Source organism: Haliotis rufescens, unplaced genomic scaffold, assembly GCF_023055435.1.
Source record: "Haliotis rufescens isolate VD_foot unplaced genomic scaffold, xgHalRufe1.0.p SCAF_39, whole genome shotgun sequence".
NCBI lineage: Eukaryota > Metazoa > Mollusca > Gastropoda > Lepetellida > Haliotidae > Haliotis > Haliotis rufescens.
Window position 1 is genome coordinate 3,235,837 of NW_025964101.1, and position 915,860 is coordinate 4,151,696.

The 915,860-nt window shown below is 40.6% G+C and overlaps 23 protein-coding genes and 2 long non-coding RNA genes across 54 annotated transcripts; 12 read left to right on the forward strand and 13 right to left on the reverse strand.

The window, feature by feature from the left end:
• Positions 1-14,544: 14,544 nt before the first annotated feature.
• On the reverse strand, positions 14,545-20,314 carry LOC124149146. Its single transcript, XM_046520525.2, has 3 exons — positions 19,305-20,314; positions 18,988-19,083; positions 14,545-18,428 (listed from the first exon to the last, which is right to left on the reverse strand). The coding sequence occupies exons 1-3, from the start codon at positions 20,255-20,257 to the stop codon at positions 16,274-16,276; spliced, it is 3,204 nt and encodes a 1,067-aa protein (XP_046376481.2). The 5' UTR covers positions 20,258-20,314; the 3' UTR covers positions 14,545-16,273.
• Positions 20,315-24,103: 3,789 nt separating this feature from the next.
• Positions 24,104-35,039, forward strand: LOC124149150. The gene is made up of 2 exons (XM_048381416.1): positions 24,104-24,142; positions 29,588-35,039. Exon 2 carries the CDS (start codon positions 29,612-29,614, stop codon positions 32,483-32,485), a length of 2,874 nt encoding a protein of 957 aa, XP_048237373.1. The 5' UTR covers positions 24,104-24,142; positions 29,588-29,611; the 3' UTR covers positions 32,486-35,039.
• Positions 35,040-48,962: 13,923 nt separating this feature from the next.
• Positions 48,963-60,378, forward strand: LOC124149192. Of its 4 annotated transcripts, none has more exons than XM_048381489.1 (3): positions 48,969-49,050; positions 49,819-51,621; positions 58,590-60,378. In XM_048381489.1, the coding sequence occupies exon 2, from the start codon at positions 49,848-49,850 to the stop codon at positions 51,579-51,581; it is 1,734 nt and encodes a 577-aa protein (XP_048237446.1). In that variant the 5' UTR covers positions 48,969-49,050; positions 49,819-49,847; the 3' UTR covers positions 51,582-51,621; positions 58,590-60,378. The 4 variants fall into 4 exon arrangements, with proteins under 4 accessions (XP_046376580.2, XP_048237446.1, XP_046376579.2 ...); XM_046520623.2 differs by having other exon boundaries at positions 49,819-51,617; XM_046520624.2 differs by lacking the exon at positions 49,819-51,621 and having other exon boundaries at positions 48,963-49,050.
• Positions 60,379-65,668: 5,290 nt separating this feature from the next.
• On the forward strand, positions 65,669-69,242 carry LOC125371688. The gene is made up of 3 exons (XM_048381454.1): positions 65,669-67,181; positions 68,455-69,061; positions 69,181-69,242. Exons 1-3 carry the CDS (start codon positions 65,700-65,702, stop codon positions 69,240-69,242), a joined length of 2,151 nt encoding a protein of 716 aa, XP_048237411.1. The 5' UTR covers positions 65,669-65,699.
• Positions 69,229-72,347, forward strand: LOC124149148. The gene is made up of 3 exons (XM_048381514.1): positions 69,229-69,683; positions 69,821-69,913; positions 70,035-72,347. The coding sequence occupies exons 1-3, from the start codon at positions 69,265-69,267 to the stop codon at positions 72,178-72,180; spliced, it is 2,658 nt and encodes an 885-aa protein (XP_048237471.1). The 5' UTR covers positions 69,229-69,264; the 3' UTR covers positions 72,181-72,347.
• Positions 72,348-74,618: 2,271 nt separating this feature from the next.
• LOC124149191 (WD repeat-containing protein 11-like) lies at positions 74,619-117,001 on the forward strand. Of its 2 annotated transcripts, none has more exons than XM_048381430.1 (30): positions 74,619-74,796; positions 76,942-77,011; positions 77,832-77,873; positions 79,386-79,539; positions 80,539-80,712; positions 81,230-81,331; positions 81,595-81,703; positions 83,931-84,114; positions 85,383-85,506; positions 86,624-86,811; positions 88,451-88,775; positions 89,852-89,936; positions 90,585-90,691; positions 91,082-91,154; positions 91,690-91,798; positions 93,438-93,598; positions 96,964-97,090; positions 97,441-97,547; positions 99,140-99,263; positions 100,006-100,174; positions 100,868-101,036; positions 101,883-101,948; positions 103,284-103,368; positions 104,466-104,663; positions 107,426-107,592; positions 108,764-108,858; positions 109,415-109,527; positions 110,886-110,966; positions 112,554-112,698; positions 113,250-117,001. In XM_048381430.1, the coding sequence occupies exons 1-30, from the start codon at positions 74,732-74,734 to the stop codon at positions 113,390-113,392; spliced, it is 3,861 nt and encodes a 1,286-aa protein (XP_048237387.1). In that variant the 5' UTR covers positions 74,619-74,731; the 3' UTR covers positions 113,393-117,001. The 2 variants fall into 2 exon arrangements, with proteins under 2 accessions (XP_048237387.1, XP_046376576.1); XM_046520620.2 differs by having other exon boundaries at positions 109,415-109,512.
• A 1,104-nt stretch (positions 117,002-118,105) lies between these two features.
• Positions 118,106-141,772, reverse strand: LOC124149190 (DNA-directed RNA polymerase II subunit RPB2). The gene is made up of 24 exons (XM_048381457.1): positions 141,591-141,772; positions 138,880-139,106; positions 137,271-137,383; positions 136,260-136,516; positions 135,515-135,636; positions 134,356-134,520; positions 133,494-133,690; positions 132,921-133,040; positions 132,343-132,529; positions 130,683-130,826; positions 130,093-130,232; positions 128,721-128,832; positions 128,064-128,218; positions 127,142-127,340; positions 126,599-126,767; positions 125,566-125,662; positions 125,062-125,156; positions 124,548-124,669; positions 124,152-124,232; positions 123,224-123,361; positions 122,265-122,486; positions 121,456-121,616; positions 119,868-120,063; positions 118,106-119,135 (listed from the first exon to the last, which is right to left on the reverse strand). The coding sequence occupies exons 1-24, from the start codon at positions 141,607-141,609 to the stop codon at positions 119,043-119,045; spliced, it is 3,531 nt and encodes a 1,176-aa protein (XP_048237414.1). The 5' UTR covers positions 141,610-141,772; the 3' UTR covers positions 118,106-119,042.
• A 16,752-nt stretch (positions 141,773-158,524) lies between these two features.
• On the reverse strand, positions 158,525-239,092 carry LOC124149189 (zinc finger protein 652-A-like). Of its 9 annotated transcripts, XM_046520612.2 has the most exons (7): positions 238,965-239,092; positions 235,578-236,587; positions 235,006-235,284; positions 210,392-210,456; positions 173,242-173,427; positions 172,214-172,286; positions 170,203-171,309 (listed from the first exon to the last, which is right to left on the reverse strand). In XM_046520612.2, exons 2-7 carry the CDS (start codon positions 236,533-236,535, stop codon positions 171,212-171,214), a joined length of 1,659 nt encoding a protein of 552 aa, XP_046376568.1. In that variant the 5' UTR covers positions 236,536-236,587; positions 238,965-239,092; the 3' UTR covers positions 170,203-171,211. The 9 variants fall into 9 exon arrangements, with proteins under 9 accessions (XP_046376570.1, XP_046376568.1, XP_046376571.1 ...); XM_046520614.2 differs by lacking the exons at positions 170,203-171,309; positions 172,214-172,286; positions 173,242-173,427 and adding exons at positions 158,525-159,649; positions 163,757-163,955; XM_046520615.2 differs by lacking the exons at positions 170,203-171,309; positions 172,214-172,286; positions 173,242-173,427 and adding an exon at positions 183,843-187,171.
• Positions 239,093-243,518: 4,426 nt separating this feature from the next.
• Positions 243,519-261,226, reverse strand: LOC124149187. 4 transcript variants are annotated; one of them, XM_046520604.2, is made up of 3 exons: positions 261,091-261,226; positions 249,770-251,408; positions 245,159-245,328 (listed from the first exon to the last, which is right to left on the reverse strand). In XM_046520604.2, exons 2-3 carry the CDS (start codon positions 251,385-251,387, stop codon positions 245,309-245,311), a joined length of 1,638 nt encoding a protein of 545 aa, XP_046376560.2. In that variant the 5' UTR covers positions 251,388-251,408; positions 261,091-261,226; the 3' UTR covers positions 245,159-245,308. The 4 variants fall into 4 exon arrangements, with proteins under 4 accessions (XP_048237424.1, XP_046376560.2, XP_046376559.2 ...); XM_046520605.2 differs by lacking the exon at positions 245,159-245,328 and adding an exon at positions 254,679-256,262 and having other exon boundaries at positions 251,292-251,408; XM_048381467.1 differs by lacking the exon at positions 249,770-251,408 and having other exon boundaries at positions 243,519-245,328.
• Positions 261,227-263,383: 2,157 nt separating this feature from the next.
• On the forward strand, positions 263,384-271,777 carry LOC124149186. Its single transcript, XM_046520602.2, has 3 exons — positions 263,384-263,595; positions 266,274-267,340; positions 269,151-271,777. The coding sequence occupies exons 1-3, from the start codon at positions 263,443-263,445 to the stop codon at positions 271,357-271,359; spliced, it is 3,429 nt and encodes a 1,142-aa protein (XP_046376558.2). The 5' UTR covers positions 263,384-263,442; the 3' UTR covers positions 271,360-271,777.
• A 3,059-nt stretch (positions 271,778-274,836) lies between these two features.
• On the reverse strand, positions 274,837-282,877 carry LOC124149185. 6 transcript variants are annotated; one of them, XM_046520599.2, is made up of 3 exons: positions 282,789-282,877; positions 281,231-281,453; positions 274,837-276,778 (listed from the first exon to the last, which is right to left on the reverse strand). In XM_046520599.2, the coding sequence occupies exons 2-3, from the start codon at positions 281,435-281,437 to the stop codon at positions 275,249-275,251; spliced, it is 1,737 nt and encodes a 578-aa protein (XP_046376555.2). In that variant the 5' UTR covers positions 281,438-281,453; positions 282,789-282,877; the 3' UTR covers positions 274,837-275,248. The 6 variants fall into 6 exon arrangements, with proteins under 6 accessions (XP_046376555.2, XP_046376553.2, XP_046376554.2 ...); XM_046520601.2 differs by lacking the exon at positions 274,837-276,778 and adding an exon at positions 276,873-277,006 and having other exon boundaries at positions 279,729-281,453; XM_046520597.2 differs by lacking the exon at positions 281,231-281,453 and having other exon boundaries at positions 274,837-277,006; positions 282,789-282,875.
• Positions 282,878-299,637: 16,760 nt separating this feature from the next.
• On the forward strand, positions 299,638-701,028 carry LOC124149181 (phosphatidylinositide phosphatase SAC2-like). 2 transcript variants are annotated; one of them, XM_048381486.1, is made up of 21 exons: positions 299,638-299,799; positions 319,087-319,167; positions 376,252-376,388; positions 377,266-377,397; positions 378,910-378,930; positions 383,883-383,927; positions 385,386-385,565; positions 388,259-388,451; positions 390,455-390,522; positions 393,255-393,366; positions 679,190-679,382; positions 680,217-680,294; positions 681,176-681,296; positions 684,366-684,494; positions 684,998-685,068; positions 685,504-685,746; positions 686,988-687,059; positions 688,229-688,302; positions 690,389-690,544; positions 692,183-692,273; positions 692,611-701,028. In XM_048381486.1, the coding sequence occupies exons 1-21, from the start codon at positions 299,703-299,705 to the stop codon at positions 693,869-693,871; spliced, it is 3,555 nt and encodes a 1,184-aa protein (XP_048237443.1). In that variant the 5' UTR covers positions 299,638-299,702; the 3' UTR covers positions 693,872-701,028. The 2 variants fall into 2 exon arrangements, with proteins under 2 accessions (XP_048237443.1, XP_048237444.1); XM_048381487.1 differs by lacking the exon at positions 378,910-378,930.
• LOC124142997 lies at positions 344,722-349,064 on the forward strand. Of its 3 annotated transcripts, none has more exons than XR_006862234.2 (4): positions 344,722-345,292; positions 347,554-347,673; positions 348,366-348,488; positions 348,945-349,064. It is a non-coding gene; the product is annotated as an uncharacterized LOC124142997 (long non-coding RNA). The 3 variants fall into 3 exon arrangements; XR_007218032.1 differs by lacking the exon at positions 344,722-345,292 and adding an exon at positions 346,657-346,866; XR_007218031.1 differs by lacking the exon at positions 344,722-345,292 and having other exon boundaries at positions 347,083-347,673.
• On the reverse strand, positions 480,219-511,199 carry LOC124149183 (octopamine receptor 2-like). 2 transcript variants are annotated; one of them, XM_046520592.2, is made up of 2 exons: positions 510,862-511,199; positions 480,219-482,292 (listed from the first exon to the last, which is right to left on the reverse strand). In XM_046520592.2, exon 2 carries the CDS (start codon positions 482,078-482,080, stop codon positions 480,380-480,382), a length of 1,701 nt encoding a protein of 566 aa, XP_046376548.2. In that variant the 5' UTR covers positions 482,081-482,292; positions 510,862-511,199; the 3' UTR covers positions 480,219-480,379. The 2 variants fall into 2 exon arrangements, with proteins under 2 accessions (XP_046376548.2, XP_046376549.2); XM_046520593.2 differs by lacking the exon at positions 510,862-511,199 and adding an exon at positions 493,762-494,258.
• LOC124149184 (carbonic anhydrase 14-like) lies at positions 634,536-659,339 on the reverse strand. The gene is made up of 8 exons (XM_046520594.2): positions 659,188-659,339; positions 647,801-647,842; positions 642,210-642,383; positions 641,034-641,179; positions 640,258-640,353; positions 639,768-639,834; positions 638,483-638,646; positions 634,536-637,532 (listed from the first exon to the last, which is right to left on the reverse strand). The coding sequence occupies exons 1-8, from the start codon at positions 659,243-659,245 to the stop codon at positions 636,879-636,881; spliced, it is 1,401 nt and encodes a 466-aa protein (XP_046376550.1). The 5' UTR covers positions 659,246-659,339; the 3' UTR covers positions 634,536-636,878.
• Positions 701,029-704,514: 3,486 nt separating the features above from the next.
• LOC124149180 (exonuclease 3'-5' domain-containing protein 2-like) lies at positions 704,515-724,473 on the reverse strand. The gene is made up of 11 exons (XM_046520590.2): positions 724,229-724,473; positions 723,985-724,139; positions 720,710-720,876; positions 719,845-719,970; positions 718,029-718,137; positions 713,121-713,327; positions 711,791-711,956; positions 710,569-710,734; positions 709,611-709,808; positions 708,801-708,932; positions 704,515-705,665 (listed from the first exon to the last, which is right to left on the reverse strand). Exons 1-11 carry the CDS (start codon positions 724,290-724,292, stop codon positions 705,482-705,484), a joined length of 1,674 nt encoding a protein of 557 aa, XP_046376546.1. The 5' UTR covers positions 724,293-724,473; the 3' UTR covers positions 704,515-705,481.
• A 378-nt stretch (positions 724,474-724,851) lies between these two features.
• On the forward strand, positions 724,852-731,297 carry LOC124149179 (probable 28S ribosomal protein S26, mitochondrial). The gene is made up of 4 exons (XM_046520589.2): positions 724,852-725,129; positions 726,854-726,991; positions 728,800-728,923; positions 729,917-731,297. The coding sequence occupies exons 1-4, from the start codon at positions 724,882-724,884 to the stop codon at positions 730,097-730,099; spliced, it is 693 nt and encodes a 230-aa protein (XP_046376545.2). The 5' UTR covers positions 724,852-724,881; the 3' UTR covers positions 730,100-731,297.
• On the reverse strand, positions 731,293-752,023 carry LOC124149178 (KAT8 regulatory NSL complex subunit 3-like). 5 transcript variants are annotated; one of them, XM_048381432.1, is made up of 14 exons: positions 751,911-752,023; positions 749,381-749,690; positions 747,214-747,372; positions 746,429-746,519; positions 743,982-744,065; positions 742,291-742,392; positions 741,350-741,481; positions 739,760-739,978; positions 739,219-739,290; positions 738,972-739,046; positions 736,131-736,352; positions 735,075-735,230; positions 734,694-734,820; positions 731,293-734,549 (listed from the first exon to the last, which is right to left on the reverse strand). In XM_048381432.1, exons 2-14 carry the CDS (start codon positions 749,620-749,622, stop codon positions 733,105-733,107), a joined length of 3,126 nt encoding a protein of 1,041 aa, XP_048237389.1. In that variant the 5' UTR covers positions 749,623-749,690; positions 751,911-752,023; the 3' UTR covers positions 731,293-733,104. The 5 variants fall into 5 exon arrangements, with proteins under 5 accessions (XP_048237389.1, XP_048237391.1, XP_048237390.1 ...); XM_048381434.1 differs by lacking the exon at positions 751,911-752,023 and adding an exon at positions 750,222-750,409 and having other exon boundaries at positions 743,991-744,065; XM_048381433.1 differs by lacking the exon at positions 751,911-752,023 and adding an exon at positions 750,222-750,409 and having other exon boundaries at positions 739,760-739,975.
• Positions 752,024-753,370: 1,347 nt separating this feature from the next.
• On the reverse strand, positions 753,371-791,431 carry LOC124149175 (neuronal PAS domain-containing protein 3-like). Its single transcript, XM_046520581.2, has 10 exons — positions 791,168-791,431; positions 773,663-773,820; positions 772,406-772,509; positions 764,843-764,932; positions 762,602-762,715; positions 762,186-762,293; positions 761,173-761,363; positions 760,718-760,824; positions 759,166-759,307; positions 753,371-757,434 (listed from the first exon to the last, which is right to left on the reverse strand). The coding sequence occupies exons 1-10, from the start codon at positions 791,257-791,259 to the stop codon at positions 756,186-756,188; spliced, it is 2,355 nt and encodes a 784-aa protein (XP_046376537.2). The 5' UTR covers positions 791,260-791,431; the 3' UTR covers positions 753,371-756,185.
• On the forward strand, positions 766,741-767,569 carry LOC124149176 (AP-5 complex subunit sigma-1-like). Its single transcript, XM_046520582.2, has one exon. The coding sequence runs from the start codon at positions 766,842-766,844 to the stop codon at positions 767,409-767,411; it is 570 nt and encodes a 189-aa protein (XP_046376538.2). The 5' UTR covers positions 766,741-766,841; the 3' UTR covers positions 767,412-767,569.
• Positions 782,265-796,961, forward strand: LOC124149177. The gene is made up of 2 exons (XR_006863068.2): positions 782,265-782,487; positions 796,909-796,961. It is a non-coding gene; the product is annotated as an uncharacterized LOC124149177 (long non-coding RNA).
• Positions 796,962-804,872: 7,911 nt separating this feature from the next.
• LOC124149173 (O-phosphoseryl-tRNA(Sec) selenium transferase-like) lies at positions 804,873-827,607 on the forward strand. 2 transcript variants are annotated; one of them, XM_048381458.1, is made up of 11 exons: positions 804,873-805,121; positions 808,436-808,558; positions 809,023-809,177; positions 811,396-811,514; positions 811,890-812,048; positions 814,984-815,137; positions 817,437-817,539; positions 817,810-817,939; positions 820,515-820,700; positions 822,898-822,988; positions 825,358-827,607. In XM_048381458.1, the coding sequence occupies exons 2-11, from the start codon at positions 808,445-808,447 to the stop codon at positions 825,581-825,583; spliced, it is 1,437 nt and encodes a 478-aa protein (XP_048237415.1). In that variant the 5' UTR covers positions 804,873-805,121; positions 808,436-808,444; the 3' UTR covers positions 825,584-827,607. The 2 variants fall into 2 exon arrangements, with proteins under 2 accessions (XP_048237415.1, XP_048237416.1); XM_048381459.1 differs by having other exon boundaries at positions 808,444-808,558.
• Positions 827,608-829,183: 1,576 nt separating this feature from the next.
• LOC124149172 (cilia- and flagella-associated protein 58-like) lies at positions 829,184-844,699 on the reverse strand. Its single transcript, XM_046520578.2, has 17 exons — positions 844,572-844,699; positions 844,263-844,349; positions 842,773-842,988; positions 841,241-841,389; positions 840,353-840,509; positions 839,255-839,449; positions 838,318-838,455; positions 837,083-837,242; positions 835,241-835,323; positions 834,459-834,650; positions 833,454-833,615; positions 832,474-832,761; positions 831,796-832,019; positions 831,501-831,612; positions 831,100-831,324; positions 830,673-830,806; positions 829,184-829,905 (listed from the first exon to the last, which is right to left on the reverse strand). The coding sequence occupies exons 1-17, from the start codon at positions 844,578-844,580 to the stop codon at positions 829,788-829,790; spliced, it is 2,649 nt and encodes an 882-aa protein (XP_046376534.1). The 5' UTR covers positions 844,581-844,699; the 3' UTR covers positions 829,184-829,787.
• A 7,863-nt stretch (positions 844,700-852,562) lies between these two features.
• LOC124149145 (brain-specific homeobox protein homolog) lies at positions 852,563-854,832 on the reverse strand. Its single transcript, XM_046520524.2, has 3 exons — positions 854,209-854,832; positions 853,505-853,625; positions 852,563-853,177 (listed from the first exon to the last, which is right to left on the reverse strand). The coding sequence occupies exons 1-3, from the start codon at positions 854,618-854,620 to the stop codon at positions 852,970-852,972; spliced, it is 741 nt and encodes a 246-aa protein (XP_046376480.1). The 5' UTR covers positions 854,621-854,832; the 3' UTR covers positions 852,563-852,969.
• Positions 854,833-895,829: 40,997 nt separating this feature from the next.
• On the reverse strand, positions 895,830-904,805 carry LOC124129578. The gene is made up of 16 exons (XM_048381455.1): positions 904,718-904,805; positions 904,448-904,613; positions 903,278-903,927; positions 902,842-903,043; positions 902,546-902,650; positions 902,101-902,303; positions 901,788-901,929; positions 900,811-901,464; positions 900,465-900,491; positions 900,110-900,172; positions 899,231-899,334; positions 897,927-898,206; positions 897,111-897,169; positions 896,692-896,874; positions 896,558-896,599; positions 895,830-895,859 (listed from the first exon to the last, which is right to left on the reverse strand). Exons 1-16 carry the CDS (start codon positions 904,772-904,774, stop codon positions 895,830-895,832), a joined length of 2,967 nt encoding a protein of 988 aa, XP_048237412.1. The 5' UTR covers positions 904,775-904,805.
• Between the last annotated feature and the right edge of the window lie 11,055 nt (positions 904,806-915,860).

The following is a 915,860-nucleotide window of genomic DNA, read 5'->3' on the forward strand; positions in this document are numbered from 1 at the left end:
TTCTCTCGTTTAAACTGGACAATCAAACGGACAAATGACACAAGGAGACGCTTCACGCTCAGTATTATGAACCCCTTAAAACTTTGTCACTCCACATGTAATGTTTATTAAGTTATATGTATGTTTTCATTGATATGCCAAATATCATGACTTTGTATGTCTATGGGCCCGTGGCCTTATATTAGAACTTCTGAATAAACTCATTATTATAAAATTAGGCCACGCCCACCAACAGACTACTGATTCTTGATAATTGAATCCGCGAGGCTTGTGTTGTCTACGTTTTTTTGTGTTTATGATTAATTAAGCAGCCTGTGAAGTTACCATTGTTGATGTATTTATTTATAAGAATTGACTTACCGGTAAATATGTTTTTCGTCTTTGAGGTATATTAATTACTTTCAAGCTTCTTTTTTTGTTAAATTTTGCACTAGAAAGATGCTCAAACATTTAACAAGTGATTCAAACACACAAAATATAAATCCTACAATATGAGTTTGTATTCATATTTGAGAAGGAAATGGGTATGTTTTAACTAATTTTGTTATTTTAGCAGCATAATTTTGGTAATTTTACTGAGAGGTTTGATAATTTGACCGTAGGATTCTTCTGAGACTGCTCAGCAATTCAAGAGACTGAGCCAAATGTATCTACTTATTCAACTTAACCAGGCAGGGCTCGATTTAAGGAACTTGACTTACTATGCACCAGGTACACGATAACATAAAAACCAAGTTGCACCAAACAAAACTATATAAACAAGGTCCTATATACAGTTGAAACATACAGGCATTAACTACTTGTCTGAATAAATAACATCCCAGATCTCTGATGACTGTTCCATTATTTTACGTAAATTAATAACATATTGTTGTGAAACATGATAGGAACATGTGCATATAATCTTCAAGTACCCACAGTTTGATGATGTCAAGCCCAAGAAAGCATGACAAGGTACACTGAACACAGGGATTAGTGATGTAGTATGGTAAAAAAAGCTTAGAGGTATTGACTGTGTATTAAGGGTCAGTCAGATATTTGAAATTTGTTGACATGCACTATGTGCACTGGTGCATGTTTTAAATTAGGCAAAGTAAGCCCTGCCAACTCATGTGATACAAAACATTTTCATCAAATTTAACATGTTTAACATGTTTTATGAGCGCATAATTACATTGCTGTTAGCATTTTGAGGTTTACAAGTCCAATTGGGTCCACTGTAGCCCATGCTTGTCATAATGATATTATCATGATGATGATGTTAAGTTATCACAATGTTTTATGTGACTGAATGTGTGTTATCATTCAACAAAAGCATCATAAAATGGAGTTGTCCAACATTGCCGATTACGGATTGTCATCATTATTTAAATATCGGTAAAAGTTTGTATAGCTTCGTACAAAAGGTTGATATCTCATACAAGAAATAAACAACTCGTGGTTGTTGTTTATCATACAATAAAACAATGCCGAGAGAATTAAACACTCGGGGCTGCACCCCTCATGGTATATTCTCCCTATATTGTGCGATAAACAACTCCTACTTGCCTTTTTTTTCTTAAATAGATAGAGACTTGGTCAAGATTTCAATTTTAAGTAATCATGTCATATTTCCTGCTGGTCCAATGGAGAGATAGGTCAAATTTTATGGGTACAAGGCCCATTTTACAAGTACATTACTGGAAATTACCAGTAAACAGAAACCAACGGACCTCGTTGTTCATTGTATCGACCACTAGTTTGACAAGCTCAGACGAGATTATTCACAGGCTGCTGTGTTATCCCTGAAATGTTGCTGACTAATATTTGATGATGAAATGATCAAATTGCCAGGAGTCATCTACAAATGTACCTGTATCTATTTTGTCAAGTTTTTCTACTACAAGAATCCATTGTACATTTTGTGTAGTTTTACAATAGATTACATTAATGTAATATATTTTGATGATTCACAATAAGTAAATAAAATTTAATGTTTTAAGATAGTGTCTAGTTATTTTCTCTCTGAACATAGTGAACCTGTAAACAAAGACTTCTACATCAAGACATGAGCGAGAAGGATTTTTCTAGACATACAGTTGCCTAGGCAACTGCTGGCTCTTTCTGGTGCCATTTCTTATGTCTCTCTCTTTCTCCCAAGACCGCCTCCGTGGTCTAGTGGTAGCACGTCCGCCCAGAGAGCTGAAGGTATAGGTTTCGATCCCCGGCCGCGTCATACCAAAAGACGTTAAAAGATGGTACTTGTTGTTACCCTGTCTGGCGCTCGGCATTAAGGGGCTAAAACAAGGACTGGTCGGCTCGGAGTCAGTATACTGTGTCTGAGTGGGGTATTCATGTTAAACTGCGGCATTGTATCTCAGTGAGCTAGCACTATAAATCGGCATCAGTCCGGACTAGTACAAGCAGCCACACAAACACACACGTACATGCACGTCGCTTTATAAGTGCAATAATCTTGGACGCGACGTTAAACCCCATTTCACCTCACCTCATTCTCCCAAAGAGAGGGGAGACGTAATGTTTTTGGTTTGTTCCCATTGCTGTTTGCCTCGTTCAACATATTTCAACGAAACTTGGCATATGCATTGTTGCACTGACTGTTCCTTTCCCAGAATGCCTGGGATTGATTGTCCTCCCGGGGTTCAGATCACATCATTGTCTCATTAAATAGAGAATCTCACCCGAGCGTCTTTTGATATCAAATATAAAGTGGAAAAATTCTGAGGCTTGCTGAGGATTTTTGCCACTTTTATCAACGAGTGTTGATATATTTGATATAAAAAGACACAAGGGTGAGATTTTATTTATCATCCAACATCATTCTTCCAACTTTTTCAATTTGTGGACAGTAATTAGCAGTGTCTTCAGTGTAAAAAAGTACTGCTAACAGCTTCGGTAGCAGAGTCATCAGTGATGTCGTTTGATTGTGACGTCATGGTAACCAGTGATGTCACAATGGTCTGCAAAGCATTGTGATGTAAGTTCATTGCAGCTATATCTACAGTGTAGATATCGCTTGATCTCATCCAAGCAATATCTCCTGCAGGAGCCAGTTTTGGATGATAAATTGAATTGTGTACCAACAAAAAAGCATTGCTCCTCAGCTTAACTGGTGCCTTTTGCTATTTTGAATTTTTTCACAATTTTATTTTCTAATGTTTCCTTGGAAACTATTTCAACTTAATATCAAATGAGGATAGGGTTCATTTCCGTGCCATAACTTGAAAAACCATTCAACAATTTTCAACGAAAACTTTGTATATGCATTGCGCATTAGTTGAACTGGTGACTTTTGTTATTTTAAAAACAAATTTGTTACAGTAGCATATACCTTATTTGTTGTAATAAGTGCTCTTGGCACTTAGAAACTGACAGGGGCACACTTATTACAATCATATGCAAGTTAAATTTGTTGTCAGAGTTAAAGCGCTAGAAAAAAGACTTGAAAGATAATGGTTTCATGCAGAAATATTCATTAGTTTGGGTGGTAAATTGTTTCCATTGAAACATAAGAAAATAAAATTTAGAAGTGAAAAATGGGTAACTTTGTGGCCAAGTGTCAGGTGACCTGGCGAAGGCTAACAACTGATACTGATCAGTTTAATTAAAGTATCAGGACACTGGCTGTAGGGAAGTGACCGGAGGGGCACCTTGCAGTCGTACGACATACGACCGATTGATCTGTATAATGATTTAAATATTGCCTGGAAATGAAATGGTGATAAAACTTCGAACCTGAAAGGTATTCAGGATATTAGACTGATAATATAAAATATACTGATGCTATCGCATATATTAAATATTTAGTCAAGTGCTATGTAAGCACGGCCTCACAGAGGCAAGGTCAGTCTTGGTTTGGGAGTCACACTAGATGTAGTCCAGTGGAAGTGGTAGGAGACATGGTCCAGAGGGGAACGTGTTTGTGAAAGAAGTTAGTAAATTCTTGCAGAGTTTCTTGGAGTTCCTGCCTTTGTCTGTTGACCCTCTGACAATAATTATATAATTCTTGACATGTTACTTCTGGTGGCAGTGCTGGCAGTAATGTTTGGGAAAATATAAAAACTCTCTATCTGTGAGTATTACTCACACATCCGCCCAGGGAGCGGAAGGTCCGGGGTTCGATCCCCGGCTGCGTCATACCAAAAGACGTTAAAAGATGGTACTTGTTGTTACCCTGTCTGGCGTTCGGCATTAAGGGGCTAAAACAAGGACTGGTCGGCTTGGAGTCAGTATACTGTGTCTGAGTGGGATATTCATGTTAAACTGCAGCATGGTATCTCAATGAGCTAGCACTATAAATCGGCATCAGTCCGGACTAATACAAGCAGCCACACAAACACGCACACGTACATGCACGTTGCTATATAAGTGCAATAATCTTGGACGTGACGTTAAACCCCATTTCACCTCACCACGTCACCTGAGTATTACACATGCCCTGTCTATACAACTATATTAAGGGGAGCATGAATGCATTAGCAGATGAAAATAGGGTACATCCACAACAAGGAACTGAGGAAGGGTCACTCGTGCATTGATGGCTCATGGCAGTGTGTGATATCTGCTTCTTTATCAGTTGTCATCCTTCATACCAGGCCTGGATGGCCCAGTCGTCTAAGGCGCAACAATTCACTGTGAGTTATGTCCCATGGGCACGCTAGAAACCTGCTATTTTCGGTTAAATCCCAGTTTGCCCTGATTATGTTTCTAGGTTTGTCGGCATAAAACCCTGGCTTGTGGGTTTCACCGAACTGATGACACCTGCATCACTTCGGGTTTCCTCCAAAATTAAACAGACACACAGTGATGTAATTGGAATGCTGTTCAAAGCGGTGTTTAACTCACTCACTCACTCACTCACTCACTCAGTAAGGTTGTTGGTTGATGGTGTGGTATGGTACCCCTACAGAGTGGATTGTTGCTCATATCACACAGTGATGTAACTGGAATGCTGTTCAAAGCGGTGTTAAACTCACTCACTCACGCACGCACGCACGCACTCACGCACTCACGCACTCACTCACTCACTCACTCACTCACTCACTCACTCACTCAGTAAGGTTGTTGGTTGATGGTGTGGTATGGTACCCCTACAGAGTGGATTGTTGCTCATATCACACAGTGATGTAACTGGAATGCTGTTCAAAGCGGTGTTAAACTCACTCACTCATGCACGCACGCACGCACTCACTCACTCACTCACTCACTCACTCACGCACGCACGCACGCACGCACGCACGCACGCACGCACGCACTCACTCACTCACTGAGCAAGGTTGTTGGTTGATAGTGTGGTATGATACCCCTGCAGAGTGGATTGTTGCTCATTATATCAATCAATGGATTGTCTGGTCCAGACTTGATTAATTACAGGCAGGTATCATATAGCTGGAACAAAGCTGAGTGTGGTGTTAAACACAAAGAAAACTACCAAATCATGATATCTCTTATCACCCGATTGTAAGGACTATTGGAGCATGTTTTGACCAACAAGTTTCTTAGGCAGTGCTATAATTTTACTTGGACATACACAACTGGGTGGTCTAGGGGACCCCCACTACATAGTTTCAAGGGCTCTTCCAGGAAATATGAAGGTCCTGTAAATCAACAAAATGGAATAGTGTACTGTACTGTAAGATGTAATAATTATTATATTTATAGGACCTCTATACTTCTTGCTTAAAATTTAGTACAAATGAATATTATTGTTTGTTTTTGTATATGTTCATTCTATACTTTTGTGCATACTGGACATACATTTCTGCATCGAGTCAAACAGTGCAGATCAATTTGCTGTTCTGAGTTGCCTCCCTTAGTATTGTATTGATCATGTGTTTGAACAAGAATTGCCATGATTATGATCATTGCATTGTCAGCACCAAACCTGTCCTCATGAGTTTCACCAAGTGGTCAGTATCAGTAACTTATATGACTTTGAACTTGTTAGGATTTCCGCCCACATCAACCTGTTCAAAGTGACGTAACACTCACTTGTATTTAATACGACTTTACTGACAATGTTTTGTTTTTTCCTCTTTCAGCTCCGTAGAAAAGGAACCATGGAAAAGCAGTTCTCAGAACAATTCTTTGCCTCCTTTGTGGAGAGTATTCAAGACGTGTGTCGCAACTACCTCCACTTCAGTCAGTTTGTGGAGGTCAGTGGCTATGTATGGGTGGAGATTGACAACATGAAGAAGGAGAGATACGTCCTCAGTGAACTGCTACAGAGCAGTGGTAATGTGGTCAGTGAGAGCTACTGCACGAAGGCACTACAATCAGCAAGACTAGTGCAAGACACTCCTGAGTTGAACCAGGCTGCACCTGAAACAATGGCCTTCCAGACTCGGCATCCTGCCCAGGCTGGACATCGAGCAGCACCAGCACCAGCACCAGCACCAGCACCAGCACCAGCACCAGCACCAGCACCAGCAGGTCAGGCTCAGCTCCACCGAGGGACGGAAAACAGCCATAATAATGAGAAAAGGCGGCAGTCATGGGTTGAGGCATCTGATGGCGATGCTCGGCCACATGAGAAGATGAGGAGGCCGAATGTAGTGATTGAGATCTGTGACAATGATGAACCCCAGTCCTGGTCCGTCAAAAACGAAGTCCCATCATGTCAGTCTGAATTTTCTGCAATGTCCTCACAGAGACAGAACTTTGACGAAAGACCGGCAACATCCTCAAATTATGCAAGGGTTAATAGGACATCTGTGAGTCAAACAATGTCTTCAAGTGCCACCGATGGTAGAAGTTACAGTGACAGTGGTCAGCTGAATGTTCAAAGGACATCAACTTTGGCCAGCAACCAGGAATATTACCCAGATGACTCCATGGCAGAGTCCGGTTTCTGTTCAGAGACACAACAGTCTTATTTCGGAAGTCCCATGGAGGGCCACAGTTACATGCCCCAGGAGCCGGATCTCACGGCCAACCTCATGATGCCAGACACGGAGGACCTCCTCAACTTCCCTCAAGAGTCTCCCCGGGATGACAAGCAGAGGGTGAAGCTGGAGGTGTTCAGTTCCTCATCCAGCACAATAGATGATGATGAGATCATTGACCTGGATCTGTTCGAGGATGTTCTTGAGGATATTCAGCCATCATATGAATTTCAAGATGCCACATCACCGAGGTCCCAGACCGATGACCCTGCAGGTAGAAAGCATGGTACGATAAGTCCTGGATCTGCCCAGGTTATTAAATCTGCTGTTAAACAGTTCCAAAGATTCTGCCAGGAAAAGTATGACCGAGACATAAATCTGTTTTCATTATCACATGACCAACTTGATGGAGTGCTCTTGGATTTCTTTCAAGGAGCTAGGAAGAAAAAGGGAGGTGAGTTTTCATCACGATCTTTGAAGAACGTGCAGATCCATTTAGACATGTATTTAAGGGATGGTGGGTACCCCTATTCCATATCAAAAGATGAAGAGTTTAAGTCATCTAGAGACTTCATCAAGTTGAAGCTGGAAGAGATGGGGAAGTATGTGAAAAGTCAGAAGCATGTTCCTGTTGATGATTCGGATATTGAACAGTTGTTTCGATCAAAGCAGTTTGGAGTTCATTGTCCAGAGGCCATTGTAAATTCCATGTGGTTCCTCAACTCCAAGTATTTTGCTTTAAGACGTCCGCTGGATCATTTCAACATGAAGTGGGGCGACATTTCTCTGAAAGCCAGCAATGATGGAAGGCAGTATATAGAACGCAAAATAAATGACTCTTTTTCTCTCAAGGTTTTTGCCAAACCACAGAGTCCGTCCAGGTGCTTTGTCAACATCTACAAACAGTACTTTTACAGGAGACCCCAAGAAACTTTAGATATGGAATCTCCATTTTACCTCTCCTTCTGCAGAAAACCGACATCGGATGTGTGGTTTGTGACAGAACAGATGACATGGTCTCGAATGGCAGGAATGTGGCGGAAACTGGTCTCGACAGCTGGTCTGTCTGCGAACAAGAAAATAATGTGATTCATCAAGCCCTTTAATCAGGAGTGCCATCAATACTTAAATCAACCCCGAGGAGATTCCAGGTGGTGTCATAAGACGAATTTTAATTTTGAATGGATCTAGTGGTCAGGCAAGGTGACTTGCTTATAATATCAATCACTGGATTGATTGGTCCAGACTTGATTATTTACATGCCAACATCATATAAGTGAATTGTTGATCATGTTGATGTGTGAGGCATTATCCAACATGTTCATCTGGGAAAGAATCCTGCTGAATACCATAATAACATGAAATAACTTGACAATGGTCAGTCATTTTGCTGGTGTTTGTTATCATTACCAGAACTACAAACTGATAGTGATTCATATTAACAAACTAAGCCAAAACCAGTATCTCATTTCCACGGACCACACAATGATTCTTATATTGTTACTAATACAATTTGGTGTTCATATTTTGTTAAATCAATTAGTTGTAGCTGATTCCATGCATAATACATTTCAATTAAAGAGTTCTGGGCCCACTTGCACAAAATAGATTTTAGCGCTAAGATGATCATAACTCCCATACTTTAACATAGGCTTACAATAGTTGTAGCGCTAAGATCGCCTTGTGCAAGTGGCCCTGTCCCAGTCTTTGATACTCACTTTGACTGTGGAGAGTTATCCCCCTTAATCTTCTCAAAAGATTCAAAGTTTGAAAATATAAAGGAAATAATTATGGTGCAAGGATTGCCGAAAAGGGTTTTCTGTGGAATATGTTTCAGACAATGTGGTCCTGACGGCTTCTCTGGTCTAGCGACTGCCCTGAGAGCAGAAGATCTGTGGTTTGATCCTGGCCGCATCATAGCAAAACACGTTAAAGATAGTACTTGCTACCCTGTCTGGCGCCCAGCATTGAGTGGATAAAATAATGATTCAGTTTACTGTCTGAGACGTATCCATGTTCAACAACTTATATCCTATTAATGCTTAGCACCAGCCAGGGTAACAACAAGTACCATCTTTTAACATCTTGACCCAGCCATGGATCGAGACAGCAACCTTCTGTTGTCCTAGCAGAGGCTCCTCACACAGAGGTGGTAACATAAGGCAGGGGTATAAATAGAGGATTCATCACGAGTGTTTTTTAATATGGGAAATATCAACCGAGTCTTAGTTAATCGGTATTTGCCGAGCCTTTGGCGAGGCAAATACCGATTAACGGGACGAGGTTGATATTTCCCATATTAAAAAACACGAGTGATGAATTCTATTTATCATTTTCACATTTTTGCTTCCAAATTAAGGAATAATTGCATTAAACATTAACATCAGCAACTTGTCGAAATCTTACGTATAGATCGTGCGTAGTGATACATGTTTTCCATAGCCATGTAAACCAAAATAAACAATTCGCTGAGAAAAAAAGTTCCTCGGATTATTTTAAACAAAATACTTGAACAGACTTTTGCAGAATAATTGAAACTTTAATAACAGTAACAACAACGATTCTGTGTAATCTGATTATATCTCTGGTGTAACTTCACTTATAATATATAGTTTCAAATCAAACCGCTCGCTCTTCCGGTTATCTAATTTGCATATCTAATTTGCATACTTATGTCATTGGGGTATGACATACATGTTTTTATGTCATAAGCTTATGTCATGGATAAATGCTTAAGTTAAATGATAAGAGGAATTAAGTATGCACCACAAATACAATATATAATATATTCTCACATATTGTATTCCCTGGAAAAATCAATCTCATTAAAATCAGATCTTAGTTCTTGCTACCACTAAACAAAGATCTGAGGACATCCCATTATGGGTCACGTCAGAACGACCTTTCGCGAACATTGACCAACCAATGAAATGACTGACAAGAAATCGCTTGCCAATCAGAAGGCAGCTATCTCGAGCTTTACGGCACAAGTGTCAAACTGGTGACTACGCTTCGAAACATATTTTGACATATTCTCGATTAAAAAATTTAAAACCGACCAAAACAACATTCTGGAATGACTTATAGATGGCCTAGATTGTATGGATATGATCATAAAACCCGTAACTGTCGTTCGGAATACCCTCTGTTAAATATTTCGAGGTTACATGATTACGCATTCTGATTGTGACTTTAAGGATCTGGTAAGCGACGCTCTGATTGGTTGGATGAAAGGTCGTGCTGACGTGACCCGTAATGGGATGTCCTCAGATCATTGGTTAGCGGTAGCAAAAACTAAGATCTGATTTTAATGACATTGTGGAAAAATCTACAATCTGGTCAAAATGGACCTGCTGTCTAATTGACTTTGACAGGCACTGGGTGTAAACAGGAAAGAGCTATGCAATGGGAGAACTAAGGGATGGGGTATTATATAACATTGACAAAGGTGGATACTTATTGAAACCATACCCTACACTTGTTGTATTTATTGTCAGAGATTGAGACAAAGAGAACAGACTAAGTTCAAATGTGCAACTAAACCTTTGTCGATAATTTCCAGGCACTTATCATGCTTATATACCCCTTCTACGTGTGTTTTTTGTGTGAAAAGATGTTTTATATACAAAAGAAAATATGGATTGTCGGGTAAATTTTTAGGCTTAGTACAGGCTGCTTTAGACTAACACTAGTCCCAGAAATAAAGTTCTCTCATTTAAACATTTATATCTACAAAATAAAAAATCTATTACAAATGGAGCTCAGAACAATTCTTAGTTTTAACCGAGAGCTGAGGCAATCAGGACTTGCCAAATCATTGTAGACTTGAGCATGTTGAGTTGGATTTCTTTTTTAATTAATCCTCTAGGGTCTGGGAGACAACTTGGGAAATTTATGAAGATTACTCACTGACTGACGTAGAATTTTTGTGAGGGGCTGCTTAATTAGGTGAATACGGTATTTGATTTTCCACCTACTTTCTGTGATTTCCACAGCATCATGTAGAGACTTCACTAGTGACCTTGTTCACCAGCTGTTAACTAGTTACCATGGCAGCCAGCCATTGTGTACATTCTGTATGGGTAGTAAGTAATACAGCACAGAACCAAATGCTTTTTTTGAATATTTGATCATTTTTGTGTTTTTCTTTCATGTGTATTCATTATGTTGTGAAGTTATCTTGTTAGAATTTAGAATTCTACATTTAAACAGGGCTCCAGATATTTTTTTTAGCAAATTATGCAAATACTCTGCTTATCTGGAGCTCTGCTTAAAACATTTGTCAGTAAACCCAACTGAAATGACATAAATATTTAATTAAAGCAGATTCCATATTTAATTATATCATATCCAAACGCCTCCACAGGAGATATAGCTTAGTGAAATCAAGCAACATCTGCTAGGATATATCACTACAGTGAATAGCATCACAATGGTCTGCGGACCATTGTGACATCATCGGTTACCATGACATATCACAATCAAATCACTCTTCCACTGAAGCTTGTTTACAGCTCTAATTTTTGCTTTCAAGGTACTGTTTACAAGCTGAAAAAGGAAGAATGATTTGGATGATAAATAGAATCTAACCCTCATGTCAATACTTGTTGATGAAAGCTTAAAACCCCTGTGCAAGCCTCGGAGTATTAAACTTGTGTTGCCTTGTGTTGATACTTGGGTGAGATTTTAAATCATGGAGTTTCCAAAGCTGTTCTGGGTACTTGCTAAAGACTACAACAGCTTTGTAGCAAGACTGTGCGCATGGAGGGATTCATAAGTGCAGAAAAGATGGGGCTTCACAAACTGTATCTTTACTTGTTGTGAACAATTATAAAATCTCGCTACCAGTATTTGATGAGACCATTTCTATTTTGTAGAAAGACAAATTTTGGGCAGATCTGTGTTTTTATAATATTTACCTAACCCTAACTACAATGTAACACCAACACCAACACCAACCACTATTTAAACCCCTTACCGTAACTCCAAACCTTCCCAAATGATTCTCCAACCATTCTGAGGCAACACTTTATTTTATTGCTTATCGAATTAACCAACAGCAATGAAACACCACAATCAAAAAGTACCATGTTCTTTAAGTTTATTTATTTTGCCTGCTGTCTCTATCTTTAATAGATCAGAAAAAGAAAAAAATACCCAGTATGCCTAAAAATATCAAACAAAAGTAACTGTTCTTTGGAATCCATAAACCAATATTTAATAAAGTGTCGCAGAACATTACTCCTAGAAATCCATTTAAGTTACATGGCCCTTTGGCTGTCCTTAGCTTAACTGGAACTTGTACTATTTAATTATGAGCGTAATTGAAGTATTTGCCCTGCATTTGCCTTGACCTTCATACATGTTTATCTAGTTTAAGTGTTTTTTTGGACACCATTGTGTTCATGAAGCTGAAGTTTTGTATATTGATCCCACAGTCGTGTCAGAAATCTGTTCAGGCGCTGTACCGAGGACTAAGATCTGATTCTTATATGATTGAGTGAGTGCTAATTTGTCCTTGTGCTGAAACCAAGTCATCACTTGATTTGTTAGTTATAAATATCAACGTTGTTGTTGTTGTTTGTTGTTTAACACTGCACTTAGCAATATTCCAGCTATATGATGTGGTCTGTAAATAATCCAGTCTAGACCAGACAATCCAGTGATTGACATCATGATCATCGATCCACGCAACTGGGATACGATGACATGCGTGAACCAAGTCAGCACCCTGACCACCCTATCCCGTAAGTGGTCTCTTATGACAAGCATAGTCGCCTTTTTCGGCAAGAATGGTTTGCCGAAGACCAATTTTTGCCTGGATCTTCATGGGGGCATATTAAACCCCATTTCGCCTCACGGCAGATCAAATCTAACGTAATAATACAGAAAAATTCAGGTGAGCTACAGAATCTCCAGGCTCTATTTCAAACGATTTATAAATCTAGAGATTTATGAATACAACAAACAAAGTTGTCAATTATAGAACTATTTCCTTCTAAAGTATTTGGTATTTAGAGGATAGTATATTAGAAACCCATGACCATGTTTTCCAGTATCTTCTTGTGAACTATTCTATAGATCTGATCTGATATGATATTCAAATAAATATACAGGTGAGCCAAAGATTCTTTGTCTCCCTTGTAAAGTATTGTATTATCTAGAGATTTTTGATGGGTACAATGTGTGAAGTCCATTTCTGGTGTCTCCCGCCTTGATATTGCTGGAATATTGCTCAAAGAGGCGTAAAATCAAACTCACTCCCTCACTAGAGGGTACGGCAAGCAAAAGTTGTGAAATATGAATTGCTTCTAGATATATTGTATTCAGAGGCAGAGCCAAGTGTGTCATCATACCATGTAATGAAGTCACTTAACGGAGGGCACAGTTGAGGTGTCTAGGGTGTCTGAAAAAGGGGGAATGTACCCCATGCGCGCCCACGCCCACCCCCCTCGGGATCTCCCAGGTGTATTTGTTGTGATGAGAACTGGATTCTCACCTATTATTGTAATTAGTTTTTATTTATCAGTGTTTCCTTGCCAAAATAGTATGTTTGAATAGCAACCATAGAATACCAACTGAATACAGGTTCATGAATATTTTATGTACATTCATTCAATAAAATCAAAGTGAATTGTAAAATATTGCTTAAATGTGTTTTTTAACATTGGATTGAAACAAAGGAACTGTGGACAACACTGCAATTAGCTCTGCAGAGTAGTGTCCCTTAACAATGTCAGGATCCACTGAATGTGGATTCTAATCCCACATTTGTCCAGATTTGGTGTGGTGTGATGTCGAGTATGGTAATTTCTTATCAGCTTATGAAATGAGGCCATGTATCACTCAAGGAAGTCAAATGAGCCCTACTCTGCACAGGAATATTTGTGCAAACCCTATTATTCTAATTATTATTCCCCAGGGAAGTAGTAGGCTAGGCCAGCTCTTCCCCAACCCTAGCCATACTTCCCCCCTTGAACGGTCCTGGGCCAAACCTTCCCCTGGGAATGTTTAGCCTGGTACACCGGGTGTCAAGCTCAGGAAAGAACCCATCTCAAGACCATGTCCATCTTCCTGAGGCAAGAGAGTTAACTGACTATAAAAGTCCAGTTTCCACCCAGTCCACTAGACTGGAATTCCTGGGCTCAATCGTAGCACCACCAGTGTATTTTACGCATTATGTCCCTCCTATGCCTCTCCTATGGACTAATCAGATTCCATCATTTGCATTTGTTTCAAACAAAATGGCAGCACCCACTCAAGACGATCTGATCGATAATCAAGATCTATATTGTGATAAAACAGCTCTTACATCGTGAAGTGCAAAAAATCACGCGAGTGCCTTGATTAAAAACATGATATGGATTGGAAAATATCTGTTGACAAGTTGGCGGTGCACATGCTCTGCAAATCCTGCAATCGACCGAAATCTGCATGACAGTGATTTCGTTGCGCGATTTTGATTGGACTATGCATAAACTCGTTAAACCAGCCAAAATGTAACTCCATAATACCAGCCTAGTTTGGCAAGGGTGGAAGCTGGACTTTTACAGTCAGTTCACTCCTTGCCTCAGGAGTGAGTGAGTGAGTTGGGTTTAACGCTGCTTTTAATGTTATTACAGTTATATCACGGCGTGTCAGCTTACTGTGGAAGGAAAGCCTGAATTGATGCATGTCTCTGTCTCAACCACTTCGGTGAAACCCACGAGCACGGGTATGGTGCTGACAAACCTAGAAACATAATTGGGGCAAAGAGGGATTTGAACCCACAATCATAGGTTTCTGGCGTGCCCAAGAGACGCAACTCTGCACAGCGAATTGCGGCACCTAAGAGGACTGGACCATGCAATGAATTTGCTTCACAATAACACCAAACTAAATTAATTGTAAATGTTCATTTATTCAATACATGAAAAATACTTGTTCTAGTTGTATAATATTGCTGTTACATACATCACATCATAAACAATAGAAGACTTCAAGTAACTAATGTGTTTTACACAGGTGTGGCTATGTACAAACATGTCTTGAATAATAAAGCTATATTTTACATACTGTCTAAATATATATGACTTTCCATTGCATTTTGAGTTACTGTTTACAAACATATCTTGCATTCTAATATTTCTGTGTTTTAAATACAACATTTTAACCCATGGTAACACTTTTAATCCAGTGGATAGTGTTCCAGCTGAAATTATTCAACTAACAAATATCAATAATTATTCAAAGATTGCATTTAACATGATTGTATAACCTGGAACAACATTCTTATAAAGGAAAGCTCCATCCTTATTGGTGGATTATTGTGGTATAGGTATGGCAGCTGACAAAGTGGGAGAATAATGATGGGGAAGGGAATGTGATATTTCACAAACATCGACTTTTGACAAAGGAAACATTCCCATGGATTATACATGGACCTTGTCCAATCAATACACAAAGAGTCTTTACAATACATATAAGTGTACACTACTTTCACGCTGCCATTGCCACATGCTGACATTTTTCACTAACTCATATACATGAAAAAATATTTTATCATTATTTTATTTATGCACTAAAAGCCAAGGTCACATTACATAGAATATCCTGTATGTTGGAATCACAGCCTGCTTTTGCATAGAAGATGTAAATTTATTTACTTTGGGGCTACATGTTCTAAACTGGTGCACAAACACACACGCACACACGCACGCATGCCCGCACGCACACAATGTGAATGATAAACAGGTTTTCATTGTCCTTGACTGCACAACTCAAAGCTCTGTGGTCCATATATCCACAATGTCCAATTTAACACATGCAAATAATTATCAATGTGCATTAATTAAGCATTTCTCAAACACATTCAGTCATATCACTTTGCAAAAATATCCGTTATATTAGTGCACAAACACATTCACATGTACTGTGCAGACACATTCACTCATAGGACTAAACACATTCACTCTGAGAACATTGTTATACTAATACAGTGAATTATAATGGGAAGTTTCACTGGCGCCCGAGCTGTGCTGAACAACTTGTTCAGTGAATGTACAATGGGAAGTTTGACTGGCGACCGAGCTGTGCTGAACAACTTGTTCAGTGAATGTACAATGGGAAGTTTGACTGGCGCCCGAGCTGTGCTGAACAACTTGTTCAGTGAATGTACAATGGGAAGTTTGATTGGCGCCCGAGCTGTGCTGAACAACTTGTTCAGTGAATGTACAATGGGAAGTTTGACTGGCGCCCGAGCTGTGCTGAACAACTTGTTCAGTGAATGTACAATGGGAAGTTTGACTGGCGCCTGAGCTGTGCAAAACAAGAACACCATAAATGTTCAAACACAAGTAAAACAGACTGATTATTCTCCGAAATAGATGTTCATCACTCCCCTCTTTAACCTACACAACCCCAAACACCCCAAAGAGAAGCATTACTATGGGCAAAATCAGGGGCAGATAATCCTCATACGCTGGTGTGTCCCCACTTTGCTTGTACACCTCCAGCTCTGCTTCGCAGTGACAGTGGATGGCGGCTACGTGGGGAGCTCGAGCTTCTGTTGGTGTTTGGGATCTCTGAGTAACTTCTGTAGATGAGGCCTCAGGAGTAGCAAAGAGGCACATGGAACCTTGTCCAGCAATATGCCTCCTTGTTGCAACATCACAGGTCTTCTCAGCAGCCTCAATGGTGATTGAGCTAACAGGAGTAGCAGTGTGGCACACAGAGCTTGGTCCAGCAACATCCTTCCTTGTTGCAATAGCTGAAGTCTTATCAGCAACTTTGGTAGAGATGGAACTCTCAGGAGTAGCAAAGTGGCACACAGAACTTGGTCCAGCAACATTCCTCTTTGTTGCAACATCATAGGTCTTCTCAGCAACTTTGGTAGAGATGGAACTCTCAGGAGTAGCAAAGTAGCTCACAGAACTTGGTCCAGCAACATTCTTCCTTGTTGCAATAGCTGAAGTCTTCTCAGCAACTTTGGTAGAGATGGAACTCTCAGGAGTAGCAAAGTAGCTCACAGAACTTCCTTCAGCAAAAGACTTCTTTGATGCATCAGACGTCGTCTCAGCAACCTCAGTCGAGATACACCTATCATCTTCACCTTGACTTTCTGTCTCTAACACCTGGTCCCGACACGCAGGAGAGTTCTTGCTAGCGGCTGTGTCGTGCGTGCCTTGGATGTGTCCACGAGTAGGATCTGAAATGTCTTTGGATCCTAGTGCTTTTGTTTGAACTCTGAACTTAGGACTTCTAGAAACGGATGCAATTTTTCGTTGGCTTCCTGTGTGCAGAACAACTGGTGCTCCGAGCAACTCATCGCTCGATCTGCCAGACAATTTCATATTTGATGGTGAAACTTGGCTAGACCCGATGATCCTATTGCTTCTTCTAGGTTTATTATCACGTAACACAGCTGTAGGTGGATCTTTGTCAATGGGTGTGTTAACTTTAAGTACAGATCCGGCCGATTCTTCCTCTGGTTCCTCATGAATGGAGTCCAGGTAGCCATGTGATGGCACAGTTAGCGTGGGGAACAGGGCCTCATTTATGTTCTCCTCCTGCAGCCGCTGGTTTACAGTCCAGAGAGTGGGGCGGACAGCGGGATCCTCAGCCATACACATATCAGAAAGTGACAACAAGCCTGAGATGTGGGAGACGCAATGTATCTTCTTCAGGACTCTTCCAAGACTGTATACGTCACATTCGGGGGTTGTCTTAGCATGAGCTCGTGTCTCTGGAGCGAGATGGAAACCATTCTTCATGTCTCCTCTGTATGTTACCCCTGATTTGTATGATGCTGTTCCCATGTCACAGAACTTGACCGAGGGCAGTTCTCCAGACATGTCCACTAGGATATTGTCTGACTTGATGTCATTAATGAGAACGTCTTTCTTGTGGATTTTTTTCAGTCCACTGGCTAGCTGGCACGCAATATTCAGCCAGTGTAATCTTGGTACATCTGACTCGCAAATAACATCACGGAGCGTTTGTCCAGAACCAACATACTCCATCACGATTTTGTAACCATCCTCCTCGTCACTCAATAGTCCATAACAGATGGGGACACAGCCTGTGGACTCAAGGTACATGGTGATCTTTGCCTCATTAGTGATGGACGCCTGTGTTGTCCTGTCTGTAAAGTGTTGTTTAACCACCACATCTCTACTCTGGCCAGGGGACACCGTTAGTGTTGCTGCATACACCTCCCCGAAAGACCCAGAGCCGATGACTATTTCAGTGAGGCCATCTGGCTCAACTTTGTAGTCGACCATGTGTGAAGGAAGGATTGGAATCTTGATGTGCCAGAACTCTGAAGACATGCTGAAGGAAGGTCCACACACCCTCTTGAAGACGTACTCAGAAGGAAAGGGTTCATGGCTGGCTAGCTTGTCCTCATCGTGGTCAAGGGTGGACAGAGAGCTGATGTCATGATCCTTGTTGAAGGCTTGTCCGAGAGAGGCATGCGGTGGAGACAGGATGCTTAAGGTAGGGATGTCCAGGATGTCATCCTCGTGGCTGAAGTCATTGTGCAGTAAGGAATGTGAAGACTCAGCCCTGAAACATCAAATTCAACATCAAATAAAAGCCACAAACCCTTTCCATAATCATAAATATAAAACATCAATGCCAGAGAGTAATCAGTCTCGATTATTTGTCGAAACAGATTCCATTGGGCACAAAGGGCAAAATAGTGATGAAAATTATATAAATGGACCACAGATTCAGTGATGACACCAAGTATTCGCGAAAAGGGTAAACATTCTCTGCACTCGCCACATGGTTGGTTGATGTTTAACGCCGCACTCAGCAATATTCCAGCTATATGACGGCGGTGTGTAAATAATCGAGTCTGGACCAGACAATCCAGTGATTCATATCATGCGCATCGATCCACGCAATAGGAATCGATGACATGCATCAACCAAGTCAGCGACCCGACCACCCGATCCTGTTCTGTGTTATTAGCGTGTGTTTATGAACCACTATCTAATAGTGATGACACTAGGTGTTCGCGAAAAGCAATGGCTTCTAACTTGACCACATATTATTAACACATATCAAGTGTGTGACAGGAACTATTCATGTGAACCTCGATCTAACTTAAACTACTCACCTCTCAGGAGGACCGTTTTCTGTCAAACAAAGGTCACTCGTGAAGTCATAATAACTAAGAACATGTTTCTGAAAACCTTCCGATGAACTGCTTTCCCTGAAAAAAAAACAATGTTGCAACATTTAATAGATATATATCTTGAGGGAATGGGGTCTTTTGGACAGGCAGACTTTCTGCTTCGGTTCTGATGAAAGTGTTCATTTTGTTTAAAGGTTCGATTGGGACATTGTTTAACCACAAAGGAAAATAACTTCAACACGGCCAAGAAACTAGAATATACTAACGGATAAATGAATACATTGTAAGAGTAAGATTACCTTTTTGCCCTGTGACTCCCTCTATAGCAAAGGTCATCGACCTGGGTATTTTCGTAACTTGGCTCAGGTGTGTCTCCTTCGAGATACCCGTAAGACCCCGAAATGTCCGTCACTGCACTGTGAAACGGTTCCTGCAATCCAGCAAGGCAGGGTCTGGGGTGGCTTCTTCCAGCCGGATCCGACAGCAGACTGGACCATGCACACCCACCTCTCTGGTAGCCGCCATCGAGTAGCGGCGCGCACAAGAGCCGGAGCAGATCTTTCTTCACAGACTCGGGAACCTCCGAGACAGACTTGAATAGAGATACTTCTTGGAACAGTTCGCTGAAACATGGCGGGCCGCACTGGTGATCTGTTTGAACAGAAACATCAGATGTCGCCTGGTCTTCCCGGTTCCCAGCTTCAAACACATCGATGTCCTCATGTAAAGACAGCTTTCCATAACCATGGGATGTTTGACGTCTTGGTGAAAAAACTTCAGCAGCTGCCCTCCTGTCTTGGTTGGGTCCTGATATACTTTGAACCGCAGCTGTTGCTTTAGTCTCTATGCCGACACACAGTCTATGGTGTTGGACTGGGAGCCGTGTTTCCCTTTCACTGCGTGTTCTGTGGGCTTCAGGGTGGCGTCTGTTCAGATAGCTATACCGTGGCGTCTGTCTTGTGGCTCCCAGAGTTTGGGGCAACACTTGGTAGGACTTGGATCCAGCGAGGGTCGCGGCAGTTTCGACATCACGATCAGCTTCCTTGGACTTACCGTTATTGTTTCTGTTCAGGAAAGCTGTCACGTTAAACTGGACACCCCTCGTGACAATGAACACATACTGTGACACTTCATAAGATCTGCCTCTGTTTCTCGTGATGACGGATTCGTCTGTTGGTTTCCTGTATATTTTACCTGATGCATCAACTTGACTTTCAGCAGTTGGGTTCCAAGACTTGACGACCCATACCATTTTGACTTAATAAAAACCGCACTTTTCTTCACACGATGTGAGCGAACATGTTGGAGACAGAAGGACTACACCAACAATGACGTGACGTCACAGACTTATCCAGCATGTCTCGGACGTCTCGAGAAGTGATAAATGATAACCGATATTTGCATTATAATAGTAAAACACAAAGTATGTGTGCGAGTTCTCCTCTTCCTAACAACCGTTCTGTCCCGGTTAGTTTTATGGTCCGATGACGTTATTTCACACAATTTTATAGTAGACTTTGATAGTCAGAATTCCGTGACGTCATAATCATGTCTGACGTCATTGCTATATCGCGTTCGCTGGTTTTCGCGGTCTCTCGGATATGCACGGAAATAGACTTTTGTCCCGCATTCGTGACCAACTCGTGTTATTCCGGGACAAGCCGAATAGCGGGTTACGGAAAAAAGCGAATGGTGACGAATAGTTTGTCCTGGGCCCCGTTCCACAAAGCGATCATAGCGCTAAGATGATCTTAACTCTCATATTTTAACATAGACTTACGACAGTCGTAGCGCTAAGATCGCTTTGTGGAACGGGGCCCTGGTCTATAATCGGGCTAGCGCCGGAAACCAGCGAATATATCGCTTCCCACAAGTATGAAAATTCCATATTTCCCGGGCGTTTATTTATTTCGCGCGTCGTTGACCCCGCGTCTATTCTGATTAATGCTGGCAGAGTGGCAACTCACTACCTTACCGAATCCCAAAATCTACAGTCATACAAAGGCTACATTTGCAGACCCAGTGTCACATAAATGCCCGTCTTCTTCTTTTTGTGACAACTATAAGCCGGCGTTTATTGGTGGCCGGGTCTAGTAGAGGAAATACGGTATTAAATCTATTTTTAGCCGAAGGTTCCGCTCCTCAAAGCCATCTCCGCGCTCCGACTATCGTATTTTATTGTTAAAGAGTGGATTTATATCGTTTAGTACAATTGACATCTGAATCATATTCAAAAGACAAAAGATCAGAACATTAACATATTGATTGTGGACAGATATGATACTTGACATTGAAATTGTCTGGGTAGCTTGTATTATATACATAGCGTTCGCTCCTACCACCGCCGAAGGCCCGAGTTCGATCCCCACATGGATAAAGTCCTTTTCAGGTGTCCCCTGTTGTGATATTGCTTAAACCGTCGTAAAACCACACTCACTGACTCAACCACTCTTATCATCAAGGCACAGCAACGCCTCGTAGCTCCGTTTATTGTAGAATTGAATCTCATGTTCACCTTGCACTATCCATTTCAAAATCAGAAAGACAAGAAGCCATCAACATCAAGACTCCAACCGTCAATCATCCGTGACCAAGGCTACTACATACCTCCGGCGTACCATCAACTTACCAAAGACACCAATCAGTTATAATCCAGTTGTTTATATCACTGGCTTCATTCTTTGTTTATGTCACTGACTTCACCGATGATTGTCGTTACTAGCCTTGAGTGTACATAACAGGCTTCTCCACTCCAGTATAACTACATCTGATATCCACTCTACTGTATAAACATTGCCTCCGACCTGTGTATCCACGTGTGTCGGAGGCGCCGGTATCCATACATATATATAGAGCATTGTGCCGTGCCGTGAAATTTGGATATTTCCGCAAACATTCTTGTTTTATTTCAGAATCATAACTTTTCTGTATGCAAGCATAAAAAATGACATATTGTGTCATTTATGTTTACAACTGTCATACAAATGTAAACATGCGAAGCATAAAAGACGGCAGTGTTAATGTACAGCTTGCCGTCAAACTCATGGCAATTATTATCGAAGTGAGTGAGTGAGTGAGTGAGTGAGTGAGATAGTGAGATAGTGAGTGAGTGAGTGGGTAACGGAGGCAACGACTGACTGAAAGCATGAACACTGGTCCACGCAATCAACCATGTCGCCGAGCCTGACCACCCAATCCCCAATTTCCACGTCGGTCGGGAAGATCTCAGATTGCACAAGTCTAAAAACAAGTTATCCCTATACAAGAGACTGGCGTCCTTAGATGTCAGTAGTATAGTCTAAGTGAGCAGAAACCTTTTTTGGTTGATCCGGTTGATCCAGTCGGATTCGAAGTTGATTGGCTGATCCAAGTCACGTGATCAGATAGGATGACTCATGCATCAACAGCGCGTCGCGAAAGGGCGGGTAATGAAAGGTGTGTGTTTATAATTTATAAGAAAACAAAAGTAAAGGGTTATGAATAGAGCTATGTGTATAGCGTGCTGCCCTAAATAGACAGACCGTAACCGTCAGCCCAGTTTGAATTGAGCGCGCTTGACAACTCACGTGACCTCGTCGTTTCAAATTGTTTATTGGTAATAATGGTTTCGTTTATTTCAGGCGTTAGTAGAAATTACAATTAGTGTTCAACTCACGTGGTCGTTTCAAATTGACCGCGCTCGCTGGTTTGATGAATGCAGGGTGTGTGTTGAAAGTACAAGTACCACCATAGAGACGGGTTGTGTCAACATGATATACGCCGGGTAATGTAGGAATAAAAAATGTACGTCTAGCTGGATCAAATTCATCTTGTACGGTCTACAAGTTGTACACCATGAACGTTAGACAACCTGTATAGAAAAAAATATACACAAAATAGATTAGACTACACAATCAGCAAGCTAGCAGTGTAGTTTACATTTAGCGCGCAAGAACGAGCTAATGTATAGCAGAGAGACTAAGCGACCGACCGCCCATAACAATGTCAACATACCCCGGCCTTACAATTAATGTCAACATAACAGCCTGGCCTGAAGCTTCCCATTCATAAATTGTGTGACCAGTGTCCCGTATTTATTATATGTTAGGGAACATGTGTTGTACATTTGTTATTTTAAAAGGGAGTTATTTCAGAGAGTATATATATGGGTATTCCCCTCATTAAACCTTTCTTTCGTTGGTGTCTATTAAACGTATCCGGTATTTAATACATTTGAATGATGTAGGAAAGTATGTGCGTGTAGATGTTGTACCTATATCCGAACACGAATGTATGACACCTTTCAATAGATCAATTACGGTTCTAACCACCACGCGCAACATGACTATGAGCGTGGTTAGCAGTTCATATTTATAAACACATCGTAAATGACAGATTTCTGATGAATGAACTCGCCCGCACACATGTCTATAGGGTTATGTTCGCCCGAACTGTAAACAGTGACACATTGATAACAGGAAGGGTGTGTGGAATGCACTCGTCCTTATAAGGGTAAAATACGCGTTAAACTCACCATTTAAATGATGACATTACTTTTTAGATGTATTGGTATCAGTGAGTGAGTAAATTTAGTTTTACGCCACACTCGGCATTATTCCAGCTCTAGGGCGGTGGTCTGTCAATAAACGAGCTTGGACCAGACAATCCAGTGATCAACAGCATGAGCAGCGATCTGTGCAACTAGGAACCGATTGCACGTGTCATCCGAGTCGGCGAGACTGACCAATGGATCCCCGTCAGTCGCCGATAAGCATGGGTTACTGAAGGTCGATTCTATAACCCGGGACCATTCGTATATCACGGCTTTGTATGGAACCGATTGACTCGAATCAATAAATGATACGAATGAATTGTTTGTTTTTTTCTAAGTTTTTTTGCATATTAGTATATAGTCTTCGTCATACTACACCCGTGAAGGTGAAAAAAAATCTTTCGTCATATAAACTTCTAAGTACTTGTAAACAATTCCAAACTAAACATACGTATCATTTCACATCTTATAAAACATTTAATCACTTTCTACAAAACCATCCAATCACCTCGTTGTCAGTGCCACATTTGACCCCTATAATTTACATAACTTGTGAGGTCACGCATGTGTTGCGCTTCCGGCAAGGATTTTGCACCCCGAAAACAGGTAGGCTTCGAAATCTACTTGTACGAAATGACACCGTTTCGTTTTGACACTAAACTAATTGTAATGTTTGATGCAACTGTGTAAGGTTAGACTGCCACTTTTGGAATTGCCTCACAATAGGTACATCTTGAAGGCATGGATGTTTGTTGACTTGTATGGAGAAGTCACGTGACACGTGCAATGCAAAGCAACAAGAAAACGTTTATTAAATCTCGATGGTTATGATTGTCTTGTCACCAGCAGTCTGGATGTGTGGTGATTGTTCGACTCTGAAATACGTATTTGATTGCCCTTGATTTGAACAAGTCAACCGCATCGCAGAACTTGCATGGTTGTGTTCCTGAAAAACGATTTCGCCAATACTGGAGCCAACCAAAGAGAGGATGCAGCATTTTTTAAAAGTGAGGGGTTCCATAAATGGCCAGTGATATTTCTAATGACAACTAGACAAAGATAATTAACATTATAAATTGTTCTTCCACATTGGCCTGGGGAATTCTTTGCAACCTCAAACGAAAAAATACGCCACTGGGGTTAAACAGGTTCCCTGTGTTTGAGGCGCTGAGCAATTTCAATGTTTGGGATGGTGCCCAGACTGCCTAGCTCATTCGTCACCACTCGCCCCTTTCCGTAACCTGCAAGAAGACTCGTCCCCCTATTGATGAATGTTATGTGCGAAAATACGACAAACCAATCAGAATGCGCGTATGATTTCGAGTTCTTTGTCAAATAATCCCTCAGAAATAATTTTTGATTTTACATATGTCTTGCATCTAAAAATATACCCAAGACACAGTTAAATGTGTTCAATCATACTGTATAATTCCGCACGTCCACATGTCCTTTAAATTGCATCTGAAATATATGTAATATATGGGGAAATATATGTGAACCATTACGCAACGAGTTGACAATTGTTTTAGGTATGCCCGTTTGCGCTAAGACGGAACCTAGTCGCAAAAAAGGCCACGAGAGGGGCACGAGTCGCTATTCGGCTTGTCCCGGAATAACACGAGTTGGTCACGAATGTGCCTAGCTGTTTCCGCCTCGGATTTTTTTAATCCATTATTGGCCTTTTTCTTTCAACTCATTTGTTCGATGACCATGCTCACAATTTGTCAACTTGTCTTATTATATGACCCCATTAGGCCGGGCTCCGCTAACCTGCGTTATAGTGGAATTAAGAAGAGATGATTTTTGGATGAAATGGTCGCGGATGTGGAGGTCCTGGTGGACTGCAGAAAAAGAGCTTAACTCCTGGTAACGATTTCAATACAGCAACCACAGCCCAGCAACAACCGTTGCCAAGCAACCCATGTTGCTTACCAATGCAGAGACCTCAGCTCTGCAACTTCCGTTGCCTAGCGCTGCCAGGCAAATACTATTGCCAAATAAAGTGGTCAACCCTGTCCTTTATAATGTGCAATTTGGGATGTATCCCAAGATGCCAGTGTAACTTGAAATGCAGTCCACCAGCACCCCGCCACCAGCACTAAGGTGCTCCCCCACAACCACGACCATTTGCGCTCATGTTCACCCACCGTGTTATCCTGTAGGGAAACTGTTACCTTATAAGCATATTGCGGACAAGGAGCGAATGTTTGGAATGTCTGGCTGGTGACAAATGAGCCCTGTCATGCATGTACAGTTGCTGGTCTAGTCGGTTCAAGGCAGTGTGGGAAACCTGTATCCCCCAAGCTCGCGGGCCCTGTTCCCCACCCGTCTGTTCAGCTTCTGCCTGGCGCCAATCTTATTATCCCCCGCCCCAACGAAGTTGGCGGGGGATATAGAAATGGGTTCCGTCTGTGTGTGTGTGTGTGTGTGTGTGTGTGTGTGTGTGTGTGTGTGTGTGTGTGTGCGTGTGCATCCCGAAATCGTTTCCGGAGCATAACTCAGAAACCGTTAAATATTTCTCTACGAAACTTTGCATGTCTATCAGAGTCATGCTGAACTGGTTCCTCTTGCTATTTAGGAATTTTATAAATTTTTATTTTTTACGTTTCTATGGCAACAAGTTGGACTTAGGTTCTATAAGGGTGCTGTTCGTTTCCGGAGCGTAACTCAAAAACCGTTAAATAATTTCTTACAAAACTTTGCATGTTTACCAGACACATACTGAACTGGTGCCTTTTGCTATTTGGGAATTTTACAAATTTTTGTTTTTTACGTTTCCATTGCAACAAGTTGGACTTAGGTTCAATAGGGTAGAGTTTGTTTCCGGAGCATAACTCAAAACCCATTCAATACTTTCCAACAAAAACTTTGCATGTTTACCAGACACATACTGGACTGGTGTCTCTTGCTATTTAGGAATTTTAGAAATTTTTATTTTTCACGTTTCCATGGCAATAAGTTGAACTTAGGTTCTACAGGGGTGGTGTAGTTTCCAGAGCGCAACTCAAAAACCGTTAAATACTTTCTTACAAAACTTTGCATGTCTACCAGGCACATACTGAACTGGTGCCTTTTGATATATAGCACTTTTAGAAATTTTTATTGTTTATGTTTCCATGACAACAAGTTGGATTTAAGTTTTAATATAGGATTGGTTTACTTAAGGAGTAGATCAAATAAACTGTTAAATATTTAGTCGGCTAATGGGTGCAAATTGCCATGGCTGCAGAGATAAACTTAACAATGAACAATGAATCCTTTAAAGAAACCAAACGGGGAAAGTCTATTTTACAAAAGTAAGCCAGATAACAATAGGAATATATAAAACATGACTTGTTTGTAACATTCGTCAAAATGTCTGTCCACTACCCCTCCAAGTATGTAGTAATCACCTCATAAATCCTGAAAGAGATTTGTCTGTTTAAGCAGAATAAACAGAAAATCACTCAGAATGAAATCATCACATGCGAAGTGGAAGTAGGCGTGAAGATCAGCAGATCAACAATATCAGACATTTTGAAGGAATCATCTAAATGGACAGCAGTTTCCTGTGGTGTACAGATGTAAGAAACATCATGTTAAATGACAAACTTCTAAAAACTAAAGCAAAGGTGCTAGGTGACACATTAGGCGTTGAAGAGATATGCAATGGTTGGCTCAGTCATTTCAGGCAGACACATGGTCCATATAGTTCATGGTGAATGATCATCCAGTGAAATGGCCCATATAGTTCATGGTGAATGATCATCCAGTGAAATGGCCCATATAGTTCATGGTGAATGATCATCCAGTGAAATGGTCCATATAGTTCATGGTGAATGATCATCCAGTGAAATGGCCCATATAGTTCATGGTGAATGATCATCCAGTGAAATGGCCCATATAGTTCATGGTGAATGATCATCCAGTGAAATGGTCCATATAGTTCATGGTGAATGATCATCCAGTGAAATGGCCCATATAGTTCATGGTGAATGATCATCCAGTGAAATGGTCCATATAGTTCATGGTGCATGATCATCCGTTTCACTAGAAATGGTTAAAGAAGGTCGAAAATCCTTCCATGAAGTGTTGCGCTACTACAATCTGTGTGATATTTTCAGCTGCAATGAAACAGGTTTATTCTACAGACTTGGCAACATTAAACACTCAGCACGGTCCCTGTTTCTGGCAAAAAGCAGGGGGCAGGGGTCGCCCAATCGTCTAAGGCGCCGCAAATTGAGTTGTGTCCCTTGGGCCCCGATTATGTTTCTACATAATGTTCAATGCTTTTTTATTTACTCACCAACTTCTGGAATGCTAGTCAAAGACTGTCTAATATTAAGTGTCACTTTCTGCCACCCAACACTGCATTGCACATTCAGCCATTAGATATATATGAATATATGATATATTGCCGTGATATTGCTGGAATATTGCTAAAAGCGGCGTAAAACCATACTCACTCACTCACTATCATCAAAAACTTCAAACTATATTACAAAAACAACCAATGAAGCTGCACCTAGACAATGTTGATGCAGAAGTAGCACAGGTCCGAGACGTAAAGCCAGCATTGCTATTTGTCGGCACTGCTTAGAGAGAAGTGAAGCAAGACAACATCAACCGTTGACGCCACAGCCTGTTCTTCCTGATGCACCACTGACAGCTGAACCTGTCATCACCGACCTCGCAGCCTAACCAAGACAACCTTTAACCTTCAACATCATTCATGGTAGACCCGTGAAGATCCGGGGTAGAAGACCCGTGAAGATCCGGGGTAGAATAGACCCGTGAAGATCCGGGGTAGAATGATCCGGGGTAGAATAGACCCGTGAAGATCCGGGGTAGAATAGATCTTCAGCAACCCATGCTTGCCTCCCCGTGAAGATCCGGGGTAGAATAGGTCTTCAGCAACCCATGCTTGCCTCCCCGTGAAGATCCGGGGTAGAATAGGTCTTCAGCAACCCATGCTTGCCTCCCCGTGAAGATCCGGGGTAGAATAGGTCTTCAGCAACCCATGCTTGTCTCCTCGTGAAGATCCGGGGTAGAATAGGTCTTCAGCAACCCATGCTTGTCTCCCCGTGAAGATCCGGGGTAGAATAGGTCTTCAGCAACCCATGCTTGCCGTAAAGGCGACTATGCTTATCGTAGGAGGCGACTAATGGGATCGGGTGGTCAGGCTCGCCGACTTGGTTGATGCATGTCATCGGTCCCAATTGCGTGGATCGATGCTCATGAGATTAATCACTGGATTGTCTGGTCCAGACTCGATTATTTACAGACTGTCGTCATATATCTGGAATATTGCTGAGTGCGGCATTAAACAACAAACAAACAAAAACATCATTCGTGGTCAGGCAGATGACAACACTGAAGATGAACTTGACAACAATGGAGAGCCCTTACCCCAAAACCAGCAACCATCAAGTCAAATCTAGCTCAAACTGCATTTTTTGTTGAAAACAACTTGGATGTGTTAAATATTACAGACTTGGACTTTATTGCCAAGATTCAGTCATCTTTGAGAAAAGTGTCTTCAAGAAGGGAGAAACAAAAATTATTGAAAGACTATGTCAAGACACATAATAAATCATCCAGACAATAGGACATAAAAATACATGTTGTTGAGGTGATAAATGCCTCTTTATTTTCATTTGCATTATAAATTAAGTAATGAAGGAATAAACAACATGATATGAATATTTTGTTTTTAATGATTTTATGACAAGGTACATGTATCTTTATCTGTCATTAATACTTAATTTAGTTTATCAGACATACTTGTAAATCCAACATAATCATATGCAACCAACCATGTCAGGTTTTAGGGTCTGTACCCCCGGTATAATAAAATATGTTATTTTAATATTTCTGTTACAGATAATTTGAAAGAAAATAAGTCATACTACCAACCCTATATTCTTACTAAAATACAAAAAATAATTGAAGCCTCAAATTATTATTTTTATTTCAGCCATTGAATGACCAAAGGTTTGGAGAAATATATTCTGTAAACCAAGTACAAGTAAACAAAGTGAAGCTTATCTAACAATAGACTTTTTCTTCCAGATTAAGGAAAGGGAAAGTCTGCAAATGGAGAAACAGCATTCCGTACAGTTCTTTGAATCCTTTGTGAAAGACATTCACAAGGAATGCCAGAACTTTGTGGGTTTCGACCAGATGGTGGAGGTGAGTGGCTATATGTGTCTGGAGATTGACAATGTGAAGAAGGAGAGGTATGTGTTGAGTGAGCTGATCCAGAACTCGGGGAGTGTCATCAGCGAGAGTTACTGCACCAAGGTGTTCCGGAACTGCCCGACACAAAGGCCACCAGGGCAAAGGGGAAACGTGAAGAGAAACATGGCACCCCCGAACCCAGCTTTCAGCAGGAGCAACCAGAACAGGCCTGGACAGGCTGGTCAAATACGACAACAAAATATGTTACAACAAAATACTCGCATGCCTGTGAGCAGAGCAGGTCAAAATCAACAGATGCGGCAAACTTCTCAAGTTAGCAAGCCTGGACCCAATGTTCCACGCAATGCTCAGATTATCCAAACACTGCAAGGATCTCCTATGGACCAAATTCCACAAGGAAGTCCAGTTTCAAGGAAGGGGCCATCATCTGTACTGGGTAGACAACGACATAATTCTGTCAACACTCCTTTAATGAACAGGCAAAATAACAGCCAAGTGATGATTGCAAAAAATCCTAATAAGCCTACCTTTAATCAAAGGTTAAACCAGGCTGCGAACTCTCCATTTGGTGATGCTCAGAAGACAACGGTCATTGGTCAAGGTGTGAACCAGCAAGGTCAAGGTCAGTGTGTAAAACAGCAAGGTCAATGTACAAGGCAGTTAAGTCTAGGTGTGAACCAGCAAGGTCAAGGTCAAGGTGTGAACCAGCAAGGTCAAGGTCAATGTACAAGGCAGTTAAGTCAAGGTGTGAACCGTCAAGGTCAAAGTGTGAGCCAGCTAGGTCAGGGTGAGCGTTGCCAGGGGCAAGAAAGGGTGAGTCAAACCTATGTGCAGGATCCTAATCTGGCAAATCTGTATGGTCAGAATGTGTTTCCACAGGCAGTTCCTCAAGTCGTTCAGGATAGGGTTAAGACATTGGGAACGGCTCCTGCTATCATTAAGCAAGAGGAAGGTCAAACTTGCAAGGAGGTTACTCAAACAGCTCCTGTTAACTGTGATCAGCAAAACATCCAGGACATCAAGCTAACCATTCACAGTTCTACTTTCACTGGTCAAGATGGGGTTGGTCAAGCAAAAGGTTATAATACTGACCGAACACCCAACTCATCTTGTCGCAGTTTCCAAAGGAAAGGTAGTCAAATAAATGTCCAAGAAACTTGTGAGGCAGCTCAAATCTCAACTATGTCTAGCCAAGTAGCTTCAAGGAGCAGCAGCATTAACGTGAGAAATTCTGCAGAAAGTAGAAGATTGACAGTTATCCAAGACCAGGAACCTCGGCCCTTCACGGCCCCAATTCCTAAACAAGTTTTCCCTGAGCAAAGAGGAACCTCCTTCCAAGGCGTTTCTAAACATGCAAATGTGGTTCAAACTCTAGAGAAGGCTACACGTCTATCAAACTGGCAAATTGTTGAAGTAGAGCCTGAAGTATCTGTGGTGTCTATGACACCAGCTTTCTCGGCCGCAACTTTGTCCACAAAGCCGTTATCCCATCCAGGCTGCAAGGACCAAGGCTTTGTCAGTAGCCATCCTTTGCAACAGGATCCATCTGTGATGAATCAAAGCAATCCGTTAATAGATCAAGGATCTGCATCTCAAACACTACAAATAGATGTCACAACGTCATTAAGCCCAGTTCAAAGACCAAACATGTCTCAGACCCCAAATGTGAATCCTGCACAAATGGTGAATCCTGAATCAGCACCACCAGTGTTGCATGTTCAAAACATGAACCTTGCACAGTCGTATCAAAAACAAAGACAGCTTGAATCTTTGGCACAAAGCATCAATGCATCATTGATTGAGGAGTCTGGGCCTTCAGTGTCTCATTTGCATATCGTAAATTTACAGTCACGTAATGAAGAACCAAGGTCAGAACGTGTTCCACAGTCCTCAAATTATCAATCAGCACTACCTACATGCCCCACAAAACAGGTGGATCTGAGAGCACCTGCACTGAAGCCTTCAATGTCTGGGACAAGTCCCATAAATCTTGCGCAGTCATCGAATCAAAACCTTAGACAACCTACACTGAATCGAGAAATGAGACCAGCTATGTCTGGTCAAAACCTCACGTATCTCACACTGCCGTCAAATATAAAACCGAGAGCACCCATACCTATCCACTCCAACCTCCTGCCTCCTGTGCTCCATAAAATGCCTGGTGATAGAAGGATGCTGGACAACTCCCCATCACCACAAAGTCCAGGTGATTTATCAGGTCCATCATCATCAGATTCTTTCGAGATCACTGCCAGGAGACCTGTGTTTTTGGAATCTTCTGTAGTGCGATCATCGCTGGCCTCATCAGTCCACAGTGAACCTGATAGGCTGCACAGAAAAAAGACGTCATCCATGAGTCAACTGCCTGATGAAGTGTGTACCGAGCCTCCAACACCAGAGTGGAAGACTTGCATAAGTCCTCACATGGATCCCAATCCAGAAGCCCCAGCTGTCCCGACTAAGAAGGCAAAACTGAGCTCAGAACCAGCTCCAGAGGAGACTTCAACTTTGATGTCCAAGTCAACCAAACCAGTTGGAAAGAAAGGAAGAGAGTCAGCTGCCAAGAAGCAAGTGAAGAAAGGACGGAGGAAGTCCACAAAGCCAAAGAAGGTTGATGTGACTGACCTGACAAGTGATGAGGAGAACTACAATGCCCCAGTTGGTCTAGCCCCCAGGAGGAGTTTGCGCAGCGCCCAGAGGACAGAGCGGCAGGTGTACAGGGATGATGATCCTGACCTCAGTGGCGGCAGTTCGCCTGGAGAGAACTGACCACAGGAAGTGGTCAACTCGGGGCAGAGCGGCTGGTTTCCAGGGTGACGATCCTGACCTCAGTGGCAGCAGTTCGCCTGGAGAGAACTGACCACAGGAAGTGGACAACTCGGGGCAGAGCGGCTGGTTTCCAGGGTGACGACCCTGACCTCAGTGGCGGCAGTTCGCCTGGAGAGAACTGACCACAGGAAGTGGACAACTCGGGGCAGAGCGGCTGGTTTCCAGGGTGACGACCCTGACCTCAGTGACAGAAGTTCGCCTGGAGAGAACTGACCACAGGAAGTGGACATCTTGGGCAGAACGGCTGGTTTACAGGGTAATTAATTTGCTGGGAAGGTCAAGGAGGAAAATAATATTTGTATTACAGGCACCCTAATCCAAAATTTCAGTTGCAACCTTGAAATGTTTAGCAAATTTGTTTCTCAATGCTACCAGCTCATATCTAAGTGGGGCATGTTAATGAAAACATGAGTGTTCTTACTTTCTACATATTCTTTTGCCTTGTGAAGATTCAGTCCAATTAGAGATATGTCCAGAATTGTTATAGAGCTGTGTTTGTTTCTAGGGCCTTCGAAGTGGCTCTTCATGTTCATGAATATACAGTCATGACGTCTTCACAATTAAGCATGAAAGTTAGGCGTCCTTCACAATAACGTAGTGTTGTAGCAAGGAAGCAAGGAGGTCCCTAGATTCGAGTACTAAAGCAGCACACCACAAGGACCCCTGCACCCCTCACAATTTGGAGTCATTGGAAAGCATCTCATTCTCATTAATATCAGATCTTTTACTCTGATAAGTAACTCTCTCTATGAAGATCTGAGGACAACTCCACAGGTCTCGTCAGCTCAACTTTTCGATCAGCTTCGAGACCTCTAAGTTCTCAGTACGAGTCGGCGAAGCATTTAGACCAGCATATCAGATTTCTGTATCTCGAAAACAAACTTTAACCACCGATCCCAAATGTACATAATGAAAGCTGCACATTATGTTGCTGTTAAAATATTTTCTACGCTCTGTCGTTCCTGAGCTCCATGGGGCAGACGGGTAGCCTAGTGGTTAAAGAGTTCGCTCGTCACACCGAAGACCCGGGTTTGATTACCCACATGGGTACAATGTGTGAAGCCCATTTCTGCTATTGCTTGAATAGTGCTAAAAGGGGCCTAGGACAATGCTCACTTGCTCCTGAGTTCCATGGCATCTTGACCCAAAAGGGAGTACCGTGAAAGGTAGGGTTGTGTCCGGAAGAGTTTCCTTGTTAAAATTGAAATTTCTGAATCAACCTGGTAGAGAAGGCTCAAATCTGATTGGCCCAGGAACCTATGTATCCTTTATTTAGATAGGGCAGTCAGAGGTAGCATTCCATGGAGATGTTGTCAGAGCGATATTGTATCAGAGTAATTGATCTGAATTTTAGTCAGATTTAATGACACGGCCATAGTCGGCTGCATCTCTGATTTGTCCAGTATCACAGACAAATCTATAACATTAAGAATCATTTTCCTTTGAGGATTATTTCTGTGTGTTGAGGGGTGGAATACATGCTATACATAATAGGGATATTCATCAGATGCTCAAATAGTTACCATTGAATATGTGAAGGACTGTTTGCTAGTGTTGATGCGCACGCTGTTGATTGTTGATTCAAGACCCTTGTTTTGTTTTCAGTTCTTGTTTTATCGTGATGAGGACATGTTCGTTGTTGTGTGGTCCTTTGCAATTTCTTGTGACATTCCATGAAAGACATTCATGCTGTGTTTGTCTATATCTTGTTTGAGCTAAGCGGAACCAGAGATGTGAGTCTTCACGTCTCATGGCCTTTTGCCATAATGCTCCATGTTGTTTAGTGGTGACGCTGAATGAGTTCCAATGATTCAAAGTCATTTTGTTTTCTATCTCTCAGCTCATCTGAACTGAAAGTTCATGTGAATTTATACCATTGTAGATTTTACATTGTCTGTTTGAAAGGATGATCCCACTTCTAATGTCTCTTAATAGTTTTTCACAGAATTTTGATTTCATTTTTAACATGGCCGTAATGGCAGCCATATTGAAAAAGTCATATTTGCAAATTACTCGGCCATCCCTGCATTTATCATTATGGTAGTTAGTTTGCAGTATCTTCTATGCCTGGGGCGGTGGGTTAGCCTAGTGGTTAAAGCATTCGCATGTGGTGCCAAAGGCCCGGGTTTGATTCCCCACATGGGTACGATGTGAGAAGCCCATTTCTAGTGTTCCTCACACTGATAAAGCTGGAATATTGCTAAAAGCAGAGCTAGACCCAACATACTCACTTTTCTATGCCTAATAAATTGTTACATTGTTGTGTACTGGGAAACAAGAACTTCAACCTTTGACCTTATTTTGGCCCATTTCTCCCCCACTTATTCATGTATCAATGTGAAGTTAATGTACATGCATTTACCATTGGAGGCAGCTAACGGGATCAGGTAGTCAGACTCAGTGACTTGGTTTATGCATGCCATTGTATCCCTAATACGTGGATTGATACTCCTGATGTCAATCACTTGATTCTGATGCTCATGATGTCAATCACTTGATTCTGATGCTCATGATATCAATCACTTGATTCTGATGCTCATGATGTCAATCACTTGATTCTGATGCTCATGATATCAATCACTTGATTCTGATGCTCATGATATCAATCACTTGATTCTGATGCTCATGATATCAATCACTTGATTCTGATGCTCATGATATCAATCCCTCGATTGTGTCTGATGCAGACTAGACCGCCTCCATGGTCTTGTGGTAGAGCGTCGCCCGGGAGAGCGGAAGGTCCAGGGTTCGATCCCGGGCCACGTCATACAAAAAGACGTTAAAAGATTGTACTTGTTGTTACCCTGTCTGGCGCTCGGCATTAAGGGGCTAAAACAAGGACTGGTCGGCTCGGAGTCAGTATACTGTGTCTGAGTGGGGTATTCATGTTAAACTGCGGCATGGTATCTCAGTGAGCTAGCACTATAAATCGGCATCAGTCCGGACTAGTACAAGCAGCCACACACACACATACACGTGCATGCACGTCGCTATATAAGTGCGATAATCTTGGACGCGACGTTAAACCCAATTTCACCTCACCTCACCTGATCCAGACTTGATTATTTTCAGACCACTTACATTTAACTGGACTATTGCTGAGTGCAGCGTTAAACAAGTAAACAAACAAAAACATGAATTTTGGATATATCTTTTGTTTTGAAACTTCTGTGAATTTGTTTGTACCCCTGTAGGACTTTTGTGTTCTTAATTCATATTCCTGGAAAATTCACATAAGGTACAGATCCTTATGACTCTATTCTTAGCTCACCTGGCCTGCTTGTCTAACATCTTTCATACATTGTTGTTGTCCCTCTTCTTCAAAACCACTGCACTGGTGAAGTTGATAATCTGACATGGATGTTCCCATCAATAATGATCCAACTAATTTTCCCAGTTTGAATCTGCCGTAGCAGCCTATTGAAAAACTGTTGATGCATGATGCAGCCATATTTTTTTAACATTTGAATCACTACACGACTTCACGCATGACTATTTATTACAACAACTGAACAATATGAACAAATATAATCTATGACACACAGCTACACTAGCAGTCAGCCACCAGCAGCACATGACAGTCCCACCAATATTCTGATTGGCTAAACTATGATGATGATGAGTCATGTGACCCCGAGATCGAGCCAAGCCAAAACAGACTTATTCATAGGCTCCTCATAATGGAAATTTGGTGTTCAGGTAGATGGTATTGAAAATTGTTGTATTTTATATTGTGATCAAGATTTGAACTTTGCACTTTGTCTATGCTCTAAATTGTCTCAAAAACAAAATAAACTCAACCAATGACTGAAACTTCACATGCTTGTTTTCACCAATGATCACGCCCCAATTTGTCCAAGAGATTTCGGATCTGATTGAAAAAACAACTTATGGCCATAACTCAGTCCAGAGACTATAACCTAAATTTCTTTATTATCTCTGCTCAGTCAGATGTTTTGTTTGTTGTTTAACGCCGCACTCAGCAATATTGCAGCTGTATGACGGCGGTCTGTAAATAATCGAGCCTTGACCAGAATACCCAGTGATTGACATCATGAGCATCGATCCACAGAATTGGGATACGATGACATGCATCAATGATGTCAGTGACCACCCGATCCTGTTCGTCGCCTCTTACGATAAGCATAGTCACCTTTTAGGGCAAGCATGGGTTTTCTACCCCAGATTTTCACAGGTCCAGTGAGATGTAATGCAGTTTGGTATATATTTGAAGTTAGTAGTATACCTTTGTGTTTTGGCAATGCTCTTAAATTCTGTTAAAATGCATATTTGTCTCGGTGAATATTTGCAAATCTTAATAAACAGCAACTTTTGACACAAAGCTGCTGGCTACATACGCAGGTGAGCTACAGTGCTGTGGCATTATTTTGTATATTTCACACACCCAACATTGGTCCTTTGAAATAAATGTTGACAAGAGTTATTTTGATTTTGCTCACTGACTCAGTAAGTTAGTTTCAATATTTTGGAAAGATTAAAACAGCCAGCAAGAGGGTTAATAGAAAGAGATAGACAACAATTCATATGGTCAGTTATGTTGCATCAGGAATTCTATGTGCTGAGGAATGTTTGATAATTGTTTTTTTTGTTTTTTTATCAAATACTTATTTATGTTAGTTCTTAATGAAGAGAAAGGTTTTCTTTGTTATAACACTGCTTGAATGTCAACACTACCATCAGTAACACAAGGTTGGCATCACTTTCATTCACATATTCACAAGCAGGATAGCATTACTCATTTTTGTGATATTAATGTATAACTAACACATTTTAGAATCAGTGCAGTGTTATATTTGACATTATGTTTTGCATGTTGAAGACTTGATCACTTGTAAATTGTATAATTTGTTTTGATAATGTCCACAAAATCATGCATAATTTTCATTGGTTTAGCATTTAGATTTTGATTTTGTGTTTGTATCATTTTTTGTTCACATTCTTTCTTGACTTCAGTTGTTTTGTTTTTATAAAAGTTTAATGAAAGTATATGTTGTATTTGTATCTGTTATTCATGTAGTTTCTGTCTGCCCAGATACATTTCTGTGAAGGAGGCAGAACAATGATAACATCAGAAGATTGCAGTCAATACTGGAATGGTTAACTCGATGTTGTAGGAGGGAATAACTGTAATACTGTTCAAAGGGGTGTTAAAACCAACTCACTCACTGCAGCAGGGAATAACTGGATTACTGTTCAAAGGGGTGTTAAAACCAACTCACTCACTGCAGCAGGGAATAACTGGAATACTGTTCAAAGGGGTGTTAAAACCAACTCACTCACTATAGCAGGGAATAACTGGAATACTGTTCAAAGGGGTGTTAAAACCAACTCACTCACTGTAGCAGGGAATAACTGGAATACTGTTCAAAGGGGTGTTAAAACCAACTCACTCACTATAGCAGGGAATAACTGGAATATTGTTCAAATGGGTGTTAAAACCAACTCACTCACTATAGCAGGGAATAACTGGAATATTGTTCAAATGGGTGTTAAAACCAACTCACTCACTGCAGCAGGGAATAACTGGATTACTGTTCAAAGGGGTGTTAAAACCAACTCACTCACTGCAGCAGGGAATAACTGGAATACTGTTCAAAGGGGTGGTAAAACCAACTTACTGTAGCAGGGAATAACTGGAATACTGTTCAAAGGGGTGTTAAAACCAACTCGCTCACTGTAGCAGAGAATAACTGGATTACTGTTCCAAGGGGTGGTAAAACCAACTCACTTTAGCAGGGAATAACTGGAATACTGTTCAAAGGGGTGGTAAAACCAACTCACTCACCGTAGCAGGGAATAACTGGAATACTGTTCAAAGGGGTGTTAAAACCAACTCACTCACTGTAGCAGGCAATACCTGCAATACTGCTCAAAGGGGTGTTAAAACCAACTCACTCACCTTCGCAGGGAATAACTGCAATACTGTTCAAAGGGGTGTTAAAACCAACTCACTTACTGTAGCAGGGAATGACTGGAATACTGCACAATTATATAATGAAGACTCACCAAGAGAGTAAAGCATATCATCAATAAAATATTAAATAAAAAGGGCCCGAAGATGGAACCCTGTGTTACACACTTAATAATGTTAAGCAAGAGAATTTATGGTGGTCTGACAACCAAACATTGTCTAAAAGCTGCCAATGAGGGACTAAAGATTGTTCTAACATGGTCTGAGGGCTGAGTATTTAATTTTTTAAATAAAGTTCGTTTCAATTTAGAGATAAACGGAAGTATGCTGACAGGTCTGTAATTTTACGAATTCATTTGTTCCTTCTATTTGAGAACTGGGATGACCTGAACTTGGTTAAGTCTATTTGGGAAAGAGGAAGAAAGGATTGAATGGTTAATTAAGTTACAGAAGGGAAGTGGTTTAATATTTTTATTTGAAAAGAAATCTGGATCGGTAAACAAGCAAAACGTGCTTATGTAAATACCTATTCAGGAAATAACATAACAACAGCTGGTTATATATATACGGAACCGCAAAAGAAATGTCACCAGGGATAGATATATGAGAAACCTTATTTGTCCAAACACTGTAAACATACTTTGAGACATATTAATAGATGAAACTTGGCAAAACTGATCATCAAGGTTGAAATTAAAGTGTCAAATGTTCTTAAAGTGAAACACAACACCTGTGCCTGAGCAAATGGCATCACAAGTTAGTATCTCGTGTGTCCGCCATGTGCATTGATGACTGCCGTGCAACGTCGATACATGGAATGGATGAGGCGGTTGATGAAGGTCATAGGCACTTGAGCCCAAACTCTGAGGGACGCCTGACGCAGTTCAGCTGCTGTTGTCGGCCTTGGTCGGACGTAGTTCAGCCGGTGCTCGGTGCTCAATGGGATTTAAATCGGGACTGAGGGCAGGCCACTGCATGGTTCTGATGCCATTCTGCTGGAGGAAGTCTTGTTTCTCTCGCAGTGTGGGCACGGGCGTTATTATGCTGAAACTCGTGGTTGCGGCGACGTGCCAAATGAGGTATGGTGTGTGGTCTCAAGACTTGATCAATGTACCGAGCTGCTGTGGCTCCATTGCCTCTCCCTGGACCGATGTTCTGGAAGACCACAGGGCCGACCCTCTGTGCAAGACCAATTCCACCCGACAACATGATGCTCGGACCACCCCACGAGTCTCTCTCAACAACACAAGCATCCGAATAACGTTCCCCTCGGCGTCGCCGGACTCTCTTTCTGCCATCTGCTGTTGAGATACAGTAACGGCTCTTGTCTGAGAAGAGGACTCTTCTCCACTGCTGGTGGCGCCAATGCTGGTGTTGCGTTGCCCATTGAAGACGGTCCCGGCGATGACGTGGTGTCAGAATGTGTCGCTGGTGTGTCCCCATGGTCTGTCGAGCAGTTTTCGCAGCAGTAACAAAGCGATCTTGAAGATGCTGTCACACAATCTGACGATCCTGACGTCGGATGGTGACCCCTTGGTCATCTGTAGTGTTTGTGGTCTTGTGCCGTTGCTGGAGCCTATATATGGTCCTTACGTGTACTTAAAATGCATTGGCTCCTTGCCGGGCGGTTTGTCCAGCTTGCAATCGTCCAAGGGCTTGGTGTCGCTGCTTTCTTGTCAGTCTTGGCATGTGGTAGCAATTCAAGAACGTATGAATGTTATCCGATCTGGGTGGAGTTTTATAAGGCAAGAAATGGGGGAACGCATGTGCATTTCAAATTGCACGGGACTCACGTGCATCGGGTTGAAATGGCCGTTGCCGTGATGCGTTTGGACGATCGGTAGTCTTGTCATCTGCTTTGTTTTTTATCATCAAATTTCATTTTTCAGGACAAGGTAATGTTAATTTTAGAAACTTCGACAAAAATTACACAGATATTTAAATGACAACTTTTCATACAATGTTCCTTTGGGTGACGTTTTTTTGCGGTTCAGTATATAAGATACTGCTAAACATAAAGATACTAAATGCACAAATGAAATACATGAAGCCAATACAATGAAGCAAGTGGTGTCTGTGAAATAACATAATGCAGTTTTCCATTACTACATGCATAAAATTAAGCTACTCAAATATGTTGCTTTTGACAATGAAATCATGAACTGATTTAAGAAAAGTCCTGTTTGTAGAACTGCTGACTGAACTATTGCCATGTAATATCGTTTTTAAATCACACCCCTGTGTGTAGAAATACATAGTGTTTCTGATATTATCGTATTTTTGACAGGTATAGAAAAAGTGAATTGCATCATCAAAGTGATATCCACAAATGCAGTCTGGTATGTCTGATACATGTCGTCTAAACTTACCAGCGTTTAAGTCACTGCAGCCGAGCCTAAGGCTACAGTGGACAATTTGGCATGATCTATGACCGTATTTTAAGTCAAAATTATTAATAATTGTATCGGAACGATTAATTAAGGATTCTCCCGGACGCTTCCTGGCATTGCCCGGACGCTCCCGGACGTTTCCGGACGCCCCCGGGCGTTATTTAGGAGGACCGATACAGACACACACAAGCTACAGATATGGCTCGGTACAAGATACATAAATAAGCACTATTTTGGTTTTCTTCTCTTGGAAAACAAAACAAGTACGACAAATTCATCAAAGACGAAAAAGTGAATGAATAACACAAACATAGTTTCCTCGGTTCGAGAAACAAAAATATCCGATAAAAACAATCAGGGTAATGCATGTGTTAATGTTAGGGTTTCACATCAGTGCAATAGAGAATTGCAGCTTTACATCAGTACAACAGTGAATTACAGCTATTGGACATAATGCAAGTGTCATACTCAAGGGGAAAGATGGCCAATGTTATACGGTAAGTATAGTTGTATGTTAGCGCTGTATACTGGGGTAGGGCGGGAGACACGATTAAGTTACGTAACATAAGCTCGCTGCACGCTTTACGCAAGTGGTTTTCATACCGTTGGATACCTGTTACAATACAGAAAGAAAGAACAAAAAGTAAGTAATGTGTTGAATACAGTTTTATGAGAGTTATGCGATAAATGTTTGAATAATGTTTGGTTGAGGTAAAAGTATGGCGCTGTATCAGAATGAGTGGTCAGTCGGGGTTACAAATATGGGAAGTGGGGGTTTGGGTGAGGGTGGGGGGTTGTTAATTACAGAGTTACTTGATTTTAGCAACTTTGAAAGGATATTGTGAACTAATCTATTTTTACACTGGAGGTAGCTATCGCATTTTCAACAAAATTGAAAGATGTTAGCGATGGATGTTGGGCTTTAATTTCTGTACAGGTGTATGATGTCAAGGGGCAAAGAAATACTGCTTCTGTCCTCTTAGAGGATGATATAGATTTCTGAAACTAAAGTAATTAGAAAAAACATCAATTAGTTGCTGCAAGAATAGTAACTAGTCTTCCAAATTATGCATCAAGTGATGCGCTTTACTTTGAGACGAGTTTAATAGGAAACGTTATAAGGGCAAAGGAAAAAACGTAAACTTTTTCTGTTTCAAAAATTATAAAATGATATAGCACAATCTCAAAGACTTCATATACCCAGCAATGTTGGAAACATTCGACTTCCGTTTACAAGAATAAAACACTCTCATTGATCTCAAATCTCATTAAAATCAGATCTTAGTTCTCGCTACGGCTAAACAAAGATCTGAGGACATCCCATTATGGTCACGTCAGACCGACCTTGTGCGAACTTTGACCGACTGATAGAAGGACTGACAAGAAGTCGACATTAGCCAGTCAGAAGGCAGCTTTCTCGTGCTTTACGGCACTAAGTTCAAATTGGCCACTACGCTTCGAAACATATTTTGACAAATTCTCGATTACAACTTTGAAACCTGAACAAAAGAACATTCTGGAATGGCTAATAGATGGCCTACATTGTATGGATTCAGTCGTTAAACCCGTAACTATCGTTCGGAATACCCCGTGTTAAAGTTTTCGAGGTTGCATTATCAGAATTCACATTCCGAATGTCACTTTCATGATCTGGTAGACCCGTGAAGATTCCGGGGTAGAATAGGTCTTCAGCAACCCATGCTTGCCGTAAAAGGTGACTATGCTTGTCGTAAGAGGAGACTAACGGGATCGGTCGGTCAGGCTCGCTGACTTGGTTGATGCCTGTCATCAGAGACCATGGTCTCTGATGTCATCGATCCCAACTGCGTGGATCGATGCTCATGATATTAATCACTGGATTGTCTGGTCCAGACTCGATTATTTACAGACCGCCGCCATATAGCTGGAATATTGCTGAGTGCGGCGTTAAACAACAAATCAAACCAAACCAAACCAAACCATGATCTGGTAAGCGACGCTCTGATTGGTCGGATGAAAGGTCGTTCTGACGTTACCGCTAATTGGATGTCTTCAGATCTTTGCTTGGCGGTAGCGAGAACTAAGATCTGATTTTAATGAGATTGATTAATCTCTTTCATCTTCGACAATAAGAATGTGGAAATAAAGATGAAAGCATCACAATTGGGCTCCAAGTGATATTAGTCCGCCTTAGTTTTCGGCCGCATCACATAAAAGTTAATTTTATCCAATTACAACTATAGGAAGAAGCAATGTATGCGGAAAGTAATCAATGTCGGTAAACATATCAGTCGAAGCTAACTGTGATTTGTCCATGATAACTCAAACATGTTCGCCGCCTGCGTGGTCTAATGGCTAGAGCGTCTGCCCGGAGAATGAAGGGTCGATCCTCGGCCGCATTTAAAGGACGTTGAAAGAGGATAAATCAAGGACTGGTCGTCTCGGAGTCAATATACTTTGTCTGAGTGGGGTATCGCACTAGTCCGGACTTATGCCAGTTTTATAGTGCTAACCCACTGAAATACCATGCTGCGGTTTCATATTGATATCCCACTCAAACACAGTATGCTAAAACGAGCCTATTAACCTTGTTCTATCCCCGTAACGTTGAGCGCCAGTCAGGAAAACAACAAGTACCATTTTTCAACATTTGTTATAACACGGTTAGGGGATCCAACCACCGACCCTTCTCTCTCCTGAGACGCTATATCCCCTATACCACTGAGGTGGTAAATGGACAGCTGAAGGAAAGGCAAGTAAAGTAAACTACGCTTATAACGAATACGTATATAACATCGTACAGGCAACTGCATCGAACAATGAAGTCCTGAATTCATTAAAATCAGTACAATGTGTGAAGCCCATTTGTGGTGTCCCCCGCCGTGATATAGCTGGAATATTGTTAAAAGCGGCGTAAAATCAGACTCACTCACTCATTAAAATCAGCTCTTATATATAGTTCCAGCTACCGCTGCACAAAGATCCGAGGCCATCCCAATTATGGGTCAAGTCGGAACGACCTTTCATCCCACAAATCAGAGCGTCGCTTACCAGATCGGCAAAGTGACAGTTAGAATGGGTTTTCTGATCTTGCAACCTCGAAGAGGTTACCACAGGGCATTCCGATTGCCAGTTCCGAAATCATCGTCTATCTCTCGCTTCAGTGGGATAAATATTTGAAACAGACTCGGACTTTCCTTAAAACGAGAGAAGTACTGGCATTGAATCTCGACTATCTATTAAACATTCCATAATTTTCATTTGTTCAGTTTTCACATTTTGAATCGAGAACTTTGTCAAAATATTTTTAATGTGTAGTCTGGTAGGCAAGTCGCCAGTTTTAAACTAGTGCCATGAAGCTCGAGAAAGCTGCTTTCTGATTGGCTAATGACGACTGCTGGTTAGTCATGTCATTGGGAGGTCAAAGTTCGCGAAAGCTTGGTCTGTGACCTGTACTGCCAGCAGATATTTGTGTGCCAGTGGCGAGGTGAGATCTGATTTTGATGAGATTGAGTACTTAATTACTGACACACAACACTGACATCTTCTAAGTGGCGACAGGCGAGCTGGCACCATCCCCTGTAGGTACCCTGATGTAGGTCCGCCTCGCTCCAAGTGTAGTTGACCACATTCAGCAGTATTGGACCCTGTCCTTGGCCGTAGTGTGCAAGTTCTTTGTGCACTGCGTTTGCTCTACAATACAGAATGCAGTCAGAGAGTAATCTTATGTTTAGGTTGATTGATGTATACCATGCAGGAACCAACAATTCAAAGCATAAACAACAAGATTCTGTGTTAGAACCTGAGGACAAATTACTTCTTCACAAAATTCCAAGCCACCATAGGGAGTGAATGGAGTCGGATTGGGTTGAATCTATTATAAAACAACAACACTGGTTCAACAGACGGAACCATTTACACCCTCATAATAAAAAAAAGCGACAAAACTCTTTCCACAAGCATAAGCAATCTCAATGTAACATAATACATTGTACGATTCCGACTTAATCATAATTGGGTGAGTGAGTGAGTTGGGTTTAACGCCGCTTTTAACAGTATTCCAGATATAACGCGGCGTGTCAGCTTAATGTGGGAGGAAAGCCCGAAGTGATGCAGGTCTCAGACGTTTACCACTTCGGTGAAACCCACGAGCACGGGTATGGTGCTGACAAACCTAGATACATAATTGGGACGAACCTAGATTCTAACCCACAATCATAGGTTTCTGGCGTGCCCAAGGGACGCATCTCTGCACAGCGAATATTGCTGAATTCGGCGCTAAACAACGATTCCGACTATATCATAAGCATGTTTATGAATCACTATCACCAGGTGTTTGCGAAAAGGTGAGCGTATTCTACCTCACCGGTGGCACCTGTCACAAACACATGCAAAGGTAAGTCAATTGTTCATCTGAAATAACACGCGAACATGTGGTACAAATTCAAATTAAATCGGATATCATATTTGCCACTGATGCGTCAAATGTGGAAATGGCAAAGAAATGCTTGTGTTAATTGTTTGGTTTCTACAAAGAGTGAGTGAGTGAGTGTGGTTTTACGCCGCTTTTAGCAATATTCCAGCAATGTCACGGCGGGGGACACCTGAAACGGGCTTCACACATTGTACCCATGTCGGGAATCGAACCCGGGTTTCGGCGTGACGAGCGAACGCTTTAACCACTAGGCTACCCGACCGCCCCCGTAGTGGTGTGTCATAGATTATATTTGTTCATATTGTTCATATTGGGGCGAACCGGGATTCGAACCCACAATCACAGGTTTCTGGCGTGCCCAAGGGACGCAACTCTGCACAGCGAATCGCCACGCCTTAGACGACTGGGCCACCCGTGCCCCCGCAGACAACTTTAGCGTTGACATCAGCGTAATGGTCGTCACACACTGTCCCCCATGTTGACTGGTATTTTATCTCAAGAAGACCATAGTGTGGCCCTGGCACAAGTCGAACACTTTTGTCATCTGGCATCGTCGGTGTTCCTAAGGACCACAACAATAAGTTATTAATAAAACATCTAAGACGAATATTTTAACCCATATTATATACGTGAGTTAATTAAACAGCATCGGGCAATAAATGAACAATGCATACATCGTATTGTAGAAACCAAGATATGGGAACATGGATGAAAAGAACCCTGACCACCTCCCCTCTTCAAGCAAGACAATTTCGGAGAAACTGTAAACAATCTTTTTCTTAAGAATCGTTTCGTCACGATAAGGCTGAAATATTGCCGATGTGACGTTAAATTTCACTCACTCACTTTAAGAATCAACGTCCATGAAATTTAGAAATCAGCCATTATGTACCTGTTTTTCGGTATACCAATCCTGTGAAAACATTGTCAGAAGAGCAAGCAAGCTTCTCTTTCAACACTAAGAAGCTGTGAGTATGTTCGGCAAAGGAGAAGGCTGTGCAATCCAATGTTTTTATGCACAGAATACCACATTCAGCAGCATTCCTGGTTTGATTTTGTCGAAGAGGCGTCAAAGACACTTGCTGTACTCGTTCAAAACGCATGTTCGGACATTTTATCATGGCGGTCAACACTTCTGCAATCATAGGCGCCAACAATAAGAGGGACCAAAAGTACAATATATCCGGGTGAAACATTCCCCCCGTGTTAACCTATCGCCATCCCACATAAGTGCTGTTGAAGTCGAACAGGACAGAACAGAACAAGAGATCTACCGTTATCCTCCAATGGATATCACTGTCCATGACAGTGCCTCCATTTGAATGCATTCAGTAAATATCGATGAAGGCAGCGATGTAGTGCTCCATGTGTATTCGTATTGGATTATCCAGTTTAACCTACAATCTACATGGAGGTCCATTTGGATGGTCTATCATTTAGCTGCACAGAAAACAAACCGAAACGCTGACGAGAAATTCTTCATAATTTTAGCTGATTTAGACATTTATACGTCTGATTTTAGTAAAAAAACTTCCGGTTTCGGAAAACACATGCTGATTTATTAAAAGTTAAAACCAGAAAGTCTATTGGTTCAGGGTCATTTTTTAAAAGAACGTTATTAGTACGTCCAGTCTGGACCCTATCACTACAGGTTTCGGAATACGTATTTGTTCTGCATAATAACTTTGATTCTTCTTCAGTTTATTGAAAAATCATTAGTACTCCCAGTTCGTATCATGATGGTTCAAAAACACTTCTTGCTACGTTTGAACTTTATGACAGAAAGTACTTTTGTAACAAAATTATTAGTACATGTACAGCCGGTTTGGGGTTACCTCACTTTCGGTTAAAAAAAAATAAGTATGCTTAGACGGTGTTTTAAAAAAAAGGAATTGTCACAGAAAAAACATTGTTGCGAGATGGTTTAAAAAAGAAAGATTAAGGCTCATAGTCTCAACTTATAAAAAATATCTGGTTTTGCAGCTGCACCTGAAAGTATCAAGGCCCATGCAATATTTCAACAGTTTCCATACACATAAACAAATGGACAGGACTGGGTCACTAGTTATTGATAAAGAAAAACAGTGAAATGTGTATTTCATATTTCAACTTTGTACACCACTATCTCTAAGTGCCTCTCTCAAAGGAGAAACCACTATCTCACACAACAAACTTAAGGATAAAACCTAATTCTCGGATCCATGGGGCATTTGTCACTAAACGTGGTGACCCAAAGTATAGTTACGTCTCTATCTTCTTGGTTCATGGCAATTGAAAGCAAATGTCATCTGACGTTTGCTGAGAACATGATGTTTAATTCCTCATAGATAACATGTGAAATATGGGGATAGGGCAATTCGGAAAGAAATAGGAATCCCCACCAGCACCAGTTGTGCTCCCTCATTGTTGACTTGTTTGCCAAAGGGAATTTGGCCGAGACGTTTGAGTTATATGCTTCAGAAACATCGACTCGGATCTGATATCTTTCATAAAGCCAAATAACCATGCCCTTCTACTGATTGTTTTTTGTTTGTTTGTTGTTTAACGCCGCACTCGGCAATATTCCAGCTATATGACGGCGGTCTGTAAATAATCGAGTCTGGACCAGACAATCTAGTGATTGACATCATGAGCATCGATCCACGCAATTGAGATACGATGACATGCATCAACCAAGTTAGCGAGCCTGACCACCGGATCCCGTTAGTCGCCTTTTACGACAAGCATAGTCGCCTTTTACGGCAAGTATGGGTTGCTGAAGACCTATTCTACCCCGGATCTTCACGGGTCCACTCGTACCCGTTCCGTCTAGAGTACACATGTAATACAAACCTGATCAATATATATTCTTAAGGGAGCAGTGTAATATGTACGTAGGATTACAGAGAACTGATCCTTATAAGTGTGGGAAAGTAGTTCCACGGCTGTCTGGATATCTCATCTGGATATGTTTTTTATGTTGTTTGTTGTTTAACTCCGCATATGTTTAATTCCAGCTATATGATGGCGGTCTGTAAATAATCGAGTCTTGGCCAGACAATCAAGTGATTGACATCATGACCATCGATCCACGCAATTGTGATACGATGACATGCATCAACCAAGTCAGCGAGCCTGACCATCCGATCCCGTTAGTTGCCTCTTACGACAAGCATAGTCGCCTTTTAGGGAAAGCATGGTTTGCTGTCAAAGACCTAGTATATTGGTGCCACGTACTGTGTCATTACAAGTGCAGGTCTATAGACTCTCTGATTGTGCCAAGCGTGAAATGGAGAAAAACGCTTTAGCGCGTTACGTCTAGACAAAACTGTATAAATAAATCACGAATATATTTGGCTGAATTACTATTTTCGAAACTTGAATACTGCTACATTTTTGCACGAACTCAGCTCCATATTAAAACATGCCTTTCAGAATATTCATAACACAAATTATGACCTATCTGCAATTATCTCCATTTCTCTTTTGTGTGGGCACAAAACATCAACGACATGCTATATAACTATGCATTCAACTGATTTACGAACATATTCTCAATCAGAATACGTTATAATTGTGTATGATCGTTTACATGGCCAATAAGGTTTATTCGCGAGAACAATGTCCAATCGGAACTTCGTATGGAAACTTATGATATCCTGTACCAAACAAATTGTATAGCTTGTGACTGACGGAAACACACGATGAATTCCGAATGCTGCTGATGGACCGTCGAAGTTGAATCGCTGAGTGTTTTCGGCGATAACTGCATATATTTTCTCTCAGAAAGGTAATCATGTTGAAATATTTTTATTTCAAAGTTTTGTTTTGTTTTGTGCACCCATTTAATTTCAATATTTACCATATCGCACGAGGATTTTTGACATTTTGTCGTGACCCAATACTGAGTTCCTTGGTAGGGACGTATTTATCTCCCCTTGATCGTCAAAGGCGCTGTTCAATTACAACTCGGGTAGAGCGTGCTTAAAATGTGGTATAAGATTCTATCCTAATACTCTCACCGCTGGCTGCAGGGTTAAGAGTTTACCTCTTATCACCTTACATACATAGTAGAATTGATGTATTGAAATGTTTTGTGAAAATTTCATGCATACTGGACTCGTAGTCCTTCAATAAAATGTTATACTGAAAGAATGTTTTGTTATTACTGGTATTGTGCCTGAATAGGCCACATTATTTAATAAGTTGTTCAGCAGTTGTTTTTGTAAATAAATTGGTCAAGAATGATGTTTTTTTCTCTTTAGATTAATAAAATATCCTTCTATCAACATAATTCTTATATGTGGAAGGCAAAAAACATCTTAGACATATAAAAATTACATTAAAAAATATTTAGATTTAAACTTCTAAAAAACCAGAAGCTGCATTGGCAGATCATTTGTGACCAGACCAAGACCTGAAACATAATACGGTAATTTTTTCCTTATTTTCCTTCTGCCACACCAGTTCGCAGAAGTTTTGCCGTGTTTGAAGCTCAGCACCCATGAACGTGGTATAACAAGGAATCTCTAACTCATGGTTATTTTCTTCCTCCTAGGATCATTGGAAGGCACAACGTGGGAGACAATGGATGATCAGTACTCTGCGCAGTTCTTTACATCCTTTGTAGAGAAGCTTCAAGGATTGTGTAGAAGTTACTTGAACTTCAGTCAGTTTGTGGAGGTCAGTGGCTATGTGTGTGTGGAGATTGACAACATGAAGAAGGAGAGATACGTCCTCAGTGAACTGCTACAGAGCAGTGGTAATGTGGTCAGTGAGAGCTTCTGTACAAAAGTGTTCATGACCTCAGGAAAAGGTCAGTCGCAACCTCCTGAAAAGATGAGAAGAAAAGATGTGAGACCTCCTCGAGACACCATAGACAAGGATGTCAAAGTGTTTAGTCAGCAGAGTGTCGGCTCAGTTAGCTGTCAGCCTGTCTTCCCCAGCAGAGGAAACTCTGATTCCATGGTACTACCTCATCTTCCAGTGACTCAGGATCTCCATGAAGGAGGCTCCTCACAGAGTGACAGAAAACCAGGACTCGACATCGGCCAGTTCAACCTCCACAAGCCCACTTCAATCAGGAGTCAGTCCTGCTCTGAGATGGGTTCCGATGAAGCATACCGGAGTACATTCCAGTCCACTAGTCCCAGGGTTAAGAGGAGGATGGTGTCGGGATACGCTGAAAGCACTCCTCTCCGGTCTCCAGCATCAGTCAGCAATCAGTCCTTCAGTTCGGAATCCGAGCCGTCTGGTGACGTGCTGAACATTGCTTCCGGGACCAGTGAGATTCAGGTGACGCTGCCAGACTCTCTTGCCGAGGATGTAGGAGACTCGCAGGAACCAGCAGACGCAAACACTGCAGATGATGAAGTCATAGACCTGGACATGTTTGATGATGAACTGGTGAACAGCCCTCTTGACTTTACCTCTTCCTTTCAAGAACACAGTTTCGCAGATTTCAGACCAAATACATCATTTGATTCCAGCATGCTCTTTCTCGAGAAGCACCAGAAAGCTCCAAATCCAGGTTCTTTAAATGTCTTGAAATCTGTGGTGAAGCGATTCAAGAAGTATCACTTTGAGAAATCCGGTCATGAATTTAATTTGATGGCCACCCCTCCTGAAGAACTGAATGATCTGTTGCTGGACTATCTCATCGGGGCAAAAAAGTCTGATGGAAGTGACTTAACAGTGGGTTCTTTGAAGAACACTCAAGTGTATCTTGAGAGGTATTTGAAACAAGAAGGATATCCTTATTCTATAACCAGGGACGATAGGTTCAAACCTTGCAGAGACTACATCAAGAGTAAACAGGATGAGTGTGGGAAGACCCGGGCGGGTATAAAACATGTGCCGATAGACGACAACGACATCGAGGTCATGTTCCAAAAGAACCTTCTCGGAGCACACAACCCAGACTCCCTCTTTAACACAATGTGGTTCCTAAACTCAAAATATTTTGCCAAACGAAAACCAGGGGAACATTTCAACATGAAGTGGGGAGATATTGTATTGAAGATCAGTGAGGATGGCGAGGAGTACCTTGAACGTCCAATAAACAGTTCCTTTTCTCTAAAAGTGTTTGCAAAGCCGGAAGATCCTGAGAGATGTTTTGTGGACTTTTATAAGCAATATAGAGCCAAGAGACCCAAGATGACGTTAGATAAAGAGTTTCCCTTTTATCTGAGGATCAACAAGATTCCAGGGACCCAGTTCATGTGGTACTTGCCTGAGCAGATGATGTGGTCGCCTTTTACTTACATATGGAGGAAAATAGTTGTAGCTGCAGGACTTCCGTTGGCAAAGAAAATTTTATGAGGAAGCTGAAATGAGATGACACTTCTTTATCATGGAGTGAGTGAATGTTGTTTTATGCCACAGCCATCACGTATTACTGCATTGCTGCAGCGGTTTGTCATAACATGGCTGAAATATTCTTGATGTGACATAACATTTTGACTCAACAATTGTAAATAATCAGATTTGGATGAGACAAACCAGTGATTGACAGCATGAGCAATGATCAACACTTTCTGGGTATGATGACACAATCAGCCAGGTCAAACATTGTGACCACCTGATCCACATTTGTTGGCTCTTAGGATCCCAACTGTGGATATATTCTTTCCAGGTACCAAGAGGGTATTTCAAATCTTCATTGGTCCACAATACCCCATGCTTGTTGTTAGAGCTGACTAGGTCCCCAGTACCTCATGCTTGTTGTAAGAGCTGACTAGGTCCCCAGTACCTCATGCTTGTTGTAAGAGCTGACTAGGTCCCCAGTACCTCATGCTTGTTGTATGAGCTGACTAGATCCCCAGTACCTCATGCTTGTTGTATGAGCTGACTAGGTCCCCAGTACCCCATGCTTGATGTAAGAGATGACTTGGTCCCCAGTACCTCATGCTTGATGTAAAAGCTGACTAGATCCCCAGTACCTCATGCTTGTTGTAAGAGCTGACTAGGTCCCCAGTACCTCATGCTTGTTGTAAGAGCTGTCTAGGTCCCCAGTACCCCATGCTTGTTGTATGAGCTGACTAGGTCCCCAGTACCCCATGCTTGTAGTAAGAGCTGACTAGATCCCCAGTACCCCATGCTTGTTGTAAGAACTGACTAGGTCCCCAGTACCCCATGCTTGATGTAAGAGCTGACTAGGTCCCCAGTACCCCATGCTTGTTGTAAGAACTGACTAGGTCCCCAGTACCCCATGCTTGTTGTAAGAGTTGACTAGGTCCCCAGTACCCCATGCTTGATATAAGAGCTGACTAGGTCCCCAGTACCCCATGCTTGTTGTAAGAGCTGACTAGACCCCCAGTACCTCATGCTTGTTGTAAGAGCTGACTAGACCCCCTAGTACTCCATGCTTGTTGTAAGAGCTGACTAGGTCCCCAGTACCCCATGCTTGTTGTAAGAACTGACTAGGTCCCCAGTACCCCATGCTTGTTGTAAGAGCTGACTAGGTCCCCAGTACCCCATGCTTGTTGTAAGAGCTGACTAGACCCCCAGTACCCTGTGCTTGTAGTAAGAGCTGACTAGACCCCCAGTACCTCATGCTTGTTGTAAGAGCTGACTAGGTCCCCAGTACCCTGTGCTTGTAGTAAGAGCTGACTAGACCCCCAGTACCCCATGCTTGTAGTAAGAGCTGACTAGACCCCCAGTACCCCATGCTTGTAGTAAGAGCTGACTAGGTCCCCAGTACCCCATGCTTGTAGTAAGAGCTGACTAGGTCCCCAGTACCCCATGCTTGATATAAGAGCTGACTAGGTCCCCAGTACCCCATGCTTGATATAAGAGCTGACTAGATCCCCAGTACCCCATGCTTGATATAAGAGCTGACTAGATCCCCAGTACCCCATGCTTGATATAAGAGCTGACTAGATCCCCAGTACCCCATGCTTGATATAAGAGCTGACTAGATCCCCAGTACCCCATGCTTGATATAAGAGCTGACTAGATCCCCAGTACCCCATGCTTGATATAAGAGCTGACTAGATCCCCAGTACCCCATGCTTGATATAAGAGCTGACTAGACCCCCAGTACCCCATGCTTGTAGTAAGAGCTGACTAGGTCCCCAGTACCCCATGCTTGTAGTAAGAGCTGACTAGGTCCCCAGTACCCCATGCTTGATATAAGAGCTGACTAGGTCCCCAGTACCCCATGCTTGATATAAGAGCTGACTAGATCCCCAGTACCCCATGCTTGATATAAGAGCTGACTAGATCCCCAGTACCCCATGCTTGATATAAGAGCTGACTAGATCCCCAGTACCCCATGCTTGATATAAGAGCTGACTAGATCCCCAGTACCCCATGCTTGATATAAGAGCTGACTAGACCCCCAGTACCCCATGCTTGTAGTAAGAGCTGACTAGGTCCCCAGTACCCCATGCTTGTAGTAAGAGCTGACTAGGTCCCCAGTACCCCATGCTTGATATAAGAGCTGACTAGGTCCCCAGTACCCCATGCTTGATATAAGAGCTGACTAGATCCCCAGTACCCCATGCTTGATATAAGAGCTGACTAGATCCCCAGTACCCCATGCTTGATATAAGAGCTGACTAGATCCCCAGTACCCCATGCTTGATGCAAGGGATGACTAGATCCCCAGTACCCCATGCTTGATGTAAGAGCTGACTAGATCCCCAGTACCCCATGCTTGATATAAGAGCTGACTAGATCCCCAGTACCCCATGCTTGATATAAGAGCTGACTAGATCCCCAGTACCCCATGCTTGATGCAAGGGATGACTAGATCCCCAGTACCCCATGCTTGATGTAAGAGCTGACTAGATCCCCAGTACCCCATGCTTGATGTAAGAGCTGACTAGATCCCCAGTACCCCATGCTTGATGTAAGAGCTGATAGGGGATGGAGGATCAAACTCCATGCTTGGCTGATTGCATGTTGTTGTTTCCCATGATTCCAGTGGAAGGTCCAGACTTGATGATTTTCATGTTGCTGTCCTATTGCTGGAATTTTCTGATTGTGGCATTAAATAACATTCAGCCTCTCACTATCCCCATATAATGGACCCAATACACTGAATAGGTTTTCTAAGAAATTTGAATTGATTGGCCAGATAGCAGGAGTATTGAGTAATTTTTCATTTTTTATGGTAAGATCAAAACTATTTCATGTTTTGCAGATTGTTTGTCTTATTATTTCAACAAACAAGATGCAGAAGTCATATGAAAATCATATATACTGGTTTATTGTGTATTTGATAAATACTGTAGTTATCTATCTATTGTCCATTATAACATGACATTATGGCCTTCCAGCGTGAAATCAACCGCCTCCGTGGTCTAGTGGTAGAGCGTCCGCCCGGAGTGTGGGACCGCCTCCGTGGTCTAGTGGTAGAGCGTCCGCCCGGAGACCGCCTCCGTGGTCTAGTGGTAGAGCGTCCGCCCGGAGAACGGCCCCAGCCGCGTCATACCAAAAGATGTTAAAAGATGGTACTTGTTGTTACCCTGTCTGGCGCTCGGCATTAAGGGGCTAAAACAAGGACTGGTCGGCTCGGAGTCAGTATACTGTGTCTGAGTGGGATATTCATGTTAAACTGCGGCATGGTATCTCAGTGAGCTAGCACTATAAATCGGCATCAGTCCGGACTAGTACAAGCAGCCACACAAACACATACACGTACATGCACGTCGCTATATAAGTGCAATAATCTTGGACGCGACGTTAAACCCAATTTCACCTCACCTCACCTCCAGCGTGAAATCGTAGCCTTCCAGCGTGATATCTGTTATTATTGATATCTGTTATTATTGATATCTGTTATTATTGATATCTGTTATTATTGATATCTGTTATTACTGATATCTGTTATTATTGATATCTGTTATTACTGATATCTGTTATTATTGATATCTGTTATTACTGATATCTGTTATTATTGATATCTGTTATTACTGATATCTGTTATTATTGATATCTCACTCGGATGAAGTAACACTTGCCTGAACTTTCAGTCCGGGGGAACAGGTGGCCCAGTCGTCTAAGGCATCACAATTCACTGTGCAGAGTTGTGTCCCTTCGGCACACCAGAAACCTATGATTATGGTTGGAATACTGGTTCGTCCTGATTATGTTTCTAGGTTTGTCATCAACATACCCGTGCACGTGGGTTTTTACCAAAGTGGAAAAAATCTTGAGACCTGCATCACTTGGAGCTTTTCCTCCCACAGCCATAATATAACTGGAATATTGTTCAAAGCGGCATTATTCCAAACTCGCTCATTTACTCACTCACTCATTCACTTTCAGTCTACCTCAGTGATGCTATTGAATTCAGAGAAGATCAGTTAGAAAATACATAATCATTGATAATAAGTAGATATTATATAAGATAAATATTTGTGATGTCTTGTGAAGTATTATTTTTGTCGCATCACATGAGATGCACCACTATTGAAAATATCAACGTTATCAGGTCACTCAGTGGGAAAATTTATGAAATGCCTGTTAACCATGAGGTTGCTCTAATCAAGATAGACATTGTCCTGTTGCCAAGAACCAATACATGTGATCCCCGCTTGCCATATGGGAATCTGAAGAAACTTGTATCTATGTAGACATTGTCCTTGTACCAAGAACCAATACATGTGATCTCTGCTTGCCATATGGGAATCGACCCGTGAAGATTCCGGGGTAGAATAGGTCTTCAGCAACCCATGCTTGCCGTAAAAGGTGACTATGCTTGTCATAAAAGTCGACTAACAGGATCCAGTGGTCAGGCTCGCTGACTTGGTTGATGCATGTCATCGATCCCAATTGCGTGGATCGATGCTCATGTTATTAATCACTGGATTGTCTGGTCCAGACTCGATTATTTACAGACCCCCGTCATATAGCTGGAATATTGCTGAGTGCGGTGTTAAACAACAAACCAACCAACCAACCAACCATATGGGAATCTGTAGAAAAATGTGTTTAGATACACATGCATACACTGAAGTTGACTGAAGTCATTAAACAATATATCACATGACCAACCACAGGTCTGGGTAGTCCTGTGGGTACCCGGGTCCTACTCATTACCTACCCAACCCGAGTACCCAAAAAACCCGTTGTAGCCCTAATGGGAATTTATAGAAACTTGTAGCAAACTATGCAGGGTAATTATCATCATCTGGTCATGATACAGATTTCATGAGTCACACAGGCCAAAATTTGTTGTCCGCCTCCGTGGTCCCAGGGATTGAGCATATGCAGAGAGGTTGGTGGTACATTCCTTGTACATATCAAACCCAAAGACGTTATAGATTGTACTTGTTGTTACCCTGCCTGTCGCGCAGGGGCTAAAACAAGGACTGGTCAGTTCAGAGTCAGTATACTGTGTCTGAGTGGGTTGTGCATGTTAAACTGTGGCATGATATCTTAGCACTATTAATCAGCATTAGTCCGGACTAGTACAAACTGACACTGACATGCACATGCATGCCGCACACACGCACACACACACACACACGCACACACACGCACACGCACACACACACACACAGAGCTATATCAGTGCAATAATCTTTAACACGATACGATGTTCAGCACCTTTAAAGGCCTTTTTGAAATGACTTGCAAAGGCCTTCAATATGTAACCCATGGCTAACTCTACTGTTAAATATATATACTACAACATCTGTAAGAAGGTGTGATTGGTTTGTAACGCGAAGAATGAATAATATCAAACCAATTGTTAGTGTGTGGATTTAGATATTTATGTTTGTATGTATAGGGGTGGTGGGGTAGCCTTGTGGTTAAAATGTTCACTGAATCCACACACTAGTAATTGGTTTGACATATTTATATATATACAGTTATATATACACACACTTATATAACTGTTGTTGGGTGTGAAAAACAAGTATCATGACTATGAACTATTGTTTTGATTCACAAAAATGTTATGTTTTATTGTGAATAACTTGACAGTATGGGAAATTAAGAGGGTTTCCAAAGTTGAGCAATCTATTTCTTGTTAATGCCGGAAAATGAATGAATACCATTCTGAAATGGTTGACATATTTGTATTGTTCCAATAAAATCATCACCTCAGAATTGCTGTGTTGACAAACTTAATTACATCCTGAAATGAGGCATTATCCAGAGTTGTAGTTGCAGCGTGATATCGTAGCCTTCCAGCGTGATATCGTAGCCTTCCAGCGTGATATCATAGCCTTCCAGTGTGATATTGTAGCCTTCCAGAGTAATATCGTAGCCTTCCAGCGTGATATCGTAGCCTTCCAGCGTGATATCGTAGCCTTGCAGCGTGATATCGTAGCCTTCCAGGGTAATATCGTAGCCTTCCAGCGTGATATCATAGCCTTCCAGCGTGATATCGTAGCCTTCCAGCGTGTTATCGTAACCTTCCAGCGTGATATCGTAACCTTCCAGTGTGATATCGTAGCCTTCCAGCGTGATATGGTAGCCTTCCAGTGTGATATCGTAGCCTTCCAGCGTGATATCGTAGCCTTCCAGTGTGATATCGTAGCCTTCCAGCGTGATATCCTAGCCTTCCAGAGTAATATCGTAGCCTTCCAGCGTGATATCGTAGCCTTCCAGTGTGATATCTTAGCCTTCCAGCGTGATATCCTAGCCTTCCAGTGTGATATCGTAGCCTTCCAGCATGATATCGTAGCCTTCCAGCATGATATTGTAGCCTTCCAGAGTAATATCGTAGCCTTCCAGCATGATATCATAGCCTTCCAGCGTGATATCGTAACCTTCCAGCGTGATATCGTAGCCTTCCAGTGTGATATCATAGCCTTCCAGCGTGATATCATAGCCTTCCAGTGTGATATCGTAGCCTTCCAGCATGATATCGTAGCCTTCCAGTGTGATATCGTAGCCTTCCAGTGTGATATCGTAGCCTTCCAGTGTAATATCGTAGCCTTCCAGCATGATATCGTAGCCTTCCAGCATGATATCATGTTTGTCTCACAACACTCCTGTTTCTCAAAAACATGTCTGTGACTACAAAAAACAAGTGTTTGCATTTGTTTCGAGGTGATTTTCAAATTGAAATGCAAAGGTTATTCCAGAAATTGGCCTTTACAGAAGTAAATGAAATCAATAAATGACCACACAAGATCACTGGTAAATGTCTATGTGCTGTATCACTGGACGTTCGTCTCACTTGGCAGACATGCCCTGATATAACTGAAATACTGTTCAGACCGGCATTAAACCAATCTTGTAACTATGGTTTCAAGCTTCATTCTTCATTCAGCCTGGGTCATTGGGCTTAGTCTGTTGTCTCTGGTGGTATTAATGTTTATGTCTGATTTAATGAAACACTTACTTGATTTTGTGTCTTTCCAGGAGGTTACCAGACAGCACTATGGAGAAGGAACACTCGGCACAGTTTTTCAGATCCCTTTTGCAAAATATACGAAGAGAATGTCACAATCATGTGAACTTCAGTGAGTTTGTGGAGGTCAGTGGCTATGTGTGTGTGGAGATTGACAACATGAAAAAAGAAAGATATTTGCTCAGTGAACTACTACAGAGCAGTGGTAATGTGGTCAGTGAAAGCTTCTGTGCACAGGCTTTCAAAACAACGGGCCATTCTGATTGTTTGGGAAACACAGATGTAAGCAGACAGGATGACAGTAGCTGTTACACTTCCCATAGACATAGTACACACTCAATGAAACCCTCGTTTCCAGAAGCTGACCAAGCCCAGGTTATGCTTGCAGCTGCCTCTAAAGAAGGTTCTGACTTTAATCATGAATACACACCATTGCTGGCACCATCGTCTCAGTCCTATGGTTCAGAAACTAGCTTCAAAACAGAGTCTGTGTATGAAGAACAGTCATTTCAAAGTGAAGAGGCACAGGTGACTTTGCCTCAAACTTCTTCCAAAAGTGTCGATGAGTATGTGGTTTGCCCTGAGGTACCAGAACCCGAGGACATCATAGACTTAGACTTGTTTGAGAATGAACTTGATTCTCCAGTGTCCATGGAAGAAGAGGGTTTTCCTGCTGCATCTCTAGGAGCTGCTTCGGTTGATTCCTATGGCGGTACAACAAAGAAGAGCAATCTCAGCCCGGGGACACTAAACGTGGTCAAGAACTCTGTGAAGCAGTTCCGAAGGTTTCACTTTGACAGGGCAGGCATAGATGTTCATCTGCTTTCAACTCCCCCGGAGAAACTTAATTTGTTGCTGTTAGACTATTTCAAGGAAGCAAGGAAGATGGATGGACGAGAGTTGAACGCCAGAACATTGAAAAATGTGCAGGTTCATCTGGACATGTTTCTGAAGGATGCTGGCTATCCATACTCCATCAGTAAGGACAGACCGTTCCAGTCTTGCCGAGACTATCTAAAGAGGAAGATAAGTGAAGGTGGGAAAGTTGTGGCCCAGAAACATTCTCCGGTTGATGATAATGACATAGAGACGTTGTTCCAGACCAGCCAGCTTGGTGCCCACAGTCCTGAAACCCTCACCAACACTATGTGGTTTCTTAACTCCAAATACTTTGCCATCAGACGGCCTGCAGAGCACCTAGGCATGAAATGGGGAGACCTTTTGTTGAAGACCAATGAACAAGGGCAGGAATATTTAGAACGCCCAATCAATAACAGTTTTTCCCTGAAAGTGTTTGCCAAGCCTCAGACCCCAAACAGATGCTTTGTGTACTTTTACAAGCAGTACAGAGCCATGAGACCCAAAATGTTTCTCGATGAAGGATGTCCATTTTATCTGAAGTACGATAGGAACCAGGGCCCAAGAAACTATCATCTTCTGTCCGAGGCGCCATCATACACTTCCTTTCTAAATATTTGGAGGAAAATGATTACCGGGTCATATCTCCCCATTAATAAGAAGATATACTAAGTAAAATGTTCAATGGAGGGACTTATGGAGATTCATTGAAGAAGGAGAATTTAATCAGCTTTGTGTTTAGCCTTGAAATGATGTGAGCACTGCACCTACCTACCGATGGGGACTTGGGATAGAACAGGTACACATACCATCTGTGCTCAATCTCATTAAAATCAGATCTTAGTTCTCGCTACCGCTAAACAAAGATCTGAAGACATCCCATTACGGGTCACGTCAGACCGACCTTGCGCGAACTTTGACCGGCCAATGGAATGACCAATGAGAAGGCAGATGTCTTGTGCTTTACGGCACAAATTTCAAATTGGCAACTACACTTCGAAGCACATTTTGACAAATTCTCGATTACAAATTTGAAACCTGAACAAAAAAAATTCTGGAATGACTAATAGATGGTCTAGATTGTAAGGATTCAGTCGTTAAACCAGTAACTATCGTTCGGAATACCCCATGTTAAAGTTTTCGAGATTGCATGATTCGAAATCACATTCCGAGTGTCACTTTCATAGTCTGGTAAGCGACGCACCCCTAATAGGATGTCTTCAGATCTTTGTTTAGGGGTAGCGAGAACTAAGGTCTGATTTTGATGAGATTGCATCTGTTATATCTTGGGCATATGAATGGTGCAGTGTAAGACACCTAAGGCAATGGATCTGGGTTAGAATAGGTTCCCAGCATCTGTTGCTTGTTGAGAGAGGCTACTTAACTGGATCAGTTGGTCAGGTGATGTGTGTCATCATACCATGCGGATGGCGTGGGATTGTGTTCATGATATCAACCACTTGTTTGTCTGGCCTGGACTTGATGGCTTACAGGTCTCCATGACAGCGTACTTGTTGTGATAATCTTGAGAGTGCCTTGGGTGCTTCTTAAGTCAAATATGGAAGCTGGAATATTGCCAACTGTTGTGTATAACAGACTGGCTTTATTTATGTATAATCACTGCCAGGAAAGAATGCATTCTAAGGATTCTATATTAGCCATTATGTTGATACTAGGACAGGGATTACAGGGCAGAGCAGCAGTACCTCCTGCTGGTCATACAAACTATAAAGCAGATGAGGTGGTCATTGTACCCAGTTATGTACCCAGTTATGTGGATCATTCCGCATGCTTTCTGACTCTGGTTTGCCTGGTGAAAACTGGATGATTTATTTACAGGCATCATGCATAGTAGGACTCTTTTGTGGAGGTTTCATGATTATATTTATAGATTCAGTGGGAGTGGGTTATTGTTTTGGGGTTGTCTCCCTTGTAGATTTTTTCTTTCATGCTCATACCAGACCAGAATAAAGTTCTATTTTGTAATATGATTATTTGAATATTGAACTTGTTTATATTCATTTTGTAAATAGAGTCTTTTTCAGTTGTTTTAAATATATATATGGAAATGAAAGTTTTGAATTGAATTTATGAGCTTTTCTGATGACCTGAAGGTGACCTTCAGGACGTTGCTGTCGCGTGTGGAGGCCATTAAGGTATGACACCTTACCTTGGTGTTTGTGTGAGTGAATAAATATTGATCTTAGTCACTCGAGTAGTTTTGACGTGCTAGCGCCTGGTACTTGTTTCCTGTTCCTGCTCTAAGACTTTCTTTGAAAGGAGTAACAAAATGGGAATTTACAACCCTCAGTTAAGTTTTTACAGGACATCTTGTGACCAATTTTGTTTGTATTACTGAGGCCAAAATATTTTTTTGGTGTAGAACAATTATTTTCAGATTCCAGATCAAATTTCTGAGTTGGAAAAAATGTAAACAGAAAGAAAAGACATAAGACATTGTCAGGTTTGTTTGAAGTATTTGTCTTCATGTCTATAACATCAATCAATTTAGCCAGCTGCCATTTTGGTGCCGTCTTTGTATTTTATTTGTATTCATACCCCATATGCCTGGGCCACACGTCTGTGATCCAAGTATTGAAAACAGGTTATGATATCCCTATGGTGGTGATATTTTTGTTGTTGTAATAATCTTTTTATTCAGGATTCAAAATACATTGTACACTTTATAATACATATTAATACATTAACTGTTGCACATCATTTGTAATAGGGTGGTCGGGTAGCCTAGTGGTTAAAGTGTTCGCTCGTCAAGCCGAAGACCCGGGTTCAATTCCTGACATGGGTACAATGTGTGAAGCCCATTTCTGGTGTCCCCCGCCATGATATTGCTGGAATATTGCTAAAAGCGGCGTAAAACCATACTCACTCACTCACTCACTCACTCACTCACTCATTTGTAATATGATGATTGATATTACCAATGATAATAAATGATTTACTGCATAATATATATGTATCACATGATGGAATCCCTTTTTTTATCATAAAAGCACAACAGCCATTCACCCTTCTCATACAAACACCATTTACACACACTCACACAGGGACGCCACAAGCACTTTCATACACACACACATATATTAATTCTCAAAGAGAGATCTCAAACCTCAAATCAGTGGCTTCAGTGGAATAATATGGAAATGTAGACAGTGGCACATGGGCATACCATGATATACGCATGTACACAAGAATATAGATAAATATATACATATACGTTTCCTAAACTCAAAAAGGTTATGGTACATCATCCAGTCTTTGTTAAATTCCAAACCTCTGTTTGTGGACAAAGAACATCTTTTCTCTATCTTATATAGAAGTTTGAGTTCATTCTTTAAAAACTGTATATTCAGTTGTATATTTTGAACTCTACATCAATAGATAAAATATTTTGTGAACCAGATGAAAAAATCAAACACTTTATCAGTTATAAGATATTTTTTAAAGCCAAAAATAATCAATTGTGCTGAAAGATTTAGATTATGAATGTGTCCACATTGGTCATTTATCCAGCTCATAAACTGTTTCCAGAAATTCTGTACAATATCACACTCCCACAAGAGATGGACGATCGTCTCTCTATCATCACGGCAAAAAGTACATTGATCACAGTCCACCTTCTTGATATAAAATAGAAATGAGTTGGTTGTAAGTATCCTATGACTTATCCTGAACTGAAACCACCGAAGCTTTGTATCTTTGGTTGTATTAAAAGGTTATAAAAATGGATTAATTCTCCAAAAATAAATTCCCATTTCTGTCTGTCTTTCCAACTAACCAAAGGTCCCAAAAATGTATAATAGGCATGTTCAGAAACTTTCTTTAATGAGAAAAGATTAGTCAATAATAAACTGTATTCTAAAGGTCTAATGGTGTTTTCCATTTTAATGTTTGCCTTCCTAATATAGTTTGAAACTGCAGAAACTATACCATTAAATTGCATGATTGGCAATGTGAACTCATGTTTTCTACAAAAGTCATTGTATGATAAAAAACAGCCGTTTATATCTAATATATCGCAAATTCTATACACTCTTGCATCAACCCACTGTTTCCAAAAAACAGTTTGTTTGTCAATCTTGATATCTATATTATAAAATAGAGGTTCGCTAAACAGTGCATCAAAAGTGTCAAGTGTAGCCTCAGTAGAGAGTTCATGAACAGCCTCCAAACAGTCTTTCCAGAAAGGATGGAGAGTTTGATTACCCAATTCCTGGATAAAAGAGGAACCATATTTGTGCATAGTGGATAGTTTGGGATGACAAGACATCAACAACACCTTCCAGATGGTCTGATAGTCCTCAGACAACACCTTGATCCGAGAGATTTTCTGAGATTTAACACAATTAAAAATATCAACCATTCCCACACTTCCATCTGCAGAGGATTTGCATATCACTTGACATTTACTTCTATCCGGTTTCTTATTCCATAAAAATGCAAACAGTAACTTGTTCAACTCCTTAAACTGCTCTGAAGGATTGGGCAATGATAAGAAAAAATAATTCAATTTAGAAACTAATATTGCCTTTATAACTGCTATCTTTCCTAGAGGAGTAATAATTCTTTTCAGCCACTTTTTAATGATTTGTTCAATTTCATAAAGTTTCCTTCTATAGTTCAAATCTTCAATTAAATCAAGGCCTGTGGTGAAAACAATTCCCAAAACTCTAAAAGTAGCTGGATTCCATTTAATATTCAATTCAGGCATGTACCTTACATCACTATTCTTTCTACTCCCTATCCAAATAACTTCGGACTTATTATAATTTAATTTTAAACCTGAAATATTAGCAAACTGTTCTAAAGTATGAATTGTTTCTTCGAATGAGGTTCTGCTCCCATCCAAAATGAATTCAGTATCAGCATACTGTTCTATGATATTTTCTTTACCATTAATACATAATCCTTTGATATTTTTATCACTCCTTCATCGAATTTTGGTGTGGGCATGCCCGAAACCTATTATCGAATACTAGTTCGCCCCGATATTGTTTCTAGGTTTGTCAGCACCACACCTATGCTCGTGGGTTTTTCTAAATTATGGTAAACGTCTGAGACCTGCCTCACTTCCGCTTTTCTTCACACATTAACCTGACACGCTGTTATATGACTGGAAAACTGTTCATGCAGCGTTAATCACAACTCACTCACACTTTTATCAAACATGCTGACGTCTTAACATTACACAATATGTTACTCACAGCTCAAAGTGACGCGTGGATTAAATTGAACAGACCACAATGGACGCAAAAACCATGCTACGGACAAAACTTTGGGATTGCCGTAGGAAAACTATTATTGTCGACGGGAACCCAAGATTCTCCATTACGCGGGGCAACTAGCGCCGACCAATCACCATTTGGATTAACCTATTGCCTGGCAACAGTCCCTGTTTCAAATGTGTATTACTTTTTAAATTTGCAACTTCAGGACTATGACGTTTCCAAGGGAATAGTTTTATTAAATTGTGCATCACTGCGTGGAGAGTCGGGTATCTGCTGCTTACGGTACCCGTCCTTGAAGATCCGGGGTAGAATAGGTCTTCAGCAACCCATGCTTGCCGCAAAATGCGACTATGCTTGTCGTAAGAGGCGACTAACGGGATCGGGTGGTCTTGGCTCGCTGACTTGGTTGATGCATGTCATCGATCCCAATTGCGTGGATCGATGCTCATGATATTAATTACTGGATTGTCTGGTCCGGACTCGATTATTTACAGACAGCCGTCATATAGCTGGAATATTGCCGAGTGCGGCGTTAAACAACAAACCAACCAACCAATGCTGCCTACGGTCTGCCTACACTGGGTTCCAGTCTATCATGCGGTTACTGCGCAAACCAACACTGAATCTTGTTTACGTCGGGTAGGGTGGCATAAACTGGGTCCCGTCTCTCCTATCACAATATAAGCTTGCCGCAAGTTGACATAGGAAGCCGGGAACCAGTTTAAGGGCGTCACTGCACTGTGGCGTCATAGCTTTATGACGTCATAAAATACTCAAAGAAACTTTCTATCATTACTTAGAACATTGTTAGGTATGCTACATCTACATATCAACGAATATGCGTGATTTCATTTCATACAACTGATCTCTTTCGTTTATTTCACTGCCTTCATGGAAAATATCTGCAATCTCGTGTGACGTGATTGATTAGTGATGACCCAAACTTGGAGACGTTTGTGACGTCACGCCATTGTTGATACAGTCATTCTGCCAACAAGACGTGTTCTCGCGTATCGCATGATGAAGATTGAAATAGTCGAAATCAACACACCGCCTTCACTCCAGTTTTGGAGTGGGCCTCCAGAAAGTTCGTTTGTCGCCTTTTACGATGGTATCGTATCCAACGCAGTAATATTCTTACCAGGAGTCGTAGACATGAAGACCTCAGGCGCTCGGAGTAAGTCAGAACTCGTGGAAAAGGAAAGTCCCCATGTCGCATTTTACCATGGGAGCGCAACCAGGGCCCCGGCGATTTTGCCAGGTATTCGACACCTGAAGCCTCAGCCATTACGACATGTGCAACTGGTCGGATTCATCAATATGGAAAGTCCACACATGACATATAACGAAGAGATCCTGTCCATGGCACGTACATTGGTGCTGGATTATAAAGACTTCCTGGCCGACCAACTCTCAAGTCTTCTGAACCTGGCTCTACTCAAGCGTGAACAAAGTCTATCTACCTCCTACAACCAAGCGATGTTAGCCACATTGAATCCGGGTGAGGTTGAATCTCAAGTGACCCCTCCCTCCAACTCACGGTATCTTACTGGACTCAAGAAAGGACTCCCCTTTGTCGCATTTTACGACGGGATCGCAGCCGCGGCAGTTATATTCTTACCAGGAGCTGTAGAGCAGATAAATACCTCGACCCCAAGAAACAGGGTAGCACCATTTGTTGCGTTTTACGATGGGATGGTAGCTACTGCACAAATATTCTTACCAGGAGCTGTAGAACAAGCATATGCCTTGATCTCAAGCCACGGAAACAAGGTAGGACTCATGAGACACCCCGATGTCGCATTATACAAAGGAATCAGAGCCCTGGTACATGCACTAATGCCGGGTAACGTACAACAGCTGAAGCCTCAGCCATTACGACATGTGCAACTGGTCGGATTCATCAATATGGAAAGTCCACACATCACATACAACGAAGAGATCCTGTCCATGGCGCGTACATTGGTGCTGGATTATAATGACTTCCTGGAGGGCCAACTCTCAAGTCTTCTAAACCTGACTCTACTCAAGCGTGAACAAAGTCTGTCTACCGCCTACAACCAAGCGATGTTAGCCACACTGGATCCAGGTGAGGCTGAATCTCAAGTGACACCTCCCTCAAACTCACGGTATCTGGCGAGACTTCCATTCATCGCATTTTACGATGGGGTCGCAGCCACGGCAGTAGTATTCTTGCCGGGTCATTTGAAAACTATGGAGTCTGCGCCATCAACTCCAAGATACGCAACTCGAATGGAGACTGGACCAAGCCACGACAACGTTTATAACTATGGGATCTTAACCAAAGCGCGAGTTTTTCTACCATTTGCCCAGAAAGAGAGACCACCGGAAGTCGAGCCCTCAAACCCACGCCCACTAGTTCGACCCCAGTGGAGCCGGGTTGAAAAATATCGTCTGCTCAAAGACAAACTGGACGGACTTCCGCTGAGGTACAAGCCCCGCTCCACCAAGTACATCACCTTCAAGGAGAAAGAAATGGTAAGTTTCCATTTATTATTTTAAGTGCTTGAAAATATTTTGTTCATTTTGCTGAGAGGAAAAAATGAAAGTGTTGAAATATAAATGTAAACAATACCCGGCTGGTTGTTGAGCTGTAACCAATGTTTGAATTTCGAACTGTATATTATAAAGATGTGGTCCGAAGATAATTTTCTAGTCAAGAAGTAATGGTAAGTATCCATGTATTATTAAGTGCACAACTTGTTTTCAAATTAAAACGTTGAATTGAATATGAAATGAATACACAACTGTTTGTTCATGCTTAAACACAATGTTTGACTATCGAAATAGGTATGACATAAATGTATATTATAGAGAATTGGGCCAAAGATTAATTACTAGTCCAATAATATTACAAAATATGACTTTTGAGGGACCCTCTCCCTCTCCAAACACAAGCTAGTCTAATGACTGGTATATGTGGCTCATTCAGCCGGAGGTAAAATTTGGGTAAATGATCAAACAGTTGAAGTTCGATTTCTGCAAAAATGTTTACTTTGACAAATCAGGTTTTGAACTTGGTCAAAGATTACTTCGCTATTAATATTCGAAAGACCCCGTTATAAGTGACTTGTCCGTGTTGTTGATGTACTTAGTGAGTGACTTTGCATCGGTCATGTCTCAGCAGCCATTAAGCGACGAGGGCAGGTTAAACATGTAAACATTTCCAATAAAACAATAAGTTAAATGTCACAAATTCAATAGAAAACAAACACAATCGATAAAGATAAAACGTGTACGTGAACAACAATAAAACCAAGGAATTCGTACACATATTCATAATGTTTGTCCACTAAACAGGTTTCGATTTTGATTTCAGCAAACATGATTAAGATGCATTGGCAACTTTAGACTGAGATATTAACTTAAAAATATTATTTAACTGTTTTTGTTTTAAAGATCAGCATATAGCATATTCGAGACATACATTTTGTGAATATTATTGTCTAAAATCTAATGTGCTTTTCACATGTTATAAATGGCAATCTTTTCTTATAAAATATGCCCTTACATGTTCACGTGAGTTTTTGTTAATTGTCATGAACTGGAACTTTAAAAAGTACTATCTTGTCGCTGCGACGGTCATAAGTATTTGTTAAACAATGGGAGCTTTGACAGTCATATTTCTTAGGATATTCGTTTAAGACTAGATGAATTTCTTGTATGCATGTATAAAGGAACAGAACATTGTTTTTATCCACAACACTACACAATACGTTTATTTCATGTTAATGTTCTTCTCTTCACACAGGACACCCGGCGGCGTATCCTCAACACCATCCCCTCCCTGAAGCCTGTCCCCCCTGGCAGCTGCCTGGCCCGGAGTCCGCTCACACCCTGGTACTGGCTTGAGGACACCCACCCCGAAATGGTCTCAGCCACCCTGAAGGACCTGGCCAGTCAACACATGAAGTACTTCAGGGCAAGTCCCAGCAGGGCACCAGGTCAACAGGCAGGTCGATCGCAGATCCAGATCATGGAGGACCTGTACTGGGAGGAGCTGAGGACAAGGGGTGCACCGGGCACAACGGAGGAGATGTACAGCAGACTTCGGCAGGAGATGAGCTTCACCAGGAAACTCTGGAATAGATATGACATCAAGGAGACCAATCTGCAGTCAGACCAGAAAGGCAAGTCAATTTTCAACACCAAAACTGCCCTGCTAAACGACACAGCCTGTCTTAACACAAATAACAACGGTTACACCAAAGAAGAAGGTGACTGTGATCTGGACGCTGCCAATTCTTCTGTCTTTGGGTCCAAGTCGGACCAGGTGTTTTCCAGGGGTCAGGATCTTGCCAGAAAGAAGCCAAGGCACAGCTACCTGAACAAACGCCACTCCGATGGCTTCAGGTCACGTAACAGGGGACCAACGGATGCGGGAGGAGCTTATGGCAAAACGTGTATCGAGTCAGAGCAAACACAGAATGACACAGTGGAGGATACAGATCAGGTCACAGATTCCACACTGCAACAGTGCCACAGCAGGGACGCAAAGCTAGCACAAAGAGAAGGAGACAAAACATTCACTCGGATTAAAAAGGTTCCTGTTTTTGGTCAGATGTCTTCAACTGCCAACGGGGCTTCTACCTCAGGAGCTGATAGAAACCAATTCTTTGAAGAGGATTTGCTCCAGAAAGAGGAAGATACTAAACATCTCAAAGAGTTGTTCAAAGACATCTCGCATTTCCATTCCCTCTGTGATGTTCCAGAATCCCTCATAGAGAGAGTGGTCCAGCTGACATGCACACCATTTCTTAAAGGTGGATACAGCAGTGGCTTGTGTTTCTTATCTAGCCTCAGAGATAGCCCCGAGTGTTGTGCTGGACAACCTATCCAAAACCTAGAACAGTGTGTGGGTCAGTGCAGGTCAACAGGAAGGACGGCAGTGGGTCACACAGAATCTTCAACAGAGAGGGAACAGGACAGCACTTTCCGGATGCAGAGAGACCTATGGTACAGAGAGGAGTGCTGTATGAGGTAGGGGTTATTGTAAATACATACTGTGATTGTAATACTGTTTAATGAAAACTAAAATCATGATATTTTAGATGTGATTTGATTCAAAATATCGTATTGTGTATTGATGATGTTATCACACTTATTTCTCATTTCAGACTTGAACAGTTCCCAGTGTCCGAGGATAATCCTACCAATGAGGATGACTTCATGGGAGACCTTTCCTTCACAGACAACCGTCCAAATGATAGGTACATAATTGTGTTATATGGATAATGAACTAATGGATAATAAATGACTACCTTGTCGTAAATAGGATGGCAGTGATCAACTGTGTGATCATATCTTCTTACGTTGGCATTGATGTTTCAGGGCTGAGTCTTCCCCACAACATTCCTTCCTGCATGATGACTTCAGCCACGAGGATGACATCCTGGACATTCCCACCTTGAGCATCCTGTCTCCACCGCATGCCTCTCTTGGACAAGCCTTCCACAATGATCATGACGTCAGCTCTCAAGCTCTGTCCACCCTTGACCACGATGAGGACAAGCCAGCCAGCCATGAACCCTTTCCTTCTGAGTACGTCTTCAAGAGGGTGTGTGGACCTTCCTTCAGCATGTCTTCAGAGTTCTGGCACATCAAGATTCCAACTCTTCCTTCACACATGGTCCACTACAAAGTTGAGCCAGATGGCCTCACTGAAATAGTCATTGGCTCTGGATCTTTCGGGGAGGTGTATGCAGCAATACTGACGGTGTCCCCTGGCCAGAGTAGAGATGTGGTGGTTAAACAACACTTTACAGACAGGACAACACAGGAGGCCGTCGCTAATGAGGCAAAGATCACCATGTACCTTGAGTCCACAGGCTGTGTCCCCATCTGTTATGGACTATTGAGTGATGAGGAGGATGGCTACAGCATTGTGATGGAGTATGTTGGTTCTGGACAAACGCTCCATAATGTTATGTGCGAGTCAGATATGCCAAGATTACACTGGCTGAATATTGCGTGCCAGCTAGTCAGTGGACTGAAAAAAATCCACAAGAAAGATGTTCTCATTAATGACATCAAGTCAGACAATGTTCTAGTGGACATGTCTGGAGAACTGCCCTCGGTCAAGTTCTGTGACATGGGAACAGCATCATACAAATCAGCGGTAACGTACAGAGGAGACATGGAGAATTGTGTCCATCTCGCTCCAGAGGTATGTGCTCATGCTAAGACAACCCCCGCATGTGACGTATACAGTCTTGGAAGAGTACTGAATAACATACATGGCGTCTCACACATCTCAGCCTTGTTGTCACTTTCTGACATGTGTATGGCTGAGGATCCCGCTGTCCGCCCCACTCTCTGGACTGTAAACCAGCGGCTGCAGGAGGAGTATATAAATGAGGCCCTGTTCCCCACGCTAACTGTGCCGTCACATGGCTACCTGGACTGCAGTGATGAGGAACCAGAGGAAGAATCTGCCGGATCTGTACTCAAAGTTAACACACCTATCAACAAAGACTTACCTACAGCTACAGGTCTTAGCTCCGCTGAAGTCAATGGTGCTGTGTCAAGGGATGGTCCACCTAGCAGAGGCAGCAATAGAAGCAACAGGAGCGGCCAACATGAACTAGGTACATCAGTAGCTGAAGCTTATCCGGATGAGATCCAGGACATCTATTCCATTTCCATTGATCATGTGCCACGTATACACGTCTCCGTTTCGTCTGAAGGACACACTATACCCAGAGTGAACATGCCAAACGACATCCTGTACTCTGCTGAGATCACAGATACATCTGCTGGTGCTCCCAAGTCTGCACAAAATAGAACTCAAACTCTGGTTAACAATATGGATGCTTCTCCGTCCAAGTCTCTAAAAGATGGAAGTCCAGGTGTGGTTAACAATAGTGATGCTGCTCCTTCAAAATCTGTACAAAATGGAAGTTTGGGTGTTGTCTCAAAAGGAACAAGTGAAATTTCCGCTGCCTCTATTTCACCAAATGGATCTTATGGGTTCCACACACAAACTGTGCCTACATCTCCGCCATCTGTGACGACACCTACTCCTGCATCACCCTGTGCATCTTGCCACTTCCACACGACATCGGCATCCCTGGAACTGTTCTCTGCTGTTGTCTCGCCCAAGGTTTCCTCTGCCACGGAAACTCCCGATGCTGCATCTAGTGAACTTCAAACATCCCCAAGCCATAGTCTTGATACTTCATCCGACACGTTTGTTGATGCTGCCGAGGATCAGTCTCATGCTGATGCTAACTCTGAGGGTCGTCGTTGTGCTGCTGATGTTAACGAGGCTCCTGTCGTTCCAGCCGTTGCTGCTGTAGACGTGAACCAAAATTCCTCTAGCCTGGAAGCTCCTCACGTGGCGGCGTACCGCGCTCTGTGCCAGGCAGAGCTCGAGGTGTACAACAAGCACTGGGAGGACACACCCGTGTACGAGGGTTATCTGCCCCTGGTCATGTCATTGTTAATGCTTCCCCTTGGGATCTTGGGATTCACATAGATTTTTGATGGGATTGGCAACCAATTGAAGGACATGTTTTTATTGGAGTAAAACTTACTATTTTGAAATGTATACGTTTGAATGATGTTTTACTGGATTTATTACCCTATAGCTTTGGGGAAGCAATGACTGCTTCCCTTTAGAATTCATAATATTTTCATATGCACGTGTTAATGTTATATTTTATTCAAATATATTAATATATTGTAAGGCAACACAAGGCACTATCAATTAAACAATGTTGTAATTATCCCAGGAGGATATTTAAAAAAAATATATATGAAGAGTTGCTTTTCTTTGCATTCTAATGATTATTTTAAACTGAGAAGTGAGAGCAAAATAATGAAAACCATTAAATGCTGTTTTAATATATATTTAAATCGAACCACTCTGTTCCCTTGAAATTTGTCTTTTAAATTTTTATAATATTGGAAATGATATATTTTGTGGATATACATGTATATATATATTTGTGTGTGTGTGTGTGTGTGTGTGTGTGTGTGTGTGTGTGTGTGTGTGTGTGTGTGTGTGTGTGTGTGATATATCATGTTTACAAAACAGTGCATGTGGATTTTTGTCTCACATGAACCCTCTCCAGCAGTGTCAGATCGTTATTGTGCCATCGTCTTCTTATTGAAGGCATTTGTTTTATAATACTTGAAGCATCTGTGATAATTTTGTTGTATATATGTATACAATATATACAATAGTATACAATATGTATGAGTATTATACCAAGTGAATACCACGGCTGTCTGTTGTGAACAGAAGACCGTCATTGTGCCAAATAATATTGTAACCTTGTAACGTCACATTCCACTTTATGCAAATACAACAATCTTTACCCCATCTACTTTTTTGTGTCGTTAATTTCAAGATACAGTTAGTCACTGTGCGCTTACGCCATGCGTGCGTGCGTGTGTGCGTGCGTGCGTGTGTGTGTGTGAAAACGTTCGCTCGTGACGCCGAAGGCCCGGGTTCGATTCTCCACATGGGTACAATGTGTGAAGCCCATTTCTGGTGTCCCCCGCCGTGATTTTGCTGGAATAGCGCTAGAAGCGGCGTAAAGCCATACACACGCTCTCCGAAACAAAACTAACATTATCGTGCCATGTTTAGTGTCACTTGAGTTTCATAGCACCGGTGCCCATTGCGGAAAGGAAATTCCAGTATGACGTATTAGGTCACGTGTTACTTTAGGTCTTCCGGACTTCTATAGACGGCTTCCTTAAATATTACGATCTTCATCATCTCAACGGGAAGGGGCGGTCGGGTAGCCTAGTGGTTAAAGCGTTCGCTCGTCACGCCGAAGACCCGGATTCGATTCCCGACATGGGTACAATGTGTGAAGCCCATTTCTGGCGTCCCCCGCCGCAATATTGCTGGAATATTGCTAAAAGCGGCGTAAAACCATACTCACTCACTCACTCTTAACGGGACCTAAATAAGGTCGGCGTTAAACAACTAACAAAACGAATACATACATTTTACCTGGCTTTGGCAGTTCTTAAACTGTTCAAGTTACATGATTCAACAATACCTTACACTGTAGGCACTTGCAATATGTTTTCGATTTTTTCATAAAACACATGGACGCTTTTAATATAACAATTCTAGGTAAATATAAGAAATATATACTGGGATATTATTACATTTACATGTATGTAACGTCATGTTGTTATAAATTTTAAGCATAATGGACTAGTGGTGGATAGCATGACAACCCAAAACAGATATAGGTCGATGCTGTTTCAACACCTGCTCGTAGCGTTTACTGGCAGACATTTTGTATTATATCGAAGGTTGCATGATTTTTGTTTCATGGTTGGTTGGTTTGTTGTTTAACGCCGCACTCAGCAATATTCAAGCTATATGACGGCGGTCTGTAAATAATCGAGTCTGGACCAGACAATCCAGTGATTGACATCATGAGCATCGATCCACGCAAATGGGATCAATGATCAAGTCAGCGAGCTAAGACCACCCGATTATTCGCCTCTTACGACAAGCATAGTCGCCTTTTACGGTAAACATGGGTTGCTGAAGACCTATTCTACCCGGACCTTCACGGGCCTTTTGTTTCATGAAGTTATGTTTCATTAACACTGGTTAACTCAGGTTGAATCTAATCAACCACTGGCTGCTTGAAATGCGGTATCCTTAGATGACACAGTTCACTTCACTGTCAAACGCAATTATTAACGGCACTTGTTCTTCAGCCTAACTCCCTCACTTGCGTACCACTCGTGTCCCGTCCTACCCACTAGATGCAAACCGAAGTTTTAATATGAGTGGCGTTTACATGGAAAAGATAAGATTACAAAGTATGATATACACATAACCGGATAAAACAAAGAACATTAACACAATTCTCGTGGCATTAATATGTTCATAATCCGTTTTAGTGCCCATTGATTATCAACGAACCCACTACACAACTTCCCGGAAGTGTCCGGATTTTATCCCAATATGGCGTCGTGACGATTGGGGTGTATTCTGAATCTGTCAAAAACAGCCGTGACAGTTTCATTGCTGACATTGTGTGTGCAAAATGAAACTGTTCCCGAAAATAATTACAGGGGCCTTGCATGCTCAAAACAAAAATGCTTGTGACTGGTGAGTTTAGAACATTGATTTTAACAATTTATCTGTCTTCAATCTAGATCTTGTTTACAAAATAGGCGTAAAAAAACAGTAAACAGACAATCTATCACTGTATATTTAATTTTTGCAGTGATTTTTAATCAAAGGATGTCTTGTATTGAAAGATACTCTGATTTTGAAGTTGACAGTTCATATTAGTTATGGAGATTTATTTATGATTGTCGAATATAATTTGGTATTTGTAAATGGTGCAGCTGGTTCCATTACCAAGTCTAGGGTGCCGTTGTACAAAGCGATCTTAGCGCTAAGGCGAATGTAACTCCGATACCTTAACATAGACTTACGACTGTCGTAGTGCTAAAGCTGTTTTGTACAACTCCACCCAGGACTGTCCTGTGATCATCATCTATACCTCCCGAGCCTACAGGGATTTTCCTGGACACAAATGGCATTAGGACATTTTCAGAATGTTATCAAATTTTAATAGAATATGCTTCTATATCATTCTCAAATTTGCAAAACATCTTCAGGACATTTTCGAAGATTACCAGTCAATGTCGAAGAAAATTGGTCATGTTGAAGCAATATTTGTTTGTTTAACGCCGCACTCAGCAATATATCCAGCAATATATCCAGCAATATGGCGGCGGTCTATAAATAATCAAGTCTGGACAGACAATCCAGTGATTGACATCGTGAGCATTGATGCGATAACATGCATCAACCAAGTCAGCGAACCTGACCACCCGATCCTGTTAGTCGCCTCTTGCAACAAGCATAGTCGCCTTTTGCTGCAAGAATGGGTTGCTGCAGACCTATTCTTACCTGGATCTTCACGTGTGTTTGAAACAATGCTCACATGTTAATTTGGTTATAACCATTTCGATGTTCTGTTCTAAATATTGTCTTGAGTGGTATTTTAATTATATAAAACCTCCAATTAGGGCTGAAATGGCTTGTGTAATAAGTTCCTTGAAGCTCATGAACATATGTTCCCCACAAAAAATCTAGCAATATTTTTGTGTGACAACAATCACATGTAATAAAATAGCCTTTAATAAGTAATCCCACATTAATATGATTAAGTAATGTGTATACATGGTGACACAAATTGGGTTTTGACATCCACATTGCGACAACCTTATTTTGAGACAGCATTGTCAACTGTACGTCATTTAAGTGATCACAGAAGTTTGCTTTCAAGTAATTTTTCATTATATTACACTGGATAAGTGACACCATGCTAGTCGAGGTCTATGTTCGATAATAAGTATGCACAGTGTAAATTAATTTGAAGTCTACTGCAAGATTCTAAGTAGATGTAAATTGTATATTGCATGGTGATTGTGTATTTGAAATGACCCCCATCTGCATGTACAGATTTCTGAAATTCTCCCAAAAATGTCTCTAAAATGTCTACAAGTTCAAGTATTGTCTATCAATTTTGTATTACAGTACCGGTACTAAGGATGGTAACCATGGTAACAGTAATATAGTGAAGTCAGCAGCACCTCCATGCTGCATCAAACAAGATTTTGACCTGGCAAACTTCCTCTCATGCTCCATTGTGATATTGTATTAAAGTAAAAGTAAACAGTATGCGGCATAATTTCTGAGATTTTTTTAGTCAGTCCTGTGGACTCCCAGGAATAATTTTGGGAGGCTCCATGCTTGCTACACTTTGACACTAAACAGCCATGCATTTCACATCCCATGGGGCTCTCAGTGTGTGCCGTATTATATATTTCATTCTTTCTTCACCATGGTAACTTATTGTGTGGGAAGATATTACATCCTAATTAGACCCATGCATCCCAAACCACAATGGTGGAAGGTGTCGGGTATTCAATGTGGCACTGAAATACACTCCTTGATGACTTGTTACCATGGTTACAGTTATATAAACATTCATGGTCACATTTTAAATAGTTATTTAGAGTACCAGTTCAAACATAGTTATATCAGTTAGATGATGATAACAACGACGAAGATGATGATGATGCTGACCACGATGATGATGATGATGACCATGATGATGATGATGACCACGATGATGATGGTGCCGACGACGATGATGATGCTGATGATGACCACGATGAAGATGATGATGACCACGATGATGATGATGATGATGATGATGATGATTGTGTGTTTCAGGGGCTGGCAAGGGAAGCTGGCCTATGGTTGTCACAACTTTGTCACTGTGGTGGACCCAGGGACTGTCCAGGTAGGTGTTAGGAATCTGGGTTAGAGTAGGTCCACAGGAACCTATGCTGGTTGTAAGAGGTGACAAGTGGATCAGGTGGTCAGGTTGGGTAGCTTGGTTGACAGCACATCCCCATACCCTGGTGTCGAGGATCGTTGCTCACAATATCAATCACTGGTTTGTGTCCAGTTTTGATTATTTACAGGCTGCGTCGTATAGCTGGAATATTGCTGAGTGTGGTGTTAAACAACAAACCAACTGTACAAGGTTAGACACAGCCACTAGACCGAGATGGGTGAACATCTCGTTGTGTTCTCCAAATCTAGATACCCAGTTTTTTACGTCAAACAAAACTACAAAAAGAACTGGTAACTAGTAGGATATTACCAATTGTTTGTCTACCCTTGTCTACAGCATCAGCAGTACTAAGAGTGCCTTTAGCATATCTATGATTAAATTATGATGATATTTGTCATGATCATGATGATACAGTTGAGTTGGGTACATTTTGTGTGATGGGTTTACATGCCGATAGATTGTGTGTACCTGGGTTTTACTTTGACCTACAAAAGTGGGGGTCCAGAGGACTCCCAGTACTTAATTTTGAGGGCTTTTGCAGGCAGTATGAGGGTCTTAAAGTATTAAAATGGTGTACTGTACTGTAGTTTCTTCTGCACCCATTATCAACATATGTGCATCCTGTACGACCCTGGCGCTCTGCTTATGGCCATGCAGGGACATGTTTCATTTGAAATGACCAGGATGACAAATTTAGCAGGATCAATTTTCTGTAATTTGAAATCATGTACTGTATATCTCCTAAATTCTGTACATTTTGCAGGTTATTCAAGTGCTGGAGAAACACAAGGCCAATGTTGTCAAGGTGAGAAGAAGCTTTTCCTTAAGACTTTCTTTATGATGAAGACACAGAGATTTCCATCCCTTCAATTGATTTGTTATTCAAAGAGGCTTTAATCACAACTCATTCCCCACACCCTTAGAAAGTGTCTGTGTGCCCTTAATGTTTACTATGCCAAACACCATAAATATGACAGTGATAGTGATAACCATGGTAGCACTGGAATGAGTGCAGGAATAGTGGAATAAAATAGTTAGTTATATATATAATGAGGATATGGAGGAACAAGGTCATGCCTACATCATGGATTGGTTCCTTATGCTCAGTGGATCATAGGGTCATCTGTGCCCCTCAAATTGTGGGATCAAATATTCAGTCAATGATAAATCCTTTGTTGACATCTTGGTTGGTCGCTGTTGATACAAAAGATTCATTTTGTTCACAAAGGCTGAATGTGTTGAATGTGTGCAAGTGTAGTGACCTATGTGATGAATGTGTGCAGGTGTAGTGACCTATGTAATAAATGTGTGCAGGTGTAGTGACCTATGTGATGAATGTGTGCAGGTGTAGTGACCTATGTGATGAATGTGTGCAGGTGTAGTGACCTATGTGATGAATGTGTGCAGATGTAGTGACCTATGTGATAAATGTGTGCAGGTGTAGTGACCTATGTGATGAATGTGTGCAGGTGTAGTGACCTATGTGATGAATGTGTGCAGGTGTAGTGACCTATGTAATAAAAGTGTGCAGGTGTAGTGACCTATGTAATAAATGTGCGCAGGTGTAGCGACCTATGTAATAAATGTGTGCAGGTGTAGTGACCTATGTAATAAATGTGTGCAGGTGTAGTGACCTATGTAATAAATGTGTGCAGGTGTAGTGACCTATGTAATAAATGTGTGCAGGTGTAGTGACCTTTGTAATAAATGTGTGCAGGAATAGTGACCTATGTAATAAATGTGTGCAGGTGTAGTGACCTATGTAATAAATGTGCGCAGGTGTAGCGACCTATGTAATAAATGTGTGCAGGTGTAGTGACCTATGTAATAAATGTGTGCAGGTGTAGTGACCTTTGTAATAAATGTGTGCAGGAATAGTGACCTATGTAATAAATGTGTGCAGGTGTAGTGACCTATGTAATAAATGTGCGCAGGTGTAGCGACCTATGTAATAAATGTGTGCAGGTGTAGTGACCTATGTAATAAATGTGTGCAGGTGTAGTGACCTTTGTAATAAATGTGTGCAGGAATATAGTGACCTATGTAATAAAAGTGTGCAGGTGTAGTGACCTATGTAATAAATGTGCGCAGGTGTAGCGACCTATGTAATAAATGTGTGCAGGTGTAGTGACCTATGTAATAAATGTGTGCAGGTGTAGTGACCTATGTAATAAATGTGTGCAGGTGTAGTGACCTATGTAATAAATGTGTGCAGGTGTAGTGACCTTTGTAATAAATGTGTGCAGGTGTAGTGATCTATGTGATGAATGTGTGCAGGAATAGTGACCTATGTAATAAATGTAATGAATTTGTGCAGGTGAAGTGGGGGAAAGAGAACTACCACCATGACCTCAACAGCCCGTACACGCTGCGCCTGGTGTCTGCGGACGCTGCAGGGGTCATCATCGTGTGGGATGTGGCCCAGGGTCAGGCCAAGGTCGAGTTCTCCGAGGGCAACAAGCCAGTGCAAGGTGAGCAGGGTGAACTGTAGTAAATCTTGTGACCTGGTGAACGGTGAAGTAGTTTCTACATGTATAGCTTCATTCTTCCCTAGTGTAAAACATTGTAATGTAATGAAGGATGATTGTCATCTACTATATATTCATGTGTATTATCATAATGTATACTTGAGAGTATTCTTGTGTTTTATCATAATATGTACTTGAGTGTATTCATGTGTATTATCATAATATATATCGCCGAGGACCCTATTTTCGAATGACGCCTGTTTTCGAACAGCCATATTGAAAGTGACTTTGTCGCGTTATAACGAGAGGTGGGATATCAACAAGGCTGTCGCCTTGAGAGTACACACATTCGGCCTGTCAACATTGGGTTCATGTGAAGTACTGTACACCTGTAAGGACAGTCTGTTGTCATTCAGTATTTTTGTGCCTGTGCCACAATGAAAAGGAACAGTGGAATAGTGTGAACATTATAATTTGACAAGTATTCATATTTTGTGACTAGATTTCAAACTTTCAGTTACTGTTTGAGTTTTAATGCCAACCTGCAAGAAATATGTTGAGAAGTGTGCACCAAAACACTTCTGTTCATTCATGAAAAAGCAACTAAAGTACCAAACCAATCAGGTATTCGAAAATAGGTGACGTCACTCGAGTGAAGCAGAAGTTTACAGATGGGGTAGTGGAGGTCACGCCTTTTATCGAGGAGTGTTTTTCTTTTGGAATGGAGTTGAATTTTATAGTTGAAAACATCACCTACTGGTGTGAAGCAGAATTTGAGTGTTTATTCGCTCATCCCTTTAAATATAAGCATGGCATAACTGTTCGAAAATAGGGTACGTCAGGATACTTGATTATATTCTTGTGTGTAGTTGGTGTGTCATCTCTGACACAAGTATTCAGCCTACGCATATGCTAGTCTCCCTCCTTGAATTGATGAAGAATGCTGAGTTCAGATTGAACATTGTTCACCCAGCTGATGTGTAACCATGGCAACTGTTTCAGACATGGAATGGCTGCGGCACCAGGACGCATCCCGTGACCTGCTGGTGGCACTGCATCCCCCGTACTCCCTGGTTCTATGGAACGCCGACACGGGCACCAGACTTTGGAAGAAAACCTACACAGAGAACCTGCTGTCCTTCTCCTTCGATCCCTTCAACTCCAAGAATGTTGCATGTAGGCCGGGAGTAACGTTTATATTGAAATGTAGTGGTGTTGAAAATCTGTTAATCTGTTTATTTTGTTTAGTTGGTTGACATTATATTTTGACTGAATTAAGTGAAGGCTGGGTAGTCATGGTAGGTGGTCGAACTTGTTTTTGTTGTCATTTTCTACTTCCAAATTAACTTCCAACTATTAACTCCGTGGTTATGCAGGTTTAGAATTGCTCCCCAGCAACCTATCCTGGTAGTCAGAGATGACTTAACGGTTCGATGGTCAGACCCTGGGACTTGGTAAATCGTGGGTCATCGTAACACGACAGTTTGGATCTTTGCCCACAATATTAATCATAGGATTGTCTTGTCCAGACTCGATTATTTACAGGCCGTGCCGTCATATAGCTGGAATATTGTTGAGTGGGGTGTTAAACAACAAACAAACAAACAACTAACTATTAATGTGAACCATGCAAAATTTGGTATTCAAGGTGATAAGAGAAGTCAGGATCATAGATACTATTTTTCTGTTTCAGTTTTGGGTCAGGACTGCATCGTGTTCATTGATGACTTCACAATCACCAAGACCCCGTCCAGCAATGGCAAGAAGTTCTACATATTCAGCCCATCTAGTCAGAGTGAGTGAGGGTTCTAGCCTTCAATGACCATGTGACAGCACTTGCCACACCATCATATAGCAGTAGCAGATTATTGGTGACTATGTCAATAGAGGCAGCACTGTAATAAACTTGTCACCATTTATTAGCAATCAACCACATTCACCAATCAGAAAGTCCAAAGTGTCACTTCAAATTAAGGTGTCATACTAGGCTGTTTATCACGGACTAAGCTGCTGCGGGTAATCAAGGATGTTGTTTAACGTGATGGTTGTGTTGTGTAGATTCCTCCACGAACCAGACCGGGAACACCAACAGCCTGGAGAGGAAGTCTTCATCCAAGAACCTGGCACAGAGGATGACCAGAATCTTGGTGGGCGAGAGTAAACCAAGGTCAGGCTTCTCACTGTCTAAAACAGTTCTCATTAAAGCATGAAATGTTATTTTATTATAAATATGATCAACTCAAAGACAGACCGGCAGGCGGGAAAGCGGGCAGGCGGGTGGTCAGCGGCCCGGCACGGGTGGGTGTTTAGACGGACATGATGGATGGATTAATTTATTTTATACATTTGGGCCAAGGCCGATGGTACCAATATGAATAAAAGTATGATTAAATATACATGCTGAATAAGCAGCTAGAACATGCAGGGAAACAATACAATTTATGTTACCTCCTGTATTGTGCGATCCATTTTCTGTCTGGTCCAAGAATCCATGACGCCTGGCTGACACAAACCTATGTGTAAGGAATAAACAAGTCATAATCGAGACAGTATAAATACAGTATATTCATAAACTTCTGATTGATAATTATTATGAAAGATATTTTGAAATACTGATTATTTATCAACATCATCAAATCTATAAAACTAATCAAACTGCTCACAGCGATATCCCGTTCGCAGAGCTCTCTATACTGAAATATGATGGCATTCCCAAAGACATTAACAAAAGAATGAACGTTACTACATTTGGGGTTAGAGGGCAAATTTCAAGATTCTTGTAATGGCCGCGCCCACACTGGTGGCAGAGTGTAACGAAGGTGTCACGCGCGGGGAAGGAGCTTGAAAACTAATAACAAAAGGGAGGTTACTTTCAGTTATTTACATTGCATGACGATGAAAAACGCAAAGTCAAACTTTGTGTTTCGGCAGGCCACTAAATAATCTTAATGATTTTGTGTGAATCCCATCACTTATGCTGCCTTTTCACTATGACCACGAATATCCCGAATCACCCCAAATTGGAAATTTTTCACGTTCGTAGATAAATCTTAATCATTTCTTGAAGTTCTTAAATGAATCTTATTTGATTCCCAAACATTCCTACAGTTTGCGGGAGTTCGTCGAACCGTGAGAAAGTTTTTGTTTGTCAAAAACTTTCGTGGCAGGGTCCCCGAATTGAAATTTCCCGGCTGTATCGTAATCCATTCGTAATTAATTCTTATGTTACGTAACAGCTTCATAATCGATTCTTTTGCATTCTTGGCTATTCTTGGCGATACGTGGCTCCCAAAATTTCTTGTCCTCAACCCGTAAAACATCTGCAAACAGCCGCAAATGTCCCGAGTCAACTACGAATCATGTAAGAATTAACTAAGAACAACATTCGGCATATTCGTAACTAAGTCGTAGGTGATTCTTACAATTTGTGCATGATCCGTACATGAATCTTGTAATTTGTACATGTTTCCTAACCCATTCCTGGCATTCTTCATATTTGTCAACCCGATTAGGCACGAAAGTTTGCATTATTGTCATATTCGTGGTCGCAGTGAAAGGGGGGCATTAGAGAGGGACTTCAGGTTTCTGTGATCGTTTGGAAATTTGGCAAATTGAATTTTGTTTAGAGGGGCAGGATGGTCTAAGGTAATGCAATTTGATGTTCGGAATTGCTTCCCTTTTCTGTGCCAGGAAAAGCTGTTGGTTTTAATCTCAGATTATGATCTTTGTTTTTTATGCATTACCATGCTTGTTGGGTTCTCCAATGTATCTGGGGGGGCACGGGTGGCCCAATCATCTAAGGCGCCGCGATTCATTGTGCAGTTGCGTCCCTTGGGCACGCCAGAAACCTATGATTGTGGGTTCGAATCCTTGTTCGCCCCGATTATGTTTCTAGGTTTGTCAGCACCATACCCTTACTCGTGGGTTTCACCGAAGTGGTAAATGTCTGAAACCTGCATCACTTCAGGCTTTCCTCCCACATTAAGCTGACACGCCATGATATAACTGTAGTAATGTTAAAGGTGGCGTCAAACCCAACTCACTCACTCAGTCCAATGTATGTGCTAGTTTTGGAGAGCTATTGAACTCACATTGAATTATTTCCAACACTAGATGTCCAGCAGACCATAGTTATATACTGTATCAGAAACAGTGACCACACATTGACTCCGAAGGATTAATGACAACAGTGTTCATTGACATATGTGACTTTTATAGTAATGTATTTTATTGGAATATGTAAATTCAATGCATATTCCATAAAGATATTTTACAAAATACAGAGAGCACTAACAAATTCAATCACACATATTCTTAGCGAAACATCTTGAGAAGAGATAGCTAAATGTAGCTAAATTATTATTTGTCCTGAAGATAAATATTTTGTGTTGCAGCAAGGCAAACCAGACTGATGAAGAGACCATTGCTCTAAATGAGTGCATCCAGTTGTCATTCCATCACTCATGCCGCCACCACCTTCTCCTCCTCTACCCTAGAGAGCTCCTCATCCTTGACCTTGAGATCAACCAGACAGTGGGGATTATCTCCCTTGACAAAGCAGCCTCTTCCTTTGCCCAGGTAAACCAATATCGACTTGTGAGCAGATGTGTTTGCATGTTTCATCTTTGAAAACTCTGTCTTTTTCAGAAATTAACCTTTAAAGTTTTATTTTTTCTGCAAAGTGTCTCATGGTTAAGAGGAGGCATGGGAGGCCCAGTCATCTACTGAAATTCACTGTGCCTGTGTTCCTTGTCATAGCCAGGAACCTATTGTCAGTTCGAATCCTAGTTTGACATCACCGTACACCTGTATCACGCTGGGCCCTCTTCCTACATGACACTGACATTTGCTGTCATATACTACTCAAATGAAGATAAGCACCACCCGATTCTTTTATACTTCTATAGTAATATGAACAAATTGAGTGGTGCTTATCTTCTTTTGAGTAGTATATAACTGAAATAGCAACTTCCTCAAGGATAAAGAGTCATGACAGCCATGGAATATATATTTTCAACACTTGTTTTAGTGTTTTTAGTGAGTTGAACATGAATTTGTCCTGGTGGATTGGATGGTTACATGTGTATGTCGGAGTGTGGATATTCCCAGCAGGAGTTAGATGATGTGAAAAAGCAGGACTGCATAGTATTACCAGTTTACCTATATACTGCAATACACTTTTCAAACAAAACGTAATGCAATGTATTTTTGTGTTTCCGTTAAAATTTTTGTTTTGCCTGGCCCTGTTATTACTTGTATGTTTGTTTGTTTGCTTGTTTGTTGTCTAACACTGCACTCAGTAGTCCAGCTATATGAAGGCGGTCTGTAAATAATTGTGTCTGGACTAGATAATCCAGTGACTGACGTCATGAGCATCGATCCATGCAATTGGGATACAATGACATGCATCAACCAAGTCAGCGAGTCTGACCTCCCGATCCCGTTAGTCACCTCTTATGACAAGCATAGTCGCCTTTTAAGCCAAGCAAGGGTTGCTGTCGAGGCCCTATTATTACTAGGCAGCAGTGATGAACCTGGAAGACAGTTGACTGCAGCCTTACCCAATATTCACTCACGGACTGACTCACTTGCATCACAAGACATTATACCAGGGTTACGATTCTGAATTTATTTATGCTGTATCACCACCACTGGGGCACTGATGTGCCAATTAATGGTAGATTAGCTTAAAATTTGCATAAACATGACCTACATAAAAACCTAAGAACTAAAATATCCACAAAATAGTGCCATTATTATCTCCATTCAGAACTGCCAGCTTACGTTCATTTTCGAGATAGAGACTTTTCCCAGAATGGAACTCCAGCTTTGTCTTGTGTCTGCAGATTATCCCCTGCTGGCAGAGAGATGTGTTCTACTGTCTGCACGAGAACGGCAGTATATCGGTGCGTGTCCGGCGCAAAACCAACCTGATGTCTGCACCTGCATCCGAGGGAACTGGAGCATTTGGTAAGTCAGCAGCAGTCAAAGCCAGGGGATCATTCTAGGAATAGCTTCAGGCATACAGGGATTTACCAGGGGATCATTCTAGGAATAGCTTCAGGAATACAGGGATTTACCAGGGGATCATTCTAGGAATAGCTTGAAGTATACAGGGATTTACCAGGGGATCATTCTAGGATTAGCTTCAGGAATACAGGGATTTACCAGGGGATCATTCTAGGAATAGCTTGAAGTATACAGGGATTTACCAGGGGATCATTCTAGGATCAGATGTACAGGGATTTACCAGGGGATCATTCTAGGAATAGCCTCAGGTATACAGGGATTTACCAGGGGATCATTCTAGGATCAGATGTACAGGGATTTACCAGGGAATCATTCTAGGAATAGCCTCAGGTATACAGGGATTTACCAGGGGATCATTCTAGGAATAGCTTCAGGTATAGAGGGATTTACCAGAGGATCATTCTAGGAATAGCTTGAAGTATACAAGGATTTACCAGGGGATCATTCTAGGATCAGATGTACAGGGATTTACCAGGGGATCATTCAAGGATCAGGTGTACAGGGATTTACCAGGGGATCATTCTAGGAGTAGCTTCAGGTATAGAGGGATTTACCAGGGGATCATTCAAGGATCAGATGTACAGGGATTTACCAGGGGATCATTCTAGGATCAGATGTACAGGGATTTACCAGGGGATCATTCTAGGAATAGCTTCAGGTTTACAGGGATTTACCAGGGGGGCTATCTATACTACTCATAACAAGGTAAGGATCTCCCAATTCTTTCATGGCATGACAGATTAACTATAGCAATATGAAACAATTGAGTGATCCTTACCTTCTTTTGAGTAGAATATTTTTGCCTCCACGGAACTCTCAGTAATACATCTGAGGGGTCCAAGACATGAACACCCGATTCTTTGATAATGCTACAGTTAATCTGTCATGGCATGTTGGGTGTTCTTAATTTCCTTTTGAGTGGTACATATAACACGCAATCTACAATTTTGATGACGTGGAATAATGATTCAAACAGACAGTCCTTGCTTAGTCTTCCAGTACTTGCAATGTAAGTTAGCTGAGCAGTGTACCACTGATGTATGTATCGTTATTCCAGATGACACGCCACCTAATGTGTCCTTGGATGTGGCGTATGACCTCCGCTGCCAGTCTGACCCGCTGCGGGTGACGAGACACAATCGGGTGTACGGCATCGCTGCCTCCCTCATCTCAGAGCGGACCATGGCTCTCATCATGAGCGACAGCAGGGTCATCTTCTGGGACCTGCACACCATGGACACACCGGTCAGTACCAGCTTGTACTTCTCACAGGGGAGGTAACTCACAGGGGAGGTAACCTTGTGGTGAATATGTTGGCTCGTCACCATACATGTGATACATTGTCAGAGGGTGTCGGAGACTTTGAGCCGTTTCTTTCAGAGAAATGTTTGCATCTATCAGGGAAAATTTGAATATAGCACCCAATACATTTAAATGTTAAACAGTCATACAATCTGTTAATTTACAGGGGGCACGGGTGTCCCAGTCGTCTAAGGCGCCGCGATTCGCTGTGCAGAGTTGCGTCCCTTGGGCATGCCAGAAACCTATGATTGTGGGTTCGAATCCCGGTTCGCCCCGATTATGTTTCTAGGTTTGTCAGCACCATACCCGTGCTCGTGGGTTTCACCGAAGTGGTAAACGTCTTAGACCTGCATCACTTCAGGCTTTCCTCCCACATTAAGCTGACACGCCGTGATATAACTGGAATAATGTTAAAAGCGGCATTAAACCCAACTCACTCACTCACTCACTCACTGTTAATTTACAATGGCTTAGTACCATCAAGGTGAGTTCTCCTTCTCCATACTCACTGAACATGCTTTCTGGGCCTTCATTTATGCAACAAACAAACAATTTGAGAGAATAATAATATTATTTTGTCCCAAATTAATTTTGATTTCTGAAAAGGACAAAATAATGGCTGAGTTTAGATGCAGCATGAGATTTGTATCTATTTATCTATTTACATTCCTACATTTAAAATCATGATCGATCAATCATATTGTGAATGTCAGTTAATAATGAAATAATTTAAAGATTAACATCATTAACTCACAGGAATACGTAGCTGTACACGCACAAAGTAGTTTATATATTGACTCGCGTATCCTTCATAGGATACATGGGTCAATAATAATAAAAAGATTCACTATCTATCCATATCACTTTCGGTCAAAGATCAGCAGTTTAAACGCAAATAGATATTGAAAATGAATGATCGGTAGCTTGACCACTGGATGTGTTCAATCCGCCCAATCGTCAGGGTTCCTCATGACGCAGGTTCAAATCAGCCAATCATGCATAGTGTTGTTTCTGGAGAAGGCGATTGCTGTTCATATTTTGTTTTCACGTCCAAGAGTTTAGTGGTATATTGACCTTTTGACACAGTTTCTGATAAATCTGATAACCAATAGTCATGTATACCTGGGCTGGTCACATATGTCTACGTTTGTATTAAGTTATGCAGGAATAAACACACAGGACAGTGTGATAAGTATAAGGCTGATTATTTATTTCAAGTTCAACCCTTGAGGCACAAGTTTTCTTGTTAATCTTTTAATTATCAGTTGATTACTAGACACAGGCACATCTGGGCCAAGTTTCTACCCTTGCTGAACTTGGCTTGTATAATGGAGTTATATAGTGGCTGGTGAAACGACTCTTTGCGTAGTCCTGTAAAAATGGCGTAATGAAATCGACATCCAGTTTATAAAATGCTGCCAGATTTCGGTCAATTGCAGGATTTGCAAAGCATGTGTACCGCGGACTCGGAGTCAGCAGATATTTTCAAAATCTATTCATGTTTTTAATCAAGGTTGTAACTTCATCTGTATGACATTTGAGATATAGAATGAATAAATGCTTACGTTTTCTTATGTTACAGATTGAGATTGACCACCAGGTGGCCTCCCCACTGTACACCCCCGGCCTGACCCTGCCATCCCCCGCCCAGCAGATCCCGTCCCGCAGACAGGACTTCCCCATCATATCCAGACTAGCATACCCCAAGGTTGCTCTCACTGATCTCATTGGTCAGTCCCAGCTGCCCTTGGCTGAAGGTCAGAGGTCAAACAAAGGTCACACAGTTCAACTCAAGTTCATCTTGACTGGGTTGCTGAACGGAATCGCAGCTCATGTCACCACCATCAGAATGTGTCCTCCCCTCACCAACAAGAACTGGAATGTATACGAACCTCTTCTGGCTCTAGGTAAGATAGATTCATACAGTATTGTGACAAAGGTTAAACTCCACTTTGAACAGTATTTCAGTTACATCATGGTTTGTCCGTGCTGACAGACCTTGGATCATCATGATCATAATTGCAGCGATTTTGAATCTATACTTATACTGTCATGAAATATTCATCATTGGATTTTTTGAATGGCATTTAGAAGTGATACACATAAGGAAAAAAAATTTCGGATGTCAACTTCTTTATTAGGAGGAAACACAACGTTTTGGAGCTGGCTACCTTTTGCCCTTATTGCTATGTCCATTCTTTTACCTATCACTGCTCATCACCCCCGGCCTAACGTTTGCCCAGTGTCCATTGCCCAAGTTAAGGGCTGGCTTCCAGTTGTCCATAACCATCAGTGCTAATTACTGTAGAGTGTTACTTCCCTTGTTATAGTCTGGAAGGTAATTTAAGGTACCGATGTTTACTACAGTATCTGACGAACTATTGGACCCCTTCCAGTCAAAGTTGGCATGAGATTATTAAACAGTCATACATAACTGGATATTACATTTAAAGACAATCGGTGCATGAATAAAAAATCTGTCTATTTAGCTATCACTATATTTCATCAACAACCAGACCTGTCCGTCACGGGTGGAACGAGCATTCATTGAAACAGCCATCTGCATAATGCTACCCCTGCGTCACAGGGCCATATGACACAGTTGAACCAATCATCTCAACTCGAAAGGCTGCACGGGAATCACGCACGTTGAGACGCCCAACGCTAACACCGTATTCGTGCGTGCGTGATTCTCGTGCACCCTTTCGAGTTCAGATATTGTAGTAAACGTTGGTACCTTAAATTACCATCCAGACTAGAGTTTCCACCTTTTGTTATCTTATTACTTTTGTTGTCCTTACGTGTACATATATATGCTCTCTGCCTCATTGCATTCATTCACTTGATGAAGGAGTAAGCATATACTCCGAAATGTTGTGTTTCCTCATAAAAAAGAAGTTCCTCTTATTCCTTATATTGTCTTCTTTTCCTTGTCTAATTTATAATGAAGCCTTCTTTCAAAGACAATCCGTTCTTTATCCAGGTACTTTCTCCGGAGCTGTCCAGATTGTGAATGTGGCGTCCGGACAACTGGACCGTGAATACAGCCTGCATTCTTCCATGGTCAGGTAGGTCTCATAGCCTTTCCACGGCCATGTTCAGATACGTACAGTAGCCTTTCCACGGCCATGTTCAGATACGTACAGTAGGGTTTCCACGGCCATGTTCAGATACGTACAGTAGCCTTTCCACAACCAGACCAGGACTACCAGGTAAATGTAGCGTTGTTGCAGCCCTTTAAACCCCGATATTGTCTTTCTGAGAGAGGGGGCAATTAGCTGTGCAGAGTTGCGTCCCTTAGGCACACCAGAAACCTATGATTGTGGGTTCAAATCCCGGTTCGCCCCGATTATGTTTCTAGGTTTGTCAGCACCATACCCGTACTCGTGGGTTTCACCAAAGTGGTAAACATCTAAGACCTGCGTCACTTCGGGCTTTCCTCCCACATTAAGCTGACACGCCTTAATATAACTGGAATACTGTTAAAAGTAGCGTTAAACACAACTACTAACCTAGAAACATAATCGGGCGAACCAGGATTCGAACCCACAATCATAGGTTTCTGGCATGCCCAAGGGACGCAACTCTGCACAGCGAATCGCGGCGCCTTAGACGACTGGGGGACCCGTGCCCCCCAAATCAATACTAAGAATAAAAGAAGAACTGGCCAAAAAGTACATTAGTCTAAGTGTTTGCTGTTTCTGTCTGTGACACAGAGGTATTGAGTGGTGCGGCCTGAAGACATTCCTCTCCTACGCCTACCCCAACCCTGGCCCCAGTGGACTGGTCAAGAACGAGGTCTTCTATGTGGACATCTTGTCTGGTAAATACTGTCACGCCGTCACATTTACTGTAGAAATATTTCACGTTAAAGAGAAACACAAAGTGCTTTTACCATGTATTTAGCAAATTATCCCAATAGATTTTAATCAACTTGCTGCTTTTCCACCTAATGGTCATAAGAGGCGACCCAGTGGATCAGGTGTCAGACTTGGTGACTTGCTTGTATGTCATCATACCCTGATGATGTGGATCGGTGCTCGTGATATCAATCACTGGATTGTCTGGTCCAGACTCGATTATTTGCAGGCTGCCGTCATATAGCTAGAATATTGCAGTGTTAAACAAAAAGCAAAGCAAACAAAATCTTACCTATGAGACAATCCTTTCCTAAAAAAACAAAAATGAAAGTTGACTGTTGCATCTCCCGCAGGTAAGGTGACGTCGGTGAGGACACAGCGAGACGAGGAGTCCCGCATAGAGTCGCTGCAGATCTCACACCTCAGGTCAGTATCCAGCCCTCCAAGTCACTGCAGATATGTCCATACAAACTCTTCTGATGATCTGGGACCCGTTCCACAAAGCGATCTTAGTGCTAAGATGATTGTAACTTCTATACTTTAACATAGGCTTACAACAGTCCTAGCACTAAGATTGCTTTCTGGAACATTTTTGTGTACTTTTCAGAGCTAGCGTGGTCGTTTCTGTGCATGATCATAATTCACTTAATGTAATCTTTTGTGTGAACCATCGGATCCTGGCACTCCTAAGGGAAGCAACTGCAGAGCAAATTACAGCACCTAGATAACTGGGCCACCTGGGCACCTAGTTAAATTTTGAGATTTACGATATTGTCCTGTGAGAAAGAAACAATATTGTTGTGTTCATTCAAATTACTCAACCATAGCTTTCCTGAATGTTAAAAATTGTGAGGTGTGGTGGTGGTGTAATATTGCAATGACTGTGTACTGTTGTTGGTGTGAAACGGTGACCCCCCTCGTCTGATGTGACTTTGAAGCTGTCCCCACCTGTGTGTTCTAGGCAGTACTTCGTGCTGGCCTTCAAGGACAAGCCCCTGGAGCTGTGGGACATGAGAACTCTCACCATCATCCGGGAGCTGCCTAAAGCCTTCCCCCGACCCACAGCTGCTGTAAGTAGACAGGGAATGGTCCAGTCATATCACCAGGGAGTCAGCTAGGGTCAGCTAGGGTTGTCAGAGGCTGTCGTCAGCTGCTGTAAGTAGACAGGGAATGGTCCAGTCATATCACCAGGGAGTCAGCTAGGGTTGTCAGAGGCTGCTGTCAGTAGACAGGTAATGGTCCAGTCATATCATCAGGGAGTCATCTAGGGGCTGTCAGTAGACAGGGAATGGTCCAGTCATATCATCAGGGAGTCATCTAGGGGCTGTCAGTAGACAGGGAATGGTCCAGTCATATCATCAGGGAGTCATCTAGGGGCTGTCAGTAGACAGGGAATGGTCCAGTCATATCACCAGGGAGTCATCTAGGGGCTGTCAGTAGACAGGGAATGGTCCAGTCATATCATCAGGGAGTCATCTAGGGGCTGTCAGTAGACAGGGAATGGTCCAGTCATATCATCAGGGAGTCATCTAGGGGCTGTCAGTAGACAGGGAATGGTCCAGTCATATCATCAGGGAGTCATCTAGGGGCTGTCAGTAGACAGGGAATGGTCCAGTCATATCACCAGGGAGTCATCTAGGGGCTGTCAGTAGACAGGGAATGGTCCAGTCATATCATCAGGGAGTCATCTAGGGGCTGTCAGTAGACAGGGAATGGTCCAGTCATATCACCAGGGAGTCATCTAGGGGCTGTCAGTAGACAGGTAATGGTCCAGTCATATCACCAGGGAGTCAGCCATAGGTCTACATCCAACAAGGACAATGCCAGTAAAAAAAAATTTAAGTTATTAAATTGTAACTAATGTAATATGTCACCCATATATCACTGTGAACAGGATCAAAAGAGTAAGAGATTTAGTTTTATGTGTTTGCATTGAATACAAGTCTAAAGTACCTCTGAATTTAAGAAAATAAGGGCTTTAATAAAGATTTTGGGCAAAATAGAGCTAAATGTCTGTATCATGGCATGTCAGCCAAATGATGGAGGAAAGTCTAAAGTGATGGGATTGTAGATGTTTACCATTTTTGTGAAACCAAAGACCATGTGTGGTGTTGATAGATGAAGGATCAGAATTTGGGTGAATCTTTGATTAAGATTCACTCACTCACTCACTCATTCAAACAAAGCATATTGGAATATAATACCATTTGTGTGAATTTCAAGAATCAAGGCTGAAGTTTGTTTTTGAGTTTCTAGTTCTCGGGTTCGACTCACATCGCTCAAACACTCAGGTCATGTACAAATGATGAAAGGGTTGGTTGTGGTTTGGTTTTGGACCTTACCCTGAAATGAATATTGATTTTGACCAACTTTGGTTTGTTTACAGAGATACTCATGAAAGTTCAGCCAAAACAATGTTTAGGGGATAAACTGTTTCTGTTGCTATGCTCTCAAGTCGAGAACTTGGGACAATGATCATGTCTACATGATGTACCGAACGCTTGAATAGATAGGATCTCTGACTGTTTATGCAATACTCACTCACTCACTTATGCATGGCGGATGTTATGAAGTATGAGTTCATACACCATTGACAAGAGCTTCACCTAAACAGAGTGTCCGGACACTTGATGTATTGCTGAGAGGATTCCTAGGTTGATGCTGTGTGTAGAGATCTGTCTGACCGCACATGCTCCTCCCTTGCTGCAGGTGTGGTCCCCCTCCCACAGTCTGAAAAGTCTGAAGAAGAAGTTGTTGGACTCAGGGGCGGAGGAGGACAAGACGTCCATGATCAAGTCCACCGAGGGGGAGACGCCGCCCACGTCCACTTCCTCACAGTCCAGTATGTCAGACAGCACCACCAGCACCAAGTGAGTCAAGCTGTCTCATCCCTGCAGTGTCTGTCGTTCTCTTCCCTGCTGTGTGTGTCTTTCCCATCCAAGCTGTGTGTGTCTTTCCTATGCCTGTTGTGTGTGTCTTTCCTATCCCTGCTGTGTGTGTCTTTCCCATCCCTGCTGTGTGTGTCTTTCCTATGCCTGCTGTGTGTGTCTTTCCTATGCCTGCTGTGTGTGTCTTTCCTATGCCTGCTGTGTGTGTCTTTCCTATGCCTGCTGTGTGTACCTTTCCTATGCCTGCTGTGTGTGTCTTTCCCATCCCTGCTGTGTGTACCTTTCCTATGCCTGCTGTGTGTGTCTTTCCCATCCCTGCTGTGTGTGTCTTTCCTATGCCTGCTGTGTGTGTCTTTCCTATGCCTGCTGTGTGTGTCTTTCCTATGCCTGCTGTGTGTGTCTTTCCTATTCCTGCTGTGTGTGTCTTTCCTATGCCTGCTGTGTGTGTCTTTCCTGTGCCTGCTGTGTGTGTCTTTCCTATGCCTGCTGTTCTGCATCTTTCCTCTGCCTGCTGTGTATGCCTTTCCTATGCCTGCTTTGTGTGTCTTTCCTATGCCTGCTGTTCTGTGTCGTTCCTATGCCTGCTGTGTGTGTCTTTCCTATGCCTGCTGTGTGTCTTTCCTATGCCTGCTGTTCTGCATCTTTCCTATGCCTGCTGTGTGTGCCTTTCCTATGCCTGCTGTGTGTCTTTCCTATCCCTGCCGTCTGTGCCTGCTGTGTGTATCTTTCCCATCCCTGCTGTGTGTGTCTTTCCCATCCCTGCTGTGTGTGTCTTTCCTATGCCTGCTGTGTGTGTCTTTCCTATGCCTGCTGTGTGTGTCTTTCCCATCCCTGCTGTGTGTGTCTTTCCTATGCCTGCTATGTGTGTCTTTCCTATGCCTGCTGTGTGTGTCTTTCCTATGCCTGCTGTGTGTGTCTTTCCTATGCCTGCTATGTGTGTCTTTCCTATGCCTGTCGTCTGTGTCTTTCCTATGCCTGCTGTGTGTGTCTTTCCCATCCCTGCTGTGTGTGTCTTTCCTATGCCTGCTTTTCTGTGTCTTTCCTATGCCTGCTGTGTGTGTCTTTCCTATGCCTGCTGTTCTGTGTCTTTCCTATGCCTGCTGTTCTGTGTCTTTCCTATGCCTGCTGTGTGTGTCTTTCCTATGCCTGTTGTGTGTGTCTTTCCCATCCCTGCTGTGTGTGTCTTTCCTATGCCTGCTGTTCTGTGTCTTTCCTATGCCTGCTGTGTGTGTCTTTCCTATGCCTGATGTGTGTGTCTTTCCCATCCCTGCTGTGTGTGTCTTTCCCATCCCTGCCGTCTGTGTCTTTCCTATGCCTGCTGTGTGTGTCTTTCCTATGCCTGCTGTGTGTGTCTTTCCTATGCCTGCTGTGTGTGTCTTTCCTATGCCTGCTGTGTGTGTCTTTCCTATGCATGCTGTGTGTGTCTTTCCCATCCCTGCCGTCTGTGTCTTTCCTATGCCTGCTGTGTGTGTCTTTCCTATGCCTGCTATGTGTGTCTTTCCTATGCCTGCTGTGTGTGTCTTTCCTATGCATGCTGTGTGTGTCTTTCCCATCCCTGCCGTCTGTGTCTTTCCTATGCCTGCTGTGTGTGTCTTTCCTATGCCTGCTGTGTGTGTCTTTCCTATGCCTGCTGTGTGTGTCTTTCCCATCCCTGCTGTGTGTGTCTTTCCCATCCCTGCCGTCTGTGTCTTTCCTATGCCTGCTGTGTGTGTCTTTCCTATGCCTGCTGTGTGTGTCTTTCCTATGCCTGCTGTGTGTGTCTTTCCTATGCCTGCTGTGTGTGTCTTTCCTATGCCTGCTGTGTGTGTCTTTCCTATGCATGCTGTGTGTGTCTTTCCCATCCCTGCCGTCTGTGTCTTTCCTATGCCTGCTGTGTGTGTCTTTCCTATGCCTGCTGTGTGTGTCTTTCCTATGCCTGCTGTGTGTGTCTTTCCCATCCCTGCTGTGTGTGTCTTTCCCATCCCTGCCGTCTGTGTCTTTCCTATGCCTGCTGTGTGTGTCTTTCCTATGCCTGCTGTGTGTGTCTTTCCCATCCCTGCCGTCTGTGTCTTTCCTATGCCTGCTGTGTGTGTCTTTCCTATGCCTGCTGTGTGTGTCTTTCCTATGCCTGTTGTGTGTGTCTTTCCCATCCCTGCTGTGTGTGTCTTTCCCATCCCTGCCGTCTGTGTCTTTCCTATGCCTGTTGTGTGTGTCTTTCCCATCCCTGCTGTGTGTGTCTTTCCCATCCCTGCCGTCTGTGTCTTTCCTATGCCTGCTTTGTGTGTCTTTCCTATGCCTGCTGTGTGTGTCTTTCCCATCCCTGCCGTCTGTGTCTTTCCTATGCCTGCTGTGTGTGTCTTTCCTATGCCTGCTGTGGGTGTCTTTCCTATGCCTGCAGGTCTGTGTCTTTCCTATGCCTGCTGTTCTGGTTCTTTCCCATCCCTGCCGTCTGTGTCTTTCCTATGCCTGTTGTGTGTGTCTTTCCCATCCCTGCTGTGTGTGTCTTTCCCATCCCTGCCGTCTGTGTCTTTCCTATGCCTGCTTTGTGTGTCTTTCCTATGCCTGCTGTGTGTGTCTTTCCCATCCCTGCCGTCTGTGTCTTTCCTATGCCTGCTGTGTGTGTCTTTCCTATGCCTGCTGTGGGTGTCTTTCCTATGCCTGCTGTGTGTGTCTTTCCTATGCCTGCTGTGTGTGTCTTTCCTATGCCTGCTGTGGGTGTCTTTCCTATGCCTGCAGGTCTGTGTCTTTCCTATGCCTGCTGTTCTGGTTCTTTCCCATCCCTGCTGTGTGTGTCTTTCCCATCCCTGCCGTCTGTGTCTTTCCTATGCCTGCTGTGTGTTTCTTTCCTATGCCTGCTGTGTGTTTCTTTCCTATGCCTGCTGTGTGTGTCTTTCCTATGCCTGCAGGTCTGTGTCTTTCCTATGCCTGCAGTTCTGGTTCTTTTCTATACCTGCAGTTCTGGTTCTTTTCTATACCTGCAGTTCTGTGTCTTTCCAATCCCTGCTGTGGGTGTCTTTCCCATCCCTGCCGTCTGTGTCTTTCCTATGCCTGCTGTGTGTGTCTTTCCTATGCCTGCTGTTCTGGTTCTTTTCTATACCTGCTGTGTGTGTCTTTCCTATGCCTGCTGTGTGTGTCTTTCCTATGCCTGCTGTTCTGGTTCTTTTCTATACCTGCAGTTCTGTGTCTTTCCTATGCCTGCAGTTCTGTGCTGCCTTTCTGATGGCTTCTCACTGTGTCTTTTCTAAATTTGCTGTGCTGTGCTGTGCTGTGCTGTGGTAGAGGCAAAACAATGAATATTAACATTTATCATGTTTATGATTTAGCTGCGAGATGCATTTCGTATCTCATGCTGTCTTGTGTGTTGTCAGAGACAAGAAAAGCCAGGGCAAGATGACAGTGAGGGAACACTTTGTGATGACCGACAAGGACGGGACTGTCTTCCACTTCATAGTGGAGGGGAGCCTCATCTCGGATGTCACCAAGATACCCCCGGAGGTAGGCTGCTTGTTATCCCCCGCCATGAAGTGCAGGGTTTCCATGGCAACAACTTTGACTGCAAATGGCAGATCTTGAAACACGTAAATATTTCTTGCCTTGCACACAATTGGGCGTGTCATACTGGCAGGGGATATGATTATTCCATACTTGTTCTACTTTTGTTGTCCTCAGTCAAACTCTATCACCTAGGATTCACACCCCACTTTTGTTTTCACCTGGAGTAAGGTCAGAATGAATTTAGGGCTAATTTTCTGTCTTGTGCAGATTTTGTTTTGTTGGATTGTTTTATGGCAATGGCAGATGACTCACATTGTACACATGCGTCAATGAGATCACTGACATTTCAGAGCGGTCTGAGCACCGTGACAACGTTGGCGTGGAAGGGGGACTTCCTGGTGTTCGGAGATGTCGACGGCACTCAGTGTCTCTGGGACCTCAAGGCCAAAATATCCAGGTAGGAAGAGTCCAGTACACACCTGTACAGCATCAGGGGAATCCGAGTTCATGAATTAATTCAACATTCAGAGGGTATATGTAAAAAATGAGTGATGAGTGGAAGCTGTTTATAGTACAATTAGTGAGTGAGTGAGTTATGTTAAACGCCGCTTTTAACAGTATTCCACTTATATTGCGGTGTGTCAGCTTTATGTGGGAGGAAAGCCAGAAGTGGTGCAGGTCTCAGACCTTTACCACTTCGGTGAAACCCACGAGCACGGGTATGGTGCTGACTAACCTAGAAACATAATTGGGGCGAACCGGGATTCGAACCCTCAATCATAGGTTTCTTTTTGTGCCCAAGGGATGCAACTCTGCACAGTGAATAATAGCACCTTAGACGACTGGGCCTCCCGTGCCTCTGTACAATAAAACACTGCAGGGAGCATGAACCACTCGGGGCTGCCTCCCTCATGGTTTATTTTCCCTGCAATGTTATATTGTACGATAAACGACAGCAAGTCGTCTATTTCCTATATGAGGTATCAACACGTTGTACAGCCATTTTAAGGATGTCAGTAAATTGTACAAGCTATAAAAACATTTAGCTGTTTTGAAATAAGAATGACTTCTATATGCAATCCAAACTCGGCAATGTGGGAAAACTCCATTTGATGTACAAGGGGGTAGGTTTGGTATTCTTACAATTTTCATGCGATTATCTGCACCTTTTCTCCCAATACTAATTGTCATATCTCTGCCACTTCTGGGTGTGATCGTACGGCCATTGCGTTTATCTGCACTGTCCAGCTACATCTATGGGGAACAACTCGCTGGAAAATCACCTCTCAAAAATAACTTCATCCAATTTACAACACCATCAAGTCGCGAGCGCATGTTCAAATCTCCAGAAATGATGTCATGATAGAGCAATGTTTTATCGTGAAATAAACCACGTTTCATTCTTCATTGTTCATTGTGATTCAGCGCGTAGCTATCCCATATATGATTATTAGGGGTGTCTATTGGTCTGGAAATCACTATTGCGATAACTATTGATATTGAAAGAAACTATTGCGATAACTATTGATATTGCAAGCAACTATTGCGATAAATATCGATAGTTTTCAGTGTATCATTTTAGATTGATTTTAGAGTTAAATTAAACCTTGGAACTGAAGTTTCCTTTGAATGTGATAACCATAACAACAAATAAGTAAAGTTTGACATATGACAGGTTTGTTTTTTCTTTACCCTAATACTTTAAGAAAAATTACTCTTACTCATGATCAAAAGAAAAACAAATTTGAACAATTGCATGTATTTTATTGATATGGTAAATACAATCGAAACTATCGATATTCCTAACTGAAATCGATACTATTGATCAGAAACTGATTTAACAATCGATTTATTGACTTTAAGTGCTTACCAATGGCAATAGATCGATATTTCAATTTATCGTGACACCCCTAATGATTATACATTGAAGGTATTATACCCTGGATCATCGAGGATGGCTCTGGTAGTGGTACTTTGGTTATTATCCCTGTTTCAAACACAGGCTGTGAGTCTGTACACTTCTTTTATTATGCTCTGCCCTTATTCCAGAACCACACCATCCAGCCGAGGGTGGATCAAGAAAATCCGTTTTGCTCCTGGCCGGGAGAATTTCAAATTCTTCACCCTCCACAACGATGGTATTGTCATCTGGGACATCAACAAGGAGGGGAAGGTAGGTGTAGGGGGACGAGCATGTGCAATACTGACTTAACAAGCCAGAGTGTCCATTTCTATCCCCCACCACAAAGTGGAATGGGAATATAGGAATAGGTGCTGTCCGTCCGTCACCTTTCGTTTCTGGAGCAGAACTAAAAATCATGAGATGAGATAACCAAACTTGGCATATATATAGTGTGAGATTTTTGAAAAATGTATTTTTCAAGTTTCCATGGCAACAACTTTGACTCAGACGGAAAATGGGTTAAGTGCTCCTTTCCGAAGCAGATCTTCAAAACTGTACAATATTTCTTCACTAAACTTTGCACATAGATAGGTCTAGTGGTAAACTGGTGCCTTTTGATGGTTTGGGATTTTTATTTAATTTATTTTTTTTAGTTTCCATAGTAACAATTTTGACTTAGTTCAAAGGGGCTTATGCCTTGCACACAACTGGACATGTCATATTGGCAGGGGATATGAGTATTTCATGCTTCTTGTATTTCCTGTGAGGCTTGAATTCTGAAAATGATTATGATACAGAACAATCATGACAATATAGTGGTATTGTCTTCATAATCCATCCTTCCGCATGTCTGTAGTCAGGACTTTGTTCTGTTTGGGAAATGTAATAAGAAGCTTGTGGTGTAAACATAATTTCAACCAAGAATCAATAGGACACCTAAGCAGATTTGTTTTCATTTGAGTTGTCTCCCTTTGACCTGCATAGGATACCACTAAAAACTGTCTTGTTTCAGTCTGAGATCATGCATTCAATAAAGAGTCCCAAAGAGATAGCTAAAGTTGTGGATGCGGAGTGGGCGGGGTCGGACAGGCCGGTGGTGGTGACCGCCAGTGGGTGTGTCCACATCTTTGACATCACCATGAAGAAAGCCACCTCCAGTATAGACCAGTGGGACCTGACAGGTACAGCCGACCTAGGGGACTGGTCATTTATAAGTGGGGAGAAAGACAAACAATCATATTTTGCTGACACCCACTCCCACACTTTGTGTAACACGTGGTCGGGTAGCCTAGTGGTTAAAGCGTTTGCTCGTCACCCTGAAGACCTAGGTTCAATTGCCGACATGGGTACAATGTGTGAAGCCCATTTCTGGTGTCCCCGACTGTGATATTGCTAAAAGCGTCATAAAACAATAATCACTCACTCACTCAAATACATATAACATTATTTCATGCCCCCTCTCCCACCTCCACCCCACCCCCCTATAGTAAATTACCTGTATCTAAAAATATTCAAATTTATAACTAATCTATTTAACAAAATAAAAATGTCAATTTTTTTATTATGAGATGATTTCCAAGTTAAAATTGATACGTACTGAACTAAATTGTGAAATCAGTAAATAATCACACAAGATCGATGAATAATTAGCAAAGTATATTGAACTCACAATTTAAAGTCTACAATCTAACAGACCGTCAGCGCAGCAGTAACTGGCCCTGTGTCCGTCCACTCATTGATGTCCAGAATGTTTCACTGTCGACTGTCTTGCAACAGGCTTGTCACTGTTCATGAATCCAGAACAGTGTTGGAAGCTGGCAGGAATTTAGTGTTTAGTGCTTTTTTTAACGAGTGTGTTACCGTGTGTGATGCAGAGCCAGTGTTCAGCCCCCACTTGTTGCCGCCGAAGTCGTCGCAGCTGATGAAGTGTCTGCTGCAGCACCAGCCTTGGACAGAGGAGTTTAATCTCAGTCTCGAGGGTATGAGGGAGGACGACTTGGACGTCCAGAGGATTGTCAATACACAGATCCAGCTCATAGACGGGTGAGTAGACTGTCAGCCCCCTCATACAACTCATAGACAGGTGAGTAGACTGTCAGCTCCCTCTTACAGCTCATAGACGGGTGAGTAGACTGTCAGCTCCCTCATACAGCTCATAGATGGGTGAGTAGACTGTCAGCTCATAGACAGGCAAGTAGACTGTCAGCTCCCTCATACAGTTCATAGACGGGTGAGTAGACTGTCATCTCCCTTATACAGCTCATAGACAGGTGAGTAGACTGTCAGCTCCCTTATACAGTTCATAGACAGGTGAGTAGACTGTCAGCTCCCTCATACAGCTCATAGACAGGTGAGTAGACTGTCAACTCCCTTATACAGCTCATAGACAGGTGAGTAGACTGTCAGCTCCCTTATACAGCTCAAAGACAGGTGAGTAGACTGTCAGCTCCCTCATACAGCTCATAGACGGGTGAGTAGACTGTCAGCTCCCTCATACATCTCATAGACAGGTGAGTAGACTGTCAGCTCCCTCATACAACTCATAGACAGGTGAGTAGACTGTCAGCTCCCTTATACAACTCATAGACAGGTGAGTAGACTGTCAGACGTATCAACCACGGTTGTTTCTGATCCACACACTTTGAACAGGCTGCCATAATATAGGTGTAATAGATGTTGAGATTATAGGTGTAGATGCACTACTTACCGTGTAGGAATACAATGTTTGAGTAAACTGCCCATGTATCCTAGAGTGAACCCGTTTTTATGTTTATCAAATGTTGATACAAGTTTATTCTGTTGGTTTAACACATAGATAACACTCTCCATTATATGATAAACATATGATGAGTGTTTCTGCTCTGTACGTCTGTGCTCCTGTTGTTGCAGTGATCTGTTGGCCTATCTGCCTTACTGCCAGTTCGGGACAGCCCAGCGATGCCTTCTCACAGCAAGGTAACCTCCCTCCAATCAAATCTTTGAAATGTCACCTTCTGTTAAACTGTATTTCTCATAGGGTACAGGTGTCAATGAAATTATATTCATGCTGATTGCTAGTTTATGTCATTCGTCGATTATTTTCATTGCTTATGAAGCGGTCCATTGCAATGTGACATCATGACATGTTGCAACAATTCAAGATGATGCAAGCTGTTCTTCATCAGGGGTGTCACGATAAATCAAAATATTGATATATTGCTATTGGTAAGCACTTAAAGTCAATAAATCAATTGTTAAAACAATTTCCGATTAATAGTATTGATTTCAGTTAGGAATATCAATAGTTTTGATTGTATTTATCATATCAATAAAATACATGCAATGCTGTTCAAATTTGTTTTTCTTTTGATCATGAGTGGTAGTAATTTACACATGGTAATGTGGAAGTTTCTTTTTCTTAAATTATTAGGGTAAAGAAAAAACAAACCTGTCATATCTCAAACATTACTTATTTGTTGTTATGGTTATCACATTCAAAGGAAACTCAGTTCCAGGGTTTGATTCAACTCTAAAATGCATCTAAAATGATACACTGAAAACTATTGATATTCATTGCAATAGTTGCTTGCAATATCAATAGTTATCGCAGTAGTTTCTTTCAATATCAATAGTTATCGCAATAGTGATTTCCAGACCAATAGTCACCCCTATTGTTCATGATGTCACAACTGCCTCCTAGGTCTAGTGGTCGAGCGTCCGCCCGGAGAGCGGAAGGTCGGGGGTTCGATCCCCGACCGCGTCAAACCAAAAGACGATAAAAGATGGTACTTGTTGTTACCCTGTCTGACGCTCGGCATTAAGGGGCTAAAACAAGGACTGGTCTGCTCGGAGTCAGTATACTGTGTCTGAGTGGGGTATTCATGTTAAACTGCGGCATGGTATCTCAGTGAGCTAGCACTATAAATCGGCATCAGTCCGGACTAGTACAAGCAGCCACACACACACGTGCATGCACGTCGCTATATAAGTGCGATAAACTTGGACGCGACGTTAAACCCCATTTCACCTCACCTCACCTCATGATGTCACAACTGCCTCTGTGGTCAAGAGGACAGAGCATGTGCCTGGAGAGTAGGTCGTTGGTTTGATCCTCAGACCTTATCACACCAAAAGAAGCTAAAAGATGGCACTTGTTGTTTCCCTGCCTGGTGCTCGGCATTAAGGGGAAAAACAAGGACTGGTTGGCTCAGAGTCAGTACACTGTGAGACCTTGTACAGTCAAGAGGAGCATCAGATGTGTAGTTGACTGTTCCTGCCTCCACTCTAGGAGTGTTTGTGTTGTGTTGACAGATTGTTCGGTGATGAATCTGAAATCCACTTCTGGACCGTGGCCCTCCACTATCTCCGCTCAACGAAGGCCCAGCCAGTCAGCAAGGTAATGTGGGCTGTAGGGCGGGGACAGGGAACTCGGGCACAGAGGGCGGGGGGATCCTGACTAGGACCCCCGGTCTACACACAACTGTAGTGTCTTGGAACAAATGTGCACACCTAAAAAATATGCTATTTATTAATGATTAGGGATGAGTGAGAATGGTTTTACGCCTCTTTTAGCAATATTCCAGCACCAGAAATTGTCTTCACACATTGTACCCATGTCGGGAATCGAACCCGGGTCTTCGACGAGCGAACGCTTTAACCACTAGGCTACCCGACCGCCCCTTATGATTTGGATGTGTAGAAAGTAGTCGACCAGTGTAATTAGGAAAGCCTATGTTCATGGCTGCAGTAAAACAGATCCCAATCGGACATTTTCTACCCAACCCTTGAGACCTACTGTGTGTACCTGTGTTGGGTTGGGTACCCAGGTTGTAAATTTGGACTAATTTGCTGCAGGAGGAAAAGTAGGAACTTGTTTTTTGTTTGTTTATACACATCACTAAAAATTAACAGACTACTCTCTATCTACCTAGAGATGCTAAGTGTTTTTGGGATTAAGATGTTTACCTTATTCGACATAATAAGCGCCAGGGCTCTCTCAAAATTAGAAAGAGGAGGCTCTTATTAGAATATTATTTTGGTGTAATACAACAGAGTTGAAAGATCGTAAATTTTGTGGTTTATGCTGACAGTCTGAAATGTTTATATGCAATAGATATATTTTTTTCAGAATTAAATTTCCCATAATTAAGGATGCATATAACACACGTATTATACACGAATAAATTAGTCTTGTGTACATTGATCAATCGGAAGGGGTGCTAATTGGGGATTGTTCACTAGCTGATATATTAGGAAATATCGCCGTGGAGCGCTTATTAGAACGGGGCGCTTCTTACGTCGAATACGGTAATGCTGGATTGGTTGCTGTCTCAGCATTTTGAAATCCAAATTTTTAGTATGTTTAACATATTCTGGTTGCCCTCTTGAAAAATTATGCCTCCTGTGCCAAGAATATTCAGCTTTTCTGAAGATTTACTACAGCTTTAGATCTTCTGGTATGTCAGTAATATTTTTTGCTTTTGATTTTCACAGTCCCCAAGCCGTGTGACCTCGCAGGCAGACATGACAGATCTGTTTGTGCCGCAGACCCCGGGGTACAAGGAGGCGAGCGACCTCGTGTTGCTGGAGAACCCAGAGGAGACGGAAAGACAGCGCATCCTCACCAACCTCTACCGCGACCAGCCGCTGGAGCGATGCTACGATGCCATGGTCGACAACAGGAACTTTAAGGTGGGAGCTACACTTCCTGATTTGCTGTTTGTTATGCTTGGTAATAAAGGGAATTCATGGTTGGCATCTGGCCCTGTAGGATAGATGGAAGAATTTGCATAATCATTATGTTACATAACGTCAGCTACATCTTGAAGGTGTAAATTCCCTCCCTATGCTTGTCATTAGAGGCGACTAACTGGATAGGGTGGTCAGGCTTGGTGACTTGGTTGAAAGCTTGTGAATCACTGGATTGTCTGGTCAAGACTTTATTATTTTACAGCTGGAATATTTCTGAGAGTGGCATTAAGGGCTCAGTACATTGACCGTTCTGAACCATGTCTGGAAACAACAGCCAATAACCCCCAAGCTTACTCGGCTCTGCTTGCCTTATTCTGTGAGGGAAGTTTCTGCTCTAGTGGCCACACTGTGGGCGTAGTCTTATAACGTGACCAGACTTTTGTTTGTAAACAAATGCACTTATTCTGTGAGGGAAGTTTCTGCTCTAGTGGCCACACTGTGGGCATAGTCTTATAACATGACCAGACTTTTGTTTGTAAACAAATGCACTTATTCTGTGAGGGAAGTTTCTGCTCTAGTGGCCACACTGTGGGCGTAGTCTTATAACGTGACCAGACTTTTGTTTGTAAACAAATGCACTTATTCTGTGAGGGAAGTTTCTGCTCTAGTGGCCACACTGTGGGCGTAGTCTTATAACGTGACCAGACTTTTGTTTGTAAACAAATGCACTTATTCTGTGAGGGAAGTTTCTGCTCTAGTGGCCACACTGTGGGCGTAGTCTTATAACGTGACCAGACTTTTGTTTGTAAACAAATGCACTTATTCTGTGAGGGAAGTTTCTGCTCTAGTGGCCACACTGTGGGCGTAGTCTTATAACGTGACCAGACTTTTGTTTGTAAACAAATGCACTTATTCTGTGAGGGAAGTTTCTGCTCTAGTGGCCACACTGTGGGCGTAGTCTTATAACGTGACCAGACTTTTGTTTGTAAACAAATGCACTTATTCTGTGAGGGAAGTTTCTGCTCTAGTGGCCACACTGTGGGCGTAGTCTTATAATGTGACCAGACTTTTGTTTGTAAACAAATGCACTTATTCTGAAATGAGAACATGCAGGCCTTATGCAAGCCTTTCAAAGCGCTTTCATATTGTTTTGCATAATTATATAGAGATCCTTCTGTCCAAGGTACTTTAAGGATGTTAATTTATGGTAATTTGAAGGTCGTTTGCGACATTAGATTGACATACCTTCACCTGAACTATGATATACTCCCGTTCTTCAGTCTTGATGATGTGGTAGAATAGGTCTTCAGCAACCCATGCTTGCCGTAAAAGGTGACTATGCTTGTCGTAAAAGGCGACTTACAGGATTGGGTGGTCAGGCTGACTTGGTTGATGCATGTCATCGATACCAATTGCGTGGATCGATGCTCATGATATTAATCACTGGATTGTCTGGTCCAGACTCGATTATTTACAGACCGCCGTCATATAGCTGGAATATTGCTGAGTGCGGTGTTAAACAACAAACCAACCAGCCAACTTGACGATGTGGGATGTGCGAGGGGTACAGTGTCAGTACCGAGGGCCCTTGGACCTTTACTGTAGTTCCCCCAGCAGTCACAAGAGGTTGTTCTTCGTTAACAGCTTTTATTCCCTCTTTGTGTTGCTGGTCCAACCCACTCTATTTGTCACTTAGCTGAGAGACTTCGGACGCAAGGTGTCCGTCTCGGTCTACATTCTGGTGCATGAGATCAGTTTCTAGTTCGAAAGATAGTGACATCAAAAGAGATCAGGTGCACACCAGACTGCCTAACTTGAGGTCTGTTTCTACATCACAACTACCAACATCATGACTTACCATTAGTCGATAACCTTTCCCCCTTGAAAAAGACTATTCCACCCCTATAGTTGTTCTTACCCCAATCCCTTATTTGGCCCTCTGTTGGGTGGATTCCGAGATTTCCAAGAATTTGGACCTCACTTCCAGAACCATCTATGTCTGATGTCGGAAGGTACCTGCTAGAAATGTCCTATTTCTGACACTACTGATGCTATTTCCAAAGCTTGTTCCTCCCAGCCTGATATGTGATATTCCCATTGGTCAAAGTCTCACTCATACACTTACCTACTTTCATGTCCCCAAGCATTTATCACTGAACACTGTAATGAAATTATCAAACCTTGGTATAGATCATAACATTTACCTCCTAATTACGTGAATTATTAAAACAACTTCATACTAATTATCTAAACAAATATTATGATTCCATGCCTATGATAGTACTGCAACTGCATCAGTGAGGTGCAAGACAATATACACTTTACACATCAAGGAGACTGTATTGCTTCAATGACAGAACGTGAAGCATATATACGCAAATGGAAGTAGTTTTTCATGTTTTAAGATATTTTTTAAGATATATTATGAAAATATTGTTTAACTACATGTGTAGACCCGTCAAAATGAAAGAAATGAAAAACACGTAAAGATTGTGTAAGATGTGACGATGTGACAGAGGTACGAGGTTGGCCGCAAGGAACCCTGGGTAGGAGAGTGATTGGCTTCATACGCCCGAGGCATATTTATATTGTAATCTCGGTCTTGATAAACACTGGCTTCTAATATAATCAAGCTGGCAAGTAGTATTTTGTAACTTATCCATAGAAAAACACAAAAGCTTTCTCTTCAATTTGCCTTAAAACATGACTGAAGGCAGCTTCCATGGAACTACAACAAGACAGATACAATTCGTGTATTGCAGAAGTACCAGCTAGACCGTGTGTCCCTCCATGACAGCAAGCGGTCCACGTACGATCACACTCAGAAGTGTGCCGAGAACTACATGCTGCTGGGCCAGACAGACCGGGCCGTGCAGCTGCTGCTGGAGACAGAGGCCGACAACGACAACTACTACGTCGACAGTCTCAGGTGGGTGAAAGACTACTACATCGACAGTCTGAGGTTGGTGGTCAGTCTCGGGTGGACAGTGTCAGGTGGGTGGACAGTGTCAGGTGGGTGGACAGTGTCAGGTGGGTGGACAGTGTCAGGTGGGTGGAGAGTGTCAGGTGGGTGGACAGTGTCAGGTGGGTGGACAGTGTCAGGTGGGTGGACAGTGTCAGGCTGGTGGACAGTGTCAGGTGGGTGGACAGTGTCAGGCTGGTGGACCAGGTGGGTGGACAGTGTCAGGTGGGTGGACAGTGTCAGGTGGGTGGACAGTGTCAGGTGGATGGACAGTGTCAGCTTGGTGGACAGTGTCAGGCTGGTGGACAGTGTCAGGTGGGTGGACAGTGTCAGGCTTGTGGACATTGTCAGGTGGGTGGACAGTGTCAGGTGGGTGGACAGAGTCAGGTGGGTGGACAGTGTCAGGCTTGTGGACAGTGTCAGGTGAGTGGACAGTGTCAGGTGGGTGGACAGTGTCAGGCTTGTGGACAGTGTCAGGTGGGTGGACAGAGTCAGGTGGGTGGACAGTGTCAGGTGGGTGGACAGTGTCAGTTGGGTGGACAGTGTCAGGTGGGTGGACCAGGTGGGTGGACAGTGTCAGGTGGGTGGACAGTGTCAGGTGGGTGGACAGTGTCAGGCTGGTGGACAGTGTCAGGTGGGTGGACAGAGTCAGGTGGGTGGACAGTGTCAGTTGGGTGGACAGTGTCAGGTGGGTGGACAGTGTCAGGTGGGTGGACAGAGTCAGGTGGGTGGACAGTGTCAGGTGGGTGGACAGTGTCAGGTGGGTGGACAGAGTCAGGTGGGTGGACAGTGTCAGGTGGGTGGATAATGCCAGGTGGGTGGACAGTGTCAGGCTGGTGGACCAGGTGGATGGACAGTGTCAGGTGGGTGGACAGTGTCAGGTGGGTGGACCAGGTGGGTGGACCAGGTGGGTGGACAGTGTCAGGTAACTGGTGGGTGATATTGAGATACTGACCCCTTAGATAGTCTTAGTCAGGATAAGAAATCTGGGCCATCAAATTCGACAGTTTGTAATAATTGACTAGGAAGTTATGGTGGAACAACATTGACAGTTCATTGACAGTGAGATGGAAGCAAGTAGCTTGCTGTCTGCAATAAGCCTGATGTTATGTCTAACAGTCGACCTGTTGTTCTGCAGGGCCTGCCTTGTAGCCAGCATCAGGTCCTCAGGGGCCTCACAGAGCACCATCAAACTCGTGGCCACAAACCTCATCGCCAACGGTAAACTGTCAGGTATGTATTGGGACATGTTGTGTAGGCCGCCACAAATCCATGTGCAGAGTCGCCTCCCTTAGGCGTGCCAGTAACCTACTTCCCTCCATAGATCCTACATGTAATATTAGAGATTATTATACAAGCATGTGTGTCATACTGATTTAATGAAACGAGTGTCAGAATTCTTGTGTTTCCCCAGCAAGAACAAGGGTAATAAATGAATTCTTACGCAATTCGAAAGGCCTAGGACAATGTCGTCCGGATGATGTAAATGATACACTGGTGAGTGAGTATTGTTTTATGCTGCATTTAGCTGTATTCCAGCAATATCACGACAGGGGACTCCAGAAATGGGCTTCACACATAGTACCCATGTAGGGAATCGAACCCGGGTCTTCGGCGTGACGAGCGAACTCTAGGCCACCCCAGCCAATACACTGGTGAAGTGAAGTGATATTAACACTGGCGCACATAAAATTTTTATGAACACAGTTATTTCTAACCCCAGTGGTAATACATGTGAGCTAATGCATGTGACGTGTCTGGGTGTGACAGTCGGTGTTGTGTGTTGCAGAAGGGGTGCAGCTGCTTTGTCTGATCGACAAGGGGCTGGACGCATGTCGGTACCTGCAGACGTACGGCAACTGGGACAAGGCTGTCTGGCTGGCCAAGGTCAGGACTCCATGTGTATGTCGTGTGTCAGTTTATCAGCATGCGCATGACAAGGGTCTGTCTGTCTGTCTGCAAGCATGCTGGATAAATTAGAACTTGTCCTATATCAATACATTGTTTACAATCCAATACAATAATAATGATAATGACTTCTTTTATCCTTTCTAACGATGTTTGGGTAACAATTTCTTTTATCCTTTGTAACAATGTTTGGGTAACAACTTCTTTTATCCTTTCTGACAATGTTTGGGTAACAACTTCTTTTATCCTTTTAACGATGTTTGGGTAACAACTTCTTTTATCCTTTCTAACAATGTTTGGGTAACAACTTCTTTTATCCTTTCTAACAATGTTTGGGTAACAACTTCTTTTATCCTTTCTAACAATGTTTGGGTAACAACTTTTATCCTTTCTAACAATGTTTGGGTAACAACTTTTATCCTTTCTAACAATGTTTGGGTAACAACTTCTTTTATTCTTTGTTACAATGTTTGGGTAACAACTTCTTTCATTATTTATTATGACGTTTTAGAGCTACTCCTGTCCCTTCATCAGGTGAATACTAAGTAAGCGCTTGGAGTTACTATATATACATGCTGATATGTTAGACAAGGTAGGATTGATGTACAAAGATAACAATATACTGACGAAGCCAATGAGATTAAAGGAAGATAAACCAATTAAGTCCACGGAAGGTGTGGTGACTGGCTGGGTGTTAGAACAAGGAGCTGGCCATGGTAACACTGACACCAAGAAAATCAAGGTGTCCATTTGTGGTTGATGATAGTACAGTGGAATACACGCTGGGTGGGTAGATGCCTTGGTCTTTGTTTTAATAGCTGGCTTCTTTCTTTGGATTTCTAGAGTATCTTGAAGTTTCTCTTTATCCAGTGACTGATGTGAGGTAGTCGTGAAATTGCAAAGAATAAAAGAAGTTGTTATCAATCAGTGTTATGTTCTTCCAACTTCTAAATGCCTATCAAAGACTTGTCCTATTTCATACGACTAGCTCCAAACAACAAACTAAACAAAATCATCTATCGCTGACTTCTAGGATAAAGGTGTACATTTTTTCTTACTCATCTATCGCTGGTAAATCGAGGTGCAATCTCACCACGGGGGACACCAGAAATGGGCTTCACACGTTGTACCCATGTCGGGAATCGAACCCGGTCTTTGGCGTTCCAAGCAAACTCTTTAACCACTAGGCTACCCGACCGCCCCGCAACCATGAGACACTTGCATTATATGATTGATGAAGGTGCTACTAATCGCATGCTGGTTTTCATCACTCTGCCCTCTAATCACTGACTAATCACTGACTAATCACTCAAAGATCCCCCATTGCAGAGTGGTTACCTGGTGTGTTTCAGGCTACCCTAGACAACAATGAGTGCAGCGAGGTGATGAAGCGGTGGGCGGACCATCTGTGCGGAACACAAGTCAACCAGAAGGTAACATCATGGATATATAGGATCATGTGTACAATTCATAGGCGGATCCACAGGGGGGGTCCAAGGGGTCCAGACCCCCCTTTTGAAAACCAAATGTAGTATGTTGTAGGCAGTAAAATTGTCTGAGAGAGGATTTTGATATTTTGGACCCTTCTCATTTAAAAATACTGGATCGGCCCTTGCAGTTTAAGGAAAATTTGACAAAGAAAACTTTTGAAAGTGAGATAGGGATTATACCAGATTTTTGTCCTGATTTCTGTGTCCCCAAATAGTCATAATTATGTATTGACCTCAATGGGGTTTGGGTTTGAAGAGGTCCGATCAGCCTGTGTTTGTATGGAGAAACTAAATAGATCAAGAGGTCAGAATCAGCCTGTGTTTGTATGGAGAAACTAAATAGATCAAGAGGTGAGATCAGCCTGTGTTTGTATGGAGAAACTAAATGGATCAAGAGGTCTGATCAGCCTGTTTTTGTATGGAGAAACTAAATGGATCAAGAGGTCGATCAGCCTGTGTTTGTATGGAGAAACTAAATATATCAAGAGGTCAGAATCAGCCTGTGTTTGTATGGAGAAACTAAATGGATCAAGAGGTCAGATCAGCCTGTGTTTGTATGGAGAAACTAAATAGATCAAGAGGTCTGATCAGCCTGTGTTTGTCTGGAGAAATTAAATGGATCAAGAGGTCAGATCAGCCTGTGTTTGTATGGAGAAACTAAATATATCAAGAGGTCCGATCAGCCTGTGTTTGTATGGAGAAACTAAATATATCAAGAGGTCCGATCAGCCTGTGTTTGTATGGAGAAACTAAATAGATCAAGAGGTCCAATCAGCCTGTGTTTGTATGGAGAAACTAAATATATCAAGAGGTCCAATCAGCCTGTGTTTGTCTGGAGAAACTAAATAGATCAAGAGGTCCGATCAGCCTGTGTTTGTATCGAGAAACTAAATAGATCAAGAGGTCTGATCAGCCTGTGTTTGTATGGAGAAACTCAATAGATCAAGAGGTCAGACTCAGCCTGTGTTTGTATGGAGAAACTAAATAGATCAAGAGGTCAGAATCAGTGACTCAGTTGACATAGTACCCCGACAGTGGGGATCGTTTCTCATAATATCAATCACGTGTTTGTGTGGTCCAGACTTTATTATCTACAGGCTGCTGTCATATAGCTGGAATATTTCAGAGTGCTGCATAAAAATATCAGCAATATTCCTGCAGTCAGTAAATAATTGAGTCAGGACCAGAAAATCCAGTGATTGATCTCAAGAGCTTGATCCACACAATTAGGTTACAATGACATGCTATCAACCAAGTCATAAAGCCTATTTTCACCTTGTTAAAACAGCCAGCATGGGTTGCTGGGAACGTATATTCTGACCTGGAATCCCCACTGGTGCACTCTATATTATCGCAGGCTAATCCTAACTGATGTGTCATAAAAGTTGAACAAAGAACAAGAAACATTTTGCATATGACATGTTTAATAGGTTAGTAAGCCTGCACCATCACAATGTATTATAAATTACCAACTGTGATAATATAGCGTACCCTTCGATGTGTCTAGCATGTGTTGCCTATGTGATGCAGAGCAAGGCCCTGCTGGTGCTATTGTCTCTGGGCCAGTTCTTCAAGGTGGTGGAGATGCTGTACGGGATGAGATGCTTTGACAGAGCCACCTGCTTCATCGAGGCCTGTCTGGATTTTGGGGTCATCGAGAAGACATCAGAAACTGGTCAGTTATTTCCTTTTTTTCACATCTTGCACCATGTAACCATGGTAACAGTTTCTTAAATTTAGGCTGCTTGAGGATCAGTTTTTACTCTACAAAATAAAATGTATTTGCAGGATGTAATTTTACTGTTTCACATAATTTTGTGTTACATAAGTTTGTATTTGTATTGAAGATGCATAAGGGCTTCATAATTAGTTTTAATTCCTCTGTAGCCATAGTTTGTTTCACAAGCATGTGTCAGAGACTTGGGATCTGCCTCCTTAGTGCATTTAAGGAGTTTTTCTTGCATGAAAGGGATTACCCTCTACCACTGTGCTAAGGTCTAATTTGCCATGCAGAGTTGCATCCCTTAACCATGCCAGGATCTGTTTGTGATAAAACCCAGATTTTCCCCAATTGGTCTGTTGGGACGGTACACATGTTTGGGGTTTTGGGTCAAATCTTCACACTGTATTGAATCAGAACAATCTGGTTTTATTAAGATTTCTCTTAGTATAAAAGTTCTTGATATAGCAGGAGTAATCTGCAGTGATCTGAACTTGTAACTTCAGCATCACTGATGGAAGCAGTCTTTCTGGAACATGCAAGATATCTCAGCAACCTTGGACTGAGGAAGGCTGCAGAGCACTACTGCCACCTGGCGGGAAACAAGGGCCAGCAACTCTTGAAGGAAGTTGAAATACTATTTGCCTAACACATTATCTTTGTAAAATTGTGAAATGTAATATATTATGAACCACAAATGCATTTGAAGATTAGGATGGGTAATTATGTGTGAAAGTGTTCCGCAGGTGTAATGAAAGGTTATGGGTGAGGCTCTTTATGTAACAGTTGGAGATAAATAGAAGGCTTGTTAAATACAATGTTTATTCCTAATACGGGATATTTACCATCACAAACACACAAAAGTGATAACCTCTTTATCATAATTATAATGTCATTCTTCGATTCTGTGCTTGAAAAAACTCTGCCCATCTCTCACAAACATTACCTAAACGTTGCAAGTTTGCCTGGAATATGCGCATTAATATATATTATGTGAGAAGGCAAGTGATGTGTAAGTTGGACAGTGACAACAGTCAATATAGTTCTAACTGAAACCTGTTTCTTGTACTGTGGCGTAGCTACATATAGGCAAAACAACAATTGCCTACACAAATTGTTTCCTCTTTCAATCTATCGCTATGTTTTCTACAGTAACTGCCCTTTATCAAAGGGATTCTACTCTGACCCTAGTCTATGACATGTCACTTTGTTTAGAGTCTGTCTGTCCTGTCAAAACATTACGAAGCGACAAAACGAAAATTGTTTCTCAATTTATATCTCCCAAGTTGCCCAAACTTGTTAAATGCCTATTCACAGCTACATCACAGTTAACGATAGACACTGATTTTCAGAATATTAGACAATTCTTTTGATAATGAAAGCAATTAAAGCCAGTAGTTTCTCCACATCCCCCATGGTTAATTCTGACTCGATCGCCGAATGACAAGAGCGACACCATGTTTGTTTGTAAAAACTATAATTAGTCCCTACTTGACCTTTGATATTTGCATCTCTATCCGCAGATGGATATCATTATTATCCTGCCAAGAAACCTACCCATTATATGATAGTGATATTTATACAAATCAAATTGTTTATGAAGGAAGGAAAAACAGTGGCATTTAAACTCCATTCAGAAAAGATGATCACTGTCGCTTCCTGAGTCTCAGGACAAGTTTGTATCAACTTAAAGTGTCGATATGAACACACTGAATACTGTCATCTTCTGTATTTGCACGCTGTATGATTACAATGGATGGGTTACTTTTGTCTACACAAGTATTAGGATCTTTTGTCTTTGCAATGTTGCCCTTCTTTCAATCGTAATTTCACGACTGAGATTTTGTAGAGGCGCTCCTGGGCACAAGTCATAATTATGGAACATACCTCATTAATATATGGTTTACCAAACATTTTTTTAAGCAGCAGCCCTTTCATGTTTGTCCCATCAACAATGACAAACACGTCTTTATTGGTATCTTGGTAGGGTTTTCTTGTCAACAAATACATGTGATGGTATGCAAGGAATGTATTTTGAAGGTGTCATTATGATACTCAGTGTCAGTGAGCAAGCTGGTTGTGTCAGCTCAGTAGGAATTGTGTCTAGTCCTTTGATTCATAGAGCAGATGTATTAGCTGTGTACTGAACAGTGGTACTATGAGACTACACTTCACTGCCAGCTGTGAGAGGAAGTGCAGATGAATGCTAGAATCAAGGTAAAATCAGTGCACTCAGGTAGCTCAGTGGATGGAGTGTCCTGGTCCGATTCTCCACATGGGTACAATGTGTGAAGCTGATATCCCCTGCCATGGAATTGCTGGAATATTGCTAAAAGTGGCGTACATACTTTCTCTATGTTCATGGCATCATCCGCACAGCAAGGCAGAGTGTATGCTGAATATACCAGCTTATTTGGCTCTTGTAAATGTATGTGTCTCCATGAACTGCTCACTGATCATGTCTACTACTTTGGATATGGACACAACAAATGGATTACTTTGCCAACAACAGTATGAAATATACTGAACAGCAAAAGAAACATCACTTCATGAAAATAATTCAATTGAATTATCAATGCCTTTTTTTTTAGGTATCTTGTTTTTGACGTTAGTCTGTATCCAAATTTAATCTTACTGGCCATAAAGTGACCCAAATATGGATATAATCGGTCGCCATAACGCTTTTAATGCCCACGTGAGAATCATCTACAGATTAGAGCAACGATACCAGGTCACCCACAGCATGCAGTCATCCTAAAGCCTGGTTTCTCTGATTCTTTGTAAGTCTAGGCATGGCGCTAGTATTAATACAAGAATGTTGGATCCATGTATTGGGGTGCCGTTAATCAGAAAAGGCTCAAGGAAACCCAAGTAATTTCTTTTTTTTTTATGGAAAGCATTCAGACATTGTACCATGGTCATATAAGCATCTCCTAGTTATCACTCTTTGGCCAATAACATTACATTTGGATACAGACTAACGTAAAAAAACAAGATACCTAAAATAAAATGCCTTGATATTCAATGGAAAACTTTCCTAGGCGATGTTTCTTTTGCAGTCCAGTATATGTATCTCTGTATCCCCATCATAACTATTTTTTAAATGAAATAATTGTCCGATGAAAATGTTTCCTTGGGAATGAAGTATCCATTTCCTCTCCATACCATATTTGCCATAATAAGCACCCTGTCCACATAGAACATTAAAAAAAGGTGATTAAAGTGAAGGAGTGAACATATACTACTGCACTCTAGATAGGGATATTTTTTATCTTTCCACATGAGAATCATTGTGTATAATGGAAAGTGTCTATCGGAGTATCCCTATCAAAACCTGAGTAGTAAAGCCACATAGAACCTATGTCTTCATTTTCCTGATGACTGAAGGTGTCAATAACACAGACATGTGGTCAATGTAGGTCTCTGTATGGACGGTGCTTAATACAGCAAATAGGTAATAACATTAGTGTTACAATAATCCACTCTTCTGGTAGAGGGAATGAACTTCGGTCTTTCATCATGTTCATCTAAGTGTGATAAATATTTAGTGTATATACAATGACTAGAAGTTCTACTACATTCAGTGATATGGATTCATCCGTCAACTTGTACAGTACAGGCAAAGTGGTCTCAGCATGGTGCTTGTATAAAATGTCCTACTGGTATTGTAGTTTAGTTTTGTCTGAAAAATCAAGAGAAACTTTCTTTTTTTATACCAGAAATTCAAATAATTATGATTCATAAAAATAATGATTCTTTCCATAGTGAGTGAGTTGGGTTTAATGCTGCTATTAACAGTATGCCAGTTATATCGCGTCGTGTCAGCTTCATGTGGGAGGAAAGCCCGAAGTGATGCAGGTCTCAGACATTTACCACTTCAGTGAAACTCACGACCATGGGTATGGTGCTGACAAACCTAGAAACATATGAACCTAGATTCAAACCCACAATCACAGGTTTCTGGCGTGCCCAAGGGCCAACTATGGACAGCGAATTGTGCACCTTAGACAACTGGGCCACCCGTGTCCCCGATTCTTTCCATAAGCATATGAGTTTCAAGTATCTTTGGAATGTACAGAAACCTTCAGATTTGTAAAGATGTTCCAGTGTGTAAGGGCTACAAGTTCTGTTGTCTGTATTTGTTTAAGTGTGCTTTTAACCAGCATTATAATGCATTCCTAGTTATTTATACGTGTATATTCTATCTGCTTGTTCATTGCATATGTACGCCATTGAAGAATAAATCTTCATATGTTGATATGATGCCCCTCCTGAGTTTATCTATCAGAGCTTGCCTCATAGGAACCGTGACAAGATTGGATCTATTTACTTTTGATGTGGATTTCACTAGACAAATGACACTAGTTGGTGTATATGTGGGATATTTATCTTTTCAAACAGTTGTTTAAGAAACAGTAAATAATTGAGAATCTGACAGTGGAAAATATTAAATGTCAAGCCTACTTATCTGGCGTCTATGAGAGGCATTTAGAAGTGAAAGTAGTAAGAAAGGTGGAGATATGGATGAACGTCATCACTACCAACTGTAATCCATATATCTTATCATTACTTATCTAGTTTAGGATAAAATTTAAAACTGCTCAAATGCACTGACCATAACAGGTCTAGTTTGAAGGCTTTTGCTACAGGTCTTCAATGTATTTTGAAGTCTGTGATGGGAGATTGTTCCATTACAGTGAGCCGGCATGTAGGAATGACTTGTCACCATACTTCTGATATGTGACTTTGATACTGTCAGCATGTGGTCATCTTCAGACTGGAGTGAGCATGTAGGCTTGGAAGGTACCGGTACTATCAGTTCCTATGAGTATACAAGAGCCAAACTATGTGATTGCATTCTTTGTTGGATAGGCACCCAGGGTTTAACTCATAACAATGATAGAACAGAAACTGGCAAAACATCTGTTATATATACTAAAAAAAAGTTAAAGAACACCTGATTTTTTCATATTACTTTAGTTAATCTGTCATCACAAATTAACCATAGTCATATGATTTGTTTGTTGTTTAACGCTGCACTCAGCAATATTTCAGCAGTCTGTAAATAATCGAGTCTGAACCAGACAATCCAGTGATTGACATCATGAGTATCGACATGCGTCAGCCAAATCACCAAGCCTGTCCACCCCATCCCATTAGACACCTCATGACAAGCATGGGTTGCTGAAGACCCATTCTTTACCCGAGGTAGTCATATGAAAACGTTGGGTTTTCTTTAACTTCTTTAGAGTAGCATATAACATACTCCAATATAATGCAGTTGTCGAACAGATTTTCTGTGACACAGATTTGGGAAAGCAAACTAACACAAGTGATCAAAGGCAAGGCAAGTCCTCAAAAATCATATTGATGTGAAGCTTTAATTACAGGTTGAAAATATGTACAATATCGACATTATGAAATGACATGATGAGGGTGTTGAATAATTTACAACAATCATGAACTGACGATGATGTGCTGTATCCATGTATACATGTGTTTGTATATGTTTACATGTACATATATGATGACACATTTATTACATCTATTGTCCTTAAGTCATAATCAACAAAATACCAACATGTTCGTCATAAGCATTCTCACATACACTGAGGAATCTTGACTGCCTTCACCAAATGGCACCAAAATTGCCCCAAGCATCTTAATTTGTCTCTGCAGAAAATCTTTGTTTAACTGGAAGAGCTAATAATTATTGTTATGTTCCACCTATAGCTATGTCCCTGCGGGCGGAGGATAATGGGCTCAATGCATTATACCCACATAGGAAATCAAAACCAGGCCTACAAGGTAACAAGTATTGTTATATTCCACCTATAGCTATGTCCCACCTGGCGGGGGATAATGGGCTCAATGCATTATACCCACATAGGAAATCAAAACCAGGCCTACGAGGTGACAAGCTTTAACCACTAGGTTCCCCCACCGCCCAAGGGAAAGCTAAATACTCAACATTCTTTCATGAAATAGTTTCCTGAATTGAATTCAAGAATTGTAATTAATAGCACCTCAAACAAACTCTTTCTCCCCAGTGTAACAAACTTGCAGCTATATCAACTTGCTATCAGCAGAAACTCTCTCATTTTGTTGATGAACATCCCTGACACATTCCAATCAACACTTTGAAAACTGTGCATTGAAAGCGAGATGTTCTCCTTGGGATCATTTACTGTTACTGTAGGAAATAGAGTCCTGTCTGTGAAGTCTTTCCACACGGTCCCTGTTCATAGCTGATCAGGATCTCACTGACTTGTTCCATCAGCGCCACACACACACAAAGTCTAAGCGATGACCATCATACGAGGTGCGATGCTCATCGACATCAGTTCCTGGAACAACAGCTTGCACGCATACGGAATCCGCACCTGGGAAATCTGCAAAATAGGAATACAATGCAATCTGAAACCAAATACAATGAGTGAGTGAGAGTCCATTTGGCGCTTTATAACTGGAACTTTATTTCTTCACCCAGGACCTTCGCAGCGCTGTCCTTCTAGTTGTCGTAAGTAAGCAGTGAATGCATTAAGGAGTAATGCAGGATAAGTAAAAAATATTATTATTACTATTGATTTAAATATCAGATAAATCTTACATGCTTCAGTATATTTTGTTTCAGTCATTCAAACATACATTCTCTTTGGCATCCAGTGGGACTTGCAGTGGATATTGTTAGCATCTATTCTGAATCTTTATGCATATAGGATGCCATATTTGATACCCAGTAAAACCCTGTACTGAACCTCATTAAGATACCCATGGGTGTTGATGACCTATTCAACTTCAGACAACACCACTGATTTATCTGAACATCTCGTACATAAATGTCTTAGAGATAAAACAATTATCAATGAAGGACATTCATTTTCCATCAAAATGGGTCACATGAAAGTTCTAGTTCCAACAACAGTAGGCCCATGGATGTGTCCTGATGTCTTGGTAGAGGATGCCTGTGGACAATGTCTCCTTCAGTTACCACAACAGTGAGTGAAGTGAGCTAAAAGATTTGATCGCAAAAGCACACTCCTTTCAAGCTGTGAAAAAATGAACATTCTAGCTAAATCAGGGATAAGTGCAGTTGACTCTGACAAGTGTAAATGCTTTCTTACATGTGTCTTGTTCTTGCAACCCCTGCACTCGAACGTCTGGTTGCGGAGGTTGGCGATGCAGATGAGGCCACAGATATTGCACACATGGCACCGGTAAGGGTCTGAAGCCTCGAAGAGTCTCTCTCTGAGGAACTGGGCGGCACCGTGGGCAATCTGACAATCTCGCTCCATCTCCCCAAAACGCAGACCTCCATCACTGGAAAACACATCACCAATGTGAACCTAAATCACTCTTTATTAATTTTTTCAACAATTGAAGTCTGTTGTTAAACGCCACACAAGGGAAACGGAAACAGGTTACTTAAGCTACAGGCGACAATATTCCACTAATTTCCAGCCAGTCAGTAGATACTACTGCTGCTTAACACTGCAATAGACAATATTCCAGACATGGCCTGAAGTAATAGACTCTGGACCAGACAAAGCACTGATTGATGTTTATTATTTTGGGTTTGTTTGTTGTTTAACCCCGCACTCAGCAATATGGCGGTGGCCTGTAAATAATCGAGGAAGGACCAGATAATCCAGTGATTCATATTGTGAGCAAGGATCCAGGCTGTTGTGGACCGATGACATGCCATGAACCGAGACACCAAGCCTGACCACCCGATCTGTTAAACCACCTGTTAAGACCGGCATAGGCTGCTGGGACCTGTTCTTACCCAGAGTGAGTGAGTTGGGTTTAACACTGCTTTTAACAGTATTCCAGTCATATCACGGCATGTCAGCTTAATGTGGGAGGAAAGCCCAAAGTGATGCAGGTCTTAAGACGTTTACCACTTCGGTGAAACCTACGAGCACGGATATGGTGCTGACAAACCTAGAAACATAATCAGGGCGAACCGGGATTCGAACCCACAATCATAGGTTTCTGGCGTGCCCAAGGGACGCAACACTGCACAACGAATTGCGGCGCCTTAGACGACTGGGCCACCTGTGACCCCTTTCTTACCCAGAATCCCCATGGGGACAAATGAAGTATTTCACATTGAGTATGCATTCTCTTTTCCACCAAATTCACAGACCAGCTGGCTTGACTAGATTGGAGCGGACGTTGTTACCAACAGCTATGTTTCAACTACAGTAACAACTTAAATAATCACACCTGGACAAGGAGACAAGTGGTCGACAACGTGAGCATCGACCAACTCAATCTGGGTTCAATGACAGGTAAGCATTGTCAACACCCACTCCTCATTAATGGATTCTTACAAGCGTGAGGTACTGATAACACTGTTGCCCCAGTATGCCGATAGGTTTGCCACTCGTGGGGATTCCGGGTAAGAATACAGGTCCATACCAACCCATACGTGTCATTAGAGGCAACTAAATAGGTTGTGGTCAGGCTCAGTGACTTGGTTGATTGATGTCATTGTATTCCTATCGACAAAGCTTATGATGACAATCACTAGATTGCCAGGTCCAGACTCAGTTATTTACAGACTGCTGTCATGTAGCTGGAATATAGCTGAGACAGTGTTAAACAACAACCAAACCATAGGTTTGCATCAGCTGAATTATGGAAGCAAACTTCAATCTAACTAAAAGTAGGTACAATATTGAGCCAAACACAATCCCCATTTCTCACCGAGATCGTCCCTCCATGGGCTGTCTGTTGAGGATCTGTAGGGGGCCCCTGGCGCGGGAGTGGATCTTGTCGTCCACCATGTGCTTGAGACGTTGGTAGTAGGTGGGGCCTAAGAAGATCTGGGCGTTCAGCTTGCGTCCCGTGTGGCCGTTCATCATGACCTGTACACAACGGACGGGGAAAACAGTGAGTGAGTGAGTGAGTATGGTTTTACGCTGCTTTTAGCAATATTCCAGCAATATCACGGCGGGGGACACCAGAAATGGGCTTCACACATTGTACCCATGTCGGGAATCGAACCCGGGTCTTCGGCGTGACGAGCGGACGCTTTAACCACGAGGCTACCCGACCACCCCCAAAACATCAGGGAAGCAACATGCCTTAAACTGTTAAACAGGAATTTGTAGCAGTACATAAAACATCAACGTTTATAACACAAACATTCTCCAAGGCTGAAGGATACATGGGTGATGAAAATTTATATTCCTGTGCCTAAAAACAGTTTTGAAGTTCTAAGTTTTTCAGACGCCTAGGTTGAGGTTGAGAGGGGTTCCTCTCAGAAAACAGCTGTAATAAATACAAGCAACAGTTTTAATTTCCGGAAAAATGCATGTGTACTTCTGGGGTCCCTTGACACTGTTTCTTTTGAAAAACTACAATACAATAAGCAAAACCAGGTAATAGGGTGACAATAGGCTTTCAATGCGTTTTATTGAATTTTGAAGCCTTTTGACGTTTTCAAGCCTGTGTGAAGAGCTTCATACAAAACTCAAAACAATTATGACATTCTCAGATGAACACACACTCACTTCATTGCCTCTCTGATGGTAGCCATACTGACTGAGTAGATCGGACACCTTCTGTACATTGACAGCATCGTTGAAGGGTGTGGCGTCGCCGATCTCCCCCTTGTTGGCAGCCACCTTGCCCTGCAGGCATTCTGTCAAGTGACCAATGGTCATACGACTGGGGATGGCGTGGGGGTTGATGATGATGTCGGGGGTGATCCCCTCACACGTGAAGGGCATATCCTGAACAAACCAGTCTTCAGTTAGAACAAAGAGAATCCTCAACATTTTGAGTAAACAAGTGAGTTTTGTGTAATAATGTTTTGAGCTGTATATCAGTTATATGATGGCGTGTCAGGTTGATGTTGGATGAAAACTGTAAGCTATCTTTGACACATACAACTTCGGTGAAACCATGAGCATGGGCATGAAGCCAAGTATCATAAAGCAGGGTAAGTTTTGTTTGTTTGTTGTTTAACGCCGCACTCAGCAATATTCCAGCAATATGACGGCAGTCAAATAATCAAGTCTGCACCAGACAATCTAGTGATTGATATCATGAGCATCGATCTGCGCAAATGGGATACGGTGACATGCATCAACCAAGTCAGCGAGTCTGACCACCCGATCCCGTTGGTGGCCTCTTACGACAAGCATAGTCACCTTTTACTGCAGGCATGGGTTGCTGAAGACTTATTCTATCCCGGATTTTCACAGGTCATCAGGGCAAGTATGGGATTCAAACTCACAATCATAGAACTATGGTACACATAAGGCATGCAACTTGACTAAACGTACCTCATGACAACAGTTAATTACAAAATGCTTTCTTATAAAACCAGAAAAATAGAAATCCTTTTAGATCTACAGTTAAATTGAAATACTGGTAAAACCATACCAAAGACAGGCCGACTCCTATAATTTTCACAACATTTTCAGGTTAACCCTTGACCTATTGTTTCTGAAAGACCATATCTTACCTCCTGCCTGTAAGTAATACCGCAGGTACCCTTCTGTCCATGACGACTAGCGAACTTGTCTCCGATCTGTGGTGTCTTTACAGTCCTCACCCGGATCTTGCAGAACTTGTAGCCATCGTTGTTAATGGTGACCATGACCTACAACATAGCCAGACGATGTTACCAAGGATGTAACAGCACCTGATGCATTGTACACGGCCAGACTTTATCCCCCCCCGGTCTGGTGCAAATAAAAACTGGAGTGTGGCTACTTATACCCCACCTTTGTTCACTGTCATCGGATACCTTCAGGTCAATAAGAAAATAATAATGCTGTTCCACATTTTTCGAAATCCCAAATTATCAAAAGGCACCAGTTCACCACTAGACTCATCTGTATAGCAAGTATCAATAACAAATATTCAATGGTTTTTGAGTTCTGCTCCAGAAACAAGCACTACCCTCATTTCAAAATAAATCCAACTTGTCATTGTAGATAAAAAAAAAAGAAATTCCCCAAATTCCCAACTCATCAAAAGGCACCAGTTCATCACTTGACTGATCTACATAGCAAGTTTCAAACGATTTTGGAGTTCTGCTCCAGAAACGGAAAACAGACAACTGACGGAAGGACAGACAGACATGGTGGTCGATATATCCCGCTTCTCAAACCGGGGGATAACAAATGATAAAAATCTTTAGATTTTCAAAAGAAGTCCTCTTCACTGTCAGCTATCCGTAATCAGCCATGTGGATAATAGTTTCCTACTGTCGAATGCTCTTGTGCAGTGAAGAAGACTTCTCTTCAACCAGTATTCTCTCATATACTGTAACCGATTTCTTGACAACCGGCTTAAAAAATTGAAATATCAAATTCCTGATATTTTGTGCCTCTTTATCACTGGTTTTGTAAAACACATAAAACATATAGGGACTGATATTTCTTCACCTGATCGACAATGCCTGTCTCAGTTCTCCTCATGAAGACACTAGCATCTCTCTTGGAGAATCTCCGGGCCGTGGACTCCAACTAGCAACACAAACAATAGTTGAACAGTTATTCTTGGAACATGTTGTAAGCAAAACTTTATATTTGAAAACACATTGCCACATCACAAGACAGTCATCAATATTCCAGCTATGACAGCAGCCTGTAAATAATCAAGACAGACAAACCAGTGATTGACTTTATGAGCAACACAGAACAGGGTCATGTCGAAAATTAAAATCTTAGAATCAAACTGCATAATAGAGTACAATTCAAACATGATTGATGTGATGAAATTAAACTTGGCAATCTTTAACCATACACAAATCCACTGACACGACATCATTCCAGACTGACCTCATCATCATTAGCTGGGAGTGTGATTGTCTTCCCGATCAGCACATCATCTCCAGACACTCTGGTTCCTGGCGCTATGATGCCGTCGTCATCCAGTTTGTCATACGTTGCTGGCCGCATACCTGCGTACAACACAATCAGATGTCCAGCATGCTCATCTCCAGACATGATCAACGTACTGAACATGCAAAACATGCACTGGTGCTCATGTGTAAGTCTAACTCCATTGTTGGGATACATACCAACACAAATATCACGTCTCTTAGCCATTCATTTTTTAGATTTCCTACAGTCATAGAATAGTTGTTCAATCAAAAAACAAACAATATTTTTTAATTCCATGCCATGAAAAAAAATAAATCAACTGCCGGTCTAACCTGTTACTGTCAGGTCTAACTGGTCAACTGTCAGGTCAGACTGGTTACAGTCAGGTCAAACTGGTTACAGTCAGGTCAAACTGGTCGCTGTCAGGTCAAACCAGACAGTGTAAGGTCAAACATGTCACTGTGGTTACCTTGGACATAATCTCTGGTCGGCTTCTCAAACACTTCTTCCTGATCAAGACCCTTCTTAGATTCTGAATCCTTGTAGGAACGGAAGAAAAAGGATCTGAAAACAAATTCAGTTGAAAGTAAAAAACATGATCACAACATCAATTGCCATCAGATGCAAATATGCACAAAGGTTAGCCAAAACAGTAGTGGCTGGTCTCTAGGCAACAGGGTTATGACCCATCACTTTACACGGCAGCTGAATTTCCTCCAATCACATAGAATAGACTGTCTAAGATGCTGAGTGACTGAGTGATGGAGTGAAAGATGTCATATTGTGAACTGTTACATTAGACAAGTACTGGTCGTTTTCTCTTTATTAACAGCAAAATTAATGGACCGAAAATAAATTCGAGTCTGAACCTGATCAACAATCGACTCCATCAGGACAAAATGATGTCCCATCACATCACAGCTAAGTGTTCACTTTTCTGTTAGTGTGCAGTATTCAGTGTCTGCCTGCCTACCTGAAGAATCCTCTGTCGATGGCTCCCTGGTTCAAGATGACAGAATCTTCCTGGTTGTACCCAGTGTAGCAGGCGATGGCCACGATAGAGTTGATGCCTGGAACAGTGACACGCACTGGCTCAGTAAAACTAACACTAATGTTTCAGGTAATGTTTTGTCTCATTGGTTATTTGAATTTTTCTTTGGGTAATCAATGTACAATGAAGAAATTCTGCTTAACATGTTGTTTCAGTTGACTTCCAAAATTCATCTGTGTCTGTGCTGCCATTATGTGCTGAAAATGTTTAACGACAGCATGAGTGAGTGAGTGAGTGAGTGAGTGAGTGAGTGAGTGAGTGAGTGACTACAGTTTTACGCCGCTTTTAGCAGTATTACAGCAATATCATGGCGGCGAACACCAGAAATGGGCTTCACACATAATACCCATGTCGGGAATCGAACCCAGGTCTTCGGCGTGATTAGAGAACGCTTTAACCGCTAGGCAACCCGAGCGCTCAGTATGACAGTGTGCAATGGTATAACAGTCAGTGCATTAGGACGACAATTAATGCAATGGTATTATGTCGATGCAGTGATATGTAATCGATGCAGTGGTATTATGTTGATACAGTGGTACTTAATCGATGCAGTGGTCTGTGCAGTGGTATTATGTTGATACAGTGGTACTTAATCGATGCAGTGGTCTGTGCAGTGGTATTATGTTGATACAGTGGTACCTAATCGATGCAGTGGTCTGTGCAGTGGTATTATGTTGATACAGTGGTACTTAATCGATGCAGTGGTCTGTGCAGTGGTATTATGTTGATACAGTGGTACTTAATCGATGCAGTGGTCTGTGCAGTGGTATTATGTTGATACAGTGGTACTTAATCGATGCAGTGGTCTGTGCAGTGGTATTATTTTGATATAGTGGTACTTAATCGATGCAGTGGTCTGTGCAGTGGTCAGTGCAGTGGTCAGTGCAGTGGTCAGTGCAGTGGTATGACTGTGGGTACAAGGACATTACAATCAGGACAACAGTTTGGGACCCACCAGCGGGCAGCTCTCGGAAGCGGAGATACTCCATGGACCGCGTGGTGACCAGGGGCTTCTGGGGGTAGAAGAGGCCGTGGGCCAGGGTGTCCATCCTCACGTGGTAGTTGGTGATGTAGACGCCCATGGCCTGCTTGCCCATAGCGGATTGGTAGGTGTTACGGGGAGACTGGAACAGACACACACCAGGGTTACACAACAGGGTTACACACCTCTCTACATCCACACAGCGAGTAGCCCGCCACACCATCCCATTCCAGTAAGCCTCTTGGGTGGCATTTTATTTCTTACATATTTTTTTAAACAAACTCACATGGCACATTTTCAAAGCTAAAGGCTTTAAGGCCTAAAAATTCTTTAAAACATTTATTTTGACATTCTGATTGTATTTCATTCACATATTTCATATTCAAGTATACAAATATTTTTTTGTAAATGTTCTCATATTTCCAGTTTGTACTTTTGGGCTCCATAAACACAAAGTAAAATGTTACTGTTACTGTTACCAGACAGCTCCAGCAGCAGGAGGAGGAGAGAGTGTACCTGGTTGTGATCGGGGAAGGGGATGATGGAGGCACAAACCCCGAGCACCATGGCAGGGTGGATCTCGCAGTGGGTGTACGTGGAACAATACGCCGAGTCCTTCTCCTGGAGGTCGTCTGGGGTCATGGCCAACATGATCGTCTCCTCTTCCACAGGGTCGATGTACTCCACGACACCGCTCGCCACCAGGTCCTGCCAACTGGGGACAGATCGGGGGATTTACAACACAGCTGCAGGGTACATCATGGACACGTTTCAATATGCACAGGCCCTGTTTGAAGCAGGCAACATGAACTGAGTCAAAGAGTGAGTTGGGTTTAACACCGCTTTTAACAGTATTCCAGTTATATTGCGGCGTGTCAGCTTAATGTGGGAGGAAAGCCCGAAGTGATGCAGGTCTCAGACGTTTACCCCTTCGGTGAAACCCACGAGCAAGGGTATGGTGCTGACAAACCTAGAAACATAATTGGGGTGAACCGTGATTCAAACCCACAATCATAGGTTTCCCAAGGGCCGCAACTCTGCAGAGCAAATCGCGGCGCCACCCGTGCCCCCGCAACATGAACTGATGCTGCTGGTATACGTTTTGGCTACGAATATAGGCACATGTACCAGTGAGAGCAGCGAGAGTGATATTGAGTGAGTGAGTGAGTGAGTGAATTGTGTTTAACGCCTCATTGTTTGTTTGTTGTTTTGGCTACGAATATAGGCACATGTACCAGTGAGAGCTGCGAAAGTGATATTGAGTGAACATGTGAATGAGTGAGTGAGTTGTGTCTAACTCCTATTTCAACAGCATTATTAAAATCACAACACTGTGAGCAACGATCCATGGGACGATGACAATCTTCAGTGATGAGGAGGCACTGGTGACTGGGGAGGTAATCTATCCCTGAACCTCCCGGGGCTCAAGGTGCAGTACCTGTAGTTGTTGTACTCCCTCTGCTTCAGCTGTTTGATGTGACTCTGCTTCAGCAACAATTTCTGATTCTCCACGATCAGCAGCGGACGACAAATACGTCCTGCATCTGTGTAGATGCGGATCTCACGGTCATGGAAGTCGCGAATCATGGATACCTGGAGGTATAGAAAATATGAAATAAAAAACAAGCGTATTGAAACCTGCCTGCACTCAAAATATTATTCCTGTATTGTATCTACAGGTTGTGTTTGTTTTTAAAGAACAAGAAAAAAAAGAGCTAGTGTTTGTTGTTTAATGATGCACTCAGCAATATTCCAGCTAAATGATGGACCAGACAATCCAGTGATTGATATCATGAGCAACGATCCATGCCATTGTAAGGCGACACGCAATCAACCAAGTAACCGAGTCTGACCACCAGGGCCCACTTACACAAAGCGATCTTAGCGCTACAACAATTGTAAGCCTATGTTAAAGCATGGGGTTATGATCATCTTAGCGCTAAGATCGCTTTGTGCAAGTGGGCCCAGATCCATTAAGTCGCCTCTCACAACCAGCATAGGTTGCTAGGGATCAATTCTAACCCAGAATCCCACAGGTTAAGTTGTGGACAAATATGAAACAGTTGAGTGCGACACACATCAAGGGGGGACTGACCTCGGACACAATGATGTCCATCTCTCTCCTCAGCTTCCTCAGCGTGGCCATCAGCTGGTCAGGGTCGCGATGGATTCCCACCCAGCACCCATTCACAAAGATCTTAGTCGCACTGGAAACAGAAGTCAACAATAGTCTCAGCTCTTCTTCCTAACTAAGTATGTGGAGACAAGTAGGGAAGCACGACCAACCATTGCACTGGTTGTAGATGAACTGTGTCATTGTTCATTCTGTCAATCCAGTGGCCTGACATCAGCAGATGAATAAGCAAGTCTGTACCAGACAATCCAGTGACAGTTGTTCTGCATAGGGGTACAGCGATGCAGCAAGGTCACACTATGATACGTATCTCGATACACAGGTAATGATACGATACATATCACGTTACACACATTTATGTCACATTGTGAGGAAACTTCTTGACCATAATTATTTCGGAGCATGTTCTAAAGGAAAAGCTGGCTGTCGACATATGTTCGTAGCTGCTATTTTTAGTAATGAACTTAGAAAGCTAATTACAACACATCTTGTAAAATTTGATTGACAAAATTGCTGGAGGTCATTAATTGAGAAAATTAATACAGAAAAAATGTATCAAGTATCGTATCGTCTTTAAAAATGATTAACAATGTACTGGTGCACCAATGTATCGTTTCAACCCTAGATATGCATAACATCCAACACATGCAGACACAAGGACTTACAATCCAATAAGTTAACGAGCCCCACCATCCGATCCAAGTCAACTGGGTACTAGTCTTACATGAATTTCTCCCAGGGCCTGAACTACTGATAGTATATCGCGTCTATATTCAGTTGAAATACAAACGCAAACAATTACTTGAGAATCTACGAGGAGTTATAATCAAACTGAAAATGCAAGTAGTCGTCAAATTATCTGCCAGACAGTTGAGCAAGTGGAGAAAAATTTTATGCAGCCCACCTGAAGAGTTACCAGCTACAGTCTGGCTGGCAGGCAATTATTTTGGAGTGAGTTGAATTTAACGCCGCTTTATAACAGTATTCCAGTTATATCACAGCGTGTCAGCTTAATGTGGGAGGAAAGCCCGAAGTGATGCAGGTTTCAGACGTTTACCACTTCGGTGAAACCCACAAACACGGGTATGGTGCTGACAAACCTAGAAACATAATCAGGGCGAACCGGGATTTGAACCCACGAACATAGGTTTCTGGTGCGCCCAAGGGACGCAACTCTGCACAGCGAATCGCGGCGCCTTAGACGACTGGGCCACCCGTGCCCCCTAGTTATTTTGGATGCTGTGGGAGACTGACTCTGACCCAGGATGACTTAGGGTTCCATTTGAAACATTCCTAAAACAGACTGAATGTGGCCGGGCTAAAGCCTACGTACTCCTGTATGGCGGATGGTGCCACCTCTTCCAGGTTCTCCATACTCCACTCCTCCAAGAACTCCAGGATAGGGGACGGCTGGGACCCCACAGAGATGTAGGCCATCAGCGCCAGGTTCTTCACAAGGCCGACAGCACCTCCCTGCAGACACAGACACACAGACATAGGTGAGGTGATGTGAAATGCAGTTTAACTTCCTGTTTAAGATTATAGCACTTCATTAGCGATGTGCATGCAAGTGTATGTGTGTGTGCGTGCGTTCATGCGTGCAACTTATGCCGATTGTATAGTGCTAGCTCACTGTGATATCATGCCGCTATTTAACATGAATACCCCACCTTAGACACAGTATACAGACTCCGAGCTGACCAGTCCTTGTGTAGCCCCTTAATGCCAAGCGCTAGACAGGGTAACAACAAGTACCATCTTTTAAAGTGTTTTGGTTTTTCTGCGGACGGTGATTGAACCACTGACCTTCACTCTCTGGGTAGATGCTCTAACCAACAGACCACGAGGCGGTCACATACAGGCAGAGCAATATGGAAAACAGGATTGATAATTGCAGCAAGTGCAGTTCCATGGCATCTTTACCTCGGGTGTCTCGGCCGGGCAGATCATACCCCACAGGGTGTTGTGCAGCTGTCGAGGTCGGGCCAGTTTACCGTCTCGGCCGATGGGGGAGTTGAGACGTCGCAGGTGAGACAATGTGGAGGCAAACGTCAGTCTGTTCAACACCTACAGTATAGAAGACCCATGTTTAAGATAACTGAACACAAAAGAAAGTCAATGAAGAGCTAATTTACATGATAATCTACCTTCTCTAGAGTCATATCACAGGAATCTGTGACTAGAACTCATCTGAGACAGTCAGCCTGAGACCGATACCTACCCGAGACATCCCTGGCATGGCCAGATACCCACACAGGACTGTCCTGCTACCCATCCAAAACATCACAGGCCTGTCCTGCTCCCCATCCAAGACATCACAGGACTGTCCTGCTACCCATCCAAAACATCACAGGCCTGTCCTGCTACCCATCCAAAACATCACAGGAGTGTCCTGCTCCCCATCCAAGACATCACAGGCCTGTCCTGCCACCCATCCAAAACATCACAGGAGTGTCCTGCTACCCATCCAAGACATCACAGGCCTGTCCTGCTTCCCATCCAAAACATCACAGGAGTGTCCTGCTACCCATCCAAGACATCACAGGCCTGTCCTGCTACCCATCCAAAACATCACAGGAGTGTCCTGCTACCCATCCAAGACATCACAGACCTGTCCTGCTACCCATCCAAGACATCACAGGCCTGGCCTGCTACCCATCCAAGACATCACAGACCTAGCCTGCTACCCATCCCAGACATCACAGACCTAGCATGCTACCCATCCAAGACATCACAGACCTGTCCTGCTACCCATCCAAGACATCACAGGCCTGTCCTGCTACCCATCCAAGACATCACAGACCTAGCCTGCTACCCATCCAAGACATCACAGGCCTGGCCTGCTACCCATCCAAGACATCACAGACCTGTCCTGCTACCCATCCAAGACATCACAGGCCTGTCCTGCTACCCATCCAAGACATCACAGGCCTGGCCTGCTACCCATCCAAGACATCACAGACCTGTCCTGCTACCCACCCCAGACATCACAGGCCTGTCCTGCTACCCATCCAAGACATCACAGACCTGTCCTGCTACCCATCCAAGACATCACAGGCCTGGCCTGCTACCCATCCAAGACATCACAGACCTGGCCTGCTACCCATCCAAGACATCACAGGCCTGGCCTGCTACCCATCCAAGACATCACAGACCTGTCCTGCTACCCATCCAAGACCTCACAGGCCTGTCCTGCCACCCATCCAAGACCTCACAGGCCTGTCCTGCTACCCATCCCAGACATCACAGGCCTGTCCTGCTACCCATCCAAGACATCACAGACCTGTCCTGCTACCCATCCAAGACATCACAGACCTGTCCTGCTACCCATCCGAGACATCACAGGCCTAGCCTGCTACCCATCAAGACATCACAGGCCTAGCCTGCTACCCATCAAGACATCACAGGCCTAGCCTGCTACCCATCAAGACATCACAGGCCTAGCCTGCTACCCATCCAAGACATCACAGACCTAGCCTGCTACCCACCCAAGACATCACAGACCTGGCCTGCTACCCACCCAAGACATCACAGACCTAGCCTGCTACCCATCAAGACATCACAGGCCTAGCCTGCTACCCACCTGGGACACTCCAGCTCTGGCCTGGGAGGCCTTCTTCTGATCCCCCCAGTTGCCTGTGGCCAGGGAGTACTTAAGTCCGTCTGTGATGATTCGTGTCTTAATGGCCAGCTCCATGTTGAAATCTTTCCCTCGATCTATGAACTTCTGGGCATACATTCGTACCTCTTTCATCAGGTTACGGAACATGCTGTAAAGTCAAACAAGACAAGTATAGTTTTCCAAAACTAATAACAATATCAACAGAAATAGATAAACAAGAAGACCAAGTGATCCACATGTGCCACCATTACCAAAGTTCAAAAAGAACCGGGGGCACGAGTGGCCCAGTTATCTACAACACCACGATTCGCTGTGCAGAGTTGTGTCCCTTGGGCACACCAGAAACCTATGATTGTGGGTTCGAATCCCGGTTTGCCCTGATTATGTATCTAGGTTGTCAGCACCATACCCATGCTCGTGGGTTTCACCCTGTGACCTGCATCACTTCGGGCTTTCCTCCCACATTAAGCTGACACACTGTGATTTAACTGGAATAATGTTAAAAGTGGCGTTAAACCCAGAACAGACATGTGACTCACCCTCTGAACAAGAAAGCCAGAAGAGGCCCAGCCAAGTCCAGCCTCTTGTTGCCGTAGTGATCTCTGTCATCTACCTCCCGCCTCCCGAGAGCTGCCATCAGCAATCGATGGACCATGTACCTGCAAATAACAAGCAGATTTCAGTATTAGCATCAGCTTTTAACATCTTCACTTCCTGTGAACTATACGAAAAAGGAGATTCACGTCAGTGTCAATTCTGCAATAATACACTCCTATAGTCCTAATCTCAATATCATTTTGCTATTACAGATTAACATAAAACCCAATTTGAGCAAGTCACATACTTCTTCCCAATAATAAACCATTATTCACAGGTTTCAGAATTTATAACTATTTCACTTAATTTTTGTTACCAAAAAATTCAACTTAATCCTGTTTCACCAACTCTGTTTTAAAATCCCTTCCATCAACCACCATTATCCTTCAGTGTCTCAATATATTACCTATTCCTGAACAAACTAAACCTACGTCAGCCATGAGTGACAACATGAGAGATGACGAGAATAATGACGAGAGTGATGACGAGAATGATGACGAGAGTGACAACCTTACCCAAGGAAGTAGGCCTTCTTGGTCTCACAGAACTCGCTGACGCCCACATGAGGCAACATTTCCTTCTGCAAGATTTCTCTGGCGTACTTGATTCTCTTGTCCTTCGTGACACCAGGCCGAGCACCTCTGGCTCCGATAAAGTTGAGAGCCACGTTTTGTTCCTGGATGACAAAAGCCTCATCCAGCGACGGCTTCACCTGTACACAGGAGGATTAGAGTAGGGTGAGGTGAAATTGGGTTTAACGTTGCGTCCAAGATTATTGCACTTATATAGCGACGTGCATACACATGTGTGTGTGTGTGTGTGTGTGTGTGTGTGTGTGTGTGTGTGTGTGTGTGTGTGTGTGTGTGTGTGTGTGTGTGTGTGTGTGTGTGTGTGTGTGTGTGTGTGTGTGTACTAGTCCGGACTGACGCCAATTTATAGTGCTAGCTCACTGAGATACCATGCCTCAGTTTAACACGAATACCCCACTCAGACACAGTTTACTGACTCCGAGCCGACCAGTCCTTGTTTTAGCCCCTTAATGCTGAGCGCAAGACAGGGTAACAACAAGTACCATATTTTAACGTCTTTTGGTGTGACGCAGCCGGGAATCGAACCCAGGACCTTCCGCTCTCCGAGGGGACGCTGTACCACAAGACCACGGAGGCGGTCGATTAGAGTAAGACATTATCAGGATACACAAGTACTTGTTAAAAAAGCCAGGATAACAACAGGCTTGAAATCTGGCCATTATGCAAATGAGACCATCAATGCTTCATAAACACTGATAAATGTAAGATAAGACCTTCTAAATTTTCAACGAATGTCTTATCGGCCACATACTGCATACATCCAAACAGTTGTCAGTCTAACCCTTACCATTTCCATCATTTCAGGGTCATCAAAGTCGTAGATGATGTGTTCGAGGATGTCTCTGTCGGACACGAAGCCCAGAGCTCGGAACACAATGATGATAGGGATCTCCTGCTTGATGTACGGAAGAATGGACACAATTCTCTGACCAATGGCACTCTTCTTGGCTCCCTGCACACAGATGGGGAAAGTGGGTTATCTAGTGGTCCCTTCAAATCAGATCTGTTTACTCCAACATGAAACATCTGTGTGAGGGCTGGACAAACCCTCCATTGGATGTCTTGTCAGGTGAACCCTGAGTGACCTTTGACCGCCAAATCATAATTAAGGATTCTATTGCCTATGAGCGAATCAGAAGTCAGCTTACTAAAATCATTCAGCTTCATTTAATGACCAACTTGATTCCATATTTGGATTTTTAACAAAAGACAAGCCAAGAACACAAATATTCCTTGATCATGTTGTCGTTTTTGTTTGTTCTTTACGCCGCACTCAGCAATATTCCAGCTATATGAAGGCGGTCTGTAAATAATCAAGTCTGGACCAGACAATCAAATACTGGACATCATGAGCATCGATCTATGCAATTGAGATACAATGACATGCATCAACCAACCGGATCCCGTTAGTTGCCTCTTACGACAAGCATGGGTTGCTGAAGACCAATTCTACCCCGGATGTTCACGGGTGTGTTGTTGGTGGTACTGTGAATGCCAATTGAAGGGTGGGCAGATCTTCATGCAGAGACGTGTCATATCAGAGTAAATGATCCGATTATTGTGGAATTGAACCATGTTCAGCTAAGTACTCAGCTCCCTACTGAATCTTGAAGTCCACCAGTAGATACACATCACATTCTTAGATTTGATCAACTTACAATAGAATGCTTTCACACCCTGTTGACAACAGATACAAGCTGTTGACAACAGATACAAGCTGTCAACATACTGTGGTGTGCACTGAGACAAGGGTTTATGACAAATATTACGACAGAATGTGTACCTGATCCAAATTGTCAAGAAAGAATCCTTTCAGATAATTTATTGAACTCTAAAATGAGTAATGTTTTACTGCCGTCATGGATGGTAGAGCTATTTAACTCTTACAGTTTGGATGTTACGATAAACATAGCATCTGTAGAGAAACCTTGGGTGTCTCCACTCACCGATCCGCCCCTGGCCATCATGTTGACCCACAGTGTACTGGTGGGACGTGACGAGTGCTCCAGGCACGACCTCAACTCTGTCTTGAAGGCATACTTGGAGTCCTTCTGCTGAAACACGTACACTGGAAAAAAGACAGTAATCAGTCACACTTGCTCTTCAGGCAGTCTATTTGGAAGTCTTAATCACAAAATTGTTTGCAAAACTGACCCAAACAGACCCTATTTTTTTAAATTTTATATCACACTTGTGAAATTTTGATCCAGCATATCCTTAAACCAAGTAATACCGTATTCGACGTAATAAGCGCCCCGCTCTAATAAGCGCCCACGGTGATATTTGCTAATATATTGGCTAGTGAACAATCTCAATTAGCACCCCTTCCGATCAATGTACACAAGACTTATTTATTCATGTATAATACGCACTCGTGTGTTATATGCACCCTTAATTATGGGCAATTAAATCCTGGAAAAATATATATGTGGTATATAAACATTTCAGGTTGTCAGCATAAACCACGAAATTTACGAACTTTCAACTGTTTTTTTCCACCAAAATAATATTCCAATAAGAGCCCCCTATTTCTAATTTTGAGAGCACCCTGGGTGCTTATTACGTTGAATACGGTAACTAAAAACAGAAATCCCCAATAATATTCCCAGAACTCTAATCGCAATCATGATGAAAGTCACACCTGCCGACCATGCTATTCATGCTACTAGTACTGTAATACTATCCACCTACCTGTATTGGTGGCCATCTTCTCCTGAGCTATCAACACCTTCTCAGATCCATTGATGATGAAGTAGCCGCCGGGGTCCAGCGGACACTCGTTCAACTCCGTCAAGTCACGATCTGTGAGTCCGTTGAGCAGGCAGTAGGTGGACCTCAGCATGATGGGGATCTTGCCGATGTAGGTCTTCTGATGCAACGTCTCCACTGACTCCTCTCCCTCCTTGATCACGGTCTTTGTGATGTCCACGTACAGGGGAGCAGAGTAGCTGTTCACACAGACAAACAGGGTGCAACTGGCAGACAGAGCTTCGGCTTTTACAATCTAACAGAAAGTTTCAGAACATTTTTTTCAATTGTTGTTGTAATCTTTGTAAAACTACAATGTCACTTCAGCCACTAGTTCGAAGCCTGAGTTTGTCCACATATTAACACAAAATTGTACAGAAAATTATGCCAATTTTAGGCTAGTAGGGTTTAGATTGAAATATATGTAAAAGGTGAAAGAAATTAACACCAGTCTGCCAGCCCAAGACTCATAAATTTTGCTGAGGACAAATTGACCAGAGCATTTGAGGGCCATAATTCTGAACCAGATCATGCTTCAAGTTTGCTCAAAATTTGGTGTGAATAAATCTGACAGTAAATGTAAACATAGTGAACATTTCTGTTTTGTCCAAAGAGGACTAGCTTCTAACTCTGAGTGAGTATGGTTTTACGCCGCTTCTAGCACTATTCCAGCAATATCACGGCGGGGGACACCAGAAATGGGCTTCACACATTGTACCCGTGTTCGGGAATCGAACCTGGGCCTTCGGCGTGACGAGCGAACGCTTTAACCACTAGGCTACCCCGACCGCCCCTCTAACTCTGAGGACCAATGTATTAAGGTTTACACTAGTTCTCTGGACTACTCTAAAGAAAAATGAATTTCTGTATACCATGTAATAATGTGTATCTACTGTACATCATACATGATTTAGTACAAATAGTACATTAATAAACTTATTCCTAATTACATACGTGAGATTTCGGAGTCGTGCCTCGTTGGGCATCATAGGACTAGGAGCGCCATCCTTCTCCCAGTGGGTGGGCTTGGACAGGTAGATCTGCTCAAACTTCAGCAGGTACCTGGGCTAAAGGGCAGAGAAAGTGTGTTATTATGAAGATCATAATGATCATGTTCTGTCATATATATCCATAATAACAAACAATATTCATTTTCTTGCTGAATCAAAGTTAACTGTGTGTTTGTCAGTGCAAACTAAGCCAAGATACCAATAGCACTCTTTAAAGGACAAATCATTTCATCGTACTTAAGTGTCTGATATTCAGCATGGAAGTCAAGGGGTCCTGTGTCACAACCCTCATGTTAAGGGTTAAACATTTTTGGGGTATCTACATTCAAATACCATAGGTGAGGTGAGGTGAAATGGGGTTTAACGTCGCATCCAAGATTATTGCACTTATATAGCGACGTGCATGCACGTGTGTGTGTGTGTGTGTGTGTTTGTAATAGTCCGGACTGATGCCGATTTATAGTGCTAGCTCACTGAGATACCATGCCGCAGTTTAACATGAATATCCCACTCAGACACAGTATACTGACTCCGAGCCGACCAGTCCTTGTTTTAGCCCCTTAATGCCGAGCGCCAGACAGTGTAGCAACAAGTACCATCTTTTTTACATCTTTTGGTATGACGCGGTCGGGGATCGAACCCCGGACCTTCCGCTCTACCACTAGACCACAGAGGCGGTCAAATACCATAGACCCCACTATAATTTTGAACATTGTAACTATTAGTGTGTACTGCATCCATTGTTATGTGTTCTGCTACTGTGCACACAATAATGTAAGCTGGCGATCATAGAAAGATGTGAAAGACTTCATCATGTTCATGCTGATCTGCATTTAGCATGTTAAAGCAACGCCTTTACAATATTCATGTTAGGGATAATGACCAAGAGAGCCAGAAGCCACATCAAGAAACGATTACAAAAATTACATTTGTATCATTTGTCTATCCCTAGAAAGTAAAACAAAAAGAGTTTCGATATATGTTTACTTAACATGCCATTTCTTTGGTGAATATGGAACAATACAGTAACTATTACCGTATTCGACATAAATAAGCGCCCCGTTCTAATAAGCACCCACGGCGACATTTCCTGATATATTGGCTAGTGAACAATCCCAATTAGCACCCTTCCGATTGACCAATGTGCACATGACTTATTTATTCGTGTATAATACCCACTTGTGTGTTATATGCACCCTTAATTATGGGCAATTAAATTCTGGAAACATATATGTCATATATAAACATTTCAGGCTGTCAGCATAAACCATGAAATTTATCTTTCAACTCTGTTTTTTTCACCAAAGTAATATTCTAATAAGAGCCCCCTATTTCTAATTTTGAGAGACACGTATTACGTCGAATATGGTACTTTTACTTATACTACCAATTTGATATATTAAATTGATAAAAAAATATGTTACCACATTTTCATTGTATGTAGTCTATGGTCACTGCAATCCTGTCCTACATGTTGTAGAGGGTACAGAGCTGTTGATACACTTTAGTAGCCACATTCACAAAACTGACAATTATCCATGTGATTAGCTCACCGGTGTCTCCAGTGTCCCCGATGTATGCTGGGCCTCTGCCTGTAGATCGATCGGGGGAGCATCTTCTACAATTCTCTGCACAGACATCTGGATGAACTCATCAAAGGAGTCGAGCTGCTGACGTACCAGACCCTTCTCATCAAAATAGGAACTGATGACGATCCAGCAGGCTTCCTGCCACAGATCCGGGGTGAGGTCGTCCCCTTCGTCTCCCTCATCATACATTTCTGCAACAAGGCATCAGAAAAATTGCTGTTTGTTGCTTAATGCCACACTCAGGCATATTCCAAATATAAGAAGCAAAGGCATACTGTAAATAATCAAGTCTGGACCATGCAATACATTGACTAATATGTAGATCCACTCTGTCGGGGTACAATGACAAGCAATCAACCAAGTCAGCTAGCCTGACTACCCAATCCACTAAGTCGCCTCTTACAAAAAGCACAGATTACTGGGGACCAATTCAAACTCAGTATCCCACAGGGTCAGAAAATTCAGATCTCTTTCTTTTAATTCCCTTAAATATGCTTTTGGATCATGGTGAGCACTGGCATTTAACAATGTTCCAGGGTGATCTATAATCAAGATCAGCTGCCCTTTCATGTACTGTGATCCCTCGCTACAACGCTACCTTCAGGGTCCAAATAACTGATGAGCGTTATACATGATCAGCGGTTTAACGAAGGTGGAGTCGTAGGTGGTAATGACCAACAAAACAGTATACATGTTCTGCCTACCTAACACGATCTATGTTGCACCTTAGAGTCTTAAAAAAAGATTAGAATAGAAGTTGTTTATGATTCATAGTGTACAATGGTGTAAAAAAAAAGATTTATCGAGTATTAATATGTGCTTAAAAAAACCCACATTGTATCCCTTTAGCAAATTCAGGTGAATAAACAGGTATAACAAACTTGGTCAATAAAAGTATTAAATTTGACATAAAACATTACTAGACATGATGATTTACCATTCAAATTGTATTTCCTGCTCTCCAAGGCATTGTTTTATAAGCAGAGATTAAGATTACCGCATGTATTTTCTCATAAACTAAGCCGGAAATAGCAATCAGCTGTGCACACGTTTCCTCCCAATCTACCGGTGATTCAGTTATAAAGCACCCAATGATACAACTTCAAAGACTTTTTATGCAATTGTCGGAAGAAATTGTATCTGAAATTATTATTTTATCAGGAATAATATATTCCAATATCATGATATTTTAGTTGCAGCTTCCACTATATATATAGTTAAAATGATAAGAACCATATGCGTAGCACTTTGGTACAGATGGTATGCAGGATATTTTTTTTACGTATGGAACAATTTGACCAGTCACTGTAGGAACTTCATGTGCTACATGTATTTCGCTTGCGAAAAAATTATGTTGACATTTAACAGTCAAACTGCCTCAAATGTGACTTTTAGCGAGTCATGGTACAGCATTTATGATATGTGATATGTCTCTTGCAACTAAAGTTTGTTTCAAGGCGTCAATAGCGGTAATCTGACCGTGGTTGCTGTAAATAATGGTGAGTTGTGCGATCTACTGATTACTTCGGATACGACTTCGCCGAAATAATTGTAAACATTATTGTAATTATTGAATGAAATTTTGAATATAATTAATAAAATATATTGCAAACATTAGTCCAGATAAACAATGAACAATTTGTTTATAACAAGATATTATAATAATAGGATCAAATTGCGTACTTCAGTTCGGATTTCCGATGTTACGTGATCGCAGTGATCAGCCTATAATGTTTTCTGAGATGGGGGAAACATCGTGTCATTGGAAAACTTGAGTTTATGTCAGTAATTTTGGGGGGGCCATGCTTTACCATGCGCTAATACCGAGTTAGCACTATATTGAAGAGCGCAATAGCGAGGGAACACTGTATCTTGGAATAAGTTCTGGTTTACATTGGATGACATCCCATTGCCCAAAGTGTTTACAACTCCATCAATGACCAGATTACACAGCCTTTCAAGACAGTTATCTTAAATCAGGGGATAGTGTGAATAAGCACAGGACTTTCCCCACAATACTGAGGTAAGAAGTGGACTGCACTACTTAGGAGACGGGCTGCTGACTATATCATGCTATATTGGATCATCCCAATACATTTGAACTTACTGGAATGAACATGGTCAAACAGCAGAATAACTTTAACTTGTGGTAGTACTTACAACCATATAAGCCCTAGTCTTCAACTTACATGAAGATCAATTATGCTGAATTAACAAAATATTGGAATGACTCGTAGGATAGTATTGTCAGACACAATTATTTTGGACAGAAAACCTGTGTATTTGTGGCTGATTTTGCATCTATTTGATATAGAATCTGTCGAGACTGAATCAGTAAGAATTAATACGAGGAAAATGGGCTTTAGGATTTCAAAGGTTCATTTGTCTCAAACATATCCCTCCAAATATTGCGAACGTACGTTTATTTTTGTTTTTAACAGGACCCGCCAAAATATAAACATTGTGAGATGCTGCATTTGGTGTCGTAAATTTATTGACACACACGGCGTTCGTAATCGACGTGTTTAGATAAAATGGACATTTTCCCTTGACAGATCATATGTGTGCAGAAGTTGATACATTGACGCCTTATTTCTTTGTCAGAATTTTGAACTAATGCCGGTGCGCAGAATGTAAACAACGTTTACAAATGTTCATATAACAACAACAGATACCTTCGTCTTGACCATACATGGTTGATTATGTCCTTGAATATGTTATTGACTAAAATATCTAGAAGTTGGTTGATTTGGTCATATGATGACTCCGATATTGACAGATTATAACACCTTCTCCTCTAAAACCATCAGAGCTCCGCCATTGAAGCTGACGGAACTCTTCTCTCGGAGAGTTACGAAAGTGTACTTCGACAAGAAACCGGATCGACAGAAACCGAACCTGTTGAATATAAAACTTGAAGCGATAAACGGAATACGGATTTCGATAACCTTTTGTTCATTTATAGTTTTTTTCGCAAGCAGATCACCTATACATAGAATCAGAAGATTGTCAGTGTCAAGTGAAAAGGGTCTTGATTATATATTTTGATCCCCTCTCTCTCTTATAATCAAATGGTTGCTCCTTCAAGTCATATTGGCATTTTGCCTGTTGTCTATGTTTTGTCTTTGTGCATGTTCATTTTTTGTTGTGTGATTAATCAAACAGTAAAATAACTCTTCTCTTCATCAACAGTAGCATCAACACTGTTCACAGTTTTATCTGACATTTTCAGCATCTGCTGATGTGTGTTCTATCCCAGAAATGCCCTGATTATGATCTTTGGTTTGTGAGCACAATAACCCTGCTTGCTGATTTCACCAAAGTTGTAAACTTTAGCCGAGGTCAGTTTGGGCTTTTCATCAACATTTTCTATCTGATTTGCCTTGAGATAACCAAAACACTGCTCAGTGTGGCATTAAACGTAACTCACTCACTCATTCACTTATCGGGCAGTGTAATGTATTGGTAAACAATGATTGTAACTGTATTACATTGTTGCTGTTCAGATTCAGTAGAAGTTTATTGCATTGTATTTGGACAATGATTAGTTGACAGGAATGTAGTACTATTTAATGTAAGCAGTGGTGACGAAGTTATTATATTTAGATGCTCAAATTATCTGTAGACTATCGGAATAGCAAACATGTGGCATATTCTGTGATGTTCTAGTGACACTTGACTGGTCAAGCACTGTGTGGAAAGTGCAGGAAGCTGGTCAGACTATATAAATGGAGCGGGCACGTCCCTGTCTCATCTCACATTTCATGTGACATTACATCAAGACCAGAGGTTGTGTGAAGATCACTTATCACCCTGGATTCCCAGCCTAGGCCTATCTTGGAAGCCTGACCACTGTCACTGCTGGGTGAATATATTATTATCACTGACTTTGCTATCACCACTGTGTTTGTAACTTGATACTGCCCACTGCCATCATGTTTTATACTGCCATTGAATGCTGTTCTATAATTCTATTGTGTACTGCCATTGAATGCTGTTCTATAATTCTATTGTGTACTGCCATTGAATGCTGTTCTATAATTCTATTGTGTACTGCCATTGAATGCTGTTCTATAATTCTATTGTGTACTGCCATTGAATATTGTTCTATAATTCTATTGTGTACTGCCATTGAATGCTGTTCTATAATTCTATTGTGTACTGCCATTGAATGCTGTTCTATAATTCTATTGTGTACTGCCATTGAATATTGTTCTATAATTCTATTGTGTACTGCCATTGAATATTGTTCTATAATTCTATTGTGTACTGCCATTGAATATTGTTCTATAATTCTATTGTGTACTGCCATTGAATGCTGTTCTATAATTCTATTGTGTACTGCCATTGAATGCTGTTCTATAATTCTATTGTGTACTGCCATTGAATGCTGTTCTATAATTCTATTGTGTACTGCCATTGAATATTGTTCTATAATTCTATTGTGTACTGCCATTGAATGCTGTTCTATAATTCTATTGTGTACTGCCATTGAATGCTGTTCTATAATTCTATTGTGTACTGCCATTGAATGCTGTTCTATAATTCTATTGTGTACTGCCATTGAATGCTGTTCTATAATTCTATTGTGTACTGCCATTGAATATTGTTCTATAATTCTATTGTGTACTGCCATTGAATGCTGTTCTATAATTCTATTGTGTACTGCCATTGAATATTGTTCTATAATTCTATTGTGTACTGCCATTGAATATTGTTCTATAATTCTATTGTGTACTGCCATTGAATGCTGTTCTATAATTCTATTGTGTACTGCCATTGAATATTGTTCTATAATTCTATTGTGTACTGCCATTGAATGCTGTTCTATAATTCTATTGTGTACTGCCATTGAATGCTGTTCTATAATTCTATTGTGTACTGCCATTGAATGCTGTTCTATAATTCTATTGTGTACTGCCATTGAATATTGTTCTATAATTCTATTGTGTACTGCCATTGAATGCTGTTCTATAATTCTATTGTGTACTGCCATTGAATGCTGTTCTATAATTCTATTGTGTACTGCCATTGAATGCTGTTCTATAATTCTATTGTGTACTGCCATTGAATGCTGTTCTATAATTCTATTGTGTACTGCCATTGAATGCTGTTCTATAATTCTATTGTGTACTGCCATTGAATGCTGTTCTATAATTCTATTGTGTACTGCCATTGAATGCTGTTCTATAATTCTATTGTGTACTGCCATTGAATGCTGTTCTATAATTCTATTGTGTACTGCCATTGAATGCTGTTCTATAATTCTATTGTGTACTGCCATTGAATGCTGTTCTATAATTCTATTGTGTACTGCCATTGAATATTGTTCTATAATTCTATTGTGTACTGCCATTGAATATTGTTCTATAATTCTATTGTGTACTGCCATTGAATATTGTTCTATAATTCTATTGTGTACTGCCATTGAATATTGTTCTATAATTCTATTGTGTACTGCCATTGAATATTGTTCTATAATTCTATTGTGTACTGCCATTGAATATTGTTCTATAATTCTATTGTGTACTGCCATTGAATATTGTTCTATAATTCTATTGTGTACTGCCATTGAATATTGTTCTATAATTCTATTGTGTACTGCCATTGAATATTGTTCTATAATTCTATTGTGTACTGCCATTGAATATTGTTCTATAATTCTATTGTGTACTGCCATTGAATATTGTTCTATAATTCTATTGTGTACTGCCATTGAATATTGTTCTATAATTCTATTGTGTACTGCCATTGAATATTGTTCTATAATTCTATTGTGTACTGCCATTGAATATTGTTCTATAATTCTATTGTGTACTGCCATTGAATATTGTTCTATAATTCTATTGTGTACTGCCATTGAATATTGTTCTATAATTCTATTGTGTACTGCCATTGAATATTGTTCTATAATTCTATTGTGTACTGCCATTGAATATTGTTCTATAATTCTATTGTGTACTGCCATTGAATATTGTTCTATAATTCTATTGTGTACTGCCATTGAATGCTGTTCTATAATTCTATTGTGTACTGCCATTGAATGCTGTTCTATAATTCTATTGTGTACTGCCATTGAATATTGTTCTATAATTCTATTGTGTACTGCCATTGAATATTGTTCTATAATTCTATTGTGTACTGCCATTGAACATTGTTCTATAATTCTATTGTGTACTGCCATTGAATATTGTTCTATAATTCTATTGTGTACTGCCATTGTAATTGCTGTGCAGTAGTTTGCATTGAAATGTAAACCTAGTTAATTTTGGAATACAATTGTTGATTGTATACCATTTGTTGGTTGTTTGTTGGTTTCACACTAAGTTCTTTTACATATTGATTTCTGGGTTAACTTATTGTTTCAATTTGGGATTCAACACGTAACACTCTATTCATTGACAATTATTACCAACAATGAACGTCCATCCACACTCGATACAGCAATATTATATTCCTGGCTGAGAAAATAAAAAAAAATGGATCAGACTGCAATGAAGCCTTTCTCAGACTGGTTTTTGGCTGTAAATGCAATGCGTCACCTTTATGTGAGATACAAGGTTTTTTTGCCATCAGTTTCCTGACTAATCTATTTTTGATGACAGCAATATCATAATTTTCATTTTATTCACACATGAAATGTTTGCACAGGTCATGGCGTATCAAATATAATATTTTGTGATTTCATAACCTGTATCAAACATATGGTTGCTCCTATACCTTATCAGCCAGGAGATGTCTGATTTGCAGGTGTTACTGAGTAGATGACATTTGGAACTACATGTAATACCATCACAAATCTGACTAAAGTCACAAGGCTCTGTAGATCATCTGAAATATGAAGAGTTCATGGTGTCAGTCTTCACAGTTGGATCAGAATTCTGCGGGTATGTTTAGAGAGACCAGAGCTAGGATCATTCATACAAAGTTTCACCTTCATAGGCCTTGTAGTTTCAGAGGAGATGTCAAAATGCAAAAGTCAATGACAGACAGACAGACGTGCTACGACGTAAGCTCACTTGACTTTCAGTGTGTGTGTATGTGACAGACAGACAGACAGACACACGTGCTACGACGTAAACTCACTTGACTTTCAGTGTGTGTGTGAGATAGAGTGAGAGAGAGAGAGAGACTAGAGAGACAGACAGACAGACAGACAGACTACAAGCCTGGGCTAAGTGCTAGCCCAATGACATACCATGCCAGAGTTTAACATGGATATCCCACTCATCTGACACAGTATACTGACTCTGAGCCGTAATGCCAAGTGCCAGGCAGGGTAAAAACTCAAACATGTAAGACAGACATCACATCCTGATACAGGTCATGACATCCTGTGCTTCCTAACAACTGAACCTACCTGGCCAAGAAAACAAAAACAAATTGAAGCTGTTCTGATATATTGATCAAACTTTATACGCTTGCTGACTTGGTTGGTGCATGTCATCATATCCCAATTGTGTGGATCGATGCTCATGATGTCAATCACTGGATTGTCTGGTCCAGACTTGATTATTTACAGACCGCTGTCAAATAGCTGGAATATTGCTAAGTGCGGCGTTAAACAACAAACTTTATACATAACTATTGGGAAATGCGGTATCAATTTCGCCAAGCTGAATAAAAAAATTGTTTTGAAATTGCAATGGGTAACAAAACAAATCAAGAAAAATATTCATTCACAGTTAAAAGGTCCGGAAGATGTTTTTTTTCATCCAATGCCATTTTTTTCAACCAATCAGATTACAGCACACTCTTCCCTTCATTCTGCATTAACAAATAAACAACAGAACAACTACTAGGTGAAGTTTATTGCTTATTGAAACTACTAATGCCAATACAGAACATGTACAAAAGCATACATATTTTTACCAAAAATACTGCAAAAAATGCAAAAGAAACCTTTTCATGAGCACCATGAATCAATCAACCCAAAATGTTCCAGCTCGGTCCTCAAAGACCCCAAAACATCACAAACAACTTTTTGTATGCTTTAGTGACATATCCAACAAGATATAAAATACAGACTCCTTTAAAAAATGAGGAACCAAAACTACATAGATTCAAAGCAATCTAAATCTAGTATTGAAATCAAACATGACTACGTAAGCATATCAAGACAAAAGCTGGAAGACATCGTCTAAAAATAGTATATCTCTAACGTCAACATATCCTGTATGTCACAACATACAATAAAGCAGTATGCGTATCTCAAAATGACTACAAAAGCCGATATATTTGTCATATCAAAACATACATGTATGTCATACACATTTTATCAATGAAAATACACTGTATATTTTATGCATAAAAAATAAAGTATACAAGCACATATTTGAAGCATGTTTAATGTTACTTTGCAACAAGGAGTATATTCAACTGCCAATCTCTTTGGTTTCGACATGCACATCAGAAATCATATATAGTGTGTCTGGTTATTTACACTCGTGCTGTCTTAAAGCTTTTGATTGTGATATCTGTCCATACTCTCTTAAAACAAGAGTATTACTGAATAAAAACTTCATTGTCGCTGTCTCGGTGAGAGAGAGATAGCTGGTGTTTTTATGTGCGCTTTTCGACTTTATTCGTATTTCGCACGCGGGCCAGCCAGGTAATTAGTGGTCTCGGTGACATGGCGTACCAATAACTCCGAGACCGTGCTACATCTGTCTCATGTCCTCAAGTTTGAATGTAATGCTGCAAGAAGTAGATTAATTACAATTGTCAAGTCTTTAAAAGGCATTTAGAAGTGACACACAAAAGGAAGAGAATTTATGGATATCAACTTCTTTATTGTGGGGAACACTTTTCGGAGTAATAGCACCAACAATGATCAAAGCAATCAATCCCAGGGACTGGGCAGGTAGGTGAGTAGCACTGATAGGTAATGACAATGGAAGCCAACTAGGTAATCAGCCCCGACATTGCTAACCACCTATCAGCGCCATTATCTGTTGGCTTACCTTGTTACGTTTCCACCTTTGTTATCTTATTACTTTTGTTGTTCTTACAGGTATATATATATGTTCTCTGCCTCATATAATTCATTCACCTGATGAAGGAGTAAGTATATACATTTTGTACTCTGAAATGCCGTGTTTCTCACAATTAAGAAGTTGACATCCTTAAATTCTCTTCCTTAATTACATCTGTTTGCTACTCTGACTTAACATAGAACCCAATTGAGAATTACATTTACAAAATTAATGGTGAGTGAGTGAGTGAGTATGGTGCTGACAAACCTAGAAACATAATTGGGGCGAACCGGGATTCGAACCCACAATCATAGGTTTCTGGCGTGCCCAAGGGATGCAACTCTGCACAGCGAATCGCGGCGCCTTAGACGACTGGGCCACCCGTGCCCCCCCAAATTAATGGTATCTGTACAGGCACAATATAAATGACAGAAACAAGACTTTGTGTCTGAATTCAACCACAGAACATCTTGCAGCACAATGACCCCCCACCCCCCTCCCCCTGTCTTTATAGTCAGGAAAACATCATTTCAGCTAAGCCTTCATTATTCATAAAACTTGAGCTACTCAAATTAATAATTTATATTCAATTGACCTATCCAATCCTAATAGTTAGCATAAAAACCTGAAATCTGTAACAGACAACAACTGTCGCTTAACACTGTGTCAAAACAAGCACAAAACTCATAACAATGTATACATAAACATATACATGATGTATACACAATATTCCATTAAAGCTGTAACAAACATATCAATTAAAGCATCTACACCACGATATAATTAAAGCACATTTGACCAACTGCAGACAGGTATCATATTTACATGGCAATGGCCCATCAAAAAGGAACAGGATAAATGGTATTCCCACTGTCAACACCCATTTACAACAAAACATGCCCCTGCTGAAACAAACGGAATGGTCAGGGCCAAGGTCATAGCTGGAAGTACTGGACACTAACCAAGGTCAAGGCCAAGGTCACAATGGATGTGACACACACAAACCAAGGTCAAGGTCATAATGGATGGGACACACACAAACCAAGGTCAAGGTCATTAACATCAGCCTTTGCATACATATTGTTACATACCGGGTATCTTAAGAGTGTGTGAGTTGGGTTCAACACCGCTTTTAACATTATTCCAGTTATATCACGGCTTGTCAGCTTGATGTGGGAGGAAAGCCCGAAGTGGTGCAGGTCTTAGACGTTTACCACTTCGGTGAAACCCAAGAGCACGGATATGGTGCTGACAAACCTAGAAACATAATCAGGGCGAACTGGGATTCAAACCCACAATAATAGGTTTCTGGCGTGCCCAAGGGACACAACTCTGCGCAGCGAATTGCGGCGCCTTAGACGACTTGGCCACCCGTGCCCCCGGTATCTTAAGATACTGAACACAGTATCATTAGTAGAAAAGGTTTTCCACAAAGAAAGTTTTGTAAAGATCTGTTGCTTATTAGGTACTGACCTTTCCATATTTTTGGGAGTGGGAGTGGGGAGCTGCCATTTATTTGAAACAAAAAACAAGAAATAATCAGAATACTTGTTTGCAGGACATGGTGATGTCTTGAAAAAAATATGTTGTGAAAAAGAATTGTGGAGAAAAATATAGTGACACAAGGCTGGCCCCCATCTGCTGGCATATTGTTACATACTGGCCAGAAATATACTGATGACTTTAACAATGACCCGGAACTTGACGTGTCTCAGAGAGTGCCTTCATGGTCTGCCTCCCGAATCATTTTTGAGAATATTGGATGAAAATCTAATAAATTTTGACATCAAATATATCAACACAGGTCAAAAAAAGTTTGTAACTCTGAGGTTTGCCAGTTTGGGATTATAAATGCATTATTGTGTCCCACAGTAGCGTCATTAGCGTTTGGAAAGGGTGGGTGGATGGATGGTAAGATGGGGTGGGTTAGGAGGATGTGGCTGTGGAGGGGTGGGTGGATGGTAAGATGGGGTGGGTTAGGAGGAAGTGGCTGTGGAGGGGTGGATGGATGGTAAGATGGGGTGGGTTAGGAGGAAGTGGCTGTGGAGGGGTGGATGGATGGTAAGATGGGGTGGGTTAGGAGGAAGTGGCTGCGGAGGGGTGGATGGATGGTAAGATGGGGTGGGTTAGGAGGAAGTGGCTGCGGAGGGGTGGGTGGATGGATGGTAAGATGGGGTGGGTTAGGAGGAAGTGGCTGTGGAGGGGTGGATGGATGGTAAGATGGGGTGGGTTAGGAGGAAGTGGCTGCGGAGGGGTGGATGGATGGTAAGATGGGGTGGGTTAGGAGGAAGTGGCTGTGGAGGGGTGGATGGATGGTAAGATGGGGTGGGTTAGGAGGAAGTGGCTGTGGAGGGGTGGGTGGATGGTAAGATGGGGTGGGTTAGGAGGAAGTGGCTGCAGAGGGGTGGGTGGATGGTAAGATGGGGTGGGTTAGGAGGAAGTGGAGGGGTGGGTGGATGGTAAGATGGGGTGGGTTAGGAGGAAGTGGCTGCGGAGGGGTGGGTGGATGGATGGTAAGATGGGGTGGGTTAGGAGGAAGTGGCTGCGGAGGGGTGGGTGGATGGATGGTAAGATGGGGTGGGTTAGGAGGATGTGGCTGTGGAGGGGTGGATGGATGGTAAGATGGGGTGGGTTAGGAGGAAGTGGCTGCGGAGGGGTGGGTGGATGGATGGTAAGATGGGGTGGGTTAGGAGGAAGTGGCTGTGGAGGGGTGGATGGATGGATGGTAAGATGGGGTGGGTTAGGAGGAAGTGGAGGGGTGGGTGGATGGTAAGATGGGGTGGGTTAGGAGGAAGTGGCTGTGGAGGGGTGGATGGATGGTAAGATGGGGTGGGTTAGGAGGAAGTGGCTGCGGAGGGGTGGATGGATGGTAAGATGGGGTGGGTTAGGAGGAAGTGGCTGCGGAGGGGTGGATGGATGGTAAGATGGGGTGGGTTAGGAGGAAGTGGCTGTGGAGGGGTGGATGGATGGTAAGATGGGGTGGGTTAGGAGGAAGTGGCTGTGGAGGGGTGGATGGATGGTAAGATGGGGTGGGTTAGGAGGAAGTGGCTGTGGAGGGGTGGATGGATGGTAAGATGGGGTGGGTTAGGAGGAAGTGGCTGCGGAGGGGTGGGTGGATGGTAAGATGGGGTGGGTTAGGAGGAAGTGGAGGGGTGGGTGGATGGTAAGATGGGGTGGGTTAGGAGGAAGTGGCTGCGGAGGGGTGGGTGGATGGATGGTAAGATGGGGTGGGTTAGGAGGAAGTGGAGGGGTGGGTGGATGGTAAGATGGGGTGGGTTAGGAGGAAGTGGCTGCAGAGGGGTGGGTGGATGGTAAGATGGGGTGGGTTAGGAGGAAGTGGAGGGGTGGGTGGATGGTAAGATGGGGTGGGTTAGGAGGAAGTGGCTGCGGAGGGGTGGGTGGATGGATGGTAAGATGGGGTGGGTTAGGAGGAAGTGGCTGCGGAGGGGTGGGTGGATGGATGGTAAGATGGGGTGGGTTAGGAGGAAGTGGAGGGGTGGGTGGATGGTAAGATGGGGTGGGTTAGGAGGAAGTGGCTGCGGAGGGGTGGGTGGATGGTAAGATGGGGTGGGTTAGGAGGAAGTGGCTGCAGAGGGGTGGGTGGATGGTAAGATGGGGTGGGTTAGGAGGAAGTGGAGGGGTGGGTGGATGGTAAGATGGGGTGGGTTAGGAGGATGTGGCTGTGGAGGTATAGGTTGAGTGAGTGAGTGAGTGTGGGTTAGGAGGATGTGGCTGTGGAGGTATGGGTGGAGTGAGTGAGTGAGTGTGGGTTAGGAGGATGTGGCTGTGGAGGTATGGGTGGAGTGAGTGAGTGAGTGAGTGAGTTGGGTTTAACGCCGCTTTTAACATTATTCCAGTTATATCGCGGCGTGTCAGCTTAATGTGGGAGGAAAGCCCGAAGTGATGCAGGTCTTAGACATTTACCACTTCGGTGAAACCCATGAGCACAGGTATGGTGCCGACAGACCTAGAAACATAATCGGAGCGAACCGGGATTCGAACCCACAATCATAGGTTTCTGGCGTGCCCAAGGGATGCAACTCTGCACAGCGAATCACGGCGCCTTAGACGGCTGGGCCACCCGTGCCCCCCTGGGGTGGGTGGATGGTAAGATGGGGTGGGTTAGGAGGATGTGGCTGTGGAGGGGTGGGTTAGGGGGATGTGGCTGTGGAGGGGTGGGTAGATGGGGCTACGGTGGGATTGCAAGTTGGTGGATGGATGGGATATATCAGGTTTCCTATCACAAAAAGCTTGCATCATGTTAAGCTGCTACTGAAGCCAACACAAAGATCACACACTAGCTTTACACTCAGTCCTAACATATCAAGAACAAGCATTAGCTATAAAACATTGGACCGCTATCACTATATGTACAAACAATTGTCTATAGCATATTAATTTCAGAAATTGTATATCATATATTTGGTATTTCATCATGGTATTAGAACCCTCAAGTATGACTGCCGACAAAGAAAAATATTCAACATTTGCAAGGGATATCAGCTAAAAGTGGAAGTATGATTATTCATTAAATTAATTCAGAATGGAATATCAGGTATTTTACTTGTCTTATAGTCAGGATTAACATATAGGTCCCAGATGGAGGGGTTCAGCGTACAACCCCTTGCATCATGTTGTCAGGGTCGACATTGTGGGAGTCGTTCACCACTTTGGTGAAACCCACAAGCATTGGTTTTGTTCTCACAAACCTAGAATCATAGACAGAGTGAGCCTGGTATTCAAAACCATGATCATAGAATCCAGACACACTTAAGGGGGGTAACTCTGTACAGCGAACTGAAGATGAATGGACCATCCATGACCCTGACTTGCTTTGAACAAACAATAGATAAACAGATTGAAAAAACAGAAGTGGAAACACTGTACTGAGGCTGCCAAGGCCCCTTCAGTATGTGGGAATCAAGGTCAGTTTAGAGGGTATTTGGGATTCAGCAGTGTGGTATGTGGGATGTGAATAAAATCTTATTTGGTATGCAGATACAACAATTAAAATAATGAGCATGTCAATATTTCCTTTATATTTTTTATATTGTTTCAGTAATTTAACTTCAAATCGCACCATTTTCTCAATGCATTGAGATTTGTGTTAAGTACTATTCAGGATTCAGGGATGAGCAATGAGACTCAGAGTGAAAAATTAGATGGTATTCGGGATTCAGGGGAAGGGATTTGGCATCTGGTGTACTTGGTTTCCTTTGCATGTTCAGCTGGTACATAAAACACATGCGGCCATTTCTAGCTGACATCCCTGCAGTACCCATAGTGTATTTGATTGTCTCTGCAGCGATAGGATGAAGGTCGATGAAGGTCGATGAGAGCTCCTGGGTACTAGTACATGAAATCCAATCAAATAATTGAATCTACTCCGCCATTTGTAGTTATACTGGTAAACATGTGTAGACAAGTTTTGTGATGACCTTGAAATCACACAAAATAAAAACATTGTCGTTTTGATTATGTTGCCCCATCACAGTCTGTAAACAATGAGTATATTCTAACACACTAACAAACACTAACACTCGTATAAATGCTTTCACGGTTTAGTCATGTACAACATCATCAATACTACATCCCCGACACCAGGTCATATATTACTCAAATGACGTTAAAGAAAACCCATTTTTTTATATGACGAGTTAATCTGTTACATATGATTAACTTAAGTCATATGAAAAATTCAGGTGTTCTTTAACTGTTTTTGAGTTGTTGACATATGGACAAATTGTGGCGTAATGGTGACGTGTGTCTGCTTTAATTCAAGCAACAAGGGTGGATCAGGCATCTTTAACCTTCAGTCTGCTGAATTGTTTTAGCATAAGGCGCTGTAAAGAGGGTTAACAATTTCAAACAGTCGGTGCTTCATTAAACTAGAGCCAGTTTAAGAAATATTTTTCACATTTATTCCGGATAGAAAACAGAAAACTAAACATTACTATGTAAAAATTTCCTGTTGTTATGAGAGCATCAATCTCATTAAAATCAGATCTTAGTCTTCGCTACCGCTAAACAAAGATCTGAGGACATCCCATTACAGGTCACGTCAGAACGACTTTTCGGGAATTTTGACCGACCAATGAAATGACTGACAAGAAATCGACATTTGCCAATCAGAAGGCAGCTTTCTCGAGCTTTACGACACTAGTTTCAAACTGGCGACTACGCTTCGAAACATAATTTTCAAATACTCGATTAAAAATTTTAAAACTGATAAGAAGAACATTCTGGAATGGCTTATAGATGGCCTAGATTGTATGGATATAATCATAAAACCCGTAACTGTCGTTCGGAATATCCTGTGTTAAATATATCATGGTTGCATGATTAGAAAACACAGTCCGACTGTCACTTTCATGATCTGGTATGTGACGCTCTGATTGGTTGGATGAAAGGTCGCTCTGACGTGACCCGTAATGGGATGTGCTCAGATCTTTGTTTAGCGATAGTGAGAACTAAGATCTGATTTTAATGAGATTGTGAGAGCATTAAAAGTGAGGGGTCCAAAATATCAAAATCCGCTCTCAGTCAATTTTCTGCCTACAACATACTTCATGGGATGAGGGGGAGCAGCAGATCCCCTGGACCCCCCTCTGGATCCGCCTATGATGGGGGTGTTCCTGGACCGCCTATGATGGGGGTGTTCCTGGACCGCCTATGATGGGGGTGTTCCTGGACCGCCTAGGATGGGGGTGTTCCTGGACCGCCTAGGATGGGGGTGTTCCTGGACCGCCTAGGATGGGGGTGTTCCTGGACCGCCTATGATAGGGGTGTTCCTGGACCGCCTATGAGCAATGGAATGAGGCTGTGTACAACTCACAGAAGTCAAATGAGCCCACTGTGCATACATTTTGTGAGAAGCCTTCCGTTCCCTGTTATTTGATCAGTGAGCAGAGAGGACGGCCGCAAGGTTGTGGCACATGTTGCACGAAAAATATTGTGATGTAATCTGTGCATTCATTGGTCAGAACATTCGTTGGTTTCCCTTTGCCGGAACCAGGCCGTGGCTTGATACTTTGGTTTAAAACAGTGACCACAAATCCAAGAAGTCTTGACCGTGAATCTACCAATCTACTCTACATCGTATGTCACTTATGTTTGTCGTGTTCAGTCACGCACTGAATGAAACAGTCAGTCTTTACCTTTTCCAACTATACTACTCAAAAGAAGTTAAGGATCACCCAATTCTTTCATATTGGTAATGTTGATCTGTCATGGCATGAGAGATTAACTATTGTAATATGAAAGAATCAGGTGATCCTTAACTTCTTTTGAGTAGTATATTAACAAATACTGACAAATGAAATTAATCCTTCAACAAACTCTTTCACACATGGTAGGTTATGATTCTTGCCACTTTATCGTCAGTTCAAGAGTATTTTGTATTAAATAGAGTATCTATTAGTAATAAATATTCCAATAAAAAGTGCCTTTTGTATACAGTTCAAACACTTAATGCCCCGATTTTGAACTAAGGATTAACAGTTTATAACTAAGATCCTTAAGCATGTACACATCTGATACTAACTAATACACAGGGTTTTTTTCAGGTGAATACTTGCCTTGCCTTTGCATGTGTTTGTGACAGGTGCCACATGTGGGACAGGATACGCTCACCTTTGAAAACACCTGGTATCAACGCTGTTTGATAGTGATTCATAAACACATACCTACGATTGCTAAGATTCGAACTATGGACTCTGCATTCAAGGATTTCGTATGAATATGGAAAGGGTTTTGTCGTTATTAATTATTTGAATACAAGCGCAATTGGATCATTATTCTGTTCATGAATCAACACTGGTAACAAATATGGTAATATATGCATTTCCTACACAAACTAAAAACTAAATCACCTAATCAATTATATTTCAATAAAAACAAACATATTACTACAACCTTACAGAAGCTCACCTTCCTCGGACATTTCAAAGTTTGAATGAGAATCAGTCCTTACCTAATGTTCATAGGTCAATATTCATTCTAAACACAAACACTTGTTGCTAAACTTTCATTGTGAAATTGTTCCTAGGTACACAAATGAAAATTTCTAAGTCACAAAATTCACATTTTCAGAACATGAACATATATATTCATATGGAATTGGTCTTGAGACAGAACTGCTTGGCATCAACTCACAGACTACTCCGACAACCAACAATTTCAAAATTGCTACAGAGGTGTGGAAATAACATGTGTCCTGCCTGACACACAGATCATTTCAAACATTTCTTAGGACGTTCTTACTTTACTTCAAGCCATTTCCAAATGTATACAAAAACAAGTGCTTCTTCCACTGTAAACCCAGGTTTAAAACAGATTGCCACAAAACGCAGAACACAACTAAGGCCACACCTGTTTTTTGGCTTTACAGATTTCTTACAGGAAAATATCTGTCAGTAGGTGGGATAAAATAAGAAAAAGTAATTCGATTATTTATTTTAAAGTTGTCTCCTCCACTACAGTTCCGCTGGAATAAAAAATTGAAACTGGTTTAATGTGGGAGGGGAGCGTGCAACACAGCTGTTGCTTTAGGCAATGGAGTGCTTATGGTTTTACACCGCTTTTAGCAATATTCCAGCAATATCACGGCGGGGGTCACCAGAAATGGGCTTCACACATTGTACCCATGTCGGGAATCGAACCCGGGTCTTCGGCAGGACGAGCGAACGCTTTAACCACTAGGCTACCCGGCCACCCTGAGGCAATGGAAGCCTGACGAATCACCGGGAATCAATTTGAGGTATAACAACAAACTTTATTTTGACTCCCATGTAAGATCTAGTCAACTTCAGTGGGTCCTTCTAAAAAAATATGTTTGGGGTGCAAAATGCTATCAGTTTATCGGATATAAAAAAAGGCACAAATCCTGAAGAAAAATTTTCCATTTTAACAAAATTTACTGTGAGCAGACTCGTAAAGCAAGTGAGAAAAAGTTGTGGCCTAACCTGAAACTACAGGGTAGAGAGTATGACAGCGGTCAGTAAATAATCAAGTATGGGCCAGACAATCCAGTGATTGATATCATGAGCTTCGATCGACGCAATTGGGATACGATGATATGCATCAACCAAATCAGCGAGCCTGACCACCCGATCCCGTTAGTCGCCTCTTATGACAATTAAGCATGGTTCATCTTCATGGGTCTAGGTTGAGTGAATGAGTGAGTGAGTGAGTGAGTGAGTGAGTGAGTAATATTTCAGAAGGAACAGAAACCCAGAGAGTGACTGTAGAAACTCTTAAACTGGGATAACTGTATTCAACTGACTTTCAACTTTGGGACAGGTGTACTTGTTAAAGAGAAATATTTGTGTCAACCCAATTCACCTGACCTTTTCATGAAATATGCCAACTATATGTGAGCGAGAGAGTTCAGTTTAACAGTATTCCAGAAATATCAGGTGTGTCAGCTTAATGTGGGAGGAAAGCACGAAGTGATGCAGGTCTCAGAGCTTCACTTAGAGGCTAATTCAATTTACATGATGCTAAAAATAGCCATCCAATCAAATTACATAATGAGTGAGAGAACTTCTACACTTTGTTATTAATAAGGGAGATGAAGATGGCGACATGGCTTCTGAAACAAAGGTAGGGGGAGAAATTTGTCCTCATAAAATGAGATATAATACACTGAGAAATCAAGCATTCTCAAGCAGGACATGCATTGTTACTTACACACCACTGAGATACACACATAGAAACAAGTTACATATTGTATTTACAAGTCCCACAATAGAAATGTATTGCATGAATTTGTACAAATTATTGCTGAGATTACCTACTTTCCTAAACTAGTCAATTTGTTTGCATACAAAAAATCCACAATGGAAGAACAGGTTTAAATCAGAGAGTGGAGGATGTTTGTAAAGAAATCCATAGAAATCCATAGAAATTCAGACAAAAAAATATATTTTGAACACGTTAAATGTGGTGTTCAAAACATTTCATCAACTAAGACCACCCTGATTACAAGGTGACTGTATTGCTTTCGACAATCAACAAAGAGCAATGGAAATACTTGATCAAGTGCTGATGAATAGCTCATATAGATTTATAGATTTATAGACATATATTTCAAATCAATATCCATTTATGCAAATAGAATCATAAACACTGAAATATGAAAATAGACAGGATATGAAATGATGAAAACTGGTGCTGTATGTCGGTGAAGTGTTGTGTCGCACACGCCTGTAGGTTTCAGGAATTTATCGGGATGTCAGCTTTAGGGCTGGGACGGGTAACTCGGGTACTCGGGCCGGGTGGGTACTGAGTAGGACCCGGGTACCCACAGGACTACCCGGACCCATGGTTAGTCACGTGATATACTACTCAAAAGAAGTTAAGGATCACCTGATTCTTTCATATTACTATAGTTAATCTCTCATGTCATGACAGATTTACTTTACCATTATGAAAGAATTGGATGATCTTTTGAGTAGTATATATTGTTTCATGACAAAAATTCACTAAATAACTACATGGTTACACGACAATTTTAAGTCTCCAATGTTCGCATTTCTTCATGACTATGAACACATTCCTTCTGACTTACGTGTGTTTGAACAAAGCTAAAACTTCAGTCAACTTCAGTGTATGCATGACCACATCGATGAAAACATGTCTCTAAATACATTTTGCCAGGGCTACAATCAAACTATTCCCAATCGGACATTTTTTACCTATCTCTGGACACCAACAGTGGGTACCCGGGTAGAGTCGGGTAATAGGGGTGTGGGTACCCGGGTAGTAAATTTGGACTCGTCCCAGCCCTAGTCAGCTTCATGTGGGAGGAAATCACAAGTGACACAACTCTTTGTGTTTCTCAACCCATGAGCACAACTATGGTGCATCATAATCACGGTGAATCTCAGACTCAAACCCACAACCATAGCATCCTTATATGCCTAAGGGACACAACTCTACATAACAAACTGATGACGACAAGGCCGTCTGGGCCACTGAAAAGGTTCAAGAGTTTCATAAATGAGATTTTCAGTACTGTTCTGTTGCATTACAGGAATATTTGACAAAGACTGAGATGGCTGACCTGACATGCTTAAAACTGAAGGGGTTAAAATGTTCGCCTGTCACGCTGAGGACCTGGGTTCGATTCCTGACATGCGTACAATGTGTGAATCCCTTCTGGTGTCCCCCGCCATTATATTGCTGAAATATTGCTAAAAGCGGCGTAAAATCATACTCACTAACTTATTTTGAAATTAACCCTTCAGCTTAACTGCATTTATAACATTTGTTCAGTGATGAATCATTTTCCGGAATCATATATCAGTATTACTATTTTTGTAATCCACATTTTCAATGTAACCCTGCCACTTCCCACAAACAGGTGCATCAGTATGGCAGTCTATTGCCTGCAGTCAGCACTACTGAAAAGAAGTGTTGTAAAAAAATAACAATTATTCTGTTCCTCTTTTCAAAGAAACTAAATTGTATGTCTTGAACCAGTGGCCCCCACCAAGAATAATGGCTGGTCCCTATACACAATTGTCTGCAACTATTGGTCCTAGTGATGCAGCCATGTTCACCATGTATGTCAGTAACGGCCTAGTATCTGCAAACTGCACCATGTGTCGTAGTGTTGTGGCCCTGATACTATGTATGGCTGGCCATCTGGGCTATAACTTTCTTCTTGACCCGACACTCGGCAGCCGTGATCTTGTTCCTCAGGGCTCTCTTCAGCATTGCCACATCAGCTCCGGGGTAGTTCAACACAGTGAAGTCTGCAACAGATACAATCAGAAATAGTCCATACAACATAATATATACACCAAGGAAAAAGTTACAATATATTTCCTTATAACATGGATATTTGCCCTGACAAAACAACAGTCAAATGTCATGTGGATATTTCCAAAAGAATTAAAAAAATTGTAACCTTCATAGGGCTCCAGCCCCGTGAAGATTCCGGGTTAGAATAGGTCTTCTGCAACCCATACTTGCCGTAAAAGGTGACTATGTTTGTCGTAAAAGGCGACTAAGAGGATCGGGTGGTCAGGCTCGCTGACTTGGTCGATGCATGTCATCGATCCCAATTGCGTGGATCGATGCTCATGATATCAATCACTGGATTGTCTGGTCCAGACTGCCGTCATATAGCTGGAATATTGCTGATGCTGCGTTAAGCAACAAACCATCCAACCAATCATAGGTCTGGACACTCACCATATCCAAATTGTTTGTTTGTTGTTTAACACTGCACTCAGCAATATTCCAGCTATATGATGGCGGTCTGTAAAATAATCGAGTCTGGACCAGACAATCCAGTGATTGACATCATGAGCATCGATCCATGTAATTGGGATTGATGACATATATCAACCAAGTCAGCAAGCCTGACCACCCGATCCTGTTAGTCGACTTTTACGACAAGCATAGTCGCCTCAAACTGTTTACAGGGAGACGCACAAAGATATGGTTACCACAGCTAGGCACGCCAAACCAGTGGTTGAGAGCATGAATTACATCCACACTATGAGCATGCAATAACACACAATCGACCAAGTCTACTTGATCCCTATTCTAATTGGCTTTGACAACAAGCATAAACTACTGGGAGCCTGGAACCAAAACTGTACCCCCCAAAAATACAGGTGTGTAATGAGGTCTGCAATGCTTACCCAACATACAGGTGTGTAATGAGGTCTGCAATGCTTACCCAATACATTTGTATACAGGTGTGTAACGAGGTCTGCAATGCTTACCCAACATACAGGTGTGTAATGAGGTCTGCAATGCTTACCAAATACATTTGTATACAGGTGTGTAACGAGGTCTGCAATGCTTACCCTATACATATGTATACAGGTGTGTAACGAGAACTGCAATGCTTACCTAACATACAGGTGTGTAATGAGGTCTGCAATGCTTACCCTATACATATGTATACAGGTGTGTAACGAGGTCTGCAATGCTTACCCTATACATTTGTATACAGGTGTGTAATGAGGTCTGCAATGCTTACCCTATACATTTGTATACAGGTGTGTAATGAGGTCTGCAATGCTTACCCAGTACATTTGTATACAGGTGTGTAATGAGGTCTGCAATGCTTACCCAATACATTTGTATACAGGTGTGTAACGAGGTCTGCAATGCTTACCAAATACATTTGTATACAGGTGTGTAACGAGGTCTGCAATGCTTACCAAATACATTTGTATACAGGTGTGTAACGAGGTCTGCAATGCTTACCAAATACATTTGTATACAGGTGTGTAATGAGGACTGCAATGCTTACCCAATACATTTGTATGCAGGTGTGTAATGAGGTCTGCAATGCTTACCCAGTACATTTGTATACAGGTGTGTAATGAGGACTGCAATGCTTACCCAATACATTTGTATACAGGTGTGTAATGAGGTCTGCAATGCTTACCCAGTACATTTGTATACAGGTGTGTAATGAGGTCTGCAATGCTTACCCAGTACATTTGTATACAGGTGTGTAATGAGGTCTGCAATGCTTACCCAATACATTTGTATACAGGTGTGTAACGAGAACTGCAATGCTTACCAAATACATTTGTATACAGGTGTGTAATGAGGTCTGCAATGCTTACCCAATACATTTGTATACAGGTGTGTAATGAGGTCTGCAATGCTTACCCAATACATTTGTATACAGGTGTGTAACGAGGTCTGCAATGCTTACCAAATACATTTGTATACAGGTGTGTAATGAGGACTGCAATGCTTACCCAATACATTTGTATACAGGTGTGTAATGAGGTCTGCAATGCTTACCCAATACATTTGTATACAGGTGTGTAATGAGGTCTGCAATGCTTACCCAATACATTTGTATGCAGGTGTGTAATGAGGTCTGCAATGCTTACCCAATACATTTGTATACAGGTGTGTAATGAGGTCTGCAATGCTTACCCTATAAATTTGTATACAGGTGTGTAACGAGGTCTGCAATGCTTACCCAATACATTTGTATACAGGTGTGTAATGAGGTCTGCAATGCTTACCCAGTACATTTGTATACAGGTGTGTAATGAGGTCTGCAATGCTTACCCAATACATTTGTATACAGGTGTGTAACGAGGTCTGCAATGCTTACCCAATACATTTGTATACAGGTGTGTAATGAGGTCTGCAATGCTTACCCAGTACATTTGTATACAGGTGTGTAATGAGGTCTGCAATGCTTACCCAGTACATTTGTATACAGGTGTGTAATGAGGTCTGCAATGCTTACCCAGTACATTTGTATACAGGTGTGTAATGAGGTCTGAAATGCTTACCCAGTACATTTGTATACAGGTGTGTAATGCGGTCTAAAATGCTTACCCTATACATTTGTATACAGGTGTGTAATGCGGTCTGAAATGCTTACCAAATACATTTGTATACAGGTGTGTAATGAGGTCTGAAATGCTTACCCAACATACAGGTGTGTAATGAGGTCTGAAATGCTTACCCTATACATTTGTATACAGGTGTGTAATGAGGTCTGCAATGCTTACCCAATACATTTGTATACAGGTGTGTAATGAGGTCTGCAATGCTTACCCAGTACATTTGTATACAGGTGTGTAATGAGGTCTGCAATGCTTACCCTATACATTTGTATACAGGTGTGTAATGAGGTCTGCAATGCTTACCCAGTACATTTGTATACAGGTGTGTAATGAGGTCTGCAATGCTTACCCAGTACATTTGTATACAGGTGTGTAATGCGGTCTGAAATGCTTACCCGGTACATTTGTATACAGGTGTGTAATGCGGTCTAAAATGCTTACCCAATACATTTGTATACAGGTGTGTAATGCGGTCTGAAATGCTTACCCAATACATTTGTATACAGGTGTGTAATGAGGTCTGAAATGCTTACCCAACATACAGGTGTGTAATGAGGTCTGCAACACTTATCCAATATACAGGTGTGTAATGAGGTCCGCAACACTTATCCAATATACAGGTGTGTAATGAGGTCCGCATCACTTATCAAATATACAGGTGTGTAACGAGGTCTGCAACACTTACCCAATATACAGGTGTGTAATGAGGTCGGCAATACTTATCCAACATACAGGTGTGTAATGAGGTCCGCAACACTTATCCAATATACAGGTGTGTAATGAGGTCCGCAATACTTATCCAATATACAGGTGTGTAACGAGGTCTGCAACACTTACCCAATATACAGGTGTGTAACGTGGTCGACAACACTTACCCAATATACAGGTGTGTAACGAGGCCGGCAACACTTACCCAATATACAGGTGTGTAACGAGGTCTGCAACACTTATCCAATATACAGGTAAGTAACGAAGTCGGCAACACTTACCCAATATACAGGTGTGTAACGAGGTTGGCAACACTTACCCAATATACAGGTGTGTAACGAGGTCTGCAACACTTATCCAATATACAAGTGTGTAATGAGGTCTGCAACACTTACCCAATATACAGGTGTGTAATGAGGTCCGCAACACTTATCCAATATACAGGTGTGTAACGAGGTCCGCAACACTTACCCAATATACAGGTGTGTAACGAGGTCCGCAACACTTATCCAATATACAGGTGTGTAATGAGGTCGGCAACACTTACCCAATATACAGGTGTGTAACAAGGTCTGCAACATTTATCCAATATACAGGTGTGTAATGAGGTCGGCAACACTTACCCAATATACAGGTGTGTAACGAGGTCTGCAACATTTATCCAATATACAGGTGTGTAATGAGGTCGGCAACACTTATCCAATATACAGGTGTGTAATGAGGTCGGCAACACTTACCCAATATACAGGTGTGTAATGAGGTCGGCAACACTTATCCAATATACAGGTGTGTAACGAGGTCGGCAACACTTACCCAGTATACTGGAGATGATCTGGGGATCCAGCAATTTCTTGTTGTTGACCCCAGTTAAGTTTGACCCCAGGAGTTCCGAGGTCGTGTAGAAGCAGTTCAGCAGGTAGTTGGCGCAGGCTGTGGACGACACTTTGTTCTTGGCGCGGGCAATCTGGAGCGGGAACACGTAGATACCTCGGCCCAGGGATAGCTCCAGCATCTGGGGAGACATGAAAGACGAACATCATGAACAAATACACATAGTGACAATGGTATGTCGCGAAACCAGCCAGTGACTGAGTGAGTGAGTGAGTTTAGATAAATGCTGCTTATAAGGGCAAGTACAACGATCGCTCTGAAGCAATGTTTACAAACAATAGCCCCTGTGCTTACTCTGCTCTGCTCGCTTTATTCCACAAGAGAAGTTTCTGCTCCAGTGACACCACGTGACTAGGTTCATTAGCAGGTCAGGAAGCGTTTCTTTCTAGGGAATATCCCTGCCTTGTTTCTGATATCTGATTGGCTTCATATGACAATTTATATTGTAATCTAGGCTTTGATAAACACCGGCTTCTTATCCAATCAAGCTGGCAATTAGTATCGTTTAACGCATCTGTGATAAAAACACCCAAGCTTTATCTTCAAATTGCCTCTTATAAAAACAGTTCAGCTCAGAAAATTCTTAACTGGCAACATTTTATCTGGTCTGATAACTTTGACAAATAAAATCTGAATCATAAGGACTGACAATGACTCCTGCAATCACAGACAGGTTATTGCCCCTGAATCAGAGTTGTCTCCCTTGAACAGACCAGGAAACTCTTTGTTGTTTAAAACAGTACTTGAGACATGAACAGTATTAACATAATTTCAACAAGTTCAGAAACAAGACATGCAGCCATTTTGTTACATATGAGGCAGGGTCAATGATAGAGAGTGAGTGAGTGAGTGAGTTTGGTTTTACGCCGCTTTTAGCAATATTCCAGCAATATCACGGCGGGGGACACCAGAAATGGGCTTCACACATTGTACCCATGTCGGGAATCGAACCCGGGTCTTCGGCGTGACGAGCGAACGCTTTAACCACTAGGCTACCCGACCGCCCCAGTGATCAGGAGGTAGTCAGGGAAAAAATGTAATAGATGTATTATGAGTGAGTGAGTATGGTTTTACGCCGCTTTTAGCAATATTCCAACAATATCACGGCGGGGGACACCAGAAATGGGCTTCACACATTGTAACCATGTCAGGAATCGAACCCGGGTCTTCGGCGTGACGAGCGAACGCTTTAACCACTAGGCTACCTGACCGCCCCAGATCTATTATGGCTTTAACACACATCCACAAGGCGGTTTCCACAGGTCGTGTTTGTGGACAGTAAACAACAACTACACTCCATTGGAAAACTGTGTGAATGAAGTCTTTCACATTTGTAATCACTTAATGCCTAAATTTGTTTTTAAATGACACTTCTTTTTTATAAAATACCACTGACATGATGGCACATTTATTTTTCAGTCAATGATGTGTAATATCTATACTGATAATTGTTCCATTATCAAAAAGAAACAAAACAATGTGTTTCTTTAACTTCTTTTGAGTAGTATATTTGGGGCAACCCACACCTTGTGAATGTGAACACACTACTGGAATTCTTAGATTAATGACACCTGCAACACACAATACAAGTGAGCCAAGAGTTACCCCACCCCCTCCTCTTACACCCCACCCCCTCCTCTTACACCCGACCCCCTCCTTTTACACCCCACCCCACCTCCTCCTACACCACACCCCCTCCTCTTACACCCCACCCCCTCCTTTTACACCCAACCCCCTCCTCTTACACCCAACCCCTCCTCTTACACCCCACAGCCACCTCTTACACCCCACCACCCCCTCTTACACCCCACATTCTCCTCTTACACCCCACCCTCTCCTCTTACACCCCACCTCCTCCTCTTACACCCCACCCCCTCTGGATCCGCAATTAAACAATCCACAAATTTCACTCATGTTCTGTGATACAATGCAGTCGGTAAAGAGATTTTATGAGTACTTCCAGCTTTTGAATATTTGGCACCTCTTTAGTCAAATGTCCGTTCAGAGTGAATGAGTGAGTGAGTTTAGTGATTTTTAGAACAATACAGTTATACTGGCAGTACATCTCTATCATGATGAGATCTTCTCTAGATATCTCAAGTTCATGTTTTAGTTCTCACAAGATAGTTTTTGTTCAATTACAGTACCATAGCAGACTATAAGAAATAACTCAAGTAATAGTTTCATTCAATTTTTTTCTTTTATTTTCAAACACATGTACACAATTTACACAATAACATGAACAATACAACCAATTCCTAAGAAACATATCAACAATAACAGAACCATTCAAACAATTATATGTAACATTATTTACAAACAACATGTATCTAACACTTATAACCCTCCAGTGACATCATGCTATTGTTCTCCAGTCAAGTTAAATCTCAAAAACAGGTACGTTGTTGGAGGATATTAGGATATAACAGGCATATTTGCTATCGGATATATAATGTGTTGTAATATCCCGGGGATTTTATTAATACAAGTTCCGTTCAGATTGTAACATGTAATGAAATGTAAAATCAAATGACAAATGTTTTCTTTATATTCCTGAGGATCAAACACCCAACCTTGTATCTGTAGCCGAGTGAGTGTACCACAAGGCTACGGAGGTGCTGATACATCACAATGCTTTAAGAACGTCTTTTCCAAGAACCGCATGCCAGCAACAGATGGTTTACACCCGTTTCCTAAGGTTCATTGAAAGTATGTTGAAACCTAAAAATGTTGATAAATGTTGTGTTAAGTTTCTTTTTTCGTTTTATAAGTTTCAGTTTTTATGACATCTAAAACCCTTATCCTTGGGATATAACCTTGGATCTGATGCCCATCGGTTTTAACCTGCAGATGGGGGTTTGAAATATCATAAAATCCCTCGGAAGTGCTTTATCCTACACATAACTAAACTTGGGTGGCCCTTGTACACCCCTGGACTTGAGTTAAACAACTCTGTAGGGCTCATTGTGGGGGCAGCTGCAAGGTGCTGCTAAAGCTGAATTCTACCATGAATTAGGAAACTTCTCGATTCTGATTGGTCAACCAGAGGTTTCAAATCAGGCATTTTTCAATAACGATATGTACAATAATATATTACCAGAGTCCTGGTTACTACAACAGTCAAAGAATGTGTGGCAATGCGCTATCCGACATTTGTGTTTTATGTGGACTTGACGGACAGTCCTGGGAAACTTGACTTCGGCCTCAAAACGCCGCGCTACTACTGGAATACTGTTAAAAGCCGCGTTAAACTCAATTCACTCACTCACTCGGGCTCAAAAACCCATGCATCTTTCATTCTGATTCAGAGGTCAAAGTTCACTCTGGGTTCACCTGCCCATGCCCCGTGAGTGAGTGAGTATGGTTTTACACCGCTTTTAGCAATATTCCAGCAATATCACGGCGGGGGAAACCAGAAATGGGCTTCACACATTGTACCCATGTTGGGAATCGAACCCGGGTCTTCGGTGTGACAAGTGAACGCTTTAACCACTAGGCTACCCCGCCGCCCCTATGCCCCGTGAGAAGCATGTGTATTAATACACTGAGGAAGGTGAAGGTTGATGTGTGATTACAGCAGGGTTATAGAGTTTGTGATAATACATGAGGTTGGTTTTTAACCAGAGTATTTCATGCGAAAAGTAAAAACATGAAAACACTTAGGGGGTGCCAGAAATTGACAAAAATTGTGCACATTTGCTTTCTCGAGGAACAAGATAAAAATCAATGCTCTCTGTACAAATATGTTATCCCTCTAGTAGATCAGTGATATAAGTTTTGCGCAACATGCCATGTTGTTCTGGTTGCAAACTGGTGCAAACAAAGCAGATTCATCAAAACTAATGCAGTCAAACATCGCTGAAACCCCCAGAGGACAGAGAAATAGACCATGAGACAACAGAAAGCAAACATACCACATCATGTCATTTATGTAACAAACAATAAGAAATCACCAATTTCCTGTCCCTGAGTGAGTGAGTGAGTGGATGAGTATTGTTCTACACTGCTTTAAGGAATATTCCAGCAAAATCAAGGCAGGGGACACCAGAAATGGACTTCACACATTGTACCCATGTCAGGAATCAAATCCGGGTCTTCTGCATGACGAGCGGACATTTTAACCACTAGGCTACCACCCCACCCCATCCTTTGATGTTTCACACTGAATCTTGTTACACTATATACTTGACACAAATTCTAACTTGTGCTAAGTTGTTTTACAGTTGATTTAAGTTTTAACTTATTCTGAACTCTTATAACTAAAAATTCAGTTTGACACAACTGGAAATTTGAAACATGAAGCTCAGCACATCCGGGTTCAAATAGTGATAAATAAAGTATTCGTTGGTTAAAAATAGCAACTACAAGCATCTGTACGTACCAGTGAGTGAGTGTTCTTGTTGTTGTTTTGTTGTTTAACGCCGCACTCAGCAATATTCCAGCTATATGACGGCGGTCTGTAAATAATCAAGTCTGGACCAGACAATCCAGTGATTGATATCATGAGCATCGATCTACACAATTGGGATCGATGACATGCATCAACCAAGTCAGCAGGCCTGACCACCCAATCCCGTTAGTCGCCTCTTACGACAAGCATAGTCGCCTGTTACAGCAAGCATAGTCGCCTGTTACAGCAAGCATAGTCGCCTGTTACAGCAAGCATGGTCGCCTGTTACAGCAAGCATGGTCGCCTGTTACAGCAAGCATGGTCGCCTGTTACAGCAAGCATAGTCGCCTGTTACAGCAAGCATAGTCGCCTGTTACAGCAAGCATAGTCGCCTGTTACAGCAAGCATAGTCGCCTGTTACAGCAAGCATGGTCGCCTGTTACAGCAAGCATAGTCGCCTGTTACAGCAAGCATAGTCGCCTGTTACAGCAAGCATAGTCGCCTGTTACAGCAAGCATGGTCGCCTGTTACAGCAAGCATAGTCGCCTGTTACAGCAAGCATAGTCGCCTGTTACAGCAAGCATAGTCGCCTGTTACAGCAAGCATAGTCGCCTGTTACAGCAAGCATAGTCGCCTGTTACAGCAAGCATAGTCGCCTGTTACAGCAAGCATAGTCGCCTGTTACAGCAAGCATAGTCGCCTGTTACAGCAAGCATGGTCGCCTGTTACAGCAAGCATAGTCGCCTGTTACAGCAAGCATAGTCGCCTGTTACAGCAAGCATGGTCGCCTGTTACAGCAAGCATAGTCGCCTGTTACAGCAAGCATGGGTTGTTGGAGCTATTCTACCCCGGATCTTCACGGGCCAGTGAGTGAGTGAGTATGTTGGGTTTAACGTGAGTGAGTGAGTATGTTGGGTTTAACGTGAGTGAGTGAGTATGTTGGGTTTAACGTGAGTGTGTGTATTGGGTTTAGCATCGCTTTGAACAGTATTATCAGTTGCATCGCGGCATGTCAGCATGATGTAGGAGAAAAGCCTGAAGTGACGCAGGTGTCATACATTTACCACTTTGGGTATGGTGCTGACAAACCTAGAAACATAATCAGGGGAAACTGGGATTTGAACCAACAATCCCAGCCCAAGGGATGCAACTCTGCACAGCGAATTGTGGTGCTTCAGACAACTGGGCCACCCGTGCCCCCTTTCTATTTCTTAGTCCTAGGGACTCAGTCATGCTTTTGGAGTTCCCAGGCAGAAAAATGAGAGTCCCAGTGTGACCAAAATACAAACAACAAAAGAACAGAGAGTATCTCGGAAGCCATATATGCCGACTGTATGGGTGAGATTCTTCATGGTTGAAACAAGCTACTGGTATGAGAATGAGTGAAGAAAACTGGACAGAGACCACGGCTACAAATGAATTGGTTAAAACATTCAAACAGTCATACTTTTTGGCATCCAGTGGGACTTCTTCCAAATTTTTAGGCATATAGGAAACAATATTGTACGTCCGGTAAAACCTGTATGTTGGAGAATCTACTGGCCGCCCAGGATTCCCTGTGAGTGAATGAGTGGGTGGGCGGGAGGGCAGGCGAGCGAGTGGGTGGGTGAGTGAGGGGTGTGTGTGAGTGAGTGAGTGAGGGGGTGGGTGAGTGAGGGGATGGATGAGTGAGTGAGAGAGTGGGTGGGTGAGTGAGGGGGTTGGATGAGTGAGTGAGAGAGAGGGGTTGAGTGGGTGAGTGAGTGTGAGTGAGTGAGTGAGGGGGGTGAGTGAGTGAGTGAGTGTGAGAGAGGGGTTGAGTGAGTGGGTGGGTGAGTGAGGGGGTGGATGAGTGAGTGAGTGAGGGGGTGGATGAGGGGGTGGATGAGTGAGTGAGAGAGAGGGGTTGAGTGGGTGAGTGAGTGTGAGTGAGTGAGTGAGGGGGGTGAGTGAGTGAGTGAGTGTGAGAGAGGGGTTGAGTGAGTGAGTTGGTGGGTGAGTGTGAGGGGTGGGTGAGTGAGTGAGTGAGAGAGGGGTTGAATGAGTGAGTGAGTGAGATATTCCAGCACTATCACAGCCTTCCAATGATCTATACACATTGTCTCCATGTTAGGAATCAACCAGGTCAAGGCTCACAAACACCTACTATTCTTCACTAATCTAGTTTTAAATCATAAAAAAAGATTGACTCTAAAGAACCAAATCTACCCTTGACTTCCATGTTTTCATCAAAACCTGTATTACCCATGAGGCAATCTGCTGCTGTAAGGTCAAGGCCAAACCCATTCAACCTTCATTCAGCTCACCTCAGTAACATAGGTCGACATCTCGGCCTGGACTGGGAGGCATCCATATTGGAACTACTTTGTTCCTGTGACTATCACATGACACAACTGTTTATGGCAGCAACTCACACACTGGCGCAGTGACGACTTGGCATTACGCCACTGCCACAGTACAGCTTGACCAGCATTACGCCACTGCACAAGAGAGTGAGTGAATGAGTGAGTGAGTATGGTTTTACACCGCTTTTAGCAATATTCCAGCAATATCACACCAGGGGATACCAGAAATTGGCTTCACACATTGTACCCATGTGGGGAATGAAACCTGGGCATTTGGCATGACGAGCAAATGCTTTAACCAAACGGCATCCCCACCGCCCCTATGGGGATAAAACCAGCACTGTTCAGCTCGGAGTCAGTATACTGTGTCGGAGTGGGGTATTCATGTTAAACTGCAGCATGGTATCTCAGTGAGCTAGCACTATAAGACCAGCGTTAGTCCGGACTAGTAACAGCAGCCACACACACACATGCATGCACATTGCTATATAAATGCAAGAATCACCTCACCTATGAACTGTCGGACAGGGATACACATATTACAATGAAAGAAGGTCCAATGAGTACTTCGGCCCAATGAGAACTTAGCACATTTGCACATATATAACTAATGTAATTGTTCAATATTGAATCACAAAGTGAAAAAATAAATTGGATTTTCTTTCAGCAAACATTTCTGTCCATGAGCCAGGTATCCGGGTCGTATCCATGGTGACGATAAGCTATCAAAATGATGCTCTTAAGAGTCTCTGTCCAATTTCCTGAAATCAGATGAAAGACATTCCAACATCATTATGAGAATAAATGAACATATTGTTCAGGCATTTTACATTTCATTTGCTTGTTTGCAAAACCAACCAAATTAATAAAAATGAAATTAGAAGAAAATGACATCTGACAAATATTTGTATTGGCAATTTTTTTCACAAATAGGTGTTACAATTATCCCTGGAATGTGGAAGCGATATAATTTACAAATATTTGGAGGACAAAGTCACCACTATTTACAAATTTGCTGGTTTCTGAAACTACATTACAGTCTCAATCCAAAACAAAGGAGTTAAAATATTTTGTATTTCATTTCAACATCCTACAGTGAAGTTCGGGCCGAACATTTTGATAATCAACCCATACAAAATTAAAATGCCTTTGGGATCAGTGGCTAGTTGTCTCATCACTGGCAGAGGTCTATAATCCTTTTCTCATGATTATCAGATGACATGGTGACTGATAATCCGAGGTGGAGCTAAGAAGGTCGACCTGCTTAACATGCATGTTGGTAACTTGGCAACACATGAAGAAAACATATTCAACATCATTCATCCATTAAGCACTCACAAAGGAACTCATTCAGGGGCTCACTCAGGAGAGCACTCACTGAGAACCATGCTCAGGATCTCAGGAATGCACTCCCTCAGGATTTCAGGAATACATTCTTTCAGGAACACTCTGCTGAGCTCCATCATGAAGTCACTCAGGAACCCAGGAACCCAGGAACACACACCTATGAGCTGATCCACCTTGATAACTGAAACATTGTCTCTCACACTGACACTCACTCACTCACTCAGGACCTCACTCACTCCAGAATACACTTACACACACACACAGAGTATTTCACCTACCCACTCATTCAGCCAGATGTAAAGAAAAGAAAGAACTCACCGGTGAATCCTGGGGGGCGTCTACTGGGGTCTCTCCAGGGCACCTCCGGGGGCCAGAATACCGGCTGCTTCTCCTGCAACACAAGCACCATCTACATACACCGCCACAACTCAGACAACCAAAACAACCTGGCAGAAACAAAGCTTCAACTAACATGGGATTCTGATCATGTCCTAATCACAATCCAAAGATGGTTTCATTAATCACATTAAATCACAGTTACAAGTACTTGTATCCAAGATGTTTGGTTTTCCCCTATTAGAACTATGTGTTCTTGAACTCAACACCTTCAGTGTTATGTAACCTTAGGAGTCGGGTACAACACCCTTCTCTATTGGTCACTTGTTCCGGTCAACCACTCCTTGGTTCCGGGAACGATGTAGCTCCAAAGTACAGGTCAGTTTCGTTTGTTCAATACTTTGATACTTCGCCCTCAATTACCGTATTCGATGTAATAAGCGCCCCGCTCTAATAAGCACCCACGGCGATAATTGCTAACACATTGGCTAGTGAACAATCCCAATTAGCACCCCTTCCGATTGATCAATGTACACAAGACTTATTGATTCGTGTATAATACGCACTCGTGTGTTATATGCACCCTTAATTATGGGCAATTAAATTCTGGAAAAATATATCTGTCGTACATAAACATTTCAGGCTGTCAGCATAAACCACAAAATTTATCTTTCAACTCCGTTTTTTCCACCAAAATAATATTCTAATAAGAGCCCCCTATTTCTAATTTTGAGAGCGCCCTGGCGCTTATTACGTCGAATACGGTACTTTTACTTATACTACCAATTTGATATATTAAATTGATAAAAAAATATGTTACCACATTTTCATCATTTTCAGATCTGAATGGTTTAATTAAAGACATCAAACACTGTTAATTTGAAGGTGACCATAATACAACCAAAGTTCCCTTAAAACACTTCAATGTGAGATAAACATTTCTTGTGATACATAAAAATGTTTCCGATATAGAACATGACAAACGGCAATTTCAATTCCTCAAAACCCACCTCCTTTCCATATCCGATGTTTCCACTCCCGGCTGACTTGGCAAGGACATGGGAGAGATACCGTCGCACGATGGCTGTGTTCCACTGACGGGGGAGTTTCCACAAATCTACCCGACCTATGGAGGACATGTTTACTGTCGGTTGTGTCTCCAGCTTAACATCATGCACCTCAGTGTCCAAATCGACCTGCATTACAACCACACCGACCCTCAGAACATAGCCACAGGAGCAGAGCGTTCAAGTGCTAATACAAGTGTCATCTGTTGTCATTCAGTGCAACTAGTTGTGTGGAACATAGTGCGATGATGTTAGGGCATATCAGCCATAATGAGATCATAAAGGGAGATAACTCATATTGGGAACACAAGGGGAGATGACTCACTCATTAAAGTGGTGCTTCTCTTTTCATGTTAAAAAGGGGATTACATAAATAAATTATTGAATTAAATTTAGGTTTCAAACTAAATTAAGTATATTCATTTTTTTGGGGGGGAGAAAGTTGTTGAAATAAACATATTTCAATATGTTTACACTTGACTGTTTTTAGTGGGTAAATAGACAATTCTTTCAGATCTACAAAATACTTGAATAAGAACAAGAATTAAAAATTCATTATGAGAGACTGGTACATGTAGTTTGATCCAAGTTAAGCTCATATTTTCATCATTTTGACAGAATATGCATTCATACTGTATGAGCAATATTTTCAGAATAAAATACTTTTCTCTAATAGTGTCTTATTTGTGCAGACAATGATTGCTTTACTCAACATGTGTGCAAATGAAATACTTCAGACATGTGTGCGCTTGATATGATAAATAAAGGCTCAACAATGGCGTCAGACAGAAATACAATCTTCACAACACAAATGTTCCCACTAAACATCGACCTAAATCCTTCGGCGAGTTGCTCAACACAAATTAAACCAGTACAAGGTTTTTAGAAGCGTCTGTGGTCTGGTCCTATAGAGGTTCTCCCCAAGTACTTGTCAGATTCATTTATCTGACGAGTTGTTTCAAAACATATCTAACGAGCGAAAGAGTGTTCTACATGATTTGAAACCCGATAAATGGTATGTGACAAGCACAAGTGCAGTAATCTGTTTCTTTCACATCCTAATATCGCATCATTTTAGCATATTTTGTCTATCCTCATGATTGCATTGCGCATTAATACATCACACAATGGAGACATGATCCGGCTTACTGCTAACTACTCATCCCAAGTGGGACCCTCAACACAACCGTTTCAGTTATATCTGTGAGTGAGTGAGTATGGTTTTATGCCGCTTTTAGCAATATTCAAGCAATATCACGACGGGGGACACCAGAAATGGGCTTCACACATTGTACCCATGTTGGGAATCGAACCCAGGTCTTCGGCGTTACGAGTGAACGCTTTAACCACTAGGCTACCCGACCGCCCTTCAGTTATATCTGGATAATCAAGACGATGATGATAATGCAAACTACGTAAGATAAAAGGCCATGTATTTACACTCGATCTGAGCCATAAAGCTTTGACACAGACGTAGGTAAAATCAGCTGAAGCAGGAGTAACTCATCAATGAATTACAAGCAGAAAAGTAGTCCATCATAATCTGACCTCAGGTCATCACCATGGAGTAGCCAATCACAGGCCTGGAAATCGATCTCACATGTATGATACCAGTTATCTCAAATAGGGTTCTCACCTACAGGTGTTAAGAGTGAGTGAGTGAGTGAGTGAGTTTAGTTTTACGCCGCTTTTAGCAATATTCCAGAAATATCACGTCAGGGGACACCAGAAATGGGCTTCACACATTGTATCCATGTCGGGAATCGAACCCAGGTCTTCGCCGTGACGAGTGAACCATTAATCACTAGGCTACCCAACGCCCAACAGGTGTTAAGAAACTAAATGTCGATATCCATGTTCAGGGCAATTTCTGATGTGATAAAACTGAGCAGAATGTTTCGTGTGTTTTCACTGGTGTAACCAACTAGATTTTAGATGTCACAGTGTTCATCCCTTGACATAGAGAACAGGTTGGTGTCAGAGGTGAGAAAAGGTTCAGTAAAATGAGTCTGATATAGTGGATAGCAAAAGACAAGGACATGAGATGCTCTGCACAGCAGCAACAGCTTCATGACAACCAGACACAACCAGACACTACCAGACACAACTTGTCCAAGCCCTTGCCCACTTAGCCAATCTGACGTCAATCATAACAATCTAGTGAGTGACTTGGGTTTAATGCTGCAGTGTAATGCTGCAGTGAATGTTTTACAAATTGCAGCGCCATCTGGCGTTCTTTATTGTCAACGTCCTTTCGTGCTCACTGACGTTCTTTATTGAAAACGTCCTTTCGAGCTCACTGACGTTCTTTCGTACACATTGTTCTTTCTTTTCTTATGACGTCTTTTCGTAACAGTTGACAATTAATATTGCGTACTTTTGACATTTATTTCAACTTTGTATGTTTAACCCTCGTCTGTTCGTTTTGTATTTTGACCTTTAGTAGTAACATTTAGTTCTTTATTTGTAATATTTGATCTTAATTGCGTACTTTTGTCCTTTTTTCAACTTTGTATTTTTTGACCGAATGGCCGCCCACAGCAATGAACAGTAGAACAGTTGCATCAAAGCGTGTTAGCTTAAGGGGAACTTAGATGGTTGTTGAAACCCACGAGCATAGATACGATGCTGACAAACCAAGAACCATATTTAGAGTGAATCCGTGAAAATATTGATGTAAAATATAAAGACACAAGCCTAATGAGCGAATGTTACCCGACTAAACCATACAAAAAAAAAGACAGCTAGAGATAAGTTAGTGCATTTCTGTCTGATGCAGTGACTAGTCCTGATAATGATGACATGTAGTAAAACCCTTAAAAATAGCACATTTCTACTGGTCCTCATGATACCTTAGCTATTGGGCAGTTTTCAAAGGACTATAGGACTAGTGCCAATTTCATTTTTTGCTTATGCCACAGCAGAAGTGTCGTAGCATTTATGGGAAGGTTTCAATCAAAGATGTAACAAATAATCCAAGTGAATACAATTGATCAGATAAAAAATTGCCTTGCACACTGAAGATGGAAGTTATATCTATTATATACTTCAGTGTGAAAGACTGAGTTTTCTGAAGTTGAGAAAAGTGATATTTTCATTGAAGTGAACATAACACTTGATATTTCACTGCAGTGAACATAACACTTTGACAGAACTATTGTCATACAAGAGTTACCTCCCTTTAATTGTCTCCCTTTATTGTAACTGTCAAGCCTGTACACAAACTGTTGATGTCCTTTTTACGTTAGTTCCACACTGAGAAGGCAAAATAATGACAGACAGTCATTTATGGAGTTAATATCACTTCTTGTCCTTTGTTATTCTCTCGAAAATGTTTCGTTATAAACTGTTAATTTCTCATTTAACCCGTCAATTGAAACTGTTCATTTCACAAAGCGCCATTTTTGTTACTTGACCAGCGTGTATTCTTTAGCTTCCAACAGTGGTCTCCTATTTTTGAAGAATATTTTTTTGTTAAAGTTGATTTTGTATACATAATCATATTGAAATGTATAACAAAAAAAATTTGTGACCTAAAATATTTTTTTAGATTTTGCAAACACGAAACTACTTCTTTAGTCCCAAATACAAGGGGTGGTGAACCGTCCCTGTGTGTTAGGTAGGGAGAATTTCAAGGTTTTACATTTGTAATGATGGAATTTAATTTTCCGGGAAAAAACTAATAAAAAAGTATACAATAAATAGGATATTTTATGTGTCGAGTGAAATATCATGTTTCTCTCATCTCGTGACGGGGGGAAAGGAGATGCCACTCGTGAAAATATCTCCTTCCCCCCCCCCCCATCACTCGATGAGAAAAACATAATATTTCAAGAGACACATGAAATATCCTCTATATATATCAAATCATGTGACTGTTCAATATTGACTTTCCGGTACATAAATGAACTACAAGACCTGATCCAAGCAAAAATGATCAAAACACTTTCTGAAACTGGGATTCCCAAAACTCGAGTCTAATAAACAGTGCATTGTTAATCTTCAGGACATTAATTAAAGGCACAACTCAATTGGTGGAGCTGAACCCACCTTTAACACTATCAAACTATATTCCAACTATATATCACAATGTTCAAGGTATATGACGGCGACCTGTAAATAACCTAATCAGGATCAGACGATCCAGGGATAGGTGTTGTAAACAACGATCCACGAGGTCAGGGTGGGATGACCAAGTCTCCAAAACTGACCAAACAATCCTTCTGGTCATCTCTTTCGACCAGCATAGGTTATTAGGGGTACAATCTGACTCAGAGTGAGTGAGTTTGGTTTTACGCAGCTTTTAACAGCATTACAGTTATATCACGGCGTGTGAGCTTAATGTGGGAGGAAAGCCTGAAGTGATGCAGGTCTCTGACGTTTACCACTTCTGTGAAACCCACGAGCACGGGTATGGTGCTGACAAACCCAGAAACATAATCGGGGCGAACCGGGATTCGAACCCACAATCATAGGTTTCTGGCGTGCCCAAGGGACGCAACTCTAATCTGACTCGAGTCTCAATGAGGTAGTTCCATAAGACACAACCAAGGCAGTATCAATCAACTGTATTTATTATGCATGGACAGAATGTCACAGTTCAACAGATATAGATGACTCATGTTATATGATACACATGCATGCAGTGGTTATACAATGGACAGAACAACAACCTATACAAGTCAGGTTGGCTTTCTTGTTTGCTGTTTGATGCCGCACTTATTATCAGCAATATAGCACAATTAAAATAGCAGTACGTAAATAGCTTGTAAACATTCAAGTTTGAACCTGACAATCCAGTGATTGACATTGTGAGCAATGACCCATGCTGGGGTACACTGATACACCATCAACCCAGTCTGGGTTGGTCTGCCACGGAGTTTACTACTCAAAAGAAGTAACAGAACACCCATTTTTGCATATGACCGTAGTTATCTATCATGACAGATTAACAATATGAAAAAAACCCAGGTGTTCTTTAACTTCTTTTGAGTAGTATATACACATGACATGGCCTAACATATGACCCATTTCGTGGGTTGGGTATTTCAGTATTTTCAATGATATATGTTAAAGCCACAACAAATATATTGCATGATCATAAATTTTGTTTTGCAAACATTAGGACAAATGAATACAGTATTCTCTAAAGAAAACATACATCTCTAAAAATATCAACTTTCACATATTTTATTCAAGTAATAAATTATTAGAAATCATCAGTTTCAGAATTTCAAATTTATCAAAGTAAAAATAAAGTCTTTGTGCACATGGTCTTTTGCAACTGGAGCTTTGTCTATGGGGAGATATAGTATGAATGTGTTTTTGACGTTCTTGAATGTTGGCTGTCGTGGCATACACACACAATTCCATAACCTACAGATTTTCACTGCTAACACCGAGTCCCTTCTGTATGAATCTAACAGAGCGGGTCCTTCTAGTTAACTTTATTGGGTATGCATACAAGCCTTAGAGTACCTTCATCATAAAGTAACATGTTTAACTTTGATATATAAATTCATCTCAACTGGTCATATACATAACCACTATTGTTTCAGGATATCACATAAACCAACAACTGTTTCACAAATTGACACAACTAAGTTAGCCTGTCACAAAGGGTATGTACAAAGGTATGTCGTCATAGCAACAGAAGTGAGGACAAAATGTTGATGGGGTAAATCTCATCAAAATCAGATCTTTCACTTTGATTAAAGACTTCTCTACATCAAGATGTGTAACATTAGAGGAACCTTCTTATCCCCAAATCAGTGTAGAGTCTTCTAAAATCTTGGTATGAGCAGCTAAAGCAGTGAGAGCAGCATATCTGATTACTATTCACCGGAAATGAATTTAAACAGGTAGTTCCAAATGGAGAGCAATAATGGCAGAACTATTTTGTGGATATTTAACTATGAGCACCAGAGTATCTACACCCAAAAGGGTGTACCAATCAAGAACATTTGTCTTTGTAGGGTTATGTTTGTTCAGACACACAGTCATAAACTGAGGACGGGGTGGTAAAGAGCTGAAGCATCCGATTGTCTAAAAAAACACACCAGCGGCCATGTTGGTTGGTCAGACAAAGTCTGCTCAGGGTTCACCGATGTCAGCGGTGGAGGGATTGATGGGGAAAGGTAGCAAATCGGAGTATAAACATCTGCTTACAAGCTGAGAGGTATATTTGTTGAATTTATTTTTTTTGGGCTCCTACTTTCACAAAAAGTGCAACGACTGAAAAATTCCCCCAAAATACAACAATCCCAGCCCAAACTTTTGAACCGTATAAATGTAATAAAGGGAGACACTGGATTCTTTCATATTACAATATGGTGATAGTAACAGTAATATGATAGTAATATGATGGTAATATGATAGCAATATGATAGAATCAGTGTTCTCTAACTTTTTTTAGTGGTATATTTTCAGAAGATTAAGATCTCTCTAGCGATAATCAGTAATCACTTGAAATCAAAATTAAAATACCTCAGTTACAATGGTGTCCAGTGAGTTGGAAGTGCTTTTGTATACAACCTCAATACTGTGACTTTGTAGTGTTTTAATAAAACAAAGCCGTTGGATAATGTGTTTTCACAAGCCTTTATTAGCATTATAGTCTAATATAATGAACAGAAGAAACATGATATTTTAAATGTAAGAATAAAGACTAAAAAGAACTTTCAAGGTTATGCTCAGTATAAAGTATAATTTTAAGTTTAAATGTCATTCCCAAATAAAACGGTTGAGGTAATTAAAAACAAAATATTTGAAACAAACTTTTATCAAATTAGGGAAGAGGAAACTGACTGATCAATGGAGGAAAAGAAAAGTGTGTTCCTGCTGTCACAAAAAATCTTCACATTTGGCATTTATCTCCTCATAAATATCGGCCATGTTTCCCAAGTCAGACATCACAGAGATGCCATGTCATGACAATCTCTCATCCATCCAATCAGCAAAACACATTCTCTTCAAATCCATACACACAGTTACAGCATATGGCACAATTACATGATATATTTGCAGTAATAAACACCTCACGAAGCTGCCTTGGCTTGTCCTACTGACAATAGAAACAATACATGGCTCTACTATTTACAATATTCTACAATTCACATTCAGTATTCTATTCTCATAAAGGGGGGTAGCTAAACTTATAAATCATGAAGGACAGAAGGGGGTAAAAAACAACATATTGATCTGTATTCACAAACGCTTACCCGGGGTACATATCAAAATGGACTCACATGCTATTTGTCGGAAGAATTTAGTGTTTAATATTCCCCGATGGCAAATTGTCGATTTACTTTTCACAAATGACTTGTGGCATTGTTTTCACAACATGAGTTTTCCCTTCGCATCAAAGAGAGTGAGTTTTACCATAACAGCATTTCATTTTTATCACTGGGTATCGACCTAATGTGAGAGGAAACCCCAAACTGATACACATTGTAGATATCTAACACCTTGCTTAGTCCTACAATCGTGGCTATGCTGCTGACAAACCAACTGTCATAATCAGGGTGAATGTGGGATTCAAGCCATAATCAGTGGATCCTGGCACAATTAAGGGAGATCACTCTGCATAGCAATCCGAGTCCCTTTTCACTTCAAAGCTTCTGTTGTCAGACTGTTCAGTATTATATGGACACAAGAAGATGGAATCCATAACCATTTAATATCATACTTTTACATGAATAGCAAAACACTTCCTCAATATAGATGATAACATGGTCATGTTTTAAAGTCCAAAACTTCAGTGTATGATAATTGAAATATACTACTCAAAAGAAGGCAAGGAAAACCCGATTCTTTTTTATTACTACAGTTAATCTATCATGGTATGACAAATTAACTACAGTAATATGAAAGAATGAGGTATCCTTTATCTTCATTTGAGTGGTATATTTCATCAACGCTCACTACATCCTCAACAGTGTGTCCGCAGCAAAACTATAACAAATAGAAAACACACACTCCTCAAACACCTCCTCTTGGAGAGAAACATTTAACTATTTTATTCTGAGTGTAGTTTTTGCTTTAACCTTATTCTATTTGTTCATCCTACCACACAAACAATGAATGAACCAGCTACAGATGCCCTCCTGGCTTATGTACCCCTTCTACACTGCTGTCTTCTGTAACAAAATCCATAACATACACAACAAAATATGGCCTCTCCTATAAATTTTCTGTCCTCTTCGGGGATGTTTATAACGATCACTTCCAGATTCCTCTTGAAGTTGTGTAGGGGGAGTTTATTGCAGCAGGGTGCTTGATACGGGGAATACAGTATTCAAAGCATTCCATGGCACTGCTGCAAATAGCCAGATAACTTACACCCTTGTCTTAGTAAACCCTACCAAAATGAAAAAGGAAGTGCTTTATAAATATGTTTGGGAGGCATTCAATGGCCTTAACTAAAAATAGAAATGAATCGTTTAATTACACCTCATTAAGTACAGAGAATCACACACAATATATATTGAGAGACATAAAAAAGGCATACTGTTTCTTGGTCGCAAAGTACATTTTATTGCTATTGGTTTTGCCCAAACTATAATTTGCTGAAAACACAAAGTTAACAACTGCATAGCTCTGATGGTTAGGTTCGAATCTCACATTTTCAAAACATATGGACGTGATATCTTGAATGCAACATGAGGTGAGGAGAAATTGGGTTTAACGTCACGTCCAAGATTATTGCACTTATATAGCGACGTGCATGCAAATGTGTGTGTGTGGCTGCTTGTACTAGTCCGGACTGATGCCGATTTATAGTGCTAGCTCACTGAGATACCATGCTGCAGTTTAACATGAATACCCCACTCAGACACAGTATACTGACACTGAGCCGACCAGTCCTTGTTTTAGCCCCTTAATGCCGAGCACCAGACAGGGTAACAACAAGTACCATCTTTTAACGTCTTTTGGTATGACACGGCCGGGGATCAAACCCCGGACCTTCCGCTCTCCGGGCGGACGCTCTACCACTAGACCACGGAGGTGGTCTTGAATACAACGATGAACATCTGTGATTACAATGCAGTTGGATGAACAAAAAATCATGATGCACGTTCAAAATGTACACTTTGGCCCTATAAAAGGACAGGTTAAAAAACGGCTATCATTCACATTCACAATGCCACGGTTGACTAACGCCCATAGGAACCCAGTGATAGGAACGATGCAAGATTGCCGGACACAGAGAGTTGTTGCTAAGCACTTCCATGTCAACCAGGCGACCGTTTCAAGGCTGCAGCAACGTCATAGGGCAACAGGAAGTGTCCAACACCATCCACATCCAGGAGCGCCTCTTGTGACATCACAAAGACAAGGCCAGTCAGTACATCATCGTCAGCCATCGTAGGAATCCTTCAGGACTGCACGAGAGACTGCTGTTGCAACGATAGGAACCAGAGGAAGACCCCTCAGTGGCCGGACAGGCCCATGTCAGACATTGGAGAGACGACATTATAACATCATTATAATGTCATTTATGGTACCTTCATATGCAACGCTTTGAAAAATGAAAATTATATATGACCTTTTTTCCTGATATGCGTTTTTTATACCTCACGGTATATAATTATATATCAGCTTTGAATTATTCTCAGAGTAATATGCAGAATGATCTTAAATTAAATGAGGTGTAAATATACGTTTTCATTTTGTCTTTTGAGCTACTAAATGAGGTACAATCACACAATATCATTTCTATTTTGAGCTATACCAACAGATGTCAAGACTCCTGTAGGTCAGTAAGCTCAAATAAACAATGAAATCATGTTTGAAATTATCTTCGCCTCCTCTATTTTAACCATATTGTGAGTCACTCTCAGGTGAGAGTCCATGAAGACAACAGCTTCAGACATGTCAAACTTAAAAGTCATTCAGGAAGTCATTCTCAACCACAAAAACAGTATAAACTTTGGTATATTTGATGCGAATGCTGGTGAGAAAAGGGGCAAGAAGAATCTCGCTGAATAAAACTTTGGCTTGTTACAAAGTGGGATTTGTTCCAGAGTAAATATCTTTTGAAAATACCCTGATTGGCAATGCATTTTGATTGTAAGCTTGCTACACTACTGATAGATTAGAATGTACATTTGTCAGTCATCTTTCATTATGTGGCTACTCCTTACTCATTTACCATAATAAAAACAGAAATGTTTTTGTTTTTCTCCAATAACAACATACTGCAAGAGTACTTACAAAGTCACCAAATATCAGTAATGAAAGAACTGGGACGGGGCCTCGGGTCCTCAGGTCGGGTAGGTACTGAGTAGGACCCATGTACCCACAGTATTACCTGGACAGTGGTTAGTAATGTGATACTGTTTAATGACAAAAATTATCAAGAACTCCATGGTTACACCTAAAGTCACTAATGTTCACATTTCTTTCTGACTAAGCACACATTCCTTCTGACTTTCATATGTTTGAATAAAGATAAAACTTCAGTCAGTGTCAGTGTATGCATGACCAGATCGTTTTGAATGTGTATCTAAATACATTTTGCCAGGGCTACGGTTAAACCTTTCCCAATTTGACAGTTTGTACCTATCTCTTGAGACCAACAGTGGGTACCCGGGTAGGGTCAGGTAACAGAGGGTGGGTACCCGGGTAGTAAATTTGGACTTGTCCCAGCCCTATAAAGAACCCTTCAAGAAGCTTGTTGAGTCTGCGATAGCTTCAAACACCATATAAAATCTCTCATAGTAACAATGCTTCAAGGCATAGCTTTAGTTCAGCAGCACCTTAATCTCAATAAGACAATTTACTCTCCATGATGCCTCTCTGCGTGAAGATCTAACAAATCCTGCATAGGATTCCCCTTAGCCAGAAGAAACTCTTACTGCCCCTTCCCAATGAGAGATGTGTGGGATTGTGAGCCAAGTAGATGTAATTAACATCTCAATTCAGAAATTTTAATATTAACAAAGGAAAACGGACAATGATCAAATATTCCTTCAGTGGTACTCCTTTAAGGATGTAAATGCCAGGGCACTCAGAAACACTGGGTGTACAAAAAATTCAGAAATAAGTGTTGCCTTTATTATTTCCATTTGGAACTGCCAGTTTAGGTGCAAATTTGAGATACATAAATCAGATGTGCTGATCTGAATAATTCACTTGGTAGTACCTTGATGTTGATTGGCTAATTAGAAAGTTCCCCTTACGCAACCTCTGATGGAGGATTTGGCGGATCTTCACAGAGAGAGGTATCGTATCACAGTAAATGATCTGACTGTATGAGATTCAGTTGAATGTCTTAAGAGAATCTTGTGCCTCATTTTTAAATTTTACTACAGTTAATCTGTCTGTCATGTGATATGAAAAAATCGGGTTTTCCATTACTTCTTTTGAGTAGTACATACAGTTTATGTTTATTTTTACATGACCATACCATCTTTGATAGATCATAGAAATAAACAAATATTCAATTACAATAATCAAACAAAAGGTAACTTCTACAAAACTTAAAAGAAACATAACTCATGACTTATTAGATAATAATTGATCAAATATACTGCATATAGTCTTTGTCTCCTGCAAACAGCTCATAAAGCCAACAAGATCCTCTCCGACAGAAAAACACACATATAAATAAAAAAATTCATTAACAAAAAATGAAAAGTGTTGCCTTTGAACAATGCAAAAACTTACTGCCACTATCTTCCAAAGGCACACAAATCTGATAAAATACAACTACATAATATTGATGAGGGCTCGAGTCATTTGATTGTTTAGTGTTTTTTAGATTGGCTGGCATTCGATACCATCACTGGTGAATGAAGTCAAGGCATAAATCCTGCTGGGGTGACTGCCGGAAGCAGAGGTGCTGTTAGTCCCATGATGCCAAGTAAGGTGATGCAACTAGGTCACTGGTTGTCGATAGACAGGCTTTTAATTGATAAGATTCAATTGCCTAATGATGTATTTTTAGTTTTATCAGGTATGTTGTATCTTAAGACTGTGAAATTTAACTTAATCTCCAACTGTTCTTTGTCAACAGGTATTTCATAATAAATAACTTGTTCTCATCGCTATGTGGCTGAAATATTGCTGATGCAACATAAAATTTTCACTCACTCACTCACTCACTGATCTCCCAACCCTCAAAGTCAATTACATCAGCACCGGAAACAAATCCTATCACAACCATGCATAACTAACAAGTCTAAAAAAATAAATATACAACTCTGCTTTCCATCTTCCCATTATACACAGAACTGATTCTCATAACGTCAAGTGAATATTTGTACAGAAAGACCCAGTTGAGTGTCCCTATCAGAAGTTGAGTAGTATAAAACTATAGCACTAACAGGTTTTATCATCCCAAACTGGCTGCCACAGGCTTTGCAGACCATTGTGATGTCATTGGTTACCATGACGTCACAATCAAATGACATCACTAATGACTCTGCTATTGAAGCTGTTTTCAAACTCTGTTTCAGACATGGTATAGTCTGGGCAGGAATGTTGTAGGTCCAAGATTTCAACAAATCATCCTATGGATTCTTCAACCAGTGCAGCCTTACAAAATTGTTTTTTTTAAAGACTAGTCCTGAGGACAAGTGACAACCCTATTTCACTAGTCCTCCGAGTTTGTGGCTAGTCCTGCTTGAACAAGACGAGAATGTTTACTTCTGTCAAGTTTGTCCAATCTGTTATGAAGTGCAGCATTAGGAACGTGTTATAGCCCTTTATAGCCCTCGAATGCTATCAGTCTATGAGGACTACCATCATTGGATTTTGACTAGTCCTCATCACAAGTTAGTAGTCTCAGGCTAGCGGACTAGCATGAATTTTGAAATTCCCCGTTAAATGCTGTCTGATGGTCTCTATAGTTTTAAATGTGTGTAGTAAATTGTGCACAATTATCCTGGTGCTTGTTGTATTGAATCTAAAACTGAAGATGTGCCCTGATAATTTAGAATAATTATTCAATTATAGATGCTATAACAAATACATCAACAATCCATCAAAAAATTTCAAAGTTGCCCTTTGAAAGAGTCTCATACAGACACACGTCATGATTTCAAAATATTTAACAGCGACATTTTAATGCCATCTGAAAGTCACTTCTGACCCTCTATATGTTCAATCTATATAAATATATATCTAAAACCATAAAGTTTAAAATAACAAATCACTGAAGAAAAATAAAATCGACAATCTTCACAAACAGGATAAGTCACGGCCATTATATTTGGATACAAATTGCCTACATCTCTAACAACAAGGTTACAAGTGGATTCTTATACTTGGGAGGTTAAGCTAAACCTTCACAGACATGGCTTATCAATCACCTCGAAACCAACATTGTTATATGCCGCAAATGAAGTTCAAGCACCATAGCAAAGTGTGCTTAAAGCCAACATTGTTATATGCCGCAAATGAAGTTCAAGCACCATAGCAAAGTGTGCTTAAAGCCAACATTGTTATATGCCGCAATGAAGTTCAAGCACAGTAGCAAAGTGTGCTTGAAGACTCATCAAAATTGGCCAGTACAAAACAATAAAAAATCTCAAAATCACAGTCACCGAGACATTCAGCACTCGTCTCAACTTATTCCCGCATCCGGAAAATTGGCGGAGAACATTTTGCCGCCACGTCGGTCAAAGTTGGTTGCACTGTGGTAAACCTCCATACAGGGCGTGATACACAGGCCAGGCTTGTCCACACAGGTGGCACACTGGTAGCGACTGTCGCGACGCTTCCCGCGCGCGTAGCACACCCGACATCGCTTCCTGGCTCGGGGGGTTCTCTCCGTCGGCGGCACCTCCTCCAGGATGTGATCTTCACCTGATCGGTCCAAGGGGACAAACACTCTCATTTCCCGATAATCCATTTCTTCTCTGCTCGTCTGCAATACGACAAACTTACATTAGTGCTATTAGCGTGTAAAAGGGATGAAACCAGTTCGATTATAATGCTATTAAATTTGAAAACCGTTTGGCTTGGTGAAATGGTTAAAAAAACCATTTCATAAAAAGATCCTACATCTCTTATAACAAACGTTACAGGAATAGATGTCTGAAAAAATACACTACTCATTTTGAGTTCTTAATAATACAAAACAATACACTATTAGTTATCTTTGAGCTACAAATGAGTCACAGTTGGAAGTTGTAACAAATGTAGCCTTAAGAAGACAAAAGCAAGAAAAAATATTTCTACTGCATAATATATCTGCTACAGTGCCAGCTAGTTGTTTTGAAATGTTTCGATATTGTAAAATCCCAGTTGCTAAAATGCATGTAGGTTAGGCGTCCTCCCTAGGACTGTTAACAGAATGTAATTCACCAGGGACTTCATATATTAAGTCTGAAATATATTTTTCGATCCATATATGAAAGTTTTGAAGTGATTCTCACATATTTTTCTTTAGATGGTAAATTTGTATGAATATTTGTTCAATAATGATATAAGTTTGCTGTGTTCTCTCTAACGGTACTGGAGAAATGAGCATATATTGGATTATGATTTGTTAATCAGTTAGTCAAAAATAGAAATCCAGCACTCAAGGTTACATCAAACAAAAATAATCAAACAAAAATTTGGAGATTAGAAAAGTCTCTGATCAACAAACTCAAGAAGCAAAGCTAGCTTGCAATCCAAGGGAGGATGTCAAGGTCATGCAGAGGGAGAAACATAAGGTAGGTATGAATGGACACCCTTCAAGGTCGATAATACAGAAGTACATGCAAATTTGGAAAGAAAAATAGGCTGAAATCTGAAAATATTTGAAGGTTAACTTAGCTGACATACCCCTTAACTGTGACGAACTGGTACATACTGCACCCTCGCATGTGTTTTATATATTATATATTCAACGTTTACAAGTTCCTGTCTTGTATTATTGTTTTATAGAAAAATAACTGAGTAACAAGCACCTTTTGTTCTGTTTAAAGAACGTTAAAATCTACTCAGAGATAAATACATCTGCTATAGATTTGATGGCATATTTTCATCCATCTTATTAAATTTTATTGATGAATCATTTTTACAAAATACTCATGCTCAAAATAAAATATTCTTAAAATTGAAATGTATATAATTTTAAACAAAAATATACAGATTGTGTTTTCAATCCTATATATCTATGTAAGTACTATTGCTACTTTGTGAGCCAACATGATATTCCAGATATTGATGTTTCTACTTAAATTACCCGTTGTTACGTTGTGCTCAAATAAGTTTCACAGTGAGTCTTGTCATTTCCCTGATGATGTTGTGTATGGTATTAACATTATACCCCCTTCATGTTTTGTTTGTTGTTTAACGCCGCACTCAGCAATATTCTAGCTATATGATGGCGCCTTATGATGCTTGTTATTAACAGTATATCCCTCTTCATGTAATATCCCTGATGTTGACATGCATATTATTAATATTATATCCCTCTTCATGTCATATCCTTGATGTTGATATTATGCTTGTTACACTCAATCCCCCTTCGTTCAACATCCCCTGCCATGAAATAACCTGATACTGACATGTATACTATTAACATCACATCCCCCCTACATTAAACCCTGATATTGACGTGTATGCTATTAACATCATATCCCCCTACAATAAACCCTGATATTGACGTGTATGCTATTAAGATCATATCCCCCTACAATAAACCCTGATATTGACGTGTATGCTATTAACATCATATCCCCCTACAATTAACTCTGATATTGACGTGTATGCTATTAAGATCATATCCCCCTACAATAAACCCTGATATTGATGTGTATGCTATTAAGATCATATCCCCCTACAATAAACCCTGATACTGACGTGTATGCTATTAACATCATATCCCCCCTACAATAAACCCTGATAATGACGCGTGTGCTATTAACATCATATCCCCACTTCTATAAACCCTGATACTGACGTGTATGCTATTAACATCATATCCCCCCCTACAATAAACCCTGATATTGACATGTATGCTATTAACATCATATCCCCCTACAATAAACCCTGATATTGATGTGTACCCGGTATGCTATTAACATCATATAACCCTACAATAAACCCTTATATTGATGTATATTCTATGAACATCATATCCCCCCTACAATAAACCCTGATATTGACGTGTATGCTATTAACATCATATAACCATATAATATACCCTTATATTGATGTATATTCTATTAACATCATATCCCCCAACAATAAACCCTGATATTGACGTGTATGCTATTAACATCATATAACCATATAATATACCCTTATATTGACAGATATGCTATCAACATCATATCCCCCCTACAATAAACCTTGTTATTGACGTATATGCTATCAACATCATATAACCCTACAATAAACCCTGATATTGACGTATATGATATAAACATCATATAACCCTACAATAAACCCTGATATTGACGTATATGCTATCAACATCATATAACCCTACAATAAACCCTGATATTGACGTATATGCTATCAACATCATATAACCCTACAATAAACCCTGATATTGACGTATATGCTATGTACAACAGTTACTCGGACACCAGTACTCACCTGTGGGGTATGTCAGATAAGTGGGAACCTCAAATACGAGGGGTCGCCTTCTTCTGCTAAACACCGGCCGAAATTTACGAGGATGAAATTGTGTGGGGCACATTTGCTACATTGGGGACAATAGAACAGGTTAATGATCTGCGCTGCAAACCATGTGCACATTAAGTAAAAGGACACTGATAGCTGTCCATAGTGACAGACAACTAATTGGAACTGATCAATATTCCAGGAAACACAAGGAAAATTTCCCCAAATTATTACCCAACAATTCCCTGGCCCATAAATAGTAAAAAAGTTTAAGGAACTCGCCGTGACCTAATTTAAATTTTACAAATGACAAATTACAAATAACAATCATACAAACACATCTTCCAATCCAACAAAGATGTATACAGCACCTCGTAGAAGATTATCTAAACAGAGGTCGAACCTTCTGTATGTTACCCTCACAAACGTGTATTAATTGCAAGACAAAAGCCCTGTTAACTGTATCGCATCAGCGGGTGTTGTTGTAGCATTTTCAAATTTGCATTTAATCTGTGATATCTATACGGTGACTATCAAGGGGATGTTCACTATTGCTGTAGTTAAAACACTATTCCGGTAACTTGAAATGCAGTAGTTGTAGGCTATTACAACTGAAACAGCATTGTGATGGGATTATGTCCTTTCTCTCACACTATGTTGACTTTCTCATGTGATACGACATTATTCATCAGATGTTAGGCAAATAAGGGAGGTAACTCACACTGATATCAATTTAAGAACATATTCAGAAGATATTTGGAAAATAAGGGAGGTAACTCTCATTGATATCAATTTAAAAACATGTTCTCAAAGGATACTCACACGTCTGTTCAGAGTGTATTTGGGATACAAATGAATGGAAAAGTTACTGATCACAATTATTTCATTATTTTATTGTAACTATCAATACTACTGACAGAGTAGCATGGCGCCAATGTCACAAATTGCTAAATTAACTTGTCACCAATACATCGCCTTTGGCAATGTATAAAGTCTGTTTTGGGCAGACATGGGACAAAAAGAAGAAATGGATTTGGGGCCTAAACTTTTCCTTATCTCTTTATATGAAATTAATTAATGTAATCTAGGTCAATACATTCCTCAGATGACATGTACTACAAACTCTTTCCAGGAATCCAGTGATCATATTCACTGTATCATTGTGATATTGATGATGTTTATGTGCATGAATTATTGGAATACTGAACCAGTTCAGAAAATAGGCTCCACCAATGTACCCAATCAGGCAATCAAAACCTCGAGGTTTACCTAAAAGCAAACTCTGTGATCACAATACAACCCACAATTCTGTCCTTCAGTTGCTTCGTAAAAAATAACACAACAACTGTATTGTAGTAAAAATTTATTTCTCTTTGTAAACAATATAAGGATTTGCTCTTACCAGCACTTGTTTTGAAATCAAAACATGATCACTCCACTTGCTCAAGCCAACGTTGAACAATATATTTACAGTTTACCTTCATAACAAAGTCAACCATAAATCGGGTGTTCACTCTCGATTAAAAACATTAGAGAAGCACAACAAAAGTAAGACATAATAAAGAACTGGATTTCAAGTGACAGAAGTTGAATACAAAACAGGGACACTGAAATTATGTCTTGTTCAGGATTTTTTAGAAAGAGAAATATAACTAATAGCATATGAACAAATATACAGATGTTTGTTATGTGTAGAATAAAATGAGCCAATTTTATTGGGTTTCAAATTGGTCATTTGTGTTTGCACGCAAGCAACTCAAAGCCAAAATGGTGATTTATTGTGCGTATTTTACGCAGATATACAATTCATATGGAGCACTGAAAGAATTTTATTTCAAGGAACATGACATGAGTTTATTTCATCAAAATACCAAAAAGTAAAAATCGGGATTGGTGGGAACAATTGTCATGATAATGAGGTTTTGACAAGAGGTAGCCACTCGGCAACGTCATGATAAAACATGGGCACCAACTGTAGAAGAGTTTCCAAACTGTCAACACTGTAAAACTGTACATGGAAATGTCCTTGAGGAGAGCTTGTTACTGACATGTCCAAGGAACACTCACATACTTGTGGCACCACAATTGCACAGTCTTTTGTTTAAAAATACAGTATGGATTTCACAGAGGGAGGATACGCATCATTTACAAACACAGTAAATAGTGGGACTTCAGGTACTATTGACTGGGGGTATAAGTATGTATATACACTACATGGGCAGGTGGTAACTGGAACATGATTGTATCTGACCAAATACATGGAGTGTCAGGTTTACAACCACACCAACCCCACCTACATCCACACCAACCCCATCTACATCAACCTCATCGATATCCACACCAACCCCTTCTACATCCACAACAACCCCATCTACATCAACCTCATCAATATCCACACCAACCCCTTCTACAGCCACACCAACCCCTTCTACATCCACAACAACCCCATCTACATCAACCTCATCAATATCCACACCAACCCCTTCTACAGCCACACCAACCCCACCTACATCCACACCAACCTCATCGATATCCACACCAACCCCTTTTTCCCCAACTACATCCACACCAACCCCATCTACATCAACCTCATCGATATCCACACCAACCCCTTCTTCCCCATCTACATCCACACCAACCCCATCTACATCAACCTCATCGATATCCACACCAACCCCTTCTACAGCCACACCAACCCCTTCTACATCCACAACAACCCCATCTACATCAACCTCATCAATATCCACACCAACCCCTTCTACATCCACACCAACCTCATCGATATCCACACCAACCCCTTTTTCCCCATCTACATCCACACCAACCCCATCTACATCAACCTCATCGATATCCACACCCACCCCTTCTTCCCTATCTACATCCACACCAACCCCATCTACATCACCCTCATCGATATCCACACCAACCCCTTCTTCCCCATCTACAGCCACATAAACCCCATCTACATCAACCTCATCGATATCCACATCAACCTTCTCCCCGCTCTATAGCCACACCACACCAGTTAGCCCAAACGTGATCATGAACTACCAATATTTGATGCTAACATTTCAAATATTACTTCCATATTCATTTCAATATCATTCTTTCAAAGAATTCTAAAATAAATTTTAGTCAACTTTATTTTATATTGTTATTTTTCTTTTAGCTAAATGATCACTATCATTAAACCTTTTGGTATTCTTTTCTACATTTTCAAATGATTCCAAATTCCTAGAAGCAGGGATCTTCTTTAAAAAAAATGCATCCTTCCAGAATCAATGGACCTGCCTCGATTTACCACAATCCTACTCCCAGGAGCACGGACCTGACTCGTTTCAGCACCAACGTCCTCCTGGAAGCATGGTCCTACTTTCACACCATCTTTCTCAACGAAGCACAGACCTGCCTCGTTTCACCATCCTCACAGATGCCTGGACCGGCCAAAATTGCACCATCCTCCTCTCTGAAGCACGGACCTGCCTCCTTTCACCACCATCTTCCTCAAAGAATCACGGACCTGCCTCGTTTCACCACCATCTTTCTCCTAGAAACATGAACCTGCCTTGCCCCGCCAGCAAAATAAACATCTTGTCAACCAAGGATGGTGGCGTCCAGCACTTGGATGTCCCGCTGGTCATGGTAGATCTGCATGCATGGTGCAAGACAAAGTCCGGGTTTCTCGGGACACGACCCACACTGATACCGCGACTCCTTCCGCCGCCGCCCCTGAGAGTAACAAACACGACATCGCTTCTGCGGCTTCCGCTTCTTGCTGGTGGGTGGTATCATCTCCAGGTAATGGCCTCTGTAGTACATCCCCTCCTCCAGCTTCAAGCCATCCTCCCACTCCGGGTCAACCACGACCTGAAACAACAGGCACACATGACTCTGGTGTATCAACATCTATATACATCTAACAAGAACAATAGCAGAGACTTCAGATTCAAACTAGATCAGTCATAATAGGAAATGTTTAATGGCTAAAAAACCTGAAGATGTCATTTCAAACGTTATACCACAGCAGGAAAAAGGAATGTTTCATGCAAGAATATTTATTAATCACAGTTTTTCAAAAGAAAAGACCAAAGAAAGAAAGACAAATTGTGTTGGCCAATTACAAAATCTTCAATTGAGAGACGATATGTGAGTATGTACTTCTGACTTTAAACATATAGCATAAGACAAGGAGCTGCTACTTACCCAAAATTTGCAAATCTTCAAGATGATCAGCTGATCTTCCTGGACTGTCAAAATGTCTCAGATTTAAACTTTCCTTCACAAAAACGTTTACTTTGAAAGTGAGACACAGAAATTGTCATGTTTAGTATATACTCACACATAAGTCTCAGATTGAATGAATTTGATTTAAATTTACTGACTCAGAGAGAACTGAAGTGGAAGGACAGAGATATTCAGTAGTTGAGGACTTAGAGGCGAGTATATACTTCGAGAGAAGGGTACGAGAACAGAGCTGCTGACATCATACCAGGAGACGGAATAAAAAGTGTTTCGTCTACATTGTGACGAATACTCGGTGGTAAATCACTAAGAATTTAAAAGAATCAGCTAGGAAGTCTTTTCAGATGTCTTGCGCCATAAGAATTTCAACGAGCTTTATAAAATATTAATTTTTCAGACATGAGTTATCTCCCCTCCAACCTTGACCTTGATTATATAATAGTACTACATTACACATGGCTGAACCAATAAACAGACGAGATACATGTAGATAGTTTCTGTATCAAATATTGCATTCCACATAATAAAGACTTAGCATCATGAACGGATTAGACGTTTTATTCTAATACTACTCAAAAGAAGTTAAGTACCACCCGATTGTTACTTTAGTTAATCTTTCATACCATGACAGTGGTCCTCAACTTCTTTTGAGTAGTATATGTTATGTTCTTCAATGATATAACTTGCACAATAAGAAAGTCTTTTCATATCAAGTAGCTATAAGGCTGAAATAATTCCTATATGACGTTAATATCACTCTTTTGATATCAAATATATCAACAAGAGTTGATAAAAGTTTAAAACCCTGATGCTTTCAAGTTTGTAGTATATGGCATACAGCTACAAGCTACTGTAAACCCGTGTCAAGTATGACCAGTTGTCAGGACAACCTGACATGGGGGGAATCTAGCACCATGGACTTGTCGGCATGAATCACCGGGACAAAAACAGTCAATCCATATTTTCAACTGTGCTGGAATTAATCAAGTACTATGTTTTTTAATTGAGAAATATACTTGTTTCCTGGACTGTCTGAAGTAGGTGTGTGCTACCAGCATGCTACGTTCAAGACCTAACTAAGACATCACCACCAATACTTACTACTGTAACAATAATCACAGTGCTAGGATATCTTTGGGGCACACAGCCATGACAAGCTATAAAATACAACAGACACGTTTTCAAACGTTTACACAATTTATTATCATTGCACATTGTCATGACACAAATGACCCTGTGAAGGTCCAGGGTAGAAGAGGTCTTCAGCAACCCATGCTTGCCGTAAAAGGCAACTATGCTTGTCGTAAGAGGCGACTAACGGGATCAGGTGGTCAGGCTCTCTGTATTGTTGATACATGTCATCGTATCCCATAGATCAATGCTCATGATATCAATCACTAGATTGTCTGGTTCAGACTAGATTATTTACAGTCTGCCGCATATAGCTGAAATATTGCTGAGTGTGGCATTGAACAACCAAGCCAACACAAGACAAAACTGTTACTGTGTGGAATTGGATATAATTCAAGCAAAGACTCAGCTACCATCAGATGAAAACCTCCTCGGTCATATCTAAATGCCAGCACACACACAGATAAATAATGGATAAAGTGAACTCACTTTGTGGTCCCATGTGTACAGTCAATGACAATGTTTATAACTAACTGTTAATCTCACAGCTGCTAGCGCGTCACTAATCAGTTTATCAAAACATTCGCGGCCACGTGCTGCAATTAAAAGTGGCAACAAACAATTGAAGGCAAGTGATTAACTGTATCTTGTACTGACATAATTTACACCCTTAGTCAACAATAGCTAAACAGTGATTAGACTAGAGCCTTTGATGTGGATAAATTCTGTCTTTAAATACGACGACTAGAGAGGAAATTTTGTCGAAATATTTACAACAAACTATTGTTATAACAAACTAAAATTAGTGGTCCCTTTGAGTTTGTTATAACCGTAGTTTACTGTACTAGATATCATTATATTCTGTTATATTATAATGTTCAATGCCGTTGGTATATGAAGACTTGCAATTCAACAAGTCACCTCACTACCTGATCCATTTTCTCGCCTCTTATGACAGCATCAATTTCTGGGGACCTTTTCGAGTCCATATGAGACCAATGCAAAACTAACTGATCTAGATGTGATTAAAGTATAACACTAGAGACTCTGGTAGTTTATTATTATAATAATCCTATAATACGGGATTAAATCATACACAAATACTATTCATCTACACAAAGGGCTGTACTGGCATGCATGCCTTAGCACTGACCTTGGTTTACATTGATAACGAATCGTAATGATTGGCATTCATGTGGGGTTGTTAACTCTGTTATGTGTCGTAGGAAGTGACCTATGACCTGAATGTCTCCGGACATGTGCGGAAATATGTACTATGGGAACGATGGGTGAAGGCCACAAGGCACGAAGTGATAGTCGGAAGCAGACGTTGGTTTGTTTGTTGTTTTACGGCTCTCTCAGCAATATTCCAGCTATATGACAGCGGTCTGTAAATAATCAAGTCTGGACCAGACAATCCAGTGATTGATATCATGAGCATTGATCCACGCTATTGGGATCGATGACATGCGTCAACCAAGTAAGCGAGCCAGACCACCTGATCCCGTTAGTCGCCTTTCACGACAAGCAAAGTCGCCTTTTACGGCAAGCATAGTCGTCTTGAAGCCGCATGTTAGAATGGTCTGTCAAAGGTAATTAACAACATTCACAACTGTCCCTACCAACACTGTGGTTACATATACTGATGGAAATGAATAAGGGAACAGTAAGGTTTAGACACAGTAAAACGATAAGCACACAAATACATCTGTACATTTGATTCTGATTGTGTTGAATTTGTATGCTGCCTTTTTTGTTTCCATCAGTATTTCAATGTAGCACAACTGTCACTATCTACATTGACATGTCATATCTTCATAAAACATGCCTGTCACTGACAACATTACAGTTTCGTATCTCGGCCCATGAAAACATGACTGTCACTGACAAAATTGTTGTTTCATATCTTGGCTCATGAACACATGACTGTCACTGAAAACATTGTCGATTTGTAACTCAGCCAATGAAAACACGACTGTCACTGACAACACTGTAGTTTCGTATCTTGGCCCATGAAAACATGACCGTCATTGAAAACATAATACGTTTTATATCTCGGGCAATGAAAACACGACTGTCACTGAAGACATTACGGTTTCGTATCTCGGGGCATGAAACATGACCATCATTGAAAACATTATAGTTTTGTATCTCAGCCAATGAAAACACCACTGTCACTGAAAACATTGTCAATTCAGGTCTTTTAACACTCACTCCTTACTCATGCATCTTGAGATGCACCTTGAGACTTTTGGGATTTTTCAAGATCTTATCGCAGCCAGGAAAGGTGCAATGGCGGGAGTGGTTGTTGTGGACAAACTTGATGTGAGCGTTCAGATGGCTTTTGAGAGTGTAGAACTTGCCACACACATAACAGACAAACCGATTTGGATGTTTCGCATCCCTGTGGACCTGCATTTCAGCCTTGTCGAGGAACATCTTGTTACATGACTGACAGAAGAACACTTCAGATCCATGCTCGTCCCATATGTGGCATTTCAGAGCTTTGCGATTATTGCATGTATAGCAACAAACTATGCATTTTAGAATTGTTTTATGGCTGGAAAGAAATTGTTTCGGGGCATCCATGTTAGAAGTCTCTGACTTCATATTTCCAGCTGATTCAGCAGAATTCTCAACTGACTGATCACCTTGATCAACCTGTTTTGGGGAGGATGAATCCTCCTCCTCCTCCTCCTCCTCCTCCTCATCATCATCATCCTCAACCTGAAAGTCTTCATCTGGTGTCTCCTTGACAACAAGGACATCTTCATCATCCATGAATGACATCTGGTAATTGAGTGCCTGGGATGCTGCCATTGATGCTCTTCTCCGATGCCTACTTGGAACCTCTGGCTCCTCATTGATTGAAGAGGGGTATGCCATGTCCTGGCTTGGACTTCTCGGAAGCTCCAGCTTATCATTGGTTGAAGAAGGCCATGTCATATGTTGGTTTGGAGTCATCGGATACTCGGAGTCTTTGTTGGTTGAAGAAGGCCATGTCATATCTTGGTTTGGAGTCATCGGATACTCGGAGTCTTTGTTGGTTGAAGAAGGCCATGTCATATCTTGGTTTGGAGTCATCGGATACTCAGAGTCTTTGTTGGTTGAAGAAGGCCATGTCATATCTTGGTTTGGAGTCATCGGATACTCAGAGTCTTTGTTGGTTGAAGAAGGCCATGTCATAACTTGGTTTGAAGTCATCGGATACTCGGAGTCTTTGTTGGTTGTAGAAGGCCATGTCATATCTTGGTTTGGAGTCATCGGATACTCGGAGTCTTTGTTGGTTGAAGAAGGCCATGTCATATCTTGGTTTGGAGTCATCGGATACTCAGAGTCTTTGTTGGTTGAAGAAGGCCATGTCATATCTTGGTTTGGAGTCATCGGATACTCGGAGTCTTCCTTGATCAAAGCAAGCGATATCATTTCTTGGCTTGGATCCTGGGAATCGTTGTAGGTTGACGAAGACAATGTCATTTCTTGGCTTGGATCCTGGAAATCGTTGACGTTTGAAGAAGACGATGCCATATCTTGACTTGTTGACATCATCACGTCCTCATCTTTTATTTGAGTATAGCTTGATACAGCATGGATGTCCTCATTTGGAATCTACAGAAACATATCATAGCAGTGTCAGGCTAAACAGCAAAATTGTTGTTTCATTACACAAACGTTTTAGAGTCAAACTGAAAGGTTGCATAACAAACGTATTGATGATCTCAGTCAAATAAATAACAGCTCAAACAAAGGGTATCATACAGGTGTCAAAATCACAAGCATTTGTTTGCTTCAGGCAGGATAAGTTGTTCCTTTTTTCTTTTTCAAATTTTGTCAAGTAAAATAGACATAAAATATAGAGCACTATAAATAATGTTTATTTAATTCTCCTTTCTTTAAATACAAAATCCACTTCAATATTTTAAACAAGTACCAACAGGTAATTTCAAAATAACATCCATAATCCCTAGGTCACACGTTATAATAGCTTCCATTCTAGGCGACTGGCCTCACATCAGCCATCATATTTACATTGGGATGTTATTTTCATTTTGCTGCATGCAAATTTTCACACAGAAAATCTCTGAACAAGTAAACAAAACAAGCCTGAACAAAAATGAAAACAGAACTGGATATAGTCTCGAGATGTTCTTGCAAAAAGAAAAGTTAATCCTGTAGCTTGCTTACCTTATTCCTACTATAGCCTTAATCCTCACGATCCATGCAGACATTTCAGATGGTAGAGAGAGTTTGTAGAATCTTTTCTGTTCACTTGGTGTAAATGTTTGGCTTAATGGTTGAACAAAAACATCTGTATGATGCTTTGAACAGTTTGATGGTAACATGTCACAGGCACATCTACCCATAAACTTTCTGACGAGACAATTCCTCTCATATTGTCGAAGATAACAGTCAGAGGAACACCCAGATGAACACATTCACGAACATTTTAAGGTATGTTGAGGAACATCTGGAGCAACGCTTAGAGGAACATCTGGAGAACATCTAAAGGAACATCCAGAGCAACACTTAGAGGAACATCTGGAGAACATCTAAAGGAACATCCAGAGCAACACTTAGAAGAACATCTAAAGGAACATCTAGAGCAACATTTAGAGGAACATCTGGAGAACATCTAAAGGAACATCCAGAGCAACACTTAGAAGAACATCACATGGAACATCCAGAGCAACATTTAAAGGAACATCTGGAGAACATCTAAAGGAACATCCAGAGCAACACTTAGAGGAACATCTGGAGAACATCTAAAGGAACATCCAGAGCAACGCTTAGAGGAACATCTGGAGAACATCTAAAGGAACATCCAGAGCAACACTTAGAAGAACATCTAAAGGAACATCCAGAGCAACATTTAGAGGAACATCTGGAGAACATCTAAAGGAACATCCAGAGCAACACTTAGAGGAACATCTGGAGAACATCTAAGGAACATCCAGAGCAACACTTAGAGGAACATCTGGAGAACATCTAAAGGAACATCCAGAGCAACACTTAGAGGAACATCTGGAGAACATTTAACTGAACATCTTGAGCCAAGTCTGGATGTACATCTGTACCGTCTGCAAAAATTGGATCCTTCTAACTATGCAAGAAGGTGAGATTACTGCACGTGTATAGCAAGTGTTTGTGTGGCTGCTTGTACTTGTCCGGACTAATGCCAGCATACGTAAGGTTAACGTAACACCCCACTCAGACACAGTGTACAGACTACGAGCCGACCAGTCCTTGGTTTAGCCCCTTAAGGATGAGCACCAGGCAGTGAAACAACAAGTAACATCTTGTAACGTGTTTTGGTATGATGCAGCCGGGGATCAAAAAAGCAGGGGCTGTATTGTGATACATACTAATATACATTGAAACATAACAAAGAGATGTTCCTCAAACTCTGGTATTCACAGAAATCTGATTATTTCAGTCAATGTTTGTATTTTCTGATTTTACAGCATATATATTCAGTATTTGTATTTTGGTTTGTTTATAATGCTGTTTATATTTATATTCCTTTTTTGTACTTTGTTTGTATACTCTATGCTACCATTAAGGCCTGCAAAGAAATACTTTCAAAATCTAGTTCAGCAACTTTGTATACCATAGTGATTGCGACCATGACAGATCCACTCACAAATTAATCACTTGTTACGACCTGATGATAGATACATGGAATTTGGGAGGGAAAGTGAACACCCTGAATTTCTTTTGACCAGTCATAGAATTAGTCTGAATAACAGGATAAGTTGTTACAGGCAAATTGTTTGTTTTCATGCTGTCTTACACCAACACAAATGGCAGCAGACTATTAGCTATCACACTAATAATGATAATGAACAGTCACAATTTTGCAGGTACAATTATAACATTAATACAATTTTAATTATAGATCCCCCTGGTAGTCACGCCTGGTTCAAACATGCCAAATGTTTATGCCCTCGTTCACAATAACAATTCATCTTGAACACTGTGTTCCCTCGCTATAGATCCCTTCAATATACAGTCAAGTCTTGTTAATCTGACACTCATTAATCCGACAATCGGCTGTATCCGACACTAATGATGGGAACCGATTAAATCAGTGCTATTTAGACCCGTTAATCCGACAGTCTCTTTCAATTTTTTCCCATTGCAAAAAAACATTACCAGCTGATCACAGCCAACATGTTATAACCAGAAATACCAGTCAACAATTCCAAACAGAAGTACGCAAATTAATCCTATTATTACACTGTTATACTCAGTAACATTCTCATGCAAACACAGTTTCTGCCATCCTTCACAATCAAATAATTACATTTGTTTTGTGTTTATTGTAATTCCTGCATTCTGATTCATACGCCTTGCACAGTGGTTTTTCGATTAATACCTCAATGATTCTAAAAAAATTCACAACAGCCAATCCTTAAATGTATAATGTCCTCCTCCTCTTATAAGTAAGTGAGTGAGTATGGTTTTATGCTGCTTTTAGCAATATTCCAGCTATGGGCCTCACACATTGTACCCATGTCGGGAATCGAAACCGGGTCTTCAGCATGACAAGTGAACGCTTTGACCACGAGGCTACCCGACTGCCCCCTTCTCTTAAGACGTATACCCTGCATCCATTCACCTCCATAGCTTCACTGCGGCAGTGATGTCACCAGCTCCATCTCTCTTGCGGCAGTGATGTCACCAGCTCCATCTCTCTAACCACTAACGCAAGACAGAATTTCTCTCACTGATGACCTTGAAATCAAAACACTTCTTAAGTCTACTTGGGCACAGAGATTCATTCCAAATGCATTCATAGTGCAAGTCCTCGATATAGTTGATCAAATCAGAAGACTGAACTGGAAGCTTTTAGCTGGAAAGATGTTTTTATGTGTTGACTTGATAAAGCCAGGGTGAGTGAGTGAGTTTGGTTTTACGCCGCTTTTAGCAATATTCCAGCAATATCACGGTGGGGGACACCAGAAATGGGCTTCACACATTGTACCCATGTCGGGATTCGAACCCGGGTCTTCGGCGTGACGAGCGAACGCTTTAACCACTAGGCTACCCGACCGCCCCTAAAAAGCCAGGGTGAGGGAAGTCCATATGCTGCAAGTTTTTCCAGAGCCGAGTAGTGTTCAAACAGACTCACTACAAAGCTATTGTGTTGAATGGGTTCAGGGTATGTACTAGATAGGCGCAAGAGCGCCAAGATTGCTACTAATTGTAACAAGAATCACTCTTCCACAGTTAGGTGTATTCTGAGGGAAAATCTGGAGTTTAAAACGACCCAAGTCTCAACCTTGGTGACTAGGTGCGACATGTTCCTGGGGAGACCTTGGCAGTGAAGAACTATTCCATGTCAGGAATTGAATCTATTGGTATAAAACATGCATGTTTTGTCAAACGACCGTCAGTATCACACCAGGGGTCCTGGGGTGGAGCGTGGCTGCAGTGTTATAACCTGGGGATGCCTAAATCTGTCAATGTAAAGGACCATGGATCCATCACACCAGGGGTCCTGGGTTGGAGTGTGGCTGCAGTGTTATAACCTGGGGATGCCTAAATCTGTCAATGTAAAGGACCATGGATCCATCACACCAGGGGTCCTGGGGTGGAGTGTGGCTGCAGTGTTATAACCTGGGGATGCCTAAATCTGTCAATGTACAGGACCATGGATCCATCACACCAGGGGTCCTGGGGTGGAGTGTGGCTACAGTGTTATAACCTGGGGATGCCTAAATCTGTCAGTGTAAAGGACCATGGATCCATCACACCAGGGGTCCTGGGGTGGAGTGTGGCTGCAGTGTTATAACCTGGGGATGCCTAAATCTGTCAATGTAAAGGACCATGGATCCATCACACCAGGGGTCCTGGGATGGAGTGTGGCTGCAGTGTTATAACCTGGGGATGCCTAAATCTGTCAGTGTAAAGGACCATGGATCCATCACACCAGGGGTCCTGGGGTGGAGTGTGGCTGCAGTGTTATAACCTGGGGATGCCTAAATCTGTCAGTGTAAAGGACCATGGATCCATCACACCAGGGGTCCTGGGGTGGAGTGTGGCTGCAGTGTTATAACCTGGGGATGCCTAAATCTGTCAGTGTAAAGGACCATGGATCCATCACACCAGGGGTCCTGGGGTGGAGTGTGGCTGCAGTGTTATAACCTGGGGATGCCTAAATCTGTCAGTGTAAAGGACCATGGATCCATCACACCAGGGGTCCTGGGGTGGAGTGTGGCTGCAGTGTTATAACCTGGGGATGCCTAAATCTGTCAGTGTAAAGGACCATGGATCCATCACACCAGGGGTCCTGGGGTGGAGTGTGGCTGCAGTGTTATAACCTGGGGATGCCTAAATCTGTCAATGTAAAGGACCATGGATCCTTCACACCAGGGGTTCTGGGATGGAGTGTGGCTGCAGTGTAACACCCTAGGGATGCCTAAATCTGTCAGTGTAAAGGACCATGGATCCATCACACCAGGGGTCCTGGGGTGGAGTGTGGCTGCAGTGTTATAACCTGGGGATGCCTAAATCTGTCAATGTAAAGGACCATGGATCCTTCACACCAGGGGTTCTGGGATGGAGTGTGGCTGCAGTGTTATAACCTGGGGGTGCCTAAATCTGTCAATGTAAAGGACCATGGATCCTTCACACCAGGGGTTCTGGGATGGAGTGTGGCTGCAGTGTTATAACCTGGGGGTGCCTAAATCTGTCAATGTAAAGGACCATGGATCCTTCACACCAGGGGTCCTGGGGTGGAGTGTGGCTGCAGTGTTATAGACTGGGGACCTCTAAATCTATCAGTGTAAAGGACCATGGATCCTTCACACCAGGGGTCCTGGGGTGGAGTGTGGCTGCAGTGTTATAACCTGGGGACCTCTAAATCTATCAGTGTAAAGGACCATGGATCCATCACACCAGGGGTCCTGGGGTGGAGTGTGGCTGCAGTGTTATAACCTGGGGACCTCTAAATCTATCAGTGTAAAGGACCATGGATCCATCACACCAGGGGTCCTGGGGTGGAGTGTGGCTGCAGTGTTATAGCCTGGGGGTGCCTAAATCTGTCAGTGTAAAGGACCATGGATCCATCACACCAGGGGTCCTGGGGTGGAGTGTGGCTGCAGTGTAACACCCTAGGGATGCCTAAATCTGTCAATGTACAGGACCATGGATCCTTCACACCAGGGATCCTGGGTGGAGTGTGGCTGCAGTGTAACACCCTAGGGATGCCTAAATCTGTCAGTGTACAGGACCATGGATCCTTCACACCACGGGTCCTGGGTGGAGTGTGGCTGCAGTGTTATAGCCTGGGGACCTCTAAATCTATAAATGTAAAGGACCCTGGATCCCTCTATCTTCATCTTGAATACTGATAGTTTCATAATATGGAAAGAAAGATGGATGGTGGAAGCATTTTGATAATTCTTGAAGCTGTTGCTCATTTCTTCAGGAGCTGAAATCTCATTAAATAATCCAGCAATTATAGCGTCACTGAGTGACCCCTCGCAATTACCACACATTTATCATCACACTGAGTTACCGTATTTATCTTTTCCACAACAAAACACAAACATACAAAACATATTTATTTCCCTGTGCCAGCAGTCACCAAACATAGCTTGGGCAAAAAATAAACACACTGTACCAAGATGTCTGAAACCATGGGGACGAGCACTTGGGTTGCACAACCTTGCCTTACCTGAGCAAGTCTCAGATATGTGGCCATTATTTCCTGTGTCAGCATCGTGTCTCCAAGCTTTTTCAGTGTCTGCACATCTGATGGTCCATATTTGTCATGAACGCCGTGATATAACTGGAATACTGTTAAAAGCAGCATTAAACCCAACTCTCTCACTCACTATTTGTCATGAACATTTGAAATCCTCAAACTGACCATGTATTACAATGCGAAGATATGAATATTTAAAACAAACGTGACTATGAAGAAACCATATTCAACCATTGTTAAAACAATATATTTTTCATTTGACATGAACTATCATAGTATAGTCGAATATCAATAAGAAATATGAAAAAATAAAATTAATGAAAATATCTACAACATAAATCTGACTGACTTAGCCTTTGAATAATGAACAGCACACAGAATATAGACCAATAAAACAATGAAACACTCTGTATCACCACAGGCCAATGATGGCATTCCTTCATCACTAAAATGTTACCTAAAAGATCTTCACAGTAAACACTTTAATAACACATAGTAAACAGGCAAAAAGTGAGCAGGGCTCACTAATACCCCGATTATTTACCCCAACATATATTAAGTTCAAAACTTGAAAAAAGCAATATTTTCTCAGAAAATCCACTTATGAAATCAAACTTTGTACTGCACCTTTCCTATTGGTATAGAAACTGTACCCCCAAATGGACAAGAATCCATGAAATAGTTTTCAAGTTAAAGGTCACAGAAATGTTAATGTTCTAAGTTCATAACATGAAAAAAATCATATTTTTTTCAGAAAATACACATATCACAATCAATATTTTACACTGCACCCCTCCTATTATTATAGAAAGTATTCCTTAACTTTGAAAAGAATCAATCCATGAAGTAGTTCTCGAGTTATTGGTCGCACATATGTTGAAGTAAAACAAACATTCTAAGTTCAAAACATGTAAAATTCATATTTTCTCAGAAAATCCACATGTCAAAATAAAACCATGCACTGCACCTTTTCTATAAGTATGGAAACTGTTCGCTAAAACTGAAATGATTCCATGTGGCAGTTTTTAAGTCATAGGTCGCACAAACGTTTAAGTAAAAGGTTTATAAATAATAATAAAAGCTGTAATTTTTCTGAAATATTGAAATCAAACTTCGCACTGCACCTCTCCTATTAGTATAAAAAGTGTTCCTCAAGTTTGAAAAGAATCTATGCAGTAGTTTTCAAGTGATAGGTCGCACACAAAAATGTCCTTGGAAGGACAGACCGACAGGATCAGAATTCCCTGGAATAACTTTTTACTCCCTTGTAGGTCGGGGGAATAACAAAACAAACTGTAGCAAACAATAAGCGAAATGATGTGTTATTTGATGTTACAAAAATGGTCACGGATATAGGTGAAATTATTGTCAGTATATTCTCAACTTTTGCTTCGTGCTGATTGTCTTGTACATTTCTTTGTTTTCCTCGTTTGTATTCCAACAATAGGCTGGCATTTAAGATAAACACCCTTCCACATTTTCTCAGACAAAAACTCATGTCCCTCCAGATTTACTGTTGAAAATACAAATTACAAACTTAATTAATTCCCTAGGGCCACATAATCCATAATATCCTGCAGTTGACAGTTAATTCTGTAATTGTGTGTGTTTGAGATGTGGAGAATCTAAACAAAGCTGATTTCCCCCTACTGACTTATTGGACTGAACCAGAGCAAAAGGTTACCATTCACGATCAAATAAACATAAATAGATAATCAAACCTAGTGTCTTCTGATATCAAACACAAGTTAATGAAAGTTCAAAACTCTGAGGCTTGCAAAGTCTTAAACTTCTATTGTTGAGTGTTGATGTATTTGACATAAAAGACATGAGTGTAAGATTCTATTCTTTGGACTTTTTCAGTTTGTGAACACTAATAGCCAGTGTCCTGAGTGTAAATAGTAGACCAAACCAGATTCAGTGGCAGAGAGACTAGTGATGTCATCTTATTGTGACATTGTGGTAACTTGTGATGTCACAATGGTTGACAAAGCATTGTGATGCAATATCTTCTCAGATATATCTCTTGATTTCATTCAAAGGTATCTCCTCGAGAACCCAGTTTGGGATGATAAAAATATATTTGGGAAGGTCAATATCTTTTTTATTATACTTGGCTTCAAATTGTTCAATTGGTTTGTTAAATTTGTAAAAATATATTCTAATTTTGCCTCAAGCATGTGCAGATTCTTAATATTAGCAGCAACATTCAAATGTGTTGACTCCTGATAAAGAAGTCTTTGTTCTGTTTGTAAGACAGAGGCCAAAGATTACATACAATGCATTTGATCAATTATATCTAACAAGGTTACTATTAACTATACTTTAATTGTCTTTGATTTTGGAAGTTATCTGGTAAACAAAAATAAACCTACACAATATTTTATTGTCCAATGATCTCTTGTGTCCTTTGGATCCGATCAATCGAATTAGGAAACTGAAAAAAATTGTCACCTAACAGTAGTTAATACTACATTAGTACCATACTGAACAAATGGAAAATTAGGGATAATGAATATTTGGGGGTATATTTTTAAATTGTCCACTCAGACTTCTCCACACAAAAAAGATCCACAAAAATATTCCTGATCCCTAACTTTTTTGTTCAGTATATATTAGTACTACACCAGTACTAGTAGCAGGTCTCGGAGACCCTAATACTGTGTGAATGGGTCAGTGACATGGTTGCGGGTCATATGGATCCTCAGATGACTAGGTCTTGTGAAGGCCTTCAAACAGCCAACGACAGGACACATGAAGTGCCTGGCGTTCACGCCGTGTTCGTGAATCCGCTTGACATGCTCCACCAAGTTACACTTGAGCGTGAACACTTTACCACACTGTTCACACGCGAAGCCATTCCCATGCATCTGCTTCTTATGATGAGACAGGTCCTTGTCAAACGCAAACACCAATCTGCATATTGGACAGACGAAAGTTTGCTTGAAATGAACTGATCTCATGTGTTTATGAACCGTTGGCTCGTCCCTGTGTGAGAAAGCACAAATTGTACACGTAAATTCTGAACTTGAACATGGCTGGACGTTCTGCAGGCTGTCCCCTTGATTTACAGACTGGCTTACTATGACATTGCTGTTGCCATGGGAACCATCTGACCTTGCCAGAAGGTTGACATTGGGTTGAAATGACCTTGCAGAAGGTGCTGTTTTCCTGTAGTTCTGGTGGCGCACCATTTCTTCCAGACTTCCAAGGTGTTCATGTTGTATATGAAATGGGAATGAGGTGCTACTAGGCACTGTTTCTGTTCTTGATACAAACTTGTTTGAAAAATTTGTGTCACTAGTCAGAATTCTAGTCTGGTCTCTTTTGAGCTCACTGATTGGATGATTGCTGGCAGTCATGACAACACTCATACCTAGGGGAGATGATCTGGGCTCCTCCTTCACCATTGAGCTGTCATGTTCCTAGAAAAGAAAAAATTACGATCAATTCGGTTACCAAACAACATCAAAACACAAACAGCTCAGACAAAGGATTCCTTGAAAATTATTTAAAAAATATATTCTTCAATTTTAGAAAAAAACAAATCATGCAACTAAATCAACAAATACTCGAGGAGAGACTTTAAAAATTTATATTTCATATTTGGCATGATTCTTATAAGCAGGAATAACCAGCTGTTGGGAAAGTCTTACCTGCGATGTCCTCCAAATCAAACTTGTTGCTGCCGTCCGCTTTCCGGGCTTATTTCTCTTATTTCGTGGATGTCATTAGCTAAAATATTCATGTTGCACTTCCAAGAATCTTTCGAGTCATTACCATCAAAAGTATATTTCCTGTGGTTACAGTAACTTTACCAAAATATTAGTTCAAGAAATTGAACTGACATCCTTTGTTTGAGCTGTTAGTGAGAAAAGTTCATGAAAGTTAAACAAATTCATACACAACAGGGTTCCAGATTTCGAGTCATCACAGAAATCAAAGCAACCATTCATCTGGCAGAAAGTTGGTAAGAATACATCTTCCCATCAAATTGCAAATATTTTTGAAAATTCCACAAAAATGAAACATTGTGATATTCCACCCATCTTGTGGTGTTCTAGATGAAGGTGTGGAATCCTTGAAACAATGCAGTTATACGTCCTGTTAATATTTCTCAATGTCATGTTTCCAAGAGCATGCACACAGCAGTATAAGCATGTACTCATGTATTAGAGGGGCTTAGACCACAACCAGATCGTCACACACATGCAAAACATGGTCATATTGCACAAAAACCTTTGTATGCCAACAAGTATTTCAAATGACAGTTGTTGACAATGGATGGATTCATATGATACAAGACATCTGTTGAACATACCCCAATAAGTTGTCCAGCCATGTCACTGTGTGTGTGTTGAAGCTGAACAGTTTGATAGTCTTACAAGACGAACATACCCCAATGAGTTGTCCAGCCATGTCACTGTGTGTGTATTGAAGCTGAACAGTTTGATAGTCTTACAAGACGCACCCAGGATGTCACTATGAAAGGTTATGTATGTGTGTTCTAATGTTTGTTTGTTTGTTTGTTTGTAGTTTAACGCTGCACTTAGCAATTTTCCACTTATATGACGGCGGTCTGTAAATAATCGAGTCTGGACCAGACAATCCAGTGATTGACATCATGAGCATCGATCCACGCAACTGGGATCGATGACATTTCTAATGAGCTCTCATCCATATGCACGAACCCTGAGAAGTACATGACGCCTGTACTCGTCACAACTGTTCCATTTCCATGGCAATCATATCCTTATGAGAGAAGCCGAAAACAAGTAATCATGTTTGGAAACTGTTAAATGCTTTCAACGCCTTCGGACAGTAAGTGGTTTGCCTCCAATGTTTTATGAAATAAATATGGGGAGAAAAACTAATTTTAGCATTACTGTTTCCAATGACATGAGGAATAAACAGTTATACTCTCTGAAATATTTATGTTGCTGAACTACAGTAGCTATGCTCATCAAGGATGCAGCGGCCGATATTTTATCCTTGCCCAGCTCAGTACATCAAGTGAGTGAGTGAGTGAGTGAGTGAGTGAGTGAGTGAGTGAGTGAGTGAGTGAGTGAGTGAGTGAGTGAGTGAGTGAGTGAGTGAGTGAGTGAGTGACTGACTGATTGAGAGTAAAGCTTGAGTGGTACTTAAAATGTATCTCATTATGCTACATGGGTTGCATGTTTATAGGGTGCAACCCATGTAGGTTGTAGGTTTATAGGCGATTACCACTTCGTATTGTATACATAATGTAGATAATTTGGATTGGAACCAATGGCAAAGTGAATACTGGTGATGGAGGAATGCAATTCAGAACAGCGACAGTCCAACAACTTGATCTTTTCTTGCATCAAGTGGAGGCTTGATGGCTTTACTCTGGCGTGAGTTGTGAGTCGTGAGTCGTGTGTCATGTGTCATGTGATGCTAAAGGAGAATGGTACTCACATTGAACTTGCTGGCCATGTCCTGGGGTACTTTGCCTGGCCGTGGAGTGAATTGGGCCGTGTAACCTGCAACAAACACGCCACGTTACAATGGTTTTCATTGGTTATTACAAAACTTGATCCACCTAAGTTATGGCCAATGATCACACTTTTCAAGGCTAAAAGTAAGACCCTAGTGTGCACAGAGATATTTTGTACTCTTTCTTTATTTCATTGCCCAAAAGTCTCCATTTGTGCATCCCCCATTACAATACTATAGCCCATGGACCAGTCTCTATGTTATCTGTCAATAGAGTTACAGACTAGTTACAGACGAGTTACAGACTACCATTTCCATGACATCATGTCCTCATACATTATACGAGCACAAAGTAATTGTTATATATTTAACAGCAAGGCTTGATAAATATAAGGCCTTTCAAGCCATTTTGTCAAATTTTAAGCCCTTTAAATGCACATTGACACTTAAGGCCTTTCAAGGCCATCCTGCTGAATTCCGGACGGTCTCAAGCTTGTGCAAACATAACTACCGAAACTGTCTTTTGACAGTAAACCACTGAGATGAAGTCAGTTGAATCTAGGACTTGGCAGACATGATAGGTTGTCATTAAGGAAATTTACACTGTACAGGTAATTTCAAACTGTCCAAACACAAGTACAAAAGTTGTAGCAATGTTGTAAACATATCAAAGTTGTGCTTTTGAGATATATCGCAACAGTAAAAGTATACTCTATAGTCATTCACTGACCAGCCACCTGATGAGGTCTCCATTCTACTGGGAGTCATATGCTATCAAGCTTCATTTTGTGTCTGATTCAAATGACACCATATATCAATCAGTTTTCCAGGGCCCTGCTGCTCAAAGCGATCGTAGCGCTATAACTGTCGTAAGTCATGTGTGGGAGTTACGATCACCTTAACACAATGATTGCTTTGTGGAACAGACCCGTGTCTAATAATATGTTCATGGCTATTGCAGTGTTCTCTTATGATTGAAACAAGCAGCAATATCACTCATTTGGGCTGTGCATGGGAAAATAAATTGTATTGCAATATATAGCCATACAGCTATCTGTACTGTGATACATATTGTGATGTATTGGGTGCAGAAGTGTTTGACGCCGATTGCACATGCAAGTCCTATTTCTTATTCATAAGTAAATATTATTGAGCATGGTCGGTCGTCGCCATTTTGTGGTCATGAATACAGGGGAGATAACAATGTGAGAGATTAACCACTTCCGCCATTTTGTCACTCAATTTCAAAGGGAAACAGCATTTGTGAATGAATTTCTGTAGTGTCATGTGATTAGTAACAGTGAGAATCACAGATCTCACAAACCAGAGTATTTTGGCAGCACCATGCACTGTGCTAAAGACAACTTGATTGTCATCCATGTTGGCAGAAGACTAAAGTACCACACGTTGTGTCAGGCTGCAAATCTGTTCAAAACTGTTGGCATCAGTTCTTTCTCCTCGAGTCTCAAGTGTGTCCAGTATTAGACTATATACCTTGGCACATCAGCCACCATAGCTCCATTTTGAGCCTGTTTTGAATGACATGACACTAAAAAAGCCATCCAGTCAAATACCCTTTTTGTTTGTTAGTTTGTTGTTCAATGCTGGAATGTTCCAGCTATATGATGGCAGTCTGTAAATTATTGAGTCTGGACCAGAAAATACAGTTATTGACATCATGAGCATCAATCCACGCAATTGGGATACGATGATATGCATCAACCAAGTCAGCAAGCCTGACCATCTGATCCCGCTTGTCGCCTCTTACGACAAGCAAGCACTCAGTACAGAATGGAGACACGATATACTGGTGAAAGTCTGTACGATCTTAGTGAAGGCAGAGGGAGATGTGACATCACCAAGATGAGTGAGTGAGTGAGTTGGGTTTAACGCTGCTTTTAACAGTATTCAAGTTATATCGCGGCGTGTCAGCTTAATGTGGGAGGAAAGCCCGAAGTGATGCACCTCTTAGACGTTTACCACTTCGGTGAAACCCACGAGAACAGGTATGGTGCTGACAAACCTAGAAACATAATCAGGGCGAACCGGGATTCGAACCCACAATCATAGGTTTCTGGCGTGCCCAAGGGACGCAACTCTGCACAGCGAATCGCGGCGCCTTAGACGACTGGGCCACCCATGCCCCCTCATATCACCAAGATGAATGTGACCAGGGTATTTATTCATACCAAATGGAGATACGATACACTGGAATATCGAGGATGGCTGCATCAGTACACATACATTCAGAACAATGTCCATGGCAAGGCTTAGGTGCCATAATCAACTGTTGCAACACTACAAATAACATCATGAAGCTCATGAACAAACATTGTCTTTAAAGCAATTTTATTCAGTTTAAACAGTTTGATGATCATCAAACACCAAATACCCTTAAAGCTTTTGACTATAGTGGGGCAACATACATGTACATCATATCAAACCTAACTTGTATTTACACATCAATAACATGACAAAATCACTTGACAACATTAGTTTTCCCCTTCACCTCAGGCAATGAGGATCAGCAGGTTGCCAAGGAATGGGGATCGGTTGGTCAGAATGGCTGACATGCATCAGCAATTTGGACCAGGTTCAAACAGGTAGACAAGGCAGATACTGTGCTTAATTTGCACCTTGGGGGTCTTTTTGTTTTCAACATCAACATACCCCAGGTACCTTTCCGAATACACAAATATACCCCAGGTACCCTTCTGTATTCACAAATATACCCAAGGTACCCTTCTGTATTCACAAATATACCCCAGGTACCTTTTTGTATTCACAAATATACCCCAGGTACCCTTCTGTATTCACAAATATACCCCAGGTACCCTTCTGTATTCACAAATATACCCCAGGTACCTTTCTGTATTCACAAATATACCCCAGGTACCCTTCTGTATTCACAAATATACCCAAGGTACCCTTCTGTATTCACAAATATACCCCAGGTACCCTTCTGTATTCACAAATATACCCCATGTACCTTTCTGTATTCACAAATATACCCCAGGTACCTTTCTGTATACACAAATATACTCCAGGTACCTTTCTGTATGCACAAATATAGCCCAGGTACCCTTCTGTATTCACAAATACACCCCAGGTACCCTTCTATACTCATAAATATACCCCAGGTACCCTTCTGTATGCACAAATATACCCCAGGTACCCTTCTGTATACACAAATATACCCCATGTACCTTTCTGTATTCACAAATATACCCCAGGTACCTTTCTGTATACACAAATATACTCCAGGTACCTTTCTGTATGCACAAATATACCCAAGGTACCTTTCTGTATGCACAAATATACCCCAGGTACCTTTCTGTATACCCAAATATACCCCAGGTACCTTTCTGTATACACAAATATACTCCAGGTACCTTTCTGTATGCACAAATATACCCCAGGTACCTTTCTGTATACACAAATATACTCCAGGCACCTTTCTGTATGCACAAATATAGCCAAGGTACCTTTCTGTATACACAAATATACCCCAGGTATCTCTGTATATACAAATATACCCCAGTTTGGCAATATGGACATGATTGATCGCAGTGGAGTCAGGTCGAATCTACTTACAAATGCAGAGATTCACTCTGGCTGTCACATAACTTGGTAGCATTTGCAATTACTGTAATCCCCACCAGAAAGACCTTTAATCAGAATAATACCTACTTTGAGTATTATCATCAAATCTGGTCATTGACTTGATACAGCAATGCCATTAACACTGCCATGATAGAGCACACCCATTCTGGTTCTAGTACATCTGTGTATACAGAAAGGTACCTGGGGTTTATGTGTGTATATAGTAAGGTACCTGGGGTTTATGTGTGTATATAGAAAGGTACCTGGGGTTTATGTGTGTATATAGTAAGGTACCCGGGGTATATGTGTGTATATAGTAAGGTACCTGGGGTTTATGTGTGTATATAGGAAGGTACCTGGAATACAGTTCTCTAGTGCAAACAGCTTGACCAATCAGGTGTCAGCCTTCTCACTTCTCATTCCCTCACCACCATGATTCGGAAACTTCAATCTCAGCAAAAGAAAACTGCCATAGAAAACTAATATGCTCTCCCTGGTACACACTTCAGGTCACACAGCCATGGCAATGAGAAATGACAGAAGTATGTATGAAATATCAACATATACAACTTGACATTATTATTCACATTCGAAATTTCCCAAAATGTTCATTTTTGAGATATGCTTATCTGAATGGATCACTCACTTGTACTGAGAACATAGAAGCCTCAATGCTGATTGGCTGAGTAGAAAGTCCACCTGACGCAACCTCCAAAGGAGGTGTCGCATTGGCGTATCGCATTGGCGTAAAATATCTGATTTTCTTAAGAAGCATCCCAGTGAGCTGGACCTGGAGCCAGCACTGGTGTGAGACATGCTGTCATACATTGTGGCCACCCGATCCACACTGAACATATGACTGTACAAGGTGACAGTCACGAAGGAGTCAGACAAAACATGAATGTTTGACAGTCGTCCAGACTGTGCTTAACACATAATATACATGGAAATACTTGCACATGTCCGTATTTACAAATGCCTCACAATACTACATGTAATAAATTGTTCCTTCAAATTTCAATAGGTTTGTTAAGAAATGGAAGTCAATGTATTTTGTTTCTGCCTTATCTTTAAGAATTTCTTTCAACCCTGGATAATTAGTGCATATGTGCCGATGTCAACATGACAACACAAAAGAAAACTCAGTGCACAAACTTATCCTTTCTAAAACTCGTAGATTCTAGAATCACTTTGACTGAAAGGCAGCAGGTGTGGAATATCTACTGAACAGACTTAACACCAAAACCAAATTTGCAGTACCTACCAGTATATCTGGTATATATTTCTTAGTGAAATTATTAGTTACATCAAAATCAAAATCAATGCCTTTCTAAAGATGTATCATCCATTTTCAAGTACTTGTGACAATAATATTAATAATGATAATAATAATAATAATAATAATAATAATAATAATTGCACAAACACAGTATGTTAAGCGACATGATGGACATGCTTGTGGTTTTGACACAGAGGTCCATCCATGATACGACCCAGAATATGTAGAGGGCGTCATGGAAAATGATCAATACAAAATTCTTTGGAATAGCCCTGTATACAGCCTCAGACCTATCCAGGCCATGATGATGAGCCTAATCAGCCTGACTGTGCCAGGATCACCCAAACCCTCTTTGCTGCGTTTTGTATAATAATAATAATAATAATAATAATACGTTTTGGGAAGAAATATTGAACTGTTTTGAGACAGATCGTCCAATTTGTTACAATGGAAATTACAAAAATCAAAACCTTATAAACAACCTCACCACCATTTGACATCTGGATTTGTTTGAAATCCTTATCGGCCATGTGCTAATTTTATGAAGAAATACTGAAACCTTAGTAAGGCCCTGGAGCAGTGACATGTGCCTTGTCAAGATAAAAAGAAAAAACAAGGAGGAAAAGTTCCATTTCCTACATACAAAACAAACACAATGAGAAGCTAACTGATATTCATTCAAACTCATAAATGTTCAAATATACAAGCTGACAAGACATGCTGAACACGAAAGAGTTTCTACTGCGCATTGAAAACAATATTTCACAAGGAACAGTGAGTGAGTGAGTGAGTTTTTAACAGTATTCCAGTTATATCACGGCGTGTCAGCTTAATTGGGGAGGAAAGCCCGAAGTGATGCTGGTCTCAGACGTTTACCACTTCGGTGAAACCCACGAGCATGGGTATGGTGCTTACAAACCTAGAAACATAATGGGGGCGAACCGGGAAGCCACAATCATAGGTTTCTGGTGTGCCCAAGGGACGCAACTCTGCACCTCGAGTCGCGGCGCCTCAGACTGGGCCACCCATGCCCCCTCAGAAGGAACAGAAACCCAGAAGGTAATTTTAGAAACTCTTAAACTGGGATAAAAGTATTCTACTGACTTTCCACTTTGGGACACCTGTTCTTGTTAAAGAGAAATAGTGGTATCAAACCAATTCACCTGACGTTTTCATAAAATATGCCAACTATAAATGAGCGAGAGAGTTCAGTTTAACAGGATTCCAGTTATGTCACGGTGTGTCAGCTTAATGTGGGAGGAAAGCCCGATGTGATGCAGGTCTCAGACACGGGTATGGTGCATTTCTAGCGTGCCCAGGGGACGCAACTCTGCACAGCAAATTGTGGCAACATAGACGACTGGGGCGCCCGTGCCCCTTTAACTCTCAATGTGAGATAATGTGTAGTGATAAGAATGGATGGTTCGATGATGTGGGAACTGAGTTATCTTATTTATTAATTATTTATATAATATTCTGTGTAATGAGTTATTTTAGAGCAAAGAGGTGATGCTGAAAAACATTCAACAAAAGGGATCTGTTCAGCAAAACTAATGTCAGAAAGTCTGATGCATCATCATCATCATCATCATCATCATCAAGAGGCAGAGCTTTAAAACTTTCAGCAACAAAAAGGTTTTAACAACTTAAGTTAATTAGACAGGTGCATTGTCGTCATCATCCTCCTTATCAAGTCTACCTTGCCTTCAGATGACACGGTCTGATATGCTGCTTATAGGCGTCCCAAGATGTGAATCATCATCATCATCATCACCATCGTCATCATCACCACCACCACCACCACCACCAAGTCCACCTCGTCTACAGATGACACTGATTGATATGCTGTTTATAGGCGTCCCAAGATGTGAATGGGAGCCAGCACCTGGGACAATCCACAATGGCCTCCCTGTTATGACTAATGACATGCTTGTGGAGCTGTGCCTCCATCCAGAACGTCTCCATGCAGTCCCGATACGGGCACGCCTGCGACTTCTTGGGATGCTTCACAGCCTGGTGGGCTTCAAGCTCCATGGACGTCTTGTAATAAAGTGTACACTTCCGACAAACAAACTCATGGTCATGGCTTTTCATGTGCCGTTTTATTGTTTGTGGAGTGGAGTATTTACGCTGACATGTCGGACATTCATATTGGGGATCGAAAGATTTTGACTTTGAAACCGTACTCAAAGATGTGACGTTGAAATCAGGAGGAAAAGAAGTTCCTTCATTTGTGACCATTTCCATATTCCACATACTTGTTGCCAACACAGAGGGTTCCATATTTGGAGCACATGATTCGATATTTGGGAATGTGGTTTCCATAGTTTCTGTACACTGGTTTCTCATCTCCATGGATACCTTGGTTTCCATGCCAACAGAGTTGATGCTCCTTGAATCCATGAAGTCTGTACACAAACAAATCACAACATAAATATCCCGAGACAGAAAGGATCAAGCTGTACACAGCATCTACATAAGACGGCGCCACAATACAGCTGTTTACTATTGGCCATTACCAGCGTTTAAAATATAAAAATACCAGGCTGCCATCAGGACCAACAGACGTCAGAAGCTGCAGTTTATTGTGACAAATATATTGACACATAAATTTATAAGACCTATGCAAATTTGTAAGTACGTGCCCGACTCAAGCTCTGCCTGCCATGGGCCTACAGGCATGCGCTTTATTCGAACACTAGTCATTACAGTTAACACTATGCTACATCAACAATGTACTTACTAAAAAGGTGGTGAGGTGAAATGGGGTTTAACGTCACGTCCAAGATTATTGACACTTATATAGCGATGTGCATGTACGTGTGTGTGTTTGTGTGGCTGCTTGTACTAGTCCGGACTGATGCCGATTTATAGTGCTAGCTCACTGAGATACCATGCCGCAGTTTTAACATGAATACCCCACTCAGACACAGGATACCGACTCCGAGCCGACCAGTCCTTGTTTTAGCCCCTTAATGCCCAGTGCCAGACAGGGTAACAACAAGTACCATCTTTTAACGTCTTTTGGTATGACGCGGCCGGGACTTACTAAAAACCTTGTAGCCATATCAGAATTGTCCATATTTGATCTGTTTCGCACCATAGTTTCCACAACATCATTCCATGATTGTCTGACATGGACAGCTCATTCATGGAAGGCCAAATGACCACATATGTTGCACAAGAATGAACAGATTTTAGGGGAATAGTTCATGGACCATGTGGACAACTTGAAGTATAAAACTATTGAACATTTTATGATTTCTTTTTGGGCGAATCTTAACTTCATCTACAAATGATCAAATAATCATAATTTGACCATAGCAAGTATAGTTTTATGTCCACCTTAGCAAAAGTCCTAGAATTGTTGACGCTTCAGCATATTCTGACTTGCAGGGAATTTAATTCTTTGATGATGGGAAGTATATGAACCACCACATCTTGACTTCCTTAAGGGGAAATTACTGGTGTGACCCACACAGAGGTGCCAACACTAGGTAATTGAAGTTTTGACGTAATCAGTGAGGCAAAAACAAAACGTAATATCATGCAAAACAGAGTAATGTTCATAATAATAGTACCATAGTGCAGGTTTTCACTTTGACATTTTCTTTAAATCTGGACGGAAGTGAAACACGTGGTCATAGCTCCACACATCCATAAAATTCATCATCCAACACAAAATGAACTGGTTTTCAGAAAGATCATGTGGTGTATTGTATATCAAAATATAGATGTGTATGCAATTAGTTCATGTCTGCACCCACAAAGATTGAAAAAAAGAGGGGGATTAGCATAATAGCATAATTTTCAAAATGGCCACTATTACACCAAAATCATACTGGTTGTCATCTCTGTTCAGAACAACACAAGCTCAAACGCGAAAATCTTTTTGTGTAGGTGGCCCTATTTGTGACTTAACAGTGTTGAGGTCTGATCCTTAAATCTCATCAGGTAATAATGACTAAAATACAATTTGGCAACAAATTATCCAATTCTTTGATATAGCAGGACTCTTGTAACAATTTAAGGGTAACATGACTTTGAAGGATGAGTTCAGTTTAATTGTGTGTACTGGTTAGTGAGGTACAAGCACTGAACATTGCGACAGAAGAAGTGATGTGATTCATTTTACCTCCTTCCCTACACTTCGATTTGGGCACTGTGTGACAAACTCAACTCCTGACCTACACAAAATTATTGTTTGCTGTTTCATGCCGCTCTCAGAAGTACTCCAGCTATATGATGGCAGCCTGTAAATACTTGAGTCTGGACCAGACAATCCAGTGACTGATATTGTGAGCAATGAGGACACACTATCAACCAGGTCACAGAACCCTACCACCCAATCCATTTACACACCTATAACGACCAGCAAAGGCTGCTGGGGAAATCTTCTAACCCAAACCGTCAAGGAGTATGCAAAATGAATACTGTGGCCATACATAAACACTAAAATAACAGGCAATAGCTTGATGTCTTCAAACAGTTCTATACATCTGGATCAATATCCTGACAACAAACACATACAATTATACATGATACTGTCATTCACGCAGTGGGAATATAATCGCATCCTGCTAATGTACACAAGAAGTTGCAGGCTATGCTCATCGGGAATCACAGTCCAATAGACGCATTTCTTGACAAGCTACAGACCAGCTCGCACGTGTATTTATTTACAACAGACAGCCCAATGTTATCCACAGGGACATGATTCTGTATGTCTGACAATAAGTAAACATTAAATAAATGCCTCTCTCAGCCTGGATGGTCATTCCAGCCTTTGTTTTATTACAGACTAGTAAACATTTTTTACATCTCCTACGATTCCACCGCTCTGAGCCAAAAACAACAATCATAAAATATTGTTTAGATTTAGTCTTTTCTGCCCTACCATGCCTTCTTGCAAGTAACATTTTCCTTTTAAATAATTGATAGGAAATCTATTGTATTAAGTATCTAGCCACTGAACTTCTCTTAGAAAGAGAACGAGGCCTCAGTGTACATATGTATACATGTTACTGCACAAATACTAACATCCTGCACCTCAAACAAAAGTAGCATTTATTATATTTTCAGCTATTATAAGCTTCAGAAAATATTTCATTTTTTTTCAAAAGACCAAACCAAAAAGGTTAGAAAAAGTCTAAACCATAAAATCGATCCTAACTGGTTCTATGTCCACAGATCCAGAGTAACAAACGATTCCGTTCAAAACCTACAGCAAGATTCTTTGTGTTGGCATCAAAGAACCTGCAAACAATGAATAGTGACTTGTGATTCCTCATTTGAAGACATGATGGAAAGCAATGTAGAAAGCAACAGTACATGTGACATGTTCATGTGACAAAAACACAGAAACCTGTGCATCATAGCGTCATTTATTGCAACCCCTGGCTAAACCGCTTGACGATGCAGCCCTTGTCCCGGTGATACTTGAGAGATGATCTCCATTTAAACAGACGTCCACACATATGACAACTGTACATCCTTGATGAAGCTTCTTCCTTCACCTCAACCAGCTCTGTTGGAGCAGACGTTCTCGGCAGACATGTTTGTTGGTGTTCTTGAAGACTGATTTTAAACTGAAACACGGCTCCACAGTTTTCACACTTCTCTGAAGGTGTCAAACTGTGCGTGGAGAGATGGTTGCGGTAGTTCCACAGATTAGTAAAGCCTTTACCACAAATTTTACACTTGTACTGAAACTTCCCAAGATGCTTGGAGTCAATATGAAGTTTCAGACCCAGTCTTGACCTGAATGATTTGTTGCAGAATCGACACAGGAGTAATACTTTCGGTGAGTTTTCCGAGTCATCAGTTGACATGACCATGACGGTGTTCTGGACATCTTCTGAGCAGACGGCCTCAATGCACGGATCCCTCTCTTCTGTGTCCGGCAACAAGCATTTAAAGTCTCGGATAAGAGAGTCTGGGTGTTGCCCTCTAATGGAAGAACTATCTCTTTCATTCTCTTTGGATTCAAAAATGCTTATTGCTTCTAACATCCCAGGGTTTCCCGCCGTATTATCAGACGTGATCATCACATCTGGTTCCCCCGAACCCTGGAGATGTGTCACGGGGAGCACCATGGACTGGAACTGACCAACATTGTCCATACCACACGTGCTGGGCCATGGGTAACCAGGTCGTGGGGGAATGGGGGATGACTTGTTAATGTGCCACGTTCGTAAGTGACGTTTAAGTGCTCCTACAAAAGATGTGGCATAAGGACACAAGTTGCACCTCAGCAGATTGGGGTTGAGTTCGTGTTGTGAAGCCATTTCCAAGGCATCTGCAAACAAAGAAAATCATTAAGGTCAAATGATTTCCGAGAAAGACAGTCAAGGAACTCAAACTAAGAAGAGAGAAAACAGAATGGCACTTATTGTTAATGAATTTCTTCTCACAGTGCTCCAGTTTGAGTTCCTGAACAAACAAAAATATTTTCAAAAATTCAAAATCGGATTGAAACTCAGGAAAGAGCACACATGTCCTCCTTTGCTTTGTTTTCATATTTCTTTAAATAGTCATCCATTAAAATGAAGAGTAAACATGTTCGAAGGAGGAACTATTCATAGAAATCATACACGAAAAAAATAACCTAAGCTGAGACTTATGAAAGTTTCCATGACAAAAGGCCAAGCCAATGATCTTTAAGTGAGAATGGAAATGAGGTCAGTAGTAGGATGATGGCATCAAGTTCTTCACCATTACAGAGAACAGAACAAAACAGAAAAGGATAAGGGAGGTCAGAAAACCAAGCTGGAGCATTGTAACGTTACAGGGTTACCATGGTTACGGGGTGGTGATACGTTGTAAGAAAGCAAAGATGGGAATGTTGCTCTCACCTTGTGTCCAATGAGCCGACAGCCACACAAACATCAATCCCGTCACCAACAAGAGAACACTCTGCCTACACGGTCCACACATACACCAAGACATATCGGACTTCCACGAGTCCAGTAAGCTTAAAAACAGTGTGGCAGTCAGAACAAGTCATTTATAAAGGTGCCTTGGAAAACAGCTATCAGTTGTACAGTGTTAATATTTGAGAATATTTCTGTAATAGCTTGGCGTATCAGCCTAATGCGGGGGCACGCTCAAAGTGACTCAGGTCACAGACATTCACCACTTTGATGAAAGCGAGAAGCAAAGGCCCAGCTGACAAACAGGTACGGTGAAGACAAACCAAGGATCGTAATCAGGCAAATCTGAGATTCAAACCAGGATCAGCAGATCCTGGTACAGTCTCAGTTGACCAAGTTTTCAAATATTTTGCAGACATTGTTTTCAGATCTCTATAAGATTCCAGCAATATGTCCTGGACTGAGTAGCTACTCAGAAACTTGTTACATCCACAGAATGTTATCTACCCTCCATCAACTGATGGTCGTGGGTAGGGGGAACAGTAGTTGGTCATGCCGAAGGTGGGCAGGAGCTAGTGCTTCATCTCACCCAAGTGATATAGCAAGCTTTGGATGACACACATATATAGATATATACATAATCTTTTACAGCATATTTAACCGTTTTCATCCCATGATTGGATGCAATGACTAACAATTAATGTTGTTGCAAGGAAGAGTACAAGTGAGTGTGTGAAGTATTTTTCATATTTGTTGTCATGGCTGCTGAATTTTGGCAATGTGAGTGAGTGAGTGAGTGAGTGAGTGAGTGAGTGAGTGAGTGAGTGAGTGAGTGAGTGAGTGAGTGAGTGAGTGAGTGAGTGAGTGAGTGAGTGAGTGAGTGAGTGAGTGAGACATTTACCACTTCTGTGAAACCCACGAGCACGGGTATGGTGCTGACAAACCTAGAAACATAATCGGAGCGAACTGTGATTTGAACCCACACTCATAGGTTTCTTTTGGCAATATGATAGGCGACGCAGTCATGATTATTGAAATCAACACCAGAAGGAAAACAAACGCATTAAGATGCATATCACTTTCAACTTTTATTATGCTACTTGAACATCTTTCTTAGTACACACAAAATCAACATAACAACATGTTCATATCAACATACAGCACACTAACTAAGAGGCCATCCCAGAAACAGCTTTCCCAACGCCATATCAAGTGTCTTACATTAAACTTGGGGCAACAGCTCAAATAGGATATTTTATCCGGTGTCCATCACAGAAGATCTCAAGGACTCAAGGACCTCCCCTTGAACAGCCTATCATGGCCTGCTGCAAGGAATCCTTTACATACTAAGGGATAGATTTCCCTGAAGCCAGCCATAACTTGTTGTCTACTGAAGCAATACAGGGCCATAAACATCAAGTCATTATTGTACCAGACACAATATATCGAATATATACTGAGAAAGATTTTCCCATAGAGAAAGTTGGTCACTCATTCAGGGAAAACCAATGTCAGTTGGTAACTGGTTCCTTTTCACAAAGCGATCTTAGCGCAAAGACTACCTTAACTCCCATTCTTTGACACAGCCATCGGTAGTCGTAGTGCTGAGATAGTTTCGTGAAATGTGGCCCTGACTGTTAACAGGTTTGAAGGACAAAGGGAGGTAACCCCGAAGCATCTGTGACTTGCTGGAAAACTCGACACTTTCCTCTGCATGCATCCGAGTATCTTTACAAATCAAATATGGTTGATAATCGTCACAGGAAAACTCGACACTTCTCCCGACTCCTTCACATGATTGTTAGTAAATAGTAGTGGAACACTCGCGCCATTAACTACGCAAATCTATACAACAGGGACACCGCTTACCATGCTTACAGTTTCCGATAATACTCAATCTTGTCCGTGTTAAAACAAGTTGGTACTAAGCTCAGCCCAATAAACTCATTAACGACAACAAATATTTCATCTTTGGTTTGGACGAGTAAGCAAATAACATGAAAAGCACACACAAAAACTGAAACTATTTGGCACAGCAAACACAGGGCTAGTAAAAGGTCCAACAAAGCCAACATAACAAAGAAATAACAAAATACACGTGGATCAGTCTTGCCTTACTTCCTCTCTGTTGGGAGGCTTAGGATTTTGTATTGAGACCAGATATTTTTCAGCAACAGCTGCAAAAGCAGATAGTTTTTTTAACTTAAACCATGAGCCCAAAACAACTTTCTAAAAAACAACTTGCAACAATGTAATTATTGTGGAAGACAATTTCTTTTTTCCCCAACAATATAAAGCATAACAATTTTTTCAAGAATATTTTTGTCCAGGCACAATTTTGCTTGTATTTCATGTAGTTTTACCAACCATTCTGTTCATCGCTGCAGTAAAACTGACGATGAAAGCTTTTTAATGATCCCTGAAAGCTGATGCTGTTGGATGAAACATTGTGGACTTTTAACCCTCCCCAACCTGCAGGAATTAAGATATTTATCTGACACGTTTGAAATGCTCCATCCACAAGACCTGATCGAGCTAATCAAGACCTCCTGAAACAAACTTCAAAAAGATTTCATTGTTTACACAACAATGAATGATAGATGTTGCCTTAATGATAAACATGATAAATACCGGTATGATAAACACTATGAAAATGACAATCAGGAATCACTTACCCCAAGTACTGAAGTTCTATATAGTGAAGCACAATGAGGGTGTTATTGCTTTCTCAATTGCATACAGATGACGAACAGTTTAAAATGATTAACAGCATGGAAGCTGATTGGTTCTGGGCTAGACGATGGGAAACAGTATCACTACCAAGTTGCTATTGCTTACTCCCTGAAGTACACGTAGGAATACACACATGGAAGCATAGACCGTCTTCCAGCCCCGAGAGGACAAACTAAACAGCAAATAGACTCAAATCTAGAATGATTTGGCAAGGCCAGATTGCCTCAGTTCTGAAATTAATTGTTCTTGGCTCTAATTGGATTTTAGGTTTTAATTTGTAGATATAAATTTTTAAGTAAGATAACTTTATTTCTGGGACTAAATGTTACACAGAGTCTAATGATATCACAGCAGCTTCCCCAGCTAGAATGAGTGAGTTGGGTTTAACGCCACTTTCACAGTATTCCAGTTATCATGGTTATATCAAGGCGTGTCAGCTTAATGTGGGAAGAAAGCCGGAAGTGATGCAGGTCTCAGATGTTTACCACTTTGGTGAAACCCATGAGCACGGGTATGGTGCTGACAAACCTAGAAACATAATTGGGCGAACCGGAATTCGAACTCACAATCACAGGTTTCTGGGGTGCGCAAGGGATGCAACTCTGCATATCGATTCACGGCGCCGTCCGTGCCCCCCCACCCCCAGCTAGAATGAGGTGGAGGGACTGAATGGATCTATGATAGACAAGCATGTGATATTGCTGGAATATTGTTAAAAGCAGTGTAAAACCATAGTCACTCACTCACTTAAATAGTTAAAACTGTGAAACCTCGTTTATCCAGACACACTTAGACTGGGAATCAGTAAGTCAGAGTTATGTCCCTTGCCAAACTTCATGGTGATTGTCAGCACAAGACATGAGTGATGAGTTGAATCATTCACAACCAGACACAGTGCCAGGAAACGTAATTAGGTGGCAATTCAAGATAAGAACATTAAATCTTCGAAATACCTAGTTGTACATGACCAGTGTGATCGGACCTCACTTGGTCTGCAGTAAAGCAACTCTGAAGATCCCAACACATGACACATTATCAAGCCCTCTAACTTACGTTTGTCTTATTGTTGTTAGGGAGCCAAGCGGCTGCCGCTAACATGAATATCTTAGGAGCCAAACCTAAGTTTTTAGGGGCCAACATATAGCTAAAGCAGTTAGTGTCACCAGTTATGTTTACTTTTAGGTAGCCAAGTGGCGAGCAGTAGAAACATTTAGGTCGCCAATCATAGATTTAAGTCACATTTGGCAACCAAAATGGCCGCAACTTAGAGGGCTGATTAGTTAGAACCACACCAAGCTGCCCAAGATGTGCAGTAATAAATTCCCGATCTGGCACCGAAGCAAGCAAGCAGGGTGTGGTATACCTTCAGCGATGTTGCCCCTGGGCATGATAGTGACAACACGTACCAGGGTAGGTGTATCAGATACCTACTCACACCACACGATGAGGAGACAGATCTTCACAACATTGCACAGACCTCAAGGTTCATCTGTCTTATCCGACAGCCACCTCCATAACACACGATTGTCTTACCAGCGAGCGAGTGAGTGAGTGGGTGGTGTTTTACTCCGCTTTTAGCAATATTCCAGCAATATCACGGCGGGGGACACCAGAAATGGGCTTCACACATTGTACCCATGTCGGGAATCAAACCCGGGTCTTCGGCGTGACGAGCGAACGCTTTAACCACTAGGCTACCCGAGTGAGCGAGTGAGTGTGTGAGTTAGTTTTACGCATCTTTGAGCAATATTCCAGCAATATCACAGCGGGGGACACCAGAAATGGGCTTCACACATTGTACTGGTTGTCTCACCAAGCAATAGAAGAATCTTGATAACCTGGTCACTGGAAACCATGTTTAGGGCAATGAAATGTTTCATGAAGAACTTCTTTACAAAAGCAGAAAGGCTTGAGAAAAAAGTGTTTGAACTTCTGCCTTGAAGAAGTTAAAGCATGACGATGCTCGCTGAAAACTCTTAAATGATACTTTCTTATACTCTGCAACACACAGAACACCTTAACATGGACACATGGCAGTACCAACAGACCTCGAAACTTTGTGGTCAGACATTGGTGCTTCACACAGATACTCAACTTCATCACCCACCACAAATTCATAAAAATGATTACCATATTTGGAAACCTAACAATCACAGTTTCATGATCAATTCCTGGGTAAGCAACAGCAATACACACAGGTAAATAAGAACAAACTATCCCCAAACCTATTTTGTTTAGAGAACCATTGACTCCCCCTTTAATGCCGGATCGTTCATTTGTTGCACACTCAGCAATATTCCAGCTACACAACTGCAGTCTGTAAACATGGCAAATAATCAAGTTTGGACTAGACAATCCAGTGACTGATATGACTAATGACACACAATCCACCAAGTCCCTAAGCCTGACTACCTGAACCATTCAGTCCCCTGTTATGACCATGTTGCTAGGCCCTATTCTAACATGGAATCTCTACGGGGCAGTGTTTGAAATGAAACAAATGTCAGGCCGCCATCAATACCAACAGATTTTAGAAGCTGCAGGCCCTGACTCAACTCTTCAGGCCCTCATTTAAACAACTGCAGCTTATTGTGGACAAATATCTCCACACCTAAATTTACTGCTGACCAAAAGGACCCATACAAATGTGAAACTACGGGCCCGACAAGATCTACCTGCCATGGGCCTATGAGCAGGCACTTACAGAGCTCCAGATAAGCTGTGTATCTGCGTAAAATATGCATCAGAAATGCAGAAATACACAGTAAAATAAAATCCAAGCGTATCAAATACGCAACAAACATTACAGATACGCTACAAAAATCAAACTTGTGCGTATCATCAAAATATTGTGAAGTAACCCTGCGTATTCGATTAGCAAATCAGCAACTTATTTTGAAATTATAAACGGGCATTCCGTCAACCTTGCCTAACTCCACAATGACAGCTACATCATGATCATTTGCCATCACACCTTCTTGTGGAAGTATCATTGTATTTTTGAGTCCTAAAAGTAAAAAGCTCTCAAACCCACACGACACCAGTTTGCAGGGACTAGATGAATAGTGATTTTAAATATTTAACTTAAATACCCACATGTGTAAAAACTAGTGGGTAACAGAAATTTGAATACCCAGATAGAATTACTGATACCCAATGATTTTAAAATGCATGGGTAAAATACCCACAACACCAAAAGCTTATCTGGAGCTCTGGCTTATTTCGAACACTGCCACGGGGTGTATACTTATAGCAGATACTACAGTGAACACAACACGTCCTGTTCCCTGGCTGAACACATAAGGCACTAAAATACCACAGAGAAGTTGATTATTGCAAGATATCACTGAGTGGTACCGTTGTCAACATTCAATAATACTGTACAGACATGAATATAAAACGGCTATATCCACACAACAACGATAAATCAACAATGTTAGTCACACGTCCTTATAAATAGATATCTATATATATGTCATAAATAGCACTGCAACTTGTTGTGCAAAAATGGTCAATCATAAATAGTTCTCACAACGTGTACAAAAATGGATTTCAAATTAATCATGTTAATATTGTGTAGACACAGATTCATTTGCCAATCCTTATGGTGACCTGATAAAAGATGCTTGGATAAATGTAGAACAGTTTCAATTTTGTTCGAAAAATAAATAAAAGAAAACATTATTTATCTTAATCCATTTTGATTTTGAATATTTTCCTCATAAATATTCCATACTTCCAAGATACTCCAAACTCTCAGTCCCATATTACACTTATGTCATTTCCTGACAGAAGGATCCCACGTGTCTGTAGTCATGGCATTCCGTGGAAAATGTCTCTAAATTTTTGCATCACTTCCTGTTTGTGCAGCATTCCCTTTGGAACGTAAATGCATGAGTGTTTGTTTTTAAACGTCGCAGTCAGCAATATTCCAGCAATATTTCAGCGACCTGTAAAGAATCAAGTCTGGACCAGACAATCCATTGATTGACATCATGAGAATCAATCAACACAATTGAGATGCGATGACATGCAATTAACCAAGTCATCAAGCCTGACCACCCGATCCATTTTTCGCCTCTTACGACCAGCATAGGTTGCTGGGGACCTATGTTATTACCCATAATGCCAACAGGTCCATAAACGCATGTGGACACACAGACAGAGATACTGAGTGACACAATGCTCTGTTGGAAATGAGACTAACACAACAACTGCAACACTTTTTGGGACTGAACCGCTGTATAAAGCGATCTTAGCACTAAGGTGATCTTTGCACTAAGGTGATCGTAACATCCACGCCTTAACATAGACTTAAAACAGTTGTAGCGCTAAGGTTGTTTTGTACAATGGCACCCAGGTAATTAACAATTCCACAAGGGTCCCCTTACACAAAGCGATCTAGCAGTACGCCTATCGTAAACCTGTGTTAAAATATCGGAATTATGATCATCTTAACGCTAAGATCACTTTGAGAAACGGGACCCTGATCAAAGGTCAAACCTTAAACAGCGTTCCACTATAGGGTATTATTTGCGACATCAGACACCTGCAAACATACACTGTGACTCCATTGAGAGTGTTCTACAAGTTCACATCACATCCTGCATGATGCTTATAAGATGAATGAATACGAACACCAGCTTTCCTCCATTCTTCTGCATTTCGCAATTGCACGTCTGCTGGAGAACTGTGGGTTTGGTCTGGTTCAGTTTTCACTATTGCCATCAGTTCACGGTCGCGTTTTCGTTGCCTCTCTTTCCGCTTCCGCAACCGATTCTGGATGCGTATTCGTTCCTTCTTCATCAATGCCTGTTCATCGTCTCTTTCTTTCAAAATGGCCCGTTCTTTTTTCACTCGTTCCCTTTCTCTCAACATGAAATTCATCCATTTTAGAGGATTTTCTTGTTTCAATTTTTCCCTATAAGCAGAGTATGGACCTCGGCCAACTGGATAATTACTTGGGCGGACAAATTCCACGTAATTTTCCAAGATTCTTCCTGCAATAGAAAGGCAATTTCAGAGAATGTATTCCTGCAGACTAGCAAATAACACACCAAGAAAAAGAAACTAAAATTTGGATAAATCACATAGCAGAAGAAAGGAGTTTTGTTTGAATTTTGGCGTGATTTTAATGGCTCATGCTTACTGCAGGAATACTGAGAGTTCACTGGGACAAACATTCTCTGAAACTGACTTTCTGATGAGGGAGAAGTGTGTGAGAAGAACCTGTGGTGATCCTTGCTTCTGCTGTGTAAAACATCCCGTTAAAACAACAGAAACAGTATCTAGATCATGGACACAAAACAAACAGCAACACTGCCTCAAGAACATCCTGTGCACAAACAATGGGCTGATGGAACACAGCAGATTACAGCACCAGACATGTTCAATTCACTATCAGGAATATACTCATGGAGTTAAATTTAACTTGTCCACAGCTCATTTTGGACAAGAACGTTTTGTGAAATAACTAGGATATGCGAGGAATAGGTTGTCCCAGACCTTGACCAGCCTCAAACCAGTAGCTATGTCTGTCCCTCAACATTGGATGTCACAAAACGCTTCCCTCGCGCATCGATACATGTCACAATGCCATCTGTACCAGGTACACACGTTGCTGATAACTGAAGCATCACAAAATGCTTACCTCACGTATCGATACATGTCACAATACCATCTGTACCAGGTACAGACGTTGCTGATAACTGAAGCGTCACAAAATGCTTACCTCACGTATCGATACATGTCACAATACCATCTGTATCAGGTACACACGTTGCTGATAACTGAAGTGTCACGATACGCTTGCCTCACATATCGATACATGTCACAATACCATCTGTACCAGGTACACATATGTAGTTGATAACTGAAGCGTCACGATAAGCTTGCCTCACGTATCGATACATGTCACAATACCATCTGTATCAGGTACACATATGTAGTTGATAACTGAAGCGTCACGATTAGCTTGCCTCACGTATCGATACATGTCACAATACCATCTGTATCAGGTACACATGTAGCTGATGACTGGCGTGTCACAATACGCTTGCCTCACATATCGATACATGTCGCAATACCATCTGTACCTGAGTCAATACCGTCTGTACCAGGTACACACACGTAGCTGATAACTGAAGCGTCACAATACACTTGCCTCACGTATCGATACATGTCGCGATACCTGAGTCAATACCATGTGTATCGGGTACCCAATTTGCACCATCTTCCCCTGTTTCTCTGCTCCATGTGACCTGGGTATCTAGCGGTTGTTGCAATCAACCAGTTTGTGTTTAACTCACATGACTAGTAAATATAGGTTTGTTCTGATACGTTTATGTAATCAGATATATCCCTTTGAATGTGACAGGCTGTACCGCTGTCCCAAATAGTTATCAGACTGGGTTACTACAAAACCTGGTATATATTACTTTTTGAAAATCAATAAAGAACTAAAACTTGAGTTCCTACAAGGTTAGATGTACCGTGTATCGTATTGTCAGGGCAAACTGGTGATGCATCGCTCCATTAGCATGATTAGTGAATCTTGACATCTCTAGATGAGACATCAATATGGTCTAACAACACACATGTATAGTGTATGTATCTATCTGGCTTGCCAGTACTTGTTCTCAGGGGCACAATCGTAGCATGTCCACGGAAGCCTTTTGGCTGCAACTTGAGATGACTCTGAACGTCTCATTTACACATCAAGGGTAAATATTGCTGACACTGTATGGCCAACAGTATACAGAGGTGATGTTAAGTGAGAGGATCACGACCTTACTATGTCAGACATCAGCTCCTTGAGTACTGACTGCAAGTTTCCAAATACAGGTTGTAATAGCACAACAGTACAACCACTTTCAGATGGCAGTAAGACAATGGTACAACCACATACATAGGATACAGGCAGCAGGACAATGGTACAACCACCTACTGGTGACAGTAAGACAATCATACAAACCCCATACAGGTGGCAGCAGTACAATCATACAACCACATACAGGTGGCAGCAGTACAATCGTACAACCCCATACAGGTGGCAGCAGTACAACCATACAACCACATACAGGTGGCAGCAGTACAATCATACAAACCCCATACAGGTGGTAGCAGTACAATCGTACAACCACATACAGGTGGCAGCAGTACAACCATACAACCCCATACAGGTGGCAGCAGTACAATCGTACAACCCCATACAGGTGGCAGCAGTACAATCGTACAACCACATACAGGTGGCAGCAGTACAATCGTACAACCACATACAGGTGGCAGCAGTACAATCGTACAACCCCATACAGGTGGTAGCAGTACAATCGTACAACCACATACAGGTGGCAGCAGTACAACCATACAACCACATACAGGTGGCAGCAGTACAATCGTACAACCCCATACAGGTGGCAGCAGTACAATCGTACAACCACATACAGGTGGTAGCAGTACAATCGTACAACCCCATACAGGTGGTAGCAGTACAGTAGTACAACCACATACAGGTGGTAGCAGTACAATCGTACAACCACATACATGTGGCAGCGGTACAGTCGTACAACCACATACAGGTGGCAGCAGTACAATCGTACAACCACATACAGGTGGTAGCAGTACAATCGTACAACCACATACAGGTGGTAGCAGTACAATCGTACAACCACATACATGTGGCAGCAGTACAATGGTACAACCACATACATGTGGCAGCAGTACAATCGTACAACCACATACAGGTGGCAGCAGTACAATCGTACAACCACATACAGGTGGCAGCAGTACAATCGTACAACCAGCTGGCAACAGTATAATCGTACAACCACCTACAGGTGGCAGCAGTACAATCGTACAACCACATACAGGTGGCAGCAGTACAATCGTACAACCACATACAGGTGGTAGCTGTACAATCGTACAACCCCATACAGGTGGTATCAGTACAATCGTACAACCACATACAGGTGGTAGCAGTACAATCGTACAACCCCATACAGGTGGTAGCAGTACAGTAGTACAACCACATACAGGTGGCAGCAGTACAATCATACAAACCCCATACAGGTGGTAGCAGTACAATCGTACAACCACATACAGGTGGCAGCAGTACAACCATACAACCCCATACAGGTGGCTGCAGTACAATCGTACAACCCCATACAGGTGGCAGCAGTACAATCGTACAACCACATACAGGTGGCAGCAGTACAATCGTACAACCACATACAGGTGGCAGCAGTACAATCGTACAACCCCATACAGGTGGTAGCAGTACAATCGTACAACCACATACAGGTGGCAGCAGTACAACCATACAACCACATACAGGTGGCAGCAGTACAATCGTACAACCCCATACAGGTGGCAGCAGTACAATCGTACAACCACATACAGGTGGTAGCAGTACAATCGTACAACCCCATACAGGTGGTAGCAGTACAGTAGTACAACCACATACAGGTGGTAGCAGTACAATCGTACAACCACATACATGTGGCAGCGGTACAGTCGTACAACCACATACAGGTGGCAGCAGTACAATCGTACAACCACATACAGGTGGTAGCAGTACAATCGTACAACCACATACAGGTGGTAGCAGTACAATCGTACAACCACATACATGTGGCAGCAGTACAATCGTACAACCACATACATGTGGCAGCAGTACAATCGTACAACCACATACAGGTGGCAGCAGTACAATCGTACAACCACATACAGGTGGCAGCAGTACAATCGTACAACCAGCTGGCAACAGTATAATCGTACAACCACCTACAGGTGGCAGCAGTACAATCGTACAACCACATACAGGTGGCAGCAGTACAATCGTACAACCACATACAGGTGGTAGCAGTACAATCGTACAACCCCATACAGGTGGTATCAGTACAATCGTACAACCACATACAGGTGGTAGCAGTACAATCGTACAACCACATACATGTGGCAGCAGTACAATCGTACAACCACATATAGGTGGCAGCAGTACAATCGTACAACCTCAACAGGTGGCAGCAGTACAATCGTACAACCTCAACAGATGGTAGCAGTACAATCGTACAACCACATACATGTGGCAGCAGTACAATCGTACAACCAGCTGGCAACAGTATAATCGTACAACCACATACAGGTGGCAGCAGTACAATCGTACAACCACATACAGGTGGCAGCAGTACAATCGTACAACCACATACAGGTGGCAGCAGTACAATCGTACAACCACATACAGGTGGCAGCAGTACAATCGTACAACCACATACGGGTGGCAGCAGTACAATCGTACAACCACATACAGGTGGCAGCAGTACAATCGTACAACCACATACAGGTGGCAGCAGTACAATCGTACAACCACATACGGGTGGCAGCAGTACAATCGTACAACCACATACGGGTGGCAGCAGTACAATCGTACAACCACATACGGGTGGCAGCAGTACAATCGTACAACCACATACGGGTGGCAGCAGTACAATCGTACAACCACATACGGGTGGCAGCAGTACAATCGTACAACCACATACAGGTGGCAGCAGTACAATCGTACAACCACATACGGGTGGCAGCAGTACAATTGTACAACCAGCTGGCAACAGTATAATCGTACAACCACATACAGGTGGCAGCAGTACAACCGTACAACCACCTACAGGTGGTAGCAGTACAATCATACAACCACATACAGGTAGCAGCAGCACAATCGTACAACCACATACAGGTGGCAGCAGTACAATCGTACAACCACATACAGGTGGTAGCAGTACAATCATAGAACCAAGTGGCAGCAGCACAATCGTACAACCAGCTGGCAACAGTAGTATCGTACAACCACCTACAAGTGACAGCAGTACAATCGTACAACCCATACAGGTGGCAGCAGTACAATCATACAACCAGCTGGCAGCAGTACAATTGTACAACCAGATGACAGCAGTACAATCGTACAACCACATACAGGTGGCAGCAGTACAATTTTACAACCAGATGACAGCAGTACAATTGTACAACCACCTACAGGTGGACACAACATAAGAGTTCCTCTCTTCTATGCATAATCCAATCAGCGGTCAAGTTTTGTTATGAAAAGAAGACCCTACCTCGTCCAGAGTTTCCTGGCTGCGTCCGCCGTGCCCCGAAGACGGCCCCCGGACTGAGCTGGCCGCTAGTGGAAGCAATGGGGGAGGAACTGGCGGACATTGTGTGGGTGGGTTCATTGAAGTTCTGTGGAAACACGGGGGATCCGTAGCCAGGCATGGGCAGACCGGCAGTGTTCTGGTGGATCATGACTGGATAGAGGGATGAGGATGCTGCTGCCGCCAGGTTTTCGGCCACGATCTGATCTTCCGAGGCCTCGTGCCCCTCTGCCTGAGGGTCGTCTACAAATGGGACATATCAAATCAGGAACAATTCTCAAAATTATCAACAATCATGCTTCTTTGTTCTTAGCTTTACACTTTGTTTCAACTGTGTATCAGTAGGATCAGTATTAAGGAAATGTGGACCGTAGTTATCTTTAACTTAAGAATCGTTTGGCAATTATGTTCATTTTATTTTACATCCTATTGACCAAAATTGGCAGACCCTGAATTCCACTCATATTAGTCATCAAGACACACGGTCAGACCAAAGATGCTATATGTTAATATTATTCAGGCACATGAATACTTACATGTCTCTTGGTCTGCGTCGCGAGCAGCTCGGTTCCAGTCAAGCTGATCGAACAGGCTCTCATCCTCAATCACTTCCTCTTTCACTCGGCTTAGATCAATACTGTCTGCTAACGACTGCCCCTCACTCTTCTCAGGGGGATCCTTTATAGAGTCTATATGTTTGGACGAATCATCTGAAAACTGTCTCTGAGATGCACCTTGGCCATTGCGACCAAAACGAGATGGAGTCTCGTTTGACCCAGATAATCGAGTGTGGATTTCAACGTCATTATCAGTCTGAGCTGGGGTAGCCAATCCCTGCTTCTCGAGTTCATTACTTATCCTCCGGGCCAGCTTGGAGGCAGAAGCACCAAGAGTATATTGCGAACGTAACGAAGGACTGTCATGGTGGTCACGCCTCTCCCCGTCTCGGCTTCGACTAGGTGGGGAGACGTCAGGAGAGGGTTTGGAGGAGAGGTCATGTAAATGTCGTTTCCGCCTTGAAACGGACCGTTCGGGGTTTTGACAGTGGAGGGAAGGGGAGGTACCTGGCTCACGATTTGGAACATTTCCAGATACCGAACCTGTTTCCGATCCTGCAGAGAGCGACTGTGAACTCTCTCGAGATGCGGAACGACCTTGACCTACATCGGTCTGGAATGTGGAAAGGTCGATACCTATAGTGTCTTTGGCAGACTGGATCTTGAGGTCAAGAGCATTGCACTGCCTCGATGTCCTCACCGTGGTCCTAGCTGGCTGGGCGTGGAAGCTATTGCTGACAAACATTGCTTGGGACTCGTCCTCATTCTTGCACACTTGTTCATTAACAACATAGTCATATTTCTGTTGGCTGTCAATATTGAGATAGATGTGTCCGATAATCTCAATGTTCTTTTCAAACTCCACATATCCATGACACAAGGACTGCAGAGATTTCACAAGGGAAGCGATGAACCGAGTGGTTGTGTCGTCGTTCATTGTTCTCACATCGTCTAGTCACTCTGTGCTCTTACGGGTGTCAAAGGTCACTCTGAAATTGAGAGAATCAATGCTTATTCCCATAATTTTCAAATGTACAAATATTTTTTTTCTGGGAGTGTTTCTCCCAACTTCCAAAACTTGATACTGTTGCAGTTGACCTGTCAAAACATAAGAACCACAACCTTCACCATGTTCACATCACATTGTCCCTCTTGATCTACAGGTTATGATAAAGTTGTCAGAGTATATGGTTTGTTTGTTCTTTAACCCCGCTCTCAACGATTCCAGCTACATGACAGCAGCCTGTCCATAATCAAGTCTGGACCAGACAATCCAGTGATTGATAATGTGAACATTGATCCACACAATTAGGATACAATGACATACATCAACCAAGTCAGCAAGCCTGACCACCGATCCCCTCGGTCGCCTCTAATGACAAACATAGCCGCCTTTTACGACAAGCATGGGATCTTCATGAGATATTGTGGATGCTATATTAAATAAATTCTAAATAAATAAATGTAGCTCCGTCATGAACATACGGGTGGGTAGGGTAGCCTAGTGGTTAAAGCGTCCACTTGTCACCCCGAAGACCTGGGTTTGATTTTCCACACGGGTACAATGTGTAAAGCCTATTTGTGGCGTCCCCTGCCATTATATTGCTAGAAACAGCATAAAAACATACTCTCTAACATACATGCTTAGATTTTGCTGTTTGCATTTTTGAGTGTTTGTGTCTGCTTTCATTTTCAGATAATAAAGTCACACAGAGAAATCTACAGGTATTCCGGGCGATCGACACCAGATCATCCTGTTTGCATATTGTGAACAGGAATTACGAAAGAAGTCCAGTCAGAATTTGATCAGAAAAAAGGTCATGTGTTCATGGTGTTCCCATCCTGTTTGCATAGCACAAGCTAATGGACTCACACACTACATAGTGTGAGTATGGTTTTACGCCGCTTTTAGCAATATTCCAGCAATATCACAGCAGTGGACACCAGAAATGGGATTCACACATTGTACCCATATGGGCAATCGAACCCAGGTCTTCGGTGTGCCGAATGAATGCTTTAACCACTAGGCTACCTCACACAATACATAAACCTGTTGTCAAATAACAATCAGTACCACAACATGAGGCCGTGTGTGAAGTAAAGCATGGAGGGGCTCTTGTCTTAACCATGAAAATCCCATAACAAAAATAAAAAAATTAAAAATTAAAAAAATACATTCTGTTCCCCCATGCCCCTCACATCATTTTACCTTCAAAGAAAAATTCTACCTGTAATCCCCACTTTAATTACTTGAAGACAATCAACATTTATCAATGTTTATGCTTGGATTCACTTCCAATTAAGTTAAGCATGTTTAGGGACATGGATGTCTTGAACAATACAACTCTGGCCTATGTTTTTATAAAAAATGTGGATGAAAATCTACAAATTAATTCATTGTGGCCTTATGTGATGATTAAATCAAAGAACTAACAAATAATAATATGCATACAATTCAAACACTATACATTTAAAATCACAAGGGCCTCTGATAATTATTAACACTGACACAATATGCACTTTTGGGAATATTATAAAAAATTGATTCCTATGGGGAAAGAAAGTGAAATGTGCACCTAAACTTGATTTGTCAAAAACATAAGAATTAATCATGCATTGGTGACACTGTAAGAGTCTCTAGAATGGGGACACTGATTCTAATTATATTTTACATTCATATTTTTTATGAGATCATCATGATCATGAAAATGATAAAGTAAACACACAAATTTGATAAATTGCATAAACATCACTGCTCATTGTGAATATGATTGACAGCACCTCCTTAAATCTTTTCCAGCTTAAGATACTTGGAAGGTCCCCACATACTTAGGGTTTCTTCACAAAATAATGTTTATTTAACCATATATACCTCACTTACCATGTTTGTTTCAGGACTATATGTTAGTGTAATGTCAAATGAACAACCAAGGAAATCTTTGGCTCTTTTCAAGTACATTGGTAGAAATTGCTATGTCTAAATACATAGAGTATCTTGTGTCTACATTCTCATCCTGGTTCAGTCACTTCGCGCCCTCATTTAATATACGAAGGGAGACAACTGGTCCGAGACTCAATTGCCCAGGCATGAACGATTTGACAAAATTGGCGCTGATATAATAAACTTTGTGGGTGATCTATTAAACGTCTAGTATACGTTTTTAGTAAAAAGAACCATCTGATAAGATCAATATGATTCCAGCTAGTTATGAAAACAAAGTCGATCAGCACACGGGCACTTGCAAAAATCGTTCGGGTCAACAAATCGAAAGCTTGTAAAATTAACAAAAATGCACGTCAAAAAGACATTATACCTCAACAGACTAAGCAATATACACGTAAACATACTGCAAAACTAGGTCTTACATGAGCAATATTATGCTTTGGTGGTTTTAAACGTGAGAATACTCCGCATTCCCCCATTTTCGTCAAATTCTTTTCAGCAGTCCTCCACACAAAAGAGTAACGGAACGGGGAATAATATGCCGGTTTTCATGCTACTAGACGACAACTAGCTAAAGGCAAGATTTGATTTAACGGTACTCTTTCGAGACCATGAAATTACGACAAAGAAAGAGTGTTTTATATCTCTCTTTTTATCACCATACTAATGGTATATCTGACGTTATCACTTCATTTATGCAGAAGCGGAAGTACACAATGTTATAACGTCGAGACAAGATATGTCTGTGGTTGTCCTTGTTTCGTCTGTTAGAATGTGTAACAGTTTTAGGCACATGTTGCATCATAGTTTATTTATTATCGGATATATAAATATTATTTCATAATTTTAATATTACATTTGGCTTCTGTTAAATTAAGCTACCTCATCCTTGAAAATTAGTTTTTATGCTTGTGTGTTTGTGTAACGCCACACTCAACCATATTCCAGCCATATGACGGCGGGCTGTAAATAATCGAGTCAGGACCATATGACCCAGTGACTGACATCCTGAGCATCGATCTACGCAATTAGGATACGATGACATAGATAATTTGTATTTCTAAATAAATCCTCTTGACTGTAAAAATGTACAAAATCGCATTATTGTAAGGTAAATTACATTTGTAAGGCATATATTAAGCGCAGGTTTGATTCAATCTCACCATAATACCATCACACCACATTACCACAGAAAGTCTCAGTTTCAATCGAACCACCGTCTTTCCGCTTTCCGGACTCTATGCACAAGACCTCGGAGCCTGTCCCCAATCGCAAACCTAATTAACAAGTGAACGTCTACAAATGATACAAAGCAACAAAACGTTTATGGCAAAACGGGGTAAAGCATTTCAGCAATAAATCTCAATCTCATCGCCAGACTTCTTATGAAATAGCCAGCTTACAGACATATAACTGTACCTGTCAGTGTCTGTTAATATATGTCATTATATTCATATTCGTGCCAAACGTGCTCTCCGTGTCTAGTTTTAGCGTGCCCAGCAGTTAAAACATATGAAGAAATGAACGTCAGTCATTTTGGGGTAATATAGTGCTAGCTATGGATACACAGGTGTATATTTTTGTTGTAATTTTTTGTAAATTGTTTTAATGAAATCATCCCTTATTGACAAGATATTAATATAATGCGTGAAATTTGTGCAGCGACGTGGAACATTATAGAAATCCCAGTTTCTGTTTTTCTCCTTCTGTCCATCACAAAGCTTGAGACGAAGCCAAAATACCAAGATGGTTGTGATAAGCATAACGTCCAACCCACTGCGCCCGTAAATCTCTGTCACTAACAACAACAACTTTTGTTAGTTAGTTAGGTGCTTGGATGATTTTCGCACCTGTTTTTTGCGAGTAAGAATGTTCTTTTTAAGAAGTCACATTACCAATTATTGTGTTTGTTTGTTTGTTGTTTATCGCCGCACACAGTAATATTCCATCTCCATGACGGCGGCCTGTAATTAAATCGAGCCTGGACCAGACAATCCATTGATTGACATCATGAGCATCGATCCACTCAATTGGGATTCGATGACATGCATCAACCAAGTCAGCGAGCTTGACCACCCGATCCCGTTAGTCGTCTTTTACAAGCATAGTTGCCATTTACAGCAAGCATTGGTTTGCTGAAGACCTATTCTTACCCGGATCTCCACGGTTCTAACGGCACGTCAGATAAAAGTTGCACACATCGGTTGAGGAGTTCTCAACACAACACGTACACTTTACAAGGGCCTACATCAAATACTAATATATGGCTGGTGTATGCACGTGTCAACTGCGTACTTTATATCATAATTTGGAAACACGTGTTGTCATTTCGAAATGAATTTCAAGTAGTGTTTGACAATAAGTCTGCAAGATAATAGTTTACCAGGCAAATCCAAGAGTTATGCCCCTTCTATTTTATTCCCCTTAATTGAAAATTTAAGGATGTTGGAAGGGGCATATGGATTTTGTGGACCATGACAGGAAGCGTGTTTCAGGGTACTTACTCGCATTTATCTGGATGTGGGCCTTCGGAGAAATTTGTAAAAATCGCGTTAGCTAAATTTTCACGGGGCCGTGAGGTTTCTGAAAGTGAATAAGAGTCGGGTGGGAAATATGAGTAATGGGGCAAGCGGGAAACAATGGGCGTGGCTTAGCGTCTATTGTCGTCTGCTCACTTTGCAAATGGTATTTAAAACTAAATATATAGAAAGAGGCGACTGTTAAATGACATAAGCATGTGTGTATAAGTTGCATTAATGAATAATCAGAGTCAGGTAACACATGTTTATCTTTGACATCATCAAGTTGGACGTTATAGGGCCGGGGTGTGAATATGGTGATGCAATATTGATTTGTCAGTCTGTTAAAATAAAACAAGATTGTAGTATGATGTGCAAGTCTCACTTTGAATTGTGTTTCTTCCTATTGTTGACCAGGGAGTCTGGTTCTGAAAAGGCACTTCATGCTTGTTGAACGAGACGACAAAAATGTGGATCTGTGAGACGACTGTGCAGTTACTGAGTTAGGCTGATGGTGCATCATCGTTCCCCACCAGGTGCATCATCGTTCCCCACCAGGTGCATCATCGTTCCCCACCAGGTGCATCATCGTTCCCCACCAGGTGCATCATCTCTCCCCACAAGGTGCATCATCGTTCCCCACAAGGTGCATCATCGTTCCCCACAAGGTGCATCATCTCTCCCCACAAGGTGCATCATCGTTCCCCACAAGGTGCATCATCGTTCCCCACAACGTGCATCATCGTTCCCCACAACGTGCATCATCGTTCCCCACAACGTGCATCATCGTTCCCCACCAGGTGCATCATCGTTCCCCACAAGGTGCATCATCGTTCCCCACAAGGTGCATCATCGTTCCCCACAAGGTGCATCAACGTTCCCCACCAGGTGCATCATCGTTCCCCACCAGGTGCATCATCGTTCCCCACAAGGTGGATCATCGTTCCCCACGAGGTGGATCATCGTTCCCCACAAGGTGCATCATCGTTCCCCACCAGGTGCATCATCGTTCCCCACCAGGTGGATCATCGTTCCCCACAAGGTGGATCATGCTTGCCACAATAATGGTTTGCCTGACCCTGACTCAAATAGTCCATTACATAGCCGGAACACTGCTGACTGTAGTGTTGTTTTACTCATTCCAATTAGAAGCACTTCAAGTGCATACCTGGTGGCAATACACACCTGAAAAAGGTTAACTTGGGTCTTTGACACGTTATCTTAAGGTGAGTGAGTGAGTGAGTTGGGTTAAACGCAACTTTTAACATTATTCCAGTTATATCGCGGCGTGTCAGCTTAATGTGGGAGGAAAGCCCTAAGTGATGCAGGTCTCAGACATTTACCACTTCGGTGAAACCCACGAGCACGGGTATGGTGCTGACAAACCTAGAAACATAATCGGGTCAAACCGGGATTCGAACCCACACTCATAGGTTTCTGGAGTGCCCAAGGGTCGCAACTCTGCACAACGAATCGCGACGCCTTAGACGACTGGACCACCCGTGCCCCCCATTATCTTAAGGTACAATGCTGATCACGTGTCTCTCTTGGGTTAAACCACTGTAAAGTCAACGAATGTTCAGTTTGAGTTGCAATTAAGGTCTTAACTTTTCCTGTGTAAAGGAGTTAGGGTCCATTGTATATGTTGTTTTTGTTGGATTTTGTGCACAATGGTGCACTCATCAATATTCCATTTATGGCGGTCTGTCAATAATCGAGTCTGGACCAGACAATCCAGTGATTGACATAATGAGCATCAATCCACACAAGACCCGTGAAAATCCTGGTTAGAATAGGTCTTCAGCAACCCATGCTTGCCTACTAGGCGACTATGCTTGTCGTAAGAGGCGACTAACAGGATCGGCTTGTCAGGCTCATTTCCTTGGTTGATGCATGTCATCGATCCCAATTGCGTGGATCGATGCTCATGATCTCAATCACTGGATTGTCTGGTTTAGACTCGATTATTTACAGACCGCAGTCATATAGCTGGAATATTGCTGAGTGCCGTGTTAAACAACAAACCAACCAACAATCGACACAATCGGGATACGATGACAGTCATGACACGCTATCAACCAAGTCACTGAGTCTGACCACCCAATCTATTTAGTTGCTTCTTACGACAAGTATAGCTTGCTGGGGACCTAAATTCTTATTCAGAATCCCAAAGGGTTAAAAGAATGGTGTGAGTGAGTTGGATGTTTTAACCGCTTTGAACAGTATTCCAGTACTGACAGACCTAGAAACATATCCAGGGCGAACCAGGATTCAAAGTCACAGTCATTGGTTCATAGTGTGCCCAAGGGATGCAACTCTGCACAGCAAATTGGGCTATACATGCCCCCCTTGAAGAAAGGAAGTACAATGTATGTCAGAATTGTATTTAGTACAGACAATTATTTTGGCATACATAAATACCATGAAAAGTCATAATTCATCACATAAACGACCAAATATATCTTGAAATGTTTTTATTCCACATGTTACCATGGTGAAATTAGTTTATGATTACATTGTGATTGTAAACAAAACCAAGATGTTGATTATGTAGTCTATTCCTAATTTAACCCAACTGGTTTGTAAAATACAGAGAAAAGAACTAAATCAAACTATTTTCGATAAAGGTCAATCAAATTAATTTGCATAGATGTGACGTTTATGTGGAATAGCACATTTTTCAAATCTAGACAAGCATTCAACAGCAGGGAAAAAGCCAGTTTGTGTTTTGGCTTCGAAAACCATTTAATATTTTCAAGCCCAAGATTGCAGCACACACAGACATTAAAATATTTTCTTGTCAATGGACAACCCAGCATTAACGACAAGTTTCCTCCACAGGTTTGTGAAGTAAGAATATATCACTGTCTCGGACGTGAACCATATGTTGGAGTTCTTATTGGGCTTCAGATAGAAAGCAGACCCCTCATCTAATGCCAGCTTGGGTCTCATCTGTTGATACTGCTTGTAGAAATTCACAAAGCACCTGTTTGGGGAATGGGGCTTGGCTAGTACTTTCAAAGAAAACGATGCATGAATAGGTCTTTCAATATATTCCAGACCCTCCTCATTGACACTCAGTCGAATATCTCCCCATTTCATGTTAAAATGTTCAGCTGGGCGCCTGATGCCAAAATATTTTGAATTGAGAAACCACAGTGTATGAATGAGACTTTCAGGACTCTGAATTCCCAGCTGGCCAGCTTGGAACATGATCTCCATGTCCTCATCATTGACTGGAGAGTGTTTCTGGGCAACAACCTTTCTCCCTTCATTCAGCTTCTTCTTCAGGAAGTCCCTGGAGGACTGGAACGGCCTGTCCTTGACAATCGAGTGGGGATAGCCTCCATCTCGCAAATACATGTCCAGATGCTTCTGAACGTTCTTCAGTGTACAAGCAGTTAGCGCTCCACCACATCTCTTCTTGGCCTCTCTGAAGTAGGCCAGAAGAAGTTCATTGAGATCCTCCGGGGCCGAAGAGAACAGGTCAACATCACCACCAGATCTGTCGAAGTGGAACCTCCGGAACTGCTTCACCGAGTTCCTCACTGTCGACAATGTTCCAGGACTCAAGCTGCCCTTTGCCTGCATGTCTGGGATTGAGAGCTGATGCGAAGCAGTTGCTTCAAACGCCCCTGGAGAGCTGTCTTCCTCCATAGCAAGGTCAAGGTCATCCTCTATCAAGTCCAGATCAATGACCTCGTCTTCCTCTTGGGCTAGTACTACTGATGCAGGTCTGGTAGTTGTAGAAGAAGCACTCCTGGACACAAAGGACACAGACTGGGAGTTTGATGGTGTCCTGAAATGCTGCTTGTGGCTTGGAGGAATCGTCACCCGTTCTTCCTCTCCTTCCACATCAGTGTGCGTTTCTGATGTCGTGTATGGTTCACCAGTCAGGGTTGGTGAGGCGAAGGGATTGTAATCATCTTCCTCATTTATGTTTTCTTTATTTTTATCAGACCTCAAGTTGCCTCTTTCTTTCCTGCCTTGATTTGAACTTATCCAGGAGCCAGACCTGTTCCCTGAAGTTTTGAACGATTTGGTACAGTAGCTCTCACTGACCACATTACCACTGCTCTGTAGCAGTTCACTGAGGACGTATCTCTCCTTCTTCATGTTGTCAATCTCCACACACACATAGCCACTGACCTCCACAAACTGACTGAAGTGGAGGTAGTTGCGACACACGTCCTGAAGCTGCTCTACAAAGGAGGCAAAGAACTCCACTGAGTACTGCTTTTCCATTGTTAACCTAAAGATCGTCTTCCTAGGAAGAAAGAAACTAATTTTATTCACAACGTTGCAGGTCATTTGAAAGTGGAAAAAGAAAAGAATATATAAATAGAGGTTATCACGCGAGTGTGTTTGGGGATGGTAAATATCCTGCATTAGGATAATAGCCATTGTGTTTAGCGAGCCTTCTATCTAAAAAGAGATTTTTGTTAAAAATTTATTTCAACCACCTACACCAACTAAAAATAATTAATCACCTATGGGATTTGCAATGAGGCATGAGAAATTGTAACACTTCACCCATGTAACACATTAGGCGACTGGGCCACCCATGTAACACATTAGGCGACTGGGCCACCCATGTAACACATTAGACGACTGGGCCAACCATGTAACACATTAGACGACTGGGCCAACCATGTAACACATTAGACGACTGGGCCACCTGTGTAACACATAAGACGACTGGGCCACCCATGTAACACATTAGACCACTGGGCCACCTGTGTAACACATTAGACCACTGGGCCACCTGTGTAACACATGAGACCACTGGGCCACCTGTGTAACACTTTAGACCACTGGGCCACCCGTGTAACACATTAGACCACTGGGCCACCTGTGTAACACATTAGACCACTGGGCCACCTGTGTAACACATTAGACGACTGGGCCACCCATGTAACACATTAGACCACTGGGCCACCTGTGTAACACATTAGACTACTGGGCCACCTGTGTAACACATTAGACCACTGGGCCACCAGTGTAACACATTAGACCACTGGGCCACCCGTGTAACACATTAGACCACTGGGCCACCTGTGTAACACATTAGACCACTGGGCCACCAGTGTAACACATTAGACCGCTGGGCCACCTGTGTAACACATTAGACGACTGGGCCACCTGTGTAACACATTAGACGACTGGGCCACCCATGTAACACATTAGACCACTGGGCCACCTGTGTAACACATTAGACCACTGGGCCACCTGTGTAACACATTAGACGACTGGGCCACCCATGTAACACATTAGACCACTGGGCCACCTGTGTAACACATTAGACCACTGGGCCACCTGTGTAACACATTAGACCACTGGGCCACCTGTGTAACACTTTAGACCACTGGGCCACCCGTGTAACACATTAGACCACTGGGCCACCTGTGTAACACATTAGACCACTGGGCCACCTGTGTAACACATTAGACCACTGGGCCACCAGTGTAACACATTAGACCACTGGGCCACCTGTGTAACACATTAGACGACTGGGCCACCTGTGTAACACATTAGACGACTGGGCCACCCATGTAACACATTAGACCACTGGGCCACCTGTGTAACACATTAGACGACTGGGCCACCTGTGTAACACATTAGACCACTGGGCCACCCATGTAACACATTAGACCACTGGGCCACCAGTGTAACACATTAGACCACTGGGCAATAAGTTCAAAATTGGTAAGTTTTCTATTTATGTAGAATGCAGCATCGCATCCCTATTTGTTTGAATAGTTCAGTGTACCATCATTCTGTTACTATGGTAACAGTCCTTATATTTGATTCAACAACACTTTTCATATAACTCTCTCCATCAACATTCAAAACCAACAAAAACAAAATATCATTTCTTTCTTTAAATATTTTATAGCATATACACGTCCACATAAAACTCTATAGTTGGTTGGTTGGTTTGTTTGTTGTTTAACGCCGCACTCAGCAATATTCCAGCTATATGACGGCGGTCTGGAAATAATCGAGTCTGGACCAGACAATCCAGTGACTGACATCAAGAGCATCGATCCATGCAATTGGGATACAATGACATGCATCAAGTCAAGCGAGCCTGACCACCTGATACTGTTAGTTGCCTCTAACGACAAGCATAGTTGCCTTTTACAGCAAGCATGGGTTTAAAACTGTAAAGCTAAGATACTGAACACTACATGCTGATTCAGTAATAAAGTAGCTATTCTGGTGTGTTCCTGTGTACAGGTTGATTAAATCTTCTTCTTAAACTGGACACAGATCAATAACACATTTGTCCTCAATGTGTGCACAGATAATATCTAAAAACCCATTTCTACATCATGTTTACAAAGACCCATAAAAACACTTCTACATGTCTATCAATAAAACACTACTCCATGTCAATCAATAAAACACTTTCTCCATTTTTTTCAATAAAACACATCTCCACATTTATCAATAAAACACTTCTCCATATCCATCAATACAACACTTCTCCATATCCATCAATAAAACACTTCTCCTTGTCATCAATAAAACATTCTCCATTAAGTTTACAAACACATTTTTCAATGATGTTTATCAAAAACGTTTCTCCCTGGTTTTTATCAATAAAACATTTCTCCCTGGTTTTTATCAATAAAACATTTTCCCTGGTGTTCATCAATAAACATTTATCATTGGTGTTTATAAATAAGACATAGATAAATACAACCTTTCTCCTTTCAAAAATCCTCGGTAAACTGTCCTATAGAAGCAGTAACTGGTACAAGCCATACTGTCCAACACTGTATTCGTCATATTACACCGACTCCAACAGGCGGCACCTGGCCTTCAAGATCAATCATTTTATGCGCCCCATACTGAAAATTCACATGACAGTCTATATTTTCATGTGTGTAATTACAGATCTGTTCACAAAAAAGGCAGCAGGATAGAAGAGGTATATAATTTCCCTGTTACTATTATCATGATTATCATTATTAAGTGTTAGTTTCATCAACATTTTAACAATGTCTGCTCAACCTCTAACGACAAATATAACTTGTAACTTCTTTGATAGGCATTTAGAAGTTGGAGTACTAAGTAAGGATAAGAATTTATGGATGAACAACTTCTTTTTACAATTAAGAGCGATGTTTGATAAGAGCAACTTGCTTGATAACGGTGTTAGAACCTACACCTAAACGTCGCTCTTAATTATAAAAAGTTGTTCTTCATAAATTCTTATCCTTACTAAATATAACTTGTGTATGGTTTCTTCAGACAGTCCATGAAATAAATGCCTCAGAAAGTTTGTACTCTGTAGATTCATGTTGGCTTGATGTCAATATGTTGAAAGTCAGAAGCTGTTATCTTACAAATTACCTTATTGTGACCCATTCATGCAATGCATATCATCATGATAACATTGCGACCCTATCTTCATGCCTCTGTCATATACTACTAAAAGGAATGAAAGAACCGTTTTTTTCATCTGGCAATAGTTAATGTGTCATGGCTGGTGGATATTGCAACACACAGCCTTCCAATTGTGGGTTATCTTTAACTTGTTTTGTATAGTATGTATCATCATGTATGTAGTGGAAGCCTTGTTAACTCAACCATTGAAAACATATCAAGTTAGACTGGCTCAAGACAAGCAGGGTGTCAATATCACAACATAATGTATGGATCGACCATCAATTTATATTGTCTTTAAATGTGCATTTAATGTCAGATGTTATATTCTCTGCATGAAGATCCGAGGACACCACTTTAGCAGGACCTACCATGAGCACCCCTTGAGCAAACTGTGACACCCAATCGAAGTGAAGGACGTATGAGCCAATCAGGTATCAGCTTTCATAAATGATATGGCTTCATTTCTTTACCACCGAAATTTGAATATTTCAGTTTTAGGCTAAAAAATATATAAAAGAATTGGTTCTCAAGCACTGGTTTTTGAAAATATAGTGGTTGTCCAAACTAGTACCGGTATGTAACCAAATAAACTGTTGTGTATGACCAACCTGGGAATAGGCCTCCTTTCATAAATGTATTCCTTGATGAGTAAAATACTGGAATACAGTATTTGACTACTGTTGGACTAGGAATATTTAAGGAATTTTTTTATTTTAAAAAAAAATGGAAATAAAAACGAAACGTGCAGCAAACTCAATGATGACTGGGCGATGCCTGAGAACCAAGACTATTATTTGTTTTAGCCTTTAAAGAAAACTCACACAGAACACAAATATTTTCTATATTTGGAATCCCTTTTGGGTGTACATGCCATGGCATTCAGAAATGACTGGGTTTATAAAATATCAACAACAATATAATCATGACATTTGGAACTAGTTGTTTGACTTTGTTTTCGAGATACAGCAATCAAATTTGCAAGTGTGAATTATTTGCCCAATCCCCTCATGAAGTTAGTGGTCTTGACACACATTGGCTGATCAGAAAGTTCACCTGACGCGACCTCCGATTGAGGCGGTGTAAGAACTCCAGCAGACAGGTATCATAATGGAGCAAAAGATTTGACCTTAACGAGATTGATTTCACTTGTATGACAGGAACTTCAAGAAGAAAACAGAACAGAACAGTTCACCTTTACCACCGCAAGTGTTACACTTCCTACCAAAAAATAATTTTGACTTTTCCTCAGAAGAACAAAGAGAACCATCAGTCATCCCATCCAATTCAGAATCACACAATTCTCTTATTACCAGGAAGACGAGCCGTGAGAACTATTTTCTTCCACATGCAGGTAAGTGTCACTGGGCGTATGGGTTCAGGCATGAACCAACAGCTCTGATCACTACTATCATCAACCCTCAGGTAAAAGTTGTATTCATCCTCCAAGGTGATCTTCGGCCTCAGTGCTCTGTACTGTTTGTAGAAGTTAACAAAGCACCTGTTGGGGCTGGCTGGCTTGGAGAACACCTTGAGAGTGTATCTCCCTCCAACTAAGCGTTCCAGGTATTCCTGACCCTTGTCATCCATCCTGAGACTAATGTCTCCCCACTTCAAGTTCTGATGCTCCAGGGGATGTTTGAGGATGAAGAACTTGGAGTTGAGGAACCACATGGTGTTGGTGAGAGATTCAGGATTGTGCGAACCAAGCAGTTGGGTCTGGAACAGTGTCTCGATATCCTCTTCTGTCACAGTATTGGCCCCACTTGCATTAGCAGTACTCTCGTTCAGTTTCTTCTTCAAGTACTCCCTTGACGACTGAAACTGTTTGTCTCTCAACACAGAATATGGATAGCCACCATCTTTGAGTAACTTATCAAGACACGTCTGGACATTCTTCAGTGACCGAGGACGTAGATACTCTCCACCATGTACCTTCTTCGCCTCCCTAAAGAAGTCCAGCAGAAGTTCATTTAGTCTTTCGGGAGTGGTGGAAAACAAGTCTATGTTCTGGTTACACTTATGAAACAAGAACCTTTGGAACTGCTTCACGGTGTATCGCATGGTGGCAAGAGAAGCTGGGCTCAAGTGACCACGCTTCCTCTGAAAACTGTCCACTGGTGTAGACGGTGAGGAAGCAAATGTCAGTCCGGAATAGAAAACATTCCTTGAGCCCTCCTCCTCCATCGCAACATCAAGGTCATCATCAAACAAGTCCAAATCAATGACCTCATCATCCTGAGGCAGATGAAGCAGCTGATTTGATGGAGTTGATGAGACTGCAGACGATGGGGCTGCAGATGTTGAGGGTTCAGAGTCATCCTGACTTAACATTTGTGGCAGGGTCACTCTTTCTTCCGTCAACTGGTTGACAACCCAACTCCCATCAAAGGACTCAATGGTATCATGACTTGAGTGTTGTTGCCTTGGAGGACCAGGTGACGACTCCTGCTGATAGCGACTTCCATCAAAGGACTCAATGGTATCATGACTGGAGCTGGAGTGTTGTTGCCTTGGAGGACCAGGTGACGACTCCTGTTGATAGCGACTCGTCTGAACCACATCTTGTCTTTTAAGGGCGTGTGGAATGTGACCAGGATGTTGTATAGTCTGCTTATTTCTCCCAAACCCCAAGTGACTCTCTCCAGTATTTTGTTCAATATTCAAAGCTCTTTCTCCAAAGCGACCCCTTGGATTTCCGATGTTCCTGTTCGTTTTGAACGCCTTTGTACAGTAGCTCTCACTGACCACATTACCACTGCTCTGTAGCAGTTCACTGAGGACATATCTCTCCTTCTTCATGTTGTCAATCTCCACACACACATAGCCACTGACCTCCACAAACTGACTGAAGTGGAGGTAGTTGCGACACACGTCCTGAAGCTGCTCCACAAAGGAGGCAAAGAACTGCACCGAGTACTGTGTTTCCATTGTTTTCTGCAGCCCCTATTCCTAGGATGAAAAGAATGACAGGTTAGTAATCTGTCAGTGTTAGAAGTGGGAGGAGGGAAGATTTTAATTTATTAAACTGACATCAGCATGTTCTTTTTTAAACTGGAATCACAGATGTTTTTTCGTAAATATCACTTCTAGGAAGGAAAAAAATAAATGAATTTTGCCATCTATAGCCCCATTATGTGCTGGAAGCTATGTTTTTGTTGTTGTTTCTCGGAATACAATGGGATTTAAATTTGGGAAGGCAAGGAAAAAGGGGCATAACTCTAGATCTATTATGCAAGGTATTTCGCTACAACTCGTCGACGGAACGATTTGATAAAATATTAATGTCAAATAGAGGATCATAAGTTTTATTGATTACACTGAGTTACCTCAAAATTATTTCGAGTGTATGACATGATGGCGGAAGAAAATAAGTGTAAATTTATATTATTTTTTCTTCTCCAATTTTTTTAAAAATAGGGTCAGTGGATCTGTGATCCAACCCCCAAAAATAGAATAATGGCCCAACAACAATATCACTGAGCCTGACCATCCAATCAATTTATTGTAACCATGCCATTATTATTCCAAACATGTCCTTGGCACTCAAACATGGGGAAAAGCCAAATCTTTGGGGCCAAGTTTCACAAGCAGGAATACAATGCTGACTACAGTTTAATTCCTTGCTTATAAAGTTTGTACTATCCCTTTGAAGCGGAAGTGATTACCCATTAAATATGTCAAATACCCTCTTCATGGTCCTGAATATACCAGATTTCAATCCAACCGTGTTTGAGCGGCAGAAGGGTAGTCTTGTGGTACAAGCGTTGGCACATCCTGCTGGGTTCAATTCCCAACATGGGTACAACGTCAAACAACTTTAGCTCTTTTCAGAGAAATAAGGAACATAAACTTGTTCTAAAAGTAAAAATACCCTTTATCACATTTAAGGAATGTCAGCCCAATGAATGAAACCAGGATTAAGATTTGTCATAAGGGACTTGTCTTTTCATACGGCGGGTGTGGGCCAGTGAGATTTGTCATAAGGGACCGTTCATTTCAAACGGGTGTGGGCCAGTGAGATTTGTCATAAGGGACCGGTCATTTCAAACAGGGGTGTGGGCCAGTGAGATTTGTCATAAGGGACCGGTCATTTCAAACAGGGGTGTGGGCCAGTGAGATTTGTCATAAGGGACCGGTCATTTCAAACAGGGGTGTGGGCCAGTGAGATTTGTCATAAGGGACCGGTCATTTCAAACAGGGGTGTGGGCCAGTGAGATTTGTCATAAGGGACTGGTCATTTCATACAGGGGGTGTGGGCCAGTGAGATTTGGGGAGTAGGTGGAGTTGGGCACTGTGATGAAAAAATGACACAGCAAAAGACAGGGGTGCCAACTACAACTACAAATTTGAAGACAATAAATTTGGTAATTTATTAGGTGAGGGGGGTATGGATAATTGTTACATGTATTTAGGGAGGGCATGAAAAAATGTTACAAAAATGGGGGAGAGGTGTCACAAACTAGGATGTTCCTCAGGCCAACCCCACTGACCTATAATAATGACCATTCTCTAAAAGGCAACAGATGATTGTACAAATGTTGAAATAGTAAGTGCAGGAAGGTAACGGAAGATGAATTAAGTGGGCGGTAAAGAAAAAGACAATTTCATCCCACACATCAGGCCCCCCCCATTGGTCATCTTGCCTGCCCAAAACAGAAACATGTTTGATAATTACATCATGTTAGTGTTTGATTATGTTTGAAACATATGGTTTTGGAACATATTTTTACACACAGGCCAAATTTTCTGATGTCCTGCTGAGGTGTTCTGTTGATGTAGGAAGATGATCACAGCACAATGGAGAACCAAGCATTTAGCTCGTTCATATTTGGGTGACAAAAAGACAAATACAAAGCTTTAAAGTTTGACACCCACAAAGGCCAATTTTCTGACAAGTATTCAGTTTACAGTTTGAACTGAACAGAGCCAAAAACTACACAGACACTAGAAGGAACTAGATTAATTTTTTTTATTATTGATATTTTTATTCCTGTATCCCTGTTACCATGGTTACATATACATCGCTGTAGCCAGAGGACCACAGAGCTAAACATGAGTGAGTGAGTGAATGAGTAAGGATTTACACCGACTGACTGCAGGCAATAAACTGCCATACTGATGCACCTGTTTGTGGGAAGTGTTAGCAGGGTTACATTGAAAATGTGGATTACAAAAATAGTAATACTGCTATATGATTCTGGAAAATGATTCATCACTGAACAAATGTTATATATGCAGTTTTTTCAAAATGAGTGAGTGAGTATGGTTTTACGCTGCTTTTAGCAATATTACAGCAATATCACAGCGGGGACACCAGAAATGGGCTTCATACATTGTACCCATGTCGGGAATCGAACCCAGGTCTTCGATGTGACGAGCAAACGCTTTAACCACTAGGCTACCCGACTGCCCCAGCTAAACATTTAAAAACAAAAACCATGTAGTACTTAAACTAAATAGAATTCATTCTTATTTATTATTATTTGTCTGATTGGTCCATCCACTAACAAATCAACATTAAATTTATAAAAATAAACTCATCAAGTGCAATGTATATGGCACCTAAATAAAAAAGGGAATCTTTGACCACTGCAAAAAGTACTTTCTCACAAGTAAATATACATGTTAATTGAACTGTAAACACTATATCATTTAGTTCTTCTAACTAAACATACTAAACTAAATAACTTCATGTAAAACAAAATACAAGCAGAAATTTTGTATTTCAACTGACCCAAGCTAACTGGTTAGCAAGAATCAGTAAAACTTGTGACCATGGGTCAATCTACAGAAAAAGAAATTCCACCTTGTGACAAGAAATAGTTCCTAGTCGAGAGAAAGCTGTTTTACATTAATATAACAGGGTTAGAAACTAACAGCCTTTGTCCACTGGTCCTTATAATGATAACGTGTTGCAAAACCCTTAAAATGGGCCAATTTCTACTAGTCCTTAGGATACCTTTACCATTGGGCAGTTTGGTAAGGACTACAGGACTAGTGCCAATTTCTAACGCTGATATAGTCAAAACTTCAAGCTACACCCGGAAAGATCTTTCACTCGGAACACAGATCTACTTTAGTGCTACCCAGGCCCTGCCCTGGTGAAGGGAGGGCCATGCAGTGGGCAGTATTTCCCGCACCATCATCCCCACACAGCGTCCATCACACCTGTCCATTCTTCATACAAACCTAACCACCAAATTTAAGGTCTTTTCGAACCTTTCTGTGTCGGCCGGCCCCATCTGAGCTCACATGATCTTCTTGTTCATCGGAAGTCCGGACCCCAGCACCAACTTCCTCCATATCGTGGTGAACGGATTCCAAGCCATCGCCTCGGGCAGGAACCATTGTTCATTGTCTGACTTATTTACCTTCAGATAAAATGAAAACTCTTCATCCTGGGCTATCTTTGGTCTCATGGATTTGTACGTCTTGTAGAAGTTGACAAAACATTGGTTTGGAGTCTCTGGCTGAGCAAACACTTTTAAAGAAAACGATTCATTAATTTTGCGCTCCAGATATTCTTGCCCTGCATCATCGGTCTTTAGTGAGATGCATCCCCACTTTAAACCAAAATGTTCCGCAGGGCGTCGGATGGCAAAATATTTGGAATTAAGAAACCACATGGTGTTGGTGAGACAGTCTCGGTTGTAGGACCCCAACTGATTCATGTAAAACATGGTTTCAATGTCATGATTATCAACAGGACTGAATTTCTGAGTCACAATTTTGCCACTGTCCATAAGCTTCTTCTTGAGAAAGTCCCGAGAAGACTGAAACTGTTTGTCTTTGCTGACTGAATATGGGTACCCTCCATCTCTCAAAAACATTTCTAAGTGAGCCTGGACATTTTTCAGTGATCTGGCTGTGAGCTCGCCTCCTCCTATCTTCTTGGCATCTTTGAAATATTCATACAACAAAATATTCAACCTATCCGGTGGTGTAGAGAGCAGATCAATGTCTGTCCTTGACTTGTCAAAGTGAAATCTCTTGAACTGTTTCACCGAATGTTTGATAACATTCAAAGTCCCTGGACTCAAACGAGTCTTCCGCTGCTGAATGGTGCTGCAAGGTTGGTCCTGAGCTACTCCTTGGGGTACAGTGACTGAAGTCTCCTCGCCCACGAACGAGGAGTCCACATCATCGTCGATCATGTCCAGATCTATGACATCATCAGGATCCACTGTGGGGGATGCAGCAGTGTCTGTAAAGGATGGGGACAGGGTGGTCAGCGAGTCTGTCTGCATCCGTCCATCACCATCTTCAGCTTCCCATGAGGTGGCGTGACTCTGCAGGCCTTCCCGACACGACACAAGCGTGGACTCGGGACTACGTGGAGATGGTAACATCAGAGGCTTGAAGTTATCCACATGTCTTGAAGATGTTGATGCACAAGTCTCCAAGTCTTCATGGCTATGCCGTCTGCTTCTCTTGGGTTGAAATTTTGATTCCCAATTCCCCTGAGAAGTCCATTCCTCTGAACCCACCTTGGAATGTGAGTAAGATTGAGATTCCCAATCAGTTCTTTCAAACTGAGACCTGGTGTCCGTCTGGTGATGGCCATTTCGTCCAGTACTGAATGATTTTGTACAATAGCTCTCACTGACCATGTTACCACTGCTCTGTAGCAGTTCACTGAGGACGTATCTCTCCTTCTTCACATCATCAATCTCTACACAAAGGTAGCCATGGATTTCCACAAACTGACTGAAGTTCACATTGTCTCGACAGAGTCTCTGAAGATTTTCCAGAAAGGATGTAAAGAACTGGACTGGATACTGCTCCATTGTTAAAGGCCTTTTCCTATGAAGAAAGAACCAGCTTTTAGTCCATGCGTGAATGTGTTGGGTGGCTTATTGTTCATCTGTTGGGTTGAGGATGGTAATGACACAATAAAATCAGATCTCTTACTTCAAGAAGATACCTCGCTGACAAACATTACCACTGCTCTGACACAAAGGAGGTGTGTCAGGTGAACTTTCTACTCAGCACTGATTAAGTATTTAAAGCATTCTGAGGAGCATACCTGATTTCTATATCTCAAAATCAAACATAAAAGTAAGTTCCAAATGGAAAAATTAAAGGCAGTATCATTATATTGCTGTGATATTTCATATACCCTATCATATCTGTGCACTACGGTATCTGCAAGGGTATATATAGATGGTCTGTGTGTGTTTTCTTATATCAATATCGAAATATCTGAAACTCGGAGGTGACGAAATGAAGCCAAAAGATCATGAATTCCTTGTTTAAATTGCACTGTCAGTGTTCCCCTGACTTCATCTCAAATGGAAGACTTGTCAGATCCTAAATCATAAGGGTAGCATTCTTTTTTCTGGGCAATATCATTTGCAGAAGCCTACATGTGAGGCGCCGCGATTAGCTGTGCAGAGTTAAGTCCCTTGGGCACGACAGAAACCTATGATTGTGTTTCTAGGTTTGTCAGGACCATACCCGTGCTCGTGGGTTTCACCGAAGAGGTAAACGTCTGAGACCTGCATCACTCCGGGCTTTCCTCCTACATTAAGCTGACACGCCCACGATATAACTGCAATACTGTTAAAAGCAGTGTTAAACCCAACTCACTCACTCACTAATACATTTTGACAGGTGTACTAATCAGACATATTGTAGCTATCTCTTGAGACCTACAGCGGGCACCCGGGTAGGGTTGGGTAACAGGGGATGGGTACCAAGGTAGTAAATTTGGACTCATCCCAGCCCTAGAACATCTGTTGTTTCTCAAAATGTTTTGAGAAGCTCATCAGTTCCTTTGAGTGGACATCTACTACTCAAGTGTTTGCATTAAAAAAAGAACAAAGAAGAAACAGTCTGGACCGATCAAAAGTATCTACTTGCCCATTTTCTTCAGTTATCTGGTTCCCACTAAACAAGATTTGACTGCCTGGTTGAAGCTCCCATACTTTAACATAGACCTGTGACGGTCGAAGCTCCCATACTTTAACATAGACCTGTGATGGTCAAAGCTCCCATACTTTAACATAGACCTGTGATGGTTGAAGCTCCCATACTTCAACATAGACCTGTGATGGTCAAAGCTCCCATACTTTAACATAGACCTGTGATGGTTGAAGCTCCCATACTTCAACATAGACCTGTAATGGTCAAAGCTCCCATACTTTAACATAGACCTGTGATGGTTGAAGCTCCCATACTTTAACATAGACCTGTGATGGTCAAAGCTCCCATACTTCAACATAGACCTGTGATGGTTGAAGCTCCCATACTTCAACATAGACCTGTGATGGTCAAAGCTCCCATACTTTAACATAGACCTGTGATGGTTGAAGCTCCCATACTTTAACATAGACCTGTGATGGTCGAAGCTCCCTGACTTTAACGTAGACCTGTGATGGTCGAAGCTCCCATACTTTAACATAGACCTGTGATGGTCAAAGCTCCCATACTTTAACATAGACCTGTGATGGTCAAAGCTCCCACACTTTAACATAGACCTGTGATGGTCAAAGCTCCCATACTTTAACATTGACCTGTGATGGTTGTAGCTCCTATCAACATAGACCTGTGATGGTCAAAGCTCCTATAAACATAGACCTGTGATGGTCAAAGCTCCCATACTTTAACATAGACCTGTGATGGTCAAAGCTCCCATACTTTAACATAGACCTGTGATGGTCGAAGCTCCCATACTTTAACATAGACCTGTGATGGTCAAAGCTCCTATACTTTAACATAGACCTGTGATGGTCAAAGCTCCTATAAACATAGACCTGTGATGGTCGAAGCTCCTATAAACATAGACCTGTGATGGTCGAAGCTCCTATAAACATAGACCTGTGATGGTCGAAGCTCCTATAAACATAGACCTGTGATGGTCGAAGCTCCTTTAAACATAGACCTGTGATGGTCGAAGCTCCTATAAACATAGACCTGTGATGGTCGAAGCTCCTATAAACATAGACCTGTGACGGTCGAAGCTCATATAAACATAAACCTGTGATGGTCAAAGCTCACATACTTTAACCATGTTAACACAGACCATAAGTTGACATTTAAAACACTTACCCATTAAGACAGTAAGTAAATTTGCCAATGTACCAAAGTCTTCTTTATGAATATACAACTCAAACTCAGAAACAAGCAAACATTTTCCACATACCAGTGCAGCAAGTTCCTTTGTAAAACTAATATGGCTTGAGATAGCAGGCTTGTGATGCTACATATGTACACACATGCATATCATACATTGTAATATGCTGTGAGCTAGGCGTGAAACAATATATCAGTGCGCCAGTGCATCGCGAATTTTCAAGAGATGATACGATACACGATACGTTGTATTCTGTATTGATACAAGATGATACACTTGCTAAAATACATTACTTACTACTTGTCTAGTGACCCCCCAGCGTTTATGTCAGTCAAATATTGCAAAGTATGTTGTAATTAGAGTTTCAAGTTCACTACCAAAAATAATCGCAACCAACATGTGACTTCAACTAGCTGTTCCTTTTGAACCTAATCTGAAATATTTATTGTCAAGGAGTTTCCATGCATATTGTGATACGTATTGTATGGTGACCCATGTATCATGATACTTAGCATATTGTCACCTTACTGTATCGTGATACATATTGTATGGTGACCCATGTATCATGTATGTATCGTATGTAATACGAATCGTATCATTACCCATGTATTGTCATATGTAATGTATCCTTGCTATATCATGATTGGTATTATATGGGTACCCATGTATCATGATACATATTGTATCGTGACCTTGCTGTATCATGATATTATTGTATGGTGACCCACGTATCGTGATATGTATTGCATCCTCGCAGTATCGTGATACGTAATGTATGGTGACCCATGTATCGTGATTCATACTGTATTGTGATCTTGCTTTATAGTTTCACCCCAACTGTTAGCAAGTGGAAAATAATTTCAAATCAACAACAAACTAGCGAATTGACTAGCAACAGGGTTGCTTGGGTCATTGAGTGTGTATAAGCTTTTCTCAGCGATCTATTATCTCTAAACACAATGTGGTTGAATAAGCCGAGGGATGTTGGGAGTTTTAAATATTTGTAAGTGAAACTTGTTCGCGCTGCACATAAGCATGCGCTTTGGTATAACACAATTTGCAATAGAGGTGGGACGATGCATCGCGATATTTTACTTCTCGATACAAGAATCGATCACAGTTGCACACTGAGTAAAAATTATTGATTCAGACCTTAAAGGAGCACTGATCTAAAGCAATTCCCCGGGACTGGTTTTTGCCTTTGTTATTGTTTTTTCCCAGTGAGTACCCGGATGTAGAGCAGAAATCTAGACTACTTCGCGACCTCTCTTACGCCATTCGTAAGCGCATTAGTAACTTTATTGGTAGTAATAGGGGCGTATGGTCACATTGATCAACAAAATGAATCTAAGTGGTGCTACCACTAATTGTACCTGTAATAAATTCATTAACTGAGCATCAAGTGAATGATGACAAAATACACAAGTGTAGGGTTATACGAGAAAACGTGGATGACAAGAAGGGAGTAGTAATCGTATTATCGACGCAATCCGAAATCCGAAAATGCTTTCACTGCATGGATACTTTTTATAGTATTAAACTATAACCATCTGGGGCATTTCCAAATAAAGACATCCGATGAGCTCCGCCGTTCTTTTTGTCTGTTTGTTTAGGCTGAAGAAATTAATTAACATGCGCCCTTTGTCAAAATCTTTAGAGATCACAGTTTACCAATCAGTGTTTATGCAAAAATGCGTAAAACAAATATTGTCTCCAGCCTCCAAGTTTATCTAACTGTCCTTGCAGACGGTAGCCCAGTCTCCCACAGTTGCGTTGCGTATCATCTGGGTACTCACGGGGGAAAAAAAATAACAAAGGCAACAACCAGTCCGGGGTATTGCGTTAGATCAGTGCCCCTTTAATATTTACTTCAATGGTTGTTACACCAAACACTAATTAGTAGTGAAAATTAGTCGTAAAAAAGTAAATATTTTCATCTATTGCACCATACTTGACACTGCCAACTGTAAATCATCACGGTGCTAGGTATTTGACTATCCTGTCTATGAAAAATATGTGTTGCCCATTACAGATACAAGCACATACACGTATCGTGAAATGTATTGGATTGCACAGTTGGTGTATCGTCCCAGCCCTAATGTGTAATACAGCTGTATTTTACTACAGGGGTGATTTCTTCATGGACAAGTAATAAACATAGAATTAAAGGGCATGATAAGCTAACAAACTATCTCAATACATTCCACAATGTATTTAGCCCCCAATATGACCTAGATCTAGGTGCTTTTCTAGGTGCATTTAGATCTGTGATACTAAATGAAAGCATACTTTCGAAGGCCTATATGTATTTGGTGTAAAATCATTGAGTTAAAAAAAAACGCTTTGTAGAGAATCAGAAATGAAGACATATTGAACATCAATGATAGTGTGCAGTTCACAAATCCAACACGCACACACGTAAACTATCAAGGGGGATAATCCAACTAGCTACACAACGTAAAATCCACATGCAATGCGCTATCTTACATTGAAATATTTGAGACTGTTCTCAAAACAAGCTATGATCTAGCCTAAAAAATATTGTCATATATGCACCTGTTTGCTTTTCACAATTCGTCATAAAGCGACACAATTGCCGTTCTTTCATTCAGCTTTTCAACAGTATCGCATTCTGAACACACTCGTGCGATTTCCTATTTCCTTATTTATTCGCGTAAGCCTTCAGGTACGTTCCGAGATTTTCCGAGTGTGTACTAGTTTCCAGAAGACCGACTACATATAGGAACTATTTCCGGAACGTGAACCGTAATCGAGAAGGTTTCCGTATACAATTTATATATAATATCCTATTTCATAACATTTCAGTATAGTAATAGTAATAGTAATAGTAATAGTAATACTAGTAATAGTATCCATATAAAGACCAAAAAAAATTTATGGCGAATTCATGTGAAAGAGGGGCAGTCGGGTAGCCTAGTGGTTAAAGCGTTCGCTCGTCACGCCGAAGAACCGGGTTCGATTCCCGACATGGGTACAATGTGTGAAGTTCATTTCTGGTGTCCCCCGCCGTGATATTGCTGGAATATTGTGAAAGAGCTTAACTCTGCTTTGAACAGTATTTCAGTTATCCCGGTTTGTCATCTTATAGTGTGGGAGGAAGGCTTGAAGTGATGCGAGTTTCAGGCGTTTAAAACTTTGGTAAAACCAACAACCACGGGTATGGGACTGACAAACCTAGAAACATAATCGCGGCGAACCGGGATTTGAACCCACGATCATATTTTCCTGGCACGCCAAGGGACGCAACTCTGCACAGCGAATTGCGGCGCCTTAGACGCCTGGGCCACCCGTGCCCCCTGCCGACACAGAGGCCGAGTCATGAGAATGGCGATCCTGACATTAATTGTTTTCAGCGTTTTAAAACGTAATGGTGAATTATCGCGAAAACATTTGTAAAAAGCCGATCAGTGGATATTGGAGTCGATACAAGTCATATTTAGAATCAATAATAGGGTCAATAAATAAAGCCTAACGTGACAGTCTGAAATAGTCCAGCCGTATCACAGCCCCACGTATATAACTGAGCTTGGACCAGAAAAAAACAACAAAAACAACTTCAGTCACAAGTGAAACATGAGTAACCATCCACACTACCTTGGCACAATGGCACATGATCAACGACGTGACGGGGCCTGCCCACCCAATCCTCTTTAGACGCCTCTTACGACCAGCAGTGGATTGCTTGGACCTATTTTGACACGCGTTCCAACCCTGATGACTGCCATGCGATACACGCATGCGTGATACAAAGTTGTGCCACACACGAATTAACAATTCATCATAACTATTTGTGAGTGTGTGTGTGTGCGTGCGTGCGTGCGTGCGTGCGTGCGTGCGTGCGTGAGTGTAGTGAGAAATTGCGTGCGTGCGTGCGTGCGTGCATGAGTGAGTGAGTTGGGTTTTACGCCGCATTTCACAGAATTTCAGTTATATGTCAACTTGTGGGAGGGAAGTCCGAAAATGATGCAGATCTCAGACGTGTACAAGTTTGGTAAAACCCACGAGCAGTGTTATGGTGCTGACAAACCCAGAAACATAATCGAGGGGAACCAAGATTCAAAACAATCATTACAGTCTTTGTTTCTGGCGTGCCCAAGGGACGCAACTCTGCACAGCGAATTACGGCGCCCTACACGACTTGGCAACCCGCGCCTACTATTTATAGATAAATGCAAACTGATGGCTTCTATGTTTAATCGATTAATAAATACATGTAAATTGCAAGCGATTGTGTTTCCGTAAATCGAAAATCGGCCATTCCCACAAACGGACTTCGGTTTCCTGACTGGACGATGCTACAATGAACGGACATTTTGTTGCATTATTGCTCTGGACGATGTCACTGATTTTGTATTGTGTTATTTTTTTGTGTAAATTAAAGAGGAAATGCACACACAAAAGTCACTTTTTTTCATGTAGGAAACGAAATCTTGGAATTAGTTTAAATGTTTAAAAACGTATTTTTCATAAAGTACGAGAAAAATGTTCTTTGTCATATGAACTTGCCCCTTAATGATTAAATAAGCAATCTATGAAGTTTGTTTTTGACGTATATATTTATGCAAATTGCAGTCCGGCTTTTACCTCCATAAACGCAAAAACATACTTAAGTCAATTGTTCAACATTCTTCATAATCGTCACTGCATTGTGAGGTCATACTTTTATTACGTCACAGACTTCAGTCTAGACTAAAATAACACTTTATAATAACAATACTGGACATGCTTAAAACATATGAGCGAGCTTCCCTGACGTATGTCCAAATATTTTACCCTTTTCTTAACTTCATGGCAAATATCTCAAATATCGTGTGGCGTGTTCAGCGAGAATCGCAAACTTGGATACGTTTGTGACGTCACGCCATTGTCCATACGGTCACAAAGTTGATGACAGCTCCGACAGTCACGTCATACAACCCACAGTATCTACATCGACCGCATTGGTGTCGACTTCACACATGTCGTCTGCTCAAAGTGACAATGGACGACCACAAACCTACCAATAAAACAATGGATGTCATCTTCGACGAAGGTCAAATGGTAAGTTGATAAACACTTTTTACTTCACCATTTCGATAAGAAGATAACAAACATTTTCTATTATCGTATACTCACGGATTCGAACGACAGCTAAGGGACGCAACTCTTAGATCACTTCCGTGATTAACCCAACTCATTCAATCAAATGGAAAATTAACTTGGGAGCCTAAAATGACAGTTTTAACTGTCGTTATCAGATCGTATCTTGGCATTCAGTTTCTAGTATAGTGACACCAAACAGCGACAAAAAGCATGTTTATTTGTTGTAAATTGTCTTTGCTTGTTGTCTAACGCCGCACTCAGCAATATTCCAGCTATATGACGGCGGTCTGTTAATATTCGAGTCTGAACAAGACAATCCACTGACGTTAGAGTATGATGACACCCAATCAACCAAGTTGCTGGCCATCCGATCCATTTTGTCGCCTCGTGCGACAACAACAGAGGCTACAGGGGAGCTTATTCTAACTGGATACACATATTAGCTTCTTATTCCGTAGCCCATGTAAACTACACTCAGTACTATCCTTCCGTACGATAAATTATACTGTGATAAAAAGATGAACTATATTTGACAGCTCGAAATGCAGGATAATGTAAACATACACTACCTCGCGATAAGATAGGAGAAACAGAGTTTAGAAGTTGGAAGAACGCGAAGACATGACACTTTCATGGATAACAAGTTCTTTCTACATGTAGTTTGTAAGGACGCTTCATGGCTACTGCTTGTCCCTTCATCAGATGAATACAGTGAGTGAGTGAGTTGGGTTTAACGCCGCTTTTAACAGTATTCCAGTTATATCGCGCCGTGTCAGCTTAATGTGGGAGGAAAGCCCGAGGGGATGCAGGTTTACAGACGTTTACCACTTCGGTGAAACCCACGAGCACGGGTATGGTGCTGACAAACCGAGAAACATAATCGGGGCGAACCGGGATTCGAACCCACAATCATAGGTTTCTGGCGACTGGGCCACCCGTGCCCCCAGATGAATACAGAGTAAGTGTGTATACATGCGGATGTTGGAACCTGCAGACAGTTTAACTAACTCACACATTTGTCATGTTTGTTTCCCAGCAAGCTGCGGTTTTGATAACGCTCTTGATAGTCCTCGTCAAAGTATAAGAGTTAAAATGACTTTCTTGTTTGGTTGCCTGTTGGTGGAAACATCAAAGGAGAAACAAGTTAGAATAACTTCATCCTTTTTCTATCCTGGCTGCAAAGAGGGGTCAGCCTCAACCACCTTGAGCCATCTTCTAGTCGCTGTTGTCAGTACTTTAAAATAACTGGTGAAAAAGAAGAAGAAATTAAACAGATACCGGGCTCTAACTAATTATCAATCCCCAAAACCCCTTGTTTATCTGCTGACTCAAATTGCATTAAGTTTCTCAACGACCCGAATCACAAGATAGAGGCATAGCACACATTACACCGCCTGCTGCAACGATCCGTGAAGATCCGGGTAGAGAAAAGAACTTCCCTACCCACGCGTGCTGTAAAAGACGACTATGCTTGACGTTAGAGGCGACTAACGGAAGCGGGTGGTCAGACTCGCTGACTTGGTTGATGGATGACTTCGTATCCCAACTGCGTAGATCGATGCTCATGATATCAATCGCTTAATTGTCTTGTCCAGACTCGATTATTTACAGACCACCGTTATACAGCTGGAATATTGCTGAACGTGCCGTTAAAAAACAAAGAAAGAAACAAACAAACACAAACCTATGCTGCAACAGATGATGGCGCATGTTCAGTAAAGTGTGATCCTCGAGTATAACACGAATATGGGCAGTCGGGTTGCCCAGTGGTTAAAGGGCAAGTTCACACGGAAATGAACCAATTTTTCTTGTACTATTTCCACATTAAAAGTGTTAACATAGAAGTGTCATAGACAAAAATATAAAAACATCATATTTAATTAACATATTTTTTGCATTAAAACGATTTATATTTTTCACATTTACCAAGTGTTCTATTTCCATAACAAAAACACCATGGCTTATGCCCCTTGCAATATGACGTCATTGGTGCCAATTGATAAACATTATGACGTCATCATGCTTTGTTAGAGCCGCTTCACGTGGTGTAGGTACAGTTTTGTGATTCTAGCGTCTCAGATGTCAGCCAGAATTGTGTTATGCTGAGTCACTACTGCGCCGGAGTGTGTCGTAGACCATGTTGTTTTACCGCAAACTGGTCCTTGATATCTTTTGCGTTGAGAATAGACAGGGACCCAGTTGAATTGGCACCAATTACGTCATAATCTAAGGGGGATAACTCAGGCCTATTTCGCTCGTAAAACGAAGGCCTCATAACGGCATATCATTTTAACACTATTGTGAGCTTCCTACTTTCACTGTGAAAAAAAATTAGTGTATATTTTCAAACATAGATACTAATTAATTCTAAAATTGCGTTTTGTTTAGAAAAAGAAAGAAAGTGATTTTTGCGTGTACACTTCCCCTTTAAAGCGTTCGCTCGTCACGCCGAAGACCCGGGTTCGATTCCCGACATGGGTACAATGTATGAAGCTCATTTCTGGTGTCCCCCGCGGTGATAAAGCCGGAATATTGCTAAAAGCGGCGTAAAACCATACTCACTCACTCACTCACTATAACACGAATATATAAAAATAAATGTTCCAGTGTTCAAATTGACGTTTCCTTTTATACAGGCCGCCCGGCGGAGTCCGCTCACACCCTGGTACTGGCTTGAGGACACCCACCCCGACATGGTCTCAGCCACCCTGAAGGACCTGGCCAGTCAGCACATGAAGTACTTCAGGGCAAGTCCCAGCAGGGCACCAGGTCAACAGGCAGGTCGATCGCAGATCCAGGTGATGGAGGACCTGTACTGGGAGGAGCTGAGGGAGTGGAGTGTGTATTCTGGAACTCATGACAAATCTTCCAACTCGTTTATTGATGATGCCATCAGTATGAGAAATGTTCACATGTGCTTAATGGCCAATCTAAACAAGAATAACAATGGCAATACCAAGGAAGACCAAAAGTCCTTACTAACCGGACCAAGGTCGCAGCAGGGGATTTCTAAATGCCAAGAACGCGCCAAGCCGAAATCAAGCAAACGTCCAACCAATTCAGTCAAGTCACGTGTCAGGGAACAGACACACCAAGGAGATCCTGCTACAAACAATACAAACCACAGCAAATCTGTAGCCAACAAAGCATGGAACGATGGCCTTTCAAACAGGACCAATATGGCTCGAAACCAAGATGGCCACATGCCTTTGAGACACCACGTGGTAGATTGGAAGAACCATCATGAACAGACCCAGGGCAATAGAACAGTCGTTGCGAGGGAGGCGTGTGTTGGTGGTGCCGAAGACGTCGTCACAAAGTCCTTGTCAGATGCAGCTGATGCCTCCATGCAAACCGATCTTAGCAAGAATGATGCGCAAAGTCTGGAGCGCCTACTCTGGGAAGTATCCAAATTCAACTCAATCTCTGATATTCCAAAGACACTCAAAGGCACCCTATTACAGACAATGTGCAAGCCATTGCTTAATGGTGGTTACAGAGAAGAGAAAACTCTCTGGTCAAATCTGTTTAACACCCCTGTGCTTCCTGGATCTACTAAACCATCTGGTGGCTTTGCTCCACACACTGCTACCACTACATCGATGAACCAACCAGAGGAAGTCAGAGAGTCCTTGACAGACATGAAGCAGTGCAATCCTATGTCTGAGAGGAGCATCTGCAGGCAGGATAACAGACCATGCAGGTATATAAATATAAAATATCAACGTCAGAGAATAACCAGTCTCGATTATCTGCTGAAACAGATTCCATTGGGCGTAGAAGGCAAACTAGCGGTGAAAATTGTATGAATGGATCACTGAAAAGCAGTATTAACACCGGGTGTTCACGAAAGCTAGAATACCATGTAACATACATGTAACACGAGTTGCTTAGGGACATTCGAGAGTTTAATTTATGAGAGAATAATTCAACCATTGTGCATACATTATCATATTTATCCACAAAAAAGAGGTGCCAAAGTCGGCTAATATAGATAATTTCCACTGTGACGATGATTTGATTGAAGGTCTTTGTTTCAAACATAGCAGTTCCGCAGAAAGGTGCGTCTCCAACACTTCCCATCCTTGACCTAGCACTGTAAACTACTATTAACACATGACTGAAAATTAATGCAAAACTAACATGACTTGAATCAACAGACACGCATGGCAGACAACTTGCTGTATGTTTAAGTACTACGCACAATGTAGAGGACGCGTTCAACTGACCATTATTTGTATGTGTGTAGAATATGGAATTATTTACAGGCACGTTTGTACAGTTGGTACATAAAAACGACAAAACTCTTTCCATATTCATAAGAAATATCTGCTATAAGTTGAGTCGATTGTACGATTCCGATTATATCATATGTGTGAGCGAGTGAGTTTGGTTTTACGCCGCTTTTAACAGTATTCCAGTTAAATTGCGGCGTCAGCTTAATGTGGGAGGAAAGCCCAAAGTGATGCAGGTCTCAGGCTTTCACATATCATATGTGAATCACTATCAAATATTGATGATACCAGGTGTTCGCGAAAAGATGGGCGTATCCTGCCCACTAGTGGCATCCGTCACAAAAAACATGGACCGCCTCCGTGGTCTAGTGGTAGAGCGTCCGCCCGGAGAGCGGAAGGTCCGGGGTTCGATCCCCGACCGCGTCATACCAAAAGACGTTAAAAGATGGTACTTGTTGTTACCCTGTCTGGCGCTCGGCATTAAGGGGCTTAAACAAGGACTGGTCGGCTCGGAGTCAGTATACTGTGTCTGAGTGGGGTATTCATGTTAAACTGCGGCATGGTATCTCAGTGAGCTAGCACTATAAATCGGCATCAGTCCGGACAAGTGCAAGCAGCCACACAAACACACACACGTACATGTACGTCGCTATATAAGTGCAATAATCTTGGACGCGACGTTAAACCCCATTTCACCTCACCTCACCCACAAAAAACATGCACATTCTTTAACCTGAAAGAACACGGGAACACATGGTACAAGTCAAGAAAGGGAATTGTGTCCCCCATCATTTTTGTCATTGATGCGTCAGATTTGGAAATGACTTCCACATGTCTTCCATAAAACGTTTTCAAAGCTTCACTGGGGCTTGGGTAGTGTAACTTTGACCAAACAACTTTTGAGCAAGAGTCGTATAAAACTCTTTGAGAACGAGCATGCTTGATCGTTCGTAAAGTATGTGAAATGTAGACTCCAAAGGCTGGAGCTGCTGGAATACTGCTCGACGTGAAGGGAAAGTTGGATATTTGTTTTGGTCACATGCAAGCTAAAAATAAATTATAAAAATAATTACTCCAAATATATGTCTACTGTAAATTAAGCCATTGGAAATATTTTCCATGACATTTTTTTTCTGTGATTTAGTGTTCACATAGCGAATAACAGTAGTGTTATTGTGCAGATGAAAAGACCCATATTTTAAATGTATTATTTATTTGTTTATGTAAAACAAAGACTTTTATCTGTACGTGACATCTTACTTTTCTGGCTATCGACAGGATAGGAACATCTTTAAATTCCCTCTGGGACGATTTCTTCAGCCACGAGGATGACATCCTGGACATTCCCACCTTGAGCATCCTGTCTCCACCGCGTGCCTCTCTTGGACAAGCCTTCCACAATTATCATGACGTCAGCCCTCTGTCCACCCTTGACCACGATGAGGACAAGCTAGCCGGCCGGGAACCCTTTCCTTCTGAGTACGTCTTCAAGAGGGTGTGTGGACCTTCCTTCAGCATGTCTTCGGAGTTCTGGCACATCAAGATTCCAACTCTTCCTTCACACATGGTCGACTACATAGTTGAGCCAGATGGCCTCACTGACAAAGTTATCGGCACAGGGTGTTGTGGTCAGGTGTACGCAGCAACGCTGACGGTGTCCCCAGGGCTCAGCAGAGATATTGTGGTGAAAGAAATCTTTGTGAACATGAGATCAATGGAGAATATCGTCAATGAAACCAGAATTACTTTGTACCTGGGACCTACAGGCTATGTTCCAATCTGTTATGGATTAGTGAAAGATGTGGTGGGAAGACACAACATTGTGTTGGAGCTCTTTGGGTCTGGGCAAACACTCCGTGACATCATCAACAAAAAGAAAGCGTTGTCCAAACAACATTGGCTGCACATCGCATGTCAGTTAGTGGATGGCTTGGGAAGAATCCATGACAAAGACGTCATCATTAATGATATCAAGCCAGATAACATCCTTGTTGACCTTTCTGGAACACCGCCGACGGTTAAATACTGTGACATGGGTTCAGCATCATACAAGTCTGGAGTCACATATGACGAGAGTCAGGACATGAAAAACTTCACATATATAGCCCCAGAAGTGTGTGCTCATGCTGAAACAACAAAGGACAGTGATGTTTTCAGTCTTGGAAAAGTCTTTCAGAACATTCATACATGTTCACAGATTTCCACTATGTGGGAACTTTACAATATGTGTTGTGCCCAGACCCCGGACGACCGACCAACTCTCTCTTGTCTGTGGCACCTGCTGCAGGAGGAGTATACAGAGGTCCTGTCCCAGACTCTCACTGTGGCGCCACATGGAGACATCCACCCAAGTGATAAGGAACCAGAACATGCCAGCTTTGTGACCAAAGATTCTGAAAGTGCGGGAAAGAAAGGGTCTCCTCATGATGGTAGTGTTAAGTGGGGGAATGAAGCCTCTAAAGATGAGTCTCAGAACTCGGATGAGAGTGCTGCAACAGACAACGATGCACAAGGTTCTTTTCCCAGCACAAGAAGAAATGTCACGAACATCGAGTCAGCTGTCCAAAACAGGCCAACTGTTGCCAACATTGGTGTGTCAACATCCCATGAACTATCTAGTCACATCCACATGTCTGATACTGGAGCTGAGTTTTCTACAATTCTGCAGTCATACGTGGGAACAAAAGATGACTGTTCACTGCTGTTTACACGTAACACTGCAGCTGCCACTGAACACCAAACTATACCGGCTTCTGCAATGAAAACAGAAGATCCAGAACTGACCAGACACAAATCATTTTTTGTAAGAGAGGATCACAGCATGTCTTCGCCAATAGCTACAGAGGATCACTGCATGTCTTCGCCAATAGCTACAGAGGATCACGGCATGTCTTCGCCAATAGCTACAGAGGACCACGGCTTGTCTTCTCCAATAGCTACAGAGGATCACGGCATGTCTTCGCAAATAGCTACAGAGGATCACGGCATGTCTTCACCAATAGCTACAGAGGATCACAGCATGTCTTTGCCAATAGCTACAGAGGATCACGGCATGTTTTCGCCAATAGCTACAGAGGATCACAGCATGTCTTTGCCAATAGCTACAGAGGATCACGGCATGTTTTCGCCAATAGCTACAGAGGATCACGGGAGGTCTTTGCCAATAGCTACAGAGGATCACGGGAGGTCTCCTCCAGTAGCTACAGTGGATCACGGGAGGTCTCCTCCAACAACAGACCTAGCTGCACCACTGCTGTCTGACAGGTGGTTCACTTCAGAACTGAAGGGACCTCTCGTCCCGGAAGGTCCAGGACCAGCACCTGCATCAGCCTCACAAGTGGCGCCTTACCCGAGTCTCATCCAGGACAACGTCACTATATTCGATGAACCCAGTGAATTCAGATTTTCTGATGTAGTTTACTTTCCAGGGCTGCTGTTAATACTGGTTTTAAGTCTTCTCTGGCCCACTAGTGTTGATGTAGGCTAGTTGTTTGGATCCTATACTTTGTGTCCACGATATCAAGCCCACATTTCAATACACCTATACTTTAAGGGTGTGCACATATTGCAATGTATGTAAATTAGTAAATTAGTTTTATGAAGTCTTCTGTGACCAAATTGGGCAGTTATAAAATAATGTGATGAAGCTGAAGTTTGAAGTGCAAAATGTTATTTCTCAGCAAGATGGATATTGTTGCTCAAATGTATTGAACAAAATCAATTATTTTAATCGGGTAGTATCTACAATTTGTTTTAAATGTAACAATTTAATTCTGGATCATTTACATAATAGATAAAACCAATTTGATTGCATATGTCAGGTCATCAAAGTACTTGAAATAATTGTGCAATTTCAATTTTTTAATTGTTTATATTTGTTTTCAAATAAACTAAGTTGAAGTGTGTTTTGTTTTTTTGTCTTACGGTTATTGTTTAGTCACTCACAGTGTCAGGTGAGGTGGTGTATGTGGTCTAACCTTGGGTTCAAGATTATTGCACTTCCATAGCAATGTGCATGCACGTGTAATTGTCTGTGTGTATCTGCTTGTCCTGACTTATGCGAGTCTTATTATAGTGCTAGAACACTGAGATAATATGATGCTGTATAACAGGGATACTCCACTCAGAAAGTATAGTGACTCCAAGCCGACCACCCTGGAGACGGTCTCTAGGCAGACGCTCTATCCACTAGGCCCTGGCAGTGGTCACATTGTGTGAGAGCACTGGCTAGCCAAAGAGAACTTTGAAAATTTTACATTAGTTGTATACTTCGACCCTTATGTGAAAAGGTCCTAAAACAACGTTTCCAACAATTTAATGTAAGATTTAATGTAAAATTAATGTAATGTAAAAGTTTTTAAACTTATCGTATCTCACACTATGCTTTTATCCCACGATTGATCTGTGGGTGCAGATATCCTAGCCTGTAGTGTACAACAACCGTGATATATACACGAGGAAGCTCGTGATAAGAACAGTGTGACAGCGTGACAGTGTCTGAAAGACATAGACTCAAGAGTGGGTAGAACACCAAGTGTGAAGACCCCTTTACGCTACTAACACAGGTCGGGAAATTGGGTATAACATTCGTTGTAACTTGTATCCTTTTGTGTAGGACATCGTTTCAAGATCGACTTTGAAGAGGGGAACCTATTCTGTCCCGACTTAAAACCAAGTCTCCAGGCAATTAGTTCTACCAGATACCCTCTAAGAGGCAAGGCTGACCAGCTTGGCACCTCTTTTCACACATTGTCGAAGCTATCAATCACGCCCGTGGGATTGAAGCATGCTAAGACAGGAGAAGAGGGAATGATTGACAACATCCATAAGAGGATCATCAAACCAATACTTCCACATCACATACTCGAGGCAGAGGTAAGCAGGTATGGGTTAAGGACACCGTCGAAACTGCCGTGCCTTGTGACGACTTCAGTGATGTTGACGAGTGTTGACTCTCTCCAAGGAACTTGAGTGAAAGAGTGAGTATGGTTTTATGCCGCTTTTAGCAATGGGCTTCACACATTGTACCCATGTAGGGAATCGAACCTGTGTCTGCTGCATGACCAGCCAACGCTTTAACCACAAGGCTAAACGACCGCCCCCTGGGTGCTTGAAGTGTACCAATACTTAACAGAGGAGTGGCTGTCAATCATTTATTCAGTGTTTACAAGAAACGAAGTACCCATCTGTGATAGCAGGTACGCGCATCGAGTATCTGCATTGATGAGCTGTCGTCAGTTGTTGTGCCAGGACCAGCGGACCAAGTGGATGAGAACTTGGACATCGGTAACGGAAATAATGTGAAGCGAAGACCGCATCTGACTTCCAAAAATTCCAGTGAAGGTGTGGAGCATCGTCTCACGTAACGTAACCATAAGGAGACGCCTGAGTTGGCCGCTGAAGACAAAGGAATGAAGAGCCTCTTCCATGATCGGCAGAGCATAGATGAAGCCTGAAGTAGACGCAGAGTGCTCTGACTGGGCAGAACAAGATATCTTACTGATCCTCCAGGTTTAGAATGGAAGCCAGGAATGGGATGGTGAACAATCTGTCTGGTTGACCTGGAAGCTGATTCTTTTCAAAATAAATCACAGCAAAGACTGAGATGACTGACTGACTGACTGAGTATGGTTTTACGCCGCTTTTAGCAATATTCCAGCAATATCACGGCGGGGGACACCAGAAATGGGCTTCACACATTGTACCCAAAGACTGAGATGAACTCTGTTGACGTCGAGTGCATGTATCTTGCTGACCCTAGCAGCTGTAGCTAGATCCAGGAGGAAGACTATCTTCCAGGTGATGTGTTCTATGTCCTTTTCGTCTAAAGACCATGAGAATGACATTTAGGTCCCAGGTAGGTTGGCGAAATCTTGACAATTGGTCAGCGAGTTTGTAAGATGGAGAACCATAGATATCTTCATGCCAGTCATGTTCAATGGCACTAAATACATGGAACCCTTGAGCAAACCAAACAAAACTTGTCTTCATTGCAGTGGTAGCCATACCCTGTGACCTTGACAATGACGTCGCAGCTGACAATGCAGGTCCGTCAAAATGACCCCTCAGACTGGTCTCCTAGCGCAAATACCTCATAGTTCCTCACTGATGGGGCTGATATCGTACGCAATGCTTGTATTGTCGTAGTTATAGAGGTGGCCATGGTGGTTCTTTCACGTAAGTGACATAGCTGTATGTTCTTGACTGGATCCGGGAAGGTCGTGTGTTGTTCCGTTTGTCTGGTAACGATTCAACAGTCTTTTAATGGTGCCTGGTGCTTTGTGGAAAAACCTGGCTACAGCTGAAGATGATTCTCCTGTATGCAGTCGGCTGATGATGTTGTTGTGTTGAGCTTCCATCAGTCATGGCATGTTTTTGCTGTAAGATTGCTATAACATAGTGATGGCATGCAAATGAAAACCCAGCGTTATTAAAGCCCAACAAGTTTTGTTGCACATGCATGTCATATCAGTGCATTTCCGCACCAGGATCACACGTGGTTGTGTTTTTAAGATTTTTCCATCTTTTCACCAAATGTCTCGAGGAACCTCATTATGAATTCATTTTTGGTATAAATTTTGCATGGATATTGGCAACACTGTCAGGTATTTACAATTTTACTACTTTTGCGGGTTTTTTGCAGAGTATATATCAATCAAACATTTCTACAAAGAACCATATCCCATTTATTTCTCAGAAATCATCAAAATGTTAAATATTATCAAAGGGTGAAAGTATAATCCAAATACAAAATGTTCCATAATGTTTGTATGGAGAGTTTCTGTAAATAAAGTGTTGGTGATATGAAACTGACCGTACAAACAGTTTTTTTGTTTTGTTTTGTTTGTTGTTTAACGCCACATTCAGCAATATTCCAGCTATATGACGGCGGTCTGGAAATAATCAAGTCTGGACCAGACAATCCAGTGACTGACATCAAGAGCATCGATCCATGCAATTGGGATACAATGACATGCATCAAGTCAAGCGAGCCTGACCACCCGATACTGTTAGTTGCCTCTTACGACAAGCATAGTCGCCTTTTACAGCAAGCATGGGTTGCTGAAGACCTATTCTGACCCTGATAACTTTACAAGCAGTCCTGCATAAAACACTGTTTGGAGGGTTTGTGTAAGTGTTGGTGTTATAAAACTGACTATACAAACAGTCCTGCATAAAAACCCTCTGCAAGCCTTTTCCTATAAGTTTGTTACATATTTCTTTCATTTACCTCTGATCGAAATGAAAATATAATTAATCCTTTACTTTCTACGGTAATACAAAAATCGTAAAACTAGAATGTATTGTCTTCCACATTCCCAATGTTTAGTGTCGGTGAATCCGTAAACCCAGTAAACAGAAATATATGCGAGAGTTCACATGATCTTCTTCTTCAGCGGCAGACCTGAAGCAACAACGATCTTCCTCCATATGTTTGTGAATTGATGATAAACCATCGGCTCCGGAAGGTACCTGCTGTCTTGGCCGGTGGCCCTACTATGCTTCAAATAAAATGAATACCCTTCATCCAAAGCTATCTTTGGTCTCAAATATCTGTATTGCTTGTACATGTTGACAAAGCATCTTGACGGATCATCAGGTTTTGCATAAACCTTGAGAGAGAAAGCATCATTCAACTTCCGCTCCAGATATTCCTGACCCTCAGGATTAGTCCTCAGGACAATATTACCCCACTTCAAGTCCACATGATAGGCCGGGCCTCGGAGTCCGAAGAACTTGGAGTTGAGGAACCACATGCTGTTGATGAGTGTTTCCAAACTGTGTCCTCCTAGCTGGCAAGTCTGGAAGAGCAACTCGATGTCGTTACTGTCCACTGGTGAATGTTTCTGGGACACGTTCTTCCCATCCTCTATGATCTTCCTCTTGAGGTAATCTCGGGATAACTGGAACTCTTTGTCTTTGGTGATTGAATAAGGGTAGCCTGCATCCTTTAAGAAGATATCAAGACGTTCCTGGACACACTTCAATGACCGACCCTTCAGTTCACCCCCGTCAACTTTCCTTGCCTCCCTCAAATAATCCAACAGTAGCATGTTCAGTTTCTCTGGAGGACATAAAACTAAATCAATGTCTTCTTGATATTTCTCATACAGAAACCTTTTGAACTGATTCACCGAATTTCTGACAAGCACCTGTGTTCCTGGGCTCAAATGGAGCCTCCTGTTTGGAACTATGCCTGCAGTATGAACTGAAGCTATCCCTGGAGCAGCTTGACAGCTCTCCTCATCAAGTTCCAGGTCATCCTCAAACAGATCGAGATCTATAACTTCATCAGCTTCTGTAACAGACACAACCGACTCGGGGTGTGTCTCCTCTGATGTTCTCTGGGGTATAGTCACAAGGACCTCTTTGTTCTCTACAGTTTTATCAGCAGCTGCAGGCTTTGCCATGAAGTCTGGACCAAGACAATGATTTTCAGCTGCTGGACCAGATTCAGTAGATGTTCCACAAACAAACGGTGAAGTACTCGTTGATATCGTAGGTTGATAACAGTTTTCAAAATCGTCTGTTCTTTCAGCTGAAGGACCTTCACATGATGTAGGATAAATTGGATCATGGTGAATACTGGTAGGTAAAGGTTGTGTTGCTGGTTTTGTGATGTTGAACTGTCTTACAAGACCAACATTTTGAGTTTTCTGGAATTTAACTTCAACTGGCTGTGAAAAAGCATCATTTGATGCCTCCTCCTCACCAAGGATTGGAGAGTGAGTGTATTGTCCTGAATCCAAGGTATCCCGACTGCTGTACAACACAGGATTAGGACAGGGTCTTTTTCTATGATTTCGTCGTAACATATTTTCCTTGTTTATTTGTTCACGATCTCTGTCAGAGTCCATGTGAGCATATTGCGCAACAGGCTTAGATCTTCCACTTGTCTCAAATGCCTTTGTACAGTAGCTCTCACTGACCACATTACCACTGCTCTGTAGCAGCTCACTGAGGACGTATCTCTCCTTCTTCATGTTGTCAATCTCCACACATACATAGCCACTGACCTCCACAAACTGACTGAAGTGGAGGTAGTTGCGACACACGTCCTGAAGCTGCTCCACAAAGGAGGCAAAGAACTGCACGGAGTACTGCTTCTCCATCTCTCTCCATCAAGGCTCTCTCTGTAATCAGAAGAGATTATCTTACACATCAGTGCCAACTACTTCAGGGACTCAAAACACCATTACATAGCAAGGCTGCAAAGATAAGGTGGTCCCTGTTCCACAAAGCCTTCTTTGAACTAAGATGATCGCAACTCCCATACTTTAACATAGACTTTCGACTGTCGTAACTCTACGATTATTTCATGGAACGGAGCCCAGGGCCCTGTTCCACAAAGCCTTCTTTGAACTAAGATGATCGTAACTCCCATACTTTAACATAGACTTTCGACTGTCGTAACTCTATGATTATTTCATGGAACAGAGCCCAGGGCCCTGTTCCACAAAGCCTTCTTTGAACTAAGATGATCGCAACTCCCATACTTTAACATAGACTTTCGACTGTCGTAACTCTACGATTATTTCATGGAACGGAGCCCAGGGCCCTGTTCCACAAAGCCTTCTTTGAACTAAGATGATCGTAACTCCCATACTTTAACATAGACTTTCGACTGTCCTAACTCTATGATTATTTCATGGAACAGAGCCCAGGGCCCTGTTCCACAAAGCCTTCTTTGAACTAAGATGATCGTAACTCCCATACTTTAACATAGACTTTCGACTGTCGTAACTCTATGATTATTTCATGGAATGGAGCCCAGGGCCCTGTTCCACAAAGCCTTCTTTGAACTAAGATGATCGGAACTCCCATACTTTAACATAGACTTTCAACTGTTGTAACTCTACGATTATTTCATGGAACGGAGCCCAGGGCCCTGTTCCACAAAGCCTTCTTTGAACTAAGATGATCTTAACTCCCATACTTTAACATAGACTTTCAAATGTCGTAGGGCCCAGATACACAAAGCAATCTTCGTGCCAAGATGATCATACTCTTATACTTTAACATAGGATTACGACAGGCGTAGTGCTAAGATCGCCTTGTGGAACTGGGCCCTGTTTTTGTTGTTTTACACTTTCATATCTATCTGTATCCATATCATGTCTCAGATTAGCATGATTAAGCAATCAGCGTAAACATTTTTGGGAAAATAAATTTATACTTAAAATTAATCACAGGCAAAATCATATGAATCAAGGTCCCTTTCCACAAAGCGATCTTTAGCATGAATAGCGCTACGATTATCAAACGTCTATGTGAATGAGTGAGTTGGGTTTAACGCCACTTTTAACATTATTCCAGTTATATCACAGCGTGTCAGCTGAATGTGGGAGGAAAGCCCAAAGTGATGCAGGTCTCAGACATTTACCATTTCGTTGAAACCCACGAGCACGGGTAAGTTGCTGACAAACCTAGAAACATAATCGGGGCAAACCGGGACTCGAACCCACAATCATAGGTTTCTGGCGTGCCCGAGGGATGCAACTCTGCACAGCGAATCACGACACCTTAGACGACTGGGCCACCTGTGCCCCCTCTATGTGAATGAACGGAGTTACAACAGCCATAGCCCTAAGACAACTTTGTGGTTCGGGAACCTATTATACACTGTTATACAACATTAATGGTACCCATTAAGCAACTTTTGATAAACTGATAAAGCAGTAAATTCCCTTGTTATCAAAATGCGTCAATCTTGACAGATTAAAAAATAATTGGCAAGTAAAATGGTCACAAAATTATTTGAGTTGAGAGAAGCATGGTGGGTCAATCATTTATGGGCAAACAAAACCATTTTTTATTTTAGAACTTGACCCGAATAAGAAACCTATAGAACTTGACCTATTCACCATGGAATATCACTCAGAGTAAAACAATATTGTAAACTAAACTAAAACATTATCTGACAGTGCCATGTGCCATCAATCAAAAGAAAATTGCATATTTGAAAATCAACAAGACAAGTGAGATGGTGAAAGATGGGTTTTGGTTCATGCCATCATGGTTAATGTATTACATCGGTCAGTACTCAACAGCATCAAGAGAACAGGTAAAAAATACCTTTTTGGGCCAGATGACAACCAGGGCCCACTTGCACAAAGCTATCTTAGCACTAAGATGATTGAAACTCCAATACATTAACATAGGCTTACGACAGTCTTAGCACTAAGATCGCTTTGTGCAAGTGGGCCCAGATCCTTGATTCACAAAGCGATCTTAACACTACAACTGTAGTAATTCCTATACACCAACATATATTTACCATGCTTACAACAGTCATAACTACGATCACTTTGTGAAACGAGGATCATAATCAATGATCAACATAATTGGGATAGAATATGACATGCATCAACTAAGTCGGTGAGTCTGACTACCTGATCCCGTTAGCCACTTCTTGCACCAAGCATGGGTTGAAGAAGACCAAATCTAACCCAGATCTTCAAAGGGAACATAAGTAATCTTGATCCAGTTTAGCCAACTTGTTTTATCAAGTTGATAAGACAAAGCTTGGCCTTTTCAAAAGTTCGACAATGAAGCAATTTTAAGCAGAATATAAAATACCTCATATTCTAAAAGACCAAGGAACATGATCAAGATAAGGAGTGCAGGGAAGTAGGACTCAGTTCTGACGATTTTCAGTCGCAAAAATGTTATTCTGTTGACTTGCTATTGGAACAATTGAACAGAAACGTTAGTACGTTCAATCAATTATTACAACACTGTAATGGAAATGTGTGACTTGTGAGCAAAGTATTGGCAAACTGCTTCAAAACAAGTAGTATATTATTCATGCAATGTCTCATGGCCTCGAAATGTCTGGATTTTCAACATAGGCACCTTCAAAATATTTTCTTCCGGAATGGCAGGTCTGCATTTGAAACCATCTTTCTCCACAGCTTTGTGTAACAAGACCAAGTCAGTGGCTCAGGTAGGTACCACCTGTCTGAGGACATGTTTCTCACGGACTTCAGGTAAAATGGAGACCCATCATCCATAGCTAGCTTAGGTCTCATTGACCGATATTGTTTGAAGAAGTGGACGAAACACCGGTCTAGGTTGTCAGGCTTGGCGAACACCTTGAGACAGAAGTTTGTACTCAATGCCCTCTCCACATACTCCTTCCCCTGGTCGTTCACTTTCAGTTTGATGTCCCCCCATTTCAGATTGAAGTGATCTGCTATTCCCCTTAAACCAAAATACTTCGAATTCAGGAACCACACAGTGTTGAGAAGAGACTCAGAATTGTAGTCACCCATGACATTCCTCTCGAACATGATCTCAATGTCATTCTCATCCACTGGGATGGGTTTCTGCACGACCTTGTTCTTGTTGAAGTCCTCCATCTTCATCTTGATGTAGTTCCTGGACGACTTGAAGCGTGCATCTTTGGTAATGGAGTACGGGTAGCCGCCTTCTTTCAGGTATCTCTCCAGGAACACCTGCATCGTCTTCAGAGATCCTGGATTTGGCTCAGCACCGTTCTTCTTCCTGGTTCCTTGAAAGAAATCAAGGAGGATTTGATCCAGCTCCTCTGGTTCAGTTGTCAGGGGATCAATGTCTTGGCCATATCTATCATAGTAGTAACCTTTGAACTGTTTCAGTGAACTTTTCATGACTTTCAATGTCCCTGGATTTGTCTTCTTGGGATTCTTTGGAACAAGTGCACTGGATGGACTGTTCTCGCTAAATCCTCCGCCTTGATTGGAATCAATGATACTGCACTGGCTCTCATCCGGGTCATCCTCAAACAAGTCCAAGTCGATCACCTCCTCAGCCTCTGGTTCTGTTTTAAAAGTCCCTGAAATGGTTTCAGCTAGTCTCTTAGGAATAGATACGGAAGCTTCTTCAGATTCATCTTGGATTGTGTCATAAGTGAAACTTGACCTTGAGGCTGAGGAAGTCGGACTATGAGATACAAAGTCGTGACTTTCTCCAGACGTCTGTCCAACTCTTTCTCTTCCAAAAGGAGCAATGCCGGTAAATATGGAATGTGTAGGCGTTCTTGTTTGTGTTTGTTCTGGGGGGACTGATGCGACACTGTTCCCAGATAGTGGAATGGCAGTGTATGAGGATGACCTGGAAAACACAGGATCTGCCACCATGTTTTGTTCCTGAACCAAGTCACTGGAGAATGTGGACATGGCATTCACATTGTGAAGACTTCTTGAATCAGACAATGAAGGAAATGTTTGCAGAACCTCCTCTTGCCTAGTTAACAGTTTACTTCTAGAATTGATTTGACTTTGTTCATTTGACCGGGGAATTCTGTTCGAAAGACTAGTTTCATAGAAGCCCATTGAGTTCCCAGAGGCAGATCTGTTCCCTCGAGTCTTGAATGCCTTTGTGCAGTAGCTCTCACTGACCACATTACCACTGCTCTGTAGCAGTTCACTGAGGACGTATCTCTCCTTCTTCATGTTGTCAATCTCCACACACACATAGCCACTGACCTCCACAAACTGACTGAAGTGGAGGTAGTTGCGACACACGTCCTGAAGCTGCTCCACAAAGGAGGCAAAGAACTCCACTGAGTACTGCTTCTCCATATTCCTCTGCTTCTTCCTAGGATGAAAAGAAGCAGAGATTAGGAAATCTGTTCCACTGTGCTTTTCCAACAACTGCTTGTATGGGAACATGCCATCCGCATAAGTCACTGAGATATGATGAGCAGCTTTGACCATCTTTAATAATATTTTACACTAGGTAACCATGGTAACAAGGACGAGTAGAAAAACAGAGATGTCACAATATGCCTACCTCATGACATCACAACTTTTGCAATATTCGAGTCACAATATTAAGTACTGCTTCACTTAACTTGCAGATTTTGTGTGTTTGAATTTCTGCATGTTTCCTGTCTGTGCCCCAAACTATTGCACCTACTGGCCCTAACTCTGCTCTGAGCGCCATTTTCACTACATTCATGACATCCCATGGACAATGACTAGCCAAGCTTCTTGGACCAAGCAGAATTTCTCATGACTGTATGAAACTAGCGGCGTTCAAACCCTGGGTATCAAGAGAGAGAAGCTAGGTACAAACATAACTCTCGGTACAATTCCATATATCACTTTTTACCCCAGGTTGGTTTGGTTGGTTGGTTTGGTTGGTTGGTTTGTTGTTTAACGCCACACTCAGCAATATTCCAGTTATATGACGGCAGTCTGTAAATAATCGAGTCTGGACCAGACAATCCAGTGATTAATAGCATGAGCATCGATCCACGCAATTGGGATCGATGACATGTATCAACCAAGTCAGCGAGCCTGACCACCCGACCTGTTAGTCGCCTTTTACGACAAGCATAGTCGCCTTTTACGGCATGTTGCTGAAGACCTATTCTACCCCGGAATCTTCACGGGTCTTTTACCCCAGGTACATATCAATGGTACCAAGGTCGAGAACAACACACTCAGCTATACAGACTCCAAGCTGACCTGTCCTTGTTTTATAATCTTATGCCGACAGCTAGGCAGGGCAACAACATGAAACACATGCCATCTTTGGCCCCCATCTTTTAACTATTTTGGTCCTGTATTTAGACCATACAACCAAGTGACAAAAGCACGAGCAGCCAACAAATTAATCCAAAGTAATTTAGAACTCTAAATGTTCGTGAATATTAGTTACTCACATGTGAAATGTATGTTGAAATTAACAATAATCATGTGACAACGTAAATATAAAAAAACTTAACAAAGCGTTAATAAAATGAGCGCAAGAGATTTCCTAAAAAGGGGAGTAACTTCTTGCACAACCACGGAAGTGCAGTGATTACAGGGTGAAGAAACATTCGGTCCCGCAACTCTGGTGATGCTACAAGGCTAGAAAATAATATGTAACACCATTCGGATAGGATGGCAATCATTTCTCCATGTACAATGACCAACTGTTTACCTTTAAATCTACAACGACAATAGTAAATATTGTCAAATTTGATACACAATCCGCATTCCGCGCAGTCGACGGGTTTTTCATTCAGAAATATCTCGACAATTTACGTTCAATGTGTTTGTTCGAATGTCATTGTGTTTTCGGGTAGTGTTCTCGCAATGGATAACGTCAAGGATTATGTGGAATTATTGATAAGGCAAAATGATGCGTTGCCTGCAGTAGGGGAATTTTATCACGTTCCTATTCAAGTCGATTGTAATCTTATTTAATCAAATTGGGTTTGCGAGAGTCGCACCGCACTTACCTCGTATGTAAAATGTGTTCCCAAATTTTGAATCGGTTCTCGAAAATACAGCTAGCACCGATAATGTTCGACAATGATGTTCCGATTGGTTTTGTGCCCATGTACTATTATCTGAACGACCGATTACCATTAACATAATGATGGCAGTGCATTGCTGATCGGAATCTTCATACCCCGATAAAATTAAAGATGTCGTTCATTCACATGCATAGTGCAGTGGATACAATTATTGGTATACATCTTTTGCATTAATTATTATCAACAAATTTACCGTGTGATTATTACAAGTATCATCGTGTTATGGGTTTTCGGACATTGGTAGTTTTCTCGATAATCACATAAACAACTGTAAAACATCTCACTCACTTCAAAGAAAACCTTTTCTAAAAAACAAACCATCCTCGGGGTATTTACAATGTCTGTGTGATGCCACACCCTTTTTGATAGCGGGAATAATTGCGATAAACATGGCCGTCCGGAAACATATGATTTCCGAAAACCCATGATCCGACGATAAATCGCTCACCAATCATGCAAGATTGTCTGAACCTTTTTTATTTTGTCGGCTTCTGCTTTCCAAGGGAAAAAAATGTATGTTTTGGAGCGCTGTCTAAAAATATTCAGTCGCAAAAAAACCAAAAACATATACATTTTCACAGGCCGCTGTGAGGCAGCTGGTGTAGACGGCGTAAAACAACACACGCTCACTATCATCCCATGATCTAGCATAATAGGAGTATAAGATTTCGTATGAGCTAACCAGTTTCAGCAACTGTGACAGTGGCGATGTGTGGTCAAGTTGCATCACTAACTTGAACAAACATAGGTGAGGTGAGGTGAGGTGAGGTGAGGTGATCGAAATGGGGTGTAACGTCGCGTCCAAGATTATTGCACTATAAGTGCATATATAATAGCGACGTGCATGTACGTGTGTGTGTTTGTGTGGCTGCTTGTACTAGTCCAGACTGAAACCGATTTATAGTGCTAGCTCACTGAGATACCATGCTGCAGTTTAACATGACTACCCCACTCAGACACAGTATACTGACTCCGAGCCGACCAGTCCTTGTTTTAGCCCCTTAATGCCGAGCGCCAGACAGGGTAACAACAAGTACCATCTTTTAACGTCTTTTTGTATGACGCGGCCGGGGATCGAACCCCGGACCGTCCGCTCTCCGGGCGGACGCTCTACCACAAGATCACAGAGGCGGTCTGAACAAACATAACAACCCCAGACAACTTGTCCGTGACGCACATGAACAATTTGACGCTACCCAAAGTGACTTTCAAAAGAGGGGGGATTGGGTGATTGGTTTTGTTTTCATAATAAATATATTCTTTTTTCCCCGGAGTCCTCATGGGGCAATGATAGCAGGCATGTTGGACTATTAATCGGAACGTACCCTACAGATTACCCGAGATGTATGTCAAATTATTGAGACTCGCTGACTTGGTTGATGCATGTCATCGATCCCAGTTGCGTGGATCGATGCACATGATGTCAATCACTGGATTGTCTGGTCCAGACTCGATTATTTACAGACCGCCGTCATGAAGCTGAAATATTGCGTTAAGCAATAAAACAAATACTGAGTCACCATATGTTAATATTTTAGACTTATTTTATCGATTCAGATCAGTGTAGTGTAGACAACAGTAACTGTCTGACATTGTATATGTTCCTTTTATTTCTCCCATCAGTATATATGTGCAGTGAAACCTCGTTAGTCTGGATCCCGGAAACCCCCTGAAGAGTGAGTGAGTGAGTGAGTGAGCGAGTGAATGTTGTTTAACGTCGCACTCAGCAATATTTCATGACGGCGGTCTGTAAATCGAGTCTGGACTAGACAATCCAGTGATTGATATCATGAGCATCGATCCACGCAATTGGGATCGATGACATGCATCAACCAATTCAGCGTGCCTGACCACCCGATCCCGTTTGTCGTCTCTTATGACAAGCATACTCGCCTTTTACGACAAGCATGGGTTGCTGAAGAACCATTCTACCCCGGATCTTCACGGGTCGAGTGAGTGAGTGAGTTAGATTTAACGCCACATTGAACAGTATTCTAGTTATATCACAGCGTGTCAGCATAATGTGGGAGGGAAGTCCAAAGTGGTGCAGGCCTCAGACTTTTACCACCTTGGTGAAACCCCCGAGCACGAGTATGGTGCTGACAAACCTAGATGCATAACCGGAGCGAACTGGGATTCGAACCTTCGATCATAGGTTCTGGCGTGCCCAAGGGACGCAACTGTGCACAGAGTCCAACGGAAAATCTAGACTTCATTTAGAGTTATAGCTTTACAGTAAGGGATGGGCGGAAGGGAGAATAATATGGTTCGGGGACTGTGAGACAAACTACCACGTTTAATACACGTGCTAAACTGGTTGAGGCTGAATGGTGGTAGATTACTATCAAGGATTTACAGAAAGAAGATATATAACATGAAGGAAATCATGCGCTGGTTTGAACGCAACAGTGATGAAAAAATGGTATCTTTTACAGGTCAAACATTTACTACACTTAATTTTGACCGAGTGCGAAATCCAGTACCAGCGGAAGCGCTCGTACAATCACAACTTCAGTCATTCAGAGACTGGTTATTCCTTCAACACTATTCTTTCATCAGGTAACCCGCGGGGATCCGGACAGAACTGGTCACCTGTAATCTGAGTTTGTATATTTTCGAGGTATATTTTCGACATCCATCCGGCTGAGGATTTATCTAACCATAGGTATATTTTCGACATCCATTCGGTTGAGGATTTATCTAATCAGGCCTTTCAAACAGTGTGCACTGTTTTCGTCTGTTTGCTAAGTTTACCAGCGTTTAATGATAATACCAACACACCAACCAGCCGTCACTTGAAGATTCTGGGTTAGAATAGGTCTTCAACAACCCAAGAGGCGACTAACGGGATCGGGTGGTCAGGCTTGCTGACTTGGTTGATGCATGTCATCGTATTCCAACTGCGTAGATCGATGCTCATGATGTCAATCACTGGATTGTCTGGTCAAGAATCGATTATTTACAGACCGACGTCATACAGCTGGAAATTTGCAAAGTGCGGCGTTAAACAACAAACCAACCAATGATAATTACATATCTCTCGGTCGACGCCGGTAGATACCTACACACACGAACCAGTGTTGCATGGGATCCGTTGGGATTCCGTGTAACAGCTGGTCCATACAGCATCCTGAAAAAAAGCGACAGAAGAGTTCGGGTGCTCGAGCGAGGTGATTTGGTTGATTAAAAGTATGGGTATGAAGCTGACAAACCAAGACACATAATTCGGGCGAATCTGGGATTCGAACCCACGATCACATGTTTCTGTCACGCCAAGGATCGCAACTCTGCACAGCGAATTGCGGCGCCTTAGAAAACTGGGTCACCCGTGACCCCAACCATATCAGGATAAAAATAAACTTGATGGAATTTACTTGGTTCGAATGCCGCTCGAGGAATTCGATTAGTTTATCGTCTCCCCCCCCCCCCCCCCCCCCCAAAAAAAAAAATGCAATATAACTCGTGATAGTTAACACTACCCACAGACTGAAAGCACAATCGAGTATAGTCAGTCAGCAGTGGAATGCTTAGGTCCATGCTTTCCCCAATATGGCCGCCAAACTAAAACACGCTCCATTCTGTCTAGACGTCAGTGCCATGATAGAAGGGGAGACATTTTCTGATTAGGGTAATCTTTATCTGCTAGATCGATCTAAGTTATAAACTTGAGTTACCAGACAAACACAGTAGGGTTCGAACGAATTAAATCAAACTTGATGGGACTGTCCGGCCCGAGCCTTGATGATCTCAGTGAGAGGAGTCTGAAGCTATTGTCATTGTCCCGTGCCCTTTGTCAGTACTCAGCGCCGCTCCACAAAGCGACCTTAGCACTAAGACGATAGAAACTCCCACATTTTTACCTTAGATTTACGTTTTATATCTTCATTCAAACCGATTTTATATGTTTGTTTCAACATAATCGCTTTGGAATAATTCTCATCTCATAGATGCAAGACCACCTCTGTGGTCTAATGGATCAAGCGTCTGCCCGGAGAGTGAAAGGTCGGTGGTTCGATGCCCTGGCTGTGTCATACCGAAAGATGCTATAATATGGTAGCTGTTGTTTCACTGCCTGTCACTGGACATTGACGGGATAAAACAAGGACTGGTCGGCTGGGGTCTTTGTCCATGTTAAACTGCGGCAAGGTATCTCACTGGGCTAACACTATAAAGCCGGTATAAGTTTGGAATAGAACAAACAGCCACTTATACACGTGCATGTAGGTAGCTAGGGCTGGGACGAGTCCAAATTTACTACCCGGGTATCTACCCCATCCCACCCACCCAACCACCACCCGCCACCCCACCCACCTCTATTACCCGACCCTAACCGGGTACCCACTGAAGGTCTCAAGAGATAGGTACAAAATGTCCGATTGGGAAACGTTTGACCGTACTCCTGTCAAAATGTATTTAGATACAGATATCAAATGATTTGGTCATGCATACACTGAAGTTGACTGAAGTTTCATCTTTATGCAAACATATAAAGTCAGAAGGAATGTGTGCATAGTCGGAAAGAAATGTGATCATTTGTCACTTACATTGTAACCAAAGAGTTCTAGATCATTTTTGCCATTAAACAATATAATCACGTGACTTACCACGGGTCCGGGTAGTCCTTCTCAGTACCCACCCGACCCGAGTAAACCGAGTTACCCGTCCCAGCTCTATAGGTAGCTATATAAGTGCAATCATCTTGAATGCGGCATTAAATCCATTCCACCTCACCTGTCTTAGTGCTGAGACTACGGTAACTCCTTATGTGTGTCTTTCCTCCTACATTCATCACACATGCCGTGATATACCTACAATACTGTTCAAATCGGCGTAAAACCCAACTCTCTTCTGATGTTTGTTTGTTGTTTAACGCAGCACTCAGCAATATTCGAGCTATATACTAGCATATGACTGCGGCCTGTAAATAATCGAAACAAAATTAATGTCAATACTCGGGATTAGATTGCTCGAACTACCCATATCCTGACGCGCATTCTGATTGGCTTGCGCCGTTTCAACGGACGGCGGCCTTCGAGATTGATGTTGTAGGTTACGGAAACATGCGAGTGGTGACGAATGCGCTGTCATATAGCTGAAATATTGATGTTTGCAGCGCTAAACAACAAACAAATACACTCTTATGCCAAACTCTTTACTGTGACATAATAAGGTAGTGTGGAACTTCATGGATGGCTTTTTGTGTTAAGCCCTTTTTCTGAAAGTACTTGATCACTGCACGTTTCTCAAGTTCGTCCATCTTTAAAGGGGCACTGATCTAACGCAATTCCCCGGACTGGTTGTTGCCTTTGTTATTGTTTTTTCCCCCGTGAGTACCCGGATGATACGCAACGCAACTGAGCGTGACCAGAGACTGGGCTACCGTCTGCAAGGACAGCTAAATAAACTTGGAGGCTGGAGGCAATATTTGTTTTACGCATTTTTGCATAAACACTGATTGGTTAACTGTGATCTATAAAGATTTCGACAAAGGGCGCATGTTAATTAATTTCTTCAGCCTAAACAAACAGACAAAAAGAACAGCGGAGCTCATCGGATGTCGTCATTTGGAAATACCCCAGATGGTTATAGTTTAATACTAAAAAAAGTATCCATGCAAGGAAAGTATTTTCGGATTTCGGCTTGCGTCGATAATACGATTACTACTCCCTTGTTGTCATCCACGTTTTCTCGTATAACCCCTACACTTGTGTATTTGTCGTCATTCACTTGGTGCTCAGTTAATGAATTTATTACAGGTACAATTAGTGGTAGCGCCACTTAGATTACCTGACAAAAGTTCCCATTTGGCATTTATTGTGTCTGGGGTAATTATTCAATCTAAATCCAGGTTTGAAGTGAGTTGAAATGTGTGTTATGTAATATGCACGTGGCAGCCCAGCAAGAGATAAATGATCAGTTGATTTACTTTTTTTTGTAAATCAACGGATCGTTCCTAGTCATGTAAGGATTAACAGAAAATACGTTGATTGATTAATCACTGTTATCTTGCACAGTGGATATGTCAAGAGTGAGTGTTTACATGTCTGGGTTTACTAAAACAAAGGGAATACACTCATATCATGGCGTGAAGTGCCGATGTAAAAACAACATACTTTGTTCAAAGGGTTAACTGGTAATACGTTGATTGATTGATCATTGTTATCTATCACTAAATGGATTTTTTAGGAACCGTGGACGTTAGTTGTCACGTGCGCTTTCTCAGCCGTCCATTGAGACTTGACACCTATGTAAAACACCTGAAACAATCCAAGTGATCAGTTGAGAAACGAACACGGGTTATAATATCCCGAAACGATATATATCTTTTAAAATATCATTTTTGATTGTTACTGAGACACGTGACATCGAATAAGTTTCTTTGTACAGCTACAGACAAGTGGGATATTGTTGCTTTGTGTGGATATTCACGGATACATTCCTCGAACAAGGAAGCTACCTAAAATTTATACACATAAATTTGGTAGGTTGTAATTATGAAATTTGCATTTTGTTTTCCTTCATTTGAACGGATTCGTTCTTGTTTCTCTACGTCTTGGTTGGGACATTCTTCAATGCGCGATAGACGTTGTTTTCACAGGTCTTTTCCTTTGTAAGCGTGTATATATTACCGTCAATTTGTAAAATGTGATTCTCTCAGGCAATTTATAAAATGTGTAAATATTTCAGTCATTTTGACTAAAAAATCTGCCCAGGTTGATTAAGACGATCAAAAGGGCCTACAAACATCACAACAGATTATTATGTAGGATTAGAAGCCAAACAACATAGAAATGTACTTTTCAACATAACATTTTCAGTCTCTTGGTGATGACATTACACATCAAAATGTTTGGAATTCGTTGTCATAATAATACAGATGGAAATGTTTTTCAGTCAATATACACACTATAAAAAAAGCAATGCTCAGGTGAAATATTTACTTTGTGTTGCAAGTCAAAATAGTGTAAACGAAAATTGCAAAATTACCAAGCAAGTGACTTATCAAAACTTCGTCACCATTACCGATGCTACCCACAAAGATACCTACATTTCCTTATTATCTCGAAAACTGTATTTCATTTTGTTGATCAATGTGACCATACGCCCTTATTACTACCCATAAAAGTGACTAATGCGCTTACGAATGGCGCAGCAGAGGTCGCGAACTAGTCTAGATTTCTGCTCTACATCCGGGTACTCACTGGGAAAAAACAATAACAAAGGCAACAACCAGTCCCGGGGAATTGCGTTAGATCAGTGCCCCTTTAAGGTCGCAGACCCCTGCTTATTTCATTGACTCGTCACAACTAAGCAATCAGCACAACTGACTTAAGTTTTTGTGGACATGCCTCTATGACCACATGTAATGTCCACAACAAGAGATTTCTTCATGACGCAATTCCTTCCATGTGAGAGAGGCGGTCGGATAACCGAGTGGTTAAAGCGTTCGATCGTCATGCCGAAGACCCGGGTTCGAATCCCGACATGGATACAATGTGTGAAGCCCATTTCTGGTGTCCCCCGCCGTGATATTACTGGAATATTGCTAAAAGCGGCGTAAAACCATACTCACTACTATGTGAGACGTAGAACTTATCAGACAACCATCGCACATAGGCTAGAAAAGTAGCAGTATAGCAGTATGTTTTGTTCATTTCGTTCAACCACCACATTTCCTCATTCTTTTTGATGTGATGCCATCTACGTGAAGCGGTTTGTGGGTAGTCAAATTACACAGACAATGTTTTAGCTTCGCGCGCTGATGAACATTTAAACAAACGGAGAAATACTATTCGGTGACTTCACGCAGTAGGAGATCCGGGTTAGAATAGGTCTTTAGCAACCCTTGCTTGTCCCACGTGAACATCCGGGTTAGAACAGGTCTTCAGCAACCCATGCTTGTCCCCCGTCAAGATCCGGGTTAGAACAGGTCTTCAGCAACCCATGCTTGTCCCCCGTCAAGATCGGGGTTGGAATAGGTCTTCAACAACCCGTGCTTGTCCCCCGTCAAGATCGGGGTTGGAATAGGTCTTCAACAACCCATGCTTGTCCCCCGTCAAGATCGGGGTTACAACAGGTCTTCAAAAACCCGTGCTTGTCCCCCGTCAAGATCCGTGTTAGAATAGGTCTTCAGCAACCCATGCTTGTCCCCCGTCAAGATCCGGGTTAGAACAGGTCTTCAGCAACCCATGCTTGTCCCCCGTCAAGATCGGGGTTACAACAGGTCTTCAAAAACCCGTGCTTGTCCCCCGTCAGGATCCGTGTTAGAATAGGTCTTCAGCAACTCATGCTTGTCCCCCGTCAAGATCCGGGTTAGAACAGGTCTTCAAAAACCCGTGCTTGTCCCCCGTCAAGATCCGTGTTAGAATAGGTCTTCAGCAACCCATGCTTGTCCCCCGTCAAGATCCGGGTTAGAACAGGTCTTCAGCAACCCATGCTTGTCCCCCGTCAAGATCGGGGTTGGAATAGGTCTTCAACAACCCATGCTTGTCCCCCGTCAAGATCGGGGTTACAACAGGTCTTCAAAAACCCGTGCTTGTCCCCCGTCAAGATCCGTGTAAGAATAGGTCTTCAGCAACCCATGCTTGTCCCCCGTCAAGATCCGGGTTAGAACAGGTCTTCAGCAACCCATGCTTGTCCCCCGTCAAGATCGGGGTTACAACAGGTCTTCAAAAACCCGTGCTTGTCCCCCGTCAAGATCGGGGTTAGAATAGGTTTTCAGCAACCCATGCTTGTCCCCCGTCAAGATCGGGGTTGGCATAGGTCTTCAACAACCCATGCTTGCTGTAAGAGGGGACAAACTCGTTTGTTTAAAAAATGTGGAAATGATGGTTGGTTTAGAACAAATCATACACCCAAAGATATATAAAGATATCTGTAAAAGAAAACTCATTCTAACATATTTAAAAGGCAGCTTTCGTATCAATATCATCATTAAATAGTTACATAAATAGTTAATGGAAACTTAATGTAATAAGAAGTATGGGTATTGTATTACTGAAATGGGTGGCGTACATGTATCGTGCATTATTAAGCATGTGAGGGACTATAGTATTCCCAAACAATATTTTCCGTTAAATTCAAAGTATATCAAAGCTGTATTTTTTCGTATCCAGCACATTGTTTGTTCTCGGTGAATACTGTCTTAAAATGAGTTGATAAGGTTGTTATGTCTTTTTTTCTGAACACCTTAAACTTTAACATTTTTTAAAATATTCAACCTTGTTTGTTTGTTGCTTTGCGCCACATTAAACACAATTCCACCTGTATGACGGCTGGTCCTGCATGGTCATAACTTAACGAGGCAAACCAGAAAAGAGTAACTGACATCGTAAACAATGATCCACGCCGTCGGGATCCCCATTCAAAACCTTTGGCAATGAAGAAAGATGGGTTCCAAAGCTTCTGACTTTTGATAACTAAAAAATCAAAAATCTCCTAATCTGGCTCCGTCGTGGAGAAAACTCCAGTCGGAACCCATTCGACTTGAAAGGTGACGTCATAGCAACTTTTTGAGTCGGACTTTTACGAAGCTGAAAATCGCTCCAAATTCGTCTGCAAAATCGTATCATTGTGGAAGAGGATTAGATTTAATGTCTTAGATAAAAAAAATAAGTCAAGTCTTTCTTTGTGAAACTCAGAAGTAATCGCTCACCCCTCGTATTTGCATTTTAAGTGTCATACCTGGAGTCTAATGAGAGGAGGGTGGTCAAAGAAAACTTCCTCTGCTCTTTTTATCCATTATTTTAAAGAGGAATAAGTATCTTGACCTTTTTTATATCTGTCACCTCAAATTTTATGGTGGACACATCTATAGTGGTTGTATCACTTTATCCTAATTACATAATGAGGCGATGCAACGAGTTCACTTACGGCACTATTTTCAACGTCTTGTTTGGCCGCACGCTGCAATAATCCAGCTATACGACGACGAGCTGCATAGTTTCATGTCAACTTGGCCTAGTACACCTTTAAGTGCCGTAGAATGGGTCCCCAGCAAGCCACTGCTGTTCGTAAAAGGGGACTCAATGAGTAATGTTGTGGTTCCGGGTTGGTCCCCCGGCAACCTATACATATTGGTGGTAAGGGGCCATTTAAGGGATGAGGCTCGGCGAATGGTTGATGGCGTATCTTCGTACCCCGACGGCGTGGCTTGTTTCTCAAAATATCAATCGACGGATTGTCTGGTCTAGATTCGATTATTTACAGACCGCAGTCATACAGCTTTAATATTGCTAAGTGCTGCGTTAAACAACAAACAAAATAAACAAACATTATAAGTGAGTTGGGTTTAAAGGCCAGGGCCCGGTGTTCAAAACCGGGTTAACTCTTAACCTGCCGTTAAGTCAGTGTTACTCTCCGTTAAATTTAACAAAATGGTTATGTTGTTTCTCAAAGCATGTTTATCTTTAGCGGTTGGTTAGGAGTTAACCTGACGTTACAATAACCGGGTTGTGAACAACCGGGCCCAGGTGTCAAAGATTTAACGCCGCATTCAAGATGATTGCACTTATATAGCGACCTACATGCACGTGTGTGTGGCTGTTTTTACTATTCAAAACCTATGCCGGTTTTGTGCTAGCCTACTGAGATACCATGTCGCATTTTTAACACCCCACTCAGACCTTGTTTTATCCTTTCAATTCCCAGTGATAAGCAGCGTAACAACAACTACCATATTTTAACATCATTTGGTATAGCGAGGCGTTAAACAAACAAACAAGCAATCAAACAAACAAACAAACAAACAAACAAACATTCTATTATCTACCAATCAGGGAGCGGCAACAGTCCAGCCTGGGTCCATTTGCACAAAGCGATCTTAGCCCTACAATTATTGTGAATCCTTAAGATCGCGATGTTAAATCCAAGCGGTCTTACAATCGCGCTAAGATCGGTTTGTGCAAGTGGAATAGGACAATTGTATGGTGATTGTAAAGTTGATTGTAGCCGCCTAAGATCGATTGTAACTAAGATTGTTCTGTGCAAGTGGGCCCGGTTGTATCTCCACCGCCTTTAAATGGAGTGTCGACCTGGCTTACCAGTGACAATGAGCATGAGACATTAATGATCCACGTCCTCGGAACCCGTGACACAGGATCAGTCTATCGTGGCAGAGCCTGCGGCGTTCCTCACCAAACACATACACCCGCACACGCACATACACACGCACACACTCAAGACTGAGGTAAGGATCCCCAGTACCTCATGCACGTCGTTATACAAACAACGTGGACAGGCATGGCGACTATAGATTGATCTTGTGTCACCGGATTCCGATGACGCTGATCATTAATGTCTCATGGTCACTGGGGCAGGACGACGCTCCATTTAAAGGCGGTCGAGATACAACTGTACTGTTGCTGAATGCGACGTTAATTGGAGAATCTCACCTTGTGTCTTCCACGATCAAATACACCTGTTTAAGAAATAACCGACGAGTGCGAGTTGTTTATATAAAATAAAACGCTGCAGGGAGAATAAATCATGAGTGGCGCAGCCCCGAGTGGTTTATTCTCCCAGCAGTGTTTTATTGTACGATAACCAATGACCTCGAGTCGTTTATTTCTTATATGAGATTTCAACATTATGTACAGCCTCTGTTAGGATGTTAATGAAATGTACAAGCTTTATATATATTTACCCGTATTTAAATAATGATGACTCCCTGAATATAATCCGACCTCTGGGAATGTCGGGCAAGTACATTTTATGAACAGGGGTGTTAAGTTAATTAACACGTCAACTTTCGGTACCTTTTCTCCCAATACCGATTGTGATATCTCTTCCAATTTTGGATGCGATCGTTCGAGCATTGCGTTTACCGCTCTTCATTGTTCTTTGCGATATATCGCGCAGCTGTCTTATATTCGTTGATAAAAGTAAAAACTTTGTAACATTTATCAACTCATTTGGTTATATTTCATCTATTTCTCATCCAAAATCATTCATCCAACGTTTTCTGTTTGTGAATATTAATAAATAGTTTGCAAGTGATTCCGTGACTAATAATTGTCTAACCAAACAACTTATTTTGCCATATTATACTGTTCATTGACTGGTAGATAATAGAATGCACAGGGCGTCGCATTATTGCGCTGAAAGATGTCACCGATTTCGTTGAGATTAATTAGTGATGTCATTTATTGTGACGTCATAGTATAACCGATGACGTCATAATGCTCCACAAACCATTGTGACGCAATTTCATTACAGCGACACGCTGGTGGAAGCCAGTTTTGGATGATGAAAAAATTCCCATACCCTGAATACTTTGGAAGGCATGCAGATCTAATGAAACGAACGCAGGATAAATAAATAGAGAATGTCACCCTCGTGTATCTAGATATCAAATATATCAACACGATGTTGATAAAAGTGGCTTGCCGAGTAGGTTTTTCACTTTTATCAACGAGTGTTGATATATTTGATATCAAAAGACACGAGGGTGAGATTTTATTTATCATCCAACATCATTTATCCAACTTTTTGAGTTTGTAAACAGTAATAAGCAGTGTCTTAGTGTAAAAAGTACTGCTAACAGCTTCAGTAGCAGGGCAATTAGTGATGTAATTTGATTGTGACGTCATGTAACAATGACGTCACAATGGTCTCCAAAGCATTGTGATGCAATTTCATTGCAGCGATACCTACAATTTAGATATTAATATCTCCTGTGGGAGCCAGTTTTGCATGATAAAAACCTGAAGCAATAGGTCCAAATAACTCTACAAAGGACAAATAGTGGAAGAGGACATGTTGGCAATAAGTTGCGTCTTTACCGTCATTAAAAAAACACTATTCGAGGTAAACAGTATATTTTACGTTCAATGTCATAGGAGTGTATTAGACAAAGTACACTCCGGGGTTGCCCTACAAGAATGGAGACTGGGCGATGCACTAACCTACCATTTGAGGAAATAGTGTTTTAATTGCCCAGATACTGTTGAAGATAAATGTCATTTTTTATAACACTGTCCTCTTTACGGACTAACGCTTAGTCTCTGAAAATATGTAATTTTGATAGAAACAAATAACTCCTTTAAAATTGAAAAGGAGCTCAATTGAGAATATTCATAACCTGAAGAAAATCTACCTGCTTCATTTAGTGCTTTTGTATTACAGAAAGGCCACAACTAAACAGTTATGGTCTGATGAGACTCCAACGTCCATACAGTTTGGCACTCTATGAAGGTTCAGACAGACAGACAGATTGTTTATAACAGTCTCACCTCTGTTTACTTATTAAGATAAATGACACAAAATAAACCTCACAGAGACATCCGTCAATGGGTTATGAGAGACTATTTAAATACAATTGCGAATTGAATAAAATTATTAACTAAAAAGGCGCATAAAACATCAAATAAACCAACACACATTCTAAAACAGGCAATATGCACACCATGATATAACATAGATTTGCGTTGTTGTAATAAAGGTTCGCAGGTCTTGGCAGCTAAAAACAGTACATCTGGGTTGGACAGATGTTTTTCAACACCAGAATAATCATTGAAAATATCACAGACTTGAGTACATCTTCTTCATTATGGCGCTCTAATTTAATTATAAAGGGTCAGTGTAACAATTAAAACACATCCTTTCTTCCAAGGCAAGTTTCCGTATCTTTATGTTTCTACTCTTAAAGGCGCCACACCACAACACAGTTGAGCCAGTGAACTTCTTTTACGACCAGGGGAGGGAACTCTGTATGTACCCATCAGCTCCATTGGTGAATTTGAAATGTTGATAGATCCTCAGTTTATTTCTAACGTTGCCACGTTGACTATGCGACTGCTGCACTTTACTTTTTCGGTCCTGCACGTAGATTTGCATCAGTTTGACAGCTACTTCGGATAAATAAATTTGTTCAATGTAATGAAGTGTTCCAGTGAGAGGTTTGTTAGCTTAGCATGGACACGGAAATTCCAGTTACGTATGTTTCCATTTGCGTGACAGTCCGCCCATTTGAAAATTCTGGAGGTGACAGAGGTTGGTTCTTTACCACACAGTCTCTCGTAGAACCTCGTCGCACGTTCCCATTGTCTACAGGCTATTGGTTCCCATCCAATGAACTCACGCAAGGTTTCGGTTAATTAAGCGTCGATGCCTCGACTGTCAAGCTGTAGTCACGCCAGAGTTGTGTCCCTTGGGCACGCCAGAAACCTATGGTTTGAACACCGGATGGCCCAGGTTATGTTCCATTTTGCATCTTGGGCACTGTTGCAGACGTATAGTGTCGGGTGTAAGATACTTCATTGTTATATCTCTATTAAGAATATTGCAATTCCATTGGTCAATCCGTACCACGTGACGAAACAATACATTTCAAAGCAGACCCCGAAATCATGTGGACTGACACTGACCAGGAATATTGACTCGTCACATGATCAGTAGTAACCTGTCACGTGATGAATATTGACTCGTCTGCTAGAAAACAAGATGGCCTCTGGTATGAACATTTCACGGTTCGCAGCTGAGTTACAGAAATGACGGTTTGGTCACTTCATAAACTTTAAAGAGAATTTCGGTATACAAGTCCGTGGGTATAACAAAACGAATAATTACTCTTGACGAGGTCAATATGCAAAAAACAGGGACCCTCGATCAGACCACCTCAGGGGTCGCGTCCTCGGGTCCTTGTTTTCGCATATTTACCTATCAAGAGTGAATATTTGTATAATATTTACCCATAAAGGTAGAATCATCATGTGTAATAACTTTCTCATATATTTGCACATGTGCCTTTCATCGATTCTCGATGCTGATTGGTCATTTGAAGTCGTATGACGACATATTGCTTCAGTGTTGAGAAACATACGATATGACGTCATCCATTGATCATGGCGTCACAAATTGATTACATTACGTCATTAGAATAATAGGCTTTCTTCTGTGAAGTTTCACTGTATGGTTCACCTTTCATACGTTTTTTCTTCATTTTAACTTTAAAAATGACAATGAGTAATAGATTAAGTACAGAATAATCTACTCAATTAAGACCGTTCATTCACTGGGGACAGCTCGTTGGTTATTATCTAAACATTAGCTGATGAGAGGGATGAAAAGCATGACGAGAAGCTGTCAGCGTCAATTCGACGCAAACAATAAGCTGCTACGTCATTTACAGTACGCCAATTATGACGTCAACAATGCTGCAAAATACCACCTTTCGTGATATAGATTGTGATAGGATTTGTTTATCGATTAACACACTGCTTAAGCCATATTCCAGCGGTTACAAATGCTATGCGTAACCTTATACCACCCTTGTTAGAATGTTCTACCTTTGTGGATTTCTTTCACTAGCCAGTGTTGTATTTCAAATCTCCATACGGTAATGTGAAAAGGAAGCTATTTTTTTAAAATCTACAGTGTCATTATTTTATAAAACATTCAGCTATGTCACCGAGACTAAGTAGATCTAAGTCGTGTGATTTGTTTGCCTACTACCTCAAGTATCTAGTTCAATATAACAAAACCAGTCTCAATCTTAGGACATAGAGCGAAACTGTAAATGTGCACATGACCTTGTATATTTTTACCGAGAAAAAAATAAAACGATCGATTGTCTCCCAATAGGAACTAAATCAGTTATACTCTTACACAGGCGGAGACATATGCGTGTGCGTTATCAATGCATAATTTTCAGTGTCATTTCCGAGCTTGTAACGACTCATTCAACAGTACAATTAAATAACATAATTATAAGTAAGGATATGATATATATGGATGAACAAGTTCTTTATTATAATTAGGAGCGACGTTTAGGTGAAGGTTCTAACACCGTTATCAAGCTTGTGATAATTATTTTAAGAATCTTAATTATCTGACCAAAAAATGTTGAAAGAACAGAACAGACTATGACAATTTTTATCCCTCATCTGAAACGTATTTGAACAAAATATCAAGGTAAATAATGATATCTGAAAAGTTTAGCAGAATACGTATCACAGGGAAGGTTTTTAGCAGATCTTGGCAACGCGTTTGAATATCCCGGCTCATTTTGACTGTCCCTTCAAGTAAGTACTACTAGTTGAACTACACATCACAAGAAATTAAGTACAGTCGTTATTCGATGCAATATACGATGTCAATATCAATATCAATATCGGACAGATTGATTAAACCGAAACTTAGCAACAAAACTATATTACTCTATATAACTTCCACTTGCCAATATTAAAAAGGTCCTACATTCCAATAACATTTTATGTTTCTAATCTTTATAAGTACTGTAAATGGCACAGGTAAAGGAACCCATTGAAAGCTTTCTTTAAAAAAATATATTAGTAAAAACTAATGATATAAAATCTATAGTTCCAAATGTTTTTAACATATTACATAATTTATTTATTTCCAAACTATATGACCAATATTTGTACCGGTAAAGGTTGCGACAGATGCACGCAAAAACATAGGAAACAGGATTAGTTGCACCAGTAGTACTATACCCAACTAAGGGGAGTTCATCGTGGATATCAGCTGTGCAAATTGCAATAATGACAGATACGTGTTGTTGTGAATGAACAAGAATGGAGTTATTTCAAACTGAAAATCATTACATAATCCACAATGGAGACCACAGTTTGTGGTGTGACAGGTCTTCGGGGAGTCTGGAGGCGAAATCAAGTGAGTATTGATAGATTCTTGGCGGCCGTACATTGCGGAAGTGGTACAAATTCGTCTGCTGTTGTAGTCATGAATGTAAACAAAAATGCATGTTAAAACTTCTGACCGAATCGTGACGTTTTCGTTTCCATGTAAAGGTTATTTTTACCATGAATGGACATTAACAATGCATTTTAACTCAATGTCAAAACGTTGGTGGCTTGAGGTTCCAAACCGGTAATCGTGAATAACATGTGTTTGTGATATAGATTAAGATTTCCAAATTCAGTGCACGTTACATTGAAGGATGTGATAGGCACTACGATGGTATTTATCTTGTCTTTTCACGAACAGCTGATGTTACTTGATATAACGTATCATGATCATGATGTCCCAAGATGCGGCAATATTGTTAATATGCAATGATGTTGCATATTATGTTCAATAAGAAAGTACTATGTGGTTTAGATGGAAATTATGCAGCATTTTGCACGTGCAGGATTGTGCAGTCAAAAGAAAATTTAGATTTTTATGTACAGCTTTAACATGGGTTTATTAATGAACAGAAAATAATAGGTTAAGCGATTTATTTAGGTTTAGGTGTGTGTAGACATTTTCAGATGAGTGACAAAATGAATGTTATTGATATATCACAGTAGCATATGCATAAGCTGCACCATTCATATGCACATTTGTCACTTTTATTCATAGTATACGGGTGTATGGTCACATTGATCAACAAAATGAAATACAGTTTTGGAAATAATTTGTAAATGTTGGTATCTTTGTGGGTAGCATCGGTAATGGTGACAATGTTTTGATAAGTCACTTGCTAATTGTGCACGGTTTTTAGAGTTTACACTATTTTGACTTTGAACACAAAGTATTTCACCTGATCATTGCTTAATTTATCGTGTTTATGTTTTAACAGTCAAAATGATCAAAATTAAATAAACGCCAGAATATTCAGTTATTTTACAAATTGACTGAAAAATATGTCCATCTGTATTATTATGATAACAAATTCCAAACATTTTTATGTTTAATATCATGACCAAGTGACTGAAAATGTAAGGATGAAAAGTACATTACTTTATTGTTTGGCTTTTATTCCTTGCAGAATTAATCTATTGTGATTTTTTTAAGTCCTTTTAACCGTCTTAATCATTTTTAGTCAATCTGTTAAATAAATAGACAGATTTTTCCGTCAATTTGTAAAACGACGGAAATATTTAGACATTTTATAAATTGCCTAAGAGAATCTCATTTTACAAATTGACTGTAATAATACACGCTTACAAAGGAAAAGACTTGTAAAACCAACGTCTATCGTGCCTCAAAGAACTTCCCAACCAAGACGTAGAGGAAAAAGAATGAATCTGTTCAATGCTACAGCAAATGAAGGAAAACAAAATGCAAATATCATAATTACAACCTACCAAATTTATATGTATAATTTTAGGCAGCTTACTTGTTCGAGGAATGTATCCGTGAATATCCACATAAGGGAACAATATCCCACATGTCTGCAACTGTACAAAGAAACGTATTCGCTGCCACGTGTCTCTGTAACAATTAAATATTTTAAAATATATATATCATTCCGGTATATGATAACCCGTGTTCGTTTCACGACTGATCATTTAGATTGTTTCAGGTGTTTCACATAGGTGTCAATTCTCAAAGGTCAGCTGAGAAAGCCCACGTGACAACTATTTTCATAATGTCACTGTTCTTTAAAAAAAAGCCATTGAGTTAGATAACAATGAGCATTCAATCAACATATTATCGGTTAACCATTTGAACAAAATATGTTGTTTTTACATCAGCACTACACGCCATGATATAAGTGTATTGCCTTTGCTTTAGTAAACCTACATATGTGAACACTTACTTTTGACATATCCACTGTGCAAGATAACAGTGATTAATCAATCAACATATTTTCTGTTGATCCTTTTACAAAAAAGGAAATCAACTGATCGTTCATCTCTTTGCTGGGCTGCCACGTGCATATTACATAACACACATTTCACCTCACTTCAAACCTGGATTTAGATTGAAAAATTACCCCAGACACAAGAAATGCAAAATGGGAACCTTTGTCAGGTAATCTGAGTGGTTTTAACACTAACTATACCTGTTATAGATTCATTAACTGAGCATCAAGTGAATGATGACAAATACACAAGTGTTTGGTTATACCAGAAAACGTGGATGACAACAAGAATCCGAAATGTGAAAATGCTTTCACTGCAGGGGTACTTTTTTATTATTAAACTTTTACCATCAGGGGTATTTCCAAATGATGACATCTGATGAGCTTCAGCCATTCTTTTTGTCTGTTTGTTTAGGCTGAAGAAATTAATTAACATGCTTCCTTTGTCGAAATCATCATAGTTCACGGGTAACCAATCAGTGTTTAAAAATGCGTAAAACAAATGCCTCCAAGTTTATTTACGCTGTCTTTACAGACGGTAGCCCAGTCTCTTGTCACGCTCAGTTGCATTTGCGAGCAAATCGACTCACGGCAGCTAGTGAACCCTAGCGGCCAGTGTCAGGCAGCCGAGAAGCCAGAGATTAGTGTCCCTATTGCTGGGACAGGCAAACCAGTGGCTGATAGCATGAGCAGCTATCCACTGGTGTGATGACACATGGTCAACCAGGTCACACATCTTAAACTGTCTGATCCTCATATTTTGCTCCGACAACAAGCATGGGGGTACATGTGTAATCAATCTCATTAAAATCCGATCTTAGTTTTCGATATCGCTAAACAAAGATCTGAGGACATCCCATTACGGGTCACGTCAGAACGACCTTCATTAATTTTGACCGACCAATGAAATGACTGACAAGAAATCGACATTAGCCAATCAGCTTTCTCGAGCTTTACGACATTGGTTTCAAACTGGCGACTACTTTTGAAACATATTTTGACGTATTCTCGATTAAAAATGTTAAAACTAATAAGAAGAACATTCTGGAATGGCTTATAGATGGCCTAGATTGTATGGATATGATCATAAAACCTGTAACTGTCATTTGGAATACCCCGTGTTAAATATTTCGTGGTTGCATGATCAGAAAACACATTCCAACTGTCACTTTCACGATCTGGTAAGCGACGCTCTGATTGGTTGGATGAAAGGTCGTTCTGACGTGACCCGTAATGGGATGTCCTCCGATCTTTGTTTAGCGATAGCGAGAACTAAGATCTGATTTTAATGAGATTGATGTGTAATGAGTTTTGTATTCTTCCTAGTAATTAACCCTGCGGTGCCTCATACACATACCCTGGCAAACCAACAACTCAATTTAAGTGCCCATGTTAATTGGAACTTATTTATTGAGATATGCTATTTGCAATTTTCACCTGGTTGATTGTGTGCGTTGATCATTTTCCCCTACTGAGGTTAGTTGTACTGTTCTGTATTCTGAGTTTGGTCAGGGTACATTTCTGTATGCCGAAACTTTTGGTTTACAGGTTGTGAATTGTTGGAATATAGCTGACTGTGGCAGCATACAATATTTGCTGACATCCTCAATAAAATAGAACCTAGCTCTCTTCCCTAAAATATACTACTCAAAACAAGTTAAAGAACACCCACAATGGGATGCTTTGTGTGTTCAGTACCCACCAGCCATAGTTATACGAAAAAATCAAGTGTTCTTTAACTTCTTTTGAGCAGTATATATGTAAAAGTCTAAAATATTGTTTGTTTTGGATGTTTTTAAGGAACTAGCACTGACTGATAAAAAGATATTGTGTCACAAATGACTCATTGAAAAAATGATCAGAAGTATTTTGGATGGAAATTGCATTAAATACTCATTCCTGCCTCAGATGAAACCCTGCAGAGGTGAGCTGCATGAATAATTGAGACTATGCTTGTTGTAAGAGGCGACTAACGGGATCCGGTGGTCAGACTTGCTGACTTCCTTGATGCATGTCATTGTGTCCCAATTGCGTGGATTGATGCTCATGGTGTCAATCACTGGATTGTCTGGTCCAGACTTTTTTACAGACCGCTGTCATATAGCTGGAATATTGCTGAGTGCGGTATTAAACAACAAACAAAACAAAAGACTTCGACGCCCCAATTTACAATTCATAGTGCATGTCCCTTGGGCATGCCGGAAGCCTATGATTATGGATTCGAATCCCAGAGCGCCCTGATTGTTTCTAGGTTTCTCAGCACCATAGATGTTCTCGTGGGTTTCACTAAAGATGTAAATTGTCACTCTCTCAAACACCCACCCATCCACCCACCCACCCACTCACTCACTCACTCACTCACTCAAACACCCACCCATCCACCCACCCACTCACTCACTCACTCACTCACTCACTCACTCACTCACTCACTCACTCACTCACTCACTCACTCACTGTTAGTTGTCTCCAGTACATAATGATTGTGGGACATTATCCATAATTTTAATCACTGGTTTGTATGGTCCAGACTTGATTATTTACAAGATGCCATGATAGGATTGGGATATAGCTGCCTGGGGCTTTTAACAAGATTCACTGTCACTAACTTCATACATTTGTCTTTCCGCAGGTAATATTTATAGCTCTGGAATAATAACTATACAACATGAGGTATTAGTATTGGTTTGATATAGGATTAAGATTTAGGAAGTAACTGCATTTAAGAAGTATCATGAAAACAAACTGTTATGTTACCATGATAACTATCATTAATAAACAAAGGAAATTACGACAACCATAATGCGGTATCTAAGGAAACAAAAATGGGCATAGTGAATTCAAAATGTATCAGTTGCTATTTACATTCGTTTGTCAACAGTTAAGGAAAAAGGTTAGCTTGCTCGAGTCTGTTTGTCTAATGTTAGAGGTGTCCTGAGGCTAAGGAGAATTTCAGGTTTTGAGGGAGAGCCCTATTGTGTTTTCTCTATTTGGGCAAGTCATGTTTCAGGTTAAGTTGAATCCCCAGCGTTAGAAATGGGCACTAGTCCTGTAGTCCTTGCCAAACAGCCCAATTGTTAAGGTATCATAATGACTAGTAGAAATTTGGCCTTATTAAGGGTTTTTCTATATGTTATCATTAGAAGGACTAGTGGACTAAAAATGTTAGTTTCTATCTCTCATCCCAGAGCTTTCAAGTTACCCACCTTACAACAGTGATGATTTAAACCAACCTGACATGGTGAGTGAGTAAGTGAGTATGGTTTTACGCCGCTTTTAGCAATATTCCAGCAATATCACGGTGGGGGACACCAGAAATGAGCTTCACACATTGTACCCATGTCGAGAATCAAACCTGGGTCTTCAGCGTGAAAAGCGAACGCTTTAACCACTAGGCTAACCGACTGCCCCCGACCTGACATGGTATTTAAATAAAGTGGTATCTATAAATATTTATACCATCCTCACCACAGTGATGACTATAAATATTTAAACCCACCTCACAGTCCACCGTGGTATATATTAATATTTAAACTGACTTGACTACAGTGATGACTATATAATATTTAAATCCACCTCAAACCTGACCACATTAGGGGGCACGGGTGGCCCAGTCGTCTAAGGCGCCGCGATTCGCTGTGCAGAGTTGCGTCCCCTGGACACGCCAGAAACCTATGATTGTGGGTTCGAATCCCGGTTCACCCCGATTATGTTTCTAGGTTTGTCAGCACCATACCCGTGCTCGTGGGTTTCACCGAAGTGGTAAACGTCTTAGACCTGCATCACTTCGGGCTTTCCTCCCACATTAAGCTGACACGCCGCTATATAACTGGAATAATGTTAAAAGCGGCGTTAAACCCAACTCACTCACTCACTCACTCACTGACCACATTAGTGACTATGAATATTTAAACTAACCTGACCACAGTGGTATATATAAATATTGAAACCCACCTGACTACAGTGATGACTATAAATATTTAAACCCACATCTCATCTAACCACAGGGGTCACTATGACTATTTAAACCCACCTCTAACCTGACCACATTTGTTACTTTAATATTTAAACCAACCTGACCACAGTGGTATCTATACATATTAAAACCCACCTGACAACAGTCGTGATTATAAATATATAAACCCACCTGACGCTGATGAATATGTATGTATCATGTATGTATTTATGTATAAAAAAATTGTATTAAATACTCATGAAAATAAATGTTGTTTACATGTTTTCTTTAATAGGTAAACATGAATTATAGGATAAATGGTGTATTTGCTTTGTATTTGATAAAATGGTGTGATAATATTAAAGGTTAACCACTAAAAAAGGTAATTGTCGCAGTGAGTCACTTATGCTTGGGGGGCGGTCGGGTAGCCTAGTGGTTAAAGCGTTTGCTCGTCACGCAGAAGACCTGGGTTCGATTCCCGACATGGGTACAATGTGTGAAGCCCATTTCTGGTGTCCTTCGTTGTGATATTGCTGGAATATATGCTAAACCATACTCACTCACTAATGCTTGGTGTGTGAGTTGTTTACTGTTGTGTCAGCATGTAATACTAATAGGGCAATGGACACCCACTCTGACAATGATTGATTGATATGTACGAGTAAGTCAGCACATCCTGTACATCCATGACACATCCATGTGTCATGATACCCTGCTCTTGTTGGCTGCATCTGTCAGGTGAAATGGGTGTCAACGTCGCCTTCAAGACTATTGCACTTTTATAGCTTTTATTGTTGTTATCCTGACTGCATTAAGATGATAAAACAAGGCCTGTAGGTTCGGAGTCAGTATACTGTGTCTGAGTTGGGTATTCATGTTAAACTGCGGCATTTACGTGTGTGTGTCTATGTCTGTGTGTCTGTGTGTCTGTCTGTGTGTGTGTCTGTGTGTCTGTGTGTGTGTGTGTGTGGCTGCTTGCACAAGTCCAGACTTATGCTGGTTTTATAGTGCTAGCCCACTGAGATACCATGCCACAGTTTAACATGAATACCCGACTCAGACACAGTTCATTGACTCCAAACTGACCTGTCCTTGTTTTGGACCCTTATTGCCGAGCGCCAGGCAGGGTAACAACAAGTACTGGGTTTGAACAGCTGACCTTCCACTCTCCGGGTCTCTAGCCCCCAGGCTCTTGCATCTATGACGTGAAAATGATTCCCAAAACATGTGTTGAAACAAAAATACAAACTAGATTTGTTTAAATGGAGACACAAATTTGTATATAATTACTTAAATAGAGGTTGGTTGGTTGGTTGGTTGTTTAACGCCGCATTCAGCAATGTTCCAGCTATATGACGGCGGTCTGTAAATAATCGAGTCTGGACCAGACAATCCAGTGAGTGATATCATGAGCATCGATCCACGCAATTGGGATCCATGACATGCATCAACCAAGTCAGCGAGCCTGACCACCCGATCCTGTTAGTCGCCTTTTACGACAAGCATAGTCACCTTTTACGGCAAGCATGGGTTGCTGAAGACCTATTCTACCCCGGAATCTTCACGGGTCCCTTAAATAGAGGAATATGATCCATATAAATAATGTTTCAGTCGGAGATTCAGACAGCTATGTGAAACGTTTTCATTAATGAGCGATGTTCCGATGATTGATTAGGTGCAGTGATTGGTTGAATACTCAGATGGAATGAGTGATTGTATGTCCATTGTAGGTGTGGAGAAATATGTCGTGCAGGCAAGCTAAATGTATTTCATACTTTACAGACAATTTAACCTAAACTTTGGGAGTGGTAATGAATAAATGAATTTAGTGAATTTGAAACAATATGTAAAACCAAAACAATCAGTTTGTCATGTCTTTATGTTAAATGTTTCATTAAAATATTTCACAGAATCTAAAATGTAGTTAATTACACAAGTCTCATTGGGAGTCCAGGTTAGAATCAGCCCCAGCATCTGATGCTTGTTGTAAGAGGCGACTGAATGGATCGGATCAGGGGTATCAGACGTCTATGCTCACAGAGCTATGACAGTATGAGTATTCAGTGAGTATTTACTCACATGTTGCCATTCATATGGCTATTGATAATATTCTCTGGGTATTCAATATATTTTTACTCCTTTGGGCATCATCTTTTGGGTATTTTTACACCAATGAATGGTCAGTTTTAAAAATAATTCTACGTGAAATGCTGTTTCAGGTGACTTCCAATTTGTCAGTGTTTCTGTTTACTGTAAATTACCAGTTTTTTACTGGTAAAATTAGGCTTGGACTGGTAATTCATGTGACTGCCAGTCCCTATGGACTGGCAAATAAAGTACTTATAAATCTTTGTTGTTGAACAAAACATCGAGGATATTCATACAAGTACATTTATCGAACAAAGTAAGCTTGTCCGTTACCATCAGGGTTTCCTCTTGTCTATTTCTAGGTTAAATATCCATTAGTAGCGACTTTAAATGACATATAGATCTAACTAAGTTACTTCAGAGATGACATCTTTGCACTGAACATGCTGAACATGAAGTTGAAAGAATAATTTTCATACGTTTTTTTATTTGTTGAAAGTTGGGACTGGCAAAAATTAGGGAGAACTGGTAATTTTTAGAGTTGCCGGTCCACAAGGACTGGCAGTTTCAAAACCCAGCGGGAATACTGTTTGTATCTGTTGCGGTGCTCCAAGTGTCTAACATTAACAAGAGTGATATACATGTCTCACTAACAATAAGCGAGACCTAGCACCTGTGCACTATTCATTCTCTGTGTCTGCACTTGATCATTCAGTAGTAAAGAAATACATGCTTGAAAGTTGTGATGGAAACATTGTAGTATGCAAAGTGTTGTTATGCTATTGAGTTAAATTAATTGGGGGATGGTGATTTATTTTGTTTGTTTTACACAAATATATACAGGTAATCTGGAGCTTTGTCCCTGATTGTGTGTCATTGTCCCTTGACTGTGGGATGTTGCTTACGTCAGTCACTGGTTTGTCTGGTCCAGCCTAGATTGTTACAGGCTCCTGTCAAACAGTGGGAATGTTGCTGAGTGGGGCGTTGGACATGTTGAAACAACAAATAACAAACAAGCATGTCAGTATACTACCTTCAAGCATGTCCTTCTTAATGTTATTTGGTTTGTAAATAGTTTAGTATTTCACTCTTTGTGACATATGACTCCCATGTCTGTGTGCATTATGCAGAAGGAGGTGAGGTGAGGTGAGAATACCCCTCTCAGACACAGTATACTGACTCCGAGCCGACCAGTCCTTGTTTTAGCCCCTTAATCCCGAGCGTCAGGTAGGGTAACAACAAGTACCATATTTTAACGTCTTTTGGTGTGACGCGGCTGGGGATCGAACCCCAGACCTTCCGCTCTCCGGGCGGATGCTCTACCACAAGACCACAGAGGCGGTCTTTATGCAGAAGGACATAACATTGATAGTCATGTATTCATGGTGAGTACTTGGGGAGGTATTACTCAAATACTGTTGTAGATAAAACATGACAGATGAAACTTGCCAACAATTCAAACCTAAAAAATAAATGAAATTTACATAACTTCTTACTCCTGTGCATAAATTGATATTCATATTCATAACATCATAAGTGTACCTCTTTGTTGGCATTTTAAACTGTTCATTAACTATCCAGGTCACCTACAGTGCATGGCTCAATTTCTTACCATGTTAGTTATATTGTTTAGTGGCCTCTAAAACAATATTGATTATTTTGACTATATAGAAAGCAATCTGTAAACTAAGAATTAGACCCGTGAAGATCTGGGGTAGAATAGGTCTTCAGCAACCCATGAGACCCATGAAGATCCAGGGTAGAATAGGTCTTCAGCAACCCATGAGACCCATGAAGATCCGGGGTAGAATAGGTCTTCAGCAATCCATGAGACCCGTGAAGATCCGGGGTAGAATAGGTCTTCAGCAATCCATGAGACCCGTGAAGACATCCAGGGTAGAATAGGTCTTCAGCAACCTGTGGGACCCGTGAAGATCCGGGGTAGAATAGGTCTTCAGCAATCCATGACCCATGAAGACATCCAGGGTAGAATAGGTCTTCAGCAATCCATGAGACCCGTGAAGACATCCAGGGTAGAATAGGTCTTCAGCAATACATGAGACCCGTGAAGACATCCAGGGTAGAATAGGTCTTCAGCAATCCATGAGACCCGTGAAGACATCCAGGGTAGAATAGGTCTTCAGCAATCCATGAGACCCGTGAAGACATCCAGGGTAGAATAGGTCTTCAGCAATCCATGAGACCCGTGAAGACATCCAGGGTAGAATAGGTCTTCAGCAATCCATGAGAGACCCGTGAAGACATCCAGGGTAGAATAGGTCTTCAGCAATCCATGAGACCCGTGAAGACATCCAGGGTAGAATAGGTCTTCAGCAACCCATGCTTGCTGTGAAAGGCGACTATGCTTGTCATAAGAGGCGAATAATCGGGTGGTCAGACAAGCTGACTTGGTTGATGCATGTCATTGTATCCCTATTGTGTGGATTGATGTGCATGACGTCAATCACTGCATTGTCTGGTCCAGACTCGATTATTTACAGACCGCCATCATAAAGCTGGAATATTGCTGAGTGCGGCGTTAAACAACAAGTAAACAAACAAACTAAGAATTAAAAGTAAAAAGCCTCAATCATATGGTTTTGTGAATCACCTCAGACTGATGTTTACACCTGAGAGGCTGATAGAGTCCTTAATGTCCAGGTGTGAACAACAGCTTCAGGGATATTGACAGTAATACAGCAGCGTGTTCTGCTGTCCACAGAGCTGGGTGCATGTGTGTGCAGATGAATAAAATATAAATACACATCAATAATCAATATACAACACTTATAGAGTATTGTTAGGGTTAGCACAAAATAGCAGCTGGATGATAACAGTTCCTGGTTATGCTGATCACATTTTGTTGTTGCTTCAGATCATAATAATGTCATGGAAGTAACTGTATACTACTCAAAAGAAGTTAAGGATGACCCTGTACGTTCATATTACAATAGTTAATCTGTCATGGAAATTTATGTACATTACTCAAAAGAAGTTAAGGATGACCCTGTACTTTCATATTACAATAGTTAATCTGTCATGGAAATTTATGTACATTACTCAAAAGAAGTTAAGAACCATTGGGTGGTCCTTAACTTCTTTTGAGTAGTATGTATAAAATTACTCAGTATTATTGGTTCTAGTTGTCAACAAAATGCATGAAATTGTTTGAGTGATCTAAAGGAACGACATTATATTTGAATATTTGGGAATCCCCGACCTACCTTGAACCCTGTGATATCAATCACTGGATTGTCTGGTCCAGACTCGATTATTTACAGACCGCCGTCATATAGCTGGAATATTGCTGAGTGCGGCCTTAAACAACAAACCAACCGACCAACCAATTGTCTACTTCATTTACCAGATGGTTTTTTCTGAGATTTATTCATCCGAATATCTGTTAGTTTCAGTTTACTGAACTGTTACAGAAACCATGATAACAAACAAACCATTTTTTTTATGAAGGTATCTTTCAATAAACTGCTAATGGGTATCATTGAATAATTTATATATTTTTTAAACGAATTCTATTATAGTATTGTGCATGATTTCATCTGAAAATATAAGTCTGAATACCAGTGGTATGGGCAGTACAACTTTTAACCACACTCCCACGTTCTAAGAATACCAGGCGGTTTTGGCAGTACAACTTTTGACCACCCACCCACATTCTAAGAATACCAGGCAGTGTGGGCAGTACAACTTTTGACCACCCTCCCACATTCTAAGAATACCAGGCAGTGTGGGCAGTACAACTTTTGACCACCCTCCCACGTTCTAAGAATACCAGGCGGTGTGGGCAGTACAACTTTTGACCACCCTCCCACGTTCTAAGAATACCAGGCGGTGTTTGCAGTACAACTTTTGACCACCCTCCCACGTTCTAAGAATACCAGGCAGTGTGGGCAGTACAACTTCTGACCACCCACCCACGTTCTAAGAATACCAGTTGGTGTTTGCAGTACAACTTTTGACCACCCACCTACGTTCTAAGAATACCAGGTGGTGTGGGCAGTACAACGTTTGACCACCCCCATTCTAAGAATACCAGGTGGTGTTGGTAGTGCAACGTTTGACCACCCTCCCACGTTCTAAGGATGGCGATGATTCGCGACCCTACAAAGAGAACAGCGTGGTATGACATTGTCAGTCACAATATGTCGGGCCGATTTCAGGACTGGTGTGGAAACTTGATCCGGTGACATTTCTCTATTAAGATAGTGGATGCTATAGTGATAAAAAAATGTCAATTATGGATCCAAGAAGAGTGTATGTCGCCACCAAAAGTTATAAAGGTCATGTTAGATGCATTGCGAAGAACGTAATTGTTTTTATTAACTACGAGGCCAAACATATCGGGGTTCATAAAAATCATATGTGCCCTGTATCACGTATCATATCACGTCACAAGACAACAGTGATCACAATGAACCATCTCTGATTGAAACAGCTGGTTTGACGGCCACATCACCACGGAAGTTAGTAAAACCATACACAACAAGTTAAATTTACTGTCAAAGATCAATCGGTAGAGATCACACTCAATTCAAATGTCAAAGAGATGAAAATAATTCTAATAGTTACTATGCAATTTTATACGACTGAGTAAAATATCTGGTATATACACCAGAAAATATGGCCAGTCTTGTAACTCTTTGGGCTTAGTATTGGCCGATTGTAAAGGTTACTAACAGATTGGTCTAAAAGTTGGTCACGGGTGTACTCATTCCAGAGGGGCGCTTAATACGGTGACTACGGTACTTCATCCAGAATGTAGGGAGGCTGGACAAAGAGTGATAGAGAGATGATATTCAGTACATCGTCAAGTGTTGGACATTATTAACATCAGAACAGTCTCGTGACAAACGGAGGCTGGTTGTCTCATTGCCAACAATAATCTTTTCCAAGGCCATTGTTGTTGTCACATATTGTCTATATTCATCAGTCAGTATGATTGTTGGAGAATTGCTATAAATACATGGGAACAAAAAATAATTCCTGACAGGAAGCAATTGTCTTGGTTTTGGCTTTACATTGTATTATATTTTCACAGTTAGGCATCATTTTGTCAGTGTGTTGATCACAGGCCAGGTGATCCATGCCCCAGCTGAGTGGAATAAATATGTCTAAATGAGGCATCAAGATGGTGTTCAGATAGCCCCAGGGTCCTGTCTGGACAGATGAGTGAGTGAGTGAGTGAGTTGGGCTTATCGCCGCTTTTAACAGTATTCCTGTTATGTCACGGCGTGTCAGCTTAATGTTGGAGGAAAGCCTGAAGTGATGCAGGTCTCAGACGTTTACCACTTCGGTGAAACCCACGGGCATGGGTATGGTGCTGACAAACCTAGAAACATAATCGGGGCTCTGGACAGATGAGGGTTGGTGGGTGGAGTTAGAGGATTGGGAAGGGGTTTTGCTTGGGACTTCAGGGTATGTCATAACTTCAATGATAAATCATTACTTATTTACAGACCGCCGCCATATAGCTGGAATGTTGCTGAGTGTGGTGATAAACAACAAACAAACAAACAAATAACAAAGGCACACACAGCTTGGAGTACAGATGAATAGTAGTTATGGTGGCCACATCTTAACCTCCCATTGAGCATGTGTCTTGTCTTAGTCAGACAGAAAAACAATTGTGATATATTTCTTTTGTAAGCTTTACTCTGAAATTATAAAAAACTCCTCCATGACATTCTAGAATCCTACCTTCTGATTGGTTTGCTAGCAGAATAGAATGTACATTAGACCATTGCTGTAACAACAACAACAACAACAAGAATAATAAATAATTATAATAAGTAAGGAATAAATACATTGAAATAAAAAATGAAAAAAAATGATTGATTCATCAATGAATCAATCAACATATTTATGAGTATATTTTTTACACATGTAAGTTGGATGACAGTCACCAGCATGGTTATAATGCCCTAAGATTGTAGTTGGCTGTTTGAAGTCATCACAGCTTAGTTGCATGGCTTCCTCTCTTATATAATCATGTAGATATGCATGTAATATGATCCACACTTCCTTGTGGTTTAGTTTTTGAATATGACCTGTAAGCGCTCACCAAGTAACATCTCACAGGTAACAAACCGGAAACTAACTCGAGTTACTGGGGACGTATTCTTACTCAGATTGCCCTTTTGTAATTTCAAGAAACTTAAGAAAAATGTACAACTTTACGGATGACAACTTCTGGTTTATTGCATATAGCGACGTTTCGATGTAGATTCTTACACCGTTATCAAGTAATAAGGAGCGTGACAAGCTCCAGCTTGATATCGGTGTAAGAATCTACATCGAGACGTCGCTATATGCAATAAACCAGAAGGTGTTTTCCATAAAGTTGTACATTTGTTTAATTATTTGCCAACTCCTAGAATGCCAATCAAACAGTTACTCAAGGATCTTATTGCAGAGTTGCCAAGGCTTTGGTTTCACAAGTTGGTTTGACGAATATTAAAAGGCTGAAATAAAAAATATTAAAATGACTTGTGACCAAAACGTTTGGGCTCCACAGTTTCACAATTAAATGTTATCCCAGTTAAATAAAAATGATGTGAAAGAGATGGAAGATCTATAAACTCTAGGTGAACGGGCAAAAGCTCTGAAGAATATGCAAAATAACAAAAGCCCAGACTCAGATGGCTTTCCCACTGAATTTTATTAATTCTTCTGGAAAGATATTGGTCAGTTTTTATTGCGATCATTGAATTGTGTCGAACTCTGTTACCCAGAAACAAGGGGTTATTGTCTGTATTCCAAAGGGGGACAAGCCTAAACGGTTCATAACTAACTGGAGGCCCATATCACTATTGAATGTTTCATATAAACTGGCATCTTCATGCAGAGCAAATAGAATCAAATCAAAATTGCTATTTATCTTTAATGAAGATGAGACTGGCTTTATGACAATACCCTGACCGAGTCATATTGAAAGACGTTAAGAAATGGTACTTGTTGTAGCCCTGCCTGGCGTTTGGCATTAAGTTGATAAAACAAGGACTGGTTGGCTCAGAGTCAGTCTACTGTGTCTGAGTGGGGCATCCATGTTAAACTGCGGCATGGTATCTCAGTGGGTTAGCACTATAAAGTCAGCATAAGTCTGGACTAGTACATGCAGCTACACACTCACGTGCATGCAGGCTGCTATATAAGTGCAATAATCTTGACACGTCATTAAGCCCCATTTGACCTCACCTCACATCAAAGATGACAGAAACTCGTATCAAACCACTAATTATTACCAATACTAAAGTCAATGGTATCCAAAGGTAAGACATGTTCATTTTGTGTTCATTGACAGTAAAGTTCTGGGCCACATATTAAAAAAAAAAATCATCTGATAACATGAAAACACAATGCCATTTAGAAAGTGGTCAAATGTAACAAATGTTAAATTTTGGATAACACTTTCTCAGTAAAGTACAGATTTTCATACTTTTTTGGGTTGAGTCCCGTCCGAGATTCGAACCCACACCGCCAGTGTGAGACACCTAATTGCCAGCACACAAAGTCAGGGGTCTAACCCACTCAGCCACTGAGGCTTCCACAAGATAAACGAAATAACACAATTACTTGGTATTTGAGGGCTACTTAAATTTCTGAATAGCCAGTTCATTTTGTCCAAACAGTTGCTAGCCCATAATCACAACTAGTTAACAGAATACGTTGTCTGAAATTTCAGTCTGAACGAGGGACGCTTAAAACCACATGTACCCTGAAGGATACTGCTGCAATGAATTTATCTCACTGACATGTTTGTTGTTTGTTTGTTTGTTGTTTAACGCTTCACTCAGCATTATTCCAGCTATATGAGGGCAGTCTGTAAATAATCAAGCCTGGACCAGACACTCCAGTGATTGACATCATGAGCATCGATCTACACAATTGGGATTACGATGACATGCATGAAATGAGTCAGTGAACCTGACCACCCAATCCCATCATTCGCCTCTTACGGCAAGAATGGATTGCTGAAGACCTGTTTACCATTGTAAGAGAATTAAAACAAATTCAAAATTGATAGAAAAGAGATGTTTAATTGAGCTGTGGTTAACTTGCTCTGTGTCACGTAACTTTCATTGACTCAGGAAAAAGAGTGCAACCTTTTGCTTCGAATAGAGGTATAAGCGATTTATTCTTTGGCTCTGTTATCCATATGCAGCCTGTCTTCTTCAGGGCGGGGTATAAGGGATTTGCCCTCCCGCTCAGAAATATATTTCCCTCCCAGACATATACATAGTATTTTACCAAGATTGTGTGAACCAATCAGGTCTCATCATTCTGACATGGAGGTGTGATAATCTTAATTATCCTGTAAATATTTCTGTTTTATGTTTAGACTCAAACTCTCTAATTTCATTTTGAAATATTTATTTAAAAACAGGAATTCATAACTGGAATGTGATACTGTCTTGTTTCATTAAACAAACAGCTGACTTGCCATGCTTGTGGTTATCAAGCTGTTGATCGACCAGTGTTAGGGCTGTGCACTGTATAGTACAGTCTTAATTACCTATTATTGCTAGCAGTGTTTCTAGGTCAGCTTGCCACTAAACCCAATACTTATATAGATTGGTAAAGAGATTTATCTGGGATGTTCAACTAAATGCCCATGGCAGACACAGTAATGGGGAAAAACATTTTTCTCTTAAAAAAAATGGGATTTTTTGTCAGATTAATTTATGCTTACATTTTATTCTTATATTGCATTTAATTTAGTATCATCAAACTAAGTGACATTGGCAAAGCTATGACAAATCATGTTAAAAGTTGTGATGACCTGAAATGAAACATCTTATATTTGATTTTGGGAATTTGGGCAATATTTCCTTAGGGCGAATATCAGTGTCGCAGAGAGCCCAGATAAGTCTTTCTTATTTATATCTGCAGTAAGCATGAGTTTGTTAATTGTGTGTATTGAAATTAAGAAGACTTTGTTGAATACAAGATGTCTATAAGGTGCAATGTTACACAATTGTTTCATTTAAATTTTCCATTTGGCATATTTCTTGTTTTACAAGTATCTCGGTCAGTACTTTTGCCACGGTTGGACGTGACATGACAGAAATATGAAATGTGGTCAGTGCTGTTTTTAGTTCATTTCCAACAAAATTATTTAATTTAGATTTCCAGGACTGAACATCCATGTGAGTTTATGGCATGGTGCATTGTCATTTGTCTGTCTGTCTGTCAGACCTGATCAAAGTGGTGGGGTAAGCGTTGTGATGTCATGGAATCACTTGCAGGTTATATATTTACAATTAATATCATATCATTTCATGTGTCACCATTATATATACACGTGTGTCATTTTGTATCAATACATGGCCATGATGACGTCACAATACGATTCTCATATCATGGAATATGTGACCGAGATGATCTCATGATACGATACTCATATCACGGAATATGTGACCAAGATGACCTCACGATACGATGCTCATATCATGGAATATGTGACCAAGATGACCTCACGATATGATACTCGTATCATGGAATATGTGACCAACATGACCTCACGATCTGATACTCGTATTGTGGAATATGTGACCATGATGACCTCATGATCTAAAATTCATATGGAATATGTGACCACGATGACCTCACGAAAAGATACTCGTATCATGGAATATGTGACCAAGATGACCTCATGATCTGATACTCATATCATGGAATATGTGACCAAGATGACCTCATGATCTGATACTGGTATCATGGAATATGTGACCGAGATGATCTCATGATACGATACTCATATCATGGAATATGTGACCACGATGACTTCACGATATGATACTCGTATCATGGAATATTTGACCAAGATGACCTCACGATATGATACTCGTATCATGGAATATGTGACCATGATGACCTCACGATATGATACTCGTATCATGTAATATGTGACAATGATGACCTCACGATAAGATACTCATATCATGGAATATGTGACAATGATGACCTCACGATAAGATACTCATATCATGGAATATGAGACCACGGTGACTTCACGATATGATACTCGTATCATGGAATATGTGACCAAGATGACCTCACGATCTGATACTGGTATCATGGAATATGTGACCACGATGACCTCATGATCTGATACTCATATCATGGAATATGTGACAATGATGACCTCATGATACGATACTCGTATCATGGAATATGTGACCATGATGACCTCACAATCTGATACTCATATCATGGAATATGTGACAATGATGACCTCATGATACGATACTCGTATCATGGAATATGTGACCATGATGACCTCACGATCTGATACTCATATCATGGAATATGTGACAATGATGACCTCATGATACGATGCTCATATCATGGAATATGTGACCATGATGACCTATGATATGGTACTCGTATCATGGAATATGTGACCATGATGACCTCAAGATCTGATACTCAGTAAAGAATTATACAATAAACTAGTGACTGGATATTATGAATGAATTGAATAAACTTTTTATGATTTAGATTTTGTGAAATTCACTCTTCATGTTATATTCTTTTAGCTTGGAATTGATAAAGCCACCTGAGTAAATATTGCTTTCAAAATATGGGTACTTATCAAAAATATTTTAGAGGTTACATACTACTTGCCATTACTAGTATCGCCTGGATGATACACCAACTTGTGATCCTATACATATCACAATACCTTGCTCACGATCCGATATGATTCATGATACCTGCATGTGCTCTAATCTGTGGTGCATAAGCCATCTTTTTCCTGACCTGTAAAGATTCCGGGGTAGAATTGGTCTTCAGCAACCCATGCTTGCCGTAAAAGGTGACTCTGCTTGTCATAAAAGGCGACTAACAGGATCGGGTGGTCAGGCTCACTTGGTTAATGCATGTCATCGATCCCAATTGCGTGGATCGATACTCATGATACCCGTATTAATCACTGGATTGTCTGGTCCAGACTCGATTATTTACAGACCGCTGTCTTATAGCTGGAATATTGCTGAGTGCGGTGTAAAACAACAAACCAACCAACCAACCATCTTTTTCCTAGACAGAATGGCCAAATACCTGGCACACTGATGATTTATAGTTGTCAAGTATGGGGCAGTGGATGAAAATATTTATGTTTTAACTACTAATTATTGTTTGCTGTAACCAGCTGGTAACAGTTATTAGAACAAACATTTAAAGTAACAATCAATTTTTTTTACTAAGTGAGCGATTGTGATCGATACTTGTATCGAGAAGTAAATAATCGGATCCTCCGATGTGTCGGTGTATTGTCACACCACTAATTAAGAGTGATTCTATGTTTTAGGTCATGACCTCTGCTCTGCGTGGAACCCCATCTGTATTGGACGGATATATGGCGTCATCGGCAAACTCAAGATCCACCCAGGTAACTTCAGGAATCCATCTCTACTGAAATTGATTCATGTCGATGCCATGTGTGTTCAGGACCGCCTCTGTGGTCTTGTGGATAGAGTGTCTGCTCGGAGAGTGGATCCAGTGGTTCGATCCCCAGGCAGGTCATGCCAATAGTCATTAAGACATGGACTGGTGAGCTCAGATTCAGTGTACTGTGTCTGGGTGGGGTATCCATGTAAAACTGCACACGGTATCTCAGTGGGCTGACACTTTAAAACCGCTATAAGTCCGGACTAGTACAAGCAGCCACACACACACATTCATGCATGTCGCTATGATCTTGAACGTGATTTTAAAGACCATTTCACCTCATTGTTTTAGTGTCTTCACACATCATGTCAGACATCCCACTGACAAGATTGGAGAATTGACGTGTCAAGGTGCATGTAATGCATCACTTGATCAATGTCACCTGTATTTTAACTGACAACATGAAAAAAACGAAGAGCAAAAGATATTGACTCTATTGATCTCATGATAGAATTTTGGTTCATGATAAATGGATTCAGAATATGATGGGAGATTTGTGATTTGGTTAGACTAATCAAGTTTTGAATCATGTGTAACTTTAGGCTGTGTGATTTGTTGAGTTTCTGTGTGTGTGAAAATAAGGTATGCATCGGTTCCAGTTAATCAATACCTCGTATCTACAGTGCAAAACTGTATTTATTAATAGTCTCATGAGATTAAACATTTATTTGGGGATGTATTTTTGTGAAAAGCGACAGGCGAAATCACCCCCCAAATGAAATATTCCTCCACAGCGAGGAACCCCCCTTCTGGAGGTTAAAATGGGTTCCTGGTGTTTGACGCTCTGCGCTGTTTCAACTCTCATGATGATCGGGCCGACGCCATGTCTGCCTGCTTTTGCCATCCATTTGATTACCATGTCCACAACTTATGTGACCTCAGTTACAACACTGAAGATGACTTCAGTTGTTTACTCAGGGGATTAATCCCTGACAGGCATTTATTGGGTGGAATAGGGCCGAGGGCAGCTGTTCTTTTATTACCCAAACAGGATATTAGTAATGAAACGCTAATCACCGATCTTAAATTGTTATCTACGGGTCGACTCACACATTCAACAATGTATGCAAAGTTGTTATATTTGTAGGATTAACAAAATTGGCAGAAACTGTAAATGTATAAGGACTAAGAATCACAAGATAGATAAATGTAGCAGACATAACCATAACATTTTGCTCATTTTTTTCACATTTTTCTCCGAATTTGACCGTTTATTATTTTTCTTATGACATTTTTTTCATGTCATACGATAACTTGTATGATTATCAATGACTCTACGTAATTTTGTTTTATTATTTTCACAAATAACACTTGTAGAGACATTTATGTGCAACATGCAGAAATCCATGGTTCACTGACAGACCATCACGCATACGAGTGACCCCTCTCAGGTGGTCACTTGTACGCGAGACGGGAGAGCCGTCTCGCGTACACGTTACGTCCTCTTCTGATAACAGCCAATGAAAAGGTTGTCACCACTATGCTGGTAGCTTTTAGGCCATGTTCTCAAATAGGTTTGTTTTGGAAAATCAATTACGGAACGTGTGATTTCTTCACTTTCACTTAGACATTTAAATACTTTCTACAAATATTACAAACTTTTCTTTCTCGGAAATTGACCAAATGTATCTAGGAAATGGGATATTCACAAAAAAAATTAAATAATTTTTTTTCATTTTTCACTTAACTTGCCCTTTAAAATACTTCTCCTAGGGTGGCTCATGTGACCCAGTCATCAAAGATGCTGTGCAGAGTTGTGTCCCATAGGTGGGTCAGAAAGCTATAATCTTGGTTTGGATCCCAGATTTGCCCTGCTTGTGGTTTTCACCAAAGTGGGGACACATCTAAGACCAACATTGTATGAAGCTTTCCCGCTGTGAAGATCCGGGTTAGAATTGGTCTTCAGCAACCAGTGACTAACGGGATCGGGTGGTCAGGCTCGCTGACTTGATTGATGCATGTCATCATATCCAAATTGCATAGATCGATGATCATGATGTCAATCACTGAATTGTGTGGTCCAATCTTGATTCATTACTGAACACCGTCATATAGCTGGAATATTGCTGAGTGCGATGTTGCAAACTTCAAGCTGTCCCCTGACATCACTGCACATGGAGCTGACCAGGACTGCCATTGGTTGCTTGACTGATAGGTATTCAAATCAAACTGAATCTCATCCCTTTGTCTTGAAACTTAGATGCATGCAAGCTTATGATGATGAATATGGTATTTTTAAGATATGGCTTTTTTTAATTGTCATTATGACTTGAAGTTCCGTTTGAGTTAGCATCAAGATATTGAAAAGTATGAAAGAGATTAATGACATTAGGAACCAGTTTACAGTCATATGTAGGATTTCAGGCGATGACAGGCTTTTCTCTATCCTTTCTTTCTTCATGTCATGGTAAGTAGCAGGGATGTGTTCGGTATTCAAAGTGTCCTTGACAGCAGCACTTTGGGAAAAACTGTTTTTTGGTTCAAAATTGTTATTTTTGACAGATCCTTAATTTCAAGGTATTATAACATATTAAATACAACAATGTAAACTCAAACCATTTCCCCCTCATTGGAGCTGTTTTCAGTGAAACACAAGTCACCTTGACCAAGCCATCGCATTAGTTACAACAATATGAACATTAATTGAGAATCCTTTTATTCCCATTTGGGATTTATTACTGAAATTTTCTGCAGAGTTGGGTCCGAATGTCGGCCTCTGAGCAGGTATAGATAAAACCATGAGTACTTCTGCATCGGTCTTACAAGACTCGTACAAGAATATCCCCCAGCTAATGTGACACCAGGGATTGTAAGGCTGCAATGTTTCATGTCGCAAACCAGCCTATCAGTGCCAAGAGACTCATAACCATTAAGGACAAAGAACGAGTTGTCTTACAGCCCCAGTACAGTGACATGTCAGGCATTCTGATGTAACCTGGAAATACGTGGTCAGGGTTTTATGCAGCGGCCAGCAGAATTACAGACAGATACATGACAGACAGACCGCCTCCTTGGTCTTGTAGGTAGAGCGTCTGCCCGGAGAGGAGAAGGTTGGGACGATCCCTGTGCCATAGCATGCCGAAAGACGTTAAGAGATGGTACTTGTTGTTACCTTGCCTGACGCTTCTCATTAAGAGGATAAAACTGGTCAGCTTGGATTGGAGTCATTATACTGTATAGGGCATCCCCATGAAACTGCGGCATGGTCTCAGTCAGCTAGCATACCCCACACACCGACCCCCCACCACCACTCCCAGACCCTACCCCCCATCCACAAACACACAGAGAGAAACATACATACGTTGATAGGGTTAGTGCAGTGCCAGTAAATGTGATACAGGCCAGTAAGTTTATATTCACGTCAGACCAGCTGCTGACGAAATATGGTATTGGATGTATCAGTGATCTATGGAGAGTCTATTGATACTTGTGAACCCTTTCGTATTTATTTCACAAAGGTTCTAATTTAATTCAGAATTAAAAATATTCAATATTCCTCTGCATGATGCCATCAAAATGAATGAGCAGGTTTTTTTCCCAAATCCCATTGCAAGAACGTCTTCAAACTACAATTGCAGGAATATCTTCAAAAGCCCTCTACTAGAATGTCTTTGTGGCCCTTTTGGAGGAATGTTTCCAAAATCCCTCAACGAGAATGAGTTTGCGCTGAGAGAACCCCTTCTGACCCAAAATCTTCTTTTGATGCAGGTGGTCCATTGGCCTGTGGTGCTGCAATTTGCTTTGCAGAGTTGCAAGCCTTAGTTTTGTCAGGATCTGCTGGTCATGAGTTCAAATCTCAAACATGCCTTAATTATGATGCTTTCTTTGTGAGCACTAAGTGCCCTTGGCAGGGAATGCAGGGGAAAATTTTTCTTTACTCAAATTGGTCATTGAAATACAAGTCCCATCTACAAAGCCATGATATTAGTTATGAGCATATTGCATGAAATGGGAATTTGGATATTCAGCAACAAGTCTGCAGGAAATGTCAGTAAACATTTGCTGTAGACTTGTTGCCGAATAACAGCCTCTGAACAGGTCTAGATTAATAGACTCCGGTCCCTGAACCCCCTCATTTCTCCCCTCCTACTAGACTCCGGTCCCTGAACCCCCTCATTTCTCCCCTCCTGCTAGATTCCGGTCCCTGAACCCCCTCATTTCTCCCTTCCTGCTAGACTCCGGCCCCTGAACCCCCTCATTTCTCCCTTCCTGCTAGACTCCGGCCCCTGAACCCCCTCATTTCTCCCTTCCTGCTAGACTCCGGCCCCTGAACCCCCTCATTTCTCCCCTCCTGCTAGACTCCGGCCCCTGAACCCCCTCATTTCTCCCTTCCTGCTAGACTCCGGCCCCTTAACCCCCTCATTTCTCCCCTTCTGCTAGACTCCGGTCCCTGAACCCCCTCATTTCTCCCCTCCTGCTAGACTCCGGCCCCTGAACCCCCTCATTTCTCCCCTCCTGCTAGACTCCGGCCCCTGAACCCCCTCATTTCTCCCCTCCTGCTAGACTCCGGTCCCTGAACCCCCTCATTTCTCCCCTTCTGCTAGACTCCGGCCCCTGAACCCCCTCATTTCTCCCCTCCTGCTAGACTCCGGCCCCTTAACCCCCTCATTTCTCCCCTTCTGCTAGACTCCGGCCCCTTAACCCCCTCATTTCTCCCCTCCTGCTAGACTCCGGTCCCTGAACCCCCTCATTTCTCCCCTTCTGCTAGACTCCGGTCCCTGAACCCCCTCATTTCTCCCCTTCTGCTAGACTCCGGTCCCTGAACCCCCTCATTTCTCCCCTTCTGCTAGACTCCGGCCCCTTAACCCCCTCATTTCTCCCCTTCTGCTAGACTCCGGCCCCTTAACCCCTTCATTTCTCCCCTTCTGCTAGACTCCGGTCCCTGAACCCCCTCATTTCTCCCCTCCTGCTAGACTCCGGCCCCTTAACCCCCTCATTTCTCCCCTTCTGCTAGACTCCGGCCCCTTAACCCCCTCATTTCTCCCCTTCTGCTAGACTCCGGTCCCTGAACCCCCTCATTTCTCCCCTTCTGCTAGACTCCGGTCCCTGAACCCCCTCATTTCTCCCATCCTGCTAGACTCCGGCCCCTGAAGACCTGCTACAACACAGCAATCAAGGAACTCTTTGTTGGCTCACAAGGAAATCAGCTTGTCCTGTTGAGGTGCTGCTCTTCTGAAATAAATAGATTAGATTATGGAACTTGGCGGCCACTGTTTGCAATTTACAACCTTCTACTTACATTGCTTTATTTTAATCAGTTACCGTATTTGATACCTGAAAACATGAGCATTATATCTTAAAAATCTTTCTTTTCAATACTGCATGCCCGAGAGGGGGTTGCGCATTGTTTGGATGCACACTATACTCAACAAGATATGGTAGAACATGGAGTCCAGTGGTTGACATAGTGGTATTTTGTTCAGTGATTTATTTAATGCATGTTGATTTTGTTTGTTTATTGCAGCCCACTCAGCAATATTCCAAATATATGATGGTGGCTTATGAATAATCGAGTCTGGATCAAACAAACCAGTGATTGATGTCATGAGCAGCAATATATGCAAATGAGTTGTGATGACCTGCATCAACCAAGTCATTGAGTCTGACCGACTTACGACAAGCTTTGGTATCTGAAGATTGGTGGATTGTTGCTCATGCTATCAACCCGGGGTTTTCCTGACCCAGGGATGGTGGGGTGGCCTAGTGGTTAAAGCGTTTACTCGTCACGCTGAAAACCCGGGTTCGATTCCCCACATGTGTACAAAGTGTGAAGCCCATTTCTGGTGTCCCCTGCCATGATATTGCTTGAATATTGCTAAAAGTGGTGTTAAACTATCCTCACTCACTCACTCACTCACTCACTCACTGCTCCCTGAGTCAGAATATTTTGTACACTATGGTAAGGGTACACGCTTATTTTGTAAAATTTCCGTAGAAACATATTGCAAAACATGTCTTTACAGTACTGAGATTGCTTCGTTATCAGTGCTAGGTTCTAAGTGAATATTCTGGATCTTGCTGTGGTCAACTCATGTTAATTTTGTCATGCAAAGTCAGAGGCAAGTCAGTCACAGAACTGGTCTATCTTGTCAGATCTGCTATCCCTTGTACCATGTCAGGGAACATTGTGGGAAGGGTCCCAGCTCAATAATGAAATTATATTGGTCTTTCACTGCCAGACAGCATTTGATGCAAATGTACCGCAAGATTATGCAGTGTACAGAAACTAGGATGTGAATACCTCCATGGACTGAGAGAATATGTATGATATTCTGCTTGTGTGTTTCTTAAGGCACTGGGCTTCATCCTTAGGTTATCTTTGCCAGGAAAGATTATTCACGACTCCCACTGGAAGATATGAGCAGACTTTCTTTGTCACGGGGACAATGTACAGTCAGTGCTTATGAGGACCTCTTCTAGCATCTAGAAGTTGTATGGAAAATACTCTTGAATAATGTTGTTACTGCAACACTCAAAATATGTGAGGCAGTATTTGTTCGGCAGAAGATGTGATAGAAATCGATTAGGAGAATGTATTTCAAGTTTTAAGGACAATAGAAAGTTTGAAATTAGTGCTTTTCTGAAGCTAACTGTGATGTCATGATAGTGACGTGCAGTGTAAAACTGTAAAACTTGCAAGGCAAGCTTAATTTTCTTGTTGGGTGCCTTCTTCATGTTGGCTTATGAAGTAGCTTTCAATGCCTGTATGAATGTTGGCTTATGAAGCAGCTTTCAATGCCTGTATGAATGTTGACTTATGAAGCAGCTTTCAATGCCTGTATGAATGTTGACTTATGAAGCAGCTTTCAATGCCTGTATGAATGTTGACTTATGAAGCAGCTTTCAATGCCTGTATGAATGTTGACTTATGAAGTAGCTTTCAATGCCTGTATGAATGTTGGCAGATGAAGCAGCTTTCAATGCCTGTATGAATGTTGACTTATGAAGTAGCTTTCAATGCCTGTATGAATGTTGACTTATGAAGTAGCTTTGAATGCCTGTATGAATGTTGGCTTATGAAGCAGCTTTCAATGCCTGTATGAATGTTGGATTATGAAAAAGCTTTCAATGTCTGTATGAATGTTGGCAGATGAAGCAGCTTTCAATGCCTGTATGAATGTTGGATTATGAAGTAGCTTTCAATGCCTGTATGAATGTTGACTTATGAAGCAGCTTTCAATGCCTGTATGAATGTTGGCTTATGAAGCAGCTTTCAATGCCTGTATGAATGTTGACTTATGAAGTAGCTTTCAATGCCTGTATGAATGTTGGCTTGTGAAGCAGCTTTCAATGCCTGTATGAATGTTGACTTATGAAGCAGCTTTCAATGCCTGTATGAATGTTGGCAGATGAAGTAGCTTTCAATGTCTGTATGAATGTTGGCTTATGAAGCAGCTTTCAATGCCTGTATGAATGTTGGCAGATGAAGCAGCTTTCAATGCCTGTATGAATGTTGACTTATGAAGCAGCTTTCAATGCCTGTATGAATGTTGGCTTGTGAAGCAGCTTTCAATGCCTGTATGAATGTTGGCAGATGAAGCAGCTTTCAATGCCTGTATGAATGTTGGCTTATGAAGTAGCTTTCAATGCCTGTATGAATGTTGGCTTTTGAAGCAGCTTTCAATGCCTGTATGAATGTTGGCTTATGAAGCAGCTTTCAATGCCTGTATGAATGTTGGCAGATGAAGCAGCTTTCAATGCCTGTATGAATGTTGACTTATGAAGTAGCTTTCAATGCCTGTATGAATGTTGGCTTATGAAGCAGCTTTCAATGCCTGTATGAATGTTGACTTATGAAGCAGCTTTCAATGCCTGTATGAATGTTGGCTTGTGAAGCAGCTTTCAATGCCTGTATGAATGTTGGCAGATGAAGCAGCTTTCAATGCCTGTATGAATGTTGGCTTATGAAGTAGCTTTCAATGCCTGTATGAATGTTGGCTTATGAAGCAGCTTTCAATGCCTGTATGAATGTTGGCTTATGAAGTAGCTTTCAATGCCTGTATGAATGTTGGCTTATGAAGCAGCTTTCAATGCCTGTATGAATGTTGGCTTATGAAGCAGCTTTCAATGCCTGTATGAATGTTGGATTATGAAGCAGCTTTCAATGCCTGTATGAATGTTGGCTTATGAAGCAGCTTTCAATGCCTGTATGAATGTTGGCAGATGAAGCAGCTTTCAATGCCTGTATGAATGTTGGCTTATGAAGTAGCTTTCAATGCCTGTATGAATGTTGGCTTATGAAGCAGCTTTCAATGCCTGTATGAATGTTGGATTATGAAGCAGCTTTCAATGCCTGTATGAATGTTGACTTATGAAGCAGCTTTCAATGTCTGTATGAATGTTGGCAGATGAAGTAGCTTTCAATGCCTGTATGAATGTTGGATTATGAAGTAGCTTTCAATGCCTGTATGAATGTTGACTTATGAAGCAGCTTTCAATGCCTGTATGAATGTTGGCAGATGAAGTAGCTTTCAATGCCTGTATGAATGTTGGCAGATGAAGAAGCTTTCAATGCCTGTATGAATGTTGGCTTATGAAGCAGCTTTCAATGCCTGTATGAAAGTTGGCAGATGAAGCAGCTTTCAATGCCTGTATGAATGTTGGCAGATGAAGTAGCTTTCAATGCCTGTATGAATGTTGGATTATGAAGCAGCTTTCAATGCCTGTATGAATGTTGACTTATGAAGAAGCTTTCAATGCCTGTATGAATGTTGGCTTATGAAGCAGCTTTCAATGCCTGTTTGAATGTTGGCAGATGAAGCAGCTTTCAATGCCTGTATGAATGTTGGCAGATGAAGCAGCTTTCAATGCCTGTATGAATGTTGGCAGATGAAGTAGCTTTCAATGCCTGTATGAATGTTGGCTTATGAAGCAGCTTTCAATGCCTGTATGAATGTTGACTTATGAAGCAGCTTTCAATGCCTGTATGAATGTTGGCAGATGAAGCAGCTTTCAATGCCTGTATGAATGTTGACTTATGAAGCAGCTTTCAATGCCTGTATGAATGTTGGCTTATGAAGCAGCTTTCAATGCCTGTATGAATGTTGGCAGATGAAGCAGCTTTCAATGCCTGTATGAATGTTGGCAGATGAAGCAGCTTTCAATGCCTGTATGAATGTTGGCTTTTGAAGTAGCTTTCAATGCCTGTCATACATGTGAGTAAAATATAATGTTGTGGAAGAAAATGAATGTTTTAGCATATACAGCTCTAGATAGATTCTGGTGTAGTGGGGTAGCCTAGTGGTTAAAGTTTTCGCTTGTTCTGCCAACCACCAAGGTTCAAAGTAAGCATTCGCTCATTTCTGGTGTCCCTCATGTGATATTGCTGGAATATTGCTATGAGAGGCATTAAACCGTACTCACTCACTCACCTATGCTCACTCACTCACTCATGCTTGATAGATTCTGAAAGTATTTGAATTTTTCAAATCTGGAAAATAACTTTTTCCAAGTCAATAACAAACTCACTTTTCGTCTTTTGTCTCTGCATACACTCTCTCACAAAGGTCAATTCCTTGAAGCAATTTGAGGTTCGCATTCATGCAGAATCTTTGATTTTGTGCTTGGAAAGTTAATAAGAAAACAGAGAAAGAAGAAAAGCTAAGACCTGGCAACAAGAGTATTCATTAGGCACTGATCTCTCAAGTCCCTTATGTCATATTCATGTGACAGATTGATCAACGTGTTGACATTTAGGCCAGCTAGTCAGTCTTTTGTGGTAACACTGACATTGTTACTTTGCTGGGAGTCGGTAAATGTCACATCTTGTCTACTGTGTAGCCAAGCTATAGCAACGTGTACATTTATGTAGATATATAAAAACAAAGTACATTACTCAGTGACAGATACTCGTGACTATTTTACTGAAATGGTTTCATTCAAACTGTTGAGGTTTCACTATCTGCTGGCTGTGAGGGGCTGCTTAATGGAGCGGGCTCGGTGACATGGAGTGGATCAATGCTTATGTCAATCACTGGATTTTCTTGTCCAGACTTGATTATTTACAGAGTCAGACCATGGTCATATAGCTTGAATATTGCCAAGTGCAGTGTTAAACAACAAACAAACATATAGCTGGAATATTGCTGACTGTGGCATTAAACAACAAACAAACATATAGCTGGAATATTGCCAAGTGCGGCATTAAACAACAAACAAACACATAGCTGGAATATTGCTGGGTGTGGCATTAAACAACAAACATATAGCTGGAATATTGCTGAGTGCGGTGCTAAATAAGCAAACAAACCAAAAAACATTTAGCTTAAATATTGCTGAGTGCAGCATTAAACAACAAACAAACATATAGCTTGAATATTGTTGATTGCAGCATTTAACAACAAACAAACAAACATTTTGCTGGAATATTGCTGGGTGTGGTGTTAATCAACAAACAAGAACACATAAAGCTTGAATATTGCTGGGAGCGGCATTAAACAACAAACAAACAAACATATAGCTTGAATATTGCCGGGTGTGGTGTTAATCAACAAACAAACAAACATATAGCTTGAATATTGCTGGTTGCAGCATTAAACAACAAACAAAGAAACAAACATATAGCTCGAATATTGCCGGGTGTCGGGTTGATCAACAAACTATGTACAGGAACGGAAGTAGTAACGGCTTCATGTCTTTGATAGATTTGATAAAATATAAAATAGGTGTTTGAAAAAGTATCTTATCACTGATCATTGTAGCTAGGTCATTATGAACACCAGTGGATACAGTTATCAATATGTTCAACAATTCAACAGGCATTTTTACCTCACCTGGCTGAAAGTCAAGTGAACTTATGACGCTGCCTGTTTGTGCTATTCTGTCATCTGTTTCTGTTTCCATGGTTTCATATTTATAAGTCAGATCTCAGTATGTACAGTTGTATACATACAATATTTGGATAGTACTGATGATGTCATCTTGTATTAAGTGTTAACAGATTCCAGTGTTGACAGCACACTCAGGTGAGCTACCATGCAATATTGTATGATAAATTCTTTTATCTTCCAACACTGCAGATTTCATCTAATATTGCTCAATAATGCTTGAATAGCCAATTCCCTTCCACTGATTTACCCACCTGGACTGGAAATAATAGAGATCAGTAAAACCGCCTCATCTGTTTCATTTTTATATCTATGCATAAAGATTCAGACTGACAAAAATCTATCTATCATGATCTATAAGACTGTGGATTTCAATTTCAACTTTCCAATGGTCAACTTTCCCTTTATGTCGAGCAATATTCCAGCAGCTCCAGCCTTTGGTGTCTATATTTCGCAACTTTTGAGGTATAATTGAGCATACTCTTTCTATCGATGCAGATCCCTATTTTGACCCTATTACCATGTGTTCCTGTGTTTTTTCAGGGGAACATTGACTTGCCCTTTCATGTGTTTGTGATGGGGGCCTCTGGTGGGGCAGGATACGCTCACCTTTCCACAAACAACTGGTATCATCACTATTTGATAGTGATTCATAGACACATGCTTATGACTAGTCGGAACTGCTATATAAGCAGAGATTTGTTATGAATATCAAAAGGGTTTTCTTGCTTTTGTTTAATCAGCATGTAGCCTATGGCTCCAGATAATGTTGTTTTGAGCCATTGAGTATTAACCAACATGTTATTATTCACATTGTGTATCAATAGTATTTATTAGACATTTTATATCATTTTGCTCCCTTGGAGACACGTGAAGATCCAGGGTAGAATAGGTCTTCAGCAACCCATGCTTGCCGTAAAAGGCGACTAACAGGATCGGGTAGTCAGGCTCGCTGACTTGGTTGATGCATGTCATTGTATCCCAATTGCATAGATCGATGCTCATGTCGTCAATCACTGGATTGTCTGGTCCAGACTTGATTATTTACAGACACCGTCAAATAGCTGGAATATTGCTGAGTGTGGCGTAAAACAACAAATGCATTATCAACACCCTTGGGTCCAGTCATTTTTTCATGTTTTTTTTTTAACCAATGAGGATACCTTTTTCAGGGTCGATTTTACTGCTGGTCTGTTGGCCCATCCATGGTCAGTTAAAATTACCAAGGGCTTTTAAAACTTAAAGTAGATGGCCCATCTGGCTAGTCAAAATTTCACCCCTTTTCCATGTATGTTTAATTTTTTTAATTAAACACTGCTTATGAATCGTAATTTTGATGAGAAAATATTTAGGGTGGATGAGGTCATGTGAACGGGTAACTCAGTGACAACCGGCTGCCATTTTGTAATGTCTTGTACAACAACATCCTTATTTGCTCATAAATCACTACAGATTGAGGCAAAAGGAAGCCAAGATTTAATCTCAGAGTGCAGGAAAAGGCATTTCAGGGGTGAGGAATTCTAAAAAATTTCAGAGCCCCTCTAGGTGGCTTTGTGGCCTCAACCATTTAGTTGAGGACTGTAAGTCCTTTAAGAGGAGCAGGCCCTGCTGGCTACATACAAATTCGCTTTTTAAAAATTAATTCTGCTTAAAAAATTTAATCTGGTCGTGTGCTGCCCTCAGTGTGTCACATCACAGAAGCGACATCGATACATGTCTAAGTTCCTAGAAGCAAGATCTCAACTGACACTTTTGTGTTTTGTTCACTGTAGTAGATTTCATGTGTACACGATGCCTGCATTGAATCAGTTTTTCAAGATAAAGACTAGTAAAGACGAACATATTTGTATACAAGCAGCTCATAATTAATTGGGTTATGTTGACCTATCTCCTATTTTATGCAAGTACGCAGCTTGTCTGGAGCTCTGGAGCCATAACCTTGTTCCCTATTCCCTCGGTCCAAATTGCTGGGAATAGTGCTAAGGACTGTTTGAATACATGGTGTGAAGTTATGGGACTGCATTGAATGAATATTCACATGTCTCTACTTCAAATAAAATAAATGACAAAGTATTTCTGCAAATTATTAATATCTGTAAAAATAAGTTTCAGGTCACACACTCATGGATGAGTAGATCACATCCAGTTTAACATCAATGCTCATTCTTAACTGATATTGATAAAACATTAATTCATGATTAGCTAGCTCAGAAATAGTCCTCCTGTTGATTGACTCCACTGTCTCTCAACGATACACAGACGAGATTATGTGATACCACCATGATAGGATTATTACAGGATCGGCACTGTGCCTCAACAATACACAGGGGGATTATGTGATACGGCCATAACTTGGTAATTACAGGATCAGTCAGAGTGGTGGCAGTATGTGCCTTGCTCAACTCACACAAACCCAGATATGATCTCACAACATTTGTAATCTTTCACTTAGTTCCGTCTACAGCTGCAAACAGTTTTTCTCCCTCGTCAATGGATTGTTAGCCCTTTCATGGCCATGAGCTTCAAGCTGCCATGCCTTCCCAAGAGGCGAATAAACTTATTGATCCGATGGTAAACCTATTCTTGGGTTCTTGCTGCTCCATCACAGATTGCCGTTGCATGCACTCATCAAAGTGGCTTCCACTTGGGAGAAAAAATTAAGTCATAGTCAATCATTGTTGGTGATGTAAGTCCGAAATGAACACTCTCCAGTGATATTTCAGACTTGTTGAAAGACCCATGTGTGCTTGAGATGCTAACTCTTGTTTGACCTTTCGTGCTTGCCGCTTGGTCGTGTTTGTTCTTTTCATTTGTGCGTGTTGAGCTTCGAATGGTGTTGGGATTATGTATGTGTAGAGACAATATCAGGCCTGGATTTTGTATCTTTTCATGTATCAATTAGTGAAAGTCAGTTTTCTGCCGTATGGAAATTTTTATTTTGTTTGAGATGACTGAAAGCTTGTCCTTGACAATTGTTGAGGGAGAATGTGATCCTTCACAAGTGACAAGGTTTTTCATTATTATGCTTTGAATTTTGACGGGTGTTTGGGGGGTTTCTTAATTATCTAAAAAACATACGAAATGCTGTTATCAGTCTGTGCAAAAATGTTTTTAGTCCACTGTCCCGAACTTGACTCTTGATATCATTTTCAGTATCTTTTAGTGTTAATATATGGAGTTTTATTAGCTGATCTTACCAGACCGAACAAACTTTTACTCGACCATGTAGACTCAGGCTTTGGACTAGCGGCGAAAGTCATGGACTGTGTTATACAAGTACAACTTGTTTTATTCTGGAACATGAGATGTGTGAATTATTGATGAAACATTAAGCACTGGATTGTGTTTGCAAAGTTTAATTGTTCATTTTGTGGCCTGGCATTTTGTATTGCAATATATTGCGATACTTAGGTCTGTATTGTGATACCAGGCACCAGGGATATATCTTAATATTCTCAGAGGACGATATCCCAATTCAGCCCCATGTTAAATTCCCACATTGAACACCCCTGTTATGGTTATCAAACACAGAGATTACTAGCCAAGTGTTTTTTGCATCATAAATGTCATACATAAGGAATCATAACTATATTATGCAAGCCTTTGGCTTATATAATACTGTCAGTTGAAGCAGGATCAGGAGGGGTACATGGACCAAGGCTTATATAGCCAAGGTCACCTGACATTTAGTAAGTAATAAATATAAATGTAAACAGTAGTTCATCAGCAGGATGGCAGATAGTCGATGTACACAAAAATGGGGATTTACAATTAGGATTAGCATCTTATAAATAACAGCAATTAAGTGTTTCAAGGAATATAGATGTCATGGCTCCAGGGTAATGAACCTTTGCAATTAAATGTTCTTCAGACAATGGGTGTCGTAAATCAGTCGCTATGACACTACAACAGATTTATCATACTGACATGTTTTAATATGACATTGTAAAAAATTGAAACAAGTTCTTCAAAATTGATTGAAAACAGCTGTTTAATTGAGCTAAGGTTAACTTGTGCTATGTCATGTGACTGTCATTGGCTCGGAAAAAGCGTGCAGCTTTCTGCTTTGAAGCGGGGTATAAGAGATATATTCTCCCACTGAGAAATCAATGTGCAACTTGTTTTCTTCGTTGCGGGGCAAAAGGGATTTATTCTTCTGCTAAGAAATTTATTTCCCTCCAAGGCGGTATACATTTAGGAGATAAACATACTGTGTTTTCAATGTACAGCTAGGTTATCTGTAGATTTAATCCCGCTAAATTGAATTTGGAACCGAACGCGAACTCTTTGGTGTCAGCAAATATACTGAGTGAAGCGGCATGGGTTGAGTTCTGTGTTTTGAGGGGGTTATCGATCTGAATTACGGAATCACCGAACAAAACATGGTGCTGTATATACTCAAGCAGTTTGTTTACACCCAAATACATCACTCAAACATATGACAGGCATTGAAAGCATATAAGCACGGCAACTTGATAAGCTAACATGAGGTGGGCATCCCTAAAGAAAACAAAGCAAGTTTTGCAAGACTTTCGCTCTACAAGGTGCATCACCATTATGACATCATATCGCTCATTGTGACGCAAAAGATATGACGTCACTGTCGTATATAGAAAAGTTCCAAAATTCCAAGCTCTCTGTTGTCTCCAAAACGTAAATACATTCCCTTTGTTGATTTCTGTCGTGTCACGTGGACCAATATGATCTCATCATTCTGACATGGAGGTATGATAATAAGTTTTATCATATACCATGCACACTTTGCATGAGTGATAGAGTCAACACATAGACGGACATATCACAAGCTTTAATATATGGCTTGTTTATGAAGCTGAATGAGCGATCAGTATGAGCCCCGGGTTGTAAGAAATTAGAGTTACGTTACATCCCTTAATGAGGTGTCTGCTCATCTAGCTTTCCTGGGCATGGGTAGCCTTGTGGTTAAAGCATGCACTCATAGTGTCGAAGACCCAGGGTCACGTCCTCACATGGGCACAATACCTGAAGCACACTACGATATTGCTGGAATATTGCTAAAAGCGACCTAAGGCCATACTCACTCCCTCTAGCTTTCCTGGGCATGGGTAGCCTTGTGGTTAAAGCATGCACTCATAGTGTCGAAGACCCAGGGTCACGTCCTCGCATGGGCACAATACCTGAAGCCCACTACGATATTGCTGGAATATTGCTAAAAGCGACCTAAGGCCATACTCACTCCCTCTAGCTTTCCTGGGCGTGGGTAGCCTTGTGGTTAAAGCATGCACTCATAGTGTCAAAGACCCAGGGTCACGTCCTCACATGGGCACAATACCTGAAGCCCACTACGATATTGCTGGAATATTGCTAAAAGCGACCTAAGGCCATACTCACTCCCTCTAGCTTTCCTGGGCATGGGTAGCCTTGTGGTTAAAGCATGCACTCATAGTGTCGAAGACCCAGGGTCACGTCCTCGCATGGGCACAATACCTGAAGCCCACTACGATATTGCTGGAATATTGCTAAAAGCGACCTAAGGCCATACTCACTCCCTCTAGCTTTCCTGGGCGTGGGTAGCCTTGTGGTTAAAGCATGCACTCATAGTGTCGAAGACCCAGGGTCACGTCCTCGCATGGGCACAATACCTGAAGCCCACTACGATATTGCTGGAATATTGCTAAAAGCGACCTAAGGCCATACTCACTCCCTCTAGCTTTCCTGGGCATGGGTAGCCTTGTGGTTAAAGCATGCACTCATCATGTCGAAGACCCAGGGTCACGTCCTCGCATGGGCACAATACCTGAAGCCCACTACGATATTGCTGGAATATTGCTAAAAGCGTCCTAAGGCCATACTCACTCCCTCTAGCTTTCCTGGGCGTGGGTAGCCTTGTGGTTAAAGCATGCACTCATAGTGTCGAAGACCCAGGGTCACGTCCTCGCATGGGCACAATACCTGAAGCCCACTACGATATTGCTGGAATATTGCTAAAAGCGACCTAAGGCCATACTCACTCCCTCTAGCTTTCCTGGGCATGGGTAGCCTTGTGGTTAAAGCATGCACTCATAGTGTCGAAGACCCGGGGTCACGTCCTCGCATGGGCACAATACCTGAAGCCCACTACGATATTGCTGGAATATTGCTAAAAGCGACCTAAGGCCATACTCACTCCCTCTAGCTTTCCTGGGCGTGGGTAGCCTTGTGGTTAAAGCATGCACTCATAGTGTCGAAGAGCCGGGATCGCGTCCTCGCATGGGCACAATACCTGAAGCCCACTACGATATTGCTGGAATATTGCTAAAAGCGACCTAAGGCCATACTCACTCCCTCTAGCTTTCCTGGGCATGGGTAGCCTTGTGGTTAAAGCATGCACTCATAGTGTCGAAGAGCCGGGATCGCGTCCTCGCATGGGCACAATACCTGAAGCCTACTACGACATTGCTGGAATATTGCTAAAAGCGACCTAAGGCCATACTCACTCCCTCTAGCTTTCCTGGGCGTGGGTAGCCTTGTGGTTAAAGCATGCACTCATAGTGTCGAAGAGCCGGGATCGCGTCCTCGCATGGGCACAATACCTGAAGCCCACTACGATATTGCTGGAATATTGCTAAAAGCGACCTAAGGCCATACTCACTCCCTCTAGCTTTCCGTGGGCGTGGGTAGCCTTGTGGTTAAAGCATGCACTCATAGTGTCGAAGAGCCGGGATCGCGTCCTCGCATGGGCACAATACCTGAAGCCCACTACGATATTGCTGGAATATTGCTAAAAGCGACCTAAGGCCATACTCACTCCCTCTAGCTTTCCTGGGCATGGGTAGCCTTGTGGTTAAAGCATGCACTCATAGTGTCGAAGAGCCGGGATCGCGTCCTCGCATGGGCACAATACCTGAAGCCCACTACGATATTGCTGGAATATTGCTAAAAGCGACCTAAGGCCATACTCACTCCCTCTAGCTTTCCTGGGCATGGGTAGCCTTGTGGTTAAAGCATGCACTCATCATGTCGAAGACCTGGGATCGCGTCCTCGCATGGGCACAATACTTGAAGCCCGCTACGATATTGCTGGAATATTGCTAAAAGCGACGTAAGGCCATACTCACTCACTCACTCACTCACTCACTCACTCACTCACTCACTTCCTGTAACAAAGTCTTCCAAATGGGGTGAAAATGTATTACATTCACTTGCAAATAGAATTATGGAGCTACAGAGGTTATCTTGGACAAAACTGACATTTAATTAAGCTAAACGGAAAAGGAAGGTTTGTGAACAAAATGAAAGGCAAGAACATGATACGTAAACCTGGCAGTAACATTTATTGATGGTTTATGAAGAGATAGATTTTACAGTTTGTTTTTTGCGAATGTGAGGGGTCACGGGTTGAAATGAAATGTGCCATATAATAACCCCTAATTATCATACCATGGCTAGTGATATCGACGCGATAAACCAGTTCAATAAACTTGGTTTCGTGATCTGATAAACACGCAAATAGTCCCCCATCAGGTACTACTTTTATGCTCTATACATCGATGTGATGCCATCTTTCTCTGTAAACAGTTGACTAATGTTTCCAATATGAGATAGTAATAGGAATTTCTTAATGTGTCTGAAGCTACTCATTAAGTGAATTGCCTCTTGAACATCTATTATTTCAAGAATGACATTATGTGATAAAGATGTTATTATCCTGACCTCCAGTGTTTCTGTATTCAGTCTTAGGAACATGAGGTATGTGTTCTGCTTGCCTACTGCTCCCACTTACTGCCTACTGCTCCCACTTACTGCATACTGCTCCCACTTACTGCCTACTGCTCCCACTTACTGCCTACTGCTCCCACTTACTGCCTACTGCTCTCACTTACTGCCTACTGCTCCCACTTACTGCCTACTGCTCCCACTTACTGCCTACTGCTCCCACTTACTGCCTACTGCTCCCACTTACTGCCTACTGCTCCCACTTACTGCCTACTGCTCCCACTTACTGCCTACTGCTCTCACTTACTGCCTACTGCTCCCACTTACTGCCTACTGCTCCCACTTACTGCCTACTGCTCCCACTTACTGCCTACTGCTCTCACTTAATGTAGTTTTTTATTCTTAATATATGATAATAACGATATGGAAACACATTCGACTTTTAATCTCTACATATTTTATAACTTTATATAGTTGACTTGGTTTGACATTATCACATTGAATGCATAACACCTCTAAAGATATGAGGGGCGGTCGGGTAGCCTATTGGTTAAAGCATTCGCTCGTCACGCCGAAGACCTGGGTTCTATTCCCAACATGGGTAAAATGTGTGAAGCCCATTTCTGGTGTCCCCCGCCATGATATTGCTTGAATATTGCTAAAAGCGGCGTAAAACCATACTCACTCACTCACTCACTCACTCAAGATATGAATATATGAACCTTACAAAAAACATCACCTACCTTGCCTCCACCCCACCCCCTCCACTGCTCCAGAAGAAACAACAACAAAAACAAAACAAATCCTCCTCCCCCCCCCCCCCCAAATAAATAATACTTAAAAAATAAAAATAAATAAAGTTTTGTTTTGTTTCCTGCAATGCTGAAATGTACTATGGCTGAAATCAGAATACAGAAACGTGTGTACAGCTGTGTTCTATTTCCTGCTTAGTTTCCCAGAAGAATACAAAAATACACACATAATTTTAATCTCTGCCTATAAAACAATATCCACCATGCAGGACATAATATTGAAATTGTGGATCATCATGCCTTGTGAGTGATCACTGAAGTCCCATACACTGCATTTACCTCTGTAACTTGTAATTAATTTATTCTTGCCTCAGTTCAAATCTTCAAAAGCTTTGAATCAAGTGTGGGGAATGAAGGTCTTTGAAATGTCCCATGTGGGTATTTCTTAAGAACTGTGAAATGCTGAGTTCCAACAGTGAGTGTATTCAGTCAATAAACCTCCCAGTTCCAGTCTTTGGTCTGGCATTGGCACTCAGGAACACAAGCAATGTGTCAATCACGATCAGTGTTTGTTATCTTAGACGAAAAAGGTTTTGATTTTTAAATGTCAGGATCTCAGCTCATGATGATATTTAATGGCTGTGTGAAATCTCGCTTGAAATATGTTGTTCATCTAAGTGGGTATAATTCTTTGTTTTCAAGTATGTAATGGTCACTTATTGAAGAGGCCACTGAACAGTGCTGGCTTTTTAGATGTCTCCCTTACTTGAAATTGTTCTCTCCTATGAACTGTTGGTAAATATTCTCAGTCCATACAAGAGTTTATTTGATCTCAGTCCATACAAGAGTTTATTTGATCTCAGTCCATACAAGAGTTTATTTAATCTCAGTCCATACAAGAATTTATTTAATGTCTTAATGTCTTAATGGCTCAGTGACTTGGTTGATTGTGTGTCCTATGAGGACACTAGTGGACTGGATGGTCAGGCTCAGTGACTTGGTTGATTGTGTGTCCTATGAGGACACTAGTGGACTGGATGGTCAGGCTCAGTGACTTGGTTGATTGTGTGTCCTATGAGGACACTAGTGGACTGGATGGTCAGGCTCAGTGACTTGGTTGATTGTGTGTCCTATGAGGACACTAGTGGACTGGATGGTCAGGCTCAGTGACTTGGTTGATTGTATGTCCTATGAGGACTCTAGTGGACTGGATGGTCAGGCTCAGTGACTTGGTTGATTGTGTGTCCTATGAGGACACTAGTGGATTGGATGGTCAGGCTCAGTGACTTGGTTGATTGTATGTCCTATGAGGACTCTAGTGGACTGGATGGTCAGGCTTGGTGACTTGGTTGATTGTGTGTCCTATGAGGACTCTAGTGGACTGGATGGTCAGGCTCGGTGACTTGGTTGATTGTGTGTCCTATGAGGACTCTAGTGGACTGGATGGTCAGGCTCAGTGACTTGGTTGATTGTATGTCCTATGAGGACACTAGTGGACTGGATGGTCAGGCTCGGTGACTTGGTTGATTGTGTGTCCTATGAGGACTCTAGTGGACTGGATGGTCAGGCTCAGTGACTTGGTTGATTGTATGTCCTATGAGGACTCTAGTGGACTGGATGGTCAGGCTCAGTGACTTGGTTGATTGTGTGTCCAATGAGGACACTAGTGGATTGGATGGTCAGGCTCAGTGACTTGGTTGATTGTGTGTCATCATTCCCTGACCACATGTATGGTTGTTGCAATATCAATCACTGGTTTGCCTGTTCCAGGCCACGGTCATATTTGTTAAACAAACAGACAAGCAAAACTAAACCACTAAAACACGTTCACATGAGGAAAGGATGACCACCACCTGAAAATACCCAACCTTGATAATCTTGTGTACTAGATCTCCATTATATTGTGATATATCATGAGTGGGTCTTGGTTTAATGCCTATTTGCAGTGTAGCATTATACAACAAACAAACAAACAGATAGCCAAGATTCTATACCTGGAGAGTGTGAGTGAGTGAGTTTGGTTTTACGCCGCTTTTAGCATTTTAGCAATATCACGGCGGGGGACACCAGAAATGGGCTTCACACATTGTAACCATGTCAGGATTCGAACCTGGGTCTTCGGTGTGACGAGCGAACGCTTTAACCACTAGGCTACCCGACCGCCCCTATACCTGGAGAGGGCATAAGACAATTTAATGGTTACACTCTGTGGGAAGGGTTTGATTTAGAGTGTTGTCATCGGTGCAGATCAATAGTGAAATGTGCTCTGACTGTCATGAACGTGTTGTAGGTATCAGCCACTTCTTGATGTATAGAGAGCTTAGCAAAAACAATGGAAGACACACGAGCAGATTGGTTGAGCCAATATTTCCCCGTGAGACGTGGCTTGCATGAACAGTGGTACAACTCTCTAATCTGCGAGCATGGCTGTTGTGCATGGGAGTGGGCTTCAGTTTCATCAGATTACTACTGGGTCAGGGAAACCTTGAACCTGTTCAAATTAAAAATAGATGTTATCAAGACTTGAAAGACCATATTTATTTGAAGTAACTTTTTCGTCCAAATACTTGAGAGAGACACTGAAATATTTATGACTTGCAGGTTTCGATAATTGTGGCATTTCCTGTTGGAATCATGTTGTGATGTGTCATTAATAGGTTAATTGCATGGATAGTGTTGTGATGTATCATTAATAGCTGCATCACATGAATAGTGTTGTGATGTATCATTAATAGCTGCATCACATGAATAGTGTTGTGATGTATCATTAATAGCTGCATCACATGAATAGTGTTGTGATGTATCATTAATAGCTGTATCGCATGGATAGTGTTGTGATGTATCATTAATAGCTGCATCACATGAATAGTGTTGTGATGTATCATTAATAGCTGCATCACATGAATAGTGTTGTGATGTATCATTAATAGCTGCATCACATGAATAGTGTTGTGATGTATCATTAATAGCTGGATCACATGAATAGTGTTGTGATGTATCATTAATAGCTGTATCGCATGGATAGTGTTGTGATGTATCATTAATAGCTGCATCACATGAATAGTGTTGTGATGTATCATTAATAGCCGTATCACATGAATAGTGTTGTGATGTATCATTAATAGCTGTATCGCATGGATAGTGTTGTGATGTATCATTGATAGCTGTATCACATGAATAGTGTTGTGATGTATCATTAACAGCTGTATCGCATGGATAGTGTTGTTATGTGTCATTATTAACTGTATCATTTGGATAGTGTTGTGTTTCTGTAATGTGGCAATACATTTGGGGCAGAAAACACAACAGAAATCAACTAAGATAGTGTATTTCAAGTTTTCGCCACTACAGCAAGCTTGAAACTATATAATTATCTTTTTTGTTTGGGACTGTTTTGTCACAAGATTGGGCACCACGATTTCTTGTGTAGAGTTATGTCCCTTTGACATGCAAGGATCCAGTGATTATGGATATGGTTTCTAGATTCACCCGATTATGATACATATGGTGTCTGAAGTTCCCTCACGATGGAGGTTAATATGTGTTCCTGTCATTATGGTCATTATCAATGGTTACTTAGTGGAATTTTGTGTGTGTGTGTGTTCATTATTCACAAGATCTTACACAGTATTCTGAGTTATGTTATAAGAATTCTCTGTGTTTTCTTTATTTGCAGAGTAAGTTTGGGTCATTGTTTTGGATATCCTCTTTCTATGTATCAACCACGGATGTCTTGATTTCTTTCTGAGACATTTTCCGGTGTAAACAGTAATCAGATCTGTCTGCAGATTTTCTGCTGTTTTTGTTTGTGTTACATGTCAGGGTATAAAAGTTATTTGTCACTGCGACAGCTTCATGGAGACCTTGGGACTAAAGAGGTTCCTGGAACCCCATGCTTGTTGAGAGAGCTGGTTTAAATGAAGATTGGTTGTTTATAATGTGCGGACTTGCAGCTAGTTTCTGTCAAATTGTATGCCAAAAGCATTGATCAGTGCTTGTGCTCTCAACCACAGGTTGTACTGACTCACACTTGATCATGTCAAAGTCCCTGTGACATAGCTGGCATGCTGTTGACTGCAGCGTGAATACATTCACTCGGTAATGAACGAATCTTCCTGACGCAAGTGAGTTTACTGTCTGTGAAAGTCCAGTTTCCACCCTTGCCGGACTAGGCTGGAATTTCTGGGCTCGATCGTACTGCCACCTGTGGCAATAATGAGTTATGTCCCTTCTATGTCCCTCCTATTGACAAATCAGATTCCACCTCTCATATTGCTTGCATTTGCTTTGAACAAAATGGAGGGGCCCAGTCAAAATCTAAACGGGTCATATGTCGCAAATTGTGTCAAATCACGTAAGCACCTTGATGAAAAACATGAAAAGATTTGGAAAATATCTGTTGATGCTGAGTTGGCAGTACACATGCTTTGCAAATCCTGCAATCGACCGAAATCTGCATGACAGTTTACGGACAGCGTGTCAATTTTGTTACGCAATTTTGATTGGACTATGCATAGACTCGTTAGTCCAGCCAAAATTCCAGTCTAGTTTGGCAAGTTTGGAAACTGGACTTTTATAGTCAGTTAACTGCCTTGCCTCGGGAAGATGTAGTGAACGTAATGATTTGACACATTATTCCTGCCTCGATTTATCAATAAATAAACGTTCCGTATTATATTACTTGGTCGTCAGATCCGCAGACCATAAAAATCAATGTGGGTAAACATGAAATATGAGGTTTTTATTACTGTGATGCCTGATAATCACACTTACAAAAACATCACAAATTGTTTCATTGCCTGACTAGTGATACTTGCCAAACAACCATATATGTTTGCTTACAGTACGAGATGTAGCCATGATGGCTACCCTTCATTGCTGTGTCAGTACTCCAAACACTATGTGGCTTTCCCATGAAGATTTTATATAAAAAATAACATTTATTTTTAATTTCACCAAAAATCCAAATGAAAGTTTGAAAACATAATTTTATAATATACCCTTTTATGAAAACAAATTTAATTAAAGTGTCTATTTTTAATTTTTTTCTTAATAGATCACTTACCCAAGAAAAAGCACCTGTACATCAAATACAATAAAGGCCTTATTTGGTTGTTATGATACTGCTGAAGTTGGCATTAAGTAACAGCTCTGCTCCCAGCAACCAGGATGGTTTACATGCATGCATTGCAAGCCAGGGCTCAGTGCGTTCTGCTCGCACAGCTGGAGCGTTGGTAGCAATGCGAGACATGTCAATTACCATTGATTAGTGCTTACGTGACAACTGCTTGAGAGCACCTAGACTGTCACACTGGTGCATTGCGGTGTGGGGTTGTAAATAGCAGGGCAGATATAGATGACAAGTAGCCCTCATGCTTATTGACAGCTGTCAGTTAGTGAAACGGACACTGTTGCTATGCTTGTGGAACTGCCTGGCCAGCTTTGATCATCAGGGGCTTGTGTGTGTAGCATTCACTTGACCTAATTTTGTTTGTTAAACGTAAAGGCAACCGCCAATGACTATATACCGGTAAATGGCCTCTGCAACCGCCAGTTATGTAGTCAGAGCTTGAAACAGAAATAACTCAGATAGGCTGCCTTGAAAACTGATATTGATGTGTTTCCTGATACTACAGTGATTTTGTTTGTTTGTTTGTTTGTTTAATGCTGCACTCAGCAATATTCCATCTGTATGACGGTGGGCGGTCGAGTAGCCTAGTGGTTAAAGCGTTCGCTCGTCACACCGAAGACCCGGGTTCGATTCCCGACATGGGTACTATGTGTGAAACCCATTTCTGGTGTCCCCCGCCGTGATATTGCTTGAATATTGCTAAAAGTGGCGTAAAACCATACTCACTAACTCACTCTATGACGGTGATTGTCAAACTGAGAACATTGATACCTGTATGTTAAAACTCCTTGAGCGTGTTAAACATATTTACCATTTGCTGCAAACTTTCATTGAAATTGTTTTTTTAATTTCATTTTACCACTTTTAGAAATTCTTGTAAACACAAAGGTTTTGATAGAATAGAAGAGTCCTTATTCACTAGAGTGCCCACTTTGATACCTATGAATTTCAAACAGTTGTAAATTTAATTCCAAGGAGAGTATCTGCAAAATCTGAACTACATTGGATACATCATGAATTTTGGAGATAGTAAACATATTTTGAGCTTTTTAAACAATGTATATAAATTAAATAAAAGAATTTTTAAATTAAAACAAGTGTGTTTTCTGAGTTCTGTTTGTTACATGTCTGTGCATACCTCCAATCTGTAGGCTGTATTCCACATTCAGTTCAATATTAATGTACGATTTTAACAGAATGTAACAGGTACCTTTGTACTTTAACAGATTTCAATAAAAAAAAAATTGAAAAAAAAAAAAAATTAATACAAATGTACAATTAATTTGACAAGTGTCGGACGTAACAATGTCTGTCCTCGATGGGTGGTGAACAAAAACATCATTTTGTAACGAATTGTGAAACCACAGAAAGTTACTTCGGAAGCAGAATGAAAGTTGGTGATCAATGTATGTTAAACCTAAACATGAAATCAAAACAGGTTTACAACCACAGAAAATAAATGCAAATCATAAACGTCTATAGAAAACTCTGTCCCACTGTTACGGGCGAATTGTCGATCATAATTTCACTTTTCTGATCGCTACACGTCATCTGGTTTATATTCCGTCATCGGATTTGCCAAGTTCCGGTTGGTTTCCACATGATACGAATTACATGATTGCCGAAATTTGGTCAGCAGCAGAGATGGCGCCAAAGAAGAAGGATGCTTCCACGTCTGTCTCGGTAAGTGTAAATGTTACAGGCGACCCAATGTTACGGGCGAACATTGAATTAGTCGATTTATATACGATAGTTCAAGTTTTCACCAGTTCGGCCACAAGTACTTTAGAAAAGTAATTCAAACACACAATTAAACACGACTACTAGAGTTTGCTTCGCACTATGAATAAGAACAAGCTTTGCGCAAAGCCTCGCATAGAAAAAGTTGGACAGACTTACTTCGTTCGGGCATAACATTGAGACAGACATTTTATTGTCGGTCGTAACAAGTGGACATATTATCTGACGGTCGGACAAACTGGTAGACAGACGACTTCGGTCGGGCAAAATAGTATATATTTTTATGGACCTACCTGTAATATCATTCATTTATTTAATCTATCACATTTGACAATGTCGGAAATACGTATTCCTTTTCAATTTATCATTTTACATCGATAAATTAAAAAAGTATTCACTATTTTCCGTGATGTTATTGAAAATAAAATTATCGCACAACGGGTCCACATCGAACATGTCAAAGAGCAAAATATAGACGTTTTAAACAAATCTTTAAATATATTATACAAAGTAATAAATAAAATCAACAAAAATATATATAAAAGTAATCAAACTTACATAGATGGGTTATTAGTTCCATATGTTCGTGTATCGCGTGTAATGCAAGTCAAATGACATCTCGGCTTTCATCGCCTTGAATTCTCGGCTCGGACACAATGTTTAATGCCAAAATATATGCATGAAAAATCTTTGTCACAGCTCATAACCTAGCACGATGCATTCACGAAGTTCCATATTTTTAATATATATCATGATTTCCTGCTTAAAACGTTCAGAATAATACGATTTAACGAAAATCTTTCGTCAACTTCTGAAAATTATCAAACACGAACTTGTTATCACAGCTGTAATTTGATTGGCTGCCTTAGGTCACGTGCTCAAATTTGGCTAATCGCGAACCTTGTAGCAGATTTCGGCAAGAAAGCCTCATAAGAAACCAATTTTATTCCAATGACATCGATTGTTATAACTACGGAACAAAAACCAGACCATGTTACGAGCGTGTAGATGGAGGAATAAGCTTTCCAGCGATGTGTCATATGCCATTCTTCAACGAACGTGTTATTCATACGAAGTCTCGAAAACGGGGGTATTTCTTCATGTTACTGAGCGGACAGCCGCTGTTATCGGGAAATGGGTGATGACAGAAACTATTTATAATTCTTTTTAAAATGATTTTCCAATTACGTAAACAATGAAAATAAAACAGAAATGGGTAAGTGGATTTTATGAAATCTTATATTTGCCGAAAATCGTCAAGTTTTCGCTTCCTTGGTCCTTAATCTGGATGTTAACTACGTGTTAGCTTACATTTTATTTATTTACAACAAACTTATGCATTATTTTAAATAATGTGAAAAACATAACTTTCATATTTATAAAATATAGGATTATAGGATCAGACCTTTCAATTGATGTATAACATGTAGCAGCAAATATATCTTACAAGCAGATATCTTCTTTGATGAATGTTGGCTTCATCTATCACACAAGAGTCTCTGGGAACTTGTGAGTGAGTGAGTGAGTTGGGTTTAACGCCGCTTTTAACAGTATTCCAGTTATATCGTGTCCCAGCAGTAAACACTTCTGGTTGACTGGTGTTGAAAGAGTTAATTGACTCATTTATATCTTGGAGCTACTTTAATCTTCCATGGGGCTATGTAAAACATGTTAAACATTTACATACAAGGGTTAAAACAATAAATGACATGAAAAAATGAGAACATGAATTTAGGTTAGGATGGATGACTTTTTGTAAATTAAAACCTGAGAACTGTACTGTTTCAAAGAAAATTATACCTCCATATAAAAATTACTCATTCAAAACTATATTATAGTTTTTTTAATTTGAATGCTGACATTTTTCAAAGTAGGGCCGAACAAAATTAATTGTGCGTTTCCTAGATTAGGATTTTAAGTGTGTAGGTCTACATCAAGCTTTATAAAAGTGAGTTTAAATTAAAAAAATAATGATAAAAAAATTCCCTATTCCTTAATCCTGGGAACATTTCATAAAAAATCAAAATATCTCCCCCCTCCCCTTTTCAGTTTTTTTAGCTTGGCGTAACAGAATATAAGTGTTGTCCTAGTTTGTTTATGAATAAAATATAGATCTATATGTTTATTGACAGTGCAATACGCATTGCTAAGGGTAACATTTTGCTTTATTGTAAATTAATGAATGTACTTATTGGTCTCATTAGAATGGTGAGAGGTGTAGGCGATGGGAGGCAGCTGAAAAAAGGTGACCAAGACTACATCGAACAGGAACGAAAGCGAAAAGCTGATTATAGGGGTCGGATGAATCCTGAACAAGTTGACAGGTAACAAACTTCAGAATTAACTTTGTGTTTTCCAATATAAAAACAAGATGGAGTTACTCCAAGTCAACAAGGGAAATATATATAGTCCGATATGTAGTAGATTAATAGATGGGTCCATTTCTCTGTTTATCAGTATGATCGATCACATTGGACTCAACAATATACTTTTGGTTTTTAACAAAATGGAAACTCACATCCTCCAAAGGGAAGTAATTATACACAATATCATTACAAAGTCTCATTTATGCTTAATAAATTAATCTTAAAAATAAAATACCACCTGGATATTAAACAAAACTTCAAATTTATATTTACTATATGGATGTGCTTCACTTTGGTAAAAGCATGGTAAATTACAATTATTACTTGTCTTGATACTTCCTAGATCACAATTAAATTCAGTTATACAGTCTATATTTTGCTTATTAGAACCACTGTGGCAAAGTGGTTAAGTCTAGAACTCAAAATCCACAGGAAATTTGGGTCTGGGTTCAAATGAAAAGTTGGCCGAGTTTGTGGCAGCCCCATCTAAAATTAACCTGGTTGTTCATGGGGCAATATTTACATTTTCAGTCTTCTGTCTTCAGTCTGCTTTCGTGAATCCTTCAATAAAATTAAACTGTGCAGCTTGCTTATGAAATCATGTTGAAGTGGCAAATACATATTATATATTATAATTTTGATTTCAACAGGTGGATGATTGGCCATGGGTGACTTTTTTCACTAAAGTGAAACAAAGATGGCTGGCAAAGGACATCCACCACACTGTCATGTTCGAAGACGTCAGAATAGCAATTGATTGGACATTATTTGAGGTAGGACATTTAATAGAACTTTATCTAACTCAAAATATTGCATCATATTTCTGACTGTTGTACTGAAAGAATTCAAGTTTTTGGTCATGAATATAATGTTGTTTAAAGGGACAGTCCCCGAAAACACTGTTTTTATGGTTAGATATGTTAGCATGTGCTGTGCATTGGAGCTGTACAACAATTTCAACAATAATCTTCATCTGCACATAGATAATAACAAAATAGCAAATTAGATTCACTATGAATGGACCGATTTTCACCAAACTTTACCATGTGTTGCACAAGTGTATCTTGCAAAAGTGAAGTGTAGCATACTAAAGTAGGTCACCTTACCTATATATTATTGACTTATTATCTTTCGATGAGGGACTATGAATTGCCTTGCCTTGTATGTTAATGTTCTTCAATTTTTAACATTTTATTGGTGATGCAATTATATATATCTTGTTGATACAGGAGATGACTAACGCCCTGTCCACCTTTAGAATGGACTACGAGATCAAGAACCAAGAGGACACCAATAACCAGTTTCTGAATAAACATAAAAAGGAGTATGGCAAAAATGATTTTGGTCATTGAGATAAACAATATTCAAGATACAGGATAGCTAATGTTTAATTGCACAGTGGAAGACTTTCAAAGTTAAATTAAATTAAATTAATTTTTCTAAAATGATTTTTCATGTGGATACAAAATAGCAGCAATTGTACAGCTTTGCCTAGGAATAATTTATTGTGTCGCAGTTTTTTCCTGATTAAGTCTTGCGATAATACTTTGAATTCATCAACAATTTGAAGTGGTTTGTAAAATATTCAGTACAATGAATAATTGTCAAACAGTTACTGAATATATAAATTATAAAGGGTTATTCCTAAATGAATGTTTGAGAGGGCTGGGATGTACATTTAAAAATATTTAATGAGTGGTGGGGATATCAAGATTCCACAATCTGTTATTTTTAATATACAACTTGCATACAGCATTATAGTTTTAAAATTTGATGGGCATGTGGGGTCCCTGAGTCTTAGAAAATATCTTCCTGCCCTGCCCACATTAATTTCTGGAAAACCCCAAACCACATTCCAGGCTGTTGGGAATCTTGTCTACCGATAAACAATTGTACTTGGAATGAAATTATGTATTAATACAGTAATGGAATGTGTTATCACTATATATTACAACTTCATTACAATGTAATTACCCTGGTGTGTTAATTAGTAACTTAATGTCAAAATAATATCTAGAAACAAAAGAATTTTCTTCTAGAACATATTTCGGGCATACCATGAGGCACAAGCATTTTTTTTTACAAAGTAGACACATTTATAGTTGGTTGTAAAGAAGACATAATTGCATGATACTTCATGAATTTTTATGCTAAATTAGATATTATTGATATGCATATGATTTAATTCAGAAATAATGAACAGCTGTTATTTTCCGGCGATGGGACAGCCTTATTGGGTTGTTTATATTGAAAAATATTCCATGGTTATAGACCAGTTAGAAATTATTTTGAGATACATCGTCATCACCATTGTAGAATTTGTGACTTGTCACACAGTATGATTTGGAATATGAAATAAAAGTGGTTTGCAGACTGTATTTTATCCTGTTTTGCTTTGTATGTCCTTTGTTCGTCCTGACATCACAAATGTCTGTCCTTTGTTCGTCCCGACATCACAAATGTCTGTCCTTTGTTCGTCCCGACACAAAACCCTGATTTTTATTTGTCTTGTGCTGCTTAAATAGTTGTAATTAACCTTTAATTGTTTGATTATATCTTAATGTACTTGTAATGTTTCATTCCATACTTCAGGGAACATTTAATTTTTCTTGTAAATTGCTATTTTAAAGCATCATGTCTGTCTCCGTTTGTCCCAACACTTTTTTATTTTTTTTTAACCTTGAAAGAGTTTCAAGACATTGATATATTCACATGTATTAATCCCATTTTGGGTGGCAAGTTGTACCCACTACCCGAAATGCAAATGAATTAAAACAGATTTATATGAAGAAAACTTAGGTTTTGTCTGTCCTCGTTCGTCCCAACATGTCTGCGTACCATCAGTGTTTTCATGTCAAAATTAAACAAACTGAGCCAGATATTATCTTCCCATGTCCAAAGATGAAAAAAAGAATGTTTAAACTTGTCAAAAATGCCGCCACCTTGTCTTTTCATAAATATCTAAATACTGACTCCAATGTAACACTTCAATGGGCATAAAAGTGAATAAGGACTCAGAAATAATGTTATAACCTATTACAATGGTTGGAATATTTAACAATTTATTGACAAGTTTACAGTTCATTTTAAGACTGTCTGTAATACTCTCAGTGGTTTGATTAATTGGTCTGTCAATATTAAGTGAAACCTCGTTCACTTGAAGACATTATATAAGTATATCATTTCTGAGGTTGTTAGGGTGGTTGGGTAGCCCAGTGGTTAAAGTATCCGCTTGTCATGGCAAAGGCCCAGGTTCAATTCTCCACATTTGGTACAATATGTGAAGTCGGTTTTATGTGTACTCAGCCATTATATTGTTAATCTCGCTTGCTCACTCACTTTCACTAACTCACCTCAACCACTCACTCACTTAACCACTCACTCAACCACTCACTCACTCACTCAACCACTCAACCACTCACTCAACCACTCACTTAACCACTCACTTAACCACTCCCTCAACCACTCACTCACTCACTCAACCACTCACTCAACCACTCACTCATTCACTCAACCACTCCCTCAACCGCTCACTCACTCACTCAACCCCTCCCTCAACCACTCACTCACTCACTCAACCCCTCCCTCAACCACTCACTCAACCACTCACTCACTCACTTAACCACTCTCGCTCAACTACTCACTCAACCACTCAACCACTCACTCACTCACTCACTCAACCATTCACTCAACCACTCACTCACTCACACAACCATTTACTCAACCACTCACTCACTTAACCACTCACTCACTCAACCATTTACTCAACCACTCACTCACTCACTCACTCACTCACTCAACCAGTCACTCAACCAGTCACTCAACCAGTCACTCACTCAACCACTCAACCATTCACTCAACCACTCACTCACTCACTCAACCACTTACTCACATAACCACTCATCCACTCACTCACTCACTCACTCTATGACGGTGATTGTCAAACTGAGAACATTGATACCTGTATGTTAAAACTCCTTGAGCGTGTTAAACATATTTACCATTTGCTGCAAACTTTCATTGAAATTGTTTTTTTAATTTCATTTTACCACTTTTAGAAATTCTTGTAAACACAAAGGTTTTGATAGAATAGAAATAATGTTATAACCTATTACAATGGTTGGAATATTTAACAATTTATTGACAAGTTTACAGTTCATTTTAAGACTGTCTGTAATACTCTCAGTGGTTTGATTAATTGGTCTGTCAATATTAAGTGAAACCTCGTTCACTTGAAGACATTATATAAGTATATCATTTCTGAGGTTGTTAGGGTGGTTGGGTAGCCCAGTGGTTAAAGTATCCGCTTGTCATGGCAAAGGCCCAGGTTCAATTCTCCACATTTGGTACAATATGTGAAGTCGGTTTTATGTGTACTCAGCCATTATATTGTTAATCTCGCTTGCTCACTCACTTTCACTAACTCACCTCAACCACTCACTCACTTAACCACTCACTCAACCACTCACTCACTCACTCAACCACTCAACCACTCACTCAACCACTCACTTAACCACTCACTTAACCACTCCCTCAACCACTCACTCACTCACTCAACCACTCACTCAACCACTCACTCATTCACTCAACCACTCCCTCAACCGCTCACTCACTCACTCAACCCCTCCCTCAACCACTCACTCACTCACTCAACCCCTCCCTCAACCACTCACTCAACCACTCACTCACTCACTTAACCACTCTCGCTCAACTACTCACTCAACCACTCAACCACTCACTCACTCACTCACTCAACCATTCACTCAACCACTCACTCACTCACACAACCATTTACTCAACCACTCACTCACTTAACCACTCACTCACTCAACCATTTACTCAACCACTCACTCACTCACTCACTCACTCACTCAACCAGTCACTCAACCAGTCACTCAACCAGTCACTCACTCAACCACTCAACCATTCACTCAACCACTCACTCACTCACTCAACCACTTACTCACATAACCACTCATCCACTCACTCACTCACTCACTCACTCACTCACTCACTCACTCACTCACTCACTCACTCACTCACTCACTCACTCATTCACTCACTCACTCAACCAGTCACTCACTCAACCACTCAACCATTCACTCAACCACTTACTCACCTAACCACTGAAACCACTCATCCACTTACTCAACCACCCACATTAATTTCTAACACTGTCAGTGTACGACGTGGTCAATCACAAACTCTAATGTAAATAACATGACAAGAACTCAAAGTGCATACTATGCTGTAAAAGATGAAGCAATTATTTTCAAAGAAGCATATGAGAAGAGGAGACGTCATAAAGAAAGATAATTGAACAAGCATGTTGACAACCGTTACGGGAAATGAGTCTTCTGATTGATTTGAAGGTGCTTCATCAGTCAAGACATTGCTCATGTACAGGTCACTGTGACCTACATTTTGGGTTCAGTTACATTCCTAATTTGTATTCACAGCTAATGAGTTTCACTGATTATAGATTATCTCCCCTGAATGACTGAGGAACATATATATATGTAATATGTCTGAGCAAGTAACTAAGGCATTGATTTTTGCTTGGAGTGTAATTGGCAAGATTAATGCCCTACAACAGTCTTGTAGTTATCGGTGTTCAAGGAGGAGCAGGTCTGAAGTGAAAGTTGGCATTTAGTGAATTCTGAGTTGATGCAAATGGCTTGGATGGGAGACAAGGGGAGATAACTCCTATCTGTGCAAATTCTTGTCATCGGACCCTGATTGTGATTATGGTCAAATTGTCAGGAACTGTATGCTTTGTCTGTTTAGTTGGTAGTGGGTGTGTTAATTAGTGTTGGGGCAATACTTCTCAGATGTTAAAAGTGATACCAGACGTTAAAAGTAATATCAAATGTTAAAAGGGATATCAGATGTTAAGAGATATCAGATGTTATAAGTGATATCATATGTTAAAAGTGATATTAAATGTTAAAGTAATATCAGATGTTAAAAGTGATATTAGATGTTAAAAGTGATATCAGATGTTAAAAGGGATATTAGATGTTAAAAGTGATATCAGATATTAAAAGGGATATGAGATGTTAAAAGTGATATCAGATATTAAAAGGGATATTAGATGTTAAAAGTGATATCAGAGATTGATAGTGATATCATATGTTAAAAGTGATATTAAATGTTAAAAGTAATATCAGATGTTAAAAGGGATATCAGAGATTGATAGTGATATCAGATGTTAAAAGGGATTTCAGAAGATGGATGTAGGATTTTGATGAGGATATTAGATGTTGCTATCAGATGTTGATGGGTATATCATATGCAGGAATATCGACTTGAGACATGGTTGATTAGGAAGGAGGCCGAGCTCCACACAGCCGGGAAGTGGGCCGGGGGAAAGGAAGTAACATTCATCATATCTCCAACTTATCTCACTCATCATTGAAGGTACGCCCCTTGAATACAAGTAGCTGTTGCACACAGACACTCATACAGTTAGCTGTCCAAGACAGGGAGACATCCACGACGACAGTAAAGAGTGAGTGTGCTTCACAGATAGATGCCATTTCCCAAAGGTCTAGGTGTCGCACTTGGTAGGGCTGGGACGGGTCCAAATATACTACCCCAGTCCCCGACACCCTATTCCACACCCCTTCCCTGGTAACCGCTGTAGATCTCAATAGGTACAAAATGTCTGATTGGGAATAATTTGACCAAGCCCTGGAAAACTGTATTTAGATGTTCACATATAAAACAATCTGGTCATGCAAGTTTTGTCTTTATTCCAACCTATAAAAGTCAGAGGGAATGCAGACATCCGTGACTTGTAGTGTAACCATGGAGTTCGACATCATTTTTGTCATAAAACAATATATCATGGGATATAGTACCTGAATTACCCATCCAAGCCGAAGTACTTGCTTGTGTGTCTTACACTGTCACATTGTCTCTGTGTTACTAGCGTAATCACAGACTGTGGGTTGGACTACGTCAGGAAGTGTTGGACAGTGGTGTGGTGTTTGAAGGACAGGAATCAAATATGCTAGACTACCATTTTGCCTTAGTCTCAATGAAGTGCTATTTTCTCTAATAGAAGCCTGAGCTTGTAATAAAATCACACAAACCATCGACCTGGCATTGTTAAGTGCTAGCACAGTGGCAACTCACCACCAGCAATAAAAACTAATTGTTTTAGTCCATTTGTCCTTATTATGATAACATATAGCCAAATACTTAATAATGGCAAATTTCTAGTAGTCCTTATGATACCTTAAGAGTTGGGCAGGACTAAAAGACAAGTTCCAATTGCTAACGCTGACAAGCTTATCGAATCCCAAATTCTTCAGTCACACAAAGGATACATTTGCAGGAAAGTGAGGAATCGGTCTTTATTAATCACCAACACATCACAGTATAAAATAGGAAACTTTCATCTTGGGACCTGGCATCTAACAGAGACCTGGCTTCTATTTCTTGGACAGAGCATATGAACTGGTGTCAATTAAAGGCCGGCGTTTATAGAAGAACCGGTGTCTAATAGAGGAAATTTTACAATATTCTAATTACTGAGTAAACTATGATCATAACGAACACAAAGGGACCACTAAGTTTAGTTTGTAATAACCATAGTTGGTTATAAGCATATATACAGCATACATACAACAAATGGCTGGGACTAATATTAAGTTCATTATATAGGTCAGTTCGTAATAAGCGTGTTCGTTTAAACATAATTTACTGTTCGTGTGGCATGTGTGCAGTGTCAATGTTGTATTTTTTTAGAAATTGCCACGTAATGTTAAATGTTAATAAAGCAATCTTTATTTGTCTGTAACTTGTTAGACATATCAAAATGAAATTTAAGTGTGTTTCTCTTGTGGCTCTTTGTGGAAAAAATCTTCTTTATGCAAAATGTTTGTTGCAATTGTTTTACCAATATGTTAATATGTTACTTCATTTCTCAAAGCTTAGCAGTCAGTTCTAGAATTCAGAATAATTCTAAGTTTGTTTACTTCATTTTTGAGGGCTATGGTGTAACAGTAATACTCTAGCTCACGTTTATGCCACGATTGAAGCCTCAGCATCTCTAATAGCGTAAGCATTCTTCATCATTCTTTATTATTCCACAAGATAAAACCATTATATTTTGACAAGTATTAATCAGTTATACAAACTTCCTGTTCAGTGTCAGCCACGTTGCATCTGCTTATGCAAAAATGACATAAGAATAATCAAAGTGTCCTTCCTGCCTAACCCTCTTCCGATAATGGCAACCATCACGCAATATTTATAGCCGAATATTGATGCTATCTAGCTAAGTAGTTTGATATCAGAAATATCCTGATCAATATTGCCCATGTTTACCCACCCTCTCTCAGTGAGCACCGCTGGTAAGAGCGGGGAAAATGGCCAAATTGGCTAGAATTGAATTACGATAGGTAACTCTCCTTAGAAAGGCATTGATTGTATTTCTTGGTCTGACTGTCAGATGATGCCACGGGGTGAGAACAGAGGATGGCTGAAGACTTGATTGCCTGTTATGTGTTAGGGAAAACACCTAAGTCATTGCATCAATAGTGGTGCTTGCTTCAGGGTATGTAGGAGATGGAACTGGGAGATATTGGCTCTCCTCAACACTTGCGCTAATATTCGATGTGGGAGTTTTGGATAGCGGTTGAAGATTACAAATTGTTTCTATTTTGTACAGAATATTGTTTGCCAAGTATATGGATGATGGACAGGACAGACAGGGAGGATTGTTGTTTTACATTTTTGGAATAGAATTTGTCTCAGTGGCCTTGATGGTTGTGATGGCAATATGACAAGGGGGGTGGGGGGGGGTGGGGTGGATGGGCTGGTCACATGCTTGATGATTGATGGTGTGACAACTACTAACTACATGTCTCCCCCCTCCAATAAGATCCCAGACCAACTTCTAGACCTATCTGTTGGTGAGGTGAGGTGGAACGAGAACACCCCACTCAGACACAGTATACTAATCCAGTCCTTGTTTTAGCCCTTTAATGCAGAGCACCAGGCAGTGTAACAACAAGTATGTCTTTTGGTATGACCCGGCTGGGGATTGAACCCCGGAGCTTCCGCTCTCCGGGCGCACGCTCTATCACTAGACCAGGGAGGCAGTCAGAGCTATCTGTAATCTTTGCAGGTGTCCCATACTTAACCTGAAAATTTACATGACCGTCTATATTTTCTTTTGTATATCAGTAATAATTTTACAGATTTTTTACAAAAAAACCAGCAGTTTTGTGTGAGTATATAATTACCTGGTAAATATTATAGGATATGTTTTAGTTTCATGGACGTTTGAACTAAATTTGTTCTGTACTGCTCAACTTCTGACAATTGAACTTGTGCATGGATTGAAGAAGCACCTGTCAATTTCTTATTACAGCAAATGCGCTATGTGTCATGTCATACCATCGACCTTCCTGTGATGATGTATGACAGATAATGCATGTAGTCAAACACCCTCATAAACTCTTCCTCAATACATCAAGGATCCCCCTTCAAAGTATACTTCAAAGTATACTGAAACACACAAGGAGTTCTTGTCCTAGCCCTGCTGTAAAAGGGTAAAGATTTAGGGTTCCCTAGATTCAAATACCATGGGAAAGGACCTCCAGGACCCCAAAGCTCCCTTCACTGTCTACAGGGGCGGTCGGGTAGCCTAGTGGTTAAAGCGTTCGCTCGTCACACTGAAGACCTGGTTCGATTCCCGACATGGGTACAATGTGAGAAGCTCATTTCGGGTGTCCCCGGCCGTGATATTGCTGGAATATTGCTGAAATCCCTAGATTCAAATACTATAGAAGAAGACCTCCCGGACCCCAAGGCTTCCTTCATTATCTACACTGTTACGATTATTTCCTGTTACAAATTAATGAGGTTGTGGGGTGGGAGTTTAAAATGGGACAGGCAGATTGTTAAAACAAATAGTTAAATTAGTAAGATGACACAAAGTGACTTGAATTGCCATGCAATATATCTGCAATGAGAGTAGATGTGAAACTTTCTGTTCAGCTAAAAGTGAACAAAGATTTCAGTATTTCAAGAAGGCGTGTTTATTTATGCAGAACATAGGTACCATATCTATTGCACATGTTTGTTTGTTCTCTGGAATCTTTTTGTGGGAAATGAGTGAGTGAGTGAGTGTGTATGGTTATGCACAGCTTTTAGCAATATTCCAGCAATGTCACAGCGGGGGACACCAGAAATGGGCTTCACACATTGTACCCATGTCGGGAATCGAACCCAGGTCTTTGGCGTGATGAGCGACTGCTTTAACCACTAGGCTAGCCGACCGCCTTTGTGGGAAATGAGTCCACTTTGAATGCACTGACATTGTTTATTCAAGCAGGTGTATGATGAGGTCATAGATTGACAGGGGTTATCAGAAAGTCTACCTTATCAGTTTCCTTAGTTACATTGCAGTTCAAGTGCTCTCAGGGCCGTGAAGATCCGGTTAGAATAGGTCTTCAGCAAACCATGCTTGTAGTAAGAGGCGACTAACAGGATCGGGTGGTCAGGCTCGCTGACTTGGTCGATGCATGTCATGGTATCCCAATTGCGTGGATTGATGCTCATGATGTCACTCACTGAATTTTCTGGTCCAGACTCGATTATTTACAGACTGCCGTCATATAGCTGGAATATTGCTAAGTGCAGCGTTAAACAACGCACAAACAAACAAACAGACATCTTTCAGAGCATGGATGCGTGAGAAGGGTTTTATGATGTAGTTAGCAATATTCCAGCCATAACTTGGAGGGGAGGGCAGGAAAAGCGTTCATACATTGTCACCATGTCTTCAATATGACAAATTTATGATTTAACCACGAGGGTCAAGGTGAGCTGGAGGTTTGTTCTACCATGCTGCTGGCGTACTTGCTCGTGAAATAAGACACTTGACATCAGTCTCCATCGGTACGGTCCCAGTTATTCTTAGCACCATGTTTTTATGAGAATTAATTTTATACAATAAAAGTGACTTCATCCACAATTCCAAAGTCTAGTAAAATTCTGTTTCATCTTGTAAACTTAGCTACAAGAATCTATATTATTACTTTCATTCAGAGAACAAAGTTCAGGCTGGTAGATTCAAAAGTTCGGCAGAGACTGCTAGTGTGAAATATGATCTGGAAATATATTTCCAACTGGCCAAAGTGTTCCCTGAGAACAGATTTAGTTGAAATTAGATTTATGATGACTCAATCATGTGTTCATGATCGATCATGCTGTCCGACAAGTTTTCCATAGATTCATCAAGGCAGTGTCTTCATTACAAATCGAACTAACTCGTTCCATAGTCTTATGGTAAGAATCTGCCTACAGTGTATGCAGGGGGAAGTCTGTCTGCCTGTGTGGCCTCATTAGGCTGTCTGGAACACTTGCTGGGTGCGTGGATAACCCTGACATTAGTATGCTGGTCTCCATCATCAGTGTGTGTGTTCACCACAATGAGAGACCATGAGCCCACTTGCACAAGGGGATTCCAACATTACAACTTGTGATGTTGAAGTAACTGTAGTGTGCCAGTGCCAGGCTGGTCTCATCCATGTGAACTCGTCAAGGTGTTGGACCTCGTTAGTCATCTGGTCAAGATGCTTGTACACGTTAGTAATCTGGTCAAGGTGTTGGGAGCTCGTGGGTCATCTGGTCAAAGTGTTGGGAACTTGTTAGTCATCTGGTCAAGATGCTTGATCACGTCAGTCATCTGGTCAAGATGCTTGATCACGTTAGTAATCTGGTCAAGGTGTTGGGAGCTCGTTAGTCATCTGGTCAGGGTGTTGGACCTCGTTAGTCATCTGGTCAAGGTGTTAAGAACTTGTTAGTCACCTGGTCAAGGTGTTGGACCTCGTTAGTCATCTGGTCAAGGTGCTTGATCACGTTAGTCATCTGGTCAAGGTGCTTGATCATGTTAGTCATCTGGTTAAGGTGTTGGGAACTTGTTAGTCATCTGGTCAAGGTGTTGGGAACTTGTTAGTCATCTGGTCAAGGTGTTGGGAACTTGTTAGTCATCTGGTCAAGGTGTTGGGAACTTGTTAGTCATCTGGTCAAGGTGTTGGGAACTTGTTAGTCATCTGGTCAAGGTGTTGGGAACTTGTTAGTCATCTGGTCAAGGTGTTAGACCTCGTTAGTCATCTGGTCAAGGTGCTTGATCACGTTAGTCATCTGGTTAAGGTGTTGGGAACTTGTTAGTCATCTGGTCAAGGTGTTGGGAACTTGTTAGTCATCTGGTCAAGGTGTTGGGAACTTGTTAGTCATCTGGTCAAGGTGTTAGACCTCGTTAGTCATCTGGTCAAGGTGCTTGATCACGTTAGTCATCTGGTTAAGGTGTTGGGAACTTGTTAGTCATCTGGTCAAGGTGTTGGGAACTTGTTAGTCATCTGGTCAAGGTGTTGGACCTCGTTAGTCATCTGGTCAAGATGCTTGATCACGTCAGTCATCTGGTCAAGATGCTTGATCACGTTAGTAATCTGGTCAAGGTGTTGGGAGCTCGTTAGTCATCTGGTCAAAGTGTTGGGAACTTGTTAGTCATCTGGTCAAGGTGCTTGATCACGTTAGTCATCAGGTCAAGGTGTAGGGAACTTGTTAGTCATGGTGCTGGTTGGCCTCGCACACAGTCTGGTTTTATTCTCATCAAAGTTAGGCAGCTCAGTCATCATCTGGTCCTGGTGCTATTTGGCCTTGCACACTGTCTGGTTTTATTCTCCAAGGGCACTAATTGTGTAAGTCTTGATTATGTCCTTGAGATCACCCTTGTGATGCAGGCAGTGTTTGCTACTGTACAGTACTAGACCTACTTGTGTCTCAGACTGAGGGTGAACAGAGTATAGCCTTCAGTGCAGTTGTGTTCAATGTTCTTTACATGCCCTTTCAGCCCTATAAATAGCCTGTGGTATGAATGCAGTCAAATATCTGTCTATTGTACGTGCATTGTATGGCCTGATGGGACAAAATGTATCAAATGATTCTTCAACATTTTTGTAGTTGGTTAACAAATTGTGAAGCCTAAACTGTTTAATTAAATACAGGTCAAAAATATAATAATTTTGCTTCCAAGTTAACTTACTTTAATGAATGACAAACATTGAGTTTGGTGTTGCTGGTCCACGGTTTGACACTGGTTTCCTCTGATTCCATCAACTTGTGTACACCCACAAGCATCAACCGATGTGTGGATCAATATTTTGATTGTCAGATTGTAAATGGTAGTGATTTTGTGCTGCACCAGCTATAAATTTTATCATAAACTCTATCATTTACACCTTCCTGGGATGAAGCATAATGGTTGTGAAACAGTCTGTAGTTGTAAGATTCCAATACTGATGTGTGTCAAGTGATGACCTTCTTAGGATACCAGTAGTACACCAGAAGATCATGGTGATGTTAAAACAAGGGCGGAGCCAGCATTTTTAAAAGGGAGATTGTCTACAACAGGGTTAGAAATTGGCACTAGTCCTATAGTCCTTGCCAAACTGACCAATAATTAAGGTATCATAAGGACCAGTAGAAATTTGCGATTTTTAAGGGTTTTGCTCTCTGTTATAATTATAAGGACTAGTGGACTAAAAATGTTAGTTTCTACCCCTGTACAACATACTACTTTTGGTTTTCAAATGGGGTGAGGGATGTCTGGATACTCCACATCCCGTCCCCACTTAAACCCCACCCTGAATACGACTATGTAAAATTGGTGTAAACCCATGCTCACTCACTCTAGAAATGTCAATGAGCAAACTGCTTGGTACTGCAAGTACCTGCAGGTACTTCTATAGTTGTTGCAGTGTAGCTATGAGGAGGTAAAATTAAATTATTCAGTGTCAGTCCATTTGAATTCCAGGGTGGATGGCCACCAAGTATTCAATGTTTGTACAAACTAATTACACCTAGGATAGGTGGTTGCAATGTACGCCCTGGCTGATTGGGTGTCCTCATATCTCAGTGGTGTCGGTAAGGGCACACGCTGTCAACCATGTGATTGTTAAGTTCATGACTTGACTATGAGGGGTGTGTCCAAGAGAGGTCATCACTTGCACATCAGAACCAGGGTTTCTGCTATGTATTTGAAACAGAAAGATTTTATTTGTTTGTTTGTTGTTGAATAGCCCTCAGCAATATTCCAGCTGTATGACGGCAGCTGTAAATAATCGAGTCTGGAAACAGAAAGATATAATAGAAATCACTAAGTCCTTCATCCTGACCACGCAGCTTTGAGAAAGTTGTGAACGTCTAAAACCAGCGTCACTATGGACGTTCCTCTGACGAGGGCGGTGGGGTAGCCTAGTGGTTAAAGCGTTGGCTCGTCACGCCGAAGACCCGGGTTCGATTCCCCACATGGGTAAAATGTGTGAAGCTCATTTTCCGCCGTGATATTGCTGGATTATTGCTAAAAGCGGCGTAAAACCATACTCACTCACTTTCCTCCGACGAGTTGACACGCTGTCATGTGACTGAAATAAAGTTCCTAGATGTATCACTCCAAACTCACACACACTTTTTTGCTCACTTCCACTAGACTAACATTTAGTCCCAGAAATATTAATCTTATTTAAAACCATTTATATACAAAATAAAAAATAAAATCCAAATGGAGCCCAGAACAATGCTTAATTTCAGAGCTGAGGTAATCTAGACTTGAGTTGGATTCATTATTTAGTTTGTTCTGTGGGCTTCCACCAGTCTTACAGCACTTACAACATACATGTAGTTAAGCTTTGTAGTGAATGTGTAAGTTTGCTGTCTAATTCCGTGTGAAGGCAGTAGCTTCATTGCTTGTATTCCCAACGGATGGTGATTTAGAGCTGCCCACTTCATGTTCAGCCAGTGTGAGCATGTGAAACACCAATGTGTGTCCCACAGGTGTTTAGGGGCAGGTCACACGCTGATAACATCATTAACTTGGCATGTGCAGCGTCCACTTGGCACATTACGCACAAGGCACAGATGTGTATGTGTAAGCGTTGGTCTACTTGTTGGTCTCAGGTGTGTTGTCATCCAGTTGTCATGGTAATCTGGTTAGCTCTTTATGAAGGCATGGTTTTACACCATGTTTTTTTAGATGCAGGGAAAAGTGGAATTTCTTTTTTGTGTTCAGATGGAACAGTCTGTACCAAACACCTAATAGTCGTCTTGCCTGAACTTCATCATTTTCAGTAAATCTGGGGGTTATTGTACATGTTGGAGGACAGGTTTAAAAATTAGGTCAAGGTCAGTAGAGGTCAAAGTGTAACGTGTCTCAAATTGACTTGTAAATAGTGGCATTGAGATTTCAATTTGAAACATGGCTGCTATATACTGAAAATGTCATTTTGACCTATTACTCTGCTAACATCAATGATCATTATAAAATATCCGTGCTACTTTGTCGTATCAAAACATTTGGAACCTAGTTTTGCATATTCTTGTTAACCCTGTGACATGATGGTTGTAATGAAATGGTGCCAGTATTGCCAAGACAATTCAAGTGAGCTACAGCCTTCTCTTGTTTGTAGTTAGAATTAAGACATGTTGCTCCAGGCCAGCATGGGATTCAGATTCAGAGTGATTTAATTGTCAGAGTTTTATGGCTCTTGTAGACCGCCTCCGTGGTCTAGTGGTAGAGCGTCCGCCCGGAGAGTGGAAGGTCCGGGGTTCGATCCCCGACCGCATCACACCAAAAGACATTAAAAGATGGTACTTGTTGTTACCCTGTCTGGCGCTCAGCATTAAGGGGCTAAAACAAGGACTGGTCAGCTTGGAGTCAGTAAACTGTGTCTGAGTTGGGTATTCATGTTAAACTGTGGCATGGTATCTCAGTGAGCTAGCACTATAAATCGGCATCAGTCTGGACTAGTACAAGCAGCCACACAAACACACACACGTACATGCACGTCGCTATATAAGTGCAATAATCTTGGACGCGACGTTAAACCCCATTTCACATCACCTCACCTTTATCTCACCTTATGGCTCTTGTAGCAGTTACAATAAAATCTAGGCAAAATCACCAAGAATATGTGCAGAATCAAACTTGCTACTCGAACAAGCAAACGCCCTAACAGCTGGACAACACATTGTTGGTGTGACAGGAAGTGAGTGAGTGGATGGCCCGGTCTGGAAATCCATAAGATGTGTTTACCATGTGTGGCCATGTTTGAAGTGAATGATTACTGGATTAATCTGTGAGGAATGTGTGTACATCAGGAGTGCTAACTTATTCATCTCTGCTCCATGGTGTGATGGAGTGGCTGGTTGATCTCCGGCTACTGCAGTGAACATCAATATACTCCCACATGGCAGATGGAGGTGAAGAAGCTGCAGTTGAGGCCATCAATGTTGCATCACCTACAGCTGTACCTGCTCCATGCAGATGAGGAGGGGGGAACTTGACTACAAGAAACTGGGTTCACCTTAGGCTGGAACCTGTTTCCATTATGAAATTTGAGGCATGGGTGGCCAGGTCATCTAAGGCACTGCAATTTGCTTTGCTGTTCCGTTGCTTGGGCACACCGGAAACCTGGTGGGCTAGAAACACGGTTTGCTCCGATTATGTTTCTATTCTTGTCAGCACCATTCCTGTGTTTGTGGGTAAACGTCTGGGACCTGGATATAACTGGAATACTGTTCCACTCACTCACTCACTCACTCACTCACTCACTCACTCACTCACTCACTCACTCACTCACTCACTCACTCACTCACTCACTCACTCACTCACTCACTCACAACATAACCAAAAAACAGTTGGATATAATTTAAAGTTAGATACAAATCTTAATTCCTGACAGTTCAAGTGAATAAATAACAGCTTCAGTCATCATATCTTTTACTCTGAAAATGAGTTGCTTCTCATCGAAGTTATGAAAACAAGTTGTCAGAAATACAATGGAGTCGGCATAACATATTTTCTTGAGTATAGTGCACACCCAAGTATAATGCGCACCCCCCTCTAGCGGATTCAGTATTTTGGAAAAAAAATATCGAATATTATGCGCAGAAAAAAATTACACCGAACCCCTTCAGCGAATTCCGGTAAATGAACAGGTGATGAGTAACTTGGTCAGTACAAATTTGAAATTTGAAATAAAAAATCACAAGACATGTTGATTTACCGTTTAAATTGTACTTTTGTTCTGCTAGGCATTCTTTTACATCCAGGGATTAAAATTACCTTGTGTATTTCTCGTAAACTAAGCCGGAAACACCAATCAGCTGTTCACACGTTTTCTTGGAATCTACTGGTGATTCGGTCAAGACACACTCAATGATATAACTTTACAGGATTTTAATGCAAGGATCGGCAAAAATTGCATTTGAAACTTTTTTTTTATCAGGAACAATATATTCCAATATCTTGTTAATTTAGTTGCAGCTTTTCCTAAATATATTTAAAATGATAATAACCCTAAGTGTAGCAGCTGATCACTATTGCTGGTTATTATTTTTTACATGGAACCAGTTTGACCAGTCACCGTCAAGGCTCCCGCGTTAGTGATCTCGAGAACTACGTGTTGACATAGAATCGTCAAACTACAACAAATATGACTTTTAATGAGTCAAAGTATGGCATTTATGATATATGTATCCATTCTCTGTGAACTAAAGTTTGTTTCAAAGCGTCAATAGCAGCAATCTGACTGTGGTTGCTGTTAATAACGGTGAGTTGTGAGATCTTCTGATCGCTTCACACACGATTTCGCCGAAATTAATTAAAACAATATTAAAAGGAATTTTGAATAAAATTAATGAAATAAGTTACAAACGTAAGTCCAGATATACAAAGAACACTTTTTATAGCCAGACAGTGTAATTACATGAATAATTTGCATACTTCAGTATGGATTTGTTGACATGGTATTTCCGGTGTTACATGCTCACGGTAATGTCTTTCCGTTGGGGGAAAAAAACATCAAAACTCATTATGGCGTGTATAATGCGCATCCCCTTCTACACAGCTGTGTTTTTTTTTAAAAAAGTGTGCTCTATACTCAAGAAAATACTGTACTCAATGGCTCTGATGCACCACTGTCTTTCAGGATTATCTTGAAAACGGAATGCATTTGAGGATATTTGAACACTTTCACAATTCCATCTTGGGAGAGTGAGTGATGTCTCAAAACTCTTGGACTGTACAATCTTTCCATTCATAGAAATAACTCATTAAAAAAGTTTATTGATTCATTCTAATTGGAAGCAAAACATAAGAGCACAAAAAGATGTATCATGCAGCGTTGTAAAAGCAAATTAAAATGAGGTGTGGGCAGTCACTACACACTTTCCCCTAACGTGTGTGCTTCATACAACACAGTACATCACGTGTCCGTGGCAAGAGGTGTGGGCGGTCACTACACACTTTCCCCTAACGTGTGTGCTTCATACAATGCAGTACATCACTTGTCAGTGGCGAGAGGTGTGGGCGGTCACTACACACTTTCCCCTAACGTGTGTGCTTCATACAACACAGTACATCACGTGTCCGTGGCAAGAGGTGTGGGCGGTCACTACACACTTTCCCCTAACGTGTGTGCTTCATACAACACAGTACATCACGTGTCCGTGGCAAGAGGTGTGGGCGGTCACTACACACTTTCCCCTAACGTGTGTGCTTCATACAACACAGTACATCACGTGTCCGTGGCAAGAGGTGTGGGCGGTCACTACACACTTTCCCCTAACGTGTGTGCTTCATACAACACAGTACATCACGTGTCCGTGGCAAGAGGTGTGGGCGGTCACTACACACTTTCCCCTAACGTGTGTGCTTCATACAACACAGTACATCACGTGTCCGTGGCAAGAGGTGTGGGCGGTCACTACACACTTTCCCCTAACGTGTGTGCTTCATACAAAACAGTACATCACGTGTCCGTGGCGAGAGGTGTGGGTGGTCACTACACACTTTCCCCTAACGTGTGTGCTTCATACAACACAGTACATCACGTGTCCGTGGCGAGAGGTGTGGGCAGTCACTCCACACTTTCCCCTAATGTGTGTGCTTCATACAACACAGTACATCACGTGTCCGTGGCGAGAGGTGTGGGCAGTCACTACACACTTTCCCCTAACGTGTGTGCTTCATACAACACAGTACATCACGTGTCCGTGGCGAGAGGTGTGGGCGGTCACTACACACTTTCCCCTAACGTGTGTGCTTCATACAACACAGTACATCACGTGTCCGTGGCGAGAGGTGTGGGCAGTCACTACACACTTTCCCCTAACGTGTGTGCTTCATACAACACAGTACATCACGTGTCCGTGGCGAGAGGTGTGGGCGGTCACTACACAATTTCCCCTAACGTGTGTGCTTCATACAACACAGTACCTCACGTGTCAGTGGCGAGAGGTGTGGGCGGTCACTACACACTTTCCCCTAACGTGTGTGCTTCATACAATGCAGTACATCACTTGTCAGTGGCGAGAGGTGTGGGCGGTCACTCCACACTTTCCGTAAACGTGTGTGCTTCATACAACACAATACATCACGTGTCCGTGGCGAGAGGTGTGGGCGGTCACTCCACACTTTCCCCTAACGTGTGTGCTTCATACAACACAGTACCTCACGTGTCCGTGGCAAGAGGTGTGGGCGGTCACTACACACTTTCCCCTAACGTGTGTGCTTCATACAACACAGTACATCACGTGTCCGTGGCAAGAGGTGTGGGCGGTCACTACACACTTTCCCCTAACGTGTGTGCTTCATACAACACAGTACATCACGTGTCCGTGGCAAGAGGTGTGGGCGGTCACTACACACTTTCCCCTAACGTGTGTGCTTCATACAACACAGTACATCACGTGTCCGTGGCAAGAGGTGTGGGCGGTCACTACACACTTTCCCCTAACGTGTGTGCTTCATACAAAACAGTACATCACGTGTCCGTGGCGAGAGGTGTGGGTGGTCACTACACACTTTCCCCTAACGTGTGTGCTTCATACAACACAGTACATCACGTGTCAGTGGCGAGAGGTGTGGGCAGTCACTCCACACTTTCCCCTAACGTGTGTGCTTCATACAACACAGTACATCACGTGTCCGTGGCGAGAGGTGTGGGCAGTCACTCCACACTTTCCCCTAACGTGTGTGCTTCATACAACACAGTACATCACGTGTCCGTGGCGAGAGGTGTGGGCAGTCACTACACACTTTCCCCTAACGTGTGTGCTTCATACAACACAGTACATCACGTGTCCGTGGCGAGAGGTGTGGGCGGTCACTACACACTTTCCCCTAACGTGTGTGCTTGATACAACACAGTACATCACGTGTCCGTGGCGAGAGGTGTGGGCAGTCACTACACACTTTCCCCTAACGTGTGTGCTTCATACAACACAGTACATCACGTGTCCGTGGCCAGAGGTGTGGGCGGTCACTACACAATTTCCCCTAACGTGTGTGCTTCATACAACACAGTACCTCACGTGTCAGTGGCGAGAGGTGTGGGCGGTCACTACACACTTTCCCCTAACGTGTGTGCTTCATACAATGCAGTACATCACTTGTCAGTGGCGAGAGGTGTGTGCTTCATACAACACGGTACATCACGTGTCCGTGGCGAGAGGTGTGGGCGGTCACTACACACTTTCCCCTAACGTGTGTGCTTCATACAACACAGCACATCACGTGTCTGTGGCGAGAGGTGTGGGCGGTCACTACACACTTTCCCCTAACGTGTGTGCTTGATACAACACAGTACATCACGTGTCAGTGGCGAGAGGTGTGGGCGGTCACTACACACTTTCCCCTAACGTGTGTGCTTCATACAACACAGTACATCACGTGTCCGTGGCAAGAGGTGTGGGCGGTCACTACACACTTTCCCCTAACGTGTGTGCTTCATACAACACAGTACATCACGTGTCCGTGGCAAGAGGTGTGGGCGGTCACTACACACTTTCCCCTAACGTGTGTGCTTCATACAAAACAGTACATCACGTGTCCGTGGCGAGAGGTGTGGGTGGTCACTACACACTTTCCCCTAACGTGTGTGCTTCATACAACACAGTACATCACGTGTCCGTGGCGAGAGGTGTGGGCAGTCACTCCACACTTTCCCCTAACGTGTGTGCTTCATACAACACAGTACATCACGTGTCCGTGGCGAGAGGTGTGGGCAGTCACTACACACTTTCCCCTAACGTGTGTGCTTCATACAACACAGTACATCACGTGTCCGTGGCGAGAGGTGTGGGCGGTCACTACACACTTTCCCCTAACGTGTGTGCTTCATACAACACAGTACATCACGTGTCCGTGGCGAGAGGTGTGGGCAGTCACTACACACTTTCCCCTAACGTGTGTGCTTCATACAACACAGTACATCACGTGTCCGTGGCGAGAGGTGTGGGCGGTCACTACACAATTTCCCCTCACGTGTGTGCTTCATACAACACAGTACCTCACGTGTCAGTGGCGAGAGGTGTGGGCGGTCACTACACACTTTCCCCTAACGTGTGTGCTTCATACAATGCAGTACATCACTTGTCAGTGGCGAGAGGTGTGTGCTTCATACAACACGGTACATCACGTGTCCGTGGCGAGAGGTGTGGGCGGTCACTACACACTTTCCCCTAACGTGTGTGCTTCATACAACACAGCACATCACGTGTCCGTGGCGAGAGGTGTGGGCGGTCACTACACACTTTCCCCTAACGTGTGTGCTTGATACAACACAGTACATCACGTGTCAGTGGCGAGAGGTGTGGGCGGTCACTCCACACTTTCCCTAAACGTGTGTGCTTCATACAACACAATACATCACGTGTCCGTGGCGAGAGGTGTGGGCGGTCACTCCACACTTTCCCCTAACGTGTGTGCTTCATACAACACAGTACCTCACGTGTCCGTGGCAAGAGGTGTGGGCGGTCACTACACACTTTCCCCTAACGTGTGTGCTTCATACAACACAGTACATCACGTGTCCGTGGCAAGAGGTGTGGGCGGTCACTACACACTTTCCCCTAACGTGTGTGCTTCATACAACACAGTACATCACGTGTCCGTGGCAAGAGGTGTGGGCGGTCACTACACACTTTCCCCTAACGTGTGTGCTTCATACAACACAGTACATCACGTGTCCGTGGCAAGAGGTGTGGGCGGTCACTACACACTTTCCCCTAACGTGTGTGCTTCATACAAAACAGTACATCACGTGTCCGTGGCGAGAGGTGTGGGTGGTCACTACACACTTTCCCCTAACGTGTGTGCTTCATACAACACAGTACATCACGTGTCCGTGGCGAGAGGTGTGGGCAGTCACTCCACACTTTCCCCTAACGTGTGTGCTTCATACAACACAGTACATCACGTGTCCGTGGCGAGAGGTGTGGGCAGTCACTACACACTTTCCCCTAACGTGTGTGCTTCATACAACACAGTACATCACGTGTCCGTGGCGAGAGGTGTGTGCTTCATACAACACGGTACATCACGTGTCCGTGGCGAGAGGTGTGGGCGGTCACTACACACTTTCCCCTAACGTGTGTGCTTCATACAACACAGCACATCACGTGTCTGTGGCGAGAGGTGTGGGCGGTCACTACACACTTTCCCCTAACGTGTGTGCTTGATACAACACAGTACATCACGTGTCAGTGGCGAGAGGTGTGGGCAGTCACTCCACACTTTCCCCTAACGTGTGTGCTTCATACAACACAATACATCACGTGTCCGTGGCGAGAGGTGTGGGCGGTCACTCCACACTTTCCCCTAACGTGTGTGCTTCATACAACACAGTACCTCACGTGTCCGTGGCAAGAGGTGTGGGCGGTCACTACACACTTTCCCCTAACGTGTGTGCTTCATACAACACAGTACATCACGTGTCCGTGGCAAGAGGTGTGGGCGGTCACTACACACTTTCCCCTAACGTGTGTGCTTCATACAACACAGTACATCACGTGTCCGTGGCAAGAGGTGTGGGCGGTCACTACACACTTTCCCCTAACGTGTGTGCTTCATACAACACAGTACATCACGTGTCCGTGGCAAGAGGTGTGGGCGGTCACTACACACTTTCCCCTAACGTGTCTGCTTGATACAACTAAGTACATCACGTGTCAGTGGCGAGAGGTGTGTGCTTGATACAACACAGTACATCACGTGTCCGTGGCGAGAGGTGTGGGCGGTCACTTCACACTTTCCCCTAACGTGTGTGCTTGATACAACACAGTACATCACGTGTCAGTGGCGAGAGGTGTGGGCGGTCACTACACACTTTCCCCTAACGTGTGTGCTTGATACAACACAGTACATCACGTGTCAGTGGCGAGAGGTGTGTGCTTCATACAACACAGTACATCACGTGTCTGTCGCGAGAGGTGTGGGCGGTCACTACACACTTTCCCCTAACATGTGTGCTTGATACAACACAGTACATCACGTGTCAGTGGCGAGAGGCGTGTGCTTCATACAACACAGTACATCACGTGTCTGTGGCGAGAGGTGTGGGCGGTCACTACACACTTTCCCCTAACGTGTGTGCTTGATACAACACAGTACATCACGTGTCAGTGGCGAGAGGTGTGTGCTTGATACAACACAGTACATCACGTGTCCGTGGCGAGAGGTGTGGGCGGTCACTTCACACTTTCCCCTTACGTGTGTGCTTGATACAACACAGTACATCACGTGTCAGTGGCGAGAGGTGTGGGCGGTCACTACACACTTTCCCCTAACGTGTGTGCTTGATACAACACAGTACATCACGTGTCAGTGGCGAGAGGTGTGTGCCTCATACAACACAGTACATCACGTGTCAGTGGCGAGAGGTGTGGGCGGTCACTACACACTTTCCCCTAACGTGTGTGCTTGATACAACACAGTACATCACGTGTCAGTGACGAGAGTTGTTGGCGGTCACTCCACACTTTCCCCTAACGTGTGTGCTTCATACAACACAGTTCATCACGTGTCCGTGGCGAGAGGTGTGGGCGGTCACTCCACACTTTCCCCTAACGTGTGTGCTTCATACAACACAGTACATCACGTATCAGTGGCGAGAGGTGTGTTCTTCATACAACACAGTACATCACGTGTCTGTGGCGAGAGGTGTGGGCGGTCACTACACACTTTCCCCTAACGTGTGTGCTTCATACAACACAGTACATCACGTATCAGTGGCGAGAGGTGTGTTCTTCATACAACACAGTACATCACGTGTCTGTGGCGAGAGGTGTGGGCGGTCACTACACACTTTCCCCTAACGTGTGTGCTTCATACAACACAGTACATCACGTGTCCGTGGCAAGAGGTGTGGGCGGTCACTACACACTTTCCCCTAACGTGTGTGCTTCATACAACACAGTACATCACGTGTCCGTGGCAAGAGTTGTTGGCGGTCACTCCACACTTTCCCCTAACGTGTGTGCTTCATACAACACAGTACATCACGTGTCCGTGGCGAGAGGTGTGGGCGGTCACTACACACTTTCCCCTAACGTGTGTGCTTGATACAACACAGTACATCACGTGTCAGTTGCGAGAGGTGTGTGCTTGATACAACACAGTACATCACGTGTCCGTGGCGAGAGGTGTGGGCGGTCACTTCACACTTTCCCCTAACGTGTGTGCTTGATACAACACAGTACATCACGTGTCAGTGGCGAGAGGTGTGGGCGGTCACTACACACTTTCCCGTAACGTGTGTGCTTCATACAACACAGTACATCACGTGTCAGTGGCGAGAGTTGCGGGCGGTCACTCCACACTTTCCCCTAACGTGTGTGCTTCATACAACACAGTACATCACGTGTCCGTGGCGAGAGGTGTGGGCGGTCACTCCACACTTTCCCCTAACGTGTGTGCTTCATACAACACAGTACATCACGTATCAGTGGCGAGAGGTGTGTTCTTCATACAACACAGTACATCACGTGTCTGTGGCGAGAGGTGTGGGCGGTCACTACACACTTTCCCCTAACGTGTGTGCTTGATACAACACAGTACATCACGTATCAGTGGCGAGAGGTGTGTGCTTGATACAACACAGTACATCACGTGTCCGTGGCGAGAGGTGTGGGCGGTCACTTCACACTTTCCCCTAACGTGTGTGCTTGATACAACACAGTACATCACGTGTCCATGGCGAGAGGTGTGGGCGGTCATTTCACACTTTCCCCTAACGTGTGTGCTTCATACAACACAGTACATCACGTGTCAGTGGCGAGAGGTGTGTGCTTGATACAACACAGTACATCACGTGTCCGTGGCGAGAGGTGTGGGCGGTCACTTCACACTTTCCCCTAACGTGTGTGCTTGATACAACACAGTACATCACGTGTCAGTGGCGAGAGGTGTGGGCGGTCACTACACACTTTCCCCTAACGTGTGTGCTTGATACAACACAGTACATCACGTGTCAGTGGCGAGAGGTGTGTGCTTCATACAACACAGTACATCACGTGTCTGTGGCGAGAGGTGTGGGCGGTCACTACACACTTTCCCCTAACGTGTGTGCTTGATACAACACAGTACATCACGTGTCAGTGGCGAGAGGCGTGTGCTTCATACAACACAGTACATCACGTGTCTGTGGCGAGAGGTGTGGGCGGTCACTACACACTTTCCCCTAACGTGTGTGCTTGATACAACACAGTACATCACGTGTCAGTGGCGAGAGGTGTGTGCTTGATACAACACAGTACATCACTTGTCCGTGGCGAGAGGTGTGGGCGGTCACTTCACACTTTCCCCTAACGTGTGTGCTTGATACAACACAGTACATCACGTGTCAGTGGCGAGAGGTGTGGGCGGTCACTACACACTTTCCCCTAACGTGTGTGCTTGATACAACACAGTACATCACGTGTCAGTGGCGAGAGGTGTGTGCTTCATACAACACAGTACATCACGTGTCAGTGGCGAGAGGTGTGGGCGGTCACTACACACTTTCCCCTAACGTGTGTGCTTGATACAACACAGTACATCACGTGTCAGTGACGAGAGTTGTTGGCGGTCACTCCACACTTTCCCCTAACGTGTGTGCTTCATACAACACAGTACATCACGTGTCCGTGGCGAGAGGTGTGGGCGGTCACTCCACACTTTCCCCTAACGTGTGTGCTTCATACAACACAGTACATCACGTATCAGTGGCGAGAGGTGTGTTCTTCATACAACACAGTACATCACGTGTCTGTGGCGAGAGGTGTGGGCGGTCACTACACACTTTCCCCTAACGTGTGTGCTTGATACAACACAGTACATCACGTGTCAGTGGCGAGAGGTGTGTGCTTGATACAACACAGTACATCACGTGTCCGTGGCGAGAGGTGTGGGCGGTCACTTCACACTTTCCCCTAACGTGTGTGCTTGATACAACACAGTACATCACGTGTCCATGGCGAGAGGTGTGGGCGGTCATTTCACACTTTCCCCTAACGTGTGTGCTTCATACAACACAGTACATCACGTGTCAGTGGCGAGAGGTGTGGGCGGTCACTACACACTTTCCCGTAACGTGTGTGCTTCATACAACACAGTACATCACGTGTCAGTGGCGAGAGTTGTGGGCGGTCACTCCACACTTTCCCCTAACGTGTGTGCTTCATACAACACAGTCCATCACGTGTCCGTGGCGAGAGGTGTGGGCGGTCACTCCACACTTTCCCCTAACGTGTGTGCTTCATACAACACAGTACATCACGTATCAGTGGCGAGAGGTGTGTTCTTCATACAACACAGTACATCACGTGTCTGTGGCGAGAGGTGTGGGCGGTCACTACACACTTTCCCCTAACGTGTGTGCTTGATACAACACAGTACATCACGTATCAGTGGCGAGAGGTGTGTGCTTGATACAACACAGTACGTCACGTGTCCGTGGCGAGAGGTGTGGGCGGTCACTTCACACTTTCCCCTAACGTGTGTGCTTGATACAACACAGTACATCACATGTCCATGGCGAGAGGTGTGGGCGGTCATTTCACACTTTCCCCTAACGTGTGTGCTTCATACAACACAGTACATCACGTGTCAGTGGCGAGAGGTGTGGGCGGTCACTACACACTTTCCCCTAACGTGTGTGCTTGATACAACACAGTACATCACGTGTCAGTGGCGAGAGTTGTGGGCGGTCACTCCACACTTTCCCCTAACGTGTGTGCTTCATACAACACAGTACATCACGTGTCCGTGGCGAGAGGTGTGGGCGGTCACTCCACACTTTCCCCTAACGTGTGTGCTTCATACAACACAGTACATCACGTATCAGTGGCGAGAGGTGTGTTCTTCATACAACACAGTACATCACGTGTCTGTGGCGAGAGGTGTGGGCGGTCACTACACACTTTCCCCTAACGTGTGTGCTTGATACAACACAGTACATCACGTGTCAGTGGCGAGAGGTGTGTGCTTGATACAACACAGTACATCACGTGTCCGTGGCGTGAGGTGTGGGCGGTCACTTCACACTTTCCCCTAACGTGTGTGCTTGATACAACACAGTACATCACGTGTCCATGGCGAGAGGTGTGGGCGGTCATTTCACACTTTCCCCTAACGTGTGTGCTTCATACAACACAGTACATCACGTGTCAGTGGCGAGAGGTGTGGGCGGTCACTACACACTTTCCCCTAACGTGTGTGCTTGATACAACACTGTACATCACGTGTCAGTGGCGAGAGGTGTGTGCTTGATACAACACAGTACATCACGTGTCAGTGGCGAGAGTTGTGTGCTTGATACAACACAGTCCATCACGTGTCAGTGGCGAGAGATGTTTCAGGGGGACCTGTGTTCTTGGTTCTTGTCATGCAAAGAGGCAGCACTCGCACCTCTCATGTGGAAAACTTTGAGCCCAATTTCCAAATGAAATAATGACACTGATGTAAGTTTCACACAGTCACGTCAGACATCAGAATTTTTTATAATTATAATTTTATTTTCTGATTGTGAATTTGGCTCCAGTCAGACGAGTCTGGAAAGAAAACTTTAACGATGGTTGAATCTGAAAATGAAAGAATATAATGTGTGTGGCCTAATCTGTAATCCTCAACCACATTCATGATATCTGACACCCATGAAGTATCTGCACAAGTCATGAAGTCGCGATTGTTGCCCCAGTTTGTCAGCATCAGACTCACCATATTCAGTGTTTCTGTTTACTGGTCTTTGAACAGTTAGTAAAATGTAACTTTGACCAGGAATTCAGATGCTGTCTGTCCCCATGACTGGCATTAGCTCTGTTAAAATGAATATGATTACAATTAACTTTAAAGTTCTCATGACATTGTGTTATCAAATTAAAACAGTGTTAAAAAACTGTGGCTCAATTTTCACGATGTTTGTTGCCTTTCATTACAAACGCAACAGGTACTTCCAATATCTAATTATGACTTAATTAGTCCTCCTCCACTGAATACAATGTAAAGTTGACATTGGCTTATATATGCTTGTGTTGTTTCCATTGTAGGACCACCTGCTTTGATAGTATATTGCACATGCATGTATAGTGATGTATATATATTGTGTTGAAATCAGGACTAGTGATAGCTGCTTGGATGTTTCAACACTCTATCTGTATGGCCGGCATGTAATAACATTGCTGCTGTTGTTGCAGAGTCGGAGTGGAAGCTGTTGTTGATCCGACAGCGCACCCTGGTGGGAACTCTGGCCAAGGAGCACAGCATCTACAAGATCAACAAGATCGCTGTCTTGTCTCTGTCCAACACCGACCCCACTGACCTTGACCTGGAAGTAAGATGTGCCCTGGAAATCCACATTCACTAAATTATGAGTCATTAAATTGATATATTTGCAATTAGATTAAATTTATCACAAACTCAGCAGTTGTGTTAAGTGGTGACATTCTTTTCACTTGAGCATGTTGATTAAATGAACAAAATTTCCAAGGTGGCCATGTTTTGTTTCTTGTGTATGAATGCAGACTATTGGGGTTTTCTAAATGTTTTGTTTCTTTGCTTCTTTGAGTGGACGAGAGTCATGTTTCACCTAAATGCTGTAGGCTAGATCAACTTTGTTCTTGCTCCATGGGGGGCGGTTGGGTAGCCTAGTGGTTAAAGCGTTCGCTCGTCACGCCAAAGACCCGGGTTCGAATCCCGACATGGGTACAATGTGTGAAGCCCATTTCTGGTGTCCCCCGCCATGATATTGCTGGAATATTGCTAAAAACGGCGTAAAACCAAACTCACTCACTCACTCTTGCTCCATGGATTTCCAGGGAGAATGTCAACATGCACCGAGCAAAGAAACAAGAGAGACAAAAATAATTGACAAGAAGTCTACATGCAATTGGTGCAATCGGTTGTCCCTGCTCATTCATTGATTAGGATATTCAGTGTATTGAATAAAGATATTATGCATTATTTAATAGTTTTTTTATGCCTTGGGAGAATGTTGGTGGGGAGGTAACTCTGGTCAGTTAAGGGATTCAGCTATCCAGAAACTCATTTAAGAAACTTCAATTGTCTGGATAAGCGAGTGTTGACTGTATATGAAATTGATTTACGGTATCGAAACGTTAATGACTTAACAATTCAAGATGTCACTCGAATATTAGGCACTCGAAAATAAATATGTGTGACAGCTATTACTATAAAGGTCATTGTTACAGCTCTGTAAGAAACATCATTTTGGAATCAAGAAGCCAGAGCGGATCACGCAGGCTGGGGACGACCAGACACTCTCACTACAGAAAACATGGAACACCATCAAGTCAGCTGCAGAAAATGTCAAAATAAAAAAGGTAATAACTCATGTTATTGCACCTAGAGTAATGGTTACTGAAATACAACTGATTAATATGTGAAAATATTAACATGGTTATATTTTACTGAAATTTGATTGGTTAATTTGCTAAAAAGATACTGAAATTTGATTGGTTGATTTGTTTAAAGCATACTGAAATTTGATTGATTAATTTACTTAAAGCATACTGAAGTTTTTTTGGTTAATTTGCTTTGAGAATACTGAAACTTGATTGATTAATTTGCTTTAAAAATATGAGTGTGAACTTCTGTTATCATCCAAAATCATTCCTTCAACTTTTTTCAATTTGTAGAGTAAAAATCAGTGTTTTGAGTGTAAAGAGTGTAGCCATTAACCAGCTTCAGTGGTGGAGAGATTAGTGATGTCATTTGATTGTGATCTCAAAGCATTGTGATGCAGTTTCTTTGTAGCCATATCTCCTATGACAAAGGGAAAGAGTGTATGCGTGTAGTAATTGTTACTGCTGCTTATTGACACACATGGTGGATGTCTTGGCTCCGGTATTTGGGCTCACTTGTGGGAAATCGCTCACCCCCAAACTGTTGATAAATGAATCAGATAGACACCATGGTTAATGTATTTGGGCCCAGTCTTTCTTCAGTGAATGCGCAGGACCAGCTTCAATAATACTGGTTTAGGTTTGAGATGCACTGTTACGTAAGTCCAGGCTTGAGTGTCACAATTGTGAAACGTTCAGATCACTGTATTGAACTGGTTCCTATATAGGCATCAGCAAGCACCTCAAGGACTCTTTACCAAACCATTGACAGCTAAGGTGACTATGCATGTCGTAAAAGGCGACTAACGGGATCGGGTGGTCAGGCTCGCTGACTTGGTTGATGCATGTCATCGATCCCAATTGCATGGGTCGATGCTCATGATATTAATCACTAGATTGTCTGGTCCAGACTCGATTATTTACAGACCACCGTCATATGGCTGGAATATTGCTGAGTGGGGCATAAACAACAAACAAACCAACCAATCCAAGAGGTTCCCCAATAACTGTGGTACAATAAACACAGGGAACTTTTATGCAAAACAATTTCTTATTGTAACAATGTTTCACTTCTTGCATCCCCGCTGCTAGACACTGCCAGTCATCACATCATCTCACTGTGGTGTGCATCCTGAAGGTGCTTCCAGTTGTTTGGCTGACCAAGATTTCATTATTCACTACCTGCCATTATAGAGCTAAAAGATGTCTGACTTAGGTGGTATACAGCATTCAGTCACTCACTCTCAGTTTTCAAACCTATTTTTGTGAAAAGAATATTTCTGATTAGTTTTTCCAGGAAGAAACATCAAAGGGTTCTGTCAAACAAAGCACTTTTGTCAATAATACTTGGACTGTAAACAATGTATGCTTCTTATTAATCAACTTTCAGGAAATAGTTCTTCCGATGCAAGATTGGCAAAAAAAAATATTAGATCAATGTTTATGTCCAGCGTGAATTGACTCCACGTTTGTTCCTGTCTCATGTTTCAGGGCGGACTACAATTTGTAGTTGTGAGTTTTGTGTACCGTGTAACCCCTGCTTCTCTCTCCTCTGTGTCATCAGCTCTCTGCCATTTCTCTCATTCATCTTCTCCAACTCAGGACATCCTCGTACATTTGGAGGTTTTCCCCATCCTCCATTGTCCAGTGTGTTATGTCTCCATTCTATCATGATAAATACCCTGGTTCCATTTGACACCTTAGATTTGTTTGGATAGCTGTCCTTATAAACTACACCGTTCTTTCATGATCGATGTAACCAGTTTTTGACTCGACCCATGAAGATCTGGATTAGATTTGGTCTACTGCAACCCATGTTTGTCATAAGAGGCGACTAGCAACATCGTGTGGTCAGACTCGTTGACTTGGTTGATGCTCGTCATCTTATCCCAGTTGCATAGATCGATGCTTGTAATGTCAATCACTGGATTTTCTGGTTCAGACTTGATTATTTACAGACCTTCTTCATAAAGCTGGAATATTGCTGAGGGCGGCGTTAAACAACAAACAAACAAAAATAAAAAAGTATTTGACTCACCTCGACTCATCATCACCAATTCGCTAAGAAAATAACTTAGTCCTCAGAAATAATAACTTTGGTTGGTTAATTACATTTTCGTATTTATCAAATGCCTACAGTGTCATGAGTTAAAAGCATGTGGTCAGGAAATGGATCTATGAATTATTTATCTTTCCACTAGTTTGGTCAGATATGGGCAGAGAAAAAGACAAGTTATTTTATTTTTGCCTAGACACATGTTCTTCATGAGTGATTAAAACATACCTTAAACCATTAAAGTGAATTAAAGTGAAGAATATGTCAGTTTGTTGGTGTTCTCTGTATTTAGGACTATCCATCTCAATCTAACTGACCTTTGTAGGACCTATTAATTGCATCCTCTTCCCCCTGTCACAGCTGCACATGTGCATACGTCCTGCTGCATACAGGTTCACCTCATCCAGGAGTATGTCGTCTTCATGGTCAAGATTGTTCGCCATTCCCTGTACATTTTCATGGGCTCTGTGTGATTCTGAATGTAATTCCATGGATGCTGTGTAGTTCCATGGATTCTGCATCGTTTCCGTGGAATATGTGTGACTCCATTGAATCTGTGTAATTCCATGGATACTCAGTAGTTCCATGATTTCTGCATAGTTTCTGTGGAATATGTGTGACTCCATTGAATCTGTGTCATTACATGGATGCTCTGTAGTTACATGTATTGTGCATAGTTTCCGTGGAATATGTGTGACTCCATTGAATCTGTGTAATTCCATGGATACTCAGTAGTTCCATGATTTCTGCATAGTTTCTGTGGAATATGTGTGACTCCATTGAATCTGTGTCATTACATGGATGCTCTGTAGTTACATGTATTGTGCATAGTTTCCGTGGAATATGTGTGACTCCATTGAATCTGTGTAATTCCATGGATACTCAGTAGTTCCATGATTTCTGCATAGTTTCTGTGAAATATGTGTGACTCCATTGAATCTGTGTCATTACATGGATGCTCTGTAGTTACATGTATTGTGCATAGTTTCCATGGAATATGTGTGACTCCATTGAATCTGTGTAATTCCATGGATGCTAAGTAGTTCCATTAATTCTGCATAGTTTCCATGGAATATGTGTGACTCCATTGAATCTCTGTAATTCCATGGATGCTTAGTAGTTCCATTAATTCTGCATAGTTTCCATGGAATATGTGTGACTCCATTGAATCTCTGTAATTCCATGGATGCTTAATGGTTCCATTAATTCTGCATAGTTTCCATGGAATATGTATGACTCCATTGAATCTGTGTAATTCCATGGATACTGAGTAGTTCCATGAATTCTGCATGGTTTCCGTTGAATATTTGTGACTCCATTGATTCTGTTATTCCATGGATGCTGAATCTGTGTAATTTCATGGATGCTGTGTAATTTTGTAGAATAAGTTTTGTTCCATGTATTTCTTGTAACTAGAAAATGTTTTGTGAGATTCCATAGATTCTGAGGAATTTGAATTTTTTGAATGCCCCAGAGTGTCCATTCAAGGTGTTCCACAAGCTGTTTTATTCAGTTAAATGAGTAGGATTTAATTTCCTACATGATGCCCCTTAGTACTGACTTTATATTTCGTTTTGTTTCTCCTTGACCTCAAAACAAACATGCAGAATTATTACCTCTGAAAGTTCCTGTTGTGTGGGTGTTATATCTCTGTTGAAATTGGTCTTTTTTCATTCTTTGAGATCATTATTTTATACTTCATTTGGGTACATGGGATTTTGTGTTTCCGGTGTATTTCTTGGAGGGTAACTTTTTGTATGATATTTTTCTTATTATATTATTATGCCCAGAAAGAGGCAACACACTTTCATTATGATCTGCTGTCAATAGATCAGCTGTGTAACATACACTTAGTTCATGTATATTGAATTTGTCAAAATTCTCCTGTTGTATGTTCTATTGTGTAATTATTATTATCATTCTGATAAACATTATGATTGAAACTATACACTGAACGCTGATGTGCAATGACTCGTGGCCCTCGATATGATCCATGATGGACACAGACCTGTATCACAATACATGTCTACACTAAATATGTACAGTTTGTATTTATTACTTACTGACAAAAGAATAGCTTGGCTTATCGTGGCCATTGTATCAATAATCGTGTCTTATTGTGGCCATTGTATCAATAATCATGGCTTATTGTTTGCCATTGTATCAATAATCATGACTTATTTTGGCAATTGTATCAATAATCATGGCTTATTGTGGCCAGTGTATCAATAATCATGGCTTATTGTGGCCAGTGTAACAGAATCATGGCTTATTGTGGCCTGTGTATCAATAATCATGGCTTATTGTGGCCAGTGTATCAATAATCATGGCTTATTGTGACCAGTGTATCAATAATCATGGCTTATTGTGGCCTGTTTATCAATAATCATGGCTTATTGTGGCCATTGTATCAATAATTATGGCTTATCATGGCCATTGTATCAATAATAATGGCTTATCATGGCCATTGTTTCAATAATCATGGCTTATCGTGACCATTGTATAAATAATCATGACTTATTGTGGCCATTGTATAAATAATCATGGCTTATCATGGCCATTGTATAAATATTCATAACTTATTGTGGCCATTGTATCAATAATCATGGCTTATTGTGGCCATTGTATCAATTATCATGGCTTATTGTGGCCATTGTATCAATAATCATGGCTTATCGTGGCCATTGTATCAATAATTATGGCTTATTGTGGCCATTGTATCAATAATCATGGCTTATTGTGGCCATTGTATCAATAATCGTGTCTTATTGTGGCCATTGTATCAATAATCATGGCTTATTGTTTGCCATTGTATCAATAATCATGACTTATTTTGGCAATTGTATCAATAATCATGGCTTATTGTGGCCAGTGTATCAATAATCATGGCTTATTGTGGCCAGTGTAACAATAATCATGGCTTATTGTGGCCAGTGTATCAATAATCATGGCTTATTGTGGCCAGTGTATCAATAATCATGGCTTATTGTGACCAGTGTATCAATAATCATGGCTTATTGTGGCCTGTTTATCAATAATCATGGCTTATTGTGGCCATTGTATCAATAATTATGGCTTATCATGGCCATTGTATCAATAATAATGGCTTATCATGGCCATTGTTTCAATAATCATGGCTTATCGTGACCATTGTATAAATAATCATGACTTATTGTGGCCATTGTATAAATAATCATGGCTTATCATGGCCATTGTATAAATATTCATAACTTATTGTGGCCATTGTATCAATAATCATGGCTTATTGTGGCCATTGTATCAATTATCATGGCTTATTGTGGCCATTGTATCAATAATCATGGCTTATCGTGGCCATTGTATCAATAATTATGGCTTATTGTGGCCATTGTATCAATAATCATGGCTTATTGTGGCCATTGTATCAATAATTATGGCTTATTGTGGCAATTGTATCAATAATCATGACTTATTTTGGCCATTGTATCAATAATCATGACTTATTTGGCCATTGTATAAATAATCATGGCTTATCGTGGCCATTGTATCAATAATCATGGCTTATTGTGGCCATTGTATCAATAATCATGGCTTATTGTGGCATTTGTATCAATAATCATGACTTATTTTGGCAGTTGTATCAATAATCATGACTTATTGTGGCCATTGTATCAATAATCATGGCTTATCATGGCCATTGTATCAATAATCATGGCTTATTGTGGCCTGTGTATCAATAATCATGGCTTATTGTGGCCAGTGGTGACCAGTGTATCAATAATCATGGCTTATTGTGACCAGTGTATCAATAATCGTGGCTTATTGTGACCAGTGTATCAATAATCATGGCTTATTGTGGCTAGTTTTTTTTAGAAAAGTATGTTGTTGTGTCCAGTATATATCAAGAAAAATATCTTATTTTGACCTGTGTGTCAAGTAAATTGTCTTAACTTTACCAGTGTATCGAGAATCGTATTGTATCATGGCCTTCCATGGAGTTACACACCTTTTGAAGATGGGGAAAATTACCGAATTTAATTATAACAATTAGTGTGAAAGATGCGACATGAGCAGAGTACTTGAAGTAATTTTACATCGATATCTTCCACTACCACTGTACAAAACATGTACCCATATTTTGTTAAACATTCATCAGATAGAATTTTTTTTATCAAAATGAGAATAATAATACACAGATTAAGTTCTTTTTGCAGACATTTTTGTATTGTTTTTGTTTCGTATTTAATTCTGTTTCTTTGAGTTATGAGTATATATTGTTTCTTAAGACTTGTCCCATACCATCTGCATTACCAAACAAGACTCATCTTCATATCGGTGAGACAAAGATTTGTTTAATTGTACATTTCAAATGAAATTGATTTGATAATCTACTTTTGAATGTGTGTTTTTATCTATTGTTCAATTGCAGAAAGATGTCAAAGACAAGGAGAAGTTCGAGAGAAGAATTATAGAGGTAGATATGTGTCTATGTATGATCGTTTGATTATTTTCACTCTGGAACATATTATTAACGTAGAGGCAAGCTGTTTATTTTGAAAATAAGAATTGGTTAACATTCTTTAGGCATTGTAATAAGGCTACTTACGTGAAGGTGTTCCAAACATCAGTAAGGTCAGAGCCATGAATTGCTGTGACAATGCTTGTCGTAAGAGGCAGTTGCGTAGAGTGATGCTCATGATATCAATCACTGGATTGTCTGGTCGAGACTCGATTATTAACAGACCGCCATCATATAGCTTGAATATTGCGGAGTGCGGCTTTAAACAACAAACAAACAAACAAACAAACAAACAAACAAACAAACAAACAAAGCAAGAATTGAGAAGCAGGCTAAGTCTGTGATTAATGTCAGATGTGCAATTGTGTGTAATGGAGAAATCACTTGAAGCTGTTGATTCTGGATGAAGGAGCAATGAGTTGATTCTACTTCAGGAGTCAACAGATTCCAGTGATTTCTCCGATTTGTTAGGGTGTTAGCATGTTAGGGTTGATACCGTGTTCGACGTAATAAGCGCCCCGCTCTAATAAGCACCCACGGCAATATTGGCTAATAAATTGGCTAGTGAACAATCCCAATTGGCACCCCTTCCGATTGATCAATGTACACAACGCCTATTTGTTTCGCGTATAATACGCATTCGTGTGTTATATGCACCCTTAATTATGGGCAATTATATTCTGGAAAAATATATCTGTCGTACATAAACTTTTCAGGCAGTCGGCATAAACCACGAAATTTATTTTCAACTCTGTTGTTTTTTTTCACCAAAATAATATTCTAATAAGAGCCCTCTAGTTCCAATTTTGAGAGCGCCCTGGGTGCTTTTTACGTCGAATACGGTATATAATTTCTCTATAATTTTGCAAAATTAACTACAGTTGGATCAGTTTTATTTTTTGAAAATGCACATTTGGAATGGAATGTGAATTCCTGGCTCAAAATCAACTGCAACAACAATAAAGTGGTGTCGTCAAAATGGTTATAATACAGGGTAGCCATTAACTGCCAAGCTGATGTACAGTATTGCTTATTAGTTTATGTACTTGAATCCAACTTTCTGGGACTGACAATTGGCTGCGCCTTGTCCTCTTTTAAGTAGAGATGTTTGTTGATTCTGTTTGTGTGACAAGACATGTTTCGACATTGATTAACCTTAATGTGTCACTGAGAAATGGTGTCATCATGAACAAGATGCGTACTGTTTGAATGCCAATGATACCAACAAGTTCATTATTAAATAGTTACTGTGTTTATAAGTTGAGAAAATGTATGAATTAGTTTGGGACATTTTTAAATAATTGCCATTTGAATACCATAAATATGAGTATAAACCACTAAAATTGATTTGAAACTGACAAATTTGTTTTTTTAATTATACTAAATTGAAGCAACTTCTGTTTTTCCCTCTAGGAGCTCCTGAAGATGTACAACGGCTCCGACTTCTTCTACTACAGCGACACCTACGACCTCACCAACTCCTTACAGCGGCAGCATGCAGAGACCTACGACAAGACAGCGCCACTGTGGCGGAGAGTTGATGATCGATTCTTTTGGAACAAGCATATGCTTCAGGAGCTGATGGACACGGAGGTTTGTCTTGGGCCTGTTTAGAAGGTTTTCATCCACTGAAATGTGCAAAGACATGCATTTATAGATGTCTGCTGGTCTACATTAAGAGTATTTAACCTTACTAAGACAGGTATTTTTTAAATCAATGATATGAGGTAGCTGTCTCATTTATAAGCGAAAGAGGTCCAATTTTCTGTAGGTGCACTGGAGCTTAATGTTTATCTCCATGCTCAATTATAGAGAGGGGTTATAAGAGATATACAGTATAAAAAGGCTAATGGTGTAACAATAGGGTGATACAGAATTGCTATTAGTGTAACAATAGGGTGATACAGAATTGCTAATGTTGTAACAAAAGGGTGATACAGAATTGCTAATGGTGTAACAATAGGGTGATACAGAATTGCTAATGGTGTAAGAATAGGGTGATACAGAATTGCTAATGGTGTAAGAATAGGGTGATACAGAATTGCTAATGGTGTAAGAATAGGGTGATACAGAATTGCTAATGGTGTAAGAATAGGGTGATGCAGAATTGCTAATGGTGTAACGATAGGGTGATACAGAATTGCTAATGGTGTAAGAATAGGGTGATACAGAATTGCTAATGGTGTAAGAATAGGGTGATACAGAATTGCTAATGGTGTAAGAATAGGGTGATACAGAATTGCTAATGGTGTAAGAATAGGGTGATACAGAATTTCTAATGGTGTAACAATAGGGTGATACAGAATTGCTAATGGTGTAAGAATAGGGTGATACAGAATTGCTAATGGTGTAAGAATAGGGTGATACAGAATTTCTAATGGTGTAAGAATAGGGTGATACAGAATTGCTAATGATGTAAAAATAGGGTGATACAGAATTGCTAATGGTTTAAGAATAGGGTGATACAGAATTGCTAATGGTGTAAGAATAGTGTGATACAGAATTGCTAATGATGTAAGAATAGGGTGATACAGAATTGCTAATGGTGTAAGAATAGGGTGATACAGAGTTGCTAATGGGGATAGCGAGACACAAATGTCGTAAACATAGTATGACATGAACACGAATATATTGTTCTATTTATTACCAAAAAAGGTGTCTACATACAGAGACAAATTTTAGTGTTTACCTATAAGGACAGCAAATCACAACTGCAGCGGAACCACAATTTGTCGAACAACGTCAACAATCTTCAGCTGTGACGTCTTAAAAACAAATGATTCAGGGTTGTGATTCACCTTCGAAAGAAAGAATATCAGCTAATGAAATAAAACTTCAGTATCGGGATATGATTCGTATTGCACCCATCATAATAAGATTAGATTTAAATTCGTCTGGAGAATTCATCTTGTTTTGAAGTCAAGGAGGGGGATAAGTTGATTTTATGAATGTTTCACTCAATATTGGCTGTAGCTGTTAATGTTACTAGAGACGTACGGTGAACTGGGGAATAACATTGTTTTCAAAATTATTGCAATTATATAGCAATGAGCAAGCATTTTTGTGTGTGTGTGTGTGTGTGTGTCTAGTGTGCTTGTTATGGTATGGACTTGTGCTAACATGGAAACTAAACTCAGATATTACATACTGACTCCGAGCCAACCAGTCCTTGTTTTAGGCCCTTGTTCATAACCAAATCATATTAGATTATCACTTATCACTTTGAGACGCATTCAACAATTTAAAAGATTAAATGTCTGGAGGAGTCTGTGGCTGAATCTTTTGTCTCTTCCCATCTAAACTACTCATAGGTGTTGTGGACAAGAATACAGGTTTGAATAGTGTTTGAGTGTATAGATCGGGTGGTCCGGCTCGCTGACTTGGTTGATGCATGTCATTTTGTGTAGATTGATGCTCCTGATGTCATTCACTGGATTGTCTGGTCCAGGCTCGATTATTTACAGACCGTCATCATATAGCTGGAATATTGCGGAGTGCAGCAATAACAAAGAAAGAAACTTATCAAATATGATGTTGGTGTTGGTTTCAGCAGATTCTGAATCTTTCTGTACATCCACAAGCTTCAAATGATGTGTTGATTTGGGTTTTGTTTGTCAAACAAAGGTTTAGTTTGAAATTTTGTTTTAGTTTAGATAGTTTAGTGGGTTGACACATACCAATAACTCTGAAACAAAAGATTTTTCAAAAGCGTAAGTTAACAGTATTCCAGTTATCTCACAGAGTGTCAGCTTAATGTGGGAGGAAAGCCTGAAGTGATGCAGGTCTTAGATGTTTACTACTTTGGTGAAACCCACAAACACGGGTATGGTGCTGACAAACCTAGAAACATAATCAGGGCCAACCGGGAACTGGATTTCAGGCGTGCCCAAGGGTTGCCATCCTGCAGAGCGACTTGCGGTGCCTTTATTGACTGTGCCACCTGTACCACCTTTTTCAAAAAGACATCACATTGATTTAGTTTGTTTTCTCCAATAGAAAGTTAAAACCCAGATCAACACACTGGTTGGTGCTTGTGGGTGAATGCAACAATGTTGGAAGCTGTTGAAACTTGTGTCAAACCATTAACAAACAAATTTGATGTTTTAACCAATTTAAACCTTTTTAGTGTCATTCATTAGTGGTATGTAAATTTGGAAGTTGATTTGTTTGTTATATCTTATTTTAGACCGCCTGCATTATATTTTGGGCTAAACATTTTTAAAAGAAACATGTTCGAATTAAAAGGACTAGGCCCATGTTGGATTACGACTCCTTGTTCTCCTTAGGAGGCTCAGGCCGATCCATGGATCCTACCCATCATCCAGGGATTCGTGCAGATGGAGCGGTGCAAGATGGACTTTGACGAGAACAAGAAGAAGATGTCCTCAGACTCCGTCACTGACTACGGCAACACCAAGCACATTGAGCCACTCGGCTACGACATCTACATCGTCTCCCGCCGCAGCAGGCACAGAGCAGGTACCTCTGACCAAGCAGTCTTGAAATACTTTGTAAAGTAGCTTTCTATCTCTGCCACAAGAACATCCAGAGTGATTCTTTGTCCAGCTAAGTTATGTCTTTTCTTTGTTTGAGTGGCATTTAGGCTTCTTCCTGAGGCAAGGGAGTTAACTGACTATAAAAGTTTCCGCCCTTGCCAAAATAGGCTGGAATTTCTTGGTTCCATCGGAGCGCCACCTGTGGCTATTGCGAGTTATGTCCCTAATATGTCCTTCCTATTCACCAATCAGATTCCACCTCTGATATCGCTTGCATTTGCTTCAAACAAAATGGCTTTGCCCAGTCATGATGAACTGATCGATAATCAAGATCTATACTGTAATAAAACAGGTCTCTTTTTTTGCGTCAAATCATGTGTGCATGATTACAAACATGAAAAGCTTTTAAAACTATCTTTTGACGCCCAATTTCATGCAATCATCCAAAAACTGCACGGCAGTTTTTGAACCCGGATGTTGATTTCATTACGTGATTTTGATTGGACTATGCAGAGACCCATATTAGTCCAGCCAAAATATAACTCCATAATTCCAGCCTCGTTCGACAAGGGTGGAAACAGGTCTTTTATAGTTAGTTAAATTCCTTGTCTCGGGAAGATGCATTTAGGAATTGAGGCAGGGTTTATGACTTTATCCTTTCAATGTGACATTTTGGTAGAGATGCCAGTGCCTTCATGAAGCATGGTTGTGTTTGGTACAATTGATGGTACAGTGTTCCCTCCCTCTGGTTAGCGCGGTGAAGCATGGCTCCCAAGATTTACTGACAGTTTTAATAATCTCAAGTCTACCAATGACACGATGTTTTCCCCATCTCAAAAAACATTATCAGCTGATCACCGCGATTACGTAACACCGGAAATACCAGTCAACAAATCCGAACTGAAGTTCACAATTTAATCCCATTATTATACTATCTGGTTATAAAAAGGTGTTCATTGTTTATATGGACTTATGTTTGTAATATATTTTATTCATTTTTGTCAAAGTTTCATTCAATAATGTTTACATTAATTTTGGTGAAATTGTGTGTGAAGTGATTGGTAGATCGCAAAACTCACCGTTATTTACAGCAACCATGGTCAGATTACTGCTATTGACGCCTTGAAAGAAACTTTAGTTGCAAGAGATTTGATACATTTATCATAAATGCCATACTTTGACTTGTTAAAAGTCGTATTTGAGGCTGTTTGAATAAATGTCAACATAACGTTTTCGCAATTTAATATGTAAAAATGTGTGGCAATAGCAACCACCTGAACTAAAGTGCTATGCTTATGATTCTTATAATTTTTAATATATATAGTGAAAGCTGCAACTAAAATAACACGACTTTGGACTATATTTTTCCTGATAAAATAATAATTTCAGATACAATTTCTTCCGACCATTGCATTAAAATTCTTTGAAGTTGTATCATTGGGTGCTTTATAACTGAATCATCGGTAGATAAATTGTGAGTAAACATGTGCACAGCTGATTGCTAATTCACACGGTAATCTTAATCTCTGCATATAAAACAATGCCTTGGAGAGCAGGAAATACAATTTAAATGGTAAATCATCATGTCTAGTTATGTTTTATTTCAAATTTCATATTTTTATTGACCAAGTTTGTTATACCTGTTCCTTCACCTGAATTTGCTGAAGGGATGTGGTGTGTGTTTTTTAAAGCGCATTACACTCAATAAATTTTTTTTTACACTATGAATCATAAACAACTACTATTCTAATCTTTTTAAACTCTGAAATGTGCAACATAGATCGTGTGAGGTAGGCAGAGCATGTATACTGTTGTGTTGGTCATCTACCCCCTACGACTCCACCTTCGTTATGGGTAGCGTTGTAGCGAGGGATCACTGTACCTTTATCAAGCAAGTGTCTGTTGAAGCCAGAAACCAGAAAATGAGAAAGGGTTACCTTCTGTTCTATGGTGTATGTATTATACCTTGCCTCTCTGTATTTCCAGGCACACGGTCCAAGAAAAGAGGAATAGACAAGACAGGTGCCTGTGCCAATTATGTTGAAACGGAACAAGTGAGTTCACATAGTTACTGAGGTTATAAATTGTTGATGTGACATCTTCAGTTTCTGTCTATGTAATAGGTTCTTCTTTTTAAAAACAATAAAAGAAAAAAAGAAAAAATTGTACATGATGACGAGGACATCAAGTGTAGTCAGCTGAGATCAGTTAGAGTGTGTTCACTTGTTCAAGTGGAATGGTGGCACATGGTAGTAGATCCATACACCATCTATGACCCGTCTCCCTGTGTATTGCAGATCATTGAGAACACCTGGTGTCATATGTCAGGTGTGGAGGTGGCACATGGTAGTAGATCCATACACCATCTATGACCCGCCTCCCTGTGTATTGCAGATCATGAAGGACACCTGGTGTCATATGTCAGGTCAGGTGATGGTAGTAGATCCATACACCATCTATGACCCGTCTCCCTGTGTATTGCAGATCATTGAGAACACCTGGTGTCATATGTCAGGTGTGGAGGTGGCACATGGTAGTAGATCCATACACCATCTATGACCCGTCTCCCTGTGTATTGCAGATCATGGAGGACACCTGGTGTCATATGTCAGGTGTGGTGGTGGCACATGGTAGTAGATCCATACACCATCTATGACCTGTCTCCCTGTGTATTGCAGATCATTGAGAACACCTGGTGTCATATGTCAGGTGTGGTGATAGTAGTAGATCCATACACCATCTAAGACCCGTCTCCCTGTGTATTGCAGATCTTGGAGGACACCTGGTGTCATATGTCAGGTGTGGAGGTGGCACATGGTAGTAGATCCATACACCATCTATGACCTGTCTCCCTGTGTATTGCAGATCATGGAGAACACCTGGTGTCATATGCCAGGTGTGGAGGTGGCACATGGTAGTAGATCCATACACCATCTATGACCTGTCTCCCTGTGTATTGCAGATCATTGAGAACACCTGGTGTCATATGTCAGGTGTGGAGGTGGCACATGGTAGTAGATCCATACACCATCTATGACCCGTCTCCCTGTGTATTGCAGATCATGGAGAACACCTGGTGTCATATGTCAGGTGTGGAGGTGGCACATGGTAGTAGATCCATACACCATCTATGACCCGCCTCCTGTGTATTGCAGATCATTGAGAACACCTGGTGTCATATGTCAGGTGTTATGATGGCACATGGTAGTAGATCCATACACCATCTATGACCCGTCTCCCTGTGTATTGCAGATCATGGAGAACACCTGGTGTCATATGCCAGGTGTGGAGGTGGCACATGGTAGTAGATCCATACACCATCTATGACCCGCCTCCTGTGTATTGCAGATCATTGAGAACACCTGGTGTCATATGTCAGGTGTGGAGGTGGCACATGGTAGTAGATCCATACACCATCTATGACCTGTCTCCCTGTGTATTGCAGATCATTGAGAACACCTGGTGTCATATGTCAGGTGTGGTGGTGGCACATGGTAGTAGATCCATACACCATCTATGACCCGTCTCCCTGTGTATTGCAGATCATTGAGAACACCTGGTGTCATATGTCAGGTGTGGAGGTGGCACATGGTAGTAGATCCATACACCATCTATGACCCGCCTCCCTGTGTATTGCAGATCATGAAGGACACCTGGTGTCATATGTCAGGTCAGGTGATGGTAGTAGATCCATACACCATCTATGACCCGTCTCCCTGTGTATTGCAGATCATTGAGAACACCTGGTGTCATATGTCAGGTGTGGAGGTGGCACATGGTAGTAGATCCATACACCATCTATGACCCGTCTCCCTGTGTATTGCAGATCATGGAGGACACCTGGTGTCATATGTCAGGTGTGGTGGTGGCACATGGTAGTAGATCCATACACCATCTATGACCTGTCTCCCTGTGTATTGCAGATCATTGAGAACACCTGGTGTCATATGTCAGGTGTGGTGATAGTAGTAGATCCATACACCATCTAAGACCCGTCTCCCTGTGTATTGCAGATCTTGGAGGACACCTGGTGTCATATGTCAGGTGTGGAGGTGGCACATGGTAGTAGATCCATACACCATCTATGACCCGTCTCCCTGTGTATTGCAGATCATGGAGAACACCTGGTGTCATATGCCAGGTGTGGAGGTGGCACATGGTAGTAGATCCATACACCATCTATGACCTGTCTCCCTGTGTATTGCAGATCATTGAGAACACCTGGTGTCATATGTCAGGTGTGGAGGTGGCACATGGTAGTAGATCCATACACCATCTATGACCCGTCTCCCTGTGTATTGCAGATCATGGAGAACACCTGGTGTCATATGTCAGGTGTGGAGGTGGCACATGGTAGTAGATCCATACACCATCTATGACCCGCCTCCTGTGTATTGCAGATCATTGAGAACACCTGGTGTCATATGTCAGGTGTTATGATGGCACATGGTAGTAGATCCATACACCATCTATGACCCGCCTCCCTGTGTATTGCAGATCATGGAGAACACCTGGTGTCATATGCCAGGTGTGGAGGTGGCACATGGTAGTAGATCCATACACCATCTATGACCCGCCTCCTGTGTATTGCAGATCATTGAGAACACCTGGTGTCATATGTCAGGTGTGGAGGTGGCACATGGTAGTAGATCCATACACCATCTATGACCTGTCTCCCTGTGTATTGCAGATCATTGAGAACACCTGGTGTCATATGTCAGGTGTGGTGGTGGCACATGGTAGTAGATCCATACACCATCTATGACCCGTCTCCTGTGTATTGCAGATCATAGAGTTCTCCCCCCACCTGGTGTCGTTTGTGCAAGTGCGTGGATCTATACCTGTGTACTGGTCCCAGTCCGGCTTCAAGTATCGCCCTCCTCCAAGACTTGACAAAGGTAGGTGCAGTTTACCTTCACTTGTCCACAGTGGTGACTTGCCGTCTTCCTTTATTTCAGCTGTACCTAGTTTTGAAGAAAGCAATAATGATACATTGAGACTTGCAGCAGTGTTCATCATGGCCTTTATGAAAGAGGCCCCATGGACCACCTGTCTCCAGTTGTGGACCATTTAGAAAATATTGTGGGTCATGTCCAATTGGTGTGATTTGTTGGCGTACAATACCTAGTAGCAACTTGTTTGATTTGTGATGCTTTGATTTTGCATGGGTTTTGAAGGGTACTGGTCTGATAATTTCCTGTGCCTTTCCCTGTAAACACATTGTTTTTATGGTAGGTAGTGCATACCGTGCATTGCATACCATCTGCTGCTTGGTTGATTGTTAGCCATGGGTAAGGTGCAAGCACATATTTTGTAACACATTGGCTTTCCATGCATTTCCTCTCAGTCCTGTTACCATTATGGCGCCATGGTTGTTCGTTGTGGTCTGTGTGTCGTCAGCGTCTTCATTAGGACAAGAATCATCATGCTTCTTTGCGAAAAACAATGAATTCTTGACTGACATCGGCATTAGACAGCCGATGTATCCGCCATAGCAACAAAAGTGTGAAACTACAACATACAATGTAATTGGCTCACTAAAAGAAATTGACCAATTACTATCATCTTTACAAAGAGCTTCGATTTTTCTCATTACATTGATTTTGTAGCCTTGGCACTGTCATTTGTAACAGTTTGAAAGTGATGTGCCGAGATCGAAGAACCTAGTCAAATCAACATCAGCTCAATTTGGGGAAGCAAGGTAGTGCTAATTTTGTAACAATGAAAGCCTATGAAGTTTTGCAGCAGTTGTCAAGTGAAAACAGACTCAAAATGCATTTGACCCATTTTGGATTTATGTTTAATATCACGAGTGCGCCAACACGACCCATCTGTACTTTTACAATGCACCATATTTAATTTTAGTTTGCCAATGGCACAAAGCAAAGCCTAGAGGGAACACTGCAGCAGTAGTATGTTGTGACCAGCCAAAAGGGCTGTTTGGTTTTTTGGTGCAGGCCCAATTTGCTGAACAAATTTATGAATTTTTTTTTATACATTCAGATTTTCATTTTTCACTGATGTTCCTTCATTTATACTGACACACAACAGAACAGCAACATACAAATAATAATGATTTATTTATTTTGGGCTGGGGGATTCCCATTACTTATGTAATACAGCAAACCACTTGACCCCATCCTGAGGGGAAACGCCCTGCAGTGTCAAGTGCTGAGATGACCAGGCCTAGTGGTGAAAATACTAACATTTTGGGGCCATGAATATCCGCAACTACCGGCGGATACTCTGCCACAGATTATAGCTGGGAAGGGAAACGCCTTCAACAATAGATTACAATGACATAGCTGCAAAGGGAAACGCCTTCAACAGTGATTACAGATTACATAGCTGCGAAGGGAAACGCCTTCAACAGTGGATTACAGATGTAGCTGAGAAGGGAAACGCCTTCAACAGTAGATTACAGATGTAGCTGAGAAAGGAAACGCCTTCAACAGTGGATTACAGATAAAATAGCTGCGAAGGGAAACGCTTACAACAGTGGATTACAGATAAAGCTGTGAAGGGAAACGCCTGCCACAGTGAATTACAGATAAGGCTGTGAAGGGAAACGCCTTCAACCGTGGATTACAGATAAAGCTGTGAAGGGAAACGCCTTCAACCGTGGATTAACGATAACATAGCTGCGAAGGGAAACGCCTTCGACAGTGGATTATAGATTATGGCTGTGAAGGGAAACGCCTTCAACAGTAGATTACAGATTATAGCTGCAAAGGGAAAACGCCTTCAACAGTGGATTACAGATAAAACTGGAGGGAAACGCCTCGACAGTAGATTACCTATAACAGCTGCGAAGGGAAAATGCATTACATGGTGATTTGAAAATACATAACTATGGAGGGAAACTCCTTGACAGTGTATTATAGTACCCAAGCGCTGGGCAAAAGAGGTTAGCATGACAAATATTAAATAAGAATAAGAAGTTACATGGGTGAATGTTAATGGATATAAGCACATGGACAGAGTATTTAAGTAATTGATGAGATATATTATTAACTCTGATAATATATTAACACAAGAATGGGAATCCCCAGTATAAAGCCTTATACATGCATGTTTAATAGTTGTTATACTAAGTAGACAAGATCTGATTACCATAGAACTGGTGGAGCAGGGGATGGAGGTGGGTGTCAACAGAAACAATGGCGATTGTGCACGAAAACCACTAAGGAACCTGCGCATTACAATGCGCAGATGAGGTGTGCAGTGCGAGTTACTGCCCTTACATTCTAAAAATAACTACTATAGTCTAATTACGTGACTCTGTAACTGTAAAAAACATACTTAACAATAAATAAAGACTAGATGCAGTGTATAAAAGACACATGCCATCCTAAGGTACGTACTCATACATGTCATAGCAAATGTTGTGTGTCACCATAAACTCAACTCAAATTCCTGAGTACTAATTTATACTGACACACAACAGAACAGCAACATACAAATAATAATGATTTATTTATTTTGGGCTGGGGGATTCCCATTACTTATGTAATACAGCAAACCACTTGACCCCATCCTGAGGGGAAACGCCCTGCAGTGTCAAGTGCTGAGATGACCAGGCCTAGTGGTGAAAATACTAACATTTTGGGGCCATGAATATCCGCAACTACCGGCGGATACTCTGCCAAATGAACATGAAAGAATTAAGAAATATGCCTATGATTAATTTTTAAATGAGAATCCCCCAAAAACTAACTACACAGAAAGAAACTGGTCATAGTCGTACAAGGATGTAACAAATGTATGCCCTATAACCAAGGTGGTAACTATTTCTAACCTGTATCCAAGAGAACAAACAACAAACATAAGAATATGTAGTGAACTAACATGTGTATTGGAGTCAAGAAATATGCTAAATAATCATGATAATACATTACACTTGAAGAAAAGGTTTACAGATGAATTTAACATGAATATATACACTGGGCGTTGTGGAGAAGGGTATTATGGCCAATGTTAACAAAGATAAGCCATATCTTTTTGAGCCCGCCACAAAACATCTTGAGGTGTACGTATATATCTGGTGTAACAAGAAGATGACCACCGACCAAGGACTTGTATGAGGTGATCTGGTACTTTAGCACTGGCTGCTGATGTAGCGGCTCCTATTCGAAAGGAATGACCATTGTAGGCATTGTCATCATAACCACACAGTCTTAATAGTTTCTTCAGTTGCACGATGAAATATGTCCTGCATAATACCTTGCCATCTACCGTAACAAATAAAGGATCAGCACTATGCACGGCATAGCGATGGCGTTGAACGAGGTAGGCTTGCATACTAGCTACAGGGCATACACAATTGCCCGTGGCTGTATAGGTGATGGTTACTCCTTTCCGGAATGGATCTGTCTTTGACGCTGCCAACAGCAAGGTGAATGAAGCCGAGATCTTGGAGAATTGCACAGATCTAAGGGTAAGATTGTAAACTGGATTAAAGTTGTCAGTGTCACAAGCAAATTCTCCGCAACGGAGAAAGCCGAAGAACGCCAGACAACACACTGCTTTCAATAGTCCAAAGGTGTAGGGATCAAAAACACCATGATTTAGAGCCATAACAATCTTAGCTAAGATGGGAGTTGTTATTGGCAAGCGGGGTGATGTGGACAGCCCTTGATGTCTTTTTACCCCCTGCACAATAGTTTGCAACCGAATTAAAGAACCCGATGTCCAAGGGTTAGGTAAACCTACTTGTAAATACCTAAACCGAATGCCACACAGGTATGATTTAATGGTAGAATATCGTAGCAACATTCTACGGTAACAGTGAGCCACAAATCTAATGAGAATGTCTTCCGAGATAGGAGGTAAAGTAGCAGTCCACACGAACCCCTGCATAGTCATGAAGGTGAGAAATGCGTTAACTCCTGATTGGTAGACCTGATATGTTCTGGTAGACACAGCTGATGACCACAAAAGTTCGATGTCTGCCTCGATATTTCCTCCATGGGTTACGGGTACATCAGGTCTGTCAGCTGAGGACATGGGGTTGGGTGACACTCTGCATCTGGTGCTAGGTGACGAAATCTGGCTATCTGCAATCGTGAGAGAGCATCACTTATAGCATTATCCACACCAGGAACATGTTTAGCACAAAACACATAATTCCATTGAATAGCATGTAAGGTTAATTGTCTCATAAAACGCATGATAAGAGGGATAGGGGATCTGCCTTTGTTGATGATAGCAACAGTGGCCTGGTTGTCACAGTAGAAACACACACACTTATTTGACCACAAGGGTCCCCATAAATGGGCAGCTGTCACAATGGGAAATAACTCCAAGAGTGCTATTGACAAGTTTACTCCTGCCAAACTAAACAGTTCTGTGGACCAGGTGGATGAAAACCATCTGCCTTGGAAGAAACCCCCATATCCAAGAGATGCTGCCGCGTCTGTGTACAACTGAAAATCAGGTGAGTTGATAGTGTCTGTAATAAACATGGAGACACCATTCCAATTTTGAAGAAAGTAGCGCCACATTTGGAAATCCAGCAGGCAGTCAGCTGAGAGATGCACAATGTCCCGTAGGTTGGAAACCGAGTGAGCTACCCCTAATAGGTATCCAATAAAACTTCTGCCTGGTCTAATGATGCGCATGGCAAAGTTCATGTGTCCCAGAATCACTAAGAGATCCCTCTTAGTCACATGGGTTTTCTTGATTATATGGTCGATCAAGGTGACAATTCTCTGCACTTTCTCCGTAGGCAGGCGGGCCTCCATCCGAGAAGAATCCAGGGTGATGCCAAGATATTCTAGGCATTCCGAAGGACCAGCTGTCTTAGCTTTAGATAAGGGAATGTCCAAGTCATGAAACATAGTGAGCATATTGTTCATAATAGTCTGTCCAAGAGAATGGTCTTTGGCGAAACATATGAAGTCATCCAACAGATGAAGAATGAGTGGTATCTGGTAACAGTTTTGGGCTATCCAGCATATGGCTATGGACAACTGATCAAATATTTTTGGACTGGACCTACATCCAAACACTAGTCTAGTGAAGTAGTAAAACTGTTGGCGCCATTTAATACCGTGAAGATGCCACAGGTCAGGGTGGATGGGTATAAGTTTAAAAGCATCTGTGATGTCAGTTTTACACATAACAGATCCTGGCCCAAGTTGTTTGATGACATTGATGGCATCATCCACTGTCACATATGACAAGGAATACTTGTCCTTGTCGATCAAGGAATTGAGGCTGGGATTCACACAATCGTCGTGAGGAGCCGACATATCCACAATCAGTCTCTGCTTTCTGGAATACTTTCCTTCGACCAGTCCAATGGGGTTGATGCGGTGAATTGGGAAGGGTGATATATCAAACGGACCAATGAGATAGCCCCTGTCTCGTTCCTGTTGCAGAAGAGTGTCGACAGCTGCCGACTTCTTGCGTCCTCTGGTGGATAACAAATTCTTGCACTCATATGTCCTAGTAGGGGGGTGATCTATGCCTGTAAAATACCCATCTGATATCCCCGAAACCAGTACTTGCACGAAATGTTTATCGGGATGTTTTCCCAGTTGTTGCTGTAACACGTCTACCTTAATTGGAGATATGACTGCATTAAGGGGTAGTCACTTGGAACGTGTTGATTTGTCTGATGTCTTCGAACACTTCTTGATTGCATGATTCTTCTGACATCCAGCACAGACATGAGCAAATCTACAGTTCGGACGTACACACGATTCGTAGTTGAAATTATTGCACACTGGACGTCCTTCATGAAACACAATTTGACGACCTTGAGCATCTTGGTTTCGAGGTCGGGCTTGGCTACGATTGAACATATGTGGGAGATTCTTATCTCGTTTGTTGGCACTAGCCTGGTGGATGGCTAAAGGGCAGAATTCTGTGGGGTGGTTGATTCCATGACAGTGTTGACACCTATTGTTCTTGTCAGAATTGAAAACTCTTAGGTATAACTCTTGATCCAACTTGCTCCAATCTACTTTGACATTGGACTGCAGAAGAGCTGAAGCGGCTTTGGCTGAAAACATCTTATGGTAGGTGTAGAAATCACTTTCCTCACCTTCGTTGCTAAGGCCCAAAATAAGATCAAGATATCTGTCCAATTCTACACTTCTCTGAGGCCATCGGGTCAACATAATTCTCTTGTAGCGATTGAAAGCAGTGATGAAGTGTTTGAGACTGAGGGTTTTCTGTAGTCTGGGATCTCCGGCTGGTTTTAGTCGTAATTCACCATTCCCCAGTTCAATTGTACGAGGGTTAGTGGGTATATCATCTGGAACTAGTAGCAGTGCTAGGTTGACATCTCTACCTTCCACTATGTGCTGACGTAAACTGGCAGACACTGTATCTATACGGGGAAGGGAATTAGGGTCTAAGCCAAAATTACCTGTAACATGATGGGTAGTGCTTGAGGCTGTGTTGTCATAAACAGTATCGAGGGTGAAGGGACGTGAGGTGGAGAAGCCTGGTGGCCCTTGACCCTGTTGAAGTCTGTCATGTAAGGCAGTCTGCAGAGAAAACTGGCTGTCTATGATATTTGGAGGCACAGTGAGATTGGCATGGTTATTGGTGGTTGAATTGACCTTCTCTGCTAGTGCAGCCACTGTTGCCACCAGTTGATTGACTGTCATGGATAAACCTTGAAGGTCGGTCACACACGAGTTGGGCCCATTGTGGTCATCTGAGGTAATGGTGGCACTGGAGGAGACAGTCCTACTAGGCAAGTGAGTCCTGTGCACCTCAGTGGCATCCGATGATTCAGGCTCTCCTGACTGTCCCCGTGCCGACTCTGATGGGCGGTTGCGTAAATACAACGCCAGAAGTTGAGCCTTGGTGAGACTCGGGGGAAGATGTTGAATCCCGATGTCCCTGGCAATTCGTGCCCTCAGCTGGGACACATACCAGTTCCTGGGATCTCCGTCGTAAATCCCCGGATTTTCGTGGCGATACCTCGCACGGAAAGTCTCTGCGTCTACAGATTGTGCGCTGTCGATAGATGTTTGCTCGTGGTCGGAAGTAGCAGGGCCGCCATGTTGGATCGCAATGTCGTCCGTAGTGTGCGCCGATGACCTATTTCTGCTTCGATGTCTCTTTGGACGACGAGTAGCCATGGCGTGACGATCATTCGATGAAAATGATCTTTGACGAGAAAAGATCGTTCCAGCCGACTTACAGCAAACGAAACTGACGTAGTGAGTGTGTCAAGTCGATTAACGTAGCTTACGATGTCAACAGAAACAATGGCGATTGTGCACGAAAACCACTAAGGAACCTGCGCATTACAATGCGCAGATGAGGTGTGCAGTGCGAGTTACTGCCCTTACATTCTAAAAATAACTACTATAGTCTAATTACGTGACTCTGTAACTGTAAAAAACATACTTAACAATAAATAAAGACTAGATGCAGTGTATAAAAGACACATGCCATCCTAAGGTACGTACTCATACATGTCATAGCAAATGTTGTGTGTCACCATAAACTCAACTCAAATTCCTGAGTACTAACTTAATGTTTTACAGTGGGATGATATTGAAGATATGATATTATCCTTTTTCATGTTTACATAAACCATTTGTTATTTTCAGGGGATTAACATTGAAATGTATGATTGCCAACATTTTCAGGTGAAGATATATTTTGTATCAAATTATTATTACACAATTATTTTCACAATCTGCATATATATATATATATATATATATGGGGCCTGGTCCTTACAAACTGTCCCAACTCAATTTTTGTCGATAACTGAGAAACTGATGGTGAAGATAACAATTTCTGTGCAATTCTGTTGAAGTTTTCATGATGGTAAAATGTGATCCTAGACAAAGGGAGCAAACTCTTGGAAGCTTATACCTCGCTTCTGTGGGTCTATACTTGCAGCCGTCTTTGATTCTGAATCCCAATGTGGAAGATATGGATGGATTATCTGCTTCTATTACTTTAATGAATTTATTAACTCCTTGTCTGGATATTACATCACTGATTATACCTTCAGTTTGAAAAAAACTCCATCACATATATAATTATCTTCAGTCATTGTATGAATGTCCTTTAGCCAGTTGAAATATGTTGGGTACAAGCATGCCTACCTGTGGCCTATGACTACAACCCACTCTTGTGCTCTTTAATGTTATTGGAAACCTTTTTATGAGAAAACTATCTGAAAGTGTTCAGTGTTAGTATTCCTGGTGGGGCTGGGCCAAGTACATATTTACTAGGGCTGTTACGATTCACTCGCGTATTCGGTGAATCAAACCGTATCCATTTATGAATTGAATTCGTTATTTGTGGCCACTAGAATTGAATATTTATGAATATACAAGCATATGCATTTACATAAAAAAAATACCCATAAGAACATATTTTATGCATAGATTTCTTCAAAAGACAACAATCTTATACTATTTAATTTGACAGTATTGTGGTCACTGGTCATTGTTTCATTTGAGCAGATACTAGTACCTGGATAAGTGCAGTATATAAATGAATAATATATGAATAATATATTAAAAATTAACAAACCATGTCAAATATTTCATGTTGTTGTTGCCTCACTGAACATGCTGAATATGACATATGATACATCAACTGCTGACTTGTTATTGTATTCGTGAATTAATATTCATATTCCTTTCCCTATATTCATGATATGAATCGTATTCGCCTCATTTTATAAACGTTGCAGCCCTAATATTTACTACCCGGGTCCTGACCCCACGCTACCCGACCTGACCCAGGTACCTGCTGAACACCGACCTTCACAATTACACGCATCGACTACATTATTCATATTCAGATCATAAACAGATACCATATTTTATGGTGCATAGAGCAAATGATTTTCCACAGATAATACAGGCGTGTAGAGAGGGGTGTAACCATGTACGATTGTTTCTAGTGTTCCAGCCATTGTACAATTTCTCACCTGACATACCCCAGGCCCGGGTTGTCTTGTAGGCACCCGGGTCCTACGTAGGATCCACCTGACCAAATTCCTGGCATCCTCCAGAAGTTTCTGTCTGTTGACAAAATGTAAAGGAGAAGGATTTCCTCTTAACCAAGAAACTTGGGTAGTTGATTTTATTTTCTGATTATTTTACATAATATTGTCATTTAGTCTATCATTAGATGTTAACACAATATTCTCATTAAGTCATTATGACAAGGTATGATTTTTAAAAATATACTACTAAAAAAAGTTAAGGACCCCCGATTCGTTCATATATACTACTCAAAAGAAGTTAAGGATCACCTGATTCTTTCATATTACAATACTTAATCTCTCATGCCATGACAGATTAACATTACCAATATGAAAGAATCGGGTGGTCCTTAACTTCTTTTGAGTAGTATATATGAAAGAATCGGGTTGTCCTTAAACATGTTTTGAGTTTTTTGTTAATTTGTTTGTTGTTTTGATGCAACACTTAGCAATATTCCAGCTATATGGAGGCAGTCTATAAATAATCTGGACCCAATAATCCAGTGATTGACACCATGAGCATCGATCTACATAATGACATGCTTCAACCAAGTCAGCGAGCCTGAACACCCAATCCGATTAGTCGCCTCTTATGACAAGCATGGGTTGCTGAAGACCTATTCTAACCCGGATCTGCACGGATATGTTTTAAGGGATTCTATTGCTTTTGATTGGCTAACCAAACAAATTTTCTATACAATAGCCCACGCCCACTAGCAGATTTCTGTTTCCTGATTGGCTTGTGTTGCATTATTGGGCTGAACGATGTCACTAATTTCATAACGTTGTCTATAGTCTTTTTGCGCTAATCATTAAATAAGCAGTTGGTGAAGTTATTATTGTCAAGATGTTTATAAGATTTGACTTCAGTATATTTTTTTGCATTTATGGAGGTATTAATGAACAAACCAGTGTGCACAGTTTTCGTGACTCTCCAGAATATCTGACCAGCCTCATCAATGAATACACTCCAGTCAGAAGCCTCAGATCGGAGAATCGAGAGCTGCTAACAATTGCAAAAGAAAACTCAAATCCTTTGGCTACAGAACATGTTCACACCCACACTGTGGAAACCTTTACCTTTGGGTATCAAGTAATGTCCATCTTTTTCAACATTTATTATATACCTAACAATGATATGGTGCATTTTGCATGTGTGATAGAGCCAACATAGAGACAGTCATATCCCCGGGGGTCTAATAACCAGACCCGTATTACACCCCATGCAGGGCTGATATGGCTTGTCAATGCATTTTTGATGGGCGGTCAATATCAGCCCGGGTGGTAAGAAATTAGTGTTACGTCCATTAGTGCGTCATCTCCTCATCTGATCGGCTAGCTTTCTCGTGACAATGTTTTCCAAACAAGGTGAAAATGTGTTGCATTCACTGGCAAATAGATACATTTTACAATTTGATGTTATGGGTTAAGATGGGGATCTTGTGTATTTATATGGGGATCTTGTGTTGATATGGGGGTCTCGGGTTGATATGGGGGTCTCGGGTTGATATTGGGGTCTCGGGTTGATATGGGGATCTCGGGTTGATAAGGGGGTCTCGGGTTGATATGGGGTATGATTGAAAAATGCCATATAATAACCTCTAATTAAATTGTTCTGATAATTTGTCTATTCTGGCACTGGTGGGTATGCCATGATACACATGTCCATTATTGTTGTTGTTGTTGTTATTTTGTTATTGTTGTTGTCATAAATCTGTTAAAGATGCATTTGAATCTTTTGACAACACACCTATGACTCCTTTAGAACCGACCAGGGATCATGACGACCCTTAGATTGGGGTCAGGGCAACCCTGAGTGATTGACTTGTTTGTTTCAATGTGGCCTAGATTTTAGAATCTAGATCTGGAGCGTAGTATTTATTGGATCTTTACTTTGACCATAGGCAATATGTGTCGAAGAAATTACTCATTTTAGATTACCAAAGCAACTGTAATTTTAAGGATTCTGCTGGTCTGAAGTCAGCGTAGTTAGAACTACCTGAGATGGCTAGATGATTTAATTTAACTTAATAGTTGAAAGCAGAAGAGAGTGACTGCACTCGTTTTGTGCAAAGTGCACTTATTAACTAGCATGCCAAATTCACAATTTCCTTCAGAGACAAATAGGGAAAGCACTATCAGTTTAGCATTAAGCTATTATGTATTAGTTTTAAACTTTTATCTATAAGAAAACACAATAATTACTGTATGTTTGTGTGCTTGTTTTTGAGGAAATAACAACATGCACATCTAAGTATTTTCCTCGGTTTCTTATTTGCCACATCTGTAGAATGAACCCTGTTAGTGTCCAATTCAAAACTTTGGAGCAAATTAAAATAATATTGGCACTGCGTAAAGAGGAAAAATTATGATTAAGGCCTGACAAATTAAATTTCCTGTTTCGCATATATATCTTGGTCAAAATGCCAAAGGCAGGAAGCAAAATGAAAAAGTAATTGTACATGCTTTGGGTTCATGTTATTTCCAAGACTTAAAAAATTCTGTTATGAAAAGGAAACAAGTTTGTTTTTGTTGTTTGTTTGTTTGTTTTTTCTTAGTAAAGTGTATGACATTGAGGAAAAGGTTGCTGATAAGACATCAACTGCCTGACCAGATAGCTAGATACTTTAACAAGTAATGATAATATTATGTACATGGAACAAATCAGTTTAAATAACAAAGAGACGCTTTCAATTAGACAACACCTTGTCTAATAGTGATATTTTCTGCTTATACAAAAACATAAATACATTTTTTTCTTGTCTTTTTATAAACTAATGATAGAGCTATAAGTGCCTTGAGTCTCAATCCGAGGTTTCTGCCAGCTTCTATAACCGTACATCCATTGACAGAACAATACCCAGCATGGTGCTAATTTCATTGAGTGTGGAACTGCTTAGTGCTTCCAGTCACCAGAGTATATTTCTTAAGTCAGTTACAGGAGCAAGTTAGGTTTGAAAATCATTTCCCCCAAGCCCCGCTCCTGCTGTTGGAGGATGTGGAGGGGCTCGGTGTTCAGTAAAGACAACCTATTTCTCATTATTCATTCATCAACAGAATGGTTTGTTTTTAGTGTTACCACGCATTGTCTGATCAAAGGACGTGGTTTCACTTTAAGAGTTCCCCAGTTGTGATCACAGGTTTAGATATGGACTGGAATCATGTTTTTCTCGGCTTGATGTATATTTCATTGGTTACTTGTGGGCTAGTTTGTCTCCCTGGTCGTAGCAGTGGTGGGTCCTTCTCAGAGGGTGATAGGTTTTCATTACTGGGAGATCCGTAAATGTCATGTCTTGTGAATAAGGGAGAAGGTGCAGTGTTTGTGTGAGGTTTTGTGTAATTCATTTTTCATAGAAATCATTTGTAAATTAATTTTAGAAAAACGGTTTCCCGGAGGCCGAAACTATGATTAATTCATAAAAAAGGAGATATGTTTTGCTTGAAGTTTTGTTTCCTGATTTCAGAAACCATTGCAAAAAGTTGCCATTTCAAAGTTTTCCTCAAAGGTTTATGACTTGCCCTTGGAGAACAATGGGGATAGAAACTTCAGAAGTTTGAATAAGTTTTGTGAAATATTGAATTTCACCTGTAAACTTAGGTCTTTCAGTGTTTGACATTCTGCAGTCCTCCATATCGGTATTGCAGTCTTCAACTGCCGCAAGTGTACAGAGTTGCCTCTCTTGGCCAGGACAAGATAATAGGTTTGTATTTCAGATCTTGCTGGTTCTTCTCATCTCACTTGTGGCACGCCTGACCATTTGTCAGTCCAACATATTTGCTTCAAGTATACTGAACGATAAAAGTTAGGGATAAGGAATATTTTGGGGATTTAGTTTGTGTACTAAAGACTGTGCGCGCAATTTCATGTGCATATCCCCACAAATACTCATGAATCCTCACCTGTTTTTGTTGAGTATAGGTAAAAAACCCGACCACTTCCATGGTCTAGAGCAGATAGACCCTCTGTCTGGAGAGCAGAAGGTCGTGGGTTCAATGGGCCGTGCCATACCCAAAGTTTATAAAAGATGGTACTTGTTGTTACCCTGCCTGGAGCTTGGTTTAAAGGGATAAAACAAAGACTGGTCGACTCTGAGTCAGTATGCCGTGTCCTAGTGGGGTAATCATGTTAAACTGCAGCATGTTATCTCAGTGGGCTAGCACTATGAACTGCACACAACACACACACACGCACGCACACGCACACATGCATGCACGTCTCTATATAATCGCAATAATCTTGAATGCAATGTTAAACCCCATTTCACCCACTTCAAACAACACTTTGTCTACCTGACTCCAGTGTTATGATATGCATATCACACAAAGACAGTGTCTCCATTGCACACCCCACTATTTACAGCAGTGTAGCCTGACTGAGCTACAACCTCCGGTTAAATATGTGCATTGTGGAATGATAGCAAGCTGACACACAGAAGGTCAAGGAAAGATTGGTTGAAATTGAAAACACTGAGCAATCAACATGGAAAAGGAAATTAATTGAATGATTACATCCAGCAAGTAAACAGTTTGATTATTGACCTTCCAACCAGGGTCATTAATATCAATCATGGAGAATTTAAAAAGCAGAATTCAACAAAAAGTGAACAGCAGTTACATTTAAACTAATTGTAGACTGTGGCTGGAACAGATTTAGTGTTGCCTAATTATCTTGTTTTTGGCTGTTATCTGCACTAACCCAATGGTTAGTTGCGCTAACTTGTTCCCTCTTTGCCACATCGTGTCCTTTCTGACAGGAAGACGGATGTGGAAGGGAGAAAAAAGGTCTTATAGCCCTGTCCAGTTTGCAGAGTGAAATTGACAGCAAATGTTCAGGGAAAGTTATCAGTCAGAAATTTTTACAGCAGATGATGGGGCATGTTGGTGAAATTGGGTTGATTTAAGAAGTAAATGTGGTCTGTCGTATTTCTGACTGGGTGATTTGCAGGATATCAGTGGGACGTTTCTAGGAAGATTTGAAATATATGTGATCTGTTATTGTTTGGTGAAGCTTTGTCCACTGTCACCAGCTTTTTGACAATCATGATGAGGTCGGGTAGGTGAAATAGGGTTTAACGCTGCATCCAAGGTTGTGGCACTTATATAGCTACCTGCACATGTGTGTGTTACATAATGTGGCTGCTTGAACTTGTCAGGACTAATGATGATTTTTATGATGCAAGCCCACTAAGACACCATGTCACAGTTTAACATGGATACCCCACTCAGACATCGTATACTGACTCCGAGCTGACCAGTCCTTGTTTTAGCCCCTTAATGCCGAGCGCCAGACAGGGTAACAACAAGTACCATCTTTTAACATCTTTTGGTATGACGCGGCAGGGTGTCAAAGCCAAGTTGGACGCGCTACCACTAGACCTCAGAGGTGGTCCAATCATGATAAGACGATTCTCCGGCAAATGTTGTACAGAGACTGAACCTCCTCCATGTATCCCTTGTGGTTTGACTGTGTGGACTCTGCAATAGCATGATGAAGCAACATATGTAAACAATGTTTTTACCTGGGTAAACTGGTACTTGATTATACAACCTCTCAAGGAAGTTGGTCTGACTGATAAATTTGGGAATATTGTTTTTTATTATCCCCTTCCCAACAAAGTTAGCGTGGGATACAGAAATGGGCTCCGTCCGTCCGTCCATCCGTCACGTTTTGTTTCCGGAGCATAACTCAGAAACCATTCAATATTTTTTTCATGAAACTTTGCAGGTCTGTCAAATACATGCTGAACTGGTGTCTATTGCTATTTAGAAATTTTTATTTTTTACGTGTCAATGGCAACAAGATGGACTTAGGTTCTGTGAGGGTAGAGTTCGTTTCCGGAGCATAACTCATAAACTGTTCAATATTTGTTCCTGAAACTTTGCAGGTTTGTCAGGTACATGCTGAACTGGTGCCTTTTGCTATTTAGAAATTTTTATTTTTTTACAATTTCCATGACAAGTTCCACCTCGGTTAAAAAAGGTTAGGGTTTGTTTAGATTTAATTATGTCATAAATTCTGCAACAGGGGCGGGGGATATAGCCACGTTAGTGGCAAACTCAAGTTGAAATGTGAAGGTTAACCTAAAGTCAGAATTTGTGACAGTTGAATGTCTTGAATGAGGCGACCGCCTCCGTGGTCTTGTGGTAGAGCGACGTTAAACCCAATTTCACCTCACCTTGAATGAGGCACATGCTCTGTTCTTGAATCAAGGAAACAGTGTTGTAAGAAGGATCGAAGGAAAGTCAGTGTGTTCAGATAGGTATCCCGTTCTCACACGGCCAGTAGATGTAAGTTGTATGTCACATCATAGAAGGGCTCAGTGAATTGATAACTGTAAACAAGCTCCTCACAGTGGAGCTCTCCATACTGACAAGGTAAGGGTGTTGTCAAGTGCTGGGACAGAGCTTGAACTGCAAACAACTAAGGGAGGTCACTCTATTTTATGAGCGCTTCAATTAGCTGCCACTAACAATCACGTAATTGCATGTACACCGATATTTCTTAGTAATTCGAAACACCACATTGTCTTTCTGCAATACAGTTTATATTGTCACATGATTAATTTTATGAATGTGTTGAGCTTTGACCACGTGTTTCGGCATGAATGCAGTGTTTGTGACGCCATTGTTTGTCACTGCCCTATAATAACAGAGAGTTTTGGGGGCTTGCCACCGCACAGCAGCTTGAATTAAATGCTTTCGTAAGTGATTTATGATCAATAATTGCCAACGTTATTCTAAATACAATGTGTTTATTTGAAATGTGGCCCCGATGTATGTCACTGATGAGGTTGTCGCATACCGTTATGGAACTTCTATTTTGGAGTAATTTATTTATGTTGATGTCAATTTTGTTTTATGTTTGGATTGATATTCAATTACGACATTTAGTCATATTGAACCATACAAACGCAAGTGGAGTCATTTTTTCTGCTTAGTTTGAAATCTATGGCCCTGTTTATAAATAGTGCGGCTTCTGTGTGTGGCTACATTACTAGCATCAATGCATGTGTACCCATGCTTTACGTAGATATAGGACCAACGAAAATGTCGAAGTGAAAACCAGCATCATGTCTTCGTACTCTTAACATTACTCTTTTTCGCATGAAATTATGCTGTTTTACCCCACTGATTTCTCCAAAGCTTCAATTAGGGTTGGCATCTCTGTGTGTCTATTATGCATGCGTTGTGACAACAGCATCCAACAAAATAGTTGACGAGTACGAAGTTTTTGGCAAGTCCGATGTATCATTGGGTCATTTCAATTTTGGTTCATAAGAAATTACAGATGAAAAAACACATGCAATATACATGAATCAATATGAAAGTAGGGGCAATACTCATCACTTGTCTGTAGGAGAAACTATAGTAAGTTATTCATTGCCTTTTGTTAGAGATATTACCAGTGTGATGATGCAAAATAAAGCCAGCAATGTCAGCTTCTTAAAAAAGAAGCTACTTTAACTTTGGAATATTTGATCAGAAGTTGAAAATTCCGAATGTTCCAATGCCATTAAGTATTCTTTTAAACCAGCAGCAACCATTACCATACATTTCATCATCTCCCAGGCAACGTGAACCCTTCCCTGATATGACCAATAATATTAAATATCACAAAAGAATCTGCGCCTGTTTCCCTGGACAGAAGGCCTGATTGGATTGACCTGTTCAACTTAACTTGTGACTGTCATATTTCTCATGGTTTGAAAACTTTCATGTTTTTCGCATGAAGATTTTTTCAACTCCTAATTTCATTTATTAAAGAATGGCCACTCTGATTAAGATGTCCGCTGTGATATGACTAACAATATGTGAACGGTTTGATTAACTCATCCCCCCTCACTGCGATATAGCTCAGACTCTGGTGACTACGGATGTTTTTTCTAGCTTCTTCTGTTCTCTACAGTGTCACTATTAGATCATTAGGTCCGGTGATATTGAATTACTTTACACATCTTCATAAGGCAGCATGGCTTAGGATTTAAATTCCTATCTGTCCCCTGACAGATTTTTAATCATCAGAAACGAAATCAGTTTCTTCCAAGTACGAATATGTCAAAGTTTTGTGTGAGATGATTGGGTAAGTTTTTTTTGCTACTAGTCTCTGATCAACACATATTCTATTAATTATTTTTTCTGTTTGATGATGGATTTCTTTTCGTTTTGTATTCAGCTTAACTTTTCATAAAGAACGAATGGTTATGATAAATGTCCTTCATCATTGATCAAGCCGAGACAGGCGTTTAATCATAGGTACAGGTCGATAATGGCCATGGTTATGGGACAAAAAAGGAAAAATGACATTATGCTGATGAAGTTTGCTGTATTTCAAATGAAATCTATTTGTAGAGTCTTTGTGTTTAAACCTATGACCAGTAAATATTTATGAGCTCTATGTCCAAAGGCAGTTTGTTGAAGCTAAATATTTGAGTGTGGCTGTTGGATAGTGTTCACAGTCAGTGGCCTTCTTGTGTCTGCACAAATGGGTGGCCTGGTGTGTTGGTGCTGTGTTGTCAGTGGTGCTGCTATATCACCCTTGTGTTGGCAAAACTGTTGCTGTATCACTGTGGCTTGTATGGATGGCCATTTCATTTTGATGTTTTGATATATAAAAAAATGTGTCCTTGAAATTTCTTGAAATAATTAATTTCGCCCTCTTAAAAATTGTTCACTTGTTGCCCTGTTCACGGGTCTGCCCCTCTATTCCTCTTTTAAATCCGTGGGGATTTCGTGTTAGAAAAGGTCCCCAGCAACCTATGCTGGTCTCCTTGTGGGGCTTTCGTGTTAGAAAAGGTCCCCAGCAACCTATGCTGGTCTCCTTGTGGGGGTACCCAGTTAAATAGGTCCCCAGCAACCTATGCTGGTCTCCTTGTGGGGGTTCCCAGTTAAATAGGTCCCCAGCAACCTATGCTGGTCTCCTTGTGGGGGTTCCGAGTTAAATAGGTCCTCAGCAACCTATGCTGGTCTCCTTGTGGGGGTTCCGAGTTAAATAGGTCCTCAGCAACCTATGCTGGTCTCCTTGTGGGGGTTCCGAGTTAAATAGGTCCTCAGCAACCTATGCTGGTCTTCTTGTGGGGATTCCAGGTCAGAATAGGTCCCTGGCATCCTACACTGGTCTTCTTGTGGGGATTCCGGGTCAGAATAGGTCCCTTGCATCCTACACTGGTCTTCCCGTGGGGATTCCGGGTCAAAATAGGTCCCTGGCATCCTACACTGGTCTCCTTGTGGGGATTCCAGGTCAGAATAGGTCCCTGGCATCCTACACTGGTCTCCTTGTGGGGATTCCGGGTCAGAAAAGGTCCCCAGCATCCTACACTGGTCTCTCTGTGGGGATTCCAGGTCAGAATAGGTCCCTGGCATCCTACACTAGTCTCCCTGTGGGGATTCCAGCTCAGAATACGTCCCTGGCATCCTACACTGGTCTCCCTGTGGGGATTCCAGGTCAGAATATGTCCCTGGCATCCTACACTGGTCTCCCTGTGGGGATTCCGGGTCAAAATAGGTCCCTGGCATCCTTCACTGGTCCCCCTGTGGGGATTCAGGGTCAGAATACGTCCCTGGCATCCTACACTGGTCTCTCCTTGTGGGGATTCCGGGTCAGAATAGGTCCTTGGCATCCTACACTGGTCTCCTTGTGGGGATTCCGGGTCAGAATAGGTCCCTGGCATCCTACACTGGTCTCTCCTTGTGGGGATTCTGGGTCAGAATAGGTCCCTTGCATCCTACACTGGTCTTCCCGTGGGGATTCCTGGTTAGTGTACCTACTAACTGCCCAGTAACCTATGTGGTCAGGCTTGGTAGATTGCATGTCACCGTACCCCAATGATGTGAATCACTGAATTATCTGTCATCTGACAGACCGCTGTCATATGGCTGGAGTATTGCTGATTGCAGCATTAAAAACAAAGAAACAAACAAAAAACAGGAAGCATGGAATACTGTTGACCTGTTTTTACCCAATATCCCCAATATCAAGACAATAACTGGAAAACATTTGCAAAGACTGCAATGCTAATATGCTAATAGGTGTATTTAGAAGCAAGTTTCTTGACGTGTCCATTTCGAGGGAAGCCATGAACCTCTGTTTTAGTTATTGCTTCAAGGAGTTAAAACACATTTGACATATGATGGACAGTAACCTATATAAATAATTAACTCGTATATTTCACTGTAACCATCAGTATGTCTCAGGATGCTGTCTCTATCCTGATGCGTTTTCTGCATATGACTTAGAAATTATTATTATTTTATGTTTAACTTTTTATTTTGCATTTTAAAAAGAACTAACTGTCACATAAGGTAGACCAGTGAGAGAAACCTGCAGTTCGAACTTTTACTTTGCGGCTCTAATTTAAAGTGAAGTGTTGGTACATATAGGGAACCACATTGGTCTTGTATTTGTCGAGATGGTAAGTGAAGTGTTTCTTTTCATTGCATGACTGACAAGAAAGGACATTCTTGTCTGTTTCCTGTCAAATCTCCTGGAATCATGGACTTGGAATCATGGACTTGGCTATATGTGTGTAGCTGTGAGTGGCAAACGACCATGTGTTTATAGCCGTACCACAGAACCTGGTCCAGGTCCATGTTGGGGTGACATAAAGTGAGAGTGATCTCAAGATCCCAGAAGACTGTGGATTGTCATTTCTAAAAAAAACCTGACGCTCTAGAGACCATTGTTTGCTTCTTTGTGCCAGGAGAAATTACATCATTTTGAAAGATGCTTAATGTTTCTTGTCATTGTGGTTGAGGACTTTAGACTTACAGGCTAGGACTGTCCAGGAACGGTGAACAGGTTTGTAACTCTTGCGTGAACAGTATCTGGCCTCAACATGTCTGAGTCCTTTGTTGGGATTCAAACCATGACCTTCTGAACAGATGTTGGACTCATTGTCCACATGACTAAAGGGGTTATAACTGTGAGTGAGTGAGTGGCTGGGTGAGTGAGTGATTGAGTGAGTGGTTGAGTGAGTGGCTGGGTGAGTGAGTGATTGAGTGAGTGGTTGAGTAAGTGGCTGAGTGAGTGGTTGAGTGAGTGGTTGAGTGATTGGCTGAGTGAGTGGCTGAGTGAGTGGTTGAGTGAGTGAGTGAGTGAGTGAGTGAGTGAGTGAGTGTGTGAGTGAGTGAGTGGTTGAGTGAGTGAGTGGCTGAGTGAGTGGTTGAGTGAGTGAGTGAGTGAGTGAGTGAGTGTGTGAGTGAGTGAGTGTGTGAGTGAGTGGCTGAGTGGTTGAGTGGGTGGTTGAGTTAGTGGTTGAGTTAGTGGTTGAGTGGGTGATTGAGTTAGTGAGTGAGTTAGTGGTTGAGTGAGTGGTTGAGTGTACGAGTGAGTGTGTGGCTGTGTGAATGAGTTAGTGGTTGAGTAAGTGGTTGAGTGGGTGATTGAGTTAGTGGTTGAGTTAGTGGTTGAGTGGGTGGTTGAGTTAGTGGTTGAGCGGTCCATACTATCCACCACTGGTGTGCTGGGCCAGGACTATTTACAGGCTGTCATGAAATAGCAGGAATATTGGCTATCAACGCCCTCAGCAACATTTGGGGGCAGCTAGACCAGCATGAATCTGTAGTGCTGTGGAGCCAAGGATTCCATCTTGTTGCCACCCACTTGCCTGGCTCCAGTGTCCGAAGGTGAAAAACATAATGGGTGTGGATTGCTTTGAGAAATCCAGGAAATCCCTTTCTCTATTTCCTGTATGGCTCTACACAATATAGGCATCTTGTCCACTTGTATACTTGCTGTCGGGCAAATTCTAGACCTGCCAAAAAAATATTTTTTAACGGAAATGACTAATTATTTGTGCGGATAATTTTCTAGTCACCCAAGGCATACGTTCGCAGAATATTATTTTCTCATGATAATGTAACAATATCACTGGAAATTATTTTGGATGAGAGCCTCCAGGGAATCGTGTTCTGTTCCTAGTTTTACAGTAATAACAATTGTAAATTTCGTTATGTAAAGACAATGTAATGAAATGGCCTTTGTTTATAATAGTTTGGTGTTAGGAAAGCAGTCCTTGTGTTGTGGTGCTAACTATATTGCATTGAAACTATTTATATTATCTATTCTTCGAACTGCCTAATGTTATAACATGTACTGTGCAATAGGGTAGCCCTGTGGTTAAAGTGTTTGCTCGTCATGCCGAAGGCCTGGGTTCGATTCCCATGGATACAATGTGAAGCCTATTTATGGTGTCACCTGCGTGATATTACTAAAATGTTGCTAAAAGCGGCGTCAAACCATATTCACTCGCTCACTCATACAAGTATCATATTGCTAAATATAGATGTAAGTTGTTGAACTAACTTGTCCATTACGTCTTTGCCAGTCACATTTCTATATATCCAACTCCTATTAAGGTAGTGAAGTGTATTTCTTCTGGTGTATCCCCGAGGGGGTTATCCTGTAATGTGTGGCATCATTTGCACATTAACTGCTAATGCCTTTGTAAGGGAAGAATTACAAGTACAAACGACAAACAAATAGCGTCTCTGTGACACCCAGTCATTAATGTCTGTCGTTATAGAGTGATGTATGTCAGTGTCGGATGTGAAGTCATCACAATCACCTTGTACATAACTATCATCTTTCTTTGATGTTTTGTGTGATCCCATCACGACAGACAGTGGGCTGTAGCCGTATATGGTTTCTACAAGGATTTGTAGAAAGAGAGAGTCTCGCCCGAGTGTCTTTTGATATTATAAATACATGAACATAAGTCACTAAAATTTTGAAACGCTTTTAAAGTTGTAAAGTGTTAAAATATTTTATATGAAAATACAAGAGGGTGAGATTCAATTAAAAATCCCATCCTGTTTTTTTGTCAATAATAACCAGTGCCTTGAGTGTAAATTATGTACAGTTGACCTGCTTCAGTGGCAGAGAGATTAATGATGTCATTTGATTGTGATCTCTACCACAACCAACACATCCAATGATATATCAATGACATACCTATGACCAGGGTTCCAAGACAGTTCAGTTAGGGAATTGCATGATTGTATTGCAAATTGTCCTACAGATTTGGTTCCAATTTGGTTATGGTATTGGATGTCATCATAAGTTAATAGATTGTGAAAATGTCCTACAGCAATTTGTCTCTATCAAAATCACTGATGACATATGCTGAATTTGTGCTTTGAGCATGTCCCTTAGTGACATGGATTCTGCGCTATACAAATAGACAGATGATGATGATTATTATTATTATTATCATTATCATTATCATTATTATTATTATTATTATTATTATCATTATTATTATTATCATTATTATCATTATTATTATTATTATTATTATTATTATTATTATCATTATTATTATTATCATTATTATCATTATTATTATTATTATCATCATTATTATTATTATTATTATTATTATTATCATTATTATCATTATTATTATTATCATTATTATTATTATTATTATTATTATCATTATTATTATTATTATTATCATTATCATTATCATTATTATTATTATTATTATTATTATTATTATCATTATTATTATTATTATTATCATTATTATTATTATTATCATCATCATTATTATTATTATTATTATTATCATTATTATCATTATTATCATTATTATTATTATTATCATTATTATTATTATTATCATCATCATCATCATCATCATCATCACTATCATCATTATTATTGTCATTGTCATCATTATTATTATTATTATTATTATTATTAAAATTATTATTATTATTATTTACCAATGACATACCACAACCAACCAATCCACACTGCTGGCCTCCGTGCACTATGTCAGTCATCTTGTCAGATGTCTTAGGTCAAGGTGTCACGCCTACAGACAGAAACTAGGGAGGGGGCATCACCTGCAATGAATATGATGCCTTCCACCTCCACGTTTAATCTCAGTCAGGACATGGGGGATGTCAGGAAAAGCGTTATGACACTTGCCATTCTGTTGGAGACGTAAAATCTTCATTAATCATTAACTTCCAGTTACATTTGGATGCAATGCCACAAAAACGTCTGGCCCGATCGAATGTGCTAAGCCATTATTTACACTAGTCATCATGAGAGCGGTTTTGTGCGTGCAACTTTAAACATAATGAATTTTCATCACAAAGCCCAATTGCAAATACAATCGTTGCATGGAATCTAGCTTTATGGTTTTGTTGGACAATGAGCTGGATTGGTTTAGTTCATGAAATCATTTCAGTGTGGGCTTTAGTGGAGATGTATGTGGGGGATGGTGGAGTTTAGTGGAGGTGTATGTGGGGTATGGTGGAGTTTTGTGGAGGTTGTTTAGTGGGACTGTGGAATTTAGTGTGAGCTTTAGTGAGGTGTATGTCGGGGATGGTGGAGTTTAGTGGAGGTTGTGCGGTGGGACTGTGGAATTTAGTGTGGAATTTAGTGTGGGCTTTAGTGGAGGTGTATGTCGGGGATGGTGGAGTTTAGTGGAGGTTGTGTGGTGGGACTGTGGAATTTAGTGTGGAATTTAGTGTGGGCTTTAGTGGAGGTGTATTTGGGGGATTGTGGAGTTTAGTGGAGGTTGTGTTAGGGGGATGGTGGAGGTTGTGTTAGGGGGATGGTGGAATTTAGTGTGGAATTTAGTGTGGGCTTTAATGGAGGTGTATTTGGGGGATTGTTGAGTTTAGTGGAGGTTGTGTTAGGGGGATGGTGGAGGTTGTGTTAGGGGGATGGTGGAATTTAGTGTGGGCTTTAGTTGAGGTGTATATGGGGGATGGTGGAGGTTGTGTGGTGGGACTGTGGAATTTAGTGTGGAATTTAGTGTGGGCTTTAGTGGAGGTGTATGTCGGGGATGGTGGAGTTTAGTGGAGGTTGTGTTAGGGGGATGGTGGAGTTTGTGGAGGTTGTGTTAGGGGGATGGTGGAGTTTTGTGGAACTTGTGTGTGTGTGTGGGTGGGGGGTGGTAGCGTTTTATGGAGGTTGTGTGTGAGGGATAAGGTGGGGTTTAGTGGGGATGTGTCATTGGACTGTGGCATTTAACGTGGGGTTTAGTGGAGGTTGTGTGTGGAACAGTGGATTAGAAATCTTAGATGATTCAACTTTTAATGATTTTTAGCATGTTAATTGGTCTTCTCCAGCCAACCATACAAGTGTTCTATTCTGCCCTTAGCATCGTCTAGAAAATCCATAAGAAATATAAATTAGAATGCCTTTATTCTGAAGGAAACAAATGAGAGATAAAAGTGAATGTTCATAATTGAGAAATGCTGATGCTATGTATGTTACTGAGATGTATTTACGTCGACGTCGACGTCCTATGTATTGCAAGTGCTCTTACTCTAAACCCACTCAGAGGATGTTAAGTGCCAATTATGTGCCACCTGTTCATGATCAAGTTTAATAACAAAGGCAATCAATTTACATCTTGACAAATTGAAAATATTACGTATGATTTATCACAAGTCTGCATGTCATTTCCCCTCCTTATGAAACAGAACATGGTCTTTATCCAATTCAAGCTCTCCTTTCTTGAAATAATGTGTGAATTTGAAAACTTAATTGTGTACTTTGTTGCCATGGAAATGATTTATTGAAAACTTGTGTTGTTATCCATGTGTTTTATCTGAAACAAGCACATTGCTGTCTATAACAGGATGGCCATTACAATATAAACATCTTATCTGACTTGGTAGTGTTGTCAATTACCTAGTCAGGGATGTGGATTTCACAGTGATGGGTTGGCTGTTACAGTTATTGACAGCAATGCAGGTGGGATAATAACTCGCTGTGGCTTTCAAATAGTTAAGGTTTAAGTTCAAAAAACGTTTCAGAAACCTATACTTTGAGGATGTTCGATTGTCTTCATTCAGAGAATTAACTATTTTTATGAAAAAGATTTTTAAAATCTAGATGATTAATCTATTACTGTCCATTAGAAAAATGAAAGAAGTTGTTTTGGATTATATTGCGTTAAGTGCACTGCCATGACAACTTCACACTTGACTTTTTGACATTTAGAGAAATCTCTCAGTGTGTTAACAATTTTGAACAAAATAATTATTAATATTCAAGTGTGTAATATTGAAACCATGTATGGTTAAAGTGTTTATTGTAATATGTTCGAGTTGGCCCATTGAATTAGAGTTGGTTGGGTAATCGTTAATAGTTTTTTATGCCTTTATAAATTATATTGGTTTCAACTCTAGATTGGTGGGTTTAATGCTTTGCAATCATTGAATATTTGGCTTCGTCATGAAGAGAGCGGCTTCCTACAGAATGCCCCCATTACAGTTTCTATCTTGTCAGACGTATGTATATTCTTCATATTACGTGTGACTTATCCTATCCTCCAAAATGGAGGATCACATTTAACACTTGGATACATTTGCACAAGGCTTAGTTGTAAGACTGTTTGTAACTTTTGACATGTTCACTTACAATAGTTGTGAGGCTAGAATCACTTCATGCAAGCAGGCAATAAAAACAGAATATTTACCAACAACTATTTTTTCTTATGTTTTAACTCTTCTTACCTACTATCCACTCTCAGAGGAGACAGAATTAAGTTTTGAATTTAAGACATCATTGAAATGTTTAGAAATATTTAAAACACAAGCACTAAATAGTAAATCCTTTTTTAACAAAATATCAATTATTTTAAGACATCATTGAAATGTTTAGAAATATTTAAAATACAAGCACTAAATAGTAAATCCTTTTTTTACAAAATATCAATTATTTTGATATTTGCGGATTCAGAGACTACCTGGTTGAAAGAGGACCCTTAAGTCATTCCTAGTCCTTTGATTACCTGTGTAAGCTGAACCAGTGTAGGTACATATCTCATGAATCCATTCATAGCTGATAACCATGGATCGTTTCCCTGGTCTAGTGGTAGAGCATCCCCTTGGAGAGCGGAAGGTCTGGGGTTCAATCCCTGGCCATGTCATACCAAAAGACGTTAAAAGATGTTACTTGTTGCTACCCTGTCTTGTGCTTGTCATTCAGGGGCCTAAACAAGGACTGGTCGGCTTGGAGTCAGTATACTGTGTCTGAGTGGGGTATTCATGTTAAACTGCAGCATGGTATCTCAGTGAGCTAGCACTATAAATCGGCATCAGTCCGGACTAGTACAAGCAGCCACACACACACACACATACATGCACGTCGCTATATAAGTGTTATAATCTTGGACGTGACGTTAATCCCCTTTTTTTTACCTGACCTCACCTGATAACGATGTTGAGTTGCCCTTCAAGATAATATTCTGATGTTGCACCGTGAAGGGTAATTAATGCCATAATATTGAATTTGTTTCCCACATCAAGTAGCAATCAAATAAAAACAGATACAAGTCTTGGAGAAGCTTCAGTATAGTTCTAAAGTGCTGATGTCCTTTGGGGGCTGACTGCATGTGTACTTTCAGGAATGTCTGACAGAACCGAGATTGATCGTGGCTTGGAATGTGATCAGTGCATCTAGAAACCATAGTTTCTGTCTCTTGTTGTTGACTCAACTCCAACATGAATTCAGTTCTGACCTGCTGTAATCTAATGAAGTGAAATCTGTGTCATCTCAGATGTGTCTGAGAAATGGAATAGATAAATATTTAATATCATGGAAAAAAGTAGGAATTTATGCACTTATATTCAGTTGTTTTTTTTTATTGTAAGGTTCTCTTTTTTCCCCCTGTAAAGTAGCTTGTCAATAAAAGCTTCTCACTTCGATGCTATTATCAGATTTATCGAGATCTGCAAACATCGTCTCTTGACTATATTTAAATCGTGAATCAAGTTGCGTCTGCAGTCGTCAGGCAGGTAATTATTTACATTAATAACGGGAAGTCGTAGGAAGTTCTGGACGGTTTTTAATAGTTCCTCAGACAAATTATTATTGTCCATCAATTTCGATGACAACGTAAAATGACATCTAGGGTTTCGGAGTCTGGCGACACATTGAGCGTGATGCCGGGCTGGTGATTCCTCTTAAACCATTAGTCATTTTCATTACAAATATGATTTTATGAGATACAATATGTATTCATTTCATGTCTGAAAATCCCATAGAAATTTCTTTGGGGTTGGGTCTGTCAATTGAAGTGCTTTGCCCTGGCTTGAATGTGTAGACGTTTGTAAACATCAAATGTCTACAAGATTTCTGATTACTTCAAAAGTCAGTTGGACTCCGTTGTCTCACACTCCTGGGGACCAGACAAATAGTTCTACTTATCCAAGGTTCGACACATCCAACCTTACTACTGTCCCACAGAGCCATCAGACAACAGAAGGCAAATGTCCCACATTGTTCTCCAGAAGCACTTGTCATGGCCTGTTCTTAATACAAAAGTTTGTTGTTGTTTGTTTGGTGTGTGTTTGACTTTTCAGGGTAAGTTTTAAATAATTTTAAAGTCTTGGGACTATTAATGTGTTCAAGACAACCAAGAATTTGCACACATCCAGTTCCACATGTTGGGGTTAAAATTGTGATGAACATAATTGGTCCTCCCAGGGACTTGCCCGTGAGTTAGACAGAACCAGGGATCCAGACAGCAGGGTACGACTGTAGGTAGCCCTGCACATTGGAGGGAAAGTGAGGATCCAGAGTCTCTTGTCTGATATCTAGTTTACTCTACAAAGAACACCATACCAGACAAATACCTCAGACATTTAACTGGACACACTGTCTGATACTACTCTGGCAGTTTTCAAAGAATGACAGCCAAAAGACTTTGAGGCTGGCTGGAAACTGTCTTATTTCAGTTTCTGCTTTCAAGACAACTTTTTACAGAACACAATATCTGATATGAACTCACAATACCATTTAGACAGTTGTCAAATATAACAAATGTTATATTTGGGATAACACTTTCTTAGTAAAGTACAGATTCTTGTACTTTGTTTGGGTCGAGTCCCATCCGGGATTCGAACCCACACTGCCAGAGTGAGGCTCCTAATTGCCAGCACACAAAGTCAGCGATCTAACCCACTCAGCCACCAAGGCTTCCACAAATTGAAAGTACGAGATAACAATGTCTGATGTCAGTTATTGTCTTTTTACGAAGAACAACAGACAAAAAACCTTGGCGGTTGCATAGAAATTCTTGCCTCTGTTTTTGAGATTCTGCTTTCAAAACTTTTCCCAGCACATCTTGTCTGATATCAGTCATTGTCCTTTTACAAGCAATAACAGAATATAACCTCAGAAATTCCACAGAACCACTTTTCTGCATGTGAAGTTCTGCCTTCAAGACAAACAACCTCCAATGTGGCAAGTCATGTGACTGAAGATATCTCCACTCTCAACACAGTACCCCATACTTGAAATATTATGCACAGCTTAAGTCAGTTCTAACTAATTTTAACTTTCCTGTTAAAACAAACGATTGAACTAATCATTCCCACCATGTTGCGACTTTAAGCCTGAAACACTTAAAAAGTTATCTTTTTCGCAGTATGGTAATTAATAGCTGTCAGAGTGAGCCAGCGACTTGTCAACATCCGCGAGTCTGTGAAGAGCAGGACGAATCAAGTCACAAGCTGATATAACTGCAGTTTTATGATCGCGGAACATCCACGTAACCGCATGGAGTTCCTCTTGCATTCCAAACCCTCCTAATGCATGTCACATGTTCATCCCTGTGGGGAGTGCCGTGCTATACGTAGGTTGCAAGTCGGAGCCCTTCTGGATAGTTTTTCTGGCAGGGGTTATTCGATTGTCAATCAAGTTATGACAGTTCTTCCCAAGCGTGTTTTGGAATTTAAACAAGTAGGGCTTAGACTCCATGGTTCTTGTGAAAAAATATGAATGGATGAAAGTTGTTTAAATCTGCTTGAATGCCCGGGAAATATTGGAAAATCCTGCTTGTTTGTTTTTTTCAGGCATAAAAAGTTCTTCCTTTTATGTTATTGTGCTGTCAGTGTTTTGGGATCCAATTACTCGTTTTCTGAAACATTGTTTTCAAGTAAGGAACATTATACAAAAATAACATGGATGAAATATTGTTTGTTTTTTCATTTGCTCTCCACAGTACTGAAACAGATTTGTAATTTAGCTGTTCAGGCATCAATAGTTAGATGGTTTGATTTGAGTGACATTTCTGTAAGATGGAGGGTGTTCACTGCATGACGTTGGATGGTTATTCGAACTGAATTGAATTTAGATCAGCAGTAATTGAGGCATGAATATGCAATGTACTTTCTGAACTGTTCGATCAGGACACTCCATACCTGCATCCTGATGAAATACCAAGTTGGTGCAATGATTGATAGGTGACATTAACTGTATAAAGTTCAGGGCCCCGTTCCACAAGGCAATCTTACCACTACAACAGTCATAAGTCTGTGTTAAAGTATGGGAGTTATGATCCTCTTAGCGCTAAGATCGCTTTGTGGAACAAGGCATGGTTCTTAAGCAGTTATTTGTTGTTTTGTAGCAGATAACCTTTGATTTCCACCACCTATCCCCAAATTCAAACTTCTTGAAAGTCATCTATTTCTTTGCCCATAGGGACTAATCATTTTTCCAAATGGAATTTCTTTTGGAGATGATATTTTTTCAGTTACCGCTTAAAGACATACAATTCATTTCTCTGAAAGTAGCATCCGGACATGTTTATTTTTGTATCACAAGTGGTATGTGAACACTGCCGACTGAATACTACTCAAATGATTTAAAGAACCCCTGATTCTTTCATATTACTGAAGATCAGTTGTCACTACGTTAATCTGTCCTGCCATGACAGATTAACTATAGTAATATATAAGAATCATGTAGTCTTTAACCTCTCTTTTCATGCCATGACAGATTAACGATAGTAATAAAAATTGAAAGAATCAGGTGTTCTTTAACTTCTTCTGTGTAGTATATACAAGAAATGTAGAGTTGACACATTTTTTTGCTACCGCATTAGATTGATTTGACAGGTTGTAAATATCACCTTCTTGTGTAATTGACTGTGTGAGTTGTCCCTCATTGCGGCCTACAGGGCATGTAAGTAGCATGTAGCAAGACCACAGGACTGTGTATTTGTACTTCCCCTAGAGATCCTTGTGTTTGAGCCCCCATCAAGGTGTAAGGTGTCAGTTGGCCGTGTTGACAAGCACCTTGTACACTGCCGCAAATGTCAACGTGAAATCCACGTGGGTGTATTTCAGTTGTTGATCACCATGTGCAGATTGCACTATTTCTTTTGTAAGTCAGACTTTTCAGCAATACTGGTTATTTTTGGAAAAGGAACTTATGGTTAATGGTGGATAGTCTTTATGTGGGTTTATCACATTGATTGAATTCATTGAACAAAATGTTTGAAACTTCTTAAGGATTTCACTTGGAAGTGTGCACAGAAATCAGCTTGGGACATGTTCCTCAGGCAAACGGTAAAACAGCAGGCTAAATGTTCAAGAATAAGTTGAATAAATCTGTGAAGATCTAAAGGGGATGTGTTGCAAGGTGAACCGTCATAAATCTAACTTTAAGTATTTTCTGAGGGATTATCTTGATGAAATACTTATTTCCTTTGAAATTGGAAATCATTATGTTATAGCCTTGGATTACATTCAGCCAGCTCCAAAGCTTCTGTGAGCTTCACTCCTGCAGGGTTTCTTGTAGTGGCATTGTCTCCTTCACTTCATGGTAGTTAAAGGTGCGAGTGGGGCATCGAGGGGTGGGTCAGTTATACTCGCTCGCTCACTCACTCACTCACTCACTCACTCACTCACTCACTCACTCACTCACCCACCCACCCACCCACCCACTCACTCACTCACTCACATTAAATAGTACTACATTCCTGACAACTAATCACTGCCCAAACACAAAGCAATGAGTGTCTACTGAATCTCAATTGAAACAATATAACACAGTTACAATCATTGTTGAACAAAATAACACATGAGACAACCCATGATAAGAACTGACATGAGACAACATTTAATGAGAACTGACATGAGACAACACATGATGAGAACTGACATGAGACATGATGAGAACTGACATGAGACAACACATGATGAGAACTGACATGAGACATGATAAGAACTGACATGAGACATGATGAGAACTGACATGAGACAACACATGATGATAACTGACATGAGACAACACAAGATGAGAACTGACATGAGACAACACAAGATGAGAACTGACATGAGACAACACAAGATGAGAACTGACATGAGACATGATGAGAACTGACATGAGACAACACATGATGAGAACTGACATGAGACAACACACAGTGAGAACATTGATCCTCTGTTTGAGGTTCCTTTGCATGTTTTATCAGCCATTTTGATTGAGCAATGTTCATCACAGCCTCATTTGCTTCATGACATTGTGCTTCTAACATTTTCCTGCTTGTAATTGCACACTCTTCCATTCATTCCCACACTGATCTTCCCCACTCTTGCATGCATAATTCACACAACACAACTTTAATGAAAAAAAATGTCATTTTGTTTTCAAATGTAATGTCCTTTCAGATCAACAGCACATAACAGCATTACCATAAGACATTTTTATAGCACCAATCACCTCACTCTTGAAGGGATACAAACAGATTAATGCCCCCAAATATGTAGTTCATTGAACTCCGTGAGTTGAGTGTCTTCATGCATTAGGGTAGCAATTGCCTCGAAATCCAAAATCAATGGTATTCCTCCTCATGGGTCTATAGGTGGCCATGAACCTAGTTTACCTAAGGATCTGCAACAAAAGCAGCTGCTAAGTAGATTATTTCGTCTGTTTCTGACCAAGTTTGTCCATTGGGTTCCTAATTAACCTGATTATACCATCATCTCATTAAGAACAGTCCATCCCCTGTCGTCAGCCACCATGACAGTTGCTGCTGCTGTCTTTGTATGGTATAAGAGGCTGCCATCTTGTACCAGGGTTCTGTTGGTGGGACTGTGTAGTTGTGTTGTAACTGTTCTGTAATAGATTTGTTGGTCAACTATGGTGACAAGGTGTCGGTTTTGTTTTCTCGTTGAAAAGTTGTCGCAAATAGATGCAAGGCTGCTTATGCTGTGTTAAGCAAGACTAACTCCCTGTTGTGAAGGACATTTCTTAATTTGACGAACAGTGACAAAAATTATGTCCACTGCAGTTCCTTATTTTCACTTTTATGATATGTTCCTTTGTTTTATCAGGTGAACAATTGACTTGCCTTTGCATGTGTTTGTGCTCGGTGGCACCAGTGGGGCAGGGTATGCTCACCTTTTCACCTATTTGATAGTGATTCATGAACACATGCTAATGATATAGTTGGATATTAACACTTCTCTTGGCTCAGTTATCTTATGAATATGGAATTGTTTTTGTCACTTTATTTATTAGTGAATGTGACAAGGTTTTAAGTGACATTCACTGAGGAACTTGCAACATGGTTCTGCCAGTCTTGCGAGGCATGTTTCAAAGGTCATATGACATCAATCAAATGTCAGTGCATGCTACGCTGGAGGGGCACTTGCTATTCAAGGAAGGGTTCTGCCAGTGTTCAACAGTTTTTGTAAAGCCAAGATAAACCAAAGATCTTTGTAACTTGTTGTTACTGTTGCTGTTTTTAAGGCTTGGTTTATGATATACACTGTTGCAAGATTGTTGATGGTCAGTGTATTTAATTGAGGGATTGTTCAGGTGAGTGTTTGTTGTTTAATGCTGCATCTAAGCATCGATCAATGCATTTGGGATTCGATGACAAGCATCAACCAAGACAGCAAGTCTGGCCACCCGATCCTGTTAGTAGCCTCTTATTTCGTTAAAAATGTAGATTTTAACCATCCATTTGAAGAAGCAAGTTACTTTGTATTCTATTGCTCTAGGTGCACTCACTGGAATACTGGTCAAAGAGTAGTCAAACCCAACTCCCTCACTAACTACCAAACCAAATACACACTTTATTATAGAGACATATAGGGAAGTATAGAATGATTAATAGTATATCATTTTTACAATGTTTTAGTCACATTCTGATACAATTTTTGTCTATTAGAAAATTAATTCTTTATCCGTGTGTGTTAGTGTGCAAATTTTGTTTAAATGGATAAAAATATGCACATACCGTAAATGTATTTCCCTCAAATAAGGTGTGAAGCCCATTTCTAGTGTCCCCCTGATGTGATATTGCTGGAATATTGCTGAAAGTGGCTCAAAACCATACTCACTCACTCACTCACTCACTCACTCACTCACTCACTCACTCACTCACTCACTCACTCACTCACTCACTCACTCACTCACATTTTTTGGCACAGCCAGACTTTAAAACAGTTGCATGTGGACATGCTATCAAATAATGCTTGTTTTGAATATTGCTAAAAGTGGCGTAAAACCATACTCACTCACTCACTCATATTGGTGATAGGTTGACGTAAGACTGTCAAGAGGGGACTTCTGATACAAAACAGTTCAAACAGCACAGTGAACACAAAATCACACCAGCAGATGTCTGTACCGATGGTTGAATGTGCCCATATGTCCATGCCCAGTTCCCAGACCAACACAATTAGAACACATGATCTCCACTGCCCATGACAGCACCACAAACACTCCTGATGACTGCACAAGGCGTGTGAGCTACCATGAAGTAATTACGCAGTGGATGTCTGTGAGAAACTAGCCATACATTCAGCCGATTGATATCTAGTTCAAGTCTCAGATTCCGCGCCACCTAACTTGTCTTTTCCATTCATGTAGGTCCGCTAGGTCTACAACCGAGAAAATTGTTTTTCAGTCACGAATATAAGGTAGCATACCGTATTTGCCATGTTAAGCACCCTGCTCCAATAAGCGCCTACTGACTAACTTTCAGTTTCATTTGTAAGAAATCTTTATAAAAGTAATCTTTGTAAGCGCCCCCATGTAGGACCGAAAATATACATGACAGACCACACTTTCTTGTGTATATTACATGGTGTTTTTTTTTACAAAAGGAGTGTAGAAGGGGTATTTAGTTGGCAAGTAGTTACTATGAAAAAGGCTTTTGTTTCATCGATGTTTAAGCTAAGTTTGTTCAACAACGCTTGATATCTGATTTTTGTAAGTCATGTGGTTTCAATATTCGCCACTCTTGGTCAATTTTCGAAGCGTATGTAACCATATGGACTGTCATGGAAACTTTCGGCTTAACACTGGTGCTTAAAAAGATTATTTGCAGATAGGCCTAGACGTTGCAGCTGGGTGCTTAATACAGTGAACATGGTACTTAGAATATGGATGGTTTGTTGTAATTTCTGTACCGTATATGACTGCAGATAAGCCAACCCCGTAGATAAGCCGAGGTATTAACTTGACCATTGAAATACGAAAGAAAATGATATGACCCGTAGATAAGCCCCAACCAGGAAGTGATAGGAAGTGACATCACAGGAAACAGCTGATCACATGTTTTTGCAAATGGCGAACGGAATAACAGTTGTTTATTTGCCTCTTTCAATAAAGGTAGATACTTGTTCACTATCAAGTTATGAACTGTGCAAAACGTACATAATAGCTATTGGCGATTTCATCTGTGGATTATATATTATAGCTGTGGATTACATATATTGTTACATGTAAAGATTGTGGAGTTTATGAGTAAGTGAGTGAGTGAGTATGGTTTTACGCCGCTTTTAGCAATATTCCAGCGGGGGACACCAGAAATGGGCTTCACACATTGTACCCATGTCGGGAATCGAACCCAGGTCTTCAGCGTGACGAGCCAACGCTTTAACCACTAGGCTACCTGACCGCCCCTGGAGTTTATGAGTTTATGAAGAAGAACGATAAACTTTGAACATTCAATTGAAAACTTATTATTGGAAGTAGTAACATGCATAACATTTTTTTAATAATGACAGCATTGGTGTATAATAATAACTTTATTGATAATTTATAACAATAATGGCTCTAGTCGCGGCAACTTCCAAACTTTCGGAAAGTTGTAATATATCTGAGCGTCATTCAGGCGATGTTTCTGACAGATCACGATCTGAATAATACTACCATGAAAGTGTATCCCATGGATAAGCCAACTGCTTTCCACAGAATCTTTTTTCTGGTCCTCAAAATTCGGCTTATCTGCGGACATATACGGTACTCTACATGTGCAATATGAACTTTCATGAAAACTTTTGGCTTACTACTGGTGCTTCTAGCGACTCATTGCAGGGCAGCACCTCGGATGCCATGATCCCCATCAGTAATTGGGTGAACTGTTGCATGGCTAGACAGGGAAGCAGCATAGAACACCAGAAGATGCTGTGTCCCACGGGTTCAATATCATTGTTGGCAACACGGGGAAGTAATTTCATGAACTCATGTTTCAAATTCTTTTGGAGAAAGGAGACAATGGGAAGAATATAGAGGCAATGTATTTTTCATTACATGGAAAGATGTTTCAATGTTAATACACAGTAGTATGACAGTAACATTCTTTAGATTGCCCTGTACAACAAGGATGGGTTACTGGGGACCAATTCTATCCCAGAAGCCTAAAGATGTTATTTTGTTTAATAAATTGTGTGTCATGGTCCTACTAGAGCGAGAGAGGGAGAGATTAAAGTCTCTCAAGTACTGTTGCCTGTTCATAAATAATAGCAAATGTAAATGATATCACACAGATTAGGAACATGGGTACCCCAGTCGCCTAAGGTGCTGCAATTTGCTGTCATGTCCCTGTGGTGTGTTGGGTTGAGGTGGGATCAGCATCAAACCTGTGTTTACCAATGTAGGCTCTCACCAACCCACCCAAACGCATTATCTCCCACTCACTCACTCACTCACTCACTCACTCACTCACTCACTCACTCACTCACTCACCCATCCAAACATACTATCACTCTCACTCACTCCCTCACTCACTCACTCACTCACCCAAACATACTATCACTCACTCACTCACTCACTCACTCACCCAAACATACTATCACTCACTCACTCACTCACTCAATCACCCACTCAAACATACTATCACTCACTAACTCATACATACTATCACTCACTCACTCACTCACGCACTTACTCACTCACCCACTCACCCAAACAGCCACCCACCCAGCCACCCACCCACTCACTCACTCACTCACCCAAACAGCCACCCACCCAGCCACCCACCCACTCACTCACTCACACACCCAAACATACTATCACTCACTCACTCACTCACACATACTATCACTCTCACTCACACATACTATCACTCACTCACTCACTCACTCACTCACTTAAACATTCTATCACTCACTCACTCACTCCTCACTCACTCTATCACTCACTCATGCATGCATGCACACACACACTCACGCACCCATAGGATGTCATATATGAAATGGATACTGCACCTCTGTTAAATATGTCTCCATCAGATCTTCACTTGAGTTTGATAGTTACATAACTGTTCCTAGACACGTTCTTTCACAGCCCTCTGCAGCACTGAGTGTTTTCATGACCCTACACACAGAGGGGAAGTGATCCCTGTTATTGAATCATCTTTTAATCCCATGAAGACATGGCAGCAGCAGGTCTACCACATATAGCACTGAATGTCATTCAGTCATGCAGTCTGGTTATCGGTTGAGGTCCCTTTGCTTGATTTACATAGTATCCATGCACTGGTTATTGAAGGAATTGGTGACCCTTTGAAGACATGAAAATATACAAACCAGACTGTCACTTCTCGGACTTCCTGTGTATCAAGCAGAGAACACAACCAGTAAGGTGTAGGCAGAATTTTGAACCAAGTTCTGTGACATATAGTACAAACTGTTAAGCAAATATCACTTGTAATTTATTGATCTCACTGTAGACATTATTCAAGCAATCAGTAATATGTTGATCAATAAGCACTTGGTTAAGCTTGTCATGGAAGGTTCACAGATCTTGAAGAGTTTGGGTGATAAATAACAATGCCTTTTGGCGTGGATGTTTTTGCATACCAACTGATAAAACTTAAATGCCTCATCTACGCAACAATGGTGCAATAGTGGAATATGATGAAGAGTTTAAAAGTGATTGTTGAGAAAAATGTTGTTTCCTAGTTTGTCTATCTTCAAATATTTTTGACAAATACACAGTAAACATAAACTCCTGAACAGTTACCCGTGTTCAGAATGAAGGGGGTCTTGGGGTCCTTGTGGGCTTCTCCCATGGTATTTCATTTAGGGACCCCTAAATCTGTGACTGTTAACATTAGATCTTTCATGAAGATCCGGGAGAGAATAGGTCTTCAGCAACCCATCACATGCTTGCCGTGAAGATCCGGGGTAGAATAGGTCTTCAGCAACACATCACACGCTTGCCGTGAAGATCCGGGTTAGAATAGGTCTTCAGCATGTGATGAACACAGTGTTTCATCATAAGAACAAGCTAGTCTGGCATACAGACCCTGAAACAAGCATATCCAATACAGCCTTTGCCAGTCTATAGTACTTGGCAAGTCTAGATTACTAGAAAGTCTCTGGGCTCTTTTTTATCATATGAAGATAATATATGAAGATAATTTATCAACTGTTTTTTTCTGTAAAACATTTTCATTTCAGAGACTAGATGTTAGTCTAAGAACAAGCCTTTAGATATCTTTAGTTCAGTGATAGAATTGAACCACAATAGAAGATGCCAAATGCTAGTATATAATGTGTCCAGTTGAATTAATAAAATGGACAGGTTAATAACGTGTTGATATTGACAGATAGCTTTGTGCTACAACAGTCCTATGATGTTCTGGGACTGAGCCAAGTCCCTGTTCCTAGTGAAGAAACAAAATACGTCTTGTCTCATGATTTATTGCTGCTTTAGGGACTAAAGAAGATTAAACAAACTTCCAGATTGTCCAGTGCCAATGGGGCCCATCGATCTGACTCGTCAATGCCAACAGTTGCCTCCCTTAGGCATGCCAGGAACCTGTGATCATGGTTCAATTTACAGATCTGCCATGATTATGTTTCTAGGTTTGTCAGCACCATATCCATGCTTGTGGATTTCACCAAAGTGATAAACGTCGGAGACCTGCAGCACTTTAGGCTTTCCTCCCACATTATGTTGACACTCTTTATACAACCAAAATACTTGTCAAAGTCACCTGTCTTGAAGTCATCACCATGTTTGATTGACCTTGCAGAGACCATGTACCATGCACTCTCCTCAGTCTTCTCCTTCTATAACGCCATTTTACAATGCCGCTTTCTTCCCCAGTCCCAATTTGGAAATTTCAAACCAAAACACAACTTTAATCAACTTGATGCTGAACTCAATCTCAATCTCACCCTCAACCAAAACCCAGAATTGAAAACTATCTGAACTTGGACCTAACTTAAAACCTTGAACTCCACCCTACTAAACACCTCAAACTTAATCCAAAATTTAAAACAGCCTCATTCCAAATCTAACTTTAAACTTCACCCTTAGCTATTAACTTGAAAAGAAGGTGTATCTCCACCCCACACCCATCTCCACTCCACACCGACCATCCCCACACCCACACCCATCTTGATTTAGATCACCTTACCTAACCATGTTAATGTACTCTGTCTTATCTGTTCAATGAATGCCAGCATGTTAATCCTACCACCACCCCACACACCCAGACCCCAACACCCATGTTGATCTGGGCCACCTTACCTAACCATGTTAATGTACTCTGTCTTATCTGTTCAATGAATGCCAGCACATTAATCCTACCACCACCTCCACCCCCACACCCCCACACCCCCACACCCATGTTGATCTGGGCCACCTTACCTAACCATGTTAATGTACTCTGTCTTATCTGTTCAATGAATGCCAGCATGTTAATCCTACCACCACCTCCACCCCAACACCCCCACACCCATGTTGATCTGGGCCACCTTACCTAACCATGTTAATGTACTCTGTCTTATCTGTTCAATGAATGCCAGCATGTTAATCCTACCACCACCCCACACACCCCCACACCCCCACACCCCCACACCCCCACACCCATGTTGATCTGGGCCACCTTACCTAACCATGTTAATGTACTCTGTCTTATCTGTTCAATGAATGCCAGCATGTTAATCCTACCACCACCTCCACCCCAACACCCCCACACCCATGTTGATCTGGGCCACCTTACCTAACCATGTTAATGTACTCTGTCTTATCTGTTCAATGAATGCCAGCATGTTAATCCTACCACCACCCCACACACCCCCACACCCCCACACCCCCACACCCATGTTGATCTGGGCCACCTTAACTAACGATGTCAATGTACCGTATATCGCTGTGTATAAGGCAAGTTTTTCGTACCTAAAATGAGGGGGTTAAGAAGGGGGGTCGTCTTATACACGGAGTCGAAGATCTCACATTTTTTTCCACTGGCGATGTCAACCAGCGTCTGATAGCCAGCCCAGCATTTGACAATAAAACTTCGCATTTCGTCCTAAATAACTGTTCCAATAACTATTTCCATACATAAACATGATTTGTATCTCTTTTCCTTGAATAAAGTTTAATAATTTCTGCAAATAAAGTTGAAATGACCCTCGCCTCCATGTAGATTGTCAAACCAGCTGACACGGTAAAACAATCAACATCCGTGAGTAGAGAGCTGGAAGTACCGGTAAGCATTTGCATATTGCACATGTGACCTAACATGTGATAACTGGTGAAGCTGAAATCAATTCCCGCTGTTTTTACAGTTGTATTAACAACTGTTGGACATGGTGTGTATAAGTGATTGTGAAACAAACACGCTGAATGTGAAGCAAACATAAGCCTAGTTAGTTACAACATAGTTAATTGGCGATTAAATTACTCACCATTGTCTCTTATATGTTATTACTTCATAAATGAATTTTATTTTACGGGCACCAATTTGGGGTCGTACCGTGTAAACACAAAATGGCAACATGTGCTGGAGTTACACACGCGACCAATCATCGTAGAAAAAACAACACAAGATAAACATATTTTTATTGCATATATAAGGTTTGTGTGCGCACTTGCGATGTGCTTCATTCAAGGTCGCCTTATACATGGAGTATAGGATTTTGGGTTGATTTTGAAGGCGTGTACAGGGGGGTTGTCTTATACGTGGGGTCGCCTTATACACAGCAATATACGGTACAACATAGTTAATTGGCGATACCGTTGCTCACCATTGTCTCTTATATGTTATTACTTCATAAATGAATTTTATTTTACGGGCACCAATTTGGTGTCGTACCGTGTAAACACAAAATGGCAACATGTGCTGGAGTTACACACGCGACCAATCATCGTAGAAAAAACAACACAAGATAAACATATTTTTATTGCATATATAAGGTTTGTGTGCGCACTTGTGAAGTGCTTCATTCCAGGTCGCCTTATACACGGAGTACAGGATTTTGGGTTGATTTTGAAGGCGTGTACAGGGGGGTCGTCTTATACGTGGGGTCGCCTTATACACAGCAATATACGGTACAACATAGTTATTTGGCGATATTGTTGCTCACCATTGTCTCTTATATGTTATTACTTCATAAATGAATTTTATTTTACAGGCACCAATTTGGTGTCGTCCCGTGTAAACACAAAATGGCAACATGTGCTGGAGTTACACACGCGACCAATCATCGTAGAAAAAAACAAAGCAAGATAAACATATTTTTATTGCATATATAAGGTTTGTGTGCACACTTGCAATGTGCTTCATTCCAGGTCGCCTTATACACGGAGTATAGGATTTTGGGTTGATATTGAAGGCGTGTACAGGTTGGTCGTCTTATACATGGGGTTGCCATATACACAGCGATATACGGTACTCTATTTATCTGTTCAATGAATGCCAGCACGTTAATCCTAGAGATGATGAAGATGAATGGTCTCCGACTTCCTTCTCCCCCAATCAGGGGACGAGAGCATCTGTAAACATTGATAGACTGTCGTTTAACCTTACCTCTTGTGTAATGAGAAAATGTCACGAGATATCAGTTTGATAATTAGATTCAAGGCAACATCAGCTAAAGGTATTACCCAGACTTTCCAATGATAGTATTTAGGATATGATGACTTTCCATCAATTTCCTGAAGAAATATATCTTTTATTAACATCTGTACGCCATATTACCAGCTGTACATGGGCTGAGGAAGAGAAAATAGCCAGTTTTAGATATATTCTTTATAATCAAAGAACCTCAAACTTTTTTAAAGGTGTTAACCACTTTTTTAGGTTGGAATAATGTTAGGTGAAGTATAAATTTAAACGCGGAGGCTAACCAAGAAACTAGTTAAAAAATAACTAAATTGTGAAATCAGTAAATGACCACACAGGATCAGTGAATTATCACTAAATTATATTGATAAACCAGGTATTCATGAAAAGCATGTCCTGTGGTAGCACACAACTCACACAATTTGCATAAAAAGTAAGTGTTTGTTTGTTGCCTGGAGTATGTGACTGTCAAGGAATAGCCTTGTGTGTTTGTTGAACCAGGGAATATGTGACTGTCAAGGAATAGCCTTGTGTCTTTGTTGAACCAGGGAATATGTGACTGTCAAGGAATAGCCTTGACTCTTTGTTGAACCAGGGAATATGTGACTGTCAAGGAATAGCCTTGTGTCTTTGTTGAACCAGGGAATATGTGACTGTCAAGGAATAGCCTTGATTCTTTGTTGAACCAGGGAATATGTGACTGTCAAGGAATAGCCTTGTGTGTTTGTTGAACCAGGGAATATGTGACTGTCAAGGAATAGCCTTGTGTCTTTGTTGAACACAGGAATATGCGACTGGTCAAGGAATAGCCTTGACTCTTTGTTGAACCAGGGAATATGTGACTGGTCAAGGAATAGCCTTGTGTCTTTGTTGAACCAGGGAGTATGTGACTGTCAAGGAATAGCCTTGTGTCTTTGTTGAACCAGGGAATATGTGACTGTCAAGGAATAGCCTTGTGTGTTTGTTGAACCAGGGAATATGTGACTGTCAAGGAATAGCCTTGACTCTTTGTTGAACCAGGGAATATGTGACTGTCAAGGAATAGCCTTGTGTCTTTGTTGAACCAGGGAATATGTGACTGTCAAGGAATAGCCTTGTGTGTTTGTTGAACCAGGGAATATGTGACTGTCAAGGAATAGCCTTGACTCTTTGTTGAACCAGGGAATATGTGACTGTCAAGGAATAGCCTTGTGTCTTTGTTGGACCAGGGAATATGTGACTGTCAAGGAATAGCCTTGTGTCTTTGTTGAACCAGGGAATATGTGACTGTCAAGGAATAGCCTTGACTCTTTGTTGAACCAGGGAATATGTGACTGTCAAGGAATAGCCTTGACTCTTTGTTGAACCAGGGAATATGTGACTGTCAAGGAATAGCCTTGACTCTTTGTTGAACCAGGGAATATGTGACTGTCAAGGAATAGCCTTGTGTGTTTGTTGAACCAGGGAATATGTGACTGTCAAGGAATAGCCTTGTGTCTTTGTTGAACACAGGAATATGCGACTGGTCAAGGAATAGCCTTGACTCTTTGTTGAACCAGGGAATATGTGACTGGTCAAGGAATAGCCTTGTGTCTTTGTTGAACCAGGGAGTATGTGACTGTCAAGGAATAGCCTTGTGTCTTTGTTGAACCAGGGAATATGTGACTGTCAAGGAATAGCCTTGTGTGTTTGTTGAACCAGGGAATATGTGACTGTCAAGGAATAGCCTTGACTCTTTGTTGAACCAGGGAATATGTGACTGTCAAGGAATAGCCTTGACTCTTTGTTGAACCAGGGAATATGTGACTGTCAAGGAATAGCCTTGTGTGTTTGTTGAACCAGGGAATATGTGACTGTCAAGGAATAGCCTTGACTCTTTGTTGAACCAGGGAATATGTGACTGTCAAGGAATAGCCTTGTGTCTTTGTTGGACCAGGGAATATGTGACTGTCAAGAAATAGCCTTGTGTGTTTGTTGAACCAGGGAATATGTGACTGTCAAGGAATAGCCTTGTGTCTTTGTTGAACCAGGGAATATGTGACTGTCAAGGAATAGCCTTGACTCTTTGTTGGACCAGGGAATGTGTGACTGTCAAGGAATAGCCTTGACTCTTTGTTGGACCAGGGAATATGTGACTGTCAAGGAATAGCCTTGTGTGTTTGTTGAACCAGGGAATATGTGACTGTCAAGGAATAGCCTTGTGTCTTTGTTGAACACAGGAATATGCGACTGTCAAGGAATAGCCTTGACTCTTTGTTGAACCAGGGAATATGTGACTGGTCAAGGAATAGCCTTGTGTCTTTGTTGAACCAGGGAGTATGTGACTGTCAAGGAATAGCCTTGTGTCTTTGTTGAACCAGGGAATATGTGACTGTCAAGGAATAGCCTTGTGTGTTTGTTGAACCAGGGAATATGTGACTGTCAAGGAATAGCCTTGACTCTTTGTTGAACCAGGGAATATGTGACTGTCAAGGAATAGCCTTGTGTGTTTGTTGAACCAGGGAATATGTGACTGTCAAGGAATAGCCTTGTGTGTTTGTTGGACCAGGGAATATGTGACTGTCAAGGAATAGCCTTGACTCTTTGTTGAACCAGGGAATATGTGACTGTCAAGGAATAGCCTTGTGTCTTTGTTGGACCAGGGAATATGTGACTGTCAAGAAATAGCCTTGTGTCTTTGTTGAACCAGGGAATATGTGACTGTCAAGGAATAGCCTTGTGTCTTTGTTGAACCAGGGAATATGTGACTGTCAAGGAATAGCCTTGACTCTTTGTTGGACCAGGGAATGTGTGACTGTCAAGGAATAGCCTTGACTCTTTGTTGGACCAGGGAATATGTGACTGTCAAGGAATAGCCTTGTGTCTTTGTTGGACCAGGGAATATGTGACTGTCAAGGAAAATCAGTTGAACTCAATCCCTTCAGGAATTCTGTTTTATGATGTCTGACGTCTACGGTTATTATAGAACACTTTCCATCAACTTGCATAAGCCCAGTATGTCATAATGATTGTAACTGTATATCATAATCTTAGAAATAAGACCTCCCCTCCCTAGCTTCTGAGTAGCAGCTCAAATATTTAAATATGTTTTTTATGGCCATATACCCAGTGCTATGCCTGAACAGGACAACAAAGCCACTTTACTGTGTATCTTGTTAAGCTGCAAGCTGACTATAAGTCCCCACAACTCCCACATCAAAATCTCATATGTGATTCTTTGATGGTCTCGACAGGTCTAGGCTTGAAACAAGGGATCTTCCGTGACCATATTGCAACAGGAATATTACACAAAGGATTTTTTTATCATTTAGATAATTGACACAGACATTGGTGGTTTATATTCCATATATGTCCTTGCCTCTAAGGAATTGTATCTGACAGGTGATAGAAGTGTACATCATGTCAAGCAAAGTGTGAATTAAGCCCAGCGGCGCACGGAGGAGGACTGCCCTGCGTTTCAATTATTTAGAGTTTGCTATCAAGCTTTTTGCTGCTCGGTTAATAAAAATGCTTTTTGATCGTCTGATGCTTTGGATCCTGTTACTGAGAACCATTAGTTGTTTGGATAACCCCCTTTTATCAGATCTCAGTCCATTTAAAGAAGTAAAAACATAACTGTAAGTGTGGTGAAGTGACGGAGGTCTGATGACCATCGGAGACCAGTAGGTTCAAATGTGGACTCACTTCGGGACACTTGTCGGAACTTTTGGCTATATACAAAGGCTGGTCAAATAGTTCTAAGCCTACCGAACAAAACCAACAGTTGTAAAAGTGTTTTTTATTTTATTTTTAAACATTCTCTCCCTGCTTTTCAATTCAATTCTCATATCGATAGTGGAGGTTTCAATTCCAGTCAGTAAGAAGCCACCCTGAAAAACCCATTCACGGCAGCTTTGTGGTCATAGATGTCGTCCTAGCACTTTCCGTGAAGGTGTTCTTTCAGTTAATGAATCAGGTGGAGGTCACTTGGTGCCAGGTCTGGCGAGTTTGGTGGGTGAGGAAGCTCTTCGAATGTCCATTGTCTTTGCAAGTCAAGAGGTGTGAGAAGAGGTATTGTCATGAAGCAGTAGAATACCAGCAGTCAACATTCCGCACCGCTTTTCTTTGATAGAATCTCTCAGGCGATGAAGAACATAGTAATTGTCTTTTGACAGGTGACCGACATGTGAATACTTTGTGACTGACATGTGAATACTGGGTGACTGACATGTGAAGAATGGGTGACTGACATGTGAAGACTGGTTGGCTGACATGTGAATACTAGGTGACTGACAAGTGAAGACTGGGTGACTGACATGTGAAGACTGGGTGACTGACATGTGAATACTTGGTGACTGACATGTGAATACTTGGTGACTGACATGTGAAGACAGGGTGACTGACATGTGAATACTAGGTGACTGACATGTGAATACTTGGTGACTGACATGTGAAGACTGGGTGACTGACATGTGAAGACTGGGTGACTGATGTGTGGAAATGAGAAGACCAACATGTGAATATTAGGTGACCGATATGTGAATACTGTTAGGTAACCAGTTGAATGGATGACTATCCGGAGACCCGTGACCCTTCCTACAAAGTGACCATTATATAAGTGCTGTGTTCCATGCAGTGACACGCATACTCAGACTTCCTGATAGTTGTAAGATTGTTAGCATGTGTTTCATGCAGTGACACTCATACTCAGACTTCCTGATAGTTGTAAGATTGTTTTGTAAAGGAAGGCCTTTGGCAACTGAATGGCACATGACAAAACAGTAGGGCTTATTTACCCTTTTACAGGTTCATTTACCCTTTACACAGACAGGCTTATTTACCCTTTACATGTTCATTAACACTTTACACAGACAGGCTTATTTACCTTTAATATGTTCATTTACACTTTACACAGACAGGCTTATTTACCTTTAATATGTTCATTTACACTTTACACAGACAGGCTTATTTACCTTTAATGTGTTCATTTACACTTTACACAGACAGGCTTATTTACCTTTAATATGTTCATTTACACTTTACACAGACAGGCTTATTTACCTTTAATATGTTCATTTACATTTTACACAGACAGGTTCATTTACCCTAGCACACACAGGCTTATTTACCCTTTACATGGTCATATTTAGTTACCCTTTACACAGACAGGTTCAGGCAACCTTAACTGACTTCCAGTACTCATGTCAGCCAACCAAAGACAGCAATCGTGAGCCTGACCAGTGTTTGACATTATCTTGTATCCCTTTGCTAAACATGCATCACTTACTCGCCTCAATTGATAGCCTGTATTGTGATGGCCCTTTGAGTAGAAGACATGAAACATTGCTGCAGCTTTTGATGATGTTTGCCTTCTGCTTGAATGACAAGATGTCGGAACTTGTGTGAAGAACAGGGCTTCCACAGCATCTTCCATCTGAGAGTGTTTGTCACACACAAGCAGTTGTGTGGCAAGAAGTGTTTGGTGGTCATGATTCTTGGTTGGAATGGTATTTCATGTTCAGCTTTAGAACTCTTATTGTAGAGTTTTTAGTCAGGTGTTTAGTTGTTCAACACTTGCAATATTTCAGATTATCCAGTAATTTATATTATGAGGAATGATCCACGCCCTTGGGGTATGGGACATGCTATCAAACAAGTCACCGAGTCAACCACCCTATTTAGTAGTCAAGCGTTTCTAGTAGGGCTGCAACAAATACCGTATTTGACCCAATAAGCGCCCATGTCCCAATAAGCGCCCCCCCCCCCCCCTCCCTTTTCCCGGTTGCCCAAGTAAGATTTACTCACCTGTTTTTTACATACGGTCAAGAATCTTTTGTAGTCGGTTAATGAAGAGATGTTCACCAGTAAAACATAAGTAACAGTTTATCTCTAGCCACCCAGCAACAGAAGAATATCGATAGGCTTACTGATGAATTTACGCCAATTTGACTCTGAATTGGTCCCAATAAGCGCCCACCCCTTCTGTCTTTATTTTAAGTGCCCTGGGCGCCTATTGGGTCGAATTTGGTACACTAGCTAAGACCTGAATGCGATGTGTATCTCGAATATAGGGTAACAAATACGAATATGTTTTGACGATTACAATAACAAGTCAGCAATTGATGTATCATTTATTATATTCAGTGAAAAAATAACAAAATCAATTATTTGACATGGTTTGACCATGTTGACAGTGTTAATTATTATTATTATTATATTCATTCATAAACCACACATATCCAGGTACCAGTATCTGCTCAAATACAACAATGACCAGTGACCACGTACATTACTGTCAAATTAAATATAGAGTATTGTCTTGAAAAAATGTACGCATATCATAAGTTCTTTTGGATATTTTTAGGTACAGGGTATGTAAATGCACATGAATGCATATTCATGGTTGCAAAACAATACAGTGATCACATGTATAACGCTACCTTTAGGGTCCAAACAATTGATGAGCGTTTCAGATGATCAGCCTTTTACCGAAGTGGAGTAGTACAGGATCAACACAAAAGTACATGCTCGGCCTTCCGAACACGATCTATGCTGCACGTACAGATGCTATGCTCGCCTCACAGAGTTTGAGAAAAGAATATAGTAGTTATTTATGATTCAAAGTGTAAAATAATAATTAGTGTTATGTGCAGTAGAAAACTACATTGTATCCCTTCAGCCAATTCAGTTGAACGAACAGGTGATAACAAACTTGGTTCATAAAAATGGGAAATTTGAAATAAAACATCACTAGACGTGATGATTTACCCTAAATTGTATTTCCTGTTCTGCTAGGCATTGTTTTATATACATTGATCAAGATTACTGTGTGTATTGTCTCATAAACTAAGCTGGAAAAAGCAATCAGCTGTATATACAATTCTCCCAATCTACAGGTGATTCAGTTAAAAAGTACCCAATAGTATAAGTTTCCAAGAATTTTGATGCAATTATCGGAAGAATTGTATCTGAAACTATTATTTTATGGGGAATAATATATTCCAATATCATGATATTTTAGTTGCAGCGTTTACTATATATATGTTTCAAATAATTGTAACCATAAGCATAGTACTTAAATGTTTCAGCTGATTGCTAGTGCCGAATATTTTTACGTATGGAACAATATGATAATTTGACCGTTGAGATTTCCCGCGCTACATGCACTCGATTGGGAAAACATTACGATGACATATAAAAGTCAAACTGCAACGAATATGACATTTGACGAGTCAAAATATGGCATCAGGATATATGTATCCATTCTCTGACAACTTTGGTTCGTTTCAAGGTCTTGATAGAGATTATATGATTGTCGTTGCTGTAAATAATGGTGCGATATGCCGACCAGTTTACACACATTTTCACCAAAATAAAAGAATTCAAAATTGAAGGAAAGAATAAAATTAATAAAATGTATTACAAACAGATATCCAGATATAAAATGGATGCTTTTTTGTGACCAAATAGTGAAATAAAAGGATTAAGTTACGTAATCCAGTTCAGATGTTTTGACTGGTACTTCCGGTGTCATGTACTAACAGTAATCAGCTTATAATGCCTTTGTGTTGGGGGAAAAATATCTTGTCTGTGTAAAACCTGAGTTTGATATAAATGTACGTAAATGTACGTCATGTTATTGCTTATCTTGAAACATTTCAGTGATATTTTGGGTGAAGCAAACAAGCAATACATCGCGACAGTGCCGCGTATGGCCTCATGTTTTGGTTTACAGTACTATAAGGGGCCATGGCAAACTGACACAAGTTACGCTACTGCATGGCTTGTATATATATGTTCCATTTTGCATATGTCGCTTTGATAAATAACAGAACACTTTCAGTAAAAAACTCTTTTTAATTTTTTTCGTAAATACTTGATTCTAGTGACCACAAATAAGGATTCAATTCATGATGCCCATTTGAAAACAGCCTTAGTTTCTGGTATGATCTTTGTTGTTTCCTACAGCATTCAGGAATATTTACGACAATTCAGTGATTGATATTATGAGCAATGATCTGCGCTCAACCAAGTCACCGAGTCTGACCACCATATTCATTTAGTTGTCTCTTACCACTATCACTGGTTGCTGGGGACCAATTCTAACCTGGAACCAAGGGTTCGTGATCACATGGACCCAGTGGACAGGCTTGGTGACTTGGCTGATCATGTTTCATGGTACCCTGACGGTGTGTGACGTTGCTCCTAACATCAATCACTGGATTGTCTGGTCCAGATTTCATTATCTACAGCCTGCCTTCAGAGTGCTGCGTGAAACACTTGTTCCCTCATCATATTGAAGATCATGGTTGTATTCCCCACATGGGTGCAGTTAGCCTGTCTCACAGTCCATGAACCATGTTATTTTTTGTTCCGCCCAGCCCTTACTGTAATGCTATGGCCCTAAATGAAGCAGGTAGATTTTCCACAGTTTCTGAAACTCCTGTTGTCATTGGGACTCCTCTTCAACTTAATTGTATTGGCTTGTTTCTATCAAACTTATGTATATTCAGATACTAAGCGTTCGTATTCCATCTGTGATATTGCTTGAATATTGCAAAGAATGGAACAAAATTATACTTGCTCACTATTGTTGTCCATTGGTTGTTGGATGCCCAGGGTCCCATGATCCAGCACCGCTCTACACTTGAAGCCGTGGTCTAGTGGTAGAGCATCCGCCCGGAGAGCGGAAGGTCCAGGGTTCGATCCCGGGCCGCGTCATACAAAAAGACGTTAAAAGATTGTACTTGTTGTTACCCTGTCTGGCGCTGGGCAATAAGGGGCTAAAACAAGGACTGGTCGGCTCGGAGTCAGTATACTGTGTCTGAGTGGGGTATTCATGTTAAACTGCGGCATGGTATCTCAGTGAGCTAGCACTATAAATCGGCATCAGTCCGGACTAGTACAAGCAGCCACACACACACATACACGTGCATGCACGTCGCTATATAAGTGCAATAATCTTGGACGCGACGTTAAACCCAATTTCACCTCACCTCACCTACACTTGAAGCTGTACAAGAACAGGCAAAGATTTGAAATCAAAGAGAACATTTTGTGCAAGGAAAAAAACATCGCCATTTCTGCACTTGTACTTGTAAATCTGTATGAATATTGATATGCAGCTGGATAAGATCTATAACATTTCTGCACTCCTTGGACGAAAAGAGCCCTCTAATGTTAAACAGTCTGTACCAAAAAATAGAATTACCATTTCTGTCCTAATGGCTTTCCACATGGGACACTGTGTCAGTTGATGTTAAAGATTATCAGTGATTATTGAGCATTTTTTCCATATCGCCTAACAACCTGAATCGGAACTGTCTGGGAATTAGTTAGAGGGAAGTTCTCATGTAAAGTCAAAATCGGTGACCATGTGACCAGACTAGGTCACTGGCGTCCTTTTCGGTTTGGTGAGGTCATGTCAATCACGTTCAGACAATTAGGTCATACAACAGTCATCAGTCAGCTTGTCAATTGTCCTGAATCTACATATGTCAACAAGGTCCCATCCTCAAGGTCATTGTATACTGAGCAAAAGATATTTAAATGGTTCCATCTTGAAAGTTAAAATCAATTGAGTAACTAATTTAGCCTTTAGAGGAAACCTTGCAGAAATTGGTATCTGTGTTCGAGCTGACTTGCTACAGATTCATAGGTCTCAGGAAAGGAATGTTAATTAACGACAGCAAATATTGCAACAATAAATTTGTCTAGTTATGATGTAAATCAGAATGCAGCAATTCAATAAAGTCTGTGGCCATGCACTATATTTTGGAGTCTCGAATAAGTAGCCTTTGACTTTCCGGTGAACCATTTGCGCTTTCAGAGGTAACAGAGTCTGTGTATTTGGTGACATTAACCTCAAGTTGCAGGATATTCTCTTCGTCTCCCCAGATGCACTTTGCTGGAATGTGGATTAAAAGAAGCCATTCTTACTGGCACATCTTCATTTACGATCCTTGGGCTGACATTTTTATGATGCTATTCTCCTGGAAACTGCCTTGGATTATGTCAGCCGAAACATGCCAACATGTACAGTGTCAATATGAATGTGTTGACTTGTGTTCTTTTGGCATCTATCCAAATGGCCAACTTGATGCTGTTATGAGTTTGTTGGCCTGTTATCATGTATTGCTCTGACAAAGTTCAAAGAAGAGTTCATTAATCCAGTGTTGTCAAATTGATTAGAGCCATTCAGCTGAAGGTCTGGGATGGGAAATTTATGAAAGAGATGTTGCCAGGAAAGCAGCATGAGCCATTATCACCAGTTAATGTGCAATTTCCCTAAATATGTGAGTTCTCATGTTTTTTATGGGAGAATAGAGCAGGTAATTAAACTGTTTTAATGCGTAATGTTTGAGAATAAGATTTCGTTATCACTTCTGTTCAGAACATGGTCAAATTCTGTCAGTAGGAAATTTGTATTCACATAGCTGTCTGTTGTGGAATTGGGCTGCGAACACAAAGGTTATAATTCTCATTAGTTTCTCATCACATCAGGTATTTGTTGCTAGAAAAACAGACTCTGACTGAGCAGTCACTTGTCTGTGGACAATACATGTTTCTGCTGGTGGACTGAAGTCCTCGAGTTTCATCATAAGCTCGGTAGCAATTATCAATTATACTGAGGCAACTACAAAAAGGAAATGTTTGGGCCGAGACATTAAAACTGCCCCCAACTGTGTTACAAAATGAACATATTTCTTAAACGTTTTTCACAACTTATAAACAGCGGAATCTCTGCACTTGTACACAGCAGATGTAATTCAAAATTAGCGTAGCGTTAGTTTCAACAATGCCAGTAAATGCGCTGTTGTGTCACTGGATTTTCTGTAGTCCATCACTTGATTGTCTGGTTTGTTCACAGGCTGCGATCACATGGCAGGAGTACTGCTGTGAAGGTTCAGGCAATCAATACTTACATCTTTATGCAGATGGGGTGGTGGGGTAGCCTAGTGGTAAAAGCGTCGGCTCGTCACACCGTAGACCCAGGTTCGATTCCCCACATGGGTACAATGTGTGAAGCCCATTTTCCGGTGTCCCCCGCCGTGATATTGCTTGAAATTTCTAAAAGCAGAGTAAAACTATACTTACTCACTCACTCACTTTCTGCAGATTGCGTGAATGGCTTGCGCTACCGGTTGGGGCAGGACATGCTTATCCTTTTTTGTGAACACCTGGTGTCATCACTGATTTTCATGTCCTGCTCTACCTGTAGCAACCACTACTCTCATAATTTTCATTAAAAAAAGTAAGTGCTAGTGCAAACTCCATGAAAAGGTGACAGTGTGGGATAAGCATCACGTATCATGTTGACAAGCAACGTGTCATGTTTAGTGAATTCCTCGGAGTGCCTATCATAACATTTCTGATGGCCTTTGTTGGTGAAACCTTGATTAAAAAGCTTAGTGATTGTGTCTAAATCTTGCAAATCCTCTACCTCTACTACATCTTTGCCATAAATCCTGTATTTTGGCTTCAGTCACACTAATTAAATTTTCAGATTTTCAACAGACGTCCTCTTCACTGACAATAACACACAATTAGTTGTTCCCGAATAGCACTATGGCAACCCAAGCTATTTAGTGTGTTTTTGTTGGTGAAACCTTGATTATAAAGCTAAGTAAATGTGTCTTTCTGTGAAATTTGAATAAAATGTACATGCTCTAAAGTACCTAAGCGGTTGGGAAATGCAGAATTGGAATTATCCTGCTCAACATGAAAGGGAAATTCATGATATTATCAATTGTATGCAAATTTTGGATTTCACATCTAATAGGACATCCTTTCAAGTAAATTCACCATTTGTAAGTCACAATTTTTCCTTACCACTAAAACATCACTTCATGGATCTTGTATCATGAAACATGTTTGTATATAATTTAGAATCCATAGGTTTCCAGAATACTTGGAAATCAAGGAAGTTTGTACAGTTGTATGTCATCTTTTCCCATATGTGCATGTATTGGAAACAAACAGATATTCCCCATTGTCCTATCTTCGTGTCACTATTTGTTTATGCAAACATTCATCATTAGTTTTTGCTGCATAGAAAAATGTTCGTAGAAGTCTTTAAAAACAACAAGCTCATATTTGAAGGTAGTATATAAATCTTACTCATGTAGAGAGTGGCAGGGGAACCCAGTGTTGAATTCTCTGAGGTTGGTTCTCAGAACTTTAAATATTGTTTGTGTTTCTGGCTCTCTTTGAAATGAATTTAATCTAGAAAATGGGAAAGGATGATTTAAGACTGATTTTCTCAATTCTTTGAAAATCTACAGCAATAAACTAGAATTCAGTAAAATACTGTCAAACTTTATAACGGCAGTCCTTTGGATTTCGGTCATTGCTAAAAGGATTGTGCTATTAAATTACATTTTATTCCCATCTATCTCTGAATGTTAGTGCTTAAACAAATATATGTGGCCTTTCATTATTAACTTTCATTGACATATGACAAATGATGGTTTGATTTATGATTACGTTAACATTTGACAAATATCGTTAGGAAGAATTAGCATTCAGAAGCTCCCTATTTGAATTGTATTAAACATTGACAGGCTTTGTGATCTGACATTAACCACTAATTGTTATAGAAACAAGATTGACATTGAGAAAATGCTTGCTGATCTTTCACAATGCTGTTAAAAGTTTTTTTAAATGCAAAATGGAAGTGATAGTTCACGATAGACACGATAGTTCATTGTCAACAAAAAGTATAAAACCAGCATCAGTATGGACTGACGAGTACAAGCAAGTACATGAATGTCGCTATATAAGTGAAATTATCTTGAACATGATGTTAAACCCCATTTCACCTCCCCTCATTTTCTAAATAACTCCTGGAGCTTTCTGACTGTTTTGAAGTCATCGCAACTTTGAAGGTCAGGTTGTAGTTTTTGCTGAAGGTCATGTTATGACATATGCAATGACTTATGCCATTCAGCAGTTACAACTTGAAAGGATTGGACGATTGTGGAACTAGATCAGGTAGATGCAGTATATATTGCCTCACATGGTAAGACCAGATTAGAAGTGGAACGAGTATGATTTATGATTAATGTTAATGGTTACTGCAGACACCACGTCTTCTGTTATGGGACTTCTGTAAATATTGTTAATCTCTGCAGTCAGAGAGTCCAGCTATGTCATGCCACCCTAATGTTCATGTCTGGACCAGGCAAACCAGTGGGTGATAGCATGAACATCATTCCACAACATTGGGTTAAGATGATACATAGTCAGCCAAGTCAAAGCGCCCAAAGCGTCCGATCACCATCTCAATCGACTCCTACTACATGCAGGGTGTACCATATGACCCAGAATCCCCCCAGGACTGAATTGAAATAGACCAGGGTGTGATTCTTGTTGGAGTCTGACCTCCTCCAAGTGTGTTCAGTGACATATCTGATGTAGCCATCTTCTGGTCATGTAAAGATGGCCTGTCTGGTTATATAGACATGACTGTCCTCCTCCAAGTGTGTTCAGTGACACATCTGATGTAGCCATCTTCTGGTCATGTAAAGATGGCCAGTCTGGTTATATAGACATGACTGTCCTCCTCCAAGTGTGTTCAGTGACATATCTGATGTAGCCATCTTCTGGTCATGTAAAGATGGCCAGTCTGGTTATATAGACATGACTGTCCTCCTCCAAGTGTGTTCAGTGACATATCTGATGTAGCCATCTTCTGGTCATGTAAAGATGGCCTGTCTGGTTATATAGACATGACTGTCCTCCTCCAAGTGTGTTCAGTGACACATCTGATGTAGCCATCTTCTGGTCATGTAAAGATGGCCAGTCTGGTTATATAGACATGACTGTCCTCCTCCAAGTGTGTTCAGTGACATATCTGATGTAGCCATCTTCTGGTCATGTAAAGATGGCCAGTCTGGTTATATAGACATGACTGTCCTCCTCCAAGTGTGTTCAGTGACATATCTGATGTAGCCATCTTCTGGTCATGTAAAGATGGCCAGTCTGGTTATATAGACATGACTGTCCTCCTCCAAGTGTGTTCAGTGACACATCTGATGTAGCCATCTTCTGGTCATGTAAAGATGGCCAGTCTGGTTATATAGACATGACTGTCCTCCTCCAAGTGTGTTCAGTGACATATCTGATGTAGCCATCTTCTGGTCATGTAAAGATGGCCAGTCTGGTTATATAGACATGACTGTCCTCCTCCAAGTGTGTTCAGTGACACATCTGATGTAGCCATCATCTGGTCATGTAAAGATGGCCTGTCTGGTTATATGGACATGACTGTCCTCCTCCAAGTGTGTTCAGTGACACATCTGATGTAGCCATCATCTGGTCATGTAAAGATGGCCTGTCTGGTTATTGCGATGGACCTGACTGTCTCCGACCTTAAATGTTCTGCGTAGTCTGTCATTGAAACAAATACAGTAAACTACGTTTGTAACGAACACGATTATGATGAACTGATGGATATAACGAACTGTGTTTTGGGTCTTGGCCATTTGCTGTATATATGCTGTATATATGCTTATAATGACCTGCGGTTATAATAAACTAAAATTAGTGGTCAGTTTGAGTTCATAATGACCAGAGTTTACTGTACCATATATCTAATACAACCCATGCAAGTCTATAATAGTTGGTAAGTCTAGATTACTGCAGTTTCATATCTGAAGATGAAGAGAGATCTGGGTGCCTTTGTATTACATTTTATTACGTTTTTAAAATATTTAAATATTTCAGAGGCTAGATGTGAGTCTAGGTTCAGTGATACACCTTATATAGCCATCTCCTGGTCAGATGGGCAGTCTGGTTATAGTGTGATGGGAATGGCTGTCCTGAAAAGCCAGTTATGCCCTTGTATTGTTCATTGATGATTTGACACAATATCCAACAAGGGTGCGCGGTATTCCTGGTATATCGGTAAACTGAGGTTCATTCTTTCCATGATACGTATCACAATATCATGTTTTAATGCTCGGTATATCGGGTGATTTCAAATAGCGATTTTTGTTATGTGTTCAATGTTATACACTTGCCAAATACATGTACCTATGAAATGTTTTCGTAATTGCAAAATGCAAGTTCGCATTCTGGAGTTCCTCTGTGGAAGTGGTGTATCACCAAGTCTTCACTGTCCCAGTGTGTGTATCTGTGTGCATTAATTGAATGAGTAAACATGCTGTTCCAGCATCTTGTTTTGTTCCATTTATGAATTTAACTTCAATTCCTGCACTGATGTTTCAAATTGCTTCTGAATTCAAAATTATGAGTTATACAATACATTGTGATATGTATCGCAACACGGCCTTGTGCATTGTAAAATATTGTGATACACTTTAAACACCCAATACCCATCCCTAATATCCAAATTGATTATGTCTCCACTGTGTGTTACTTGAGAGTTTGTGGGTTGGTGTTGTTTTACACCAGTGGTTGACGACCCAAGTCTACTTGACAACTCTGACAAAGGGTCTTGCAGGTTGTTTGTTTGTTTGTTGTTTAACGCCGCACTCAGCAATACTCCAGCTATATGACGACGGTCTGTAAATAATCGAATCTGGACCAGACAATCAAGTGACTGACATGAACATCGATCCACGCAATTGGGATACGATGACATTCATCAACCAAGTCAGCGAGCCTGACCACCCGATCCAGTTAGTCACCTCTTACGACAAGAATAGTTGCCTTTTATGGCAAGCATGGGTTACTGAAGACCTATTCTACCTTCTATCTTCACAGGTCTCTTTCAGGGGATAATGGACAGTCAACAGATCGAGGAGAAAACAACGGACATTTTCTAATCTTTATATTTCATCTTACTTGATATTCATGACAGGACTGTGTTAAAATCAAGAGAAATAGAGAAGAAATGCTCTTGAATTACAGCCTGATATCATCTTTGATTTGAGTTACAAATGTTTTTCTTAACGAGGAACACATACTCCCATCTTGCTTGCCCTCCCCTGCCCTCCCCTGATTCCTCATGCCTGAAGGAACAATCGGTTCCCAGTGGCACAGGTCAGTGGACACAGGGCTTCATTATGTATGAGGTGTTGATACATGCAAGCAGGGATCCTGCAATGAGGCATCAGTCACAGACTTGGAAGTGCCTAATCACAGGAACACAGCAACCCATATTGAAAATGGCACCTTTTAGGATTCCAATAACATTTAGGACAATATTAGCTCTGGTGAACTGCCAGAATTTTGAAGGATGTATCTTGTTGGAAATTTGCAGGATGATGATAACATGATAATGATTTTTATATATGTATAGCTGAGTTCAAATGTTATATAATAATAACAGGCTGTTTTTCGTATTATGGATATGAAGACCAAATTATTCTCATGAAGTTGATGTTGGCATATTCAAGGAGTCAGTAAATTGCTCACAGTTGAACTCATTTTAAAAGCATGAGCGTTCATGATATTTGAGAGAGCACAAGTGGACCAGTTGTACTCAGGTGCTGCAAGTCACATTGCAGAGTTGTGTCCCTTGGGTGGTCCAGGAACCTATGATCACAGGTTCGAATTTCAGATTCAGCCCGTCTTTCAGCACCATATCCAGGCTCTTGGGTTTCACCAATGTGGCAAACATCTTAAATCTGCATCACCTTCCTTATACAGCTGAACTATTGCTCAAAGTGGCATCACACCAAACACACATTCCCTCCATGTTAGTTGGCGTGTATACAAATATATGTTAATGCCGTTAAAGGAAGTGAGATGGTCTTATGGTTAAAGCACTAGCTAGACAAGATGACTCCTGGGTTCTATTCCCCACATGGGTACATTATGTGAAACCTTTTCTTGGTGTCATCTGTTAGGAAATGGCTGACCACCTTCATGGTCTAGTGGACAGTGTCTGCCCAAAGAGCAGAAGGTCAGTGGTTTGATCCCGGGACGCATCACCCCAAAACACGTTAAACGATGGTTCCAAAAAACAAGGATTGGTCATTTGGAGTCAGCATTCTGTGTCAGAGTGGGGTATCCATGTTACACTGTGGCATGGTAGCTCAGTGGGCTAGCACTATAAAACCGACACTAGTCCAGACACGTACAAGCAGCCACAAACATGTATGCACGTTGGTATCAAAGTGCAATAATCTTGAACGCAACGTTAAACCCCATTTCACCCCATCACCTATGATATGGCTGGGATATTGCTGAATGTGGAGGCAAGCCCTCCTCGGGCATGCAATACAGATTGAGGCTTAACCAATTCTCTGTCTGGTTTTAGAGATTTCCATGTCAATTTTCCTAGATGTCACTGGCAAAATAAAGATATGATAAAATGCTAAAACAGTTTTGATATCCTATGTGATATCTCCTGAAATGAAATATTGGAAATATATGAACAATATATATCAAACATATTTTATGTAAGATTCGGCAATATCAAACCACATTTTGGGTGTTTAAGAACTTATTTCTGAAACTATCATCAATCACAATAATAAACTTTACTGTCCTGATGTCATTGTGTTTTTAATCATATTTTTTCAGCTAGGTCAAACATTTTACTTATCATTTTTTTCTACACAGAAATCTTTGTTCAAATTCACTTCATGAACATATTTTCTGGGGCTCTTATGATTCACTCATGTATTCAGTGAATCGAACTGCATTCATGAATTGAATTTGTTATTCGTGGTCACTAGAATCGAATACGTACAATTTTTTTGTAAAGAGTTTTTTTTTACTTGAACTTGTAATTTCAAAATGGAATATATACAGCCATGCAGTAGCGTAACTTGTCAGTCTGTCAAGACCCCTCATGGTACTGTCATTGGCCCCTCATGGTACTGTCATGGGCCCCTCATGGTACTGTCATAGGCCCCTCATGGTACTGTCATAGGCCCCTCATGGTACTGTCATTGGCCCCTCATGGTACTGTCATAGGCCCCTCATGGTACTGTCATAGGCCCCTCATAGTACTGTCATTGGCCCCTCATGGTACTGTCATAGGCCCCTCATGGTACCGTAATAGGCCCCTCATGGTACCGTCATAGGCCCCTCATGGTACTGTCATAGGCCCCTCATGGTACCGTCATAGGCCCCTCATGGTACTGTCATAGGCCCCTCATGGTACTGTCAACCAAAACATGAGGCTATAAGTGGCATTGTTGCGATGTATTGCTTGTTTGCTTCACAAAAAATATCACTGAAATGTTTCAACCAGAGCAATTACATGACATACACGAATGAGATGGGGTTTAGGACATGGAGTTGTATTCACATGATTGAATACAAACAGGCAGATTTGCTGGGAATTTGATAACAATGACCGTTGGTGATTGACGATTGCTGAGGGATTTACCCCACACGAAGGACTCTGGGGTCTTATGATGTCTCCTTGTTTCTGCTTATGTTCCTGATAAGAGGTTATCAGTCCTAGGTATGCTGGGTGTAAGTTTGAACCTGTGTTTTGAGATGGTTTGATGCATATAATGGATTTTTACCAGGGGGATAGGACTGGTCCTAAGTGCTGCAATCTTGTTGACATGGAGGTCTGGATCATTGCTCTGTGTGACCTTGGCGATTGCATGTGTGTCACTGTGACCTGATGGCATAGACTAGTGTTCATGCTGTTGACCATTGGTTTACCTCGGCTCAGTTATTTACAGACAGAATATTTTTTTAATTCAGCACCATCATGTGCTTACAGATTTGTTGGTGGTTTATTGTGCATTCACATCTCAGAGAGCCAGCGTTATTAACAGAAAACTGTTCAGTAACTATAATTCTTGCCAAAGCAAACTGTCACTTGGAAGGGAACTGTTGTCTGACAGTTATTGACAATTCAAGTCCATTCAACCATAGTATTGATGACTATTGTTTATTAATTCACTCCAGTATTTGTTTATCTTTGTGTTGTAATGTTACAGAACATGTTGTTCAGGATGGTGTTCCAGGGTCCCCTTGCACAGAGCGATCTTAGTGCTACGACTGTCATGAGCCTATGTTAAAGTATGGGTGTTATGATCATCTTAGCACCAAAATAGTTTTGTGCCAGTGGCCCTGGTGTGCAGGATGGTGTTCCAGACGGCTGTTCAACAAAGCGATCCTTGTGCTTCGCCTACCTCGGGTCAGTCAGTGGCGTCAGAGTTGGATGACTGTCATGGCCCCCCAGTCATCTTGTGACAGTGGCTACGTGGTGACTAGGACCCCTTTACTGAAAACACAGCCTTGATCAATAACTTCACTGGGATAGATAATCGGTAAATCCTTCCCACCAAAGACAGATTCTCTAAATAACCCTTAAATTATTGTCTATCATCGTTTTTTCCTTCTTTCAGTCATGCCCCGCTCTCCTGTAATGCCTTGGTTAGGCGTTCACTGAGTGGAATAACAGAAATTAGGTGAGGTTACTCAAATGTGATGTTGTTTCACATTACTGTTAAGAAGTGATAAACTTTGTGGTTTCGGGGGAATTTCAGGTTTAATCAAGTGAACAAGATACTTAGCCTCCTGACACCCTCCGACGCTTAGGTCTCCAAATATCTGGATAAACACAACACTGCTGATTAAGGCGGAACGCATTAGTGACTCAGTGGTCATTGACTTTAATCTAATTTGAAATGTGGGTCAGTGGAAATTGGTGTTGTAATTAGTACTGAAATGACAATTATTTTTGTCCTTGACATTTTGGTGTTTTCATAATGGCATGGTTAGTTATATGCAAGGGTGGATGCTTGAAGAAAAAAAAGAAAAAGGAACTAAATGTTTAAGACAGTTTTCATATTTGTATTGGGTAGGCTTGTTTGTTTGAGTCTTACAAATGTTCTTACTGATTGGTCTCAATCGTGCAATGATTCCTTAAGTAGATTCAAACCAGGTTATTTCCGATGATGATTGCTGTAACTGAAATGTACCAGAAGGAATGCCCTGTCAGATAGAGGCATGAGGACTTTGGTAGCCCCACTTTGAAATTGGCGACAACATTCTACTAGTACCTTTTACCAGGCGATCATGGCGCTATGACTATCTTATCTGGGATGTTCACCTTGTAACATATTCTTTGTTTTGCTACAATCACTTTGTGAAGCCATCACTTGGCTCTACACTGAACTGACATGAGACTTTTGGAGTACAGTGGAGGTGGACCAGTCTTCTGCATTTTGCTGTGCAGAGTTGCATCCCTTCAGCATGCTAGGAACCTATGATCGTGAATTTGAATCCCGGTTCACCCTGATATTGTTTTTAGGGTTGTTAGCACTATAGCTGTGCTAGTGGGTTTCATTAAAGTGGCAAATCTCTGAGACATGCAGTAGTGTGGAGCACACTCACTCGTGTGCAGCACCCTCACGCACTCATTCATGGGCAGCACCCTCACTCTCACTCACTCACTCACTCACTCACTCACTCACTCACTCATGTGCAACACCCTCACTCTTTCTCACTCACTCACTCACTCATGTGCAACACCCTCACTCACTCACTCACTCACTCACTCACTCATGTGCAACACCCTCACTCACTTGTGTGCAACACCCTCACTTGTGTGCAACACCCTCACTCACTCACTCACTCACTCATATGCAACACCCTCACTCACTCACTTGTGTGCAACACCCTCACTTGTGTGCAACACCCTCACTCACTCGTGTGCAACACCCTCACTCACTCACTTGTGTGCAACACCCTCACTTGTGTGCAACACCCTCACTCACTCGTGTGCAACACCCTAACTCACTCACTCGTGTGCAACACCCTCACTCGTGTGCAACACCCCCACACACTCACTTGTGTGCAACACCCTCACTCACTCGTGTGCAACACCCTCACTCACTCATGTGCAACACCCTCACTCACTCGTGTGCAACACCCTCACACCCTCACACCCTCACTCGTGTGCAGCACCCTCACTCACTTGTGTGCAACACCCTCACACACTCACTTGTGTGCAACACCCTCACTCACTCGTGTGCAACACCCTCACTCACTTGTGTGCAACACCCTCACTCACTCGTATGCAGCACCCTCACTCACTCACTTGTGTGCAGAACTCTCACTCTCTCACTCTCTCACTTGTGTGCAGCACTCTCACTCTCTCACTCACTCACCCACAGTATACAATAAGGACAAATACTTCTACCAGATTGACTTGGACACATTCCCACAGCAAACACAGTAATTTTACCTCTTATGCACCAGTGCTGTTTTATTCAAGATAAAGACTTTAATCTTACATTGTATTTTGTACCGAACATTGAAGCCCACGTGTCTAATGTATTCTGTTAGAACTGATTGTATGATAAGATGACTGCAAGGCTGTGGCAGCCAGTATTTGACTTTTTTCAAGTTTTTCAGTTCCTTCTAAGTGACAAATGCATGTTGTGATTTGTCTATACATTGAGGGAGTGACTTACCATAAAGTGCCAGTTGTATGTCCTTGAATCTACTTTGATGTTGTTAAAAATCATGAATAATGGAGATTGTGTTTGTGAATGTATGATGTAGTGTGTGTCAAGATCTGAGATGAGGCTGTGTGATGTTTGACACAGTGTCAGCCACTAGATTACACTCAAAGGCAAAAGAAACAAAAGCATCTCTGAAAGTGCTGTTAAAATGGACAATATGGTGATACAAATTGATCACTTCGTACTCATGAAGACACAAGACTGACTAGGATAGCATATTGGGGGTGAAAAGATAGTCACACCACCTCTGATTTTCTACCCTATGATCATCACCAATAAGGAACGGTAATGACTTGACATTTACCAGAACTTGTGTTATGAATGGCAATTTGAATTTGAAATTCAGAATTGCTTTGATTTAAGTTTACCAAACTTAACAACAAAATTAACACATTCAGTTCTAAATGACATTGAATAGTGTTTGATCGAAGATGAACCCCTCGAAATTTTAAACAATATGTTTATCTCCTAATTAACATCCCCTATGTTGATCGATGCTCATCATACCAATAACCTGTTAATCTGGTCAAGATTGGGTATTTACATTACATTACATTGATTATATAACTGGAATATTGCTGAGTGGGGTGTTACACAACAAACAATATTCACTCAAGGATAAATTTAGGGGACATGTTCTTCCTCAAGATGTGTTTTCAACATCACTGTCATTTATGAAGTGAGTGAGTTAATATTTAACGTCACATCGGCAGTAGTCATTTATGAAGGCGATACCTGACAAAGTCCATTCCAACTGACAATGAATGACAGAGCTGCTGTCACAGATATATAAGATAGGCACCAGAGTGAAGTCTGTGGCCGCCCCAGCTTATATATCTGTCTGTACTGTATATGGAGTTGGGAGGGTTGTTTAAATCAGTCGCATCTTTTGCCGGCAAGTCAATCAAGTTCCTCAGCCTCAGGATAAGGCTGTCTTTAGATGTCAGAACACCCATCGCCATGTTGACTGTCCAGGCTCAAGTATGTTTTCCCGCCAAGTCTAGTAATTACACTCAACAAGATCGGATGAATTAGTGACGGAGGATTTGCAGGGCATTTCTCAAGAGGTGCTTGATTGCTGACTTTTGTCTGTATGAAATTGAAAAATCGTTGGTCACTTTGGTATAGGATGTTATCAGCAGCTCTCGAGTGGAATATTGTCATCTGACCATGCTACTGTGAAAGGTTTGGGACGTTTTGACTTCTGGCTAAAGGTCTTGGAAACTTCAGTCAGCAATTACGTTCTGCAGTCACTTTGGAGGATGTTGGAATAATAGTGGGGTTTGGACGGAAGGGGGACTGCTTGCTTTTGGCCCTGTCTGTTTGGTGCGGTGAAGTGGGGAGTAGCGTCACGTTATTGCACTCATGTAGTGACGTGCATGTGTGTGTGTGTGTGTATTTGCTTGTTCTAGTCCAGTCTTTAACAGTTTTTGGTGCTAGCCCACTGAGATACAATGCCACAGTTTGAAACTCAAACACTTACTTACTCCAAGCCGACCAGACCTTCTGTTATCCCCTTAATGATGACCACTGGGCAGAGTAACAACAAGTACCATGTTTTTTACATCTTTTGGTATGACGCGGCCGGGGATTGAAACCCTACCCTTCCACTCTCTGGACAGATGTTCTATCCACTAGACCATGCAGATGGCCCTTGTCTCTTTGAGGTGAGCTGAGGTGAAATTGGGTTTAACGTCGCGTCCAAGATTATTGCACTTATATAGCGACGTGCATGCACGTGTATGTGTGTGTGTGGCTGCTTGTACTAGTCCGGACTGATGCCGATTTATAGTGCTAGCTCACTGAGATACCATGCCGCAGTTTAACATGAATACCCCACTCAAACACAGTATACTGACTCCGAGCCAACCAGTCCTTGTTTTAGCCCCTTAATGCCGAGCGCCAGACAGGGTAACAACAAGTACAATCTTTTAACGTCTTTTTGTATGACGCGGCCCGGGATCGAACCCTGGACCTTCCGCTCTCCGGGCGGACGCTCTACCACAAGACCACGGAGGCGGTCTGTCTCTTTGAAGATGTTGGCCTCTAAGTTCTATGTAAAGACTCTTCACTGAGATGTGAAGGGATTTGTTTCTGTTAGATATGGATAACTGGACATTATTAATGGTTGTTTTTTATATTCTTTTGTATCGGTGTATACCTATATATTGTTAGTGTAAGTAGTTGTTTACTAACATTCATTTTCACTCCAATTTAAAAACAAAAAATGAAATATGTTAATCTCATTGTATATTTGCAGACATGTACATTTAGCTGAGTTTAATGAATTTTTGGAAAAAAATATATCAATCTGATTATGTTATATTTATGGTGTCAATATCAATAGAAGATTAATGACACAGTATGGAAAATTTCATATAGAAAAGTCAGGGGTAAAAGGAAATTATGTTATTAATAACTTTAAAAAAATATGTTCAAAAGGCATACACTATCACCTTATGAAAATAATCTTCTTGAAGCCAATAATTTTAAATTGATTGATCAGTCATAATTGCATAACATGACACAACTTCATTGTTGAATGTTTAACCTCCAATGAAACCCTGTTGGTGAACTAGTCCACAGCAAACAATGTGTTCACTGATGAAGAATCAGGGAAATTGGAAAATGGCGAGAATTTAACTCGAGGCAAGACAACAGGAATATATAAAAAGGTTTGTCCCAGAATGAAAGCCTGAGTTGCAGAGGCTCGAGGGAACTCAATTACCTAGACCCACAGCCAATAGTGGCTCAAAGCCTTCTGAATTGATCAAAATTGCGGTCTTTGAGAATTTATTGATTGTGATAATTTGCAGGATTTATGGATCCAGCTCTGCGGAGGTGATTCAGGCTGGACATGATGTAACATAAGAAGTCTCCATGTGAGACAAAATGTCAATACCTGGACACCTGAATGCAGGTTGGCAAGATCGGCTTAAGACTCTTGAGGATATACTTTGTCTGTCATGTCATGCTTGCACCCTATGGTGATGGAATCATTTTGGAATCGGTGACAAACTGTTTTGTAATCCTGGGGGGGGAGGGGTCCACAAGATTCTTATTAAAAAATTTGTCCCAGAAATTAAAAAAAATAAATTAATTTGTCCTCAGGTATAAAACATTGTTTGCTGTATGTCCTGAAATATTATTTAATATTTGGCTTGACCTTTCTACCCAAATATTTCAATGATGGGACCCTCCTGAGAATGACTAACAGCTGGGACCTGGTAGATCTATCATTAGCTATCAAGGTCGGACCACTGGTGTGTTTGCTCCAAGCCTGTGTTTAGTTCTCTGAATAGATCTGAGATTCTGCTGGAATAGGACCTATTCATTTGTGTTACATCATACTCAACAACACTCCAGCTATATGATGGTGGCCTGTAAATAATAAAGTCTGGACCAGGCAAATCACTGATTGATGCTATGTGCAATGTCCAATGCTGTCTAGTATGATGAAGTCAGCCAAGTCACCAAGTTGCCTCTTGTGACGATCATAGGTCCCTGGGGACCTTTTCTAGCCTGGACTCCCCACAGATTTCAATGTGGGGATTGTCTCCTGAACCGATGTTTTTGTTAAGATCCTATTACCATGGACCTGGTAGTTAAACTGTTGGACCTTGATGCCAGTTTTGTACCCAATGTCATCATCAGATACACATGCGACCAAGAGGGTTTTACAAATGCAGTTGCAGCCAATAAGGCCATGCAGTGCTTCCGAAGTATCATTGGTCCCTTAAAATGTGTTGCCAAAAACCATCGGATTATATTTTCACACATTTTTCAGGGTAAATATTTCCTAAGTTTTCCCATATTCTGATGTTTGATGACAGTTGTACGACTCCATTATTGAACTAATAGTCTTCTTTACTGTTTGGGGGTAGAATAGATCTTCAGCAACCCATGCTTGTCGTAAGAGGCAACAATGCATGTCGTAAGAGGCGACTAACGGGATCAGGTGGTCAGACTCGGTGACTTGGTTGATGCATATCATCATATCCCAATTTGCGTGGATCGATGCTCATGATGTCAATCACTGGATCTTCTGGTCCAGACTCGATTATTTACAGACTGTTGTCATAAAGCTGTAATATTGCTGAGTGCCGCGCTAAAAAAACCAAAATCTTTACTGTTTGCTGTTGTCATTTGTGGAACAGCATGTTTGTTGACCCTGCTGGGGACACAGGTGGTTCAATTGTCTGAGGTGCCAAACTTGTCTGTGTGGAGTTGCCTCCCTTAGGCATGACAGGAACCTATGATCATGATTCAATTCCCAGATCTGCCTTGATAATATTTCTCTTTTTTTCACCGTGATTTCACCAAAGTGATAAACATCACTTCTGGTTTTCCTCCCACTCCAAGCTGACACTGAGAGACGTACCTCAAATACTGTTTAAAGTGGCGTTAAACCCGACTGACTCTTTCCTTGCTTACAACCACCGGAGTATCAGATATAGTTTTGTAACGACCATTGTGAAATATCAGTGTCACTTACCCTTTTTACACTTTCATGTGACCACAAGTACTTCATATAAAGAAACCATTTGAACATATGTCAATAAGAGAATTCCTGAAAAGTAGTGTCCATTAAATGCGATGATGTTGTACGTACAGCTGTGCTGAAATGGGTGTTAACAGGCGATCAATCAGATGCTGGATGGAGCTCAGTCCACCTGCTCTATGGGATGTTTAGGTGCTACTTGGACAATTGATTGTTTCGTGACATAAAAACTAAGTCAGTCATTTGAAATTAATGCGTAGTATGCATGATTACATCTGTCATTTGTCAATTTGAAGACTCTGAAAGGAGGATATTTTTAGAATGTTCCCTTTGATTAGCTCATGACCAAGTTGCAGTGATGTGTCAAGTTGGTTTCAGTTCGTGGTTGTACAGATATTGTCTTATGGACAAGACTATTTCACAGATCCTATCATGATATATTGTTGATGAGCAGAAGAAGTGTGTACTGACTTCATGATTCCTACAACAGCCATAATGTCCCATGCTCATCCAGGGTGGCAAAGACCTGTGTGGCTTAAATTAAAAAATTGAAAGAATTGATGTGTTTGCCTTGTAAGGGCCTTAAGTTCACTCGAAAAGGCCTGGAATTCAGGTAACATGGTCTATAAAGGCCTTAGTACTGAGTTCACTTGAAAAGGCTTGGAATTCAGGCAAAATGGACTATAAAGGCCTTAGTACTGAGTTCACTTGAAAAGGCCTGGAATTCAGGCAAAATGCAGTTAGCATGCGAAGGTTTGGAATTCATACTGGGGATCTACCCTAGAACCCTGATGGATACTAGGAGAGGTACTCAGGGTACATATCGTACAACGACTCTTTCTGCCTACTGATGGGTGTTCCTACTCTGGAATCCTGATGGATTCAAGGAGAGATACCCAGGGTACATATTGTACAACGACCCTGTCTGCCTACTGATGGGTGTTCCTACTCTGGAACCCTGATGGATACTAGGAGAGGTACCCAGGGTACATATCGTACAACGACTCTGTCTGCCTACTGATGGGTGTTCCTACTCTGGAATCCTGATGGATTCAAGGAGAGGTACCCAGGGTACATATTGTACAACGACTCTGTCTGCCTACTGATGGGTGTTCCTACTCTGGAACCCTGATGGATACAAGGTCAAGAGATGTGGAACTGTTAAAGTCCATACACTGCTGGGTCTCGTCAGTGCCGGACAATGTGTCAGTGTTAAATGATGCTGTGATACACTCCTCAACCACGTGTAATGCACCAATCTACCATCACCAGACATTTGGGTTATGAGTGGCAGGCCATTATGAAATAGGTTTGGAAAATCTTTACCTGATTTCAGGACTGTCAAGAATAACATTGTGACCTGTCCCATCAGTCTGGAATCGACATTTGCCATGCTAATTAACCCCTGAGACTGCTGTAATTAATCCTTGGTGCCAATCTTCTCGTGTTTGATTGGCTAGTGCGTCTATAAACAACTCAATGAAGGATACCTTAGAAGACACCTGCCTGTTAGTTCTTATAAGAAGTTCAAGGGCAGAATAAAAGAATTATTAGATTGTCATCCCCATCGGCCTCACTACTAAACGACACATGACATCCGGGATAGATTTGGTCTTCAACAACCCAAGCTTGTCGTAACAGGCGACGAACTAGATCAGGTGGTCAGACTCGCAGACTTGGTTGATGCATGTCATTGTATACCCAATTGCGTGGCTCGATGCTCATGATGTCAATCACTGGATTGTCTGGCCCAGACTCGATTATTTACAGACCGCTGTCATATGGCTGGAATATAGTTGAGTGCAGCATTAATCAACAACTAAACAAACACTACTGCACACCCCACATCATACCCCCCATGTTGTTATTAGTTTGTTGTTTAATGGCACACTCGGCTGTCGGGTATATGACGGCGGCCTGTAAAATTATGAGCCTGGACCAGACAGTCCAGTGATTGATATCATGAACAACGATCCACACCATCAGGGCGTGGTGACACACCGTGTCCGAGCCCAACCCAACCCAATCCATTCAGTCAGTTCTCACAATAAGCACATGTTGCTGGGGTTCAATCTGCCCCAGCATCACCACTCGTTATGACCTCTGGTACCTGCAGATGAGGGCAACGCAACGTGTCTTCCCTTCTTTCCTTCCTTGATAAAACAAACTGTTTTCATAGTGCAATCAAATATTCTTCCTGCCTGTGAATAACATCTGTCTCCAGTAAATGTACTCAGATGCCTGGTTTAAATAAAAAATGTAACAAAATGAAATGTTTGTTAAACATATTTATGATTAATTGATTTTTGTATAAATATCATTAGTGCAATCTAATATCTACAGCCCAGAGGATGTAAGAATGGTTATTTGTGGCGCAATCTACAAAAAAAATGGTTATTGACAGTAATGTAGCATCAAGTCTTTGATAGGCATTTAGAACTCGGAGGAACATGAAAACATTAAAGTTTTATGGATAACAACTTCTTTGTAGTTTGTAGCGCCATTTCACGGCTACTTTATGAGGTGAATACTGAGTAAACTATCGAGTTAGTATATATAGATGTCTGATGTGTTTACACAAGGCATGTAAGTATCTTACCGTGAAAGTGACATGTCAGTTGATAGAAAAGGTGGTTATGAAATATGTTTATGACTACTGAGGGTCTTTGCGAAAGCATATATATGTACACATAGGAATTTCTTGTGAATTCTCGGAATCGAGGAATACGGAAAACATGAGAAGGGGGAATTTAGGAATTTTGTTGTTTTGAGGTGAAGTGAATAGTTGGTGTGTGTTGACTGGAATCTAGCACTGGTTACTTTGTGATAATCTGACAATGGCTGCTATGTGTGACTGACAGCTGCAGCAATATTCACCATGCAATAGGCGTGAAATAAGTGTCACCTCCAACACAAATCGGTACTTTTCCAAAAGACTGGAAGACGGTTTACCTCAGAAGCTGCAGATAGGAGACAGTTATGTCAGTGTAACCAAATAATCCAAGTAAAGGGGAATAATTATGACAGGCGAAACCTCCCGGAATGTCTGTCATCTGCCCTGGAACTGAACCAGAGATTTCACCTCAGATGAAACCTACAAGGGCTAATTGATCAGGAGATGTTTTGTTCTACCCAATGATGGCAAATTGTCGGGGATGGAGGCTGGCCATAAGTCTTCTGGTTGTGTTTAGGAGCTTAGCTGTAGTGCCTCAAAAAGTCTTCCTTAGTTCAAAAGGTCAAGTATCTTATGAGATTTCTGGCTTTGTCGCAATCTCAGAAAAGACAAAGAATATTAATTGCCTTCAGCATTAGGCATGTTGGTTAAAGCACCTCGCTGAATTTGATGCCCATTTTTAGGCATTTAACAGTTATTAGGGCCTGGACAATACACCAGCTGTGTGATCCGATACGTATCACAATACCTTGCTCATGATCCGATACGTATCACAATACCTTGCTCATGATCCGATATGTATCACGATACTTGCATGTGCTCTTATCTGTGGTGAGTAAGCCATCTTATTCATAGACAGGATGGCCAAATACCTGGCACACTGGTGGCAGTGTCAAGTATGGTGTAATGGATGAAAATATTTACATTTTCACCACAAATTTCACAACTAATTAGTGTTTGGTGTAACAGTTACCATTGCAAATGTTAAAGATATCGAGAAGTAAAATGTTGCGATTCACTGCTGCATCAGTGCATGGTCCCACTACAACAGTATATTATATATCATATTTATTAATGTATTTATTCACGATATAGTTTAGCAGGGGGTTAGGTGAAATGGGGTTTAACATCACGTTCAAGATTATTACACTTATATAGCAACCTCTGTGCTTGAGCACACACACTCATCGGGGCCGATGCCTGTTTTATCCAACTATCCAACTTTGATACCATGCCGCAGTTTAAAATGAAAACCTCACTCAGACACAGTATACTGACACCTAGTCAACAGGTCCTTGTTTTCTCCCCTTAATGCCGAGCACCAGGCAGGGTAACAACAAATACCATTTTTCAACGTCTTTTGGTGTGACATGGCCAGGAATCGTACCACCTTCTTCCTGTTCTCCGGGCGTACACTATACACTAGACCATATTTAAGACAAGTTACAGATAAGATTCATATATCTCCTATCTATATTTCAGTTGTATGTGGAAGTTGATTGACAATGATGTTTGTGACTTACGGTGAAATAGGCATGAAATATTGTCATGTCATTTGCAGACAGAAGTTGGCTGTTATTATCATTCAGAGTTCTTGACATTTCTCATGGATAGGTTCACGGCAAAGACAGTGCACTTGTTGTGTGTCAGTGTTACTGTGCTGACGTGGACACGTGTGTTCAGATAAGCATGATGGTTTATGTATTGTAAAATTTTGTTATTCCGATGTAATTAGAGAGTCCCATATCAGACAAAAGTGGCCCATCCTCAACTGTAAAGGTGGCTTATCCTCAACTGTAAAGGTGGCTTATCCTCAACTGTAAAGGTGGCTTATCATCAACTGTAAAAGTGGCCTATCCTCAACTGTAAAGGTGGCTTATCCTCAACTGTAAAGGTGGCTTATCCTCAACTGTAAAAGTGGCCTATCCTCAACTGTGCTAGAGCCGAAAAGGGGATGACAATGGATCCTGGAGCTGAAAAGAAGATAAGAATGGGACGTTAGAGCTGAAAAGGAAATGACAGTGGGATTCTAGAGCTGAAAAGGGATGAGTATTGACTGCTAGAGCTGAAAAGGGATGAGTATAGGCTGCTAGAGCTGAAAAGGGATGAGTATAGGCTGCTAGAGCTGAGAAGGGGTGAGCATAGGCTGCTAGAGCTGAAAAGGGGTGAGTAGAGGCTGCTAGAGCTGAGAAGGGGTGAGCATAGGCTGCTAGAGCTGAAAAGGGGATGACAATGGGATGCTAGAGCTGAGAAGGGATGAGTATAGGCTGCTAGAGCTGAGAAGGGGTGAGTATAGGCTGCTAGAGCTGAGAAGGGGTGAGCATAGGCTGCTAGAGCTGAGAAGGGATGACAATGGGATGCTAGAGCTGAGAAGGGGATGAGTATAGGCTGCTAGAGCTGAGAAGGGATGACAATGGGATGCTAGAGCTGAGAAGGGGTGAGCATAGGCTGCTAGAGCTGAGAAGGGATGACAATGGGATGCTAGAGCTGAGAAGGGATGAGTATAGGCCGCTAGAGCTGAGAAGGGAGTGAGTATAGGCTGCTAGAGCTGAGAAGGGATGAGTATAGGCCGCTAGAGCTGAGAAGGGATGAGTATAGGCTGCTAGAGCTGAGAAGGGATGAGCATAGGCTGCTAGAGCTGAGAAGGGGATGAGTATAGGCTGCTAGAGCTGAGAAGGGATGACAATGGGATGCTAGAGCTGAGAAGGGATGAGTATAGGCTGCTAGAGCTGAGAAGGGATGACAATGGGATGCTAGAGCTGAGAAGGGATGAGTATAGGCTGCTAGAGCTGAGAAGGGGTGAATATAGGCTGCTAGAGCTGAGAAGGGATGACAATGGGATGCTAGAGCTGAGAAGGGGTGAATATAGGCTGCTAGAGCTGAGAAGGGGTGAATATAGGCTGCTAGAGCTGAGAAGGGGTGAATATAGGCTGCTAGAGCTGAGAAGGGGTGAATATAGGCTGCTAGAGCTGAGAAGGGGATGACAATGGGATGCTAGAGCTGAGAAGGGATGAGTATAGGCTGCTAGAGCTGAGAAGGGGTGAATATAGGCTGCTAGAGCTGAAAAAGGGAGGACAATGGGATGCTAGAGCTGAGAAGGGGTGAATATAGGCTGCTAGAGCTGAGAAGGGATGAATATAGGCTGCTAGAGCTGAAAAGGGATGAGTATAGGCTGCTAGAGCTGAGAAGGGATGAATATAGGCTGCTGGAGCTGAGAAGGGGATGACAATGAAACGGGTTAACTGTTTTTAAAATCTATGTTCTGGTGTCTGTAAGAGAGACCATGACACACTAAAAACGTTGTTCTGGTTTGTTAGTTCCTTTGGACCTATAATGATGGATCATCTGAAGGGTTATGTCTCCCCGAAAACATTCAAGAGGAATATATGTGCATGTTGACAATACTGGTACAAACCCACTCTCCACATAGGGGAGGTGTATGTCTTTGGAAGATTGCAGGTTTGTTTCTCAACAGAGTATTTGGGAAAATGACTATGGTGGGTGAAGTGAAATGGGGTTTAATGTTGCATTGAATAGGTATGTGGGAGTGACTAGGTGTGGTAGGTCTCCTGCAACCCATAATTGTGGTAGAGACTGCTAACTTGGACTGGGTGGTTAGACGCAGTGATTTGGTTTATTGCATGTCATCATACCCAGAGGATGTGGACCATTGCTCATAATACCAATCACTGGTTTGTCTGGTCCAGACACAATTATTTATATTATTATAAGCTGAAATATTGCTGTGTATGGCATTACACAACAAACTGACAAACAAACAGACTTACAAACAAACAAACACAAACACACTGAGTTATTATTGCTGGTATTATTATTCTACTACTGTTTTGTTGAACATTGTTTCTTCATGTGTTTTTGCTGTTCCAATAGAATGTCTGCCTGGAGAGGGTTGTGGGTTCCATCCCTGGCCATCTCAATAAGATGGTACTTGTTGTTTCCCTGCCCAAAGCTCAGCATTTGGGTGATAAAACAAGGACTTGTTGGCTCGGAGTCAATAAGTTGTGTCTGAGTGGGGTATCCATGTTAAACTGCGGCAAAACGCATGAGGACCTACTTGTACAATGCACGCCTGCATTTTGCTATAAGTGCAGTTGAATCCCATTTCACCTCACCTCACCTCAAAGTATTCTCAGTGTCCTAAGTGTATTTTAAGCCTTCTCATGTCTTTTGATTGATAATCACTGTGTGTAATCATTTCGAGTGTAACCTTTCTAGACAGTTTGAAGTCTTTTTGGATGAAAAAGAAAATACTGGCTTCAAGAGTGGGTGCCAATGGATGAGAGATGCTGTGCTTTGCATTGAATAAAAACAAAGTTTTATTTGCTGTTTAACACTGCACTCAGCAATATTTCAACTATAAGATGACAGTCTATAAATAATCGGATCTGAACCAGACAATCCAGTGATTGATATCATGAGCATTGATCCACACAATTAGAATACAATGACATGCATCAACTAAGTCAGCGAGCCTGACCACCCATTAGTCGCCGCTTTCGACAAGAATAGTCGCCTTTAACAGCAAGAATGGGTTGCTGAAGACCTATTCTACTTTCTGTACTGGTGTGTAAATAAATAAGTTGCAAGTGATTCCATGTGATTTGTTTGCCAATGGAGCCAATTGTATAGCTTTGATGTTTCCATAAACCAAATAAAAATTATGCCACTTCCACTAACAAACTTTTGTTTCCTGATTGGATGATAATAGAATGTGCGGGGATTGTGTTGCATTATTCCGCTGAATGATATCACTGTTGGTGTATTGAGTTAATGATTAAATAAGCTGTCTATGAAGTTAATATTGTTGTATTTATTTCCGAGAATTGACTTCAATATTTGTGTGTGTTTTTGTTTCAACATAAAAACAGGAATTTATGCATTGAGCACGCTAGTTTTAAATTTATTCCCCCATAAACACAAACAATATTGTTTATTACACAAAAATAGTGTTTTGTTCTCATAAATCGGGAAGAGGAGATAACTTTGTAGTGAAACATTTTCCAGTGGTTTAAATCTGAATGATGTGGGTGCAAATATTCCTGTACTTGTCCAAGTTGGCCTCAAATCTAAGTACTACTGCTGCTAATCTTGTGTCTTAGTAGTCATTGTGAATGAATGGCAGCAGATGCATTTTTGAACTCCTCACCGAACCCCCTATTTCCTGTACAACTAGTTCACATTAATTGTGAGGATATTTGTGTCTTAAAAAACATTTTCTTTGAATTGTATACAGGTCAGGAAAATGTTTTCTCTGAAAACATGCATAGAGTGGCTCTGCGAGTGGGAGTAGCTGTGTGTTTAGCTACAATAATTGGGCACCAGTCATCAGGGTGATTTATGAAGCTGTGATGAGGCTCGTCCATTCCCTTGTGTTTGTGAAGTATATATACCATAGACATTGTGTCGTCTGATCGAGAGAAATAGATTGTAGAAAGATAGGAAATATATAGGTCAGTGTTGACCTTCTTTCTTGCTAAGACAGAGTCAAGAATAATTTCATTAATCATCCCCCAAAGGAACTATATATTCTGATCTGATTGTCATTGATGATAGTATTTTGATACAGTGGTACCGCCAGTGAAAATGGTAAATATATATGGGAATCAAAGATTCCTCAAATTTCTCATTGGCATTCTGGTTGACAGATGTCACAGTTTTACAGAAAAAGAAAGAGCTTGAGGCCTCCATAAGAATAAACCCTGTGAATGCGTGTCCTGATCTGAGATGTAAAGAATTTTTTAGGATTCTGTTGAATAGATGTAGATTATTGGGGCCATCTAGGAAATGAATTTGGTCATGGAGTCCCTGCAAAAACAGATTTCTATTTTATTTATATCTGAAAAACATTGTATAAATATCATTAGTTTGGATATTTTTGTAACACAACGTAGTAACTTCAAATAACTTTTCCATGTTTGTCAGAACCAGAACTGACTAACTGGGCTTATTATTCACTTTATCCATCTTGACATCCAGAGTTGCATGTTTTATTTGCCAATTAAAATTAAAAGCTATAAATGACACTAAGACCTTAAAATCTATTTCAATTAACAAAGATCTTTATCAATTCTGTTTGTATTTTTTATATGTGATTTCAATCCCTTCTACCACTACACGCCATTAAGTGTCTTTGTCAACCAATCTGACCGCCCTCACTGAGTCATAAAACAAATAGCTTGTTCCAGGTTTTGTCCTTGAATTGATCTGTAGCATGTAACTCTGTATATCTTTCATATTACAAGTTAATTGGCCATGTTAGTTTTTACAATTTACTGAAAGAGACATGGATCATTGTGTATCCATCCGATCTGACATGTTCCACCTTCTTGTTGTGTGGTAGAATTACTAGATTCTGTCAGCGAACTGTTTCATAGGAGGGTCTGCTTGTTTCTATTACAGAGCTAGGAATTGCAAACTTGTGTTTGAGGCAGAGGTGTTATATTTTGAGTTGTGTTCTTGATTTATATTGTATTTAACATAATACTGAATAATAATTTCTGTTATTCAATTTGTTCTTATTCATTTAATCTATCATCTTCACTGCATGATTGAAGTGAAGGGTTTTGTGATTTTGCTGTAAGGCTTTGTCTGGATTGGCCTGCCATTGCCATCATTGATTTGATTTTGCAAGAGTTATTAGAGTTATTATCTTTCAATGATATCCTTCCACTGACTTCCTCCAGAAAGCACATTCCAATGAGAAGGTCATCACAAGAATTAAAGATCTCGCTAAAAACGTTTGTGGTCACACTTACTCCAAAGGTATTGAAGATTTTATCTTGATAATTAATATATACCTTCACTTGGTTGGTGCCATTTTGAAAACTTTAGGGTTGAGATAAGTCAAAGGCCAGTATTCAAGTTTTGTCATGGTTACCTCAACATGCATTAAATGTAATATATTTTAGTATGTCAGTATCAAAGGTTGCGATCCTCCTAGATGTTTGATGGTTGTAGGATTCATTGCCAGTTACTGTTGCACCTTAACAATTCTGAGACTTGGTGGTTGTTGCATCTGTAGAAGTTGTTTGGCAGCAGTGTTCTTGGACTGGAAGGTCAAGATCAGGAAGTTATGTTCTTGGACTGGAAGGTCAAGATCTGATAGTAATGTTCTTGGACTGGAAGGTCAAGATCTGATAGTAATGTTCTTGGACTGGAAAGTCAAGATCTGATAGTAATGTTCTTCGACTGGAAGGTCAAGATCTGATAGTAATGTTCTTCGACTGGAAGGTCAAGATCTGATAGTAATGTTCTTGGACTGGAAGGTCAAGATCTGATAGTAATGTTCTTGGACTGGAAAGTCAAGATCTGGAAGTAATGTTACTGGAAAGTCAAGGTCTGGAAATAATGTTCTTGGACTGGAAGGTCAAGATCTGATAGTAATGTTCTTGGACTGGAAGGTCAAGATCTGATAGTAATGTTCTTGGACTGGAAGGTCAAGATCTGATAGTAATGTTCTTGGACTGGAAGGTCAAGATCTGATAGTAATGTTCTTGGACTGGAAGGTCAAGATCTGATAGTAATGTTCTTGGACTGGAAGGTCAAGATCTGATAGTAATGTTCTTGGACTGGAAGGTCAAGATCTGATAGTAATGTTCTTGGACTGGAAGGTCAAGATCTGATAGTAATGTTCTTGGACTGGAAGGTCAAGATCTGATAGTAATGTTCTTGGACTGGAAAGTCAAGATCTGGAAGTAATGTTACTGGAAGGTCAAGGTCTGGAAATAATGTTCTTGGACTGGAAGGTCAAGATCTGATAGTAATGTTCATGGACTGGAAGGTCAAGATCTGATAGTAATGTTCTTGGACTGGAAGGTCAAGATCTGGAAGTAATGTTCTTGGACTGGAAAGTCAAGATCTGGAAGTAATGTTACTGGAAGGTCAAGGTCTGGAAATAATGGTTCTTGAAGGTCAAGAGGTGAGGTGAGGTGAAATGGGGTTTAACGTCGCGTCCAATATTATTGCACTCACATAGCAATGTGCGTGCTTGCGTGCTTGCGTGCGTGCATGCCTGCGTCTGCTTGTTCTAAACCGGACTGATGCCAATTTATAGTGCTAGCCCACTGAGATACCATGCCGCAGTTTAACATAAATACCCCACTCAGACACAGTATACTGACTCTGAGCCGACCAGTCCTTGTTTGAGCCCCTTATCGCTGAGCTCCAGAGAGGTTAGCAACAAGTACCATTTTTTAACGTCTTTTGGTATGACACGGCTGGGGATCAAACCCCTGACATTCTGCTCTCAAGGCAGACGCTCTACCACTAGACCACGGAGGCGGTCCCGTAGGTCAAGATCTGATAGTAATGTTCTTGGACTACTGGAAGGTCAAGATCTGGAAGTAATGTTACTGGAAGGTCAAGATCTGATAGTATTGTTCTTGGACTGGAAGGTCAAGATCTGATAGTACTGTTCTTGGACTGGATGTTCAAGATCTAATAGAATGTTCTTGGACTACTGGAAGGTCAAGATCTGGAAGTAATGTTACTGGAAGGTCAAGATCTGATAGTATTGTTCTTGGACTGGAGGGTCAAGGCGTAGAGTTTAAAGTTCGGGAAGTCAAGGTTGTATGTTTTTGATTAAGGGGGATTTGATGAAAGTATGGTGAAGAGGTTGCTTCTGGTTATTTGCATATTTGAAGACACCTCTAGATATGGCTGAATATGTTTTGCTAGCTGTGAATTGTGTGCTAAAATGGAGCAATATGTTCCACAGAAATATCAGTGTACGTTTTGTGTGTTCTTTGCATACAAACTGATTATTCTAAATTATTAGGTACTAACCTCTGTCTTTTTGTAACAAACTCGTGTTTGGATGTTGATGTATAGAATTATTGATGATGAAATCAGATATCACCAACTTATGCAAAGCAGCTCATGCATTGTACTGCTGACTTGCAGGCTAGTTGGGAGAGAGAGTTTGCCATTGAAAAGTGCAAGAGTCAATTATTTGTAGCACAAAAACAGTTTGTGAATGTCAGCAAGTGTATACCTGAAAATAGTTTGTCAAGTTTTTTCCAGCCTCTTGTTACAAAAGTCTGAAACTTTTGGCATGAAACCAAGTGAGTAAAGAATGCAGCTTCCACTAAAATGGGAAGATACACGATGCGGCAACAAGCCTTATGGAGCTGGAGGCTTTCATTTCTTGGTTGCAGGCAGGAAATAATCGTGAAGAAGAGGTAATAAAACATTGCCGGAAGATGGACATTGGTCTCTTTGATGTTGCTTGTCCGTAACAACATTACCTTCCAATTATACATGCCGTTGCTCACACATTTCACCGTACAATGGGACGTTTGTTGCGGAATTGACGCTCGTTGATTTCGCGGATCGGAAATTTTGATTTGCTTTGTAGCAGTTTAGATTAAAGACTAGTATGTTTTCTTTAGTAGTTTTTGGCTAATTCATTCCTCCGATAAACATGTAAAAATGGGATTGGCGTTAGCTGATTACATAGATCGGGAATTATTGCATGTTTAGCAAAGGTTTGGAATAAAGGCTGGTAAGATTTCTTCAGTGGCGTGTTTAACTGATTTTGATATGGATAAATGAGACGAGTTCAAGGAGCTTGTGTGAGTTATGGTCAGATTTTGTTTGTAAAGGAAACGCTTGTGATTAAGTTTAAGTATTTCTGTCAGGGGATTTGTGTTTATGTTGGCACCTTTAATAGTCTTATGTACGGACACCTTAACTTATTGGATACATTGAATTCCTTGTGGTGTGCTGAGATAGGAATGTTGAATACGTCTTCAGTACCCCGTGTTTGTTGACTGTCAGCAGTACCCCATGTTTGTTGACTGTCATCAGTACCCTGTGTTTGTTGACTGTCAGCAGTACCCTGTGTTTGTTGACTGTCAGCAGTACCCCGCATTTGTTGACTGTCAGCAGTACCCCGTGTTTGTTGACTGTCATCAGTACCCCGTGTTTGTTGACTGTCATCAGTACCCCGTGTTTGTTGACTGTCAGCAGTACCCCATGTTTGTTGACTGTTGTAAGTCTATGTTAAGGTATGGCAGTCACGATTATCTTAGCACTAAGATCTCTTTGCACCCAGGTGGTCAGACTTAGAGATTTGTGTCTCATCAGGATTAGAACTTAACACTGGTCCACCAGCCCGCTATTTTCCCATTATCTAGCATTACAAGGTCATTTTAATTTTACCCAGGCTAGTACCCAGGCAAGTGAAGATTTTGAGTTAAGTTCTGACCCTACTCAGGGTGCCAATTCAGCAATACGATAAAATTAAAAACTTACGCAATTGTTGTTTGTTTTTTTCAGGCTTAGATCTTTTTGACCAGCCCTCATAGAAACTAACAGTTTTGGTCCACTAGTCCTTATAATGAAAACATACAGCAAAACTTAAAATCGCAATTTTGTGGTCTACCTTATACACCATTACTATAGTGCAATTAAGCAAGGACTACAGGACTCATGCCAATTTCTATCGCTGCAAATGGCTTGAATCGTTGCTAATGCTTTCAGTCACTGGCTGTGTGATCCAGACTTGACTATCTATAGGTCTATAGATCTTGAGTTATATATACACAAACTGGTAGGTAGCTTTCATGCCAACACTTACCATCATCTATTTTCATGATGCTACTTCCCAAGTCATAAATACATGTAGCTAAAAGGGAGAGATTCTCTGTTTGTCAAACTAGATATGGTTCAGGACATTTGATGTAACAAATTTGTTAAAAATTCAATTTGAGTGTATTCTGAATAAGTTAGATAACCAAGATTTATTTGTAGTTCAAATAAGGCTTTTTTGTTTTGTTTGACAGAGTAAAGATGTATCTTTAAATTTTCTAAACAACAAACAGTTATGCGTTTTATCTGTGAAATTATAACTAACATTTTGTCTCTTTCACCTGCACTTCAGGGGAAATGTCCTTGAACTTGAGACAAATATGTGGGTAACAAATAGTTTCAGACAACATAAGAGAAATAATTTTGAAATTTAAAAAAAATGAAAATAAATACTGAAAAAGATTAAAAAACACATATAATATCTAATTTTGGAGACTAATATCTGCGGCAATTGACTACCGACCCATTGTTTATGCTTATGTTTCCTGAGACATGATTGCCTTTGAAAGCATATATAGTAACAAACTATCAAGTAGCATAAGGCACATGAGCCCCTAGAGAATTTCAAAAAAATTCTAATAATCTCTTGCGACACTTCTTTTGTGTCTTAAAAGTTAGCCAGCAAAAAGTATTAATATTTTTTTGAAATAACCAAGGAGGAATGAGATCATTCATGCTTACAGCCAGTCAAGACTCAAGGCAAGAAGAACTCCAGTTTTTCTTCTGCGTCTTTGACTTGCGGTCTATATTTGTTATGCAAGGTTGAGTTATGACGCCAATATGTGTGCTGCAGTGCACCTGAGGTACTGGCGTGGATGCAGGTGACAGTGCTCTGGAGTGTATTAGGTTTATATCACGGAAACTGTCTATGTGATGATAGATGTTGGTATTGTGTGATGAAGGCCTTGTTTCTCATAGTCCTGAGTGGTTTGGAGTAATTCTTATCAGGTTTGATAATGGTTTAGTTCAGATTGCATTGGCTTTTTGTGCCAATATTATTTCTATTCGGAGGAACACCCCTGATGTGGATGTACTATTTCCAGTGAAATTATCCAGATGAAGATCTCTGGGTCAACAAAGCATAAGTGATGATTCATTTGTCCCTGTGGCCACCCCAGGGCAAACAGGTCCCCAGCACCTCATGCTTGTCTCCCTGTGGTCACCCCAGGGCAAACGGGTCCCCAGTACCCCATGCTTGTCTCACTGTGGTCACCCCAGGGCAAACAGGTCCCCAGCACCCAATGCTTGTCTCCCTGTGGTCACCCCAGGGCAAACTGGTCCCCAGTACCCCATGCTTGTCTTACTGTGGTCACCCCAGGGCAAACAGGTCCCCAGTACCCCATGCTTGTCTTACTGTGGTCACCCCAGGGCAAACAGGTCCCCAGTACCCCATGCTTGTCTTACTGTGGTCACCCCAGGGCAAACTGGTCCCCAGTACCCCATGCTTGTCTTACTGTGGTCACCCCAGGGCAAACAGGTCCCCAGCACCCAATGCTTGTCTCCCTGTGGGCACCCCAGTGCAAACAGGTCCCCAGCACCCAATGCTTGTCTCCCTGTGGTCACCCCAGGGCAAACAGGTCCCCAGCACCCAATGCTTGTCTCCCTGTGGGCACCCCAGGGCAAACAGGTCCCCAGCACCTCATGCTTGTCTCCCTGTGGGCACCCCAGTGCAAACAGGTCCCCAGCACCCAATGCTTGTCTCCCTGTGGGCACCCCAGGGCAAACAGGTCCCCAGCACCCAATGCTTGTCTCCCTGTGGTCACCCCAGGGCAAACAGGTCCCCAGCACCTCATGCTTGTCTCCCTGTGGGCACCCCAGTGCAAACAGGTCCCCAGCACCTCATGCTTGTCTCCCTGTGGTCACCCCAGTGCAAACAGGTCCCCAGCATCTCATGCTTGTCTCCCTGTGGGTACCCCAGTGCAAACAGGTCCCCAGCACCCAATGCTTGTCTCCCTGTGGGTACCCCAGTGCAAACAGGTCCCCAGTACCCCATGCTTGTCTTACTGTGGGCACCCCAGTGCAAACAGGTCCCCAGCACCTCATGCTTGTCTCCCTGTGGGTACCCCAGGGCAAACAGGTCCCCAGTACCCCATGCTTGTCTTACTGTGGGCACCCCAGGGCAAACAGGTCCCCAGTACCCAATGCTTGTCTCCCTGTGGGCACCCCAGTACAAACAGGTCCCAAGCACCTCATGCTTGTCTCCCTGTGGTCACCCCAGGGCAAACAGGTCCCAAGCACCTCATGCTTGTCTCCCTGTGGGGAGTCCATGGCAAACACTTTGGGGGGAGGGGGGCAACCTATGAGAATGCTGGTATATTTCTTGCATTTGAGAAAATAAAAAAAAAGGATAAATATAGATAATGTAGATTACTTTTGATTGTCTAAGGATTTCAGTAGTGCTCAAAACTTGCTTCATAATAACTTTTTCATATTAATGGAAAAAAAGGTAAATGTTTGAAGAAATATGGAACAAGTTTACTCTGTTTCAAACACTGCACAACTGCCGCCTCTTTCCCTCTTGTTTCTTCTCAAACTGTTTCCCTCAGGAACTTCACGCCTCAAGATCTTTCTAAAAAGTATTATTCAACCTGAAAAAAACACTTCACAGACAAAAAAAAAATTCAATTAAGTTTTCCTTGACTTCTGTAATCAACATGGGGTTATTTTTTAATTGTATGGTAAGGAGTACATGTGTTGGTATGTGTCGAAAATAGAGCCTTTCACATGCGTCAAACAGTGTTTGTCTTTATTTAGACAAAATTATATCAAATTTCGTAAACACTCCCCAAGAAATCCGCAAATAGTGCACTTTCACCAAGATTGATGGCTGTTGAGTATGAGCCGCTGTCCAGTCTAACGATTTTCCCTCTAGTCAATTGCTGAAAAATGAAGTGTAGGGGATTAAAAGATTAGAAATACTCATCGTCGATTAAACATTTGAACTTTGAAGAGGCTATCGTTGAATCAGTTCTTTGAAAATCAGCGCCAGGATGATTTCCTGCGACTCTAGCCGGAAGTTGAACTGCCTCTGTAGGAGTTCACAAAGGTTTACGAAGCCCGTGATGGTGTGAAGTTGAACTAAATTGGAAACTAAGGACCTAAAACCGAGTCTTTAGAAAGGTCAAAGCACCCTCATGATTGATTGCAATAGTTTTAGAGAATCTTTGTTTTCCAAATTTGGTTTTTGCTGTTTGTTTAGATTTTCTATTTTTCTCTTATCTCATTTTTTTTAAAACTTCTCTTAGTTTTTACGTTCTTACTGTTTTGTAGAGAGATGTTTTAAAATATCCTGTTGAAAAGATACACATTAAAGAAATTGAGTTCAATTTGAATCGGATTTGGACCCATTATGTAGTAGAAGGACAGGGATGAAGAGCATGTTTTTATTTCAACTTTTGTTTGTGATATGTATTTTGTGATGGAGAAATTATTAGATCAATGAGCCGTGAAGTGGGAGTTGATTTTACAGAATCAACAGATCCGAGTAACTTCTTTGACTTTATACATATTAAGTGAGTGAGTGAAGATTGCTTAACGTTGCACCAGCAATTTTGCAGCTATTTGCAGCTTAAACTTGTTATTGTTGATATATATAATTTATACATAATTAATACATAATTTATTCATTATTTTTACATATTTTATACAACAATATAATTGTTAGCTCACCTGACTGAAATTCAAGTGTACAAAATGTCATGAAATTTGGTATTTGATTAGTTTGTTGTGGGATTCAACACGTTAAGGTTTTCTTTGGACCTTGTTATGACCATGGTCAAATATTCTCTTAAAATGTACAAATCCCTTAGGTATGCCAGAAACCATGATTGTGGCTTTGAGTCGGGGTTCGCCCTGATTATGTTTCTAGGTGTGTCAGCACCATATCCATGCTTGTGGGTTTCACCGAAGTTGTAAACGTCTTTCAGGTTTTCCTCCCACAAGCTGACACGCCGTGATACAACTGGAATACTGTTCATAGTGGTGTTAAGAGTCACTCACTCACTCACTCACTCACTCACTCACTCACTCACTCACTTGCGTTGAATTGCCAGATTGGGAGAACTAGGCTTGCATATCATTTGATTTTAGTGTTCCTCACTGTTTATGAAGAAAATATTAGAATATCAATGCTGACAGCAACTTTTGTTAATTGGCTGCCCTGGTTGACATTGTGACTGTTGACTACATATTCAGGTGAGCTACAGTGCCGTGCCACTATTGTCTGTTCTGTGCTTTAAATTCATATTTCAGTAAATTTGCTTTAAAATCTTCCCCCTTTTTGTCATAACTTTTCATGTGCAATGATTTTTTGAATTGTGACGTCGAATGGAAGGGTTATTTAACGTGTGTGACAGAGTGCTTACGTTGCAGCCAACAGTATAACAATATTCTCCCGAGTCTCGTTACTGTTCTTCGTCGTCATTCAAACTGCTTGGTATGGTGAACTAATGCATTATTAATGGATAAACGGGAACAATAGTGGCAATGTGGTGTATTAGTCTGTGAAAATTCAGATTTACGGCCCTCAACGATTTTAAAGGTGAAACTTAGTCACTTTTCAGCTGAAAATACACATGCCTAGTGCAGTATCATCTAGCAGCTGAGAGATTGTTTGAGTTGTCTGATGGCTGGATAACTACCTTACATACTGCAACATTTTTCTTTTCTTTAAATAACGCTTAGAGGGGATGGTCGTCAGAAGAAGGAATTAGGGAAGTTGGGGAAGGCATCAGGATTTAACACTAGGGCATCTGCCTCGGTTCTGACGGCTTTAGGTGGTGGCAAAGATGTTGTGGAGGGTAGACTGCACTATTTGGAGCCCCAACCCAGAAACGATTGTTTTTACGTTTTTATGAAAGTTCAACGCATGTGCAGTTTGCTATTTACGGTTAAAGCGAAAGGATTTATAGTACGCCATTTTTTCTACCGAACACTGTCCGCAGATCAGTAATTTCTTACACAGACAACACAGGGATGTTTAAAGGGGGTACATCCCTTTTTGTTGAAATATTACAGTAGAAAATGGGGGGTATGAACGCATATGAATTTTCACAAGGAAATGATTATCGATAGATACTTACTCATTCAAACAAATAATTTGAGATGTTCAATTTGTGTTGACTGTCAAATAAGCCTGTGGATCCATCGGAATAAACTGATTAAAAGGATCAACTGCACAATTGAAATATTTCTTTTCTTATAATGTATTCAACAAAATAACTGTCATACATTCCCTTAGTGCCTTCACTGCTCTCCAAGTTGACTCTGTTTTATTTGTACAAGCCCCGCTTTCTGAATTAACAAGTTTTAGGCTACACCATGAGCGTACAGTATACTACGGTTATAACGAACTCAAAGGAACCACTATCTTAGTTTGTTATAACCGTAGTTCGTTACAGGCATATACACAGGATATATACAGCAATTGACCGGGACCAAAAACAGTTCATTATAAGCAGGTTCGTTCATTGAAAATAAATATTGTCTTAATCAGAAAATTCCTGTGTTTTTAACAAGTTTCAACCAGGTCACTGTACTTGTGAGCTAACTCACATTTTATGATCAAGTTCAGCCGATTACAAATTACAAAGAACCCTTTCAGTACATAGGCACCAGATGGTAGAGCCAAGCTTGTCTTGAGCATATAGATGGATTAGCCTTAATTCAATTTCCTTGACTACATCCTAATTGAAAAGGACAATTTGGCGTCACATATATATTATTGGAACATGATAGTGGCATTACCTGGAGACTGACTTCGATCAGACTTTTGTTAGCTTGGGTTAGGGATACAGCAACCCTTACATGTGAAAGTTAACATGGAAAGAAAGCCTGGAAATGTCCATTTTTTCCCCAACCTGCCAACCAATGAACTATAGCTGTTCTGTTTGTTGTCTGATCTCTTCAATCCTTAGAGGTTGACTAAGTAATCCAATCAGATTACCAAACTGTGTTTCTTTTATGGCTGTGTGCTTAAAACCAAATTTTAACAAAAATAAAAACGAAACAAATTTTTTCTTGTATTTGTCTCTCACTGTACTTAGCATTATTGGTTAAAAATTGGTAAAATTAACACAACCAAGGCTTACTTTTGTTTCCCTTGTGAGTCTCGTCAACTTTACTAGAGCCGTTCATAATCCATGTGATTAAAACTTGTGGCCAGTGTTACAGCTATTAACGTCCAGGTGTAAACTCAACCTTTACCCAACGATGTTTTTTTGTGCTTGCTGTTCAGTCTCTGTCCAGAGGACAATCATTCTGAAAAAGAACTTGCTTGTCATGGGGTTCTTACTGGTCTCAGACAAGTAGATTTGTCTTCATTTCAGGTCCCCATGTAACTGTGTGTCTTTACTGAACCAGGCCACTATAAATAGATTACTTGGTTTTTAAACCTGCTTCAAGTTTTAAGAGTAATATAAAAATATTGTGAAAAAATTACTTTCAAAAGCAGTGTGATCTTTTTGGTAAACCTTTTGGTAAAATAGAACTTTTTGCAAGATAAAGGCTTCTAAGTAGGCAAGAAAAACATGATCAGTTGATTAGATAATATCATTTGAATCATGATTCTTCTGAAGAGAAAGCATGAAATAACATTGTGCCTTTGAAAGAATTTATGTTGCAAATCTATAAAAATATGAAATATTCTCTTTTTAACTTTTGATGAGAATATGTAATTGGTTTGCCATGGATTCAGCTTAAGCATCCAAAAATACTATTTCTCCAACAACATATCACAGTAACATATCAACATGATATTATAGTAAACTTTTATTCATAATATCGTTCATAGGTTTAGACACCTTATAGTTGCTAATAAAATTTCTGTGGGTGATAGAAATGTCCAATTGTGAAAGACCATATATATTCAGGCAGAGTTTTAGTGGCCGAGGGACTGGGAGGAGTTAGAAAGGCATTCATCTTGTGCTGAGCCCCAGGAGTTTCTTGAATGCTCGGCGAAAGTCCTCATTGAAGAGAGTATATAGAATTGGATTTACTCCTGAGTTAGCATAACCGAGCCAAATAATGAAGGCCACGAAATGGTCGTTCATGTAACAGTCTTCACATAAGCTTCGAGTGATGTACATGAAAAGGAATGGTATCCAGCAGACAAAGAAACATGCCATTATCAAGAGCATGCGCTTGGTCGCCCGCGTTTCTCGCAGTTCAAATCGTCGCTTCATGCTTAATGTCATTCGCTGATTGCGTTCCAAGCTGGACAGGTTCCATGGAAGGGAGAACCGGTGATGTTTACGAGTCTTCTTACTGCGATTGTCCGATTCGTCAGATGACAGATCGGACAGAACATTCACACTCTTGCTCCGTACAGCATTATCACAGGAATTGTCGCCTTTCTGGCGTTGAAGGTCAATGGCATCGGAACAGCTTTTCCGAAGACCATTGTGGTTTCGTTTGTAATCACCATTTGGATTGTTGGTCACCAGAAGATGATGTCCGTCAGAATCTGGGTTTGCAAAACTCACTGTATCTGCCACCGGTTTCACTGATGGTAAATCTCCAATAGAATGGTAATCCGAGGATTGGTCATCATTGCCGATCTCAGTCGGAATTATTTCACTGGTCGGGGTGAACGTGTTTCCGTTTAAATACAAAGTGCTGTTCATCAATTCTGTTGCGACTGTGAGAGCTGTATTTTCACGTGTTAGATTCATTTCAATGCTGTTATCCTCAGGCGAATTTATTCGAGGACATCCATTTACCATTGAAGGGCTTTGTGGCGAAAAACAGGACATATTCCGTGATTTCAAGTTGTTTGATCGGTCGTGTAGAACACTGAAAATACGAATGTACAGAAACACCATAAGGCAGGCAGGCAGGACAAACGATCCCATTGCAGAATAAAATACGTAACTCTTTGTTGAAAATAAGATACATTCGTGCCGATTTAGTTTCCAGTTGAAGTAATAGAAACTTGGTATCATATCCTGCCATCCAATGAATGGGGCAAACGATATTATTATTGAAAAGATCCATACGAACACAACGTACGCAATAACTTTGCGTGTCGACTTTTGCTCATGGTACCACACTGGGTAAACTGTGGCTGTGTAGCGGTCAAACGCAATGGTGCACAGTCCCCATATTGAAGCCGTGCAGTAGAGGACATCGATACACAGCCAAATCGTGCACATTGTTCTCCCAAACACCCAATACCCGAGCAGGTCGTTGCTCAGTGATATCGGCATGACAGTTATAGAAAGCAGTAAGTCACTAACGGCCAGATTCCCGATGAGACAGTTGGACATTGTCCGAAGTGACCGGTACCTATACAAGGCAAGTAAGACCAGGCCATTCCCAATAATGGTCAACAGTGTAATTACAGCTAGCACAATCAGGACGATCATAAACGATGCAAAAGCCTGGAACCTCGTAGAACATACTGGACTTGTAAGCTTCCATACCATGGAGATGTTCGAATTGCAGACGCTGCTGAATGACACATTAACTCTCCCGTAATCATCTTCGTTGATGGAGTTGTTGGCGGCAAGGTCCAGTGATGGAGCAATGGTCGTAAACTGGCTGTTAATAAACACTTCCGAGGTGCTAAAGCCAGCGTTTGTGTCCGGCGCCGTCGTGTACAAAAAGTTGTCATCCATGATTTTATGAGATGAGAGCACTTTCTCTTGAGTTTCCCATTATACGGAACAACTTGATGATATTGGCTTTATACTACTCTCTTGAATGATAAACTGTCTCCTGCTCGCAACACTCGGTCCGTCGCTGACTAGGGTCTGTACAAGGGATGTCAATGCTTGTGTAATTTACGATCATCTTGTCAATCTGGCTGGGTTGTCAATGTCGCAATTGTCTGGAAAAAAAGTGAAAAATTTGTTAAACGGGCAAAATAAGTCAGAGCTACTTGGTCTGTTCAGGTTATGGGTTTTCTCTGAACCCTTTTATACATGGCAGAGAAAATATGGCATTATTGCATGGGTAGGAACTATTTTCCTTTCATGATTTATGCTGTCTGCATTTGTGGAGAACAGATGAAATACGACAGTGGTCAATTTACATTTGAAATGGCTTGTTTGGATTGTGGTTGTTCCTTCAGCAATAAATTGACATTTTAGAATGTATATGCCATACGTATGACCAATGAATGACGTGTATATGCCATACGTGTGGGTGTAACAAATGTGATTTTGTATTTCTTCCACATCAAAGTAGACAGATATTTGCTTTTCAAGGGACTGCTGTTAGGGATGGTCTAATGGAAATGCATTTTCACATTTTCGTTCTGGGGTCTTTGTCTGTCTCTGTATCTAAGTGTTTTTGTTCCACAAAAGTGACAGTGAGGTAGCCTAGTGGTTGAAGTGTTCACTCATCTTGCTGAACACCTGGTTTCAAATCCCCACAATGGCACATTCTAGAACCAGATTCCTCGTGTCCACTGTCATCACGTCATGTTAGAATATTGCTGAGAGTGGTGTAAAACAATACTCGCTCACTTAATTTTTATTATCTAAAACAATGCAGTATGATAAAATTATTAAATACTTTTGAAAGTTTTATCTATTTTTCATAACTGTTCAGAGTAATGAGTGAGTATGGTTTTACACCGTTTTAGCAATATTCCAGCAATATCACGGCGGGGGACACCAGAAATAGGCTTCACACATTTTTGACAGTTTGGTCATTAATTGGTACACATTGGAAACATCTCTTCTTAACATACATACTTCTCTATTTGATTCTATGTTTCGCGTTTCTTTTAGTGGTGAGTATATACATCCTTTCTGAGGTTTTTATGACCATACATGCTTTTGGACAATTGATGTACTATTACTCTTAAAACTAATGAAGACAGTATGGTACTTGGTTGGCTTTTGTGACATTACATGCTTTCTGACAAAGCATACACTATTTTCTTCAAAACAGGTCTTAGACAATCTGTTTTTTATTTGACTGTTTTGACCATACCTGCTTCCTAACAATGGATATACTATTTATCTCATAACTAATATATACTATTTATCTCATAACTAGTCTCAGACAGCAAGTTAGTTATTTGGAGCGGTATTGACACTGCTGCTGAATTGACCTGGAGGTGATATGGCAAGCTTCTACCAACACCATGGACCTGCCCTGACCAGTTGCTCAAACATAGCAATTTCTTGTCAATTACATTGTCACACGTTATCAGAAATATATCTCCAGACCCTTGATAAAGACTGATTTACATTAGTTGTGATGAAAACGTTATATCTTGTTCTGTCATAGGTCAGTCCCAAGACAATCACTGATGCGTTTATCAGTAGAGTTCAGCTGGGGGCTGTGTATTGATATTTATAGCGGATTGAGGATAAGTTCCATGCAGTAAAACGGGAAATTGCATTATCACTTGAACATGCGTATATCAGATGGAAACTGTCAGGAATAAAGGATAGAGGCATGATGGGGAATAGCATTTGTGGATAAGTCTTCATTTCAACTTATGTTTTTTAAGAGTACAGTTATACTTGTAGATGATATAACCTGAATACTAATTCTATCGGGACTGTATTAATTTTATTGTAACAGATTTGTTTCAATGTTTTCCAGAAGCGTTTTGAATGCAAAATTTTGAATTTTTTTAAAAATGTCTAAATGAAACTCTTTTCAGAAAGATTTTCTTCTTATTCTTGTGGAAAAGATTTTAGTGAGAAAATGTTGCTTTTTTTTAATCTTGAAAATCTCATTATATCAATTTGTTTGCCATCCTTTTCTCCCCTGTCATATCATGTTGTCGTATCGTTTGAGTATCACCTCATTTCTGATCATTAGATTGTATCTGAAATAGGACGAACATTGAAAAGATGTTATGATTTTAAAAATTTGTTGTTGTTTTTTCAAAGATGGTTTGTTTTAAAAAAAAAGATTTTGTTTTTTACCAAAACAGTTTGGTTTTTTTGTGAAGGCAAAGCATGGAGATTCAGAAAAGATAATCATCTTGTGCTGTCTTAAATCATCTGTTTTAGCTCATTAAGTGGCAGACCACAATAGCATGTACAATGGTGTATCATCCTGGCTACCTCTTTGGCTTGATAATGTGAACAACTGTTGAAGGATTGTGACCAAACTTTGTATGTTGTCTGCCCTTTATAATGTGAATATTGATATGAAAAGGATGGCATATCTGGCCTACCAGTTGCACTTGTCATAAACGATGCAAATAAAGCGACAAAACCCTTAGGCAAAACACATGTTCATCTGAAAAAAACACGGGAACATTTGGCACATGTCAAAAAGGGAATTGTATTGTAAAGTCACACATAATCAGTCATTATGCTTATTAATGGCATGAATATGTATAAATATTAATTATGCATGATATTTCAAAATATGAAATAAATAATTATTCAGCTGTTATCTGATCTTTCATATCATTAAACAAATTACCATATTTCATTTTATAAGTTCCACATTTTTAGATGTCACCATTCGTGTGTCCTAATTAATAGCTTATTATTCATTATCTTTTCTTTGATCTCTCAGGCAATGCAATAATGTGATCAGTTTAATTGAAATGTACATGAAAAAAACCCCTATGTTTTTCTTCAATCTATGAGTCGGGAGAGGTGTTTTCTAAGGTCAGCTATGTCGCACAAGGGATATTTAATTCAGCAAAGGTTTTGCTTCACAGATCAAATCGGATTCTTGGCTATACATGATTTTAGGCCCCATACAGGAAACTTCTCTTTGGTGTTGGGTGTTTTGATTTGGAAATTATTTTGATTTCATTAACTTGAAAAGGGAGATGATATGGTTCATAAATTGATCAATATTGAAAACAGTTTGGCCTTTACCATTTCAAATGTTATTAATTTACGACGAGTGATTATGAGACTTTCAGAATCCCTGACTATTGATTAGTGGAAAAAGGAGGATATTTTCACCCATTGAGTCCCAGTCAGAATGGACTCGTCAATCTTCCCGAGTCGTTACGTGGTCTGTTATATGCAATTAGGACATAAAAATGGATGCTGGTCCTATTCAAGCTTTATGGGTTTATGGGGATTCGGACATACTTTTTTATGCTGGTGAAAAAGATTCTTTATTTTCAAAAGTCAAGTGGCAGTAGGGTAGCCTAGTGCTTAGAGCATTCATTGGTCATGCTGAAGTTATGGGTTTGATTCTCCACATGGGTACAATGTGTGAAACCCATTGCTGGTGTCCCTCTTCAAGATATTGCTGGAATATTGGTAACAAACAAACAAATACAACTGAGTCACATACAAGTTTTATGATTAAGACACATTTTTATCTAAATGTGAGAACAATTCATTTTATGGACATCTCATTAGTGAGTGGGTATGGTTTTACGCCGCTTTTAGCAATATGGCAGCAATATCATGGCAGGGGACCCCAGAAATGGGCTTCACACATTGTACCCATGTCCGGAATTGAACCTGACGTGCTGAGCGAACGCTTCAACCACTAGGCTCCCCGACGGCCCTGACATCTCATCAGAGTTACAGTAACCATGCACTGATGCATCACGTAGGCAGTCGACCAGCCTGTTCAGTAACCACTCCTACTTCAGGGGCTTCGTTATGTCGTGGACATGGGCTTTGACTCATTGGTATTGTGAAGGGGGTGGAGTTTGAACTGTTTATATGAATTTTGGGGGGTAACTGGGAATTAGTTTAATCTTCCTTGTGAATTTTCTCACTATCCTTGTGCAATTGGGATAACATCTTGCTACACTAAGATTAGATACAATTAGATCATCTGCTTTATCATATTGCAAACGTTGATTCTTGTACTTGTTTTTTTGTGTATTTGAGTGAGAGTGTGAAGGTGGAAGGGTGTGTGAAAGGGAAACAAAGAGAGAAACAGACAGAATGAAAGATGGTAGTAGTGGTGTTCAAATTGTTTATCTATCTCTGCTGAAAAACCCAGCAACATGGTGGTACACTCACTCACTCACTCACTCACTCACTCACCCACCCACCCACCCACCCACCCACCCACTCACTCACTCACTCACTCACTCACTCACTCACTCACTCACTCTCTTGTGAACTACACTCATTCTATATTGAACTTTTCGATCTATAGTGAAATTCCCATGTATGATAGACTGAACTCTTCTAAGCATGTGCCATGATAGAACACCAGTAGCATTCTTGGAAGTCAAGAGAGGTGTGCTCAGTTACCTGTCTGGAACCACCATGTTCATGCCACGAACCCGAACAAATTATACCTGAGAACCCCTGTACTTGCAACAAGACAAACCCAGGTATATCTTGTCTGTTCATGAAGCCTTTGGGGCGGTCGGGTTGAGTGGTTAAAGCGTTTGCTTGTCATGCCAAGACCCGGATTCGAATCCCGACATGGGTACAATGTGTGAAGCCCATTTCTGGTGTCCCCCGCCATGATATTGCTGGAATATTGCTAAATGCAGCATAAAACCATACTCACTCACGAACTCATTCACTCACGAAGCTCACGAAGCTCACGAAGCTCACGAAGCCTTGCAGGTAGACAAATGATCACTGTGCCATGATGATGTTGGAAACAATACATCCAGGCAACTACCTTTAGGGAATACAATGACAATTGATCAGGAACCACAGTGCTGCATGTTGAAGAATATATCCATTGTCATACCGGTTAGATGGATTTACCTTAAATGAGATATAGATGTCTTTTAATTTGTAAATGGAAGTTTGTGCCATCAGTAGGATTGGACCTGGCAGGGGGCAGCAGGAGAACCATTGTCCCAGTCTTGTATGACTGCTTTCAGTATTGTCCTGCTACTAGCTGTTCAACTGCTTCAAGGATGTTTGCTCTTGGGGGATTCGGAGACAGAATAGATGTAGGACAATGTAACCTGCTCAAGGTGCACGACTATGATAGACATTGGGTGATTACTTTGGCTTAAAGTGATAATCATGTGTTTTCAGATTTGAAGGTGTCGAGTATATCTTATGCTTGTGGTAGAGCATCCGCCCAGAGAGCTGAAGGTCCCGGGTTTGATCCCTGGCTGCGTTATACCAAATGACATTAAAAGATTGTACTTGTTGTTACCCTGGGCATTAAGGGGCAAAAACAAGGACTGGTTGGTATACTGTGTCTGAGTTGGGTATTCATGTTAAACTGTGGCATGGTTAATCTCAGTGGACTGGCACTATAAAATTGGTATTAGTACATAACAATAGTACAAGCACCATCCCACCCACACAATGATAAACCATCTTTCACCTCACTGTAGGCTGGAAATTTCATTTGGGTTGTTTGATTGAGGTTTACAAAGGTACCTTATTTTTGCTGATTAAAGTACAAATTAACTTCTGCAACATATAGCGACATACAGTAAACTACGGTTATTACAAACTCAAATGGACCACAAATTTAAGTTCGTTATAACCGTAGTTCGTTATAAGCATACATACAACATCTATACAGCAAATGGCGGGGACCAAAAATTAAGTTCGTAATACCCGTCAGTTCGTTATAAGCGTGTTCGTTATAATTTTATCAGTAATTTTCCAAAGTCTCCTCTGCATAGTCTCTCACACAAGTCTCAGAGACAGACCTATGTCCTACTTGAATGTAGGGTCGAGTGGATCCTGAGTGGATCCTGAGTGGGACCCGGGTACCCACAGGACTACCCAGCCCCGTGGTTAGTCACATGATGTACTGTTTAAGGACAATAACAATGGTTACACGTCAAGTCTCTAATTGTCACATTCCTTCTGACTTTTATATGCTTGAATAAAGATAAATCTTCTGTCAACTTTTGTGTATGCATGATCAGATCATTCTATATGTGTATCTATATAATTAGTGCCAGGCTCATGTAAACCAATTTCAAATCAGACATTTTGTACCTATCTCTTGAGACCTACAGCAGCTACCTGGGTAGGGTTGGGTAATAGGGGGTCACACACCTGGGTACAAAATTTAGACTCATCTCTGCTCTTCTGGAATGCTCTGATACAATGCTGTGATGTCATTAATCAATGCTGTGATGTCATGATACAATGCTGTGATGTCATGATACAATGCTCTGATGTCATGATACAATGCTCTGATGTCATGATACAAAGCTCTGATGTCATGATACAATGCTCTGATGTCATGATACAATGCTGTGATGTCATAATACAATGCTCTTATGTCATACAATGCTCTGATGTCATGATACAATGGATAACTCCATATTCAGAATGAACTTTCAGTCTCATACAAAATTCTATGGTATGCCATTTGAGTTGTTATGGAAATGTCATCAACATTGTACAAATGCTTAGTCGAAATTGCTTTCAGACAAAGAAACCAAAAAGTCATGTGATTGATACTTTAGCAATGGACCAGTAGTGCAATGCGTATGTCACATTCCTGGCCAGTAGACAATTTCAGTGATCCATTCATATCATTTTCATCGCTATTTTGGCTTTTACGCTTATTGGAATCTGTGTTGGCAGAGAGGCGAGACTGATTATTCTCTGGCATGGTGTTTCATATTATCTGCTCCATTTTGTTGTCAATGTAACATTTAACATAGTCCATCCTGCTACTGTAACCTGCGGTAGAAACTAACATTTGTAGTCTACTTGTCCTTATAATCATAACATATAGGAAAACCCTTAAAAATGGCAATTACTAGTCCTTATAACTATCGGGCATTTTGGCAAGGACTACAGGACTAGTGCCCATTTCTACCGCTGGTAACATGTAACAGTCCATCCTGCTATTGTTACATGTAACACAAACTACATCAGCAGCGTTAGAAATTGGCACTAGTCCTGTAGTCCTTACCAAACTGCCCAATGGTAAAGGTATCCTAAGGACTAGTAGAAATTGGCCAGTTTTAAGGGTTTTGCTATATGTTATCATTATGAGGACTAGTGGACAAAAACTGTTAGTTTCTACCCCTGCATCAGCCTGATTATCGAGCACAAGTTGACAAGTTGCTAACGGCACCTCCGTGGTAGTTACAAGTGGACTCATTCAGCCATGTTTAACATAAAACTGCACCCAACCTGGTGCCATTACTCTGCTTTCATTGGACCAAGGTGAAGAAGCTTGAGCAGTAACACTCTATCTTTCTTACATTAATCCCAATCAGCATAAGACTGATTCAGAAGGGTCTTGCGTGTGTCATAATTCTTGGCCCTCATCTGATTCTAAAAAAATCGGAAATCGGAAATCATTCAACTGGATTTAACTATCACCATGGCGGCACAATTTTGATGACAAAACTTTGTGTTAAAAGCTTTCCTGGGAGTTCCCCAGTGCCTTCTCCATAGAGTGTGGTTAACATGCGTCATGTCTTCGTGGCGGTGGGGAACATTGCCGCATACACCATTAGTGGAATGAAATCATGTTTTGAGAAATAAAACTTGCTTTATGTTTATAGGGGGAAATTGGCTTTAAGCTGTTTTAATGTTTCAATGGATGTAGGTCAGATAATGTTGGTGATGTGAGTGAGTAAATGAGTGGGTGGGTGGGTATGTGGGTGGATGAGTGTGAGTTTGTTAGAGTGGGTGGTTGAGTGAGTGAGTGATGAGTTATATGTATTCCAACAGTTTTGCAATAAATCACTTTGGGCAGTGAATAGGTACATGTCTGAGGTTGAGGGAAGGCAGGTGGGTGGGTGGGTGGATGGGTGGATGGGTAGAGGTTTGAGTGAGTGTCCGGTCTGAGTTTATGTTCCAACAGTTTTGCAATAAATCACTTTGGACACAGAATAGGTACATGTCTGAGGTTGATCAGGGAGGGAGGGTGGGTGGGTGGATGGGTGGATGGGTAGATGGGTAGAGGTTTGAGTGAGTGTTCGGTCTGAGTTTTTGTTCCAACAGTTTTGCAATAAATCACTTTGGACAGTGAATAGGTACATGTCTGAGGTTGAGGGAGGGAAGGAGGGAGGGTGGATGGGTAGATGGGTAGAGGTTTGAGTGAGTGTCCGGTCAGAGTTTATGTTCCAACAGTTTTGCAATAAATCACTTTGGACACTGAATAGGTACATGTCTGAGGTTGATCAGGGAGGGAGGGTGGGTGGGTGGATGGGTAGATGGGTAGAGGTTTGAGTGAGTGTCCGGTCTGAGTTTATGTTCCAACAGTTTTGCAATAAATCACTTTGGACAGTGACTAGGTACATGTCTGAGGTTGAGGGAGGAAAGGAGGAAGGGTGGATGGGTAGATGGGTAGAGGTTTGAGTGAGTGTCCGGTCAGAGTTTATGTTCCAACAGTTTTGCAATAAATCACTTTGGACAGTGAATAGGTACATGTCTGAGGTTGAGGGAGGGAAGGAGGGAGGGTGGATGGGTAGATGGGTAGAGGTTTGAGTGAGTGTCCGGAAGGAAGGGAGGGTGGGTGCATAAGTGGAGGTTTGAGTGAGTGTCCGGTCTGAGTTTATGTTTCAACAGTTTTGCAAGAAATCATTAATACTTGTAATTTGTATCTCTTCCATGCATGTGTTTCATGTCAACAGGAGAAAAAGTATATCATGATATTTTCCTCCTGATATATGAAGAATATTATCTCGTAAATAATGATTAAAGGTTTTCTGGTCTATAGAACTTGAGTCTAGGGACTCCTCAAATCTGTAACTTTTAACAAATGGTTATGGCAAGAAACCCTTCACTTTTAATGTTCTTAAGTGCAAGCAAAGTTTGGGAATCCTATTGTTTTCCATTTTGTACCTTAGGATGAGATAGTAATGTGATTCTTATCCTTCTAGCACCACAGGGGCAGATTGGGTTGTATACTCCCAAGGGAGCTGAGAATGAAAAGTCGAACGCACACCAATCCACTGACCAGTGTGATAACAATGCAGTGCCTCCAGCAGACATTGCATGTAGTGTGTCATTCATTCATTCATTCATTCATTCATTCATTCATTCATTCATTCATTCATTCATTCATTCATTCATTCATTGCTGCAGTTACTTCTGTACTGAGGATAAGGAGGTTACTAAGCAGACCTGTCTGGCTGGATTTGACGAGGGGCTATGATATGGCACAGGTTCAGTGCCATGTTCTGTACTGTCTTGTATGTAATGCACACTATGTTTTTGAAACATCTGTCTGCGTTGTGGGAGGTGCGTATCCTACACAAACAGTGAGTTTTGTCAATAAGGCTGTAGCAACGTACACCGACTTCTTCCCGTTTGATGAGTAGGGACACCTATTGTGATGATGACGCACGTGAGATCTGCTGGACTTTCCATGGGCCATCTGGCCGAGAACACCACTCAGTTTATATCCTTTATAGCAAACATGTGGCACAGGGAGCGAAATAGTCTACCTTGGAATCCCAACGAGAAAACATCCTGAAATTGTTTCTCTGTGAGCTCATGGGATCAAGCCTGTTTGTTGTTCAGCCTTTCAGCAATATTCCAGCTATATGATGGTGATTTATATTGAAATATTAGTATAATGAACAATGATCCATGCCTTCGGGGTACGATAAAACACCATTAACCAGTCCCTGGGCCTGACCACCTGTTGCACTTGGTCGCCTTGTACGACAGTATTGGTTCTGGGGGCCTGTTCTAACCCAGAGTTCCCAAATCTAGTCTAACGCGTGACCACTACCACTCTCTGACCGCGTACACTGATCAAATACATAATATATAACCAATTTCATTTTGATAGAAGGTGTCACTTTGCAGAATTATTGTAACATTTGATAAATTTTGCGATATATTGTCATGTATTTAGGAAATAACCATAGCCCTAAGCTACCTATAAGTTTAACTGTACTCAATTGAATTTGGAAGCGAACACAGCCTGAGGTTTCAAATGTTACGTATAAACAATCATTTCTAGGCAAAATTTGAAATATAAAAATTCAAGACCTAAAAATATTGAATTTCTATGTAATTCATGACAAAACATGAGACCATCTTCAGCCAACTTAAACACCAGTATATTTTAAATTTTCAAAGATAAGAGGACTCTCGAATTCTGTGCTACAGAATAAAAATGTGATGAGTATATTTGACATTGTATGAGGACCAGACACTCCATCTCCTGCTCACACAGTGGCACTAATGCACATCACACGGTCAGTGTAAAACAGTAGGCGGTAGGTGCTGGTGTAATAGATAGGTGCAGGTGTTGGTGCTTCGGCTTTAATGGGAAAACAATATCTATCTGTATATTATTGATACATGTCAAAATGTATAATGAGACTTGTGATGTTTCCTTTAGTTGTAAACTGATGCTCTATATGTTCTCTTGTTCATACAAATATAAGATGTCAAGGCCAGAGAATAACCAGTCACGATTATACCACCAAAACTGATTCCATTGAGCATAAAAGGTTAAAAAGCGGTGAAAAGTATATAAATGGATCACTGAAAGTCAGTGATGACACCAGGTGTTCACAAAAAGGGTAAGCATGTCCTGCACTACTGGGAGCAGCTGCCACTCACAGAGTTCACATAAAAAAATATGGGAAATTTAAAGAATGCTGTTCTAAATTATATTACTGCATGCCAATTAAGATACATGTTCATTTTATTTATACAATTATATAAAAAAAAATATATTTAGTTGAAAGCAGCAAATGAATAACAAGATCAAGAGTCTTAGCGCTAAGACGATCGTAGTTCCCATATTTTAACATTGGGTTATGACAGTCATAGCACTCAATCGCTTTCTGAACGGGGCCCAGAAGCTGTATTTCTAGCACAATATAATAGTTTCAGTTTAAATTTCTTCTGCGTTCAATTTTGTTTGAGTTACAAGATTGGATATTTTTTAACTGAAACACTGGTGGATCATTGAAGTGAAATGTTTGCCTTGCTGATTGCTGTTTCCAGATCATTTTACAAGAATGTAACATGTAATCTTAATCTCTGCATCTGAAAATATGCTCAGACTAACAAGAAGCACAACTGATATTGTGAAAACATATTTTCATTGAGCAAGTACGTGATCTCCTGATTAGGTACGATGTAGTCTTTGACTCCTCGTTATAATACAAGATAGCAATTTGTGCCGAAACTTGTACCCAAGAATCAATGTGGGTGTGCATTATACTCGAGTGCACACTATACATGACAAAATCCAGTGTCATATGACCAAAAGTACATGTACATAACTTGTTTTTGAACGTTTAACCTTTCGAGCAACAAATCCAATTTTGAATATAGATTTTTAGAAATTTATTTTCTCCCAAAGTACAAAATAATGTGTGATAAACGAACAAACCACTGAAGCACACAATATTAGTATTTTAACATTTAAAATCATAAACCCCATTGAAGATGAACTTGAAGTTACAAAATTCAAAAGAAATAATATCTGTATATACATGCAATGACCGATCTATACATACCATCCACTGGGTCATCACAAATATGGAATCGGTCAGTCCATTCATAGACCTTTTTAAATGCTATTCTTCCCTATGCCTTCCTGTAGATTTCGAACCACCAGTTTTTATCCATGTGGTTGAAATGAGCATGGAGATGTGTGACGTATTCACCACCAAGGAGTGTGGAGCATACAGGTCCTTTTGTCAATATGCCTAGAGATACGTCTCCCACTTTTGTGGATGCAGAATCTAATTTGTGATGTGGCTTTGCATCAAATACGTTCCCCCTCTTTGTCCTCTATCTGTGTAGATGTGTTTTCAGAGTAGCAGATACTTTGTTTGCTGAACTTACAGGAATTGGCCAAGTTGTTGAAATCTTGCCTAAATATTTGCATGTAAATACCACAAAAGCTGCTTTTGACTGACAGTCTATCACAAAAGTGGCGTCTATCACTCCGAGAAAATAAACTACTTGATTATATTTAGAGTTTTAGTAGGTAACTATTTTTATGTTTAACAGATGTTTTTTTTATCCGAAATGTGTTTCCTTTTCAAACTGATTTGTTTTTAAAGAGAGCTAGTTTGGTGCAGGGGTTCCTGTCTATGGTTCCCCTTGTCAGTGAGATGTGTAATTTGCTGTTCACACCTTCTCTGATAGTGAGCCTTTGGTAAACAAGTGGTCGTTACTGTGGTGCAACACTCAAGCTCTGTCTTCAGACAATACTTTATCAGGGCAAAACTATTACTTCTCTGTCTTAATGAGATAGTGGGATTTCAACGGCACATCAGCAATAATTCAGCCGTATAGAGTTTGATTTATTATGATAAGGACGAGCAAAGATCACTCCGTACACCATCATTTGTTATTTCAGATTTCCTGTGTATCTTTTTTATGTAATAAAATAATATTTAAAGTCTTTTTTCTCTTTGAATTGACAATTTTATGAAAATGATTAATAATATTGATGAAGCATTATTATGATAAATTACTAAATTTCACTGAATATAAACTTAAATTTTACAATAACAAAAATAGTTCAAATATTTATCTGTGAGTAAACATGAAATGGAATTGCCATGATTCAAACTCCACCAACAACAACAAAATATTTTACGTCCAATTTCATTTTTTATGAGTAGAGAAAAAACATAAACAAGGCATAAACATCATCATCATCGCATCATGAACAACAAACAAACTCTAGGAATGTCAACAACAGCTCCAGTAGCAGCACACAACGTGTTTGGGTTGTTTGTTTTGACAATAATAGAAAACTTCAAATACTCCAGAAAAAGATTGGTGGCTGACACTGGCATAGTCCTAAGCAACATTGCACATTAGGTGTGAAATAACTTAAATAGACAAGAAGAGATTTTTTCACGAAGATCTACAGAGATTATTAGCTGAGTGTTTTTTCGTGCTGTAAGTATCATATATTAGGAATTAAAATAGTGTAATGCAAGCCTTTATGAGTGCTGTCATATTATCTTTTCCTAATATATGATATTAACAATACGGAAACACACGAGGGTAATAATCTATCATATAATGTCATTCTGAAAGAACACACACTGCTATTCACAATAGGAACTTTTTGTAAACCATGTAGGAATACAAAGCCTGAGTAAACTGCCTCATTTTTGTTAAATTGCCAAATGACTTGCAGCCACGCCTGTTTTTATGAGCACTCACACGTTGGGAAACCACTATCTGATCATTGAAGGAACGTGCAATAGTGTTGGAGGAATTAAACCCTACATCTATGTGCAGAGTGAAAGTAGTTCCTGACAGGTGACCTCATTTGCATATTATTGGGTCATGAAGCCCAGTTTATGAGATTCGTTTATCGTATCAATAACACTGACTGTTATTTGATAAAATATGTTGGGAATATTGTTTACAGGTTTTGTTTTTGTTGTTTGCAGTGAATTGTTGTATTTCAATGATTCAAATTCAGAAAAAATGGGTGGCCCAGTCATCGAGGGTGCTGCGATTCACTGTGCAGGGTTATGTCCCTTAGGTCAATGACAAGGTTCGATGCATGTCATCGTACCCAGAGAACATGAATCATCGCTCATAACATCAATCACCAGTTTGTCTGGTCCAGAATTGAATATTTACAGGTCGCTGTGATATACTGGAATATTGTGTGTGGAGTTAAACAACAAACAAACAAATCGGGCGCTTTTCATAAGCTGATAAAGAGACATGCACGCTGTCAGATCGATATGTTTAGACAGGAAAGTGTGTTGTATGTGCAGTGACTGTCTTTATAGTAACCATTGCCCTCAGCCATTTGTTTGACTCAGATTCTTTTACAGACCATGATATAGCTTGAATATTACTAGGTCACTCAGCAACATGACACACTCATACCTTGTCAGGAGAAAACTATTACACCTGCACACACAATTACATATTTTTACTTGGACAAAGTCTGCTTGATTAACAGTGAGCCCACCTCCCTCAAACATTGCTGTGCTACTGGTTGTGATATCACTGCTTAGTACGGCCCTATATCACACAGTACTAAAGGGAATAACGATTGATGGAACTGTTGTTGCATCCTGTTGTCCTGGGCTTGATGGCATTACGTCAGTTATACGCTAAAGCATCAATAGTTAGCATTGACTGTGCTGCACTAAAGACCGTATTGAACCCATAGGGATTACGGATAAGAATATTGGTGCTCAGCAACCTATGCTGGCGATGAGAGGCCACAAATGGATCAGATGGTCAGATTTGGTGACCTGGTTAATTTCATGTCATCGAAACCAAAGTGGGTGGATCGATGCTCATGATGTTAAGTGAGTCAGTGAGTATGGTTTTAAGCCGCTTTAAGCAATATTACAGCAATATCACGGCGGGGGACACCAGAAATGGTCATCAGATGTTGTATCCGTGTAGAGAATCGAACCAGGGTCCTCGGCATGATGAGCGAATGCTTTAACCACTAGGCTACCCGACCACCCCTCATGATGTTAAGAATATAACATGGGGTTTGACTCTATCATGTTTCTAGGTTTGTCACCACGATACCCGTGCTCGTGGGTTTCACCAAAGTGATGAATGTGTGAGACCTGCATCACTTCGGGCTTTCCTCCCATATCAAGTTAACACGCCGTGATATAACTGGAACAGTGTTTAAACCCAAATATTACTCTCACTCACTCACTCACCTGTCAGATAACAGTCAAGGGACATCCTATAACTCCCTGTTATTTCTGCTGATGCTTGGAATGAGTGAGTGAGTTGGGGTTATCACCGCTTTTAGCGCTGATGCTTGGAATGAGTGAGTGAGTTGGGGTTATCACCGCTTTTAGCGCTGATGCTTGGAATGAGTGAGTGAGTTGGGGTTATCACCTCTTTTAGCGTGATGCTTGGAATGAGTGAGTGAGTTGGGGTTATCACCCCTTTTAGAGCTGATGCTTGGAATGAGTGAGTGAGTTGGGGTTATCACCGCTTTTAGCGCTGATGCTTGGAATGAGTGAGTGAGTTGGGGTTATCACTGCTTTTAGAGCTGATGCTTGGAATGAGTAAGTGAGTTGGGGTTATCACCTCTTTTAGCGTGATGCTTGGAATGAGTGAGTGAGTTGGGGTTATCACCGCTTTTAGAGCTGATGCTTGGAATGAGTGAGTGAGTTGGGGTTATCACCGCTTTTAGCGCTGATGCTTGGAATGAGTGAGTGAGTTGGGGTTATCACCGCTTTTAGCGTGATGCTTGGAATGAGTGAGTGAGTTGGGGTTATCACCACTTTTAGAGCTGATGCTTGGAATGAGTGAGTGAGTTGGGGTTATCACCACTTTTAGCGCTGATGCTTGGAATGAGTGTGTGAGTTGGGGTTATCACCGCTTTTAGAGCTAATACTTGGAATGAGTGAGTGAGTTGGGGTTATCACCTCTTTTAGCGTGATGCTTGGAATGAATGAGTGAGTTGGGGTTATCACCGCTTTTAGCGCTGATGCTTGGAATGAGTGAGTGAGTTGGGGTTATCACCGTTTTAGAGCTGATGCTTGGAATGAGTGAGTGAGTTGGGGTTATCACCTCTTTTAGCGTGATGCTTGGAATGAGTGAGTGAGTTGGGGTTATCACCGCTTTTAGAGCTGATGCTTGGAATGAGTGAGTGAGTTGGGGTTATCACCTCTTTTAGCGTGATGCTTGGAATGAATGAGTGAGTTGGGGTTATCACCGCTTTTAGCGCTGATGCTTGGAATGAGTGAGTGAGTTGGGGTTATCACAGCTTTTAGCGCTGATGCTTGGAATGAGTGAGTGAGTTGGGGTTATCACCGCTTTTAGCGCTGATGCTTGGAATGAGTGAGTGCGTTGGGGTTATCACCGCTTTTAGCGCTGATGCTTGGAATGAGTGAGTGAGTTGGGGTTATCACCTCTGTTAGCGTGATGCTTGGAATGAGTGAGTGAGTTGGGGTTATCACCGCTTTTAGCGCTGATGCTTGGAATGAGTGAGTGAGTTGGGGTTATCACCACTTTTAGCGCTGATGCTTGGAATGAGTGAGTGAGTTGGGGTTATCACCGCTTTTAACGCTGATGCTTGGAATGAGTGAGTGAGTTGGGGTTATCACCACTTTTAGCGCTGATGCTTGGAAGAAGAGTGAGTTGGGGTTATCACCTCTTTTAGCGTGATGCTTGGAATGAGTGAGTGAGTTGGGGTTATCACCGCTTTTAGTGCTGATGCTTGGAATGAGTGAGTGAGTTTGGGTTATCACCGCTTTTAGCGCTGATGCTTGGAATGAGTGAGTGCGTTGGGGTTATCACCGCTTTTAGCGCTGATGCTTGGGTCAGATGGGTTTAAGGCTTCATCATTGAACTGCAAGATCTGCATTGTGTGGAAGTGAAGGCTCTCATGTTATCTCAGTGCCTGTGTGATACTTCATCCACTAGGTTGTCTCAATGGTGTTTCTACCTGTTAAGGCCAAAGTCACCCCTAACACAGTATATATGTCATTCACGTCTGTGAGCATGCCGAATGTGTCGCACGCTACAGAGGCTGGTTCCTGGCATGTTTGCATTGCGGTGTGTTTATGATGTGTAGAAACACCTTGTTGTCAAGCCCTCTTAACCCATGAAAGTATCTGATTGAACAGGGTATGGAGTCTCCCACAGGGTTCACACCAGGAAAATGGGCCCTTTACCTCAACATTGTAAATATTCCAGAAGTACACCCACACTTGCCCATACTGTAAAATGGTAAAATGCCCCCTTGTCTTTGAAAATGTGGGCCTTTTTTTCAAATTTAGGGGCTAAAAGCACAAGGCCCAACCCTAAATTATCCCTGCTCCCACCATGTGACATAACACATTTGGTAGCCCCTTTAGTTGTGTAGGACCAGTTACTCCTTCATGGTACGAAGTCACCTTTGACATTTTTTACCAACTGTTTTACCCAACATGGGTAAAAGCATGTTCATATAACAATGTAAGTGAAATAAGGCTCTAAACCCTACTATGTGTCTCTCAGAGGAACAGAAAGAATGTTGCAGGATGTGGAGTCATCCTGCGTACATCCTTACATTGTGAGCCAACTGATGGGTTAAGTGAGCGAGTGAGTATGGATTTACTCAGATTTTAGCAATATTCCAGGAATACCCTTTGTACCCATGCGGGGAATCGAACCTTGTTCTTCGGCGTGATGAGCAAACACTCTAACCACTAGGCTACTCAACCACCCCACTGGTTGGTTATTAGGTGCCTTTGGTTTGAAGACCAAATAGGAAATTCAACTTCCACAAACTGAATACCATGTAAAATATCCCATTTTATTTATCTACTCACACAGAAGGGGGCACAGGTGGCCAAGTCTTCTAAGGAGTTGCATCCCTTTGGTTTGCCAGGAACCTATGATCATAGGTTTAAATCCTGGTTCGCATGATTATTTTTTGGCTCAGTTTGTCAGCACCATAACCATGCTAGTGGGTTTCACTGAAGTTGTGAACATCTTAGACCTGCATTAATTTGGTCTTTTCTCCACATCAACCTGACGTGCTGTGATATAACTAAAATACTCACTCACTCACTCACTCACTCACTCACTCACTCACTCACTCACTCACTCACTCACTCACTCCCTCTCTCAGAGACACTCTATCAATTTCATCATAACAACAGAGCAACAGAAAAGAGAAGAATTAAGGCATTGATTGTCATGGTTTGTTAACTCCTGATATCAACTGTAGCAACCAGGATGGACATAGTAACAGTATAGGATATATTATAAATGTACCACATACCTTGCAGTGATGGTATACAGACTGATGATATGGATTGTACATGTTACAACCCTGGTATATACGTGGCAATATTCCCCTGTATTTGTTGCAATATACATCATTACAAAGTGACCAACTGGATAAACTACAATGTGTACTGAGGTTTCAGCAGGTGTGAGTGACATTGGAGACATATATCATCATGTAAATGAAATCAATGTCACATGTAGGTATTTGCAAAGATATATGACAGTAGCCATTTCACAAAATCATATCTGTATTAATTTTCTCATTAAAGTGTCATGCTCATATTTAATACAGAAACCAAAATCGATGATCTAACGACATGTTTTGTAACAGTTCCAAGTCCATAGTTTAATGACTACCCTTTCATGTCCTTCCTAGTTTTTGAATCCTACGTAGTGCTTGAGACCAACTGGTGAACTTTCAATTGTACGAAGGTTTCAGCAGGTGTGAGTGACATATATCATTGTCAAAATGAGATCAATGTCACATGTAGATATTTGCTAAAGATGCGTGAGAGTTGGTTGGACAATGCTTAACTTTATTTCAGGAGTATATATGGGCAAGATCCATACAGGATTTCATAGGAGTGTATACACAGTAGATGGCCCCATGGATGAGTAATTAGCCAGTTTTATGTCTCTAATGTCGAATCCAGTTCAGCTGAAGTAGCGTTAACGTAATGTGACAAGCAGCATATCACTGTTTAGACAAGATCTGATTTCACCAGCACCAACGGCACTATTGACGTTGATAATATTTGTATGTTGTTGTATGGAGATAAGCTTGTTGAAATACAGCCTTGTGATGTCTGCACTGATGGTTGTGTTGAGGAAGATAGACATGGCCTTATTTAAACATAGATACATGTTTTGAGTTTGTACATTACTGGTTTGGGTCTATTCAAACTTCTAGTATATTCAACCGAATTGGTTCTCTACAAGCTCTGTACAAGCTTTGTGTCATGAGAACATATCCATGTACATTATTAATAGCAAATCTACAAGTTTTGTACAAGCTTTGTGTCAACAGTAAGTGTCTATGCACGTTGTTAATAGCAAACCTACAAGTTGTGTACAAGTTTTGTGTCAACAGTAAGTGTCCATGTACATTGTTAATAGCAAACCTACAAGTTGTGTACAAGCTTTGTGTCAACAGTAAGTGTCCATGTACATTGTTAATAGCAAACCTACAAGTTGTGTACAAGCTTTGTGTCCACAGTAAGTGTCCATGTACATTGTTAATAGCAAACCTACAAGTTGTGTACAAGCTTTGTGTCAACAGTAAGTGTCCATGTACGTTGTTGAAAGCAATCCTACAAGTTGTGTACAAGCTTTGTGTCAACAGTAAGTGTCCGTGTACATTGTTAATAGCAAACCTACAAGTTGTGTACAAGCTTTGTGTCAACAGTAAGTGTCCATGCACGTTGTTAATAGCAATCCTACAAGTTGTGTACAAGCTTTGTGTCAACAGTAAGTGTCCATGCACGTTGTTAATAGCAATCCTACAAGTTGTGTACAAGCTTTGTGTCAACAGTAAGTGTCCATGTACATTGTTAATAGCAAACCTACAAGTTGTGTACAAGCTTTGTGTCAACAGTAAGTGTCCATGTACATTGTTAAAAGCAATCCTACAAGTTGTGTACAAGCTTACGTATTGCCAGGGATGTACTGTTACCAGATGCACACTTATTTTATCACATGAATTGCATTGTTAATGGTCCATCAGTGAGAGACAAAAAACAGAAGTAATGTTGTGTGAATGAATGCGTTTGGCAAAGATAATTCCTTGGGAGTTCCTCAGTACAAATGGCAGCCAGGTCTCCCCGATTGAAACAGCACATGGTCAGTGACTGTGCACATGTCAGAGGGCCAGCCTGATGCCAGTACAAGTACACAGGTCTGTTTTCTTCTTATAGTGAATGGTGTAGGTTTGAAATCATACCCAGTATGATCATGAAAACAGGACTGTCTGTCGGCAGCTTTCTGAGTGCTTATTATTAAGGAATTTTTCACAGGAGCACCTTTGTAACTGGAGAAGATTTAGGTCAGTGTGTGATGAATGAGGGGGATGCTTATTGTGTGTGCTGGTGTTATAGACTCAGTTGGCTTATGTTTTTTAAAGAAAGAATCCCATAAAAAACTGCACAAAAAACTGCAAGAGTACTCCCCGAAACCCTACAAACACCAAATCTATTTTTAATGTTAATGACAGTTGTTATAGATTATTTTTTTTAAACAAAAGAGAAAGCAGACAGTGCCAAGGGCTCATTTCATGAAAAAAATTAATTCTTGTGTGTTTTTTAAAAATGCATTGCCAAATTATTATTGAAAATATTTATTTTGGGATTTAAATTTTTCTTCTCTTTTTAAACTTTTAGACACAAAATGTCTCTTTCTTTCTGGAAATAATAATTAAACTATTGAAGTTCCTTGGTGCCAAGTTGATACATATTCAATAACCTCTTTTATTAATACAAAAGAAGTAATTATTTGAGCGTAGCTGGTAATACATTTTGTTTGCAATTACAGATTGGATAAATATTTCTGATATGATGTCAAGTCTAATGACTCGAAAGAAAATGTCACATTTCTTAATAACTTTCCCAATGTTATATGTTATGGAATAGTTGAAACTTGATTGTGAAGAAATAATCTAGAAGTTGTGAAATACTTTCAAACTTCTGTGACAATCTTGTATAACACTAGATTGCAGTCTGCAAGCCATCAGGTGGAAGACCTAAGCCTTAAACTGTCAGCTGGGAATGTATTACATTTGTAATCATCACATAAAAAACTATTTCAGTCTGTTGTCGTCTCTCCTGTCATTTCATCATTCAAAGACAAAGAAATCTTTTTCCACAAATGACTCTTCTTTCCTCGACCTGTAATATTCTCATTTCTGCCAGATAATGTTTTGTAATAATTGTGATTTGGTGAAACGTGTAGTGGGCACAAGACAGAAGCTAATTTACCGAGGTGTCATGTGTTAGCTGTGGTTATTTTGAAAGTGAAGATCTTGTTTCAAGATAAATGATTGCTCTTTTTCTTTCAGGACTAACTCTCATATTAATTGTCTGTCTGGCTTGTTTGACTATGAGGAAATGCCTGACCACCCGATGCTGTTAATCGCCTCTTACAACAAGTATAGTCGCCTTTTACAGCAAGCATGGGTTGCTGAAGACCTATTCTACCCCAGATATTAAACAACAAACCAACCAATCAACCACTATGTGCCAGGTCAGCACATAGTGGTTGTAGTTGTTAGCTACTAGCCTCATGCCAGAGTCTAGTGAAATTCTGTTCGGTCTCTTTTGCTCTGCTACTATTTGTTCAAATAATAACTCTAAATTCTACTGAAAATGATGCTGCGAGCTAAGTTTGTGCTGGTAGAATTAAAAGTTTTTGGCTCAGACTGATACGTTTGTGACAATTTAAAATATCAATAGTTACCATCAGTGAGGCGTTACGCTATTGATTGTGTCGACAGATGTAATAAAATGAACAAATGTACTCATTTACTCATCTATTCAATTGATCTGAATACACTTGCTTGCAGAGAAATTGGTATCCATTTAGAATATGTTTTTAATTTTATACCAAAAAATAATCATAGGCCGCTGTTACACCTAGATAGTCATGTTTGTCATAAAAGGTGACTATGCTTGTCGTAAGAGGTGACTAACGGGATCGGGTGGTCAAGCTCGCTGACTTGGTTGAGGCATGTCACCGTATCCCAATTGATTAAATCGATGCTCATGATATAAATCACTGGATTGTCTGGTCCAGACTCGAGTATTTACAGACCTCCATCATATAGCTAGACTATTGCTGAGTGTGATGTTACAGAACAAGCAAACAAACAAACAAACAAACCGTAAGAGGTGACTAATTCGGATCCTGGTTCGCCCCGATTAAGTTTCTAGGTCTGTCAGCACCATACCTGTGCTCATGGGTTTCACTTAAGTGGTAAACGTCTGAGACGTGCATCACTTCAGGCTTTCCTCCCACATTAAGTGGTATAACTAGGATACTGTTAAAAGCAGCGTTAAACCCAACTCACTCACTCACTACTCAAGCTATTAGAATACTTTAGCAAGTGTTTTACTTATATTGGTATACTGATATTTTTAACTATCGCTCCATGGTGAAAATGTCATGGATAGTGACCCCTTGTTATAAGGGAGGTTCTTGAACTCGATGGATCCGTGGAGTTGCAGCATTAGACCCAGTAAGTGCCTCATGCTCCCCTGAAGGTGCTCTCTATTAGACATGCAGTGGGGAGAGAGTGTTTCCTCTCACCTCACCCCTTCAAATTGAGACACTCATCACTCAATACAGCAAGCAGCATAGGTTTACCCAGGAATGTGATGAATAAGTCATTGAGTTTGGTTTAATGCCACTTTGAACAGTATTTCAGTCATATGATGGCCAGTTTGCTTGATATGGGAGGAGAGAAAATGATGCAGGTCTACTCCAGCCGATGCCGTCTACATTTCACAACTTTTGAGGTATAATCGAGCATGCTCTTTTTACGAAGATTTCAAAGTGCATCCTACGACTCTTGCTTAATAGTTGTTTGATCTAGGCTACAACATTTGAAACCTCAGTAAGGCTTTCAAGCAGTTTTATAGACATTTCCAGACTTGACCCATCACTGACAAAAAAGATGTCAGATGCAATTCCCTGGTTTGACTTGTACCATATGTTCTCGTGTTTGTTCAGGTGAACAATTGACTTGTCTTTGCATGTGTTTGTGACAGGTGGCACTGGTGGGGTTTATCCGCTCAGGTTTTTGCAAACACTGGGTATCATCCCTATTTGATAATGGTTCATAAACACATGCTTATGATATAGTCAGAATTGTACAATGGATTTCTTATGAATATGGAAAGGGTTTTGTCACTTCCAACTCATGATCATAGGTTTCTGGCATGCCTATAGCGACACAACATGCACCATCACTGCAACCATCACCATCACCATCACCATCACCACCACCATCACCACCATCACCATCACCACCATCACCACCACAACTACCACAACCACCGCAACCACCACAACCACCACAACCGCAACCACCACAACCACAACCACCACAACCACAACCACAACCATCACCACCACAACTACCACACTTACCACAACCACAACTACAACCACAACCATCACCACAACCATTACCATATGATCTGAAGAAGCAAAGCTAGTGACTGACATTTAAAAGTAAAACTAATTTAATTAAAATCAAATATCACAGCTAAGATACCAACATAGAGACTTCTACAGCTTAATCTGTCTTGATGGATATTCCAAGTGATGCTAACAAGGCGAAACTCTGAAATTGGAATCGCTGGAGGAAGCTTGCCATAATTAGAAAGGAAATACTTTGATTTACGACTGCAAAACACAAACTAATATCTCCCTAACCACAAATTATTTTCATAAAAACATTGGATGAACTTCAGATTATTTCCAACTGTTTGAAATGATTGGTGATGCTATGGGCAATGAAATCTCTTCGGCAAGCTATATCTATGATCTATAATTGATTTTGTGCCAATCTACTTATCTATGAAAAATGAAATCAAGAGATCAGTTGATATAGATGTGATATTAGACAAAATTAATTAACAGGCCTCTATACAGTTAGGGTAGCCTAGTATAGAACTTTATCTGGTGGGTAGCTTGATTTGACTTGTGAACACCTGGTGTCATCACTGATTTTCAGATACACATTATTTTCACAACTAACTAACCTTTTTTTCCCAATGGGATTTGTTCTAGTGGTTATTCTCTAACATTGACATTTTATTCTTACAGCCTGCCAAAAAGAATTCTTGTTGTTTTATTATTTTTCACACAATGTTGTTGCCATATGTAATATTTTACGTTTAATGTTGCTAACTCTTGTTTTGTATTTATTTGGGATTTGATTCATAAGCAGATGTTTATGATATAGCTGGAATTGTACAATGCACTCTGTCTAGCTATTTGTAGAGATTTCTTAGGAATATGGAAATGTCTTTTGGTGCTTATATTGTCAGGCCAGAGAGTGGAGTCTGATTCCTCATGGCCACAATTGTGTGAAGCACCTTTCAGGTGTTCCCTGCTATGGTGTTCAAAATGTTAATACCAGAGAAAAATAAGTCTACCAAAACAGATTCCATTGGACGTAATATAGTGGTGAATATTATATAAATGGATCACTGAATATCAGTGATGACACCAGGGCCCACTTGCACAAAGCGATCTTAGCTCTACGACTATTGTAAGTATATGTTAAAGTATGGAAGTTACGATCATCTTAGCGCTAAGATCGCTTTGTGGAAAGATGTTCGCAGAAAGAGTGAGCATGCCCTGCTCTACCAGTAACACCTCAACTCACACCATTAAGTAAATGTTGTGTAACAACCTACCCACTCACTCATGCACTCTGTAATTGATAGTATATGGGCAGATCATATGATTGTGAATATGTTCATATGGTAACTTGAGGTGATGTGAGGTGAAATGGGGTTTCAAGTTCCATTCAAGATTATTGCACTTGTATATCGCTGTACATGCACGTGTGTGTCTGTGTGTTGCTGCTTGTAATTGACCGGACAAATGCTGTTTGTTTTTGTTCCTAGCCCACTGAGATACCATGCTGCAGTTTAACATGACTACCCCATTCAAACAAAGATTAATGACTCCAAGCCGACCAGTCCTTGTATTAGGCCCTTAATGCGGAGCGTGAGACAGGGTGACAACAAGTACCATCAATAACAATTGGTATGATGCAGCTAGAGATCGAACCACCGACCTGCCGCTCTACGGGCTGATGCTCTATCTACTTCACCACAGAGGTGGTCCTTGGTAGACTGTATTCTGTTAACATTTGTCTTTCAAGTAAAACATAAATAAATCAATACCGAAAACGATTTGACCAAGGCTTTGTCACAACTTAAAAAGCATGTTCGACATTCGTCAAGTGACATTGATGCTGGCAAAAACTACAGAGCACATATTAAAATGTCAAGCACACATGATAGGATATCATCTGCAATGAAGTAACTTAGCTGATGCGGAAACGACTAAATCGTGACATTTGAAAAAGTGAGAAGGAGTCTGATTAGTTGTCTGAAGAGGCAGCCAGAAGGTCAAGTTCGGTGAGTTCTGACCGACTGTGATGCACATATGAGAAAAAAAGTATGTCTTCTATCAACACTATTATGAGTTTTCATGAAAGAAGACATATCTATTGTTGACAAAACTCAAAGTAAAGCATGTGCAAACGACTTTTAAAATATTACTTTCCCAATGTACCATATTTATAAATGTTACAGTTTGTAATTTGAAAATATTCTAACATTGAGTGTCATCCAGTTTGGTGACATCGACCTTGGTGAAGTCTTTGCAACCAGCATGACCAGTCAGCACAAGATGCTACCATGTTGCTATTACCGGTTCCATATGCTGGAGCAGTTATTGTCCTCAAGAAATAACAACTGTTGGCATTCTGCTCCGGCTTTCAGACATTTTACACACAGACAGACACGCGCTCGCACACACACACACACACACACAGACGCACATGCACATGCACATTGCTACATAAATGAATAATCTTGGATCAGCATTAAACTCCATTTGAGCTCACCTCATCTTAACTGTATTAGGACATATAGATGAGCAGATTCTGCACTAAAAGATGCATGGAGACCACAGATGTCTTTATTGGGCTTCTTGTCATTAATGCTTTGTTATAACGGCTTAGTGTCACACTGCAGATTTGTATGGCGAGGCTCACATCCTAAAGGCTAGAATATACATTCAATCTAGGCTATTATTCTGATACTATTTAAAGAATTTTACTCTTGCTGCATGAAATTTTAAGAAATTTATGATGTTTTAGCATGCAGTTATGAAAGATTTAAGAGTGATCTCATAGTGAGCCGCCATTTATGAAGGATTTGTCAAGGATTCAACAGCTATGAAGGATTTGTCAAGGATTCAGCTGTTTTGAAGGATTTGACAAGGATTCAACAGCTATGAAAGATTTGACAAGGATTCAACAGTAATGGAGGATTCGACAAGGATTCAGCCGTTATGGAGGATTTGACAAGGATTCAACAGCCACGAAGGATTTGACAAGGATTCAACAGTAATCGAGGATTTGACAAGGATTCAACAGTAATGGAGGATTTGACAAGGATTCAGCCGTTATGAAGGATTTGACAAGGATTCAACAGTAATGGAGGATTTGACAAGGATTTAACAGTAATGGAGGATTTGACAAGGATTCAGCTGTTATGAAGGATTTGACAAGGATTCAACAGCCATGAAGGATTTGACAAGGATTCAACAGCCACGAAGGATTTGACAAGGATTCAACAGTAATTGAGGATTTGACAAGGATTCAGCCGTTATGGAGGATTTGACAAGGATTCAACAGTTATGGAGGTTTTGACAAGGATTCAACAGCCATAAAGGATTTGACAAGGATTCAACAGCCATGAAGGATTTGACAAGGATTCAACAGTTATGGAGGATTTGACAAGGATTCAGCCGTTATGAAGGATTTGATAAGGATTCAACAGTAATGGAAGATTCAACAAGGAGTCAACAGTTATGGAGGATTTGACAAGGATTCAACAGTTATGGAGGATTTGACAAGGATTCAGCTGTTATGAAGGATTTGACAAGGATTCAACAGTAATGGAAGATTTGACAAGGATTCAGCCGTTATGAAGGATTTGACAAGGATTCAACAGTGATGGAGGATTTGACAAGGATTTAACAGTAATGGAGGATTTGACAAGGATTCAGCTGTTATGAAGGATTTGACAAGGATTCAACAGCCATGAAGGATTTGACAAGGATTCAACAGCCACGAAGGATTTGACAAGGATTCAACAGTAATTGAGGATTTGACAAGGATTCAGCCGTTATGGAGGATTTGACAAGGATTCAACAGTTATGGAGGATTTGACAAGGATTCAACAGCCATAAAGGATTTGACAAGGATTCAACAGCCATGAAGGATTTGACAAGGATTCAACAGTTATGGAGGATTTGACAAGGATTCAGCCGTTATGAAGGATTTGATAAGGATTCAACAGTAATGGAAGATTCAACAAGGATTCAACAGTTATGGAGGATTTGACAAGGATTCAACAGTTATGGAGGATTTGACAAGGATTCAGCTGTTATGAAGGATTTGACAAGGATTCAGCTGTTATGAAAGATTTGACAAGGATTCAGCCGTTATGAAGGATTTGACAAGGATTCAGCTGTTATGAAGGATTTGACAAGGATTCAACAGCCACAAAGGATTTCACAAGGATTCAGACATTATGAAGGATTTCACAAGGATTTAGTAAGGAAGAGAATATATGGATGTCAACTTTTTTATTATGAGGAACACAACAATTTGGAGACCTGAAGGATTTAGTAGCTTGTTATTGATTAATGATTTGTTTTTGATGTTTCTCATATTGGGAAGTAACTGACATCAAACTTTTGTATTACTTGCTTTATAGTGGTCATAAATACATGGTCTTTTATTAGAGATGTCATATGAATATGGAAAAGATTTTGTGTTTAGGTATAATGATAAGTTGCTTAAAACATTTAGATTAGTAACCAGCATTGTTGTGTTATTTCAACTGCAATACGTCATGAAGATGTGATTTGGTTGGAAGAATCAACGAGGAGCTTATATGTTCTACAGTATTGTCCTCAAGAATGTTAAGTACGCTGTTTGGGAATCATCAAGAATGAGATGTGGCAGGTATTTCATGAGATGTAATGTTGTTTGACAAGATGTACAAAACATTAGATATATGTTATGGCAATGAAGAAATAATGGTTTCTTGTAAAGAATTTCATTTCATATGATTTTACAACTTTCTAAAGAATTGCGTTCTATGCAGGAGGTAAATAGATGTGCATGGCATATTTGACATTTGATTGACAAATGTCAAGCCTGGACCAATTTCTGTTGTAAAGACCTTTGTGTTACTCTACTGAATTATTAATAGCTTCAATACCAGCTGCCATAGAACAGTACCATGCAACAATATGTTAATACAGAGCTCATGGCTAATCTTCGGCAATCGTCTTTGTATGGAATAAATATGTGCAAAATTTGCTCTAAGATACATTTTATGTATTATGAACATTGTTCATGTATTCTGCAATAGCTTCATATATCCTTCAAACCATTGCATCAGAACACTTTCATTTTCCACAAATATATTGTTTGCAAATTATTTCTTTTAAATATATTTACATAGTTTCAATATGAACTAGTTTCAGACTAGGGTTGAAGTGCAAAATACAATGATTTGCTAATTGACAAATTTAGTAAAAATGTTTAAGTCCTAAATGGAACATATATCTTTATAGAAAACATTTTGGGTGTGTATGAACCATTTCATTTGAACTTTGTAAACCTATTCAACATAAAAAGTAACTGCTTATGTATTGTAAAAACTACTTTCGTGTTAAGTGACAGAGACAAATTGCTAAGTAATTTTCATGTAAACAATCTCAGTAAAAATAAACATGAACTCTATATGAACATAAACATAATCACTCAATACCTCAATATGTCTTAAGTTAATGAAAACACTTCAAACAATTCTTTTTTTTAAATATCTGTAAACATATTTCAAATTGACATGCTATTAATATTACTGATGCACATACAATTGTCCATTTTCATAAATGAATTATCAATGAATTTCAAAATACTCCTTTGTATGAAAAACATTCAGATATGAACAGTACTAAAAGACTTCTTTTTACATACTTAACCCCATCCATCACAATACTAAATATTTGTAGACTAGAAAATCCATAAATTTACTGATGAAACTACTCACCATTACAGAAAGTATTTATGATGTTTTCCAACAGTTAGGTATAGTTACTCCAAGCTCCATCACTTATAGTGTATGTGTGACAGGCAATTGTGAGACTGATGGGAGCTCGGAGCGCCTCACATCCCTAGTTGTGCCTAGCATCTTCTCTCGCTCACATACTCTAACGTCCTGTATTGATCATGATTCAGCCATTGACTAGCTCTGCGTTATCACTCTCGTGTGCAGCAGCTTGATAGTGCTTAGTTACGATTGGCGCCGCAATCTGTAGAATTCAAGTTGTAGCTTCTGTGGTTCCAGTGTTTTTGCATGTGGCTCATTGAAAAGTGACAATGCTGTATGTGCTGTATGTTTATAGGGTCGGGACTGATACAAACTGTCTCCTGATTTGCTGGGTGTCCCGGTATTGATTTGTTAATTGAGAGCTGTGAATTTTAATGAGGTCTTTTAAGAAATATGTTACCTTCGTTTTTTGTTTTGGTAAATGTTTTAGAGGATGAATGTAGGTTTTGTAAATTTGTTTTAGGGTACCGGTATTATTGTTTGTGAACCTTTTGATTAGGGTTTCATTTTTACATCTTCGGACTTGGTTTTTACCTTGAATAACTTCCTGTTTTGTGATTATGTTTGAAATATTGATGACATGGCAATGTTGATTGATAGGAATAAATAAAAAAAATGTAGCTTTTGTCAGTTATAAATTTAAAAATTCTGTTGTTATTCAAAAGAGAACAGAATTTTTATTACACTTTTATCAGTGAAATTCACAGAGATTGAAGTTTTGAAACATCTTCAAATATCGAGTAGACTTAAGCGAAGATTATAGTTTGAATGGTGAAGAACCAAGGCTTCTTCTTCCCCTTCTACTCCTACTCTGTAAGATTATGAGGATGAGTTGACATACGTCACAAATTTAATTCAGAAAACATTCAATGAAAATTGTAAAAGATTTACAGATGAGGAAAAGAGTTAACTAAACCCTTCTTGCTACTGGAGGCATAAGGCCATTGTCATGTTTTTTTTGAAGCAGTCTTGTTTTGGACTTTCAATATAATATTTGCTAATAGTTGATAGTAAAAGAAAATGTTTTATTTCCTCTATAATAAAAAGAAAGTATTTTCTTGTCAGTTTATTGAGTTATATAAGATTCAGCATTCATTATGAATTGTTTATTAAGAAATACTTAATGAATGAGGGAGTTGACTTTAGCAATATTCCAGCAATATCATGGTAGGGGACACCAGAAAAATGGGCTTCACACATTGTACCCACTAAACTAGGCCTTTGGTGTAATGAACAAACGTTTTTATCACTAGCCTGCCACACTCTACCATTCAGAAGTATTTGTTTGTTTGTTGTTAATGCTGCCCCAGCAATGTTCAAGCTATATAACGGCGGTCTGTAAATAACCAAGTGTGGATGACGATCCAGTGATTGACATCATGAGCATCCATCTACGCAACTGGGATACGATGACAAGCATAAACCAAGTCAGCGAGCCTGACCACCCGATCCCCTAAGTTGTCTCTTACGACAAGCCTAGTCGCCTTTTACAGTAAGCATGGGTTGCTGAAGACCTATTCTACCCCGGATCTTCATTGGTCTGGCAACTTGGTGGTGGTCAAGGTAAACATATAGGTTGCTGGGGACATATGTTCTCACCTGGAATCCCCAGAGGTCCTAGTTACAGAAATTGTACATCCTTTACTTTTTACATTATTTGTACAAAAAATGAATATAATTTTGCATATCCATGAACCTGTTTATGTTCAGATATCTGTGTCTTCTTATCACTGAGGGAGGATCTCTTCCAAATATTGATACAAAACAGTATTAAAAAATATCATTACTGTGTAAATATCAAAGGTTTAGAATAAGGATAAATATTTATGATGAATTCTGTTCTTGTCGTTATTTTCTTTTTTCTTAAAAGCTTTTTCCGAAGCTTATTTTCATGTAGTAACACACCCATCTAACCTTACAAGTCATATGTCGCTGTTATTTAGCTTGCTTCTAAATACCAGTGTTAACATCATACTTCAGATAGGGGATGTGTCAACAGTGTTTTGGCTATTTTAGGGAAAAGTCTTTGTTTAAGATAGGACAACTAATATTGTCAGTATTTTCAAGAAATTCTAAGTCAAACCACCTGTTTTAATCATGGTTTGAAGTTTCCAGTATTAATTATTTGTTTTATTTACTAAAATTGTATATTGTTTCTAAAACTTCTTCCATTCTTATCATGATTTGATTTTTTTATAGTTAAATTAAGTTTTTATTTATTCCTGAAATGAAAAAGTTGAGGTTGCATATTGTGTCATTGGAAGAATTTATTTACCATCATGATTATTAGTTTTACAGTTACTGTATTATCAAATAAGGGGCGGTCAGGTAGTCTGGTGGTTGAAGCATTCGCTTGTCACGCTGAAGATCCGGGGTTCGATTCCAAACATGGGTTCAGTGTGTGAAGCCTATTTCTTTTGTCCCCCGTGGTGATATTGCTGGAATATTGCTAAAAGCCGCGTTAAACCATACTCATTCACTCACTATTATCAAGTAATGTATTCAACTGATTATTGTCAGTTATAATTGACCATTTGGTTCACAAGTAATTTGCAATTGATTCCTAGCTAACCAATCAATTCTTTTTGGCATTTATGTTTCCATAAACCTACAATAACATTGCCTCCGTGAAGAAACGAGTTGGTCTTCATCAGCCCACACTTGTACAAGATGACTTCAGTGATCAGCCTCTGTGGCATGGTCAATCACATGTCTTTGTACCTTGAACGTATGAAACATTGCTCATAATATCAATCACTTGATTGAGTGGTATTTAACAACAACAAATATTTTGAATAGCCCATGCCCTTTAGTAGACTACTGTTTTTATGATTGGCTAAAAATGAAGCTTGTTCTGTATTATTGCACTGAATGATTCACCTATTTAATATCCTTCTCCACAGTTTTTTGTGATCATGATTAAATCATATATCTGTTAAGTTCACTTTCATTTTTGTTTCTGTTTATGGAGGTTTGAACTGATGTGAGGGAATAGAATTTTATGTGAATTTATACCGTGAAGCCATGTTATTCTGGTGATGCAAGATTAGCTCCCCAGATCTAACTTCTGTTTATACACTTAATACACCGTAAACCACTATCCTAGCTGCCACTTTCCATTCTGAATCCTTCAACCACACAAGTTTAAGAAATCACTAGAAAAATATGATATGGCCCCCAGGAAGATCCTGCCTCATGGCACCTGTACATGTACTCAGAAGTTCCGCTGTACCAGCAATGTGCTTGTCTCGTTGGAGCAGAAAGATGGGACTTACATCCACAACTAATTGTGCTTTTTGATGTGTGGTAATTTTGCGGTACACTTCAGAAGCTTTGAAGATTTCTGTAAAAGTCCCACCCAGTTGGAATGGTTAGAAAGGTGTTGACTCTGGCTCACAGTGTTGTATTGTTGCTGGAACGGTCTGAGTAGGTCAGGACTGTTAATGGTCTAGATCGGTGAAATAGGAGCTGACTATAACTTGTTTGAGTCATAGGTCATCATAGGTAACTGCTCCGGTGATCATCCTTGTTTCAGCTGGTGATCAACGTTCTAAAGTATTGTTTTAGGTGGGAAATATTACCTTCATTCTTCCTTGTTGAAAAAGTTTTTGTTTTCTTTGTGGTTTCTTTACATAACGATCAAATTTAAACTTGTTTGATTCTGAAGTTTTTTATAAGTTGAGAAGTAGATTTTGTTTCAGACAGGAAATAAAATACAAATTACACCTGGGAAAAACTTGAAATGTACAAAGCTCAGTGGAATGTAAGTGTGTACAAGTTGGGTATTACACAACAACCAGACAACCAGGCCGGAGGATGTTCTTTTACTCTCCTGTAGAGTCTTTACTTTTCCTTTTCCTTTTTTCTTTGTGAAATTGAAGGATGCTTCTTGGGTGATACTTTCTGCTGCAGTCAAAGCCTTCCTAATATGGTGTTTTATGCTAATTCCAAGGACAAAGGCGCCAATGTCCTTTAAAATAAATGTTTGGACAACTCTGATCTCTGATCAAATTGTCGAAATTAAAAAGATCCAAACATCAGGTTTTTGTTGGATGTCACCAGTCTGGCACTGATGTGTGATACATCACAAGTTTGTCCTGTTTATGTGATACACAATGTGTTTACCTATGTATTGATTCAAATTATATATAAGGGGGTTCAAGGTTGTTCAAGGGATCAACGTCGGAATTCCAATATGGCTGTCAGGTAGCCATCTTTGATTTTAATAGATAATTTTAAAAATCTTCTTCTACCTAACTTTGAGGGCCTGAAACTTGGTGGGCGAGATGGTCACCATATGTACTTCCAAGAGGCATCTTGACCGGAAATCAAATATGTCTGCCAGATCAACATTGGCTATGTTCCTACATTTTGACCAATTACTGACCATCTCTCATGGTCTCAGCAAAGTGACAGTAAGATAATGAGAAAATGCTGCCCCAGACGCCTTGGAGACAAATTTTTCGAAACACTGATGATTGCATTCATGTCCAGTGTTTTGATCTTTAGCTTGTGTTTTTCACCATCATCTGTCTGCTGTAAACTTGTATATTTATTTTCAACATCTCCTCTGAGAGCACCGAGCCTTTGATGCTGAAACTATGCATGAATGATCCCAGCATTGATGTCTCCGATCAAATTATTAATATGGTTGCTAAATCAGCCATATTGGAAATGTCAATTTGTCCATTATTATCACATTTATCCTAGTGTCATTGTGAATTGTCCATTAAGTAATGTTTGGCATGCTCTGTGATAAATGTTTTTTTGTCCTGACATTTTGATTTGTGATTCCCCTTGGACCTTCTTATATGATGGTGTCACGTTGACCTGTGTACGACACACAGGTCACAAATCAGGTGTAGTTAAGCATCGTCAGTCGTGTAGAGTAGTTGGTGGGTGACTGTGTTTGGCTTGACTCCTGAGAGTTTCTAGGGCTTCAGTCCTGCCCCACACTGAAGCACATGTAGCATGTGTGGCGTCTCTTAGGCAAGTGGCTGTGTTCAAAACATACCTCTGTTCACCCAGCAGTGAATGGGTACCAGGTAGGATGAGACGGCAATGTTGGCTTCAGTCCTGCCCCACACTCAAGCACATGTAGCATGTGTGGCGTCTCATAGACAAGTGGCTGTGTTCAAAACATACCTCTGTTCACCCAGCAGTGAATGGGTACCAGGTAGGATGAGTGAGTGAGTGAGTGAGTGTGGTTTTACGCGGCTTTTAGCAATATTCCAGCAATATCACGGCGGGGGACACCTGAAATGGGCTTCACACATTGTACCCATGTCGGGAATCGAACCCGGGTCTTCGGCGTGACGAGCGAACGCTTTAACCACTAGGCTCCCCGACCGCCCCGAGGTAGGATGAGACGGCAATGTGACTGATAACCTTCTAGTGCTTCACAGGCAGCTTGGCTTCTATCATTCCCGGGGAGCTGAGAATGGGAATCGAGTGCCCATGGATCCATTCACCAGGTTAATAATAAAGCACTTTGAGCACGCTTTAGATGTGGATTTGGTGCATTATAAACATGCGCCTTATTATTATTATTATTATTATGATTGGCATTTCTGATGTTGGCCATCTCTTGGGCCACAGCAGCTTATGAATCCCAGTGGTAGGTCCCAGACATCTGACATCCAACTATATCAAGGACAGGTGTCTGTGAATCACTATCAAATAGTGATGATACAAGGTGCCCATTTTAGGGTGTCCTGCATCGTGATATTGCTGGAATATTGGTGAAAGTGGTGTAAAATCATACTCACTATTGTTTTTCCTCTTTTTTTCCACATGTTTTGGTTCTTTACCTCATTAATAATATAATTTCTATTTCAAATTATATTATTATGTTTAAAATATCCAAACATTCCAGTGAACTACAGATAAAAGAAATTGCCGGATTTAAAAGTTATGTAACTGATATTGTAACTTAAATGTTTGCTAATAAAACCTAAAAAAAAATCTTTTTGTCATGGTGAAAACCCAGTGCCCCTAACTTTGCAATGGTCAGACAGTTCAAGCTGAAGGATGCGTGTATGATAATTATCAACTGTGAGCGTGTTGGAGTGCCTGCTGTTGATGTAGTTGCAGATAATTCAGTTTGGAGCTAAGGAGGTACAGTAATAAGCTTTGCAAAGTTTACTGTTATAGTAATAAGATTCATTAACTGTTTAATCTATTTTTTAAATTATTTTTTTCTTCAAATTACTGTTTTTTGTCCATATGTTTCACATCATTGCTCATTTTGATAAATTGTATTCTTGAATGACTCGAAGAATAGGTCTGGGCTGTATCACATTGTGTTTAAGTAAAAAACCTTCTGACAACCGATGTCAAGGTAATTTAAGGTTTCATTTGTAGCAGCACATTAGATATTTTTTAAAGTTTATGATATCCATGAGGATTGTGTATTAAGATACTATTCAAACACATTAAAAAAACATTATAACCAAAAAATTAAAAAAATTCCACTGACTCAATTTCCTCATGCTATTTTTGAACTGATTTTTTCACAACATGAATACCGGCAATAAACTAATTCAGCTCATTGGGGCTGTTCGACATCAAGGGACTCGTTTGTACCAATTTGTTGGCAAATGCAGCTTGAAAACACTGATGATGGATGCTGCCTCTGACTGAGGGTGGTCATTTGTTAGTAAGTAGGTCATGTTTGTGATAATTAATTTCAAAATAGTTTTATCACTTTTTCACAGTAAAGCATCATTCGAATTATATAGTTTCTACTATGGGCTAAAGAACATTGAGTGATCATTCCAACTAAAATGTATAAGTTAATTATCAAAACATGAAAAGAATTCTTGATGTTTGTCTGATCTATGGATACTGAAAGAATCGTTATTGACAAAATGGTTAATCTTTTATAAGCCTTTTGAGAACGGTGTTATGTTATTGTAAATAATTCATTGGGTATCCATTTTCCTTCATTAAAAGGACTTGCTGCTAAATTCAAGAAAAAAGTGCTGATGATATAAGTGTTACCATATTCGACGTAATAAGCGCCCCGCTCTAATATATTGGCTAGTAAACAATCCCAATTAGCACCCATTCCGATTGATCAATGTACACAAGACTTATTTATTCGCATATAATATGCACTTGTGTGTTATATGCACCCTTGATTATGGGCAATTAAATTCTGGAAAAATATATCAGCTGTAAACATTTCAGGCTGTCAGCTTAAACCATGAAATTTATCTTTCAACTCTGTTTCTTTTTCACCAAAATGATATTCTAATAAGAGCCCCCTATAACTAATTTTGAGAGCGCCCTGGGAGCTTATTACATCGAATACCGTAAGCAATATTCTCAAAACTGCTTCTGTGGTCTAGAGGTAGAGCATTTGCCCAGCTGCGTCGCACCAAAAGACTTTAGATGGTACTTGTTGTTAACCTGCCTTGAAATCGGTATTAAGGGGCTAAAACAAGGACTGGTTGGTCCAGAGTCGGTATTCTGTGTCTTAGATAGGTATTAAAATTTAACGGGGGAATAGTATATCAGTGGGCTATCATTTTTAAATCGGCATCAGTCCAGACTGGTACAAACAGCCACATACACATGTCCACGTACATGCACATCGCTATATAAGTGCCCTAATCTTGAATGCAATGTCAAACCCCATTTCACCTGTGCTTCTCAGTTTCTGTGTTTTCTCCACACTTTCTGACACCTGAACCCTTATTTGCCAACTTCCTCTTCCTCAGTCCAACCCTGGAAAAAACTTCCGCCCGTAACACCCACCTCAAAACTTTAAAAAATCATAATCCCTGGTTGGAAATATTGAAACATAATTTATGTAAAATTTATATCTTCCCCCAACTCCACCTTTCTCAATCATATACACTAGAAGTATGTTAATATGAAGTGAGGTGAGGTGATATGGGGTTTAACGTCACGTCTAAGATTATTGCCCTTGTATAGCAATGTATGTGTCTGTGTGTGAGAGAGAGACTGCTTGTACGATTTTATAGTGCACAGAGATACCATGCCACGGTCTAACATGAATACCCCACTCAGACACAGAATACTGACTCCGAGCCCTCCAGTCCTTGTTTTAGCCCCTTAATGCAGAGCACCAGACAGGGTAACATCAAGTTCCATCTTTTAACATCTTTTGGTATGAGGCAGCGGGGGTATCAAACCCCGGACATTGCACTCTCCAGGCGGACGCTCTACCACTAGACCAATGTGTTGTAATTTGTTCAGTAAGGAGGCCACCAGTCCATTTAACAAATAACTGAAATGATTAACGAATCATGGGTGCGTAAATAATTCTGTAAAGCAGATCTCACCAGAAGCTGACGTGAAGGCGGCTTCTGCATGTAGTAGGGTATCAATGGGGGCTTCAAAAACCATCAACAAAAATCATGTGGAAGAAACTCCTGTGTGGCCAGACATGAAGTTGCATGGAACTTCAGGGTTATTTATGAATAAAAATGATGCTGGAGCATTAGATAGTGAGTGTAGGGAGTATTAGCGATGTTTAATGACCTGGGAAGAAGATTGCCACTAAAGAGGTTTGTGTTTCTTGCTGGGTCTGATTTGTCTGATTTGGGGGATGTAAGGCATTAGTGACTTAATTAGTGCCAAGGTGTTTATGTTTACTCAACATGACGATTTATGATGATTAACAGATGGGTGTAACATTTCCGTAAACTGGCTTCTACTTCTTGTCATATTTGGGTACCTGTGGATGCTAGGTGCCATGTTGTTTGTATCTCTGTACAGTACTTCCACTCTCGTTCCCATGGTTTTTGTTGTTTATACAGCGGGTGTACAATATGTGAAGTCTTCTCTGGCAACCCATATGATGCAGCTATACTCACCCACTCACTCACTCACAAAAACACCCAAACACCCACCTACTCACTCACTCACACACAAAAACACCCAAACACCCACCTACTCACTCACTCACACACAAAAACACCCAAACACCCACCTACTCACTCACTCACTCACTCACTCACTCACCCAAACACCCACCTTCTCACTCACTCACTCACTCACTCACTCACTCACTCACTCACTCACTCACTCACTCACTCACCCACTCACTCACTTATTCACTCACTCACACAAACCCCCAAACACCAACCTCCTCATGCACTCACTCACTCACTCAACCCCATTTTTCTCATAAGGCATATTTGGCTGTGAATTACCTTCTCTGATTGTCTCGCAATGCGGTGTGTTTGGCCGTCTGAAAGTGTCAGACTGAGGGGGCTGATCCCTGGCATGTATGTTCTGTTTATGATGACATATATTGTTCACATCATGAGGTTTTAGTTTCAGTTTTTGGTCTAAAAATATATTGGAATATCAAAGTAACTTCAGTTGAGTGGCTGTTTTTCTTGTCATTTTAAACTGTTGTCTACATATCCAGGTGACCATCAGTGCCATGCCAATATTTTCTATCATAAGTGATTTTTATTTTAATATTTTTCCTCAAGCATACCGGTATTTTTAGGACAAAAATCAGTAAGTCATTAAACTGGCCTAGATTAACTTTTCCAATTTCCGAAATGCCACGACCACTTAGGAAGGTTATCACTGAACATGGTGCACTCAGCTTTAGGAGCTTGAAGTGCCAACAACAAGTGGAATTGTGGTACAGTGATCCCTCGCTACAATGCTACCTTCAGGGGCCAAATAATTGATGAGTGTTAAATAGACGATCAGCGGTTTAACCGAGGTGGGGTTGTAGGGGGTAGATGACCAACAAAACAGTATACATGCTCTGCCTACCTAGCATGATCTACGTTGCACGTTTCAGAGTGAAAAAAAGATTAGAATAGTAGTTGTTTATGATTCGTAATGTAAAAAAAGATCTATTGAGTGTTATGTGCTTGAAAAAACCACATCGTATCCCTTCGACAAATTCAGGAGAATGAACACGTATAACAAACTTGGTCAATACAAATATGAAATTTGATATAAAACATCACAAGACATGATGATTTACCATTTAAAATGTATCCTGCTCTCCAAGGCATTGTTTTATATGCAGAGATTAAGATTACCGTGTGTATTTTCTTGTAAACTTAGCCGGAAATAGAAATCAGCTGTGCACACGTTTCCTCCCAATCTAACGGTGATTCAGTTAAAAGTACCCAATGATACAGTTATTATTTTATCAGGAATGAAATATTTCAATATCATGTTATTTGAGTTGCAGCTTTCACTATAATATATTTAAACTGATAAGAACCATAAGCATAGCACTTTAGTACAGGTGGTATGCAGGATATTTTTACATATGGAACAATTTGACCAGTCACCGTAGGGACTTCAAGTGCTACATGTATTTCGATTGCGAAAAAGTTATGTTGACATTTAACAGTCAAACTGCCTCAAATAAGACTTTTAATGAGTCAAAGTATGGCATTTATGATATATGTATCCATTCTCTTGCAACTAAAGTTCGTTTCAAGGCATCAATAGCGGTAATCTGACTGTGGTTGCTGTAAATAACATTGAGTTGTGCAATCTACCGATCACTTTGCACACGAAAATTAATGTAAACATTTTTGAATGACATTTGGAATAAAAATAATAAATTATGTTACAAACATAAGTCCAGATATACAGTGAACACCTTTTTTATAACCAGATACATTGTATTATAATAATAGGATTAAATTGCGTACTTCAGTTCGGATATGTTGACTGGTATTTTACGGTGTTACGTGATCGCGGTGATCAGCTGATAATGTTTTTTGAGATGGGGAAAACACTGTGTAATTGGAAAACTTGAGTTTATTAAAAATATAAATAAATCTTGGGAGCCATGCTTTACCATGCGCTATAAACGAGTAAGCACTTTATTGAAGAGCGCAATAGCGAGGGAACAGTATATCCGAAATTTGCTCCTGAAGTATACTGATGTTAATTATGCTAATACCCAAGCATGCCTGTGTGATGTAAAGCCAGTATTTACCACTGACACACAGTGAATATATGCTAATGTTAATTAGTTGCCTTACTTAGACTTCAAAGGAAAATTGTACTAAAAGTGTTGGATTCTGACCATTACATCCTGTGGCCCTCCCAACACTACGTACAAAGACAAATTGTACTAAAAGTGTTGGATTCTGACCATTACATCCTGTGGCTGTCCCAACACTACAAAGACAAATTGTACCAAAAGTGTTGGATTCTGACCATTACATCCTGTGGCCCTCCCAACACTACAAAGACAAATTGTACTAAAAGTGTTGGATTCTGACCATTACATCCTGTGGCTGTCCCAACACTACAAAGACAAATTGTACTAAAAGTGTTGGATTCTGACCATTACATCCTGTGGCTGTCCCAACACTACAAAGACAAATTGTACTAAAAGTGTTGGATTCTGACCATTACATCCTGTGGCTGTCCCAACACTACAAAGACAAATTGTACTAAAAGTGTTGGGTTCTGACCATTACATCCTGTGGCTGTCCCAACACTACAAAGACAAATTGTACCAAAAGTGTTGGATTCTGACCATTACATCCTGTGGCTGTCCCAACACTACAAAGACAAATTGTACCAAAAGTGTTGGATTCTGACCATTACATCAAGTGGCCGTCCCAACACTACAAAGACAAATTGTACCAAAAGTGTTGGATTCTGACCATTACATCCTGTGGTAGTCCCAACACTACAAAGACAAATTGTACCAAAAGTGTTGGATTCTGACCATTACATCAAGTGGCCGTCCTAACACTACAAAGACAAATTGTACCAAAAGTGTTGTACTCTGACCGTTACATCCTGTGGTAGTCCTAACACTACAAAGACAAATTGTAACAAAAGTGTTGGATTCTGACCATTACATCCTGTGGTAGTCCTAACACTACAAAGACAAATTGTACCAAAAGTGTTGGATTCTGAACATCACATCCAGTGGCCATTTTTATTAAAATCAGATCTTCAATAACTCTCTGAGTAAAGATCTGGGGACATCTCCACTGGAGGTTGTGTCAGGTGAACTTTCTGATCAGCCAATCAGAGTCAAGGCTTCTATATTTCCAGTAGGAAGCATTCAAACCAGCATATGTGGTTTCTTCATCTTCTAGACTGATGTATTTGTGTCAGCTTCGAATGCACTGCCATTTTATTGTTATTGATATTTGATATACACTGTCGTTTCTGACCACCATGGCATCTGCTTCCTGAATGCAGTTCCATCGAAGGAATATGTGTGCTCTGTGGCACTATCCCTTTACTAAGATTGAATTTATGAATTATCATTTTTGAAAGTTGACATCTGATTGGCTCAAGAACCCCCACAAAGTGTTCTAAATAGCTGCCTGCACTGTAGGCAAATGCCAGTCATTTCTAAATTGGGCTAGTAACATTTTTGTATGGCTGGCCTGACTGTCTGTTTGAAAAAACTGGTCAATACATATTTATTGCTTTGAAAAATTTAGTCGGTTAAGGTGTCATTTAATGTCAAAGTCTGTTTTGTCATTTTGTTTTCATTTTGTAGTTTATCGGAAACCCACGTGAAGTCGTAACTGGGTGTTTCTGTACACTGACTTTAACATATATCATTATTAGTGATACGTGTGAAATATCTCCTTTCCCCCGTCACTCGATGAGAGAAACATGATATTTCACTGGAAACACGAAATATCCTCTATATATCATTATTAGTGATGCTGCATGTGAATTATCTCTCTCTGTTCGTTCCTCTTTTGTCCTGGATTCCAAAGCTCCCTAAACATCTGTACAAAGAGAGAAATTTTGCTGGGTCCAGCAAATTTCTACCAAATCCCTGTCTCAAAGACTACCCATAATCCTTCATACAATCAAGGATTAGGACTTCCTTTATATTCACAGGAAGTATTCGAGACAAGTGGTATTAATACCATGTGGATTATCAAAAACTCCAAGCATTTGCTTGAAATTTTGCAATCTCAGAAAAGAACCTACCGGTAGTTTAATTCTGTCAAAACATTAGATTTTTCAACTTTGTATGTTTCTATCCCACATTACAAACTTAAGGGATCCACAGGGCATTTGTAAGTACCTGGTGACATAGCTGTAGTTACATGTCTATTTTCAGAGGTTTAAGAGAATTTGTCAAAAGTGAAAGCAAATTCTATCTGAGTTTTACTGAGAAAACAGCATGTGAAATGTTAAGTAAGGATAAGATATATGGATGAACCACTTCTGTATTACCCTGGCCAATCTATTTTACCCTTCTGGGTACATAACAGGCGTCTCCACTCAAGTGTAACTGCATCATAAACCTACTCAACTGTATAAACACTGCCTCATATCCTGTATATATGCTTGTCAACCATACTCTGTACATCACTTGCTTGATAATGGTGTTAGAACCTACACTGAAACGTCGCTCCTAATTGTAATAACGAAGTTGTTCATCCATATATCTTAACCTTACTTAGTACTCCAACTTCTAAATGCCTCTCAAAGAAGTTATGTGCAATGTTGGACCTCCTCATTAATAACAGCCATGTAAAATGTGAGGCAAAGACATTAAGACAAGAAGTTTATAGATTGTGTTTATTTTTTCAGGTAAGTGCTGATTGATGTTCTGACCTGATAGTGCACATCAAGGTAGGTACTTCATGATCTTAAACCTGTCAGACTTTAGGGGAAATGCTGGACCTCGTCATAGGTTGATGCAAGAAGCAGGCATCCCCATGGGCACCAATTGTGCTCCCCTTGCTGACCTGTTTCTTTTTACATATGTATCCGATTTTCTGCTCTAACTGGGAAAGTCAAAACAAAGTAATTTGGCCAAGAAAGTTAACTTAACCTTCAGATATATCTATGATCTGATATCGTTCAAAAACCATGAAATAGCCAATTCCTTCCACCGATTTACCCACCTACACTAGAAATACAGGAGATCAGTGAGACTGTTTGTGTGTTTCATATTTAGATATATGCATAAAGATTCAGAGTGACAGAAAACTCTCCATAAGACTGTATGACATGAGGGATGATGTCAACTTTCCCATAATGTCGAGCAATATTCCAGCAGCTCTCATCCATGGTGTCTACACATCACAACGAGGTACAACAGAGCATGCTCTCTCTACAAAGATTTCAAAGAGCATCATACCACTCTTGTTCAAAAGTTGTTTGATGAACGTTACAACATTCAAGGCCTCAATAAAGTTTTCAAAATGTTTTATGTTAGACATGTGAAAATCATTTCCAAATTTGATGCATCAGTGACAAAAATGTTGTCAGATGCCGTTCCCAATTTGACTTGTACCATATATTTCCGTGTTTTTAGGTGAGCAATTCACTTGCCTTTGCATGTGTTTGTGACAGGTGCCACATGTGGGGCTGGATATGCTCAGCTTTTCACAAACACCTGTCATCATCACTATTTGAGAGTGATTCATAAACACATGCATATGATAGAGTTGGAATCGTACAATGGACTCTGCTTTTAGCAGAGATTACTGATGAATATGGAAAGGGTTTTGTTGCCGATATTGTTAACAGACCCTCCTGGAACTTTGGAACCCACAAAACCTTCATTTTGATTGGGCAGTCAAAGATCATCCACGGATCGCCTGACCAGACCCACCATGGAGGTGTCCTCAGCTCTCCACTCAGAAAAGTATTGTTATCGTATTGGAGGCAACGAATGACAAAGATTGATCCAGGGGCGTTATATGTTTGAAATGGTTCAAGGACAAGGCTAAGATATAAATACTAAAACAAAACATCTTTAGGTACCTGGGGACCCCCCTTAATTTCTTACAATATCAGAGACCCGTGAAGATCCGGGCTAGACTTGGTCTTCAGCAGCCCATGCTTGTCATACGAGGCGACTATGCTTGTCATAAGAGGCACATTACACGATTGAGTGATTTGTTGATGCATGTCATCATATCCCAACTGTGTGGATAGATGCTCAATATATCAATCTCTGAATTGTCTGGTCCAGACTCGATTAATTACAGACTGCCATCATATCTGGAATTTTGTTGAGTGTGGCGGTAAACAACAAACAAACAAAATAATTTCAAATGAAGGAGAGCTCGAGAGACTTCTGTAGTTCGTCTCACCATTGCAGTGTTCATCTGTGTTGTGGATCTGGACTTAATTGAGAGGCGGTATGGAAAACATATCTACAAGGTGTTTTCTTAAATGGACAATGGTGTGTGTGAGTTGTGAATTTGACAAAGCACAGTTGTCAGTTGTGTCTGCAAGGTGGGTGTCAGGTCGTCAGTTAACACGGCCACTCATTTCTTCTTCTGCGTGGCAGTGAAATTAACAATGTCTCTTCAGACAGTTGCTAATGTTGGAGCTTTGAATTTCATTTAAAACCCTGAAGTATGACCTTTAAGTTGATTTGCTTGACTGGGACAATAATTTTGACAGCTCATTTAATGGCTGAAATGTTGATTTTGTTTCTTGTTTAATGCCAGACTGAGCAATATTCCAGTTATTGAACGTCAGTCTGTAAATAATCGAGTCTGGACCAGACAAATCAGTGATGAGCATCGAGCCACACAGTTGGGATATGATGACATGCATCAACCAAGTCAGCAAGTCTGAGCACCCAATCCTGTTAGTCACCTCTTAAGACAAGCATGGGTTGCTGAAGACCAATTCTTACCCAAATCCTTGTGGGTTGGCATGGCTATGAACAGAACTGTCCTAGATTAATTTTTCAGGATTATTCTGGATCTATGTTTTGTAGGCATGCAGCAAATGTTTAGTTGAGTTGAACGCCGATAAATGGACATGACTGACAAAAGGAAGCTTTCTATCTGAAACAGCCTTGATTATATGAAACAGCCTTGATTATATAATATATTATTTCTAGTTGATAAATACCCATGACACATTCGCCTTTGCTTAGTTTCGGAAAACTGTCACAAGCTCCATCTCTCTCTTCTACAACTTAACACAGAATTTCTCTCATTCATGGGCTTAAAATCAACAACCAATGAAAATAGCACTTCTCAACAATAGTTGGATATAGATCTAATTTAAACATTGAGGTTCATATAAGCAAGCCCTTGATTCATATTATCCCGTCAGATGACAAATGATCTTTAATCTTATGCTGCCAGACATTCCCAGCTGTATTGGAGACAGTGTGCAACAAGACAACCCAAGTACTGAGCAATGTCACTATTTGGCTCAATCGTGACGGAATATGGTTGTTTCATTGGATGGCTATCTTTAGCATTGTGCCATTCACACCAGACTCAAAATGAAGCTATGGGGGCGAGTAATAATACTCGAGGATGAAGCTGAAACAGATCCTATGTATTTGTAAATTCATAACTGAGAACCTGAACAATAAACAAGGAACAATGTATGTTGCCAGAACTCTATGTTCTTAACCAGATGCAGCACCTTTAACCTTTCTCGAGAACAAAAACAGGGCATTTTGCCTAAAATCCTGAAACAGAGCCTTTTGTCCAAAATCCTGAAACAGAATCCTTTGCTTAGAATCCTGAAACAGAACCCTTTTGTCCAAAATCCTGAAATTGAACCATTTGCTTTGAATCCAGAAACAGAGCCTGTTGCCCAGAATCCAGAAATAGAGCCTGTTGACAGGAATCCTGAAACAGGATCTTGTACCTTGAATCCTGAAACAGGACCTTCTGCCCAGAATCCAAAAATAGAGCCTGTTGCTCAGAATCCTGAAACATGATCTTGTGCCTTGAATCCTGAAACAGGACCTTCTGCCCAGAATCCAGAAATAGAGCCTGTTGCTCAGAATCCTGAAACATGATCTTGTGCCTTGAATCCTGAAACAGGACGTCTGCCCAGAATCCAGAAATAGAGCCTGTTGCTCAGAATCCTGAAACAAAACCTTTGTCTTGAAACTTGAAACTTGAACCTTTACCTAGAATCTTGAAGTCTGTCATTGAGAACCTGAACAATTTTCCAAGTTCTTCCTATTCAGTACCAGAGCTTTTCAATCAGAAACTCCTAATAGAATTAAACTCTCATTCAAAAACTTTTTATACTGAATCTCTTGTACTCAAAGTATCATCCAGAAACTTTTAAGATATCATTTCATCCAGACAATTTGACAGAACCCAAATTCAAATTTCAACCATCTGCATGACTTTCGCCTTCCAGGTTGCATGTGTCATACAGTGTGAAACACTGAGATAAGGATATTTCCATGCATACCTAGGTTCGGATTTTCAGCTTATGACCTCTGTAGACATTTAAAATTAGAAGTGCATTGTCAGGTTAGGCAGCAAGATATACCAGACAACTGACAGATGAGTAATAGGTGCTGCATGTACTGTCTGTTTGGCTCTGTTTTTGTAATGAGTGAAATAATAACTTCCTCTATAGCTTCTTGGATGGAACAGAAGCAAATATGACTCCTGTTAGTTCACAGCAGACAAATTGTTTGTGATATTTTGACAGCCGTGATGAGTTTTTTGTTGTTGAAAGTTTGGGCTAATTAGACCAGGAAGTGATTGAGTAAGGGACCAGATACTCCATGCAGGTGGTGTAAGCCGACATGAAATGAAGGTACAAAATTGTTCCACTGAGACAGTTAAACATTGCCGCTGACGAAATCTACAATAAACAACCCAATAAACAACGTACTTGTCTATTTCGGTTCTTTGATGTGTTGCTCAGTTGTTAGTTATGTGCAGGTTTATTAATTGCTTTGACACAAATCACTTACCATGTGTCTCGACAAACGTCAACTTATGTCTAATGAGTACTTTTTTACCTTTCCCACTCCCCAGAAAGGCAACAAGCGCAATAGAAGTTTGTCAATTTCACACGTTAACAGGTTTTCTTTACTGTTCTCTTCAAGACATACATGTCAATTTCACATGGACTTATGAACTGGACGTGCGGGATGTTTTGTCTACAGACATTTTGGAGCAAAGTGTGTGTTTTTTTTTGCTGTGAACTATCTGTTATTATTGAGGTTAGCTGAAATGGGGTTTAACGTCGTGTTTAAGTGTTCTTTTTTAGGATAGGTGAGGTGAGGTGAGGTGAGGTAAAATTGGGTTTAACATTGCATTCAAGTGTTCTTTTTATCCCCTGGTATATAATACGGGGGATATAGTCTACGCCCAGTCTGTATGTTCATCCATAATCATTTCATTTTTGGAGCACAACGTTTTGGACGTTCAGTTTTTTTCAACAGACCTTGGCAGATATATCAAACAGATTCTGAACTGGTGCCTATTGCTATTTACGGATTTATGGCATTTGTATTTTTCTCAATTTCCATAGAAACAATTTGTAGTTATAGTCTCATAATGGGGGTTGAAATTGTAACATATCTCTTAAGTAAAAGGTCTTCTTTCATGAAACTGTACACACAAAGACCAGGTTTGCAACTAGTGTCTTTTGCTATTATAGAGATTTTTAAGTTTATATTTTTTCCCATTTCCTTGGCAACAAGTTTGACTTTGACTGTTCATATTGGTGTGTACCTGACATAGACAGATAGACTGACAGACAGGCAGTTTATTCAGTATGCAAGGCCAAATGGCCCATGGAACTGTTCCGTTTTTAACAAATACATGAAAATCAACGATCTTGAACATGGCATAACATATATATATATATTCAATTTAGTCTAAATACATGTTTTAATACATTGCTAAAGATTTGATAACATCTTCATTGGAATTCAACAACTTTATCATTATTTGATTGTCTTTAATATCGAAATAAGATAGAAACTTTGATCTCAAAGTTTTATATTTTTCACAAGTAAACAGAACATGAAATTCTTCTTGGTTCAGTAAGTACATATAGAATTAACAGAATCAATGTCCTGGGTTCTACAGCATTTATTGACATGAAAGTTATTGAGAGATATTCTAAATTTGCAAAGGGTTCTCAATGGAGATTTTTCTTGTAATACAGTTAAAAATTGTTGTTGCCAGTTTTGCTGAAATATGTCTAATAATCTTTGTTTTAATGTTTTTAAAAATACCTTTTCATTACCGATGTCGTGTGAGATCCATACAAAGGAAAATCCAGAAATAAATAACACCTGAGTGAGGCTCCTGATTCTTTTCTCTTCATCATCAAATTGCTTTAGCATTTTTGTCCCCCACCCCAACGAAATCGTTTCCGGAGCATAATTCAGAAACTGTTAAATATTTCTCTACGAAACTTTGCAGGTTTACCAGACTCATGCTGAACTGGTGCCATTTGCTATTTAGGAATTTTAGAACCTTTTATTATTTTACGTTTCCATGGCAACAAGTTGGACTTAGGTTCTATAAGTGTGGTGTTCATTTCCGGAGTGTAACTCAAAAACTGTTAAATACTTTCTTACAAAACTTTGTATGTCTACCAGGCACATACTGAACTCTTGCCTGTTGCTATTTAGGAGTTTTATAAATATTTATTTTTTTATGTTTCCATGGCAACAAGTTGGACTTAGGTTCAAAAGGGTAGAGTTCATTTCTGGAGCATAACTCAAAACCCATTCAATACTTTCTAACAAACTTTGCAGGTTTACCAGACACATACTGAACTGGTGCCTTTTGCTATTTAGGAATTTTAGAAATTTTTATTTTTTACGTTTCCATGGCAACAAGTTGGACTTAGGTGCTATAAGGGTGGTGTTCGTTTCCGGGGGGTAACTCATAAAACGTTAAATACTTTCTTACAAAACTTTGTATGTCTACCAGGCACATACATAACTGGTGCCTTTTGATATTAAGCACTTTTAGAAATTTGTTTTGTTTATGTTTCCATGACAACAAGTTTGATTTAAGTTTTAATATAGGGTGGGTTCACTTATGGAGTATAACAAATGAACTGTTAAATGTTTCCTTGCCAAACATTGCATGTCTATATATAAAGCACATACTGAACTGGTGCCATTTGATATTAAGGAGTTTTAGAAGTGTTTATTTCAGAATATCCATTGCAGCTATTTTGACATGGGCTAAGAGAAATGTTGGGTCAGTTACCTGGTTTGGGACCATAAATGGGTGGGGGATATAGATGACTTCGTCGACTATGCGCTTGTGTAACATTGAAATGGGTACCTGTAAACTCCCATTTTTAATCATTGTATCCAATATTTAACAATACACAGCTGGCTATGAACATATATACTACAGTGACCAGTTTCACCAAGTACTGCCGTATTTGATGCATATTTACCAATGCATAAAACCGCTTAAAATACAAAGTATTAACTTTTTCAATGGATTCAAAATATTGAATGACCCATATTTCGAAGCCTATAACAAAATGGGTGCAATTGTACTATCAAGTATAAAATTTGCTATAGAAAATGAGATAAATTCGTTTATAAATAATTTAATAGGAAACATTGCCTTAGATGTCTGTAGTGCCAAGGTCTTACAAGCCTTGGACCAATTTAGTCTTGAGCACATAAATAATCATAAATACTTATAGTAACCAACAACTTTTAAGTGTTTATCACAATATATGCAATTGTCATGCTGTGATCCCTTGGGCAGGCCAGAAACCTATGATTGTGGGTTCGAATCTCGGTTCGCCCCGATATGTTTCTAGGTTTGTCAGCACTATACCCGTGCTCGTGGGTTTCACCGAAGCGGTAAACGTCTAAGACCTGCATCACTTCGGGCTTTCCTCCCACATTAAGCTGACACGCCGCAATATAACTGGAATACTGTTAAAAGCGACGTTAAACCCAACTCACTCACTCACTCACTCATGCTGTGATACAACTCCACCATTTCTAAAAACAATAACATTGGTTTTCTCAGGTTTACTTCTAAACCCCACTTAATACAGAAGGACTGCAATACATTCAGCTGTTTCTGCAAGTCTACCACATAGTAGGACACCAGAGCAACATCATCCACGAACATTCTTTGTAAATTTCAGAAACAAGTTCGTTTATAAAAAAGATGAATAAGACAGGGCTTAAGATGCTACCTTGATGAACACCACTGGAGTTATAGGTACAACAATTGTTTTTTTTCAGTGTAATCAAAATCTTTGTGGAAGTGAAAAAGGGTGCCATGAAAATGACCTCTTGGATCACTTAAATATTTGGAGCAAAGTGACTTTAAAACAAAGACATTGTAAACTGTAGAATCCTCTGAGCAAAGTCCTGCTTGAGCTTCAGATATATCATTTACTCTAAGCCCTGGAAATACCAAGCCAGTTCCATGGCATTGTTTTGATAGCTCAGTGATTTACTCTTGTATACAGACAGACAGATTAGATAGAAATTCTCTCATCAAGTTGGACTTAAGTAACAGTCAGATGATTTGTTCTTTTGAATTTGTGGGGGCTGGGGGATTAGTCAAATGACATGATCACTCTTGTTTAGGATAGGTGAGGTGAGGAGAGGTGAGGTTGGGTTCTAGTGTTCTTTTTTAGACAGTTAACCATGTGATGCAGAATTTAATCCAAGATTGTTTGTTTGTTGTTTCTATCACTCAGAACTATTCCAGCCACACTCCAGGTGGCCAAAGCATGTTTAGGATCACCATTATGGGAAGGATTCAATTTTAATAATGGCTAAAAGAAATTTGGTGAAAATATGATACCTCACATGTAAACATATTAAAGTGACCAATAAGCCTGCATGAAACATGGAATCCCCTATTTGAGGCATAAATAGGATCTTAACTGATGCAGTAGAGAAAATTTGGATGCCATTTTCCTGTGCTGGGGTCACTACTCTTCAGCAACCCATGCTTGTCGTAAGAGGCGACTAATGGGATCGGGTAGTCAGGCTCGCTGACTCGGTTGATGCATCTCATTGTATCCCAATTGCGTGGATTGATGGTCATGATGACAATCACTGGATTATCTGGTCCATTTGGAATATTGGTGAGTGCGGCATTAAACAACAAACAAAACAAAACAAAATGTATGAATACCTACTGTCCATCAGTGCATTCAAATTTCTCATGTTCTTGGCTTCTCATGAGTGATCAGTATATGTAGGTGTATTTTGAACTTTCCATAATTTACAACATTTCTTACTGAAATTATTTGGAAAGCTTTCGGGATTTGTAATTAGTTGTGAGATGGATTTGCTTTGATGAGTTTTTGAGTAGACTTCCCATTGGTTTTTTAAAAGATGACTTTTGTTCTTCATTTTGTATCAATTTGTTTTAATGCTTTTGAACAATTTAATGATTTTGTACTCTAATAGCCTTCTAAGATAATTGTACATGAGGTGGGATAAACATGTCTACAGTCCTTATGTTACTAGTTTGTCTTGAGAAAGTCTAATTGTGCAAGTGAAATTTGAAAAAAAGGACAAGAAATGCAAGGCCTCAGTATTATATAGGTGAGGTGAAATGGGGTTTAACATCACATTAAATAATTGTCTGCCCAGAAAGCCTAGGTCAGTGGTTCGATCCCTGGTCATTTCATACCAAAAGATGTTAAAATATGGTACTTGTTATTACCCTGCCTGGTGCTCGGCTTTAAGGGACAAAACACGGTCTGGTCAGATTAGAGTCTGTATACTGTGTCTGAGTGGGGTATCCATGTTAAACTGTGGCATGGTATCTCAATGGGCTAGCACAAGCAACACGTACAAGCAACACGTACAAGCAACGCATATGCATGTCACTAAATAAGCGCAAAAATCTAGAACGACATGTTAAACGCATCTCACTTTATGTATAGTGTCTTCCATGGTAAATGGACCTTTGTAACCAAATCTCCTTGGTTTTATCCCCTGTAACCAAATAGTACACCAGTAATGCTATAACCATCAATATTAGTAAGTAAATATTTGTCTGTTGGAGCGCGTTTACCGAGCGATCAATGAATCAACAAAAATCATTGGGGACATGAAAGGGAAATTTCATGGACAATTAATCTTGTAGGAAGGGCAATTATTGATGTTTCTGAGAGAGAAATGATATTTACAAATTAAACCGTGTGTTAGGTTGTATGGTCAAATCTTGTACAATGTTGCTGAATGGTTATTTTTGACATAATAATTTTTTGTCCAAAAATATAATAATGTATCTGGATATATAATTTTCAAAAAAATATTGCCATAGAAAAATATGTTAATATGACAGTACAAGTGATTGTAGGATTATTATTCATGCAATGTTGCCTTCATTATGGCAAGTGTGTGAGTGAGTGAGTTAGTGAGTGAGAGTGAGTATGGTTTAACGCTGCTTTGAGCAAAACTCCAGCAATATCACAGTGGGGGACACCAGAAATGAGCTTCACACATTGTACCCATGTAGGGAATCGAATGCGGGTCTTTGGCGTGATGAGTGAACACTTAAACCACTCAGAGGCTACCCCATCTCCATAAGCTTGTCAACGTATTATGAATGAGGATTCATTACAAGTAGACCAGCCCAGTGGGAATTCCAGTTTAAGGTCTCGGGCAAACTATGATTGTTGTAAGAGGCAGCTGGATCAGGAGGTCAGGCTCATGGACTTGGTAGATGGTGTATCATTGTGCCAGACAGCCTGGAACGTTGCTCATAATATCAATCACTGGTTTGTCTGGTCCAGACTAAATTATTTACAGGAAAGATATGTAATCCAACTGTGGTTCCCATGAAGAGTAATGCAGGAAGTTTAAGGTGCATGGTGCATTTTTCTGTTTGTTCAAGTGGTTGCAAGCTCGATATCCAAACACATTTCGTTGAATTTTTTTCCATTTTGATGTCCACACTCTTTGTTATATCGCAATAAAGTACTACCACTCGTCATATATCTCTTACATCGAAACACAAATAAGAAATGTTTATTCTCCCTGCAGTGTTTATTGTACGATAAACAACGACCAAGAGTCATTTATTTCTTAAATAAAATATCAAATCTTACTGCTTTACTTACAGTTCACAGAAGCTATGAACAAGAAGATGTTTAATGTTAGTTTTACATTTTCACATTCAAGGACATATTAAGGTACCCCTGAATTTAAGACAGCCCCAATTTGGTACAAAATGTTTTTTTCTCAATTTGTCTGCCAATGGCACTTACTTTGGAATCTATATAAATCCCTATGTGTATATGTGCATCGCAGATATAATCAAGAAGTGGTAAAAATATGTATTATGCTCACAAAAGGCTTGTATCATGCAATTTGTATTCCAAATACAACAGAACTTACGGTTGTCTCGAAGTAGAAGCTTGGTCCCTGTGTGTCCGAGTTGTGTCGGACCTCGGATAACTCAAAGTATTTATGTAGATCCCTTCAACTGTGACACAACGGAGTTTGACTTTATATGACATTAAAATACAGGAACACTGGTTACTAATATGACTATGTTATGAAGCCAGTATTCCCGTTATGAAGCCAGTATTCCCGGCAATGTGTAGATCAATCGGTGAAGTAGTGAAACTGAATGTCAAGACTTGTAGTTGGTTATTAGTGAGTTACCGAGAACCTTTGCAGAGTAAATACTTCCCCAGACATGTATTTATAAAGGATCCTTCGTTGTCTTTCCAGACATATAAATATGCCAAGTCTATTTTATATATTGCCATTTGTTTGCACTTCATTGTCTCTGTTTACTGTGAGTGCCAAGGAAAGTCTGTTTGGAATCGGTAAATGTTTTCCTGGAGTCTTGTACGACTGATACATGAGCATCACCCTATTTTTGTTAATGTGACCTTTGGGGGGCACGGGTGGCCCAGTCGTCTAAGGCGCCGCGATTCGCTGTGCAGAGTTGCGTCCCTTGGGCACGCCAGAAACCTATGATTGTGGGTTCAAATCCTGGTTCGACCCGATTATGTTTCTAGGTTTGTCAACACCATACCCGTGCTCATGGGTTTCACCAAAGTGGTAAACGTCTGAGACCTGCATCACTTCGGGCTTTCCTCCCACATTAAGCTGACACGCCGTGATATAACTGGAATACTGTTAAAAGCGGCGTTAAACCCAACTCACTCACTCACTAATGTGACCTTTGGACATCTCATGAGACATCTTCCGCAGGCAAGGGAGTTAACTGACTGTAAAAGTCAAGTTTCCACCCTTGCTGAACTAGGCTGGTATTTTGGAGTTACATTTTGGCTGGACTAACGAGTCTATGCATAGTCCAATCACGCAGCGAAATCAAAATCCGGTTCGTAAACTGTCATGCAGATTTCAGTCGATTACAGTATTTGCAAAGCATGTGCACCACCAACTCGTTGTAATAGATATTTTCCGAATCTTTTCATGTTTTTAATCAAGATGCTGATGTGATTTGATGCACTTTGCGATGTAAGACCCGTTTTATCACAATATAGATCTTGATTATCGATCAGATCGTCTTGACTGGGTGCCGCCATTTTGTTTGAAGCAAATGCAAGTGATACGAGAGGTAGAATCTGATTGGTCCATAGGAGAGGCATACAAAGGATATAACTCGTAATAGCCACTGGTGACGCTACGACCGAGCCCTGGAATTCCAGCCTATATCGGCAAGGAAACTGGACTTTCAAAGTCCCTTGCCTCAGTGAAAATGCTGATGAGACTCCTTGAGACATGTTTTGGTCTGTGGTTACTTGGAAGGTGGGACAAAGTGCTCTTTGGCACATGATGTACAATTGGGCACAGGATTTCATTCTGGTGATCGTGTATCAAGATGGCACATGATGTACAATGTGGCACAGGATTTCATTCTGGTGATTGTGTGTCAAAATGGCACATGATGTACAATGTGGCACAGGATTTCATTCTGGTGATTGTGTGTCAAGATGGCACATGATGTACAATGTGGCACAGGATTTCATTCTGGTGATCGTGTGTCAAGATGGCACATGATGTACAATCTAAAACAGGATTTCATGCTGGTGATCGTGTGTCAAGATTGCACATGATGTACAATGTGGAACAGGATTTCATTCTGGTGATTGTGTGTCCAGATGGCACATGATGTACAATGTGGCACAGGATTTCATTCTGGTGATCGTGTGTCAAGATGGCACATGATGTACAATGTGGCACAGGATTTCATTCTGGTGACTGTGTGTCAAGATGGCAAATGATGTACAATGGGGCACAGGATTTCATTCCGAGGATCGTGTGTCAAGATGGCACATAATGTACAATCTGGAACAGGATTTCATTCTGGTGATTGTGTGTCAAGATGGCACATGATGTACAATCTGGAACAGGATTTCATTCTGGTGATTGTGTGTCAAGATGGCACATGATGTACAATCTGGAACAGGATTTCATTATGGTGATAATGTGTCAAGATGGCACATGATGTACAATCTGGAACAGGATTTCATTCTGGTGATCCTGTGTCAAGATTGCACATGATGTACAATGTGGCACAGGATTTCATTCCGGTGATCGTGTGTCAAGATGGCACATGATGTAGAATCTGGAACAGGATTTCATTCTGGTGATCGTGTGTCAAGATGGCACATGATGTACAATCTGGAACAGGATTTCATTCTGGTGATTGTGTGTCAAGATTGCACATGATGTACAATGTGGCACAGGATTTCATTCTGGTGATTGTGTGTCCAGATGGCACATGATGTACAATGTGGCACAGGATTTCATTCTGGTGATTGTGTGTCCAGATGGCACATGATGTACAATGTGGAACAGGATTTCATTCTGGTGATTGTGTGTCCAGATGGCACATGATGTACAATGTGGCACAGGATTTCATTCTGGTGATTGTGTGTCCAGATGGCACATGATGTACAATGTGGCACAGGATTTCATTCTGGTGATTGTGTGTCCAGATGGCACATGATGTACAATGTGGAACAGGATTTCATTCTGGTGATTGTGTGTCCAGATGGCACATGATGTACAATGTGGAACAGGATTTCATTCTGGTGATTGTGTGTCCAGATGGCACATGATGTACAATGTGGAACAGGATTTCATTCTGGTGATTGTGTGTCCAGATGGCACATGATGTACAATGTGGAACAGGATTTCATTCTGGTGATCGTGTGTCCAGATGGCACATGATGTACAATGTGGCACAGGATTTCATTCTGGTGATTGTGTGTCCAGATGGCACATGATGTACAATGTGGAACAGGATTTCATTCTGGTGATTGTGTGTCCAGATGGCACATGATGTACAATGTGGAACAGGATTTCATTCCGGTGATCGTGTGTCAAGATGGCACATGATGTACAATCTGGAACAGGATTTCATTATGGTGATAATGTGTCAAGATGGCACATGATGTACAATGTGGAACAGGATTTCATTCTGGTGATCCTGTGTCCAGATTGCACATGATGTACAATGTGGCACAGGATTTCATTCCGGTGATCGTGTGTCAAGATGGCACATGATGTACAATCTGGAACAGGATTTCATTCTGGTGATCGTGTGTCAAGATGGCACATGATGTACAATCTGGAACAGGATTTCATTCTGGTGATTGTGTGTCCAGATGGCACATGATGTACAATGTGGCACAGGATTTCATTCTGGTGATTGTGTGTCCAGATGGCACATGATGTACAATGTGGCACAGGATTTCATTCTGGTGATTGTGTGTCCAGATGGCACATGATGTACAATGTGGAACAGGATTTCATTCTGGTGATCGTGTGTCAAGATGGCACATGATGTACAATGTGGCACAGGATTTCATTCTGGTGATAATGTGTCCAGATGGCACATGATGTACAATGTGGAACAGGATTTCATTCTGGTGATTGTGTGTCCAGATGGCACATGATGTACAATGTGGAACAGGATTTCATTCTGGTGATCGTGTGTCAAGATGGCACATGATGTACAATGTGGAACAGGATTTCATTCCGGTGATTGTGTGTCAAGATGGCACATGATGTACAATGTGGCACAGGATTTCATTCCCGTGATCGTGTGTCAAGATGGCACATGTATGTGATAAATATCAAGTGTCAATGCCAGAGAGTAACTTCAATTATCCACTGAAACATTCCATTAGGAGTAAAAATGCAAAATAGTAGTGAACTTTATATAAATGGATCACTGAAATCAGTATCGACACCAGGTGTTCACAATAGGGTCAGCATGTCCTACCCTACTTGTATGTTCCTGTACCTCTGCACAGCAGTACTCCTGCCATGCAATGGCAGCCTGTAAACAAACCACACAATCAAGAGATGGACCAGGAAATCCAGTGACATGATAGCGCATTTACTGAATTTGTTAAACTAAAGATTATAAGTTAATTTTGAATTATGTGGGCTGTGTACAAGTGCAGCGATGCTGCTGCTTATAGGTAAAGAAACATAAAGAAAGAGAAAGCCATGAATCAGTTCGTTGCCGGCACTTCTGTGCCGGGCTGGATCTAACTCCTGACTGTAACGCGTCCTCCCCTTATCTTATACTGGCTTGTCTGTTACCATATATTTAGCTTGTTTGTTACCAGATCAGATCCACCTCCTGACTGTAACGCGTCCTCCCCTTATCTTATACTGGCTTGTCTGTTACCATATATTTAGCTTGTTTGTTACCATATATTTAGCTTGTCTGTTACCATATATTTAGCTTGTTTGTTACCAGATCAGATCCACCTCCTGACTGTGACGAGTTTCCCCTTATCTTATTCTGGGTTGTCTGTTACCATATATTTAGCTTGTCTGTTACCAGATCAGATCCAACTCCTGACTGTAACGAGTTTCCCCTTATCTTATTCTGGCTTGTCTGTTACCATATATTTAGCTTGTCTGTTACCATATATTTAGCTTGTCTATAAGCATATATTTAGCTTGTTTGTTACCAGATCAGATCCACCTCCTGACTGTGACGAGTTTCCCCTTATCTTATTCTGGGTTGTCTGTTACCATATATTTAGCTTGTCTGTTACCAGATCAGATCCAACTCCTGACTGTAACGAGTTTCCCCTTAACCTATTCTGGCTTGTCTGTTACCATATATTTAGCTTGTCTATAAGCATATATTTAGCTTGTCTGTTACCAGATCAGATACAACTCCTGACTGTAACGAGTTTCCCCTTATCTTATTCTGGCTTGTCTGTTACCATATATTTAGCTTGTCTGTTACAATATATTTAGCTTGTCTGTTACCAGATCAAATCCAATTCCTGCCTCTAACGAGTTTCCCCTTATCTTATTCTGGCTTGTCTGTTACCATATATTTAGCTTGTCTGTTACCATATATTTATCTTGTCTGTGTCAGATCAGATACAACTCCAGACTGTAACGAGGTCTCCTCTTATCTTATTCTGGCTTGTCTGCTCCAATATATTTAGCTTGTCTGTGCCAGATCAGTTCTAACTCTTCACCTGAATAGCATGGTAACCATAACGGCTTGTCACCATTGTAATATAGGTGTAATATTGCTGCCTGCAGAGTAAGGCAACATTCACTCACTCACTCACTACCACCTCTGAAGACTACCTACTGCCTCAACAGCCTCATCTCCTTCACAGTCACCTCGAGACTGCTGTAACGACCTAGCTGTTGCAGTATGAAGACATCACAGCCCCCAATCACACGCTACCACCAGTGGTTGAGATGGGAACCCTTTAGAATCATCCATCACCGATTATTCCTGACTTGCACCAAAATTCATCACTTTTGGGGTGACATTAATCACCTGAGGACACTGATCACCGCGACACAATGCCACAGAGACACACTAGTGGACAGGGACTCCCATCTCTGTGCATTCATCATCCAGCCCTGCTGTTGTCATTCTTGTAAATTAGGCTACAATCTGATTGCTTGTAGTGGCCAATGACAGGTTGGATCGGCGACACCCTAATGAAGATCAGTTGGTAAAAAGGAAGATCTCATTAAGTGGATATGCTTTTTGTTTCCAGTGTTACTCTTCCTACATAATTGCACAATGTCCATGGAATCAGTTTGAAGGCGGATGGAGTTTGGTGAGAGTAAAAGAAAGAATTTTTTGTATCAAGCCAGTTAATGATATCCTCCTCTCAAGGAGCTGGTATGACCTCATATCACAGCAGATTCTTCTGATTTGTTGCAGGATCTGCATAAGGTCCTCAGGCTCAGTGAAGTCATGGCCTTGGCATTTATCAGTTTCAGTTTTAGAATTTCATTTGTTTTTCTTAAAAGTGAAATTGGAGAAGTGAAACTTTGGTCTTTATTCCTGAGTACTGAAACCTGATTTAAAAAGTGGAAGATTTTAGGAATATTGCAACTTTGCAAAGGTATTCCAAGCCTGTCGTGAAATTCATGACTCTCTTTTGTATCGTTTACTTCAAGGAATAGTAAATATCTAATATCATGTTGATTGTTTGTTATGTCAGGTAAATTTGGTATTTGACTATGTTGTTGTTTTTACTTGCAACAGACGAAGATAATCTCTACATGTTACCTTATTTCTTTACTTGGTGAAATGAGATCACATACGTGGACCTGCCACACATCTCCATTTTTCATTTTGTAACTGTGATCAAATGTCATCATTAATCAACGGCTTAAGTAATATTGAGAAAAAATATACTCACAACCAAAAGAAATGCAAACATAAAAATATATAGAGAAGTATGTACATTAAGAAGAGATGTTTCCAATGTGTACCAATTAATGACAAAACTAACAATCAGTCAAGTGTTGCCACAGAGTGATTTTATCACCATATGCTGCACGTGATTTCCTAACTTTATGCGCTAATCCTGCAGGGAACAAATGGTGCATCTCGAGTCATGGATCTATGACATAACATGTGATGTGTTCATTAGCATCGGTTCCCCCAACATACCAGTATGCTTGTTTGTGCATCCAACTAATCTAATTTCTCATGAAGATGAGTAAGTCTTCATATATTAACCAACATGTATGACATTCACGTTTCTTTTGCCAGTGAGTAGAGTAGTGAAGGCGATGTATGACTCTACAACAAGCAACACGTGTTTGAGGCAGCATGTGTACAATGACAAGTTCATGTCCTTCAATCATTTTGTTATAAGACTGGTCATCAGTCCTGACTATACTGACTGTAGCTTGTGCCATCTGTGATGAATGATTCATGGTTTGGTCCTTTGGTTTAATCAGCCATATAGACCTGTGAAGATTTTGGGTGGAATAGGACTTTAGCAACCTATACGTGCCGTAAAAGGCGACTATCGTGATCGGGTGGTCAGACTTGCTGACTTGGTTGATGCATGTCATCGTATCCCAATTGCGTGGATCGATGTTCATGATGTCAATCACTGGATTGTCTGGTCCAGATATGATTATTTACAGACCGCCGTCATATAGCTGGAATATTGCTGAGTGCGGCGTTAAATTACAAACAAACAAACAATCACACATATATCAACACAATATGGGATTGTCATTGAAGGTGCACATTAATATCATTGATTGTGGTTTACAACCCAATCAAAACTACAATATGAGAGTTGAAGCTTTAAGAAAATATTATGTTTTTAATCTTATATGATATTGGATATGACAGTTTCACTCTGCAGGCTGTGAGGGGGTTAAAGATTTGGTCAGAACCTGTGAAGATCCGGGGTAGAATAGGTCTTCAGCAAGCCATGCTTGCCGTAAAAGGTGAGTATGCTTGTCACAAGAGGTGACTAACAGGATGGGGTGGTTAGACTCACTGACCAGGGTAATGCATGTCATCGTATCCCAATTGTGTGGATTGATGCTCATGATGTCAATCACTGGATTGTCTGGTCCAGACTTGATAATTCTTTGGACAGTCATCATATAGCTGGAATATTTCTGAGTGCGGCGTTAAACAACAAACAAACAAAAAGATTCGTCAGATTAGATTATGAAGACAATCTATTGCTATGTGTCATGAAGCAGTTACACCTCACTGAAACCTGGGAACAATCTATAGAAGACCTCTGGCAGTGTATGCAACTTGTTATGCTGTTGTCAAGCAAGTGTTGTAGGGAGCTTGTAGAAATGTATGCGTGCACCAGTGTGAAGATCTGATTATTGAGCCAGTGAATAAGTGTGACTGTTAATGAAACACTCCAATCGAAAACAAATCTAAAATAAGTGTAGAAATACTATCTCCTCATGAGATTATGAAAGGATGTGAGCATTTGAAAAAATATTGCCAGATAGACGGTGATATTGCACCTTGAATGGGCCGACTGAGTTACATGAATGTCAGTGTATTCTCATGTTTGAAGTATGTCTGTATATCTAGAAGAAGTCTCAGTCCTGCTGGGCCATCAATATTTGACCTCCACAAAGACCTTACGTTGGTTCTTCACTTCATGTTTATCAGACTTGAAATTTGATGCTGAATGGTCATCGATGTTCATGAAACCCAGAAGAATCTGCATGCAATCGCTTATAAGTTGGGAATAAATGGATGTTTTTTGCAAATAGATGAAAAAATAATGATTTTATACAAATTTGATAGAGAACTTTGATGGTGTGATGTGGCATTTCATGAACCTGACTCGATAAACGTTCGCTGGAACCACTCACGGAACACATTAATAGACATTACATCTATAAGTCATCTCAAACCTCTCCCTCAAGGAGGGAACCAGCTGCGGAGGTTATCAAGTGTATATATCACAGCTGGTGTGGATGATGAAGATGAGAAGAGAATGATGACAACGATGAACATGATGATGCCAATGATGATGACAACAATGATGATGATAATGATGATGATGACAATGACGATGATGATAATGATGATGATGACAATGACGACGATGATGATAACGATAAACATGATGATGACAATGATAATGACAACAATGATGATGATGATGATAACGATGAACATGATGATGACAATGATAATGACAACAATGATGATGATGATGATGATGATGAAAAGGTGGATGATGATGAAAAAAATAATGACAACAATGATGATGATGACAATGATAATAATGAAGAAGATGATGACAACGATGAATATGATGATGACAATGATAATGAATGACAACAATGATGATAAGGATGATGATGACAAGGATGACGATGAAAAGGATGATGATGATGAAATTGATGATGATGATGATGATGATGATGATGATGACACTGATGATAGGTAAATTTAAGATACACCTACTCATCGACCGTTTCATGGAATCAGTTTCCTTTCAGATCCCCATCTAGAAGATGAAATCGGTGGAATAATTCTGCCTGAAGATCACAATTTGTCATTCTAACAACCTGCCCCTTTAATGCAAATAGCCCTGCTTTTATCTGTTGCTGAAATGGCATTGTTAATTCCAGGAAATTTGAAATATCTGCCTTATCACAATGGAGCTCCACAATGATCAATGGCCTCACAAATCTTACCGATGTCAGTCATTTGTGTTACAAGTTTGTTCCCAGCTTTTTCTTGGTCTGCGTTTGCTACTCGCCTTTTTGTGGCCATTTCCAATAGTGTCAGGATAACATATTGCTCGAGTGAGCTCTCGTGTGATTGTGTACGTATCTGAGTCGGAAATCGTGTTCTCTCATTCTCAATCAATAACCAAGATTCCAGCACAGACGAAACCAGTGTTGACTTTTTCGAGAAATTTCTTAGGGAATCAAAAATTGACCAACAGATGCAGTTCACTGGAATGTTTAGGCTTAGAAAATAGGAAGTCAGGGCCCTGTTTTTCCCCTGAAGCGAGTCTCCCACCAAATGGGATATTAGTCTGCTTCTGGCGGACCTTCACAAATGGCTTCCATAAACTTCTTTTTCCTGCGGCAGTCGGAATATTGGACATCTCTGGAAATGTTGTTGTCTCATTTTGAGCAGTAGGATCCCTGTGACACTGTTAGCACTGATGACAATAGAAAGCCGTATTGAATATTTCCCTGTCTGCTTTGGAAATGAACTTGCGGGACTGAAGAAGTTACGATTTGAAAGGATTTTGCAGATTACAGAAGGACTATTTGTTTAGTGTCTTTAGGTTAGAGAGGTGTATTGAATCAGCTTTCCTGATTTCTCATTGAGATTATAGTGGATTTTGCTACAAAATTTGTTTTCCTGCTCGTGTTGCTTGGTTAATTTCATTGGTTTGACATTTGACGCATTACTCATCGTTCTTTCTTGACCTTTTTCAGTACTCGTGTTTTGTCATTTGAAATCCAATTGAAAAATTGGCATTTAAATGTTCATCCAGATCAGTTTCCAGGCAAATATTTTTGGATTGATTTGTTTGAAATTTCATTCAGGTATTGATGCAGTATGTCTGATACAGCAAGAATGCATCTTAAAGACCTCAACGCTCGACACTATTGGACGTAGCTCTGTCTGGATGGAGTGTATTGTGTAATTGTATTACTAGATAAGGAGACCAGACATCTTCTCTTCATGAATCAGTTCGTTTAAGGATGTCCACTCATCTGTAGTTGAGTATTTTTTCAAAGAGAGATGTTTCTGAAGTCTTTATCAATTAGAAATGTCCAAATGGAAAACCACAAAAGCAATTCAGCATGGGGGAAAAGTTGGCATGACTGTCATCACTTCGGCTGTCACTGTGGAGAGTTGTGACAGCAATAGTATATAGAGAGCTCAGATAAAGGGCTGTCACTGTAGAGAGCTTGGTGAAAGGGCTGTCACTGTTTAGAGTTGGGGAAAGGGCTGTCACTGTGGAAAGCTCAGATAAAGGGATGTCACTTGGTGAAAGGGCTGTCACTGTAGTGAGCTTGGGGAAGGGCTGTCACTGTGGAGAACTTGGGTAAAGGGCTGTCACAGTAGAGAGCTAGGGGAAGGGCTGTCACTGTGGAGAGTTCAGATAAAGGGCTGTCACTGTGGAGAACTTGGGGAAAGGGCTGTCACTGTAGAGAGCTAGGGGAAGGGCTGTCACTGTGGAGAACTCCGGGAAAGGGCTGTCACTGTAGAGAGCTAGGGGAAAGGGCTGTCACTGTTTAGAGCTAGGTGAAAGGGCTGTCACTGTGGAGAACTTAGGTAACTTGGGGGAAAGGGCTGTCACTGTAGAGAGCTTGGTGAAAGGGCTGTCACTGTGGAGAGCTTGGGGAACTTGGGGATAGGGCTGTCACTGTGGAGAGCTTGGGGAAAGGGCTGTCACTGTGGAGAGCTTGAGGATAGGGCTGTCACTGTAGAGAATTTGGGGAAAGGGCTGTCACTGTGGAGAGCACCCGTGAAAATCCGGGTTAGAATAGGTCTAATGCTCATGATGTCAATCACTGGATTGTCTGGTCCAGGCTCGATTATTTACAGACTGTCGTCATATAGCTTGAAACCCACTCAGCCACCGAGGCTTCCACCGAGGAGTGGGTTCGATTTCTGACTTTGTGTGCTGGTGATTAGGTGCCTCACTCTGGCAGTGTTGGCTTGAATACCCAGACGGGACTCAACCCCAAAATGTATGAGAATCTGTACTTTACTAAGAAAGTTTTATCCCAAATATAACATTTGACCACTTTCTAATTGTGTTCAGGAGGCTGTTGGTTAGAAATAAACATGGCTATATATGCCAAATGTATTTTCTATTTAAGACCATGTTTTGTAGGCACAAGAGGAAAATTATAAAGACATTCAGAATTCCTTTTCTTCTTTAAAAATATATATGAAACAAATCTTTCAATGACAGAATGTGAGGAAGCAAAGCAATAATGCCTTGATAAACACTTGTGTTGGGGGTCACTGACCTAGACTAACATCTAGTCTCTGAAGTGAACATATTGTACAGAAAAAAACAGTTGTTCAATTTTCCTAATAAAAATATAATAAAAGGGAGCCAAGAGACTATTCGTTTTCCGATACTGCACTAATCTAGACTTGCCAAACATTATAGACTTGCATGGGCTGTAATTGATATATTTGTATCAGGGTCTGTAAGTCCAACTAGGACTGACTCCAAATGTAATTGTTTTGGAAGAAAATGCCAAACTTCTGACATTGTTATATGGAATCTGTGTATAGCCAGGAGTGGAAGAATGGCTTGTTGTTTGTAAACAAGAAGGATGAGGAATGGTGTTGGTGGAAGCCTCTGTGTAAACAATGTGGGCTGTAGACACCATTGACTTGTGTTAACAACACTTCTCAACATGCATCTTTTGATGACAGTTTTATCATCTCCATGACAACCTGATACCGTGGTGACAGATTAACGGCAACAAACAGCCATGGAGCTGTTGACATGTGATGGAGTTGTTTTGTAGTAATTCTCAGATCAAGTTACGTCGATTACTGTGGTCTGAAGTTCACATGATGTGGTGATATTTCATACATCTTTTAATTGCAATTGCAATCTGATAGGTTGGTTGGTTGGTTTGTTGTTTAATGCCGCACTCAGCAATGTTCCAGCTATATGATGGCGGTCTGTAAATAATCGAGTCTGGACCAGACAATCCAGTGATTGATATCATGAGCATCGATCCACGCAATTGAGATCAATGACATGCATCAACCAAGTCAGCGAGCCTGACCACCCGATCCCGTTAGTCGCCTTTTACGACAAGCATAGTCGCCTTTTACGGCATGCATGGGTTGCTGAAGACCTATTCTACCCCGGAATCTTCACGGGTCTCTGATAGGTTGAACAAATGGGATTGGATCCCAGGAATCTTTTGGACATATGACTGCTTTTCTTGATAAGTATATTTTGTCCTCAATCACAAATTTGAAAAGACTACTGGTATGTTTGCTCAATAATTGATTTATTGGTTTTTTTCTACATTCTGCTAACCAGGCATGTTCAGAAAGGTTTAGAAAGCATGTGTCATCAGATCTGTCTTGTGGTGTCATGTCTCTAAACTGTTTTGAACGCTGTCATTTCCAAATTAATTTCCTCCAGGTATCAAATACTCAATAAAGCCAGCAAGTCCAAAACATAAGGTATATCTCCTAAATATTTAACTACAATAATTACAATTCTAATAAGATGGACTGACTCCAGGGTCCTGTTGATAGAAGTGATGGTCAGGGGTTCTGACCCCGGCTGCATCATACCAAAAGATTAAGAGTTGGTACTCATTGTTACCCTGCCTGGCACTCGGCATTAACAGGATGAAACAAGGACTGGCTGGCTTGGAGTCAGTAAACTGTGTCTGAGTGAGGTAGCCATACTGCAGCATGGTGTCTCAGAGGGCTAGCATCATAAAACTGGCATCAGTCCAGACTTGTACATCCAGCCACACACACATGTACACAAGTCTATGTAAGTGCAATAATCTTGAAAGTGACGTTAACCCCCATTTCACATCACATCCAAGGCGATGAGTTAATTTTACTGCAGATTAGTAATGATATTGACAGCTGGCAAACAACTCATGTCATAATTATTACTACATTTTCACCGACAGAGCCATCTGGGTTAGAATTCGCCAGCTCTCAATTACTTGTCAACAAAATAGAGTTGAGTAAACTGGATCAAGTGCTGCACTCAGTGGCTTGGTTGATTGTGTGACTTCGTACCCTGATGGCATGGTACATTGCTCATAATATCAATCACTGGTTTGTCCGTCTGAGACCCAAAAATTTGCAAGATATTTAGCTATATTTTATTATGCTAATTGTTTTTCCATACTCAACAGTCAGCCAGATGAAATGATAGATATACAGTCACAGACCACTCAGCCATTTTGGCCATCTAATCCCCATTGTTCTTCTATTTTTTCAACGTTTCATGTACCATAATTTTCTTTTTATGCTACAATCTTTACATGCTTTTTGGAGTCATAAATGTTTAATCCATGATTGGATAGTTCATAAAAAGAAAAATCACTGTTCTTGAAAGATCTTGTTATTTAAATCAAACGTCTTAACGTCAACTTTAAAGTCATTTCTGTCTTTGAGTGGATTTTCCAGCAGTTGGATGTTTCCAGAATTGGAAATGAATGGCTGATTACCATGGGAGAATAGAAGAGTAAAGAGTGTTAGACACTGCAATCACACATGACTTGACAAGGCATTTAACCACTGGACACAATTTCTGGGGGGCGTCCACAGCACATCTTTGCATGCAAGGGAAAATGGAGGAATGTTACGTTTCACATTCTTTGGTAAATGAAATCACGGTATCTAATTATTACTCTTATTTTATCCTCAAATATATAAGTTACGTTAAGCTCTGTACCGGAAATTTCGAGCACAAAGGTGAACAATTTCTGATGGGAAAGGTGGGCGTGGCACCACCTCTGGGTTTGGAGGATGAAGATGGGAAAGGTGGGCGTTGCACCACCTCTGGGTTTGGTGGATGAAGATGGGAAAGAATTTTGGTCAACTGAAACTAACTGATTGTTACTTTCAAGTGTTGTTTTGGAGTACATATTTGCAATGTTTCGTGCTCGTGGTCCGTGATTTTGTATTCTGTTGATGAGGCCAGTCTTCTATTTTTATTGCTTTCCTGTTTTTTGTATGATAAATCCTAGTTGATATGTGGAAAAAACTAATATGAACAAAACATTTCAATTGAATGGAGATCATGAAATTAATGCAAGGTAATGTTAGTATTCACCCTTAGCTGAAGTTGTGTCATGACATTACCGTCTTTTCTTGAGTATAGTGCGAACTCAAGTATAATGCGCAACCTCTCCAGCGGATTCAGTATTTTAGAAAATATTTTTTTCTAATATTATGCGCAGAAATAAATTACACTGTACCCCGTTCAATGAGTTCCGGTAAACGCACGAGAGATAAGAAACTTGGTCAGTAAAAATTTGAAACTTGAGATAAAAATCACCAGACATGTTGATTTACCGTTAAGATTGTATTTTTTGTTTTGCTAGGCATTGTTTTACATGCATGGATTAAGATTATCATGTGTATTTTCTCGTAAACTAAACCAGAAACAGCAATCAGCTGTACACAGGTTGTCTTAAAATCTACCAGTGATTCGGTTAAAACTTGACCAATGATATAACTTTAAAGGATTTTGATGCAAGAATCAGGAAAAAAGGTATTTGAAACTATTTTTTATCAGGAATAATATATTCCCATATCATGTTATTTTAGTTGCAGCTTTTAATAAATATATTTAAATAATGATAACCCTATGCATAGCACTTCGGTGCAGCTGATCGCTGTTGCCGGTTATTTTTTTTCACATGGAACAATTTGACCAGTCACCTTCGAGTCTCCCTCACACGTGATTGCGAGAACTACATGTTGACATAGAATCGTCACACAACAACAAATATTACTTTAACGAGTCAAAGTATGACATTTATGATATATGTATCCATTCTCTGTGAACTAAAGTTTGTTTCAAGGTGCTAATGGCAGTAATCTGACCGTGGTTGCTGTTAATAACGGTGAGTTGTGCAATCTTCCAATTGCTTCTCACACAATTTCGCCGAAATTAATTAAAATAATATTAAAAGAAATTTTGAATAAAATGAATGAAATAAGTTACAAACATAAGTCAAGATATACAATGAACACTTTTTATGACCAGACAGTGTAGTTACAAGATTACATTGTGTACTCCAGTACGGATTTATTGACATGGTTTTCCGGTGTTACGTGCTCACGGTAATGTCTTTGCGTTGGGAGAAAAACCCATCAAAACTCATGATGGTGTGTATAATGCACCCCTTCTACACAGCTGTATTTTTGGGAAAAATGCACAGTAAACTCAAGAAAATACAGTGATGTCAGTACTGTCTCCTGGCTGGAGTTGTGTCATGAGATTAATGAGATCAATGTCAGTACTGACTCCTAGCTGATGTTGTGTCATGAGATTAATGAGATCAAAGTCAGTACTGACTCCTAGCTGATGTTGTGTCATGAGATCAAAGTCAGTACTGACTCCTGGCTGATGTTGTGTCATGAGATTAATGAGATCAAAGTCAGTACTGACTCCTAGCTGATGTTGTGTCATGAGATCAAAGTCAGTACTGACTCCTGGCTGATGTTGTGTCATGAGATTAATGAGATCAATGTCAGTACTGACTCCTAGCTGATGTTGTGTCATGAGATTAATGAGATCAATGTCAGTACTGACTCCTAGCTGATGTTGTGTCATGAGATTAATGAGATCAAAGTCAGTACTGACTCCTAGCTGATGTTGTGTCATGAGATCAAAGTCAGTACTGACTCCTGGCTGATGTTGTGTCATGAGATTAATGAGATCAATGTCAGTACTGACTCCTAGCTGATGTTGTGTCATGAGATCAAAGTCAGTACTGACTCCTGGCTGATGTTGTGTCATGAGATTAATGAGATCAATGTCAGTACTGACTCCTAGCTGATGTTGTGTCATGAGATTAATGAGATCAAAGTCAGTACTGACTCCTAGCTGATGTTGTGTCATGAGATCAAAGTCAGTACTGACTCCTGGCTGATGTTGTGTCATGAGATCAAAGTCAGTACTGACTCCTAGCTGATGTTGTGTCATGAGATCAAAGTCAATACTGACTCCTAGCTGATGTTGTGTCATGAGATTAATGAGATCAATGTCAGTACTGACTCCTAGCTGATGTTGTGTCATGAGATCAAAGTCAGTACTGACTCCTGGCTGATGTTGTGTTATGAGATTAATGAGATCAAAGTCAGTACTGACTCCTAGCTGATGTTGTGTCATGAGATCAAAGTCAGTACTGACTCCTAGCTGATGTTGTGTCATGAGATCAAAGTCAGTACTGACTCCTAGCTGATGTTGTGTCATGAGATCAAAGTCAGTACTGACTCCTAGCTGATGTTGTGTCATGAGATTAATGAGATCAATGTCAGTACTGACTCCTAGCTGATGTTGTGTCATGAGATTAATGAGATCAATGTCAGTACTGACTCCTAGCTGATGTTGTGTCATGAGATCAATGTCAGTACTGACTCCTAGCTGATGTTGTGTCATGAGATCAAAGTCAGTACTGACTCCTGGCTGATGTTGTGTCATGAGATTAATGAGATCAAAGTCAGTACTGACTCCTAGCTGATGTTGTGTCATGAGATTAATGAGATCAAAGTCAGTACTGACTCCTAGCTGATGTTGTGTCATGAGATCAAAGTCAGTACTGACTCCTGGCTGATGTTGTGTCATGAGATTAATGAGATCAATGTCAGTACTGACTCCTAGCTGATGTTGTGTCATGAGATCAAAGTCAGTACTGACTCCTGGCTGATGTTGTGTCATGAGATTAATGAGATCAATGTCAGTACTGACTCCTAGCTGATGTTGTGTCATGAGATTAATGAGATCAAAGTCAGTACTGACTCCTAGCTGATGTTGTGTCATGAGATCAAAGTCAGTACTGACTCCTGGCTGATGTTGTGTCATGAGATCAAAGTCAGTACTGACTCCTAGCTGATGTTGTGTCATGAGATTAATGAGATCAATGTCAGTACTGACTCCTAGCTGATGTTGTGTCATGAGATCAAAGTCAGTACTGACTCCTGGCTGATGTTGTGTCATGAGATTAATGAGATCAAAGTCAGTACTGACTCCTAGCTGATGTTGTGTCATGAGATCAAAGTCAGTACTGACTCCTAGCTGATGTTGTGTCATGAGATCAAAGTCAGTACTGACTCCTAGCTGATGTTGTGTCATGAGATCAAAGTCAGTACTGACTCCTAGCTGATGTTGTGTCATGAGATTAATGAGATCAATGTCAGTACTGACTCCTAGCTGATGTTGTGTCATGAGATTAATGAGATCAATGTCAGTACTGACTCCTAGCTGATGTTGTGTCATGAGATCAATGTCAGTACTGACTCCTAGCTGATGTTGTGTCATGAGATCAAAGTCAGTACTGACTCCTGGCTGATGTTGTGTCATGAGATTAATGAGATCAAAGTCAGTACTGACTCCTCGCTGATGTTGTGTCATGAGATCAAAGTCAGTACTGACTCCTCGCTGATGTTGTGTCATGAGATCAAAGTCAGTACTGACTCCTGGCTGATGTTGTGTCATGAGATTAATGAGATCAAAGTCAGTACTGACTCCTAGCTGATGTTGTGTCATGAGATCAAAGTCAGTACTGACTCCTGGCTGATGTTGTGTCATGAGATTAATGAGATCAAAGTCAGTACTGACTCCTAACTGATGTTGTGTCATGAGATCAAAGTCAGTACTGACTCCTCGCTGATGTTGTGTCATGAGATCAATGTCAGTACTGACTCCTGGCTGATGTTGTGTCATGAGATCAAAGTCAGTACTGACTCCTAGCTGATGTTGTGTCATGAGATTAATGAGATCAAAGTCAGTACTGACTCCTAGCTGATGTTGTGTCATGAGATCAAAGTCAGTACTGACTCCTAGCTGATGTTGTGTCATGAGATCAATGTCAGTACTGACTCCTCGCTGATGTTGTGTCATGAGATCAAAGTCAATACTGACTCCTAGCTGATGTTGTGTCATGAGATCAAAGTCAATACTGACTCCTAGCTGATGTTGTGTCATGAGATTAATGAGATCAATGTCAGTACTGACTCCTAGCTGATGTTGTGTCATGAGATCAAAGTCAGTACTGACTCCTAGCTGATGTTGTGTCATGAGATCAAAGTCAGTACTGACTCCTGGCTGATGTTGTGTCATGAGATTAATGAGATCAAAGTCAGTACTGACTCCTAGCTGATGTTGTGTCATGAGATCAAAGTCAGTACTGACTCCTAGCTGATGTTGTGTCATGAGATCAAAGTCAGTACTGACTCCTAGCTGATGTTGTGTCATGAAATCAAAGTCAGTACTGACTCCTAGCTGATGTTGTGTCATGAGATTAATGAGATCAATGTCAGTACTGACTCCTAGCTGATGTTGTGTCATGAGATTAATGAGATCAATGTCAGTACTGACTCCTAGCTGATGTTGTGTCATGAGATCAATGTCAGTACTGACTCCTAGCTGATGTTGTGTCATGAGATCAAAGTCAGTACTGACTCCTGGCTGATGTTGTGTCATGAGATTAATGAGATCAAAGTCAGTACTGACTCCTAGCTGATGTTGTGTCATGAGATCAAAGTCAGTACTGACTCCTAGCTGATGTTGTGTCATGAGATCAAAGTCAGTACTGACTCCTCGCTGATGTTGTGTCATGAGATCAAAGTCAGTACTGACTCCTAGCTGATGTTGTGTCATGAGATCAAAGTCAGTACTGACTCCTGGCTGATGTTGTGTCATGAGATTAATGAGATCAAAGTCAGTACTGACTCCTAACTGATGTTGTGTCATGAGATCAAAGTCAGTACTGACTCCTGGCTGATGTTGTGTCATGAGATTAATGAGATCAAAGTCAGTACTGACTCCTCGCTGATGTTGTGTCATGAGATCAAAGTCAGTACTGACTCCTAGCTGATGTTGTGTCATGAGATCAATGTCAGTACTGACTCCTCGCTGATGTTGTGTCATGAGATCAAAGTCAGTACTGACTCCTGGCTGATGTTGTGTCATGAGATTAATGAGATCAAAGTCAGTACTGACTCCTAGCTGATGTTGTGTCATGAGATCAAAGTCAGTACTGACTCCTAGCTGATGTTGTGTCATGAGATTAATGAGATCAATGTCAGTACTGACTCCTAGCTGATGTTGTGTCATGAGATCAAAGTCAGTACTGACTCCTAGCTGATGTTGTGTCATGAGATTAATGAGATCAATGTCAGTACTGACTCCTAGCTGATGTTGTGTCATGAGATCAATGTCAGTACTGACTCCTAGCTGATGTTGTGTCATGAGATCAAAGTCAGTACTGACTCCTGGCTGATGTTGTGTCATGAGATTAATGAGATCAAAGTCAGTACTGACTCCTAGCTGATGTTGTGTCATGAGATCAAAGTCAGTACTGACTCCTAGCTGATGTTGTGTCATGAGATCAAAGTCAGTACTGACTCCTAGCTGATGTTGTGTCATGAGATCAAAGTCAGTACTGACTCCTGGCTGATGTTGTGTCATGAGATCAATGTCAGTACTGACTCCTAGCTGATGTTGTGTCATGAGATCAAAGTCAGTACTGACTCCTAGCTGATGTTGTGTCATGACAATAATGTCAGTACTGACTCCTAGCTGATGTTGTGTCATGAGATCAATGTCAGTACTGACTCCTAGCTGATGTTGTGTCATGAGATCAAAGTCAGTACTGACTCCTAGCTGATGTTGTGTCTTGAGATCAATGTCAGTACTGACTCCTAGCTGATGTTGTGTCATGAGATCAAAGTCAATACTGACTCCTAGCTGATGTTGTGTCATGAGATCAAAGTCAGTATTGACTCCTAGCTGAAGTTGTGTCTTGAGATTAATGTCAGTATTGACTCCTCCCTGATGTTGTGTCATGACATTAAATTCAGCACTGAGTCCTAGCTGACGTTGTGTCATGACTGCTTGATCTACTTCGGTAAAGAACTCAACCCACTGTATTTTCATGTAATCCTTTTTTATACAAAATTTCTTTTTGGATAATAGACATAGATTGGCATGTGACTATTTAAAAAATTCAAAATGTCTTGTCAATCATTGAATATGTGTATTTATTTCTGAATTTGTGAAAGAAGCTTACTTTTTCAACCTGTTTTTTGACAGGTGAAATTATGGGTCAGGTCATCAGGTTACAGAAGGAACTAGCTGAATCAGGAGTTGTCTGACTAAATATATACTACTCAAAGTAGTATATATACTACTATAGTCAAGACATGGCATGACAGGTTAAATATGTAATATGAAAGAATTAGATGGTCCTTAACACTTTTTGAGTAGTATACATCTGTGATTTTGATCAAAACGCCATGTGAAAAGAAATATCATATTGCAGTCTGTCAAAACGTTGCTGTTTGATAGCAAGGGAAGTGGTAAGTGAAAAGAGCGTGTTATCCCTGATTACTGCGTGAATTATACATCCAGCTGTCAGCCCCACCATGGAAGATGTGACGGTGATGGTGGAAGATGTGACGGTGATGGTGGAAGATGTGACGGTGATGGTGGAAGACGGACGGTGATGGTGAAAGATGTGACGGTGATGGTGGAAGATGTGACGGTGATGGTGGAAGATGGAATGATGATCATAAGGATGCACAGCACAATTTGACTCAAATTTGATTTCAAGGAACATTTTTGGAAATTGTGAATGTCTATTCCTTATCGGCAAAGGCTAGTGTAGTAAGGAGTGCTGTGACGGATGAAATGTACGTGCTTCATCCCTGGTCTCTGAAACTGATGAGTCCTGTCGACTGATGTCAGTGATCTTTGTTGTGAAATCCACTCCTCTACACACCTCTCTGTCACTGCATCAGAAACGCATCAACACTTGTAGATTTGGCTGTGATCAACTCATCGCCAATCATGTTTCTTCGACATCTCCTTGGTGTGGCAGGTTTGGGTCCTTAGTGTGGCAGCTTTGGAAGCTTCAGAAATGATGAAAGGAGTTTTTTCATTCTCAAACATGTTCAAAAGTTTCTTGAGATTTCATGTTTGAATCTTAACTCCCGTCAAAAGTGCTATTGACAGACTATTCATGGAAATTGCTTTAAAGTTGAAAGAACAGGAAATTTGTCTGCGACAAACAATATCCTTATGTAGAAATAATGTCTCCATATTTCACTCTGATAATTACACTGTTCTACGGATGTGAAGATCTTGAACAATCATTACTATTTTGCAATACTTTTTTTGTTTCAAAACGCTATGGTAATTAAGGCAAGAAATTTAGATTAAAATTAAGTTTTGTTTGTTAAATATTCAGAGCTATAATTTGACATTTCTCAAAGGTATAACTATGTTATTCCCCTGCAAAGGTTTTTTATGGAAGTTTCATTAGGTCCATGCAGGCCAATAATTTTCCACACAAAAACACAACATCATCTAATCAAAGCTTCTCATATTAATTTTTTGGTGGGGAAAACAGACAAGAAAGTACTGGATGTATTAAATGTAAGACTTACTCTTTCAAACCTTTTCACTTTATTCAAATATTTAAGATTTTAATTTCAAGTTTTTACCATTGTAATGATTGTTTCTTCCTAAATGTCAAAGTACTATGATGTAAATATTTGGAAGAAGCTGGTGTTTTTTACTGTTTTGGGTAGAGGGAAATGAGGACAATATCGTAATGAAGATTATTGGACTAATTACAGCGATAAAGCATGCATGATGTCAGCGGTAGAAACTAACAATTTGGTCCACTAGTCCTTATAATGATAACATATAGTAAAACCCTTAAAAAGGACAAATGTCTACTAGTCCTTATGATACCTTAACTATTGGACAGTTTGGCAAGGACTATAGGACTGGTGCCAATTTCTAACGCTGGGTGTGTGTGGCTGCTTGTACTAGTGCAGACTAATGCTGGTTTTATAGTGCTAGCCACTGAGATACCATGCCACAGTGTAATATAGATACCCCATCCATATACCCCACCATATACTGACTCTGAGATGACCAGTCCTGGGCCCACTTGCACAAAGCGATCTTAGCGCTACATCTATTGTAAGCCTATGTTAAAGAATGGGAGTTACGATCATCTTAGCGCTAAGATCACTTTGTGCATGGGGGCCCTGAACGCAAGACAGTACCATCTTTGAATGTATTTTGGTATGACTCGGCCAGTGATCGAACCACTAACCTTTATATCTGAGCAGACACTCTATCCACTTGACCATTGGAGGTTTATTCACTGTACAGAGTTGCATCCCTTGGGTACCCCAGACACCTGTATCACTCCGGGATTTCCTCCATCATTAAGCTGACAAGCCCTGATATAACTGAAATACTGATCAATGTGGCGTCAAACCCAACTCACTCACTCACTCATTTACTGAGCCATACATTTTTTGGTTTATGGAGTTTATACTATCACAATAGCTTGCGTAGGTCAAACTGAAACAAAACTACATTCTGTGTTGTTCGAGATCTACAGATATATGTTTGTAGGACTACATATATTGTGTGCTTCAAGTAAAGAAACGCGGCACACACTTCATGTTTTCTTTGTTTGTATGCGCTTTGGCACAGTACGATGTAAGGGTGTTCGGTTGTGATGCTGGTGAAAATCTTATAAATAATTTATAATGGCCTGAGGTTAAAACAGTCTGTTGGGAGGTCATCAAATGACATTCGGAAGTATCCTTTGTATTTTATCCACATTCTTTCTGTACAAAAAAGCAGAAATTGGCGTTGTAATTTCTCGTAGCGCTGCTGCAACGTTGATGAAATCAAATCAAAATCTCCTGTTACCGAACAAGGTGTTAAATGCTTTCCATTGTATGGAAGCCATCAACAAGGAACTTGATAAACTTGGCTTTGATATTCAGCAACATAAATCAATTCCGTTAACACAAGTTCAAATTAGTCTTGGACCGGTACCCACTGGATATGAGATTGTGGTGGTGACATTTGTGTACGAATGCTGCGGTCACTCGTCGACATTGACCAATGGTTAACTCGGCATCGAGGGAATCTAAATGAAACTGTGTTAGTATTGGGAGCTAAAAATATCTGATTTGTTGTCAAGTTAGGTTTTCTATAACAGACAAGGATGCAAGAGGCTTCCATTGCATTTGGGACAAGGCGGAAAGCAGTACTGATCTGGTTTGGAAATGTATGTCAGTTGAATGTGGATGCTCTCAGAGTTATGGCTGTTTTATTGGGAATGGTCTGAGTTTTTGCAGCGACTGTTCATGAGAGTAGCTGGTCAGTAGTTCCCTCCTATGACTCACTGGTCTAAGTTTAGAGTTGTGTCCCTTTTTTGTGCCAGGATCTGCTGATTGTTAGTTTGAATCCCAGATTCTCCCTGGTTATAATTGTGTTTTAGGACTGTTCGTTAGTTTATGAATGATAACTATCTGTTCCATGTCACTTAAGATGCTCCACTACAGCAATTGACACTTTGTTATATGACTGAAATTTTGTTCAAAGTGTTCAACTTACTCTTTCTATACTATGTGCCCCAGGTTATTGGGGATAAAATAACTATTTTGTTAAATTTCTTATTTTCTTAACTTCAAAGGTAATTTTACATTGTATTTTGAGACTGCATTCAGTGCAGTAATATAAAACTACATATCCACCGATGAGGGAATAAGCATATACTCTGAAACATGGTGTTCCTCGCTGTAATGAAGTTGACATCCCTAAATTATCTCTCCTAAACTAAAAATAACCATTAAAAATTAAGGTTAACCAGGTTAAAATTATGTCATAAAAATTGAATTCCAATCTTTATTGACATTTACTGCACTGAACCTCTGAGCAGGTCTAGATAAATCCCTGGGTTGTAGGGAAGCAGATGAGGATGTCTGCTGGTAGGATTTTGTCTTCATTTTGCGAATAAGGGGCGGTCGGGTAGCCTAGTGGTTAAAGCGTTAGCTCCTCACGCCGAAGACCCGGGTTCGATTCCCGACATGGGTATAATGTGTGAAGCCCATTTCTGGTGTCCCCCGCCGTGATATTGCTGGAATATTGCTAAAAGCAGCGTAAAACCAAACTCACTCACTCACTCACTCACTCATTTTGCGAATAGCCCAATGTTGGTTAATAAATGAAGAGTTACTCATATTCATGAAGATATCAGATTGGTTCGATGCACAAACAAGTATGATGTTATGTTGTGTGAACCGATGCTCATGAACACATCACATGTCACGTCATATGTCAGCATGTAAAATTTGGTCATCACGTGCAGCATATCGTGATGAGAATAAAGACACTGTGGTAACATTTGACAGATTGTTAGTTTTGTCTTTAAGTTGTACACATTGGAAACATCTCTTCGTAACAACAATACTTCTTTGTTTCTATGGTTCATGTTTCTTTTGGTGGTGAGTATATATGATGGTCCTGTTATTAGTTAAACACAGGTTAAAATTATGTTCTTAGTTATTACATGAATTTTGAATTTATAATTCCAATTAGGGAATTTTTAGTGACATTTGCTGCACACATGGAGCCGAATTACGAACTCAAAGCAGGTCTAATGAAATCCCTGGATTGTAAAGTAACAGTTAACAGCCGGTTTGTCCTCATTTAGTAGTTTGACCTGTCCTGTATCGGGAGTGCTTTATTATAAGTCAGTCTATTGCCAGTGTGAAGTAATGAAGTCTAGAATCACAGACTGAAAGTCATATGCTGTAAATCTTGAAATTAACGCAAGCGTGAAGTAAATGTGAAAAATGCGAGTGGTCTTTGTTCACATTATTAAACATCGCATTTATATCAACAATAAGACATTTTGGATAGGAGAAATACCAACTGAGACATACGCTGAAAACAAATACTTATGTCATCTCTGATCACACCTGCAAGTCCCTACAGACGCCACCCACGCAACACGGTGTCTTTGTTCTTTGTGACTGCGTCAAAGGCCGACACGATCCAGAGCGCATGTATTGTTTTAGCGGAAGTACTAATAAGCGGTGCTATTTGGTGTGTGATTGAATTAATGTAATGATGGATTACGGTGTGGATTCTCCTGTAAACCTGACAGAGGACATTTTCTTTATACATAAATCCACTGATGTGGGTGTCGCATTCACATTGAGTCGCATTTTTGGCTGGGGGCCTGTGGTCGCATTCTTTTGGAGACGCATTAGTTTCACGATTTACAGTACTTAAACATATTGAGTAAACATAGCAAGCAAACAATTCCAATGTCACAACAGGCCAGGTCACACCTTACTTAGAGCATCAGGGAATGAGAGTAGTGCTGTAAAGTTCTTTAAGCTGTGTGACACCACTGCATTGTAACCAAGCTCCTTCCCAGCGCGTAACACCTTCGTTACACTCTCGGTAACATCGCTGCCACCAAATCTTGAAATTTACCCACTAACCCCAAATGTAGTCACGTTTATACTTTTGTATGTGTTTGGGAACGCCATCATAGTTCATATTGAAAAGGTTTACGATGGCCCATGTTTTCCGGGTGAATTTACTTTGTTGTTTGTATAATCAGATTGGCTCGAGATTGCAGACTAACGGGAAAATCAGTCAACTTCTCCCTTACATTCTTACTATATCGATTACATGATAGTTTTAATGAAATAGAAAGTCAAATTGACTAACAAAGAAAGTAATTTAGCAGGGGTAAGTGTATTTGGCGCCACTTGTTTGTGAACATAACGGTCAGTTGTCTGCGAGTTCCAAACCAGGCATGGTTGTGGTCATCTATCACTGTGGGAGTTTTGACTGGTGGCAGTGATAGTATAGAGAGCTCCATGAATGGGATATCGCTGTGAGGAGCTTGCGCTGTAACCATGTTTCGTGACATCATAGCACTGTATGACATCATCATTGGACTGTCGGTGACGTTAGAAATTGAGGGTAATATGTAAATGAGTACGATTCTATCCATTCCTACACACTAACAAATAGAAATTATTATTCCTGAAGCTGGATGGTCTATCCCAGCTAAACAAAAAAAGTTAAATACTATTAATTATTATTCCCAACAGAGGCCTCAGCAGTCAAGTAATAATAACACCCGGTTCTTCTGTCCATATAGTTACTGTGTGTAAAGCCCACTTAATACAAATAGATAGATATATATATATATATATACAAAGATGAACATTGTGCCAGGTCAGTACATATTGGTAGTGGTGGTGTGGTTCCCTGGAGCAACTAGGCTAACCAACCACCTTTGCTATGAAGTTCAAAGTTTGAACAAAGGCTTTATAAATGTTTTGTGGACCGTCATAAGTTGAGGGTTAAATATAAGCAATGTACAGTCTAGTCCCGTTGGTTGACGTCCTGACGGGGTTGGTTGCTTATGATTATGACAGATTAACGAGTATGTTTGATAAACGAAATTAACTAGTATCAACGTTCGTGATCGAAAATTGGACAACTTCAAGATAGATAAGGATACATATGCATTGTAACAAAATAAGTAAAAAAGGAAATATTCATGTTATATTATATTGTTTGACGAATGTTTTCTAATCATGCAAACTGAAAGGCTTAACACAGGGTATTCCGAAATACTGTTTGGGCTTATGACTGATTCAAAATACTTGTGAAGCATAGTCTTGAATGGAAGTTGCCAGTTTGAAACTAGTGCTGCAAAGCTCAAGAAAGCTGCTTTCTGAGTGGCTAATGAAAACTTCCTGTTAGTCATTTCATTGGTCGGTCAAAGTTTGCAAAAGGTCATTCTGATGTGCCGTGTAATGAAATGTCCTCAGCGGTAGTGAGAATTTATATCTGATTTTAAGGAGTTTGAGGTAATCTGAACATGTGATTAATCCTGTTTTGTTTATTGACAACATTAATTGTTTATTGTTTAGCAGGTTTATCTCTGCAGCCGTTGTAATATGCAGCTACTAGCCAACGCGTCTCGCATCAGAATATGGGCTGTGTACTCAGATGACCAGGGAATACGCTGATCACTGTGTCGGATTAGCAAGACTGATTAATGAGCGATTTCGGTAATTTGTTGCAAATTAGGCGTATCGGAGTCGGAGTGCGAGACTGTTGTATTAACAAGCCCAAATAGCATGGATGTAATTGGTTCCCATCATTAATGTGGGATAAAACCGATTGTCAGATTAATGAGTGTTTGATTAATGAGACTTGACTGTATGTGAGGAATAACAACCAGTATGATCATCTTGTGACTTCATCTTATGAATAATGGCAACTTCTACACATGTGTGTCTCATGGCAGGACATTACCTATGTATGTCCTTGGTTCAGACTATATAGAGAATCTCACCCAAGTGTCTTTTGATATCAAATATTTCAACAAGTGTTGATATATTTGATATCAAAAGACAAGAGGGTGAGATTTTATTTATCATCCAACATCATTCTTCCAACTTTTTCAGTTTGTAGACAGTAATAAGCAGTGACTTAAGTGTAGAAAGTACTGCTAACAGCTTCAGTAGCAGAGCCATTAGTGATGTCATTTGATTGTGACATCATGGTAACCATTGACATCACAATGGTCTGCAAAGCATTGTGATGTAATTTCATTGCAGCGATATCTACAATGTATTGACAGCGATATCCTTTTATCTCACCCAAGGGATATCTCCTGTGGGAGCCAGTTTTGGATGATAAATTACTTTCCCTCTTGTCATGAAAGTCAAGTCTTGAATTTGATGTTTTATTCAACACATATGGCTCTAAAAGACAGGTCCTGCAAACATTGATCCTTGCTTGTCCCGATTGAGCCATGTACATTTCGGAAAGTTTGACATAGACATGTTTGATCTATCTGGGTTTAATAGAAACAAGTAGTGCTGACAGGAGTGTTTCCCTGTGCAAGGGTGATTGACAGGGCTGTTGACCAGTTCAATGACCATCGGTCAGCCTGGTTATCTCTGGTGTTGACCATCATTGACTGAGAGGAACCCTTGCCCACAAGAGTGTGATTGCACAGGAAATCAGATTGAATATTAGTGTTGAGTTAGCCTTAATTTGATCATCAGGGGATAGAAGGGTCATGCTCTTGTTAAAACTTCTGGAATATGTCACTGTTGATGGGTCAGAGATTGTTGATTTCAGATGGACTTCTTGGCCTTCTGCATGAATATTCAAATGTGGTTCTGATATTGGTGTTTGTAAATGCAACAAACTAATGGTGTTGTCAAAAGGTTTCGGTTGAAAGCCTGTTTTTCTCTGTCGTAAGATCCAGAAATAGCACAACCAATTTGAAATTTTATTCTGAGAAAATGATTGCAACATTTGAAAAATTCTGGTGAGATGAGGAAAAGGGAAAGGTTTAAGTGTTTAATGTTTCCACATTTTATGGTAAAAACATGTACAAAGACCCGTGGAGATCCGGGGTAGAATAGGTCTTCAGCAACCCATGCTTGCCGTAAAAGGCGATTGTGCTTGTTGTAAGAGGCAACTAACAGGATTTGGTGGTCAGACTCGCTGACTTGGCTGATTCATGTCATCATGTCCTAATAGCATGGATCGATGTTCATGATGTCAATCACTGGATTGTCTGTTCCAGACTCAGTTATTTACAGACTGCTGTCATATAGTTGGATTATTGCTGAGTGCGATGTGCCGTAAAATAACAATCACCAACTAAAAATAATTGTCAACCAAGGGATAGGATGAAATTACAAGAACTAACATCTATGTTAAAATAGTCTTCTTCCCTTTTTGATTCTTTGATGACACAATATGGAAGCTACTGCTTCCTTTGCTTGTTTCCTTGGATGTCATATCCAGTTGCTTTCTTGAAGAGAATGTTTATTTGTTTGTTTATTTTTTTGTTTTACGCCATACTCAGCAATATTCCAGCTATATGATGACGGTCTGTAAGTAATCGAGTCTGGACCAGACAATCCAGTGACTGACATCATGAGCATCGATCCATGCAATTGGGATACGATGACATAGATCAACTAAGTCAGCGAGTCTGACCAACAAATCCTGTTAGTCGCCTCTTTACGACAAGCATAATCGCCTTTTACGGCAAGCATGGGTCGCTGAAGACCTATTCTACCCAAGATCTTCACGGGTATTTATATCATAAAATATGGGCCACTTGGCTATTGGTTATTGCAATGAACATTCAGTCAGTTTACACATTGTATGACACTGCAGTTGTTGTCGTCAAATTCCTCGGAATGTCCATAGTACAGCATTGATTTCGGCTCCTGTTGGTCAATACATCTGATCACTTAACATAACCATCAACAAACATTGTTTTCTCCATCTATACCGCTTGGGTAGGCATCAGTGTATCTTTGAAGCACACACATGCAATGTACATGTCATTATGTCCATCGCAAGATTTCAACAGCAATGACAGTGATTAGGATCCAATATGTCAGAATGTACATCAAAGTCATTTTATCGATGACACATGTACCTCATTGTTGTGACACATTTGGTGATTAATAAAAAGTACTGACTTGATTGCCAATCGAATCAATTTCCTTGATTAAAGCTCTGTTGATGAGAAATAACTTTCAGGTGAATAATCTTTGAAATCGGGGCTAGAGCCAGGCACGACACTCCAGGGAGCTGAAATACACATGAAATTAATGAGGGTACCACACGGTGGCACCTCTGACTCTACCTCTTTGATAGGTGTGAATGTAGATTTCTTTGAAGTGAGATGGGAGTGACGACGGTATGGCTCCTGCATTGTTAGTTACATAGCAAATTGCTGTGATTCATCATGCGTTTAAGTTCTGTTTATTATCATTGAAAACATTTGTCATATGTAGTGCAATCGGCGATGTTTGGTGGGACCATTGGCGCAACTTTATATATCATCATCATCATCATTTAAAGATTAAACTACAAAATGCAGCGAAGAGGGTTTGGGTGGTCCTGGCACAGTCAGACTGGTTAGGCTCATCATCAGCTCAGAGCCCATCGGCTCAGAGCCTGCACGCAGCCTTCAGCCTACACACATCACTAAACCTACACACGTTCTTACACAGCATAACCCTTGCCGTACACAAACTTCTTACCAAACGTAATCCTTGCACACCACAATCTAATAAACCACAACTTTACACACCACAATGTAACACAACTCTACACACCAGTCTAACACAACACAATCTAATACAACTTTGCACACCACAATCTAACACAACTTTACAAAACACAATGTAACACAACTCTACACACCAGTCTAACACAACACAATCTGACACAACTTTACATACCATAATCTGACACAACTTTACACACCACAATCTAACACAATTTTACAAAACACAATGTAACACAACTCTACACAGTCTAACACAACTTTGCACAACACAATCTAACAACTTTACACAACACAATGTAACACAACTCTACACACCAGTCTAACACAACACAATCTGACACAACTTTACATACCATAATCTAACACAATTTTACAAAACACAATGTAACACAACTCTACACTGTCTAACACAACTTTGCACAACACAATCTGACACAACTTAACATACCACAATGTAACACAACTTTACACAACACAATGTAACACAACTCTACACACCAGTCTAACACAACACAATCTGACACAACTTTGCACACCAAAATCTAACAGAACTTTACACAATACAATGTAACACAACTTTACACAACAAAATGTAACACAACTCTACACACCTGTCTAACACAACTTTACACAACATAATTTGACACATCTTTACACACCACAATCTAACACAACTTTACACAACAAAATGTAACACACCTAAGCACACCAGTTTAACACAACTTTGCACAACACAATCTGACACAACCATACACACCACAATCTAACACCACCGTACACACCCCAACCCAAAACTACCACTTGACCACAAATTACAATAACATTGATAAACATTACAGACTATAATTAAGGGTAGTTTGCCATTTCTTGGTTTGATTCCTCAAGATGGTGTCCTCTTGAACACATTTTGTTTAACCATTGTAATGACTTCTTTTGTTTGGGTAGGGTCTGTTAAAAAAGATCTCTCTTCTTATAACAAGGAAATACAAATGACTGATCTCTTGCAAAAAAACAGACAAAAAAATGTGAGATCCCTTGTTCTTGTAAATGGTTGGCAATCTATAGAGCCAAGCTCTCTATTGACATTCTAGTTTTTCTACTGAAACACGTCTTTTGCTGCTTGTGTATTCCTTTCCAATAAAGTCAATGGGGACGTGATCTTCAGTGGATTATCTAATTTTCTTTTTCTCTCAGCTCAATTTGGTCTTATCAATGGAAGGTTTCATCCAATTATGGTGCTCAGTCAGAATTCACACAGCCCTTGGGATCATGTGTGTTGATGGTGAAGGAATAATTGGGATAAAAACTAGTTTTTTGAATTCAAATGATCTTATGAAGGTTGTGTGAACATGAAATATATTTCATAAAACAAACAGTGTCTGTTGAAAGGGTTTCAATTTATTTTTTTATCGTCTGTTTGCAATTAACAGAAATAGCTGGGGAATAGATATATTTCACTCCTTCTGTCGGAAGGAGGATTCAGATTTGTTGCTTTTGGGTCTTTTTAATAATATTGAGAGAAGTTAGTGTTTCATGTGTGTTCTAGAGTGGGGTGTTTCATGTGTGTTCTAGAGTGCAGGTGTTTCATGTGTGTTCTAGAGTGCAGGTGTTTCATTTGTGTTCTAGAGTGGGGGTGTTTCATGTGTGTTCTAGAGTGGGGTGTTTCATGTGTGTTCTAGAGTGGGGGTGTTTCATGTGTGTTCTAGAGCGGGGGCGTTTCATGTGTGTTCTACAGTGCAGGTGTTTCATGTGTGTTCTAGAGTGGGGGTGTTTCATGTGTGTTATAGAGTGGGGTTATTCATGTGTGTTCTAGAGTGGGGGTGTTTCATGTGTGTTCTAGAGTGGGGGCGTTTCATGTGTGTTCTAGAGTGGGGGTGTTTCATGTGTGTTCTAGAGTGGGGGTGTTTCATGTGTGTTCTAGAGTGGGGGCGTTTCATGTGTGTTCTACAGTGCAGGTGTTTCATGTGTGTTCTAGAGTGGGGGTGTTTCATGTGTGTTCTAGAGTGGGGGTGTTTCATGTGTGTTCTAGAGTGGGGGTGTTTCATGTGTGTTCTAGAGTGGGGTTGTTTCATGTGTGTTCTAGAGTGGGGGCGTTTCATTTGTGTTCTAGAGTGGGGGTGTTTCATGTGTGTTCTAGAGTGGGGGTGTTTCATGTGTGTTCTAGAGTGGGGGTGTTTCATGTGTGTTCTAGAGTGCAGGTGTTTCATGTGTGTTCTAGAGTGGGGGCGTTTCATGTGTGTTCTACAGTGAAGGTGTTTCATGTGTGTTATAGAGTGGGGGTGTTTCATGTGTGTTCTAGAGTGGGGGTGTTTCATGTGTGTTCTAGAGTGCAGGTGTTTCATGTGTGTTCTAGAGTGGGGGTGTTTCATGTGTGTTCTAGAGTGCAGGTGTTTCATGTGTGTTCTAGAGTGGGGGCGTTTCATGTGTGTTCTGCAGTGAAGGTGTTTCATGTGTGTTCTAGAGTGGGGGTGTTTCAATTGTGTTCTAGAGTGGGGGCGTTTCATGTGTGTTCCTGAGTGGGGGTGTTTCATGTGTGTTCTAGAGTGGAGGTGTTTCATGTGTGTTCTAGAGTGGGGGCGTTTCATGTGTGTTCTAGAGTGGGGGTGTTTCATGTGTGTTCTAGAGTGCAGGTGTTTCATGTGTGTTCTAGAGTGGGGGTGTTTCATGTGTGTTCTAGAGTGGGGGTGTTTCATGTGTGTTCTAGAGTGGGGGTGTTTCATGTGTGTTCTAGAGTGCAGGTGTTTCATGTGTGTTCTAGAGTGGTGGTGTTTCATGTGTGTTCTACAGTGAAGGTGTTTCATGTGTGTTCTAGAGTGGGGGTGTTTCATGTGTGTTCTAGAGTGGGGGCGTTTCATGTGTGTTCTAGAGTGGGGGTGTTTCATGTGTGTTCTAGAGTGGAGGTGTTTCATGTGTGATCTAGAGTGCAGGTGTTTCATGTGTCTTCTAGAGCGGGGGCGTTTCATGTGTGTTCTAGAGTGGAAGTGTTTCATGTGTGTTCTAGAGTGGAAGTGTTTCATGTGTGTTCTAGAGTGGAAGTGTTTCATGTGTGTTCTAGAGTGGAGGTGTTTCATGTGTGTTCTAGAGTGGAGGTGTTTCATGTGTGTTCTAGAGTGGAGGTGTTTCATGTGTGTTCTAGAGTGGAGGTGTTTCATGTGTGTTTTAGAGTGCAGGTGTTTCATGTGTGTTCTAGAGTGGAGGTGTTTCATGTGTGTTCTAGAGTGGGGGTGTTTCATGTGTGTTCTAGAGTGCAGGTGTTTCATGTGTGTTCTAGAGTGGGGGTGTTTCATGTGTGTTCTAGAGTGCAGGTGTTTCATGTGTGTTCTAGAGTGGGGGTGTTTCATGTGTGTTCTAGAGTGGGGGTGTTTCATGTGTGTTCTAGAGTGGGGTGTTTCATGTGTGTTCTAGAGTGGGGTGTTTCATGTGTGTTCTAGAGTGGGGTGTTTCATGTGTGTTCTAGAGTGGAGGTGTTTCATATGTGTTCTAGAGTGGAGGTGTTTCATATGTGTTCTAGAGTGGAGGTGTTTCATGTGTGTTCTAGAGTGGGGTGTTTCATGTGTGTTCTAGAGTGGGGTGTTTCATGTGTGTTCTAGAGTGGGGGTGTTTCATGTGTGTTCTAGAGTGGGGGTGTTTCAATTGTGTTCTAGAGTGGGGTGTTTCATGTGTGTTCTAGAGCGGGGGTGTTTCATGTGTGTTCAAGAGTGGGGTGTTTCATTAGTGTTCTAGAGTGGGGGTGTTTCATGTGTGTTCTAGAGTGGTGGTGTTTCATGTGTGTTTGAGAGTGGGGTGTTTCTCATTGGGATGATGATGATAATGATGATGATGATGATGATGATGATATTTATATTGTGCCATCCCCTACACCGCCAAGGGGCATGCTCTAGGTGCATATAGAAGATAGGCAGTTGGGGCTGTATACTCCCCAGAGAGTTGAGAAATGATAACTGGAATGACTACGGATCCACTGGTCAGAAACAAAAAAACGCATTTGAGAGGATACTGGTGATTATAAACACACAAAGTACCTGTATATATACATAATAACAAGAGAAACACTTGAATGAATAGTCAGTTTTAACGTTCAAAGAAGTGTGTTTTAAGTTTGTCTTGACAGAATAGACGCTGAGTGGAAGACAGTTCCATAGTGAAGCAGTGGCATATTGGAAAGAATGATAACCAAAAGATGAGCTGGTCCATTGATGAATTGTGGTTATTAAATGTGAAGTAGATGGATTGTTTTCCAATTGGAAATTTTCTAGTTATTTTATGTAAAAGAATAGGGAATCATATGAAAAAGATTCAGTTACTTTTATTGTTTATTTGTTTGTTTGTTTTTGTTTATGAAACTTTGCTGTATGTGGTAATTATGATCACATATGACTTGTGTAGTCAGATAAGCGTGTATCACTCACTCACTCACTCACTCACTCACTCACTCACTCACACTTCCCTCTGCCTCAGGGGGCACGGGTGTCCCAGTCGCCTAAGGCGCAGCAATTCGCTGTACAGAGTTGCGTCCCTTGGGCACGCCAGAAACCTATGATTCCGGGTTCGAATCCTGGTTCGCCCTGATTATGTTTCCTAAGGTTTGTCAGCACCATATCCGTGCTCGTGGGTTTCACCGAAGTGGTAAACGTCTGAGACCTGCATCAATTCGGGCTTTCCTCCCACATTAAGCTGACACGCCGTTATATAACTGGAATACTGTTAAAAGCGGCGTTAAACCCAACTCGCTCACTCACTCCCTCCCTTTGCCTCATAACATTTTACAGGACATGACAGCTTATATTGACATTAATTTCACTCACTCACTCACTCACCCCCTTTTCGTTTCCAAGACCTAAACTTTTAGAAAACAAAATGTGTTTATATACAAACTCAGATGTGCACGCATGAACAATTATAATGAAGAAAGTTAACATTATGACGTGTTTAAAGTCAGAACTGATTTCTGCCAGCAGGTTTAATTAGCTTTTATGAAAGTTACTACAAGTCCTTTCAATCGAGATGCATTTGGACAACTTTCATTCCACTTTAGATGAGTGGTTTTCAGGCTTGGACAGATAGTGGCGGCATAACAACTTCAGTAATGACGTGTAGCATTTAAGATACCCACCATTATTGGTTTAAAAGAGGCCGATTTCAACACATACCATTTATTTTCCTGAAAGATAAGCGATGTGGCGCTTTGAAATCTGAATTCCATGAAGACGCACAGATATTAACACTGTAATGGGACACATTTTGACATCTGATTCTTCGATGACGACTTGCACTCTCTAAAGTATTATTAACAATCTCCAATGGTAGTGCAAAGTTTCAGAGTAAGGCATTTGATTGTTCCTCTGACTTGGTGCGGATCAGCAGCTCTTTCACAGGTCGTAGTCTTGCCAGCTGAATGATGCTAGGTGCAGTCAGGTTTAAGGCGAGCTTTTATGCCACTTTTAACCATATTCAGCAATATCACGATGGGGGAAACCAGAAATGGGCTTTACACACTGTATCCATGTAGGGAACAAACCCAGTCTTCGGTGTAACAAGCAAACACTTTAACCACTAGGCTACCCCACTGCCCCATTCAGACTTTAGGAATGCCTGCAGGTGTAAGTTTGTAATCAGTCCACAACTTCAAATCTTCTTTGTCGTACCTGTATCTAGTTGTGAAGACATCATAATATATGTGGAAATAAAATAAATAAAGATGTTATTTACAGTCAACTGACAGCCTCCTTATTCCAGTGAGTGAGTATGGTTTTATGCCACTTTTAGCAATATTCCAGCAATATCACGGCGGTGGACATCAGAAATGGGCTTCACATATTGTACCCATGTTGGGAATCGAACCCGGGTCTTCGGCATGACGAGCGAACGCTTTAACCACTAGGCTACCCAGGCCACGTCATACCAAAATATTGTACTTTTGTGTTACCTTGCCTGGCACTCGACATTAAAGGGATAAAAGAATGACTGGTCAGTTTGGAGTCAGTGTACATGGTATCTCAGTGGGCAAGCACTATAAAAATGACATTAGTCTGGACCAGACAGACAGACAGGGGGTACTAAGGGGGTACTAAGGGGGTCCTGGGTGCCTTGAGGGTTGCTGCTGTAGTAATCTAAAATGTTTCAACATTTACTTAACTCACTCACCAATTGGTCAACATCAGCCATGCTTTCCTTTCAAAGATATGTCCAGTCTGTGCCCATAACTGGTGAGACAACTAGCAGGACATGGCTCTTAGAATCATTTTCATTAGAGGTTAGTACTAGTGTTATTATGTGGACTGATAATTATTATTTGAGACTGAACAGAATCTTATGTCTGTATCTGTGAGTCTGAACTTGTTCAAAGTGGCGTTAAACCCAACCGACTCACTCACTTCTACTGTTATGAACACCTCATCACACTCATTCACTCTTGGGGTGGTGTGTTGTGTTAGAAATGTATGTTCCATTGATAAATCAATGTTGTGATAACTCAGGATCAAGCAAACAGTTTAATCTGACACTTCCAGGTTAATATTCCAATGACAAGGTCCTCATTTTCAGCCATCTGTCGTGCTGTATTTCAAATTTGCTTCATCAATTTCATCCCCCTCCCACAGAAGTCATTAACTGCTGTCCATTTGATCATGTCAATATCACGTATATTTCCTCAACACGTCACCAACAAACAAAAACAACTGAAGACCAACACTATGTTGTGCTCAAAACATCAAAGGAACCATTAGTAGTCTTTGTCATGTCAATTTCGTTACCATGTGGTTGAATTTAAAGATATGGTTTTTGTGCAGTTACCAATTACTTGTAAATTGCAAGCAATTATATTCAAATCAATTTCAGATCTTGCTGTCTCCCATAGGAAATCTATTAATCCAAGCAAATTAACATTTGGGATCAATTTCCTCAAATACACGTCATCCCCTTAATTTGTATTTCTTATAAAGAATTTGATTGCGACCTCATATTTATGACTTCAAAAGATTTCGGGTGCATGTCTTGGGTGTCAGAAATGGGCATCAGTATTTGTAAATTTAAGCCCACTCATAAATAATATGGCTGTGATTAGAATCAGATTGGTGATGCGGTCACATGATCTCTCCCATCCCTTTATACAGTTAATAACGTGTGTGTTGACAGCTAATGACGTGTGTTGACAGCTAATGACGTGTTCTGACATAATTGACGCTCATTTCAGCTTGTACGAACAATCAGGCGGTCATCTTTAGAAATCTCATTTATTGAAATCTTTTTTATTTTCAGATAATTAATCATTTAAATTGTATCCATAATTTAAGTTTCAGCATTTTTGTAAGCTTCATTTAAATTATCAAATTTGATCCATTTTGTTTAAATGAGACTTGAAATACATGTTCTCAGCCTTCTGCAATGGAGAGAAATGAAGCCATTACTGCCTTAAGTATGATCGTGGATGTTCATGAGTGTTCCAGTGGACATCAGTAGCCATCAGACATTTCACCATGGACAAATTGCATGACCGGGAGCCATTTTGTAATGAGAAAACCCTTGTAGATTTGCAAAAATTATGCTTTTTATCCAATTACTGAAATTTGTATGGAAAAAGTCAAATTATAACTCTGGCATGTCATTTTTTGAATATTAGTGTTATGAAGCTGTTTGGAGTAAGGAACGAGGGTTGGTTTATTTGTATTGACAAATTAAGCTGAAAAGTAAACTGATTAATGGTTTTGTGATTATAAAGCTGTAAATCTTAAAGGCAGAGAATGAAATAAATCTGAGAAAACTGATGATGATCATTAGACTTACATCTAGTCTCTGAAATGAACATATTTTACAGAAAAAACAGTTGTTAAATTATGGTTATAAAATATAATAAAAAGGAGCCCAGAGACTTTCTTCATCCTGATACTGGAGTAATCTAGACTTGCCAAATATTATAGACTTGCATGGGCTGTATTGGATATATTTGTTTCAGGGACTGTATGACAGACTAAGTGGTCATCTACTCTAGAATGTATTTACACATGTGGACCTGCAACTTTATTGCAAAACAATGTTTTTTTACGTCATTGCCACAATCCTTAATTTTGGCTGTCATCACACTGTAGCTAAGTCTTCAGATTTTCAACAGACATCCTCTTCACTGTCAACTATCAATAATTAGTTGTGCTAGTAACATCATCTTGCTACCCAATCCTTGTACATGTGCAAGAAGAGATACCTCACATCTTTCCTGTGTCTGCTTGAGGAAATGTCCTTTATTTCATAGTTTTTCTCCAGCACCTTTTTGGTAGTTTGTCACATTGTAGTCTTTGTCGTCAGTTAATGTTTACAATGCTATTTACAAGTGGTTCGGCTGTATTAAGAAATTTTTGTTTTATTATTTGAGTGAATTCACATGCGTGAATGGTTGAGGGACGTGTTATGAGGCCAGGATGGGGTCTCCATCGTCTTCCCCCAACAGCAAGAAGCGTGGCCTGCAACTCTGAAGACTGGCTACTTGCCTGGATTAGTCACCAGCTAGACTAACTCATAGCCTCTGAAAAATATAATTTTGATAGAAAGAAGCAACTACATTTATATTGAAAAAGAGCCAGAGTGAGATGGGAGACTCAGAACCTGAGGAAAATCTAGACTTGCATCACTTGGGGCTATAGCATATCAGTAAGGGTTGGTTGGAAGGGAAAATAACATGGTTCAGGGACTGTGAGATGGGAGACTCAGAACCTGTGGAAAATCTAGACTTGCTTCACTTAGAGCTATAGCATTACAGTAAGGGCTGGCTGGAAGGGAAAATAACATGGTTCAGGGACTGTGAGATGGGAGACTCAGAACCTGTGGAAAATCTAGACTTGCTTCACTTAGGGCTACAGCATTAGAGAAAGGGCTGGCTGGAAGGGAAAGCAATATGGTTTAGGGTCTGTGAGATGGGAGACTCAGAACCTGTGGAAAATCTAGACTTGCTTCACTTAGGGCTACAGCATTAGAGAAAGGGCTGGCTGGAAGGGAAAGCAATATGGTTTAGGGTCTGTGAGATGGGAGACTCAGAACCTGTGGAAAATCTAGACTGGCTTCACTTAGGGCTATAGAATTACAGTAAGGGCTGGCTGGAAGGGAAAATAACATGGTTCAGGGACTGTGAGATGGGAGACTCAGAACCTGAGGAAAATCTAGACTTGCTTCACTTAGAGCTATAGCATTACAGTAAGGGCTGGCTGAAAGGGAAAATAACATGGTTCAGGGACTGTGAGATGGGAGACTCAGAACCTGAGGAAAATCTAGACTTGCTTCACTTATAGCTATAGCATTACAGTAAGGGCTGGCTGAAAGGGAAAATAACATGGTTCAGGGACTGTGAGATGGGAGACTCAGAACCTGAGGAAAATCTAGACTTGCTTCACTTAGGGCTACAGCATTACAGTAAGGGCTGGCTGGAAGGGAAAGCAATATGGTCCAGGGTCTGTGAGATGGGAGACTCAGAACCTGAGGAAAATCTAGACTTGCTTCACTTAGGGCTACAGCATTACAGTAAGGGCTGGCTGGAAGGGAAAGCAATATGGTCCAGGGTCTGTGAGATGGGAGACTCAGAACCTGTGGAAAATCTAGACTTGCTTCACTTAGAGCTATAGCATTACAGTAAGGGCTGGCTGGAAGGGAAAGCAATATGGTCCAGGGTCTGTGAGATGGGAGACTCAGAACCTGAGGAAAATCTAGACTTGCTTCACTTAGGGCTACAGCATTACAGTAAGGGCTGGCTGGAAGGGAAAGCAATATGGTCCAGGGACTGTGAGATGGGAGACTCAGAACCTGAGGAAAATCTAGACTTGCTTCACTTAGGGCTACAGCATTACAGTAAGGGCTGGCTGGAAGGGAAAGCAATATGGTCCAGGGTCTGTGAGATGGGAGACTCAGAACCTGAGGAAAATCTAGACTTGCTTCACTTAGGGCTACAACATTACAGTAAGGGCTGGCTGGAAGGGAAAGCAATATGGTCCAGGGTCTGTGAAACGAGTCACCAGTCTGTCTGGCTGGTCTGGGTTCAGCATAATTTCAGATGCTGTACAGATATTTCTTCCAATACCCCTTACAGTATAGTGCAAAACAATTTTAGATTGCACTTCTCATCTATAAGTACAACCCTGAACCTTATTTAAAGGTACCATATAATATTGATATGTTTAATCGATCAAAATGAAGGATTACTCCTATTATATACATTGCTTTGCACTTGGGAGATGTTGATGAATATAAGTATTAAGTTTTGAAGTACCCCCTCACAGATGGTTAGCGAACTCATTCATCAGTTTACAATGACAGCATTCTTTGAACCCCTTTGGATTTGGTAGTACTCAGTAATACACTAGAAGGTTGCCTTTAATCCTTGTTGGGGATTCTGTGCAGTAAATTCCCCATATACCATGCTTGTGTAAAGAGCTGACTAAAGAGATCTAAGAGCAGAATAAAGAGATCTAAGAGCAGAATAAAGAGATCTAAGAGCTGACTAAAGAGATCAAAGAGATGACCAAAGAGATCTAAGAGAGGACTAAAGAGATCTAAGAGCTGACTAAAGCGATCTAAGAGCAAACTAAAGAGATCTAAGAGCTGACCAAAGAGATCTAAGAGCTGACTATTGAGATCTAAGAGCTGACTAAAGAGATCTAAGAATGGACCAAAGAGATCTAAGAGCTGACTATTGAGATCTAAAAGCTGACTAAAGAGATCTAAGAATTGACCAAAGAGATCTAAGAGCTGACTATTGAGATCTAAGAGATGACCAAAGAGATCTAAGAGAGGATCAAAGAGATCTAAAAGAGGACTAAAGAGACCTAAGAGCAAACTAAAGAGATCAGAGAGCTGACTAAAGATCTCAAATAGCTGACTAAAAAGATCTAAGAACGGACCAAAGAGCACTGAGAGCGGACTAAAGATCTCAAAGAGCTGACTAAAGAGCTCAAAGAGCTGACTAAAGAGATCTAAGAGCTGACTAAAGAGCTCAAAGAGCTGACTAAAGAGATCTAAGAGCTGACTAAAGAGATCTAAGAGCTGACTAAAGAGATCAAAGAGCTGACAAAAGAGATCTAAGAGCTGACTAAAGAGCTCAAAGAGCTGACTAAATAGATCTAAGAGCTGACTAAAGAGATCTCAGAGCTGACTAAAGAGATCAAAGAGCTGACTAAAGAGATCTAAGAGCTAACTAAAGAGCTCAAAGAGCTGACTAAAGAGCTTAATAGGCTGACTAAAAGGATCTAAGAGCTGACTAAAGAGATGTAAGAGCTGACTAAAGAAATCTAAGAGCTGACTTATGACTGCTCTGAGAGTATGTAACCTATTATGGCACTGTACTCAGATCTTCGCGTAGAGAGGTATCATATCGGAGTAAAACATCTGATTATGCTTGGATTGAGGGGTTTTCCAAATCAGGAATTTCATAAGCATACATATGCATTTCCAAGGCAACAAGATAGACAAAATTTCCAAATAAGAATTTGTTTCCAAAGCCAAATTCATAAGACTTTAACACTTTCTCCATGTTCAGATCAGTCGAGATGGAACTGGGCTGCAGTGTTTACACAGATATTTAAGATTATTTACTTACAACAAACAAGAATGGTCGGAGATCAGGATGACATTGATGTCCTATTTATCTTTCTTGTTTTTCATGATAATTGACATTTTACACTCATGCATGCTATATACATTTCAATTGTTGTATTTCTACTATACTTCGTATCACTAATTTGCAGTTGTAAGTATTTTTTTATAAAAGATTTGAATTAATTTCTGTTTATTTATTGTCAGTATTTTTTTTCAGGTAAGTGCTGATTGATGTCCTATGACTGACAGTGCACCCCAAGGTAGGTGCTGATTGATGTTCTATGACTGACAGTGCACCCCAAGGTAGGTGCTGATTGATGTTCTATGACTGACAGTGCACCCCAAGGTAGGTGCTGATTGATGTTCTATGACTGACAGTGCACCCCAAGGTAGGTGCTGATTGATGTTCTATGACTGACAGTGCACCCCAAGGTAGGTGCTGATTGATGTTCTGTGACTGACAGTGCATCCCAAGGTAGGTGCTGATTGATGTTCTATGACTGACAGTGCACCCCAAGGTAGGTGCTGATTGATGTTCTATGACTGACAGTGCACCCCAAGGTAGGTGCTGATTGATGTTCTATGACTGACAGTGCACTCTAAAGTAGGTGCTGATTGTTATGGTGTGATCATTGTGACCTGATGGTGTGATCATTGTGCCCTGATGGTGTGGTCATTGTGCCCTGATGGTGTGGTCATTGTGCCCTGATGGTGTGGTTATTGTGCCCTGATGGTGTGGTCATCGTGCCCTGATGGTGTGGTCATTGTGCCCTGATGGTGTGATCATTGTGCCCTGATGGTGTGATCTTGTGCCCTGATGGTGTGGTCATTGTGCCCTGATGGTGTGGTCATTGTGCCCTGATGGTGTGGTTATTGTGCCCTGATGGTGTGGTCATTGTGCCCTGATGGTGTGATCATTGTGCCCTGATGGTGTGATCATTGTGCCCTGATGGTGTGATCTTGTGCCCTGATGGTGTGGTCATTGTGACCTTATGGATGTGGCAATCATTCCCTAATTGTTGTAGTCAGTAGTAAGTTACCCAGATTTTCATGCAGGATGCTAATACATCATCATCACTTGTGTTGTTCATTCTGAAATTGTTTTATCATTTAGATCTACAAAAGTAACCCACTTTCTTCCTAATTACTTACATGATGTTCTTCCTGGACATGTTAGTTGGTAAATTACTTCCTTCATTGTATTCGCTCTGCCCTTGTGCATTGTAGTCATACTTTTCAGGCATTATAATAATATAATTTTGTTTGTTTGTTGTTTGACGCCGCACTCAGCAATATTCCAGCTTTGTAACAGCGGTCTGTAAATGATCTGAACCAGACAATCCAGTGATTGACATCCATGCAGTTAGGATACAATGTTTTCCTTCTACTGAAAATTAACATCCATGACAACATGTGCTTTCACTGTGTGACTTATGATGAAAATCTATATTTGTGTGGAGGGACTGTGAAAACAGAAGTCTCATCTCCCCAGTCATGTCATCTGTACTTGAACTGTCATAACACTGCCAATCTCCCAAGTTACGTCATCTGTACTTGAGCTGTCATAACACTGCCAATCACCCATGTCATGTCATCTGTACTTTAACTGTCATAACAGTGCCAATCTCCCAGGTCATGTCATCTGTACTTGAACTGTCATAACAGTCCCAATCTCCCATGTCATGTCATCTGTACTTGAACTGTCATAACAGTCCCAATCTCCCCAGTCATGTCATCTGTACTTGAACTGTCATAACAGTGCCAATCTCCCCAGTCATGTCATCTGTACTTGAACTGTCATAACAGTGCCAATCTCCCATGTAATGTCATCTGTACTTGAACTGTCATAACAGTGCCAATCTCCCCAGTCATGTCATCTGTACTTGAACTGTCATAACAGTGCCAATCTCCCATGTCATGTCATCTGTACTTGAACTGTCATAACAGTGCCAATCTCCCATGTCATGTCATCTGTACTTGAACTGTCATAACAGTGCCAATCTCCCATGTCATGTCATCTGTACTTGAATTGTCATAACAGTGCAAATCTCCCATGTCATGTCATCTGTACTTGAACTGTCATAACAGTGCCAATCTCCCATGTAATGTCATCTGTACTTGAACTGTCATAACAGTCCCAATCTCCCATATCATCTGTACTTGAACTGTCATAACAGTCCCAATCTCCCATATCATCTGTACTTGAACTGTCATAACAGTGCCAATCTCCCCAGTCATGTCATCTGTACTTGAGCTGTCATAACAGTGCCAATCTCCCCAGTCATGTCATCTGTACTTGAACTGTCATAACAGTGCCAATCTCCCCAGTCATGTCATCTGTACTTGAACTGTCATAACACTGCCAATCACCCATGTCAACAAGCTGTTCATTTCACCAATGTCAAGTTTCCTGTTAATATAACATAATAGTATATAATTATCACAGCCCTAAGCGCTTTATCATGCCAGCTGATATCGGTTGTATTAATCTATTACATGCATGTTTTGTATTGTTTGAATACATCTGAAAAATTATTTGCCAATGTGGAACTTTACATAAATGCCAAGTTGTGCCATGGCCTTGTGTGATATGAAAGAATATTTATTTTCAAGTGACTTCGCTCTTTCTTTGGTTCTGTCTTTTATTGATGTAGTGCTGAAAGGATGCAAACTCAATATTGATCCTGCAAAGTATTGTAATTACATATAAATATTTATTTAGCTGCCATAGTGACACATAAAAGAACTGCATCAAATAATTAGTGATGAAATCATTTATTGAATAGATCTGTCAATGAATGAATGAATGATATTTACATATATTTTGGTAACGAAAAATAATTGTAAATAATAGATCCTGACATTTCATCATCTGTTATTAAAAAAAATAATTCATACAGCAAATCATATTTAAATAAAGCGACAAAACATTTCCATAATTAAAAGAAATCTGGGCTCAAATACATAGATTCATTTTCCACACGACAAAATCAAAGCCTTAGATATTGTATCCATTAAGCCTTTGACCAGAGTTCTATTTCAGACATTGAACCATTCAGAAACATTAAGTGCTAAATATTCATTGATGATGTTTGTAGTTCATCTTTCAGAGGCCCCCAGGATGTGCAAACATCATTAAACTGAATCAATGAGCTAAGGAACAGACATCCTTGTGGTCAGTATGTTAACACTTGGCCTACATTGACCAGTGTTTCATGTTAAGACGAGTGGTCATTGGTCTTGACATATTAGCTGTGTCTGTTTGTTTACAAAGTGCCTTATAACGGCTTGTATTTGTTGCCAAGAGGAATTGTATCCAGACAGAGTTTAAGCTGATAATGTATTTGGTCCTTAAACTTGATCCATTTGGGTTAGATGATTTGTTTAGTATTTGGTTATTGGCTTATTATTGGTAAGAAAATGGGTTCTTACGTCAGTTTGGATTCAGTTTTATCCCCACAGCCAGCATGATGGCGCTGCTGGATCACGTAACCAGCGTCACCAGTCCAGGGCATGATCAGGTGGATAGATTATCTGCTCAGAGAGTGGGAGATCGGTGGTTCAATCCCCTGACCGCCTCTTCGATCTAGTGGATAGAGAGTCTGCTCTGAGAGTGGGAGATCGGGGGTTCAATCCCCTGACCGCCTCTTCGATCTAGTGGATAGAGAGTCTGCTCTGAGAGTGGGAGATCGGGGGTTCAATCCACTGACCACCTCTGTGATCTAGTGGATAGAGTATCTGCTCAGAGAGTGGGAGATCGGTGGTTCAATCCCGTAACCGCCTCTTCGATCTAGTGGATAGAGAGTCTGCTCTGAGAGTGGGAGATTGGTGGTTCAATCCACTGACCACCTCTGTGATCTAGTGGATAGAGTATCTGCTCTGAGAGTGGGAGATCGGTGGTTCAATCCACTGACCATCTCTGTGATCTAGTGGATAGAGTATCTGCTCTGAGAGTGGGAGATCGGTCGTTTAATCTCCTGACCCCCTCTGTGATCTAGTGGATAGAGTATCTGCTCAGAGAGTGGGAGATCGGTGGTTCAATCCACTGACCACCTCTGTGATCTAGTGGATAGAGTATCTGCTCTGAGAGTGGGAGATCGGGGGTTCAATGCACTGACCACCTCTGTGATCTAGTGGATAGAGAGTCTGCTCTGAGAGTGGGAGATCGGGGGTTCAATGCACTGACCACCTCTTCGATCTAGTGGATAGAGAGTCTGCTCTGAGAGTGGGAGATCGGGGGTTCAATCCCCTGACCGCCTCTTCGATCTAGTGGATAGAGAGTCTGCTCTGAGAGTGGGAGATCGGGGGTTCAATCCACTGACCACCTCTGTGATCTAGTGGATAGAGTATCTGCTCAGAGAGTGGGAGATCGGTGGTTCAATCCCGTAACCGCCTCTTCGATCTAGTGGATAGAGAGTCTGCTCTGAGAGTGGGAGATCGGTGGTTCAATCCACTGACCACCTCTGTGATCTAGTGGATAGAGTATCTGCTCTGAGAGTGGGAGATCGGTGGTTCAATCCACTGACCACCTCTGTGATCTAGTGGATAGAGTATCTGCTCTGAGAGTGGGAGATCGGTCGTTTAATCTCCTGACCGCCTCTGTGATCTAGTCGATAGAGTATCTGCTCAGAGAGTGGGAGATCGGTGGTTCAATGCACTGACCACCTCTGTGATCTAGTGGATAGAGTATCTGCTCTGAGAGTGGGAGATCGGGGGTTCAATGCACTGACCACCTCTGTGATCTAGTGGATAGAGAGTCTGCTCTGAGAGTGGGAGATCGGTCGTTTAATCTCCTGACCGCCTCTGTGATCTAGTGGATAGAGTATCTGCTCTGAGAGTGGGATATCGGGGGTTCAATCCACTGACCACCTCTGTGATCTAGTGGATAGAGTATCTGCTCAGAGAGTGGGAGATCGGTGGTTCAATCCCGTGACCGCCTCTGTGATCTAGTGGATAGAGAGTCTGCTCAGAGATTTGGAGATCGGTGGTTCAATCCTGTGACCGCCTCTGTGATCTAGTGGATAGAGTATCTGCTCAGAGAGTGGGAGATCGGTGGTTCAATCCTGTGACCGCCTCTGTGATCTAGTGGATAGAGAGTCTGCTCAGAGAGCGGAAGGTCAGTGTTGTTACCCTGCCTGGCTCTCAGCATTAAGGGAATAAAACGAGGAATTGTTGGGACCCTATTCCAAGTCAGATTCCCCACAGGGTGTGTAGTAGCAGTAGTACTTGGTCAAGTAAGCCAATGTATCTGTAAAACTTACAAGCATAGCCATAAATTATATTTCTTCTATTAAATACAATATCATCTGAAACGTGAGATAGGGCCCATGATTTTTCTTTCTGGTTCAGAACTGTTTTATGACCTTGATCTGCCCACAGACACCTTCCATGATGGATTCCCAACTGGACAACCAACATTACTTCCAAGACATATCTGATGTTCTAGTGACGGCTGAGTGTGGAATAATTGCCACTTATTTGAGGCAACTGCCTTTTTATCCAAGATTTCTTCCTGTCAGCATCAGGTTTTTTCCTGTGTCTCAGTGTGCTGTTGTCACTTTGATATGATCATGTAGATTTCATGACGGATGAAATGTAGGAGTGTCATCTGCGCATGTCCATCAGTCTGTCCTGCTACATGCAGCTGTCAAGCAGTGACTGACAATCTACATATTATTTATATAGCTCCTACCTGTCACAGATTACTACGGCTCTGAGGAAATCTGCTGAATCACTTTTTGGCAGGCTGATAAAAAAATCTTTCTTTTTGTCTCGAGTTGTTAATGTTAAGAAGATATTTGATCATTCTTTATAATGCATTCTAGAGATAATAGTTTGAGATGAAAAAATATCTGTGTAAGATTATAGCACTGTGGTTGAGTGTTCTTATAAAGGGTGTCATGAGTGCTCCGTAGTCTAAGTCAATGTGTAGAGTTGTCTACCTTTGTCATGCCAGGATCTACATCACTTTGAACTTTCAATGCCTTGATATGATTGAAATACTGCTTCACAACTGTATTATGGCTAACTCATTCATTTGTCTAAATGGCTAGCTCCAGGTTAAGCCTTGGCTTGAATCATGTATTTGGGAAGGTTAGCCCCCACCCCCCACTCCCTTTAATTGCTAAATTTACAAATTAAGGAATCTTTAAATAATCAATACAACAGGAAACTGCCTTCTTCTTTTTTCAACATTCTTGTTTCTTGTTTAGTGCTGTACTCAGCAATATTCCAGCCATGGAAGGTGGTCTGATAATTCATTCTGGACCAGACTAGGTTAATGCATGTCATTGTATCACAATTGCATGGATCAATGCTCATGATGTCAATCACTGGTCCAGACTTGATTTAATTACAGACTGCTGGAATATTGCTGAGTGTGGCGTTAAACAACAAACAAACTAATTTGAGAGATATAACCTGCAGTGTCACAACCCATATATTATTTACAGAAACTGACATGCATATATTTAAATGCAAAGAACTACATCTTTCAGTGCAGGTGCTAGGACTGCACACAGTATTTATCATGAGTTTATTTCCAGTGAACCAGGAAGTGATCTCAGTATTCCACATGCATCAGGTGTTGTTCCTTAAGATCCATAGTTTCTATTCCATTTCAACGAAAACATAATCCACATTTTCCACATGGTCACTTCCTTTGTTATTTACTACACTGAAACAGCTGATATTTGCTATTGACAAGATATGTGTCAATATCTTTATGTGAGTGATGGATTACTTACAAGATCTATGTAGCCAGTTTGGACAAATACTGTCACATATGTTGTCAACATGACATTGAGGGGTGTCCGTTTCACTTCATTGATTTTTCTTAGTATTGATATTTAAATAAAGGTTCAGTTCAAGCAACACTGGGTTCCCGTAGCGATTAAACTGTCAGCGTGGTCAGAGATTAGGAGATAAAGGACTCGATTTAGATCCATAGTTTGGTTTGTTTTTAAAGCATTCTGAAATATGTCGATGCCTTTGTCACCAGGAAGTGCAGAAAGAATGCTGAAATATACAATCGTATATTTCAGTAACAGTTGGTGTGAAATTGATTTGGGTAATTAATGAGTACAATCGTGTGGAAACTGATTGGCTGATTGATCCTACCTACTCAGTGTTATTTACAGCCATGTGTCCAGGCCAGTGTATGGGCGGCCATTCGGTCAAAAAAATACAAAGTTGAAAAAAAGGACAAAAGTACGCAATTAAGGTCAAATATTACGAATAAAGAACTAAATGTTACTACTAAAGGTCAAAATACAATATTAATAGTCAAATGTTACGAAAAGACGTCATAAGTAAAGAAAGAACAATGTGTACGAAAGAACGTCAGAGAGCACGAAAGGACGTTTTCAATAAAGAACGTCAGTGAGCACGAAAGGACGCTGACAATAAAGAACGCCAGATGGCACTGCAATTTGTAAAACTAGTGGACTGGCGAGTGTCATGGGAAAATGATGCATCGAAAAGGTGTCCCGAGGGTAGTCGCAATACTATTAACTGTATGGGGAGGGCCATGAAGACATTACAGTTCTATTTTTTCAAATAAAATTATAAAAATTACTAGACCACAAGATATCCTACCACACTTATGAACATTATTTAAGGACTGATTATTCAATAAATGGGGAGGGGGATCATGATACAAAATGTGTTTGGGGAGCCATGAAAATGTTGAAATGTGAAAATCTTGGGCTCTCAGCAAATTATGATATGGTCCTAAGACCAATCCCACCGACCCACCGACCCCATCATAAACAACCACCCACCCTATCATAAACAACCACCCGCCCTATAATCAATGATCACCCACCCTATCAAGAACAACCACCCACCCTATAATCAATGATCACCCACCCCTATAATAAATGACCACCCTAACCCATCATAAACAACCACCCAGGCTCCGATGTTCATGCAGTTGGGCCACACTCTATGAAGGTTCATACTCCAAAGAACTCACACAATGTGAAAGTCAAAAAGAGAGGTGACGTGAGAGTATGTATGCTCAACTTGCTCTACGGGGCGGTCGGGTAGCCTAGTGGTTAAAGCGTTCGCTCGTCACACCGAAGACCCGGGTTCGATTCCCGACATGGGTACAATGTGTGAAGCCCATTTCTGGTGTCCCCCGCCGTGATATTGCTGGAATATTGCTAAAAGCGGCGTAAAACCATACTCACTCACTCACTCACTCAACTTGCTCTACAGGAACATCTGTTGTAGTTTGTTTGCAACTCATGTATTTAAATAATATCATCATTGGAGGAGAAATTTCTGTTAAGAAATATCTCAGTGATTCTGTCACAATGACATTGACACAATAAACGTGGCGGGAGAGATTTCCGAAGTTGTTCATGAATCTGTGGCAGTTACATGTGTCGGTCATCATTGATCAGTTGGCCGATCATTGAAAGGTGATTATAAAGATTTGTCCAGTAGATACTAAGATAAATTCATAGATTGCTGTAGACTGTCACTGTCTGTCTAGACATGAATTGAGTTGATACTGCAATAATATGGATACATGCATTTCTTCGTTTTGTTCACTAGGATGAGTCGTAAGGACATTCGTGAATGACCATGCAGTCAAACTCTGTGATGTTTCTTAATGTTTACTAGAATGCTGAGTTCACGATTAAAGGGTCTAAATGATCAGAAAAAATTCTACTGTATATATTCATGCTAGGGAATTCTCAGGGGTTCTGCCAGGAATGTGGAAGTAGTCCGTCAGTGTTTACGTCATTTCAAGAACACGGTCTCATGTAAAATGTATGAAATGGTGTCGTTCACACATTTATTAACATCATTTTCGTGGTCATGTGACCAACCTATCATCCGATGGAAAAGCTGTTTATCTTATAAACTTTACATAAAAGACTTCTTGATCTATTCAATCAAAGCTGTGATTAAATAAACTGTTCACTCAATTCAAACTGACATGTCTTACATCAACATTTCCTGTTTTTTTATAATGTTACCAATGTTTTATGCATCCAGTTTAGGATTTAGTTTGTTAGGTGTCATACATATTGCTAAAATCAGCATAAATAACAATAAATCATCATCTTTTCCTGTCACTTCCCTTTTTCACATCAACCTAGTGCTTGTAATCACCCTGGCTCCCTGTTGTCGGAGATCACCAGACCTTGAACACACTCATCACGGGATAGATGTTTTCAGTCAGTGGTTTACCTGGTCAAAACATGTTTATTCATAGGCATATGGATAAGTAAAATTAACTCTCTCGTTCAACCTGAACATTTTAGAATCCTGCATCTGATTGGTCTGCCAGTGGTATCGACTTTATGTCAGACCTAATTTTGATGATGATGCAACACCATGAAAGAAAATATTTTATTTAGAAACATTTTTTGTGTACCATCCTGATAGGAAATTACAGTGTTTGAACCTTAGAGGTCCTGAGGTCCTGAGGTCCTTGAGGGTTGATGCTATTGTACTTGCACCTTGGGATCCCTTCATCTCTAACATTCCACGCTGGCATCACGACAATGACCCCTTCACTTTCATGCTGAATTTCAACCACTGATAACGGAAATTGATCTTACTCCATTTGTGTTAAATAAAATCTGTCCGTTCCTGAATTGTTTAAAAGCAAGTGTGGCAATATAGTTTTGTCCAAAAACTTGATGAAAAATGACAATTAGAGTGTATCGTCACATTCAGTACATCAACTTTGGCTTGACTTTGGCGTTACTTCATCATTTTCACCTTCATGTCACAGTCCTGTCCGTGATGTAGTGGAACTAAATGATGCTAGGATTGTTTTTCTCTTAGATGAGCGATTGAATAATGCTGACAGGTTATGTGCATTACATTATATTAGTTTGTCTTATTGAAAACCTGGTGTTATAACTGATTTTCAGTGATCCATTCATATAATTTGCACCTCTGTTTTGCCTTTTACTCCAAATGGAATTTGTTTTGTCATATAATTGAAACTGATTATTCTCTAGCGTTGACATTCTATATATGATGTAGTGTTGTGGTGTAAATATTGGCTTGGCTGTATGAAGCCACATCACTCATCACTTACACAGTTACCAAATAGTTCACATTAATTTGGTCACTTTGTGATGGCAGAATGGAGATGAATGTACTATGTTTTCAATTTAGTGAAGGGGTGGTCGGGTAGCCTAGTGGTTAAAGCGTTCACTCATCATGCCAAAGACCCAGGTTCAATTCCTGACATGGGTACAATGTGTGAAGCCCATTTCTGGTGTCCCCTGCCGTGATATTGCTGGAATATTGCTAAAAGCGGCGTAAAAACATACTCATTCAATTCAGTGACATCAAACTCTTGATTTGATACCTGTCAATTTGTTGCATTTAAAACCCCAATATATATATGTATGTGTGCCCATGCGTGTGTATGAGAAAACCTTTTCATCTGCAGTGATCAGCCCCTGAGTTTTCGGGGCTTCGAATCTCAGTTAACAAAGTTTCTCAGCCAATCAGATTGCGTCAATCACGTTTGTTTTACATTTTCAAATAGTCTGATATTTACGCTTGTTCATTTCACTTGTACATATCACATGACCATCCACAGGCACAATGGGAAACCAACTGGTAATGATACCTACATCCGATGTTCCTTGAACTACTAGTCCAGTGGTAGATTTCCACTTTGCCATGAGACAGTAGGTTCAATAATTTTGCAAATGTCCGTAAACAGTAATGAATAAAGTTTATAGTCCTACGATATCTTTAGGCATAGTCTCACGTGCACTAATTGTGCAGCCTAAATGCTGCCCCTAGCTTGGTGAATGGCAAGCAATATCCCCTTAGACTAATAACGAGATGCCAGTGGCAAAGAGCCTCCTTATTAAATTGTTGGACATTTTCTTTCAGTAAACCAACGTGAGACAGCAAAATGTCACAGGGTATAACTGGTTCAAACGCGGAAAAGGCATGCTTCGATTGTCAATACAATTTGGATGATAACCCTGGTTTAGGGCTGATAGATGAAGGAAGGGGCCCCATGCAAGCATTACAAACTATGCAACATTACAATGGAGAATTTAGTCATTTTCTCACCTATCATTGTCACCTTTGTTCTTCAATAAATATTCATCCTAGAAGCTTTCCTGCCCCACAGGGCAATGAGAGGGATAAATATAGTGGTTTCTGTTGTAAGGACATTGGGTATGACAGTTTGGGGCAGCCATTGTTTGAGGGGCCTGACTTTAGACATTAGGGGTGGATGTTGATCATTCAGGTTCTTTAATACTGTTTTCTACGTTAAACCTTTGCCATTGTCTGGAATAATATTTCTGTTAAAATATTTGCCTTCAAACCAACTTTTCACACTGTGGTGAATGAAGTGCTAAGGATTTTATGTTGGGCATGTGTCTTAAATTAATTAAATTTAACATCTGAGAACTGCATGACTTTGGGCTTTCCTCTCACATTAAGCTGACACGTTCTGATATGACTGGAATACTGTTAAAAGCAGTGTTAAACCCAACTCACCCAACCACCTACCAACCCGCCAACCCACTGACCCACTCACTCACTCACTCACTCACTCACTCACTCACTCACTCACTCACTCACTCACTCACTCACTCACTCACTCACTCACTCACTCACTCACTCACTCACATACTCACTCACTTACTCACTTATATGTATAACAGTTATATTTTCTATTTCATTTGAGCAAAGAGTGAAAGTATAAGTATCCAACCATGGTCAAAACACTCATGATGGCAATAAACGCTGTAAAGAATGGTGTACCAAAAGGACAAATGTCATGTTGTTTTCCTACATTTTCATAGTTCTTGTTGCCTTTTCTTCTTGCATTATGGGGGGCACAGGTGGCCCAGTCGTCTAAGGTGCCACGATCTGTTGTGCAGAGTTGCGTCCCTTGGGCACGCCAGAAACCTATGATTGTGGGTTCAAATCCCAGTTTGCCTGATTATGGTTCTAGGTTTGTCAGCACCATACCCGTGCTCGTGGGTTTCACCGAAGTGGTAAACGTCTGAGACCTGCATCACTTCCGGCTTTCTGGAATACTGTTAAAAGCGGCGTTAAACCCTGAACTCACTCACTCTTGCATTATGTCAAGTTACTTGAGTATAACAAGTGTGAAAGTCCTGTCAAACCCTCAAGGAGTTTGTCCTGACTGACGATAACTCTGTAGGGAACCTGTCATGCTGTGGTCTCGACAAAGGGAACATAAAAAATTGGAATGTTTGGCTACTAAGAAGCAGTTTGTGCATCTGAAGAAAAACGTGAATTTGGAAATAATGTTGACATTTCATCACCTTTGCACATTCAATATGAAATCTGTGACAGTCAGTGTTGTAAACATGGGACTTGAAGCTGAAAATGAGATAGTTTATCAAGTGTCGTCCAAGTTCAGCCGACTTCCTGAGTACATGTATATATAGTGATGATAATGGATAGCTTCTTTTATTTAACTTATACATGCCATGGACACCAATTCTATGCACAACTGTATTTTTTTAGAATTCTAGATTGTTTCCGTTAAATGCTTCAACAAATTCCAGAGTTTTTCTTCCTGCGTCTAGACATTTCAGGAAGAATTTCTTTTCAAACAAGTCGTTAGATTTGTTTGGCCTTATACAAAACTTTAGAAAAAGAGGAATTGCAATATGTCGGGAGCTAAAGTATTGGATAGTGTTTGACGCTGATTGTACATGCAGATTCTATTTTTTACATACAAGAGTAAATATTACTCAGCATGGTCAGTCGCCGCCATTTTGTAATCTTGGATAAAGAGAGATAACAATGTGAGAGAAAATTCACTTCCACATTTCCCATCGTTTTGTCAATCCATTTTGAAGGCAAACATCATTTGTGAATGAATTTCTAGGTAGATTTCAGGTTAACTGATATAAATGATAAGGAAACTTGTATTTACATATTGTTTTGCCCATATTCCGGTACACAGAACAAATATTGTGATAAGTATCATTTGAAAAGTATTTGTATGGAGACTAGCTATTTGCCACCTACAGCTGCAAAACAAGATATTGTTTTAATTTAAACTATGAGCCAAAATAATTTTTAAAGAAAAATGACTCAACAGTATGAGGTATAATGGGGTTTTTCAAGAATGTTTTTGTACAAGTTAGTTTTAGAAATAAAATCCTAGGCCCCTACCAGGATATCAAATGCTCGGTCCCCAAGTGTTTATTGCACTGATGTAGCTGTACATAAAAAACATAAACAACGCCCAAAGCACACCTTTTTTATATCCGTAAGTGAAAACCTGACATGTTACAACAAGCAACAGTCATTTCAACATCACTCCCGTTCCCACAGGGCTTGAGGTCATCCAGTGTTCATGAAATTGTGATATTCACTACAAGATTGTGGCCAACTTGGGAAAATGAGAGAGAGGCAATAAACAGCTATTCCTTGTGGACAGACGATTGGATTCAGTTGACAGAGATTGTCTGTTGTGTTCCCTGGAGAAGTAGACATAACAGAATCTCCAGCATATGACCTTTACTCCTGTCAGCTAATATCATGAACTAAAACGTTCACCAACTCACTGCCATTGATCCTTGTATCATTAGACTCTGGTGTGAACCTTGAGGTCAGTATGCCTGTAGCTTAAACTTTGTGGTCAGGACACGTCTGACTTGAACTTTGAGGTCAGTACACCTCTGACTTGAACTTTTAGGTCAGTACACCTCTGACTTGAACTTTGAGGTCAGGACACCTCTGACTTGAACTTTTAGGTCAGTACACCTCTGACTTGAACTTTGTGGTCAGGACACGTCTGACTTGAATCTTTGGGTCAGTACACCTCTGACTTGAACCTTGGGGTCCGGACACCTCTGACTTGAACCTTGAGGTCTATGGACTTCTTGGCCTGGAAACTGAAGTTATTGTTTGTTTGCTGTTAAACACCACACTCAGCAATATTCCAGATATATGACAGCAGTCTGTAAATAATCAAGTCTGGACCACACAATCCAGTGATTGACATCATGAACATGGAACATGCATCAACAGAGTCAGCGAGCCTGACAACCTGATCCCATTAGCTGCCTCTTATGAAGAGCAATTCTAACCCTTACCTTCACGGATGCATCATTACACTTCTGATTTCAGATGTTTGAAGTCGTTGGACTTCTGGCTTCAATCTTGATATATGAGATACATGATTGAATAATATTTTCAACACGGCTGACAACTGTGCTATACTTCAGTGTTAAGGACGAGTAGTCACAAACAGAACTAAATCATCAACACACCACACAGTACAACACATCTGACATTATTACATCAAAGATCTACACAGGCATAGATACCATCTGAGGGGTATCTATGTGTAATGTCAGTAATACTGTCATAACAGGAGGCGTCAGAGATTCTTGCCATCTATTGCTTTTGTATCAGCGAGACCATTTGTTAACATTTTCCTTTCCTATAATCAAGACTTCCAAATCAATGTGGTAGAGAAATTAATTGAATCATTTTAGAAAGCAGATATCTGATTAGCTCAAGAACCCACCGATCCTTTATTTAGACTTGGTGTCAAAGTTGGCTCAAGGTTCACCATATGTAACTTCCTATGAAGGGGTGGTCACATATCCACACAGAGAGGTAATGTATCAGTGAAAGATTTAAATGAGATTGTCCATTAAACTCTCAGCCTGTCAGTCCACAATGTAAATCAGTGGTCAGTGACCTCCATTGTCAAGTGGATAGTGTGTCTGCAGTTGAATTAGGTGGTTCGATCTTGGCCATGTCATACCAAAAGACATTAAAAAATGACAAGTACAGGTAACCTTTGAGTATACTGTGTCTGAGGGATATCAACATCTGTCTGAAGGATATCAACGTCTGTGTCTAAGGGATATCAACATCTGTCTAAAGGATATCAACGTCTGTGTCTAAGGGATATCAACATCTGTCTGAAGGATATCAACGTCTGTGTCTGAGGGATATCAATGTCTGTGTCTGAGGGATATCAACATCTGTCTGAACGATATCAACGACTGTGTCTAAGGGATATCAACGTCTCTGTCTAAGGGATATCAATGTCTGTGTCTATGGGATATCAACGTCTGTGTCTAAGGGATATCAACGTCTGTGTCTAAGGGATATCAATGTCTGTGTCTAAGGGATATCAACGTCTGTGTCTAAGGGATATCAACGTCTGTATCTTAGGGATATCAATGTCTGTGTCTGAGGGATATCAACATCTGTCTGAAGGATATCAACGTCTGTGTCTGAGGGATATCAATGTCTGTGTCTAAGGGATATCAATGTCTTTGTCTGAGGGATATCAACATCTGTCTGAAGGATATCAACGTCTGTGTCTGAAGGATATCAATGTCTGTGTCTGAGGGATATCAACATCTGTCTGAAGGATATCAACGTCTGTGTCTAAGGGATATCAATGTCTGTGTCTAAGGGATATCAACGTCTGTGTCTAAGGGATATCAATGTCTGTGTCGAAGGGATATCAATGTCTGTGTCTAAGGGATATCAACGTCTGTGTCTAAGGGATATCAATGTCTGTGTCTAAGGGATATCAATGTCTGTGTCTAAGGGATATCAACGTCTGTGTCTAAGGGATATCAATATCTGTGTCTTTCACACAAGTTAAATAATCTTGAACACAATATTGAATCCCATTTCATCTCACCTGTAAGAATCTTCTGCTGTAAAATTTCAGCCATTATCTTATATTAGCTCTTAATCAAGTTCAAGAGGCACCCTGAATAGCAGGATTAATTATATGTGGACAATAGTTTGTAGACTAATGATGTTATAATGGATATCTGTTGTCTTTATGGCAGATCACGAATGGAAAGAACTAAATTTTGTCACATGACCTTTTGATGATTATGAGATATGTCTGTAAGGTAATGTCACCGTCTCCTGCGTGACAGTTTTATGGGTTGATTCAGAGATTGTATCAAAATATTATCTGCGAATAATTACATATGGCAATAATGATTGATACACTATGGAAACAGGATTTTCTGATGAAACAGGATTGTCTAATGACTGACTGACTGACTGAGTATGGTTTTACGCCGCTTTTAGCAATATTCCAGCAATATCACGGCGGGGGACACCAGAAATGGGCTTCGCACATTGTACCCATGTCGGGAATCGAACCTGGGTCTTCGGTGTGACGAGCGAACGCTTTAACCACTAGGCTACCCGACCGCCCCGATGTCTAATGAAAGAGGATTGTGTAATTATACTGGATTGTATAATTAAACAGGATTGTGTAATTAAACAGGATTGTATAACCAAACAGGAATGTGTAATAAACAGGATTGTGTAATAAAACAGGATTGTGTAATTAAACAGGATTGTATTATTAAACAGGATTGTATAACCAAACAGGAATGTGTAATAAACAGGATTGTGTAATGAAACAGGATTTTGTTATTGATTGTGTAATGAAACAGGATTGTGTAATTAAACAGGATTGTATTATTAAACAGGATTGTATAACCAAACAGGATTGTGTAATGAAACAGGATTGTGTAATTTAACAGGATTGTGTAATGAAAACAGGACTGTGTAATAAAACAGGATTGTATAACCAAACAGGAATGTGTAATAAACAGGATTGTGTAATGAAAACAGGATTGTGTAATGAAACAGGATTGTGTAATTAAACAGGATTGTGTATGAAAACAGGATTGTATAATGATACAGGATTGCGTAATAAAACAGGATTGTGCAATGAAAAAAAGATTGTATAATTATACAGGAATGTGTAATAAACAGGATTGTGTAATAAAACAGGATTGTGTTCTTAAACAGGATTGTGTAATTAAACAGGATTGTGTAATTAAACAGGATTGTGTAATGAAAACAGGATTGTATAATTTAAACAGGATTGTGTAATTAAACAGGATCGTGTAATAAAACAGGATTGTGTTATGAAACAGGAATGTGTAATGAAACAGGATTGTGTAATGGATTGTGTAATTAAACAGGATTTTGTAATGAAAACAGGATTGTATAATTTAACAGGATTGTGTAATGAAAACAGGATTGTGTAATGAAACAGGATTGTGTAATTAAACAGGATTGTGTATGAAAACAGGATTGTATAATGATACAGGATTGCGTAATAAAACAGGATTGTGCAATGAAAAAAAGATTGTATAATTATACAGGAATGTGTAATAAACAGGATTGTGTAATAAAACAGGATTGTGTTCTTAAACAGGATTGTGTAATTAAACAGGATTGTGTAATTAAACAGGATTGTGTAATGAAAACAGGATTGTATAATTTAAACAGGATTGTGTAATTAAACAGGATCGTGTAATAAAACAGGATTGTGTTATGAAACAGGAATGTGTAATGAAACAGGATTGTGTAATGGATTGTGTAATTAAACAGGATTTTGTAATGAAAACAGGATTGTATAATTTAACAGGATTGTGTAATGAAACAGGATTGTGTAATGAAAACAGGATTGTATAATTTAACAGGATTGTGTAATGAAACAGGATTGTGTTAGAACTAAGAATGAGTATCAATTACAGTGACAATATATACTACACACATGAAGTTAAAGAACACAGGTCTTGACAGATTAACTATAGTCATATGAAACATCCTGTGATCTTAAACTCCTTTTGAGTGGTATAGGTTGTAATACAGACAGTTAACTGGTGCACTGGTTCACAAAAATATAGTATGGTAAAATATTGAGATATAGATATAGATATAATAACTGGTAAGTTTTCCCTCACCTGCCCGACTGTCTGGCAGACAATTTTAAGACTACTTAGGTATTAGTCAACTTCTTGTAGATTCTCAAGTAATTATTTGCCTTATTTCAATGAATGAAGATCTGATTTGTCTCTTCTTTTTTCTTTTACAACAATTATGATGTCTGAATGTGGGCAGGTAACTTTGAAGATGGCGGGGCAACATTTATGGTCACCTGTCTGACTGTCTGTTGGGTTATAAGCTTATCAAAACACACGATACAATCATGTAAAATGAATTACTAACTCAAACGTTAAATGTTGTGTCACAATAAGTAAATAGGGCTTAGCATCACATTCAAGATTATTGCACTTCTATGGTGACATGCAAGTGTGTGTATATGGCTGCTTGTACTAGTTCGGACATATGATGGTTTTGTAGAGCCAGCCTACTTAGATATCACATGAGCTACCATTCTATCATTAAGTCATCAGAAAGGTTTGATATTAGATACCAAGATATTTTAAAAGTTTAAAACCACTGGCTAACACTGTCAGTTCCAAATAAAATTTCTAGGTATGAAATATTCAAAAAGCTCCTGTAATCTGAAAACATGTTGACCTCCTACGTATACCCTCAAGGGCCAGTGTCAAACAGAGAACTGTTTCTCTCCATTGCCTGCATGGCAGAACAGTAAGGACGCTGCTACAATATCGAGACAGATTTCTGGCCAATGCCCCGTCTCAAAGATAACAGACACCTTTCGTCATGTGCTCCTTTAGTACGGTAAAATTTCCGGAAAATCTTGGTCACCTAATTGACAGGACAATAACTCCCCTGAATGACGAGGGGAATCTAATTGTCAAGTTATGATGGTGTTCCCAATCAATATATGGCCTATTACTGGAGATTAGGTGTATGTGATGTACAGGGAGCTCACATGCACACCTAGGTTTATAAATGTCTGCAGCGAAGGACCTACCAGACAATCAAGTCCATTAAAGAAGCATACCATCAGCAGGGCAGGCTGAATTACTGTGGTAGATGTTGCACATAATGAGCTAATGTCCGCTTGTCTTGTATGGCCTATCATGATCTCTTGACATATAGTTATGTGGGGTATCCTGTCCTCAGAGCATGTGGCTATCAAACAAAATATGTTTTTTTCTTCAGGCCATACTTTTTCTGTTTGTATTTTTGTTTATGGATATTTGGCCCACAAATAATTTTTTTAAATCAATTTCAAATATTTCTCATTGTTTCATCTAAATTTAAAGTAGGTAGGAATTAAGTCCCTTGCAGTGTTGCAATTCATAATGATATGCATGCCTTTTCACTCTATTTTCAAGGGTACAAAGTGAAGTTTAAGTTTTAATAGGAAAATGTTCACAGTCCCTGTAACAATAGGAATGCCTGGGCTCACAGACAGAAGTGGTTCAGAGAGTATGATGAAGGGATTTGGATACATTTAAGGCCATCTTATGAACTGCCCCCCCCCCAAAGCCACTATTTACATTGACCATAGGCAATAACATAGACATTGTGCCCATCTAGAAATAGAACTGTAAAAATAGTTATCTTATGGAAACTGAAAGTATTTGTTAATTACTTCACCAAACGTGTGATCCCCAGTGATTGGTTTATTCTAAAAACTGAAGTCACGGTGTGGAAACTTTGACAGCACTCATGATATCAAATTACTGGTCCTGGAATTCCAAGGCTCTTCTTCTTAAGAAACAAGAAACAGGTGAATGTTTTGTCAATCAAAGAAATTGTAAGGTCACGTAAAAGTAATTTGGTACACCACATGGGAAATCTAGTCTTCCTTTCTACTTATGACAGCAAAACATTCATCGGTGGCCATGTGCCGGGCCTTCAGCAACCCCATGAAATTATTCCATAGCGTTCACAGAATGTTCTCCAGCTTACAGGAAGACAATTTGTAAGGTGAGCTGCGCAACATTTGCAGTTTGGCTTGAAAACAATCTCCTCAGACTCTTGTCACTTTTAACCAGAAAATGATCCTGTAACAGTAAAATACTACATTATCTTCACCTGTGTCGTAGATGAGGGAGTTGATGGTTTGCTCAAGGATGTTCAAGGAATTTCACGGAAGCTAATGAAACTTTAGTTGTGTGTTCAGTCCCTTGTGAATAGCTTCAGCCATTGGGGTGAGGGGCTGTTTGTCTTCAGTTGACAGGTCACATTTGTACATAACACAGAGAAGTATTTCCGGTTTACCCGTCCTGGCTGTTTATGGTGGCTTTGTCAATTGAAGAAGGGTTTTGTATATTTTATTAACAGTGATCTGTGATCATGGAGGTCATTATATAGCTGTTCATCAGTCTGTAGGTTACATGAAATGGTAAATTAAATTATTGATATATTCATGGGTCAGGTGGTCTTTAGCATGAAAAGAAAATTGAGTTTGGTTGGTAAGCTTGATGAAAGAAGGACTTCAACATATGGTTGTGTTCCTGTGGAGAATTATGCTGGTTTTAATGACAGGTTTCACAATATGGTTGTAAGCGTGTTGCTCAAGTGATCAATCAGTCACTGGATTATCTGGTCCAGATTTGATTATTTTCAGAACCCCGTCATATAGCTGAAATATTGCTGGCATCAAACAACATACACACAAAAATACTCATGGGGAAGACAGATTTCAGCATAAATGGTATGAAGGTGTTGGTAGTCTCAATGTTGACAACTGTAATCTTGTTTGAAGGGTGGATTTCGGCATATGGTTAATAATATATTGATTGTGTTATTTTGACAATCTGTCTTGTCACTTCTCAATCTAGTCTGCCACCTTAGAAAAAATCCTTCAAACAAGTACATATTTCTGGTCTGAGTCAGCTTCCTTGCTTCTGTGGCAGGTGTGGAGTCCTCCCACAGAGGACATCCTTACTTTGTCAGTGTAGCAAGGTGTGGAGTCATCCCACAGAGGACATCCTTACTTTGTCAGTGTAGCAGGTGTGGAGTCATCCCACAGAGGACATCCTTACTTTGTCAGCATAGCAGGGGGGGAATCATCACACAGAGGACATCCTTACTTTGTCAGTGTAGCAAGGTGTGGAGTCATCCCACAGAGGACATCCTTACTTTGTCAGTGTAGCAGGTGTTGAGTCATCCCACAGAGGACATCCTTACTTTGTCAGCGTAGCAGGTGTAGAGTCATCCCACAGAGGACATCCTTACTTTGTCAGCGTAGCAGGTGTAGAGTCATCCCACAGAGGACATCCTTACTTTGTCAGTGTAGCAGGTGTTGAGTCATCCCACAGAGGACATCCTTACGTTGTCAGTGTAGCAGGGGGAATCATCCCACAGAGGACATCCTTACTTTGTCAGCGTAGCAGGTGTAGAGTCATCCCACAGAGGACATCCTTACTTTGTCAGCGTAGCAGGTGTAGAGTCATCCCACAGAGGACATCCTTACTTTGTCAGCGTAGCAGGTGTAGAGTCATCCCACAGAGGACATCCTTACTTTGTCAGCATAGCAGGTGTAGAGTCATCCCACAGAGGACATCCTTACTTTGTCAGCGTAGCAGGTGTGGAGTCATCCCACAGAGGACATCCTTACTTTGTCAGTGTAGCAGGTGTGGAGTCCTCCCACAGAGGACATCCTTACGTTGTCAGTGTAGCAGGTGTAGAGTCATCCCACAGAGGACATCCTTACTTTGTCAGTGTAGCAGGTGTGGTGTCATCCCACAGAGGACATCCTTACTTTGTCAGTGTAGCAGGTGTAGAGTCCTCCCACAGAGGACATCCTTACTTTGTCAGCGTAGCAGGGTGGAATCATCCCACAGAGGACATCCTTACTTTGTCAGCGTAGCAAGGTGTGGAGTCATCCCACAGAGGACATCCTTAGTTTGTCAGCGTAGCAGGTGTAGAGTCATCCCACAGAGGACATCCTTACTTTGTCAGCGTAGCAGGTGTAGAGTCATCCCACAGAGGACATCCTTACTTTGTCAGTGTAGTAGGGCATGTCATCTTCCCTACGTTGGTGCCCAACTGAGCATGTTCATATCCAATTTGAGCAAAATAAATCTTTGTACCTTAAGTAACAATGCAGCCAAGGGTGCTGTTGATTAAACAACCTTAGTACTATGACTGTTGTAGGTCTATGTTCAGGTTTGGAGTTATGATTACCTGAGCACTAAGATATGTAGTAGGGCCTGGAGTCTTCCAACAGATGACATCCTTGCCTTGTCAGTTTGGTGTTTGGTTCTGAGGACAAGGTGTTTGACCTGGGATCAGAAGGTCCGTGGTTCAAGTCCCATCACAGGACTCAGAGGTTTATGGCCACTACACGATGAGGAGTGAGTGAGTGAGTATGGTTTTAAGCCGCTTTTAGCACTATTCCAGCAATATCACGGCGGGGGACACCAGAAATGGGCTTCACACATTGTACCCATGTCGGGAATCGAACCCGGGTCTTCAGCATGACGAGCGAATGCTTTAACCACTAGGCTACCCGACCGCCCCCCACGATGAGGAACTGAGATCATGATAATATAGTAAATCAACGCCTCAAACTTAAGAATCAAAAGTAAAAGTTTGTTTCTGAACCTTATGTTTTCAACACATCCGTGTTTGACATCAACATATATTACTTGTATAACCTATGTGTTCTGGTCTCTGGTCATATGACCACCTGAGAACACATTGTATCAGTGACTTCTGTAGTGTGTTCTCTAACTTGTATTGATTACAGTACTCAGCCCCATCAGTAGCAGTGTGAGTGATGGTAGCACTAAGTGCCTGACTCATGGGACCCATTTCCTCCAGGAACAGGTTCATTTCGCCAGTAGGTTGTATATAGCCTTGTTTTGATTGATGCGGGTCACATCAGTTTCATCTTAGGTGGCGTATATTTCAGGGGTAAGGATGTAGATGTCTACAGCTGATGGTGATCCGTCTCACTCTGTCATTAATGACTGTGTTCAATCATGCTGTTTATGTACGGCTTAATGTGGTGATCATTTTAACATTGTAAACAAACATGTTTATATCATATTTATTTATTTATGACAGTGTATGTGATTTGGATTTCAAGGCAATAACCATTTAACACCACTTTGAACAGTATTCCAGTGATATCAGTGCGTGTCAGCATCATGTGGGAGGAAAGCCCAAAGTGATGCAGGTCTTAGATGGTTACCACCTTGGTGAAAACCAAGAGCACAGGTATAGTGCTAACAATACGGCTGTGTATTGGTTGGTTGGTTGGTTTGTTGTTTAACGCCACAGTCAGCAATATTCCAGCTATATGACGGCGGTCTGTAAATAATCGAGTCTGGACCAGACAATCCAGTGATTGATATCATGAGCATCGATCCACGCAATTGGAATCGATGACATGTATCAACCAAGTCAGTGAGCCTTACCACCCAATCCCGTTAGTCGCCTTTTACGACAAGCATAGTCGCCTTTTACAGCAAGCATGGGTTGCTGAAGACCTATTCTGCCCCGGATCTTCATGGGTCAGCTGTGTATTGACCTGCAGTTTGTATTGCAACATAGCTCAATCTCTGAAAACACATTAAACTTGTGTATATTTTAATAAGAAGTGGCTGGGCACTTATGGCGAATATGATAGTTGTTATACACTGATTAGGGTATGAGACAGACTCTGATTGAGGCACACGACATCAATTAGTGTATAATGCCCCGATCTGCAGAGTGCCCAGACAATAGTACACTGTGGAGGAAACAGGCGTCAGATGTCGGGGAAATAGGGAAATAGACGTGTTGTGTGTTGTTGCAGGGAATGGATACTCGTCAAATCTGACATCAGAGAAATGGACATCATTAATTGTCAAATCAGCTGTTTGAGAAATAGACGCCTTGCATTTCACAATGGCATTTAACATTTGAGAAGTGTTGCAATGATGAAATAGAGGTCATGGATGGTGGTGGGTTTCAACAGTGGATGAAGTGGTTGTTATAGGTAGTGCTATTTACAAATGCATTATGGATGAAATCTATGTGATTAATATGTTATTGTTTGCTAGAATGCATCAAGTTGTCTGCCTGTGATAAATGAATGAAGATAAAGCCCAGTTTGACACATGTATGGACAAGGCACCACTCTTCAATGCTCAGCAAGTTGGGCATTGTGACCTAAGCTTGTTTTGAGTTTATAACTTTTCAACTTTATAATGCGGGGGGATATAGCGATCAGCCAGTCTGTCTGTCCGTCCGTCTGTCCGTAATCATTTCCTTTTCTGGGGCAGAATTAAAAAACCATTCAGTGTATTTGATTGAAACTTGGCAAATCTATCACGCACATACTGAAGTGGTGCCTTTTGATATTTTGGGATTTTTCTAATTTTTATTTTTTTCAATTTTTATGGAATGAAGTTGGACATAGACTCAATTGGGGATGGGGTTCGTTTCCGGGGTAGAATTCGAAAACCATTCAGTGTATGTGATCGAAACTTGGCAAATCTATCAGGCACATACTGAAGTGGTGCCTTTTGATATTTGGGATTTTTCTAATTTTTATTTTTTTCAATTTTTATGGAAAGAAGTTGGACATAGACTCAATTGGGGATGGGGTTCGTTTCCGGGGCAGATTTCGAAAAACCATTCAGTGTATTTGATCGAAACTTGGCAAAGCTATCAGGCACATACCAAAGTGGTGCCTTTTGATATATTTTTTTTTTACGAATTTTTATTTTTTACAAATTTATGGAAAGAAGTTGGACCTAGACTCCATTGGGGAACGGGCCAGAATTCGAAACCATTCAGTGGGTAAACAATGTATGCTTCTTAAAGGGGCACTGATCTAACGCAATTCCCCGGGACTGGTTGTTGCCTTTGTTATTGTTTTTTCCCAGTGAGTACCCGGATGTATAGCAGAAATCTAGACTAGTTCGCGACCTCTGCTGCGCCATTCGTAAGCGCATTATAGTCACTTGTATTGGTAGCAATATAGAGGGCGTATGGTCACATTGATCAACAAAATGAAATACAGTTTTGGAGATAATAAGGAAATGTAGGTATCTTTGTGGTTAGCATCGGTAATGGTGACGAAGTTTTGTTAGTCACTTGCTTGGTAATTTTGCGATTTTCGTTTACACTATTTTGACTTGCAACACAAAGTAAATATTTCACCTGAGCATTGCTTTTTGATAGTGTGTATATTTTTTACTGTCAAAATGTGTAACATTTTCAAATTTATTCAACGCCTAAATATTCAGTTATTTAACAAAGTGACTGAAAAACATTTCCATCTGTATTATTATGATAACGAATTCCAAACATTTTGATGTTTAATGTCATCACCAAGAGACTGAAAATGTTACGCTGAAAAGTACATTTCTATGTTGTTTGGCTTCTAATCCTACATAATAATCTGTTGTGATGTTTGTAGGCCCTTTTGATCGCCTTAATCAATCTGGACAGATTTTTTAGTCAAAATGACTGAAATATTTACACATTTTAAAAATTGCCTGAGAGAATTACATTTTACAAATTGACGGGAATATATACACGCTTACAAGGGAAAAGGCCTGTGAAAACAACGTCTATCGCGCATTGAAGAATTTCCCAACCAAGACGTAGAGGAACAAGGACGAATCGGTTCAATGCTACAGCAAACGAAGGAAAACAAAATGCAAATACCATAATTACAACCTACCAAATTTATGTGTATAAATTTTAGGCAGCTTCCTTGTTCGAGGAATGTATCCGTGAATATCCACACAAAGGAACAATATCCCATTCGTCTGCAGCTGTACAAAGAAACCTATTCGATGTCACGTGTCTCTGTAACAATCACATATTTTAAAAGATATATATCGTTTCGGGATATTATAACCCGTGTTCGTTTCTCAACTGATCACTATGGTTGTTTCAGGTGTTTCACATAGGTGTCAAGTCTCAACGGTCAGCTGAGAAAGCCCACGTGACAACTATTTTCATAACGTCCACGGTTCCTAAAAAATCCATTGAGTGATAGATAACAATGATCAATCAATCAACGTATTATCAGTTCACCCTTTGAACAAAGTATGTTGTTTTTACATCGGCACTTCATGCAAGGATATGTGTGTATTCCCTTTGTTTTAGTAAACCTAGACATGTAAACACTCACTTTTGACATATCCACTGTGCAAGATAACAGTGATTAATCAATCAACGTATTTTCTGTTAATCCTTTGATGACTAGGAACGATCCGTTGATTTACAAAATAAAGTAAATCAACTGATCATTCACCTCTTGCTGGTCTGCCATGGCATATTACATAACACACATTTCACCTCACTTCAAACCTGGATTTAGATTGAATAATTACCCCAGACACAATAAATGCCAAATGGGAACCTTTGTCAGGTAATCTATGTGGTGCTACCACTAATTGTACCTGTAATAAATTCATTAACTGAGCATCAAGTGAATGACGACAAATACACAAGTGTAGGGTTATGCGAGAAAACGTGGATGACAACAAGGGAGTAGTAATCGTATTATCGACGCAATCTGAAAACCGAAAATGCTTTCACTGCATGGATACTTTTTATGTGTTAACTATAACCATCTGGGGTATTTCCAAATGACGACATCCGATGAGCTCCGCCGTTCTTTTTGTCTGTTAGTTTAGGCTGAAGAAATTAATTAACATGCGCCCTTTGTCGAAATCATTTTAGATCACGGTTAACAAATCGGTGTTTATGCAAAAATGCGTAAAACCACGGACGTATATATGTCTTTGGTAAAACAAATATTGCCTCTAGCCTCCAAGTTTATTTAGCTGTCCTTGCAGACGGTAGCCCAGTCTCTGGTCACGCTCAGTTGCGTTGCGTATCATCCGGGTACTCACGGGGGAAAAAACAATAACAAAGGCAACAACCAGTCCGGGGAATTGCGTTAGATCAGTGCCCCTTTAAAGAACATTCAACTGTTGACTCATTACATACAGAATTGCACATTTACTAGTGGTTACTTTACAGACAGCTGCCGGGGGGGATATGTCATCTTTCTGATGACTCTTGTTCTTCAAAGGTTCACAGGAGGTTTTGATGCCCAATAAACATCCTGTTGCTTAAGTTGCATATTGCCTCCTTTACCTATCAGCTGTGCATGAGCTCGGGCATGAGGAGCCAGTGGCTTAACGCACTGGAGTCACATTTGCTCCTTTTTTAATGAATATTCTGTCCACCCGACCCCATATTTAACCTTTTCACTAAAGGTCTGTCTGGTTACTGTGGTCCTAGCAGCCCCTGGTAAGGTCAGGGGATTGACGCTTGTTATGACCCCTACATTCAGCCACATGATAAATGTCAGGATTTATATATATAATAAATTGTCGAATTGTGTGGTGGTGTTTGCAATTGTCCTGCTGGTCATATCACATTATGCTAATCTAATGACCTCGGAATGTATTCAGATTTTTCTTACGACCAGCATAGGTTGCTGGGGACAGATTCTAACCTGGAATCCCCACAGGGGGGACTTTATTTAAGGGGAAGGATGTATTAAAGGGGATTTGGGCATTTGTAAAATGAATGCAATGATAAATGATTGGGTTTGAGGAATTCATTGTGCTCTTTGAAAGATTGCAATGGAAACCATTGTTCTTTGATGTTGTAAGAGTACATATATCTTGATGTCTTCTCTGGAAGGCTGTGAAGCTAATGATTAATGGCGACCTTGTGCTATGTATTCTATTGTGAAAGAAATTTGGGGGAAAGTCTGTCAAATAACTGAAATTGATCTGACCTTTCTGTGGAAGTTGAAGTGATTGTAACAGGTAATAATCTAGCTGTTAAACTCTGCATTTTGCATGGAGGTTATCAGCCGAGTGTGTTTCTGTATCGGAAATATCCTTTATTAGGAATAATGATTGTTCCTGAAGTTATGATTTTTTAAATGTTCATGAACTTTCAATTATTATTTTTTCATTTATTTTTCTTTTAGTGTTTTTGAAAAGAAGCACCTGTTACATAAAATGGCCTCCACCCAGTGTAGCAGAGAGCCTAATCATAAGGAATCTCTGTTAGAAGATCCTGAGAGTTCATTGTATGATCCTGACTATGTCTTTAGCATGTGTTCATGATTGTCATGGTGTGTATGATGAACTGGGAAGGATTGACAGTATTGACCACGAGTTCCCTCTTGGCAACAATGGTGTTTGGTGTCATGATAGGCCTTTTTTTGACTATCTGACGGCAGCAGAAAATGGGTTACCGATGGAAGCAAAGGGATTGTGAATGTCATCCCTGTGCTGCTGAGTGCTGACAAAAGTAGTTCAGAAACATGTTGTATACAGGATAAGTCTGTAACTCAGATGCCGGTCCATATTCCGGTCCGCGAGATCTCCGGCGATTCAAGCTGTTGCAACTCATGTGACGCAGCACTCCTGTCCTTAAAGAATGGCCTCCATTCTGAACCAGACCACTTCACTCCATTCTCTGTCAGTAACCAGCTTGTAATCAGGGATGTAGATTTCGTATACTTGAGATCATATACTGTAAATCTGAAAGTATTGCGACACGAAATTGCTGCGAGTGACTAACAATAGCTTTAACTGTGTCAGAGCTACTTTTGCAGATGTCATATTTGACACTGAGTGACCATGTGTAATTTTAGGGGAAAACAGGATGTGAGGGATTATTGGTTGAATCATAAACTAGCTGGTTGGACAACGTGTGGAAGTGAATCAATAAGAATATGCCTCCTTATGTCTTGTGAAGATCTGGGGTAGAATAGGTCTTCAGCAACCCATGCTTGCCGTAAAAAACGACTATGCTTGTCGTAAGAGGCGACTAACGGGATCGGGTGGTCAGGCTCGCTGACTTGGTTGATGCATGTCATCGTATCCAATTGCATGGATCGATGCTCATGATGTCAATCACTGGATTGTCTTGTCCAGACTCGATAATTTAAAGACCCCCATCATGCAGCTGGAATATTGCTGAGTGCTGCATTAAACAGCATACAAACAAACAAAATGTCTTTTGTTTCTTGTTGGTCTGCAAAACTAACTGGTGAACTAACTAACTCATGAAACTATTGCGAGTGTGTGTCGCTCGCTGTTTTCGCAGTACTTGCTTGCCAAACTTCCCAGTTTTAATGTCCTCGATGATGAGTTTGACAGTAGCCATTTTGTCCTTTACATCCGAATGATAAGGAGAGTCCAGTACTGTCATCACTATATCTGATGCACTATCACGAAAAGATTAGAAGGATAATTTTCTTGCTGTTGTGTTTCAGGATAATTGCCATTTTCAACCTTCTATGTGAGATTAAGTCATTGTGTTCATGCTGTACTTAGTTTTCAGGGCTTTGCAGTTGTAAATTAATTGTTTGTAACAGAAGTGAATTAATTTCTTTGTTTATTGTTTGTATTTTTGTTTCCAGGTAGGTGCTGATTGATGTTCTATTACTGCTAGTGCACCAAAGGTAGGTGCTGATTGATGTTCAATGACTGCTAGTGCACCAAAGGTAGGTGCTGATTGATGTTCTATGACTGCTAGTGCACCAAAGGTAGGTGCTGGTTGATGTTCTATGACTGCTAGTGCACCAAAGGTAGGTGCTGGTTGATGTTCTATGACTGCTAGTGCACCAAAGGTAGGTGCTGGTTGATGTTCTATGACTGACAGTGCACCAAAGGTAGGTGCTGATTGATGTTCTGTGACTGCTAGTGCACCAAAGGTAGGTGCTCTGATCTCAAACCTGTCAGTCTTTATGTGAAATGCTGGACCTCCCCATGGGCACCAAGTTTGCTCCCCTTCTTGCTGACCTGTTTCTTTATGCATACTCGTCAGAATTTCTGTTTGGATTGTCAAAATCAAAACAAGGCAATTCAGCCAAGATGTTTTTCTTAAGCTTCATATATGTCAATGATCTGATATCGTTTAATGGTCAAATAGCCAATTTCCTTCCATTGATATACCCACCTGAGCTTCAAATAAATGAGACCCGTGAGACCCATCTGCTTCATAACTGGATCTATGCATAAAGATTTAGAACAGCAGAGAAATATCCAGGAGACTATATGACAAGAGCGATTACTTCAACTTTCCAATAGTTAATTTTATTTTGATGTGGATCAGTATTCCAGCAGCTGCAGCCTTTGGTGTCTACATTTCACAACCTTTTGAGGCACACTTTGTATTGAGCATGTCTTTCTACGGAGATTTCAAAGACCATCATATGACACTTGCTGAAATGTTTCATCAGGGTTGCAACATTCAAGGAGGCCTCGGTGAAGCCTTCAAAACATTTTATGGTAGCCATGTGGAGGCCATTTCCAATTTTGATACAAAATGATATCTGATGTTATACTCTATGTGACTTGCTTTTTCAGTTGATCAATTGACTTGCCTTTGCATGTGTTTATAATTTTTTCACGAATATCTTCTGTCATCACTATTTGATAGTGATTCATATAAACACATACAGTCAAGTCTCGTTAATCCCACAATCGGCTTTATCCGACACTAATGATGGGAACCAACCCATTAATCCGACAGTCTCGCACTCTGACTCTAGCACACCTAATTTGCAACGAAGTACCAAAGTTACTCATTAATCAGTCTCATTAATCCCACACAGTGATCAGCGTACTCCATGGTCATCTGTCCGCGAGTACACAGCCCGTGAGACAAGTCAGCTGGTAGCTGCATATTACAATGGCTGCAGAGATAAACTTGCTTGACAATAAACAATTAATGCTTTAAATAAACAAAACAGGATTAATTCGGTAAACTGACATAATTACATGCAACCAACAATGTCGGATTAACGGGCCTTGACTGTACTCATAATATAGTCAGAATCGTACGATGAACTCTGCTTTTGGAAGAGATTTCTTATGATTATGAAAACGGTTTTGTTGCTTTTATTCACACCTGTGTATCTATATACTTCTGAGAAGGCCTTGGTACAAGTGGTCCACAGAGTCCAGAGATTACACACAAAGTATTTATCAATTATTGATTAAAAAGGTAATAGTTATGTTAATTTTGAATGTCACTTATGCTCATGTCTTTCTATTTTTCTTGCCCATCAAAGATGGAGTGGTCGGGAAAATAAAAATAAACCCATTTAAAAACAAATAAAATTTCTAATTGTTGGGTTTGGCTTCGCTTAATAAACCGGAAATAGAAATAGTTGTGCCCAGAGATCAGAATCAAGGTTGTCCAAATGTTCTTCATAATCTATTTTATAATCTAGTTTGGACCTTGTATTGTTGAAGCATACATTGATAACAATTGTACTTTGTGTAATCAACAGTCATTATTACAGATAAATAGATGCACAGACCCTGATAAGCTTGAGGACAGTTTCCCAATAACATCTTGTCCTCCAATTATACAGAGAATATCTGTTGATGTTAGCTGTTGCAAGTCATTATGGCTGACCAAACTAGGAACATTGGGTGGTGAGGGGTACTATTTGAGACCGCTGTGAATGGTAATAATCTAATAATGTATGTTGGAAAGTTAATGAGCATGTAATGATTTGGTGTGAACATGAGTGTGGAAGGTCACAATAGAGAATGGCTTCTCTGTGTGATGGTGGCATTTTTTCTTTTTAGAGCTACCTCTTGCTCCTTCATCAGGTGTATACATAGCGTTAATATATATATAAATCATAATATGTTTACACATCACAAGGTGGAGAGAATGTGCGAAGATAACAATATAATGACGAATGCGATGAAATGGGATTAATGTACAAAGATAACAATATAATGACGAAGGCAATGAAATAGGATTAATGTACAAAGATAACAATATAATGACAAGGCAATGAAATAGGATTAATATACAAAGATAACAATATAATGACGAAGGCGATGAGATTAATGTGAGAAGATTCAGTACACTGGAGGTGTCGTGATAGCCAGATCCTTTTCATCACTACACCTTCAGCGTACTTAATTGAATCCTCTCCAGTCAATCTCAACGACTTCGTCATTATATTGTTATCTATTTATTCACCTGATGAAGGAGTAAGCATATACTCCGAAATGTTTTGCTCCTCATAATAAAGAAGTTGACATCCATAACTTCTCTTCCTTATGTGTATCACTTCTAACTGCCTTTCAAAGACTTGAGCAAGAAGTAGCTCTGAAACATCATGACAAAGAATAAATAAAGTTGCTATCAATAACAAATGTCAAGTATTATTCATGACTGATGACAGTGATGAAGTCTTCTGTTGAAACTCTTTAATATTTTTATAGTAAGATGACAGCCAAAATACAGGATTATGGCAATGTTTTAATAGAGGTAGTATTCCAAGAATTATACAGTGATATTTACTGTTTGACGTTTCTGCATGCATGGTCTTACAAAAGAGACTTAGGTAATAACCTACTTGCAAGTTTTTGGACCTTGTGAAATAACGTTGGAAGTACGTCACCAAGGATCAGGAATTACAAAATTCACTTGGGACAGAGATTTATCATACAATACTGGCTTTCGCAGGATTTGCTGTTGTATCCATATCTCTGTGACTTGACTTGACTTGTCACTACACAGATCTACAGGCTGTTCCATAGTGTTTTCCCCATAGATCCCTGATTGGGAACATACCTCACTGACAACCTTGCCATAATGTACATGAATGGTAATCACACGAAAACTGCCACACGATTCACTTCCTGAAACACTGGCCTTCAAATATTTGTACTAATATTGTTGATCAGGCAACTTTCTATGTACTTACTTGGTTGGAATCATCAAGAGGATGCTGAAAATCTTTACCCGTCAGGATTCCAATTTAATAAGTAAATATGTTGTTGCACAATCTAAAATATATTTACTGATATTTGGATTCAGTGTCTTAGGAAGTGAATCATATTGTAGTTGTCATTAGATCATGATGCATGCACTTTACTGATGTATAAGAGTGTGATGCAGGTTTTGATTGGGGAAAACACTTAGGAACAGCCCGGCATTATATCAAAATCATTTGTAGGCAGCACAGAAGTACGGTTATCGCAGCTTTCACAGTATATATTGCTTGGGTGAGATGAAGCGTTATCTCTTTGGAGATATCGCTGCAATGAAAGACCATTGTTACCATGGCATCACAGTCAAATAACATGACCGATCTCTCTGCCATTGAATCTGGTTAGCTTACTGACTTATTTTAAACCTTTTATCGACTTGTGTTGATATATTTGACATCAAGAGACATTCGGGTGAGATTCTCTACAATATTTCATAATTCCTTGTTGCTCCTCTGTTTGTATGAAACTGTTTCTATGTTTACATATGTATTTAGTGTTTATATTATTGACATCATCTTGAATATAACGTCAGTAGGGATGAAGTAAAGCATCATACATTATGAATCAGAAACAACTCCGTTATTATAATCTATTTTTCAATCTCTGATATGCAAGGTGCATGGCAAGGTATAGATGGTTAGGTAGGGAGAGCATGTACTGTTGTGTTGGTCATCTACCCCCTAAGACTCCACCTCGGTTAAACCGCTGATCATCTATAACGCCCATCAATTATTTGGACCCCAAAGGTAGCGTTGTTACTTGTGAGGGATCACTTTATAAACTGGAGACATTATTGCAGAAACTCACTGTACCCTGAGTGATGGACACAGTAACATCTAGCAACAAGATCCTATCTATCCTGAGATTCAGACTCTTGTGACAAAAACTACCAAAATATTCCCTATCTATTCCATCTTTTGAAGGAGGAATGACATGTTTTAGTCATCTATAACACAATTTCATTTCACCTGTCAATTCACAATTGTTTTTAAATTTGTCAAATGGATTTCTATTTTTTTCAAAGGCCACATATTTTTTTTCAGGACAATCCAATGCCTTGAAATTCATTTAAATTGGTCTCTGAATGCCGAAACAGGAGCTGTAGTATCTTGTTTTTCATCAATTTCTATTTGGTGTCAGATTTGTGACAATGTGGCTGATTTGACAAGTCCGTCTGCTACATGGATATCAGCATGTATGTGAGTGCCTTGTGCAGATACATTATTAGACTTACACAGTCTCTAAGGCAATAACCATTAGTTTATATCATAATTTCTAGATTATGTAAGTAATAAGAACAAGTTGTCCCTATAAGAGACTGGAGACCTCAGATCTAGACTTGCCTATTTGGAGGATAGAAGTACTACACGTCCATGGACCTTTCTTTCAGTACAGCTTTGGAGTAAGGCTACTACATTGTATATGGGACCTGGGTTAGCAATCAAGAGTGGGAAATAACGTCTAATGCTGTTTATGGAGCGTGGTGATGAATGCGGTCAATGACTGGGCTCGTTAGATGCTAGTGCACAGGTTAATTACCTGCACGTGGAACAGTGGAACACGTATAGCAAATCAGGGTTTTCGGGACTAGGTTAGTGTATTTTTGCAGATAGAACTATTTTTGTTTTTTATTGCTCTGTGCGGTGAGAAATGTATTTTGTTTTCAAATTTCCTTGGAGTTTTTCTTCATTGGGCGTGAAATTGTGGTTGTATTATGGTGCTGATGTTATGATGGTTTTACAAATGTAATGTCCTGATTTGTTGCTGTGATGTTGGGTTACAAGGTTCCCACAGAACTTGAGAAAGCCTGGAATTTAGACGTTTGCCTTATAGGCCTTAATGCAAAATATAGCTTGAAAAGCCCTGGAATTTAGATGTTTGCCTTAAAGGCCTTAAATGCAAAATTACCTTGAAAAGACCTGGAAGTCAGACAAAAAGCAATGTTGCCTATGTGACTGCTAAGAATGCGAGTGTCTTTACATTAGAGTTACCTCCCATCCTCACTGGAGCTTGACTGGTGTTCACTGGAGTCAGTCTTTGGACTCGTGGTTGAAGTAGCCGACTATCAGAAGTTTGTATGCTGATCTTCACCAGGTGAGCTGCAGACCCTCCTGTCTGAAGCCCTCCATCCCCATCCTCTGCTGTCTCTGCCACTGGCACTAGACTCTTCATGTATTGCTCTGATTGCAAGAAAATCAGTCTGTCTGTGTTTTCATGCTCTTAACTTTACATAAAATCAAAGCCAATCGATTTTACTGTTTCCCTAAACAACTATCAAAGTTTTGACGATATTTCAGGATGAGTACCATTTTTTCAATGAGACGTCTAGCATTTAAAAGATAATCTTGAAAGAAAGGAAGAATTAATGGTTCCACAGAGAGAGTTAAATTCCAATCCCCTGGCAGCGCCGCTAAGCTGTATAAACGCTTTAGTGGATATATAGGCTAACAAATCAGGCTCCTGTTACCTGGGTGGAGCTGTTGGTACTTTGTGACCTACTTGGTATGTTATAGACGTGGGGATCTGATTTCAAGGTGTATAGATTCTATGTGTATTTTGTATCATGCAAATCCAGTGAAGATTCTAGTTAAAACTGGGGTGGTCAGGTAGCCTTGTGGTTAAAGTGTTCGCTTGTCACATTGAAGACCCGGGTTTGATTCCCGACATGGGTACAATGTGTGAAGCACATTTCTGGTGTCCCCAGCTGTGATATTCCTGGAATATTGCTAAAAGTGGTATGAAACAAGACTCACTCACTCACTCTAGTTAAAACTTGTCCCCAGCAGTCTATGCTGGTTGTTGGAGGCGACCCAGTGGATTGTGTGGTCAGACTGGGTGTCTTGGTTGATAGGCTGTCCTTGTACACTGTCAGGATTGATTATCATTGTTTCCCAATTGTGTGAATCGATGCTCATGATGTCAATCACAGAATTGTCGGGTCCAGACTTGATTATCTACAGACTTTCGTCATATAGCTGGAATATTGTGACATTAAACAACAAACGACTTGTATTGTGTAAGATCTCTTTGGGGTTTCCTGGTCAGAGGTGTTTGTACTTCATGCTTGTAGTTAAGTTGACTAACTGGGAATTGGTAGGTCAGGCTGTATGACTTTGCTGAATGCATGCATGTCAACTTACTCCATTGGCATTGATCGGTACTCATGCTATCAGTCACTCTTTGTCTGGTCCAGATTCTAATGTTTAAACCCTCGTCCAGGGTCTATTAGATAGAGTGTCTGCCTGAAAGCGGACAGTTGTTTGTTCAATCCACGTCATACCAAAGATGTATTGATTGATGGTACTTGTTGTTATCCTGCCTGGCTATCTGCATTAAGGGATAAAACAAGGACTTTTCAGCTCAGAGGCAGCTTGTCGTAAGAGGTGACTTAACGGATTGGGTGGTCAGGCTCACTGTCGTGGCTGATGCATGTCATTGTATCTCAATTGTGTTGATCGATTGATGCTCATGATGTCGATCACTGCATTGTCTGATCCAGACTTGATTATTTACAGACCGACGTATTATAGCTGAAATAGTGCTGTGTTAAACAACAAACAGACAAACAGCTTGGCGTCAGTTAATATGTCTAAGTAGTGTAGGCATGTTAAACTCAGAGGGCTGGCATCCATTAAGTCCATAAACGGAAAATTAAGAAGTATGACCTAGATAATTCTTGCCTATACAAATAAACAAAATAGTAATTTTTCCCATAATCTTCACCAAGAATGAGAGTGCACATTATACACAAGTGTGCATTATACACAAGAAAGTATGGTACTTAACATGGAGATGTTGATAGGTGCTCTTCGGTGTGCTTGGATGAGGTAGGATCTGCCACGTGAATTGCTGAGTCAGCTGTTAAAGTCATATAAAACAGACACAGATGCTGTTCATCTGTAGCTTCTGAAATCAGTAATTTTGCCAAGAAACTAGTATCTGTGAGATGATAAAATCCAGACACCAACTATGTAGACTCATTATACGAGATGATACTCATAGTCATCATTCATACATCAAAACCTCCTGTAGGTTTATTACCAGTCTTAGCTCAGGGTATCTACTGTTTGCAAGCTGGACCAGGTGTGTTGACTCGTATATTTCGGACAGGTGTACTAACTGTGAAGCACTGTTGACAAGAGAATCTCATCATGGAGATTTTTACACTATTTTTCCCACCTGTATCTCTGCTGAGATTTTGTTAGTTTTAAGTGGTGCTAAACACATGTAATTGCTTGTGTGATGAGAGGGACCCTCGGTCGTTAGCTGGGGGTTGCTGGAGAGTACATGTTGGAAGCATTTCACAGAGATTGCACGATTGTTTTTTTTTCTTTGTAATGAGGGTTAGTTGTAGATTTGTAAACAGATGTATTCCAGGTGCAGATTTGGGCAATTAATAAGACATTTGCCGTGACTTTAGGATAAGGTTGAAAAGCCTTTAGGGATGATTTTTAGAGGTATTTTTACTTTTGCATTAATTCGAAAGTTAATAGGAACATTAAATTGCAATACTATTCAGGGGTAGAGTTAAGACTAATTTTGTGACTGATATTCAGGGCAAGCTTCAGTGAAAAAATAACCAGCCCTTCAGCTAGGGCTGGGATGGGTAACTCGGGTACTCGGGTTGGGTGGGGACTGAGTAGGACCAGGGTATCCACTGGACTACCCAGACCCGTGACTTGTCACGTCATATATTGTTCAATGATAAAAATTCACTTTTTTCCATGGTTACCAGCTGGTTAGACAACAAGTCCCTGATGTTTGCATACTTTTCTGACTTGGACATGTTTGAGTAAAGATAAAGCTTCATTCAACCACAGTATAGTCATGACTAGGTCGTTTTAAATGTGTATCTAAATACATTTAACCAGAGCTCTGGTACAACAGTTCCCAATCAGTCATTTTGTACCAAACTCTTGCCACCTACAGTGGGTATTAGGGGGTCAGGTACCTTGGTAGTAAATTTGGACTCGTCCGTGCCTTACATTCAGCAATCGGACTAGACAGCAGGGCCAGGACCAAATCCCCTCAACCGTCCAGCTCAGTCCACATAGAAGTTTTAAGTCACCATAACAGAAATAGTATTTTTTCATAAACATGTGTTAACTTGATGGGAGGTGATGTCAGGTGTAGAAAGAAATAATTATTTTCAATTCTATTAATGAGGCCTAAAAACTTGACTAGACACACAGGCCTGTTACTTTACTCATGAATGAACCCTTCCTTGTTTTAACTGGCCATGGGCAGAGGTTGTATTGTTGCAATATTTTTGCGATTGTATGTTGGCTTCTTTAGTTCCCAATTACGAATGATGACCTCTACAAAGACTGACAAAACCTGGCACATTTTAGGTTTAAAGTGTTAGACACTAACACCGGTCCACTGGTTTGAGTCTAGCATGTTTTCTAAAGTCCCATTGAAAGTCAATGGGTGGTCCGGTGGTCTAGTATTATTTGGGGAAAGAACAAAGGAATTTAAGTTTGTACGATTTTTAAGATACCAGTAACCTTATAAACAACCTGACCCTGCGTGGTACAGTGGTTGCCTTCTTGGCTTGTTTCTCATTCTAATTGCAAAATGAATTAATACCCTTTAAGACCCTTTTAGGTCAGGACCATTGTGTCTAGTAGAGATCCAACAGCACCAATAGACATTAGTAGAAACTGTATTAGCAGAAATTGTCTCAGGCACAAGTGGCCCTGTCCTCTATGATGCTGCAATTTGCTGCGCAGATTTATTCATAATAATGTGCATACCGTATTCATAATGCGCCAAATCCACACCCAGCATGCTTAAAGTGCTCCATTATTACCCCAGTCAATGGATGTGTGCTCGATTTTCATTCTCAGCACACTTGGGAGTATACACCCCAAGCTGCCTGTGAGGTGCTAGACGGTTAACAGTCACATTACGATTTCATCTTCTCGGGACCGATTCACTGCTGGGTGAGAGGCATATTGTCATAAAGTCACTTGTCTAAGGAGATACCACATGTAACATGTGCTTCAGTGTGGGGCAGGACCGAGGCCCTAGAAACTCTCAGGCGTCAAGCTGTCGACCACGGTCACCCATCAACTACTAGCTGTGACAAAACTTGTCACCTGTGCACTGTGCACAGCACCATATGTCACCACAAGTTGCATTCCTTAAGCAAAACTGTTGAGAGTCATGGAAGACCCCATCACTCAGACACGTAACCCAAAAAACATTAATAACAGATTCTGTTAGTTTGTTTGTTTGTTTGTAGTTTAACGCCTGACTCAGAAATATTCCAGCCATATTATGTCAGTCTGTAAATAATCGAGTCTGGACCAGACAATCCAGTGATTGACATCATGAGCATCAATCCACGCAATTGGGATACGATGATGTGCATCAACCATGTCAGCAAGCCTGACCACCCGACCATGTTAGTGTCCTCTTACGACAAGCTAGTCGCATTTTACGGCAAGCATGGGTTGATTAAGACCTGTTCTAACCCGGATCTTCATGGGTCAATAACATAGGTACTCACAGGTCTGTTGAAACAAAATGTAGTTTGAATGGATAAGAACAGAAACGTTTATGTTGAACAGTAATTTTTCCTTTTATCAATTTATGTTATCAGTAGTGAAGCATGGCATCAATGTTAGTATATATGCCCAAACTGGTCTTTCCCCTCAACAATGATATTTTTACCACCCCATCTCTAAGACATTACCAAGTGATAAATAAATAAGTACATGAGAACACAAATTCTTCAACATTTAGGTGAGCTACAGAGCATTGTGGTTCTATTTCAGTATGGAATTTAGTCTGATCTGTCTGAAGAAAGACGCAGTACCAGGGGATCTCATCCTTCTTACCGATTCAGCAGTAATTTAGGTTAAGAGGCCAGATGTACTTCTCAGCATGTGTGAGTTACGTAATAAAAGTTATCAGCTGATTCAGCTCTAGTTGGTGAAATGTCAGTGTCTGATATTGACGATATAATCACTTACGTGTATTGACAAAAATTCAGCTGTAATTGATTCCTGATGGCTTATTTTCCCGCCCAAATGAGGCTTAATGTGTTTAAACAATCACCCGTACTGTACAATCCACCAAAGGCTAATCCAGTCTTTGCATTTTAAAAACAGATTTGTAAGGTGACCTGATATCATAAAGCTATCATTGATTTCATGAGAAATATATTCCATAAATTTTGCAACCAAGTGAGGAAACTATCCACTTAACATGCTTAATTCAAGATAGGGACTGCCTCCTTGATCTAGTGGACAAACGTCTGCCCCGAGAGCTGAAGTCAGTGGTTCGATCCCAGGCCGGGTCACACCAAAAGACATTAAAAGATGGTACTTGTTGTTACCCTGCTTGGAGCTCAGCATTAAGGGGACAAGTCAAGGACTGGTCGGCTCGGGGTATACTTTGTCTCAGTTAGGTATCCATGGTTAACTTTGGTGTCTGAATGGGCTGGCACCGGCTTTAGTCCAGACTTGTAAAAGCGTGCGCATACACACGCATGCACACACACACTCTCACACATGCAATTGCAATAATCTTGAAAGTGACGTTTAAAGCCCCATTTCACCTCCTAATTCAAGATAAGATACATGTTGATAGTCTTTATATATTCTACATTGATATGGCGCACATATCCAGGTGCATGTGTTCCAAGTCAACTCCTTTTCCCCACAGGCTGTTCATTGTGCTCCACATACAGCAGACTCCCTCCATCCTAAACATAAAGCGACAAACTGTTCAGGTTGGAGATATGTGATTCCAGATACAAATACCAACATTTTGCCAATGTTTTCAATTCCATATTCTCACGGTTCTTTCCCATGATGTTTTCATGGCATAAAAAACGACTGACACCATTTTGCATGTCACGTGATACTATACATTTTGTAAAAACTGCAATTCACAAACGGAAAAAGTCACTGATCGTGAACACTTGACAATGTAACACTTTATACTTCATCAAAGCACATTAGGGGTGGTGGGGTATCCTAGTGGTTAAGGTGTTCGTTCATCAAGCTGAAGACCTGAGTTCAACTCCCATTTCTGGTGTCCCCCGCCCCGCTGTTGCTGGAATATTGCTAAGAGTGTCGTAAAACAATACTTTCCGACTCACCTATAAAAGCCAATGATCTCTGGGTTAATGACTGTTTCAACTATTCCTATTCCATGAGTTTCCTCGAAGCTGCCTTTTTGTTAAACCCACACACGGCAAGTACTGATTGTGAAAACATCATGATTGCATCTCACAAAGGCTGATTATTCTGTGATCGTTGTTAAACCAATCATTACTGCTTGACCACCAAGTCATCAAAGACAAATTTTAGATGTTTGGCAGTGGTTGAAAAAGACATAATGATATTGTGGTGTCAGCGTTTATTGTTTGCCCAACATATCAGTGAGTTGAGAAATGAATGCACTTGACTCCTTTATAACATTTCAATTGAGGCTTGAGATAAAAATACAAATTTTATGGTATTTAAGTGACAAGTGACCCAACTATAGGTTCAAGAAATCGGTGGAATGTGAAGCTATAAGTTTGAGATACATGTATAAATTGGATGATGCTTACTTATGAGGGGTCATGGTTGGCCAAGTCGTCTTAAGCGCCACAATTCGCTGTGCAAAGTTGTGTCCCTTCGGCCTGCCAGAAAAACTAAGATTTTGGGTTTGAATCCAGGTTCACCCCTATTATGTATCTAGGTTTGTCAGCACTATACCCTTGCTCTTGGGTATCACCAAACATTGAGACCTGCCTCACTTCGGGCTTTTTTTTCATACATCAAGTTCACATGCTGCGATATAACTGGAATAATGTTCAAGGAGGCATTGAAAACCTACTCACTCACTATGTAATGAGCTGAGTCTGAAGACTGGGTTTGAGATAGGTATGACATCGAAATGGAGTGAGTTGGGTTTAACGCCGATTTTAACAACTCCTCCAGTAAATTGCGGTACCTAGGCCACCTGTGCCCGCCATTCAAGATGGAAGAGTTTGAGGTAGAGTGAGGGCACTGTATTGTTTAGTACTTCATATATCATGCCTCATTCAGCACAGTTAAATTCTTTCTTGAGACATTTTGTAGATCAGTAATTTGGCAAATGAAAGTCATCTGATATTTTGATACACATAGTCAAATTCAAAAGTTGTTCATCAATATAACAAATTCAGGTTTAACATTACCCTGTAAAACAACTGTAATTTCTGTTGTTCTTTATTGTAATCTGTCAAATATGGTAAACAGTCTCCAAAGCGATCCCACATTTTGGGGGCAGAGATCTTTTCAGAAATAGGTCTTTGTTACATCAACTCTTTTTTCATTCTAATTTAATTGAATAACAGAATCTATTCCACATATCAATATGAAATCCTTTTTTCACTAAAACTAGTAAATCTATGGAGTGTATTAAGTGGTAATGATTGATAAAAAGGTTTTCAGTTATCTGTTTTGTTTGACCTTTTGAAAAAAGAAACATTAAATTGATATGCATCAGATGTCATCTCACTGGTCATAAAAACCCTCCTTTCCGGAGCCATGGCCTCAAATCTAAAGATCTTAAAAACGATCTATAGGTATCTTGTTCCTGTTTCTTTGATTAAAGAAATTGCATTCCATTAGCCAAAAATACAAATGTTTTTTTTTCTATATTCTTTCTTTTGAAAAAAGTTTTATTTTTTAATTGTAACTCAACTTATAAATGTCACAGGAGGAAAAAGGTCCAAAACCTTTGGCTGCTTCTATTTGGTTAGCAAGAAACATGGCTTCAGAATTCGGAAGGGAAGTAAAGGAAATAGCATTAAATGGCGTAGGTTTATGTTCGAACATTACGTGAATGTTTTTCAACTGGCCATCGGCATATCATTTCTTCTAGGACACCTATGATTGAAAAAACATGTTTAATTTCCCAAAGAACATAATGATGAATGTTTTCTGTTACTTTCATGACATATACATGTTAATACATCCGGATGACAGGATGGGTTTTTTATGTTTTATAATAGCAAGACTTCGTTCACCCATGGATCATCTTACAAGTACTCGGGATGTTGTAGAAAGACGGAAAAGAAATTGCAAGGGATGTTTTTGTACATGAAATCTTCAAGGTGAAAGGGTCCAGAATCTCCTCTGTGGGCAGAATGGAAAGAAAATGTATTGGTTTTACCTGTAGGCAGTAAGAGAATATTACAACTGCAGTATTGACTTTGTATTTATAACTGGCATGTGATATCTCCCACACTGCCTTACACAAATTAATCTCCCCAATTAGAACCCCTGCCTTACTCACAAATACACCCAAACCTACACCACCCCCAAACCCACACTATGCTCAAACTCTTACTACCCCCAAACCCACTCCATCCCTAAACTCACACACACACCCCATCCCCAAATCACACCACCTGCAAACTCACACTATGTCCAAAACTACACCACCCCCAAACCCACTGCAACTCTAAACTCTCACCACCCCCAAACCTACACTATGCCCAAACTCACACCATTGCTAAACTCAAACCAGCCCAAACCATTGCCTACACCCACATGTACACCAACCCTCAACACCAACACCTACATCACACACACACCCACTACCACCACACACATACATCTACACTACCTCCAAACCTACAACAATCACCAATCACCACTACCTCCAAATCACCAATCACCACTACCTCCAAATCACCAACACACATTACCATGAACAGTGCCCTTTAATCTCAGATTTCTTATTCCAGAGCAAGGGCCTTGAACCAGAGATCATTACCTTAGGTATCACATAACACAAATATGAAGCTGTTTCTATTAAATTATGTTTTGCACAAAGCAGCAATAAAAGGCCAACACTCTTGTAGGTAATGACATTTAAACCATTGTGAAAGTTGAACTGGTTGTATCCTGCTGTTTCTTGGCTTTGCTTGCATGGCACTATGGTTGACCTTTTGGTACTCATGTGATATTAGATTTATACCTCATACGTATGCCCCCTCATGCTGGGGGAGCGGCCCCGACAGTACTCTGGTTTGTCTCCGAGCTCCTGGTGTGCTTGATGACTATTGATCAGTGAATGTTGGTAACTAGGTGGGTAGTATATTGTTATCTGGAATTGAGTAATGTTAACGTCTTGACTTGTGCTGAAGTCATTGGATCGTTCACTATTTGGAGGTACAGCAAAACTTGTGGACATTTTTTTAATCTTGCTGGTTTTCAATCACACATTATCATTTGTAAACATGGACAGAGCCTTGAATAAATATATTCAAGTATTTTGAGAGACTTCAAGGAGAATCATTTGTAAGACAGATTTGATGACTGTTGATTAGTTAGTATTAGTAACTAAGTGTGTAGTATATTGATCAGTGAGAGTTAGTAGCTAGGTGTGTAGTATATTGATCAGTGAGAGTTGGTAGCTAGGTGTGAAGTATATTGATCAGTGAGAGTTAGTAGCTAGGTGTGTAGTATATTGATCAGTGAGAGTTGGTAGCTAGGTGTATGATATATTGATAAGTGAGAGTTAGTAGCTAGGTGTGTAGTATGTTGATCAGTGAGAGTTAGTAGCTAGGTGTTTAGTATATTGATCAGTGAGAGTTGGTAACTAGGTGTGAAGTATATTGATCAGTGAGAGTTGGTAGCTAGGTGTATGATATATTGATCAGTGAGAGTTGGTAGCTAGGTGTGAAGTATATTGATCAGTGAGAGTTAGTAGCTAGGTGTGTAGTATATTGATCAGTGAGAGTTGGTAGCTAGGTGTATGATATATTGATAAGTGAGAGTTAGTAGCTAGGTGTGTAGTATGTTGATCAGTGAGAGTTAGTAGCTAGGTGTTTAGTATATTGATCAGTGAGAGTTGGTAACTAGGTGTGAAGTATATTGATCAGTGAGAGTTAGTAGCTAGGTGTGTAGTATATTGATCAGTGAGAGTTGGTAGCTAGGTGTATGATATATTGATAAGTGAGAGTTAGTAGCTAGGTGTGTAGTATGTTGATCAGTGAGAGTTAGTAGCTAGGTGTGTAGTATATTAATCAGTGCAAGTTAGTAGTTAGGTGTATAGGATATTAATCAGTGAAAGTTAGTAGTTAGATGTGTAGTATATTGCTAGGTGTGAGTTAGTAGCTAGGTGTGTAGTATATTAATCAGTGAGAGTTAGTAGCTAGGTGTGTAGTATATTGTGAGTTAGTAGCTAGGTGTGTAGTATATTTATCAGTGAGAGTTAGTAACTGGTGTGTAGTATATTAATCAGTGCAAGTTAGTAGTTAGGTGTATAGGATATTAATCAGTGAAAGTTAGTAGTTAGGTGTAAAGGATATTAATCAGTGAAAGTTAGTAGTTAGGTGTGTAGTATATTGATAGGTGTGAGTTAGTAGCTAGGTGTGTAGTATATTGTAGTTAGTTTGAAATGAGTGTACTGTTATTTTGCTTGACAAATGTCTTTGGATTGTTCTCTTGATTGGTGGTGAAGTGATGTTATCAGACCTGGACCTAGAAGGGCGGGAGTATATAGTTATACCAAGGAATTCTCTCCTAGAAGAATAGAAGTTTGATTTTGATGTGTTTATTTTCTGAAACAAAATGATTTTTTTTATGCTTTGAAATTAGAAAAGAAAACTTTAAAAAATTGTGCGACCAATAACTTGAAAACTGCTTCATGGATTCTTGTCCAATTGGGGGAACAGTTGCTGTACCAATAGGAGAGGAGGAGTTTTGATTTTGATGTGTGTATTTTCTGAAACAATATGTTGTTGTTTTTCATATTATGAACGAAGAAATATGTTTGAGTCGAGGTCAGGGGTATTAGTGAGCCCTGCTCACTTTTTGCCTTGTTTTCTTTGGTCCAGCATGTTTCCCTCACTACGCTGTGATGAAGAATCCGTCATCAATAGATACATTACAGTATTTAAGGGAGATTGAAAGGAGAAAGACATTTGCAGCTCATTTGGGGCTCGTCTAAAGGTGTCTTTATATAGGGTACATCATGTAGCTGTGATGGACAACGGAAGCCAACAAGTTTAAAAATGAAAGCGTGTAGGCACACGTGGGCGTATATAAAATTGGTAAAGGGAAGTACTTATGCATGGATGAATCAACCAACGCGACAAAGAACAAGGAAGTTGGCAAAAGAGAATTAGAGAAATATTTAGTGGAAGAATATAGCGTAACAATTGATGAAAGGAACAGCCAGGAAGGTAGTGAATGGATGTATGGCAGGGGATGTCATTTCTGCACAAACAAAAATAATAAATTTATATATATCGTCAGTCAGTTGTTTTCAGCTTTGATATTTCCTACAGTGGGCTGACCCTGTGAAGGGTTACAATATTGATCCTTATTGAAGGTTATTAATTATCATTGTAGTCCATACCCCCGAAGGTTCCAGAGAAGAATCAAAACTCAAGACCACCTCTTGACTAACATTTAGTCCCAGAAGTAAAGATATCTTATTCGACGTAATAAGCGCCCACGGCGATATTTGCTAATATATTGGCAAGTGAACAATCCCAATTAGCATCCCTTCCGATTGATCAATGTACACAAGACATATTTATTCGTGTATAATACGCACTCGTGTGTTATATGCACCCTTAATTATGGGCAATTAAATTCTGGAGAAATATATCTGTCATATATAAAAAGTTCAGACCGTCAGCATAAACCACGAAATTTATCTTTCAATTCTGTTTTTTTCCACCAAAATAATATTCTAATAAGAGCCCCCTATTTCTAATTTTGAGAGCGCCCTGGGGGCTTATTACTTCGAATACTGTATCTTATTTAAGGATATATATCTACAAAATAAAATAAAAAATCCAATAGAGCCCAGAACAGTGCATAATTTTAGAACTTGGGCAATCGACTTGCGAAATCATTCTAGACTGCAGTTGGGTTCCTTTTTTTAATTTATTTTCTAGGGTGTGGGAGATAACTAGATTCCTTCCACAACAGGTTCTGTTGTGATGATTTTGATTAGTCAGAGTATAATATGATACGTTTTCTGAATTCTGTGTCATGTAATTAGAATAATTGCAGCTTCACACAAACAGGAGGGGCGGTGGAGTAGCCTTGTGGTCAAAGCATTTGCTTGTCACACTGAAGACCCGGGTTTGATTCCCCACATGGGTACAGTGTGTGAATCCTATTTCTGGGGTCCTCGGCCGTGATATTGCTGGAATATTGCATAAATTCACACTCACTCACTCAAACAAGAAAGACAGATCTACATACCAAAAACAAGACTCCTATGTCAGATTCAGTATAGAAAAGGGCAGGTAACTCTAACAACATTTCATTGCCTTGACACGCTCTGACATCAGTTTGACAAACACTATGAGAAACTATGAGAGTGTCATATGGTTTGTAAGAGGTAGATTTCATGATGACTCTTCTTGCTTGATAAATAAGTTCTCATCAATGTATCATTACTCTACCCTTGTGTCAATAACGTCTAACTTTTAATGACCTCCCCAGGGGTTTAACGGACAGAAAAGACCCTGGCATTTTATAATTGTCAACCATGTGGTGATTCTGGTTAGAATGTAGGTCCCCAGCAACCTGTGCTTTATGCATGATACATAGTCTGTCTTACAGACCCTGATACAAATATATATCAAATACAGCCCATGCAAGTCTATAATGTTTGGCAAGTCTAGATTACTGCAGTATCTGAAAATGAAGAGAGTCACTGGGCTCCCTTTTATTATATTTTTATTAAGATAACTGAACAAAAAAAATTCTGTACAATATGTTCATTTCAGAGACTAGATGTTAGTCTACATGATACATGTCATCATATCTTATTGTATTGATTTATGCTCATGATGTCAATCACTGCATTGTGTGATTCAAACTCTGATATATAATCCAAATTAGGATTGATTTATTGACCTGCTCCATGACTGGAATATATGTATTTTATGAAAAATCAATCTAGATATATCTCCAACAGCAGCTCCAGCCAGCTCTATGAAATCAGCATCAGGAAAATGATTTGTTTTAATTTTAGAGGAGAGAAATGTATTGTGCAATAGAGGATTTGATCAACTATACATTAGCCTAGACTGATTTATTGTAGCAGTAGGTGAGGTCTTAGTCCAACCTCATTAGACTGAGACAATGGAATTTGTACTTGCCATTTCCCATTTAAGACGCTGTTCACAAAATAGTTTGGTTTCACCTCACAGAAATAGCTGACAAATTTGGGGCATATAGTTTGGCAAAATATTACAACTCTTGTGTTGTGTTGGTAATTAAGGTTGGGTAGCCTGGTTGTTCATCAAGACCTGGGTCCTAATCCCACAAGTGTACAACTTTTGGAAACTATTCTTCGTATCTTTGAGATTGGTGCCTTGACATCCGCTGTCCCTACAATGGTTCTTAATCTGAGAATAGTATGTTTTAACATACATAGATAATTGTACAAGAGCCATTTTTCAAATAAACCTTAAATTAGTGGGCCAGTACCGTCAGTACCATTAGTGACCCCCGTCTAGCAATGACCGGCCCCAAGTGGGATATCGCCCAGACGCTATTATCAATGTGACGTTCCTTCCGGCATATGCAATTACGATAATTTCTTGTTGAGAAGCAATATGGAGTGCGGTGTAAATCAGGCAGTAATGTGTACACAAGTAGAGGAGCTCTGCTGATTAAACCACAGCCAGTACTCACCGCAGTGTGTTGGCATCCTAATTAGTGCATAGATTTCTGTGATAATTTGGCCCCTTGTCTGGCAGTGTGTATGATAAAGTCAACTGTAAGCGATACCATCACACGGGTTGACCTCCGAATCAGTTTCAGCCTTGGATCGTGAAACGGTTGTTGCTGAGACTTCTTGGTAGTATAGTCTTTAACCCAGTTCAGGGTGTCAGGCTGTCACAAGAGGGTGTGTTAATAATAATAATGATAATAATAATAAGGATGTGGGATTATGTCCCCATGTCGGTGTTGATTTTGTTGATGGTTCTGTACTGCTGGACGGTACAGAAATGAGTGTCAACCAAGCGAAGTGCCAAATCAACTTGGCCCAGACCCTGTTTTTAAAGGAGAAGCTTTCTGAGCGACCACATACTGCATTGAGTTTATGTGCAGTGTGGTGAGAAGATCAGCAACCCTGCAGAATCGTTCGCTTAGATGAAGTCGGCTGGCCTGAAAAGTGAAACAGAAGGTTTTCTGTTTGCTGCTCAGGACCAGTCACTTCCCACTTAAAAGCATCTATGTGTGATTTTGCATCAAAATGTAAATATGAAATGTAGATTATGCACTGAATATAACGAGACTGTCCAACACATTGTCAGTGGATGCCCAGCTTTGGCACAAACACAGTACCTTAAGCCGTGGTTTTGACACAGAGGTCCATCCATGGTGCGACCCAGAATATGTAGAGGAAAATGATAAATACAAAATTCTTTGGAATAGGCCCGTATACAGCCTCAGACGCATCCAGGCCAACAAACCTGATCTTGTCCTTTTTGATAAATCCAATGAAATCATTTATATTATTGAATTTTCTGTCACTTTTGACACTAATGTGATTGGCAAGATTCAGGCTAAACATGGCAAATATGCAGACCTCGCTTTCGAAATGTCATGTTTCATCCCAAGTACCAAGTTGTCCGACTCCCCATTGTTCTTGGTGCCTTAGGTTTGGTACCTCCCAATCTGTTGACTGACATTGGGAGAGTACCTGGGTTTGCTACCAGGAATACAGCCCTTCTGACCATCTGGGTAATGCAGAAGGCTGCAGTGTTGGGAAGTCTTCACATTCTCTGAAAAGTTCTTGGTGGGTTCGACTTGGCAGCACTTCCTGGGAGAAGCCCCATTTGCTGCATGGGCTGCGTGTAGAGGGGGCAAGGGCCCTGAGCTGATGATGAGCCTAACCAGCCTTCATATAGCTGGAATATTTCTGAGTGCGGCATTAAAAACAACAAACAAACGAACAAACAAAACATGTGCTTCAGTGTGGGGCAGGAAGGAAGCCCTAGAAACTCTCAGAAGTCAAGCTGCCAAATGCGGTCACCCATCCGCCTACAAAATGAAAGGTTATTGGACAAGTTTAGAGTGTGTATGATTACAGCCTGTCATTCTGCTCCAGCAGCATTGATTTCATTGGCAATAATTTGGGGTTTTTGTGTCATTAAAGCAGGAGAGTGATTTCTACTGAGGTGTTACTTTGGTTCAGACCAAAGAATTAAATGTCTGCCAGAGTTAGGAAAGCTTGTCTTTAACAACCTATAGCTACATAGCACTGTCTCATACCTTAGATTCTGTGAATACAGACCAGTGTACAGCCTTAGACATGATCCACAAACTCTGTAGGTTGTTTAAGACAAGCTCCACTAACTCTGTAGGGTTGTTAAAGACAAGCTCCACTAACTCTGTAGGTTGCTTAAGACAAGCTCCACTAACTCTGTAGGGTGTTTAAGACAAGCTCAACTAACTCTGTAGGTTGTTTAAGACAAGCTCCACTAACTCTGTAGGTTGTTTAAGACAAGCTCCACTAACTCTGTAGGGTGTGTAAGACAAGCTCCACTAACTCTGTAGGTTGTTTAAGACAAGCTCCACTAACTCTGTAGGTTGTTTAAGACAAGCTCCACTAACTCTGTAGGGTGTTTAAGACAAGCTCAACTAACTCTGTAGGTTGTTTAAGACAAGCTCCACTAACTCTGTAGGTTGTTTAAGACAAGCTCCACAAACTCTGTAGGTTGTTTAAGACAAGCTCCACTAACTCTGTAGGTTGTTTAAAACAAGCTCCACTAACTCTGTAGGTTGCTTAAGACAAGCTCCACAAACTCTGTAGGGTTGTTAAAGACAAGCTCCACAATCTCTGTAGGTTGTTTAAGACAAGCTCCACTAACTCTGTAGGGTTGTTTAAGACAAGCTCCACAAACTCTGTAGGTTGTTTAAGACAAGCTCCACTAACTCTGTAGGGTTGTTTAAGACAAGCTCCACAAACTCTGTAGGTTGTTTATGACAAGCTCCACAAACTCTGTAGGTTGTTTAAGACAAGCTCCACTAACTCTGTAGGTTGCTTAAGACAAGCTCCACAAACTCTGTAGGTTGTTAAAGACAAGCTCCACAAACTCTGTAGGGTGTTTAAGACAAGCTCCACAAACTCTGTAGGTTGTTTAAGACAAGCTCCACTAACTCTGTAGGGTTGTTTAAGACAAGCTCCACTAACTCTGTAGGGTTGTTTAAGACAAGCTCCACAAACTCTGTAGGGTTGTTTAAGACAAGCTCCACAAACTCTGTAGGGTTGTTAAAGACAAGCTCCACAAACTCTGTAGGGTGTTTAAGACAAGCTCCACAAACTATGTAGGTTGCTTAAGACAAGCTACACAATCTCTCTAGGTTGTTTAAGACAAGCTCCACTAACTCTGTAGGTTGTTTAAGACAAGCTCAACAAACTATGTAGGTTGCTTAAGACAAGCTCCACAATCTCTGTAGGTTGTTTAAGACAAGCTCCACAAACTCTGTAGGTTGTTTAAGACAAGCTCCACAAACTCTGTAGGTTGTTAAAGACAAGCTCCACAAACTCTGTAGGTTGTTTAAGACAAGCTCCACAAACTCTGTAGGTTGTTTAAGACAAGCTCCACAAACTCTGTAGGTTGTTAAAGACAAGCTCCACAAACTCTGTAGGTTGTTAAAGACAAGCTCCACAAACTCTGTAGGTTGTTTAAGACAAGCTCCACAAACTCTGTAGGGTGTCTAAGACAAGCTCCACAAACTCTGTAGGTTGTTTAAGACAAGCTCCACAAATGCTGTAGGTTGTTTAAGACAAGCTCCACAAACTCTGTAGGTTGTTTAAGATGCTGTAATGTGAAGGTTCCTGCAGGATACTTATATACACTGTGGGCTACTGCCAGTCTAGGATCTGCTTGTCAAATAATTTTTGAACAGCACTAACCAGTCGTCCCAGCTAGATAATTTATACTAGCTAATTTCATGTTTTGTTTTTGGCTTTACCAAATGCAAGGGGAAATCTGGTAGCAGAGAGAGAAACTGTATTTGAAGTTTTCACACGGGTTGAACTTTGATGTGAATCTTTTAATAATAATAAATAATAATAATAATAATAAGTGCATTTATAATGCGCCAGATTCCATTCGTCAAGTGGATGCTTATAGCGCTGCACTATTTTACTCCCAGCTGGTACAACTTATTCAAGCTCTTGCCCTTAAAAATAACTACAACCTTGACAGTAGACCAGCATTTGGCAGCTACATTTAAATTGAAAAGGAGCCCCAGTGAGATGGGACTGGAACCTGTGGAAAATCTAGACTTTCTTCATTTAAGCTATAGCATTACAGTAAGTGCTGGCTGAAAGGGAAAATGATATAGTTCAGGGACTCTGAGACAGACTACCTTGACTTTGGAGTTTAGCCATGTAATGTTTGGGGATACACTGTGATTGGGTAATTTGGTTGGGTGATATAGCCAATGGAAAAACAATTTACTTCTGACAAAATGATGCATGTGGATACCAGTGTAGAAAAATGGTCTTGAACCAGTAGGTTGTGACAGCTGAATGACAAGAGATGCTATATTGTTTTCGGAACTCGGTCATTTATTTCAAGTGAACATTTTCTATTTGAGATGGAGGAGGAAGGTTTAAAGACTATAGGTCACAAGAGGGAGTGTGGTTTTAGGCTGCTGGTAGCAATATTCCAGCAACATCACGGCAGGGGATATGAGAAATGTACCCATGTGGGGAGTCGACCCCGGGCCTTCACACGACAGTCAAACACTGTAACCACTAGGCTATCACCCCACTGTATAGCTAGCACACTGCCTCTATAGCTAGGACATAATGCTAACCAGTCCTCCTAGGACGCATATGTTGACATCAATAAACCCACTAAGAGATGAGATTGTTTTTGTATAAGTTATGTAAAAAGGCTTGGTGTGGTCTCTGAACCCAAGGCTGCTCAAGGGATTTCGTGATGGGATAAATCCACATCTTTTTATATTTTTTGTTCATGGATCAACAGACTGGAGGCAAAGCTATCAACAATAATTAATATTCATTACATTTATTTTCATTTGACTGACATTTTGATTGATTAGGAAAAGTCAAAACCAGGACATGACAATGAAAAAAAATGTAATTTTTCTAAGTGAAAATTGAGGGAATGCTTAGTGTTTTGTCTGATCACTGCAAATGTCTGATGAAAAGAAGAATCCTATCACTGACAGTAGGGAAGGCTTGGTACTGTGTAGACAGTAAACATACAGTCGAACCCATTTTCTCGGACTCTGGGGATCAGGGAAATAGTTCTACTTATCCAGGGTTTGACACAGCTGACTTTTTCTTATTCCCATCTCACCTAGCCATCAGTCAACAGAAAGCAAACGTCCTGCATCGTGCTTGTTCTGGATAAATGAAGACAGAATCATTTGTCATATCTACGTTTATGCATCTTGTATCCATGTTGCTGGTTTATTAATCATGACATCATATGACTTGTGATGTAATGATACGACTTATCAGGGTATGTTTGGGGGTCAAATCATGGGAAGCTGGAGCCAATACAATTACAGACCTATATTCATGATACCATGTATAGATTGGGGATGAACAACAATGTCCATGTTCTACAATGTCTTCATTTCAGCAATCACAAGTTACTCCAAAACATTTGGCTGGCTTGAAGGGAAAATAACATGGTTCAGGGCATGAGATGGCAGACTCAGAACCTGTGGAAAATCTAGACTTGCTTCACTTAGGGCTATAGCATTACAGTAAGGGCTGGCTGGAAGGGAAGATAACATGGTTGAGGGACTGTGAGATGGGAGACTCAGAACCTGAGGAAAATCTAGACTTGCTTCACTTAGGGCTATAGCATTACAGTAAGGGCTGGCTGGAAGGGAAAATAACATGGTTGAGGGACTGTGAGATGGGAGACTCAGAACCTGAGGAAAATCTAGACTTGCTTCACTTAGAGCTATAGCATTACAGTAAGGGCTGGCTGAAAGGGAAGATAACATGGTTCAGGGACTGTGAGATGGGAGACTCAGAACCTGAGGAAAATCTAGACTTGCTTCACTTAGGGCTATAGCATTACAGTAAGGGCTGGCTGGAAGGGAAAATAACATGGTTGAGGGACTGTGAGATGGGAGACTCAGAACCTGAGGAAAATCTAGACTTGCTTCACTTAGAGCTATAGCATTACAGTAAGGGCTGGCTGAAAGGGAAGATAACATGGTTCAGGGACTGTGAGATGGGAGACTCAGAACCTGAGGAAAATCTAGACTTGCTTCACTTAGGGCTATAGCATTACAGTAAGGGCTGGCTGGAAGGGAAAATAACATGGTTGAGGGACTGTGAGATGGGAGACTCAGAACCTGAGGAAAATCTAGACTTGCTTCACTTAGGGCTATAGCATTACAGTAAGGGCTGGCTGAAAGGGAAGATAACATGGTTCAGGGACTGTGAGATGGGAGACTCAGAACCTGAGGAAAATCTAGACTTGCTTCACTTAGAGCTATAGCATTACAGTAAGGGCTGGCTGGAAGGGAAAATAACATGGTTGAGGGACTGTGAGATGGGAGACTCAGAACCTGTGGAAAATCTAGACTTGCTTCACTTAGAGCTATAGCATTACAGTAAGGGCTGGCTGAAAGGGAAGATAACATGGTTGAGGGACTGTGAGATGGGAGACTCAGAACCTGTGGAAAATCTAGACTTGCTTCACTTAGGGCTACAACATTAGAGAAAGGGCTGGCTGGAAGGGAAAGCAATATGGTTCAGGGTCTGTGAGGTAGAGAAGGTAAAACTTAGAAGGGTGCTTTGTCTGAGGCCAACTGACAAACAGGAAATCAATTTGTATCAGCCTTAGAAATGTTTTCCCCATCAATTCCCATTTTGGATTATTCCTAGTTTCATGAGTTGATGGCGCTGTGAAGTCACAGGTACCCAAGCTGTTTGTCTGTGACGATTTAACAGTCATGAGGGGCCAGTGGAAGCCATTATTGGTAATGATAGGGATTGGTTCCCCTGTGATAGGAAGAAATTATGAAAGAGTGTTATTATCAATTTTGAAATATTGTCATTTGTGGCAATTGTTAGCGGATGTGACTGCCATGAATATTTTACATCTGTCTGATTGGCTGATCAGTATTGATGGCTGTGTGGATGTATTGCGATGGCTAGACAGGATGGGGTCAGAGGTCAGTTTCAAAGGGCACAAGGTCATGTTTCTTTTCATTTCCTTTTATTGGTTGTAAAACCTATATTGGCAGAGCTGGAAAAAATCCTTTTGTCTGCTCTCCGATTAACTTTTTAAAGGGATAGGGTAGTATGATATTGGCATCTTTCCTGAAGTTTCAAGTATTTCCCTTTCTGAAGCTAGAAATTTCAGCATTGTTTGTCTGAGGTGTATTTTGTTTCTTTTTTTACATATGTCAGTGGAAATGGAGTGAGTGAGTGAGTGATTGATTTGGGTTTACGACTGCTTTGATCAGCGTTCAAGTTACATCATGGCATGTCAGCTGAATGTGGGAGGACAGAAACAAGTGATGCAGGTCTCAGATGTTTATCACGTTAGGGTATGGTGATGACAAACCTAGAAACATAATTGAAGTGAGCCGGGATTCAAACGCACAATCATAGGTTTCCCCCTCAGTGGAAATAAAGGAATATTGAAAAAACATAAGTGGAATGTGGGGTAGCCAGGTGGTTAAAGCGTTGGCTTATCACGCCAAAGACCTAGGTTTGCTTTCCCACATGGTACAACACCATTGTTAATGTCCCCGCAAAGGCATTGTGGGAACAGTGTTAAAAGTGCCATAAAACAAAACTTGCTCACAAGTATATCATGAAACATGATTTGTTATTTCTTCCATCTCGTGTTGAATCTTTTTTTGATAACACAGTACCTGATAAACTATATTCTTATTAATTGCTCGGCTACTATTGGCACCCTCTGACTAACTACTACACCTAGCTGTATGTAATCTCTATAAGCACCTCTCACTAAACTCGAAAGGTTACATACTGGTCCATATTTTATTTGTATAAAAACACAGCAGTATGGAAGGGTTATATATTTGTTTTGTTTCTACAGAAAACTATGTTCATAACAAACAAGTTTATAACAAACTGACGGATATAACAGACTGGGTTTTTTGGTCCCAACCATTTGCTGTATATATGATGTATACATGCTTATAATGAACTATGGTTATTGCGAACTAGAATTAGTGGTCCCTTTGAGTTCGTTATGACCGTAGTTTACTGTATGTGGCTTTCATCAGAGTCAGAACCAAGTTTGTTTTCCTCCGCTTAACAAACAAATTATCTTTTTTTGTATGTTTTTTATAAGCACTACCCATGTCGATTTTCTGAGCTCCCAGGACACTTTTGGTATGGACTTAGGATGTTTTGTCACCTGAAGTGAAAGAATAGCGCACAGTTATTCTACTTCAGTATCACTTCACTCACCAGCTCTACTCCAAGTCAATAAGTAAAAAGTCAATTATTATTTAGAGAAAATCGAATCATCACTGCCCCTTTAAAAGACACCCTGGATCACGATTGAAGCTGAACTCATCACTGATGCAGAAGCTGGGAGTCAGTGTCTGATTGGTCAGTCCCCAGCGAGTCTTCAAGACAGGTGATGCCACAGTCCAAAATGTGTAGAGATGTACATGTGAATTATATATTATATCTGTGGAGTATATTGTTATATGTAAAGATCGTGGAGTTTATGAAGAACGATAAACCTTGAACATTTGAAAACTTGTGATCGGAAATAGTAACATGCCTAAAATTATTTAATAATAACAACATTGGTGTATAATAACTTTATTGATCATTTATAACAATAATGGCTGTAGTCGTGGCAACTTCCAAACTTTCGGGAAGTTGTAATCTATCGGACTTTCATTCAGATGATGTTTCTTACAGATCACGATCTGAAAAATACAATCATGAAAGTGTATCTCATACATAAGCCGACTCCTTTCTACAGAATCTTTTTCTGGTCCTCAAAATTTGGCTTATCTACGGACATATACAGTATTGCCGGCCTTGCTTCTCTTTGTTCTACAGGCGGATGTAGAAGTATCTCAACTTTGAGTGATTTGATTTTAAGGCTATCACTATTTGATTCCTAAGTTAAAAAGTTTGAGTCGTTAAAGGAGTAATTGTGTTTCATGAAGCTGTGATGTCTATAAAGCAGGAAAGTTACAGGGCAGGAGGTTAGTACAGTGGTTAGAGGTTTGACCAGTCAGTCAGGGTTCGATACCCCTCAGAGTGCAATGTGTTTCCCCCTGCCATTATGGCTGCACTAATGGTTATTGACAACATCTACTTTTTTGTAACGACATTTCAGGGCTACTTCATCTGATGAAGTAGCAAAAAGTACCGCTGAATCATCATTACGAACAAAAAAGAAGTTGTTATCCATAAAAATTTCATGTCTTCATGTTTTTCCAACTTCTAAATGCCTATCAAAGACTTCATAATGTTTAAGCTACTCGTTTCTTGTAGATTTTAAGTGTTCAACAGACTGGGTTCAAAACCATCTCATTTAGTGTAGAAAGCTTAGGGGACCGCAGTGGGCTTGTTATATCAGGCGCTGGCATTTTTGAGTGTACCTGGTAAAAGGGAGGTAACTCTATTTGAATATATGCTCATCAAATAAAATCTTGTAGAGATTGTATGTTTGCTTCACTGGCATGTATTACCTTGAATGACAGGACTGATGGTTGCCACATACTTTCATTCCAATTGGCAAATATATTATTATGCCCCACCACGAAGTGGGGCGGGGGTGATAAGAATGGAATTCATCCATCCGTCCGTCCGCTTATTAATGGGGACAAATTTTCTCAAAAGCTGATTAAGTTTGAGAAATACAATTTTACACACTCATATTCCTGGTAACGATCTTAAATAATTTCATTACTTGGTGTCTTAAATTTATTTTTTACAACCCATGCCTGCCGTGAGAGGCAACTATACTTGTAAGATGCGACTAACAGGATCGGATGGTCAGGCTTGCTGACTTGGTTGATGCAAGTCATCATATCTCAATTCAGTGGATCAATGCTCATGATGTCAATCACTGGATTGTCTGGTCCAGACTCGATTATTTACAGACCGCTGTCATATAGCTGAAAAATATTGCTGAGCGTTGCATTAAACAACAAACAAACGAACAAACAAAACATGTGCTTCAGTGTGGGGCAGGATTGAAGCCCTAGAAACACACACACACACACACACACACACACACACACACACACACACACACACACACACACACACACACACACACACAAACACACACACACACAGAGTGTATAGTGACGGATATTGTGTGCACCGGTTAACCCTGAAACATATTTATCCCGCAGTGATTGATTGATTCACTTGTCATGGATCAGCTTCAAGTTGTCAACAGGAGAATGAAAAAAGCTGAGAATAAGTAAACAACTCTGCAGTTCTATAAAAATCAGTCAACGTTTATTGCCACACATCCTGTTAAGTTATCAGACATACATGAGCGACATATATATTTCTGTATTACATAATCTGTACACATCTAGTCTTGGCTATCACAATCCCACTAGATAATAGTTAAGCATGCACATGTGGTGTCTCCAGGAGAGACATTTGTAGGAGATTGGTTTACACCTTGCGGCAACCATAACGAACTGAAAGTTGAAAAAAAAAGACTATGCACACAGAGGTGGATCCAGGATTTTGAACAGGGTGTGCACATAATGCATAACTTACCACTGGACATGGTGAAGGGCGAAGGGCGAAGGGCGAGGGGTGCACTTCACAAGTAAGGGTGTATGGAAGGGGGGGGGGGGGGGGGGGAGTAGCGTCAACTGCATGACTTTCTTAACTGACATTGCACACATGACAGAATTCAGATAATATTTTGAAGAACAAGTAAAAATTATAAATAAGTATCTTTTTTATAATTATTTATTTTCCATCCTAACAACCAGGATTTGTCAGAGCATAATCCGTAAGAGTAAGAAAGTTTGGCTTGCACTTCAATGTAATGATTTTTTAAAAAGTTTTAAGTAAACATTTTGTGGCCCTATACGAGCAGGTGGTTGTGTCTAATAGTCTGAAGTTGTCATTTGACATATCAGATTTTTGCATCAACATAGTGACTATAATTTGCAGTTTTTACTGGACATGAGGATTGTTTATTTATTAGACACTGGCTTGAGACTATTAAATCAAGTCACTTTGTGACTTTGGTATTATGTGCAAGAGGCTCAGTATATGCTTGACTACGGTATAAGGATCTATACCGAAACATTGCATCATAATAGAATGAAGAAGTTGTCGTCCATAAAATATTTTGTCTTCGCTGGTATATAAAAGTAACTATTTGAACATGTTACTCCGATGGCTATAGTAGTATGTATATAAAAATGCTTTCAAATGTACAAAATCGGATCTGCTGTAGAGACTTTAACAGGTTTCGTATATGACCGTACATTTTCTTTCTGGAAGCGGTAATTTGTGGTGAAAGAAAATCGGCAATAAGTTTGTGCAGTTATAATCTAAAACAACTGCCCATGGTTATACAAGGTAGCTTACAAATGTACATGTATCTTTTAAAGGGGAGAAGAGCAGATTCCATGACAAGCTGATTATTATATAACTAAGCAAGTGTGTAGGCTAATATACAAAACTACATGTAGAGAATTCAAACTTTCCTCCCTTTGAGGGGAGACAACTCTAAGAACATTATAAAAACCCTGTAGTTTTAGCCCATGAACTCACCATGTCAAGTTCATACCAAGCACCCTCCTGAGAATTTTTTTTTTTCAAATAGTTCTCTATAATATTTGCAGCAGCCCACTAATTTGGCATTCAATTATCTGGAGTAAAATCTTTGTTAATTGTATCCTTTCTATTGGGAATATAATCACTATTTCCTTGGGTATATGGATTTATGGATTGAGAAAATGGTGTTTGAAAGAAATGATATCTTAAAATCAAACTTGTCATAATGGTGTGATTTGCCTCACATCTGGATTGTGAATGATGAAGACATCCTAACAACAACCTTGTATCAATCACCTTGCATGGCTCATTGTCCCTTGACGTGTTTTCACTCAATCTTACTAAACTGGAATTCAATATCACCTCCTCTTACTTAAATTCTGACAATTGAAAAGATTGATGAAATAAGAGTTGAAATCATATCTGTAAATTATTTGCCAGACTGTTGAAAGAAGAAAGGGACAATCTGATGATCAAATAAAACATGTGTACATATTTTAATGGATTATGCATTCATATGAACAGTTTTCTACTTTTCTACTACTAGATATTAAATGTCAGTTTGGAGTGAGATTCATAGGGAGTAGGGGTGGGGGTTTTAGGAGGGGGAGGTGAAATAATCTGTATCAAATCATTCCTCATTATATTTCAGTAGATATGTGTAATATAACTTTAACTGGTGACTTAAAGCATTATACATGATTTGATATATCACTAAACACTATTATAACACCATGGTCTCTGATAATAGGTAATATTATTGATAGTTACAAGAAAATAATGTGAAATGAAATGTTGTTTAATTAATATATATTATTGATAACTTGTCTTATAAAACCTTTAGAGGTAATCTCAGTGTAAAGAAACCTGGATCATGATTTGTATTGCAATGTGCAAGAAATCAGCCATGACACATCATTGCTCCAGCTGGGTCTACCTGATCTGTACATGCATCCTGATGTGCCTGCAATATGTCACACTTGGAACAATGATGCCATCAATGTGAGTTCACATGGAGTTTGACCTGTGCCTCAGCACATGAGGAGAGCTAGCACAGAAGCAAGGACAGTGATGAAGGAGAGGCCTGCGAGACCAGCACCACTGCCCTGGGATTTGGACTCCACAGAATGACCACGATGGCTGTTGTTTTCAGGAATGTTGTAACTTGGCGGATTTGGTCCGCCGTTTGTAGCCACAAACACCTGCTGCACGCTCAGCTTGAAGCTTCTCTCAATAAGGCGTCCATTGAGTGGTTGAATTGGACGGAAATTGTCCGCCAGTTCTTCCTGGATGTATTCTTGGATCTCTGCCATGTGTTCCTCATGGGCCTGTTTGTCTTCTGCTTCCTTCTCCATGACATGCCTGACCATGTTGTCCTGGGCTCGCTTGGCCGAGTCCTCATCCAGTTCTGCTGCCGACTCTGTTGGAGAGGGTTCTGTTGTAGCATCTACCAGGGCTGCTGCTGTCATCTCATCCACCGGTGCCTTGGTTGATGCTGCAAGTTTTACTGCCATGTCAGCCTTAAGTTCATCCTCTGCCATGTGGTTTCCATGGATACCAAGTTCATCAAGAACTGTTTCAGCGTTCTTTTCAGCACTGGAACGTTTGATGTGCCTTCTTTGGTGTTTGTGCTTATGAGCATGTTTTTTGTGCTTGGGCTTCAGGACTTTGCGGAACTTCAGAAGCTGAAATTGTAACAAATGCCATAGTGTTATGGAGGTCTAATACTCTGAGTGCTGAAGTCCATCTCTATAAGTGAATGGCGTCTATGTACTTTCAGCCAAGAAGCTATCATCGATCTTCATGAAGACATTTTGAGAGGATAGGACCCCCATGATGTTATGGCTCCAGTGTTTGTGTTGCACCCTTTTATAGCTAAAATGGATAGAATTATCATTAAACCACCCGCATGTTATCAGAAAGGAGCTGGCCACTGTAACTTGATAATGCCCTCATATTGTTTGACGACAGTCCATTATAACACCCGTTGTTAGGTGACGTCATGGGGATAGGGAAAGGTGACGTCACGTTCAATAGTGACGTCATCTGGTTTGTTCTATGACGTTTCCATATTTGTACAAGTTGGTCTGTGAAGTTTGAGTTGATTGCAGTAAATGTTTCAAAACCGATATTGTTGTTAATATTATTTGATAACAAATTCTATCCATTTTAGCTATAATAATGGTAACGCTATTTTTCAGGGCATTATCTTTTCAATCTTTTCAACTGCCGTCCTTCGTTACGGCTCCAGTGTTTGTGTTGCACCCTATAGGGGGACCATGCCCCCATGTTCTGGCTTGGTTTGGAGACTGTCATTAGTTTAGGTGTGAATAAGTAAGATGGGAAGAATACATCCGAAAATGATAAATATGAATTGTAGGTATCATGCATTGACTTTTGGATGAGAGATCATCAAACATACCAGAAAACAGAAAAAAACTGGTGTGTCAAGCTAAAGAAATGTATCAAATGAAATGTAATTCTTTGATCTCATAATAAATAAGGAGTCAAAATGTGTCACTTTTCTGTTCTGAGAATAGTAAAAAAAGAAAAACTACCATTGTTACCAAGGACCAAATCAAGATATATCGCTATCATGTAATTTGTCTTTCTGACAAGTGGAAAGCATACAAACCTGGTCCAGTGAGATCTTTTGGCGCTGTCTGAAGACCGTCCACATGACACTCTCAAAGCACCCGGGCGTGGTCAGGGACCCATTGTAGCGGAAGTATTGTGCCGTATCCGCTGGCAACAGATCACGGAGTGCGATCGCTTTTATTTCCACAAGATTATCATCATCTGGAATCAGAGAAATTGAATTAAAGACGATAAAGATACAAATATAATTTGAAAAAAACAAAATGCAGATTTAGCTTTAGGCCAGGAAAACAATATTTTTCCCATTTCAGTCCCAAAATAGGGTAAGCAGGTTTTGTTTTGTTTATTTTATGTCTATGTATAATTTGCTTTAAATGACTGGTGTCTCCGAAGCCAAACAAATTTATATGTGCTGCTAAAAGACAAACATGTTGTGCAACTTGAGAAGAACAAGAAAGAAAGGCTTAAATTCAGGGTTTCCAGATGAGGTCGGAAAGACAAATATTTTGTTGGTGTGTGGCAGGTGGGGTCACAGGGTGGGGGGACAGGGGTGTCGGGGGAGGGGGATCAAAGTGTTTTTACTATTTCCATGTTTAACTCAAGATTGTTTCAGATTGAATGTTTGTTTGTTCATTTGTTCATTTCTGCCAAAGATACCTTGTCATCATCTTGATTGTTATTACTGTATCCTGAGTCAGGGATAGTGCCTTATATTGGAGGGCCCCTATTGTGAATACTTAATCATTTCTTGGTTTGATTAATACTGCCATTAATGTATGGTAGCAAACACTTGTGAGTGTGAGTTGACAAATGAGTTGGTCCAACAGTTGTTCAGTTATAATACAGCTCACTAGTTGTGACAGACAAGGCCAAAATGACAAGGTCCTACATGTTGATCAAGTTGGGGAAACAACATGGCATGAGCTTGGTGCAGACAAACCAAGGCATATAATCAGGGCAAATCTGGGATTCAAGCCTGACATCAGTAGATCCTGGCATGGAAACAATTAATATGTAATCAGCTAATGTTATAGGACTTACAGTCCTGAGCCTGGTCTGGTCACTTATACAGAATGGCCCTTACTGTGTATCATAAAGTACCACAGTGAACAGGGATAACTCTAGGTAGGGGCCTTGTGCTTTTAGCCCCTAAATTTAAAACAGGGCCACATTTCCAAATACAAGGGGCCATTTTAACATTGTGCAATATGGGCATACATCTGGAATATTTGAAACTTTTACCTAGAGGGCCAATGTGAGAAAATTCCTAGAGTGAACCCTGAGTGAATGAGTGAGAAATACTGAGTGCAATTAATCCGTACCTGGGTCCTTGACCTCCTCCATGGCTTCCAGAATGGGTTTAAGCACTTCATTGTCTTCATCAACAATCTGCAGATAGAGGGAGTGAATAAGTATTGATCATTTTGGAAGACAATCTAGTTGAATCGTGTATACCCCCTGTTCCACAGTCCTCTATCTGCCTCTGTTAGGGGTGTCCGAGATTATCCATATACTCTGAGATTGAACAGCAGAAACAGTTTCTTGCATATAACAAAAGCCGAGATATCAAGTTTGTGTATTTGTAAGGTGATGTATCCATGTTACACTGCGGCATGGTTTCTAGCTAGCACTATAAAACCTATTAGTTCGGACTAATACAAACAGCCACACAAACAACCGCTATATAAGTGAAATCATCTTGAATGCAATGTTACACCCCGTTTGACCTGACCATACAAGCTGGCTGTCAAGAACAGTTCTGGATATCAATCCGTTACTAGGGTCGTGGAAAAGACTGAGCAGACTGTTTACCTCAAAGAGTACCCCTAACACTGCCAGTCCCATGGGTTCGGAGACAGCCTCAGCGATGGTGCCGAACAGGTCGCTGTTGAAGTTCACTATGTGAAGCTGAAAATGAGAAGTATTTTTATGAGGAAACAATGAGAATCTGAGAATATGTCATTTAGAAACTGCTGGTAAGCCCCCCCAAGTAATTTGTGTGTGTTCAGATAACCAGGTGACCCATGCTCCATGACTGACGCCGGCTATGTGATGTAATTTGTTTGAGTGCAACAGCACAGGAACAAAAGGACAGTCATGGAGAGTCTAGGATTCAAACCCAATATCCTGGTGAACAACTAAGGGAGGCAACTGAGTGCACAGTGCCTCATGTGAGGTGTGCTACTACCTCCAGAGCATATGCCTGTCCCTGGATGTGGATGTGGTGCTACATTTTGTTTTGTTGATTGTACTCAGCAGTATTCCAGCTATATGACGGTGGTCTGTAAATAATCAAGTCTGGACCAGACAATCCAGTGATTGACATCATGAACATGGATCTATGCAATTGAGCTATGATGACATGCATCAATAAATTGATCCCATTAGCAGCCTCTCACGCCAACATGGAATCTACCCTGATCTTTATGTGTGTGTGTGTGTGTGTGTGTGTGTGTGTGTGTGTGTGTGTGTGTGTGTGTGTTGTGTTGTGTTGTGTGTGTTGTGTCTGTGTTGTGTCTGTGTGTGTTGTGTGTGTGTGTTGTGTGTTGTGTTGTGTGTGTGTGTGTGTTGTCAGGAAGGTGTGCTACCTCAAGCGGGTGTGCCTGCCCCTCGATGCGGTGCTCCGAGCCCTGGTGGTTCTTGTGCCCCCAGTGGAAGTGGAACTGCGCTGTCTTGTACACATATGGTAGACCTCCGTTGGTTACAAAGAAATCTCCCAATGTGTCTACTTGGACTGGTAAAAGAGCACAGGTGAAATTGAGAATATAGAAATCTTGGCAAATTTCATGGATGATGTGTGTACGTTGGGACAAGACATGACATGTGATCGTGTCCATTTAGTCTATGCTCAAATCTCCTCTCATCTATTCCAGCTTTCTTATTTAACTTAGTTTTAGTAGTATCCATAGTTCCCATCAACCCAAAGTCAGTCTTCATTTGTCTTTTCTTCCTTTGTATGTAATGTTTATACATTGGTACATTATAGCACTTTGAGCATGCTAAAACTGATGGGTTGTATTATTATATTATTACATATGGGATAAGATATGTGGGATAAGAACACCACATGGTACAGCAAAAGCCTGTAGATTCACAAAGTGCAAAATCATTCTGAAATCGTCGGAATTAACACATTTCCGGATTAACTCAGCCATGTGAGCATTCCCAGTGTCTGGATCAAAGATGATTCAGTGTACTTCCAGAAGAAGGATTATCAATGCTCCATCTGTTACCATCCTATTCTCTTGTGTAAACTCCTGATGTTTTAAACTATTTCATCTGAGTGTTGATCCTAAATGAACCATGGGCTAGCACATATGTATTGATTGATTGATCTATGATTGATCTATGATTGACATACAATCAAGTGACAAGTTCAAGTTGTTCTCATACATCCTTCCCTTGCATGAAAGTTATCAATGGGAAATCAAGTTTGTATCCAACATACTGCACATACAAATGATGAGTGAGTGAGTGAGTATGGTTTTACGCCGCTTTTAGCAATATTCCAGCAATATCATGGCGGGGGACACCAGAAATGGGCTCACATATTGTACCCATGTCAAGAATAGAACCTGGGTCTTCAGCGTGACGAGCGAACGCTTTAACCACTAGGCTACCCGACCGCCCCTACAAATTATGAATCCATCTGAAGGTGCATCTTGATTCAGTATCAGATGAACCGTATATGGCACCAGATTTTAGTTCATCACAAGTTCTTAAGATAAATGATGGGATCACATCTAAGGGAATCTGGAGCTTACCTGCATGTCCGTTGTTCTTGACAAACATTTGAGCATTGTCCTTGGGTGGGTCATACCAGATGGCGAATTCCCTGAGGTTTGGGTTGTACACGGTCTCCTCGGGGTTGATGTTGATGGGGGACTGGAGGTTGCCGGAGCAGGCTTCGGGGAACAGGTCATGCCAGTGTCCAGGACCTGGGGAGAGGGAACAGTGTGGTGTGGGCAGGGCACATGCTTATGTCTGCAGATCTTACTGTGAGGAAGCAGCAGCTTATTGGCTGAGTGAGGGAGTGAGTATGGTTTAATGCCGCTTTTAGCAATATTTCAGCAATATCACGGCGGGGGACACCAGAAATGGGCTTCACATATTGTACCCATGAATTGGGCATGTGTTGATGTGACCAAGATGAGGTGAGATGAAATGGGGTTTAATGTCGCGTCCAAGAATATATGGCGATGTGCATGCACATGTGTGTGTGTGTGGCTGCTTGTATTAGCCTGGACTGATTCCGATTTTTATAGTGCAAGCTCACTGAGATACCATGGTGCAGATTAACATGAATACCCCATTCAGACACATTATACTCCAACCCAACCAGTCCTATTTTAGCCCCTTAATGCCGAGTGCCAAGCAGGGTAACAACAAGTACCATCTTTTAACGTCTTTTGGTGTGACGCAGCCAGGGATTGAACCGGCGGACGCTCTACCACTAGACCATGGAGGCGGTCGATGTGACCGAAAACACAGGTTGATGTGAAGATCCGGGATAGAATAGGTCTTCAGCAACCCATACTTGCGCTAAAAGGCGACTATGCTTGTCGTAAAAGGCGACTAAAGGGATCAAGTGGTCAGGCTCGCTGACTTGGTTGATGCGTGTCAGCTATCCCAATTGCGTGGATCGATGCTCATGATGTCAACCACTGGATTGTCTGGTCCAGACTCGATTATTTACAGACTGCCGTCATATAGCTTGAATATTGCTGAGTGCGGCGTTAAACAACAAACAAACAAACAAACACAGGTTGATATTAGACAAGGCTTATGGAGTAGTATAGGAGGACACATGTTGATTGTTGGGAGGTATTGCAAGAGCACAGGAAAGAACATTGTTTGATCACAAAATGTATTTTGTCTTGAAACTAGTGAGTGAGTGAGTGAGTGAGTTGGGTTTAACGCCGCTTTTAACAGTATTCCAGTTATATCGCGGCGTGTCAGCTTAATGTGGGAGGAAAGCCCGAAGTGATGCAGGTCACAGACGTTTACCACTTCGGTGAAACCCAAGAGCACGGGTATGGTGCTGACAAACCTAGAAACATAATCGGGGCGAACTGGGATTCGAACCCACAATCATAGGTTTCTGGCGTGCCCAAGGGACGCAACCCTGCGCAGCGAATCGCGGCGCCTTAGACGACTGTGCCCCCTGTCTTGAAACTAACACAGATAAGACACCATATCCTGCACGTCTCCTTAACTCGGAAGTGCCTCATAGCTCTGTCTTCATCTCACCCATGGTAAATCCTTCATTCAAAACATTCCGTTTGAAACATAGTGGAGTTGAGACATTAAGAAAAACAACAAAGACATGCAAACTAGAAACATGAATCAATACACTTCACTTGCACATTTGACAACATACACTTGACGACATGAGCGACTCAAGCAAGATGTCTAGGGAGTTATAGAGAACTATTTTTTACCCTATATAACTGGATTTTCAATGTAGAGGTTTCAAACATAGATTTTAGACCTGTAAATTGATTTGAAACCAAACGCAATTGACAGCGTGAGGTTTCAAATTTGAAAAATTTACAGGTATCAAATTACAGTTTGAAACCTGTACATCGAAAACACTTGGTTTATCTCCAATCTGCCATGACACAATGACGAACCAAACACAGTCTCCTTGGTAATGGTGGGACCAATTAGTGATGTGGCATCGGTTGAGGCTAATATTAGTTAGGTTGAAAGGGCAAATTCAGGGATGAGTGAAGATCTCTTTTAATCTGCATATATGTTTGCTGTATGTATCCAAACCATGAAATCCCTAGAGAAAATGAATTGCCCTTGTATTGTAATATTTTGATCTGTAGTATACACCACTTCTTGGACAGCATAAAGCTCTACAGCTGGGAAGTCTAAGCCTTGTGACGTGGTAGACATGAGTCACAGTACGGGATAGGGTAGTGCCAAGAGACAAGTCATGTTGATGTTAGTAGGTTCTGCAATGCACTCTCTATAAAGGGGTATTTGTTCGCCCCGTTTTCCGTGTGAAATATATCTCCAACCTTACTGTAAATAATGTAGGAACTGCAACATGTTATTTAGCAACATTACTGAAGTAAGATCAGTGTATGAAATTGACAAACAGGTGGTTTTGCAAAAGAAGTGCCTCTAAATAAATATTTCCTTTCTTGGAAGTGTGGTCCACAGCAAAATCATTGTCTAATGTAGATTCAATATCGTTGGCAGATCAATCAGAATGTAGGATTCTAAAATGTCATGGTAGAATGTAGACAGTTTCAGCTGAAAGGACTTAAGACATATATCTAAACAAACAATTTGTACTCCACATTACCCTGTAAACTCTTGTCTTACCTTGTGTACCTCAAGTCATTCACTTTGAAGCAGGAATAACAATCAACAGGGCCACAGATTTTACTTTTAATGTTCATTTTTCATATAGGTCTGACAAGACATGTTTGTTGCAATATGTCTTTGACAAATGAACATGATATTGCATTTTTGTATACTGGTGTATGCTGAAAATTATCAAAATATTATTCTGGGTTATTTTATTATAAACATTATTTGTCAATCAGGAGCAAAATAATGCATTAGTATAAAGCTGAAAATTATCAAAATATCGTTCTGGATAATTTTGTAAAGAAACATTTTTTGTCAATCAGGGCAAATTATAGCATTGGTATATGCTGAAAATTATTAAAAAATCAGGGTAATTTTGTATAAAAAATTGTTTGTTTCAGCAAATTAAATTTGAAGGCTAAATCTAGAAATGTGATTTGGGATGAGGTACATGAAAGTGCAGTGTGACATGCTGTCCTGTCTGTCAGACACAAATAGCTGGGGTTTTGTTGTAAGGCAAGGAGCAATATTGACTCAAACTATCCACTCTGTGGGGTGTACACGGTGAAAGCCAACACGATGAAATAGATTCAGGTGTATACAGCATGGATTGAAATAAGATACTTTCATGAATAAGAGTTCACTGCTAGACTGACATTCGTGATGATACAAACAACAACAAGGAGATTGGAAGAGATATTTACATGAATATAGGAAAATAAACTTGACATTATTGTTTGGTCATGGCTTTTATTGTCTTACCTTGAATCCTTGATACCTCTAATAAGCAGCATGGAATTTTATTGAAAGATAAATATGAATTATATATTTCATTTAGGAGATAGGGTATTATCTAAAATCATTGTGTTTTGTGATGTAATTAAAAAAATTGATCAACTGTAATTGTATATGGTAGCTTTTTGCTTATTGTAAAAGTTAACGAACTTGGAATAAAGAAGAGCTTTCCCTTTAAAAGAATGTTTTTTAATGTATGTAAGGCAGCAACAGATTGACGTTTGTTTGGATTTTATTTCACGCAAGTCAGGTATGAAAAATGGATTTTTGTAATTTGTAAATTGGACATCTTTTTTTCTTGTAAAGACTGAAAGATATATAGATTTTTATGTATCACATATCAACTATTGCTATTCAGCAAAACTTAATGAGCGGTTGATTTCCAGTAACAATATCGTCCAATTTCAGTCTTAATATTGTTGCTGACATGACAGTGGAACAGACCATGGTCCATGATGATTGCTGGATCCTTAAACTGAAGTCCTGGACATACATCTCTCACTCGTCTCAGTTTGTTCAGTTAAATATATCCCCTGTTGCAGCAGCTAAAACTTCCATTATCCTCAGGAGCTGGTTGTGAGAAACATACATCCTGTTGAACATGAACTAGTTAAGTTTTTGTCTTGTGGAAACAAATAAGGTGTGTTTTCTATTTATGGTTGTGTATTCACTAAAGCCTGAGTGATGTGAACTATATTTTGAACTTATTTTCTGCAAGACTGAACGACAGTCTTTGTGTTTGTGTCCTGCTGTCAAATAGCCTTTGAGCCTTACTCTAGGTAGGAGCCAGTCCACAAGGGCTGAAGTACATTCACGTGATAGACTGAAATCCTGTTATAGCAGAATATTCCAAATTTACTTACTTCTGAACAATTTAAGTAAGACATTCTTTACAAAGGAATGTTTGCCAACCCCCATTTGGGGATCTTTATAATTATAGAAATCACAAAACTTTTTCTATAAGTTGTCAGATATGTTTTTATGAATACTTTGTTCAAATTGTTCACCTGCAGGTGTTGGAAAGACATTTAGGCATGTCTGATTGTTTTACCATTACACAGGTGTTTTTGTGACATTACCAGCTGATTTCCTCAGGAGATGTAGATAAAGTCAGTTGAGACATGGAAGAAATTTCATCATGGGTCACAGACTTGTTCAAACCTGAGAGTTGGAATTTGGAAAAAAAAGCCATTTTGCTCATTTTAGCTATTATTCTGTACTTCATCATGTCGGAAGTCCAACAGATACCAGTGGAAGTAAGAAGACAGACTAGTTATCAGCCTTCGGAACATGTCTGATACGTTTCATACCCGTATTACAAAATAGTTCTATAAAATTTGGTATTTCCAGTGGCCCAAAATGGCCCTTATCGCACCGGGTCCTTGGACGTTTCCAGTGGGCCGAATTATTGGCTCTTATCCTACCTCATCTCGTATCATCCTTAAGTAAAATATATCCTGATCTTTTTTATTCATGCCATACGAGGTCACAGCGCTCTGTCCTCTTCTGAATTCCATGGGGCAATAATGATCATGATAAACTACCGGGTATGTCCCTGCTTCACCAGCGTTCTGTCCTCTTCTATATTCCATGGGGCAGTAATGATCATGATATAAGTTGTAGCAGGATCACTTGGGGTACATGGGGTCTTATGCATCCTGCGTTACGTTTTATACCATGACCCTGCTACAGTGAATTTATCTTACCGACATGTTTTGTTATGTCATTGTAAAAGAGTAATAACAAATTCAAAATTGATAGAAAACAACTGTTCGATTGAACTGAGGTTAACTTGTGCTTTGTCACATGAATTTCATTGACTTGGAAAAAGCTTGCAGCCTTATGTTTTGGAGTGGGATATAAGGGATTTATTCTGCTTCTCAGAAATTTATTTCCCTCCAAGGCGGGATACACAGTATTTTATCAAGATCACTTGGACCAATCAGGTCTCATCATTCTGACATGGAGGTAAGATAATAATCAGTATTCAGTGCTAAACATTTAATTTTTTTATAGGATCAAACTGTCATTTTAAAAAATAGGTTTGAAGTTGGTCAGGAGGAGGCTCGGTGTCCCAGTTGATTGTATCGGGGAGTCAGGTGTAAAAATGCTTTGACAGATCACGAGTGTTGGACCAGTCATGTTAGGACCGATGAGAGATGCACAGATCGGGTAACATACTTTGATGAAGAGATCGGGTAACGTACTCTGACACCGAGATCGGGTAACGTACCTGTGTCACCTTTGTAACTCCACTCTGAGCACCTTGTGAAATCTGTAACAAATAGATATAGAAATAAATATCAGCAATAAATACTTAATCAAAAGATGAAATGAGTGCATCAGTGAGTGAATTTTATGTCACTTTGATCAGCATTTCTATGGTTACATATGTCAGCTTAAAGTAGGAGGAGAGCCGGAAGTGATGCCGGCCATTGATTCCTCTCAAGTGGACCCGTGAAGATCCAGCGTAGAATAGGTCTTCAGCAACCCATGCTTGCTGTAAAAGGCGACTATGCTTGTCGTAAGAGGAAACTATCGGGATCGGGTGGTCATGCTCGCTGACTTGGTTGATGCATGTCATCGATTCCAACTGCATGGATCAATGCTCATGATATCAATCACTGGATTGTCTGGTCCCGACTTGATTATTTACAGACCGCCGTAATTATAGCTGGAATATTGCTGAGTGCGGCATTAAACAACAAAGCAACCAACCAACAAACTCTCCAGTGAATGCTCATGACACTATATAATTATTACCCCAGTCAATGGATCAGTGTGCAATCAATTTTCATTCTCAGCTCCCTGGGGAGGATTCAACTACAGTATACTCTGTCTAAACTGGCATCACATGGTACTGGGAAGAAATGCCAGTTTAGACAGGGAATGCCAATTGCCGATGAGAAACAAGACAATGTATTTCCATGTGTTCACATTACTACCATGTAACAACACATTGTGAAAAAGTCTGAGTTTACTCTGTAATTTCTTTGTGTTTCCAGCTAGAGCTGTTTTCTCAGTAACTACTTTCAGATCTTGAACATTTCCCAAAGTTTGGTCTCTTCTGTAGCTTTGCAATCTCATTAAAGTATGATCTTAGTTCGCCCTACCATAAACAAAGACCTGAGGACATCCCATTACAGGTCGTGTCAGAACTACCTTTCGTGAACTTCGACCAACCAATGAAATGACTAAGAAGAAGTTGACATTAGCCAATCAGAAACAGCTTTCTTGAGCTATACGGCACTGGTTTCAACTTGCAACAAGCACTATAGACTGTGTTAACTTCTGTTTTCTCTAAAACAAACCAGTAATATACACAACAAATATTCACTATGATGTAAATATTCAGTCTTAGTTGGGGGCGTTATAAAGATTACTTACTGACTGGCAAGGAAGTTGGTTAGGGGATTATTGGAACAGGGCACTTAATACAGCGAATATGGTAGTCACATTGGCACCCTGCTGGATTTGATAAGAGGTAAAATATCCCTTTTTTACAGAATGTACGTCACTACTTTGTTGGACTCCAAGTGTTATATGATATTTATGCAAATTGTGAAATAGGCGAGCGTCAGTGAAAATATTGTGTCTGAAATGCCTTTGAAAGGACTCCCTGTTTAATACTCCCTGTGTATCCGTCAAAGTTGTTTATTGACTGTCAAGGTGGAAAGCGCCATCTTATGGCATGATCAAATGTCACAAAGAATATGTTTGTTAGAGTTACGTTATGCAGGGCTATTTCTTCAGGTGACCTAGATGGAATAGATCATGTGAAGACAGCAGTAGATAATCAACAGCATTTTCATATACATGCAAACATTCTCTGATCCTCGAGACCATTACTGTTACATCTTCTTGGCACAAGACAAGCCCCATGAAGATCTGGGTTAGAATAGCTTTCAGCAAACCATGCTTGTCATGAGAGGGTGTCAGGCTCACTGACTTTATTGATGCATGTCACTGTATCCCAATTACGTAGATCAATACTCATACTAAGGCGTATGGTTCGTTGTGCAGAGTTGCGTCCCTTGGGCATGCCAAAGACTAATGATTGTGAGTTTGAATCCTAGATTCCCCCCGATTATGTTTCTAGGTTTGTCAGCACCATACTCGTGCTTGTGGGTTTCACCGAAGTGATAAACGTCTGAGACCTGCATTACTTCAGGCTTTCTTCCCGCATTTAGCTGACACGCCGTCATATAACTGGAATACTGTTAAGAGCGGCGTAAAACCCAACTCTCACTCACTCACTCACTCACTCACTCACTCAGTTGTCACCTAAGAGCGTGGGTTGCTTGACGAGTTTCTGAGTCCCACATGGAAGGAATTGCATAGTAATGACAACTTTTGTTTTGGCCATTACATGTCATGGAGGCATATCCACAATAACTTGTCAATTGAGCAAATTGTTTGCTTAGTCGAGTCAGTAAAGTATGCAGGGGTCTTTGTACTTTGGAAAAAGGACAAACTTGAGTAACGTGCATAATGAATGCAGTCAGAGAAATGTAAACATGTACCAGTGCAACATATTTTTTAAAAGTTCAAACTAATCGTTATGTATGCAAGCACCAAGTGCATGTTGCAAAAATTCCAATTATTGCCTGACTAACCCTTACTTCACTGCACAACAACCTTCTTTTGAACACTAAGATTTATGTACCATAACAAGCTCTGTGTTCTGTGTTATTGTTCATGCTTTCTTGGTCTTGGCGTCATCAAACTGTGGGTACTTCAAGATTATGTTTTACAGCAATATAATTTATATATTTACACTAGTTTAGGCATCTACCATGTCTACTTTGATAACTTTTTGGCAACAGGGCTTTGTCTGGTGCAACTTGGTTTTCCTGTCAACGTGCACCTGCTACACCTGGTGCATGTTAAATCAAGTTCCTTACATCGAGCCCTGTCTACTAAGCTCAGAAATTATAAGCCATGATATAGCATTGAAATCAACTGAAAAGTCTGGTACATGTTAAATCAAGTTCCTTACATCGAGCCCTGTCTACTAAGCTCAGAAATTATAAGCCATAATATAGCATTGAAATCAACTGAAAAGTCTGGTACATGTTAAATCAAGTTCCTTACATCAAGCCCTGTCTACTAAGCTCAGAAATTATAAGCCATAATATAGCATTAAAATCAACTGAAAAGTCTGGTACATGTTAAATCAAGTTCCTTACATCGAGCCCTGTCTACTAAGCTCAGAAATTATAAGCCATAATATAGCATTGAAATCAATTAAAAAGTCTGCAAAGAGGCATTGAGATACACCTCAAGTTCTTTTAAGGAAATATGGCGTCTAAGGCCTGGAGTCTATTTGTGAACACAGAGGACAAGCAGGTGACATTGACGCAGATATAAAACGCTATAACTGGACATGTATGGTTGTTGCCCGACATCTACAGGTCATGTCCTCTTCTTGTCGTTTGATGTAGTGGAAGGTGATGGAGATACATGCTCTGACAGCTCCCATGGTTTATGTGTGAAATAAACAGTATGTGGTTGAGGTTACAGGTGAGGTGTGGTGAAATGCGGTTTCCAAATTATTTCACTTTCATAGTGACATTCATGCGCGTGTGTATGGCCGTCTCTACTAGTTTCGGCAGATAATTGAGACTGATTATTATCTGACATTGACATTTTGTATTTATTATTCCCATCTCAGACACAGTACACTGACTCTAAGCTGACCAGTTCTTGTTTTATGCCCCTAATGCCGAGCTCCAGGCAGGGTAACAAGAAACGCCATCCTTTAACATCTTATGGTATGACGTGACCAGGGGATCCAAACATGGATCTTCCGCTCTCCTGGCAGACACTGAACCCACTACATCACAGTCCTGCAGGGTTAAGTTTTAGGAAGATCTGTAAGGTTTGACAGGAATGAAATTTGTTTTAATTCTTGCTGTTTCCTACAAGATGATTGAGATAAAAAATATTATCCATATTTCATAGATAATGTGGCTAAAACTTTATTAGAAGATTACATGGTTGTCTGTCTCACAATCCCTGAAACATATTATTTTCATGTTACACCATAGCCTTACATGAAGCAAGTCTAGATTTTCAACAGTTTCTGAATCTTCCATTTCACTTGACAGTAAGCCTGGATGTAAGCGTTAGTGAAAAGCAAATAATTTTAAACAGAATGTGATACTTAATATGTCTGAGACAACATTCCAGTAAAGATCCTTCCCAATGGAGAACTATTTTCAACATCAAAGCAGTTTGTTAGAAGTGCTGTGGGTATTTATACTTGTATCCTTGTCACATGAAATGACACAGTGCAAACAGACTCAAAGTGAGCAATTATGTTTTCAAAGTCCGACAGACAAAGCTGTAAATTAATTCTCGACTGTGTTCAAGTAATTTTGATGATAGTGATAACCCGAGGTGGTTATGAATATGATCAGAATGTCCAGCCCATCTTGTTCTGATTTGTTGAGGTCAAGGTCATTACAAGGTCAGTGATATGTGATTTTACTTGAATGGAAACCTGTTCTGAATTCCATGGTTTATGGATCCTTTCTCATTGTTAATCCCTTTATTTAAAAAACAATCAGCCATCCGTTTTCCGTTTTTTCCATTCCCAGAGCAGAACTCCTACACCATTGATTGTTTTCTGTTGAAAAGTGGTATACAGATTTGTCTGTTAGGGAACTGGTGCCTTTTGATGATTTGGGATTTGTATTTTATTCTTTTGCATGACGACAAGATGGAGTTGTACTGAAAACAAGGGTAGTGCTCATTTCCGGAGCAGAACACCAGAACCATTGAATATTTCTTGATGTAACTTGCTGTACAGATCAGTCTGGTTGTGAACTGGTGCCTTTTGATGATTTGGGACTTTAGTTTTTATGACGACAAGTTGAACTTTACCGTAAATTAGGGTAGTGCTCATTTCCCGGAGCAGGGAACTGGTCCCTTTTGATGATTTGGGATGTTGACTGAACAACATTATTAACAGCATATCCAATGGCAATGAACCAAAAATGGGGTATAAGTAGCCAAACTCCATTTCTGAGTTGCACCAGAACTGGGGAATATGTCATCTCCTGATGACTTGATCTCGTTCCATTTATCCATTAGTGACTAGGTCTTGTTTTTGTTATTGAATGAGTAAGCGTGTGAGTTTGATTTAGCAAAAACTTGAACAATACTTCCATTATATTATGACATGTAAGCTTGATGTAGGAGGATATCTTGAAGTGATGCAGGTCTTAGATATTTACCATTTTTGTGAAAACTACGAAAACAGTTATTGTGCTGACAATCCTAGAAACATAATCAGGACTTTGGGATCACTTAGATTGGAAATGGTAGACGTGTATGTTCCTGACATGTCAAGATAAGGTCACATTGACCTTGAATATTCACTCTACTTTTCTGAAGATAAGATATATAGATAGAGAACTCGCTACAAAGACCGTCATACCTAAAAACTATTATTCATGTCTGACATCAGAAGTACCTTCACCTTGGCCTGACCTTCAAGTACAGAAATTTGCTTTGGCTGAACGTTTTTGAAAGGATTCAGTCAACCTTTCAGGGATTTTGATTCAGGCAGAATTAATCCTGTCTTTTAAATTCATTTGTTTTCAGTCTAAATCATTGATATGTTGACCACAATGATTAACATATTTGCTGATTAGTCTCCCAGACCCAAGACATTATTTTTAAGGATTGTTCTGGGCTCCATTTGGATTTTAGTATTGTTATTTTGTAAATAAATATTTTTAAATAAGATAACTTTATTTCTGGGACTAAATGTTAGTCTTGGTCCTGGATGTCTTGTTAGAGACAGGAGTTTTTTCTGTTTGCAGCTTCCAAACACACAATATTTTTCTTTAGAAGAAGGAACTGGACAATGTAATCGTTTTTCCACACCACATTTTTTTTTCAGCACATCCTGCATGTATCCAGGGAATAGTTATTGTGGTAAAAGCTGAGGACAAAATATTGTTTTCTCGAACAGATTATTTCTTTCGAGACCCCCCAGAATATCCCTGTGTGACTTCACGAGAAGCGTAAAGAAATCTATTGTTCAAGTCCTAATAGTGCAATGCTGGTCACAGGTATCAGCTACAGAGTCTGGGCCATTCACTGAGCATGTCTCCATCATTGTGTTCATTGCCCTTTTTCTTCCCTCTGCCTTGTGTACTTCTAACAGTCATACAAGCATGAGATAGTTAACCTTGGGTCAGTTGTCCTGTCGAGTCACCACCCAGGTGTGAAATCCACACATGACTTCCCCTAAAGGACGTGTTTCCCATGGGGTAGCTTTGTCACTAGTGTACAGTATATAGTGTCAGAACTCCCCTTTGTAGACACAGACAATGGTGTGATGAGATGTCACACATTTCAACTAGCACAGGGAGATTCACTCTGTGGAAATCAAGAATAAATAAAAAAATCAACATTTAGAAGCTGGCTGATTTGTTTTATTGAATTTTGTATTTTTATAATATCCAGACCTAGTGAGTGAGTGAGTGAGTGAGTTGGGTTTAATGCTGTTTGATTAGTATTCCAGTATTCAGTGCGTGTCAGACTGATATGGCAGGAAAGCCCAAGTGTTGCAGGTCTCAGATGTTTACCACTTTGGTGAAACCCAGAGTCATGGTGCTAACAAGCAGAGGATCTGGAACTATTTATGCCACAATTGATTATTTAAAGATTTTCATCCAAATCTATCAACAATGTGAGGTAGGAACACGGGCATTAATGGTTATTTTATTTTCTCTTTATGAGCTTCTTAATATCTCAGTACATGACCTTCTGATTAATGTTTAGTTGGACTAAGTTTTCAGGTTTATTGCATCAAGCTAAAACCATACACCGATATATGATCTCTTAATCAAGTAAAGAAAAAGGCAACATTTCACAATGTTCTTGGTGTGCAGGTAATGGAAGACAATAAACTGATCTGAGGCAGACTGTGTTGAAGGTGAGGCAGAAGGGAATGAAGATGTAACATTTAAGGCCGGGACGGGTAACTCGGGTACTTGGGTCGGGCGGGTCCTGAGTAGGACCTGGGTACCCACGGGACTACCTGGACCCATGGTTAGTCACGTGATATATGGTTTAATGACAAAATTTATCTAAACCTCTATGGTTACACTATAAGTCACTAATGTTCCCATTTCTTTCTGACAATGCACCCATTCCTTCTGAATTTTATATGTTTGAATAAAGATAAAAACTTCATGCAGTAAACTTCAGTGTATGCATGACCAGATCATTTTACACGTGTATCTAAATACATTTTGCCAAGGCTAAAGTCAAACTTTTCCAAATCGGACAGTTTGTACCTATCTCGAAATATCTATAGCAGGTACCCTGGTAGGGTCGGGTAATAGGGTGGTGGGTACTCGGGTAGTAAATTTGGACTCGTCCCAGCCCTAGTAACATTCACCATGTCCTTGGCCCTGGTTCAGCTTTTACCCCCTGTCGTCCATCTTTAATAATGGTCTCAGAGTAGTATCTACAAATATGTGCTTGTCCAACTTCATGACAGGTTTTTTGCTGATAACTTTGTGGTCTTGTCTTTTTGTAGTCAGTATAACCTGATTTCATGACTCATATTTAACTTCGCAAATGGTGTCATAAATACAAACAAAATTCCCACTCTGCTTGTTTGAACTTGAAGGGCAGAGATATTTATGTAGGCTTTTAGTGTTTGTCAATCCCCTTTCACTGTATTTATGTGGAAATAAATATTGTTTAAAAAAATCACATTTAGGCACATACTTCTATCTTTCTGAACAAGTGATACAGAGAATCTCACCCGAGTGTCTTTTGAAATACTAAAATATATATCAACACGAGTCAACAAGAGGTTAAAGCTTTTGCTTAGCGATATCTCCTAATAGACATTGCTTGATCTCAGCCATGTGATCTCACCCAAACCAGTTTGGACGATGCATTATCACAAACCATGACTTTAGATTGTTTCATGAGTGCCAGATTCCACTCTGTGCATGCTCATGGGGCTAAATTATGTACGAATTATGTTGAGCCGATGTGAAATGAACAAATGTGTTTTTCTTGTTGGTTGATATGAAGAGATAGGGACCTGCAGTACAGCCCTGCCTGACACCTAAAAGCTTTGCAAGTCTATAAACAGACTGCGATTTAATGAGGTGATTGGCTAATTTAGTTATTAAAATGTCAATTGTGTTTGAGTGGCAGATATTCATCAATTGCCTGGAGATATATACCATCTATTAGGTATGAACTACGTGAAATTGATCTTTAATCTTGTGGTGTCTTGCTGGAAGGAGACCTCCGTGTTGACTCATGTCATGAGTGATTGGAATCACTCGAAAACCAGGAGGAAGATTCTTGACATGATTAATAGACACCCCTTTGATATATGTCACTCACTTTAAAGTAATTTTCGCTTCATCCATTTAAGGGATTATGTGTCCAATGATAGAACAGATATCAAGTCTTCTTCAAAAGAATTATTTTGGTGTAATTTATCAATTTTCTGAAAAACATGCTAATACTTTCCGCTTTGATTATGGTGTTTTGTGATGATATGTTGAGATGGTTGCTCCTATTATTTGGTCCTTGAAATCTATAAATGGCAAAGACAGCCCAGTCCTGTAGATAACAGACTATTAAAGGTTGTAAGTTGTTTAATGCTAAAGTCATAAATATTAAAATATGGGATTCAAACCCATGATCATTGGTTCCTATAAGACCATGGGGACATCAGGTTAGAACTGATCGCAGCAACCTATGCTGGTCGTAAGAAGCGTCTTAATGGATCAAGTGATCAGGTAGTGAATGAACCTGATGGCGTGGCTTGTTGCTCATGATATCGATCATTGTATTGTCTGGTCTAGATCCGATTATTTACAGGCCGCAATCATATAGCTCCAATATTGCGAGTGTTGCGTCAAGGAAACACACATACACATATTCAGAGAAAAAAAGAACATCTAGATTAAAATGAATGGACATTTCTTCATATTTATTTATGCTTTAGACAAAAGTAGTTTGCTGGGTTTTTATAGCAGGCCAAACGGAAGTTGAATGTTAAGGCAAAGGAGAAAGCATTCAACATGACAAGTTATCATATTTTTCCGGGAAATGACACGACAACTTATCACAAATTCAGAGTCAGATGTTCCTAGGAGTACATTATGTCAAGTTGAAGGGAGACAATGGATGGACTTCCTCCTGGGAGGGGCCACGTAACATTCTCTTCACGTCTTGGGATGTCAAGTTTTCAGAGAAACGTAGGCTTGTGACTGCTTGTGCGTCGTCCAAAAAGTAAAATTGCTTGTATTTTCTGTGTTTTTCATGATAACTAGTGTGAGCTTCTTTTTGGGGGGTTTCAGATTTTTTAACATTTTTTGCTCAGCAAGTGAGTGAGTTATTGAGTTTTTATATGTATAAACATTTTAACTCAGTTAGTGAGTAAGTGAGTGATTGAGTAAGTGAGTGAGACTATAACATTATTTCAGTTATATCATTGTGTGTCTGCTTGATGAGGGATGCTTGATGAGGGATGAAAGTCAAGTTATAGACATTTACCATTTGTTGAAATTTGTATGTTCTATTAAAGCCAGTAACAATAGCGCTATCTCCCTTCCAATGATTGGAATCTTGAGCCTAAATCCATGAATTGAAAGGGCACAAGCGTACCACATTTTCATATGTGTTAGTGAGTTGAATAATTCACAATGTTGGAATTACATGACCTTGAACTTAGTGGACAGAGACTTTAAATAGGCCATGAATGTTGTCATCCCTGAACAGACACATGCAAATTGAATTCAACAAAGTCACAATGAAAGTAGCATGTTGCAAACAAGACCGCAAGAAATCAGTTGCCTGAAGTATTCGTGTGAATGAACGATCTTGGCAGTTGACATGCTTACAATTGCGACTACTTGAAAGAAGTTGCCGTAAGTTAAGATTGAATTTCTTTAACCTGAAAGGCAGAGTGGGTTGGTCTAAGGACTATACATAACTGTGTGTTGGCAGAGTGGGTTGGTGTAAGGACTATACGTAAATATGTTTTGGATAGTCTTGTTGGTGTCCTTGAGCTAATTGTATGAAATAGTTGACTTTCTGTAACTATGCATAGTAGGGATTATTGTGTTGGAGCTTGGTAAATTCTTACAATTTCCCTCTTATGATATTGCAACTGAAATTATTTCGTAACACTTTGAGATCTATTTCATGAACTTTGTAACTTAAGATTTAAGATAATGTGATATTGTCTATTATTGAATTCAGTTATGGAATTCTGTTCAACTCTATTATTTTGCAGACACAAAATTAATTTATTTTCTGTGGGTACATTTAGTTTGAAAGATAGTACACATATTTAAGAATTATTCTTTAACATATATCTTGAAACTTTTTTTATTGAAAACAGAAAAATAATATGATTTTTTATCATTGTTGTTTTCTTCGGACATTTGTATAATATTTGAAAGTGAACAACATGGACGGATAAGGTGTTATCACTGCACTGGAAAACTACTTCAGGAACACTGAAAGTTTTAGTATGCCCTCTAATTATACGGAATGACCCTTGTGGAGGATGATATACGGGACCATATAATCACGATGACACTTGATGTCGTTGGTAAGTTTCCCCTTCGAGGTGACATTGAGATATATACATGAACGTTCTCATGACAGCTGACTTACGTGTGAATAGCGACATGCCTTGAGGTGTTTCTTTCATATGTCTATAACTCACAAAGTCTACTATGCATGCCATGTTCTCATTAACTAGGTTTCAAAGAGGCATTGTCAGTTTAGATAGCACAGTAGTAGGATTGTCTTTCTACCCTTGTTGAAATTGGAACAAACTTTAATCATTAATCATTTGTTTCCATTTTTAGTTGTTATTTAAATAATTAGTTTTGACTTTTTAAGATGTTGATATTTCATGATATACTGATTTATATTTTTAGGACTTTGTGTTCACCAGTTATGTTTTAAAGAAAAATAACATAGGCGATATAATATCTGATCATAACCATATGACTAAGTGCAGCCAAAGATTATCAATGAGCAATTATAGATTACACAAATGCAAATCTATTTCTAAAACTTCGCAGTTTACAGAAAACACATGTGTTTTAATTTTTTATTAAGATTTTTAACTTTCAGTTATGCTAAATATTTGTACATGTCAATCTAGATATAAGAATATTAAGTTCTTGATTTTGATCAATGATTGATCGGTTAAGACATCTATGTATAAGAGTGATGATGTAATTCAAAAATAATTTCAACACTAATAGAGATTTTCATATTATTAATTTTTAAATTCTATTTTTAAGTTTCATGAGTTGAAATTCTGTATGTATTGTACTGCATAACAGTTCATAGATCTGTAATAAGATTGCTTCCACAGTATTTGCTTATCAAGATAATAAGGGAATGAGCTTGGCAAAAATAGATCACAATAAATTCCCAACAGACAGAGAGTATTGATCCTCTCCACTTTGTACGAAGGGTAAGAAAGGATACTATAGACAAGCAATCAATGCTTATGTTCAGGTTTTACTTAAAGAGAAAACAATACTAAAATCACCTACACAGAAATCAAAATAATACAACAAATTAATATCGACTCACCTGTGCAAAAGACAACAAAAAGTAAAATTTCCACACAGGTAATGATTGCGGATCCCATGTTTGTCACGGAGTTAGAGAGCAAACACCTGTATCCTGTACGTCCCCTCTCTGACAGGGCTGTGTGGCGTCATCAGAGGTACAAGCCTGTCTGGCTATAAATAACAACCACTCATATCCCTGGATTAAATGCTTGACTGCTTGGGGCATGTTTTACAGGGGCATTGTAAAGATTTCCCTGCTCTGACACTGTGAATCAGAAACATTTGCTGTTGCCAATATGGCTTGCTGAACATGAATTTGATTGAGATGGTGAAATTGACACAACATGGACATCACATTTACCATGATTGACATGCAATAGACATCCATATTGAAGTGTTGTATTTCAAGGGATTTAAGAGATTGGGAACGGATTGGGTTGACAAATAGGTTCATATTACGACTAGAAATGTCTAAGGTTATGTTGAATACTGAACATGATAATTGTATATTAATTAGATAGGCACAATTTGTTCATATGTTGATTATTGTTGTTATGGAATGTTTATTTTTGTAATAGTTTTAGGCTTTGTTTAGGCTTTGTTTAGGCTTTTAACAATGGGAATGGATTTATTATATTTCTGTAACTTAGTGTTGTTTTCTACAAAAGCAGATGTGTATTAGGAAGAAGGAAATGTGTTCATTTGGGTAAATGTCAGAAATATATCAATCATTCCTCAATCTTGAGTCAACATTAAAAAAAGTATTTGGATGTAAAAAGATGATCTATAATTTGTCAAGGAGTGGTCAGACAATGAATTCAGACCTGAGCTCCAGATTCAGGGGGGCCCTGGGTCCTGGAAGTCAACTCTGTTCCTATGGTATTTGAATCTAGGGGCCATCATTCTCTATAAACATCAAGGCTACGACAAGCACCTGTTGACTTTCCTCTCTTTTCATATTTTGTGAAGTTGGTTTAAATTGTTAGTTCCATGAAGTGGAAGTATAGGTTTTGTGTTAATCTTGAAAAGGATCAGGTGTGGGTTGTGTAATCTGTACGACAGACAACGGAGCAAACGATAAGCAGATTACGCTTATCTTCTTGTGGTAACCATGGAAAACGTGAAGATAAGCATGTGTTTGTTAAATGACAGTGAACAGTTTGTAAGGCTGCTATCTTTTTGTTAATGCATAACCCATTTAGAAACACATGGTATCAAAGAAGTGCAAGACAATGAAGATAGGGAAAATAAGGGGGGTGAGAGGGAAGGGGGTGATTTGGGGTGGGGTGGGGGTGGGGGGGGGGGGTGGGGTAGCATCTGTGAAAGGACATTAACCTTTGGCCTGCTGAATTCTGTTAGCATCCGGCTCTGTAGAGATTAGGGAGGGTGGACAATTTCCAGCAGTCATTGCTTAATTACACATTTTAGGCCAATTGAAGAAATATTTTGCACATTTATTCCTGATAGAAAACTACACATTACTACATAAAAATATCCTGATGTTTTCAATCACACAAAGGTCCAAAGCAAACATAAAATTTGTGAATTTTCTTGAACTTACCTGACTTATATCATTGAAGGTGGTTGGCGTTTCATGTTATATAGGCTTCAGCAGACTCCATCAGACACCCACAAGCTTTATGGAGACTCCAGGTACAATGTGTGAAGCCCATTTGCCGGTGTCCCCCGCCATGATATTGCTGGACTACTGCTAAAAACCATACATACTCATGGAGACTCCAGCAGGGCTTGGACTGTTGGTTATAATTTAGTTTGAGAAGCCATCACCTTGTGGACAAGGGTGGTATCATCCTCTTAACAGCTATAATTATATACTACCTAGGGAGCTGTAGAATGAAGTTCACACTGATCCATCGACCAGGATAATAATACTGTGTAGCGCTTTGAGCATGCCCCTGTGTGGTTTGGAAGTGTAGAAAGAGAAATAGCACAATATCAGTGGCCTTATTCTTCTTCCATCACTTACATGGGACATTTGTACAACAGAAATTGTAAAATTGTCAACACTGAAAGTATTCATCCAAAGTCTGTTTTCTTTTTAATTTCAATTTTTTTTATGTCAGTTGGTTTTGTGAAGTAAAACCCTAATTAAGTACAATGTATACTACACAAAATATGTTAAAGGACACATGTCATGGCATGACAGATTAACTATAGTAATGTGAAAGAATCCGGTATTCTTTAACTTGTTTTGTGCAGTACATATGAAGTATATAAGCTGTAAATACTCACAACCATTCAGAGACACTTTATCAGAGGAAACAGATGAGATGATAGTAGAGATTGACAACAGCCAGAGGCAATGTGTGATGAACTGAATGGAAGATAATTGATGACATTCGGTGTACCTTCACCAAGCTTGCAGGACAATTAGTCCCAGTGACATATGACCTGGAGGCTAGAGGAAGAACAACTGTCACCAGAGAAGGAGTTGGTTGTGTGCTCAGTTGGGTTAAGAGTACAGTAGATATTTTGGTTTGGGTTTGTTTGTTGTTTAACGCTGCATTCAGAAATAATACAGCTATATGATGGCAGTCTCTAAATAATTAAGTCTGGACCACACAATCCAGTGATCAATATTGTGAGCAAGGGTCCAAGAGGTCAGGGTAAACTGACACCTAATCAACCTAGTCACTGAGCCTGACCACCTCTTATGACCAGCACAGTTTGATGGCGACCAATTCTAACCCGGAATTCCCTCTGGGTTCTCTGAAAGAAGGAGGCAACAAGTTTTTATCCCCAACACTATTTTTCTAATCATCCAGCATGCCAAATACATATGTCATATATTTACTTTTATAACTTGAGGAAAAGTTATTTCTTTACCAGTATGTTCAGGAACAGATTACATTTTTCAACAAGTCACAGGCCTGCATTCCAAAATGGCCCCTAACAGTGATGTAAATGTGTTACTTACAGTTGTACCAATCATAACATTGCACTGCCTGAGTCTCATTATGTTTCAAAAGTTGGTCCCAATGAATGTGGGAATTGTCTGTGCTTTGGTCTGGCTGCCCTAGTGTGTAATCATACCCAACAGCCTCTTTGTGTCATTTAGCCCACAGATTCTAGCCTAAATACATTATAAACAAAAAACAGTTGCAAAAATTTTGCCGACTTTGCAAAAGTAACTTTGTCACACAAACCATGTTCACTGCCCTGCTCCTTCCTCTGTGATGTTTGTAAGGTTTTCATCACAACCTGACTCATTAACACTGTTACACCTGGTTCATTTCATCCAGGAAGGGACCGCCTCCGTGGTCTAGTGGTAGAGCGTCCGCCCGGAGAGCGGAAGGTCCAGGGTTCAATCCCGGGCCGCGTCATACAAAAAGACGTTAAAAGATTGTACTTGTTGTTACCCTGTCTGGCGCTCGGCATTAAGGGGCTAAAACAAGGACTGGTCGGCTCGGAGTCAGTATACTGTGTCTGAGTGGGGTATTCATGTTAAACTGCGGCATGGTATCTCAGTGAGCTAGCACTATAAATCGGCATCAGTCCGGACTAGTACAAGCAGCCACACACACACATACACGTGCATGCACGTCGCTATATAAGTGCAATAATCTTGGACGCGACGTTAAACCCAATTTCACCTCACCTCATCCAGGAAGGTCTTCTTCTCCTCTTCTATTACGTTACGGACTGGCCATTACATCTCATAAGGCATAGTTGGGGTCAGTGATTTACAAAACATATTTGTTTACATCCAGTATATCCAGTGAAAACATTTTGGTAAAACATAGGATCATTTCATTTTAGAGGAACAAATAACTTTTTTTCTCAAGAAATACCAGCACATCCACCCCAACTCTCTGACATAACTTGGAAGGATTATTTCTAAAAATTAAAATATACAAAATATACCCCTTGAAAATATTGTTGAAGTTTTATAATTGATTATTCCTGCATTTATGTTCCTTTTCTCCATTTATAACAAAACTATTTATTTGTAAACACTAGCTTAGCATTTAGAAGCTGGAGGAACACAAAAACATGACTTTTTTAGGAATAAGAATTTCTTTATTGTTTGTAGCAACACTTCAGGCTACTTCTGGCCATTTGTCTGCTGAATAAAGTCTATTTGTGAGGGTGTTGGAAACTGGCACTGGTCCTGTATTCCTTGCCGAGCTACCCACTAATTAAGGTATCACAAGGACCAGTAGACATTTGCCATGTTTAAGGGTTTTGCTACCAGGTATTTGTTATCATTATAAAGACTCGTGGACTAAAAAGGTTAGTTTCTATCGCTGTGTGAGTGTTTTATTTGAAATGTACTGAGTTGTTTGACAGTGTATCTTGTTATCTGCAGTTTAATCTTTTCTTGAGACCCTTTATGTTCAACTTGTGACATGTTCTAACTGAGAAATGTCACGCGTACATGTCGTGATAAGAATACCAAACTGGCAATATTGGGAAACTGTGGCCTGGGCTTCTTTCAGATATATATATATATATACTCACTGACAAAAGAAATGTGAATACCATACAAGTTGGTTAATATATGAATTACTCATATTCAAGAGATATAGATTGGTTTGATTCACAAATGAACATACTGGTATGTTGTGTGAACCGACGCTCATAAACGCATCACATGTAACGCCATACATCCATGACTCAATATGCACCGTTTGTCTTGTGCAGGATTAGTGTATGAAGTTTGTAAATCAGGTGCAGCATATTGTGATAAGAATAAAGACACTGTGTGGTAACACTTGACTTATTGTTAGTTTATGTCGTTAATTGGTACACATTGGAAACATCTCTTCTTAACGTTCATACTTCTCTCTATGTTTCTATGGTTCGCCTTTCTTTTGGTGGTGAGTATATTTTGTTCACATATTTAGTTTTCTCAAGTCCTGTAACTTATGGAGTTGTTGCCCATAGCTACATGTTATTACCCTAGTCACTGGATCAGTTGGCACTCGAATTTTCATTCTCAGCTCGGGGAGTATACATTGATCCAAGCTGCCCGTGAAGATCCGGGGTAGAATAGGTCTTCAGCAACCCATGCTTGCCGTAAAAGGAGACTGCTTGTCGTAAAAGGCGAATAACTGGATCAGGTGGTCAGGCTCGCTGACTTGGTTGATGCATGTCATCGATCTCAATTGCGTTGATCGATGCTCATGATGTCAATCACTGGATTGTCTGGTCCAGACTCGATTATTTACAGACTGTCGTCATGTAGCTGGAATATTGCTGAGTGCGGCGTTAAACAACAAACCAACCAACCAACATTGATCCAAGCTGCCCGTGAGATGCTAGAAGATTAGCAGTCACATTACCCTCTCATCCTGGGTCTACATTCACATGGAGGTGACAAAACTGTTATGTTACTGGTGATGGTATCAAACACCTTCTACTCACTCAACTCCTTATTTTCTAAATATCTTGGTGGGCTTGGGGTAGCCTTGTGGTTAAAGCGTTCACTCGTCGCGACAAAGACCCAGGTTTGATTTCCCACATGGGAAGGACGTGTGAAGCTCATTTCTGGTGTTCCCTGCAGTGATATTGCTGGAATATTGCTAAAAGCGGCGTAAAACCATACTCACTCACTCACTTGCCTGACATTAAACCTTGTTTAGAAAGATTCATCTTCATGGCCTGTGACCGAGACCCAGCTGAGAATCAGGTTGTTTGATGAGTAACCCCTTCAAAAAACAATCATCGCTATCCTGAGGAAGCCACATTTAGATAACTATTTCAAACACTCCTTTGTAGTTGGGATTCCTATCACTTTCTCCAAAGCAGAAATGTCTGTATGACATTCAAGTACAAGAGATGACGTTAGTTAAGTTACCTACTGTACCTGTATCTCACATCCATCTCTGTTCACACTGAGGACAGGGTAATGAATTCCTCTTGATTTAATGGCATAACAAGCATTAGTCAATGAAACTAAAGTTGCTGTCAGATTACTGTTTCCTATGTATAATGCTCACTTTAATGAAAAAACAACAACTGTGTCACTGGACCACATCATGTAGGAAATGAGTTTGGATTTTTTAGCTCACCTGACTGAAAGTTTTAATGGAAATGCAATGTTTGATATTCTTGTAACCAATAAGAGGTAAGAGGGAATCACGCATGGACGAATACGGTGTTAGCGTTGGGCGTCTCAACGTGCGTGATTCCCGTGCACCCTTTCGAGTTGAGTTGATTGGTCATATGGCCCTGCGACGCAGGGGTAGCATTATGCAGATGGCTGTTTCAATGAATGCTCGTTCCACCCGTGACGAACAGGTCTGGTTCTTGATGAAATATACTGATAGCTAAATAGACAGATTTTCTATTCATGCACCGATTGTCTTTAAATGTAATATCCAGTTATGTATGACTGTTTAATAATCTCATACCAACTTTGACTGGAGTAGGTCCGATAGTTTTTCAGATATTGTAGTAAACGTCAGTACCTTAAAATACCTTCCAGACAATAGTGGTTTAATTATTTCAATAGTATTGCAATAGTTATAACTGAGAAGCCCCTGATTGGTATTGAAGGCACTGGACTCATTGCATCTATGTTGAGAATCAAACTTGAACCTTCTGCAAACACTGCAACCAGTGGACTAACATAACCTTAGCCTTAAGGCTTGGATGACTCAGAGAGGATGAGAGACAATAGTGTTTGCTGATTGTTGTAAGATATGCTGTGTGTATAACTAGAATCATACATAGTCATGATTTGTGTCAGTACATATGTTAATAACGTATATTAAAATGACATGAAGTTCCTTAACACAAGGGCTGCCTCTGTGGTCTCATGGATAGAGCATCTGCCCAGGGAGCAGAATGTTGCTTCATACTAAAAGATGTAAAAAGATGGTACTTGTTGTTACCCTGCCTGGTGCTCGGCATTAAGGGGCTAAAACAAGGACTGGTGAGAGTCTGTATACTGTGTCTGATTGGGATGTGCGTGTTAAAATGTTGCATGGTATCTCAGTGGGTTAGCACTATAAAACTGCATGCACAACATAATTAAAAGTGCAATAATCTTGAATGCAACGTTAAACCCATATCGCGTCACCTCTTAACACTAGGTCCTTTTAATGACCTGATATACGAATGATAAATTTAGACAACCATGTTTAAAAAAATCAGAATTCAAATTGATTTATCATAAATTAACTTTTTTTAAGTTGGAGTTAACTCGTGTCTGTCACAAAGCTAATTTAGCATGACAAACTGAAATTGATCCTGTATGCAGTGTACATGGGTTCATTGCGGTGGTTTGCACTTAACAGTGTGTGCTTACCCGTATGGTAGAGTCGTACATTTCAAGGTAGATGACAGATATAACATCATGAATCATGGGCGGCACATGTGCAATGACATAGTTAACTTGCTCACACTTCAACAGTTTAGGGTAAAGTTCTATTTTAACCTTTGAACACCGTCTTGTGGCTTGTGGAGAGAGCTTTAAAGTGGGATAGTATAAATTAACATTGTCCTTGTTTTTTGTTTGTTGATTTTGGATGTTGACAATGTAGGTCAGTTTCACTTCCATGATTGACCGTGAGGAGGGAAACTGAATGTTTCTCTTCTTTGTTTTGTTTGTGTGTTTTTTACTTGAGGCAATAATTCAGTTTTGTTTGTGTGTTTCTTTCTTGAGGCAATTATTCAGTTTTGTATGTGTGTTTCTTTCTTGAGGCAATGATTCAGTTTTGTTTGTGTGTTTCTTTCTTGAGGCAATGATTCAGTTTTGTATGTGTGTTTTTTCTTGAGGCAATGATTCAGTTTTGTTTGTGTGTTTCTTTCTTGAGGCAATGATTCAGTTTTGTTTGTGTGTTTCTTTCTTGAGGCAATGATTCAGTTTTGTACGTGTGTTTCTTTCTTGAGGCAATGATTCAGTTTTGTATGTGTGTTTCTTTCTTGAGGCAATGATTCAGTTTTGTATGTGTGTTTCTTTCTTGAGGCAATGATTCAGTTTTGTTTGTGTGTTTCTTTCTTGAGGCAATTATTCAGTTTTGTATGTGTGTTTCTTTCTTGAGGCAATGATTCAGTTTTGTATGTGTGTTTCTTTCTTGAGGCAATGATTCAGTTTTGTATGTGTGTTTCTTTCTTGAGGCAATGATTCAGTTTTGTATGTGTGTTTCTTTCTTGGGGCAATGATTCAGTTTTGTATGTGTGTTTCTTTCTTGAGGCAATGATTCAGTTTTGTATGTGTGTTTCTTTCTTGAGGCAATGATTCAGTTTTGTATGTGTGTTTCTTTCTTGAGGCAATGATTCAGTTTTGTATGTGTGTTTCTTTCTTGGGGCAATGATTCAGTTTTGTATGTGTGTTTCTTTCTTGAGGCAATGATTCAGTTTTGTATGTGTGTTTCTTTCTTGAGGCAATGATTCAGTTTTGTATGTGTGTTTCTTTCTTGAGGCAATGATTCAGTTTTTTTGGACACAATTCATCTTGATTCTTTTAGTTCTCATGTTTTGTGATTTTAACATGATAGTAACATTAATACTAACAGGATAGTATTTTGTCTGTAAGTTAATATGTATTTTGGTTCAACATCCTATTGTTGTTTTTCAATACATTAGGTAAAATGTTAATATTTGTTGGGTAACATTTTAACAAAATTTCATCATATACTCATTGAATAAAATAAGGGAACATAAAGCATTATAAAGTGAGAAGTGGTTACGCAGACTATTATATACCTGGTGAGCTACAGTGCTGTGGCATTACATGTGCCATATTCCAACAAATTCATGAACACCAACAACACGTTTAACACATTGTGCCCATATGGAAACCAAACCTGGATGCAGCATGACAAGCAAGTGCTTTGACCACTGGGCTACCCCATCTAAAAACAAAGCAGTACAATTGTTTGATAGGCATTACTTAGAAGTTGATGGATGACAAGGTAGACACAATTTTATGGATAACAACTTCTTTAGTACTGTAAAAAGCGTTGTTTTGGTATGGACTGTAAAAAGACCAATTGTACATATATACTGGCATTAAAAAATAAGGGAATGGCTGTACAAGGAAGATCTGAATGTGGGACATTGTACAGAATTTATAGTAGGTGGAGGATCAACAGTAGAGGATTAACAGTAACAACAATATGAGTAAGTGATGACAACAGAAGGATAATACAAGATGGATAAAGGATATCACAAGATGGACAGAGAACACATCTTGATCTCTGTTGCTTGTGGCGGCAAATGTGGACTGCTTGTGTTAGTTTTCTTTTAGTGAAATCATGGAGGTTGTTGGAGAGGATTTGGACATTGTCCCAGTTGATGTTGTGAAGGCTATTTCATCCCATCTGCCGACTACGAACTCATAAAGCATAATCACTTATCCTGTTTAATTGGCTTCATGTCCCATTGGCTTCCACCTAAGTGTTCTCTGTCCATCGTGTTGTGACAGTATTATTCCTCTGTTGTCAACACTTACTCATGTTATACCACTCATGTATTCAATTGCTGTTACTGTTAATCCTCTACTGTTAATCCTCCACCTACCATATATATTCTGTACTATGTCCATCATTCAGTATTGCTTGACAACGGTATAAGTATCTATATAGGATCTTCCTTGTACAGCCATTCCCTTATTTTTTTATGCCAGTATATATGTACAATTGGTTTTTTACAGTCCACTTTTCTGACGAGATTGATGGGGTTTATGTCGGGTTCTTGGCAATAAAAGTTCTTTATGGGTCCACTTAGCTTCCTTTATGTAACAGTTCCAAGGTCAAGGTAATAAACTTTCTAATTTTCAGTGAAACTTTAGCTTGTGACCTTGTTTTGATCTGGTTTAACATTGTGAAACTTGAGTGTGGAGATAAGAACAAAACTGGGCTGGCAAATTTTAAAAAGAAACCATCAAGCTATAAATCATTTCAGGCTCACAAAAGACAGGATAAGTCATAAATGTTAAAACAAGACAAGGAAATGTGTTAAGAATGTCCACCAATGTTTCTCCAATGTACAAGGCGTGCTTCAAACTGTTGCGTGCATGCATACATTACGGCTTTATGTTGCAAGTCATGAATCTCGCTTCTGCTCTATTTGTGATGTCTTCAGAACATCTCAGGGACAATTGCCGATAGAGAATTATTGGTGGGCTGGGTGTTGACATGAGCATGGGTGTGGGTGGGGTTAGGAAGTCTTTGCTGGTCCATCTTGGTGCCAATCAGCCATGGAGTGATTTACAGTGTGTTGGACTGCATACTCAGTTGAGTGAGTGAGTGAGTGTTCCAAAAAGTGGAAGTTATATGGAGTGTGTGAGCGAGCAAGTTTTGTTTGTTTGCTTGTTTAACACCACCTTGAACAATACTCTTGAGCTATATGATGGCTGGCTGTAAATAATCGAGTGTAATCCAGTGATTGGCATCATGAGCATCAATTGGGATACGATGACATGCATCAATTAAGTCAGCAAGCCTGACCACCAGATCCTGTTAGATGCCTTTTATGAAAACAGTGGGTTCTAGAAGACAAATTCTAACCCGAAATCTTCACAGGACTGGAAGCAAGGGATAGAGCGGGAATGAGTGAGTGAGTGAGACGGCTTCATGCAGCTTATAGCAAAAACTCCATCACTATCACAGTGTGGCCACCCCAATGGACTTCACACATTGTTTCCATACCTAGTCTCCCGTTGGCTACCGACAGCCTCCAGGGTACACAAGCGTGCAGGCATGCATTACGGCTTTGTGTCACAATTCATCTTGCACTTATCGTGGAAGATCGTTTGTCACTGGCCTGTACCCAATGTACACTCGTGTACACACAAAAGGGGAATTAACGCTGTAAATGAATACCCTGAGCATCAGTGAGGAAAGTGTGCTCTGCAACAATACGTTTTATCAGGAATCTGTCTGCATGAGGGATAGATTCAAAACTTTGTAAAAAAATCACTTTGTGTCAACAAAGTGGTAAACTTCTAAGACTTACATCACTTTAGGATTTCCTCCCACATCAACGCCACTTTGAACAATATTCCAGTTATGTCGCAGCATGTCGCAGCATGTCGCTGCGATATAACTGGAATACTGTTCAAAGTGGCGTAAAACCCAACTCACTCACTCTCTCAAACCTTTTAACTACATAAGGAGACTTATCTTGTCAGATTTTTGCAAAAAATCTATGCTCTACCATAATCATTGTATTATCATATTTTGTGGTTTACATCACAGATAAATAATTCATCATGATTAGATCCATGATTTTGTCAGAAACAATCATTATGAATCAAATGGACCACGATATACAATGATCTTTTATGAGGTGATACCGTCAACCACCAGTGTTGGAACTGACGAAGAACTATTTTTCACGGTCTTCTGAATGCGTGCTAGATAGAATCTTTTACTTGAAAATTAGCATTGGTATTATGACTTAAAAATAATGACTCCTTGTGCTGGTCAGTGAAAACTTCATCACTCCTCTGTGGTTTGAATGTCATGCATATTTGAATCACACTTTTTTGGACATAAATATTCTTTGGTGGACTTACATGAGTGGCCCTACAAACAATTCATCTGGGTAGATTCTGATTGAGTGGTGCTGGTGGAGTGTGTGTAGCCAGGGACTACAGGTGTCGCTCGTCATGCCAATGGCTGGGTACGATTCCTGTACATGGGTACAATGTGTGAAGCCCATTTCTGGTGTCTCCCACCATGATATTGCTGGAATATTGTTAAAAGTGGCATAAAACCATACTTCCTCACTCACTCACTCTAATTAAGTGAATTTCCAACATAAATAATTTAGGTTGAAGTTTAATTTAATGATCCTAGAAAACGTTAACTGGGGTGGATTCTAATTGAATGAGTCTTGTGAATTCCCTGGGATGGATCTAATTGAGTGAGTTCGGATATGAATCCTCTCGGGAGGATTTTAATTTATTGACCCTGAAGACAAATTGTCTTGGGTGGATTCTGATTGCCTGAGTCTGGGACATGAATTCTCTGGGGTGGATGTTAATTGATCGGCTTGAAGCAATCACCTCAGTAGGTGGGAGGGTGGATTGTGTGATATTACATCTCTCCACTTAGCGCCTCCATTCTGAACCCCTAATGTCCAAGATTAACCAACACTTCTTTCAGAACTGTGTGTAGATTAAACACTTTATATGAACTAAGGACAAAGAGGACACAAATGTTCCACTGACACTGTTGTATAAAGGGAGAGGATATGTCAATGTAGCTAATAATCCCACGGCAGGCAGAGACGAATATTCACTGGCTGTGCCTGTTCACAAGCTCCCAGCACACAATAGAATCAGTGTGATACCCTGGGGAGAGTTCCAGTAAACAGTGAGGAAGAAAAACAGGTTTGTTGGAGAATGTCCTGCAACGCTGCTTATATTACATGTCTCATTGTGTTTGTGTCTACCAAGGAATCATTAAACTTCTTTGTTCTTAGTAATATGAAAGAATCGTGGTCTTTTATCTCTCTTGTCAGGGCATGACATTAACTGTAGTAATATGAGTGAGTGAGTTTGGTTTAACGCCGCTTTGAACAGTATTCCAGTTATATCACGGCGTGTCAGCTTAATGTGGGAGGAAAGCCCTAAGTGATGCAGGTCTCAGACGTTTACCACTTCGGTGAAACCCACGAGCACGGGTATGGTCCTGACAAACCTAGAAACATAATCGGGGCGAACCGGGATTCGAACCCACAATCATAGGTTTCTGGCGTGCCCAAGGGACGCAACTCTGAACAGCGAATCGCGGCGCCTTAGACGACTGGGCCACCCGTGCCCCCTGTAGTAATATGAAAGAATCTGGTGTTCTTTAACTTTTTTCATAGGGATATTGAGATATTTTTTACCATTTACAAATATACTATTGTAAGTTGTCAGGAATATCTAAAGTCAATCTTTATTAATATTTCATTAGAAACATTTCCACATTTCTTTTCGAGGCATCATTTTCTTGCATCTTGTATTTTTTAGCGAACTCTGCCATTATGTTAGTTTGTTGTTTAATGTGCACTCAGTAATATTCTAGCTATATGACGGCAGCCTGTACATCATCGAGTTTTAAACAGACTTTTAAACTTTTATCATCTCGAGTTGCTATATACTCAAAACAAATTAAAGAACACCCACAATTGGAAAGCTGTGTTTACCCACTGGCCATGACAGATTAACTTACGGTCGAATGAACAAATCATGTTTTTTAACTTGTTTTGTGTAATATATTTGATATCAAAACACACACAGGGTGAGATTCTCTATGTCGCATGCAACCAAATTTAATTTTCTTTGCGCAACAACTGTGACTGTGATAAACCCTCTACATGTCAATGTGTCCAAGGCCATCAGCTGATGGTCACACTGCAACATCGTCTTCAACTCTATGAGGAACACAGGACTTTATACTGTCCCTTTGTTAATTTAAGAATGACACTGATCGGTGGTCAGTCACCCATTTTCAGTAAACTTTGAGACGTTGTTCTCTGTGTCATAGTTTAAACAGAGGCATTGTTTCTGTGTGATAAGGGGATTCATTAACAGCCAGGTTGATATGCATGATGAAATTTGAGTTGGCAAACACAGGAAGTGGTGTTTGAATAGCTTGATTCAAACTTGCTGGGTCTGTCAAATTGTACAATCATCAACCCCCTTTAACGGGACAGTCAAATTGTACAAGCATAGCCCCACTTTGAAGAGACTGTCAAATTGTACAAACATAGCCCTCCTATAAAGGGACTGTCAAATTGTACAAGCATAGCCCTCCTTTAAAGGGACTGTCAAATTGTACAAGCATAGCCCTCCTTTAAAGGGACTGTCAAATTGTACAAGCATAGCCCTCCTATAAAGGGACTGTCAAATTGTACAAGCATAGCCCTCCTATAAAGGGACTGTCAAATTGTACAAGCATAGCCCTCCTTTAAAGGGACTGTCAAATTGTACAAGCATAGCCCTCCTTTAAAGGGACTGTCAAATTGTACAAGCATAGCCCTCCTATAAAGGGACTGTCAAATTGTACAAGCATAGCCCTCCTTTAAAGGGACTGTCAATTTTGTCCCAGAAGATCTCGTAGCGGTTAACCCTTTGTCTGATAAGGAGTAGTTCAGTGTCAATGTAAGACAGTGATGAAACACTTTTGTTTGTAATTCAATTGGTCATTTGTTTGTGATGGATTATGTGCACTGGTCACCTGTCGTGTGAGGACTATGAATCATTCAGCCATCTGTGACATACACTACACAGGAGATACCTGCCTGCCCTCCCTTCTAGCAGTTCCCTCTCCCCCCCTTCTAGCATCAGCGGACTCCACCCCACCCCGAATCTCCACCCCACCTTCATACACCACCCCCTCACCACTACCCCAACCATACAGTGAATCTCCACCCCATCTTCATACACCACCCCCTCACCACTACCCCAACCATCCAGTGAAGCTCCACCCCACCCACCTTCATACACCACCCCCTCACCACTACCCCAACCATACAGTGAATCTCCACCCCATCTTCATACAGCCCCCCCCCCCCCCCCCCCCTCACCACTACCCCAACCATCCATACAACCATACAGTGAAGCTCCACCCCACCTTCATACACCACCCCCTCACCACCCCCTCACCACTACCCCAACCATACAGTGAATCTCCACCCCATCTTCATACAGCCCCCCCCCCCCCCCCCCCCCCTCACCACTACCCCAACCATACAGTGAAGCTCCACCCCACCTTCATACACCACCCCCTCACCACTACCCAAACCATCCAGTGAAGCTCCACCCCACCTTCATACACCCCCCCTCACCACTACCCCAACCATTCAGTGAATCTCCACCCCACCTTCATACACCACCCCCTCACCACTACCCCAACCATCCATTGAAGCTCCACCCCACCTTCATACACCACCCCCTCACCACTACCCCAACCATCCATTGAAGCTCCACCCCAACTTCATACACCACCCCCTCACCACTACCCCAACCATATAGTGAATCTCCACCCCACCTTCATACACCCCCCCCCCTCACCACTACCCCAACCATCCAGTGAAGCTCCACCCCACCTTCATACACCACCCCCTCACCACTACCCCAACCATTCAGTGAATCTCCACCCCACCTTCATACACCCCCCCTCACCACTACCCCAACCATTCAGTGAAGCTCCACCCCACCTTCATACACCACCCCCTAACCACTACCCCAACCATCCAGTGAAGCTCCACCCCACCTTCATACACCACCCCCTCACCACTACCCCAACCATCCATTGAAGCTCCACCCCACCTTCATACACCACCCCCTCACCACTACCCCAACCATACAGTGAATCTCCACCCCACCTTCATACACCACCCTCTCGCCACTACCCCAACCATCCATTGAAGCTCCACCCCACCTTCATACACCACCCCCTCACCACTACCCCAACCATACAACCATACAGTGAATCTCCACCCCACCTTCATACACCACCCCCTCACCACTACCCCAACCATTCAGTGAATCTCCACCCCACCTTCATACACCACCCTCTCGCCACTACCCCAACCATCCATTGAAGCTCCACCCCACCTTCATACACCACCCCCTCACCACTACCCCAACCATCCATTGAAGCTCCACCCCACCTTCATACACCACCCCCTCACCACTACCCAAACCATACAGTGAATCTCCACCCCACCTTCATACACCACCCTCTCGCCACTACCCCAACCATCCATTGAAGCTCCACCCCACCTTCATACACCACCCCCTCACCACTACCCCAACCATACAACCATACAGTGAATCTCCACCCCACCTTCATACACCACCCCCTCACCACTACCCCAACCATTCAGTGAATCTCCACCCCACCTTCATACACCACCCTCTCGCCACTACCCCAACCATCCATTGAAGCTCCACCCCACCTTCATACACCACCCCCTCACCACTACCGCAACCATACAACCATACAGTGAATCTCCACCCCACCTTCATACACCACCCTCTCGCCACTACCCCAACCATCCATTGAAGCTCCACCCCACCTTCATACACCACCCCCTCACCACTACCGCAACCATACAACCATACAGTGAATCTCCACCCCACCTTCATACACCACCCCCTCACCACTACCCCAACCATCCATTGAAGCTCCACCCCACCTTCATACACCACCCTCTCGCCACTACCCCAACCATTCAGTGAATCTCCACCCCACCTTCATACACCACCCTCTCGCCACTACCCCAACCATTCAGTGAATCTCCACCCCACCTTCATACACCACCCCCTCACCACTACCCCAACCATTCAGTGAATCTCCACCCCACCTTCATACACCACCCCCTCACCACTACCCCAACCATACAACCATACAGTGAATCTCCACCCCACCTTCATACACCACCCCCTCACCACTACCCCAACCATCCAGTGAAGCTCCACCCCACCTTCATACACCACCCCCTCACCACTACCCCAACCATTCAGTGAATCTCCACCCCACCTTCATACACCACCCTCTCGCCACTACCCCAACCATACAGTGAATCTCCACCCCACCTTCATACACCACCCTCTCGCCACTACCCCAACCATCCATTGAAGCTCCACCCCACCTTCATACACCACCCCCTCACCACTACCCCAACCATTCAGCATTACCTAACCACTCAAAATCCCTGCCTCCAATATTGTGAACCAGCCAACATGCTAACCCATCATCACGCACCGCACCTTCCTCCACATTACTCAGCATTCCTCCACTGTCGTGCACCAGCCCCAAACACATGCCCACCCCACGTGTTTCTGTGATACTTACAAGAAATACCAACACCTACCTTTGTTAGTTCCCATGACACACTGACCCAACCCTGGCACTCCTCTACCCGGAAATCTTTTATCATTCATACACCCACCCACCCCTACCCCCCCCCCCCACCCCTAACACACACACGCACCCCTAACCCCCCTTCCCCAACCCTATCACCCACCCACCCCATGTGAGATTACAAGATTACTAATAAGGGAGTGCGGTTGTACTAAGTGACCAGTTCGATGTAGCGATCAATCATGATTGGTGCTGTGATGTGTGACAAGTTGCTGACAACTGTGACACCTCCACCTCAGGGCTGTTTCAGGGTAGCACACCAGTAGTAACGGCTCATTGTCTCAGCCCTTGGAATGACTGCAGTTAGTCTTCATTCATCTTTGACATTCATTGATATTTATTAAGATGTTTCATATCATATTATGAAGCAGTTGGAATTTACCAACATTGTTCATATCTAGAATGTCATATTTTGGAAACAATTTTTTCTCATACAAAATGTTGAAGTTAGATAAGAGGCAACTAATTAACTTTCAATTCTTTAATACTGATATTCCAATAATTAACACTGATGTTCTATGTTAATTAACACTGATGTTCTATGTTAATTAACATTGATGTTCTATGTTAATTAACATTGATGATCTATGTTAATTAACACTGATGTTCTATGTTAATTAACACTAATGTTCTATGTTAATTAACACTAATGTTCTGTGTTAATTAACACTAATATTCTGTGTTAATTAACACTAATGTTCTGTGTTAATTAACACTAATGTTCTATGTTAATTAACACTAATGTTCTGTGTTAATTAACACTAATGTTCTGTGTTAATTAACAATAATGTTCTGTGTTAATTAACACTAATGTTCTATGTTAATTAACACTAATGTTCTATGTTAATTAACACTAATGTTCTATGTTAATTAACACTAATGTTCTATGTTAATTAACACTAATGTTCTGTGTTAATTAACACTAATGTTCTATGTTAATTAACACTAATGTTCTGTGTTAATTAACACTAATGTTCTATGTTAATTAACACTAATGTTCTATGTTAATTAACACTAATGTTCTATGTTAATTAAAACTAATGTTCTATGTTATTTAACACTAATGTTCTGTGTTAATTAACACTAATGTTCTGTGTTAATTAACACTAATGTTCTGTGTTAATTAACACTAATGTTCTGTGTTAATTAACACTAATGTTCTATGTTAATTAACACTAATGTTCTATGTTAATTAACACTAATGTTCTATGTTAATTAACACTAATGTGCTATGTTAATTAACACTAATGTTCTATGTTAATTAACACTAATGTTCTATGTTAATTAACACTAATGTTCTATGTTAATTAACACTAATGTTCTATGTTAATTAACACTAATGTTCTGTGTTAATTAACACTAATGTTCTATGTTAATTAACACCAATGTTCTGTGTTAATTAACACTAATGTTCTATGTTAATTAACACTAATGTTCTGTGTTAATTAACACTAATGTTCTGTGTTAATTAACACTAATGTTCTGTGTTAATTAACACTAATGTTCTGTGTTAATTAACACTAATGTTCTATGTTAATTAACACTAATGTTCTATGTTAATTAACACTAATGTTCTATGTTAATTAACACTAATGCCCAATGTTCAATCGACACCGTTCCAGACTGGTTATCAACACCCAAATTGTGTTGGTGAACGCAGTATTAATCCACAACATGAATTGTGATTCTGTCACGTGATCAGTAAAGTTATACTTGAGACTCACTTTCTATCAGCTGTGAAACAGTCAAACCTCCTGATCTCAAACTTGATAATCTCCACTGTACAGATCTTTAACCCGACTGTGAAAAATAAACTGTGGTTATCTTACAGTGAAACATACAGTGTGAGTGAGTTAAAATATATGCTGACACAGTAGGATATGGTTATGATGAACATGGATTTGCATACCAACTGTTATCACAAACCCTTTCAAAAGTCCTGACTACTTCACTATAAAGTATCAGATAAAATCCATGTAAATAACAAATTCAGTATGACAAATTAACGACAATAGCTAGCTGACCAAACCTAATATAGTCTTATGTGAGTAATGTACTTATGTTCTTGAGAGGCATTTAGAAGTTGGGGTGCAAAGTAAGGATAAGATATATGGATGAATAACTTCTTTATTACAATTAGGAGCAATGTGTTTGTGTAGGTTCTAACACTGTTATCAAGCAAGTCTTGTACAGAGGATGATGAGTGAGTGAGTGAGTATGGTTTTATGCCGCTTTTAGCAATATTCCAGCAATATCACAGAGGGGGACACCAGAAATGGGCTTCACACATTGTACCCATGTCGGGAATCGAACCCGGGTCTTCGGCGTGACGAGCGAACGCTTTAACCACTAGGTTACCCGACCGCCCCCTGGGCCAGAGGATGATGAGAGACATATATTCAAGTGTGGGGTGTTTGTTCAACTGTACAAACACTGCCTTTTATTTATATAACTGGCTTCACCTGTTAGTCAAATTTTGAAAGGTCCTCCACATGTCTACCGTAACACTTTTTGAAAGCAGGGTTTCAATTGCTGAGTAAATGTTGAAGCTGAGGAAGCTGAGGTATCTGAGTTATCTGATGAAGCTGCTGTTATATTTAGCTCACCTGATTGAAGTCAAGTGAGCTATAATGGGGCATGTTGTCAGGTTTTCCGTCAGTCATTAAGTGTCAAGGTGTCCTCTAGAGGCCTATTTGGAGCTTTAACTTTGTGGGAACGATCCCAGCCAGGGTGTCGGCCAAGGTGTCCATATCTCAAATGTCATTTTTGCCCATAACTCAGACAGTTCTGAATGTAGCATTCTTAAACAGGTGGAGCAAGTAGGTTGTATCTGGTATAATATGTAATATGTGTTTGGGGCATATTTTGATTTTTGTGTCATTTTACACTAGAGTTATTCCATTTTGTACATCTATTCTCCTGTGAAACGACAAGCCCCACTGAACTGAAACTATATATGAATGACCCAAGGTGGCTCTAACAAAATGCTCAAAAAATTTTAATCCGACTTTAAATATGATTTCATAATTCAGGTGAGCTACAGCGCCTTGGGGCTCCCTGTTTTCTTCCTCCCAACAACAGACATTAGCAGAAAACATGTATAACATACAAATAAAACAATAGCTGCCTTGTGTATTGCTGTGGGTGATGTAGTTGGTCCTGATGGTGTTGTGGTTGTTCCAGGAGAGGAGGAGACACATGGCGCCTTCGTCACCCACTTCGAGGAGCAGCTCAATGTGTACAGCAGAGTGGTCATCCTCTCACTGGCCGAACTCTCCGGGAAGGAGACCGTCATCGGTGACAAGTACCTGAGTCACATTCTCGGATATAACTCCCCTGAACTCACGTATGTCACCTTTGACTTCCACGAATACTGGTGAGTACTAGCTCCTGTAAGTATTGATACTCTCACAATCTTCAGACTTAACTGCCGTGAATACTGGCGAGTACTCACTCACCAGGAGTCTGTAAGTATTGACACTCTCACAAATATCACACTTCACTTCCATGAATACTGGGGAGTTCTGGAGTCTGTTAGTGTAGGATAAGTCATGTCAGAGGGTTTTAAGAGATTTTAAACACGAATCCAAGGGATAGCATCGAGGGGCGTGATCAATGGTAAGTGTTTTATCTAACTTTTAATCCAAGTGAGTGAGTGAGTGAGTGAGTATGGTTTTACGCCGCTTTTAGCAATATTCCAGCAATATCACGGCGGGGGACACCAGAAATGGGCTTCACATATTGTACCCAGGTCGGGAATCGAACCCGGGTCTTCGGCGTGACGAGCGAATGCTTTGACCTCTAGGCTAACCGATCGCCCCACTTTTAATCGGAAAAAAGAAACTTAAAACAACATTAATCAACATTTTTATGTTTCAAACATATTTTCCATGAACCTTAGGAAACGGGCGTAAAATATAGGTAGCTGACATATGAGTACTTGAAAAAGACCTTCTAAAGAGCATTGTGATATGTCAGCTCCTCTGTACCCTAGTGGTACGCACACTCGGCTACAGATACGAAGGTTGCATGCTCAATCTGAGGGAATATAAAGAAGCATTTGTCATTTTATTTTACATTTCATTACATTGTGTTCAAATGCACAATATATGTTGCAATATAAATGGAAGTTGTATTAATAAAATCCTGGTATATATAACAGGAATATTGCTAAGTGCAGCTTTAAACAACAAACATTCTTCTGTTTCAGTCGTGGAATGAGGTTTGAGAACGTCTCCATCTTGACTGACGGCATTCGTGACATCATCAAGGATCAGAGATACTGCTGGTAGGTGGGGCAGGTAGATCTAGCTCAGTTCTGATTGGTTGAAAACCAGGATGCAATGGAATTTGAAACCCAGAAACTTTGTCCTTGTTGTCCAGACTGGGAAGGGAGACTAGACAATGTGAAAGGAAACCACATGTAATATACATGTATAGAGAATCTCACCAGAGTGTCTTTTGATATCAAATATATCAACACGAGTTGATAAAAGTGGGAAAAACTCCGAGTCTTGCCGAGGATTTTTTCCACTTTTATCAACAAGTGTGGATATATTTGACTTCAAAAGACATAAGGATGAGATTTTATTTATCATCCAACATCATTCTTCCAACTTTTTCAGTTTGTAGACAGAAATAAGCAGTGTCTTAAGTGTAAAAAGTAATGCTAACAGCTTCAGTAGCAGAGCCATTAGTGATGTCATTTGATTGTGATGTCATGGTAACCAAAGCATTGTGATGCAATTTCATTGAAGCGATATCTACAGTGTAGATATCGCTTGATCTCACCCAGGCGATATCTCCTGTGGGAGCCAGTTTTGGATGATAAATTGGCTTAAACAGAGCTTGGGTTGTATACTCCCGTCATCCTCTGCCACAAACTGGATGGGGCATAATGGTTTTTGGCTCCTTTCATCTGTCCGTCTTCCATCTGATTCAATGGGGACAAGGGTTTTCAGAAACCGCCATTGATACAAGGATGGCAGTATGCATATGTCATATGGGATAATTATGTTGATGGAGTTTGAAATCTAGAATCAAAAATTCATATTCGACACAAGCCCCTCCATCCCTCTGAAATACCTCTCACTCACTCACTCACTCACTGTCTCACTCACTCACTCACTCACTCACTCACTCACTCACTCACCATTGTGTTTTTTCCAGGGTGGACAACAAGGGTCTTATCTGTGAGCAGCGAGGGGTCTTCCGCATCAACTGTGTTGACTGTCTGGACAGGACAAACGTTGTGCAGACAGCCATTGCAAGAATCGTTATGGAAACACAGGTATACATTAATCTTCAAAAACATTTCCTAAATGTCATGGTGAACCCCCAAAAATGAAAACTAGAACCAATTGTTCCTACAAAGTGACCTATAGAAAGTGATAGCCTAAAGTACTCACGGAAATGAAAAAAAACTGTATTTTCGATCTCAGATTTTAAATAAATGCAGTTAATATACAAAATATATAAATATTCAAACAACTCAATTAGTACTAATTTGGCCTTGGCACAAATACAGCGTATCAAAGGTTTTTATGTCTTTTTACACGTAAAAGTGTGTAAAAATATGAACAAAACAGACTATAGTGAAATTGAGCATAACCAGGTGTTAGTAGATCAAGGTGAATGTCCATGACCTATGACACCTTGACGACAGGTGAAAACAGGTGCTTGAAACCCACGTGCATGTGGTTTGTCAGTGGTTAGTGATTTGTGAGTGGCATTGTGGGATAGTGAATCATCGTCAAAATATCAGAATGTAAAAGTAACATATTCCCTTCTCAAACAACAACTTACATGTCATTATTATTATGTACATAAACATAGCTGTTATTTTTGTTGTTGTTTTGATAACTTTTTTCCAGGCTAATTTGCATAATGCCTATAGCCTGTTTCTGCCGTGTCAATTTGGACTTAGTTTTATTTTTGAATGTTGAAAGTGCCTACAAATTACCTCCTGTAAAGTACATTTTGTATTGAGGACTGAGATAAAACTAGCACTTCCAGACTAGTACTTTTCCAGTTGTTTTGTTATTTCATATTTACATCTACGTAATGCTTTGTGTCGATTATTAAATCCAGCAAAACAGGGTTTTTTCATTTACATGAGTACTTTAGAAGATAGCTTCCATTTAGTTTAGAATTGATCAAGTCTTCAGTTGGTATTTAGGAGATGAACATACTGTTAGTGTTTCTCCGCAGGATACAAAAACAGCAGGAAGACAGAATTTCAAAAAGGGCGCCCAACAACAGATTTCCATGTGTAATGTCACGTTATTTATGTATATGATCATTAAAGGCCAAAAGAGCACAGTTATTTCTCTTGACTTTAACAAATACTTAAAACAGAAAATCACCAAGTGTTGATAAATTTATTGTAATCTTTGTACATGTATTAAGAATTCTTTTGACAATCTCTCTGAAACAGTTCACTCTCATATTCTTCTGTTCTTCCTGGACAAAAATGTAGACACGACACAACCAAGAGCCTGTTGCAAGTCTTCACACTATGTCTGTTTCTGTGGTCTGAAATGAAATGAAATGAACTTCGCTCTTGAGAACACTTGTTCGACTTCCTATGTAGACAGAATGACAATTGCATAGACAATCAGCATGGATACAAGTTACCTGTTGTGGCTTGAGGCTTGTCAGTGTTTTCAGCATGGCTGATGGTGATTTGGTGTCGACATCTTCAGAGTAGAGTTCCTTCTTGAAATCATTACAATTTGTGGCATACATCTTCCTTCTCTTTTGCTTGAAAGACATCTCTACTATTTCCTGTGCTGCAGGGGTTTGGGGATCAGTTGCTGAATAAATCCTGCTTTCAATGAAACTGATTCTGATTCATCCAGGTTTGGCCTGAAAGTACTATATATTCGTTTTGTTTGTTTGTTGTTTAACGCTGCACTCAGCAATATTCCAGCTATATGACGGCGGTCTGTAAATAATCGAGTCTGGACCAGAAAATACAGTGATGGACATCATGAGCATCGATCCACGCAATGGGAATATGATGACATGCATCAACCAAGTCAGCGAGCCTTACCACCCGATCCCGTTAGTCGCCTCTTACGAGAAATTGTTATACAAATCACAGTTATTCATGCACTATTTTTATAGCAAAGCAAACATTAATCTTAACACGAATACGTCAGTTTGGGGTAGTGAATTTAATTTATATAAAAATGATATAATTGTAATGTAGCTATAATGTTCTACTAACGTATTTGTAGACCTATTTATGAAGTTTTGTAATTAAGCTGCATGAGAAAAACGAAAACATAAATAAATTTTGGTAATTACGATAAATGGTATTTGCCGGATATGTTTACGTATATTTAGGTAGATTTAGAACAAGCACGTGTACACATGGGGAAGCTCAAGTGGTAACAACTCATAATCCTAACTTAATCACTCCATTATGATTTTACCCTGATAGCCTCGTAATGTTTTTCAATCAGATAGACTCTACTTGACATCGCAGAATAAATCAATAAACTTGTAAATGTGAAAAAAATAATGTTTACATTGCTAATTTGTGATCTCTCATTATGTATTAATGGAACATTTTTGAAATATGACCAATTTATGTGTATATATAATGTTTGAAGTGAAAACAATGAAACAAAATGGTGGACATTTCCCCTCGTGTAACTTATATGAAAGTGTTTGTTAGAAAACCTGACTCATAAGACTGTTCATGAATACAAACTAATGCAATACATTTTATATCGTTATGAAAACCAAAACATAGTCATCTGTTGTTGCTGTGTGCAATAAAACGTGATTATATACCAAATAAACAGAACATCGTGGCTTACCTCGCAAAGAAATGTAGAAGTTGTCGACGCTTCCTGGCTTCAGTCCTCGCCACTTCTTGCCTTTCCGCATGGCCCTTTCCTTGGTTGGCATTGTGAAATAACACGCAAATAATGGCGATAGGAACTCTATTATTTTTCTTAAAATCCAGACAAAATGGCAAGTGTCAGAAAAAGCAGGGCAGGCTGAAAAATCAGGGTGCAACATTTGACCTGAATGCTTTAGCTTAGGGTTTGTAGCTCTTGGGACTATAAATTGGGTTCAACACATGTTGGAATTTGAAACATCGAGGTTAGCATGGTGATAAGTATCATAAAAATTTGCAGGGACCGGACTTTGAGTTTGACACAACCAGGGCTTCACCACAACCGGAGATTTGACACATCTGAGTTTGTGACAACAGGGTCTGACTGTATATTCAAGACAGTTAACAAAATGGTGTCAACTATGATACCCTTGCTATTGTCTGTAGATCAATTGTCTTGTTTCCCATGGTCGAGGAAGAGAAATAAATTTTTATTTCTGTTTCCAGTTTCGAAAACTTGGTCTCCTTCCCCCAGAGGAGATTCTGCCAACAAGTTGCCGCCTCACCTACCAACAGTTGTGGGCAAACAATGGGGATGTAATTAGTCGTCAGTACGCCGGTACCGCTGCACTCAAGGTGAGGCTCGCACTGGGGCAGCCATATTGGATGATAGATTTAGTTATCACATCAGCAAGAAAACACTTGTGCGGAATTGAAGAAGCAGGACACAGACAATGAATGTCTAGATGATTGTTTATGGATGTGTTTCTAGCCACTGTTGTTGGTTATGACCGATGTTAATGATGTCCTGAATGTATAAATTGATCTATGGCCCAAGTGGTTATCAGCCAGTTTTACAGTTGGGACATTTTCTGAAACATCGAAGAAGGTTGAATGGTTGAACTCACTGATTATGACCAGCTGACAGATTTCAAATGTGGCTTGTTGAAGTTAAAACTTTGTATGAATAGACCCAGCTGTCATGGCTATGATGTCTCCAAAATATTCTCACAGAATTCAAATACAATTTTATACAGAGCAGCCATTATTTCTTCCTTAGATTCAGGTGAGCTTCATGGCCTTGTAATTCTTTTTTATCACCACATGAACTTAATTAATTTTTGTGTTTTTGTGTCTAGGGCGACTTCACCCGGACTGGGGAAAGGAAGTTTTCAGGGTTGATGAAAGATGGCATGAATTCAGCTAACAGGTAGGTGGAGAACGTTTGGTGGGGATGAGTCTTGAGAAAATATATCCTGGATATTTAAGAATAGACGTCAATGATTTTGGCATTTATGGAGGTATAAACATAAGAGCCAGTGTGCACACTGCCTAAATCTGATCTAGCTGATTGCATAAAGTGTCTGAAACTATTGGGAAAACTCTATAGAATAGACCAAAGCCCCGTGTAGCAACAAGTCAATATGAAAATTGTTTATAGGGAGCAGCACAGCGATAAGGTTACCGCAGGAAGATTCCACTCCTCTCCACAATCATTGGCTTAAAATTACGAATTTTCTATATGTAGAGAAAACAGTTGTTATCAGTTTCTGAGTAGATTAACACAACAGCCTGAAGCACTTGAAGTACTTGTCCCTATTGACTGCTATGGCAGTGTGTTCATCTTGTCTATGATGCATGCCAGGTACTACTTGAGGTTCAAGGATGCACATCGCCAGGCAGCCATTGATCTGACCCTGGGGCAGCCGGTGTCGGAGGAGGTCCTGAATCTCAACACCAAGAGTGATGCGGAGGAGGAGGAGGACACGCAGGAGCTGCTGGAGAAGGAGGAGAACGTCAAGATGCTGATCGAGGACACTAAGAAGATGCTCATCATTGAGCCAGAGCAGTGTCTCGGGGGATGGAGTCTCATCAACGCTGATCCCGTGTAAGTTGTGTAAACTGATCCTGTGTAAGTTGTGTAGACTGATCCTGTGTAAGTTGTGTACACTGATCCTGTGTAAGTTGTATACACTGATCCTGTGTAAGTTGTGTAGACTGATCCTGTGTAAGTTGCGTAGACTGATCCTGTGTAAGTTATGTAGACTGATCCCATGTAAGTTGTGTAGACTGATCCTGTGTAAGTTGTATACACTCATCCTGTGTAGGTTATGTAGACTGATCCCATGTAAGTTGTGTAGACTGATCCTGTGTAAGTTGTATACACTCATCCTGTGTAACTTATGTAGACTGATCCCATGTAAGTTGTGTAGACTGATCCTGTGTAAGTTGTGTAGACTGATCCTGTGTAAGTTGTATACACTGATCCTGTGTAAGTTGTGTAGACTGATCCTGTGTAAGTTGTGTACACTGATCCTGTGTAAGTTATGTAGACTGATCCCATGTAAGTTGTGTAGACTGATCCCGTTTAAGTTGTGTAGACTGATCCTGTGTAAGTTATGTAGGCTGATCCTGTGTAAGTTGTGTAGGCTGATCCTGTGTAAGTTGTGTAGACTGATCCTGTGTAAGTTGTGTAGACTGATCCTGTGTAAGGTGTGTAGCCTGACCCTGTGTAAGTTGTGTACACTGATCCTGTGTTAGTTGTGTAGACTGACCCTGTGTTAGTTGTGTAGACTGATCCTGCGTAAGTTGTGAACACTGATCCATTGTAAGTTGTATAGACTGATCCTGTGTAAGTTGTGTAGACTGATCCTGTGTAAGTTGTGTAGACTGATCCTGTATAAGTTGTGTACACTGATCCTGTGAAAGTTGTCTAGACTGACCCTGTGTAAGGTGTGTAGACTGATCCTGTGTAAGTTGTATAGACTGATCCTGTATAAGTTGTGTACACTGATCCTGTGAAAGTTGTCTAGACTGACCCTGTGTTAGTTGTGTAGACTGATCCTGCGTAAGTTGTGAACACTGATCCATTGTAAGTTGTATAGACTGATCCTGTGTAAGTTGTGTAGACTGATCCTGTGTAAGTTGTGTAGACTGATCCTGTATAAGTTGTGTAGACTGATCCTGTATAAGTAGTGTACACTGATCCTGTGTAAGTTGTGTAGACTGATCCTGTGTAAGTTATGTAGACTGACCCTCTGTAAGTTGTGTATAACTGCTGGACATCTCAGATGCATTGTGTCTTCACGTGTGTGTGTGTTCGTGTAATGATGCCTGCCCATGTTGCAGTGAAGGAGACCCCGACAAACAGGAGATGGACATCATCTTGCTGCTGACACAGAGGGCTGTCTACATCGGATGGTGAGTTGCACTTTCTACAGCTGCTGCAGGTCATGATTCTTAAGCATCTGTTTAAGTATAAATTACCTTGCGGAATACAATGTGACTGTGTGGTTCTGTTACAGGTATGATGACTGCTTATCTTACAGGTGTGATAGTTGTGTTACAGGTGTGTTGGAAGGTTACAGTTGTGATGGTTGTGTTGCAGGTGTGATGACTGCTTATCTTACAGGTGTGTTGGTTGTGTTACAGGTGTGTTGGAAGGTTACAATTGTGATTGTTGTATTACAGGTGTGATAGTTGTGTTGCAGGTGTGATGGTTGAGTTAAAGGTGTGATGGTTGTGTTACAGGTGTGATGGTTGTGTTACAGGTGTGATGGTTGTGTTACAGGTGTGATGGTTGTGTTACAGGTGTGATGGTTGCTTTACAGGTGTGATGGTTGCATTACAGATGTGATGGTTGCGTTACAGGTGTGATGGTTGTGTTGCAGGTGTGACGGATGTGTTACAGGTGTGGTGGTTGTGTTACAGGTGTGATGGTTGTGTTACAGGTGTGATGGTTGTGTTGCAGGTGTGACGGATGTGTTGCAGGTGTGATGGTTGTGTTGCAGGTGTGATGGTTGTGTTGCAGGTGTGATGGATGTGTTACAGGTGTGGTGGTTGTGTTACAGGTGTGATGGTTGTGTTACAGGTGTGATGGTTGTGTTGCAGGTGTGACGGATGTGTTGCAGGTGTGATGGTTGTGTTGCAGGTGTGATGGTTGTGTTGCAGGTGTGATGGTTGTGTTACAGGTGTGATGGTTGTGTTACAGGTGTGTTGGAAGGTTACAGTTGTGATGGTTGTGTTGCAGGTGTGATGGTTGTGTTGCAGGTGTGATGGTTGTGTTACAGGTGTGATGGTTGTGTTACAGGTGTGATGGTTGTGTTGCAGGTGTGACGGATGTGTTACAGGTGTGATGGTTGCGTTACAGGTGTGGTGGTTGTGTTACAGGTGTGATGGTTGCGTTACAGGTGTGATGGTTGTGTTACAGGTGTGATGGTTGTGTTACAGGTGTGATAGTTGTGTTACAGGTGTGATGGTTGTGTTACAGGTGTGATAGTTGTGTTACAGTTTTGATGGTTGTATTGCAGGTGTGACGGATGTGTTACAGGTGTTGTGGTTGTGTTACAGGTGTGATGATTATGTTACAGGTATGATGACGAGGAGGAACAGGTCACACAGTACCAGAGGATCTTCCTGGAGGACCTCGAGAAGATAGAAATAGGTCAGTGATTGATCATGCTCATTGGCTAGTTCATGCCAATGGTTCCATCATGCTGATTGGCTAGATCAAACCAATTATTCCACCGTACTGATTGGCTAGATCATGCCAATTATTCCATCATGCTGATTGGCTAGATCATGCCAATTATTCCATCATGCTGATTGGCTAGATCACACTAATGGTTCCATCGTGCTGATTGAATTGATCACGCTAATGGTTCAATCATGCTGATTGGATAGTTCACGCCAATGGTTCCATCATGCTGATTGGCTAGATCATGCTAATGGTTCCATCATGCTGATTGGATAGTTCACGCCAATGGTTCCATCATGCTGATTGGCTAGATCACCCTAATGGTTCCATCGTGCTGATCGGCGAGATCACGCTAATGGTTCCATCATGCTGATTGGCTAGATCATGCTAATGGTTCCATCATGCTGATTGGATAGTTCACGCCAATGGTTCCATCATGCTGATTGGCTAGATCATGCTAATGGTTCCATCGTGCTGATCGGCTAGACCACACAAACGATTCCATCATGCTGATTGGCTAATCCAAGCCAATTATTCCATCATGCTGATTGGCTGGTTCACGCCAATGATTCCATCATGCTGATTGGCTAATACAAGCCAATTATTCCATCATGCTGATTGGCTAGTTCACGCCAATGGTTCCATCATGCTGATTGGCTAATACAAGCCAATTATTCCATCATGCTGAGTGGCTAGTTCACGCCAATGGTTCCATCATGCTGATTGGGTAATACAAGCCAATTATTCCATCATGCTGATTGGATAGTTCACGCCAATGGTTCCATCATGCTGATTGGGTAATACAAGCCAATTATTCCATCATGCTGATTGGCTGGTTCATGCCAATGGTTCCATCATGCTGATTGGCTAGTTCGCGGTAATGGTTCCATCATGCTGATTGGATAGTTCACGCCAATGGTTCCATCATGCTGATTGGCTAATTCAAGCCAATTATTCCATCATGCTGATTGGCTAGTTCACGCCAATGGTTCCATCATGCTGATTGGGTAATACAAGCCAATTATTCCATCATGCTGATTGGCTGGTTCATGCCAATGGTTCCATCATGCTGATTGGCTAGTTCGCGGTAATGGTTCCATCATGCTGATTGGATAGTTCACGCCAATGGTTCCATCATGCTGATTGGCTATTCCATGCCAATCGTTTCATCATACTGAGAGGCTAGTTCACACCATTCCTTCTATCATACTGATTGGCTAGTTGACGCCAACCGCTACATCATGCCGATTGCACGTTTTTCTACATTTCTTAGAAGAAGAAAAAAATTGATAGAATTAATAAAGCAACTGTAATGGATAATCTGTCCCTTGTGAAATAAAGCTCTCGACAAAGTTATATTACGTCATTCAAATAATCAGTAATTCGTTGTAGTAGGTTATTATCTCCTTTTTCTTGTATGAGGTAAACATTCGTTGCAATTATGTTTATGCTTTTGCAAGAATATGATATTATATCATATACACCAAATATGCACTTTTAGTTTATCACACATATTTCATAAAAGCACATATGTTGCACATTGTGAACAAATTATTTTATTTCACACTTCTTGCACATGACCAGTCTTTATTATCAGCACTATCAAAACTGATAACCTGTGAAGATCAGGGTTATAATAGGTCTTCAGCAACTCGCACTTGTCGTAAAAGGCAACTAACGGGATCAGGTGGTCAGGCTTACTGACTTGGATGATTCATGTCATCATATCCCAATTGTGTATATTAATGGTCATGATGTCAATCACTGGCTTGTGTGGTCCAGCCTTGATTCTTTACATAGCACCGTCATAAAGCTGAAATATTGCTGTGGCCTGAAACAGGAAAAAACAAAATCAAAGCTGATTGTTAGATGCATCGTAAGAATGTGCTCACCACAATAAGATCATCTGTTATTCAGTGACTGCTTTCTGAATGGATCACTTTCTTGGTCACATCTGTCAACCCTTGCAGATAAATGACTAAGAATCTGTGTTATTGCTCCTTCACGCAGCATCTCATCTCTCTCCTCTGCACACTGTGTTTCCTGTTGATAGGCCAAGAGCCGTCTGTGTTTAAATCTCGCTTCGTGTGCATGCGCATCCACTATCGGCACTTCGCTGAGGAGGGCTTCTTCCACACATTCCGAGCCCCAAGCACCCGCCTGTTCAACAACGTGGTGGTTCCCGTGAAAGACAAGGAAGAGGCTAGAGGTAGGTCTGCAGTGGAGTCAGTGTGTTGGGGTTGGAGCTTGGGGAAGTAGGACACAAGTTGGAGTTTGCAATGTGGAGAATGAGGTGGAACAAAGGGATGGAGGTTGTGACATTTGACTTGGAGTAGGAGATAGAAGGCAGAGCTAGGGAATGGGAAGTGGAACTAGGAGAATGGAGGTGGGGCTTGGGATCAGGAGGTGGAGCTATGGGTCAGGAGGTGGAGCTAGTGGTCAGGAGGTGGAGCATGGGATCAGGAGGTGAAGCTAGGGATCAGGAGGTGGAGCTAGCCAGCAGACAGTGGAGCTAGGGATCAGGAGGTGAAGCTAGGGGTCAGGAGGTGGAGCTAGTGGTCAGGAGGTGGAGCATGGGATCAGGAGGTGAAGCTAGGGATCAGGAGGTGGAGCTACCCGGCAGACAGTGGGGCCAGGGATCAGGAGGTGGGGCTAGGGATCAGGAGGTGGAGCTAGTGGACAGGAGGTGGAGCTAGGGATCAGGAGGTGAAGCTAGGGGACAGAAAGTGGAGCTAGTGGTCAAGAGATGGAGCTAGGGATCAGGAGGTGGAGCTAGCGGGCAGGCAGTGGAGCTAGGGATCAAGAGGTGGAGCTAGGGGACAGAAGGTGGAGCTAGTGGTCACCAGGTGGAGCTAGGGGACAGGAGATGGAGCTAGTGGACAGGAGGTGGAGCTAGTGGACAGGAGGTGGAGCTAGTGGACAGGAGGTGGAGCTAGTGGACAGGAGGTGGAGCTACTGGTCAGTAGGTGGAGCTAGGGATCAGGAGGTGGAGCTAGTGGACAGGAGGTGGAGCTAGGGATCAGGTGATGAAGCTAGTGGACAGGAGGTGTAGCTAGTGGACAGGAGGTGGAGCTAGTGGTCAGTAGGTGGAGCTAGGGATCAGGAGGTGGAGCTAGTGGACAGGAGGTGGAGCTAGGGATCAGGAGGTGAAGCTAGGGGACAGGAGGTGGAGCCAGGGATCAGGAGGTGAAGCTAGGGGACAGAAGGTGGAGCTAGTGGTCAGTAGGTGGAGCTAGGGATCAGGAGGTGGAGCTAGTGGGCAGGCAGTGGAGCTAGGGATCAGGAGGTGAAGCTAGGGGACAGAAGGTGGAGCTTGGGAACAGAAGGTGGAGCTAGATGGAGCTAGGGATCAGGAAGAGGAGCTAGCGGGCAGGAGATGGAGCTAGTCGACAAGAGGTGGAGCTAGGGGTCAGAAGGTTGAGCTAACACCTCATGGCTGGGATAAGAGAACAAAATTGCATCAACAACTAATTAGCAAATGTTTCTGAACAGTTTGAGTTTTGCAAGCAGTTGATCATGCATTAATATCAATTGCTACCAATAATTTTACTTTTGATGAAGATTGTTTGCATGTTTACTGCACAGTTCTCAGTCTCTGATCTTCTACTGCCACAGTTGCCATGGTTCTCTAGCTGGACAAGAAGGTGCAGTGTAACCTCTGCATCAATTGTTACCATGCTGTTACCCAGATTAAACGTTGTTGTATGTGTAGATAAGAGGATGTTGTAGTGACATCTTGCAGAGCCTCTGAAGATAACCACTGCATCTATTGTTACCCTGTTGATACCCTGATGTATCCAGCTCGTGGTGTGCCTAGATGAGAGCATGTTCTGGTGACTACTTGCAGAGTCTCTGAAGGCAGTATGTCAGGCATTCGTAGCAGCCCAGGAGATCCTGTCACTGGAGCTGGAGGTATCTGACAAGCCGAAGCTGGAGAGGTGAGCCAAACATTCTCTTCTCGTAGACCTTTACCAGATGAGGATAACTTGAAAGTGGTCTGTATTTTACTGCAAAGGATTTGCTGATATATGCAGTAATTAATCTGGATGTATACCAATTAAATTTTAAAATCATTGTCTGGCATTCTGACATTTTTCTTTGGTACTGATCATCATCTTTAAGCATCTTCTCCTCTAGAACCAGGAGCGAAAGGTCCCCTTAGTGGTTAAAGCTTTGGCTCTTCACGACGAAGGTCTGTTCCCCAGATGGGTAAAATGTGTGACGTTCATTTCCAGCATAACTTGCTACATTATATCCTGTTGTTCCTTCCTGCAGAAAGAAGACGTGTGCTCACCCCGAGATTCAGGACATCCACAAACAGCAGCAGGAGAACTCACTGGCTGGAATCCGCCTCCCACGCGACATCTCCTCTGATGTCATGACCACCAGCCCCAACACAGATGAAGCACATCCCGCCAGGGAGGATGGAGAAGAGGTTTGGACACCCATGAACTCAGACACTCACACAACCCAGGAGAAAATCTCCCCGGGACAGAGGATCAAGAACATGAACTTCCTCCCTGCTGCTCTCAGGGGACCTTTCTCGAAACCGTCCTCGTCTAAAAACTCAAATCCAATAAAGATTTCCCTACCTAAGATGACTTTCCAAAGTCTGAATCCAGTCAAGATGGTCAAAAATGGTCCTGCAGGAAAGGTTGCAATAAAGTTCTCTAAAATGTTGGATTTCATGGATAAGGATCATACTGACGGAGAGGTGACGATTATTGACGGTGACACTAAACCACAGCCGATACCTAGAGTGACTGATACTGGAACACGGTCAGGTTCCTTGGAGGCAGAGAATGATGTTGTTTTGGGTAGCTGTGGGATCCTAGCCACCAGCCCTAGCAATATACTGATTACATCTTCCAGCTCAGGTGACAAGCAGCATAGACAGGCTTCCAGTACTAGGCCCGTGTCTAACATAGAGACCTCAGGTTCTTCTCAGCATACTACAGAGGAGGCAATCTCTGAAGCATCTCAGCCCCAGGAGTCTGCTGCAGGGCAAGTGGGTGCTGTGGAGGTTGAAGTGTTTGATATGGACCTCCAACACACCACAGACCCTAACCAAGAGGACAATTTATCTCTGCCAACAGACATACACACCAATGGACTACCTCAGACGTCACAGGTGCCTACGGATCACAACGACATCGCTGAAGAACTTCACGAGGATCACTTTACCAAAATACCTCCTGATTTGGACAATGACCTTGACCAAGATGAACTGAAAACTGTCCTGGACCGGCCGAATCAGCTCTTCCACTCTAACATGAAGGTCTCCCTAAGTGATTCATCCCTCAGTCTCCTTGACGACAAGAAGTCGGCTACTGGTGGCGATACGAGCCCATTTGCGAAGCTGAAACAGAAGGTGACGAGCCTCACTCTGCCTGGATCTGGAGGAGGAGGGCGGAGTCCGCCTCAGCCACCCCGAGGGATGGTACGGAAGTCACAGCGTGTGCTTGAGAATTTCGAGGACCTTGTGAAGCAAAAACTAGGCAATGCTGAATGTCAAACAAGGATTATTTTCATATGAGGTTTAGGGTGTAGTGTAGGTGTCTTGTGTGTACTTAGAACAGTAGGTTGTGAAACTCGGCATTAGCAGTAGATCTTAGTGCCACACTTGACTGTCTGTTTACCAGACAATACTCGCATAACATAGTTGTCTCCCTTTGCATCAGTTACATGGCAACTATTTTTTAATGATGAGCTTACTATTTTTCTGTACCTTTTCAAACAACATTTCTTACTTAGATAACTTTCATTGTATGCCTGAATTAGAAATGTAGAGCCTATGGTTCAAATGCTTGTCTGAAATCTCTCATTTTCAGTAGGTATAGTTTTGGTATTCAGTACCACTGGTTTTATTAGCATCAAATCATAATCATTTTAAAATTGGACCCTTCTCCAGTGTTTAGGGTAGGACATTGTTGTTGCCTTGATCTGTCAGTTAGACTCTAGGCACTTGTGTGTCTACCATGTCTACTGCATGGCATGGGGAGGATGTTCAGATAGGAGTACCCCTTTAAGGGTGCAAGATCAGAGTCTTGTTAGGTTTATAGTGATGCTGAAATCATATGATCAGATCAGAAGTTTAATGACAACCATAAGTGTAACAACAGCAGTTACTGTCTAAGAATAGATCCATAAGAATATTGCCAGAATAGTTTGGAGGAACTGGTTTCATTGTATTGCAGGGTAAAGACAACAATGAGCCAGTAATAGAATTAGAAATAACAACTGGACAACTTTTTCTCAAAACTAGTAGCGGTGGGGAGCAGTGCGATTGGTCTTAGGACTGTTTCATATTTTTCTGACACAATGATTTTATGTAGCATTTTTCCATAGCCCCCCATATGCATGTCAGTGGCAGAAACTAACATTTTTGGTCTGCTAGTCCTGTTCATGATAACATATAGCGGAACCCTTAAAAATGACAAATGTCTGCTAGTCCTTATGATACCTTCATGCCCTACCAGTCCCTAAATAATGTTCAATTGTATTAATCATAGAACTATACGTGTCATTATATCATGACCCTCCATAATCTTACCGGCTCCCCCTCCCCTATAGTAAAGTACCAGTCCCTAAATAATGTTCAATTGTATTAATTATAGAACTTTACGTGTCATTATATCATGACCCTCCATAATCTCGACGGCTCCCCCTCCCCTATAGTAAAGTACCAGTCCCTCAATAATGTTCAATTGTATTAATTATAGAACTATACGTGTCATTATATCATGACCCTCCATAATCTTACCGGCTCCCCCTCCCCTATAGTAAAGTACCAGTCCCTAAATAATGTTCAATTGTATTAATTATAGAACTTTACGTGTCATTATATCATGACCCTCCATAATCTCGACGGCTCCCCCTCCCCTATAGTAAAGTACCAGTCCCTCAATAATGTTCAATTGTATTAATTATAGAACTGTACGTGTCATTATATCATGACCCTCCATAATCTCGACGGCTCCCCCTCCCCTATAGTAAAGTACCAGTCCCTTAAGTAGGAAAAGATAATTCCAAGGACTGTGTTCTTGCACCTTTTGAGAAATGCATATTTTATCTATTTTGCGAGTTAACACATAATACCTCGATGACAGATGCTCCCAAGATGGTTGGTTTAAGGGGAGACTACTGTGATATGCACCATAGGTTGCTGTAGATTTGATGTAAATATTGGATTGTATGCATGTAGATTTGCCGTAATACAATGTATTATTTTGTTATGTGTAAATAATATATGTATAAACATGACCTGTTGTCCGACTTTGATCAGAACCTTCTGGCACTGTAGCCTCTCATCATGTAAACCCATGTACTAGGTTCATAGAATCTCACAGCTATTATGGGGGGACAACACCAGCTACAGCAGAACGCAAGAAGGGCAAGTCTCAGGAATACAGACAAGAATTCCTACAAGGAACTATCATTGAGTTATTAACTTCCGACGTGAGAATTTTGTTTTTTTCATCAGAAGAAATGACTTTATTAAATGTAGGATCTACGTTTAACTGTGTTGTCTGTATATGTAGTGTCTGTCTGTATATTATGATTGTAATCATAGCTCTGATCCGATGTTGTCGACTATAATCATGGTTGGAGATGTGTTTAGAGTGAGAACTGTTTTTGAGCATGTAATGAGGTAATGCAAGACCTTGCCATAATCATATCAGTGTGATCCAAGTCAGGAGAATCTAGTCGCTTCCTGTAGCAAGTCCAACAAACATTAACAGCACATTAGGTGTTTCCGTTTATTTGCTGGTTTACAAAACCGACCAGCATTAAGAAAACAGAAATTTAACCAAAAATATAATTACTTATGACAAATTTTATTTCAGTCACCTGAGCTGGAATGTGTATGTAAACTATACAATTTATTAAGAATTCACTTCAATATATTTTGTGTTTATGGTGTATGAATGCGAAAACTGTGTATACTGTGTAAAATCTGCATAGCAGTATCCTTTTTGGACTGGTTATTTATTCATTCACACCCAAAATAGCGTAGACAACAATATGACATCAGTTACATCATTCAGAGCAATAATGCTGCATAAGCCCCGCCCATTCTAGAATCAGCCAATCAGGAAACAGTTGTCCATTAGTGGGCTTAGCATACTTTCTTGTGGAAATCTAAACGCAAAAAAATGTTCTTTGTTAACCAATCAAATGTCATGGAATCACGTGCGATTTATTTATTATGGTTTAGAGATAAGAACATTACCATTTACAAACTGACGGCTCCTGAAACTACTTTTGATTGACACTGCAATCGCCACATTATTTGATGCTTGTCTGTACAAAGATGATGCATTCTGTTGAAACGGGTGTCAGCCAACACAAAACTCAATGGCCTGCAAAGTTAAAACTTATTTGTTTTTCATCCATTAATAGTTCATTTTGAAGTTGAAATTTGGTGTTTGTTTTTTTCGAGCACCTACTTTCAATTTTACTTCAGACATTTTGTAAAACAGCTAATAATAAATAATGGCCTTAACTGATAAAGTTTTCAGTGACAGCATGATCACTTAATTTATCCATGCCTACAGTTGATCATAATTGAGAATATTGTTGACATAATCGTGAATATTGTTGACATAATTTTGGTTTTAATCACTTATGTTATACTTGTGCAGCTGTGATGAGATTTGTTGACAACTAATATATTGACATCCTAGCCTTTGTAACCATGGTGACAGAGTAACACCTCCGATATACTTCATGAATATGTCACAACTACATTATATCGCTTAGTGTACACTGTCTCTCCCAACCACGCACTACATACAACATGAACTGTTTGGCCTCTGATCAGCCGAGTTCAACAACATGTGTTAGTCCAAAGTTCATATTCCAGGTGATCTGACCTTTTGAATGATATGTCATTCAACCTCTAACAGCCACGACTTAAACAACATGAATCAATAATCAATAATGTGAATAAAATTTTAAGAAGATAAATCTACAGATTACTATTAGGAATGTTTGCAATATGAAGACCAGATACCGGTACTATTCCATTCCACACAAGTTAGTCAATAGTTAATATATTGACTGGTGTTGACATAAGGGCTCTGACAGATCCTTGAGTATAAGTCAGGCTCAGATGCCTCGATTCCTACATCAAGAAAGGGAGATAACTTTATCAGGGGAGGTAACTCAACCAGGGGAGATAACTCATATTTTGGTCTTACACAGACATTGCTGATATGGAAGAGAAACTGTACTGTGTCTGGACACATTTTGACTTAAATGATGCTTAGGGAAAAAAAGTCAACCTGTTGAGAGTGTGATGTTGTTATTGAAGGTATTCGAGCCTGGTTGGGTTTTGAAACGCGAGTACAAGTATTTATTCTTCCTGTCAGAGCCCCAGGACACTGTGTTTTAGTTCTCAGTTTCACTTTCATTTGTTGCATTTTAGGCCTAACTGTGATATTGTCTTATGTTTACCTATGTTTGTGCCAGTCTTGACCCGCTTGTGTCAACAGTAGAGAGACTGAATACTGTGTGCACATCCGTTGTCATTTGTTTGCTAATTAGGAGAGCGGTTCTTTTGTGAAGCAAGTCTGTCACATGACATGTTCATTATCATGACCATATTTGCTATGTAGAAAAAAGTATCAAAGTTAGCCACTTTGTGAAGACACGACGTGAGTGTGAGTAAGCATCCTACTGGTTATAGAGCCAGGCTGTCACTGTCCACACTTCGTATCTTCTAAGGCTGTCTGTATTATTTGTGTTTCTCAACACAAAGATAAGAAAAACTTTTATATGTGCACCTTTCACCTACCGGGATATGTATCTTCTTGCTCTGCAAAACAAACAAAGGTCCTGTTTCATAAGTACTTACTGTATTTTTTGTCAAAAGGATATTTTAAGAAGGGAAGTAATTCTGTCTATAGTTGCTTTCATTCCATCTTGTAAGTTTTTAAGATTTCCCATCTTTGAACTGTCAACAATATGGCAACTGTTGCACTTTAAGTGTAGCACAGTATTGTTGTTATGAGCACATGCTAAAATATTCAATATTCATAACCAGGTTTGATCCCTTGAGGTCAACATTCAATTCGTGACATTTAAATTTTTTAAACAAAAATTCATATAAGGCAGCATGAAAAACACAAGTATTCTTCTTCACTTTTGATAGGGATATTTTTATCTTTCCATGATACAAAAACTGATTCATAATGTCAAGTGTATATTTAAATAGAATGACATAGCTGATTATCCCTATCAAAAGTTGAGTAGTATAATATGGACAGCCTTGTAGAGTAGCTGTACAGTCTAGGACAGATATAGCTTCACATTATATAGGACAGGGCATTTTGTTTTACAGGCAGTTATGTATTTGTTGATAATGTGCAAATAGAACAATGCAATATACAGGTCACATCCTACATGTTCGCAGAGTTGTTTAAAAAAGTTGAAATGGAACATGGAAGTGGATTAACTCAAGTCTATATTTCTTGGAGGAAAAACGATATGATACCAGGAGACCAGTGAACTCAAATGCCTTACAAATATTAGGACAACGTAACTTTATTCTGTCAAAATCATTTTCAGTATTATGGTCTAATATCGACCGTCCTTTTGTTTTGAACTAAAAGCCTTACATTATTTATAAGTTGGTTTTGCAAATATGTTGGCCAAAAAGTCAATGTAGATGTTAAATTTTGTTTTAAAATTTCAACTTCCAGATAAGTACTGCTTCTAATCATTGGAAATAAATTTGTAGGTCACACCATCACGACAGTACGATTGTGAAATGGTACAGAAAGATAATTGGTTGGTTTTTTTCCATTGGAATAAAGATTTTTATGCATTTTTTTTTCATGTTTTCAATGCTGTTTCAATTTTAAAAAGAAATGTACACAAATTTCACAAATCACCAATCTGATAGCTGCTGGGGCTGGTTGTATTTTAACTCTCAAGGAATGCAGAATGAGTTGTAGTTTTGAAACAGACGTGGCCTTTTCAAGTCATTTAGCTTGCTATAACCCTTAGATATAGATAGTCTATTTACACCTGCCTATGTTGCTTTCAGTGCTTGCAATATGTGTATTTTGCTCAACCATTTGGCTTGCATTTATTTGTTTATGCTAAGATTTATTTGTATTTTGCCAAAATTTATTTTTGAATTTTGAGTGGAGAGTACTATGTTTTGCTGATCAGGTTGAATACTTCTGTAGATGGTTCTCAGGCAAGGAATGGTTGAACTGTATCTTCTTCAGTGATGCCGAGCCTAGTTTGAGGCAATTAATAATATCTGGTATAACTGGCGTGTAAAATTAGTAATTTAAGAAAACTTAGTCATCCTTATATTTAATATTTTGGGGGATGTTTTTATGAAAACTTGAAATTTCTGAAAATCTGTAAACCTTCCCAGCACACACTAATACATGTGGTTATTAATCCGTTGTATATGTGACAATGAAAGGTCAATATCTGGTTCTATTTACAGGTGATATTTTTTGGACAAAATTCATACGTTTCACTAAATCGTATTGGCGAAATCTGGTTCAAAATATCGTAATGATTCTGCCAAAATAAAAATGTTTGGCATCTCTGCATAATTTGTTTGATGTGAAAAGTTCACAACCAGAAATCAGAATTTTTAAATATGATTTTTTAGGTTATAGAGATGCTGCCATGAGAGAATGTTTACCATACATACTACCCTATATGACTGTAGATAAGCTGATCTCAGGTAAGCCAAGGTGTTAACTTGACCCTTGAAATATGTATGAGCATGATATGCTCCGTACATAAGCCGGACCAGGAAGTGAAAGACAACGACACACTGCCAAGTTGGATGGCAAGACTACTGGTACTTGCAAATATTCATGTATATACAATGAAAAATATTTAATAAAAAAGTCATTATAATTTCTAATAAAGATTTAACAATCTGGTCCTCAAAATTCGGCTTATCTACGGTCATTTACGGTACTCCAGAGAAGTTAAGAACCATGTGATTCTTTCCTAGTATAATATGTAATATGTACTTGTGTAGGGTAATATGAAGGAATGTGCCAAGACATTAACCATAGTGATATGCAAGATTCAGGTGGTCCCTAAGTTCTTTGGTGTGGTATAACAGCCGTTACCTTATAGAATTGTTACTGTAGTCTGATATGTGCTGTAATTGTTTCACAAACTAAGACTTCTGTGTACCAATTAAATGATAACCTATGATTGATCCATGTGGAAACTGTGGGTGCATGCTTGATATTGTCCATCGTTTAGTTGGAGAATTATCTTTTTAAAGCATCCTTTCAATGAATATCATGTTTAATTAGGCCTTTTTTAACGACTTTGTCAGAAACAAGGCAAAGTTATAAACTGGCAAGAATATATGAGTGAGCTCTTAAAAATATGGTCTCTACAGTGAAGTTAAACCTGAAATATTTAAAGATGTCTCGAGAAAATGACAAGTTTAAATGTTACTTTTATATTGATTTACTTAGAAGAATTTTCTTGTTAAAACTAAAGGCAGTTCTTCAAAGCTTAATTGTTTTCCCTTCTGCAAAATGTTAGGTCGGCAATCTCATTGATGACATTCATTGATCAATTTGTTTGTTTGTTTGTTGTTTAGTGCTGCACTCAGCAATATCCCAGCCATGTGATGGCGGTCTGTAAATGATTGTGTCTGGGCCAGACAATCCAGTGATTGACATTATGAACATCGATCTATGAAAATTGGGAAACGATGACATGCATCAACCAAGTCAGCGAGCCTGACCACCCGATCCCGTTAGTCATCTCTTACGACAAGCATCAGTTGCTGAAGACCTAGTTGCTGCCCGGATCTTCACGGGTCTGTGGCTGGGATAAAGGGGACTGCAGCGACTGCAGCATTAAAAAACATTCACTCACTCACTCACTCACTCGAGTGATCCATCCACAATATGTTTCCTCCTACATGAATAATGTTCTTGATTGTGGACGTCATTGTTTAGAGTGCAGCAGTTTGTACATGACAGTCCATCATGTTTGTCCACCATTCTCACCTATGCACAATAGTACTTACCGGGGTGTCCGACAATGTCAGCAGTCTGTTGTCTAGGAGAGATGTCGAGCTACAACCATTATATGCAAATGTTCATCCACCTAAAGAGCAGTTCAAAAATTGTAGGATAAAAAACTGAATTCCCTAAGTTTTGAGACTTTACCCCTATCCCCTATTAACTTAAGTTGTTCAAATTTTGACATCAAAGAGATGTCCAGTGAACCCTTATTCGTATTTGATTCATAAAGTCGTACATCAAAGTTTTTGTGTAGGTTAAAACTGCTTTTCACTCATCTCAATTTTAGGAATATGATGACAATTCCATTTTGTTTTCAAGTTAAAAGTATGAGGATTTGAACGGTTATTTATTTATGTGAACTGTTAATCCCCTGGGCCTCCTTCCACATTGCGATCTTAGTGCTAAGTTTGTCCTAGCTTAAAGTAGTCGTAGTGCTACAGCTGATCAATTTTTGGAACGGGCCCAGAAAATATATTTTGTGAGAGGAAAACTTGCAGACCTGATATCCCCCTCCTCCTCCCCAAACTAAGGGAATTTAGAAATTTATCTGACATTCAACTTTTGAACCCTCCCATATTTGCGGCAGCTGGCCCATTATAACCATAGACATCGTGTAGCAGGACGTGCCAGCATATAGAATGTTGTATCCCTGTACTCGGCATGTATACGTACTGGCTCTTGTGTCAGGTCGCTCAACAAGCTCTGCGATTTTAGTTACCAGGCAACGGCCAAAGTTGTGGTACAAATCTGTACGAGGAAGTTATACTTGTGTATACTCTTGCAGCGTCCTTTACTACAAATGTAAACGAACATGGACACATGTCTACATCTTGACAGTTTGCTTTTGGTGATGTAAATACACCAAACAGCTCTGATGTTAATTTTGTTGAGAGGAACTATACTTCACAGTCTGCTATTTGTTTGTATTGGATACTAAGGACCAATGAATGCTATGTTTAGTGTTGTCCAATCACAGCCAACATAACAGTGGCCACAGTGGTTTTGGTTAGGACAATGATCTGATGCCCATGTTTTGGTCTTGGTCTACAATTGTGTAGACATTGTTCCTGTGTAAGGTAATCTTGAAATGCTAGATTGATGTCAAAATAAAGTTTACATAGTGGTGTTTGAATGGCATGAATCCAGTTTGTTGGGACTGACAATACTGGCCCAAGTGTAGCCTCCTATAAGTCATAATTTAGTTCTGTTGAAAAGACCACTGTTACAGATCCATGAGCAGACTTTGTGGTAGATCTAGACTCAGGGATGAAATTTATGCAGGAAAACTTGTAACATGTGGATCATGTAGATAGTCGTCTACCCAAAAGCCATAATGTATGCCACAACCAGTGTGTACTAATGTTATGTTAGTGTTATAGTCACATAGGTCAGAACAATGGTGTTTAATGTTATTTTGGTCATTTGTGATCAGTTTTCGGAAAAAAAAAGAACTAATCAGAGACTCGACAGCTGCAGGGATTAGTTCTGCTTGATTGGTCAGAATAATAACCTATGCAGCCGAATCCTGCATACTTCGACTGCAATTCCATCTCAATTTAGCCATTCAAAGGGAAGTAACTGAACAAGTGTATTGTATTTTTGCCTTGGTCGTTAAAACAATTTATTTCTTGTTTCTTCTATTATTAATTCTGCTTAAACTCGAGATATGAGAAAAGAGGATATCCTTAATTGTTAATTGCATCTGTAATGTTTTTCAGAAGTGTGAAAGGTGGCCATTGACAATAACTCAACATGGCTACATCTTGTAAAAGTTGACCTTGATCTTCCGAGTTAAAAACTCATAAAAAATGCATTGAGCTCTAAAATAAATTACATGTATATCAAATCAATGGAAAAAGGGTATATATTCAGACAAATTCCTGTCTGGCAGAAAGTTGCAGTCTAGGGGTGGACACTAGTTTGATGACAGACCGGTACAGATGTAATTGACTTAAAGATGTTGTAGATGAATGATGTGAGATGTTACATTTGTAAATAGTAGAAGTAGATTGCCGAGTACTAGTTAATGATTGCTGTGATTTGAAACCTGATGTGAGGTGATAGGTTTGGTATCTGCACATTCCAGTAACCACAGTGGAACCTTGTTAGTGTGGACGATACCTTTCCCAGTTAAAACGTCCGGATCAACAACTTGCCATGTTACTTTGTAATGTGTCAGTCCAGACTAACAAGGTTTCTCTGTACACAGTTTGACTTCTAAACTTGAAGTAGTTTGTATCAGACTCCAGATTGAACCTTTGAATCTCCCAGTACATCAGAATCTGGAATTAAACGTGGAATATCCTAGAGCTGTAATTTATCCACTTAATGCAGAAATTGAAGGTGTACGCTGGAGTGGGAATCATTGAACAGTAGATATGCAATCTCTTGGTCAGGCTACACCAGTTCCACTTCTTGTTGTGCAGACCTCCTTGGCGATTATGCCGAAATGGGGGTAAAATTAAGAAAATAACTCAACATTTTATCAGGGTCTATTTCAGATTATTTTCCTTAAGAAAACGTTACAAATATAAATATGCATTTAAACATGTACACCCCCCCCCCCCCCCCCCCCTAAAAAAAGAAATAGGTGTGGCCTACTTTGTGTTTAAGTCTAACATCAACTGCAGTGCACTTTGGGACTGACCATTTAATAGTTAGGGGAGGGTGGGGTAAATGTGGTAAAACCTCAGGCAAAATTAGTTTTTTCCATGTACTTATAAATGTCAAAATCAGTTCAAATGGTTGGTCCCCGGCATCATGGTCATTAACGTTACAAATGAAGAAAAGTAGTTGTCAGTCAGTCCCAACACCCCAGACAATGGCCATGGTAATAGTCAGGCGTGGTTCCTGTCGGGCTTGTTCGGGACATGAGCAGTGCAGGGATACAGTCACAAGTCTACGGACGCCATGTTGACAGCAGACTCCTTGTTGGTCCTCCTGTCACTACTTCCAGATTCCTGTGTTTGTGTACGACTGATTCTGTGGAAGTACACTTGTGCTGACCTGTCAGATTGTTGATGATGTGTGTGCAATACATGTACTATGTATGATCATGTGACGTTAGTTAATACTGTAGATGGAGTGTGACATAGACTAACACAATACTGCAGGTAGATGTGAATAAAGTTATACAATAGCATACAAGTCTTGTGTTTATTTACAAAAATAAATACTACAGAACTGATTATTCATAAGTTATGTTGACAATAAACAAAAATGTCCAGTGTCAATTAGACATTTGGAGAAATTAATTGAGCCTTATGACAAAACGTGAGCGAGGTGTGTTTGACGTCCCTTTGAACAGTATTTCAATGATATCACGCCATGTCAGCTTAATATGGGGAGAATTCCAAAATGATGCAGGTCTCAGAAGTTTACCACCTTGATGAAAGCCACATGCACAGATATGGAGCTGATTCACCCAGAAACCTATCAATGAATGTGGGATTCAAACCTACCATCACAAGTTTCAGACATGCCTAATGGATGCAACTCTGTCCACAAAATTGCAATGCTTAGACGGCTAGAGTTTTCTTCAGTATTTCAGTTCTATCACAGCATGGTATTTCTTGTTTAACTCCGCATTCAGCAATATTCCAGCTATATGACGGCAGTCTGTAAATAATGGAGTCTGGATCAGACAATCCAGTGATTTATATTCATGCTCAACAATCCATGCCATCAGGGTGCGATGACACCCTATCAGTCACTGGATCCACAAAGTCTCCTCTTGTGACCAGCATACGTCCACTGATTCTCAAAAGTGTGGTACTGACAAACCAAGGAAGGACCAAGGATTGAAACCCATGATCGACAAATACCGGGCTAGGAAATAGATGCAAGTGCTGGGCCCAGACTGCTGGGCCACCTCGTTCCACCATACCCCCATAGAGTGCTCCATGAAGAGACAGCAGAGATAGTGCTGTTCCATCCTGCAGGAATCCAAGTTAAGAGTTGACTCTGTGACTCGGCTGATTGTGTGTCAGTGTCCTCACCCTTCCACCACCGGTGTGCCTGTTCCAGACTCAATTACCAGGGCAACGTGATCTGGGTGGACTACTGCTGACTGTGGTGTATACCAACATTCCCTCGGTGGTGTTCCGACGCTAGTGCGTCGACTGGACTCCATTATGATGATGCTCGATAGACCAGAGAGGAGGGAGAAACTGGGGCTTCATGGTCTCCACAAAGTTTTTTCTCCATCGTCTTTCAAAAGCCCACAGTTCCGCCTTCTGTTTGAAATGTTCAACCACCTTCTTCCCGTGCGGCACGTAATCTGAGTTGAAGATTCTGCAACAGACAAGAATGGTATCAGAGAAGCATCTTCTTCCCACACAGTGACGGTCTCAGTACAACAGAGAAATATTACAACAATGGGTCTTGAGCTGGTATACCATGACTGACAACCCCTGTAGGTCAGAATTAGATGTGTTTGTTGCTCAACACTGTGCTCAGCAATAGTCCATTGACCAGATAAGCAAGTGATTGATATTGTGAGCAACAATCTACGTCAATGACAGGCAATCAACCACTAACGGGAATGGGTGGTCAGGCTTGCTGACTTGGTTGATGCATGTCATCGTATCCCAATTGAATGGATCAAAGCTCATGATGTCAGTCACTAGATTGTCTGGTTCAGACTCGATTATTTACAGACCACCGTCATATAGCTGGAATATTGCTGAGTGCGGCGTTAAACAACAAACAAACAAACAAACAAAAGCAATCAAATGAATCACTGATCCTTTAGTCGCCACTTACAACCAGCATAGGTTGCTCTGCCCCAAATATTCTAACCAGGAATCCCCACAGGGGTTACAATTAGAGAATAGGTCCTTGGCACCTTTAAATTATCTATCACCCGAGTTTACTAACAATCGTAGTCCCACACACAGACTTTACTAAAACCCATATACTTCTATTAACATGACATCACATTTTAGGAGATATTGTTCCCCGTAAAATGAGGAAATATGTCTCAAGTATTTCCCATATGTCATCCACGTGGTTTGATTGGAGGATGGTGAGGTGTGAATAGTGCTCAAGGTTAGTTTCAAAAGCCCATTGAACAAAAAACTTGAATAAGTTTCTGTTTTGATCAATTTCAACCCTACACTAAATCAACTGAAAACTCCAGGAAGAGAATTTATGGATGTCAACTTCTTTATTATGAGGAAACCCAATGTTTCGGAGTATATGCCTACTCCTTCATGAAGGCCTAAGCATATACTCCGAAATGTTTTCCTCGTAATAAAGAAGTTGACATCCATAAATTCTCTTCCTTATGTGTATGACTTCTAAATGCCCTTCACAGACTTGAACTGAAAACGTAACATGAAAAACTCCCCTACATACGAGGGGTGTTCATTAAAGATTTCCCCTGACCCACTTCCGATGGACCTAGTGGAATGAAACTTGGCATAGGTATTAGTCTTTCTCCACATAGGAACCACCAAGAGTTACACACTTCTCCCATCGTTGTATGCAACTATGATGACCTCGCTTGTAAAAGCCCTCATTTTGCATCTCAAACCAGGACTTGACTTCAGAAATCAGTGTTTCATCATCTGTGAAACGTTTTCCCTTCAAAAATGACTTCATGGTTGGAAAGAGGGGGAAGTCAGATTGTGCAAGGTCAGGAGAGTAAGGAGGATGTGGAAGGATTTCATAGCCACAGGACTGTGCTTCTGTCTGGGCAACATGAGAGTTGTGTACTGGAGCATTGTCTTGCAGGAGACGGACACCCTTGGTCAGCATGCCACGCCTCTTAAGCTTGATAGCATCCCGCAATTTCCGCAGCAGTGAAGCATAATAAGCTCCTATAATTGTGGTACCCTTTGCCAAGAAATCCATCATCACTACTCCGTGCTGGTCCCAAAACACTGTGAGCATGACCCTGCCTGCAGAGGGTTGGACACGTGCCTTCTTTGGGGGTGGTGACTCCACATGCTTCCATTGCATTGACTGAACTTTAGTCTCAGGGTCATAGTGATGGACCCATGTTTCATCCTGTGTGATAAGTCTGTCATAAAAATTTGCCTGTTTTTTTTGGCACATGTCCAAAAGATCCTTTGAGCAATTGACTCGTTCCTGCTTTTGGAAAGGTGTGAGCAACCTGGGAATCCATCTTGCAGACACCTTATGCATGTTCAAATTGTCATGGATGATTTTTTCCACAGACCCTACACTGATCTTGACATCTTGTGCTAACTGGCGAACAGTTATACGTCGGTCTGCCAAAATCGCGGTCTCCACTTGATGGATAGTGTCCTCATCAATGGCTGAATGGGGGCGACCAGGAATGGCAGCTGTTTCCACAGATGTCTGACCACACTTGAACTGGCGATGCCAGTGTTTAACAACGTCATATGATGGGGCATCTTCCCCATAAGTTGCTTTCATTTCATCGAAAGTTTCTTTTGGTGTGCGACCTTTCAAATATAAAAACCTAATCACTGCTCGGTATTCTACTGGCTCCATTGTCACACCCTACTCGATCATAACACCTGTAAAAGTGGTAAGATTAATAGTTCGGTGCTGCAAATTAAGACATAACCCATAGATACATGTATCATTACACATGAGAAATTTCAACCAAATATGATAACCCTAAGTGGTTTAGGGGAAATCTTTAATGAACACCCCTCGTATATCTAATCTGCTCATTTTTTTTATTACATTAAATTTTGAACCTTAAAATATGTAATGACATTGGTAATAAGATATACATGTAAACATTGTCATAAGAGTGTATGGAATAAAGTTGGGGTGTATTTAACTGAAGGTACACACGTCAATGTGTTCCACGTGCATCTAGATTTATTAAGATAGGTGCAATGAAGCGGTTTGTTTTGTTTATTTGTTTGTTGTTTAACGAAAGAACATGGATCACTCGGCAATATTTCAGCCATATGATGACGGTCTGTAAATAATTGGGTCTGAACAAGACAATCCAGTGATTGATATCATGAGGACTGATCTACACAATTAGGATATAATGCCATGGATCAACCAAGTCAGCGAGCCTGATCACCCGCTCCCATTAGTCACCTCGTACGCAAAGCATAGTCGCCTTTTACAGCAAGCATTGGTTGCTGAAGACCTATTCTAACCCGGATCTTCACGGGTCTGCAATGAAGGCTGGGTGATTGTCTATGAAGGTCAGGGGGTCAACATCAACAAAATGAATTGGTATTAGTTCAAGGGACACGCTGTTGCAGTTTAACCATTGGTATATCCTCTTGTTCTGGCTACTGGCAATGGGGTAACTTAGTGGTTAACGCATTCGATTATCACGCCGTAGGCCTGGGCTCGATTCCCTACATGGGTACAATGTGTGAAGCCCATTTCTGGTGTCCCCTGCCGTGATATTGCTGGAATATTGCTAAAGTTTGTAAAACTATACTCACTCCCTCACTCACTCACCTGGTGTCCATTATGATGGCCGTCTCCAACAGATCATCGGTAAGGGAGGTAACTCCATAGAAATCCATCAATGTCTTTTCCAACACATTTACTCTAGCTTCAGGTATCTGGGCTCTGCTAAGTGTTAAGGCTCTATGAAAATAAATACAATGAATATTGTCAGCAAATTACCTTTATCAATACTATACCAACACTTAACAAAAGTTGTCACTGTGAAACTGACAATTATCCCAGCCCATCAACACAAAGGATTATGAAAGAGAACAAGCCCCAAATACACCAATCTAAAAGCATCAAATCACACTGCCATCTTTTTTAGATCAGAAGTTTTAATCCAATTTGATTTCTGAATTGAGATGAGCTGTCTAATCACTAGTGAGCATGGTGGTGTCTAAATTTTCGGTACAAGTGGGTGAAGCATTCGGAGCAGCACATTTGATTTCTGTATCAAAACAAGAGGGCGGTCGGGTAGCCTAGTGGTTAAAGCGTTCCCTCGTCACGCCGAAGACCCGGGTTCGATTCCCAACCTGGGTACAATATGTGAAGCCAATTTCTGGTGTCCCCCGCCGTGATATTGCTGGAATATTGCTAAAAGCGGCGTAAAACCATACTCACTCACTCACTCAAAACAAGAGTCATTGCGGAATGACGTGGCAGGTGATAATTGGGGCCCTGCTTCTGTAAGTGAAACAACTTTCTCTTCAGCTGGACCCATCACCGCTTTTCTGTCACAAGTAAGCAGTAAATGCATTAAGGAGTAAAGCAGGAATAGTTCATGGTGTGGCCTTAGCTATGGGTCCCAGCACTCACTTGGCCGCTGATCTGATCTTCATCAGGTCCTGGTTCTGTACACTGCGACATCCAGGTCCGGAGTCGATGGGGGCGTCGCACTCCACCGCCAACTCCTGCCGCAGAATGGCGTCATGGTTGGAGCTCACCTGGTGGCACGGAGGACACAGCAGTAGGACGTCATGTGACCTGTGGTCCTTCAATAATGGCGGGAAGTATCTGGAAGGTGTTGTCATGTTAGACATACATGTCATTTAGATCAAGAAATATACAGTCATTTGCTGGTGGGTGTTTGTGTGGGTGTTTGTGTTTGTGCGAGTGTTTGTGTGAGTGTTTGTGTGTGTGTTTGTGTCATGTGTGTGTTTGTGTGAGTGTTTGTGTGTGTCGTGTGTGTGTCGTGTGTTTGTGTGAGTGTTTGTGTGGGTTTGTGTGGGTGTGTGTTTGTGTGGGTGTTTGTGTGAGTGTGTGTGTCGTGTGGGTGTTTGTTTGAGTGTTTGCGTGGGTGTTTGAGTGGGAATAGAGATGAAAGAACATGGATCAAAATCGAGGCGAATCCTGGATTCAAACCCTCAAACAGCAGCTCCTGGTATGGCTTAGGGGTGCAACTGCACATCCAATCCAAGGCCATCCTGACTGATTCAGGACCAGACAGACCAGTGATTGACAGAGTGCACAATGATACACTCCGCTACATCATCATTTTGGTCAGGCTCGCTGACTTGGTTGATGCATGTCATCAATCCCAACTGCGCGGATCGAAGCTCATATTAATCACTGGATTGTCTGGTCCAGACTCGATTATTTACAGACTGCCGTCATATAGCTTGAATATTGCTGAGAGCGGCGTTTAACAACAAACCAACCAACCAACACCATTTCTGATACAGGATTTAGACATTTACAATGTAGACTGGAGAACCCAGCTCAATTTACAAGCAGGGAGGAGGAATGGGAAGAAACCTCTGTACACGGTACATACTTGCGGTACTCCTGGGGTACGACAAACTTCCTGGTGTAGGTGTCGTCGTTGCCGCACACGACGCAGACGTTCTCCTTCTCCTGGAGGTAGTAGTTGCTCTCCGACTCGGGACGACCTGACGGCTCAAACCTCAGACGCACGGTCAGAGGCATGTCACACACCTTGTCTGCAATAGTGTGAATATATCTGTTACCATGGTAACTTGTCTACAACAGTGTGAATATATCTGTTACCATGGTAACTTGTCTGAAATAGTGTGAATATATCTGTTACCATGGTAACTTGTCTACAATAGTGTGAATATCTCTGTTACCATGGTTACTTATCCACAATAGTGTGAATATATGTTACCCTGGTAACTTGTCTGCAATAGTGTGAATATATCTGTTACCATAGTAACTTGTCTACAATCTCACCACCCACCTGTTTCTACTAACAGGTCATGACTGCCTCGCTATCTCACCTCCCAGCTGTTTCTACTCACAAGACATGACTGCCTCGCTATCTCACCTTCCAGCGACTGCCTCACTATCTCACCTCCCAGCTGTTTCTACTAACAGGTCATGACTGCCTCGCTATCTCACCTCCCAGCTGTTTCTACTCACAAGACATGACTGCCTCGCTATCTCAACTCCCAGCTGTTTCTACTCACAAGACATGACTGCCTCGCTATCTCAACTCCCAGCTGTTTCTACTCACAAGACATGACTGCCTCGCTATCTCACCTCCCAGCTGTTTCTACTCACAAGACATGACTGCCTCGCTATCTCACCTCCCAGCTGTTTCTACTAACAGGACATGACTGCCTCGCTATCTCACCACCCAGCTGTTTCTACTCACAAGACATGACTGCCTCGCTATCTCAACTCCCAGCTGTTTCTACTCACAAGACATGACTGCCTCGCTATCTCAACTCCCAGCTGTTTCTACTCACAAGACATGACTGCCTCGCTATCTCAACTCCCAGCTGTTTCTACTCACAAGACATGACTGCCTCGCTATCTCACCTCCCAGCTGTTTCTACTCACAAGACATGACTGCCTCGCTATCTCACCTCCCAGCTGTTTCTACTCACAAGACATGACTGCCTCGCTATCTCAACTCCCAGCTGTTTCTACTAACAGGTCATGACTGTCTCGCTATCTCACCTCCCAGCGACTGCCTCGCTATCTCACCTCCCAGCTGTTTCTACTAACAGGTCATGACTGCCTCACTATCTCACCTCCCAGCTGTTTCTCTATGTACCACTCTGCCTTGCGGATGTCACACGTACACAGCGGCTGTCCGTCGGGAGCCTGGAGCTGGCAGTTGTGGTACAGAGGTCGAGCCCGGGCGGAGTAGGCACGTCCTTTCTCAATGCCGGGCTTCTCCGTCTGCTTCGCAGATGTCTGCAACAATCCATCAGATACTTATCTGTCATGGGATATGTTGGAACATATACAGTGTGTGGAGCTCCTACCTGTGTTCTGTACAGTGTGTGGAGCTCCTACCTGTGTTCTGTTAGTGTGGAGCTCCTACCTGTGTTCTGTACAGTGTGTGGAGCTCCTACCTGTGTTCTGTACAGTGTGTGGAGCTCCTACCTGTGTTCTGTACAGTGTGTGGAGCTCCTACCTGTGTTCTGTACAGTGTGTGGAGCTCCTACCTGTGTTTTGTTAGTGTGGAGCTCCTACCTGTGTTCTGTACAGTGTGTGGAGCTCCTACCTGTGTTCTGTACGGTGTGTGGAGCTCCTACCTGTGTTCTGTACTGTGTGTGGAGCTCCTACCTGTGTTCTGTACAGTGTGTGGAGCTCCTACCTGTGATCTGTACAGTGTGTGGAGCTCCTACCTGTGATCTGTATGGTGTGGAGCTCCTACCTGTGTTCTGTACAGTGTGTGGAGCTCCTACCTGTGTTCTGTACAGTGTGTGGAGCTCCTACCTGTGTTCTGTACGGTGTGTGGAGCTCCTACCTGTGATCTGTACGGTGTGTGGAGCTCCTACCTGTGTTTTGTTAGTGTGGAGCTCCTACCTGTGTTCTGTACAGTGTGGAGCTCCTACCTGTGTTCTGTATGGTGTGGAGCTCCTACCTGTGTTCTGTACGGTGTGTGGAGCTCCTACCTGTGTTCTGTACAGTGTGTGGAGCTCCAATCTGTGATCTGTATGGTGTGTGGAGCTCCAATCTGTGATCTGTATGGTGTGTGGAGCTCCTACCTGTGTTTGTACAGTGTGTGGAGCTCCTACCTGTGTTTGTACAGTGTGTGGAGCTCCCACCTGTGTTTGTACAGTGTGTGGAGCTCCTACCTGTGTTCTGTGTGGTGTGCCTGAATGCCTGTAGCCGATGTCCACAATGCCCTGTGTTTGTACAGTGTGTGGAGCTCCTACCTGTGTTCTGCGTGGTGTGCCTGAATGCCTGTAGCCGATGTCCACAATGCCCTGTGTTTGTACAGTGTGTGGAGCTCCTACCTGTGTTCTGCGAGGTGTGCCTGAATGCCTGTAGCCGATGTCCACAATGCCCTGTGTTTGTACAGTGTGTGGAGCTCCCACCTGTGATCTGTACACTGTGTGGAGCTCCTACCTGTGTTCTGCGTGGTGTGCCTGAATGCCTGTAGCCGATGTCCACAATGCCCTGGCACATGGCCCTGGCCAGTCTCCTGACGTCCTCCAGGTCGACTCCCTCCATGCTCCACACCAGGTCGCCAGGGTCACCACCGGTCAGCTTGGTCAGCACCAGCTTAGTGAAGACGTCGACGCCCACCTGACCGTCAGCCGCAGCATAGGCCACCTGGAGTGATTGAGAAAGTTTACGCTATTGTATATTTCAGTTCCTATGGTTATAGCAAGGCGTAGGCGACAATCGTGAAGTGATGCAGGGGCCCAGACATTTACCACTAAGATGAAACCCATGAGCAGCTAGTTAATTATGAAACTTCGGTCAGCGATTGACCTATCACGTGCAGCAATCTGTACATCGTGGTATGATGACAATCAACCAAGTAGAAACATTCCTTATCTTGCAGACTAGTAGAGGCCACACTGACCCTCAAAAACTGGTGCAATCCACTGTGACCTTGTAGATAAGTAAGGGCCACACTGACTTTGTAGGCCAGTTGAGAGCACCCTGACTTTGTAGACTAGTAGAAAGCACCCTGACTTTGTAGACTAGTAGAAAGCACCCTGACTTTGTAGGGTAGTAGATAGCAGCCTGACTTTGTAGACTAGTAGAAAGCAGCCTGACTTTGTAGACTAGTAGAAAGCACCCTGACTTTGTAGGTTAGTAGAAAGCAGCCTGACTTTGTAGACTAGTAGAAAGCACCCTGACTTTGTAGACTAGTAGATAGCACCCTGACTTTGTAGACTAGTAGAAAGCAGCCTGACTTTGTAGGTTAGTAGAAAGCACCCTGACTTTGTAGGTTAGTAGAAAGCACCCTGACTTTGTAGGTTAGTAGAAAGCACCCTGACTTTGTAGACTAGTAGAAAGCAGCCTGACTTTGTAGGTTAGTAGACAGCACCCTGACTTTGTAGACTAGTAGAAAGCAGCCTGACTTTGTAGGTTAGTAGAAAGCACCCTGACTTTGTAGGTTAGTAGAAAGCACCCTGACTTTGTAGGTTAGTAGAAAGCACCCTGACTTTGTAGACTAGTAGAAAGCAGCCTGACTTTGTAGGTTAGTAGACAGCAGCCTGACTTTGTAGACTAGTAGAAAGCACCCTGACTTTGCAGACTAGTAGAAAGCACCCTGACTTTGTAGGTTAGTAGAAAGCAGCCTGACTTTGTAGGTTAGTAGAAAGCAGCCTGACTTTGTAGACTAGTAGAAAGCAGCCTGACTTTGTAGACTAGTAGAAAGCAGCCTGACTTTGTAGACTAGTAGAAAGCACCCTGACTTTGTAGACTAGTAGAAAGCAGCCTGACTTTGTAGACTAGTAGAGAGCACCCTGACTTTGTAGACTAGTAGAGAGCACCCTGACTTTGTAGGTTAGTAGAAAGCACCCTGACTTTGTAGACTAGTAGAAAGCAGCCTGACTTTGTAGGTTAGTAGACAGCAGCCTGACTTTGTAGACTAGTAGAAAGCACCCTGACTTTGCAGACTAGTAGAAAGCACCCTGACTTTGTAGGTTAGTAGAAAGCAGCCTGACTTTGTAGGTTAGTAGAAAGCACCCTGACTTTGTAGACTAGTAGAAAGCACCCTGACTTTGTAGGTTAGTAGAAAGCACCCTGACTTTGTAGACTAGTAGAAAGCACCCTGACTTTGCAGACTAGTAGAAAGCACCCTGACTTTCTAGACTAGTAGAAAGCACCCTGACTTTGTAGATTAGTAGAAAGCACCCTGACTTTGCAGAAAACTAGAGGCCACCCTGACTTTGTAGATTAGTAGAAAGCACCCTGACTTTGCAGACAAATATAGGCCACCCTGACTTTGTAGATTAGTAGAAAGCAGCCTGACTTTGCAGACAAATATGGGCCACCCTGACTTTGTAGATTAGTAGAAAGCACCCTGACTTTGCAGACAAATATAGGCCACCCTGACTTTGTAGACTAGTAGAAAGCACCCTGACTTTGTAGACTAGTAGAAAGCACCCTGACTTTGTAGGGTAGTAGATAGCAGCCTGACTTTGTAGACTAGTAGAAAGCAGCCTGACTTTGTAGATTAGTAGAAAGCACCCTGACTTTGTAGGTTAGTAGAAAGCAGCCTGACTTTGTAGACTAGTAGAAAGCACCCTGACTTTGTAGACTAGTAGATAGCACCCTGACTTTGTAGACTAGTAGAAAGCAGCCTGACTTTGTAGGTTAGTAGAAAGCACCCTGACTTTGTAGGTTAGTAGAAAGCACCCTGACTTTGTAGGTTAGTAGAAAGCACCCTGACTTTGTAGACTAGTAGAAAGCAGCCTGACTTTGTAGGTTAGTAGACAGCAGCCTGACTTTGTAGACTAGTAGAAAGCACCCTGACTTTGCAGACTAGTAGAAAGCAGCCTGACTTTGTAGGTTAGTAGAAAGCAGCCTGACTTTGTAGGTTAGTAGAAAGCAGCCTGACTTTGTAGACTAGTAGAAAGCAGCCTGACTTTGTAGACTAGTAGAAAGCAGCCTGACTTTGTAGACTAGTAGAAAGCACCCTGACTTTGTAGACTAGTAGAAAGCAGCCTGACTTTGTAGACTAGTAGAGAGCACCCTGACTTTGTAGACTAGTAGAGAGCACCCTGACTTTGTAGGTTAGTAGAAAGCACCCTGACTTTGTAGACTAGTAGAAAGCAGCCTGACTTTGTAGGTTAGTAGACAGCAGCCTGACTTTGTAGACTAGTAGAAAGCACCCTGACTTTGCAGACTAGTAGAAAGCACCCTGACTTTGTAGGTTAGTAGAAAGCACCCTGACTTTGTAGGTTAGTAGAAAGCACCCTGACTTTGTAGACTAGTAGAAAGCACCCTGACTTTGTAGACTAGTAGAAAGCACCCTGACTTTGTAGGTTAGTAGAAAGCACCCTGACTTTGTAGACTAGTAGAAAGCACCCTGACTTTGCAGACTAGTAGAAAGCACCCTGACTTTCTAGACTAGTAGAAAGCACCCTGACTTTGTAGATTAGTAGAAAGCACCCTGACTTTGCAGAAAACTAGAGGCCACCCTGACTTTGTAGATTAGTAGAAAGCACCCTGACTTTGCAGACAAATATAGGCCACCCTGACTTTGTAGATTAGTAGAAAGCAGCCTGACTTTGCAGACAAATATGGGCCACCCTGACTTTGTAGATTAGTAGAAAGCACCCTGACTTTGCAGACAAATATAGGCCACCCTGACTTTGTAGACTAGTAGAAAGCACCCTGACTTTGTAGACTAGTAGAAAGCACCCTGACTTTGTAGATTAGTAGAAAGCAGCCTGACTTTGCAGACAAATATGGGCCACCCTGACTTTGTAGATTAGTAGAAAGCACCCTGACTTTGCAGACAAATATAGGCCACCCTGACTTTGTAGACTAGTAGAAAGCACCCTGACTTTGTAGACTAGTAGAAAGCAGCCTGACTTTGTAGACTAGTAGAAAGCACCCTGACTTTGTAGGGTAGTAGATAGCAGCCTGACTTTGTAGACTAGTAGAAAGCACCCTGACTTTGTAGACTAGTAGAAAGCACCCTGACTTTGTAGGTTAATAGAAAGCAGCCTGACTTTGTAGACTAGTAGAAAGCACCCTGACTTTGTAGACTAGTAGAAAGCACCCTGACTTTGTAGGTTAGTAGAATGCACCCTGACTTTGTAGGTTAGTAGAAAGCACCCTGACTTTGTAGGTTAGTAGAAAGCACCCTGACTTTGTAGACTAGTAGAAAGCACCCTGACTTTGTAGGTTAGTAGAAAGCAGCCTGACTTTGTAGGTTAGTAGAAAGCAGCCTGACTTTGTAGACTAGTAGAAAGCAGCCTGACTTTGAAGACTAGTAGAAAGCACCCTGACTTTGTAGGTTAGTAGAAAGCAGCCTGACTTTGTAGACTAGTAGAAAGCAGCCTGACTTTGTAGACTAGTAGAAAGCAGCCTGACTTTGTAGACTAGTAGAAAGCACCCTGACTTTGAAGACTAGTAGAAAGCAGCCTGACTTTGTAGGTTAGTAGAAAGCACCCTGACTTTGTAGGTTAGTAGAAAGCACCCTGACTTTGTAGACTAGTAGAAAGCACCCTAACTTTGTAGACTAGTAGAAAGCAGCCTGACTTTGTAGACTAGCAGAAAGCACCCTGACTTTGTAGACTAGCAGAAAGCACCCTGACTTTGTAGACTAGTAGAAAGCAGCCTGACTTTGTAGACTAGTAGAAAGCAGCCTGACTTTGCAGACTAGTAGAAAGCACCCTGACTTTGTAGGTTAGTAGAAAGCACCCTGACTTTGTAGACTAGAAGAAAGGAGCCTGACTTTGTAGACTAGTAGAAAGCAGCCTGACTTTGCAGACTAGTAGAAAGCACCCTGACTTTGTAGGTTAGTAGAAAGCACCCTGACTTTGTAGGTTAGTAGAAAGCACCCTGTCTTTGTAGACTAGTAGAAAGCACCCTGACTTTGTAGACTAGTAGAAAGCAGCCTGACTTTGTAGGTTAGTAGAAAGCAGCCTGACTTTGTAGACTAGTAGAAAGCAGCCTGACTTTGTAGACTAGTAGAAAGCAGCCTGACTTTGTAGACTAGTAGAAAGCATCCTGACTTTGTAGATTAGTAGAAAGCACCCTGACTTTGCAGACAAATAGAGGCCACCCTGACGTTGTAGATTAGTAGAAAGCACCCTGACTTTGCAGACAAATAGAGGCCACCCTGACTTTGTAGATTAGTAGAAAGCACCCTGACTTTGCAGACAAATAGAGGCCACCCTGACTTTGTAGATTAGTAGAAAGCACCCTGACTTTGCAGACAAATAGAGGCCACCCTGACTTTGTAGATTAGTAGAAAGCACCCTGACTTTGCAGACAAATAGAGGCCACCCTGACTTTGTAGACAAATAGAGGCCACCCCAACCTCAAAGAGCAGTCACCCACCTGCTCCGCAGAGAGGGTGTGGGCCTCCCAGTCACTGCAGCGTATCTCCCTCCTCTTGTCCATCGTCACCCCCAGGACCCCCTCAGCCAGACCCTGGAGGCTGGCGTCACTGCAGCAAGAGAAGAACAATGCACTGACAGAGGACACCATGTAAAACTCACCAAAAACAAGATGTACGAGGGGCGTTCAATAAGTTTTGCAACTTCAATATAAGACCAAGTCGCCGATTATCTTTTGCACTTTTATTTTTCAATATAATCTCCATTCACCTCAATACACTTATTCCATTTGTCCTTCAAGCTTTTAATAACACTTTTATAGAAATCCACAGATTGGCCCTCTAACCACGCCTCTGTGGCAGCCTTTATGTCCTCGACATCCTGGAAGCATCTTCCACGTAGGGCAGATTTCATTTGACCGAACAGGAAATAGTTACTGGGGGCTAAGTCTTGGCTGTAGGGTGGGTGATTTAACTGTTCGAATCCACATTTACATATGGCGGCCTGTACAATTCTCAACTTGTGAACCGCAGCATTGTCATGCAAAAGTAGAATATCACATGTTAACATCCCACGGCGTTTCTGGCGAATAGATTTTTGCAATTCTTTCATTACATTAGCATAATACTGTCCATTGATTGTAGTTTTTGGTGGCATGTAATCAGTCAGTAATATGCCTCTTGTACCCCAGAATATGGTGGCCATTACCTTGCCAGCCAATGATCGAGTGTGAAACTTCCTCGGAGGCGGAGAATTGGGGTGCTTCCATTGCATGGATTCCAATTTAGTTTCTGGGTCCCAGTGGTAGATCCATGTTTCATCACCTGTCACTAGACGAGAAAGAAATCCGGCTTCATCAGCAGTATAGCGATCCAGGAGCTCTTGACAACTTTCAGTTCTTTGATGGCGATCTTGAGCTCTGAGTTTTCTAGGTACCCATCTTGCAGATACCTTGGACATTCCAAGATGCTCATGAATAATGGTTACAACAGTTCCAACTGATATTTGGAATCCCCTAGAAAGTTCAGATACTTTCACTCGTCGGTCAGACAAAATTCTTTTTCTAGCAGCAATGGTTTCCGGTTGGGTGGCATCTGAAGGCTGCCTGACCTTGGGTCATCGTCTATGGACTCCCAACCCCTTTTAAACTGTAGAGACCAACGTCAAACTATGGAATAGTCAGGAGCATCCTTACCCATCACTTTACACATGCAAACTTTTGCTTTGTATCCCTCCTTGGTAAGGAACTTTATTACAGCGCATTGTTCATGGGTGAGAGAATCCATGATTGTGACCACCCTTAGGTGAATGAAGCCATCACATCTAACTTATCATGCTTATTGTTGTGTCTGGAACTTGTTATGACACGTGTCAACCTGATGTTATGACTTGTGTCACACCTGTCACAAGTTGACATTGTTTGTGTAAACACAAATGCCCAAGTTGCAAAACTTATTGAACGCCCCTCGTAGGTGTTAGGATAAAAAAACAAATCTTGGTTCTCAGGCACTGCCCTCATTATCATGAAGTTTCAATCATTCAAGTTAAGCTCACATTAACAAGAAAAAACATTCTGCTTGGATTTGATCAGCGACACAACGATCCTATAACTGTAATTATCTTACTTTGCAAATTCGTAATTTTTAAATATAGATATTCAAAAAAGGTACTGAACTAAAAAAAGAGATTTACAAATATTACATGTTTACAAAATACACAGCTCTCTTCTACTAAAGTATCATCGGTATTGTCTATAGTTCCTGATTATGTTAATTATCTTCTTTCAGAGCCGGTGGAAAATCTGAAGCAAGACTTACCACTTATACTTATGTCTGACACGGGTCAAGAGATGCCGAAGGTCAACACAGCCTTGAACAACCATCCCATAATCCTTTGTCAATTTTTTCCCATCATCCTTCACTGCTACACCAACTTTAAGTATGCTACAAAGCAACCATATAGTCACATACAAAGAAAGTTACCAACACAACTATATCCTAATGTCAGGACCTTAAGATGGTATTACTTGGTTTACATAAACCTTCAACAAAAATAAATGATTTATACTTTGACAAAATATGTTTTGCCAATTCTGCTTCATAATTAGGTGTCCCAGGAATATGCTGTTTGCTTCTTTGTTTGTAACAATGTTTGTTTGTTTGTTGTTTAACGCCCCACTCAGCAATATTCCAGCTATATGACGGTGGTCTTTAAATAATCGAGTATGAACCAGACAATCCAGTGACTGACATCATGAGCATTGATCCACACAATTAGGATACAATGACATGCATCAACCAAGTCAGTGAGCATGGGCTGCTGAAGACCAATTCTAACCCAGATCTTCAGAGACACTTTTGACTGTGACTGTATATTTGTGATTGTATACAAAGACAACAGAATCTGCTGGGGAATTGGTGTCCAACCATTGACTACCAACACCAAACTCTAGATCCTGTCAAGTTAAAAGTATTTGCTTTTCATTCATTAATAAACCAAAATGTGTATGTTTTTTCAGCCCATTTCCTCAGGATAGCATGGTAAGTCTCCAGTCATTACAAAATAGGTACTGGTATCTACATAACACAAGGGACTGTCTAAACCAGTATCATGTGAGACAGAGAGCTGGACTTCTCATAGTTTGTACATGATACATACACTGCTATCAGTATTGACCTCTACCTTGGATCTGCCAACACGTCCTTCAGTGTCTGTGGTATCATGCTGCCCATGTGACACAGTCTGACCAACAGACACAGACCAGAGGTTGTTGCCATCTGCAGCAGCGCCACCTGGGAGCGATGTCCGGTCGTGTGATCTGACACCCACTCACAGTCCAAGCCCACAACCTAGAGGCGCAACACATCACATTGCAATAATCACATAAAAAAATTGAGCCAACACCTCCGTAGCTCACATGAATTTTTCCGGAACATATTAGATCAGAAAGGTCATAAAGAAAAATAAACAGGGGTCATATAGTCAATCAAAACAGCAAGGTAACCTTACCTACAGGTACAAACATACTTGGCCTACTTCGGCACGGGTTATAGAGAAAATGGCCACTTACAAAATTGGCCTCAAGAAATTTAAATAAAATGGCTTCAAATTTGAGTGAAAATGGCTCCAAACAAAACTAACACAAATCTGCAGTGATTTAGTTTATACAATTCCTACATGGGATCCTTTTCTCCCATGGGATTTAATTAATTGTTAATTTGATTGTTTTTCAATTAGTAAGATTAACCATTGCCACAAAAAAAGGGCCTGTGAAGATCTGGGCAAGGCTAGGTCTTCAGCAACCCATGCTTGCCGTAAAAGGCAACTATGCTTGTCGTAAGAAGCGACTAACGGGATCGGGTGGTCAGGCTCAGACTTGGTTGAAGCATATCGTATTCCAATAGCGTGGATCGATGCACATGATGTCAATCACTAGATTGTCTGGTCCAGACTTGATTATTTACAGACCGCTATCATATAGCTGGAATATTGCTGAGTGCGGCAACAAACAAACACAAAAAAAGACAGAGTCCAGATACAATGACACAGACAGGAGAAGTGAAGATAAGGTATGGGCCCAAATTGGAGAAAAGGGTCCCATGTATTACCGGTAACTGTTTGACTCAGAAGTTGGTAAGTAACAGTAAAGACAAGATAATTTATGGACAACAACTTCTTTATTTATTATGATTTACATTTTTGTGTAGATCCTTATACTGTTGTCACTCTTGCTTGACAATGATATAAGGATCTATACCGAAACATCACATCATAATAAATAAACAAGTTGTCATCCATTAAATATCTTGTCTTAACTGTCCCATGTATCCATTGTCATTTTGTTTGGGGGGGGGGGGGGGGGTCAATTACAATAATTGAGAACTTCTGGAGAAATGAGGTTAGGTTACACCTGCACCAAGCCTCACCACAGCTAAAATCAAACTGATGGTTCATTGTAATATGTGTAAAAAGACGGTACCAAGAAATCAGCCGACTCTTGTCAGGGATTGCTTCATGGAGTATGTGAACCTGGAGTTAGTGTAAGTTGCTATGGCAACCAGTCACCGTGTGGAGGCAGTGATGCAGGATGAGGTGGAGAGGAAGTCTGATGCTTCCACTGCTACTGAAGATGTCACCATGATAGAGGAGGCCAGTGAGAGGAGACCATTACAATAAGATGATATTTTGAGATGGAGACCATGTGACAGACCATGTGACAAGAAAGATCTGTGTGTAATGGCTTAACAATATATAAACTAAATGTCTTAACAATAAACAAGCAAAATCAATACAGATTTGTGTTAGTTTTGTTTCTTCAATCAACAGAATACATATTTTATAGGACTTCAATTTTTTTAAAATAATAACACCTGCCTGGAAGTATCAAAAATGATTTAAATAGGGTTAGGCTACCTTAACCAAGGTAAAATTTGAATCAGGGGTTATGGGTGGAAATCTTCCCACAATATACTCAACAACAAAAGTTCCTGTGACACCAATATTTTAGTGTATTTTTCAAACAAGTAAAGTTTAGTTTTCAATATTGTAGTACATGTATGGAATCAAGTCACAAAAACGCAACTGCTACAGAAAAGCATGCATTCCATGCAAAAGTTGACTTTTATGCAAGCCCCATGCATTTCAGTACCCAAGAATGGGTATAAAAACATGTGCGTTAACGGGATTCCATATGCATTGTTTAACATTGTGCTGACAACAACCACTCAGAAAAACAACAAAATTACTCAATTATTCAACATTACGAAATGCCACGCCTGTCCGAAAATGAGCGTCTGCGAGCCATTGGTATGCAGGATAGAGTCAACGTGATGTTGCAAGACAATTTAACGTCCACAGAAACACCATTTGGTGTTTATGGCAATGTTGGCAACAGACGAATGCAGTCAGAGACCATCCTCGGAGTGGCAGGCCACACGTAACCAATAATCGTAAAGACAACTGGATTCGAACAACACACCTACAAAATCGATTCCAGCCAGCAACAGTGACAGCAAGAAGCATCCCTGGCCTTTGACAAATATCTTCACAAACCGTACGTTGTCAGATGTGAAGGGATTGTCACCAGAAGACGTCCCATTTTGACAGGAAACCACCGTCAAGCACGTCTACAGTGATGCAGACAGCATCTACGCTGGATGGCCATGCAGTGGGGACAAGTTCTATTCACTGACGAGTCTCATTATCACCTCAGCCACAGCGATGGACAGATTTGAGTGAACCGACGTCGAGGTGAACGTTACGTCAATCATTGTGTCATGGAAGAAGATCAGTTCGGGGGCGGCAGCGTAATGTTATGGGGTGGGATTACAGCAAGACAGAGGACCCGTTTGATAGTGATAGAGGGAAATCTCAATGGACAGCGCTACCGCGACAAGATCATCGGCCCTGTTGTTCTACCATTTTTGCGTCGTCATGGCCCAGGCATTACCTTTCAAGATGACAACGCCCGGCCTCATATTGCTCGACTTGCTCTGGATCCTCTTCAACAAAACAATGTGAATGTCATCCCCTGGCCGGTTTGCTCGCCTGATCTCTCACCAATCGAGCACATGTGGGATGAGATGGATCAGCGCCTTCAACTCAACCATGTGTTCCAAAGACACTCCAGGAACTTCGAAACATGCTCCAACAGATATCCCACAGGACTTTGTACGACGCCTGGTCCATTCCAAGAGGCGAAGATGTGTTGCTTGCATCGCAACCAGAGGTGGACACACGCGCTATTGATTTGTAAATTGACATTGTTCATGTTTTTTGTTCACGCCTTTTCTGAAGTCAGTGTAGCAAATTAAACCATTTGAACACTTACAGGAGTCTTTCATCTGTTGCAAACCGAAATTGTTTCAGATTTGGTAAAAAACATAACTTTGCATTAAATCTTATTCAATGTCACAGGAACTTTTGTTGTTCAGTATAGATATCCTATTTAACACTACCTTCATAATTTTCAGATGTTCTGTTAGCATCACCAACTGATTTTGCCATTCCTCCGGGGTAGAGATGAGATGAATTTCTAGATTGGTTCTTTTTCTTTTTTGACGTTTCCTCGACTGAGTTTTAAAATGTTTGTACAGCTGGCGAAATGTTAGCACTGAAAACAAAAAATTCATCAAATGTACAATTAAGAAATGTTGCTATGGAGACCCAGCGCAATTCGGTACATATTCAACTGAAACATACCGACAGCATAGACAGAAGCAGTTCCTAGCACTGCCGCTGCAAGAACTCTCACACTCTTCTCCATCCTTCGTTCAAGTGTATCACATGAACACGCAAAAATTTCAGTCCCTGAGACAGGTAACGCTAATGCTTTTACCCATGAATGTCAACTCATTATTCTCATGCATATCTATCTGACTAGATACGATTGCCTAATCAGCTGCAAACATTCTTGCAACACGTGGTGTCACCGCCAGCCATGTTTATAAACATGTTGAGTTTTCCGAAACTCCCGACAGTTATTATCTGTGACCTACACAGCAACAAAACAACAGTAGCGGAACCTAACTTACGCTGCAAAGAGTGTGAGCTGAGCGCAGAGAGGAATAACCGGACAAAACCAACAATAAAGCTTTTTAGGCTAATATCAGATACTTTTATATTTCATATTTATTTACGACGAAAATTAATTCATTATAATATACGAATTTGTGTTTCTACCAGCCCTCTATTTGCCTGACTTGTTCAAACATTTTGATTTGGTCATAAAAATCGATATCTTTCGGATTTTATAACCATTACGCCTTTAACACCAACGCCAATGATTAGCTAAGCTATCTTTCCAAACACCAATCATTTGAGTCGTTACATGGCTTTCTTCACTTCCGGTAACAATGGCCGGCATGTCTTTCCTAGCTGCAGTCGTAAGATCTCAAAACTTTGTTACATTGAAAATCGTTACCCAAGAATTGCCTAAGTTAGCATCATGCTATCAGACAGTTCGATGGAGAAAGTCAAGATGGCACCCAGTGACTGCTAGCAAGAAATTCTATGTGCCAAAGCCTCAAGTGTTCCACCCCGAAGATACGGCAGAGGTGAAGAAAAGGCTTCCAATTTACAACACACATCTGCGAGCTGTCAGGTAAATAGAGCAGAGAATATTGTACTTTACTGAGTGCACTTTTATGATTTTTGTTAGCGGTACGTCAGTAGAGCATCGAACACCAGCTGCCAGCTTTGAAGCTGGGTTCGAATAGCCAACACTTTACCACGGGACCAATTTCGAATCAGATCAGAAAGTGTGAACCCAAAGATTGTTTGTTTGTTGTATAACGCCGCACACAGCAGTATTACAGCAATAGGACGGAGATTTGTAAATGATCGAATCTGGACCAGACAACCCAGTGATTGACAGCATGAGCATCAATTTACGCAATTGGGATACGATGACATGCATCAACCAAGACAGCCTGACCACCCGATCCTGTTAATTGGCTCTTAAGACAAACATAGTCGCCTCTTAGGACAGAACCCAAGGATTGTCATTGGTTGTTTGATCGGAAAGGGATACCCAATTCTAATGATAGGAAAAGGAATTCAAGAGTTAAGGATAGAGTCTGTGGTATTCCCTAACTCTAATGCAAGAAGTATTAGCTCATCTGGAGCCAGTTTGTGCACAATTAGCTGTGGTAACCGTACCAGAGTACATGTATATAATTACTGCAGATACCCTATATCTGAACTCGATTAGATGCAGTTTTGCCAGTAATCAGATTAATCCGTATAAAATTTGCAAAGGTTAACATAGTAATGTAACTAACACTAATGCAAGATCACAGACAAGTGAGGAAAAAAGCCACATCTGGAGTCAGTTCGCACTCTAGCTGTACCCGGTAACTGCAGTCTTACCCATAATGAGATTATTCCACATAAACTTGCATAGACTTCAATTAAAGGAGTCCCCCAAAATTATTTTCAAATTCAATTCAGCCAAAGTAACAAGGAAATAGAATTGTCATAACATGGATCAGGTTCGGAAATACCTCAATCTGGGTATATCCCATCCCAAGCAGTGTATGACATTATGACAACAAGTTAATTTGCAGCATTTCATTTTGGAAATATCTTTGTGTTTAAGACCACCTCCTTGGTCTAGTGGTAGAGCGTTCGCCCAGAGAGTGAAAGGTCCAGGGTTTCGATCCCAGGCTGCATCATACCAAAAGACGTTAAAAGATTGTACTTGTTACCCTGCCTGTTGCTCAGCATTAAGGGGCTAAAACAAGAACTGATCGGCTTGGAGTCAGTATACTGTGTCTGAGTGGGGTATTCATGTTAAACTGCAGCTGAGTGGGGTATTCATGTTAAACTGCGGCATGGTATCTCAGTGGGCTAGCACTAATCGGCATCAGTCCGGACTAGTACAAGCAGCCACACACACGTGCATGCACGTTGCAATATAAGTGCAATAATCTTGAACAGGACGTTTTACCTCACCTTTATGTTTTAGCAATAATTGCTGTTGTTTATTGATCATTATATCCTGACGTTGCTCAATAAAATCTTCACTTAGAACCATCCTTTAAATTGAGAAAACATTTACCTCATAATCATATTTATGAACATCGCCTATGAACAAGATGAACATTATTATGTGTAGATGTGCAATATAACCAATAAATATATAGATGATTTCTATTTCTATTGAAAATAACACAATTTTAATGATTTAATATGTCAGACTACAGACAGTATTCATGTGGGGAATGATACTTGGAGTGACATATACACGGACCTGTGGATGATGGGGAGGATAAAACACATCTCTGCATAGGGCATGAACATTAATCACATTATTGTCTTTTGTAGAAATTTCATAACAAAAACTCACCAGGCTGACTTGGCGAGACGTGCCCTGCTGAAAGCCCAACAGACTGATGAGGAAGAAGAGTTTGCATGGATCATGGAGGAAAACAACAAGTGGAATGCCAAGGTGGCGGCCGTTAGGTACTGCAACCATGACTAAAATGTCACTGAATTGAAGCAACACCATGAACTTAATGAATACTGTGGCACATCCTCAGAGAAAACTGCTATTAACTTATATGCCCAATCTGACCTGTAACCTATACATGCAGTTATCATGGTTATTATTTTCTTTTACTTCAGACGTTTTAAATTTAAATGAAAATATGGAATTTCACATAAATTTCCAAACATTGTAATTACTTTTGAATTTCATGTTTTGTTTCCACATCAATACAAAGTTCTTATTACTTTTAAAACACATATTTCCATAGCAACAAGTTGTATTTGTTGAGTAGCAATATGTCTGCAGGTGTCAACCTTCAGCATAGATATCTATATTAGGGGTAGGTTTTTCGGAAGGATAAAGCCAACGGATAAAATCGATATCCGTAGGGGTCATATGCGGATAGGGATGCAAATATCAAAGGTCAAGCAGGGACTACTTTCACTGTTTATAAACAAACACGGCGTCGCCCTCGTCATTAGGCGATCGAGTCAGAATTAACCATCAGGAATCTGGATAAACTACAGGGATAATTGCTATCATTATCAAAAGAACAGTCTAATATACTGAAAATCAGTGTCTAACTGTGACCATGGTGACATAGCTAAGGCATTTTAAGTTTTGGCAACTTTGGAGGTATAAATTTCAATACAATTTTGCAAGGGCACTAGGCCTAAGCCAAGCAGGATCAGTAGCCATATCTGTGCTTGTAGACGTCTGCGGCTTGAAACCTTTTCCACAAATTAAGATAGTTAGAACTGGCCGAAATACGTATGAATTGTTACCTTGTTTCGATTTGTCGCTGTGTGTACATCTGACTACACTTCTTAACGTTATGTCAGGACAGACCGACTTTCAACAACGTCTGAACGTGGCCGTGACGTCTCATAGATTAGGGTTAGAGTAGCTTCCCTTTGACAAAGGCAGTTACTCTAGTGGACAGACCGATGGATTGCCGCGAAAGGAAATTAAAAACAATTGTTGTTTTGCGTATATGTTGCTTCACCACTGTATAAGAAATTAGATTTCAGTTGGAACTATATTGGCTACTGTCACTGTTCGACTGACACATCACTTACCCTGTGACATAATAAATATTAATGCGCACATTCCAGGAAAACTCACAATGTTTCGGTAATATTTGTGAGAGAGGGAAAGCGATTTTGAAGCACAGAATTAAAGAATGACATTATATGATAAAGAGGTTATCACGCGTGTGTCTTTGGGGATGGTAAATATCCTGTATTAGGAATAAACACTTTGTATTTAGCTCGCCAAGGCTTGCTAAATACGATGTTTATTCCTAATGCAGGATATTTACCATCCCCAAACACTCGCGTGATAACCTCTATCTATTCAACACATTCTTTTTACCAGAATATCACACAGCATGCTGTTATTAATTTAGAAAACATCATCATCTGAACTTTTGTAAATACTGTAGCCATCATATTGAAACTAGCATGGGTACAACTTCTTTATCAGCTGTAATCTTGGTATTGGTGTTAGCAGGTTAGCACAGTACTACTGTTTTCATGATTGGATTTGTAAAGATCAAGGCTTGATTATTGACAGCCTGCCATCATATAGCTGGAATATTGCTGATGTGGCATTAAACAAAAAACAAAACAACACCAATATGAGTGGTTTTCAGAGAATGGTACACTTGTCACTTTTGACACATGGCTCGCATTACATCACGACTGAAGTATGTCATACACAGCTGTTATTGATAAGTATCAGAGGGGAGAAAGATAATTTTTTTCATTTTACTGTTTTACAGGGAAAGTCGACAGAAGGAAGAATTTGAAAAAATCCAAGCTAGACTTGATCGCCAGGTGGAAAGAAGGGTTCAACGGAAACAGAAGCAGGAAGCAAAGGCACATCAATTGATTCTTGCAAATATTGTAAGTCATCTTGAACATTTCAATTATAATCAGACACTGCAAATATTGGGGGGAAGAGATGAGAAGAATTCATATCATCGTTTAGCAGAATCATTTGTTTTGGACTTTGATGCTTTGACCAAGAGCTTGGAATTTCTGCGAGGCTGTGAAACCAAAATAAGGTATATGGAGGACTGTGTCTGCATCTGCTCTAGTCTTATACCACTTGAGGCAGAAGAGGATAGTTGTCAAACTCGCCACAATTCACTGTGCTTCGCTGAATCCTTTAGGTGTGCCAGAAAGTTATGATCGTGGGTTTGAATCCCACATTGGCTTGACCTAGTTTTTCCTCTCACATGACGCTGACACGCTGTGATGCGACTGAAATATTGTTCAAAGCAGATGTAAACTAACCTTACGCACAAATTTTCAATAAAGATCTAGTCAGTTTCTGCAGTGTCTGATACTGAGATAGTGTCTCAGTGAAGTACTAGGACTATCATGAATGTTAGATTAGTATACATAAAACAAAGCAGTGTTTGAACAACTTGACTCAAGCTGGGGCTGCCAAGTTTCCCGGAGACTCATCCCCTCAAAGATTTGCTACAATAACTTCTCTCAGATTAAATTTGGGTTGCGGAACTGGAAAGCACAGGTTCATTTAGGCCATGTTATACAAAGTGATCATACTGCTACGACTGTCGTAAGTCTATGATAAAGTATGGGAGTTACAATCGTCTCAGCCCTATGATCGTTTTGTAAATGGTGCTGATTTCAGTCAATGAAACTAATGCATGTCACTCAGCATGAATCTGGAGACTATATTATTCTCTTGAACACCATTTGAACATAATTCCAAACAATCTTACTATACAATGTAGTATTTCTCTTGGAATACTTACTGAAATGTTGAGTTCAGATTTTGGACACATCAATTAATTCATACATTAAATTCCATGATAGGCAGTCAAGTTCCTTGAACAGTGCTAAAGTTTCATCTGTTGTTTCTTTCAGGAGGAATCTAAATATTTCATCACAGAAGATAATCTGGATCAGGAGATTGAGAAGTTGCTCAACTCGAGAAAAGATTATAACTTTGCTATAGACTCATCCGGTAAAGAAGTAACAGACTTTGACAATGCTACTCCTCCTCTTAAAGACTCTACTCCAAAGGGGGAAACCGATTCTCAAAGCTGATACGCGAGACTTGTCAAGATGGCAGTGTGTGTTGACATTCTATGGATCAGTTACATTGTGTGTGTGTAGTTTCACCAAACGAAGAGGAAAAGGAAAACCTTTGTATGGCGTCTTTGACTGCATTTATTTAGTGTCTGGATGAATGAAATTGAATCATATTAAAATATTCTATACAGCATGTACATTGTCTTTCTGTCAATCTCATTCAAATCAAATCTTAGTTCGTGCTACCGCTAAACAAAGATCTGAGGTCATCACACAGGGTTTCTAATCATGCAACCTCAGAGTTTAATGTTGGGTATTCCGAAACGAAATGCATCAAAAACATGTCACTTCAATGGGATACACATGTGAATGACGAGACCTTGCATTGCCCGTGGGAAGTACTGCCATGCAATCTATAGGCTAGCTGTTGACGTCCCAGTATGTGCTTTTGTTCAATTTTCAGATTTTGAATCGAGAACTTTGTCAAAATATTTTTCAAAGTGTAGTCGCCAGTTAGAAACTACTGCCGAATAGCCGTAGAAAGCTGCTTTCTGATTGGCTATCCTGGACTTCTTGTTAGTAATTTCATTGTTCAATGAAAGTTTGCAAAAGGTCGTATCATTGTTAAAGGTGGTTGGAGCTAAGATCTGATCTTAATGAGATTGTCTTTCTGTGAATACTTTGTAAAGATAGTAACCAGCATCTTTGGTTCACCTCAGAACAATGAACACAGGAAGGATGTTCTGCAGCATCATGATTCTTGTTTCAGTTCTGAACACTTTGGGCGTGTTTATCGTCAGTACTTCACTAGTTTAGAATACATTCCTCCATGCTCCCCAAGGTGATGGGAGGTGTTATGGGGTTAACGTCGCGTTCAGGATACTGCACATATATAGTGGTGCATACGTGCATGCGTGCACACAAGCCCTGACTAATGCCAGTTTCTTAGTGCAGCCCACTGAGCTGCCATGCTGCAGGTTTAACATGGGTACCACACTCAGACACAGTATTCTCACTAGAGCCAAGCAGTCCTTGTTAATGATGAGCTCCAGACCGGGTGACAAGAAGTAGATCATGATCCACTAGACCATAAAGGCGGTCCCCATGATGTAGAAAACCTGTGGAAGTATTGGCGATGGATATGTTTTTAGACTCCAGTCAAATTGCTCCCATTAATTCAGCCTGATGCAAAAATATAAAAAAATAACAAGATGTTATGTTTTTTTTATTTCTTGAAAATGAACAATGTATACACATATACATAGTATATGAGCAAATGAATGCAGTCTTGACAATCCTGATAGTAACCATATGAAGTGAACTGAACCCAATATTACTGATTAGATATCACTGAATTTCTTTTTTTCTTCGTCTACTACGCCCTTGCAGGGAGCTTATTTTGACTGAACACATTTGTCATCCATTTTAGGCAAGGTATGTTGACTATAAAGAAGTTTTATATAGTCATCACTTCCTGTCAACTCATCATTAAAGCAACAAAAAGACAAAATGTTTTCCCCAAAAATAGCAAATCTACAATACCAAAACAATGGTAATGATGTCCCTCCGAAGGGCGACATATCGGGCATCAACGCTTGTGTTTAACATCACAATCAGCAACATTCCAGCTATATGATGTCCCTCCGAAGGGCGACATATCGGGCATCAACGTTTGTGTTTAACATCACAATCAGCAATATTCCTGCTATATGATGTCCCTCCGAAGGGCGACATATCGGGCATCAACGTTTGTGTTTAACATCACAATCAGCAACATTCCCGCTTTATGATGTCCCTCCGAAGGGCGACATATCGGGCATCAACGTTTGTGTTTAACATCACAACCCGCAACATTCCCGCTATATGATGTCCCTCCGAAGGGCGACATATCGGGCATCAACGTTTGTGTTTAACATCACAACCAGCAACATTCCTGCTATATGATGTCCCTCCGAAGGGCGACATATCGGGCATCAACGTTTGTGTTTAACATCACAATCAGCAACATTCCAGCTATATGATGTCCCTCCGAAGGGCGACATATCGGGCATCATCGTTTGTGTTTAACATCACAATCAGCAATATTCCAGCTATATGATGTCAACTTGTTAATAATCAAGTCAGGACTAGACAAACCAGTGATTGATATCATCACCAACAACCCATGTCATAAGGGTATTTTGACATGTAATGAACCAGCAATATTGGTTGCTGGGGACCCATTCTAACCCGGTATGAATATGAACATGAACAGATCTTATACATGGTAAAATACATCTCCACTTTTGATGGGGACATGGTGCCCCAGTTGTCTAAGTCGCCGCAATTGGCTGTGCAGAGTAAAACCTATATCTAATTATCCCTATCAAAAGTTGAGCAGTATATTTATCCACTGATGGGACAAAGGGCTCTATCTTCCAAGATATACAGAATTGTCAAGTGTGGATGGATGTGGTATGCACGTATGATTCTCTGTACACAAAGTGGGTGGGGAGAATCCTGTACAATTGATACAAACCTGAAAATGATAATTCCATTCTAGGCTTTTTTCTACCTAAAGATCATTCTCATTATCTGGTATTAATAAAACTCTGTATAAGCTTAATAGATTGTTGTAATTAAACATACTTTCTTCTTAGGCATGCTGATGTTTTCATGGGTACAATACACTGCTAAACAGCAGTCTGCGACTTTTGCCACTAGTCCGAAGTCCAAGTCTATTAAAATGATGTTCGTTCCAGTAAGCACTATCATATCAAAATCTACAGAAAATGATGCATGTAGCCAAATTCAGGCTAGTAGACTCAAAAGTTTTTGACACAGACTGAAGCAGTTGTAGTTGCTGGTCCTAACATTCCCATTGTGAAGTAAGATAAATGCCAATATCTTGTCATTTCCTTAAGACTTTGACAATTGCACCTGTGCTGAGTACTTGAACACATAAACAATATGAAATGCACCTGAACACCAAGCAAATCATTCCAAGCAATACAACGTCACAGTTCCTGTTCAGCATCACATCACAAGTCATACTGCTTGGGTGTCCTGATGCGTCTAGTCCGTGTGGATGCTATTGTTGGAAGGACGGTTTTAGCTGTAGCACTGTAAGAGGCCGTCACACCCTTGGGTCCACTCTTTGGTGATGTTTTACTCGTGGGAGACAAGTCCTGGGATAGCTCTGCCTCCACTGTCTTGGGAATTGCACTGGATGGGGGTGAGGAGCTTGGCCCCGGGGAGGGGGCTGAGGGGGACAAGACAGGACTAGACTCCAGTAACGATGACACCTTACCCAGGGGCTCTGTTGACATTACAGATGGAGGTCTGTCTGGTCGGGTTGTTGATGGGAGCACAGATGACGGTTTTCCAGCACTGAGAGGTGATGGAACTGATTGTGCAGGTTTACCTGGGGAAGTTAATGATGCAATCAAAGTTGAATGAGACACTGTTTTAGTAACAGAGCTACTTGGTAAAGACACTGTTAGTGTATTTGGGCTGATAAGACTCTTGCTGACAGCAATTTGCACAGGACCTTTACCAGGTTCAGAAATCGACTGTAACCTTGCCAGATCTAACTGAGAGCTTGAGAGTATCTTAGCTTGAGTCACAGATATTGCCCCCGATGACAATGACAGTGATGCAGTGGTGAGGGGGAAGTCATGGAACTGGAGCCTCTGTATCGCCTGCACCTTCTCCTGGTCGGTAGATGGGGTGCCTGTGGCTGGGGGAACAGCGCTAGCGACGGTCGTCGTCTTTGCCATGGCAGGAGATGTCTGTCTGTCCAGGTTCCCGGCTTGTGTGACCACGGTAGAAGCCTGGCTTGTGCTGGGGGCTGCACTTGTTATGATCATGGCTGTCTGCCCACTAGACCCGGACCCGGACCCAGACACAGACCTGCCTATAGTGGACAGCAGCTGCTGTATCTGTGTTGAAGCTGTGGCAGCAGTGGTGATGTGAACCAGAGGGGACCCGGACACAAGTTTCTGCGCCATGGAGAGAGGAATAGAGAAAGGCTTGGATCCGGTCCTAAGAAGGATCTGTGAGTGGTTGCCTGATGACCCTGATGCCCCGGTCTGCAGCTGTAAGGGGACTGTCTCAGCTGTCTTCTCCCCAGGGACAGGGTCACTCTTCACAGCTGTCGCTAGCAGTGTTCCTCCTGACGGGCTGTCTGATGTTCGCTGACTGGCCAGGGCTGCTGAGGTGAGGATCTGAGACAGGGGGACAGTTGTGATGCTGGTGCTTTTGGGCACGGTGCTTTCTTCCGCCCCTTTCACCCCCTGGAGCAGCCCCGAGAGCTCCCTGGCCCCTGGTATGGTGAGGGGCTGGGGTATGTTTCCAGTTGTTCTGTTGGACAGTTTGGGGGATGCAAGATTGCTTCCTGCTACCGACGTCGGTAGGGAGATCTTCTTCCTTGGGACACTAGTTATGGGACTTCTTGCCTGACGTTTCTTGGGTGTGCCTCGGCGATCTGAGGACAGAAATATTGTTTTATATTCTATATGAAGCAAAATGAACAGTTTACTCAAATCACATTCTTTACAGATCATATTACACTTTAGGCTGATAAAATTCTAATAGGTGCAATAAATTCTGGAACAGTTAATGTTTTTACTTGAGAGTTTGATGGTGGTTATAGGCATATCTGCCGAAAAATCGGTCTCGTCAGCACGGGATAGTTGAGAGCTCAAGGTCACACCTGCAAAGCTCTGTCTCATCCCGCGACCTCGGCCTCTTGATGACTGCAATTTACAAAGTGTCAATGTGTCATAAGGTCTTTCCTCTTGTATCAGTGGGTTTACAGATTAAATCTCTTAGAGCCTTTGGTCAAAATATATATCCAATTTTGCCTGTGACATTTTACTTTTCAGTTTAAAATTTATAAATATTTTTTTTAGAGATCATTTAGAAACAAAGCCACACTTCTGGAATACCGATGAAGTCAAGAGTAGTTTGCTAACAGGAAAATAAATTCCCTTGCCTTACTCATACTCACCACAGTGAAAGGTGACTCGGCAATTGTCTGTGTGATCTCGCGGGACACCCGCCTCTTTTTCTTATTGCGGAGGTCGACATCAATAGACTGGTCCAAGCCTTCTAGTGCTGTGGCAGACTGCGACAAGATTCCTCCCAGGAACTCACAAATCTCATCCTATAACATAGATTGGAACTTGATGTGTGTTTGAATTACATGTAAAAATAGTGGGTACAATGTGTGAAGGCCATTTCTGGTGACCCCCCCTCTCCCCCCCCCCCCTGCCATGATATTGCTGGAATATGGCTTAAAGCGGCGTAAAACCATACTCACTCACTCACTCACTCACTTTAGTTCACCTAGGTATGTAGTCAACAGTTTAACATGTCAAAGACAGATTTAGAAACACAAAATCTACAAATAAAAAAACACAATAGTAGAAGGCACATGTTTAGAATTTGGCTGATATGTGGAAGTCCCATGCCTCTTAACCACCTCAATAAGAAGGTTTCACCAGAATACACCTGTCACACTCACCAGAATACACATGTCCACCATCTCCTGTGTCTGACACTAAACAGAATACACCTGTGTCACACTAACCAGAATACACCTGTTCCCCATCACCTGTGTCAGACACACCAGAATACACCTGTCCACCATCACCTGTGTCAGACACTAACCAGAATACACCTGTGTCACACTAACCAGAATACACCTGTGTCACACTAACCAGAATACACCTGTTCCCCATCACCTGTGTCTGACACACCAGAATACACCTGTCCACCATCACCTGTGTCAGACACTAACCAGAATACACCTGTGTCACACTAACCAGAACACATCTGTGTCACACTCACCAGAATACATCTGTCACACTAACCAGAATACACCTGTGTCACACTCACCAGAATACACCTGCCCACCATCACCTGTGTCAGACTTTAACCAGAATACACCTGTGTCACACTAACCAGAATACACCTGTGTCACACTCACCAGAATACATCTGTGTCACACTCACCAGAATACACCTGTGTCACACTCACCAGAATACACCTGTGTCACACTCACCAGAATACACCTGTCCACCATCACCTGTGTCACACACTCCTGCTTCTTCTTGGCCCGGCTGACACGGAGCTGATTGTCGGCCCCACCCACCATAAGGAGGCCATTTTCTGCCTTCATCTTCTCCCGTAGGTCCTCAATGTCGTCAATCTCACACACGCTGGAGTGCTGGCCGACCACAAACAGTGTGGGAGTCTTGCTGTCCAGGAGGGGGTCCTCCACGTCCTGTAGGAGACACAACATGGAGACTATTTAGCCACCACTAACACTACCAAGACTTTGGAAGAAACTTGCTTTGGGCTGGTCAATCAGAGGTTTCAAATCACAATAACATCTGATTAAACAACTGATTAAAACAGTTTGATCCACTACAAACTGCATACACCCCTCTTCCTCCACTAAAAACTGCATACACCCCTCTGCCTCCACTAAAAACTGCATACACCCCTCTTCCTCCACTACTAACTGCATACACCACTCTTCCTCCACTACAAACACCCCTCTTCCTCAACTACTAACTGCATACACCCTTTTCCTCCATTACCAACTGCATACACCCCTCTGCCTCCATCACCAACTGCATACACCCCTCTGCCTCCATTACCAACTGCATACACCCCTCTGCCTCCACTAAAAACTGTATACACCATCTTCCTCCTCTACAAACTGCTTACACCCCTTTTCCTCCAGTACTAACTGTATACACCCCTCTTCCTCCATTACAAACTGCATCTACCCCTCTTCCTCCACTACAAACTGCATACACCCCTCTTTCTCCACTAAAAACTGCATAAACCCCTCTTCCTCCACTACAAACTGCATACACCTCTCTTCCTCCACTACAAATGGTATACACCCCTCTTCCTCCATTACAAACTGCATACACCCCTCTTCCTCCAATACAAACTGCATACACCCCTCTTCCTCCAATACAAACTGCAAACACCCCTCTTCCTCACCACTACTAACTGCATACACCCCTCTTCCTCCAATACAAACTAAATACTCCCCTTTTTCTCCACTACTGACCGCATACAACCCTCTTCCTCCACTACAAATGCATACACCCCTTTTCCTCCATTACAAACTACGTACACCCTCTGCCTCCACTACAAACTGCATACACCCCTCTTCCTCCACTACAAACTGAATACACCCCTCTTCCTCCACTACAAACTGCATACATCCCTCTTCCTCCATTACAAACTCCATACACGCCTCTTCCTCCACTACAAACTGCATACATCCCTCTGCCTCCACTACAAACACCACTCTTCCTCCACTACAAACATCCCTCTTCCTCCACTACTAATTGCATACACCCCTCTTTCTCCATTACAAACTGCATACACCCCTCTTCCTCCACTACAAACTGCATACACCCCTCTTCCTCCACTACAAACATCCCTCTTCCTCCACTACTAATTACATACACCCTCTGCCTCCACTACAAACTGCATACACCCCTCTTCCTCCACTACAAACTGAATACACCCCTCTTCCTCCACTACTAATTGCATACACCCCTCTTCCTCCACTAAAAACTGCATACACCCCTCTTCCTCCACTACAAACACCCCTTTTCCTCCACTACTAACTGCATACACCCCTCTTCCTCCACTACTAACTGCATACACCCCTCTTCCTCCATTACAAACTGCATACACCCCTCTTCCTCCACCACAAACTGCTTACACCCCTCTTCCTCCTCTACAAACTAAATACTCCCCTTTTCCTCCACAACTAACTGCATACACCCCTCTTCCTCCACTACTAACTGCATACACCCCTCTGCCTCCACTACTAACTGCATACACCCCTCTTCCTCCACTACAAACTGAATACACCCCTCTTCCTCCACTACAAACTGGGGGGGACGGGTGGCCCAGTTGTCTAAGGCACCGCGATTCGCTGTGCAGAGTTGCGTCCCTTGTGCACGCCATAAACCTATGATTGTGGGTTCCAATCCCGGTTCGCCCCGATTATGTTTCTAGGTTTGTCAGCACCATACCCGTGCTCGTGGGTTTCACTGAAGTGGTAAACGTCTGAGACCTGCATCACTTCGGGCTTTCCTCCCATATTAAGCTGACATGCCGCGATATAACTGGAATACTGTTAAAAGCGGCGTTAAACCCAACTCACTCACTCACTCCACTACAAACTGCATTCACCACTCTTCCTCCACTACAAACTGTATACACCCCTCTTTCTCCATTACAAACTGCATACACCCCTTTTCCTCCACTACAAACTGCATACACCCCTCTTTCTCCACTACAAACTGCATACACCCCCCTTCCTCCACTACAAAGTGTATACACCCCTCTTCCTCACCACTAACTGAATAAACCTCATCTTTCTCCACTACAAACTGAATACACCTCATCTTTCTCCACTACAAACTGAACACACCTCATCTTTCTCCACTACAAACTGAATACACCTCATCTTTCTCCACTACAAACTGAATACACCTCATCTTTCTCCACTACAAACTGAATACACCCCTCTTCCTCACCACTAACTGAATACACCTCATCTTTCTCCACTAGAAACTGAATACACCTCATCTTTCTCCACTACAAACTGAATACACCTCATCTTTCTCTACTAGAAACTGAATACACCCCTCTTCCTCACCACTAACTGAATACACCTCATCTTTCTCCACTGCAAACTGAATACACCTCATCTTTCTCCACTACAAACTGAATACCCCTCATCTTTCTCCACTACAAACTGAATACACCTCATCTTTCTCCACTACAAACTGAATACACCTCATCTTTCTCAACTACAAACTGAATACACCTCATCTTTCTCCACTACAAACTGAATACACACCCCTCTTCCTCCGCTGATGCCTGTGAAGGGAAACCCCAGACACACCACAGCCGTCACCAACTCCACTAAGGCAACCTGCAACAAGAAAGTGGATCATAGTCACTTATAGGACACACACAAAATATCTGATATTCAATTACCTTGCTTTCCAATATCACTATGACAATCCTGATACAAAAGTCTACAAAGTTACTTTTCACACAATAATTGTTCCAACATATTCTTTCCACAAAGATCTGTAACTCACATGACAAGCAACAAGAGCTCCAACATCCCATCCAATGAGAATGATGGGCCGGTTCTGGGAATGACTCTTTGACTGAAAGCAAGCAAAACACATGTCAGCATTTCATGGTTTCTATTTTCATAAAGTAAAACTAGAGCTCTAAATTCATAGTAATTCCAATTTCAAATGTAGATCAGGGCTCAAGGAATATTTTTAAGCTATTCAGTATTTGCATTGGGTACCAATTTTTTGGGGGGTATTCATTATACTTTTACTCCCTTGGAGGTTAAAAACAATTTCAAATTCTTAAATTTTCACTGGTATGGTGCTGACAAACTTAGAAACCTAATCGTGGCAAACCGGGATTCGAACCCACAATCATTGGTTTCTGGCGTGCCCAAGGGACGCAACTCTGCACAGCAAATTGCGGCGCCTTAGACTACTGGCCACCCGTGCCCCCGAACAGTATTTGAGGGCAAACTTTTGCAGGCATTGAGCTTATATTGGCTGTGTCAGGCAGGGAAACAGTTTCTTGTTTTCACAATCGTGCCTCATTACTCACCTCCAGCACCTTGGTCCTGACCGCTCCGATCATGTGTTCGAGGCACTGTGCAATGCCGACTCCGCTGCCACCATTGACGGTGTGCATGGTGACGGGGATCACTTTGCCCAGGTTGGACAGCTGGGTGTTCCAGAACTTGCTCCTCTTGGAATATGCGATACTGGAGTGGATGGGGCCACTGGGGGCTATCAGGAGGAGAGGGTTGCCAGGCAACTTCTTCTGTGAGGATATGATTTGTCATTGTGAAATCGTCACATAATGCATAACATATATAACTATTACCTACGAGGGCAAACATATCGGCGTTCATAAAAATCATATGAGCCCTAGAGTAATATCACGTCACGAGACAACAGTGTATTGTTTCCGTCATCCGGACCGCATTGTTGACGTCATTCGAATCTTATTGTGACGCGAGGTAGGACTGATGTCACACTAGAAAAGACATCATAGCTGAAGATTGTTGATGTCATTCAACAAAATGTGGTTCCGTCACTGTTGCAACTTGCTGTCAATATAGGTAAACACTCTCTGTATGTAGACATCTTCTTCGGTAATAAATAGAACATTTTATTTGTGTTCATGTCATACTATGTTTACGACACTCATGCCTAAATTCCAGTATTTAGACACTCGTGTTGTAAACATAGTATGACATGAACACTCATGTAAAATGTAGCTCACCTGATCAGGTTAAATGCTGCCAACTTCACCAAATTACACTAAGTATTTTGTTACGATAGTCTGGTCGGGACACCAAAGTCTGATGATACGAATTGTCTACACTACAGCCATGTGAGAGTCATATCATTCCGAAACTCAGTTGATAATTTTTACTGTTAAGTTCCTATTTCGACTACAGCAACTTCTGATAATGCAAGTGGAGTGTCTCGATTGGACAATTGCAACACAATATACAGACTTCATACCAGTCAATAAACAAGATGCACTCATAGCAGACGGTGTAAGGCTAAATAATTACCATCTCTTTAGCATGTTTATCTGTGTGTATGAAAATGTTTGAGGAAGAAATCATATTTTTGTAATTTAATTGAAAAATTTGTAACAAATACAGGTTCTGGACAGTTGGCAGCTATGGAACAGTATAACAGTCATACCATGTCATGTCAGTACAATGTGGTAGGGAAGCCCTGAGTGATGCGAGGCTTAGACATTTATCACCTTTGTGGAACCCTTGAGTGCAGGTATGGTGCTGGCAAAGCAAGGATTGTATTTTGGTTGAACATGGTTAATCTGGGGTTCAAAAACCCACTATCAGCTGATCCTGGCACAGCCAAGGATCACAACTCTACACAGGGAATTGCTGCACCTTGAATCACTTGGCCAACCATGCTCCCTGAATGTCAGCAAAAGCCACCACTAATTGTTGTCATCTTGGTATTTAATATCAGGTATCATTGCTTCAAAGAAGACTAACCTGTCAATCTAGAGACCACGGAGGAGGTCCTAGAGGTAAAAGCTTACAAAAGCTGGAGGATGAAGAAAGCCATACTTTTCTCATGTTTCTTTCATTAGGTTTCTGTTTAAAACAACTAGCATGTAGTCCACAAAAGAGTAGAGAATACTGACTGGCTTCTGCTGTGAGAGTGTGTTGTGGACTGGGTCCCAGGGCCTCTTTAGCAGCAGATTGAGAGCCTCAGATGTGACGGGCGGAGTCCGACTCGCCGTCGCCACCATCATGCGGTCCACAAGGGAGGGCACCTAGAGATCATAATAAAATGTGTCAGGACAATACTGGCACACCTTTACATGAATACACAGAAACAGCTCAATACAGACATATTATCCAATTGTAACACCCTTTAAGGAACAATTCATTTAATGTCATCAGAAATAACTTTCCGATACAAGTGAATATTTCAAAGAACTTAACCCTCGGCAACACCTGAGAGGTCAATGTTCAAGTCGGAAATGTTGCATTTATTCCTTCAAATTATCAAGTGAGAGGTGAGGTGAAATTGGGTTTAACATCGCATCCAAGATTATTGCACTTATATAGCGACGTGCATGCACGTGTGTGGCTGCTTTATTTATTGTGCTAGCCCACTGAGATACCATGCTGCACTTTAACATGAATACCCCACTCACGACACAGTATACTGACTCCGAGCCGACCAGTCCTTGCTTTAACCCCTTAATGCCAAGCGCCAGACAGGGTAAGAACAAGTACCATCTTTTAACGTCTTTTGGTATGACGCGGCCGGGGATTGAACCTTCCGCTCTCACGACGGACGCTCTACCACTAGACCACGGAGGCGGTCATCAAGTGAGTGAGAGAATGTTGTTTCCCATAAGTCAACACAATCCGGCTATATCTCTGTGAGTGATATGTACCATAATCAAGTCTGGGCTAGGCAAACCAATGGTTGATAGCATGATCAACAATGCCTGTCATCGGAGCACAATGTCCCATTCTCAGCCGTATCAGTGAAATACCGTGACTACCAGATCCTCACTTTAGTCGGCTGTTACAACAAGCTCCTAATCAGCACATGTTTCAGCCATCCTACCTTAGCTTTGAGGGTCTGCAGTACATCCAGGTAGGCAGACAGGAGGGACAGACTGAGATTCTCAAACAGGGTGATGTGCAGCCACTGGGCCAGCTTCATGTCCTGTAACACAGATACCATTGTAGTCAGTCAACGGGTTGCAATACTGAGAGAAAACACAGGGATTTATCTAGGAGTCCAAAAAGAGTAAAATCAGAGGTATTTTATCATTGCATTTGATGCAATAGTGAGTGAGTTGGCTGAATTTAATGCCCTTTGAACAGTATTCCAGTTACCGTATTTTCTTGAGTACAGTGTACACTTTTCCAAAAAATAAAACACAGCTGTGTAGAAAAAGTGTGCATCATACACGCAGTTTTGATGGTTTTTGTACCAAATTTGTACTGACCAAGTTTCTTATCACCTGTTCGTTTACTGTCTGAAGGGGTAGGGTGAAATTGTTTTCAGCACATAATACTTGAATTATTTTTTTTATCCAAAATACTGAATCCGATAGAGGGGTATGTGCTTTATACTTGGGTGTGCACTATACTCAAGAAAATATGGTACATCACAGCGTGTCAGCTTAATGTGGGGGGAAAGCCTGAAGTGGTGAAGGACTTTTACCACTTTGGTGAAACCCATGTATGGTGCTGACTGACCTAGAAACATAATCAGAGCAAACAAGGATTTGAACCCACGATCATAGGTTTCTGGCACGACAAACGGACACAACTCTGCAGAACGAATTGCAGCGTCATGAACAACTGGCCAACACATGCCCCCATCTGATACAATAGTACACACTAAGCATGACACCCTCTTCCTCTATATTGGTCCTATTAACAGTGGTATACAAGTCATAACATATAACAATAATAACCATACTAACATCAATCGGGAAATTTGTAACTCCAATTTGGGAATTTTTACTGATATTTATACATGTTTGGCTTGTTTGTTGTTTAACGCCACACTCAGCAATATTCCAGCTATATGATGGCGGTCTGTAAATAATCGAGTCAAGACCAGACAATCCAGTGACTGATATCATGAGCATCAAGCCACGCAATTGGGATACGATCACATGCATCAACCAAGTCAGCAAGTCTGACCACCCAATCCCATTAGTCGTCTTTTATGACAAGCATAGTCACCTTTTACAGCAAGAATGGGTTGCTGAAGGCCTATTCTAACCCGGATCTTCATGGGTCATTTTAACATGTGCTTGGGCCTCATTATCCACCTCTGAGCAGGTCAAGATAAATTTCTGACAACATGGGTTTGTCCATATTGGCCTTGTGTCTAATCTATCTTTCATTTAATGAAAAGCTACCAAACCACACATACTCCATAGTATACCATAATCATGATAATATAATCTAAAATTTATAAAAAATAAATAAACTATCATCCCAGTGTAAAAAACCCGCATATATCACAGTAGCCTATAATAGATGCTTTCAACTGTAGTTCACCAATACATTACATTTGGGGAAAGTCCAAAATCCTGAAGTGACGTAGGCCATAGACATATTCCAATTTGATGCTGACAAAGCAATGATACTCATCAAGGGACATCTTCCATAATCAAGGGAAATTTTGGATACAACCTACAATCAGCAGATGGCTAAGGGATGCAACTGTGCACATCAACTGCGTCTTTCAAGACCACAGATTACAAGCACTATATGAATGCATGCATGTCCTACCCATCCTACACTGGCTAGAGCTTGTCTCACGCGCTTGGCTGTCTTGTCAATGTGCACCCTCCTCTGTATCGGCTCTGTGTCAAGCTGCAACAAGAACCAAGCTCCGCATAAGCTTACAACATATGACATCAAGACACTCGGGTGAGATTCTCTATTTCCAAACAAAACGTAGGAAGAATGATTCTGGATGAAAAATGGAATCTCATCCTCATGTTGTTTGATATACATATCAACACTCGTCAATAAAAGTTTGAAACTATTCTGCAAGCCTCAAAAGTTTTTAAAACTTGTTAATATATACTCACTGGCAAAAGAAACGTGATTACATACATGCTGGTTAATACATGAAGAATTACTCATATTCAAGAGATATTAATTGGTTCGACGCACAAACGACCATCCTGGTATCTTGTGTGAACCGGCGCTCATGAACGCATCACAACTGACATCACAGACCTATGACGCGAGATGCACCATTTGGCTCGTGCAGGATGAGTGAGTGAGTGAGTGAGTTGGGTTTAACGCCGCTTTTAACAGTATTCCAGTTATATCACGGCATGTGCAGCATATGGTGATAAGAATAAAGACACTGTGGTAACATTTGACAGATTGTTAGTTTTGTCTTTAAGTGACACACTGGAAACATCTCTTTAACATACTTACTTTACATGTTTCACGTTTCTTTTGGGTGTGAGTATATTTTATATTAAAAAAACACTCAGTTGAAATTCTTTATACACTGAGACAGATTCAAGACAATGATTACAAGAAATTATCATGGTACCAACCACTTAACATGCATTACAAATCCCCACCCCAGAATATCAAACAGTCAGTCCATATCAATAATACAGGGAAAGGCGGGGATTTACGTGGTTCTATCTATTTTCAAGCCCAGAGGACTCACAGCCACAATGTTTGGGGTCTAAGGCATGAGCATTGGGGTCCCAGGCTGGTAACACTTGGCACTCTTCACAGGATTTCCAAAAATGTTGTTGTTTTTGTTTTTGTTTTTTTACAATATTTTTATTCAATTCACTATATGATGTTACATAGTTTTACATAGAGTAACATGACATATAATATACTCATTAGGTGTAAGTTGCATACCTATACAGCAGACAGCAAATTTTAGTTGGCATTTCAAAAAAAAATGTTCCCCAAAATGTTACTCCTGTTATATCATTGGACATGTTTAGAAGCCGTATGCCTCTTGGGGATCATGTCAATCCTATTCAAGACACCACTGACACCCTCAACATGAGTGTATTAACAGAATAGAAATGTTAGTTATATGTAACACACAATCTGTAGTATTATTCAATTAAATAATTCAAACAAGACAGACATTTTGTTGTTTGGCTCAAAACTCGCAATATTAATTATTTGTGTCCGTTTACAGTTTGTATGCATATAGGATGCAATATTCTGTTTCCGGTAAAATTGTTTTGTTTGTTGTTCAATGCCGCAGTCAGCACTATTCCAACTATATAACGTCAGTCTGTAAATAATCAAGGATTTGAACCCACGATCATAGGTTTCTGGCACGACCAAGGGACACAACTCTGCAGAGCAAATTGCAGCGTCATGAACAACTGGCCAACACATGCCCCCATCTGATACAACAATACACACTAAGCATGACAGACTCTTCCTCTATATTGGTCCTATTAACAGTGGTATACAAGTCATAACATATAACAATAATAACCATACTAACATCAATCGGGAAATTTGTAACTCCAATTTGGGAATTTTTACTGATATTTATACATGTTTGGCTTGTTTGTTGTTTAACGCCACACTCAGCAATATTCCAGCTATATGATGGCGGTCTGTAAATAATCGAGTCAAGACCAGATAATCCTGTGACTGACATCATGAGCATCGATCCACGCAATTGCGACATGATGACATGCATCAACCAAGTCAGCGAGGATGACCACCTGATCCGGTTAGTTGCCTCTTACAACAAGCATAGTCGCCTTTTACGGCAATCATGGGTTGCTGAAGACCTAGTCTACCCTGGATTCTGGTAAAACCACAGAAAGGTCAGGAAATAAGTAGACGAGTGTTTTCCCTTCCACTTGATGGGTGGTATGTGAGTGAGTGAGAGAGAGGATGATTTTATGCCATTATTTCCAAAATTCCAAGCTATCAAACCAGAATCACACATTTTATCAAGTTGAGAATCAAACCTGGGCCTTTGGTATGACGACTGAACACTTTAACCATTTGGTCACCCCACTGCCCCCAGAAGTGAATGATTTGTTTGTTTGTTGTTTAACACCGCACTATGCAATATTCCCGCTATATGATGGTGGTCTAAATAATCGAGTCTGGACCAGACAATCCAGTGATTGACATCATAGGCATCGATCTATGCAAGTAGTACCGATGACATGCATCGGGTGATGAAGCCAATGGATTGGTCACTGTGTACCTACCCCCTCACAACTGAGTCGAGCTAGTCGGTCTGCTTGTAGAGCTTTCATCACTTTGTTAAAAAGACGATTCTGTTGCATTGCCCAGCCAGTCCTGAATACCACAGCCACATGAAATGAAAACATTCGATTAATTGATGCAACAAATTTCAATTCAATAATCATACTAAAAACATTCAGAACACAATCAGAAAATAATGTTCAGCCTTATTGTTTATTTGTCAACCTTTAATGGCAACTGTCCTTGAAACCATCAAAAGACTCTGTAGCTCACCTGAGTTCTTGTGGACTATTTGCAAAATTAGACACTAGGACATGATGCTAGGGTAAACAGGGAAACACACCCAAAGTTCTACCACAACAGACGCATGCAGACATTGACTGACACATACAGTAAACTATGTTTATAACGAACACACTTATAACGAACTGACCGACATAACAAACTTATTTTTTAGTCCCGGCCATTTGTTGTATATGCATGATATGTGCTGTATATATGCTTATAATGAAATACAGTTATTACGGTCTAAAATTAGTGGTCCCTTTGGGTTTGTTATAACCATAGTTTACTGTACCTTCAGTTCAGGTGAGCTAAACCATAATTCAAACATACTTTTGCAAGTACGGGCTGCACCATGAAAACCATTCAAATCATGACAAAAATGAGTCAGTTAGTGAACACTGTTCTATCATTGTTATTGCACCATCAAATTCTCAAAATCAGTGAAAATCTATTGAGAGTATATCATGTATATGTGCACCAGATTCTGTTGAGTGTCACTTACCTGACAATTTGTTCTTCCCAGTCGTCCGTCCCCTCCTCAACTCGAGCAAAGCTGACGTGTCTCTCACACTCACTCATGAGACTGCGAGCCTTGGTCAGGTCGTACGGCAGGGTGGGCGTGGAGGGCAGACTCACGACATCCAGGGGCAGGCTGTCCTCTCTGTGACCACAAAAATCATGGGCCATTCAGCTCACAATAACATGGCCTAATATCAATCCAGCACCCTTACGTTAAAAGTTACGGGTCTGTAGGTTCTAATACTATAGGAGCAAACCTCAAGCACCCCCGCGAATATCAAACACTGAACATGCTGAAAAGGGAACAGTCAACTTCATTGAAATGGAAGGGGGCAAACTTTTTCAATTACAACTGCTTATTACCTTATTTTCTTGAGCAGAGCTCCAGATAAACTGCGTATCTGCGTAAAATACGCATCAGAAATGCAGAAATATGCAGTAAAATAAAATCCAAGCATATCAAATACACAACGAACATTACAGATACGCTACAAAAATAAAACTTGTGCGTATCATCAAAATATTGTGAAGTAACCCTGCATATTCGATTAGCAAATAGGCAACTTATTTTCAAATTATAAATGGGCATTCCGTCAACCTTGTCAAACTCCACGATGACACTTACATCATGATCATTTGCCATCACACTTTCTTGTGGAAGTATCGTGGTATTTTTGAGTCACATAACGCTCTCGAACCCACACGAAACCAGTTTGCAGGGACTAGATGAATAGTGTTTTTAAATATTTAACTTAAATACCCACATGTGTAAAAACTAGTTGGTAACAGAAATTTGAAAACCCAGTTAGAAAATTACTGATACCTAATGATTTTAAAATGCATGGGTAAAATACCCACAACACCAAAAGCTTATCTGGAGCTCTGTTGAGTATAGTGCACACTTTTTTCCCCCCAAAAAACACTGCTTTGTAGAAGGGGGTGCACATTATACACGCCATAATGAGTTTTGACGGGTTTTTTCCCCCAACGCAAAGACACTACCGTGAGCATGTAACACCAGAAATACCGGTACCTTACACAAGGTAGAACCGTAGATGGATGAAAAGTATTTCTTCTTATTTGGCACAGTCAAATTTCAAAAGCACACCTAAACATATTTGTGCGTGTCCTGTGGCACACTTGAAAGAAAACACAAGTTGATCCCTGCATGGGGATGGATGTGTTCTAGCCCCTCAGCGTGCAGGGCTTGATTCAGCTGTATAAAACAGGCACCAGTGCAACCTGTTATCATGGTTATTGAAAAATGCAACCTAATGTTTATGTCATATGCGCCATGTGCATGTAAAAAAAAGTATAATGTGTCTGACTAATCCTAAATTGTTCTCACAACATCAAAAATGAACACAATACCTCTCAGCTACATTTACCATAGTACATCACTTATCCTAGTGTTATGAGTAATTTGTCAGGCTTTGTTGGGCTTGACGTTATCAAACTGTGGACACTTAAAGATAATGTGCATATGTTCCAGTAACGTTTCACAGCAATACGCCACTAATTTACTGACACTGGCAGAAGACCAGGCAATATTTCAACTTGGATAAATTTACGCGACCAGGGTGCAACCTGGTTTTGTCAGGTGCAACTAGGCTTTCCTGTCAACCTGCACCTGGTGCAAGTTAAATCCAGTTCCTTAAATCAAGCCGTGGCTTGTGTCAAATGTCCACTTGAGTGGGTGGGTGAGTGAGTTTTGGTTTTACGCCGCTTTTAGCAATATTCCAGCAATATCACAGCAGGGGACACCAGAAATGGGCTTCACACATTGTACCCATGCCAGGAATCGAATCCAGGTCATCGGCCTGACCACCCCCACTTGGATGGAACTATGACATAACAAGTCTGGGGCACATTTACCCAACATATGTCTGCCATACATTCTTCCAATTTTCACTGGGGCTAATTCAAGTTTACAGTGTAACTGTAACCATACACAGTGTCATTTTCATATTTCTGGGCTTGAAATACCATACATTTTTCACCAAATCTTGACTGTGGCACACACAGCCATTTTATCTAGATGAGCTGATCATGCTGATACTATGTATCATGATGTCTTGTTCTAATTCAACATCTACCTTCTAGTCTGAGATAAAAAGAAACAGTGCAAAATCCAACAAATTGGAACTCACCCAGTTCCTTCAGATCCATGGCTGCGAGGGAACTTGGCCATGAAGAGTGTCCGCATGGGTCGGGCGTTGCTCGCATCTGGATGGGCACTCCATGGCTTGGAGTAGCAGTGGTCCAGCTGTACAAGGTCAAACTCCTGATCGGATCCTGGGAGGCGGAGATAGGAGGACATGTAGCGTCCACGTTGGGAGTGGCTATCATCTGACCACCTACCCTCTAGGACCACAGAGATTCGTCGGGACATCTGGACGGGTGGGAGAGCTCAGACTAGGTCTTTATAGTGACAAGTGGGACATGTTTTTGTGGCATATGCTGGAACAAAAACAAACCTCATGAATAATCATAAATTTACCTAGAATTCCAAACAAAGTGCCTATGGCTGGCAAATCGGGGGAAAAAATTGTTATTTTGGTTAAAATTTGTGATTTGTTCAGTAATTTTCTAAATTTCAGAGGTATTTTCACCATTGTACTTAAATATTGGAATCAATGCAACAATGCAAAACTAGGCATTAATGACTCTTTCTTGGTTCTGTTATCAGTGAAATGCAAGTCTACAAAACCATAACCATTGATAACATTAGATATGACTGAAATAGCATGATGATTGGGTTAAATATTGCATAGCCATGATTTAGGAATTAATACTCCTCTTTGCACATGTGTTGCAGCAGATTTGGGGCCGAATATTTGCCTCTGATCAATGCTGAGGTCTAGATAAATCCCTGTTAATAGTTATTTCTGACAATAAATCACAACACCATGCTCAGTTCACTATGTCCTTACAAGATGGCAAAAATAGTTTTTCAGTTTGTATACCATGTATACAATCCAAGCAGCTTACTGTGGCTCTGGAAGGTTCATGCTCACATTATCATCTCATCCTTACAGGTACCCATTCACTGCTGGGTGAACAGAGGAATATTTCAGTCATGTGTATGTGATATAAGCCATCTTCCCAAGGCAAGAGCGTCAACTCGTCTTTTTATCAAAATCTTGTTTCCACCCTTGACACATCAAGCCCACTTTCCTGTGCTAAATATGATTGGACTATCGCACATATCCAGACGGTTTTGCAAAATCAACATCCACGACTGGTACACCTTCGTATGAAAGTGGTTTGCCACTGCCTGTCTTTGTTGACACGAAAATGTCTTTTTCATCTTTTAAACCCCCCAACGATTGCCTACGTTTTTGTGTCAGGGTTGAAATCTTGAATGTTTTTGTTATCTGATCGACTAGGTCGCACCTATGGTAATCGCCATCTTTGTGAAGCTATACGAGATTAGAACAGGGATCTGACTGGATATCACGATTTCATTATAAGGGGCACAACTCATGATCTATGCGAGCTGGCGCCAGAGTCAAGCCGAGTAGAAAAGTGGCCACGATGTGGCAAGGGTAGAAACTAGGCTTTGATATAGGCTAGTGGACACGCTTGTTTCTGGAAGATGGATATAAGCATGATAAGCATATTATTTGTTCACGTTTATCTACAAACGTGATGAAAGATCACTACCAAAAACAAGTAGTGGACATGTTCAGGATAGACTGATCCATTATTCTTACGAAGACACAACATAATCATGGTAATGTCATCGTCAAATCAATGCTCTATCAAGTACTTTGGGTATTAGACATTAAATTCTTTTTATAGCAAGGCCATTGATCAAAAGATAAAAGATTTCCTTATTTATGAAATTCTAAATCTGTAAAGCTGTCCTTAAGAACGTTAAGAATTTGAAAAAGAAGCATAAGAGATAAAGAATGTCTGTAAAGCTGTTAAAATTGTAGACAAAAAATGTCTTACAATCATGAGAATGTCCTAAGCTCATGCATATCATGTGTCCCACAAAATCCCTGAATATGACAATCATAAAAATTGTTCCATATAATACATCAGTACAGACAAGTGTAAAAAAATAAGCTTGCTTCAACATGCACATGAGGAACATTAATGCACTCATTATTTAGCCATTATTTACTCTCTTTTTTTTGGTCATGTTCATAATACAATGTAAATCCATAATGAGACTGTCTAATAGAGAACTCGAAGTCTTATATACCATGATCTGATAATTACCATGATTAATCAGTCATACTATTTATCATGTAAATCAAAATGAACCGAAAGCTATTAAACTCTATCATACACATGATTAGTAATCACCAACGGTCTTTAATCTTTAACGTCTACCAGTCTCCTTGTAGCCTGCTACTGGTGTCAATATTGAAATAGAAATTAAATAAAAATGTTAAAAGGTGCCGTTGTCTTTATCTGATTGATGACTAACTTACGATGTAAACTTGAACTAATCGAAATGATAAATGTGCCGTGATAAGGACGTTTGTATCAATGATCGTCGATGCCTAACCCCAATAGAGTGACTGAAGCGTCGTATTAGTATTGACAAAAGCATCCACCATTTTGTCTACCACGCTGTTCTCAGCTTCCGTGTATTTGGCGAAAAGTCAACCTGAAAATTGATCAGATGCATCATTTGCAACATTTATAACGTTGTCAAATGCGTACCAGTGAAGTCTTTTCTAGTGTACCGCTGATGTATAAAGGATAGATGTCAGGTTTGATGTCTACGGCGCACACAACAATAATCCAAAATGGCGGCAAAGAATATTATTACCTCCCTTTGACAGGTGCCCTATAAAATACTCAAACGAAATATGATTCTTAGTAGTCAGTACCTTTCCGTTGAAACAATACATTAATAGATGCGATTATCGTCAGAGGTTTGCGGCTGATGTCTGGAATCACGACTGAGCTCATTAGCGGATAGGAAGGTCGGTCGGTGTGTACGAGCGTTTGATTTGGGGGAGGATGCGCGTTTGATTTGGGGGAGGGTGGTAACGTGTGTAGCGACTGTAGCGACCAGAACTGGGATAAACAGTCCACATTCATTATAAATTGGAAATATCTTGAGTGTCGTTTTTTAATGAATTTTGTACTTTTAAACGCCTTTGCGTGCGGCAATTCACATTCATGCACCAATGTCACTGTATCTATAAGATATTCTTTTTCTTCAATTTTGTTATATTTTGTTATATATGTATATATACGAAATGTAGTTCAATGCCTTTTTAAGGGAAATTCTGAAATCAAGGATGTGTTTCTACATCACATTGTGGTCAAAATAATATCATAGGACCGTCCATATCACAATAGTAAAAAACAGTAATTTGAGAGGTTTCGGAAATATTTGTGATTTCGACCGTTGAACAAATGCCAAGAAGACGCTCAAACGCTTTGGTTTCAAAGACTACGCTACAGTGAGCTGTTTTGTGAGTGTTTTCATCATATGTCAAGTGACTGTATCCTAACACAAGTGTAATCTGTACGTGTATGATCCAACATAGGATATCATCTGTAGATTCAGCATAAAATGTTGAGACTGTTCTAACCTGGTAAGGGGGCACGGGTAGCCCAGTCGTCTAAGGCGCCGCGATTCGCTGTGCAAAGTTGCGTCCCGAGTTCGCCCCGATTATGTTTGACTGTTTGATATTCTGGGATGGGGATTTGTCATGCATGTTAAGTGGTTGGTACCACAATGATTTCTTGTAATCATTGTCTTGAATCTGTCTCAGTGTATAAAGAATTTCAACTGAGTGTTTTTTTTAATATAACATATACTCACACCCAAAAGAAACGCGAAACGTGTAAAGTAAGTATGTTAAGAAGAGATGTTTCCAAAGACAAAACTAACAATCTGTCAAGTGTTACCACAATGTCTTTATTCTCATCACGATATGCTGCACATGATTTGTAAACCTTACACGTTCATCCTGCACAGGGGGGCACGGGTGGCCCAGTCGTCTAAGGCGCCGCGATTCGCTGTGCAGAGTTGCGTCCCTTGGGTACGTCAGAAACCTATGAATCCTGGTTCGCCCCAATTATGTTTCTAGGTTTGTCAGCACCATACCCGTGCTCATGGGTTTCACCGAAGTGGTAAACGTCTGAGACCTGCATCACTTCGGGCTTTCCTCCCACATGAAGCTGACACGCCGTGATATAACTGGAATACTGTTAAAAGCGGCGTAAAACCCAACTCACTCACTCACTCTTGCCTCTTTGTCAGGCGAATACTGAACACTAAAACCAAGCCATTACCTGAGACCAGGCCATTGACCTACCCGTCTCTACTGTGACGTAATCCTATCACTAACCACTAATGGGCATCTTGATTGCCTTATGATTAATGTCACCATAGTCAGCGCCTTGTAATAACTCCAAGCTCCATCACTGCACTTTTATTGTACGTAATTGACTTCTCTTCTGTTAATCTCATTGGCATCCCTCCTAGTGTAAACATTAATCTTACCTTGTGTAAACATTAATCCTATCCTGTATAAACCTAAATCCTAACTTGTCCATAAAATGTGTCATGTTTCAAATCGTCTGTTTCAATCAGAGGTGGTTTATTGTGATTTGATAACCTCTGAATGATAAATCAGAATCAATTAATTTCCGAATTCATTGTGGAATGAAAGTTAATATGTGCGTCTAATCAGAAGAAATCATCTTCCTCAGACAAGGGAGTTAACTGACTGTAATAGTCCAGTTTTCAACCTTGCCAAACTAGACTGGAATTATGGTGTTACATTTTACAACAAAGAGTTCAACGTGTTTCATTTCGGTCGATTTCGGTCGATTTGCAAAGCATGTGTACCGCCAAATGGGCGTTGACAAATGTTTTCCAAATGTTTTAATCAAGGTGCTCACGTAATTTGATGCACTTCACGAGGTTAGACCCGTTTTATTACAATATACATCTTGATCATCGATCAGATGGTCTTCACTGAGTGCCGCCAATTTGTTTGAAGCAAATGCAAGCACTGTTCGACATAGACATCAGCCCGTAGGCCAGATTTGTTCTCGGACTGATAGTTTTAAATTTAAGCAGGCACTTACGGCCTGCGGTTTATTTTAGGCTGTGAACTTGGTAAATGAATCACAACACAGACTGCTTGGTGAAACAGGGTCCAGCCTCAAAATACTCCGCTCGCTGCCTCTTCCAACACCGCAGACCTGTACCGCCAATACCGTAGTCACATCAAAATAAAATATAGTTTCATGAACCTACCTGTCACATAATTCATTTATTAAATCTTCAGTATTAAACAAAGTCAGTAAAATAATATTTCATTTCAATCTATCATATTTTATCAATAGATTAAAAATTATTAACTATTTCCCGCAATGTTGTTGAAATTAAAATAATCTCGGACATGGGGACATGTCAAAGAGCAAATAAAGATGTTTCAAGCAAATTGTAAGTAAATTTAAAAAAAGTAATAAATGAAATTAATAAACATATTTCTAAAAATTGTCAACCTTACATCAAAGTTAGATTTCCACCTTTTCGTGCGATCGTAAATGTAAGTCAAATGACATCTTGGGAATTTGTTGCCTCGATTTGTAGGAAACATCAACTCACGTGAGAACCTTGATTAAAAACATGAAAAGATTTGGAAAGTATCTGTTGACGTTTTAAATTAAGTTGTTGGTACACATGCTTTGCAAATCCTGCAATCGACAGAAATCTGCACGAACCGGATATCGATTTCGTTACGCGAATTTGATTGGACTATGCATAGACTCGTTAGTCCAGCCAACATATAATACCATAATTGCAGCCAAGGGTGGAAACTGGACTTTTATAGTCAGTTAGCTCCCTTGCCTCGGGAAGATGTGTTAAGTTTTGGCTGTGCGTTCTTTTTATAAGAACATGTGTATATAGATATTTTAACAGAACCTATACATGAAAAATGCATATATTTTATTAACGTGACACATGTTAATTATACACGTGGTTGGTTTCAACGGCGAACTTACATTTATCGCCGCTTTGAACAGTATTCTAGTTAAATCATGGCGTGTCAGTGTGAAGAGGAAAGTCCGAAGCTAGGATTCGAATCTAAGATCTTGTTTTTGGCGCAGATTGTTGACCTTAGACCACTGGGCCACCTGTGCCCCCATAGCACTGGAGAGTAAGTTAGACAATGAAGCCCCCTTATACTGGTCCCTGACCCCTGAGTTAAAAAGTAAACGTAATTCAGGGGTCAGAAATTCCTATCTATTATAATAAACCACGAATAAGCAGAGATACAGCCTTTTGTGCATTATGTGATTTGGCAATTTGAGTCAAATTAGGTTTAATTCTGTTGACAAAAAAATATATCTCAGTTAGTCGTAGTGCTGTGATAGGTTTCCTCTTAAGATATCCGATCACTTATAAAATGTTCGAATGGAATGGTTAAAGTATGCTCTCAAAGAGGTGATGGGGGTGCACTCCTCTACATTAAAGCCACCAACAACACGTTAGAGCAGAGTTAAAGGCTCTGGTCAAGTGGGCGTACATCATTAGTGTCACATGTACAATAATATTGTGATAATGTACTCCGGCCTTACACGCCAGTGCTGCTCGAGCTGCATGGTCAACGATAATTACAGACACATTGTTCAATTCCAATGTTTAAGTGTCTTCATATAGCTGGAATATTGCTTCGGCGTTAAACAACAAACAAACAAAGTGTCTTCATTTACGGATGTCTCTCTTTTGGGCAAGTTGTCTCCCCTTTTTGGTCACCACGTGACTAGTATTAAGTAATCACGTTACACTTTTCTGGACGATTCTTGCACAACAATGATGACATTTTGAAACAAGCAAACACATAAATAATAAAAAAAACGTTTGTGGAGACCCTTAGGAATGTTTGTCGTTGGCGTTCTAAGTTGCCATGCATCTGCATTTTCCTTCAAAAGTTTGTGAACACAACGGACCTGTTGATACTGTCACACCTCATTTAGATACTCCAGGAAGCTGCCAATAGACGGAAGATCCATGTAGCCTCTAGAATGCACGGGCTGTCCGTGCTCCACGATCATCATGTGATTCTCAACTTGAGCCTGCGATTGGCTCCTTTCATTGCTTTGCACACGACACCTTGCAGCATATGCGCATGACTGACTAGACGAAGGACTTGGCTTAATGGAACTATGTAAGGAATATGTTGATTCATATGGCGCCACAGCCCTTTGACTGGGCCTGCTGTTTTGTGGCTTACAATTCCCAACACCTTCCCGAGACACATGCTGCATCTGTGGAGAGCAAGTCCCTTGTTGGTATTCACAGTAACCTAGATATTTTTCTGCCGTTCTTTGCAAATCCTGAATACAGGGCGCTGGAACATAGTTCTGCTGATAACACGAATAATTTGCGGTGTTAAATGTCCTATTTGAATCCCCATGATCCCGTCGGAGGGAGTGTTGTAACTGGACAAGTCGAGGCGGAGGCGGGGGCGGGGGCGTTCTTCGAGGGAAGACGTCCAGGTTGTAGGGGTTGTGCTGGGGCGACGGGGGTGGGGACGGCGGCATGTTGTGGACATACGGTGGGTGGGGGTAATACCCAGACATCGGAACGCCTTGCATCACCTGGAAAGGTGGACAATTGTAACCCTGACCAGAGAAAGATTGAAGCATGCTTCTTTGAAACGAATCATCATGTGGCTGGAATCGGCCAAACTGAAATCCTTGCTTCTGGGGTAAGTCACTCGAGGTATGCCACGTGGACGAATCGTGTCCATTGTCTATGGAGCAGGGGTACGCGTTCTGCCCTCTTGGTGCGGGAAGCTCTTGGGCACAATCATAACCCTGATCTTCCCAATCAGGCATCATCTTGAACGCCGTCTGGTCCTGAGCCTGCTGGCGTCGTTTGAACTCCTGGTACTGAAGTTGCTTTTCTCGCTGGGAGATCTTGTGTGCCACGTGGCTAGATGGCAGGATGGGTGAGTGTCTGTCCGATAGGGCGTGCCAGCTGGAAGGGCAGGGCCCCCCCGACAGACTGTGGACCGTCACATAGGCCTCGTCCTGTGTGCCTGGGTTGGACTGGAAGCACATTCTCTTCATGCTGGGTTCCATGATACTCGGACCGTCCTTCCAGGAGGAGCCGTACTGAGTCATGTGTGACAGGCACATGAGGTCGTTGATGGCGTAACGCTGTCTGAGAACTGATTCTTGTTGAATATACGTGCTGTCCTCCTCCCTAAACAGAACGAACATATGTTAGGATGAATGTTGTGTTATATTATGAGTTGTATCTCAAGTGGGACATTGGTTGATGATAGTTTAAACTAATATAGTTCGAGGCTTGTTAGTTCAAACTAACATAGATAGCTCTTCGGGCTCAGGGAATATAAGCCAACATAGAGGTAGTCAGGGTATATCAACCTATGCCACCCCAGGGACCGAGGGACAATGGTTGGTTGGTTGTTGTTTAACGCCGCACTCAGCAATATTCCAACTATACGCAATGGGGATACGGTGCATTAGCGAGCCTGACCACCCGATCCCGTTAGCTGCCTCTTACGACAAGCATATTCGCCTTTTACGGCAAGCATGGGTGGCTGAAGACCAATTCTACCCCGGATCTTCACGGGTCTACCGTGGAAACTGTTGAAACTGGACTTTTAAAGTCAGTTACCACCGTTGCCGCGGAAAGATTCATATCTTCGGCCGAAGGGTTCGCAACCGACCTAAGCTTTCCCATAATTCCCTTGAATATTGTTCCTATTATGTGTCGTCGTTGGAATAGAACAAAGAGTTAATATTACGTCAGATATTCTAACCAACCGGCGCTTGATAAACTGTTGATCTTGTCATAGATAATAAAACACTTAAGGATCTGTTTGTTTTATCTATATTATATTGCATTCAAAAAGTCTCCAACTATGTCATCGCGGCCTGTAACTGATAGTCTCGACCAAACAAACCAGTGACAGATATTATGAGCACGCTTACGAGGTGTGATGACGCTCTATCAACAAACTATGACCTCCCGATCTAATTTTACCACCCCTTACGACAAACAATATACTGGGACTTATTCTTGGTGACTATAATATATATTCAGTTCTAGGCATAAACAAACAGAAGAAATAAACTAAATTATTGTAAGTTGTGAAACACTCGTCTATCGGAGTGGTCACTTTACCATACGAACATAGGCATTTTATCTGAAACGTACAATTCACATTTTGAGCTTTCATCTCCAGTCAGTTACTAATATTACATGTAACTTAATTTGCACTGTGTAGTGTAGTCAATTTCGAACAAGCAGGAACGTCTGTCATCGGTATTAAGTGAGTGAGTGAGTATTGTTTAACGCCGCTTTAAGCAATATTCCAGTAACATCACGGCGGGGGACACCATAAAATGGGCTTCACACATTATATCCATGTGGGGAATCGAACCCGGGTCTTCGGCGTGACGAGCGAACTCTTTCACCACTGGGCTACCCCACCGCCCCTTATTATGGAGTTGTTAACATTGGAAGTGTCTAATTGTTTTTGGAGGTTGCTAGTGACAGATATATGAGGTGGTGAGGTGAGGTGAAATTGGGTTTAACGATGCATTCAAGATTATTACACTTATATACACACGTGCATGCACGTGTGTGGGTGGGTGGGTAGGTATGGCTGCTTGTACAAGTCCGGACTAATGCCGGTTTTATAGAGCTAGCCCACTGAGATACCATGCCGCAGTTTAACATAGTTACCCAACTCAGACACAGTGTACTAACAGAATATACATTCATGTTTAATCCCCTTTATGCCGAGCGCCAGTCAGGGTAACAACAAGTACCATATTTCAACGTCTTTTGGTACCGAACCCCCTTCGTTTCGCTCTCCGGCAGACGCTCCATTTCAACTAGACCATGGAGGTGGCCCGATATAAGTGTATGACTACAGTCTGGGATACAGGGGTTTAATGTTACCTGACGGGACAATGCGAGAAGACGATGGAGAACTTCTTGGAGTTTTTCGAGATGACCTTGCCGCGACTCTGAAGCCAGACCCAGCCGCCATGTTTGTTCTGCAGGCGGAAGTACAAGGTTTGCACGTCACTGCTGTCCGTCACTGCCGGGGTAAAGAGGGTAACGCTAGGCTCGTGTATTTGTTTTCAACGCGACTACAGATACATTAATACAAAAGGCCACTATGTTGTAATATAAATGACAAAACCCCTCCCATAATCCTAAGAAATCTCTGTCAAAATTCCATTGTAAGGATTCCGACCATATCATACAGTTGCTGTCAGATAGTGATGATACCAGGTGTTCGCGAAAAATGTGAGCGAATGCACCAGTCACAAACACATGCAAAGGCAAGTCAATCATTCACCTAAAAAATCACGGGAACATGTGGTCTGATATCGTTCACTAAGGGTATAAAGGCCAATTCCTTTCCACCGATTTACCCACCCGAGTTAAAAATCTACGAAACCAGTGACACCGCCTCACGTGTGTCATCTGAGTGGCTATCCACAAGAGTTAATGACAAGAAGGATGACTTCAACTTATAAACCGGGCAAAATTCCAACAGCTCCATCCTTTGGTGTGTACATTTTCTACTTTCTGCAATCGAGCATGCTCTTTCTGTGGAAATTTCAAAGGGAATCACACGACACTTGCTCAAAAGTTGTTTGATCACGGCTACAACATTCAAGGCTTCAATAAAGCTGGTAGACATGTGGAGGACATTTCCAAATTTGACGCATGAGTGTCCAAAATTATCCCTGATGCAATTTGCAATGGCTTTATTCATCTCAGGGGTCGGATTCAAACTGTCTAGAGTGAGTGAGTGAGTTGGGTTTTACGCCGCATTTAGCATTTTCCAAACATATAACGGTGTGGGACACCATCAACAGGCTTCAAACAATGTACCCATGTGGAGAATCGAACCCGGGCTTTCGGTGTGGCGAGCTAGCTATAGCCATGTGGCAACTCCACTTGCAAGAACTGCCCTGAGCCACCGAACTTGCTAGAACTGCCCTGAGCCACCGAACTTGCTAGAACTGCCCTGAGCCACCGTATTTGCTAGAACTGCCCTGAGCCACCGAACTTGCTAGAACTGCCCTGAGCCACCGAACTTGCTAGAACTGCCCTGAGCCACCGAACTTGCTAGAACTGCCCTGAGCCACCGAACTTGCTAGAACTGCCCTGAGCCACCGAACTTGCTAGAACTGCCCTGAGTCCCCGAACTTGCTGGAACTGCCCTGAGCCACCGAACTTGCTAGAACTGCCCTGAGCCACCGAACTTGCTAGAACTGCCCTGAGCCTCTGAACTTGCTAGAACTGCCATGAGGGGCCGAACTTGCTAGAGCTTCCTTGAGCCACCGCACTTGCTTGAACTGTCCTGAGCCCCCGAACTTGCTGGAACTGCCCTGAGCCATCGAACTAGCTGGAACTGCCATGACCGCCCCCCCCCCCCCCCCCCCCCCCGCATGCTACGATGACGTGTTTCTAATGAACAAAGGACACTACATACGTTGCCTGTGACAAGCTGCGCATGTTGCGATGTCTTCTGGGTGGATGAGGGAGTAGAAAGAACGACCTTCTATCTCTGGGCTGGTGTAACCAATCACGGGAAGCGCTCTGTAACATTCGCCAAACATATTGTTGATAAAGGCATGGACATGCACATTGTTCTTGTTACCATATTGGGTTATACCATGTTAAAACCTTAGCTTGCTGTAAAAGGCGACTATGCTTGTCGTAAGAGACGACTAACAGGATCGGGTGGTCAGGCTCGCTGACTTGGTTGAAGCATGTCATCGTAACCCAATTGCGTGGATCGATGCTCATGATGCCAATCACAGGATTGTCTTGTCAAGACTCGATTATTTACAAACTGCCGTCATACAGCTGTAATATTGGTTAGTGCGGCGTAAACCAACCAAAAACAAACAAACCAACAAACAGAAGATGAGGAACCTGCATTACTTCTTATCGATTTCTCTGATTGAGAGGTCAAGGTCGTGCTTGGACCAGAAGACGTTCTGCTTGAGCTCCTGGTCCACTTCCGTCGTGTTGATCATGAATGGGTGACAGAACAGGAACAGAATCTGGCAGGATGTTCTGTTGGACTTGGACAGCTCAGCCAGATGTTCCACCTTCCCAGAGCAGTGCATCTTCTGTCAAGGATTGATATGGAATGAATCTCACGATGTTTACTGGCTGTATATAACGTAATATGCAAATGAGACTGTTGTCATCTTAATATATGTATTGTGCTACCATTAAAATACATTGCATAATTTTCATTCAATATGAACGATTATAGAACTTATTTGATGTGGAGGCTTTGTATGATAATACGTGGAGGATTTGTATGACAATACGTGGAGGCTTTGTATGATAAAACGTGTAGTAATACGTGGAGGCTTTGGATGATAAAACGTGTAGTCATACGTTGAGGCTTTGTATGATAAAACGTGTAGTCATACGTGGAGGCTTTGTATGATAAAACGTGTAGTCATACGTGGAGGCTTTGTATGATAAAACGTGTAGTCATACGTGGAGGCTTTGTATGATAAAACGTGTAGTAATACGTGGAGGCTTTGTAAGATAAAACGTGTAGTAATGCGCGGAGGCTTTGTATGATAAAACGTGTAGTAATACGTGGAGGCTTTGTAAGATAAAACGTGTAGTAATACGTGGAGGCTTTGTATGATAAAACGTGTAGTCATACGTGGAGGCTTTGTAAGATAAAACGTGTAGTCATACGTGGAGGCTTTGTATGATAAAACGTGTAGTCATACGTGGAGGCTTTGTAAGATAAAACGTGTAGTAATACGTGGAGGCTTTGTATGATAAAACGTGGAGACTTTGCGTTCATTTAGCGAAAGAAGCAAATGGAATATTACTCGTTAATCCGGACGATATAATTGGGTATGTTGTGGATTAACGAAGTTTCACTGTATTTAACTGTCTATGCTTGTCCCTGTGCTATTTACCAGATACCCCGCTGACGTCCCGTTGAAGCACTTCATCCGACACAGGAAGGACACCGGCTTGCACGTGTCAGGTTTCTCCGTCACCTCAGCATCCTTGTCCGCGGACTCCTGAAATATCATGCTAATTAATGATGTGATTGGAGCCGACCATTTGGCGTTTCAGAGAAGGAGTGGAAGTTTTTAGAAAAACAATAGTCTATCTCAAACAAATTCTGCCTCTTAATCGGCGGAAGAGTAGCCTAGTGGTTAAAGCGTTCGCTGACGACGCCGAACGCCCGGGTTCGATTCCCAACATGGGTACAATGTGTGAAGCCCATTTCTGATAATATTGCTGGAATATTGCTACAACGGCGTAAAACCATTGGTAGTTTGTGTATCCTGGAATAACTGTTTATTGCTGACATCTCCCTACTTACCCCGGATGTCGTCTGCAGCTGTATTGGCCCAAGCGTGTGTTCCAGGACGACCTTGACCTCTTGATGGTCATCTGGGTGGATAACGCCGTATACACACCGGTGCATGAGGTCAACCTGTCAAAATACGTGTAACTATTTTCACCCGTATCGTTGTCGAACATATCAAACATGTATGTCTAATCATCGACATGGAGGATAAGGAGAGGTGACCGAATATTTAATGTTCTGGTAAGGGAAGGTAGGCTGTCATATTTTTTAAACTATCACCAACTATATATCGAATGCTTGACTGATTTAAACAGTTTTATTGACAATCAATAGGGCTGAAAATATGTTCCAGGTGTTGAAAGTTTTAAAGCTGAAAAGAATGAAGCTGGTTATGGGTACAGTTGAATACATGTCATGTTATCCATAGATCCTGTCCAGTTAACGAGGTTTCAGTGTAAATGAAGAAAACAAATCGTTGGATGATATGATGAAGCTCAATGAAAACAGGTATGTTTCAACGGTCTACTATTGAAGGCCCACATCACCGTGTCTGACCAACTGATCCCATCTTCCGGAGGCAAGGGAGTTAACTGACGCTAAAAGCCCAGTTTCCACCCTTGCCGAACTAGGCTGGAATTTCTGGGCTCGATCATAGCGCAACCAGTGGTTATGACGAGTTATGTCCCTCCTATGTTCCTCCTACTGACCAATCAGATTCAACCTCTCATATTTCTTGCATTTGCTTCAAACAAAACGGCGGCGCCCAGAAGAGACGATCTGATCGATAATCAAAATATATGTCACGATAAAACGGGTCTTACTTCGCGAAGTGCATCAAATCACGTGAGCGCCTTGATTGAAAATATGAAAAGATTTGTCAAATATCTGTCGACGCCGTGTTGGCGGTAGACATGCTTTGCAAATCCTGCAATCGACCGAAATCTGCACGGCAGTTTACAAACCGGATGTCCTATGGATACCGAGCGCGTTGTAGCCAGTCTTCATTCAAGTTTAGGGCTCCGAGCTGTACACATCATGCCTTCAAAGAGAAGTCGACCCGGTCGGTGTGCACACGTTCTGCACCACGTCGTAACACGTCCCTAGTAGGTTCGAAGTACGGAAATTCCGTTCGTTATACGTCTTTCTCGTCTTAAGTACGTTGTCAATCCGACTAATTGCAGAACGGGGTGGAGGGGATAAACTTTTGAGCAGAATCATATTTCTAGAGCACCCTCCCCGTCCGAGCCCGTCCATGAAGTTCGTAAAAAGACTGTCAATAGTTGCTACTACGTCCACTACGTTCATACACAGTTGGAGCCCGTGCGACAACATTTTCACGAACTAGTTTGGTGTGATGGGGGGTATAACTCCCTTGCCTCGGGAAGATGAGGGATTCAGGGCTAACTATCCAGGTCGTAAGCTAAATGGGATCAGATTTTCGGACATCGTACCCCACCTTTCCTATTCTTTCAGCCACAAGTTTGTCTGTCCTTGGGCTAACTACACTGCAGTGTAAAACAACAAACAAACAGGAATTAATTTCTCTGGAAGAGTTGATAGGCGCCGTTTCAATATTTATCCCATGTTTCAAAATCAATATTTCATATATTGATATCAACAAAATACATAAAATAATATTTCAAAAATAGATTTTATGATGTAAGATACTTTTTAATATAATCAAATATTTATTGATATCACAAATTTGATTCGTTGAAATAAAGAAGTCATTTTATGATATCTTATAATCGAATTTGGGATATTAAAAATTGGTGATGTCTTAAAATAATACTGAATAGCATAGATATCAATAACTCGAATGTGTGATATCATTAATTGTTCTGTTCACAGTATCTGCTCCCTTGTAGAATAGGGGTGCTACATTCGCAAAATATATAGTTTAGAAAGTCACACACAAGCTCAAAGAAATATATTCATAGAGTTTAATGCAAAGACGTGACAGACAGCAATCTTGTTGATCAGGTTATATACAGTGTAAAACAAATACATTTATTTATTTCTCGATTTTAGATATCAATGGGTACGTTTAAAGGGTGATATCTAAAATGATTTAGTGATATCTATCAATGTATACATTTGCTGATATATAAATATCGACCTTATGATATCGATAATGAGTTACTGATATGATAAAATAGGGAATAAATGGTAAAACAGCGCCTCAAAGATATCTTGCCATGAATATAGGGCTAGGCTTGCAAAGTGTTGCCACGTATGTATAATTATCCGTACCTGGTTAAAGCCGAGATACTGCAAGATGTTGTCTGATACATACAGCACCGTCCCATCCGAGGTGATGACGAGGAGGAAGCCATCCAAGAGCTGAATCCGCAAAAAAGAGAGGTAATTTTGGCTTTTCTTCATAAAAAAACACACATTTATATCATAGAGAGACTGGACAAAAATGAGATTTTTATAAGGACTCGGTCAATTCGTCTTTAATATTCTACTTACTTATCTGACATGTATTAATTTAAAAACATACAGTAAACTACGGTTATAACGAACTCAAAGGGACCACTTATTTTAGTTCGTTATAACGGTAGTTCGTTATAAGCATATAAACAGCATATATACAACAAATGGCCGGGACTAAAAAATAGGTTCGCTATATCAGTCAGTTCGTTATAAGCGTGTTCGTTATAACCGTAGTTTACTGTAGTGTATTTGAGGAAGACTGGTATGTTTTTCATCACATGCATAATAAACAGACAAACTGTTGGGCAAAAGAAAGTATCAATTAAACATTCACACTTCACTCTGTTAGTTACTGTGTTTTGTGAAATTGTGGACCCAGTGTTCCTCGAGACGTCAAGTGGACGCCACCTGTTGTGAGATAGTCTCTGATATGATTCTTGTAATATCGCTAAAGATACCCGTATCAAATACACCACCATTGAATAACCATTTCTTGTTTGTTTCAGTTTTAGCCACCATCAAACGGTAACCTCCCAAAACCCCTACATCCCATTTCCCCTACAGCTTAAGACAACAAAGTTCACGGTCCATGGCACTGCTAATCCCTAGTCTGTTACCTATTTCATACAATGGAACAACCCAAGAAACTCGAATAGATTGAGATAAATATTTAATTACGATTACGATATTATTCAAAATTCATAATACATTATAATAAAATGTTCATTTTTCAAAATTCATAATACATTATAATAAAACATCAAACATGGGATATACGTTCATCTGCACGACTCAGAGCTCCAGATAAGCTTTTGGTGTTGTGGGTATTTTACCCATGCATTTTAAAATCATTGGGTATCAGTAATTCTATCTGGGTATTCAAATTTCTGTTACCCACTAGTTTTTACACATGTGGGTATTTAAGTTAAATATTCAAAAACACTATTCATCTAGTCCCTGCAAACTGGTTTCGTGTGGGTTCGAGAGCTTTATAGGACTCAAAAACACCACGATACTTCCACAAGAAAGTGTGATGGCAAATGATCATGATGTAACTGTCATCTTGGAGTTTGGCAAGGTTGACGGAATGCCCGTTTATAATTTGAAAATAAGTTGCTGATTTGCTAATCGAATACGCAGGGTTACTTCACAATATTTTGATGATACGCACAAGTTTTAAATTTGTAGCGTATCTGTAATGTTCGTCGCGTATTTGATACGCTTGGAGTTTATTTTACTGCGTATTTCTGCATTTCTGATGCGTATTTTACGCAGATAAGCAGCTTATCTGGAGCTCTGCGGCCGACTGTTTATATTTACACGAAGGCCAAAACAAGGACTAGTAATATTCCTTAATGTCAGAATCAATGGTTAATAGCAGTGCAATAGTCAATATCTCAGAAAATGTTTGAAAGTAAAAATATTTGTATTTATTTAATTCAGCTATCCAAACTATAGCATGTACTTCCGCTATCTACAATAAAATATGTGCTTAAGTTATCCAAAATATATATAACATGCAATTAAAACAGATTAAGAAGATAAATTTAATTATGATGTATCTGTACCTGATTCTTTTATTTCATTTTCCAAAATAAGTGTTGTACTGTAAACGTAAACCCGTACAGCCAAGACGTATGTATGGCGATGTGGAAAATATGTATTTCCCGCCAAATATACCCAAGGGAAGTCACTCTCGTTTTTCATGTAAACACACATTCGCTTCCGGGTTTTCCGCCGCCCAACGACAACTTCACGCAGTTGAACATGTAACTGCCCAGTGATTCCAGCTGTGAGAGATTTAGCACACAAAATGGTTTACACGTTCATAATCAACACTTTGTTGCCAGGGTCGAGTAAAATTATATACTACAAGCAGTTTGTCCCGTATGACACGGACATAGTAGACGAGGGTGCAACATCGGCCGAAGTCCGATCAGGGAGGCGAAAACAGCGACAACAAATCGCAGATAGGGTTCATTCGGAATACCAGTTCCGTAGAGCGCTGTCAAACAGGTCTGTTGAAGAAGACATCTTGAGACTCGGAAACGACGATACGCCTCCAGATTTAGAAACAGGACATATATTGTTGAATTCAGATTCCGAGCAGTTCGTGACGTGGCTGGGGGCAGGGTACACCGGGTTCGCGTTGGTGTGTGATACCACAGAAAATCGGCTACTGGCGGAATCGGTTCTGAGACTGCTTATCCATTATCTGCAGGAGCACGTGCGCGTCCTCACCCAGCCGACCGACGTTGGGCTAAGGACGGACAGGGTAGGGCTTGTTCTCAGCCGGTTCCTCCCCCAAGGGTCCCTGCTGTTCATGAACAATAGGGTAGTGCGACAGTTGGAGAAAGAACTGGATACCCTGATGAAGAGCTGATGATGTGATTGGAGTATCACGTGACTGACTGTGCCAGAGAACCCGTGAAGTTGTCTACCACTGTCAGCTGATTACTTGTGTGCAATATGTCGTAACTGATTGTGTGTGAACTTCAGGTGTATGAGTCTTCCATACATAAAATATGTCTGATTTTAAAATACTGTTATTTTTTGTTTGTTTGCTATTTAACGCCGCACACAGCAATATTCTAGTTATATGACGGCGGCCTGTAAATAATCGAGTCTGGACCAGACAATCCAGTGATTGACATCATGAGTATCGATCTATGCAATTGGGATACAATGACGTGCATCAACCAAGTCAGCGAGCCTGACCACCCGATCCCGTTAGTCGCCTCTTACGACAAGCATAGTCACCTTTTACGGCAAGCATGGGTTGCTGAAGAACAATTTTACCCGGACCTTCATAGGTCCCCTTATTTGTACGTTGATGAAACCCTGATAATGCAGTTTGTCTTCTAGTTTATTAAATCGGGAGAATAGTTACTAACAAAGTAAGATGATTGGTCTGATTTTTTAACTATAGCAAGGACGTGTGCACTTTTGCTGTAATTGGACCCGATATGAAAAACTTAATTCGAGGGTAGATATAATAGTTTCCATACAAACATGGTAATGGTTTTCATGCCACAACTTGGATGGTGTCATATGTTAAAGTTTTCGTCCAAAGTTAAATCATGGTCAGGTAATTAAAAATTAAAAAACTTCTGTCAAGATTAACAACTAGACAATTATGTCCCTTTAACCGGTGATAAGAAACTAAACAAAGAAGTTTTGCATTATTTGTCAACTGGAACCATTCACAATAAAGTGACAGTCGTCAAGTGAAGATTCCTTGGTAGAATAGATCTTCAGCAACCCATACTTGCCGTAAAAGGCGACTATGCTTGTCGTAAAAGGCGACTAACGGGATCGGGTGGTCAGGCTCGCTGACTTGGTTGATACATGTCATCGATCCCAATTGCGTAGATCGATGCTCATGTTGTCAATCACTAGATTGTCTGTTCCAGACTCGATTATTTACAGACGGCCGTCATATAGCTGGAATATTGCTGAGTGCGGCGTTAAACAACAAACAAAGACAGTGGTCAAGCTTTTTCATGCAACACTGTTAAATAAAGTGTGTCACCTTTGTGTGATCTTTGCCTCGGATTATAACTATGTGTAACAGTAAGATGTCTGGATAGTGGGGTGCATATACAGTAAAACCTAGTTAATCCGAAAACCCCGCTTTTCGGACCATTACTGCTGGAAACGCTTACATGTATACTCTGACATTATTCCGTAAAATGATTATTTAAACCGGACGATTTCTATTGAAAGTGAACTGTCCGGGTTATCGAGGTGTGACTACGTGGAAAACGAGAGGCGTGGTCACATGTAGTAGAGAATGCTGCTTCAGATTGAAACACCAGGCAAAGTTCTTGCAGCCTTTAAGTCATGTTTCTTGTGTGAAAATCAATAGACAGGGTTATATTATGATCATGTTTAGATTCAGCAAATGGTTTGTGTTTGTTTGTGTTTGTTTGTGTGCTTAACCCCGCACTCAGCAATATTCCAGCTATATGACGGCGATCTGTAAATAATCGAGTCTGGACCAGACAATCCAGTGAGTGATGTCATGAGCATCGATCCACGCAGCTGGGATACGATGACATTCATCAACCAGGTCAGAGAACCTGACCACCCGATCCCGTTAGTCGCCTCTTAATACAAGCATTGTCGCCTGTTACAGCTAGCATAGGTTGACGAATACCTATTCCAACTGGGATCTTCACGGGGACAATGGTTTGTCAACAAATACCACTCTTAAAGAAGTGTGCATTTTAAATTTCATAAAAAATTAGGAAATTTACAACGTTAACATTAGATGTAAAGAATAGATAGATACATCAAGCAGCCATAACCAACTACCAGCATCTCTCGCACCTACACAATAGAAACTTTGGTTTCCATACTGTCAGTTTCTCTTTCAAACCAGTCTGTCAAACAAAATATTTCTGTTGACAAGACAAAAAACATTAAATGAACATCATATATTGATTGTTTATGAATATGGAAATATATAGTTGGGGATTATATACAGTCATCTTCCCTTCACTGTTTCAAAGATATTAATATATATGTCTATGCCACCATACAGCTTCAGCTTATTTCTACTCGAGGTGCACCCATTGTACAAATAATGAAATTGCTTCCCAGTTTAATTTTCTGTTCGTATTTAATTAGCTTTGAGCTAAACATGTTTTATTTGTTATTAACCTATTTCTAATATACGGGTCTAAATAGCACTGATTTAATCGGTTCCCATCATTAGTGTCGGATAAAGCCGATTGTCGGATTAACGAGTGTCGGATTAACGAGACTTTACTGTACCTCCTTCATACTGAGTTAATTGTCTAAATAATCACAAAATAATCGATTTTTTATAAACTTTCCAAGTTTCAACAAAACCATCGTTCTGGAAGCTTATACGGATAGTCATGGAGGAAACGCCCCTTTGTCAGTTCAAGCTTTCCTATCCTGAGAACCTGGCGCAATGGACTTGGTATGTTTGGGTAGTGAGTTCAGCCGAGTGGCTTGTGTAGTGAGGGTGTTGCCGGGAGTGGGTGGGGCACTGGAGGAACGCTCACTCCTCACCCTCTCCCCTACAAGTGCCGCACTGTGGTGCTATGGAGGGCGGTTACGACCCAAGGCATTTATCTTCTCTGTCAGTGTAATCGCGGTGGATTTAAACTTGTAAACTCGACAATTAGCCGGCCCGCCACGGAAAACTGTTTGCCAGAATCGCTATCTGATCGGTGAGGTTTGTTTGCATTAGAGGATTTGTGTAAACATATATTGGATTTTGATGACTTATGACTTTTACCTGTATTAACTGAATCACAACGCGAGAAGCTCGCCACGAGAAGGTTTTTGAATAGGATTGTTTTTCAACTAACAAAGTAATAGGAAACGGTGAAACATGATTTAATGGTGATGTATCTCTAAACTGGTTCGGGTTTACAAATCTAGGCTGGCAGTGTGTCGATAACAGGGACACTAGAAAAGGGATATTTGAAGCTTTTTATGACAAGTCGAAATCTGCAATAGTAAGAATATCGATATTATTTTATTTCTTGGAAATATCTTTTGATAAATGTCCGAGATATCCTGATACATCATGAGTGAGTGAGTGAGTATGGTTTTACGCCGCTTTTAGCAATATTCCAACAATATCACGGCGGGGGACACCAGAAATGGACTTCAAACACTACCTATGTCGGGAATCGAACCCGGGTCTTCGGCGTGACGAGCGAACGCTTTAACCACTAGGCTACCCGACCGCGCCTGATACATCATGAACAGTAAGAACACTGTATATGTATCTCTAGAGTGAATGGGTGTGGTTTTATGCCGCTTCCAGCAATATATTCTAGCTATATCACGGCGGATGACACCAGAAATGGGCTTGACACATTGTACCCATGAAGGGAATCAAACCCGGCCTTTCGGCGTGTTCGAACAAACGCTTTAACTGCTTGGCTACCCCACCACCCCTTACTCCAGATCTTTTAATGCAAAAGGCAGAAACGGGTACCAGCCCCCATTCCCATCGAGTACCATCAAATCTTGCATGAGTCTCATTGATCACACCTGAAAAACGAATACTACTTAACACAAATCAACACCTGAATTTAAAGTACTGAATAAATATCGAAAAATATGATATATTAAAGGAATTATATTTACGTACGACATTATATTTTCACAAATGTTGAATCTGCGTACCAAATACGATTATATTTGCGTCCCTCATACCACACCGGTGAGTACCGAATACCCTCTAAATAGACCCCATATCCCGCGTACCAAATAATGTACGAGTATATGTATATAAAGAAGTCAATACAAAAAGCTGCATTTCAATTAGACTTCAGTAGTCTCCATTTTGTGATAATATAAAAAAAATATCAAATAACATTAAACAAACAAAATGCAACAGTAAATACATTATTTGATACACTGCTCCAACATCTTATACTGTTCTCATGCATTCGGAACAATCCAGGGAAGAGGGGAACCTCGGATTGTTTTCATATGGTGAACTTCTTCCGGTCTATATTTCAAGGTATCATTACAAGAGTACAGAGCCAGTTAGACTCCCACGTAACGATTACCAGAACACGCTTTGGTGCCGTACTGGACTGAAGTGGTTATTCGTTTACCTTGACCACCACCAAGTTGCCATACCCGTAAGGCTCATGATGTCAATCACTGGATTGTCTGGTCCAGACTCGATTATTTTACAGACCGCCGTCATATAGCTGGAATATTGCTGAGTGCGGCGTTAAACAACAAACAAACAAACAAACAAACAAAGATCCGGATTAGGATAGGTCTTCAGTAATACATGCTTGCCGTAAAAGGTGACTATGCTTGTCCGTAAGAGGCGACTAACGGGATCGGGTGGTCAGTCTTGCTGACTTGGTTGATGCATGTCATCGTATCATGATGTCAATCACTGGATTGTCTGGTCCAGACTCGATTATTTACAGACCACCGTCATACAGCTGGAATATTGCTGAGTGCAGCGTTAAACAACAAACAAACCATATTGCACACACCTGTACCGTTCTATAACCCAAACAAGAAATAAACAAATGCAAAAATATTAAAACATTAAACATTGTTCAAACATTTTATAATGTTGCCGGAAGCTCCCGTGCAATCGGACCAGAAAACAAACCAGAAAAGAGGGAAATATTATATCTCGGATTATTTTAGTGTTTATGGAAACTAGCATACTGTTGCTGCTACCAGGGAGCCCGGTGTTTATTCCAAGGTTCATAACAAAGTACAGTCGCTAGACCTCCCACGTCACCATTACAACACCACACTTTAGTGCTGCGGGGGACTGAAGTGGTGCTTCGTGTGTTTGCTTGACCACCGCCATGTTGCCTTTGTGTGCACACACCTGTAGCGTTCTCTCACCTGTATGCCGTGCTGTCCGTCGCTGACCGGTTCACTCTCCTCCTGCTTGTCTTCAGGGTCTTCTGCTTCCAGCTTGGCATCCTCGGTTTGGTAGAACCCGGCAGCTAGTGGGTGCAAGGCGAGCGAGTCAGTGCGAGAGGCGAGGTGAAATGGGAATCAATACACAATGCCTTTTAAAAGGGGTCAAATGTAACATACGTTATCTTTGGGATTACAGTTTCTAAGTAAAGTACAAATTCTAGTACCTTTTTGGGTTGAGTCCCACCCGGGACCCCAAAAGAACTAGAATTTGTTCTTTACTAAGAAAGTGTTATCACAAATAAAACATTTGTTACATAAAGGTGAAAGGAGGTTTCACGTCGCGTTCAAGATTATTGCACATACATATTGCACATACATAGCGAAGTACAAGACTTGTGTGTGTGTGTGTGTGTGTGTGTGTGTGTGTGTGTGTGTGTGTGTGTGTGTGTGTGTGTGTGTGTGGCTTCTTGTACTTGTCCGGAGTACTGCCAAGTTATAGTGCTAGCCAACAGTTTAACATAGATACCCAACTCCGACACAGTATACTGACTCCGAGCCGAACAGTTCTTGTTTTAGACTTTTAATGCCGAGCGCCAGGCAGGGTAACAACTACCATCTTTTAATGTGTTTCGGTATGACGCGGTCGGGTTCGAACCACTCAACCCACTGGATCACGGAGGCGGTCCCATTGTGGGCGAGGAGGAGTGTATGGATGAGTGAGTGAGTGAGTGGGCGTTTATTGCTACAGTCAGCAATAGTCCAGCTATATCAAACAAATTGTAGTACGTATTTGAGACATGTCGTCATCAGGACAGAATTTGATCTCAAAAGAGAACCATTCAGCCCCGGTAAAGTTCACATTTTGGATTTTTTTATGAATAATTTCCGATTATACTACTCTTGAAGGTTGACCCCGCTGACTCGTGAATATGTTTTTTTCAGACTGGTCCATATTCTGGAACATTACTACATGTCAAATGTTCTGTGATTAATTTCAGATAATATAGAAAAATCAAAACTTAAAACCAAATCCTTTACCCCGACTCGTTACTTCGATGGAGTAAAGTATCTAACTGGAATAAAAGATCTGATTTTATAGCAACGTATACAAAATTATCAAAATGCTCTAGATTGCCTTAATTTCATTTTGGTTAAACAAAATATCCGAATGATATATTTCATGTAGGGTTTTTAAACAAAACATCACTTTATGCCATCAGTATAACCTTGTCTTACCTTGGAAAAATATCTTGGACCGGAAGTACGAGATGACAAGGCGAAAGACGGTCTGACTGTCGAGTTTCCTGCTGAGGGCTGTTCTGTCCACCGGAAGTAGAGCTTCCAAGGCCTTGATCTCAGTTCTTAGTTTATCTCGATACCTTTTAGACTTGAAACTGAAATGTAGGTTTTATTCTGAAATGGTTTTCTTTCCTACCAACGACATCAACAGGTTTCAAAATATAACACTTCAGACATCAACACTATACTATAGTGTAGCGCAATAGCTAAAAGCTAGGTATTCTCTGTTGGTGAAAACAGAGACCATATAATATTATATGGTCTCTGGTGAAAATGAACAAGATAGTCTATCGCGCTGGCATCAAGTATCTCCAACCCATAGGGCTAACCATCTATGCGATGGCAACTTCTGGGGATGATGCTCCTTCCTTGGCCACTGTTAAGAGATGGGGAGCGGAGATCATGAGGGTAAGATAGAGCCTCGAAGATGATCCAAGACCTTCAACTGACATCACTAAGGAAAATGTTGATAAATCGAGATAAGATGATGGATGATCGACGACTCACCAAACGCTACATATAGTAGATATCTATCATGAGAGAGATGGGAGCAGTCGGAGGAATGAACTGGCCATGCCATACGGTTTCAGCTCGTTGGGCTCCAAGGTTTTCGACTCCTGGGCCCACTTGCACAAAGCGATCTTAGCGCTAAGACTATTGTAAGCCTATGCTAAAGTATGGGAGTTACGATCATCTTAGCGCTAAGACTATTGTAAGCCTATGCTAAAGTATGGGAGTAACGATCATCTTAGCGCTCAGATCGCTTTGTGCAAGTGGGCCCTGATCAGAAACGCTCCAGGTTCATCATCTCTCGTTAAAATTTAGGTTTATATTATAAGTAGAACCAGCTGATTTTGTTCAATGATTTGTAACTATGAAAGAGTCTTGAGTTCGCCACTGTCATCCGGAGACTAAACAACAGTCAAAGCAGTGGAAACGTACGTCTCCTGCTCCGAAAAAGAAGGCATGTTCTGTTCCAACAGTAAAGTGGACTCCGTCCCGAAAGGTCAGACCATTAATGGCCAATATTATGTTAATCCGCTCAGGCAACTGCGTGAGATCCTCAAGGTCACTGCATGTGTGTTGGTGAACCAGTACAGTGCACCTGTATACAAGTCTGTTGTGTATGTGGCTGCAATGCATGGCAGTGGCTTTGAACTCCGTATTCTACAGATTGGTCAACGCCAGAGTTCCACCATCTTCCCGAGACAAGAGAGTTAACTGACATTAAAAGTCCAGTTTCCACCTTTGCCGAACCATGCTGGAATTCCTGGTCTCGATCGTAGCGGCACCAGTGACTTTTTACACCAACAGCAGGCATTCCAGCAGAGTGTGTGGACCTCGGAGGGGAGTCTGCTGAAATGTGATTGGCACCATCAACTCCAGCGACGCAGTAAATCATAGAAAGGTTCAGAACGTTTCAGCCACCCTCGTATCTCAGGTTTGTCGACCGTGCCCGAAATGCTCGAACGTTCCAGAGAAAATTCGTCTCTTAGAAAAGTTGAAGATGAATATCGCTTTTTAATCATACCATCAGCTTAAGTTAAATGTAATTATTTACATGAACAAAGTTTTCAAGATGCACAAAACCGCAGCAGAAAGTATGTCATCCAATGATCGTTTAAAATCAGAACAGTTACCAATGTATATATATATATATATCATGCGTCAATCGTTCGAATCACGGTTCATCCCGATTATATTTCTGGGTGTGTCATCACCATACCCGTGCTCGTGGGTTTCCCCAAAGTGGTATACGCCTTAGACCTGCACCAAGTCGGACTTTCCTCCCACATAAAGCTGAAACGATACAACTGGAATACTGTTAAAAGCGGCGTTAAACCCAACTCACTCAATCAGTTAAACCCAACTCACTCAATCAGTCTCCAGGATTGAAATTGAAAGAACAATACCGTCATGCTTCCCTTTTAATTTACGAACCAGTGTATTATTACATGACTGTGTGGACATGATGCCTTGAATACAATAGTACACTTTCGCTCTGATCAACGATCATAAACAGAGCGAATGTGGAATTCAAAATCCACAACCGGCCGATCCTGTCACGGCCAAGGGGCGCAACTTTACACATCGGAGTGCGTCGCCTAACACCACAGGACAACTAATGCCCCCGAAAGAATACAAAGAAGTCTGTTGAGTAAACGGAAAACAACCCTGTTATACCTATCATATCACAGAACGATAAGCGTGGTATGTGGAAACTGTATGATGTCACCAGATCGGAAAGGTCGCCCCAATTTTCTCTTACAGATAATATATTGGCGACTTGAAATCTAAATTAACATAAACATATCAACAAATATTCCTCTATATCTCTGTTTTTTATCATAGTTTATGCACACTGGGAAAACTGGGAGCTTTAGTAAGTAAAACGCAACGTTCTCGTTGACATTGTTGTGTAAGCAGCGCTGATGACTGAACATTTATAAACGACTGTTTGACAGATTCCACACCCTGCGTGGGGTCGGGGAGACATGTGTCACCCACAAGGAGGGGGTGGGTCCCAGATTAATCATACACACTGGGCAATCGAGATAAACTATATTTATCTTAATCCGGCCTGTCGTCAACATAACATTCGTTATCTGAAGATGCTTATGGTTAAATCATGTTCGGGCAATGGCTGGTTTATCTTGTGACAGATATTAGCTGCTAGACTGGAGCAGTCTCCATTATATATATTATAATAAATACATATAATATCTCACATCACCTGAACAATAAAAAACCGTAAGTAACAACAAAATAATTTGAATATTATTTTTCAAAAATTTGATAAAATAGAGTCATTGGTTTTTAAGGATTTTATTGCTACTGTGACGAGGAAAAGATATTATTTCTTATTCTGTAAGCTTTTAAGATCTATTTAAAACAACGCTGCTTCAGGCTTAACTAGTTTAACATGGACTTCGTCAGGTCGCTTCACATTTCTCGACAGTCCTATATAACACCATCCTCCCTATCTCCAGGGCTAGGATTTCTGTAAACCTGCACTTGCCCTAGCCCGGGAGGTATAGGGGATGATACAACACGTGCATACACCGTGTCTAATGTCTATGTACATGTCACGTCTCAACACCAAGTGAACTGTGGAACTGGGAAATACATAAGCACATTAATGTACCATACGTCTTAGTGATTTCTGTCTGCAATGTATTGGTTCAGTGTGTTTTGTTAAGTGTGTCTACTGTGTTGTCTTCGTTTCATACAAATGCATTATAAGGCTGTGGCCCCTAACCTGAGCCCCACGGGGTGTATACTTTTAAGGGGTGATGGGGTAACCTTGTGGTTAATGCGTTCGCTCCTAATGCCGAAGTCCCGGGTTCGATTCCCCACATGGGTACAATGTGTGAAGCCAATTTCTGGTCATATTGCTGGAATATTGCTAAAAAGGCGTAAAACCGTTCTCACTCACTCGCTCTTAATTTGTTTTGCCGTATGATAATTTGTGTATCCTGGAATAACTGCCCTGCGGTGATATTTCCGATATATTGCTAAAAGTGGCGTAAAAACCAAACCTATTCATTCACTATATGTTTACAGCTAGCAATCAAATGAACTATACGAGCGTGTGGCAAGATGGGCAACACGTATTCTCTCAAAAACGTGATTCTTACTAAGACAAATAACCGGTTTTGGTTTACATTCTGTTGAAAATAGTTCGTCCTTGAAGATTTGGGGAGTGAGTATGGTTTTACGCCGCTTTTAGTAATATTCCAGCAATATCACGGCGGGGGACTCCAGAAATGGGCTTTACACATTGTATCCACGTGGGGAATCGAACCCGGGTCTTCGAGGTGACGAGCGAACGCTACCCCACCGCCCCGTGTCATTGAAGATGCAAGAGGTACGACAATGCACACCGAAATACCTTTTGATGTGATTTAGAAACTTTTTTTTTTTTTTTTTTTTATAAAATGTGGAATGACGTCATATTACTTTTAAGTTAACAAACCCATTCCCCATCCAAGCTGACAAATCGCCACTCTATTTCATTTTTTTTAGACCATATTGTTACAAAACCGAAAGTCCGAAAAATACATATTTATTAGTTGATAATTATCAAAAAAAGTTTCAATCAGCTAATCGAGGCACACACAGAGAAAATTGCCTTTTGTTTCGACAATTATGACAGGTGTGGGGATTCAAAGGGTATTAGATAATGGAAACTGCGAAGTCACCCTTATGAATACATGAGGAGATTGAAATGAGGTCTGTGATGGGCCGCGATCGGGGACAGTAAAGCGCTCAGTCAACACGACAAGATGGCCGCCATGTTTGCCTATCACGCGCCAGTCACGTGACCTGTCAACACGTTCTATTACGTGCACGCATTGAACAAACATAGACTGGATGTGACTTTAGCATTTAAATCACTTCCTGACACTTCCATTACAACAGGATTGAAGAGCGATGGTGTTCTGGCCATAAATAATACGACCTTATTAATAATTGTAACCAAAGGACGAATTCATTGTTTTAACTGAACTTAAAACATATGTCATTGCCAAAAGAATAACCTTAGCTGCATGCACATGTTGATTATTTTGTTGTGTTTACCATCAGACAAAATGAACATTTTATGAGAATTACAGCTTTGAGCATTACCCCCTTTTTGGTGCGGAAATATAACGCAATTTGAACTACTACTACTACTACTACTACTGCTACTACTGCTACTACTACTACTGACTACTACTACTGACTACTACTACTACTACTACTACTACTACTACTGACTACTACTACCACTACTACTGTGAAAATCAACCGCATCACCATCGTAAATACAAAAACGATTTCAGTGAAAAAGCAGCCAGCCTAACATATTTGAAATCTATTACTGTGTCGCACTAGCAGTTTATAAATCATAGGCAATCAGGATTCGCTTGAATCTCTTTGAAGACGTTAACACTTTCACAATTAAGTTTTGAGTGCGGGGGGTATTTCTCAAAACTTAAAGAATTAGTTTTTTTTATCCTACACTTAACTTTTAAACATCTCCCTAATAGTGACGACGTGAAGTAAGTCCATGGCGCCACCAATATACTGAACACCATATGTTAGGGATCATGAGTATTTTGTGAATCCCATTGTACTGAAGACCGAGCACACAGTTTCATAAAAAATATCCCTAAAAATATCCAAAACAATATTCAGAACCCTAACGTTTTTGGTTCAGTATACTGAAGTTTGTGGTATAATGCCATATCTTGAATAGGGCAGAGATGATGAGGACCTTTTATCAGTTACTTCATCTGAATTTAAAGAGAAATGAGCATCACATCCTATGATCCAGTGATTAATATCATAAGCATCGATCCGCGCAATCAACCATGCATCAACCAAGTCAGCGAGCCTGACCACCCGTCCCGTTAGTCGCCTTTTACGGCAAGCATGTGTTGCTGAAGGCCTATACCATCCCGGATCTTCGCAAACTCAAGGTAAAAAAACCCACATCTACGATACCCGGATGAAATACACAACAATCGAATAACCATATTTTATTTGTTTCATTCTTAGTCACCATCAAACATGGTTTAACTTTCTTTTGCCTGGTAGTTAAGTTGCTTGGCAACTGATTCTCCTTTCAAATAATGCCCAATGAATATCATTTTCAGTTTCTCCGACGTGCATGCAACGATATAAGGAAGGGGTATATTCCAGAACAGTTCTGTAATCATATAAATATGTAATTTTAATGATAATTATGAACTGTAAATAGATCTTTGACAACATGAGTATCTAGGTTTTTTTACGCTTATAACAGACCCGTGAACATCCGGGTTAGAATAGGTCTTTAGCAACCAATGCTTGCCGTAACAGACTATGCTTGTCGGGGATCGGGTGGTCAGGCTCGCTGACTTGGTTGAAGCATGTCATCAATCCCAACTGCGTGGATCGATGCTCATGATATCAATCACTGGATTGTCTAGTACAGACTCGATTATTTACAGACCACCGTAATATAACTTGAATATTGCTGAGTACGGCGTTAAACACACAAACAAAAAAGCTTTATCAAATGATAAAATAGTCAGTCTAATCGAATATTTAGAGAATATTTTCTTGTCAAATAACGTGTTCATCTCATCCAGTGACATGACACGAGTGGCGCAGAAGATATCTTCTAACATACATCGACCCTACAAATTGAAACGTATAACTAAGTAAACGTCACGAAAACAGCGCCAACAAACACTGTTGAAGTGTCTGTACTTCCAAAAAAATCTTACGAAAATAGTGCTACGACACTGTAGCTCACCTGGTTATGTTGTCAAAAGTTTGAAATATCTTTAAGAGAGTTACTTAACAAAAGTTGATATTCAAATAGTTTCTGCACAAACTGTGAGGACTAAAACCTAACAATAAAATGTAATGATCTGAATAAAGTACGATGCCGTAACATGCGGAGATATACATGCCAAAGTTCAGCGCCCTCAGGAGAAAACGTATAATCAGCAAATTATGCATTTTGAGAGAATTTAAGAGCATCTTCAAGTAAGCTCAAAATGTAAAATATTGCGAAAAAGGGAACATGTGTTGAATCCCACGAATAAATACAACATTTCGTGACATTTTGTACAAACATGGCAGAGTAATGGCTACTAATAACTCTTTCAATATGGCTACCATGACGGCCATCATGAAAACCCTCATGACAAATGTGGCTGTCATCATTGGTGGAAACAAGCTAGTGAAGCTTTAGCTTCACTGGTCTGAATGAATGATTTTTTTTACCAATCTCATTAAAATCACCTCTAAGTTCTCGCTACCGTTTAACAAAAATCTGAGGACATCCCATTACGTGTCGCGTCAAAACGACCTTCATTCATCCGACTAACCAGAGCGTCGCTCACCAAAACGGGAAACTGACAGTCGGAATGTGTTTTCTAACAATGTTACCTAAAATGTTAAAATGGGTATTCCGAAGGACAGTTAAGGGTTGTGCGACTGATACCGTCAGGATGATCTTCTGTCTCTCGCTTCAATGGGATAAACATTTAAACCGGAAGTGACTTTACGTAGCCCACAGGAAGTACTACCATACAATCGCGGCCATTTATTAGACATTCCAGAATGGTCTTTTGTTAAGTTTTCAAATTTTGAATCGGGAACTGTCAAAATTGGCAGTCGGCAGTTTAAAACTAGTGCCGTAAAGCTCGAGAAAGCTGCTTTCTGATTGGCTAATGTCGACTTCTTGTTAGTCATGTCATGGTTCATCAGAGTTCATCAAGGTTGTTGTGACGTGTCCCGTAATAGGGTTCCTCAGATCTTTGTTTAGCGGTAGCAAGAACTAAGATCTGATTTGAATGAGATTGTGTATTATCCAGTATGACTGCTGGCAGCCATCATTGACTTCCGATTAATATATCTGAAACAAACACGGAACTACATACACCCACTGACAATCTTACTCATCAAGTTCCAGGCCTTCGGGAGAGGATATTTTAATTGTTTTCCTTGTAAATCAAAGATGGCTGCCTGGTGACCATATTGAAATTCCAACTATGTATCCTGGACAAACCTGAACCCACTTATGGTAACAAATATCAACATATCAACTTTCAGCTTAATCCATAAGGCATTTATAGAAACTGTAAATAGTTATGGACGACGGACGACTTGCGGTGTCTTAAGCTCACGTGGCCTTTTGGGCCTGGTGAGCTACATATCACGACCTGACAACGACCTGCATAATCCGTGCAGTCGATAACAACAACTTGGGTGAAAGATTTGCAGGTGGGCCAGTAAACAGGAAATGGACTCTTCCGAAGGGACATTCTCCCAAAACAGTTCACGTTTATTTTTATAGGTTAGGTTAGCTTATATTTTTTAGTAATGCAACTTGTTCATCACAATTTTTCGTGCTTCCACGCGCTCATCACACGTTAAGTTCTGTTATAGCTCGAGAATCAGTCGGTTAAAGAAGGACAAGGCTATGTGGAACCAAATTCTAGTTTCGGACCAGACGTAAAATTATACCCTATGTGAGAGTGAGACATTATGTCTGGATAATAAGACTAATAAAACATTGCTAGATTGATCAACATGATAAATGTTAAATTTGTAAACAACTAAAGTGAAATTTAAATGCCTTGATTTAATTACACTACGTCTGAAAATTGTCTAATTCCTAATTCCTACAAAACGGACCAAATAACCAAATTAAGGCAAGAAAAAAATCATCATACACATGTTGTTATGGCCAAATAGCATAAAATAGGAAGCATTTCAGTTCGTGTTTCTAATTGAATTACTTGACGTTATTGAGATTTAAGCTTCAGTGAACGGTCAACCATACGGCGGTTATATAATGAAATCAGACGCCAGTAAGTGGGTTCGTGCAGCATGGCCATGGTTTGTGGAGTTTAGGAGCAATCTGATACCTCTTGACATTAGCGCCGACACCACTGTATGCTGTCCGCGACTGAGGAAGAACTTAACTGCCAGACGCCATCTTGACTTCTACTTGTGGCACACACGAACGTCTGCCATTTTGAGAGGCGCGTGCGACGAGACGCCAAATTCATACACGAACGCTAGAAAATGCTAATACACTTTGCGGTATTTCTATCACCTCCAGTATCTTATTACATTCATAAGGACAGGGAATTAAGCTAGGGGGCCATTTTAGTTTAACTCGTTGCTTGACATGGACTTACGTCGGAGGGAGGAAAGGTGTAGTCCTGGATGCCCTTTGGTTCAACATCGTACCTATTCTGTAGACGGGATAGAAGGTAGGCTGATCGGATTTATTGTGGCAAGACACCAGTCTTCAACGCCATTACGCTAGGGATAGTTAACGCGATCATTTGGCTAATATGATTCCACTCGTTTCAGGAATTTTAACACCTTTTAAAAGCTTTTCAGCTTCCAAATGCTAAAAGGTGTGTATGAAAATACACAAGCAGCTATCATTATTGAACATTTTGTTTGCCATGTTATAATACGTTGAGGCGTGTTTAGGGCACAATTTGACATTGACTCAAATGATGTGTTTTGTAAAACAGTTCCTGGTAGACGGATAAATACTGAGCGAGGTAAATGTCCCAAGAGCAAAAACGTATAATGCAAAAACAGTCCAAAAGAGCTTACAAACGTAACCGAATTGAACTGAAAACATTTACAGGAGGATTTTTTATATGTTTTTTTTAGGACGTAAATACACCTGCAGTAATAATAACGACGGTTGTCGATCTGGAAACTTTAAAGTCGGTTTGTTGTCCATGGCGTGTTGCTAATGTTCATTATGGATCTAGTCGTTGTGATTATTGCCTCGTGTTGAACGGAGGATGAAAAGTAACCACACCTCTCAGGTGATTGTATCATACATGTATGTTTGATTTGAAAATATCTTAAGTTAGTGGTATTATTATTAAAAACATAGAACTGTACTGGCGCTTAGCCAGCATTCAAAGAATACGTTCACATGGTTCTATTTGTTAAAATATAATTTGATTTAAAACTTTTAAAATGAAAAGAAGAAATTTGCGTGATACACAACTGCTGATTGGAGTCTAAGACAACTTATAAGTAAAATCTGCTTTTTTTCCTCACAAATGTACATTTCAAACATGGTAGGGGCATGTGGTTGCAAATTCAGTTCTTACCCCAGTCTTCACTGAAACAATTTATTTTACACCAAATAACTCAGCCACAGATTATTTTAAAAAAAATTGTTTTAGGAAGAAGTGATGGTTAAATAGACGTAATCAAATTTAACAACAGTTCTTTCAATTTTCCATTACATAAAAAAAAAAACCCCATCTCGGTATAGGCCTACCTTGTTTTGCCCCACTTGGCATCTTTGTTTGTTTGTTGTTTAACACGAAATGACGGCAGTTTGTAAATAATCGAGTCAAGACCAGACAATCCAGTGATTGATGTCATGAGCATAAGACCCACACGCAATTGGGAGACGATGACGTGCATCAACCAAGTCGGCGAGCCTGACCACCCGAACCCGTTAGTCGCCTCTTACACTAAGCATGCTGGCTGAAGATTTAGTCTAACCCGGAGTCCAATATAGCTATGTAATTAGGGTAACCATCAACTAATTAATAATTATACGTCCTAAACTTGAAGTTATTAATATTTTAAAGTTTATTTGAAGCAGCTAGGATTGCCGATTTGCCCGAGTCGAGCTCCACTTACCGCACTCCTAATTATAATGCAGACATGCCTTATGTATGCGTACTTTCATTTGGTCCGAATCGGTAAAAATACCATAGTTAGGCATTAATCCACTTCGTTAATTTTTCACATCCATGGAAAAAAAGCAGACGACAGAAAACAAACTTATTCCCCCATTTTTTCATTTGGAAAATATCGTAAATATCCGGAGAATGACGTCTTACATAAATAACCCGAGATACAAACTTGCGGTTGGTATGTTGCAAATGTAATGCCAACAGTTCGGCAATTCGAGCGGTGACCATAAGAAATCATTCGGAACCACTCGCCCCTTTCCGTAACCTGCAAGAAGACTCGTCTCCCAATCAGAGTGCGCGTATGATTTCAAGTTCTTCGTCAAAGAATCCCTCAGAAATATTTTTTGATTTTACATATGTCTTGCATCTAAAAATATACCAAAGGCACAGTTTAATGTGTTCAATCATACTGTATAATTCCGCATGTCCTGATGTGCTTTAAATTGCATCTGAAATATATAATATATGGGGAAATGTAAGTGAACCATTACGCAACGAGTTGACAATTGTTTTAGGTATGCCCGTTTGCGCTTAGACGGAACCAGGTCGGAAAAATGGCCATGAGAGGGGCACGAGTTGCTATTCGGCTTGTCCCGGAATAACACGAGCTGGTCACGAAAGCATAAGAAATGTGCCTAACATGTTAGAGGGGAACAGTGGAAATGCTAGAAGTGGTCTCAGCCTCATCAGAATCCGGCATTAATGTGTACAGTGAGATCAAAACTCATATCTTCTTGACACGTAATTTGCCGTAGTTAAGTGACTTATCACAAGCCACAGCTTCTTGTAACGAGGATCTTCCGTCTATCTGTACACCCGGAAAAATGTCAAGCATCAGCCCATCTTCTTTTTCATGTCTCGAACTACCATCTGTGTTTTAGAAATACCAAAATTGTGTATCTACATGTAACATTGATATCAGATCGACGAAATCCATGATGTTCCTCCAGATGGTCGTTAGAAGGTGAGGTGAAGTGATATGGGGTTTAACGCTGCGTTTAAGGTTATTGTACTTGTATAGTGACATGCATGCATGCACGTGTGTGTCTGGCTGCTTGTACTAGTCCGGACTAATGGCGGTTTTATACTGCTAGGCTACCATGCTGCAGTTTACATGAATACCCCACTCAGACACAGTATACTGACTCGAAAACCACCATTCCTAGTTTTAGCCCCTCAATGCCGAGCGCAGGCAGGGTAATAACAAGTACCGTCAATTAACACTTTTGGTATGACGCGGCCGGGTATTTGTCGCAAGAACTGGACGATATCATGCAAATAAAAAGAGGAATCAGATGAAAGGGTCGTCTAATAGTTACTAAACATGTCATTAGATAACAGATCTTAGAAATGTTTAGTCGTAGAAATGAAAAAGGATACGATTTTATAAAATCTAGAAATATAAAGTGTCTCTTTACCTTCTTGCATATATATGAGTGTATAATGTTGTTCAAGTGAAATTGTGTAATTATTTGTCAAAATGTCAACTAGTGTTTAGAATCGTGAGTTCATAAACAAGGTTACCCGTGAAGATCCTTTTAGAATAGGTCTTCATGAAACCCATGCTTGCCGTAAAAGGCGACTAACGGGATCGGGTGGGCAGGCTCGCTGACTTGGTTGATGCATGTCATTGTATCCCAATTGCGTGGATTGATGCTCATGATGTCAATCACTGGATTGTCTGGTCCAGACTCGATTATTTACAGTTCACCGTCATAAAGCTGGAATAGTGCTGCGTGCGGCGTTAAACAACAAACAAACAAAAACACAGCGGGGGTTCTGGGTTAGAACTGATCCCCAGCAACCAATACATTCTAGAGACAACTAAGCGGATGCATGGTCGGTCATGTGACTTGGTTGATTGCAGTTCATGTACTCGACGTCATGTGACGTTGCAGGTCACAGGGTTGTCTGGCAAATGACGACCATGTGCAGGCTGCCGTATATATGTGGAATAATGTCAAACTATTTTCTACAAATATCACTTCTTAACTGGTGCAAGTGGCAGTCCACGAGTTCTGTGGATGGAGGGAGTGTAACAGCTAGGTTTCTATTCGACAACAATCAACTTTTGTTACAAAACGTAAGGAGACAACATTAATTTTGTAGAGCGCCCTATAGGTGTCATGGAAGAATCATGATGGAGGCGTTAAACAACACACGCACGCACGCACGCACGCACGCACGCACGCACAGTGTATGGCACAAACTGAAATGTTTTACTATTCCTAATTCAATGCGTTTCCTGTACTAAATCTAAAACACATTAGGAACATAAAAAAATAAAAAGTAATATACAGCCTCTTGTCTCGTGAAGTACATTCTCGCCATACATGCAATATAATGAAAATAAAAATAAGCATAAAATGATTTCTGTTTTCAAGAGATGGCTTGAAGATCAGAACCATAATAATAATGTTATGTTGTTACACTTCAGTTTACTAGATATGTGATTGGTGGTACCGTCAGACGCGTCTCCATGTATGACTCGGGCAAGATCAATGGGGCAGTTCCTCTTTTTGTATTTTATCCATAAAACGTTACATGTCTTCGTGTTGCGTTTGGCTTCAACTCGACTGAAGAACAAAAAATATATTGCGCTTTAATTTCGGCAATTAATTGTTAAAATATAAGTCTCTATCAAGAACTATTTATCTCAATTTTAGACAATATCCATTGTTTGATAAACCCACGTTTTATTTTGATTTGATGTCTCCCCAAACCCCTTTCCCCAATCAAGACCAGCAGGTGCTGAACGAAGACGGCCATGATCCGTGTTTTGCCATTCCGCGTCAGAGCGTCGCCCTTCTAATAGGCATGGAGAGGCTGTACGGGCAAAGGACCAGAGAAAACAATTTTCTTTGTTACCCCCGATTAATGCCGAGTTCTGTGGGCCTACCTTGGAATTTGTGCTAATACAGAGGTATTAAGAGTAATTCCCAAATTATTGTTTACAGACCTCTAGTCAATACCTCTGTGTCGATATTTACACAAATGCCGTCCAAATGATATGGAATACAAACAGTTCACTTAAAGGGATCAGGGAAAAGCCTGTTTAAGCATATCATTTACTGAGCGGGTATTTATCATTGTGATAGAAGTCTGATAAAGACACATTGTTTCGATGAATATGTAATTGTAAAGTTATAGTCTTGTATCAAGTTATTAATTTCATAATTAGTAATATGAAATAGACTGGATGGTTAACGAGATGTAATTTGAAGCCCCGGATTTCTAAATATTAAAATTTATACTCCATGTATTTGTATACTGGTTATGTAAATGTAAACAAACAGTTAAACGCGGATTTCATATGATAGTACACTTTTCAATTACAATGTTTTAAAAACATATTAGAATCATGTACTTACACTCGTCTCAAAAACAGAATCATGATAATATGGGGGAATACTGAATAATGTATCTTTAAAATAGCATATACATCTTTCAAGTTCTACCATGTTAAAATTTTGTCCTTGTATCCTGCTAAGGTCGTCGTGTCATTTGATTTTCTATAATTCAGAAACAAATATGTGTCACTCTGAAAACTACAATCACATATTTCAATTTCTAAGAGTATTCATGACCCTTAAGATACGCTTTGTAAAGTTTAATTTCAAATATGTTTGTTTTTATCCTTTTAACGAAATGAAATAATTATACATCCATTTTCTGAAAAAAATCAGAATCAATTCTGTGAAATATGATCCCATTTTCATTTTTGAACTTGATGTATTTTCTCAACATTAAGAGACAGTTTCATTCAATGTCTCGAGTAATGTTGCTTTCATCCTATTAACTGTATGCTGCTTTTGATTGAACTGAAGGCCACAGGGATGAAATGCACCCCTTCCGATACCCCTGCCTCCTTGTGGCGGGAAAAAATGTGCAAACTGGCCACATTTGGAAAACGGGAAAGTAAGAGCTGGAGTGTCCATTTTGGATTGACAAGCATGCGTCTACGAATGAAAATGTGAAATGTGTGAATGTATGCATCCTCAGAAAATATTTGTCAGTTTGTCAAAATAATTTGTGTATAGCTTTTAAGAACCTTATGATAACAACTCTCTTGTCCTCCTTGTCAAGGCCAACACATACTGATGCATGTTGTCCTCGACCGACCGTGCACACAAAGTGCCGTGTTTCAGATTGCAAGGGGACCACTTCACGGACCTCTGCAAATGCAAATGAGTCTCTATTTCAGAGCAATACTGTATGTGCTCCTTAACCATACATTGCTGATTCGTGGGTAATCAATTTCACCTGTAACTACACCCAACACATAGGCACCCAGTCTCACCTGGAGTTTCTGACATCACGAGTTAATTAAATAACTGTTAAGTCACAGATGTAAAAGCAATGGAAATATTCGTACTGAGTTCCAATTTATTTCTTTAAAATCTCAGCTGAAGTGTTTGAAAATGGCAATATTTGAAGAAAAAAAACATGTACAAAACATATATACTTATCAAAGTGTACAATTCTAAAGTATAAAATGGTATTCAAGAGTAGTCCAATGTGTAATTTAGTGGGGCTACAATCCTATAGCCACAAACGTTACTAACAGTAACAGTATTACCTACAAAGATCGAATTATTCGCTACAAATATCTCTTCTTAGCCGAGTTCGGTGAGAGGAGGGACTTTAACAAATTTGCAAATATCCTATACGACAAAAATCAACTTTTGTCAACTTTTGTCACAAACTTAAGAAAAGTACGTTTTGTATATGACACATTGAAGCTTCGAACAGCTCCCTTACCGAAAAACTGTGGCATAATTTGTGGTAAATGTGATGAAGCCAGACATCGACAATTCCAAATAACGTAAAGTACCGTTCTCAGTGATATTCACGTGTTTACTGGTTGCTTTAAGAGCGCATTTATCGAAGGTTGGAAATGTCAACACCGGCCGTACGGATAGCCAAACAGAGAACTAAAGCGTCGCCTTGTTCTGCATTCATAACATCAATGCCCAACCTTCTTATACCCGCTCCTTTTACACCCGACTTCAAGAAATAAGATCCTCTACCACCAAGTGAATACACACACAAAAAATGACAACGCTCCTTAATATTATTGAAATGTGAAGTAACACAATACTGTATTCAGGAACTTATGACAGTTGACTCGTTGATTATCGGAGCCGACGCAGATATACGCAGAATCAAGTTGAATATGATTTGAATAGCAGCTTATTACAAAGCTCGTCCTTCTAGTAATTGAGTTTTCTTGCTTTACAAAAAAGTGCGCATTAAATCCTATTTAAAAATGTAATACGACAATCTTAAACATTTACAATGACTATATAATAGTGTTGCGTTTGTTGAAGAATATTAACATTCGTTGTAAGAACATGACCTTCGTTGTGAAATTCTTCCAATATGACATTTCAATGATAACTGTAGACCTAACGGTTGTTTTGATCAAATTTAGCTGTATTCAATCAGTCAAGATTCCTTGAATTGTGTGTTTTTAATAACCAAGTTGTTCTTATGCACCTTAATCAATTAATCGCCTTTCAGTACGTCGCCGTAAGCGAACGCCCTCTGTGTGTTTCATGTACCCGTTACTCTATCAACCTCTGTTTCATGTACCCGTTACTCGGTCAAACCATTTAAATGAAATCGGTAGCCACTCCGTTAATACACAAGGAAATTATATCTTAATATGCTTATAGAAGGTATGTCACCCACAATTCGTTATTTATATGATTAAATCGAATAGTCAAATATTGTAGATACCACATTTAAAAGATGTTTAAATTGCGTAATAAATGAACCTACACACACTAAAACTGTTTTGATATATTCTGTGTTTGTGTTTCCAAACATTAAACTTTTTTTTAAGTTTCTTTGGTATGACATCATCTTTCTTCTCCGATATGCCTTTATTTATTATTACAGAAATCACGTCATGGAAACTGATATTAGTTCAAGGGAGCAGCAAATATAAACAACACTATACAATATAACCCGGGAAGCAAAAGAAACTATATCTCTCAGCTGATTTTATCACATATTTGAGTTTCAATTGAAAATATTTTAAAAAGACATCTACTGGCGATTAGTACTCAAAGAATATTTCTACATGTTTTTATTTTTTAAAATTATTATTTTAAAGTTTTTAAAAAATAAAAATAAATAGATTCGCAAAATACACAACCGATTATGGGTATCTTAGACATGTTATCTTTAGTGATGTTTGTCTTTTGCTGGACTAAAATCTAGTCCCCAAAATACAGTTATGTATAAGGTTAAATAAAATAAGTCTATGAAGGAACCATCATGTATTGGGGAACCATTTCGTCTCTTACTTTCACATAGTGCTAACAGGGAAAGAGTAGATTATGCTGGAAGTAGGAAGGGGCTGCGAATCGAACAGGGGTGGTTGTTTTGCTAAATATATAAGAAATATATGCTCTGGGTGTGCAAGAGAGAATATGTTTTAGGCCACACATGAATTAAGATGGTTCCGATATGCTTGTGATGATTATTATAACGAAGTAATAGTAACAATATGTAAGAAAGTCACTGGGAGTTGATGCTGGAATCGCGGGGATGAATTGTACATAGTAACAAATTATTTAATTAAGTACTTGATATCAATATATAATTAACGAATGAATAAGAACCTATAGTATTTCATCTGCCAGTGAAAGCCGTTTTACAGTGTAGTACATTTATAACAAAACGCTGAAATATAATAAACAAGAACGTATTTAATAAACATCAGAATTGTTGTTACTGACAGAATGTGCCGCAAAATATTTGGCATTTGTATTTATGATCTCAAACCAGGTAAATAATAATCAAATAAATTTATGTACTCGTCTATCAAATAAAAACGTATACAGTTTACGAATTTTAGAAAAAAATAAATTATTCTTTAAGTATTTCCTGAAAACTGCTGGACCAGACCTGTCCATCAATATTTGTTTATGTCAAATATATCATGTATGATAAAGCTTTTCTTTTAAGAGATGGAAGTATATATACAAAATTCTAATTGATTTTGATTCTATGATTTAAAAAATGAAAAAGGTATTCTAAGTTACATTATAGTGTCATCGTCAAAATAATGTGACTTTGTATGTTTCAAATGTACGTGGAATGTTCACTTGAAGCAATATTATAGAATAACCTACCACACAGAGACTGATGCATATCAGTATATGTCATATTCTGCTTATAACACCTCTACTCTCACCTTGGATCAATCTTGGACTTTGTATCAGATATGTCCATCTGGTCTACAGGAGAGTCGGTCTCTTTCCCTGCACTGGAGTGACCAGACATCATATTTGCAGTGACTGCAACCCAACCGACCGATCCTATTGTTACTAGACATATGCTAATCGCTAATGCCAATTCAGGAAGGCCATCCAGGTTTCAAAGTGTGAGGGCTGACGTACAGATAGGACGCGCTACGCTCACAGGCCGGGCGTTGCTCGGATGGAATCAGGGTACCCGGGTAGCGGACGGCGATGTTTACAAAACGACGTCGCCATCGGGTTCGACTCCTGGACTCAAGGAGGCTTCGCTGTGAGCGATTGGCTGTCTACATGGACGAATGCGACAACCAGGCACTTGAGGTGCGTTGAAGGGTGGCCGGCGTCTAGGGGGACGGTATAGGGGTATCAGACAGACCCGGTAGGGTGGGAGGGGGAGGGGGACGGGGCCGTGGGTATGGGGAAATCAGCGTCATGTTCCTCGCTCCATTTGGGGATTACCTGGAGGGAAACATGTAAACTCTAACCAACGCATTCAATTCATTGGGTGCAATACATCGACACTACAAACGTAAAAAAAAGTGGTTGTTGAGTGTGTTAGTGAGTACGAGGCTTGATATTTAGCGTGGTGCATATAACGAGATCTTGCTTATTTTCTGGTTCAACGATAAAAGAAATAATAATAATGATAATAATAATAATAATAGTGTCACTTTATCATTACCCCCTTCTGTGCACTCAAGCAACTTTATTCTCAGACCCCCCGGGGGGGGGGGGGGGGGGGATATTGCTGGAATATTGCTAAAAGCGGCGTAAAACCATACTCACTCACTCACTCACTCAGACCCCTGGGCAAAAGATAAACTGCCATGAGGCGTTGGAAAGTTTACAGTCATGTCACCTATTCTATTTCTACCGGGTACCCATTCACTGCTGCGTGAACAGAGGCATGCTTCGAACAAAGTATCTTGCCTAAGAGACACCACATACCCGCGTGACAGGATAAAAAATGCATTGCAGAAACTTTCAAAAGTCAATCCGCCGAACACGGTCACCCATCCACCCACTCTCCGCAACGATGCTTAACTTCGCCTTACATGTGACCAGGTGCCACCACGTAATGAAATGACTTGGTCGAGACAGTGAGGTGTATGATAGAACACATGAGTATGAGGCACGGTCACTGACTATTGATGAAGGAGACCCGTGAAGATCCGGGTTAGAATTGATTTTCAGCAACCCATGCTCGCCATTAAAGGCGACTAACGGGATCGGGTGGTCGGGATCGATGACATGGTTCATGCGTGTGATCGTATACCAATTTCGTTGATCGATGCTCATGATGTCAATCACTGGATTTTCTGGTCCAGACTCGATTTGTTACAGACCGCCGTCATATAGTGGACTATTGCTGAGTGCGGCGTTAAACAACAAACAAACAAACGAACTCACGGATGAGAACAGAAGAACGGGTCGCTCTTGAAAAAGTCATGGGATACATTATCTAACATCTTTTCGGGGGGCACTGGTGGCCCAGTCGTCTAAGGCACCGCGATTCGCTGTGCAGAGTTGCGTCCCTTGGACACACCTGAAACCTATGAATGTGGGTTCGAATCCCGGTTCGCCCCGATTATGTTTCTAGGTTTGTCAGCACCATACCCGTGCTCGTGGTTTTCACCGAGGTGGTAAACGTCTGTGACCTGCACTTCGGGCTTTCCTCCCACATTAAGCTGACACGCCGTGATATAACTGGAATACTGTTAAAAGCGGCGTTAAACCCAACTCACTCACTCACTAGCATCTTTCCTCTTACTATCACCAAGAGTCACGATTGGAGTGCCTCAGTGAGTATTGTTTTATGCTGCTTCTAGCACTATTCCAGCAATATCACGACGGGGTACACCAGAAATTGGCTTCACACATTGTACCCATGTCGGGAATCGAACCCGGGTCCTCGGCGTGACGAGCGAACGCTTTAACCACTAGGCTACCCCACCGCGCCTATAAACATCATGAAATGTATATATCCGCATACATGTAGTCACGCCGTTTATGAGGCTGAATAAAAAATGTTCCTTGGACACATTTTAACAAAAGTGAGGAGGGCGGCAGAACTTTATTTTTGTTTATTTTTTATTGTAAACACATGTGATGCAGGAAGAACTCTCTTCGTTTGTTTAAACAGGACCCTAGACAATAAATAAAAATTGAATACAACCAAAGTCTAGAATTATTTGGCAAGTCTATATTGCCTCGACTTTATGCATTGTTCTGGGCTCCATTTGAGGTTTACTTTATATTTTGTAGATATATATGTTTAAATAAGATAACGTTATTTCTGGGAATAACTATTAGTTTAACAAACAAACACAACATTGCAATTAAAATGACTGACGCGCAGGATATAAATCGCGCCGATGCCAAAAAATATTTCCGTTTTCGTGGTTTATGTCCTTTCAAGCGGGATTTTGGTTCGGAGTGATACAAGCTGGTCTAATCCGGTCTCAGATGATTTTGCGATGACGGTCGTCATCAACGCTTGTCATCGTCACGTGATTTAGAGGCAGCACCTGTGCATACAGACGAACGCATGATCAGTGAGCGGCCTTATCGCGCGATCTGTGTTTACATACATTATAAAACAACAAGAAAAATCAATTTTCATCAAAAGTTGTGTCACCACACTCAGCCCTTATCTTCCGAAGTCATGTTTGCTTCGTACCTAGGTTCCGAGAGCTTGATCTATCGCCGGGACATAATTTCTCCGACGAGAGATTAGCAAGGGTAAACCATCAATTTGCTTGCACAGAGCTAAGTCTATCGGCAAACTACTTAACACTGTGCAATCCTTATCGTAAACGGATAACGTTATTTGCATTTCGAATACAGTTAATTATTGCAAATGGGGTATATCCGCATATAACGTTTGTCCATGAGGAATTGGATATGCCACGTTCAAGCTATCTTATTATCAACGTCAACAAATTTTGCGATTTACTCATTGGTGTCGGTGGTATGCTGATAGATGTGATTATTTAGTTCTTTGTGTGTATGACGAATGTGGTTTATGCTGTTGTAAGTATACCAAGTCCACACTCCTACGCAGAGATGACGTAGTATTACACCCTGGCACGAGCTAATTTGCATATCACGTGAGCGTTGTAAACAAAGGCGCTTGTTCTGAAATCAGAGCAAACTTGCCTAATGGAAGCATTTTCATTGCGCTTTAGATGTCGTTTTGATTGTTATATAGATATGCTACTACAACTGCGACAGGAGTATGACAATATATCTTCACACATCAAAGTGACGGTATCGCCAGCTCTCCGTTCGGCTTCGATGACAGCACGTGGAGCCGTACAACCAATGTAAACAACGGATAACTACGCAAATGGAAAATGTTTCCCACATTTTAGGATATTTTCCCAATGACCGTTAACCATTTCACGACGTGTGTTTATCTAAATGTGTAGATCTTACAAAAATGAAATGGATTAAAAAAGTAATTTCTTGAGTGGACTGTGTAACATGTGACGAATCGACACTTCTCGCCTGTGGCAGAAGTACAAGACAGACCGCAAGGAACTCTGTAGGCCCGCACCATGACCGTGGAATGTATGGATTTTATAAAAAACAAAACAAATCTAGATAGATGTACAAAAGCAAGTCTAGCCAGGCCTAAACAGCTCTATACCACATGAAATCAGCATCCGAAACATTATCTAATTTTAGAGGAGAGAAATGTATTGTGTAATAAACGATTTCACAGACTATATGATAATCTAGTTCAATGAGAGTGTAGTAAGTCGCATGAATTGCGTGAGGTTTTTAGGTAAGTGATTTCAAAAACTTCCTATTTATCTCATCACTAAACAACCTCCAACAATTATCCAGCTTTCCGACTGGTGGACACCAGCAAAGGGGAATCGAACCCGGTCCTCCAGCGAGACGAAACAACACTTTTACCACTAGGCTACTCCGTCAACTCTCAACGCTGAGGACAGGAAGCATATGCTACTGTGAAACCTATTTTTATTAATTAACTCGACGATCACTTGCGACGATGTTACTTCAAGCATCCTGTGATGCTCAGCGGTGGAGTGGCTTACATGGCAAAGTGTCGCTCTTTGCGCGCTGAAGGTCCGGGTTCGATTCCCCACATTTCCCAACGCGATATATGATTGGAACACAGCTACAATTAAAATATATTATAAATAGATAATATTATAATTTTTGGAGTAATCGATTTCACCAACAAACGTGAAACATTTGATAGATTTTGTATAAAAAAAATATTTCCTGGAATGAATTAATAATACATATCAAAATCGATTGCCAGGGATATATTAAATCCAATTGTCTTTTCTTGTCAAATATCATGGCTTTCGCACCGAGTGACCTAACAGAACTGATTGATATTTCAGGGGAAGAGATGAGATAAACACATTAATTGACAATAAAAGTCACATTTTCTACATATTATGTATTTTTTCTGCATTGTCTTCATGGTCTTACTCCGAATACCATCGTGTCCTTGAGGCAGACTAAAAGTATTTCAAATGAAATATTTAATAAATAATAATATTTAAATTAGTAAATTGATTTGAAGGGTGTTATGTGAATATTGAATATTACCATAATATATTTGCCATTTTAATAATATATTTCTGAATTTCGATTAAAATATATAACAACAGGTAATCGTTTAAATCGATATATCGATATAAATATATAATGATTCAAAAGTGTAGTCGTGTGGCTGTGACAAAGCGCTTCGTACAGGTATGGTGTTGATGACCATCATGGTGGTCATGCCCATAGGTCCAATGTGATTGAATGCAACTAAAATAAGACCTTTTACACCGATAAGACACCATTCTGCGTGAATTCTGATTTAGTGACATCGTTATTGATTCTTTGTTTCCAGTCTGCTTGTTTGCGTAGTGGAGATACAGGTATGAATTCCACTGTTGCATTGACATATTGCTTACACCATGTCAGGACATGTGCAGAGTTGCGTACCTTGGGCACGCAAGGAACCTATAATCATGGGTTCCAATCGCGGTCCGCTCCGATTGTTTCCAGGTTTGTCAGCAGTGTACCGTGCTCGTGAAATTCCTAAGAAATGGGTTCATGGGCCAAAGAATACAAAATGCCGAGGTGAGGCTAAAGTGTGATAATTTTAATTTAAAAAGTGGTAAAAGGTGTGATTTTGAATAAAGATTAGATATTTCACAGTTTTATCTGCCATAAAAAACGTTATTCAAAACTATAAGTCTGAATATCTCTTAAAGAAACACGCCTTGCAACAATGTAATTTGTGTGAAAAGGCAATTTCTTTATTTTCGGAAGGTCTAAAGCATAATGTTTTTTCTCCAGAATTTTCACCAAAAAAAAAATTCATATCAAATCATCACATCACTTAGAATGACCCTATCTTAGAGGGTACGACTGTCGCAGCAACCACTTTTTAACACGGTCGTGCTGTATAAAAAGCAGGCGAATGCGGAATGAAAAAAGAACGGTGGATCCGGATTCGAATTTGCTTTCGAAAAGTAAGAAAAAGGCCAACAACGTTAGGGTTGGGCGAGTTTCAGGAACAACATGAACATGGGCCATAATGAAAAATAAATCATATTGTTATCATTTTCATTCAAGTCACAACGATGTGTTAAAGTTTTGCTCTCATTGTTCAATTTCCTTTCTTACTTGATTTCAGCCAAGAAGACATCGCTGCTTGAATGAATACGACACAAACTATCCCTAGACGATCAAAACATTCAACCTGCGCGTGCAGCATGCACGTGCTGCAAGTGAAGCTGTTTTGATTGGTCATAATGGTGATTCAACGTCGGAGAGGATCAGTGAAGTTCCATAAACACGAGTCCACACTTGTATTGACAAGGAATGTGTTTATTCCCCGTGACGATAAAATCATATTGCATATTACATTGTAAAATAAATGTCACTTTCGGCTTTTTATAAAATTAGTTAATATTAGTTATTCCAACAAATGGAAAAGTGTTTCTCTGGGTTCTAAAGGAATCCTATGACTTCTCCATTCAGAGAAAAACATGTCTTGTAGCAGTGACGGAGAGATATTCTGTCTCTGGCCAACATCCCAGCCCTCTCTCATCATTAAACGGTGGGTATCTTCGCTGCCCCATCTCCCAACATTGAACGTAACCAGTTTTCCAGTACTGGGTCACCTGTGCCTGTGGCCAGTTACTTGGTAATTTGTAAATGATTTTAAATACTATAGTATATAGTGCCAGTACGATGTATGTTTCATGTGCAGCTATGTCTACTTCCTGCATGGTATACTCCTGAAGACTCACACCATTTATTTCAGTTGATAATTAATATTATATAAAGTAATTATATTATGGTTAACATAGCAACAATCATTTGAGTAACAGTGTCCAAATATAAGGTAAATGGTAATAAAGTGTTAACAACGTGAAACATAAAATAAATAGTTCTTCAATGATGTATTTGATACGGGTGTTATAGTTGGGTTTTGGGCCATACGTTTGCTGTTTTTCGGCGACTGTTTTCATTCAGCCTCGTAACATTTTAATGACAATTTTATATATTTTTTGGTCAAATCCAATTTTCAACGGTATACATTTAAGTTTGCTCTTACCACCCTGTCTGTGTCCTTATCATCACGTGAAAGGGCAACAGAGAAAGAATCGATCTCATCTGAAAGCCTGAAACTGGAACCAGTGTTTTCCACATCTTTGTATGCTTGATTATCGAGCAGGTTGTAAACTGGCACTAGTTTCAACAACAGCGAAACACGCTTAGTATCACTAATCAGCATAAAATAGTTTGAGATATCCGGGATGTTATTTTACGTTTTCACGACAGCCAAGTCATGGATTGCCCATAGATCGGAGGAAGTCAAGATGACACGTTGGTCGGTGGTTTATTGAATATTTTGTCATATACTTGGTTGCTCAACAATGTCCCTGGGGTATAAATTAGAACTGTAAAATTATGTACCACGAGGGACATTGATATAACTAGGACATTATTTATAATGGCGCTAAGGAAACAGTAACGTTTTCAATCTGCCGACCCAAAAGACTCACAATTGTGGACTAAAATTAAGTTTTTCCCTTCCGGTTGTGTCTAATTTAAGTATTGACCCAAAAGAATCCAGAGGGAGGGACCCTTTGACTTTTCCTGAGAAGACGTCAACTCTTTATATTTATATATGTTTATATTTTATGTCTTGTTATTTTAGATCATTCAAAAACATGTTTGTAAAAGGACAAGATATGATAAGAACCCTTTTTGGCCCACATAAAATTACGAAATTAGAAAAGAAAACATTTAGAGAATTGTCATGGAAGTTATCAGATAAATGGATAATCGTATGAGTAAGACTTGTTTGTTGTTTGTTTGTTTGTTTGCTTTTTAACGCCACAGTCAGCAACATTCCACCTATATGACGGCGGTCTGTCGGTAATCGAGTCTGGACCACACAACCCCATGATTGATATCATGAGCATCGATCTCCCCATTTGGGATGCGATGACATGCATCAACCAAGTCACCGAGCCTGACCATCCATAGTCGCCTATTACGACAAGCATGTGTTGCTGAAAACCAATTCTAACCCGGATCTTCACGGGTCCGTATAAATACGAGGTGGTGAGGTGAAAAGGGGTTTAACGTCGCGTTCAAGATTATTGCACTTAAACAGCGACGTCAATACACGTGTGTGTGTGTGTGTGTGTGTGTGTGTGTGTGTGGCTGCTTGTATTTGTCCGGACTAATGCCAATAATGCCACTGAAATACCACGCCGCAGTATAACATGAACACCCAAGCGCCATTTGTGGTGTCCTCCGCCGTGATATTGCTGGAATATTGCTCAATGCGGCGTAAAACCCCATTCACACACTCACTCACTCACTCGTGTAGATAAAAAGAGTACAAACATAGGTTGCGGGGGAAAAGAAAATATACACAAACGTTTATAAAATTACAAACGGTATCAAAATGTCACTAGGCTGAAATATATTATCTCGGGTCATGGACTTGCTCATTGCTCGATTTTCTCTTAAGATTCGAAAAATAGACCTTTTCGGCCTATTTTTGCCATTCCTGTGTACTTGCCAACGAAAAGTCTTGCAAGTGTAAGAAAGAAAAACGACCAATTGTCAACCGTTTGAACATGAAACTTTTCACAACATTATAACATTGTTTACCGTAGCTTGGGAAATTAACATTTCCAGTGGGTCGGTAAGGACCCTTACCCTACAATGTCCCTCCACCTATGTTTGTATTCTGTGTATTTCTACAATCGATCCTACGGTTTTGGACCAGAAAACGGAAAACCTATTGGTGACACGACGAGGTCTTAATACTCACAAAAAACATTACCGTAGTTATGCTAGGCGGTTCTAGTTATGCTGGAACCCTGATCCCGCTAGATGGCGCAGTGGTTTCAACCCCTCCAGGATCTGTTGTTCTTGGGTTCGAATCCGGAAACAATTGTAATTGATAAAATCGAAAAATGTTCTCGAACTGCTCCACTTGGAATAAACAGCGAATGGAATGAGCTTCCTTTAAAACACAACCTACTCACTCACTCACTCACTCACTCACATAAATGACCTAATTTGATTGATGCAAAAACTTTAATCGTCCACAGACAAAAACAAATAAATCATCTTAGAGAAAGAAATGATTAGAAAAGTGAGAGAGTGAATGAATTAATGCATCTTCGCGAGGCAAGGGCGTTAACTGACTATAAAAGTACAGGAAACTGGACATTTGCTGTCAGTTAACGTCCTTCCCTCAGAAAGATGGGTTTTAATGCCGCTTTGGGCAGTATTTCAGTTATATCACAGCGTTTCAGCTTCTTGGAGAAGGAAAGTCCGAAGTGAAGTACATGTTACTATTATCTTTAAGTCAACATACACGTACATATATTTATCACATTAGGAACAGTATTATCGATGCGATAATTCATTTTGAGAAATTTGATACCAAAATACTATACATAGGCATATTAGGTCACTTTTAAAAAACAGTACAAAAAAAACATTCAATGATAAAATGCCTACTTGATCAGAAAAAACTTTTGACTAACGTTCCCAAGTTTAGACATGTGACATGGTGATTTTTTGTGCGTTGTGACATTTTTTGTAAAAGGCTCGCATAATACACTTTATAACCAACCCCCCCCCCCCTCCCCCCCCTCCCACACACACACACACACCTCCCTCTCTCGTAATACACATTCCCCTCTCTCTCTCACACACACACACACACACACACACAAAAAAACAAAACAAACTTTCTTTCATAAATGTTGCACGGAAAGTGCTAAACACGTTTTAGCTGTACGTTGTACAATGATGCTGTTTTTTATTACATAAACTGGAATTAAGACTCATTACCTTTTCAATTAAACACTGCAGCCTTATGAGTGTTGGGGCGGTCAGGTAGCCTAGTGGTTAAAGCGTTCGCTCGTCACGCCGAAGACCCTTGTTCGATTCCCGACATGGGTACAATGTGTGAAGCCCATTTCTGGTGTCCCCCGCCGTGGTATTGCTGGAACATTGCTGAAAGCGGCGTTAAACCATACTCACTCACTCACTCATGAGTGTTACATCTTTTATGTCTTTATTTCAAGATATGTATCGCGATACTCGCACATTTTTGTCACGTTCTATAAACTCTGAGATAACGAAGCTAGTAGCACCAATATACTTATTCATCGAAAGACATTCTGTGGGAAGAGGGAGGGATTGAGTGTGAGACATCACTTTCTAAAAATAGAACATGCTATGTGGTAGCACAACATCCAAAAGTATTTATCATAATAGACTGGGGATATATAAAATACCCTGGGTAACCGAGGATGGGATTGTGCAATTAGGTATTAAGTATTCTCGTTCCATTCTCATCGAGTTCATAGGGTGAGTGAGTAAGTGGATGTTCGAAATAACCGCCGCAATCAGAAGTATTCCAGCTACAAGATTGGGGCCTGTAAATAATCAAATCTGGACCAGACAAACCATACATTGACAGAGTGAGTGAGTGAGAGAGAGTGAATTTGCACCAAGTCTGTTCTACTAGTATAGGAGATGGCTGCCCACATCATCACACTACCACTAACAACTCTGTCCACTTCCTGTATGCAGTTTGGTGCATAACGTTCCCCGCGACGCCCGTAAACACGACGTATACAGGTCGCACGGCAAAGCATAAAACGTGACTCGTCAATAAACCAAACTCGTGTGGCCATACTGGTCATCTAGCGCAAATACCTTCAGCGCCTAAACGGTTCCTCACTGCCTGGACCGACGTAGCCATATGAATCTGTCCTATGCTCTAGTAGTGATACGTGGTCTACCGGACCTGGAATGGTCCCGTGTGTCTGAACACGGCTTGTGGAGGTGCGTGGTGCTACGTTGAAAAACCTGGCTACGACCAAAGAAGATTCTCCTGTTTGCAGTCGGCGGATGGCGTTGTTGCGTTGGGCTTCCGTCAGTCGTGGCACGCTTTCGCTGTTCACTCGCTGTAAGATTGTAGTGGCATGCAAATGAAAATCCAACGTTTTTATAGCCAAACAAGTGATGTTGCACGTGCATGCCATGTTGGTCTGTTTCGAGCCGGACACTCACGTGGTTGTGTTTTTTCCATCTTTTCACCAATTTCCTGCAGTACCTAATTCTTTCCACACAAATCAATCTCAATCCATGCAGAAAATTCAATTTTGATATTAATTTTGAATGGATGTCGGCAACACTGTCAGATATTTACGATTTTACTACTATTGCGTTTCTTTTTTTTGCAGAGTATATATACTCTTAAAAAATGGGATACTCGGAAATAACTTGAAATTTCCAAAATTGTAAAAGATATTAGTTTCTAGAAATAGTTGCATGATAATAATTAACGAATTGGGAACACGTTACAACCGGTAGTGAATTATGACAGTTGATGTTATGGCCGCCAACTATCTTGAAGGACGATAGGGGCAAGATAAAAATGTTTTAAGTTGAATCGTTTTTGAATCGGTAGTGCGAAATACCGCCACGATTTGTCAAGCAGTCATTGACTCGAGGAGGCACAGTGCGTATGAGTCTCCAAATAACGATTTGAGGGGCTCTGTCCCACTCCTCTTGCTGTGGGTGGACAAGTTCAGCCAACGTGTTTTGCGGTCTATGACGTTGACGCTCCATATCATGTCCAGACATGTCCAGCGTGGGAAAGGTCTGGGTTCAGTGCTGGCCATGGCATTCTATGGGTGTTGTGCTGCTGAAGGTGAATATTGACGATTTGTGCACAGTTAGCACGGGCGTTGTCGTCCTGAAAACCAAACGTCGACCCACACGCCTATCTAACAGCACTACAAGCTGACACCCTTTGTTCAGGGTATGAAACTCCCAAAAAATTCAGCCAGACCACAGGACTGGCTAGCTGAAATACTTGCCAGCCCTGTCCAAAACCTGCCTGCCCACTATAATCATATGTTTCTCAGGATAAGCTAACGGGGTTTCTTTTTGGTTACATTTTATCATTCATCTTTACATGTGAATTAATGCCCTCATCGGGAAATATTTAGAATATTGTCACATATGAAATATAACCCGACCGTCGGGCAGGGGGATTTGAAAATCTGGCAGCCCGAGTTGAAATCAACCTGTCTCGGACGGTCGGGCAGGCAGGTATTTCGAACACCGCAAACTTTGTTGTACCGATAGTACTGCCCAATGACCCTTCCATGCACAATATGGAGTGGGGATCGGTCAGTCATAGTGCTGCCACCCCACACCTTAACCGATCTACCATCACATGTGTCATGAGGTCTCAGATTGTCATTGGCTGGAAATTCATTTCGACGTCGCAAGGCACGACCACGTCTATCAAGGAAGTGCAAAGTGAATTGAAAACATGACGCGAGACCAGCGACGATTACCCCGGTGTCTACGTCGTGTACACTATCGGCGTCTGTTGGCAACATGACGATTTGTGAGGGGCGGCACAACACGTGGTCGTCGAGCATAGAATGAGCAGCATGTAGACGATTCCTAACTCGTACTCCTGTTGAAAGTTTGCAGCAATTTGATTCGCCGTTTGAGCTCAATTTCGGATCAATCGATCCTGTTCTCTTGTCGTTGACCTGGGGCGCCCTGAACGGGGTCGATCGTCAACATTTTGGGGTTTTGGTAATCACAGACCGTGAAACATTGACCGTATTGGCAAGTTTTCAGGATACCAATATCCCGTATACGCTCCGCGCGTCGCAGACGCCGCATCGCTAGTTCATACACAAACATACCCGTGAAGATCCGGGGTGGAATAGGTCTTCACCAACCGTGGCCATGCTTTCCGTAATAGGCGACTCACGGAATCGGGTGGTCAGGCTCGCTGACTTGGTTGATGCATGTCATCGTATCCAAATTGCGTGGATCGATGCTCATTATGTCAATCATTGAATTGTTAGGTCCAGACTCGATTATTTACAGACCGCCGTCATATAGCTGGAATATTGCTGCGTTAAACAACAAACAAACTAACACTTTTCAACAAAGCATCACAAACTGAATACTGTTCAAAGTATTTAAACTAAATCACTCACACTTTTTGTAGAGTTGTAACCGTACTGCATTTGGGGTTACCCATGCTACCCCACCAGTCGCATTAAAACTGACCACAACTTAGTTTACAAAATATAAATTAGGTACAATGGCAAATTTGAAATTTAATTCTCGTGAGGCTGAATTATTCTCATATAATATGGAGTCGAGATCAATTTCTATATGCACGCACCTTTACAAGTATATTTCGCCTGAGAAAACGATTTTAGCTCTCATCATTCATCATAGCAATGGCATAGTTGAGAAAATGAAGATGGCCATTTATCAGAAAGTGTTGAACGCCAGATAGAGTGAAGAGCTCTTGAGCCTCGATTTGAACCTCTTGCTGAAAAGGGAGTGTATCAAAAATATATTAGAGATAAAACAACTGAAGAAACTTTCAAGTACAACAGTTTATAACATTTAGGTAAACATATGCCAGCTTAGGGAATGAAGGTTTATTTTTCGAACACGAAACTTAAAGAAAGTGGTTGTTCTGTTAAAAGACACATAATATTTGATTTTCTTTCCCTGTTTATACGCCCCCCCCCCGGGGAAAGCGAAGGGTGGATAATTCCTCACTTAGTGCCAAAACGAAATCCCCTGTAATCCGGCTTTAGGGCTTCATCTTAGAGCCTCTCGGGGTTTGATTTCGATTTATCTAACGTTGAGATATTGAAACGATAATTCCCAAACAAGAGTAATAGCTGATACACATGTGTCATTTACTACAGGCGAAGATGTTACAAGTGACGGAAAGAGGGATGTCGCTATATCCATAAATATAATTTGTCATTGTGGATCAGCTATTCAGTTGAGAAACTTTGACAAATATGTTTAAGTCTACAAAGAGGGGTCCCAGATAGAGATCTTATGTTGAGTACCTGACAGAGAGACAGAGATTTCTCCACCATCCAGGGTGAATTGAGGGTACTTGACACAGGGCCACGGATAGTCATACTATACTGACTGTACTGATTACATTACATTTTTTTAAATGTAATCAGTACAGTCAGTATATTATGGCTATCCGTGGCCCTGTGGTACTTGATCTTAATTTGGGGTAGTTGACAAATCCGAATTTGATATATAAAACGCTAAAAAAACATGAATAAATGAATGATTAAGTGAAATTTCAAAAGCTTACACAATTTCGTCATCACTACCAGAGACCATAGCTTCTCAAACAAGAAAAGCAGCGCGAGTAATAATATGTTAGTGGTCTGCTATAGCATGTATAACTAGAGTTATCTCTTGCTCCATACACGGTTACCGGCATGTGGAGTTTCGATGTTTATCGGGAGCCGCACTGGGCTAACGTGACAAGTGAGTATTCTTGGTTTATCCGACTCGGTGTAACTTCGTTAGACAGTAACGTTATCATTATGTAACGAGATATATGTGGTGTCATCGTCAGTCGCAAATGTTCCTCACAGATGTGATGAACAGGACTGTCATTGTCGACAGCTTCATCCGTGATTACAGAATGTGTTGTTTACATCAACCAACTACACGTGTTTCGGCGATTGGGTCCTACATCACGGCCGAGAACACCACCATTATAAATCCTATGTAGATTGTGGTGCCCGATTACCACTCGCATTTTCTTTCAATTTACAAAAAAAATATTTCCTGTGGGTTTCTAACTGATCAATATATTGTGACTTCAGAATGTTGCGACCCGTGAAGATTCCGGGGTAGAATAGGTCTTCAGCAACCCATGCTTGCCGTAAAAGGTGACTATGCTTGTCGTAAAAGGCGACTAACGGGATCGGGTGGTCAGACGTAAACACTACACTGGTCCGTGTGATGTGATAGATGACGTAAACACTGCACTGGTCCGTGCAATGTGATAGATGACGTAAACACTACACTGGTCCGTGTGATGTGATATATGACGTAAACACTACACTGGTCCGTGCGATGTAATAGATGACGTAAACACTACACTGGTCCGTGCGATGTGATAGATGACGTAAACACTACACTGGTCTGTGCGATGTGATAGATGACGTAAACACTACACTGGTCCGTGCGATGTGATAAATGACGTAAACACTACACTGGTCCGTGTGATGTGATATATGACGTAAACACTACACTGGTCCGTGCAATGTCATAGATGACGTAAACACTGCACTGGTCCGTGCGATGTGATAGATGACGTAAACACTACACTGGTCCGTGTCATGTCATAGATGACGTAAACACTACACTGGTCTGTGCGATATGATAGATGACGTAAACACTACACTGGTCTGTGCGATGTGATAGATGACGTAAACACTACACTGGTCCGTGCGATGTGATAAATGACGTAAACACTACACTGGTCCGTGTGATGTGATATATGACGTAAACACTACACTGGTCCATGTCATGTCATAGATGACGTAAACACTGCACTGGTCCGTGCGATGTGATAGATGACGTAAACACTACACTGGTCCGTGTCATGTCATAGATGACGTAAACACTGCACTGGTCCGTGCGATGTGATAGATGACGTAAACACTACACTGGTCCGTGCGATGTGATATATGACGTAAACACTACACTGGTCCGTGTGATGTGATAGATGACGTAAACACTGCACTGGTCCGTGCAATGTGATAGATGACGTAAACACTACACTGGTCCGTGTGATGTGATAGATGGCGTAAACACTACACTGGTCCGTGCAATGTCATAGATGACGTAACACTACACTGGTCCGTGCGATGTGATATATGATATAAACACTACACTGGTCCGTGCAATGTCATAGATGACGTAAACACTACACTGGTCCGTGTGATGTGATAGATGACGTAAACACTACACTGGTCCGTGCGATGTGATATATGACGTAAACACTACACTGGTCCGTGCGATGTGATAGATGACGTAAACACTACACTGGTCCGTGCGATGTGATATATGACGTAAACACTACACTGGTCCGTGCGATGTAATAGATGACGTAAACACTACACTGGTCCGTGCGATGTGATAGATGACGTAAACACTACACTGGTCTGTGCGATGTGATAGATGACGTAAACACTACACTGGTCCGTGCGATGTGATAAATGACGTAAACACTACACTGGTCCGTGTGATGTGATATATGACGTAAACACTACACTGGTCCGTGCAATGTCATAGATGACGTAAACACTGCACTGGTCCGTGCGATGTGATAGATGACGTAAACACTACACTGGTCCGTGTCATGTCATAGATGACGTAAACACTACACTGGTCTGTGCGATGTGATAGATGACGTAAACACTACACTGGTCTGTGCGATGTGATAGATGACGTAAACACTACACTGGTCCGTGCGATGTGATAAATGACGTAAACACTACACTGGTCCGTGTGATGTGATAGATGACGTAAACACTACACTGGTCCATGTCATGTCATAGATGACGTAAACACTGCACTGGTCCGTGCGATGTGATAGATGACGTAAACACTACACTGGTCCGTGTCATGTCATAGATGACGTAAACACTGCACTGGTCCGTGCGATGTGATAGATGACGTAAACACTACACTGGTCCATGCGATGTGATAGATGACGTAAACACTACACTGGTCCGTGCGATGTGATAAATGACGTAAACACTACACTGGTCCGTGTGATGTGATATATGACGTAAACACTACACTGGTCCGTGCGATGTGATAGATGACGTAAACACTACACTGGTCCGTACGATGTGATAGATGACGTAAACACTACACTGGTCCGTGCAATGTCATAGATGACGTAAACACTACACTGGTCCGTGCGATGTGATAGATGACGTAAACACTACACTGGTCCGTGCGATGTGATAAATGACGTAAACACTACACTGGTCCATGTGATGTGATAGATGACGTAAACACTACACTGGTCTGTGCGATGTGATAGATGACGTAAACACTACACTGGTCCGTGCGATGTGATAGATGACGTAAACACTACACTGGTACGTGCGATGTGATAGATGACGTAAACACTACACTGGTCCGTGCGATGTGATAAATGACGTAAACACTACACTGGTCCGTGTGATGTGATATATGACGTAAACACTACACTGGTCCGTGCAATATGATAGATGACGTAAACACTACACTGGTCCGTGCGATGTGATAGATGACGTAAACACTACACTGGTCCGTGTCATGTGATAGATGACGTAAACACTACACTGGTCCGTGTGATGTCATAGATGACGTAAACACTTCACCGGTCCATGTAATGTGATAGATGGCGTAAACACTACACTGGTCTGTGTGATGTGATAGATGACGTAAACACTACACTGGTCCGTGTGATGTCATAGATGACGTAAACACTTCACCGGTCCATGTAATGTGATAGATGGCGTAAACACTACACTGGTCTGTGTGATGTGATAGATGACGTAAACACTACACTGGTCTGTGTCATGTCATAGATGACGTAAACACTACACTGGTCCGTGTCATGTGATAGATGGCGTAAACACTACACTGGTCCGTGTGATGTGATAGATGACGTAAACACTACACTGGTCCGTGTGATGTGATATTTGCACAAGTGCACATACGATTTTTATAAAAACGCTTAATTCTGACCCTGCGGGTAATAATAATGATCATCATGTGACCATGTCCCGGTGTGCAGGATGAATGAGGAGATTCGTCAGCTGTGTGAGAAGCTGGTCCCAGGGTCGTATGTGGGCCAAGGGGCGCAGGCCAGGCAGATTCATGAAAGCAAGATTCGCCACCTTCTGCAACATGTAGGTTTTTACTTAGCTACACTTCAATTTTATTTAGCTACACTGAACTTTACATAGCTGCGCATTGCTTTACTTAGCAACACTTTGCTTCACTTGTCTACATTTAACTTTACTTGTCAACCCTAAGCTTCACTTGTCTACAATTAATTTTACCACGTTTGCTTTGCTAATTACTTAACGTTACTTAGCAACACTTTGTATGACATGATGACAAACGTAACACATATTTACTGCGTATATACGGCAAATGGACGGGATAAAAATAATCAGTTCATTATGTCTGTCAGTTCGTTATAAGCATGTTCGTTATAAATGTAGTTTACTGTATTTAGTTAATGACTATCGATCTCTATGACCTGTTTCGATAGCCAGCCCTACTTATCATACAGTGTCCATCCCCAGTACTGTTGTTCCGCGTATTATGACTTGAGGTGGACCTCCGAACTGTGTGGTACATGTTGCAGCGGAAGCTGCCGGAGGAGGGATGGAGTGACCAGACCATTGAGTTGCTGCTGCAGGAGCTCGCAGTCATGGACAGCAACAACTTCATGGGCAACTGTGGTGTGGGTGAACGTGAGGCCAGGATCGCGTCAGGTCTGGTTGCCCAGCGACATTATAGGTTTGTTGAGTGGAAAACTTGTGTTTCTTGTGTTGTTCGTAGGTGTAAATAAGGCAGTTGTTACAATGCTATGTGTGAAGATAGGGTGTGATGTAAAGGGCTTAAAGATGACACAACACAAGGAATGCCAGGAACCATACTACAGAATATTTTGTCAACTAGGATGCAGGTCTGATTTAGACTAAACATTCAAAGCTAACATTCAAATAGAACATTGTAGTTAGGGGGTGGAATGAAGGGATGACCCTCCTCATGCCATTTTTAGCATGTTCAGGGAATCATTTGGTGCCAATTTGGTAGCAAAAATAGAAATTATTTGATTAATTTTTGGCTCTCAAATGAAATTGTTTCCATGTTTCTAATTATACCCCCACCTAATCATGCTAATAGACCTTCATAGAAATTATTGCTTTTTTCATGCTTCGAACTGAGAAATATATTTGAGTCTAAGTCGGTATTAGTGTTCCCTGCTCATTGTCTGTCTTCGGGGTGTCACGATAAATCCAAATATTGCTATATTGCTATTGGTAAGCACAATGTCAATAAATCGATTGTTAAATCAGTTTTCGGTCAATAGTATCGATTTCAGTTAGGAATATCGATAATTTCGATTGTTAATGCAATGCTGTTCAAATTTGTTTTTCTTTTGATCATGAGTGGTAGTAATTTACACATGGTAATGTGGAAGCTTCTTTTTCATAAATTTTTAGGGTAAAGAAAAAACAAATCAGTCATATCTCAAACTTTACTTTTTATTTGTTGTTATTGGGTTATCACATTCAAAGGAAACTTTAGTTCCAAGGTTGAATTCAACTCTAAAATCCGTCTTGAAAACTATTGATATTTATCGCAATAGTTTTTTTCAATATCAATAGTTATCGCAATAGTTTCTTTCAATATCAATAGTTATTGCAATAGTTTCTTTCAATATCAATATTTATCACAATAGTTTCTTTCAATATGAATAGTTATCACAATAGTTGCTTGCAATATCAATAGTTATGGCAATAGTTGCTTGCAATATCAGTAGTTATCGCAATAGTTTCTTGCAATATCAATAGTTATCCCAATAGTGATTTCCAGACCAGTAGTCCCACCTAGATTGTCTTGTTTGCATCTAGTAATGTGTATATTTTAAGTGCACATGTCCTGTTTCATGAAAGCAGTAACACCCCCTTTAATAAAAAAGGTGCGTGCCGACTTGTAGGTGCTTAGCTTGTTACATCCACTGACTCATCATCACTTTGTCGCAAAGTGGATTCCAGTTCTAGATAGTTATAGGATACAGTCCTGAATAAATGTCATGAATTAAAACAATTTACTCCAATACTTGTCAAGTGGGGCATGGAGTACAGGGTACCGGTAGTTTTCTGGGGGGCAGTTCCATTTTGTGGGGGTAGCTGTCCTGTATTTGTGTAGGTACTGTTGTACTATCTCCCCTCCTCACTCTCCTGGAGGACACTTCTGTTGTGTGGGTAGCTGTCCTGTATTTGTGTAGGTACTGTTGTACTATCTCCCCTCCTCACTCTCCTGGGGGACACTTCTGTTGTGTGGGGGTAGCTGTCCTGTATTTGTGTAAGTACTGATGTACTATCTCCCCTCCTCACTCTCCTGGGGGACACTTCTGTTGTGTAGGGGTAGCTGTCCTGTATTTGTGTAGGTACTGTTGTACTATCTCCCCTCACTCTCCTGGGGGGTCACTTCTGTTGTGTGGGGGTAGCTGTCCTGTATTTGTGTAGGTACTGATGTACTATCTCCCCTCCTCACTCTCCTGGGGGACACTTCTGTTGTGTGGGGGTAGCTGTCCTGTATTTGTGTAAGTACTGATGTACTATCTCCCCTCCTCACTCTCCTGGGGGACACTTCTGTTGTGTAGGGGTAGCTGTCCTGTATTTGTGTAGGTACTGTTGTACTATCTCCCCTCCTCACTCTTCTGGGGGCACGGGTGGCCCAGTCATCTAAGGCGCCATGATTCGCTGTGCAGAGTTGCATCCCTTGGGCACGCCAGACACCTATGATTGTGGGTTCAAATCCCAGTTTCTAGGTTTGTCAGCACCATACCCGTGTTCTAGGGTTTCACCGAAGTGGTAAACATCTGAAACCTGCATCACTTCGGGCTTTCCTCCCACACTAAGCTGACACGCCGCGCTGTGACTGTTATACTGTTAAAAGCGGCATTAAACCCAACTCACTCACTCACTCCTCACTCTCCTGACAGACTCGGTCATGGCATCGGACGTTCCGGGGACATATCGGCTATACAGCCTAAAGCTGCTGGTTCCAGTGTCTTGATGAAGCTGACCAATAGCCTCGCCCTGGATGCAATCAGAATATCAGGTAGGACTTGGGGAAATACACACATTTTACAGTGTAAGGACTATTTTTGACCCAATGAAAAGGATTTTTTTTCTAAAAAGTATGAAATTTTTTCATGAAAGATAAGACATGTTATGAATGACAACAGATTATTACTTACTCAGCTGATTGATTTAACAATTTAAGTCCCTCATTACTGTCACACTTTCCTTTTTCCAATTTTTACCTTCCTTGTTCTTAATTGATGGGTAAAGTACATATAACTTTCAGCCCACTCAGAATGTACCTTGTTAAGCTCCAACTATTTGCCATCTGGGTGGGGGCCTGGAGGCTGATGTAGCTGAAGTGTGGCTGTCGGTGGCTCCGTCACTAATGATGACTTGGTGTGTTCTTCAGGTATTCAGTCAGCAGCTGCTTGTTTTGTTGTTCCCATGGCAACAGGCATGAGTTTGGTGCTGTGCATGTCAACTCTACGACTGCGTCGACCCCAGGCCAAGTACGTCATCTGGCCACGGATCGACCAGAAGTCCTGCTTCAAGTCCATCATCACAGCAGGTGTGTCATTAAAACTACAAATAAGTAAGAAATGACGTTTGCTCTGTCCCCATGTATTTAAGAAATAAATGACGAGTGGGAGTTGTTTATCGTACAATAAACACTGCAGGGAGAATAAAGCATGAGAGGCTGTTGTATGATAAGCAATGACCACGAGTTGTTTATTTTTTACATGAGATATCAACATTAGGTACAGCCTCTTTAAGGATGTAGTAAAAAGTACACGCTTTAGAAATATTTACCCGTATTTATATAATGATGACACCCTGAATTGAATCCGACCACAGCAATGTAGGAGAAGTCCATTTTATGAACCGGGGGTGGTAAATTTGGTCTTTCCTGCATATTCTCACAATTTTCACTTTGATTATATGTACCTTTTCTCTCAGTGCCGATTGTCATATCTCTCCCACTTTTGGAAGCGACCGTACGGTCATTGTGTTTTAATATACGTTGCCCAGCTACATCTATTGGGAAGAACTCACTGGGTACATTATGGTGATAAAATGTATGCGCTTTAAACATATTTACCCAAACTTTAATAATGATGACTCCCTCAATAGAATACGGCCCCGGAAATATCAGACAGGTGCATTTTAGGAACAGGTGGGTTAAGTTTGGTATGTCCTGCATATTCTCACGATCCTCACATCAGTTATCTGTACCTTTTCTCTTAATACCAATTGTCATATCTCTCTGACTTTTGGATGCGATCGTTCGGCCACTGCATTTATCTGCATTGCCCAGAAACATCTATGGGGAACAACTTACAAGACACTTCCCTCTCCAAAATAACGTCGTCCAATATATGACGTCATCAAGTTGCGAGCGCATGTTTGAATCTCCAGAAATGAGGTCACGATAGAACAATGTTGTATCATGAAATAAACCATGCTTCGTTCTGCATTGTTCTTTGTGGTTTATCACGTAGCTGTGTTATATAGTGTAATGAAGTTTGGTTTAGCCCTGAACTATTATAGTTAAAGCACGAGGGTGCATGAGAGATGGTTGACATCATCTTGCCATACTTCTTCCCAGGTAATAATATTCAGTTACTGTAAATATTGAAATTAGTGCATGTCCAAATTAATACGACTGCTGACCCATAGCCAAAACGGTGGCACAAATCAATGCGACCCCCCCACCCCATCACCAGTGGAACACAAATAGCACCGCTTATTAACATTGAGTAAAGCACTTCGGTAATAACAATAAACAGTGTTTTCCTAAAAACAACACACAGTTTATATGTTTTTATTCTGTTGACTGGCATTAAGAATGTTCAAAGGCAATAAGATAGTTGAACCGACAACAGTTCCTTTGATTGGAGTGGTCAATGATGCTTAGTTTGACACAAGTGGGTAGAACTCTTGACCCCAGCAGTGATAACTCACCGGATGTCTATTGTGTAATTCCTATTCTTTAATTGGGGCGGTCGGGTAGCCTAGTGGTTAAAGCGTTTGCTCGTCTCGCCGAAGACCCGGGTTCGATTCCCGACATGGGTACAATGTGTGAAGCCCATTTCTGGTGTACCCCGCTGTGATATTGCTGGAATATTGCTAAAAACGGCGTAAAACCATACTCATTCACTGACTATTCTTTAATTGATATTGTTATGTACTTGTTACAACTGCTGCTCAATAAACCATGTTTGTGTTTATATTAAAGTTAGTGTTTCCGCTATCCAAAGTGTGCAGTGAGGCTGCATTTAATTCAGGCTCGTGTTAATTTTAAAATATACAGTATTCAACAAGGTTATAGAAACTATTTCACTGATCGGTAATTGATGTGGATGCACCATCTTCCTCGACAGTAATGAAAGAATCATGTTACCAAGGATACATTAGATCACGGGGGAGGTAATTTGAACAGCATCATGCCTTCAGCCCATTATGACGTAACTCAAAAAGTCTACTTTATCACAGGATAACGTACCGTTGGCGCTTTTGATCCTTTAGCGAAGCATCTTAGAAACTGTGATAAAGCTGCTTCAGTTGCATAGAGATACCGCACCAGTCATACTGCTTACCACTAGCCTGAGCCAGTTGTGTTAAATCGTGGGGGATCCGGATTAGAATAGGACCCCAGCGACCTATGAGGAATGTAAGACGTGACTTAATTGATCAGGTTGTCAGGGTCGTTGACTTGATTGATTGCATGTCATCGTAGCCCAACAGCGAGGGTCCCTTGCTCACAATATCAATCACTGGGTTCTAGTAGATATAGAAGTAGTCACACTTGTCAACCTGAGGCTGATGATTTCCTGACTTGGACGTCCAAATAGTATTCCTGAGAGTCTCGTGGATCCACTGACAGATAGATCCAGGGAAGTTCTGGGTTGATGCTATTGGCCTGACAGTTCAGTACGATACAAGTTCTTAAATTCTGCAAAAAGATTTGCTGAAAATGTGACTTTCTGCAGAATTGCAGAAAAATCACAGAATTGCCTTTTGTTTTCAATCATTACATTAATTTGTATTATTTTCAAGCTTATCTATCAAATCTTTACACTTGAATAATGCCCAAACATTTAACATGCAATTCAAACATACAAAATATGAATCCTACAATAAAATGAAATAAATAATTCTCGCTTGTAATCACTCTTGTGGTATTAATACTACATAAAGTATGTTTACATCTTATCATAAATGCTGGTATATATCAGTGACACTGTGCGTATTTATTTTCATAATTGTATGTCTTATAAGTTGATACCTGTTTATAATGGAAGTTTGTGGAATTGTTTTGTTTTGGATTTTGATTTGTGTTTTGCTGAGATTGTATTTATTTTAGAGGGGGAAATCGGTATGTTTTTGATGATAATGATGATCATGTTGGTCATTTAACGCTTCCGGAGGTGCCGATTTTGCACTCGTTTTTGAATTTTGTACTTTTAGCCACAGGGACTGATAGTTTGCTTCTCCTTGTTCAGGTTTTCAGCCGCTGGTGATTGAGAACCAACTGGTCGGTGACGAGCTGCAGACGGATGTGGCAGCAATCCGGGACAAGATGGCCGAGGTGGGGGCGGAGAACGTTCTGTGTGTCATGTCTACCACAAGCTGCTTCACTCCCAGGGTGCCAGACAGGTGGGTGCAGTAGACAGGTGGGTGTAGTAGACAGGTGGGTGTAGTAGACAGGTGGGTGTAGTAGACAGGTGGGTGTAGTAGACAGGGAGTCCCAGGGTGGCAGATTGGTGGGTGTTGTAGACAGGTGGGTGCAGTAGACAGGTGGGTGTAGTAGACAGGTGGGTGTAGTAGACAGGTGGGTGTAGTAGACAGGTGGGTGTAGTAGACAGGTGGGTGTAGTAGACAGGTGGGTGTTGTAGACAGGTGGGTGTAGTAGACAGGTGGGTGTTGTAGACAGGTGGGTGCAGTAGACAGGTGGGTGTTGTAGACAGGTGGGTGTAGTAGACAGGTGGGTGTTGTAGACAGGTGGGTGCAGTAGACAGGTGGGTGTTGTAGACAGGTGGGTGTAGTAGACAGGTGGGTGTAGTAGACAGGTGGGTGTAGTAGACAGGTGGGTGTTGTAGACAGGTGGGTGTAGTAGACAGGTGGGTGTTGTAGACAGGTGGGTGCAGTAGACAGGTGGGTGCTGTAGACAGGTGGGTGTAGTAGACAGGTGGGTGTAGTAGACAGGTGGGTGTTGTAGACAGGTGGGTGCAGTAGACAGGTGGGTGTAGTAGACAGGTGGGTGTAGTAGACAGGTGGGTGTAGTAGACAGGGAGTCCCAGGGTGGCAGATTGGTGGGTGTTGTAGACAGGTGGGTGTAGTAGACAGGTGGGTGTAGTAGACAGGTGGGTGTAGTAGACAGGGAGTCCCAGGGTGGCAGATTGGTGGGTGTTGTAGACAGGTTGGTGTTGTAGACAGGTGGGTGTAGTAGACAGGTGGGTGTAGTAGACAGGTGGGTGTAGTAGACAGGTGGGTGTAGTAGACAGGTGGGTGCAGTAGACAGGTGGGTGTTGTAGACAGGTGGGTGCAGTAGACAGGTGGGTGTAGTAGACAGGTGGGTGTAGTAGACAGGTGGGTGCAGTAGACAGGTGGGTGTTGTAGACAGGTAGGTGTAGTAGTCAGGTGGGTGTTGTAGACAGGTGGGTGTAGTAGACAGGTGGGTGTAGTAGACAGGTGGGTGTAGTAGACAGGTGGGTGTAGTAGACAGGTGGGTGTTGTAGACAGGTGGGTGTAGTAGACAGGTGGGTGTAGTAGACAGGTGGGTGTAGTAGACAGGTGGGTGTTGTAGACAGGTGGGTGCAGTAGACAGGTGGGTGCTGTAGACAGGTGGGTGTAGTAGACAGGTGGGTGTAGTAGACAGGTGGGTGTTGTAGACAGGTGGGTGCAGTAGACAGGTTGGTGTAGTAGACAGGTGGGTGCTGTAGACAGGTGGGTGTAGTAGACAGGTGGGTGTAGTAGACAGGTGGGTGTAGTAGACAGGTGGGTGCAGTAGACAGGTGGGTGTAGTAGACAGGTGGGTGTAGTAGACAGGTGGGTGTAGTAGACAGGGAGTCCCAGGGTGGCAGATTGGTGGGTGTTGTAGACAGGTTGGTGTTGTAGACAGGTGGGTGTAGTAGACAGGTGGGTGTAGTAGACAGGTGGGTGTAGTAGACAGGTGGGTGCAGTAGACAGGTGGGTGTTGTAGACAGGTGGGTGTAGTAGACAGGTGGGTGTAGTAGACAGGTGGGTGCAGTAGACAGGTGGGTGTAGTAGACAGGTGGGTGCAGTAGACAGGTGGGTGTTGTAGACAGGTGGGTGTAGTAGACAGGTGGGTGTAGTAGACAGGTGGGTGCAGTAGACAGGTGGGTGTAGTAGACAGGTGGGTGTAGTAGACAGGTGGGTGCAGTAGACAGGTGGGTGTTGTAGACAGGTAGGTGTAGTAGTCAGGTGGGTGTTGTAGACAGGTGGGTGTAGTAGACAGGTGGGTGTAGTAGACAGGTGGGTGTTGTAGACAGGTGGGTGTAGTAGACAGGTGGGTGTTGTAGACAGGTGGGTGTTGTAGACAGGTGGAGGTAATAGACAGGTGGGTGTAGTAGACAGGTTGGTGTAGTAGCCAGGTGTTGTAGACAGGTGGAGGTAATAGACAGGTGGGTGTAGTAGACAGGTGGGTGTAGTAGACAGGTGGGTGTAGTAGCCAGGTGTGTGTTGTAGACAGGGGGTGTAGTAGACAGGTGGGTGTTGTAGACAGGTTAGTATTGTAGACAGATTGGTGTTATAGACAGGTGGTTGTAATAGACAGGTGGTTGTAATAGACAGGTGGGTGTAATAGACAGGTTGGTGTAATAGACAGGTGGTTGTAATAGACAGGTGGGTGTAATAGACAGGTGGGTGTAATAGACGGGTGGGTGTAGTACACAGGTATGTTTACAGCTCTATATTGTTTGTTGACATGTTTCAGTTTAGAAGAGATTGGGCGGCTGTGCAAGGAGCAGGGTGTCCCCCATGTTGTCAACAACGCCTACGGGGTGCAGAGCTCCAAGTGCTGTCACCTTCTACAGCAGGTACCAGCATCCCTGGGTCCTATTGCTAAAATTGGCATAAAACATGACTCACTCACACAAGTGCCCCAGGAACATAAGATAATAATTGATTTAAGAGCAGTTATTATTAATATGACAATTCAAGGTGATAACTAGCATTAGTTTTTTCTGCAACATGCCATCGCTTATGGTAGCTGGAGTGTTAATGAAAACCCAATTATAGCTCAATGTGAAGTCAGCTGGTTTAGTCATCATCAAGATTCATTGTGTTGTACATCTGTTTGTATGTAGGCCGCCAGAGTGGGACGAGTTGATGCGTTTGTGCAGAGCACAGACAAGAACTTCATGGTGCCGGTAGGTGGCGCCATCATCGCCGGATTCGACAAAACATTTATTGAGGAGATCAGCAAAACATATCCAGGTAAGGAAAGAGATGGGAGAATGAGTCAGTGCAGGGGAACGATAAAAAGTCTGATAAAGGAACATCAGTCTCTATTGGAACATCGGAGGGCTAAGGCTGGCTCAATCATCTAAGGCGGGCAATTCTCACGTCAGAAACCTATGATTGTGGGTTCGAATCCCTGATTGTTTCTAGGTTTGTCAGCACCATACCCATGCTTGTTGGTTTCACCAAACTGGTAAACGTCAGAGACCTGCATCACGTCATGTTTTCCAACATTAAGCTGACTTTAATTGTGATTAAATTGGAGTACTGTTATATAGTGTTATTATAGTACTGGCATTAAACCCAACTCACTCATGCACTATTGCACCAACGTGACAAGATAATACTGTGAGGGAGATATGTCCCCGCAGCTCCACAGCTCAGTATGACCTGATTGTTGTTTCAGGTCACTCCACAGCTCAGTATGACCTCATTATTGTTTCAGGTCACTCCACAGCTCAGTATGACCTGATTGTTGTTTCAGGTCACTCCACAGCTCAGTATGACCTGATTGTTGTTTCAGGTCACTCCACAGCTCAGTATGACCTGATTGTTGTTTCAGGTCACTCCACAGCTCAGTATGACCTGATCATTGTTTCAGGTCACTCCACAGCTCAGTATGACCTGATTGTTGTTTCAGGTCACTCAACAGCTCAGTATGACCTGATTGTTGTTTCAGGTCACTCCACAGCTGAGTAGGACCTGTTCATTGTTTCAGGTCACTCCACAGCTCAGTAGGACCTCATCATTGTTTCAGGTCACTCAACAGCTCAGTATGACCTGATCATTGTTTCAGGTCACTCCACAGCTCAGTAGGACCTGTTCATTGTTTCAGGTCACACCACAGCTCAGTATGACCTGATTGTTGTTTCAGGTCACTCCACAGCTCAGTATGACCTGATTGTTGTTTCAGGTCACTCCACAGCTCAGTATGACCTGATTGTTGTTTCAGGTCACTCCACAGCTCAGTAGGACCTCATCATTGTTTCAGGTCACTCAACAGCTCAGTAGGACCTGATCATTGTTTCAGGTCACTCCACAGCTCAGTAGGACCTGTTCATTGTTTCAGGTCACTCCACAGCTCAGTAGGACCTCATCATTGTTTCAGGTCACTCCACAGCTCAGTAGGACCTGTTCATTGTTTCAGGTCACTCCACAGCTCAGTAGGACCTGATCATTGTTTCAGGTCACTCAACAGCTCAGTAGGACCTGATTGTTGTTTCAGGTCACTCCACAGCTGAGTAGGACCTGTTCATTGTTTCAGGTCACTCTACAGCTCAGTAGGACCTGCTTGTTGTTTCAGGTCACACCACAGCTCAGTATGACCTGATTGTTGTTTCAGGTCACTCCACAGCTCAGTATGACCTGATTGTTGTTTCAGGTCACTCCACAGCTCAGTAGGACCTGATCATTGTTTCAGGTCACTCAACAGCTCAGTAGGACCTGTTCATTGTTTCAGGTCACTCCACAGCTCAGTAGGACCTCATCATTGTTTCAGGTCACTCAACAGCTCAGTAGGACCTGCTTGTTGTTTCAGGTCACACCACAGCTCAGTATGACCTGATTGTTGTTTCAGGTCACTCCACAGCTCAGTATGACCTGATTGTTGTTTCAGGTCACTCCACAGCTCAGTATGACCTGATCATTGTTTCAGGTCACTCAACAGCTCAGTAGGACCTGATCATTGTTTCAGGTCACTCCACAGCTCAGTAGGACCTGTTCATTGTTTCAGGTCACTCCACAGCTCAGTAGGACCTCATCATTGTTTCAGGTCACTCCACAGCTCAGTAGGACCTCATCATTGTTTCAGGTCACTCCACAGCTCAGTAGGACCTCATCATTGTTTCAGGTCACTCCACAGCTCAGTATGACCTGATTGTTGTTTCAGGTCACTCCACAGCTCAGTATGACCTGATTGTTGTTTCAGGTCACTCCACAACTCAGTATGACCTGATTGTTGTTTCAGGTCACTCCACAGCTCAGTATGACCTGATTGTTGTTTCAGGTCACTCAACAGCTCAGTATGACCTGATTGTTGTTTCAGGTCACTCCACAGCTGAGTAGGACCTGTTTATTGTTTCAGGTCACTCCACAGCTCAGTAGGACCTCATCATTGTTTCAGGTCACTCCACAGCTCAGTATGACCTGATTGTTGTTTCAGGTCACTCCACAACTCAATATGACCTGATTGTTGTTTCAGGTCACTCCACAGCTCAATATGACCTGATTGTTGTTTCAGGTCACTCCACAGCTCAGTATGACCTGATTGTTGTTTCAGGTCACTCCACAACTCAATATGACCTGATTGTTGTTTCAGGTCACTCCACAGCTCAGTATGACCTGATTGTTGTTTCAGGTCACTCCACAACTCAATATGACCTGATTGTTGTTTCAGGTCACTCCACAACTCAATATGACCTGATTGTTGTTTCAGGTCACTCCACAACTCAGTATGACCTGATCATTGTTTCAGGTCACTCCACAGCTCAATATGACCTGATTGTTGTTTCAGGTCACTCCACAGCTCAGTATGACCTGATTGTTGTTTCAGGTCGAGCCTCGGCCTCGCCGTCCCTGGACCTGCTGATGACTCTGCTGTCGCTGGGCGTGGCAGGGTACAAACAGCTTCTGAGGGACAGGAAGCTGATGTACACGTACCTGGCCGACTGTCTCAGACAGTGTGCTGAGAAGCATGGCGAGCGACTCCTTGACACCAAACACAACCCGATATCACTAGGTGAGACCTTGTTTAGTAGAGGCAGAGTTGCATCCCTTAGGTGGGACAGAAACCTTTGGTTGCGGGTAAGAATTCCAACTGGCCATTATTCCTTTTCACCGCCATACTCTTGCTTGCTTATTTCAACCCGTGAAAATCCTAGGTAGAATAGATCTTCAGCAACCCATGCTTGCTGCAAAAGGTGACTATGCTTGTCGTAAGAGGCGATTAACGGGATCGTGTGGTCAGGCTTGCTGACTTGGTTGATTCATGTCATCGTATCCCGAATGCGTAGATCGATGCTCATGATGTCAGTCACTGTATTGTCTGGTCCAGACTCAATTATTTACAGACTGACGTCATATAGCTTGAATATTGCTGAGTGCAGCATTAAACAACAAACAAACAAACAAAGCTTGTTGGTTTCACCAAAGTAACATGTAGGACCTGCATCACTTCAACCTGCCTACCACATCAAACTGACAGGTCATGATGTAACTGAAATACTGTTCAAAGCAGAGTTCAACTCACACCCATCTCACTCACTCCCATATCATAATTATCCACTGAATCCCCTTTCTATCGTTTGGGGGGCGCTTTTTTATTGTCTATTTTATGCTATTTCGGTTTTAAATATAATTTTTGTCAAGCATTTGTGATTCAGTATGCACTGAAGTATTAAAATCTGCAAAGTTTCTTTGACGACTTTACTTGCCATTTAATGTCCTAATTCAGACAGTGCACCTTAAGATGTTCATGTCCTAATTCAGATGGGGCGGTAGGGTAGCCTAGTGGTTGAAGCATGGCTCGTCACACCAAAGGCCCGCGTTAGATACCCAAGATGCTACAATGTGTGGAGCGCATTTCTGGTGTCCCCCACAGTGATATTGCTGTAATATTGCTAAAAGCGGCCTAAAATCATACCCACTCACTCATAACTCTGACAGTGCACCTAAAAATGTTCATCTCCTAGTTCAGACAGTGCACCACATGATGTTCATCTCCTAGTTCAGACATTGCACCCCATGATGTTCATCTCCTAGTTCAGACAGTGCATCACACGATGTTCATCTCCTAGTTCAGACAGTGCATCACACGATGTTCATCTCCTAGTTCAGACATTGCACCAAATGATGTTCATCTCCTAGTTCAGACAGTGCACCACATGATGTTCATCTCCTAGTTCAGACAGTACATCACACGTGTTCATCTCCTAGTTCAGACAGTGCATCACGCAATGTTCATCTCCTTGTTCAGACAGTGCACCCCATGATGTTCATCTCCTAGTTCAGACAGTGTATCACACGATGTTCATCTCCTAGTTCAGATAGTGCACCACACGATGTTCATCTCCTAGTTCAGACAGTACATCACACGTGTTCATCTCCTAGTTCAGACAGTGCATCACGCAATGTTCATCTCCTTGTTCAGACAGTGCACCCCATGATGTTCATCTCCTAGTTCAGACAGTGCATCACACGATGTTCATCTCCTAGTTCAGACAATGCATCACACGATGTTCATCTCCTAGTTCAGACAGTGCATCACACAATGTTCATCTCCTTGTTCAGACAGTGTACGACACGATGTTCATCTCCTAGTTCAGAAAGTGCATCACACGATGTTCATCTCCTAGTTCAGACAGTACATCACACGTGTTCATCTCCTAGTTCAGACAGTGCATCACGCAATGTTCATCTCCTTGTTCAGACAGTGCACCCCATGATGTTCATCTCCTAGTTCAGACAGTGCATCACACGTGTTCATCTCCTAGTTCAGACATTGCACCACACGATGTTCATCTCCTAGTTCAGACAGTGTACCACACGATGTTCATCTCCTAGTTCAGACATTGCACCACACGATGTTCATCTCCTAGTTCAGACAGTGTACCACACGATGTTCATCTCCTAGTTCAGACAGTGTACCACACATGTTCATCTCCTAGTTCAGAAAGTGCATCACACGATGTTCATCTCCTAGTTCAGACAATGCATCACACGATGTTCATCTCCTAGTTCAGAAAGTGCATCACACGATGTTCATCTCCTAGTTCAGACAGTGCATCACACATGTTCATCTCCTAGTTCAGAAAGTGCATCACACGATGTTCATCTCCTAGTTCAGACAATGCATCACACGATGTTCATCTCCTAGTTCAGACAGTGCATGCCATGGTGTTCATCTAGTTCAGACAGTGCATGCCATGATGTTTCAGGGATGGGTCTCTCACCAAGCAGTGCGGCAGACAGTAGGACGGCCACTGAAATCGGCTCTATGCTGTTCACCAGATTTGTCTCAGGAACCAGGTCAGTTCTCTTGTGGACCCATGAAGATCCGGGTCAGAATAGATCTTCAGCAACCCATGCTTGCCGTAAAAGGCAACTTTGCTTGTCGTAAGAGGCGACTAACAGGATCGGCTGGTCAGGCTCGCTGACTTGGTTGAAGTAAGTCATTGGTCACAATATCAATCACTGGATTTTCTGGTCCAGACTTGATTATTTACAGACCGCTGTCATATAGCTGGAATATTGCTGATCGCGGCGTAAAACATCAAACCAACCAACCAACAGTTCTCCTGTGCATACATTACACTAGCTCTGCATGGGATTGTGGGGGGTGGGGGTGGGGGTGACCCCTGTACTTGCCATACAACAGTGTTTAGATGGGGATCCAATGGCTACAATGGATTCTAAGAATGGGTAGAACTGGGATGGTTCATACATGGATGGAGTGAAAACATACATCAAGACATTGTGTGTCGGTAATTTTAATGTGATGTCATATTCCACCATCCCTGGTCTTCCATTTAGAACTTGAGCAATGTTCTGAAACCAAATATTCAGGTCTTGTAAAGTGGCAATTAAATATGTTTTATAATTTTAGTCTACAATTCCCGTCCTCAGTTGTTGATTGTAATATACTTGTACAGATGGAACATGGAAGTTATTGTCTTGGAAGGTTTGTAAAACATATGAATATAGAAAAATAAAACATTTTTAAAAAAGACATCTGTTGCCAATATCTACTCCCATAGCAAGAGTGTCCACTGCTATGATTTCTGCTATAAAGTAGTCAACAACCATGAAATGTTATGAAACCTCATAAATAATATTGTTTATGAAAATGGTCTGACATGGAAACTCTACTTGTTGCTATGGTAACTCAATACAGAAAAAACTCGGATATAACAAAACTCAAGTGGCCATGAAAATCAGTGTATCTGTAGTTTAATTGCAAACTAGGGAATATCTGCCATCTTGGATTGAAATGAAAATTGAAAATGTGAACAAAAAAATCACATAAGTGTTCAGTCTATTTTATTAGTTTTAAGCCAAGGTTCATTCAGATGTGGTAATGTAAATTTCAGGGAAATTGTGTGTGAACTGGTTGGCAGACAACACTAACACACTGTTCAAAGCAAACTGCATCAGATTACTGCTATTGGTGACTTGGAGTGAGTGAGTGAGTGAGTGAGTTTGGTTTTACCCCGCTTTTAACAATATTCCAGCAATATCACGGCGGGGGACACCAGAAATGGGCTTCACACATTGTACCCATGTCGGGAATCGAACCGTGGTCTTCGGCATGACGAGCGAACGCTTTAGCCACTAGGCTACCCGACCACCCTTGGTGACTTGGAATGAACCTAGTTGACTGAGAATGGATACATATCCCGGTACATCATAAATGCTGTGCTTTGACTCATAATGAGTCATAGATATTTCGATCTGATTTTTGTATGTCAATATAGAGCTGCCGTGAGACTTGTTTAAATAGTTTGTTATGTGTGCTGTATCCATGCTTGTTATAAACGTGTTACACTGTATGTCTATTGGATGGTCTCAAGGACTTTTGTTATGAAAGTTCCGGGGTATATGATGTAATGACAGAGAAGGTAGGAAACACTTGTAGTTTTAATCTCATTAGAATCAGATGTTAAACTCTGATTTCTTGTGAAGATGCTGGGTTAGAATATTTCCCAAGCAACCAATTCTGGTTGGAATGGATTGGCCGGGTGACCTTGTTGATTGTGGGTCATTGTACCACGTCAGCGTAGATCGTAGTACTCGCACTGGACTGTCTGGTCCTTACTTCAGTAATTACAGTCCTCCATCATTTAGCTGAACTATTGCTGAAACATTGCTGAAATTTTGTTGAAACAGTGCTGAAATATTGCTGAAATATTGTTGAAACAGTGCTGAAATATTGCTGAAACATTGCTGAAATATTGTTGAAACAGTGCTGAAATATTGCTTTAAAAAACATTGATGACATATTGCTTAAACATTGTTGAAACATTACTGAAATATTTGTTGAAACATTGCTGACATATTGCAGAAATATTGCTGAACCAATGCTGAAATTTGCTGAAATGTTGCTGAAATATTGTTGAGCGCAGTGTCACACAACAAGCAACCTTTTTCTTATTTTCACCTATATTTCAGTTCAATAAAAAAAATATCTGGATTTGCAACTTCATAACCAGGGTACCGATCCATCAAGATGTCGCAGGATTACAACTGATTGTAACTCCATAGTTTAGTTTATCATAGCCTTACAAATGTTGTAGCACTACGAATGTTTTGTGGATTGGAGTCCTGACAAGTACCATCACAGAGTTGCCAATCTGACTGGATTTTGTGCAAATTAATGAACTGTTCTGTTCTTCCATTAGGGTTGTTGCGCCTGGGAAGAGCAACACCATTTGTGGGTTCACCTTCAAGAACTACGGCGCCCACCATGACAACTACCCCTGCACCTACCTGACTGCAGCCGCCGCAATCGGGATGACCAAACATGATGTGGATGCATTCATAGCTAGACTTGATAAAGTTCTCTCTAAGTGTAAAACCAGTGTGGACAGTTCTAAAGAAAATAGTCAAGTTGGATCAGATGGATGAAATCTGTTACGGTTTTAGAATAAATATTGTTTTTATATATATATATGGGAATATTTATATGGATCATAATGAAACTTGTGATTTTTTCGGGAAATATGTGTATCATTGCTGATGTTATAAATCACCGGTGTGTCGGGCCCAGAGTCAATTATTTGTGGGCCAGTGTGATATTGGGGAAAGTGGACTTTTCTGGTTGTATCAGTTGATGAATTTGGGTGATGCATGTTTATTCACCTTTTTTATTTTATTTTTTCTAAAACGTATCTGGATTTTATAAATTTGAATTATATCTACAAAGGTTACCTAATTTAACAATTTTGTGCAGTTGTTTCTTTTGCTATTACCCTTAGAAATTGTTATGTCTTCGAAAATATCGGACCATTTGTCAGAATGACCACAAATTGGTTGCTTAGAAATTTCCTAATCGAATATGCATGTATTTATTCAATAAACAAAAATATGAATATGATGATCATTTGAGATCAGTGTCTTATGTGTTAAAGCTGTGATATTTAAAAAGTATGAAAATATGAAAAGGGATATTATGTACTTGGTATTAAGATAACCCAACAGACATTATATACATATACATTTGTAAGTAATTTATCATTTATTCATCATTTAGAAAGGATTGAATGTATTTTTTATGTCTGTTCCACAATCTTTAAACCCCTAACATTGATAATTACTGTTACAGAATTATTTTAAATAACATTTCTCAAAATATTTTCATAAACTAGGAATGGAATTGAATTTCGTAATTAATTCCGGAACGTCAGAACAATATTCTTGTAGTTGCATTATGAATGCTGTACATGATTAATGGATGTCTAGTCTCTGTACAGACAAAACCAATGTTCTGTCTGATCCTTTTGCTTCAAAGTATCTTTTTGTAGGCCCCCAAAGGAAATATTTTTTATGTCTGCACTGTGAAACACGAACGTATCATGAATCCTGTAAGAACATATTTTTAAGTCATATTGCCATTATGAAGGGCTGCAGATTAGTACTGCAGTGTTTTTTGCAGTGTGACGTCACTTCATTGTAACCCTGTGGTCTGGCATCTTAGCCATTTGCACCGCAATTCGCTGTGACGAGTTACGTCCGTTGGGCACGCCAGAAAAGTATGATTGTGATTTGGATTCCCTGTTTGCCCCGATTATGTTTCTGGGTTTGTCAGCACCATACCCGTGCTCGTGGGTTTTCACTAAAGTGGTAAATGTCTGAGATCAGCATCACTTCGGGCTTTCATCCCACATTAAGCTGACACCCCGCGTTATAACAGTAATACTGTTCAAAGCGGGGTTAAGCCCAACTCAGTCACAGCCATTTATTATGCATGGAATAAATCACCGCACATTAGAAAGTAAGGAAATATGCGGTGATTGTATTTATCATTGTGCTAAAATATTAACACACTACCATCAAAATGATTTTTTCTTGAAGATGCATGTATGATTCATATGTAGATAAATATTAGAAAGTGTAATGCAGAACTGCTGTCAAGGAGTGATAGTCAAGGCTGAATTAGTCACAGAATTAATAAATAAGTGCACTTAACAACGGGGTAATAAATAAGTGCACTTAACTCAGTGGGGTGATAAATAAGTGCACTTAACTCAATGGGTAATAAATAAGTGCACTTAACTCAGTGGGGTAATAAATAAGTGCACTTAACTCAATGGGTAATAAATAAGTGCACTTAACTCAGTGGGGTGATAAATAAGTGCACTTAACTCAATGGGTAATAAATAAGTGCACTTAACTCAGTGGGGTGATAAATAAGTGCACTTAACTCAATGGGTAATAAATAAGTGCACTTAACTCAATGGGGTAATAAATAAGTGCACTTACCTCAATGGGGTAATAAATAAGTGCACTTAACTCAATAGGGTAATAAATAAGTGCACTTAACTCAATGGGGTAATAAATAAGTGTACTTAACTCCATTGATAAATATGTGCACTTAACTCATTGGGGTGATAAATATGTGAGTGAGTGAGTGTCAGCTTAATGTGGGATGAAAGTCCAAAGTGATGCAGGTCTCAGACGTTTACCACTTCGGTGAAACCCACGAGCACGGGTATGGTGCTGACAAACCTAGAAACATAATCAGGATGAACTGGGATTCAAACCCACAATCATAGGTTTCTTGCGTGTCCAAGGGGTGCAACTCTGCACAGCGAATCAGAGCGCCTTAGACGACTGGGCCACCCATGCCCAAAAGTGCACTTAACTCAATGGGGTGAACAGTAAACCCTTCATTCTATAAACTGACAGATTATCGTCTTTATTTGAAAAATACATACATTAGAATACTCTGACCAAGGACCAGCAAATGATCTTCATGTTCTTAGTTGTTGTAGATCAAGGTCTGGGGTGCATGTAGCTGTGAACTTTGTGAGCTCAGTGAACAAACTGGTATGTCTCTAAACTCTGCATGTGTCCTGGGTGTCTTGTGGGACATACCTGAATGATAGGAATTGGTGGTCACATTATCGACTGAGGCTGCCAGGACTTAGTGATATTATTAGCATTAGTGATATGGTCCTCACTGAATCATTCCCTTGTCCTGACTTTGTTAGGAAATTGTTCTATTGTTGTCATTATTGGAAGCTGGCATACATGGAAAGACATCTTGCTGTTTGTTGAGAGAGTACAAAGAGGGACCAAATCTTGTCAATACTGCAGAGATTTGTAGACATAGTGTTCCTCCATCACCTGTCAATAGATATGGCCACTGTGTGGTATAATAGTGATGTGTGTGTCTGTGAGTGTGTGTCTGTGTGTCTGTCTGTGTGTGTGTGTGTCTGTCTGTCTGTGTTTGTGTGTGTGTGTGTCTGTCTGTGTGTGTGTCTGTCTTTGTCTGTGTGTGTGTGTGTGTGTCTGTGTGTGTCTGTGTCTGTGTCTGTGTGTTTAGTAAGTTAATCAACTAAACCCTACTCAGTTTCATGTACTTTGTGCGAACCGTTGCCTGTGATTACAGCAGTGTGTTGTCAAGCAAGAAATATTGCCGTTGGTGTGATATAAGCTGGGGTATGTTTCTGTGACTTGACCAGGCAGCCGGTCATGTATTCGTCACTGATCTGAGTTTTGGTAACAGTTCTGTATGATCATATTTCATGACCACCACCATGATCTGTTCTTATTTCTATTGCATGTTGAGTTTACGCCAGCTTCTTCCTAAAGAATTGTCAGTGGCACAATACCAAGCATCCTTGATGCCATTTTGTTTGGGCTGTCATGTGACCATGACCAAGGGTGTGTGTTTTCATGACCGAAGGACACATAGTCACATGACTGCAAAGCAAAAACACTAAACCACGTTATGGCCACTTTATTGGTCAAACCCACGAGAACGACCACCAGAGCTCTTGTTGGTCACAGCTTTTTCTGGAACCAGGCCTTTGTTAAATGCCTTGTTTAAGATAGCGACTACACCACATGTTAGCTGTATGAGTTGAAGGAGGAATGTAGTGTATGCAGACCTGTGAAGTATAGACAATTCTTCATGTTCTTTGTTGTTATGAATGAGGGTCCAATAAACAATGCCAAATCTATTGATCAAATGAATTCAAATAAAAAACCAGGAAGCCAGTGTTGTATTTGTTGTTTTTATGTAGTGTATATATCAAAACAATCACAGTATTGAAGACACGAGGTCAACAGAACAACATACAGGTACAACTAAAACAGCTTGCGTGTACGTAGCTTGCCAAAATATCTTTGCAATTCAGTATATGTACTTTAATGCTCCAGTGAACTCTGCCTGGACGGAATGTGAGAATAAATAAAACCTAAGGTAAGCACAGATCACAAAGCTGATTTTGACATTACTCTGCAATTTACATATATGTACAATCTGTTCAAATGTTCACTTCACATCTGTAATGTTTGATGCTAAAATATAACACCTTCTCTTCCTAACATAAAATAACCAAACAGAAAGGAGGCAGTTAAAAACTGAAGCTGTGTAATAATGCTGGTTTAAATGAACAAACAAAATTTGAATGTTTGGAACAAAATATTTCCAGAATGATAAAATCATTAAGCTTTTCTTCAGATGGGGGTTGAAAATAGTGAAGCCAAACAAATCTACCCACATGACAAAATGGAAGGAATAATTGATATTGGGCTAATACTGAGTTACGAAAACAGGAAGAGAAGTTGAACAGCAAGGTATCACAGTTGGTTCCACAGTCCATTATGCTGCAGTCTTGGGAGCTTTGAGATTGAAGCCGCCGCCTGTGAATCGTGGTGCCTCTGTTCTCTGTGCTTGAATGATGGGTGCTCCAGCATGGGCTAATGCTCGATCCCGCTCCCTGCAAATAACACCAACAATGGGGAGTCTGGTTGCTAAGGACATTCATTATAGCATGAAGTTGGATATTCATGTTCATATTTCAATTTCCTTCTTCACTTCGATCATTTAACAACCATGTGAAGATCTGGGTTAGAATTGGTCTTCAGCAACCCATGCTTGTTGTAAGAAGAGACTGACGAGATCAGGTGCCAGACTCGCTGACTTGATGCATGTCATCATACCCCAATTGTGTAGATCATTGCTCATGATGTCAATCACTGGATTGTCTGGGTCCAGACTTGATTATTTGCAGACTGCCTTTATATTGCTGAGTGTGGTGTTAAACAACAGACAATATCTTTCACTCAATTGAGTTGAGTGTCATACCAGTATAGTCTGGACCAGACAATCCAGTGATGGATATTGTGAGAAACAATTGATGCCAGGGTATGATGACACAATCGACCAAGTCCCCGGATCTGACCACCCAATCCACTTGGTCACCTCTTCAGACCAGCACAGCTTGCTAGGGACCAGTTCTAACCTGGATATACCTCAGGGGAGTGATTAAAGATGGATTTTATGCCACTTTGTACAGTATTATCAATCAGGGAGAATCTAGGATTCAAACCCGTGACCATAGGTTCCTGGTGTGCCCAAGGGAAGGAACCCTGCTCAGCAAATTGTGGCACCTTTGATGACTGGGCCACTAATGGCCACCAACAGAGATGACAATAACTTTGCATGTAACAGAAGTCTTGCTGTAGTACGGATATCATGGCCTACCTGACTTGCTGTTCCTTCTTTTTCTGCATGAAGTATTTCTTCTTGACTTCCTGCAGTTCCCGCGCGATCCTCTCTATCTCGTACTTGTACTCATTCACTTGAGACTCGTACATGTTCAGTTCAGATGCCATGGCCTGGAGTGGAGAGAAATATAGGTAAGAATCAACTTTTGAAAAAAGGTCATGAATATGACATGTATAAAACAGAGGTTTGATATGAACAAATAAACTTTATCAGTATATTAGCTTTTACATACTGAACAAAAAAAGTCATCATGAATAGTTTTGGGGATATTTTTATGAAATTGTGTGCTCAGTCTTCACAACAAAACAATTTTCCCAAATATATGCTAATGTAATACTAATAAACAATTAATATTCCCTCAAAAGTCATGCCTATGACAGAGAACATTGTGACAAGGTTTTACCTTCATTTGTTTTGTCTTGTCCTTGAGCGTGCCCTGGTATATCTGGAGCTGCTCGGCCACCTCGGGTCCGGGCTGGCGTGCCAGAATGTGTTTGAGCTCGAGGTACAGCTTCTCCTTCTCCTGGATCAGAAGCTCCTTCTCGACAACCTCCTCCGTCTTGGAGATCAGTCGCTTCTGCAGTGTGTGGATCTTCTGGATCATCTCGTATGTGCTGGGGTCGGAGCCCTTTGAATGGAAGAGAAACATATTGTCATCTTAACATACCTTAATTAATTCAAAGACTATGAAGGCTAAAGAAAGAGATGTCTTGTTTTTTCTCATAGAATATGATTGTTAAGTCACACTGCAGTATTGAAGGCTTTCCAAGCCTGTGGTCATGTGATCAAGTTCAGCTGCTGTACCTCCAACTTCCTCCAGCGATGGATGTTCATGGGGTTCTCCAGCTCCTCCTCCAAGGCCTTGCAGCGCGTCCTCTCTCGCAGCAGCTCCCTCTGGATGTGGTACACCTCACGCCTACAACCCACACCAACATCAGTCAAGTAACCAGGAAGTGAACGTTGTTCTTCATTAATAATTCACAGCAGGCTTAACACTGACAATTTTCAACACAAAAGATCCAAGTATTTTTTCCGAGAAATAAATAAACTCGCCTTTATTTCAAAATGTCCATAAAATATTGCAATTATAACCACCCACCTGAGATCTTCAACATTTGCAACACTCTTCTGAAGGATTGTCTTTTCTCGGCGGAGTTTCTTGATCTCCAGTTTGAGGACACGGATGTCCTCGAGGCGCTGGTTGTACTGGATTTCACCCTTGTTGAGGACAGATTGCTGGATCTTGATCTTCTCGTACAGAAGCGCCAACTCGTCATTACGTCGCACCAGCTGTGTGCCCAGGATGTCTCTCTCGCTGATCACCTGTACACAAGGCAGATTGGGGGTCAAATGTCAGCTCATATTTCCATTAATTTCCATGACATTTCCATCCATCTCCAGTTCATTTACACCCATCTCATATCATTTACATCCATTTCCAGTTCATTTACATCCATCTCATATCATTTACATCTATCTCATATCATTTACATCCATTTCCAGTTCATTTACATCTATCTCATATCATTTACATCCATCTCATATCATTTACATCCATCTCATATCATTTACATCCATCGCCAGTTCATTTACATCCATCTCCAGTTTATTTACATCCATCTCCAGTTCATATACATCTATCTCATATTATTTACATCCATCTCATATCAGTTACATCCATTTCCAGTTCATTTACATCTATCTCATATCATTTACACCCATCTCATATAATTTACATCCATCTCATATCATTTACATCCATCTCATCATCACCCACCTGATCCAACTCCTTCTTCTGTCGGACTCTCTCAGCATCAGCCTCAGCAATGATCTTCAGCAGCTTCCTCTCCTCTGCCTCCTGGTTCTTGATGTATGCCTCGCTCTCGGCAGCGGCCTGCTTCATCTTCTGCAGCTCCGCCTTCAGCGTCTCCTTCTCCTTCTCCACCCGCTGGTGCTCCAGATGCTCCTTGACCAGTGCCGCCTCCTTGGCCTGGATCTCCTCCTTTAGCTGGTCAATCTGGTGGTTCATGATCTTCAGCTTGCGCTTCATCTCCGTGATCTCATCCTGTGTGGGAATAGAGAGAGTGTAGGAGCTAACATAGAATGGTAAGTAAACAATTACTCCTTTACCTTGCATGAATGTACTGATACTCATGAGACCATACCGAGGAGTTGGAATATCCAGAGTCACAACACAACACATCATGATACACCAACATTATCTATTTTAGTCTTACACCTTATTCTGTTATTCTTATTTCTGTTGGATTAAACGGCTCCATTTGATATGCATGCAGTACAAAATGGAGTAGATTCTCTGTTGTATTGCTCTTACCAGCATACAGCAAACCACCTGAATGTGTTCAGATCAATGTTCAGAACAGAATGAAATTCCAGGGGTCTAAGTCACAGTCAAACATAAAAAATATATGTCTGTTTGAGTCTTAAGGTTAACAAATATTGTATTAAGGGGTTTCATAGATTCTAATACCCTAACCAAGGACCCAAAGGACCCATACAGGATCCCCCTAAAACCCAAAGGACCCATACAGGATGCCCCTCAATTCCTTCAACTGCTGATACTTTTGTACGACAGTACTGTCACAATCCTACAAGTCATATTGCTCCAAAGTCTGAACATCAAGATTTCCAACTGAATTGGTTTTGTAGCAGCACATGACTTCTGACCAGATACTGACATCACACCACTAGCTCTATCCTGATACAGCCCCAGTGTGGTCTATTCCTGCAGCCTACCTGTGACTCTATGAGGTTCTTGCTGTAGAGGTTCCTGTCACTGCGGACAGCCTCGTACAGGTTCTGCTGCTGCTTCAGCTTGGTCTCTGCCTCTGCAATCTTCTTCTTGTAGTCAAAGATCTGCATCTCCCGAACTTTGACATCCTCCATGTGTTGGAGAACCTACACAAGACAAAACATACATGACTCACAAGGCAACAGGAACTGGATTTTCTCACAGGCACTTGAACAAATGAGGCATAGTAATTGTCCTGTGAACTTTCGATTCTATTAATTCTTAATGTTTGAAGTCATGATTTGGTTGGTTGGTTTGTTGTTTTACGCTGCACTCAGCAATATTCCAGCTATATGACGGCGGTCTGTAAATAATCGAGCCTGAACCAGACAATCCAGTGATTAATATCATGAGCATCGATCCACGCAATTGGGATACGATGTCATGCATCAACCAAGTCATCGAGCCTGACCGCTCGATCCCGTTAGTCGCCTCTTACGACAAGCATAGTCGCCTTTTACGGCAAGCATGGGTTGCTGGAGACCTATTCTACCCCGGATCTTCACGGGTCTTGAAGTCATGATATAATACTTACTGCTATCTGTGTCAGGATCCTCCCTCACCCTGCCTTCCTGCTACCAAATCTCCCCATCCCAATACATATGCCTTTGCCTCATTACCATCTCTACCGATTTCCCTGACTACTCTCTCAACTCTACCACTTCCCCTGACTACCTCCCATCTCTACCGACTAACACATCTCTACCGATTTCCCTGACTACTCTCTCAACTCTACCACTTCCCCTGACTACCTCCCATCTCTACCGACTAACGCATCTCTACCGATTTCTCTAACTACCTCTGATCTCTACAAATTTCTCTAACTACCTCTCATCTCTATCAACTTCTCTGACTAACTCTACCGATTTCTCTGACTGTCATCTCTTCCGATTTCTCTGACTACCTCTCAACACTACTGACCTCTCTACTCCACCCGACTACCAGCTCACCTTCTGTGTGAGATCGGAGGCCTCATTGATGTATCTGTCCCTCTCCTTCTCCAGCTGGTAGATGATCTTCCTCTGCTTCTGGGCCTCCTCCTTGTAGTTCTGGATCTCCTGCTCCAGGTTCTTCTTGCTCTGCTCATGGAGCTTCACCAGGTGGAGCTGCTTCTGGGTGGCGCTGGCTGCCTTCAGCAGGTTCTACACACAGACAACACTCAGTTAACATCCATGTTTGTTTGTTTGTTTGTTTGTTGTTTAACGCCGCACTCAGCAATATTCCAGGTTTGGGATACGTTGACATGCATCATCCAAGTCAGCAAGCCAGACCACCCAATCCCGTTAGTCGCCTCTTACGGCAAGCACAGGTGGCTGAAGACCTATTCTAACCCGGATCTTCACAGGTCTAACATCTTTGTACCACGCATCGCCTGGACAACCCAGTTACACAAAGTGATCTCAGCGCTACAGCATAGCTTACAAACATGGCAGAAAGTTTCTGATATTCTTTATTCTAGCTGTATCAGTTCCACTTTATTTCAGGTTTGGACTAGTACAAGCTGAGCTTACAAAACCAAACAGAATTCGAATGGAATCAGGTTTAGTGGCCAAAGTCACAAACTTCTAATGTTACTCCAATACAATCTGTAGTCTCTACAACACACACTCCTGACCAGCATCGCCAAGTGGTTGTTTTGAGATAGGGGCTCTGTTAAGGTTGTTGTTAGATGTCTATCTGCTGGTATAACCACTGCTCTATGTACATCCTTTCTACAATGTGTAAGTCGCACCTTGTTCAGGATGTCTCTTTCTCTGACCAGGTCGTCGATTCCCTTCTTGTCAGCCTCTCCCTGCTTCTTGGCAGCCTCCAGTTCTGATACATTTCAATCAATAAGTTGTCAAGTACAGCTAAGCAGCTAACAATACATTAAAGCTGGATTGCTACTAAAGAGAACAATTCTATGTAATTTCAAAGATTATTTTACAAAAGAAGTATGATTTTGTCTGTATGCACAAAACCACTGAAGACAATTGCTTCATAAGCTTATCTGTAATTTGTGAGTGAGTGAGTGAGTATGGTTTTACGCAGCTTTTAGCAATATTCCAGCAATATTATGGTGGAGGACACCAGAAAAGGGGTTCACACATTGTGCCCATGTGGGGAATCGAACCCAGGTCTTCAGCGTGATGAGCGAACGCTTTAACCACTATGCTACCCCACCGCCCCTTGTGCCATCTAACATTGTCTTAACAAGAAAAAGGGGCACAGGCAGCCTAGTCATCTAATGTGCCGCAATTAGCTGTGCAGAGTTGCTTCCCTTGGGCACCCTAAACAACAACCCACTGGTAGTGAGTTCAAATCCTAGTTGCACCTTGATTATGTTCCTAGATTTGTTACCCGTGCTGGTGGGTTTCACCGAAGTGGTAAACGTCTAAGACCTGCAACACTTCGGGCTTTCCTCCCACATCAAGCTGACATGCAGTGATATAACTGGAATACTGTCCAAAGCAGTGTAAACCCAACTCACTCACTTAACAAGAAAAGAGACACTTTCTTTCATCTTCAAATTGTCAAACCATTAAGGATTAAAATCAACTTCAGGGAAAATGATTTTCTTTTTCTGGCATTCGCCTACATAATGATCAAATATTGACGAGACATTTCTCCTAAATATGCTGTACATGGTGCAGATTGCTTTTAACAAGTTCCTGATAGGCTCAACTGATAAATATCTACATCTTTATAATATTTGGGAAAAAAATTATCTGATGACAACAAAAGTATGACAGATAATCATAACATAAGTATTTTCCAGCTATCGGCCTATCACAAATTATGAATTAGACATAACAAAACAGAAATTCTGCAGATCTGAGTACCTGTTACTTTTCCTTTCATCGACCGATCGGTAAATATCATGTGCACATTCAACATGATCAAGTCAGAAATAAATACCTTTGTTACCATCAGTGTCACAGGGGATATCTAAATCCTGTTCCATTTGAATGCCCCACGTGAATAACTGTTCACCTTGTAATTTTCTACAAAGTGTGTTTACAGTACACTGATGCTAGGGTCTCCCATGGCAACATAATGCATCACATCATTAAAAATGCAATACCTGTCATCACAGTGACATTTGACACTGTCCTACCAGACAACATACTTCAAATATGTCATGTATCAAATATTTAACTGTTAAATCTATTATTTGTTTGGAACAGTTCAAAATTTTGTTTGGAAATACTGTTTTCGATGTATGATGACTAAATGATTTCTTTGTTTGTTGTTTAACGCCACATTCAGCAATATTCCAACTGTGGTCTATAAATAATTCAGTCTGGACCAGACAATCCAGTGATTGACATCATCAGCATCGATCTACACAATTGGGAAACGATGACATGCATTGACCAAGTCAGCAAGCCTGACCACCGATCCCATTAGTCGCCTCTTACGACAAGCACTGGCTGCCCCAAAGCAATTCTTTTTTCATTAAAACGACTGACGTAAAAATAGGGAGCTACACATTCTTTGTATTTTTTAAAATTTCAACTGACCCAAGCTAATCAGTTTGCAAAAATCTTCCAACCATAAAATACAAAAAGAGTGTCCTAGGTGTGTAGCATACCTCTCTCCAGACCAATGACCTGACCCTTGAGCGTCTCCCGCTGTTGTTCTACTTCGCCCTTCTGGTCCTCAGCTTGGCGTAGCTTCCTCTGGATTACCTCCCTTGCCTTACCAAGCCGCTGTGTCTCACCCTTCAAGCCAGTGACCTCGTCTTCTTTTTGCTGCAAGATACAATGGAGTTATGAACATAATGCTCCAGTGTTATGTTTGTTTGTTTAACGACTCAGCAATATTCCTGCTGTTTGATGGCAACCTCTAAAAAAATGTGTCTGGACCAGACACACCAGTGACTGATGTCATGAGCAACATTCCATGATGTCATGGTACAATGACACACACTCCGGCAACCAATGTTGTTGTAGGAAGAGACTAAATGGAAATGGTGGTCACACTGGGTGACTTGGTTAATGCATGTCATCGTATTTAAATCGCATGTCGCACTTGATTTTCTGATTTAGACATTATCATTTACAGAATGCTGTCATGTAGCTGGAATACTGTTCAGTGCTTACAAACAAACAAACAAACAAACAATGATGACACACAATCAACCAAATCACTAAGCCTGACCAACTGATCCATCTAGTCACCTTGTAGGACAAGACCTAACCCGGAATCCCCAAAGGGTTATAGTGTTCTGATTTTATTACTATTGAAATGATTCTTGTGTGCTAGTGTTCTGAGGACATTTTAAATATTCTTATATATTTTTAAGTTTCTTATTCCACATACAGCTTTTGAACAGTTCCCTCAAATGCTGATGATTGATGACATAACTGTCAATTCATTTGTACAAACATTATTTCCAAAGGACAAACAACCCGTAACCAAATACTTTGTTATTTTACATGTATGATTTAAACATATCATTGGTGAGAGGCAAAGGTTTTTTGTTTTTGTTGTTGTTTTTTTTTTTTGGGGGGGGGGGTATTTTATTTTTTTTATTTTTTTAATGTTTTTTTTATTCCCATCATTTCAAATACAAATTATACATGGAATATATTACATTAAGATCAGCATGGTATATATTCAAATCGCCTTGTTGTACATTCAGTAGTTTGTTTCTCTGGTACATCTGGTAGATCTATATATAAGGTTTCTATACAGAATAACAGACAAATTGTAATATTTAAAATCATACGAGAGGCAAAGGTTGATAAACATTGACATATCTTTTGGGAATATTAAAATATTATTAAAAAGGCAAACAAGAAGTGGACATGTGGATAATCATACCTTGAGGTCCGTGACCTTGGACTGGTTCTCTGCCGCGAGCTGGTCAGCTGCAACCACCTGGTTTTCATAGTCAGTGGTCAGCTTGGTGAAACGAGCATGCATCACCTCTGAGTCCTTCAGTGAACGCTCATTGAATACCTGCAAGGCAACCACATGTTGGTGTCAAACTAACACTTGAACAAATAGGATCCTATTTTAGGAACACTTTGTTTATTTTCATTTGATTTATGATTCATAACTACCTGATGTACACATATATATTCTTATTTGATGTTCTCATTATATTTTCATATATTTTTTTGTTCTGCGAAGAAAACACATAAATCCTTAACCCTCTGTTTTACAATCAGTTACTAACCACGATCTCACTCTGATTTACAATCAGATAATAACCACAATCTCACTCTGATTTACAATCAGTTACTAACCACAATCTCACTCTGATTTACAATCAGTTACTAACCACAATCTCCTTCTGATTTACAATCAGTTACTAACCACAATCTCACTCTGATTTACAATCTGTTGCTAACCACGATCTCACTCTGATTTACAATCTGTTGCTAACCACAATCACCCTCTGATTTACAATCTGTTGCTAACCACGATCTCCCTCTGATTTACAATCTGTTGCTAACCACGATCTCCCTCTGATTTACAATCTGTTGCTAACCACGATCTCACTCTGATTTACAATCTGTTGCTAACCACAATCTCCCTCTGATTTACAATCTGTTGCTAACCACGATCTCCCTCTGATTTACAATCTGTTGCTAACCACAATCTCCCTCTGATTTACAATCTGTTGCTAACCACGATCTCCCTCTGATTTACAATCTGTTGCTCACCACGATCTCCCTCTGATTTACAATCTGTTGCTCACCACGATCTCCCTCTGATTTACAATCTGTTGCTAACCACGATCTCCAAGACTTACCCTCTGCTCCTTCAGCTGCATCTCCAGTTTGCTGATGTCTTGCTTGAACCTCTCTATCTGTCCTGCCATGCCCTTGATCTCAGAGGCCTTTCCATCAAGGTCGGCCTTTGTCTGCTTCAGCTCTCGCTCTAGCTTGTCCTTCTTGCGAGCCTCGCGTTGGGCCTCGTTGTTGCGAACCTGTATGTCTTGAGAGATCTGGAAGCAGACATCAACACCGTGGGGAAGGATATTTCCAGGAATTAATGTTTGTTTGTTCATTGTTTAATGCCACTCAGCCATATCCCAGCTATATGACGGCTATCTTTACATAATCAAGTCTGGACCAGACAATCCAGTGATTGATATCATGAGCATCAATCCACGCAATTGGGATACAATAACATGCATAAACCAAGTCAGCGAGCCTAAACACCCGATCCAATTAGTCGCCTCTTACGACAAGCATGGGTTGCTGAAGACCTATTTTACCCCGGCTATGATAACCAGTAGTAGGTACGTGTAAGTCAAATGATCTGCAATAGGTTTAGGATTAGATCAGTATCATTTTTATATTGATAATATGAATGAGGATAATTATAATTCAAATGGAATTTATCATCCAAAACTGGCTCCCGCAGGAGATATCGCTTGGATTAGATCAAGCAATATCTACACTGTAGATATCGCTGCAATGAAATTACATCACAATGCTTTGCAGACCATTGTGACGTCACTGGCTACCATGACGTCACAATCAAATGACATCACTAATGCCTCTGCTACTGAAGCTGTTAGCAGTACTTTTTACACTGAAGACACTGCTAATTACTGTCTACAAATTGAAAAAGTTGGAAGAATGATGTTGGATGATAAATAAAATCTCACCCTCGTGTCTTTTGATATCAAATATATCAACACTCGTTGATAAAAGTGGCAAAAATCCTCGGAAAGCCTCGGAATTTTTCCACTTTTATCAATATATTTGATATCAAAAGACACTTGGGTGAGATTCCCTATACATGTATCTGCATCATCAAATATGATCCATATATTTGAATATATATATATATATCCATATTTATTGTAATAATTTAAACAACAATGATAATAATCCAGTACCTCCTGTATTTTCTCCTCTGCGTTGGCTCGCTCCTGCTCCAAAGTGCCCTGCTGGTTGGTGGATTCTGCGAGCTGTTCGCGGAGCTTCGTGATCTCCTGGAGCTGCTCATCACGCTCCTTTGTCAGCTCCTCCTTGATCTTCAGCAGCTCATTCACACTGGAAAAATACATCCATAAATGTAACCTGCGCTGTGAGATAGTGAGTTGCTAGGATTTGACACAGTGGCAGGTGTCACTGTGTAACTGATATTTTGTGACAGACTACCAAGTCTGATGTAGGTCAGAGCAGACAAACCTGGAGGTTGATGGAGTGAGCACCGATAGTTAATCAGGGTATTATGACCCAGTCACTCACCCAGGTCACAGCTGAGAAGAAATCTTCCCAGATGGTGAGTGAGTATTGTTTCATGCAACATTGAGCTGAATCTTTGGGGCCTAGAAGGCTTTATAGTGTACATTAGTTGGATTATAAAACCATCATCATTTTGGAAAGACTTTTTCATAAACGTGAGGGCAGGGGGCATATTTTTGTATATTCGTGTTTCACATAATAAAATACTCACATGAAATATTTGTGTTTCACATAAAAGCCCTTGAACAGATAGCAGGGAGTAGAAAAAGTGCACTCTTAAAAAATCCAATAAGGCCACAATAAATAAATTATAAAACTTTTTAAAAAACATAAGGCATTTATTTATTTTTAATATCTCTTATATACATGTATTATGATATGATAAGTATTCCAGGTCATCTGGGTATGATGACACACAATCAGCCAAGTCGCCTCGCCACCTGATGCAGCATTAACGTGTCTTGGACAAGCTTACTGGGGACCAATTCTAACCTGGAATCCCCTGGTGGATATTGTATATGTGTATAAATGCTGACCTGTGTTCTTGTCCCATGGTGAGACCAGCTCCCTGTTCCACCAGTTTGCTCAAATTTGAGATCTCCATCTTCAGAGACTGGATTGTCTCCCTTGCTCGGGTCTCTTTCTCGTGAGCTGCATCGACCATTTTCCATGCCTTTTCAATTTCCTGCATTTCAGAAAACAACATAGATAACAATGATAGAATGCCTTTTTTGCCTAATACATGTCATCAATGGATAGGTTATGAAATTTAACACTCATCCCTGGGGAGTTGTCAGCGAAAGTTGGGGGCAGGGGGGAGGAGGATGGGGGGTCACAAACATTTATCACAAGTCAACTATTGGGGTAAGCCATGAAAAAATGGCACAGTTTTTTTATCAAATAAAAAAGTTACAAATTTGAATGTTTTAGTGACTTGTCATTTATCATAGGGAGGGGTTGGTCATGAAAATTGTTACATGTATGGGTGGGTAGGGGAGAATGGGGAGGGGTGGCTGTCAGCAGTCAGCAAAGTATACTAGTCATGAGACCTATATCAAACCCTCATTAATAAATGACCAGTCCCTCAAAATAGAGCAGATATTTTTACATCAGATAAAAGGCCTTTAACAGATTTGGGCTAGAAAAAGATTCAAAAAGGTGTCATTTATTTTGTGTACATTAATAGATGAAGGTGAGGGGAGTGTTCATATGAAGCACGGAGGTTTGGTAGGACTTCATCATTAGGTGAATTTCATCAAGTAAACAAGAATAAACGTAGTGATTTTCTACAACTGTAGATACTTGTACTTGGAGATAGTTAAAATGATGTAAGGCAGAATATTTTGTTGTGGAGGGAGGGCATGAAATCAAATAATTTATTTATCATGGCCTAGCATGAACAATTTCAATGAAATGATGGTTTAATAGGATAACTGGGAACACAGGTGTTCCATCCGAACAAAGCACTGAATGATTAATGTTGTTTCCAGTGGTGTTGGCAGTATTCAAACATAAGGCTGTCCTGAGGTTCTTCAGGGTCTTTCTATGGAATTTGAAGCTACAGAGCCCTTAAATCTTTTGTTTAGCATTAGGGTCATGACAAGCACCCCTTGAGGTTCTTACTTTATTTCCAACACTGGGCATGGTCTTCATCATGTTAAAATTGAGTGAAACTACCGTATTCGACGTAATAAGCGCCCTGCTCTAATAAGCGCCCACAGCGATATTTGCTGATATATTGGCTAGTGAACAATCCCAGTTATCACCCTTTCCGATTGATCAATGTACACAATACTTATTTATTCGCGTATAATACGCACTCGTGTGTTATATGAACCCTTAATTTTAGGCAATTAAATTCTGGAAAAATATATCTCTCTTGTATAAACATTTTAGGCGGTCAGCATAAACCACGGAATTTATCTTTCAACTCTGGTTTTTTTCGACAAAATAATATTCTAATAAGAGCCCCCTATTTCTAATTTTGAGAGCGCCTTAGGCGCTTATTACGTTGAATACGGTATTTCAAAAGTTACCAGGTATACAAAAAGTTGAAAATGACACTTACCTTTTTGAGTGAGGCAATGGTAGCTTGATCTTCTTGTGAGAGTTTCAGAGCTGTGGAAACCTTCGCTGAGTTGGCCACAATTTCTGCATTGAGTTCTCGACATTTTTGCATGAGACGTTTCTCACTTTCATGGGATTTCTTCAGCGCTTTGTGTAGCTTTTCATATTCTGTTCGGAATTTTTCCAAACTTCTATCCCCCATGAGCTCTCCGAGGACCTAATTAAAAAATAATGATGAATTTATTTATCATCCCAAACTGGCTCCGACAGGAGATATCACTTGGGCAAGATCAAGCAATATCTCCCAGGATATATCACTGCAAAAAAATTGCACCACAATGCTTTGCAAACCATCACTGGGGTAAACCGGGGGTATTGTTGCCCTCCAGGGCCATTTTGTTCTGTTGTAATTATATTCAAACCTTCCCTTTGCAGCAATGTCTGATATGTTTCGTCATGTCTTGGTATGAGAGTAAAATCTTTCATTGGTTGACCCAATGACTTTCATGTGTTCCTATTCCTTTTATTTTAATAGTATATGTATTATATATAAAATAAAAAGACATGGTTATTTGACCATCCAAGTGTTAACAGAATTAAATGTTCCAAGGGAAAGAAATAATTTTAGTGTCTTGGGATTGTTATGAGACATGTAATCAGAAATACTGCTATGGGGTTCAATGAGTGAGTGAGTATGGTTTTACACTGCCTTTAGCAATATTCCAGCAATATCACGGCGGGGGACACCAGAAATGGGCTTCACACGTTGTACCCATGTGGGGAATCGAACCTGGGTCTTCAGAGTGACAAGCAAATGCTTTATCCACTAGGCTACCCCACCGCCCCCTTAGGGGTTCGAAAATCCATAACATGAGAATACTTTTGACACTCAAGACACTGGTTATTACTGTTTACAAACTAAAAAACCCGTAGAAGAATGATTTTTGATGACAATTAGAATCTTACCTTTGTGTCCTTTGATATCAAATATAACAACATGTAACGATAAAAGTTCAGACCTTTTATCAATGAGTGTTGTTGTATTTTCTTTTAAATGCTTGTGGATAATGGATGATAAATGCTTGTGTGTGTGTGTGTGTGTGTGTGTGTGTGTGTGTGTGTGTGTGTGTGTGTGTGTGTGTGTGTGTGTGTGTGTGTGTGTGTGTGTGTACAATTTGGCAAACTTGCAATAATTTCCAGTTTACTCATTAATGATTCTTTGCCAGAAACTAATAATGCACACCGACTGATGGTACATTACCACTTCATTATAAATATAGTGATGAATTAGGTCTATGTGGCCTACACATTATGTCAATGTCATGATACTGAATAATATTTTGCCCTATCTTATAGATGGATATTATATGATAAAGATTTAGTTTTTGGCTAGATAATATTTCAAGTAAACCATTAACGTCTCTTTTTAGTTATTATCTAGTTGACCAGGACTAAAGCAATCATCTCATCAAGCTCAAGCATAACACTCACATCCTGGAAGTCCTTTTCCAGTGCTTCAAAAGCACTGTCATCGATGGATGATTTTCCACCCTCTTTCGAAGTTGATTCCTTCTTCTCCTGTAACAATAAACAACAATTTCCTGAAATGATGGGCACAAAAACAGTTGAAATTGATACACACAGAGGTACACACCAAGCAGGTGTCTCAAGACATAAACGAGAAGTAGAAAATGTCAGTGTCGCTGATCTGATTGTTTGGTTTAGAAGTTTTAAAATGCAAGGCGTTTGGCGTACTGAAACAATAACTAAATTCATGAATTTTTTCTTTTGGTGATTTACCTCCGACATTGTCCTTGAAAAACCTCAAAAATCACACAATAAACATTTAAAAACGCTAGGCGACTGCAAGTGGAGCTTTTCTCACTTCAACCTATTTACAATATGGAGTCACCGTTGCTACTAGTAACCAACCGGAAAGATTCGCTGATTACCTCCCTTGAGAAGGTATGAAGACCGCTAAAAATGTGGTTAACCTGTTAATGTATTGCCATTTAACGTATCATAAAAAGATGTCAGAATCTAGAAAGATGTAAGGTGTCTAACTTGAAAGAGAGCTTTACCATAGTTACCAATAAATATGAATGTTAATTTCGATTATTTTTCGAAAATAACTGAAGCATTAGTAAAATATGACACCATAACTGAAATAATAAGCTACTGCAATTTTCAATCAATTTTCTTTTAAACATGTACTGAATCAGAAATTCCCAATGGTATATCAATGTCTTCCTTTGCATTTCCAAAGAATTTAGACGCATAGACCTTATGTGCATATGTAAGGATATATGAGATTAAAAACCACGTTCACAGCATTCTGATCCCATGAACATTTAAAAAAATACATATTAAGATTAATTTGGCTAGACTCGTTTCTAAACATGAACTGTGTTATTTAACGGGTTGAAGTATGAATCCCCATCAAATGTTATTCACATATGGCCATCTTCCCGGGGTAAGGGAGTTAACTGACTGTAAAAGTCCAGTTTTTATAGTCAGTTAACTCCCTTGCCCTGGGAAGCTCCATGTGGCCGGTATAAAATAAGTACGGGTTTAGAAAAACAACAACTCTGAAGCTGAAAAAATGTTAGACTCTAGTTATCAGACTGTTTGGTCTTATGAGTGAATATTTACCCAGACGGTGCCACATCCTTCAAAGAAATACTGTCAAGGTGGGTTTCTCAATCGCAAATATTGATAGTATCATACTGTACATAGCCCGCATCCCCTTATCCCCTTAATCTTTAAATACAAATCCTCTTTTTTCGGACTTTAAACACTTAGATTTCGGGGCGACGATCATGCATATATTTGCCTTTATTGATATTGCCCTTTTGATCCCATGTAATGGCCGCTTTTTTAGACTTTTAAAAAAAATGAATGTCTGCCTTAAAATAAAAGCCTCTATAAATATTATTACTAACTGCTACTTGATATCCTGCTTTGACCACAACCCACATCACCCTTGCCGACTGCGTGTATTTCCTTATCCGAATTTTAAATTCTTACATGATCGTATGACAGTTTATGGTTTGTGTCTTTTTTTTTAGATTAACAATGGCACTTTTTTAATAAAAAAATAGCTTCCTAAAGAACGAAAATAATAATGTCTGTCTTGGGTGTCCAGCGTTCCGGACAAGGTATACACACATGACTGTCAGTTCATCTCTTGCGCTGTATGTGGATATCTACATTTCCCTTGCTGACCTATTAAAGTGCAATCAGCCGATTATTTACAGACCGCAGTCATATAGCTGGAATATTGCCGAATGCGGCGTAAACAATAAACAAAACAGTTTGAAGAGTGTTCCACAAATAACTGCTGTAATTAACACACCCACCAAGATGTCAAATGGTCAGTTCCTAACATTGATTTTGTGCGGCGTTATTTTAACTAGACGGAGTCCAGTTCATCCCATCTATCTACATGCACATATGTCGCGAGTCCTTCCTTTTCACGTGCTCTTCACTAATCCTCCAGCAACATCGACCTTGCGTATTAATCCGTAAAAAACAGCATTTCCGACATAATCCTTTTCAGTTTAACCCTTAAACTTCCACAAGTGCAATCGGGCGTTGTTAGACTTCAAACTTCCCGCGTTCGGCGTGACTGTCTGTAGAGTGTCCGCCACCTCTCCAGACAGTCTGGCGTCTGAGGACCAATATTAGCAGATCGGACACACGGACACACCTCGGACACTGGGATGTTTGTAGGACAGATTGGGAGACACAAAGACCGTAGAGGGGGGCAGAGTTAAGCTCGTTTACACTGATTACATCTCAGGCAGAGAAAGCAAGTTATTGTTAAATCCTCTGTGTTTAAATTGATATTTATCAAAACCGTTAATATTCAAAACCTTATAAAAAGTACATCGTAAAAAAGAAATGTAATATGGAATCCGCTTTTTTGAAGCATGAGATTCATGTGAAAAAACATATTCTTATCTTACTTTGGGCTATACGGTAGCCTAGGGGTTATAGCGTTTCCTCTTCACAGCGAAGACCTGTGTTTGAATCCCAACGTAGGTAAAATGTGTGAATCCAATGTATGGTATCCCCAGTCGTGATTTGGCTCAAACGGCACATAGTTTCGTTGGCTAAAAAGCATAACGCTATTTTACAATTCACCCTACATTTGTTGCATATTTTAAAATGTAAATCCCATGTGTAAATGTAGTATTTAGCATATCATTGACTTTTATGTTGTATCTAACATAAAATGTAATTGAAACTTGAAAATTAAGTTTCAAGACACGTTTATTAAATGAACATAAGTAGTTCCACAGCTGTGGGATACCAAGTATTAACGTACTACTGTCCTGCTCGTATTATCAGACGTTTCTACAAGATAATCTGTAGTCGAAGAAGCCTAATCCGGTACACGTGCATGTCCCCAATCTTAATCCATTTCCCATCTTTGATCTGTAAGTGCAATCATCAGCGTCCAGACTACGATAATCTGCAACGGTGACTGCATGTTTGAAAACCCGTACATCTTCCTATAATCCCACAGCAACACGTTTTACCCTGTAACTGCAATCAGCTGTCATCAGACACCTTAGCGTCACGCTAGCATGTGTGCCTTATCTTTTACTAGACGGAGCCCAGTTCATCCTATGTATGCGCTAATCTCTACCCTCCCATTCTAAACCCATACACCTCACAAATCCTCTAGCAACACTGACTTTTTATTAATCCGTATTAAGGACACCAGTTGCATCTTTCTGTAATCCTGTTCAGTTCATCCCTTAAACTTCCACAAGTGCAATCGGGCGTTGTTAGACTTCAAACTTCCCGCGTTCGGCGTGACTGTCTGTGGACTGTCCGCCACCTCTCCAGACAGTCTGGCGTCTGAGAACCAATATTAGCAGATCGGACACACGGACACACCTCGGACACTGGGATGTTTTAAGTACAGATTGCAAGTTCGCGGAGAACGTAAAGCTATGTAAAGCTAATCTTGTTACACCAATCTAACTAACACAAAGCCCAAAATGTGTTTTGGTGATTTTCTTTAAACGATAATTTAATTTTATACATCATTGGACACAAGAAAGAGTTTATTTTACAATTAATTTGCTAATGTTCTTCTTTAGTATTTATCATATAAAACACGTGTTTGTAACAATTGAAAATAAACTTGCTGTCGAATATACATGGGGTAAATTTCGTGATTGATTTTCTTTTGATCGTTTCATTAGATTACTCAAATATATCAGTCATGAAAACATCTTGTTATATTTTACAGATGGTGAGATTCACTAGTGTACAGTAGCACATGTGTAAGGAACTTCACACAATAATCACACGACAAGGATTGTTATCCATGTTTCAGCTTTATCTTATATATTGTCAGAAAGCCTTTTGACCCCAGATGTCTTTTATTTCGTTTCGTTCGTTAGTTTAACTTTTCTTATGCTCGATTTCATTTCCTTCGCCATACTCAAATGTCCATATATACCAAAACAGCCAGGAGTGTTGACCATGTGCACGACCAACATAAAATATAGACTTTTGCGTTTAAACGAGCCTGGCGTTCTATATCCATTACGAGAGCACCTAGTCGCCAGCACACAAAGTCAACGACCCAACCCACTCAGTCGCCGTAGCTTCCACAAAATGGAAGTCCGACAACTTGTAGTTCAGGCATTTTGACTTTAAATTTGTATATTAAAACATAATCGGGGTTTGTTTGTTTGTGGAAACAATATTCTAAATACAGCACGGCGGATAGACATGACTTTGTTTTGGAGTGAGGAGTGCATGAAAAGGAGACTTTCACTCTTATCCACACCCGTTGCCTTTAATTTGATTTGTAGAAATATATCTTAATTCGACATTCTTACAACTGAACAGAATGAAAACAGCGTTTTTCCTGTTAAAATTGAGAATGGTAACAACACGATGATCCGCTCACCTCGTTCATGTACACCTGATTATCTATTAACCATAATCTAAATCGTCCTGTTTTTTAAGTGCAATCAGCTGTTTCAAACTTCAAACTTCCCGAGTTCGGCGTGACTGTCTGTGGACTGTCCGCCACCTCTCCAGATAGTCTGGCGTCTGAGGACCAATATTAGCAGATCGGACACACGGACACACCTCGGACACTGGGATGATTGTAGGACAGATTGGGAGACACAAAGACCGTAGAGGGGGGCAGAGTTAAGCTCGTTAACACTGATTGCATCTCAGGCCGAGAAAGCTGGTGATGTACAATTATTAAGTTATTGTACAACCTCTGAAAGATGTATAATTGTTGATAACATTTCTTGGAGGTTGACGGATGATAAAGTAGACAGGAAACATTATGGATAACAACGTTTTTTATATTGTAATGGCGACGTTTCGGTATAGATCCCTATATTGGCCTCAAGTCAAACTGGCAGTCCGTTTTGCCTTCTTTGTTGAAATACAAGCCCCTTTTAAACATTGTGATTGTTTCTTGTTTTAGCCTACAAAAAGGAAAGGGTATGTCCAAAAGTCAACACTTGGTTCCCTCTTAATAAACTGCCGGGCAAAAGAAAGAATGCACTTGAAATTTGTATTCGACAAAAAAATTACAACCGTTACTGGGCCAGAATTAAACTGTAAATACATCAGGAAGAGAATATATTCATGTCAACTTCTTTATTATGAGGAACTAACAAGGAAAGCCAACAGATGATTGGCGCTGATAGGTGATTAGCAATAGACAATGGGAGCCCATTTGCCCTTTGCTATGTCCATTCTTTCACCCATCAGTGCTAATTACCCCCGGCCTCATGTGTGCTCAGTGTCCATTACCTATTACTTATCTATGATAACTTAAGTACTGGCTTCCATACCTTCAGCGCTAATTACTGTAAAGTGTTGGCTTCCAATGTTTATTGCTGATCACCTATCAGCGCCAATCATCTGTTGGGTTTCCTTGTTATTTTCCACCTTTTGTTATCTTATTAATTTTGTTGTCCTCACATGTACATAATATATATGCTCTCTGCCTCATTGCATTCATTCACCTGATGAGGGAGTAAGCATTTACTCCGAAACGTGTTCCTCATAATATAGAAGTTGACATCCATATATTCTCTTCCTTATGTGTATCACTTCTAAATGCCTTTCAAAGACCTATACATACATCACCATCGAATAATCATTTCTCGTATGTTTCATTTTTAACCACCATCAAATATAGATGTATACTTTGTCCGGCAGTTTAGCTGATCTTAATAACTGCCAGTATCTGTAATAGTTAAATGCTTATTTTACAATGTCCGATAAGAGCTCCTCAGAATTGAATATTTTTTTTATACTTTTGACACATTGTAACTCCTTTGTCCTTGTGATATTCACACACATTGTGTCTTACAGGTTTCTAAATATCAATAAATATCGTGTTAATAAAATGTCTTTTGTGAAATTACGTTACCAGCGTGTGGTTGAGGGTAGTATCAGAAATGTGATAATATCCTTTCCATGACAGTTAGAAGTATTCGTACATTCTCCAAATGTATACAATGATACAAAAAGAAAATTCAAAATTTGACTTGGAAACCAAGGCCCCGTTTTTAAAGCCTCAAGCACCACACTACATGCTACTACACGATAATCTGTATTAGAACAACCCTTGCATGCACAGTTAAACACTGGATAATCCTCTTCAGATCCGTGGTCCTACCCTATACGTGCAGTCAGCTGTCCCTTTAATCCTCATCTTAAATTATTTATATTTTTTTTCAAAGTGCAATCAGGCGTTGTTAGGCTTCAAACTTCCCGCGTTCGGCGTGACTGTGTCTGTAGACTGTCCGCCACCTCTCCAGACAGTCTGGCGTCTGAGGACCAATATTTGCAGATCGGACACACGGACACACCTCGCACACTGGGATGTTTGTAGGACAGATTGGGAGAGATATCAACTTAATCTCACCAACACCATGCATTATAACGGTAAAGTCTAGAAAATCCTAAACCAGTTTAAACCAAATAGAAACACGTGGAAATCGATTATCTTTGTAAAATGTGCCATAGAGTATATACTTATTATGCCCCCTTTCCATGTTCATAATTTATTTTCGGTCGATACAGAATGCAACCTTGTTAATCCGGACAGAGTAGTTGGAAAAACCTATGAAGAATCAGTGTTTGTATAAGAAGTAACGGATTCTTAGATAAATTCATTGACAAATCACGAATTTATGTTCTCTCAAATCTCCCCTAATCTACTTGCTATCATTGTGTTTACTTATAAATGAATGAACACAGTAATCGGAAACACATAAACCATGGGCGAATAATATTAATATGAAACGATGAAACACATTTTAGTTCATAAGGCCTTATATTGGTTTACGAAACCGACTGACAAAAAAAACTGAAATTAGAAAAACAAAAATCCCTTTTGACAATTTCGATTTTGGCTGACTCAGGTTTCGTGTGAAATGAAGAACACACGAGATTTTAACACCGGTGTTCGAATAATATGCATTAAAAACTTTATTCTAACAAAACATCCAATAAATTATCTTTTGGTATGTTGCCATGTTAAAACGTTTTGTTCTTTTCATTCACTAGTAGCAGTACTAACCTGAAAATTCGACCACATTAATTGAATTTTAGGTCAAATGATTTGTAAACCATACAACGGGCTAGCGTTTACAAAACATCAATAAATTTACCTACAGCTAGAAGTTGTACACCAGCCCTTGGGGTCACGATCAATAAGCGCTGTTCTTAGAGACGTCTTAATGAAAATGTTAGTGCGTAGAATATAACGACATTAAAACCCAATATCACGACTGGGGACACACACACACACATGCACCTAGTCTACCCAGCCATTGATAAATGAAGTATACATTGATGGGTAACATCAACATTTTCTTTCAAATTTTAATACAATTATTCTACACTTGAGTCGAAAGAACGCCCCTCTTATTCCACCGATGCAATAATATTTTCAAGAATTTACAAACAGCTCAGTTTGCTAGATCATGGAACCGTTTGGCCTCTGGTTACAAAGAAATGTCGAAATAAAGGTCAATTCTTACAAAATAACACGTAGTATATATGGATAATACTACACTCATTCTCGTTAGATTCAATTTTTACGAAACGAGTGGACTTTTTGTGGTATTTGACCGAGCGAAATTATTATTAAAAGCTGCAGAACACTCTCCTTAGCATAAGTAATCTCTGTCGATTGTACGATTCCGACTATATCCCGAGCATGTGTTTATGAATCACTATAAAATAGTGATGATAACGGGTGTACGCATTCTTCCTCACCGGTGGCATCCGTCACAAACACATGCAAGGGCAAGTCAATTGTTCACCTGAAAAACTCCCGGGAACACATGGTGATAGTCAAAATAGGAAATTGCAACGGACAAATCTTTTGATGAAATTATTGTTCCTGAACATTCGATGACAGGGAATCGAAACATTTTCGACACTTTGTATTCAGAAGAAAAGATAAATCAAACATCAAGCTCAAAAAGCATTTGGTACGAGGACATTGAAAGAAACGCACATACGTTTTCATCTGAAAACAAGCCTAATGATAAAGAGTTGAATAATAACTAATTACCATGTATCGCATTGCGCATATCTCAGTGTTGAAAATAACTGCATATTTATATAAATACTATTTCTGTATGTTTGTACATTTTCAACAAGAAAAATACATTATACCGTTTATGCATTATGAGCTAATATAAAAACGCTTCCAAACATCAAAACTCGTACGCGCTACTTTATAAATTTGTAATAATAACACAGAATCTAGTTTTATGATCGAACGGGTTTGGTTTATTCCAAAACAATATTCAACAATAAATAATCAAATATACATAGAAAGCAGATATTCACAACAAACATTTTACCACTGTTGAAACAAAGCTTTCTCTCTCTCCTCTTTTATACCACAAATACCGGAATAACGAAAAAAATCAGGTTTACCCTTTCAATCTCGCTCCGTTTGTAAGGTAAGGTAATAAATGGCTCCCTTGCAAAGTTCCGCATATTTAGCTTTGACAATTGCACGTATTTTGCCTACGATTTGGCCAGCACGATCTATCAGTGCAAGGTTGTCATCAGTGACTGAGAGTTATGCACCTTGAGTGATTAAGAGTTATCTTCCATGGGCCCACAAGGGGGCGTTGCTCTTGAAAGCACGTATTAGGTAGATGTCCATAAGTATTCAAGATGTGCGGTGTGTTGGCGTTCTCTTGTGGTCTTCTTCTTCGCTCTCAGATTCAGAGTCGGATTCTTCGCCTTGGTAGATGTCTAGTGTGGCGAGTTTTGCTTGCTGTTGCTCAAAATTCTGCTTGCGCCATTTGATTCTTCGGTTTTGGAACCACACTTTGACTTGAGCTTCCGTCAAGTTGAGCGATGCGGCCAAGTAATATCTGAAAAACATAAATCATATCGTTATAGAATTGTCTTTTAGTTTGTATATGAATGTAAAATATATAAACAGAGAAGTTTTCATGTACTTGTATCAATAAATATGCATGCCAGTTATTTGAACTGAAAATAATAAAAAGAAATGCTACAAATTCTTTATTTTAATTTTAGTCTCTCAAAACTAAAATACACCATGAATTTAAGAATTTTAGAAAAGTGGAAAAACGAGAGCTTTGTTCAAACATCAAAGTCTAATATGAGGCATATAAATAAAAATATGAAGAAAAAAAATTGTTTCGCGAAGTAAAATACAAAATTATGATGCTTACCTCTCAGTGCCCACCATATACTGTTGCCGCTCAAACTCTTCCTCTAGCCTTTCCAGCTGTTCCGGAGTGAAGATTGTGCGGACACGCTTTCCCTTGCCTGAAGATTTCCTCTCTGTTTTGTCTGAAAATAAGAAACATATTTATACAGTAATTGTTCATAATTTCAATCATATTGCGATATCTTTCATTTTCGCATTTAGAATATGATGAATCAAGTAAATGGAAAATATTGTATTGGTGAAATGAATTGCCTGATGTAGCCAAAATGGAATACAAGTGTATATTTAATTAAATCAAACAGGCTCTGCTATCTTGTTAAAAGAAATAAATATTGCTTGCATTATTTTTGTGTGATACAGGATTAACACGGTTATTTTTTATAATACATAAATATTTTAAAGTAATTTTGCATTGCCATATTTCGTTGTATAATCCGAAAACAAATTCGTAATGTGCCTAAAATATTGAGATGGTAATTTAAAGCGCATTACCGTTATTAAACAATGATATCGAAATAATAAAAGGGTTAAATAAAAGTTCCTTCCGAATAAAAAAAATAGAAAACAATATATTTCAATTTTCGCTCGTTCACCATAGTTTTTTTAATGAATAAAATGAACACAAAATTCTACCTTCCTCGAGTTGATTTTCAGATTTCTTTTGACACCTTGATTTCCTCTACAATGATAAAATGTTCAACATACCTTTCTGGTTGGGGCTCTCCTTGTCATCGCTGAGGGTGGGGCTGTGTGCCTGACGGTGCCCGGGGTAGGGGTTGGAGGCCTGGAGACGCTGGTGTCGGCGGCTGGTGTACCCAGGCTCCGTGTACCTCTGTCTGGGGGTGGTGTCACATCCCGTGGGGTAAGGCTTGTTATCCAGTGCACGTTCCGGAGATTTCCCGTCCCCACTCAAAATAGCATCTATGGTGAACGCAGCAGACTTTGGGGAGCCCTTAAATGTCCCCTGGGGTCGACAGTACACTTGGCAGGTAGGTAGGGTCTGCATGAAGGCGGGGTGGAGCGACCAGTCTTCCTGCTTCTGCGCAGGGTACATTTGCATGTAGGGCCAAAGTAGATATGGTGACATACCATTCTCAGCGTAAGCTCCAGCCTGCATTTTCAAGTTTTGATTAAAATTAATTCCAAATTTTAGATCAAAAGGTCCAATTTGTTAATCGGAGAAAACAGCAAAGAAATGCCACGGCAGTAAATGTCCACGAAATAAATCCAAGAATCGAAGGAATCTTGTGATAAATTCGTTTCTTCAAATACAATTAACTTCAAGTGTGCAATGTTTTTAACTCCCAGGCAGGTCCTTCCTTGTAGAAAGCCAAGAGTGATATAAACAGCTAGCGTTCTGCGGTAGTTTATAAACCATAGGGGAGGCGGCACTTATTGTGAAGATCTGCAATAACATCCCCTCTGACCCGCAGTTCAATTGACCAATCAGAGCGCAGGGCCTAGCCTAAGACGTTCTACTGTCGCGATCCAATTGCAGCCAGCGCTGAGAGAAAACTGAGGGTGAAGAGTTATTGAAAGAACAACAAAAGAATGAGGAAATGAAACAAGTAAAGGACACAAAAGAAATCGCTAAAATCCCCGCATTGGCGTGAAGTAACGGCCAGCGCAGATCACCGTCTTACAAGAAAACATCCTATTACAGATAACCCTCAATCTCCTAGAAACACATCGAGCAATTAGCAACACCTAACTGTCGCCGTTTGCGGGTAAACAAGCCTTTCACGCGCAGCGCGGGGAATTCATGTAAAACATGTAAATATGTCTGAGACGGTATTAGAAGAAATGGACCACAATTGCAGTTAAAATGTTTATGGCGACCGATACGAATTATCTTATTTTGAATTGAGGAAAATATCCCATGGCTGTATGTTATATAATTCCAGAAATAATCATGAATACATTTTATGGAAGTTACACATATCTAACGTTTATATATAATATAATGTAAACTGCAACTCAGACTTGTACAAAATAATTATAAATAATAAGATAAGATAACTAAAACTTTCTTATCCCGTAGGATTTTTTCATGCAACAGTAGAATCTGAGTTAAAAAATCTACATACAAAATCTCAATCTACAGATTTAAAATGCACATTATTTCTTCTAATGCTTTAATTATCTAAAGCAGGAATATTTTCAACAATGTAAATAAAATTGAATATATACGTGTGTGAATCGACGCTTGTATAATCCTGACTTTTAAAATGTATCCATGCATGCACAACACAGGAATTTACTGTATAACTGTTTGTAAGTGTAGTCTGTATTTTACTGGATATATATAACTAATGATTGGATGTCACTGTGGTTGGTAAAAGGCCGAATAGTGAAGCTGTTTAAAAAATAATTTTATTGTTTATTCTGAGGTATTTTAGAATATTGTTTACCAATACAGATCATGACATTACACATACAAATAACTATATCAAGTTTCCATATCTTGAATTTGCTCATTTCCCCTTTTTTAGCTGATTTCTTCGAATTATGTTGAAAGGATGTCAGATTTATTCCAAGAACAAACACACACATCTGACCCGAAAAGTAATTCCTTAATTGAGGTCGCACGTGACACTATGATAAGAGATTGCCCCCTTATACCAGTAGTACATGGCACCAGCATTGTAATAGACAAGATAGTGTTAGCATGGCCTTGTATAATTATCCGTAATTATTTCTACCCGACCAAATGTTGCCAGCAGCCCTGAGCTATAACGAAGTCATTAACAACTTTACACGGAATATTTAACCAACAGAGTAATTATACAGGTCACAGGTTGTTCACCATTAAGCGGAAACACTGGATGTAATGCCGGATATGTTCAAGTAAATCTGTTGTCTCTAAAGCCCGCCCTCGATATCTTGTCCCAGTGTGTCAGATGCTTTAAGTCTTGATAGCGGTTCTTCCTTCACGAAGACGAACAATTACATATATTTTTCCGTTCCCTTTGTAATATTGCATACCTGCAGGAAAAATCATATTTTTAAATATTATTTGAGATTGAGATAATAGAGGTGATATATTTTTGTACATTTTTGATAGAAAAGAAATCAGTGAGCTCTTTGGTTATTAAATGCTTGCGGAATACAACGTACAACGAGATTTCGATTTCAATATTTTTTATTACTTGGAATTTGTGAATATGATATTTGCAATGCAGTATAAAATAGCGGAGTAGGTCATTAAGAAACCACAAATTGTTTTTTGTCAGAATTTGGAAGGCTATATATTAACAGACGCGCGTTCCCTAGGTCGACGCTCCTATGTATTACATGTGGATAGCTCCATGTTATTATAGAATGGTAAAATATACTGCCGGGCAGGAGAAAGTATACATTCATGTTTGATGGTGGCTAAAATGAAACAATAAAAGGTTATTCGATGGTGATGTATTTGATATAGGTATCATAGTTGTGTTTTGGTCCTTAAGTTTGCAGAGTTACGGCTACTATTTTCAGCCTAGTAACGTTTTGATCATGTTTATAATCTTTTGTACATTCTTGTAAAAATAATTCTAAATTACCATATTTTACCGTTAACAATCTATTTTACCTGTTTCATCACGTTCATTGCATAGCAGACATGTGACTCCCTAATAACAAACGTAATATTAATTTAATTACTATGCTTGTTACAGTGTTTGGCAGGCATATCATTATTGTGGAAATGCCCCAACATTATATCTGGAATAAAATGGACAAAACAATTTTCAATTATTTATTGATATAAATAGTCAAGTGTTTATCCTGACATATGAACAATGATCATGTCTTGGTAAATGTAGACATTTTGATAAATTCCGATTTATTGTTTCCATGTAGTGAGGTGGTAAAACCACGTGTCTAATCAATACACTGGCGAACGTACGCTGACACCGTGACATTGTCGGATCTAGAGATGGGGAGGCTGAGTGGGGGCCCAGGGGGCCTGGACCACCCCACCCCCTTTTAAAAACCAAATGCAGTATGTTGTAGGCAGTAAAATTGACTGAGAGCGGATTTGGATATTTTGGACCCCTCCCTTTTATAAAAGACTGGATCCGCCCTTGCCATGACGATCAGTTCTTGGGTGCAATGAAATCAATAAGTAAACAAGTACTAAACATAAAATTACAACAACAAAAAATGAGTTTCGGATAACCTTCAGATAACAATTTTTCAATTTGTGTTTCAGATTGCACACAAATTGAAACATCTTTTATGGAAAATGCCATTAAAGGATTTTTAATTTTTTTATTAAAATAAAAAAATCTATAATTTTTTACAAATGAGCATGTATTTCGATTAAAGGCAATAGTTATAGCACAGCCGAGACAATGTTGTTGTTCCCGCGACCACCAGAGAGTGTTATCTCTCCGTAATGAAACACAGGTCTGGAATACACTTAAGCACTCATTCATCTTTTGTTTATTATAATAGCCTTGTTTACCATAATTGAGACAGAATGCCTCTGGGTACAATCCACCCTCAATCACCCTCTTTAAGACCAGTTATCAAAGTCACTGGAGGGTTTAGACAGGCCCTTGAGGACTCCACGCATCAACACTCCGCCCTCCACCGCAGTGCTGGGGGGTATTGTGGCTTTCCAGTGAGCGAATCCGAAAACATGGCGACAATGCTAAGAAAACAGCCCTCCCGGCTTACAACGTACCCCGGACAGAATCAGGGTGGATCTTCGTCAATAAAGACACCCGTAATTGAATTAACTGTTGAGGGTCTCAAGGAGAAACGGTGTTCTCGATAAACCATCTTTTTAATTACCAAGTCGATGAAGTTTGTCGTTCGAGCCTCCCGGCATCAGAAGACTTTACGGGTAGTTAAGCAATAAGCATGGTCAGAACATGGGGAGAAAGATTTCCATAACTTGAAATGCTCTTACTTGCGAAACTTGAGAATCGTCTTTCATGGATTGCTTGGAAATGAGCATCTAATCTGTTCGGGTATAAGCAGGTTTCGGGCTTTGGAACACCCACGCTGAAGTGCACGTGCAATTCTAATGAACTTTAGCCGATCAAGGAGGACCCTTAGCTTTAAATGATGATCCATCTAATTTCCCCTCACAAAGAGGGTTATCCGAAGCAATCAACTTTATTCGAAAAAGTTTGTAAGCTTTGGAGGGTTCGCCACTTTGAGAGTGGTGTTGGTTACAAGACGATGCTTTGAACTCGAGCTAAACCAATTCACACTTTAGTGGCAAGTTCTTACATAGGGCAGAGGCCCGCGTAACAATACCTAGGATTCCTGGAAGTGAACGTAGAGCAAACTGCTTATGTAAATACTGAATCTACGTGTGTTGTAGCGTAAAATGAGCAGTTTAGTATAATTGAGGAGGAGATTGTTGTCGAGGGGATAATAATTACAAACAGAAACTTATGTAAAAGTAAAGAACAATACGGTCAGGTAGCTGCGGTTACCGTATCCTCTCATCCGTTCCCGTTTTAATCAGTGTTTCAACACGTCACTACTATAGGGGATACGGATCGTCCTGTAAGAATAGTTGTAGGACTCACAGAGAACTTCTACAGCCTCGACTGGTTATAAATCATATATAGAATATAATACAAATTTATAAAACCTTCCTAAATCATTTACCTTTAAATACGTATACTTTATTTAATCGAAATCGAGCTTTGAATAAAGATTCCAGATCGAATACACGAACTGATGTTTTCGAGTGGGGCTTAGTCTTGTTTTCTAAAACCTGTGCCGGTGTGTTTTTGACCTGGAAACGCTTTGCCCTCGCTTGTCATGAGTTAACTGTATTGGCGGTGATATACATAGAAACAGTAAACTGTTTTCGATGTGTCATATGAACACAAAATAAAAAGCAACTCAACACAACCTTGAGTCTTACAGTATACAAACGTCCGAAAACTGAAAACACAGCTCAGTGGGCGTGTCACCCTCCCCGGCCGGGGTGGGTCGCTGCTGATGCTATCAGCCACATACTGTTTTGACGCAGCTCTAATATTGCGAACTGATTCTATTTCTTGATTGAATTGTATAAACCACATACTCCGCAGGGCGCTGAAACTGTAAATTAAATTCACACTGATCATTGATCGTGGTTGTGTCAAGGCTTGCGCTGTTATAGGTCGCTATGATACAACACCATAGCAGTAAAGTATGGATGCAGTAAATGTATACTACGGAAACCTTTTAGGGCCATTTGTTTTTTGTTGTTTTAAATTTTAAGAGACTAAGTTGAAATGTCAAGATACGAAGTTGAAATTTCAAGATACTAAGGAGAAATTTTAAGAGACTAAGTTGAAATTTCAAGATACGAAGTTGAAATTTCAAGATACTAAGGTGAAATTTCAAGATACAAAGTTGAAATTTCAAGATACCAAGGTGAAATTTCAAGATACAAAGTTGAAATTTCAAGATACTAAGTTGAAATTTCAAGATACGAAGTTGAAATTTCAAGTTATAATCTTAAAATTTAAACTTATTATCTTGAAATTTCAAGATGATCATCTTGAAGTTTGAACGTAGTATGTATCTTAAAATATTAACATAACATCTTGAAATATGAAGGTAGTATCTAGAAATTTTAAGAAAAAATAGAAAAGACCCTAAAAGTCTTCCGTAGTTTACACAATGATTTAAATGCAAAAATAGCATTTTTGTCGTGTGAATTAAAGTCGGACGGGTAGGGATGACTATCCTATTGGTATGGTTATTATCATATAATACAAGGCTGAGAATGTGCAGACCGTACTGGATCAAAATGTCGGCCATCTTCACTTCGCTTGTTTACAAGTGTACCATTGATTCTTGAGTTATGATGGTTAAGACTCGCGTCTGCCTTCAAGATACAAATTTCATTATGTAAACAGAGCCTTTGCACTAAAAATCTATAGTTCTTCGGGGCACTGAACAAACGACAAACACTGAAAAATAACGAAATATTAAAAAGAACGATATTTGAAGTATCGAGTCAAACCACTATGAATATTTATCGCCCGTATCATCGTCAGTTAGTCTTACACATTAATTGGTTTGATACCAGCTAATTGATTAATTAAAACCCGAAACCCTTTTATGTTATTGACCAGCCATGCGGGTCGCTTATCTCCCTTTGTTAGCCGCCATATTGAAAGCACCAGTCATGGGGGTACATGCGGCATGTTCACACGTATTTAAAACATGCTCAAAACGTGCATTTGCCACGTCAATCTAAGAATCAATTAGGCATGTGTGCAACAATAAATTCATCAATCAGTTTAAGGTCATCAGGGAGAGATAGTCTCGATCAGCTATTGCGGATATTTGGTAAAATGAGGGCTTCATGGGAAGGATAGTTGTTGTAAGTGTTGATCGGAAACTGTCACTGACTTTAATTTTGAATTGTATTTGAAATTTGCTGGTTGAATCAGAGAGTTTAATAAGCGTAAATGGCCTATAACATGGTACATTGCTTTTCTGTATAATAAGGCACCTCTCAATCGGAGTTTGATTCAGTGAACGTCAGTTGCGAATCGCTTTGCACTTTGAGGCGTACTGGAAAACAAACGTCATTTGTTTAGTTGTTTCAAACGATACCAAGAAGCGTGATAGCGTAAATAATCTGTCGCGAACTGTAATTACCCCTTGTACAATACACAATTACAAAACAAAACAAAAAACATAATTAAAATATAGACTGACCATATTCTGCCTTGTAAACCTGTAGCCCTATGTAAGCAAGTTTAAGGTACAAACAAAACGTATTGTCAATATTTTATTGTTCATGTTTCAAGTGAGTGAGTATGGTTTTACGCCGCTCTTAGCAATATTCCAGCAGTATTACGGTGGAGGACATCAGACAGGGCTTCACATATTGTACCCATGTGGGGAATCGAACCCGGGCCGTCGGAATCACAACCGAACGCTTACCACTAGGCTACCCCATAACTCCCCATGTTTCAGGATATGAAGCACTTGTGTTATTAGTATTTCTGCCATGAGTGTTTTATTCAAGAAATAAACGACACTGCAGGGAGAATAAACCATGAGGGGTGCAGTCCCTAGTGGTTTATTCTCTCTGCAGTGTTTTTTTGTACGATAAGCAACGACCACGCGTCGTCTATTTCTTATGTGAGATATAAACATTATGTACAACCTGTTTAAGGATGATGATGATGAAATGTACAAGCTTTAAATATATTTACCCTTATTTTAATAATGATGACTCCTTCAATAGTATCCGACCTCTGAAAAGTCCATTTTATTGTATTTCCTGCAAATTCTCACAATCCTTACGTCGATTACCAGTACCTTTTCTCCCAATGACGATTGTCATATCTCTCCCGTTCTGGGATGCGATCCTCGACCATCGCGTTTATCTGCGTTGCCCATGCAGCCACATCTGTTGGGAACAACTCGCTAGACACACTCCTCACAAAAATAACGTCCTCCAATATACGTCGCCATCAAGTTGCGAGCGCATGTTCGAGTCTATCTTCTTTAACTAGGGCTACTTCTTGCCCCCCCCCCCCCCCCCCCATGAGTTAAACATGAGTAGGAGTTGACCGGATGCTGCCCCGTGTAAATCGGGATAGAATATGGGATCCCAGTACCCTAGCTTTAACACCTTGTACTCATGGTGGGAATAGAACCCGGTTCTTCGGCGTGACGAGCGAACGCTGTAACCACTAAGCTACCCTATCGCGCCTAGAACCGACTAAAATGGAGATCGAAATGTCACAGTGTGTGAGCATGCAGGCTTATTGAGTGTCATCGTACCCCTACAGCTCGTGACTCTTGGCACCACTGGTGTGTCAGGTCCAGACCCGACAATTTATAGGAGTAAGTTTGGTTTTACGCCGCTTTTAGCAATATTCCTGCAATATCACGGCGGGGGACACCAGAAATGGGCAAGACTATGCATCATTTATATGTGCGTAATGCCTATAAGAAAAATGTAACCATAGTCATTTAATGATCTCCAACCGTAATGTAATCTCAGGAAACAATATACTGTGTAATGTAACTTTTATCATTTAATTCTCCTGTGGAGGAATAGAGAATATATAATTATATGGCTTTAAGTCAAGCATAAGACCACGATATTTCGAGTTTTGATCAAAACCGGGTCTTCGGCGTGACAAGCGATCGCTTTAACCAGTAGGCTATCCCACCGCCCCTCATATTTTGAGTTGCTATTAACGGTTTATTGACAAAAAAAACACCCATCATTTAATTTGTTTGTTTGTTTTTTTAATGCCGCACTAAGCAATATTCCGACCAGTGCTCCAAAACACGCCACTATGATTGCGAAAGGAGGATCCGTTCAAATTAACTGGTTATCACAACGTGTTTCGTTCATCCGGGAGGTCCAGCAAAAAAAATGAATTGTTTTGGTTGTGGGTGGGTGTGGGTTGTTATTAAACACATATATATTTTTTTTGGTTCAAGGCCCTTCCCGGAATATCATCGGTGAATTCTAAAGGGTCCTATAAAGTATATGAATTATTAGCAATGATATTGTGATAATTGTTAACACTTTAGGCTCTGTCTTGCAGCTATCAGCAATGATATTGTGATATTTGTTGACGGTTTTGGCTCTGTCTTGCAACTATAAGGAAGTGATACTGTGATGTTTGTTAACACTTTAGGCTCTATCTTCATACTACGGACACTTACGAATCCAACCGTCGAACTAAAAATTTTTTATCTATATGTTTATCTGTAAACACCCCCGGTACTGCTAGGCTGTTGTGAGACTGTTGAGATGTTGCTCGGCAATCCAGACCGGCATATCCTCAACAGTCGGTGTACAATACTACTTAAATTAATTGCCCGCTCAATCAAAGACATCGATCTGTAGTTCAATTAAAGCTCCCATAAAGTTCTTAACGAAAACAGACATGATCGATTTTTGCTAATAGCGTTTCAATACTTCACTCATAATGGATACGTGCAGTTGAATAAAAGTCTATAAAGATGATGCCATTTGTCTCCTCTTCGATGTATTCCTTAATAGCAATATATGGAGTGATTAAGAAAAAAATTAAACAACTTAGGCGTGTGTTTGAAATCCCCAGCGAACATCGATCTTTTCCTAATTAGCGTCCTCGTCTTGAAATAGATTTATTGATGATTATTTACAGAAAATGAACAATTGGTTGGTTTGGATAACGTTAAATCGATAATTCGCCCATTAATGATTCTTAAAACGCCCGGTGAATGTATACGGTTCGTTATCGTATAATTAATACACCTTAATTGGAACGAAGTAGCTAAATTTGAAAAAATATTATTATTAATTACCTTCGTGTATTGTATAAAAAACCAGTCGATCTATTGGTACACGGTATCAATAGTCTTGCCGATATATGTAAACATGGCGTCTTTACTGAAACTATCTTAATGGTATGTCATTATGTTGTAGTGATGTAAGAATGTTCGATTCTCCGCATGGTACAATGTGTGAAGCCCATTTAGCATATACTTTAATTACAACCTACGATATGGGGCTATGTCTCATTTCTTTTGTATTTTGTTTTTAGAAAAACGAAGGGATGTACATTGTTCCCTTATGTAAATATGTTTTGTGTCTTTAGTTTTTGTGTTTTATCGTGCACATTTTCAATAATCACTTAGAAGAGCAAAGATAATTTAAGATTCAGAATATTTTAATTTAATAGTCTACAGACCACCAGCGACAGTTTGCATAGTTCAATATGTTACACAAAGATGACATGAATCGAGTTCAATGTATGTAACAATGGCAATACGATGTGGGAAAGTCTTCAGTTCTCATATTTTATGATAGCATTACAACTGTTTGAACTTTAAAAAGGGTTCCTGCAGCTCGAGCATATTTTGGGGATCTACATTGATCTCAGGCATAGGAATATGTCCGGCGTCTGAAGATGCGGTGTGATTCAGGCGTTACATAATTTGCGTAATCTTTTCGCCATCTATACCGGTTTCAATTTGAAACAATTGTTACAATTTTAGGGAAGAGCCATGAGGGTGGACATGCAGCAATCCCTGACCCAATAAGAAAATAACATATAGCATATGGACCATCAAATAAAATGTTCTTTCTATCGTGTGTAGAGATGTGGTATTTTTGTATATTAAATATATTTAAATATTTGATATTTTATTTAAATGAGACGTCAGGTGCAATTAAATAATAATTATCGACAAACTGCTATAACCCTTCGCTAAACCATCGTCAACAGTATTGACATATCACACTTTAGTACAACAAATATGCTTTTCATAAATCCTCATCCTCCTCCTCCTCATGATCATCATCATCATCATCATCATCATCATTATCATCATCACCACCACCACCACCACCACCATCATCATCATCATCATCATCATCATCATCATCATTATCATCATCCAAGCCTCGTTCTTATTCTTCGGTGCTCACTGCTTCCGACACATTTCCCTCACGAGTAATGTCGGCTCCATGTAATGATTATAACCTTGTTCTTCTAGTTGGCACACAGAACTTTACTGTCCAAACAACACGTCACTCTCTTTTCTGCCCCGTCTCCATCTTTGTTTTAACCTCGGTTCGCCTCGGCAAGTTTCCGATCAATCACTTACGGCATTCGGCTAATGTCGGTAGTTGCCGGGATGGGATCGTTCGTCCGAATAATGGCGGACTCGGCTGACGTCGACCAAATCAAACTAGCGGGTATTAGATCATAAAAAATGCTGTTGAAGTCAAGAGGGGTCTATTTTCGCTCCAAATGAAGAAATTAATGGCGTGAGATTAGATGTGAGAGGAGATAAATTGAGTGGAAGTTGTAGTAATTGAGGCTTCAGACGCGCGGAATTAATCCGGGCACCGTCTGTGCCAACGGAATACGACCATGTTTGATGACGTGTGGTTTAGCACTTCTCATAACGTACGCTTATTTAATGTTGTCGATAGCGCTTGGACTATATTTCAATTTATTTAGATTATTTTATAAGTTATGTTTTAGCAATACATCTTGAACATATGCAAATTGTATAAATTACAATTATTGTTATCGCGAAGACCTCTGGAGATCTCAGAGTAAATAGCACGAAATGAAAAAGAAAATTGATTAGAAATGTCATTGCAAATACTTCATAACACAAATGCATTAACACAAAATTAAATGCCGCGTCAAAATTTGAAAAAATAAAATTATGCTCAATGGAAGTGATGAGAATGTTTGAATATTCACACCGAAAACAAATCATCTTTGTGTTCCTAAAAGAATTAACAGAGAAGATTTCTGCATAAATCTGTATAAGTTCAATAATCATAATTCAAACCAAACTTATTTATAATTTCTTTTATCAAAATATAAGCCATCATTTACTTGCCATGTATGTACACTGTGCTGTCCTATTATATTCCAAGACGGGAGGAGAGTAGGTATAAACTGTAACCTTAGCTATGTTTGCAAACAGGAGTTACTAACAGAATAAATTATAATAATATCAATGATGACATTACAAAACATCTAATAAATTTAGCAATTAACGCAAAGAAATGTTAAATGTTAAATTTAAATTTTGAAAAATATAAATACTATATAGTTTGTAACTACTTAAAGAAGGTGGTTCAAAACATATAATTAGATCATAAATGAATCAAATCATGAAAATATTGGGATTTAAAATAAAATTCTTCCAGAAAACCTGGAAAACCATAATTTGTCCTCAGACTGTTCTGGACATACTGTATTTATTGAAGAAAAAATGTGTTGTGTTAAAAAAATCGTCTCTTCCTCAGACCGAATAGAATTACGTGTTTTGAAGGAGTGACGGAAAAAAATAGTCCTGTCTCATGCACCCATGATTCCCCCTCTCCCAGAATATTAAATGGTGATGGGTCCACAATTACAAAAAACGTAATTGGAATAAGACGATTAAGAAGTTTACCAAGCATCCATTCTGTCTATAATGCCTAAAGGTGTAATTGCTACCCTATATATTTTCCAAGATATTGTATGCGTCAAAAACAATATATCAACACCCATGTTTTACCATTGCACATGCCAGGATCACACATATACGCTAAGTCCGTAAATGCCTTATTTAGTGTTTCACTGATTGACACATCAATTTGCACTGCCAACGGTTGTCGACGTGTATACCGTATAATTACCATCTATCCTTGCGAGCATTTCATTTATCCAGTGTCAACTCGCCAGTATTTACCAGCCGCGAGACCCATGAATAAACCTGTTAGATCGGCAGTGGGAATTGCATAAGTAAAATTAACCACAGCTAATTTTCAATTTTCTCTGCCTCGCGAGGCATTGATGAGTTAACCATACGCATTGTTCACTACCTGCCATAACTATTGTACTCAGTGATTGGATCTCCGCCCCAACAAAAGATTACGGGATTTGGTCAGTTTCTTGCCCTGCGAAATTCTCTCCTGAATACTAATCGCCGGATATACGGTAGGCATCTTCTAGCCTCGAGATAGGAAAATGATGAAGAGCTTGAATCGAGCAAATAAGGACCTCATTTGAATGTCATTTCCTGAGTGCGAACCTGACTGGCTTTATGAATCAATTGATTGAACAATGGAGCTAGGTAGTGCCACACCCACATTGGTTATCTCTTTACGTGTCATGTCAGCTGTGGTCAATTATGTTGGTCAGTGAGCTTTTAATTGCAGGTTCTTCGGACAATTACACAACTACCATAGCATGTTTAAAGTATGCTACCGTATTGGCAATTAAAGGTGCATTATAATTTTCAGGTTGTGCACACTTGATATGAAAAGGATAGGGGAAATTGGATCTCCCCGCAGTACCCCTAATGGCTCCTAATGAAAACTCCCATGTGTAACGGTAACCTAATTGTGCTTAGGAGCAGACCACATGGAACAAAGGCCCCTAGTAATTCTATTCCAGAAGATTATTTTTATTAATATATTTTTTTACAGACGACTGATTAAGCATCACTGCTATGTGTTCATATGTCCCAACGTCCATTTATGGTTTGTAATTCATTTCAAGTAAAGTCATTTTATTCTCAAAACCACCGACGTTGCATTTTAGTTTTTTCCTAACTTGAACCAACATTTAAATGTTAAGTCTTTGAAAGGCATTTAGAAGTGATACACAAACGGAAGAGAATGTATGGATGTCAACTTCTTTATTGTGATGAACACAGCATTTCGGAGTATATACTTACTCCTTTATCATTTCACCTGATGAGGGAGTAAGCATATACTCCGAAACATTGTGTTCCCCATAATACAGAAGTTGACATCCATAAATTCTGTTCCTTATTTAAATGAGATTATGAAAAGAGAGATAGAACCATTTTCATATTAATAAGAAATCTCTGCTAAAAGCAGAGTCGACTGTACGATTCCGTCTGGACATGAACACGTGTTTATGAATCACTATAAAATAGTGATGATACCTGGGGTTCGCGGAAAGGTGCCCCATAGGTGGCACTCGTCACCACATGCAAAAGCAAGTACATTGTTTACCTGAAGAAAACTCGGAAACATGTTACAAGTCAAAATAAGGTATTGCATTGGACATAAAGTTTGTCACAGATGCGTTAAATTTGAAAATGTCCTCCAAATGTCTATCCTAAAACTTTTTGAAAGCTTTAAGCTCTTGAGTCCTTGAATCTTGTGACCGTGATCAAACAACTTTTGATTTTGAATAAGTTTATTCGTTTAGTTTGTCGTGTTTGAGAGTAGTGGAAATATCAAATGTTTTGATAGAATTCTTTTGGAAAATCCATTGAGCTTTTGAGAATCCACCTGGTATTTAATCCACTTGTCTCCAATACTTTCTGTGACTATTAAAATACTTCCTTGATTGTATTAAGGATTAGGGTTAATCTTTGACATAGGGAAAGTACAGTATTTTTCAAACAAAACATAAGTTCTTGATATGTATTGTTTCTCTGACACATGCAGCAAACCTCTCTATGAGTCATCGTGATTTTTTCGTTAAAAATAACACCGAGCCTCAATCAAACATGAAACATTGCAAAAAATATATATCCTGTCGGGCCTGAAATTTAAAATCAAAAGATCGATTGGCAGTTGATTTAGAACAGAAGCTTAATCTCACTTTTGATCCCTCGGATCCATTACTTGGGAAATGAATACACACGCGTTTATACTTGAGTTACTGATATCGACCTCTGTTGGTGAAGCGAAAGGTAGTTATTTCTGGCCATCTTAGTGTTGAAGACGTGAGGGACAGTTTCTCTAATTGAATCCCTGATAATGTCAGCGATTGTCAATTACACGGTGATATCATTATACGTCCCCGCTAATCGAGAAACAGAAGGCAGACTCATAAGATAGGAATTCCGCTTTAGATCGAAATGCGCCTTTTAGCGTAAGGTTTCCGGGAGACAGCCGAATGAAAACATTCGTCTCATTTCCCGCTTCCGAGAGGCCCCGGTGCATCCCGTTTGACCACGATTGACATTGCATTGTGAGGTTAATTAGAGTTATCGACATTATTAGGCTATCAATCAGGAAGTATTAGACGAAATATTGCTCGAATTAAAGTCCACGTGGCTCGCCATGCGTTCTCTTGGTCGCCTCAGTGCCCCTTTAGGTACAAGGGGATTTATCACGGGGCTGTGTGTTAGCTGGGGCAAAGGCGAACGAAATCGCTGGAATAGTAATCCCGGGAAGTCTCGTATAGTCTCATGACCTCATCGCCATGTTAGCGAATGTCTCGCGACGAGGCATTATGAGATTCGTTAATGAAGAGGCAATATAAAGCCAGTTGATGAATTTCCTTTGCTTCCATAACATGGTCAAAATGTTAATGGGCAGTGTCACCATTGCAGTTCGTGGACGTTCTGATATTATATTATAAGGTTCTTTAATGAAGGACGTGATTTAGGTTCAGTGGACGACATCTTAGTGTTTGTTGATCGTGGTTTAAATGTCAATATTTATTCGGTCTCTTTTGCGTAATTTGAAATCTGACAAAAACAAATGTAGAATGTTTCGTATTAAACACTATAGTAGCTTAATACAATGTGCAGACTGCTGTTTTGATCAAACACTATTATAGCTTGATAAGAAGTATAGACTGATATCTGATCAAGAACTTGCGTAGGTGATAAATATAAGTGCGACAAAAAATTTCATATTCATAAGAAATCTCAGCTGTGAGCAGAGGCCATTTTACGCTTCCGACTATACGAGGGCTGGACAAAAGGTTCTAAGCTAACAAACACAACCAACAAATGTAAAAGGGTTTTTTATTTTATTTTTCAACATAATCTCCCTGCTTTTCAATACACTTCTCATATCGATAGTGAAGCTTTTCAAATCCAGTCAGGAAGAGGTTTCTGAAGCCACCCTGAATAACCCATTCACGCAGCTTTGAGGTCATCGTTGTCGTCATAGCGCTTTTCAAGAAGATGTTCTTTCAGTTTATGAAACAAACAGAAATCACTTGGTGCCAGCTCTGGCGAGTATGGAGAGCGAGGGAGATCTTCGAACCCACGTTGTCGCACAGAAGCCATTGTAAGTCGAGAGGTGTGAGAAGAGGCATTGTCATAAAGTTGTAACTCCAGCAGTCAGCATTCCTCGGCGCTTTTCTTTGAAAGAATCTCTCAGGCGATGAAGCAAATCAACACATAATGTACCGGTAATCTTCTTTTGACTTTCTAAGTAATCAACAAGGATCACACCTTTTGCATCCCAGAATACAGTGGCCATAATTTTCTTCACTGATCATGAAGACTTGAATTTCTTTGGTGCTGGATAAGTGGAATGGCACCATTCCATGGATTGACTCGGGATCATAGCGGTAGACCCATGTTTCATCACCCGTTACTAATCTCTTTTTGAATGTAACTAAAACCTCCCCAATTAGCTCTAAATCGCCTCTGGTAATGCCAGTTATTTTTTCCTTAAGATCAGAATTTAGAAACTTTGGCACCCAACGACCAGATATCTTATTCATCTTAAATATTTCAGTTGATCCATGGCTTAGACCTGTGTCTTCCTCAAGTTCAGCAATGTAATACGTCTATCTGACAGTATAAGTTTTTCTTTCTCCTTGATTGAATCATCCTTGATGGAAGTTGAGGGACGTCCAGGCCTAGGTTCATCATCAAGGCTTGTTCTCCCAGCCTTAAACATAGCTGCCCAACGTGTAACAGTGGAGTAGCTAGGGCATTTATCCCTATACACTTGTGACATGCGGTCATGAATTACTTGGGGAGTACTTTTCTCTAAAGCCATTTCTGTGTCCATTTGGGCCCCCATCACGTTCAACTGTCTGTCACTAATATACAAACGGCCTCAACAAACCAAATACACTTGCCTTAAACTACACAAACAATGTACTACATTAACTAGTTCACTTTGTTGTTAGGCCCATAATTGAAAGTTAGTCAGGCTTAGAACGTTTTGACCAGCCCTCGCATCATAAGCATGTGCTTTTGAATCACCGTCAAATAATGATGACACAAGGTGTTGGCGAAAAGGTTACCGGATTGTGTCCCACCCGTCACAAACACATGCAAATGCAAGTCAATGCAAGGCGACAACAATACACTTTGCTGCGATTCGATATATGAACAAACCAAGGGATGGAGACAATGCTTCGGGTTATCCGTTGTTCCATCGAAGCTCAGCGTCTTTTCTAATGCCAAAAAAGCTACAAAACCCTTTGCATAATGGTATTATAGAAATACTGTACGATTCCGACTATGTCATAAGCATGATTGTTTATGAATCACATCAAAAAGCGGTGGCACCCGTCAAAAACGCACACAGAGGTGAGTCATTTATTCACATGAAAAGACACGAGGACATATGGTACAAGTCAAAATAGGGAATTACATCGGACATAATTTTTGTTACTGATGCATCAAATTTAGAAAATGTCCTCAACATGTCTATCAATACTTGTTTTTAAGCTTTTCTAAGGCTTGAATGTTGTAACCTTGATCAACTTTTCATCAAAGTTGTATGAAGAAAGAGCATGCTCGATTGTACCTCAAAAGTTGTGAAATGTAGATAGTAAAGGCTTGGGCTAGCGGAATATTGCTCCACATAAAGGGGGAATGTGTCATCACTGGTGGGGACAAACATGTCAATTTTCAGCTTGAGTGGTCCAGTGGTTTCTGGAGGAAGATGTTTACAATGGATGGCTCACGGTTATTGTATTTTTGTATATCCAATATGGCCCCTGACTGCCATATTTTATTTCCGATCAAGATGCCTTGAACAAATGTGGTACTACATAAGGTGACCGTCCAGCTCGCCAAGCTTCACGTCTGTAACCCTTTAAAGTTTTGAGAGGAATATATAAAAAAAATAATAATTTAAATCAGCAATAGATACCGTGCAGCCATATTGACATTCCAATTTTCATTGAACAAACTTGAACCCCTTTATTAACAAAAATCCACACAAAATGGCAGCTGAATCTATCAATCCATTTTACAGAACAAGTCGAAACTGTAAAGTTTAGGGCCGACAAGCGATGGCATAAACCATCCAATAGCCTTTCTCCAACCATCACCAGTAACCTCCCAACCCCCCCGATACAACTGTGGCCACACAGAACGTCACACCCCAAACTTTCCTTCATTTCAAACTGTTGTAGGTCTCTGATCTGGCATTAAACTAACTAGATATTCCGCCACAGAGTGTTAAAGTTCAGATAATAACATAACATGTATCAAGATGGCTGTGTGCATTTAGGTTTAGAATTCAAAGTGGCAGATACAAAAATTACATCTCGATAGACGCTTTAGCTCGTTAAGTTTCGTTGTTGGAAATATACTTTTTAATGAAAATACATTTGATCAAGTAAAAAATCTGCTAGGTATATTTGATTATTAAAAGCTTGACATTGAAATATATAATGGAATTCATCAGCTATTGACGGAGAGTTACATAGCGTACATGAACGTTGTTCTCTGGGTAGATTATTCCAATTGACTGTATCGACTGGTAAATTGTGGTTGTTGGTACGAAATGTTAAGAGCGAATAATAAACAGATTTAGGTAGATAGAGATAGCTTTCAAATAATGGTATTTCTTTAAGATAGTTAAAATAGAAACCCTTTGAAATCGACAATATTGAACTTCTCCAGGACTGTAGAAAATGATCGGTCAGTATTCTTTCTACAGACGAGACTAGCCACTTCGTGTTGTAATTACATGGCATACTATATACTTGGGTCAAGCCACACGAGTTTATCAAACATTCTAAATTATATTACCAAGGGTGAGTCTTGGAATTACGTTAGCATCCATATTAATGAATTGATATATAAGAGTCGAAAATTAATTGGAGGATATTGTATAATATGTCTACCAAAAGCCTATAATTCTCTTAGCTACTATGATATTAAGTGTGCGTGGGTGGGGTCATGCCTCATTCGCCATAGACCATGAAGGAAGGTGTAGATAATTTTAAACCGGCCGCTTATTTAAGGATTTTAAATGAACTCTTTCAACTATATTCAAACATTCACATTCCCACACTTCGGTGCCATACAGTAAGATTGGTAACACCATAACGTCAAATGCTATATTGTACAATCCAGTGGGCGATTGATATTTCGGGATTTCTTCAGGAGACAATACATGCATTTTGTTAAGGTTTGAATGGCAAGTCCAAATTTCCAAATGTTATTAAATTTTATAATAATCATAAAAGTCTACCGTTTCTAATTCTTTGCCGTCGAAAATGAAAGGGGCGGGTTTCTCTTTGTAGTACGAATGCCGAAAAAAACAAGTTTAGTTTTTAAATTATGTTAACCGTTAGTTTGAATTTTCGACATTATAATAAGAGTGAGCTTAAAGACGTTCGTAGAGAACCAGGATCGGTACCAATAGAACTATGTCATCAGCGTACAGCAGTAACAGGAACTGTACACAGAGTGTCAATGTTCCATCGTTAGATTAACACTTTGACAACAGTTTTCTATCAACCAGGGCTCGAGGTCCTTAAGAAACATTAAAAAAGTAAATGAGCAAACTATCTCCTTGGCGAACTCCAAAGAAACTAAAAGTGTATTTGTCTATTTGAGCACATGACTTAATGTCACTGTACATGTTTTGAACTAGTGTTAAAATCATACATGTATACCCTAAATTTCAAAATTTAACAATTTTGACCAGAGACCCACCCTCAAAACATTATCAAAAGTTTTTGAAAATTCAATGTATGCACAATATGATATATCTTTACTATTTTCTAGTAGGTTATTAGCACGTTCAAAACAAAAATGTTAGCAATTGTTGAAAATCCCTTACGAAATCCAGTTTCGGCTGGTGATGGTATGTTATTCTCATTTAAGAACACTCGAAAACAAATTCTTCTCAAGGTAGAATCTCAATTTGTTGAATTAATTTTGATTAAATTAAATTTTTTTTAAATAATGTTTTGAAAGATGGCCTAACGTCAATTAAATACCGATAAAGGTGTTTTTAAAAGATGATTTGTGCTTCTGATGAAAATTCACAAAATGACAAGTTAGAACGTGAGTAATGTCACTTTTGACAATAACACGTTCTATAATATAATATAATATATGATATGATATGATATGACAAGTAAGAACGTGAGTAATGTCACTTTTGACAATAACACGTTCTATAATATGATAGATATAATATAATATAATATAATATAATATAATATAATATAATATAATATAATATAATATAATATAATATAATATAATATAATATAATATAATATAATATGCGTGTGTCGTATCGTATTACTGGACAATCGAAACACGCTAAGACATCACCGATCACGACACGGGTACAGTCATATATATATACATAAAATTCCTAACAGTAACGACCGCTTAAAGGACGAGGTAGCAGAAGGGCCTGTTTATTCCCCTGGAAATGTCAAAATTGTCCGTTTCGGAAAACTTTGAAATACTGTTATGAAAAATTTTCACCTGGTTTCCAACCAACTATGCTTCATTCTAATATGTGAAAGTTTTGGATTCTGGAATAATGAAATACATAATAACATCCAAAAAAAATGCAAACAGTCTAGACCCGTGGAGATCCGGGGTAGAATAGATCTTCAGCAACCCATGCTTGTCGTAAAAGGCGACTATGGTTGTCGTAAGAAGCGACTAATGGGATGAGGCTCGCTGACTTGGTTGATGCATGTCGTCGTATACCAATTGCGTGGATAGATGCTCGTGATGTCAATAACTGGATTGTCTGGTCCAGACTTGATTATTTAAAGTCCGCCGTCATATACTAGTAGCTGGAATATTGCTGAGTGCGGCGCTAAACGACAAACAAACAAACGAAGTAAACAGTCTAAGTATGAGTCATGGTTGTACTATTTTAAGACAATCCCCTTGCCTCGAAGACTTGCTCATGTTCAGATGTTGGAATAAAAAGTTCTTGAAAATCTCTAAAACCCATCGTCCCAAGTGTAATTCTCATTATGAACAGATGGGATATTTTATCATAATCTTACCATACCTTGTCCTTTTACAGGGAAGAAAGTAAACATTTTATTATTAGCTGAATATCGCATTCATAACCTACAACATAAAACCCGTTGTGATTCCATGATGAACATAATTGGATAAATATGTTCAACACAAAACGGTCGTGAATTCGCTGTTGCAAGCCACAAACGCGAATTTGCAACAAATAACACAACACAAAGACGCTACATTGAATCAATAACACTCCAGCTCGTGTCACACATGCCACACATGTGACATACACCGTCCACAGGCCATATAGTACCCAAACAACTCGCCTTGCTATCATCGATTAAAATGAAAAGTAAACATTCAATGTTTGGCCTTGTGTGTGGCAAATTAATGGATTGGAAATGGTTCAATAAGGGAGATAACTGGGACACTCGAAGCCGGATTGTGTTATTTAAGCCGAGAAAAGGTCTGAAATCATTCCGCGTTGTTGGACATACTGAACACCAATCATGTTGATAGTAAACGCCATGTTCAAGATAACGCTAAGATTTGACGGTTGGGAGCGGCGAGAATAAACGCTGTATACGTTTTGTGTTATGTAATATAGTGTAAAGTTAAAGTGGGATAATGTAGGTATTAGTTCCATAATTGAGATCGTTTGCGGCTCCCTTAAACAAGCCATTCATCAAATGTTTATCTTGATAATTGTCCGTGCATCTCGATACACATGTAAATTACGCTGACAACTTGGTTTAAATTGATTTTGTGATAAATGTAATTTTATATACTTGTATCTTGTTACGCCCAACACTCCGCCGCCGTGGGGAGTCGGGTTGGTTACGTACCCAGTGACCTGTGCTTGTCGTAAGGGGTGGCTCGTGGCTCGGTGACGTGGTCGCCTCGTGTCACCGTAACCCGTAGGCCTTGGACGTTGCTCATAATATCAATCACAGGTTTGGTTCGGACTCGATTATTTTACAGATTGCCGTGGGAATATTGTTGGGTGCGGCGACAAAGATAAGCTCAGGGTAGAATCGTTTGTTCTTCTGGTTAATATCTCACTCCATTATATATTTGTTGAATACAGAAGAACAAGATGTTGTTTGTATTTCTCTACATAATTATCTATGGCATATTTAATTCAATAACTAACTTTTCTAGTATGACTCTCTATTCATGAAATCTATTTAGTTTTTCATTCATTCATTCATTCATCCTTCCGTACGTAGGCCGAAAATTGTTCGAATGACAATTTTGTTTGGAGATATCTTCTCTTGGCAAATGCAACACTACTGAAAATAAAATGAAACGTATTTTAAATTTTAGTTTGTTTTCTGTAGAGCTTTAGCAGAGGGTTATCGTGGTTCGAAATCAAATTTGGATACTCGTGTTTTGGCAAGATACATAAACAAGAATACTGTCGGACGGGCAAAAGAAAGAATACACTTGAACATTGGATTTGACCAAATACTTACAAAAGGTATCAACACGTTACTAGTCTGAAAACAGACGCCGAAACTCTGCAAGCTTGAGGTCCAACCAATGAGTGCCAACCTCTTTTAGCACAATGCTGTGATATGGATCCTGGTTTTAATACTCTTAGCGAAGTTGAAAAAGTGTCTTTTGTTTTATAAAATAATTTTAGGCGCAATCTAAGTGCCAAAACCTGCCAGGCAATTTTACAAAATCGTAAATCGGTTATTTATAACAAAGTGTGATATTTCTTTACTATTTTTATACGTTTGCTGTACATAGCTTTAACCTTTTTAGTCTCCCATAACTCTGTATTGAGTGGCCTAAGTAATACTTTTATGTTGTTTTATATATGTTTGTAAATTTTATACTGTATGACTGGGTGAGACTGAAATAAACAATTGTCTGTCTGTCCAAAACACAACCATGATACCCGTATCAAATACATCACCATTTCTCGTTTGTTTCCTTATTATCAAACATGGGCGTATACTTTCTTTTGCCAGGCAGTTTATTTTAAATAGTATTCTGTTCATGATTTGAATTTTGTACCATAAAACATAACAAAAGGGGTGTTGAGATACCGAAAAACAAACAAATTTGTTTATTGTTGGCTGCTGTATACTTGTTTGTTTGTTTGTTTGTTTTTCGAAGTCTCGCGTGTACAATTTTTATGTCAAAGCTGATTATGTTTCCCCCAAAGTACATGAATGACCAATAATATTATATCAAATTACAATGATGTATTATTTGTTCACAACAACAAAAATTCTTTGACATCGTCGTCTGAGGGTATTGTTATTGATAGTTCGTAATCAGTACATGATACACTGACTTAATCGAGGAGACAACAAACATTGGTCAGTGCCGCCTTGTTTCTAATCAGTATCAGAGAGTCCTGCCGCCCGTCATGCTTTTATCACCCAATCTGTCCTACAAACATCCCAGTGTCCGAGGTGTGTCCGTGTGTCCGATCTGCTAATATTGGTCCACAGACGCCAGACTGTCTGGAGAAGTGGGGGACAGTCTAACGACACAGTCACGCCGAACGCGGGAAGTTTGAAGTCTAACAACGCCTGATTGCACTTGTTGAAGTTAAGGGATGAACTGAACAGGATTACAGAAAGATGCAACTGGTGTCTTTAATACGGATTAATAAAAGGTCGGTGTTGCTAGAGGATTAGTGAGGTGCATGGGTTTGGAGTGGGGAGGGTTCGCTATAGATTAGCATATACATAGGATGAACTAGGCTCCGTCTAGTTAAAAATAAGGCACACGTGTTAGCGTGACGCTTAGGTGTCTGATGACAGCTGATTGCAGTTACATGGTAAAACGTGTTGCTGTGGGATTATAGGAAGATGTACGGGTTTTCAAACACGCAGTCATCGCTGCAGATTGTCGTAGTCTGGACGCTGATGATTGCACTTACAGATCAAAGATCGGAAATGGATTAAGATTGAGGACATACACGTGTACCGGATTAGGCTTCTTCGGCTACAGATTATCTTGTAGAAATATCGGATAATACGAGCAGGAAAGTAGCACGTCAGAAGCGACACCTAAGTAATTAATCAAGGTGGCTACGTTTAGTAGATTCAGTACGTGCTGGCTTATACCGCGGATGGGTATCTATTTATGGTAATTTAACAAAGGTGTCTTGAAACTTCATTTTCAAGTTTCAAAACAAAATTAATTTAAGATATAAACAAAAACCCATAAAAGTTAACTGTATGCTGAATACTTCATTTACATATGAAACTTACATTTTAAAATGTGCAAATATTGTCGGTATTGAACAAATATTGTTTAATATAGTGCCTTTTTAGACAGCGGAACTCGGTGCCGTTTGAGCCAAATTGTTAACGTTTTAGTCGTTTTTACGTGGTGCTGTTTAAGCCTCATTTCTTCATTATATGTAACAACTGTTATCTACCTGAACGCAATATATGTTTTACTAATATGTGGAGTTAAATATTATTGTCTAATAAATCAAAATAAATGTACTGTTCAGATATCACAAGACACTCCAGTTAAATTGGTTCCATTTTTTAATATTTTTTATTATTTTAAAAATGGTCACAAAAGGGTATGATTGAATGGGAAAATGCTGCAATTGTTTTTTATTTCTACCCAGAAAACATGTTCGCTTCGAAAATCCTGAGGGAGTGTAGTTTTACTCAATATTGCAGCAATATCACGGCGAGGGACACTAAACATGGGCTCCACACATTGTATCCATGTCGGGATTCGAACCCAGGATTTCGATGTGACGAGAAAACTTTACAACTCAAACGTTACCGTATGAGTTTTCACACGCATCGCATGCTGCAAATAAACGGACTGTTTTTACGATTAAATTCTTATGAGATTTTAAGTATTAACGGTTTGATAGAGTATTATGTTGAACACTGTCTTCAGAGAAATTTATGAGGGCATGCATATTTTTCAAAGGGCTTAACAATACCTTTAATATTTATTGCATAACGCCAGCGTTTTCTGCCTGAGATGCAATCAGTGTTAACAAGCTTAACTCTGCATCCCTCTACGGTCTTTGTGTCTCCCAATCTGTCCTACAAACATCCCAGTGTCCGAGGTGTGTCCGTGTGTCCGATCTGCTAATATTGGTCCTCAGACGCCAGACTGTCTGGAGAGGTGGCGGACACTCTACAGACACAGTCACGCCGAACGCGGGAAGTTTGAAGTCTAACAACGCCTGATTGCACTTGTGGAAGTTCAAGGGTTGAACTGAACAGGATTATGTCTAAAATATAGGTTTGAATACGGATTACTGCGCAAGGTCGATGTTGCTAGAGGATTAGTGCAGTGCGCGTGAGTAGGAAGGACTCGCTTAAGATGACCATGTAGGTAACTGGGATGAACTGGGCTCCGTCTAGTTAATATAACGCACAAGGTCAAGGCCAGGAACTGACCATTTCACATTGTTGGGGGGTAGTCTACAGACGAAAGCAAAGAAGACAGCAGAATGAAATTATATTATGAGCGCGGACCCGGAGAGGATATAGAGTTCAACTGTGCATGTACGGCTGTCTCAATACGGATTATGGTGTAGTACAGCATATAGTGTAGTGCTTATTGTCTTTAACTGTATATATGTGCCTTTGTGTGTGACATATGTGACTTTATATACTATAATTACGCGTATATGTCTTTTATATATCAGTGTAATTTTAATTTTGATAGTATATTTTTGTAAATGATGGCAGCGACTGGACATCACTGCTACGCCAGAATGGTATTGAAAAATGAACTGTTTTAAGTTGTACTGATGTGTGACACATACTCTCTCTCTAATATATTTTCTCGTATGCACTGTTATAGAAAGAATGTTAGGTTCACCTGACTGCAAGGCAAGGGCTGAAGATTATCAAACAAATACACTGTAACGTCAATGGTAAGTCTGTAACTGGAGTTTTCTAACTAAAATTGTATTAAAATTTTGAAACTTATAAAACAATTTGTGCAAATGTCAAAAACGATTTTAATTTGTAGGAAATGCAGGAGTGTGTAGGACATTAAATATGGGTTAATTTGCCAAGTTGAAGGTCTTTCAGCACACGAAGTGACTGGCAACAAATATCCCAAGGATGATAGTTGTGATTGTTTGATTGTTAACGCTGCACTCAGCAACATTCCAGCTATATGAAGGCCGTCTGTAAATAATCAAGTCTGGACCAGACAATCCAGTGATTAATATCATGAGCCTCGATCCACGCAATTGGGATCGACGACATACATCAACCAAGTCAGCGAGCCTGACCACCCGATCCCGTTAGTCGCCTTTTACGACAAGCATAGTCCCGTTTTACGGCAAGCATGGGTTGCTGAAGACCCATTCTACCCCGGATCTTCACGGGTCCCCAAGGATGATAAATAACACTGAAACAGGTATCTTTCTTTTGTCATAAACGTACATAAACAAACTGTTGACGATGTAAATTATATTCTCATATTCCAAACTTGATGTACCCATGCATGTATGTTCACTCAGTCGATTTGTCAGGAATCTCCCAACTCAACATAAAGTATATACAGAGCATCTAAAGGCTTGTCCCCCAGAGGACTGGTGTAAACCTTATTTCACGCGTACCTAGAGTCAGCTGGCCCTGCTTGGACACGACAAACATGCTTACTATGTTTACAGTGAGTGAGTTGGGTTTTACGCCGCTTTTAACAGTATTCCAGTTATATCACGGCGTGTCAGCTTAATGTGGGAGGAAAGCCCGAAGTGATGCAGGTCTCAGTCGTTTACCACTTCGGTGAAACCCACGAGCACGGGTATGGTGCTGACAAACCTAGAAACATAATCGGGGCGAACCGGGATTCGAACCCACAATCATAGGTTTCTGGCGTGCCCAAGGGACGCAACTCTGCACAGCGAATCGCGGCGCCTTAGACGACTGGGCCACCCGTGCCCCCTACTATGTTTACAATTTCAGTCAGTTTTATTCACAACTACAATTGAAACATTGAGAGCTGGTTCAAATATTACCAGTCAATGAGCATTAACATCATTGGAATTTAAGTTGTTCTCAGCACAATTTAGTAGTCTCGGGATAGCTCGAATTTCGAAGGCTGATATACAAGGTGAGTGAATGTTGTTTTAAGGCAGTGAGCAAGATTCTAGTTGCATCACAATCTGTTATTAATCAAGCCTGGAACAGGTCAACCAGTGTTTGAGTAACGATCAACTCCGTCGTCAATGTATCCAACATGATAGTGTCAGGGTATATCCTATAGTGACAATGCAGGTATATCCCCTGTGAGAGTTACAGGGTATATATCCCGCGTGATAGTGTCAGGGTATATCCTACAGGACAATGCAGGTATATCCCCTGTGATAGTGACAGGGTATATATCCCGCGTGATTGGTCAGGGTATATCCTACAGGGACAATGCAGGTATATCCCCTGTGAGAGTTACAGGGTATATATCCCGCGTGATAGTGTGAGGATATATCCTACAGGACAATGCAGGTATATCCCCTGTGATAGTGACAGGGTATATATCCCGCGTGATTGGTCAGGGTATATCCTACAGGGACAATGCAGGTATATCCCACGTGATAGTGACAGGGTATATATCCCACGTGCTAGTGTCAGGGTATGTCCTACAGGGACAATGCAGGTATATCCCACGTGATAGTGACAGGGTATATATTCCACGTGATAGTGTCAGGGTATATCCTACAGGACAATGCAGGTATATCCCCTGTGATTGTGATAGGGTATATATCCCGCGTGATAGTGTCAGGGTATATCCTACAGGGACAATGCAGGTATATCCCCTGTGATAGTGACAGGGTATATATCCCGCGTGATAGTGTCAGGGTATATCCTACAGGACAATGCAGGTATATCTCCTGTGATAGTGACAGGGTATATATCCCGCGTGATAGTGTCAGGGTATATCCTACAGGACAATGCAGGTATATCTCCTGTGATAGTGACAGGGTATATATCCCGCGTGATAGTGTGAGGATATATCCTACAGGACAATTCAGGTATATCCCCTGTGAGAGTTACAGGGTATATATCCTGCGTGATAGTGTCAGGGTATATCCTACAGGACAATGCAGGTATATCCCCTGTGAGAGTTACAGGGTATATATCCCGCGTGATAGTGTCAGGGTATATCCAACAGGACAATGCAGGTATATCTCCTGTGATAGTGACAGGGTATATATCCCACGTGATAGTGTCCGGGTATATCCTACAGGACAATGCAGGTATATCTCCTGTGATAGTGACAGGGTATATATCCCGCGTGATAGTGTCAGGGTATATCCTACTGTGATAGTGACAGGGTATATATCCCACGTGATAGTGTCAGGGTATATCCTACAGTGACAATGAAAGTATATCCCTTGTGATAGTGACAGGGTATATATCCCGCGTGATAGTGTCAGGGTATATCCTACAGTGACAATGAAGGTACATCCCGCGTGATAGTGTTAGGGTATATCCTACTGTGACAATGAAGGTATATCCCCTGTGATAGTGACAGTGTATATATCCCGCGTGATAGTGTCAGGGTATATCCTACTTTGACAATAAAGGTATATCCCACGTGATAGGTCAGGGTATATCCTACTGGGACAAGGTGTATCCCACATGACCCGTATAGCTCGGATATAGAAGAACATTAGAAGAAATTAGAAGAATAAAATAATCAACGAAATATTTGCGCTTGGTATAGTCGTATTAATTTCTACATAAATATATCCACAGAGAATAGAGATAGTTTATAATGTTGATGTTATGTGTACATTTCATATACCCGATCACTATGATGTATAAATGTCTAGTATCAGAAATCTTTTGTTTTGGAAAAGTACCCTGTATACATCATCGTGCTACATCAGCACTGTCTTCTGGCCGCGTGATACAGACATAGAGCATGCCTGCACACCTCCTCCCCACGAACCGTGGAATCATCACACGTGTTTTGGAAGAAGAAAATCTCCAAGGTCAACACGCGATCTTGTGAGAAGTTATCAGTCTGATTCTAAGACAATATTATTTTGGAGTCGCCAGACCGATTGGTTCTGATAATATCCCAAGGACAAAGCCTTAAGGGGCGGAGAACACGCTTAAGATATATAAGCTTACATTTATATACTCGCCACATCCATTCACATGCATTGTTTAAAGGGCAGGTCAGTCGGGTATTTAGGTATATAACGAAACATAGTTAGGTACAATATACTACACAACTTTTGATAGGGATAATCACATAATGTAATTCTGTTCAAAAATACACTTGACGTATGTGAATCAGTTTTGCTTAGCATGGAGAGAAAAAAAACAAATTCCCATATCCAAAGTGGGGTAGTGTGTAATTCTACAGAGGAATTGTTGAAAGTTTGCGATGCTAGTATTCTTATATGCTATATTGTATAGGTTATAAAGTGTCGGAATGTGTATTCATGTTAAACAGTTTGTGCAGTAAAGGGGTTCCAAGCCGTTTACATTTTCAAAATCGGTATATTTTGTATATTTACCGTTTACATTTTCTAAATGTTGTTTAACGAAAACTTCAATTCTATTGCTGTTGTATACACACCCAATCAAACCTTTCTGAGGGTACCAATAACTCTGTTTAACCTAGTTACGTCCATAGAATATTATTATTCTCAGGCAGCAAAACGTTGAGGATCATATGCTTTGGAGATGTTTCAGACATTGGGCATTCAGGAAAATAGGCATTATCCAAGCAAACACTGAATTTGGACCCGCAGTCATACGCTTGACTTGTTATGCCAAATAGGCCTGTTTAGAGAACTACTTGATGGTCTGAGTAAGGCGCATAAAGTGTTTTGCTTTCCTGGCACAAGACATGGTTGATGATGGTACTAGTGTGGATGCCGTTCAAATATGAGGGCGGCCCTGTCGTCGGAGACTCCTCAGTACGCTGCTCAGAGTTGCCTCCCTTAGGAGAGCCTGACCTTTATTACAGCAGCATTGTGAGTGGATATGGTAAGTTACGTCTATTGTAGCAATATCACGGCGATGGACACAAGAAATGGGCTTTACACATTGGAACCATTAGGGTAATAGAACCCGGGTCCTTGGCGTGACGAGCGAATGCTTTCTTTTAACCACGAGGCTAACATAAAATTTACGCCAAATAGCAGGGTATGAAACTCCAAAAAATTTCAGCCAAACCACATGACTGGCTAACTGAAATACTTGCCAGCCCTGACCAAAACCTGCCTGCCCACTATAATCATATGTTTCACAGGATAATTTAATTAAAACTTTAAATCGAATTCATTGAACATGAAGTAATGCAAGACAAGAAATAGCAAACACTTTTTAGGTTAGATTTGTATTTAATATCCCAGAATACATCATGTAAAATAATGCTTATCATTGGGAAATATTTAGAATATTTTTACATATGAAATATAACCCGACCGTCGGGCAGGGGGATTCGAAAATCTGGCAGCCCGAGTTGAAATCAACCCGTCTCGGACGGTCGGGCAGGCAGGTATTTCGAACACTGCAAATAGGTATGTTTATGGAGAACTACTTGAGAGTTCAGTATGTAACGTATTTGCTCTCCTGGCACAAGACTCACCTACTTGTTCAGACGATTACACGAATGAAATTAATAGTTTTTTATAAGAAAGATTGTTTTTTAAAACTTGCAATCTCTGAGAGACGATACCCTGCACCGTTTGAACGTGGGTCAGAGGTACTGCTTTAGGTCGCTCTCTTCAACTACGTACGGTGATGCATCAAGCGTAATGGAGACTTTACACAGGATGGCAACCTCTTTGTGCCTCTCGTGTGCGACCATAAAATTTGCCAGGTCGTTGTTGGAGGCTCTAACGGAGGCAGAATGGTTGCCTAGATAGTTCCAAGGTGGTACACAGGAGGTTCAGACATCGCCATGGACGCCATGGACGCCGTTTATTTTTTAACATGTTCAAAACACTCGCACAAAGGTGAAGATGAACATGTCGCCGAGGAGGTTGGTTGCTCAAAGGAGGCAAAAGCATTGTCGTTGTTGCAGAATGCACAGTGGTCGCCCAATGGTCGCCAGGTAATAGATGCGTTCTGCTGAAATATTTTCCCGTCAATCTGGGCGATGCTTCTGCCTCCTTTGTCCCTCTTTGTGCGACCAACAGCGTGCATTGAACGATGACCGTGGCGACCGCCGTGCCTCCATTCAGCGACCACGGCAACCCTTGAGTCACCATGGCAATGCTTCTGCCTCTTTTCTGCCCCCTTTGAGCTACCTGTAGTGCCTCCCCAGCCTGCCTATGAATAGAGGGCTTGTACCTGCATAGTGTCATTGTGGTTGCAGACGTTGAACAACTCGAGCAGTTACTGCTGAAAAACTGCTGGAGCAGTTACATAGAAACCCATTTCTGGGTTTAGGCGACCATTGAGCGTCCTGGCTAGTTTTTGATCGCACAAAGGTCGCAGTCCTGTGTAAAGGCGCCTTAAGAGTTTAATTGCTAGTTCAGATCCAAGAGAAGCAATTTGATACTGACAAACAATGCATGTCTGAGATAGAGATATTTGAAATAACATAGTTTAATGTTAATTGTAAGTACTACGTGAAGACCTAGTTGGACTAGGTTCCGAGCAAGTTGTTCCTTGTAAGAGGCGACTAAATTGGATCGAGTTGTCAGGCTCGGAAACCAGACCAAATTATACACAGGCCGCAGCAACATACCTGGAAAACTTCTGACTGCGGGGTAAAACAATGTCTTATTACCTGTTCTCCTACATGCGAAACATCGTAAAAATAGACACAAGAGAAAAATAGAGATTGGTTGAAAGGTGGTGTGAGTAAAAAGGAACAAATGTAATGTATGAAGAGTCAAGTCCTCATTATGTATATTTGCAAGTTAGTCTGAAGACAAACGTAAACAGCCCATTCGTACGAGTAGGCATAAATCGGAGATTTTACGAAAACTTCACAGACTCGGTATCCGTTGTTTTTACGATTCTTTTTCAATTACTTCATTCATGGTCCAACAATGATCTTTTCCTCAACGCCATGCGAAATACATATATAATTATGAAAATATTTATTAAAACATTTGTAACTGTAAACCTTAACACTTTGTTAATCGGGCACAATGATCAAAGGGTGTCAAACTCTACGATACATATTTTTTTCAAAGAAGCCATGCACGATGGTATGTGTACATACGAAATGTACAAATTATTACGAAAATATATTTTGAATCATTCATAACTGTAAATTATTACACTAAACATGTTTGTGTTAGTCGGGCTCTATGACCAACGGGAGGCAAGCTTTGTGATTGGCGCAGGCGGTAAACGTTGACCCAGTTTCTATGTAGAGAGGTATAAGCACTTTTGTACAGCGTGAATAATTGACGTGCCAGGCTACAGGAGTAAACATACAGCACGCTAAGCATCTGGGAAGTAACTCTCATGGGGAAGTATGATTCAGGGTAATATAAAAACTTCACACTCACAACGTTGTGGGTTTCAGATGTAACAAATGATCTGGTTAAGTATAAAATAATATTACAACAACGTAACTATTACTTTGTAAAGATTAATTATGAAAAAATATTAATAACTTTTACACTGAAGATAAACAACACATTTTTATGCCATTCCGTCGAGCCATAATTGTTCGTTCAAGTCTAGACAATGCAACACGTTGCAAACATATGATGTGCCAACATCAGTTTTTATGCCATTGCATTCAGTTAAAATTTTAAACATTTATCATTTGCTGCTATGAAAATGTGAACTTAATACCTCTTGTTCCTTGAAAACAATAGTGACGTTTGAGAAGTCATTGTTCTGAAAACATATCACTATTTTTGATTTCATGATAAGTTTGTTTTCTATTTATATATTAGGTAATTATTTAAACCCAAATGTGTCAAATGTTATCATTCTTGATTCTGAAAGTACCACATGCAAATTAAAATTTGTTTCTAGGTTACATGTGTGCGATTTATGACAGTATAGATCTAGGTACTTGCAATAGGTATGTCGGTTACAAATTTCTTTGCGCCCTGATGATCTTCTGGATCAAAGTTATCTGGTATGTTTACTGTAACACGTACATAAATCTATTTATGTCAGAGAAAGCTTTGTACTCTCTGCAGTCAAAGACACCCCGCACCATCACGACAGGCATTTGATCATGTTTTTAAAAATATTTTGTTGTAGGTGGATCTGTTTATTTACATAATACAGCGATAGAAACTATCAGTTTCAGTCCGCTGGTCCTTATGATGATAACATATAGCAGCCCCTTAAAAAGGACAAATTTCGACTAGTCCTTAGGATACCTTAACTATTGGGCAGTTTTGTAAGGACTATAGGACGAGTGACAATTTCTAAGGCTGAAAAATCTATCAAACCAGTTGGGCAAATCTAAATTAAAACACATAACATTTTATTTCTTCTGATAGTGCCTTTGTTTCCTGTTGGACGAACCCATATACAGAAACATTAAGGCATGTCGCAAGTTGTTTTTTCAGTGCTGTTGATGCCTTATCAGCAAGCTTCAGGTTTTTAGGAACTGTATTCAAGAACTATGCTTATCATCTAGATGGTAAGGTCCTGTCATATATTAGATAAAATGATGAAAACAAAACAACAAAATACTGAAAAAACAAACTATTTAACAACATAAAGAAAACAACATCCCAAAATGGAGGTAAAATAAGACATTTAAGTATTTCCTAAACATTTTCACAAGTGCCTCAAGAGTCCGAAAATGATTTATAAATGTTTTTGTGTAGACGTATAGTTTCAGAGATCCTTCTTCTTTAACACACTCTTGACTCTTCTGAAGAAGTTGGCCACCCTGGATAGCAAGACCTTCAGGAAGGAGTGGGGTGGCTGGGCAGGTTCCTCATCAGCAAGATCTACTTCAACAAAGTCAATGTCGTCCACGGTGAACTGACCGGCGATGGTGAGGGACACAGAAGGGACAGTGCTGGGGCGAAGGGTCTGGGGGACAGGCAGGTAAGACAAGTGGGCAGGGATGGCCAGGGACTCTGAAGTGGGCTTCTATAGATAGGAGGAAGTTGAAAGGAAAGATTGTGAGGAAAGAAGAATGTCATGTTGGATCAATCACTTTATTAGATGTGTTTTTTAATGTTAGTGTTGCATAGAAAATAGCATGGAGTATACCAAGGTGAAGGTGATATGAAGTGAAAGGTACATGGGAGATTGAGATGCATGTAGTTGAGCATGTGTTAGGAACAAGAGAAAAAGTGAACTTGGCAAAAGACAGGATTTCTGAATGCTTCACTTTTAGGACATTTACTGACTGTTATAGAAGTTTTTGGTCATTACAGAAGAAAGTTCTATCAAAATTCGATAAAACCATGAAAATGGCCTAATGACTTTTGTCTCCAACAAAATCCCTGTTATTTTGACAAGTATTATATTCTCATTTGAGGAAGATAGATAATGACAAGGGAAATGTACAATAACAGACAATAACAGGATTTCTTGGAAATTCCAAGGATACAACATTGAAATGTGAGTCTAGAAAACTAGTTGGCGCACAGTGGGTAGAATTAGCCCTTGAACGAATGCAGCATCAACATTTGGATTAGGACTAGAAACAAAATAGAATTTGTGATATTTTAGTTTGGAAATATATCTTTATGGTTAGGTTAAGGATGATAAATAATCAATCATTTAATCAATCAGTGAAAACTCATTGTAGAACCTGCTACACCTACGGGACAAGGGGCAGGAAAAGTCAGGGGGGACACAGGCAGGGGGAACCAGATCATCCGATCAACTGTGGGAGGGAATGGAAGGATATGACACCAGTACATCAGGCAATGCATGAACAAACACCAAACACTTTTACTTTATTCCTTAAAGGTACTTGTCGATAGATATTTGTAATTGGCGTCGTGACTGACTCTATGAAAAACACAGCGCCTGTCTGGATGTTGAATTGTGAACCGTTGTAAGTGTTTACTAATTTACCGCTTTTCCGTTGCCAGGTGCATGCTTCCCTTGAGCGTATTAGCAAGCCTAGCTTATATGCGTTCATAGGACCTTTCAACAAAGGTAACTATAGGTGTATAGGCCTATACACCTGATAAATTTTACCCATCAATTCTTGCGATACATGCGCAAAAAGACCTTTGTGGTTCGTTTAGAAAGTTTCTACACGTGTGATGATATATTAATGTACAAATCTACTGCAGCGGATATCTATTACGTGAATATTTATTTATAAAATCAATGATTTTTGTTGAACATCAGTACTCAACAGTTGAGGTATTTGTATCAGTTCAAATGGGCATACAAGAAGCACAATAGGCTAGATTGGGCGGGATCAAGTACCAACTTATTATTATGTATATCGTGAAGAAAAGAATTGAAAACTTAATCAGAATTGTACCTTGAACATAACTGCTTGCATTCATTGTGGCAGGATCAAGAAATACAAGAAGGATAGGTAGATGAAGCTTTCAGAACAGCAAATTGCAGATGTAACAACAATGGCGTCGATGTTCACATCAAAGTGGCAACGGTCGTCAAGGACAACCCAAGTCTCGCAAAATAACAGTCACGCGACATTTAATGCAAATATTAAAAAAAAATAATATCAAAACTGGTTCCCGAATTCCCTTGCGCTTGCAAACTTCGGGTTTTGTGTGAATGTATCTTTGTGACTTTAGGCAATCTTTATACAGTTTAATATCTAGAACCGGGGTCTTCTTGTTGGTTTCATGACATGTAATATATGGATGGCATATTGCTAAAAGTGACGCCCAACTCACATATGAGCTATAAGTCGTTCAGTCTTTATCATAATTAGGCTACAACTTTTACTTTTTGGTCCTAGGCAAGTCCATGTTGTTTCGTTTATTTTTTTTAAAAACTTGATCTTCATGACGTTTCAGTGTGATCTACCTTTCAACCAACTCACTTGGAAGCAACAAGTCTTTTGTTACACAACCTACATCGGGCGCCTTCAAGTGGGATATATATTACCTGTCAGCGTTACTTGTGGCAGCCATTTTTGTTTACTCTCTCGAAGGGACATCACTCTGTCTACCCAGTGAACAAGATATTCCACAGTCGTTCATTGCAAGTGGTATGAAGTTCGATTCCCGGTCGGTAGTTCTTTTCTTTGACACAACGATTTTTATTCAAACCAACAAAATAATGAATATGACGAGACTTTAGATCCATTTCACCATGACACGCTTGATATCAGAACTGACGATGTAAGAATGTCCACAGAGCATACCAAATGGTTCAGTAAATATGTTTTAACTTCTGTAAAAATGTCCTTTTTATATTTCAATGCTTCAAAATATTAGAACTTGAATAGTGTATTTTTTTAAAGTCGAAATATACATCTCTATTGTCACAAAATCGTTGGTATGTTCACCGTGACGCCCTTCGTATATATAATATTTCACTTGTTATCTTCAGCAACCTATGCTTGCCGTAAAAGGCGACTAACGGGATCGGGTGGTCAGGCTCGCTGACTTGGTTGATGCATGCCATCGATCCCAATTGCGTGGATCGATGCTCATGATATTAATAACTGGATTGTCTGGCCCAGACTCGAATATTTACAGACCGCCGTCATATAGCTGGAATATTGCTGAGTGCGGCGTTAAACAACAAAGCAAGCAACCAACCAACTTGTTATCATTAACGGCAAGGATACTTGGAATACTTCTTACATAAGATATTTATATTCTTATTCCTGATAGGTCACAGATCGATCATCGATTGATAAGTTTTGACATTTTCAAATCAACCCCATCCATTTACGTATTTTTTTATTTAAACATTTATCTAACATTATTTTCGCGGATAAAATGTCAATTATATGACATGATCTGGATATACATGTAACAAGGACAGCTGACGGTTTCCATCACTTGGAAATATGAGGGGCAGATGATGGCGTCCACTATCCGCTTCACCAGAATATTGCTAAACGTGGCATAAACGATACTCTCATAAATACCAAACTATGCCCTGGCTTACACCCATGAGGTCACTCACAGACGAGCTGCACGACCTCGTTCCATGCCTCTGAACTGTTTACACAATCAAGATGTTCTTTATATCATTATCAGTATCAACTTGCAGTATTAACAGACCCTTGGATAAACCAGGAACTATATTTTATATATGTTGTTAAATTTAACAATCAATACACTAGATAATGGAGACACGTATGGAAAAAATACGTGGCTATTCTATAAGCGCGGGCTTTCCCTTATATTTTGATACTTTGAAATACACTCGTCCACCGCCACTGAGTATCTATTTTTATGTTATACCGGGTTCTTTGGGCAGAACTTTAATTTTTTTAGGTGCCGTTTTACAATTTATTTCCTGTTTAATGATCTCAACAATTCATAAATTATCACAAATTGGAATTTTAGATATTAATAAAACCGATGTTATTTTTATGTATTATAAAACAGAATAGTGATGTCATAAAATCAGAAAATAAAATAGCGAAAAGGCGCCATATATTTTCTCCTCACCACTTGTGTGATTAAACGTGACACACATAAAAAAATATGCAAGCGTCTAAAAGAACAAAAGCTAATGGTTGACTAATTGAACACGTCAGACAATTTTAATACCATTATTACAAAGTTTACCAATAGTTTGAAATTTGACATTTCCAATTGACCTGAAAGGGCCCTAATAGGCCAGTAGAAAAATCCCTAAAATTAATTCAACCCGTACATTTTAAGGAACAACCAAATTTCTATCACAAATCATAAATTAGGTATAGGAGATGTTATATAAAAAACCCAGACAAAATCAGACTTGAGGAAAATCTACAATGCCATGTCAAAGTTTGCTCCAAATCACTCCCCATTCAGTTTCCCAGTGTTTATAGTTGTAAGGAAAGTACTACCTGTTGCTACCATAAACATGTCGTCTGCTTTACAGTGGAATAATATTCATTTTCTACTTTGTTGCTGTCATGACTGAGAGTGAAAATCATCTAAATGGTGAGTAAAAGTTACATTCTGTGTACAACATTTGTTACAAATGAATTACTATGTTGATCATTTTACCATTTATGATTCAAATGAACTCTAATGTTAGGCTAGTCAATGGTCCTAAGCCATTTCATCGATTACGTCACAGTTTATGTGCACATACGCGTCACGTGATACACAATAATATTTCGAGGGACAAACATTGCAGTTTTTCGCGCGCCTCTATTTGACAGTTGTTTTGACGTTTACCCGCATCCATATTAACGAGTAGGGGAAGGCTCCTATGTGCCGTGTGCCGGGAGCCACAAGGAAGTGCCAGTAAGCGTGAACCCAGGGGAGAGTTAAGTTACATAGACTGGCGGCAAGCCTCCCTCGCCAGATCCTTTATTACGAGGCTGTAGAAATACGGGACGCCCCTCACTCACATCTGTCTCCAGAACTCTCACGCCGACTTCTTGAGATAATTAAAATATTTTTTCAATGTTCTGCACTTTTTAATATAAAAATGTATTTAGTGTTTGTCAGAAAAGTTAGTTACATAGTTTACTTAATCAATTCTGGTTTATTTACGGTAGACGAATTTATATGACCATAGTGTTATTGCCAAACCCTTCAGTCAATTCTAATTGATCCAGACTGCACAATATCAGGGGAAATCATCATTACAGAAGAAGAAGAAGAAGAAGAAAATTATTTTATTATAGTGCCACCTGGTGTTTAAAAACAGTAAAAAACATTACACGTATACATACGTATGATTGCACTTAAAATCATTAAATTATCCATTATATAAATTGGCAAGAATAATACACGAACATAATCGAAAGTACACACACACGCACGCACGCACGCACGCACGCACGCACGCACGCACCCACGCACGCACACACACACATAAATATTACACGCATTTCATTTTCAATCACACATGCAGTGTACCACATCCACTCAATATCACGTGCGCATACATCACATACAAACACTACCCACATACTCATCTATCATTCACAAAAACATACACATTATATACATCACTGCCCGGCACGATACATCTCTGTAGTGTTTTTGTACCGTTAACAAAGGCGAAAATATTGCATTAGTGTGTCGCATCATGTATGACGAACAATACACAATAAATTACTAAAAATACAACATCTGGCCGATTCAAATAACGGGGATTGCTGATTGTAACAACCTGTAAATACCTCCCATGGTAGGTGAGACGCCGTTTATGCTCCTGATTAGAATCGGTCGTCAGCAACCCATGCATGTCGTAAAAGGCGATTAACAGTATCGGGTTGTCAGGCTCGCTGACTTAGTTGATGTATGTCATCTTATTCCAATTGCGTAGATAGATGCTCATGATGTTAATCACTGGATTGTCTGGTGCAGGTTCGATTATTTACAGACGCCGTCATATAGCTAGAATACTGCTGAGTGCGGCGTTAAACAACAAACAAATCATCATTTATCACCATGCATTTGGTGAAGTCTACCGTAAGGACGAGCGCAGGATTCTCTGGAATGCTGAGAACACCGCAATCTATGTGTACAAAGCTTTGGAATTCCCTTTGCCGCCAACATTTGAGAGAATTACCCTATCGCATCAGCATTGCAATTGCACGTTCATCCAATGGGCTTTTGACGTTCAATGTGTATTGTGTAGTACAGTGGAATATCTGCTTCGGACTTCATTGCGTCAATGTTTTGACATCCAGGGGAAATGAACGTTTTACTTATTGTGGGGCCGAAAGTAAGTCTGATTGTTACAGAGGCCTGTGTTAAGAATATTATAGAAGTATTATTATGAATCATAGTATATTCGGCACCATTGATATCGCCTTGTATTACAAATGCTGATTAGTTAAAGTCCTGTCCCGACAGATTCCACTGTGCACGGTAATATTTGTAAATGTAATAGGTGTGAAGAAAATATGTCCATATTAGCGATAGGGTAGCTCAGTGTCTCAATCAACGCCGAAACTGTCGAGTTCGATTCCTTACATCGGGGTAATGTTTCGTTTGAAGCCCATTCCTGCAGCCCCCCGACGCCGTGATGTAGCCGTTGAAGCGTATAAAACCATACACATGCATTAAGTGCACACAAAGAACTCAAACTTTGGGGTACATGATAACAAAGAAATTTATTCATAACAGAATAATAAACACATATAATATATCCATTGTAATAAAAAAGGTGTGTTAGGTATACCTGCTTCAAATAGCTTCACCAGCAAATATTAACACACTCGGGATACTGTGACACTCAATCAACCGAGTCACCGAGTCCGACCACCCAGTCCACGTAAGTCGCCGCTTACGACAAGCACAGGTTACTTGAGGCAACGCCTACTTCTTTAGGACTCCCCATAGGGTCACATCAACATTTAAGGCCATTAATACATTTATATTTGTTATTCAACGCCGCACTCAGCAATATTCCAGCTAATGACCACGGGTCTGTAAATAATCGAGTCTACACCAGACAATCAAGTGATTGACATCGTGAGCATCGATCACGCAAATGGTATACGATGATATGCATCCCGTTAGTCGTCTTTTACTACAAGCATGGGTTGCTGAAGACCAGTACATGTACTAACCCTCGCGTTCTTGGGGTCGTGATTACATAATTAAGAGAGTATTAGATATAAACACAGAGCAAGTAGTACAAATGACACAATTATTCAAATGAACAGTTCACTCATTCACTTGCCCTAGCGACTGTCCATTACACATACGCAAGACACTGAACTGAACTTTATATACATTTGATGGCTAATGGTTGTGTTGTACAAACATATATCTACAAAATTGAAAATATGGAAAAGAGTAAACTAAGTGAAGAGCCTTTGACTTTAAGTGAAGTGATTCATGTATTAGGGGTGTTCTGTAAACGTCAGATCTGAGAATAAGTTTGTCGGCCTTTGACACAGTGCATGGGTTGCGTCTGTCTGGACTGCTTGAGTACTCAGATCAATGATGCGTGAGTAGATCTCTTGTCCCCAACAGTGATAACTCACCGGATGCCTTTTGTGTAAGTTCTATTCTATGAATGACATTGTTATAAACTTGTCACAGCTGCTGCTGCTTAATAAACCGTAAGGTGCAATATACACTGTATGTGCAACGATTAGACTTGATATGTATCCAGTTACCTGTTGCTAAATTAAGGGAATGTTTGTCTTCATCAACTTTATTCAATTCATTCAATTCATTTCCTCAATATGTCGGCGTCTTTCGGCGGTTCACAAACTCTTCCAGTGCATCTTATCTCACTTATGATACTGTCAATTTCAGAAAACGCTTTTTCTTGAAGATTTAATTTTCCTTTCTCAATAATGACAAGCCTTGCAAGGCTAGGCGATTCTTATTCACCAACCGACAGTGAATGATATCTTCTCCTCAACGTCATCTTCGAAATATTCTTCTCTTTACCCATTCCCACTTTATGACAAATAGAGAATACTAAACGAGCTCCTTTGTAATACTTATTGTATGAAACGAGTGAATAGTTCTGGTATCTCACGATCGAAAGGGAGTCCGATATAAGAAACTATTGACGAGTTTCATAAAAATGTTATTAAACAGGAGCGAGCTTAGTAATTTATTTATTACTTGCCGTTTATAACTTTTCTAAATATGTTACTGACCCACTTTTACAAATATGGAAATGTCATAGAACAAACCAGATGATGTCATACTTGGGTTTTGACTATTTGTTAGGATAGGGATAGGTGACGTCATGTTCAATAGTGACGTCATCTGGTTTGTTCTATGGCGTTTCCATATTTGTAAAAGCGGGTCAGTGACATTCGTGTTGATTGCAGTAAATGTTTCAAAACCGATATCGTTGATTCTTTTTATTTGATAACAAATTCCATCCTTTTTAGCTATTATAACGGTAACGCTATTTTCAGGGCATTATCATTTGCAGAAACCCTCGGTCTTAATGGAAGACCTCTGGCTTCTCAGGATGCTGCATCAAAAAAATTACAACACGTCACAATACCCTCTGACGTAATATGTAGAATATTGTTACAAGATCCAACCACGAAACAATGTCATGTGACGTCAGCATAGCATCAGGGTTGAGAGGGTCATTGCGTGTGCATACCCTCTCAGTGATCTATCGTCACTACACGCAATGTCGTTGAATAAGCCCAAGGATGTTGGGAGTTTTCAATATTTGTTACTGAAACTTGTTCCCGCAGTATATAAGCACGCGCTTTGGTATAATACAACGTGTTATACAGCTGTATGTTTATTAAACGGGTGATCTCTTTACGGGCGAATAAAAAAACTATATATTCCCTTGGCATATTTTGTCTTCAGTTTAAAATTGTAACTGCAGATATTTCTAAAAAGCAATTCTGACCTTTTGAACAAGTGGCGCCCGGCGTCTCCTTTTGGACTTGAAATGTTGCCATCCCTCTATAACTTGGCTTGATAAAGCTGCGTTTCTCTGCTTACCCCGAAACAAATAACATATTCTAAAATAGCAAGTGATATATTCAAGGACGAATATTGTTTTGGTATTTGCACACATTATCACAATTTGTAACAAAGTTGATTAATCTATTAATGAATGACATGGCATCTTGTAAACATATCTACATATCATTTTGTACATATCATATGTATATATCACGGTATGTTGAATATCCTGTCACTTACCCCCCACCTTTGACACAGCACATACAAGGAGACGTTTATTATCTGCAAAGAAACATAATATTATTAACGTTATTGTTCCACTTTATCACCGTTTAATAAATGTACTTCATGTGTATACAGTGGTGTACACATACCTGATCATATAGCCAGCCCACAGCCCATCTGGTCTCTTTGTCAATTTTCACTCTCATCTGGTCTTCTGTTTCTTTCGGAAGTATTGGTGCTATTGTCAGAATATCCAATTTTGATATTCGGTAGGGACCTATCGTCACTACTATTTCGTCCAATCTTCTGTCATCATTACAGATATCTTGAAACTGAAAAACATACAACAAATTATATCTATATATCAAAGATATCATTGTATCCGCCAAGTTTATATTTCCTTTATATATTGTAAGTGTACTTAGTTATAGGTTACAAGTAACAGTTACAGTTAAACCGCCCTGTAATAACAAACATTATTACATGACTCTCTACCTTAAGGCAGTTCGCCCTGTATCGTAAGCATATTTGTAAAGACGAAAATATCAATATGTTTCATCACACTCACCACATCCTCCGCCGGCAATGGTGATGAATCTGCTTGCGCGGTGGAACATTCCACTTGTCCTAAAATAACAATGACGGATTGTTTCGGCAACAGCTTGCTAAAATGACATATACGTCATGTATACTTTTTTTATTACTTGTACTTATATACATTGCAAGTGATTCCATGGCATTTCATTGACTAACCAAGGAATTTTAGGCGGAAACAATTACCGAAAAATATTTAGGTCACTAACGAACAGCTGTGTTATGATTGGCTTATGAAGTGTGTGCGCTGTTTTAGCTCGAAATGTTGGCTACAGTTGTTTGTTTAATGAACAGTCTGTGAAGTTACTATCGTTGACGTACTTATTTATGCTTATGTACACAGTGTGCAAACCGGTTTTTACCTTTATACCAACATAAAAGCAAAAGATATATATTGAAGTTAATTCTTAAATGTAACACGTCAACGACAGCGATTAACCAGTCTCGATAATCTGACGAAACAGATTCCACTGGGCGTAAAAGGCTCAATAGTGGTGATAGTTAAAGGAAATATTCCGCGTTGTATGCGGTTGTGAAAAAAAATATACTTTGTATTTTTAATTAGAATAAGTCGCCAGCGCTTGTCTTAAGAGACGACTAAAATGTATCGGATGATAACACTTATTATGCCAACCACTGGCCCAGGTTCTTGAATTAGAAGAATTGATATAGAAGAACTGTTGGTGAAAGCAAATGTGTGGCAAAAGTGGGTACTTATTTCATATTTGATCTTTTAGTTACTTATATATGAAACCCGTATGAATGAAAATATTGAATATAGAATACTTACCAGCACGTTGGAAATCCAGACTTTGATAATGTGCTTCATGATAGTGACCTAACATCATAGCCGCTCCTGGTCCACCAGATATCATTACAACATTGCTGTCGGACGCGGTTCCATCTTCGGAACTTGTGAAAACGGCAATGTCCTTTTTGAGAAACTGCGATGTTCTCTGTACTACAAGGTGATCAACGTATTCACCCGGTGTAGACATGGCCTCCAAGTAAAGGTTCCAGGTTTTGTGCCGTTGCACATCGACAAAATTGGATAGGTGTGTGCCTCCTTCCTATAGAAAACAAGTATATATAATTGACGTTACACAAGCAGGTTTGGTAGCATTTTAATTAGTAATTCATCATATATCAATTTTAGGCACACTTAGGGTGTGGGTGTAGTATTGTGGCTGAAACGTTTGCTTGTCACGCCGCAAGCCATTGTTACATTTCCCACATGAGTACCATCTATGGATCTAATTTCTGAGGTCATCAACGGTTCCATTGACCGGCTAAAACCACAATCACTCTCTGAAATTAAACACCTACATGCGCCTTAAACTCTAATCATAGCGAGGTGAGGTTGAATGGGGCGAGGAACAAGGAGCTGTCATCTATTCGCTGTGCAGAGTTACGTCCATTAACCATGTTAGAAAATACCGACCATGTACACAGCTATAGAACTGACCTTATCCTCCACTTTAGTCGGCATGTTTTATGCCAGTCTTGGAACTGCCTTGTCCAGCGAAATTTCGTACCTCCACCTGAACCCCACTGAATACCTGTGTTATGAATTTGAATGATGTGCGCAGACATCCTGTATCATCTGTATTCACTTATCGAGTGTATCTGCACCCGAAGGGCAACCCCAGTACCCTCACCAGACCAATAACACGTCACAATGGTTATCTGCATGGATTCTCCATGTGATTCCTTGACAATGCTGTTTTCCATTATGTTGTTATCTGATTATGTATTATCCTTTCGAAATGTGTTCCTAGACACAGATTAATTTGAAGCCAATACTAGCCTATTATACTGTACTCGCCTAAGCATATATCAGTGGCATGCGTCTTCCATGACAGCTCGCCCTTATATAGAAGGGTTCTGTATGAGCTTACATATGCACAAATATATGGTCCGGTGTGCACTTACATAAGGATACCTCCGTAGGCTGTCAACTACTGCCATCATTAGTCCCCTGTGGTCAAACACTGATCTGGTATCGAGGCGTTGAAGCTGATCTACAACTGCGTGGAAAAAACAGTTGCCATCTCCGGCAGTTCTCCCTCTAAAACGCAGCCCGTGTTCGGTTACCGAGGCCAGAAGTCGTTCTGATGTCCCTTGGCAAAACGTTGTCACGTTTGATGGACTAGCCTTCTGCAGTGCTTCTTGCAGTTGTTTCAAGGTAACTTTGTGATCTGTATCATACAAAAGTACAATAAAAAGTAGGCAATATGTGTGTGTGTGTGTGTATATATATATATGTGCGTGTGTGTGTGTGTGTGTGTGTGTGTGTGTGTGTGTGTGTGTGTGTGTGTGTGTGTGTGTGTGTGTGTGTGTGTGCGCGCGCGCGCACATGTGTCAATCTAGGCACGGATCGAGTCTATAGTCTGTGTGTGCATATCTTTAAATATTATGTTCACTAGGATGAGTCGTAACGAGGATATTCCATCACTGCCATACAGTCAAACACTTGTATGCAGAAACCCTAAGTTCAAGATGAAAATGCCCAAATGATCAATACTGACACTTCTCAATTCTTCGTTATAGAGAATTCCCAGGAGTTTCCCATGGGGATGTGGAAGAAGTCCGCCATTGTTTACGACAATTTCTGAAATACAGTATCATGAAGACATGCATCTAAATTTCAATGTGTGTTGTTCATACGCTTATAAACGTCAGTTTCGTGGTCATGTGACCGGCCTCTTGACATGACATGTGACTTCATGACATGTGAACTTCACATTAAAACATTATATTAATGTGTTAAAAATACATGCAGGTCAACAGATTCATCAGTGAAATGACTAATATTTGATGCCGCTGTTAGCACTATTCTAGCAATATCCCATACAGGGACATAAGACATTTGCTTCATGCATTTCCCACGTGTGAAATCGGACATTGACCATCGGGAAGAACACCGACCTCTAGGGTACCACACTGCCCAACAGATACATAAATGTTACTTACATTTGAGCGATATTTTCTTGTGCTTCTGTGCGTCTTCAGTCCTCGTCCAAAGGTCTGTTTTCCCTGTAAATATGAAAGGTCAACACCAGAACGATTATCTCGATTATCCGACGAAGCAGATTCCATTGGTTGTAAAAGGAACAATAGCCTTGAAAATTATATGAATGGATCACTGAAAAACAACAGATAAAGTTTAACATGCCATTGTAAAAGTTCAAATAAAATACAACAAGAGCCTTTATTATTTCTTGTCATCTAACTTATAATTAGACAAGGCACGTAATGGATGCTAAATCATGCTGCATGTTTAGGTACATGTATATCAACATGTTAGAAATAAATTGTATCAATTTACCTTCTTTTTCTGCTGCATTGTCCAAATCTGGAAGGTAAAATGTCACTTTGGAAATGAAATACGACGCTTGTGCGTGCTGATTGGCGTATATCGTCAAAATAATGTCAACCTATTATATTGTATTCAATTTCTTCATATGGACGGTGGAGTACCCTAGTGGTTAAACGCTTGCTGGTCACGCTGAAGACCCGGGTTCGATTCCCACATGTGAAGCCTATTTCTGGTGTCCCTCGCCGCAATATTGCTGGAATATTGATGAAAGCGGCGTAAAACCATACTCACTCACTCACTTCCCAATAAACGTCATACATGATCATGTCATAGAATGCCACTTATAAGTTCTTACCTGAAAGATGCAGGCGGCCAAACTTGTCATGACGTATTTCACCATACGAAATGTCTGTGTACAGTTTTCCTTTGATTGCTTCTGTCATTTTCCTGTTTGTATGTTCATTGTGAAAATGTAGAAGCAATCGCAGGACAAACATGTAGTTTCCCGGCGACATCGCATCTAGAAAGTAGTTGTTCCGGTTCATTTCCCTGTGCAGCTGCTCTTCAACTTGTGAATTTATTGAGCCCTTCATTTCGGGAACAAACGTTATACGCCTTAGGAGTTCCTCATCTGATTTTGTATTCCCTTCATGAAACCTATCCAGCAAACAGAACGTTTCATTTGAGGTTGGCAAATCATAGTCGGAGACTGGTGCTACTGTCACCCATTCCTTCATGCAAGGTATACTCTTTGAAAATACCCCCTCCTTAGCTTTTTTTATGTTGTCTGCAGTCGCTTCACCCAAGCGTCCTTCGTTGGGCGAGAACATGTTCTTCCGCCGCTTGTTACCATGGCGTGACATCATTGGGGCTACGTCACTAATGATGACTGGCGGTTGTCTTGACATAGATAGAATGATGTCGACATGGTCTCTGACACTTTCAGGCCTCAGAATAGCTTTGAATGCGTACACTATTCTATGGGGGCAGGACGCTGATACCCATCCACCTGAATGAACATTAACATAGTGATGGGACACATTTGGTTTAACCTTGCTTTTAATAGTATACTATATACTCCAGTAGTCAGATTGTGGAGTTTCAAGTTACAAAATGACATTCCATTAACAGACTCAGTGCTGATTCTTATGCAGAGGGGGCTGGGGATGGCCTATCTTGAAGACATTTAACGAAAATAATATTACCAAGCAAAAGCAATTGTGTTACAAAGTAAGTAGTTATTTTGCATCATTTAGTCTGGCACTTGAATGTGGGAACACACACTATATATGTTTTATTCATCATTTTAAATGCAATAGTAGGCATAATTACCAGAATGGCCCCATATGCTTGAAAATAACTTGTTGAAGGTTGATTTGCTTTTCAACTTTTCCTTCAAGCTGTTGATCATCTCTAATTTGGTCCCTTTGGCGTCTACTTCCATCTTTGTACACCAGTGCCGTACATCCAGATCCTACATGATATGATATAGAAAATGTCGAAAACATGAGTGACTATGCTTATCATATCATATCATATCATATCTCAATTTGTAATATTACTACCTACGCATATCAAGATTGCAAGAATTGTACAAATGTGCCTAGTTGATATCAATAAGGCCTTTCGATTATGTCATATTTACCTTCTTTTCACATAACATTTGGATCAGGAAATCTTCAGTCAGTTCCTTATCCCCTGTATCAAAATCTGTATCTCGAAGATGGGTTCTGAGAGATCGAACTTTTTCAGCTTCAGTGTTGAAAGCATTTTCATCTTTTCTGGCTAATCCAATGAAAGGAGCCCAGTTGTCATAACTAGGTGTAACACGCCCGACGTTGGCTGCTTCTGTCAGGGAATGAAATGATAAATACATTATAGTGTATATAAACAATATCCTTACAGTAACTTTAATTTTAGTTCCCCCCCCCCCCCCCCTCTCTCTCTCTCTCTCTCTCTCTCTCTCTCTCTCTCACTCACTCACTCTCTCTCTCTCTCTCTCTCTCTCTCTCTCTCTCTCTCTCTCTCTCTCACACACACACACACACAGACAAGATGAGTCATTTATAATACAATATGAGGATTTGCACCTTTTCCAAAACCCCGAAGTAAAATAGACGCCTCCACCGTTTGGCTCCAAAACACATCCATGTTGATTCCATCTGTAGCTGTTTCTGTCCCTGGTACTTGTGACACTGTAAGCAATACATGTTTACCATAAGAGACGAGAGAACAGGGATTAGGAAACATCATTATGGGATATTGTTTGTGACCAACCATGAGATAATGGACCTTACATTTTTGCTTTCCATTTTTACATTTTGAAACTACATCGTTAATGCGCTTATACATTTCTTAGACACTGGAAATTATAAATTAGACTTACATGCTAATGGAAATGCACATTTCCTATTTGCATCTGTCACCAGGCAACATGGAAAACGGCCACAGATGTCACAGGTAAAGTTGTACTTGTGATCGCACATTGCCTCAAAGTGCAGATATCCCTGTAACATTTTGTCTCCGGGAAAATGTAAGCCGGAATCTTCTGATAAGATATCGGCAGCCCTTCCAACGGCTGTATGATTCTGAAACCATTAAGCAGGCGAAATTGATCACATTCATTATGCCGATATTTTAAACTAATCCTAAGTTAACAGTCAAAAGTGTTTAAAGTCCGAATGTCACCGGCCCACATCAAGTGCATATATCAACAAACAATGCGCCATACAACAATCAGATATCACGATCACATAAATATGCAAAGTGTTGTTTTGGAGAAGGGAGTCGTCCATAAACTAACTAAATTAGGTATAATGTACCTTCAAGTTAACTCTGAACCAGTGGCACAGGCGAACTGACAGGAACACGTGGTCGTCAAAATTGTGTATACCATCCCTGTGCTCTTGGTACCTGTAGAAGTGACCGCACGCTTTGCACTTCTTTATGATAACTGATTGCAAATGGTGGCACTGATAAATACCTACATTGCCCCTTGCTGCAACACCCAAAGCTAAATTGCAATTTTCATGTTCACATTGTATCTGCTGTGTGACAGTGTTCATTTGTACATGAAGTGGGTAATCTGGACCGATACTGGACTTGCTGATCATGTAGAGACCGCGGTGTTTATCAACGCATATTCCACGTTGGTATGACTTGGTTTTCACTTCATCTCGTGCATTGTGTGTCTCAATATGTCTTTTAATGTTTTTCTTAGAGATCATTGCATTGCAGACAAAACATGTCACTTTCGGAACTTGCTCTCTCTTCACTTTTTGGATTTTAGGGGACTCTGCTGAAGTTCTTTCCTCAGAAGCTGTCTGGTTTGTTGTCAGAACAAAAGGGCAAACCGTGGTCGTGAGTCGGACAAATGTGAACTTTCTCCGGAAGAGTTTACCACACGGGCAGTGGTAATGGCACCGGTCTTGTTTCGGAGTACAATCCAAAAAGCAGCTTAACACCCATAAATCTGCAAGGACACAAATACGGATTATTATACCGGACCGCCTCCGTGGTCTAGTGGTAGAACGTCCGCCCGGTGAGCGGAAGGTCCGGGGTTCGATCCCCGGCCGCGTCATACCAAAAGATGGTACTTGTTGTTAACATGTCTGGCGCTCGGCATTAAGGTGCTTAAACAAGGACTGGTCGGCTCGGAGTCAGTATGCTGTCTCTGTGTGGGGTATTCATGTTAAACTGTGGCATGGCATCTCAGTGAGCTAGCACTATAAAACGGCATCAGTCCGGACCAGTACAAGCAGCCACTCACACAAACACGAGCATGCACGTCGCTAAATAGTGCAATAATCTTCGAGGCGACGTTAAACCCCATTTTACCTCACCTCACCTCACTATTATACCAGATAAAATGGTGCGTTGGGCTTGTGAGGTTGTGTAATGGACACCGTTTTACACGTATGCGTAATGCCACGTATACGCTAGGTACATACCACGCAATATTAGATTAATAACAAACACCAATTTATACATACCCCCAACTTTGACGGCATGTTGTGTGTGCTTGTTGATGTGTCCTTCCTTGACATTGTACCGTCGTGACGTTGATTCTGGACACAGTTTGCACTGGAATATTCCATCAACTTTAGCCAGTAAACTCTTACATGTGCCGAGCTCTTTTGTGTGCCATATGTCTTCATTCTGTAGACAAAGGTAGAAAGTGTAAAATCAACAAGTTTTCAAAAGAAGTCCTATTTTTCTATTGCTTGAGACTCCCGGACACTGAGTGGTGTAAAGCCACTTACATTTATGAGTACTAAATGAAACATAACGCGTCGATATCCATTATCTTCGCCGTGCATTTATGAAAACCTGTAACCAACTGAAGGTAGGGTGCTACAATGTCTAGGTTACATGGCCACTGTAGATAATAATACTCACGTTTGTTTCACAACGTCCATGCCTGGAAGAAATAAAATAATGACAATATATAAACATTTGAAGAAATGTGTACAACCATTAGAATCCTTAAATTTAGGTTAACACTGTTACCAGTTTTTAGCACAAGGTGTAGGCAGTTTAAACTAGAACCAATGTCTTTATAACTAGGAATATATGCTCTTGGTTTATGTATATCACAATTCCATTAACGAGTTTCAGCCATCTCTTTCTATAACCTTATATAGTACGAACAATATAGTTAACATATACCATTACTTTCTTATTTGTGTGTTAGTGAGTGAATGAGTGCGTGCGTTCGTGTGTTCGTGTGTTCGTGTGTACGTGTGTGTGTCTATGCAAACGTCTCAATTGAAATAGCCTGAAAACTTAGTGGCACATCTGTGAAGCTCACATGTTTCGCATAGAAAAGGTTTAATATACGGGTTTGAAATATTATAAATATTATTATCTCTTTCCTTTACCATTTAGGCATAAAATAACTTTAAAACAGTCGCTCTATACCCCCTTTTAGAAACTATATTGCTTCCCTTTACTACATGGGGTTGTCTATGCAAACGTTCTTATGGACATAGCCTGAAAACTAAGTGGCACATCTGGGAGCCTCGCATTTTTCGCATCGAAGTAGTTTAAAATACGTATTTGAAATACTATTTTCTCCTTCCTTAACTGTTTAGGCATAAATAACGTAAATGTATTCGCTCTACACCCCGTTTGGAACGCTAAAATACGGGTTTAAAATAGTATTAGTTCTTTTCACATTCATTTAGGCATCAAATAACTTAAAAAGAGTTGTTTAAAAACGCACTTTGGGAAGATATATGGCTTCGCTTTGACACGATCATCGATCCCGATTGCGTGAAGAGATGCGCATCATATTAAATACTGGATTGTCTGGTCCAGACTCGATTATTTACAGACCGCCGTCAAATAGCTCGAATATTGCTGAGTGCAGCGTTAAACAACCAAACAACCAACCAACCCAACCAACACGAGGGGCTGTCTATGCAAACGTCCCTTTGGAAATGCCCTGAAAACGTAGTGGCACATATGGGAGCCTCGCATTTCTTGCATGCAAATAGTTTACAATACGTGTTTGAAATACAATGTTCACCTTCCTTAACTAGTTAGGCATAAAAAAACGTAAACGGAATCGTTCTGTGTCCCGTTTGGAAAACTATATTTGAAATACTATTTTCTCCTTCCTTAACTATTTAGGTATAAACAAACGTAAAAGGAGTCTCTCAATACCCCCTTTGGAACACTATATGGCTTTCCTTTAACACGGGGGAGATTATCTACACAACATCCCTTTGGAAATAGCCTGAAAACTTAGTGGCAAATCCAGGAGCATGGAAATAGTTTCAAATGCGGGTATGCAGCATTATTATCTCCTTCCTTCCATAAGAATGTTTAATGACATAACAAAACAAAACATAACATAACATAACATAACATAACATAACATAACATAACATAACATAACATGAGAAAAAGTAATATTCAAATGAATGTATTTTACATAAAAAGAACAATAGATACTCATTTCCACTGCGCATATGATAAAGACTAAACCTAAACGCCCTTCACCCTACCGTCATTCAATACGTATTGTCCCCGACATGAAAGATACGTGGAGTGCTCTTCTTTATGAAATTTTAATATTTTACGTTTCACATGCGAGCACATACTAATCGAAAACCATTTGAAACCCATTAAACAAAACTCTGGACATATTATACCCGCAAACATGGAGAAAAGAAACGCCTCTATTTTAATAAATTACTAAAAACTAACACGTGACAATGTACATGTTTCCCAAAGTGGCATTTTGAAAGCAAATCCTGCTTCCTTTCAACGTTGCACGAAAACTTAAAAAAATAGTACGTACCTTGCAAGAAATATTTTTTTGGACATCATCCAGTCTTGAAAGTTACATAGCCCTGTTTGTGAGTTCTCAGCGCTCTGTAAATATCTGAGTCTTATTGAGAGTCTGTTGTGAGATGCCCTGGGTGTGTTAAAGGCTGACCACGGCCTAAGTTTCAAAAATCTGTAGCTAGCTGGTGTTAGCACTTTTATCATGAGGCAGGATGTTCCTTGTTTATATGTATCAGTTAGCCCTGTCAACTTCATGAACCTCATTCTTACAGAATGTCAACCGCATGCCCCATTCTGGGTTTCAGGTAGTATGTGCTTATCTTTTAGGATCTCACAGAAGCACTAAATGTGTTATCCAGTTATTGCTGTGACATTTCTAACTCCCTAGAAACTCCTCTGGAATCTGGAACTTGCCACAGAATGTATCACGTCACAATAAACAAACAAGTCCCCTAACAGACCCTAAAAGGAAAGAGTCTAGAGAGTCTAGACTTCTTGTTTCCAAAAATGAAGATATTCATTCTGGATTAAGAAAGGGCTACCGAACATCAAGTAATGTATTTGTTCATAAAATATTTATTTAATAGTTTTAACAAAAAGTAAAAAGAAAAATGTATACACTTCCTTTGTAGACTTTCAAAAGGCCTCTGATTCAGTTGACAGAGCACTACCCCTAACAAAGCTATTTCACATAAAATGTCAGGAAATAGTTCTTATAAAGTGAAAATTGACGGGGCATTTCACAATCCTTTAAATCCAACATCGGCATAAGACATGGGTGCATTTTGTCTCCCAGATTATTTAATATATTCCACAATGATCGTCCACCACATATCAAACAAGAAAATAACAAAATAACACTTAATGCTTTAAACATTTGTCATTTGTTGTTTGCCGATGACTTTGTACTTTTTGCCACTTCCAAAAATTCTGCACGAGTTATTTGATGGTCTAAGAGTATTTCGTGTAACAAATAACCTAAAGATTAAAGGTGAAAAAACAAATGTTGCAGTGTTTGGCAAATCAAGTAAAATAGAAGAAACGAATACTTGGACCTTGGTTGGTGCAAAAATTCTAGTTATGGATAGATATAATTATTTATGAATAACATTTGAAGCAAATGATAAACTTAATAATAGCGCCAAACCTCCCTTGAAATAGGGTCTAGGTACTACCATAAGCTTCAGTCTACCAATAATCTACCCAAATCTGGGGTATAGACGCAACACCCCTAGTCTGAACAACTTTGATTAATTAATCCCCGAGAAACTGCGGCGCCGATGTTGTATATCCATGTTAGGTGTCAACAAAACAACACACAATTGGGCAAGGCGAGCAGAACTAGGATTCTATACTCTTATGTACACAGTACTAATATAAATTACGAATTGCTATCACTATGGTGGTTCTTCAACATAGTGAAATTCTGCTTTACCCACTAGGCTCCCCGACCGCCCCGTTCCATGTGATAGGAAAGCCCGAAGTGATGCAGGTGTCAGACGTTAACCACTTCGGTGAAACCCACGAGCACGGTTGTCGTACTGACCAAATCTAGAAACATAATCGGGGCGAACCGGGATTCGAACCCACGATCATAGATTTCTGGCGTGCCCAAGGGACGCGCTTTTCTGCACAGCGAATTGCTGCGCCTCAGACGACTCGGCCAACCGTGCCCCAAAAGGTGCAAGAAAAAACTGAGGACATTCAGGACAGTTAAAAATGAAATAAGATTAGAATCATATTTCAGTCACTGTAAAATAAGAAAATATCGAGTGCACTTTTCTAAACTAGGAGTAAGTAACCATAAATTAACTATAGAACTTGGAAGACATACAAAGCCACCCACCCCACTACATCAGAAACTATGCTCTACATGTTCAACCATTAATGAGGAAAGACACTACCTACTTTATTGTATCAAACACACGAAAGAAATAAATATACTCTTTGGAAAAGTATCCACACAAAATGTAAATGTCCACAATAATGAAAACATATTATTTCACCACATCCTCTCAAATATTTAGCCATCAACATCAATTGCATATGTTTCAAATGGATGGTGTCGAGCAATAGATTCCCGTGGATCAACCTATGACATTTTATGTATAATATCATCAAATCTGTACTGTTGATATTTTCTATGCATTAAATTATTTCTTTGTGTTTTCAGGTATGTATGTCTGTCTGTATATGTGTATGTATGAATTATGATGTGTTTTTTTCGGGAATGGATTGTTTTCTGCAATAAATATCCTTTCCAGATCCAAATAAATCAGACATAATCCTATTGTACCTATGCTGTCATACAGATCATGAAACAAATATATCCATTACAGTCCCTTCCAAGCCTATGATATTTGGCAAGTCAAGATTACTGCAGTATCAGGGTCTGTACAAATCTGCTGAAATCACAGGCCTTGTAATCATCAGTTAATCTCCAGCTGGCATTAGTGACACCACACCAAGACCTCCTGCTCCTGCTCTTCCCCTGCCACTCGAGCTCTGGCCAGACATGTGTGATGACATTGGAGACCTGGTGACATATACAACCTTACCAAGCTCCGACTGAGTCTTCACAGCCTGGAAATTGAGAGGGGGAGATACTCCAACACCCCAGTTGAAAATAGGTTCTGTCCGCACTGTGACTGCCATTCCGTAGAGGATGAAGAACACTTCCTGCTTTCATGCCCACTATATACAGACCTTAGGAGAAATCTGATGGCACTGGTAGAAATAGGCGACCCTTCCCAGACCGATAAAACAAACCTCTTAAAACACTTTATGAATCCACCAAAAGAATGGTCAAGTCTTGTTGCCCGGACTATATACCACATGTACAAGCTGAGGCCATAAGAAAATTCTATTATATTCGATCCAATTAAGTGAAATAACCAGCAATAACCTAATATACATAAATGTTTATATGATGTAAATGAAATAATGCCTCTATACAAAATGTACATCATATATACATATACCTGTCATATCTATAATTATATACATGTTCATATGTACATAGTCTGTACCCTGCCCTATGAGGGTGTTCAGTACAATAAATTCTATTCTATTCTATACAACCTTTGTATTTTTTTTAGTTGTTTAATTGGTTGGCATTTCTGGTTAAAAATTAATAGGAACATTCACAAGTTGGCTTAAAGTATTGTCCACTCAAGTTGCCTCACCTAGACATGTTCGGGACACGTTATGTGAAGAACATTTTCGATGTACTGCTCTTTGAAAACTTTGCAGTCAGAAGAAATGTCTCTGTCTTAGTACTTCTAATAAAAACGTATATTCTGTCATACAACAATCAAGTCTCGTTAATCCGACAATCGGCTTTATCCGACACTAATGATGGGAACCTATTTAGACCCGTTAATCCGACAGTCTAGCACTCCGACTCCGACACACCTAATTTGCAACGAATTACCGAAATCACTCATTAATCAGTCTCGTTAATCCGACACAGTCATCAGCGTACTCCGTGGTCATCTGCCCTTTACTTCTATTTTAAGTGAAAGAATTAATAATTATCTAGAAAATAATAATTTGTTATCAGAATCACAAGGATGATTTCGATACGGATATTCTACTGTTGATAACATGTTCGTATTGCACTCCCTCATTGAATACCTCAAGACACACAAAAAGAAACTGTATTGTACATTTATAGACTTCTCTAAGGCCTTCGAAAACGTTTGGTGCTTTGGGCTATGGCAAAAATTAATAAAAACAAATGTACAAGGTAAACGTTTCGAGCTCATATTTAACATGTATCAAGGCATAAAGTCGTGTGAAGATTCATCGTTTTTCTCTAGTAATATCGGAGTAAGACAGGGGGAAAATCTATCGCCAATCCTGTGTGCTCTGTACCTAAATGACCTTGAAGAATATCTACAACAGGAAATACGTAAAGGTATTGATGTTATATCGGAAGATGAAGTAGTTAGAATCTGTAAAAATATTATTGTTTTGCAATATGCAGATGATACTATTAGACTTGCAGATAACCCCTGTGACCTAAGAGAAAAATAATATGAATGTTTTATTATGAATATTGAAAACAATGGAAGCTGAGTATTAATATTGATAAAACTAAGGTGGTTGTATTTGGATCAAGAAAGAACAATAATGTGTTTAGGATAGGCGATAATGTTGTTGAAGTAGTAGATCACTATAAGTACTTGGGTCTGGTTTTTAAACGAACTTGAAATTCCCTAGCAGCCAAGATGTCGTTAGTAGCTCAAGATAGAAAAGCTAAGCACTTAATATATATTAGAATACGTAATCTTGACTTGCCAATAGACTGCCAGCTATTATTATTTGATCAAACAATCGTGCCTATATTAACATATGGTTCCGAAATTTGGGGATTTGATAAACTAGATATGATAGAAAATGTTTACACAGATTTCTTAATATATATACTAAGGGTAAAAAAAGCACACCCCACTATTTTTTATATGGAGAGCTGGGAAGAACCCCTATTACGGATTTAATTAAACAAAGAATGTTGACATATTGGTCTAAGATAACTTATAATAAACCAACGTGTACTGTTATGTATAGTTTTGCAGACTGCTGTAACCATAAATATGTTAAAGGACTATTTGATAGATTAGGCCTTAGTTTTATACGGACCTAACAATTCATGCCAAATATAAACGGATTAAATCAGTGTAGCCAGACGTGGACAAGTTATGTAAACAACTCTCCCAAGGCAGTATTTTACCGAATATTTAAACATAAACTCCAGTTAGAAAATTATCTGCTGTCGCTACCCTTAAGACTCAGTATCCCGATTACTAAAATAAGATCCACAAACCATAGATTACCAATAGAAAAGGGGCGATGGGAAAATATACCAGACAGAATTTGTAGTCATTGACTTAGCTGACGAATATCACTATCTACTAATATATCCTTTTCTGCATAACTTGCGTAAGTTATATCTTCAAAAGAAGTATTTTACAAGACCTTGTGCGATACCACTATGTTACTCAATACTGAAAGTTTATCAGAACAAAGAAAACTAGCACAGTTTGTAAAAGAAATCCTCAAAATGCTTAATTAAATGTATGAGTTTGTTGCAGTTAAACGTATAGTCTCCTGCCTCGTGTCACCATATACGAAATATACGTTTGTTGTTGTTGCCCGCGAGTACACAGCCTTGTGTTTTGATGCGAGACGAGTCGGCGAGAAGCTGCATATTTCAACGGCTGCAGAGATAAACTTGCTCAACAATAAACAATTACTGCTTTAAATAAACAAAACAGGAATAATCACATGCCTAGATTACCTCAATCTCATAAAATCGGATTCAAGTTCTCGCTACCACTGAGGACATCCCATTACAAGTATAGTGCAAACAGAATCTTTAGATTTTGCAGAAATATTGAATAACTTTGAAATCGTTGTCGGATTTTTCGAGAGATTTCTGGACATTAGACACTTAAGCTCTCTCAACTGCCCACGACTGACAGTGAGAGTGTGCGTGTTTGGGGAGAGGCAGTAGCGTCAGTAAATGATCCTGTCAGACACACTTTCAGCGGCCTGTCAGTGATGGGTGATAGCAATCTTTACGTGTGTTGTGAATTTCCAGGCAATTATAGCTCTACAGATTTGTTTAGTCCCTGAAAATGAAGAGAGTTTTATTATTAATATATTTCATAACTAATATTTAACAACTGTTTATATCTGTAAAATATGTTAATTTCAGAGACAAGATGTTCGTCTAAGACATATCATGTCGTAAAAGTTACGGTTTGTGGCTGTTTTAGTTTTGAGGCACACTCACCAAGAAAGGGTGATGACCAACAGTAACACACCCCGAGACACAAACCAATTTCAGATGTGAAACGCAGAGATTGTATAAGAAGATATGAAGATAAGATGCAGTAAAAGATATAGCAGAATCACTGCAAACCCCTCACCCCGACTCCTCACCTCCAACCCCCACCAGAGGGAAGCCATATAGTTTTCACCAGGTGGTATAGAGCGACTCTTTTTACGTTAGTTTATGCATGAAAGATTAAGGAATCAGAAAATATTATTTCAAAAACGTACTTAAAACAATTTCCATTCGAAAAAGCTAGGCTCCCAGATGTGCCACTATGTTTTCAGGCTATAGTTTCCAAAAGGGGGTATAGAGCGACTGTTTTAAAGTTATTTAATGCCTAAATGGTTAAGGAAAGAGATAATAATATTTCAAACCCGTATTTTAAACTATTTCCATGCGAAACATGCGAGGCTCCCAGATGTGCCACTAAGTTTTCAGGCTTTTACGATGGGGACGTTTGTATAGAGGGCCCCCTGTGGTAAAGGGAAGCTATATAGTTTTCACCAGGTGGTATAGAGCGACTGTTTTAAAGTTATTTAATGCCTAAATGGTTAAGGAAAGAGATAATAATATTTCAAACCCGTATTTTAAACTATTTCCATGCGAAAAATGCGAGGCTCCCAGATGTGCCACTAAGTTTTCAGGCTATATCCATTCGGACGTTTGTATAGACAACCCCCCGTGGTAAAGGGAAGCTATATAGTTTTCAAGAAAGGATATAGAGCGACTGTTTTAAAGTTATTTAATGCCTAAATGGTTAAGGAAAGAGATAATAATATTTCAAACCCGTATTTTAAACTATTTCCATGCGAAAAATGCGAGGCTCCCAGATGTGCCACTAAGTTTTCAGGCTATTTCCATTCGGACGTTTGTATAGACAACCCCCCGTGGTAAAGGGAAGCTATATAGTTTTCACCAGGTGGTATAGAGCGACTGTTTTAAAGTTATTTAATGCCTAAATGGTTAAGGAAAGAGATAATAATATTTCAAACCCGTATTTTAAACTATTTCCATGCGAAAAATGCGAGGCTCCCAGATGTGCCACTAAGTTTTCAGGCTATATCCATTCGGACGTTTGTATATACGACCCCTTGTAGTAAAGGGAAGCTATATAGTTTCCAAGAAAGGATATAGAGCGACTGTTTTAAAGTTATTTAATGCCTAAATGGTTAAGGAAAGAGATAATAATATTTCAAACACGTATTTTAAACTATTTCCATGCGAAAAATGCGAGGCTCCATAGGGACGTTTGCATAGACTAACCCCTTGTAGTAAAGGGAAGCTATATAGTTTCCAAGAAAGGATATAGAGCGACTGTTTTAAAGTTATTTAACGCCTAAATGGTTAAGGAAAGAGATAATAATATTTCAAACACGTATTTTAAACTATTTCCATGCGAAAAATGCGAGGCTCCCGGATGTGCCACTAAGTTTTCAGGCTATTTCCATTCGGACGTTTGTATAGACAACCCCCCGTGGTAAAGGGAAGCTATATAGTTTTTACCAGGTGGTATAGAGCGACTGTTTTAAAGTTATTTAATGCCTAAATGGTTAAGGAAAGAGATAATAATATTTCAAACACGTATTTTAAACTATTTCCATGCGAAAAATGCGAGGCTCCCAGATGTGCCACTAAGTTTTCAGGCTATATCCATAGGGACGTTTGTATAGACGACCCCTTGTAGTAAAGGGAAGCTATATAGTTTCCAAGAAAGGATATAGAGCGACTGTTTTAAAGTTATTTAATGCCTAAATGGTTAAGGAAAGAGATAATAATATTTCAAACACGTATTTTAAACTATTTCCATGCGAAAAATGCGAGGCTCCATAGGGACGTTTGCATAGACTAACTCCTTGTAGTAAAGGGAAGCTATATAGTTTCCAAGAAAGGATATAGAGCGACTGTTTTAAAGTTATTTAACGCCTAAATGGTTAAGGAAAGAGATAATAATATTTCAAACACGTATTTTAAACTATTTCCATGCGAAAAATGCGAGGCTCCCGGATGTGCCACTAAGTTTTCAGGCTATTTCCATTCGGACGTTTGTATAGGCAACCCCCCGTGGTAAAGGGAAGCTATATAGTTTTTACCAGGTGGTATAGAGCGACTGTTTTAAAGTTATTTAATGCCTAAATGGTTAAGGAAAGAGATAATAATATTTCAAACACGTATTTTAAACTATTTCCAAGCGAAAAATGCGAGGCTCCCAGATGTGCCACTAAGTTTTCAGGCTATATCCATAGGGACGTTTGTATAGACGACCCCTTGTAGTAAAGGGAAGCTATATAGTTTCCAAGAAAGGATATAGAGCGACTGTTTTAAAGTTATTTAATGCCTAAATGGTTAAGGAAAGAGATAATAATATTTCAAACACGTATTTTAAACTATTTCCAAGCGAAAAATGCGAGGCTCCATAGGGACGTTTGCATAGACTAACTCCTTGTAGTAAAGGGAAGCTATATAGTTTCCAAGAAAGGATATAGAGCGACTGTTTTAAAGTTATTTAACGCCTAAATGGTTAAGGAAAGAGATAATAATATTTCAAACACGTATTTTAAACTATTTCCATGCGAAAAATGCGAGGCTCCCGGATGTGCCACTAAGTTTTCAGGCTATTTCCATTCGGACGTTTGTATAGGCAACCCCCCGTGGTAAAGGGAAGCTATATAGTTTTTACCAGGTGGTATAGAGCGACTGTTTTAAAGTTATTTAATGCCTAAATGGTTAAGGAAAGAGATAATAATATTTCAAACACGTATTTTAAACTATTTCCAAGCGAAAAATGCGAGGCTCCCGGATGTGCCACTAAGTTTTCAGGCTATATCCATAGGGACGTTTGTATAGACGACCCCTTGTAGTAAAGGGAAGCTATATAGTTTCCAAGAAAGGATATAGAGCGACTGTTTTAAAGTTATTTAATGCCTAAATGGTTAAGGAAAGAGATAATAATATTTCAAACACGTATTTTAAACTATTTCCATGCGAAAAATGCGAGGCTCCCAGATGTGCCACTAAGTTTTCAGGCTATATCCATGGGGACGTTTGCATAGACGACCCCTTGTAGTAAAGGGAAGCTATATAGTTTCCAAGAAAGGATATAGAGCGACTGTTTTAAAGTTATTTAATGCCTAAATGGTTAAGGAAAGAGATAATAATATTTCAAACCCGTATTTTAAACTATTTCCATGCGAAAAATGCGAGGCTCCCAGATGTGCCACTAAGTTTTCAGGCTATATCCATAGGGACGTTTGTATAGACGACCCCTTGTA

Bases quoted from the DNA above. Each gene is read 5' to 3' on its own strand.
- LOC124149146 (XM_046520525.2), bottom strand. From the start codon at position 20,257: ATGGTATGGGTCGTCAAGTCTTGGAACCCAACTGCTGAAAGTCAAGTT. The intron at 19,084-19,304 runs GTAATCTTACTC...TTTTTTTTTCAG, and splicing joins GGGAGTCACAGGGCAAAAAG to GGAAAGCAGTTCATCGGAAG. The intron at 18,429-18,987 runs GTGAGTAGTTTA...TTGATGTTTCAG, and splicing joins GAAAACGGTCCTCCTGAGAG to GGCTGAGTCTTCACATTCCT.
- LOC124149150 (XM_048381416.1), top strand. From the start codon at position 29,612: ATGGAGAAACAGCATTCCGTACAGTTCTTTGAATCCTTTGTGAAAGAC.
- LOC124149192 (XM_048381489.1), top strand. From the start codon at position 49,848: ATGGATGATCAGTACTCTGCGCAGTTCTTTACATCCTTTGTAGAGAAG.
- LOC125371688 (XM_048381454.1), top strand. From the start codon at position 65,700: ATGATGAAGATTGAAATAGTCGAAATCAACACACCGCCTTCACTCCAG. The intron at 67,182-68,454 runs GTAAGTTTCCAT...CTCTTCACACAG, and splicing joins CCTTCAAGGAGAAAGAAATG to GACACCCGGCGGCGTATCCT. The intron at 69,062-69,180 runs GTAACAGGGGAC...ACACTGCAACAG, and splicing joins CTCCGATGGCTTCAGGTCAC to TGCCACAGCAGGGACGCAAA.
- LOC124149148 (XM_048381514.1), top strand. From the start codon at position 69,265: ATGTCTTCAACTGCCAACGGGGCTTCTACCTCAGGAGCTGATAGAAAC. The intron at 69,684-69,820 runs GTAGGGGTTATT...TTCTCATTTCAG, and splicing joins AGAGAGGAGTGCTGTATGAG to ACTTGAACAGTTCCCAGTGT. The intron at 69,914-70,034 runs GTACATAATTGT...TTGATGTTTCAG, and splicing joins GACAACCGTCCAAATGATAG to GGCTGAGTCTTCCCCACAAC.
- LOC124149191 (XM_048381430.1), top strand. From the start codon at position 74,732: ATGAAACTGTTCCCGAAAATAATTACAGGGGCCTTGCATGCTCAAAAC. The intron at 101,949-103,283 runs GTAACCTCCCTC...TTGTGTTGACAG, and splicing joins CGATGCCTTCTCACAGCAAG to ATTGTTCGGTGATGAATCTG. The intron at 104,664-107,425 runs GTGGGAGCTACA...CGTGTATTGCAG, and splicing joins TCGACAACAGGAACTTTAAG to AAGTACCAGCTAGACCGTGT.
- LOC124149190 (XM_048381457.1), bottom strand. The intron at 123,362-124,151 runs GTGAAGAAATAT...GCTATGTTGTAG, and splicing joins AGACAGGCATTGTCGATCAG to GTCATGGTCACCATTAACAA. The intron at 119,136-119,867 runs GTAAGAAAGCAT...CCTATTTTGCAG, and splicing joins GTTGCAAGAACAAGACACAT to ATTTCCCAGGTGCGGATTCC.
- LOC124149189 (XM_046520608.2), bottom strand. From the start codon at position 236,535: ATGAACGACGACACAACCACTCGGTTCATCGCTTCCCTTGTGAAATCT. The intron at 235,285-235,577 runs GTAAGTATTCAT...TCCCATTTGTAG, and splicing joins CGACGCAGACCAAGAGACAT to ACGACCCTCAGGCAGAGGGG. The intron at 198,850-210,391 runs GTGAGTACCATT...ATGTTTCTGTAG, and splicing joins ACATGGCCAGCAAGTTCAAT to ATTCCAAATGAGGACATCCA.
- LOC124149187 (XM_046520604.2), bottom strand. From the start codon at position 251,387: ATGGAAACACAGTACTCGGTGCAGTTCTTTGCCTCCTTTGTGGAGCAG. The intron at 245,329-249,769 runs GTAATAAGAGAA...CTTTCTTCCTAG, and splicing joins TCTCACGGCTCGTCTTCCTG to GAAGACGATCTTTAGGTTAA.
- LOC124149186 (XM_046520602.2), top strand. From the start codon at position 263,443: ATGACAGCTCCGACAGTCACGTCATACAACCCACAGTATCTACATCGA. The intron at 263,596-266,273 runs GTAAGTTGATAA...CCTTTTATACAG, and splicing joins TCTTCGACGAAGGTCAAATG to GCCGCCCGGCGGAGTCCGCT. The intron at 267,341-269,150 runs GTATATAAATAT...GGCTATCGACAG, and splicing joins CAGGATAACAGACCATGCAG to GATAGGAACATCTTTAAATT.
- LOC124149185 (XM_046520599.2), bottom strand. From the start codon at position 281,437: ATGGAGAAGCAGTACTCAGTGGAGTTCTTTGCCTCCTTTGTGGAGCAG. The intron at 276,779-281,230 runs GCATTCAAGACT...TACTGTACAAAG, and splicing joins GTGAGAGCTACTGCACAAAG to GCATTTGAGACAAGTGGAAG.
- LOC124149181 (XM_048381486.1), top strand. From the start codon at position 299,703: ATGGAGTTATTTCAAACTGAAAATCATTACATAATCCACAATGGAGAC. The intron at 679,383-680,216 runs GTGAGTACTAGC...CTTCTGTTTCAG, and splicing joins TTTGACTTCCACGAATACTG to TCGTGGAATGAGGTTTGAGA. The intron at 687,060-688,228 runs GTGAGTTGCACT...ATTATGTTACAG, and splicing joins AGGGCTGTCTACATCGGATG to GTATGATGACGAGGAGGAAC.
- LOC124149183 (XM_046520592.2), bottom strand. From the start codon at position 482,080: ATGGATGACAACTTTTTGTACACGACGGCGCCGGACACAAACGCTGGC.
- LOC124149184 (XM_046520594.2), bottom strand. From the start codon at position 659,245: ATGGGATCCGCAATCATTACCTGTGTGGAAATTTTACTTTTTGTTGTC. The intron at 638,647-639,767 runs GTACGGATTAAT...CTCTGATTCCAG, and splicing joins GGAGGAGGTCAAGGACCCAG to ATGATGATAATCTTGTGGAA. The intron at 637,533-638,482 runs GTTTGTATGCTT...TTACAATTTCAG, and splicing joins AAAAGATCTCACTGGACCAG to CTTCTGAAGTTCCGCAAAGT.
- LOC124149180 (XM_046520590.2), bottom strand. From the start codon at position 724,292: ATGGAGAAGAGTGTGAGAGTTCTTGCAGCGGCAGTGCTAGGAACTGCT. The intron at 720,877-723,984 runs GTAGTGTTAAAT...TTGCGCCTCTAG, and splicing joins AACATCTGAAAATTATGAAG to GTTGTGGGCTTGGACTGTGA. The intron at 709,809-710,568 runs GTATGTACCGTG...AACACCTTCCAG, and splicing joins GTACCCCAGGAGTACCGCAA to ATACTTCCCGCCATTATTGA.
- LOC124149179 (XM_046520589.2), top strand. From the start codon at position 724,882: ATGGCCGGCATGTCTTTCCTAGCTGCAGTCGTAAGATCTCAAAACTTT. The intron at 725,130-726,853 runs GTAAATAGAGCA...TGTCTTTTGTAG, and splicing joins ACACATCTGCGAGCTGTCAG to AAATTTCATAACAAAAACTC. The intron at 728,924-729,916 runs GTAAGTCATCTT...TGTTTCTTTCAG, and splicing joins AATTGATTCTTGCAAATATT to GAGGAATCTAAATATTTCAT.
- LOC124149178 (XM_048381432.1), bottom strand. From the start codon at position 749,622: ATGTCCCGACGAATCTCTGTGGTCCTAGAGGGTAGGTGGTCAGATGAT. The intron at 747,373-749,380 runs GTGAGTTCCAAT...TTGTGGTCACAG, and splicing joins CATGGATCTGAAGGAACTGG to AGAGGACAGCCTGCCCCTGG. The intron at 744,066-746,428 runs GTAGGTACACAG...TTCTTGTTGCAG, and splicing joins CTCGACTCAGTTGTGAGGGG to CTTGACACAGAGCCGATACA.
- LOC124149176 (XM_046520582.2), top strand. From the start codon at position 766,842: ATGGTTTACACGTTCATAATCAACACTTTGTTGCCAGGGTCGAGTAAA.
- LOC124149175 (XM_046520581.2), bottom strand. From the start codon at position 791,259: ATGATGTCTGGTCACTCCAGTGCAGGGAAAGAGACCGACTCTCCTGTA. The intron at 764,933-772,405 runs GTGAGAGAACGC...TTGCGGATTCAG, and splicing joins ACGGACAGCACGGCATACAG to CTCTTGGATGGCTTCCTCCT. The intron at 760,825-761,172 runs GTAATGCAGGTT...CGAATGTTACAG, and splicing joins ATCAGAGAAATCGATAAGAA to AGCGCTTCCCGTGATTGGTT.
- LOC124149173 (XM_048381458.1), top strand. From the start codon at position 808,445: ATGAATGAGGAGATTCGTCAGCTGTGTGAGAAGCTGGTCCCAGGGTCG. The intron at 812,049-814,983 runs GTGTGTCATTAA...CTCCTTGTTCAG, and splicing joins CAAGTCCATCATCACAGCAG to GTTTTCAGCCGCTGGTGATT. The intron at 817,540-817,809 runs GTACCAGCATCC...GTTTGTATGTAG, and splicing joins GCTGTCACCTTCTACAGCAG to GCCGCCAGAGTGGGACGAGT.
- LOC124149172 (XM_046520578.2), bottom strand. The intron at 842,989-844,262 runs GTGAGTGTTATG...TTTTTTAATTAG, and splicing joins TGGAAAAGGACTTCCAGGAT to GTCCTCGGAGAGCTCATGGG. The intron at 831,325-831,500 runs GTACAGCAGCTG...TTCCATTCAAAG, and splicing joins ATCGCTGGAGGAAGTTGGAG to GGCTCCGACCCCAGCACATA.
- LOC124149145 (XM_046520524.2), bottom strand. From the start codon at position 854,620: ATGCAGGCTGGAGCTTACGCTGAGAATGGTATGTCACCATATCTACTT. The intron at 853,626-854,208 runs GTATGTTGAACA...TCTTATTTTCAG, and splicing joins GGAGAGCCCCAACCAGAAAG to ACAAAACAGAGAGGAAATCT. The intron at 853,178-853,504 runs GTAAGCATCATA...TATGTTTTTCAG, and splicing joins TATATGGTGGGCACTGAGAG to ATATTACTTGGCCGCATCGC.
- LOC124129578 (XM_048381455.1), bottom strand. From the start codon at position 904,774: ATGCACGGCGAAGATAATGGATATCGACGCGTTATGTTTCATTTAGTA. The intron at 903,044-903,277 runs GTACATTATACC...TAATGGTTTCAG, and splicing joins GGTTCAGAGTTAACTTGAAG to AATCATACAGCCGTTGGAAG. The intron at 901,930-902,100 runs GTAAATATGACA...CATATCATGTAG, and splicing joins AAATGTTATGTGAAAAGAAG to GATCTGGATGTACGGCACTG.